Genomic DNA, 975,175 nt, shown 5'->3' on the forward strand with positions numbered 1-975,175 from the left:
ATTGTCACGAAAGGAGAGACTGGAAGGAGGGAGCGGGCTGACTCACTGGGGGAGAGTAAGTGGGAGTATGGAGTAGGGTGTATATAAGCTTACATGTGACAGAGTGACTTGATTTGTAAACGTTCACTTAAGCTCAATCAAAATTATTAAAAAAAAATAAAGGCTTATGTGTAAGCAGGACATACAGGGTGATCCTAGGGAACCAGTGTGAGGTATTGGGAAAGTGAGACAGGGAAGGAGGAAAAGACAATACGAGGGTGTGTTATGGGGTCAAACTCTGGGCAGAAAGAGTTTGACTCTGCTGAAATCTCCTAAGTGCCTTCCAAGATTGTCTGCTCAAATGCCTGAAGGTGGAAAATTTATATATACATCAGCTATTGTCCCTCATTTGTTGCTTTTAGGGGATGTTATGGATTAAATTGTGCACCCCCCCAAATATATATTGTAGTCCTGATCCCTATACTTGTGAATGTAATCCTACTTGGCAATAGGGCTTTCTTTGTTATGTTAATGAGGCCATATCAGTGTAGGGTGTGTCCTAAACCTAATCACTTCTGAGTGATATAAAGAGCAGGCTATCTCTTCCTTGGAGGGGAGGTGAGAGAAGAGAGGGGGTTAGAAGCTGGCAAAATGGACAGGAGAAGAGAGAGTGGAGGGAGGGAGCGGTCTGTCTCATTAAAAAAAAAAAAAGTCTCATTAGGGGAAGAGCAATTGGGAGTATGTAGCAAGGTGCATATAAGTTTTTGTGTGAGAGAATGGCTTGATTTGTAAACTTTCACTTAAAGCACAATAAAAATTATATAAAAAAGAGCAGCCTAGACACAGAGACAAGTGAGCACCAACCAGGAAAGACAGATGTAACCAAGGAATGCCTGATGGGGCTGAGGCCTTGATTTGGACGTTTAGCCTCCAGAACTGTGAGAAAATTAAATCTCTGTTCTTTAAAGCCACCCCCTTGCGGTAAAGCAGCACTGAGAAACTAAGGGGTGTAAACTGGAGCCCCAGGGCAGAAAGCAAAGTTGGCAGTGTAAAGTGACTGGAGGCTCTAGACTTGGATGAATCCAGGTGTGAGGTATAAAGGACATGAGTTGGCACGTCAGTTGCTTCAGCTTTCACCTTCTCTACTCAAAGCTAGACCTTCTCTCTCCGCCTGGAATTGTTCAGATTAATCCTTCTTGGTGGGCTAGAAACAAAGCCAAGCCTTACTTTCCTCCTGGATGACGATGTGCTTTAAAGACACAGTGCTGTTGTTCGACTGATTAATTTCTATGGTTCTATTTTCCAGTTCACTATTTCTTTCCTCTGTCCTCTATTCTGCTGTTGAACCCATCTATTACGTTTTTTGTTTTGGTTACCGTATTTTTAAGTTCTACAATTTCCATTTCATTCTTCTTTATATTTCTACTTCTGTGCTGATACTTTCTGGTTTTAGCTGAGATTTTCAAGTTTTTTTTCACTTGTTTTAAGTGTGTTTGCAACTACTGTTGAAGCGCTTTTATGACGGCTACTTAAAAACTTTTGTCAAATAATTCTAACACCTCTATCATCTTGTTATTGGCATCTATTGTCTTTTTTATTCAGTTTGAGGTCTTCCTGGTTCTTCACTTTCAGTTGAAATCTGAAAGTTTCGGGTATTACGTTATGAGACTCTGGATCTTATTTAAACCTTCTGTTTTAGCAGGCTTCTTTTGACATTGCTCCAGTAGGGGTGGGGTGGGGATGGGGATGAGGAAGGGAGAGTAGTGTTAGCACCATCTCATTACTGCCAAATGTGGGTACAAGCCCAGATTTCTCGTTCAGCCTCCACTGATACCTGAGGTAGAGTGGGAAGGGGCTCATTGTAACTGCTGGGTGAAGGTGGCAGTCCAGTCTCCTCACATGCTGTCCACTGACACTGTAGGGGAGAGAAGGGCTAAGTCCAGAGTAGATGAAAGTCTGGACTTCCTACTCAGCCTTCTCTGACACTCCCAGAGAGGGGCTGTGTGTTGGGGCACCTCATTACAGCCTTGTGAGGGTGGACCTTAGCCTCCCCACTTTGCCTTTGTCGGTGCTGGTAAGGGTGGGGCCAATGTTTATTCTATGGTTTTTGGCTGAAGTAGGGTGGCTATTGTCTAAAAGTTTTCTGTCTTGCTAGGTCGCCCTGTTTCTAGTCCTTTGACTAGAGGTAGTGGGCTTTTGTTGGTCTCAACAACTCATCAGCATGCTCAAACTTTAAATTTTGTTTTCCCAATGTGTTAGGTTAGTTACCTTTTTTCTACCTTCAGGGTTCTTTCTTCAATGATCCTTCATACAAAATCTTTTAAAGTATAATCTAGAAGGTTATTTATCTGTAAATTTGTTACAACTGAATTATTCATGTCTTCACAAACTGGCAGTATGTGTCAGATTTGGATTTTAGAGATGCATTTCACATAGTTTCTTATGTATTTAACTCAGTTACTATGGTTTTGTTACATTTTTTGGATACAAAATACACACGTGCACTCCACTAAATTCAGAATAGGAGATAGCAAGGATGAGCGGAGCTTGTGTACTTTTCACACTATGAGTAGAATTGAATACACACCGGTTACATTCACAGCTATGGATATATTGGTCTGAACACTGCTTAATGTAATTAAACCATATAGAAAACTGAAAGTGAACACTGAAAATTATTAAAAAAAATTTAGGAGATATTTATCTATTTACTTATGATTGAAGTGATAACTTATTGCACTCAGGCTATCTGATAAATCAGTGCAAAACTGAAATCTGTCTAGAAGCTAGGTTCAGCCTTGTGACAGAGCTCACCAGTTGCCTACCTATGATTTATTCTCCCTCTTTCTTACTAACAAAAACTTGTCTTATGGGGGTTACAATTTGCTCAGCATTAAATATGACATCTCCCAGCTTCCCTTGCATCTAGATGTGGCTAGGAGACTAAACAAAATTGTTATGTGACACTTTTTGGAAGAGAATTTACTAAGCTGGGAGTTATGTCCCTTTCTTCTTTCCTGTTGCTTGTGTTGTAGATGCAATGTCTGTAGGCCTAGCAGCCCGACTGAACATGAAGATACCTTGACAGAAGCAGGCACTAAGATGGTAGAGAGGAAAGATGGAAGGAGCCTGTGTCCATGATGACCATGGGACCTTGGGAACAGCCTTGCACTTCTTATCTCCAGATTTATGTGAGAGAAAAATAAGCTTATTTAAACCATAGTTATTATATATTTTTTTATTATATACACACACACATACACGAGTATATAGCTCTAATATTATAACAAAAATATGATTGGATATATAATTTTTATACATGAGATTTTAGTATTAAACCTAGTGCATAAAATGAGATTCATCTGTATGCATTATAGATATTAAAAAACAATACATAAATACATCATCTGTAATACGGAAACATGCTTGTAATTAAAGTAACATATTGACTGCCTCTGAAAATGATTTCATTTACAGATAGAATCAATATGAGAAAGACTATCAAAAAGGAAAATGCTTATAAGCAGCTGAAAGGAGAAAGCATCTAATTCTGGGAATGCCAGGGAAGGTCTCATAACAAGAGATGGTTGAGCTAAATCTTGAAGGATGAGAAGCTGTTATCCAGGTTTGAAAGAGAAACAGTATGTACTAAGGCACAGAGGTATGAAATAAGCAAGGCATGTCTGAGAAACTGTATTTATCATGATTCAAGTAGAGTGTGTAGTGGTTAAGTGCTATGGCTCCTAACCAAAAGGTCGGCAGTTCAAATCTACCAAGCGCTCCTTTGAAACTCTATGGAGCAATTCTACTCTGTCCTATAGGGTCGCTATGAGTCTGAATCGACTCAACGGCAGTGGGTTTGGTTTATTTTTTTTTAAGTAGAGTGTTGGCTATACAGAGCAGTATGGTGGGAAGTGGGGCTATAAAAGTGAAGGAATGCAAACCATTTTTAAAAATGAATCTTACGTATTTTTAAAACTCACATACAATTATTACGAATGATAATTTTTGAGCCGTCTTTTTTCATGCCAATTGCAAAGAATGACATTTTTATTTCTTTCTGCAACATTATATACTTTTAATTTTATTCTCATCTCTAATATCTATTAGCAGCATATCTAAGAAAATTATAGTTTGGAGTTTACTGTATAGAAGGCCAGAGAATTAGGGAAAATATCAGGGAAAAAAATCACCATCTGAAATTGAAAATAACCCATCCCCAACCTTAAATTAGCCATCTGCAGAAGATAGTTTGTGAAATTATTGCTGAGACTTGGGAAACACCAATTTTTTGTCAAGGATATCAGAGTATATCCTTAACATTAAAAATAAAGGAATTAATCAAAACAACTAAACTGAGTGTAAAGAAATGATTAACAAAATTTAGTTAGGATATGATAGGATACTCTCTAGATAGGAGTCTGTGAGTAAGAATTAGTCAGCTTGATCTAACACTGACTGGGTATATAGCTGAAGTATCAGCCACCTGTATGTCTCCCAGTCTTTTGTGAGATCATTCCTTAAGTTCAATTTTAAAATAACAAATGGTTTGAGCTCTCATGCAATGGTTGGGAGGAAGGCAATTGAGCTTCCTCATTCAGATTTCTGGGGATTTACATTTTCATGTTCTTAAGTTGTCTCTTCCTCCAGTTTCCTGCTTATTTGCTTCCTGCCTCCTGACTCTTTTTTCTACCTCTAGAACACCAATCCAAAATAGCACCTCTTCCTTGATTTTCTCTAAAAACTAGGGAAACACAAAGTAGCTGTGTACAGCAGAGTTTAGCAAGACTGTTAAGCAAGAATGGAGTTCCTGGGTAGTGCACACAGTTAACACACTCAGCTGCTAACCGAAACATTGGAGGTTTGAGACCACCCAGAGAGGCTCCTTGGAAGAAAGGCCTGGTGATCTACTTCTGAAAAATCAGCCATTGAAATCCCTATGAGTTCTACTGTGACACACATGTGGTCACCATGAGTAGGGGGTTGACTCTATGGCAACTGTATTTTAAGGATAATGGAGGAGAGTTAGAGGGTACAGCAGAGCAACTATTAAAAATTCATTATTAGATCTACCCAATTTTAAACTCCCTCAGCCATCCACTCCCCTGTTGTTGCTAGGTGCTGTCGAGTCGGTTCTGACTCATTGTGGCCCTATGTACAACAGAACAAAATACTGCCTGGTCCTGCACCATCCTCATGATCGTTGTTATGCTTGAGCCCATTGTTGCAGCCAATGTAACGATCCATCTCACTAAGGGTCTTCCTCTTTTCCCCTGACCCTTTGCTTTACCAAGCATGATTCCCTTCTCCAGGAACTGATCCCTCCTGATAAAATGTCCAAAGTATATGAGATGAAGTCTTGCCATCCTTGCTTCTAAGGAGCATTCTGGCTGTACTTCTTCCAAGACAGATTTGTTCATTCTTTTGGCAGTTCATGGTATATAAATATTCCTGGCCAACGCCTTAATTCAAAGCCACCAATTCTTCTTTTGTCTTCCTTATTCATTGTCCAGCTCTCACATGCATATGAGGCGATTGAAAACACCATGACTTGGGTCAGGCGCACCTTAGTCCTTAAAGTGACATCTTTGCTTTTTAACACTTTAAAGAGGTCTTTTGCACACATTTGACCAATGCAATTTGTCTTTTCGTTTCTTTATTGCTGCCTCCATGGGTGTGGATTGTGGTGGATTCAAGTAAAATGAAATCCTTGACAACTTTAATCTTTTCTCCATTTATCATGATGTTGCTTATTGGTCCAGTTGTGAGTTTTGTTTTACGTTGAGGTGTAATCCATATTGAAGGCTGTGGTCTTTGATCTTCATCAGTAAGTGCTTCAAGTCCCCTTCACTTTCAGCAAGCAAGGTTGTGTCATCCACATATTGCAGGTTGTTAATGGAGCCCCAGAAATTCATTCCTCTAGTTGTTGACTATCTTCCTGAATCCCCTCCATTTCACCCCTTCCTTCTCATTATCATCCTGGGGCCTTATCATCCTAAGTCTCTCTCTGCTTCTTATGTGCTGTCCCCATCGGGGAAGGGCAAGGCATTGTTACGGAGATCTCAAGAAGTGCAAGTGGGCAGGTAACTCAAATGAAAATCAAAGTGCTGTTTCCAGAAGCTGTAGGAAGAGGTGATAGGCAAATAAACAGCAAAAGCCTGCTGAACTCTGGATCAAAGGGTGCAAAGCAGAATTTCTGAATCTGTACAATTGAGGATCGATCCTCTAAATTCCACTACGGATGTTTTTGACTTGTTAATTAGATAATGTCTAGATCTTTAGGAAACCCTGGTGGCGTAATGGTTAAGTGCTACAGCTGCTAACCAAGAGGTCGGCAGTTCGAATCCGCCAGGCGCTCCTTGGGAACTCTATCAGGCAGTTCTACTCTGTCCTATGGTGTCACTATGAGTCCGAATCGACTCGATGGCAGTGGGTTTTTTGTTTTTTTTTTTTCAGACCTTTAACTGTAACTTTTTTTAATTTTATTATTAACTTTTATTAAGCTTCAAGTGAACGTTTACAAATCCAATCAGTCTGTCACATATAAGTTTACATACATCTTTCTCCGTACTCCCACTTGCTCTTCCCCTATTGAGTCAGCCCTTTCAGTCTCTCCTTTCGTGACAATTTTGCCAGCTTCCCTCTCTCTCTATCCTCCCATCCCCCCTCGAGACAAGAGTTGCCAACACACTCTCAAGTGTCCACCTGATATAATTAGCTCACTCTTCATCAGCATCTCTCTCCCACCTGCTGACCAGTCCCTTTCATGTCTGATGAGTTGTCTTCGGGGATGGTTCCTGTCCTGTGCCGACAGAAGGTCTGGGGAGCATGGCTGCCGGGATTCGTCTAGTCTCAGTCAGACCATTAAATATGGTCTTTTTATGAGAATTTGGGGTCTGCATCTCACTGATCTCACGTTCCCTCAGGAGTTCTCTGTTGTGCTCCCTGTCAGGGCAGTCATCGATTGTGGCCGGGCACCAGCTAGTTCTTCCGGTCTCAGGATGATGTAGGTCTCTGGTTCATGTGGCCCTTTCTGTCTCTTGGGATCTTAGTTGTCGTGTGATCTTGGTGTTCTTCATTTTCCTTTGCTCCAGGTGGGTTGAGACCAATTGATGCATCTTAGATGGCCGCTTGTTGGCATTTAAGACCCCAGACGCCACATTTCAAAGTGGGATGCAGAATGTTTTCATAATAGAATTATTTTGCCAATTGACTTAGAAGTCCCCTCAAACCATGGTCCCCAGACCCCTGCCCTTGCTCCGCTGACCTTTGAAGCATTCATTTTATCCCGGAAACTTCTTTGCTTTTGGTCCAGTCCAATTGAGCTGACCTTCCATGTATTGAGTGTTGTCTTTCCCTTCACCTAAAGCAGTTCTTATCTACTGATTAATCAATAAAAAACCCTCTCCCTCCCTCCCTCCCTCCCCCCTTTGTAACCACAAAAGTATGTGTTCTTCTCAGTTTTTACTATTTCTCTCAAGATCTTATAATAGTGGTCTTATACAATATTTGTCCTTTTGCCTCTGACTAATTTCGTTCAGCATAATGCTTTCCAGGTTCCTCCATGTTATGAAATGTTTCACAGATTCGTCACTGTTCTTTATCGATGCGTAGTATTCCATTCTGTGAATATACCACAATTTATTTACCCATTCATCCGTTGATGGACACCTTGGTTGCTTCCAGCTTTTTGCTATTGTAAACAGAGCTGCAATAAACATGGGTGTGCATATATCTGTTTGTGTGAAGGCTCTTGTATCTCTAGGGTGTATTCCGAGGAGTGGGATTTCTGGGTTGTATGGTAGTTCAATTTCTAACTGTTTAAGATAATGCCAGATAGATTTCCAAAGTGGTTGTACCATTTTACATTCCCACCAGCAGTGTATGAGAGTTCCAATCTCTCCGCAGCCTCTCCAACATTTATTATTTTCTGTTTTTTGGATTAATGCCAGCCTTGTTGGTGTGAGATGGAATCTCATCGTAGTTTTAATTTGCATTTCTCTAATGGCTAATGATCGAGAGCTTTTTCTCATGTATCTGTTGGCTGCCTGAATATCTTCTTTAGTGAAATGTGTGTTCATATCCTTTGCCCACTTCTTGATTGGGTTGTTTGTCTTTTTGTGGTTGAGTTTTGACAGAATCATGTAGATTTTAGAGATCAGGCGCTGGTCGGAGATGTCATAGCTGAAAATTCTTTCCCAATCTGTAGGTGGTCTTTTTACTCTTTGGTGAAGTCTTTAGATGAGCATAGGTGTTTGATTTTTAGGAGCTCCCAGTTATCGGGTTTCTCTTCATCATTTTTGGTAATGTTTTGTATTCTGTTTATGCCTTGTATTAGGGCTCCTAGGGTTGTCCCTATTTTTTCTTCCATGATCTTTATCTAACTGTAACTTTAAATGCAATTAGTACTATCTTTTTTTTTTAAAAAAAATAGGAGTGATAACAAAGGAAGTCCTTGTTTCTTCTTGTTTTTAAGGGGAAGACTGTTAGTGTTACTCTATTAAATATAAGTTTGGCTCTTGTCTCAAATATATTCTTTATACGGTAAGAATAAACTGGATATTAAATTGAATTTAATCAAATGTCTTTTCTGGCCGAGGGCCATCTTTGAATTTTCCTTTCCCGTTAATATTTTAATATTTGTTCATTGGCTTCATTTTTCTTTCTTTCCTTTTTTTTTTCTTTCTCTTTGTTTTTCAAATTTCCTAATGATGACTTTTATTTTTTCTCATTATTTGCAAGCCTCACTATTGCTATGAAATGTCACCCTGCCCTTTTGGTCAGTTATTCATTTACCAATTTTTTTTTTTTATTGTAGTACTTTAGATGGTTTACAAAACAAACTAGCTTCTCGTTAAACAATTATTACACATATTGTTTTGTGGCATTGGTTACCAACACTCTTAGTTATCTAATGCTGCTATAACAGAAATACCACAAGTAGATGGCTTTAACGAAAAGAAGTTTATTCTCTCACAGTCCAGTAAGCCAGAAGTCCAAATTCTGGGCGTCAGCTCCAGCGGAAGCCTTTCTCTCTCTGTTGGCTCTGGAGGAAGGTCCTTGTCATCAGTTTTTCCCTGGACTAGGAGAGCAGGAACTCTGCGTCCAAAGGATGAGCACTCTGCTCCTGGTGCTTTTTTTTTTAATTATGCTTTAAGTGAAATTTTACAAATCAGGTCAATCTCTAATAAAGAAATTTATGTACACCTTGCTATATACTCTACGGCTGCTAAGCAGAGGGTCGGCAGTTCAAATCTGCCAGGCACTCCTCGGAAACTCAATGGGGCAGTTCTGCTCTGTCCTATAGGGTCGCTATGAGTTGGAATCAACTCAATGGCACTGGGTTTTGGGTTGCATATACTCCTAGTTGCTCTCCCCCTAATGAGACAGCATACTCCCTCCCTCCACCCTGTATTTCTGCATCCATTCAGCCAGCTTCCGTCCCCCTCTACCTTTTCATTTCCCCTCTAAACAGGAGCTGCCCATGTAGTCTCATATATCGACTTGAGCTAAGAAGCTCACTTCTCACCAGTGTTTTTTCTATCCTATAGTCCAGTCCAATCCCTGTCTGAAGAGTTGGCTTTGGGATTGGTTCCTGTCTTGGGCTAACAGAAGGTCTGGGGACCATGACCTCCAGGGTCCTTCTAGTCTGAGTCAGACCATTAAGCCTGGTATTTTTGTGAGAATTTGAGGTCTGCATCCAGCCTCTCTCCTGTTCCCTAAGGAATTCTCTGTTGTGTTCCCTGTCAGGGCAGCCATTGGTTGTAGCCAGGCACCATCTAGTTCTTCTGGTCTCAGGCTGATGAAGTCGCTGCTTTATGTGGCTCTTTCTGTCTCTTGGGCTCAAATTACTTTGTGTCTTTGATGTTCTTCATTCTCCTTTGCTCCAGGTGGGTTAAGACCAATGGATCCATCTTAGATGGCTGCTTGCTAGCGTTTAAGACCCCAGATACCACTCTCCAAAGTGGAATGCAGAATGTTTTCTGAATAGATTTTATTATGCCAATTGACCCAGATGTCCCCTGAAACCATGGTCCCCAAACCCCCGCCCTGCTACACTGGCCTTTGAAGAGTTCAGTTTATTCAGGAAACTTCTTTGCTTTTGGTTTAGTCCAGTTGTGCTGACCTCTCCTTTACTGTGTGTTGTCTTTCCCTTCACCTAAAATAGTTCTTGTCTGCTATCTAATTAGTGAATAACCTCCTTCTCTCTGTCCCCACTCTCATAACCATCAAAGAATATTTTCTTCTCTGTTTAAACTATTTCTTGAGTTCTTATAATAGTGGTCTCATACAACACTTGTCCTTTTGCAACTGACTAATTTCACTCAGCATAATGCCTTCCAGATTTTTCCATGTTATGAAGTGTTTCACAAATTTGTCATTGTACTTTACCGAAGCATTGTATTCCATTGTGTTAATACACCATCATTTATTTATCCATTCATCCATTGATGGGAGCCTTGGTCGCTTCCATCTTTTTGCTATTGTAAACAGTGCTGCAATAAACATGGGTGTGCATATATCTGTTCGTGTAAAGGCTCTTATTTCTCTTGGATATATTCCAAGGAGTGGGATTGCTGGATCTTATGGTAGTTCTATTTCTAGCTTTTTAAGGAGGTGCCAAATTGATTTCCAAAGTGGTTGTACCATTTTACATTCCCACCAGCAGTGTGTAAGTGTTCCAGTCTCTCCACAACCTCTCCAACATTTATTATTTTCTGTTTTTTTGATTAATGCCAGCCTCGTTGGAGTGAGATGGAATCTCACTGCAGTTTTGATTTGCATGTCTCTAATGACTAGTGATTGTGAGCATTTCCTCAGGTATCTGTTAGCTACCTGAATGACATCTTTAGTGAAGTGCCCGTTCATAGCCTTTGTGCATGTTTTAAATGGGTTATTTGTCTTTTTGTAGTTGAGTTTTTGCAGTATCATGTAGATTTTAGAGATCAGGCGCTGATTGGAAATGTCATCGTTAAAAACTTTTTCCCAGTCTGTAGGTAATCGTTTTACTCTTTTGGTGAAGCCTTTGGATGGGCATGGGTGTTTGATTTTTAGGAGCTCCCAGTTATCTAGTTTCCATTCTGGTGTTTGTGTGGTGTTACTAATGTTTTATATACTGTTTATGCCATGTATTAGGGCTCCTAGCATTGTCTGTATTTTTTTCTTCCATGATCTTTATCATTTTAGATTTTATATTTAGGTCTTTGATCCATTTTGAGTTAGTTTTTGTGCATGTTTACTTAATAGAGGTATGGGTCTTGTTTCATTTTTTTGCAGATGGATATCCAATTGTGACAGCACCATTTGTTAAAGAGACTGTCTTTTCCCCATTTAACTGACTTTGGGCTTTTGTCAAATATCAGCTGCTCATACATGGATGGATTTATGTCTGGATTTTCAATTCTGTTCTACTGGTCTATGTATCTTTTGTTGTACCAGTACCAGGCTGTTTCGACTACTGTGGCAGTATAATAGGTTCTAAAATTAGGTAGAGTAAGGCCTCACACCTTGTTCTTTTTCAGTAATGCCTTACTTATCTGGGGCCTCTTTCCCTTCCATATGAAGTTGGTGATTTGTTTCTCCATCTCGTTAAAGAACGTCATTGGAACTTGGATCGGAATTGCATTGTATGTATAGATTGCTTTTGGTAGAATAGACATATTTACAATGTTAAGTCTTCCTACTCGTGAGCAAGGTATGTTTTTCCACTTACGTAGGTCTCTTTTGGTTTCTTGCAGAAGTCTACCGTAGTTTTCTTTGTATAGGTCTTTTACATCTTTGGTAAGATTTATTCCTAAGTATTTTATCTTCTTGGGGGCTACTGTATATGGTATTGATTTGGTGATTCCCTCTTCGATGTTCTCTTTGTTGGTGTAGAGGAATCCAACTGATTTTCGTATGTTTATCTTGTATTCTGATACTCTGCTGAACTCTTCTATTCGTTTCAGTAGTTTTTTTTGAGGATTCTTTAGGGTTTTCTGTATATGAGATCATGTCATCTTTCTTACCAATCTGGATGCCCTTTATTTCTTTATCTAGCCTGACTGTTCTGGCTAGGACCTCCAACACAATGTTGAATAAGAGTGGTGATAAAGGGCATCCTTGTCTGGTTCCCATTCTCAAGGGGACTGCTTTCAGATTCTCTCTGTTTAGGATGATGTTGGCTGTTGATTTTATATAAATGCCCTTTATTATGTTGAGGAATTTTCCTTCTATTCCTCTTTTGCTGAGAGTTTTTTTATCATGAATGAGTGTTGAACTTTGTCAAATGCCTTTTCTGCATCAACTAATAAGATCATGTGGTTCTTGTCTTTTATTTATGTAGTGGATTACATTAATTGTTTTTCTAATGTTGGACCATCCCTGCATACCTGGTATGAATCCCACTTGGTCATGGTGAATTATTTTTTTGATATGTTGTTGAATTCTATTGGCTAGAATTTTGTTGAGGATTTTTGCATCTAAGTTCATGAGGGATAAACATCTATAATTTTCTTTTTTTGTGGTGTCTTTATGTGGTTTTGGTATCAGGGTTATGCTGGCTTCATAGAATGAGGTTGGGAGTATTCCATCCTTTTCTATGCTCTGAAATACCTTTAGTAGTAGTGGTGTTAACTCTTCTCTGAAAGTTTGGTAGAGCTCTGCAGTGAAGCTATCTGGGCCAGGGCTATTTTTTTTTTTTTTTTGTGAGTTTTTTAATTACCTTTTCAAGCTCTTCTTTTGTTATGGGTTTGTTTAGTTGTTCTACCTCTGTTTGTGTTGGTTTAGGCAGGTAGTGTGTTTCTAGAAATTCATCCATTTCTTCTAGGTTTTCCCATTTGTGAGAGTACAGTTTTTTGTAGTAGTCTGATATGATTCTTTTAGTTTCAGTTGGGTCTGCCGTGATATCGCCCAACTCATTTCTTATTCGATTTATTTGCTGCCTTTCCTGTTAGCTTTTGTCAGTTTGGCCAATGGTTTATCAATTTTGTTAATTTTTTCAAAGAACAAGGTTTTGTCTTGTTAACTCTTTCAATTGCTTATTCTATTATCTATTTCATTTAATTCTGCTCTAATTTTTATTATTTATTTTCTTCTGGTGCTGGAGGGTTTCTTTTGTTGCTCTCTTTGTATTTGTTCAGGTTGTAAGGATAATTCTTTGATTTTGGTCCTTTCTTCTTTTTGTATGTGTGCACTTATTGATATAAATTGACCTCTGAGCACTGCTTTAGCTGTGTCCCAAAGGTTCTGATAGGAAGTGTTTTCACTCTCACTGGATTCTATGAATTTCTTTATTTCATCCTTAATTCTATAAACCAGTAGTTTTTGAGAAAGGTGTTGTTCAGTTTACATGTGTTTGATTTTTTTTTCTCTGCTTTTTCTGTTATTCATTTCTACTTTTATGGCATTTTGGTTAGAGAAGGTGCTTTGTAACATTTCGATGTTTTTGATTCTGTTGAGGCTTGCTTTATGACCTAACATGCGGTCTATTCTCAAGAATGTTCCATGTGCATTGGGAAAGAAAGTATGCTTTTCTGCTGTTGGGTGGAGTGTTCTGTATATGTTTATGGGGTCAAGTTGGTTGATTGTGGCACTTAGATCATCCGTGTCTTTATTGAGCTTCTTTCTGGATGTCCTTCATTGAAAGTGGTGTGTTGAAGTCTTCTACTATAATTGTGGAGCTGTTGATCTCACTTTTCAATGCTGTTAGAGTTTATTTTATGTATCTTGAAGCCCTGTCATTGGGTGCATAAATATTTAATTTGGCTATATCCTCCTGGTATATTGTCCCTTTAATCATTATATAGAAGTTGACACATGTTTTGGGGGGACACAATTCAATCCATGATGCCAATGCCACAACATGTCAACACTATCCCCTTCTCAAACTTAGATTCCCTATTACCAGCTTTCCTGTCCCCTTCTGCCTTCTAGTCCTTGCCCCTAGACTGATGTGCCCCTTTAGTCTCATTTTGTTTTATGGGCCTGTCTAATCTTAGGCTGAAGGGTGAACCCCAGGAGTGATTTCATTATTGAGCTAAAAGGGTGCCCAGGAGCCATACTCTCAGGATTTTTCCAGTCTTCATCAGAGCAGTAAGACATCTTTTTTTGTGTGTGAGTTAGAATTTTGTTCTACATTGTTCCCCAGCTCTGTCTGGGACTCTCTATTGTGATCTTTGTCAGAGCATTTGATGGTGATAGCTGGGCAGCATCTAGTTGTGCTGCACTCAGTCTTGTGGACGCTGTAGTACTTGTGGTCCATCAATCATTTGGACTAATATTTTCCTTGTATCTTTGGTTTTCTTCCTTCTTTTGTGCACCGAAAGGGGTGGGACCTGTGGAGCATCTTACAGGGCCACTCACAAGCTTTTAAGATCCCAGATGCTACTCACCAAAGTAGAATGTAGAACAGTTTCTTTATAAGCTGTGTTATGCCATTTGAGCTAGGTGTTCCCTGAGACCATGGTCCCCATAGCCCTCAACCCAGGAATTCAGTCCCTCAGGGAGTTTGGATATGCCTATGGAGCTTCCATGACCTTTTCTTGGACAAGTTGTTCTGGCTGCCCCAGCGTCTGTACTGTCTTGTCTTACCCTTCACCAAAGTTATCACTTACTTATTTCATTTACCAAATGTTTATGGAGTATCCTCTATGTGCCTAGCACTGTTTCAAATCTACAGACACAGCAGTGAATAAGAGAGTCAAGTGCTCTGACCTCAAGGAACATACATATTAAGTAAGAAAATAGCCATATACTAAGTGTCACAAAGACCATAAAACAAGAGCATCTGACAGAGTGCTTGGGATGGGGGGCTATGGGGAGGGCACAGTAAATAGAATGATCTCTGATAGCCTCTCTGAGGAGGTAACATTGAGTTGCGACTTGAATATCCGTGTGCTGATCTGGGTCCGGGGGCAGTGGTGGTTCAATGGTAGAATTCTTGCCTTTCATGAGGGAGACCAGGTTCGATTCCCAGCCAATGTACCTCATGCACAGCCACCATTCATCTGTCAGTGGAGCCTTGCATGTTGCTGTGATGTTGAACAGGTTTCAGGGGGAGCTTCCAGCTAAGATGGACTAGGAAAATAGGCTGGTGATCTGCTTTAGAAAATTAGACAATAAAAACCCCGTGTTTCACAATGGTCTGATCTGCAAACGATTTGCAATGCATCTACTACAGATCATGAGGATGGCTCAGGATGGGGCAACATACTGGGCTGTGTTTCATCTCGTTGTACACAGGGTCACCATGAGTTGGACAGACTCGATGATGGCAGGTAACAACGACAACAACGATATGGGTCCTCCAAAAGCCAATGCCAAAAAGAAGTTAGTTATGCAAAAGATTTCTTAGGAAAATGGCCAGGAAGCTGAGAAGGAAGCTGGAGCCTTTAGACTGCAATGCAGGTCTCATCCCAGGTGAGAGAAAGAAGAAAGGTTGGGTGGAAGCATCTTAAACTGTAGTTCTAAAAGAGTTTCTCAAGGCTGTCAGGGAATCCTGAAGCCTATCAGAGGAATCCCATGTCTCCCAAGGATGATCTACTTTAAAATCCTGCCTTGTTTAGTCATTGACTGAGAACAACCTGTGAGAAATGTGGCCAGCCTCCCTCCAATGTAGTAGTTGTTGCATTTTGATGGCTACCGCATTTAGGAAGGAGCCAACCTCAAAAAAGTCCTGGGGGTAGAGCATTCTACCAGAGGAAATAAGTACAGGCCCTCAGGCCAGAGTATAATTTTTATTCACCAATGATACTTAGAATAACATTTTATTGTGATAGTTTATTTAGCTCAACCTTCATAAACTATCAAGTTGGTGATACATTGGACCTGTTTAGAATACTATTTAGATCCCAATCCAAAACACAAATTGGTCAGACCCAGATGTCTTTACTCATGTTTACCTCAGTATACGTCTTTTCTTCTAAACGTGATCTTGCTTTACCTCTATGACTTCTTTTCCGGCTCTTTACTTACTATTGTACTTACTATTAAGTCAACAGAAAAACATTATACAATGAAATATTTCTAAAAAATGACCCACGATTCAGAGATTATTTTCTCTGGCAGTTCTGCCTGGTTAAGAACCTAAACTCTGGAGTCATACTGTTTGTGTTCAAATCCAGGCTTCACCACTCATTAGTTTCCTCATCTGTAAAATGAAGATAACAACTGTACCTACTTCATGCAGTGGTGAGGATTAGATAAATTAATTGAATACACTTAGAACACGACCTGCCACAGAGGAACCTCCTTGATAACTGTTGTCCCTGGGTGGCTCAAATGGTTAACACCAGAATACCGCTAACTGAAAGGTTGACAATTTGAGTTCATTCAGAGGCACCTCAGAGGAAAGGCCTGACAATCTACATCTCAAAAATTAGCCACTGAAAAGCCTTGTGGAACACAGTTCTACTTTGACACACACGGGATCGCCATGAGTTAGAATTGACTCAATGGCAACTGGTTTGGCTATTATTATTATTTTTTTAATAGCTGTTAACTATGATTCCTATTTTCAACCCTGCGATTTTCTCCACCTTCTTTTTATTTAGTTGCAGTCATAGGGTGCATAAAGCATCATGTTCCACTTTTTTCATTTAATGTCATTCATAATTGTCCCTCCACATTTCTATTTTGTTAACATAGATGATATTTTTAATGACAGTCTGATATTTCATGCTATTGATATATTTTGCCTAAACATTTTCTTATTATTAGAAATTTAATTATTTTATTACAAATGATGATCTTATAAACATACTTTGTGTATGATGCTTTATTTTCCTTTGAATATTCCCAGGAGTATGATAATTGATTTTATGCCTTACATTTTAAACTCTTCCTCCTTCTTTCTTGTTCCAAAGGAGCAAATAGTTTCAGTGTATAAGGGGAAGGGAGGCAGACCTATCTATCATACCACCACGACGAAGTCATCTTCAAGTATAACTGAATTCTCAATACAACGCTGATAAAACCAGCATTATCATCAATACCTTCCTCATTCATTCAACAAACATTTGTTAAAACGTTTATGACGTGCCAGGTCCTCTTTTGGGTAGGAAGCCAGGAATTTACAAGAGAGTATGACAGGCTCCAAAGATAAAAACCACTTTATTTATAAATGTTCCAGGTTGACTCTGTGAGTCTTCTTATGCACAATGTTGAATCTATATGTAAGTTTTAAAAAAAGCATTTTCTTCTCTCAGAGAACTGAAATGTTAACCTGACATTGATCATCTAAACATACTAATTTTAAAGAAGCCATAGTGGTATCTTGCAAGATGAGCGATCCTTGTCCCTGAGAAGTCTGCATGTTGTTACTTGCTAGCTACTATTGAGTTGGCTCCAACTCATGGTGATCTTATGTACAACAGAACAAAATATTGCTTGGTTCTGTGTCATCTTCACAGTCACCAGCATGTTTGAGTCCATTCTTGCGGCCACTGTGCCAGTCCATCTCACTGAGTGTCTCCCTTCCCTTGTTAGCCCTCTGCTTTGCCAAACATCATGTCCTCTGCCAGCAATTGATCCCATCTAATGACATTTTTCCAAAGCAAGTGAGTCAGACAGAAATCTTACATACTTGTGATTTTTAAGGTTTTCATTGGCTAATTTTTGGAAATAGACTTCTAGGCCTTTCTTTCTAGTCTGTGTTAGTCTGGAAGCTACACTGAAACGTGTCCACCATGGATGAGCGTACTGGTATTTGAAATACCTGTGGCATAGCTGGAAACCCTGGTGGTGTAGTGATTAAGAGCTACAGCCGCTGACCGAAAGGTCGGCAGTTCGAATCCACCAGGCGGTCTTTGAGAACCCTATGGGGCAGTTCTACTCTGTCCTATAGGGTTGCTATGAGTCAAAATTGACTTGACAGCAATGGGTTTTTTTGGTGGCATAGCTTTCAGCACTATAACAACATGTAAGCCATCACAGCATGGCAAATAGGCCAGTGGTGGAATAATTCTGCATACATTCCATTTTTATGTATCTAAATTTTATTAAAATAAAGAAGGCAGTCATAATATTATTTGACTCTTCTCCCCAGAGGCAGCCGGAGAAATCTTCTTAGATCTACTACTAGATTTCTTCTTTTGACTAGGGCCCAATGTGAAAGTTTGAGTTGTGGAGGCACAAACATTGTATTGATTTTTATTAAAGTTGTTGAACTTTTTGCATAAGAAATAAAAAGAAAAATAATAAACTCTTAGTTAGCACTCTCTACTCTGTGCTCTGGGATGATATACTCTGTGAATGATATACCCCCATATATCTGTCAGTTTGTTGTACTGTGGGAGCTTGCGTGTTGCTGTGATGTTGGAAGCTATGCCACCGGTATTCAGATACCAGCACGGCCACCCACGAAAGACAGGTTTCAGCTGAGCTTCCAAACTAAGACAGACTAGGAAGAAGAATCCAGCAGTCTACTTCTGAAAAGAATCAGCCAGTGAAAACCTTATGAATAGCAGCAAAACATTGCCTGATATAGTGCTAGAATATGAACCCCCCAGGTTGGAAGGCACTCAAAAGACAACGGGGGAAGAGCTGCCTCCTCAAAGTAGAGTCAGCCTTAATGATGTGGATGGAGTCAAGTTTTCAGGACCTTCATTTGCTGATGTGGCATGACTCAAGATGAGAAGAAAGAGCTGCAAACATCCATTAATAATTAGAACCTGGAACGCACAAAGTATCTATCTAGGAAAATTGGAAATCATCAAAAATGAAATGGAACACACAAACATTGATAATCTAGGCATCAGTGAGCTGAAATGGACTGATATTGACCATTTTGAATCGAACAATCCTATGGTCTACTATGCCAGGGATGACAACTTGAAGAGGAATGGTGTTGCATTCATTGTCTAAAAGAACATTTCAAGACCTATCCTGAAGTACAACCTGTCAGTGCTAGTATAATATCCATATGCCTACAAGGAAGACCAGTTAATATGACTATTATTCAAATTTATGCACCAACCACTAAGACCAAAGATGAAGAAATTGAAGATTTTTACCAACTTCTGCAGTCTGAAATTGATCAATCAATCAGGATGCATTGATAATTACTGGAGATTGGAAAGCAAATGTTGGAAACAAAGAAGAAGGATTGGTAGTTGGAAAATATGGCCTTGGTGAAGGAAAAGATGCTGGAGATGACTTGATAGAATTTTGCAAGACCAATGACTTCTTCATTGCAAATACCTTTTTTCATCAACATAAACAGCTACTATACACCTGGACCTGGTCAGATGGAATACAAAAGAATGGATTTGACTGCATCTGTGGAAAGAGATGATGGAAAAGCTCAATCTCATCAGTCAGAACAAGGCTAGGTGCTGACTGTAGAAGAGTCCATCAATTGCTCATATGCAAGTTCAAGTTGAAAATGAAGAAAATTAGAACAAGTCCACGAGAGCCAAGTACGACCTTGAGCATATCCCACCTGAATTTAGAAACCATCTCAAGAATAGATTTGACGTGGTGGGAACGCTAATGACCAAAGACCAAGGGAGTTGTGGAATGACATCAAGGACATCATACATGAAGAAAGCAAGAGGTCCTTAAAAATACAGGAAAGAATGAAAAGACCAAAATGGATGTCAGAAGAGACTCTGAAACTTGCTCTTGAACTTCAAGTAGCTAAACTAAAAGGAAGAAGTGATGAAGTAAAAGAATTGAATAGAAGATTTCAAACGGCGGCTGGAGAAGACAAAGTAAAGTATTATAATGACATGTGCAAAGAGCTGGAGACAGAAACCCAAAAAGGAAGAACGTGCTCCACATTTCTCAAGCCAAAAGAAATGAAGGAAAAATTCAAGTCTCAACTTGCAATAGTGAAAGATTCTATGGGGAAAATACTAAACGACGCAGGAAGCATCAAAAGAAGATGGAAGGAATACACAGAGTTATTATACCAAAAAGAATTGGTCAACATTCAACCATTTCAAGAGGTAGCATAAGATCAGGAACCAATGGTACTGAAGGAAGAAGTCCAAGCTGCACTGAAGGCATTGGCAAAAAACAAGGCTCCAGGAATTGACAGAATATCAATTGAGAAGTTTCAACAAATGGATGCAGTGCTGGAAATGCTCACTTGTCTATGCCAAGAAATTTGGAAGACAGCTTCCTGGCCAACCCACTGGAAGAGATCCATATTTATGCCTATTCCCAAGAAAGGTGATCCAACCAAACGCGGAAATTATTGAACAATATCACTGACGTAACACGCAAGAAAATTTAGCTGAAGATCATTCAAAAGTAGCTGCAGCTGTATATTGACAGGGACTTGCCAGAAATTCAGAAGAGGACATGCAACCAGGGATATCATTGCTGAAAGCAAAGAATACCAGAAAGATGTTTCCTTGTGTTTTATTGACTATGCAGAGGCATTTGACTGTGTGGATCGTAACAAATTATGGATAATATTTCTAAGAATGGGAATTCCAGAACATTTAATTGTGCTCATGAGCAACCTGTACATAGATCAAGAGGCAGTTCTTCAGACAGAACAAGGGGATACTGTGTGGTTTAAAGTCAGGAAAGGTGTGTGTCAGGGTTGTGTATCCTTTCACCATACCTATTCAATCTGTATTCTGACCTAATAATCCAAGAAGCTGGACTATATGAAGAAGAATGGGGCATCAGGATTGGAGGAAGACTCATTAACAACATGCAATATGCTGATGACACAACCTTGCTTGCTGAAAGTGAAGAGGACTTGAAGCACTTACTGATAAAGATCAAAGACCACAGCCTTCAGTATGGATTGCACCTCAACATAAAGAAAACAAAAATCCTCACAACGCGACCAATAAGCAACATCATGATAAATGGAGAAAAGATTGAGGTTGTCAAGGATTTCATTTTACTTGGGTCCACAATCAACACCCATTGAAGCAGCAGTGAAGAAATCAAAAGACGCAATACATTGGGAAAATCTGCTGCAAAAGACCTATTTAAAGTGTTGAAAAGCTAAGATGTCACCTTGAAGACTACGGTGTGCCTGACTGAAGCCATGATGTTTTCAATCACATCATAGCATGGGAAAGCTGGAGAATGAATAAGGAAGACAGAAGAAGAATTGACGTCTTCAAATTGTGGTGTTGGCAAAGAATATTGAAGATACCATGTACTGCCAAAATGATGAACAAATCTGTCTTGGAAGAAGTACAATCAGAAAGTTCCTTAGAAGCAAGGACTGCGAGACTGCATCTTACATATTTTGGACTTGTCAGGAGAAAGACATTATGCTTGATAAAGTACGGGGTCGATGAAAAAGAGGAAGACCCTTAATGAGATGGATTGACCCAGTGGCTGCAACGATGGGCTCAAGCATAACAAGGATTGTGGTTGTGGTGCGGGACTGGGCAGTGTTTCATTCTGTGGTACATGGGGTTGCTATGAGTCAGAATGGACTCAATGGCATCCAGCAACAACAAAAACAATAGTTATGTAACTGTGATTCTCTCTATACACATATACGCACACACACACATACTATTTTTTGCATACAATTTCAGGTGGCTCATCATCCTCCTGCCCTCCCCTTAAGAATCCTTACCCTTGTTCATCAGTTGAAACAAGTATTTGAATGGGATATGAGGCAGAAGAGTCCAGAGCAAGGGCGAGACAGATCACAAAAGAGAAGTTTTTACTAGGTTCATTCTGAGTACATTATACTGAAGATCTTAACGGACTGAAAGAGGGTTTGGAATCAGAGGATCTTGGTTTAGATATCTTCCCATCCCCTTTTTTCCTAACTAATTGTATGGCTTTGAGAAAGTCATTCAACCTCTCTGATTCTCAATTTTTTCTTTTGTAAAATGGAATCTCATTAGATTTCTTCACAGGGTTATTGTACAAAGAAGAGATAGTACAGAAAGGCACAAAGTAGTGAGTAAGTACAGTTAAGACCCAAACACACGAGGTATGGTAATTATTATTTGCATTTAACCATTCTCTTAGCTTCATCTCTGGTTTGATTGCCTGTCCTAATATTCAGGTCTCAGCTGCACTGTCACCTCCTCAGAGAAGCCTCTGCCATCATCTCCCTGTCACTTTCAATCCCATCACCCTGCTTCATTTTAGTCAAGACATTTCTCCCATGTGAAACGGTATCATTTTTTGCTTGCTTGTTGATTATTTATTGTCTTTCTCCTCACACTGGAATAAAAGCTCCTTGAGGGCTGACCCTTGTTTTGTATTCCTCAGGCCTGTAACAGCTCTTGGTACATGGTGGACACTCACATTTTTGAGAAGTCAGGGTAGCAATGGCTAAGTGTGTAGACTCCAGCAGAGGACTACCTGGATTTGAATCCCAGCTTCTCAATTTCCTAGTTGGGCTCCCTTAAATACTCCTTCTCCTAAAAAACAAAAACAAAAACCCAAACCCCAAACAAATCTGATGCCCTAGAGTCTATTCCAACTCACGGCAAACTTGTGTGTTACAGAGCAGACCTGCCCCATAGGGTTTTCTTGGCTGCAATCTTTATGGAAGCAGATCACCAAGGCTTTTCTTCTATGGGGTCACTAACCTGTTGCCCTGAAGTGGATTTGGACTCACAGCAACCCTGTAGAACAGCGTAGAACTACCCCATAAAATTTCCAAGGCTGTAATCTTTACAAAGCTTGACTGTCACATCTTTCTCCCAAGGAGTGGCTGGTGTGTTGGACCCTAGCAGCCTAGCTCCTAACCACTGTGCGACCAGGGCTCCTTTATGGTGCCACTAGGGGGGCTCAAATCACCAACCTTTCAGTTAGTGAACCATAAAAAAAAAAAAAAAAAAAAAAACCCATTGCCACAGAGTTGATTCTGACTCATAGAGACCCTATGGGACAGAGTAAAACTATTGCACAGGGTTTCCAAGGAGCAAACTGCTGACCTTTTGGTTAGCAGCCTGAGCTCTCAACCCCTGTGCCACGCTCAGTTAGTAGATGAGCACAAACCATTTGCACCGCCCTGGTACTTTATCTGGAAATCCTGGTGGCGTAGTGGTTAAGTGCTATCGCTGCTTCCAAGGGGTCAGCAGTTCGAATCTGCCAGATGCTCCTTGGAACCTCAATGGGGCAGTTCTACCCTGTCCTATAGGGTCGCTATGAGTCGGAATTGACTGAATGGCAGTGGGTTTGGTTTGGTTTGGTACTTTATCTAGGAAACTTTGGTGTTGTAGTGGTTAAGAGTTCCGCTGTTAACCAAAAGGTGGGCAGTTCAAATCCACTAGGCCCTCCTTGGAAACCCTGTGGGGCAGTTCTACTCTGTCCAGTAGGGTCACTATGAGTCGGAATCAACTTGACAGCAACGGGTTTGGTTTGTGGTTGTTTTTTTTCTTTTTGGTACCTTACCTTAGGCAAGTTATTTAACTTCTGTCTCAGTTTCGCCGTATGCAAAAACAGGGATTCTAACAATATCTACTGTAGAGAATTGCTGAGTTAATATATGTAAAGTACTTACAAGCGCCTGGCACATAGTAAGTTTTATACATATAAATGTTGGTTACTACTCTTCAATGAGTGAATAAAGTAATACATTAATAACAAGCACATGTGACCCTATAAGCGGATCAGATACGCTCCGTTGCCCAGGTTTGAAAGTAAAATGACTTATTCTTTTGGTAAAATTGTTGCTTCGCTCCACTGCACCGGTCCGGCCTGCCACTGCTTTACGGAAAGGAAGGTGCGGTTCCTAATTCCAACAGGGCCTCCAGCCACCTACAGGTGGCATTGCTCGGGGTTCTCCCGGGTCGGGGAAGCCCGAACCCTCGCGCATTGGTTCTCCTAGAATAGGAAGCTCAGAACCAGGGAGGTCCAGCGCCGCGCGGTGGAACAAAAGAGACGCACTCGCTGACTTCCGCGACGCCTTGACCGGAAGGCGGTAGCTGAGACCCGGCGTCCGACCTGCCTGACTGGGCGGGGGAGCCTCGAAACCGTCGCTGGCCCTCAGAAGCCCGGCGCCGAGGGCCGCAGTGAGGCGGGGCTAGACCGGCTTTGGGGGCGGGGTGATTTTTTAGGGGCGGAGCTATGGGGGCGGGGCCGGCGGGCTCCCGGCTCTGGACGCTCCGACCCGGCGGCTCTGGCTGGACTTAATACCCTGCGGAGCTGGGTGCAGCTGGCGCGCTCCAGACAGGTAAGGGTTCCTTGCGCCAGCCAGGGCGGCCTTAGGCGGGGGGTAGGGTTCTGCAGGACTCCGGGTGGGGAAGGGTCAGGATGGGGACGCCCTCGGCGAGAGGTCACTTTCACATGCCGCAAGACTGACCCTCTTGGAACGGAGGAGGATTTTCTCCCTTCCTGGCCCCGGTGAAGGAGCCCTGTTAGCGCAGTGGTTAAGCACTCCGCCGCTAACCGAAAGATCCACGGTTGGAACTCACCAGCCGCTCTGCGGGAGAAAGATGTGGCAAACTGTTTCCGTAAAGTTTACAGCCTTGGAAACCCTATGGGGCAGTTCTGCCCAGTCCTATAGGGTTGCTGTGAAAGGAATAGACTGGACGGCAACGGGTTTGTTTTTTTTGGTTTGGGCCCCAGCGAGCGCGGACGTGCCGTGTCAGGTGAGGGACCCTGTCGTCCCTTGGTTCAGGAAGAAAGAACAGGTGCGCGCCCCTGCGTGGCCGCGCCTTCCCGGCAGCTGCCGCCTCTCCACCTCCCAGGCACGGGCGCTCGGCTCCCTAAGAGCTCCCGCCCCTTTTCCCCTCGGGTCCCAGGGCCAAGGCCGTCTCGGTAGCATGTTCAGCGTTGGGTTCACTTAACCGGCTGTGCAGCAGAGTTGATCCCTCTTCTCAACTTGGGTGCCAGCTTGGTCTTCACTGAAACCCAGCAAAATCGAAGAAGTTCCACAGTTGCACGTGTCAGAGTGCCTCACCCCACCAAGCGCGTCTTTTTTTCTGGGCACTTGTTTTTGAATCTTGAAAAACTGAGCTTAGCGCATCCATGAATTGAAAAAACTAGGGCCTTGACCCTAGTGTGCGCGCGTTCCCTCCTATCCTAAATTTCCTTCTGAGTTATTTACCCCCTATGGAAGAATAATACGTTGCTGTGTACCAGGTTTGGAAACAACCTGATCTAGTGCTATTCTTCAGAAAACTATAATGTTTGATTAGAAGGGTTGATTTCAGTGGTGACTTGGTACAACAGAAAGGCTGGTGGTTAAGTGGGTTTGAACGTTGCCCAGCATACTTAAGCATTTTGTGCACATGCCGTGTGTTTTTCCAGTGAGTGCCCGTTTTCCTCAAGAAATTCTGAGAATTTACTCCGTCTTAGAAGATTCTCCCGTAAAGAACTGGGGAGAAAACAATATAAAACAGCGGGTTTCCCAAAACAGTACTGGGGTTTAACAGGCTAGTTTGTGACAGTGGTAGCTCCTTGGCTCACAAAAAATCATACGGAATGCCGTGGTTCATATGGGGGAAAAAGAATATATGTGTTACCTTCTCCTTATTTACTTGAAAGTATTTTTTCAGTTTAGTTACATTTCAGTGCTAAAGAATCTTGTGCTTTCCCTATACTCGAATTAACCTAATCTTATGTTAATAATCTTGATTCTTCCCGTTTGTGGAACTGTATAGGGCAAGTTTTGTAAACACATGCAAATCAGCATTATGCTTTAGTTGACAATACCTTTGCCCCACATAAGCCCTTATACTACAATTTTCAAATCTTTCCAAATAGGAGGGATCCCTGATGATGTAGTGGTTAAGAGCTGGTTAAGAGCTACAGCTACTAACCAAAAGGTCGGCAGTTGGAATCTACGGGGTGCTCCTTAGAAGCCCTGTGGGGGCAGTTCTACTCTGTTCTGTAGGGTAGGTATGAGTCGGAATTGACTCGAAGGAAGTGTGTTTTGGTTTTTTGGTCCCAGATAGGAGACAATATTATGTATAGTCTAGCCTTTTCAATCTGTTTACCTAATTATACTGTATCTAGAAAATCGTCATGTTTCCTCAGCAGCTAGTTCCTCTAGGACAAGGGCTGTGTTTTATCAGACTGTGGTGATCAGAGAATGGCTACCTTTGCTCTCTTAAGTTGACCTTTGACAGGGTGGTTGGAGAGGTTGTGGGCAGTATGTGGCCCACTTTTATGCTTGGAGAAGAATTGCTGGTCTCCTTGCCCTGCTTAACTCACCTCCGCCCCCCTGACCCACACCCACACCCCCCCACACACACCCTGAGGGTATCCACACACACACACACACGCACACACACACACGCACACACACACACACACGCTTTGGGTCTCCAACCACACCTTTCCCTACAGGCTGACCGAGTTGGTGCCTCTCCTCTCCACCCCAGCTCTTCTGGTTCTTTGGCTTCTACCCCACTCCACCTGACTCCACCCCTCCTGGGATTCCCACCTCCAGGGGGAATTACCTTATTGCCCAGGGTAGGGAGACTTGGTCACAGACTTGGCAGGGGTGCTAACCTTCACCTGGTGCTGGATCCCCTATGGATCCTTGGTAAATGTCTGCTGATGGCAGTGTCACTTGTTTCAGAGCCCCTAAAATGCTCTTTTCTTGTCCAGTCTGTATGTGCAAAGTGCAGGGGCCTTGGTTGGATTGAGGTTGTAAATTGGGCATTCTAGTCTGATACAGTCTGATAAGAAAGGAGTGAAACTGGCCCCTGGTCACTGGAAATTGTAAAATTACCCGGTACCATATGCTTATGCCTTGAGAATTGCTTTGGGGGAAAAAAACCCCTGAGGAAAGAGGCTTGATAGTTGCCTCCATCTCCAAATTCTCTTATTGCCTTTTTGTCTCAGTCCTAACTCAACCAGTTCTTTCTTAGATTGGATTATAATTGTTCATTTAAGTGGTCCAACCTAATGGAGAAATGAACAGTGAGTTTAGTAAGTCTGGATTTTTATTTGAGAATTTGAAGTTCTGTTCTACATTTTTCTCTCTATCAGGATCCATCTACTGTGGTCCTGATCAGAACATACGGTACTGGTAGCCAGACACCACCTAGTTTTCTGGTCTCAGGGTAGAGGAGGGTATTGTTCATGTGGGTAATTTGTCCTGTAGACCGGTTCCTTCTCTGAATCTTGGGTTTCCTTCTTTTTCTTTTGCTCCGGTTTAGTAGGGACCAATAGCTGTATCTTAGTTGGCCTCTCCCAGACTTTTAAAACCCTGGGTGGTGCTCACCGGACTAGGATATAGAACATAAACTTTACAAACTATGTTCTGCCAGTTGACCGAGTTTTTCCATGAGACTATGACTCTAAATCTTCAAACCAAGAAAACGAATCCCATGAGGTGATTGGTTATGTGACCTTTATTTGTTTATATCTATTTTTATATATCTGCATATACACATGTATGAATTTTGCTTGTTGTTGTTGCAAAATTTTATATAAGATAGCATTTATGTGTGTGTGTGTGTATATAGCCTAGTGGCTGCAGGTACCTTGGTAAAGCTGTGCCCACCTCTCTCACATACGGTGCTGCCTTTTCCATCGCCATAAATAAAAAATGATTACCGTCTAGAGAATGAATGCCCCTCTCATTTCCTCCAACCCCACCCCTGGTAACCACGAATGAACTCATTCGTCTCTGTATATATAGCTATTCTTGTGATTTTATAAAAAGTGAGATCATACAACATTTGTCCTTTTGTGATTTTTGTTTCATTCAGCATAAAGTCCTCTAGGTTCATCCATGTTCCAGGATGTTTCAGGAACTCATTTTTCTTTTTCTTTATGGCTACAACTTGTATCTTTGTTTTGTTGGAGGACATCCTCCAATATCTTCCTGGAAAAGGAAGCATGGGAGTTCTATTTTTTGACTGAAAATACATATTTTCCACTGACTAGATTGATAGTTTGGAAACCCTGGTGGCATAGTGGTTAAGTGCCACGTCTGCTAACCAAAAAGTCAGCAGTTCGAATCTGCCAGGTGCTCCTTGGAAACTCTATGGGGCAGTCCTACTCTGCCCTAAAAGGTTGCTATGAGTTGGAATCGACTCGACGGCACTGGGTTTGGTTTTTTTTTTTTTAATTGATAGTTTGGGTGAGTATAGAATTCTATGATGGAAATTACTTCCTTTAGAACTTTGAAGGCAGTGCTTCATTCATTACTTTCTGGCTTGTGGTCTTGGTGTTGAGAAATTCAAAGCTATTCTGATTCCTCATTTTTTTCTTGGTAACCTGTGTACCCTCTTTTGTCCCCTCTGGAAGTTTATAGAAGTTTTTCTTTGCTTCCAAAATTATGAAATTTTGTATGCTGTGCCTGGGTGTGGGTTTGTTTTCATCTGTTGTACTGGGCTTTTTGAATTTGGAAACTTACCTTCTTCAGTTAGGGAAAATTTCTTGAATTATCTCACTGGTAATTTCCTCCTCTCTATTTTCTGTGATGTGTCTTTTAGCAACTCTTATTGTTCAGATAGTGAATATCTTGGACTGGGCCTTGAATTTTCTTTTCTAATTTCTGTCTCTTTATTTCTTCGTTCCACTTTTCAGGAGGTAGTTTTCAACTTTATCATCCAACCTGCTCATTGAGTTTTTCATTAATGTAATCATCTTTTTAATATTTCAAATTAAAAGCCCTCTTTTGCTCTCTGTATACATATGCAGAAAGGAGCCCTGGTGCCAAAATGGTTAGGCTGCTAACTGAAAGGTCAATGGTTTAAGCCCACCAACTGCTCCGTGGGAGAAAGATGTGGCAGTCTGCTTCCCTAAAAATATTTACAGCCTCGGAAACCCTATGAACAGTTCTATTCTTTCCAATAGGGTCGCTATGAGTCGGAATCAAGTCGACAGCAATGGGTTTTGGTTTGAGTATACATATGTGTATATATACATATATTTGTGTATGTGTGTGTCTGTTTCTTTCTTGTTTTTGTTTTATGGTTTCAGTGTCTTCTCTTATCTCCCTGAGAAGCTTACTGATAATTTTGGAGGAAATTTTCTCCTTCCTACACAGACTCAGTTTCCCCCAAGTTGATTTTTCTGTTCATTTGTTTGAGTCTCTATCTTTCATGTTAGAGGCTTTCCTTGTATTTCTGATGCCTCTAGTTTTCTGCTCACGTTTAGTGAGGGATTAAAAGCTGAAAGTGTGGGTGGCCTTGTTGGTTGGGAACTCTACTGTAGGGTGATCTGATTGGGCCCTTTATTTGGGGAACCTCTGATATCATTATGTTTAGGTGTTTCCTCTTGGACAGGTTGGAGTCCTCAGAGGAGCTTTCTCCAATCTCTTTCCTGGAGAGTGAGGGAGATCCTGTCTGTCAGTCAGCTTGGAGTACCAAGGAGAGAGGAAGGCTGGAAATCTTAGCATCCAGTATGCAGATGTTCACATAACTTCACCTTGCTGTTTTCAGGAAAATACCCCCCCCCTCAGCTGTGCCTAATATGCCCCAATCCAAAGATCCTCTGTTTTATGCTCTCCAGGAAGGGGAAAAATTTCCAGATTTTTTGCCGGAGAGGAGAAAGGGCAGTCACCCAACTGCTGGGAGTGACTGAAGGAATCTGGGGGATCCAACTACTTTTTGAAGAGACTTTCAACCAGTCCCTCAACCAGAGGTTCCTGTTGCCTTCAGCCTTTTGGAGATTTTTTTTTTTTTTTTTATGGTCTATGGTTTCTTGGCTCCCCTCACTCTACCAGCTTTGGGTTTGGTTTTCACAGGTTTGCTAAGTCATTTACTACTGGTGCATATTCTTAGCGTGTTGCTGTTGTCTACTCACTCATTCTCTCCATCCTTGTGGTTTATACATTAAAGAAAAAAAAACTCTCTTTACTGTCATTCTAGTGGGCTTTTAGAAAGGAGAGAAAGTAGAGGTTTTTCTTCAGTCTGCTATGAATGCCTGGAATCTAGATTTCTTTTTTTAATTTTTATTGTGCTTTAAGTGAAAGTTTACAAATCGTGTCAGTCTCTCATGCAAAAATTTATATACACCTGGCTATATACTCCTAATTGCTCTCCCCCTAATGAGACAGCACACTCCATCCTTCCACTCTCTCTTCTCATGTCCATTTGGCCAGCTTCTGACCCCCTCTGCCTTCTCATCTCCCCTCCAGACAGGAGTTGCCAACACAGTCTCATGTGTTTACTTGATCCAAGAAGCTCATTCTTCACCAGTATCATTTTCTATCCAATTGTCCCGTCCAATCCCTGTCTGAATGGAATCTAGATTTCTTAACCACCCTCTACCAGAGACTGGAAACCCTGGTGGCGTAGTGATTAAGAGCTATGGCTGCTAACCAAAAAGTCAGCAGTTCGAATCCACCAGGTGTTCCTTCGAAACTGTATGGGGCAGTTCTACTCTGTCGTACAGGGTCACTATGAGTTGGAACCAACTCAGTGGCAACGGGTTTAGTTTTTCATTTTTACCAGAGATTAACTTGATGTGCTGCTATTTTCCTTGCCTTTACCCACAGTAAACATTTTCTAACCAGTCCTGACATATGTTCTCACCAAGTCCAGTTCGGACCTTAGATTCAGTCATGGATTGAATTGTGTCCTCCCAAAATATCTGTCAACTTTGTTAGGCTGTGATTCCTAATATTGTGTGATTGTCCACCATTTTTCATCTGATATGATTTTCCTATGTATTGTAAATCCTATTTCTGTGATGTTAACGACGCAGGATTAGAGGCAGTTAATGAGGCAGGACTCAGTCTACAAGATTAGGTTGTGTCCTAAGTCAATCTCTTTTGATATATAAAAGAGAAAAGCAAGCAGAGACACAGAGGGACCTCATACCACCAAGAAACAAGAGCCAGAAGAATAGCCCGACCTTTGGACCCGGGGTCACTGTGCTGAGAAGCTCCTTGACTGGCGAAGATTGATGACAGGACCTTCCCCCAGAGCCGACAGAGAGAGAAAGCCTTCCCCTGGAGCTGGTGCCCTGAATTTGGACTTCTAGCTCCCTAGACTGTGAGACAATAAATTTCTGTTTGTTAAAGTCATCCACGTGTGGTATTGCTGTTATAGCAGCACTAGATGACTAAGATTCCTTTTTATAACATTCTAAGCATCCATTACCAATTGATCACAGTTGTCATGGGAGGCAAAACTTATTCCCTACTAAACTAGCTAAGGTGGCTAAAGCCTAGTTTGGGTGGTACATAGTTTACTGGGTACACAGCCCCCGTTCCTATTTCTCAAATTCACTTTGTCTTAGGAGGATTTGTTTTGTCACCTTGGCTTCTGAAAGTTTTACCTTTTGGTGAAGTCCAACTTCCGTAAGTCTAATATTATTCTAATCTGCAAGATGGGCCCAGTGTCACAGGTGGCCATATGACCTCAGTGGAAGTTGCCATTATTTCCTTTTGGAGGCCAGTTTATCACACATTTGCCTTACCAGCAGCAGTGTCTTCTCTTCCTGTTTCCAAACTTGTTCCCTTCTTGGAATGAGTATCAAGTTCCTGTTACTGGTTGGTGTCAGTAGAGATGACTGATATACCCTGCTCCTCTGCAGATGGTCACAGTTTTCCCAATACCATTTTTCCAGTTGAGTCATTCCCCAGGCTCCCTTAAAATCGTGTGACATTCTAGAATTCTCTCCCAATAGTTACAACATCAGTATTACTTTACGCTTACACACAGAAGACTAATCACAAGAATCAACTTCCACCCATTGTTCCCAAACCATCTTACCTGCACAGAGAAAGCAAAACTCTGTATTTCCATGATGGTGGCTATGCATTGAGAAGAAAGAAAACAGTGCTGCAAATGGCTATCGTAGAGCTGGTGTAGCAGTGGCTTGTTTTCTGGAGAATGATAGCAACGGAAAGGTGGTTAGAAAATGCTTATTCAGCTGTAATCTACTAGGTAACGTTATGAGCCAAGCTTGGCCAATGGGAATACCTGTAGTGCTCTTTCCCCTCGTTGTGCTTCCTCAGGCAGCCTTTCCTTTTCTAAATGGAACCTTTGAAGTCATTATAACCTCTCTTTCCATGAGGAATAGTTTTTTTCTACTGTGTTAGATGCTTCATGTAGATTCTTTTTGTTTTCTCAGCTGGATTGTAAACTTTCCTAGGGAAAAACACAGCACCTAATAAATACTGAGATCAACGTACAGCATAAATTTCTCAGGTAATTCTAGACATTTTGAAATTAAGAAAAAAAAAAAAGAAGATATTTGGTCATAATTATCCAACTTGTGGACAATAGACTAAGCTCATTATTTTCTTGACTAAATATTCAGTTTATTTTGGCTATATAGACTGAATCATAGAGCATCCAATTTCAGTTTTTCGAAGTGCATTGTTTCTCATATTATTTAGAAATATTCCTCACTGAAAACATTCTTGAAAGGTGTCTTAGTTATCTAGTGCTGCTGTAACAGAAATACCACAAGTGGATTGCTTTAACGAAGAGAAGTTTATTCTCTCACAGTCCAGTAGGCTAGAAGTCTGAATTAAGGATGCTGGCTCCAGGGGAAAGTTTTCTCTCTCTGTCAGCTTTGGAGGAAGGTCCTTGTCATCTGTCTCCCCTTGGTCTGGGACCATCTCAGCACGGGAACCTCAGGTCCAAAGGATGCTTTCTGCTCCCAGCAGCTGCTTTCTTGGTGGTATGAGGTCCCCAACTCTGTCCTTGCTTCCCTTTCCTTTTATCTCTTGAGAGAGAAAGGGTGGTGCAGGCCACACCCCAGGGAAACTTCCTTTACATTGAATCAGGGATGTGACCTGGTAAGGGTATTACAATCCCACCCTAATTCTCTTTAACATAAAATTACAATCACAAAATGGAGGACAACCACAGAATACTGGGACTCATGGCCTAACCAAGTTGATACACACATTTTTGGGGGGACATAATTCAGTTCAAGACAAAAGGTCAACGTATATTTCTAGTATTTTCCACCCATGTATTTCTTCTGAGCATAGTGTTGTGATCATCTTGGTTTTTATGGCTTTGTACAAAGAATTGCTTTTGGAGGAGGGAGGGAAGAATGTGCCAATTAAGTGGTCTAGTCCAGTAGGTTTTGGGTTTCTAGAAAGGAGACCTCTGTTTATATATATATATATATATAAAACATATATGTGTGTGTGTGTTTTCCTTTTGTAAACTGCATATCATTTGTTTTTCAAAGTGAAAAGTTTTGGAAACACCCATGGAATATTAAAATACCAGAATTTAAATGTTCATGTACTGTATGAGGTGCTTATAGTGCAAACTCCCTGTCAAATATACTTCTCTCTTTATCTTTTGTTTTTGTGAAGTTCCAACCCGATTTAATAGGAACAAGTTTTAACTTTTTCTCTTTACCCTGCATAGAATTCCAGCAGTGTCTGTTCTTGTACTGTTTCCTTAGAAACTCGTTATGTTGTTATGTGCCCCCAAGTGTTACGTTTCAGCCATAACTTGTGGGATCTCCACATAACCACTCAGAAAATGAAATTAAGGCTTTTTTTGTTTCCTACAAAGGAGTGATTTCGAGGTTTATTTTTATGCAAATAATATCTAAGTATGTAGTAAGGCTTGTTTTTACTATTGGGATTATTTTTGTTTCATAGAAGGCAGATGGCTTTCTCATTTTCCTGCTTTGATTGACAAAAATGCTTGATTATTTGGTCATGAAGAGAAACAAATACAATTTAACTGATTTATCAATATTGTCAGATGTATAAATTTAGGTATGAATATTTTTTAATTTTTTAAAAGGATTTTTAATTTGTCACCCATTTAAACCAGTCTTAGAAGCATTGCATTGAAAAATTGTTTTCCACGGGTTCTGGAGTCTTAGCTGGAAGATTTTTTTTTCCTCAGAGCTGATGGCACATCCTCTTGCCTCCCTAGACCAAGAGGTGGCATCTCCTGTATGCTACCAAGGCTCTCAGACTCCTAAGGCTCCTTGGGCTCTCTCTGTAGTCATTTAAAAAAAAAAAAAAGTGGAGTTTTATATACCCGTTCTTAAAAAAAAATTTAAACGATACTGAAATGTACAAATTAAAAATAGCCCAAATCCACTCCAGAGAGAACTTTTTTGTGAATCCCCTCTCAGTCACCTCTGTCATCATTTTACCTTTGAAATATCTTTAGCAACTTTGCAGAAAATAATTACCCTAAAGAGCATTGTATGCAACTGTCTATGTGACTCTAAACTCCATAATCTTTGTTAATATGCATGTAATTATGATGTTACAGTTTATGCATAATGTTTTTTGGTTAACATTTCATATAGGCATTTTCTTGTAGAAGTGATGATCATTTTTAATAACTACATGGTATTCAGTCATGTTAGTATATAATGGTATTTTGAGTCATTCCCCAGATTGTTGGACATTTGGGACACTTTTCAACTTTTTAAAAGTGAGTAGTGTTGTCATTGCATTTTTTTCCCTTTAGGGGGATTGCTTCCTTGGGGAATATTTCTCAAAATACCACTCAGAGATTAAGGTTTTCTAGCTTCTATTAATCATTGAGGCACTTACTGATGAAGATCAAAGACTACAGCCTTCAGTATGGATTACAACTCAACATAAAGAAAACAAAAATCACAACTGGAAAAATAAGCAATATCATGATAAACAGAGAAAAGATTGCAGTTATCAGGGATTTCATTTTAATTGAATCCACAATCAATGCTCATGGAAGCAGCAGTCAAGAAGTCAAAAGATGCATTGCATTGGGCAGATCTGCCGCAAAAGACCTTTTTAAAGTGTTGAAAAGCAAAGATGTCACCTTGAGGACTAAGGTGCGCTTGACCCAAGGTGTTTTCAATGACCTCATATGCATGCCAAAGCTGTATAATGAATAAAGAAGACCAAAGAGGAATTGATGCCTTTGAATTGTGGCGTTAGCGAAGAATACTGAATATACCAATACTGAATATACCGTAGACTGCTAAAAGAATGAACAAATCTGTCTTGGAAGAAGTACAACCAGAATGCTGGTTGGAAGCAAGGATGGCGAGACTATATCTCACATAGTTTGGACATGTTGTCAGGAGGAATCCTTCCCTGGAGAAGGACATGATGCTTGGTAAAGTGGAGGGTCAGTGAAAAGAGGAAGACCCTCAGTGAGATGGATTGACACAGTGGCTGCAACAATGGACTCAAGCAGGGCAACAATTGTGAGGATGGCACAGGACCGGGCATTGTTTCATTCTGTTGTACGTGGGGTCACTATGAGTTGGAACTGACTTGACGGCACCCAGCAACAACAAATCAATCATTGTCAGAAGGACTCAAAATAATAACTTAAAAAAGTTCGTAAGCTACCTGAAAAGTGTTGAACTGACAAATGTTGTGTTATAAATACTTTAACAACAGTAAAAAAAAAAAGGGGGGGGGGAAACCATCTCATCCGCTCGAGGAGTTATATAAAGTTTCCATTTTCCTTTTTTTTGATCTTTTAGATCAGCAGCCTCTCCTTTGTACAAGGAAGCACAGAAGGTGTAAGTGGAGCTATTGAGGCTATGTTCCGCATGCAGTTATAGTCAGATAAAGCTGGAGGACTTGACAAATCCATTTCAGAGGCTGTGTTCTTGCTAGTGATGTCTGTAGTCTCATTTCCTTTTTTAAAAAAAAATGATTTTATTAATTTTGTTGTTGAGAATATACATGCAAAACACACGCTAATTTAACTGATTCTACATGTACAATTTAGTGACATTGCTTACATTCTTCAAGTTTGGCAACCATTCTCTCCTTTTCTGAGTTGTTTCTCCCTCCATTAACATAAACTCACTGCCCTCTAAGCTTCCTATTTAATCTTTTGAGTTGCTGTTGTCAATTTGATCCCATATAGATAGCTCTTAAAACAGCATAATGATCAAGACAGACATTCGTTACTTACTAAGCTAAACTATTATTTGGTTTTAAGAAGTCTTCAAGGGATATTTTTGGTTTAAGGTGTAAAGATGATCTCAGGGCAATAATTTCAGGGATTCATCCACCCTCCATGGCTCCAGGAAGCCTGGATTCTATGAGAATTTGAACTTTTCTTCTGCATTTTCCCCCTTTTGATCAGGATAATCCTATGGAATCTTTGATCAAAATGTTCAGTAATAGTAGCCAGGCACCATCCTGCTCTTGTAATCTCATGGCAAAAGAGGCAGTTGTTCATGGAGGCAATTAATTAGCCATACATTCCATATCCTCCTATTCCCTAACTCTCCTTCCTCTGTTGCTTCAGGTGAATAGAGACCGATCGTGCCTTGGATGGCTCATTTTCTTTTACCAGATATATGGTGGGAAAAGTTTCCAGGGATCACTAACAAAAGGTGTAGAGTTTGTTATGATATCCGTGAAACTACATTTGACCTTTGTCCTTAGTCTAGGGTTCATTGACCTTCCTGTGAGCCAGAAAGGCATCATATGTCCTTAGGGAACTCCAGTCCTCATACCTATTTCCCCATTTTTAGACTGCATAAGTAAGCAGGGCCCAGCTGAATGAACAGGGCAACCAACAACATTAGAGAATTTTTTATTAACATAGTTTCTTGATAAAGAACAAGAGCAGAGTGAATTCCTATTCAGATTTTTCCTCTGACTTCTTTTTTGGACATCATATTCTAATGTTTAAAGCCCTGGAAAGCCTGAGCTGGATTTCTAAGTCAGCTATTAAGTGGAATTATGTTCCTGTGCCTCAAGTTTTCCATCTATTAAACAAAGCATAATGGCACATAATTAACAGTCCACTTCAGAAAGATTCATGGCCTAATGCTTATAAAGGACTTTGAGCTTTTCTCCGAGTGTTTTATATACATTCATGAATAATGACATGGCTTGCTCTGTTTGGCAAAGGGCACATGTATTATGCCTATTGTAAGATGAGAAAAGTGAGCCTCGTAGAGGGTAATAGCTTGCTGAGAATTAGAAGGTAAATTTAACTTACCGTTAGTGGAATTTTTCTTGGACTTTGTGGAGCAGTGTAATCTAAAATAATTTCTGCATGAGTATGCATGTGTAGGGAAAGTGGATTTCATAGTTTTTAGCAAACATAACCTTTTGGGGGGTTAGACTACTCCTTTGTAAGGGAGAATCATATTTGATGAATCCACTATAGTTCTTAAAAAGCATTAAATAAATATGGAAGCCAGGGATAACCTATGATTTTCAAAGCAATTTTGAAAAGACTCCACATCAAAAGCTATTAAATAAATTGAGTCAGAGTGCGGTTGGGAGAAATGTTTTTAAAATCAGGAATAGGGAGGGGACTGAGAGACAGAACAAAGATCAGGAACCAATGGCCATTTCTGAGGATACGGATGTGACTAAACTAGTCTAATGATATATTTTTAAATTAAAGATGCATAAGAGGTAGTACACAGTGAAAACTGCAAGTTTATAGTCAACAGTGACTCTACTGGGACACTAAAAAGCCAAGCTGCTGATTTTAAATTTATGTAAAATGGCAAGAAATTGGTTATGAATGAATCCATCTGTGCATGCAGAATATTGAGATTCCAGTTTTTGGCTCAAGAAATTGATTTAGGAATTATTTTAAACTCTTGCCTGAAAACATTCAATAAGTGTATGATTTGGAACTAAAATGCTAACTAAATCTTGACTGTTTTCATAAATAATTCAGAAACGCCGTCTTACCTGTTTTCATGATACTTCAGCATATGAAATAGTTTCTGCCTTTTTCATTAGTGTCCCTTAAAGACATAATGGACTTAGAGCAATAAATAAATTTATCAGTTAAATAGAAGATGGAGTAAAACTCTCCACCCAACTCTTCAGTTTAGAAAAATAAATGCTGAAGAGACACATGCACCATCTTGTTCCATGATATTCTAAGTTAAATGATACAAGGGAAACCATTCATTTTCACTGGGATGGTTAGGGTTGTGTGTCAGCTTGGCTGGGCTGTAATCTTCAGTGGTTTGGCAGTTATGGTATAGTTTGGTAGTTATATGATGATGTAATCACTTCCATAATGAGATCTGATATAATGTAACCATTTCCATGATGAGATCTATTTTGAGCAATCATTTGAAAGGGAGTTGTCTTATTCGTCTAGTGCTGCTGTAACAGAAATACCCACAAGTGGATGGTCTTAACAAAGAGAAATTAATTTTCTCACAGCCTAGTAGGTTACAAGTCCAAATTCAGGGTGTCGGCTCCAGGGAAAGGCTTTCTCTCTCTGTTGGCTCTGGAGGAAGGTCCTTGTCTTTAATCTTCCCCAGTCGAGGAAGCTTCTCAGGCGTAGGGACCCCATGTCCAGAGGACGCCCTCTGCTCCTGGTGCTGCTTTCTTGGTGGTATGAGGTCCCCAACTCTCTGCTTAGTTCCCTTTCCTATTACCTCTTGAGAGATACAAGGTGGTGCAGACCACACCCCAGGGAAACTCCCTTTACCTTGGATCAGGGAGGTGACCTGAGTGAGGATGGTGTTACAATCCCACCCTAATCCTTTTAACATAAAATTACAATCGTGAAATGGAGGACAATCACTCAATACTGGGAAGCATGGTTTAACCAAGTTGATACACACATTTTGGGGGGACATAATTCAGTCTATGACATTCTACCCTTTGGCCCCCCAAAAATCACATCCTTGCAACATGCAAAACATATTCACCCCATCATATCATAGCAAAAGTCTTAACTCCAAGTCCAAAATCCAAAAATTCCTCTTCATCTGTGAAACCTAGAATACAAGTTATCTGCTTCCAAGGGTACAATGGCAGAATAGGGACAAGCTAAACATTACTATTACAAATGGGAGAAACTGGAGGGAAAGAAGGTATAACAGGCACCAAGCAGGTCAGCAGAACACATTATATTAGCCCTCAAAGCTTTGAAAATAATCCTGTGTTCTCTGAGACAGTTTACACAATGGCCCTGCCCTCCAGACTCTACATATTGGCTACGCTCTCCGGATTTTGAGTGGAGGCCACTCAGCCCTGGGCTTCAACTCCGCCTTCTGGGCCCACTGGGACAGCAACTCTGCTCCCTTGGCTTTAGGCCCACAATTGTCTTAGTCCATCTGAGTGGCAGCTCTACCCTTAGAAACACCAGAGGCCATGGCTCTACCCTTTGAAATCCCTGAGGTCATGGCCATACCTTTTGACACTAAGGCAGCTCAGCTTCTTGTGTTGTCTCTTCAGCTTCTGCTTCCTGGTTTCTTGGCCTCTCAGCTCCTCGGGCCTCCCACCTGCATCTGCCCTGCTGGGGCAAGTGCTCCAAAGCTCTGTAGCTCCGCCGATAAGTGCGGAGAGGCACCCCAGTCTTCCAGGGAGCCTCCTGTACACAGGCACTTAGCTCTCTGGCTCTGTGGGCCAGCAAGCCTAATTCCATCGATAAGTGCCTAGAGACACCCCACTCCACCAGGAAGCCTCCTGCACACAGGCACTCAGCTCTCTCGCTCCACGGTCGGCTCTAGCACCGTCTTGTGCTGGGCTCCCGGTTCTGCTACACTTGGTTCTCTGCTGTTGCCGCTTCTCTTCCACTGCAGGTTTTCTGCTGCGCTGGTCCTCTGCCACTGTTGCAACTCTATTCAGTTTCAAAACCGCTCCCACATTTTAGGTATTTGTTAGAGCAGCACCCCACTCTCTCAGTGCCAAATTCTGTCTTAGTCATCTAGTGCTGCCGTAACAGAAATACCACAAGTGGATGGCCTTAACAAAGAGAAATTTATTTTCTCACAGTCTAGTAGGTTACAAGTCCAAATTCAGGGTGTCGGCTCCAGGGAAAGGCTTTCTCTCTCTGTTGGCACTGGAGGAAGGTCCTTGTCTTTAATCTTACCCCGTTCGAGGAGCTTCTCGGGTGCAGGGACCCCATGTCCAAAGGACGCCCTCTGTTCCTGGTGCTGCTTTCTTGGTGGTATGAGGTCCCCAACTCTCTGCTTGGTTCCCTTTCCTTTTATCTCTTGAGGGATAAAAGGTGGTGCAGACCACACCCCAGGGAAACTCCCTTTACCTTGGATCAGGGAGGTGACCTGAGTAAGGATGGTGTTACAATCCCACCCTAATCCTTTTAACATAAAATTACAATCATGAAATGGAAGACCACCACTCAATCCTGGGAAGCATGGCCTAACCAAGTTGATACACACATTTTGGGGGGACATAATTCAATCCATGACAGGAGTTTCCTTGGGGGTGTGGCCTGTATCCAATATAGGTGGACTTTCTGGCGAAGCTTGTTGGCTTTTGCTCGCTCTGGATCCTGCAGCTGGCCCCTGTTCATCTGACCTCCAGTTCTTGGGTCTGAGCTAGAAGCTTACCTGCCATCTGACCTTCTGATCTTGGATTCACCAGCACCTGACGCTATCTGAGTCAGGAGAAGCCTCTAGCCTGACCCAGGAACTTGGAACTTTCTAACCTCTACAACTGCGTGAGCCATTTCCTTTATATAAATCTCTCTATGTATGTATTTATACACTGCACTGGTTTTGCTTCTCTAGAGAACCCAACCTAAGACATTCATATTTTTTATTCCCCAATAATGATACCCCACTCCAATATTATTGAGCACATATGGTGTACCAGGCTCTATGCTAAGCTTTTTACATCGATTATCCCATTTAATTTAAGATTATTTTCATCATTTTGTAGATGAAGAGACTGAAGCTCAAGGAGGGTCTATAACACTGGGTAAATGGTAAGCGGTGGAGCAATGCACTCTGACTTCAGAGCTCCCTCCAAGAGCTCTACTGAGCTCTACTTACTAGGCTGTGTGCCTCTTCTCTTTCTTTCTTATTTTCCCTCCTGGTAAACAGAGTTGGGAAATCTAGAAGGAAATGTGAAGGTCTGCCTCAAACAAAACCAAAACAACCAGTTCCTCTGGGTACCACCCCAAACCCCTTAATCTTGTAGATCCTAAGTTGTCTTCATAGCAGCACTGACAAATAGAAATGTTCTGTGAGTCAGTGCAAATGGTTTGCACTCAGCTGCTAACCAAAACGTTGACAGTTCAAATCAACCCAGTGATGCTACAGAAGAAACACCTGGTGATCTACTTCCGTAAGATTAAAACAAAGCATTTTGCCATCAAGTTAATTTGGACTCATGGGGATACCTTATGTGTCAGAGTAGCACCGTGTTCCATCGAGTCTTCAATGGCTGCTTTTTTGAAAGTAGATGGCCAGCCCTTTCTTTTAAGGTGCCTATGGATGGACTTGAATGGGCCAGCCTTTTGGTTAGCAGCCGAATGCTTAACTGTTTGTATCACCCAGGGACTCTGTAAGATTACAGCCTGTGAAAGCCCTATGGAGTGCAGTTCTACTCTGACATACATGGGGTCGCCATTAGTGGGAATCGACTTGACAGCAGTGGGGTGAGGGGTGAGTGTGAGGCACATATGTAATTTAAAAATTTCTAGTAGCCACAAAAGTAAAAAGTAACAGGTGAAATTAATTTTAATAATATATATCATCTAGGCCAGTGCGGCACTGGGTTTGGTTTCGTGTTTTAGCCCAGTATGTAAAAATTATAATTTCAAGATATAACCTATAGAAAATTACTAATGAGATTATAGTTGACCCTCTGTATCCACGGGTTCTACATTCATAGATTCAACCAATCGTGCATTGAAAATATTTGGAAAAAAAAAAAGATTCGAGAAAATTCCAAAAACAAAGGAGCAATTAGCAAAGTATTGCCTGTGTTCTAAATGCCAACTCTGCTTTGCTGGTCGGCCCCTGATCTTCAGCCTGGGTGTCCCTAGGTGAGCTCTGTGCCCACTCGGGTGCCCACATGGTCCCACCACTTCCTTGAGTGGGAAGGGAATAGCCAGGAAAAACAAAGCCCTCTTTTTTACCCACATCCAACCCTGGTGGGAACCAGAACCTGCCAGAGCATGTGCGCATGCCCAGTGGACACCTCACAGTCTCCGCCCCAGCTCTAGCTTTATATGCAAATACTATGCCTTTTACATGAGGGGTGTGTTAGGTCTGTAGTGCTGCTATAACAGAAATACCACAAATGGATGGCTTTAACAAGCAGAAATTTTTTATCTCACGGTCCAGGAGGCCAGAAGTCCAAATTCAGGGTGCCAGTTCCCGGGGAATGCTTTCTTTCTCTGTTGGTTCTTGGGGGAAGGTCCTTATCATTGATCTCTCACTGGCCTAGGAGCTTCCCAGCACAGGGACCCTGGCCCCAAAAGATGTGCTCTGCTCCTGGTGCTTGTTTCTTGGTGACATGAGGTCACTATCTCTTTGCTCCCTTCTTTGTGGCATGAGGTTCCTATCTCTCTGCTCGATTCTTTTCCTTTTATCTCTTGTAATGTGGTTTAATGTAGTAGGTGATGCAGACCACACCCCAGGGAAACTCCTCTTAGTTTGGACCAGGACTGTGACCTGAATAAGGGTGTTGCATCCCATCGTAATCTTCTTTAACATAACCTAATCTTGCATCATTAACTACAGGCAGAGTTTAGGATTTACAACACATAGGAAAATTACATCAGATTGCAAAATGGAGGACAACCACATAATACTGGGAATCATGGCCTAGCCAAGTTGATACATATTTTGGGGGGACACAATTCAATCCATAACAAGGGGTTTGAGCATCTGTGGATTTTGGTATCCTGGTGGTCATGGAACTAACCCCCCACAGATACCGAGGGATAACTGTACTAGAAAAAATTCATGAGCTTGACAGGAGCACTGTAATATCTTATGCAATGTAATGGATAAAGTGAAATGCCCTACCAAAACAATGTGGTTGTGGTTAACAGAAAATATTTTATACTGTTTTAGTTTTAAATTAAAATTAAGAATTTAACTCTGCAGTTGTACTAGCTGCAGAAGGTACTGTCTGTCCCCAAAGGCCCAGGGACTCCCAGGTACTTTACCCCAACTTCTACCCCCTGGCCCCTCTCAGCCATCATTTCATTTTTCTTGCCTGTGTCCAGTGCTACCATGAACAGTTTCATAGGTTATACACTGTAAAATACAGTTATACACTGAGTCATTCACATGGTAGGCATACTAGATTTGTGTGTTTACTGCAACAGGTCTTTTGAAAGATGGAAGTAAAGTCTTTAAAGGAAGAGACATTTTTCCCTAATTCATGCAAAGGCATTTTTTGATGGTGGTGGTTCTTCTATGCCTTTCTAGCATTGCAAAAGTTGGACCCATTGCGTTGTTCTCTTGTATGCTCAGCACTGTCCTCCTGCCCACAGCTTGTGGCCGAAAGTACCAAAGCAGTCTCAGTCAACATTGAGTGTCACACAGCCAGTCACTCTTCATAGCAGTTTACCTTGAAGCCATGTGCATCTTATTCATAGTTTTATCCCTGGTGTCATTGGTGCTTAACACTTTTATGGATTTGAATTTTTATCTCAGTGTTGATTCGTGGGCCCCTGTATTGTGTCCTGAGTAGCCTTTACTGATACCTGACCCAGGGCTGATTTATCCAAATGCTGACAGGGCTCTCTGTTTCACAGAGTCGCAACTCACCCTTCATGTGGTGTCCTTGTTCTAATAATAATAACAATTGTCATTATCATTATTATTACTAATAATAAAAAAAATAATAGCTAGCATTTATTGAGCACTTACTTTGTATCAAGCATTGTGATTAGCAATTTATGTGCATTATTTTACTGAATCCTCACAAGCATCTCTAGGTGGTAGGTACTATTACTATCCTGATTTTACAATGAGGAAACTGAGGCGCTGAAAAGTAAAGTAATTTACCTGAGGTTGCACAGGTAGTGTCAAAGCTGAAATTTAAAACCAGTTCTGTCTGACTTCAAAGCCCTTCTATGCTTTAAGTACCAGGACTCGGCTTCCCCTTTTGGTATCTGGGCCTTGCTGACAAGTGACACACGGTAGTGGACATATATTATTTGTTTACCCAGACTTTCTTCCTTTGGGGAAACACTCTATCCCCAGTTTATGTGGTTTGGGTGGAATTTACACTAACCCTAGGTGAGGCATTTGACTCAGGTTTGGCCAGTCGGAGAAGTTCCTCTGCCTGGCTAAGTGATTGGTTCAAGGTTCAGCACATGACTCAAGTTGGCTGAATCAGGATCCTTTTCTGTTAGAGTTTAGGAAAGGACGCACTCTTTTCCTCTGGGATTTTTTTGCTGCTGGAGTGGTGTCACCTGGAGCTCCTGGTAGCCATCTTTCCCTGTTCCATGGAGGAAGCTATTTGCAGTAGGAGAGAATGAGGCCATCTTGCAGAGAGAAGTAGCACCAAGCAGTAGGGAGAGCACAGGCAGCATTTTTGAACTCCAGGACTCAGCAGTCTACTTACAAAAGATCACAGCCTTGAAAACCCTTTGGAGCAGTTCTACTCCGCACACATGGGGTCGGCATGAGTTGGAATCGACTCGACAGCAACTAACCACCACCACAACAGCAGACTGTGTACTATGTTCAGCTTGAGCTTTCCCTTTCAGGTCTACAAGCCCTGTCCTCGTGGAAGGAAGGAGCATACCCATATCCTCCCCTCTGCTCCTCTGTCCCCTCTACATGGCACAGCCCACACACATGGATCTGGGTGGGATAAGGGTTGTGCCATGAGTGTAGCATTAGAGAAATCTGTTCTTCATAGACATCTGCAAACTACTTGTCAACCTACTCTTTGAATGCTCATCAAAGACTGTCCAATGCATAACTCATCAGACCTCTGACACCATCTGCAACCTCAGCCATCTTAGGCCAGTGCCTTGCCTCTTATTCCCAGTTTCCTTGGCTACTAGCCTTTCTGATCAGCTGTCTTCTTATGTACTGTCAACCCCCCTATGATTCTGAACTTCCATCCTTCTGCTGGCTTCCTTCCCAAATCTTTCCAATGGCCCTCTGAGAGCATTGTTCTATTGTGACTCAACTCTTCCACACTCTAGCCACCTCAGAGAATGTGAACACTCTCTTCCCTACAGCTCTCTGTCCCTTAGCCTCCTGGCTTTTCTGTGGTGCTTCCAGGTCATCACATTTCTGCCCTCATGCAAAAACCCTTCCTTCTTTATGGTTCAAGCCCTTCATGCAAATACTTTCCCAGTCTCTTCTTTTGCCACCAATCCCTTGGTCATTCTCCTGATAGAGTCACCTGCTTTAAGGTCTTCTATCCCAACTCTGCCTGTCATTTCTGCATTCATATGTACAACCAGCCTTATATGTCTGACTTTGATAAATTGTGAAGTTGCCTTGGGGACAGAAAGGGAGTAGTTAATTGTGACAGGAGTGGAAAATAAAGGAGTCTTCATGAAGGAGATTACCTGTGATCAGGACCTGGAAAAATGAATAAGATTTCAACAGGTGGATAAAGAGGGAAGAATCAAGTAGAGAGAACAGCTTGAGCAAAGGCTTGGAGGTATGAAAAGGCCAGTTGTGTTTACTTGCTTGATCACTTGGAAATAAGTGGTGGAAAATGAAGAGGGGCCCAGATTGGATTGGACATGAGTATATTTACTTAAGGTTAAGGAATGACCCTAAATATGGTCCAAGCAAGAGAATGCAAGAGAAAGAGCAGCCTTTAACTATAAAAGGAGAGGAAGTACTTTGAAAAATTTTCAGGATTGGAATGATATTGTAAATGCCAAGATTAAAACTTTGTTGGCTTGATTCTAAAAGGGAAAGAGGAGCTATTAAAGCAGTTTAAGAAAGTTCATACTAAGGCTATGTGTATGTAGGTAGAAGAGAGAGTGGAAGAAGAGGTGGAAGGGTTTGCAGAGCATACTGGTTATGCAGGTGCAGAGAGCAGAGCAGGGCCACCAGGCAGGACATTGAGGCATTACCTGCTGCTTAGGAGATAGGAGAGATTGAGGCCCTGTCTGGTGATGGGAGATTTAAAGGGGCGGGGTACTGGGAGAAAGTGGTAGGCTACCTGAAAACGCTTTAAATGAGAATCAGACAGCTGCATACTAGATATGAATCAAATTACTTGGCTTTTTAATTATATATATAAAGAGTAAGATAACTTATTTATTTCATGATAGTGAAGATGACTTATGTAAGCTTAAGATGTTTCCCAAACTGTGTGTTTTATAGAGGGATGTTAATAAGGTTAAAGGGAAATACAGTTCTGGGATCAAATAAGATGGGGAAATGCCGCATTCTGTGTGGTTCACAGAGCCTATTCACATATTAAAGACTCTGGGTAAGGCAGACAAGAAACCAGTTGGATATTTTTTAACCCAGCTTTTCACAAATATATTTGTTTGTTGGTTCATTCATTCTTTTATTCATTCAACCATTCATTCAACCAGCATGCTATAAACACATAGTATGATATTATGTGTTGGGCACTGTGCTGGCTGCTGGTCCTACAGTAGAGAATAAAGCCAGCCAGCTAGTGCCTGTGCTCTTATGAGGTTGTAGTGTGATAAAAGCTTGTGTTATCATTTGACAGGTCCTAGTGTTCTGAGCCTGGAGCCCCAGTAGCATAGTGTTTAAGAGTTTGGCTGCTAACCAAAAGGGTCGCTGTGAGTTGGAATCAACTCAGTGGCAGTGGTTTTTTTTTTTTATTTTAGTGTTCTGAGAAACATTGGGAAATCTTGAGTTAAGGCGTTAGGTATTCCTGTTTGTGCTCTGGTAGGGGATTGTCCATTTCATCTGCCTGTCAGTCTGTCTCCATGTCTCTATCTTGTAACAACTCTTCCCCTTCTTTACAGAATGTTTCCTGTGCCTCTTGTCTTGGGCGTGGAGAGAGCTGATGAAAAGGTAATTTTCAGCCCATGGAGGCTAGTGAGTCGCCCAAGGTCACCCAGGTAGTTATTGGGAAAGCCAAGGCCAGAACCCAAATATTCTGGCTCCAGGCCCTGTGCTCAGTCCATTCTTGGGAGGAGGGGCAAATTAGAAATGCCTGAAAATTAAAAAATAAAAATAGGTAAACTCAACAGGTGGAGTGAGATTCTAGGGATTATGCCAATTTAATCTATAATAGTAAGACTGACTTCAGGTATCATCACTATCATCATCACCATCATTGTCATCACTAATGTTTAATTAGTAATTATTATGATCCAGGTACTGTGCTAAGTGCTTTATATATATTTTCTCATTTAATTCTTACAACAACTCTGGGAGGTAGGAACTCTTAGCCCATTTTATAGAGGAGGAAACTGAAGCTCAGAGAGGTGAGTAGCATGTCCATATTTACACAGCTACTAAAGAGCAGGGCTGAAGTTCCATCCTAGGTTGTTTATAGAATTCAAATTCTTAGCTTTTCTGCTATACCAGGTGACATGTTTTCTTTCTTTCCAGAGTTTTCTTTCAGATCAGTTTGCATTTTTTCCCTTCCTGTTTCAGCTTGCTAGCTCCTTCTTTATTAAAACCTGATCTCAGAAAGGATCTGTTATGGATTGAATTTTTTCCTCCAAAAATGTGTGTCAACTTGACTATGCCATGATTCTCAGTATTATGGGGTCCTTTTTGTGACCCTATGTAATTTTCCTATGTGTTATAAATCCTAACCTCTATGATGTTAATGAGGCAGGATGAGAGGCAGTTATGTTCATGAGGCAGGACACAATATACAGGATTAAGCTGTATCTTGAGTCAATCTCTTTTGAGATATAAAAGAGAGAAGCAAGCAGAGAGGAGACCTCATTACCACAAAGCAAGAAGAGCCAGGAGCAGAGTGCGTCCTTTGGACTCGGGGTCCCTACACTGAGAAGCACCTAGACCAGAGAAAGATTGATGGCAAGGATCTTCTCCCAGAGCAAACAGAGAGAAAAAGGCTTGCCCTGGAGCTGGCATCCTTCTCGCCTTCTAAGCTGTGAAAGAATAAATTTCTGTTTGTTAAAGCCACCTACTTGTGGTATTTCTGTTATAATAGCACTAGATAACTGAGAAAAGATCTGATTCATCCATGTATTCCATAAGTCAGGCAGCATTCATAAATATTTAATGAATACCTATGTGAAGGAACTGTTTTAGGAGCTGGTAATCCAGCAGTGAATAGACAGACAAAATTCCCGTTCTTGTGGAACTTACAGTCAGTGGGAAGAGTGGACAATGAACCAGCAATCAGTGATAAGTACCATGCAAAGAATTAAAATATGGTATCTATTTAGATTATGTGGCTGAGAGAAGACCTCTTTGGGAAGGTGACTTTAAATTGAAATTTGAGTTACAGGATGGAGCCAACTATACAGAAAGCAGGTGGAATGGTCTTCCAGGCAGAGAGGACACTGTGCAAAGACCCCAGCCATGAGTTTGTTTTGTTTGAAGAACAGAAAGGCTGATACAGTTGAATCATAGTGGGCAAGGTGGAGAGTGGTAATAGATGAGGCTGGAGAAGTAGGCGGTATTCCAGGTAAGGAGTCTAAAAAAAAAAAAAAAGTCTAAGTGCATTGAAATGCCGTTATACGTTTAAGCAGGGCTGAGGACATGAACTCATTTAGGTTTTTATCAGATCATGTCGACTGATGAGTAAAGGAAGGATTATAAGGAGATAAGAAAAGAAGTAGGGAGACCCATTAGGAGGCTATTGCAGTAGTACTGACTAGAGATGATGGTGGCTATATTAGTTATTTATTGTGACAGTAATGCCATGTAACAAACATTCCCATAAACTCAGTGGCATATGACAATAAGGATTTATTTTTGCTCATGAGTCTATGAAATGGCTGAGTAGTTCTGCTAATCTGGTCCAGGTTTGGCTGAGCTCTGCTGGGCTTGTTTATGTGTCTGCCATCAGCTGTGGGTCAGGTAGGCAGCTCTGTGAATTTGGCTGGATTCCCTAATGTATTTGATGGGACAGCTATCTGTTGGCTGGTCTAGGATGGCCTCAACTTGGATGCCTGGGACAACTCTGCTCTCTTCCATATGTATGTCTCTTTCCTCTAGCAGGCTTGTTGTTGTTGTTGTTAGTTGCCATCCAGTTGACTCTGATTTGTGATGACCCATGTACAACAGAGAGAAGCATTGCCTGGCCCTGTGCCATCTTTACAGTCGTTGGTATGTTCAAGTCCATTGTTGTGGCCACTGTGTATTTTTAGTAACTTCCAACCTAGGGAACCCATCTTTCAACACTGTATTGGACAGTATTCTGTTATGATATAGAGGGTCTTCACTGGCTAATTTTCAGAGTTAGATTATCAGGCCTTTCTTCCTACTCTATCTTACTCTGGAAGTTCTGCTGAAACCTGGGCACCATGGATGGCACTACTGGTATTTGAAATACTGGTGACATAGTTTCCAGCATCATAGCAACATACAAGCCACACAGTATGACAAACTGACATAGGGCTGGTAGTCTAGGCTGGGTTTATTCTCAGACTGACCTAGTTATGTTCTCATGGAGACTACAAAGAAGCAAGAGAGGAAGCAGAAGCAAGCAAGCACATCTTCAAGCTTTAGCTTGTGTCAAGTTTTCTATCCTGTTGATCAAAGAAAGTCACATGGGTATATCTAGAGTTAGAGTGGGAGGACATTACCAAAGGGCAAGAATACAAGGAGGTATGAGAAGATACAAACCAAAACCCGTTGCTGTAGATTCCGACTCATAGAGACCCTATGGGACAGAGTAGAACTGCCCCATAGGGTTTCTAAGGAGTGGCTGTTGAATTTGAACTGCCAAACTTTTGGTTAGCAGCTGAGTTCTTAACTGCTGTGCGACTGGGGCTCCAAAAAGATACAGGGAGCTGTGAAAAATTGGGGCCATAGTGCAATCTATTGCACTCATGGGAGAAGAGTAAAGGTGAGACTTGAATAAATTCAGAAAAAATTTCTGGAAGTACAGCCCAAAGAACATCCAGATGGGTTAGACTTGAGGTGTAAGGGAGAGGAAACAAAGATAACTTCTAGATTTTTGGCTGAGTAGCTAGGGAGATGGTGAGGCCACTTACTAGATGACAAAGACCAGGGAAAGAGTAAGTATTAAAAAAAAAAAAAAAGTATTAGGGGGGAGTATTTTTAGGGTTCTGTTTTATCCACATTATATTTGAAATACTTGTTAAACGTTCAAATATAGATGTCAGGTTGGCAGTTAGGTATATAAATCTGAGGTTCTTGAGGTGTACATCTCAGGGTTTGAGATGTACGCTTTGGAGTTATCAACATATGGGTGCTATTTCAAGTCATGGAACTGGATGAGGCCATCTGTGAAGACAATCTGTAGATGAAGTAGAAAAGCAAGCATACGAGTGTTTAGAGGTAAAGCAGAAAAATAGAAGGTAGCCCAGAAGAATGAGAAGGGGCAGAGTCTAAGGAGTTCAGGAAACTTCGGTGTCACAGAGAATCATGAGAAATAAAGCATTTCAAGGAGACAATGGTCAACTGTGTTGAACACTCTTGAGAGGAGAACTAAGATGAGAACTGAGAAGTGACCACTGGGTTGGGCTACACAGAGGTCCTTGGTTACCTTGACAAACACAGTCTTAAGTGGAATGATGGAGACAGAAGCCTAACTGGAGCAGTTTTAGGAAAGCACATGAGGTGAGAGTTAGAGATAGTGATATCATCTCTTTTTTCAAGAGTTTTTGCTTTATGGGGACTCAGAGAAATAACGTGGTAATTAATAGGGAATGTGGGTCAAAGTAATGACTTCTTTTGTGAACATAAATGATGCTACTGTGCCAAATGGATTGATCCAGTAGAGAAAGATCAGGTGCACATAGAGAGGAGATAACTTCAGGCCAGAAATGTTTGAGATGGAAAGAGAGATTGGGATCAAGACCTTAAAATGAACTTTGGCCAGTGTGCTAGCTTCTTCAGGGGTATTTGCATTCTATATTTTATTTCTAATTTTGGAATGAAATGGTATATTCACTATTGGAACATTTTAGTCATCAGTCAAAGTAGGGAAGTGTTTGAGTTCTTTTGTCACACTGGGATGGTTGAGTGCCTGTGAGTTAGGCTCACACAGCTAGTACTGTAGAGGAGAAACCTTTTTGGTATAATGCTGTCTCTCCTCTGATGATGGTGACATTGGTAAATTCAGTTCTTAGATTTTGATACAGGTAGTAAACTGGGTAGATCCTGAGCAGAGCTAAGAAGGGAATGTGAATCAATCAATGTGGCACTTTCTTGTCCAGGTCGTTACACCAGTAGGGCTTGATGTTCTGATCAATATAAAAAACCAGTTGCAGCCAGCTATGCAGGCATTGTTATTTATACACAAATTAGAAGACTCTAAGGTGATTGGCTAATGTTATTTGGTAGATCCTAGACAAGGCAAACATTCTGGAATTCCATCTGAGTGATAGAGGTTTGCTTTTTATGCCTTTTAAGCCAGTTTATCTTCAATATCAAGTGTAATATAATTTATCAAAAAAATGGTAATTTAAAATGAATTTTGGGTAAGTACAGGTAAAAAAACAAACAGTTACCATTGAGTTGACTCCAACTCATGATGAACCCATGTATGTCAGAGTAGCTATGCTCCATAAATTTTTAATGGGTAAATTTTCAGAAGTAGATGACGAGGCCTTTTTTTCAAGGAGCCTCTGGATGGACTTGAACATCTAACCTTTTGGTTAGCAGCTAAGTGCATTAACAGTTGCACCACCTAGGGATTGTACATTTGGTATCACTGAAGCATCCAGCTTCATCAGCCCTCCTTGGGGTGGGTACTGTGTGTGTAGTGGCTGAGGATAGTAGTGTAAAGAAATGCTCTACCCACTCTTAGAGGATCTTAACAGCCATGGAGGATTTTTGTTGCCTTGAATCTGCTTTGCTATTTCACTAATTTAGAATATGAGCTATCTACTTGTGTAATTCACATAGTGAATTGAGAACCACACTTTCTGCCTTTTAGCGCTTTCTGATTTGGCAGAAATAATACTGAAAAGGACACCTGCCGGTGTCTTAGTGATTCTTATATATAGCAATCTGAGGAATATAAGCTCAATTTTACAAGAAACATGAAATAAGAGACAGGGCTTAAATTAGATGCATTTGGAGTCTCAAAACGTCATGATTCCAGTGTGAAGCCATAGGTCTTTAGGACTACAGGTGTTTTCTGTTGTATTGGGTCATTCAGAAGAGTACATCTTAAAATACTTAGCCCATCAAGAAGGTAGGCTTTCTTTTCTTTTACAGCAGATACGCTACTTAGTATAATGGAGAGTTAAATCTTATACTGAATTTCGTTCAACTTTTGCCAAAAGTGAGTCTGAGATAATTTTTTTTTTAACAGATACAGACCTAGGATCCTATTACCTGTCTAATCTTCAATATTTTATTCTATTTCTTGTGTTAACCAGGAAGTAACCTATCTTACTCAGCCCGCATAGAAATGCCTTTACCAAGGCTTTATTTAGTGGATATTCCATTTTTCAGGTGTTAATATAAGAAATAGCCAACTGAGGAATGTTTCTGTAATTTCTGTCCAAACTTCTACTGAAGATATTGTGTAGTATCTCTCACTTTTTATGATCCCATAAACTGGTTTCTCCTTGGAATTTAATAACAGGGAAAGTTTTTCTTTTGATAAATTGGTGTGCATTGTATCATAAAAAATTACTATTCTGTGTGACATTATTTTTATTCTTTGTTCCCTAGGTTTTGAGAAGCTCCAAATTTAATGCACAATTACAACAGATGTCTAGAGTTCTGGTTATCAGTATATAGTGCCAGTTGTCACGGAGGTGATTCTGAATCATGATGATCTCGTGTGTGTATCAGAGTAGAACTTTGCTCTATAGGGTTTTCAGTGGTGGCTTTTTCGGAGGTAGATTAACAGTTCTTTCTTTTGAGGCTCCTCTGAGTGGACTCGAGCTTCTAACCTTTGGGTTAGCAAGCTGGGCTCTTAACTGTTTGCACTAACCAGGGACTCCATCATTGTATAGTAGGTTGAGTTGTTGTTGTTGTTAGGTGCTGCTGTGTTGGTTTCGACTCATAGTGACCCTGTGTACCACAGAGCAAAACACTGCCTGGTCCTGTGCCATGCTCACAATCATTGTTATGCTTGAACCCATTGTTGCAGCCACTGTGTCAATCCATCCCTTTGAGGGTCTTCCTCTTTTCTGCTGACCAAGTAGTTTACCAAGCATGATGTCCTTCTCCAGGGACTGATCCCTCCTGACAACATGTCCAAAGTATGTGAGATGCAGTTTTGCCATCCTTGCTTCTAAGGAGCATTCTGGTTGTACTTCTTCCAAGTCAGATTTATTTATTCTTTTGGCAGTCTATGGTATATTCAATATTCTTTGCCAACACCATAATTCAAGGGTGTCAATTCTTCTTCGGCCTTCCTTATTCATCGTTCAGCTTTCGCATGCATATGATATGATAGAAAATACCATGGCTTGGGTCAGGAGCACCTTAGTCTTCAAGGTAGTATCTTTGCTTTTCAACATTTTAAAGAGGTTCTTTGTAGCAGATTTACCCACTGCAATGTGCCTTTTGATTTCTTGACTGCTGCTTCTGTGGGTGTTGATTATGGATCCAAGTAAAATGAAGTCCTTGACAACCTCAATCTTTTCTCCATTATCATGGTGTTGCTTATTGGTCCAGTTGTGAGGATTTTTTGATTTCTTTATGTTGAGGTGTAATCCATACTGAAGGGTGTGATCTTTGATCTTCATCAATAAGTGCTTCAAGTCCTCTTCACTTCCAGCAAGGAAGGTTGTGTCAGCTGCATAACGTAAGTTGTTAATGAGTCTTCCTCCAATCCTGATGCCCTGTTCTTCTTCATATAGTCCAGCTTCTTGGATTATTTGCCCAGCGTAAAAGTTGACTAAGTATGGTGAAAGGATACAACCCTGACGCACACTTTTCCTGATTTTAAACCAATCAGTATCCCCTTGTTCTGTCTGAACAACTGCCTCTTGATCTATGTACAGGTTCCTCATGAGCACAATTAAGTGTTCTGGAATTCCCATTCTTCCCAATGGTATCCATAATTTGTTATGATTCACACAGTCAAATGCCCTTACAAGGTCAATAAAACATAGGTAAACATCCTTCTGGTATTCTCTGCTTTCAGCCAATCCATTTGATATCAGCAGTGATATCCCTGGTTCCACATCCTCTTCTGAATCTGTTGTGAATTTTTGGCAGTTTCCTGTTGATATACTGCTGTAGCCGCTTTTGGACAATCTTCAGCAAAATTTTGCTTGCATGTGATATTAATGATATTGTTCGAAAATTTTCGCATTTGGTTGGATCACCTTTCTTGGGCCTAGATATAAATATGGATCTTTTCCAGTGGGTTGACCAGGTAGCTGTCTTTCAAATTTCTTGGCATAGATGAGTGAGCACTTCTAGCTCTGCACCTGTTTGTTGAAACATCTCAATTGATATTTTGTCAATTCCCAGAGCCTTGTTTTTCACCAATGCCTTCAGTGCAGCTTGAACTTCTTCCTTCAGTACCATTGGTTCCTGATCTTATGCTACCTCTTGAAATGGTTGAATGTCGACCAATTCTTTTTGGTATAATGACCCTGTCCCTTCCATATTCTTTTGATGCTTCCTGCATCACTTAATATTTTCCCCATGGAATCCTTCACTATTGCCACTTGAGGCTTGAGTTTTTTCTTCAGTTCTTTTAGCTTGAGAAACACTGAACGTGTTTTTTTCTTTTGGTTTACTATCTCCAGCTCTTTGCACATGTTATTTTAATACTTTACTTTGTCTTATCGAGGTGCTCTTTGAAATCTTCTGTTCAGTTTTTTTACCTCATTGTTTTTTCCTTTTGCTTTAACTGCTCGATGTTCAAGAGCAAGTTTCAGAGTTTCGCCTGATATCCATTTTGGTCTTTTCTTTCTTGTCTTTTTAATAACCTCTTGCTTTCTTCATGTATGATGTTTCTGATGTCATTCTATAACTCATCTGGTCTTTGGTCATTAGTGTTCAGCGCGTCAAATGTATTCTTGAGATGGTCTCTAAGTTCAGGTGGGATATATTTAAGGTCATACGTTGGCTCTCATGGACTTGTTCTAATTTTTTTCAGTTTCAACTTGAACTTGCCTCTGAGCAATTGATGGTCTGTTCCACAGTCGGCCCCTGGCCTTGTTCTGACTGATGATATTGAGCTTTTCCATCGTCTCTTTCCACCAAACCAAAACCAAACTCAGTGCCGTCGAGTCGATTCTGACTCATAGTGACCCTATAGGACAGAGTGGAACTGCCCCATCGAGTTTCTAAGGAGCACCTAGCAGATTCAAACTGCCGACCTTTTGGTTAGCAGCCATAGCACTTAACCACTACACCACCAGGGTTTCCTCTCTCTTTCCACAGATGTGTCAATTTGACGCCTATGTGTTCACCTGGCGAGGTCCGCGTGTATAGTCGCTGTTTATGTTGGTGAAAAATGTTATTTGCAATGAATAAGTCATTGGTCTTGCAGAATTCTATCACGCCATCTCTGGCATCATTTCTATTACCAAGGCCATATTTTCCAGCTACCGAACCTTATTTCACATTCCAATCACCAGTTATTATCAATGCATCCTGATTTCATGTTCGATCAATTTCAGGCTGCAGAAGCTGGTAAAAATCTTCAATTTCTTCACCTTTGGCCTTAGTGGTTGGTGTGTAAATTTGAATAATAGTTGTACAAACCGGTCTTCCTTGTAGGCATATGGATATTATCCTATCACTGACAGTGTTGTACTTCAGGATAGATCTTGAAATGTTCTTTTAGACGATGAATTCAATGCCATTCCTCTTCAAGTTGTCATTCCTGGCCTAGTAGCATATGATTTTCTGATTCAAAATGGCCGATACCAGTCCATTTCAGCTCACTAATGCCTAGGATATTGATGTTTATGCGTTCCATTTCATTTTTGACGATTTCCAATTTTCCTAGATTCATACTTCATACATTCCAGGTTCTGATTATTAATGGATATTTGCAGCTGTTTCTTCTCATCTTGAGTTGTGCAACATCAACAAATGAGGGTCCTGAAAGCTTGACTCCATCCCTGTCACTAAGGTCAATTCTACTTTGAGGAGGCAGCTCTTCCCCAGTTGTCTTTTGAGTGCCATCCAACCTGGGGGGCTCATCTTCCAGCACTATGTCAGACAATGTTCTTCTGCTATTCGTAAGGTTTTCACTGGCTAATTCTTTTCAGAAGTGGACTGCCGGGTCTTTCTTCCTAGTCTGTCTTAGCCTGGAAGCTCAGGTGAAACCTGTCCACCATTGGTGACCCTGCTGTTATCTGAATACTGGTGGCATAGCTTCCAGCATCACAGCAACATGCAAGCCCCCACAGTATGACAAACTGAATAGTAGGTTGTAGCATATGTGAATTAAAATTTAGCTCTATGGGTCAGCAAAGAAAAAAAAAAAAGAGAGAGAGAGAAGATATAACTTAAGGAGGGGGTGTGATTCTGTGCACCATTCTGCTTGATGAATATATTCCCCAGTGGGTGTGTGCACTGGGTGTGGTGAACTTGTTGCCCTCTTTGCCTGTCTTCATTTGCAAATGCATTTTGTGAGCATCTCACTGTGCTGAATGTGATTTTAGTATTTAGAAATAAGTGTTTTTTGATACAAACTGGCCCCTAAGCCCAAGCCAAACTACTTTATCTAATGCCAAACTAAAAAAACCCAAATCTTTTTCTCTGTGCTAGATTCTTTTCTAAATGGCCTCATAATTCCCCTTCACACATCCAAGTCATGGGTGGCTCCTTCCATGGTGGCTCTGGGCTTGGCCATGTGGCTTGCTTTGGCCAGTAAGACAATAGCAAATGTAAAGCGTTCAGAGATATGAAGTGGGTTGTGTATTGGGGCTTGCTCTCTGTTGCTGCTCTTTGAGCCTTGGGAGCTATATGAATAAGTCTAAGCTGTCCTGCTGGAGAGAGGCCACATGGAAAGGAACTGAAGTGCTATAGACTGTAGCCTACTAGTGCCGAAAACATGAGTGAGGCCATCTTAGACCATACAGCCTTATCTAGGCCCACACAGACCAGAAGAACTTCCCAATCAACCTACAGACTCATGAGAAATGATATAGTTTTTTTTTTGTTTTAAGCTACTAACTATAGAGCACGTTTTCTTTTTTCTCTCATCAAAAGCTAACTGATACACTTCCATTGCTGCTGGATGTTTCCTCTGATGCTGGGCTGCACTTCCCCAGAGACAGTGTCAGTCTCCAGTGTGGCTCATGTCTTCTGTGGAATTTCTTGTTGTTGTTAGTTGCCCTCAGGTCAGCTCCAACTCACGGAGACCTTATGTACAACAGAACAGAACATTTTTGTTCCTGCTCCATCCTCACAATCTTTGGTATGTTTGAGCCCATTGTTGCACCACCGTGTCAATCCATCTTATGCAGGGTTTCCCTCATTTTTGCCAACCCTCTGCTTTACGAAACACGATGCCTCTTGCCAGCAATTAGTCTTTCCTGATGACGTGTCCAAAGTAAACAGCACAAAGTCTTAACCATCCTCACTTCTAAGGAGCATTCTAGTTGATTTGTTTGTTCTTCTGGCAGTCCATGGTATATTCAATATTCTTGGCCAAAACCACAATTGAAGTACAATCATGTATATGAGACCAAAAGGGCAATACCTGCCCAAAAGCAATGATGAGAAAGCAAGAAGGGACAGGAATACTGAATGGAAGGAAACGGGGAATTGGGGTGTAGAAGAGGAGAGCGTTGTCATATTGCAGGGATTGTAACTAATGTCACAAAAGAATTTATGTATAAATTGTTGAATGAGAAACTAATTTGCTCTGTTAAGTTTCACTAAAGCACAATAAAAAAGAAAAAACAAACAAAAAAAACCACCATTCGAATTTACCGATTCTTTTTTTGTCTTCCTTTTTCATTTTCTAGTTTTTGCATCTATATGAAGTGATTGAAAAGACCATGGCTTAGGTCAGGTCCCTTAGTCATTAAAGTCACATTTTTGCTTTTTTTTTTTAAGCACTTTAAAGAAGTCTTTTGCAGCAGATTTGCCCAATGCAATATGTTGTTTGGTTTCTTGGCTACTGTTTCCATGAACATTGATTATTGATCCAAGTAAAATGACATCCTTGACAGCTTCATTTTCTTCACCATTTATCATGATGTTCCTTATTGGTCCAGTTGTGAGGAGTTTTGTTTTCTTTATGTCCAGGTGTAATCCATACTGAAGGCTGTGGTCTTTGACCTTCGTCAGTAAGTGCTTCAAGTCCTCTTCATTTTCAGCAAGCAAGGTTGTGTCATCTGCATAATGGAGGTTTTTAATGAGTCTTCCTCCAATCCTGATGCTACGTTCTTCATGTAGTCCAACTTCTTGGGTTTTTTGTTCAGCATACAGATCGAATAAATGTCTGTGGGATAGTCAAGGCTAATTTTGAATAAATTCTGTTTTTGATATATGTGCTGACTTTAGAACCACTTGCCATATAAACTTTGGCTATACTCTGTTTACTTCCTGTCTTTGATTTGTGACTTTTACTTTTGTTTTAATTTTCATCTGTATGTTGTTTATATGTTGTACATTTAAAAAAAAATTTTTATTGTATTTTAAATGAAGATTTACAGAACAAACTAGTTTCTCATTAAACAGTACACAGATTGTTTTATGACATTGGTTAACAACCCCACAACATGTCAACACTCTCCCTTCTCAACCCTGGGTTCCCTATTACCAGCTTTCCTTTCCCTCCTGCCTTCCAGTCCCTGCCCCAGGGCTGGTGCATCCCTTGAGTCTTGTTTTGTTCCATGGGCCTCTTCAGTCTTTGGCTGAAGGGTGAACCTCAGGAATGACCTCACTACTGAGCTGAAAGGGTGTCGGGGGGTAAAAAATTTCTTTTAAGATAAAATTCACGTAACATAAAATTCACAGTTTTTAGCCATGTTACAAAATATATTTCAGTGGTTTTTTAGTATGTTCATACTGTTGTGAAAATGGTTAACATGCTGTCTGCTAATCAAAAAGTTGGAGGCTTGAGTCTGCCCAGACGAAACGAAAGGCGGGGCAATCTACTCCCAAAACATCCACCATTGAAAATACCGTGGAGCCCAGTTATCCTCTGACACACGTTGGGTTGCCACGAGTTGGAGTCTTCTCGATGGCAATTGATTTGGTTTTGTACATATGTTAACATGTACATGTATTAACTATTTTATTCTGTTATGGCTGTCAATGTAAATTAAATACACTTAATTTGCAAAATTTCAGATGTAGAGCATTGGAAAAAATGGACATTGATTCGTTTTATAGAACACGATTCCGTAAATCATGGCATTTTCAGACTGTATTAACAAAGCAAGATACTGAGATTTAGTGCTCAGCTGTCATCTCAAAAGGAGAACCATCTAGCTTGAGGATCTTGGACTGTGTTCAGGGCATGTCTATGAGTGAAAAAAATTTATTTGTTTTAGAGAAGAGAGTAAAGAGTGGTAGGGTGATGGCGAAGGGAAAGTTCTGTAAAATACTAGATTTCTGTTCAAACCTTTCAAATATTCTGGAAGGTTTATGACACTATTCCGTAGTTTTTTGACCCCCTGAATGACCTGGATCCCAACATCATTTACCTTGTTTCATTCTAGAAGTTAGTACTGTGTGTACTGAATGAATTTTTTTCCCATGAGAATGTGCTTTTGATTCTATAAATGAAGCCAAATAGAAAAATTAGTCTAACTGAAATTTATTTTAACTTCAGCCAGGTACTTAGAATACAGTGAAAATATGTATAATTAAAAAAGCATCATTCTATAACTAAGGCTTTTGCTTTTCTGTTTAACTTCTTTCCTAAGCTAATAAAATATCCAAAATTAAAACTCATGATGGAAAACTAGTATAAAATTCAAAAAGGACATAGTCAGCACATGGCCATATTTTACTTTTATTTCCAGAGACTCATCTGTTTACTCTTCTGATTAAAATTGAACAAGTTAATTTTTTTTCCATACGGATTATATGAGGAAGTGGTCATAAAGGTCAAAACATTAACATCTACTTTCATTCATGTGTTGTATATCTCTATCAAGATTCTGTTCAAATGTCACTTCCTCACTGAGGTCCCCAATACTTTGAACAAGGGTGACTGTGTTGACAAAGAATGTTGGACATATCATGGACTACTAGAAGAACAAACAAATCTGTCTTGGAAGAAGTACAGCTGGAATGCTCCTTAGAAGTGAGGATGGAGAGGACATCATGCTTGGTAAAGTAGAGGGCCAGCAAAAGAGAGGAAGACGCGCAATGAGATGGATTAACACAGTGGCAAAGATTGTGAGGCTGGCATAAGACCCGGCAGCATTTTGTTCTGTTGTGCGTAGGGTTGCTATGAGTTGGAAGCAACTCGACGGCACCTAACAACAACAAGAGGGGATATTAATGACTACAAAACATTTAACCCACCATTTTTATAACCCTTAGCATATTTAGGTCACTCTTTCCCATGCCTTTCTAGAGCAAGAATCATATTTTGCTCGTCTTTATTACTACCTCAGTGCCTTATGCATAGTTCCTCCTACATCATAGTTCTACAATAAATGTCAGAATAAATGATTACATGAATTCCTGTAGACAAATTGGCTTATGAACTGAAAGCGATGCAAAGATAGATGAATGAAGAGAAAAATTTGAGGGAGAGAGGAACGTTGACAGGGATTAGAGATGAATGACATGAGAATAGGGTAGACAAGAATGATGGAGTACAGCATATGTGCCAGTTATCTATTGCTGTGTAACAAACCACCCTAAACTTAAAGGCTTATAACAACAACAACCATTTAATTATGATCATGGATTCTGCAGGTCAGGAATCAGACAGGACTCAGTGGGAATGCCTTGTCTTTGTTCCACAGTGCTGGAGTCTCATCTGGGAAACTTGAATAGCTGGGGGTGACTGAATGACTGGGGGCTGAAATCATCTGAAAGCTCACTCACACACATTGGATGCCTAGGTAGGCTAAGATGATGTGAAAGCTGGGCTTAGCTGGGACTCTGAACTAGGACACCTGTACGTGGCTTCTCCATTTGGCATGGGCTTCTCTCAGTATGGTGACTGGATTCTAAGGAGTTTCCAAAGAGCCACCAAAACCACACCAGTTGCCATTGAGTCGATTCTGACTCATGGCGATCCAATGTGTGCAGAGTAGAACTGCATTCCATAGGGTTTTCATGGCTGTGATCTTTTAGAAGTAGCTTGCCAGGCCTTTCTCTGAGGTGCCTCTGGATGGGTTTGAACTGCCAACTTTTTGGTTAGTAGCCCAGGAGTTAACTGTTTGCACCACCCAAGGGCTGCATCCAAAAAACAAGCGGTCCAGAAAAACCAGGTGGAACTACACGCTCTTTTATGATCTAGTTTCGGAGATCACATAGTTTGACTTCCACTGTACTTTATTGGTTGAAGGAGTCAAAAGCCCACTCAAATTCAAGAAGAGGGAACATAGACCCTGAGCTGGGAGGAGTGTCAATGAATTTGCAGCTTTTTATTTTCTAAATTTTTAATTTTGGTGAATGTATACACAGCCAAAGATACACCATTCCAACAATTTCTACATGTACAATTCAGTGACATTGGGTACATTCTTCAGGTTGTGCTACCATACTCACTATCTTTTTCCACATTACTCCATCACCATTGTCTTAAACTCACTGCCCCCAGCTTCCAACCAATCTTTTGAATTGCCATTGTCAATTTGATCTCACATAGACAATTCCTTAAAAGAGCACAGTGTTCAGAGCAGACATACTTTACTAATGCAGCTCTTTTTAAAAACAGTAACATTATACACCAAAATGGGCTAGGTAATGACAGTGATGAGTAGAGCAAAGAATAGGCAAAACACATTACCAATTTGCTTCATCAGAGGTGAGATATTCAGAAAAGGACACTGGACATTTCCAAACAGTAGTTAGATCATGGCTTGTATCCATCACATTTTCTGAGTATAGTTTACAATTTCTAGAGTCCCTGGGTGGCACAGAGAATGTACTTGGCTGCTAACTGAAAGGCTGGCAGTTTGATTCCATCTAAAGGCACCTCAGAAGAAAGGCCTGAAGATCTACTTAGAAAATCTAGCCACTGAAAATCCTATGGAGCACAGTTCTACTCTGATACGCATGGGATCGCCCTGAGTTGGAATCAACTTGGTAGCAACTGATTGGCTACAATTACTATTTGTTACAGTGATATATGAAAATGTTTCCTGTGGAAGTAGTATTTTTATCAGTTTATTATTTTTTTTCTCTGAGAGATCAGGTATATAATAGCTGACATTTCAGTTTTAGAAATTCTTTGTTAACTAAAACCCCATAAGCCTTAGAAGTAAGAGTAAAGTATTTCCCTGGTCAAATTTCCCTTCTTGTTCTTGTGTCTTTATAGCTTCTTTGTGACATTGACCTTTGGTGATTTTTCTAATGATTATTTTATTTTAAAAAAAAGGCTGCAATTTGGCTATATCCACTTTGCTTGACTGCCCACTGAGCTTTGGTACCTTATTAGTCTGTACCGAATTTTCCTTTTATCGTGCTGTAGACTTAAAAAATGAACGGCTGCTTTCCTGAAATTTGAGCAGGGGGAGAGGAAGGGAAATAGAGGGAAGACATAACAAAGACATATGCTGCATTAGACTGTGGTTTTATTTTGGGCTGCTAGGAGCAACATACCCCTCTTTGTAGGAGAAAAGGAAGTGTCCCAGTACATTATCATGAGGCTCAGCTGATTCACAGAACACTTGTGCATTGGAAGAGAGTTGGTGATGACGTAGGGTAATAATGGTTCTTGAGGAAGGAGAGCCCACCCACCTTTTTCTACCATGATTTGTCTGCTTTGGTTCTTTTATTCCCTCCCTCCCTTCTCATCCCCCTTTCACCTTTTTCTCTTCTCTTTCTTACCAAGTCCAAAGTATTGGATGACAAGGTCATGGGAAACCTTGTTTTTCCTTAAACACACTTAAAAAACTTCTTATTGTGGGACATTTCAAACATATACAAAAATAGGACAGTATAATAAACCCCCTTGTATCCATCACTCAGCTTCAGCAGTTATCAACTCATAAATAATTTTATTGTGTTTATTCTCCCATGTACACCCAACCAGATTATGAAGCAGATCACAGACATTTTATCTGTAAATATTTCAGTATTTATCTCTAAAAGATAAGAACTCTTAAAAATACAATCACAATACCATTATCACACCAAAACAAAAACACAACGTACTATCATAATATCATTGAACCTTAATATTATCAAACAACTCGTACCAGTAAACCTTAATTCGTTAATATCCAGTTAGTATGTAGATTGCCACAACTATCTCGTACATTTCAATTGGTTGGGATGCTTCTTAAGACTTTAAATCTATAGGATCCTATTTCACCTCTATCTTTTTTTATGTTTTTTGATTTTTTTTTGCGAAAGAAATATTCTGTTAAAATTGAATGCAATAATGACTTGGATTCTTTATTCTTACACTAAAAACAAGAAAAAGAATATGTAGATATAGGTGAATTTTTTTTAAAGTAATTTAGAATACTGTAACTAAAGAACACCTACTGGTATTTGATTATTTAGTATATAATTTCTGAATTGCTTTTCTTTATTTTCACGTCTTCTCCTAGTAAAGCGTGCTGAAAATGACTTTACCCGCTTGAGAAACTTGTTATTTACATGTGTTTTCACTTGTTATTATTTCTCTTTGAAATACGAAAAACCAGAAAGAGAAGTATTTGTTTTATATGACAAATTCCTTTCTCTGAGGAGAATTGGTACCAGAAAATTGCCAGTTGAAAGTGAATCTACTTAAATTGGGTACCCAAACTTTATAGCGAATAGTAAAAGAATAAAAACTGGTATGATTCAGACTGTATTGTAAAAATAATATGAAAATGTTCATATTATCTCATATTTAGCACCATTTAGGCTATAATTCCAACAGTGTTCCAATTCTTAGAACAGAGAATCAATCAAGTTTTAATTGTTTTATGACATAATATTTCTGACAAAAGTGCGTGATAAAAAATTTGACTTCCGTCACTTTATATTTGAATTTATCAGCACAATTCTAAAGAGGGTCATTTTTTCAAAAGCATTAGAAAGCTTTATCAGTTTTTGCAAGGATGTCTCTGTTAGGTAAAATAAAGATTAAGCCACTATAACAACAAAAAAATAACAAAGAAACTATTACATGTGGTTTCTAAAATAAGACAGAAGTGTATTTCTCTCTTCAAGAGCAGGTTAGCTGGTTTAAGTTGGTTGGGCAGCTCTGCTCCATGAAATCATTCAAGGACCGGATTCCATCTTGTTCCTCCCCAACTCCCTAGAGTGATGCCTTGTATACATAACAGAAGCTGGGTCTCTGCCATGTGCACTTTCCAGTTAATGGGAAGGTGGAAATGCCCTAAATCCAGAGAAAGTAGCTTGTCTTTAAGTTGAAGATGGCTCAGAAGAAGCACATATCACTTCTGCCTTTATCCTTTTGGTCTTACCTTAGCCATACCTAACTGCAAAGGAGGATGGGAAATGTCATCTGTAGCTTGGTATCCATATGCTCAGGAAGAAGGGGGGAATGGACTTGGGAGGGGGAAGAGAGACAAAGAGAAGTGTGCCTCTTAATATATTTATTGAGAATCATTCTGCTTTGAAGCTTCTACTTTGTTCTGTCTTTTACAAATTAATGAACTGCAAGATTCTCCTTTGTCAGTGGCATTGAGAGTGATTGGAGCAATTCTTCAATATCACTCTCGTAGGCTTCTTGAACACCCTCATCTTTTGAAGGTTTGATCTTTCATTTGCAGTTGTATTGTTGGCCGTTGCATCCCTCATTCAATGAGAGAGAATGACCAGCAAAGAAGCAGACCTAGTAATGTGGAAGGATATTTGATCGGGGACTAAGTGCTCAGTTTATTAATGAATATTTTTGTGTTATGACACTTTTGCTTCTCTCTAAAACCATTTAACTATAAATCTCCTATATACTAAATATATTTGTCAGATTCTTAGAGGTATCGCACAAGGTTTCTTTGCTAAAACTTCTTTCTCTATCCATTGTTATCTTTGTTGTCGTTAGCTGCTGTTGAGTTGGGCCCAGACTCCTGGTGACCCCATTCATGCACAATGGGTTGAAAAGCTGCCTTGTTTTGCGCCATCCCCATGATTGGTTGCGGATCAGACCATTGTGATCCGTAGGATTTTCATTGGATGATTTTCAGAAGTAGATTGCCAGTACTTTCCACCTAATTATTCTCTTTAATCCCCCCCCACCCCCTTCCTTTTTGCCAGAGGGGAGCCCCCCACCCCAGTCAAAGCCAAAGACTGCAAGGCATACCTGCAATGTGAGACTCAAACCTGTCTTGAGGGAATACATTTTTAATCAGTGCATATCCCTGTATTATATGAACAATAAGAAACAACTATCCTCAGTGCAGTACCACTCAACATTATTTCCAGTTGTACCTGCCTCTCAGTTCTAGGCCATAATCACCTACCATATGTGATGGGGTGGGGTGGAGGTGTGGTCCATCATCAGCAGAGATGAGCTAAATCAGCTGGCCTCTGTAACCTTTGCCTTTTGTCACAAGAGGTCTTTTCTTTAGGAATTGTTGGTACTGAATGAAAAGAGTTTTACTAGATACCTCCGGTGCTTAGATTCTTATCATGTTCAGCCTCAGTAGGTCAGCAGAACTTTGGAGGCTACTCAGATCAACAGCAGAAAGGAGAAATACTTTAGGACTTTAATAAAATACAGGTTATCACAAGATACTTTTGTTTAATAGATAAGGAAAACAGAAGACTTCCATGTTACGTTCTTCTGACAGCTAAAATGTTACCTAACCCTGGTATAGCTCCAATGCATGATGTTAAATGGCAATGTACCCTTTATTCTGATTGAAATCATTTTAGCATTTTTTTCTTTTGTTTGTATTTCTGCTGCTTAATTCCCCTTTTACAAAAGGAAATTGGATCTTAAGCTGAAAGTTTACATTGCAGAAAGAAGCATGATAAAATTCGTTCTTATGTAATAGCTACCCATTTTAGGTATTTTTGAATTGAAATACAGCAGTCCCCGGGTTACTACGACCTAGAGTAGTTCCTAACTGTGTCAAGTTGAATTTGTAGGTAAGTTGGAATGTTACAGTTCTTACTGAGCCTACTTTAGTGCAAGAAAAGGCTCAAAGCCTTTTCAGTGATTAAAAGCTGCTTGTGCAACAAGTGAAGGTGATTGGGACGAAGAGTTTGTTGTGAATAGGGGGTTCAGTATTTCAAAGTGAGGGCAAATTTATGTAACATTAAAGGGCAAGTACAAGTTTTCTGTAAATCAGTAGTTTGTAACCAGAGACTGCGTGTCTAACCTGCAGATACTGTGGACAGGCACAAGCATTTGATTTCTCAGATAAATGTAGTTTCATGTTTATTCATGCTAGATTTCTTAAAATTGCAAACAAAAACTAACTTTGCCATTAGCCTGTGATGAGCTGTATAACAAGCTGGGGCAGATTAGCCAATAAGCAAGGTGTTATAGCCATCTGGTTCTGCTATAACAGAAATACCACAAGTGGGTGGCTTTAACAAAGAGAAGTTTATTCTCTCACAGTCCAGTAGGCTAGAAGTCTGAATTCAGGGTGCCAGCCCCAGGGGAAGGCTTTCTGTCTGTCTGCTCTGGAGAACGGTCCTTGTCATCAGTCTTCCCTTAGTCTGGGAGCATCTCAGCACAGGAACCTCAGGTCCAAAGGACGTGCTCTGCTGCTGGTGCTGCTTCCTTGGTGCTATGAGGGCCCCATGCCTCCCTGCTAACTTCTCTCGAAAGAGATTGGTTTAAAACACTATCTAATCTTATAGATCTCATCAATATAACTGCCACTAATCCATCTCATTTCATCATAGTGATAGAATTTACAGCACGTAGGGAAGTCACATAAAATGGTGGACAATCAGGCAATACTGGGACTCATGGCCCAGCAAAGTTGACAGATATTTTGGGGGGACACAGTTTAATCCATGACACGAGATAAACATGGACTTACTCGTGCTTTTTTACTAATCCGTAGTGAAAAATCTCATGTGGGAAATCACTACAGATTAGTGAGTAAGCACAAGTAAGCCTGTGCTTACCTTGCTGAATGGGTAATCTGTCCCTGTCAGGGACTGTAAATTTGAAAAGAGGCTTTGATTCTGTAGGAGGGTGCTGTGAGGCTGGGAGAGAGACAGGCGCCAGCCATACCTAGAAGGAGAATCTTTGATGTGGTAAAAAAAAAAAAAAAAGTGAAATTGTTCACTACAGGTGATCTGGTAAGAAATGTAAGCACCATGCTTACCTTGCCTGTTGGATAATCCACCCCGATTAATAAAACAACATATTCTGATGTGGAAGTTCTTTAACACAGGGCTTTAACTAAACTCACTAATCTTAGGGCATTACCAAGTCTTAGATTGAATTATGTAATATTGCTAATTTTGTAGGTAAAATATTGCTGGATATTTGCGATTTCTTATGGCTTAGCCTAATAAATTAAGGATGTCAACAACCTCAAATCACTGTTTCCTAAAGGAATCTACCCTATTAACCAGGGCTCTGGTTCCTATTTACCACACCACTTTCCATCATATCATTTGGAAATTCATAATCACCTCTATTTTCACCTGTCTCATGCTACCCTTCCTGGTTAGCACTTATGTTCCCTTGGTTGAAAATATTTTGAGAGGTCTTATTGACTAGGCTAGGCTCCCCCAGGAGCCACTTATTCGGGGATAAAAAAATTCTGGTAGGAGGACAAGTGATGAAAAAAGACAGATTCTAAGATCTGTTGGATAAAATTGCCGCACCATGAAACTGATGACCCCTGGTCTGGTACTCAGAACAAAACACTGGACAGAGAATGTAACTTCCTTGTGGTTTGGGTTTCTCATTGGCCACACAGTGACAGTTTTGTTTTCCTCTTCAGAGTATTAGAGTTCAAACACTAATGTGTTGTTTCAAACTTTTAAAAATTGGCATCCAGGGTAAAGAGAATGGTGTTCTTGTGTTTATCTCCAATGAGACATCGAGAAATGGAGCTTAAGTTGTAACTTAAAGAAGACATTTGTACCTTTGAGTTATAGGAAATACTTGAATGGGTTTGTGCGGACTCTAGGGTTTATCTTCCTCTAGAGTCTTAGAAGCAGAGAGATGTATATCTGGGATGATCTAGGTATGACTGGAAGACTAGGAGGGAACTTAATTAACTTCATTTGTCTTCTTAAACTTGATTCCAAGGAATGTCCTACAGATCCTAAGGAATGTTCTCAAGAGCTGAGGGAGCATGTAGTTAAAACATTCTCTAGGGGAAAACACCCTTCTCTCTCCCAGCTTTGAAAGCAAACCCTCGCTGTGACTGCCTATCCACTTCCCCTCGCCTCCCCATTGCTCTCTCACCTTTAATGAAAAATGTTCTGAGAGAGTTGTATAGAATCGCTCATCTTTTCCGTGATCTCCCTCCTTCCACTCTTCTGCTTAGAAGATAGCTGTCCCTTTTGTGAATGGGTCCAGGCCATCCTTCAATCATTTCCGATTCTCAGAGGCAGCTACTTTTATTTCTTTGTACCTTCATATCTCTAAATAACATGCTTAAGTTGCTACTTCTTGATTTTTCAATTTTACTTATCATCTATTGACTTCCTTCTCTACTACAGAAGATACAGCTCTTTCACAATGTGTCCCCCCACCCACACACAAGCACATTTCCTGTTCTTGCTTTCCCCCGATGTATTTATATAGTAACAGTAGTAAGATTATTATTGTTTATATTATAATGCTGTAGATGGTATTTATGCTGAACTATGTAGTATTCTATGATTATTTTTGCTTTTCTGGACAATTTTTAGTTTTCTCTAGAATTGTTAATTGATTTTTTTAAGTTGACTAAGCTTCACTAATTTATTGCAAATTCCTTCCAATACATTCCTTTTTTTTTTTTATGATCCGCTTTAAAAAAATTTTTTTTTTATTGTGCTTTAGGTGAAAATTTATAGCTCAAGTTAATTTCTCATACAAAAATATATACACACATTGTTTTGTAACATTAGTTGCAATCCCCACAGTGTGAAAGCACACTTCCCCCTTCCACCCTGGGTTCCCTGTGTCCATTTGGCCAATTCCTGTCCCTTCCTGCCTTCTCATCCTGCTTTTGGACAGGAGCTTCCCATTTGGTCTCATATGCCTGAATGAACTAAGAAGCACATTCCTCGCTTATATTATTTCCTTTTTTATAGTCCTGTGCAATCTTTGCTTGAAGAGTGGGCTTTGGGAATGGTTTCAGTTCTGAGTTAACAGTGTGTCTGGGGGGCATAGTTTCAGGGGTTCCTCTGTCAGACCATTAAGTTTGGTATTTTACGTGAATTTGAGTTCTATTCTACATTTTTCACCTGCTCTGTCTGGGACTCTCTGTTGTCTTCCCTGCCAGGGTGGTCATCGTGGTAGCCTGGCACCATCTAGTTCTTCTGGTCTCAGGCTGGTGGAGCCTCTGGTTCATGTGGTCCTTTAGTCCTTTGGGCTAATATTTTCCTTGTATCTTTGGCTTTCTTCATTCTCCTTTACTCCAAGTGGAATAGGACCAATAGGTGCATCTTAGATAGCTACTTGAAAGGTTTTAAGACCCCAGATGCCACTTACCAAAGTGGGATGTAGAGCATTTTCTTAATAAGCTTTGTTATATCAGTTGACCTAAATGTCCCCCAAAACTGTGGTCCCCAGGCTCCAGCCCCAGCTACACTGACCCTCAAAGTGTTTGGATGTGTCCAGGAAACTTCTTAGCTTTTGCTTTGGTCCAGTTGTGCTGGCTTCCCCTCCAATACATTCTTGAAGAATTCTTTCCAAGAGCCTAACTTGATCCAATTTGGGTCAGCTGCCCTTTAATCCCATTGGTCAACATCATCTTGGTCTTTCCTTTCACCATCATCCAAAGGATCGTCTTACCTCACTTTTTTTTTTTTTTAATAATTTTTATTGAGCTTTAAGTGAACGTTTACAAATCGTCAGTCTGTCACATATAAGCTTATATACACTTTACTCCATACTCCCACTTACTCTCCACATAATGAGTCAGCCCTTCCAGTCTCTCCTTTCGTGACATTTTGTCAGTTTCTAACCCTCTCTACCCTCCCATCTCCCCTCCAGACAGGAGATGCCAACACAGTCTCAAGTGTCCACCTGATACAAGTAGCTCACTCTTCATCAGCATCTCTCTCCTACCCATTGTCCAGTCCCTTCCATGTCTGATGAGATGTCTTCAGGAATGGTTCCTGTCCTGGGCCAACAGAAGGTTTGGGGACCATGACCGCTGGGATTCCTCTAGTCTCAGGCAGACCATTAAGTCTGGTCTTTTTATGAGAATTTGGGGTCTGCATCCCACTGATCTCCTGCTCCCTGAGGGGTTCTCTGTTGTGCTCCCTGTCAGGGCAGTCATTGGTTGTGGCCAGGCACCATCTAGTTCTTCTGGTCTCAGGATGATGTAAGTCCCTGGTTCATGTGGCCCTTTCTGTCTCTTGGGCTCATAGTTATCGTGTGGCCTTGGTGTTCTTCATTCTTCTTTGATCCAGGTGGGTTGAGACCAATTGATGCATCTTAGATGGCCGCTTGTTAGCATTTAAGACCCCAGACGCAACATTTCAAAGTGGGATGCAGAATGTTTTCATAATAGAATTATTTTGCCAATTGACTTAGAAGTCCCCTTAAGCCATAGTCCCCAAACCCCCGCCCTTGCTCCGCTGACCTTTGAAGCATTCAGTTTATCCCGGAAACTTCTTTGCTTTTGGTCCAGTCCAGTTGAGCTGACCTTCCCTGTATTGAGTATTGTCCTTCCCTTCACCTAAAGTAGTTCTTATCTACTACTAATCAGTAAATAACCCTCCCTCCCTCCCCCCCCAGCCACAAAAGTATGTGTTCTTCTCAGTTTATACTATTTCTCAAGATCTTATAATAGTGGTCTTATACAATATTTGTCCTTTTGCCTCTGACTAATTTTGCTCAGCATAATGCCTTCCAGGTTCCTCCATGTTATGAAATGTTTCACAGATTCGTCACTGTTCTTTATCGATGCGTAGTATTCCATTGTGTGAATATACCACAATTTATTTACCCATTCATCTGTTGATGGACACCTTGGTTGCTTCCAGCTTTTTGCTGTTGTAAACAGTGCTGCAATAAACATGGGTGTGCATATATCTGTTCGTGTAAAGGCTCTTATTTCTCTAGGGTATATTCCGAGGAGTGGGATTTCTGGGTTGTATGGTAGTTCTATTTCTAACTTTTTAAGAAAACGCCAAATAGATTTCCAAAGTGGTTGTACCATTTTACATTCCCACCAGCAGTGTATAAGAGTTCCAATCTCTCCGTAGCCTCTCCAACAGTTATTATTTTGTGTTTTTTGGATTAATGCTAGCCTTGTTGGAGTGAGATGGAATCTTATCGTAGTTTTAATTTGCATTTCTCTAATGGCTAATGATCGAGAGCATTTTCTCATGTATCTGTTAGCTGCCTGAATATCTTCTTTAGTGAAGTGCGTGTTCATATCCTTTGCCTGCTTCTTGATTGGGTTGTTTGTCTTTTTGTGGTTGAGTTTTAACAGAATCATATAGATTTTAGAGATCAGGCGCTGGTCGGAGATGTCATAGCTGAAAATGCTTTCCCAATCTGTAGGTGGTCTTTTTACTCTTTTGGTGAAGTCTTTAGATGAGCATAGGTGTTGGATTTTTAGGAGCTCCCAGTTATCTGGTTTTTCATCGTCATTTTTGGTAATGTTTTGTATTCTGTTCATGCCTTGTATTAGGGCTCCTAACGTTGTCCCTATTTTTTCTTCCATGATCTTTATTGTTTTAGTCTTTATGTTTAGGTCTTTGATCCACTTGGAGTTAGTTTTTGTGCATGGTGTGAGGTATGGGTCCTGTTTCATTTTTTTGCAAATGGATATCCAGTTATGCCAGCACCATTTGTTAAAAAAGACTATCTTTTCCCCAATTAACTGACACTGGGCCTTTGTCAAATAGCAACTGCTCATACGTGGATGGATTTATATCTGGGTTCTCAATTCTGTTCCATTGGTCTATGTGACTGTTGTTGTACCAGTACCAGGCTGTTTTGACTACTGTGGCTGTATGATAGTTTCTAAAATCAGGTAGAGTGAGGCCTCCCACTTTCTTCTTCTTTTTCAGTAATGCTTTGCTTATTCGAGGCTTCTTTCCCTTCCATATGAAATTGGTGATTTGTTTCTCTGTCACCTTAAAAAATGACATTGGAATTTGGATCAGAAGTGCGTTATATGTATAGATGGCTTTTGGTAGAATAGACATTTTTACTATGTTAAGTCTTCCTATCCATGTGCAAGGTATGTTTTTCCACTTAAGTATGTCCTTTTTAATTTCTTGTAGTAGAGCTTTGTAGTTTTCTTTGTATAGGTCTTCTACATCTTTGGTAAAATTTATTCCTAAGTATTTTATCTTCTTGGGGGCCACTGTGAATGGTATTGATTTGGTGATTTCCTCTTCCATGTTCTTTTTGTTGATGTAGAGGAATCCAAGTGATTTTTCTAGGTTTATCTTGTAACCTGAGACCCTGCCGAACTCTTCTATTAGTTTCAGTAGTTTCCTGGAGGATTCCTTAGGGTTTTCTGTGTATAAGATCATGTCATCTGCAAATAGAGATAATTTTACTTCTTCCTTGCCAATCCAGATGCCGTTTATTTCTTTGTCTAGCCTAATTGCTCTGGCTAGGACCTCTAGCACAATGTTGAATAAGAGCGGTGATAAAGGGCATCCTTGTCTGGTTCCCGTTCTCAAGGGAAATGCTTTCAGGCTCTCTCCATTTAGAATGATGTTGGCTGTTGGCTTGGCTTTGTATAGATGCCCTTTATTATGTTGAGGAATTTTCCTTCAATTCCTATTTTGCTGAGAGTTTTTATCATGAATGGGTGTTGGACTTTGTCAAATGCCTTTTCTGCATCAATGATAAGATCATGTGGTTTTTGTCTTTTGTTTTATTTATATGGTGGATTACATTAATGGTTTTTCTAATATTAAACCCAGCCTTGCATACCTGGCATAAATCCCACTTGGTCGTGGTGGATTATTTTTTTGATATGTTGTTGAATTCTATTGGCTAGAATTTTGTAGAGGATTTTTGCATCTATGTTCATGAGGGATATAGGCCTGTAATTTTCTTTTTTTGTGGTGTCTTTACCTGGTTTTGGTATCAGGGATATGGTGGCTTCATAGAATGAATTAGGTAGTAGTGTATCATTTTCTATGCTTTGAAATAGCTTTAGTAATAGTGGTGTTAACTCTTCTCTGAAAGTTTGGTAGAACTCTGCAGTGAAGCCATCCGGGCCAGGGCTTTTTTTGGGGGGGAGTTTTTTGATTACTTTATCAATCTTTTTTTTTGTTATGGGTCTATTTAGTTGTTCTACTTCTGATTGTGTTAGTTTAGGTAGGTAGTGTTTTTCTAGGAGTTCGTCCATTTCTTCTAGGTTTGCAAATTTGTTAGAGTACAATTTTTTGCAATAATCTGATATGATTCTTTTAATTTCAGTTGGGTCTGTTGTGATATGGCCCACCTCGTCTCTTATCTGGGCTATTTGTTTCCTTGCCTGTATTTCTTAAGTCAGTCTGGCCAATGGTTTATCAATTTTGTTAATTTTTTCAGAGAACCAGCTTGGCTTTGTTAATTCTTTCAAATGTTTTTTTGTTCTCTATTTCATTTAGTTCAGCTCCAATTTTTATTATTTGTTTTCTTCTGGTGCCTGATGGATTCTTTTGTTGCCTGCTTTCTGTTTGTTCAAGTTGTAGGGACAGTTCTCTGATTTTGGCTCTTTCTTCTTTATGTACCTGTGCATTTATTGATATAAATTGACCTCTGAGCACTGCTTTTGCTGTGTCCCAGAGGTTTTGAAAGGAAGTATTTTCATTCTCGTTGCATTCTATGAATTTCTTTATTCCCTCCTTAATGTCTTCTATAACCCAGTCTTTTTTGAGCAGGGTATTGTTCAGTTTCCAAGTATTTGATTTCTTTTCCCTGATTTTCCTGTTATTGATTTCCACTTTTATGGCCTTGTGGTCTGAGAAGATGCTTTGTAATATTTCGATGTTTTGGATTCTGCAAAGGTTTGTTTTATGACCTAATATGTGATCTATTCTAGAGAATGTTCCATGTGCACTAGAAAAAAAAGTATATTTTGCAGCTGTTGTGTGTAGTGTTCTGTATAAGTCTATGAGGTCAAGTTGGTTGATTGTAGCAATTAGGTCTTCCGTGTCTCTATTGAGCTTCTTACTGGAAGTCCTATCCTTCTCCAAAAGTGGTGTGTTGAAGTCTTCTATTATAATTGTGGAGGTGTCTATCTCACTCTGCAGTTCTGTTAAAGTTTGTTTTACGTATCTTGCAGCCCTGTCATTGGGTGCATAAATATTTAATATGGTTATATCTTCCTGGTCAATTGTCCCTTTAATCTTTATGTAGTATCCTTCATTTTCCTTTGTGGTGGATTTAAATTTAAAGTCTATTTTGTCAGAAATTAATATTGCTACTCCTCCTCTTTTTTGCTTATTGTTTGCTTGGTATTTTTTTTTCCATCCTTTGAGTTTTAGTTTGTGTCTCTAAGTCTAAGGTGTGTCTCTTGTAGGCAGCATATAGACGGATCGTGTTTCTTTATCCATTCTGAGACTCTCTGTGTCTTTATTGGTGCATTTAGTCCATTTACATTCAGCGTAATTATCGATAAGTATATGTGTTTAGTGCTGTCATTTTGATATCTTTTTGAGTGTGTTGTTGACAATTTCATTTTTCCACTAACTTTTCTGTGCTGAGACGTTTTTCTTTGTAAGTTGTGTGTTCCTCATTTTCATAGTAGTTGAATTTATGTTTACTGAGTCATTATGTTTTTCTTGGTTTTTATTTTGAGTTATGGAATTGTTACACCTCTTTGTGGTTACCTTAATATTTGCCCCTATTTTTCTAAGTACAAACCTAAGTCGTATCGTCGTATATCGCCTTGTTTTCCTCTCCATATGGCAGTTCTATGCCTTCTGTATTTAGTCCCTCCGTTTGATTATTGTGATCTTTTACATAATGAGTTCAATGATTCCCTGTTTTGAGAATTTTTTTCTTTTTAAAATTAATCTTAAGTTGTTTTTGTGATTTCCTTATTTGAGTTGATATCAGGATGTTTTGTGTCTTTGTGTTGTGTTGTTATCTGATGTTATTGATTTTTCTGACCAAACAATTTCCTTTAGTATTTCTTGTAGCTTTGGTTTGGTTTTTGCAAATTCTTTAAGCTTGTGTTTATTCGTAAATGTTTTAATTTCGCCTTCATATTTGAGAATTTTGCTGGATAAATGATCCTTGGCTGGCAGTTTTTCTGCTTCAGTGCTGTATATATGTCATCCCATTGCCTTCCTGACTGCATGGTTTCTGCTGAGTAGTCTGAACTTATTCTTATTGATTCTCCTTTGTAGGAGACCTTCCTTTTATCCCTGGCTGCTTTTAAAATTTTCTCTTTATCCTTGGTTTTGGCAAGTTTGATGATATGTCTTGGTGATTTTCTTTTTGGATCAATCTTATACGGGGTTTGATGAGCATCTTGGATAGATATCTTTGTATCTTTCATGATGTCAGAGAAGTTTTCTGCCAAAGATCTTCAATTATTCTCTCTGTATTTTCTGTTAGTCTTCCTAGTTCTGGAACTCCAATCACAATCAAGTTATTCTTCTTGATAGAGTCCCACATGATTCTTAGGGTTTCTTCATTTTTTTAAATTCTTTTATCTGATTTTTCTTCAGCTGTATTGGTGTCAATTGCTGTACCCTCCAACTCTCCCACTCTGCATTCCAATTGCTCGATTCTGCTCCTCTGACTTCCTATTGAGTTGTCTAGTTCTGTAATTTTACTGTTAGTCTTTTGGATTTCTGAATGCTGTCTCTCTATGGATTCTTGTAGCTTATTAATTTTTCCACTATGTTCTTGAATAATCTTTTTGATTTCTTCAACTGCTTTATCAGTGTGTTCCTTGGCTTTTTGTGTAGATTGCCTTATTTCATTTTTGAGGTCATCCCTGATGTCTTGAAGCAGTCTGTAAATTAGTTTTTTATATTCTGCACCTGGCAGTTCCAGGATTGTATCTTCATTTGGGAAAGATTTTGATTCATTAATTTGGGGAGTTGTAGAAACAATCATGGTCTGCTTCTTTATGTGGTTTGATATCGACTGTTGTCTCCAAGCCATCTATAAGATATTGTAATGATTTATTTTATATTTGCTCACTGAGTCTCATCTTGTTTTGTTTTCTTTCAATATACATAGATGGGCTACTAGATCGTGCTGTCTTGATTGTTGTAGGCTTTGAATCACTTATGTCCTCTTACCAGCTAGTTTGGGCCGTTACCAGAAATATAAGCCTAAGAGTCCATTCACTATTCTTGAGTAGAATCTGATTTTGGGTCACCAAGTGTGTGGGGTAGACTGTCACTTATTCGCTTAGAGGAGTAGTGGTGATAGTTGTGTGCACCAGATTCTAGTATCAGTGGAGGGTCACACTCGGGGGGGTCAGGATGCTGACAGGCTTCCCCCAAGTGCCAGTGAGGTAGGTGTGTCTCTATTCCTAAAGCACTTTGGTGGGTGGGCTCTGCAGCTGTACCTTAGGCACCCAATGCATGTACCTCTACAGATTGGTAGATGTCACTATCCTCAGACCCCTATGGCAGGAGGTTAGGTGGTTTGGGTGGAGCTTTAGCCCTCAGTTCCCTGTTGTGGGTCAGTAAGGGCTCTGTTGAATATGCAGAGTTATCAGACTTGGAAAAGTTGTCTTTCCAGTAATCCGCTAAACCAATTACAGTCAGATCACTATCAGAATTACCTTTGCATTATAATAGCCACCTTGTTCCCTGTAGGGACGAAAGCCCAAGACTGTGGACCACAAATGCTTGGCTGGAGCTGGTTCTGTATTTTTAGTCCAAATTCAGGAAGTCAGGGAAGGATTCTTGGTCCCTGGGGTTTTTGTAGCTGCTTCTCTCAGGCCAGGAGAATGGATTAGGAAAAGACAAAACAATCAAAGAAAAAAAAAACCGCAGAGCACTTCACTCTCTGGCCCAGGAAATTCCAATGTTAATGAAGCTGCCTGGGAAGGGGAGGGGAGGGATCAGATACATAGGAGAGAGTACACCCAGGAATATAGACAAAGTTACTTGTCTTGCTTGGGATGACTGTTTTATCTGAGATTCCCAAGGGGCGTGTCGACTGTGTGTGCTGGCTTGGTAGAGATTGCCCCTGAGGGTCAGGCCCGCGTCCTGTGCTTGTGCAGTCCCAGAAGCTGTGGTTAGTTCGTCAGCTCCCAGTCCAAAGCCCAGCGCCAAGGTTCCCGGGCTGGGATGCCGCACTTCCGGCTCCACAATCGGTCACTGCCTCCCAGTGACTTTTCCTCCTGTCAGGCACGTCACTGTACTGCCTGCGTGCACTGGCTGGGCTTCTCCTGGGGTCACTTCAGGGGGCTAGGGCTGCATCCCGCGCCGTCTCAGGATGCCGTGCTCAGCTCCCCTGTGCCCAGCACCAAGGTTTTCTGACTGGGACGCTGGCTCCAGGCTCCGAAAACAGTTGCTGCTTCCCCGTGGTTGTTCATTCTCTCGTTAGCCCCATCAGTGTGCAGTGTGCTTGCGCTGGCTGAGTCTCTACGGAGGTTACCCGAGGAGGCTAGGGGTTAGGGCTGTGTCCCGTGCCTGCCCCGCCTCAGCAAGCTGCAATCAGCCTGCCATTCGGCACCAGGGAACCGCAGGGGCTCAAGGCTGTGGGGTGAGTCGTGGGTTCCAGAAGCGGTCGCTGGTTCAGGGCGCAGCTTTTTGCTCACTTGTCACTCAGTTCAACTCTTTAATCTGTGTTTGATGGTCAGGGTTCATAGATTGTCATGTATGTGATCGATTCACTTTGTTGCAAGAGGGATCCGAGGTAGTGTCTGCCTAGTCAGCCATCTTGGCCCCGTCCCCACTAGTTTTTTTCTTTGATTGTTTTCTAAGTCTGCTTTCTCCTTCTGAAACTCCTATTTTTCAGATGTTGAACTTTCTGTGTGGGTCCTCTAATGCTATTATATTTTTTCCTGTTTTTAATTTTTTTTTTTACTTCTGTTGCATTTCTTGGAAGAGTTCCTCAATTTTACATTCTAACTCTTCTATTGATTTTTTCATTTCTGCTATCTTATTTGTAATTTCCAACAGCTTCTCTTTTTTAGTTTTCTGTTCTTTATTTTGTCTGTATTCTGACCTTACTTAATGCATGGAATATCTTCTCTTAACTCTGTGATTTTATCCTTTTTTTTAAATTGTGGTTTAGGTGAAAGTTTATAGCTCAAGTTAATTTCTCATACAAAAATTTATACACATATTGTTATGCGACCCTAGTTGCAATCCCTATAATGTGACAGCACACTCCCGCTTTCCACCCTGTGTTTCCCGTGCCCATTCATCCAGCTCCCACCCCTTTCTGCCTTCTCATCCCGCCTCTAGACAGGAGGTGCCCATGTAGTCTCATGTATCTACTTTTTTTTGAACTAAGAAGCAAACTTTTCAGGAATATTATTTTATATTTTATAGTCCAGCCTAATCTTTGTCTGAAGAGTTGGCTTTGGGAATGGTTTTAGTTCTGAGTTAACAAAGAGTCCAGGGGCCATGTCTTCTGGGATTTCTCTGGTTTCAATCAGACAGTTAAGTCTGGTCTTTTTATGTGAATTTGAGTTCTACATGCCACTTTTCTCCTGCTCCATCAGGGACTATCTGTTGTATTCCTTGCCAGGGTGGTCATTGGTGGTAGCTGGGCACCATCTAGTTCTTCTGGTCTCAGGCTGATGGAGTCTCTGGTTTATGTGGCCCTTTTGTCTTTTGGGCTAATATTTTCCTTATGTTTTTGGTGTTCTTCATCCTCCTTTGCTCCAGGTGGGTTGGGACCAATTGATGCATCTTAGATGGCCACTCACAAGCTTTTAAGATCCCAAATGCCACTCTCCAAAGTGGGATGCAGAACATTTTCTTAATAAATTTTGTTATGCCAGTTGACCTAGATGTTGCCCAAAAGCATGGTCCCCAGACCTCTGCCCCTGCCACTCTGTCCCTTAAAGTGCTTGGTTGTGTTCAGGAAACTTCTGAGCTTTTGGTTTAGTCCAGCTGTGCTGACTTCCCCTGTATTATGTGTTGTCCATCCCTTCGTCTAAGAAAATTCTTGTGTACTGGCTAGTTAGTGAATTTCCCTCTGCCTCCCTCCCCACCCTCGAAATCATCGAAGAACGTTTTCTTCTGTGTTTAAACCTTTTCTTGAGTTCTTATAATAGTGGTCTCATACAATATTTGTCCTTTTGCGAATGACTAATTTCAGTCAGCAGAATGCCTTCCGGATTCGTCCGTGATGTGAGATGTTTCTTGGAGCCATCATTGTTCTTTATCATTGTGTGAATATACTATAATTTGTTTATCCATTCATCTGTTGATAGGCACCTAGGTTGTTTCCATCTTTTTGCTGTTGTGAACAGTGATGCAGTGAACACGGGTGCGCACGTATCTATTCATGTGACGGTTCTTATTTCTCTAGGATATGTTCCAAGGTGTGGGATTGCTGGAGCATATGGTACTTCTATTTCTAGCTTTTTAAGGAAGTGCCAAATTGATTTCCAAAGTGGTTGTACCATTTTACATTCCCACTAGCAGCGTGTAAGTGTTCCAGTCTTCCTACAACCTCTCCAACATTTTTTATTTTCTTTTTTTTTAATTTTTATTGTGCTTTAAGTGAAAGTTTACAAACCAAGTCAGTCTTTCATACAAAAACCTGTATACACCTTGCTATATACTCCTAGTTGCTCTCCCTCTAAAGAGGCAGCCCACTCCTGTCTCCACTCTCTGTTTTCATGTCCATTCAGCCAGCTTCTGACCCCTTCTGCCCTCTCATGTCCTCTCCAGACAGGAGCTGCCTACATAGTCTCGTGTGTCTGCTTGATCCAAGAATCTCATTCTTCACCAGTATTGTTTTCTACCCCATAGTCCAGCCCAATCCCTCTCTAAAGTGTTGGCTTTGGGAATGGTTCCTGTCTTGGGCTAACAGAAGGTCTGGGGACCATGACCTCCAGGGTCCTTCTAGTCTCAGTCAGATCATTAAATCTGGTCTTTTTATGAGAATTTGAGGTCTGCATCCCACTGTTCTCATGCTCCCTCAGGAGTTCTCTGTTGTGTTCCCTGTCAGGGCATTTATTGGTTGTAGATGGGCACTATCTAGCTCTTCTGGTCTCAGGTTGATGAAGTCTCTGGTTTATGTGACTCTTTCTGTCTCTTGGGTTCATAATTACCTTGTGTCTTTGGTGTTCTTCATTCTCCTTTGCTCCAGGTGGATTGAGACCAATTGATGCATCTTAGATGGCCACTTACTAGTGTTTAAGACCCCAGCACCACTCTCCAAAGTGGGATGCAGAATGTTTTCTTAATAGATTTTATTATGCCAGTTGACCTAGATGTCGCCTGAAACCATGGTCCCCAAACCCCCACCCCTGCTATACTGCCCTTCGAAGTGTTTGGTTTATTCAGGAAACTTCTTTGCTTTTGGTTTAGTTCAGTTGTGCTGACCTCTCCTGTATTGTGTGTTTTTTTCCCCTTCACCTAAAATAGTTCTTATCTGTTATCTAATTAGTGAAAACCCCCTCCCTCCCTCCCTCCTCACTCTCGTAACCATTGAAGAATATTTTCTTCTCGGTTTAAACTATTTTTTGAGTTCTTATAATAGTGGTCTCATACAATGTTTGTCCTTTTGCAACTGACTAATTTCAGTCAGCATTATGTATTTTATTCTTAATAATTTCTTTTTTATGCACAATCTTTGTTTCCTCTTCCTTCATTTTCTTATTCGACCTCAGATTCACGTTAGAGTCTTTCTCAATTGTTTGGTGATCCTTGGCTTTCTCTCATTTATAAGAGTAGGGCTTTAAGAAGTCAACCGGAAGCTTTGTGCATGTGGGTGGTACTTGCTGACCTTTGGCTTCACTGTAGGGTAATCTGACTGGGCCATTTCTACAGGGGAACTCCCTATGTCAGTATATTCAGGTCTTTTCTCTTAGACTGAAAAAGAGTGGTCTCAGTATTCAGTATGTAAATCTTTTTACCTAAGCTCATTTTTTAGTATGGTATTCCTACCCTCAACTATTCTTAGTTTCTGCCAGTATAGAGACTCTCTGTTTTATTCTCTTCAGAAAATAAATCTTCAGTTTTCTTCTAAGGTTGGGGGGGTGGTAGTCACATAGCTGGAGTCTCTGGGTGATTGCAAATGTGTAACCAAAAGGCTGGAGTTTCAGGTCCACCCAGAGGTGCCTTGGAAGAAAGGCCTAGTGATCTACTTGCAAAAAGTCAGCCGTTGAAAACCTTATGGAGCACAATTCTACTGTGACACACATGGGGTCACCATGAGTTGGGTCAACTTTATGGTGGTTGTTTTTAAGTCATCTAGCTATATGGCATTGAAAAGGTTATTTCTTAAACAGGTACATAAACAATTATGTTGCTTTAAGACTTTCTTCATCTTTAACTGGGTGTCTACATGAGGAGAATTTTCCTTCATTTGTATCTCTGTGAATTTGACCAGAATTTCCCACTGACTATAACAAGAGTAGTGGTCTTTTAATTGTATGGTATAGAATGGTGGAGAGAGACCTTCACTTGGAATCAGGAGACTTTTTTTCTAGTCTTAGCTCACGTTACCTTGGGCAAGTAACTTTTCTAAGCCTCAACTTCATAACTGATAAAATAAGAGTGATATATTAAATGATGGCTGAGATTCTTTTCAATTCATTCTATATGATTCTGTATAAAATATTAACCCTTATGTAAACCAGATAAGTTTTTTTTTTTTTTTTTTAAGCATTCAACATGAAATGCCTTTCTCTGTCCCTGATGTTGAGGCCTTTTGCTTTTAGAACTACAAATGCGCTACATCCCAGTTATCCTCCTGAGCCTTACCAAAGTCTGCCTTCATTTGGTTACTATAGTATTGCTCAATGCATTGGGAACTACATATTTGTATTTGGCCTGTTTTCCAGAGGTTGGTAGTTGTTGTTAGTTGCCCTCACGTGGCAATTCATGGTGACTCCATGTGAACATAATATAGTGTTGCCTGGTCTGGTGCCATCTTTGTGACCGTTGGCATGTTTCAGTCTGTTGTTATGGCCACTGTCTATTTTGAGTGCCTCATGACCTAGGGGGCACATCTTCCAAAGCAATATCAGATTTCTATTGTGATTTATAGGGTTTCTATTGGCCAATTTTCAGAAGTAGGTCGCCAGGCCTTTCTTCCTAGTCTGTCTTAGTCTGGAAGCTCTGCTGAAACCTGCCACCATGGATGACCCTGCTGGTATTTGAGATACTGGTGGCATAGCTTCCAACATCATAGCAACATGCAAGCCACCACAGTATGACACACTGACAAATGGATAACTTGCCTTTTCCTGATACACATTTTTGTAAGCAGTCATTTTCACTCTGCATTGAAAATATGTCATACAAAGATGAAAAGATGACTTCCATAGAAGTGGTATTTACGTATTGGAATTTTCTCAGGAAAGCAAAGAGTACCCAAATTTTAACATAGAATAAGGAGGGCCAACTTAGATGTAGAAAGAACAACAGCTTGTCTCTGAGCTCTCAGCTTAGGATGGTTAATGGATTAGTTGGGTCCATGATTCAGATATTTGTTGAGAAGCTACTGTGGGCATCAGGAGCTCTAGTGGCTCAGTGGTTAAGTGCTTGGCTGCTAACTGAAAGGTTGGTGATTTGAACCCACTGTTGCTTCGTGGGAGAAAGATGTGGCAATCTGCTTCTGTAAAGATTTACAGCCTTGAAAACCCTGTGGGGCAGTTCTCCTCTGTCCTTTAGAGCCTCTATTAGTTGAAATTGCCTCAAGGACAATGGGTACTATAAGCACCAGAAGTGGTGTAAAGATGCAGAGGAACCCCTCCTTTGAGATAGTGGCTCTCAATCCTGCCTTCACCTCAAATCATGATGCCCACGGGCCCATGTCAGACCAATGGAGTTACAGTGACTGGAAGTAGGGCATGGGCATCTACCTTTAAACAAAACAAAACAAAACAGAAACTTCCTAGATGTTTCTAATGTGTAATTAAGATTGAAAAACACTCATTTAGGAGCTTTAAAGCCTAGGTGAGAAGGTAAACTGTGTACATTCATTGCTACTGAACATAGAACAATATGACAAATTCTGTGACAAGTGACACAGAGATCATGGGTCCAGGAATTGAAAGGTTTGTATTAATTGAAGTCACTAGGAAAGGCCTTTTCCAGAAGATGAGTTTTGAGCTGTTGAGGTGTTCATAGGTGTAGAGACAAGAGAAGGGAATTCTCTAGGCCACAGGAATGGGTGCTGTGAGGGGAGCCACTGGACATTCAGCAGACTGTTTTGAGTGGAATGTGCAGTGTTTGGCCAACAGTAGAAGTAAAGATTGGATGTTAGGTCGCAGTCAGATTGTGGACAATCTCCATTTTATTGTGCAGCTGGTGGAAGTCATTGAGGGGGCATCAGGGTCTTCTGATGAAAGAAATGGCATGATGAAAGTGTTATCTTTGAAGATGGATCCAGTGGGGATGAGGGGCATGCAGCTTAAATAAAATGAGGCAAGAGCCTAGGGAAAGGAAGACCAATCTAAAAGCTACTATCAGGGCCCAGAATTGAGGTTTTGATGCTCTGAGCTAGGAAAATGGAAGTGGAGTTGAAAATAATAATAATAAACCTTTGCACAGTATTGTTATAATTAAAAAATTTCTTTCTCACATCTCATTTAAACCTCACAATAACCTTGTGGTGTTTATCTCCATACTTTATAAATGAAGGAGCTGACGGTCAGAGGTTAAGCTGTTTTAAAGTGATCTTACAAAGCATGGAAGGACCTGATTGGATGGCGACAGATCAGTAATGGGGAGTTATGAGGGTGCTTCTGAGGTATCAGGCTGGGTGTGAAGATGGTAGAATTTCTCAGTGATGACACCACACTAATCTCAGGGTAGGAGCAGGGCTTTGAACTGATTCTTTCTGTTCAACCCCCTGCTGAAAATTTTCATTTCTACTGCAGATAAACCGAATCAGAATCTTTATTTTAACAAGATCCCCAGGTGATTCTTATGGATCTGCTTCTGGATTGATGATTCTACTGTGTACATAAGAATCACCCATGGATCCTGTTAAAATGTAGTATCTGATTCAGTATATCGGAGAATGCAAATTCTCATCAAGGGTCAAAACAAAATGAACTGGTTTGAAACTCTGGTTAGGAGTCCCTGGATGGTGCAAATGCTAATGTGCTTGGCTGCTAACTGAAAGGTTGGAAGTTCAAATTCACCCAGAGGTGCCATGGGAGAAAGGCATAACAATTTGCTTCCAAAAATAAGTCATTGGAAACTGATGGAGCACAGTTGTACTCTGACACACACGGGGTCACCATGAGTCAAAGTCAACTCCACGGCAACCGTTTGTTTATTTTTAAATCTCGGAGTCAAGTCCCTGGCTTTGCTGTCAGATAACCACTTAATGCTCTTCGTGTGACTCTTCTCTTTATGGTTTGATATGCATCTTACGAGCGTGTGATGGAGGGAAGGGAAGAAAAGGCTGCTGTTAATTCAACTTATTTCGAATGAGAATTGTCAGGTTTTCTCTGAGTATTGTTGGGTTTTCAGATAAACCTTGTTCAATTTTAAGAGGCTCAGCACAGGTATGGATAGTTTGGAGATGGCTGTCAGTTGCTGCCAAGAGGACTCTGACTCCTGGGGGACCTTAGGTACAACAGAAGGAAATGCTGCCCGGTGCTGTGCTATCTTCAGGAGCTTCGGTATGTTCCAATCCATTGTTGCAGCTGTTGTGTCATTCCATATCATTGAGGGTTTCCCTGTTTTTATGGGCCCTCTACTTTATCAAACATGATGCCCTTTTCTAGAAATTGATCTTTTCTGATGATGTGTCCGAAGTAACCGAGTCGAAGTCTTAAGGAACATTCTGGTTGCATTGCTTCAAAGACTTACTTGTGCGCTCTTTTCGCTGTCCAAGGTGTATTCGATATCCTTCACCAGCATCACAGTTTGAACGCATCAGTTCTTCTTTGTCTTCCTTTTTTCATTATCCAGCTTTCCAATGCATGTAAAGCAATTGAAAAGACCATGGCTTAGGTCAGATGCCCCTAAGTCATCAAGGTGATATCTTTGCTTTTTAAAACTTTAAAGAGATATTTTGAAGCAGATATCATTAGCCCAATGCAATATGTATCCATCTTTCTGGCAACCTCTGCCTTCAACCATGATCCATCTGACAATAGCAATGATATCCCCCATTCCACATCTTCATCTGAATGCAGCTTGACCTTCTGGCAGTTCCCTGTTGATGTACAGCTGCAGTTGCTTTTGAACTATCTTTGTCAAAATTTTGCTAACATCTGACATTAACGATACTGTTCGATAATTTCTGCATTCCATTTGATTGCCTTTCTTTGGGACGGGCATGCATATGAATCCCTTCCAGTTGGTTGGCCAGGTAGTTGACTTCCAAATTTCTTGACATAAACGAGTAAGGGGCGCCACATACAGGGCTGAGGATCTTATCCATACAGGCTCTGCCCTAAATAGAGTTAACTGTGATTTGTTGGGTTTCCTTTTCTTTTGTGGTTGAGGCAGGAACTCTAGGACAGAGAATTGTAAAGCATGGTAGTATAGATGTCAGAGAGCATCCTTGTCGCTCTGGTGACTGGATGTCACATTTTATTTTAACTGTTTATTTATCACAGCTGGGGTTCCAATGATATCCATCAGTGTTGTAATTCACTTTGTTCAAAGTCTACCTTGTCAATATGGTCATCCATTCATTTTGTTTTTCCAAGATCCTGAGGCAATTTAAATACCAGCCTAAAGCCACCATGCAAGTGATGAAATCTACTTTTCCTTTTGGGATACTTGCGTCTCTGCAATCAAATAATAGAAGCAGAGTGTGCCAGAAAGCTAGAGATGTTAGCGAGGTGCAAAGGAATGGGTCATCATCATGGCAAACCTTGATTAGATTTTCTTATGGGACGTGGAGGAGCAGGATAGGGACTGGGGACGGAGAGGAGGTTGAGCTCTTGTGCCCTGGGCATTCTCAATCCAGGTGCATAGGGTACCATTCGTCTCTTCAGCTGTGGTAAGGGTCAAGCCTGTTTTAGACATTTGAAATGGCAACATCTTTGGAAAATTAAAATGTCACATTTTATTTTAACTGTTTATTTTCTCTCTATAGAATATTGGGATTTTCAATGGCAGGAGAAGGAATGATCAGAAGACCGAGATGAATTTGAACACTATTCTAGAAGAGATTCTTATTAAAAGATCACAGCAGAAGAAGAAGACATCACCCTTAAACTACAAAGAGAGACTTTTTGTACTTACAAAGTCCATGCTCACCTACTATGAGGGTCGAGCAGAGGTAGGAGACAATCAAAATTTACTTTGCTGTTTTCTGTGTTGATGCTGTTTTATAATACTATCCCCCCACTCCTTCCCGTCTCCAATCTTACAGAATAAGCTTTGGGTCAATGAAATTAAGGTAATGATTTGTTTTCATTTGGCATTAAAAGATTAAGTCTGGGATGTGCATAGAAATTGTTCACAATTCTGTTGATTATAGATTTAGTACATATATTTATACATTTTATATCAGCCTACTGAATTAATCTGTTAAAGAAAATAAATTCCTACATCAGTTTTAGCTCCTTATGGAATTCATTGTGTATATTGGCCATGTGGCTATACCCCATAAATTACCATATTATCTATCAAAATCTCTTTAGCACATATAAACCATATTTCTGGCCATCATTTTAATGAAATTTGTGTTGTTGGGTGCCATCGAGTCAGTTTCAACTCATAGCAACCCTATATATGACAGAATAAAACACTGCCTGGTCCTGCACCATCCTCATAATCATTGCTGTGTTTGAGTCCATTGTTGCAGCCACTGTGTCAATCCAGTTCGTTGAGGTTCTTCCTCTTTTTCACTGACCCTACGCTTTACCAAGCATGATGTCCTTCTCCAGGCACTGGGTTCCTTCTGATAACATGTCCAAAGTACCTGAGACAAAGTCTCATCATCCTCGCTTCTAAGAAGCCGTCTGTCTGTACTTCTTCCAAGGCAGGTTTGTTTGGTCTTCTGGCAGTCCATGGTATATTTAGTATTCTTTGCCAACACCATAATTCAAAGGAATCAATTCTTCTTTGGTCTTCCTTATTCACTGGCCAGCTTTCCCATGCATATAAGGCAATTCAAAATACCATGGCTTGAGTCAGGTGCACCTTAGTCCTCAAGGTGACATCTTTGTTTTGTAACACTTTAAAGAGGTCTTTTTCAGCAGATTTGCCCAGCACAATACATTGTTTTATTTCTTGACTACTGCTTCCATGAGCATTGATTGTGGATCCCAGTAAAATGAAATCCTTGACAGCTTCAACCTTTTCTCTGTTTATCATGATGTTGCTTATTGGTCCAGTTGTGAGGATTTATGTGTTTTTATGTTAAGGTATATTCTGTTAAGGCATAATCCATACTGAAGTCCATGGTCTTTGATCTTCATCAGTAAGTGCTTCAATGCGAATATTTCTTTATTATTAAGTGGAGGTTACTTAAAACTGATTAGTGATTTGGTGGACCCAACACATTTTCAGACCTGAAGTAGCTCTTTTGGTGATTAGCAGCTACTGCACAGTTCCTCTGATGGAAGCAGGGAAAAAGATGCTCACTAAAAATCTGAGCAGAGAGTGTGTGGCATAGGCAGGGTATGTATCAGCCAGTAACTAGCTTTTCCATTGTTTTAGCTCCTAGTTCCACCACACTAGGAGATACATCAATGTGTAGTGAATGTATAGTCATCTGTGGTCCCATCTTTTTTCTCCTGGCATGTTGGGTTTGGCCTTGTGTAGTACTGCAGCTCATGCACCATGCTTCTCTCTGATGGAAATATTCTTGGGTTCCAGGGGACTGTTGAGACCAGGTTGCCATTGATTGACCACATGTGATTGTCCACTTTTTTCAGTGTCCTGTTGGTGATTCTGATGCTTGGTTTTAATTTTATTTTCTTCCTAGAATACCTTCCTCAGAAGTTAGTTTACTTTTTTCCTTTTTAAACTCTCACTGATTTCTCTGTGATTTGGTTTCCCCAATTCCAACAGAATGATATTGCTTCTCATGGGAAGTCCTCAACCCTATTCATTTCTGCCATGGCCTATCATTGTGACCTCTGGAATTCTTCAGGTTCATGTTATGTAGGGCCATAATCCCTTAACCACTATTCCTAAATTGCCAAAGTGCTGAAAATCAAAACTTTAGAGCTCTTTTAGCTGCAAAATCTGACCTGATGTGAGGCTAATTTTAGTCTTTATTTATCCTACTCTGTGAATATTCATTTTTTTACCCAGAAATAGAAATATATTTAATTACGGGGGCTGCCCCATTCCCTGCTGGGAGTGTTATGTAATATATGGTATACGTGCTATATCTCATTCGTAAAATCTGAAATTTTCTGAATTCCAAAGCACATTTGTTCTGCAGGATTTTAGGTGGGGATTGTGGGCCAGTAGTATTTTCAACTACTGAAAATATGAATTATTTTAAAATGTAAAAAGAGATTTTAAGAGGGGACGTTAATAAATTTGTGCTATGTGGTAATAATGTGTTATAATTTGAATTTAATATAGTAACCCTAAAAAAAGAATAGAAATGTGACTATGAAAGTGGTAAAATGTGGTACTTTACTAACCAAAAGCCTCAGAAACTTACATTATCTGTTTGGAATTATGAACTGATACTATTGAAATGCATTGTAATTGTTAAATCACTTTGAAGATGATAAACATACAAAGTTAAAAATGCCCTGATTGCTTTAGTTTAAGCAGAAAAAACCTAAAGAAAACAATAAAATCCTTTTATTTCAGAACCTAGCTCTGCCTGGGAGCTGCCTCAGCCACCATGAGAGTCAGAAAGGTCAGACTGAGGAGGTCATGATGTTAAAACCGGTCTCTAACACTTACCATCAGAAACCATCTCCTTTCTGGCTGCAACCAGGCTGAAGCTGGGAGCCTGGTTCTGTAAGCTTAATTCTGGTTTAACACCCACTCCTCGGATGAGCTGGGCTTTTTGATCGCTCTGGTTTCTTTGCTCGTACACCACATTCATCGTCGTACTTACGACCTATGGCTTGGATATGATCTGCAGGTTTGTTCGCCTATCACAGTTAAAAACAAATAGTTGCCAATATTAAAAAACTAGGAGATTTCAGACAAGAATCAGAATTCTTCAATAGACAGAACTTCTGACAATACTGGGTTGAATTCCCACATGATGACTTTCTGCCTGGGTCCTAGATGCATTTGCAAGCCCAGTAATAGCTCCCTGTTGTGTTTTTTTTTTTTCCGTTTTCGGGCTAATGTGCCCAGTTCCCTGTTCGTTGTGGACAAGTCTTCTGGCTTCCAACTTCCTCCTGGAAGTTGTGTTACTTTAAAGACTGTGACCTGGGTCTTCTCTCTCAGGGACCGCCCATCCAACAGCTCTTCCGTGTCATTGTTCTGTCCTGCCTTATTCTTGTTGTCTAACTAGCTGAGGGCTCATGCCATCTGCCACTCCTGTTAGTCAGTACAATGGACTCATCTTTTCCAAGACCCTCTCCTGGTAGTGCTCTTAATATTCTGCTTCATTTCTTCCTCCCTCCCTTGGGTACAGGTACCCAGCTTTTCCAATGCCTAACATAGAGCCTGGTACATGCCACATAATCAATACATATTTGCTGAATGAATGAATGGACCCATTTCAAAAATTGACAGGCATTTCAAAAATAATGTTTTGTTAGAAATGTAAGGCTCTACATATGAGCAGCTACTCATGGTTGGTACTAAAGGCATGATGCAGGTGAAATAACCCAAGTTGAGAATATCAGAAAAAGTGGTTGAGGATGCAGCACAAGGTAACATCAGCACTGAAGAGGGGTGAGGGGAGATCATTAGCTCCTGTAGACGTTGACCTTTGTCAGGGCAGTTTTGGTAGAGTGGCCATGTAGAGTGCATACAGTATGTTGGGTAGATTTGAGGAGGGAAAGGTCAGGGAGGAACTTAGGCCCTAGAGACGGGTGGTAGCTAGATAAGAATAACGTATGGAAAGGGTATTATCACTTCATGTTCTGACTCTATAAATAAGAGCCTGTGTGTGGTTAAAAAAAAAAAAAGAAAGACTCTAGAGATGGATTAGAAAGACCATAGGGGCCTTTCAGGGGTTAAAATAAACAGTCCTAGAGATGTTTATTTTAATTTGTTCATTGTTGTTGTTATTGTTAGGTGCTTTCAAGTCAGTTCCGACTCATAGTGACCCTATAGGACAGAGTAGAGCTGCCGCATAGGGTTTCCAAGGAGCAGCTGGTGGATTTGAACTGCCGACCTTTTGCTTAGCAGGCAAACACTTAACCACTACACCACCAGGGCTTCAATTTGTCATAGCCCTCCTGTTTTCAAAAGAAAAACAGTGGAGAGGCTGTAGACTGATCTAGTAGCTGTGATTCCTAGTTTTCTTCATGATAATCAAGTGTGGTATAATATTCCGCTATACTTCATTAAAACTCCTATTAATCATAATCTCAGACAGACATCCATCCTTTCCTTGCTCTCTGGACCCCAGCTCCCTCTACATGATGGGCAACAAAGGTTTTGTTGAAATTCTTCCTATTGAGCTGAGAAATTCTGTTCTACATAAGAAATCCAGTCAAACGGTTTCTTCAGAGTCTGATGTTACAAAACTTGTGTTTCAGTTTCCCTGTGAATCATCCTTTGGCTTGCCCTCCTTGCTGTTACGGTTGTTAGTCAATTCGTTTTCGTTTATTCTGGGTTCTGCATATTCTAGTGAACTGAAAAAGAGATCTTCCTGGCAACTTACAGTGTTTGATCTTACTTGAAACAACACAGATCAAAGGACACGGGGGGTTTCAGAAGTGATGTTGCTTTCTAGTCAGGGAACAAAATGGCACTTGGTTAGCCCATCTGATGTTTCAGTGGAGGCTCCATGAGGTAGTGAGAGAGGAGAGGCAGGAAAGAGCAGGCTGGAGTTTCATCAGGAAAATGCCTGGTTAAATAATGATGAGAAAGCAAGAGATTTTTGTATGTTGAGATGTAGAATAGACAAAAAAAAGCAAGTAATAATCTGCAACTGTCTTTAGGTAGTAAGTACTGATTTTTTATAAATTGGTATTTTTTATAATTAGACTGTATACTACTAATTTGATTGGTTTGCTGCCCCAGTATGGAAACTGACGAATAGTTCACTAAGTCAAAGACCTGGGATGATTAGTTGTGTCAGGATCCCCAAGACCACCGCCTGCGTTTGGTGATTTAATAGGCACACCCATAGGACTCAGCTCACTGCTACGATTTATTATAGTGGTAGGATACGAAGCAAAATCAGCAAAGGGAAAAGGTGCATGGGGCGAAATCTGGAGGAAATTAGGCAAACTCCAACCCCAGTGGAGTCACACCCAGTAAACACACAAGATGTACTTAATTCCTCTAGCATCGAATTGTGAAAATGGTGAAATGCTGTCTGCCAGAGAAGCCCCTTACTCAGTGCCCAAGGTGTTTTCTGTTTGTTTTATTGTTGCAATCATCTCAACTATTTATCTCTAAAACTTTCCATCAGCCCACACAAAAACTCTACGCCCGTTACGCAATAACTACTCAGCCTCACTCCTAGCCAACGGTAACTACTAATCTACTTCCTGTCTCTACGCATTTGCCTCTGTAGGGTCGCTATGAGTTGGAATCAACTCGACAACAATAGGTTATTCTAAATAGTTCATATAAGTGAGATCATACAATATTTATCCTATGTCATATGGTAACTCTGTGTTTAACTTTCAGAGGAACCGCCAAACTGTTTTCCTCAGCGGCTGCACCATTTAACATTCCCAGCAGCGTTGTACTTGGGTTCTAATTTCTCCACATCATTGACAACACTGGTTATTTTCCTTTTTTTGTTTTGTTTTGGTAGTAGCCATCCTAGTAGATGTAGCCATCCTAGTAGATGTGAAGTGGTATCTCACTGTGGTTTTGCTTTGCATTTCCCTAATAACGTTGAGCATATTTCCACGTGCTTATTGGCCATTTGTGTATCTTCTCTGGAGAAATTCAAGTCCTTTGTCCATTTTTTAGTTGGGTTGTTCATCTTTCTGTTGTTGAGTTGTATGAGTTCTTTAAATATTCTGGATACTAGGTCCTTGTCAGTTGTATGATTTGCACATGTTTTCTCCCTTCTGTAGGTTATCTTTTTACTTTCTCAATAATGTGCTTTGATGCACTCAAGTTTTAATTTTGATGAAGTCCAATTTATCTATTTTTTTCTTTTGTTGTTCATGGTTTGGTGTTGTAGCTAAGAATCGATTGCCAAATACAAGGACCTGAAGATTTATCCCTATTTTTTTTTCTAACAATTTTATGTTTTTAGGTGTTGTATTTAGGTCTTTGATCCATTTGGAGTTAATTTTCATATATGGTGTGAGATAGGGGTCTAATTTAATTCTTCTGCATGTGGAAATTCAGTTGTCCCAGCACCAGTTGTGGGAGGCTGTTCTTTTTCCATTGAATGTATTTGGCACCTTTGTTGAAAATCAGTTGGCCATAGACCTTTGGATTTATTTCTAGTGCCCAAGGTTTTTACTGGGGACTGGTTACATAGGTGCCCACTGCTGAACATGCACCAAAATTCCAGACTTTCAGAAGGGAAGCAAGTACTTAGCATAAACCACATTATTTGTATGAACAATTTAGGCACAGCGAGCCACTCTTTATCGATTAGGGATGGTGAGAACCTTCCTGAAATCCAAGTTCCCAGAAGCCAGCCAAGGGACAGCCTTTGAGCAGACCTTTGTAAGGATGGTAGTATTGAGTCTGCTATGTTAACTCTTTTCTGCACACTAACAGTACTGGTGATAGCACTAACTACCTGCCAGGCACTGTGCTCAGTACTTTACTTGAATTATTTCCTTTATTCCTCTGAACGATGCTATGTTAAGTCTTAATTATTGTGTTGTTGTTCACTGCTGTTGAGTTGGCTCCCAACTCATGGCAACCTCACGTACAATGGGATCAGACCTCTGTGGGTCCATAGGGTTTTCGTTAGCGGATTTTTAAAAGTAAATTGCCAGGCCTTTCTTCCTAGTCTGTCTTAGTCTGAAAGTGCTGCGAAAGCTGTTCAGCGTCATAGCAGCACATAAGCCTCCACTTACAGATGCGTCATGGCTGCACTTGAAGTGCATTGGCTAGGAATCAAACCCAGGTCTCCCCCATTGAAGGCAAGAATTCTACCACTGAACCACCACTGCTCTCTAACTCTTATTGCTGTGTGTGGTTGAGTCAGTTCTGACTTGTAGCCACCATATAGGTAGGACAGAATAGAACTGCCCCATAGGGTTTCCTAGGCTGTAATCTTTATGATAACAGATCACCAGGTCTTTTCTCCCATGGAGCGACCGGTGGGTTTGAACCTCCGAGCTTTTGGTTAGCAGCTGAGCTCTTAACCGTTGTGCTGCTAGGGATCCTTCTAAGTCTTATTAGTACCCCCATTTTAAAAATGAGTGAGCTGAAGCTTAGAAAGGTGAAATACCTTACTCATACACTTAATGAATAACAGGGCTGTTTCTTCAAAGCCTATGTTTGTAACAATCTTGATACTCTAGGGAAAATTAAAACAATCTATTAATGATCTTTGTAATAAGGATGAGGTTTTATTTTAAAACCTTTGAGGATAAAATTTCATTTATTACTTTCATTGAATTTGCAACGAGATACCTGAAATTTTCATCTTTGAACCAGATTGAGTCTGACAGGATGGTGGAGGCAATAGGTTGCAAGCATGATGATGTGAGTTTGTTAAATACCCTGGGCCACCTCTCATATTGCTATAGGGCCTCCTGGGTTACAGGGAGTCATCGTCTTGACCAGTCCTGGGAAACTGAGACTCTTAGTGATGAGCCCGTGAAGCTTCTGAGATGCTCTGTTGCTTCTCCCTCAGCTGTATCCTTAGGCTAGTTGGATTCCCAAGTGGGAACTTTACGTTTACAGAGTCCTTCTAATCCCCACCAAAAGATTTGTATTTCTGGCACTTTCTAGGATTCTGGGAAGTGAGTGTGGAGTGGAAAAAAAACTGCTTTTTCACTCCAGGGTAATTCGGAGCATTTGCATCAAACTTTAGAGGCTACCAGTCAATCCACCAGGTTGTGAAAAAAAGGTGCAGTTCTAAATACTCCATGGGCAGTACAGTGGTTAGTGTATGAGGGGAGTTTTCTGCCTTAGAAAATTCTCAACTTTATTATTCTGTGAAAACTCGTTTTCTTATTGGCAATTGAGTTTCCGTGTTTCTGCAATAAGGTAATATCAACTTCCTTTCTTATGTCTCAATTTCCTTTCTTGTGGCTCTTCTCCGACTTCTGATTTCTATCTGTCTTCTTATTCTACTGTTCCGGAGTCCACCTTCATCATCATTAACCATGTAAAAGGACCAAGATGCTAGGCCTAAAGTCCTAGGGTCTGATTTATCCCCTTGATTTGCTAATTTATCCATCTTCATTCAATAATATTCAGTTTTCTTCCCTAAGAAGTTGAAACCTATTTAAGACATAGTAGGGAGAGAATGGAAACCCTGGTGGCAGAGTGGTTAAGAGCTGCGGCTGCTAACCAAAAAAGTTTGGCAGTTCGAATCCACCAGGCGCTCCTTGGAAACTGTATGGCGCAGTTCTGCTCTGTCCTATAGGGTCACTGTGGGTTGGAATCGACTCGATGGCAATGGGTTTGGTTTTTTTGGTTAGGGAGAGAATATCATTCTTTTCACCTGTACCATTAGAGTTTTTATTTTGCTGTAATTCCAAACTTTCAGAAAAATGACAAGCATAATATAAGGAACTCTTAAATACCTTTTGCTCAGATTCACAAATTCTTACACTTTTGCCTCGTTTGCTCTATTTAGCGTTCTCTTGGTCTCTATCCCTGTCTCTCTCTTTTTCTCTTTATAAGCATACTTTTTTCCTGAACCATTTGAGGGTAAGTTGTAGACATTGGTTACTTTACCACTACATAGGTTGTTGTGTATTATCTAGAAACAAGGACATTCTCTTTTATAACCCCTGCACAGTGATCAAAATGAAGACATTTAACACTTACACAATATTATTCGAATTCATAGTCCCTATTTGGAAAACTTGGTGGCGTAGTGGTTAAGTGCTATGGCTGCTAACCAAAAGGTTGGCAATTTGAATCTGCCAGGTGCTCCTTGGAAACTCTACGGGGCAATTCTACTCTGTTCTAAACGGTCCCTATGAGTTGGAATAGACTCTGTGGAGTGGGTTTGGGGTTTTTTTTTTTGGTATTTAAATTTCAACCATAGCCTCTCCCGACCCCCACATTTCAAGATCTAAACCAGGATCTTCTGTGAATGCGAATTGACTCGACGGTACATAACAACAATCCAGGATCACACATTGCATTTAGTTCCTTAAGACATAACTTTTAAATGTCCACAGAGAGAGATACGCTGTCCTTTGTATATACTGTAAAATGCAGTGAATACTCAATGATTGCATATCAGAGTCCACAAAGATGGATTCGGGTATAAAAATCATTATAGTGTGTTCTCCCACACTCTCATTCTTATGGTCATCATTAGGAGCTGAAGATCCCTCCCCTGCCCCAAATTATTTTCACATGGTCCACTAGGATGAGTGAAAATCATTTGATCACTGTTTTTCATAACCCCAAACTTAACTTTTTATTTTTCTGTCCTGAACAGCTGTTAGACTTGTAGACTTTTTATGGAGACTAGTCTTGTCTAGTACATGTCCAGTATAGTCTACACACCAAAAACCAAACCAAACCCGTTGCTGTGGAGTTGATTCCAATTCATAGCGACCCTATAGGACAGAGTAGAACTGCCCCATAGGTTTCCAAAGAGTGGCTTGTGGATTTGAACTGGTTAGCAGCCGTAGCTCTTAACCACCATGCCACCAGGGTTTTCACAGTCTACTTGTGGACCTTTTTTTGGAGAACAGTGCCATACAGAGGGATACTGTACTGTTCTCCCCCTACTTAAATGTGGAAATAATTTTAAAATTCCAGGTCTTGAATAAGAGTCTTCAATCTGGCTGTGAAAGTTGTAGTTTTTCCATTGGTAATTTGTATTATGATAAGAGAGACAAAGCTGTAAGAAAAAAACATTATTTTTCTTTGGAAATGGTATTAGTTTAGTTTTCTACTTTATTCATATGGCTTGGCTCTCAGCAATTTTTTGTAATGTCAGAAAGTGAAAATTTCCATCAAAGTTATATTTAGCCATTTTTCCACTGAATATATTTGAAAGACTGTGTCAGAGGCACTGAAGGCAACTACATAAAGAGCATTTCCCAAAATGTTTTGGGAGATGGTATTATAGTTCAAATAAATACATAATGTTTCTCTTGACTGCTATTTTCCCACCTGCCTACCTAGAAATAAACTTGTCTTAATTGGGTGTGTGTTTAACTTCTTGCAGTTTTTTTTTTTGAAGAACTGTATTTGACATCACAATTTATGTAATGAGTTTTTTTTCCCTCTGTTGCATCATGAACTACTTGGACTGGAGATTCTTAGAAATTTTTTGAGCTACTTCTTGTAATTGTTTTTGTTGTTGTTAGTGGCTGTTGAGTTGGCTCTGACTGATGACAACCTTTTGTATAACAGAACGATAAGTGTTGATGAGGATAGGTATGATAGAATATAGCATGGGAGATGATTGAAACAGACACTAAATTATATAAGTGGAGGAAGCTTTGGTAGCAAAAGTATAGGTCTATATAGATTTTTGTAACTAGTAATTACCATGTTATTGTTGTTAGGTGCATTTTGAGTCCAATTTGAAGACTCATAGTCATACGTCAGAGTACCTAGTGGATTCGAATTGCTGACCTTTCAGTTAGCAGCCAAGTGCTTAACCATTGCACCACCAGGGCTCCCTTGATAATTACCATAACAACAACAACAACAACAAAAAAACAGAAACCAAACCCATTGAAGTAAAGTCTGTTCCAACTCATGGTGACTCTACAGGACAGAGTAGAATTGCCCCATTGGGCTTCCAAGGCTGTAATCTTTACAGAAGCGGACTGCCACATCTTTCTCCTGGGCAGTGGCTGGTGGATTTGAACTGCTGACCTTTTGGTTAGCAGATGAGCACTTAACCACCGTGCCATCAGGCCTCCATGATAATTACCATACAAGAAAATAATTGATTGTGCGAGTAATAGGAAGAATCATACAATTTTAGAGCTTAGAAGTAACTTTAAAGAACGACCCCCAGATTTTTCAGTTGTGGAAACTGTGGATAAGGAGATGATTTGCTTCAGGTCACCCAGTAAACTGGTTAAGAATTCAGATCTGGATGTTTCTGGATCAGCCTTTCTGATGGCACTGCCTTAGTTCTGGAAGAGATGTAAGTCCTTGGCAAGATAGTGCCTGGGTTGCCAAGTAGGTGAGGGCACTTACACACCCTGATTGTTCACAGTTACAGTGGATACCTCCTAGCTACTGTTCAGACCCCTTTGCTTAAAAATACTTGGCATTTTCCTGCCTGTGAAGCTTTGCTCTTGTTGTGCCTAACAGTTCTCCTTCTCCCCTCTATTCAAGCCCCATCTCAAGTCTTGTCACCTTCATAGTTGTAAATGCCTTCCCCTTCCTGAATTACTGTTAAATTTTTATGTGTTATTATTATTGCCTTTTTTCTCCATCCATCTACAGAATAATCTCCTTGAGGGCAGAGGGTGTTACTTTATAATTTAAGCGTATAACACACTGCCTTGCACTCAATAGGCTCTCAAAAAAATTTTGTTGCTAATAATTACAAAGGGGGATGATCAGTTAGTATTTAAAGTAAGCAAAAACTCTTTGGAGAGATAGTGATAGTTTTTTTCCAAGTAATTTTGTTTCATTTTATTTTTATAATTGAGATTTAGAAGCAAAAGTATGCTTTTATTTATGATGTATTAATATGAATCCCTCTCCCAAACTAAAATGTGAGGCCTTGTTGTATTCTCCCAGAAAATGAACTGTCAGGGGAAATCACATCGCAGTTTGAGAAAGGGAAGCTACATTCTCAGTTGTAAACTATTTCGGACCCACTAACTCTTAGCCCTGGTGGTGTAGTGGTTAAGGGCTATAGCTGCTAACCAAAGAGTTGGCAGTTCGAATCCTCCAGGCACTCCTTGGAAACTCTGTGGGACAGTTCTACTCTGTCCTATATGGTCGCTATGAGTCGGAATCGACTCGATGGCACTGGGTTTGGTTTTTTTGGTTTAACTCTTAGCCGAGGAGCCCTGGTAGCACAGTGGTTAAAGAGCTCAGCTGCTAAACACAAGATCGGTTGTTCAAACCCCCTGGCCTCTCCACAGGAGAAAGATGTGGCAGTCTGCTTCTGCAAAGATTTACAGCCTTAGAAACCCTACGGGGCAGTTTTACTGTGTCTTTTAGGGTGGCTATTTTTTTTTTTATGGGTTGGAATAGACTCGATGGCAAGGATTTTTTTTTTTTTTTAAATAACTCTTAGCCACTGGTTGATGCTGCTTTGGCCCATGTAGAGAATTATGCAAAGAAGGGAGCTTAGAAACATCTGTAAAAAAGTACTCAGCAATTAATTCTGTTACTCTTTTAAAACTCTGACATTATTGACCTCTGGCTTTTGTGAATATACTGTGCTTTTGCGATACATACTACTTCACATAATTAAAAATGTTGTATTCTTCTTACCAAAGCTCTTCATTTACCTTTATTTTTAATTTTAGAGAACTCTCTAAGATTTGTGTGATCCTACATTGGTAAATAACCTGAAAAGAAAAATTGCACAAAATATATGCAATAAGGTTGTTAAATAAAATTAAACGAGTACCTGTTGCTGTTGAGTCGATTCTAACTCACAGGGACCCTATAGGACTAAGTAGAACTGCCTTGTAGGGTTTCCAAGGAGCAGCTGTTGGAGTAGAACTGCTGACCTTCTGGTTAGCAGCCGAACTCTTAACCACTAAGAGACTTAAATGAAATATCCACTGATTTTTTAATAGATTGTGGGAAAGGAATTTTCCTATTATCCTAGTTATATGAGGAAAATTTTTTGCATTCTATCTTTATTTGAAGTGATCACATAACTATAAACCAACCCAAACCAAACTCGTTGCTATTGAGTTGATTCCAACTCAGAGCGACCCCATAGGACAGAGTAGAACTGCCCCATAGAGTTTCCAAGGAATGCCTGGTGGATTTGAACTGCCATCCTTTTGGTTAGCAGCTGTAGCACTTAACCACTATGCCACCAGGGTTTCCTATCACATAACTATACACTTGTGAAAGTAACATGGATAGGTGTTATTCCTTGTTCATGAAATAGTAACCTGTAAATTCTTCTCCTCTTTAGAGGAATGTATTTTATATTTCCTTGCGCAAAACTCCATACACTTTTGTTTGTTATATGGGACTCAGCTCATTTGTTTTAGTTTATTCATCGTTTGTACAATAAAGATATATTGGGTATGTACAGTATGCTAGGAATGGAGGAATTAAAAGATGAGTGGTTCTGTCTTCATTAAGATTATAGTCTGATTAAGCTACAGTTCTGCCTTTCTGGGTCCATAATGACATACTTCCTCATGCTCTGTCTGCTCTGTTGTGAAGGGGACGTTTTGAGACCTGGAGTTCTTATCCTTGTGTGCCACTGTGGTTTGTGTTTGCCTGGGCATTTCTAGAGTACCTGGGACTCCTAACTTCACCAGTCCTTGGATTTCCAGGTGTAACATGAGGCAGTTGGACCTAGAGGATTTCAAGGTTTCCTTCTGTTCTTGAATTGTATGTAGTGTAGATTTCATACATGTATAGGGAGCTTGCATAATACTTGCATTACTCTGTCCCCCCTACCATCTGTATAAAGTATATCTGTAGATAACCAACAAATTTGCACTCCACCTGTTTTATAAGTGAAGAAGCCGGGGACATCCTAGACAGGTGCCTTCTCTGAAGTGACATTCCATTTGAGTTGCTGAACCAAGATGTCTTCTTATCTTTCTGGCTTGTGTTCTATCTGTTAAGCCACATTGTGCTACTTCCCACCAAAAGGGACTTTCTTAAAGATTAACTTTACTGACCACCACTATGTATGGCTGTTTCCTTCCTCCCTCTTTCTTTGGCTTTATATATATGGCTTTGAAAAGGGTACTAATTTGTGTTTTTCCTCACTGTACCCTCATGAGGTTGTGGGAAATTCGGTGTATAAATAAATTAAGAGTTGCCCAGAAAAAAGAGATCCACAAAGGGAAAGTAATTTCTGTGAATGCTTACAGGAAAGAAGCTGAAAAGGTTATTCACTTAGGTGTTAACTCTCAAGAACTTTGAAGTGGGTTTAAGTAAATAGTACATTTAAAAAAAAAAAAAAGTACAGTTAAATAGTACATTTTAACAATAAACTGTTCTTCAGAGAGAAAACTTACAAGTAACTCAATTATAAATGGATTTATTCATGTTCATTGTCTACTCCCAACAGTAGAAAACAATGTGACCTCGTTGAAAAGGACTCATAAATCTACTGCATTATATTAGTAACTTAATTTAGCACTTTTAAAAATAGTATAGGGAGCTGATTTTTTAGAGTAACTTCATCCTGACTAGGGTTAGTTGTAGTACAGTATCAAAATAAATGGTAGAGATTTGAATTTTCTTGGGAAAAGATGAGTAGTATGATACTGAATAAGATACTGAAGATAATTCAGAATTGTTAAAAAAAAAAAAGCACCATTTCTTTATTTTCATAAAAAAATAATTATTTTCTAAGAACAGATGTTATGACTAAAATATCTGCAGGAGGTGGGACCAAAATTCACTGGACGAGAGCATGTTTCTTGAAGTTCCAGAAACAACTTATCAGCAGTTTTGTTTCTTCTTAATTAAAAGGATTTCACTTGCTCTTTTCACTTGTAAAGCCTTTCAGAGAGATCTGAGGTCCATCTCTGAGTTCACAGAATTTCTATGAAATAGAAACGTTAAGAGTGTGGACTCTAGCGCTAGACTGCTTGGGTTCAAATTCTAATTTCATTACTTATCAGCTGTCTAGGAGTACCTGGGTGTCGTAAACAGTTAACACACTCAGCTGCTAACCAAAAGATTCGAGGTTCGAGTCCACCAAGAGGCACCTTAGAAGGAAGGCCTGGTGGTCTACTTCTGAAAAATTAATCACTGGAAGGCCCATGGAGCACAGTTCTACTTTAATACACATGGGGTCACCATGAGTTGGAACTGACTTATGGCAACTGGTTATTTGTTGTGTGACCTTGTTACTTAATCTATCTGTGTTTCACTTTCCTTATCTTTAAACTGGTGAGAATAATAGTACCTCCATCATAAATTTTTTTTTTCCAATTTATATCATAGGGTTTTATGGGGGGGAGTAAATGAATCAATATATATGAAGTATTTAAGATAGTACCTGGCATATAGAAAGTGCTATGTACCAAAAAACCAAACCAAACCCGTTGCCATCGAGTCAATTGCAGCACATAGCAACCCTATAGGACAGAGTAGAACTTGCCCCATAGGGTTTCCAAGGCTGTAAACTTTATGGAAGCTGATCCCCACAGCCTTCTCCCTTGGAGCAGCTAGTGGGTTTAAACCACTGACCTTTTGGTTAGCACTTAACCACTGCACCACCAGGGCTTCTTAAGTGCTATGTAAGTTATCGTTGTTGTTAGGTGCTGTTGAACTGATCCCAACTCATAGAGACCCTATAGGACAGAGTAGGGTTTCCAAGGAGTGGCTGGTGGATTCGAACTGCCAACCTTTTGGTTAGCAGTGGAGCTCTTAGCCACTGTGCCACCTCCCTGGTGTACTTACACCTCCAGTGTAAGTACCCGGTATTATTATTGTTGGTACTGTATTCCCGGTTTTAGTTACTTTTGAGTCTTGCTTCTTTCACTTAGCATGTTTTCAAGGCTCCAAGTTCAACCATGTTGTAGCATGTATCAGTACCTAATTCCTTTTATTACCAACTAATGTTTCATTGTATGGATATACCACATTTGATTTATCCCTTCATCAACTGGTGGACATTTGGGTTGTTTCCACTCTTGGATATTATAGATAATGCTATATCATGGTCATTTATGTGGAGCCTTGGTGGTGCAGTGGTTAAGAGCTTGGTTGCTAACCAAAAGGTTGGCAGTTTGAATCCACCAGCTGCTCCTTGGAAACCCTATGGGACCAGTTATACTCTGTCCTATAGGGTTGTTCTGCATCGAAATTGACTTGTTTGTTTGGTTTGGTTTATGGTAACTCTGTGTTTAACCTTTTGAGGAACTGCCTTCTCTGTTTTTCGATAATAGCCATCCTAGTGGGTATGAAGTGGTATCATGGTGATTTCGATTTGCATTTCCTTGATGGCTAATGATGTTGATTATCTTTTCCTGTGGCCCATTAAAAAAAAAATGTATATATGCTTTTGGTATTTTTGTTTAGACTATAAAAACTTCTGTCTGGCAAGGACCTCATCTTTATTTTATTATTTTATGAAGAGGGCCATGGTGTGCTAGTAAATTTTTAGCAACTGTCTCACATGAGGGAAGAGGGAGAAGCTCTGATTTTTAGCCTTTCATGATACAAATACTCCCACCATGGCAGATTTCTAGCCACCAACATGATGTCGTTGAATGTGGAGCTGGGAACTGGTGCGCACAGACAGCTGACATGCAATAGTATGAGCTGGCTCCAGCACAGCAGTGGAAGGGAGGAATAGGTGAAGTGAACCTCATCAGGGCTGCCAGGTATTGTGCAGGCTAGGCACTGCACAACTATAGGGAGTGCCATTCACATCTTAGTCTAAAGAGTAATTTTTCTCTTTGATATTGAAATATTAGTATTTATTGAGTATCTACCAGGAGCTCAGATGACACAGTGGTTAAGTGCTTGGCTGCTAACTGAAAGGCTGACAGTTTGAACCTACCAGCTGCTCCATGGGAGGAAGACATGGCAGTCTGCTTCTGTAAAGATTACAGTCTTGGAAATCCTATGGGGCAGGTCTGTTCTATCCTGTAGGGTTGCTATGAGTTGGAATTGACTCGACAGCAGTGAGTTTGGCTTTTTGGTTTAGAGTGTCTACCATATATTTAATCTTCTGAGGCAGATTGTTTTATGTTATTTTCAGAGAAATGAAGGCTTAGGGAATTTAATTAACTCAATAATCCACAGCTAGTAAGTGGCAATGTTGGGTTTTAAAACAGATCTTTCTTAATGCCAGAAAGCTCATTCCAATTCACTGATTGTGTCAGGGGATTGATGACTTGTAAGGAAAACTCTCAGGCCTAAGGATATAGTTATACTCATGGGTGACATTTATTACAGTGAAAAGATACAAAGCAAAATCAGCAAAAGGAAAAAACACATGGGGCAAAGTCCAGGAAAAACCAGGCTCAAGCTTCCAGAATCCTCTTCCGGGGGAGTCATACAGGAGATGTTTACTTCCTCCAGCAATGAATTGTGACAACACATGTGAAATGTTGACCAAGGAAGGTCATTAGAGACTCAGTACCCAGGGTTTTTATCATGGGCTTGTCACACAGGCACCCTCTGCCTAGCGAAACCCTGGTGGCGTGGTGGTTAAGTGCTATGGCTGCTACCCAAAAGTTCAGCGGTTCGTATCCGCCAGGTGCTCCTTGGAAACTCTATTGGGCAGTTCTACTCTGTCCTATAGGGTCGCTATGAGTCAGAATTGACTCGATGGCAATGGGGTTTTTTTTTTTTTTTGGATTAGCACCTACCAAAATTCCAGACCTCCAAAAGAAAAGCAGGTGTTCAGGTAAAACTATATTGTTTGTATGAATAGTTTAAGCACAGTGAACCACTCTTACCATTTAGGGAATGATGGGAACCTTCTCGAAATCCTAGTTCCCAGACTCCAGCCAAGGCCAGCCTTGCAAGCAGGCCTTTCTGAGGATAGTAGTCTAGGCCTGTTAGGTTCTCTTTTGCTCATACTGATCAAGTGCAAAAATAGGAAAGCAAATTGAGAAAGGTCAGAGACCATGTCTGCTTATCATTGTAATAATGGCCCACTAAGCTATACAGATCCTCTTTGATACTCAGCTCTTGTGTGTGCCTGTGCCATCTGGAAAGTGGATGTCTCTGTGCTTGCAAGGGGCAGTGGTGGTTTGGTAGAATTCTCACCTTCTATGTGGGAGATCCAGGTTTGATTCGCAGCCAGTGCACCTCGTGCACAGCCACCCCCATCTGTCAGTGAAGGCTTGCATGTTGCTATGATGCTGAATAGGTTTCAGTGGAGCTTTCAGACTAAGACGGACTAGGAGGAAAGATCTGACAATCTACGTCCAAAAGTCAGTCATTGAAATGGTCTGATCTGCAACCTAGCATGGGAATGGTACAGGACCAGGCAGCATTTCATTCTTTTGTGCACGGGGTTACCATGAGTTGGGGCTGGCTTGACAGCAGCTAACAACAATGGTACTTGGAAGATTCTTCGGATTGATCCAAAAGTGTTGGCCTTCAAATTTATGATTATGACTCCTTATCCTGGAAGTTCTGTATAGCTTTATAAACCCAGTTCTAATTTCTCAGTTACTTTTCTCTTTTGAAAGGCCTTCGTTTGAAATTCTGAGGTTTGCTAGTTGTGCCTCCAGAGGAAATGTTAGTTCTTTTGTTCCAGGGCCCCAGATGCAAACTCACTTTTATACCAGTGAACCTTGATGGAAAGTAGAATGGTTTCCTTTGTCTGACCTCCTCAGTGTCTGGGTCACATACAGGGGTCACATCTTCCTTCCTTCGTGAGCATAGGCTGACTAAATTGTCTGTGCCATGTCTAGTTGTCACAAGCACATTTGAGGATGCTCTGTAGCAGAGAAACAGTTCTGAGAACTAGCAGAACAGCGCTTCCACAAGCTGACTAAAACTCAAGTTCGTTTTGTTCTGAATTCCACAACAGACTGAGGTAAAACAAACAAAAACTCACCTCCTTTTTTGTCAAGACAGTTCTCTCCATTCTCAAGTGAAGTAAAAATTATTTTTTGCAATAATTTCTTAAATGCAATAACTAGAAATCATCATCTTGAGAATTAAGAAAAGCAGATTAACTGACTAAAACAAGTTGTCTTGTTGTCAGATGGCAAGAGTTCAAAACCCGGATGTTGCCACTCACTAGCTTCTCAGACACTGGGCAAGTCAGTGCAACCACTTTTCTCAGTTTTCTTAGGTGTAAAATGGGGAAGATAATAGTTACTACCTCATGGGGTTGTTGTGGGGGATCAATTGAAATAATGCATCTAAATCATGCACTAAACAAATTTAAAGGAAAACCTGTCATATAGTGAGCCTTGAAGAAAAGTTAGTAATTGCTGTTGGTCTTACCCTCAGTATATAAAAATGTGTTCTTTCTTTTTGACTGCTCATGCCAATTTTAGTAAATAAAATTTGTTAACTTCTACCCCACACTCCTTTAAGGCTTTATTTAATTGACAGTGGAAAATTTAAGAGTCCCAGTGTGGTAGGTGAAAGCCTGTTTACCTTAAAACAAACCGTGGTGCCCTGGTATCTGGCAGCCTTGGCTCCACCCATGACTTTCTCTGGGTTTGTGAGCTGAGGAACCACTGACTGGGCGCTTGGTTCTCTGAGGGCGAAAAGAATGCTTTCTCCTTCCCTTCATCTGGAAGGTGGGGTCTTACACAGTCTTGTTCCAATCTGCCTTTCCAAATGGATCTAGGACCACTCCACCCACCTCATCAGACTCAGAATATTCTGCTTCCCCCTTTGTTTCTCCTCACTGCTTAGCCTCCTCCTGGCCTGTCTATGAGGCTCCTTGTAGACCCCACTTCCTTCCTCTTACAGCCTCCCTGCCTCTTTAATGGCCTGTAGCCCTTCCTGTTTATGCAAGGAATAGTTGGCACATACCTCTTCCTGTGACCTCCCTGGTTTTCCTGCTTCTTCTCTGGTTGCTCCTTCTTACTTCCTTTGAGGGCTGTCCTTTCTCTGCCCATCTCTTAAATGTTGGTGTTCCTCGGGGTTCTGTTCTGGGGCCTGTTTCCTAATTCTCTACTTGCCCTAGGAGCCATCATCCACTCCTGACTTCTTTTAGCTTCTATGTGTTGATGATTCCACTATCTATATTTCCCACCCTGATTTATTTATTTTGTGGTCCTGAGAGCTCTCACAGGCATCTCAAATTCAAAATGTCTGAAAAGAAACTCAAGCTGGTTTCATACCCAGCTGCTGAGACTCAGTGTAAACTTACCCCTCTCCTTCACCCTCTCTCATGGCTGGACTCTCTACAGGTTCTGTTGATTCTGCCTTCTGAATATATCTCAGTCCTGCCACTTTTCTCTATATCTACCACCCCTTGATCCAAGTTACCACCACCTCTTCTCAGGTAATGTGGTAGCCTTTGAATCAATTAGGATTGAGTTTGCAGTATATCACAGAAAACTCCCAAAGAATAGTAGCTTAAGCAAAATAGAATTTTTTTTTCTCTCCATGTTAAAAAAACATACTGGAGTCAAGCTGTCCAGGAGTGGTATGGTAGTTCCAAACCAGGGATCCTGGGGCCTATCTTTGCCTTCTATTTTCTTAACTTACATTTTTTATTTTGGCCCAAGATGGCTGCTAGAGCTCTAGCCATCTTGTCTGAATTGCAGGCTGAGGGAGGGAAGAAAGGCAGAAAAGCAAAAAGAAACTTCTACCACTTTAGCCAACTCCATTTAAAAACCTTCCCAAATACCCTACTTAAGGCTTCTGCCTATATATATCACTGGCCAAAACTTAGCTACATGGCCATGCCTACCTTTAAAGAGAGCTGAGAAATATAGCCTTTTATTCTGAATATCAATGTGCCCAGTAAAAGTCAGGGTTCCGTTACTTGTGAGAAATAGATGTTGCGGGTAGACAACTAGCAACTAGTACATCTTTCTAACGGACCCCTCTTTTCACTCTTTCGTCTCCAGGCTGTTTTACACAGTGACCACAAGGATCTTTTAGAAACATGAATCTAATCAGGTTCCTCTCCTGCTTAAAACCCTTCAGGAGCTTCCTGTTATCCCCAATTTAAATGTCAAAAGTCTCCAACAGTGCATACAATGGAATTTTATGCAGCCGTAAAGAGAAATGGAGTTCTGAGACTTGCATTGTATGACATGGATGCACCTTGAAGACATGCTGTGTGAAATCAGACATAAAAGAATAAATATCGTCTGATCCCACTTACATGAAATACTTACAGTAGGCAGATACACAGACTAAAATTTATCTGTGGCTACCATGGGTGGATAGCAGGGGGAAATGGCAAGGTATTGCTTAAGGGGTATTGAGTTTCTGATAAAGATGATGAAAAAATTTGGAAACAGATAGTGGTGATAGTTGCACAACATGGTGAACATAATTCATGTCACTGACTGGTATATCTAAAAATGGTTGACATGGCAAATGTTTTGTTATATATGTTTTATACCACACACATACACACAAACCCCTCTAACAGCGCCTACATGCTCTAGCATTCTGCCCACCTGTCCACATTAATCTGCAATCCTTTGTCCTCACTCCCCACCCTCAAGCTCACCAGTCTTTTTGTTCCTTGAAGGCACAAGACTCCACCCTACCTTAGAGCATGTGTATTAGCTATTTACTCTGTCTGACACTGTTTTCCCTCTCTTGATGAGCTAACTTTTCTCCCTCCTTCAGGTTTCAGCTTAAATATCACTTCCTCGGTAGATCCTCTCTGATCTTCCAGGTTAAATAAATTAGGTCTCCCTCTATAATATCATTTGGTGCTTTTACTTTGTACTGCCTACCTATTGCTATTTTAATAAATTATTATATAATCATTTTTCCAACCTCTCTCCCTCATTAGCTGGTCTGTAAGCTTCAATGAGGCCGGTCCCATATATCTTATTTAATTACATTCTCATCTATTAGCCTGTACTCGGGCTATGATAAATGTTTAATAGGTGGCTGTTGAATGATTGATGGAGCCCATGCTTGAAAGGATTATGAGGAATTTATTTTCAAATGTTAAAGAGATGTAAATGAAATAGGTAAGGAGATACATCTTGCTAGGTAGTCAGAGATACAGAACTGGGGTAGAAGTGAGAAGTTGGGGTTAGAGAAGTGAATTTGGAACCATTAAAAAAAAAATTTTTTTTTTTTTTTTTAGATCTAGTTTATTTGATACTCTTTATCCTAAAATTTTGCTGAGGGGAACTGCAGTAGTCTTTGAAGCCAGACAGATCTGCTCTGAATCCTGTAGCTGTCATTTACCAGCTGTGACCTCTGGCAGCTGATAAAACTCTGAGTCTCTTTTTCTTCATTTGTAAATGGAGAGAATACCTACCCTGCAAGGCTGTCTGTATATGATTCATCTGGCACATAGAATAATAGCTATTACATACTCTTCTGTCTGTTTGGTTCAGAAGACACTTCAAGAATGGAGTTGTTTCTACTTTAAAAAATGGAGACAATGGACAACAGTAGTCTCACTATCATTTTCATGTCATCCATGAATTCATATTTTGCACAGTGAACATCAAGATTGGCTTGTGGCCTGTGAACAGCTATCTAAGATACTCCACTGGTCTCACCCCCTCAGGAGCAAGGGAGAATGAAGAAAACTAAAGACACAAGGCAACGATTCGTCCCAAGGACTAATGGACCACAGCTACCACAGCCTGCACCAGACTGAGTCCAGTACAACTAGATGGTGCCCATCTACCACCACTGACTGCTCTGACAGGGATCACAATAGAGGGTCCCAGACAGAGCCGGAGAAAAATATAGAACAAAATTCTAATTCACACACACACACAAAGAGACCAGACTTACTGGCCTGACAGAGACTGGGGAAACCCCGAGAGTATGGCTCCCTGACACCCTTTTAGCTCAGTAATGAAGTCACTTGGAGGTTCACCATTTAGCCAAAGATTAGACAGGCCCATAAAAGAAAATGAGACTGAAGGGGCACCCTAGCCCAGGGGCAAGGACTAAAGGGCAAGAGGGAACAGGAAAGCTGGTAATACGGAACCCAAGATTGAGAAGGGAGAGTGTTGACATGTTGTGGGGTTGTTAACGAATGTCATAAAACAATATGTATACTAACTGTTTAATGAGAAGCTGGTTTGTTCTGTAAACCTTTATCTAAAGTACAATTAAAAAAAAAAAAGGTTGGCTTGTAGTATTAGAAGCAGAAGGTTTTGGCACCATTTTTAGGAATTTTTGGCTAAAATTTATCAAATACTTCTATGCTTACTATGTGCCAGGTGTGGTCTTTGGAAATATTAATTCGAATCTTCTTAACAAATCAAATGAAGTATTGCATTGGGCAAATCTGCTGCAAATGACCTCTTTAAAGTGATAAAAAGCAAAGATCTCACCTTGAGGACCAAGGTGCTCCTGTCCCAAGCCATGGTATTTTTAATTGCTTCATGTACATGTGAAAGCTAGTCAAAGAAAAAGGAAGACTGAAGAAAAATTGATGCCTTTGAATTATGGTGTTGACAAAGCATATTGAATATACCACGGACGGCCAGGAATGAAAAAATATGTCTTGGAAGAGTACAACTGGAGTGCTCCTTACAAGTAAGGGTGGTAAAACTTTAGACATGTTATCAAGAGGGACCAGTCCCTGGAGAAGGACATCATGTTTAGTAAAGTAGAGGGTCAGCGAGAAAGAGGAAGACCCTCAATGGGATGGACTGACACAGTGGCTACAATAATGGGCTCAAACATAGCAACGATTGTGAGAATGGTGCAAGATGGGGCAGTGTTTCGTTCTGTTGAACATAGGGTTGGTATGAGTCAGGATTGACTCATTGGCACCTAACAACACAGCAACAACAACTGTATGAGGTAGATACATTTATTAGTCCCATTTTTCAGATGGGGAAACTGAAGAACAGAGAGGTTAAGTATGCTTCCCAAGGTCACAGAGCCCAGAACCCTGCTCAGTCTGATTCTGTTGTGTTGTTGGGTGCTGTTGAGTTGATTTTGACTGATGGTCGCCCCTTGTGACAGAGTAGAACTGTCCCAAAGGGTTTTCTTGGCTGTAATCTTTACTGGAGCAGATTGCCAGGTCTTTCTCCTGAGGAGCTGCTGGGTGGGTTCGAACTGCCAGCCTTTAGATTAGCAGCCGAGTGCTTAACTGTGGTGCCTCTGGATATTCTTGTGGTTGCTATTTGGCTGGCCAAATTGTATATTTACATAAGAATCAAACATATAGTAATCTTTATATTCATAAGAATTTGAGTTTTGTAATATTACTCTTATACTTTGAAGAAAGAGGAATTTTTGACCAAAGGTGATCCCTGCTTTTATGTCTTAAAGACTGCGAGTTACCAGAGATCTACTGTTCTTGATGTAAAACGGAAGTGCTATATAGCTGCTTGCTGATTCAGTATTGGTTTCATACCATGAACAGAAATAAAATAACCACCTCAAACGGTAAAAATAGTACAGTCACATGAAGCCTCAATCTTCCCTTATTTTAAACGGAATTGTAACACCCTTGAAAGTAAAGGTTAATCTCTTTTTCTGGTTGAAAAGAAGTGAATGTTGGTGGGCATTGGTCGTTTGTGTATGCCCTCCTAGAATCTTAGCAAAATGTTATTTGTTATGGCTTGAGGAAGAATCTCATTCATGCCGTTTTATAAGATAAATTTGACATCAATTTTCGGAAGATTTTTCTTGGAGTCTAGAAGGTAGATGTGAGGATCTTTCCTTAAACAAAACTAGTGACTTTTGCTTTTATTTTCCCTAATGGCTAATGAGGTTTTGGAAAATAATACTAACAGCAACATTTATTGAGCACAACATTTATTTGTCAGCTTTGTTCTAAGAACTTTATCTGACTTGACTCGTTTAATTCTTACGACAAACTTATTACGTTGTACTGCTGTTATTTATCCCATTTTATAGCAAATGAAACTGAAGTACAGAGAGGTTAAGTAACTTGTCCAAGGCCACATGGTAGGTGGCAGAGTCAGGGTTCAAACTCAGGCAGTCTGTCTCCAGAGTCTTTGCTCTTATGCAATAAACTCTATTGTTAGAGAGCCCTGCTGGCTCTTAGCATCAGATATGTAAAACAAAGTAAAGTGGGTTGCCCATTTTCCTTATTTTTATTTTCAGAAGCTACCCAGTTTTCTTCCTCTTAAAAATAATACTATGCTAAGTAACAGGATCAGCTTTATATTTTTAGCAGCCTGGACCCTTGCATGCAAAACTCAGGCAGTCCCTGGTTTACCAGTGAGTTCAGTTCCTAAGTCTGTCTTTAAGTTGGATTTGTACTTAAGTTGGAACTGTTAAGTACTGTTCATATCTAACGTGATTTAGTCAAATTTTATTATATAGTATGTAGTATACCTTTCTATGCATACAAAACACATTAAAGAAACACTTCTAGATACATTAAAACATCCTTACCATAATAATACTGTAATAATAATGTTTTGATGCACTTGTAAAGTAGCACTTGTTTGTTATTATGAACCGCTGTATGTAACTCAAGTTTTTGGTTTGTAACTTTGGGTTGTACATAAGTTGAATTTTCGTAACCCAGGGACTGCCTGTACAATCATTTAAGGCAATGGTTCCTCATTGCCTAGAAGATTAAATGCAAATCCTTAGCATTACCGACAAAGTCCTTCATAATCTGGTTTTATCCCACCCTCCCAATCTCTTTTCCTGCCTCTCCCACCTGTCATCTCAGTGCCCGTAACACACAAGTCACACTGGAATCCTTGCAATCCCCAAACCTGCCATGCTCTTTTGTAACTGTACACCTTTGCTCCTGCTGCTCTCTTTGTAATGCCATATTGTCCTTTCTTTTCTGGGGAAACTCTTATTCATGCTTCAAGGCTCATCAAGGAGATGAAGCCTTTTCTGATTCCTTTTTGGAAGAATTTAACCTCTTCTTTTTTTGTAACCCACTGCACTTTGTTCAATGAGTAATCATCTCTTCATGATCAACTGGATTCCTTGAGGACAAGGATGTGCCTTACTTACTCAGATGCTACGTATGCATTGGATAAATGAGCTAGGAAGACAAAGAAGTGTGGGGGAGATCACGGAAAGGCATGAAGACACTTACGGAGTTAATTCCTGGCTTTGTTTATTATCCTTTCTATTACTACCATTTGATTTGAGAACTTTTTCCTGGATCGTCAACACCAAATATTAACTGAATTCTGACTGTGCTAAATGCTGGTGGTGACTACACCAGGTAGACGTTGTTCCTGCAACCATGAAATGTGCAGTCTAGTATGGGCAACAGGTATCCATCAAAGAGTCACACAAATAATAGCTGCAGTTAGAGTATGTGTTGTTGTTAGGTGCTGTCAAGTTGGTTCCGACTTATAACAACTCTATATACAACAGAATGAAATGCTGCCCAGTCCTGTACCATCCTCACAGTCGTTGCTATATTTGAACCCATTGTTGCAGCCACTGTGTCAGTCCATCTTGTTGAGGGTCTTCCTCTTTTTCACTGACCCTCTGCTTTACCAGGGATGATGTCCTTCTCCAGGGACTGATCCCTCCTGATAACATGTCCAAAGTATGTGAGACAAAGTGCTCCTCGCTTCTACCGAGTATTCTGGATGTACTTCTCCAAGACAGATTTGTTCGTTCTTCTGGCAGTCCATGGTATATTCAATATTCTTCACCAACACCACAATTCAAAGGCATCAATTTTTCTTTGGTCCTCCTTATTCATTGTCCATCTTTCACATGCATATGAGACAACTGAAAATACCATGGGTTGGGTCAGGTGCACCTTAGTCCTCAAGGTGACGTCTTTGCTTTTCAACACTTTAAAGAGGTCTTTTGCAGCACGTTTGCTCAATGCAATACATTGTTTGATTTCTTGACTGCTGCTTCCGTGGGTGTTGATTGTGGGTCCAAGTAAAATGGAATCCTTGACAACTTCAATATTTTCAATATTATAATTTTTTTGATAATATAGAGAAAATATTGTAATATATAGAAGTTAGGAAAAGTCCAGGCTGCTTGTATTTCGAAGTGTGAGGAATGTGAGCAGGACCAAAATGTAGTAAATTGAACTATATGAATTTGCCAATATATGATCATTTTTTATTTCTAAAAATGGCAGTTTCTTATGTTTTGACCTAATATTACCTTAGTGAATCTATGAGAAAAGCCACCATTGTTTCTGAATTCACTTAAAAGCTGGTGCTTGGTAATATGGAGATTTCAGATATAGTCACTGGAGTTACTAGAGTAACTCCTATAAGTTCTTTTAAGCCTTCCAAGTCTGGTTGAACCCATGTACTCACCGCCCAGCAGTATAACCTTCCAGTCACGCCGCGCCCCCAATTTCCATTATCTTGTAACAAATCCATCTCATTCCCATTCCCAAAATCTTGTAGAAATCACATCATTTCTTGTGGAGATGTTTCAGTATGCATCTCTGAAAGACAAGGGGTCCCTGTCTTATGCAGAACTGTAATGATATCACCACACCCTAAATATATTCACAGAACCTCCTTGATGTCATCAATCACCCAGTCAATAGAAGAAATTGTCTTAAAATTTTTGTCCTTAGGATGTTCTCAATTGAGAAGTTGTGTTACTAGAGTTTGCTGTAAATTGGTTATTTGCAACACAAAATATTCCTGTAGAAACCAGGGTAGAAGCAGTGATTGGTACCCATTAGGCCCACAGAAGCCTATGGAACGCATAATGAAGCAGTCTTGGTTATTTCTCTTTGAATATCTTATTGGGAGGCTGGGAGAAGAAAGGGTGGAGTCCGCGGGCAGTTTATCTTCTCTTAATAGAGACCTGGGTTTAAAACACAGATTTCCTTTTTCTGGCTGCTGCTTTCATGGTAATTCCTTCTCCTCATGTCTATGTTCTCATACTACCCCTCCTCCATCCCCAGTAGAATAAAAAAGAAGGAACTTCTCCCAGTATAGCTAATTATCTTCACCGGGCAGGGGGCGGGGGGCGGAGGGGGGCGGGGAGGAGACGTTGCTCTCTTAGATGGTACAAGTAGTATAGGGGACCTGCCATTATATACAGTTTAATGTTTTAAAGACATTTAGAAAGCAAATTGCAGTGTGATCTATTTAACTCTGGAGAGAAGTAGAGAATGTATATAGAATCCAGCAGAAATTTATTTAAAAACCAGGCTAATGCTCTGCCTTTCAAATACCTGAGCAAAGCTCAGTTTAATTTTAAATAATTCGTAATTCCAGTCCACACTTGCATATGCACATCTTTGCCGTCCACTTGCATTAGATAAGCAGAGAGAGGGGTTTTTCTTAGTGGAGGAACTCGTCCTTAGTGGGCAGTGTGCAGACTAAGTTCCCAAGCCTGTAAGCCTCTTCCCAGCTTTGTGCTTGTCCCTTCCTGTAAGTCATAGGTCAGTCTCTTAGGGTGAGGCTGTGAGGGAATTACCATTGGGGTTTCCCATTTCTAGGGCTGTCATTTCTCTGGATTTTCACTTCATCAGTCCATCTGGCCACTAAAGGGATATTAGGAAGGGAGGGAGGGTGAGAATTATATCCCCATTTGTGCTGCAGTTGGAGGTTTCAGACCGCATGCAAAAGTCACTGAGTTTACCATTGTACACTTGGGTTACTTGTTACCTTTGCCACCCACTGCCTATTCCAGAAATTGCATTTTCTGTCTTGCCCTGTTGGCTGTCTGTAACCCACGCCCATCAGAAACTCACAAAGCTTATCTCCCCCAACTTCCTGTTGATAAGAGATCCCCTTTGTGTGATTCTAGTTATTTCTCCTTTCATGAGGATATAAAGTGTCACTAAAAAAAAAAATCCCTAAACGTGTGAAGTGTTGAAGTGTCTTCTGGAAAGCCTCAGAACACACATATGCACACACAAACACACATACCAACACCGTATCTCTCTCTCTCTCACACACACACAAGGGTTCACAGAATCCCTAGTGCCACTAGACAGTGTTAACCATAGAAACTTAAGAATGGAGGTCTAGGTTAAAGGGTTTCCTTTCTCTTTTGGAGCGCTACTTAAAAAAAAAAAAAAAAAGGCACAGAGACTTGTAGTGACACATGCAGAGATTTCCATCTCTGGAAGTGGGGAGGGGAGGGTCCCTTGCCAGTAGTTATGAGGTTCTCTGAGGAGTGTAGCATGACAGTTACTTTGTTAACTGGGTATTCACACAAGCCACACTGCGCTTTGATGGAACAGATGGCAGAGGAAGCAGAGCCTCTTAGGTGCAGGGAATTCTTGGCATGCCTGCTACAGTAAAAATCTGAGAGAACAAGGGCAAAAGTAAGAGCAGCTAAAACGCTATGATTCAGGACACTAAATTAGCACAGAATGTTGTGGTTTCCAAGTGTCCCTAGACTTTAAGGTTCCTGAGGACAGGGGCTATATATACATATATATTTTCAGCTTTATTGAGGTATAATCCATGGACAATAAACTGCACTTATTTGAAGTGTGTTATTTGGTGAGTGTTGCATATACATACACTAATGAAACTATCATTACAATCAAAATAATAAACATATCTGTCAACCCCAAAAGTTTCCTCATGCCTTTTTGTAATGCATCCCTCCCACTTCATCCATGTCGTTTCTAGGTAATTGGTGATGTGCTTTTCTGACAAAGCAGTTTGCATTTTCTAGAATTTTATATAAATAACTAATATAGTAGGTATTCTTTTTAGGCTAGCTTTTTTAACTCAGCATGTTATTTTGAGATCCATCTATTTTTTTCTACCAATATTTGCATTTCTTTTTATTACTGTGAAGTATTCCATTGAATGGCTATACTTCAGTTTGTTTCTGCAGTCACTTGTGGGTGGTGGACATTTGGGTTGTTTCTGGTTTTTGGCTATTACAAATAAAGCTGCTTTGAAAATCCATGTACAAGCCTTTGTGTGAACACAAGCCTTCATTTCTCTCTCTTTTTTTTTAAATACAGTGGTCCTCTTTTTTTCTTTTAATCTCCAATTCTCATGCCTAGTACATTGTATCCAAATCAAACCCACTGCCGTTGAATCCATTCCAACTCACAGCAACCCTATAGGATAGAGTAGAACTGGCTCACAGGGTTTCCAAGGCTGTAATCTTTATGGAGGCAGACTGCCACATCTTTCTCCCGCGGAGTGGCTGGTGGGTTCAAACCCTCGACCTTTCTGTTAGCAGCCGAGTGCTTTAACCACTGTGGCACGAAGACTCGTTGTACATTCCATAGTGTACAATAAATGTTTATAGTGGCGTATATATGTGTATGTACGTAAAACCGAGACCCGTTGCTGTTGAGTTGATTCAGCTCGTGGCAACCGCATACGTTGCACAGTAGACTGTGATCCATACGGTTTTCAATGGTTGTGATCTTTTGCAAGTAGATCGCCAGGCTTTTTTTCGAGGTGCTTCTCGGTAGACTCAAACTTTACAGTTAGTAGCCAAGCTCTTAGCAGTTTGTACTACCCAGGGGCTCCGAATACAGTGGTTTTATATCTATCTCCACGTCTCTTGTGCCTAGTGCATTACATAGCATATAGCAAATGTTTGTAGTGAAACATATACGTGTATGTATATACCTGAAACCCGTTGCTGTCGAGTAGATTTCGACTAATAGCAACCCGGTAGGACAGAGTAGATTCGTGCCTCATGGGGTTTCTAAGGCTGTAAATCTTTATGGAAGCAGATTGCCGCAGCTTTCTCCCTTGGAGAAGCTGGTGGGTTTGAACTGTCAACCTTTCAGTTACCAGCCGAGTGCTGTAACCATTGCCCCACCGGAGCTCCTTGTGTGTGTATATAGTTGTTATAAATGTATAGTTAGCAAATATTGTCCTAAGTAATTGCTTAATTTTTAATGCATTTGTACAGTGATTGATAAGCAAAAAACAAAAAAAACAAACCCAGTGCCATCGAGTCGATTCCGACCTATAGCGACCCTATAGGACAGGGTAGAATTGCCCCACGGAGTTTCCAAGGAGCGCCTGGCGGATTCAAGCTGCTGACACCTTGGTTCGTAGCTGTAGCACTTAACCACTAGGCCACCAGGGTTTCCGTAGTGATTGATAGATAAGACTAAATTTGTAAAAAATAGCTATTTGAAATTTTGTTTCAAGAGAAGGAGTGCAGTCTGCTATTGTCCTATTTCCTTAGTTCGTTCTGTGATATTTGATGCATTATAGTCATGCTTAATGGCGGCTCAGTGGTGAAGAGCTCGGCTCCTAACCGAAAGGTTGGCAGTTTGAACCCACCAGCCCTTGCTTGGAAACTCTGTGGGGCAGTTCTATTCTCTCCTATAGGGTCACTGTGAGTTGGAATTGACTCCACAGCAACGGGTTTTTTTTTTTTTTTTTGGTTTTTGATTTGTATTTATTGCGTTCCTGGAATAGTTTCTGAATTCTTCTAAGGAGAAATTGAAGAAATGCCGGTGTGTTGCCTAAGGAAACTGTAAAAACCAACAAAATATTTTTAAAACCTCTGTTAAACAATTTCTTTTCCTGTTGAATTATAACAAAATTAGAGACTGTGTGGTAGAAAAAACCTAGGCCCCATATGTGAGAAAAGAGTTTAAATGTAGAAAAGTTTTAGAAATCTCATCTAAAGGCAAAAAACAATTATAGTAAATAACTTTATTAAGTAATTGCAATGGGCCAGATACAATGCCGAGTGCTTTGCAAGCATATTTAATCCTCACAATAACCTAGGAAATCGTATTTTAATATTCCCATTTTCCAGATATGGAAACAGAAAGTAAAAGAGGTTAATTAATTTGCCTGAGGCCAGGGAGCTGGCATTTAAACTTAACATTAAATGTGCCTGACACCAAGCCTGTGCTAAGCCCATGCTCTTAATCATAACGGCATACAGACAGTCCTTGGTTTTACAAATGAGATCCATTCCTGTGTCTTTAAGTCAAATTTTTTTTGTAGGTAAGTAGAAGAGATGCATATGGTTCTTATTTAGCCTTACTTTAGTTTTTTTAGTGCAAGAAATGGAAACCCTGGTGGCGTAGTGGTTAAGAGCTATGGCTACTATCCATAAGGTTGGCAGTTTGAACCTACCAGCTGCTCCTTGGAAAAGCCTATAGGGCAGTTCTACTCTGTCCTGTAGGGTCACTATGAGTCAGAATCCACTCGAGGGCAAGGAGTTTAGTGCAAGAAAAGGCTCGAAGCTTTTTCAATGATTTAAAAAGCTGTACCTGCAGCAAGTGAAGGTGATTGTGAAGAATTTTTTTGAGTAGGGGTTGGCTCAGTGTTTCAACAAACTAAACCAAAACCAAACCCAGTGCCGTCGAGTCGATTCCAACTCATAGCGATCCTGGTGGGTTCAAACCCTTGACCTTTCTGTTAGCAGCCGAATGCTTTAACCACTGCGGCACGAGGACTCCTTGTACATTCCGTAGTGGACAATAAATGTTTATAGTGGCGTATATATGTGTATGTACATAAAACCCAGACCATAGAGTTTCCAAGGAGCGCCTGGCGGATTCGAATTGCTGACCCTTGGGTTAGTAGCTGTAGCACTTAACTACTACACCACCAGGGTTTCCAGTGTTTCAAAGTGAGGCAAATTTACATAACATTAAAGGACAAGTATAAGTTGTTCTTCAGTCAGACACTTGTAGTAACCTGCAAACTGCCTGTATTGACTTTACTGTGTTAAAACATTACAGCAAACCCAAAATATTGTGGCATGTTCAATAAGTTAAAAAAAAAAAAAATCCTTTTAGGCAAAGAGCTTCTAGCAGCAGCAATCATATTTTACATATTGTTTGCATAAATTCTCCTGAACGTTAAACAACTTAGCAAGTTTTTCATTAAACTTTTCCTCATAACGTCTAGCTTATATTTAAACTAATTTTTTGGTACTTTCCTTGTCACTTGCATTTGCCAATCTGATTGTGGTCACCAGCTATTAGTCAGAGTTCTCAGGTAGATAGACATATTCAGTCTTTTTCTTTAACAAGGAAACCTCCTCCATTGTCTCTTCAACAGGTGGCTGTGTCGCACTCTGTCCACCCAACCGTGATCCACAGATCATGCTTTGTCTGAGACTGCTCTTCTATTTCTAGCCTGAAGTTATAATAAACTATTGGCTTGGAACCCTCACTAGGTCCTGTTAGGGCATCCAGCTGGTGTGCATGTTTTATTTCCTACCCAGAATATAAACTCTTTGCAGGTAGGAAGTATATCTGCTATTTCTTTAGTTCTTGCTAGAGGGGCCTCTGACATCACACTGGCCTGAAATCCTGGGGTCACAGAGGACTTTGTCTCCCAGGAAGATCCCAAGGAATCTGGGAAGAACATTTGAGCAGACTCATAGATGTAAGAGGGTTTTGTTAATCTGGGGTTGACAAATTAATCAGAATTTAGTATAGAGGGAGACCTCGTGGGCCTCTATTTCTTTAAAAGTTGGCTTCATCAAAGCCTAATGTTTAGGTGTGGCAATTAAAACAAAAAAACAAACCCATTGCCCTCAAATGGATTCCGACTCATAGCAACCCTATAGGAGAGATTAGAACTGCCCCATAGGGTTTCCAAGGAGTGGCTGGTAGATTAGAACTGCTGACCTTTTGGTTAGTGGTCAAGCTCTTAACCTCTACGCCACCAGGGCTCCTGGTGTGGCAATTAGTGGAGTAAATTTGTGTTTTTAAAACTGGAAAATCCAGAGTTACAATCTTATAAACACTCACCTGCCATTTCAGACCATATTAAACAAGGCTGCAGGTATTAGCATGTATACTTAAGTTGTAGGAAAAGTGCTTAAGACAAATGAATTATTTCTGTGCTTTTGCACTAGCAAACCTAAATATTAACGTAGTTAGAGATGGTAACTTCCCATAATGTCTAGCTGAGACAGCTAAGTATATGGTGGTCGTGGTGTTAGGTGCCGTCAAGTTGATTCTGACTCATAATGACCCTATATGACAGAGTAGAACTGCCCCTAGGCTGCCATCTTTACAAAAGCAGATTGCTAGTTCTTTCTCTCTCAGAATTACTGGGTAGGTTTGAACCACCGACCCTTTGGTTAGCAGCCAAGTGCTTAACTATTCTCCCCCAGGGCTCCTGTGATTACTACACGATAGGCTTTCATAGAGTGAAATCTGTGAGAGCTGGAACTTGTTTTTCTGGGTCTTATAAGTTTTCAGCCTTTGACAAGGTATTGGCTTGCCACTTTTCTATCACTCTCTATTAGTGGAAATTTTTTGAGTTTTCATTCTCAGATAGGCTTCTGCCTTACATAGGTTCCACCTTTCTTGGGTTTTATTGTATTTGAGTTTTCCTTCTTTGACAGGTTTCCACCTTACCAGGTTCTAGCTTTTGCAGGTTTTACTATGCTAGATACTGGCCAGGTGCTGTCCTCCATCCATAGAGTTGCAGTGTGTGAGTCCTTTCTGCCACTGGTACCCGGTTCCAAATTTTCCACATTGGACTGACATTTTTGGAGAGGTGGGGTAATGTAGTGATTATTGGAAGGCTTAAATGAATAAACCATGGGGCAGTACCTGGCACTTGTTGCTGCATGTTACCTATTTTATTTATTATTAGAATATGGGTTATATCAGATACTCTGTCACGGTTTTGTCTCTCCACTTCTGGATTTAGAGCTCAAATCCCAACACTGAGTTTCATGTAAGTTTTTATACCCAGGTAAGACATTTCCCTTACTCTCCATTCTGGCCTGAGATTATGTCCAGGTGGGAGATCTGTCCCTAGAAGCCAAATTTTGCCATAAAAATCCCTTCTCTGTGTCTACATTTTTGTATCTTATCAATAATGAATATTGAAACTTGGTGGGGTGGGAACAAATAGGCATTGTGAATTTGCGCACGAATGTATGTTTCTGAGGAGGGATATCTGAGAGCCATCACATATAACATTTAGCCAAATGTGTATCTGTGGATTGAATCTTTTTACAGCATAGTCAGTAATTCCATTGTACTCTTAAGACACACATAAAACCATCTTAGATACCACCATGGCACACTTTGGGCAATACTGATTTAGTTCAACATGTTCTCTTTATGGGTAAGGCATCTAAGACACTGAGTAGCTGAGGTGTGGGGTCCTCTCATTATAAAATGTAATATTCAGGGTCGCTAATAACTGCTCCTAAAACTCAATGGCTTAACATAGTAGAAAGTTTATTTCTTGCTTACATTATCAATAACTGTACTGCAGGTGGTGATTCAGGGATCCAGGCTCCTTTCCTTTAGTGGCTCCAGTGTTTAGTCTTTGGAATCTTCCACTGTATCTTCTGCATCTGAGTGGGAGACAAGGGAGAAAATGGAACATGGAGGATGCCATGAAAGGTTTTATAGGCCAGGAAGTGGTGTTACGTCACTTCTACCAACACCCCCTTGGCTAGAGCTCAGTCACATGGCCTCCCCTAACCGCATGGGAGATGGGGAAATGCACTCAGAATAGGAGGAAAAACATGACAATTGGAGGTCAGGAGCACAGCCTTTGCTCCAACAGATTTGTAATAGTTAAATGGAGTTAATTAATTCTGGAATCCCAGAAAATCAGAAATCTGTTACATGAAATTTCTGAAGGGATCTATATTCATTTATTTCTACATAATTCATTCTAGTTTTGACTAATGTTAGGAATTAAACTAGGTAAATCACTTTTAGGATTGTTTCAAAACACATGTGTTAGTAAGTTTTTCTTTCGACTATAATAAAATACACCTCGTGATAGTTTTTAGCAATGTCCTGGGGCTGGGCCAGAGGGGAGGTAGAAAGGAGGTTGCCAGGAAGTATAGAAAAATGGTAAGTGGAAATGACCAATCCAAAAAAAAAAAAAAAAACTTTAAACAGTGAAAAGGTTATCTCTAGAGCCTTATAACTGCCTATATCAGCACAACCTTTTATGAAGGTTATTCTGTGATTTTGGAAATGGAGTTTTTTTTTTTTTTCTTCTTCAGATTTCTTATAATTTATAGAGATTTTCCAACATCCTGTTTTTATTATGGATATTACTTTAGAAACCATAGTCTTCATCATTAAACACTTTTATATATGTAACTACTGATTTTTTAATATAGAAGCTTTTTTTTTAATGTAAAAGCACTTTATAAAATATAAAGCACCTGTGTAAGTTACTATTATAAAAAAAAAAAGCTGGTTAAAATGGAGGGAAAATATTGGGATGCCAAATTTTTGTTCATACTTTTGTTTTTTACTATCAAACCCATCCTGAGCTTTTCCTTGTTTCTCAGTGTTCTCAGTGTTCTGCTGCGCTGGAAGCCCATTCTTTTAACTGTGTTATGACTGGAATGGTAGCAGAGCTACTGTCACGTACAGATAGGCCTTTTGCCTCATTTCAGATTTTAGTTAAAATATCTACATCATATTCTCTTCCTTTCTTTTAAAGATTTGACGGGAACTCTAGCCTTTCAGTATTGACCCGTCTAATCTTTCTTTGTAAACATTATCATTTCTCTCTTTAACCTTAGCAAATGGCTGGTCCTAAATTCCTTAAGGGCAAGGAGTTCTGTGCTTTTTTACCATCTGTATGGTACCTCAGTGTCTGTGCCTTGCAAATAGTAGAAGAAAGCTGGAATCCATATTTGCTGGACGTGGCTGAATGGAAATTGGAATGACAGAGCATAATGAACATTAGCAAGTTTTGGTTCTGTCCACCTTCTAAGAACTGGAAGTTCTCTAGAGTTTTTTACATTTTGTGTTCATAATTTGATGGTAATATTTTATACACACACAGGTAGGAATCATATATATGTGTATATATGTATATGTGTGTGTGTATATATATATATAGCTTTTATATACAAATATACATACACAAATATATAGAGTCCCTGGATGGTATTTTTAGGTGGTGCAGATGGTTAATGTGCTTGGCTGCTAATTGAAAGGTTGGAGGTTCAAGTCCACCCAGAGGTACCTCAGAAGAAAGGCCTGGTGATCTACCTCCAAAAAATTAGCCATTGAAATCCCTATGGAGCACAGTTCTACTCTGAGGTCTCTGTGAGTTGGAGTTGACTTGAAGGCAACTGGAATACACATACACACACACATACACACACACACACACACATACAATTTTTGTCTTCTGCATTCTCTGGATTATCCGTTATCACTAAACACTGCCATGCTGTGTCAGCAGCTCCATTTTTTGTATTTGTGATCTGTTTTAATTCTTGTGGCCTGTTGAGAAATAACAGAGGCTGACTGAACACTAAACAAATTAGTGGTGCCGAATGGAGGCCTAATGATAGGATGGCAATGTGTGTACAAACAGAGGTTTCCCCATAGCTGGACTAGAGAAAAAGGATGGGAGAGTGTGTCACATGGCACACAGTAATGTAAGCATGTGGCTGCCCAAAGAACTGGCTTTGGGGGAGAGATTCAATTCCAGCGAAAGCCGCCATCCCTCACATTCAAGTAATGTTGCTATTAAATCTTGTTTGTTGTATAGTTTTGTTTGCATTCAGTTTGTGGATTGGCTTTGGTCTTTTACTTTGTGAAATGGCTTTTGGTATAAATACATTATATTTCATGTCTGTGCTGGTTTCAAATCTGTAAAATGGCCATTACTTACCTCATTTTCAAAGTTTGAAAAGTTTATGGAGGATGTGCAAGAGAGAGGAAACCCTGGTGGCGTAGTGGTTAAGTGCTATGGCTGCTAACCAAGGGGTCAGCAGTTCAAATCTGCCACGCACTCCTTGGGAACTCCATGGGGCAGTTCTACTCTGTCCTATAGGTTCGCTTTGAGTCAGAATCGACTTGAAGGCACTGGGTTTGGTTTTTTTTTTTTTTTTTTTTGGTGCAAGAGAGAATATAAACAGATACATTGATAGAGATACAGATAAAGATATATAGAGATACGTAGAGTGTCGTTCATACTTCTCTGCAGACTGGTTCAGTAAATGGCTTAATAAACATCTACTAAGTGCCAGGCAGTCTTCTCTGCTCTGAGGATTTGAAGATTACTAAGAGGGGTAAATTGTAATATTCAATCTAGTGGGCAGAGCAAAAGCCTATAGAAGAAGAAGGGAAATTTAACATGATTAGAGAAATAACCTTGGATATTTCTGCTTGGACCACAGTATTAACAATAATATAGCATACCTCAATGATCATGAAGAAATTTTCTAATTGAAAAAATTCTAAAGAATAGTCCAATTGGAGGAGAATAAAATAGCCTAAATGGAGAAAAAACTATATGGCCCTTGTCAGTGTTAACTCTGGTTACTGCTTAGATGTCATCGTTCCTGTTAATACTCCTAAGGGACCTCTCCCTGGAATGGCTTCGAAAGGCTGTACCTGTCAGCAGTTAAAGTGGGATTTGGTAGGAAGTACACAGACGAGGCATTAAGGCATCTGGTCATGGTACTTTCCGTAGCTCCGTGTTCCCTATGACGAGTTCCTTAATCCTTCCAAACCTTTTCTTCCTCAGCCCTGCATAAACTCTAGGGTTACCCCGGGATGTGGAAAGAATAAGATACTATTGTACACACCATATATGTGTTGTGAAAAGCACAACGTTCTCTGTATATAGAAGGTGCTAAGCATTTCTGAGTTCAAGTCCCATTATTTTCAACTCCCTCCAAGCATTTCCACCTGTTATCCAATACGCAACTCCAGCAAGATTTCCCACCTTGCCTACTCAAACTTCTTTCTTTTTTTCTGTTGGTTATCATGGTTCATGGTGTTAGTGTCCATTAGTCATTCAGACTCAGAATCCCTGAGTCTCCCTAACTCCTTCTCCACTCTTAATCCCCACATCTAATTGGTCACAAAGCTCTATGTACTCTACCTCCTAAATACTTCGGAGTCTCTGCTTTCCTCGCCTTGCTTATCACCATTGATTTGGTTCAGAACCTGATTATCTCTCATCTGAAATACTGCAGCATCCTTCTAGCTAGTCTCTGTCTCCACCCATTCTTCACACTGCCATTAATAATTATCTTTTTTAAAAATACACCTTAATACAGCACTCTTCACTCCCCACTTAAAAATGCTCAGGATAAATCCAAGCTCTTGAGTCTGGCATATACTAATTTGACCGCAAACAACATTTTTGGTATTATTTCCTATCCTTCCCTTGAACCATCCCAAGCTTCAGCCATGGTGAATGTCTTTCAATTCTCTAAATATTCAGTACTTCATTGTTTTTATTGCCTGGAACTCTCTTCTCTACTTTTTCTCTACATGAAAACCCCTACTTATCCTTTAAAAACCAAATCAAAATGTCCTTTCCTCCTAGAAACTTCCCTAACTTCTGACCCAATGACTTCCTAACTCTGTAGCACACAATGAGAAACATTACTTTATCATTCTGGAAAAAACCAAGCCTGTTGCTGTTGAGTCGATTCCGACTCAGCAACCCTATAGGACAGGGTAGAACTGCCCCACAGAGTTTCCAAGGAGCGCCTGGTGGATTTAAACTGCCAACCTTTTGGTTAGCAGCTGTAGCTCTTAGCCACTATGCCACCAGAGTTTCCATACCACTTATAGTCATTGTTTTATCAGAGCTCAACTGTTTGCATCACCCAGGGTCTCCCAGTGTTTGTTAGAGGGATAGATAGAATAAATTTGGACCTTTATCTGCTAGTTTCTTAAGGAAGTCCAAATGTTAGTATAATACATTGGTAGATTATATATATATAAAAAAAAATCTATCACAGGGAAATGAATTTAGGGGGCATTAGGAGCCCTGGTGGTGGAGTGGTTAAAAGCTTAGGCTTCTGACCAAAAGGTTAGCAGTTCGAACCCACCAGCCACTCCTTGGAAACTCTATGTGGCAGTTCTCTCCTGTCCTATGGGGTCGCTATGAGTCAGAATCAACTCGACAGCAATGGATTTAAGTAAACCCAGTACACAAGTCATCCCAAATTTTCCTATATAGATTGGCCCATATCTGACAGCTGCTTTTAGTAAGTAGCAGGGCAGGTGGTGAGTGAAGATGGGCATCTTGGAAGCAGACCATAGCCTGTTGCTCTTACAGCTGGAGAGCTGACAGATGATGAATGACCCCTGAGAACATTGTTGGGATAAACACTGTGAAATCGGCAGTTATTTTCTGCAGTGTTGGAGGACTAAGGGTCGTATGATTCTCTTTAGGCTAGTATTATTTTTTAAGGTCTCTACAGTGAATGCGGTGACTTGTTAATAGAAGGGTGATGACTTCTTCTGCCACTTACTGGTGCAGGTCCCAGGAGCAGGGTGGGTGGTCCTGTCAGACCAGACCCCTTAGCACCATGTACCAGGTCCTCTACAAGCTGGCCCTTGCTCACTTTTCCATTCTGGCCCTTGACCCTGTGCTTCAGCCACGTTGGTCTTTTTTTGTCATTTATTTTATTTAGCAAACATTTACAGTTCTTACACTATGGGCTACTCTTCTAAGCACTTTGCAAATATTAACTCATTCAATTCTCAATACAAACCTATGAAGTAGATACTACTATTATTCCCATTTTACAGATAAGGAAACTGAGGCCATTCTGAGATGTTTTTCTTTGTGTGTGTTCTTTCTTCTACTGGGATTCCCCTCCCTACCATTTCTCTTCTGAAATTCTATTTGCCATTTTAGCCTTAGCTCCTCTGTACTCTCTTACCATCTTTTGTATGTATAGCACTTACTACATTATATAGTAAATAGCTGAAGGTCAGTCTCTCCCCCAGGTAAACATGGGCGAGTTACCTAATTTTAGTTTCTATGTTTGTAAAATGGGTATCAGGTCCCAGGGTGGTACAAATGGTTTGTACTCAACTGCTAACCTAAAGATCGGTGGTTCGAACTCACCCAACAGTAAAGACTACATCTAAGAAAACCCTATGGAGCAGTTCTACTCTGTAACACATGGGGTTGCTGTCTGAGTCAGAGTCAACGTGATGGCAAGTGGTTTTGTTTTGTTTTTGTTTTAAAATGGGTATACCAAAACCCGTTGCCGTTGAGTTGATTCCAACTCATAGTGACCCTGTAGGACAAAGTAGAACTGCCTCATAATGCTTCCAAGGAGCGGCTGGTAGATTTGAGCTGCCAACCTTTTAGTTAGCAGCTGAATTCTTAACCACTGCACCACGAGGGCTCCAAAATGGGTATAGTGTTATTTATTCACAGGGTAGCTGTGAGGATTAAAAGCACTTGACATAATACCTGGACCACATGCTCAGGTAATGCGATTCTCCTACCTTGTATCTTTGCATTCCTTGCACACAGTTCCCAACACAAGGGAGATGCTGTTGTGTGAGAAGCTGGAGGGAAGGGAGAGAAGGAAAACCAGGATGGCCCAAGGCAACTACAGGAGAAGTGAGTGTCCACACTCCCAAATGCCCCATAAAGGTTCCAGTGGGTGATAACTGAGAAAAGACGGTTGGGTTTGGTCATTGGTGACTTTTTTGAGAACAGCTTTAACAGCGTGGCAAGTGGGAGGCAGGTTGTAAGTGGTTAAGGAAGGAGTGGGCGGGAAGGAAATGAAAGCTGAGAGTACTATCATCTTCTCTTTCAAGAAAGAAAGAAAAGAGGGCAGTCTCAGGGCTAGAGGAAGAGGTCTCGGTATGGATATGAGAGGCCTGAGTGTGTCTGTCTGTAGGCAGGAGTAAATCTCACGGAAGAGAATACCTGGGAGAATGCCCTTCTCCTATCTTGGTTGAAGCTCAGTCTATGCTCAGAATCCCTTAGTGTGTTGCGCCCCCTGAGACTTGATTCCTTTCGTTCTCTCACCTCCTTGCAGCTGGGGAATCTCAGGGTCTAGTGCGCTTTGTGGTTAGTTGGGGCCCAAATATGTTTAACTTGTCTAAGCTGCAGTTCCCTCACCTGTAAAATAATGCCTACGTCACAGGGATATTTTGAGCAAACAATGAAACAATGCTTGTTAAGGGCCAGTTACAATATCTCAACCATTGTGTCCTTTAAACACAGGGCATGCGGTAGAGGGCCCAAAGGCCAGAGGGGGAATTTCAGAGTATGAGTAGAAGTGATTTTAGATGAGCAGGGCCAGGGATAGCTGAGTCATCCCAAATACAGCAGTCTTCATTTTACTGCTTTCCCTTCTATTCTTCATGATATGAGTATTTAAAAAAAGTAAACTTATTCATCACACAACTTTTTGTTTGGAACGTATCGGTTAATATTATTCAATACACGTTTTTATATGTCTATACTGTGTTTGTAATAATTCTTAATGGAGGTATTATATCCAGTTATCTTTGCACATACTGCTTTATAGTCTTTTGGATTGTTTTTCCTAGGACGAATTCCTAGGAGTGAGATTACTATGTTCAAGGGTGTGGATGATTTTCGGGGTTTTGTATAATGCCATCAGTTAATTGCAGCAGGTAGATCTGTAGTGAAGGGGTGGGACGGCAATGCTAAAGAAAGATAGAGCATTCAATAATAGAGTTCAAATGAAGGCTTTATATGAAAACCTAAGTCCACCTCACACACCTCTGGGTTCTGTGTGCTGCCTTTACTTGAGGGGAGAGCGGAGCTAGTTGGAGCTTGGGTCTGTGATGGGGTAAACGGAGCTTGGCTTCAGTTTGGTCTTTGTCAGTTTCTTTTTGGGGACTCTCATCAGAAAGCAAAGATGTTGGAAAAGGTGTGTGACTGAGAGAAAAAGGCCGTTCATTTTCCTGTTTTAGAGCTTTTTGGGGGGAAGGGCAGACCAATTTCATCTTTACAAGATATTAAAGAATTTAATTATTTTGATTACAGCCTTCACAGTGTTAGTATTGTGAGCAATTTTAACAAATACAGGGGATGTGATTTAGATAATTATTGAAATTGTCACATTTCGAATCAGTGATTTCATTAACAAATATTGCTATTAATAACATTTTTTCCCTCTATCTTGTAATTGTTTGTAATGGATCTTCCTTTTTTTTTTTTTTTAACAGAAAAAAAACAGAAAAGGGTTTATTGATGTTTCAAAAATCAAGTGTGTGGAAATAGTGAGGAATGATGATGGTGTCATTCCCTGTCAAAATAAATATCCATTTCAGGTGAGTTGGCATATTTTCGCGACAGTGTGACACGGGGCTTTTAGCCATGCTTGCTATTTGACATTACGGTTTCCTGACGTTGCTTTGGTAGCTGGCTTTTAGGGTCATTTCCCGCTCTAATAGTAACTGCTTTTCTTCATAACTTGTTGATGAGTCTTGGCTGGGACATTAACATATTCTTGTCTTGGTCTGTTAGATTCTACCAAGAGTTCAGAGTTTCCAAACCCGAGACCTAGTTTATTACTGTTCTGGTATATTGTAGAACAGTTAGGACGAGGAGTCGGGGCTGGGACTGAAAACTGTGGGAAGAACATTTTTCTGTGAAGTTGAAAAGCTGAGAAGGGGCAGACATGAGCTGCCCGAACAGACATGAGACTGCAAGGCTGCTTGTGTTGAATAATACAGTATCAGCTTCATCTATTGATTAAACTTCCGAGTTTTTAAAGGGTTATCACATTGTTTCCTTTTTTCCTCACACACATCCTATTGCATAAGGAAGGTAAATACCATACTTTTCTCATTTGTGACTGAGGAAATTGAGGCTCACAGAGGTTAAACACCTTGTCCAAAGTCACTTTGTGAATTAAAAACCTGCCTAGAACACGCACTCAAATCCCCTCACTCCAAAGTAGGCTCGGTATGTCATTCTGAGCCCTCGGCTACATCCCGGACTGGAATCTTGGTGCACACATGCCTAGTTGAACCCTGATATTCTAGAGCTTGCAGCAGACAAACCAGTTCCTCTCTCCAGGATCTAACCACCATTTCTCTGGTCGAGGATACTTTTAAGCTTTCCTTTGAGCAATAGATATGTCAAGTAAAATTCACTTTTTACCCATGGCTGTGGCCTCACCAGGTCCTGAGGGGAAAATGGCAAAAATCTTTTCCAACATAATATTGCAATGGAGTTTTTGGTTATTTTTAATAGCTGCTCTGAAAATAATCAATTATATTTGAAATAAACATGTACCAGTTTGGAGAGTAAGATGATTTGAAAGGAATAAACAGAAATATTCAATCTTTAACGGTGCATCTGGATTACTTTCCAGTATGGTGGCAATAACACAGTAGGAGGAAGGATTACATTTAATTTTTTTTTCCCGTTTCTCATTTTATATCTGCCATTTCCTGATTGAAGAGCAGGATAGAAAAGTGCTTAAAGAGGTGACTTTGCATCCAAACCACTTGGTTTGCCACTGACCTGTCCTGTGACCTTGTGCAAATCACAGAACCTCTCTGTTTGCACTTCTCAAAAATGGGAATATAATAGCAATAACAGTAGTCACATCACAGAGTTGTTGTGACAGCTAACTGAGGTGATATGTAATTAGCTTAAACATATAGTGTCATGGATTGAATTGTGTCCCCCAAAAATGTGTGTCAATTTGGCTAGACCATGATTCCCAGTTTTGTGTGATTGTCCACTATTTTGTCATCTGATGTGATTTTCCTGTGTGTTGTAAATCCTATCTCTGTGATGTTAAGGAGGTGGGATAGGTGGCAGTTATATTCATGAGGCGGGACTCAATCTACAAGATTGTATTTTGTCTTGAGCCGATCTCTTTTGAGATATACAAGAGAGAAGCAAGCAGAGAGACGGGGGACCTCATACCATCAAGAAAGCAGCGCTGGGAGCGGAGTGTGTCCTTTGGACCTGGGATTCCTGCATGGAGAACTCCTAGTCCAGGGGAAGTTTGAGGACAAGGATCTTCCTCCAGACCTGATGCCCTGAATTTGGACTTCTAGCCTACTAGGCTGTGAGAGAATAAGCTTTTGTTTGTTAAACCGATCCACTTGTGGTATTTCTGTTACAGCAGCACTAGATGACTAAGGCAAAATTAGTACCGAGAGAGTGGGGTGCTGCTCTAACAGACACCTAAAATGTGAAAGCAGTTTTGAAACTGAATGGATAGAGGACCCAGAAGCAAGTGAGAAGAACTGTTAACATCAGAGATGGCGCGGATGGTGAGAAATGGCAACAGAGAACTGGCAGCAGCAGAACCAAGGGACCAGTGCCAGACATCGCTGGAGCTGACCCAAGGAATGAGAGAGCTGTGTGCCTTTGTGCAGGAGGCTTCCTTGTGCAGTGGAGTGCCTCCAGGCACTTACCGGTAGAGCTAGGCTTGCTGATCCACAGAACAAGAGTTGGGTGCCTTCCGGCTGACCTTTACTGGCAGAATGGGGCGCTTCCAGGTGTTTATTGGTGGAGTTACGAAGCTTGGGAACACTTACACAGAAGAGCAAATGCTAGTAGAGAGGCCTAAGGGGCCGAGAGGCCAAGAAATGAGGAAATGAGGAAGCAGAAATGAGGAACACAGGAAGCTGAGCTGCCTCAGTCTCAAAGTGTATGGCCATGACCTTTGGGGTTTCAAAGGGTGGAGCCATGGCCTCTGGTATTTCTAAGGGTGAAGTTGCCATTCAGATGGACTAGGAGAATGGCGTGCCTAAAGCAGAAGGAGCAGAGTTGCTGTCCTAGGGGAGCCTAGAAGGCAGAGCTGAAGCCCAGGGCCAAGGGGCCTCCACTCAGAATCTGGAGAGTGTGGCGAATACCTTGGCTTTAAAAAAAAAAAGGCACACCCAATACCTAGAGTCTGCAGGGTGGGGCCATTGTGTAAACTGTGTCAGAGAACAGGATTATTTCCAAAGCCTTGAGGGCTAATGTAATGTGTTCTCCTGACTTGCTTGGTGCCTGTTATCCCTTCTTTTCCTCCAGTTTCTCCCATTTGTAATGGAAATATCTAGCTTCTGCCTCTTCTGCCATTGTACCTTTGGAAGCCCTATATTCTAGATTTCACAGATGAAGAGGAATTTTTGGATTTTGGACTTGGAGTTAAGACTTTTCCTATGATATGTTGGGGCAAATATGTTTTACATGTGGCAAGGACATGAATTTTGGGGGACTACAGGATGGAATGTCATGAATTGAATTGTGTACCCCAAAAATGTGTATCAATTTGACTAGGCCTTGATTCCCAGTATTGTGTGTTTGTCCACCATTTTGTCATCTGATGTGATTTTCCTATGTGTTGTAAATCTGGTCTCTATATTGTTAATGAGGTGGGATAAGCAACAGTATGTTAATGAGGTGGGACTCAATCTACAAGATTAGGTTGTGTCTTAAGTCCATCTCTTTTGAGATATACAAGAGAGAAGCAAGCAGAGAGACATGGGGACCTCATACTACCAAGAAAGCAGTGCTAGGAGCAGAGCACATCCTTTGGGCCTAGGGTTCCTGTGTGGAGAAGCTACTAGTCCACGGGAAGATTGATGACAAGGATCTTCCTCTAGAGCTGACAGAGAGAGAAAGTCTTCCCCTGGAGCTGATGCTCTGAATATGGACTTCTAGCTTACTAGACTGTGAGAAAATAAATTTCTCTTTGTTAAAGACACCCACTTGTGGTATTTCTGTTATAGTGCACTAGATAACTAAGACGTACAGCAAGAAAAAAAAAATTTTTTTTTGAAAGAACAAGATGAATGTTCATCTCTATTATTGTTATGTTACGTTTACTACTGCAGCAGCTGCTGATGTTAACACTACACCTAATGGCTAGATCTACAAGTGAGCCCCATTTAAACCTTCTTTTCATTTGAGTATATTAAATACATATGTAACTTGTATGGTGTGTATGTCTGTGTGTGCGTGTGTGTGTATGTGATTCCATTTGAAGTTTAGCAGAGAATCAGTCCTGTGTACTTCTGACAACAGACATTTTGGTGGGTGGTTGTGGGAGGCTGTGGGTCTCATAATTCTGAACCCAGAGTTAAAATGTTTTGCTTTCCAAGCTACCATCTGTCTCTTTGTTGCACTGAGAAACTGAGGTGGCCTGCATGTTGCTGTGATGCTGGAAGTTGTGCCATCAGTATTTCAAATACCGACAGGGTCACCCACAGCAGACAGGTTTCAATGGATTTTCTTGACTAAGACAGACTAGAAGGAAAGGCCTGGTAACCTATTTCTGAAAATTAGCCAATGAAAAATGTATAAATCTCAACAGAATTTGTCTGATATAGTGCTAGAAGATGGCCCCCCTAGGTTGGAAGCAACTACACAATAACCATAACAATGGACTCAAAAAATACCAACAATTTTGAAGATGGCACAGAACTGAGCAATGTTTCATTCTGTTATACATAAGGCCACCAAGAGTCGGAGCCAACTTGATGGCAACTAACAACAAGTTGGCCAAGTAAAGAGATCCACTCTGTAAGCTTTGGGTGGATTTAAGAATGATGATAAAAACAGGAAAACAGAAAGCATTCCATCCTTGAACCATTTTTAATTGTCAAGATGAATAAATACAAAAAAGAGTCAAAAACAATCTTAAAAATTAATCAAGAAGAGGTACAGTTGAGCTTTAACTATGTAATTTAAACTAGCAGAATTTGAAAGATTAAAACTATCCTCTTTTATTATAACTTAAAGCATAAATCCTAGTTTCCCATCTTAACAGTGAAAGTTTGCATCAGATTCAGATACAAGAGAACAGTAGTGCCAAAAGAAGAAAAGGAGTAAAAGGGATTTTCAAAAAGATACCAAGAGAAAAACAGGAGGTTGCTTCCTCTCCCAGCATATTCTAGCCCCTAGGAAGGGGTAGAAGTCCCTTGGTGATGAAAATGGATAGTACCCTGGGCTGCTAACTGAAAGGCTGGAGGTTCAAGTCCACCCAGAGGTGCCTCGGAAGAAAGACCTGGCAATCTACTTTCAAAAAATCAGCCATTAAAAACCATTTGTATGGAGCATAGTCATACTGTGATACACGTGTATCTAGGGTCTATAGAAATCAGAAGTGACTCAATGCAACTGGTTGGCAAGGGGCAGAGTGGGTAAATCCCACCTTTTTTGCTAACTGCATGGTAAGGATCAGCATGAATCCAACCCCCAAAATATGGGGATGGACCCAGTCCTCACCTAAGCACTTCTGCATCCTCATTGCCCACTGCCCAAGTGGCACTCTCTCTCTGACCCTGGTTAGAGAGTGCCACTTCAGCAGCTAGCACAAGTTAGAAGGGCACCTTCTTTCAGAATGCCGTATAGGCAGATGCCAGCCCTTGATGGCTCTCACTTCCTCTATGGGTTTGATAATGCACTAGAATGACTCACAGAGTCTCACAGAGAGTACACCATACTTATGACTACATCTTTATTATAACCAAAAAGAATAGAAATGAAGAGACACATAGGATAAGGCCTGGGAGGGTTCCCAATGCAGAACTTCCATACACCAAAGAGGGATGTACTATCCTCTTCCATGCATAGTTACCAACCAGGAAGCTTATCTGTGCCATAGGGTTCCAGGCTTTCGACAGCCTCCCTACGTGGCCATATAGATTACATCACACCTTGTAAGACTTAGTCAGCATCAGGCCCCCAAGTATTCCCTCCTGGTATGGTCAGCCCCCACTCATTAGCCTTAGGTGTGGTCCAGCTCTCAGGAATCAAGACCAAAGGCCAAATAGCTTTTTGCCAGGTAACTCATCACACTCCACAGAGTGGATAGAGAAAATAGGGAGGAATCAGCTGCCTAGTGGGCTACCTCTTGTTGCCTCCTTAGATGAGTCATTTCGGATGGCAGCTGGGGATTCCCCAGGACGTGGCATTTCTTTCTTAAGATTTGACCCCAAATATAAGATTATTTCTATACCACACTGTTGAATGAATGAATGAGTGAGTGAAGATGTAAGTAGGATGGAGGGTAACTATGAGTTACTAACATTCCTAACAGTATTTATTTCCTCCTTGTTGAAATAGCATCTGTGCTTTGAGATTTGCGAAGTTCTCTCCCTGACAGTTTTTGCTGTGATAGGATGACTCATCAGAAGATGGGAGGCACACAAGAAATGTGATTTACCCTGTCACAGGCTCCTTCTGTACGTGACGTGGAAAGTACCTACATGGTGTGCTCTGGGGTTCGCTGAGGGGAGGATATTGTCCCCAGATATCTCTTCCAACAACCTGCCTAACTCTCTGAGATGTCAAAATTAGAGATTTATTATTTGTGTTTAAGGGTGGTATGCCTAGAAATGTCTTGTAGAAAATACAAATGCCCCACGTTAGCCAGGTAATATGTCAAAAAAAAAAAAGTCAAGCTAGTCTTAATTATCAAAACTCTAGAATTTGGATTAAGTTTTTCAGATTAGTCTTTAATCGTCTTTAACAAAGTTACAGGGTTGTTGGACTGGCCATCAAGGGCAAAATGACAGACCAAAGACGAAATTCTTGGGTGGTTTCCTTAATTTTATTATTAACATTAAAAATATTAAAAGTAAGACTATGTTTAATTGTCTACCAGACATTACCTCTGAAAGTGGCAATATGTTTAATAGTGTGGGCTCTGAAGTCAGAATCCTGGCTTTCTGGATTGCCAGCCAAATGAAGAGGGCAGGTTAGATAACACAGCATTATAGGTGCCATTGCAGCACATTCTATGTGAATGGTATCTCCTGGAATTACCCAAGAGTGGAGGGCCTGTGGATAGGTATTAGTTTCCTCATCTGTTATAGGGAGATAACAATACCATGATGGTAGGATTAATTGAGTTAATGCCTTTAAAGCACATGGCATAGAGCTGGGATCCAAAACCAAACCCAACCCAGTGCCGTCGAGTCGATTCCGACTCATAGCGACCCTATAGGACAGAGTAGGACTGCCCCGTAGAGTTTCCAAGGAGCGCCTGGCGGATTCGAACTGCAGACCTTTTGGTTAGCAGCCATAGCACTTAACCACTGCACCACCAGGGTTTCCAGAGCTGGGATAGTGAGTATTTAATGAAATTGTTGTTGTTTGCCATCAAGTCAGCTCTGACTCCTGGTGACTTTATGTATTAACAGAATGAAACGTTATCCCATCCTGTGTCATCTTTATGATCATTGGTATATTTGAGTTCATTTTGCAGCTATTGTGTTAATCCACCTCACTGAGGGGTTCCCTCATTTTCACTGGCTGTCTACTTTACAGAACATGTTGCCCTTTTCTAGTGATTGGTCTTTCCTGATGATGTACCAAAGTAAGCAAGTCAAAGTTTCTCCATCCTTGCTTCTAAGGAGCATTCTGTTTGTATCTCTTCTAATGCTAATTTGTTCTTTCTTTTGGCAGTCCACAGTATATTTAGTATACTTTGCCAACACCACAGTTCAGATGCATCAACTCCTCAAGATTTATTTAGTAATGTTAGCTACTACAATTATTTATTGTGGCAAAAGGAGTGATGCTGAAAGTGTAGTCCATTTATCTAAAATATTATTTTGAAAAATACTAGATTAGAATATTCCCTGTCATACCAAGTTTATCTAAGGTTTATAAGAAATACTGAGAGACTAATGAAGCATCCTGGCTGATGTGTATATATTTTTTTTTCTATAAAAACACAATCCTTTGCAACGTGTGTATCTCACACCTGAATGTGGAAATGGAAGAAATAGATAACGCTTTTGTAAGAAAACAATGTAGGTTACTTGAGTCTGAAGTGATTGACTTTTATTCTGTCTTCCAAGAAGCATTTATTGAGTGCCTATGGTATCAGGAACTTGGTGCTAGACAGACATGCTGTGTCTATATATTTCTCACCAGTTCCATCTGTTGTTTTATCCTAGGTTGTCTATGATGCTAACACACTTTACATTTTTGCACCCAGTGCACAAAGCAGGGACCGGTGGGTGAAGAAGCTAAAAGAAGGTAAAAAATCATATAACGAAATATTAATCTGTATACAATCTTAATATATAACATAGCTGTGGTGAACAGAAATACAAAAAATATACCCGTTAACATTTATAGTCTTTTAATCTTCAATAAGTGCTGCTCCAAGGACTTTCTCTTACTGAAAGTGATACCAGCATCCTGAAGATAACTTCCCTTTTAAAAACCTGGTTTCTTCTAGAGACATTTATATCATTTCTAAGAAAACTCTGCTTTCGTTTTACATGTCATATATTTGAAGGTGACAAAGCTCTGGGCTTTTATGACCAACAGGATTTGGTATTTCCTAAGAAATTGCTTGTACAGTCAACATTTGATCAAGAAGTCGATGGTATGGGTGGACTGGCTTATGTGTAAAATGCTTAAATGGGTGATTTGTTCTGCACAAACCCCATCACGTCTCCTGTGGTGGAAAAAAATAGTGGTAAGCTGGCTTTTGCATTTTTCCATCATGGTCCAGCAGCAGTTACATCTGTTAACAAGGAGGCTTCACCAAAAAAGGAGGTGAATGAGAACCAGGTGACTTTCTGAACGCTGAATAGCGTGCTGTGGTGAGAGGTTCTCGTAAGAAACGTGGTATTGGAGGAACAAATCATGATTAACTGTTTTACAACACATTTTGTACAGTCTGCATTGTTCTACTAATCGTTATTGTGCCTGTGAATTACAGAAATAAAGAACAACAATAATATTATGATTAAATATCATCCTAAATTTTGGACAGACGGAAGTTATCAGTGTTGCAGACAAACTGAAAAACTAGCACCTGGATGTGAGAAATACAATCTTTTGGAGAGCAGTAAGTATTCATTTTCTTCTATAATTATGTGCTCAGAAGGTCTCTATTACCTGGATGGTGAGAAAGTGGCATGATTGGTTTACCAAGTAATTAGAAAGTTAGGAAATAAATTGTAAAATATTTTTTTGCATGCTTTCTAGCACAGTGGAAATGTAGGGTTGGTGTATTTTCTCAGAATAATTATATTTAGTTAGCAATGGGACCATGTCTTGGAATCAAAAGTTCTGTTTTGGGTAGCTTTTATTACAACACTTAAGCCTGCTAAAAATGGATCTATTAAAAGTGTGAGCCCAATGTGATATCATTAGTGCTTTTCTTAACATTAATGTTTATGTTTTCTTCAACAAATAAACTTCCCAGATGTATAGCTAGAAACAATGTGCATCATTCAACAACACATCTACGATCTCAATAGGATTTATTCTGCTGGGGCATAGTGATATGGATTTTAGCAGTGGTTTCACGGTCTTTCAGGGCAGTAAGGTAGCAGAATGGTACCTCTACAATGTTTTGATGAATAAGACTATCTAGGCTTAATTTTGACACTTAAGTCCCTTACAAATTTTGGAAATGAAAGTGGCACTTTGGTATAATCTAAAAACACACAGAGATTCAAAATTGCTAGTACTCTAAAATACCCATAATAATGATTGGATGGGGGCAGTGGTAGAATTTTTGTCTTCCGTGCGGAGACTCAGGTTATATTCCTAGCCAATGCACCTCAAGTACAGCCACCACCTGTCAGTGGAGGCTTGTGTGTTGTTATGGTGTTAAACAGGTTTCAGCGAAGCTTCCAGGCTGATAGCCTAGGAATAAAGGCCTGGCAACCTACTTCTAAAAAATCAGCCAATGATGGAGGGGAGATGAGAAGGCAGAGAGGGACAGGAGCTGGCTGAATGGACATGGGGAATACAGGGTGGAGAGGAGGAGTGTGCTGTCTCAGCGGGAGAGCAACTAGGAGTACATAACAAGGTATATATAAATTTTTGTGAGAGACACTGACTTGATTTAAACTTTCACTTAAAGCACCAGTAAAAAAAAAAAAAAAATCAGCCAGTGGAAACCATATGGCTCACAATGATCAGATCCCAGTTGTGCATGAGTCAGAAGCCAGTTCGATGGCAGCGAACAACAATAATGACTGGATATACTGTACTTCTTTTTTCTCGCTGTCACGGTATAGGATGCTCACTGTGCCAATCAGATCTGTGTGATAAAATTTCTGGATCCGAGCAGAACAGCCATTAGCAGGGATGCTCCATCGTGCATGAGATGAGGCCAGATGACTTTCCTGGTCCATCCAGTCCTGAAGTCTATGAGTCCTGGCACCCTGATCTCTTGGGATTACCCATTGCCGTTGAGTCAATGCTGGCTTGTAGCGACCCTATAGGACAAAGTAGAACTGCCCCATACGGTTTCTAGGGAGCATGGTGGATTTGAACTGCCACCTTTTGGTTAGCAGCCATAGCTCTTAACCACTATGCTACCAGGGTTTCCTCTTTTGGGATAGCCTAACATTAGTTTAGCACATTAAAAGGAAGGCACATGTTTCCAAGGCTGTTATTGTTTCCCATTTTTTACATTTTCTTAAACCTTAGTGTTAGTATGTGTAAAGTCTAACTTGCTGCAAAAAGAAACTCGAGAAAATGTATTTCAGTGTCATGTAATAACCCAGTGGTGGCGAATGGTCCAGGGCTGATAGGGGTAGCTGTGCAAACGGATCACAGGGTCTGCTCCAGTTCTAGCTGTCTCAACCTGCAGCAAGAAGGGGGAAAGTGGTCGAGGGTGCCCAGGGGAAGACTTTTAAGGGCAAGATTTAAAAATGGCACATACTACTTTGCACCAAAAAACAGACAAAAAAAAACCCCACTGCTGTCAAGTTGATTCCGACTCACAGCGACCCTATAGGAGAGAGTAGAACTGCCCCATAGATTTTCCAAGGAGCGCCTAGTAGATTCGAACTGCCAACCAGAGCCCTTTAATTAGAATCTGGTCCCATGGCCACATCTAGCTGGGAAATAAAGTCTTTATTTTTAGCTGGGTGCGTATAACCGCCAGAACTCTAGTACTGTAGACCATAGGAGGAAAGGGCAGACCGCCAAAACTTCTTCATCCTTCTCGGTGTTCTCTTTCATTTTTACTATTTATTGTTGATTCAGCATGAATTGTTGAGTGTCTAGTTTCTGCAGTGATGGGAGACACAAAGAAGAAAACATGATCCCCAATCCTGTACAGTCTATTCAGGAAAATAGAAATATAAATCAGCTATAAAAGAGTGATTAAGCTATGAAAGACAGAGTGATTAATTCTATTCTAGGAGAGTGAAACAAGCTAAAAGCACCAGAATGAGAGCGTGAGAGTGGGCCTGTCATCTTTGTGTTTATTCTAACTTTTACTTATAACTGCTATTATTTTATTTTTATTGAGTGTTGGTAGACAGCATTTTTGACCTGTTTTCTGTTGTTGTCATTTTCAGGTATAAGAAAAGCACTACCTCCAGCACCGCAAACAAAGAAGGTAGGAGGGCTTGAACTTTTGGAAGCATTTGTAGTTTATTGAGCATGTTTGTATTCATTCATTTTAACAGCTGTGTCCCCCAGGATCATATTTAACATCAGAAGTAGATGGACTATGGCTTCTTTGATTTTTTTCTTGGTATCAAATAATATTAATTTAATTGTATCACAAATTATCAATGGGGGCCTTGCATTTTGGCTGAAAAAGTTATATAAGAAGCGTGGAACCTTAAAGGAATATTTCAAGCTTGAGACCTCAGTATTATGACAAAGGAATGACTTCAGTAATTTAATGCCTTTGAGGAGGGAGGTAGGGTGGGAAAAACATCCACTTTGGACCCAGATAGCACCTGACCTGAGTCTGGTAAGAGTGACTTTGGGTGGGTTACTTAAACCATTCTTTTCTCAACTGAAAAATGGAAATTATAGAACTCTACTTCGTGGGGTGGGTATTAAGGATATGTGAGAAAAAAATGTGTTAGGAACTAAGCAGTATGCCTTGCTTATAGTAGGCACGAACCAAAAAGCCAAAGCCACTGCCATCAAGTTGATTTGAACTCACAGCGACCCTATAGGACAGAGTAGAACTGCCCCACAGGGTTTCCAAGGCTGTAATCTTTACAGAAGCAGACTGCCACATCTTTCTCCTGCGGAGCAGCTGGTGGGTTAGAACCTCCAACCTTTTGGTTAGCATCTGAGTGGTTAACCATGGCACCACCAGGGCTCCTTATAGTAGCACGAAGATGTGCAAATTCTTTTGAGTGAGAAGAGACCTGATAAAAGACTCTGTTGTGAGTTTTTCTCTAATGTAGACTATTTGCATGATTGGTCTACTTGTATTCCTCTTGGCTTTTGCTCTCATCATCACCTGCTCCTCTTCCTGAAAAACTCTCTGACACTAAGCAAAAGCCTTTTAGTATTTAATGACAGCTTTTGCTCATCCTCTATATTGTGAAAACCATGAGAGATCTAATAGCATCAACATTTTCAAACTCATGGGAGGGGATACCAGATTATATTAGGTAGATTTGAGGCTTCTGCTTTGTTCTATAAAAAAAAACAAAACCAAACCCATTGCCGTCCAGTCTGTTCGTACTCATAGTGACCCTGTAGGACAGAGTAGAACTGCTCCATAGGGTTTCTAAGGAGTGGCTAGTAGATTCAAACTGCCGACCTTTTGGTTAGCAGCTGTAGCACACCATAGCTCTTAACCGCTGTGCCACCAGAGCTCCGAATCTTTTAGTATTTTGCTTCATACCCAGTGAAATACAGAAGACTGTACCATCAAACATTATTTTCTTTTTCTTTAGCGAAGGCCTCCCCCACCAATTCCTCCTGAAGAAGAAGATAATAGTGAAGAAGTAGTTATAGCAATGTATGATTTCCAGGCGACAGAAGCACATGATCTCAGATTAGAGAGAGGCCAAGAGTATATTATATTAGAAAAGAATGATGTTCATTGGTGGAGAGCAAGAGATAAATATGGGTAAGTATTCTCTCTGTTTCTGTCTCTGCGTGTATATGACACGCAGTGCGTTGGTGGGAGTTTAGTGCTGAGTGAGAAGAGGATGAGCTGTACAATCATGAGACTAGATCAGCTGGCTGTAAATCAAAGTGGATATTATTACTTTGCAGCCACACAATGTATCTTAGTAGTCACTCAGTACACGTAAACTGATCGATCGTATCTTTCCCTAAGTTAGAATACATTACACTGGTATCTTCCTCATCTATTATATGTTTTGTTTTATTATTTTGACCTTGGAGGAAATTCAGTTTTATGTCGTCCCCTTCCTGCCATCCCCCCACCGCGATATAAATACATTTTTCACAAATAACGTGCCCATGTAAATAACTCACTCACATATATAACGCTCAGAATGATGAAATTAAGTGAAACAGTTCGGACATAGTGCACACGCCATTTGCATAAAAATACGGTAAGTGACCTTAAGTTTTTCTAAGAAATAGTCTTTCTTAATTTTCTTCTTAGGAGATATGTATTGTAACTATATATAATTTTTAATTATAAACTATATAAATATATAATTGTAAATCCATAATTTATGTTTATATGTATATAAAATAGACATACGTATACATGCAAGGAATTAAATAGCAAGCATTATTTATATAATAGCTAGAGATAACACAGAATTAAACCGAAACCAGGAAAGAATTTAAGATTTAGAGGAAACAGTGCGTCTTCTCAACCTTATTATGGGTAAATATATGAGTAAATGTGGGTAAACATAGGAGTAAGTGTCTTTTAGGCTTTTTTAAGAAAACTATGTCCTGTGCTTGGTGGCGTAGTGGTTAAGTGGTATGGCTGCTAACCAAAGGGTTGGCGGTTCAAATCCAACAGGTGCTCCTTGGAAACTCTATGGGGCACTTCTGCTCTGTCCTGTAGGGTCAGTATGAGTCAGAATTGATTCAATGGAAATGGGAGTGCTTACCTCTGAAATATAATCCCGGGTATATTTTGAGTTTCCATGGATAATACCGGGATGACTTTTTGTTCCGGTCAGAGTGCACCCGCCACCCCGATCCTCCAGCCTGCTGTCTTGCCTCATCCCCAATTCCAACTCCCCATTCTTCATTGCTCTTCTTGAGAAGCAGTGGAGGCCTCTGGGTTACCCAGGGTCCTTCTTTTCTGCTTGCTTCTTGGGAACTCTTAACGCTGTTCTATGCTTACAAGAAGGTTGTTACTGCTTGTGTTTGCCAGATGCTGTAAAATACTTATTTTTTCAGTATAGAAATTTTCAAACACACACAAAAGCAGATGAGCATATAATGGAGCTCCTTGTCCCAATCATGAGACTTTAAAAATTACCAATATTTTACCAGCCTTGATTTATCAACCTCTCCCAAGTTTTTCCCCTAGATTTGCTATCCTAGTCATCATGTCATTTGTTTTTTTTTTTTAAAAAACCCACTGCCACATCATTATCATGTCTAACATTTTTTTTTTTAAAGTTGTCTGTAGACTTTCCCCTAACCTCAGGCCCGGGAGGAGAGTACAAATGAAATCCATATATCATACACCTAAATATTTAGAAGTTATAAATTAAGCTGGAAAACTGGTAAATAAAATATATTTTATTCTCCAACTTAACAAATACACTTTCATAATGATGAGGAAGGCAAGGTTTGAATTTAGGGTTCAATGCCAGAATTTGCAGAGCGTGAACTGGCCCCTGTGCTGCCTCCTTTCTCTCTTCCTTTCTGTCCTGGGCTCTACCTCACATGCGCTGTGTTCATCTCCCAGCTTGTAACTCCAAAGACTGCCCACACTGCATGCAAATCAATCCCCTACTGTGGCCGCCCCTCGGGCCTGGGGTGGAAGAAGGCACACACAGCCAGCACAGTTTGCTCTCCAGCAGATAGACCCAGGGGAAAGGCCCACCTAGGCCTTGGAAATGGGCAAGGAATTCTGTGAGGTCCCAGTTACCCAGACAATGGTCTAGAAGGAGTGGTGGGAATAAGGGCTTTGGGTGGGCACATCTCCTTAACTTAGCAGAACTCTCTGAAGAGTGGGGTCAGGGAAGGGGCCTCTCTTACCCAGGTCTAAGGATGGTTACTAATCTAATGCCAGCTTCCCCTATTAGCTCTATTGTGCATTTTTACAGTTATTTTGTTCAAATCAGAATTCGAACAAGATCTACACGTTGCATTTTTGTTGATATGTATCATGTCTTTTTTATTCTACAACATTACCCTCCCCACTTTTTGTTTCATACTATTTATTTGTTGATGAAACCAGGCCATTTGCCCTTGAGAATGAGCCACAATCTAGATTAATTGATTGTTTCCTCATAGTGTTATTTGATATGCCTCAATTTCCTGTAAACTAGCAATTAGATCTAGAGGCTTGATCATAGTTGAAGGTGATCTCTGGTTTTCCCACTTTTAATGATGCTAAGATTGATCAGTGGCTCAGATGTCAGCCTTGTTCTTCCATCATAAAATTCTTCATTCACATTTCGCCTAATGATTTTGGCATCCATTGATAATTGTTGCTTAGATCCATTACTTCATTTCCTACCTTTATTACCTATTGCCATCGAGTTTATTCCGACTCATAGTGACCCTGTAGGACAGAGTAGAATTGCCCCATAAAGTTTCCAAGGTGTGGCTGGTAGATTTGAACTGATGACCTTTTGGTTAGCAGCCAAAGTCTTAACCACTGGGCAACCAAGGCTCCATTACTTCATCACGGGTTGCAAAATGGTGATTTCCTAATCCTAGCATTCCATCCACATTTATTAACTTCTGTAAAGAAGAACTGCCTCATTAACCAGTTCATTTAGTTCATACAGGAAAGTCAAGATAAATGCTTGTTTATTTCCTTTGAACAATTTTCAGAATAATGAGTTGGTGATTGAGCTTCCTCTGGTGATAATGGTGGTAACCAGTAATTTTTTTTTTAATGTTATTGTTATTATGGATGCTTATATATTTTGTTTGTTTCAAGTCATTGCAGTTATTGTTCTTTTTGCTTGAGTTGTCTCATCTTAGACCAGTGGGAGCCCGTTTAAGCTGAAGACTCCATTAATCTTTCTTAGCTTCTTGCTTTCTGGCTTAATAAAATGGTTTTTCTTATCTTTTTCCCTGCCAAAACTTCAGTCTGCCATTTCTCCAAGGAGTGTTGTCTCCTTTCAGTCAGAAATGGTATTTAGAGACAACAGTTGGGGTGTTAGGATTCTAATCTCCACTGGACCGTCATTGCTTCTAGGCATTTCTCAGTGCAACAGTGCTACATATATGCACACGTGTATACTTTTTTTTTTATACCTACATGTATGTATGAATTTGTATATATTATGAGTTCCTCCTAAAACTTCAAATTCAAATTTAAGATTTTAAGATTTTTACTCTATTCTTGACTTTATACATGTATCTCTTTTCTCTTTATGCTGAAAATCATGGCTTCTACCAACACAAGAGTGATTCTTAAGCTTTAGTGTTTATACCAGTCACTAGGGGTAAAATTTCAGATTCCTTGGGACTATCATAAAATAGACCTTCTCAATTCAAATCTCTTGGGGTATGACCTAAGAATTTGCCTTTTTAACAAGCAAGCTCCCCACATGATATTGCTCTTGCTTCTTAAAAAGGCAAATTCTTGGGTCATACCCCAAGAGATTTGAAACTGTGACTTCTGAAGGATCCTCATGGCACATTGGGAAGAGCTCTGGACCTCCTCACAAGTCTAAAGTTCAAGTCCTGGATCTGTTGCTTGATAGCCTTGAGACCATGGGAAAGTCCCTTAATTTTCCTAAGCCTTAGTTTCCTCACCAGAAAATGGGTACAGTAATGGCCTCCCTACCTCAGAATTTTTGTGAGGATCAAATGTGGAAGTACTTTGTAAACTATGAAATTCTGTATGTATACAGAATAGAAAGTCAGCTCATGTTATATATATAAACTTTAGGAAAGATTATGGTTTAATTATCTAAAGAAAGCACTAATCTTTGTTCCTTTTAACAACCTCTCAGTAATTTCAGAGTTTACCTAAAGTATTTTTTTTTATTTCTAGAAGTGAAGGCTATATCCCAAGTAATTATGTAACAGGAAAGAAATCAAACAACTTAGATCAATATGAGTAAGTAAATGTTTATCTTGTGAATGTGGAAAGCCAGAAAATGTTTTCATTTTCCTAATTACTAAGGCATTTTGAAGATCAATGAACACTTTTCGTTATCTTTAAAAGGTGTTGCCAACGTATCCCTTAGCTCAGCTGCCTCGTGTGGTAACAGACTGTGAGAATTAGTTTCTATGATACAGTTTACCTGAAGGTACTACATGTGAATGGAGTTACACAGGCAGATGCAATCAAACTGATTGTAAACAATGGTTGTGGCAGAGAATCTAACACACACAGCTTACTTGATTTTTGAAATAAAATCATTTATTCATTCACTAGGGGAGCCCTGGTGGTACAGTGGTTAAAGTGCTCAGCTGCATTAGCACTGAGCAGTTCAAACCCATAAGCCACACCTCAGGAGAAAGATGTGGCAATCTGCTTCCGCAAAGGTTACAGCCCTGAAACGCTATGGGACACTTCTACTCTGTCCTACAGGGTCGCTATTAGCCAGGATTGATTTGACAGAACGGGTTCATTCACCCAAGAAACTGGAATATAATATCCCAGAGTGGACTTTGAAAGAAACCATGTTTTGTTGTTTCTTTTTCAGAATGTAATAAAAATATATGATTATTGCTTTTTTAAAAAAACTTGAAAATATAGAAAAATGTAAATAAGAAAAAATTATTCATTAGTCAACCAGAGGTGACCACTGTCGACATTAGTGTTTCCTTCCAATCTTTTTACTGTTGTTTAAAAACAATGGAATCATGTTGTATATATTATTTGATATCTTACTGTTGTCATTTAATGGTATATCATGAGTGTAAGTATTTTCTCTTGCCATTAAATATCCTTTCAAAATATTTCCATAGCTGCATTCCATGCCATTCAGTCATAAATACATGAAATGATTACAGAGATCTCAGCATGTATCAGACCTTGGATATACAACCAGGCATATGGCACACGTTGTTGTTATTAGGTGCTGTCGAGTTAGTTCCTAAGCAAGTCGGATGGATGACCAATAATTTAATCATTTCCCTGTTGGGGTGGCATTAGGTTGTTTCAGGTATCTTTATTATATAAAAATGACTGGAATAACCTCTTCCTGTTTATTTTCTTAAACTAGGTCTCTAAAATCTAAGCATTAGGCCTAAGGGTATGACGAGCTTTTTTATATATGTATGACATACGCAGAGTTACTGGGTGATGCAAATGATTAATGCTCTCAGCTGCTAATCAAAAGATTGGAGGTTCAAGTCCAGATAGAAGCACCATAGAAGAAAGGCCTGGTAATCTCATTCCAAAAACTCAGCCATTGAAAACACTGCGGAGCACAGTTCTGTGAAACACGTGGTGTCATCATGGGTCAGAGTAAACTCAAGGGGAAGGGTTTTTGTTGTTGTTGTTTGTTTGCTTGTTTTTAATGAACCGATGCATATTGCCAAATTGCTTTCCAGAAAGGTGCCCTATTTATATGCCCACTAGCAGTGTGTGGCCAGGTTTTAATGCAAGGTTCATGTATACCAAACAGTCTTTTGTGGTCATTGCAAGGTAACGTATTGATGCTTTACTCATTTCCTTAAAAAAGAAAACCAACGAAAAAATCTTTCATCTGTCCATGTCAACTTTGTATAACGTGAGTGTACCTTAAAATCTAGAAAAGTATTAGTAAGTTCAAAAAGTCACAACAGTCTATTGTTTTGTTGTTAGGTGCTGTTGAGTCAGTTTTGACTCATAGTGACCCTATGTACCACAGACTGAAACACTGCCCAATTTTATTGTTTTAAAAATATGTCAATAAAATAGTATTTTTTTTTCTCTTAAATAAGTTTTAGGAAAATATAGCAATATCTTTAGAATTAGGGAAGATGCTAAGAGTTGAAAACTTGGGCAGTATGACTGAGAACTAAGTGATCATTTGAGGGGGAGGAAATTGGAAATGAGATAATCCTTATCCAAATCTGAGAACTCCCTTTATGACTCACAGGATTTCAAATACGGATTTTAGAGAAGGAAGTTTATGATTCATTGCCACGAGTTTTTGGATATATCATAACTTGGAGATTTTCTCTCCTCTGAGGGACTCTTCTCCTTTGCTTGTCTAACTGGTCTTGCACTGAGTGTGAACCCCAGGTGGCAGTCCCCTTGACCCTCTGTCCAGAGGTCAGGGATTCCACATGACATCATGCCATGCCTAGCTGGAAGAGAAAGGAGAAGCAAAAGGCAGGCAAAAATTCCTCTCATCTACTGTCCTCCCACTCCGTGTTTTTGTTGTGGTTTTTGCCACAGCCCATTCTGTAACACATCTTAGATGTCCCCAGGGCTATTTTAAAAAAAAAAAAAGCCTTCTACCAGTTGTTGAGTCAATAGTTCTTCCATTGTTTACTTGGACCTAAGAGGAGTCCCAGGGAGCAGACTGTCCACTGCTCTGGAATCCCTGTTGCCAGGTTCAAGGCTCCCAGGGCTATTGGTAACTAGCTCTGACCTCCACACCCAGTTACCCATTTGGGGAAGAGAGGATCAGAGGAGGAACTGCTTCAGGAAAAACATGGGTGCATTGTGATGGTCAATAAGAGGGTATTCTTGGTGGAAAGATGCTAAAGAAAGGTGACAGAACTATAGGGCCCTTAAAACAGAAAAAAGTCTAGGATAAAGTCTTTGAAAGGGTGACATGGGTGGTGCAAAATTAGAGAACAGGTTAAGATTTATAGTGGCAGGCTGGTGGTTTTATATTTTTCCTTCAGTTAAACATATGGTCTTCTTTTCACAATTTAACCTCACTCATCCTTCCCAAGAAGTTTAGCCAGGATATGGTCTTTCCAAAAAGTACTGAGTGCCCCTAAACCTCCTATTTCTCTCTATTCAGATACCTCTATGATGTCTTAGGAAACCCTGGTGGCGTAGTGGCTGCTAACCAAAGGTCGGCAGTTCGAATCCACCAGGTGATCCTTGGAAACCCTATGGGGCAGTTCCACTCTGTCCTTTAGGGTCACTGTGAGTCAGAATCGACTCAACGGCAATGTGTCAACGGGTTTATGATGTCTTATTCCCCTGAAATGTTTTGAGGTTGACTAGCCAATGTGAAAAACAAATTCACATTAGGGTTTGATAACTGGGAATGGTTTGACAACCTACATATTTCTGGGCAGTTATTCTTCATCAGGTATTTCCTTCACCAACGGGAGTTAACCTCTAGTTGAAGCATTTGTATGACAGGTTGTGAGAAAAAGGTATATGGGCTGGCATCTGTGCAGTAGCATTGCTCTGCTCCTGTCATGTGGACTCCTTCGCATCTTACTGGTGTGACAGGAGAGTTCACCTCAGGTCATTATTGAGGCTCCCCCATTGAGTTTCATGCAAGTCCTAAGTGTCAAAAGAAACAGAGCAAAACATAAGAGCATGTCTCCTGGGTCTTCGAGGCTTGCTGGTTTCCAGCACTTTCCGAGGCCTTGTGGTCACCCAAGGCTCAACTGTAGGACTCTGCCATGGCCAAGCAGCCTCTCCTTGCCTTCCACCAGGTCCTGCCACCACCTTGTGCCATAATCCCAAGCATCTGTAGATCTGTGTCCCTTTTTGGCCTTTGGCCAATCTTTCTCTTGATGCTGCCCGTCTTGCACCTCATTCTCAGGGGCACCAACCCCCCGCCATCACCATCATGCTTCCCCCAGCACAATCTCTCCATGAATTTGTGAGCAGACAGGTCAAGAGAACATGCCCTTAGACTACTTTGTTTGGCCTTCAGTTTTGAACTTTTTCTTAGTTTTTTTTTTTTTTTTTAAAGATGCTTTTTAGTGGCCAAAGGACTCTTCACGATGGTCATAGACCCTGAGGCGTCAAATGTTATCGAAACTGGCTTGGGCCCTGTGAACATTTGAATTTTCCACCACTGGTAGTGTAGAGTCTTGGGATAAGGTTTAATTTGAATTAAAGGCAATAATGTAAAGTGACATTTCCTACATATTTGAGTCTGTGGAGTAAAATTCATTTTTGCTATAACAGTGGAAAATTGGAAAGGATTTTTATGTGGAACAATGAAGAATAGCCTAAATAATTATGACACATCCATACGATGACATACATAGAACCATATTGATTTTCAAAGATGTCCATCATATACTGTTACATGAAAAATTCAGGTTATGATATAGCAAGTATAGTTTTTATCTCACTTTAGTAAAAAAATTGAGAGAGAGTGTGTATGTGTGTTTTCCTAAAAACGGTAGAAAAAGAAGTCTGGAATTAAATACATCGAAATGTTACTTGCAGCTGATTTTCTTTTAAATTATGAACGATATCTTGTTCTTGTTTATTGTATTTGCTATTGATAAGGAATATTACTTTATTAATCTTAAAAATATATATATATATTTTAAAAACCCAAGGTCTTAAATGTAACTTTTTCTATTTAGGTGGTATTGCAGAAATATGAATAGAAGCAAGGCAGAGCAACTGCTCAGAAGTGAAGTAAGTGTTTGTTTCCTGGATTTGGTTTCAGCACAAATTGATTTTAATTATTCCCTATTGAGTAGTTCTATCTACCTCTATTTTTAAAGCCTAAAAAAAAGAAATAACTATCACATCAGTAGAGTTGTGGATTTTTTTGTTTGTTTTTAGTCATTTAAAAGTGGCTATTTTTTTTTTTTATGGGTATGATTTCTATAACGGGTGATTTTTTCTCTATATTTTTTCCCTACTGATTTATCATTTGCTACCTTGATTTTCCTGTTGCCATTGAGTCGATTCCAACTCATAGAGACTCTTTAGGACAGAGTAGAACTGTCCCTTAAGGTTTCCAAGGAGTGGCTGGTGGATTTGAAATGCTGACCTTATGGTTAGTAGCCGTAGCTCTTAACCACTGTGCCACCGGGGCACCTATCAAGTACTTAAATTTGTTTTTCCTTTTTTGCTTGAAAAAAAATTTTTTTTAATTGTGGTAAAATATGTATAACAAAACACTTGTCATTTCAGCCATTTTTATGTGTACAATTTAGTGACATTATTTATGTTCATCATATTGTACAAGCATCACCACTACGTGTTTCCAAAGTTCTTCATTGCCCTTAACAGAAACTCAGTAGCCCTCAAGGAATACTTCCCCATCTTGCCCTCCTGCCCACCCCCAGTAACTACTGATATCCTTTGGTCTCTATGCCTTTGCCTATTTTGAATATTTCATATAAGTGGATCATGCAATATTTGTCCGGTGTCTGACTTATTTCACTCAACATAGTGTTTTCAAGCTTTATCCATGTCATAGCAGTTATCAGGACTTCATTTCTCTTTCCGGTGTTGTATGTATATTCAACGATGTTGTTTGTTTTCAGTAATTTATATTAACATTATGTGGTATCTTTTTTTAGGAGCCCTGGTGGCATAGTGGCTAAGAGTTACAGCTGCTAACCAAAATGTTGGCAGTTTGAATCCACTATCTGCTCCTTGGACACCCTATGGGGTAGTTCTGCTCTGTCCTATAGGGTCGCTATGAGTCGAAATCGACCCAAGGGCTGTGGGTTCGGTTTGGGTGACACAGTAGTTAAAGCGCTCGGTTGCTAACCGAAAGGTCGGCTGTTGGAACCCACCAGATACTCCATGGGAAAAAGAGGTGGTGCTCCCCTCTGTAAAAATTTACAGCCTTCGAAATTCTGTTGGAGCACTTCCACTGTGTCCTATGGGGTCACTATGAGTCAGAATCAACTCAGTGGCAACAGGTTTGGTTCTTTTTAGTTTGCTCTGTTTTTTATAAATGAAGTTTTAATAAAATATTTAATTGCCTTTAGAAATAAATGTGCTGAAATTCTTATACTTTAAAAAGAAGTAAAACTAAAGGCTAAAATGAGGTATAGAGGAAACAGCACTGGACTGAGTAGGAGACCTGAGTTTAGCTATAACTTTCTAGTCCAGTTTCCACATCTGTAAGATAAGGAGGGGATTAGAAGGGGGTCTCTAAAATTCTCTGCATTTATAATCTAATTATTCTACTTAGTAATAGTTCCCAATCTTTGGAAGCACACTTTCTCATTTTATCTCCTGCTTATTGCCACCAGTCAAGATTTTGTTGAGCTGTTTTTTCTGTAGTTTACATAAAGAAAGCAAGAATAGGTTGAATTTGCTTAATTCAAGTTGCATATAACTATGCCCACTTCCCACAGGATTCCTGCCTCCCTGGTGGAACCTGCAATGAGAGGCCTGGGTACAAATCTTGGCTTTGCCTGTCTATGATCTGGGTCAAGCTATCTAACCTTTCTGTGCCCCCATTTACTTATCTGTAAGCAGAGTAAATTCTCAATAAATAGTATTATCCTTTTTAAGGTCCCTGGGTGGCACAAACAGTTTGCTCTTGACTAGTAACAGAAAGGTTGGTGGTTCAAACTTACCCAGAGGCTCCATGGAAGAGAGCAATTTAAATGCCACAGACTGCTCATGTTGCTTTTGGTAGAGAGGTATTTGAGGTTTGTGGCTGCTATTTCTTGATCTTCAGTTTGGAACCTAATGGGAAATTATCCTCTAATTATATAGTATTGTTTCCACTTTCTGATTTTATCTGCATAAGTTATTTGTGCCTCCATTTCTTCTTTTAGAAAGAGTGAAAGTAAACATTGACTTTCAAGGGGATTAAGGATTTTTAAATACGTTCTTATAAAGAGCACTGAGATATTTGCAGGAAAAATACTTCAAGGATGGAAACAATATGGAGAAAAGTTTCAAAGCTTGTAACAAATATGAGAAATTTATAAAATAAAACCCAATCATTAAGAAGTATATCTTTCAGTAACTGTTTTCCCACATGTCCAGGACCTAGGAGAATTGTAAAATCTTGTCTGTTGGTTCTGGGAGCGTCCTTAAAGGTTATATTGTTGAAATGTCTCACATGAGTGTGTGTGAGGATTTGTGATTGCGAGGAACTGGGAGTGTGGTTTCTTTAACTAATCTCATGGCCCATTAATGTGAAGACTGGTAGAAAGTCAGGTGAATTGGAGAACCCAGAAGCCCTATTGGTAAATTGCACTGCGCCAAAGCAGATTTTCCAGCAAAGGAGAATAACTGTAAAATTGTAAGATTGAGTTCTAGAATCTTCTGGATATTAATATTTGTTATTGGAGTGAAAAAGATTTCTTATACTTGGATTTTAGGATAAAGAAGGTGGTTTTATGGTAAGAGACTCCAGTCAGCCAGGCATGTACACTGTCTCCCTTTATACAAAATTTGGAGGGTAAGTAGTCCTGCTCTGTTTTTTCAGTTTAGAATTTTTGTACGAACTTTCTATAGAGTTTGTATGGGTACAAACATAATTTTTTAAAAATTATGCTGCATTTCAGCATTAAAAAAGAAAAGCTGATCTTGATTTCTAAAGTCTATACTATTTTTCTGAGTCCTAATTGCGCAGTGGTTAAGAGCCATGGCTGCTATTCAAAAGGTCGGCAGTTCAGATCCACCAGCGCTCCTTGGAAACTCTATAGGGCAGTTCTACTCTGTCTTATAGGGTCACTATGAGTCGGGATTGACTTGACTGCACACCACACAAAACAACAACAGCATACTATTTTTCTGTATGCATATTTTCAATATTTCCCCCATAATTTTGTATATATATGTTCTTGAGAAAGACTGTAGAAACTTTAGTAATGTTTCACAAATAATTATTGTGCACTCTGCTAAGTGCTAAGAATACCGCAGTGAGCAAAGGTGACACAGACCTGACCTCAGATAGCTTATAGGGGCTGCCGACAAGCAAATAGGCAGACACAGTACCATGTGAGTGTTATGTATGATAGGGCGACAGTGCTGGGGTGTGGGAGTGCTTACATAGCCCAGACACTTCTGAGTTAGTCCCAAAAGGTTTCCTAAGTGACACCCAAGCTGAAACCTGACAAATGAGGCAGCAAGAGTTGGAGGGAGGGGAGAGAGTTTCTGACCCAGGAAACTGCTGGTGCAAAGGCCCAGATGTAAGAGAAGACGTGGTGAGTTTGAGGAACTGAAATGAGCATAGTGCAGTCTGGAGTGGGAGGGGCAGAGTCAAGGGAGGAGGGAGAACCAGGAGAGGTAGAAAGAGGTCAGGTCCTGTCCACTGTAAGGAGTTTAAGCTTTATCATTAAGAGCAGCGGCGAGTTATCTTGAAAGGGTTTTTTTAGCAAAAGATGGCTGGAGAAGACCTGTGTTCTACAAAGATATCTAAAATGAAATTTGTACTTTTCTAAGTTTAATTTATTCACTTTTAGTGGTGTAGCTGCTCTAGACATGTCCATGTTTACAACAGCAGGAACAAAAAGCAGTAGCAGCTGATCTATTTTAAGATGTTCAACTGATGCTGGAGTTAGAAATATTCTCTTTAAGGAGCCAAGTATGTTATCAGTGACCTCTTCAAAAATGCCCACCTGTTAACATGAAAAGCGAAGTTAAGAACGTGGGGAGAAAGAAAATGTATGCAGGGAATAAAAGGGGCCATAGGTAGAAAACATCCCAAGAATGAAGTTACATTATTCCGATTTAGTTCTGAGACTTTTTTTTTTTTTTAGTTCTGACACATTTTGGTTTTTTTGTTATAGAGAAGGTTCATCAGGTTTCAGACATTATCACATAAAGGAAACGACAACATCTCCTAAGAAGTATTACCTAGCAGAAAAACATGCTTTTGATTCAATTCCTGAGATTATTGAATATCATAAGCACAATGCAGCAGGTAAGTGAGCTGTTAAAAACCTACTTCAAATATAAGGTAGTTCTTAAAATGATCAGACCTGGTCCCCAATGAACATTGCAGTATTTAAAAGAAAATGTCTTGTCGAATGAATAAAAGCATAACCCACTGCCAGTCGAGTTGATTCCGACTCATAGCAACCCTATAGGACAGAGTAGAACTGCCCTATAGAGTTTCCAAGGAGCGCCTGGCACATTTGAACTGCCGACCTATTGGTTAGCAGCCATAGCACTTAACCACTATGCCACCAGGGTTTCCGAATAAAAGCATAGATATATTATTTTGTTATGTCCCGTAAAAAAATGTGCAATTGTCAACTCAGAGAGTAGGATCCTCTTCTTCCTTCCATCCCCTCTTTCTGCCTTCCTCCTCTCTGCCTCCCCACCTCTCTACCTCCCTTTCTGCTTTCCTCCTCTCTGCCTCCCAGCCTCTCCACCTCCCTTTCTGCTTTCCTCCTCTCTGCCTCCCCACCTCTCCACCTCCCTTTCTGCTTTCCTCCTCTCTGCCTCCCCGCCTCTCCACCTCCCTTTCTGCTTTCCTCCTCTCTGCCTCCCTGCCTCTCCACCTCCCTATCTGCTTTCCTCCTCTCTTCCTCCCCACCTCTCCACCTCCCTTTCTGCCTTCCTTTTTCTTTTTTGCTAGCACTGCAAATAGTACCTTTATTCTTAAGATGTTTAAAAGGTAACTTCATTCTTAAGATTTTTTCCTACTATTTCCTGCATAAATTTTTTCTCTCACATTTTTCTTCACTTCCCTGCTAATAGCTCTGTGTTGTGTGTGCACTCAGAAGATGATCAGTACAAGAACGAATAAATGAACTTTTGAATGAGTTTCTGGCTTGGCACTTAACCATTCAGAGCAAGTAAGAATGAGTTCGACTACAATATTCTTTTTGTTTTCTAGGGCTTGTCACAAGGCTACGGTACCCAGTTAGTATAAAAGGCAAGAATGCACCAACGACTGCAGGATTCAGCTATGGTAACTCTTATTTTATAGTTGCATTGGCTAATTTTCCTTGAAAAGAATCCATTATCACAAGATGAATTTAGATGTGTAGAATCCCACATAGTGGAACTGTTGTTATAAATTTATAGTATGGAGTATTTTTAGATGAGTATACTCACAGCTGTAGTAACCCTAGGTTTTCTGTTTTCATCATTATGCATAATTCAATAGAAAACTTACTGTCGGTGAAAATTAAGCATTATCATGTTACATCTAAAATAAATCAAACTCTCCCTGGTTCTCACCATCTTTGTTGGTTACTCACAGGAATGGAAGGATGGAGGTAATATAGAAACCATCCAACTCGATTGTTGCTTTGGGCAAAAGTTTTTAAATAGTAGGTTAAATTATTTCCGAGGTCCCTGGGTGTTTTTTTTTGGGGGGTGGTGCAAACAGTGCGCTGGACTACAACTGAAAGGTTGGTGGTTCGAACTCATGTAGAGTTACCACAGAAGAAAAGTCCTGGCAATCTGCTTCTGTAAAGATTGTAGCCCAGAAAACCCTATGGAACAGTTCTATTCTGTAACACCTGGGGTTGCCGTGAGTTGGAATCAAGTCAGTGGCAGCATGTTTGGTTTGGATAAATTCTTTCCAACCTGATGGAACTTAAAAGGAAACAAACCGTGGAAGAAAGAGTGGTAAAGGAAGAAGTGTTTGTTTAAAAAAAGTACCATTAACTTTTAAGCGCTATGATTATTGGCCTATTCTGTGGCATCTTTTTGCCTTCTTCAGTTCACTTGGTTATACTGTGACAGCTTAGATGGGAGACCATCATCCCAGGCAGTGGAAAACCACCTTTTGTAGTTCCGATGCAGGTTGCAAGTCTGTTCTGTGTTTCACTGGTAATCTTGTAAGTTTTAGGTTGAGCTTGGCTATTGTTTTTTTCCCCTACTGATTCACTCTGCGTTCTCCTTATTAAATGTTATCACTTTTCCCCTCTGTCTTACAGAAAAATGGGAGATTAACCCTTCAGAGCTGACCTTTATGAGGGAACTGGGGAGTGGACTGTTTGGAGTGGTGAGGCTTGGCAAATGGCGGGCCCAATACAAAGTAGCAATCAAAACTATTAGGGAAGGTGCCATGTGTGAGGAGGACTTTATAGAAGAAGCTAAACTGATGATGTAAGCTACTGTCTTCTTTCCGGTTCCCCTTTTTTATTAAAAAGTGGCCCCTCACCAGCTAATACACTTGCTTGTTTCTTTTCCTGTAGTAACTATATGTCTGCATATCTTTCTGGCAGGAAACTGACACACCCGAAGTTAGTACAACTTTATGGTGTCTGCACACAGCAAAAACCAATCTACATCGTTGCTGAGTTCATGGAAAGGGGCTGCCTTCTGAATTTCCTCCGACAGAGACAAGGTCATTTTAGCAGAGATATACTGTTGAGCATGTGTCAGGATGTGTGTGAAGGGATGGAATACCTGGAGAGGAACAGCTTCATCCACAGAGATCTGGTAAACCCCTTGCCTTCCCATTCACTGGCTGAATTCCTTTGTAATACTGGGTCAACAAAGGAGCTAGGATATATTAATACTAAGTTTTTTTTTTTCACTCAACAATGCTTATTTTTAAACTTGGTAAGTTTATGTGCCCCATAATTTTAAAGGAAAAATTTTTATTAAATCCCCTATTTATGTAGTTAATATCTCCAAGCAAATTCCCATTCATTAGTCATTTGATCGGCCATAAGAATCCCCTGAGATAGCTTGTCATAGCAGATTGTATTGCCATCAAATATTAGCTTCAGGGAAGTGAAACGACTTGCCTTAGGTCATAAATGGGGAAGTTAGAGTTGACCCTTACCCTCTGGTTAAATCTCAAGGTCTTTCTACTTCACACGCTGTGAGCAGAAACTGTAAGAGAAACTCTTTGATTCATTTTCTTTATCTCTCGAGTCACTTGGGAAAAACGGAGGCCATGTTAATCCCTGAAAATATCAGAAAGGAACTCTTCTATTGCTGGTTCTAAATTACTGTGATGGAGATGCTTCTTTATTTAGACTAATTCCTAATCAACTTGACGGCAGTGGGTTTTTGGGGAACTTCTGATGAAGCATGGACCCATTTCTTCTGGAGTAGCAGTAGAGCATTTATTTAACAATTACTTTAAACAGGCATTGTTCTAAGTAGTTTACAAATATAAACTCATTTAATAATCATAACCCTAGGAAGCAGATATTATTTTTCCCATTTTACAGATGAGGAAACTGAGGTACAAGTAGGATAAAATTATTTACCAATGGTCAAATAATTGCAGACCAGGGATTTGAACCCAGGGAGTTTGACTCTAGAGCCCATACTGTAACTACTGTGGTGTGCTGTTTCTGGATTGAGAGCATAATATAGAGAGTTGAGGAGCTGGCGATAGGAAACTTGATTTCCCTAGGTGTGTTTTTGGATAGCTACCTAATCTCTCTTAGACTCTTTTTGCTTCTGTAAATTGTGGGTTTTAATATTGCTCTGCTCACAAGACTGTTTTAAGGAACAAATTATATGATTGGGCAAAGGGGCTTGTAAAATAGAAAACATGCTGTGTATATCATCAGTTAGTATTATCATTATGCTCAGTGACGACAAAAAACATCTCTTTGTCATATTGAAAGTTGTGACCTAAGCACCTTCCTCTTTTTTGCACTTTCAAAACCAGTGAAAAACAAAGATTTGTGTGATTGTCTACATAGACCATATCTTGGTGAAAGCAATTTTTGATATTTTTGTACCTATGATATTGACATCATTATGATAGATTCATATCAAGTGTTTTCGTTAAAACAATTAAAAACTGAGACACGCATAAGTTGAAATGTTCTTAGAATAATTCTTGAAGTTTCCTATCTGCATCAATGAAATTAAATGCAGTGCAAGATTCTCAAGTAATAGCATCGCAATAGCTTTCTGCTCAGGCTGGGAGGGTTGGGCCGCACATAACAGAGAAACTTAGGTCAACAGTGGCTTAAACCAGGTAGAAGATTAGTACCCTTTAACACTGAACACTGAAGAAAAAAAAGACATAGTTCAGAGTGGGTATGCCACAGAGTAGATGGGGACCCACATTTACTCTTCTGTCATTCGTAGGGTTTGTCCCTTGTTCTTGTCATCCATGGTAGCTTCATCCGTCACATCTAAGGTCCTGCAGCAAGATGGCAGGAATGAAAGATGCGTGTAGCCCTTCATTTTATGGAGTCTTCCTGGAAGTCTCATATAATACTTCCCTTTTTCTCTCATTGACTAGAATTTGGTCACAAGCCCACTCTTAGCCTAAAGAGAGGTTTGAAAGTATAGCCTTCTCTTCCTGGCAGCAACGTGCTGCTAAAGACCACAATTCTGTTATAAGAAGAAAATGGACGTTGGGGTGTCACCTAGCAGCCCGTGACACAGTAGGCTTTAGGGACATGAGCAGCCTCCTTAGTCCAGATCTTACACTGGGGGATCTAAGTGTCTTGGACTTTTGTGCCTCTGTTTCTTAACCTACAAAATATGAATAATGATGACACCTGCCCTCTTAGGGATAATCCTGAAAAGCCCATAGGATAAAGAAGGTGAAAACTCTTTTTAAATTTATGTAATGCATCGCTATGAGTCGAAATCGACGTGATGGCAGTGGGTTTGGTTTTTTTTTTCTCTCACGAGTGCAAAGAATCCTTATTCATTATTGAACAGTAGAGGCCAAATAGGGCAGAGCCACACAATACCCCAAATAGCTTGCTTGTATCAAACTCTATTGATTAGGAATAATAATAATTTTTTTGCTAAGACTTATGGGAATTAAATGAGGTAATATACAGACTTACATAGCACCATACCTGGTTTATGGTAAATGTTCTGTACATGTTAATTGTTCTTTAGCCCCTAACATGGTATGTGGTGAAAATTAGATTCTCGATAAATATTTGTTGCATAGGTCAATAATTTGATAAATAAATGAATGTACACATGGTTGACTGAACAAATATTTTCTACATTCAAAATTTCCATTTTAAACGTGTGTTCAGTGTTTTTTATAGTTTCTGCTACTATTTTAATGTGTTATTAAGCTATTCATAAATATAAATTGTACATTCAATATGTATCATTGTAAAGTGAGTGCACCTTGGTGCTTAAAATTTTTAGTCATTATTATTAGCTGCCTTTATAATAGGTTTACTGATCCCCATTATATTATTTTCTTAGGACTGCCATAACAAAATTCCACAATCTGGGTGGCTTCTAAGAACATAAATTCATTGTATCACAGTTCTGGAAGCTAAAAACCAAAAACCCATTGCCGTCAAGTCGATTTTGACTCATAGCGACCCTATAGGACAGAGTAGAACTACCCCATAGGGTTTCCAAAGAGTGGCTGGTGTATTTGAACTGCCAACCTTTTGGTTAGCAGCCAATCTCTTAACCATTACAGCACCAGGGCTCCACCCTGGAAACTAGGAGTCTGAAATCAGGGGTCGGCCATCTTGATTCCTTCTGAGGGCTCTGCAGGTGAATCTGTTCCTTGTCTCTCTCCTAGCTTCTTGTCACAGCCAGAGATTCGTGGCTTGTAGATGTATCTCCACATGGCCCTCATTTCTCTGTCTCTGTGTATCTTCTCCTCTTTTATAAGGACACCAGTCATATAGGATTAGGACCCTTCCTATTAGTGGTTAAGATCTTGGCTGCTAATCAAAAGGTCAGCAGTTGAAATCCACCAGCTGCTCCTTGGAAACCCTGTGGGGCAGTACTCTGTCTTATAGGGCCGCTATGAGTCAGACTCGGCTTGATGGCAACTGGTTTTTTTTGTTTGTTTGTTTGTTTTACTCTTGTATGACCTCATGTTAACTGATAACATCTTCAAAGACCCTATTTCCAAACAGGCTCATATTCACAGGTATGGGTGCTAGGACTTCAGCATACCTTTTGCGGGGAGGGTACACAATTCAGTCCATATAACACTCATTTTACAGGTGAAGAGATTAAAACTCAGGCTGATTAAATAGCTTCTTCACAGTTACACTACTGGTTAGTGAGAGAATTAGGATTCAAAGTCAGGCCTTTTTCAACTCCACAGGCTCCACACCTTCCCGCTATTTCCTAGCAGTTAATTTGTCAAGATACTTCGTGATTGCTAAGGCTTGCAAAGTGGTGGCAGGTGTTGCCAACTCAGCTGTGGCTACTGTGTTCACTCAAAGTACATTTCCAGATTTTCTGTAGAAAGAAGTTCAACCCAAAACGTGTGGACATAGGGAAAATGGCTTTGATGATGACGAGTTGTGTCGCTTTCCAGTAACACGCAGAATGATTATGACTCTGGACCCGTGTGTGTCACTACAGCAGCATCTTCTGAGTATTAACTGGTTAGGGGCTGGGGGGTGGCCGAAGTTCAGGAGTCATTTGTGTAGGAAACAGGTGAGGGATATGAGGAAGAGTCTTTAGCTGATGTGAGGGAAACTATCTCTCGCCCAAACTTCAAGCTTCATTGACTACTTCTGATGAAATTTGGAATCATCGCCAGGACCACTTTTTTGCTTTGCTACAGGGATCTGTTTTTTAGGCCACATGTTTCGGAGCTAATTTTGAGTCTTAAAAATTCTGAAAATATGAAACAGTCCTATTCATATATTTTTAAGATGTCATGTTTTTCAAGGGGACTTATCTTTCACTTAAGGATTCATACATATAATCCCAATGTCAGGGTCTACAAATTTAAGGGAGACATTTAGTCGGTTTCTAAATGGAACGACTCTGATACTCCTATCTTTTAAAATACTGGTGAAGAATCCCGTTGACCATCAGGTGAAGACATTGTGGAGCAATTGTTGGAGTCAATCCAGGGAATGGACATTAACTCGCACTTTAGGAGAGGCTCTTAAAATACATTCAGCAGGAAAGAACTTCATTTAAGTGGAATTGCCACATAAAGAAAATAAAATTCTGAGCAGTCAGGGAGAAAAACACATCTTACCTCATGGGTTATGGTATTAAAACTGTCACATCTTCCTTCTGAGAATATCTTGTCTTTTTACCAAACTATTTTTTTCTTTATTTTCTTGAGCCCTACAACTTTAAGAAATATGCAAGAAATAAGTAAATCAAATAATCCAGAATTGTATTTGACTGATTTAGTATATTATGTTATAACATACAGAAAACATGATAAATGGCACATTAAACTATATTTCCATGACACCGTTCTTTGGATTGTTTGGAATCGAGATGGCCAATCACTAAGCAAAGCCACTGGGTAAAAGATTGATCACCCATTACCTTGTGTGCTGTTAACTTCACCTAGCAAGAACCTGGATTAAGGACTTCATCATTATCAATAAGAAAACTAGTAAGAATAGGACTGGGAGGAAAAATTAGATTGACTCTTCTACAGAAAAGTCATCTATAGGTATGATGGTTATAAAAACCCACCCAGTGCCATCGAGTCGATTCCGACTCATAGCGACCCTACAGTACAGAGTAGAACCGCCACACAGAGTTTCCCAGGAGCGCCTGGCGGATTCGAACTGCCGACCCTTTGGTTAGCAGCCGTAGCACTTAACTACTATGCCACTATTTATAATGCTTTATCACAAATATGATTTTCTCACCTGTCTTTCTACCCATTCTTTCAAAAGAACATCGGAAACGGTTCCATAGAGGGCAAAACAGTTTATAAGGATGACATCTCCACACTCTGCAAATGTTGACGGAGTCACATTAAATTGAATCTGAACAGATGTTACATATTTCTATTTTTTCCCTCTTTTATTGTACTTTAGATCAAGGTTTACAGAACAAATTAGTTTCTCATCAAACAGTACACACATTGTTGTATGACATTGATTAACAACCCTACGACATGTCAACACTCTCCCTTCTCAACCCTGGGTTCCCTTATTACCAGCTTTCCTGTTCCCTCCTGCCTTCCAGTCTCTGCCCCAGGGCTGGTGTGCCCCTTTAGTCTTGTTTGTTCCATGGGCCTGTTCAATCTTTGGCTGAAGGGCGAACCTCAGGAGTGACCTCATTACTGAGCTGAAAGGGTGTCTGGGGGCCATAATCTCAGGGTTTCTCCAGTACATATTTCTATTTTTATTGTGGAGCTTTGAAACTAATATACAACATTGTCTTCCAGGCTGCCAGAAATTGTCTAGTAAATGAAGCAGGCATTGTGAAAGTATCTGATTTTGGAATGGCCAGGTATGACTATGTGTGAACATTGTATATTTTGGATAAAATTGATATGAGACTCTGACCTTGCCCTTGAAAGTACACAAAGTCTGACTTTTTCTTTGCAGTTTGTATCAGTTTCTTCCTCTCACTGCCTATTTAAGAGCCATTTTGAAACTACATCTTTTGCTCTGTTAGTAAAACATTAGTAGTAGCCATAATTTTTGTATAACCAGTCCCAGTGCTGTCTAGTCGATGGAACCAATTGCTTTTTCTGGTTCTTAGTGTGTTTTTGGTACAAAGTATTAAAATAAGTTATATTACCAATATTTTTAAAGTTCTTTGCTGAATTTATTCATTTTACTGTTAACTGTAGCTTTTTCCTTGATCAACTGTTGAGAAATCATTATTGCTAATGCTTCATTCTGTAGTTTAACTGTTGAGAAATCATTATTGCTAATGCTTCATTCTGTAGTTTTAGGTGATTTTCACATTATCTTGCAGAATTAATAAGTGTGAGAATAACCTACGCTGTTCAAACGCTTACCCAAACAAAAGAAATCTTGTTAACTGTTCTCAGATAAATAAATTCCTTAAAATAACCGAGTACACATTGTATGTTAATAATTCTTTCCACTAGGTGGTACTATAGTCTGTTACATACACTACTTTCTCCCTGGTGTGGAATCTTGTTTTTACAGAAGTGTGTTTGGGGGTAAAATTCTTAATGTATCCACATCTGTATGTTTTTATTCTCCTAATTTTTATAATTTTAATAGAGTGTTGGGGGGAAAAAGGCTTTAAAAAGTATTTGATTTGTCCTTGTTTACCTCCCTCCCGTCTCCCTCTGTCCATTCCTCCATCCACATATCTGCCCATCTATCCATCCATAAACAATTAGGTGCCTTGTATGTGCCAGGCACAGTGTTAGGCTGGATCATAGCAGAGAACAAGACATGTGAGTCCCTGTCCACATGCAGTTTATATTCAGGAGGAGGGAGAAACATAAGACGTGGGAATACTTTTTTTAACCAGATAGTGACACATGCTAAGGTGGGTGGGGGTGTGGGATGATGTGATAGAGCAGGGTTCTATGGGCCAGATCTGGCCCACCACCTGTTGTTGTACTGTCTGTGAGCCAAGAATGGTTTTTACATTTTTAAACGGTTGGGGAAAAAAATTAAAAAATTTTTTTTTTGTACTTTAGATGAAGGTTTACAGCACAAACTAGTTTCTCATTAAACAGTTAGTACACATATTGTTTTATGACATTGGTGAATAACCCCACAACATGTCAACACTCTCTGTAAAAGAAGAACACTTTATGGCACATGAAAATTATTTGAGATTCAAATGTCAATGTCCATAAATAAAGTTTTATTGGGACACAGTCTCACTCTTTATGTGTTGTCTGTGGCTGCTTTCATGCTACAAGAGCAGAGCTGAGCAGTTGTGACAGAGACTGTATGGCCCGCAAAGCCTAAAATATTTATTGTCTCGCCCTTTGCAGAAAAAGTTGGCAGACCCCTGCAATAGCAATAACTTGGGGAGGTTGACATCAAGTGATGGATTTAGGGCAGGAATGGCCTCTTTGAGATGGACATATGCGAATGGAGACCAAAAGGAGGAAGTAGCCAGTTAGGTGAAACTCGGGGGATAAAACATTCCAGGTGCAAAAGCTTGAGGTCTGGGACAGTTTGGCCTGCTCAAGAAACCAAAAGAAGGTCTGAGTAGCTGGCCCATTGCCAGCCTGAGGAGCAGGGTATGAGATGAGTTGTAAGGGCAGGCAAGGCCAAGCCTTATAGGGCCAAATTCAGCTACTAAGGAAACTCAGGCCAAAGGAGGTGAGAAAGCTCTAGAACTTCTGACTCTCAGGACATTAATTACCCAGTGCACTTTATTTTTTTGGAGTCCCTGGGTGCTGCAAACAGTTCACATGCTCAACTGCTAATGGAAAGTTTGGAGGTTCGGATCCACCCAGAGGCACCTTGGAAGAAAGGCCTGGCGACTACTTCCAAAAAATCGGCCATTGAAAATCCTGTGGAGCAGAGTTCTACTCTGACACACATGGGGTTACCATAAATTGGAGTCAACTCAGTGGCAGCTGGTTGGCTCTTTATTTGCTTTGTGTAAAGATATTCTATACCTGAGTCAACGCAGTCCTCAACTTTCATATGTTTGACTTTGAGCAATCTGTGCTTTTGCATCCACCCCTCTAAAACACCTTTGCTATACTAAATTCAGACTCCCCTGACTGACGAACAATTTGATCTGGCTTATGGTGGCACTGCCTGCCAGCCAGCAGCTTCTTTTTGTGCTGAGTCACAATCTTCGTCTATACAGTAGAAGAAGCTTGTGCAATTATTTGAATATTTTTGGGCAGCTAGTAGAAATGAACCTTAAATGAACATATAATACATAAATATATTCCTCTTGTAAATACATACTAAAAATATTATAGTCCTAGATCCCTCACCCCTAATGAAAGATTCTGCCCAGGGGCAACCACTGGTACTGGTTTATGTGTATCCTATGTTCTTTGTTCACATAGAAAAAATATGTAGTGTTGTTTCGAGTGTTTGAGTGTGTGTGGAGGGGTATGATGCCATAGTATATAAATGTATACCGTTTACGTACGTTACTTTGCAATATGCTTTTTTCACATGCCATAGTTTTCAAATTGTGCTCTGTGGAATTGTGGGAGCTAAATGCATTGTGTCTCCAGACCCTCTGCGCCACTTCCTGTAGAGCAGCTCTGCCTTAGATGTTTTATGTATTGAGCTTTTAGGTGAAATTTTGTTTTAAAGAACAAAATTTTTATTGTATTATGCCTCTATTGCTTTAAAAAAAAAAAAAGAGAGAAAACTGAAAGCGCAGATACTAACCTTAAGATGTGTCCTTCTCATGCACGTAAATAAAACTGAGAGGAAGATGGAAATCACCAGGTGTGGCCACAGAGGTAAACATTTAGCTTCAACCGGATGCTTGTTGGACTTGTCAGTCAACTGTGTTTTTGATTGTCAGGGAGAAAAAAAATTAAAGAACATGTACGAAATGCGAATAGAGCCTCAGAGGTATAACCCCACGGTGTGTCCCACTCTAGGTACGTTCTGGATGATCAGTACACAAGCTCTTCTGGTGCTAAATTTCCTGTGAAGTGGTGTCCACCCGAAGTGTTTAATTACAGCCGCTTCAGCAGCAAGTCCGATGTTTGGTCATTTGGTATGTCCCATTGTCCATGTTTCCTCAAGACTGCTCTGAAGAAGTGGATATTGCATTGGCTAACCCTTATCCTTTTTTCAGGTGTTTTAATGTGGGAAGTATTCACTGAAGGCAGAATGCCCTTTGAAAAAAACACCAACTATGAGGTGGTAACCATGGTTACTCGCGGCCACCGACTCTGCCGGCCGAAGTTGGCATCCATATACGTATACGAGGTGATGTTGAGGTGTTGGCAGGAGGTATAAACATTTTTTTTGTGCATTCATTTTGAATCTAAAACATTTGGGGATCTGGGCTTGAGAGGTGGATAATATACAGTTTTTACTGAGTGGGTGCTTCTTCCGTAGTGGTTTCAAACTCTAGGTAGGAAGCCAATCCTATCAACTCTGTTCTGAATAACAGGAAGGAGAATGTGAAGAAGTGGAAAATGCTAGTAATTAATTCAGTAAATACAGGTTGTTGCCCCTCTCCCAAGTGGGCATCTTGGCCACCATTGCCTGATTTTAGGGACAGGGGGAATAAGCCTGGAGAACTAGTAGTTCTTCTTTGACTGGATCTCTTATAGGGTTGACGTATCATTCTTCCACCTGAGAATATTTCTTTCTCTAGACTCCAACTTCCCTAGGTCTCTTTTCTTACAGTCTTTGGAAGTTTTCTTTCCTCACGTGTTGAAATGTCACCTCAGAGTCAGAGCCCTGGTGGCACAGTGGTTAATAGTTACAGCTGCTAACCAAAAGATCAACAGTTCGAATCCAGCAGCCACTCCTTGGAAACCCTATGGGGCAGTTCTACTCTGCCCTGTAGGGTCACTATGAGTCGGATCAATTCAACAACAATGGGTTTGGTTTTTTGGGGTAGAAGATATTAGAGACCAAAATGACTTTTGAAAGATGAAAATATGAGCTCAATTGTACCGAATGCTTTACATATATTATCTGATGTAATTCTCAAAATAACCCTTCGAGGTGTAGGTTGTTTTGCTATTACCACCCTGTAGATGAGAAGACCCAGGTTCATGAAGTTGATGCTTATGCACGGCCACTTAGCCACAGATCAGCAGGAGCCTGTCTGACTCCAAAGGCCGTACTCCCAGTGACTTGCTATAATGCCTCGCAGGAACATTGGGATGGGCAGTCCTGGGCAGGAAGTGATGTTGGGGGAAAGAGATCAGTATCAGCAAAGATGAGGAGGCAGGGATAAACATGGCATGTGTACACGAGAGTGAAGCTTGGTCTGATGGAAAGCAGAGGGCCCATGTAAGAATTTTGGGGGAAAAGAAATTGGGCAAGTAGGGAGTGGGGAAAGGGCACTGCAAATGAGCAGGGTTTGATTTGGCAATAAGGAGCTTTATTCATTCCCAAATTTTCTCATCGTTTAAACTCACACAGCATGCCACAGTGAAGCACTCATTGCTTTGGGATTGGGACATGCAAGTGTCCCTAAATGGGTCTGTCTCTGCCCAGATCCATCCTGCATGTTCTACTGCTGGACTACTCTTCCTAAAACCCTGCTCTCACATCCTTACTCAAAAACTGAATAAAGCTTCTTACCAAACCCAAATCAAAGCAGTCGAGCCACTTCCAACTCATGGCAACCCCATGTGTTGCAGAGTAGAACTGCCCTCCATACCAAATCTGTTGCCATCGAGTTGATTCTGACTCATAGCTTTTATTTTCATAGCAACCCTATAGGACAGAGTAGAACTGTCCCATAGTGTTTCCAAGGAGTAGCTGGTGGATTCAAACTGCCAAACTTTTGAGTAGCAGCAATGCATTTAACCACCGTACCACCAGGGCTTCGCCTTACAAAGGTTTTTTTTTTTTTTTTCTCATTTTATTTATTTTGTTGTTGTTAAGAATATACACATCAAAACATACACCAACTCAACAGTTTTTACATGTATAATTCAGTGACATTGATTACATTCTTTGAGTTGTGCAACCATCCTCACCCTCCTTTTCTGAGTTGTTTTTCCCCCATTAACATAAACTCACTGCCTCCTGAGATTCCCATCTAATCTTTCAAGTTGCTGTTGTCAGTTTTATTCCATGTAGATAGATCTTAAAAGAGCTCAAGGAAGACATTTTTTACTAGTTAAGCTAAACTATTATTTGGTTTTAAGATGTCAGTCTCTAGGGTTTTCAAGGCTATGACCTTTCAGAAACCGATTGCCAGGCCTTTCTTTCTAGGCATCTCTGAGTGGATTTGAACTGCCAACATTTTGGCATCACCCAGTCCCAAAGCAATGAATGCTTCACTGTAGCATATTATGTGAGTTTGAACAATCAGAAAATTTTGGAATAGACTGTGGAACCCATAGCTTCTCTTTGATTTTTAATTGTAGAAACCAGAGGGAAGGCCTTCCTTTGAAGATTTGCTGCGCACGATAGACGAGCTAGTCGAGTGTGAAGAATCTTTTGGAAGATAAAGTGGTGTTGTGACCGGTGGCTCCCAGATTCAAAAGCACGTGGAAGAAATGGCACTTTGTGGTTTTTAATTTATTCAGCACCTGAACGTGCAGATTGTTTTACTTATAAAATGGAAACACCTAAAGCATTTGCTTCCAGACTAACTTTACCTCTAAGACTGTGGCCAAGTCTTCCAGATTATGAAAATGCTGCCTGAGAGGTGGTGATTAAAAGCGTTCACTTTTATTCATTCCACAGGCACTCGAGTGCCCATTATGTGCCGGGCACTATGTCCAGGCTCTGGGGCTCGCCCCAGTGTGGGGCTGTACATGGGGCCATGTTAGCTGGTGCCAGTGGGAGGCCAGGGTATTTGGGAAGGGGAAGGGTATTAGAGCCGTGTTTCAGCAGCCCCTCTCCTCCCTTTGACTTCTGCAGAAATCTGGGCCCAGGGCATTGTCTAGAATGTGGGTTCTGAGTGAATCAGGAGTCCACCTCAGATCAGTACTGAAGTTTTATTTTGAACAAAACTAACTGCTCTTAGTATTACATTGAAAAATATGTGCACGCTGTATATATTGTAAATATGTATAATATATAAAGTTATATATTTATAAGAAACGTGAGTTGTCTTTTAATTGAAACTTTCAACTCTGTAACATATCAGCTGTAATATATTCTTAGGACTATGCCTTACCACTGTCAATCCTTTTCCTCTGGGAATCAGCTATTCCCTACCAAAGAGAAAGAAGCCTGGACCCCTTCCGTCATGAATACCCCTGCCTCACTCTGGTGGGTCTGTTTGGGGATGCCTGTCCACCTTAAGGGAGTCCCTCGGTGGTACAAGTGGTCAACGCACTTGGCTGCTAACCAAAAAGTTGGAGGTTCAAGTGCAGCCAGAGGCACCCTGGAAGAAAGGTCTAGTGATCTACTTCTGGAAAATCAGCCATTGAAAACCCTATGGAGCACAGTTCTACTCTGATACACGTGGTGTCACTGTGAATTGAAATCGACTCGATGGCAGCCAGTTTTGTTCCTGGGTAGTGCAAAGGGTTAATGCGTTCAGCTGGTAACTGAAATGTTGGAGATTTGAGTCCACAGGCTCATCAGAGGAAAGGCCTGGGGTGATCTGCTTTTAAGAAATCAGCCACTGAAAACCCTTATTCTACTCTGCGTTTCTGTTCTGGAGTGCTGTTCTGTTCTGACACCGACAAGGTCATCATGAGTCCGAATCAACCTGACAGCAACTGGAACTGGTTTAGTTTAAGCCCCCAACAGTGTACATGTTTGAACTAAATGATTCTGCTCGTATTGTCCACAGCTAATTGGAATGAAGCAGAAAATTGACCGATGGACAAAGAGGCCGATGGACAAAGAGGAAAATGGAGTAGATGCTCAAGAGAAGCAGAGAACAGTCTAGGCAGCTACCAAGCAAAATAGAGCAATGTACTGAGCAGCTCCCCGCCCCCCCAGGTGCTTTTCAGGAGACCTGGCTGGACTTTGGGTCCTGAATCCACAAGCTTGTCTATGATAGCCTTGCAATAGACCCCACTACCGAGTTTGCTTGAGTGGGTTTCTGACCTTTACAATTTCTGACTAAGACGCCAGCTGAGTTAGAGCCTTTGTTTTTTCTCATAAGCCCCGGAGACACATAGCCCATCATCAAAAGCAGAGACCATTTATTATCCAACACACTATTTTTGGTATTATGAAGTAGGAAGCCAAAGAAAATATAGGGCCTTCCTTTAGAATTTCTGGCCCCTCTGGGTACTGCCGTGGTCTCTCCTGTGCTGTGGAGCATTGTGTGTGTACGAAAGCTGGAGCTGGCTGCTCTGAGCAGTGCCTTCGCTGTGGCTGGAAGGACTGCCTCTTTCCATCGTGGCCAGTCTGGAGCCTGGGCACCAGGCAGGCCATCTGCTGAAGGCTGTGCTCCTTGTTCCTTTGTGCCCTTTATAGTGGAAAGAAAATAACATATTTACCCTAAGTCTTGCCATAATCTCATTGCCACGTTCCTCCTCATCTTCCTGTTTAACTACCCCATCACAAACACATACACACCTTTTAAGTGAATTATAGCTCTTTCAAGAAGCTTGTCATATGCAAGCTATACCTGGAAATTTTTGTCATACTTTTCTACTTTCTTATTATTAGTAGTAGTAGTAGTATTCCTACTCCCCATCATATTTTTTCCTTTTCACCTTAAGGAGATGTGGTAAGTGCTTGCTGGGTGGTGTTCAAGATAGTGAAAGAGAAGCGATAGTCCTTACCCTAACAGTCACTATACTTTTGCTGTTCTTAGATATTACCTAGCAACATTTGTAAATACTTTCTTCAAAAATCTTTAAATATTTCACTAAAACTTAAATTTTTTTTTTCCAATATGTAGACCCCATGTGTTACAGAGTAGACTTGCTCTATAGGGTTTCCTTGGCTGTCATCTTTACAGAAGCGGATCGCCAGACCTTTCTTCTGTGGCATTGCTGCATAGCTTTGAACTGCCACCTTTTAGGTTAGTATGCAATCACAAACCACTTGTGCCACCCAGACACCTATGTGAAAGCATAGCTAAGGCAAAAGGTGAGGCAAAAATAGAAGGATCCACCCAGAATGCTAAATAGGTCTTAGTTTATAAGGCAGTAAATAGAAAGGCCAATGTCAATATTCAGTGTCTTTATTAAAGCTGCTCCTTTTGGGTTGTATTTTCCAATGGGATGATGTGAAACCTCCAAGTGTGTTTTTTATTGTTAATGTTTTTGTATTTTTGGCCATGCCTCAGTAGCCTTTTAGATGTATTATTAGACTGACTTTTCCTCCGATCATAATAATTTTCCATAATAAGGTCCCAGAAGTGTGAGTAGTAGCAAGAGTGCAAGATATTCTAGATTTAGTACTACAAAACCTGGAATCTAATTCTGCCTCCACCTCTAACTGTGTGGCCTGCGGCAAATCCCTTAACCTATCTATGCCCCCATTTCCTCCTCTGTTGAAAGAGGGCTGTTTGATTTGCTGAATTTGAAGGTCCTTTTCACCTTAAAATTTTGCGATTTCTGACAAACATTTCTTGGAGTCACTCGGGGGTCATTTGGGAAGAGGAACTATCTAGCAACCTCCTCAGAGGTGTGGATACAGATTCTTGAGCTTCCTTATATAGGCCATTAGGTTGTCATTCACCCAGTGCTCTTGAGGTTTTTAAAACAGGAAAATAGGTGGGGTTAACTTTGCCCGTGAGAAACGTCTTGGGCGAGCTATGATTTCAGTTCAAAGATGTGTGTGTTTTTGTGACTTGAGCTCTGCTGAAGACCCGAATGCTGTCTGCAGAGTGCAGCCATGATTCTTTCCACCTGTAAGTAAGATGGGCTTTGTCATTTATTTTCAGCTAGCGTGTTAGTTGTTGTTGAACACCGGACCAGAGAAAGTTTTTTCTAAGGTGTGGGACTGGTAAAAGTTTGGAGATCATTTCTCCAGATGTTTTGATAGAATTTTGTTTGCTTGTTATTTTAGAAAGTATTTGCGGAGTACAACTCCTTTTTAGTAAATGTTCAACACTGAGAACACAAAACATAACAGGGTGCATAAATCTGTATGTGTGTGTAGAAGTGCAGTCAGTTTGAAAAGTGTTTGTTTTCAAATGATATTTAGTGTAAAGAACTCAGGGCTGAAGGCCAGGAGACCAAATTCTTATTCTGGATTTGCTATTGACTCAGTGAGTCACTGTTATGGATTGAATTGTGTCCCCTAGAAATATGTGTCATAAACCCTAACCTCTATGCTGTGGTTATAATCTGATTTGGGAATGAACTGTCTTTGCTAAATTAATGAGGCAGGATTAGTGTAGGGTGTAGCTTGAGTCAATCTCTTTTGAGATATAAAAGCCAGAAACCAAACCAAACCCATTGCCATCAAGTCAATTCCAACTCATACCAACCCTATAGGACAGAGAACTGCCCTCATAGAGTTTCCAAGGAGTTCCTGGTGGATTTGAACTGCCAACATTTTGGTTAGCAGCTGCAGCACTTAATCACTGCGCCACCAGGGTTTCCCAAGATTTAAAAGAAGTTAAATAAGCAGACAGAGCAGAGATGGGGGAAGATTGACGCCAAGCTACATAGAAATCTCCAAGGAAGCAGGAAACAAGTGAAGAGACAAGGACCCTCCTCCAGAGCCGACAGAGATAGAGAAAGCCTTCCCCTAAGGTTGGCGCCCTGATTTTGGACTTCTAGCCTCCTAAACTGTGAGAAAATAAATTTCTGTTTGTTAATGCCATCCAGTTGTGGTACTTCTGTTATACCAGCACTAGATAACTAAGACAGGATTTGGGACTGAGAAGTGGGGGTGCTGCTCTAATAAATGCCCACAATGGGGAAGTGGTTTTGGAATTGGGTAATAGGTGGAGGCTGGAAGAGTTTTAAGATGCCTAAGGTCGGCAGTTTGAACCCACCAGCCTTTCTGTAGGAGAGAGACGCAATGTTCTGCTTCCATAAAGATTTACAGCCCTGGAAACCCTATGGGGCAGTTCTCCTCTGTCCTGTAGGGTCACTATGAATCGAATCGATTCGACAGCAGTGGGTTTGGTTTTTTGGTTTAATAGTAAAAGCTTAGATTGCCTTGAAGAGACTGTTGGTAGAGTTATGGACGTCAAAGGCAATTCTGGTGAGGGCTCAGAGGGAAATAAGGAGAGCCATAGAGAAAGTCTCTATAGTCTTAGAGAATACATATGGTGCCAGCAGTAGAAAGTTGCTAGAAATGTGGATGTTAAATGTGCTTCTGGTAAGGCTTTAAAAGGAAATGATGAGCATGTGATGGGACAGTAGAGGAAAGGCAATGTTTTTCATGCAGTGGCAAAGTATTTGTCTGAATTACAATCAAATGTTTGGTGGAAGGTAGAACTTGTAAGTGATGAACTTGGATATTTGGCTGAGGTGATTTCTAAGCAAGATCTTAAAGGGGCTGTAGGATTTCTCCTTGCTGCTTATAGTAAAATGCAAGAGGAAAGAGATGGACTTAAAAATGAACTGGGCAAAATAAAAAAAGAACTTTAAGATTTGAAAAATTCTGTTGTACAAACTAAGGGTGTGTGTCCTAGTATTTTCACCAAGGGTGTGGTTGCACAATCTTTTGTTAAAAAGATTAAGCCTGTGACTGATGGATCTAATCCGCTACCACAGCAGAAAACCCATCAGCTTAGACTGAAGGTGACACGGAAAGAAAGAAAGGAAAGTACGCTGTCTGCCTCTTAGAATTCTACAGGCAGAAAACAGGCCAAAGGAGCTACATCTTTTGTCCTGTAAGAAAAGAAAAGAAAAGGACCATCCCTGGAACAGCTTGGAGATTAGCAGAATTGTTGGAAGGAGCACGGGAAGCCGGGCCTTGTTGATTTCAAAGGGTGGGGCCATGGTCTCCTGGATCTCAAGGGAGGGGCCACAGTCTCCTAGATTTAAAAAAATCGGATCTTCACTAACTAGGTTCCAGAATGTGGGGCTTCCATTAAGGTGTGCCAGGGAGATGGGGCTACTGCCCAAAGCTGAGAGGGCGGGGCTGCCATGCCCAAGGGGCAGAAGAATAGGGCCTACCAGGGCTGAGGGAGTGGGGTTGCCACTCAGATGGACTAGGAGAATTGTGCCACCCAAAGCTGAGGAGAAGAGTTGCTGTTCCAGGGGACCTGGAAGGCAGAGCTGAAGCCCAAGGTCGAGAGGCCTCAGCCCAAAATCCAGAGGGCATGGCCAACACTCAGAGTCTGGAGGGCAGGGCCATTGCCCAGGTGATTCCAAAGAACAGAGGATTATTTTCAAGCCTTGAGAGTTAATGTAAATTGTTCTGCTGGTTTTTGGACCAGCTGGATGTCCATTATCCCTTTTTTCCCTCAATTTTTCCCATTTATAATGGAAATGTTTACCCTGTGTCTGTTCTACCATTGTGCTTTCGAAACAGATAATTTGTAGCATAGATTTCACAGGTTCACATATGAAGAGGAGTTTTGCCCCAGGATGGAATACACCTAAAATCTCACCCATATTTGATTTAGATGATTCAGAAGATGAGATTTTGGACTTGGAGTTGGTATAATACTTTTGGGATGATGTGACAGAGTAAATATATTTTGCATGTGCCAAGGACATGAATTTTGGAGGGCCAAAGTGTGGAATGCTATGGATTGAATTGTGTCCCCCAGAAATATCTGTTGTAAATCCTAACCTTTATGCCTGTGGTTATAACCCCATTTGGGAATGGGCTGTGTTTGTTACGTTAATGAAACAGGATTATTGTAGGGTGTATCTTGAGTCAATCTCTTTTGAGATATAAAAGAGATTAAACAAGCAAGCGAGGAAGCAGAGATGGGAGAGAATAGATGCCAAGCCACATGGAGATCTTTAAGGAACCAGGAAGCGGAAGCTAAAGAGACAATGACCTTCCTCCAGAGCCACCGGAGAAAGTCTTCCCCTAGGTCTGGCACCCTGAATTCGGACTGCTAGCCTCCTAAACTGTGAGAAAATAAATTTCTGTTTGTTAAAGCCATACACTTTTGGTATTTCTGTTATAGCAACACTAGATAACTAATACAGTCGTTTTGGTGGGTTTTGTTAAATTGGGGACTCCCTTTTGCACACATCTTAATCAGATGTCATAAGAAACCATAGTTAAAAATCACAGGTGCTGCATGAACTTAATTTTTGAAGTAATTTAGAAGACTGTTCAGTCCAATGTGCAATTTTTGGAAATGCACATTTAAATTTGCTATAAGATTCAGCAGTAAGTGCCTTATTGTGCAAATAATAAAAAAATAGGGAAGGGGAATACTGTCTTCTGATTTTAATTCTGGATGACTATGGACCCAAGCTTCAATAAAGCTCAGTCACGTCAGACCAAAGCAATCAAAGGACAGCTAACAGTTAAGTTTTGCATTTCTAGTTTTCAGGTGGAATTTGGAAAAATTGATGGTAGTTTTTAAATGTCATCTGTCTAAACCAGATCACCTAACACTTGTTGGTAGAATTATTTTAAAAAATGAACAAGACTATTCCAAGTTGTGCTGACCTGGAAATAACTTATGGTTTTGCTCCACTCAGATAAAAACAAGCAGAGGAAAGGAGAAAAACCTAAAAAGTAGTAACTTGTCCCTTACCCTCCCCAATGACAGGACAAAGCTGAGCAGTGGCTTAATATTAGCCTTGAAATATTAAAAGCTGTGTAAACATATGCTCTTCATTTCCCTGAAGTCAGAACTACACTGAAGGTTGTACAGTATAAGGGGAAGGATTTGGCTATATGTAAAATAAATAATTGTAAGGGTGGAGACAAGGATTAAAATGCCTAAGGGGTTACATAGGAGACTGTCCATTGGGTGGACTCCGAAGGAATCTCACTCCCCCTTCCAGCACAGTGTCAGTGGTATCAGCAGATCTTGCAGCCGAGCATTTCTTTGAATCACAAGCTGGGTGTCCGTGGCCACATGTCTTGGGCGTGATGCCTGTGAGCTTGTGATGAACTTTGAGATCACAGAGAACAGTGTTCTAGGAAACACTGCTGTGAGCTTGGGCAGGGGGAGGGGAGTAGTTGTGTGCAAGATGAATGCAAAGTCCAGGTTGCACCAGCTCATTAATGGGATGAGATTTAAAAAAAAAATGCCCGCGTAGAGCAAACGAGGGCTTCAGGGTACTGGGAATATGTGTTATGCCCAGGGCTTTGTTCTGGCTGAAGCTGTGAAACAGATGAGCCGTGCTTAGAGAGGACTTCTGCCTTTGCTTTCAGGACCCTCTGTCTCCCAGGAACACTGCCTCCCCTGGTGTCCAGTGCCCTATCCAACTTCCCAGGTTTCTAGAGTCTTCTCGCCCATTTTCCACACATGGTGCCCTTCAGGTCCCAGTCAAGTGAAGCACCATTCTTAGTAATCTTCCTCCCAAATTTATCAGTTTACTATTCTACAGAAGTATAATGTCAAAAGTTAGTTTGGGGGCCTCACACAGGGTTGCTAACTCATTTTGTCCGCTGCATTTAAAAAGTCTAACATCTAGTTACCATTTCTTATAAGAATGGATATTTTAATATCAGAAGGAGAAAGACACACACATAAAAATGATCCGTTTAACACCCCAGTATGTGAAGGGCATAAACTCAGAATACAGGGTAGCTTTCTAAAATGAATAGTCATTTTTACAAAAACTCAAACTTTTCTTTCCTTCTCTTTTTCTCCTCCATTGGTTTCAGCTCTTGGTTTAGTGTTTGCAAAGCCTTTTCTAATGCCCAGTTGGCGGGAGAAATCCATGCTGAAGAAAAGCTAGCTAGTGTGTTGCTTTTTCCAGGTAATACGGGGTTAACTCAATTAAAATGTGCCTGTCTTCAAAAGCCCTTTAAGAAATGGATCTAGTGGTGGGAATTTACGACAGAGTACTAACCTAAAAGGTTACTGGTGTGAACCCAACCAAAGGCACTGCGGAGGAAAGGCCTGGTGATATGCTCCCCTAAAGATTCAACAACAACAACAAAACACCCACTGCTGTCAAGTGAATTACGACTCAGCAACGCTATAGGACAGAGTAGAACTGCCCCAATACAGTTTCCAAGGCTGTAATGTTTACAGAAGCAGGCTGCCACATCTTCCTACTGCAGAGCCGCTGGTGTGTTCAGCCTTTCAGTTAGCACCTGAGCCCTTTAACCACTGCGCCACCAGGTCTCCTCCCCTGAAGATTACAGCCAAGAAAACCCTATGGTGCAGTTCTACCCTGTGACACATGGGGTCTTCGTGAGTCAGAATCGATTGGATAGCAACGGTTTGGTTTTTTGTTTTACTTTTTTTTTAATGAGGAAAATTGGCCTTTCTGTAAGTTTCTGGGGGAAAAAATAAGTTATATCTTATAGCTAACAATAGGATCAGCTCGGAGCCACTTTTCCAGAGCCACAGCTTTGTTTTCAAGGCTTTTTCCCACTCATCACAGCCCTTCAGCTGCAAATGCAATGCCGACTGCTCCAGACATTGCTTCTTGTAAAAACATGACCTGCAGCGTCCGATTGGGAGACAAGCCTGCTTTTGCTCTCAAGGCAGCTCTGGAAACGGAACTAGTTATTCATGTTTTGAAATAAAAATCACCAACCGGCTGCCAGTTATTATGGCCCAGTTCAGTAGGAATAAATTTCACTTAAGGCACTGTCAGAACGAAACTCTGACATCGGAAAGCCAGAGGACGAACAAGAGGTTACGCCGATGCAAACCTCAAAACACTAGAAAAGGAGGGCGTGACACCGCCTTTGCTCCCCGGAGGGCTGTGGCTCCACAGCTTCTCATCTGCTTTCATTTGCTATCCTGAAAGGTGACTTTAGGAACTGTTCTGACAAATGGCTGTTGCTTCTCCTCACGTTTGTTCCCTTCCAGTGCCCCCTGTTGGGAACACATTTCCAAACAGAGCCCTACTGTAGCACCCACAAGCCTCTGCAGGTGGGAGGAATGCTAATACGGACCTTGCCTGGTAGAGAGAAAGGGACAGAGCCTTCCCAGGAAAGAACACAAATGTCAAATAAAATTAGGGGTTCAACGCGCCAGTTCCTAAAGGTCACAAAGATTACGTCTGGATGCAATGCCCTTTTCGTGATTTGCAGGCACCTGGCATATAATTAAAGATATTTGCCTGGCGATAAGAAGCAGGTGAGCCCAGCAGCATAGGTTTAAGCCCAGGAGAGGAAACTCCGGTTTCTTCAGGTAATAAGCCTCTTCTTATCTTGAAGATCACCACGTTTCCTTCCGCAGGCAAATAGTCATTGTCCATCTCGGGGGTATTTTAGTCTCTCTGGCAAAGGCTCTTAGTATGCCTGAGTATCTGCCTAAATTGGGAATTTTTCAAAGAAGCAAATTTGTTTTTTCTGCCTGTTAATCAGCCAAAGGATTCAAAGAATTACTTTTCTAATCACAGTTTATGCGCGGAAGTGAGCTTCCCACTTACCCACTGACCCAGGAGACCTGTGATGCTGTAAATTGAAAACGACTCGGAATGTAATAATCCTTGATATCTGTTTTGGAATAAATTTTGTTCCAATAGTTTAATTTACAGATAACGAAGCGTAGTGTCTTAGAAAGCCATGCCAAACAGGAGAACTCCAGGGAGCTGTTTGGCTTTCATGGTTTTTCTTTTATTTACTCAGCAATCATTTACTGGGCACCAACTATTTGCTAGCGACTGTGTCCCCGGGTGGTGCAAAAGGTAACTGCTGAGCTGCAAATGGAGAGGTTGGAGTCCACCCAGTGGTACCTCAGAAGAAAGGCCTGGCAATCTACTGCTGAAAAATCAGCTGTTGAAAACCCTGTGGAGCACATGGGGTTGCCATAGAGTCCAAGTGGACTCTATGGCAACTGGTTTAACTGGTGCTGGGCAGAAGGGCAGTGTCAGTAAATAAGGCAGATGTCAGCATCTCTGTTCATAACCTTGTTGCTTTTCAGGAGAGAAAGAACAAAACCTCACCATAATTAAAGGATAGGTCTGTACCTTACATTTGAAGGCAGCTGTCTGCTATTAAATCAGGAAAACGAGATATTTTTTAAAGGCTTCTTCCTCAGTTCTAGGCTACAGGAGGGAACAAAAGTAACCAAGGCGGACGTCAATGGCTTTATAATCCACTCTGCTTAAATGTGCCAGTAGGGTAGCCATGTATGCTTGTGAGTTTGGCGATTTGGGGCAGGTCTTTTCCTAAAGTCTAGATATCGTTCCTGCCTGCTACTGATACCACCTTCGAAGTTCTATGTATGTAAATTTAAGGTGTCAAACATGTAAATACCTCTATAAGAAGGACGGCAGTACAACATGTTTCCTGTTACAGCAGTCATTTACAGCTTATCGAGAATGTTTCAGAGCCTCTCCCAGGAGCTGTCTTGATAGCAGGGAGAGAGCCCCCAAGAGCACAGAATGGACTCTAGTGGGAATGTCTTCCTTTGAGGCCAGAATAGACACTGGGCTCAGGGCAGAGGAGTTGGGGGCTGAAGATCAGCTTTGCATTACTTTGCCTTCGTCCCCTATTTTATCTTCAGAGGAAGAGCCATACCTGCTTCCATCTGTTTACCTTGGATGTACCCAATACTCACTAAATGAGTGACAGGAAACTCAGTGAGGGGAAAGGTCAGTAACCCCTGGGTTCCAGGTGCTTTGCCTCAGCTTTCTTACTTAATTTTCTAATCCGCAAGAATGGTTTCATTGTTATGCTCATGGGCTCTAAGCCAAATTCTGTAGGTTTGAATTCTGGCTCGGCTGCTTTTTAGTTACGGGACTTTGGACAAATTACTGAACTTCTCTATTACTCAGTTTCTTTTTCTGTAAAATGGGGATAAGAATAGGACCTACCTCAATGTTAACACATATAAAGATCTTATTACATTGCCTGGCGTATGGTAAGTGCTTTGTTGGTAGAGATGGGGAGCTGCCTTTCCTGGCAGACAGGCTTTACTGCCTACGTTTCCAGATAACGTGCTGGAGTAATTGCTCAGAATCATGTTATTGCTACAAAGTAATGGAGCGGTGATTTGACTCCAGATCTGGCAGCCTCTAAAGCCTGCTCAGTCCCATAACCAAACCAGTTACCATCGAGTTGATTCTGACTGACGGTGACTCAGTGTGTGCACTCCACAGGGCTTTCAAGTCTGTGACCTTTTTGGAAGAAGATCTTTCTCCCATGATGCCTCTGGGTGTTGGAACCACCAACCTTTCAGTTAGTAGTGAAGCACTTAACTGTTTGTGCCACCCAGGGACTCTCACCCCCATACACTGTCCTAATACAGAAAAGAAGAAAAAAACTTTTGAACACCAGGAATTTTTAACCATTTCATTTAGCATCTCATGGTTTGACTCTTCACTTCAGATAAGCTTTTATTTTATGATTATTTCTTTTTAACACCTGAAGAAAAGATTAGACTTATGACCTACCACAAGTGTTAGCTAAAGCCCCGGAAGCTCAGTATTCTTGAATTTTGCTATTCCACCTAGTTAAAAGGTCATGGTCAACCTAACTTTCTGTGTGGCCAGCATCAAGTTATGAAACACCACACAAAAGAACGAGTTACTGAAAAGTACAGCCCGTGTGTAATGTGATGGTGTAGAGATGAGTGAGGTCTTATTCTAAGAGCTATTTGTTGAGTTTTTGCCCTATGCCAGGCACCAATGCTGGACGCTCTGAAGAAAACAAAAAAGAATAAGTCGCAGTCCCTGAAATTAAAAAGTTTACAATCTAGCCCAGTGATTCTTAGCTTGGTGAGATGTTATTCCCAGAGAACTTTCACAATGCCTGGAAACATTTCTGGTTTTTACAACTGGCAAAGACAAGGGTGGTGGTTGCTACTGGCATCTAGTTACCCAGCTTGAGATGCTGGGAAACATTCTACAAGGCACAGGAAAACTCCCACAGCAAAGAATTGTCTAGTCCAAAATATCAATAAGTGCTACTTTTGAGAAGCCCTGTGAGAGAAGAGGCCTACACAAAGAAACCCACAGGCCACCTAACCAATAGCAGTACCTGTTACTGTCGAGTTGACCCTGACTCATAGTGACCCCACACGTGTCAGAGAATTTTGTTCCATAGGATTTTCGATGGCTGATAGTTTACGGAAGCAGACTACCAGGCCAGTCTTCTGAGGTACCTCTGGATGGACTGCTTTATGGAAGCAGACTGCCACATCTTTCTCCTGCAGAGAGGCTGGTGGGTTCCAACTGCTGACCAGGTCTCCTGTAAAGATTACAGCCTAGGAGACCCTATGAGATAGTTCTGCTCTATCCTTATAGGATCACTATGAATCGAAATTGACTTAACAGCACACAACAACAACATTCAGGTAGTCCCCAATTTATGATTGGGTTCCATTTCTATGACTCCGTCCTAAGTCGGTTCTGCCGTAAGTCGAATATCTCTTTTGTTTTTTAGTTTTCATTATATTGCCTTTTATTACCAGTATCTTTGTAAATCCAATCTTTGAACAACTACGAGTGACATCTGAGAATGATAACATCAGCAAATTACCTGTAGCAACATTGTACGTAGTACATATTACTAACAATGAGGTGTAAGTCCGGTTTGTCGTAACTCAAACACACTGTAAGTCAGGGACTACCTGTACTTGTAAGTAAGCCATTTGGAATGGAGTTTGCTTTGTTATGCTAATGAGACCATATCAGTTAGGATATGTTTTATGCCAATCACTTCTGAGATATAAAAAGTGCAGATTAGACACAGAGAAAAAGAAGCATAGATAGGGGAAGATAGATGTCACATAAAGAGCACCAAAGAACAGATGCTGAAAAGAGACAAGGAACTTTCCCCAGAGCCATCAGAGAAGAAAGCCTTCCCCTAAAGCCAGTGCCCTGAATTCCGACTTCTAGCTTCCTAAATTATGAAGAAATAAATTTATGTTCGTTAAAGACACCCACTTGTGGCGTTTCTGTTATAGCAGCAATAAGAAACTAATACAACACCATATGTAGTTGGGAGTCTTTTCATTTGTTAAGCACATATTATATGTCAAACTGTTCTAACCTCTTGAGAGTTTTCTTTTAATTATGGTGAAAATACACACAACAAAGTGTTTGCCAATTCAACAATTTCTACCTGTATAATTTAGTGACATTGATCACATCCTTCATGTTGTGCAACCATTATTACTATCCTTTCCCAAATGATTCCACCGCCATTAACATAAACTCAATACCACCTAAGCAAAAACTCCCACTTACCACCTCGCCCTCATCCCTGGTAAACACTAATAATCTTTAAAAAAAAAAAAAAAATTTGCTTATTTCATACAAGTGATACCATAGAGCATTTGTTCTTTTGTGCCTGTCTTATTTCGCTCAGCATGACGTTTTCCAGGTTCATGCATGTTGCGGCGTGCGTCAGGACTTCATTTCTCTTTATTGCTGAGTAAGTAGTCCATTGTGTGTATATACCACATTTTGTTTATCCATTCATCTGTTGATGGACATTTGGGTTGTTTCCACGTTTTGGCTATTGTGGAAAGTGCTGCAACGAACATTGGTGTATAGGCTTCTGTCTGCATTCCTGCCTTCACTTCTGGGTATATACCACGAACTGGGGTTGCTGGGTCATATGGCAGTTCTACGTTCAACTTTTTGAGGAACTGCCAAACTGTTCCACAGTGGCTGTACCATTTTACTTTTCCATCAGCAGTGGAGGAGGGCTACAGTTTCTCCGCAACCTCACCAACACCTGTTGTTTTCCATTTTTTGATCATTGCCGTTCTAACGGGAGAGAGGTGGTATCTCATTGTGGTTTTGATTTGCATCTCCTTTTAATGACTAGTCACGTTGATGTCTTTTCATTTGTTTGTTGGCTATTTGAATATCCTTTCTGGTGACATGTCTCTTCAAATTCTTTGCCCATTTTTTGATTGAGTTGTTTGTCTTTTTGTTGTTAAGTTATAAAAGTTTTTTTTAAAACATTTTGGATATTAGACCCTTACCAAATACATGGGCCCTGAAATTTTTCTCCCAATCTGTAAATTGTCTTTTCACTTTTTTGATAAAGTCTTTGATGAACAAAAGTATACAATTTTTATGAGGTCCTATGTATCTATTTTGTCTTTTGCTGCTTGTGCTTTTGTTGTCATACCTGATAATCCACCGTTAAAAACTGGGTCCCACAGCCATGTCCCTATACTTTCTTCTGAGAATTTTATGATTTTAGTTTTCACATTTAGATCCTTGATCTATTTTGAATTGGTTGTTGTGTATGGTGTGATGAATGTCCTCTTGAGATTTAACTGTGAAAAAAACAAAGAATCCTGCTTATATTCTAGCAGGGCAGACAGTAAGAAAAAAAAAAAGATAAATAAATTGCATAGTATGTTAGAAAGTAGATAAATAGAAATGCTATCAAAACAGAAAAAATACAAAGTTAGGAACCCCAAAGTAAGGAGGCACAGATGGCAACAATAATTGGTTAGAGGGCTCTTCATTGAGAAGGTGAGATTTGAGCAGAGACTGGAAGGATGGGAGGGGGTTAAGCATACAGATACCTGGGGGAAGAGTGCTGCATAACAAAAGCAAAGAGCCTAGGGTGACAGACAGCAGGAAGGAGGGCAGTGTGGCTGGAGCAGAGGAAGCAAAAGAGACAGAGAATCAGAGGGAAGATGAGAGGTAACAGAAGGCCAGATCACAGAGGATTTTACAGGCACTTGTGAAGAAATTTGGCTTTAACTCTGAGTGAAATAGGGAGCCACTGTGGAGTTTTGAGACAATGAGCAACGTGATCTGACTTAACCTTTAAATTGATGACTCTGCCAAACAACAGACAGGCCTGTAAAGTGAACAATACCACCTTGAGGAACTGACCCTCAGAACAATCAAACAGATGAGACCAAAAGGTTAGCATTTGCCCAAAAACAAAGTTCTGAGGACTGGAAGAGGCAGGAAAGATGGGTGAATGGAAATGGGGAACCCTGGGAGGAAGGGGGTGGAGTGTGCTGTTACACTGAAGGAATTACAACTAATGTCACGAATCAAAATGTGTATAAATTATTGAATGGGAAACTAATTTTCTCTGTAAACTTTCGGCCAAGCCACAATAAAATATTTAAAAAAAAATTTCTCTGCCGGCTGTGCTGAGAATAAACTGTAGGTGGGCAAGGGTAGAAGCTAGGAGGCTATTGCTGTAATGTAGATAAGATGATGTGGCCAGGACCGGATTAGTGAAGAAGAGGTGGGGAAAAGCAGTATGATTCTGGATATACAGTAAAACCTGCAAAACTCAGAACACGTGTAAGGCAGAAACCTGTCAGAGAAGGAAAACAAATATTTTCCACTAAAAGGAGTGATAGAAAAGTGGTAAGACTGTACCCTGTCAAAGGCAGAAAACTTAAGAGACCTGAAAAACCAAAGCAGTCTCATTGAATTTTGGGTCTCCCAGGTTTTACTGTACAGGTTGTCCCCGGTTTACAAAGGGGTTTCATTCTTACGACTCCAGTGTAAGTCGAATAACTCGTTTTTTTTTAGTTTTCATTATTATTGCCTTTTATTATCAGTATCTTTATAAATTTGATCTTTGTTTTAGGGGGTTAAAAACATTATTGGAGGTTAGAAACATCACATATAAACTTACAGATATATTTTAATACATACTTACATGCATAAAAAATACACAAATCATAAACATTTACTCCAAAGATGAAGAAGAATTGGATGACATTGGCATTTTGTCAGTTGCAGTAATAACTCCACTTGTGGAAGGTTCTGGATCATCTGGATTATCCCCAGGAATGGGGTAGCGTTTTCAGGCAGAAAATTAGTGAGGGTTGTCTATATGGTCCTTTCTTTTTTCTTCATATATTTTATTGTAACATCTTACTGCTTCCCAAATCCACCTATCAACTTTTAGCAAAGTGATCAGCGTTTTGGTCCATGTTTTCAAGCAACTGAAGCCCCTGGTTTAGTTTAGAAAACTAAATCTGTGCCGCAATGTTTTGGAAGGTAAATCATAAAATTGAACATCTGTGAGCAAACATCTGAGAACGATAAAACCAGCAAATTACATGCGGCAACATCGTATCTGGTACATGTTAATAACGATAACATGCACAAAAACAAACTGACGGTGGCAAGTTCGATTCCTCCTAACTCGAACACATCGTAAATTGGGGACTACCTGTGTTTTAAAGTCAGTCAGTGTGCTTTCCTGACAGATTGGACTAGGGTGTGAGAGAAAGAGAGGAGTCGATGAGGACTCCGATTATTGACCTGAGCAACCGGAAAGATTGGATTTGCCATTGACAAAATGAGAATGGATGGGCAGGGCAAGTTTGGAGAGGGAGGAAGAAAAGGAGTTTAGGTTTCATCATGTTAAGTTGAGGTATCTACTTGGTGTCCTAAGGAGCCCTGGTTATGCAATGTTTAAAGTGCTCTGCTGCTAACTAAAAGCTTGGTGGTTCAAACCCAGCAGCCGCTCCACAGGAGAAAGGTGTGGTCCTCCGCTTCTGTAAAGATAGTTGTTGTTGCTGTTGGGTGCCTTGGAGTCAATTCCACCTCACAGAGACCCTATGTACAACAAAAAGAAACACTGCCCAGTCCTGTGCCATCCTCACCATTGTTGTTGTGTTTGAGCCTGTTCTTGCAGCCACTGTGTCAATCCATCTCACCAGAGGCCTTCCTCTTTTACACTGATCCTCTACTTTATCAAGCATGATGTCCTTCCCCAAAGACTGGTCGTTCCTGATAATGTGTCCAAAGATTATAGCCTTGGAAACCCTATGTGGTAGTTCTACTCTGTCCTATAGGGTTGCTATGAGTTGCAATGGACTCAACAGCAATGGGTTCGGTACCCCTGTCACCTCCCTACCCCCTGCTGCAACTGGAATCCAAGTGGAGAATTTAAGAATACATTTGGGTATGCGAGTTTGTAGTTTCATTAGAACTGGGCTAGAGGGGTACATTTGGGAGTCATCAGCAGATAGATGGTTTTTTAAGCCACAGGAAGGAATGAGATAATTATGGGAATGGGTGAGACAGAGAAAAGAAGAGATCCAAAGCCCTGGGAAGTCTAACATTAAGAGGTCAGGGAGGAAGAAGAAGAAGCAGCAAAGGAGACTGAGAAGGAACAGCTGCCACAGTAGGAAGAAAACCAATGGGACATAGTACCAAATGCTGCTGAGAGTCAAGTAACATGAGGACTTAGAATCAACTGTTGGATTTAGTGGTGCAGGAGTCACTGGTGACCCTGAAAGAACAATTTTTGGAAAGTGGTAGGGGTGAAAGTCTGATCGTAATGGGTTAAGAGAGAATTGGAGTCCTCAGTGGCACAAATGGTTAAGTGCTTGACTACTAGCCAAAAGCTTGGGGATTCGAATCCACCTAGAGATGCCTCGGAAGACAGTCCTGGTGATCTGCTTCCAAAAGATCACAGCCTTGCAAACTCTATGAAAAAGTTCTACTCTGAGCATAAGGGGTCGCCATGAGTTGGAATCGACTCAACGGCAACTGACAACAACAACAAAATAAAGGCAATTCAGTTGGGAGATTTGACTATAAAGGAGAACAAAGCTGATGAAGTAAGATCCAGAGTAATTTGTTTTGCTTTGTTTTGTTTTCAATAGATGAGGTAACAGCATAATTTGAATGCTGATGGGAATAACCCATAGAGAGGGGGAAAAAATGATGATATAGGAAACGGAATATTTAAAATTTTTCGAATTTAAATACTTGCAAGTAAGGTCTGGGTACAGGATTCTGCCACAGTCTATACCTTGTTCTGACCCACTTCACTACTTATGTAACCTATATTTGACTTTGCAGCCCCTGGCTTAGATAAATACAGACGTACATGGGTGTCTAAAGCAGCACTGGACTAAACTGCTAAGAACGTAAGTTAGACCGGCTCCCACCAAAGTAGACAGGGCCCCCAAGTGCTAATGGACCCTCTCTCCAAGGAGTGTTTTTGGCCATTTCCTTATGGAGACACTACCAGAACAAAGTTGACAATCAGAAGCTGCAAAAATCCTATAATTGAATAATATATGATTTATTGCAGGTTGTTAGGAATCAGTAATTTATTTTATTTTTGTCTTTTTTGGTTCCAGAAAATAAACTTTGGGCTGGGCCTTGGAGAAAGGGCAATTTGGGGTTACAGGCAAAGGGAGAGAGAATGCTAATAAGTCAGGGGTGAGCAGTGAAACAGCAGTGGGAACAAAGGCAAGCCCTTTGCCTGGCCTTGGACTAGAACCATATTTCCAGCACAGATGAGACGTTTACCATTGGATCAACAATGTGTCTGCCAGCCAAACACTGAGCAAAGGCAATGTCCATATCAGAGAAGAGCAAGTACCTAATGTAAGAATAGAGGTTTGGAAGATTAACTTTTGTGAAAGGAAAGAAACTAATATGATCTATTACTGTGCTGGGTTAACTTCCATTCACCACATCAGACCAACTCTTTACTTTTCTCCACCCTACTCTACCTTGGAAGGATGAACTGTAGGAATTGAAAGTGATATCCCACCTCTAAGACGACACAGTAATCTCTACCTCTTGCTATTCATTCTCTGCCCTGCACTGTATCCTGGAAAAATAATCTATAGGGATTAATTCAACATGCTTCCAAGCCTTTGGCTCCTGGTTGGTTTAAGCCCGTGGAGAGTTCCCGAAGAAGTTGTAGTGAGGTTGCCTTGAGCTGGCTGCGCCTATCACTGCTACTCTCAAAGTGGCCTCTGTTCTTCTCGAGTGTCTCAGGGTGGGAGTAGTTCCACTACTGCTAGTCCCAGATTCCTGAATATCTCTTATGGTTCCCTTACATCCCATCCATACCTTTGTATTTTGTCCCTTTGTAAATAAATCCTTTAAAATTATTCCAATTTGCTATGCCACGTTACCTGTTGGGACCCTGACTGATAGAGTAATTGGTATGACAGTGGCTCTAGGAAATAAACAGCCATTGTACTTAGCCACATTCAGAAGTAGCCTGAAACATAGTGTTGAAATGAAATTCTTCAAGACTTTAAGAAGTATGTTAGTTTGTTCACTTTGTTAAGGAAAGAGATGGTCTGAGGTATTGATCTACACTGACTTATGGACAATGGGAAATGAAAATTGATTCAATTAATCCTCACAACAACCTTACATGGTAACTATCCTATTATTTCCATTTTATGGATGAGAAAACTAAAGCACAGAACAGTTAAGTAGCTTGTCCAAAGTCATAGTTAGAGATTAACATCAGTCTTATAAGACTTCTGCAAGAGTTGTTGTTAGGTGCCATCAAGTCGGTTCTGACTCATAGCGACCCTATGCACAACAGAACAAAACACTGCCCAGTCCTGCTCTATCCTTACTATTGTTATGCTTGAGCTCATTGTTGCAGCCACTCTGCCAATCCACCTCATTGAGGGTCTTCCTCTTTTCCGCTGACCGTGTACCTTGCCAAGCATGATGTCCTTCTCCAGGGACTGATCCCTCCTGACGACATGTCCAAAGTATGTTAGATGCTGTCTCGCCATCCTTGCTTCTAAGCAGCATTCTGGTTGTACTTCTTCTAAGACAGATTTGTTCGTTCTTTTGGCAGTCCACGGTATATTCAATATTCTTCGCCAACACCACAATTCAAAGGTGTCAACTCTTCTTCAGTCTTCCTTATTCATTGTCCAGCTTTCACATGCGTATGATGCAATTGAAAATACCATGGCTTGGGTCAGGTGCACCTTAGTCTTCAAGGTGACATCTTTGCTCCTCAGCACTTTAAAGAGGTCCTTTGCAGCAGATTTACCCAATGCAATGTGTTGTTTGATTCCTTGACTGCTGCTTCCGTGGCTGTGACTCTGCAAGAGTTAGGTATTATTATCTCATTTTTACAGATGGGAAAACTAAGACTTAGAGAAGTAAATGGACTTATCCAAGATATAGTCGACTGCACATCTGGGATTCAAACCCAGGTCTGTCTGACCTCAAAGCCAATACCGGCCTCTAATGTACTCTGCCACCTTCATAAAACTTTTGTGTCATTTTTTGAGAGAGCTGACAGTGAGAAGCAGATCCTATAAAAATAAAACATCCCTTCGAAATTCAAAGATTACTTCTGGCTTTAAAAAAGGCAAATCGTTTAACTTAAATAAGAATACGCTTGACAATAAAAGTGTAAGCATAATCCACATTTACTAGTTATTTCTTTCTTTAGATATTCAGCTTATATTGGACGTAAGCCACAGAAAAACTGAGAACCAAAAATTTATATCTTTTAAAGAAGCGTTTTAAGAAATGTGATGGACTTCAAAATCCTCGCTAACAGATTTTCTGGGAATACGTTGTTTTTGTTATCATATTCTTTTGCCTGTTTGCTGGCTGACACTAGCCCTGATCAAGATAAAGTTGAATATAATGGTCATTTATCATTCACAGAGGAGGAAATGCATAAACCAGACCTGGGGAGAAGAGCCTGAGAAGGGAAACCACATTGGCTGTGGTGCCAGTAATTTATTTTTGCTTTAGTGACATTTTTGGGGTTTCTACTAGTGAAGGAGGGCATGGTCAAGAATTTGCACAAACTTTATAATAATTCTTATCGCCTCTGCTCTTAGACATTTCCTCTTTTGGAATAGCATCACCAGCCTCTTCTACCCAATGTCATGGACTAAAGGCTTTCTAACAGTTGAGAATGATCTGCCTTTCAGATAACACCATCCAGTCCATATTCTGCTGCTGCTGCTGTTGCTGTTCAGTGCAGAAGCGGTAAGTCTACTTTTGCGCACAACTTCTTGGAAATGATTTCATTCAGAATTACCTTATTATCTCTTGGATCTCCATGCCTTTCTGTAGGTGTTGTTCCCTTCCCCACATTCTCCCTGTTGAATTCCCGATCATTTAAAGGTCAAATGTCAGGTTTTCTGTGATCCTTCCTCGGTGATCTTAGAACCAATTGTTCTTTCCATTGTGCTCCGACTGCACCTGGCTTGGTTCCCTAGATAACGTTTATTTTATGTATGCTGTTTGTATGTCTCTGTTCCACTCAGTAATTTTTACTATTTAAGGGCAAGAATCTGGTTTTATTCTTCTGAATATTTTCTCCAAACTATCAGTGTGTCTTAGACTTTGTTGCCTCATCAATGATCATTTAAGAATTAAACTCAAGACGCCATGATGATAATAACAGCTAACATTTAACGGTAGCATCCTATATGTCAGACACTCTAAGAGGTTTATGTTTACTAACTCATGTAACTCTCAAAACAGCCCGTCATTTTTCTATGATCTGAATTTTACAGATGAAACAGGCTTAGAGAAGTTACATTCCTTACCCAAAGCCACGCTATGAAATGGTGAAGCTGGAGCTCGGCTCCCTTGTTCTTCATCGTTATACTAGATCTACTTATAACAATGTTGTTGTTAGCTGCAGCTGGGTAGGCCCCGGATTCATGGCAACCCTACACACGAGGGAACAAAACCCTGTCCGGTCCTGAGCCATCCTCATGATCGGTTGCAGATTGGACTGTTGTGATCCATGTTTTCATCGGCTGAGTTTTGGAAGTAAATCTCCAGGTCTTTCTTCCTAGTTTGCCTTAATCTGGAAGCTCCTCTGAAACCTGTTCAGCATTCTAGCAACATGCAAGCCTCCTCTGACAGATGGGTAGTGGCTGTGCATGATGTGCACTGGCTGGGAATTGAACCCATGTCTTCCACATGGAAGGCTCAAATTCTATCACTGAACCACCAATACCTCCTCATTTGTAACAGTAAACCAACCAAACAAAACCCATTGCCATTGAGTAGGTTCTGACTCATAGTGAACCTATAAGACACAGTAGAACTACCCCATAGGATTTTCAAGGCTGTAATTTTTGTGGAAGCAGATTGTCACATCTTTCTCCCGTGGAATGGCTGGTGAGTTCAAACGCCAACCTTCAGGTTAGCAGCCAAGCACCTAAATGAAGTGACACAGGTAAAATGATAAACATGGTACCTAACACAGAGTAACTAAGTTTTTCATCATTATGATTATAATTTTATGTCCCTAATATGTACCAGACTCTGTACCAGGCATGTGGCATATATTTTCTTGATTTTATTTCTTAACAATCTTATGTACTCTTAGCACCTTTAGCTCCCAGACAGGGAAACTGAAGTTCTGAGAGCTGGTAACTTGCCAAAAGAGACAGAGTTGGGAAGCCTTCTAAATAAAAATGTAGTTGGACCAAAATGTCAACAAGTACTTTAAAATAAAAATGGTAATGTAAGGGGGCAGGGAAACTACTTTAATGGAAACAGAACAGCCAGAATGGAAATAATGAGAACGACCACACATTGTGAAGAATGTAACCAATGTCACTGAACAATTTGTGTAGTGATTTTTGAATGGAAACTTAAACTACAGTGTAAACCTTCACTGAAAACACAATAAAATAGCATTAAAAAAAATGTAGTTAGAAAGAGACACAGATTTTTTTTTTGCTACTTTTGTGATAATTGAGTAGGTTTATAGATAAGTTGAATAAAAATATTCATTTGTGACATGATTGCTTTTCAATGTCAGACAAGTGAGAACACAAATAAGCCTGAGCAAAGATGAAGAACTTTCGGAAAAATACCCTCCATGTCACAGGCCACAGCCCTGCGAGTCATCAAGTAAGAAGCAAGTGAGTATGGCTTTGATGGGGGAAAAGGGTCAGGGAGAGGTTGTCTTTTATGGTTGACGCTCCGTGAGGAACTGTTTGCTGCGATGTCCAGATCCTAGCATGCACTTGGCACATAATAAGTGCTCAGTAAATATTTAGTGAGTGAATGACCTAGAAGAAAGTGAAAGTAAAAAAAAAAAAAAAAAGACCAGTTAAAATAGCCTACTCTGCTATACTTAAAGGCAGAGCTTGAAACTGGAAATGAGTAGGGAAAAAATGTATTCTAGTTACTGACAGTTTCAGGTCAGCATTAGTTTCACTTCCATGTTGGGAGAAATCGTGTTCTTAGGAAGCATGGTAAACCCAAATACAAGCTTATAGCAGATGAAAGGGGTGGGCAGTTTTTCTTCTTCCAAGAGAGAAAAATCCTTGAAACAAAGCAAAACCATAAAGGAGTAAATCACCTTCTAAGAATTTTGACATGAGAAAAAAAAAAAAAAAAGAATTGTGACATGAAAAGATCCAATGCGATGCTGGCAAAAGAACTTGTGATCTCAAAAGTTTACAAATGATGAGTGTATGTCCCAAGCTTGTATCCCAAGATCCAAAGGTCAGGCGAAGGAAAGAGTGCAGAGTAGAGAGAAAGAGAACCAGTTCTGCCAAAATACACATTTAGAGTCTGAAGGTAGAACCCCTAAGGAAACTCCCTTTTCAACTGATTGATCGACTGCAGTACATTAGATTACATTGTGGAACAGCAACTAGTCTAGTGTTTGGCCAAACCACTGGGAACCAAAGCCTGGTCAAGTTGACACAGAAAATAAAACCATCACAGTGTGTTGCTGGATCTAAAAGTCATTTTATAGTTATTCACTTCCTACATTTATCCCGCCCTCGCTTCTTCCTTGGTGCAGTTGGAGGGGAGAAGTAGGACCACTGGCAAATATGCTACGCCTCTATTCTTTTTTAGTAAAAATTACTGAAATAATAGTAAAACAACTCCTTGGTTTTTACAGTCCAACAGGGGCCATGTGAAGCCATCAAAACGCAAGCCACTGCCTCCCCTCCCCATCCCTGAGGGTGCTGAAGAGATGATCCAGGTCAAGGCTCTTTATGACTTTCTGCCCAGAGAGCCCTGTGATTTAGCATTAAAAAGAACGGAAGAATATTTGGTATTGGAGAAGTATACCCCTCACTGGTGGAAGGCAAGAGACCGTTTGGGGTAAGACTGGTGGTTTAGTCCTGATCAAATTCCTGCTATTTTACCCTCTAAAGACTTCCAGGCATTGGGAGGAGTGTTTATTGTCTCATATTCTTCAGGTTTATAACTCTTCCCTCTGCATGAAATAGAACCTGCCCCTATACACCCCCATCAGTACCACAGAGTGGTACAGCACAGTGATTTCTGGCAGATCCCCAGAACCACATGTACCTGGCTTCGCATCCAGATTCTGCCACTTACTATTGTGTGTTCTTGGGCAAGTCACTATCCTCCCTAAGTTTTTGTTGGTCTATTTGTAAAATGGGAATAGGTTCTTGTTCTGATTTATATTTTATCTGGGAATTTGTCTGACTGCTTCTGTTCAGATCTAGGGTAAGAGCAGAAAGAGTCTCTTATTTATTTTTATATTTTTATGACAACCAAGTTTGGAGGCAAACATTGTGGTAGTTACTGAATTAAATTGGAAAGAAAAAAAGACTTTGGCATGCAAGTAGCTTTCGTCATGTCAATTGTGATAGATTATTTGTGCCTGACTGGAGTCCTGGGGTGAGAAGAATTCTGAGGAGCATCCTGCCTCCCTGGGAGAGAATGCTGGGATTGATTTCTGATATTTGCAAAAGTGATTGTATTGGGGATTAGCTGCCAGCGATATTTACTGGCCATAGTAATACAATTAGACTAGGTTTGCCAAATTTAGCAAATAAGAATGCAGGACATTCAGTTAAGTTTGAATTATTTCTAATTGTCTATGCATATATACACTGAGAAAAAGAAAAAAATATTCCATGGGACATAGACTAAAAAGTTGGTTGTTGTTTATCTGAAATAAACCCAAACCACACCCACTGCCATTGAGTCAATTCCAACTCATAGCGACCCTATAGGACAGAGTAGAACTGCAGGTTAAAGTTTCCAAGGAGCACCTGGCAGATTTGAACTGCCAACCTCTTGGTGAGCAGTCGTATCACTTAACCACTAGGCCACCAGGGTTCCCTTATCTGAAATAAGGTATCTGAATCACATACCACTTTCTTTAGTTATATTTCTCTGGTCATTTGGTTGTCCTTAACATTTAGTTTGTTCGGGGCAATGGTGGTCCAGTGGTAGAATTCTCGCCTTCCATGTGGGGGACCTGTGTTTGATTCCCAGCCAAGGCACCTCAAGCGCAGCCACTACTAGTCTGTCAGTGGAGGCTTGTGTGTCGCTATGATGCTGAACAGGTTTCAGCAGAACTTCCAGACTAAAATGGACTAGGAAGACAGGCCTGGTGATCTAATTCCAAAAAATCAGCCAGTGAAAACCCCACGGAGCACAACAGTCCAATCTCTGTGTACGAGGTTGTTACGAGTTGGGTGCCGACTTGACGACAGCTAACAACAACAGAAACATTTAGTTTAGGCTGAACACGTGATGTAGATTTTGCAGTGGGAAAAGAGGCATTACTAGGTTTAGTACTGTGCAGTTAGCCACACCTGCAGGTGCCCTATTGGCATCCTCGGAACTTAAAAAAAAAAAACTGTACTAAATTTTAATTTCACAGTTAATAAGTGAATATAGTTTTTTTTATAATACATGCAAACATTATAAGAAATGCCAGAATTCTGCTTTGCCACTATCTCCAAACCCAAGTTTCTTCTCCAAAAGAGGCACCATTATCCACTTAGTGAGAACCTTTCAAGATCGTTTTCAATGCACTTACATACGCGTATGAAAATGTGTGATACTGTTTGCAGATTTAACTAAGTACAAGTAGTCTCCAACTTATAATGGGATTCCTTTCTGACAACTACGTCGTAAGTCCGTTCTGACATTAAATTGAATACCTTTCTTTTTTTTTTAGTTTTCATTATTATCGCCTTTTATTATCAGTGTCTTTATAAATCTGATCTTTGAACATCTGAAAGTGATAACATCAGCAACTTACACCCTACAACATTGTATATAGTACATATTGCTAACGATACCCAGATGTACCAAAGAACAAAGCAAAACAAAGTAGATGGTCATAAGTGCTGCTCATTGCAACTCGAACACTTTGTAAGTTGGAGACTACCTGTATTTTATCAAGGAGCCTTGGTGGTGCGACGGTTGAATGCTCACCTGCTAACCGAAAGGCGGACGGTTCAAACCCACCAGCCACTCTTCTGAAGAAAGATGTGGCAGTCTGCTCCCATGTAGATTACAGCCCAGGAAACCCTATGGGGCAGTTCTACTCTGCCCTGTAGGGTCTCTATGAATCAGAGTTGACAGGAGGGCACACAAGAACAACAGTATTGTGTCACACTTCAAGCATTTTTCTTTACTTTGCTTCTATCTCTCAACAATATGTGTTGGTGATCTTTTCATAATTTCAAATGTTTGTGAGGATATAGGGAAAGAGAAGCCCTACCTCTGAATGGTGTATAAATTGGCATATCTTCCTTTGAGGGCAATTTGCTGTATCTTTTTTTTTTTTTTTTTTTTACTGAAAGATGTGTGTATCTGATGACCTAGCAATTTCACTGCTTGGTATCTACTTTAGAGAAATACTCATTTTTGTGCACAAAAAGTCATGTTTCAGGGTTTCTATGAGTTGAGTCAACAACAACTGGTAAAAGGGCTTCTTTAGAGCATATTTTGTAATAGGGGCATGGCTAAATAATTTATGGAGTATCTATATCATGGAATAAATTTTACTCTGCAGTAATTAAAAAGAATGAAGTCGATATATTTGCAATAGGCTGTGCTTTTAAACTGGTTACTGTAACATCCCAAAGATCATTCAAGTACCTCTTTTCTTCTTTGAGGAGCCCTGGTGGCACAGGGGTGAAGAGATCAGCTGCTAACCAAAAGGTCAGCAGTTTGAATCCACCAGCCACTCCTTGGAAACCCTATGGGGCATTTCTACTCTGTCCTGTACGGTCACTATGACTCAGAATCGACTTGATGGCAACTTGTTTGTTTTTGTTTTTTGGTTTTCTCTTTGAAAAAATTTTGGGCCATAAAACATCTTAAACTACTCACATTATAAGTCGGGATCTTAGCATACAGAGATTTTTGTTGAATATGGAAATATGAAACCTTTTTTCTTCTTTAAACAATTTTGTTAGTAAAATGAATTTGATTTCCCTCTACATCCTTGAGTTTTAAAACATGGCTTGTTGCCATGATAATGCCACAAATATGCCAAGCATTTTGATTTTTGTTTTGTGTCTTTTATTGTAGGAACGAAGGCTTAATCCCAAGCAACTACGTGACTGAAAACAAACTAACCAATTTAGAATTATATGAGTAAGTCTCCTTGAAAACATGCCCTGTGGTTCGCCTATTGAAATCAAGCACATTTTGGCAGCTATAAGTATAGATACCGTTTGGGGTTCATAAAAGGAAAAGAAAGTAACACATTTGACAGCTTTAGCAATAAAGAGAGCTTTGATCCTTATCACGGTTGATTCAGAAACTTCTTTTTCTTAAATTTATTTTTGTTTTGTTTTGTATGGCCACTTTTTTTGCTTTTGTTTTAACAGAGGCACAGTGAAACCAAATGCTCATCTGGCATTTGTTTTGCTTTGTGTCCTAAATGGAAAATTAACTATTTAAACACTAGAATTAAGTTTTCAATGAGTGGTAAATTAGACTGAATATGTACACGTCAGTATATTTTGGCCCGTGTTTCGACATGTTTTAAAAATAGCTCGAGATGAGAACTAGGCTAATGCTGTGTATTTGACAGAACCTTTGGCGCGTTCACTGGAGTTCTGCTTAGAAATCTGTTTTTGTGATCTGGAAGATGGACGAGATTTTAGCTATCACTTAGCCCCTTATTCTGAAAATGAGAAGCAAAGATTGAGAGATTAATTTACAGGTGAAGAGTGGCAGAGTTAGGACTGGTCCTATGTCTTTTATAAATTTAGGTTTGCTACATGAGGAAACCCTGGTGGCACAGTGGTTAAGTGCTACGGCTGCTAAGCAAAGGGTCGGCAGTTCCAATCCGCCAGGCGCTTCTTGGAAACTGTATGGGGCAGTTCTACTCTGTCCTCTAGGGTCGCTATGAGTCGGAATCGACTCCACGGTACTGGGTTTGGTTTTGTTTTATGTGAGCATGTGGCGACCTGGGGGTGCAGTGGTTAAGAGCTTGTTTGCTAACCGAAAGGTTGGCAGCTGGAATCCACCAGCAACTCCTTTGAGACCCTATGGGGCAGTTCTACTCTCTACTATAGGATCACTGTGACTCAATCACCTTGACAGCAACGTGTTTTTTTTTTTTTAATGTGAGCATGTGAGTGGCTCCCCTCCTACCCACCCCACCCACCTTAGATACTTGTTTTGCAATTAGCATATGCTTCCAGTAGGTGGTGGTAGATAACGTGTGTTGAGGCATAAAACAGGCACTTCCTAGAGAACCAGCCAGTAACTACAAACTGAATGAGATGGAGTTCCCTTGGCTACTTATTTAAGCTCATCTGGAAACTGGACTCAGCACATCTCTCTCTCCAAACAAACCAAATTCCAAAAGCTTTGGTGAATCATGTCGTCTTTTTTGGAAGGGAAAAGGAGATGACCATATGCTCATGACATATCTACATAACTTTATCAGACTTCTCCATTAGATATTTTTGTTCTCTCTCCTGAGCTTCATCACAGGGTCCCTCTCTCTTCTCCCCTCCCTCCCTCGGTCTGTCATGTCGCCTTTGCTGACATCAGTCATTTAGCTCTGTCCCAAGATTTCAGTCTTCACTCAGTAAGACAAAGCTCTCAGGTAGCTGAACCCATCTTTCTTTAGGAATCAAATCCACAACTATCCTACTCTTAAGCATGTCTCGTGGGTGTCTTACTTCTATCCCCAGCTGACGTTGCCCAACAAAAATAGGTCTCCTGGAAGGCCAGATCAAGGCAAGTTTTATACGGAAATATACTGCTACAAAAAATTAGAAAAATAAGATTTTTTTCCATATCATTACCACAGTGTAGATTTTCCAGGAGATTAAAGGTGACATATATGAAAATACCTAACAATGCCTGATGATTAGTAAAGGGACACATACTAACCATCAATGTTACTTTCTTCCCTTTCATTATTAATTTAGATTAGCCTTGGACTCTGGCAATAACGATTCGTTCATACTGTTGATATTGGATCATTTTGAATTTAAGTACTCTGGGCTTAGAATAGCCATCTCATTTCCTCAGACCTTGATTTATGCATCTTTTTAGAAGTCATCCTCCTCAATGACTCCATTTACAGGAAGACTGATGTTTTAGTTTTATTGCTATTTAGTTTTTTAAAAGAGGTTTATTAAAATATAATAACTATCCTTATTAATCACTAACATTAAAAAAAATTTTTTTTTTCACTGTTTATGTGCCAGCCAGTGTCCTAAGGACACTACAGAAATTACTGCTCTATGTTAAATACTGTAGCATGGGCTTAGCAATCAGGGAGACCTGAGTTCAAATCTTGGTGCCATCACTGACTAGCTCTGTGGCTCTAAGCAAAGTTTCCTAATGCTAGTAACCTCTGAATTATCTGAAAAAATGGAGACAATAATACCTATTTCATATTGTTGTCGCTGTTGTTAGGGTTTCCAAGGAGCGGCTGGTGGATTTAAACTGCCCATCTTTTGGTTAGCAGCCAAGCTCTTAACCACTCTGTCACCAGGGCTCCTAGTACATACTAAATGCTCAATAAATTCTAAAGATTATTATTATTTTCTTGATCTGTGAAACTGATGGGAAAGGCATTTAGAGTTAAGTCCACCTTGCCTAGTAGTACCAATATATTACATCCCATAGTTACTTCAGCTCCCCAAATAACTTTACGTTTTAAATCTATATTTATTATGCACTTACAATGTAGCAGAAGGAGTTCCTGCTTTCATAGAACTTATAGTTTCATGGGAAAACAGACATTTGAGCAACCCCAAATTCATAAATTCTAAATCATGGTGTTATGAAAAAAATGTATGGAATACTGCAGAAGAAAACAAGTTGGTGGGTGGGGGGAGGAGACAAACCAGTTGCTGTCAAGTTAATTCTGATTCCTGGGGAAGGGAAGGTAACTTAGATGAGGGATGGTGGGCTGGTGAAGACCTTTCTGAGGAAGTGACTTGAGGGCTGAACACGGTAGGAGGGAGCCAGTGGGGAAGTAGGGGAAGAAATACTATGTCAGTGTGGGCTTCTGGTGTCTCAGGGGAACCTTTGGATATAGAAATATTTATGGCCACTTTGATTTTAAATTACTATCTAAATTATCAACATTGAGACGTAAAAACCTGGTCTCCATTTCATTAAGCCTTCAAATTCAACTTGCAAATCTTGATATACTACTTATACATCTATTAAAATAACAGTCACCTTAATTGAAACTCGGCATAAACAAAACAAAACAAAACAAAACCCACTGCTGTCAAGTTGATTCTGACTCATAGTGACCCTATAGCATAGTAAAAGTTGTTAAATAATCAGTCCTAATTTATAAGCTCAGTTAATTAAATTTCCTGAACCATTTTTAACTTGCACTAGTAAGTCGAATAAACTCGAAATTCCTTTTTAAGTAGTTTGAATGACTGACAGGGCAAATTTACAGTTGTAACAAGCCTTTCCTAAGTAACTAAGTAACCCTGGAAATCTATGCAATTAAATATATATGTGGTAAGATGAATTCTCTTAGATGTTCAATTTTATTTTAAAAATTACTCAAATTCTCTGCAACTTCAAATCAGTTTAAAATCAATTATGCATTTTAAGTCAGAAGTAAAAAATCGAATGTGCCAGATTTTCTTAAAATTATAGATATTTTAAATACCAACCACATTGGTTATCCTGAATGTTACAGAAGTATGAATGTGATTTATTTCATTATATCTGCACTGAATCCTTACTCTTCTCAGGGATTACAAAGTTACTAAGGGAAGCAGATTTACCTTCTCAGATCTAATGGGGTTTCTAGGTTAAACATTTAACACCATAATACTGTTACTTATTGATAAGAAATCTGAGATTGAGACATGGGACCCGAGGCTTGGATATATACAAGATATTTCTACTTAACCACAGCTGGACATAATGGATATATATGTATGTATGTGTGTATGTATGTGTATATATATATATATATATATATATATATATATATATATATATATATATATATATATGTCCCCCTCCTCCAATTCCTATGTGCCACATCCTTCATGTGATATTAGTTTTGTTTAGGTATAAAAATGGAGGTTGCTGTGAGTTGGAATTGACTCAATGGCATCCAACAACAGCAGCAGGTATAAAAATTACAGTCTTATCTATTTTTAAACACTTCTAACTTTTACCAACTAATTTAAACAGATGAAATTCTGAAATATCATGCCCCCAACCTCCCCTAAATTGAATTCATCCAATGTCTTGCCAGTCTGATGGAATTCTGCATTATTTTAATGGCCATCCCATTGGATCCTGAATTTGATACATTGTTACATCTGGCTCACTGGCTACTAATTTGAGGTCATTCTAATGATATCTACCCATAAACAGATTTTTAATTTATATTTTAATAAAACTAACATTTTTACTTACATGTAATAAATGAGGAGTCCCTGGGTAGTGCAAACAGTTAATGTGCTCCGCCGCTAACCAAAAGGTTTGAGTCTGCCCAGGGGGGCCTCAGAAGAAAGTCCTGGCAAAATCTACTTCTGAGAAAATCAGCCACTGGAAACCCTATGGAGCACAGTTCTACTCTGACAGACTTGACGTCACCATGAGTCAGGGTCAACTTCTCTACAACTGAAAAAAAAAAAGAAGAATACAAAGCAACAAAACACCAGGATGATAACAGGCAAAATAAATAAATAATAAAAAACTACAATATATGTTAACTCTTCCCTTTTTGAGTATTGTGTACTCTTAGTTTTAGCTATAATCATTTTTCTCCTTTTAATATCAAAATTTTCACAACTTAGCTTGTGGAAGCCCCTTTAAGCTGGTTACCTGTATTTTTAACAATTTCTCATTTATTTGAAAAGATTTTTTCTTTTCTAGAAGAGAGCTCAGACATCTTGAAATTCCCTCTGCCAATGTGAATATTCACATAAACGGACTGAATGATGCTCACAGCTTAACATTACAGTTGCTTTTGTTTCCACTAGTGATGAGTAGTCAAATTCCTTTGTCTGGAATCACCAAATTTCATCTACTTAAACATTCCCTATTCTCTGTGGTCATCTATTTTAAGGTTCATTTTAAATTTGAGGGTATTAGTATTTTAATAGCTGGCCATTCTAATATAGTGGTAACTTTCCGCCACTGAAGGCCAAAAAAACCCAAAACCCGTTGCTGTCCAGCCTATGCTGACTCATAGCAACCCTAGCGGCCAGAGTAGAACGGGCCCACAGGGTTTCCAAGGAGCAACTGGTGGATTCGAACTCATAGTATGAGTTAACATACTTAGGAGGGTCAAATGACTTACAGTGTGTCTTACTTTTGTAAAGTATAACATAAAAAAACAAAAAAATCCTTGCTGTTGAGTAGATTCTGACTCATAGCAACCCTATAGGACAGAGTAGAACTGCCTCACAAGTTTCCAAGGAGCAGCTGGTAGGTTCAAACTGCAGACCTTTTGGTTAGCAGTCAAGCTTTTAACATCCAAAGCATAACATAGTACATAGACAAGCAAACAAATAGAAGTTCCTGAGAAGGAAAAAAGAGAGAAATGGGTATTTTTTAGTTTATCTGCCAAAGCTGAGTCAAGTATTTGCTAAAGATGATGATTTCTTAACCACATAACTTTCATGGAAATTTACAGGGTATTAAATCATTCAAAATCATATACTAAAGGGCCACATAAGCCAGAGACTCTATCAGTATGAGACAAGAAGAACTAAGTGGTGACCAGCTACCACCAATGACTGCCCTGAAAGGCAATACAACAGAGTCCCTGACTGAGCAGGAGAAAAGTGTGGTGCAGAACTCAAATTCACGTAATAAGACTGGACTTAATGGTCTGACTAAGATTAGAGGAACCCCAGAAGACATGGCCCCTGGACTCTTAATCTAGAGCTACAACCATTCCTGAAGCCAACTCTTCGAAGATTAGACTGGACTATAAAACATAAATGGAAACCCTGGTGGTACAGTGGTTAAGAGCTTGGCTGCTAGCCAAAAAGTCGGCAGTTCGAATCCACCAGGTGCTCCTTGGAAACCCTACGGGACAGTTTTACTCTGTCCTACAGGGCCGCTATGAGTCGGAATCAACCCAGCAGCAATGGTAACGGGTTTATAAAACATAAAATAATACTCATGAAGAGTGCGCTTCTTAGTTCAAGGAGATGCACAAGACTAAATGGGCAGCTTCTGTGTGGAGGTGGGATGAAAAGGCAGAAAGGGATAAGAGCTGGTTGAATGGACGCAGGAAACCTGGGGCGGAAAGGGGGAGTATGCTGTCACATTATAGGGATTACAACTAGGTTCAATATGTGTACAAGTTTTTGTATGAGAAATTCACTTGAGCTGTAAACTTTCATCTAAAGAACAATAAAAAAGAAAATTATACACTAAGTGTATGTCAGAAAGTTGAAATGAGATGTAAAAGAACAAACTCGATATTCGTTTGAAACTAATGAAACGGTATTAAATAAAATAATTGACACATGATAACACATTACTGTTTATCTGAATAAAAAATATTCAATTTTCTAAAATCGGTTCTGGGGTAGAAATGAAGGAAATGAAGTAATCTTTTTTTCTGAAAAAAAAAAATGGGATATAAAATTTAAACTCATTTTTTATTGCTTTTACAGGTGGTACCATAAAAACATTACCAGAAATCAGGCAGAACGTCTATTGAGACAAGAGGTAATTCAATTCATTCATGACTAAATCTACGAATATATTCAAAATTTCTGAGAAAGCTACATTTTTAAGATTTTTAACCAACCAAAAATGTTTATTACCTCCTGTTCTTTTTAGTTCTAAATTATTATTTCAACTTCTTGTCGATTACACACTTTCTGAAAAATTGTAAATCAGATATATTTATATCAGACCATATTTTCCATTGACTTCATCATAATTTCAGAAATGTGTTTCCCCTGAAATGATTTCAACTGTGAATCTTTGAGACTCCTTCATTCATTTCAAAGTGTACTTTTCCAGTAGAGTCTGTATTTTTGCCCACATAATCTTCGCAAGGAAGGTGGCTAAATATCTACTGTATCCTCATAAGTTTAGCTTAAAAAAAAAAAATAGGCTCATTAAAAACACAAACATATCAAAATACAGGGTGCTGTACTTTCTTTGTTCTTTGGAAACAAAGGGAAGAACAGAGTAGCCAAAATATCAAAGTCAGATCAAAACTGCTCGTTTAGGTCAAAACAAAACCAAACTGCATATAGTTTAAGTTTCCAACTGATGGTAAATATTAACTCAGGGTAAGTGTAGAGTCAAAACTAGAAGTTAGGTAAGAGATAGCTGTTAGATATTGAGGAAATATAAAAATGTGCATGAGAAAGATCAGTTTCGTAACTAAAAACCCAATGCCAGTAATGGCTCAGGATACAGGGAAAGCCCAGTTAATAGCAGGAAAACAGGTAGAGCATGAAGGACACCTCCAGCCTCAGGTGGTGGTAGAGATGGAGACTGGAGGACAGGCCTGGCTTCACTTGCTCAGAGGAAATTGAGTGTGATGTCTGCCTGGGATGGCAACAGCAGGTGACCATCTGTGAAGTGATATTAGTCAGTCCAGCATGGAGAAATAAGATATTGTGACAGGTAGGCTGAACCAGAGAAGAAAAGTCCAGGAGTAGGTCCACAGTAAGCAAGTTGGTCACTGGTTGTATGGCCAAAATCAGTGGGCTGAGCCTGTTCAACATCTGAAAGGACGCCAGAATAAAACGAGGGTCTGATCTCCCTACTGAGTTCAGGAATAAACCCCTCCCCAAATCCAAACCCATTGCCATCAAGCCGATTCCAACTCACAGCACATCTGTAGGGTTTCCAAGGCCGGAAATCTCTATGGAAGCAGACTGCCACATCTTTCTCCCGGAGAACATCTGGCGGTTTCAAACCGCTGACCTTTCCGTTAGCAATCTATCTCTTTAACCACCATGCTACCAGGTCACCTTGAGATGCGGCCATCGCATTTTCTAAAGCAGTAAAATATTAGATACAGCTGAAGCCTACCTCCTCATCTTGTTTGTCCTCCCCACTCCCCAGAGGGACTCAGAGTTAAAAGGATGAGTTTCCATTTTGTTCATGTGTTTATACTTTTATCATATATGTATGTCCATAAACAATCTATAGTGTTGTTTTGGTTTTTTTTGCTAGTCAACATAAAGGGGATCAGATTGTAGGTTGATTTAAAAAATTAATCATTATATTTTCAAAATTCACTCATATAACCAAATATAAATCAAATACATTCTTTTAACTGTTTATAATGTTTTATTGTATGAGTAGTATCCATTTTGCTATCGATAAACAGAGTTGCAATGAACTTCCTTGTAAATGTCATTTTGTACACAAGGGTGAGGGCTTCTTTAGGTTACATCCAAAAGAGGAGCTATTTGGTTGCAGGGTATGTGCATTACTAACAGTCACTGTGGAGTCCAACTCAGGGTGACCTCATGTGTGTCAGAGTAGAACTGTGCTCCACAGGGTTTTTTTTTTTTTATTTTTTATTGTGCTTTAGGTGAAAGTTTACAGTTCAAGTTAATTTCATATTCAAAAATTTATACACATATTGTTTTGTGACATTGATTGCAATCCTCACAACGTGAAGCATGCTCCCAGTTCACTGTGTCCATTTGTCCAGTTCCTGTTTCTTCCTGCCTTCTTGTCTTGCTTTTGGACAAGAGCTGCCTGTTTGGTCTCGTATATTTGATTGAACTAAGAAGCACGTTCCTCATGTGTGTTATTTTTTGTTTTATAGGCCTGTCTAATCTTTGTCTAAAAAGTGGGCTTTGGGAATGGTTTCAGTTCTGAGTTAGCAAAGCATCCAGGGGCCGTAGTTTCGAGGGTTCCTCCACTCTCTGTCAGACCAATAAGTCTGGTCTTTTTACGTGAATTTGAGTTCTGTTCTATATTTTTTTCCTGCTCTGTCCGGAACTCTATGTTATGATCCCCGTCAGGGTGGTCATTGGTTGTAGCCAGGCATCATCTAGCTCCTCTGGTCTCAGGCTAGTAGAGTCTCTGGTTCATGTGGCCCTTTAGTCTTTGGGCTTGTATTTTCCCTGTGTCTTTGGTTTTCTTCATTCTCCTTTGCTCCAGGTGTGATGGGACCAATAGATGTATCTTAGATGGCTGCTGTCCGGCTTTTAAGACCCAGACCGAGAAAACCCAGTGCCATCGAGTCGATTCCGACTCATAAGACCCAGACACTACTCACCAAAGTGGGTTGTAGAACATTTTCTTTATAAACTTTGTTATGCCAATTGACCTAGATGTTCCCCAAGACTATGATCCCTGGGCCCCAGCCCAGCTACTCTCCCTTAAAGTGTTTGGATGTGTCCAGGAAACTTCTATGCTTTTGCTTTGGTCCAGTTGTGCTGACTCCCTCTATATTGTGTATTGTCCTTTTCTTCACCAAACTTGACACTTGTCTACTATCTAGTGAGTAATTTCCCCTCACCCACCCTCCTCTGTGTGTAAACCTTTTCTCGAGTTCTTTATAGTGGGCTCTTAAAATATATGTCCTTTTATTACTGATTTATTTCATTCAGCATAATGCCCTCCAGATTCATCCATGTTGTGAGATGTTTCATAGATTTATCATTGTTCTTTGTTATTGCACAGTATTCTATTGTGTGTATGACCATAATTTGTTTATCCATTCATCTGTTGATGGGCATTTAGGCTGTTTCCATCTTTTTGCTATTGTGAGTAGTGCTGCAATGAACATGGGCGTACAAATGTCTATTCGTTTGACGGCTCTTGTTTCCTAGGAGTGGGATTGCTGGATAATACATTATTTCTATTTCTAGCTTTTTAAGGAAGTGCCATATTGTTTTCCAAAGTGCTTGTACCATTTTACATTCCTACCAGCAGTGCATATGAGTTCCAATCTCCTTGCAGCCTCTCCAACATTTGTTATTTTCTGTTTGTTTGATTTGTTGTCAGAGTGAGACGGTATCTCAATGGTTTGATTTGCATTTCTCTAATGGCTAATGCGAGCCTTGGTGGTGGAGTGGTTAAGGGCTCAGGTGGTAACCAGAATGCTGGTAGTTCGAATTCACCAGCCATTCCTTGGAAACCCTATGAAACAGTTCTACTCTGTCCTATAGGGTCACCGTGAGTCGGAGTCAACTTGAGGGCAACAGGTTTTTTGTTTTGTTTTGTTTTAATGGCTAATGATTGGAGCATTTCCTCATGTATCTGTTAGCAGCCTGAATGTCTTCTTTGGTGAAATGTCTGTTCTTATCTTTTGCCCATTTTTTAATTGGATTATTTGTCTTTTTGTTGTTGAGGTGTTGTAGTATCTTGTAGATTTTAGAGATTAGACCCTTATCAGATATGCCGTGGTCTAAATTTTTTTCCCAGTCCGTAGGTTGTCTTTTTACTCTTTTGGTAAAGTCTTTTGGTGAGCATAAGTGTTTGATTTATAGGCACTCCCAGTTATCTAGTTTCTTTTCTGGGGCTTGTACATTGTTAGTTATGGTTTGCACACTATTTATGCCATATATTAGGGCCCTTAGTGTTATCCCTATTTTTTCTTCCAAGATTTTTATCACTTTAGATTTTATATTTAGGTCTTTGGTCCATTTTGAGTTAGTTTTTGTGTATGGCATGAGATATGTGCCCTGTTTAACTTTTTTACAAATGGACATCCAGTTATGTCAGGACCATTTGTTAAAGAGACTATATTTTCCCGATTTAATGGACTTTGGGCCTTTGTCAAATATCAGCTGCTTATAGATGGATGGATCTATATCTGGGTTCTCAATTCTGTTCCATTGGTGTATGCGTCTGATGTTGTACCAGTGCCAGGCTGTTTCGACTACTGTGGCAGTGTAATAGGTTGTAAAACCAGGTAGTGTGAGGCCTGTCACTTTGTTCTTCTTCTTCAGTAGTGCTAAAATTATCTGGGGCTTCTTCCCTTTCCATATAAAGTTGGTGATTTGTTTCTCCATCTCATTAAAAAAAATACTGTTGAAATTTGGATCAGGATTGCATTGTATCTGTAGATCACTTTGGGTACAACCGACATTTTCACAATGTTGAGTCTTGCTATCCATGAGCATGGTATGTTTTTCCACTTATGTAGGTCTCTTGGTTTCTTGCAGTAGTGTCTTGTAGTTTTCTTTGTATAGGTCTTTTACATCTCTGGTTAGATTTATTCCCAAGTACTTTATCTTCTCGGGGGCTATTGTAAATGGTATTGGTTTGGTGATTTCCTTTTCGGAGTTCTCTTTGTTGGTGTAGAGGAATCTTGTGTTCCTGATATTTGCTGAAATCATCTATTAGTTCCAGTAGTTTTCTTGTGGATTCTTTGGGGTTTTCTGTGTATAAGATCATACCATCTGCAAATAGGGATCATTTTACTCCTTCCTTACCAATTTAGATGCCTTTGTTTTCATTTTCTTGCATTATTGCTCTAGCTACGACCTCCAGCACAATGTTGAATAAGAGTGGTGATAAAGGGCATCCTTGTCTGGTTCCCATTCTCAAGGAGAATGCTTTCAGTCTCTCTCTGTTTAGAATGATGTTGGCTCTTGGCTTTGTATAAATGCCCTTTATTATGTTGTGGAATTTCCCTTCTATTGCTTTTTTTGCTGAGTTTTTTTTTTTTTTAAATCAAGAATGGGTAGTGGACTTTGTCAAATGCCTTTTCTGCATCAGTTGATAGGGTCATGTGGTTCTTTTCTTTTGTTTTATTTACGTGGTGGATTACATTGATTGATCTTCTAATGTTGAACCATCCCTGCATACCTGGTATAAGTCCTACTTGGTCATGATGCATTATTTATTTATTTTGATATGCTGTTAAATTCTACTGGCTAGGATTTTGTTGAGGATTTTTGCATCTATGTTCATGAGGAATGTTGGTCTGCAGTTTTCTTTTTTATTTTTGCCAGGCTTTGGTATCAGGGTTATGCTGGCTTCATAAAATAAGTTCAGGAGTATTCCTTCCTTCTCTATGCTCTGAAATAATTTTGGTAGTATTGGTGTTAGCTCTTCTCTGAAAGATTGATAAAATTCCCCAGTGAAAATATCTAGGCGAGGACTTTTTGGAGGGGTTTTTTTTTTTTTTTTTTTTTTTAATTACCTCTTCAATCTCTTGTTATGGGTTTGTTTAGTTTTTCTACCTTGGTTTGTGTTGGTTTAGGTACGTAGTGTGTTTCTAGAAATTTGTCCATTTCCTCTAGGTTTTCAAATTTGTTGGAGTGCAATTTTTCATAGCATTCTGTTATGATCCTTTTTATTTCAGTTTTGTCTGTTGTGATATCACCCATCTCATTTCTTACTTGGATTATTTTCTTCCTCTCCTGTTTTTCTTTTGTCATTTTGGCCAATGGTTTGTTGATCTTTTCAAAGAACCAACTTTTGGTCTTGTTCATTCTTTCAGTTGTTTTCTATTCACTATTTTATTTATTTCTGCCCTAATCTTTATTATTTCCTTTCTTCTGGTGCCCAAGGGCTTCTTTTGCTGCTCTTTTCTATTTGCTCAAGTTGTAGGGTGAATGTTTTGATTTTGGCCTTTTCTTCTCTTTGATGTGTGCCTTTATTGTGTTAAACTGACCTCTAAGTACTACTTTTGCTGTGTCCCAAATGTTTGGTAAGATGTATTTTCATTCTCATTTAATTATATGAATTTTGCCATTCCATCCCTGATTTCTTCTATAACCCAGTAGTTTTAAAGCAAGGCGTTGTTCAGTTTCCATGTATTTGATTTTTTTTTCCTTGCTGTTTCAATTATTGATTTCTACTTTTATGGCATTACAATTAGAGAAGTTGTTTTGTATTATTTCAATGTTTTGTATTCTGTTAAGGCTTGTTTTGTGGCCTAAAATGTGATCTATTCTGGAGAATGTTCCACGTGCATAGGAAAAGAATGTATACTTACCCACCTTTGAGTGAAGTGTTCTGTATATGTCTATGAGGTGAAGTTGGTTGATTGTGGCATTTAGAGCTTCCATATCTTTATTAAGTTTCTGTCTAGATAGTCTGTCCTTCACTGAAAGTGGTGTGTTGAAGTCTCCTACTATTATTATGGAGCTGTCAAATTTCTTTTCAATTGTGATAGAGTTTATGTATTTTGGAACCCTGTCATTAGTACATATATATTTATTATGGTTATGTCCTCCTGGTGTATTGACTCTTTAATTATTATATAGTGTCCTTCTTTATAGTGAATTTTGCTTTAAAGTCTGTTTTATCAAAGAGTAATATTGCTACTTCTGAGCTTTTTTGGTTGTTGTTTGCTTGATATATTTTTTTCCATCCATTGAGTTTTAGTTTGTTTATGTCTTTGTGTTTAAGGTGTGTCTCTTGCAGATAGCATATAGAAAGATCGTGTTTTTTTTTATCCATTCTGCCACATTCTGTCTCTTTCCTGGTGCATTTAGGCTATTTACATTCAGTGAATTTATTGCTGTCATTTTGATGCATTTTGTGTGTGTGTGTGGTATTGACAGTTTCTTTGTTCTACTTAAATTTCTGTATTGAGTTCTTTTTGTTTACATATTTTCTTTTCATCTCTTTCATTATCTTTGATTTTGTGCTTGCTGAGTCTTTGTTTTTCTTGTCTTTTATTTTGATGTGTAGGATTGTTAGCTTCCTTTGTGGTTACCATGAAATTTACCTCTGTTTTTCTAAGTTTAAACCAGTCTTTTATTTTGTAATATCACCTTAACTTCCCTTCCATATGGAAGTTCTATGACTACACTGTTTATTCTCTCTTTTTTGTTTTGATGTTGTCATTGTTTACATACTGATGTCTCCGTTTCCCTATTTTCAGTCTTTTAGCTTTGATTTGTTTTTGTGAATTTTCTTTCTGGATTGATAACTGGTTGATCTGTCCCGTGTCCTAGTCTTGGATTGATGTCTGATGTTGTTGGTTCTCTAACCCTTTCATATTTCTTTTAATTTTGGCTTTTTTTTTTTTTTTTTTTTTTTTACAAATTCCCTTAATTTCTGTTTATCTGGAAATTTCTAATTTTGCCATCATATTTGAGAGACAATTTTGGTGAATATATAATTCTTGGCTGGCAATTTTTTTCCTTCAAAGCTTTATGTATGTCATTCCATAGCCTTCTTGCCTGCATGGTTTCTGATAAGTAGTCAGAATTTAGTCTTATTGATTCTCCTTGTAGGTGACCTTTCATTGCTTCCTATTCACTCTCAAAATTCTTTCTTTGTCTTTGGTTTTGGCAAGTTTGGTTATAATATATCTTGGTGACTTTATTTTGAGGTCTACTCTGTTATGGGGTTCATTGAGCTTCTTGGATAGATATCTTCTCGTCTTTCATGATATTAGGGAAGTTTTCTGTCAGCAAATCTTCAACAATTCTGTGTTTTCTGCTTTCCCCTCCCTTTCTGATACTCTGATCGTTTGCAGATTTTTCCTCTTGATAGTATCCCACATAATTCTTAGGCTTTCCTCATTTTTTTCATTCATTTTTCTGATTTTTCCTCAAACAAATTGGTGTCAAGAGATTTATCTTCAGTCTGACTAATTCTGATGTCCATTGCGTCAATTCTTCTCCTGTGACCGTCTATTGAGTTGTCGAATTCTGAAATGTTATTGTTAATCTTTTGGATTTCTAGTTACTGCCTCTGTATGGTTTCTAGCAGCCTGTGTGTTCTGTCATTTTGTTCTTGTATTGCTTTGCTGAATTCTTCTATTGCTTTATCTCTGTGTTCTTTGGCTTGGTCTGAGTTTTGCCTGATCTCCTTCTTGATTCTTGGGGAGCTCTGTACATTAGTCTTTGGAATTCTTTCTCAGGTAGAAGATAAAGCATTGCTTTGTATTATTTCAATGTTTTGTATTCTGTTAAGGCTTGCTTTATCTTCTTCTGGAAGGTTTTCTGAGTCTTTATTTTGGTCACTTGCTGGGGCCATCTTGTCCTGCTTCTTTATGTGATTTGATATTGACTGTTTTCTCTGAGGCATCAATAAGTTATTGTATTATTTATGGTATTTTTGTTTGCTGCATGCTGTATTTTTATTTTGTATTTTGATATGCCCAAGTAGGCTGAGCATGTGAGCTTATTTGGTTGTTGGTGTCATTGAAACGCTCACCTCTTGTTTCCAGGTGGTCAGAGCTACTACTAAGTGTATGAGCCCAGGAGTCTGTTCATGGTTCTTGCCAGGGTGTGGCTATTCACAGCAGAGATGTTTGGGTCGTTGGTCATTGAATGTGTGGTATGAACTCTTCCCTGCAGTCCTAGCAGGTGGGCTGCGTGGAGGTGGTCAGAGCAGGCACAGGTCTCTGGTTGCAATTAGAGGGCGATATGTGTGGCAATGCAGGGTGCTGACAGCTGCTCCTGGGTGCCTGGATGGAGGGCATGTCCCTATCCCCTAGAGCGTATAGTGGGGGAGGGGGGTAGTGCAGCCAATCCTTGGGCCCCAGGTACCACTGGCTGGAATGATTGAGAGACACCACTAGTTCTCAGACCCCTGTCATGGGCAGCCTGATGGAGTGGGTAATACTGCCAGCCCTCAGGCCCCCAGTGTGGGTGGGTGAGGCCCCATCCTAGGAGGTAAAGTGGGGTCAAGTGTCACAACTCTACAGCTCCCCCTCTACTGCTGTAGATGAAAATGGGCTTCAGGTATATGCTCTCCTGCTTTTATACTAATGAGGGCTTGCAGTGTTGAATCAACCTGCAAGAGACTGGTGGGGGTGAGGGATACTGCAAGTCCATGGATGCCATATGCCAGTGGCTGGGTGAAGGGGCAGGGCTTCCTGACAGACCCTGAATTCCTGGCATAGGGGGAGTGACACTGTTGAATGCTGCAGGACTGTTGTTGGAGCGGGGTGGGAGTGGTTGAGGGGAAGGAAGTGCTTCTCCACTGTGAAGCTCTGGGGGAGAGGGGTTATTTTTGCCGGCACATGGTAGGATGGGAGCTTGTACTTAACTTTTGCAGGTCTGGTGTCACTTCTGTTTGGTTCTGGAGGTGCATGGAAATTTGCTGCTTCTTGGCTTCACCAGTGGTGGTGGGCCTTGGCTTGGAATGATGCCACTTGCCTCAGCCTGTGTGCACCATGCAGACTCAGCTAGCAGGGCACCACTGAATCTGAGATCTCTAGCTCCCCATTTCTGCTGCTTTTGAATGGTCTCTCCTTTCAGCTGCCTCATAGTCTGATTCTTCAGCTTTGTCTTTGATGATTAGGGTTCCTGGATATACATTGAATATATATTCAATTCACTTGGTTGTTTTGGGTCTTTGTTGTAAGAGGGACAACAGGAAGAGTGATTATTCTGCCATCTTGGCCCTGCCTCTCCGTAGAGTTTTAATGGCTGATTTTTCAGAAGTAGATCACCAGGCCTTTTTTCCAAGGCACCTCTGAGAGGACTTAAACCTTCAGTGTTTCAGTTAGCAGCTGAGCTCTTAGCTGTTTGTACCATCCAGGGACTTTGATGTTACTATGCATTTCCAAATGAAGATCCAAAGTGATTGTACTAATTTATATTGTTACAGGCAATTAGATAAACTGGTTCCCTACATTCTTGCCAGTAGTTGGTAGTTTCACACATTTTTTTCCAATTCAATGGTTGTGAAATGGATTATTTTTCAAAATTTACATTTCCTTGATTACCAGAGAGATTGAACATATTTTCATGTGTCTATCAGCCAACTGGTTCCTCTTCTGTGACATGTTAGTTAATTTTCTTTTGCTTATTTTTTTATAGAGCAATTGCTTTCTTTTATTGCCCTTTTAACTTATTCATATGCATTTAAAAATATATTCTGAATACCAATCCTTTGTTAGTTTTGTGTTGCAAATGTGTTCTCCCATTTTACGGCTTTTAAAAAATCTTTGTTGTTTTCTTTTCTCACATAGAATTTTATGTTAGTGCAGTCAAATTTCTCAATATTTTCTTTTATGATCTATGCTTTTTATTTAGTGTTAAGAAATTCATCACTCTCTTAAAGTAATAAAGGTAATTTATATTTTCCTTTACATGTTTTAAAGATAAGCTTTTCACATTTAGGTCCTTGACTCATCTGATGTGTGTGTGTGTGTGTGTGTGTGTGTGTGTAATAAGTATTGATGTTAAGCTCATTTATATAAAAACTTAGAAATATTCTTTTCATTTGCTCTGGCATAGCTAATTAATGTAGATTTTTTTTTTTTTTTAATTTCCTTTAAGTTTTAGCAGAATAACAATGTGTAACTGTGAGGGCAGTGCTCTATGAAGCTTTTTAAAAAAGTCTTATCTACTTTTCTATTCACTAGATACATTAAGATTTCTAGCTCTTCTGGAATCAATTTTGATAAATTTTATGTTTTCTTAAGTAATTATCCACTTCATTCAAGTTTTCAAATTTATTTGCATAGTCAAGAGAATTAATTTAATTTTTTTAGATCTTTGATTATTTCTTTCATGTGACTTATAATTTTTGATAGATTTTCCCATTTATTTCTTAAGTTTATTTATCATTCCCCCCCACCACCCCCAACAGCCAGATTTTTAACTTACTGGTTGTATCGCATTTTTGTTTTTATAATTTGTTACTTTCTTTTTGGCTTTATTAATTTCTTTCTTCTATTTGAGCTTATTTTATAGTTCTTATCTTACCTTTTTAAGTTGGATACTCTTGGCTTGTTCCTTTTTGTTTATTAATGCAAGTAATAAAACAGAATTTATTCCTGAGTACGGCTTGAACTGTGTAGCAGAGGTCCTGATGTGTAGCATGTTCTTATTATCTGTTAAGATATTTTGCATTTTTTATTTGCATTTCCTAGAGTTCAGTAAAAAAGAATCCTAAAATGCACTGGTTGTAGGGACTTTTTATTTTGGGGTTTGTTCTTAGTTTCCAGTTGTATTGCTTTGTGCCCAGGGAATGTTGTTTGTGCTCTTTCAACTTGGGGGTTTTACAAAGGAATTCTCTTTGTATGCCACTTTGCTATATGCATATGATATATACTTATATGCAGATATATTATATACACACTACTTTGTTAAAAGTGTTTTTTGCATCTTGTGTCGCTTGCAATATGTAGCCCAATGGCTTTGACACTAAGAATTAATTAAAATTTGAGACTCAGCTTAATGTGTTATGTTCATTTTGAAGGTCAGACCATGATGATTGGACCGTGTAGTCCTTAGGCAGCTTATCAGCACTTCATAAGTATAAACATTCATGGCTTGACAAGATTAAAGCACATTGGTAAAGCTGAAACTTCTCGCAATATGAAACAAATAGTCCAGCTTTGAAGATTAATCAAAAAGCAAATCAAAGCTTTATTGGAGTCTCCTAAAGATTGTCAAAGGAGATCCATTTCACAACCTAACATAAATTTTATTATAATATTCTTTCCCCACCATTTCTTTTTTCAACTCTCCCATACCCTGACTGCTAAAATGCCTCCCAGGACTTTTCTCTCCAGATTCCCCCAAATCTATTCTCATGCATCTCTTTTCCCACCTCTGCTTTTCCAGGTGTATTTTCTCCCCGTCTCCTGACCTGCTACACTGTTTCTCTTCTTTCACAGTTCAGTCTTGTCAGTCTGTCTCAGAGTTCTTCTCTCCATCAGCTATTTTTATCTATTATCCAGATCAATATGGCAAAAATAACCAAGCAGTAGGGTATGAGGTTGTTATATACAGCAATTTTAAAGAAAAATTAGGTGCAGAGGTTTAAAAAACTCATTCGTTATAATTTCTTATATAGGTGTGACTTTTAAACCCACAAAAGAGAAAAGATGGTGTGTACCTGTAAAAACAATTTTAATGTTTTATAGTAAGTTGATATAATTTTGTTTTTCACTATTTAGTTGGTTTGTCTTTCTAAGAAGAAATAAACTTGTACAATGAATGAATTATTTTGCAGTCTAAAGAAGGTGCATTTATTGTCAGAGATTCAAGACATTTGGGGTCCTACACAATTTCTGTGTTTGTAAGAGCTAGAAGGTAAGCAATTGTGATTTTTGTTACTTTAGAAATAATAATTACTGGGAGAATCTTTTCTATGGATTTACCATTACATATGAGCCCTGGTGGCACAGTAGTTGAGCATTTGGTTGCTAACCAAAAGGTCAGCAGTTCAAATCCACCAGCCGTACCTTGAAAACACTACGGGCCAGTTCTACTCCGTCCTATAGGGCTGCTATGAGTTGGAATTGACTCGACAGCAGGAGGTTAACCATTACATAGAGTACATAAATGAGAGCCTAGCACAGGGAGAAAATCATTGGCCTGGGACACAGGACAACTAACTAGTTCAAGTTCTATCCCTAATAAACTCTGTGACATTGAATATGTTTCTTAAGCTCTCTTTTCCTCCCTTTTCTCATCCATCAGGTGAGGGGGTTAGATTACTTGTAGCAGGTGCCATTGGAGCCTTCCGCATATCCTTGGTCTACTCTGAGATTTACCTCCAGAGAGTTTTCCTACACTCAGAAAGTTTCCTATGTTTGTCTGCTTGAAGATGTTCTCTGGGTATGGGAGCTCATAGGCTCCATGGCTAGGCAGGAATTGCTTAAGAGTTAACGTGCCAGGAGCGATGCTCATCAGTGAGAAATGGAAGTTGATGGATAAATACATCACCTTCTTCCTGCTTCAGTGGAGCAATTCTGAAATGTGTTCCACACAAACTCTAAGGCTCCTAGAGGGATTGAGGCCCAGGTGTCCGTAGGGTGATTATTGTTGTTAGCTGCTGTCAAGTCAGTTCTGACTCATGGCAACTTATGTATAACAGAATGAAATGCTGCCTGCTCCTGTGCATCTTCGAGATCGTTGGTATGTGTGAGTCCATTGTTGTGGCCACTGTGCCTTCGTATCTAGGGCATTCATCTTCTAGCACTATATTCTGTTGTGATCCATAGGGTTTTCATTGGCCAATTTTCAGAGATAGGTCACCAGGCCTTTCTTCCTAGTCGGTCTTAGTCTGGAAGCTCTGCTAAAACCTATTCACCACGGGTGACTCTGCTGGTATTTGAAACGCTGGTGTCATAGTTGCCAGCATCATAGCAACACAGAAGCCATCACAGTATGACAAACTGACAGAAGGGTGGTGATTATTAATGTACCCTATATTAGTTTTCCTCCCTTCATCATTTCATGTCTCCAATTGCTCACAGTGCATTTGTTCATTCATTTAACCTATACTTGATATTCTATAAATACTTATAAGTATCCTTTATGAGTTCTAATTTTTTGGACATGACTTGTCATTCAGACAACGTCATCTGAGGTTATGTTTGAATCTGAGACCCCAGTAAGATAGTTGGGGAGTTTTCCTGGGATGAAGAGACGCCTGTTTAATTCAATCAATTTTCTCTCCAGTGTGTAGTTTTGCTTGGATAGGAGTTTTAGAGGTGGAGTTGTGTTGCTTAGTGATTTGGCTTAGTTCCACAGTGATCTTTTGCTTTGTCTGCTAATTCACATTGTATTGATTGTAGAGGTACTGAGGCTACCATCAAACATTATCAGATTAAAAAGAATGACTCAGGACAGTGCTACGTGGCTGAAAGACATCTCTTTCAATCAATCCCCGAACTGATCCAGTACCACCAGCACAACGCAGCCGGTAAGTCCGGAACTTCAGGTAGGGAGTGTCTATGAGACAGGCCCTTGACAGGCAATGCATGTTTGGTCTTTGAGACACTTAAGAGGAACAAATCTGCTTATCGAAATGGTTTAAGAACTTGAAATACAACTTGTCTTCTAAGCAATTTTCCTCCTTATTAATGTGTCTCTGTTTTTCTGGTCAAGAGGCAAAGGGTAGGTCAATTTCTTACATTTCTGCTGGGTTAGAAAACTGATATATGATGGAGAAGCCAAAGGCCATTTGGTCATTATTCATTCGTTCTTGAAATTTACACAGGGCCCTGGTGGTGCAATGGTTAAGCACTTGGCCACTAACTGAAAAGTTAGTGATTTGAACCCACCAGTGGCTCTGTAGGAAGAAAGACCTGGCGATCTGCCCCTGTGAAGATTACCAGCTAGCTGGGAGTGGGGGGAACAGGTACACAAATATTACATCAGGTCTTCTTTATGGCTTTTTGCAGGTGGGGCACTCTGCCCAGCTAAAACGAAGAGACGGATTTCTCTGTTTTCCTCAACTGAGGTTTTTTTCCTTGGAATCAGATCACATATCAGAGAGGGAGACAGAAAACACCATCTCGTTGCTTCTAAATCACTGGCAACTTCACGTGGGGTCTCTGTCCCCTTGCCAGCTCTCAGTTACCTTCCCCTTTCCTAACAATCCTTTAGCAGAAATCCCATCTGTGGGCTATCCACAGCTGCTTTCTGACTGGGCAGATCATTTTTAAGACTTCAACATCCTTTGAGCAGCGTCACTATGAAAAGTCAAAATGCTGTTGTGGTACTTAGCAAAAACCTTTCTAAAGAACACAGCTTATAACAGATAAACCCGCTTGCTGTCTTGTTGATTCTGACTCATAGCCACCCAGAATTCACTTGATGGCAACGGGCTTTTGGTTTTTGGTAAAAGTTTGCGTAGCAATTTTTCTGACCTCTGATGTTACCACTGTGGCAAACCATGCTTTTCCAAGCACACCTTATAGAAATTTGAGTCCCCTCGTAGGGAAGAGGCTGCAGTGGAAATTAAACAAAGTGCCCAAAGATCTGTTTGGAAGAAGGTAACTGCAAAACAAACTGCAGAGGGAAGTCCACCTGTGCTCTCTAGTCTAATAACTGGGCCAAAGGTTAAACCAAGAAAGCAAGGACTGCTGTCTCCCGTAACCTCTTCAAAAGCTGATAACTACTGGAATTCCTCCCACCTCTGCTCCGCCTCCGTACTGCCAAAGAAGCTGCACAGTTGCCTGACTGAGGAAGACCAGAAGCTGATGTCATGGACCTTTCAGAATTCATACCTAACTGGAGAAAATACTGACAGTGGCAGAGCTGAGCTCTTCTCTGCTGGTGACTTCTGTATCCATCCAGCTTGGCTGTAGGACATTTATTTTGAGAGTCTCTGGGTTTCGTCTTTTTAAAAAACAAAATGGAACAACAACTTTAAAAACAATTAAAATTCAGTGTGCAACCTTTAAGATTTTTTTTTTTTTGAGGATTCAAGTAATTCATTTTTTTGCAGTCCAGTGGCAGAGAGTCTCCTACTAACGTTGCTATAAGAGAATGTCACAACAGAACTGACATTTACTCCCTTCTCCAAAGTGACAAGGCATCTTGAACGCCAAACTTCCTGGTGAAGTTTTATGGTTGGTAGGAGGACTTAGTTCATCCAGGTGAAAAGATAGCTGTGTCTGGGATGAAAACTCTTCAAAGGAAAACCTCCCCTCCACAGCAGAGAAACTTCAGCCAACACATAACCAAGCTCACTTTTGGGAGAAATCCATCCCAGAATTTTGCAGTGGGATGAGAGGTAGGTACAGTTATCCAGCCCAGATTCACTACTTTATTCCTTCTCCGGGATCACATGGCAGTTTGAAGAGAAGCCCTCCTACGTTCATCTTGTATGCCTGGGAAGATGAACAGAGGCAAAAAACGGGGTCTTGTGTCCTTCATAGATTCATTTCGGTTCCGGTGGCTTATGAGCCTAAAGCATCCTGTTCCCACTGTCTTTAGGATTATACAGAGCTGCTCTTCCAGGAGTCAGCACCCACACTCGTGACCATCTTTCAGTTAAATCTCCTTGGTTTAGTAACTCCTGTGGATTTACTGCAGTTAAGACAGAAACCTCATATGACTGCCTCCTTGACGGCATGGTCACCAAATGACGTATCACATCAGGCCCTGAAGACAGGGGACGTGGGGATCCTTCAGCAAGCACTTCATTTGCTTCTGTTCTTGACTCCCAGCTGCTCCCATCTGTCAGTGATGCTTTCGCACGTGCACATTCCTGCTCCCAGTCCAAGGTCTTCCCACAGACTTGGCACTGATGAAGTTTCTGTCCTGAGTAAACCGCCAGATGTTTTCAGAGGCTACAATACTCAGCAAAGGAGCGGCCACGCCCTTGGGCCTCCCAAAGGAATGGCTTCTCTCCTGTGTGGTTGTGGAGGCGGTTCTTCAGGTTTCCAACTGTGGTGAACTGCTTACCACAGCTAGACTCAGTGCACATAAAGGGCTTCTCCCCTTTGTGGACCTCATGTGCACCTTCAGCCTCTGCAGCACACAGAAGCTTTTCCCACAACCTTCTGTAGGGCAGATGAAGGAGCGGTCATTTCTATGAATTTTGAGGTGGTTCTTGAAGTGAGCTGGCCACATGGATGTCTGGTCACAGCCTTCAACTGTACATTTGAGCTTCTTCTCCACTTGAGGAAGGGGCCTAGAGTCTTTGGGTTGCCCATCACCAGAACCAAGGTGGACATTTTCCCCATTGCTACTGGTTTTTGTGGAAATGCTGGTGGTGAAGTGGTTAAGTGCTACGGCTACTAACCAAAGTGTTGGCAGTTCGAATCCACCAGGCGCACCTTGGAAACTCTATGGGGCAGTTCTACTCTGTTCTGTAGGGTTGCTGTGAGTCAGAATCGACTTGACGGCACTGGGTTTTTTTTTTTTTTGGTTACTGGTTTTTGCATTCTTTGCCAGCTGTCATGAGTAGCAGCAATCGAACTGTTGTGGGCCAACTCCTGAACCCGGAGGAACCGTGGGATGCTACTGTCTGTGCTCTCACTGAAGAGAAAATCATTCCCTAATCCTCTGCCTCATCTTGTACAAATACTAAGGCCTCAGCTGAAGGGCCCAGACCTGCTCTTATTAGGTTAAGAAGAATAAAAAAAGTGCTATATCACTTGGCTGTAGATCTTGCAACACGCTAAGAGACTATGGAGTTGACAAAAACTCCATGGACTTCTGTACAGTCTGAGCCCTCATCTCCTCTCCACTGGGGCCCACATTCACCTGAAGATTTCTCAACACGCCTAAGGAAGGGACCTCCTTGCCAGAGTTCGTGTGATTTGGAGTATCATCTGGTAACATTAACTGGCTGTATTCTGAGGCCTCAGTCCCTGGAAGGAGGAACAAGCAGTAATGTTTTTAGTTTCAGATTCCACTAACCCCTGTCCCAATGGGATAGAGGTATTACGAACAAAGCGTACTTTTGGTTTGGATTCTAACTCATCTGATAACATTGATTCAGCTTCCAAATCCTGTAGCTGTTCAGGGGACAGGTTCCAATTTAATTCAGCGTCAATGACACCTTCCTGTTATGCTCATATTTCTTTAGGAAATGCTATGCTTTTCTGGTATGATGTGCTAGGTGGTATATCAAATTAGCCTTCTTGTCCTGGGCAGCTGGCTGTCTGTAAGTCAGTCCCGGATTCCAACCACACACCTGCCTTTAAGATTTTGAACCATATAAATATATAGTAATAACTGCAAAAGTAGAACCTGTGTATGGTAGAAACCCGTCAGAGCAGGAAAACTCAAATATTTTTCAGTAAAGAGAGAGCAATAGAAAAGTGGTGACTGCACCCTGTCAACAGTGGAAAACTTGCAATACCTGGAAAAACAAGGCAGCCCAGTCGAGCTCCCACTCTCACAGATTTCACTGTATTATCTATTTAATTAAATATTTAAAAAGGAGAGAAGATTACAGTCTAGAAAACCTGACGGGGCAGTTCTACTCTGTTATATAGGGTTACTATGAGTTGAAAATTAGCTCAAGGGCACACAACACACACATACGAGGGTGGTACAAATGATTAAACGTTCAGCTACTGTATGAAAGGTTGGTGGTTTGAATCCACCCAGAAGTTTCTTGGAAGAAAGGCCTGGCAACCTACTTACAATAGATCACAGCCATTGAAAATCCTATGGAACACTCTTCTATTCAGTGTTGCCATGAATCAGAATTGACTCACTGGCAACTGGTTTAAATGTAATATGATTCCAAATGCCCTAATAATGAAGTTTCCTTCTCTTTGCCCCGTAAATCTACTCTCTGCCTTTAGACAATTGCAATAGAAAACTACCCTTAAGTCTCTCATTCTCTGCTTTTTCTTGTTTGACAAACAGAGAGAGCTAGAGAGCCATTCACAGTTAGAATTTGGCTTATATATAAGGCAAATTTAATTATCTTCCCCAGCTGTTCTTTGCAATAATTCCTATTTGTGCAAAAACATGATTTGTGGAAAGATGTGGGATTCCAGAAATTTCTACAATTACAATCATGTGTTCAGCCCTCACCCAACCTGTGCTGGACCACTGTAAGGCCATGGGGAAATCTTCTTACCTCAGCATTACAGAACTTGGAACCCGCTGTAACATTTCAAATTGTTTTGAATTCTTGTCATGCAGTATGCTTTTAAAAATTTCTTTATGAAAAGTTGCACTGACACACACACACAAAAACCCTTAGGAAAGTGGCCAATTTTCCGTTACACTGCTTCTAAATATTGGGAATAAATCCAGGGAACTTTGTATCCACTTGTGCGATGAGTCCACATGAATATTCCAGATGGTCACTGGGAGTTTGATCAGAAAGGGTGGGGCAAAATATCTGGGTGGGGCCAGGAAGGGCAGAGTTGTGGCTAGAGATAGAAATCCCCCATCAGGTAACCTGTTCTGAGTTTTCTCCTTCACGCTCCTCATCCTCCTTCCTTAGAAGAAAAAAATCCAGGAAGCAGAGGGGTTATGGTGGTGAGGTTTAAAAAAAAATGAGATAGATTAGGATGTGCTGACGTGAAAAGATATTCCTGATAAATCATTAAGTGAAAAAAAAAAGTACGGAATAGTAAATATAGAATATAGTCCAATTTTGTCATATATATATTTTATTATTACACACACAGTACGTGCCTAGAAAAAACTCTGTTAAAGTTTACATAAGATTTTTTACTCAAATCAGATTATAACAGACTATAAACTGTTAATATTTACCTCTGGGGACTGAGACAGGCAATAAAGAAGGCTTTCATTTTCTGCTTTAGAGATAGCTCTCAGGTTTGGGATTTTTTTTTACTACAATGCATATAAATTATTATTATAATGCACAAAATATGAAAAAATTAAAAATAAAAACTAAATCAAAAGAGAGTAAATTAAAAACTGGTTGAAAATTTATGAACTTGATGCTGTTTTCTAGAAAAGAAAGGAGAAAAAAATAAGAAAACAAAAACAAAAAAGAAGGATAATAAGAGAAAAGTTATGGGATCCAGAAATAGCTGATCTTTATTGAAGACTTACTTTGGGCCAGTCCCTGTTCTGAGTGCTTTTATGTGTATTTATTTATTTAAACTTCAGAGCAGTCCTAGGAGGTAGGTTCTATTGTTATCTCCATTTTGCAGATAAGGAAACTGAAGCACAGAGCTGTGATGTAATTTGCTCAAGGTCACGCTGTTAATAAGTAGCTGTGCTGAGATTTGAACCCACAAGCTATGGCTTCAGAGTCTGCACTCTACTACCTTGTTCTGCTAAAAGGAGGCAAATCATGTCATCGGGGGATATTTTGTTGAGCCCATTTTGGAAGAGGCTTTAAATTTGAGGCCCTGGGTGGTACAAATGGTGAACGCATTCTGCTGCTAACCAAAAGGCTAGAGGTTTGGCTCTACCCAGAGGTACCTTGTAAGAAAGTCCCGGTGGTCTGCTTCTGAAAAATCAGCCATTGAAAACCCTATAGAGTACAGTTTGACTGTGACACATATGTGGTCACTGTGAGTCAGAATCACCTTGATAGCAACTGGTACTGGTTTTAAATTTGAACCCATGACTATCCTGTCTGTTTTCTGAGATCTGGTCAATTTAAGTCATGGCAATTCAGGTGCCAGAAGTACAGCAACACAAAGACAGCAACAAACTTCTGTCAGAGAGCGATAGGTTACCATCAACTCTTTGGTAGAAAGTCACAGAATAAAATTATTTGACAAATAAAAACACTGAAGTTAGAGGAAAATTTTGGGGTCTAAAGGAATTTCTTCCTCTGTTCTCTATTTGAATCATGTGTTACAGAGGTCCGTTTAGCTGAGGGCTCCAACCTCATCTAGGTGTTCAGGGTCACTGGTGAGCATCTTTTCTTATTCTCTCTAGTAACTGAGAACTTTTCCAATTTCTTCACAACCACCTCTTTTCCAATACTATCCACTTTCCTGTCTACTTCATTATTACCTCTTCCTTACTTATACCTCTGCCTCCAAGTCCATTGTTGACAAGTCGATTCCAACTCATAGCAACCCTACAGGGACCCTGAGCCTTCAACTACAATAATGAAATCAGCTTGTCTTATACAACCAGTCTCCCTCCAGGTCTACTCCTCTTCCTGTTGTCTATTCAGGGAATAGTACCTCCGTCCAGCCAATTACATGGTTTGGAAACATAGAAGTCACAGTGGATGTTTCCATTCTCCTTAATGCCTAACTTCCAATTAATTATCAAGTGCAATTAATTTCATCTCCTAAATATATCTACTGTAGGTCCTTGCTTTACTCTTCCTACTAAACAACAACACAACAACACAAAACCCAAACAAGTTGTCATTGAGTCGATTCTGTGTTTCAGAGAAGAACTGCACTCCATTGAATTTTCATGGTTGGGTTCTTTCATTAGTTGATTGCCATTCCTTTCTTCTGAAGCACCTCTGGGGAGGTTCAAACCACCAACCTCTCGGGTAGTGGCTGAGTGCTCAACTATTTGCACCATCCAGGAAATCTGTTTATGTAAAACATGCTGACATATGTATATGATTTCAAATAAGCTTATGGAGGTTGTTGCAAAGGTGTTCACCGAAATGACAATGACGTATCTCCGGATGCCAAGATTTTGTAAGGGGTTTTTATTTCATCTTTATACTTTCTTGGAGTTTTTAAATTGTGTACAATGAGCCTAAAAAGTGTTTTTCAAATGGGAAAAGAAAGTAAACATACTATCTTGTAGAATAAACTTTTTTTTTTGCCTCATTTATTTAAAGTATGGTCCTATCTTCTAGGTATTTAATTTTTTCTTTTATATGAGTAATTTGGTTTGAAACATCATTTCTCTTTTTTCCCTAGGTCTCATGACCCGTCTCCGCTACCCAGTTGGGCTGATGGGGAGCTGTTTGCCAACCACAGCTGGTTTTAGCTACGGTAAACTATACTTAAGGAGCCCTGGCGGTGCATTGGTTAAGCACTCAGCTACTAACCTAAAGCTTGGCAGTGTGAACTCACCCAGTGGCTGTGTGAAAGACCTGGCAATCTGCTTCTGAAAAGATTACAGCCTGGGAAACCCTATGGGGCTTCTCATCTGTCACATAGGGTCACCATGAGTTGGAATCGACTCAATGGCACCTAACAGCAACAAAAGTATACTCATTTGTTGAAGTAAAATATCAAATCCTGTAAATAATCCACCCCAGCTCCCTATAAAAAACAAAAACCAAATCAGTTGCCATCGAGTCAATCCTTATGACTCCACGTGTGTCACGTGTGGCAACCTCATGAGTCAGCTCTTTTGCGATGTCTGTCTAGGTACATTTCTTCTCAGAGAATCCCCCTCTGTAACGTTTAAATATGTGCATCTCATAAGGGCAATTTAAACTTTGGGAAGAAATGTTTCGGCACTACTTCAAATTTCATTATCTATTACCCAGCATATTAATCTTCACTATTTTGATAAATTACAATTCTTTTTATTTGAACATCTGGGCTTTTCTCTCTGGTTACAAGGATGGCAGGAAAATGACTCCTCCCCAAGAGAATCTGGAGCTGTTAAAAGTGACCTCTTCACCTTTTTCAAATAGAGCCTGCGTGAAGTTTGATTTGAACCATTTCTAGCTGATGTGGTATTTGAAAATCTGTGAGAATAAATAAGAGCCAGGAAATTCTGTTTTCTAATTTGGTGACACTTTATTCCCCTAAATTTCTCCCATTAGTGGGACTCAGAATATACTGAAAAAAAAAGATAACACAACTATATTGTGTAACAGGTAACCAGGACTCAGGGTCTTGTTGTATTGTTTGTTATAGGAGGGCAGTGATTTCAGGGTGCTTGGATTTTTTTTTTTTTTTGCCCCGTAAAATCTATAGTATTAAAAAATTTTACCATTATCAATTTACTTCTTAAATTAGACATATCTAAAAATAAATAAATAAATAAAATAAATAAAATAAAATTTTTTTTTTTTTTTTTTACTGTTTTAGTTGCAGTTCAGTTGACTCTGACTTATGGTGACCTCATGTGTGTCAGAGTAGAACTGTGCTCCATCGGGTTTTCAATGGCTGATTTTTTAGAAGTAAGGTTGCCAGGCCTTTCTTCCAAGGTGCAATGGGTCAACTTGAACCTCCAACCTTTCAGTTAGTAGCTGAACATGTTGACTGTATAACCCAGGGAGTAAGTTAGACATGATTCTCTTTAATTTTTAAAAAAATAAGCTTCTTGAATTTTTTTTTAACTGAACTATAACATGGAGGAGCCCTGGTGGCACAGTGATTAAGCACTCAACTGCTAACTGAAAGATTGGCAGTTCAAAACCACCAAGCTGCTCCACAGGAGAAAGATGTGGCAGTGTGCTTCTGTAAAGGTTATAGCCTTGGAAACTCTATGGGGTGGTTCTACTCTGTCCTACGGGACTGCTATGAGTTAGAATTGAGTCAATTGCAATGAGTTTGGCCTTTTTTTTTTAAACTATAACATGCACAATTTATAATTCTGTAGCTTGAGTAGTTTTGCTTAGTTTGGAATACTTTCTATAAATGGAACTATACACTGTATACTCTCTTGTATCTGGCTTCTTCCAGTCATCATTATGCCTATGAATTTCATCCATACTGTTGGATGTAGTTGGTTCATTTTCATTGCTGTGTAGTACTATACTGCGTAACTATACCACGATCTGTTAATCCATGCTTCTTTAGATGGCCATTTGGATTGTTTGCAATTTTGGGCTCTTACAAACAATGTTGTTATGAAGAGAGAGAGAGAGGTTGGCAGTTCGAATCCACCAGCTGCTCCTTGGAAACCCTATGGGCCTGTTCTACTCTGTCCTGTGAGGTCGCTATGAGTCAGAATCAACTTGATGGCAATGGGTTTGGCTTTATATATATATCTATATCGACTCGACGGCGCTGGGTTTTTTTTGTTTTATATATACACATATAATGAAGTTAAGCACATATTTGTGTTCCAAGATGTGTTGGATACATATTTAAGAGTAGAATTGCTGGGTCATAAGTTGTGCACATACTCTGATTTTGTGGATACTGTCAATTTTCCTAAAAAGGTTGTTCGGAATTGCACTCCCATCAACAGTGTATAAGAGTCCCAGTTGCTGCACACATCTTTGCCAATAATTGGCATTCTCATTTAAGAAAAAAAAATTTTTTTAGCCCATCTGGTGAGTGTGTAGTAGTATCTCATTATGGCTTAAATTTGCATTTCCCTGGTGAGTAATTGTTTTGATCAACTTTTCATAGGTTTAGTGTTCACTGAATATTTTCACTGAATATTTTCTTTTGTGAGAGCACGCTCTTCATTTTCTGCACTTTAAAAAATAGAGTTATCTGTATTTTTCTAATTGATTTATTCATATTCTGAATAGGAGTTGTTGTTGGTTATATGTTTTGGACATACCTTCTGCCAATCTTGAGGAACAGGATTTTTATGAAGTGTAATTTATCGATATTTTCCTTCACAGTTATGTTGTGTTTTAACAAATAGATGCCAATCTCAAAGTCATGAATGTATTTTCCCATGTCTTCCTCTAGAAGCTCCTTTTGAATTGGGAAGGGAGTACTTAGCAAAGCTGTTAAAACATACTGTTTTTTCAGTTCTTTTAAATGGATTGTTCTAACCTTCCAGCAGAGAGCGGTGTTGCTATATAAAAAAAAAACCAACAAGCCAAATCTGTTGCCATCCAGTCAATTCTGAGTCCTAGTGACCCTATAGGACGCAGTAGTGACCCTATAGGACACAGTAGAACTGCTCCATAGGGTTCCCAAGGAGAGGCTGGTGGATTTGAGCTGCCAAGTTTTGGGTTAGCAGCCAAGCACTTAACCACTGCACCGCCAGGGCCAAAAAAAGATTTGCTGCTTTTGTTTTCAAAACTTATTTTTAAAAGTTCTTTTTTTCCTGATTTGTTTCTACTGACTAAAAATGTATACAGTGACATAAATTGCATTACAAACATAGGCTTATTTATATATGTGGGTTAGATTCTAATATTTAACATAATTATTAGATGAATTTATTAGATTTTTCCCTAAGGATAAGAGATACCAAGCAGAAAAATTCATTAGGCATGGGAGTGAGAAGGGAAGGAGTAGAAGGAACTAAAATGGGGGAGGCAGGCACATTACAAATTTTATCTGCCTCATAATTTTACTCACCAGGACAAACACAGACTGGGAACATGAATATTTTGGTCCCTGGTCAAGTTTTAGTGGATTTTACTTAGAAAGGCGCAGACATGTATTTCATTCTGGGTCTCTGTGAAAAGAGAAAGCATGCTTTTACATGCATAATTTGTTACATATTCCTTGCCAAGTATATAAAGTTGTGTTTTTAAACTTGAAGGCTCACTTTCTTGAATTACAGTGATAAGAGTGTTAAAAATGGTTACGACTCCTTTCCACTCGTTTATAAATTTTTTAATTTCCTTGTAAAATAAGGCCTATGTAATGCCTAAATCTTTTTAGCTCTAACGTTGTAATATTCTCTGTCCTGTTTTTAACTTCTTACTTTTCAGAAAAGTGGGAGATCGATCCATCCGAGTTGGCTTTCATAAAGGAGATTGGAAGCGGTCAGTTTGGGGTGGTCCATTTAGGTCAATGGCGAGCACATATCCAGGTAGCCATCAAGGCCATCAACGAAGGGTCCATGTCTGAAGAGGATTTCATCGAAGAGGCTAAAGTGATGATGTAAGTATAAACAACATCCAGATAAAAATTATACATCGTGCTGGTGTCATGAACCTTGGAGTCAGCCACACCTCTATTTGTGTCACGACTCCGCCCAAGGTGGTTGTATGACTTGGGCCAATTATCTAACCTTTGTGTGACCTGGATGAGTTGCTTCACTGTTCTAAGCCCCAAGTTTCCTCGTCTGTAAAATGGAGATGTACAATACCTATCTTACTGGGTCAATGTGAGAAAAAATATGACAATCTATGCAAGTACCAGGCATGCCTTTTATTTTATTTTTTTGAGCTCAACCATAAGTGTTCTTTTTTTTTTTCATCTTCCCAGAGTAAAAATATTGGTTGAGTCTAGGTAATAATATACTGCTCATCTTTTGAAAGGGCATCTCTCAGTGGCCAGAAAGTGTTCATGTTTTTGTAATGATAAAGCGTTTGCTTTCAGAGAATTTATGCATTCAGAGCCTTCCAAGAAGTGGTTCTGAACCTGCCCTCTTTGTAGACCCTAGGAATCTGCTCTTAACTCCTGTGATTTCCAGTGGGGCTTTCTAACTCTGATAAACATGTGGCTGTGGTTTACATCTCTAATTGGGGCTGGACTGAGACAAGCTGTCACCCAGGACACCCAATAATTTGGCATATTTCAAATCAACATCTTAAAAATGTTTGTTCAACATTTATTTAGTGGATCAGCTATCTGGTAGAGAAGGGAGCCTCCAGGTGGCATGACCTAGACATTCCTTTATTGTACACAATTTAGTTCTGTCCCAAACTGCAGATCCGAATTGGAAAAAATATAATAATAACACAGATAAGTAACTGGATCCATTTTCCTTTGAAGGCAGAGCAATGATGTGTCTTGGGGCTCTCATCTACCAAGTGTTCTATCAAAATATAGTTTCCTACCACTTACAATGGAAGAAATTCTGAAGGAAGTTATGATAAACACAATTTACCAGTACACCAGCTTCGCAGTGATGTTTTTGTGTCCCAGGCACCTGTCTAGCCCTTGCATCCTGTTATTGTCTGCTCCCAGGATAAACAAACAAACAAAAAACCCATTGCCATTGAGTCAATTCCAACTCATAGCAACCCTTTAGGACAGAGTAGAACTGCCCCACAGGGTTTCCAAGGAGTGGCTGATGGATTCAAACTGCCAACCTCTTGGTTAGCAGCCATAGCTCTTAACCTCTTCACCACTAGGGCTCCATGTGTCCAGGATACCTGTTGCCATCCCATCAATTCCAACTCAGCAGTGTTATAGGATGGAGCAGAACTGCCCCCATAGGATTTCCAAAGAGTGGCTAGTGAATTCCAGTTGCTGACATTTTGGTTAGCAGCCAAACACTTAACCACTGCCCCACCAGGGCTCCTGTGTCCAGGATAGTTTTTACTAATCCTAAAGGGCAGACAGAAATTGTATTCCTGTGTGTTAGATTAAATAGGCATAATAAGAAAACAATAAGTGGAAGATATGATTCAGGGAGAGCTGAAGCTATCAACCACTAGGAAAAGAGATTGTTGTTTAAGTTCATGATGAGGTGATTCATGAAAGGTTCAAGCCTGATTGGGCATTTGGGGCCAAGATCTCTGAGGACAAGGGCAGTAGAAGATGGATGGTGCCTGGTGAAGAGTAACAATTTCTCTATCCCCTGGCAGTGACAGAGGCAGGGCTAAGGCTAAGGGCTTACTTTTAAGTCAGTTTAGATGGACACAATGTGTTCTTTGGTTTGAACATAGCTGATTTTTGTCTGACTTGAAAAGTGAGGCAGGAAGAGTTCCATTTTAACATCTGCTGGAAATATATTAATCTTTAGAAAATTGGATAGCTGACATGTACTGAGCTCATAAATGATCGCACGTATTACCTCCTTCTTGTGAGTTTATAGTTCAAATGTGACTCCTCTGAAATGTCTTGCCTGACCACTGTTGAAGTTAGCATGTCCATCCACAAACGCTTTCTATTATAGTAACTTGTGCAAGTTCCAGCAAAGTGCTCGCTCACCACTGCTTGGAAGCATCATGTGTTTTTGTTTTGTTTCTCCCCCACTAGAATGTAAGCTCCATAAAAATGGGGCCTTACTCATCTCTCTTGTTTAACCTGGTGTGCCTGAAACGATAAGGCTCAAAAGATATTTGTGGATTATTGACTGAGTTAATGAATCCTTATAATAATTCCGCGGTAGGGACTATTAATATCTCAGTTTTATGGATGAGAAAACAAAAATTTAGAAAGTCTATGTAATTTGTCTATAGTAACACAACAAATCATTGGTAGAGCTTCTGATTGAAATCAGAACTGTCAACTGGGCTCGAAGCCTGGGATCGTAACTATATAATATTTAACAATCATTTATTAAGCAACTACTATATGACAGATATGACAGCATTGCCATAATAATTAGCCAAAATTGTTGATAGTCTATGGAGTTTTTCCAGTGCGTTAGAAGAAAAATTTCAAATGTATGCTGTGCTCTTAATCGCTATACTGAGGGATATAGTCTAAATTGGAAGTCTGTTCTCATGGGGTTTCCATAGCATCTGCTAAAGGCTTCTTAGAAAATGAAAATAAACCAGCCTGTTCCCTCTGAGACAACTTCAGCTATTAAACTTTCTGACATTATCTTTATATTTTCACCTTGGTTTATACTTTTTATAATACATTCATACACATTAATTCACTTAATATTCACTGAAAGTAAGCAGGACAGGTTTTATTATTCCTATTTCATGAGAAAAAAAAAAACTGAGGTTCAGAAACTTTAAATTGTCTGTAGTCATGTAGCCAATAGGAGATAGAATAATGACTTGAACTCAGGTCTTTTGACTTAGCTCTACTATGTTTTCTCTAAATTATACCACACTGCATCACCTTTAAAGAATCTTTCATATTAGTTGTTGAACTATAGGGTTGTATCTCTGAATGTAATTTACCAAAGTTATGTTGTTGCTGTCAAGCTGGTTCCAGCTCGTAGTGACCCTATGTTCAACAGAACGAAACACTGCCTGCTCCTGCACCATCCTCAAGTCTGTTGTTATGTTTGACCCATTGTTGCAGCCACTGTGTCAATCTATCTCATTAAGTGTCTTCTTCTTTTTCACTGACCCTCTCCTTTACCAAGCATGCTGTCCTTCTCCAGGGACTGGTCCCTCCTGATAACATGTCCGAAATATGTGAGATGAAGTCTCTCCATCCTTGCTTCTAGGGAGCATTCTGGATGTACCTCTTGGAAGACAGACTTGTTTGTTTTGCCGGCAGTCCATGATCTATCCAATATTCTTCACCAACATCATAATTCAAAGGCATCAAATAGTAGTGCATTAGACGGAGATAAGTGAACTATGTTTACAATAACAAACAACATATTTATAAGTACTTTTAATTTATCTAAAATTTTTATTTAACATCTGAGTAGTATTTCATTTTATTTATTATTTCTATACATCATGTCTTCACAGTTAAATATTTTAGTTTTTAAAGAAAAGTTTTAAAATTTTAAATTCATATAATACAGAATAAGCAAAGTAAAAAGTGGAAACACTGTATCCTTCTTGCCCCCTCATCCCTAAGTCTTTTTCTCCAAGGTTAATTAATATTAATCATAAAGGTCAGGGTAGAAGATATTAAGTGTGGTCACCAGAGATGATATTTAAAACCTTGAATCTTGATGAGATCACCTAGGCAAAGAGAATAAGTTTTAGCTCTTATTATTTAAAATACCATTTTAAAAAATCAGAATGTTCGGAAAACAGAAAAAAGGCAATTTTTTACCTATTGTTTAGCGCAGCCGTTTTTCAGCTTTTATTTCCTTTCAGATTGTATTCTTTCCATCAGATCTTTTAAATAATTGTATTGAGTTTTCTTTTGACCTAAAAATAAGAAATTTTAAGAAGGAAATGAGTACAGAGCTATTAAAAGTATAATAAATCAGGAAAAGGAGGAACAGTCGGGAGACAAATTGATGGGATGAGAGGAAAAAGAAAGGAAACTCCTGTACTTTCAGAAGCTTCAGAGGGTAAGATTTTGAGCAGCACCTGGGTTGGTTTGAGAATTTAGGATGGGATGGTCGCAACACCTGAAGTGTAGCAGGCTGCGAAGAAGAGACATTGACTCTAAATGCCTATGTCTGTGTTAAAACATGTATAAAGGCGAATAGCCTTGCAAACTCTCCCCAAAACATGTATGAGTAATCTCTTGAATTAGAAATAATTTATTCTCCAAAGATTTCATATAATTAACTTGGTGAACCAAAATATAGTGTCAACGTCATCATTCAGTTTTCTTATATTCTTTCATTCAACAAATGTCTATTGCTGCCTGTGTGCCAGGCAGCATTATAAGCACTGGAAATATGGTGGTAAACAGGACAAGCAAGGCTCTTGCTTTTAACGTACTTATATTACATATGTGTCCTATAATTTCAAACAGAGCTAAGGGCTAAGACTATAAAACAGAATGATGAGATAAAGAGAAAAGGCGGGGGGGCGGGTTGGAGGCTCATTTAGATTGAACGGTCGAGGCAGATTGGGAGTATTTTTACCTGATGCTTGGTCTGCTTTACATTTTGCATAGATCAGTCTGGCTGCTATGTGGAGAATGATTATGGGGATTATTGGGAATCAAAAGTGGGGGTGAAAGAGTAGATTGGAAGCTATTGCAGTGATCCAGATGGAAGATGATTGTAGGTGGGCTTAGGATGCAGATGGAAAGAAGAAAATAGATTCAGGCTACGCTTTTAAGTTATCAGGATTTTCTGAAAAATTGGATGTGGCAGATAATGGAAGGCCCCTGGGGAGAACAAAGATGACTCCAAGATTTTGGAGTTGTATTAGTTTCCTTGGTAAAGCAGACCCATTGCAGGCGAGTTGATTCCGACTCATAGCGACCCTATAGGACAGAGTAGAACTGCCCCATAGGGTTTCCAAGGAGTGGCTGGGGGATTTGAAAGGCTGACTTTTTGGTTAGCAGCCAAGCCCTTAACCACTATGCTACCAGGGTTGAAGGTAAAGCAGAGGATCAGCAAAAAAGAAGATGACCTTCAACGAGATGAACTGACACAGGTGACGCAACAATGGCATAAAGCATATCAGTGTTTGTGAGAATGGCATAGGATGGGGCAGTTTTTCATTCTGTTGTATATAGGGTCGCTTGAGTCAGAACTGACCTGATGACACCTACCAACAACATTAGTTTCCTAGGGCTGCTGTAACAAAGTACCACAAAGTGGGTGATCATAAGAACAGAAATTTGTCTCATAGTTTTGGAGGCTAGCAGTCCAAATTTAAGGTGTCAGCAGAGCCATGTTCTATCTGAAGCTTTGGAGGAAAATCCTTTCTTGTCTCTTCTGTCTTCTGGTAGCCCTTCTTGGCTTGTGGCTGTAGCCTAACTCTGTGGTCATAGGGCCTCCTTCCATCTGTCTCTCTGTGTCTCATCTCCTCTTTTGTAGGACACAACTCAGATGGGATTAGGACCTACCCTACTCCAGTATAATCTCATGTTAGCTTAATTGATAACGTCTGCAAAGACCCTAGTTCCAATAGCAGGTAGAAGGGCTTAGGACATCAACATCTTTTGTGGAGGTACACGATTCAATCCATAACAGATGTGCACTGTTAGGTAGAGGGTGGTACCATTTACTGAATGGATGGAGACTGGCTGAAGAACAGGTCTGGGGGAAAATCAAGAGTTCTGATTTAGACATGTTGAATTTGAGAGGCTGCAGTGCAGTGAATTACTTAATATGGCCCTTCTAGCCATAGACTTTGTGGCTCCCACAAAATGATTGGGTGGGACTATGAAATAAGGCCCTTGTGGCCCACCAAGGGGATTGGACAGCTTGCTGATAACACATATAAGGTGCATGACACTCTTGTGGGGGTGGGACCAGGCAAATAAGGGTATGGAACCCTAACTAGGGGAGAGGTCAGTTTTGCCATCCTGCTAGGCTTAAAATGAGCCATCTCAGAGGTGGAAAAGTGGGGACTTCACTAACATTAAGAAAGAAGAGCTAGGAGTGGAGCATGTCTTTTGGACTGGGGATCCCTGCACTGGAAACCTCCTAGACCCAGGAGACAGAGAGAGCTGTAACACGGATGACCGCAAGAGATGGCAGCGCAGCAGTAGCAACAGCAATAGCGGTGCAACACGGCAGAAATCAGGAGACCAGCGACAGATGGCTGTGGTGGGCTTTGCTGACTCACGGAGCCAGAGCTGAGCACCTTCAGGCAAGAGGCTTGCTGGCGGAGTGTGATGTCCCTGGGCAATTATTGATGAAGCTAAAGAACTTTGTAATACTTGCCCAAGCAGGGCAGAGTCCAGGCTGAGAGACTGAGGACCACAGGAGGCCTGCCTGCTGGCATGGCTGAAAAGAGGCTGCCCTGATCAAAGGACTGTATCCTGAGTCTTTCCTGATCCTGAATTGTAACCTGTTACTTCCCTAATAAACCCCATAATCATGAGTATTGTCTGAGTTCCGTGTGTCCATTGAAACGAATTATCAAACCCAGCATGGGAGGGACCGCTCCTGTCAGAATTGGTACAAAGGTTGGAGGGTGGAAATATGTCTGACCTCTGCCTCGTAGGATTCAGCCTTGGGCCATTGATCTTGAATTCTCCTTCCCACTTGTGAAGTTAGAGAAGGTCAGATGCCCCCCACCATGCCACCATTTTCCCAGGTAAATACGTGAGTCTGGAGTTCAGCAGAGAGGTCAGGGTGGAAGATACTAAGAGTGATCCCCAGAGATGATACTTAAAACCTTGGAACTTGAGATCACCTAGAGAAGGAGAATAGTTAGAAAAGGAGAAGAGCCCACAAACAGTCTGAAAATACTTAAGTAACAAATCAAAATAAATGTGACATGTGTGCCCTACAATGAATCATATGTACTTCTCTAAAAAAAAACTAAAAAACTTCTCTAAGCTGTGAAAAAAATGTGTATTAATAGGTAGGAAAGTTACAGCCAACAAAAATATACTCTTTCCCTTTGCATCTTTCTATGCCAATGAGGAACATTTGTCTTGTTAGTCCGAACCACATATATGAGGGTTTGTTCATTTGTTTTTACTTTATTTCTAATAGACCTTAGCTAGGGGGAAACCCTGGTGCTATAGTGGCTAAAAGCTACAGCTGCTAACCAAAAGGTTGAGAATTCGAATCCACCAGGCACTCCTTGGAAACTGTATGGGGCAGTTCTACTCTGTCCTATAGGGTTGCTATGAGTCGGAATTGACTTGATGGCAGAAGGTTTTTTTCTTAGCTAGGGGTCTCACTAAGCAAAGGCAGTGTGATGTGCCAGTTCTCACTTGCTTACATGTGGCTGTCAGGTGGGTTTCTCATGGCACATCTATCTTTCATTTCAAGACTTGCTTTCCCGCCATTGTAAACCGGATCCCTAAACTGAAAGTGGACTTTATGAATTAGGTAAATAAGACAAAAATACATGATACACAGACAGGTATGTCCAAATTAAAATCGTGTTTATGTTCTCTGAATGCCTGTCTTCCCATTAACTGGAGTATTCTCACATGCTGATTCTATGGTAATATGACAGTAATCACGCATACACGTTATTCTAAGGTAAATCATCTCCCTGAATCATTGATTTCATTTTGCCTTTATGAACAAAGAGGTAACATTTCATGGTACTTTTGACTAATAGAGAATTGGCTTAGTATGTATCTTTTAAAATTGCCAACATTAATTTAAATATTATTTTCCAGGATAACTAGTTGGCATAAAAGGCCTTTAGAGATTAAATGTTATACTCCCCAGAAAAAACAACAACCTTCTGAAGTCTAGATGACTAAAAATTGTGTGTTTGGTGTGTGTGGTGGTGGGGTGGGGGGTGATAAACAAATACAAAGCATGATATCATTTTAGTAAATGCTTTTCAGTCTTTGACTTTATCTAAAAATTTTCTTTTAAGTAGCTTTATTCTTTAGGATTTGATTTTCATCTTTGTCAGCATCAAACAGTCTTTCCTCCCTCCTGTCTGTGCAGGAATTTTTGTCTGAGCAGTTGTAGTTAGGAAGGTTGGGACACAAGCCATGGGAACTCTGTGAGCCCCGGGCAAGAAGGAGCAGTAGTGAGGAAACGGGGGGCTTGCCAAATGAATAGGAGGAAAACAGAATGCTAACAATGAGATGGACTGACACAACACCCACAACGATGGACTCAAACATTCCAATGATCATGAAGATGGCACAGAACTGGGCAACGTTTTATTCTGTTATTCATAAGGTCACCATGACTAGGAGCCAACTCAGCAGCAACTAACAACAACAAAATACTCTTTATCTACAATGACTTTGGAAATACTCTTTCAACTCTTGACCCCACCTTCTTACTGCATAAAATGGAAAGGAAACTGCTCTGTTTTCTTTGCAGTTGGATTATGATATTTATGGTATCTTGATGAAAATGATACATAGATGGTAAATATTACCAGTTGAGTCCACACACTTTAAATGAAAAACACTGGCAGATGTTTTTCTTCAACAGGAAATTATCTCATTCAAGGCTAGTTCAGCTTTATGGAGTGTGTACACAGAGGAAGCCACTTTATATCGTGACAGAGTTAATGGAAAATGGCTGCCTGCTGAACTATCTCAGAGAGAGAAAAGGAAAGCTCACAAAGGAAATGCTGCTAAGTATGTGCCAGGATATATGTGAAGGAATGGCATATCTGGAGAAAAATTCCTTCATTCATAGAGATTTGGTAAGTATGGTGCGACTGCACTTAGTATTTTGTGCATTGTACTTACATTCAGAAGCAAATGATAATTATTTCCAATGCTTTAATAATGTGTCCTTTGGCTAAATTCTTAAATATTTTTCTATTCTTGCAAATTGTCTTGATGTGTACCTTTTTTTTTTTTTATTGCCATTGATGCTGTAACCAAGTAAGGTTTACCCCAAATACGCCTCGAACTAATTAATCACTTAAATAATCAACTATCTAGAACTAATTTTCTCTCCCACTCTTTTTTCTTCTCTTCATCCTCCTTTCCCTCCTTTCACCTTTCTTTCTTTCAACCAAAAATCAAGTACGTATTGAATGCCTAGTGTATGCCAAGCATGCTGCTAGACACCAGAGGTATAACAGCAAAGAACAAGCTCCAGCTGTTCTCAACCAGGAGCAAAACTGCCCCCATGTGGAGCTGGTTTTGTTCTGATGGTATGAGGAGACCATTACTGGTATTAGGAGGGAGGAGGAGAAAAGCTAGGTCATTCTAGTCTGTAATGCTTGGGACAGATCATCTTGTTCCAAATGCTAATAGCTCTGTTCCTGCCTTGTCACCTGCCCTTGACTAACACTGTCCATTCTACATTTATTCATGATATTCATATTATTCCTTCTATGTCCTTCCATGTCTCATTTCTAAGTCCAAAACCCAACTCAAAAGAGAACTTGAGAATTCTCTGAAAGTTCTCTTATACTGTTATGTAGATGTAATCCAGTGCTTCTATCACACGTGACCAGGGTGGCCATATTATTTATCATTCAAGTTGGAATATTTTGGGGAGAGAAGGAAGCACTATTAATTATTACATTGGTCCCAGAATACCACTGGAAAGTATGCTTATCCTATACATGACTTAGAACTCTCATGGCACTTATTTACTACTTCATGTAGCTTAATGTTTACACAAATACTAGGCTCTAAGCCCTTTGAGATTCGGCATGGGGTGATAAGAATGCAGGTTACATAGCAGTGGTTCGCAAAATTGCTGGGCGAGCTTTTAGAAAAATCCCAAACCCAGACCATACCCCAAACCAATTCAGTCAGAATCTCTAAGGGTGGAATCCAGGCATCAATATTTTTTGAATATTCTCCTGGTAAGTCCACTGTGCAGTAAAGGTTGAGAACCACTGCTCTAAAGCCAGACTGCCTGGGTTCAACTCTTCCCTCTGTTTCTTACTAGATATGTGACCTTGGGCAAGTTAACTAGTAAAGTGACACGAATTATAGCACCTCCCTCATATAGGCTTGTTGGGAGGATTACATGAATTAATATGTATAAGCACTTAAAACAGTATCTGGCACATAGAAGAGCTTAGCAATGTTAACTGTTGCTATGACATAGATGGACCAATGTTTTTTGTTCTTCATAGTGCATTCTCTACTATCCAGCACAAAGTAGCTATAGAGCAAATTTTTCAATGGATGGGGATGGTATCAACTCCACCTAGCTCACTGTCTTAGTCTCTGCAGGTTTGTCTTTCCTGATAAAGATTAGAAATCAAAACTTTGTCGGGAGATAGTCCTGGAAGTTCTATTTGTTCCAGGTGTCTTCTCATGGACCCTCCTATCCTTGGCTTCTTCCTTTATCACTTTCTTTTGTGTTCTGTTTTATCCACCTACATGCCACTTAAAATGTATGAGCGAGTAATGAGTCCTTTGCCTGTCAAGGACTTGTCTTGCGGTTTGGCTCTGAGATTGTTGCCAGAACCTGCTGGCATCTTCCAAACTGGCTCCTCCTGGCTTACTGTTTCAAGTTTCTCGCTTTTGTTGCTACAGTAATGGAACCACGAATTAATTGAAAAGAGAAAAATTCTATCAAACATTTGACCTACATGAGGCTAAAAAAAAAAAAAAATCAATTACTTTCTTGACCAAGTTGACTGAAAATGGATTATTTGTGCAGCAAATAGATTGTCTCTGCATTATATAGTACCACATTTAGTTTGCTGTGGTATTTTAAGAAATGTGAAATTATCACTATAAATAGTTATATTCAATAAAACGTAAGTTTTGAAATATAATTCCTTAATTTTTATTAGCAGTTGTAGATTCCAAAGGTATGACATGTCTATCCTTTATCTGTCACGTGTATTTGGATTTTCTCTTTTTATTTATAAAGATAAGTAAAAACAAAAAAAATTCACTACTTTTAATGTTAACATTCATAATTTGTCATCTCTTAAGTTAATCCTCATATTTATTATGGGTACTTCTTAAGAGCGATTACAAATTTTAAAAAGTAAAGGTGATAAAATTTCTTTTTGATTTTTTGTCATTTCTTTGAAGGATCAATAAAATTCACCAAATGAAGACAGGCTGCTGAAGCATAGGTAGCATTGACAGGTGTCACCATAAAAATAACATGGCTGCCCACACAGAGAGGTTGTGGGAAGCCTAAATAAATTAAGGAAAAGGAGAATAGAAAACCTTGAAAGAAAAACTTGCATTCAAGCTTGTATTCTTCTTTGTACAGGCGGCAAGGAATTGTTTGGTCAGTTCTACATGTATCGTAAAAATTTCAGACTTTGGAATGACCAGGTATGTGAAATATCTTTTTTGTTTAATCATAAAAAAGAATTGCACATTTGCCTGCTGACCAATTGAAAAACTATTGGTTTAGCTCTGTTTTTCTTTCAGGGAAGTGTTGGTGTGGTTGTATAGCCTCTGATCCACTTTGAATTTTAGGACATTTATCAATTTTAGACAAAGTAAGTGAGATGAGGTCTCATCATCTTTGCTTCTAAGGAGTATTTTGGCTGTACTTCTTCCAGGACAGATTTGTTCGTTCTTCTGGCAGTCCATGGTATAATCAATATTCTTTGCTAGGATGGCGAGACTTTATCTTACTTACTTTGAACATATTATCAGGAAGGACCAATCCCTGAAGAAGGACATCATGCTTGGTTAAGTAGAAGGTCAGCGAAAAAGAAGACCCTCAAAGAAATGGACTGACACAGTGGCTGCAACAATGGCTCAAACATACCTATTATTGTGAGGATGGCACAGGACCAGGCAACATTTTGTTCTATTATATGTAAGGTCATTACGAGCCAGAATCTATCCCATGAAACCTAACAACAACATCAATTTTAGAATCGAGGTAAACATTTACTGTGGGCTTCTGAGACATAGGGTCTCCATGAATCATAATTGATTCAACAACAATGGGTTTTTGGTTTCTATTCTAATCGGAGTCCCTGGGTAGTACAAACGTTTAACACACTCAGCTGCTAACTGAGAGGTTGGAGGTTCCAGTCCACCCAGATGCGCCTCTGAAGAAAGGCCTGGTGATCTACTTCTGAAAACCAGCTATTGAAAACCCTACTCTGGCACACATGGGGTCACCATGAGTCAGAATTGACTTGACGGCAACTGGTTTTTAATCTTTTGATCTTCTTTTAGGTCATTATGATAAAAAACAACAATTTGGTTTACTTTAAAAGTTCAGAAAGATAATCTCTCAGTCTACTCATCATATATGTAAGGTTAAGAAAAAAGGCTTTCTATTTGTATATTTCTGAAAGAAAAATAAATACATCAGTTTGCTCATCTCTAAGTTTTCTATGTCATCATCAAACATATTTCTTTTATCAGGCGTAGTAGTTATGTCTTTAAATCTACAACTCAAGAATGTGAAAAAATATAACTCAGTATAGCTTACATTTTGAGCCTAGAAATTTAATTCCAGTGAGTTCAGAGTTTCTTGCCGACTCTTCTCAGGGTCAAAGTCCAAGTTTTTTATGTCTCAGGGAACCACAATCCTTGTAGGGAGATAACTCATCTGGTCCTTGTCTTTATCCATTCACATTGCCATCCTTGTAGCCATCATCCTCCTGTTTATGCTTGGCTGGCCATCCATACAGGTAGCTGCTGCCTCATCCTGAATTTCTGTCTGCGAGATCCCTGGCATTCTCTATGATTAGAAAACTCCATGGGGCTATCTAAGGCCCAGTTTACCTAGGCAAATTCACAGCCATTTGCTATCTGGAATCTTTCTGCCGAAAGCGAGCACAGTTCTGTTCTGCTCTTGAATCCCTCTAACCTATTGTGGGTAGTGGGGGTTTCTTTTCATACTGTGCACCTGGGCAGCCCTTGAAGAGTACAGCGCCCTCACTCAATCACCCACTAATGTCTAATACTCCTTCCATGAGGGTCATTCTAATGCATTGGAGATTTTCACATCAAAAGTATTATGTTTCAATACTTTTATTTTCCCCTTTACTCTATGCCCCACAAAAATTACATGCATAATGAAAGAAAATGTAACATCCAACTTTGAATTCATTCTTTTCAATTATAAGAAGAGTTGTTGTTTATTTATCTTTTATTTCCTTTTTTGTAACATAATTAGTGGAGCATGCTTTGAACTGAGAAATTGCTATGGTTTTCTGAGATCCATATAAAATAAATAGAATAGAGGGTTGGTTTGAGTAGGAAACACTATAAGAAATAACTTTACACTTTGCTAACAAGAAGAGAAGTTATACAGAACTTTTCTGGGATTAAAATACTTTTCTTGTAGCAACTCAGATTTAACTAAAGGGATTTGAAGTAAACAGAACTTGAAGGTAATTAATACAATGTTCTTTGAATCTGATGACCTTAGGTATGTTTTGGATGATGAATATATCAGTTCTTCTGGATCCAAGTTCCCAATCAAATGGTCCCCTCCTGAAGTTTTCCACTTCAGCAAGTACAGCAGCAAATCTGATGTCTGGTCATTTGGTGAGCACATTTGATGTTAATTGTTTGAAGTTGCTTTTATAAAATGGGCCAATCTGTTTTTGAATTTTGATTTTTTAATATGATATAGCATTTTTAAGAAGTCTTCTTCTAATTGTGCTTCTGTCTTAGGTGTTCTAAACACCAAGACTATCTTTGGCAGGTGGTTTCATACACCTTCTTATACAGACATGTCTTTCGGATATTTTTCTTTCCCAATGAACATTACCATAAAACCATAACAAAGAGTCTATTGATTGAGAAAACAAACTCAGCCAACTTCTCTACACCACAGAGACTTACAAAGAAAACTGATCTTGCAAAGTCACTGAGTCGAAAGTATAATTAATAAATTTATTATCTAACTCCTAAGCAACTTGACTATTCCCCAACTGTTCAGTTGACAACCTAAACTTAAAACTTGGATTGAAAAAACAGTGCCAATTTATTTACTTCATTGTCTTCAAATCTGTGAAATTTAGACATAGGGCTCCATGGGATCTATCAACTGATATTTATACTTGGTAATAATGTTCTTCGTTGAGAAAGAGAGTTTGTAGACCTATGTCCAATAGAGTTTGAGCTGATTTTCAAAATGTGGCAATGGGTGAGCAATGATGTATCTATTCTCTTTCATGCAGATCTTCTTGGATGATTTTTTAAATTTAGAGACACATCTGGGACCTCAGAATGATATGAAATTTATTGTCCACAATAAGGTTAAGCTTGTACCATTGGTCTCATTAGGTCTTCACTGACATGTGGTACCTCAGTAGGTGACATTTTAAGCTCTACTGGAGAGTGGTTAAGTTGTGAGACCACATCCTGGAGACCAGTGGATAATAACCCAAGGTCTTCATCAAGTTGTTACAGAATAATTAGAACTCTCTGAGTTTTACCTGACCACTTGTCTCTCTTCCTTACTGGGTAGTGAATTTCTTGAGTACACAGACTGGTCTTGTTCTTATAGAATCCTTTGTCCTTAGCATAGACAATAAATGATCAATGCTCAATAAATATTTGTGAAGCGAATGATTTAATGAACTCAAATTGGAAGTTGTTGAAGGAGTTTCATTATTCAGTCAACAATTACTGAACCCCAACTATGCACAGAGTTGCTAGCTACTGTTAGATACTCCAGGACCCTACCCAGCTGTCTAATCTTTCAGTGGGGAGGGGAGACATGTGCTATCCATTGAAGCTGGGAACATCTTGGCCATAACCTCACACAATTCTGTTATTTTCTATGGACTGGCAAAAAGGTCCATTGATTTCAGGGTGTGGACCATGAGCAGTATTTAGAAATGATATTGCTTCCAGTATTTTCTTCTATTAGGAAGGCAGTCAAGACCAATAGAAATGAAAGGCATTGTCAGCTGGACTATTTCAATTTACGCATTTCTTCAGAAACTAAGGTGCATGTGGTCTGTTCCCTAGGCAGAGCTGGTTTCATTCTGGATGGTTATAATTCAAAACCTGGAGCAAAATAATGACACCTTGTAGTTTGAAACTGCTCTTTCAGTTCCAAGTAACCATTTCTCCCTAACCCCTTGTTTTCTGGCATTTTATTTGCAGGAGTTCTGATGTGGGAAGTTTTTACAGAAGGTAAAATGCCTTTTGAAAATAAGTCAAATTTACAAGTTGTAGAAGCCATTTCTAAAGGCTTCAGGCTATACCGTCCTTACCTGGCACCAATGTCCATATATGAAGTCATGTACAGCTGCTGGCATGAGGTGAGTGTCTTTCACTTTCCTGTAAATTTTGGCAGCCCCATCAGCTGATAGCGGGCCTGATTATTGCAAACATTACCCTGAGACTCTGTCATGATGAGGAAAAGATGTCTATTTCACAGTAATGATGCCAAGAGCCAGAACTACTATTTCTTCTCACATGAAACTCCCACTACATGGTCACTAATCTGTTGTGTTTTCAACAGTGGCCTTTCATCTGAGGAATTTGTAGCATTTTCCAAGTCTTTTCTTCCTGAGATTGGTTCTTGCAGAAACTCTTGATTTCTCTAAAGCCTCAGAGATTAGATGTTTTACTCACATTTATAACTGGTTGATAGAAGCTAAGGGTTGTTGTTGTTGTTAGGTGCCATTGAGTCAGTGTGACCTATTGTGACCCTATGCACAACAGAATGAAACACTACCCGGTCCTGCATCATCCTTACAATCATTGTTATGCTTGAGCCCATTGTTGCAGCCACTATGTTAATACACCTCGTTGAGGGTCTTCCTCTTTTCTGCTGACTCTGTACTTTGCCAAACATGGTGTCCTTCTCCAGAGACTTCTCTGTCCTGACGACATATCCAAAGTATGTAAGATGCGGTCTCGCCATCCTTGCCTCTAAGGAGCATTCTGGTTGTACTTCTTCCAAGACAGATTTGATCATTCTTTTGGCAGTCCATGGTATACTCAATATTCTTTGCCGCCACCATGATTCAAAGGTGTCAATTCTTCTTCGGTCTTCTTTATTCATTGTCCAGCTTTCATATGCATATGATGTGATTGAAAATACCATGGCTTGGGTCAGGTGCACCTTAGTCTTCAAGGTGACACTTTGCTTTTCAACACTTTAAAGACACCCTTTGCAGCAGATTTGCCCAATGCAATTCATCGTTTGATTTCTTGACTGCTGCTTCCGTGGCTGTTGATTGTGGATCCAAGTAAAATGAAATCCTTGACAACTTCAATCTTTTCTCCGTTTATCGTGATGTCGCTCATTGACCCAGTTGTGAGGATTTTTGTTTTCTTTATATTGAGGTGCAATCCATACAGAAGGCTGTGGTCTCTGATCTTCATTAGTACGAGCTCCAAGTCCTCTTCACTTTCAGCAGGCAAGGTTGTGTCATCTGTATAAGGCAGGTTGTTAATGAGTCTTCCTCCAATCCTGATGCCCTGTTCTTTGTATAGTCCAGAGTCTTGGATTATTTTGCTCAGCATACAGATTGAATAGGTATGGTGAAAGGATACAACCCTGACGCACACCTTTCCTGACTTTAAACCACTCAGTATCCTCTTGTTCTGTCTGAACAACTGCCTCTTAATCTATGTAAACGTTCCTCATGAGCACAATTATGTGTTCTAGAATTCCCTTTCTTCACAATGTTATCCGTAATTTCTTATGATCCACACGGGAATGTCTTTGCATAGTCAGTAAAACACAGGTAAACATCCTTCTGGTAGTCTCTGCTTTCAGCCAGGATCCATCTGACATCAGCAGTGATATCCCTGGTTCCATGTCCTCTTCTGAAACCGGCCTGAATTTCCGACATTTCCCTGTCAATTTCCTCCTGTAGCTGCTTTTGAATGATCTTCAGCAAAATTTTGCTTGTGTGTGATATTAATGATATTGTTGGATAATTTCCACATTCGGTTGGATCACCTTTCTTGGGAACAGGCATAAGTATGGATCTCTTCCAGCCAGTTGGCCAGGAAGCTGTCTTCCATATTTCATGGCACAGATGAGTGAGTACCTCCAAACCTGCATCCGTTTGTTGAAACATCTCAATTGATATTCCATCAATTCCTGGAGCCTTGTTTTTCGCCAGTGCCTTCAGTGCAGCTTGGACCTCTTCCTTCAATACCACCGGTTCCTGATCATATGCTACCTCTTGAAATGTTGAACATCGACTAATTCTTTTTGGTGTAATGACTGTATGTATTCCTTCCATCTTCCTTTTTTTTTTCTTTTGACGCTTCCTCCATCGTTTAATATTTTCCCCATAGAATCCTTCACTATTGCAACTCGAGGCTTGAATTTTTTCTTCAGTTCTTTCAGCTTCAGAAACGCTTAGCGTGTCCTTCCCTTTTAGTTTTCTATCCCCAATTCCTTGCACATGTCATTATAATACTTTACTTTGTCTTCTTAAGCCGCCCTTTGAAACCTTCTATTCAGTTCTTTTACTTCATCGTTTCTTCCTTTTGCTTTAGCTGCTCAACATAATAGAAACAATACCAGAGATCGGATGATAGAATTTTGCAAGACCAACGACTTCTTCCTTGCAAATACCTTCTTTCACCAACATAAACGGTGTCTAAACACATGGACCTCGCCAGATGGAACACACAGGAATCAAATCGACTACATCTGTGGAAAGAGACAAGGGAAAAGCTCAATATCATCAGTCAGAACAAGGCCGGGGCTGACTGTGGAACAGACCATCCATTGCTCATATGCAAGTTCAAGCTGAAACTGAAGAAAATCAGAGCAAGTCCACAAGAGCCAAAATACGACCTTGATTACATCCCACCTGAATTTAGAGATCGTCTCAAGAATAGATTTGACATGTTGAACACTAGTGACCAAAGACTAGACAAGTTGTGGAATGATATCAAGGACATCATACATGAAGAGAGCAAGAGGTCATTGAAAAGACAGGAAAGAAAGAAAAGGCCAAGATGGATCTCAGAGGAGACTCTGAAACTTGCTCACGAACATCAAGCAGCTAAAGCAAAAGTGAGAAATGATGAAGTAAAAGAAGAAACTAAGGGTAGAAGCAGGTTTGTTAAATTTCCACACTGGAAAAAAAAAAGGTTGGTGTTCTTATTTACTTCACTCTACTTTCATCTGCCTCGGTCTTTCAAGGCTACAAGTAATGGGTTTCATGTCTCTTGGCAGCACTCAGGACTCCTAGTAGAGATATTAAACCAGAGTAGCAATGAGGACAGGAAGTGTGCTAGGAACTACCACTCAGGAAACTATCTCTTAGGAGCCCAGTTAATCTTCTTGAAATGCCAAACTTAAAAATAAAACCAGGCATATGAAATATCTAGAATGGTCAAGTGTATACAGATCAAAGTTTATTAACGGTTACCAGGGGGGCGGAAGGGAAAAGGGGAAAGGAAGACACAATGCTTAGTGGACACTGCACTTCTGTTATGGGTGATGAAAAAAATCAGGAGTGGTAACAGCAGAACAAGGAGCCCTGGTGGTACAATGCTTAAGCACTAGGCTGCTAGCCAAAAGGTTGTTGGTTCGAACCCACCTAGTGTCTCTGTGAGAGAAAGACCTGGCAATCTGTTCCTATAAAGATCACAGCCTAGAAAACCCTGTAGGGCAGATCTACTATGTCACTTGGGGTCTCGATGAGTCGAAATCAACTCAATAGCACCTGACAACAACAACAACGTTTGGACAACGTGATGAACATATTTAATGTCACTGAACTGTACATGTGATGATTGTTGAAATGGCAAATGTTTTGTTACCTATATATTTACCACAGTAAACAACAAAAAATTCACACCTCCCCTCAAACAAATAAATAAAGCCAGAGAGATTTATGTCCCACCTCTGCCTTTTCTGGGTATAGACTCAACACACCCTTCTCCTTATCAGATTCCCCCATGATTTTGACAGTTTCTCTCTTTTTCCAGCTGACAGTTTGGGCCTAGAAAAATCACAACTTAATGAGGAGTTTCCTCCCAGTTGAAAAAGAAATCACTGATTCCCAATCCACAAACACTAGAAAGTCCAGTATTTCAAGAGCCATATCGTTGTTCACATTCCAGAGAAGTATTAATTCTATAAGAATCCCCTAGTGGGGATTTGGGGACCATGGTTTCAGGGGACATCTAAGTCAATTGGCATAGTAAAATCTATTAGGAAAACATTCTGCATCCCACTTTGGAGAGTGGCATCTGGGGTCTTAAATGCTAGAAAGCGGCCATCTAAGATGCATCAATTGGCATCAACCCACCTGGACCAAAGGAGAATGAAGAACACCAAGAGTACAAGGTAATTATGAGCCCAGGAGACAGAAAGGGGCACATAAACCAAAGACTACATCAGCCTGAGACCAGAAGAACTAGATGGTGCCCGGCTACAACCGATGACTGCCCTGACAGGGAACACAACAGAGAATCCCTGAGGGAGCAGGAGAGCAGTGGGATGCAGACCCCAAATTCTTGTGAAAAGACCACACTTAATGATCTGACCGAGACTAGAAGGACCCCAGCGGTCATGGCCCCCAGACCTTCTGTTGGCCCAGGACAGGAACCATTCCCAAAGCCAACTCTTCAGACATGGATTGGACTAGACAATGGGTTGGAGAGGGATGCTGGTGACAAGTGAGCTTCTTGGATCAGGTGGACACTTGAGACTATGTTGGCATCTCCTGTCTGGAGGGGAGATGAGAGGGTAGAGGGGGTTAGAAGCTGGCAAATGGACATGAAAGGAGAGAATGGAAGGAGGGAGTGGGCTGTCTCATTATGGGGAGAGCAATTGGGAGTACGTAGCAAGGTGTATATAAGTTTTTGTGTGAGAGACTGACTTGATTTGTAAACTTTCACTTAAAGCACAATAAAAATTAAAAAAAAAAAATCCCCTTACACAGTAAACTCTGCCTGATATATGAAAATATTGCACATACGATTAACTGCTCTGCAAGGGATCTTGAAAGACAGAAAAATGTTAAGTAAAGTGTTAGTAGCGAACAGACATCTTAAAAGCATCTTTGTATATGTTTTGCTGTGTATATTCTCAAAAACAACAAAAAATAAAATAAAATAAAATTTTAAAAGCATCTTTGCAGTAACAATGTAAATAGCTACAGAATATATATTGTATATGCAACTGCAACTACATACATGTACATGTGCATATAATATGTATTGAGGTTTTACTATATCTGTGGAGAGGAGACAGAGAAAGTAAGGGGGTAAGTGGATGCTGATGGCAGGAATAAGTACACAAAGTCAATCTCAAAATGCAGCAATCATTGATTAAAGCAATGTTTTTGGCTATGTTGGCTTAGTTGTTTGCAAAAGTTGATTTTACTTATAACTTTTTAATATAATCTAAAGGCCCCAAGTCTTTAGGCACCTCCAGATTCAAAGGTGATTACATTACCATTAAAACATGTTTCCTAACCTCTACCTATAGAATCCCAGTCCCCTCAGAAATGTCCACAATTTATTTTGGAGTTTCAAGGGGGACTCTCACATATGCTTACATGTTCTTCTGCTCTGTCCTCCTGATTGCTGTATTCTCTGTTTATAAACTGGAGTCCTTGGGTGGTACAAACAGTTAATGTGTTTGGTTGCTAACCAAAAGTTTGGTGGTTTGAGTCAACCCGCAGTTGCCTCAGGAGAAAGGTCTGGTGATCTACTTATGAAAATCAGCCATTGAAAACTCTGTGAAGCACAGTTCTACTCTGATGTGCATGGGATCACCATGAGTCAGAATTGACTTCATGGCAACTGGTTTGGTTTTGTTTTGGTTTATAAACCATTAATGGCTCACCACCGACCCTGCTGCCAGTGACCTTTGTGACAATGTGACTACCATGCTTAGCTCTATTTCCTATGAATTTCAAAGATGTGCCATTTCACACAGTGCCATTTCTTCAATCCCCATGGTACCAAAATATATCCCATGGTAAAATAAGAAAAAATGGTCCAATCCCTCATTCTGTGCCTAGGGATTTTGTTGAGTGAGCCCCAAGACAGCACAGTCTGTGCTCCAGGACCTATAAGCCCCTCATGAAAACATGCCTTATACTTTCTGACTGAAATCCTTCTCTCTATTTTTTTATATATAGGGGGTCGGTGGATCCCTGGTGGCATAGCGGTTAAGCATTCAGCTGCTAACCAAAAGGTTGGTGGTTTGAACCCACCAGCCATTCTGTAGGTGTAAGATATGGCAGTCTGCTTCTGTAAAGATTACAGCCTTGGAAGCCTTATGGGGCAATTCTACTCTGTCCTATAAGGTCACTATGAGTCGGAATCAACTTGATGGCAATGGATTTTGTAGGGGATCAGGTGTAGTAAATAACTGAGCTGAGCTTGGGGGCATGGTACTCTAGATCACTCCCTTCCTTCCACTTCCCTTTTTACCCCATATGTATTGATTCATCCAGATATACCTCTAGGTCAGTGCTGCTCAACAGAACTTTCTATGATGATAGAAATATTCTGTATCGGTGCTGTCCAGTGTGGTAGCCACTAGCCACATTTGGTTCATGAGCTCTTGGGAAGTGACTACTGTGACTGAAGAATTTAATTTTAAAATTGATTTAATTTTAATTAATTTTAATAGCCACGTGTGGCCAGTGTTTGCAGCTATAGCCACTTTATCTTTGCAGTGCTCTATATTCTTACATTTTTCACTTTCATGCCTTGTTCAACTGCCAATCATGCTGCTATACGTCAGCCAAGAAACCTTTCTCTTTCTTTTGTGAAGAAGCAGCCTAGATCCAGATGCCTGCCAGCTAGTTCCAGAGCAGGTGTCAGAGTGAGTCTTAAGCTGAGCTGACCACCACCATTTCTCTTTTCCAGAAACCCAAAGGCCGCCCTACATTTGCTGAGCTGCTACAGATTCTCACAGAGATTGCAGAGACATGGTGACCTGAAACAGAATGCCAACTCAAAAGAACATTGTGCAAATTTGCCACCAAAGGAAATTCTGCATGGTATCACTGATGGTGAATATTTTGCTTTAGAGTTGTTGACTCTTGGATACAGTGCAGAGATCACAAGCTTTTCAAACTTTTTAAAATTTAAGAACATTCTGACAACAGTTTTTCTACGTGTGTGTTTAAGAGAGACTTTTAAACTCTTATTTTTCTGTAATATTTTTCACGTCCCATATGTGAAGAAGGGAAAAAGACTCCATAGCACAGCCTCCCCGTGGCTGCTCTTCACAGTAATAGTCCTGAGAGCCCCTGAAGTACATGAAAAACTGATCCTTTACAGGGTGAAGAAATTTCTTTCCTGAAGCAGAGTGACATTCTTTACCTCAATGATCCATGTATAGAAGATGAAAGAAATTCTGTCAACTCATGGAATAAAGGACCTTCCCCTTCAGAATTTCATGCTTTTGAGCTGTACAGATCTTTATAGAAAATACACTTTCACCAACCACATGAACATGAACATTTTGGAACTGTCTTTTACAGTTTCCCCATACATTATTTGACAAATATGCTGTTTTTGCACATATCTGATCTTTGGAGCCAGTTTCTTACATTTCAGTTCTAAATGCTGTTACAGGAGATAACCAAAGTTTCCCTTGGCCAGAGCCTGGTGACATTTTTTTTTCCAGTGATATTCATTGTCAGGAGCAATTCAGAACTTGAATTTCAGTTCTGAGATTTCATACTCTGTGCATGTGAAGTTGGACAATTTAAGAAGCCTTATTTTTTCTTTGAATGTGTCTCCTGTACCTTTCTGGAAAACAATTTGTTCTTTCTGCAAAACATTATAGCCAGGTGCTCTGTGTGTTACATAAGACTATTATTCCTAAAGTCAAAGGTTTTGAATTCAAGATGAAACAACCAGCAATGATGATTAAATGTTAATTTCTCATGCACACTTCGTATAAATGATTAGAAAACGATCTTTATCATGCTGACTACTTCAGAAGTACCTTAAGAAGAAAAGTTCTGATACGAAGAAAAGTTCTGCAGAGAGTACAAGTATAATTGCCATGATGGTAAACAACGGAAGTCTATTATTTGTATGTTGTCCCACCTGCATCCTGGTTCTGGGGTTACATATTTTATGATTCTCATTAGCTTATAAATTCTTGGATATCAGTATTTGGACTTTTAAGTCCTATTTCCCTACTCCAGAAATGATACCTTTGAATGTCAATGGTACTCAATAAATGTGTATTGATATAATGAGCATCAGGTACAAGAGGAGACCTGATCATTCAAGTGGTGGTCTCAGAAATATTTCTGTGAGCTACTTGGTGTTTTTTAGATTGCCACACCCCTTTTCCTAATGACTCTTGCTATGGCGAATTAAGACAGAGGGCTCTTGCAACTGAGATTTTAGTTCAAATAAGATATAAGAAAGTCTAGCTCGAGAGGGCATAAACCGAAAGCTTAGGGAAGTGAGATTAATATCATGATGTAGGAAATAGTGTAATATTAATATATGCAGTAGGGTGCTGCTATGAGTTGAATTGTTTTCCCCCAAAATGTATGTTAAAAGCCTAACACCTGGTACCTGTAAATGGGAATTCATTTAGAAACAGTGTCTTTGAAGATATTATTAGTTAACAGGTCATACTGGAGTAGGGTGGGCCCTACCCAATATGACTGATATCCTTATAAAAAGAGTGAAAGAGACAGAGAAATAGAGAAGCAGCCATGTGAAGATGGGGACAGAGATTGGAGTGATGCATCTACAAACCAAGGAATGCCAAGGATTGCCAGGGACCATCAGAAGTTAGGAAAAGGCAAGAGAAGATCTTCCCCTAGGCCCTTCAAAGAGAGCATGGTCCTGTTGACATCTTCCAGCCTCCAGAACTATTAGACAATAAGTTTAAGTTGTTTTGAGTGACTCCGTTTGTGGTATTTTGTTGCAGGGGCCCTAGGAGACCAATGCTTTCTCAGGCTTTACTCAGCTCATAAGCTCCAACCCCTCAAAAAAGGGAAAAACAAACAAAGAAACAAAAAACCCACTGAAAAAGTAGGACTGACTGTAGAGTATCTGCCCTCACTATAGATGCAGTGATGGGAGACAGAGTACAGAGTAAAGCATGATAAAGGGATAAATAGTAAGTCCTGGGGGTCATGTGGCAGGAGCAGGTACATCTCAGGGCATATATATTGGCGGTGGTAGGGGATTTCTATCTTTATTGTTTTAACACTTCAGGAAAGTTTGAAGTAGTGAATGAGGAACAAAGGAGCCCTGGTGTGCAATGGTTAAGTACTGCACTGCTAACTGAAAGGTCAGCAGTTGGAACCCACCCAGCAGATCCACAGGAGAAAAGAAAGACCTGGTGATCTGCTCCCTTAAAGATTACAGCCTCGGAAACCCTATAGGGCAGTTCTAACAACAAAAAGGCCTCACTTAAATGTGTGGACTTTGAATAGCTATAAACAGAGATTCAGCATTTGCTGTCCAGGGAGAGAAAAAGTTTAAGAGACAGTCACACAACTTCTTGGAAGAGAAATACATTTTTCAACCAGCCTTAATGTTAGTTACTGATATGAGGTCTCTGGGGGTAGCTTAACTAGTCTGGAGTGAGGTAGTGCATCATCTAAACAGCTATTCCTAAGAAATGAATAGGAGGTTTAGGGACTGTGGGGAGCCCTGGTGGCACAGTGGTTAAGTGCTTGGCTGCTAACCAAAAGGCCAGCAGTTTGAACCCACCAGCTGCTCCGCCAGAGAAAGGTATGTGTGGCAGTCTGCTTCTGTAAATATTATAGCCTTGAAAACCATATCGGACCCTGATAGCTTAGTGGTTAAGTGCTATGGCTGCTAACCAAAAGGTCAGCAGTTCAAATTTACCAGTTCCTCTTTGGAAACTCTATGGGGCAGTTGTACTCTGTCCTATAGGGTAGCTATGAGTTGGAATTGACTCAACAGCAATGTGTTTGTTTTTTTTTTTTTTTTTCAGTAGGGCCACTTTGAGTCAGAATTGACTTGGCAACAACAGGTTTGGGTTTTTTGGGGCTAAGAGCCCTAAAGAGGAGAAGACTGGCTGTCAAAGGAGGGAGAGAAGGCTCAGAAAAATGTAAAGAATTTAGAGCCAAGCAGAAGATATGATCAGTGAAAGAAATCTTGTAGCAAGAGTAGCCAAAAGATTTTTTTTTCTTTTATAAACTTTTTATTGAAATACAATATGTTGTTCCAAGGCAACAATGGTCACAGGTTTGGACTGGCAAAAAAACTCACAAGAAATAATAGCATTTAATCTAGCACTAAATTTACTGTTTACTGAGTTTACTTCATCATGATCATACTTAGTTTCATAGGAGGGTGCTGTTGTGGTCATTGTTGGTAGCTGCTGTTGAGTTGGCCCTCGACTCACGGCGAACCCATGAAAACAGAAGAAGACACTACCTGTTCCTGTCCCATTCCCATGATTGGTTACAGATAGGATTGGATTTTTGTGACCCTTAGGGTTTCCACTGGATGATTTTCAGAAGCAAATCACTAAGCCTTTCTTCCTGGTCTGTCTTAGTCTGGAAGCTCCACAGAAACCTGTTCAGCATCATGGCAACAACAAAGCTTCCCTTGACGGATGAGTGGCGGCTGCACTTGAGGTGCATTGGCTGGGAATTGAATCTGGGTCTCCTGCATGGAACATGAGAATTCTACCCCTGAGTCAGGAAACAGCATGCACAGCACTTTGGTTTCACTGAAAAGCCTACCAAATCTCCACAAGCGTAGATACTTGAGCCCGTCTCACCTGCGTGGAGGGCATGCACAGTTACTAGCAATGAGACCTTGGTGTTTGTGCTTCACCTTCTCTCTGGGTTTACTGCCGGTCAAGTAGGCCTACAGTTTACAGCTCTCCTAGCCCATATGCTGTCCTACAAATCAGTGGATTCATGGTGTATAAAAAAGATGTCCAACTCTGGCACCCAACATTTCAAATTCATCTTAACTTGGTACATTTCCACGAGACTGGCATTGAGAGAAGGCAAGCCTAAGGTTATCTTCCCGGGCAGGTTCTAGAAAAAGGATACAAACCTGCTGTTAACCTTTTATCCACATATACATAAAGAAAAGTATAGAAATGTGTTATGGATTGAATTGTGTCCCCCAAAAGTATGTGTTGTAAATTCAAACCTCTATGCTTGTGGTTATAGTCCCACTTGGGAATGGGTTTTGTCTTTGTTGTTAGTGAGGCAGGATCAGTGTAGGGCATATCTTGAATTAATCTCTTTTGAGATATAAAGTGGATGAACAAGCAAGCTAGAGGTAGAGAGGTGCCAAGCCACATGAAGATGGCCCAGGAACAGAAACTCAAAGAAAGAAGGACTTTCCTCTAGAGCTGAGAGACAGAAAAATTTCCCCTAGAGCCAGCACTCTGAATTCAGACTTCTAGCCTCCTAAACTCTAAGAAAATAAATTTCTGTTTGTTAAAGCCATCCACTTGTGGTATTTCTGTTACAGCGGCACTAGGTGACTGTCAAGGACATGCACTCTGTTCAAATAAAAGGAAAGAGATTCATTGAAGGAACAAGACCAGTTCGAACCAGGGAAATGCAAAGATTCACAAAGTGACACTAAATGCTCCACCTTTCTGGCAACAAAGTTGAGCTTTTACACATAAAGACATGACTAATTTTATGAACATTTCAAAAAACAGCTCTTTCTTCATATCAGTTCCTTATCTCTTTCTTCATATCAGTTCCTTATCTCTTTCTAGAAGAGCATTTGCATAAAACTTTTTTTTTCCTCAGAGCATTGCATTTTCATCACATGCTTCCTAGAACTTCCTGAGTACATACATTACTTTTCTTTCTGTCTCCTTCCCCTGCTTACACAGAGGGATTTGGATTAACTTTTTATTGAGAGCTCTTTCTAAATGCATCAAAGTTTTAAGTTTAAATACAGAGCCAGAGCATCTCTCTCAAGAACAGTGGCAATTTGCATAAATGTTCTTTCTGAGAGCAGCTGCACTTCTACCTCCCCTCCCCCCCATCCTCCCTGAGACAGTGCAGAGCAATCCATTACTGGGAGCTTCTTCAAACATATCTTATTTTTTAGGTCTGCTAGCATGATACAAAATGTCATTCAGCCTCCAGTCTGGGCAGAAGCATCTCCTATGCCAAGCACCTAGAGTTTTTGAACATTTCCACCATCCCTCCTTTTGATCAAGAATTTATATTGAAATCTGCTGATACTATTATAAAAGTGTTTTTTCTGCATGAAAATACTTTTTATATTCTTATCAGATGGCCACCTATTTTGGAGACAGGTTTTTAAGACCCTAGATGCTATCTATGAAGGGTAGCAGGGCACCATCTGTTTCATCTTTGCCATGCCTTTATTTTGCAATTTTTATAGGAAAGGCTGTGTAAGAGCAGGGCCAAATTAGTAGGAATACTTGGCAAAGAGGGCTGCTAACCAAGGTGAAAAACTGAACTATTTTTGTAAAGAATAGTGGTTTCTTCAAAGTACATGATCTTTTGCATATCAAGCAGTATTGCATGGTGAGTACAAGCATTTGACATACATTTCATTAAGCATTTAACCTAGGGGAATGTCATAATCTCATATGTATGGCTCATTTGAAGGTGACGTTGGAATTAACAGCAGTATTGGGTACAGAACTATAATTTAATATAGAAGAGGCTAATGGATCTAAAGGGAACCCTGGTGGTATAGTGCTACAGCTGCTAAACTAAAGGTAGGCAGTTCAAATCTGCCAGGTGCTCCTTGGGAACTCTATGGGGCAGTCCTGCTCTGTCCTATAGGGTCGCTACGAGTTGGAATCGACTCAACGGCAACAGGTTTGGTTTTTTTTTTTTTTTTTTTGCTTTTAATGGATCTAAAGTCTCATGCACAGATTGTGGGGAGGGATGACAGATATAACATTCAGACAGATTGTCAGCACTGGCTACTGATTGGGCTAGTTTAACAAATGCATTTTCTGTCAGTTCTACCCAAAGGAATCTACAGATACAATGTAATCCCAATTCAAATATCAACAGCATTCTTTAAAGAGATGGAAAAACTAATCCTTAACTTTACATGGAAAGGGAAGAGGCATCTGATAAGTAAAGCACTATTGAAGAAGAATAAAGCAAGAGGACTCCCACTACCTGACCTACACAGCTACAGTAGTCAAAACAGCCTGGTACTGGTACAATGAAAAATACTTTGGCCAATGGAACAGAATTGAGAACCCAGATGTAAATCCATCCACCTACGGTCACCTGATCTTCCACAAAGGCCCAAAGTCCATCAAATGGAAAAGAGACAGTCTTTTAAACAAATGATGCTGGCAAAACTGGATGTCCAACTGCAAAAAAAAAAAAAGAATCCATACCTCACACCATGCACAAAAACCAATTCAAAATGGATCAAAGACCTAAACATAAAACTAAAAACTCTAAAGATCATAGAAGAAAAAATAGGATCAATGCCAGAGGCCCTAATACACAGCATTAACAGAAAACAAACTAACAACACACAAACTCCAGAAGATAAGCTGGGAGCTTCTAAAAATTGAACACTTACGCTCATCAAAAGACTTCACCAAAAGAGTAAAAAGAGAACCTATAGGCTAGGAAAAAATTTTTGGCTGTGATAAATCTGACAAAGGTCTAATCTCTAAAATCTATGGGAAAATCCAACAGCTCTACAAAAAAAGGCAAATAATCCAATTAAAAACAGGCAAAGGAAGTGAACAGACACTTTACGAAAGATACTTTCAAGTGGCTAACAGACGCATGAGGAAATGCTTGTGATCACTAGCCATTAGAGAAATGCGAATCAAAACCACAATGAGATACCATCTCACCCCTGCATTATCAGCGTGAATCAAAAAAAATAAAATAAAAAAATAACAGAAAACAACAAATGTTTGAGAGGCTGTGAGGAGATTGGACTCTTATACACTGCTGGTGGAAACGCAAAATGGTACAACCATTTTGGAAAACAATACGGCTCTTCTTTAGAAAGCTAGAAAAAGAAATACCATATGATCCAGCAATCCCACTCCTAGGAATATATCCTAGAGAAATAACAGCCATCACACTAATAGACATATGCATGCACATCCATGTTCACTGCAGCATTGTTCACAATAGCAAAAAGATGGAAACAACCTAGATGCCCATCAACAGATGAATGGATAAACAAACTATGGCACATACACACAATTGAGCACTACGTAACGGTAAAGAACAATGACGAATCTGCAAAGCATCTCACAATATGGGTGACTCTGGAGGGCATTATGCTGAGTGAAATAAGTCAATCACAAAAGGACAAATATTTTATGAACCACTACTATAAGAACTCATGAAAAGGTTTCCACACAAAAAGAAACAATCTTTGATGGTTACAAGGGAGAGGAGAGGTGGGGATGGAAAAACACTGAATAGAGAATAGATAAGTTGTGACTTTGGTGAATGGTAAGACAGTGCACCATACTGGGGAAGCCACCACAACTTGTCCAAAGCAAGGTTATGGAAGTTCCGTAAATACATCCAAACTCCCTAAGGGACCGAATTGCTGGGCTGAGGGCTGTGGGGACCATGGTCTTTGGTAACATCTGGCTCAATTGGCATAACATATTTTATAAAGAAAACATTCTACATTCTACTTTGGAGAGTAGTGCCTGGGGTCTTAAAAACTTGTGAGTGGCCATCTAAGATACTCCAATGGTCTCACCCCATCAGGACCAAAGGAGAATGAAGAAAATCAAAGACACAGGGAAAGATTAGTCCAGAGGACTAATGGACCACAACTACTACAGCCTCCTCCAGACTGAATCCAGCACAAGTAGATGGTGCCCGGCTACCACCACCAACTTCTCTGACAAGGATCACAATAGAGGGTCCTGGACAGAGCTACAGAAAAATGTAGAAGAAAATTCTAACTCACAAAAGAAGATCGGACTTACTGGCCTGACAGAGACTGGAGAAACCCCAAGAGTATGGTCCCTGGACATCCTTTTAGCTCAGTAATGAAGTCACTACTGAGGTTCACCCTTCAGCCAAAGAGTAGACAATCCCATAAAGTGAAATGAGACTAAAGGGGCACACCAGCCCAGGGGCAAGGACTAGAAGGCAGGAGGGGACAGGAAAGCTGGTAATAGGGAACCCAAATTTGAGAAGGGAGAGAGTTGACATGTCATGGGGTTAGTAACCAATGCCACATAGCAATAAGTGTACTAATTGTTTAATGAGAAGCTAGTTTGTTCTGTAGACCTTCATCTAAAGTACAATAAGAAAAAAAAAAAAAGAAAATGGAAACAAAGAAAAACAAATGCATTTTCTCTTTAAACATTAGAAGGGATTATTAATGAGAGAAGTATAAAACTTAAATAACTTTCTATTATGAACAAACAATTTAGGAAGAAGCCCACAATAACAAAGCACAGATAATAACATAAGAATAACTAAAATTATAAAACATAGTCTAAAAATTTCAGCAGGCTGCATGGAGCCTTGCTCTGCGATCTTAGGATCAGCTGTCTACTTCGGATATCTCTGGTTCTGGCTATTAGGGTATTTAAAGACGTTCCTTTGTTTCTGCTGTCTGAGCAAGGTGCCAAGGTGTAGAAATTTATATAAAAGGGGCAACTAACTAAATAATTTGACACATAGAGTCTGCAGTGTATGAACATGTTTCCCAAAGTATATACAAGTATCAACAAGAAAGGTTAAAATATGTCTATATTTTGGCATAACAGAATGGGACAACGCATTAAAAAAGTGTTTTAAAGATATTACCTATTATTCCCATTGTTGTCTCTAGAAATCATTCAAAAGCAGCTGCAGCAGTACATTGACAGGGAACCGCCAGAAATTCAAGCCAGATTGAGAACATGGAACCAGGGATATAATTGCTGATGTCAAATGGACCCTGGCTGAAAGCAGAGAATACCGGAAAGATATTTACCTGTGTTTTATTGACTATACAAAGGCATTCGACTGTGTGGATCATAACAAATTATGGATACCATTGCAAAGAATAGGAACCCCAGAACTCTTAATTGTGCTCATACGGAACCTGTACATAGATCAAGAGGCAGTCATTTGAACAGAACAAGGGGATACTGTGTGGTTTAAAGTCAGGAAAGGTATGTATCAGGGTTGTGTCCTTTCACCATACCTATTCAGTCTGTATGCCGAGCAAATAATCTGAAAACCTGGACTATATGTAGAAGAACGGAGCATCAGGATTGGAGGAAGACTCATTAACCACCTGCAGTATGCTGGTGACACAACCTTGCTTGCTGAAAGTGAAGAGGACTTGAAGCACTTACTGATGAAGATCAAAGACTACGGCCTTCAGTATGAATTATACTTCAACATAGGGAATACAAAAATCCTTAAAACTGGACCAATAAGCAACATCACGATAAACAGAGAAAAGACTGAAGTTGTCAAAGATTTCATTTTACTCGGATCTACAGTCAACACCTGTGGAAGCAGCAGTCGAGAAATCAAAAGATGCATTCATTGGGAAAATCTGCTGCAAAAGACCTCTTTAAAGTGTTGAAAAGCAAAGATGTCACCTTGAAGACTAAGGTGTGCCTGAACCCAAGCCTTAGTGTTTTCAATTGCCTCATATGCACGTGAAAGCTGGACAATGAATAAGGAAGACTGAAGAAGAATCGATGCCTTTGAATTTTGGTGTTGGTGAGGAATATTGAGTATACCACGGACTGCCAAAAGAATAAACAAATCTTATTGGTAGAAATACAGCTAAAACAGTCCTTAAAAGCAAGGATGGCAAGACTTCATCTCATATATTGTCTCGGTCATTTAGTGCTTCTATAAAAGAAATACCACAAGTGGATGGCTTTAACAAAGAGTTTATTCTCTCACAGTCCAGTAGGCTAAAAGTACAAATTCAGGGCGCCAGCTCCAGGAGAAAGCTTTCCCTGTCAGCTCTGGAGGAAGGTCCTTGTCACATGTAAAACATATTTAACCCATCATATCATAGCAAAAGTCTTAAATCAACTCCAAGTCCAAAATCCAATAATCCCTCTTCATCTGTGAAATCCAGAATACAAGTTATCTGCTTCTGAAGTACAGTGGCAGAACAAGCACAAGCTAGACATTCCCATTACAAATGGGAGAAATTGGAGAGAAAGAAGGCATAACAGGCACTAAGCAAATTAGCAGAACAAATTACATTAGCCCTCAAGACTTGAAAATAATCCTCTGTTCTCTGAGACCATTTACACAACAGCCCTGCCCTTCAGACTTTTAAGTATTGGCCACACTCTCCAGATTCTGAGTGGAGTCCCCTTGGCTCTGGGCTTTAGTTCTGCCTTCCAGGCCCACTGGGACGGCAACTTTGCTCTCTGTTTTAGGCACACGATTCTCCTAGTCCATCTGAATGGCAACTCCACTTAGAAACACCAGAGGCCATGCCTCCACCCTTTGAAACCCCAGAGGTCCAGGCCATACCTTTTGAGACCGAGGCAGCTGGGCTTCCTGTGTTCCTTGTCTCTTCAGCTTTTGTTTCCTGGTTTCTGGGCCTCTCACCTCTTCGGGCCTCATGCCCACATCTGCCCTGCTGGGGCAAGTGTTCCAAAGCTCTACAGCTCCACCAATAAATGCCTGGTGGTACCCCACTCCACCAGCAAGCCTCCTGCACACAGGCACTCAGCTCTCTTGCTCTGTGGGTCAGCTCCAGCGCTGTCTGGCACTGGTCTTCCAGTTCTGCTGCTGCTGCTACCACTTCTCTGCTGCTGCGGGTCCTCTATCCATTCACACAGTTTATAAACTGCTTCCATATTTTAAGTACCTGTTAGAGCAGCACCCCACTCTTGGTACTCAGCTCTGTCCTAGTCATCTAGTGCTGCTATAACACAAATACCACAGTGGATGGCTTTAACAAAGAGAAGTTTATTTCCTTGTAACTGAGTAGGCTACAAGTCCAAATTCAGGCTGTCAGCTCCAGGGGAAGGCATTCTCCTTCTGTCAGCTCTGGAGGAAGGTCCTTGTGATGCATCAATCTTCCCTTGGTCTGGGAGCATCTCAGCACAGGAACCTCAGGTCCAAAGGACGTGCTCTGCTTTTGGCCTGCTGGGACCCCAAGATGCAGGGAACCTCATACCACCAAGAAAGCAGTGCCAGAAGCAGAGTGTGTCCTCTCTTTCATTTCTGAGGCAGAATTTGAGTCCTGATTTTCATATGTTATTAAACTTTTAGTTTTAAATTAGATTTGTAGTATGCTCTAGTGTCTTCTGACTATGATCCTACTATCTTCATGGCTCTGGCTCTTTTTTTCTTTTTTCTAATTCTTTGTTTATTTTAACTCTTTAACTCTTACTTTAGTTATATTTCATCTTTTCTTTACTTACTGTCATGGATTGAATTATGTCCCCCCAAAAATGTATGTATTAATTGGGCTGGGCCATGATTCCCAGTATTGTGTGATTTTCCTGTATGTTGTAAATCCTGCCTCTATGATGTTAATGATGGAAGATGGACAGCAGTTGTGTTAGTGAGGCAGGACTCAACCTATAGGATTGGATTGTGTCTTGAGGCAATCTCTTGAGATATGAAAGTTAGAAGCAAGCAGAGACAGGGGGACCTCATACCACCAAGAAAGAAGCACCAGGGGTAGAGCATGTCTTTTAGACCTGGGGTTCCTGGGCAGAGAAGCTCCTAGTCCAGGGGAAGAATGATGTGAAAGGCCTTCATCCAGAGCCACAGAAAGAGAGCCTTCCCCTGAAACTGACACCCTGAATTTCGACATTTGGCCTGCTTTACTGTGAGGAAATAAATTTTTCTTTGTTAAAGCCGTCCACTTGTAGTATTTCTGTTACGGCAGCGCTAGATGACTAAGACACTTACACAGGCCTTTTCCCCACTTACACAGACCTTCAGCTACTTACATAGTTCTTTCTTTTACTTTAAAGCTTGTTTTTGTCTTTCTGTCTCTCTCTCATTCATTCTCCTTCCCTTATCCACTGTATCATTTTCTCACTTAATCTTTCTGTTTCTCTCTAAATATTTTTCTTAGTCTCTCTTCCTTAAGTCTCTCTGTTTAAAAAAAAACAAAAACTTATTATCAAGTCATTTTGCTTTTTCTTTTGTTTTTCAGGCCATACTAAAACTTTTAATTTAGTTCTTTAAAACTTATTTGCAGGTGACAAAGATGTCCATGGTTAATTTATAATAACAATTCTTTTAAGTGAAAAGCTGGAGGGAGCGAACATCTTTGTAGCAGCACTTCCACTGAGAGTTGAATATTCTCTCTGACTGCATCAGGCCCACATGACCCCCCGAACAAGACTTTGTAGCCAGGTGTATGGAATGCTTTGATTGGCTTAGCCTTGGTCACTTGTTCCAGCAGAAGCCAGGTGTTGTGGATTGAATCATGTCCCCCCAAAATGTGTGCCAACTTGGCTAGGCCATGATTCCCAGTATGGTGTGGTTGTCTTCCATTTTGTGATCTGATGTAATTACCTACGTGTAGTAAATTCTAACCTCTATGATGTTAATGAGGCAAGACACAATCTACAGGGTTAGGTTGTATCTTAAATCAATCTTTTCTGAGATATACAAGAGAGAATCAAGCAGAGAGGAGAGGGACCTTGTTACCACCAAGCAAGGAGAGCCAGGAGCAGAGTATGACCTTTGGACTTGGGTTCCCTGGGCTGAGAAGCTCCTAGACCAGGGAAGATTGATGACAAGGACCTTCCCCCAGAGCTGACACAGAGAGAACCTTCTCCTGAAGCTGGCACCCTGAATTTGGACTTAAACTGTGAAAGAATAAACTCTCTTGTTTACAGTCTGCCCTCTTCTCTAGTAACAAATTAAAGCTGTTCGGCTATGATTCCTGTTTCTTTAAAAAGAATTAGCTCAAAGATGTTTGATAAATTGGGAAACGATGTCAGTATTATGTTTCAGTAGGCTAGAGTACGGTGTTCTTCAGCACTTTAGTGTTTTGAAGTGATTTGGGGTAGGCGTTCTCACAATTAAAAAGAGCCTGTTGGGCAAGAATAGACACATACAGAGACCAGAGTTTATTAGTGGTTACCAGGGGTGGGAGGGACCGGGAAGGGGGCCGTCATTCTTTATGAAGCAGTGAGTTTCTGTTTTTGGTGATGGGAAATTTGGCAACGATTATGGGTGGTGGTTGTACACGATTAATGTAATTGATATCACTAAATTGTACACCTAAAAAAATGAATTGGCAAATGTTGTATATATTTTTACAAGAGTAAAGAAAAAAAGAGTCTGTTATGGATTAGATTGTGCCCCCCCCGCCAAAAGACATGTTGATGTCCTAACCCTCAGAAATAGGGTCTTTGAAGATGTTATCAGTTCACATGAGATCATACTAGAGCAGGTTGGGCCCTAGTCCAATATGACTAGGGTCCTTATAAAAGAGGAGAAGAGACACAGATGGACACACAGAGAGAAGAATGCCACGTGACAACTGAGGCAGAGTTGCAGTTATGCTGCAGCTGCCAGCCAGGGAACACCTGCGGCTACCAGAAGCTGGAAGAATAAAAAAGGATCTTCTCCTAGAGCCTCCAGAGGGAACACGACCCTGCCAACACCCTGAATTTAGACTTCTAGCCTTCAGAATTGTGAAACAATAAATTTCTGTTGTTTTAAGCCACCCACTCTGTGGTACTTTGTTAAGGCAGCCCTAGGAAACTAATACAGAGCCTGAGAAATATATGATGATCTTAACAAAAAGCTGAAAATCCTATGCAAGTGCTTTCCTTTAGTTTAAGCGGTAGCAGGTTTCAACTTCCTGAAGCTGTCTGGGAAACTGAAAGCGAGGTTGGAGAATCTGCAGAGATGGTTTTTCTTGAATCAGAGCATCATGCCATCTGTTTTCTTCCATCGCCTGGACTATACAAGCCCTGACCTCACCTCTGGCCACTCTTCCACTCACCCTCTCTGCTCTTGGCCTCCTTGCTATCCCTTGAACATTCCCAGTACCTTCTTAACTCAAGGCCTTTGCACCTGCTGTCCTCATTGCTGGGAGCACTTCTCCTTGGACATCTACCTAGCTTGCTAGCTCATCTCCTTTATGTTGTTGCTCAAATGTCACTCTCTCTCTATGAGGCTTTTTCTGACCACCTTATTTAAAATTGCAGCCCCTGTATATTTTTCTCTATAGCACTTAACCATATATAGCAAACCATATAATTTTATTTATTTATTTGATCCATTTTCTGACTCCTACCCCCATGTCCCACCCAACCCTAGCATTTGTAAGGGCAGGTATTTTTGTCCATTTTTGTTAGTTACGTATCCCCAGTTCTCAAAACAAGGTCTGGTGGCATGGAGGTGAACTAAGTAAATATTCATGGAATGACCTAATGTGTTATAATTGGTGGGATCATCCAGAAGCTTCATCTACCAGGGATGGGGCATCCAGTCTGGTAAGCATCTCTCTTCTTGGGATTTGGGGCTAATCTACCATTTTCTCACTCAATGGTGTACTGTTTTCCTTCTGGTTATTGTGTGTAACCTCAAGTGGTCATCAGTCCTTATTCTTTTTGGTATAGATCTTTTTTTTTTTTCAGAACAATTTGGCTTACACACAATTTTTTTATATCTCCCTTTCTCTGTTTACATAGAGAAGAAAAGTACGTATCTACACCTGAGGGACTTACATCAGATTAGTAGAAAAAAGGCAGTTGAATAAATCTACAGAGAAAAATACGCCCATATTTTGTAGACAAAAAAAAAAAATTTAGAAGGTAGATTATCTTTATATCTGCATCAAGAATGGAAATTTCCCCACACTCAGATGTGCAGACAGCCTGTAGCTTCTTTATTTTGTCTATAACTACTCTGATTTTTCTCATGTGTTCCTGTTGGCTGGGGACCAGTGCCAGTTACCATGGAGTTGATTCTGACTCCTAACAACTCCATGTGTGTCAAAGTAGAACTGTGCTCCATAAGGTTTTCAATGACTTATTTGTCAGTAGTAGATCCCCAGGGCTTTCTTCCAAGGCACCTCTGGGTAGACTGGAAACTCCAGCCTTTCAGTTAGAAGCTGAGCTTTTTAACCATTTGCACCACCCAGGCACTGCATTGGCTGGGTAGTGCTGGAGAAAGTCTATTTGGTTTAATCCCATGACTTTAGTCCAGTGCAACAGTAAAAATATTCACCTTGCATAAAGTGGATAATTTCTCAGATTTTGCCTCTCCTGTTCTCTGTTTCTGTCCACAGCAGCTTCTGGGTACAGAAGTTGGGGAAGGCAGCTTATCTAGGAGTGATATTCAAAATATTTAACAACTGATTTGGCATGGGCACAGACCAGTTGGAATGGACGCTGACTGTCAACAACTGATTCAGCATTCCATTGCTGTGACTATCAGCTGTGGCATGTCCTCGCAGTGGCAAAGTGGAGAGTGTCATGAATTGAATTGTGTCCTCCTAACAAAAGTGTCAATCTGGGTAGGCCACGATTCCCAGTATTGTGTGGTTGTCCTCCATTTTGTGATCTGATGTAACTGTCTGATGTGCTGTAAATCCTAACCTCTGCCTCAGGCAGGATTAGGTCATGTTAAAGAAGTTTAAATTACATTTGTTATTTTAATGAGGCAGGATCAGGGCCAGACGCATCCTCCTTTCTTAAGTCACCACCCTTACTCAGATCGCAGCCCTGAACTGATGTAGGAGAGTTTCCCCGGGAGTGTGGCCTGCATTACCTTTTATCATTCAAAAGACAAAAGGAGAGAAAAGCAAGAAGAGAGGGAGGACCTGCTACCACCAAGAAAGAAGAGCCAGCAGCACAACTAGTTGGTTCTCTGCTACCACCGCCAACTGTTCTGATGGAGATCACAGTAGAGGGTCCCAGACAGAGATGGAGAAAAATGTAGAACAAGATTCTAACGCACAAAAAAAGACCAGACTTACTGGTCTGGCAGAGACTAGAGAAACCCTGGGAGTATGGCCCCTGGACACACTTTTAACTCAGTACTGAAGTCACTCCTGAGGTTCACCCTTCAGCCAAAGATTAGACAGGCCCATAAAACAAAACAAAACAAAACAAAATGGGCACACCAGCTCAGGGGCAGGAATGAGAAGGCAGGAGGGGACAGGAAAGCTGGTAATGGGGAACCCAAGGTCAAAAGGAGAAAAGTGTTGACATATCATGGGGTTGGCAACCAATACCACAAAACAATATATGTATTGTTTAATGAGAAAATAATTTGCTTGGTAAACTTTCATCTAAAGTACAATGAAAAGGAAAAAAAAAGATTAAATTTTTAAAAAGCCAGGAGCGGAGATCAACCTCTGGACACAGGGTACCTATGCTGAGAAACCCCTAGACCCAGGGAAAGATCGATGAGGACTTTGCCCTACAGAAGACAGAGAGGGAAAGCCTTCCCCTAGAGCTGGCACTTTGATTTCAGACTTCTAGCCTCATAAACTGTGAGAGAACAAAATTGTGTTTGTGAAAGCCATCCACTTGTGGCATTCTTCTTACAGCAGCATTAGATACTAATTAGATACTATTAGATACTAAGACAGCAGTTTGGTACTGGGAGTGAAATGCTGGTCTAACAGATACCTAAAACGTGGAAGTAGTTTTGGAATTGGGTAATGGGTAGAGGCTGGAAGTGTTTTAAGGTACGTAAGAGCCTACATTGCTCTGAAGAGACTGTTAGTGGAATTATGGATATCAAAGGCAATTCTAGTGAGGACTCAGAAGGAAGTGAGGAGAGCTGTAACATCGGAGATAGTCCAGACGGTGAGAGGCAACAGCAGAGAAACGGGCAGCAGCAGAACCAGGAGAAAGGTGTGAGATGACACAGGAACCGACCCACAGAGCAAGACAGCTGATTGCTTTCAGGCAGAAAGCTTCCTGGTGGAGTGTGGTGCCTCCAGGCACTTGTCAGTAGAGCTAGACATGCTGACCCACAGAAAGCTGAGCACCTTCAAGCCAGGAAGTCAAAGAACAAGGAAAGAGAAGATGAAGAGACAAAGAATACAGGAAGCAGAGCCGTCTCAGTCTCAAAGGGTAAGGCCACAACCTCTAGGTTCTCAAAGGGTTGAACCATGGCTGGCTGGGTCTCAAAGGGTTAGGCCACAGGCTCCTAGGTTTCAAAGAGTTGGATCTTTACCAACTTGGTTCAGGAGTGTAGGGCCACTGTTCATGGGTGCCAGGGGGTTAGGGCCAGATCCACTGCCCAAAGCTGAGAGGGCGGGGCTGCCATGCCCAAGGGTGGAAGAATGTGACCTGACAGGGCTGAAAGGGTGAGGTACCACTCAGTTGGACTAGGAAAATAGAGCTGCAAAAGCCAAGGGAGCAGAGTTGCTGTCCCAGTGGGCCTGGAGGGTAGAGCTGAAGCCCAGGGCTCAAGGGTCTCCAGCCAGAATCCAGATAGCATGGCCTATACCCACTGTCTAGATGGTCTTAGAGAACAGAGGATGAATTTCAAGCCTTGAGAGCTAATGAAAATTGTTCTTCTGGGTTTTTTTTTTTAGGTGCCTGTTATTACTTCTTTCCCGCCAATTTCTCCCATTTGTATTGAAAATATCTACCTAGTTCCTGTTCCACCACTGTACTTTGGAAGCAGATAACTTTTATTCTAGATTTTACAGGTTCACAGATGAGAGGAATTTTGCCCCAGGATGGAATTTGGACTTGGAATTGATTTAAGACTTTTGGGATGATACGATGTGGTGAAAGTGTTTTACATGCAGCAAGGCCATAAATTATGGGGGGCCAAAGGGTGGAATATCATGGATTGAATTGTGCCCCCCAAGATGTGTGTCAACTTTTCTAGGACACAATTCTCAGCAGTGTGTGGTTGTCCTCCATTTTGTGATCTGATGTAATTTTCTAATGTGTTGGAAATCCTTACCTCTGCCTGTGGTTAATGAGGCAGGATTGTTGTTATTAGGCGCCATCAAGTCAGTTCTGACTCATAGTGACTGTCATGGATTGAATTATGTCCCCCCAAAAACGTGTGTATCATTTTGGCTGGGCCATGATTTCCAGTATTGTGTGGTTGTTTTCCATTTTGTTCCTGATCCAATGTAAAGGGATTTTCCCTGGGATGTGGCCTGCACGCCCTTATATCTCTCAAGAAATAAAAAGGAAAGGGAAGCAAGCAGAGAGTTGGGGACCTCCCACCACCAAGAAAGCAGTGCTGAGAGCAGAGCGTGTCCTTTGGACCAGGAGTTCCTGCACAGAGAAGCTCCTAGTCTGGGGGAAGATTGATGAGAAGGCTGACAGAGAGAGAAAGCCTTCCCCTGGAGCTAACATCCTGAATTTGGACTTTTAGCTTGCTTTACTGTAAAGAAATAAATTTCTCTAGATAACTAAGACAGCAACCCTATATGCAACAGAATGAAACATTACCCAGTCCGGTGCCACCCTCATAACTGTTGCCCACACAGTAGCAAAGGCTGCAGGCACCTTGTGCCTTGAGTGGTGGATACCATGATAGTGCTTCTGGCTCTCAATTCACCTGCTTCTTGAGTGCCACCTTGAGCATGTGTGGGGACTTCTGGGTTCTGTCCATACCACGCAGGAACTGAGAATAGCCCAGAAAAGCTAAAACTCTAAATTTCTGCCCTCCTCCTAGCGCCCCTGTTTCATCACGCTGTGTCACAAAGTTTATCTGATCATGGCTACTTTCCAGATTGGGGCAGCAATTGTTTGTGAGGCAATCCCCTCCCGCCCAGGAGTCCAAAATATGAATCAGAACAAAAGCCTCCCCCCACCACCCCACAGGCAGTATCCTCAGCTGGACCCTTCTGCCTCAGTGCCACCTTCAACCTGTCTAACACTGTTCTCCCCACAAACCACTAGGCCAGAGGGTGTGAGCTTTTCACTTCCTCTTCCTGGCGTGGTTCTCACACATGAGAATGATCGGAGAGCTTTTAAAAAATACTGTTTTAGGGTGGTGGTTGCCTAATATGATTAAGTTGCACACCTGAAAAATGTCGAATTGGCAAATGTTGTGTTATATATATTTTTACAAAATAAAACAACAAACAAAACATTGAGTTAAAAAAAAAATACTGTTACACATCCTTCCTCCCTTACATCCTTCTGATTTAACTGCTCCAGTGGGGAGAGGGTTGGTGGTTTTAAAACAAGGCACCCCAGTTGTCCTTGAGCATTATGCTTTTTTAAGAACCATCTATGTGGGATCAAATTGACAACAGCAACTCAAAAGATTAGATAGGAACCTTAGGGGCAATGAGTTTATGTTAATGGGGGAAGAACAACTCAGTAAAGGAGGGTGAGAATGGTTGCTAAACTCGAAGAATATTATCAGTATCAGTGAATTGCACATGTAGAAACAGTTGAATTGGTGTATGTTTTACTGTGTATATCGTATATCATGTATATCCTGACCAAGAACAACAAAATAAATAAAATAAAATAAAATAAAAAGCAACCCCATGATTCCAATGGGCAGCTAGGGCTGAGGAGCACTGTTCTAGGGTCCAAAACCAAAACCAAAACCAAACCCAGTGCCGTCAAGTCGATTCTGACTTATAGCGACCCTATAGGACAGAGTAGAACTGCACAATAGAGTTTCCAAGCAGAGCCTGGCGGATTCAAACTGGCAACCCTTTGGTTAGCAGCTGTAGCACTTAACCACTATGCCACCAGGGTTTCCTGTTCTAGGGTAAGGAGTTCTCAAATGTTGTTGTTTATTAGAATCACCTGGGAGCTTTTAAAACATCTCAATGCCCAGGCCAATTAAATCAGAATGTCTAGGACAGGCAGCAGTATTTTTTTTTAATTTTATTAAGTTAGTTTTGGTAAAAATATACACAACAAAACATACACTACTTCAACGATTTCTACACGTACAATTAAATGACATTGATTACATTCTTCACATTGGGCCTCTTTTCTCAACATCTTTTCCAAACTATTTCACCATCATGGACACAAACTCACTGCCTTCTAAGTTTCTCATCTATCTTTTTGAGTTGCTGTTGTCAAGAAGATCACATATAAATAATTCTTTAACAGAGTATAATACTTAATGCAGATGTTCTTTTCTAATTAGGTTATACTATTATTTGGTTCAAAGATGACTTCAAGGGATAGTTACAGTTCAAGGTTTAAAGATTTCCTCAGGGTAATATTTTTTGGGAGTTCATCCAGCCTCAATGGCTTCAGAAAGTCTGGATACCATGAGAATTTGAAATTCTGTTCTACGTTTACCCCTTTTTAATCAAGATTCTTCTACAGAATCCTTGATCTAAATGTTCAGTATTGGTAACTGGGCATCGTCCAGTTCTTCTGGTTTCATGGCAAAGGAGGCAGTTGTTCATGGAGGCAATCGGACACATATTCTATTTCCTTTGCTGATTCCTGACTGTTCTTTTTCCTCTGGTGGTCCCAATGAATGGAGGCCAGTTGTTCTACCTTGGATGGTCGCTCACAAATCTTTAAGACCCCAGGCACTACACGACAAACTAGGAGGTAGAAACAAACAAACAAAAGAACCCAAACTCATTGCCTTTGAGTAGATTCCGACTCATAGTGACCCTATAGGACACAGGGTTTCCAAGGAGCACCTGGTAGATATTTTGGTTAGCAGCTGACCTCTTAACCACTGTGCCACCAGAACTAAGCACCACAACCAATTTAGGCCAATTGACTGGAACATCCTGCGAAACTAAGACATTCATATTTTTAAAGCTCCATGGGTTATTCCAATAGCAGTTAAACTTGAGAACCACTGTTCTTTTAAGACCAGTTCTGATCAAACTGTAATGTGCATATAAATCTCCTGGGGACCTTGTTAAAATGCAGATTCTGATTCAGTACGTCTGAGATGACACCTTAGATCCTGCATTTTTACCAGTCTCTCAGGTGATGTCAAAGTGCTGGTCCTTGGACCATATCCTTCTTAGGGCTACTTTTGCCCTCCTGCTTTCCCTGAAGCTATAATGGCTAACAGGATTCAAGGAGCGAGAAACTGGCCTACGAATAAGTGGAAGTAATTAATAAATATTACCCCATTACACGTGGCAACAGACAGCTTTTTAGTAGACAGTGTGGATTTATCTTTCATAAGTCAACTACAACCTTCCTTTCTTGCCCTCTTGTTATGGAAAGCTAAAATATTCAATTTTCCAGGCTCCCTTGCAGCAAGCATAGCCACATGAGAAAGTTCAGCATAGTCAGATGCAGCCAGAAGTGCCTGGGGAGGGCTTCCTTTCCCAAATAAAAAGCCCAAATCTCATTTGGAGGAAAACATTTTGTCTCCTAACTCACGCTGCCTCTTCTTGCCTGGGACATGTCTGTGAGACTTGGAAGTGGAGTACCCATTTTGTCACCCTGAGGCAGCAAGCAGGAGGCTGAAGGCCTATAGTTAGGGTTGCCAGGTAAAATATAAGATGACGTTTGAATTTCAGATAAACAGTGAATAATTTTTTAGTGTAAGTGTTGCAGTCATCACTCAAAGATGGGATGGACTCTCTGCCCCACATTTGGTTTGGACATTGAGACTGATTGACACCATGTATGTACACTTACACAGAGGGTATGAAAAGGTAATGAGGCTTTCTGGGGAGAGCAGGGCAAGGTCCCAAGCGGGTCTGAAAATGGCTTGAGGGACAACTACCTTGGTGTTGGGTGGGGCTAGGTGGAGGGCTCCCATGTGTGGTTGAGGCTTGTGTGGTTTCAACATCCCACTAGCATCAAAGGAGGAAACACCTGGATTTTCTTATTAGCTTCCCCAGATGTGGGGCAGAAGGAGAAGTGGTAGTGGTGGGCCTTGAAAAGTGTCAGCAGTGAAACATCAGAAATGGAGTCAGAGTCTTACAGTATGTTCAAACATTGTATGAAAAATACTTCTACTAAAATTTATTCATTTTTTATCTGAAATTAAAATTTAACGGGGAGTCCAGTATTTTTATTTGCTAAATACAGTGACCTATAGAGCAGATAGATAGAAAGTCCTGGGGTCCCTCCTAGCATCCTAGAGCCATTGCACCAGCTCTGAATTTCCCACTTCCAGACTTCTTGTTACATGAGACAAATGAGCCTCCATTTCTTCAAGCTGCCATTAATCAGATTTTCAATCACCTAGAGTCAAGCGCATTCCTAAATGGTACATCTCTGCTCACTTCTCTGATGGCAGCTATTGTTCTATACACTTCTAGTTAGAAATCTTTATCAAACAATTATACTGATGATACTAGTAATAATGGCTATTATCAAGGCTGACTGCCAGGATCTAAATCCAGCTTTGCTATTTCCTAGCTTTCTAAGGACTTCACCACCTTGTGACTCATTCTTTGTAAAATGGGAATGATAGCCCGTATCTCGCAGAGTTATTAGAATTAAATAAGATTGTGCCTAGGATGTACTTAGAACAGTGTCATAGTAAGTACTCAATAAATTTTAGCTAATACCTACTTATTTGGATTAAATTTCTTGTAGTATTCTATTTCGATTTTCATGTAAACATTTCAGATGTGTTAACAATAACACTGTCAAATTACTTCTGCTTTTTGAGGAAGGAAGCTAAGTGTAAGGGTCATTGTCAGCAGAGAGTGATAAGATATGTACCTCATTTCAAAAATTGTTGAAATCCTTCTAAGAAATTGAGAACAACCTCAAACAAAGAATGTGTGAACACTGTATTTTAGCACTTTTGTTTCACAGCTTCGAAACTGGAATGTGACTTCCAATAGGTGGGGCTTTAGATTAGATCTGTGGTTCTCAACCCTGGCTGCATATTAAAATCATCTGGGGAGCTTTTCACAAATATTGCTGCCTAGGCCCCACCCTTGGATATTCTATTTAATTGGCCTAGGGTGGGGTCCAGGCATTGTGATTTTTAAAAACCTTCTCAGCTGAAGGTAATAAGCAGCCAGGATTGAAAATCACGGGACTAGATGAAATACTTCACGTGTTATTTATAGATACGGAGCCCTGGTCGTACAGTGGTTAAGAGTTCGGCTGCTAACCAAAAGGTCAGCAGTTTGAATCCACCAGCTACTCCTTGGAAACCTTATGGGGCAGTTCTACTCTGTCCTATAGGGTCAGTGTGAGTCGGAATTGACTCAACGGCAATGGATTTGGCTTGGTTTTACAGCTGACAATATCAAAACCTATAGGAGACTATGTCAATGCTTTTCTACTCTGTCCTATAGGTTGCTGTGAGTTGGAATCGACTTGACGGCAACAGGTTTGGTTTTGTTTGCTTTTATGTATATATGTACTCTGATTGAGACTCCTTGTGAAGTTTATTAAAAGGTGGAACAAAGGGAGAAGGGTAGGTGTTTCATCAATACCTGACGACCAACAGCTGTCTAACAGGCTAGCCCTTGTGCTCTGGCTGGTCCCCTGGCTGTTTCACTGAAGGCCAAGTCTTAAAAAGTTGTCAGCCGCCAGAATAGCTATGGAATCAAAGCTAAGAAAAGCAGAGAGCCACAAAGAGCCAGAAACCAAGAGGTAGGAAGTTTGTAGTTTCTCCTCATTTGATTTCAGTCATACTAGGTCTCTGGAGAAGAATATTAGAGGTGCTGAGAAACTGATTGATAGAATTCTACTGTGTATATCTCATCAAAAGAGCCCTTGCGGTGCAATGGATAAGCCATCAGCTGTTAACCAAAATGCTGGCAGTTTGAACCCACCCAGTGGCTCCTCGGGAGAAAGGCCTGGCAATCTGTTGCTTCCGTAAAGATTACAGGCAAGAAAACCTTATGGGGAAGCTTTACTCTGTCACATGGGGTTGTTGTAAGTTGAAAATTGACTCAACAGAACCCGACAACATATCTCATCAGGGAGGCCATGTTACATGTAGAATGCCGTGAAATTCACAGAAAAGAACTAAAAAAAAAACAAACTTGTTGCAGTCGAGTCGATTCTGACTCATAGCAACTCCACATGTAACAGAGTGAACTGTTCCATAGGATTTTCTTGGCTGTAATCTTTATGGAAGCAGATTGCCAGACCTTTTCTTCCATGGTACCACCAAGTGGGTTCAAACCACAAACCTTTAGGTGGTTGGCAGCCAATCACAAACTGCTTGCATCACCCAGGGACCTTCCAGGAAAGAGCTAGAGAAGACTTAAATGTTTTTAAAAGGGTTTTATTGTTTTGTGGAGGCTGATGGTGGTTTGGAGTCCCCGGGAGGTGAGAATGGTTAATGAGGTCAGCTTCTAACCAAAGATAAGAGGTTCAAGTATATCCAGAGGTACCTCAGAAGAAAGGCCTGGCAATCTACTTTAGAAAAATCAACCATTGAAAACCCTATGAAGCACATTTCTACTTTGACACACATGGGTGGGCCATGAATCAGACTCAACTGGTTTGCTGGTTGATTGGGGAAATGAAAGTCAGGTGACCACTTCTGACTTGGAAGTAAGCCTTATTTTGCTTTCTGGTGACAAAATTTAATGTGTTTCTGCTTGGCTACATATTTTGGATCTCCCTGCTCACACTCTTGATTCTCAAGTCATCCACTATCGGGCACATGGATGTGTTAGTGGAAGTGGTCAATCTTCACTGTTTGACCATGACTTGTTCAGATACTGTGAAAGTAGACCACGTGCACTTGCTTGGGTATCTGCTTCCTCCAGCCCCAACCGCTTCACACTATACACAAAACAAATAGTGTAACACTTGATCTTGTTTGACCAGTTCCTCCACAATTTTTTTTTCCTTTTGGCTGCGGGCTAATCTTCAATCAGCAGGCCCCTCCCTGTAAGAACTGGAACTGCTGTGTGTAATCTGAATTGCATTGAATTCCTTAGATCTGTCTGATTCTCAACCAGTTTGGTTCTCACAGTGAGAAAAACGTCATCACAAATGCCACTGACATCTGTCTTCCTTTTAGTCTAGGCAAACTCAGTCTAGGAGCATCTCTTTGGTGAGTATCCGCCTCAGTGTATGTTAAGAAGACCAAATCACTGCATTGCCTAATGTTTATACCCTGTGATCCTGAAAGCTGACTCTCAAAACTAGTGAAAAGCCTTGCCCCTCAGAAGGAATTAAGCTCAATGTTGTTGTGTGCCCTCAAGCAACCCTGTAGGACAGAATAGAACTGCTCCATGGGGTTTCCAAAGCTGTCATCTCCACAGGAGCAGATTGCCAAGTGCTTAACCTTTGTGCTACCAAGTCTCCTTGAACTCAAGGTGACAAGGATAAATAAAGCCCAATTCTGCCCATAGAAACTTATTTTCCTGTCTATCCCTTCCAAGTCTTGCCCGTTATAACCCAACTTCACAATTCCAAGGGTTAAGGAGATGAACGATTTAGTTTATTCAAATATAATTTTATTTAAGAGTCTTCTAGTCACATGATGAAATGATGATAGTGAAAACAAAGGGAAAAGCTAATTCAGAGACAGGGAGGCTGTTTAAGCTGAGGGCTATTTTGACCACTCCTAGTCTATGAAATGATCTAGCTGATTGGGGTTAAGATATGAGACGTCCTTGAGTTTATTTTTTGGGTGTTTGTTAGGCACAATAACTCGGCGAGGAATCACATATTACCCAGATTTCATTCTCGGAGAGATATATTCATACAAATTAAACAATCAAGGCCCAAGTCCATGGTGAGGCTGAGGCTTCTCTTGCCTCACGTAGCTGCAGGGGCTGGCTAACCCAAGATCGGCAGGTAAGATGCTTGCTCACGTCTCAAGAACTGGAGGTCGGATGAACAGCAGCCAGCTGCTGGATCCAGGGCAAGCAAAAGCCAGCAAGCTTTGCCAGAAAGTCCACCTATATCGGATGCAAGCCACACCCCCAAGAAAACCCCCTTTCAGCTGATTGGCTGCTCATAACAGATTTCATCATGAAGGTGACCATATGATATCCTATCTCATTATGGAGGTGATTACATCATTACATAGCTGCCAAGCTACATCATAACTGTCAAACCACTGAGAATCATGGCCCAGCCAAGTTGACACACAACCTTAACCATCACAGGTCCTCATTCTGGCTGAGCAATCGTGTGATTTTAGGGAATATCATATTTTTTGTTTCCTCATTTATAAAATGGTGAGGGGAAAGGGTGAGGCAAGAGGTCATTTGTACCTTAGACAACTCATTTCCATAGAAATAACTGAAGGAGTTGTTCTCAAACATATGCCTAATAAAAACAGGGAAAATTGATAAAGACGTGGTGATATGGTCAGTACATGAAGCAAAGCTTTAGTTCCACAGGGGTTGGAAGGAAATTCACCGCAGGCTGGTAAAGTATGCTACCAAATATTTTTACAATGCTTTCTTTCTCTCCCTCCCCTCTTCTTTTTAATTACTGAGCTAAGGGGAGATGTCTTTATAATGACTGCTTTGAGCTCTTACCTGACTCAGTAAAATTACTCAAGGAAATGGCAGCTTCTCCTATTGTTTGTTCAGGTGCCAAATCAGTTGTTTTATGAAAACAGTTTTGTAGGTAGCCATCTTCTAAAAAAACAGATTTCAATTTCAAGGAAAATAAAAAACAAAAATTAACCTTATTGCAGCTACTTTGTATTTCATCTCAAAACTAAATGGGGATATTTTTGTTATTATACATACTTAGCTTTTATAAACCAAAAACTAAACTCCAAAAGGCATAATTAAACCAATTATTTTATTGCAAGTCAAAAATATACAGAAACAATAATTTAAAATTTGTAAACTTTCTAAAGTGAACAATGTAAACATTTGAAAAATATAAAATTTTTGATGATAGAGTTCATTGAAAATATTTGAGAACATTTCATATATAGTCATATAAATTACTTTTCCACAAAGCTTTTTTGAAAGGTAAAAATACCATTTAGTTCAGTTTTACTGGTTTTACTAGGGAAAATAAATATTTTTTGGAATCATTTCATATTGTTGTTGAGATAGTATAACAACAGAATTCCCTTTCATTTGGATTATTTAAAGTAAGCCAAAAAAGCCAAAGTGACTCAAATTCAGAAAAGATGAAGAACATATGAAACTGGCAACCATGGCTCTTATCTCTCTAGTAATAAGACTACAAAAATCAAAATGTTGATTCAAAGATCACTAAATTTTATTGTCTAGTGGCCCAGTGGTTAAGAGCCTGGCTTCTAATCAAAAGGTCAGCAGTTCAGATAATCAGCCGCTCCTTGTAAACCCTATGGGGTAGGTCTACGCTGTCCTATGAGTCAGAATTGACTCCAGAGCAGTGAGTTTGGCTTTTTTGTGGCACGTATTAGACATGATGCAAAGTGCTCTCCATTTACTTGAATTAAGGCTCTTACAAATAGGTATTAATTTAATTTCATGCCACTAAGTCTAGAGGATTTTGTGAACATCCTACAATCTGACCTAAAAATAAAATCACTAACCATTGACCCAAGAATAGAATTATAAGCCAAAATATAAAATGAAATGATTATCTTCACAGAACTAGGAAAAGCTTTCAACTTGCCCTGTGCAAGCACAGCTTTGTGATCCTTAAAGATGTGCAGATATTTACATAATAAATATTAAGAAGATATCTACAGTGATAATATGAAGTATATATGTAGATACAAAACTACCAGTTCAGACTAACATAGTCTGGCTATAGAGATCCAGCATTTTTCATTTTTTATTTTCCTCAGACAATATCTTCCTATTTGGGAAAAAAATCCTTAGTTTTAGATTTGCAATAACGTTTTGCTTTTTCAATCCATATGTTTTTTTTTTTATACCCCTTAGTAATTTTACATAGAAAGTTTTTCAAACATTTGTTTCTCAACACAGTTCCAGCTGTTAAATCTTTTCAGTCTTCTTCCTGGACATCTGCGTCATCACCAGCTCATCTCGCAATCCAGGGTACACACGGGTCCTTGTGTTCCAAGAACCTTTGACTTGGGCAGAATGTACCAAAGTCAAAGCTTTCTAACAGGCGACATTTAAGAAATGCCTGAAACTATAATCTTATCACCAAGGAGGTATCCTGGAGAAACCAGTAGAGTTAACAATAGGAAAAAAAAAAAAAAAAACTTTAAAATTTCTCCAATGGTCAAATACTACTTTTTCAGAAGATGCGTTTCCTACAAACTTGCATTCATAGCTTACATGGCATACAAGTAAAATGAAACAGCAATCGACAGAGTAAACATGTATTTGACCTGAGGTATCAACCCCCATGTCTTCCACGGATTATCAATTTTTAAAAAATTTAGAAAGCACTGCATCGCACTCACAACTAGCCTGTGCCAAAGGGACTATTACAGCACTTTAGGACTCTGCCCTCATCTCAGGTCGTCACTGTGAACATCAGTCATAGTGCGGTAGGACAGAAGCTGAAGTCAATTTAAGAGAATGGTGAACTATTACAGTTTCCTTTTATTACCCCAGGCAGGCTTATGCTAGCTTTACAAAAAAACAAAAAAACAACCTTATAATAACATTTAGCGCTAGAGCAGAGAATGTCCAGTTAACCTGAGTGGTTTTTTTGTTTTGTTTTTTAAAGACATACTTTTTGGTTAGGATATTTGTTTTGTTTTGAGAGAAATATAGTTTAGTCTAGAAACAAGACAGCCATTTTCTTTTCTGTAAAATCAATGAGTGATAGAAAATCTGTATTTCAACACTGACCACTACCTGAAACTATTATGGTGTCCTTGGGGGTGCAAACAGTTAGCACACTCAACTGCTAACAGAAAGGTTGTTGGTTTGAGTCCACCCAGAGGTCCCTTTTTTTTTTTTTTAAGGAGCTTTGGAAGAAAGTCCTGGTGATCTACTTAAAAAAAAAAAAAGCAGCCATTGAAAACCCTGTAGAGCACAGTTCCACTCTGACACACATGTGGACGCCCATGAGTTGGAACTAACTCGGTGGCAACTGATTTACAAACGTTAGTCCTGCTGTGTACTTGGAACAAAGCAGGAACATTTTATGAAAATCTGAACATGCAACAGGTATTTTTTTCCTGTAGCAACCCTTGAGGTCTTAATATTTTGTTTTTCAAGAAGGTAACACTCCTTCCTCCTCCCCGCAAAACGCTTATCAATAAAATGTGTGGAAATGTGGGCAGAATGAAATTTAACAGAAAAAGACAATCTGCCATTTATTGTGGGAGAATAAATACATGTATTTTTAAAAGCTTAGTGGCTAATTCTAATTCCCTTCGTAAAGGTGAAAGTGACAAATTTCAAGAGAACCATTATAATTCAAGTGTTTCATAAAGATTTTTCTCATTGTTTCAAAACAGTCTGTAAAACTCACCCTTTGGGAAGTAAGCTTTAAGAAAGATTGAAGTGTACAATAAAATCCTGAAATAATTTACTCATTATTTTACGAACATCTCTACCTCAACAATAAAACCAATATTTGGAATAACAGTAAAAGAAAGAAACAACATGAATATAAGTAACTCCAAAGCTGAATTCATTTGAACTTCTCCAGGAACTCGATTTTGTTTTAATTTCATCCAGGTCTGAGTTAAAAGAACCTGTGAACAAACCATTTGTGTTTATGTTTTTGTGAAAAGAAAAAAAATTGCAGTTCATTTACCTAGGGTCTAAAGTATTTTTCTTCATCCCTCTTTTCCTCCTTTATAATTGGTAATAAACTCCTATGACATGTCAATAAATTACAATTCATAAGTCAGTGGTTTAGAAGTCCTCCATGAGTAGGCGTACCTTGTACATTCTAGCCCATTATGAAACAGATTTCCAAAGCAGACTCATTTTTTCTTTAACATTTTGTCCACTAGCTATCTACTTTAAAAGGAAGGAAGGTGTGGAAGCGGAGGACAAAGCAACAGTGATCTTTCTTCTCAGCTTTATTTTTTTTTTTTAATAATTTAAAACTATGACTCATCAGAGTATGGTTGATACTCTTCTTATCAGAACACAGTTAACCTTATCTATGAATTACCATGAGGCTAAGAATAGCAGCCAAAGAAATAAAGAGCCACATGGCAGAGTCAAATACATGGTGACTAGAAGAAAGAGATTGTTCTGAGGCTCTTCTAACTCTTCCACTTTGTGTTCAGAGAGTATTTCAAGTCTGTAGAAATAAATATAAGCAGGAGTCTTCTGGAGAAGGATGAAAACCTTGATTTTCAAATTTGATGGGCAAACATGAAGGCATTTGCTCTTGGCCTCATGTCTAAATTACTACTTATAACTTTAAAAATGCCATTTTTCCTAATAGTTCTTCTAGTGAGCAGGTCGGTATTCCTTTTCCTCTTCCAATGTCTCATATTGGTTAAAATTCAGGGTTTCTAGAGACTTTGACCATCAGTCCTGCTAAACAAGGTGACATCATCATTGTAGCCTAGGGCCGAGCACTCTGTATTCTCCAATAAAGTATATTTGTCCTCACTGCCATTCGGATAGAGGACTTCTTCCTTAGCAGTGGATGTCAGCTGACTCCAGGTAATGTCAGTGTTTTTAAAAGCATGCAGAAGAAATATGCCATTAATAATGGTCAAGAACCCACTCAGGGTCCCAATGATATCTCCAGCTTTCATGCCATACCACTCCTGGAATAAGATGGCAGAGCAAGTGACTACCATGGATGTGAAAAACACATAATAAATGGGAGTCACAAGAGATGTATTAAAGGTGTCCAGTGCCTTGTTGAGATAGTTAACCTGTGTACTCACTGAAAGCACAAGTACAGCCAGTAAAACAAAGACCAGAGGATGCTTGTAAACGGGCTTCCGTTCTAATAGTTCCTTAATGGCAATTCCCAGGCCCTTGACAGAGGAAACCGAAAATGCTCCGATCATTGAACAAATTGAAATGTAGACCAATATATTGGTCTGTCCTTTCTTGGGAGCCACCACCAAAATCAGCACCAAGGAGATCACAATTACGATAACCACGAAGGATATAAATCCTGTTAGGAGGACAAAAGAATTAGACTTAAGAAAATACTAAATAAGAGGAACATTCCTATCTGAAAATCTTGCTAGTCATGAATTTAAAAGCATAGGTGTTTTAGAAACAGAAGTGAGATCAAAACAAAACAAAACAAAACTACTATTGTGTAGCTCTCGACATGTAACAAAGGGCTTTCATAAGCATATTTGAATCTCACAAATAACAATATAGAGTAGGGCCAGTACTGTCTGATTGCCTTTTTATTTTCAGAGGGAGACAGTGGTAGAAGTTTGGGACTGAATATAAATCTTTTGCTTCTACCACTTCCATCTTTCCTTCTCATTGTCATAGAGTAGAAGCATGAATGCAAAAATAAGTTCTGTCACCTTTTCAGAAGATTCTTAACACTCAGTCAAAACTTACCGCATCTCACATCCCACAAGCAGGCTTGAAGGAAGCCTATTACAATATTACTACAGATACCATTTGCTGAGGAAAGAGAGTAGAGTAGATTTGACCGTGTCTTTAGACTGAATCACAGACCTGGGTCTCTCAATTTCATTTCCATTTCATGCAAAGAAGTGATTTCCTCTTCTTGAGGGGCATGGATAACCATCACGGTTGACCCCAATATACTTAATATGCAGCCTATTTTCCCATGAATATTCAAGTGCTCATTTAAAAAATAGGAAGACAATATCGCGCTGTTAGGGGAGAAAAAAAAAAAAAACAACAATCACTCTGGTTGAATTAACTTTGGATTCCATAGAAGCTCAGAAATCACACTGTGGTATATGACATGTGGAATGTGCTTTGTGACACTGAAAAACTGGGCTGAGTTTAAAACCCAGAAATGATGGTCAATCAAATCTGTTGCTGTTAGTTGCCGTCGAGTTGATTCCGACTCATGGAGACCTTATGTGTTCAGGGTAGAACTGCTCCATAGTTTTCAAAGCTGTGACCTTTCAGGAGCAGATCACCAGGCCAGTCTTCTGAGATGCCTCTGGGTAGGTTTGAAGCGCCAACCTTTCAGCTACAAGTCGAGTACTTAACTGTTTGTGTCACACAGAAATCCTCCCTCAATCAAATCTACTTCTTTGCTTTTATAAAGCCTTTGTATCTCAAGAGTTGTAATAGACACCTTATATCCCTTTAATCTTCCCATGATCTTCTAAGAGGTCCCACTTGGTTCATTTTCAATTCTCCTATTTTCTCCTGTAAAGCCAAGCAAAACCAAACATCTATTACATCTTCCTGGTATGATGTATTTAGAATATGTGTGTCTAGGAGAGATGCAAAGAAAGGCATATACCTAAGGAAGAATTACTCTACTTAGGGCTAATAATTAGGCACTCATTAGTAGAGCCATATGGGTTGTCAAAATGTTGGAATACTTCCTTACCAGCTGCTACTGCCCTGATATTCTCACCCGTCCAATGCTTCCACTGTTTCGGTTGCCCTGGCCCCAGGAAGCTCCAGATTGGCACTACCAGGACATCAGAGTATACCATCCTGTTGCTACACCAGTGGGCTTGCTGAGGCTCCTGCACACCAGCCTCCTTTCCCTTCTACCCTGGCACTCCTGTGAGCACATTATCAATGTCCATTTGGTCCCCAAGACTGTAATCAGCTAACAGTGCTTTTCCATAGTCACCCTTGTAAGGACTGCAGCTTTAGTGAAAATTACTCCTACTACCACCTGCCTGTCAATTTGTCATACTGTAGTGGCTGACATGTTGCTGTGAAGTTGGAAGCTATGCTACCAGTATTTCCAATACCAGCAGGGTCACCCATGGTAGAAAGGTTTCAGCGGAGCTTCCAGACAAGGACAGACTAGGAAGAAAGGTTTCGTGATTTACTTTCAAAAATTAGCCAATGAAAACCTTATGCATCACAACAGAACATTGTCCAATACAGTGCTGAAGACAAGACCCCTAGGTTGGAAGGCATTACACAATAGATGCAAAATAGACTCAAACATACCAAGATCATGAAGATGACACAGGACTGGGCAATGTTTTGTTCTGTTATGCATAAGGCATCCATGAGTTGGAACCAACTCAATGGATATTAATAACAATCTTACTACCTATCATTCACTGTGTACTTACTAAGTGCTAGATAGCGTATGAACTCACTCATTCTCACAGCAATCTTACAAAGAAGGTAAAAGGAGGTGGGCAGGCCTGCCATAAGCTTTTTACTAGAGACTGATAACAAATGGCGATAAAAGGAAAAAAAAAAAAAGACAACAAACAAAATAGTAGCTTAGCCTCAAAATAAAAGAGTTCATGGGCTCAGTGAACACATTCATTTGGGATCATAAAGACCAACTCAGAAAAAATTACATCCACATACCATGAAACAGGAAAGTTATTCTGTTTCCAGTACAAAAAAATCCTGAGATCTCCAAACAGATGTAACCAGCAGACAATCCAAGAATTTTAGTGAGAGTTGAAATTTAACCCAGAAACAATGCTTTTTAAAGTCTCTCGATAACTACCGTCATTAAGTAGTAGGCAACAGAATTAAAAGGACTATGGCAATTTGGTCAGGTAGAGATAAAAAAAATCTGCCAGGTTTTATTGAATCATCACAAACAGGGTAGCTATGAGTTGGAACTGACTCAATGGGACATAACAACAACATGACGTTTCATGGTAGTAGGAAACCAGGTTCACTCTCCCATGGGTTTTCTAAATAACAATGATAAGACAATCTATTTCCTCCGAGCCCTAGTGGTGCAGCAGTTAAGCACTTGGCCACTAACTGAAATGTCAGCCATTCAAACCCACCATCTGCTCTACGAGAGAAAGATGTGGCAGTCTGCTTCCGTAAAGATTTACAGCCTTGGACACCCTATGGAGCAGTTCTACTCTGTCCTATAGGGTCGCTGAGTCAACATAGACTTGACGGCAGTGGGTTTGGTTTTGGTTTTTGTTACTTATTTCCTATTTCTATTGCTATTTATTTCATAGTCTTCTCGGATTACTTCTGTGATTTTTTGTTTGTTTTTTTATGGCATTATATTTCTTGTGGTTAAATTTATCATGGGACAAAAATACTTACAGGAGTCAAGTTCCTTATTGTTCACATACCTTACAAGAACACTCAGGGCACCCAGTGGAGTGACCAAAGTGGCAGGTGCAAAAGCATAAGCTGCAAAATTCACAGCCTCTCCTGCTCCCACTAGAAAGTAAGCAATAATAGTGAAATTAAAGGATTTATTTATCAAAAGAGAAACACATATGACACATGCAGATCAATAAACTGATAAAACCTGTTGCTGTCAGGTTGATTCTGACTCATGGTGACCCCACGTTCACAGAGCAGAGCAGCTCCATAGGGTTTTCTTGGCTGTAATCTTCACAGAAAGGAGCCCTGGTGGTGCAAATGGTTAAGTGCTCACTATAAACCGAAAGGTTGTCGGTTCAAACACACCCAGTCACTCCATGGGAGAAACAATTCAAGGTCTGCTTCTGTAAAGATTATAGCCAAGAAAACCCTTTGGGGCAGTTCTACTCTGTCACACGGGGTCACTGTGAGTTGGCACCGACTGAACGATGCCCAAAAACAATCTTTATGGAAGCAGATCCCCGAGGCTGTCTTCCACAGCACCACTGAGTGTGTCTGAACTGTCAACCTTTTGGTTAGTAGCCTAGGGCAAACCATTTTCGCAGCCCAACATTCTTAACGAGGCTGCAAAATGTTCGAATCCACCCAGATGTGCCTTGGAAAAAAGGCCTGTCGATCTACTTCTGAAAGATACTGAAAATCCTACGGAGTATAGTTTTATCCTAACACTCACGGGGTTGCTTTGAGTCAGGACTGAATTGACAGCAACTGGTTTGTTTTGGGATTTTTTGGTTATAAATTCAAGCAATGCAGAAATGGTTCTGGTAGCTAAACTGAATATAGTGACACATTTTAAATGACTTTCACTACAGAGTTTCAGTTATGTCAGTTTCAAAAACATATTTGGTCATTCTGATGAAATCTAGTAGAAGTAACTTTGGAGTAAGCAGAGAATTACTCTATTTGCTCAAGAATCCAAATTGTTTTACAAATTAAAAACAAAATTGTAAAATTATAATGCTTTGTAGAGTTCTAGAGCCCAGGTAAGGGATAGCCAGGAATGCCTACCACAGGCCCGTGTAGTCCAGCATTGCTAAATTGAGATTATCTACAACCCCTTAAGTGTGTCAGCAGCTGAAGGGCATTCAAGCAGCTGTTTTAAAGTCCTAAAGGTGTACTCCTGCACGTATTCTTTTTATTTGAGAACTCTGGCCTTCCAAGAGGTACTACAACGCAATAACTTCTAGAGTGCTGTTAGGGCCAAATAGTCCTCACAGGCCACAGCTGGACACTTGCCCATAGAACATAGTATTTCATGTTGGCAAACTACGCCAAGCAAACATTTATTGCGGAGAGAGCTTCTTAAATGCATAAAAGACACTAGCACACTTTTCTTTCTTCCCACTCAAACCTGCAGGTGTCCCCTGCTTTAGAAAAATATTAAAGAACAAATCTAAACTTACAGAATAATTCAGAGATTGTTCTCCTGAAAAGAGTCATGGTAGCTTCCTTAGAATGTTAAGTTTTCCTTGAAGACGTTTATTATTCATATTTTTATCTTTATAGGCATGAAATTGATTTCTTGATTAATGTACTGTGTATTTGTCACGAAATAAAATCTCTAACGTTGAAGGCTTAAGCTTTTCTCTCTACAATACTAATATAAACGTTTTATTAGATGAGAATAAAATTGCAGATGTAGCCATTTTCAATTACATTTTCATTCTAAAGTATGGGTGGGGGTGGAGGGATGTGTGTAAACAAGGAAAAAGGAGAGTCATCTACATACCTATCTGGAATCTTACCAATAACAGCCCTTGTCAAATTTCATTCAAATGAAGTAAGAAAATGAATGTGAAAGTCCCTTGAAAACTGAAAGGGCAATATACATTTATTTTTATTCATCATCCTCTTAGATTTCACTATTTATTAAAGAAAAGCTCCCCAACTCCTTCCTACAGTAAGGCCTCACAAATACTGAAATGTGTTACTTGGTTGAGAAAACACATGGAAGTTTTAAGACTTCTGACTGCAGAGGTAGAAGATTTGTAAGTGGCATCAAAGAATTCTTTATGACGTCCTTTCTTTTGAAGCTTCAGTTTTGGATTTAAGAAAGTTCAGAGGAGTTCAGAGGGAGAAAACATTGCCTTCCATTTGTACATCGTATTGTTGTTGTTGTTGTTAGGTGCCGTCAAGTCTGTTCCGACTCATAGTGACCCTATATACAACAGAACAAAACATTGCCCGGTCCTGCACCACCCTCACAATTGTTGTTATGCTTGAGCCCATTGTTGCGCCAACTGTGTCAGTCCATGTCATTGAGGGTCTTCCTCTATTTTGCTGACATTCTACTTTGCTAAGCATGGTGTCCTTCTCTAGGGACTGGTCCCTCCTGATAACAAGTCTTGCCATCCTTGCTTTTAAGGACCATTCTGGCTGTACTTCTTTCAACATAGATGTATTCATTCTCTGGCAGTTCATGGTATATTCAATATTCTTCACCAGCACCATAATTCAAAGGCATCAATTCTTTTCTGGTCTTCATTATTTATTGTCCAGCAAAGTGATTTCACATCCCACAATGCCTCATTTAATCCTTGGGGCAAGTCCAGGGGGAAGGAGAATGCTGACAAACTGCATCTTCTCTCTATCTTTTCAGTACCAAACCAGCCAGATGGGCCTTTATTTTATCCATGTTTTGATGCTGTCAAGGAAAATGTACCCTTTCCTTAGAAAATATGCAGGTCAGAAAGTCCCAGATTTGAATTAGGAGCTGGGAAAATAGAAGACAGCATTTTTCTCAATTACTGTGGGGGAGAAAATACAAAAGAAGTTGGTGATAAAATATAATATCTTAAATGTCAACTTCTTTTGTATTTTAGGACAGTATTGAAGCAAGGATGGCAAGACTATGTCTCACATACTTTGGACATGTTATCAGGAGGGATCAGTCCCTGGAGAAGGACATGATGCTTGGTAAAGTAGAGGGTCATTAAAAAAGAGGAAGACCCTCAACAAGATGGATCAACACAGTAGCTGCAACAATGTGCTCAAGCATAACAACAATCATGAGGATGGCGCAGGACTGGGCAGTGTTTTGTTCTGTTGTACACACGGTCCCTATGAGTCGGAACAGACTTGACCACACTAATAACAACGACAAATATGATGTATGTATGAGACTATGTATTCTACCCACTCAAAAATCTCTAGATTTAAATTCCATACTTGCCAAGAAGAGAAATTAATCAATTCTGAAAAATCCCATGTAATTTATTTATCATTTTAAAAGCAAATACTATTGTCGGCATTAAGAACTTACTTGAGAGCAATCCTGCCCACCAGAGCCATTCCTTTAGGTAAGAATGTCCACCTTGCCCTAAGAAAATAATAAAAATAAGAATTAAGGTGTGATTGAACATGACTAACATATTTAATGTCACTGCGCTGTACATGTGAAGACTGTTGACATGGCAAATGTTTTGTTACATATATATTTACCACAATAATAATAACAAAGAATTAAGCTCTAAATTAGAGGAAGAATTGAAGGATTGACCTCTAGGAAGGGTATTGAATAACAGTTGGAAAAGGCAAGGCTTAAGACCAAGTTAGTAAATCTAAAGTCTCTTGTAACTTATTTACTGCCTTTAAAAAACTTAACAATATATCACAAATACTTTCTCATATCCTAAAAACTTTTAATGACTGAATACTATTCCAAAATCTGGCATATCATCATTTACGTAACTTGTATGGAACTTTATATGTATATATAGTCTAGTTTTTTCTCATTATAGAAATCAGTATCCTAGCATGTAAATCTATAGCAACGATTGCGAGGAAGGCGTAGGACCAGGCAGTGTTTTGTTTGTTGTACAAATGGTCACCGTGAGTTGGAAGTGACTCGATGGCACCTTATAATAACACATAAATCTAGGTGTGCATCCCTATTCATTTGCTTAAGATAAATTCATGAAAGTTGAATTATTAGGCTTTAAAATATTACCACTTTTTAAGCTTTTCCAAATTGTTTTCAGGAAAGTTTGTACCCATTTATACTGCCTCCAGCAAAGTTTGGGAGGGCTACTTGTCCAAGCCCCTTACCAACAAAAAGCATTATCTTAAAAAATAAAAATCCTTGTTAAATTATTAGGCATTAATCCAGGAGCTCACTGTTATATAGTTAGTATCTCTTTGGGTACTAGTGAAGTACCATTTACTAACATATGTTTATTGGCCATTTACATTTCCTTTTCTGTGAATTTCTTGTTTTTGTGCTTTCACTATTTTCTGTTAGGGTACTAATTTCTTTCTTATTGACTGTAATCACTCTTTATATAATATAGACCTCAACTACTACTCTTTGTCATATACTTTGTATATTTTTCCCCTCTTATGTCATTTTTTAGTTTTATTTAAAGTGTTTCCATACAGGAAATTTTCAGATAATTTCTTCCTTTATATAGACTAGCTTCTTCCCTGTATACTTAGAAAGGGTTTCCTTCAACATTAAAAAAAAAAAAAAAACTGTTTCATTTTAAATTTAGACTACCTGGAATTTATTATGCTGAAAGTGATAAAGTGGAACTCTTATATTTTTCTCCTCTAATTTTTTTTTTTATTTAGCCAGTTGTCTATTTTTTTTACTGAATAATTCATTCTTTCTATAGTAATCTGTAATGTGACTTTTTATCATATATTAGATTGTTATAAGTACTCAGGTTCACTTATAAGTTTTCAATTATCTTTTATTTTGTCTATTGTTTTAATGTCAGTACTGAACTGTTTAATTAATAAAGCATTACAGCATGTTTTGCTTTCTGATACTACAAATTTTCCCTCGATAGTGTTCTTTTATAAACTTGTCTGTACAGTTCACAGCCATTTACTTTTCATATGAGCCTTAGAACAAAATTTAGCTAGTGTATGTTATACTTGATTAAAGTGAATGGAAAATTCATGGTTAATGTTGGATACTCATGCAGAGCTACTCAGCATCTGAGGTGTCACTATGAATAGGTAACCTAATTCTACTGCTACTTATTGATTTCATATTTATTGGGTGTCAAACACTGTGCTAGGCAAGGTCTCTGTTCTTGTGAATCTACTGTCAACAAATAAACCTGCAGACAACAAGTTAATACACAATAAATGTATAATACAATGACAAATTATCTAAGTGAAATGAAGGAAACCATTAGTGCAACAATAGAGAATAACGAGGGGCAGGGGAGACCTGCCCAGAGAGGATGGTCAAGGAAGGTCTTTATGAGGTGATGATAATTCAGCTGAAGTCTAAAGGACGAGGAGGAGTCTGCAAAATGAGGGGCAGGGAGAAGAGAATTCTAGGCAAAGGCAAAACACCCTGAGGAGGGAAAAAAGTTCCTTGGTATATTCTAAGACCGAGGGAAAAGTAGGTGACTAGGAGGGTTGCACAAGATGAAGTTAGAGAGGTAGCAGAAGGCCAGATCGTATAGGAGATCAGGGACAGTGGTCGGGCATTGGAATTTTATTCCGAGTGCAAAGAAATGCCATTGCAGTATTTTCAGCAGGGGGGTGGCACAGTCTGACTAGTTTTTTTCTCATTATATAAATGAGTATCCTAGTATGTAAATCTATAGCAACGATTGTGAGGAAGGCATAGGACCAGGCAGTGTTTTGTTGATTTGTACAAAGGGCCACCATACAGAATGAAAGCTATGAAAGAAGAACCTCTGAAAGCCAAGATCAAATCTAATTTTAGTCTCACCTTAAAGGAGGCACAGCTGGCTCAATCTTGGAAATAATACAGTAGAGAATTGTAAGAAAGGGAATAGAGACAAAGATTAAAAAAAAAAAAACAAAACTGCCATGCAGTCAACTCCAAGTAATGGCACCCTCCCCTGACCCGCCGTCTATGTCAGCGTAGAACTGTGCTCCACAGGGTTTTCAGTGGCTGATTTTTCAGAAATAAATCACCAGGCCTTTCTTCAGTGGCACCTCCGGGTGGACTTAAACCTCCAACTTTTCGGTTAGCTCCCAAACAAGTTAACCATTTGCACCACCCAGGGATGCCAACATAAATAGAGACAGTAAAATATAATTCCCGTAGCACTGTAGTCTGATAATAAGATGATTTCTGCAGTTAAAAATTTGAATTTGGTAGTTGTATCCATTTCTTACCAGCTCTAGTAACTCCTTTTTTGGCCAGTTGTAAGAGGCCCTTCTTTTTCAATATGAAGCTGGAGCCAATAAAAATACTGGAGCTTACTGCCAGGACCAAGCCCACATAAAGACTGTATTTGTTTTCTGTGTTTGCAGAAATGCTGAAGTTAGTTATGCTGGAATTCAGGTCCGTGTAGAGGGCAGGAGAGGCCAACAGCCGTGACACATTCGTGATCTCACACCAAGCCCGGGAAGAGTCCGGACAGACCAAAGATAATATGTAACCTGGAAAAAAAAAAAAAGTCAAAAAACAAAATAGAGATGTGTTGATGCTTACCCTCTTTCTAAGAGACAGAGACTTGAGTGGATGGTACTCTTTCCACCGCATGAGGGGAAGTGGCCAAGAGGTGGTCCACAAGTCTATAGACATGTTCAGTTTGGTGTGTGCAGGTTTCTAAAAAATGTTTTAAGATTGTTTAATTGTCAACACTTAAAAATGATATATATCAGGTGAAAATCTGGATTCCTTTTATAAATTAGAAGACCTGGCAATACTTGGTTCTTTGTTCCAGCAAGGCAGCAACCACCTGGAGCAGCAAGTACACCTGGCTTGCTTGTTTCATGGGGTATAAATCATGGATTTCAGAAAACATGTTTAAAAGTGGGCTTAGTTTTCTGAACCACCTTCCCTGAAGAGAATGATTTTTCAGCTCTACAAATCCACCTTTTCCTAAATAAAATAGAATTTATGTCTGTCACAGTAGAACTGCTCTCCATAAGGTTTTCAACAATTTTTTTTGAAAGCAGATTGCCAGGCCTTTCTTCCGAGATGCCTCTAGATGGGCTTGAGCTCCCAATCTTTTGATTAGCAGCCAAGTGCCGTAACCGTTTGCACTACCCAGGGACTCCAGAGAAAAACAGAATCTAATAGAAAAAGGAGTTAAACATTAGTAAGATTTTTCAGAATAAGATTCAAATAAGCTTGTGAGTTCAGAGTCAGCCCTGTTACTGTAAGTGCCCTGGAATTTTGAACATTAAAACACAAAATGAAAACATTTACACTCTATGATAAGAAATTATTTGCAATCTGTTCTCCACGTGAAAAGATACCAACAAGGTGACATTGTGCCGAGATTTTGTCTTTCCAACTCTTTTTCCTTTAAGAAAAGGCATGTTTTCACATTATGAATTATTTTAAATAAAAAGGGGTAGAGGAGAATTAACCAACTGCAGTTTTAGAAAGCAAGGAAAAATCAGTCTTACACTTCACAAAATATCAAGCGGGCATATGAACAACAACAGATGGTTCCTTAGAAACGAAACTTCAATAAATGGATCAATGGCTCCCTGGTAAAGTTGTATGAGGTCATTTGAATTTTAGTACAAAGTCAAGAAACAGCCATAAAGTTCAAGTCTGGAAATGGGAACATAATTGAATTCAAGGTTTTCATGACTATTATTTCATCCATCTCTGTAATTTGGGTATGAACCAACTTTGTTTCAGAGATACAGAAAAAATTTTGAATTAAACTTCTAAATAGTCTAAGGAGAACTATATATTATATCAGGGATATCCTGTAATATTGAGGAGTTTTCAGGCAGTTTGTTTCAGTAAACTTTCAAGCTGCAAATTTTCAAGCAAGCCAGGCTGCAGAAATCTTGTTCTGGGCACTGTTCATCTCATCCAATCCCCAAGAATGGAAAGTAGTAGCGGATATTTTTGTCAGTAAGAATTTTAATTACATTCCTTTCTGAGAAAACATTTGACTTAACTTTCCCGTGAATTCCATGGTTGCATTTGTGTTGCTTACTATGATGTTAACAGAACCATTCCAAAACTTCTCTGAAATCAACGTGGGCGGGTCTCATTTCAGTGAAACAATATTCTCTCTAAGTTGTTGTCAGAGCAAAATGTTTCCGACATTTTTATAGAGGGTGTGGAGGTAGAGGTTGACAAGGGGGATCAAATCATCTTTGCTGCATTTTGCAAGTTCTTGTAAGTAGCGGACATGAAGGCCACAAGTTTTATGGCAGGAAAAATAATAAAAATCTCGTCTGGTTACTGACCTTAGAACTTGAATTGTTTTACGCTTTGGGAGCCTGTTATTGAGGCAGCCTATGACAGAGATGACTGAAGGAGTGAATGGCGGGCTGGATAATGAGGAGTGGCGCGGAGCTGAGGACGAGAGAAGATGGAGCAGTATGTGTGGGTAGGAATTTTGGGGTGGTTTAGCGGAATCAGAGAGATCTCAAAATCAGAGTTGGTTTCTTAGGATCTGAGCAAGCAAAGTCATTATCCAGTGAGTTTAATCCAGGCTTTCTGCACCACAGAAAGAGAAAATCCAATGCATTTATTATTTTTCATTTTAATAGACACTGTCAATAGTCCTTTAAAGTGACTGTGCCAGTTTAAACCTTTGCCAACCGGATGCATGTATTATTCCTCTGATGCTGTATTACTTATTTTACTAAATATTGAGTAATGACTATTTAGGAAATAAGTCAGTTATAAAGAAAAATAATCCGATATACACTGGGTGTATCAACCAGCCAATGTAAGAAATAAAACATTACCCCTCAAAGGTAACAACTATTCTGATTTTGTGCCTAACATAACTTTTTTTTTAAAAAGTGTTTTCTCCTATATGCTTATTTCCTTAAATAATAAATTGTTTAGTTTTGCCTTTTTTTGCACTTTATAAAATTGCACTCATGCCGTATGTATTCTTTGGTGACTTGTTTGTTTTTGAGATTCATCAATGTTGACACATGTGGCTGTAAGATTTTTTTTCCCACTGTTCTATAGAATTCCACTGTGTGACTAAAAAAAAAAATAAATTTTTCTCTTTTACAGGTGATACACATTTGGGTAATTTAGTGTTTTTGCTCTTACAAACAGTATTACTAACATTCTTATATAACTTTGAACCGTATGAAACTGACAATATATGACAATTTTTGACCCTACGAAAACAGTAGATTCACATGGTTTAACTTAATACATACCTACTAGTGTACATGTCTGAGCTTATACACACAGACAAAGATTACTTTAAAATTTGAAAGAGCTTTCCTGTAGAAGTCTATGTCTTTCTCTACATGAAGCTCTATTACTAACTTGTAAGCACGGACAAGTCAAGTAATCACTCTTGGCTTCAGTTTCTACATCTCTAAAATGAGGGAGTTCGACTCGATTCTGAGGATGTCTTCCGAGTTTACCCTTCTATAATTTTCTGGTTTGATCATAAGCTATCTTGGTTCCCAGAGTAATTTGCTTAGAAGCCTGGTGGCTCATAAATGCTGCTGATGGACCAGTCCTACGCAGAATTTTCAGAAAAATAAAATTTTATGAAGTGCTACTATATTTGTCTATGGAGAAAAATAATTAAAATTGATCACTTCATTACATGGACTAGGCTCTCTGCTTTCTAAGGAGTCAGTGATTGCATAGGCTATTTTTTAATCATTGCAAGATATTTCCAGTTTGAGGAAATCTTTGCCTCATCGTCTGTTCTGCTGTAATAGTTTGCAGTATTACAAAACAAAATGAAACAAAATACCAAACTGTTGCTGTTGAGTTGATTCCGACTCATAGCGACCCTATAGGACAGCGTAGAACTGCTCCATAGGGGTGGTTTGGAAACCCAAGTGGCGTAGTGGTTAGGTGCTATGGCTGCTAACCAAAAGCTCGGCAATTTAAATCCACCAGGTGCTCCTTGGAAACTCCATGGGGCAGTTCTACTCTGTCCTATAGGTTCGCTATGAATCAGACTTGACTCAGTGGCAATGAGTTTGGTGTTTTTTTTTTGGTTCCCCTCCCAAAGTGGGTAGAGTATTCTTCCCCTGATGTAGGGCTGGAGGTAACTTGGTGGTCAATGGGTATCAATGGATATCAGCAGAGGTGATATCAGAGAGGCTTTAAATGTGCTTATGTGGCTGGGCTTACCCTCTTGTACCTTGGAAATTACCCATGAGTGGATTTTCCCTGAGGAGCTACTTGCTCCTTCAGCCTGGGTCCCAGAATATAAACAGAACAGATGTGAGGTCATCCATATAGAGAAAGCCAAGCCCAGCTGGACCTGTAGCCCAAGCAGAGCCAGCCAGGTGAACCCAGCCTAGGTCTGCCAACCCCCAGCTGACCCACAGACACATGAACAAGAATATACGACTGTTTTAAGCCATTGAGTTCTGGGTTGCTTATTATGCAGCAACAGCTGACTGACACACCTGCCTATTCATATTAGCACAGGAAGGCCTCTATCCCCTACAATTCAGTCTCCAAAATCAGCCAGTATGAATACGTTATGTCACTTCCTTGCTTAGTCCCCACCATAGCTTTTCATCACGATTATGGAAGAATCTAAATTCCTAAACCTAAACTTTAAAACTTTACATGCCCTGAACTTTGTTCACCTCTGGCATCATATTGCATAGTACTCCCTCTTACCTACCTCTCTCCAGCAATACTGGCCTTCTTTGCATTCATTCATTCATTCAACAAATATTTATTGGCTGGTTACTATATGCTAGGCATTTTCTAGAAGCTGGGGATACAGGAGAGAATAATAAAATAGCAAAACCCCTAGTTTCATATTCTGGGGGGGGGAAGAGGGAAGATAGATAACGAACAAATGAATACATTATGTTTTAGGTGTAGTAGGTACTGTAAACCAAACCTATTGCTGTAGAGTGCATTCTGATTCATAGTGACCCTATAGGACAGAGTAGAACTGTCCCATAGAGTTTCCACGGAGCAGCTGGTGGATTCGAACTGCTAACATTTTGGTTAGCAGCAGAGCCCTTAACTACTATACCATCAGGGCTCCAGTAAGTACTGCAGAAAGCCATAAATGCAGCATTCTTTTTTTCCAGTTTTTGTCAAGTTGATTCCAACTCTTAGGAACCCCATATGTGTCAGCATAGAAAGAACTGTGCTCCTTAAGGTTTTCAATGGCTGATTTTTTGGATATAGAACACCAAGCTTTTCTTCCAAGTCACCCCTGGGTGGACTCAAACCTTCAACCTTTTGGTTAGTGACAGAGAACTTTCAGTGTTTGTACCACCCAGGGACTCCAAAAACAGCATAAAGGAATATTTTTTAAAACAAAATTTAACGGGAAATCATTGGGGCTAAGCATAAATGCAAAAACTCTGAGGCACAAATATGCTTGAGGAGTTGAAGGGACTGCAATAGGCCAGTCTGGCTAGGGTGGGAGAAGGGGAAAATGGTATGAGATGAGGTCAAAGAGTGGTCTGGGTCAAGATTAGATGAAGTGAGCCTTTAGAAAAGTAGGTCTGATCTTGTCATTCCTCCTTCCAAAATCCTACAATGGCTTCCGTTCTCATTCAGAAAAACAACCCAAATCCCCACCAAGTTCTACAAGGACAAGGCCCTACTGAATCCTGCCTCCAGGGATTCGCTAATCTCATTATCTACTACAGTACTTGTTTCCCCCATCTGTTCCTCTTACGGCGCCTTGGTGGCACGGTGGTTAAGAAGTTGCTGCTAATCAAAAGGTCTCGGCAGTTCAAATCCACCAGCTGCTCCTTGGAAACCTATGGGGACAGTTCTACCCTGTCGCTATAAGTAGCAATTGACTCAACGGCAATGGTTTGGTTTTACAGGTTCCTCTTACGGTCGAAATTTTGTTCTACCTTAGAGCTCTTCAGTGACCATTACTTAGCCCTTTACAGAGTGCTGGCTGGCACAGTCTGCGCCTTCTCATTACTAAGCCTGCTTAAAATGCCATCTCCTTAGATGGGTCTTCCCTGCCTACCAATCTAAAGGAACCTCTTGGTCACTTTCCATCATAACCACAGTATTTAATACTCCCCATCAAAGCAAACTTCGTCTTATAGCTTAAGTATAGCTTTATAACAACATAATTTATCCATATATCTATTTCATGTATTCACTGAACAAAATAGCAGTTTTGCAATGATGTTTGGTATATTCATTCAAACCCACTATGTTAGGTATTTGCTCTATCCCCAGATCTCAGGATGGACTCTTTATTGTTCATTCAACACAGCAAATTCTTACTGCACACCTCCTGTGTGATGGGCCCTGTTACAAAAACGCGGTACATAGTGGTTAACAGGACAGGTTAAAGATCTCTTTTGTCACGGATCTGACAGTTTTAGTGAGTGAACAAATGGGAACATAGGGAGCAGAATGGGAAATAATTTACAGCAAATCTGAAAATTAAGCCATAGTAGATAAAGCCACTGGGTGGGTAGGAAAAACCCATTATGTCAGTTACCTAAAATAAAACTGAGAAGATAGTGTTGATTAAACAAAAAAAAGAAAAACCCGTGGCAAGTACTCTGAGAAGACTCTTGACCATTGGATTTTCTACCTAAATGGATGCTGTTTTCACACTCTGCATATTACTGAAGTTACTAATTATTAGAGATAAGTAGTTAATGCCTTGTAGGTGATGGCTGTCTTCCTTACATTATATTTTCATTTAATAAAGCTCTATCAGCTGTTGGATCCAAACTGAGACTGGTAGAACATGTGCTATAATGTCAAAAACCTAAATGGAAACACACACAGACACAAGCCTACATATGGTTTAAATTTTGTGTAATGGTTTTGGACTAGAAGGTCTTTTGAAGCATCCTTGTTTTTAAAAGAAAAAACCAAAGCATGGAATTGACTTTTTTTGTCATGGAAGTCCAACTGTAATGCTCTATCCCCAGATCTCAGGATAGACTCCTTATCATTCAGGTCTCAGGTTGAGTATCATTTTCTCCAAGGGGCCTTCTTTGACTATCCAACCTAAACATCCACAATTCTCTTAATCCATTACCCAACAGACACTTACCACTATCTGTAATTACCTTTTTTATTAATTTGTTTCTTGCCTATTATTGACCATCTAAATTGTAAGCATGAGGGCAGGGACCTAGTCCTAGAAACTAGGACCAGATTGTCTTGCAAATTCCTCTAACCCAGCACCTAAGCCAGTGCCTGGCACATGGGACTCTTGCTCGCTACTTTAATAAATGAGTGAATTAATAAAGGAGTGAATGAAAAATTGAGCCTTTACTCCATGTCAGGCTCTGAGCTATGGGCTCCGTATGTAATCCCATTTGCACTAACTCCTTACAACTGTAAACTGTAGGCATTATTCCCATTTTACAGATAGGAAAGGCTCAAGGTTAAGTGATATCTGAGAAGACTGCCAGATGCCAAAGCCTAATCTGCTCCTACTACCAATAATGTGGACTCTGATTTCTTTCAAGTCTTTCCCGCCTGCCTCCCACACAATTAACCAAATATTTCGTTTTGGAACTAAATGCCTGAGCAAAACAGGAAAAACATCCGGAAGTTCCAGCAAATGGGGTAACTCACACACCCTCTACACTCACTGATCCTTGGGTAAACAAGGGTGGATGTATTGGTAACTGATTTCTTAGTTTAAGAATTACTCAAAAGAAGGGCTCACAATCTGGCTATCTAGGAAATAATTCTAGATCCAGCTGCCTAACAACCAACTTCCCAATTCTCAGTTTTTGAACAGTTTGTGGATTGTTCATTTTCTGTCTTTAAGCTCCTTCTCTCTAGCCGACAAAGTTTTGACTATTTCATTGCTTTTTTTTTTTACTCTCCTTATCAAGGAATATGATGGAAACTCCAAAAGAACAGGAAACTGGGAAAGCTGTCAGCAAGTATGTCAAGAAATAGTTCTTACCACACCTCTCACCGCCGCTTTCCCCCCTCCCCGCTTTTAGCCAGGCACACTAGGGCCTTTACAGCTTCTTTTTTGAGACGGTGAAAGTCTGCCAGTGCTGGAAAGTCAAGCGATCTTACAGAACTTGGGTGGGGGCCGAAACCCCGCCCCAGCAAGCGCGAGAAAAACCTACGAATGACCGCGCCCAGTTCCCCTTCTCCTCTCCTGTGAGTCTCCCGCCTTAAGCAGCCGAGAAGTGACTGCACAGCAAGTCAGAGGCGAGGCGAGGCCAGTGCGGTTGGAGACGTTTTCATCTGAAAGGCTGTAGAGAGACTCGGGGCCGCTGGGGTCCAGTGCCCTTCGCCGGGGACGGGGGTGGCCCTCCCCGGGTGTCTGCCCCTCGCGGCGCCAGCTCAGGGGCAGCACCCGACTCCGGCGGGGTTCCCGGGGCCCGTCCCTTGCCGGTGGGGTGACGTTGACTGCGGACTCTAGAGGTGAGTCTGAGCTGGAGAAAAAGGTGTTTCTCAAACGGCACAGGGCACCTGGGAGTCTTTCCAGGGCACCCCGAATTTCCGCGTCACGATACTCAGCACACTGCAATTTACTTGGGATGCCTGCGGGACCAGAGGCGAGCCAAGCCGGTCTTGTTCGCCCAGGTTTCCCCGCAAAGCCCGGCAGATCTAAGCACTCAAGTATTTGCTGGCTGGCTGGCTGGCTGAATGAACAGATGAATGAATACACTGAGAGTCACTAAACCTCTCTAGCGGCTCCACGAAAACTCCGGGACCGCCCACCTGGTCTCTGCCACCCAAGTGCCGGTCCCCCGCCTCGGGGCAGACACTCACCTTCTCGGCAGGGCTCTCCGTGCGGCAGCCTCACCTGTCCTGCCATGGCCCATGGATGGGGTTTCCCAGGTGCTGGCGCTCGCTCCTCACCCACCCAGAACGTCTCTCCTCTCCCTCATGGACCCGCGTTCTGGTGGAGCCGCTGGGACTGGACGGGTGTACGTTGTCCCCGCCCCGGAACAGCCTCAGCCAATGGGGAGGGCTGGGTGGCACCTCCGGAGAGCCACGCCTCCCAGACGCGAGGTTTCGGTGCTCATTCTGCAAGCACTGGCGGCGGCCTCTGGCCCCCATGTGACTACCGGGAGGGCCATCTGTACTGAGCCACAAAGTCGAGAAAACACAGACACACCCTCTCTTAGCGCAACGGTGTCCCTTGGAGCTTGGAGGCCGCCAAGGAAACGCTCCAGGAAATTTGGTGGCGTAAAGGCTGTGCTAAGGCCCCTTCTGTCTCCTCGGGGGTTGAAATGTCCACTGCTCTGGATCCTGTTGGTTTTTTAAGCCTTCGGATAGTAACGTCTTTGTATGGAGGTTAACTGGCCACTGGGGTTCCGCGCTAAAGTTTATTCTGGGAGCTTTAGGACAGACTTTGCCCTTCTCTGCTATCATTACCAGTTTCTGTCTCAGCCCTCCTCTTCCCATGTCCAACCAGGAAACTTTTTTTTTCTGCCTATTTTCCGAGTCAGGTAATTATTTGAGATAAACACTTAAAAGAAAGGCAATGCCCACATTGAAACCACCTATTTCCACAAAATGATAACAACTAACATGTAATATCCACCACCTGTCTGTTAGTTTGTCTTACTGTGGCGGCTCTCATGTTGCTGTCATGCTGGAAGCTATGCCACTCACCAAACAAAAACTAAACCTGTTGCTGTCCGGTTGACCCTATAGGACAGAGCAGAACTGTCCCATAGAGTTTCCAAGGAGCACCTGGTGGATTCACACTGCCGACCTTTTGGTTAGCAACCGTAGCTCTTAACCACTATGCCATCAAGATTTCTACAAGGAGGGTCACTTGTGATGGAGAGGTTTCAGTGGAACTTCCAATCTAAGACAGACAAGGAAGAAAGGCCTGGCTACCTACTTCTGAAAATTAGCCAATAAAAATCTCATTACAAGAGAACACTGTCACACTTGCTGCTTTGGATATGTCATCAAGACAGGATCAATCACTAGAGGAGGACATTATGTTTGGTGAAGCAGAGGGCCAAGGAGGGCATGGGAAATCCTTGGTGAGGTGGATTGGTACAATAGCTGCCATGATGGTGAACATGCTGGCGACAGCGAGGATGATTCAGGACCAGCCAATGTTTCATTCTATTGTACACGAGCTCACCACGAGCCAGAGTCAACTGAAGGCAACTAACAACATGTGCTGTATCCTACTTGTACCATAAATATGTAGGCACTTTATGTATATTAACTAGTATGATCTTACAGTATAGTCTATTAACCTCCAGTTTACAGCTGGGGGATCAGAGTCAAAGGTTACTCAACTAGTCAATGGAAGGCTTGGTAGCAGGCAAGCCCGCAGACAGCTAAATAGACTGTTCTTAACCATTACACAACAAGAGACAGGCATGTTGTGGCTTAAGTCCTCACCATGGGGCAACGGATGACTTTGTGCTCTGGCACTTCAGCACTAAGGAAAATAGTCTGCCTTTGCTCCAAGTTGTCATGAGCTGTGCTATTAATTTATTACCCATGAGTTTCATAGCAGAGGCTTTAGTCTTGCTTTTCTTGTTCTCAGGCTGATGGAAGGGACGTTAAAACAATTAGTGAACGTAACAATCCCAGGCACACACTTCTTTTACACGTGGATGGCTTTGTGAAGAAGGAATGGCAATGGGATGGGGGAGGAAAGTAAGTGAAAATTGGAAGGGAGATTTATGCCAACATTATATAACAAGCCTAAAAATTTAGATTTCTATTTAAATGGCATTTTTGCTTGCCTTTTTTTTTGTGTGTCTTGAACATCAGACTTGAAAATGTTGCCTTTACCAAGGATGGATGATGATAGTAAATGAAATCTAAGGTGTATTGAAGAGAAAAAATAATAATAATAAAAGACATCTTACTTTGATTTTAAGATTTTTCTTACCCAGGAAACCAAACACTAACCATAAAAATTCCTGATCAAATCCTGCCAGTGGCTTTTTTCACCCAAAGTTGCCAAACTTTTCTTTCCTGTTTGAAACCAGGCTCGCTTGATTTAAACTTCAAAAGATATTGTGGCTACAGGGGTGGAAGGCCAGAGATCACCTCATGACAGGATGTCAGTTGATCTCAGTAAAAGGGAAGGGCAGGGTTTAATCAATCATGTTCAGATTAGCTAATGATTGATCTCTTTCTCTCCCTCCTCTTCTCTTTATAAGCCTCATTGAAATCAGCCTACTTCCAGTCATTTGCTTTTTTCTGGAATCAGAATGGCCTCCCTAGTTGTTGTACGGTGCCTTTGAGTTGGTTCTAAATCATAGTGACACTATGTACAACAGAAAGAAACTCTGCTGGGTCCTGTGCTATCCTCATAATCTTTGCTGTGCTCGAGCCCATTTTGCAGCCACTGTGTCAATCCATCTTGTTGAGGGTCTTCCTCTTTTTTGTTGACACTCCACTTTACCAAACATGATGTCCTTCTCCGGGCACTGATCCCTTCTGATAACATGTACAAAGTATGTGAGAGGAAGTCTCACCATCCTTGCTTCTAAGGGGAATTCTGGTTGTACTTCCCAGCAGATTTGTTCCTTCTTCTCACAGTCCATGGTATATTCAACATTCTTCACCAACAGCATAATTCAAAGGCGCCAATTCTTCTTTGGTCTTCCTTATACATTGTCCAGCTTTCACATGCCTATGAGGCTATTGAAAATACTGTGGCTTGGATCAGGCACACCTTAGTCCTCAAAATGAAATCTTGGCTTTTTAACACTTTAAAGAAGACTTTTGCAGATTTGCCCAATGCAATGAGGCTTTTGATTTTTTGACTGCCGCTTCCATGGGCATTGATTGTGGATTCAAGTAAAATGAAATCCTTGACAACTTCAATCTTTTCTTCATTTATCATGATGTTGCTTATTGATTCAGTTGTGAGGATTTTTGTTTTCTTTATGTTAAGGTGCAATCCATGTTGAAGAGGATACCGTGTGGTTTAAAGTCAGGAAAGGTGCACATCAGGGTTGTATCCTTTCACCATACTTATTCAATCTATGCACTGAGCAAATAATCCAAGAATCTTCACTATATGAAGAACATGGCATCAGGATTGGAAGAAGACTTATTAACAATCTTTGATGTGCAGATGACATAACCTTGCTTGCTGAAAGTGCAGAGGACTTGAAGCACTTACTGATGAAAATTAAAGACCACAGCATTCAGTATGGTATCCCTGTATGCATATAGAATAACTTCTCAGAATAAACCTTTAAATTTCTTTGAGTTTTGATTATTTTTAGCAGGTGTTATTATCAATCTATCTATATAACATATGTTGTAGAGCAAAAATGGTAGAGTGTGGTTGAAATTAAAACTAACAAGCTTTTACTGAGAGGCAAGGCAATTTGGAAACTGGGAATCACAAGGTCCAGAGGATTGTGAACTCAGTGATTAGAAGAGACACTTCAAGGAGTTTTCATAAGAAAACACAAGGAACTTCAGTAAAAACTTAGTGATTGGTTGACATTTAGGTTGTCGTTGTTAGGCGCCGTTGAGTCGGTTCCAAATCATAGGGACCTTATGTTATGATTGAGCCCATTGTTGCAGCCACTGTGTCAATCCATCTTATTGAGGGTCCTCCTCTCTTTTGCTGGCCCTCTACTTTACAAAGCATGATGTCTTTTTCTAGGGACTGATTTCTCCTGATAAAATGTCCAATGTGAGACATAGACTCACTATTCTTTTTCCAAGGAGCACTCTGGTTGTACTTCTTCCAAGACAGATTTGTTTGTTGTTTTGGCAGCCCAAGGTATATTTAATATTCTTCGCCAACACCACAATTCAAAGGTGTCAATTCTTCTTCGGTCTTCCTTATTCATTGTCTAGCTTTCATAAGCATATAAGGTGACTAAAAACACCATGGCTTGGGTCAGGCGCACCTTAGTCTTCAAGGTGACATCTTTGATTTTTAACACTTTAAAGAGGTCTTTTGCAACAGATTTCCCCAATGCAATGTGTCTTTTGATTTTTTGACTGCTGCTTCCATGGGTGTTGATTGTGGATCCAAGTAAGATGAAATTCTTGACAACTTCAATCTTTTCTTCATTTATCATGATGTTGCTTATTGATTCAGTTGTGAGGATTTTTCTTTTCTTTATGTTGAGGTGTAATCCATACTGAAGGCTGTGGTCTTTGATCTTCATCAGTAAGTGCTTCAAATCTTCTTCACTTTCAGCAAGAAAGATGGTGTCATCTGCATATCAAAGGTGGCTAATGAATCTTTTTCCAATCCTGATGCCCCGTTCTTCTTCATATAGTCCAGCTTCTTGGATTATTTGCTCAGCATACAGATTGAATAGGTATGGTGAAAGGATATAACTGATACACACCTTTCCTGACTTTAAACCACACAGTATCCCCTTGTTCTGTTCTGACCACTGCCTCTTGATCTATGTGCAGCCTCCTCATAAGCATAACTAAGTGTTCTGGGATTCTCATTCTTTGCAATGTTATCCATAATTTGTTATGATTCACACAGTCAAATGCTTTTACATAGTCAATGAAACACAGGTAAACTTCTGACTGATAGGAGACTATACACATATCTAAAAAAATTTTTTTTAAGTTACAAAGTAATCATTAAACTGGGTACAACTGACCTCAAAACAAACAAAAGACCCTCCTTGGGTGATTGCAGGGAGGACATGCATAATTCTAAGTGTTATCTTGAGTAAGCATCTGTCTCTGAGAGTGGTTTTGGACTCTGTTTCCTGAACACTAAGCAAGTGAAACCTTTAAGCAAACAAAATTACATTCTTCTTTAAAATCTTTTACCAAGGAATTTTCTCAGGGTACAGTGGAGAGTTACAGAAATGACAGGCTGCATCCTGGATGTAGAAGTTACTTTTGATTCAAAATGGCGTTTTAGGCTCAGACCTCAGCATAGCCACTATGTCCTGTCGGAAATCCCATGATAATATGGGGTGCTCTTAATCAGATATCTATAGCTCCTCAGAGGTTTACTATGTAGCAATCACTCCTCTTAGCATTCTATAAATATTAACTTTTAAAATTCTCATAACAATTCTATGAAGTAGACACTATTGTTATTCCCATTTTACAGAGGAGGAAGGAGGCATACAGAGATTAAGTAACTTGCCTATGGACACATAGCTACTAAGTAGTGGAGCTGGGAAGTTTGGCTTCAGAAACTGTGCACTTAGCCCATCTGCCTAACTGAACGTTTAAAAAACTTAAAAAATGTGCCTTTGAGGCGATTTTTAATCAATCTCTAATTCCAGTTTCATATTAAGGTCCATTTTATGTCAGAGGCATTGTTATAATTCTCGCTTTCAATTCTGAAAATAAAGAAAAAATTACCTGGAAAAATATTTAAACGTGTTTAAGATTGCTGTCATCTCAGTTTAAACGATGCCTAGCAAAACCTCATATTTTCATTCACTGGCTATTTCTAGATGACTTTGGAGATCATACAGCACCACAGGCTAGCATGAGTGATATTAATTGCAGAGATTTTTATCCCTAACAAAATCTGTGTTGCTTATTTAAGTAAAAGAAAGATGAACGTTCAAAAATCTCCAACTATGCTGCTCTATGCCTCAGAAATTTTTTTGTTTTCTGATTCAAAACTTTGTACTCTGGTCACCAAGACCCAGGAGTACTCATTGCCGTTGAGTCGATTCTGACTCATACCGACCCTATACTAGAGAGTAGAACTGCCCCATACAGTTTCCAAGGAGCACCTGGGGTATTTGAACTGCCAACCTTTTGGTTAGCAGCTGTAGCTCTTAACCAGTGCACCACCAGGGTTTCCAAGACCCATGAGTAGTGATGATCAAAATATTCAAAACGTTTAATTATTATTATAGTTTGGGGGCTACACTGAGGGACCAAGGCCGTAGACCTTTTGAGTTGGGGGTGCCTGGGATGGTCCCTGATGTGTGACGCTTTAACCCTACAGTGGCTAGATTGTGTGGAGGCCTGAGGTTCCTGGGGCAGGGGGTGGGTTGGTGTAATGGGTTGAATTGTGTTCCCCCAAAATATCTGTCAACTTGGCTAGGTCATGAGTCCCTTATATGATTGTATGATTGTCTACCTTTTTATCTTCTGTTGTGATTAGCCTATGTGTTGTAAATCCTATCATTATGATGTAGTAAGATGGATTAGTGGCAGTTATACTGATGAGGTTCACAAGATTGGGTAGTGTCTTAAGCCAATCTCTTTTGAGATATAAGAGAGAGAAGCAAGCAGAGAGACATGTGGACCTCATACCACCAAGAAAGCAGCGTCGGGAGCAGAGCCCATCCTTTGGACCTGAGGTTCCTGCACTGAGATGCCTCAGACCAAGGGAAGACTGACAAGGACCTTCCTCCAGAGCCGACAGAGAGAGAAAGCCTTCTCCCAGAGCAGGCGCCCTGAATTTGGACTTCTAGCCTACTGGACTATAAGAAGATAAACTCTTTGTTAAAGCCATCCTCTTGTGGTATTTCTGTTATAGCAGCACTAGATGACTAAGACAGGTAGCTAGGCAGGAAGGGGTGTAGCTGGAGAAGGGGCTTGATACTATTTACAGAAATGTTACAGTACAGTACATGTACAGAAATGTAACAACCGTACAGCTGTACAAGCAGTCCTTGAGTCGTACAAGACAGTTCCTAAGTCTGTCTTTAATCCAAATCTGTAGGTTAGTCAGAAAGGTACATATATGCTTCTTATTTAGCTTCAGTCATTCATATGTTTGTCTTAGTATATAGTATATATTTTACCTTTCAATGCATATAAAAAATGAGCCCTGGTGGGGCAGTTGTTAAAGTGCTCAGCTGCTAACCAAAAGTTTGGTGGTTTGAACCCACCAGATGCTCTTTGAGTGAAGGATGTGGTGGTCTGCTTCCATAAAGATTTATAGCCTTAGAAACCCTATGGGACAGTTCTACTCTGTCCTGTAGGGTCACTGTGGGTTGGAATTAGCTAGATGACAGTGGGTTTGGTATGCATATAAAACACTGTCTTAGTTATCTAGTGCCGCTATAACAGAAATACCACAAGTGGATAACTTTAACAAACAGAAGTTTATTCTTTCATAGTTTAGTAGGGTAGCAGTCTGAATTCAGGGTGCTGGCTCCAGTGAAAGGCAGGCTCTTTGTGTTGGTTCTGGGGGAACTGGGTCTAGGAGATTTTCAGCACGGGGACCCCGAGTCCAAAGGACACATTCTGCTCCTGGTTCTTCCTGCTTGGTGGTAATGAGGTCCCTCTCTCTGCTTGCTTCTCTCTCCTTTTATCTAAACCACACCAAAAACCAAACCCAGCGCCGTCAAGTTGATTCCGACTCATAGCGGCCCTACAGGACAGAGTAGAACTGCCCCATAGAGTTTCCAAGGAGCACCTGGAGGATTCAAACTGCTGACCCTTTGGTTAGCAGCCGTAGCACTTAACCACTATGCCACCAGGATTTCCTTCCTTTTATCTATTGTAAGATAAAAGGTGATACAGTCCATACCCCAGGCAAACTCCCCTTACATTGGATCCAGGCTGTGACCTGAGCAAGAGTGTTGCATTCCACCCTAATTGTCTTTAACATAGTCTAATCTTTCCTCATTAACTTAAAAAAAAAAAAAATTAGAGGTTAGGATTTACAACACATAGGATAACCACATCAGATCACAAAATAGTGGACAACCACACAACACTGGGAATCATGGCCTACCCAAGTTGATGCACATTTTGGGGGGACACGGTTCAAACCATAACACTTAAACACTTCCATACTGTGCAATGTTTTCGTGAATGTCGTGAAGTAGTACGTGTGTTCTTTATTGTGTACAAGTGTATTTAACTCTAGTTTTTAATATAATAGACTGTCCATTCTTAAGCATGAGTTGTCCCTATGTTGAACATTCATAACCCAGGGACTTCCTGTACTGATTTTTACCTAGCACTATGCCAAGCCCACCAAAAAACTCAAAACCCCTTGCTGTCGAATCGATTCTGACTCCTAGTGACCCTATAGAACAGAGTAGAACTGCCCTGTAGGGCTTCCAGGCAGTGGCTGGTAGGTTCAAAATGTTGACCCTTTGGTTAGCAGGCAAGATATTAACCACTGCACCACCCAGGCTCTGCCAAGCCTACAGTGAGCATGAAATGAATTCATGCATTCAACAGCTACTCATTGAGAGCCAACCATATACACTAAGCTCATAGACACACTAAGCACTTTACTGTATTTGAGCTTGTATTCTAGTGGCAGAGATGGACATTAAAATAAAATCAAAACAGAAATAAATATATAATTATAAATTGTGGTACATTCTATGAGGGAAATGTAAGATTCACTGAGATAGATTATAACAGTGGACTCTGACTCAGATTTGGAATAAAAGAAGGTTTCTCTGAGGAAGCAACATTCTGTCTGGGAGCTGAATGATGTGAGGAAGTTGGCCAAGAAAAGAGTGGAAAAGAGCATTCCATTCCGACAAAACAGCAAGTATGAGGGCCTTAAGGTGGCTTAGAGTACATGGCATTTGAGGAACTGAAGGCAGGTATGGAAACACCTTGGATAGGGAACAGGCAGGTAATACAAAGGATCTTGAAGTGCACGGGAAGCTACTGGAGACAGAGGAGGCCTGAAAATTATAGAATTGGTAGGGGGAGAAGGTGTTTAGAAAAAGATAAAAAATAAGTGATTAAAAAAGTAGATATGGAAATTAATATTTATTTAGATTGAAAAATGAAATTACCACAAATACCTCTCACATTACAAAATCTAAAAAAAAAATACAATATTTTAATTAAGTAATTACCTGACCATCTCTGGTCCTATACCTTGGTGTCACCATACCAGGTCAGTCAGCAGAGAGGACAGTAGGAGTATTCTTGGAACTATTCCTGCACTGGGACAGCTAGCAATAATGTAATTACACAAGCAAGTAGTTATGAACCACAAAAATACATTCCACTAAATCCAAACTAAAAGAATCCTTAACTTCTCCTAGGTCAGATCTCCAAAATGCCCATTACTACTCTAATGCCATCTGACTCAATAGGAGAAGTGGGACAGAGGGAAAGTTGGAATTGAGATAGTGGTCTTGACTGATTGCAGTTAAAAATTTTTTACTAACAATGACAACAAACATATGACTAAGTGAACATATTAGTAGGGACCCTTCCACTGCCAGGGCAAGTGATGTGCTCTGAACCTTAAGCATTGTTAGCTTCACAGTGATACTCTTAAACTGATATTTAAGAAAGATAATCATGTATCTTTGTGAAGAATGAAGGGATGGTGGGGAAAAAGTACTTATAAGATGACCAATTAGAGGCAAGAAATAATTATTGCTTAAACTACTGTGAAGGTAATGATGATAAAATGTATTTTCAAAATATATTTTAGAAATAGGTTCAATAAGACGTGATAATACATTCAATATTTATTGAAGAATTGAAGATTGAAGAATACAGAAGAGTCAATGACAATTTCCAGACTTTAGGATAGAGATGCCATTTATTGAAATGAGAAAAACTGGATATGGTATCAGATTTTTTAATATAGATCAGTAACTCAAAGATGTGTTAAATTTGAGATGCTTGAAGAACAACCAAATGGAGATGTCAAATGGGAAATTGGATATACAAGTCTTGAGCTCAGAATGGTGGAGGTATAAATTTGGGAATCATTAGCATAGAGATGGAATGAAATGAGATTATTGAAGGAAATATTACAGAGTGATAAAAGAAAAGGGGTCTATGACCAAACTCTGGGATACAGTATTTAGAGGTTGGGTAGGAAATGAGAATTCAAAGAAGAAGCTGAAAGGGAGAGTCCAGAGCCATAGGAGGAAAACCAGAAGACTATGATGTCAGGGGAGTCAGAAGATTCAAGATAGACAAAGTGTCAGCTGGATCTGGTTAAAAAATCAAATAAAATAACACCTGAAAAGATTCCATTAGTGCAAGGATCCATTGAACAACTGTTTCTCTCTCTGGTTTTCAGGATCAAGAGCACTTTCAATAGAGTGGCTTATAAAGTTATTCCTTTTATGCTTATTACTTTTCATATATGAGAAATATTGACCTACTCAAAAGTTGCAAAAATATTATTGTATATCTCAAATTAATTTTTGTGTGTGTGAGGCAGGGGTTGAAGTTTGTGTCCTTTAAGGAATTCATCCATTTCATCTAAGTTGTCAAATTTATTGGCATGAAGTTGTTCATAACATTCGGTAATTATCATTTTAATTTCTGTAGGATCTATAGTAATATCTTCCCTGGTTAGCCTGTTTAGTTTGACGACTTTTTTTTTGAGGCGGGGAATTGCTACTACAGGGATTTAATTCTGAAGAACTTCCTTTGATATTTCTTGTAGTGTAGATGTGCTGGCAACAAGTTCTTTCAGCTTTTGTTTGTCTGCAAAGTGACTTTATTTCGCCTTTGTTTTTGAAAGATATCTGCCCTAGGCATAGAAACGAAAGTTGATATTATTTTTTTCTTTCAACAGTCAAAGATTTTGTTCCACTGTCTTCTTACTTACATCGTTTCTAATTAGAAGGCTATAGGAATTCAAAATTTTTATTTCCCTGTATGTGATATGCATTTCCTCACCTCCTCTGGCTACTTTTTTTTTTTTTTTTCATTAATTGAGCTTTGATTTGTGGTGGTGTGGCTTTATTTATGTAATTCTTCTTGGGGATTACTGTGATTCTTGGATATCTTGATTTATACTTTACATTAAATTTGGAAAAATTTGGCTATTATTTCTTAAAAATATTTTTACCTCCTTCCTTTTAGGCACCAATTGTATATATGTTGAGCCACTTAATATGATCCTATGAGTAACTGCGATTCTGATCTTCTGTATGTTTTTGCTTCAGTTTAGATAACTTCTATTTCTGTCTTCAGGTTCACTGGTCTTCTGCAATGGCTAATCCATTATTAAGTCCATCTAATGATTTTTTTATTTCAGAGATTTTATTTTTCATTTTTTTTTTTTATATATTCTATTTTCGACTACTCATTATGTTCATGCTTTCCTTGGAATTCTTAAGTGAATTTATAATAGTTGTTTTAAATCCTTGTTTGCTAATTGTATAATCTCTGACATTTCTTTCAATAGTCTGCAACTATCGAATCATTTTTCTCCTGATTATGAGTCACATTTTCCTACTTTTTTGCATGTCAATAGTTTCTTTTTGAATGCCAGACATTGTGATATTACATTGTTAAGTGCTTGGATTTTGTTACCTTCCTAAAAGTGTTAATTTTAGGTCAGGATGGGGTGGGCAGCAGTAAGCAGTTAAGTTTCTTGGAGATTAGTTCAAGCTTTAACAAGCTTGTTTAAGCTTTGTTATGGAAGGTCTGTTCTTTGTCCTAGGGCTGGTTACCCCTGTTACTAAAGTGTGGCTTTTCTTTGATCTCTATTAATCACTAGAGTCTTCAGTGAGGTCTCTTTACTCTAGCAGGTGGGTACTTGAGTGTCTCTAAAACTTCAGTATGGATTACACCACAACATAAAGAAAACAAAAGTTCTCACGATTGGACCAATAAGCAACATCATGATAAATGGAGAAAAGATTGATATTGTCAAGGATTTCATTTTACTTGGACCCACAATCAATGCCCATGGAAGCAGCAGTCAAAAAACAAATGAGGTATTGCATTGGGCGAACCTGCTGCAAAAGATCTCTTTAAAGTGTTAAAAAGCAAAGATGTCCCTTTGAGGTCTAAGGTGAGCATGATCCAAGCTATGGTATTTTCAATTGCCTCATATGCATGTGGAAGCTAGACAATGAATAAGGGAGACCAAAGAATTGATGCCTTTGAATTGTGATGTTGGCAAAGAGTATTGAATATACCATGGACTGCCAGAAAAACAAATAAATCTGTCTTGGAAGAAGTACAGCCAGAAGGCTCCTTAGAAGCAAAGATGGTGAGACTTCGTCTCACGTACTTTGGACATGTTATTAGGAGGAACCAGTCCCTGGAGAAGAACATCATGTTTGGTGGAGAGTCAGCGAAAAAGAGGAAGACCCTCAACGAGATGGATTGTTGACACAGCAACTGCAACAATGGGTTCAAGCATAGCAAGGATTATACGGATGGCACAGAACCAGGCAAAATTTCGTTCTGTTGTCACTATGAGTCAGAACCAACTTGATGGCACCTAACAACAACAACAATAATTTAAGTTACCACAGAATGATGGTACCTTGATACGTGCACAACTTCCAGGGGCAGAATTGTGACACTTTAGGTTCTAAAATTCTATTTTATTTATGCATTAAGAAGTAAAAGGATTCTGGGGACTGACTTCACACAAACTTAACTTCCAAGGGTCGGCTTTTATGGATCGGATGCTTATGTTCTGTAATTAGTGCTATTTCTTCCTGTAAACAAATTTACCTGAGAAGCTAAATTTTTATCAAAGACGGTTTACTGATAAGGAAAACTCTAACCACATATTGAACGCCTTATTTATACTTCACACTTCAGACATTAGATTCGTAATACAACTAAGAAATAGAGAAGTTACATAACTTGCCCTATGTAACACAGCTAGCAAGTGGAAAAACTGGGGTTTGAACCAAAATTTGTCTAATATCCAAAGCTGATACTTCTAACCATTAAACCTAAACTACCTCTTGCAGTGGGTGATCTTACAGACACTCCCTTGCCCAGTGCCTAGAATGTAAAGGTATCTGTTATGAATTGAATTATGTTCCCCAAAAATATGTGTTGTAAATCCTAGCCTCTATGCCTGTGGTTGGAGCCCTGGTGGTGCAGTGGTTATGAGCTTGGCTGCTAACCAAAAGATCGGCAGTTTGAATTCACCAGATGCTCCTTGGAAACACTATGGGGCAGTTCTACTCAGTCCTATAGGGTTGCTATGAGTTACAATCAACTCAATGCAATGGGTTTTTTTTTTTTTTTTGGTATGCCTGTGGGTATAATCCCCTTTGGGAATGGGTTGTTTCATTATGTTGATGAGGCAGGAATAGTGTAGGGTGTATCTTGAGTCAATCTCTTTTGAGATATAAAAGAGACTGAATAAGGGAGCAGAGAGAAATGGAGGAAGACACACGCCACACCACAGGAAGATCACCCAGGAGCAGAAGCTCAGGAGAGACAAGGACCTTCCACGAGAGCCAACAGAGAGAGAGAGCCTTCCCCTGGAGCTTGCACGCTGAATTCCAGCTTGTAGTCTCCTAAACGGTGAGAAAAGAAATTTGTTTGTTAAAGCCAATCCACTTGTGCTATTTCTGTTATAGCAATACTGGATAACTAAAACAGTATCCAACTTTTTTTTAACAGAGTAACAAGAGTAGCACTTTTGAAATTTTGTACATTTGAACTTTAATTGACTTATCTAGAGGGAGCTCTGGTGGCACAGTGGTTAAAGCACTCAGCTGCTAACCAAAAGATCAGCAGCCTACAAGCCACTCTGAAGGAGAAAGATTTTGCAGTCTTGAAAGCCCTATGGGGGAAGTCTACTCTGTCCTATAGGGTCACTATGAGTTGGAATCTACTGGACAGCGACAGCAGTGGGTTTGGTTTGGGTTGAGTTCTCTAAATAAAGAAGTACAACAGGTTTTGAGTTGTTAGTTGCCATCGATTGTCTCTGACTCACAGTGACGTTATGTATAACAGAACAAAATGTTGCCTGGTTCTGTGCCATCCTCATGATCAGAGGCGTAGCTACAGAAAATAGCACCTATGGCAAGCACTGAAATTGTGCCCCTGTCCAAACATCTGACAGCCATCTTTTAGATAACTTTACCATAATATTAGCTCAAAAATACAAGTCAAGCTCGTTAATCTTTTATTTTGTGTATTATAGAACTACATGGAAATTACAACTGTATCTTCTTTGCTTTCATTGATGAAAATTGGTCTATGATGTGCTCAAGGTCATTTTTTTTTAGTTTCTTCTCTTTCTACACTCAGCAGACCAAGATTACACAGTCTGCCTTGACTCGTGGAGGCTCTCAAATACAAAAATATTAGTTTTAACTTGCTAAATGATCTTTCATACCTGGCAACAGAAACTTCGATAGTTGGTGGTGCCCCCTTTCAAGTGGCGCCCAGGGCACATGCCATACCCACTATATCTTAGATATACCTCTGTACATTGGTATGTTTGAGTTCATTCTTTTGGCCACTGTGTCAATCCATCTTATTGAAGGTGTCCCTCATTGTTGTTCTCCTATGTTACCAATCAGGTAGATAATAAATGTCTAACAAATGAATATATTGATTCACATTAGCTATTTTGGGGAGACCATTTAATGGAAATCATGGGTCCTCTTAGAAAAGAGTACATTTGCATGTATATACCAAATTTTGCTATTATATCATGGGGTCCTGGACTCCCAAACTTTGCCGTTGGATTTTGTATAAGAACCTTGGCACTCAAATGGTAGTAGAAGGGAAGTTCTACTGTTTATCTCTATGGATATTACTATTCTCAGAGCTATTTAGCCTGCATTTCGTTTTGGTTGAACCCTGATTGATAAAAGGAAGTACAAGAAAATATGGAAGTCTTTCATTTGTTTATTTCAATGAGTTTTACTTAGCCACTGACAGGCACAGTCCTTATTTTCCAAACTGAACTCCTCTACCCCTACCCGTGTCTGCTCCTCTTGGTGTTCTTCCCAGGTCATTAAAAGAAAGACTATCAATTTTTTTTAGTTGCTTAGGTAAAGAAATCTAGAGTCATCCTTGATTCTGCTCACACCCTACATCCAATTAACCAGCAAAGCTTAATGGTTCTATCCTAAAACATATATGTAGAAACTGACCCCTTCTCACCACCTCCATTTCCACCAATCTGGTCTGAACCACTGTCATCACTCACTGAATTACTATAATAGCCTCCTAACTGGTCTCCCTTGTCCTGCCCACCCATTGTCTATCTTCCACACTGCAACTGGAGTCTTTTAACATATGTCGGATGACATCTTTCCTCTGCTCCTTCAATGGCTTCCATCTGACCTTAAAGCAATAGCCAAAGTTCTCCCCTGGCCTATAAGACCCTACATGATCTGTCCTTTCAGACCTTAACTCCTACCCTTCCTTCCCTTGTTTCCTCTAACTTAGCCAAACTGGTCTCCTTGTTGTCCTTAAACACTCCAAGCACAGACCTATCTTTGGATTTTGCTCATGTTGTTTGCTTGTCTGATAGGCTCTTCCCCCAGAAGTGGGGATGGCTAGTTTTCTCACTACATTTAGGTCTCTGATAAAGGAGGCTTTCTCTGACCACCCCATCCCCACCCCCACCCCACCCCAACCCCCACACCATTCTCTATCCACTTACCCTGCTTCCCTCTTTCTCATATCACTTATCACCACCTGACTTCTCCTATGTTTACTATTATGCTTATTGTCTTTCCCACCGTATAAGAATGTACGCTCCATGAGGGCAGGGACCTAATTTTGTTCACTATTGAATTCTCAATGCTTAGAAAAACTAGTACTAAACCCGTTGCCATCGAGTCAATTCTGACTCATAGCGATCTTATAGGACTCTATAGGATAGCATAGAACTGCCCCACAGGGTCTACAACGACAGGCTGGTGAATCCAAACTGCCGACCCTTTGGTTAGCAGCCGTAACTGTTAACCACTGCACCACCAGGGCATTGAAGAGAACCTGGCACTTTGTAAGTATCTGTTGAGTGAATGACTATGTATGGCGTTCAGCTAGACTCTAGAGATACACTAAGGAAACAAACAGACATAGTCTCTGCCCTCATGAAGTTTGTAATTCTTTTGGGGGAGACAGACATTAAATAATCAATTACATAATATTTAATTATTATAGTTACAGTAATTCAACTGAGGAGACATCGCTGACTCTTTTGGCTGAAGGTCTTAGTATTTTGGGAGATGGACCCTCAAGCGTTTAATAATTTAGGGCCAAGAGCCAGAACCCCTCAGATCATATAATCTTTGAAATAAAAATATAAAAGAGTTAATGTCACGCAAATGAGTATATGTAGTTAGAGATAGTTTTAATAGGATTAAAGATTTAGAGGGAGCTGACAAAGCAAGACAGGGAACCAGATTAAACAGATAATCCAATGTGGCTGCGTTCTTCCGATCAGTCAAGGTTACTGCAGGCCTGAGGAAAAGAAATTCAGTGACAGACAGGGCCAAGCAAACCACACTTGGGAGGGGAAAACAAACCAAAGCATTCTTACCATTTTAAACCTGGATAAATTTCTGTGCTCCAAGTTTATGGCTCCTAGTCACATGGTATCATAATCTTCTCTGGTCTGTCCACCTCTTCTGTATGATCTCTGAGGAAGGGGCTTCTGCATTCTTGTCAGAACAAGCAGCCCTAGTGGCACAATCGTTAAAGGGCTCAGCTGCCAACTAAAGGATTGGCAGTTTGAACCCACTAGCGGCTCAGCAAAAGAAGACTTGGTGGTCAGCTCCTATAAAGATTACAGCCTAGCATCTATGCAAAGCCAACAGTCAACATCACTCTAAATGGAGAGAACCTGAAAGCATTTCCCTTGAGAACGGGAACCAGACAAGGATGCCCTTTATCACCGCTCTTATTCAACATTGTGCTAGAAGTCCTAGCCAGAGCAATTAGGCTAGACAAAGAAATAAAGGGCATCCGGATTGGCAAGGAAGAAGTAAAATTATCTCTATTTGCAGATGACATGATCTTATACACAGGGAATCCTCCAGAAAACTACTGAAACTAATAGAAGAGTTTGGCAGAGTCTCAGGTTATAAGATAAACATACAAAAATCACTTGGATTCCTCTACATCAACAAAAAGAACACCTAAGACGAAATCACCAAATCAATACCATTCACAGTAGCCCCCAAGAAGATAAAATACTTAGGAATAAATCTTACCAAAGATGTAAAAGACCTATACAAAGAAAACTACGAGGTACTACTGCAAGAAACTAAAAAGGACCTACATAAGTGGAAAAACATACCTTGCTCATGGATAGGAAGACTTAACATAGTAAAAATGTCTATTCTACCAAAAGCCATCTATACATACAATGCACTTCCGATCCAAATTCCAATGACATTTTTTAATGTGATGGAGAAACAAATCACCAACTTCATATGGAAGGGAAAGAAGCCCCGGATAAGTAAAGCATTAGTGAAAAAGAAGAAGAAAGTGGGAGGCCTCACTCTACCTGATTTTAGAACCTATTATACAGCCACAGTAGTCAAAACAGCCTGGTACTGGTACAACGACAGATGCATAGACCAATGGAATAGAATTGAGAACCCAGATATAAATCCATCCACGTATGAGCAGCTGATATTTGACAAAGGCCCAGTGTCAGTTAATTGGGGAAAAGATAGTCTTTTTAACAAATGGTGCTGGCATAACTGGATATCCATTTGCAAAAGAATGAAACAGGACCTATACCTCACACCATGCACAAAAACTAACTCCAAGTGGATCAAAGACCTAAACATAAAGACTAAAACGATAAAGATCATGGAAGAAAAAATAGGGACAACCTTAGGAGCCCTAATATGAGGCATGAACAGAATACAAAACATTACCAAAAATGACGAAGAGAAACCAGATAACTGGGAGCTCCTAAAAATCAAACACCTATGCTCATCTAAAGACTTCACCAAAAGAGTAAAAAGACCACCTACAGACTGGGAAAGAATTTTCAGCTATGACATCTCCGACCAGCGCCTGATCTCTAAAATCTATATGATTCTGTCAAAACTCAACCACAAAAAGACAAACAACCCAATCAAGGAGTGGGCAAAGGATATGAAGACACACTTCACTAAAGAAGATATTCAGGCAGCTAACAGATACATGAGAAAATGCTCTCAATCACTAGCCGTTAGAGAAATGCAAATTAAAACTACGATGAGATTCCATCTCACTCCAACAAGGCTGGCATTAATCCAAAAAACACAAAATAATAAATGTTGGAGAGGCTGCGGAGAGATTGGAACTCTTATACACTGCTGGTGAGAATGTAAAATGGTACAACCACTTTGGAAATGTATCTGGCGTTATCTTAAACAGTTAGAAATAGAACTACCATAAAAAAAAAATACAACCCAGAAATCCCACTCCTCGGAATATACCCTAGAGAAACAAGAGCCTTCACACAAACAGATATAAGGACACCCATGTTTATTGCAGCTCTGTTTACAATAGCAAAAAGCTGGAAGCAACCAAGGTGTCCATCAATGGATGAATGGGTAAATAAATTGTGGTATATTCACACAATGGAATGCTACACATGGATAAAGAACAGTGACGAATCTGTGAAACATTTCATAACATGGAGGAACCTGGAAGGCATTATGCTGAGCGAAATTAGTCAGAGGCAAAAGGACAAATATTGTATAAGACCACTATTATAAGATCTTGAGAAATAGTATAAACTAAGAAGAACACATACTTTTGTGGTTACGAGGCGGGGGGAGGGAGGGAGGGTGGGAGAGGGTTTTTTACTGAGTAATTAGTAGATAAGAACTACTTTAGGTGAAGGGAAGGACAACACTCAATACATGGAAGGTCAGCTCAATTGGACTGGACCAAAAGCAAAGAAGTTTCCGGGATGAAATGAATGCTTCAAAGGTCAGCGGAGCAAGGGCGGGTGTTTGGGGACCATGGTTTAAGGGGACTTCTAAGTCAATTGGCAAAATAATTCTATTATAAAAACACTCTGCATCCCACTTTGAGATGTGGCGTCTGGGGTCTTAAATGCTAACAAGCGGCCATCTAAGATGCATCAATTGATCTCAACCCACCTGGATCAAAGGAGAATGAAGAACACCAAAGTCACACGACAACTAAGAGCCCAAGAGACAGAAAGGGCCACATGAACCAGAGACCTACATCATCCTGAGACCAGAAGAACTAGTTGGTGCCCGGCCACAATCGATGACTGCCCTGACAGGGAGCACAACAGAGAACCCCTGAGGGAGCAGGAGATCAGTGGGATGCAGACCCCAAATTCTCATAAAAAGACCAGACGTAATGGTCTGACTGAGACTAGAGGAATCCCGGTGATCATGGTCCCCAAACCTTCTGTTGGCACAGGACAGGAACCATCCCTGAAGACAACTCATCAGACATGAAAGGGACTGGACAGTGGATAGGAGAGAGATGCTGATGAAGAGTGAGCTAATTATATCAGGTGGACACTTGAGACTGTGTTGGCATCTCCTGTCTGGAGGGGGATGGGAGGATAGAGAGAGTTAGAAGCTGGCAAAATTGTCACGAAAGGAGAGACTGGAAGGGCTGACTCATTAGGGGGAGAGCAAGTGGGAGTACGGAGTAAGATGTATATAAACTTATATGTGACAGTCTGACTTGATTTGTAAACGTTCACTTGAAGCTCAATAAAAGTTAATAAAAAAATAATAAAATAAAAAGAGAAAAAAAAAAAGATTACAGCCTAAGAAACCCCATTGGGCGGTTCTATTCTGTCCTATAGCATCCATACGTAGTTGCTCTGAGTCAGAATTCACTGGCAACACACAACAAACATGTTCAGAACAGTACCCGTCACATCATAAAAAAAGCAAAATCAAACCAGTTGCCATCAAGTTGATTCCAACTCTTGTCAACCCTTGTGTGTCAGAGTAGAACCATGTCCCATATGGTTTCCACGTGACCCTTCAGAAGCAGATCGTCAGGCTTTTCTTCAAAGCCCTCGTGGATGGGTAAGAACCACTAACTTTTCTGGTTAGTACTCGAGCAGTTAACTGTTTGTGCCATCCAGGGACCCCTCATTACATTGTAGGTGCTCAGTAATTATGTATTCAATGAATGAGCAAACATTTGAACTAATTCTGTGTTTTTATGAATTTTTAAAATATTGTTAAAACAAATACAAATTTTTATTAAAAATTGAAGTAAATCATTTCATTTTAAAAATTGAAAGAATCATTTCAATTTCATGTGGTTACATTTGGCTAGAATTGTGTATTAAATTATATTAGAATCAAAGTATAAAAAATGACTCTACCTTTACATATAGTTGCTTAATAGCAACATGTACCTGGTTGTCAAAAGTCCTATTACATCATACCGGGCACAGGTGAGGCCTAAGCAATATGCTGCAAAGGTTCCAGCTTAGAAGTTGTCCAAGAGCTTATCTGTTGCCGTCTAGTCGATTCTGATTCTGACTCATGGTGACCCAATAGGACAGAGCAGAACTGCTCCATAAGGTTTCCAAGGCTATAAATCTTTATGAAAGCAGACCGCCACATCTTTCTCCTGAGGAGCAGCTGATGGGTTCAAACTGCCACCCTTCTGGTTAACGGTTGAGCGCTTAACCACATCGCCACCAGGGCTCCTTTCCAAGAGCTTAGAGAAGAGGAAAAAGAAGAGAAAGGGCATTTATTAAGTGTCCTTTTATATACCACTGCGTGTGATACAGTCTAGTTCCATTCATTCTCACAAAAACCTTATGAGATAGATATCATATTTTCCATTTTATAGATAAGGAAATTGAGGCTCAGAAAGGTTAAGTAATTTTCTGAATATCAAACAACTAGTAAGTATTATCACAAGAAGCGAATAATACTCAGCTCATCCTTAATTATACTTTCAGAACAGGAAATGTTCTTGAAGGAAGTGTGAGAGCTAGTATATGGTCTGAGTTAAAACAAATGAGTCATTCTGAATATGTAAAGAATTGCGTGTGCCTGTATGATTCACTGGGGAAGAGCTTTTTTTTTTTTTTTTTTAATGACAGGTTCTACGAAGTTTCATAATATCAAGCAAGAATTAAGCTGGCAGGAGAAAGAAAGTTTTCCTAGAATCATTGTTCCTATTATTTTCTTTAACTTACTAAAATCATTCAAGAAAATTTAAATGACAAGCAAACCATGAGAAAATAAACATTCCGTGGCTATATATCAAAGCACGTTCTCGATCTTATCATCTTGTTTTACTTCTTAGGTGTAAAAAGTAGAACTAGAGGGAGATTGAGCTAAATAATCCTACCACATTCCTTAACCAGAAAATATATTTTCGACTTTTAAAATAAACTAGGCAAATTTAAAAGAATACAAATTCTTGTTGTGGTTAGTTGCTATAGAGTCGGTCCCGACTCATGGCAATCTTATGTATATAACAGAACGAAATGAAATGTTGCCCGGTCCTGAGTCATCTTCACGATCATGGGTATGTTTGAATCTGTTGTTATGGCTCTTGTGGCAATCCACCGAACTGAGAGTCTCCTTTGTTTTCTCTGGCACTCTACTTTTACCAGCCATGATGTCCTTGTCTATCAATTGGCCTTTCCTGATGACTATTCAAAGAAAAAGAGCTGAAATCTCACCATCTTTGGTTCTGAGGAGCATTCCTGTTGTATTTCTTCTAAGACCGATTTGTTTGTTCTACTAGCAGTTCACAGTATATTCAATATTCTTTGCCAACACCACAATTCAAATGTATTAATTCTTCTCTTTTACTTCTTTATCTCTTTTGTGACTGAATTATTTTATGTTTGTAAGTTTTTGGTGATGTCATGTTTTTTCAATAATTGAATGCATGCTGAATCATTGAGTGTTGGTAATTTTTGTTATGAATGATGGATTTTTATAAATACTGTGTGGGAAATATATCTCCCAGTGGCCTTGGAGGTAGGATAGGTGGAATGAGGCAGTACGTCAAGGAAGCTCCAGTGAGTGCGTACACTGTAAATGGCACTTACCTGTACCGACGGGTACCAAGTACATCAACGATGCATGCTTACACTGTTTTGCACCTGAAAATAACTTATGCACTTAACTATTACCTAATTCTGAAAACTGCACCTTCCCAACAACACCCACAGAGTAGTAAATAAAGTTACAAGCCTTATCTCTCTGTTTAGCATGCCAAGAGGCAAAAATGAAAAAGGCATTTATCTGTACCACTGGACACGAAATACCTCAAGAACGTGCACTTACATTGTTTTGACTCTGGAAACAACACATTCACTTGAATATTACCAAATCATGGAAACCATACCTTCCCACTAACACTCAGGAAATAGCAAATGTACTTACAAGCCTTATTTTACAGAAGCTCGAAGTCACAGAAGTTTCACAAAATCACTCTTTAAAGATGCATCCCTTCATATGAATGCCTCTCAACATTTAAATGTGGTGCCGACTAACTTTCTGGTTTTTTACCTAGTTAAGTAAGCCCCAGTCTATGCCAGCACAGTATTAAAGTGAAACTAACGCTGGCTAATAAACCTCCAGAGATGGAAAATGTACACGGTACCTATATGTACCTTTAGTAATGAAAGGGTTATTATCCAACTTCCCCATGCATATGAGGTGCTTGAAAAGACCATGGCATCTCATGGACTGTAGACTTTCTGAAGCCATGGGGAGTGGATAAACCCCTGAAACTACTGCTCTGACGTAATCTCTAAACCTTAAACCAAAAATATCCTCTGAAGCCATCTTAAAACTGAACAAGAAAAACAAGAAAAACCTGTTGCTGTTGAGTCGATTTCGACTCAGAGCAACACAATAGTTTAGCTTAACTAGTAAAAAAGGTCGGCCTTGAGCATTATCCTCTTCTAAGAGCAATCTATGTTGTTGTTGTTGTTAGGTGCCGTCCAGTTTGTTCTGACTCATAGTGACCCTATGTACAACAGAACGAAATATTGCCCAGTCCTGCGTCATCCTCATAATCGTTGTTATGCTTGAGCCCATTGTTGCAGCCACTGTGTCAGTCCATCTCGTTGAGGGTCTTCCTCTTTTTTGCTCACCCTCTACCAAGCATGCTATCCTTTTCCAGGAACTGATCCCTCCTAATAACATGTCCAAGGTATGTGAGACATAATCTTGCCATCCTTGCTTCTAAGAAGCATTCTGGTTGTACTTCCCAAGACAGGTTTGTTTGTTCTTCTGTCCGTGATATAGTCAGTATTCTTCACTAACACCGTAATTCAAAAGCATCGATTCTTCTTCGGTTTTCCTTAATCATTGTCCAGCTTTCACATGCACATGAGACACTTGAAAATACCGTGGCTTGGGCCAGGTACACCTTAGTCCTTAAAGGGACATCTTTACTTTTTAACACTTTAAAGAGATTTTTTTGCAGCAGATTTACCCAGTGCAAAGTGTCATTTGATTTCTTGACTGCTGCTTCTGTGGGCGTTGATTGTGGAATGAAATCCTTGACAACTTCAATACTTTCTCCATTTATCATTATGCTGCTTATTGGTCCAGTTGTGAGAATTTCTGTTCTCTTTATGTTGAGGTATAATCCATATTGGAGGCTGTGGTCTTTGATCTTCATCAGTTAAGTGCTTCAAGTCTTCTTAACTTTCAGCAAGCAAGGTTGTATCATCTGCATATCACAGGTTGTTAATGAGTTTTCCTCCAATCCTGATGCCCCATCCTTTTTCATACAGTCCAGCTTCTTGGATTATTTGCTCAACATACGTATCGAATAAGTAGGATGAAAGGATACAACCTGATGCACACCTTTCTGAGTTCAAAGCACACAGTATCTGTTCTGTTCCAACAACTGCCTCCTGGTCTAACTACAGGTTCCTCAAGAACACAAGTAAGTGTTCTGGAATTCCCATTGTTTGCAAAGTTACCCGTAATCTGTTATGATCCACATAGTTGAATGCCTTTGCACAGTCAATAAAGCACTGGTAAACATCTTTCTGGTATTCTCTGCTTTCAACCATGACCCATCTGACATCAGCAATGATATCCCTTGTTGCACACCCTCTTCCGAATCCTATTTGAATTTCTGGAAGTTCCCTGTCGATATACTGCTGCAACTGCTTTTGAATGATCTTCAGCAAAATTTTACTTCTGTGTGATATTAATGATATATTTTTTTAATAATTTTTATTGAACTTTAAGTGAATGTTTACAAATCAAGTCAGTCTGTCACATATAAGCTTATCTACACCTTACTCCATACTCCCACCCCCTAATGAGTCAGCCCTTCCAGTCTCTCCTTCGTGACAATTTTGCCAGCTTCCAACCCTCTCAACCCTCATATCTAGCCTCCAGACAGGAGATGCCAACACAGTCTCAAGTGTCCACCTGATACAAGTAGCTCACTCTTCATCAGCATCTCTCTCCAACCCATTGTCCAGTCCCTTCCATGTCTGATGAGTTGTCTTCGGGAATGGTTCCTGTCCTGGGCCAACAGAAGTTTTGGGGGCCACGACTGCCGGGATTCCTCTAGTCTCAGTCAGACCATTAAGTCTGGTCTTTTTATGAGAATTTGGGGTCTGCATCCCACTGATCTCCTGCTCCCTCAGGGGTTCTCTGTTGTGCTCCCTGTCAGGGCAGTCACTGGTTGTGGCCGGGCACCATCTAGTTCTTCTGGTCTCAGGATGATGTAAGTCTTTGGTTCATGTGGCCCTTTCTGTCTCTTGGGCTCATAGTTATCGTGTGACCTTGGTGTTCTTCATTCTCCTTTGATCCAGGTGGGTTGAGACCAATTGATGCATCTTAGATGGCCGCTTGTTAGCATTTAAGACCCCAGATGCCACATTTCAAAGGGGGATGCAGAATGTTTTCATAATAGAGTTATTTTGCCAATTGACTTAGACGTCCCTTTAAACCATGGTCCCCAAACCCCCACCCTTGCTCCGCTGACCTTTGAAGCATTCAGTTTATCCCGGAAACTTCTTTGCTTTTAGTCCAGTCCAGTTGAACTGACCTTCCATGTATTGTGTATTGTCCTTCCCTTCACCTAAAGTAGTTCTTATCTACTAACTAATCAGTAAATAACCCCCCCCACCCTTCCTCCTTCCCCCCCTCGTAACCACAAAAGCATGTGTTCTTTTCAGTTTATACTATTTCGCAAGATCTTATAATAGAGGTCTTATACAATATTTGTCCTTTTGCGTCTGACTAATTTCGCTCAGTATAATGCCTTCCAGGTTCCTCCATGTTATGAAATGTTTCACAGATTCGTCACTGTTCTTTATCCATGCGTAGTATTCCATTGTGTGAATATACCACAATTTATTTAACCATTCATCTGTTGATGGACACCTTGGTTGCTTCCAGCTTTTTGCTATTGTAAACAGAGCTGCAATAAACATGGGTGCGCATATATCTATTCGTGTGAAGGCTCTTATTCCTCTAGGGTGTATTCTCAGGAGTGGGATTTCTGGGTTGTATGGTAGTTCTATTTCTAACTGTTTAAGATAACGCCAGATACATTTCCAAAGTGGTTGTACCATTTTACATTCTCACCAGCAGTGTATAAGAGTTTCAATCTCTCCGCAGCCTCTCCAACATTTATTATTTTGTGTTTTTTGGATTAATGCCAGTCGAGTTGGTGTGAGATGGAATCTCATCGTAGTTTTAATTTGCATTTCTCTAATGGCTAGTGATTGAGAGCATTTTCTCATGTATCTGTTAGCTGCCTGAATATCTTCTTTAGTGAAGTGTGTGTTCATATGCTTTGCCCACTTCTTGATTGGGTTGTTTGTCTTTTTGTGGTTGAGTTTTGACAGAATCATATAGATTTTAGAGATCAGGCGCTGGTCGGAGATGTCATAGCTGAAAATTCTTTCCCAGTCTGTAGGTGGTCTTTTTACTCTTTTGGTGAAGTCTTTAGATGAGCATAGGTGTTGGATTTTTAGGAGCTCCCAGTTATCTGGTTTCTCTTTGTCATTTTTGGTAATGTTTTGTATTCTGTTCATGCCTCGTATTAGGGCTCCTAAGGTTGTCCCTATTTTTTCTTCCATGATCTTTGTTGTTTTAGTCCTTATGTTTAGGTCTTTGATCCACTTGGAGTTAGTTTTTGTGCATGGTGTGAGGTATGGGTCCTGTTTCATTTTTTTGCAAATGGATATCCAGTTATGCCAGCACCATTTGTTAAAAAGGCTATCTTTTCCCCAATTAACTGACACTGGGCCTTTGTCAAATATCAGCTGCTCATATGTGGATGGATTTATATCTGGGTTCCCAATTCTGTTCCATTGGTCCATGTGCCTGTTGTACCAATACCAGGCTGTTTTGACTACTGTGGCTGTATAATAGGTTCTGAAATCAGGTAGAGTGAGGCCTCCCACTTTCTTCTTCTTTTTCAGTAATGCTTTACTTATCCGGGGCTTCTTTCCCTTCCATATGAAGTTGGTGATTTGTTTCTCCATCACATTAAAAAATGTCAGTGGAATTTGGATCGGAAGTGCATTGTATGTATAGATGGCTTTTGGTAGAATAGACATTTTTACTATGTTAAGTCTTCCTATCCATGAGCAAGGTATGTTTTTCCACTTAAGTATGTCCTTTTTAATTTCTTGTAGTAGTACTTTGTAGTTTTCTTTGTATTGGTCTTTTACATCTTTGGTAAGATTTATTCCTAAGTATTTTATCTTCTTGGGGGCTACTGTGAATGGTATGGATTTGGTGATTTCCTCTTCGATGTTCTTTTTGTTGTTGTAGAGGAATCCAAGTGATTTTTGTATGTTTATCTTATAACCTGAGACCCTGCCAAACTCTTCTGTTAGTTTCGGTAGTTTTCTGGAGTATTCCTTAGGGTTTTCTGTGTATAAGAGCATGTCATCTGCAAATAGAGGTAATTTTACTTCCTCCTTGCCAACCCGGATGCCCTTTATTTCTTTGTCTAGCCTAATTGCTCTGGCTAGGACCTTTAGCACAATGTTGAATAAGAGCGGTGATAAAGGGCATCCTTGTCTGGTTCCCATTCTCAAGGGAAATGCTTTCAGGCTCTCTCCATTTAGAGTGATGTTGGCTGTTGGCTTTGTATAGATGCTCTTTATTATGTTGAGGAATTTTCCTTCAATTCCTATTTTGCTGAGAGTTTTTATCATGAATGGGTGTTGGACTTTGTCAAATGCCTTTTCAGTATCAATTGATAAGATCATGTGGTTTATGTCTTTTGTTTTATTTATATGGTGGATTACATTAATGGTTTTTCTAAACCAACCTTGCATACCTGGTATAAATCCCACTTGGTCATGGTGGATTATTTTGATATTAATGATATTTTTAAATAATTTCTGCATTCTATTGGATCATCTTCTTTGGAATGGGTACAAATATAGATCTCTTCCCATTGGTTGGCCAGGTAGCTGTCTTCCAAATTTCTTGGTATAGAAGAGTGAGCACTTCCACCGCTGCATCCATTTGTTGAAACATCTTAATTGGTAATTACTGGTGATCGGAATGTGAGAGTTGGAAACAAAGAAGAAGGATTGGTAGTTGGAAAATATGGCCTTGGTGATAGAAACGACACTGGAGATCACAGCATAGAATTTTGCAAGACCAACGACTTCCTTATTGCAAATACCTTTTTTCAACAACATAAATGGCATCTATACATGTGTTCCTTGCCAGATGGAGTACACAGGAAGCAAATCGACTACATTTGTGAAAACAGATGATGGAAAAGCTCAGTAGCATCAGCCAGAACAAGGCCAGGGGTCAACTGTGGAACAGACCCATCAAATGCTCATATGCAAGTTCAAGTTGAAGCTGAAGAAAGTTAAAACAAGTCAAAAATAGCCAAAGGATGACCTTGAGTATATCCCACCTGAATTTAAAGACCATCTCAAAAATAGTCTTGATGCATTGAACACTAAATACTGAAGACCAGGTGAGTTGTGGAATGATATAAAGGACATCATACATGAAGAAAGCAAGAGATCATTAAAAAGATAGGAAAGAAAGAAAAGACCAAAATGGATGTCAGAAGAGACTCTGAAACTTGCTCTTGAACGTAGAGTAGCCAAGGTGAAAGGAAGAAATGATGAAGTAAAAGAGCCGAGCAGAAGATTTCAAAGGGTAGCTTGATAGACAAAATAAAGTATTACAGTGGAATGTGCAAAGATCTGGAGATAGAAAACCAAAAGGGAAGAACATACTCAGCATTTCTCAAGCTGAAAGAACTGAAGAAAAAAATTCAAGACTTCAGTTGCAGTATTGAAGGATTCTAGTGGAAAAATGCTAAATGATGCAGGAGACATCAAAAGAAGGTGGAAAGAATACACAGAGTCACTGTACCAAAAAAGAATTGGTCAACATTCAACCATTTCAGGAGGTAGCATATCATCAAGAACCAATGATGCAGAAGGAAGAGGTCCAAGCTGCACTGAAAACAAGAGCTATCTTTAGGGGATCAAATTGACAAAGGCAGCTGGAAAGATTAGATAGGAACCTTACGGGGCAGTGAGTTTATGTTAATGAGGGAGGAACAACTCAGAAAAGGAGGATTAGAATGGTTGCACAACTTGAATAAAGTAATCAATGTTACTAAATTGTACAGTTGAATTGGTGTATGGTTTGCTGTGTATATTCTCAACGACAACAGCAACAAAATATATAAAATTTGGGGAAAAAAAATAGACCAAGGCATGGGCCAGGTGCACTTTTGTCAAAGTGATATCTTTGCTTTTTAACACTTTAAAGAGGTCTTTTGCAACAGATTTGCCCAATGCAATATATCATTTGATTTCTTGATTGCTGCTTCCATGGGTGTTGATTGTTGATCCAAGTCGAACGAAATCCTTGACAACTTCAGTTTCTTTACCAATTAACATGATGTTTACTGCCCCAGTTGTGAGGATTTTTACTTTCTTTATGTTCAGATGTAATCCATACTGAAAGCTATAGTCTTTGACCTTCATCAGTAAGTGCTTCACGTCATCTTTGTTTTCAGCAAGCAAGGGTGTATAATCTGCATATCTCAGGTTATTAATTTGTCTTCCTCCAATCCTGATACCACATTCGTCTTTACATAGTCCACTTTCTTGGATTATTTTCTCAGCATACAGATTGAATAAGTATGGGGAGAGGATACCATTTTGCCGAACACCTTTTCCAATTTTAAATCAGACAGTAGCCATTGTTCTGTTTGAATGACAGCCTTTTGATCTATGTACAGGTTCCACATGAGCACAAATAAATGTTCTGGAATTCTTTTTCTTTGTAATGTTATGAGTAGCATTACAGAACTAGCTAAAATTATGCAGCTAATTATCATAAAATAAAACTGAAGTTTTATTAAATATAACTATAACAATCACTTAGCAAGTGATTACTGTGTACTGGGAACTGCAATAAATTCTTTGTGTTACTTTACTTCATTTATTCTCATAACAAGTCTACAAAGTATTATAGCATAGAAAGTAAAATTGAGACCCAGAAGATTTACTACCATGCTCTGGATATCACAGCTAGCAAACGGTGAAGTTGAAATTCAAACTCAGGCCTGTGACTCCAAAGGCTGGTGTTCTTTGCTGTCACTGTTACAAAGGCACATTGCTGAAATGGGTGACTTGACCTGATTTTTTTTATGCTTTTACCTTTCAGAGAAAACCCTGGTAGCATAGTAGTTAAGTGCTACAGCTGCTAACCAAAAGGTCAGCAGTTCAAATCCACCAGGCACTCCTTGGAAACTCTATGGGGCAGTTAACTACTCTTCCTGTAGGGTCACTATGAGTCAGAATCTACTCGATGGCAATGGGGTTTTCAGGTTACCTTGCAGATATGAGGGCATTGCTGGTTCAGTGGTAGAATTCTCATCTTCCATGTGGATGACCTGGGTTTGATTCCTGGCCAATGCACCTCAAGCACAGCTACTACCCATCTGCAGTGCAAGCTTGTTTTGATGCTGCTGAACAGATTAGAAAGAAAGTTTTGGCGATCTACTTCCAAATATCAGCCAGTGAAAACCTAGGGATCGCAATGATGTGATCCACAGCAGATCATGGGAATAGTGCAGGACCAGAAAGCATTTCCTTCCATTGTTCATGGGGTAGCCATGAGTTGGGGGCCAACTCAACGGCAGCTAACAACAACCCTCCAGGTAGCAAAGGCAATGTAGTGCTCTGGGCTCAGAGAAGCCTAGGTGCAGGCTTGCCAGATAAAATACATGCCAACCAGTTAAATTCGGATTTCATATAAACAACAACTAATTTTGTGGTATAAATTTGTCTCATGCAACATCTGGGACCTACATGTGTTGTTGTTGTTAGGTGCCCCCGACCCAGTTCGAACTCATAGTGACCCTATGTACAATAGAACAAAACATTGCCCGGTCCTGAGCCATCCTCACAATCGTTGCTATGTTTTAGCCCATTGTTGTAGCCACTGTGTCAATCCACCTAATTGAGGGTCTTCCTCTTTCTTGCTGACCCTCTATTTTAACAAGCATGATGTCCTTCTCCAGGGACTGGTCCCTCCTGATAACACATTCAAAGTACGTGAGATGAAGTCTCTCCATCTTCACTTCGAAGGAGCACTCTTGTTGTACTTCTTCTAAGACAGGTTTGTTCGTTCTTCTGGCAGTCCACAGTATAATTCAACATGTTTCACCAACACCATAATTCGAAGACATCAATTCTTCTTCAGCCTTCCTTATTCATTGTCCAGCTTTGCCATGCATATGAGGCAACTGAAAATAACCATAGCTTGAGTCAAGCGCATCTTAATCCTCAAAGTGACATCTTTGCTTTTTAACACTTAAAAGAGCAGATTTGTCCCATGCAAACAACAAATAATTTTTTTTGATATAAGTTTGTCTCGTGCAATATTTGGGGCCTACTTACACAATGTTTTTATTTGCTAAATTTGGCAACCCTACTTGGGTGTGAATTCAGCTCAGCTCTGACACAATACTAGCCATTGTGATCCTGGGCAAATTACCTAATCTTCCAGCCATTCTTTCCTTCTGTATAAAACAAATTATATAAAGTGTCTACTTCACAGGATTGTTTCAGGATTTAAAACGTTCAATTTAGCACTAAAACCCTAAGGAATGTTAAGTCTCTTCCCCTCTTGAGAATTTCTCTTTGTGCATCTATTCATTACTTATTTTATCTTATACCTGTGATTTTAACATTTATTACTACCTCATGTTTTTCAAAATGCTTACAACTAATAATTGCATAGAGATAGTTTTAAGATCCTGTCAGGTTATTCAAGGAAAGGGCTTATTTTCCTAAGGAGATTACATTGCTCTGCTTAAAGAGGAGCATATTGTAAAGGGACTGACAATAACCCTTTAGCATAAAGCTAAATTGCAATACAAGGTTCAGAGAACTTTATAACAGGAATGGATTTATCAAAAGCATGCATGTGGAGAACTTAAAGGGTATATGTTTAAGTACAAGAATTCAAAAACTTATTTCAAAATGCATATTTGGTAAAATATTGTTTGATCTGTGAAAAATTGAAAGAAGACAATAACATATAAATGATAATCATTTATTTACCTCAGAAGATATATAGGCTTTAGTGAAAATTGTATTGGCAGTACAAATTGAGAGTCATCAAAATGTTAATATACTGTAATTTGGTAATCTAATTTCTAAGAAAACACTAAATAATCACAAATGCAGGTACAGATTTAAGAATAAGAACATTCACTGTGAAACTCTTTAGAGGAAAAAATGTTCAGTGATGGAGAAATCAATAAATAACTGCAAAAATGGAATATGATAGAATATTTTTCAATCCTAAGAAAGAATGCTTTAGGTAAATACTTAGTAACACAAAAATTATCATAATATAACACTGAATAAAAATCAGAATGACTTTGTTTAAAAATCACACACACACACACAGAAGGAGCTGGAGAGAGAGAAAGTTTAAACCAAAATGCTAATATTGATTATCCCAGAATGGTAAGAGTATTTTTATTTTCTTCCTTTCTGTAATATCCAAATAAAATATTATAAAATCCATATTTTATGAAGTGTGTTTTATTTGATAATTAGAAATGAAAAAATTATTAAAAAAAATTCTGGACCCCAAAGGCCAATTTTCCAGAAGTACTTAATATTCCCCCAATTTCCTTTGCTAGGCATCTTGGGATGTCTCCTTTTTTGAGAGTCTTCTAGCTTCACTGGGAGTTGCAGCCATTTTCTGAGTTGCTCAACGGTTAATCACACAGCAGGACCAGTACCACAAGTACTGGAGAAAGAATGATGTAATTTTGGAGCTGGTAGATTTAAATGGAGGCAGTTTTGCCTACGAACACAGCAGTTATTACATGTCATTCTGATTTTCAATAATAAGCAAAATTTTGTGAACATGTAGATTGTAAAATTCTACATACAAAATTCATAGGGAAATTTACTCTTAGGTTATTAGAGTAACATTTAGATACTAACCAGCATATCTTGATGTCTTTTGTGCATCTAAATCATGAATTTATTCTTCCAGGCAAGCTTAACTTCATTCTATCTTATTTGTTGACCAGATACCTTTCAAGTATGCACATTCTTCTGCAAAACATACAATTAAAAAAATCTACAAATACGTGCACCCTATTTATGTTTCAGTAGTTTTACATATGATAGTATGATACTTGTAAATCAAATCATACTTTGAAAAAACCTAGGCAATTTTTTCACAATGGAACAAGCCCTGGGTGAAGTTTGACAGCATAACTTTAAAAAAACTCAGCAGGCAAACTTTGGTTAACTTTACTTTCAAATTTATTGAGAGGTACAACTTTGAGAAACCTCTTTTATCCCTAACTCACATACATATTAATAAGCTCAGACTCAAGCCAAGGATAATGGTGATTTGGTTGCTGTTATTTTCATCCATCTGTAAAGCCGCAAATCCAATACCGAGTCAAGAAAATCCTCCACTGTCAATGCCACCAAACTGCTTTTTTTTTCTCTGGGAATGAATAAGGAAACTAGTTATTTGTACATGTTTAAGGAAAGGAGAAGGGCAGAAGATCAGTATATTTATTACTTTAAAAAAATTAGGGCCTGGATTTTGATAAAGTCAAGACTCACAGCATATCCTTGTTTGTTTTCGATACACCACTGACTTCCGTTTCTAGAAGACACGGATACGTTACTTAAACAGCCAAAGGTAAGAACCCAGTGGCTATTACAATTATACATGTTTCATATATCCTTATACCTCCGTTCTGATTTATTAACAAATTATCTTTTGGTTTATTTTCCATGTTACATTTTTTCCTAGATATAACTGATGATTGCTTGTGTTTTTATTGACTTTGTTCTTTACTGTGTGTTCTTTACTGTGTCCCCATTATTAGATCAAAGAGGTAAATCTATATAATGCCAATGTGTTTCACCTAGGGCGATAATATGTGATAGTTGGACGGCCATATAGTACTAACCAGACCTTCCAAGGCTGGTACTTTCCTACACCCCGGTAAAGGAAAAGTATAATGCACCTCTTCATCAATATACAACCATTGTGCCAAGATTATGAGCTATGCTAATATAGGTACTCTGTAGTTTAGGATAAGTACTTATAATTATATACTGATGATTCTCAAATTCACCATTCCAAAGTACAAATTAGCTTGAGCTTTAACAACTCATATCGCTTTTGTTGATGAAAAGGTAATTGATATAATTCAACACAAGTTTTTGGTAAATTAGGAAACTAATAATAAAAGGAAACTTCCTTGACATAATAAAGAAAACCTACCTGAAAACAATGGGCAACATTATACCATGAAATTCTAGAAACAGAAACAAATCAAGGGGTGCCTGATATATCTATTATTTAATATTGTTTTATAACTTTTACCTGACTCAATAAGACAAGTCAAAGAAAAAAGGTAAATTTCATAAGAGATAAAATTATCATTCTCTGTGGATAATATGATTATCTACCCAGAAAACCCAAATGGATCAGTTTGAAAACTATTAAAACTAATAAGAGAGCTCAGTAAGATGATAAACTACAAATTAAATATGTAAATTAATAGCTTTCCTATAGACCACTAATTAGACAATATTATAAACAGTATCTTATTTACAAACAAAATATTTAAATACCTAGAATGCATTTAATAAAGAAATGTGCATAGCTTATTTCATGAAAATTACCAAGACTTGCAAAGGAGTCTTTCAAAAGCTGCCAATAAATAAAGAAATAATATAGCGTATGATGAAAAAATTTAGTATGTGAGACTTGTTGATTCTCCCATAATTAATGCATAAATTTAATGAAATCTCATTTAAAAACACATTGTGAATTTTCTTGGGAACTTGATAAAATTATTATAAAGGCAATGGGGAATGACACACGTACACATTGCACTGTCATAGGGATAAATAGACATTAAACGCAGTCATTAGGATGATGGTAGCATGTATGTGTATATATTTTGATTATATACACATGTAATGTTTGTATAATCAAATAAATAATGAAAATAAAAAATTGAGTTGGTTATTATGAATGGGGCACTATGTAAGTAGCCAGAGACAAAAAACCAGAGCCCAGGGGTGCCTGCTCTTGAGTAGGGTGAAAGGGACACTGACGTAAATGAGCCGCAATAAAATAACGGGTTAGTGCACTGATGATAGCATCCCTGGGTGATGCAAATGGTTAATGCTCTGGGACGCTAACTGAAAGGCTAGAGATTACAGTCCACCCAGAAGCACCTCAGAAGAAAGGCCTGGCAATTGACTTCTGGAAAATCAGCCACTGAAAACCCTTCGGAGCGCAGTTCTGCTCTGACACACATGGGGTCACTATGAGTAAGGCTTGACTCGATGGTTTTGTTTGTTTTTGCCCTGATGATAAGCTCTCTATATTTTGTGAGTGCTGAGGAGGGGCCACAAGCCCCCAGGCATCCTGATTCCAGCCATTAGAAATAGTCACTTTTTTTTTCATTCCTTACCTTTTTCACACGCTGTTTCCTCTTCTAAGAATGCCCATTTCCTCCACTGTCTGGCAAATTCCTTCTCATCCTTCGAGTTCCAGGTCTATACTCCGTGCTTTGGGAAGCTTTTTGTGACTCTCCCAGCTCTCTAACAAACAGGATTGGCCTATGCTTATGTGATATTCTCATATTGGATTTTTATTACTTGCAGGTTTCTCTTCTTAACTTCTCTAGGGCTGGGAGCCTATTTTAATCAATATCCTATCTTTTCTTTTTTCTTTCTCCCCTTCAAACCTTCAGCAGCTAAAATACTGCCTATTACCCAGAAGATGCTCAGCAGATGTTAAGAAACAAAAATATCTATTAAATACAGATTTAATTATATGGCATCCATAAATTGTTTGCAAGTAAAAATATTAATAATTTAAATGTGCTCCTTTAGGGGATAAGGTATAAACTTGCAAGAAAAATAGAAGAAAATTATCCTAAATTTGAAATACTCATTATGATTGACAAAATCTCTATGTAGTTATAGCCCGAAGGACCACAAGTGCTGGATTCTACAGATTTGCCTTTCTATGTTTGTTCACCTTTATTATTATCTTAAAAATATTTGTGTTTACTTAGTCCATGGGATGTAAAGAGAAACAAAGTGAATTCCCTGCCCTTGAGGAGTTGAGAGAATATTGGGAGAGAGGGACATTTACATGCAAACATAGACCTAAAGGTACAGAAGTAAATGCAGGCAACACTTCTGAAATTATAGTGGATTTATGGACGATGGAACACAGAGCTAGACTTTCCAAACACATCCTCCATCAGCACACATTTCCTGACTAATTCCATTGCGGGGCAGATATTGAGGTGGATTTATTTAATTTTTATGGTAAGTTATTCTGAATTCTGAATACTTTCTGATTCAGTGGAGTTGGAGAAACAGGGAGGATAGCATCTTAAACCCTCCATTGTGCAGTCTTTGTTTACTCTTGGTTAATATAATGTATTGATTTAAAAAACAAAAACTTTCTTTGATAATGTAGGATCTTGCAATACCCCAGGGTCATAATTAATATATATATATATATATGATCCTATGGAGCCCTGGTTGTGCAGTGGTTAAGCACTTGGCTGCTAACCGAAAGGCTGACAGTTCGAATCCACCAGCCGCTCATTGGAAACCCTATGGGGCAGTTCTATTCTGTCCTATAGGGTTACTGTGAGTTGAAATAGACTCAATAGCAATGGGTTTGTTTTTTTTTATGTAGTTATGTACACTCCTTTATATTTATTTAACAAATACTTATGGACAAATATTCCCAGTTCTAGTCACTGGGAATGTAATAGTGAATAAAACAAAATTCCTGTTTTTATGATGCTTACATTTAAAAAACTATATTTTATTTATTTTTGTTGTTGCTGAGGATATACAGAGCAGAGCATACACCAATTCAACAATTTCTACACGTACAATTCAGTGATATTGATTATATTCTTCAAGTGGTGCAGCCATTCTCAGCCTCCTTTTCTAAGTTGTTCCTCCCGCATTAACCTAAACTCACTGCCACCTAAATTTCTTATCTAATCTTTTGAGTTGCTATGGTCAATTTCATCCCATTTAGATAGTACTTAAAAGAGCACAATGCTCAGGGCAGACATTTCTTAACTAATCAAGGTAAACTGTTGCTTGGTTTAAAGAAGACTTTAGGAGATATTTTTAGTTTAAAGTCTGGAGGTTCATACAGCCTCAGTGGCTCCAGAAAGTCTGGATTCCATGAGAATTGGAAATTCTGCTCTGTGTTTTTCCCCTTTTGATCAGGATTCTTCCATAGGTGCTTATATTTTTTAAGTCTGCGAGGTTCTGTGATATCACTATATTTCATTGTAAAATCTTTTGGCTATAATAGAAATATTGGAAAATATATTTGGTTATTTGAGAGTTTCTGTTAATTGGCTTCTGACTTATTGAGATTTTATTTTATGATGGGTGCTTTGTGAATTGGTTGATTGTGAAGAAGCAGATAATAATTATAATAACAATGACCTCCTTGGTAAAACTGTTTCTTCATGAGATAGTATTGGGTTTTCTTCAAAAATTGATAACAATTGACTCAACAAGCTTGAAAAGTCCCTAAGTTTGCTATGGGTATACATCACAACAGTGTCTGCTCTGTTTTAGTTTTTCACGGAAATTACAGCTTGTTTATGATCCTATAAAGATAATTTTTATTTTCTTTAATAATCACAGCTTTGATGGTTTTGGCTTCTTGAAGTGATAATTTTGGGGGAAGGATTAAAGAAAAAAAGATTATTTTACTCATTTTAACTCTCTTTGGCTCCATAAGAAAGTGGGTGGTTATCTCTCTCTGAGCTTGGGGATTATATAACAATACAGTGAAACCTTTGAGAGCCAGAAATCGATGGGGCTGCCTTGCTTTTCCAGGTCTCAAAAGTTTTCTACCTTTGACAGGGTGCAGTCACCACTTTTGTATCACTATTTAGAGGAAAATATTTGAGTTTTCCTTCTCTGACAGCTTTCTACCTTAGGTTCTGGCTTTCGTAGGTTTTACTGTATTATCGGTTTGCATTTGTATAACTCCTCACAGCCTTCTATATATATATATATGTATATTTTTAATTTGTTCCTCATAGAGACTCATTGGAGTAGTCAGGGCAGGTATTATCATTTCCACTTTGCAGAATAGGAAAGTGAAGCTCAGAAAGATCTCTGCCAACGTCTCACAAACCATTTGGTAAAGAGCTGGGGCTAGAACCCAAGTCCTTGTCTAGTGAGTGATTGCTCTTTTCTGGTGCTATCTGCCTACCTATGGCAAAGCAGGCAAAGGCAGTTCTGAATGGTTACACAACTCTGTGAACATTGTTAAATATTGAAAAACAGTCTTAGCTCTGCAGTTGAATATTGAGATTGGGCAAGGACTGGAAAACATTATTTTAAAGCAAAAAGGCTGACATTTTTGCTATTAATCAGAATCCCATTTAAAAAATGCTACTGTTTTTTTCTCGTTAAACAGTTATATGTTAACTTAGACAGAATACAGATGAACACAAAGAAGAAAGAAAAAATATGAGTTATCCCATGACTAAAAACTAACTCTGTTTAACATTAAAGTGTGATCCTTTCTATGCATATATATACAATTTTTAAAATAAAATGAGATCATGCCGTGTTTCACAATCTGCTTTTGCACTCAACAATAGAGCATGTACATTTCTTCAAGTTGTTAAATATTCTTCTAAGAAAAAAATTGAAATGTACCTTTTTATTATGAAATTAATCATTGTATAAAATTCAAATAATAGAGAGGTGTATGACACTACTCATCAGAAGTAAATACTGCTTACAGTTTAGTGCACAATATTGTGGAATTTTTGTTTGTTTTTTATGAAGCCTGAATTTTGCTGGTTGCATTGGCAGACTAGATTGCTGTGGTGCGATTAATTACTTTTGTGTGTGGCCTTTCTAGCCATGGTCTTGTAACTCCCACCCAGGTGATTGGGCAGAACTGTGTGATAGGGTAATTGTGGCCCACCAAAGGGATCGATCAGTTTTTCCATCCTGCTGGGCTTGAAATGAGCCATCCCTGAGGCAGGAAAGAAAAGAGCTCACCACCACCAAGGAAGGGGAGACCAGCAGGTGAGCCCCAACCTTAGGAGATGGTGTGGTGGGCTTCCTGGCCCACGGAGAGAGAAAACTGAGTGCCTTTGGGCAAAGACTGAGGGCCAGGGAGACGCGTGCCTGCAAGCACATCTGGGGAGAGGCTGTCCTGATGGAAGAACTGTATCCTGAGTGTTCCTGAGCCTGAATTTTAACTCTTACTTTCTAATAAACCCCATTATCGTAAGGTCTGTGAGTTCTGTATTATCATTGCAATGAATTATAGAGCCCAGCAGAGAAGTAGAGAGTGATGTGGGAGGGATGGTTGATGTCAGAGATCATAAAGATGGCGGAGAGAGGAGGCTTGTTTGACCCCTGCCTCACAGGAATCAGCCTTGGGCTGTTGATCTTGGTTCTCCTTCCTCCTTGTGGGGTTGGAGGAGGTCAGATACTGCCTCTATGCTGTTTTTACAAGTACCTTCTTTCCAGAAGCTTTGAACTAATGGAGAAGAAAGTATCATTTATTTAAAATAGATAGATATGTATTTTACTTTTTAATTTCAATATAACAAATAATATGTAAATAGAAAACACATCATTTATAGCAGTCTTTAGAGATAGTCACACAGAATTCTACTCGGGAAGGGCACTCAGATACAAGATATTTTATATATGGTGAATAATCTTTTACCATCTTCAAATAATACTTAAGTGGTTGAGGGTGCTCTGAGCTGCATCACATATAATTGTCCTTGTTTAAAGATAATGCTTTCAAGTCTGTTTACTCTGCCAGCCTCACAAACTGGATTCAATTTAGTTTTCAGTTTTATCCAGAAGTAATTTCTTGCTTGGGTAACATAAGACAGCTTATATATGAAACATAACATAGTTGTGGTGATAATTAAGTGAGATTATATGAATTAAATTGCTTTGTAAATCATAGACTGGTAAACAAATATTTGCTGCTGTGTGATTTAAGGGATTTACAGGTTAGTAGGGAAAAGTGCACAAATGACATGGGTAGATGGCAGAATTTTATACTTACATTAGGAGGGTAAAGCGTAATTGATGGTCAGAGGACCAGGACTGCATAGTTACTTGTGGGATAATAATAACGTCTGACACATAGCAATAGTTCATTAAATATTGGTTAAATGTTAAGTGGATGAAAGAACCCAACTGAAAAAAAGGGTTAATAATATAAACATGCAATTCACAGAAGAAGAAATCCAAATGACTAATAAGCACACGAAAATCTGTCCAACTTCACTAGTAAATGTAAACCAAAAACTATAGTGCAAATACATTTTCATTCATCAGATTGGGAAAATGTCTAAAATCTGACAATACTAAATGTTGTTTAGGTTGTGGGGGAAATGGTACCATCGGGTAGGGCTGACAGAATGTAAAATGATACAGCAACCTTGGGCAGCCATTTTGGCTGGAGGGAGGGTGAGACTGGGAATGAAGAAACTGGTTAAAGGCTTAGTCAAAATAAGAGATAAAAAGAAGTTGACAAATCTTAGTGATAACTGGAATGAAAAGGTGAGACTAGAGGCATGAACTATTGCAAAAGTAGAACCTGTGAGACTTTGACAAGTGACTGGGGAAGTCAGGAAGAAGAGTTAGTTTGGTAGGGAAAGAAGTGAAAGTCTGTTTTTGGATATATTGAAATCAAGGTTCTAAAGTTGATACTTCAGAAATTAAGCAGTTTGAAGTTTAAGCAGTTAAGGAGTTTGGCTAATAGTAGGTATTAAAAATGTTTATAATGAGTTAATGAAGTATGGCACAGGAGCTACGGAACGTGATCCGGGATGGATGTGTGGGATTGGGAGATACCTATGTGGAAATGACGATTGAAGTTTATGGGAGGAAAGGGAGAAAGTAGGGGCCCCTCTATTCCTCAGCGGTGCTGGTTGATGAAAGTGAAACTGCAGATATTAACTAATTTCTATATAATATGTGGCATTAATCCTTCTAACCCTACTGATCTACTTAACCGTACTCTTGGATCATTCTAGATGTCTGCCATTTTTGCTCTTTTTCACCTGAACTACTGAGCATTTTGAACCATGATGCCCTGAAATCCTTCCACGAATTCCTCCGCTCTCTCTTGCTGCCTGTAGTGGATGTTGCGTACCTGCACTGTTCTCCTTAAGTTCTCACCAAGTCGGAAAACCGGGAATATCCCAACTTAGAAACTCCAATGACTTCTCATCTTCATTTGGATAACAGAGCATTCAGTACATCTCATGATTTAATCCCTACCTTCCTCTTTACTCACACAAATCTACTGTCCACCCTCTAATCTGCTGTGGTTACCTCAAAGCACTATGCTTTCTCAGTAGAAAGTTGTAGATGCTGCTGCTTCTACCTAGAATCCTGTTCCACAGCGTAATATGCTTAGGAGGCATCTAGCTTTGACTTTTCAGGAAGGTTTACCTAAAGCCCCCTGCAGAGGATTAGGGGCCTCTCCTCTTTGCAACCATCTGTGGCTCTGATCCACCTCTACCTGCTGAATATCAGCTATTGTCTCTCTGGATTCCTTTCTACCCCTTCTTCACTCTGCTCTCCAGAGAAGAGAGCTGTCCTTTATGGACACATTACATACCCAGATGACTGAGGTCATCCAGTCCAGAACCCCAGCAGGGGTTGGCAGTGAAGACGTGAGGCCAGGGAATTGAGTGCCCTGGTGATGTCCTGGTGGCATCTTTCCTGTAGGCTTGGCTTGTGCCAGCCGTGTATTTCCATGATAAATCACTGCTCTTCATAGGCAGTCCCTCTGCATAACTCTTTCTCCTTCCAGGACCATAACCACTCCCTCTCCTTGTGCTTGGAGCCTAAGAGTGGTAACCATTTGGCTGCTACTAGCCCTAGTTTACTGCTCTTTCCTTTGTGGTCCCCTTATACTCATACCCTTGTAAATAGTCCTTTTGGAAATAATCTCTTCTGGAATTATTCCATCTTGAGTGTGCCTCTGTTTTCACTCAGGCCCCTGACTGATAACCTGCTTCAAAAGTGTTACTTATCTATTAAATACCCTTTCTGTTTAATTCACTATAGTATGCATTTTTTGAAGGCATGTATCGTATATATTTTGTTAATTTTTGTATTCTTAGCACTTAGCACATTTCCCACTGCTAGTGGGTGTTGAATATATATTTTTGGTGGGAAGGAAAGAATAATGAAAGGAAGCTTGGAAGGACTGTAGTCACTAAGCAGTTTTCTGATCTTAATTTAGTTTCCTAACAGCTCCCAAGTCTTCTCACAGTCCCCAAGTCAATTCAGTAACCATTCTTTGTGTAAACCACTTTTCTAGATGTTGTGGAATGCTGGGTTCTTGTGACTAAGATTTGGCCCATTCCTTCTCCAGGTTTTCTCAGTGAACTGACCAGTGTGGCTGGAGTTTAGTAAAGTAGGAGGTGTCTCTTGGAGGTAGGGGATGGAAGTGGGGCTTGAGACTAATGGAGGAGGCTTAGTACAGCTTCTGTGGATGTAAGAAGAGGAGTGACAAGAAATATTAGGGCCCAGTTGACACTCCATAGCAAGAATTTATAGTGTGTATAATCCAATTTGTCCTGCATGCTATTAGCAGATTAATCTTCCTAAAAAATACTTGGGGTAATGTCATTCTCCTACTTTAAAATTGTCAAGACTCCTCATTTCCTGTGGAATGAAGAATGTGCCATTATTTTAACAAAGATTTCTTACTTTCACAGACCTATTTTCTAGTACTTCTCTATGTCCTCCAGTTAAACCAAGTTAATCTCTATTCTCCAGATGTGTTTCTTCCTCTCCCATCTCCATGCCTTTTGTCACGAATTCTCCTTTACCTAGTGTTATGAATAGAATTGTGTCCCCCCAAAATATGTGCTGTAAATCCTAATCCCTATACTTGTGGTTGGAAACCCTGGCAGCACAGTGGTTGAGAGCTATGGCTGCTAACCAAAAGGCCAGCAGTTCGAATCCACCAGGCGCTCCTTGGAAACCATATGGGGCAGTTCTACTCTGTCCTATAGGGTTACTGTGAGTCAGAATCGACTCAACAGCAACGGGTTTTTACGGGTTTATACTTGTGGTTAAAATGCCATTTGGGAATAGATTTTCTTCGTTATATTAGTGTAGAGTCTGTCTTAAATCAATCTTTTATGAAATATAAACTGAGCAGATTAGGTAGAGAGAAGCAAGAAGGATATAGATGCCACATCACATGAAGGTTACCAAGGAACCAATGAACAAGCATCTTCCTCCAGAGCCAACAGAGAGGGCAAGTCTCCCCTTAGAGCCTGTGCCCTGAATTTGGACTTCTAGCATCCTAAACTGTGAGAAAATAAATTTGTTTGTTAAAGCCACCCACTTGTGATATTTCTGTTATAGGAGCACTCAATAACTAAGATACCTAGGAAGGTCTTTTTCTTACCCTGCTTTCACCTGTTAAATCTTACCCATCCATATCTCTCACCTTCTGTTTGCTCTCAGATCCATTACCCATTGTCTTAACTATCTAGTGCTGTTGTAATAGAAATACCATGAGTGGGTAGCTTTAAAGAACAGAAATTTATTTTCCCACAGTTCAGGAGGCTAGAAGTCCGAATTCAGAGTGTATCTCTGTGGGAGATCCTTCTTTGTCTATTTCATCTTCTAAAAAAAAACCCAGTGCCGTCGAGTCAATTCTTGGAGTTCCTGGGCTTTTAGATTCCTCTGCCTCTGTTTTCATCTGATAGCATCTGTCATCCCCCTTTTGTGCCTACTCCTGTGTTTAATCTGCTCTTTTTATAACTTAGAAGAGATTAGGTTTGTGATACACTCTACGCTGTCATGGTCTTAGGAACATAACATAGAAAACCTTATTCCCAAATGGAATTTATCCACAGATGTAGGGGTTAGGATTCCAACACATATTTTGGGGGGACACAATTCAATCCGTAATACTCACTCTTCCCCCCTCTGCTAATCCTTGTAACCTTTGTTTCCAGGCTCTCTTCCCACCTGACTTGTCTTTAGGCTCAGCCAATGGGAGGTACTAGTGGAAGATGGAGGGTGGAGGAGTAGTAAAATCAGGACATTTCTCCCCCTCATTCTCTGCTTCAGAAGGCATCTCCCTTAGTGGTTCTGCCTTCCACCAGATAGCCTCTCCTTCTCTGGTCCCAGCTGCTGCCGGGCAGCTCTGGGTTTAGGCTGTAATAATCTCTAGCTTATACCTCTGGCTCAAGGGGCAGTAGGAGTGTCTATTGTTGCTACTCTCTTGTTTTCACCATCCTTTGTTCAACTTTTCCAACACCTATCTTGCTACTTTCTTCGGTATGAAATTCCTTCTATTGAACCACCTGAGGTTGTTTTTCTCACGCTTTCTGACTTCAAAACATATTACATAGCTACAGTAAACAAAATAGCCTGATACTCGCTTAATGGTAGACACATAGAACAATGGAATAGAACTGAAAATCCATGAATAAATCCAAACATTTATGGTCAACTGGTTTTCAACAAGGGAGCTAAATCCATTCAATGAGGAAGGAACAGTATCTTCAATAGATGGTGCTGGCAAAACTGGGTTTCCACATGCAGAAAAATGAAACAGGATTCATACTTCGCCCCATACAAAAAAAAAAAAAAAACACCAATTCAAAAAGGATCAAGGACCTAAATGTTAAATCTAAAACTGTAAAGTTTTGGCAGAAAATATAAGAGCAAAGCTTTGGGTCCTAATTTTTTTGATGATAGATTATCAAACACAACAGCAAATGCATGAGCAACTAGGGACTCACAAAAGTTAAATACTTAAGTCCATCAAAAGAATAAAGAGACAACCTACAGACTGGGAAAAAATTGGGGGGAAAGGTATAACTGATAAGGGTCTAACTGCTAAAATATATAGAAAACTCCTACAACTTAACAACAAAAAGATAAATAATCCAATCGAAAACTGGGTAAAGGACATGAACAGAGACGTCATCAAAGAGGGTATTCAAATGGCCAATGGAAATATGAAAAGATGCTCAACATCATTAGTTATCAGAGAAATGCAAACTAAAACCACAGTGAAATACCATTTCACTTTCACTAGAATGGCTAAGATAAAAACAAAAACAAACAACAATTAAAAAATAAACAGAAAATAACAAGTATTGGAGGGGATATGGAGAAATTAGAACACTCATCCATTGCTGGTGGGAATGCAAAATGGTACAGCCATTGTGGAAGACAGTCTGGTGGTACCTCAAAGACTGGAGGTAGATCTGCCATATGATCCAGCAATACCAGTTCTAGGTATATACCCTAGGGAGCTAATAGACGTGGCATGAACAGATACATGCACAGCTGCGTTCATCGAAATACTATTTACAACAGCAAAAAGATGAAAACCACCTAAGTGCCCATCAATGGATGAATGAATAAGTAAAATGTGGCACTACTCAGCAATAGAGAAAAATGAATTCTCAAAGCGTCTTGGAAAGTGGATGAACCTGGAGGGCATTATGTCCAGCAAAATAAGTCAGTCACAAAAAACCCAAATATTATATGTTCTCACTTTTATGAAATAACATGAACAGGTAAATATACAGAATCTAATGTTCATTAGTGGTTTCCAAGGATGGAGGTAGCGGGAGAGGGGAATTCACTTTCTAGGTAGTAGACACTTGTTATTTTTGGTGATGCGAAAGGTAACACTGAATGAGGGTGAAGTGTTTGCAGTTTGATGATGTCGCTAAAACGCACACAAGAAAAAAGGACCTGTTGATAATTGCTATGGCACATACAATTTTGCAACAACAGCAACAGCAACCAAAAAAACATATGTGCAGATATATATGTATACATATAATATGAGAACCTGGACTATATGAAGAAGAATGCAGTGCCAGGATTGGAGGAAGACTGATTAACTACCTGTAGTATGCAGATGGCACATCCTTGCTTGCTGAAAGTGAAGAGGACTTGAAGCAATTACTGATGAAGATCAAAGACCACAGCCCTCAGTATGAATTACACCTCAACATAATGAAAACAAAAATCCTTACAAGTGGACCAATGAGCAACATCATAATAAATGGAGGAAATATTGAAGTTGTTAAGGGTTCCTGTTTACTTGGATCCATAATCAAGTCCTGCGGAACAGCAGTCAAGAAATCAAATGATGTATTGCACTGGTCAAATCTGCTGCAAAAGACCTCTTTAAAAGTGTTAAAAAGTAAAGGTATCACTTTTGGGACTAAGGTGTGCCTGACCCAAGGCATGGTATTTTCAATTGCCTTATACGCATGGGAAAGCTGGACAATGAATAAGGAAGATTGAAGAAGAATTGATGCCTTTAAATTATGGTTTTGGCGAAGAATATTGACTATACCATGGACTGCCAGAAGATCAAAGAAATCTGTCTTGGAAGAAGTACAGCCAGAATGCTTCTTAGATGCGAGGGTAGTGAAACTTTGTCTCACTTACTTTGGGCATGTTATCAGGAGGAACCAGTCCCTGGAGAAGGACATCATGCTTGGTAAAGTAGAGGGTCATCAAAAAAGGGGAAAACCCTCAATGAGATGGATTGACACCGTGGCTGCAAAAATGGGCTCAAACATTGCAATGGTTGAGAGGATGATGCAGGACCAGGCAATGTTTCATTCCGTTGTGCATAGTGTTGCTATGAGTTGGAACTGACTCAATGGCACTGAACAACAACATATGTATATTTGTATGCATATATGTGTATAGGCATATATATGTCTGCATATATAGGTGTATGTATATATATGTGCATGTATGTGACTGTATGCACATATATTCATATATATAATAAAGCACATAGGGGCACAGTTATGGATACTTCTAAGACATAACCAAACACCTCACAGGATTGGTTTTCTGGGTTTGAACAATTAGGGCCATAGTTCCCTGGAAAATCTTGGTCATTGGCATAATATAATTCATAAACTTATGTTCTACATCCTAGTTTTGTGAGTAGAGTCTGGGGTCTTAAAAGCTTGTGAGTGTCCATCTTAGATACAACTCTTGGTCTCTACTTGTTCAGAGCAAAAAAGAAAGAAGGAATTTCCCAAAAACTCAAAGAAGAAACTAGTCTAAGGGACTAATACTAGACACAAACCACTGTCCCATCCAGTCAGGGCCACAGTAGATTGACTCTGATAGAATGGGAGAAAAATGTTGAAAAGAACCTCAAATTCCTTAAAAAAAAAAAAACAAACACAGACTTACTGGACTGGTTGAGACTGCAGGACTCCCTGAGAATATGGCCCTGAGATATTCTTTAAACCTTGAACCAAAACTAACCCCTGAGGTCACCTTTTAGCTAAATAAGAGATTGGCTCACAAAATAACAAATATCACCCATAAGTACTGTACTCCTTTAAAAATCATCTGTAATAGGCCAAATGGTCAACAATTACTTTAACACAAGATGAGAATGTAAGGGGACAGGGAAACTCGATTAATGGAAACAGAACCACCAGAACATAAATAACAAGAAAGTCCATGCATTGTGAAAAATGGAACCAATATCACTGAACGATGTACGTAGAAATTTCTGAATGGAAACCTAAGCTGCTGTGTAAACACCTAAAACACAATAAAATATCTAAAAAGAAATAGTAGCAGGTAGGATCCAGTAGCATACGAAATAAGAACTTACCATAACCAAGAAGGGTTTATTCTAGAAATAAGAATAACTTATTAATATAACTCATTATATTAATGATTAAAGGAAAATACAGTTACTTATATAAAAGCGAAAGGGCATTTAATAAAAATCAACATTTATTCCTGTTCCTAATTGAAAATAAAACATTGGTAAAACAGAAATAAATGGAGACTTCCTTAATATGAAGAAAACATCTCAAACCAATAGTAAGTACCAGGCTTCACAGTGAACACTAGAAGCATTTGTATAAAGTCAAAAACTATGCTAGGTGTCTGTTAAGACAATTTTGATAGCAGGATAGTAACACTCTTGCTTATTATGTTCTGCAAGTTTTTAGTCTAGGCTATTAAACATCAAAACTAAATATCTGTGAAAAACTAGGAAACAAGTAATAATTTATGTAATATGATCATATAGCTGAAAACAGAAGTGACTTAACAGAAAAAAATTAGAAATAATTTTTGTAAATGTCAGTAATGTGGTTGGGTTCAAAACAAAGAAAGAAAAATAATTTTCCAATGTAAGAAAAGTAATCATTAAAATATATTAAGAGAAAACTATCCTAATGACAACAGCAACACAAATACAAAACATCGAAGAATTAACAGTAAAAATGAAGGACCTATATGGAAATTTTTTTGAAAGATGTAAAATAATTTCCCAACATACACTATGATTTTAAAGCAAACCCCATAAAAATCTCTATGGTTGACAAGACAATTTTAGAAGGGTGACTTTTTAAATCAGTAGGAAAAAGATGAATTATTGGTTAAATACTGTTTGGAATATTAGAAAATATAAAGTTAGATTCTTACCTCTCATCTTACACCAAGATAAAGTTGAGATAGATTAAAATTTAAATGTGAAAAAAGCCACAAAACAAACCAACCAGTTGCTGACTAGTAATCTCTGACTCATGGTGACCCCATGTTTATCAGAGTAGAACTGTGCTCCATAGTATTTTCAACGGCTGATTTTTTGGAAGTAGATTGCCAGACCTTTTTTCTGAGGTGCCTGTGGACTCGAACCACCAACCTTTCAGTAAGCAGCCAAGTGCTTTAACCATTTGTACCATCCAGTGGGACTCCAGTGGGGAAAACACATAGATAAATAATTGTGTAATCTGGAGTGGGATTTTGAGGGTTTTTTTCTATTTATATTTCCTTTCTTTTTTTCTTTTTTCTAGAGTGATTGTCTTAGTTATCCAGTGTTGCTGTAACAGAAATACCACAAGTGGATGGCTTTAACAAACAGAAATTTATTCTCTCATAGGAGGTTAGAAGTCCGAATTCAGGGTGCCAGCTCCAGGGGAATGCTTTCTCCCTGTTGGTCCTGGGAGAAGGTCCGTGTCATCAATCTTCCTGTTGTCTAGGAGTTTATCAGCACAGGGACCCTGGGTCCAAAGGATGCACTCTGCTCAGGGCTCTTGTTTTTTTGTGGTATGAATTCGCTATCTCTCTGCTCACTTCTTTCTCCTTTTGTTTCTTGTAAGACAAAAGGAGATGCAGGCCACACCCCAGGGAAACTCCACTTACATTGGATCAGGGCTGTGACCTGAGTAAGAGTGGTGCATCCTATCCTAATCCTCTTTAACATAACCTAATCTTGCCTCGTTAACCACAGGCAGGGATCAGGATTTACAACACATAGGAAAATTACATCAGACCGCAAAGTGAATAACAGCCACACGATACTGGGAATCATGGCCTAGCCAAGCTGACACGTATTTTGGGGGGACACAATTCAATCCATGGCAGTGATTATGTATTTAAAAAGTGATTTTATAATAAAAATTTCATGCTAAGTAGAACACGTAAGCTAGTAAGTAAGTAAGACATTATAAGAAATTATAAGACAAGGAAAGTGTTCTTTTTTTCCTTCAGGTCCAAGCAAGACCCAGACATGTTTTGGTCTGACAGATTTTCCTAGTTATTGTGACGGGTGAAACAGTCGCATGTTCTTCCTTTCCTAGTCAGAAAGCATGAGGTGTTTCCGAGGGAGTGTTCACTGATGACAACAGGAATTTGGCATGCAGGTAAACGTAACCAGGATCATCACGTATCCATCTGATGCGGAAACGGAGCCAGCAAAGCAATTCGCTTCTTAAAAACTGGTTGTTTCATGCTAAAAATTACTCCAATCATATTTTAAAATGGATGTGCGTGTTCTGATGAACATAGCAAAAATTGTTTACTATTTTTTGTTTAGTTTTTTGAATACTAGGTGAGATAAAGAACATTATTTATTGTTATGTTCACTTGAAGCTTTAAAATTTCATGAAATGTACGTCGTTTCACTCTGAAGAATGAAGTATGTTTTGTACATTTTCCCACATCAAATGATTTCTCATTCATCTTAATTTAAAGTCTCCTACTATTATTGTAGATCTATTTCTCCCTTCAATTTCGTTAGAGCTTGCTTTGTAAATTTTGCAGCTCTGATGTGAGGTGTGTAGATATTTATAACTGTTGTATCTTCTTGGTGAATTGACCTTTCTAATCATTATATAGTGTCCTTCTTTGTCTCTTGTAATAGATTTTGACTTAAAGTCTATTTTGTTAGATATTAATATTGCCACTCCTGCCCTCTTTTGGTTGCTGTTTGCCTGGATTTTTTTTTTCTATCCTTTGAATTTTAACCTATTTATGTCTTTGTGCCTAATGTGTGTTGCTTGTAGACAGCATATGGATGAGTCATGTTTTTAATCCATTCTGCCACTTATATATCTATTATAAGTCTTATGTATCTTATATATGTTACCTTGTATATCATTTCGAGTCTTTTTTTTTTTTCTCTCTTCTTTCATTTTAATTTAGTTAAGAGTCCTGTGGATGGATATGGTAAGTTCTGCCTCAGGATTTTTCAGGAAAGACAAATATAAATGGGTGGAAATGATGCGCAGTTGACTGTAACTCCAAAGTATATACTGTGAGGATAATGCTTCTTTAAACTGATCATAGAAGTAATCGTTAACTGGACTGTTACTATGTGCCAGGCAAATGCTAAGCACTTATTTAATACTCTCTACAAATTGAAATTGTCAAGGATTTCATTTTACTTGGGTCCACAACCAATGCCCACAGAATCAGCAGCCAGAAAATCAAACGACGTATTGCATCTGGCAAATCTGCAGCAAAAGACCTCTTTAAAGTGTTAAAAATAAAAGATGTCACTTTGAAGACTAAGGTGCTCCTGATGCAAGCCATGACATTTTCAATCACCTCATTTGCATGTGAAAGCTGGACAATGAATAAGGAAGACTGAAGAACTGATGCCTTTGAATTACAGTGTTGGTGAAGAATACTGAATATACCATAGACTACCAGAAGAACAAATCTGTCTTGGAAGAAGGACAATAAGAATGCTTCTTAGTGGCATCTGGGGTCTTAAATGCTAGCAAGCAGCCATCTAAGATGCATCAATTGGTCTCAACCTACTTGGAGCAAAGGAGAACGAAGAACACCTAGGACGCAAGATAATTATGAGCCCAAGAGACAGAAAGGGCCACATAAATCATAGACTACATCAGCCTGAGTCCAGAAGAACTAGATGGTGCCTGGCTACAAATGATGATTGCCCTGAAGGGAACAGTGGAGAACAGTGGGATGCAGACCTCAAATTCTCACAAAAAGACCAGACTTAATGGTCTGACTGAGACTAGAAGGACCCCGGAGGTCATGGTCCCCAGACCTTCTGTTAGCCCAAGATAGGAACCATTCCCAAAGCTAACTCTTCAGACAGGGATTGGACTGGACTATAAGATAGAAAACGATACTGGTGAGGAGTGAGCTTCTCGGATCAAGTAGATACATGAGACTGTGTGGGCAGCTTCTGTCTGCAGGGGAGATGAGAAGGCAGAGGCGGACAGAAGCTGGCTGAATGGACACGGATACAGAGGGTAGAGAGAAGGGGTGTGCTGTCTCATTAGGGGGAGAGCAACTAGGAGTATATAGCAAGGTGTACATAAGTTTTGTATGAGAGACTGAGTTGATTTTTAAACTTTCACTTAAACACAATAAAAATTAAAAAAAAAAAAAGAGAGAGAAGAATGCTCCTTAGAAGCAAGGATGGTGAGACTTCGTCTCATGTACTTTGGACATGTTATCAGGAGGGACCATTCCCTGGAAAAGTACATCGTGCTCGGCAAAGTAGAAGTTCAGAAAAATTAAAAACATTATGTTTTAACCATAACAATGGTTTCTATCAGTCAGGATTTTTCATTTGTTTGTTTAGACAGATATTATATGTGGCCTTTGGTTTATCTTTTCTTAGTAAGGGTCGGTGATTTTTTTATTTAAAAGTGGATTGTTGAAATGGCAAGCTGTAATTACGAAGACTTTAGTATTAAAATCCAAATACATTTTTGATTTCTCAGTTCTAGCACAAATGATGTTTGGGAAACTCAGATTCAGTTAAAAAGGAATTAAAGGCATGGATTTTGACATCATGAGTACATTGGTTCATATACCTTCTATATTTGGTTTACTTTCTGGCTATGTGATTATCGGACAACTTGCTGCATTTTCTGAGCCTCAGGTTTGTTATCTGTAATAAGTTCAGGAAGTAGGGATGATATTAAAAATATTTAACAATTATTATAGTATGAGCCCTTATTGATCAGCATGCTAACAGTAAACAACTGGTCCAACTGTATCAACACATATCTATTTAGAGTCCCTAGGCCCATAGATGGAAACCCTGGTGGCGTAGTGGTTAAGTGCTATGGCTGCTAACCAAAGGGTCGGCAGTTCGAATCCTCAAGGCACTCCTTGGAAACTCTATGGGGCAGTTCTACTCTGTCCTACAGGGTTGCTATGAGTCGGAATCAACTTGACGGGACTGGGTTTGGTTTGGTTTAGGTCCATGGAGTCTTTGGATACAAATGAATTTGCATTATCATCAACAGCATGCAATTTCTGTTCCTCTCTCCTTGTGCCTCCAGGAGCTCCAGCCATACCACCTCAAAAAGTCTTCTCAAGGATTTCTAAGGAATTTGTCAAGGGGTACCTCATATGTGCTGAGGCTGTGTTTTTTTTTTTTTTTTTTAGGAGATAGACATGTTCTTTTCAAGCCGTGGCTTGCAAATAATAAAGGCCCCTTCAGGCTCAGGTAATCAAGGGCAGCAGGTGATTGAGGAGAGAAATATTCTTCAAATCTTTCAGTCGGAACCACTTGGGTACTAAGGATTGGTAGCCACAGTCCTAGCAGGGGACAGCATCCTTCTAGTGTGTATTGGCATTCTCAGGGTGGGCACATTAGAAGTGACAAGAGAGAGGGTCCATGAACAGAAATCATACCTTAAGAGAAGTTGAAGTAGGACATGCTTAGTGATGCAGTGAAGAGCAATAATATGAGTGCATGTAATATGAGTAAGATGAGTGTGATGGAAGCAGCTGGAAAACGAACTGAGATTTGGCTCTGCTCATCCCTACTGCTCTTAGGAAGTAATATACTCTGACTAGAGTTTCTCAAAATATGTTGCTTGGAAGGATGTTCTTGTTAAGTGCTGTTGAGTCAATTCTGATTCATTAGTATCATATCCTATGAACAGCAGAATGAAACACTGCTGGGTCCTGTCCAATCCTCACAATTGTTGCTATGTTTCAGCCCATTGTTGCAGTCACTGTGACAATACATCTTATTGAGGATCTTTCTGTTCCTCAATAACCCTTTCCTTTACCCAGTAAAATGTCCTTCTCCAGGGACTGTTCCCTCCTGATAACATGCCCAAAGTACATAAGATGAAGTCTCACCATCCTTGTTTCTAAGGAGCATTCTGGCTGTACTTCCTCCAAGACAGATTTGTTTGTTCTTCTGGCAGTCCATGGTATATTCAATATTCTTCGCCAACTCCATAATTCGAAGACATCAGTTCTTTTTCGGTCTTCCTTTGTCCAGCTTTCCTATGCATATGAGGTGATTGAAAACACCACGGCTTGGGTCAGATGCACCTTAGTCCTTCAGGTGACATCTTTTCTTTTTAACACTTTAAAGAGGTCTTCTGCAGCCAGATTTGCCCAGTGCAATACGTCGTTTAATTTCTTGACTGTTGCTTCCATGAGTGTTGATTGTGGATTCAAGTAAAATGAAATCCTTGACAAATTCAATCTTTCTCCACTTATCATGATACTGCTTATTGGTCCAGTTGTGAGAATTTTTGTTTTCTTTATGTTAAGGTGTAATCCAAACTGAAGGCTGTAGTCTTTTATCTTCATCAATAAGTGCTTCAAGTCGTCTTCACTTTCAGCAGGCAAGGTTGTGTCATCTGCATATCACAGCTTGTTAATGAGTCTTCCTCCAATCCTGATGCCACACTCTTCTTTATTTGCTTTGCATACAGATCTAATAAGTATGGTGAAAGAGGACTTGCCAAAAATGTAGATCCATTGCATCCTCACAAACTCTAAAGCTTGAATACTACTCAAGATTCCCCCCCCCCTTTTTTTCCCTGAATGTTTGTAGCATTTCACAGCTTATTACACTCATTTTTGGTACTTTAGTTTGTGGCTTTTTACTATTACTCGTTTGATGTGTATGTGGGACCCCATAACATTTTGTTCTACACCTACATCACCTAGATATTTCAAAACTGAGGGAAAAAAGTCTATATTTCTGGTACCTTCTTGGATTTTAAAAAATACACACAAAAAAACCGGTCAATGGAAATTAAGGATACAGAGCATATTTGTATTCTATTGAAGAATAATTTCTATGTATAAATGGAAAATAAGATCAGACCTTCTAGTCACTTTGACATAAAACAACAGAGATTTATTGGTTCTAGAGAGTAAACACAAGAGATAATCTATTTTAAGGGATATGCCTTCCTTATAAAATGGATGTCAGCGGAGTTCTGAGAGCCCAGAGCAAGATATTAACATAAGAAGTTGCACTTTCCTGTCTTCCCAGCAAAAATATCAAAGGGGGAACAACAACAAAACAGAAACTGACAGAACAACTTTGTCAGAGCTCTGGAAACCAGTTAAAGGGTTAAAACAACTGAATGTAGAAAAAGGTGACGTGATGTCTAAATGGTAGGAAATCTTTGGTTTTCTACTCAACTGCACCTCACTCCCTCCCTGACTTGGCATGGCCATCTTAAAGTGGTGATGATCTGCACTCCCATGGAGGGTACTTGTTCTCTGGCTCTAGGAGGAGCAGAGCAAATTTGATTAGCAAATTACTGTGTGTGTTTGTTCTAATCTGTCTGGGAACCGGCTGAAAGATTGAAAACAAGGCACTTATCTTGGTTTGGCCTGTCTGGGAGCTCATGTAAGGTGGAGGGTCAACTAATAACACCGGTAGACTATAGCAACTATCTGTAGCCACCTGGAGCTAAATAGTGTCATTAAGGGATACAATCGATGCCTAAAGTATGGAAAGAGAACTAGGGAAAGAGTTTCTTTCAGAAATGGCTTTCAAAAGCACCATGAAGAAGCCACATGCATTCCCAGGGAAAGATGCATGCTTAGAAATTACCTGAGAAAACCCTGTGCTTTTAGTTTGGACAGATCTCTAGGTTCAGTGCAAGCCAGGATAAGTGTTGAAGGAAAACTCTGGCATACAGCCATCTAGGAAAGACTGGGAGAGATGTCTCTCCCCACCCTCAGCATTCAAGGAAATTTCTGTCAAAACACCAGCTGAACACAAGCTTCAGAGACTTCAGTTTTCACACACATCTAGGAAGGCAGTCTTGGCAAAAATAGTTTGGTGAAGTCACTGAACATATGGGCTACTACAATCTTCAACATATTTATGAAAAAAAAAAAAAAACTTAGAAAACCCCAAGGGAAGAGAAGAATCTGATTTCCAAAGTCATCATATTATAATATTCAAATGTCCTGCTTTCAGCAAAAAACAAGGCATACAAAGAACCCAGAAAGGAAGATCTATTCAAAAGAACAAAATAAAGCAACAGAATTTGTCCCTGGGGAAGCCCAAATAATGAACTTACTAGACAAGGAACGAACAAATCTGTCTTGGAAGAAGTATAACCAGAATGCTCCTTGGAAGCAAGGATGGTGAGACTACATCTTACATACTTTAGACATGTTATCAGGAGGGATCAATCCCTGGAGAAGGACATCATGCTTGGTAAAGTACAGGGTAAGTGAAAAAGAGAGACCTTCAATGAGATAAATTGACACAGTGGCTGCAACAATGGGTTCAAGCATAAAAATGATTGTGAGCATGGTGCAAGACCAAGCAGTGTTTTATTCTGTAGTACATAGGGTCTCTATGAATTGGAACCGACTCAATGGCATCTAACAACAACAAGACAAAGACTTTAAAACAACATTACGTATATGCTTGAAGAGTCAAAGGAAATTGGACAAAGAGCTAAAGGAAATTGGGAAGATGAAACAGGAAACAAATGGGAATATCAATAAAAAGATAAAAATAATAAAAAAGGAACCAAAGAGAGATAATGTAGCTGAAAAGAACAATAAATGAAATGAACCACTCACTTGAAAGTTTCAACATCAGATTTGAGCTGGGAGAAAAACGAATCAACAAACTTGAAGGTAGGACAATTGAAACCATTGAGTCTAAGGAGCAAAAAGGAAAAGGAATGAATAAAAGTGAACAGAGCCTGAGGGACTGGAGGGACATTATCAAGAAGACAAACATACGCACTGTCTCAGAAGAACGAAAGAAAGGGGCAGAAAGAGTATGTGAAGAAAATGAATGTCTTATGCACTAAAAAAAAAAAAAAATTGCTGTTGAGTCGATTCCAACTCATAGTGACCCTATAGAACGGAGTAGAACTGCTCCATAGGGTTTCCAAGGAGTGCCTGGTGAACTGACCACCTTTTGGTTAGCAGCTGTAGCTCTTAACAACTACACCACTAGGGTTTCCTCTTATTTGCTAGGTGTTCCTTAATAAAGGGCCTAAGCTTCAATTCATATTCTACCCTGGTAACTTCACATACATAACCAAAAACCAAACCCATTGCCCTTGAGTTGGTTCCAACTCATAGAGATTCTATAGGACAGGGTAGAACTGCTCCATATAGGGTTTCCAAGGAGTACCTGGAGGATTTGAACTGCTGATCTTTTGGTTAGCAGCTATAGCTCTTAACCACTATGCCACCAGGGTTTCCTCACATACGTAGTGAATTGAATTTGAAAAAGAGTTTTAAACAGGAGAAATCCAAAGAGTGCAGATAGGAATGACATCTAGTTCTTGGCATAAGTTGGAACTGAAGAAAAGGAGGTAAGATAGACATACTAGTGTGGGTGTTTTATAATATAGATACTCCTTATCATCAGTTCCTCAAGTTGAAATTTGTAAGTGGTCTTGTCATGATAGTCACATGAGAAAAGAAAGTGGAGTTGACCTCATTGATCATTCAACGATTTCATGGTTTCCTCACTAGAAAACTTTGGAAAGTGGTTCCAAATGACAGACCCTCACCTTCTACCACAGGTAGTTTATTACGGAGTTATCCTAAATGAAGGTGGTTCTTTCTCTAAGAAGAATTCTTGTGCCATCTTTCAAGGTTATGTAATTTCCACCTCCATTGCATTATAATTATGCAGAGCTGCAATACAGTCTGGAAAAAATAAATATAAAGAAATATACATAAAATGGTTTACTGATGTTACATTGCACTATTTGATAATGTTCAGAGACATTACATGATATATTCAATGGATCATTCCTCATTAACAATGCATAATCTAATGTGCTATACAAAACTGCAATGAACATGGTGTATCAACACATTATTTCTATCAATCTCTGTATATGCGTTTGTGATCCATTGCCTCAGATGATTTGTGTCTCTGATTATCACTGAATATGCTTGTCTTCTAGCATGCCCTAGAAGAATTATTCAAGGATATTGGTGGCACAGTGCTAACACAGTTGCTAACTGAAAGTCAATGGTTTGAAGGTACCAGCTGCTTTGAGGGAGAAAGATGTGGCATTCTGCTTCCATACATATTTAAAAAAAAAAAAAATAGCCTTGGAAACCCTATGGGGCAGTTCTACTGTGTTCCATAGGGTCGCTATGAGTAGGAATCGACTTGACAGCAGAGGGTTTTGGTTTATTCAAATGTGTGTGTGCTTCCAGAATGTATGGCCACCCTGTATGCACATATGCACACTCTTTTTGAAGATAGGGATATGTGGCTTGTGGTTTTTTAGGAGTCTTTTATTATAGCCTTAGAAGAATGGGAGGGGTTATGTATGCAAATGAAAAAAAAATCTTCCCACTAATAAAAAATTTTTCCCCCAGATACCAAACTAGTCATGAAGAAAAATACAATCAATACACAACACTCCTTTGTGAACATCCCCAATGTGATTGTACCAGACATTGAAATGGGAATAAGAAGGATGGAAAACGGAGCATGCAGGTAAATCCATGCATTGTTGCATACATTTTTAATGCCAGCCACAGTTTTGTAATTTAACTAGGTTTAATCTCAGTTTAGCTTTGTAATTTGTAAGCTTGAACTTTGTAATGTATTTAATTGATTGTATTTATTTATACTTTGGAACAGCAAAACTTCTATAACAAGTAAACATAGATATTATTGTGTTCTTATTTTGGAAGCACCTATTAAATACTTATGCCAAGTATTTTCTCAGTCACTGACGTGATCTTTGCCCGTGAGAGATTTCACATCTAAAGGGTAACATTACCATAAATAAATGAAAAAGTACATAGAGTAAGAAATGCGAAAAGCACGTTTTAAAAGTGGAATTTAAAGTGGTTATCCTATTTTTTTTTTTTTTTATCCTATAAATGAATAGAATGTGTTTCTGTGTGGTTGAATTTATTTTAATGGAATGGAATGTTATTATAAGTTAGCTCATATAACGGTATAATAAGACTTAAAATACAGGTAACACCCTTCCTATTTAATAAATATTGCTATCAACCAGTGCATCAAACAACAGGAATATGGTAGACCTTGAAAATAGTTTCTTAATTAAATGCACTTTTACTGAATTGCGCATATACTCTTGATGTAATTTCATGTATTCTGTACAGTTCTCACTTGACTCTAATTAACAATTGTTGTGTGTGTTAATGTGAGAGAGAAAGGAAAGAGATGAGGTCGTGAGGAGCCTGTTGAGAAACGTTACTCTTCTATACATCCCAAAACCAAACCAAACCCACTGCCGTCAAGTCAATTCCGACTCATAGCAACCCTATAGGACAGAGTAGAACTGCCCCATAGAGTTTACAAGGAGCGCTTGGCAGATTTGAACTGCCGACCTCTTGGTTAGCAGCCGTAGCACTTAACCACTATGCCACCAGGGTTTCCTCTTCCATACATACGATGGTTTAAAACACTGAACTAATTCATCTCCACCTCCTGTTGGACTGTAGCTCCTTTTCTGATGATGATAATGACGACAGAGCCTCTATATTTGAAGAATCAGAAAATGAAAACTTTCATGAAAGAGGTTCCTTTAGAAAGAGCTCACACAGAAGGAGAGGACCATCACAGAGGTGAGTAGTATGATCCATACCTCAGTATTTGTTTTTAAGCTATTATTTAGATGAAAGATCCTCTACTCCTTCCTCACAGTGGGCTTGGGAAAAGTTCTTGCTATCCAGCCACTATGCAGAAGCTGTGCAGGAGTTTGCTACTTCTGCTCTTTACCCTTTTCCTCTCCGGAGAATCTACCACTCTCCAGTGATTATTCAGGTCATAAACATTCTTGCTGATCAATTTCCCTGAGAGCCACTTCTGTTCATAAGAAACTTCTTGCCCCAGTCTTCTTGATTTCCTGCTTCTTTCTGATCCTTCTTTCACAGTCCTGAAGAAATTGTATGTCAGAAGGATTGTCCTTCGTTTTCTAAAATGCCCTGTTACTTCTGAACCAACTTTCAGGGGAGAAGAGCCCTACAGTGAGTAGCTAGAAGAGAAATGCTAAGAATCTACAAAAAAAAAAGAATCTATAGCAAGAAATAAAGTGGTCACGTACACTGGGGACTCTGAGGATGTGGAAAGGGTGCAGTGTTGGTGTGGATCACAATCTATGAAAAATATTAACTTCTTTGTTTTTTTTCCACTCCTTTTCTTTTTTATTTTGTTGTTGTTGAGAACATACACAGCAAAACATACAGCAATTCAGCAGTTTCTACATATGCAATTGAGTGACATTGATTATATTCTTTGAGTTGTACAACCATCCTGACCCTCATTTTCTAAGTCGTGCCTCCTCCAGTAGCATAAACCCACTGCTACCTAAGGTTCCTATCTAATCTTTCACGTTACTATAGTCACTTTGATCCTGTAGAGATTGTTTTTAAAGAGCATAATGCTCAAGGCAGATATTTTTTACTAGTTAAGCTAAACTATTGTTTGGTTTAAAGATGACTTCAGGGAATATTTTTGGTTTAAGTTTTAAAGATTATTTCAGAGCAGTAATTTCGGGGATTCATCCAGCTCCCATGGCTCCAGAAAGTCTGGAATCTGCAAGAATTTAAAATTCTGTTCTACATTTTCCCCTTTTTGATCAGGATTCTTCTACAGAATCTTTGATCAAAATGTTCAAGAATGGTAGCTAGACACCATCCAGCTCTTCTGGTCTTATGACAAAGGAGGTATGTTCATGGAGGCCATTATCCACACATCTATACCCTCCCCCTATTCCTGACTCTGCTTCTTCCTCTGTTGTTTCAGGCAAATAGAGACCAATGGTCATGTCTTTGATGGTTGCTTGCAAGGTTTTAAGACTCCAGACTCTACACAACGAACTAAGTAGTAGAACAGCAGCACTAAACATAACATTAGGACAATTAACTGGTATGTCCCATGAAACCATGACCTTAAATCTCCAAACCAAGGAACCAAATCCCATAAGATTTTTGGTTGTACATAAGCAGACTCAGCAGCTACTCTTCTTTTTTCAGTCATCATTGTAAATGTATCTATCACACAACTTTTGCCAATTCAATTTTTTACAGGTTTACAACTTATTGACAACAATTACAATAATTGGCTATGCAACCCTATCCTGAATCGATGCGATTTTTCCATCGCCCTTGTTCTCCCTCCCTCACCCCTGGTAAAAACTAATAAGCTTTGATCTCTATATCTTTGCCTTTTCTTGTCTTTTTATATGTGAAGTCACACAATGTTTCTCCTTTCGTGACTGACTTATTTCACTAAGTATAATGTCTTCCAGTTCCATCCATTTGGTAGCCTGTATCAAGGCTTAGTTTTTTTCTACTGACTGAGTAGTGTTCCATTGTATGTATGTACCACATTTTGTTTATCCATTCATCTGTTGATGGGCATTTAGGTTATTTCCACCTTTTGCCTGTTACGAATAGTGCTGCAAGGAACATTGTTGTACAAGTCTCTGTTTGAGTCTTCCCCTCCTTTTCTTTTTTCTCCTGGCCCTCTTCCTACTGATCATTTCTAGCTTTCAAATTTTTATTGGTCTTTTCTATTCTTTCCATCCTTCCTGACAATCTAAGTCTTAGGTGTCTAGCCAGGAATTAGTAGTATCCAAGATGGTTCACTCCAGGTCAAAGAGAATGCTAATTTTTTGTGTGAGTATTGATGAATAGGCATTTACTAACCTATTCATGGCAAGGTCTCTGCCAGTAGTGGCACAGAAGAAAACCTGGAAATCTGTTTCTGTAAAGATTACAGCCAAGAAAACTCTATGGGGGCAGTTCTACACTGTAATACATGGGATTGCCATGAGTCAGAATCGACTTGATGGCGACGGGTCTGTTGTTTTTTTTTTGGTTTGGTTCACCGCACTGATGTTTGGAAATTCATGCTTCACGGTGGCTCTATATTTTCCAAAAACTTCTAGGTAATCTTTGGTAATGGGTGCAAACGGAAGACAATTTGTTCTTTAAGACTGTTTGCTTACCATAGACATTGGACAAATGGTAACTATTATGATTTCATTGTAGTTTTTCATTTCTCAGGGAGCAGTGCCTGCCTGGTGCCATTGCACTTTTCAATGTTAACAACAGCAGCAATAAGGACAAGTAAGTACATTTACAATGGAAAACTAAAGCTTTGTTTTACAGAAAATCGTAATTAAGGTCTGATTCTGTTATATAGCAAATATTTATTAGGTAAACTCTATCTAATACAATGACAATGATAATCCATTATTTTGTTTGGTTATTTACTTCTGAAAAAAATGCAGTTACCCAAGTTAATTAAGAGTAGTGTTTATTTGTATATGTATGGAAAACTATGATTTTTATAAATAGTATACGTGTAATTACCCTTCCTTTTTGATTGAGTGACTGACAAAAATAAATGAAGCATTAGTAATCTTTCCATTCTGAGCTAATGGATAATGGCACCCCTGGATAGTGGCACGGACCAAGACTCTGTGGTCAATAAAATCAAATCAGTCAGTACTCAAATATAGTTACCTAAGTAAAAGGCCATAGGTTCCTTTTTTGAGCAAAGACTGGGGGAATCATTACTGAATATATTTGGAAGGCATTGCAGAGCAATAAATTCTCTTCATGGGGGCTTGACTTCTCCTTCAGTCAATGGTTTCAAGTCTGAAAACTAGCTCAGGTCTAGAAACTGTTCAAAGGGTTCTGCCTTTTTTTTGAAGTAAGATGCCCTCAACGTCCTGATTAACCATTCCTGATTTGTTTTGGTCATACACACTAAACGATACCCTTGTTGGCTGCCCACTTATCTAGGAACACAGTATTCTATTAATTCGCATAGCTCTCTGTGGATTAGGCCCCATGGTTACCATGTCCACCGTATAATTGTTGGCCTCGCTTGGCTTCTAATGGTTAAACACTACAAATGGTCATTATTATTTCTAGATCCTGTTGTCCCCAGAAGCTCCGGTTGCATGGTGGTTAAATGCTATGGCAGCTAACCAAAAGGTCAGCAGTTTGAACTCACCAGGCGCTCCTTGGAAACTCTATAGGACAGTTCTACTCTGCCTATAGGGTCGCTATGAGTTGGAATTGACTTGACAGCAACAGGTTTCTGGTTTTATTATCTCCCGTGCTCTCGGGGAGTCTAGTTATGTAATACCTCCTCCCACTGTCAGCCATGACCTACAGAGGACAGCACCACTGTGTTTCTCAATGATGCTGGTATCACTCTCACCAGCTCATTTCTTTTATGTTCTCTGGGCCCTCTCAGGAAGCATGATCACCAGGCAGGCTATCTTCCTTATGTAGTATATCCATCCTAGCATGCCACTTCTCTGAGTCCTTTGATGCCTCCTCCACCATCTTCTATGGCATTTTGGAATTTCTATTTCACTTAGAGTAGACTATCACTTAGCTCCAAAGAACCATCAGAGCAGTGTGTCCACATCATCTCCCAGGATCCTTGCTAGGGTGTTAAATTCTGTATCACAGGGGCATGCCCCCATGGTGTGCTCCCTTGTCCCATGATCTGTCCCTGCTTGTACTTCACCACCTTACATGCTAAGCCCCACTTCACTTGTCAGTCTTCTCTTCCACTTCTCATCCACTTCTGCAAGGCCATTCTTACCCAGACTAAATCCATTTACAGATTATACCTTAGAATCTTCTCTCTTTTATAATCACTCTCTTCTTTTCAACTTCTCCAACAGTTACCCATATTTCAAGGCCTTAGCTTGGACCTATCTTCCTTTAACAGCCTTCTCTGACTGTAGCAGTAGTAGTGAGATGCCTGTTCATTTATGCTGAACAATATATTTTCCCAAGACATCCAAATCTACGATGGCAGCCTGAAATGACCCAGGTCTGTCCGACTCCAGTATTCATTCTTCTGTTGAAAGAGAAAGCCAGTTGTAGAAAGAGGCCTCTAATCACACAATCTGAACTCAAGAAGAAACTGTATATAGATGAGGGTGGCCTCAAATTCAGTGATTAGTGCCAATAATTGAGATTCCACTGTATTACCAAAAAATTTTTGACAGCTCATTAAAAATCACTTCAGTCAGAATTATCCCCTCTAAAGAAAATTGATGGACTTTTCTTGAAATTCTTAATGCCTTTATTCAAGGGTGATATGAATGATAAAAAGAAGCTTAAATTTTAAATACTTGCATGTTTTTTGTATATACCGATACTTAGAAAATACACTCTTTTGACAGTTACCATTTCTTAAATTTCCCTGCTTGGGTTTATGCCTTTATCAACCTCCGTTTTCTTCAATTTTCCACATCCACTAACCCATGAATTTTTGTTGCTTGTTTAATTATTTGAGTCTATTTTTAGCAGAAATTTCCATTAGGAGGCCAAGTTTCTGAATTCTGAGCCCTGGGACAGGTCTTTGAAAGTCAGGATGAGAGTTCTTGCTCAATACAAAGGAAAGTAAATAAGACTAGAAGTCAATGTGTAATTTGATTATATGACAGGGATATTGTTTCTTCTTTAGGGAGCCAAAAGAAAAAACAAAAAAGAAAAAAGAAAAGAAAAGGTAAGTTAGACTTTGGCATGGATGACTCCACATTTTTCTGCCTATAACATTTTTTTTCTTTTTGTATTTTAACATTAATTGCATACATAACTCATTTTTTCAGCAAGTCAGATCATAAAAATGAAAGTAAAAAGGACCCAGAGAAGAAAAAGAGTAAAGGAAAAGAGGCGAAAGAGGACAAAAACAAAGATAAAAAAGAGGAGTAAGTATTTTTACTGACATTGAAATTAGGACTGAATTTATGATTGGGTTTTGGATATGGAGGTTAATTTCCATGATACGAAGCAGGAAGAAGCTTTATTATAAAGAGACTATGTGTAAAGATTAAATAAATTGATATCAAATGTAAATTAAAACTTAAAAAATATTTTTCCTAAAATTAGCAATGGTAGTGTTACTTGTAGTTTTCTTATCAAGTATTGCACTGTTCTGGTTAGTTCTCTTCCCCAAGCCCCGGTGAAGATAAACTTAACCACAAGGCAGTACTAAGTTTGAAGGAGAGTTGGGTTCCCAGGATTTTACCTTCATTTTTTTTCAATTGAAATAAAAATTTAATAACTTCATTAACATTTTTGAGTAATAAATGCACCATGAGGAATACTCCAGAACAACAACAACAAAAAAACCTCATTGAAAAAGCTATGTTTAATTTTGAAAGCAACACAAATGCTACCAAAATATCAGCTTCTTAAAGGATCCTTTTCAAAACAAAAATTTGAGTTAGAATTTCACAAGGGTAAGGCCAAATTGCCATCCAAAAGATCAGCAGTTCAAATCCACCAGGCGCTCCTTGGAAACTCTATGGGGCAGTTCTACTCTGTCCTATAGGGTCGCTGTGAGTCAGAATCGACTGAGTGGCAATGGGTTTTTTAAGGCCAAGTTACATTGGCCTTATCTTTTTACTTCTTATTAAAGGGAAAATTGTTTACTTACTTATAACTCTTTACCCAGACAATGGTACAATTACTCGTGACTGTTTAGAAAGTTGTTGGAGTTCGGACAAGAGGAAAAGCCCTTAAAAATAGAGATTTGATACCAGAAAAAAAAAATTTTTTTTCCATTTGGCTTTGTATTTTCTTCTCCTTTCCTCCTACCCTTTACTGCCTCTCTTAAAGAATCCTTCCTTCCAGCTTATGAACAAGTGCTTTTTGTTAGATTGTGTTATATTCTTCTTCTTTTCCTACAGGTGAGAAAGAAGGCATATGTCCCCCTGACAGTGTAGTTACTAGTTGCTCTGTTACCTGGTATGGGGTGGCAAAGCCACCATTGTTTCACTACCCACAACCTACCAAAGAAGTCTAGGGAATATCTGTCATTTTGCATGATCTCCATCACTATTCTGTTTCAGTGGCTGGAGTGATAGAACTGTCTACAGCATCATGGCAAAACCAGGACTTTAACAAACTTAGTCTAATGCATGGCGTAATGTATGACTGATAATTTAACTATCTACCCATCTCAATAAATCAGTTTACTATGGCTAGTGCACTTATGCCAACCTTATCTTCTCACTGTAGAATAAGCTTTTCCAACTTACTTCTGTTTCATTAGTTATCAGTGATCCGTGTAACCATATTTGATACGTGAAATAAAAATGTTGTTTCTTGGTAACCTTCCCTTTTATTTCTACTTGCTGCTAGGAAGAAGAAAGAAGTCATGGTTATTGATCCTTCGGGAAACACATATTACAACTGGCTGTTTTGCATCACCTTACCTGTTATGTATAACTGGACTATGATTATTGCAAGGTGTCTATGTATTTTTTTTTTTCAATTTTATTTATTTTGTTATTGTTGTTGAGTAAGGTGTCTATTTTTGTGGATGTCAGCCCACTTCCAGTTTTCCAGCTAATTGACTAAGCAATTTGACTTAGAGCTCTTCAGGATATCTTCCTTTTCCCCAACACTGGTCTTAAAGAGGTTACATTATTCTCAATATGCTTTTCCTGAGATCAGGAATAGGTGCTTTAGTTCCTAATATACTTGGGTCTCCATTACTGGGATTAAACTTTTGATTACTCAAACATTTCATTAGAACTTTGGGAGAAATTTTTTATTTTCTTAGACCTATGAGAAAAAGTGTTGCCAATAGTGGAAAAAGATCAAGGATCTAGGTTGTTACAGAGCAAGGTATAGCTCCCAAGTAAATTCCATTGTTCCCTGTCTTATCCATGGTAAAATTCTCAGCCATCTAGGACTAAGTGTAATTTGCTGAAACATTTGGGGTACAGATAGTCAATATGAACCTGGTGATCAATATGGTTCAACCAACATATTTTGACTTTAGCTTAAGAGTATTTATTCTTATTTATGTTGTTACAACATAGACTAGTATAATGGAAAAAATGCTGGAATTCAGAAGTGTGAGAAACTAAAGACCTGGAAAAGAGTCAGGAAAGCCATGGTTGATTATATGGACTCTAAGAGTCCTTCCCAGCCTTAGCATATTTCTCATCCTGATAAAAGTTACACAAAGAAGACTTCAAATTGGCCCCCATTTCATTTTAATTATACATGTTTTTCTTTTACAGAGCATGTTTTGATGAACTTCAGTCTAATTACCTAAAATATTGGCTCGTTTTTGATTACTTATCAGATGTAGTCTATCTTCTCGATATGTTTGTACGAACAAGGACAGGTAAATATGTTTGGTTTTAGATATTTTAAAATTTCATGCTTTTATTTCTATGATTTGCAATTTCCTAGATCAAGTATTCTTCAAAATAAGCTCAACAAAATCTGTTTTAGAGGAAAAGGCACAGTTGAAAGCAACAGTAAAATATGCCTACCCATAGGCTTAGGCCAATCCAACAGATTCAGAGGAATGTTACTAGGCAACCTTTTAAATGTGGATTGGTGGCTTTCCCCTATTATCCTGTTCACTGGGTTTATGCCAGGCAGGGAGAATAGAGAGATTTAATATATTCTGTCCGCTCTGCGGGAAAAGAGTAATTGCTACCTAATAGGGAGATACATTGAAGAAGAATAGGGAAAATGTCATTGTACCTTGTAGAGCTGTAACCAGAAATTTTATAAATCAATTTTGTGGTTCATGGTGGGGCATTAATAACCAGGGTACAGCATCTGATAGCTTCCTACTTGAAATATTCTTGTTAGTTGGGTTCAACTTAGCTGTTTTTATACTTCTCTCCACAAGTAAATGTTTAGTTGTGGTTTAAGCTTTTAAGAAGCACCATGTAAAATAGGGACAGTCCGTAAATATCAGGACTCTGGAGCAATGCTGTTGTATTTATAGCTCTATTTGTCCTATTTGACCAAAAGATCAGTAGTTTTGAAACTATGAGCCTCTGGGTAGACTCTAATCTCCAAATTTAATTAGCAGCCAAGAACGGTAACTGTTTGCACCAATCAAGGACTCAGTCTAATGTGTTAAAAAAAAAAAAAATTGCTATCGAATTGATCTGACTCATAGTGACCCTATAGGACAGAGTAGAACTACCCCATAGGGTTTCAAGGGGTGGCTGGTGGATTTGAACTGCTAAATTTCTGGTTAGCAGCCGAGCTCTTAACCAGTATGCCACCAAGGCTCCATGTTAATGCATAAGCGTGGTAAAATTCTGGGTTTAACATACAAGGCCCATGGTAGCAGCATAGGAGAAGGAAAGGTCCCAAGAAAGCATAAGAGGGGTGGGGGTGTAAGAAGAAGAGATGAAAATGCAGCCTAGAAGAACACATCCTTCATATTGAAGGGCAAAGCAAGAATATGCACAACAGTCAGACAGCAGGGCTGGTACCCAAAGTTTGAGAGTGCACTTGGGGCTCTATTAAAAGAGTGGCTTGAGGCATTTTGGCATAAAACCAGGGTGTTCAGGAAACATTTCCGTAAAAGAACTGGCTTTACCTAGATAGGAGACGCTGGATCTAAAACGGAACTTTAGGGCTCAAAGTACATTGTATATAGTCTCTCACATTTTTACATTTACAAATTTATACTTTATTTTGGCAATAGAATATTTCTCAACATGCTATGTTGATTAGAACTCATAACTTATTATGTTATTAAAGGCTTATTTGTTGAAAAAGTGCTCTGGTGGTGCAGTGGTTAAGCGCTTGGCTGCTAACTGAAAGGTCAGTGGTTCAAACCCACCAGCTGCTCTGTGGGAAGAACATATGGCAGTCTGCTTCCATAAAGATTACAGCCTTGGAAACCATATGCAGCAGTTCTCTGTTCTATACAGTCTCTGTGAGTTGGAATCAACTCAATGGTGATGAGTTTGGTTTTTGGGTGTATTTGTTGAAAATGAATACCTTATGTGGCACACAACAAAATTCACTCAGAGTAGCTTTTGGAAAATTCTCATTGGCATAAAAAGGAGAAGCATTAATTTTTTTTTTCTTTCTATTTTAGGTTATCTGGAACAAGGACTGCTGGTAAAGGAAGAGCGTAAACTCATAGAGAAATATAAATCGACTTTGCAATTTAAACTTGATGTTTTATCAGTGATACCAATTGATCTGCTGTATCTTAAGCTGGGGTGGAACTATCCAGAAATTAGATTAAATAGACTGTTAAGGATCTCTCGGATGTTTGAGTTCTTCCAGAGAACAGAAACGAGGACAAACTACCCAAACATCTTCAGGATTTCTAACCTTGTTATGTATATCGTCATCATCATCCACTGGAATGCATGTGTATATTACTCTATTTCCAAAGCTATTGGATTTGGAAATGACACATGGGTCTATCCTGATGTTAATGATCCTGAATTTGGCCGTTTGGCAAGAAAATACGTATACAGCCTTTACTGGTCTACACTGACTTTGACCACGATTGGTGAAACACCACCTCCTGTTAGAGATTCTGAGTATGTCTTTGTGGTGGTTGATTTCCTAATTGGAGTGTTAATTTTTGCTACCATTGTTGGTAACATAGGTTCTATGATTTCCAACATGAATGCAGCTAGAGCAGAATTTCAAGCAAGAATTGATGCTATAAAGCAATATATGCATTTTCGCAATGTAAGCAAAGATATGGAAAAGCGAGTTATCAAATGGTTTGACTACTTGTGGACCAACAAAAAAACAGTGGATGAGAAGGAAGTCTTGAAGTATCTACCTGATAAACTCAGAGCAGAGATTGCCATCAACGTTCACTTAGACACACTGAAAAAGGTGCGCATTTTTGCTGACTGTGAAGCTGGCCTGCTGGTGGAGTTGGTCTTGAAATTACAACCCCAAGTCTATAGTCCTGGAGATTACATTTGCAAGAAAGGAGATATCGGACGTGAGATGTACATCATCAAAGAAGGCAAACTTGCCGTGGTAGCAGATGATGGGGTCACTCAGTTTGTGGTTCTCAGTGATGGCAGCTACTTTGGTGAGATTAGCATTCTTAACATTAAAGGCAGCAAAGCTGGAAATCGAAGAACGGCCAATATTAAAAGTATTGGCTACTCAGATCTGTTTTGTCTCTCAAAAGATGACCTCATGGAAGCTCTAACTGAGTACCCAGATGCCAAAACTATGCTAGAAGAGAAAGGGAGGCAAATCTTGATGAAAGATGGCCTATTGGATATAAATATCGCAAATGCCGGGAGTGATCCTAAAGACCTGGAAGAGAAGGTCTCCAGAATGGAAGGTTCAGTAGACCTTCTGCAAACAAGGTTTGCCCGGATCCTGGCTGAGTATGAGTCAACGCAACAGAAACTGAAGCAGAGACTAACTAAGGTTGAGAACTTTCTGAAACCGATTGTCGACACAGAATTTTCAACTATTGAAGGATCTGGCATGGAAAGTGGGCCCACAGACTCTACACAAGACTAAAAAGCTGATTATTTTGGTCATGTGATTATAATCAATTGTAAATTGGAAGAATAGAAAGACTCACCCAGGGAATTTTTCTGTAAGGAATGTATGATTTGGTACAGGGCACAAAACCCACACATTCATATGTGAGGTACTGTGAATAAAGAACTATTGTATTTGGGGATTTTTCACAACAATGTGCAAAGATATAACCTGATTAATTTGTCAGTATCTATATCTTCTGATTTTTTCCATGTAAGTCCCATTTATGTAATAATCTTTATAAAAGAGAACAAGTATCCCTCGCCTTCAGGCAATTGCATTGTTGAGGAATAAACTGTGTTCAGAGTGCCTGGGAATGACTATATACATCATGTTTGGAATACCATTTAAAAAAAGAATTAGAAAACAATAAAGTAAAATTAATTTTAAAATGATAATGAATATTGTTTATTTGATAATTTAGTAGGAAGCTTAGGATTGTGTAGACCTTTGGGATCATTTTAAGGGCATTAATCATTTTGTACCATCGGACTTAGGAAAGGTGGTAGTCAGAAATTCCTTATTGATAAAAGCATGCTAAATCAGACTTTATTATACAAATAAACACACATAAACATTGAAATACATAACACCGAAAATCATAAAATGTGGTAGGAATCTTTTATAGTAAATTAAAAAAAAAAAAGATCTGATTAGCAGTGGCTATTATTTTACCTCTCTGACTGGCAAGTAGTAAGCAAAAGGGACATAAGTAATAATACTTCTGGGAGATTAATAAGGGAATTGCTGTAGTAGTAGAAAAGGAAACCTGAAAATTTTATGGACCATCATCAGTGTCACCTGGAAACTTCTTAGAAATGCAGAATCTCAGCCCCACCCCAGCTCTACTGTATCAGAATCTGCATTTTAACAAGATCCCCAGGTGACTCATACATGGATTAAAGTTTGAGAAGCACTTATTTAGAGAACCAGGAAGGAGTTAATAGGTGGGTGGTTCTAGACAAGCAAAAGGACTTAAATGACAAGTGTGTGACTGTGGAAGATACTGCTAATTAATCATACAAAATTTTTAGTCCTGAGTGCAGACGTGGTGTAAAAAATTCTTAACACAAATCACCAGAATTAATATAAGATTTCTATCTCTGCCTATAGTGACATGACTTAACATGGCTTTGGGTTAATTTGGCATTTCAGGTATTTACTCAAACCTCAATCAATGTATGTCGAGGTTATAATTTATCCTACCAAAAAAAAATCTGTTGAACTACACATTATGTCTTTGCAGTCCTGTGTTTCCTTTCTACGCTTTGCTTCAATATCAGCCAGCAAGCATTTCTTCACTATAGAGGAAACATCTAGTCTTGCAGTGGGTGAGTCGTATGGAATATGTAACATGGTCTCTAACAGAGAAAAATGTTCCTTTTTTTCTCTTTTTCATCCTTATTATTCCTCCTCTTTCATCTACATTCTGTCCTTTTTATTTATGCTCTTTCTTACCTGTTATAAAAACCTTCGAAGATACTTTAAAGAAGTTTGCTGTTACCCATGTATCTGTCAGTTTGTTGTACTGTGGGGGCTTGTGTGTTGCTGTGACTCTGGAAGCTATGCTACCGATATCAAATAACAGCAGGGTTGCCCATGACAGACAGGTTTCAGCTGAGCTTCCAGACTAAGACAGACTAGGAAGAAGGACCTGGTGGTCTACTTCTGAAAAGAATCAGCCAGTGAAAACCCTATGAATAGCAGTGGAACATTGTCTGATATAGTGCCAGAAGAAGAGCCGCTCAGGTTGGAAGGCACTAAAAATACGACTGGGGAAGAGATGCCTCCTCAAAGTAGAGTTGACCTTAATGACGTGGATGGAGTCAAGCTTTCAGGACCATCATCTGCTGATGTGGCATGACTCAAAATGAGAAGAAGCCGCTGAAACATTCATTAATAATCAGAACCTGGAAAATACAAAGTATGAATCTAGGAAAATTGGAAGTCATCAAAAATGAAATGGAACACATAAAGATAGATTTCCTAGGCATTAGTGAGCTGAAATGAACTGGTATTGGTAATTTTGAGTTTGAATTTTGACAATCTACTGTGCCAGGAATGACAATTTGAAGAGGAACTGCATTGCATTCATTGTCAAAAAGGACATTTTAAGATCTATCCTGAAGTACAATGCTGTCAGTGATAAGATAATATCCATACACCTACAAGGAAGACCAGTTAATATGACTGTTCAAGCTTATGCACCGACCACTAAGGCCAAAGATGAAGAAATTGAAGATTTTTACCAACTTCTGCAGTCTGAAATTGATGATACATGCAATCAAGATGCACTGATAATTACTGGAGATTGAAATGCGAAAGGTGGAAACAAAGAAGGATTGGTAGTTGGAAATTATGGCCTTGGTGATAGGAAGGATGCCAGAGATCACATGATTGAATTTTGCAAGACTGACTGCTTTATTGCAAATACCTTTTTTACCAACATAAATGGTGACTATACACATGGACCTCACCAGATGGAATATACACGAATCAAATTGACTACATCTGTGGAAAGAAATGAAGGAAAAGCTCAATATCATCAGTCAGAATAAGGGCAGGGGCTGACTGCGGACCAGATTGTCACTCATACACAAGTTTAAGTTGAAACTGAAGAAAATCAGAGCAAGTCCACGTGAACCAAAGTGCAGCCTTGAGTATAAACCACCTCAATTTAGAGACTATTTCAAGAATAGATTTGACGCACTGAACACTGTTGACTGAAGGCCAGGGGAGTTGTAGGATGACATTAAGGACATCATACATGAAGAATGAAGAACTCATTAAAAAGATGGGAAAGAAAGAAAAGACCTAAATAGATGTCAGAAGAGACTCAAACTTCCTCTTGAACGTCGAGGAACTAAAGCAAAAGGAAAAAATGATGAAGTAAAAGAGCTGAGCAGAAGATTTCAAAGGGTGGCTCAAGAAGACAAAGTAAAGTATTATGATGACATGTGCAAAGAGACAGAGATAGAAAACCAAAACGGAAGAACACACTTGGCATTTTCCAAGCTGAAAGAACTGAAGAAAAAACTCAAGCCTCGAGTTGCAGTACTGAAGGATTCTATGGGGAAAATATTAAACAACATAGGAAGCATCAAAAGAAGATGAAAGAAATACACAGAGTCACTATACCAAAAAGAATTGTTTGACGTTCAATCATTTCAGGAGGTTACGTATGTTCAGGAACCAATGGTACTGAAGGAAGAAGTCCAAGCTGCACTGAAGACATTGGTGAAACACAAGGCTCTGGGAATTGATGGAATACCAACTGAGATGTTTCAACAAATGGATACAGCTCTGAAAATGCTCACTCGTCTATGTCAGGAAATTTGGAAGACAGCTACCTGGCCAACTGACTGGAAGAGATCCATATTTATGCCTATTCCCAAAAAAGGTGATCCAACTGAATGGGGAAATTACCAAACAATATCATTAATATCATGTGCAAGCGAAATTTTGCTGAAGATCATTCAAAAGTGAATGCAACGGTATATTGACAGGGAACTGCCAGAAATTCAAGCCGGATTTAGAAGAGGACGTGGAACCAGGGGTATCATTGCTGAAGTCAGATGGATCCTGGCTGAAGGCAGAGAATACCAGAAGGATGTTTACCTGTGTTTTATTCACCCTGCTAAGGCTGAGTGTATGATAACAAATTAAGGATAACATTGTGGAGGATGGGAATTCCGGAACACTTAATTGTGCTCATGAGGAATCTGTACATGGATCAAGAGTCTGTCGTTCAAATAGAACAAGGGGATACTGCATGGTCTAAAGTCAGGAAAGGTGTGCGTCAGGGTCATATCCTTTCACCATACGTATTCAATCTGTATGCTGAGCAAATAATCCGAGAAGCTGGACTATATGAAGAAGAATGGGGCATCGGGATTGGAGGAAGACACATTAACAACCTGTGTTATGCAGATGACATAACGTTGCTTGCTGAAAGTGAAGAGGACTTGAAGCACTTACTGATGAGGATCAAAGACCACAGGCTTTAGTATGGATTACACCTCAACATAAAGAAAACAAAAATCCTCACTACTGGACCAATAAACAACATCATGATAAATGAAGAAAGGATAGAAGTTGTGAAGGATTTCATTTTACTTGGATCAACAATCAACATGCATGGAAGCAGCAGTCAAGAAATCAAAAGGCGCATTGCATTGGGCAAATATGCTGTGAAAGACCTCTTTAAAGTGTTGAAAAGCAAAGATGTCACCTTGAGGACTACAGTGGGCCTGTTTTCAATCACCTCACATGCATGGGAAAGCTGGACAATCAATAAGGAAGTCTGAAGAAGTATTCATGACTTTGAATTGTGTGTGGTATTGGTGAAGAGCACTGAATATACCATGGACTGTAAAAAGGACAAACAAATCTGTCTTGGAAGAAGTACAACCAGAATGCTCCTTAGAAGCAAGGATGGAGAGACTATGTCTCACACACTTTGGACATGTTATCAGGAGGGATCAGTCCCTGAAGAAAGACATCATGCTTGGTAAAGCAGAGGGTCAGCAAAAAAGAGGAAGGCCCTCAAGGAGATGGACTGACACAGTGGCTGCAGCAATGGGCTCAAGCATAGCAACAATTGTGAGAATGGTGCAGAACTGGGCAATGTTTTGTTCTGTTGTGCATAGGGTCGCTATGAGTTGGAACCGACTCAATGGCACCTAACAACAACAACAACAACAATATATCAGACAAGTATGGTAAGATAGGAATGAGTGAGGGTTATACTGCTGGCTCAGGCTTGGCTCCAAGGAGAAGCAGCCCAATCATAGCACCTAAACGTATGAGTCTGATCTGGGCTAAGCCCAAGGTTCTGATTTGATAACCCTTGACCCATATTTATGAATCCTGGTGATGCCTGCCTTGGACAGGTGGCAGATTCTTTTTTCAAATGCTTGGGATAAGGAGAGTTTAGTCAATTTCTTTCTCGTGATTTTCCCCAGGTAGGGTGTTCTGGCAGGGGCTAAGCTGTCAGTAAGGGCTCCAGTGTAGATATCTCAAAGTACAATGCAGAGGCTCAAGACTGGGTTCCATTTTCATCAGGGAATTAAAAAACCAAACAAGACAGGACACATGTGGCTTCAAGGAGACTTATGCTAAGAATCATGACCTGATATACGTGAGTGCTAAAGCAGGAGCTCACCTGTTAGCAATCCAGACACCAGCCATTTCCAGGCTTATCCCAGACTCTGGAGTCCTTGGGTGGTACAAATTGTCAGTGTGCTGACTGCTAATCAGAAAGGTTGGAGGTTTGATTCCATGCAAAGGCTCCGCAGAAGAAAGGCCAGGTGATCTACTTCCAAAAAAACAAGTCATTGAAAACCCTGTGGAGCTGAGTTCTACTCTCACACATGGGGTCTCCATGAGTTGAATCATCTCAGTGGTAATTGGTATTCCAGATGCTAACTGGCTGTCCAGAATTAGCATCGTAATATATTAAGGCTAAGGTCTCTGGGTATTGCAAGTGGTTTGCAATCGGCTGCTAATCTAAAGTTGGGGGTTTGAACCCACTGAGCCACCCCATGGAAGAAAGGCCTGGCAAACTGCTTTTGTAAAGATCACAGCCAAGAAAACCCTATGGAGCTGTTCTACGCTGTAACATATGGTGTCACCATGAGTTGGAATTGACCCAATGGCTACATTATTTTAGGACTTGAACAGCCTTGGCATAAAGACAGAGAAGGTCTAAGGCTGGAGTTTGAAAATCCTTAAAGAGGAGATGAGAGAGTGAGTATTCTAGGAGTTGGACATGCAGGACCATAAGGGAAGTAGAAATCTTATCTCCTAATCTTGTCGATATGTCTGACGAGTGTTACCCCTCCTCAAAACTTATTATATTGTGACATTCTCATAGTAATATATAACTTCAAAATTTTGTATAACCCAAAAACCCAGTGCCATCAAGTCGATTCTGACTCAGAATGATAAAATTTTGTCTCTATATATTTTTAAATACCAACTTTTGCAATTTAAAATATTAATCATCAGATGATGCAATTAAGCTTTTCAACATTAGGTGGCAATGTTGGCTTGCAATTATAATCTTTGACAGGCCACTTTGAGAAGAAACAGTAAAATCAAAGCCTGAAGTTGTATATTTTTGTCCGTAGACATTATAGACAGTAAACTCAGTGCTTTTTAGAAATAAAGGATTTTTTTTTCTAATATGGATATTTCCAAAAGGTTTTAGTATAGCAAAATATGCTGTTGTCGTTAGTTGCCATTGAGTCAATTCCAGCTCACAGCTACCCTATGTGTGTAGAGTACATGTGGTGCAGTGATCTACTTAGTATGGCCCTTATAGCCATGCATGCTTTTGTAACTCCCACCCAAGGAGAATTACTTGTGGCCCATCAAGGGAATTGGACGTGAAGAGAGAGAGAAAGTTGTAACACCAGAGATGGCAAGAAGTGGTGGCAAGTGCAGCAAAGAAACAGCAGCAACAGAACCAGGAGACCAGCAAGAGACAATGGGCTTCTCAGCCCACAGGATGAGGTGGCTAGAGTGGACATGCCAACCCACTGAGCAAGACAGCTGAAAGCCTTTGAGCCAAGGCTTAGTGGTGGAGTGGTGCCTCTTGGGTACTTATTGGCACAGCTAAAAGGTTTTGTAACACTTGACTGAGGAGGGCAGAGGCCAGGCATCCCGAGACAGGAGGCCTGTCTTGAGGAGGCCAAGAGAAACCTGTCCTGAGGGCGTTGAGAAGAGTATGGCTGAAAGGAGCTGAGAGAGCTGTCCTGAGCTAAAGAAAGGTGACTTTGTCTACATGCTTCCTGATCCTAAGTTGTAGCCTGTTGATCCTGATCCCAAGTTGTAACCTGTAACTTCCCTAATAAACTCCATAACTGTCAGTATGGTCTGTGAGTTCTGTGTGGCCATTGCAACAAATTATCGAACCCAGCAGAGAAGTAGAGAGTGGCGTAGTAGGGATGGCTGGTGTCAGAATTGGTAAAAATATGTTGGAGAGAGGAGGTATGTCTGACCTCCGCCTCATAGGAATCAGCCTTGGGCTGATGTTGTTGGTCTTGATTCTCCCCCCTTGTGAAGTTAGATGAGGTCAGACATCCTCACACCATTTTTACCAGCTAAACCAGCTAAAACGAAAACACCACCACCTGTCTGTTAGTTTGTTATACAGCGGTGACTTGTGTGTTGCTATGATGCTGGAAGCCGAGCCACTGGTTTTTCAAATGCCAGCATGATGGACATATTTCAGTGGAGCTTCCGGTCTAAGAAAGACTAGGAAAAAAAGGTATGACAATCTACTTCCAATAATTAATGAAAACCTTATGGATCACAATAGAACATTGTCCCACTCACTTGCTTTGGATACGTCATCAGGAAAGATCAATTGCTAGAGGAAATCATCATATTTGGTGAAGCAGAACACCAACTAGGGTGAGGGAGACCCTCAAGTGAAATGAATTGGCACAATAGCCTCAACGATGGACTCCAACATTCTGACAGTTATGAGGATGGCACAGGACTAGGCAACGTTTCATTCGGTTGTACGCATAAGGTCAGCATGAGTCAGAGTCGGCTCTAAGGCCGCTAACAAGCAGCAGCAACATAATGAAAACATGATCAAACAAAACTTAAATGCAAATTTGATGGATAAAATAAATTGAACCTTTTAAATATTTTTTTTTTTAATTTCAGGAAGTTCACTAAGAGATAATGATAATTATATCAATGATTAGCTTTTACCACAGTGTAAGATATGTTTTAGAGGTAAAGAAAATAAAGGAACAAACAGCACTTATACTAAAACTCAGTTTAAGTTTTTATTTTAAAAAAATCCATAGTTTTAAAACGTTTGAAAATTATTGATTTGATTTAACAATGTTGGAAGTAAGCCTGGCTGGGACGTTATCAATTTAGGTACTATTCTTCCTTGTGATTACTGAAATTGTTTTATTGGATGGCCTAGTTTATAGACTATTCAGAATATAAAATATCAAACAACAGGCTTATAAACTCAAAAGAAATAGTTTGGTATTTGCTGGACTAGTTTATCCCTAGGTGAAGGGAAAAAATGAGAAATTGCAGGGAAGGGAACCAGAGAATGTATAGAATGCAAAAAAACCTTGGAAACCGTCTAGTTTACCCTTTGTTCTACAAATATACAAGGGTAAGTCAAAAAGTATTGCTACAAAATTATAGAAACCTTTATTAAGCAAAAATATCAAAATGTGAAGCTATTGTTGCTCGACATATCCTCCATTTAGGTCTACACACTTCTGAAGGCGGTATTTCCATCTCTCTAACCTTTCCCTGAAGAATTCTCTGCTTTTTTTGAGGATCCCAAAATGGCAGATTTTTATCAACCACTGCAGTCTGAAGTTGATCAAACATGCAATAAGAATGCATTGATAATTACTGGTGATGGAAACATGAAAGTTGGAAACAAACAAGGATGGGTAGTTGCTGTCGAGTTGATTCTGACTCATGGTGTCCCATGACTCATGAAAGATTTTCATGGCTGTAAGGCAACCCTGTATATTACAGAGTAGAACTGCTCTGTAGGGTTTTCATGGCTATAACCTTTACAAAAACAATTCACCAGGCCTTTCTTTGTGGAACCACTGGGTAGGTTTGAATTGCTAACCTTTAGGTTAGTAGTAGAGCACAAAATATTTGCACCACCCAGGGACATCTATAATTTAAAACAACCTGAAGCAAATAAGTCCAAATACTAAGATTTAGCAAAGCTAGATACATACCTGTATTTATAAATTTTGCATGTTGCTCTCTATAAATTTTGGTATGTTTCAAAAGAAACAGAGGGTTAGAGAAATTAAGTACAAATTCATGCAGCTGGTTTAGTGATAAAGCCTGGACTTTTGGCTCTTGGCTCAGTGTTTACTTCACTAAGAGTTTGTACTTGATTGCTTTCTACAGAGACCAAATTGAGTGCTTTATGGGGCTATACTTAGAGATAATATACCTGTTATCTGTATGTTTCCACTTTACGCTAGTCAGAACGCATATTGAGTAAATTCAAGACAATACTTTCTAGAATTACGTTTCACGTCTGGCTCTTGGTTTCCTGGCTAGAGGTGAAAGAATGCATTTTTCACCAATGCATCCCTTTGGGCTTCTGAAAATAGCAATTTACCACAGAGTTACTCAGCAGCCTGACAATGTTGGCCCTTAAAAAGAGTTGATATTGGATTTCTTGTCGGTTAGCCAAATTCTCCTCTTTTCAATTAGGTTCATTTTTGCTTTATCTGGGCTGAGCTCCAGCCAGCTGGACTTGATCCAAGAAGCTACTTGGGTTAGTTCTTTAGAGAATAGGGAGCCTATTTCCTGGGTTTGTCAGAAAGATTCATGATGTTGAGGAGTGCAGGTACCTTGGTGGCTCCAAAGTCCATGGTGTTTCATGATCTCCCCCAGTGGCCTCATTGCCAGCTCTCAGTAGAAAGACTGACAGATAAACTGCCCCGGGCATTCGAGCGAGAAACATTTGCCTGAGATTATCAGGAGGTCTTTAGGATTGGAATAAAATTTTTTTTCATTCATTTTTCAATGCCATTAATCACTCCCTAATTCCTTAGTTTGCAAAAAAAAAAAAAAAACTGACACTTGATAGAACTACATTACAGACACTTCCATTGCTCCATTCAGTTTAATTTCACAATGCCTGAAGAGCAAACATATGTAAAATTACCAAAGAAGCATACTTACAATAAAGTAATATAAAATTCGTTTTGATCATGTTCTTTTTATTTTTACATTTGAAGTAATTGGGCATTTAAAATTCATTGATTATGAGAGACAAGAACTCTTTGGTGACAAAAAAAATGAGAGTTGGTTTTTACTGAACAGAAATTATGTATATTTCTTCCCTTTTTAGAAATTGCTTATTTAGATTTTGATTGTAAACTCCTTCATACAGACCTCTTGATTTAATACTTCTGATCTAGTCTCATCTCTACCTTTTACTATGTGAGGGGACCTGCTTTCCTAGTCCCTTCCTCAATCCAGAAAGTCATATGCTTCTTTGCAGCTCCAGAGAGAGTGGTCAAAAGTAAATTATAAAAATAAATAAATAAATAAAAATATGTAATGTAGGTTAACTATATTTCAAATATTTATTTGCAAGCAAATATAATATGCCACAGGTATTGGCAAAGTGGATCAAGCATTTGCTCCCTGACCTAGTTAAGTTTGTTCTCCTCAAATTATATGATCCTTTCCAACAGGAAACCATATGTAAATAATTTATTTGAGCTCTTGGACAAAAGGAAGTCAGTAAATATCATTTATTTAAACTTTCAAAAGTTATCACAACAATGATTTTTTTTTGAAATTGTACATGAGATTGGGAGCAGATATCAAAATAAATGGTAAGGATAAATAGATTCTTTAGGCATTGGTTATAGTTAACATCTTTAAATATGAGCTTAAAACTAGTCAATGAGCTTCAGTATGGACAAATTCTATTGGAGTACACTTGGGGTACAATAATTCAAGTTATATTTTTCTTAAAATTATTGGCTCCAAGCAATCCAACGCAGTTGAGGCATAGCTAAGGAGTTTTGTAAATTGTAATCGTTACGGACTGAATTTTGTCTCCTAAAAAGATACGTTGAAGTCCTAACCCTTGGACCAGTCGGGGTGACATCGTTTGGTGAAATAGGCTTTTTTTTTTTTAAAGATGTTATCAGTTAACAAAGTCATACTGGATTAGGGTGGGTGTAAATCCTAGTCTCTTCTGAGTAGTATTTTATAAAATAAGACAGACACAGAAATCGGTTCACAAACACAGGGGGAAGACAGTGTGTGATGATGGAGGCAGGTACATCTATAAGCAGCAAAGGAGCACCAAGAAATATCCAGGGCTGTAGAAGCTGAAAGAGACAATGAAGGCTCTTGCCCCAGAGCTGGCAGAGAAAGAGAGAGAGAGAGAAAGAGAGAACATAGCCCTGCCAATGGGTAGAGGCTGGAAGGGTTTTGATGAGCTTGATAGTAAGAGCCTAGATTGCCTTGAAGAGACTGTTGATAGAATTATGGACATAAAGGAGAATTCCGATGAGGGCTCAGAAAGAATTGAGGAGAGCTGTGGGGAAAATTTCCGTTGTCATGAACAAAGTGTTGCTGGAAATGTTAAATGTGCCTCTGGTGATGTTTTAAAAGGAAGTGATGGAGACATTATTGGACACTGGAGGAAAGGTGATTTTTGTGATAAGGTGGTAAATAATTTGGCTGATTTATGTTAGAATGTTTTATGGAAATTAGAACTTATTGGTGATGAACTTGGATATTTGGCTGAGATTTCTAAACAAAATCTTCAAGGTACAGCATGGTTTCTCCTTGCTTCTTATAGTAAAATGCGGGAGCAAAGAGATAAAGAATGAACTGGCAAGCAAAAAGAAATCAGAACTTAAAGATTTGGAAAATTTATTTGTAAAAATTAAGAAACCACACTCTGGAGAGGACACCAAGGGTTTGGCTAGACAACCAAATAACCATCTCAACAAAAATGCTCTCAGTTTAAATGAAGAACACCAAAGACACAAGGTAATTATGAGCCCGAGAGACAGAAAGGGCCACATAAATTTGAAATTACATAAGCCTGAGACCAGAAGAACTAGATGGTGCTGCCCTGGAAGGGAACACAACAGAGAACTCCTGATGGAGCAGGAGAGCAGTGGGACGCAGACCTCAAATTCTCATAAAAAGACCAGACTTAATGGTCTGGCTGAGACCAGAAGGACCCTGGAGGTCATGGTCCCCAGACCTTCTATTAGCCCAAGACAGGAATCATTCCCAAAGCCAACTCTTCAGACAGGGATTGCACTGGACTGTAAGATAGAAAATGATACTGGTGAGGAGTGAGCTTTTTGGCTCAAGTAGACATATGAGACTATGTGGGCAGCTTCTGTCTGGAGGGGAGGTGAGAAGGCAGAGGGCAGGGCTGGTTGAATGGAGACAGGGAATATAGGGTGGAGAGAAGGAATGTGCTGTCTCATTACAGGGAGAGCAACTAAGAGTATATAGCAAGGTGTATATAAGTTTTTGAATGAGAGATTGACCTGATTTGTAAACTTTTACTTACAGTACAATAAAAAAATTAATTAAAAAAATGCTCTCAGTTTATACTGAAGTGGACAGAGACAGGATGGAATGGAGGAAAGTTCTCCGTTCCGGTAATTTTGTTTCTGTTGTTGTTAGTTGCTGTGAAGTTGATTCTGACTCATGATGACCCCATGTGTGCAGAGCAGATCTGCTCCATAGAGTTTCCAAGGCTGTGGCCTTTCAGGAGCAGACCTCCAGGCCTGTCTTCTGAGACACCTCTGGGTAGGTTTGAACTGCCAATCTTTTAGCTAAGAGTCAAGCACGTAACTATATGTGCTACCCAGAGACTCCTGCACATAGTATAAAACTTGTTGCTGTTGAGTCAATTCCGACTCGCGGTGACCCTACAGGACAGGGTAGAACTGCCCCATAGAGCTTCCAAGGAGCGGCTGGTGGATTCAAACTGCCAACCTTTTTGTTTGCAGCCAAGCTCTTAACCATTACACCACCAGAGCTCCTCACATAGTATGATGACCCTGTTGTCGTTGAGTCAATGGGCTAGTAGTTGAGCGCTTAACCATTTGTGCCACCCAGAAACTCCTCCTGTAATTTACAGGTAGGAAAAGTACCAGGGAGCAGTTTGGCTAGGAACATCTGTTGTTCTTCAAGAAAAGGAAAGGATGATACTGGGAGCAGTTCAAAGAACAGCAGAAGGAGGAGGGCGCAGGGCAAGGAGTTAGGACTTTTGCTTCTTACATTTTAAAGAGAGGGGCCACCATCCAAAGTTGAGGGAGCAGGGCCAGCAATCTGGTAATCTAGGAAAATGGGACCACACAGGGCCAAGGCAGTGTGTTCACCACTTCGAGTGGTTTGGAGAACAGGCCCACTGCCCAAAGCTGAGGGGGTTAGGGGCTATGTACCAGTAAGTCTAGAAAGTGGGGTTGATGCCCAGGGCCAAGGAGGCCTCCACCCAGAATACTACGGCAGGGCCAACATCCAGAGTCTGGAGGGTAGAGCCATTGTTAATACATGCTTGGAGAACAGAGGATTATTTTCAACTCTTGAGATCTAATGGAATTTTTCCTGCTGGGTTTCAGACTTGCTTGGTACCCCTGATCATTTCCCTTCCTCCAGTTTCTCCGTTTTGGAATGGAAATGTCTATTTTATGCCTGTTTCGTCATTGTACTTTGAAAGTAGATAACTTGTATTCTAGGTTTCGTGGGTCCACATATGGAGAGGAAATTTTACCCCAAGATGGACCATACTCAGAGTCTCACCCATACTTGATTTAGAAGATGAGATTTTAGACTCAGAGTTGATACTGGAATGGGTGAAGACTTTGGAAGATGCTGAGAAAAAGTGGACATATTTTTCACATGAGAAGGAAATGAATTTTGGGAGGCCAAAGGGTGGAGTGTAATGGATTGAATTTTGTTCTCCCAAGAGATACGTTGAAGCCCTAATCCCTGAACTAGTGAACGTGACCTTATTTGGGGAAATAGGGTTTTTCTTTACACATGTTATCAGTTAGGAAATCATACCAAAGTAGGGTAAATTCTAAGCCCACTGAGTGCTGTTTTATAAAAGAGAAGGACCAACATGGAAGGAGAGTCATACACACAGGGAGAAGACAGCATGAGAAGATCCATCTACGAGCCAAGGAATGCCAGGAAACACCCAAGGCTACCAAAAACTGAAGTGACAAGGAAGAATCTTCCCCCAGAGCCAACAGAGAAAGAGAGCATAGCCTTGCCGATACCCTAAATTTAGACTTTCAGGCTCCAGAACTGGGGGACAACAACTTTCTGTTCTCCAAAGCCACCTACAAGGTAGCCACTTTACCTACCTTGTGGTATTTTATTCTGACAACTGTATGAAACTAAGACAGAAATATTTCCAGTGAAGAATTAAAACAAGATCGCAAAGAAGCTGGGTTTCATTAAGAACTTTTTAAGAAGGAACAATTTCTTGCCTTTGTAAGAAAATCATGGGGCATGTGAATTTAGAAAGTTGTACACAGTTCTGTTTTGCAAACCCTGGATATATTTTATTGGAGATGGATGAGGTTTAGAGGATGACTAAAAGAGTGGTAGAGGTATCACATGTGAATAAATGGTGGTGGGAGCGGGGGCATGAGACTCCAGTCAAGAAAGGCAAAGGCCGAGATAAATATCTTTTAAAAAAACAATGAAAGGAACAAAGAAAGAAACCTAGACGATTATTAAGAGGACGGAAAGACTAGCATTAACTAATTCACAACATCCCTTGACACTTCTTCCAGAAGTTTTCCTTGAAAGCTGAACCATCCCAGACATTTGTTTGATCACTAAGAGAAACGGAGCATCTCATCTCAGGGTAGAGAAAGCCCTTAAATCTTGTCTAGTCCTAAAGCCCCAGAGCGACCCAGTAGCCCCTGGATTTGCTATATTGTTTGGAGTTTCCCAAACGTTTCCAAACCAAACCAAACCAAACCCACTGCTGTCGAGTGGATTCTGACACATAGTGACCTGTAGGACAGAGTAGAACTGGCCCATGGAGTTTCCAACAAGCGCCTAGTGGATTCAAACTGCCAACCTTTTGGTTAGCAGCCGTAACTCTTAACCACTATCCACCAGGGTTTCCAAGTGTTTGCTATAGTTTAAGACACACATAACAGATAAGTGGATACACAGGAAGGCTGTTCTCACTGGGGAACAAATGATTCTTAGAAGCGAATGTTCAACAGAATTTTGAAGCAAAGAAAAAAAAAAGCATTTCTGAGGAAATAGGTGCAATAGTGAAGGTCACCATTTCTAGAGAAATCTTATTCAAAGGTTCTTGATTATAACCTACGATAAAAAAAATACATTTTGCATTGTGACCTAGAATACACACAGCTGTAACAAACCTTTCATAAAAGAATACTTACCCTTATAACGTGGAATGAACTCTTGAATTTTCTCTTATAGCTATTCTATTTTAGTCATTAAAAAAATGCTTGTTACAAACCACTGAATTGGTTTCATGACTTATTAATGGGTCACTATGGGCAATTAAAAAAATCTCTTCTAGATAATGGTAAGTAGAATTGCCTAGATGAGATAAGAATTCATTTTAGACTATGTGGAAGCAGAAAAAAATCATATAATCAGAGGAGGGGAATGGAAGATGCATCTTAGTGAAGGTTCTGGAAATCTCTTCAGACAAAACTGTAAGACAATAACTTCTCACAGTGCTGATACTAGGAACGAAACATACTTTATTTAAAGTGGTTGACTGTTATTTCCTGAGTCCAAAATTAATTAATTAACCTGATTCCAGATGGTTCTATTTGTTTTTCACTCTATAGGGGATATCTGAATGTCCATCACACTTGCAGGGTTTTCCCTTCTAGTGCTTAGAGAATTTATTTTCAACACATTCAGAGAAATAAATTATTTAGACCACAGACGAATGACAAGCATGTTTTACAAGGTGAATTGAGTTTCCTCAGAATTAGAATTTGCCAGATTTTTTTCTTCTCAAGAGGAGAACACAGTAATTGTGGAAATGAATGTACCTGATAACTTTAGCAGCATCTGTCTGAGGCACTGTCAGTCCATATTAGGAACTATCATGTTTCTAGCATAATATTGATGCAAACATTGGAAAAATAAATACAACAGAATAAGCCAGTAACAAGCTTGGGAAGGATATTCAGAGGTCAGGTTAACTACTGCTGCACTCACCTGAGCAGTACCTGACAAAAGGGTAACTAACCAACTTAAAGGCTCCAAGGAATTGAAAATTTATCACCTCTTTTAGCTGATCATGTATATTCTCTCATAACAATCTCATTTCCTCTGGAATGTTTTTCTTTCTTTTTTGTATATTGTTATTAAGCATGTGTGTTTGTGTCACATAGTCCACTCTTAATAAAAACCTGTTGAATGATGAACAATTCAGAAGATTCTGAAGTCATTGTTGTTGTTGTTACTAGGTGCTGTCAAGTCAGTTCTGACTCAGAGACCCAATGTACAACTGAACAAAACACGGCCCAGTCCTGCACCACCCTCACAATCATTGCTATGCTTGAGATCATCATCATTGCAGCCACTGTGTCAGTCCAGCTCATTGAAGGTTTTCCTCTCTTTCGCTGACCCTCTACTTTACCAAGCATGATGTCTCTCTCCAGGGACTGTTCTTCTGATAACATGTCCAGAGTACGTGAGACAAGTCTCGCCATCCTCGCTTCTAAGGAACATTCTTGATGTACTTCTTCCAAGACAGATTTGTTTGTTCTTCTGTTTGTCCTTCAGTACTCTTCGCCAACACCGTAATTCAAAGGCATCAATTCTTCTTTGGTCTTCCTTATTCATTGCCTAACTTTCACATGTGTATGAGGCGATTGAAAACAGCATGGCTTAGGTCAGGCACATCTTAGTCCTCAAAGTGACTTTTTTGTACTTCAATACTTTAAAGAGGTCTTTTTTGCAGCAGATTTGCCCAGTGCAATACATTGTTTGATTTTGTGACTGCTACTTTTTTTATTTCCATGGGGGTTGATTGTGGATCCAATTAAAAAGAAATCCTTTTAATGACAATTACAGGTCTGTATTATAAATTTATCTAAATGAGATTAACTTCTTTCCTTCCTCAAAACTATATTATTTATTGTATTAGTTGAGTATAAGGTTCAACTGCAAGCCTAAGGTAACAGTGGCTTAGTAAGCTTTAGGAACAGTGGCTTAAACATGACAGATATTTGTTTGTTTCTTGTGTTAAGGTCCAGGTGTAGGCAGACCAGGATGGCCATGAAGTTTTGCTCCATGAAATAAATTCTCAGGGACACAGGCTCCTTCTATCTCGTTGCTTCCTTATGCCTGGCTTCCCTTTCTTAGCCCTCCACTTCCAAGATTGCCTCATGATCCTAGCTGGCTACTCTAGCTCCTGCCATGTCATTTACACTTTGTTGTTGTGTGCCATCAAGTCAATTCTGACTCATAGCAACCCTGTAGGTCAGAGTAGGACTGCCCTATAGGGCTTCCAAGGATTGCCTGGTGGATTCGAACTGCAAACCTTTTGGTTAGCAGCCAAGCTCTTAACCACTGAGTCACCAGGGCTCTATTCATGCTTTTGGCTGCAGAAAAGAGGGATGGAGGAAAAAGGGCTTATCACCTCTCTCTAATGATACCTTTCAGAAGTCACACATCCCACTTTTCACTTACATCCATCCCACTTTTCACTTACATCCATCCCATTGACCAAAACTTAGTCATGTGGTCACACCAAGCAGCAAGAGAGACTGTAACAATATAGTGCTTATGCCCTGGTGGCTCAGTGGTTAAGATATTGGGGGCTGACCAAAAGTTCACGGTTCGAATCCGCCAGGCACTCCTTGGAAGCCCTCTGGGGCAGTTCTACTCTGTCCTATAGGGTCACTATGAGTTGGAATCGACTCGATGACAGTGGTTTTTTTTTTTTTTTTTGTAAACCCTGGTGACTTAGTGGTTAAGAGCTATGGCTGCTAACCAAAAGGTTGACAGTTCGAATCTACCAGGCTTTCCCTGGAAACTCTACGGGGCAGTTCTACCCTGTCTGATAGGTTGCTATGAATTGGAATCAACTCGATGGCAATGGGTTGGTTGGTTGAGTATAAGGTCCCTCAGTGGTCCAATGGTTAAGCGTTCAGCTCCTAACCAAAAGGTCAGTGGTTCGAACTCACCCAGTGGCTGTGTGGGAAAAAGACTTGGAGATCTGTTCCTGTAAAGATTACAGCCAAAAAAATAGGGCAGTTCTATTCTGTCACATGGGGTGGGTTTGAATCAAAATGAACTTCATAGCACCTAACAACAAGATGGCACAAATGGTTTATGCTCAACTGCTTACCTAAAGGTTAGTGCTTTGAACCCCCCTACTAGTGCCCCAGAACAAAAGGCCTGGCAATCTACTCCTGTTAGGATTACAGGCAAGAAAACCCTATGGAGCAGTTCTACTCTGTAACATATGGGGTCACAATGAGTCAGAAATGACTCGACAGCAACTAACAACATCAACAATATGGGATACATAACCAGATAAATCCAGAGCCCTGGTGGCACAGTGGTTGAGAGCTATGGCTGCTAAACAAAGGTTGGCAGTTCGAATTCACCAGCTACTCCTTGGCAACTCTACAGGGCAGTTCTGTTCTGTTTTATAGGGTCGTTATGAGTTGGAATCAACTTGATGCAATGGGTTTGTTATTATTATTAAAGGAAGAAGAGAAATATTTCTACTAAACTTTAACTGCGCTAAAACCAAAAAACCAAACTCGTAGCCATTGAGTTGATTCTAACTCATAGCGACCCTATATGACAGAGTAGAACTGCCACTTAGGGTTTCCAAGGAGCACCTGGTGGGTTCAAACTGTCAACCTTTTGGCTAGTAGCCATAGGCCTTAACCACTATGCCACCAGGCTTAATGGGGTTAAAACCCAAAAAACCAAACCCATTGCCATCGAGTCGACCTTTTGGTTAGCAGCCGTAGTACTTAACATCTAGGCCACCAGGGTTACTTCTCTGTTTCCCAGACCCGTTAAAAGGCTAGAAATCTGAATTCAGAGTGCCAGCTCCAGGGGAGGGCTTTCTGTCTCTGTTGGCTCTGTAGGAAGGTCCTTGTCTCTTCAGCTTCTGCTGCTTCGTTACTTGGAAACCTCCAAGTGTCTTGCACCTATCTTAAACCATCTCTCCTCTGCTTGCTTGTTTTAACCACTATACCACCAAGGTTTCCTAATGGGGTTAGGAGGAAGAAAAAAGTCTGCCAATTTTTTTGCGTGTCTCAGGGCAGCATTCTAAGGAGAAGGGCAGCATTCCAAGGAGAGAGCAGTATCTCAGAGGAAACAGCCAAGTAGATCAGGAAGGCTGGAGCTCAGACCTGGAACTTCCAGTCTCCTGCCCAAAACATGGCCCTGAAGCAAAAAGTCAAAAAGGAAAATGTCCCCTAAAGTTATATGTATTTCAACCTGACTAAGAAAATGAACCCGATTGTTTCATTATTCTAATTTTTCTCTTCCCCAACTATGGCAGAACAATTTTCTTACTTATTTTAGCTGGTATATTTGTACTTCACAATGTTGGATCCTTTTTTCCTTTATGGCTCTTTTTCTTTATATTTGCTGCATTCAGTTTGGTCATATTCAATATTTCAAGTAAAAAAATTGGTGCAAAATATACAGTGTCTGTATCAGCCTGAGTCCAACCAGGCCACTGAAGCCACAAGTTGGTTACGTTTAACATGGACTCTGAACTAGGACGGATTTTTTTTTTCCTCTGATAAAACAATAAGTGGGGCAGACCGTTAAGCACTCGACTGTTAACCAAAAGGCCTACTTCTGAAAGATCACAGCTGTTGAAAACCCAGCGGAGCACAGTTCTACTCTGAAACACATGGGATCATCATGAGTTGAAATCTACTCCAGGGCGACTGGTGGGTAAGTATGAGGACACTGTATATGGTATTTCACTATATATAGGGTGGAGGGAGAGTAACTACAGTACCTAAGGAAGGGCAGATTTGGAAGAGGCCATTCCCCAAGGTTGGAGCTCAGGTCTTAATGGAAAAGATACAGTTTAGCCCACGGAAGAGCAGAGAAGTTCACTGATTTGTCCAGGTCAGAGTTGGTCTGCAGTCTCTAGGCAAGCAGGAAGCAGCCCTCTGGAGTGTGGGTGGGGGGCAGGTGGTCAGCACCAGCTGGGTGGGCATGCAGAGCAATCGGCGCCAGAGCACAGGTAAGCTGTGCCCTGGCCTCTGCTAGGGGTGGCAGAGGCAGGCAAGCTGAAGGGGTCAGTGATGCAAATCGAGGGGTGGCTTGGTGGGAACCCTCCGGGACACAAGGAATTGGGGAGTCAATGCGAGCAGGTGGTCTTCCAAGCTCATAAGGCTGCAGCAAGGCAAGACTGCAAGGTCCCTGACTTATACTGTTGACCCCTGGCGCAGCCGTCGGAAATCCCAGGAAAGCACCTTCCTTCCTACAATATCTCTCCAGCGCCCTCTACTGAGAAAGTTTATGCATACGAGCTGAGAGGCAATAAGTTGATAATTGGCAGTGTACTTGTCAGGAACAAATGTTTATTTGGGGAATTGCGTATGGATACCCTGGCAAAAATAATCCATGCTAAGACGATATGTCAGTAACAGACAGATAAGTACAATTAAGCCGTATTTTTTAAATGGTTGGAAAATGGAACTATTCAAATACCCTATCTTTTTCCATATTTATTTTAGAATTCTTTTTTAAAATGGAGGTATAATATACTCCACTGCCGTGGAGTCGATTCTGACTCACAGCGACCCTATAGGATGGAGTAGAACTGTCCCACAGGGTTTCCAAGGCTGTAAATCTTTATAGAAGCAGACTGCACGTCTTTCTCCCACAGAGCGGCTGGTGGGTTCAAACCGCTGACATTTTGGTTAGCATAGGGGCACTTTAACCACGGCGCCACCAGGGCTCCTGGGTATAACATACATGTAATAAATTGCACATATCATAAATGTACAGTTTTTTGAGTTTTTTTTTTTTTTTTTACACTCCAGGTAAACCACTACCCAGATGTAAAATGTTTCCATCGCTCGGAAAGGATACCTAACACCTCGTCCCAGTTAAAATCTGCCCAATTTGGCTTCTACTCTTGTCCAGAAATTTCATAAAAATGGAATCACACCTAAGTACTCTATCTTTTTAACGTGATCTTTTTTTTTAAATCTTTGAGATTTATCCACCTTGCTATGCGCATCAGTAGCTTTTTTTTTCCTGCATAGTATTCAAGTATACAAACATTACTACAATTTTGTGAGCTATTCTCTTGTTGATGGGCATTAAGGTTATTTCTAGCTTTTGGTTATTATAAATAAAATGGCTATGAACAATCTTGTACATGATTTCTTTGTGGAGATACGCACTCATTTCTCTTGAGGAGGCCCAGGAGTGGAATTGCTTGGTCATAGAGCTTTATGTTTAGCTTTAGTAGATACTGCCAAGCATGTCTGGAAAATATTTGAACTAATTTCCACTCCCACCAGTAAGTATGAGTGCCCTAGTTGCTCCACATCCTTCCAACACTGCATATCATCAGTCTTTTTTATTTTGAGCTATTCTTGTGGTTAATTTTTTTTAAAAAAAGAATTAAAATGCATTAGAACTGCAGTTATATTTCTCAATCTTTAACCCATGTCCCGTTTTCATAAACACAAAGAGTTCTTGTTTTCCCTAAATTTTATTTGAAATTTCAAAGTAAAAAATGACAGCAACGTCACATTTTGAAAAAATGATTTCAATTTACATATGCTTCCAGATTATGATATACACCAGCTCTCTACCACAAGAATTCATCATCATAATAAACGTTCATTCAGGGAGCACGTAAGAATCTTTCCGATTTGAAATCAATCATAATGCTTTCATGTTTATAAAACCTGTTGCCATCAAGTGGATTCCAACACATAGCAACCGTGTGGGTCAGAGTAGAATTGCCCCATAGGGTTTCCAAGGCTGTAATCTTTACAGAAGCAGACTGTCACATCTTCCTCCTTCAGAGCCAGCTGGTGGGTTTGGATAGCCGACCTCTTGGTTAGCAGCCTGTGTACTTAACCACTGTGCTACCAGGGCTCCATATAAATAAATAAGTAAATGTGTGTATATATGTATATCTATATATGGAGCCCTGGGGGTCAGTGGTTAAGAGCTATGGCTGCTAACTAAAAAGGTCTGCAGTGTGAATCCACCAGCTGCTCCTTGGAAATTCCATGTGGCAGTTCTACTCTGTCTTATGGGGTCGCTAAGAGTCAGAATCAACTCAGTGGCAATGGCTTTCGTTTTTGTAGGTTTGAGATACATAGATATATAAATTCATATTTATATACATATATAATGTGCTGCCAGGAAAATCATAGTATAATATGGCGGGGGAAAAATTCTGATTGTGTGAGCTTTTTTACCTGTTTAAGTGCTTTAAAAACAACTGAAATTTCTAGATAAACACTAAATATATACACATTTAAAGTAATTTTTATTGTGCTTTAAGTGAAAGTTTACAAATCTGGTAAGTCCCTCATACAAAAATTTATATACACCTTGCTATACACTCCTAATTGCTCTCCCTAATGAGATAGCACAGTCCCCCCCACTCTCTCCCCATATGTCCATTCGGGAAGCTTCTGGCCCCCTCTGCCCTCTCATCTCCTCTCCAGACAGGAGATGCCAACATAGTCTCATATGTCTACTTGATTCAAGAAGCCCATTCTTCACCAGTATCATCTTCCATCCCACAGTGCAGTCCAAACCCTGTCTGAAGAGTTGGCTTTGGGAATGGTTCCTGTCTTGGGCTAATAGACCGTCTGGGGACCATGGCCTCTGGGGTCCTTCTAGTCCCAGTCTGACCATTAAGTCTGGTCTTTTTATGAGAATTTGGGGTCTGCATCCCACTGCTCTCCTGTTCCCTCAGGGGTTCTCTGTTGTGTTCCCTGTCAGGGAAGTCATAGGTTGTGGCCGGGCACCATCTAGTTCTTCTGGTCTCAGGCTGATGTAGTCTCTGGTTTATGTAGTCCTTTCTGTCTCTCGGGCTCATAATTACCTCGTGTCTTTGCTTCAGGTGGATGCATCTTAGGTGGCTGCTTGCTAGCATTTAAAAACTCAGATGCCACTCTCCAAAGTGGGATGCAGAATGTTTTCTTAATAGACTTTATTATGCCAATTGACTTAGATGTCCCCTGAAACCATGGTCCCCAAACTCCTGCCCCTGCTATGCTGGCCTTCGAAGCATTCAGTTTATTCAGGAAACTTTGCTTTTGGTTTAGTTCAGTTGTGTTGACCTCTCCTGTATTGTGTGTTGTCTTTCTCCTCACCTAAAATAGAACTTATCTACTATCTAAATAGTGAAAACTCCTCTCCTTCCCTCCCCCCTCTCATAACCATCAAAGAATATTTTCTTCTCTGTTTAAACTATTTCTCCAGTTCTTGTAATAGTGGTCTTATACAATATTTGTCCTTTTGCAACTGACTAATTTCACTCACCATAATGTCTTCCAGATTTCTCCATGTTATGAAATGTTTCATGGATTCATCATTGTTCTTTATCGATGCATAGTATTACATTGTGTGAATATACCATAGTTTATTTAGATAAACACTAAATATATTTACACAATAATCATATAGATAATGGTTCTAGATTACTTTTGCAGTCCTGGCTCTGCCATTTATTAGCTGTATGACTTTTGAGTAAGAAATTTTCTTTGCCTTTGTTTCCTAATGTTTGAAATGAGATCAAAGGTAGCAATACCTGCTTCATGGGGTTGTTGCGATGATTAAATGTGTAAAAGAAAAAAGGGCTTAGAAGAATGCCTGGTACATAGAAAGCACTAAATCAATGTCAGCCGTTACTATTACTAGTAAACATTTGAGGGAATGGAAGAAATTTACATGCAAGGAGGACTGACGTGAAGAGTCAGGCAATATACTCACCCAAATCTCTGGCATACAGCATGATTCTAAGCAGGATACCCTTCATGAGTCGCCAGTCAGCATCTTCCACACCGATCAGTGACTGTTACTGTGTTCTCTCCCAGACCGTAACAGCTCCTTTCCTGAATCTGAAAACTCCACAGTAGAAAGTCTAACAGATAATGGTTGCAGCTTTAAACTAATAGCCTTTACACAAGGGCAGCAGTAAGAGAGTTCCTACGTACCTGTTAGTTTCTAGCCAAACAAGTTATTGCATCATTCTAAGGGGCATTATTTTTGAATTTAGATAATGTACAGGCAATTCTAAGAAGCCCTGGTGGCACAATGGTTAAGTGCTCAAATGGTAACCAAAAGGTCAGCAGCTCAAACCCAATATCCGCTCCACAGGAGAAAGATGTGGCAGTCGGCTTTTGTAAAGATTTACAGCCTCGGAAACCCTATGGGGCAGCTCTACTCTCTCCCATAGGATTGCTATGAGTTGGAATAAACTCGATAGTAACAGGGTTGGGTTTTCAGTATAAGCAATTCTATAATATCTATGTTTACGAGGTTAAAAGCATAGTCTGTAATGTCAGAATATCTGGGTTTGAATCTTGGCTTCACCATTTCCTAGCCGTATGATCAAGGGCACTACTTGACCCTTGTGCCTCAGTGGCCTCAGCCGTAAAATGGTGGACAATAATAGCGTTATTGTGAGTACGGAATCCCTGGGTGGTGCAAACAGTTAACACCCTCAGCTGCTAACCTAAAGGCTGGAATTTCAAGTCCACCCAGAGGTGTCTTGGAAGAAGAGCTTTAAGTCCACCCAGAAGTGTCTTGGAAGAAGAGCGACACGGTATTGGTGAAGAATACAGAATATACTGTGGACTATTAGAAGGGTGAGCAAATCAGTCTTAGAAGAAATACGATCCGAATGCTCCTTAGAAGCGAGGATGGAGAAACTTTGGCCCACTTACTTTGGACATGTATTCAGGAATGATCAGTTGACAGCAAAGTATATTATGGTTGAAGTCTTAGTCATCCAGTGCTGCTATAACAGAAATACCTCAAGTGGATGGCTTTAAGAAAGAAAAATTCATTCTCACACACTCTAGGAGGCTAGAAGTCTGCACTCAGGGTACCAGCTCCAGGGGAAGGCTTTCTCTCTCTGTCGGCTCTGGAGAAGAATCCTTGTCATCAATCTTCCTGTTTTAGGAGCTTCTCAGAGCAGGAATGCTGGGTCCAAAGGACACATTCTGCTCCTGGAACTACTTTCTTGGTGGTATGAGGTCCTCCAACTCTCTGCTTGCTTCCCTTTCCTTTTATCTCTTGTAAGATAAAAGCTGGTGCAGGCCACACTCTAGGGAAACTCCCTTTACATTGGATCAGGGATGTGACCTTAATAAGGGTGTTACAATCCCACCCTAATCCTCTTTAACATAAAATTAAAATCACAAAATGGAGGACAACCACACAATACTGGGAATCATGGCCTAACCAAGTTGACACATATTTTTGGGAGCACAATTCAAACCATGACAGTTGATAAGGGAGATACCCAAGTAAAATGAGGGAAACCCTTGAGACGAATTGACAGTGGTCAAAACAAGGGACTCGAACATAGCAACGATCACGAAGATGGTGCAGGACTGGGCAGTTTCATAAGGTCGCTATGACATAGAGCCGACTCGAGGGCAACTAACAACAACAAATATTAGATATTTATTATTAATGTAAGGGAATGGAGTTTGAAGGCTTGTATACAAAAAAATCAATAACAACAACAAAAAACCCAAAAACCCAAACTAGTTGCCATGGAGTTGATTCTAACTCATGGTGAACCATGTCTTTCAGAGTAGAACTGTGCTCCATAGGGTTTTCAATGGATGTGACTGAGTGAGTGTGAGTATGTGAGTGTGATCTTTCAGAAGTAGATCATCAGGCCTTTATTCTGAGGCGCCTCTGTGTGGATTTGAACTATCAACCTTTTAGTCAGTAATCACTTAAACATTTGTGCTACCCAGGCACCAAAGAATATATAAAATTGTATAATCCCAAAATTAATCAAATTATTTTTCAGTCCCAGACACACCTCAAAACTGAATTTTTGACATGAGTTGAAATCAACCACAATGGGTTTGGTTTTATTTTATATGTATTCTTGTAGCCCAGGCAGTACAGTGGTTAAGAGCTTGGATGCTAACCAAAAGGTCAGCAGTTTGAATTCACCAGCTGCTCCTTGGAAGCCCTATGAGGCAACTCTACTCTGTAATATAGGGTCGCTGTGAGTTGGAATGGACTCCATAGCAAAGGGTTTTTTTTTTATATATATATTCTTAGGAGTATGGGTGGCACAGTGATTAAGTGCTGGCTGCTAACCAAAGGGTTGGTGGTTGGAAGCCATTAACTGTTCCTCCAGAGGTGAAAGATGTGGCAGTCAGCTTCCATGAAGGTTAAAACCAGAATCAACTGTATTGCCATTGAGTTGATTCCAACTCATAGTGACCCTACAGGATAGAGTAGATCTGTCCCACAGGGTTTCCAAGGTCGTACATCTTTATGGAAGCAGACTGCCACATTTTTCTCCTTCAGGGAAGCTGGTGGGTTGAATTGTCTTTCCATTAGCAGCCAGTGGTCTTAACCACCATGCCACCAGAGCTTCTTCCATAAAGATTACAGCTTACCAAACTCTATGGAGCAGTTGTACTCTGTGAGTCAGAATCGACTTGAGGGCAACAACAATATATAGTCTTATTGAAAAATCCAAAGAAGCCAGAAAATCTAGGTCCTGGCTCAGTTACTTAATAAAACCTAGTTCAGGGAGCTGTTGAGAAGGTAAAATGGGCTAACGGTGGGAAAAATACATTGTAAACTATAAAGTACTATCATAGTACTAGGCGTTAGATTTATCTGCTGTATCCTTTACTAGGAAACCCTGGTGGTGTAGTGGTTAAGTGCTAGGGCTCCTAACCAAACGGTCAGCAGTTCAATATCCGCCAGGCACTCCTTGGAAACTCTATGGGGCAGTTGTACTCTGTCCTATAGGGTTGCTATAAGTTGGAATCGACTCCAGGGCACTGGGTTTGGTTTTTTGGTTTTTGGTCCTTTAGTAATTCAGAAGTGCACTTTCCTCACTAGAGACACTTCCCAGCAATATTTCCCCACTTTCCCTCCCTCTTTATGGCGGTTGACCCCCGGAGCGTTTTCACTGGCAGTGCTTTTCCAATCAGTGAGAATTCTCCCTTCACTCGCAGTCCAGAAGGCAAGGTTAAAGATTGCGTACAACAAATCACAGCCTCTCCAACTGAGTCTTGGTACCCAACTGGCTTTAGGGAAGTCGCAGGGAAAACAGGAACATTCTCTAAGACCAAGAGCACCTCGAAGACCGCCCGCCTCCCCCACCCTGCCCCCTTTCTGGACGCCGACCCGCTCCGACCTCAGAGCACGCCGGGAATTGTAGTTCCCGATGGCTCGGCACGGTCGGCGCACGCGCTTGGGGCCCCACCTTCCCGTGCACGCGCCCTCTCGGATAGGAAGTGGGCAGTCCTGCCACGCGTTCTGCTGGCAGATGGCGGGGGCTTTTGGGAGTTGTAGTCGCTAGGGGCGGGCACTGTCGGTAAGGAGACGTAGCTTTCCTTGGGGTCCGCTACTGCAGTTGGCTCTGGGCTGGAGCCGCTGGGTCAGTTTGCTGCTCTCCTCGTCACGGGGCTTCTGACGCTGAAGCAGTGCTTTCCTTTTCTCGGGCTCTCCCTCACTGGCGCTCCGTGCTCTTTGCCCCCGCAGTCCATATTTCTTCCTAGTCCTCTCCCTCTGTGGTCCATCTCCAGCGCCCGGGCTTAGGTGGGACTCGCCCTCGAGGAGAGGCAGGGCCGCGACCTTCTCAGCCCCGTCCCAGCCCTGCAGGGACCTTTCTCTTCGTTTCCTCACACCAGGTTACCCCTTCACCAGTTTCCTCCACGTCGGCATCCGCCACGCTCACTGTCCTTCCACTTATTTATTTTTTTCCTTCTTTGCAGGTATGGAAGCTTCCTGGCGCCAGGTGGCCGGTGGCCGAGGCCGAGCCCGAGGGCGGGCCACTGCGGTCCCCTCCTCGGGAAATGGAGTCCGTCTCCGTGGCGCCGGAGGAGGTCGGGAGAAGCGGTCGGTGGACGCCGCTCGTCCTGGCCCCAGCCCAGCAGGAACCGTGGCCGCTGGGACTGCAGGTGGCTCAGCAGGGAACGGCCCTGCCGGATCTGAAGCACTGCGGACTTCCGTAGCCAGTGGTGAGAACGGCTCCCACCCTCGGTCTCACCTGGATGCCTTCTTAGACGCTAGTCAGGACGGCCTCTGTCCTCGCCCTTACTCTTTGACTTATTGTCTCCTCTTTTGGGAGCTTATTTTTGGCCCCACTTCTCAAACCTTTCAGGCAGCTGCTCCTCGGCATTCTAGGCAGGTTCTCATCACACCCTCTTCATCTTAGTTTCAGTTGGTATTTCTTTATTTCGCTGCCCAGTACTCTTTCCCTTCACTTTTTTTTTTGTCTACCGAAATTCCTAGAAAAGTAAGTTGCAAATTGTGGCCAGAGGTTTGTTTTGGTTGCTTAACACGATGCTTTAAATTTGAATTGGTTGCCAGCATTTAAAAAAAAAAAATGCTCGTAAGATGTGGTTAACTTTTTTTTTTAAAAGACCTTATGGCTTGCATACCTTTGTGTATGGCTGCAGTCAGCTGAGTTGAGTCTTAGAAATCCCATTTAGGTTGGACTTGTGCACTCCATTTCACCGTACTCCCCATCAAGTCCGCCTGTGTCCCTACGCTTGTCTATGCCCAGTGAGCTTTGAGCTGTGGCACCTTCCTCAATTGTTGTTCCTATTTATAAATTTCATGTCATTTCAAGGATGTTTGTGGTGTTGTATCCTAGGATATGGCAGCACCTCTCATCTTGTGTTTTAGTTGACCCTGAGAGCACTTACACACCCAGTCTCAGCTGTCCATAATAAAGGGGACGTGCATGGGGTCAGGGGGATGAGCTCAGAGTTAATTTTATTTTGTGTTTGGAATTTTTTTTTTTTTTTTCAGAATATATATTCTGAAAGGGGGCACAATTGAGCTTTGGACTTTTTTCTTCTAAGCTATTAAGTTAGGTGGTATTCTCCTAGCTTGCAGTGGTGGTTGTGAGGTGTACAACTTGGAGACCTGTGAACAGTTTTGGTAAACTTGGGTGGTGTGGCTAGAAGGAAAGGAAACATTCTTTCCTGGATAATTGAGATTTGACTGTAAACATACACACAGGTAGTCACCAACTTAGATGAGGTTCCATTCCTTCGACTCTGTCTTAAGTCAGTTCTGACTTAAGTCGAAAATGTTATTTTATATTAACAACTGATACTCCTTTTGATACACAACACTACATAAGAGTCTACAGTGAAGTCACTGTCAGTGTCGTAACAATGAAGTAGCAGTGCCAGTGGTTGTCGGTTGCATGTGCAGTTGAATTGTCATATGTTTTTAGAGTCGAACATTGCCCAGCTTTCTATCTGTTACGACTTCCGACACCAACTTCATTGTAGACCAGGGCAAGTCTGCTATACGGCAGTGTTTTGAACAGTAAATCATGAAATTGAACATCTTTGAGTGAACATCTAAAAATGATAACATCAGCAAATTCTGTGCTACAACATTGTATGTAGTACATTGATGTAGTACATTTTACTAACGATCAGATAAACGGACGGTTGTGAGGTTCATCCTAGCTAGTTGTAACTCAAGCACATCATAAGTGGGAAGGTTGCTGTGTCAGCTTGTCTGTAACTTTCCTTGAGCCGATGATTGTCCATTACTGTTGAGTTGATTCTGACTCATAGTGACCCTATAGGACAGAGTAGAACTGCCCCATAGGGTCTCTAAGGCTGTCAATCTTTACAGAAATAGGGTACCACATCTTTCTCCCAAGTGCAGAGTGGCTGGTGGGTTCAAACCACCAACCTTTTGGTTAGTAGCCCACTACTTAATCATTGTGCCGTGAGGGCTCCTTGAGCTGATGTTTGGTAGATAACTTTATTAGGTTATTAACATTTTCATTATATTTGCCCAATTCAGCCTTTTTTAAAAAATGTATCCGTAAGTGCTAATTTCCATAGGTTAATGACATAAATCATATCTCCTTTTGTCCATCAGTTTTTGAGCCATTCTTTTTCTCCCAGTAGTCAAAGATTCTTAGGTGTAGGCACTGTATTCATTTTGCACCGGATTTAATTACAGCACTGGATAACACCTAACCAAACTGACTGCAACAAGAAAAGGAAACATTTCCTGAGGGAGATAAAAGATACAACATCATTAAGTATAAATATACCACCTAAAATAAGAAAGTTTATCCTCGTAGTGACTCTTCAGTTTCAAAGTAAAGTGAATTTTAAATTAGTAAATTTAAAATCCTCTCAGTTATGGGCAATAATGAATTCAGATCAGTTCAACAAGCTTGTGGCTCCTTTCTTAAACCATGTTTGCTGTCTATAGGAGTTTATTAACACTAAGTTCTAGAAGAAGATTCCCATGGTCTTTGCTCTCAAGGAGTTCGATGATGTTTCATTGGGAATATGTGCTATGAAGCAATCTAATTCTTTCTTCCATTATTATTTAACCAAGTAACAAAATGAGTACAGATAATGCTAAAGAGAATATTGGAGGAACTAATCCAAAATATATATAATGTTTCTTTTTGGAATAAAGCTGTTGTAAAAAGCATGTTTGTCATGTTAACAGGAAGGATACATTCATGTTAAATGTGTTTATACTTTGTGACCGTATTTCAGTAGAGGCAAAGTGCCCTTGAGCTTTTTAAGAAGCAGATCATAAACATAGTAGGTACAAGTAAATACTTTTTATGCTAACACTGGGCTGGGCTGTAGTGCGGCGGAAGAGGGTCCTTTGGAAAAGCACCCCGCTCTGGGGATGATGATGTGCTCTCAGTGGGCATGTTTCCCTGCCCTTTAAAAATCATTGTGTATAATATATTTTAAACGATTCCATTTTAATTTTTATTAATGTCCTTATTTTGAGATTGATCACCAGTTTTTTTCATACTCTTATCATACCTTTGTAATTTTTTTTTTTTTTTTTTTTAATATTCACTCTGTTTCCATAACAATTTGCTACATTTAGCAGAATACTTAACAAAAGTGAAAATTTCTGTTGTGGCACTGCTTAGTCGTATGTCAACAAGTATAGAAAGTACTTTTCCTCATGAATTTTAGTAAAATAGAATACTTCAAAAGTGACTTTTAGATACATGTTTAGAAACGAAGTGTTAGTATATCATGCCTTGCTTTTTGGGAGATGGTTTTGCAGAAATGAAAACCTTTCTTTTCTTTTAAACAGAGTTAATGTCGCAGAGGAAATTTGAGGAAATCAAGAAGGCTAATCAAGCTGCAGCCAAAAAACTTGTTGAAGAACATTTTAGCTCTTCATCTGAAGATGAAGGAGATGACGATTTTGAAGGAAAACAGAGGAAAATAGTTGCTAATACTTTTATAACATACACTACTCAGACAGGTACTTGTCTGTTAAATTTCGTTACTTTTGACATCAATGAAAATATATTCCTGACCTTTTTTTGGCAATACCTTTCTTTACTATATATGGAATAGTTGTTTGCATCTTAAGAATGAGCATTTTGGGTTGTGGAGTTGAATTTCTGTGCTTTTAATTTATGTTATATATTGTGTAAGACTAATAATTTTATAAAGTAAATTGGATGGCATCTTGGCTTTTTTATAGCCCTAGAAGCTGTCTGCATGTGTCTAATGGGCATTTCATTAGAATGCTGTGAAGGGCATGTCAAAGCTTGTGAAAGGAGTCAGCTCAAATAGTTCCTGGTTGGGATTTGGTTAGATTTGGGGACTTTGGATACCCCTTTCGAGCTATTTTTCATGTCTCTTTCTTTCATCATGTTAAATGTATCTTGACATCAACTTCATTTCTTAACTTTTTTTTTATTTTATATCTTATTTATAGCTTCTGATTTTCATACCTTTTTTTTTTTTAAAAGCTGTGTTTTCTCAGGTTGAAGTGTACAATCACATTATCTGTCGTGTAAATCTGGATTGCTGTGAAAACCACCAAGTGTTCTCATTGAGTACAATTTAGTTCTACATGTAAAGATAGATTTATTTTTAATGTAAATGTCCTTAAGTTTTCCACATATTATACTTTAAAGTCATTATTAGAAATATTTTTACATGTATTACCAACATTTATAAATATGTTTGTGTATATATATATTATATATATATATATATACTGCAATCTGTGTAATGTGTGTTTATACCCTTGATCCATTTTTTTTTTTTTTCTTGTTTATCATTTTAGAACTAGAAGAAACCTTAGGAATTTTCTAGGAAACAACTCTGCAGAGGAGAAGCAACTTTCCTATACAATTAGTAAATGGCAGAGCTAGGTCTAAGCCTAGTTTATTTAGCTTTTGGGCCATTACTGGCCTGATTGTGTTTTCTTTGTAAAAGCAAAAAAATCATAAAGTAGATTGACACTGTTTTTACATACCTATTTATGGGAGAAAGACAGCATTATAAGGTGATGAATAACCTTGACTCTGAAGCCAGATTGCCAAGGTTTTAATCTTGACTCTGCTATTTACTGACTCAGTGACCTTGAGCATGTTTTGTTTAACATCTTGGATCTCAGTCCCTCATCTGTAAAATTAGTAAATACCCTAGAGTTGTTTGGATTAAATGAGTCACTATGTGTAAAGTACTTGCAGTAGTGTCTGTCATGTACTATATGCTAGTTATCTGTTTGCTATAATTTAAATATATTTTGTGAACTTGATTATTAAAGACTTATTTTCTACTATAGCTTCTATCGTTTTTGCCTTTTAAAATTTTTGTCTTTCTTCTTTATCCTGTTTTCCCTTTATCCTTTAGTTGATCATAAGCCCCTGATACCACATCAGCTACTCTCTTTTACTACTCCCTGCTAATGTGTTCCTTAGTTACTATTGTGTGCTTTTTTGAGAATTGTAAGTCAAGTGATGTCACGATCTATAACTGTTAGTATAACAGAATCAGATGCACAGTAGAGTTTGAGTATGAGTTGGAATAAAGGCAGTTCAAGAGTCCAAGAGTCGGGTATTCAGATAGAACCTTTCATGTAGTTCATCCCTCTTCATTCCCCCTCTCCTCAGGACGTTGGTGATGAGGTGATCATGAAGATGGGTACACATTGTCAAGTAGGTTTCCAAGGAATATACTATATCTGCTAAGGAATTAACCAGTTGCTGTCTAGTTGATTCCTATTCATAGCACATTCTTATGTCAGAGTAGAACCATAGAATTTCCAATGACTGATTTTTCGGAAGTAGATCTCCAGGATCCCTGGTGGCACAGTGGTTAAGAGCTTGGTGACTCACCAAAAGGCTGGCAGTTTGAACCACTAGCCACTTCTTGGAAACCCTATGGAGCAGTTCTCTGTCCTGTAGGTTTGCTATGAGTTGGAATCCACTCTTGATAGCAACAGGTTTGGTTGGTTTTATTTTTTCTGGGTTGACTTGAATTTCCAACCTTTCAGTTAGCAGCTGAGTGTGTTAACCATTTGCTGGCCCATGGACACATATGACGGTATATTGAATGATAATACATTTTATTCTCTTATTTTCTTTATCTCATTTAGTAGTACCAGAATTTCCCCAGTCACCCACCCAAGCCTGAACCTGGAAGTACAGATGGCAGATTCATGGCATAAGTGTTGTCATTCACCGCCATTCCATCCTCTGCCCTTGCCAGACATTTCATCAAACGCAGCACTTTATCTTTCTGGGTATTGACATGATCTAATTGTCATGATCTAATTGTCATGAAGTCCTGATGAGTTTCACTTCCTATATTTCTTAAAAAAGCCACTCCTTTTTCCCTTAACATACTATTAACTGCCTTAGTTCAGACCTCTACAAACTTTAACATATGGATTAAATCCATGTAATAACTGAGGTAGATATTACTACTAATACTAATATTTTACGGATGAGAAAACTGACACAAATTGGGTAACTTGCTTAAGGTTTTTGTTGTATCTGCTCTGCCTCTTAACTGATAGAACTTCCTGTTTCCAGGTTTGGCCTCCTCATACTCATTTTTCTTCAGTTGCCAGAGTGAGCTGTTTAAAATGCATGACTTCAAATGCCGTGCTAGCCACTGTGACCAGCTGGGCAGTATGTTTTATTGCTGCAGCCAAACTTTAATACAGATTTCAAATAAATCTTATGCAAATTTTGTGTGTACAATGTTAGACTTAATTTTGTTAAAAAATTTTAGTCCATCTTGTCCTTAAATTTTGTTTTACATGAGTTAGCTGGTAAATTAAATGAAATTTAAAGTGTTATAAATTTTGAAAAGCAAAATAAACAAAAAGTTTATTAAGTCTCTTTATAAGGGTACTTTAAAAATATCAATGTTTATTTAAAGAAAAGCAATTGTCTTTAATAATTTTATAATACTTGATAGTTTGGGGAGTTCTTTTAGATGTATTTTGTTTGGTATCCAACTTAGGCTTATGTATATATAGTGGTAGGGCAAGTTTTTGTAAGTGCTGTGTTTACTGGGTGATTTTAGAAAGAAGAAATTATCAAAGTGTCATATTTACTTAATTTTTCTTTTTGGCAACTTGAACCAGTTTATTGCCTTGGTGAGTTCTGCACTTGTGATGGTTGTTGTTAGGTGCCGTTGAGTCGCTTCCATATGTACAGCAGAACGAGACACTGGCTGGTCCTGTGCCGCCATCGCAATTGTTGGTATGCTCAAGCCCATTGTGGAAGCCACTGTGTCAGTCCATCTCATTGAGGGTCTTCCTCTTTCTTGATGACCCTCTACTTTACCAAGCATGATATGCTTCTCCAGGAACTGTTCCTTGCTGATAACACATCCAAAGTATGTGAGATAGAGTCTCGCCATCCTTGCGTCAGAGGAGCATTCTGGCTGTACTTCTGCCAAGACAGATTTGTTTGTTCTTCTGGCAGTCCATGGTATATTCAATATTGTTTGCCAGCACCAGAATTCAAAGATGTCAATTCTTTTTTGGTCTTCCTTATTCATTGCCCAGCTTTCACATGCATGAGGCACCTACAGTAGTATATGCTGTTAGTCTTTTGGAGACTTGGTCTTTACTGAACGATCTTTATCGTACTAAAGGCAGATAGGCTTATCTCTCTTACACTAAATTGACTCTGACTACTGCCCTTTGGATATCATGAGTGCTTTTGGGTAGTTTTTTATGTTTCATTTTGCTGTTACCTGTTATTTCTTGAACCTTTCTGTAGTAACCCTTCTCTGTAGCATAGTATAGTGGTTAAAAAAGCTTCACACTTTGCCTTTTGGTATGCTTTTCCTTGTCACTGTACTTTTCTTGCTGCTGTTAAGAAAGAACAAGAAATCTGTTAAGGGTTGTAACAGCAGCAGAAGCAAGTATACTGTGAGGGAGGGCTGAGGTGCTTTGGAGTTGGGCTGAAGTTACTTAGTTTGCTGCCTCAGTTTTCTCACCTGTATAATAAAGACAGTAATAGTTCATTTAATCCTTATGGAACAGTGATAATACAGTGCCTAGCAAATAAGTGCTCAATAATTACATCCAGAAAATGAGTCTGGTAATTCTTTAAAAAAAGTCCTTTATGCTCCCTTTTTAAGCAGAAATAGTGAACATGATTTAATTAAACAAGATTAGTGTACTGTAATGACCTCAGAGCCTTCTGAGTTAAGTTCTTCATTCAACAAGTTTTTATTTATGTGCTGTGTGAAACACACACTACATGCTTCTATTTAAGTTAAATGGCTCTACTTAGCTTGACTTTCTAGTTGCTTTTAAGCTTTGCTCTTTGGTATCCTTTCCTTTGTTACTTTACATCTTGCTATTCTTACCTAATTGCCTTCAGGAAATGTGTTAAGGATTGTAACAACCATAAAAGCAAGTATACTCTGAGGGAGGGCCGATGGACTGTTTTTGAATTTATAACAGAAGATTTAAGGCATGGATTTCATGACCTCTTTGCACTCGTAGGTTACTTTTTTTTTTTTTAAGCTTCTTGTTTTCCAGCTATATAACTTGAGCAATGTAAATAGCTCAATAATTATTATATAATGTGGTGCTGTTAGTGAGTTTGTGTTATTTTCAGATGTTGCTTAACATGAGATTTCCAATTTTTGAATTTCAAGATGGAGATACACGTGAATTAGAACGAACAAAACAGTATGTAAATGAAGCATTTCAAGCAGGGGCTATGACATGCTTAATTTGTATTGCTTCAGTGAAGAGAAACCAAGCAGTAAGTTTTCTCCTTATCTGTAGTATCACCTAAAAATATCTTATTTTGCATTTATAATACTTACGCATATATTATTTTTCTTATTTTTTGTTTGAAAATGCTTCATTTAAGAATTTTGTCTATGAATAGATCTTCATTTTGTAAATCTGTAATTTTTCCAAAATTATCCCTAAATGAGCATCCGGTATTTTTGGTGCTACTAATAAACTGAAGCAAGTGTCTATTTTAAATGCACCTGCTGATTGGACAGAGCATTTTTAGCATCTGTACTTCAGAGATTCCCACAAATTCTGAAATGTTAAAAGGTACTGTATTTCATTATTTTCAGTAGATTAATAAAAAGATAGGTTCCTGCCTTCAAGGAAGTAGGTAGCAGTTGTTATGGTTTATTAGTGAGCTGTTGAAGGCACTGTGGGCGGTGTCTAGGGATTATAGAAGAGTTAAATTCAGACATAACTCATGTTCTCAAAAGGCCATGTTCTAAGGCTCTGCTTTGTGGGGAGCCCAAGCTAAAGAAATTGGCTTTGTTTCTTAATCCTTTTTCCACCTAAGGCAGTATACTACATGTCTGTGATTTTATGAAACAGTTGCGAATGTTATAGTGACAAGAGGACTGATTTTTGTCTGTTATATCAAAGTGTTGGCAGATTTTATGAATTAATTTGCTATTACTAAGTTTTTAAATTTTGTGTATATATTCTCAAGTTTTTTTTTAAAAAAACTAGTTTTTAGCCTACCTAATTTTTAGAATTTAGCACTATGAGTGCCAATGGGCTAATATAACAGAAGGGCTGTACAGAGATATATGCATATTCAGGCTTAAGGATTTCATTATAGTATTATTTATAACAGTAAATAAAAATGTCCAACAATAAGAAATTAGTTAAATAAATTATGGTACGTAAATCTACGTTCTGTATTGTGCAATTATAAAAATCATGTTGTACAAACATATTTGATAAAGATAAATGCCTATACTGTGTTAATAGAAGAGACAATAAGGTTGTGTATTAGTTCATCTACATTCTGTATTGTGCAATTATAAAAATCATGTTGTACAAACATATTTGATAAAGATAAATACCTATACTGTGTTAATAGAAGAGACAATAAGGTTGTGTGTTAGTTCATACCATGTTAAAAGAAAAGACTATAAAGTTACATACCAGTCCATACAGTTTGATCTCACTTTTTGAGAGTATGAAATATATGCAAAACATTTGGTGACCATTCAGATTTTAGCAGTAGTTACTTCTAGGTAAATGAATCTAACTAAATTTATAAATTTTTATGAAGAACATCACTTCTGTTGTACTGGAAGAATTTTATCTTTAATCTTTAAATAGCTCTTGGAAATAATTCGATGTGATGCTCCTTTGTGGTAAAATCATTTTAAAGAGAAATCATTACATACATGTTAATTTCTGACACCTTTCTCTTAGGTCTGGAGCTGTTCAGGATGTTTCTGTATATTTCACATGCCTTGTATCCAGAAGTGGGCTAAGGACAGCCAGTTTCTTGTATCTTCTTTGACTGATGATGACTTTGAAAATAGAGATTATCCCTGGCCTTGGTAACTTTTTCTGATTTAATTGGAATATTAAGTTGTAGAATACATGGAAACTGTAGATCATAAGTTGTTTTATTGGCAATTTCAATATCCATGTTTGGCCTGCCTTTAGTTTTGTGATGAAATGGGGCCTTGGTAATGTTCCCTTCTGCCACTATTTGTATAACTACTAATTCCTCTCTGTAATGAATAAGTTATTTAGACTTTACTTTTCCCCCCAGCAAAACAACTCCTTAGTTTCATAATTCTGGTAGTTCTCTTCTGAAGTTTCTATTGTGAACAGTAGCACATTGTAAAAGACTGTCATCTAACATATTTTGATCATAGGCTTCCCTGATTTTATCCTTGAAATCCCTCCAAAGGGCAGGTGTATATTATCAGTTTCATTAATTTGTCTGTATTTATTTTATTAGTTTGGCATAGCATTGATCATTATATGATCTTGAACTTCTGTCATATATTTCCAGAAAGAGATGGGAAATGGAAATTTTATATCTTGGTTAAATATAAAGACAATTAAAAAATTCATCCATGCCGGCCCAAAACAAACAAAAAAAAACCTGTTCCTGTTGAGTCGTTTCTGACTTATAGTGACCCTACAGGACAAAGTAGAACTGCCCCACAGGCTCTCCAAGGAGTGCCTGGTAGATTCGAACTGCTGACCTTTCGGTTAGCAGCCAAACTCTTAACCACTGTGCCACCAGGGTTTCCATACTGGCCCAGGGGGTAGGTTTACTGTCAAGGTAATGAAGTATAAGCTGCAGGGTCCCTATATATTTACATTAATATTTGCTTTTGTACCTAATTTTATGTTTCTGATTCTGTGTTCTTTTCTTAATGAAGGCCCTCAAATTGTATAAGATTCGTGTCTCACAAAACCTGCATCAGTGTTTGACTTCCCCTTATTCCCGTAAATACCAATATACTTATAAAATTGTGTTGGTATAATTTTTTAAAACATTTTTTTCTGCTGCTAGTTAATTTATAAAAAACAGCTTTCAGAAATCTGTGAGAGATTTTTAATTCTCATGTAACCAATGGGGATATTGATAATTGAAGCTATGTAATGTGTTCAGAGTCCTGTCACTTGGAAATCGTGGCGCCAGGATTTGAAGTTTATGATTTCAAGGAAATTTAGTAGTTTCTATTCTTCTAACTGGTTTTGTCTTATGGTGTTGCGTTTAGAGATACTCTTTTCTCTTCCATGAGTGTCAGCTTCTCTGAAGCAGTTTAAAATTTCCAAATTTTATTTATTTTGATGCTGTATATTATTTATTTATGGAAGGATTTTAGTGTTTTATAGGTATGGAATTAAATCAGCTGTTCTGGCTTGTTAGTTTCAGAAACTTAAACCTTAGCTGTATGTTTCTTAATCTTGCTCTTCTCACTTCTATTTTAAGTAGTCAATTTACCGTAGGGGTAGAAAGTAGCAGGTAAGAGAGGAGTGAACTGATCCTCCTCTCTTAAAGCTATAAGAAACAAAATATTTAATCAACTGTGTCGTATCCTTTGCATTCCATATTCCACATTTTTTTAAGAAAGGAAATAGTCCTTGTCCTGGTTGGGAACTCATTTTGTTTTATCATTATCAAACTGGAGCTAGAACTTGATAAAAATGTTAATAGTTTCAAATTAGTTATTTTGTGGAAATCAAAAAGTTTTTAAATACATGTTTCTACCTAAGATATTGTTTATGAGCAAGATACAGCATAATTACATTCACCGTTGGCAGGCCAGTATTTTAATTAAAGCTCATGCGTTTTCACTTCTGCTGTCGCTTCTCCTTGTCCCCTAGAACGATTGCGTCTCAGTGCTGACAGGCAGTTTTAAGGTGTTGTGAGTTGCCTTTTAGCCTTCTGTATCTAAGCTTATTAAAAGTATACGTTCTCCTCCACGCTAGCTTAAATGGAATGGTAGAAGTTTTCCCTTTAGTAAGGGAAAATTTAACTTTTCCAATGTTAATACCAATTATTTATTCTAGGTGAGACTTGATATTTTGTTCTTGATTTTTAATTATAAGAACAAATATCTTTTGGTTATTTTGAATATGTTAGAAACAGAACATATTCCCAGGACAATGAAAATCAGCTAATGAAAACCCAATGAATGACAACAGTCTGATCCCATTGTGCATGGGGTCTCCATGAGTCGAGGGCTGACTCAGTGGCAGCTAACAGCAGTACAAAAGAAATTAAGTGATGGTGTGAAACTGTTGTTCTAGTATAGTAATACTAACATTTGTCTAGAGAATAGTAAAGGTTAGAGCCTTTTTGTAGAATAAAGTGATCTATGATCTGTAAGTGAATTTTCAATGAGTTGGAGGATAACATCTCAATCTGGCTGTTTAAAAATCTCTCTGCTTTAGCAGAGAATATGAAACAGTGTTTGAGCTTTTCTTTGATTTAGGCACGTTTGAAATATATCTGTTTTGTGTTAGATATTGAGAATGATGAAATTCTTAGATTACTTTCAAGTTTTTTCCCTCCTTCAGTCTGGGTTTTAGTCGTGTTTCTTGCTGTCATGCTGTCCGCCTGTGACCTGACTGCCTTCTTTCGTTTGCTGCTGCTAATGTATTTTTACTTACTTGTGAACCACACACCAGACTTTTAAAAACTTGAGCTTAATAAAAATCAGGATGAGTACCTCAAGAATAATGTGCAAGTAGTTAGTAGAAAGCTAATGTTGCTTTCTTTTTGTAACTGTATTCTAGGCACGTGCTATTACAGTAGCAATTGGCCACATGTAGCTGTTTACATTTTTGAAAATTAAAAAAAAAAATGTGCTCTTTCTCAGTCGCATCCACTAGCTACACTTCAAGTGCTCATTAGTTATATGTGGCTGATGGCTGCTGTATTGGACAGTGTAGGTATAGTTCCATCATCTCAGCAAATCATGTTGGACAGAGCTGTTCTTGATGGTTGAAATTAATTCTGGTAAGATCTTGTTTATTTACTAATATAAATACGAAGTAGTGTGCCTTAACTCTTACTAAGTATATTTATATTCCTACCCCCTATGTTGCATTTAAAGATGAAATTAACTTTCGTAATTTCATTCTTCTTTGTAGTCCAAAATGTAGGTTTGAATACAAACGATCTGAAATGCCTAGTAGGTACTATTGCTATTGTGGAAAAGTAGAAGATCCACCTTTAGACCCGTGGCTGGTGCCTCATTCATGTGGCCAAGTATGTGAGAGAGAATTTAAACCTCCTTGTGGCCATAAATGTTTACTCCTCTGTCATCCAGGTGAGTGATGTGTTAGATTTTTTAATTGTGAGTGGTTATTTCTTCTTATACTGAGCCCAAAAACAAGAAATTGTGAAAGTTGAATTCCAATGTTAAATTTGCCTTTAGAAAATATTAAAAGAGATTGCCTTTTGAAGTTATCAGTAAGGAAAGCTTTAGAAATTACTGATAGATTCAGAAACTGAAAGTTTTAACTTTTGGCTCCTGATTTTTTTTTCCCTCCTTTTTACTGGATCCTAGGTCCCTGTCCTCCTTGTCCAAAGATGGTCACAACTACTTGTTACTGTAAGAAAGCAAAACCAATCCCTCGTAGGTGCAGTGCCAAGGCATGGTCCTGTCAGCTGCAGTGTGGGCGGAAGTTGCTTTGTGGACAACATAAGTGCGAAAATCCTTGTCATGCAGGTAAAAGGTTACACCTGTTAGACTTGAAGCAAAAGTCAGAGCAATCTTTATTGCTTTTCTAATGTTTCTGTGTTAATTTATCATTCCGGTTTTAGGGAATTGTCAGCCTTGTCCAAGAGTTAGTAGACAGAAGTGTGTCTGTGGCAAAAAAGTAGCTGAAAGAAGTTGTGCAAGTCCACTGTGGCACTGTGATCAAGTAAGTGTATGTGCATTTGGAGAGGTGGGTGTTAAAGAATATGGAAAGTGTGACAACTGGAAAACAGAAATGCTAATTAGGTTTAGTTAAAGGAGAAGAAAAGCAAATCAGATGAATTATATTTATACTTTAGGAAACTGCTTTCCAATTTAATGTTATTTTAATAACTGGGGGAATTATTTTTCAAATTAACAGCTGTTTGGTGAATTTTGGATCTGTTTCTTATGTACTCTATTACTAGCTCTTTCTCCCTCTTTGCCTTGTCTTCAACCAATACCTCTTCCCCCTTCTTGAGTTAATCCAGTTGAGGAAGGAGGATTGATTTTGTAGGTTGCTTGTTCTAGAAGTGACGTGGTTTTAGTACCACTTGAAAAGTTTTGATGAATGGCCATATGAAGCCGTACGTACTTTTTTTCCTTAAAAGATATACTCTTTGTTACGTAGGAAAAAAAGAAAAATCTATGGGACGTGTAAGATATAAAGCACAATAATATAAGAAACATTAATGAGTTTTTTGTGATTAAAAATGAATTATATATTGTATGAAGTCCTTTTGGTTAACTTTTTGAATCCTTCACTAGTGCTTATTGCATTTTATTTAGGTATGTGGGAAAACACTGCCATGTGGTAATCATACATGTGAACAAGTTTGCCATGTTGGAGCTTGTGGAGAATGTCCTCGATCTGGGAAGAGGTTCTGTCCATGTCAGAAATCAAGTAAGACTTCTTAAAACAAATCTTTCCATGGGAAGTGACTTTAGCATGCTAACTACAATAGATTAAGAAAAAAAAACTCACATATTTTCCTAAGTCAGATTTCTCTGAGAGTTCATAGTGTAGTTTCAATAATACAAATTTGATATTACATTTCTGTACATTTGGATAAGAGTACAATACAGAACACTGGGTTAAGAACTCAGACTTTTGTGTCAGGTCAGGCATATCTGGGTTCAAATCCTACTTCCATGAGCTACAGTTTCCTCAAGTTAAACAGTGACAGTAGTGGTACCTCCTTTGTAAGATGATTGTGAAAATTAAATGATAAAAAGTACATAAATCTTTTAGTATAGTGCCTGGCATATGACCCAGATAAACCCGTTGCTGTCGAGTCGATTATGACACATAGTGACTCTGTAGGCCAGAGTAGGACACCCCCTATAGGGTTTTCAAGGCTGTAATCTTTACAAAGGCAGACTGCCGTATTTTTCTCCTGTGGAGCAGCTGGTGGGTTTGAACCACTAACCCTTGGGTTAGCAGCCAATCGCTCTAACAACTGTGCCACCAGGGCTCCTCTAGTACATGAAGGAAACCTGATAATATGCTGTAGTCCTTGTATGTTTTAGATGAATTTATTGACTGTTCTGGGTTAAAGGAATAATAGAGTTACAGTTTTGAGTCTATTTTCCTGAACTCCACCAATATTAGAAGATGTATTTGTCATACTGTTTTCAACACTTGTCCTCATTTGTTTATTTTAAAAGTGAGTTTCCATAATTTTTTTAAGTCTTCTTTTTTTTCTGTAAAGTTGATAAGAGCAAAACAAAATTTTCTTTTGTAAATCTGCATATCGTGGAAAGTCTTTATAGAAATGAGTAAGACCATGTAAATCTCTGTAAGCTTAATGATAACATATCTTAACGTTGATTTTTTTTTGTCTGCTTGTAGAGTTTTCTTTGCCTTGTACAGAAGATGTGCCAACATGTGGAGACAGTTGTGACAAAGTACTTGAATGTGGAATCCATAGATGTTCACAGCGTTGTCATCGAGGTCCTTGTGAAACATGTAGACAAGTTAGTCATCTCTTACAATAGTTATTTTTTGAGAGCTGTTTATCCTAATATATGAAATAGCATTGTCTTGGGATTGTTTTTTATTTGGCTGCTAACCGGTTGGCAGTTTGAATATACCAGCCACTATTCGGCTGCTAACCAAAAGATTACGAGTTTGAATCCACCAGGTGCGCTTTGAAAACCCCATGGGGCAGCTCTACTCCGTCCCATAGGGTCAGTATGAGTTGGAATCTACTCAACGGCAGTGGGTTTGGTTTTGTGTTTTACTTTCATAAACAACTATGTCATAATCTGTATTATCTGTATAAGAGTTTAGTGATCTCATATTTATGGTGAAAAAGCAGTGGAGTGTGTCAGAATCAAATCTAAAAATTACCTTTTGTTTGCTTTTGCTCAGTAAAGTCATTCTCATGTTTAGTTTAGTGTGGCGTTGTTTGTTCCTGGAAGACTTTTAGAACAGTGATGAATTAGACCTAATGATGATGAAAAGAAACTAATGCCTAGACTTAATTGAGATCTTAAAGTTATGTCATTTTGGTTTTAACCTGACTATAAGGTCAACAAATTAGCTTACTAGAAAATCCAGTTTTTTGTTTTATGGAGACAAAACTGTTTTCAGAGTAGTGTGCCTTACAATATCTCTGGCTCAGTTCAGGGCAAGATTCAGGGTAGATGTACAGATGTTATTGTTCTAACTGGATGTAAGTGAGTTTAATATGGTGATTTTTTTACCGTCTAGCAAAAGATGTCTGCTAAATATAGCAATGGAATTTATATGAAGTTATTTTTGGAGTGTAAAGTAAAATACAGAAAATATTTTAGGAAACTCGGCTATGGTTTTGGTAAAATCTTTGATACAAATTAGCTATTTAAAATTTTTCTTCTTTTTTTAATAATTACAGAAATCGGAATTAAAAAAAAATCATGTTAAAGGTCAATTTTAACATCATTTTTATTTGATTCTACAGGAAGTGGAAAAGCATTGTCGCTGTGGAAAGCATACAAAGCGAATGCCGTGCCATAAGCCTTACCTGTGTGAAACTAAGTGTGTTAAGATGCGTGACTGTCAGAAGCATCAGTGTAGGAGAAAGGTATGTGCAGTGAACTTGGGCAACTCTGATTCTAAAATTCTCTTGAATTTTTCTTTTTGTGGCCCATTATAAGCACTATCTTGACTTGTTTCTGAAGTGTTCATATTCTTTGCTTTCCCTATGAAATAATAACTATTGTAGATTAATGCTCATTTTTTTGTGGGGGAGGGTGATTGCTTTAGGCTTTATGTAGCATAAGAACCTGATGACTGTGTACTGCTACTTCTTTTCTCCTAACCTTTGTGATGTGATTCTTACACATTTTATATCTGTGTATTTTATAAACCCAAATACAGTATTTTTGCTTCAAGCAATTCTCTTTTAAAAAGAGCTTTAAAAAATAAAAAAGAAGTGTTGTATTTACCCTCGTAATTATTTAAGCTTTTTGGTGCTCTTCACTCTGTTGTATAGATTAACATTTCCATCTGGTTTCATTTTCCTTATATTTGAAAGACTTACTTTAATATTTCTTGTAATACTGGTCGTGAAGTCTTTCAGCTTTTGTGTGTTTGAAAATATGTTTATTTAGCCTTTGTTAAAAACACTTTTACGATAGAATTTCTATTTTGATAGTTTTTATTCTCATATCTCAGAGATGTCGCTTTACTGTCTTTTAGCTTATATTTTTCCTGACGGGGTGTGTGCTGTGATTATTGTCTTTGTTCCTCTGTGCGTAATTTGTTTCCATTTCTGCTGGCTGGTTTTTAAGACTTTTTTCTTTATTGCCAGTTTTAGCAGATTATTGTTTACTTGGTGTAGTTTTCTTCCTATTTCTTTAGCATGTTTTTCAATGAGCTTCTTGGATCTGTGGGTTTATAGTTTTCACCAAATTTGTAAATTTTGGTTTTTTTTCTTCAAATATTTTTTTCTGTTTCTCCCACCCACCACCTTCTGAGACTCCAGTGATGTGTATGTTCTGATGATTGAAGTCCCACAGCTTACAGTTGCTGTATTTATTTATTTTTTAGTCTTTCTAACGTTTGGATTTTACTGTAGGGAGTTTTCTATAGCTCCATCTTCTGCTCTGTATCCCATCAAGTGTATTTCTCACATCAGACATTGTGTATTTTCATCTTTAGAAGTTTGATTTGGCTCTTTTTTCTATCATGTCCCTCAGCATGTTTATGGTTTCCTCTGTCTTCTTGAATATATGAGTAGGATATGTTTATAATTTTTATTTTAACGTCCTTGTCTACGAATTCTATCATTTCTGGATCTATTTCTATTTATTGATATTTTTCCTCCTCCTGGGTCGCCTGGGTCATATTTTTCAGCTTGTTTGCCTGCTGCGTAATTTTTTACTGGTTTCTGGAAATCATGAATTTTATATTTTTGGGTGATAGTTTTTTTTTTTCCCCCTTTTAAATATTTTCCAGCTTTGCCCTGGGGCAAAGTTAAGTTACTTGGAAACAGTTCATTTGGACACATTATCCCTTCTGATAACATGTCCAAAGTATGTGAGACACAGTCTTGCCATCCTTGCTTCTAAGAAGCATTCTGGTTGTACTTCTTCCAAGACAGATTTGTTCGTTTTTTTTGGCAGCTCGTGGTATATTTGGTATTCTTCACCAACGAGGCAATTCAAAAGCATCAATTCTTCTTTATCTTCCTTATGGTCCAGTTTTCACATGCATATGAAGCAATTGAAAACACCATGGCTCCAGGTCAGGCATACCTTAGTCCTCAAAGTGACATCTTTGCTTTTTAACACTTTAAAGAGGTCTTCTGTGGCAGATTCGCCAATACAATGAGTCTTTTGATTTCTTGACTGCTGCTTCCATGGGTGTTGATTGTGAATTCAAGTAAAATGAATTCAACAACTTCAGTCTTTTTCTCCGTTTATTATGGTGTTGCTTATTGGTCCAGTTGTGAGAATTTTTGTTTTCTTTATGTTGAGGTGTAATCCATACTGAAGTCTGTGGTTTTTGATCTTCATCAGTAAGTGCATCAAGTCCTCTTCAATTTTTAGCAAGCAAGGTTGTGTCATCTGCATAAAAAAAAGGTGTCATCTGCATAATGCAGTTTGTTAATGAGTCTTCCTCCAATCCTGATGCCCTGTTCTTCTTCATGTAGTCCAGCTTCTCGGATTATTTGATCAGCATATGGATAGAATAAGTATGGTGAAAGGATACAACCCTGACACACACCTTTCCTGACTTTAAACCACACAGTATCCCCTTGTTCTGTTTGAATGACTACCTCTTGATCCATGTACAGATTCCTTATGAGCACAATTAAGTGTTCTGGAATTTCCCTTCTTCACACTGTTATCCTTAATTAGTTACAATCTACACAGTGGAATGCCTTTGCATAGTTAGTAAAATACAGGTAGACACCCTTCAGCCAGGATCCATCTGATACCAGTAATGATATTCCTGGTTCCACATCCTTTTCTGTATCTGGCTTGAATTTCTGGCAGTTCCCCATCAAAATTCTGCTGCAGCCACTTTGGGATGACCTTCAGCAAAATTTTACTTATGTATGGTATTAACGTTATTGTTTGATAATTTCCGCATTCAGTTGGGTCACCTTTCTTGGGAGTAGGTGTAAATGTGCATCTCTTCTAGTCAGTTGGCCAGGTAGCTGTCTTCCAAATTTCTTGGCATGGTCGAGTGGGCGCTTCCAGTGCTTCATCCATTTGCTGGAACATCTCCGCTGGTATTCCATTAATTCCTGGAGCCTTGTTTTTTGCCAATGCCTTCAGAGCAGCTTAGACTTCTTCCTTTGGTACCATCAGTTCCTGATCACATGCTACCTCCTGAAATGGTTGAACATTGACCAGTTCTTTTTGGTATAATGACTCTGTATTCTTATCATCTACTTTTGGTGCTTCCTGCATTGTTTAGTATTTTCCCCGTGGAATCCTTAAATATTGCAACTTGAGACTTGAATTTTCTCATCAGTTCTTTTCACTTGAGAAATGCTGAGCGTGTACTTCCCTTTTGGTTTTCTATCTTAGGTCTTTATGCATGTCATTGTAATACTTTGTCTTCTTGAACCACCCCTTGAAATCTTCTGTTTAGCTCTTTTACTCATTTCTTCCTTTCGCTTTAGCAACTCGACATTCAAGAGCAAGTTTCAGAGTCTCTTTTGATGTCCATTTTAGTCTTTTCTTTCTTTTCCATCTTTTTAATTGCTTTTTGCTTTCTTCATGTGTCATTCCACAGCTTGTCTGGTTTCTCTCCATAAATTCTGGATACCCTGAACTATCTGAGCTATGAATTTTGTGTTGTCAACTTGGTGAGACTACCGGACTGTTTGGGATCTACCTGTCTGCACTACTGCCTGGAAACCTCCAAGTCTAAGCTGGTGCTATCGTTGGACTCACCTTGTTTGTTTTGCTTTTCTTAGGGAATGCCATACTATGCTGCCGCCTTGTGCAAAGTATGAAAACTTGTTTCACGTATTTTGTCTGGTTTTCTAGTTGTTTAAGGTGGAAGGGTAAATCTTTTTGTTACTCCATCATGGCCAGAAGGGTCTATAGGCTTATTCAAGTTGTGGACCACATATGCTTTTGCCCCACTGCCACTGGCAAAGTGATTGTTGTTGTTAGTTGCTGTTGAGTTGATTCTGACTCATGGCAACCACATGTGTGCAGAGTAGAACTGTGCTCCATGGAATTTTCAATGCTGTGACCTTTTGGAAGCAGATTGCTAGGCCTGTCTTCCAAGGTGCCTTTGGGTGGGTTTGAACCACCAACCTTTCAACCGTTCAGCACTTAGCGATTTGTGCCACTCAAGGACTCTGGCAAAGTGATAGGCATGTGGTATTACTTGGTAAATATTTCTCTAATTGAATGAACTCTTTTGGCTTTTAATTGCTTTTCAATAATGTATGATATGTTTTAAGCTATTTTTATGTAGTGGAACTTGTTTTTATATAAGTCACAACCCTAAGTTTCTTTTAGACAATTGTAGTTTATTTCCTTTCCAAAGTTTGGATATATGGGAAGTTAAGAAGGAGTTCAGTTGGCAGTTTGGACTTTAAGTAAGTGCCTTCTGTTCATAAATGAAAAATTGGGAAAGGTCATATTTATCACAGATAGGTTGGAAATCAGAGAAGTGACAAAATACAAAAAGCTAGAAGCAAGTAACCTGTCTCTGCTACTCTTCTTTAGTTAGTCCCTGATCCCATGGTTTGAGAGTAGCTGCGAAATTAATCAGTACATTGAACTAATTTTATTATTTTAAATAAATTTAAAAATTAGCCACACTAATTGTTTGTCTTGAATTGAGTATAGAATTTGAGCCCATCTATTTCTTTGGTTAACACTGTCAGTCTCTGTAAAAATAAATAAAGCAAAAAACCCATTGCCATCAAGTCAATTCCACCTCATAGAGACCCTATAGGACAGAGTAGAACTGCTCCCTAGTGTTTCCATGGCTGTGCCCTTTATGGAAGTAGACTACCATGTCTTTCCCCTGGTGAGCAGCTGGTGCGTTCAAACTGCGAACCTTTTGGATAGCAGCTGAGCGCTTAACCACTGTAGCATCGAGGGCTCCTGTATAAATAAATAGAAATGAATATTTTAAGTCATAATATAATTAAGGCAAGAAAATTTCAATTGTGATTTCATTAAATTAGGCCATTATCTGTTTAAATTTCTAAGTTCTTTTTTTTTTTTTAACAGTTTTTTTCTTTTATTGTGCTTTAAGTGAAAGTCAACAAATCAAGTCAGTCTCTCGTACAAAAACTTAGATACACCTTGCTGTATACTCCTGATTGCTCTCCCTGTAATGAGACAGCACACTCCTTCCCTCCACTCTCTCTTTTCGTGTCTGTTCGGCCAGCTTCTGAACCCGTCTGCCCTTTCATCTCCTCTCCAGACAGGTGATGCCAACATAGTCTCATGTGTCTGTTTGATCCAAGAAGTTCATTCTTCACCAGTATCATTTTCTATCCCATTGTCCAGTCCAGTCCCTGTCTGAAGAGTTGGCTTTGGGAATGGTTCCTATCTTGGGCTAACAGAAGGTCTGGGGACTGTGACCATGGGGTCTTTCTAGTCTCAGTCAGACCATTAAGTCTGGTCTTTTTATGTGAATTTGGGGCCTGCATCCCACTGCTCTCCTGTTCCCTCAGGGGTTCTCTGTTGTTTTCCCTGTCAGGGCAGTCATCGGTTGTAGCCGGGCACTATCTAGTTCTTCTGGTCTCAGGCTGATGTAGTCTCTGGTTTATGTGGCCCTTTCTGTTTCTTGGGCTCATAATTACCTTGTGTCTGGTGTTCTTCATTTTTCTTTGCTTCAGGTGGGTTGAGACCAATTGGTGCATCTTATATGGCTGCTTGCTAGCGTTTAGGACCCCAGACGCCACTCTTCAAAGTGGGATGCAGAATGTTTTCTTAATAGATTTTATTATGCCAATTGACTTAGGTGTCCCCCAAAACCATGGTCCCCAAACCCTTGCCCCTGCTATGCTGGCCTTCGAAGTGTTCAGTTTAGTCAGGAAACTTTCTTGCTTTTGGCTTATTCCAGTTGTGCTGACCTCTCCTGTACTGTGTGTTGTCTTTCCTGTCACCTAAAATAGTTCTTATCTACTGTCTAATTAATGAATACCTTTCTCCCTCTTTCCCTCCCTTCCCACTCTTGTAACCATCAAAGAATATTTTCTTCTCGATTTAAACTATTTCTCAAGTTCTTATAATAGTGGTCTTATGCAATATTTGCCCTCTTGCAACTGACTAATTTCACTCAGCATAATGCCTTCCAGGTTCCTCCATGTTATGAAATGTTTTACAGATTCATCACTGGTCTTTATGGATGCGTAGTGTTCCATTGTGTGAATATACCGTAATTTCTTTACCCATTCATCTGTTGATGGGCACCTTGGTTGCTTCCATCTTTTTGCTATTATAAACAGTCCTGCAGTGAAATGGGTTTGCGTATATCTGTTTGTGTAAAGGCTCTTATTTCTCTAGGCTATATTCCAAGGAGTGGGATTGCTGGATCATATGGTAGTTATATTTCTAGGTTTTTAAGGAAGCACCAAATTGATGTCCGAAGTGGTTGGACCATTTTACATTGCCACCAGCAGTGTTTAAGTGTTCCAGTCTCTCAACAACCTCTCCAACATTTACTATTTTGTGATTTTTGGATTAATGCCAGGCTTGTTGGAGTGAGATGGAATCTCATTGTAGTTTTGATTTGGATTTCTCTAATGGCTAATGATCATGAGCATTTCTTCAAGTATCTATTACGTACCTGAATATTTTCTTTAGTGAAGTGTTGGTTCATATCTTCTGCGATTTTTTAATTGGGATATTTGCTTTTTTCTAGTTGAGTTTTTGCAGTATCATGTAGATTTTAGAGATCAGGCGCTGATCGGAAATGTCATAGCTAAAAACTTTTTCCCAGTCTGTACGTAATCTTTTTACTCTTTTGGTGAAGTCTTTGGATGAGCATAGATATTTCATTTTTAGGAGCTCCCAGTTATCTGGTTTATCTTCTGCATTGTTAGTAATGTTTTGTATATTGTTTATGCCATGTATTATCCCGATTTTTTCTTCTGTGATCTTTATTGTTTTATATTTTATATTTTAGTGTTTGATCCATTTTGAGTTTGTTTTTGTGCATGGTGTGAGTTATGAGTCTTGTTTCATTTTTTTGTAGATGGATATCCAGTTATACATGCATCACTTGTTAAAAAGATTGTCTTTTCCACATTTAACTGACTTTGGGCCTTTGTCAAATATCAGCTGCTCATATGTGGGTGGATTTATGTCTGGATTCTCAATTCTGTTCCATTGGTCTGTGTATCTGTTCTTGTACCAGTACCAGGCTGTTTTGACTACTGTGGCAGTATAATAGGTTTTCAAATCAGGTAGAGTAAGGCCTCCCACTTTGTTCTTCTTTTTCAGTAATGCTTTACTTATCCGGGGCCTCTTTCCCTTCCATATAAAGTTGGTGATTTGCTTCTCCATGTCATTAAAAAATGCCATTGGAATTTGGATTGGAATTTCATTGTATGTATTATAGATGGCTTTTGGTAGGATGGACATTTTTGCAATGTTGAGGCTTCCTATCCATGAGCAAGGTATGTTTTTCCACTTACGTAGGTCTCTCTTGGTTTCTTGCTGTAGTGTCTTCTAGTTTTCTTTGTATAAGCCTTTTACATCTCTAAAACCCAGTGCCATCTCTGGTGAGATTTATTCCTAAGTATTTTATCTTCTTGGGGGCTACTGTAAATGATACTGATTTGGTGATTTCCTCCTCAATGTTCTTTTTGTTGGTGTAGAGGAATACAGCTGACGTTTGTATGTTTATCTTGTATCTTAATACTCTGCTAAATTCTCTTAGTTTCAATAGATTTCTTCAGGATTCTTTAAGGTTTTCTGTGTATAAGATCATGTCATCTGCAAACAGAGATACTTTTACTTCTTCCTTGCCAATCTGGCCTTTATTTCTTTACCTAGCTTAATTGCTCTGGCCAGGACCTCCAGCACAATGTTGAATAAGAGTGGTGATAAAGGGCATCCTTGTCTGGTTTTTTATCTCGGGGAGTGCTTTCAGACTCTGTCCCTTTAGGATGATGTTGACTATTGGGTTTGTATAAATGCCCTTTATTATGTTGAGGAATTTTCCTTCTATTTCTATTTTGCTGAGAGTTTTTATTATGAATGGGCATTGAACTTTGTCAAATGCCTTTTCTGCATCAATTGATAAAATTATGTGATTCTTTTGTTTTATTTATATGGTGGATTACATTAATTATTTTTCTAATGTTGAACCATCCCTGCATACCTGGTATGAATCCCGCTTGGTCATGGTGAATTATTTTTTTGATATGTTGTTGAATTCTATTGGCTAGAATTTTGTTGAGCATTTTTGTATCTAAGTTCATGAGGGATATAGGTCTGCAATTTTCTTTTTTTATGGTGTCTTTACCTGGTTTTGGTATCAGGGATATGGTGGCTTCATAGAATGAGTTTGGTAGTATTCCGTCCTTTTCTATGCTCTGAAATACCTTTAGTAGTAGTGGTGTTAACTCTTCTCTGAAAGTTTGGTAGAACTCTGCAGTGAAGCTGTCCGGATCAGGGCTTTTTCTTTTTGGGAGTATTTTGATTACCTTTTCAACCTCTTCATTTGTTATGGGTCTATTTAGTTGTTCTACCTCTGTTTGTGTTAGTTTAGGTAGGTAGTGTGTTTCTAGGAATTCATCCATTTCTTCTAGGCTTTCAGATTTGTTAGAGTACAAGTTTTCATAGTAATCTGATATGATTCTTTTAATTTCAGTCGGGTCTGTTGTAATATCGCCCATCTCATTTCTTATTCGGGTTATTTGCTTCTACTCCTGTTTTTCTTTTGTCAGCTTGGCCAGTGGTTTATCAATTTTGTTAATTTTTTCAAAGAACCAGCATTTGGTCTTGTTAATTCTTTCAGTTGTTTTCTGTTTTCTATTTCTTTTATTTCATTTAATTCTGCTCAAGTTTTTATTATTTGCTTTCTTATGGTACCTGAGGGTTTCTTTTGTTGGTCTCTTTCTGTTTGTTCAAGTTGTAGGGATAATTCTTTGATTTTGGCCCTTTTTTCTTTTTGTATGTGTGCATTTATTCATATAAATTGACCTCTGAGCACTGCTTTCGCTGTGTCCCAAAGGTTCTGATAAGAAATGTTTTCATTCTCATTGGATTCTCTCAATTTCTTTATGCCATCCTTAATGTTTTTTGTAACACAGACTTTTTTGAGCAGGGTATTGTTCAGTTTAGAAGTGTTTGGTTTCTTTTGCCTGCTTTTTCTGTTACTGATTTCCACTTTTATGGTGTTATGGCCTGAGAAGATGGTTTGTAATATTTCAGTGTTTTGGATTCTGCTAAGGCTTGCTTTATGACCTAATATGTGGTCTATTCTAGAGAATGTTGCATGTGCAATAGAAAAGAAAGTATACTTGGCTGCTTTTGGGTGGAGTTTTCTGTACATGTCTGTAAGGTCAAGTTGGTTGATTGTGGCATTGAGATCTTCTGTGTCTAATCCTGATATTAGTGATTTTCTAACCAAAGAACTCCCTTTAGTATTTCTTGTAGTTTTGGTTTGGTTTTTAGAAATTCCCTGAGCTTCTGTTTTTCTGGAGATGTCCTAATTTCACCTTCATATTTGAGAGACAGTTTTGCTGGATATATGATTCTTAGCTGGCAATTGTTTTCCTTCAGTGCTTTGTGTAAGCCATCCCATTGTCTTTTTGCCTGCATGGTTTCTGTCTAGTAGCCTGAGCTCATTCTTTTTTTTTTAAATAATTTTTATTGTGCTTTAAGTGAAAGTTTATAAATCAAGTCAGTCTGTCACATATAAACTTATATACACCTTACTACATACTCCCATTTACTCTCCCCCTAATGAGTCAGCCCGCTCCCTCCTTCCAGTCTCTCCTTTCATGACCGTTTTGCCAGTTTCTAACCCTCTCTACCCTCCCATCTCCCCTCCAGACAGGAGATGCCAACACAGTCTCAAGTGTCTACCTGATACAAGTACTGAGCTTATTCTTATTGACTCTCCTTTGTATCCCTAGCTGCTCTTAAAATTCTCTCTTTAACTTTGGTTTTGGCAAGTTTGATTATGTCTTGGTGACTTTCTTTTACAAGCTACCTTATGTGGAGTTCGATGAGCATTTTGGATAGATATCTTCTCATCTTTCATGATATCAGGGAAGTTTTCTGTGAACAAATCAACCATTCTCTCTATATTTTCTGTTATCCCTCCCCGTTCTGGTACTCCAGTCACTTGTAGGTTATTTCTGTTGATAGAGTCACACATGATTCTTAAGATTTCTTTATTTTTTTAAATTCTTCTATCTGATTTTTCAAGTATATTGGTGCCAAGTGCTTTATCTTCAAGTTCACCAATTCTGCCTTCCACTTGCTCAGTTCTGGTCCTGTGACTTTCTATTCAGTTGTCTAATTCTATAATTTTATTATTAATCTTTTGAGTTTCTAATTGCTGTCTGTCTATGGATTCTTCCAGGTTATTAAATTTTTCATTATGTTCCGGAATAACCTTTTTAATTTCTTCACTTGCTGTATCTGTGTGATCCTTGGCTTGTTCTGCATATTGCCTGATCACCTTCCTGATGTCTTGAAGTGTTCTGTATATTTATCTTTGTATTCTGCATCTGGTAGTTACATGAAGGGACTTTCATCTAAAAGATTCCTTGATGCTTTGTTTTGAGAGCTTGTTGAAGCGATCATGGTCTGTTTCTTTATGGGAGTTGATGGTGACTGTTGACTCTGAGCCATCTATAAGTTATTGTATTAGTTTATTTTATATTTGCTTAGTGTATCTTAGCTTCTTGCTTTGTTTTGTTTTGATATGCCCAAACAGGTTGCTTGAATGAGCTAGCTTGATTATTTTCACCCTTGGAACTCCGACGTCCTGTTCTCAGATGGCTAGTGATGTTATCAGGTATATCGAGTCTAGGAGTCCATTCACTTTTCCTGTATGAATTCAGCCCAGGTGTCCAGGTAGCTGATCATCAAGCATGTGGTACAGGCTATGTCCTACAGTCTTAGAGGGGCAGGAGTGGTTGGTGTAGGTACCTGTATCTGGTTGCAGCAGTGGGTCATACTCTGAACAAGGCAGGGGCCTGAGAATTGTCCCCCAAGTGTCACTGAGGAAAGCGCGTCCCTCCTCCCTGTAACGTACAGGTGGGTAGTGGGTGGGTTCTGCAGATGGACCGTAGGCACCCCACATTTTTGACTCTAAGGACTGGGAGGTACCAGTTATCCTTGGACCCTTGTCACAGGTGGCTGGGTGACCTGAGTGGAGCTACCCGTTCTGAGGCCCCTGATGTGGGTAGGTGAGGACGCTTTTTAATAGGCAAAGCAGTGTCAAACATCAAACACCCACCTCTTCACCGCACGACTGAAACAGTTGTAGTCTGCCATCAAGAGCCTATTCTCCTGAAATAGGCCCACACAGGTCCATGCAAGGGGAAAAGGTACTCAGTGTCCTCTGGCCGTTTGTGCCTGGACAGGAGCCGCTTCTGTCCTGAGCTCCCCTAGCTAGTGGAGCTTGCATATTATCTTTTCCTCCAATGGTGAATTTATTCCTTTTCCAAGGCCAGGAGCCTGGCTCTAGGTGCTCAACAGAGCCTGTCTCAGCCCAGGGAAATCAATAGCCACTGAAGCTGGCTTGGTGGTACGGGGAGGGGGCGATAAAAGGTACGCAAGTACTTAGCTTTTGCTGAGAGCGCTGTTCTTCTCTGGTTCTGGAGGTGTGAGTAGGCTGTGTGGCTGGCTGCTTCTCCCTGAGGAAGCTGCTGCTGAATGCTACTACCAGCCCACCGCAGCCGCTCCTGGGAATGGGGCCTGAGGGCTCCCAGCAATTCAGGTCTGGTAACTCCTCTCTGCTTCTGAACCATCTCTTCCTTCCCCTGCTGGTCAGTCATTTTTCTGACTTTGCCTTTGATGTTCAGGGCTCCTAGCTTGTCATAAACATAATCGTTTCACTTGTTTTTTCGGGTCTTCGTCGTAAGAGTGCTCGCCGCAAGCGTCTGTCTATTCCGCCCTCTTAGCCCTGTCTCTCTAAATTTTAAGTCCTTAATATGATGCATCTGCTCTCCAAAAGAATGTTGATATTTTTGAATACTTTTATTCTTATATTGAAAATAAATGTCTTTTGCTTTCCATAAGTTCTGTGAATAACTAGTAATGACATTCATATTGTACATGGGTTTTCAAATTACTAGTTCTTTATATATTGTTTTCTCTTCAGTGTTGCCCTGGAAATTGTCCTCCTTGTGATCAAAACTGTGGGCGGACTTTAGGATGTAGAAACCATAAGTGTCCATCTGTCTGCCACAGAGGTAAAATTTTATGTTTGCGTTTACATAGTGCTTTATAGTTGATAGAGTGCTTTCACATTTGTTATCTTACTTGATTCTTCTTAATGATGTTGAGGAGAAGGTAAGGCAGTGACCATTATCTCTATTTTATGAACAAGGAGACTGAAGCTGAGGAGAGTTCAATGATTTACTCAGGGAAATATTTAGTAAAGTAGTAGAACCAAGAATTGATCCCAGATATTGTTCATGTAAATGTTTTGTACTTTCTCTAACACTGTTGTTGTTTCTTCACTCCCAACTTTTCCCACACAGCTTTTTAATTAATTAAGACATTCAGAGTTTTTTTAGTTTTATTCTGAATTTTAGACATCTATGTGGAATTAAATCTAGTAAGGGATTGGATATATACTAAGGCAGTGGTTCTCAAACTGTTTTGTCTGAGGACCCCTTTACATTTTTTGAGACCTTAAAAAGCTTTCATTCGTTTGGGTTTTATCTGTTGATATTAATTATATTAGAAATTGAAAATGTAATAAGGTGTATTTATTAATTTATTTAGAACTAGTAATCATAAGCCTATTACATCTTAACACAACATTTTTTGTGAAAAATAATTATACTTTTTGAACTTAATAAAATTAGTGAGAAGAGTGGTATATTTTTTGTGGATGTCTTTAATGTCTAGCTTAATTGAAGATAGCTAGATTCACATACCTGCTTCTGCATTTATTATGCAGTAATATATTACTTGTCTTGTAGCCTCTAGAAACCTACTCTTTGCATGTGAGAGAGTAACATCTTAGTATTGTACTGTTATGAAAATAATTTTGACCTTGCAGACTTCCTCGGGATCCCCAGACCACACTTGGAGAATTGTGTCCTAGGTTATTACTAGACATTTAAAAATTAAATGAGTTACCTTTATCCATTTGGAGTATTTCATGCTGCTTAAATGGGCAGAACACTAATGTTGATTGGACATAAAATCTATTAAGAAAAATCCTACAGAATGTATGCAATTATCATTTTTTGATTTGAAGAAGAAAAGGGCAGTGAGACTGTTGACCCAAGTTCACATAACTATTTGCAGGGTCAACCCAAAGTTTATGATATTTCTATTATGCCACATATCCTCCACATTAGGAAAAGTGTCAGATTCTCTTATCCCTGTAGAGATTTACTATGGATGTCTTATTCGGAATCGACTCGAGGGCACTGGGTTTTTTTTTTTGGGTTTTATTTGAATTATGATGTTTAGAACTGGTGTTGAGGTATGTTCTCACTGTCACTAAATGGATTTTATTTCTGCACTGTTAGGGTTCTCTGTAGCTAACCCTGCTTGCTGTACCAATTCTGTCAAAGCAGTCCAGTGAGGCTAAAGTCATGCATCTTTGATGCCGTATGTGTGATGAATATTGAATCCTACTCTACATTCCAACTATGTCCTGTAAAAATCTCAGCTTCCCTTTCTTGGTTGGTCCAGACCCTGCTGCTCCACGCAGGCTTTTCACATCCTCATTCACCATCGGCTAAGTCAACTAGGTCAATGGGTACTGGCCCCTTTTCTGTTTTTTATCCCATAATCTGTTGGAATGACTCACAAATTTCAGGGAAAGGACCACCTTTAATATAGTAGGTGGAAAAAAGGATATGAACACATAGGACGAGGTCAGGGAATGGTCTTGGTGCAGAGCTTCCATTTACCCATACTTTCCTGGAGAGTAGGTGTTTGTTCTCACTACTCAGGAAGCCGCACTGGATCTCTTTCTTCCAAGGCCTCACCACCTGACCATGATAGATTACATTGTGCCTCCCGGAGCTTAGTCAGCATCTGGCTCAGGTGGTCTCTCTTGGTGTCGTCAGCCCCCCAGTACTCATTGATTGGGTTCAGGTGTGGTTCAGCTGTCAGGAACCAGGACCAAAGGCCTAACTGTTAACTGTAAGGTGGTTCCACACCTCACAGGTTCCTGTCAGTCATATTATATCATTGACCCATTGAGTTTAAGTTGAATTAAAATTCTAAAGTCAGTCATTCACTAAATATTTTTTTTTTTAGTACCTGTTACATACGTGCAGGTGCTGGGATTAAATGAGTGAACAAAATTGACAAAGTCCCTGCTGTTGTGGAAATTATTTTTAGAATAAAGGACATCAGGTAGTGACAGGTATAAAAAGAAAAGTAAGATTGTGATGATAGGAATGGTATATATTATTTTGTATATCATGATTGGGATGGATTCCTTGAAAAGATAATATTTCAGAGGACATCTGAAGAAAGTAAGGGATCAAGCTGTGTGGAAATGGGGGTTGGGGTAGCGTTCCAGGCAAGAAAGCAGTGATTGCAAAGGCCCTGAGACAGGAACATGCTTGACACTTGAAAGAACAGTAGTGAGGCCAGTGTAATGGAAGTAGAGCGCCTAAGGGGACAAGTGGTAGGAGATGAGGTCAAAGACATAGTGCGATAAAGAATTGCTGGGGAAAGGAGAGATGTAGCCTTTAGACCATTGTTGGAGCACTGGTGGCACAGTGGTTAAGAGCTCGGCTGCTAACCCAAAAGGTTGGCAGTTTGAATCCACTAGCCACTCCTTGGAAATCCTATGGGGCAGTTCTACCCTGCTCTATAGGGTCACTATGAATCAGAATCAACTCGATGGGAGTGGGTTTGTGTTTTTGTTTAGACCATTGTTAAAACACTGGCTTCTACTTTCAATAGGAAACCTGACTAGTTTTGTCACCATTAAAGAAATGAGATCAGTAGTTTAAAATCTTCCCACCAAGAAAACACAAGGCCTAATTGATTTTTACAAATGATTTCTAACAAACATTTAAGGAATATGTAATTTCAGTCTCTATAAACTACTTAAAAGTATATATAAAAAAGGGAACACACCCCAAGTCATTGTATCATTTGATGAAAAAGAGAAAATTACAAATCAGCCTAACCCATGAGCATCTTGTAAAATACTAAAGTTTTATCTCCTCAAACCCAGCTATCCAATACTACAGTAGTAACTATCCATAGTCTTAATTTATCATGACCAAATTGGGTTTAGTCCAATAATGTAAGGCTGATTTGAGGTGGTTATTTTTATCTGTTGTTGAGTTTGCCCCTGACTCATAGAAACTCCACACACAATGGAATAAAATGCTGCATGGTCCTGCACCATCTCTATGATCAGTTGCCACTTAGACCATCGTGATCCATTGGCTGATTTTTGGAAACACATCACTATGCCTTTTTTCCTAGTCTGTTGTAGTCTGGAAGCTCTGCTGAAACCTGTTCAACAACATAGCAGCATGCAAGCCTCCACTGACAGGTGGGTGGTGGCTGCATATGAGGTGCATCGGTCAGGAATCGAATCTGGGTTTTCCGAATGGGAGGCAAGAGTGCTACCACTTGAAGCATCACTGCCCTATGGTTGAACCTTAGAAAGTATAATAATGTAATTCACCACATTAAAAAAAAAAAAACAAGGGAGAAATGAGATCATCTTAGTAAATGTCAGAAAAAAGATAAAATCAACATCCATGTATGATGTAAACTGAACTAGAAATAGGAGGGAGCACCCTGAACCTGATGAAGAATATCTGAAAAAGACCAAAGCAGACATACTTAGTGGAGAAGTTGAAAACATTTCCCCTTCATATTATTTTGAAGCCAATCCCATAAGTGTTTTAGCTTTCATCTTTAAAAAATAGACTCTTAACAAAAACCATAAGAACAGAGATACATCATTTTCAAACCTGAGATAATTAACTTATTTCTCAATGTCAGCATACCTGGTGTTCAAATTTCCAGTTGTCTTATAAATGTTATAAGTTTTACTTCAGTTTGTATGACTCAAGAACCTAATAAGATTAACATGTTGCTATTTTTTGGTTTTTTTAAATTGGTTGATGTCTATAAAAGTCTCTTATTTTATGATTTTCCCTCTTCATCTCCTTTTTTTCTTCTTGTGGCTTCTATTTACTAAAGAAACTGGATCATTTATTTTTTTATACAATTTTGTTGTTGAGAACATACTTAACAAAACACCAATTTAACAGTTTCTACATGTTCCATTTAGCGACGTTGATTACACATTCTTTGAGTTGTGCAACCATTCTCACCCTCCTTTTCTGTGTTGTTCCTCCTCAATTTACATAAATTCAGTGCCCCCTGAGCTTCCTGTCTAATCTTTTGAGTTGCCGTTCTCGATTTGGTCTCATCTAGATAGTTCTTAAGAGAGTGTAATGCTCAAGGTAGACTCTTTTTTACTAGGAAAGCTAAACTGTTGTTTAGTTTTAAGAGGTCTTCGGGGGGTATTTTTGGTTTAAGGTTTAAAGATTATCTCAGGGCAGTAGTTTCAGGGGTTCATCTAACTTTCATGGCTCCAGGAAGTCTGGAGTCCATGAGAATTTGAAATTCTGTTCTGCATTTTCTCCCTTTTGATCAGGATTCTTCCATGGAATCTTTGATCAAAATGTTCAGTAGTGGTAGCTGGGCACCATCCAGTTCTTCTGGTCTCATGGCAAAGGAGGCAGTTGGTTAGCAGCCTGAGCTCTTAACTACTGCATCACCAGGGCTCCATGTAGTTTTACAGAGTTGGGATATTTCAGATTGCAACTGTGTGGTATTTTTTAATGTGTTCTTCTGTTCTTTATATTTTCTATAAATTGTTAATTGGATCCAGAGGCTTAATCAGATTTAGTTTCAATTTTTTGGCAGGGTGTTTATTTTTTAAAAAGAAGCTTGTTAGCCCACAGCCCCCCCCCCCAAGACAAAGAAGCTCATTAGGCCTTAACAAAATTTTCCTTGATGAAAAGTACGTGGAAGATCCTGTTGAGCAACTCTTACCATTTGTTGAATCCAGTTATGTAAGATGCACGGAACCGTCAGTATTTCATACCATTGTCCATCATTTTAGACACCTTTATAATCAAAATTATACTGTAACTCATAGGAAGAGGATACTAATTGCACGTTTGTACTGTGACTATATGAAATTTTGATTTATAGTTCTTAAGAGAACTGTAAAGGCCATCAAGGTCATCATTGTTCACAGTTCTGGAATTACTGCGATAATACTCATTCTGGTTATTGTCCCGCTGGCCATCTCTGTATGCTGCTTTTTCATTTTGAAAATATTACTGCTGAGTTTATTTAATATCCATTGTATAGGTATCTGTAACATTCTGTTTATCAGTGGGAAGACTTCGGAGAAATTATCCTCAAGATTTAATTAAAAAAAGTGATGCTATATAGAATCGACTCGATGGCATTGGGCACTGGTTATAGTAAAGAATGGCAAAAAGGTTATATTTGATAAAGTTCCTCTTTGAATTGCTGAAAACGAATGAAAAATTATCAGCATGGAAATTGATATGTGATGCTGAATGAGAACCAATTTAAATGTCACTGTTAACTTTAAAAAAAAGTAACATATAGTCATTCTTTTAGAAAGATCAAAATAAAATTTAATCGTTGTGTCGTAATGATTTGGCTTGCATTACTATCAAGATAATAGTAGGTTAAAAAAAAAAAGACAATACTAAGTTATGCTTATCAAAACACTAAAGTGTATTATTTGGTGATTTGTACAATAAATGCTTCCTTTCCTTGTGTTTTTTACTCTTGTTTTCTGTTTTTATTACTTTAACCAGAATTCTTAATTTATAATTGTTTTGTGGAACTATTTTGAGTTTTCAGAGGCATTAAACCAGGCTATTTTTCATCATTAATATGAGTTCCTTATCAGGCTAACTCTTACTGAATATTTTGCTGAGTTCTGACCACCTAGGTAGCAATCTAAGATATTCAGTTGTTAAATGAGGAGTCTCATTCCCTTTTTATTATTTCGTTTCTATTGAGGTGCCTTATTGGGAAAACTAGAGTGGGAAGAACGCCCTTACGATGGTGTAAAAGCCTCTTGAGGTGAACTTTATAGCTTATTTCTGTGTTTTAAAAGGTTTCTTTTTTTTTAATTTCTACCAGTTCAAAACACAAGAGAGTATACAGCTGAAACCCAAATAATTTTTCCTTTTGAAATGCTTAAAAGAAATATTTGAAATCTTAGCCTCAAATAAATGTTTACAATTAGTCTTTCAAAAAGTGTGAGTCATGGAAAATTGACTATGCTTGTTAATAACCAATGTCACATCATGAGGGAGAAGTTAACTCTTATTGGAGAATTATCTAAGAATAGTATACTTGAATACAAATATATATAAGCTGAAAAGATTATTGTTACCATTAGATTTTCAGAAGACTTAACTCCATTTCTGCTTTGGTAGTTTTGAAAGAGCAATATGTCTTAAATTTGTTCTTTAGAACAGAAGTTTTAGCAAGTTTAAATTTAAAACCTTTGATTGAAGTACAGTGTACATAAAGGTGTATAAACCATAAGTTGATGAATTTTCAGAAACTGTACATAACTCTGTAACCAGAACCCAGATCAAGAAACAGTACTACTGGCATTTCTGAGGCCCTCCTTGTTCTTTGTAACCATCGTGATTTCTAACAATATAGTTTTTCCTTTTTGTGTAAACAGAATCACATAGGAGGTACACTTTGTGTCTGGCTTCTTTTACTCAATGCCATGCACATGAGATTCATTCATGTTGTTGTGGTGTTTTCATTCTCATTGCAGAATATTCCATTGTGCTAATATACTAAACTGATTTATCCGTTCTACTGTTGATGGGCATTTGAGCATTTAAGGAAATTTCTTTTTAAGCCTTGACTTTTTTTTTTTCAGGCAGTTGCTATCCCTGCCCAGAAACTGTAGATGTTAAGTGCAATTGTGGTATTACAAAAGTGACAGTACCCTGTGGGCGAGAACGTACCACAAGACCACCCAAGTGCAAAGAGCTGTGCAGGTTAGTATGAGCTTTGAACATACTAACAGATTACAAATTTAAATTCATGCTGATTTTTAGTAATGTTAGTATTTTCATTTAATTTTGCTCTTTAGTGTTTAAAAATATTCACAGTATGCTCATGCTGTATGGAATCAGAAGATTATATAAGTAGATAATTGCACTTTAGATGTAATTGTTCAGTGATCAAAAGTAATTTACAAAATTGTACTTTATGATTTAGTCGACCACCAACTTGCCATCACACAAGTCAAGAAAAACATCGCTGTCACTTTGGCTCTTGTCCTCCATGTCATCAGCCTTGCCAAAAAGTTTTGGAGAAATGTGGTCACTTGTGTCCTGCTTCATGTCATGATCAAGCATTAATAAAGCAAACTGGCAGGGTAAGGGAACAATATTATTAAAGAGATAGTGTATTGCTTTAAAAACCCGTGGGTCATATATCGTGCTTTAGTCATTCCATAAGCAATGATTAGACATTTCTGGTTATCAAGCTCTGTGTTAGGACCTGGGTTACAAGGTAAATAAGACTTGGTCTTTTGTCTCAAGAAGCTCACAATATAGAGAAGGAAAGAAACCAACAAACAAATGTTCGTAAATACAGTGTGATAGGCTCTTTATAATCATGATATCGATGAATTTGGCAATCTTTTTTCATATATTGGGGTTTAAGGTTATAGATGAGGTATCTCCTAATTTCTCCAAAGATTCATCCACCAATTCAGCAAGTATTTATTGAGCCCTTTCTATGCGTCAAACATTCTTCTAGCTTTTGGGGAGACCACAGTGAACAAAAGAATGGTAGCGGTTAGAATTTACAGTTCTGATTCTCATTCTCCTTTTAGCTTATGAGGGGTGAATGATGCTACACTCCCTTTGTTCTACCATTTGAAAGCTGGAGTCTGCCTCAGTTTTTAATATCAAGATGTGTGTGGAGGGAACATATTGATAGAATATGATGGAATAAAATATTTCAGTAACCACAATATGTTGCTTCCTTGAAAAAATTTCAGTCTGCTTCAGTGGAGGATACATGGTACTGTTTCTTAAATTCTTATAATGGCCATATGATTTAATCCGTGTGATTTAAGATTGTTACGTGTTTAATTTGTAGTACCAGCCTACAGGCCCTTGGGAGCAGCCTTCTGAGCCAGCGTTTATTCAGACTGCATTACCTTGCCCTCCATGTCAGGTTCCTATTCCTATGTAAGTACTAGTATTTTAACTTTTTTTTTACATAGTCCAAAGTGTATCTTAGCTACCCCCTTCCCTTTTTCTTAGTTGAGGTCATTGTTATTTCAGGGATAACCTATCAACTACTCTCCCTGTTTTCAGCCTCATTCTCTTCCAAATACAGTGAAACCCATGAAAGCTAGAACTTGATGGGACTGCCTTGTTTTTCTGGATCTTGAAAGCTTTCCACTTTTGACAGGGTGCAATCTTAACCACTTTTCTGTCACTCATTTTAGTGGAAAATATTTGAATTTTCCTTCTCTGACAGGTTTCCACCTTACACAGGTCCCAGTTTTTGCAAGTTTTACTCTGTATTTACCATACTGCATAAAAACTCTCCTTTAGAGGTTTTTTTGTCTTTTCCTCCAGCTGGAGTTTAATGCCCTTCCTCTTAGCTTCCAGAGCAACTTGTGCTTACAATTAAAATAATAATCCAAGAGTTGATCATTGGTTTGTTTTTCTGACTGATTCCCATGTTAGTCTATAAGCTTCTTGAGGATAGAAGAAAGCCAATTTTAGATAAGGCAAACCTGGAAGAGAATGTTTCAGGGAAACATTGAAAATGAAAGGCTTCTTGGATGGGCCAGGGAATGACTAGGACTGACCTGTAAGGATAAAAGGCTGAGCTGAACCTAGGATAATAGGGGATCCTGGAATGGTTCATACTTTAGCAGAGGTTATGGAGTATAGGAAGAAAGGAAGCACAGTGCTGGGAGTCAATGTAAAATTAGGAAAGGGGATGTTATCTATAACTAAGGTTCCAAATGGGATATTGATATTTCTTACGTGTTGGCCATTTGAAAAGAGAATTCTTGTTTTCTTTGCTTCAAAAGTTACAGATTTCCTAAAAGCTCTTAATTTTTTTTTCTCCTGCAACTCTCCTCCAAGCTTAAATAGCATGTATGTTTTTATATATAGCTTGTGCATTCAAGTTGGGAGGCAAAGGATTGTTGGGCATTATATCTATGAATGGGGTGATTTTAGTCTGTAGATTTAGTGGAGAGGGGCTGTAGTGGTTAGCACAGAGATCCTTTAAGGAAGATATACATGTATTAGAGACTGAGAACTTGTGGTATGGGCGTGATGGACCAAGTTAATTATCGCATGTCTTACTAAGCTTGAATTATTAGTGATTTTTAGTTCCTTACATTTTTCATTTAAGAGAAACTGAAGAAGAGACATGGATGTTGTGATTCATAGGCACTAAATAATACATACTATAATCAGTTACCCTTGAATTTCTTATTCTGTCTTATAGTAAGATTGTATTTAGGATATATGTCTGTCATATTTAATTCAATACAATTAATTTGCTTGAAATTTTAGGTTGATTACATATTTTTGTGAAAATAGAGTAGATTGCCTAGCATTATCAAACCGTATTTACTAGAGGTTTTTAAATTGAATTAAAAAGCGTTTCCTTTGCCTTTGACTAGATGTGCTGTTGGAAGTTGTTTGCGTGTGCATATTAAAACATTTATGTTTGGGAGTATGGATCTACCATTCGATGCTATGCGTCCCAATAACTTCTACCGTGAATTATTCACTTGCCTTCTTTAGTTCTCAGTTTGGTGTAAAGTAAAGAGGTTGAGGATAGCTGCAAAGTTGTCAGTACCTCCGAATGGAGTAAGTACTTCTGAAAATTAGGGAGTAAGTACCTCTGAGAATTCACTCCTCTGTTAAAGCAATGAAAAAAGTTGGCAGAAATGATTAGAATCAACTTTTCCAGAACTCTGAAGTTTCACCAGAGACTTGCAGCAATCTGGGAAGCATTTTTTTTTTTTTAAAAGAAAAACAGCTGAACCTTGGTAAGAATAGCAAGCTTTGTGACATTTTAACTCTTTTGTTTCCAGCTCCTTCTCACCAGCTTTGTGATAGACTTGAAAACTAAGTCCTGGTGAAAAACCAGCAGCCTAGTAGCCACTAGAGGGGGCAGAATAGCTTTGGAACACTTTCAGAGCCTTATTTCCAGAGAATTATTTGACCTGGCTTGTGGTTCCATGGAAGACCTCACTTGCAAGACTGTCTTTATTTGACCTGACTTGGAACTCACCAAGTATCAAAAGCCTCGGTGGCGTTTGTTGAAAACAGAGGAAATTGTTTTGACTTTGTGGCTACTTAGGTGCAGTTGGGGCAAATAACAGGCTAACCCAAAAGGTTAAATGGAAACGTGGGGGCATCAGATGTCCATAGGGATTTTGAAAAGCACCAACATGTTCTTGGGAATCTGGAAGGCTACATGCACGCGTAAGTCTCTGCATATGTCCAGGGCTGTGTGCATATTCAGGAAAGACTTGAGACTCAACAGTGGAATTTTCATTCACCTATACGCTAATGACAAACAGTGGATTAGTATAGCAGAAGTCAGTAAATTCATTTTGGTCCAAGGTCAGTATGAAGAGATAATCAATGGGGGTGAGTTCCCCAGGCTTGTAAGAAAATCTTAGCTGACCGCTAAGCTAACTGAGCAGAAAATTTGGTGACCACATATGACATAGAATACAGACTTTACAGAAATAGGTCAGAAAAGTCATTGAACAAACAACAACAAACCCTGAGGAAGGGAGAGAATTTGATTTCCAGAATTTCTAGATTATACTCTTTTAAAAATTCAGTTTTCAACAAAAAATTACAAAATAAGCAAAGAACAAAGTTATGGCCCATAATTAGGGAAAAAAACAATTAATACAAACCATCCCTGAGGAGGCCCTGAACTTTAAATTAGCTTTATTTCAGTATGTTCAAATAACTAAAGAAAACCATGACTAAAGAACTAAAATTAAATATGACAAGGGTGCCAAGGTAATTATTTAATAAGTGGAAAGACATCCAGTATTTGTGAATGGGAAGATGTCAGTACTCCTCAAATTGATCTACAGATTAAAAATTTGAGCTGGCTTTTTTGCAGAAATCGATAAGCTGATCCTGAAATTCATATGGAAATTCAAGTGGCCCAGAATAGGTAATATAATCTTGACAAATAAGAGCAATGTTGGAGGACTCATACTTCTTGATTAAAAAACTTACTATGAGGCTACCGTAATTGAGACATAAGGATGCTGGCATAAGCATAGACACATAGATCAATGGAATAGAATAGAGAGCCAGAAGTGAACCCATACGTTTGTGGTCAGTTGATTTTTGACAAGAGTGCCCTTGGTAACCACTAATAAAATTTGTTCCCCATACATTGGTCTTTTCTTGTCGTCTATTTTTTTATGTAAGTAAGGTCATACGATATTTTTCCTTTTATGGTTGACTTATTTCACTTGGTATAATGTCTCTAGCTCCATCCATTTTGTAGCTTGTATCAAAACTTCATTTCTGCTGCTGGCTGAGTAGTATTCCATTGTATGTATGTACCATATTTTGTTTATCCATTCACCTGTTGAGGGGCATTTAGGTTGTTGCCACCTTTTGTCTATTGTGAATAGTGTTGCGGTGAACATTGGTATACAAATCTCTGTTTCAGTCTCTGCTTTCAAGTCTTTTGTTTAAATACCTAGGAGTGGAATTACTGAGTTTTTTATGGTAGTTCTGGAGCCCTGGTGGTGCAGTGGTTAAGAGCTTGGCTGCTAACCAAAAGGTCGGCAGTTGGAATCCACCAGCTTCTCCTTGGAAATCCTATGGGGCAACTCTGCTCTGTCCTTTGGGGTTGCTATTGGGATCAACTAGATGACAACAGTTTTTTTTTTTTTTAAATGGTAGTTCTATTTTTCATTTTGTATTTTTTGCTGCAGTATTTTCCACAACGGCTGTACCACTTTGCATTCCCACCAGCAATGGGTAAGGGTTCCAGTTTCCCCGAATCCTTGCCAATAACTGTTGTTTTGTTTTGTTTTTTTATTTTATTATTAATTTTAGCCATCCTAATTTCTGGGTAATGTAAGTGAAATGGTATCTCATTATGGGTTTGATTTACATCTCTTTGATGTTGATGGTGCTGAGCATCTTTTCCTGTGTTTGGTGGCCATTTGAACATTTTCTTTGGTGAAATGTCTGTTCAGGTCCTTTGCCCATTTTTTGATTGGATTATTTGTCTTTTTGTTGTTAAGTTTTTGAAGTTTATATATATTTAGGTTATTGGATTCTTGTCAAATATATGGTTTCCCAAGATTTTCTCCCAGTCAGTAGCCTGTCTTCATTTTTTTGGTAAAGTCTTTAGATGAACAGAAGTTTTTACTTTTTGTGAGGTCCCTTTTATTTGTTTTGTCTTTTGCCATTTGTGCTTTTGTTATTATATTAGATAATCCATTGTTAAAAGTTAGGTCTGACAGCATTGCCCTCCTTCTTCTTCTAAGAATTTTATGATTTTAGCTTGCACATTTAGGTGCTTAATCCATTTTGAATTTGTTTTTGTGTGTGGTGTGAGGCATGGATCCTGTTTCATTTTTCTGCATGTGGAAATCCAATTTTCCCAACAACATTTATTGAAGAGACACTTCTTTCCCCATTGGATGGACAGAGCACCCTTATGAAAAATCAGTTGACCGTAGATGTGTAGTTGTATTTCTGTTCTCTCAATTCTCTTCCATTGGCCTATGTGTCTATTTTTATACCAGTACCAGGCTGTTTTAATTACTGTAGCTGTATGGTGTTTTAAAATCAGAAAGTTTGAGCCCTCTTACTTAGTTCTTCTCTTGCATCATTGCTTTAGCTATTTGGGGCCTCTTTCCATTCCATATAAAGTTGAGGATTGGTTTTTCTATTTCTGTAAAGAAGGCTGTTGGAATTTTGATTATGATTACATTGAATCTGTAGATCACTTTGGGTAGCATTGACATCTAATTCATGAACATGGAACATCTTTTCATTTACATGTCTTTAATCTCTCTAGCAGTGTTTTATAGTTTTCATCGTATAAGTCCTTCACGTCCCTGGTTAGATTTATTGCTAGGTATTTTATTCTCTTAGATGCTATTTTAAATGGGATTGTTCCTCTAATTTCCCTTTCAGATTTCTCATTCCTGCTGTATAGAAACCCAACTGATTTTTCTCTGTTGACCTTGTACCCTGCGGCTTTGCTAAATTCCTCTGTTAGCTCTAGAAGTTTTCTTATGAACTCTATGGGATTTTGCCTTTTTTTTTTTTTCTTTAAATGAGTGGGGAAATCTTTTCAAGAAGCTTACAGCAGAACTCCCTTCACATTTCATTAGTCAGGATATGGTCACAGTCACAGGAGCATTTCTAAATCAGTCCCTGGAAAGAGAAATCATATTACTGTGAATGGAGCTGTACAGATAGAGAAGACCAGATACCAAAATAAAACCTAGGCTCTTCCAGTGTGGGAGAAGTAGGGAATGGAAGTTGGTTAAAAAAACCCGCATTGCCTGCTTTATGATATTCACCTTAATTGCTGTCAGTTTGAAGAGCCAGTGTGGCATTGTGCATGGATTCTGGTCTCTTTGATCTTCTGTAAATTCCCTTAACTTTTCTGCGCCTTGTTTTCTCTGATTTAAGATGCGTTGGAGCTAGAACACCTGTTTCCTAAAGATCTCTTGAGATTTACAATTGATTATTTATTCATCAGACATTCATTACGAGTTTACAAGTGAGTGCTTATTTTCTCCCCTTTCCTTATGGAGTTTTGTCTTCTGCTACCCACTATACATCTGAAATTGTTTTTATGAAGATCAGAAGAGATCTTAGTGCTAAATTCAATACTTCTCAATTCTATCTCACTGTGGTTTTTAATCCTTATTGAAGAGGGCATTTTATAAAGGTAGGAGAGTAAAGTAATAGCTCTGTTATCAGACTTTATGAGTTCAAGTCTTTCGTCTGCTACTTTGAGCAAGTTGTTACCAGCCTGTGCTTCATTTTCCTTGTCAAAAAAAAAAAAAAATTTTTTTTTTTTCCCCATGAAATAGGAAACCCAATAGCACTTTCCTCATAGGGTTGTAGTGAGGATTAAATGAGAAATGTTTGTAAGCTACTTAGAATAGTGCTTGGCACCTACTAAATACTCAAAAGATACTAGCTATTGCTTTTGTAAATCTTGCTTCTGATAGTAGCTTAGAAGATTTCTTTGTAGGCACTTCTTCATTTTCAGATAGCTTAAATGTTGGTGTTCTGTTTTGGATCCTTTTCTCTTTTCCTTCTACAAACTCCATGAATGATCTCATCTCTTTCCTTGACTTTTTTTTTTTTTTAATAATTTTTATTGTGCTTTAAGTGAATGTTTACAAATCAAGTCAGTCTCTCACATATAAACTTATATACACCTTACTATATACTCCCATTTACTCTCCCCCTAATGAGCCAGCCCGCTCCCTCCCTCCAGTCTCTCCTTTCGTGACTGTTTTGCCAGTTTCTAGCCCTCTCTACTCACCCATCTCCCCTCTAGACAGGAGATGCCAACACAGTCTCAAGTGTCCACCTGATACAAGTATCTCACTCCTCATCAGCATCTTTCTCCAACCCATTGTCCGGTCCAATCCATGTCTGAGGAGTTGGTTCCTGCCCTGGGCCAACAGAAGGTTTGGGGACCACGACTGCCGGGATTCTTCTAGTCTCAGTCAGACCATTAAGCCTGGTCTTTTTATGAGAATTTGGGGTCTGCATCCCACTGTTCTCCTGCTCCCTCAGGGGTTCTCTGTTGTGCTCCCTGTCAGGGTAGTCATCGGTTGTGGCCGGGCACCATCTAGTTAATAATATATATATATTTTTTTATTAACTTTTATTGAGCTTCAAGTGAACGTTTACAAATCAAGTCAGTCTGTCACACATAAGTTTACATACATCTTACTCCGTACTCCCACTTGCTCTCCCCCTAATGAGTCAGCCCTTCCAGTCTCTCCTTTCGTGACAATTTTGCCAGCTTCCCACTCTTTCTATCCTCCCATCCCCCCTCCAGACAGGAGATGCCAACACAATCTCAAGTGTCCACCTGATATAATTAGCTCACTCTTCATCAGCATCTCTCTCCCACTCACTGTCCAGTCCCTTTCATGTCTGATGAGTTGTCTTCGGGGATGGTTCCTGTCCTGTGCCAACAGAAGGTCTGGGGACCATGGCCGCCGGGATTCCTCTAGTCTCAGTCAGACCATTAAGTCTGGTCTTTTTATGAGAATTTGGGGCCTGCATCCCACTGATCTCCTGCTCCCTCAGGGGTTCTCTGTTGTGCTCCCTGTCAGGGCAGTCATCGATTGTGGCCGGGCACCAACTAGTTCTTCTGGTCTCAGGATGATGTAGGTCTCTGGTTCATGTGGCCCTTTCTGTCTCTTGGGCTCTTAGTTGTCATGTGACCTTGGTGTTCTTCATTCTGCTTTGCTCCAGGTGGGTTGAGACCAATTGATGCATCTTAGATGGCCGCTTGTTAGCATTTAAGACCCCAGACGCCACATTTCAAAGTTGGATGCAGAATGTTTTCATAATAGAATTATTTTCCCAGTTGACTTAGAAGTCCCCTTAAACCATAGTCCCCAAACCCCCGCCCTTGCTCCGCTGACCTTTGAAGCATTCATTTTATCCTGGAAACTTCTTTGCTTTTGGTCCAGTCCAATTGAGCTGACCTTCCATGTATCTTTCCTTGACTTTTGTTACTTATTATTTACTGCTAATTCTCAGAACTGTATCTCCAGCCCAGCTCTCTTTCCTGAGCTTCAAACGTGTGTATCCAGCTACCTAAACACGGTTTCAGCTGGATGTCTTGCATGTACCTCAAATACAAGGGTGCTGCCTTGAGGGAAAGAGAATGCGTAAGGAAAGACAACGGTATTTCTTCTCTTCCCTTTCTTCCCGCTAATGTTTCTCCAATTATTCTGTGTCATCTTCATAGCGTTATAGCTTCTAAACCTTTTCCTTATCACCTCTAGGTCCTATTTTACTCTACGTCCTAAGCTTATTTGCAGCTCACCCAGCTTAGCAGTGTAGCCCAAATTCCAATTCAAGAATCCCCTCGTCTTATGGCTAGGAAGACAAAAACCAAAGAGTACCAAACTCAGCTTAGTATCTCTTGGCTACCTCAGCTTAGAGCTCACCCAGTAGTTTTGATGGTCTGGCTTAATGGACTGGCAGCATCAGCATTTCCTGGGAACTTGTCAGAAATGTGAATTTTTTTTTTTAATTATATTTTCTTTTTTTAATTATTGTACTTTAAATGAAGGTTTACAGAACAAAGTAGTTTCTCATTAAACAGTTAGTACACATATTGTTTTGTGACATTGGTTATCAACCCCTCGACATGTCAGCATTCTCCCTTCTCAACCTTGGGTTCCCTATTACCAGCTTTCCTGTCTCCTCCTGCCTTCTCTAGTCCTTTCCCCTGGGCTGGTGTGATACTTTAGTCTCGTTTTGTTCTATGGGCCTGTCTAATCTTTGGCTAAAGGGTGACCCTCAGGAGTGACTTCATTACTGAGCTAAAAGGGTGGCCACAGGCCCTACTCTTGGGGTTTCTCCAGTCTCTGTCAGGCCAGTAAGTCTGGTCTTTTTTTGATTTAGAATTTTGTTCTATACTTTTCTCTAGCTTTGTCTGGGACCCTCTATTGTGACCCCTGTCAGAACAGTCAGTGGTGGTAGCCAGGCACCATCTAGTTGTACTGGACTCAGTCTGGTGGAGGCTGTGGTAGTTGTGGCCCATTAGTCCTTTGGACTGATCTTTCTCTGTGTCTTTAGTTTTCATCATTCTCCCTTGCTCCAGATGGGGTGAGACTGATGGAGTACCTCAGATGGGTGCTCACAGGCTTTTAAGACCCCAGATGCTACCCCCCAAAGTAGAATGTGGAACATTTTCTTTATAAACTATGTAACGCCAGTTGAACTAGATGTTATCTGAGACCATGGTCCCCACAACCCTCAGCCTAGTAATTCAGTTCCTTAGGGAGTTTGGATATGTCTATAGAGCTTACATGACCTTGGCCTTGTACAAGTTGTGCTGGCTTCCCCAGTATTGTGTACTGTCTTACCTTCACCAAAGTTACCACTTATCCATTGTCTGTTCAGTGTTTAGAAATGGAAATTCTTGGACCTAATCCCTGATCTACTGAAACAGAAAGTGAGGGGGAGAGGGCAGCAATCTGATTCTGATGTGTACTAAATTTGAGAACCACTGCTCTAGTCTGTTAACTATTAGGGGCTGCCAGAGGAAGATCCTTCAGTTGGATTGTCCAGCAGGCTGATTTGAGCACTGATTAAATCAGTTGGGGAATCAGAAAAATGACTGCTCTGGGGGAAAAGACTTATTTATAAATTAGACAATGAGCAGTGAGTATGTAAAACCTTGTTTTGCCATATTCAGTGGCTTACAAAACTCCCACTTTTTTTGGCCAGTTTGTTATAAATCTGTTAATTTTTGGCCCCATTATTAGTGAATTGAAACATTTAAATGTAAATTCAATTAATTTTTAATTGCATTTTGCATGAACTGAAAGGGATTTCTTTGTGTGAAAAGTATTGCTATTTGTCCGTTTTTCCATGAGATATATAGTAACACCTGCAAAATTTGGAACCTGTGTCAGGTGGAAACCTGTCAGAGAGGGAAAACTCAAATATTTTCCACTAAAACGAGCAATAGAAAAGTGGTAAGACTACACCCTGTCAAAGGCAGAAAGCTTGTGAGACCCAGAAAGACAAGGTAGTCCAGTCACGTTCCGGCTCTCACAGGTTTCACTGTATTATTTTTTAGAGTATACAATATTCATAGACACTATGATCCAACCATATTTTCTCTTAATGTTGTTTATTTGACCAGTCAAGTAGAGAAAATGAAAATAAACCAGTTTTACAGATATTTTGCCAAGCATTAAAATTTGTACAGGTATGTAGCATTATGATCTAACGTCATGATGCATGCTAGTTATGAAGTTTTTGTAATTTTAGTCAAAAAAATGAAATCCTTTAGTGTGCAGGAAATAAAAAAAAAGCATGCCTTACTATTCTTGCAGGTAGATATCTCCTTATCTAGCTGTAACTTATTAATAATAATAATAAAGCCACCTAGGTATCAGGGACATATTCTTCTCTGTGGAGGTTAATTATCCAAAATTATCCTCACTATATCTATCAATATGTGTAAATATTAAATAGGTTGGGGTTTTTAAACTAAATATGAGTATGCCACATGATCACTGACAGCTACCATTGAATCTTAGTTAAACCAAAAGTGATTGATAGTAGTTGTCGCTATGAGTTGGAATCAAGTCGACGGCAGCAGGTTTGGTTTTGTTTTTTTTTTTTTAAGACTACTACTAAGATTACTGAAACCCTGGTGGTGTAGTGGTTAAGAACTAGGACCACTAACCAAAAGGTCAGCAGTTTGAATTCACCAGGCACTCTTTGGAAACTCTGTGGGGGCAGTTCTACTCTGTTCTGTAGGGTTGCTATGAGTCCACATTGACTCGACGGCAGTGATTTGGTTTGGAGTGGGTACCAAGATTACAACACCACCCGTCTGACAATTTGTCATACTGTGGTGGCTTGCACATGGCTATGATGCTGGAAGCTGTGCCACCGATATTTCAAATATCAGCAAGGCCGCCCATGGAGGACAGGCTTCAGTGGAATTTTCACAGACTAGGACAGTCTAGGAACAAAGGCATGGTGATCTACTTCCAAAAATTAGGCAGTGAAAACCCTATGGCTTACAACAGAACATTGTCCAATATATTGCTGGAAGATGAGCCCCCTGGGTTGGAAGACACTCCAAATACACAGTGGCCACAATAATGGACTGAAGCATACTATGATTCTAAAGATGGCACAGGACTGGGCAGTGTTTCATTTTGTTGTATATGGGGTTGCTATGAGTTGGAACTGACTTGACGGCATCTAACAAGAAGGCCTAAATACATTTGTGAATATTTTGTTCTTGGATGGGTTTTAAGTATTTGTTTGGTGTTTAGTTGTGCAGCATTAAAATTCAAATTCTCGAAGTGTTCCAATATTTATGAAAATCTTCCAGGACTACTACCCACTCTTTGAAAAAGAAAATGTGGTTTATGGTTTTGCTTTATGAATTTTTTTGAGGTCAAAAACAGAGATTTATTTACAAATCTATCGCACCTTCCTAATAATGCCTTGTAAAAAAAGGAGATGTTCAATACATGTTAAACTGAATTTTATTGGAGCCTATTCCTTATGCTGACACCTCTCATATAGAGTTTTAAAAACTACGTTGAGTTTTAAAAGTAGTCTAATAGCAGAAGAAGTGACATTTTATCAAGTTTTCATTTATTGTGACATCAGATTCTCATTTACTGTGACAAGTAGTAACAGCTTGTTACTAAAAAAAAAGCTTGTTACTAGTTTTTTGTAATTAGTTCTTAATAAATCATACTGATAATTCCAACTTTCATAGGTGGTGGTGTACCAAGGAGATTAGAAGAAAAATAACAGTCACTATGCAGTTTTAAAAGATTTTCCATTATCCCAGCTTTTTAAAATTAGGTAGCCTTTTTTTTTTTTTACACCATAGCTACTATAAAAATATCCTTGTTGTCATAAGTTTTATAGTGTGTAAGTACTTAAGGGAGAATAGAAATTCTTTAATTATTTTATGGAGTCAAGATTTTATTTTGTAAGTGACGTGTTTTATTTAATAAAATGTGTTATGTATATGTTTACTTTTTACTCTTTAAACATACTAGTGAGTTTAGCATCTTTAGAAAATTTTTTTGAAGAATTTATAGTTTTCATTACATTTTATTTTTTTCTTGCAGGGAATGTCTTGGGAAACATGAGGTGAGTCAGGAAGTAATTGTTAAATAAAGCTTGTATTTATTTACTTCTTCTATACTAAGATTGTTAGAAATAACGAACTCAAAGTGTTGTTATTTTAGTGTTATAAAGAGTACAAGAGCTTGTCTGATAATTAAAAAAAATATACACTGTTTTTATTTGAGAATTAGCCTGTCTTTCTGGAGCCCTGGAAGACACAGTGGTTAAGTACTATGGCTGCTAACCAAAAGGTCAGTTCACATCCACCAGGCGCTCCTTGGAAACTCCGTGGGGCAGTTCTACTCTGTCCTATAGGGTCGCTATGAGTCGGCATCGACTCGACGGCAGTGGGTTTATGTGGAGCCCTGGTGGTGCAGTGCTTAAGAACATAGCTGCTAACCAAAAGATCAGCAGTTCGAATCCACCAGCCACTCCTTGGAAACCCTACGGGGCAATTCTACTCTGTCCTATGGGGTCACTGTGAGTCGGAATCGACAGGTGTTTTGTTTTATATGCATTCACTACAGAACTATTATTTTGAATTTCCCTTTTAAGGATGGAATGTTTTGCTTTTAGGCATCTAAAAAGATGGTTACTTTGATTTTAATAGTAACTATTATTCATTGAGTCCTTACTACACAGTAGGCAAGCACTTTACCCATATTATTCATTTAATCTTCATGGCTATTTAGAAAGAAGACAAGGTCACTCAAGAGGAGCTCTGGTGGCGCAGTGGCTGAAGTGCTTGGCCGCTAACCAGAAGGTTGGCTGTTTGAACCCACCAGCCTCGCCACAGGAGAAAGATGTGGCAGTTTGCTTCTGTAAAGATTTACAACCTTGGAGACCCTATGGGGCAGTTCTGCTCTGTCCTACAGGGTCACTATGAGTTGGAATCGACTCGATGGCAGTGGGTTTGGATTTTGGGTTTAAGGTCACTCAGTTTGTAGTAAAGTGCACCTTCATCTGAAGGACTTGTTTTCTGGTTCCTGTTGTAACAGGCAGTACCGAGAGCCAAAGCTGTTTATTTTCCTCACCATTAATGGCCATCAGAGCTTTGGGTTTGTAGATTTTAGTTCAGTTATAATTGTCTTCAGTTTTTTATTAGTGAAAACTTACTAGATCTTTGTGAAACTTATTCTCAAATGACAGCAGAGTCATTTCAGAGCCATGAGTGCAGAAGATTTTGTGTGTGTGTTGTGCTGATTTTCGTATCTTATTTTAGATAAGCCCACTACCATGCCATGCTGTAGGACCGTACTCTTGTAAGAGAGTTTGTGGACGAACCTTAGATTGTCAGAATCATACTTGTATGAAAGAATGCCATAAAGTAACTGTAATTGATGATTGCACAGGCAAAAATAAGGTAAGGACCTTAGGTGGAATGTACTTACAGTATGTTTGAAGCCTTTTTTCCCCCAACTGTTTTACCATAAATAAGTTTCCATTTTGCTATAGCTTCTTTTTTCTTCTTTCTTGCCCACATCCCTTCTTCTTACTTACCTTAAGACAGCCAACTTTAACAGCTTGGTGTGTATTTCATCATATCTTTCTGCTTTTTCATAATAATATGCTTTCTAATGTGGAACTGTTAACATATTGTACCTGTGTTAACACATAGGATTTTATTATATGATAACAATTCAGAAATTATGAATCTTCTTAAATAGTAGTAAGCAATGTCACCTCCATATAGGCAGTGATTAGCAGTACCACCTCCACTTCTGTCCGTTCAGTTCTCTAGTCTGGAGCATTCACTCTCAGGCATTTTTCAAATCTGGTGCATATGATAGATGATGTTCACGATTTCAACAAATTCCTAACTTTTTGTTGGAAAGTAAAGCAGATAGCATCACAGATATGATATGTGTACATATGTGTGTGAAATTCGCTGAAAGTATTTTAAAAGCATATGAGAAATCAACCATTCAAGAATCTTAAGAATTTTACAAGGAAAAGCAAGTATGGTTAATCAAATTTTAAATAATATTAAACTTTATCTTTAAAATACTTAGTTTTTTCCCTAGACTTCCATTCCTTAGGGAATCATATTAGCAAGTGTGCTTAATGAGGAATAAATAAAAAATTATAAGCTTCATTTTATTCTTTCTTATCTTCTCTGGCCTTGTCCCATAACAACGCCTGTTAAGTTTATCTTCAAAATAGACCCTGAATCTGACCATTTCTCATAACCTGTACCACTAACATCTTCATTCAGGCCCCTATCACCTCTTCTGCAGTGCTTTCCTCACCAGTCTTCTTGCAGCCACTTTGGAATCAATTCCACAGATGGATCTTTTAAAAAAAAAAATGTAAATTGGACATCATCACCCTGCTCAAAACGCTTCAGGAACTTTTGATCACTCTCAGAATGAAATCCAAAGACCTTACCTTGACCTGTAAGGCTCTATAATGATCTAGCTCCTGACTGCCTTTCTGAAATCTTCAGTCATCACTCTCTCCCTTGCTCACTCCTGCTTCTGTTTTGCTATTTCTTGAACAGTCCACATTTGTTCTTATCTCAGGGTCTTGTTCTGATTATTCCTCTTCTGCGGAACTCTGCGTTCTTAGGGCTTTCTTTGTTATTTAATTCAATTTCTGTTCAAATATGGACTTCATCTGACAGACTTCCTTCTTTTGCTACCTTCGTTCTCTCTTACCCCGCTTTATCTTTCTTCATAGCATTTATGAAGGTATTATGTTCCTTACCTCTCACACTTAAATGTGCGATCTGTCTCATCTTATATATACTCAGTGGTTGGGGTAATCTTGGTATATAAATGTTGAATAAATATTTGTGGAATAAATGAATATACCTTTTAAAATAAATAAATAAACAACTTATAGAAGAATGTTTTCATAATTTGAAACTCTTTTTAATTCTAAATGTCACATAGATCAGAATTTTGTTAACATAATGACGATTGTAATCATGACTGTACTTAGGAGTGATAGTGTCTTAGTTATCTAGTGCCACTATAACAGAAATAGCACAAATTGGTGGCTTTAACAAACAGAAATTTACTTTCTCAGAGTTTAGGAGGCTAGTGGTCTGAATTTAGGGCGCTGACTCTAGGGGGAGGCCTTCTCTCTCTCTCAGCTCTGGAAGAAAGGTTCTTCTCTCTTTTGAGCTTCTGCTCCCGGGTGATCCTTATGTGGCTTGGAATCTCTACTTGCTGGCTAGCTTACTTAATCTCCTGTATCTCAAAAGAGATTGATTTAGGACTCACGCTACACTAATATTTCCTCATTAGCATAACAAAGAAGCCATTCCCAAATGGGATTATAACCACAGGTATAGAGGTTAGGGTTTGCAGCACATATTTTGGGGGGACATAGTTCAATCTGTAACAGGTAATGAAAAATATTTAGCCATTAAGACTTAGTATTTATGCCTATAGCCCTTTGACATATTTATCTTATCTGTGACAATGGATTACACCTGAACCTGAAGAAAATAAAAATCCTCGCAATTGGACCAATAATCAACATCAAGATAAACAGAGAAAATATTAAAGTTGTCAAGGATTTCATTTTACTGGGAACCATAATCAAGACCCATGGGAGCAGCAGTCAGGAAATCAAATGATGAATTGCATTGGGCAAATTTGCAAAAGACCTTTTTCAAGTGTTAAAAAAGCAAAGATGTCACTTTGAGGACTCAAGTGCACCTGACCCAACCTGTGGTAATTTTCAGTCTCCTCATATGCATGTGAAAGCTGGACAATGAATAAGGAAGACCATAGGAGAATTGATGCCTTTGAATTGTCATGTTGTTGAAAAATACTGAATATACCATGGACTGCCAGAAGAACAAACAAAACTATCTTGGAAGAAGTATAGCCAGAATACTCCTTAGTAACAAGGATGGTGAAACTTGATCTTACATATTTTGGACTTGTTACCAGGAGGGACCAGTCCCTAGAGAAGGACATCATGCTTGATAAAGTTGAGGGTCAGCAAAAAAGAGGAAGCCCTTGGACAAGATGGATTGACACAGTGACTGCAACAATGGGCTCAAACATAGCAACGATTGTGAAGATGGCACAGGACCCGGAGTGTTTCATTCTCTTGTACATAGGGACTGACTGAGGAGCACCTAACAACAGTGTAACATATGAAAATAATACCCTGCAGTGATAAACTTTAACCCTCTTGAGTAAATTGTGATATAAGTTAAATTATTAAATTACTAGAGCAGACAGATGACTCAATAAGTTACATTGAATACATTTAATTTTAAATCTAACAATTTTAGTTATATTAGAGGGATATTAAATAAATTAAACTGCTAGTCGTTCTTCCTTTATCCTTAAGTTGTATTTCTCTTTGGCAAGATAAATATTTCTAAAATCTTAAATGCTTTGGTAATTTTTATTTATGTTAGCAGTGTACTTCTTCAGTTTGATGATCATTGTGCTTGTTGGGTGGAAATGGATGTATAACATTTTATTCTGTACTTTTCCTGCTGTCGAGTCTTCTCTAGAAGGTAATTTACATTTTTAGTAGGGACACTTCATGTAGTCCAGTTCATTTTATAGATGAGGCAGTTTGGTTAATGAGGTTCATAGGCATAAAAATCTGTGTGAATAAGGAGCCTATTGCTCATCTTGCTGTTCTCCATTTTGAATGTTTTTAAGATGAGTGAGAGCATGTGCCGTTGTATTAACTGCATTTCTAAGATTAGTGGGTAAAAAGGCACAGTGATGCTCTAACTGTGTAACTTTAGCATATAGAGATATTAGAGTTCTCTACTTACCTGGTATATTTCCTTGCTGTTTATCAGGCTGGCCCAGAATGCTTGCATTGTGAGGAAGGGTGCTCTAAATCACGGCCACTGGGTTGTCCTCATCCCTGTGTTTTGCCCTGTCACCCTGGAGAATGTCCTCCTTGTATGCAGATGGTTAGAATAAAATGTCACTGCAAGATCACAAGCCTATATGTGGAATGTAGGTAAGTGGACTGAAGAGATATTCTTGTTTTACTAGAATTATTTTAATTGGTATGTTTTTATAATTCAGAATCCTTTATAGTATGCTGTAATGTTTTTCAGTTTGTTCCATAGACTGTAACCAAAAAAAAAAAAAAAATCCAAACCCATCGCCATTGAATCGATACCAACTCATAATGACCCTATAGGACAGATAGAATTGTCCCATAGGATTTCCAAGGAGCTGGTGGGTTCGAACTGCCCCCCTTTTGGTTAGCAGCCGAACTCTTAACCAGGGCCTCAGACTCTACAGGCCTAGATTTTCCATTACAGACCTAGAAGGGAGAAATGTAGAATACTTCACCTCCTAGGTACTCTACCTGGAGTTCAACCAGGGCAGTTCTGCTTTATTCCATTTGGGGATTCTGTATAAAAATTTGTTAGGAACAAAGTTGTGTTACTGCTTTTAAAAATTAGAGAAACATCCTATAACAAATTGTTCGAATAACAGTGTCAACATAGAATTTTACTAAATCAAAAATTGCCTTGCATGTAGTACTGAGGCATGATTTTTTAATTAATGGATTTTAAAAAGCCATTGTTTATTATAAATTTTGCAGTAATAGCATTTATCATGCTAGGATACACGGCCTGTATGTTTTCCTTATTTTAAAAATATATGGAAATTTTTTTGATTGTAAGTTATGTGGAGGAAAAAATCTCATTTTTTCTACTTAATCATGATCTAACCATTAGCCACTTAGGTTTTCTCAGCCCTATTTCATGTAAGTCTATAACGTAAGCTTTATAAATATAGTTTACTCAAGTTAAGGTTGAGAATACAGGTTCCCCCTACCATCTGAAAGTAGAGCATTCCTATGCAGACTTTTGTAAACTGAAATAGCATAAAGTGAAGAAACAATTACTGTTAATCTATATGGGAAAAAATTTTCAGCGTTTCCAGGCCCCAAAAATAACCTATATCCAGTTTTACGGTGAGCATAACACCCTTAGGAGCTCTCTCAGGCTTTTCTGATACTTCACGGCACATTTTGCTAACAGATGCAGAAAGTAAGATAAAGCACAGATGCTCACAGATACAGTACAAGGCTGTGGTGGCTTCGTGCTCAGCGGAGGTCGGGGAAGGGAGCTGGGCGACCGCCACTCTCACTCCGCAGGGTGCGCGCTGCCTCTTTAATGGCTCCTTGAAGAACAAGTGGTGAATGCTATTTCACCTTTTTTCCATAAAAGGGAAAGTCCTCTTCGGATTCCTTTGGTAAGTGAAAGCAGTACTAATGTATTTCTTTCCTAAAAGCGAAGTGGACTGAAGCAAACTTTCGAAAAGTGGAGGATACCTGTATGGCTTTACTTTAGATTTTTTTAGCATAATTACGTTTTGAAAAATGCCCATTAATATTGTCTTAAGTTTGTTTTTGTCACTTATACTCTAGACTCATGCTTTGTTAAATTGGAAAAGCCAGTCAAACTTGGTTCTTTTTGAATATTAAAATTATTATTATTTTTTAATTTGGAAATAAAGTACTATAATTTATAACTTTGGAAGTTTTATAAAGGGGGAGCTAAGAGGGCATTTTGCATTATCCACAGTAGTACTGATGAAAAGAGGTCAAGCGGGCAGTTGTAGATGCGCATCTCCTTTATTACGGCTCTCCCAACCTTCAGTTTCATTGTTGATCTGATTCTTAGTTTTCATTCCTACCTAACAGTTTTGTTGTAGCTAACATTTCTGTCACCTTTCTTTAACTAGAAATGTTACTATTTTTATAATAGAGTACAGAATGAAATCATTTGTTTAAAATTATTGGACTTAACTAATTTGAGACTTGAATTTATTCATTCTTTAATCTGACATCCTTTTTTGTTCCTTCTATTCAGTGATTGTTGATATTGGTTAAAGTGCTGTCTGCTTGGCTAAGGTGGTGCCTACCAGGTTTCTTCAGTATGAAGTTACTATTTTTCCCTTCGTAATTAATGCGTTTCTGTGGGAAGACACATGGAACTGTGTAAATAACTTATTCCTCATCACACTTTAACCCACTGCTTTGCTAGTTCAATGATGATTCTAGTGTGAATCAGTTGTTCCTTTGATAGTTACCAAATGTAATTTTCTAACTTCATCTTCTCTTTTACATTATTAATTAGTATTTTAATATAAGGAAACGCTTTCCCTCTCCCTCACTTATTTATATCAGCAGGGGCCTATGGATTCTTATTTTATTTAATCTATTAAAAAAATTTTTTTTTTTTTATTACTATCATATTGATGTTCAATACATCAAAGGCCTATGGGGGAGCACCTTTAAACCGGTTCCTATGTCCTTTTGACCTGTCTCCATCATTCTTTTGAGCATTTCCTTACTTTCTGGCACAATAAAATGTTCCAGGCTCATTGTGTATTTTACTTATCCTAGCCCAGGAATTAGCCATTTCCCCAAGGAGCCCTTTTAGTTGAGAATGATATTAAAAACCTGACATCTAGGCACTTGGTACTTGGTGTGCTTCTTGCTCCTAGTGTGCCCTTGTTTCTAGGCACTCTTTTTTGATAGGTTAAGAACTACCTTTCTGGTTTTTTTTGGTAAATTGTTGATATCTTTTGCCCATTTTTTTTCCTTGGTATTTTTTTTTCCTTAGTTGATTTTAAATAACTATTTACTGGTGATATTAACCATTAATTGTAATGTATGCTGCAAATATTTTCCTCCATTTTGTCATTTGCTTAGCACATGGTATTTTTTTTTTTTTTGGCTATGCAAAGAAATTTCAATGTAATTAATTCTTTGTTTCCAATTCTTAAGCTTTATAGTTGATTTCTCTTGTTTAATATCTTGTTTAATTTCTCTTGGTTAATAGCCCCAGTCCAATGCCAAATACCTGGAGATAAAGACATTCTTCCTTTGTTTCTTGTCTTAGTGGGTATACCTCTTTTGTTTCTGCATTATGTAAGGTATTGGCATTAAGACCCACGTTGTAAATTATCTGACAATTCCTGTTTTCTTGAGAGAAAGAGTGAGTGTGTGTGAGTGCCCATGTATGCACATGTGTGTTTTAAATCAGGAATGGATGTTGAATGTGTCAGAGTATTTTTAGCATCTCTGGCTATCATCGTGTGATTTTTCCTCTTAGATTTATTAATATAGTATGTTATACTAATAGATTTTCTAATATTGAGCCAAATTTTTGTGTTTTTAGTTTTTTTCATTAAGTTCTAATAGTTTTTACTGAGATGAGTTTTAGAGTTAATCATCTTGGGTAAGTTTTCCCATATACCTGGTTGGCCCTTTCAGTGTGTAGATTCGGTACTTTTATTTCTTCGATTATGATTTTAAATTTTACTGCTGTTCCATTTTCTTCTTCTTCTTTTGTGTTACCAATAATGCATATAGCCAACCTTTTTCCCTCTCTCAGTTAGCCACTTTCTTCTTTACCTCATTTTTATCTTCTGGGTTGTTTTCCTGCCCTTCTTCATTTTCATTAAAACATATTCTTCTGTAAATATGTTCTTTCATGAGCTTCTTGTAATTTAGTTATTTCTGATATGACTTTATCATAAAAAAAATTTCTTGCCTGAGCTCAACCAAACATTATTTTATTTCCTTTTTTTTTTTTGCCTGTTATTATAATGTTTTTGATATAAGGTGGTGTGTTGGAAATCCTTAAGACCACGTTCAGGTCTGGTAATTTGCCAGGAGGACTCCCAAGATTCAACATATAAATGTGCTCATGGCTATGATTTATTACAGCAAAAGGATGCAGAGACAACCAGTGAAAGGAACGGGCACATGCTGCGAAGTCCAGGAGAAACCAAGCTCAAGCCTGTAAAGTCCTCTCCCAGTGGAGTCACATCCAAAAAAAAAACCAAACCCATTGTTGTCGAGTTGATTCCGACTCATAATTCTCCCAGCAACAAGTTGTGACAGCACGTGTGAAATGTTAACCAGGGAAGCTCATTAAAAACTCAGCACGCAGGGTTTTTATTGGGGGCTGGTCATGTAAGCAAGGAGTCCTGGACACAGTGGTTAAGTGCTCAGCTGCCAACTGAAAGGTTGACATTTCGAACACACCAGTTGTTTTGCAGGAGAAAGATAATGGCAGTCTGCTTCTATAAAGATTTATAGCCTTGGAAACCCTATGGGGCAGTTCTGCTCTGTCCTATACGGTCGCTATGAGTTGGAATTGGTAGCAATGGCTTTTTTTTTTTTTGTAACGTAAGCAGCCCTTGCCTGGCACATACCAAAATTCCAGATTTTCAGAAGGAAAACAGGTGTTCAGTATAAATCATATGCTTTGTACAAATAGTTCAGGCATATGAGCTACACTTATCCTTTCTGGTAGTGGTGAAAATGCTGTTGAAATCCAGGTTCCCTGATGCCAACCAAGGGCCAACCTTGTAGGCAGGGCTTTCACAGTATAGCAATTAGACCTGCTTGGTTAACCTTTTCTGCATAGATAGGTTTTTGTATCCCCAAATGTTTCTATGAGGATATGTAACTAAGTTTGGAATATTGTGTTATAGTTTTCTTCTTTGTAATTATATTTTTGTGGGTTGGGCAAGGTTGTCAGCTGAAAGGTGTTATTATTTTCTGTTTATTTCTTATAGTAATGTTTTATTGATGAAGATTACTTACATCTCTGCATTTTTGTGAAAGGGCTAGTGGTTTGGGATTCTTTTTAAGATTTTCTGTTTATGATTACTGTCTTCTATCAGTATACCAGAATACAGTTACCTTAATAGTTGACTTTTGAAGTGGAGTTGAGAGGAGGGATTATGTGTCCTTCTTTTGTTTTTGTTTTCTTTGGTCTTACAGGATCCTAAATTTCCCCCTCTTGCTTCTTTTTCCCTTCATCATGAAGTTTCCAAAGGGTACCTTCTCCCTTTCTTTTTATCTTCTTCTTCCCCAGTTTCCTAGATTGGCTCCTTGAATCTTGTGTACTTTTTTAAGTCCCTTTCCCTTCAGTCAGTGCTGTAATCTATCAGGACTTATTCAGTATTTTCATACTTTAAGTGAGCTTTCTTTTTTTTTTGGTGTGATTTTAGCTCCTCCACCTCTTTTCTTTTCTGCCCAGTTTTTATAGACTCCCTTTGTTGTTATTTGCTGCCAAGTCAGCCGTCTACTTGTGGTGACGCCATGCACAACAGGATCAGACCATTATGATAAGCGTTTTCATTGTCCTGTTTTCGGAAGTACATTGCCAGGCCTTTGTGCCTAGTCTGTCTTAGTCTGGAAGCTCTCCTGAAACCTGTTCAGCATCATAGCAACATGCAAGTCTCTACTGACAGACAAGTGGTGGCTAGGCATGAGGTGCATTGGAATTGAACCCAGGTCCTCTTGCATGGAAGGCAAGAAGTCTATCACTGAACCACCACTGCCCGCATAGAGCTCCCCTAGCTCTCTGTATAGACCTGCAGTTGGGAGGATGAGAAATACCTCTGCCTGAAATTGATATTTATTTTTCTACTTATACATAATTTGAAATTTTTAGAAACCTCTATCTTCTAGTTACACAGAAGTCATGGAATATGAGTGCTTTTATTTGTTATTAATGAGCTGTATGAGTTTTTGGTGGGATGTGTGGATGTGTTTGAATTGAGGCGACCTGTCTTACCTCAGCTAACCAGGATTCATTTTTCCTTTTCTTAAATACACATTAAAGAGTATGTTCTTATACTCACTTCTTCAGTCTTAGTATTTGTTCTGATAATTTCATTTACTTGTAGTTCAGTGATTTATTTCACAAAACATCTTTTCCTTTTAGTCCTTTTCTGCTGTGTGTAAAATTTTTTTCTAGAAATTAGACATAAAACACATATGCATTGAAAAATTAATTTAGTCCTAATTATAGAGTAACTGGAACAAAATGGTATTAACTCTGAGTGCAGAGATGAGCACCATACTTGTAAGAATGAAGAATATCCGACAACTTTTAATGGAGTCAGCATAGAATGTTGAGGTATTAATAAGTAAAACTTTGCCAAGAAAATTCCAGATGTTAGAGTATATTTATAGCTAATGGCACTGGGTTAATTTAATATACATGTTTAAGATAATAGTTTTAATTGACAAGAAGTCTGATGGCACAATGGTTAAGCCCTCAGCTGCTAACCAAAAGATTGATGGTTCAAACCCATCCAGTGGCTCCTCGGGAGAAAGACCTGGCAATTTGCTTCCGTAAAGATTACAGCCTAGAAAACCCTATGGGGCTGTTCTACTCTGTCACATGGGGTTGCCATGAGTCGAAATCAGCTCAGCAGCACCTAACAAGAACAATAGTGGGGATAGACTTATAGTATATTTTGGCAAATGTATCTAGCGAAAGGAGGGAAGAAATGAAAGAATAAAGGAATGGAGAAGAAGAAAGATAATGCAGAAGAGAAAAGTGAAGTATATGATAAGGAGTTTTAGATTTTCACTAGTTACTGACTCATGGAGTGGTTGTCTATTGTGGTTCTATTCAGCTGCTTATTAGAAAATGATTTATTTGTTGGTGTTTGTGACTTTTTCTGGATTACCAACTTGAATCAGATATGTTGTCATTAGGTGCCGTCGAGTCAGTTTCGATTCAAACCGACCCTATGTACAAGAGAAGGAAACACTGCCAGGTCCTGCAATATCCTCACAATCGTTATGCTTGAGCCCATTGTTGCAGCCGCTGTGTCAGTCCATCGCATTAACAGTCTTCCCCTTTTTTGCTGACCCTGTACTTTACCAAGCTTGACGTACTTTTCCAGGGACTGATCCCTCCTGATAATATGCCCAAAGCAAGTGAGGTGTAGTCTTGCGCTCCTTGCTACTGAGGAGCATTTTGGGTTTATAAAAAGATACAGATAAAGAAGCATATAAAAGCACAGACTGAGTCCCTAATCTTAATTTCTAACATTAACAGATAACTTTAATTATCATTAAATTATAACATTAAAGTCCATGAAATTATAACTTTAAAGTCCATTAAATTATAACATTAATTATAACATTAAAAACTACAGAAGAAAACTTTTCTAATAAGCTTACTGCATTTTCTGCTGAATAGCTTAAATTTCTCAGTTTGAAGTATCATTAAACCATTAGTTTTAATTTTCTATTTAGATGCTTTAAGAAGATCGGAATTGAAATGATTGATCTATAGGGAAAGTCACTAGGAGGAACTTTTAAAAAGAGGCCAGACATAGATGATATTTTTTGTGTGTTTTGTGTTCATTTCTTGCATGCATTGTTGTTTTGGCATTTGATTTTGGTAGAAGGTAAAGGCATGGATGGTGTGAGCTAAGACAACATTTAAGTAATTTAAAGATAACTGTTACAGATATAGAGACACAATTAAAAATATTTCCTGAGGAAAAAAGAAGTAAAACAATTTTATGGCTATTTTGAAATTATGAGTTATTTTTAGAAAGATTATGCCATAAAATGAACTTTGATATGAATGTCATCAAAACTTCCTCTTATGTTTTTAGAAAAATAACCACAGCTGATGTAAATGAAAAGAATCTCCTCAGTTGTTGCAAAAATCAGTGCCCTAAAGAGGTAAGCCTTAATGGGACCTTTTATATTATATTCCTTGGGCATTTTTTCCCTTGGATATGAATTTTCTCTTGTTTGGTCATCATGTTTTTGTTTTGTTTTATTTTTTGTGTCAGTACATTGGTCCAGAAAGAAAATGCTGCTGGTGTCTGTACAAATGTAACACGTATAGTTAAGGCAGATGCACATCTCTTTATGAAATTTGGGGCTGTTGGAACCAGGAATGACCTTTTAGAAGCTTAAGAAAAATAATTTTAAAGATGGCTTACTACTTACCAGTGTTGACCTAATGCTTACCCCCCAAAATGTGATGCAGGCTTAATATATAAATGGATCAAGAACTCTGTGGGTCACAGGCAGTTAGACAGTGAATTTATGGTAGGTTATTTTAAAAAAAAGAAGTGCGTACATACACACATTTGTGGTATGGAGTGGGTGGGAGACATCCATGATGTCTTGAAGATGATATCATAGAGGATACCTCTGTCCTTCTTTATTCTGGCCTTAAAGTTTTTTATTATCTTAATTAGCATAAGGCATTCATTCCACTTGTATTTTTAAAGATTCTGCTGCTTGTACATGCATTTTATTCAAACTACAAGTGTCAAAAGTAGTTCAGAAAAAAATTCTTCAGAGTAAAAAGGTAAAATTTTACTAGTGATTTATCCTGGCAATAATTTGAGAAACCAAAGTAGTCCCTTTAACATTTGACTGTTCTAAAAGTGAGGGTGTTTTTTTTTGTTGTTCTTACTGGGGGTAGGACATTCAAAAAGGGATTTTTTTTTTTTTTTACTTACAGATGTACCAGTAGTACCCCTTTTCTTTAAATTCTTTGTACTCAGGCACTGTTACAGATGGAGTTGTGTACCCCCAAAATATGTGTTGTAAATCCTAACCTCTCTGCCTGTGGTTATAATCCCATTTAGGAATGGTTTATCTTTGTTACCTTAATGAGACAGGATTAATATAGGGCATATTTTGAGACAATATCTTTTGAGATATAAAAGAGATTAAATGCAAGCTAGCAAGCAGAGATGCGCTAAGATAAATGCCAAGCCACGTGAAAATTGCCCAGGAGCAGAAGCTCAAAAGGGTCAAGGATCTTCCTCCGTAGCCTACACAGAGAGAAAGCCTTTCCCTAGAGCTGACAGCATGAATTCAGACTTCTAGTCTTCTAAAATGTGAGAAAATAAATTTGTTAAAGCCACCCATTTGCAGTATTTCTGTTATAATAGCACTAGATAACTAAGACAAGCACTTATCTAATTGTTTATCATCCTGTTTAGAGGTAGGAAGAGATGATAATGAAGTCTTAAATATAGTAATCTTTCATTAAATGTAAAATAAAATTCAAGACATTATACTGCTTGTTAACAATGTTTCTTTTTAACTAAAGCTTTTGACTACGTTTTATGAATATCTCTTTATTTTAAGAACTGTTGGAAATTGAACTTTGGAATTCAAAAAGTTATGTAAGATTATAAGAAGAGACCATTTGAAACAATAAATGATTATTTTAATAATCCTGTTTTTGTTGTATAAATAACATTAGGAGAACAGGTTATTTCAAATTTAGTTGTCTGAATTCTTCAAGTACTGAATTTTTCCTTGTTAAAATAAATCTTCTGTCTAATTCAGATTTCAGGTAATAAGTGGTTGAGAATGTTTATTTTTACTCAGACACAGTAACTTGGTATGGTTTGGCAGTTAGAAATACGGTGATTGAATTCAGGGTTTCCTAATTTGTGATTTAGCATTGCCTCGGCTGCTTAAATTACAATACTTTGAGGGCATTTGGTGGACTAGATGCGTGGGTACCATTTATTTAATAATGTGTTGTCCATGTTCGTGGTTTTTGGGTTCCAGACCATACTGTTCCCCACTCATCTGTCAGTTTGTCATCCTGTGGTGGCTTGCGTGTTGCTGTGATGCTGGAAGCTAAGGCACCAGTATTTCAAATACTAGCGGGATCACCCACAGTGAGTAGGTTTCAGCAGAGCTTCCAGACTAACACAGGCTAGGAAAAAGGACCTGGCGTTCTAAAAAATTGGCCAGCAAAGACCTCGTGAATAGCAACAGAACATTGTCTGATATAGTGCCAAAAAATGAGCCCATCAGGTCGGAAGGCACTCAAAATAGGACTGGGGAGGAGCTGCCACCTCAAAGTAGAGTTGACCTTAATGACATGGATGTAATCAATCTTTTGGGACCTTCATTTGCTGATGTGACATGGCTCAGAATGAGAAGAAACAGCTGAAGACATACATTAATATTGGAATGTGGAATGTACGAAGTATGAATCTGGGAAAATTGGAAGTTGTCAAAAGTGAAATGGAATGCATAAACATCGATATCCTAGGCATTAGTGAGCTGAAATGGACTGATACTGGCCATTTTGAATAGGCAATCATATGATCTACCATGCCGAGAATGACAAATTGAAGAGGAATGATATCATATTCATTGTCAAAAAAATCTATCCTGAAGTACAGTGCTGTTAAACAAACAAACAAAAAAGTGCTGTTAGTGATAGGATAATGTGATAGTTAAGATTATGTGTAAATGTGGCTGGGCTGTGACTTTCAGTGGTTTGGCAGTTAGATAACGATACAATTATCCTCCATGATGTGATAAACCAGTCAGCTGTAAAGGGAGTTTCCTCCAAGGTTTGGCCTGTCTGCGATATATATAGCCGTTCTGGGAAAGCTTGCTTGCTTGCTCTGCATCCTGCATCTGGCTCGTCATCATCTGAGCTCTGGGTCTTGGGACTTCAGCCAGCTGCCTGCTGTTATTACCCACCAGTCTTGGGATTCGTCATCCTCTGCAGCCTGTGAGTAAGTGGCCTACCATCTTACCTGCCAAAATCTTGGGATTCTTCAGCTTCCACAGCCTGTGGCCCAGCAGCCTTCTGTCTTACCTGCTTATCTTGGATTTGGCAGCCTCCACAGCTCATGAGCCAGTGGCCTGCCAGCTAACATACCAATCTTGGTTTCCTCAGTTACTGCACCTACACCAATCAGGAGAAGCCTCTAGCCTGATGCCTGACCTGTGTACTTGGGACTTGCCAGCCTCTACAACCACATGAGCATTTCTTCTCTCTCTTTCTCTAGAGAACCCAGCCTAAGACAGATAATATCCATATGCTTACACGGCAGACCAGTTAATACAACCATTGTTCAAATTTACACACCAACCATTAAGGCTGAAGATGAAGAAATTGAAGATTCTTACCGACGGCTTTGGTCTGAAATTGACCAAACATGTAATCAGGATACATTGATAATTGCTCGTGATTGGAATGGGAAAGGTGAAACAAAGAAGGAGGATCGGTAGTTGGAAAATATGGCCTTGGTGATAGAAATGACACAGGATATCGCATGATGGAATTTTGCAAAACCAACAGCTTCTTCATTGCACATGTCTTTCTTCAACAACATAAATGGTGACAATACTCATGGACCTCTCCAGATGGAATGCTCAGGAATCAAATGGACTATATCTGTGGAAGGAGGTGATGGAGAAGCCCAATATCATCAGTCTGAACAAGGCCAAGGGCCAACTGCGGAGCAGACCATCAATTGTTCATATGCAAGTTCAAGTTGAAGCTGAAGAAAATTAAAACAAGTCCACGAAAGCCAAAGTATGACCTTGAATATATCCCATGTAATTTTTTTTTTTTTTAATTTAGAGACCATCTGAAGAATAGATTTGATGCTTTGAACACTAATGACTGGAGAGCAGATGAGTTGTAGGATGACATAAAGGATATATCTGTCATACATGAAAAAAGCAAAAGATTATTAAAAAGATAGGAAAGAAAGAAAAGACCAAAATGGATGTCAGAAGAGACTATGAAACTTGCTCTTGAACATAGACTAGCTAAAGCAAGTGGAGGAAATGAAGAAGTAAAAGAGCTGAACTGAAGATTTCAAAGAGCAGTTCAAGAAGACAGAAAAAGTATTAAAATGAAATGTCCGAAGACCTTGAATTAGAAAATCAAAAGGGAAGAATATGCTCGGCATTTCTCAAGCTAAAAGAAAAAACTAAACCTGTTGCCATCGAGTTGATTCCGACTCATAGCAATCCTGTAGGACAGAGTAGAACTGCCCCATAAGGTTTCCGTGGAGCGCTTGGTGGATTCAAACTGCTGACCTTTTGATTAGCAGCCATAGATAGCTTTTAACCACTACACCACCAGGGTTTCCTGCTGAGAACTGAAGAAAAAATCCAAGCCTTGAGTTGCAGTATTGAAGGATTCTGTGGATAAAATATTGAACAATGCAGGAAGCATCAAAATAAATGGAAAGAATGTATAGAGTCGCTGTACAAAAAAAAATTGGTTGACATTTAACCATTTCAGGAGGTAGCACATGATCAAGAACCGATGGTATTGAAGGAAGAAGTCCAAGCTACACTGAAGGCATTGGCATAAAACAAAACCCCAGGAATTGACAGAATATAAATGAGATGTTTCAACAAATGGGTGTGGTGCTGGCAGTGCTCACTCATCTGTGCCAAGAAATTTGAAAGATAGCTACCTGGCCAACCGACTAGAAGAGATCCATATTTGTGCCCATTCCAAAGAAAAGTGATCTGACAGAATGTGGACGTTACCAAACAATATTAATATCACACACAAGTCAAATTTTGCTGAAGATAATTCAAAAGTGGTTGCAGCAGTATGTGGACAGGGAACTGCCAGAAACTCAAGCTGGATTTAGAAGAGGACATGGAACCAGGGATGTCATTGCTTATATCAGATGGATCTTGGCTGAAAGCAGAGAATACCAGAAAGATGTTCACCTGTGTTTTATTGGCATTTGACTGTATGAATCATGACAAATTATGGATAACATTGGGAAGAATGGGAATTTCAGAACATTTTATTGTGTTCATGCAGAACTTGTACATAGACCAAGAGGGAGTCGTTTGAACAGAACAAGGGGATACTGTGTGGTTTAAAATTAGTATTCATCATACTTATTCCATCTCTGTATGCTGAGTGAATAATCCAAGAAGCTGGACTGTGAAGACAATCTTGGCATCAGAATTGACGAAAGACTCATTAGCAGCCTGCAATATGCAGATGACACAACCTTGTTTGCTGAAAGTGAAGAGGAGTTGAAGCACTTACTGATGAAGATCAAAGACTATACAGCCTTCAGTATGGATTATGCCTCAACATAAAGCAAAGATTCTCACAACTGGACCATTAAGCAACATCATGATAAACTGAGGAAATACTAAAGTTGTCAAGGATTTCTTTTCACTTGGGTGCTTAATCAGTGCCCCTTGAAGCAGCAGTCAAGAAATCAAATGACACTGCATAGGCAAATCTGCAAAAGACCTCTTTCAAAAGTGTTTAAAAAGCAAAGCTGTCACTTTGAGAACTAAGGTGCACCTGACCCAAGCTATTGTATTTTTAACTCCCTAATATGCGTGTGAAAGCTGAACAGTGAGTAAGGAAGACCAAAGAAGAATTGACACCTTTGAATTACAGTGTTGGTGAAGAATATTGAATATACCATGGACCACTAGAAGAGCAAACAAATCTATTTTGAAAGAAGTACAGCCAGAATGCTCCTTGGAAGAGAGGATGGTGAGACTTCATCTCACATACTTTGGACATGTTATCAGGAGGGACCAGTCCCTGGAGAAGGGCATCACGATTGGTAAAGTAGAAGGTCAGTGAAAAAGAGGAAGACCTTCAATGAGATGGATTGACACAGCTGCAACAGTGGCTGGTGTTTGTTCTGTTGTACATAAGGTCACTGTGAATTAGAACTGACTCTGTGACACCTGATGACAATAACAACCAGACCATTCTGGAAGTCACCTTGGACTTTCTTAAAAAAAATGTATACTTAGCCTGGGAAGAATCCAGATGTCTGGAACAATCTAAAAGTGGACAGGTGAATTTCATTATGTCTAGTAGAACTCTTTCTGGTCTATGGCTTGTTGACAGTAAGGCTACACAGGGTTCCCAAACCTTAGTGTACATCAGACTCACTTCAAGGGCTTGCTCAAAAATAAATTGCTGGGCCCCACCTCTACCAAAGTTTCTAATTTTTTAGGTCTGGATTGGGGCCTAAGAATTTGCATTCTAATAAGCTCTTACGCAGTGATGATGATGTTGATTCAAGAACCACACTTTGAGAACCACTATAGAATCAAGTCATACTTAGTATCAGCTAAGACATAAAAATAAATAAATAAATAAATCTTGAGTAGATATTTTGTACTCAAAGTTAAAATACGAGATTCTAATAAATTCTAATATACTGATAAATTGTTTACTTTGTTTCCTTCCCCTTTCCTCCTCATCCCTGTACATTTCTTGTGGTCAGGGAGTATGTCTTTTTTGTCTTTGTATCTAGTGCCTAGTTTCCTCATTGTACATGTTAGGCAGTTGGTCAGTGTTTATTGAATGTGAATGAAAGAATGAGGTGTGAGAATGGCTTAGTCATCTCCTTCCAGTCCTACTACTTCTCTGATGTATACTCTTTGTGTTCTGGACTGTTTAATTAGAGTTGAATTTAGCTAATGAAAATATAAAGATCCCATTAAGAACTACATCTTTAAACTGAGCCCCATATATAAATTTCTACTTTTAATTTCTGAATTTGGTTTTACCATCCCCATGCAGGCTTTTCTTTTTACTTTGGCATGTTATTTAACACCACTGTAACTCGAATTGTTCATACATAAAATGAGAATAATGATAATATTGTCAGAGTGTTTTCTGAGTATTGAGTTAATAATATATAAAGGTCTCAGAACAGTGCTTAGAATATGGTAAACGCTATATATGTGCTAGCTGTGGTGATGATGGGATGGGTATTTATTCACAAACAATATTGTTTTGTAAGTTTAACTCTTAAGAAGAGTTTTTCTTATTATTGGGATTAAAATGGAACATAAAATGAATTATAGATAAAAACAAGGAACATGTAGAAATCATGGCAATTACTGAGTTGGTTTGGCTATGTAAATAATACGTTTTAATGTATAATGGCAAGGATAAATGTTTTAGAGTGAAAGGTTAAGCACTTGTAACAAGATACCACAATATAGTGGCTTAAACACAAGGATGTTTCTTTCTCACATACTGGTACAGGGAAGGTAGGCAGAGTACTGTGCTTTATGTATTCATCCAGGGAGCTAAGCGAGTTGGGTGGTTCTGTTCTCTTTGACATATACTTTCCATTATGCTTCAGATGTCATCATTTCTAGCACATGGACGAAGGTGGGGCATGAATGTATGTTCTAGAAATGCTTTAAGGCACAAATGATTTATGCTTACATTTCATTCACTAAAACATGCCTGTACCTGGCTACAACAGTGGCTGTGAGGTGCACTCTTGGAGTAAAGCAGAGGAAAATACTAACATTTCTGTGTAATTGAAATAATTTATATTAAAAAAAAAAAGTTGATGAGTTAGCCAGGATTAATTGACCCTTCTGTGATGCACTCTTTCTTATAGTAGTTGTTGGGGGAGGGAGGGGAGTATGGCCAATATGGGAACATGTAAATGCTGTCTTTTGGTTTTATTTTAGCTTCCTTGTGGTCATAGATGCAAAGAGATGTGCCATCCTGGTGAATGTCCTTTTAATTGCAATCAGAAGGTAAAACTTAGATGTCCCTGCAAGAGAATAAAAAAGGTAATTATTCTAAGTTATTGAAAATACTTTTCTGGTTTTTTTTTTTTTTGTCTATGTAGTTTGGTTCTTTGGCTTTATTGCTTCACTTTTAATTTTAAGGCCTTATTTCTCAGAATCTTTTTATTCCTGTTAAAATTAGTATCTCTATTTCTGTAAATAGGAGATCCTGGTGGCATAGTGGCTAAATGTTATGGCTGCTAACCAAGAGGTCGGCAGTTCAAATCGGCCAGGAGCTCCTTGGAAACTCTATGGGGCAGTTCTACTCTGTCCTATAGGGTTGCTATGAGTCGTAATTGACGGCAGCAGTTTTGGGTTTATTTCTGTAAATGTTTATTTTAAAAGTCATCTTTGGCAATTTAGTGTTTGGCAGTTTAATAGTAGAAAGAGATTGTTTTATGTTGGAACCAACTTCATTGCTCCTTCTTGGATAGAATTAGCGTGCTCTAGATTTCAGTTCTTTGAAGTAAGACCCAGTATGAGTGATAAAGTGAGTTTCATGGATTGAGAAATGGTCTGGGATTAACCTTTGTTGCTCCTGTTCATGAAACTGTTTTTTGCCATCACAATTATCCTTTGAAAATGTTGCCTTAAAAAGACTTCATATGTACAGCCTTAGAACAAAGCTTCCAAACCCAGAATTAGCTTTAGGATGAAGTAGTGGTAATGAAAGAGTACCCCAACCGGGCAAAAACCGATGATTGGAAGACTGAGGGAAATCAACTCTGTGCTGTTCAACACAACTTAGGATGGAAAAGAGTCTCACTAAATTCTCAAATGTCAGTGTCCTAATGGTCTTTTTTTAGTTCTCATTTTCCTTACTTTTCCTGTTGACAGCGCTGACTCTTTTAAAGTTGCTTCCTTTCTTGACCTCTGATTTATTCTATCTGGAGTTGTAACTCCTTTTTTTTTTTTTTGTTACCGTTCCTATGGGTGTTCCTAAGTTGTGTCTAGTCTCCTTTTTCTTCTCTTTAAATTTCCCTAGAGGATTCATTCTTTCATTTATCCATTCAACAAATGGATTTTTTTTATAGGTGCTTTGCTTTTGATTTATTTTCACAGCTCCCAGGATAATTTCCTGGGTAGGTAACTTCTGAATTTAAATTTTTAGGTCTGACTTCTTCTGGAGTTGAATCCCTAAATTTTATGTATTTATATTGGACTACCTTTACGTGAAAATCAATACTTAGTCAAGCTACTTCTTTTGTGAGAAAATGTCTTGTAAAGTTTCCTCTTACGTCATTGTCCAAAATGGAGATTGCCCAAGTGCAGTTTGCCACCCTTTAGAAGATCTAGCTCTTTCCTAGACTTTGGCAACAGCTTCATAACCAATTTCCTTGTCTCCAAACATGCTACTTCCCTGATTGAAATTCTTCAATAGTTCTTCATCACTTATGGAAAAAAATATATGCATTCTATAAGAAACATATATGTATATTCAGACTCGCCATATAAGGGAATCTCTGATACAGCCTTTGCCTGCTTGTCCAGTGCTCATCCCCTAGCGTTCATCTCTGTTAATCTGTTAGTTAAAGTATCCTAGCGTGTATACCATACTCCCCCTTCTTCTGTGGAAAGGTATACATTCCTTCTTCTGTGTAAAATACAGTGTCTTTTTCTTTACTCCTTTGATATGAAGAGCCCTGCCTGTACTCCAGAGCAAGCATTTCTTCTTTTGTAAAGGTCTTTCCTGACTCCCTTCGGAAGACCGAGGTGCTCCTTTTTTTGGCTTTCGTTGTACTAATTTCATAACTTTGTGATCTATGTCTATAACTTATTTCCTCACTTTTAAAATAGAGTTTATACATGGATTTATTGGAAGGAATAAAATAAGTAATGCATATATAGCATTTAGCTTAATGATCGCTATACTTAATAGCCACCAGTTGCTGTCTTCTCTGACTCATGGCAACCCCATGTGTGTCGCAGTAGAAGTGTGCTCCGTAGGGTTTTCAGTGGTGGATTGTTCAGAAGTAGATAGCTAGGACTTTTCTTTCCAGGTACCTCTGGGTGGACTTGAACTTCTAGCCTTTCAGTTAACAGTCGAATACGTTATGTTTGTACCACCCAGGTCACCCATGCTTAATAAAGGGTAGCTGCTATTATTGTTGTTGTTATTAGCTAATACTTACCAAATTATTTACAAGTTATCTTCCTTTTATACTCTTTTTCTTGTGTCTCCTGCTCATGGCACGGTGCTCAGCATGTGCTTCGTGCTCTGTAAGTACCCTTGGAATGAGAAAAGAGAGGACCCTTCTTCCAGACTGATAGACTTAATGTCTGTAAACACACAATGCTCATTTTTGTTTCTAATGTTTATTCAAGTTATTTTTCCCCTGTTTGGACTGTTTTTGGGGGACAAGATTGTGTTTCTCACCATTGTTAGTAAAAAATGAAGAAGTATGGGGAGGAGGGGAGCCCACTGTAATTAATAAAATGCAGTGCCATAAAGTACTTCCATTTAAAGTATATGCACTTCCTACTTCCCTATTCCCAAATGGGATCACATCCACAGGTATAGGAGTACGATTTACAACACATAATTTTGGGGGACACAGTTAATCAACAGCAGTAGTAAGAGAACTACAAAGTGTAAGACTATTTAAAATAAGGACCACTATTCTGTTCAACTCAGAAGGTCATTATTTTATCATAGCTAGTACAAAGAAACACTGATCATAATGTTGATGTCAGGTCATCAAGAAAGACCAACTTTCACACGTTTCATTAAGGAGGGAGAGAAATGCAAAAACATAGCTTCACGATGATTTTCATGTCAATTTAAAAACAAAAGGTTTTAATAGTTCCGAGAAAAATTTGTAGTTGTCCAGAAGACTCTGTACAACTGCACTGAGATAGTATTCAGCTACATGTGGCTGTTTAAATTGGAATTTTCATAAATTAACGTTAAAATAATTTTTATAAAATCAGTTCTTCAGTCAGGCTAGCCACGTTTCAAGTGCTCAGTAACTGCATGTGGTCAGTACTACTCTGTCGGATAGTGTAGGTAGAGAGCATTCCTGTTATTTACCACCAGAAGTTCTGTTGGACAACATTGCTCTAGAACATTTTATTCCCTGGACGCTCCAAAAGAGTGAGAAGAAACAATAAAGAAAAATAAAGAGTAAAAATAAAATGGGAGCTAAGTTGATAGTGGCACGTAGTAAATAATTATTAAATGAATTCCAACTTTATGGTATTTATTTTTTTGCAGTTAAGAGGAAATAATCACTGTTTGAACCAAGACATTCAATGCTGACAATCATTATCATCATTAAATGTTAATGAACATGACTGTCAAATAACATGTGAAACATTGAATTAGGGAATTTTTGCTTTTTTAATGGCATATAGTTAGGACTTTGAGGGAGTTTTTTAAATCTGAAATTTGGATTATTTGTAGGATTTGCAGTGCAATAAAGTACGTGAAAATCAGGTCTCAATAGAGTGTGATGCAACATGCAAGGAAATGAAGCGGAAAGCCTCTGAGGTAATGTCTTAAATGTCATTTTTAATGTGCTAATGGCATTTTCCTATCACGTGGGAATTAATGTTTATTCACTCATTAAAAACATAACTTGAAATTCATCTTTTTGCTTTTATAATAAAAGTGTAGTTTTAAAGGCTTATTTTGAGTCTTTGATGTGCTTTTTCTTGCCTGGCTTTACATCCTCTTTGCCAGTTTCAGTGTGTGTGCTCGGGGATATAATTACCAGTCGGAACATTAGCTAAGCCTTCTGAAAATTAGGTTAAAATAATACAAAAATAAGATTTTGTGATTCTTTGCTGTTCGAGTTACCTTTAGTCTCACTGTTCCTTCTGTCAACCCAGTCAATGAATAAACTCTTATTTTGAAACTAAGGACTCCGTTCCAGATAGGACGTTAAAGATAAATGATCAATCTCCACACTAGAGAAAAGGATGGTATTTAGTAATTGACTAAAGCTTCTCAATATAGTAACTCAAAAAAATAGATCTAGTCTTAAAACTATTTCACTTTACAGTGTTTAAACTCTTTAAATTGTGATCTACCATCTATATCATAGATGTTAAGCTGAAATATTTATATAAAGTGTAACATTTCTCACTAAATTTATTAGACAGTACCTTTGTAACATTTCTCAGTATAACATTTTCATTTCATTTCTTTCAATAATTTCCAGTACAGAGCTCCAAACATTGTTATGATTAGGGGAGCCTGAGTGGGAAGAAGTTAAAATTCTATGTAAAATTTGATGATTACAAGGTTAATTTATTTTTAAATGTATATAAACAGATAAAAGAAGCAGAAGCCAAAGCTGCTCTTGAAGAGGAAAAACGAAGACAGCAGGTAACTAAACAACATAGCCAGATTTAGATCTCTTGGCATCATTGTTAATTTATATGGAAACAAGGTGTATTCACGTACAAACTAGAGGATCAGTCAGTCCTAATTTGAACTGAAAATAGTCTAAGTAGTTTCTTCAAAAGAAAAATCAGCCATTCACTTCTTCCAGATATACTGAAGCTTTGAGGAGGTGCAAGATCTCATATATTCTCAGATATTTTGTATTTTCCAATTTACTTCCTTACCAGTTTTATCCATTCTCCAGCCATAAGAATTTGAACTCTTTTTGGGGGTGGTGGTGGGGGGGTAGGGGGTGTTGATGACAGGAACAGCATTCAGTTCAGGGCATCTCTTGGAGCCCATGCCCTGACTCATCTAAAAATATTCAAGTTCTATTTTATTTTAAATATTTGAGTTGTGCAACAGGTAGGTGCTGTTTGCTAGTCAATAAACCAAAATCAAACCAGCTACCTTCAAGTCGACTGCAACTCATGGCAACCCTGTATGTTGCAGAATAGACCTGAGCACCATAGAGTTTACATGGCCGTGACCTTTTGGAAGCGGATATCTAGGCCTTTTTTCCAAGGTGCCCCTGTGCGGGTTTGAAGTGCCAACTTTTCGGTTAGTAGTTGAGTGCTTAACCATTTGTGCCACCCAGGGACTCCTTAGAAACCAATTCATTTGTCTCCATAGTACTGATTCTTTATTTCCCTATTAGATTCATTAATGCACGGTTGTTATCTGTTCTTTGTTATTACCTGGATAACAAATACACTCCTGATACACCCTGTTTCCTCAAATACTGCGCTGGCCATATACTCCAAAGAGTGGCTTAACTTACTACTTAAAAAAAAAAAAAAAACACAAACCTGTTGCCGTCGAATATGTCCGACTCATAGCGACCATATAGGACTGAGCAGAACTGCCCCATAGGGTTTCCAAGAAGTGGGTGGTAGATTTGAACTGCTCACTTTTTGTTTAGCAGCCGTAGCTCTTAACCGCTCTGCCACCGGGGCTGCAGTAACTTACTGGTAGTGATGTGTAATATTTGTCAGTTTGAGATGCATTGTATTTATCCAGCATGGTGTATTATATGCTAAACTACTACCTTTATGAATGAGGGAACTGAAATGGTTATATGACCGGAAGGGGTGATATTAGGAAGAATTCATGTAGCCAAGATCACCTCTGATATTTTATGATTCTATAATATTGACAAGTTCCAAAAAGCAAAACTTGAATTTGCCACAAGAATGATGTGTATACGTACCCTGCTGTATCCTCCTGCCACTTCACACATCCTCAGTCCCTTGCCAGCACTTGTTTTGAGCATGCACCCTTTGTTTCTGTGAAAAATGGCTTGCAAAAAGCAATTATGTGGTCAGAGCAATCCTTCAAAGGCTAAACGTGAGAGAGTTGAGGAAAGCGAGGGGAAGGAGTTTAAGGTTAGTAGGGGTTGGCTGACTAGCTATGTAAAGCACTGCAGCCTCCAGAATGTAAAGATCATGAGCGAGTCTACATCGGCTGATGCAAGGCAGCATCCGTGTTCCCAGAAGAGCTCATGAAACTGATAGAAGAGAAAGGCTACTCCAGAGCAAGTCTTCAGTTGTGATGAAACGACTATTTACATAGTATTTACGTTGTATGAGGTATTATAAGTAACCTAGAGTTGATTTAAAGAATATAGGAGGCTATACATAGGTTATATGCAAATATTATACCTTTTTTTTTTTTTTTTTTTTTAATATAAGGGACTTGAGCATCCGAGGATTTTGATGTCTTTGGGGGGAGGGGGGATCTGGGAATGAATCCCCTGTGGATACCAAGGGATGACTATATAGTAAAATATGGGTTCTCTGGAAATCCTGGGAGACAAAATTATCAGGATTAGTTTAGGGTATTCCCCCACCCCCTCTATAAACTGTTTTAAATGGAAATCTTAAATATATTTCCTATTTACTGATTTTTTAAACAGAACATATAAAACATAATTTAAAATATACTTGATAACTGTGGGTTATCATTGAAACATTAGTATTTCAGTGGTTCTCAAGCTTGACTGCTTTTAAGATACTTTGACCTTTTTCTGTATACCAAAAACAACTCGAGAATATGTTGACATTTTGACTCATGGAAAAAGGTCATTTTGTATTAAATATATGATTGCATCTTCAATTGTAGTTTATAGCACAGTAATAGTTGTGTTAACTGAAGTTTACATTTCGTCTATTAAGTAGAGTTTTGAGTGGATCTCACACATATATTTTAGTTAATAATTATACTATTATGTATTCCTAAAAATAAGAGAAGTTTAATAAAGTTCAAGCAATAGAAAAGGAATCCTGGTGGTGCAGTGGTAAAGTGCTTGGCTGCTGACCACAAGGTCAGCATATTGAACCCAGCAGCCCACTCCTCGAGAGAAAGATGTGGCAGTCTGCTTCCGTCAAGTTTTACAACCTTGGAAACCCTATGGGGCAGTTCTACTCTATCCTGTAGGGTTGCTATGAGTTGGAATCTACTTGACAGCAATGGGTATGGTTTAGCCTTTAAGCAGTAAAATAAAAATTGGCATTTTGTAATGAATATAATCCAGTTATTCTTTTGGCGCTGTGGTTAAGAGCTCAGTCTGCAGTTCACATGTACCAGGTGCTCTTTGGAAACCCTATGGGGCAGTTCTGTCCTGTAGGATTGCTGTAAGTCAGAGTTGAGTCACCTGTGTTGAGTTTTTGGGGGGGCTATTCTTTTTCAGAGCAGTTTTTGATTCTACTTTTTAAAAGAGTCATTTTGATTTAAGGCTTGAAGCATATTTTTCCCCAGAAGACTTTTTATTATATGTTTTTAAATGTTATTTGATAAAGAGAAGAATCAAGTTCTGGCAGCTTTTTCCTCTGTACTCACTTGAATGTCTTTCCTATAAGTCACTAATGTTTATTACTAGCATTAGTGATAGAGCTACAGGTATCCTTATTCTGACTGGGCATCTCTTAGCACTCGATACAAGCTATATCGTAGAGCCCCAGTAAGTTAATGAAGTAGAAAACCAGTGTCCATATTTTAGGGCAACTTGATTTAATCAGATGTTTCTATACTTAGAATCAAGGTCAGGCATACAGTCTGAATTATCACTTCTATTACTCTTCAGTTCCCTTTCTGCTTTCCTAAATTCTGAATTTGTTAAATACAATCAGCAGTGGAGTTTTTAATCCACTTAATGTGTTTATTATATACTATTACAATGAAAACATTTCTAAACTGGTTTATATCTATTTAAATGAGAAATTTCAAATCAGTGTATGTATTGAATTTAATTAAAACGATACTGTTTTGATTTAGGCTGAACTGGAGGCTTTTGAAAATAGACTGAAAGGTCGTCGCAAGAAGAACAGGAAAAGAGATGAAGTGGCAGTTGAGTTATCACTGTGGCAAAAATACAAATATTATCTCCTTCCAGTGTGTGGAGTTGTGGTTGTAGTATTTGCATGGTACATCACTCATGATGTGGATTAAAAAGTTTTGATCTTTTAATATACCTCAGATTAAATTTAGATGAATTGTTACATTTAGAATACTAGAAAGTATATATTGTAGAACATGACATAATTCACGTTCATCTCTGTAGTCTCTTCCAGCTGTTAGAAGGACAGAATGTTAAGCTTTATCTTAATTAGTGTACTAGAAAGGGCAATATAACAGTGTTTAAGGTAAAAAGCATGACTTAAACTTATAAAAAATATTTATTAGGCTTAGCTTGTGGCAGAATAACATGTTAGTTGTTCACTGTGTTTCCTTGTGTTAACTTAGTTGTTTTATTTAATATTTCAAATCAACTTTTTTTTTCTTTTTTGTAAAATTAAGATGAAACTAAGCCATATATGCAGACAGGAATATTTCTCAATGTTTTATGTACTTACTAGAAGAAACTTTTCTTGATCATGGAACTTTGTACTTTTTTAAAAAGTGATTCTCTAAAAGACCTTAAATTGTAAAACGGATTCCAGAAGTTGATTTACTAGTGAGGAATTTGTATCAGCCACTGATATAAATTTTCGTGTAGTATGTTCCTCAGAGGAAAATGTAATTGTTATTAACAAATGCCAGACTAGATTCCTCACACGTGGCTATTTCTTGTGTTGTAAGAAGCTTTTAACTGAAGTTGGCATGTTTTGTAAAACTTTGTGTCTTTTCAAAATCATAATAAAAGGAAACTAATATTTATGAGCAATACGTGCTGAGCACAGGTCTCCTGAGCTTTATGTGCATTATTTCTCGTCACCACCATCCTGTAAGTAGATTTCAGATGGACATAATCAGTTCTCACAAAAACAAACTGATACAGAAATATCAGTAAGCCAAATCTGTTTGAATTGTAAGTCATTTTTTTTATAACTTTTATTGTGCTTTAAGTGAAAGTTTACAAATCAAGTCAGTCTCTCACACAAAAACCCATGTACACCTTACTGCACACTCCCAATTACTCTCCCCCTAATGACACAGCCTGCCCTCTCTCTCCACTCTCTTTTCGTGTCCATTTCGCCAGCTTTAACCCCCTCTACCCTCTTATTTCCCCTCCAGGCAGGAGATGCCAACATAGTCTCAAGTGTCCAACTGATCCAAGAAGCTCACTCCTCACCAGCATCCCTCTCCAACCCATTGCTCAGTCCAATCCATGTCCGAAGAGTTGGCTTCGGGAATGGTTCCTGTCCTGGGCCAACAGAAGGTCTGGGGGCCATGACCACCAGGGTCCTTCCAGTCTCAGTCAGACCATTAAGTCTGGTCTTAAGAGAATTTGGGGTCTGCATCCCACTGCTCTCCTGGTCCTTCAGGGGTTCTCTGTTGTGTTCCCTGTTAGGGCAGTCATCGGTTGTAGCCAGTTGTAGCCGGGCACCATCCAGTTCTTCTGGTCTCAGGATGATGTAGTCTCTGGTTCATGTTGCCCTTTCTGTCTCTTGGGCTTGTAATCGCCTTGTGTCCTTGGTGTTCTTCATTCTCCTTTGATCCAGGTGGGTTGAGACCAATTGATGCATCTTAGATGGCTGGTTGCTAGCATTTAAGACGCCAGACACCATTCTTCAAAGTGGGATGCAGAATCTTTTCTTAATAGATTTTATTATGCCAGTTGACTTAGATGTCCCCTGAAACCATGGTCCCCAGCCCCCTGCCCCTACTACACTGGCCTTCAAAGCATTCAGTTTATTCAGGAAGCTTCTTTGCTTTTGGTTTAGTCCAGTTGTGCTGATCTCCCCTGTCTTGTGTGCTCTTTCCCTTCACCTAAAGTAGTTCTTATCTACTATCTAATTAGTGGGTGCCCTTCTCCCACCCTCCCTCCCTCCCCCTTCTTGTAAACACAGAAGAATGTTTTCTTCTCAGTTTAAACTATTTCTCAAGTTCTTATAATAGTGGTCTTATACAATATTTGTCCTTTTGCAACTGACTAATTTCATTCTGGGATGCTGGCTACTCAACTTTTTTGTTCTCCAATTGTCATTTTTTTATTAAGCAAAACTGTGTGACATGATGTATGGCCAAAATTTAAATTTTATCTCTAAAATCACTCTTTCACCTTGCCAAAGGTATATTCACTAGTTTTAACTAAATTTTTCCATAAATCTCTTCAAGGTTTGTATTTTTTTTCCAGATTGTCTAATTAGTTAGATATATGCTTCAAACGCTGGACAATAAAAAATTCAAAAGGCTAGAAATGCTTCTTTTGCAAAATTTAAAATATTTTAAAGAACTGGGTGATGGTTGTCACTTTAAGTTGACAAATAAATATGGCAAGTTTTTTTTTTTTTTTTAAGGGAATAACGTGAATATTGACCCAGGTCATTGAAGATTACTGGGACCTTCTGCGTATTCAAATCAGTTTGACTATATTGTGAGAATTCTTTAATATTTTTGTGACCCCCCTACAAAATAAAAGTTTGTTACAAGGAGTATAAAGATGTCTAGCCTCGTTTTATATACCATTTCTCTGTAAAGCTATGCTAGTCTGTGGAAAAGCATGCAAAGAACTGCAGTTATACCCTCTGGTGACATTAGTAACTAGAACTGGTTGGATTTTCTTGCTAAAAGGAGCTTTAAGGACTGCTTGGTTTACACCATCAATGCAATCAGCTTTACTTCTCAGAGGAGCACAGTATAGCAGTAGAAGAGAAAGGGAGACTGATAATACCCTGGTTATCTCAAACCCGTTGATTGAGCTACTTTAATTTCATAGTTCACGTAACACTTCCACCAGAGGGCAGAAAGTGAAAGGGAAAGGAGGCGAAATAGAAAATCATACTTGGCTTCAGAATGCCTGCAGAAACCTTGGCAATCAAATCCAGCCCTCCTAGACTGGATTAACCACGGTCAGAAAGACCACGTGATTTGCTCCAGGCAGAGCTAGCTAGCAGATAAACCTCCTCCGCTCCTGATTCCCAGGCTGGTGTCCCTGAGGTGATGATGTGCCATGTGGAAGGATCTTAGGGAGAACATAGTCCTGAAATCACTGCCTTCAGGAGATCCCAGTTAAGCCCCTCTTTAGCTGTGTGACCTTAGGCTGGTTATCTCAACTCTACACATGTCACATTTCTAAAATAAAAGTGATGGTATTTGTTAAGTGCTGTAGACAGTTCCAACCTTCCATGAGCCCGTTGTTGCAGCCACTGTGTCAGTCCATCTCGTTGAGGGACTTCTTTTTCCCTAATGTCCTTCTCCAGGGGGCTGGTTCCTCCTCGTAACATGTCCCAAGTAAACAAGACCAAGTCTCACTATCTTCACTTCTAAGGAGCATTCTGGTTACTACCTGCCTCATTAAGTAGTTGGTACATTGTGAATGCAAGTAAAGTGCTTCGTACAAAACCTGCCACCTACTAAGAACTTAATTTTTAACTGTTATGATAAACTCAGATATTGGACTCTAAATCTAATGTTAGAATAACATGAAATCAATATTTCAGTTATCCTACTATACATATCCAGTATTTTCTACTTTCACATCTCATTTCAGAAACAAAATACATTTTACAAGTGTATACCATTTTTTCCCCAGCAGTAATATTCAAGGAATGGTAATGTATTTTGCTGACTATTTGTTGCCTCCTCCAGAATAACAGAGATGGATTTGACAACCTTATGAGTAATTTTGGAAATTTCCATTAAGATCTTGACTGAAGTTGGATGAAAAGTCATATCTAAGAAAAAATCAATGTAGTCTTTATTATTATTTTTTGCCAAACATTTGACAAATGTCGTGGGCTTCAAACCGTACATGAATATCTCCAGTGCCCTACTGTTGACGCTCTTCCTAAGAAGGAAGAGGGGTTGTCAGTGAATGAATGACAGAATGTTCCCCTCAAGTACAGCCTGTGGATGTGCTCCTGGTGCAAATCACCAACTTACTGAAGTGGGTTCGGGGATCCGGGTGGTCTCATAAAAAAAGCAGCTTCTTCACTAAACATAAAACAGAAGGCACGGTCCAATTTGCCTAAAGCAAATAATGCTCACCTTCGAAACGTTACCTCTTTTTTGCTATAAGAAACGTGGCCGTTAATTGCCAGAGCCTGCAGTTAATTTTGGCTCAGCTATGCTCTGGCTCTGGCTAAAAGAAAACGGTCTAGGGTGTGGTAAGGTGAATCTAGATAGCTGAAGGAAGAGTAACTCCTTTGCCCCCACCCACTCTGTCTCCCCACAGCCCACTACACGTCCCGTTCTGTTCGTGCTGCTTTAGGGGGAAACCGGCAATCAGCTTGGCTTTCCATCTACCCCTGGAGAGTAACTTCTTTGAACGCAAAGAGGTGAAGATGTGACGGGTCTATAATTATGGGTGGGACCCAGAACCGAGGGGAGGGTGTGTGTGCGCGGAGGGCGGGGGAGGTGGTCCTCGAGGAAGATGTGTCGAGCAGACAAAACCTGGGGCCCCTGCCCCTTGAAGTTCAATTTGACTCTTTCTGAATGAGAAGCAGTGCATCCGTAGTGCCGCTTCCAGGGGCACATAGAGGAGAGAAAGGTGACCGAGATTAAGAGTGGACAGAGGAATAAGCAAGTCATGTTCTCCTCTAAACAGCCCCCTGCCCTCGCTCCGGAAGAGCGCTACCGCCGCTCCGCCAGGGCTCCAGAGCCGGTAAGGTCCAGGAATCGCGCTCTGCTTGCGAACAGGTCGGATGGCGTCTTAGTCCAGATAAACTCAGGGTCAACCCCTCCCGCCCCTGCCTTCTCCTCCCCTCGGATGCCACCTCCTTCCAAGGCCGTCGGTGAGCTCCGGCTTTCCCAGTCCCGAGCTCAGCATCCTGCAACCAGTCCCGGGGCGCACGGTCCTCCACTCGGCTTGCCCAAAGTCCGTAACCCTCCCGGGGTCATGGGCAGGGTTTTCTTCAGCGCTCGAGTCAGGTCGGCCCGGAGACCCCGCTCTCCTTGCCAGGGACGCTGTCAGCTCTCCTGTAGAGTCCCTCCTCCGCCTGGCGCCCTCCACGCTTCGAGTGGACCCGGCGGTGCGCGGGTGCTCGGGGACATTGCAGACGGAGCCGTCGGAAGCAGCCCTTCGGGGATCCACGGCTTCTGCTCTGCGCCAGCGTCGCAGACGCCCTGCAATTGGAAGGACTGCGCAGCAGCCTTGCCGGCCCCAGACGTAAGCCCCCTTTCTCAATTGCTCGCGCCAGTCTCGGCACCTCTTGGAGCCTAGACTTACGCTCGGTCCCCTCACAACCTATTGTTGTCCCGGGATCGCTGGCGGATTTGGAGGGTTGGCATTCCACGACCGGCCCACTTGCTGAGTGCTGGAAACTCCCGCGTCCCCTGTGCGCAAACTTTCCCTCCGGCGCGTACCGGTCTGGGAACGCCAGGGGTGCCTGTAGAGCTCCGGCCGCCGGGAGGCGCAGGCTCCTAGCTGCTCCGAGTTTGGCGGGCACCGATCCAGTCCCTGAAAGGGACAGCGTTACCCCGTGTTCGGCAGAGGAAAGGGAAGAGCACCATGGACGGTCCCCACCGCTCTGAGTCCGCAGGAACAGGGTCTGATTCGTGGCTGCCCTTCTCCGTCGGTGCCAGTCCGGTCCCAAAGCCCGCTAGTTGCCGCGGAGGTTACGGCTGCGCAGAGTCCGGGACCCGTGACAGCTCTATGCGGGCATGGACTGCGGGCAAGGACTGTGGGCTGCGCCCGCTGGAACTCAGTTCCCGGGGTGCGGCAGAGAGCGCCCCTCTTGGGGCGCCACCCGCTCGGGGGCAATGGATGGCGGTGTGGGCACTTTTTGCAGGGCTCTCTATTCCCAGGACTGAATCTGTGTGCCCAGAGTTGCAGCTCCTCAGGGCAGTCCTAGGAAGCTGTACCAGCAATTCGTAAAGTAAAGCTTTCCTCACGCGGGAAATCTCTAAAAACAATCCACTACAAAAGCTTACTCCTGTACAAGACTCTGACAACTTCTATGTGCACATTTGTAGTCTGTAGTCTTTTAAAAATAATTTACTAATGGAAGCAAAACTCTGCAAGGAAACTCGGGACTGCTATCAGAAAGGAGCGAGCCTGGCGATAATTGCCCAAAGACATACATTTTAGCTGAAGGTTTGGAAATTAAAGAGCTGCAGACATTAATTATGGCATGACTCGGAGAGAATGAGAAGAAATAATGCATTTTTTAAAAAAGTTATAAATTCAGTTCTTGTCAGCGTCACAACACAAAATTCACCAGCTCGTTAGTGTTATTAATTTCCCGTTAGTTTTGTTGTGTGAGATTGTGATAAAAGTCAGTCCCCGAACTGGGCTGCTGAGGATTGAGAGGGTAGGATGAAAGTCTGCGTGGACACGTGTGAATGCTGTGCCCAGTTCCATAGAATCTTTCCCAGGACACCAAGAGTTTCACTAGGATGAACTGTTTTCAAAGTATTTCGGGTGTGGCTTCACATACACCTCAAAACCTCCAGATGCCAGAGAAGCATTTTTTTTAGGAGAAACGGATCCTCCCCCCCCCGCCCCCTCCGCGCCCCCCCCCCCCCGCAAAGTCTCTTACAGGATAGGATTACAAATAATGAAAGCCTCAGTTAACCTTCAGGTATGTTAAAGAGACCAATTAGATTAAAAAAAAAAAAATTGCTTCATTGGTGTCATCAAGCATACTGCCAGGTGTAGTAAAACTTTTTTTTAAAAAGATGTAAAATTAATTCAATCAGAATTCTTGATAGCACCTACAGAAATCTTGATAACAGCAGTTCCTCAGCATTCTGCCACTCCACCAAGCTAGCTGTAGTTTAGTCTTGGAAGGGCCATATTTTTGCCCATTGTGTCTTTTAGATTTCAGCATTTGCAGGCTCTATTGTCCTGCAAGCCCCTCAATTGGCCTCCTCTGTTGTGAGGGACAGAATGGAGGTTGAGGGGACAGCTGAGCAACCAGGAATCTCCAGAAAAGTAGCAAGCCCCTCTCTAAAACCTGTATTTTCAAATCTCCAGACTGTCAATGAAGTACCTATTCGTCATTTTTCCTCTTTCCCTCACCTTCAAACTTCTTAAACACAAAGGCTTCTGGTCTTACAGCCTCTGTGTATCTCCACTGCTGGGGAATTGGAGGTCCCAGAAGACCAGGAAAACTGTAATACAGAAATTTTGCTGAATGTACCCAAGGAGGAAAGCTTTGTTTAACATGCCACTTCTGCCTTAGTAAGTTATTCAATAAGTAAGCGTTTATGCATCCTATTTGCCCCATCACTATTCTTGATATTCGACTTTTTGTGCCCAAATAGTACATGGGGCTTATTGGCTAAAGGATGCTGACCTGTGTACAATACCGCATCTACACTAAACACTCAAGTAACCTCCAAACTTACCTGCCCTTCAAAATCTACCCAGTCACGCATGTACACACATACTTCTGTGTTTTAGGGCTGTTCAGAAAGGGTGAGAATGGAAGGAAACATAAAGGAGAAAGATGCTGTAGATAGGGTGCCTTAGTAGGGAGAGTATGAACTTCGGAGTCAGACCTAAATTCAAATCTCTGGCTCTGTCCCTTGCAAGATGCAAGGTCTTAGGCGTGTCAGGTGATTCAGATGAGCCTTAGTTTCCCCATTCATAAAATGGGGATGATGTTACTGCCCACCTTTAATGGCACTGTGAAGATTAAAGATATAGATATGTCCTAGATCTATCATGCATAATAGTTGTACATTCTACAAAGGCACCCTAACCTGTTTTTGCTTAGGGAGCTAGTCCCCATCTCAGACTCAAGGAAGGTAGCCACTATCACCATGTGGCTATTGACACAAATTTAAATGACTCAAAATTAAGTCAAATTAAAAATTCAGTTATTCAGCCTCGTTAGCTACATTTCAAGTGTTCCATAATAATAGTAGCTAGTGACCACTGCATTGGACAGTTTAGCTAGAATATTTCCTTCGTCAGAGAATTGCTTTTAGACAGCATTATTCTAGAGCTTTCTTTTCTGTGAGTGAAAATGTAATGAGACTCTAGGACGTTAACCAACATGCTCAGCTGCTAACTGAAAGGTTGGAGGTTCTAGTCCACCCAGAGATGCCTCAGAAGAAGGGGCTGGCAATCTACTTCTGCAAAAGCAGCCATTGAAACCCCTACGGTGCACAGTTCTACTCTGACACACATGGGCACCAAGATTCAGAATTGACTCTAGGGCTACTGGTTTTTTAGGATCATAAAATTTTCTTCTGTCCAGCACCTCCCTTTGCTTCTTTTTTCTTTGAGTGGTTTTGCATGGTTAAATTACTTCTGATTTGTTGAGGTCTTTTTTTTTTTACATTGCTGGGGTGTTTCTTGAATGGCAAATGATTATATTCATTTACAAATCAGCCAGCAAGTTTGTATTAATCACAAAATCCTTGGAAATTGTCCCCTTTCCCCTTGATGATTTTTGCTATTGTTTTTTTTCCTTGGTGGTGAGCTTTATGGCTGATGGTTTTCCTGGCTTTAGAGTAGAAACTCTGATGTAATACACGGCCTCTTCTTTGCCCATGTACTCTTACCTGTCTTACCATTTTTACAAGAATTAGAATAATAGAATACCAGCTTTCTAGTATTCGAGTCAGTCAGTTTGTCATACTGTGGGGGCTTGTGTGTTGCTGTGATGCTGGGAGCCATGCTACCAGTATTTCAAATATTAGCAGGGTCGCCCATGGTGGACAAGTTTCAGTTGAGCTTCCAGACTGAGGTTGACTAGGAAAAAGGACCCAGCAGTCTACTTCTGAAATGAATTAGCCAGTGAAAACCTTATGAATAGCAGTGGAACATTGTCTGATAATAGTGTGGGAAGATGAGCCCCTCAGGTGGAAGATGCTCAAAAGATGACTAGGGAAGAGCTGCCTTCTCAAAGTAGAGTCAACCTTAATGATGTGAATGGAGTCAAGCTTTTGGGAACTTCATTTGCTGATATGGCACGATCCTAAATGAGAAGAAACAGCTGCAAACATCCATTGATAATTGGCACATGGAATGTCTAAAGTATGAATCTAGGAAAATTGGAAATCATCAAAAATGAAGTGGAACACATAAACATCCATATCCTAGGCATTGGTGAGCTGGTATTGGCCATTTTGAATCAGACAACCATATAGTCTACTATGTGGGAATGACAACTTGAAGAGGAATGGCATTTCATTCGTCATCAAAAAGAACATTTCAAGATCTATCTAGAAGTAAAATGCTGTCAGTGATAGGATAATATCCATACATCTAAAAGGAAGATCTTTTTTTGGGGGGGTGGTTTTAAAAGGAAGATCAGTTAATATGACTGTTATTCAAATTTAGGCACCACCCCTAAGGACAAATATGAAGAAACTGAAGATTTTTACAAACTTCCGCAGTCTGAAATTGATTGAACATGCGATCAGGATGCACTGATAATTACTGGTGATTGAAATGCAAAAGCTGGAAACAAAGAAGAAGGATTGGTAGTTGGAAAATATGGTCTTGGTGATAGAAATGATGCTGGAGATGGCATGATTGAATTTTGCAAGACCAATGACTTCTTCATTCCAAATACCTGTTTTCACCAACATAAACAGGAACTATACACACGGACCTAGCCAGATGGAATACACGGGAATCAAATTGACTACATCTGTGTAAAGAGACGATGGAAAAGGAAAAAGTTCAATATCATTACTCAGAATAAGGCTAGGGGCTGACTGTGGATCAGACCAGTTCAAGCTGAAACTGAAGAAAATTAGAACAAATTGATAAGAGCCAAAGTATGACCTTTAGTATATCCCACCTGAATTAGGGGCTATATCAAAAATAGATTTGATTCATTCAACACTAATGACCGAAGACCAGACAAGTTGTGGAATGACATCAGGGACATAATACATGAAGAAAGCAAGAGGTCATTCAAAAAACAAGAGAGAGAGAGAGAAAAAAGACCTGAACTGATATCAGAAGAGACTCTGAAACTTGCTCTTGAATGTTGAACAGCTAAAGAAAAAGGAAAAATTATGAACTAAAAGAGCCGAACAGAAGATTTCAAAAGGTGGCTACAGAAGACAAATTAAAGTATTATGATGACATAGGCAGAGACCTACAGATAGAAAATCAAAAAGGGAAGAACACAGTCAGCATTTTGAAGCTGAAAGAACTGAAGAAAAAATTCCAGCAATTGCTCGAGTTGCAATACTGAAGGATTCTACGGGGAAAATATGAAATGATGTAGGAAGCACCAAAAGAAGATGGAAGGAATACACAGAGTCACTATACCAAAAAGAATTGGTTGATGTTTAATCATTTCAGGAGGTAGCATATGATCAGGAACTGATAGTACTGAAGGAAGAAGTCCAGGCTGCACTGAAGGCATTGGCAAAACACAAGGCTCTGGGAATTGACGGAATACCAACTGAGATGTTTCAACAAATGGATGCAGCGCTGAAGTGCTCACTGGTCTATGCCAAGAAATTTAGAAGACGACTACCTGGCCAACTGACTGGAAGAGATCCATATTTATGCCTATTCCCAAGAAAGGTGATCCAATCGAATGTGGAATTTATCAAACAATACCATTAACATCACATGCAAGCAAAATTTTGCTAACGATCATTCAAAAGCAGCTGCAGTAGTATATCGACAAGAAACTGCCAGAATTTCAACCTGGATTTAGAAGAGGATGTGGAACCAGGGATATCATTGCTGATGTCAGATGGATCCTGGCTGAAAGCAGAATACCAGAAAGATGTTTACCTGTGTTTTATTGACTGTGTAAAGGCGTTCAACTGTGTAGATCATACCAAATTAGGGATAACATTGCAGAGAATGGGAATTCCAGAACACTTAATTGTGCTCATGAGGAATCTGTACATGGATTCAGAGGCAGTCGCTTGAACAGAACAAGGGGATACTGTATGGTTTAAAGTCAGGAAAGGTGTGTGTCAAGGTTGTATCCTTTCACCATACCTATTCAATCTGTATGCTAAGCAAATAATCCAAGCAGCTGGACTATATGAAAAAGAACAGGGCATCAGGTCTGGAGGCAGACTCATTAACAAACTGCAATATGCAGATGACACAACCTACCTTGCTGAAATTGAACAGGACTTTAAGCACATACTGATGAAGATCAAAGACCACAGCCTTCTGCATGAATTACACCTCAACATAAGAAAAACAAAAATCCTCACAAGTGGACCAATAAGCAACATCATGATAAACAGAGAGAAGATTGAGTTTGTGAAGAATTTCATTTTACTTGGATCCACAATCAACACTAGGGAAGCAGCAGTCAAGAAATCAAAAGAAGCATTGCATTGGGCAAATCTGCTGCAAAAAACCTCTTTAAAGTGTTGCAAAGCAAAGATGTCACCTTGAGGACTAAGGTGCTCCTGATCCAAGCCGTGGTGTTTTTAATCACCTTATATGCATGGGAAATCTGGACAATGAATAAAGAAGACCAAAGAAGAACTGACATCTTTGAATTGTGGTGTTGGCGAAGAATGTCGAATACACCATGGAACGCCAAAAGAAAGAACATATCTGTCTTGGAAGAAGTATAATCAGAATTCTCCTTAGAAGCAAGGATGGGGAGACTACGTCTCACATACTTTGGACACATTATCAGGAGGCATCAGTCCCTGGAGGAGGACATCACGCTTAGTAAAGTAGAGGGTCAGCAAAAAAGAGGAAGACCCTCAATGAGGTGGCTGCAACAATGGGTTCAAGCATAAACTGATTGTGAGGATGGAGCAGGATCAGGCAGCGTTTTGTTCTGTTGTGCAGAGGGTCGCTATGAGTCAGAACCGACTGGACGGCACCTAAGAACAACAACAGGTTTAATTTCAGAGCAAAACCGTACAGCAAAACCAAAAAAAACCCCCAACCCATTGCTGCAAAGTCAATTCCAACTCATAGTGACCCTATCGGAGTGGCTGGAGGATTTGAACTGCTGATCTTTTGATTAGCAGCCAAGCTCTTAACCGCTGTACCACCAGTGCTACAAACCATAGCACATGTTCTGGTTATTCATATTCGAAGGCTAACACTCACCATCACTCTCTTGCCCCTTCCCTGAACTTATCATCATCTGACAGTCAATATATTTTATTTTATTATGTTTATTTCCCCCTACCCGCCACTCTAGAATGTGAGCTCCACAAAGGCAAAGGTTTTTCTATGCTTTTGCTGATTACTAGAATAGGGCCTGGCATACAGTTGGTAGTCATTAATTGTGAATGAATATATAGATTTGGAGCTACCTAAGGACCCTCAACAAGATGGGCTGACACAACGGCTGCAGCAATGGACTCAAACATAGCAACGACTGTGAGGATGGTGCAGGACTGGGCAGTGTTTTGTTCTGCTGTACATAGGGTCGCTATGAGTTGGAACCGAGCCGATGGCACCTAACAACAACAAGAAGAAGCAAAGACAGAGAGAAACAAGCCCCGCTGGCACAGTGATTAAGTGCTGGGCTGCTAACCAAAAGGCCTGCGTTTCAAACTCGCCAGCTGCTCCACAGGAGAAAGATGTGGCAGTCTGCTTCCGGAAAGATTACAGCCTTGGAAACCCTATGGGATGGTTCTACTATGTCCTACAGGGTTGCTGTGAGCTGGAATTGACTTGACGGCCAACAGGTTTTTCTTTTTTAAGATCGAGAGATGCACAGGTAGGTAATTCTTCTCCTCCTCCATCGCTTACACCCTGGGAGCTTATTCTGTTTCTGGGCCTTGGCTGAATGTGCTTTTGAGCAAGTACAGACTGTAGCATTTAGTGTTCTTATAGACAGAAATTACCATGCAGGTTGGGGGATTAGGCTCCGCTAATGTGTGCTTTCCCATGTGTGTGTGGAGTACATGGGGAGACTCGCCTTTGAATTGCTGAGTCAGCTGCCCTTTCCTAAGCCTGTCACAGTCCCCAGTGCTGTCTCCAGTGTCTAGCCTTTCTCTTTGCTCAGAAAGAGCCTCTATTGTCCTGGAGCCCTGGCTTGTCTGTCTGCCTCACTCCTGAGCGGTCTGCAGCTATGTTTGCTCAGCTCTGACCTCTGCTGAAGTGTGCCTGTAAATCCTGTTTTCCTCTGCTGGCATTTGCCCCCATCAGCTCACCTTACAGCAGCTGTTTGAATATTCTCCTGTGATACATTTCTACGTGTTCAAACCATCAGAGCTGGTGGTGACAAACACAGTGCCAGTGCTTGATAGGGCTGCTTGAAGATCGAGGGTGGTTCTGTAGGTGACCCATCTTGCCATTCAATATCAGCACTGAAACTCCATAAGAAGCCCAAGAGGACATCAGTGGAGAAAGGCCAGTCAGCCAACACGTTGGCCTAGGAATGGAGCAAAAAATATAGGGATGAGTGGAGGGGACCATTTTGGTGTCATTTGTTTATGCTTGGCCCACAGGGCCCCTTTAGGTTGACAGCATTTGAGAGTATGTTTTGTTTCAAGAACTTAGAAGAGTTTTAAAGAAAAGTCCATATGCACCTATGAAAGTCAAAGATATCTCTCTGAGGCTATGAAGGTCATTCTGCTGAAGGGTCATAGCAGTGTATTAAAGGTTGACAGTACCAAGAAACTTTGATCTAGTGCTCCATGAACCCCCTAAATGGTATGTAAAATGTTTTCTGTATCAATGTGAATTTTTCTGGCTATGGCTCCATGGCCTCCCAAAAGGTTAAGAGTCACGGACTACACCTAAACAACTTTAACTTATAATTCGACTATACAGCCTAGGCAAAAAGAGGAATTCTTGTTGTTGTTAGTTGCCTCCTGTCAGTTCTGACTCATGGTGACTACCCATTGATTTAACAAGCATTAATGTGCCAGGCACAGTTGTAGGCACTTGGGCCACAGCAGTGAACAAAACGATGATCCATGCACTTGTGATGTGTAGTCTCTAAGTAAGCAATAAGCACTAACTAAATAAGTGAATTATAAATTATGTTTGTTGTTAGCGGCCATTGAGTAGATTCCAACTCACGGCAACTTTATGTACAACAGAACAAAATGTTGTCCGGTCCTGTGTCGTCCTCATGTTTGCTACCATGTTCAAGTCCATCCTTCCAGCTACTGTGCCAATCCGTCTCACTGAGGGTTTCCCTCGCCCTCACTGGCCCTCTAATTCAGCAAACATGATGTTATCCTCTAATGACTGATCTCTCCTGATGATGTGTCCAAAGCAAATGAGTCAGACAACATTCTGTTGTGATCCATAAGGTTTCCATTGGCTAATTTTTTGGTAGTACTTTCTTCCTAGTCTGTCTTTGTCTGAAAGCTCCACTGAAACCTGCCCACTGTGGGTGACCCTGTTGGTATTTGAAATACCAATGGCCTAGCTTCCAGCATCACAACAACATGCAAGCCACTGCAGTATGACAAACTGACAGGCAGACTGAGGATGAAGTATGTTAGAGAGTGATAAGTATTATGGAAAAAAATTAGATCAAAACGAAACAAAACCAGACACTGCTGTTGAGTCAATTCCAACTCTTAACGACCCTATAGGACGGAGTAGAACTGCCTCATAAAAAAGCCTCATAGGGTTTCCAAATCTTTTTATGGACGTAGACTGCCACATCTTTCTCCTGCAGAATGGCTGGTGGGTTTGAACTGCCAACCTTTTGAACTGCCAGCACTTTAACTACTGTGCCACCAAGGGCCCTCAAAGGTAGAGCAAAGTGAGGGAGAATCAGGAATGCAAGGAAGAGAAAATCATGTAAATAGTCTGAGTCATTCTGTAGTGCCCTGGAGTGAGAGCCCAAGAAGAGAGAAGGGAAATACTGTCATTTTCAGCACACTGGTGCCTTTTGGCTTATTCGTCTTGCAGTACTATGGGTGATCCTATGTCTCATGGTCTGTGTTTTTTTGTTGAACATGTCCTCTAACCTCAAGCCAATCAGTTAACCTGATCCTCAGGGGATGAACATGTCCCATCTCTGGATTAACTGACTGTGTGGGATTTGTTGGCAGAACCTATAGTGGTCTCCGATGCAGCCCCTTTATAAGGAATTTTCAAGGATTATTTTGACTGTACATGATTTTCATCTTTGGGTGCCCACTTCAGAGCCTAATTCTGTAAGCAAGATGCCACTCCTCTGTAGTGTGGGTTAGAAATCAAGACTACATTATTTTGCCTAATATTTCTCTGTGATCCTTTAAAGCAATTGTGTCTAAGTCAAGCAAAATCAGAAACCTGGAGTTCTTGTCTTTATCTGATACTAAGTTGCTATGAAACTTGAAGGAAGTCCGTTAACCTTTATGATCCTGCCTTCCTCACGTGTAAAATGAGATAGTTGGACTACACACCCTCCAAGGATCTTTCTAGATCTGAAAGCTGTAATTTTAATGTGGCAGCAGAAAATGAGCTGCCTGTTGTTGCACCATTATCTTTTACTTTCCCTCCTCCCCTCCCAGACCTTTACGTCTGCTTCCTTCTTTGTGGGTGTTTGCTAATTCCTCTTACAGTGATCCTATGAACAAGTGCAAACTTGCCCATTCAACTCCAAAAGAAGACTAATCAGAGGAACGTTGGGAGGCACTGTAAACCACTGCAGCCCAAGTTTCTCTAGGGTATCTTCTCTGGCTGTTGGTCAGAACTTAGCCTTTCACCTTTGTATACATGTGGGAGGGATAGTCATTGGTGTCTAGAGGAGTCTTACCCAAGGTGAGACGGCCCAAGGTCAAGTCAGGAGTAAGGTGTGCCTCTGGGTGCAGCTGAGGGACAGTTTGACACAGGAGAGAATCCTCTCCCTTATAGAGCTTGTTGTTAGCTGCTGTAGAGTTGGCTCCAACTAGTGGTGACCTTACGTATAACAGGCTGAAACATTGCCTGGTCCCATACGATCTTCATGATCATCGGTATGTTTGAGTCCATTGTTGTGGCTACCGTCAATCCGTCTCACTGAGAATTTCCCTCATTTTTGCTGATCCTTTACCAAACATGACGTCTTTTTGCTGATCCTTTACCAAACATGACGTCCTTTTCTAGTGATTGGTCTTTCCTGACGATATGTCTAATGTAAATGAGTCGAAGTCTCGCCATCTTCACTTCTAAGGAACATTTTGGTGGTATTCTAAAATTCATTTGTTCTTTCTTCTAACAGTCTCTGGTATATTCAGTATTCCTTGCCAACACCACAATACAAATGCATCAATTCTTTTGTCTATCTTTTACATTGTCTAGCTTTCACATGTATATGATGAAGTTGAAAAGATCATGGCTTAGGTCAGGTACACCTTAGTCATCAAAGTGGCATCTTAGCTTTTTAAAACTTGGAAGAGATCTTTTGCAGCAGATTTGCCCAATGCAATACATCATTTGATTTCTTGACTGCTGCTTCCATGGACATTGACTGTTGATCAAGGAAATCATTGACTTCATTTTTTTCTCCATTTATCACGATGTTGTTTACTGGATTCTTTTTTTCCTCATGTTCAGGTGTAATCCATACTGAAGGCTGTAACCTTCAACCTTCATCAGTAAGTGCTTCAAATCATCTTCATTTTCAGCAAGCAAGGTTGTGTCATCTGTATATTGCAGGTTGTTAATTTCTTTTAATGAGTCTTCCTCCAGTCCTGATGCCACATTTTTATATAACTAGGCAGGACAGATATCCTTCTGCATTCAAAGCAGGGCATTGAATGAACTGGTTCAAACTCCTGCTGGGAATTTGCATTTCCACCCCAGATATACTGAATTAAAATCTACAGTTTAACAAGATCCCCAGGTGATTCTTACATATAATAAATTTTGAGACTGACTTCTCTACTAGTGGTTCTCAGAGCTGGTCCCTAACCAGCAGTGTCAGCATTGCCTGGGAACTTGTTAGAAATGCAAATTCTCAGCAGGGGTTCCAGCCAGAAAGAACCAGTTGAAGCCCTTGAGGCCCTGATTCAAGGTTCAGAAAAATAAATAAATAAATAACAAAGATGTGCTCAGAGTAGCAAAGGAGCAGAATTTTTAGGTAAAGAGAGAAAATTTGGGGATCTATTTTTTTTTTTTTATGGAGTGTAACAAGATTGAATATAAAATAATTCAGGAAGTAAAATGAATCTGATCAAATCATTAAAACCAAGCCAGGAAATAAGCCAGGCAGCCTTGGCTGCAGAGGCACACAGACCTGGGCTCAGGTTTCAGCTCATCACTTAGGATTCATTCAGCTGCCCCTCTGGCAAGTTAAATTCCCTTAGACTTAGTTCCCTCTCTGAACAGTGGGAACAAAACCCCTCTCAGGGGGCTGTGATGAGAACTAGATGAAAGAATGCTCTGTAAGAACACTGGTTGCTAAATCAGTGTTATCTTTTTGTTACTATTACCTAGTGGAAATTTAGTTGTGCATATTCCTCATGTAATACCGTTTTTGGTTCGAAATCTGAATTCTGCTTAGAAAGCTGCTCTCACTAGAGAAGGTCAAAATAAGACATGCTCCTTTCAAAGCCTAGGCTCCTTTATGAGTATGAGTAAGACAAAAATAAAACAAATGAAAATTAATGTCACCCTGTTTCCTTTATGGTCTACGGCAGCACAGTCTAAAACGTCATTTTGAATTTTCTAGTAGCTCCCTTTGAAAAAGTAAAAACAGACATAAAATTAATTTTATTTAACCCAATATATCCAACATTTTATACTTTTTTAACATATCAATATAAAAATTGAGCTATTTTACCTTCTGTTTTTCATACATCTTTAAAATTTGATAGTCTTGCAGTATATCTCAATTCAAATGAGCCACGTTTCAAGTGCTCAGTAGCCACTTGTGGCTATTTTTTACCCTATTGGATAGTACAGGGCTCTACTGAATGTGGTTGACTGAATGGCCCCCTCCCCCAACATGTCCATGCACTAATCCTCAAAACCTGCGAAAATTACCTTATGTGGCAAAAGAGTCTTTATAAATATGATTAAATTCTGGATTTTGAGAAGGGGAGATTACGCTAGATTACCTGCATGGGCCTGATATCATCATAATGCCTTTTTAAGAGGGAGGAGAAGGGTCAGGGAGTCCTTGTGGTGCGAGCAGTTTGCAGTCGGCTGCTAACCCAGAGGTTGGTGGCTCGAACCCACCCAGCAGCTCTGCGGAAGAGAGGCCTGGCCAACTGCTTCCATAAAAATTACAGCCAAGAAAACCCTCTGTAACATGAATCAGGGGTTGACTCGAAGGCAGCTAATGACAACAGGAGAGTCAGAGTCAGAGGTGAAGGCGATGTGATGATGGAAGCAGAGATTGGAGTGAGGTACTCTGAAGACTGAGGAGAGGGCCAAGAGTCAAGGAATATGTGAAAAAGGAGAGGAAACGGATTCTCCTCTCAGAGCCTCCAACTGGTAGCCCAGTAAAACTGCTTCCATACTTTCGACCTCTAGACCTATAAGTGAATGAATTTATGTTGTTCTAAACCACTAAGTTTGTGACAATGTGTTACAGCGATAGAAGACTAATACATAGAGCTTGGTATTAACAGAATTTCTAAGACATTTTTGTAAAGGTTTTCCCTGGCTGCATCATTTTAGACAATTACCATTGGCTTCATCTCAGCTTGGGCTAGTGTATCCAATGTTTACAGCCATTTCTAGGGTAGGTGTGCTTTACTCCCATCCTACCCAGGACTGGGGTCTACTTCTTACATGGTCTAAACTGCAGCCTTTGATGGCAAAATGTCAGCTGGTGTCTTATCACTGCCCTTGCAGATGAACAGGAGAGAAAGTTTTCACTTTAGGATACAGCACATGGCAAAAAAAAAAAAAAAAAGGTTTAGAAAAAGGTATGACAGGTAGGCTTGTTATGTTGTTGTTAGGTGCCGTTGAGTCAATTTTGACTCATAGTGGCCCCATGTGACAGAGTAGAACTGCCCCATAGGGTTTTCTAGGCTGTAATTTTTATGGGACCAGATTGACAGGTCTTTCTCCTGTGGAGCTGCTGAATGGGTTTGAACCTCCAACCTTTGGGTTAGCAGCTGAGCATTTATCCATTGTACCACCAAGCCTTCTGACACGTGGGCTTGGTAGGGTTAAAATTTTACTCTTATACCTTTATCTATGATGTGAGTGAATACAGTAAGTCCCCAGGTTATGAACGTCAAACTTATGGACTTCGCCTTGCCCTTTAATTTTACGTAAATTTGCCCTCACTGGGGAAGGATTGAGTTAACCAGCCCCTATCTGCCACAACTTCATCACGATCACCTTCACTCGCTGCACGTGCAGCTTTTAATTCATTGTAAAGGCCTCAGACCTTTTCTGGCACTAAAGTAAAGCGAAACAAGAGCTCTATGCACCTGTTCCAACTTACCTACAAATTTGACTGAAAGACACAGCAAGAAATGGATCTCGTTCATAACCCGGGACTGCCTGTACGTGATTAGGCCTGTGGTTCTCAAAATTTAGCCTGCGTTAGAATCAGCATAGGAGATGATATTATCCAGATTGCTGGTTCCCACTGCTAGAGTTTCTGATTGAGAAGGTTTGAGATGGGGCCCAAGAATTTGCATATCTAACAAGTCCTAGCCACAGCTAGGAAGTAATGGGCTCTTCTGTGGGTGAGCCCTTGGAATACCTGGCCTGGAGGTGGACTCCTAGGCCCCACCTCCATGGGCAAGTATCAGCCCCTTTTCTGGGAAGGACCTGCAGGCTGGCCTTCCTACCCCCACCACAGGGTACACACACAGAGGCCTTCCTCCAACAATAAGCCCAGAAGCTGGTTGCTAGGGAACTTCAGACTCAGCACTGGTCCTCTTGTTTGGCTCTGTTTTGTGTCTCCAGCCCTGAGGTCTAAAGTAGATCACAATCCTGAGCCCCCTAAGTGTCAGCTAAAAATACCTCATTTGCCATAGGCCAGCTGAGTTCTCAGATTTCCCAGCTGGAGTGAATCCCTCAGACCTGGGGCTGCCCCAGTGGAAAGTCTGTAAGCAGAAAATACCATGTTAAAAATAGCTCTGGGGAGGCCCCTCAGAGCTCTACACCCAGCTGCCCACTTGGGGTAACCAATTCCTGGGATGGGGGTGAGAGGCTCTTTTTAAGCCAGGAATAACTGAATGACTGCCTGGCTGTGTCCAGTTTTATTCTATAGGGGACTTAAGCCCAACATTTAGAGATTAGGTCCTTTTATGGTTCCTGGCCTTTGTGACTTTTTACTTTAAATTCTAGGTTTGGTAAATACAGTCCTAAACCTGGCCTATGGTGATTTTTATTCTGCATCCTTCTGCATAGCATAAAACTGAGCTTCGTAATTTTTTTGAGATTAAAATGGAAATGAAACCTTCGTTAACCACTGCACCAACCTTGAAAATCCTATGGGACAGTTCTACTCTGTCCTATAGGGCGGCTATGAGTCAAGAATCGATTCAACAGCAACAGGAAATGGAAATAAAAGGAGCTTTGGTGGCCTAGTGGTTACAGGGTTGGCTGCTAACTGAAAAGTTGGTGATTCGAACCCACTCAGTGGCTCTGTAGGAGCAATATCTGCTTCTGTAAAGATCACAGCCAAGAAAACTCTATGGGGTAGTTCGACTCTATCACATGGGGTTGCCATGAGTTGGAATCAACTTAATGGTAACAATAACAACAACAACAGAAGTTAGTCCCTGAATGGCACAAATGGTTAATGCCCCTTGATTTGCTACCCAAAAGGTTGGAAGTTCCCATCTACCCAGAGTTGCCTCAGAAGAAAGGTCTGGCTCTCTATGTCTGAAATATCAGCCAATGAAAACTCTGACACATGTGGAGTCACAAGTGGGAGTCGGCTCCACAGCAGCTGGTTGTAATGGAAGCAAACAGAGATGGAGTGCGGGAAATCAGAGCCCCAGCAGGGTAAGACAGCATCATTATGGAGGGGTAGCGGAACGCAGGCAGGGTGAGGAGGGTGTGTGTGTGTTGGGGGGTCGCCTTGTGTGGGGGTCAGAGCCTGAGTAGACTGAGGAAGACGTCCACACATGGGGGAGCCAGAGCAGGAAGTGGGAGCTGGGGCAAGGTGATCATGGCATTCATGTGGGAGACAGGGCTGGGGCAATGGGGCATAGTTACAGACCAGAGGGTTGATCAAATAAGTAAGTATGTTAAGGATAAGCCAGTTTTCTTTCTGTTGGAAAAGGGCATTATAGAGAAAATCATAATACTAGATCTAGAACCCTGCGATGTGGGCTTGGAATTGAACATAGGGGTGTAAACTATGGTTTCAAGATATAAAGAAATAAATACAGATGTGTGTGTATATGTGTGCACACATGAGTGCAAAACTATACATACATAATATTGAAGTTGTCAAGGATTTCATTTTACTTGGATCCACAATCAACAGCCATGGAAGCTGCAGTCAAGAAATCAAAGGATGCATTGCATTGGGTAAATCTGCTGCAAAGGACCTCTTTAAAGTGTTGAAAAGCAAAGATGTCACCTTGAAGACTAAGGTGCGCCTGACCCAAGCTATGGTATTTTCAATCGCATCATATGCATGTGAAAGCTGGACAATGAATAAGGAAGACTGAAGAAGAATTGACGCCTTTGAATTGCGGTTTTGGAGAAGAATATTGAATATACCGTGGACTGCCAAAAGAATGAACAAATCTGTCTTGGAAGAAGTGCAGCCAGAATGCTCCTTAGAGGCAAGGATGGTGATGCTGCATCTTACATACTTTGGACACATTGTCAGGAGGGACCAGTCCCTGGAGAAGGACATCATGCTTGGCAGAGTACAGGGTCAGAAGAAAAGAGGAAGACCCTCAACGAGGTGGATTGACACAGTGGTTGCAACAATGAGCTCAAGCAGGACAACGATTGTAAGGACGGTGCAGGACCGGGCAGTGTTTCGTTCTCTTATGCATAGGGTCGCTATGAGTTGGAACCGACTCGACGGCACCTAACAACAACAACAACATGTTTTTCCTCTAGCTCTGTCTACTGAGAGAGACTGGGAGCAGAGACACCCAATAACAATGAACACAGTCTATGAGTACCAAAGGGCACCCAGATCTTGTTTTTCTCTCTCTCTCTTTTTTTAACCTATATAATTTCCTTCCTTTGAATAATTTTTGTTGTGGTAAATATATATGTGAGAAAACATCTGCCATTTCAGCATTCATCACATGTACAATTCAGTGACATTAATTGTGCTTATCATGTTGCTCAGCCATCACCCTTATCTGGTTCCCATTTTTTCCATTGCCCTTAGTGTCCCCTAAGCAATGAGTCCCTCTTTTCCCCTCTCTCTCACCTGCTCCTGGTAACCAATATTAAACTTAGGTCTCTACACACTTCTCTATTCTAGATATTTCATACAAGTGGAATCATACATTGTTTGTCCTTTTGTGACTGACTTATTTCACTCAGCATAATGTTTACAGGATTCATACATGTTGTAAATCTTGGTTTTTAAACACCATTTTCTACTAAAAGGAACCAGATCTCCCCGGAGAAATGGCTGATTCCAAGGGTGAGGCAAGGAAAGTATGTGTCTAAAACATCTTGTTCCAGAAAACAAGGAAGGGCTTAAAGAATGACAGGGACAGTCAAAAGGACATAGAACTTAGTCTGATTAGGCTGCTACTGGCCAAATTGAGGGTAATTTGAACATCAAAATAAGTAATGATAGTAACAGATTAAAAGCCATTGAATAAAACAGGAAATCAAAAGTCCATGTTTATAAAAATAAAAAGACAACAAAGTAAAAGTTTGAAGGCATAGATATTTACTTAGTTTCAAAGGACCTTGCCACGAAACACTAATTACACAGAAGGGAAGAGTAATATTACAGTAGGGAAGCCTGGCTGTTGTTGTTAGGTGCCATCGAGTCACTTCCGACTCATAGTGACCCTACGCACTACAGAATGAAACACTGCCTGGTCCTGATCCATCCCCACAATCGTGGTTATCCTTGAGTCCATTGTTGCAGCCACTCCACCCCGTTGAAGGTCTTTCTCTTTTTCACTGACCCTCTGCTTCACCAAGCATAATGTCCTTCTCCAGGGACTAGTTCCTCCTGATAATATGTCCAAAGGATGTAAGACAAAGTCTTGCCATCCTTGCTTCTAATGAGCATTCTGGCTGTACTTCTTCTAAGACAGATTTGTTCCCTCTTCTGGCAGTCCATGGTATATTCAATATTCTTCGCTAGCACTGTAATTCCTCTTCTTCTTCAATTCTTCTTTGGTCTTCCTTATTCATTGCCCAGTTTTCACATGCATATGGCTGGGCCAGGTACACTTTAGTTTTTAAATTGACATCTGTGCTTTTTAACACTTTAAAGAGATCTTTTGCAATAGATTTGCCCAATGCAATGCATCCTTTGATTTCTTGACTGCTGCTTCCATGGGTGTTGATTGTGGATCCATGTAACATGAAATCCTTGACAACTTCAATCTTTTCTCCATTTATCATGATGCTGCTTACTGGTTGAGTTGAGAGAATTTTTGTTTTCTTCACATTAAGATATAAACCGTGCTGAAGGCTGTGGTCTTTTATGTTCATCAGTAAGTACTCCAAGTCCTCTTTACTTTCAGCAAGCAAGGTTGTGTCATCTGCATAACGCAGGTTGTTAATGAGTCTTCCTCCAATCCTGATGCCTTGTTCTTCATATAGTTCAGCTTCATGGTTTATTTGCTCAGCATACAGGCTAAATAAGTACGGTGAAAGGATGCAACCCTGACGTACACCTTTCTTAACTTTAAACCGCACAGTATCCCCTTGTTCTGTTTGAAAGACTGCCTCTTGGTTTAAGTACACGTTCCTCATGAACACAATTAAGCGTTCTGGAATTCCTATCCTTTGCAATGGCATTCATAATTTGTTATGATCCACACAGTTGAAAGCCTTTGCATAGTCAATAAACATCTTTCTGGTATTCTCTCTTTCAGCCAAGATCCATCTGACATCGGCAACGATATTTCTTGTTCCGTGTCCTCTTATGAATCCTGCTTGAATTTCTGGCAGGCCCCTGTTGTTGTACTGCTGCAACTGCTTTTGAACGATCTTCAGCAAAATTTTACTTGTCTGTGATATTAATGATATTGTTCAATAATTTCTGCATTCTGTTGGATCACCTTTCTTTGGAATGGGCACAAATACGTATCTCTTCCATTTGGCCAGGTAGCTGTCTTTTAAATTTCTTGGCATAGATGAGTGAGCATGTCCAGCGCTGCATCCGCTTGTTGCAACATCTCAGTTGGTATTCTGTCAATTCCTGAAGCCTTATGTTTCACCAAAGATTTCAGAGCAACTTGTACTTCCTCGTTCAGTATCATCAGTTCTTGATCATATGCTACCTCCTGAAATGGTTGAATGTTGACCAATTCTTTTTGGTACAGTGACTCTGTGTATTCTATCTTCTTTTGATGCTTCCTGCACCATTTAATATTTGCTCCATAGAATCCTTCAATGTTACAACTCGAGGCTTGAATTTTTTCTTCAGTTCTTTCAGCTTGAGGAATGCTGAGCATTTTCTTCCCTTTTGATTTCCTAACTCTAGGTCTTCGCACATGTCATTATAATACTTTGCCTTCTCGAGCTGCCCTTTGAAATCTTCTGTCTAGCTTTTTTACTTCATCACTTCTTCAATTTGCTTTAGCTATTCTATGTTTGAGGGCAAGTTTCAGAGTCTTTTCTGACATTGACTTTTGTTTTTTCTTTCTTTCCTGTCTTTTTAATGGCCTCTTGCTTGTTTCATGTATGATGTGCTTGATGTCATTACACAACTCGTCTGTTCTTTGGTTATCAAAGTTAGGTAACTATTAAACATTTCAAGAAATCTTTTTCATGAGTTTAGTCTATTTTATTTTGGATCTAGAACTTTTCCTTTTCAAAAGAAAATTAGAGGCATTCGTAATACTGTGTATATTTTAAAACATTTATCATTTATATGTTTGGTTTTGTCTCAAAGTAAAGACATCTTTATAGCTGGAAAGGACCTCAGGAGAATTGACAGGTATTATTCTTTGCAAAATACTGTATTATGATTTCAAAGCTGTTCTATTACTTGGGAATGTTAACTGTGAAAAGATGTCAAAATAAAACTGAAAAAGATAATGGATAAACCAAAGGGATCTATACTCTCAAAAGTCTTTTCAGCATCAACTTATAATTCTAGAAAATGTTTTGTAATTGTTAAAACCTTGGATTGTCTGATCATAAATATTAAACATTAAGCATAATTTATATGGTAAATATTTACTATCATATTTAAAATCGTAAGTGGAAAGAAGCTGGGAAAGTAAAGGATGTGATTATAGCCAAAATAATAATTCTTATAATTAAATCATAAGTAAACCAACAAAAACCCTCAGTTGCTATCAAGTCAATTCTGTCTCATAGTGACTTCATCTGTGCCAAGTAGTACTATGCTCCATAGGGTTTTCAAGGCTTTGACTTTTTGGGAGCAGATTGTGAGGCGTTTCTTTCAAGGCCTGGGTGGATTCGAACCTCCAGCTTTTCAGTTAGTAGTCAAGTACTTAACCATTTGTACAACCCAGGTACTCCTCAATTCATAAGTACCGATAAGTAAATATTCGTTAATATTCATTGTCTTTGAAGTATTTTCAATATTAGGCTGTTCCCTGTTATAGCTAAATTGAATATGTTAAGTTTTAGTAAAAAAGTAGAGGTCAGTTTTGTCAGTTCATTTTTCACATTACCACAAATTATTTAGCCTGTTCTTACTCTCTATAGCCTGATTTGAACCCACCAGCTGCTCTGCAAGAGAAAGATGTGGCTGTCTGATCCTGTAAAGATTTATAGCTTTGGAAACCCTATGGGGCACTTCTACCCTGTTGTATATGTTTACTATGAGTTGGATTTGACTTCAGGGCAAAGGGTTTAGTTTTTTTGGTATTGTAGCAGTTGTCACATTATAATTGAATAATTATTTATATAACTATTTACCCCATTTCTTTCCTGATAGGTGTGTGTTCCATGAGGGCAGGGCCTGTTTGCCTTGCCCATTCCTCTATCTGTACCTCTTAGCACAGATGGGTAGGTCACTTTCTTGTGTTTTTTAAATTTTTTGTTGTGAGCTCATTTTGGGGGTGGGCTGGTAGGAGGGTGGAGGGTAAAGTGTTGGGTATCCAGAGTGGTTTTGTTTTTCTTCTAACAAGCACTCTACTGGAATCCTCATGTCTTAGCCATCTAGTGCTGCTATAACAGAAATACCACAAGTGGGTTTAACAAAGAGAAATTAATTTTTTCACAGTAAAGTAGGCTAGAAGTCCAAATTCAGGGTGTCAGCTCCAGGGGAAGGCTTTCTCTCTCTGTCAGCCTTCTCATCAATCTTCCCCTGGACTAGGAGCTTCTCTGTGCAGGGACCCCAAGTCCAAAGGAGACCCTCAGCCCCTGGCATTGCTTTATTGGCAGTATGAGGTCCCCAACTCTCTGCTTGCTTCCCTTTCCTTCTATCTCTTGTAAGATAAAAGGTGGTGCAGGCTTCACCCCAGGGAAACTCCCTTTACATTGGATCAGGGATGTGGCCTGAGCAATGATATTATGTCCCACCCTAATCCTCTTTAACCACAGGCAGAGATTATGACTAAAAACACATAGGAAAATCACAAAATGGAGGACTACCACACAACGCTGGGAATTGTGGCCTAACCAAGTTGACACATATTTTGGGGGGACACAATTCAGTCCATGACACCCCAGTTTGGGATCACAAAATTACTGGGAGGGATTCTATATTTGATAGGACTCTGTTGGTTATAAGTTACAGAAACCTCTTTAATCTTAGGTTTACTTGCTGTCTTATGGATTCCAAGGGCAGGAAAGGAGGTGGTCACTAGGAAGGACTGAAATTAGGAAGTAGGCTGGTGAGAACCTGATAAAAGAGAACAAGCTCAACTATGATTACTCTGTGTACATAGATAACACACAATGTACCTCTGGTCTTTGCTTCTGGACCAGGATCTTGTGAAATCCTTTATCAGATAAGATGAATGGGTTCATTTCTCCTTTCCCATCATCATTCACATTTTGTGGGGACTCAGATTCCCTCTATGTGGCTTATCATTTTTGTCTCCTTTTTTTTTTTTTTTTTAACACAGGAATGTTTATTTCCTCATGTTAAGATCTTTACTTATTATAAAGATTCTACAGTCAGCTAGTGCTCTAAGTTGACATTTCATTTGCTTTAGCAATCTTTTTTCCTAATTGTCCAGAGCTTTTTTCCAGGTCACAGTGCTTTAATTCCTGCCACTATTTGCTCATTTCCCTGGGAATAACTACCCAATCAGTGTCCCTGGTGTCACTGCTTTCTCAGTCTCTCCGTGCATCACCTCTGCTTCCCTGAGTATAGTTGTGGCCTGGACAGGGTTCAGCTGTGCAGGTCTAGTTCTTGCTTTCTAATTCTTTGATCAGGACCATCACCAATTCTTCTCTGGAGAGGAGAGGTTGTGGGACAAGAAGGAAGGAGTATTAAATTCCTGCTTGTAAAAAACAAAACAGAAAACAAACAAAATCAGAGGATTGGGAGACAACTTTCCCTTTTTTTGCTTCCATTCACACCCCCACCCCAAACAGGAAATCCTCAACTTTTTCTTCTTTTAACCCTGTAAACTTGAAGCTGTGGTCCAATAGGAGGTGGCAGTTCTCCTTGGGGTCGGGGGGCAGGGGGATCATTAGTCTATCAGAGTGTCTTGCTCCCATCTTCATGAGGCCAGGCTTCCAAAACTCACCACTGCATCTTTGTGGCTCCCCCTGGAATCCAGGTGTGCAGTTTGGATTTTGCACCCGGAAGGCTCAGAAGTGAGTCAAAACAGTGCTATATTGAAGTAACTCAAGGCCACTCTGAACGCTCTATGTTCTATTTCCCATTCCAAAGTATGCCCAACCACATGATTCAATGTAGCCTATCAGAGATTCTGTAATGAGATCGGATGGTATCATAAAGACATTCCAAAGAGAAAGTGAACAAAGTTAGTTCTCCTACGTTTGAATATATACATTATCACCTTCTCAGGTATAAATCAAAGTGCAAAAATCTAAGTTTGAACAGTTAAAGTTGAATGAAGTTAAAGTCTAAAGAAAGTAAAACGCACATCAAATTCTCTTGCAGAGGTGAACTAAATTTCAAATCCCTAAATCATCGTCCTCAATTTCTTATTCTGTTCAATCTCAGCCATAACCGAGAAGAGCTGGAGTTCCTTTAGCAGCTGCGGCCTCATGGTCTCTCACTGGAATGATGGTTGTTCAACACCAGTACTCAATGTATATTTTTTAAAGGAATCCAAAAAGCTTATAGACCATAAATGTGCAGACCCATTTGTTTTTGTTGTTAGGTGCCATTTAAGTGTTGTTGGGTGTCAGTTCCAACTCACAGCTCCCCTATGTACAATAAGAATGAAGCACTGCCCGGTTCTGCACCATCCCAGGTCCATAGTGCCAGGGTAAGGAATGGGGAGTGAATCCTGAGCTAGTCACATTATCTCAGGCAATGTTTGCATTTCCAGAGCCTAATTCTTAGTATTGCCCAAGAGCTGAGCAGAGAAGTTCTTGTTTTTAGCTTTGCAATATTGTTAGTCAACAAGTGTTAATTGTCGTGTTTACTTTAACTGGGAGTAATCTGTCAGCAAGAGGTGAACTCTGGCATTATTTTGGCTATAATCTGAGGATATATCTACCAATGCAAATTGTCTTCTCTTCCCTAGACTGACTTTTTAGATATTTAAAACCTTCCCATTTGATGCACTGGGTATCTGGCATCCTGGTGCTGAAATGAGTGTGGGCTCTATCAAATAACAGAGCCTCAGTCTACACTACCTTGTAATCAAGCACTTGCAGTCGTATACCTTGGAGACTAATTCCATTGTTGATTAGACACCTGCTGCATCTCACTTCTGTCCAGCTAGATAATTACCCTTGTGAGGTTCCTGAACTAATGCTTCAGTAGCCGTTTCTGAAGGCTGTACCTCTTGGGGCCTGTTGAGGGCTGTCTTAGTTATCTAGTGCTGCTATAACAGAAATACCACAAGTGGATGACTTTAACAAAGAGAAGTTTATTTTTTCATAGTAAAGTTGGCTAAAAGTCCAAATTCAGGGTGTCAGCTCCAGGGGAACTCTTTCTCTCTCTGTTGGCCTTCTCATCAATCTTCCCCTGGACTTGGAGCTTCTCTGTTCCCGGCACTGCTTTCTTGGTGATATGAGGTCCACCCTTCTCTCTGCTCACATCTCTCTTTTATATCTCGAGAGATTGCCTCAAGACACAATCCAGTCTTATAGATCGAGTCCTGCCTCACTAACACAACTGCCGCCCATCCTCCCTCATTAACATCGCAGAGGCAGGGTTTACAACACTTCGGAAAATCACACAATACTGGGAATCATCGCCCAGCCGAACTAGTACACATATTTTGAGGGGAACATAATTCAATCCATGACAAGGATGAATACCTTTGCCTTGTGCTCCTTAAAATACTGTTATTCCTTAGCTATTTTGTCTCTGTTTTTTCCCCTGCCTCCTTTTGGAAGGCCTAGCTTAGTTTGCAAACATTCAACCTGCTTCTTAATTTGGTCTTTTTCCATCTATATTTCATGTAGGTCTAGCACTCTTGCCTGTTTTTGAGTGTTCGCTTTCCTTTTAGGGAGCCCTGGTGGTGCAGTGGTTAAGAGCTACGGCTGCTATCCAAAAGGTCAGCAGTTCGAATCCCCCAGTCTCCCCTTGGAAACCCTATGCTGCTGTTAGTTCTACTCTGTCCTATAGGGTCACTGTGAGTCAGAATTGACTTGGCAGCGATGAGTTTCCTTCCTTTTAGTTTCTCTTTGCTTTCTGGCCCACCACTTCTTTTTCTAACTTTCTCTTCTAGATTTCTTCTGTGAGGTCTTCCATAGTGAGATATATAAAGTCAGTAGATTCAGGGTGTTTTAAAAACTTCCATGTTCAAATAAATCTTGTTCATACTTATCTTTCTCAGTTGGCTAATTCCTACTTAGAAGGGATTCTTCTACTAGGCCTCATGTTACCCATGTTTGGACTCAATATCTATTATGGACTGCACAGCTCCGTTTTAATACTTCTCATCTTTGCAGTGCCTTCTCTTATTCCTATTTCCATAAATTTTCTATTACATTCAGTAAGTGCACACACAATACTCATGTACCTATAATAAGTATTGTAATAACTGTGTCACGCTGAACCTTGATGCTCAAGAATTTTTGGAGAATTTTATGTTGATTTCCCAGATCTTAAACTATCCGATCTAGCTAGATTTTCAATAGCCACTTGGCATAGCTGCCCAGTCTTTAGAGGGAGGTCCCTCAGTTGCTATTGCAATAAATTCTCAATCTGTAGCTTTAAGAGGCAATCTTTCAATAATTTCTCAGATACTTGTCCTCTTTGGAGAAGCCAATTCATTGTTCTCTGAGATCTTGCCCCTTCTCCTACATTAGATTTCTTTGGGTTCCAATCATACTTTCTTACCTAGTAACCACCAACACATCTCCTCCTTTTCTAGTTGCTGCGTTAAGAGCACTAAACCTAGGCACAACTCTTTGCCCTTCTGTAGCTGTTTCTCTAGACCTTCAGAATTGTATTTTCTCTGTCATATCTGCTCAGCCTATCTGCTAAAAGTTCAACCTTTCTTTCAAGAAAATCTATCTCTTCTTTTGGTGCCCCTGGTTGATGCAATTTTTTAATGCACTTGGCTAGTAACCAGAAGAATTGAGGTTTGAGTCCACTCAGAGGCACCTCCCAAGAAAGTCCTGGCGGTCTACTTCCAAAAACTTAGCCACCTAAAACCCTAGATAGTACAGTTCTACTCTGACTGGGGTCATCGTGAGTTGGAATCAACGTGATGGCAACTAACCAGCCAACCAGCTGCCATTGAATCAGTTCTGACTCATGGCAACCCAAGTAGTGCAGAGGAGAACTGTACATAGAGTTTTTTAATGGCGCCGACCTTCCAGAAGTAGACTGCTAGAGCTTTCTTCTGAGGCATCTCTGGCTGGATTTGAACCGCCAATCTTTCGGTTAGTAGCTGAACACTCGACTGTTTGCACCACCCAGGGACACCACTGATGGCAACTGGTACTGATTTCATCTCTTTATCCAGCTTCTTCAACCTGTTATTCTGAAAATAAGACTGAAATATGTTTTTCAGACGACTCCATTTCTGCTTGCCTTCCTGAGTTAAACCATTTCTGTAGAGGCAGAATATTCAAGACTTGAGCCTTTCAAATTGCCTTTTGAACCTTTGTTGTTGTTGTTAGGTGCTCTTGAGTATAGTTGCCACATGTAACACAGAATGAAACACCGCCCAGTCCTGTGCCATCCTCACAATGGTTGTTATGCTGGAGCCCACTGTTCAAGCCACTGTGTCAATCCAACTCATTGAGTGTCTTCCTCTTTTCCGCTGACCCTATACTTTACCAAGCATGATGTCCTTCTCCAAGGACTGATCTCCCCTGACAACGTGTCCAAAGTAGGTAAGACGCAGTCTCGCCATCCTTGCTTTTAAGGAGCATTCTGGTCGTACTTCCAAGACTGATTCGTTCTTTCTTTTGGCAGTCCATGGTATATTCAATATTCTTCACCAACACCACAATTCAAAGGCCTCCATTCTTCTTCTGTCTTATTCAATTCATTGTCCAGCTTTCACACGCATATGATGCAACTGAAAATACCATGGCTTGGGTCAGGCACACCTTAGTCTTCAAGGTGACGTCTTTACTTTTCAACACTTTAAAGAGGTCCTTTGCAGCAGATATGCCCAATGCAATGCATCCTTTGATTTCTTGACTGCAGCTTCCATGGCTGTTGATTGTGGATCCAAGTAAAATGAAATCCTTGACAACTTCAATCTTTTCTCCGTTTATCATGATGTTGCTTATTGGTCCAGTTGTGAGAATTTTGGTTTTGTTTATGTTGAGGTGTAATCTACACTAAAAGCTGTAGTCCCTGATCTTCATCAGTAAGTTCTGTAAGTCCTCTTCACTTTCAGCAAGCAAGGTTGCATCATCTGTATAACGCAGGTTGTTAATGAGTCGTCCTCCAATCCTGATGCCCTGTTCTTTATATAGTCCAGCTTCTTGGGTTATTTGCTCAGCATACAGATTGAATACGTATGGTGAAAATGTGCAACCATGACACACACCTTTCCTGACTTTAAACTAATCCGTATCCCCTTGGTCTGTCTGAACAACTGCCTCTTGATTTATGTAAAGGTTCCTCATGAGCACAATTAAGTGTTCTGGAATTCCCATTCTTCGCAATGTCATCCTTAATTTGTTATGATCCACACAGTCAAATGCCTTTACATAGTCAATAAATCCCAGGTAAACATCCTTCTGGTATTCTCTGCTTTGAGCCAAGATCCATCTGACATCAGCAATGGTATCCCTGATTCCGCGTCCTCTTCTGAAACCAGCCTGAGTTTCTGGCAGTTCCCTGTTGATACACTCCTGCAGCTGCTTTTGAATCATCTTCAGCAAAATTTTGCTTGTGCATGATATTAATGATATTGTTCTATAATTTCCGCATTCAGTTGGATCACCTTTCTTGGTAATAGGCGTAAATATGGATTTCTTCCAGTGGGTTGGCCAGGTAGCTGTCTTCCACATTTCTTGGCATAGACGAATGAGCATTTCCAGTGCTACATCCCTATGTTGAAACATCTCAGTTGATATTCCATCAGTTCCCGGAGTCTTGTTTTTTGCCAATGCCTTCAGTGCAGCTTGGACTTCTTTCTTCAGTACCATAAGTTCCTGATCATATGCTACTTCTTGACATGGTTAAACGTCGACTAATTTTTTTTTGGTATAATGGCTCTGTGTATTCCTTCCATTTTCTTGTGATGCTTCCTGCATCGTTTAATATTTTCCCCATAGGATCCTTCAGTATTGCAACTCGAATCTTGAAGTTTTTCTTCAGTTCTTTCAGCTTGAGAAACACTGAGCGTATTCTTCCATTTTGGTTTTCTATCTCCAGCTTTTTGCACATGTCGTTGTAATAGTTTACTTTGTCTTCTTGAGCCACCCTTTGAAATCTTCCGTTCAGTTCTTTTACTTCATCATTTCTTCCTTTTGCTTTAGCTGCTCAACATTCGAAAGCAAGTTTCAGAGTCTCCTCTGACATTCATCTTGGGCTTTTTCTTTCTTTCCCATCTTTTCAATGACCTCTTGCTTTCTTCATGTATGATGTCCTTGATGTCATTCCACAGTTCGTCTGGTTTTCGGTCATTAATGTTCAATGCATCAAATCTATTCTTGAGATGGTCTCTAAATTTGAACCTTTGGATTTACAATAATCCCATTGAGTTGTTTTCCTAGTTCACCCCAAGAAGATGAAATACACTATAGTAAAGCCTTTCGTTCTTTTTTGTTTGGAAATAGAATCTGTCACCTTTCTATGAATGATTCCATCATTTAAGTCTGAACCAGGGTCAAAGGTTATTTAATTAACAAATCCAGAGTGAGTTTAGTACCACATGATAGTAACTGGCCAGAACTGATGAACAAGCCCTACTTATCTGAAAGGTGTCGGTCTCTTCACTTGTTGGAGAATGTAGTTTAAAACAACATAATCGGGAATGAAACTCAGAGCAGTGTATCTTCAATACCTCCCTAAGACTGGCACAAATAATCAAGGGTAGGAGCTCACTTCTACTTCTCTGGAGCCAAAGGAGCTCAGCTTTGTAGTCTACAGGCAGTATGTTTTGTCCTGTTCACCCCTAGGCCCTACAAAGTTTCCATCCTACCCCAGCCTCACTTGTAACACTGGACTGAGTTACATCTGTGTAGCTCAGGGAGCTTGTTCAGGCCTCTTTCTAGAACCTCTTCCTCATAAACACAGCCTAGTCTATTTTATAGTCTATTTAGCAAACAACTTCTCTCATGGACAAAGCTTCTAGGGGCTGTGATGATTGTCCAAAGTTGAAAATCCCACATGGACCAAGCTTGGTATAGGTTCTCCAAGACTTGAATCCTCATACCCTGCCTTCCCAAGAAATAACAATCACTCTATATGTATTTTTCTCCCAAAATACCACTCAATATTCTTTCTTGAAGTTCCTGGTTCAATGTAGCAGATGTTAGGATTTGAAAGACTTAATAAATTACTCCCTCTTTCCTCCTTGATTGACGTTGACATTAAAGTTCTCTTTTGTTATTGCCAGGCAGGCTGATGGTCACAATTAGAAGACATGATGTTTCCTTTCAAAAAATGTATCATGTCTCTGTGGAAACTCTGAGAGCTTATCTAAAGACCTAATATAGAAAGCAGAGGAGCCCTGGTGGTACAGTCGTCAAGTGCTAACCAAAAGGCGGGCAGTTCAAACCCCCTAGCCAGTCCATGGGAAAAAGATGTAGCAGTCTGCTTCCATGAAGATTTACAGCCTTGGAAACCCTGTGGGGCAGTTCTACTCTATCCTATAGTGTTGCTAGGAATCAGAATTGACTCAATGGCCACGAGTTTGGTTTAATTTTTATAGAAAGCAGGAAGAATTTGCTTATTTAGGACTGTGCCTTGTGTCAAGAATATAGAGCTGACCACACAGTAGGTGCCCAATAGATGCTTGCTAAATGACCTAAGGGATTCTCAACTAGGGAAGCTTGTACTCTAGGGACATTTGGGAATAATATGGGGACCTGTTTATTGGTTATAATTCCTAGGGGAGGGAGGGCATTTATTAGGTGGAGGCTAGGAATGCTAAACATCCTAAAATGTGTGAGACAATCCCAGCAGTGAGAAACTGTCCCGCTCAAAATGCCAATTATGTTACTTCCTTTTGGCTTTTCTTCCTCTCCCAGTCAGTACACACATGGTTTGATACCCATGGCAATGAATGCTCAATAAATACTATTGTCTTATCTTGGCGTAAAATATGCTGTTATCCTGTTGTTAGTTGCCATTGAGCTGGCCCTGACTTACATTGTCCCTATGTACAACAGAATGATACACCCCACCTCATGCCATCCTCACGGTCGCCATCATGCTTGAGTCCATTGTTGCCTTCCAACCTGGGAGGCTCATCTTCCAGCACTATATCCTACACTATTCTGTTGTGATCTGGAGGGTGTTCGCTGGCTAATTTTCAGAAGCAGATCACTAAGCCTTTCTTCCTAGTCTGTCTGGAAGCTCCACTGAAACCTGTCCGCCATGTGTGAATACTACTGGAATTTGAAATACTACTGGCATAGTTTCCAGCATCAGAGCAACACACAAGCCACTATAGTACAACAAACTTATGGGTTGTGGAATAGTCTTTATTTCCCATAAAACGTAACAATGTGGGCTGCCTTTGCCTGAGTTCACTCCGTGTCCATGGTTAATTTGCTTGCAGTCCTTTTTACATGTCCACATTACTGTCCCCCCCCCACCAAGTATTGCAGTCATCTGTGAAGTTGTCTGTCTCCTTGGAGGTAGGCTGTCAACTCCCTGAGGGCAGGGACTGTGTCATCCTCATCTTTATATGTAATATAACCCAGCTTCTGGTTCTGAGTAGGTGCTAAATAAGTACTAGTGAAATAAACCAAATGAGTGAGCTTTTCATATGTAACATAGACGTGTTTTGTAATGGAAACCTTGACATAGAATTTCTCTGTATTTTCCAACTAGAATATTCATGAAATCTAGTGAACCAGATGATGAATGTTCAATTTGGAATGCACCTTTTTGCTCTAGTTATTCAGAGAGAAATTGCTGCTTCATCTAACATGTAAAAATCCATGCTTGTCCTTTTTTTTTTGGCTGCAGGATTCCTTTCTGGTAGGTTCAGTAGGTTAACTGTTTTGAACATCTGTTTATATTTTACTTTGCATTGAAATGCCTGAAGTGGATTGTTGTAGAGCATAAAATCCATTTTGCCTTGTATGTTTTCCTTGATCATTTTCAGCTGTAGAAAGTCAATATTTTAGTTCCCTACTCACTTTGCCAATTCGTTTCAATTTTTAAAAGTCACAACATTTCCATTGTTTTAGAATCAGTGAGTCAATTAGGGCTGAAAGATTCAAACAAATTCAACAGCCTCCTTTGTGCTACATGATAAATAGATTTGGCTTCATTTTGCAGTAGGCTGGATGCCTCTGGATTTTTCCGTAGCTTCCTTAGAAAGATTGTAACGTCTAATCGGGATTGGAAATTTAAAACATTTTATGAATAAGTTTCAAATATTTAGTTTCCTGAGGGATGGATAACCCAACCTTCTTTCCCCTTCTATATCCTCTGCTGTTTTCAAAAAAATATACTGATAAAAAATGACCTTTAAGACTCTCGAATATATGCAGAAAGAGTCCTGATGTTTTATCTACTTTAAAAGGAATCTTTTATTACTTTAAGACTTGTGCCTGCCATAAAATGATAACATTGACATGTTGGAGACTGGGGGCAAAGCCATCTCCAAGAAGGATTCAGAATCCTTTTTACTTACCCTGGCTATGTAAGGAGGAGCCTGCGGTTTTTTTCCAAGATCATTTCTGTAAGTATTACAGAACTCTGATCCTCCCACACTGCTCTGAAGGAAATGGGGTTTACCTTAAACTGAAAGATTCTCCTTATTGCCTCTGAAGCTAACACCTTGCTTGAACAAAGATTGTAACTTTCCTCCAGGGAAACTGAACTGAACAAGCTCCGGTCTGCGCCTTAGAGAAAAATCAGAACTCAACTTGAAAGAAACATTGTTTTTCAGTTTTTTCTTGCTTTACTAATTTCATTTTATTTTTGGAATATGTGTGGTTGGAGAAGACATTTATTTTTTGTCCCTTATTTACAGATATGGTTAGAATGGGGGATGACTTTATAAGGTCACCTGCATTTCCAGTGGTAGAGACAGTATTCTAGAAGTTGCCTCTAAGGCGTTCCAATCTTCTCTCTCATGTCAGACTTCTGCTAAACAATGCTACCCACTGAAGTGATGCCCTGCTTGCATTCTTATCATCTAGTCTTTTTGACAGAATAAATATTTTGTCAGTATTTAGTTTCTATGAGGCATTGGTTGTTCACTCGTAGAATTCTCACCTCCATGTGGGCGATCTCAGTTCAATTCCCAGCCAAAACACCTCATTTATAGCCACCAACCATCTGTCACTGGAGGCTTGTGTGTTGCTATGATGCTGAACAGATTTCAGTGGCACTTCTAGACTAAGACTAGGAAGAAAGGCCTGGCAATATCTACATCTGAAGATCAGCCCAATAGAAAACCCTATAGATCACAGCAGTCCATTGCAACCGCTCATGGGGATAACGCAGGATGAGGCAGTGTTTTATTCTGTTGTGCATGGGGTCACCATGAGTCAGGGTCAAACTCTACAGCAGCTAGCAATAACGTTTAGTCTCTACATTGGACTTCCATTTTGGCATGTGTGAATACGGAAATTAGGGGAGGACAATGGGGTGCTATTGTTATTATGTTAATTTTCAAAGGAAAAAATGTGAGTAGGGTTGGCTTGCAGAATCGTGCGTTCTGGTGTGAACTGAGTAATTTCATTTTGAAAGAGTGCGTGAGGTATTTGGATTTTGTATGCTTCAATTAAATGTCAGAAAATGGGATTAAAGGACTTACTGAAAACCAGATGCATGTTCTTTCTGCCTCTTGGGGCATTAAAAACAAACATCACAACAAAAGACATTTGGGTTTGGCATCATTCGCGGAAGATGATTGTGGAGGCATTTTGCTTATTGGTAGGGCGGGGAGCTAATATTATGGACAATGGACAAATGCTTGGATTGAGAAGTATCTAAATTGTTGATCTCTTAACTCAATAAATCTACTCTCAATTCATGTTAAGCACACTTTCACAATTCACTGAAAACAGTGAAGAAGGCCTCTAGCATTGACACGTTTTCCTCTTCACTAAGGGGAACAACAGTGTTCTGGCTCAGTGGCCGCAGAGTAGAGATGGGTTAAAGATGCTCTTCATCTCTAATACAGAAAAAAAAAATTCAAATCACACTGCGGAATGGTGGTTGTGGAGGATGATATTCCAAGCCAAATATCTAGCAGCAAGTGGAGTCTTAGTGTCTGCATTTTTTCAAGCCTGTGGGTATATTAATATGTGACAGCGTAATACCCCCACAGGTTTTGGAGGGAGCTTCTGTGTCCTGTCAGACCACACCAGTAAGAGAGACCTTAGTATCTTTGCAGATGGTGTCCTGCACTGCTGAAGAAGCACAGGGAAAATGCATTAGTAGTTTATCACCTTCTTACTTAAAGAACGAAAGTACTAAGTGAGTCTCAAACCAATACATAGTGCTGATTTTGGATGCTTTTTTCCCGTATAATTGCCTTTAACACTGTAAGCATATCTTTTGTGGTAGGACAGAAGGTCTTTGAATTCTGCCATGATTTTGCGTGCAGTGTCATCCATTAATATGTGCCATCTCATATTGGCTTAAGAATGTTTTGATATTTTGACTTGGTAATATAAACATCTAAGCAATAAATCCACCACCTGTCAGTTAGTTTGTTGTACTGTGGTGGCTTGCATATTGCTATGATGCTAGAAGCTATGTCACTGGTATTTCAAATACCAGTAGCATCACCCATAGTGGGCAGGTTTCAGTGGAGCTTCCAGACTAAGACAGTCTGCCACATGTTGCTCCCACAGAGCCACTGGTGGTTTTGAACTGCTGACCTTTTGGTTAGCAGTTGATTTCTTTAACCACTGTGCTGCCAGGGCTCCTAGGAAGAAATCTGCTTCTAAAAATTAGCCAGTGAAAACCTTCCGGGTCACAACAGAATTTTGCCTGATAATAGTGCTGGAAGATAAGCCCTCTCCATTGGAAGGCACTCAAAATACACAGTGGCCACAACAGTGGACTTGGGCATGCCAATTACTGTGAAGATGGCACAGGACTGGGCAACATTTTATTCTGTTGTACATGGGGTGATCATAGTCAGAGCTGACTTGATGGCAGCTAACAACAATGACAACAAGCAATAAATAAAATTCTAATTAAATTCTCCAGATTGCCATATGAACTAGGATAACTTTGGCTAGTAATACTTACGAACCTAAAATTCACAGACTGTGTTGACTAACCATCCTGTCATGAGAAAGTTCTACAAAATTCCATAATTTTAGTTTAGAAATAGCATCATTTTGGTATCTAAGAAAATCCATAGGTATAGTGTCATATTACACCCGTAAAAACTTATTGCCTTTGTGTTGATTCCAACTCATAGTGACCGTATAGGACAGAGTAGAACTGTCCTATGGGGATTCCTAGGATGTAATCTTTATCAAGCAGAATATTGGGTCTTTTCTTCCTCTTAGTAGCTGGTAGGTTCAAACCTCTGACCTTTCAGTTAGCAGCTGAACACTTAACCACTGTGCTACCAGGTCTCCTTATTGGGTCATATTATGAAGGCAGAATTAACCTTCACATTTCAAGATATTCTCTTAATCAGAAACTGTACTTTGTCTTCTTGAACCACCCTTTGAGATATTCTGTTCAGCTCTTTTACTTCATCATTTCTCTCTTTCGCTTTATCTACTCTACATTCAAGAGCAAGTTTCAGAGTCTCTTCTGATATCCATTTTGGTTTTTCTTTCATTCTTGTCTTCTTAATAATCCTTTGCTTTCTACATGTATGATGTCCTTGATGTTAACCCACAACTCTTCTGGTCTTTGGTCATCAGTGTTCAGTGTGTCAAATCTATTCTTGAAATAGTCTCTAAATTTAGGTGGAACATATTCAAAGTTGTACTTTGGCTCTTGTGTACTTGTTTTAATTTTCTTCAGCTTTAACGTGAATATACATATGAGCAATTGATCCGCTTTGCAGTTGACTCATGGCCTTGTCCTGATTGATGATATTGAGCTTTCTCCATCTTCTCTTTCCACATATGTAGCCGATTTGATTCCTGAGTATTCCCTCTGGCAAGGTCCATGTTTATAGTTGTTGTTTGTGGTGTTGGAAAAAGGTATTTCTGATAAATAAGTCATCGGTCTTGCAGAATTCTATCATGCAATCTTCAGTGCCGTTTCTATCACTGAGGCCATATTTTCCAATTACTGATCCTTCTTCTTTGTTTCCAACTTTACCATTCCAAGCACCAGTAATTATCAATGCATTTTGATTGCATGTTTGATCAATTTCAGACTTCAGATGTCGGTAAAACTATTCATTTCCTTCATCTTTGACATTAGTGCTTGGTTTGAATAAAACTTGTATTAACTGTTTTTTTGCAGGCGTATGGATATTATCCTATCACTGACAGTGTTGTACTTCAGGATAGATTTTGAAATGTCCTTTTTGATGATGAGCATGATGCCATTCCTCTTCAATTTGTCATTTCTGATATAGTAGACCATATGATTGTCTGATTCAAAATGACCAATACAGTCCATTTCAGCTCACTAATGCCTAGGATATTGATCATCAGTTGTTCCATTTTATTTTTTACTTCTAATTTTCCTAGATTCATACTTCGTACATTCCACATTCCAATTATTAATGGATGTTTGCAGCTGTTTCTTCTCATTTTGATATGCCGCATCAGCAAATGAAGGTTCTGAGAGCTTTACTCCATCCACATCATTATGGTCAACTCAACTTTGAGGAGGCAGCTGTTCTTCCATCATATTTTGAGTGCCTTCCAACCGGAGGGACTCATCTTCCAGCATTATATAAGACAGTGTTCTGATAATATCCATAAGGTTTTCACTGGCTAATTTTTTTTTTTTTTTTTTGGCAAAGGTGTAGATCACCAAGTCCTTCTTCCTAGTCCATCTTAGCCTGGAAGCACCACTGAAACCTGTCCACTAAGGGAGACCATGTTGGTATTTGAAATACTGGTGACATAGCTTCCAGGACCACAGCAACGCACAAGCCACCACAGTATGACAAGCTGACAGAATATACCATGGACTTGCAGAAGAATGAACAAATCTTGTTTAGGAGAAGTACAGTCAAAATGTTCTTTAGAAGCAAGGATGGGGTGACTTCATCTTGCTTACTTTGGACATGTTATCAGGAGGGACCAGTCCCTGGAAAGGATATCAGGCTTGGTAACGTAGAGGGTCAGCAAAAAAGAGGAAGAGGCTCAATGAGATGGATTGACAGTGGCTGCAACAATGGGCTCAAACATACCTACTATTGTGAGGATGTCACAGGACCAGGCAATATTTCTTTCTGTTATACTTGGGGTTGCTGTGAGTCAGAACCAACTTGCTAGCACGAAACAACAATGCCATCTCAAGCTTACCTGATCTTTTGTTGCAATTTAAACAAATACTATTTGAAATAAAAATACTGACATATCTTTAAGTCTGATGCTGAACCTTAGGAAATAGCAAGCTGATATTAGTCTCTTTTCAGAAGTTATCTTTGGATGGGGAGTCCCTGGGTGGTACAAAAGTTATTGTGCTTGGCTGCTAACAGAAATGTTGGAGGGTGTGCAATTCCTAGCCACTTCTTCCCACTCTGAATGAGGAGAGTTTTGTGAGGGGCTAAAGCTGTTAGTCCCTAAGGAGGCACGTGGTTCCTTCTGGGTTGAACTCCTGTTTGTTGTAAACTGGTTGTTAGCAGCTCTTCTCATCTCTGAGAATTTTCTGGAAAAACCTACCTACAGAGGCAGCCAGAGGAAACGTAAGCATGATGCAATAGTTTCCTAAGGCTGGCATAACAAAATACCACAATCTGGGTGGCTTGTAAGAACAGAAAGTTATTTTCTCAGTTTGTAGTACAAGTTTAGAGTGCCAGCAGGGCTACATTCTCTCAGAAGTCTAGGGGAAGATCCTTTCTTGTCTCTCCCAGTTTCTGGCAGCCCCAGGCATTCCTTGGCTTACAACAACATAACCCCATCATCACAAGGCTTTTTTCCCTCTGTGTCTCTGTGGGTCTTCTCTCCTCTTTTATAAGGCTAAGACTCAGATTGGATCTGGACCCACCCTACTCCAGTATGACCTCATGTTAACGTAACAGATAACATCTTCAAAGATCTTATTTCCAAACAAGATCATGTTCACAGGTATCCGGGGTTAGGATGTCAGCATATCTTTACGGGGACACAATGCAATGCATAATATATGGTAAAAAAGATGACAAAAACATATAGAAGAAAGAGAAGAGAGGAGAGGGGAAGAGAGAGAGATTGGATATATGATAAAAAGGAGCATGTAAGATTCCTGATAAGGGAGAAGGAGATGGAGTCTGTAACAAAAGTGGTAGAATTAATCTTAAATAGGTGAGGGAGAGTGTCTGTATTGTAACAGAAGAGGAGAAAGATAAAACGAGTGCATAAATGGGCAGGTTTGTAGGGCTTGATTAAGAATTATATGCTTTGAAATATGTGCAGGTCCAATCAGATGCATCGCTCCTTGCCCAAACCATGGAATGCTGTGTCTGGGCTTGACTTAGAGTTTCAGGGATGTGCATAGTTGATTCTGGAAGAGAGGCACCATTTGGAAAGAGGGTTGTTCACAGTCCACTGAAATTTAGGGCTCATCTGACATTATCCATTAGGCAGTAACGTCTCAGAGTTGCATTGCGTTCAGAGGAACCTCCAAGGACCTCTGAATAATGCAGCATTTGCAGTAATAGTCATAAGTGGCCGTGAGAGCAACGTGAATGTTAGGTACTCAAGAGAGCGATGCTGAACTATTGTATTTCTTTCAAGTTATTTCTTCTTCCTCTCCCCCTGTAAAAAGCAATGTTTCCTAGTCAGTGGAGAAAATATTTGGACTAACCCTGAGTATGGTATTTGGAGTTCAAATGCTTATTGATGTACACTTATATACGATATTAAAATGAGCCTCTAGTGCTTTCTCTACTGACTCTTTACCTATGAATACTAAATGAGAAGTATTTTACCACAGATTTCAGATAGCACTGAGGCCTTTGTGAATTGCCACCCAAAAAATGATCCCTATAATGTTCCTGTAACCATCTTAACCAAGAAATCCTTTCCGTTGTTATGGAAGTCAAAGAAGCTTCGTAATTCCTTACCTCTCTGAATGTATTTTACAACTCTCTTTTTTACATATCATAGGCTTTTTCAGAGGTGTTTTTCTCAGGATTATGGCTGGCTCTAGTACTGCTCTCTTTACAATGTCTTACCTGATCCTCCATCGAGAAATCATGTTCTTAACTTTTGAATTCCCATGGCACTTCAGCTATAAGTCTTGTGATTGCTTATCATCTGATACTTTGAAATATAGTTATGTTGCTATGTACATATTTTATCTCTCCTACAAGGCTGAGAGCTTTTTGAGGGACCATGGGTCGAAATCATTGTTACATCCGTCACCCTGCTTACTACAATTACTTATATATAGTAGGCATTCAATAACTAATTGTTGAGTAAAGGAAATAAACAAGGATATTATGCCTCTATCTCTGTTGGGCTGCAGTCTCACACTTAGTTTTTAACAAGTAAATGCTATTACATGCCTTAAAGTGTGCCGCCCATCCAATGCTGGTGTTGTAATCAATATGCTATTGCATATCTCATGTCACACTGCATCAGCGCCATACCTTATTGCTGTTCAAATTGTAAATTAACTCTGAGTGGCCTCATACTGGTAGTTTAAATCAGGTACAGAGGGAGTATATCGGAAAAGACATTATTGTTGTTAGTTGCTATTGAATGAGTTCTGATTAATGGTGACCCCATGTGTGTAGAGTAGAACTGTACTCCATAGAGTTTTCAAGGCAGTGACCTTTCAGAAGCAGATCACCAGGCCTGAGTAAAGATATTAACTTATAAAATTAAGCCATTCACAAGCTAATATCATAAGTTCCTTCAAATAACATCTCTTGTAGAGAGTTCTTAAAGTTATTGAAAGTGTCATCACATTATGTCGTGAACACTGCTTGCAGTATGTGTCCGTGAACAGGAACGGATTCTGATGTTGGGAACATAAAACAGAAAGCGTAGTATTGCAGATGCCTTGCTGTTCAGAAGAACCCATCAAAGTTGTCTTTGTATCAATGGGAAATGATTAAGAAATACTGGCCAGGGAGTCCTGATAATATTACAGGACAATGCTGGTAGAACGACTTCCTGATAATGATAAGGCTCTGTATCAAAAGTCATTCATTTTTTCCTTAATCAGATATTTATTGCAGGAAAGGAACTAACAAACTCGGTGATGAATGGCCTGGGGGTGACGGAGAGGTGAGGAATCCAAATTACCCGGGTACTGGAAAGTGGAATTAATGCACATAAGGAAGTCAGAAGAACTGGTTTGAAGGTAGGAGTAGAGAAAGAGGTTAGTGTTGGCTGCAGACATGTTGAGAAGAGGTGCTGTTAACCGCCCTGCTTTGGAAATATAAGAAATAACTTGAAAAGACATTCAGAACTTGGGAGAGATTTGGGAAATAGTTGTAGAGAGGTTATAGTTTAAGCTCTGGAAACTGCCAGAGGAGAAAAATGAAGAGTCAAAAGTCCAGGGAGTTCCATGAGAAATGCCTCTGTTAGGGGACCAGGTGAGTTGCCCATAGTGACAAAGCAATTTTAATACATCTCAAACTCCTATTAAAAAGTCATAGCCTTAAGGTAGTTACAGTAAAGTCTGAAAAAACCAGAACTTATATTAGGTGGATATACAAGGAGGAAAACTCAAATATTTTCCACTAAAACGATTACTTCAGCCTAATATGCTCTGAAAGCTGGAACCTGAGTGACGCAGACAGGATCAGTAAATCATCGATATTGCAACCCACACACGAGGAAGTACAGATGTGAAAGCCAGAAACAGTTCCAAGAACTGCAAGAGTTGGAGATGAAGGCTCAGTCATGGTTCTTCGAGAATGCTGAAATTAATTGGCTTCCAGTAGAATGGAAATGGAATAAAAAAAGCTTGGATGATGGGAGCAATTTACAAAGTTTTTAAATAAACTCAACAATAGCATGAAAAAACAAAACTGATGCTACTTGTCATCAGTCACTGCCCCGTCCAATGTTAAATTAATTTTTTTCCCACCATCCAGGACACTGATCCTACAACCTGTGTATAATGACATTATCCAAAATATTAAACTACAGGAAGCTGTTTCTTCAAAAAGTGATTGCCAGCATTGAAATGTGCAGGATTTTACAGACATCATTTCCGGCAAGAGATTGAACTAAGCAGATAAAGACTAGGACTTTATCTTGAACCAACACTGTTGCATCTCGTTATCCTTTCACAAATGGATGGGCTTGTGTGCAGTGGAGGGTGTCCTAAGAGATCATCAGAGTTCAACTGACCAACAGGACAGGTTCTCTCTCATTGTTCAACTTGTCACTGAATACCTGCTCAGTTTTTTTATTAGTTCACCTTGCTGAGCTACTATGGAGTAAAGGCTGAAAGCTTATTTTATCCAGATTGATGCAGATTCAGGTTATGACTAATGAGGCAGATAAGAACGAAGTCTAGATCATGTCCTGCCTACCCTACTCACCAATATTCTTTCACTGTATTAGGAAGTCCTTGCTTACAGCTCTGGGCCAAGGTGGGTTCTTTCTACAGTAATGTATAAAAAACCTACAAAAACCCGTAATGTATAGCCCTTGTGAATAACGCTAAATTGGTAAATACGTTAAAATACAAAACAAAACATATTATCATGAAAATTAGTGCACTCCTGAGAAATGTTTCAGAAATGGATGATTTGCTTTGCTCTGCATTGGATGTAGCAGTTATTTGTTCATTTCTTAGCATGATTTGGTGACTAACCTCAATTCATGCCCTAAAGCACACACAGTAAATTCCTTTAGAAAAGCTGCTGTTCTGGATGGATAGTTGTACTCTCTAATTTTATGCCATGTATTGTGTTTGTTGTAATATTAAAACCATGCCTCATTTTCCTCCTTCACTTTAGGTCCTGGGAGATGATGACGATAACATGGGTGATGGCTGCTCTCAGAAGCTGGCGATTGCTAAGTACCTCCGTTTTCTATTGCTGGTCCTGATTCCATGTATCTGTGCTCTCATTGTCCTGCTGGTGATCCTGCTTTCCTTTCTTGGTGGGTGATGCCATTATGAAAGAAAAATGAGGTTAAAATTAAAATTAGCATGATTTATAAGAGTGATTTCTAGCTAGTATTTATTTAACCTGAAGTGTCAACTAAATGATAGGGTAGTCTGTTGACTATCTTATACAAATCTGCAGTCCCAGCCACTGTAATTATTTTAGGGTTATCATTATTAATGTTAATTAATGGACTAATGAATTAAAAAACATTTATTGAGTGATTACTGGATAGCCGCCCCACAGGGTTTCCAAGAAGCACTGGTGGATTCAAACTGCCCACCTTTTGGTTAGCAGCTGAATGATTAACTACTGCACCACCAGGGCTCCAGTTAATGGATTAATGAGTTAAAAAACATTTATTGAGTGATTACTAGATAGCAGGCATTGTGAAGGTCCCCGTGGTTAAATTAAAAGATAGTTAAATCAGTCCTTTCTTGGAATCTTTAGAGTTGAGAGGAAGAGATAATTATAACACAAGGAAACATACTGATGATAGAGGTATATACAAGATTCTTTGGGGGCAGTCAAAGAAAGATGCACAGAGAAGTTAACATTTTAACCTCTGAAACTAAGGTAATAGAAATTCAGGTTAGAAGGCAATACCATAGAAGTCACATTTGGCAGAGAAAATAACAGGTCCAAAAAGTATAACGTCATGAAAGATGGAGACGGATTTCGGAAACTGGGTGAAAGTTTGGTAGTGGTGAAAAATGCAGCTGTTGTTGTTGTAAGGTGCAGTTGAGTCGGTTCCGACTCACAGCGACTCTATGCACAATAGAATGAAACACTGCCCAGTCCTGAGCCATCCTTAAAATCGTTGTTATGCTTGAGCTCATTGTTGCAGCCACTGTGTCAATGTACCTCGTTGAGGGTCTTCCTCTTTTCCACTGACCCTGTACTCTGCCAAGCATGATGTCAGGACTGATCCCTCCTGACAACTTGTCCAAAGTGTGTAAGACTCAGTCTCGCCATCCTTCCTTCTAAGGAGCATTCTGGTTGCACTTCGTCCAAGGCAGATCTGTTCATTCTTTTGGCAGTCCATAGTGTATTCAACATTTTTTGCCAACACCACAATTCAAAGGCATCAATTCTTCTTTGGTCTTCCTTATTCATTGTCCAGCTTTCACATGCATATGATGCGATTGAAAATACCATGGCTTGGGTCAGGTGCACCTTAGTCTTCAAGGTGATATCTTTGCTTTTCAACACTTTAAAGAGGTCCTTTGCAGCAGATTTACCCAACGCAATGCATCCTTTGATTTCTTGACTGCAGCTTCCATGGCTGTTGATTGTGGATCCAAGTAAAATGAAATCCTTGACAACTTCAATCTTTTCTCCGTTTATCATGATGTTGCTTATTGGTCCAATTGTGAGGGTTTTTGTTTTCTTTATGTTGAGGTGCGATCCATACTGAAGGCTGTGGTCTTTGATCCTCATTCGTAAGTGCTTCATGTCCTCTTTACTTTCATCAGGCAAGGTTGTGTCATCTGCATAACTCAGGTTGTTAATGAGTCTTCCTCCAATCCTGATGCCTTGTTGTTCTTCGTATAGTGCAGCTAGATTGATAAATAAACTTCAAATGACACAGGGCCTTGCTCACCACACTAAACAGTTTGGGCTTCAGCATCGCAGCTGTTCACTTTCAAACTCTATTCCATGGAACTCAAGATTCTGGAGACTCAAGGATAGCACAAATGTTTGCTTTGATTTTTATTTTACAAAACAGATCTTAAACTCACACTCCAACTTTGTATTAGATACCGAATTTTAACAAAGTGGAGATCAGCAACCAAGTAATTTGTGCTGAAAGGTTAATCCATTTGTATATGAATCTTGCTATCTCCCTTTAAATGAACAATATCCTAAGTTTGAAAGGTGAGTGGAAAAATATTGTCATATGTAGCTACCTATCGATAGGAATCGGGATCTTTTTGAACCTGTGCAATCAAATAAAATAAAGAAATAAATAGCAAAGTGATGCTGATCTAATTGTATTACTAATGATTTTGAGTTTTTTAATTTCAGCAAAGGTACCTGTTATTTTCTCATTGATTGATTTACTGAGTTATACATTGAGAACTTATAAAATAAATTAATCCCAAGAAAATATAACATATCTATAAAAAATTTTTTAAATCTATTTATAGATATTAATATCTTACATAATATTTATTTGAAAGTACTATTTAACTGAAATCACTGCTGTGAATGGTGGGTTACCATTGGAGGATTTAACTAAGCTGGGAGAAATCTGATCATACTTGCATTAGGAAAAGATAATAGGTCTGAATGCATTGTAGAGGACTGAAGGCAGAAATGAAGACAGGGACATCAGTTTGAGGTTTTGGCCATGGTTCAAGTAAAACATGATAAGAGCTTGAATTAAGGCATTTGCTGAATTCAAATCAACAGGAATCATGACCAATTGGATTTTGGAGTGAAGGAGAGGGGGTGGAGGTTGGCTCATGGATTTCTGGCTTAGGTAACTGGGTTGATTTTGGTGCTATCTGCTAATGTAGGGAGTAAAGGTGGAGGGAGTATCTGGGTGGTACAAACAGTTAATGCACTTGGCTGCTAGCCCCAAAGTTGGAAGTTTGAGTTTTTCCAAGGGTGCCTTGGAAAAAAGACCTGGAGATTCTAGTTCTGAAAAATGAGCCATTGAAAACCCTATGGAGCACAGTTCTGCTCTGACACACATTGGGTCACCAAGAGTTGGAATCAACTTGATGGCAACTGGTTAATGTGGAGGTGTGTGGTGTAGGTAGTCGGAGGGCAGATGGTAAGTTTGGTGTGGACATGTTAAGTTAGAGTTACTTGTAGGAAAACCAAATATAATAGAAACATATTTTACCTGCATAAATCTTGTACAAATTCAATAGTGCAGCCTGGGCAAAGAATTGGAGGAATATAAGACCTTCAACATGTTGCCTTCCTAAGAGAATGTCAAGGGAGATTTTGACTGTATGCAATTTTTACTTATGTGCTGCTTTTAGAGCCAAACTCCCACCCCACTATTACAGGTGTGAAATTAGAAGGATCCAGAAAGGGTGTCCTGGGTTATGGTCATGAACCTGGAGTCTCAGTGGTAGTTAAAGAAGCAAGAATCAATAAGCTATGTAGAGAATGTGTTCATTAAAAGTTGAGGATAAAGTCCAGGAGGATAAAGAGTAGATGGAAGAAGAGATCAAGAGAGACACAGGAAGAACAGTCAGAGAGGGAGGAAAGGAAGCCAGAAGTGGTGGGTTTTACAGAAGCCAAGAGAGGAAAGGCAGGTCAGAGGTCAGGGAGAGACCAAGCAAGAGGAGGACAGAGAAGGTGCCTGAGCCCAGGAAGCCTGAGGGTTTTCTATTGGAGTTTTAGTCCCTCTGCCCACTGTGACACCGACTGTGTCAGATGATCGTTAGCTGTCATTGAGTCGTTCCTTGATTCATGATGACCCCATGTACAATGGAAAAAAATGCTACCTGGTCCTGTGCCATCCCCATGATTAGTTGTGGATTGGACTATTCTGATGCATAGAGTTTTCACTGGCTGATTTTAGAAAGTAGACCGCCAGGCCTTTTTCCCTAGCCCTTCTTAGTCTGGAAGTTCTGCTGAAACATGTTTGGCATCATAGCAACATACAAGCCTTCACAGACAGTTGGGTGGTGGCTGTACACGAGGTGTGTTGGCCGGGAATTGAACCCAGGTCTCTTGGGAAGAACTTGAGAATTCTACTACTGAACCATCCACCAATGCTTCCTCTGAAACTTGCCTCTGCTAGTCATTTCTTCCAGAAGTTGAATCCTGTTCAGAGCCTGCCTGCTTTTTTGCCCTCTTCAGTGCCTTCTAGTAATTGTTTTTTGTGTGTTTTGTCCAGCGTTTATAGTTGTTACCTGTCTGGTAGGAGCTTACTCAGCTATGCCACTAAGTGTCATTTTTAAAAGTTTAATTTTCATGATACCATGCTCCACAGCTCACACCCACTGAAAAAGTATTTCTTTTCATTCTCAGAGTCTAATGTTAATATAAGTTAAAAACTTGGTATTTACAGGCTTCTGAGCATAGGAGGGATGTTATTAAAACAGTGCTTTAAAAGGGTTGATTTTATTGCTTACGTACGGGAATAGGTTTTAGAATGAGGAAGACCAGAGAAGAATTGATGCCTTTGAATTATGGTATTGGCAAAGAATATTGAATATACCACGGACCGCCAGAAAAATGAACAAGTCTGTCTTGGAAGAAGTACAGACAGAGTGCTCCTTAGAAGCAAGGATAGAAAGACTTTGTCTCATGTATTTTGGACATGTTAGTAGGAGGGACCAGTCCCTGGACAAAGACATCATGCTTGGTAAAGTAGAGGGTCAGTGAAAAAGAGGAAGACCCTCAATGAGATGGATTGGCACAGTGGCTGCGACAATGGGCTCGAGCATAGCAACGAGTGTGAGGATAGTGCAGGATTGTGCGGTGTTTCATTCTGGCGTACACAGGTTTGCTATGAGATGGAGCAGGCTCGTTGGCACCTAACAACATACAACGCCTGGGAGCAGGCAGGCTACCAATTTGTAATCAATTGTAAGTACTCTTTTGCCTTGTATGTAAGCAATCTTTAGAAAGTGAGGTTTCCCCACACGTCTTCTTCAAAAGTATTTTTTGGTAGGTTCTGCACCAGGTGGTTTGATGTAGACATATTGAAGTAATACCAGTCCAAATACACAATTCCTTTTTTTTTTTTTAATAACTGAAATGTTTGTTGTTGTAATGAGCAATAAAACCATTTGACATCTTTGTTTAAAGCCTCATTAAAATTTGCTTACTTTTAAGAATGTTTTGTTTGGTTTGAGTTTATAACTCCATGCTCTTTCAAAGTTTTATATTTAGTCCTGGGTCCGGGAGGATTACCAAGGGATGCTGGATACCAACTGTGCATAAATAACAGGAGCTCTAGCTTCAAAAGGCAAAGAGCTAATGGTGAGAGGATTATCGATTAGGAAAAGATAATACAAGCCTTATGCTAACAAACACAGATGTACTATGTGTCTCTAATTTTGTCTGTTTTGGCTTCTGTCATGCATGAAGTCAAGATGGTAAAAATATTTCTGAAGATAGGAGAGCTGGATTTCTTGAATACTATTTTAGCAGCAGGCTATAGAAGAAAAAGAAGAAAGCGGTAGCAAATTGTTTTCCCCTCCCTCAAACTGAAGCTGTTTAGTTTTGTTTTGTATTTCTAAACTGGGCAGATGTTTTGAGCTTTCCACATGGCCCCAAAGATTTGGACTCTGAAAGAAGGATTTAGGTTTTTGAAAAAAATTGAAAAGATGACTCAAAAGTGAGAAAGGTACAACATTGTACTTAGCTGTTATTTCTTTAAAAAACTAAAACAAACCCACTGCCATCGACCCTACAGGATAGAGGAGAACTGCCCCATAGGGTTTTCAAGACTGTAATCTTTACAGTAGCAGGTTGCTGCATGTCTGTCCCACGGAGCAGCTGGTAGGTTCAAACCACCGACCTTTCAGTTAGCAGCCTAGTGCCTATGAGGGGCCATATGACATAGAAGAGAGAAGCTGTAACTTGACATAAAAGGGCTGACTTTAGGGTCACACTGTTCCATTTCTGAGATGTGTGACTTTAGGTAAGATACTTTACCTCATCTATGAGATGGGGTACACAGAATTGTCGTGGAAGTCAAATGACATAGTATTTGTGAAGTCAAATGAAATAATATTTGTGAAAGTGTTTTTTATCAATGATGAAATTCATTATGAAAGTAAAGAGTTGAATCTTATTTGCTTAGGAATATCATTATTAATGTCAGATTATTATTTTAAATAATAAGAAATAGTTCTATTATACCCAAATAATGATTAACCAAAACTGTGTTTATCTCGTTTTAACTCTATCCGTAAGCACTAAAACCTTTGTGTTATGATCCATTGGCTTGTTTTCGTTGCTAGCTGCCATTGAGCCAGCCCCCAACTCATGGTGGCTTGATGTACTAAAGAACTAAGTGCTGTCTAATCCTGCACCATCCCCATGATCAGGTGCAGTAGGACCATAGTAATCCAGAGGGTTTTCATCGACTGGTTTTTGGAAGTAGATCGTTAGGTCTTTCTTCCTAGTCCATTTTAGTCTGGGTTCAATTCTGGCCAACGCACCTCAAGCGCAGCCACCCCTCATCTGTCTCTGGAGGCTTGCATGCTGCTATAATGTTGAACAGGCTAAGACAGGCTATGAAGAAAAGCCTGGCGATCTGCTTCCCAAAAATCAGTCCTCTGTGAGCTAGCCATATCTAATTGCTTGCTTCTAGGATTTTCCATGTTTTTTTCCCTTTGCTCCGTTTAGAAAATTCTCCACTCCCTTTTACTACACCCCTCCCTTCTTCACAAATGCTTTGCTTAAATGTAGAAAATCCCTAATCATTTTTTAAAATTTACATCTGGGATCACTCTGCTCTAAGAAACATTACCTGACTTTTTCAAATGGAATAACAGCCACTTTTGCCACCAGATTGTCATATGCGTATCATTCTCAAAGCACTTGTAGCATCGTTTGTATTTTTTAGATTATACGCCTGTCTCTCCCAGCTAATCTATAAACATCTTGATGGTAAGAACCCCATACTAAATAATTTCTCTTGTGTTACTCGGCAGAGAGTAAATACAACATTCCTGGCATATATAAAACACAAAGAAACGTGTTGCCCCATGCCTAGAGAGATGAATATAAGGGATTAATTTAAAACTAATATTATAGGAAGATATATTCTGCAAGCATATAAGAGCTGATTTTTTAAAACCTGTATACATTGTCCAGCATGAGAAGTGTGTGTGTGTGTGTGTGTGTGTGTGTGTGTGTGTGTCAGACGTCCCAACTCAATTACTTGGCGAGCTAATTATCTCTGTTGCACTTCATTTTCTTCCTCTCTAAAACTCTGTAAAAAGGAGTTAATTATAGCACCTATCTGGTAGGATTGTTGGAAGATTAACTCCGTTAATGCCTGTAGTGAGGGCACTTAGCATGGTGCCTGTATTAGTTTCCTATTGCTATTGTAACAAATTACCCCAAACTTTGTGGCTTATTCTTGTTGTTAGTTGCAATGGCGTCTGCTCTGACTCATGGTGACCTTATATATAGTAGAATGAAACATTGCCTAGTTCTATGCCATTTTCATGATTGTTGGTATGTTTGAGCCCATTGTTGCTATTATGTCAACCCATCTCATTGGTGGCTTAAAACGACACACATTTCTTATCTTTTTCAAAAAAAAAATTTTATTTATTTTTTTGGTGAAAGTTTACACAGGAAATTAGGTTCTCGTTTAACAATTTCTATGCATATCGTTCAGTGACATTGGTTACATTCTTCACAATACATCAGCATTCTTGTTTTTTCCATTTTGGTTGTTCTGTTTCTATTAATCTAGTTTCCCTGTACCCCCTTGCCTTCTCATCTTTGGTTCAGGGTAAATGTTAACCATTTGGTTTCATCTAGACACATTTTGAGGAGCTCAGTAGTCAAGTGATATTATTTATTTTATGGGCCAATCTGTCATTTGGCTGAAACCTCCTGGAGTGGTTTGTGTTCCAAATTATAGTATTTCAGGTCAGTAGTCTTGGGGTTTCATCTAGTCTCTACTGATTCAGTGAGTCTGGTCTTTTCTTTTTAGGAATTTGAGTTTTGTTCTACATTTTTCTTCCATTCTCTCCACGAGCATTTATTGAGTCCCTGGTCAGAATGGTCAGTAGAGGTAGCCATACACCATCTAGTTCTTCTGGTCTCAAGGTAGATGATGTCGTTCGTGTAGATTATTGGTTCTGTAGACTAGTTTCTTCATTGAGTCTTTGGTTTCTTTAGCTCTAGATGATTAGAAACCAATAGTTGTGTCTTAGATGGCCACTCACAAGCTTTTAAGACCTCAGATACTACTCACAAAACTAGGGTGTAGAATATTGTCTTTACGGACTATATTATGCAAATTGACTGAGTTGCCCCATGAGACTATGGTCCTAAGCCCTCAAACGCAGAAGACCAATTCCATGAGGTGTTTGATTGTGTCTAGGAAGTATCCATAGCTATGCCCCCTATATGCTTTATTTTATACTTGAAAATATGTGCAGCACACATAAACATGTAGATACATATACCTACAGTTATTCATATATGTCTTCCTGTACGTATTTATGCATACTTATGTATCTATGTAACCAAACACATATTTGTTTAGTTGTTATTGCTGTTGTTACAAAACTATATATCCTCCAATCAATTTTCTTGTTACAAATTTCCACATGATTGTTTATTGACATTAGTTACATTTATCACAATTTGTCAGCATTCTCTTTAGCTGTGCCTATTCCTTTCCACTTGTGTTTAAACACTCATCTTTACTATGATTGTGTTGTGCTCACTACTTCCACACTTGGAGTCACAATTCTCATCATCAAAAATAACAGGTCTCTAAATTCTAAAGCATATTTACCCATCCCCCCTTTCTCCCTGGTAACCACCAACGAATATCAGTCTCTCTATATTAAATTGTTCTTGTCTTCTTATAAAAGAGGGACCATACAATATTTGTTCATATATGCTTGAATCATTTCACTTAGCACTATGCCCTTCAGATCCATCCATATTATTTATTTCACAGACTCATTATTGCTCTTTATGGTTGCATAGTATTCCACTGTGTGTATGTACTACAATTTGCTTAACCGTTTATTGGCAGTTCAGTTGTTTCCATTTTTTGCTATTGTGAATAGAACTGTGATGAACATGGGAGTGCACATATCTGGATGTGTCACTAGTTTTAGGTCTCTAGGGTATATTCCTAGGAATGAGGTTGCTGGATCATAAGGGAGCCCTATTTCTAGTTCTTCTGAGGAAGCCCCAAGTCATTTTCCATAGTGGTTGTACCATTTTACAATCCAGTCAGCAAAGAATAAGGGTTCTAATCTCCCCAACATCCTTGCCAGTTTTTTGTTTTCTGTTTTTTTTTTAATCAGTGCCGTTTTGAGTGAGATTGTATCTCATTGAGTTTTGATTTGCATCTCTCTAATGGCTAATGAGGAGCCCTGGTATCACAGTGGTTAAGAGCTCTGCTGCTAACCTAAAGGTTGGCAGTTCCAATCCATCAGCCGCTCCTGGGAAACCCTATGGGGCAGTTTTTATCTGTCCTGTAGGGTTGCTATGAGTCAGAATCGACTTGGCTGCATTCGTTTTGGGTGTGTATGTTTAATGGCTAATGACTGTGAGCATCTTTTCATGTGTTTGTTGGCTGCTTGGATGCCTTCTTTGGTGAAGGTTCTGTTCATGCTCTTTGCCCATTTTATAATTGTGTTGTTTGTCTTTTTGTTGTTGAGTTGTTGAAGTTTTCTATAGTTTTTGGAGATTAGACCCTTATCTGATATGCCTTTTCTGAAATTTTTTTCCTAGTCTGTAGGTTCCCTTTATACTCATTGATAAAGTCTTTTGATGAGCAGAAGTTAATAATTTTTATGAGATCCCGTTTATCTATTTTGTCTTCTTCTATTTGTGCATCTGTTGTCATGCTTGTTACCCTTTTTTACAGAAGATTAGGTCCCATAGTTTTCTTCCAGAAATTTCATGGTTTTAGGTTTGATGTTTAGGTCTTTGATACGTTTTGAGTTAGTTTTTGTGTTTGGTGTGAGATATGGGTCCTGTTTCAATTTTCTGTAGGTGGATATCCAGTTTTGCCAGCACCATTTATTAAAGACACTGTCTCTGCCCCACTAGATGGACTTAGACCCCTTGTCAAAAATCAGTTGTCCGTAGATTGTGGGGTTTAGTTTCAAGTTCTTAATTCTATTCCACTAGTCTGTGTCTATTCTTGAACCAGCACAAGGCTGTTTTGATTACAGTGGCTGTATAGTATGTTTTGATATCAGGGAGTGTGAGGCCGCCTGTTTTATTCTTTTTCTTCAATACTGCTTTGGCTAGTCTGGATTTTTTTTCACTCCATATGAAGTTGGTCATTAGTTTTTCTATTTCAGTAAAGAATGTTGTTGGGATTTATGTCAGGATTCCATTGAATCTGTAGATTGCATTAGAAAGTATTGACATTTTCACTATATTAAGCCTTCCTATCCATGAACACATGTTAAACAATGCAGAAAGTATAAAAGAAGATGGAAGTAATACACAGAGTCACTACACCAAAAAGAATTGGTCGATATTCAACCGTTACAGGAGGTAGCATATAATCAGGAACCAATGGTACTAAAGGAAGAAGTCTAAGATGCACTGAAGGCATTGGCGAAAAACAAGGCTCCAGGAATTGACAGAATACCAGTTGAGATGTTTCAACAAACGGATACAGTGCTGGAAGTGCTCACTCATCTATGTCAAGAAATTTGGAAGACAACTACTTGATCAGCCGGGCGGAAGTGATCCATATTTATGCCTACCCAAGAAAGGTGATACAACCGAATATGGAAATTACGGAACAATATCATTAATATCACATGCAAGTAAAATTTTGCTGAAGATCGTTCAAAAACAGATGCAGCAGTACATCAACAGGGAACTGCCAGAAATTCAAGCTGGATTTAGAAGAGAACGTGGAATGAGGGATATCCTTGCTGACGTCAGATGCATCCCGGCTGAAAGCAGGTAATACCAGAAAGATGCTTACCTGTGTTTTATTGACTATGCAAAAGCATTTGACTGTGTGGATCATAACAAATTATGGATAACATTGCAAAGAATGGGAATTCCAGAACACTTAATTGTGCTCATGAGGAACCTGTACATAGATCAAAGGCAGTCATTCAAAAAAAAAAAAAAAAAAACAATGGGATACTGTGTGATTTAAAGTCAGGAAAGGCATGTGTCAGGATTATATCATTTCACCATACCTATTCAATCTGTATGCTGAGCAAATAATCTGGGAAGCTGGGCTATATGAAGAAGAATGAGACGTCAGGATTGGAGGAAGACTCATTATCAACCTGTGTTATGCAGATGACACAAGCTTGCTTGCTGAAAGTGAAAACGATTTGAAGCACTTATGATGAAGATCAAAGACCACAGCCTTCAATATGGATTACACCTCAATATAAAGAAAACAAAAATCCTCACAACTGGACCATTAAGCAACATCATGATAATCGGAGAAAAGATTGAGGTTGTCAAGGATTTCATTTTACTTGGATCCACAATCAACAGCCATGGAAGCAGCAATCAGGAAATCAAAGGATGCATTGCGTTGAGCAAATCTGCTGCAAAAGACCACGTTAAAACATTAAAAAGCAAAGATGTCATCTTGAAGACTAAAGTGCACTGATTCAAGCCATGGTGTTTTCAATTGCCTTATAGGCATTCGAAAACTGGACAATGAGTAAGGAAGACTAATTGAGCACCGATGCTTTGGCATTGTGGTGTTGGTGAAGAATATCGAGTATACCATGGACTGGCAAAATAATGAACAAATCTGTTTTGGAAGAAGTACAACCAGAATGCTCTTTAGAAGCAAGAATGGTAAGACTACTTCTCACTGACTTTGAACATATTATCAGGAGGGTTCAGTCCGTGGAGAAGGACATCATACTTGGTAAAATAGTGGGTCAATGAAAAATAGGAAGACCCTCAATGAGTTGGATGGATACAGTGGCTGCAACAATGGGATCCAGCATAACAATAATTGTGAGGATGGCACAGGACCTGGCAGCGTTTAGTTCTGTTGTACATATGGGTTGCTACGAGCTGAAACCAACTTAACAGCACCTAACAACAACAACAACAACATCCATGAGGACGGGATGTCTTTCTATTTTTGTAGGTCTTTATAGTCTCTTTCAGCAGTGTTTTGTAATTCTCATTGTGTAAGTTTTTTATGTCTCTGGTTAGGTTAATCCCTAGATATTTTACTTTATTTGGGAGCTATCGTAAATGGTGTTATTTTCTTGATTTCTTTTTCAGAGTAGTCTTTGTTAGCGTAGAGTAACCCAACTGGTTTTCGTGTGTTGATCTTGTATCCTGCAATGTTGCTAAATTCTTCTATTTGTTCCATGTCATCTGCAAATAGTGATAAACAAATTCATTATTTTTTAACAGTTCTGGAAATCGGTAGTCCAAAATGAGTCTTGCTGGGCTAAAATCAAGGTGCCAGCTAGACTGTGCTCCTTCTGGAGTCTCTGTGGGAGAATCTGTTTCCTTGCCTTTGCCAGTTTCAGGAAGCTCCTCTAGAAACTGGCAAAGGCAAGGAAACAGTTTCTAGAGGCTCCTCCCCCATGTGTCTGTCAGTTTGTTGTACTGTGGGGGCTTGTGTGTTGCTGCGATGCTGGAAGCTCTGCCACCGGTATTCAGATACCAGCAGGGTCACCCATGGAGGACAAGTTTCAGCTGAGCTTCCAGACTAAGACAGACTAGGAAGAAGGACCCGGCAGTCTACTTCTGAAAAGCATTAGCCAGTGGAAACCTTATGAATAGCAGCAGAACGTTCTCTGATAGAGTGCTGGAAGATGAGTCCCCCAGGTTGGAAGGGACTCAAAAGATGACTGGAGAAGAGCTGCCTCCTCAAAGTAGAGTCGACCTTAATAACGTGGATGGAGTAAGCTTTCGGAACCTTCATTTGCTGATGTGGCATGGCCTAAAATGAGAAGAAACAGCTGCAAACATCCATTAATAATCAGAACCTGGAATTTACGAAGTATGAATCTAGGAAAATTGGAAATCAACAAAAATGAAATGGAACACATAAACATCGATATCCTAGGCTTTAGTGAGCTGAAATGGACTGGCATTGGCCATTTTGAATTGGACAATCATATAGTCTACTATGCTGGGAATGACAGCTTGAAGAGGAATGGTGTTGCATTCACCATCAAAAAGAACGTTTCAAGATCTATCCTGAAGTACAACGCTGTCAGTGATAGGATAATATCCATATGCCTATAAGGAAGACTAGTTAATACGACTATTATTCAAATTAACGCACAAACCACTAAGGCCAAAGATGAAGAAATAGAATATTTTTATCAGCTGCTACAGTCTGAAATTGATCGAACGTGCAACCAAGATGCATTGATAATTACTGGTGATTGGAATGCAAAAGTTGGAAACAAAGAAGAGGGATCAGTAGTTGGAAAATATGGCCTTGGTGATAGAAACAATGCTGGAGATCGAATGATAGAATTTTGCAAGACCAGCAACTTCTTCATTGCAAATACCTTCTTTCACCAACATAAACGGCAACTATACACATGGACCTCGCCAGATGGAACACACAGAAATCAAACTGACTATGTCTGTGGAAAGAGACAAGGGAAAAGCTCAATATCATCAGTCAGAACAAGGCCAGGGGCTGACTGTGGAACAGTCCATCAATAGCTCATATGCAAGTTCAAGCTGAAACTGAAGAAAATCAGAGCAAGTCCATGAGAGCCAAAATATGACCTTGAGTATATCCCACCTGAATTTAGAGGCCATCTCAAGAATAGATTTGACACGTTGAACACTAGTGACCGCAGACCACACGAGTTGTGGAATGACATCAAGGACATCATCCATGAAGAAAGCAAGAGGTCATTGAAAAGACAGGAAGAAAGAAAAGACCAAGATGGATGTCAGAGGAGACTCTGAAACTTGCTCTTGAGCGTCTAGCAGCAAAAGCAAAGGGAAGAATTGATGATGTAAAAGAATTGAACAGAAGATTTCAAAGGGCCTCTCGAGGAGACAAAATAAAGTAGTATAATGACATGTGCAAAGAGCTGGAGATGGAAAACCAAAAGAGAAGAACATGCTCAGCATTTCTCAAGCTGAAAGAACTGAAGAAAAAATTAAAGCCTCGAGTTGCAATAGTGAAGGATTCCTTGGGGAAAATATTAAATGACTCAGGAAGCATCAAAAGAAGATGGAAGCAATACACAGAGTCAGTATACCAAAAAGAATTAGTTGATAATCAACCATTTCAAGAGGTGGCACATGATCAGGAATTGATGGTACTGAAGGAAGAAGTCCAAGCTGCTGTGAAGGCATTGGTGAAAAACAAGGTTCCAGGAATTGATGGAATATCAATTGAGATGTTTCAGCAACCAGATGCAGCGCTGGAGGTGCTCACTTGTCTATGCCAAGAAATATGGAAGACAGCTTCCTGGCCAACGGACTGGAAGAGATCCATATTTATGCCTATTCCCAAGAAAGGTGATCCAACCAAATGTGGAAATTATAGAAAAATATCATTAATATCACACGCAAGCAACATTTTGCTGAAGATCATTCAAAAATAGCTACAGCAGTATATCAACAGAGAACTGCCAGAAATTCTCTCTGAGCTATACAACCTTGGTAGAATGTGGCCTTCTATCAGTCACTTAGCAGTTCTCTCACTCCAAATAGGGTTAAATGATTCACTTTTGGAAATTTCCTTAGCCATTATGTGATGCTGGGATGTACTTTTAGTAAAAAAAAAAAAAACTGATATTTATTTAAATACTTTAGTAGCCCTAAGGAAGCAATTTATCATCATTACTCTCCTTGTGCAGTGATGACAGTTGAGACTTACTATGTGCCAGGAGCTATATATGTGTGTGTGTGTTCTTATATGTATATTAAAAAAAATTTTTTTTTTTTAACTAGTTTAATTCTAATAGCCATCCCTACGAGGTAAGTGCTTTTATTTTCCTTACTCATGGCAATTGGGAGTTTGCTCAAAATTTCAGGGCTCGCAAGTAGAAGATATGGGATTTAGAGCCAGGTGGTCAGAATTTTATGGCTAGTAAGTGGTTGGCACGGGATTTCAACCCAGGTGGTCAGGGTTTCAGGGCTTGTACGTGGTAAGATGGGATTTAAAGCCAGGTGGTCTGGCTCTAGAACCTGTGCTTTTAATCATGACACTGTAAAAACAGGAGTGTGGAAAAGAATGGAGTGTCACTGGGAGAATAAGCACTCTACTTGGGGCTATTTATATACTCTCAGCCTTTTCATAGCTCATAGTGTTTAGTCTTCCTGAGTTCTAATTTTTGTGCTTTCTAAAAAATGTATAACAGATGACCAACTGTGAGTTGGTCATCTTCCAGGAATGCTTGGAAATAAATTGCCCAGCAAGTCCAGGCTTTTACAGACAGGTCCTTTAGGTTGTGTTCTTGCTCTCTCTTTCTTCCCTCCCTCTCTCTTTAACATATACTTTAGGAACATCAGGTGCAGCAACTATCATATATTATGTTTTTCTCGATTCTTCCAAATTGCTTTGCTGCATAGAGTAAGAGCAAAGAAGCTGTCTTTTTTTCAGAAAGTTGTTATCCAAGTCAGCGTCTGAAACCTAAGCAAGTCAATGTTTCAAAGAACTTCTTAGTGTAAAGAGATGTTATCAACAGTTTCAGCCCTGCAATTAGGTGAAAAAAGTAAAGATTATTAATAATGCTAATTATTACAAAAATATGAAGAAAACTGTTGTGAAATATTTCGTAGAAAGGACCTCTCTTAAGTGAATTACGTGGGCATAACCACTAGGAATTGGCAATTGCTGAAAGTATGTTGTCGGAGCTGAACGCCGACTCATAAGGTTTAAACCCAGACCCAGAGACTCGTCGGTTTAGCCATAAGTAAATTAACCTTATGGGCCTTATGCATCCATTACAGCCACATTAGTGGAAATAACATGGTATGTGAAAAACCTCTTAATGCCAAAATGAGTGAAGAAGAGAGTAACTAAAAAACCTGAATAAAAGTAAAATCACACCTAATTGATTAGTACATTTGTCCTTATGAATCAAATATATTTCATATAGCAATCAAGCCTGTCACATGTATTTATTTTGATCCCAAATAAATTCTAAATCATTGTAAAAATCCAAAACAATTAAATGAAATCCTTTATTTCATCTTTCTGCATTTGCTATTTACTCATAGTCTCACAGAGTTTGGAGAGTATGTTACCTGTATCACGTGGTCAAGATTTAGCTTTTACTTGCCAATGTTTTATTTAGAAATTTTTGGCAGATGAAACTGTTGAATTTAGTTAGCTAGAAAACAGCTGCTTTTCTATTTTGATTTGTAGTTAATGTTTTCTAAGTGTCAAGCACATGTAGAGAAATTTTTTCTGTAGACTGATATTAAACATTTTATTTATATTTCTTTTATTTTTAACGGTCCATGGGACTGTTTAGAAAATCGAGAGCCAATTTGAGAACTCACTGTAAATGTTTTTAGAAAAAAAAAATAATAACTCCTTTGGGTATTTTTATAGATGGCTCAATATCACATTCATCTATTTTTGTGGTATGCCCAACTACGGTGCTATATCCTGGAAACATAGTCTGCTGTCTGTTTTGACTGAGTGAAAAATATATCAGCTCTTTCAAAGCTTTCAAAAGTTTCTGCCTAAAGACAAAGCTGGGTGATTCCTAATAATCTTAGGACTGGCTCTGCATTTTGTCAGTGCGTGAATACCTTGGGAAAGTGACCAGTTGGTAATCTAAATTTAATGACTGTTTCTTGTAATTGTGTTATAGCTTATGGTCAAAGATAAAGATAATTCAGTTTCCTTTTTTAGTTTGTGCTGTAATTAGAGTTTTCCTTTTTTGGTTTCTATGATATAAGTCTTGGCTAAGAATGTATCTTGGAAGAAGTACAACCAGAATGCTCCTTAGAAGCTAGTGTGGCGAGACTATGTCTCACATACTTTGGACATGTTATCAGGAGGGACCAGTCCCTGGAGAAGGACATGATGCTTGGTAAATTACAGGGTCAGCAAAAAAGAGGAAGACCCTCAATGAGGTAGATTGACACAATGGCTGCAACGATGGGCTCAAGCATAACAATGATCGTGAGGATGGCACAGGACTGGGCAGTGTTTCATTCTGTTGTACATAGGGTCACTATGAGTCAGAACCGACTTGACAGCATCTAACGGCAACGACATTGTTTATATTTATATGCTGTATACATTTTACCAAAATTCAGTGTAAAACATGGGGAAATATAAGGCTGAATCTAAGCAGGTAGTGGCAGATACGAAGATCTATGGAGTGTGAGTTGTGGGTGCTGAGTAACATAATATGATGGGTGAAACAGAAGCAGTAAGAAACACTGAGGTTCATCATATTTTATTTAGTTGTAGTAGTTCGCAGGTAAAGGCACCACAATTTAAGGTGAACTTGCCCTAAATTCTTTAGGTACTAGGAAGTTAGGATGGGAGACTCAGTTTCTGTACCTTAAGTCTTGAGAAAGCCAAGTTTTCCCTCAGGTTTATGTGATTTGTGGTACAAAGGAGGAGTAGTTGGGGTCTCCATCATCTTTCTCTCTGTGTTTGCCCGGGTAGAATGAGACATGAAAAAAATAACTCCAGAGTTTTCTTAATATATATGTTTTAACATAAATACTCCTCCTAGTTTTTTTTTACTCATACGTATTTATTTAGCTGTTTAGTTTACAAAGATGAGTCCTTCGATGCACAAAAATGTTTAACTTTTATGAGGTCCCATTTATCCATTTTATCTTTTGCTGCTTGAGCTTTTGTTGTTCCTAGTTATGTTTTAAAACATCTTTCTTTGTCTTTTCAGGAACATTAAAAAAGCCCTATTTTAAATCAAATGGGAGTGAACTTTTGGTTACTGATGGTGAAGTCCAAGTGTCTGATGTCATTCTTACAAACACAATTGATAATGAGAGCACTATGTCATCTACCGTACACCCTAGCCAACACATTCCAGCCTGGACCACAGATACTTCTCTCCCAGGGGACCAAAGTCACAGAAACACGAGTAAGTCTGAAGATGCTAAATGCGAATACCCTTTAATGTCTGTGAAACTTACAGGTAAATTTTTAAGCATGGCAACCAAAGCTCTCAGTTCCCAATTACTTACTGGTCACACAGGCAAAAGCTCTACTCAATTATCTTTTAAAAAAGTCAAATGCCTTATTCTTAAAATGCCTTCAGCTCAAGGGTCCAGGAATAGAAATGAGTAAAGAAATGAAAATGTATCAATGGCATTCGACATTTCTGAGGTCTAAAGATTTACACGGCTTGTCCCAATATAACGGTATTGATTTTGTGGTGATTTACGTATGTAAATTTGTTCTTCTGTTTTGAAGTTTTAAGTTACTTATTTTGAAATGGCAGTTTGTTGTTGGTCAACTTGTAGGAGGGCTCCCAATTTGAGAGTATAATGCCAAGTGAGTTCATGGAATCTATCTTTCCATTTGGAAACCCTGGTGATATAGTGGTTAAGCACTATGGCTGCTAACCAAAAGGTCAGTGGTTCAAATCCACCAGGTGCTCCTTGGAAACCCTATGAGGCAGTTCTACTCTGTCCTATAGGGTTGCTATGAGTTGGAATTGACTAGACAGCAATGGATTTGGTTTTGGTTTGGATCTTCCCATTTAGAAGTTTCTGCGTGGTGCAAATGGTTAAGAGCTTAGCTACTAACCAAAAGGTTGGCAGTTCGAATCCACCTAGATGTGCCTCAGAAGAAAGCCTTGGTGATCTACTTCTAAAAGATCACAGTCGTTGAAAACCCTATGGAGCACGGTTCTACTCTGACACACATGGGGTTACCATGAATTGGAATCGACTCAACAGCAACTAGTTTTTTTTTTTATCCTCCAATTTGCTTCTGGGGTGTTCATGTGTTGTTTTGCTTTTTCCTTACCTTCCTCTTCTTCCTCTTTTATTCTCTGAGCAGTTTATTTTACAGTAAAACCTGCGAAAGCCAGAACCTGTATAAGGTAGAAACCTGTCAGAGAAGGAAAACTCAAATATTTTTCACTAAAACGAGTGGTACAAAAGTGGTGATTTCAGCCTGTCAAAGGCAGAAAACTTTTAAAACCTGGACAAACAAGGCAGTCCAGTCGAGTTCCGGTTCTCACAGGTTTCACTGTGCTTTTTGGTGACTAAGCAATCAGATCTTGAAGTAACTGGTATGTGAGAACTTCTTCTGTATGAGGATAAGTGGAGAGACTGGTCAGTTATTCCAGAAAAAGGGGCAACAGAGAGAGGGAAGATAGAAAACATGGAGAAGGGACCAGTGCGATTGGGGGGCGGGGGCGGGGTAGAGACTAGATGCTCAGGGATGGGACTCCATCCTTCACTAGCCCTTCGAACTTTAGTAAAATTACTGAGCTCCCAGAATGCTTGGACTGTGTGGAAAGTGCCAAAGAACTTTGGCTATGACCCAAACAGTGCAGATTAAGAAGAATTAGAGCCCAGTCACTTTAAGAACTTTCTCTGCAGTTGTCTTGATTCTTACGTTCTATTTTCTGAAACAATGTTACGTGGTTAAAAAAATACACAAAGCTTATCCATTCCTGATCGGTTTCTTGTTTGTTTCTTCCTTGTTAACGAAAACTCACAATGGGAAATCACATCTTAGGTCCAGGACAGAGTATTTATATTTATTGTGAGCCAGGAAAGGAAGGATTAAGTTGACTTTCAGCTATCATAGAATATGTTTGTCAGTGATCGAAGAAAAGCAGGATTATTCTAGTTCTCCAGCCCAACGGAGACAGGCTGTTTGGATTTCATTGTTTCATGGGGCACCTATAGGCATTAACCGTTTCTTAGGCTTAGTGTTCCCCAGTGACACATGCTGACTCATTTTCACTCCCTGACAGTAGTGCTGCAAACTAAAATTATGCCAACTCAAATTTACTTTTCTTATGAGTATAATGTTGAGGTTTTATATTTTGGTCGTGTTTTTAGCACTTCCTTATTCTAAAGGACAGTGTTTTCCATCAGAAGTGCTAATATAATTGAAATAAAAACTAGGCCCAGTTAATGTGGTTGCAATTACAACAATTGTTATTTTGTTTTTCTAAGCAGATTCGTTTCTTTTTTGAAAGTTCTGTCATCTGTTAAGGTTCAAATAGAGGTGACAAGTGAATACACTGAAGAGTAACAAAATGTGGTAGTTGTTGCTGTGTTTGGAAATTTGATGGGAGTCTGATTCATTTTCTCTTTCTATGGCCAGAATAGAACTTGAGAATATGAGTGTAATTTGACATGTCAAGGAAATCCAGGTGGAATTAGAACGATTAAGTGGAGAAAGGCTGAAACCTTTGAATACATGTTATTCTACATTGTTAGTGTACTTGACACTTAGCACTGAGCTTTACTAACTACATAGGCCTCCAGTAGACTGTCTATATCAATCAAAAGCATTTATTGTAAGGGACGTGATAGCTTTGCATGTATTTCAGTAGTAGTGCCAGCCTGTAATTACAGAGATTTTGACAGTTTTCAAGGCATGTTTGAATATTTTCTCTTTGTGATTCTGATATATATATATCTGAGGAGGTATGCAAGACAGGTAATGTTACACACTATTTGTCAAGGTATGAAATTGAGGCTTAGAGGAATTAAGTTGACACATCTCATATTACTTGCCTAGCGTTTGATCAGTCTGGAGTTGGGATTCAGACCTTGGGACTCCTAGAACAGTGCTCTTTCAATTACTCCATTCTCCCTGATTTAGTTTTATTCCTTTCTTTTACAGCAACAGGAGCATTACCGAGAACATTTTAAACTCTAGGAGAGCAGGGACTCTGTCTGTTTACTGCTACATAACAATTGCTCAACAAAATGTTTGTTGAATGAATAGATAAATGAACTACATTGATTCTGAATTTTTGGTATCTGGTTTATCACTCTTGTTAGTGATGGTGATCGTACTTCTGCCACTTGATATTTGTTTAATGTTTTTGTTTTTTTTTTATATACTTACACCTCTTAGTCCCTGGGTGGTACAAACAGTTTATATACTTGGCTGATAACTGAAAGGTTAGCAGTTCGAGTCCACTCAGCAGCACCTCAGAAGAAAGGCCTGGCAATCTACTTCTGAAAAATCAGCCATTGAAAATCCTCCAGAGCACAGTTCTACTTTGACACACATGGGGTTGCTTTGACTTTGAATCAAGTTGATGGCAACTGTTTTGTTTTTTTTTTGACTGATGCCTAGCAGAGAATTTGTTTTTATCCTTTAAAATAATTATTCTCATATTAATATGTTATCTTTAATTCCTGGCATACGTAAAAGCTATTTAAGTCCACTTCAATCCAAAAATACAGTGCCCAGGCATTCTTTCCTTCCCAGACATCCTGGGTAGGAAACCAAGGGGAGAACTTCTGGCTGAAGATGCTAGGAAATAGTTTTTCCTTAAGACATTTCACCTAGAGGGTCCTTATTATTACACCAAAGCATAGAATACTGCAGTTTGTAAAGTTTTAAGTAGAATACCTCCCAGGTTACACTGTATACATTAACATACTTACCTTCAAAGGGTAGAGGGCAGAGCTGAGTTTTGTGAATGTGAAATAGCCTTTATGGGACCTCTAATACTTCTGAAGTTTTATTAGTTGCATTTTGAAAACCAGTGGTAAGGTGGAAGGGGAAAAGGTCCATGGTTAGCATTTATGCTGTGTTTCAGCAAGAGGTTTTTCTAGGTTGCGTTCTATAGCTGGATTTTTATTCTCACGTTTCTCTCCTTAAAGAGTTAATAAATACTTAAACAAATGTTGAACTAAGGAAAGGGAAACACTCTTTGGCCAACCATGAGTTTCTGGGATTAAAGATAATATGGCACGCAATAAAATAACCTAGAAAGTCTGGCAAGGAATTAACGTGACAGAGAGAGCTGGATTAATGTGCTGAAAACTTGAAGTGTCCTGTTTTTTCATCGTTTTTTCATCATGCTGTTTGATAATCATCTCCTAAAGCTTCTATATCAGACCAAAATGCATTATCCCTTTCACTCAGTTTTTTAATAACTGCTTTAATAAGATATAACTCATACCATAAAGTTAACCCTTTTAATTTGCACAATTCAGTAGTTTCAGCAGTTCACGGAGTTGTAGAGACATCACCACTATATAATTTTAGGGCATTTTCATCGCTACTATTATTCCATCCTTCCTAAGTCCCCCAGCCCCTATTAGACATTAATATATTTTCTGTCTCTATGGATATGTCTATTCTGAACATTTCATATAAGTGGAATTTTAAAAAATGTGGTATTTTTGTGTGTGGCTTATTGCACTTAGCATAATGTTTTCAAGGTGCATCCATGTTTACAATGTAAAATAGAAGTAACAAGAGCAGACATCCTTGTCTTGTTCATGAGTTTAAGTGGAAGGCTTTCAGTCTTTCACAATTAAGTATGATTGTAGTGATGGAGCCCATGCGTCTGTCAGTTTGTGGTACTGTGGTGGCTTGGGTGTTGCTGTGATGCTGGAAGCTATGCCTCCAGTATTTCAAATACAAGCTGGGTCACCCACAGTGGGCAGGTTTCAGTGGAGCTTGCAGACTAAGACAGACTTGGAAGAAGGATCTGGCAGTCTATTTCTGGAAAAATTGGTCAGTGAAAACCTTATGAATAGCAGTGGAACATTGTCTGATATAGTGCTAGAAGATGGGCCCCTTAGGTTGGAAGGCACTCAAAAGATGATTGATTGGGGAAGAGCTGCCTCCTCAAAGTAGAGTGGGCCTTAGTGATGTGGGTGGAGTAAAGCTTTTGAGACCTTCATATACTGAGGTGGCACAAGTCAAAGTGAGAAGAAACAGCTGCAAACATCCGTTAATAATCAGAACCCGGAATGCATGAAATATGAATCTAGAAAAATTGGAAGTTGCCCAAAATGAAATGGAACGGATAAAGATTGATATCCTAGGCATTGCTGTTGTTGTTAGGTGCTGTCAAGTTGGTTCCCACTCACAATGACCCTATGTATAACAGAACTAAACGCTGCCCAGTCCCGCATCATCTTTGTCATGCTTAAGCCCATTGTTGAAGCCACTGTGTCAATCCATCTCATAGTCTTCCTATTTTTTACTTTACCAAGCATGATATCCTTCTTCAGGGACTGATCCCTCCTGACAACATGGCCAAAGTATGTGAGACATTCTTGCTTCTAAGGAGCATTCTGGTCATACTTCTTTCAAGACAGATTTGTTCGCTCTTTCGGCAGTCCATGGTATATTCAATAGTCTTCTCCAACACCACAATCAAAGGCGTCAGTTCTTCTTTGGGCTTCCTTATTCATCATCCAGCTTTCACATGCATAGAAGGTGATTGAAAACCATGGCTTGAGTCACGTGCACCTTAGTCTTCGAGGTGACATCTTTGCTTCAAAACTTTAAAGAGGCCCTTTGCAGCAGATTTGCCCAATGTGCTGCATCTTTTGATTTCTTGGCCACTACCTCCATGGATGTTGATTACGGATCCAAGTAAAATGAAATCCTTTATGACTTCAGTCTTTTCTCCATTCATCATGATGTGGCTCATTGGTCCAGTTGTGAGAATTTTTGTTTTCTTCATGTTGAGGTGTAATCCATACTGAAGGCTGTGTTCTTTGATCTCCATCAGTAAGTGCTTCAAGTCCTCTTCATTTTCAGCAAGCAAGGTTGTGTCATCTGCATAATGCAGGTTGTTAACGAGTCTTCCTCCAATCCTGATGCCCCGTTCTTCTTCACATAGTCCAGCTTCTCAGATTATTGGCTCAGCATACAGATTGAATAGGTATGGTGAAAGGATACAAACCTGATGCACACCTCTCCTGACTTTAAACCACACAATCTCCCCTTATTCTGTTGAAATGACTGCCTCTTGTTCTACGTACAGGTTCCTCATGAGCACAATTAAGTATTCTGGAATTTTCATTCTTTGCAATGTTATCCATAATTTGTTATGATCCACATAGTCGAATGCTTTTGCATAGTCAATAAAACACAGGCAAACATATTTCTGGTATTCTCTGTTTTCAGCTAGGATCCACCTGACATCATCAATGTTATCCCTCATTTTACATCTTCTTCTGAATCCAGCTTGAATTTCTGGCAGTTCCCTGTTGATATACTGTGGCAGCCACTTTTGGATGATCTTTAGCAAAATTTTACTTGCGTGTGATATTAATGATATTGTGTGATAATTTCTGCATTCAGTGGAATCACCTTTATTGGGAATAGGCATAAGTATGGATTTCTTCCAGTTGGTTGGCCAGGTAGTTGTCTTCCAAATTTCCTGGCATAGATGAGTGAGCACTTCCAGCACTGCATCCATTTGTTGAAACATCTCAATTGGTATTCCATCAATTCCCGGAGCCTTGTTTTTCACCAATGCCTTCAGTACAGCTTGGACTTCATCCTTCAGTACCATCGGTTCCTGCTCACATGCTACCTCCTGAAATGGTTGAATATCAACCAGTTCTTTTTGGTATAGTGACTCTGTTTATTCCTTCCATCTTCTTTTGTTGCTTCCTGTGTCATTTAATATTTTCCCTATACCCCCCACCCCAAGCATCCTTCAATATTGCAACTTGACGGTTGAATTTTTTCTTCAGTTCTCTCATCTTGAAAAATGCTGAGGGTGTTCTTCCCTTTTGGTTTTCCATCTCCAGGTCTTTGCACATGTCATTATAATACTTGTAAGAGCAAGTTTCAGAGTCTCTTCTGACATCCATTTTGGTCTTTTCTTTCTTTCCTGTCTTTTTAATGACCTCTTGCTTTCTTCATGTATGATGTACTTGATGTCTTTCCATAACTTGTCTGGTCTTTGGTCATTAGTGTTCAACACATCAAATCTACTCTTGAGATGGTCTCTAAATTCAGGTGGGATATACTCAAGGTTGTATTTTGGCTCTAGTGAACTTATCCTAATTTTCTTCAGTTTCAACTTGAAATTGCACATGAGCAATCGATGATCTGTCCCCCAGTTGCCCTGGGGCCTTGTTCTGACTGATGATATTGAGCTTTTGCATTGCCTCTTTCCACAGATGTAGTCGATTTGATTCTTGTGTATTTCATCTGGCGATGCTGCCATTTATGTTGGTGAAAAAAGACATTTGCGGTGAAGAAGTCTTTGGTCTTGCAAAATTCTATCATGTGATCTCTGGCATCATTTCTATCAGCAGGGCTGTATTTTCCAACTACCAATCCTTCTTCTTTGTTTCCAACTTTCACATTCCAATCACCAGTAATTATCAATGCATCCCAATTGCATGTTTGGTCAATTTCAGACTACAGAGGTTGGTAAAAATCTTCAGTTTCTTCAACTTTGGCCTTAGTGGTTGGTGCATAAATTTGAATAATAGTCGTATTAACTGGTCTTCCTTGTAGGTGTAAGGATATTATCCTATCTCTGACAGGGTTGTACTTCAGGATAGATCTTGAAATGTTCTTTTTGAGTGGAACACCATTCCTCTTCAAGTTGTCATTCCCAACATAGTAGGCCATATGATTGTCCAATTCAAAATGGCCAATACCAGTCCATTTCAGCCCACTAATGCCTATTCCATTTCATTTTTGATGACTTCCAGTTTTCCTTGATTCATACTTCATACATACCATGTTCCAATTAATAATGGATGTTTGCAGCTGTTTCTTCTCATTTAGAGTCATGCCACATCAGAAAATGATGGTCATGGAAGCTTAACTCCATGTACATCATGAAGGTTGACTTTACTTTGAGGAGACAGCTCTTCCCTAGTTGTCTTTTGAGCACCTTCCAACCCAAAGAGCTCATGTTCTGACACTATATCAGACAATGTTGCATTGCAGTTCATAAGGTTTTCACTGGCTAATTCTTTTCAGATGTAGACTGCTGGGTCCTTCTTCCCAGTTGTCTTAGTCTGGAAGCTCGGCTGAAACCTGTCCGCTATGGGTGACCCTGCTAGTATTTGAATACTGGTGGCATAGCTTCCAGCATCACAGCAACACACAAGCACCCACAGTATGACCAACTGACAAAGATTGATATCCTAGGCATTAGTGAACTGAAATAGAATGGTATTGGCCATTTTGAATCAGATAATCGTATGGCCTACTATGCCAGGAATGACAAATTGAAGAGGAATAGCATTGCATTCATTGTCAAAAAGAACATTTCAAGGTCTGTCCTGAAATACAATGCTGTCAGTGATAGTATAATATCCATATGTCTACAAGGAAGACCAGTTAATATGACTATTATTCAAATTTACACATCAACCACTAAGGGCAGAGATGAGGAAATTGAAAATTTTTATAAACTTTTGCAGTCTGAAATTGATGAAACATGCAATCAAAAATCATTGATAATTACTATTGATTCAAATGCAAAAGCTGTAAACAAAGAAGAAGGATCGGCTTTTGGAAAATATGGTCTTGGTGATAGAAATGATGCTGGAGATTGCGTGACAAAATTTTGCAATACCAATGAAGTCTTTACTACAAACGTTTTTTTCACCAACATAAATGGTGACTGTACATGTAGACCTCACTGGATGGAATACACAGAAATCATATTGATTACATCTGTGGAAAGAGACAATGGTTAAGCTCAATATCATTGGTTAGAACAAGGCCAGGGGCTGACCTCAGGACAGATAACTACTCATATGCAAGTTCAAGCTACAGCTGAAGAAAATTAGAGCAGTTCCCCGAGAGCCAAACTACAACCTTGAGTATATCCCACCTGAATTTAGAGACCATCTCAAGAATAGATTTGATGCATTGAACACTAATGACTGAAGACCCAGTCAAGTTGTGGAATGACATCAAGGACATCATACATGAAGAAGCAAGAGGTCATTAAAAAGACAGGAAATAAAGAAAATACTAAAATGGATGTCAGAAGAGACTCTGAAACTTGCTCTTGAATGTAGAGTCGGTAAAGTGAAAGGAAGAAATGATGAAGTAAAAGAGATGAACAGAAGAGTTCAAAAGGCTACAGGAGAAGGCAAAGTATTATAATGACATGTGCAAGACCCAGAGTGATAAAACTAAAAGCTTAAAGAGCTGAAGAAAAAATTTAAGCCTCCAGTTGCAATATGGAAGGATTCTATGCAGAATATTGAAAAACACATGGAAGAAATAAACAGAGTCACTGTACCAAAAAGAATTACTGAACATTTAACCATTTCAGGAGGTAGCATATGCTCAAAAACTGATGGTACTGAAGGAAAAAGTCCAAGCTACACTCAAGGTATTGGAAAAAAAACAAGCCCCCAGGAATTGATGGAATACCAGTTGAGATGTTTCAACAAATGGATGCAGCACAGGAGGTGCTCACTTGTGTATGTCAAGGAATTTGGAAGACAGACTCCTGACCAGCCGACTGGAAAAGATCCATATTTGTGCCCATTCCAAAGAAAAGTGATCCAACAGAATGAGGAAATTTTTGAACAATATCATTAAATTTTGCTGACGATCATTCAAAACCGGCTGGAGCAGTACATTGACAGGGAGCTGCCAGAAGTTCAAGCTGGATTCAGAAGAGGATGTGGAACCTGGGATATCCTTGCTGATGCCAGATGGATTTTGACTGAAAGCAGAGAATACCATAAAGATGTTTACTTGTGTTTTATTAAGTATGCAAAGACATTTGACTTTGTGAATCATAACAAATTATGGATAACATTGTGAAGAATGGGAATTCCAGGACACTTACTTGTGCTCATGAGGAACCTGTACATAGGCCAAGAGGCAGTCTTTGGAACAGAACAATGGATACTGTGTGGTTTAATGTCAGGAACTGTGTGCACCAGCATTGTATCCTTTCACCATACTTTCTCAATCTTTATGCTGAGCAAATAATCTGAGAAGCTGGTCTATCTGAAGAAGGAGGAGGCATCAGCATTGGAAGAAAACTCATTGACAACCTGTGATATGCCGATGACACAATCTTGCTTGCTGGAAATGAAGAGGACTTGAAGCACTTACTGATGAAAATCAAACACTACAGCCCTCAGTGTGGATTACACCTCAATATAAAGAAAACAAAAATCCTCACAAACGGACCAATAAGCAACAAAATGATAAATGGAGAAAAGATTGAAATAGTAAAAGATTTCTTTTAATGCCCCAGGAAGCAACAGTCAAGAAATCAAAAGATGTATTACCTTGGGAAAATCTGCTTCAAAAAACCTCTTTAAAGTGTTAGAAAGCAAGGATGTCACTTTCAGGAGTAAGGTGCACCTGATCCAAGCCATGGTATTTTCAGTCACCTCATATGCATGGGAAACCTGAACGATGAATAAGGAAGACTGAAGAAGAATTGACACCTTTGAATTATGGTGTTGGCAAAGAATATTGAATATACCAGGGACTGCCAGAAGAATGAACAAACCTGACTTGGAAGAAGTACATCCAGAATGCTCCCTGGAAGCAAGGATGGCAAGATTTCGTCACACATACTCCGGACATGTTATCAGGAGGAACCAGTCCCTGGAGGACATCATACTTAGTAAAGTGGAGAGTCACCAAAAAAAAGGAAGACACTCAATGAGATGGATTGACACAGTGGCTGCAACAATGGGTCGAAACAGCAAAGATTGTGAGGATGGCACAAGACTGGGCAGTGTTCTGTTCTGTTGTACATGGAGTCGCCACAAATCAGAGCCGACTAAATGGTGCCTAACAGCAACAAATAGTGACGGAATTTTTTTGTAGATGCTCTTTATGATGTTGAGGAAGTTCTCTTTTATTCCTAGCTTGTTGAATATTTTTTATCATGAAAAAGTGTTGGATTTGAGATGATCATGTGGTTTTAGTTGTTCATTTACGTGATGTGTTACATCAACTGATTTTTATATCTTGAACCAGCCTTGTTTTCCTGGGGTAAATCTCACTTGGTCACAGTGTGTAATCCTTTTTATATGTTGCTAGATTCAGTTTGCTGGTATTTTATTGAGGATTTTTGCACGTATATTCACAAGGGATATTGGTCTAGCATTTCTTTTCTTGTGATGTGTTTCTCTGGCCTTAGTGTCAGGGTAATACTGGCTTAATAGGATGAGTTAGGAAAGGTTCCCTCCACTTCTATTTTTGGAAGAGTTTGAGGAGGGTTAGTATTAATTCTTCTTTAAACATTTGGGAGAATTCACCAGTGAAACCGTCTGGTCCTGGGATTTTCTTTATGGGAAGTTTTTGGATTCATAAGTTAAGCTTTTACTTATTATAAGCCTATTCTGATTTTCTTCTTGAGTCAGTTTCATCAGCTTGTGTGTCTAGTGATTTGTCCCTTTCGTCTAGGTCATCTAATTTATTGGCATACAATTGTTTATAGTTTCTCTTATAATTCTTTTTAGCTCTGTAAGGTCGGTCGTAAAGCTGCTGCTTTTATTTTTCCTTCCTGATTTATAATTTGAGTCTTCTCTTTTTCTCTTAATCAGTCTAGCCAAAGGTTTGTCAATTTCGCTGGATTCTCCAAAGGGCCAGCTTTTTTTTGGCCCTCTATTTGATTTTCTCTATTGTTTTTCTATTTTATCTTTTTTTTACTCTAATCTTTATTTTTTTCTTCCTTCTGCTTGTCTGTGGTTAGTTTCTTCTTCTTTTCTAGTTTCTTAAAGTAGAATGTTAGGCTATTGATTTGAGATCTTTTCTTTTTTTTAATACAGGCATTTATACCTATTTTTTTTTAATCATCTGAGCACTGCTTTAGCTGTATCTTACAAGTTTTTATATGTTGTGTTTTTGTTTTCATTTATCTCAAAGTATTTCCTAATTTCTTCTTTGACCCATTACTTGTTTAGGAGTATGTTGTTTAATTTTTACACATAATGTAAATTTTCTTCTGTTACTGATTTCTAATTTTATTTCATTATGGTCAGAGAATATACTTTATATCATTTCAATTCTTTTAAATTTATGAAGACTTGTTTTAGAATTTAACTATGGTCTATATTGGAGGATGTTTCATATCCACTTGAGAAAAATATGTATCTTCTTTTGTTAGATGGAGTGTCCTACAGATGTCCATTACGTCTAGTTGGTTTACAGTATTTTTTAAGTATTCTTTTTCCTGGTTGGTCTTCTGCTTAATTGCTCTACCAATTTTTGAAAGTGAGGCATTTTGATGTATATTAGTATTATCGTTAAATTATCTATTTCTTCCTTCAATTCAGTCATTTTTTGGTTCATATATTTATTCTGTTGTTATGAGCATATATGTTTATAATTGCTATGTCTTCCTGATGGATTGACCCTTTTGTCATTATAAAATGTCACTGTTTGTTTCTAATAACAATTTTCCATTCTTATATAATCATATCTAAACATATGAACATATCCATATCCATATCCATATATATGTGATTTATCATTGTTTTTCAAAAATTGTGATCACGTTTATTACATATACTTTTCTACATAATGTTTTTCTCATTCAAGAATAAAACAAACAAACAAAAAAACCCAAAACCCATTGCCATTGATTCGATTATGACTCATAGTGACCCTACAGGACAGGGTAAAACTGCCCCATAGGGTTTCCAAGGAGCGGCTGCTGGATTCGAACTGCTGGCCTTTTGGTTAGCAGCCCAGCTCCTAACCACTGCATATTTCATGTAAATATCTCCAACGCAACAGTTTAGCATTCATTCATTGTTTTTAGTGGAGGTAGAGTATTTCAAGTTGTCATTATGCCATAATTTATTTCAGCTCTTCCCAAATAATTGGCATTCCCTTTACATGTAGCTTTTTTATTCCTTTTTTCACGATAAACTACACAGTGTCTCTTATATGAAAATAAAATGACTGGAATTGTGACAGTGTTGGTGTCTAAATAGCATCGGTTTATTAACACTGATAAGTGGAGATGTCCTGAAATGCCCTAAACACCCTCCCTGCAAGGATGCTGGCTATAGAAAGTTTATGCTCCAAGACCAAGACTCTAAGGTTATTCTTTCTTCCTAGTTATGTGTCTTTAGCATGTGGTATTCCCTTTAGCTTCAGAATGAGCTCTGCAAGAATACGCAGCTAAGAGGATTGAAGCAGGTCTTGAAATTTTACCTGGTTGTCTACTCATCAGGCAGCTATCCAAGGGGGAATTTGTGAGAGGGACTCTAGTTAGACACCTGAAATCAGGTAAAGTCCATTTTCCTTTTTTCTTGACATTTTCTAATTCTACTAAGAATGAAACCCTGGATGTCTTCATTATATTATTCAAAAGGCAGTTCTGCTGCCCTCGGAACCATGTAATCTGTGTAGATTACTGCGATGTTTGGAGTGTGAGTAGGTAAGTTGGTAAGGGGCTTAGACGTGCCCTAGAATTGTATCCATGTCATTTCTCTGCAATATTGTTGGATAGTATTTCTCCATTTGGGATCTGAGTCACCTCAGATGTTTTCTGAATGGATTCAAGAGTTCTTTAAGAATTTTTTAATTGTGTGCTCTCATTTCAATGATAATAGAAATAACTAATGTAAGCCCAATTTGGAAATCTGGATAACCATTTTATAACAAGTACTGATAGGGAATTTTTGATGCATGTATTTGAGTTTCTATTTATGATTATGTTGCTACCAAGTTGTAGTTCAAGGAGTCCTGGTGGCACAGTGGTTAAGTGCTCAGCTGCCATCCGAAAGGTTGGTGGTTTGAACCCACCAGTTGCTACTCAGAAGAAAGATGTAGCAGTCTGGCTCATAAAGATCTGCAGCCTTGGAAACCCTGTGGGGCTGTTCTATGCCGTCCTATAGAGTTGTGATGAGTCAGAATCGACTCAAGTGCAACGGGTGTTTTTTTAAGTTGTACTGCTGGCTATCAAGAAAAGAACAGAGACTGATTGATAGATATTCTCCCCAGTTGGAGAGCACAGTATGTTCTGGCATGTTATACAAAGGATGCTCAGTAGTTTAAATAGAGAAAAGTGGTGGCGGACTCACTCACTCGGGATACGTGGTAGTTTAGTATAAGTTTCCCAAATACAGAACTGGTTCTGCGGTAGTTAGCACTGCATTCATGCTGTTTTAGCAGAACAATGTTAGTATTAATTCATTAATGTACTTAATTTAAATTTTTTATTAATTTTGTAGTTTTGTTTCTATTCAATTTATACATTTTAAGTTTAGCTTTAGAGTTGTGTTAGACCTATAGGCATAAATGAGTTTATATTTAATTTTATGTATATCTGCAAAAACTTTCTTCCTTCAAAGAAGCCTGTACAATTCTTCAGTTTGAGAAATACTGCTGCAGGGTACCAGAGTTTTAGCTGTTTTTGTCATACACCTGGGAAAAAGCAGTGATGCCCTATAGCATCTTTTTTGTATGTGTCAAAGGATCTTTGGCAATCTGGTGAAGCCTATGGACTCCTCAGAATAGTATTTTAGTTGATTAAAATAAATCACATAGAATTCAGAAAAAAATCAATTATACTGAAATACAGTTACCAAAATATTAGAAATATAAATTCATAATTTAGCTTATTTTTTTAATGCTTATTTATTGGTACCCTGGTGGTGAAGTGGTTAAGTGTTCTGCTGCTAACCAAAATGTAGGCAGTTTGAATCCACCAGCTTATCCTTGGAAACCCTGTGAGGCACTTCTACTCTGCCCTGTTGGGTCACTATGAGTTGGAACCAACTTGACAGCAATGGTTTTTTTTTTTTTTATGCTTATTTATTAACATGTTAAATAATGATATCTAGCAGTAAGTCTAACATCTGTAATTTTATAATAGGGATGAGCATAAAAGATACTTGAAAATGTCTGCAATAACTCTAAGTTGATATGAAAATATCCATGATTTCTCTTTTGTTTTTGTACGTTTGTTGCCTTCATAGATAATTTAATTAGTTGGAGGTTAATGGACATAAAGATGCAATTTTTCTCCCATCAGAGTTCAAGGTATCCCAAATGTATGGGCCCATTGAAGTCTTTGGACTCTGGTTAAGGGCATCTACTGTATAGACAGAAGAATCTTTTGTTGGTACCTAGGAGAGTCTGAGGTCTGTCCAAGCTATCTCATTAAGTCTTAGTGTTTCTGCAAAAGTTACTACAGTCATGAACCCTGGATACTATCCCTTATGCGCTCTGCTGGACACCAGCGTTAGACCCTAAACAATGTTCAAGTCCAATTAGTTGCCTTTTCCTACATATTAAATCACATTTTTCAGTCTTAAATAACAGCTATGAGATTCAGACATGGGCTTTGGGCCAATAGCAATATCTAAGCAAAATGAAATAAAGCGTTTAAATAATTATTGCATGCTTGCCTGATTGTTAACATTTTAGTAAAGACCTGTGCAGTTCTTGGGAAAGAGAGAAAGAAAGCTGGGGTGTAGAAATGGACTTTTTCTTTTTCGTTGCTGTCCTTTCTTTCCTTCTTATCCTGTCTTTAGATGGTTCTGTCCCTGGAATGTATTGGGTTCCTCCCAGAGAGAGCAAACTCAATCAATTGCAGAGCTAGGCTTATTGAAAGGGATAACGGAACAGTGTCTGTTTCACTCTTTCTTGGCTACAATCCTATTTCCCCCCTTCTCAAGGATTTCTGGATATGACTTCCTGACCCTCTCTCCTAAATGAATCCTGTGGTATCCCCTAGGTGACTTGTACCCTCAAAGTTAATATGCCTATAACACATTAATACAGCAAATGAGAGTCAGAGTTAAACAGTCATGTCAAAAAGGCTTGTGGCTTAAAATTTTCCACTCCAAATTCATTATCACAGCTTCCTCTTCAGGAAGAACAACCCAATACAACAACCCCTTGATCCACATAGAAAAAAACAGTAGCATGCTGATAACAGCATTGCAAAAACAATCCTGGTCAAACTCAAAGATAAACATGATCTTTTAGAAGCCAAAGACTTAGATAAAAGTCAAAGGACTGTGTAATTTACTTTACTCTCTGGTTCTGAAAGAAAATTGGCACAGTATATACTCTTTTGCCTGAATCATTCAATTTTCTGACTGTCTCTGGTTTTTGGTCTTTGTACAATTTTGTGTTGAGAGCAAAACAACCCATCAGTGGGAATCTGTTTGCTGTTACTCATGCCTTTAGAGAATATGCCTTTTCACTAACTTGTTGTTGAGATGAGTATGATAATGAGCTTTCCAAACCAGAAGCTATGCATCAGTTCACATTGGATGCAAAACACTCCTTGTGTTTTAGTGTTAACATATTTTATTTTTCTATTTTGCATCATTAACCTAATATTCACATGTAGTGTTTGAATTGACAGGACTTACAGTACTTGTTTATAATTATTTTAAGCTGTGTAAACTCCTTCTGCTACCTATGTACTTGTCCAAGTTTTACGAGACATCTCAATTTCTGAGAGTCTAGGTTAATATTCTGTGGAGCACTATTCATTCATCAGCAGCTATTTATTGGGTGCCAAGTCTTGGGACTTGGTTATGTGGGATCTAAAGGTGAGTCAGATAGAAATCCTGTCCCCAAGTAGCCAATTGTCTAGTAACTGCCTTAAGACATGAACATACTATTTACAACTTGAGAAAAAAAGTGAGAAATTCTGTGAGTGGTTCAGAGGAGGAAGAAAACACAATCCATTTAAATTCTTTGAATTTCTTTAAGAGACAACATGGCTAATTCATACCATTTTTCTGCTAAAATAAATACATGATTTTTCTAAAAACATGAAGTTTTATTTAAAATTCTAAAACTAAATTTTTGTTTAAAGGTCTGTCCTGGAGCCTAACATTTTTAACCAGATTAAAGTGTTTTCTTCTTATGCTAAAAAAAACTTGCTTATAATTGTCTTAGATTAGTTGAATAGAGCCTTTAGCTTTCAATTTTGTCTACAGAATCTGGGAAGGCAGATCTTGTTCTATAGGTATGTTTTAGGCTGGGTTCTCTAGAGGGTCAAAACCAGTGATGAGTGTGTATATGTATATGTATATATATATATGCATATATATATATAGAGAGAGAGAGAGAGAGAGAGATTTATTTCAAGGAAATGGTTTATAGAGTTGTGGAGGCTGGCAAGTCCCAAATTTGTGGGTCAGGCATCAAATGGGAGGCTTCTCCTGACTCACTTGGTTGCTGGGGCTGACAAACTCAAAACCTGCAGGTCAGGCAGTAGGCTGCTGGTTCATGTCCCAAGAACCATTGCTCAGAGGATGAAAATTTGGATGCAGGATCGAGAGCGGGTGTGCTTTGGCAGAACATCCATATATATTGGATGCAGGCCACACCCCCAAGGAAATTTCCCTTTCAGCTAATTGGCTTCTCACATCAGATCACAACATGGTGGATGATTATATAATATCTGCCAAGCCACTGAGAATCATGGCCTAACCAGGGTGACACATAACCTTTACCATCACGAGGTATTAATGGGAATTTTGTCACTTCAAGAAGTGGGAGACTTAAGAATTTTACAATTTTCTCCTTGCAATTATTTTTCAATTCTTCCATTGTTTATTAAGTAATAAAGTTTAGAGAGTTTGTTACCTATTTATAGATGTGTCCTGGATAAAGACCTTTGGGATATGCATTTTAGGAGATTGATTTATGATGACCTGATGGCTATTATGTTACCGTATAATGTGTCCTTTAAACTAAACAAAAAATTAAAAAGTAAATAACATGGGAGGGTTGCTATGAGAAGGAAATGGACATCTTAATCAAAAGTCTTTGCTTGTTCTAGAGTTTGAGGATTGTGTGGGTGGCCTCCTTCTCGTGGCCAATTGTAAGAAGCGGTGAAGCTGGTAATGCCCAGGGACACAGCAAGCACAGTCAGGCTTCAAGTAAAATTGACCCACCAGGTGGCAGCTACCAGACAGTACTCAGGACTCTGGAGGAGTTCCATCAGTAGCACTCACTTCTAAAGCTCTTACCATGTACTAGATACTGTTCTAAGTACTTATGTTGACTCTATGAATTTTCACAAGAACCCAATGAAGTAGGTGCTACTACTATTCCCATTTTATTGATGATGAAATTGGCACACAGAGAGGCTAAATAATTTGCTAAAAATTGCACAGCTTGAGAGTGGCAGAGCCAGAGTCTGAATCCAGGGTTCCAGAGTCTAATCTTCACTTTGCCATAATGAACAAAACAGAACAGCATGAATAGTCATTGAAAAAGACAAAAGGAGGCAGGGAAAACTAAAGGGTCTGTTCAGCTGATCTAAGACAACTACATTGTAAATAAGGTTTTGTTTTGTTTTTTAATTTAAGAAGTAAAGAGTTTAACCTGGTTAAAAATGGAAGCTCTAGGCTAGAGCTTTAAACTAAAATTTAGTTTTAGAATTTTAAATACAATTTTATGATTTTTTTAGAAAAATTATATATTTATTACAGCAGGAAAAAATGGTATGAATTAGCCATTTCTTCTTTTAAAGAGATAAAAAGAAGTTAAATGGATTATAGTTTTTTCTTCCTCTAAACGTCTCAGAAAATTTTTCAGTTTATTTCTCAAGTTATAAATAATATACTCATGTCTGAAGGCTGTTACTAGACAATTGGTTACTTGGGGACAGGGTTTCTATTTGACCTAAGAGGTGGCACAGTGGTCAGTACCAAGGAGCTGGATTCCAAGCCTGGTTAGCAACAAAGGATATTTAGACGGAAGTTACATGGTCTAGTGTTCAGTGCTAGAGTATAGTGATTTGGGAGAATAAGTGATGTGAAGGATGGAGAAGTGAAGCTATTTAGGGGTATTTGTCTCAAGTCTAGATTGATAGGAATGGAGTATGGTAAGACTTTTGGAAAGAGATCAGTGGGTCAGTCTGACAATGACAGAAACCTATTCCTTCAATGTCCTATAAATTTTGAATCTACTGGCTCCTTTTACAGAAGGAGTCAACACAGGACTTTTAGATGATGATGGTATTAGAGTCTGGCACATAGTAAGCACTCAGAAAATATTAGTCAGAAAAGAATATTAGAAAGTTGCTACTCACTTCTTTTCCCTTTCTTTTTGCCCATCTCTCATGTTCCCCGCTCCCCTTCACCAAAAAAAAAAAAAAAAAAAGAAAAAGAAAAAAAAATACCCAGACATAGAGCAGTGGCAAATTTATCAATTTATTTTAAAGCTCTTTTAAAAATAATAATTTTATTATTTTCAGAAATATTATTAATGCCCATTATTAAATTTCTACTAAGTGTCTGTCAGTTTGTCTTACTGTAGTGGCTTGCAAGTTGCTGTGATACTGGATGCTTTGCCACTGGTATTTCAAATACCAGCAGGGTAACCCTTGGTGCACAGGTTTCAGTGGAGCTTCCAGACTAAGACAGATTAGGAAGAAGGACCTAGCAGTCTACTTCTGAAAAAAATGGCCAATGTAAACCTTATGAATAGCAGTGGAATATTGTCTGATGTAGTGCTGGAAGATGAGCCCCTTAGGTAGGAAGGCACTCAAAATAAGACTGAGAAAGAGCTGTCTCCTCAAGGTCGAGTTGATCTTAATGATGTGGGTGGAGTCAAACTTTTGGGACCTTCATTTGCTGAGGTGGCACAACTCAAAATGAGAAGAAAGAGCTGCAAACATCCATTAACAATAGAAATGTGGAATGTACGAGGTATGAATCTAGGAAAATTGAAAGCTGTCAAAAATGAAATGGAACACATAAAGATTGATATCCTAGGCATTAGTGAACTGAAATGCACTGTTATTGGCCATTTTGAATCAATCATATGGTCTACTATGCTGGAAATGATGAAGAGGAATGGCTTCACGTTCATTGTCAAAAAGAGCATTTCAAGATCTACTCTGAAGTACAATGCTGTCAGTGATAGGATAACATCCATATGCCTATAAGGAAGATCAGTTAAGATGACTATTATTCAAATTTACACACCAACCACTGAAGCCAAAATTGAAGAAATTGAAGATTTTTACCAGCTTCTGCAGTCTGAAATTGATCAAACATGCAATCAAGATGCATTGATAATTACTGGTGATTGGAATGCGAAAGTTGGAAACAAAGAAGAAGGATCAATAGTTGGAAAATATTGGTGATAGAAACGACACCAGAGATCACATATTAGAATTTCACAAGACCAATGACTTTTTCATTGCAAATACCCTTTTTCGACAACATAAATCATGCCTATACATGTGGACCTTGCCAGATGGAATACACAGGAATCAAATTGACTACATCTGTGAAAAGAGATGATGGAAAAACTCAATATCATCAGTCACAATAAGGCCAAGAATCAACTGCTGAACAGACCATCAATTACTCATATGCAAGCTCAAGCTGAAGCTGAAGAAAAAGCAAGTCCACGAGTGCCAGAATATGACCTCAAGTATATCCCACCTGAATTTAGAGACCATCTCAAGAATAGATTTGACACATTGGACGCTAATGACTGAAGATCAGATGAGTTGTGGGAAGACTTCATACATGAAGAAAGCAAAAGGTCATTAAAAAGACAGGAAAGAAAGAAAAGACCAAAATGGATGTCAAAAGAGACTCTGAAATTTGCTACTGAACATAGAGTAGCTAAAGCAATTTGAAGGAATCATGAAGTAAAAGAGCTGAACAGAAGATTTCAAAGGGTAGCTCTAGAAAACAAAGTAAAATATTATAACGAAATGTGCGAAGACCCATAGTCAGGAAACCAAAAGGGAAGAACATGCTTGGCATTTCTCAAGCTGAAAGGACTAAAGAAAAAATTCAAGCCTTGAGTTGCAATTTTGAAGGATTCTATGAACAAAATATTAAAAGACACAGGAAGCATCGAAAGCAGATGGAAATAATACACAGAGTCATTGTACCAAAAAAGAATTGGTTGACATTCATCCATTTCAGGAGGTGGCATATGATCAAGAGTTGGTAGTATTGAAGAAAGAAGTTCAAGCTGCACTGAAGGCATTGGCAAAAACCAAGGCTCCAGGAATTGATAGAATACCAACTGAGATGTTTCAACAAATGGATGCAGCACTGGAGGTGCTCACTTGTCAACACTAAGAAATTTGGAAGACAGCTACCTGGCCAACCAACTGGAAGAGATCCATATTCGTGCCTGTTCCAAATAAAGGTGATTCAAAAGAATGTGGAAACTCTCGAATAATATCATTAATATTACTTGCAAGTAAAATTTGCTGAATATCATTCAAAAGAGGTTGCAGCAGTATATTGACAAGAAACTGCCAGAAATTCAAGCCAGAGTCAGAAGAAGACATGGAATCAGGGATATCATTGCTGATGTCAGATGGATCTTAGCTTAAAGCAGAGAATACCAGAAAGTTGTTTACCTGTGTTTTATTGACTATACAAAAGCATTTGACTGTGTGGTTGATAACAAATTATGGACAATATTATGAAGAGTGGGAATTCCAGAACATTTAATTGTGCTCATGCAGAACCTGTACATAGACCAAGAGGCAATCATTTGAACAGAGCAAAGGTAAATGGTTTAAAACAAAAAAACGTGTTCATCAGGGCTGCATCCTTTCACCATATTTATTCAATCTGTATACTCAGCAAATAACCCAAGAAGCTGGACTATATGGTGAAGAATGTGTCATTAGGATTGGTGGAAGACTCATTAACAGCCTGTGATATGCAGATGACACACCTTGCTTGCTGTAAGTGAAGAGGACTTGCAGCATTCCCTGATGAAGATCAAAGACTACAGCCTTCAGTATAGATTGCATGTCAACATAAAGAAAACCAAAATCCTCTGAACTGGACCAATAAGCAACATCATGATAAACAGAGAAAAGATTGAGTTGTCAAGAATTTCATTTTACTTGGATCCACAATCAACACCCATGGAAGCAGCAATCAAGAATTCAAAGGACATCGTGCATTGGGCAAATCTGCTGCAAAGGACCTCTTTAAAATGTTAAAAGCATAGATGTCACTTTGAGGACTAAAGTGTACCTGACTCAAGCCATGATATTTTCAGTTGCCTCATATGCGTGCAAAAATTGGACAATGGATAAGGAAGGCCGAAGAAGAATTGACCTCTTTGAATTATGGTGTTGGTGAAGAATATTGAATATACCCTGGACTGCTAGAAGAATGAACAAGCCTGTCTTGGAAGAAATATAGCCAAAGTGCTCCTTGGAAGTGAGCATGGCGAGACTTCGTCTCATGTACTCTGGACGTGTTATCAGAAGGGACCAGTCCCTGGAGAAGGACATAATGTTTTGTGAAGTAGTGGGCCGGTGAAGAAGAGATGGATTGGCACAACGGCTGCAACAGCAGGCTCAAATATAGCAACGATGGTGAGGATTGCGCAGGACCAGGCAGTGTTTTGTCCTGTTGTACGTGGAGTCGCTGTGAGTTGGAACTTACTTGACAGCACCTAACAATAACAACATTATTAAATGTAATCAATGTAGTAAGACAAAAGCAGAAACAAGAAGAAAAGATCACCTCAAATTCTACTATTCAGAGTAGTAAAATCATCTTTAATACTTTAATACTTTCCACCATCTTTTTATACATTAAGTTAGAGGGAAAGGTACGTGATAAAAGTAACTTATGAAAATAAAAATATCTCTTTAATAATAATTATCATTAATAAAATTATTAAATACAATCATCAAGGATTTGAATAGAAGAAAAAGAGGTGAAATTGAAAGAATGGTTGAACTCCAAATATATATAAAATCAGAAGAGGGGTTTGCTCGTAAGTATGTGCTGTTGTAGTGGACATTAGATGCTTTTTTCAGTTGGTGAGCATTTATTATTTCCTAACTTCCCAATTTCCTCTGTAAGGGTGGCCTCTTCCCTTGGTTTTTAGTCTAACTTGAAGAGTAAACGTAGTAAATCTGGTGTCTTCCATTTCGTAATAAAGCTGAAGAAATCCTTTAAGGTTCTTTATGCCACCGTCTGTATAACCAGGGGGCAAACACATGACTAAAGCTCAGATACTCTTTCACATACATTCAGTATCATATGGGTCACACAAAACCCTTTTTAAGTTTAGAAACTAAAAAAAATCATCCATTTTTAAAAGCTTATGACATATTATTCAGCCATAAAGAAAAGTGAAATTCTGGATGAATCTTGAAAACATTATGCTAAGTGAAATAAATCAGACACAACAGGACAAATACAGTAAGATCCCATCAATATGAGCTATCTAGAATAGGCAAATACATAGAGACAAAAGTTTATCAGTATAAATAAATTAGGTATATGATTTACATAAACAATTATACCAGAAAAAAAACTCAGTAAAAACTGAAAACGAAGGAACGAATTTTCCTAACTGTACATCAAGTTAGTGACACGTTTTGTTGTGCGCTGTTGTATTCATAGTGACCTTATATGACACAGTAGAACGGTCCCATAGCGTTTTCTAGGCTGTAATCTATATGGTAGCAGACTGACAGATTTTTTTCTCTAGCAGAGTGGTTGGTGAGTTCAAACGACCAACCTTTCAGGTAGCGCTGAGCGCTTAACCATTTTGCCACCAAGGCTCCTTAGTAACATAGCCACCAAACATAAAAGCATTATCCCAGCTGAATGTAGAATAGAATATTTTGATTGTATATCCTCAGTGGGATGTACGCTAAGTACAAAAAAATTGCAAAGAAAGCTTAAAGCTTCATAATAACCTTATTATTAGTAATAATATTGGGGTTATGATTCTGAAACCATTTTTTGTATATTTTAGTAGAAAGCAAATAAGTATTTATGTGTATGTTGTCAGGAACCAATATTTTCAGCATAAGTGAGAAGAACAAATACAAAAACAAAGTTAAAACCCTGTAATCTTAATTTTGAATTGGAAAGATTAATGTAAACTCAGTATTTTTTCCTTTTTTAAAAATACATACTGGTTATCTCCATTTACTGAAAAGCCCTGGAAGAAGCAATGGCCCAGAAGAAACGAGTACAACTGGTGCCCAGTTTCTGCCTAAATTCTTGAAGAATTCTTTTATTAAGCTCAACAACAAACAGTATATATTTTGATGTCCATCATTTTGGTATAATGGAATATGGCTGCCCTTTTTCATGAATAGATTCATTTATTTCATTTCAGGAAAAACCTTCCATCTTTCAGAACTTTTCTATTTTTGGATTCTTGGATTCAGACAATATACTTTTGTTGGGTTCTTGTTATCTTCTTATATGTACATCTTCCTTATATGTACTCATAGTGATTCCCCAAGTCTTTTCTATTTTTTATTTCTTATTTCTAAATACTTTGTGTTCAATTAACATATTTAGTTTTATCGTCTCCATTTTTCTTTTATTCCAATGTTTTATCCTTTAGCTCTTATTTTATTAAACCCATTTTCTTACTGTTTGCCTATAATGCGCAGCACTTAATGGAAATTTTTTTTCTGTTTCTGGGTGTCTTAGTTACCTAGTGCTACTATAACAGAAATACCACAAGTGGAAGGTTTTAATAACAGAAAGTTATTCCTTTCATAGTCTAGAAGGCTAGAAGTCTGAATTCAGGGCACCAGTTCCAGGAAAAGGCTTTCTGTCTCTGTTGCTCTGGGGGAAGGTGTTTGTCATCAATCTCCACCTGGTCTAAGAGCTTCTAAACACAGGGCCCCAGGTCGAAAGGACACACTCCACTCCTCTCTCTTCTTGTTTGGTGGTAATGAGGTCCCTCTCCTTTCTGCTCCCTTCTCCCTTTTATATCTCAGAAAAGATTGACACAAGATACAATCTAATCCTGTAGATTGGGTTCTGTCTCACTAACATAACTGCCTGAAATCCTGCTTTATTAACATCATAGAGGTTAGGATTTACAACACATAGAATATTATCACGTCAGATTACAAAATGGTAAACAGCCACACAGTATTGGTAATCATGACCTAGCCAAGTTGATACATATTTTGGGGGTCAAAATTCAATCCATGACACTGGTTTATTTTTATTTCTTATTTCTTTAAATCAGACTTTTGTTCCTTTTCCTCTTAATCCACCATATGGTGGATAAATATTAACTATCAAAAATAATGCTGTGGGAGAATACATACTGATATGTAGAAATGTTCAAGACATTATTTACTGAATAATTAGGCTGCCAAACAGTATGCTCAAAGTTAAATTTGTCTGTCTGTCTATCATCTATCATGTATCTATAATGCATTGTAATGTTATATATATATATATTACAACATGTAATACATATGTGAAATGGAATCTATAATGTATTATATCTTTTCATAACATTATGTCTCTCCCATTGACTATCATGCAGTCTACATGTGAGTCTGGGGCAGTCTTGCTGATTTTGAGTCTGCTTCTTTGCTTTTTTCTTTGCTATCCCACCTCTGTACATTTATCCCCATGTTTAAGCTTCCCATGTTTCTGTTTTTTGGCTTTATTATCCCAGAGCATTTTATTCTACTCACTTCCATAACATCTATTGGCCAAGAGATTCATCATCTCTATCCTAACAGGAAAAAGGAAGGGAGTGAAATGCTTCAGAATTTTTATGTCTCAAGGCCAGGTTTCATAACGAGTCCAATTTTCTGTCATTTGACAAATAAGTTGATGTTAATATCTACAACACTTGGTAACAAGTAGAAGAAAGTATGCCAAAGGTTCCTGTTAATATCTCCTTGATCAAGAAGAAAAGTTGTTCTTAATGCACAAGAACTGTGCAATTTGACCAAATTTCCATCATCTATTCTTTTTTTTTTATTATTCTTAGTAGAAATGTAGTATAGTCACTGTCATGGATTGAATTTTGTCCCCTCAGAATATCTGTCAACTTGGCTAGGTCATGATTCCCAGTATTGTATGATTGTCTACCATTTTGTCATCTGATGTGATTTTTCTATGTGTTGTAAATCCTATCACTATGATGTAATAAAATGGATTAGTGGCAGTTATATTGATGAGATCTACAAGATTAGATAGTGTCTTAAGACAACCTCTTTTGAGATATAAAAGAGGAAGAGAGCAGAGAGACATGGGGACCTCATACCATTAAGAAAGCAGTGTTGGGAGAAGAGCATGTCCTTTGGACCTGAGGTTCCTGCGCTGAGATGCTCCCAGACCAAGGGAAGACTGATGCATCACAAAGACCTTCCTCCAGAGCCGGAAGAGAGAGAAAGCCTTCCCCCGGAGCCAGAGCCCTGAATTTGGACTTCTAGCCTACCGGACTGGGAGAGAATAAACTTCTCTTTGTTAAAGCCATCCACTTGTGGTATCTCTGTTATAGCAGCATTAGATGACTAAGATAGTCACTAACTCCTTTGCATCAAGGACTCAAAGTAACTGATTCACGGTACAGTAGTCTTGCTGTGGACACTATAGTCTAGGTGCAGATATGAGGCAGTGAATATTTCAGCATGGCAGTTGGCACACTGGCTTTGTTGTTAGTTGCCATTGAGTTGGCTCCAACTCATGGTGACTTTATGTGTAACAGAACTAATGTTGCCTGGTCCTGCACCATCTTCATAATCATTGATATATTTGAGTCCATTGGCTCATTTTTGGAAGTAGATCACCAGGCCTTTTTTCCTAGTTTGTCTTAGTCCGGAAGCTCTGTGGAAACCTGTCCACCATGGGTGATCTAACTAGTATTTAAAATACCAGTGGCTTAGTTTCCAGCATGATAGCAAAACACAGGCCACCACAGTATAACAAACTCACAGACAAGTGGTGTATAATCTGGGTGCAGATAAAAGGCAGTGAACATTTCAGCACAGCAGTTGGTACATTGGCGCTAGACCAAGTTTTCTTTGCTGGCTTATCTTTGGGAGAGGAATGATGGCTTGCAAAGTCAGGGGAGGGGCTCCCGCCAGTCCTGAGCTCTGGCAGTTTCCCTGGAGAAACATGTGACTCTTCAGGCTAGATTAGAAATGCAGTTTGCAGATACATCTCGTTTCCCTGGAGAAGCACTACTTTTCTGGAATGTTTGAACAGGTCGACAAAGCTAGGGATTCTTATGTGTTTGGTTATCTCTGCCTCTGACATGTTAAAATCATAAAAAACAGGAGACTGAATTGGAAGCCCCAACTACTCTTAAACTGGTCACCTCTAGTTCTTCCCCAATGCTGTAGAGCAATCCTGGGGACTGCTGCTCAGACGTTCCTATGTGAAGAGTTATTAAATTCTCAGGAGGGAGGACTTCTTGTGCAATCACTGGACATGCTCTTGGGCAGAGCCAGCTTAATACACATGCCAACTTGGCTGTTGCACAGGGTCCATGCTTACAAGGGTTCCATACTTTAATTCTCTGCTGTTGCCTTCTTAAATTAATACTTTTTTAACAAGGAGCCCCACATTTTCATTTTGTGCTGGGTCCCTGAAGTTATGTAGCCCATCCTACTCCTGGGCTTTACTGTCATTGGATCGTCTTCACTGTCTTTTCTGCATTTGAGCTAATCACATTGCCCAGATAATACTGATTGCCATTGGCCAGTTGGGACCCATGTCTGGAGCTGGGGATAGGAAAAATGCTCCCCAAGCTTCATGCTGCTATTCAGTCAAAGGTGGGTAGAGTGATGCAAGGATGCAGCCAATGAGAATTATTCCAAATTCCACCACCCCCCTCTTTTTTTTTTAATTGAGTAATTGCTCATTTTTTACTTATTTTTCCATTCTTACATTGATTTGTAGTGAGACAAAGGTTATGTTTATTAAAAAAAGAAATACTCTGATTCCTACTCCTATTTCTAATACTAGAAATTCATTTTAAATATTTTCTTTTGAGTAGAGTATGTCCTTATAATCTTATTCCCTATAAAACTTTCCTTTGTAGATTTAGGTATTAAAAAAGTGAAGAAACATTAGCTCAGTTTTAGTCTGACATATTACAGATTTCGAGTTCAGAGGATTCTAAGTTAGAGAGGGTTATCTGAACAAGCAAGAGGGAAATGGTGATTCAGTGGTGGAATTTTTATCTTCCATGTAGGAGACAAGGTTCGATTCCTGGCCAGTGCACCTTGTGCAGTGGCGCCAACCATCTGGCAGTGGAGGTTTGTGTATTGCTATGGATCACAATAGTCTGATCCATAACGCATCATGGGGATGGTGCGGGACCAGCCAACATTTCGTTCAGCTGTGCCGGTCGGGGGCCGGCAGCAGCTAACTACATCTGGATAAGTGTAATTACATTGAGAATCACAGTGCCTAACTAGTACAATCCAGATCTTAGTTGCTGGTCTGCCATTAGCTGTAGTGTGTGTTCCTTCAGTATTCGAACTTTGACTGTTGCTAAATCTTAAATGGGATTTCCAATAAAACTGCACAAAGCTGGAAAGTCCACTGAAATCCCATTGTCTTCATGAGCAGCTAAGTTTAAAACTAACCAGACCAAGGTAGTGATTTTACAATAAACCCTACCCTCAATGATTGTTCCACTTGGTAATTTCTTATTCTCCCATGATTATAGGTTTTATTTTTACCATTGTTGGCATAAAAAGCAAATGATTTTCGTATGTATTAAAGTACATTTTGGCTAAATAAATCAACTGTGGTCTAATTTTAAATTCTTTCTTTTAAATTCCATAGCACCAAGCCCAGTGTCTTTAATAAGTAGTGTCTTGACAAATGTTTGCTTAATAAATAACTTAAGTTTTTAAGCTCTTAGTTTTTTTAAAAAATATAGCACTCAGCATTGTTTTATTTAACAAATAAGCAAAACTACTTATACTTAATAAAAGCTTTCTTAATAAATAACGAATGTTTTTAAGCTCTTAGCTTTTTTAAAAAATATAAGACCCAGCATTGTTTTATTTAACCAATAAGCAAAACTGATGAATTCAATTTTGAATTTAGATGATATATAAATTTTTGTTCTTAGGTGCCGACTCATAGCGACCTTTGTACAACAGAACAAAAGGCTGCCCAGTCCTGCGCTATCCTCACAATCTTTTGCTGTGTTTCAGCCCATTGTTGCAGCCACTGTGTCAGTCTATATTGTTGAGGGTTTTCCTCCTTTTCGCTGACCGTCTACCTTACCAAACGTGATGTCCACCACTTGTCTGTCAGTTTGGATATATAAATTAGTGGATAATTTATATTTTCACTCCTCAAATGGATTCATCATGGAATCCAGAAAAAAGAGGCAGAATGAAAATTAAATGTCTCTGCCTCAGTTTTCTTATCTACATAACACAGACACAAATACATCTCCCACCTAGTTCACAGCGGCTCCTGAGATAACAATAATAATAGCAAAAACTTCTATAGCTTATACCATGTGTTAGGTATTACGCAAACACACTCATTTAATCCTTGCAATAACCCTATGACAACATATTATTATCCCATTTTACAGATGAGGCAACTGATGCATGGAGAAATTAATAACTTGCCCAAGGTCACTAGAATAGTAAAGGCAATATTTGAATCAGATTGTGGAACAACCATCCTATGTATGGAAAAGATGTTTTACAACTTGAAAGCACCATATAAATTTAAATTATTATTATTATTCCATCCTTTGTATCTTGGTTATCTAATGCTGCTGTCATGAAATACTACAAGTCGATGGCTTCAACAAAGAGAAGTTTATTCTCTCACAGTCCAGTAGGCTAGAAGTCCAAATTCAGGGCACCGGCTCTAGGTGAAGGCTCTCTCTGTCGGCTCTGGAGGAAGGTCCTTGTCATCAGTCTTCCCTTGGTCTGGAGGCATCTCTGTGCAGGGACCCCCAGTCCAAAGGACGCGCTCTGCTCCCAGCACTGCTTTCTTGGTGGTATGAGGTCCCCACTCTCTGCTAGCTTCCCTTTCCTTTTATCTCTTGAGAGATACAAGGTGGTGCAGGCTACACCCCAAGGAAACTCCCTTTACGTTGAATCAAGGATGTGACCTGTTAAGGGTGTTACAATCCCACCCTAATCCTCTTTAACATAAAATTACAATCACAAAATGGAGGACAACCACAGAATACTGAGAATCATGGCCTAACCAAGTTAATACACACGTTTTTGGGGGGACATAGTTCAATCCATGATACTTCATAATTCTAGTATAGAAGATTACACAGGGATGGGATGTAATCCATTTCAGTATTTTTTCTGTTTATCATGATGTTTCTTATCGGTTCAGTTGTGAGGATTTTTGTTTTATGTGGAGGTGTAATCCATATTGAAGGCTGTAGCCTTCATTCTTCATCAGTAAGAATGCTCCTTGGAAGTGAGAATGATGAGACTTTATCTTTCTTACTTTGGACATGTTATCAGGAGGAACCAATTCCTGGAAAAAGACATGATGCTTGCTTGGTAAAGTAGAGGGTCAGTGAAAAAGAGGAAGACCCTCAACGAGATAGATTGACACAGTGGCTATAATAATGGGTTCAAACATAGCAAGGATTGTGAGGATGGTGCAGGACTGGGCAATGTTCTGTTCTGTTATACATGAGGTCACTATGAGTTCAAACTGACTCAATGGCACCTGACGACAACAACATAATTTTTAAAAAATTAATTAAAAATGATTAACATGGTGTTATAGCTGAAATGTTACAATTTGCTTAGTTCTATAAAATGTGAATAATTGATTTACAATAAAATATTGACCCCCTCATTGTGTTAGAGCATTGCCATAGTAAATATTTGTTGAATGAATGAATTCCATCAGGTATGAGGCTTTAGTACCATTTAAACATTTTGGAACCAAATAGTGTGTGTGTGTATGAGTGCATGTGTATAAGGATAGGAAAGAATGACCTAGATTATATACATGTAGGTTGTAAAAGCTTGAAGCTTGGCAAAGGATGTCACCAAGAGATTTAGGATTGCATAAAAAAACTTAACTCTAGAATATATGTAATAATATAGAAAATATTAAACCCCAAAACTCATGCTTCTCCTGGCAAGAGTGGCTAGCTTTTACTTAACTCTGATAGTTCACACAGCATTGTGCTAGATACTTTATTTATTTATTTTTTTGCATGAATTAGCAAGGCATTGGCTTTCCTATTTAAATACATCTGTAAAGACATTTTACAAATATTCCAATGGACTCATTAAAAAAAAAGTGTCTTTTGTTTTCTTTCTCCTTGATTTTCTCTTATGAGAAATAAAATAGCCCCCGTGTTTTGGTTTGAAGAACACAGTTAAGACACTGAGATCTTCAGAGGGGCCCTGTCTTTAGCTTTCTGTTTCTACTTATCTCGCTGTAACTCTTACTAATCTTCCTAAGTACACAACATCCTTTCAAATCAGCTTGTCCCAGAAATTATTCTGGCAAAACATTTCTTTATGTGTGAATTATCTAGAATAGAGAATGACCTTCATTATTCCACTCTGCCGACACAGTCCTGACCTGGATTGCCTTCATGGTACAGCCAGGAATAGACACTGAACATTCCAAATCCAATTGGTCCCTTAGTGAGAACTTGAAACGGATTTTCAATAGCATAGTCATTGTTTCCTTTGAGAAGGGTTAGTTTTTATCAGTCTCAGAGAAGCAGCTCTATTGTTAGACTCCAAAGAGATTCATCAAAATATTTTAAAACGAATTAAGGAAATTTACAATGTTAAAGTGGAATGGTACTTTTGACAGCATGATGCAATGGAAGGAGAATAGGCCATGAAATCAGGAAGACTTGGCTTCCATTCTAACTCTATTATTTACCATTTGTTTTGTTACCTTAAAAACTTTCTTACCCTATTGTATTTGTCTTACCATCTGTAAAATGGGAATAAAGAAAGCTTTTTTTTTTTAATAGGATTGTAGGGCAGATTAAATAAGATGCTATTTATAAATTGACTAGCAAACATCTGACCTAAATGGCATTCAAAAATCTCCGATCTGTTCCCTAATCTTTAAATTGTTTCATTTCACTATATAAACAATAAATGGAATTGAAACTTAAAATACCTTTCATATATAGACCCAACTTGAATCGATATTAATGGTTTCTTTTGGCTTTTAGTGTGAAATAAACTTTTCTCATTGTATCTTCTCTGTCAATCCTATATTTTCTTCTTGCTGAAGGTATCTGCACTGCTCAGCTAGCATCAGTTGGACATCAACTATATGAAGGCATTGCTCTAAGTGCTTTATCAAGTTTAATCCTCACAATCCTATGATTGACATTTTTATTCTTTCCACTTTACAAGTTAGAAGGCTTCAAGATGTTAAGTAACTTCCCCAACACCACACACTCTTGTGAAGTAGTCAAAAAAAACCATTTGTTGGAGTGGATTCTGACTCATGGCTACCCCATGTGTGTCAGAGTAGAACTGCACTCCATAGGGTTTTCAATAGATGATTTTTCAGAAGCAGGTTGGTCTCCAGGCTATTCTTCTGAGGTGCCTGTGGGTGGACTCAAAACTCTAACCTTTCAGTTATAGCTGAGCATGTTAACCATTTGCACCACTTAGGAACACCTTGTGTGGGTGGTAGAGCCAGAGTTTGGACCAGGCTCAATGCAGCCTCTCAGCTTCTGTGTCCCAGTCCTCCAGTAGCTGAGCTTTGACTTAACTCTGATAGTTTACAGAGTTTCCTCCTGCTCTTCTTAGTTATAACTACCATTTCAGTTCTGTTTGAAGCGGTCTAGTGTGCAGGTGCTCATCCTAGTCTCCTCTCTCCAGCCTTTATCACTTGTAAACAAAGTCCTTGGGTGGTGCAAATGATTAAGTGCTCCACTGCTAACTAAAGTGTTGGCAGCTTGAATCCACCCAGAGATGCCTTTGAAGATTGTTTCTGAAAGGTCACAGCCTTGAAAACCCTGAGAAGCAGTTCTACTCTGGAGCATGCGAAATCACCATGAGTCAGAATCCATTGACAGCAATTAGTTTCTTTAACCTCTTCACAAGGCTGTGTGGTCCTGGGGAAGTCACTTAGCATCTTGAGTTGACTGGACAGCAACTTTTTTTTATAGTGGAGTCTCATGCTAAAAACAATTGAACAGAGGTATCGCCTTTCAGAGTATATAGAGAGTGGCCGCTCCACCTTTGTTTTAACTGCCGCACTGTCGTCCAGAGCAGAACCCAAGAATGGAATTGATGTGGTGGTGAGAAGAGGCTGGGATGACTTCCTAGGCCGTGGTAAATTCTAAGGAACAGGTTATTGAAAACAATAGACAGTAGCAATATTTAACCATTAGCATTAGTGCCCTCAAGTCTTACATATCCTGATGGTTTCATATCTACCTCATATTGTTCAATAGGTAACATTTTAGTGGGAAGAGTTTATCTCATCTAATCTCCCCTTTCATTCAATGAATAACTATTGGGAGTCAGCTATTTGGAATCCCAGTGACAAGGCAAAGTCCCTAGTTTCATAAGAGGGGATGCTGAGAACAAAGAAGTAAATAAGTAAATATCTAAACCTATTGCCTTCGAGTGGATTCCGACTCACAGCGATCCTGTAGGACAGAGTAGAACTGCCCCATAGGGTTTTCAAGGAGCACCTGGTGGATTCGAACTGCTGAGTTTTTGATTAGCAGCCAGACTTTTAGCCACTATGCCAGCAGGGTTTCCAAGTAAATATTAGGTGGTGTTCATACTATAGTGGAAATAAAATGGGATGATGTTATAAAGAGACCCAGGAGCGCTTTGGATGGGATGTTTCTGGGGATCCTTCCCGTCCTCTGAGAAGGCTGGCTTTCTGAAGCAGGCCTCAGCTGTGGCTTCCTATCTCTGCAGGGCAATTTAGCTGCTGTGAGTGACCTAGTAGCGGGAAGGGACTTGCTTCCCTTTGATGCTCCCATTTGATGGCTGTTAATCCTCAAATGAAATGATGACGGTTTAATATTATAATATGAACCATGAACACAGGATGCAATAGGCAAAATGTTTGAGCACAAATAAAAAGGCTGAGTCAAGTTGCTTCTTAGCAGCTGCATTTTATAATATTCATACTGTTTGAATATTTAGTTCTGGTATATTTCTTAAAGGAGAAATTCACTTTTAAACTAAGAGACCTTAGTCCAATCTTGACATGAATAGATTTATTGTGATGCTGTTGTTGTTAGCTGTTGTCAAGGCAGCCCCTATGATGAAACCTTTGTGATCCATAGAGTTTTCATTGGCTGATTTTTGGAAGTAGATTACCAGGCCTTTCTTCCTAGTCTGTGTTAGTCTGGAAGCTCTACTGAAACCTGCTCAGCATCCTGGCAACATGCAGGCCTCCACTCACAGACGGGGTGGCTACACATGAGGTGCGTTGGCAGGGAATTGAACCTGGGTCTTCCACATGGAAGGAGGGAATTTTACCACTGAGCCATTAATGCCGGTATACTGTGATTTTTTTTTTTTTTTAAAGATAAGCCCCAAACCATTTGCTGACAAGTCTATTCTGGCTCATGGTGACCCCATGTGTGCGGAGTAGAACTGAACTCCATAGGATTTTCAATGGCTGTGATCTTTTTGGAAGAAGATTGCTGAGTTCTTCCAAGGTGCCTCTGGATGAGTTTGAGCTGCCAACCTTTATGGCAGCTGATCACTTAATCATTTGTGTCACCAGGAACTCCTATTGCGATGTTTGTTTCCCCTTAAAGAGACATATCTACTTCTTTGGCTTTTGCCGAGCATTAGGATTACGACAAGGAGCCCTGGTGGGGCAAATGATTAAGGGCTTGTCCGCTAACCAAAAGGTTAGCCTTTGAAACCCACCCAGTGGCTCCATGGGAGAAGGACCTGGCGATCTGCTTCCAAGAAAACCTTATGGGGCAGTTATTCTGTGTCACGAGGTCGCTATGAGTTGGAATCTGCTCGATAGCACCCAATAATGATAGGGTTATGACTTTGTGTATTAATGCCAGACACATTATCTATTTATTTAAGTGTTTGTTTTCTGTCTCCACCCACCAGACAGAAGCTCCATGAGGGCAGAGATTTTGTTTTGCTTAGTATCATATGCTTAGCACCTAGACCAGTGCCTAGTACACAGTAGGCACTCAATAACTATTTGTTGAATAATCAGTCAGGAAGGCCCCACCGGCCTCCACAGAACTCACGAGTCCGGCTTGTTGTAGTGGTATAAATACAGATGCGAAGATGTCTGTAACTGCAATTATGGGGCAGCTGTTGGTGGAAAGAGACTTGGAGTTGGATGGGACGACTCGAGTTAAATTCCAGCTTAGCCATTTACTAGCTGTGTGAAACTTGGGGGAATTGCTTAGCCTTGTTTCTTCAGCTGTGAAAGAGATAATAACTTTCAAGGAGGGCTAACTGAATCAACATATGTGAAAGGACTGAGAACAATGCCAAGAGTTTTATAGTTGCTCAGTAAATATTGAGGACAAAAGCCTGCAGACAAAAGTGGTGAATGTGAGAAAGTTCAAAACAGTGAAAGAAGAAAAAGGCTAGGATTTAAACTAAAGAGGTGGTACTAACCAATATCATATGGGAAGCAGCAACAAAATTAATGACAGTACAGATGAGAGGAATAAACATGGAAAACTTGTGAAGAACAACCCTGCCGTAAACTTTCTCCCCAAGCCCCTGAACAGGCTGTGTACAAAGAACTGTCAGTTAATGACCTCAGAATTTTCTGAATCTGGAAGTGAGACACTCAAATGCAGAAGCCTCCACAGGCAAATCCATGAATTAAAATGAGTCCATTTAGGTAAATCAGGGCAAACCAACTCCCATTCTGATAGAATATTGCCTCTGGATGCAACGAAACCCTTAGTTGGAGCCCTCCAATTAAACGTGCGATTGTATATAGGAAGAAAGATTACTAAGGTTTCCTGTTGGAACATTAGACAAAAGGTAACAAAATACTTTAGAAAGTTGATTTTTAATTTGAGAAGTTCTGTCAAATAACGTTGTTATGTGATATCATCAATGTGGTTCAGTTACTGCTGCATTTTTATTTAAAAAGTGATTTTCTATTTGATTTTAAGGATATTAATTTTTATAAAAGAATTCACTGTTGTAATAAATAGCATGCAAGTCAAAACCAGATACAAGTATTTAGTATACTGCACTGAGTGAAAGTGGGATCATTTTTAAGTCAGGGATGGCAGAGAGTGTGAGTGTTGTAAAAACCACGAATGTGAAAACTCAGTGTGGAAATGCGTAGTAAATGAATCAGTACCCCTCCTTTTTTTTTTTATAACTATTCCCAAGATGCTTTACTAAATGAGATTGGCTGTGAGTATTCTCACTTTAAAATGAGATATTCAGGACCTCTGAGTGTACATTTTTTTAGAAAAGTTAATCATGGATCCTTACTTTATTTTTACATTTACAGATTATCATCTGAGTAGGAATTTTTAACTTCACATTATCTAATCCCAGAAATAGACAAAAGAGAATTTATCATCATTTCTAAATGAACACAAGGAAAATTCCTACAACAGATCCATCTTTCCTCTCTAATTTTAGTCTCTTCGCAAATATTAGTAATGTGATATGAATATAGAAAGATCGAGATAGATCTAGAAAACTATTGAGTCTGGTTAAGAAAATAGTAATAATCAATAACCCATCTCCTCAATTCCAAGCAACACTTTGTTTTTCGTATTTTAATTTTTTTAACGGGAACCTGTCTCGTCATCAATACGTACTCTGAAAATTTATGATTAAATCGGTGAATGTCTTACTAGCAATGATGTTTTAGAATTGAGGTGCTTATAAGAGTGTTTGTGTCTCACCAGACCGTTTTTCCCTTTCTGATCTGTTTCTAAATTCACTTCACCACTCTCCCACTGAAGTAGCTGCTATTTAAGAAAAAGCACATTGAATAATGATGTTTATAGGAGCACTAAAGTTAATTACACCCATTGTATTTTTTATATATTTTTCCATAGCAATCTTGACCTCTAATTCTATTGATTCAGTAGTAAGTTCTCAGAAAACAAAAATAAACTGCCTCCCGCCGCCCCCGCCCCCCCCCCCCACCGTATGAAAACCGAGTTAGATGGAGCAGGGACAATAAATGAGTCCGTTTCCAAAAACGCCCTTCCCACTCCCCACAGAGATGTGGGGAACTTACATCTTTGCATGACTTCATATGGTGCACAGCACGTAGCCGGTTTATGAAAACTCATTGCCCCTGGTGAGAACGTGCAGAAATACAATCCTAGAATTTCATATTTCAAAGACAATGGGACATTATAGGAAAAAATAACATTGGACACACATGTTGAGACAGGAGGGATAATAGGAAATTGACCTGATTACTTGAATAGAGAAGGTTATGAAGTCAAGAGTCAGAGGTTGTTGGGTATTAGCAGATTCTCAGCCAAGTTTGTTGAATTCTCTGCCCAGAATCGATTTCTTCAGTTTTTCATTGCCACATGCAATAATGATTCTAGGGTTTTGTAGTGTATTTTTCTCTACCAGTAGTACCTTTTTTTTCCTGCCTTTTGCCAATCCAGACCTTATCTCTCTCAGCTGCCAAAATGAGTTCTTCCTCTTCATTGAATCTCCCCTAATCATTCACCCTACATTAACTTCTTGCTCTTCTGAATTCCATGAGCATTTGCTGTGCTTCTGACAGCTATGGGGTAGTGGGAGGAATGTTGCCCTAAGAGGTTGGGGACCTGAGTAGCAGTCCCAGTTCTGTTACTGACTCTGTGCCCTTCCACCAATCACTTTTGTCGGTCTATCTACCTACGTATGCATCCATCCATCTATCCATTCATCCGTCCATCCCACCCATCCACCCAACCACCCACAATAAAAGCCCCATTTTCTTCACTTAAAATGAAAGAATAGGCATTATATTATTAGGATTGAATTTTATAGTATATATGGCGGTACTTTGGAAAACTGTAAACCAGTATACAAATAAGACATTTATGTTTATAACAATTATCTTGATACATACATATTTTTAAGATTTCATACTACTGTTTTATCATTTCCTGAGTATAGGTTCTCTTCCCGAGGGAATTAACTATTAGAGGGGGAAATATCTTTTTTTCTTTCATGCAACTCACACTGCCATGAACATAGTACAGCCAACCAAAATACGATTTCCTTCTCTATCCTGATTTTTCAAATGATCTCTCAATATTCAGTGTTTTCTTCAGCTATATGAGGGGAATGAGCCTTTTGCTCATCTAAATGTTTCAAACATGGTCTACTACCAAGTGTAAAAATATAAACTCAAAAGCTGATTACCTCTAAAGAAAACAGTATCAGATAAAACTAATTATGAAGTGTGATCAGTATATGTGTGTGAACCATGTATTAATAGAAATACCAAAAAAGAGAAAAACCAAACCTGTCGCCGTTGAGTTGATTCTGACTCATAGTAACCCTATAGGACAGAGAACAACTGCCTCAAAGAGTTTCCGAGGAGTGCCTGGTGGATTCAAACTGCCAATCTTTCAGATAGCAGCTGAGTGCTTAACCACTGTGCCACCAGGGATCCATAATATAAATACAGACCTTGTGTTATATCACTATATGTATTTTAGCCCCTTCTTTTCATGGGATGTTCAGAATGATCTCCTTTAAGAACTGTTTTTAACATAACAACTCCCTTCCCCTGTAGCCTGGAGTGGCTCCAAATGGAGGTTTCTCGGGAGACACAGGCTTCGGGCCTGGCCACATATTAGCTAAGCAAGCCTTGGTAGTTGTCTTATCTTTTCTGAAATTAGGTTTCCTCATATATGAAATAGATATATCTTGTCACCTGTGTTGGTGCTCAATACATGTTTTCTTGAGACTAAGTTTTATGCAGATTATTTCATATTTTTCATAGAGAAAAATTTACTTTTAGCTCTTATAAGCAAGCTTTTCTGCTTGTGGTATAATGCACATAATTGTGTCATTTTGAAGTCCATTGTCTGTACCATTCTCTCCACCTAAAATGCCCTCCCACACTGAAATATGTTTTAACTTCCCTGATTATACTAGCTGAGTGCCATCTTTGTGAAGCTTTCCCCAAACACCATCAGTTGGCCCCAATCACTACTATATTCCCCCAGCCCTAGCATTTATGTGAAGCTGACTTCATGTATGTTATTGCTGTTTTTGTGGCGTGTCATCGAGTGATTTTAATACTTAGAGACTCATGTGACAGCGTAGAACTTCCCCACAGAGTTTCCTAGATGGTAGCAGATTGCCAAGTCTTTCTCCTGCAGAGATGCTGGGTGGGTTTGAACAGCCGACCTTTCAGTTAGCAGCCAAATTCATGTATATATATGTTTATTTGTGATCTGTCTGCATTTTTTTTTTTGGATTTTTCTTCCTTTCTAATTCTCTCCTTTCCTACTTTGTATTTTGAAAAATTCTAAAAGTCTTTGGAAATTCCAAATGTCTTTGGCTGTCTTTGAAATCGGTAACCATGTTTTGATTATGCCCCTCTGAGCTCAGCACATTTTGAATGATCAATAGATATACCTAACAATGGGGAACTGTGTTTCTTCATGAAGTGTAAGACTTTGAGCTAATAATGGCTACAACCTAGATGTTTGGTGATAGGCTTCCTACAGGGGTTGGGAGGTTTTCAGAAAGTTTGAAAGCATAGTAAGATTGGGAACTGTGCTTATGAGGAGACCTAGAAAAGACAATGAGAGGATCAGAAGTAAAGACTGAAGTGATGCTATCTGAAAGAATGACGCTTTCTGCTTGGAAATCCTTCAAACTTTTTGCTCTGCAGTGCAGACTGAAGAGTTAGCTTGGCTATTTTAACAGAGATGCAGCTCTATCTTTTAAAATAGTTTTTATTAAAATGGAATTAGTGTTATGTTTGGAGAGGCTTTTTCCTCCATTTCTTTGACTGGGAATTACATTGTGTCGGGAAAATGCTTCCACTGCTTTTCCAAAGCCTGAAGATTCTGCTTTTAAGTAGCAACAATAACAAGATTTTAATGTCTTCTTTTTTACAAAAGTAATAGATCTTTATTTAGACCAGTAAAAAACAGAGAAATGTAAACGTAAAAATATGTCGCCTAAAATCCAATCATTTGGACCCATGCTATACTTTTGGTTTATACAAGATCAATCATGTAAATTTCTGGAATGAAAGAGAAGGAAAGACTAGACGGCATGGTGTCCAGGAGAAGAGCTGGTTATGAAAGAAAATGAAGACAGGGGCTCTGAGCTGATCTAAACTGTTGACATAAGAAGGATTGGAACATCTGGGATGAACGTGCGTTTTTAAAAACAGGATCATTGCATACAAATTGTTTCACAACTTGCTATTTTTATTTACTGCATTATGAGCATCACTCCATGTGGTTAAATACTCTCTTAAGCCATCTTGATAGCTGAGCTAAGTATTCTGTTATTTGTCTCTAATTTTTGAAACCAATTCCCTTAGGTGATTCCTGCTTTTTGAAAATTGTGAACAATGGAGAGATGAAGATCCTTCTATGCTCTATAATTATCTCCATAGGATAAATTTCTAGGAATGGAATTACAGGGTCAAAAGATATGCATGTTTTAAAGATTTTTATTTTTTTAGATACATTTTGCTCTGCCCAACTATGATCCAAAAAGGTGATTGCCAATTTATATCCCCACACCTATGTATGAGACCAAAATCCAATCAAACTCGTTGTCATTGAGTTGATTCCGACTCATAGCGACACTATAGGACAGAGTAGAACTGCCCCATAGGGTTTTCAAGGAGTGGCTGGTGGATTCGAACTGCCAAACACCGTGCTACCAGGGTAGCTCAGTGTATGTATGAGAGTGCCTATTTTTCCCCACCTTTAGCCAGGTCACAGATTCTCTCTCTCTGTAAATATTGGTAGCTTGCTTTCATTATAACACATGTACATACACACTTACAGGTATGTATATAGGTAAATGATTATATATATATAAATACAAATATATATATAATCATTATTACTTACAGAATATATTTTATCTTATGAACATACTAACTTGTCATATAAATGAGTTTTTAACCATTAAATTCTGACGTGTCTGCTCCTAAATCTAATTGTCTTGACTTCTCAGGTGCCTGCATGAATATCACCCACAGCCAATGTCAGATGCTGCCCTACCACACCACGCTAACACCTTTCTTCTCAATTGTCAAAAATATGGAAATGGAGAAGTTCCTCAAGTTCTTCACGTACCTCCATCGCCTCAGTTGCTATCAGCATATCATGCTTTTTGGCTGTAGCTTCGCGTTCCCTGAGTGCATCAGTGATGGCGATGACAGGTATTTTGGAACCCAAATCATTCAGTGATAAGAGTCAATTGTAGCAGAAGTATCTGAGAGGAACAAAATGATCTCAAGCTATTGCTTTTTTTTTCTGGTGTTGTTAAATGAGAAAAACACCCCTGCACTAGTCATAGCAGCTTGTGATTCTTTTAAATTAGACAGTTTTTGAAAACTCTGAATTATTTTATTTATGGGAAGAAATTATTCAGTAAGGTAGATTGATATTATCAGCTGGGATACTCAATGGCCGTTTCAGTGATGATCTGGCAGAAGAAGACAGCACACTTAAAGGGGTGATTGAAAAGAGTTTCATGAAAAGACTATTTATGGAGGTGTGGGCAGATTAAGAGAACAAGCTATGTGGAGGCACCAGGGAGTAGCTGTAGGGGATGCAGTGCTACCCAAGTTCTGAAGGGGAAAAGGACAAGTGGTGTCTGGAGAGAGTTGTAGCTATGGCCGGGATCTCCCGAAGGTACTGTGGCCCGAGGCAGAGGAGCACAGTCATTGCCAACCCTGCAGTCCTGTGGGGAGATAGAAGAAGGAGTAAATAAATACCCTGACTTCACACTCTTCCTGCACACTCTTCTGCTAGTGCCCCCCTTAACTGGACTCACCCACAACCAGAGGGCAGGGGAGCACAATTGATGTGGTCCTTCCCGGTCAACACTGGGACCCAAAGCAAGGCGAGGAGGGTGAAGAGCAGATGCAGAGGGGCAGAGAGTATCCAGCATGATATCAAATAGGATTAGAGATAATTTTCAATAAGAATAGTCAATGAAAAGTATGTCATGGGATATCTGAGATACTAAGAATACATTTTTTTTTTCATTTCAAAGCATGTATTAAATACATATTCACATATAAATTAAGAAAAAAAAGTTGCTATCAAGTTGACTTTACTCATGGCAACCCCGTGTGTGTCAGAGTAGAACTGTGCTCCATAGGATTTTCAATGGCTGATTTTTCAGAAATAGATCACGAGAACTTTCTTCTGAGATGTCTCTGGGTGGACACCAATGGCCAACTGTTTGGTTAGCAGCCAAGTGCTGAACTGTACCACCTGGGGATGCATATTCAAATATAACATTAATTATTTCCTGGTTTAGAATATTAGGACGTTTTCAGAATAGTAATGTTTTAAATGAACTGCATTTTCAAGTGTAAATAGGTTTCATGTTATTGCATTGATTTAATTAGCGTGTAAAATATGCCTTAAATAGGGCAAAGGCACTCATTTTTGCTGGAAAAAGCGCCCGTTGTCACAGCTTCCAGGTAGAATAAAAACAGTAGGATGTAAATTGTAGAGATAAGTGAAGTAGTAGCCACTGACAACAGTATTCAGGAAATCGTTTGACGAGGAAGAATGAATTGCAGAGGGCGCTTTCACAGTCAAAAGAGAGAAGTGCTGTTAGGTTAAAATATGGATGGGAGTCAAGGCCTCCTTTATGTTCCCAAAAGTGTGGCAGTATGGTGCGGTGCCATATAAATTACCACCAACTGGGTGGCTTAAAATAGCAGAACTTTTTTCTCTCAGAGTTCTGGAGTTCCAAAATCTCAAGCTGGCAGAGCTCCTCTGGGGATCTAGGGGAGAATTCATTTCCTTCCTCTTCCACTTCTGGTTGCTCCAGACATTGCTTGTGGCCACATCATTCCAACATCTGCCTCAGTCTCACATCGCCTTCTCTGTGTGTGTGTGTGCCTTCTCCTCTTCTGTCTCTTTTAAGGACACTTGTTACTGGATTTAGGGCTCACTGGGATAATCTGGGCTGATTTCTCTATCTCAAAATCCTTAACTTAATCCGCTTGCAAAGACCCTTTTCCAAATAAGGTAACATTCACAGGTTCCAGGGAATAGGCTATGGACATACCATTTGGGGGCCATCATTCAATTCACTACAGTGGTTGAGAGAGTAGGCGATAGAGCCCAATGTCTCAGTCCCCTAGTCTGTAAAATGGAATCACGGTTGTACTTATGTTACAAAGTTCATGTGAGGATTAAATGGCACCAAGGGCTTGAAACAGTGCCTTGTTCTTACAAAGAATTCAGGAAGTGTTAGCAATAGTTACAAAACAGCAAACTGAAAAGGAGGGCTAGTACTAGTGAAACTGGGACCACAGAAGTATTTATTAACCAACATACGCTAAGTAATAAAGGATTGCAAAAAATGTCGAATAATAACTGGATTAAAAGAAAATTAATTGGATTTCTCTAGGCTTCTGGATTCCAGCACTGTTTCTGTTTCTGCTTCTGATGTGTTGCATATTTTCAAACAGTTTCACACATATCTCTTTGCTTTAATTTCTCTTTGGGCTCATGTGTGCCCATTAAGTAAGACAATAAAAGAGAGTACGTTTAGCTTCCCCCCCAAAAAACCCAGTGCCAGGAGACTCTAAATTCATTTTGCTCATCTTCTTTATTATAATTCAACTTCTACTCCCAGTTAAATCAGCTGTGAAATTCTAGTTAATGTGCTCATGGTCTTCAGGGCATTTTTAGGTTAAAATTTGTTTTTCTCTTGACCTGGTTCATTCTGAGAAGTGCTCTAATAAGAGAGTTTTTCATTTTCTCTTATAATAGATAATAATTTATAGTCAGTTTGCAGGTATCCTTTAGAGACTTATCCTATTTTTTGTTATGACATTTAATTTTATAACTATACTTTCGGACCAGTGTTTTTTGGTGTCATTGAGTGTGTGCAAGCTAAATTTAATCAGCAAAATAAATTCAGAATGGTAAAATGTGTTGTAGAAAAGAATTCTAAAGTCAAACACATTTTTTTTCTTATTTTTCACTGTTTTGCATAATCCACAATACTCATTTTCTCTACTATTCAAATACTGGAGAATTGCTTATATTTCATCACTAGAGAAAAGAGCTACTGAGTAACATTTAAAATCTTATTTTAAAAGATTATAATGAGATGTAGAAATGGCATAGTTTTTAACCTGATTTCTTTGAGATCGCAGATACTCCTGAACTATATTATATATTTTAATAATGAGCTTTTACAATTTCTACATTAGACTGTGATTGCTTTTAGTAAGTGTATATATCATGTACTGTTAAACAGGCTAATTCAAGTAGAGTATAATTTATTTGGAGTCCTGGTGGCGCAGTGGTTGAGAGCTATGGTGAGCTATAGCTGCTAACCAAAAGGTCGGCAGTATGAATCCACCACCGGCTCATTGTAAACCCTATGGGGCAGTTCTACTCTGTCCATGGATTGGGTTTATTTAACTGACGATCCATTTGGGCAGCCCTGAGAATCTGTGGGCTGGAAGGGATAGTGTACTAGTTTCCCAGAAGTGCAATAACTAAGTACCACCAACTGGATGGTTTATAAGAACAGAAATTTATTGTCTCACAGTTTTGGAGGCTGGGAGTCAGAAGTCAGGGAATTGGCCCTGCTGATTCCTTCTGAGGGTTCTGAGAGAGTATCTGTCCCGTACTTCTACCTTCTGATGACGTACAATGATTCTTGGCTTTCGTGGGCTTGCTGATGACTCCAGTCTCTCCCGAAGTCTTCACATGCCCATCTTCTATATTTCTCTCTGTGTCTCTTCTCCTTTCTTGTAAGGACACCAGTCATATTGGATTAGGACCACCCTACTCCAGTATGATCTCGTGTTAACTGATAACATCTGCAAAGACCCTATTTCCAAATAAGGTCACGTACACAGGTACTGGGGATTAGAACTTCACCATATCTTTTGGGGGAGACAATTCAATCCATAACAGATAGCTTAAAAATATGTTTAAAAAAAAAAAAAACTCTCTCTACAAATAGCTAGAGGAAGCAGGTATTGCAGTCACATACTTTTGATGTGTAGCTATGATTCTTTTCCACTTTGTTTAAACCTGTAAAGTTATCAAGGCTAAAATTGGGATAACACGGCCTGGAAGGCCTAGCCTTGGCTTTCCTTCTCAAAGGCAACCAGAAGAACTTAATGACTGCTGTCATTTCACTCTTCTAATATCTTCTACTATCTTCTAGTATGTTGCAGAGAAACTGTGTGCCTGAGAAATGAGGTATTAACATTTAGAACTTGGCGTGTTGGGTATTGACTTTTCCTTGGAGTATAGATTTGTCACTAGGTCCCTTAGCAGAAATTCTTAATGTATAGACCAATGAAATGAAAGTTCTTTGTCAGTCTGGATGATTAAATATTATACCTCAAACCTGGGAACTACAAAACAGTTTTCTTATGTAATGTACTCAATCCTTATAGGATTGTGGGAAGGATCAAATTAGTTTCCTCCAATGAATGCCTTTAAAAGGACTAAATTTTCCCCAAATTGTATATTACATGTGTTTACCAAGGGTGAAAGAATTTACTCTAACCTGGAAGCTTCAGAGTACACTTCTTAAAATTTATTTATTTTGTTGTTGTTGTTGAGAATATACACAACAAAATACACCAATTCACCAATTCACCAGTTTCTACATGTACCATACAGAGACATTGATTACATTCTTTGAGTTGTGTAACCATTCTCACTTTTTCTGTCCCCTAAGGTTCATATCTAATCTTTCTATTTGGTGTTGTCAATTTGATCCCATATAGATCTTTTTTTTTTTTATTAACTTTTATTGAGCTTCAAGTGAACGTTTACAAATCAAGTCAGTCTGTCACATATAAGTTAATATACATCTTACTCCTTACTCCCACTTGCTCTCCCCCTAATGAGTCAGCACTTCCAGTCTCTCCTTTTGTGAAAACTTTGGCAACCTCCAACTCTCTCTATCCTCCCATCTCCCCTCCAGACAGGAGATGCCAACACAGTCTCAAGTGTCCACCTGATATAATTAGCTCACTCTTCATCAGCATCTCTCTCCTAACCACTGTCCAGTCCCTTTCATGTCTGATGAGTTGTCTTCGGGGATGGTTCCTGTCCTGTGTCAACAGAAGGTTTGGGGACCATGACTGCCGGGATTCCTCTAGTCACATCCAGACCATTAAGTATGGTCTTTTTATGAGAATTTGGGGTCTGCATCCCACTGATCTCCTGCTCCCTCAGGGGTCCTCTGCTGTGCTCCCTGTCAGGGCAGTCATCGATTGTGGCCGGGCACCAACTAGTTCTTCTGTTCTCAGGATAATGTAGGTCTCTGGTTCACGTGGCCCTCTCTGTCTCTTGGGCTCTTAGTTGTTGTGTGACCTTGGTGTTCTTCATTCTCCTTTGCTCCAGGTGGGTTGAGACCAGTTGATGCATCTTAGATGGCCGCTTGTTAGCTTTTAAGACCCCAGATGCCACATTTCAAAGTGGGATGCAGAATGTTTTCATAATAGAATTATTTTGCCAATTGACTTAGAAGTCCCCTTAAACCATGGTTCCCAAACCCCCGCCCTTGCTCCTCTGACCTTTGAAGTATTCAGTTTATCCTGGAAGCTTCTTTGCTTTTGGTCCAGTCCAGTCCAGTTGAGCTGACCTTCCATATATTGAGTGTTGTCCTTCCCTTCACCTAAAGCAGTTCTTTTCAGCTAATTAATCAGTAAAAAAAACCCTCTCCCTCCCTCCCTCCCTCCCCCCCTCATAACCACAAAAGTATGTGTTCTTCTCAGTTTATACTATTTCTCAAGATCTTATAATAGTGGTCTTATACAATATTTGTCCTTTTGCGTCTGACTGATTTTGCTCAGCATAATGCCTTCCAGGTTCCTCCATGTTATGAAATGTTTGACAGATTCGTCACTGTTCTTTATCGATGCGTAGTATTCCATCGTGTGAATATACCACAATTTATTTACCCATTCATCCGTAGATGGACACCTTGGTTGCTTCCAGCTTTTTGCTATTGTAAACAGAGCTGCAATAAACATGGGTGTGCACATATCTGTTTGTGTGAAGGCTCTTGTTTCTCTAGGGTATATTCCAAGGAGTGGGATTTCTGGGTTGTATGGTAGTTCTATTTCTAACTGTTTAAGATAACGCCAGATACATTTCCAAAGTGGTTGTACCATTTTACATTCCCACCAGCAGTGTACAAGAGTTCCAATCTCTCCGCAGCCTCTCCAACATTTATTATTTTGTGTTTTTTAGATTAATGCCAGCCTTGTTGGAGTGAGATGGAATCTCATTGTGGTTTTAATTTGCGTTTCTCTAATGGCTAATGATCGAGAGCATTTTCTCATGTATCTGTTAGCTGCCTGAATATCTTCTTTAGTGAATTGTGTGTTCATATCCTTTGCCCACTTCTTGATTGGGTTGTTTGTCTTTTTGTGGTTGAGTTTTGACAGAATCATGTAGATTTTAGAGATCAGGCGCTGGTCGGAGATGTCGTAGCTGAAAATTCTTTCCCAGTCTGTAGGTGGTCTTTTTACTCTTTTGGTGAAGTCTTTAGATGAGCATAGGTGTTTGATTTTTAGGAGCTCCCAGTTATCTGGTTTCTCTTCATCATTTTTGGTAATGTTTTGTATTCTGTTTATGCCTCGTATTAGGGCTCCTAACGTTGTCCCTATTTTTTCTTCCATGATCTTTATCGTTTTAGTCTTTATGTTTAGGTCTTTGATCCACTTGGAGTTAGTTTTTGTGCATGGTGTGAGGTATGGGTCCTGTTTCATTTTTTTGCAAATGGATATCCAGTTATGCCAGCACCATTTGTTAAAAAGACTATCTTTTCCCCAATTAACTGACACTGGGCCTTTGTCAAATATCAGCTGCTCATATGTGGATGGATTTATATCTGGGTTCTCAATTCTGTTCCATTGGTCTATGTGCCTGTTGTTGTACCAGTACCAGGCTGTTTTGACTACTGTGGCTGTATAATAGCTTCTGAAATCAGGTAGAGTGAGGCCTCCCACTTTCTTCTTCTTTTTCAGTAATGCTTTGCTTATCCGAGGCTTCTTTCCCTTCCATATGAAACTGGTGATTTGTTTCTCTATCACCTTCAAAAATGACATTGGAATTTGGATGGGAAGTGCATTGTATGTATAGATGGCTTTTGGTAGAATAGACATTTTTACTATGTTAAGTCTTCCTATCCACGAGCAAGGTATGTTTTTCCACTTAAGTAAGTCCTTTTGAATTTCTTGTAGTAGAGCTTTGTAGTTTTTTTTTGTATAGGTCTTTTACATCCTTGGTAAGATTTGTTCCTAAGTATTTTATCTTCTTGGGGGCTACTGTGAATGGTATTGATTTGGTTATTTCCTCTTCGATGTTCTTTTTGTTGATGTAGAGGAATCCAAGTGATTTTTGTATGTTTATTTTATAACCTGAGACTCTGCCAAACTCTTCTATTAGTTTCAGTAGTTTTCTGGGGGATTCCTTAGGGTTTTCTGCGTATAAGATCATGTCATCTGCAAATAGAGGTAATTTTACTTCCTCCTTGCCAATCCGGATGCCTTTTATTTCTTTGTCTAGCCTAATTGCCCTGGCTAGGACTTCTAGCACGATGTTGAATAAGAGCGGTGATAAAGGGCATCCTTGTCTGGTTCCCGTTCTCAAGGGAAATGCTTTCAGGTTCTCTCCATTTAGAGTGATATTGGCTGTTGGCTTTGCATAAAAATTGCATAGATGCCCTTTATTATGTTGAGGAATTTTCCTTCAGTTCCTGTTTTGGTGAGAGTTTTTATCATGAATGGGTGTTGGACTTTGTCAAATGTCTTTTCTGCATCAATTGATAAGATCATGTGGTTTTTGTCTTTTGTTTTATTTATGTGGTGGATTACATTAATGGTTTTTCTGATATTAAACCAGCCTTGCATACCTGGTATAAATCCCACTTGATCGTGGTGAATTATTTTTTTGATATGTTGTTGAATTCTATTGGCTAGAATTTTGTTGAGGATTTTTGCCTCTATGTTCATGAGGGATATAGGTCTGTAATTTTCTTTTTTTGTAATGTCTTTACCTGGTTTTGGTATCAGGGAGATGGTGGCTTCATAGAATGAGTTGGGTAGTATTCCGTCATTTTCTATGCTTTGAAATACCTTTAGTAGTAGTGGTGTTAAGTCTTCTCTGAAAGTTTGGTAGAACTCTGCAGTGAAGCCGTCCGGGCCGGGGCTTTTTTTTGTTGGGAGTTTTTTGATTACCGTTTCAATCTCTTTTTTTGTTATGGGTCTATTTAATTGTTCTACTTCTGAATGTGTTAGTTTAGGTAGGTAGTGTTTTTCCAGGAATTCATCCATTTCTTCTAGGTTTGCAAATTTCTTAGAGTACAATTTTTCGTAATAATCTGATATGATTCTTTTAATTTCATTTGGTTCTGTTGTGATGTGGTCCTTCTCGTTTCTTATTCGGGTTATTTGTTTCCTTTCCTGTATTTCTTTAGTCAGTCTAGCCAATGGTTTATCAATTTTGTTAATTTTTTCAAAGAACCAGCTTTTGGCTTTGTTAATTCTTTCAATTGTTTTTCTGTTCTCTAATTCATTTAGTTCAGCTCTAATTTTTATTATTTGTTTTCATCTGGTGTCTGATGGATTCTTTTGTTGCTCACTTTCTATTTGCTCAAGTTGTAGGGACAGTTCTCTGATTTTGGCTCTTTCTTCTTTTTGTATGTGTGCATTTGTCGATAAAAATTGGCCTCTGAGCACTGCTTTTGCTGTGTCCCAGAGGTTTTGATAGGAAGTATTTTCATTCTCGTTGCATTCTATGAATTTCCTTATTCCCTCCTTGATGTCTTCTATAACCCAGTCTTTTTTCAGGAGGGTATTGTTCATTTTCCAAGTATTTGATTTCTTTTCCCTAGTTTTTCTGTTATTGATTTCTAGTTTTATTGCCTTGTGGTCTGAAAAGATGCTTTGTAATATTTCGATGTTTTGGATTCTGCAAAGGTTTGTTTTATGACCTAATATGTGGTCTATTCTAGAGAATGTTCCATGTGCACTAGAAAAAAAAAGTATATTTTGCAGCAGTTGGGTGAAGAGTTCTGTATAAGTCAATGAGGTCAAGTTGGTTGATTGTTGTAATTAGGTCTTCCATGTCTCTGTTGAGCTTCTTACTGGATGTCCTGTCCTTCTCCGAAAGTGGTGTGTTGAAGTCTCCTACTATAAATGTGGAGGTGTCTATCTCCATTTTTCAGTTCTGTTAAAATTTGACTTATGTATCTTGCAGCCCTGTCATTGGGTGCATAAATATTTAATATGGTTATGTCTTCCTGATCAATTGTCCCTTTTATCATTATGTAGTGTCCTTCTTTATCCTTTGTGGTGGCTTTAAGTCTAAAGTCTATTTTGTCAGAAATTAATATTGCTACTCCTCTTCTTTTTTGCTTATTGTTTGCTTGATATATTTTTTTCCATCCTTTGAGTTTTAGTTTGTTTGTGTCTCTAAGTCTAAGGTGTGTCTCTTGTAGGCAGCATATAGACGGATCGTGTTTCTTTATCCAGTCCGAGACTCTCTGTCTCTTTATTGGTGCATTTAGTCCATTTACATTCAGCGTAATTATAGGTAAATAAGTGTTTAGTGTTGTCATTTTGATGCCTTTTTATGTGTGTTGTTGACAATTTCATTTTTCCACATACTTTTTTGTGCTGAGACGTTTTTGTTAGTAAATTGTGAGAACCTCATTTTCGTAGTGTTTGACTTTATGTTTGTTGAGTCGTTATGTTTTTCTTGGCTTTTATCTTGAGTTATGGAGTTGTTATACCTCTTTGTGGTTGCCTTAATATTTACCCGTATTTTTCTAAGTCAAAACCTAACTTGTATCGTTCTATATCGCCTTGTATCACTCTCCATATGGCAGTTCAATGCCTCCTGTATTTAGTCCCTGTTTTTGATTATTGTGATCTTTTACATATTGACTTCAGTGATTCCCTGTTATGAGCATTTTTTTAAATTAATCTTAATTTGTTTTTGTGATTTCCCTATTTGAGTTGATATCAGGACATTCTGTTTTGTGACCTTGTATTGTGCTGGTATCTGATGTTATTGGTTTTCTGACCAAACAATATCCTTTAGTATTTCTTGTAGCTTTGGTTTGGTTTTTGCAAATTCTCTAAACTTGTTTTTATCTGTAAATATCTTAATTTCGCCTTCATATTTCAGAGAGAGTTTTGCTGGATATATGATCCTTGGCTGGCAGTTTTTCTCCTTCAGTGCTCTGTATATGTCGTCCCATTCCCTTCTTGCCTGCATGGTTTCTGCTGAGTAGTCTGAACTTATTCTTATGGATTCTCCCTTGAAGGAAACCTTTCTTTTCTCCCTGGCTGCTTTTAAATTTTTCTGTTTATCTTTGGTTTTGGCGAGTTTGATGATAATATGTCTTGGTGTTTTTCTTTTTGGGTCAATCTTAAATGGGGTTCAATGAGCATCTTGGATAGATATCCTTTCATCTTTCATGATTCCAGGGAAGTTTTCTGTCAGAAGATCTTCAACTATTTTCTCTGTGTTTTCTGTCCTCCTTCCCTGTTCTGGGACTCCAATCGCACACAAGTTATCCTTCTTGATAGAGTCCCACATGATTCTTAGGGTTTCTTCATTTTTTTAAATTCTTTTATCTGATTTTTTTTCAGCTATGTTGGTGTTAATTCCCTGGTCCTCCAGATGTTCCAGTCTGCATTCTAATTGCTCGAGTCTGCTCCTCTGACTTCCTATTGCATTGTCTAATTCTGTAATTTTATTGTTAATCTTTTGGATTTCTACATGCTGTCTCTCTATGGATTCTTGCAACTTATTAATTTTTCCACTATGTTCTTGAATAATCTTTTTGAGTTCTTCTACTGTTTTATTGGTGTGTTCCTTGGCTTTTTCTGCAGTTTGCCTTATTTCGTTTGTGATGTCTTGAAGCATTCTGCAAATTAGTTTTTTATATTCTGTATCTGATAATTCCAGGATTGTATCTTCATTTGGGAAAGATTTTGACTCTTTTGTTTGGGGGGTTGGAGAAGCTGTCATGGTCTGCTTCTTTATGTGGTTTGATATGGACTGCTGTCTCCGAGCCATCACTGGGAAACTAGTTTTTCCAGAAAATCCGCTAAAAAAAAATGCATTCAGATCCCTATCAGAACTGCCTTTGGATTATAACCGCCATCTTGTTCCCTGTAAGGATGAAAGTCTGAGATTTGGATCATATATGCTTGGCTGTAGCTGGTTCTGTGTTTTTAGTCCAATTAGGGGTGGATTTTTGGTCCCTGGGTTTTTTGTGTTTCCTTCTCTCAGGCTGGAAGAGTGGGTTAGGAAAAGACCAAAAGGAAAAAAAAAAGGGGGGGGGAAGCAAAGCCACCGTGGAGCCGGAGCCGTTCTCCCTCTGGCTCAGGAAATTCCAATGTTAATGAAGCCGCCTGGGGAAGGTGGGGGAGGGATCAGAGAGATAGGAGAGTAGCACCTCAGAATATAGCCAGAGTTGCTTGTCTTGCTTGGAATGACTATTTTATCTGAGATTCCCTAGGGGCGTGTCGCCTATGTGTGCTGGCTGTGTGGAGATTGCCCCCAGGGATCTGGCCCACTGAAGCCGCGGTCAGATCCTCCGCTGCCAGTCCCATGCCCAAAGTCAAGGTTCCCCTGCTGGGACGGTGCTCTCCCAACTCCAAAATCAGTCGTTGCCTCCCGGGGACTTCTCGTCCGGCCTGCCGCGTCGCCGCACCGCCTCTAAGAACCGGCTGGGCCCCCTCCCGGGGTTAGTTCAGGGGAGTGGAGTAGCTCTCCGTGCTTGTGCCGTGACAGCGCCCAGTCAAAAGCCCGGCGGCAAGATTCCCCAGCTGGACGCTGCTCTACCAGCTCCAAGACCAGTCACTGCCTCCGGGGGACTTCTTCCACCAGCTGCGTCACCACGCCGCCCTCGTGGACCGGCTGGGCCCCCTCCCGGGGTGAGTTCAGGGGGTTGGGTCTGCGCCCCTTGTTTGCGCCATCAGCTCCCCTGGGCCCTGGCCTAAATCGGGCGCCAAAGGTTACCTGACTGGGACGCTGGCTCCAGGCTCCGAAAACAATTGCTGCTTCCCCGTATTTGTTCATTTTCCGTCTCTAAATCTGTGTTTGTTGTTCAGGGTTCATAGATTGTTATGTATGTGATCGATTCACTTGTTTTTCCGAGTCTTTGTTGCAAGAGGGATCCAAGGTAGCGTCTACCTTATCCGCCATCTTGGCCCCGCCTCCCCCATGTAGATCTTATAGGAGCATAATGCCTAAGGCAGACGTCTTTGGCTAGTTAAGTTAAACTATTGTTTGGTTTTAAGAAGACTTTGGGGGGATATTTTTGGTTTAAGGTTAACTCAGGGCAATAGTTTCAGGGGTTCATACAACCTTCATAGCTTCTGGAGTCCATAAGAATTTGAAATTTCATTCTGCATTTTTCCCCTTTTGATCAGGATTCTTCTACAGAATCTTTGATCAAAATGGTCCAGGCACCATCCAGTTCTTCAGGTCTCATGGTTAAGGAGGCAGTTTTTCATAGAGGCAATTAGCCACACATTTCATATCCTCCTCTTACATCTGACTCTCCTTCTTTCTCTGTTGCTCCAGGAGAATAGAGACCTATTGCTGTGCCTCGATGGTCCTTGCAAGCTTTTAAGACCCCAGGCACTACGTAATGAACTAGTAGCTAGAACACAAGTACTAAACATGCTATTAGACCATTTAACTGGGATGTCCCATGAAACTATAACCCAACACCTCCAAACCAAAGAACCAAATCCCATGAGGTGTTTTGGGTACATAATCAACCTTAGCAGCTACTTTTTTGTGTTTTATTGTGGTAAAATATCTGTCACACAACTTTTACCAATGCAGCTTTTTACTGGTTTATAACTTATTAACAACAATTACAATAATCAGCTGTGTAATAGTACCCTTAATCAGTGTGATGTTTCCATCATCATTAACCCTCCTTTTCCACCTCTTTCCCATCCCTAGTAACCACTAATGAACTTTGTTCTCTATACATTTTCCTTTTCTTGCTTTTTTATATAAATCAACCAAAAACAACCCATTGCTGTCGAGTTATTTCTGACTCAAAGTGACCCTATAGGACAGAGTAGAACTGCCCCATAGGGTTTCCAAGGAGCGACTGGTAGATTCAAACTGCTGACCTTTTGGTTAGCAGCCAAGCTTTTAACCACTGTGCCACCAGGGCTCCCTTTTTATATAAGTGAGGTTATATACTAGTTGTCCTTTTGTGATTGACTTATTCACAAATGTCTTCTGGCTCCATCCACATTTTAGCATGTATCAAGACTTCGTTTCTCCTACTGGCAGAGTAGTATTCCATTGTATGTACGTACCACATTTTCTTTATCCATTCATCTGTTGATGGGCATTTAGGTTGTTTCCATCTTCTGGCAATGTGAATAGTGCTGCAATGAACATTGGTATACGAATCTCTATTTGAACCTACCTTCAAGTCTTTGGTTGTACACCTAGAAGTGGAATTGCTGGGATACATGGTAGTTCTATTTTTAGTTTCCTTGGAAACTCTATGGGGCAGTTCTACTCTGTCCTATAGGGTCGCTATGAGTCGGAATAGACTCGACAGCACTGGGTTTTTATTTTTAGTTTTGTGGGGAACTACCATATTGTTTTCCACAATGGCTGTACCATTTTACATTCCCACCAGCAATGGATAAACGTTCTAATTTCCTCACATCCTCACCAACATTAGTTATTTTCTGTTTTTTAAGTTTTTTTTTTAACCTTAGCCATCATAGTGGGAGTGAAAGAGTGAAATGGTGTCTTATTGTGGTTTTGATTTGCATATCTCAGCTAATGATGCTGAGTATCTTTTCACGTGTTTGGTGGCCGCTTGAATTTCTAGTTTGGTGAAATGTTTATTCAAGTCCTTTGCCCATTTTATGATCGGGTTCAGAGAATACTCTTGAAAATCTTGGGATCAGATTAAACCTGATTCAAATCACAGTTCTGCCAATTACTAGTTATAAGCCCTCGGGCACTTTAGTTAGCCTTCCTGATCCTCTGTTTATTCATCTTTAAAACGAGAGTAATAATAACCACTTCATCGGGTCTGTTTGTGTGCATTTCTGTGTGTATTAAATAGAATGGTTTATATAAGTGCTTAGACAGTCTACACTTAGCCACCAAAGTGATATTTTAAAAACACAAATTGGATTGTGTCATTCCCTTGCCCCTACTCTTTCAAGAGCCCCCCATTGGATTTAGGTGAGATGGTATCTCATTGTGGTTTTGATTTGTATCTCTCTGATGGGTAGAAATGAGCGTTTCCTTATGTGTCTGTTCACTGCTTGAATGTCTTCTTTGGTGACGTGTTTGTTCATTTCCTTTGCCCATTTTTTAATTGGCTTGTTTGTGTTTTTATTGCAGAGGTGTTGGATTTTCTGGTAGATTTTAGAGATTATACCTTTGTCTAATTTATAATAGCCAAATTTTTTTCCCCAGTCTGTAAGTTCTCTTTTTACTCTTTTGGTGAAGTCTTTTGATGAACCTAAGGGTTTAATTTTTAGAAGATTCCAGTTATGTATTTTATCCTCTGGAGCTTGTGTGTTGTTGGTTGTGGTTTGTATCCTGTTAATGCCATGTATTAGGGCCTCTAGTGTTGATCCTATTTTTTCTTCTATAAAGTTCATAGTTTTTGGCTCTATATTTAGGTCTTTGATCCATTTTGAGTTAGTTTTTGTATATGGTGTGAGGTATGGGTCCTGTTTCATTTTCTTGCAGGTGGACATCCAGTTTTGCCAGCACCATTTGTTAAAGAGACTGTCTTTTCCCCATTTGATAGACTTTGGGTCCTTGTCGAAGATCAGGTGACCATAAGTGGATGGATTTACATCTGGGTTCTCAGTTCTGTTCTATTGGTCAATGTATCTGTCATTGTACCAGTACCAGGCTATTTGGACTACCATAGCAGTATAGTAGGTTCTGAGGTCGGGTAATGGGAGTCCTCCTACTTTATTCTTCTTCAATAGTGCATCAAGGATTGCATTATGGCCCTGCATAAATGTGTGTATCAACTTGGATAGGTCATGTGTAGTTGTCCTCCATTTTGTGATTGTAATTTTATGTTGAAAGGGTTAGAGTGGGATTGTAACACCATCCTTACTTAGGTCACCTCCCTGACCCAAGGTAAAGGGAGTTTCCCTGGGGTGTGGCCTGCACCACCTTTTATCTCTTAAGAGATAAAAGGAAAGGGAGGCAAACAGAGAATTAGGGACCTCATACCACCAAGAAAGCAGCACGAGGAGCAGAGTGCATCCTTTGGACACAGGGTCCCTGCACCTGAGAAGCTCCTCAACCAGGGGAAGACTGAGGACAAGGACCTTCCTCCAGAGCCGACAGAGAAGAAGAAAGCCTTCCCCTGGAGCTCACACCCTGAATTTGGACTTGTAACCTACTAGACTGTGAGAAAATTAATTTCTTTTTGTTAAAGCCATCCACTTGTGGTATTTCTATTATGGCAGCACTAGATAACTAAGATAGAATTTGGTACCGAGAGAGTGGGGTGCTGCTCTAACAGATACCTAAAATGTGGAAGTGGTTTTGAAACTGTGAATGGATAGAGTTGTGACAGCAGCAGAGGACCAATGCAAAAGAGAACCTATAGCGGCAGAGAAGCAGCAACAGCAGAGAACCAGCAGCAGCAGGACCAGAAGACCAGCACAAGACGGCGCTGGAGCCGACCCACAGAGTGAGAAAACTGAATGCCTGTGTGTAGAAGGCTTCCTGGCAGAGTGGGGTGCCTCTGGACACTTATCAGTGGAGCTACTGAGCTTTGGAACACTTGCCCCAACAAGGGAGATGTGGGTGTGAAGCCCAAGGAGCCGAGAAGCCAAGAAACCAGGAAGCAGAAGCTGAAGAAACAACACAAGAAGCCGGGCTGCCTTAGCATCAAAAGGTTTGGCCATGACCTCAGGGGTTACGAAGGGTGGAGCCATGGCCTCTGGTGTTTCTAAGGGTGGAATTGTCACTCAGATGGCCTAGGAGAATGGTGTGTCTAAAGTCAAGGGAGCACAGTTGCAGTTCCAGGGAGCCTGGAAGGCAGGGCTGAAGCCCAGGGCCGGGAGGCCTCCCCTGAGAATATGGAGAGTGGAGAGTGTGGCCAACACCTAGAGGCTAGAGGGCAGGGTTATTGTGTAAATTGTCTCAGAGAACAGAGGATTATTTTCAAAGCTTTGAGGGCTAATGTAATGTGTTCTGCTGACTTGCTTGGTACCTGTTTTACCTTCTTTCCCTTCAGTTTCTCCCATTTGTAATGGAAATGTCTACCTTGTGCCTATTCTGCCACTGTACCATTGGAAGTAGATAACTTGTATTCTAGATTTCACAGATGAAGAGGAATTTTTGGATTTTGGACTTGGAGGTAAGACTTTTGCTATGATATGATGGGATGAATATGTTTTGCATGTTGCAAGGGTGTGATTTTTTGAGGCCAAAGGGTGGAATGTCATGGATTGGATTCTGTTCCCCGGAAAATGTGTGCATCAACTTGGTTAGGCCATGTATGGTTGTCCTCCATTTTGTGATTGTAATTTTATGTTGAGAGGATTAGGGTGAGATTGTAACATCACCCTTACTTAGGTCACCTCCCTGATCCAAGGTAAAGGGGGTTTCCTTGGGTTGTGGCCTGCACCACCTTTTATCTCTCAAGAGATAAAAGGAAAGGGAAGCAAGCAGAGAGTTAGGGACCTCATACCACCAAGAAAGCAGCACGAGGAGCAGAGTGCGTCTTTTAGACATGGGATCCCTGCTCCTGAGAAGCTCCTCAGCCATGGGAAGATTGAGGACAAGGACCTTCTTCCAGAGCTGACACAGAGAGAAAGCTTTTCCCTGGAACAATGCCCTGAATTTGGACTTGTAACCTACTAGAATGTGAGGAAATAAATTTCTCTTTGTTAAAGCCATCCACTTGTGATATTTCTGTTATGGCAGCACTAGATAACTAAGACAAGTGCTTTACTTCTCTGGGGCTTCTTCCCTTTCCTTATAAAGTTAAGTTTTTCTATCTCTTTAAAGAATGTTGTTGGTATTTAGATCATGATTGCATTGTATTTGTAAATCTCTTTAGGCAGAATTGTCATTTTCACAATGTTAAGTTTACCTATCCGTGAGCATGGTATGTTTTCCATTTATGTAGATCTCTTTTGGTTTCTTGCAGCGGTGTTTTGTGGTCTTCATTGTTTAGGTCTTTTACATCCCTGGTTAGATTTATTCCCAAGTATTTTATTTTTTTAGGGGCTATTATAAGTGGTATTGTTTTCCTGATTTCATTTTCATCATTCTTTTTACTGGTGTATAGGAAGCCAAATGGTTTTTATGTGTTTATCTTGTATCTTGCAACTCTGCCAAATCTTTGTATTAGTTCCAGTAGTTTTCTTCTGGAGTCTTTTGGGTTTTCTAAGTATAGTATCATATCATCCGCAAATAGGGACAGTTTAACTTCTTCATTACCAGTTTGGATGTCCTTTCTTTCTGTTTCTTGCCTTATTGCTCTAGCTAGGACTTCCAACACAATGTTAAATAGGAGTGGTGACAAAGGGCATCCTTGTCTTGTTCCTGTTTTCAAGGGGAATGTTTTCAGCCTCTCTCCATTGGGAATGATGTTGGCTGTTGGTTTTGCATATATGCCCTTTATTATGTTGCAAAATTTCCCTTCTATACCTATTTTATTCAGAGTTTTTATCAGGAATGGGTGTTGGACTTTATCAAATGCCGTTTCTGCGTCGGTTGAGATGATTATGTGATTCTTTTCTTTCCTTTTATTTATGTGGTGGATTACTTGGATTGATTTTCTAATATTGAACCATCCTTGCATACCTGGTATGAATCTTACTTGGTCAAGGTGTATTACTTTTTTGAATGATGCTGAATTCTATTGGCTAGAATTTTGTTGAGAATTTTTTGCTCTATATTCATGAGAGATAGTGGTCCGTAATTCTCTTTTTTTGTGGCGTCTTTGCCTGGTTTTGGTATCAGAGTTATGCTGGCTTCACAGAATGAATTTGGAAGTATGGTTTCCTTTTCTATGTTCTGAAATAGTTTTGAGTAGTACTGGTGTAAGCTCTTCTCTGAATGTTTGGTAGAAGTCTCCAGTAAAGCCATCTGGGCCAGGGCTTTTTTTGGTTGTGAGTTTTTTTTTTTTTTTCAATTATCTTTTCAATCTCTTTTCTTGTTATTGGTCTTTTCAGATTTTCAGCATAATTTTGTGTTAGTTTGGGTAGGTAGTGTATCTCCAGAAATTTGTCAATTCTCTCTAGGTTTTCAAATTTGCTGCAGTGTAGTTTTTCATAATACTCTGTTGTGATCCTTTTTATTTCAGTTGGGTCTGTTGTAATGTCCCACATTTCATTCCTTATTTGGGTTATTTGCTCTCTCTCCTGTTTTTCTTTTGTCAGTTTGGTCAGTGGTTTGTTGACTTTGTCAATCCTTTCAAATAACCAACTTATGGTTTTGTTGATTCTTTCTATTGTTTTTCTATTCTCTGTTTCATTTATTTCTGCTCTGGCCTTTATTATTTCCTTTTTTCTGGTGGCTGTGGGCTTCTTTTGCAGTTCTCTTTCTATTTGTTCAAGTTGTGTAACTAATATTTTGATTTTGTTCCTTTCTTGTTTTTTGATGTTTGCATCTATTGCTATAAATTGACCTCTGAGGGCTGCCTTTGCTGTGTCCCAAAGGTTTTGGTATGATGTGTTTTTTTTTTTTATCCTTGTTTGATTCTAGGAATTTTTTTTGAGACCATCGTTGATTTCTTCTATTACCCAGTGTTTTTTAAGCCGGGTGCTATTCAGTTTCCATGTAATTCCTTTTTTTTTTTTCTTACTCTTCCTGTTGTTAATTCCTACTTTGAAGGCTTTGTGGTTCAGAGAAGATACTTTGTATTATTTGAATGTTTTGGATTTTGTTGAGGGTTGCTCTATGCCCAAAGATGTGGTCTATTCTGAAGAATGTGCCATGTGCATTGAAAAAGAATGTGTTCTTTGTAGCTGTTGGGTGGAGTGTTCTATATATGACTGTGAGGTCAAGTTGGCTGATTGTACTCTTTAGCTCTTCTGTATCTTTGTTGAGTTTCTTTCTAGATGTTCTATCCTTTACTGAGAGTGGTGTGTTGAAGTCTCCTACTATTATTGTGGAACTGTCAATTTCTCTTTTCAGTGCTGTTAGAGTTTGCTTTACGTATTTTGGAGCTCTGTCACTGGGTGCGTAGATGTTTATTATGGTTAAATCTTCATGATTTAACCATAAATTTAATCATTATATAGTGCCCTTCTTTGCCTTTTATGGCAGATTTTATTTTAAAGCCTACTTTATTTGAGATTAGTATTGCCACTCCTGCTCTTCTTTGGTAATTATTTGGTTGATACCTTTTTTCCATCCTTTAATTTTTAATAAATTTACATCTTTGTTTCTAAGGTGTGTCTCCTATAGACAGCATATTGATGGATCCTGCTTGTTTTATCCATTCTGTCACTCTGTGTCTCTTATCGCTGCATTTAAGCTATTTACATTCAGTGTAATTATTGATAGGTGTGAGTTTATTGCTGTCATTTTATGGTGATTTTTTTGTGTGGTGCTAATATTTTCTTTGTTCCTCTTACTCTCCTGAGCTGAGTTCCTTTTGTTTGTGGATTTCTCTTGTTTTTGTAGATTTTGTTTTTATTGAGACTATATATTTTTCTTCTTTCATTTGATGAGTAGTTTTGTTAACTTCCTTTGTGGTTACCTTGTAATTTACCCTTATTTTCCTAGGTTTGAACCAGTCTATTATTACTTCATATTGCCTTGCCCTCCTCTCCATTAGAAAGCTCTATACCTGTACCATTTATTCCCTCTTTTATTATTCTGACGTTGTTGTCATTTACAGATTAACTTCTCTGGTTCCCTGTTGCAATTCTTTTGATTTTGGATAGTCCTTGAGAGTTCATTTCCTAGGTTGGTGTCTGGCTGATACAATCTTGCATCCTGGATTCAGGCTATGGTCTGATGTTGTTTGTTCTCAGACCAAAGGACTCCCTTTAATAATTCTTGTAAGTTTGGTTTGGTTTTTACATACTCCCTTAATTTCTGTTTATATGTAAATGTCCTAATTTCACCATCATATTTGAATGAAAGTTTTGCAAGATATATTATTCTTGGTTGGCAATTTTTTTCTTTCAAAGTTTGATGTATGTCATCCCATTGCCTTCTTGCCTGCATGGTTTCTGCCAAATAATCAGAGCTTAGTCTTATTGCTTCTCTTCTGTATGTGACTTTTTGTTTTTCTCGAGCTGCTCTCTGGATTTTTTTCTTTGTCTTTGGTTTTAGTGAGTGTGATTATGACATGCCTTGGTGTTTTTCTTTTGAGGTCTATCCTATATGGGATTCATTGAGCTTCTTGGATGGTCAGCTTTTCATCTTTCATGATATTAGGGAAGTTTTCTGTCAGCAATTCTTCAATGATCCTCTTTGTTTTCAACTTCCTCTCCCTGTTGAACTCTGATCACTCATAAATTTTTGCTTTTGATTGTATCCCACATAATTCTCAGGTTTCTTCATTCTTTTTTCTGATTTTTCCTCAAACAGAGTAGTAGCCAAGTGTTTGTCTTCAATTTCACTGATTCTGTCTTTCATCATTTCAAACCTGCTTCTCATCCCTTCTATGATACTGTCCATTTCTGAAATCTTGTTGTTTATCTTTTGGATTTCTAATTGCTGTTTTTGTATGATTTCTAGTTGTGAATTTATTTTGGGATTTTGTTCCTGTATTATTTTCCTGAATTGTTCCATTTTTTGTCTGTATTGTCCATGAATTTGTCCATCTTTTCCATAAATTTGTCTATTTTTTCCTCATTTTTGTCTGCTTTTTGCATCAACTTTTGGATTGCTCTGAATATAAGAGATCTGGATTCCCTGTCTGGTAGTTCTAGTGCCTTTTCTTCTACTGGAAAGTCATCTGGTGTGTTATTTTGGATGCCTACTGTAAATATCCTTCTCTTTTTTTTTTTTTTTTTTTAACATGTTTTGATATTGTCTGCTGTCTTTGGGACATTTGGTATTTTCTTCTTTTCTTGATTGTAGATTTTTTTTTTATCCTGCTTTTTTGTTTTATTTGGTTATGTCTGAGCAGGTGGGGTGTGTGTTCTTTGTTGTTTGCTCATGTGTAGTCACAATACTCTCCACCTCTTTGTCTAATAGGCAGGGCCAGTAATTCAGCTATGGTGAAGCAGGGCAGGTCCAGCTGAAGGAGAAGGTCTGGGATGGGTTGTTTGTGGCACGTACTAGGGCTGACAGGGTGGACCAGGAATCAGGGCTGGGCAGATTCCAGTAGGCCGTGCCTGTGTTGCTTGGGGGTGTGATGTTCAGTGCAGGGTGCAAGTAGGCAGGAAAGAGAGGGAAAGTTGTGATGTGTGGATATAATAGTGGTATGGGAAAGAGGAGATAGAGGAGAGAGAAAGAGGAGCCAAAAACAAAGAAGCAAGGGAAAAAAAAAATAAGAGTGTTAAGGGAGCTTACCATTGGAGTGGAGAGAGGAGAAACCAAGAAAGGGAGAAAAGCAAAAAGGAGAAAAAAAGAAAGGAAGGAAAGAAGGAAGAAAGGGAGGAAGGAAGAAAAAAGAAGAAAGAAAGAAAGAAAAAGGAAAAAAATAGATTAAAATTTGGAAAAAAAAAAAGAAAGAAAAGCCACCAGGAGCCCTGGAGTCCCAGTGGTGGGGCCATGAAGACTGGGAAAGTGGCCCCCAGACTGTGCAGTATAGCTTGGCTAGAGGAGCTATAGATGTCACACAGCTCCAGGTATTCAGGAGACAGGAAAAGAAGGTAGGTGTAGAGAGGTGAGAACTAAGAAATGAAGAAAGACAGAAGGGGAAAAAGAGAGAGAAAAGACAAAAAGAAATGCCACTAGGGACCCCACCTACAAGCAGCTGCACAGATTGGAGGAGTGGCTCCTAAGTCATGCAGTGCAGCCCAACTAGAAGGGGCTCCAAAGCAACGAAAGGAAAAAGAAAACAAACAAAATGAAACAGAACGAAGCAAAACAAAAGAAACAACAACAACAAAAAGCCCCAGAGATTCCACCAGTGTGGTGTCACGGGCCAGGGGAGTGATTCCACAGTCAAGCGGGGCTTCACAGCCTTTCAAGAAGAAGCAAAGGTGGCACACAGAGCCAGGTGTTTGAGAGAAAGGAGGGGGAGGTGGTGGGAGGCATGGATGAAACCAAAAGATACTGAAAGAAGCAACACTAGCTCAGGGAACCGGCCAGTGTGGGCGGGGTGAATCCAAGCGGCCTGGGGTGGAAGCAGTTGCCACCTGGCCAAGAGATTGCAGCTGGCGGGAAGCAGAGGAGGCCAAAAGGGGAGGGGAAAAAGAGTGGGGGTTAGGAAAGCTATATTACTCATTACCAGGTGATCTGCCTCCTGCTGGCAACTTCGTGAAGCTGCTTTCCCTGTACTCCCTGTCCACTGACCTGCAATGTGGGTGGGGCGAATCCAAGAGGCACAGATGCTGCACTTGCCAGCCAGCTGAGCCGCTGCAGTCAGCCAGGAAGCTCAGAGGTAGAGCAGCGATGAGAGAATAGGGGGTGGGAAAGTGTGTATCTGTCTCCTGCTGGGAGCTCCATGAAGCAGATTTCCTGTGCTCCCTGTCTGCTGATCCCCGACAGAAGTCCAGGATAGAGGATCCATGCTGCCTTAGCTGATAGGGCCCTCTGCACGTATCTCTCCTCGCTCTCTATCCTCTGTCAGTTTCTTATTCCATTTGGTGCTTGGCTGAATTCTTTATCTCTTCACTTGATGCTTCAGGTTCCAGGAATGGCTTTCATCTCTGTTTTACTTAGTTTTTTGGGGTCTTTGCTGTGGAGGTGCAGCGTGGTGCTTCTGTCTGTAGTGCCACTTTGTCTGGAAGTCCACTTTCATCTTTTAAGCTCTTGCTTTTGTTAAGATCCTATATAGGCAAATAAAAGTTCTAGGCATATTTTGTTTCAGACCCTAGCAGAGAAAGAAAAAAAAAATATTAAAAGAAACAGATACCATATTTAAAATTTCCTTTTTGGAAGGCACAATTAATTCAGTTTGTTCAAATAAATGTCCTAGACTTTCTTTCAGAAACTTCAGAGTTCCCTGGCAAAAATGAACCCATACTCCTTTCCTGTTATTTAAAGTTACAGTGAAAGGTTCCTGTCATTTCAAATACACAGATGTTATATATATATATATATATATATTTTTTTATATATATATATATTTTTATATATATATATATATATACATTTCGTTTCAGCCCCATTATCCTACTAAAGAAGTCTGAGATGACTTCCAGGCAAAGGGTCAAGATAGGCACAAAAGTTGTTATTTGAATGATTTTAAAAAAGTATTTGCTACTCCACCATTATAAAGCCTCCCTCTACCATCTGCTTTATAATCACGTTTTCTATTATTGCACTTCAGTATACTGACACACTGCTTTTCAGTTGAATGCTACTGATAATATTTTTGTAAAAAGTAACCAATTTGTCTGCTTATAATGTATTTTTAGGTGGCTTACTGTGTCTTTATATATGCAATTTTATAAGACAGAATATGCTAATCTCCTATGTAAATGAAACCCTGAAATCTTCTTAAAAGCCAATTGGAAAATATGATTTGATTTAAAACCACTTTTTTTGAAGAATCCATTTATTGTAAAAAGTCGGCTTAAGCTTATTTTATTGATTTTTTTTTTTTCCTAAATGGAGAATAATTACATGTGTGCAGTGGTTAAGAGCTATGGCTACTAACCAAAAGGTCGGCAGTTCATCACTAAAGAGACAATAGATAAGTGGTAACTTTGGTGAAGAGTAAGACAGTACATAATACTGGGGAAGCCAGCAAAACTTGACCAAGGCAAGGCCATGGAAGCTTCATAGATATGTGCAAACTCCCTGAGGGATCAAATTACTGGGCTGAAGGCTGGGGATCATGGTCTCAGGGAACATCTAGCTCAATTGGCATAACAGTTTATAAAGAAAATGTTGTGCATCCTACTTTGGTGAGTAGCATCTGGGGTCTTAAAAGCTTGTGAGCGACCATCTAAGATACTCCACTGGTCCCACCCCATCTGGAGCATGGGAGAATGAAGGAAAACAAAGACACAAGGGAAAGATTAGTCTAAGGGACTAATGGACCACAACTACCACAGCCTCCACCAGACTGAATCTAGTACAACTAGATGGTGCCCGGCTACCACTCACTGACTGCTCTGACAGGGATCACAATACAGAGTCCCAGACAGAGCTGGAGACAAGTGTAGAACAAATTTCTGACTCACAAAAAAAGACCAGACTTGCTGGCCTGACAGATATGAGAAACCTTGAGAGTATGACCCCAGACACATTTTTAACTCAGTACTGAAGTCACTCCTGAGGTTTACCTTTCAGCAAAAGATTGGACAGGCCCATAAAACAAAATGAGACTAAATGGGCACACCAGCCCAGGGGCAAGGATGAGAAGGCAGGAGAGTACAGGAAAGCCTGATGATTGGAAATGGGGAACCCAAGATAGAGAAGGGGAGAGTGTTGACATATTATGGAGTTGGCAACCAATGTCACAAAACAATATATGTATTAATTGTTTATTGAGAAACTAATTTGCTGTGTAAAACTTCATCTAAAGTCCAATTGAAAAAAAAGTTCCCATCTGCCAGCTGCTCATTGGAAACTATGGGGCAGTTCTACTCTCTCCTATAGGGTTGCTATGAATTGGAGTCGACTTGATGACAACGGGTTTTCTTTTATTTTTTGAGTTTAATTTTCTAAGTATTTTACCTATGTCCCAACAAATGTATTGTGTCAAATTTGGGAAGAAGTAGAAACATCACAGAATTGGATTTCATTTTTCATTATTATAGCTCGTTTAAATTTATGTAGGAAAGAAACCCTGGTGTCATAGTGGTTAAGTGCTATGGCTGCTAACCAAAAGGTCAACAGTTCAAATCTACCAGGCACTCCTTGGAAACTATGGGGCAGTTCTACTCTGTCCTATAGGCCAGTATTTGAAAAAAAGATGATGAGCTTTGTTACTATTACTGGCTAAATATTCTGAGAGTCATTTTCCACTTATTGTTGATTTTATGTGCTGACTTGGAAATGGCACTCTTTATAGTCATGCCAGGGCTAGCCAGCTGGCTGTTCAGGTGGTCAATTTTATCAGTTTTCTTTTCAACGTTAGGCTATGCTGGTGATCTAGTCTGCATTTTAGCACTGCATATCGTCTATCCTCATTATTCTCAGATTCCATATTTGAGAATTTGCCTACTTGATAAAATTTATTTGTAATCTGCAAATCAGCACTCGAGGTCCTTTCATAGTTATTTGTGGATATGTGCAGAGAGGTGAAAAATTTGAGTCACCTGGCATGCATATTTGTAGCGGAAGTCGAACAAGGCAATACTCTGTCTTCTTGTTTTAGCTCTCAGGCTGTAAACAAGTGTCCCTTCTGTGGTCTATTTAGTGCCACATTTTCCACATTTTTTTGTGCTTTTTGTTGATGATTTTGCTATTTGAAAAGCCCCCAAGCCTAGTGCTAAAATGTTGTCAAGTGTTCCCAAGCACCAGAAGGCTGTGATGTGACTTATGGAGAAAATACATGTGTTAGATAAGCTGCATCTGGCATGAATTGTAGTACTGTTAGCTCTCATTCACCATTAATGAAGTGACAATATATATTAAATAAGATGTCTTTAAACAGAAATACATAAATCGAACTTATGTATTGACCGATTGATGAAAATTTTGTGACCAGAGGCTTGCAGGAACCTAACCCTGTATTTTCTCTAAGAGCAATGGTTCAATATTCACTAATTCAATGTTTACGGTGACTGTATAGAATATAACTAAGGTGAATAATGAGAATCGACTGTATAAATATGAAATGGTAGATGAGACTTCATTCTATGAAGTAAAATAAACTCAAAATGTGGGTAATATACAGTCAAATAATCCACTTATTTTACAAAGATGTGAAACTTAAGGGTCAGCCTGTGACAGATCAAATCTTTCTGAAAACGCCTTTTCATATTACTGACAGTGTCTTAGGCACAAGTATTTCATCAAACTCAGTGGAGCAGTTTTTCTTTTTCCTATTCAATAATTCATTGGTATCATGTGGATGTGGCTAGAATTTAGAAATAATACTTGTGATTCGATTTATTTGAAGATCCATTTTAAAGGGATCATTTCATGTGATGTGTAAAAACCAAAACAGCTGCAAAAATAATTTAACCATTACAAGTTTCTTCTGTGGTTTCTTGATCCCCTATCCCATGAGCTCCAATAAGTGTGCCAAATATTAATGAGGTTCAGGAACATGTTGATCATGTTCGGTAGAAGGGTATACATTTCATATTCTCTTTCCAGGGTTGTTGTGTGGCTTTACATTATCCACATCCATCTTAACAACTCAAGCAGTGTTTACCCTTCGGTATTTCCTGAAGTTTCTCTATTTTAAAGGTGACACCCTACAATTGGCATATAAACGAGACACTTAGTCTGTAAGGTTTTCATCCATAGCAATTTTACTGGCACTTTCCTCTTACATGGCTATGATTTAAAGATTGAATAGCACATGTAGAATTTGCTGACCTAAAGGGGAGGAATCACATGAAAGCAGCAGTCGTGAGCTCTTGTACAACCTCTTAAGTAAAGAGTTAGATGATGATGGTTCTACTCGCAACTCTGCTTTTGACAATTTTATTCCAAGCAGCTCACCAAATCATCCTCCATACATGATTCATTTATTTCAACAAATATTTATGAGTACCTACTGTGGACACTAGGAGTCCTTCATGGGGTAGTGCAAATGTTTAACGCCCTAGGCTACTAAAAGAAAGGTTCCACCCCGGGGTGCCTTGGAAGAAATGTCTGGTGATCTACTTCCAAAAAATCAGCCACTGAAAACCCTATGGAGCACAGATCTACTCTGACATACATGGAGTCACCATAAGTCAGAATTGACTCTCTGACAACTGTTTTTTTTACTGTATACGCTAAAGATATAGCAGCAAACAAAGTAGATAAGAGTCTCTGGCCTCATGAAGCTTATATTGTATTGGAGGGGGATAGGAAATAAGCAAATAGATAATAAAGAAGTAAAATATGTAGTTATATATATGTAATTTTATAAATGCAATGGAAAAAATAAAACAAGAAAGTGGAGAGCTTGGGGAGTGTGAAGGTGAGACGGCAAGAGGTGCAATTTTAAACAGTGTGTTGTTGAGGAAAGCCTCACTGAGAAGGTGACATTTGATCCATGAGAATATGAGCATTCAGGAAGTGAGGGAGACCCCAATATCCTGAGCATCCTGTGGTAACTGAAGTCGGGGATAGTGGGCATGATGGTATCAGAGCTACAAGCAGATGTTGTTGTCAAGGCCGTGAGTTTTGAGGAGTGGGTGTAAGAACAGTGGAGGGTCATGCCAGGAACATGCTTGAAAGTGTCCTTTTAGCTCCCGACATCAGTTTATTGAACAAAGATATTGGGAAAATGATGAATTTATCTTATTCATTTGTTTTTGTTTTTATTGCCATTGAGTTGCCTCTGACTAATGACACCTTATGTGTAACAGAATGAAACATTGCCCAGTCCTGCACTATCTTCATGATCATTAGTAGGTTTCAGTCCATGTTGCAATTACTTCATAATGCTAGGGGCTCATCTTTCAGCCCTATATTGGACAATATTCTGTTGTGACCCATCAGATTTTCATCGGCTAATTTTTAGAAGTAGATCACCAAGTCTTCCTTTCTAGTATGTCTTAGTCTGGAAGCTCTGCTGAAACCTGTCCTCTATAGGTGCTCTTGATGGTATTTGAAATACTAGTGGCATAGCTTCCATCATCATAGCAACACGCGGGCCACCACAGTACGGCAAGCTGTCCGATGGGTGGTGGATTTCTTTATTTAGCAAACACTTGTTGGCACATACATATGCTAGGTATATTGTTTGATGCAGGGAATGTGAAAATGAAGAAAACACAGTCTTGCCTTCAAGGGACTGAGCACAATAAAAAACCAAACCAAACCCATTGCCGTAGAGTCGATTCTGACTCATAGCGACCCTATAGGAGACCAGATATGAAAACAATTGAAGTGCTGTACCATGTTATCAGTTTACAAGGTATGAGGGTGTCATGGATTCAATTGTGTCCCCCCAAAATATGTGTCAACTTGGTTAGGTCGTGACTCCCAGTATTGCGTGGTTATCCTCCATTTTGTGATTGTAATTTTATGTCAGAGAGAATTAGGGTGGGATTATAACACTTTTCCAGAGGTCACATCCCTGATCCAATGTAAAGGGAGTTTCCCTGGGGTTTGGCCTATACCACCTTTTATCTCTCAAGAGATAAGAAGGAAAGGGAAGCTAGCAGAGAGTTGGGGACCTCACACCACCAAGAACCTGGGATCCCTGTGCAGAGAAGCTCCTAGTCCAGGAGAAGATTGATGAGAAGGCAGAAAGAGAGAGAAAGCCTTCCCTTGGAGCTGATGCCATGAATTTGGACTTTTAGCCTACTTTACTGTGAAGAAATAAATTTTTCTTTGTTAATACCATCCACTTGTGGTATTTCCGTTATAGCAGCACTAGATGATTAAGTCAGAGGGTAACACAGGGAAGGAGGAGAGATGAATGCCATCTGGCATTGTTAGGGAAGGCTACTGTCAGGGAGGAGGTAATTCCTGGATTGAGTTTTGGAGGATGAATAGAAGTTTGTGGACAAAATGGATAAAAAAAGGCATTTCAGGCAGAGTAACAAACTGGTTTCTTCTTTTTAACAAACTGGATCTAATATATATCAGGGAAACTACAGCTAGTTTACTTTTTCACTAGAACATAAAAAGGGAGAGTGAGGAACAAATAGACTTCAGTGAATTTTAGGGAAAAAATTGTCATTACTTGGGGATTAATTAATTGCGTATGAATGGTAAGGTTGAGAGTAAGGCAAAGGTTTTGAGCTTGGAGACTTATACCAGAGGGGGAGTGGTGGTGGGAATGGAGGAGATAATGAGTTAATATTGAGGTAATGTTTTAATCTTGCTCAAGAAGTGCATGGCAGTAATTTTCCTTTGAGTGGAAAGTAAAAACAGCTTTCCTTTTCTACGATATGACATGATTTATACTTCTTTTCAGTGGTCTGCTGGTAAAACGTCTCTGGAAACAAAGCAACCAACCCTCATTTGTAGCATTTGCTGATTTCCGTGGTATAAATATTCCTACCAGATTTTGAGCTAATAATAGTTTAAAGACTTGTTGGCACACCACTGCGTTTAATCCTGTGACAAGTATGTGCCAGGCAGGCAGCAGTGTGCTGGATGTTTTTCATTTACTTCTCTGCATCTGCTTTCCATCTTTCTCTATCCCGCTCTTCCCCAGGAGGTTGGTTTCAACAATGGTTGATCTCTAGCTCCCTGTTGGACTCAGCCAATGGGAGCCACTTGCAGATCCGAGCGTAACATGGTACAGGGGTTAGCTGCATGCCTCTGTGAGTGGCTATGGCTCCTGTCAGGCACCTTTTCATACAACTCTCTCCTTGTTTCAGTAACTGCTCCTTCTCTTTGTCCCTTCTATCTAGTGTGCCAACAACTCCCTGGCCCAGCCTACTGTGCTGCCCCTTGTTGTTTTCCTAAACCCTGCCTGAACCTCTGTAAGTGGCCTCTTGATTAAATGCTCTACGGTGATCCCAGTTTAGTATGTCATCTTTTTGCTGCTGGAACCATGACTGCTACAAATGATGAATCAGATAGATACAGTCCTGGTTTTCAGACCAATGTGACCAAAAATACCCTGATTTCTCCCATTATTTCTCTTCTGATGTGAGACAATGGAAATTATAAAGTTTGACTTGCACAAAAAAAAAAAAAAATTTTTTTTTTTTTAATGTCTAGTAGAGCTGAGTACCAAGGAAACCTCTGTCCTGACCGCCTTGTACCCCGATTAAGCCATACTTCTCGTGAGGTCTCTCAAGGCCAGCAGAATCTGCTGACATAGATGGCTGATGCTGTTTGCCCATCATAGAGAGAACAAGCCACTTTTTTTACTCCATTAGCAGTGACGGATTTATGCTCCTGTGTCATTTGTAGATTTCTGCCCTGAGTTATCCATGGCTCAGTGAGAAAAGGCCAGTTACATGACATAGTTTGGAGCACTGAGCTGGAGTCACAGTATCTGGCCATGACAATCCCCTCTTTAGGTTTCAACTTTCTCACAATGTAAATGGAGAAAATGTTGTTAGGTGATCTTGTAAGTCCCTTCAAGCACTAATGTTGTCTTCATGATTAAGTAATGTTACAAGCCAGGGGGTGCAGTGGTTAAAGCACTCAGCTACTAACCAAAAGGTCAGAGGTTCGAACTCACCAGCCACTCCCTGGGAGAAATAGGGGACAGTCTGCTTCCGTAAGATTTATAGCCTTGGAAGCCCTATGGGGCAGTTCTGTTCTGTCCTATAGAGACACTATGAATTGGAACCAACTCGACAGCAGTAGGTTTGGGTTTCAGTTGCTGCTCTAGGAGCTTCTTGTGACTATGCCTTAGTAAACATTGTTCATTGAATAGATCAGCCTAACAAGAATTTAGGAATATATGTATATATTTTTCAATGATTGCGAGACTCATCAATGAGTAGCTCAGCAGCATGACTCTGACCGAGGGATGTTTCAAAGAATAGTGTATCAGTTATCTATTGCTGCATAACACTTTACCACAAACTTAGCAGCTTGAGAAAACACACATCTATTACCTCACAGTTTCTGTGGTCAGAAATCTGGGCACAACTTAGCTGGGTGCTCTACTTCTGAGTCTGTCACAAGGGTGCAGTCAAGGTGTTGGCCAGGGCTGGGGTCTCATCTGATAGCTTGTCTGGGGAAGGATCCTCTTCCAAGCTCATTTGATTATTGGAAGAGTTTCATTTCTTCAAGGGCTATTGACTTGACAGCCTTATTTCCTAGTTGGCTGTTGGCTAAAGGCCACCCTCAGCTCCTTGCCATGTGGGCCTCTTCAACATGACACTTATTTGTTCAAAGCCAGAAAAGAAGTCTGCTAGCAAAGCAGAAGTCACAATCTTAGCCTAATCACGGAAGTGATGTCCCATTACATTCTATGTGTTTGAAGCAAGTCACTAGGTTAGCCCACAGTCAAGGGAAGGGGATTATACAAGGGCTCATACCAATAGGCGTGAATCACTGGGAGACATTTTAGAGCCTGTCTGCCACAAACAGTGTACCATTCTTCAAGAGTTTTAAAGCCATGAGCTCCCGTAATATATTTAAAGGTTAATTTATTTGCCGAAGATAAAAAGTAAGACCTAAAGGCAATGTGGGATCCTAAATGGAGATCCTGAAGCAACTAAAGGGTATTGGAAGACAGGTGATATTAAAATAAAGCCCTTTGTTTCATTCAGGCTATTGTACCAATGTTAATTTCCTGGTTCTGATAATTGTACTATAGTTTTTAAGATGCAAGCATGAGTGGGGGGCTGAGTATGGGATGTATGAAAAATTTTCTGTACAGTCTTTGTAGTTTTTCTGTAATTCTAAAAGTAGTTCAAAATACAAAGCTAGACAAAAGTGGCTTATAAAATTTTAAAATCCATCAGCCATATAAGCCTACTCTGTAGCTGTAGCTTATTCAGTAGTTTTAATTCTGTGTCCTTATCAGAACTTATTTTGCCATTAAAACTTATCTTTTTTGTAGGTAAATTGTAAAATTTCCAGTAAATAAATTCTCTAAAAATTTTATGGGTAAAAGGTACAGTTCTTTTTTGTACATAACATCATTTTAGAAATCCTCCCTAGTGAAAATACCACAAAAGCCTCACTATCTCTCTGTTTAGAAAATGTTTCAACAAGTAATTATAGAGGAGGTGTAAGGGTTTTTAAGGTTTAACTTTAGTTGAAATGTGTTAGGGACTTTTGCACAACATCAAATGCACTTTACCTATCAATTTAAAATAATCCTCATTTCTAAAATAGTATTCTGATAGCCAAACCTGACTCCTCCCCTGGGCTGCACACTGTTTTTTAAGTTATCGGTCTGTTTGTTGCTTGGATATGAGCGCTTGTCTTCCAAAATAGCGTGGTCCATCTCACCACACTGTCCCATGTGATGAAAAGCAAAATACTTCAGCTCCTCATAGGCAGTTGAATTGCATGCAAAGCAAGAACAAACAGCCCCTTATTTCCCTCACTATCTGAAAGGGCTGCTAGGTATTAATACCCTATCACTATTTCTCACGTCCTGGTCTAGCAATTTGAAGCTTATGCGTCTCAGTTGGTTATACCTCTTAAGAGAGCTATTCAGAAACACTCTGGACATTTTTCTTAGGCCATATTTTTAGAATGGAGGGCCTAATGGTGTTTTAATGTCTCTATATATTCCCAAAACAAATCTTGAGAAAAATGTCTCTTACCTTTAGAAATTTAGCAAAGCTGGTAGGATTTTCAGAGCTCCTCTGAGAAGCATTGCATTGAAGAAGGAATTTTGATTTACAGAATGTCAGGCCACAAAAAACTAGCTCTCCTAAACCCCTCGCTTTCAATGAGGACACTGTCTTGGTGCAAGCAAACTGTTGACCCAAGATCAGAGAGTGGACATGTGAAAGTTGTAAGATTGTAGACGGATGCTTTCCTGCAGAAAAATGGCCATGGGAAGGGTCAGTGACAAGAAGTCAGTGTCTGAGTTAAAGACTCAACTGTAGAACAGGAAAACAATCTCGCAGGCCCTTCTGTGAGCTTCATTACTGTCACTATAGAAGATTCTGAGAAAAGACATGAAATGATCAAAAAATATGTGAGTTCAAAAATGAAAAAAGTCCAGGAGCACTTGGGAAGAGTTGGGGCCTCGAGTATTGGTCAGCTTTGCAGTGATCTTTCCGCCCCACAATGTATTTTTTCCCCCTTTAAATAGTACCTGGAATTCCACCAGTTAGATCCAGCAAGTAGTCTTCTTCTACAGGCACAAAAACCTGTGGGAGGGTAAAATGTCCATCATTTATTATGTGCTACTCAGAATTATTTTCATTTGCTTTCTTTTCTGAAAGCCTAATTGACATCAGGGACACTCCAGGAATGTAGTTTTGATTGCAGAAAGGGAAGAAAATGTTTAAAGAGCAAGTAGTGTTCTAGTGGAAGTGGCCACCTGGGTGAGGTGCTGTAGTGGGGGCCATTAGGATGGTATCAGGACACTGGGGCCCAGGTTAGAGGCTAGGAGGCAGGGGAGGAATGCCCAGGACAGCCCTAGCTTGTTCTAAAACGTTACTGTTGATTGCCTCACACCTGGAAAAGAAAGCAGAAATGCTTTTATCCTTTTCTTGTGTTCCTTAGTCCCTTAAGCAAATACTGATTCATTGCAGGTTAATTAGGCTTTAGTCAATGAATGGAGACCCAAGCCATCATGTATAAGGGTGTTCCCCCGGGAAAGTGTATACTGAGGTTTACACTAGCCCTGAGTTGTGCTTTACAACATATATTTATGAGGAAATAGTTTGTAAGAACTTAAATGCAATTAAAAACCAATTGCTGTGGAATGGATTTCAACTTGTAGTGACCCATGTATGTCGGAATACAACTGTGCTCCACAGGATTTTCAGTGGCTGATTCTTTCAGAAGTAGATTGCCAGGCTTTTTGTCCGAGACATCTCTGGTTGGACTTGAATCTTCAACCTTTTGGTTAGCACCGGAGCGTGTTAACCATTTGCACTACCCAGGGAGTCATAAAGTAGTTAATAGAATTCTTGGGTCAGTTTTCCTGGGCTTGAATCCTGGCTTTTCCACTCATTGATGGACAAGCCTCTTTTATTTTTCCTCTGCCTCAGTCTCCTTATTTGTAATAGCAGGGATGAATGCTAATACTACCTAACACTTAGGACTGTTGTGAGAATTATCACGTGCAACACAACAATGCCTAGCAAAGTGTAAGCAATTACGTAGTGATGATTATTCTATGTTCTCCACGTTCCCCAACCATGTACCTCAGTTTTATTTGAGAAAGTATAGTTTCTGACTCTTCCAGGAGGAGATTTAGAACAGGAAATCTTTAAGAGCAATGTTACTTTAGTGATACTTTCTTAGTCTTGTAAATATCTAAATATATTTTCTGACTGGCAGTCAGGTGTTTTTTTAACACCAAAATACTTGCTTACACCGATTCATATTTTATGTCAGAAAGCTACTTCTTCCAAAGGCAAAACTTCTCTTTCCACATGGACACTATTAAATTTAGTTACATATTTAATGTATGTAAATGATTGTATGAATAATTATCAGCATTCTAAAAGGTATGAATTTTGAGGTGAGTTTCTGAGAGGAAGGTCAAAAGCATTTGTATCTGAATGTAATTATTAAGTACCCTTTCCACATTTTTATCTATAACAAGATGTCCCTCCCAAAATTCTTTTACAGACTCCATCAGTTCCGTGTCCGTAATCTGTAGAAGTACAAATGGGGTATTGTAAACATGTTTGTTTGATCAAGGCATTTTGAAAGCACAATTACTCGGGGTTGTGCACACGGTTTGCAACTGACTACTAACCAAAAGGTTGGTGGTTCAAACCTACTCAGTACCACAGAAGAAAGGCCTAATGATTTGCTTTAGTAAAGACTACAGCCAAGAAAACCCTAAGGAGTAGTTCTATTCTGAAACACACGGGGTCGCCATGAATTGGAATTGACTTGATGGCACTGTTTTTTTTTTTTTTTTCTCTTTTAAATATGAAAAGAGAATAGAAATAGGTCCTTATACGGGATAGTAGGTAGGGCATGGTCTGAAAGTTAAAAACCTGGATTCTGTTCCTGCCTGCATGATTAAGAGGCTATGTGGCCTCAGATCCATCCCAGAATCTCCCTGGGTCTGTCAAAAGTAAAGGATTTGAATAACGTATTGTTGAAGATTTCTTACAGAACTAATATATGATTCTGCAATATTTTATTGATGCTACATTTGTGAAGCATTTCACACACACACACATATATGTATATGCACACATACACACACACATATATGTATATCTTTTTTTTTTTTTTCTTTCCCAGTTTCCTTAATACCATTTGAAATGCCTTTGCCAGATGGCCAGCCAGGGGAAGAGACACAATCCAGAGCTATAAAGTAGAAAAAGCCACCTGGGTCCACAAGAGAATAAGTGTGTGGCCTTGGCATTGTTAGAGTCCTAGTCCCCAAACATGGAGCTATGGAGCCAAGATTACATGCCAGCGAGTAAAGACACCCTCCAGAGGTTCATTGCTTTTACCATTACCAATGATTACTTGCATTTTCCTATTTTGCAGAGGACAAAGTAGAAATATGAAAAGATAAATAATTGTACAAGGTCTTCCAAGTTGCCACTTGTCTGTATAATGTTTCTTTTCCAAGGAGGCAGGGGAAGTTAAGGAACAACTTTCTCTCTGTCTGTCTCTCAGATATATTGGCAAGACACTGAACTTATCAAAGGGAAGATAAAAAAAATAAGAGTAACCTATGTAGTGGCCTACATTTGCCTTTCTAAATTGAGGGCATTATTTCTGCGTTAGCTTGTCTTTTTTGATATTAAATAGAATTATTTTGGTTGATAAGTATATTTTGATACAGGACATTAAAAAATAATTAGGAATAAATTCTTGTACAGGAGATAGTTAGATGATATATTATGGATCTACCTTATTCCTTCTGGAATCAAGGCAATACCAAAAACCAAACTCAACTCATGGCAGCACCATGTGTTATAAGTAGAACTGCTCCATAGTGTTTTATTGGCTATAACCTTTTTTTTTTTAATTGTGCTTTAGTTGAAGGTTTACAGAGCAAATTAGCTTTTAATTAAACAATTTCTACACATATTGTTTTGTGACATTGGTTGCCAACTCCGCAACATGTCAATACTTTCCTCTTCTCGACCTCGGGTTCCCCGTTTCCATTTGTCCAGCTTTCCTGTCCTCTCCTGCCTTCTCATACTTGCCCCTGGGCTGCTGTGCCTATTTAGTCTCAGATATGTGGTTGAGCTAAGTGTATTATTGTTTGTTTTATGGGCCTGTCTAATCTTTGACTGAAGAGTGAGCCTCAGGAGTAACCTCAGTACTGAGTTAAAAGGGTGTCCAGGGGCCATATTCTCAGGGTTTCTCCAGCCTCTCTCAGACCGGTAAGTCTGGTCATTTTTTATGAGTTTGAATTTTGTTCTAAATTTGTTTCTAGCTCTGTCTGGGACCCTCTATTGCGACCCCTTTCAGAGCAGTCAGTGGTAGTAGCCGGGCACTATCTAGTTGTACTGGACTCAATCTGATGGACGCTGTGATAGTTGTGGTCCATTAGTCCTTTGGACTAATCTTTCCCTTGTGCCTTTGGCTTTCTTCATTCTCCTTTGCTTCAGACAGGATGGGACCAGTGGAGTATCTTAGATGGCTGCTCACAAGCTTTTAAGACCTCAGATGCTTGCTACTCACCATAGTTGGATGTAGAACATTTTCTTTATAAACTGTTATGTCAGTTGAGCTAGATGTTCCCAAGATCATGGTCCCCAGCCCTCAGCCCAGTAATTTGGTCCTTCAGGGAGTTTGGATGTATCTGTGAAGCATCTACGGAGCCCTGGTGGCAAAGTGGTTAAGAGCTCAAGCTGCTAACCAAAAGATTGGCAGTTTGAATCTACCAGCCACTCCTTGGAAACCCTATGGGGCAGTTCTACTGTGTCCTGTAGGGTTGCTATGAGTCAGAACTGACAGGACACCACACAGCAACAACTTGAAGCTTTTGTGACTTTGCCTTGGTCAAATTGTGCTGACTTCCTCAGTATTATGTCCTGTCTTACTCTTCACAAAAGTTATCACTTTACTATTGTCCAGTTAGTGTTTTTCCCTCCCACCCACTCCCTCATAGCCATCAAAGATTGTTTCTTTCTGTGTGTAAACCCTTTCAGGAATTTTGATGATAGTGGTCTCATACAGTATTTGCCCTTTTGTAATTGACTTATCCACTCAGCGTAATGCCTTTTAGATTCATCTATGTTGTGAGATGTTTTGCAGATTCGTCATTGTTTTTTATCATTGTGTAGTATTCCATTGTGTGTATGTGTCATAGTTTGTGAGAAACATTCATCCTTTGATGGGCACTTAGGTTGCTTCTATCTTTTCGCTGTTGTGAATAACACTGCAGTGAACATAAATGCACATGTGCCTACTCATGTGACGGTTCTTATTTTTCTAGGATGTATTCATAGGAGTGGGTCTTGGCTGTAATCTTTCTTCTGTCGTACCACTGGATGGGTTCCAACTGTCAACCTTTAGCTTAGTAGTAGAGTGCACACCATTTGCACCACCCAGAGATCTTAATGAGACAATAGGGTGGCTAAACTCTTCTTTACAGGACTAAATAAAGATAGTAATGTAGCACCGGTGTCTTACTTTTCTTAATTTCATTATTATTTAGAGAAGAAGTCTGTAAAAACATTAATTTTCTCCTTTTTTTTTCCTTCTAGTCATGGTCTCCTGCCTTGTAGGTCCTTCTGTGAGGCTGCAAAAGAGGGCTGTGAATCAGTCCTGGGGATGGTGAACTCCTCCTGGCCCGATTTCCTAAGATGCTCCCAATTTAGAAACCAAACTGAAAGCATCAACAACAGCAGGATTTGCTTCTCACCACAGCAGGAAAAAGGAGAGCAATGTAGGTGCCTATTTCAATTTATTTTGTAAAGCTTTTATTGAATTATACATTTCATTCAGAAATGTACATAAATGATAATTATAAAGTTCAATGGATTTTAACAAAGTAAACAGATCCATGTAACCAGTACCTCGATCAAGAAATACATTATTACCAGTATTCCAGAGACCTGCTTGTGATGGTTAGTTTTATGTGTTGACCTGTCTAGGCCATGGTGCCCAGTTGTTTGGTAAAACACTAGTCTAGTGGTTGTAAAGTAGTTACATGTGATCAAATCAGCTGGCCTTAAGTAAAGCAGATTACCTTCCATAACGTGGGCAAACCTCAATAAAGCAGTTGAAGGCCTTAAGAGCAAAAAGGCCCAGAGGTCGCCTGTAAGTACTGTGTTCCCTTAAATAATCAACTATATGAGACCAAAGAGTCAACATTAACCCTAAAGCAAAGATGAGAAGGTAAAGAGGGGCAGGGAAGCTAGAGTAATGGAAACAGAACAAACAGAACGGAAATAAGGAGAATGCTGACACATTGTGAAAATGTAACCAATGTTATGGAACAATTTGTATAAAAAATTGTTAAATGGGAACCTAATTTGCTATGTAGACTTTCACCTAAAACACAATAAGATATTATTTAAAAAAAAAAAGGGGGGGGGAGTTTCCCTAGGGTGTTCTACCTCTCCCTACTTCCCAACACTGACAATCGCATGAATTAAATCTCTCTCTCTCTCTCTGTTTCTATACCTATACTCATACCCAGAGAAGCCCTGCTGGCACAGTGGTTAAGTGCTCGACTGCCAACCAAAAGGTCGGTGGTTCATATCCACCAGCTGCTCCTGGGAGAAGGATGTGGCAGTATGCTTTTGTAAAGATTTACAGCCTTGGAAACCCTATGGGGCAGTTCTACTCTGTCCTATTGAGTTGCTATGAGTCAGAATTGACTCGACAGTAATGGGTATTCATTCCTGTACCCATATCTATATCTATGTGTCTCACTAGTTCTGTTTCTCTAGGGAACCTAAGACAAACCTCAAGCCCTGTCCCCACCATCTCCTATACTCCCAAAATAAACCTCTATCCTGACTTCTATCACCTTAGATAGTTTTGCCTACTTCTTAATTATATAGATAGGTAGATTAGATAGGTAGGTAGACAGACAGATAGATAGGTTAGATAGGTAGGTAGGTAGGTAGATAGATGATAGGTAGGTAGATAGATGATGGATGGATGGATGGATGGATGGATGGATGGATGGATGGATGGATGGATGGATGATAGATGAAAGATAGGTTAGACAGACAGATAAATATATAGATAGCTGGGTGCCCTGGCTGTAAAGTGGTTGAGAGCTATGGCTGCTAACCAAAAGGTCTGCAGTTCAAATCCATCAGCTTCTCCTTGGAAACCCTATGGGGCACATCTACTCCGTCCTATAGGGTTGCTATGAGTTGGAATTGACTTGACGGCAACAGGTTTGGTTTTCAGGTTTATATATATATATGTATACGGAATGGTACAATATATACTCTTTTTGTATGTGGATTCTTTTGCTCCCATTATATTTGAGAGATTCATTATATTTTCATTTTGTTGTGGTCCATTCACTCTCATTATATTGTATTCTAATATATGGTTATAGTACAGTATATCTTTCCATTCTACTGTTGATGGACATTTGAGATGTTTCCAGTTTTTAGGTGTTATAAATAGTGATGCTATGAGTAGTTTTGTATATGTCTTTGATTGGACAAGATTAAGTATTTGTTTAGCTAAAAAGTTTTCTAATGTGGTTGTACCAGTTTGTACTTCTACCAGCTATGTGTAAAAGTTACGGTTGCCCCAAATTTTCCCCAAACCCTTGGTATTGTCAATCCTTTTCATTTTAGGAATTCTAGTAGGAGTATTGTGGTATCTCTTGGTGGTTTTAATTTACACTTTCCTGGTAAATTTGATCACATTTTCATATTTTGGTCCCTTCGAATATCTTTTTTTGTAAACTAAGTATTTTGTCCATTTTTATATTGGATTGTCTTTTTATTATCAATTTGTAGTTCTTTTTATACTCTATGACAAGTCCTCTGTCGGATATATTGCAAAAATTGTCTGCTCTGTAGCTTGCATTTTCACTGTCTTATTAGAGTTTGTTATATAATAAAAAAAAAAAAAAGAAGTTATTAATTTTGATGAGTCCATGGTTACCTTTTGAGGTTTTTTGTGTCTTAAAAAAAAAATCTTTGCCTTCCCTAAAACAGAAGTTTTTCTCCTATTTTTTTTTTTAGGAGTTCTATTGTGTTTGAATTCACATTAGATCTACTGAAACCCTGGAATTGATTTTTGTGTGTAGTGAGAGGTGGGGATAATTTTTTTTTTCTATGTGTGTATTCAATTTATTTACCACCAAAAGGTGGAGCCAACACGGCACTATAAACAAGTTACTCACCACCATTTACAGTTGATTCTTGTTATTAATCGTAGTTATGTTCTATAAAGGTGCTGCAGACACTGAATTAGCAAACATTGAACTATTACTATAGGGTAAACAGAGGGTTATGTTCCTGCAAGCCTCTGAACATGTATTCATCAACCAATCAATACTTAAGCTTGTTTTATGTGTATTTCTATTTAAAGACACCTTACTTAATATATATTGTTGATTTATAAGCATTACATGGAAGGAAAACTGTGCTGTAACTCATGCCTGAATGAAGCTTATCTAAAAACTTGTTGCCATCAGTTAATTCTGACCCACAGAGACCCTGTAGGACATAGTATAACTACCCCATAGAGTTTTCGAGGCTGTAGTCTTTACGGAAGCAGGCTGCTGCATGTTTCTCCTTTGGAGCGGCTGGTGAGTTTGAACAGCTAACCTTCCTGTTAGCAGCCAAGTTCTTAACCACTGCATCACAAGGTCTCCTTGAAGCCCTATCTAACATTTTCTCTATAACGCACATCACAGCTTTCTTGCACTTAGGAACACTAGACAACACTTTAGCACTATGCATGGGGGCCATTTTAAGGGGTGAAGTCACCAACAAAAAGCACAAAAATGTGAAAAACACAGCATTAAATAGGATATTTGTTTATAGTCTGAGAACTAAAACAAGAAGTTAGAGCATCGCCTTGTTTGACCTCAGTTGGAAATGTGTGTGACTCAAGTTTTAGTTTCCTCTTGTTCTTTACAGATGGTTTTCTTTAGTTCTTTCAACTTATTTATAACAGCTAATTTGAAGTCTTTGTCTGCTAAATTCAATGTCTGAGCTTCTTCGGGGACAGTTTCTATTGATTCTTTTTTTTCTCTGTGTTTGGGCCATAATTTCCTATTATTTTTTACACCTCTTAATTTTTTTTGTGTGTGGAAAATAGGACATTAAAAAAATATAATGTGACAACTCTGCAAACCAGATTTCCTTCTCCCCAGAATTTATGTTCCTATTTGTTGTTGTTGTTTTGTTGTTACTGTTTGTTTAGTTATTTTCCTGAACTAATTATGCAAAGTTGGTATTCTTTGTCAGGTCTGGCCACTGAAGTCTCTACTCAGCTTGTTGTTGTTGCCGTTAGGTGCCGTCAAGTTGGTTACGACTCATAGAGACTGTATGTAAAACAACGGAACGCTGCCTAGTTCTGCACCATCCTCATGATCATTGCTATGTTTGAGCCCATTGTTGCAGTTACTGTGTCAATCCATCATATTAAGGATCTTCCTCTTTTTCGCTGACCCTCTGCTTTACCAAGCATGATGTCACTCTCCAGGGACTGGTCCCTGCTGGTAACATGTACAAAGTACAGAGACGGAGTTTTGCCGTCCTTGCTTATAAGGATGGCTTTACTTCTTCCAGGACAGATTTGTTCATTCTTCTGGTGCTCCATGGTATATTCAATGTTCTTCACCAACACTATAATTCAAAGGCATCAATTCTTCTTCAGTCTTCTTTATTCATTGTCCAGGTTTCACATATATATGAGGCTACTGAAAATACCATGGCTTGAGGCAGGTGCACCTTAGTGCTCAAGGTAACATTGCTTTTTAACACTTTAAAGAGGTCCTTTGCAGCAGACTTGCCCAATGCAATATGTCATTCGATTTCTTGACTGTTGTTTCCATGGGTGTTGATTGTGTATCCAAATAAAATAAAATTCTTGACAACTTCAATATTTTCTCTATTTATCATGGCGTTAGGAGCCGTGGTAGTGCAGTGGTTAAGTGTGAGGCTGCTAACCAAAAGGTCAGTGGTTCAAACACACCAGCCACTCCTTAAAGATTACAGCTGGCCCTCCTTATCAGCCGGTTCGGCATCTGCATTTTTAATCAGCTGTGAATCAAAAATATTCAGGAAAAAAAAAGTTCCAAAAAGCAAAACTTGAATTTGCCACGCACGAGCACTATGCACAATCCAAACGTATAGGCTCACCCTGCTATAGCCTCCTGCCCTTTCACAGATTCTTAGTCTCTTGCCAGCACTCTTTTGAACATTGTTTCTTTGCGTCTCATTTGTTAGCTACTTGTGTTGTGTTCGCCCTTTGTTTCTGTGAAAAAATGGCTCCTGAAAAGCAATTAAGTGGTCAAAGCCATCCCTCAAAGGCTAAAAGGGAGTGTAACGTGCTAATAGCACTTTACAACTATTTACATAGCATTTGCATTGTATTAGATATTGTAAGTAATCTAGAGATGATTTAAAGTATATGGGAGGATGTACACAGGTTATATGCAAATTATATGCAAATACCACACCATTTTATAAAAGGGACTTGAGCTTGGTGGGCGGGGGGAAGGTGTCCTGGAACCAATCCCTTGTGGATACTGAGGGATGACTCTGCAGCCTTGGAAACCCTATAGGGAAGTCCTACTGTACTCCATAGTGTTGCTATGAGTGGAAATTGATTCCATGATAATGGTTTTTGTTTTTCTTTGTTTTTTAATTATGATGTTGCCTATTGAGCCAGGTGTGAGGATAGTCATTTTCTTTATGTTGAGGCGTAATCCATACTGAAGGCTGTGATCTTTAATCTTCATCGGTAAGTGCTTCAAGTCCTCTTCACTTTCAGCAAGCAAGGTTATGTCGTTTGCATAATGAAGGGTGTTAACGATCTTCCTCCAATCCTGATGCCCTGTTCTTCTTCATGTAGTCCATCTTCTTGAATTATTTGCTCAGCATACAGACTGAATAAGTATAATGAAAGGATACAACCCTGACATACACCTTTCCTGATTTTAAATCATGCAGTATCCCCTTGTTCTTTTAGAACAACTGCCTCTTGGTCTGTGGACAGATTCCACACGAGCACAATTAAGTGTTCTGGCATTCCCATTCTCCGCAATGTTATCCATAATTTGTTATGATTCGCACAGTCAAATGCCTTTGCTTAGTCCGTAAAATACAGGTAAACATCTTTCTGGTATTCTCTGCTTTCAGCCAAGAACCATCTGACTTCGACAGTGATATCCCTAGTTCTATGTCCTCTTCTGAATTTGTGACAGAGATTTCCTTCAAGGTCTTTGACCAATAAGTCTCTTAGCATTTGCCAAGGGGCTCTTGTGCATGTGGGGGCATATTTTCAGTGCTATAGTAGGTACTATACAACTCTGTCTTAGCTTTCAATTCCTGCTTATGCAAAGCCTTGATGTCAGAGAGGTGAGAGATTAGGGCCTTCTTAATTCTTTTGGGCATGTACACAGTGTTGTATATTTGTATGGTCTTCTAGATTCCCAGGATTATATTCGAGCTTTTCAAAACTCTCTGTAGATATGAGTGGCATCACTAGGGTTGGTGTCACCCATGCAGTAACTCATGATGTTTTACCCCCCATGGGCCTCCTCCCGTAAAAGAACGTATAGAATCCTTAGTAATGTTTTTGTACTAATGTTGCTCGTAAATTGTAATTCCCATATATCACTCCTTCTTTTCCTTTAATTACTACTTCATTCTCAAAAAAGGTATTGCTATAGATTCACAAATACCAATTACCACAATATTGTAGCTAAAGCACCAGAAAATTTGACAAAATTGGTGACTATGAAAACACTGGCAGCAACAAAAACAACAGCGTGTGCTTGTAGCCAGTGCAGACGAAACCACATGATTCGAGACCTCATTGTAATTGGGTCATAATGACAGTTCTGACCAGAGCACAATAGAAGGTTCAAAAAGTAAATTTGCATAGAGTTTTAGCTTTGGAGGCATATTGATACATGTGAGCTGGGCTTACAGAAAATGTTTTTATTGTTATAACTAACTAAAGGGACACTTTTATACACAGGCATTTCCCTAGTAACGCCACTGATTGACATCTCAGTTCCCAGCTTTTTGTTTTAAATTTTTTGTTCGTTTTTTTGTTTGCCCCCAATGTTATCCCCATCTCAGACTGGTGTGATGTTACTCAATTGTCACTGATTTTTTTGTTGTTGTTGTTGTTGACAAATGCCCTAGGGGAACAGGCTATTTATGTTACGGCAATTTGGCGAGTTAGGGCTGCCAGCTGCAAATAGCCAATTCTTGAGACAAAGGTGAGGTGGGTAGCAAGAGCTTTATTAGATATACTGGTATATGGAGACAGAGGGGAATGATCTCCTCCTAAAGTCCTCTGTCTTACCAGACTACCGATTGGTCTGGGTTTTTAAGGGAAAAGGGACCATAAGTTTTAAGGACTTGTGGAATGTTCACTTTCTTTCTTCTGTTTGGTGTTGGTGGTCGAATCTCAAACATGTTGATCTTTTTCTGCCATTATCCCATCAGCTCAGGGGGTAGCTGGCGCCATCCTTCATCTTATTTGACAGGCTTAAATCAATATCACTTGTTTTCCACAGTCTTAGAGGAAACATTGGTTAACACTTAACCATTTGGGGAGATAACATCAGATCTTACTTGGAGGCAGGGATGGGCTAGGGGAGGGAAAGGAGAGAAAGAAGAAAGAAAAAAAATTGGCTCAGGTGCTATTCAAGATACGGCTGAGCAGCCTGTTTCATTCACACCGAGTGAGTTTGAGTCAGGTCATATAAAGACACTCCCTCTGAGAAGGGGTTCCCAAGAAGCTGATAGGCAGGTCAAATAATGATAATTTTCTGGTAATAGGGCTTTTTGGGTATACCTGCAAACCTATTCTGCCCTCTCTAGTGGTATTTGGCTGCTTATTTTCACAGCTACTGTAGTCAAGAGGTTGTTGTTTTCAAGGCTATCCCAGAGCTGGGGAGAAGGCATGGAAATAGGACGAGTTAAAATGCCACAAAGTTTGCTATTGTTACTAAAATTCAGCCATTTTTCATGAATAAATACTCCTGCATTGCTGCAAGCATGTAGCTAGTTTCCAGAATTCTGAAAAAGTTGATTTTGCCAGCTTTTTTCAGTGTTCTCAATGCTTTTATGGATGAAGGGATTTTCAGAGGTTCTTACTTGCCATTCCTCCATGTGTCTGTCAGTTTGTTGTACTGTGGGGGCTTGCATGTTGCTGTGAAGCTGGAAGTTCTGCCACTGGTACTCAGATACCAGCAGGGTCACCCATGGTGGACAGGTTTCAGCTGAGCTTCCAGACTAAGACAGACTTGGAATAAGGACCTGGCAGTCTACTTCTGAAAAGCATTAGCCAGGGAAAACCTTATGAATAGCAGCAGAACATTGTCTGATAGAGTGCTGGAAGATGACCACCCCCCCCGCCCCGCCCCAGGTTGGAAGGCACTCAAAAGGTGACTGGGGAAGAGCTCCCTCATCAAAGTAGAGTTGACCTTAATGACATGGATGGAATAAAGCTTTCGGGACCTTCATTTGCTGATGTGGCATGACACAAAATGAGAAGAAAAAGCTTCAAACATCCATTAATAATCAGAACTTGAAATGTACGAAATATGAATCTAGGAAAATTGGAAATCATCAAAAATAAAATGGAAAGCATAAAAATCGATATCCTAGGCATTAGTGAGCTGAAATGGACTGGTATTGGCCATTTTGAATTAGATGGCAGTGGAGTGGGTTGGACAGTCTACTATGCTGGCAATGACAACTTGAAGAGGAATGGTGTTGCATTCATCATCAAAAAGAATGTTTCATGATGCATCCTGAAGTGTAACGCTGTCAGTGATAGGATAACATCCATATGCCTACAAGGAAGACCAGTTAATATGACTATTATTCAAAGTTACACACCAACCACTAGGGCCAAAGATGAAGAAATAGAAGACTTTTGTCAGCTGCTGCAGTCTGAAATTGATCGAACATACAATGAAGATGCATTCATAATTACTGGCAATTGGAATGCAAAAGTTGGAAACAAAGAAGAAGGATCAGTAGTTGGAAAATATGGCCTTGGTGATAGAAACAATGCCGGCGATCGAATGATAGAATTTTGCAAGACCAATGACTTCTTCATTGCAAACACCTTCTTTCACCAACATAAACGGCAGCTATACACATGGACCTCGTCAGATGGGACTCACAGAAGTCAAATTGATTACATCTGTGGAAAGAGACCATGGAAAAGCTCAATATCATCAGTCCGAACAAGGCCAGGGGCCGACTGTGGAACAGACCATCAATTGCTCATATGCAAGTTCAAGCTGAAACTGAAGAAAATCTGAGCAAGTCCACAAGAGCCGAAATATGACCTTGAGTACATCCCACCTGAATTTAGAGACCACCTGAAGAACAGATTTGACCCACTGAACACTAGTGACTGAAGACCAGACGAGTTGTGGAATGACATCAAGGACAACATCCATGAAGAAAGCAAGAGGTCATTGAAAAGACAGGAAAGAAAGAAAAGACCAAGATGGATGTCAGAGGAGGCTCTGAAACTTGCTCTTGAGCATCGAGCAGCTAAAGCAAAAGGAAGAATTGATGAAGTAAAAGAACTGAACAGAAGATTTCAAAGGGCATCTCAAGAAGACAAAGTAAAGTTTTATAATGACATGTGCAAAGAGCTGGAGATGGAAAACCAAAAGGGAAGAATACGCTCGGTGTTTCTCACGCTGAAAGAATTGAAGAAAAAATTCAAGCCTCGAGTTGCAATAGTGAAGGATTCCATGTGGAAAATATTAAACGACTCAGGAAGCATCAAAAGAAGATGGAAGGAATACACAGAGTCATTATATCAAAAAGAATTAGTCCATGTTCAACCATTTCAAGAGGTGGCATATGATCAGGAACCGATGGTACTGAAGGAAGAAGTCCAAGCTACTGTGAAGACATTGGTGAAAAACAAGGCTCCAGGAATTGAAGGAATATCAATTGAGATGTTTCCACAAACAGATGCAGTGCTGGAGGTGCTTACTCGTCTATGCCAAGAAATATGGAAGACAGCTTCCTGGCCTACCGATTGGAAGAGATCCATATTTATCCCTATTCCCAAGAAAGGAGATCCAACCGAATGTGGAAATTCTAGAACGATATCATTAATATCACACACAAGCAAAATTTTCCTGAAGATCATTCAAAACCTGCTGCAGCAGTATATTGACAGGGAACTGCCAGAATTTCAGGCTGGCTTCAGAAGAGGACGTGGAACCAGGGATATCATCGCTGATGTCAGATGGATCCTGGCTGAAAGAGAATACCAGAGGAATGTTTAAAAGAGGAATGTTTACCTATGTTTTATTGACTATGAAGAGGCATTCGACTGTGTGGATCATAACAAATTATGAATAATGTTGTGAAGAATGGGAATTCCAAAACACTTAATTGTGCTCATGAGGAACCTTTACGTGGATCAAGACATAGCTGTTTGGACAGAAGAAGGGGATACTGATTGGTTTAAAGTCAGGAAAGGTGTGTGTCAGGGTTGTATTCTTTTACCATACCTATTTAATCTGTATGCTGAGCAAATAATCTGAGAATCTGGACTATATGAAGAAGAATGGGCATCATGATTGGAGGAAGACTCATTAACAACCTGCGTTACGCAGATGACAGAACCTTGCTTGCTGAAAGTGAAGAGGATTTGAAGCACCTACTAATGAAGATCAAAGACCGCAGCCTTCAGTTTGGATTGCACCTCAACATAAGGAAAACAAAAGTCCTCACAACTGAACCAATGAGCAACATCATGATAAACGGAGAAAAGATTGAAGTTGTCAAGGATTTCCTTTTACTTGGATCCACAGTCAACACCCATGGAAGCAGCAGTCAAGAAATCAAAAGACGCTTTGCATTGGGCAAATCTGCTGCAAAGGACCTCTTTAAAGTTTTGAAAAGCAAAGATGTCACCTTGAAGACTAAGGTGCGCCTGACCCAAGCCATGGTATCTTCAATCACATCGTATGCATGTGAAAGCTGGACAATGAAAAAGGAAGACTGAAGAATAACTGACCCCTATTGGAGAAGAATTTTGAATATACCATGGAGTAGATTCCAGCTCATAGTGACCCTATGAGACAGAGTAAAACTGCCTCATAAGGTTTCCAAGGCTGTAAACTTTATAGAAGCTGAATGCTGCATCTTTCTTCTGCTGAGCAGCTGGTGAGTTCGAATCACCAACTCTTCAGTTAGCAGCTGTATGCTTCACCACTGTGCCACATGGGTCCTCTTGACAGTGTTAATCAAAACAAAACCAACAGTATCACTCTTGCTTATCAAGATAACATTATCTACATTCTTTAATAGCTTAAACTAAAATGCTGCTTAATATTGGGTCTCCAAATATCAGAAGACCTACACTACATTATACGTCTTCTGATCATGGAAAAAATGGGTGGTCTTGGAAAAGATCTTGAAAAGATTGTTGAAACATTTATATTTAAAAACTCTTGCCTAAAGAGCACAGAGATTTCCCAGGTATGTTTATCTGAAATCCTGTACTTGTTCATAGATTCTTTTTAGAATTCGTGGCTGCAATAATTTTTTTTCCTGCAGAATTAATGTTCTGAAATACAGTCCAATGGCTGATGCTTTATTCAATATTTTCCTAGAATTTAAAATAATTAATCTGTCTGAGGCTTTATAGCTAAACAGGTTGCTAGCCATCATAGGTATATTCATAGTTATGTCCTAGGGAGAAAGCTAAAGCTGGCTATGATCTTTGTTATATGTAAGAGTATAATTTCTAGTACACACATATAGTTTCTAAAAATGTGTTGATGTATTAAGAATATATTGAATGTCTACTAGAAAATTCTTTATTATACAGCTTTAATCATATAAAGGTTTGTGCTATGGAGTTGCTTTATAAATATAACTAATAAGGGACTATTCTCACTCTTTATTCATTCAATAAACATTGATTATCTACTTGGTGCTGAGCATCATCCTAGATACTCTGAAAGAAGTTATTACAATTATCATAATAGTAGATTATATTTTTCTAGTATGTTGTTGTTGTTGTTAGGTGCCGTCGAGTCAGTTCCAGCTCATAGCAACTCTATGCACAACAGAGCGAAACACTGCCTGGTCCTGGGCCATCCTTACAATTGTTGTGCTTGAGCTCATTGTTGCAGCCACTGTATCAATCCACCTCGTTGAGGGTCTTCCTCTTTTCCGCTGATGCTGTACTCTACCAAGCATGATGTCCTTCTCCAGGGACTGATCCCTCCTGACAACATGTCCGAAGTATGAAAGATGCAGTCTCGCCGTCCTTGCTTCTGAGGAGCATTCTGGTCGTACTTCTTCTAAGACAGATTTGTTCATTCTTTTGGCAGTCCATGGTATAGTCAATATTTTTCACCAACACCACAATTCAAAGGCATCAGTTCTTCTTTGGTCTTCCTTATTCATTGTCCAACTTTCACATGCATATTATGCAATTGAAAATACCATGGCTTGGGTCAGGTGCACCTTAGTCTTCAAGGTGACATCTTTGCTCTTCAACACTTTGAAGAGGTCCTTTGCAGCAGATATGCCCAGTGCAATGCGTCTTTTGATTTCTTGACTGCTGCTTCCATGGGTGTTGATTGTGGATCCAAGTAAAATGAAATCCTTGACAGCTTCAATCTTTTCTCCGTTTATCATGATGTTGCTCATTGGTCCAGTTGTGAGGATTTTTGTTTTCTTTTTTTTTTTATGTTGAGGTGTAATCCATACTGAAGGCTGTGGTCTTTGATCTTCACTAGTAAGTGCTTCAAGTCCTCTTCACTTTCAGCAAGCAAGGTCATCTGCATAACACAGGTTGTTAATGAGCCTTCCTCCAATCCTGATGCCCCGTTCTTCTTCATATAGTCCAGCTTCTCGTATTATTTGTTCAGCATACAGATTAAATAGGTGTGGTGAAAGAATACAACCCTGACGCACACCTTTCCTGACTTAAAATCAATCACTATCCACTTGTTCTGTCAAAACAACTGCCTCTTGATCTATGTAAAGGTTCCTCATGAGCACAATTAAGTGTTCTGCAATTCCTGTTTCTCGCAGTGTTATCCATAGTTTGTTATGATGCACACAGTCAAATGCCTTTGCATAATCAATAAAACACAGGTAAACATCCTTCTGGTATTCTCTGCTTTCAGCCGGGATCCATCTGACGTCAGCAATGATACCCCTGGTTCCACATCCTCTTCTGAAACCGGCCTGTATTTCTGGCAGTTCCCTGTCGATAGACTGCTGCAGCAGTTTTTGAATGATCTTCAGGAAAATTTTGCTTGTGTGTGTGACATTAATGATATTGTTCTAGAATTTCCACATTGGGTTGGATCATCCTTCTTGGAATAGGCATAAATATGGATCTCTTCCAATCAGTAGGCCAGGAAGCTGTCTTCCATATTTCTTGGCATAGACGAGTGAGCACTTCCAGCACTGCATCTGTTTGTGGAAACGTCTCAACTGATATTCCATCAATTCCTGGAGCCTTGTTTTTCGCCAATGCCTTCAGAGCAGCTTGGACTTCTTCCTTCAGTACCATCGGTCCTTGATCATATGCCACCTCTTGAACTGGTTGAACATCGACTAATTCTTTTTGTTATAATGACTCTGTGTATTCCTTCTATCTTCTATCTATGATACTTCTTGCATCATTTAATATTTTCCCCTTGGAATCCTTCACTATTGCAACTCGAGGCTTGAATTTTTCTTCAGTTCTTTCAGCTTGAGAAACGCCGAGTGTGTTCTTCCCTTTTGGTTTTCCATCTCCAGCTCTTTGCACAAGTCATTATAATACTTTATTTTGTCTTCTCGAGAGGCCCTTTGAAATCTTCTGTTCAGTTCTTTTACTTCATCAATTCTTCCTTTTGCTTTAGCTGCTTGATGCTCAAGCACAAGCTTCAGAGTCTCCTCTGACATCCACCTCGGTCTTTTCTTTCTTTCCTGTTTGTTATGATCCACAGAAAGAAAAAAGGAAAGAAGTGGCCTCTTGCTTTCTTCATGGATGATGTCCTTGATGTCATTCCACAACTCGTCTCGTCTGCGGTCACTAGTGTTCAATGTGTCAAATCTATTCTTGAGATGGTCTCTAAATTCAGGTGGGATATACTCAAGGTCATATTTTGGCTCTCCTGGACTTGCTCTGATTTTCTTCAGTTTCAGCTTGAACCTGCATGTGAGCAATTGCTGGTCTGTTCCACAGTCAGCCCCTGGCCTTGTTCTGACTGATGATATTGAGCTTTTCCATCGTCTCTTGCCACAGATGTAGTCAATTTGATTTCTGTGTGCTCCATCTGGTGAGGTCCATGTGTATAGTCGCCTTTTATGTTGGTCAAAGAAGGTATTTGCAATGAAGAAGTTGTTTGATAATGATTTTCTAGTATAGTGCTCCTCAAACAGGGTGAATTTGCACTCCCCTCATTGCCCCCTCCCCCCACCTGGGAACATTTGGCAATGTTTGGAGACATTTTTGGTTGTTACAACTGGGCAGGGAGGTTGTTACTGGCATCTGGTGGTTAGAGGCTTGGGATGCAGCGACACATCCTACAATGCACAGGGCAGCCCCCCACAACAAAGAATTGTCCTGCCCAAAATGTTAATAGGGCTGTGTTATGGACTGAATTGTGTCTCCTAGAAATGTGTATCAACTTGCCTAGGCCATGATTCCCGGTATTGTGTGGTTGTCCACCATTTTGTGATCTGATGTGAGTATTCTATGTATTATAAATCTTAACCTCTGTGGTGTTAATGAGGAGGATTACAGGCAGTTGTGTTAATGAGGCAGGACTCAATTTACAGGATTAGGTTGTATCTCGAGTCAATCTGTTTTGAGATACAAAAGAGAGAAACAAGCAGAGAGGAGAGGGATCTCCTACCACCAAGAAAGAAGAGTTGGTAGGGGAGTGCATCCTTTGGACCCATGGTCCCTGTGCTGAGAAGCTCCTAGACCAGGGGAAGACTGATGACAAGGACCTTCCCCCAGAGCCGACAGAGAGAGAAAACCTTCCCCTGGAGCTGGCACCCTGAATTCAAACTTCTAGCCTCCTAGACTGTGAGAGAATAAATTTCTGTTTTTTAAAGCCATACGCTTGTGATATTTCTGTTATATCAGCACTAGATAACTTAGACAGGCTGCATTTGAGAAATCCTGGTCTAGGGTATTAGCAAAGTATTTTCCTTAAAATAATACTAATAACAAACAGCTACTATGCTCCCTAGCCTTAGGAGCCCTGGTAGTGCAGTGGTTAAGAGCTCAGGCAGTTTGAATCCACCAGCCGATCTTTGGAAACTCCATGGGGCGGTTCTTCTTTATCCTATAGGGTTGCTGTGAGTTGGAAATGACTTGACAGCAAAAGGTTTGGTTTATTTATTTATTTGTTTTATGTTCCCTACCCTCAAGGAGATTAAATATAATTGGGGGCACCTACATGTAACAAACAGTATTATATTTATAAAGAGACACTAAAAACTACATGTAAACGTGCTGTCATACTGAAACCGTAAAGGGACACAGATTAAATGACAATGGCATAGAGTGGAGTCAGTTACATAAATCATCCTAAAGATTTTAAAAATGAAAGCACCCAACTTTGAAGATAACGAGAGAAGATGTTCCAGGGTAGTGGGTGGTCAGCACTGTGAGGGGCTTCAGGGTCTTACTTAGCCCATGGAATGAATGATGACTAAATGTTGACTCCTGTCTCAGTCTTCTCCTTCCCACTTATGACCATTTGCCTCAATAGAAATTAATCCCCCCTCCTTTTTTTTTTTTTTACATTATGTACCCTGTTCTGTTTTCTGAAGTATTTTCACAGCTGTTAGCTCATTTTACCTCCAGAGCAAATCTCTGAGGTATTATCATCTTCATTTTATAAATTAGAAAACTGAGATTGAGGTCATTCCAAGGTTTTTTTTTAAGATCTAGATCTCAGGCTCCAATCCCTACCAAATAGTCCACCATCCTGGGACCATCCTGGGATTGTTATTTGTGCTTGAACATGACCCTCTGATTCCAGCTCACTTCTCACTGGAGCTCTCAAATGTCATTTCAGACTGAATTGAGCCCAAACTCACGACCTGTGGCAGCTGCTTTTCACAATGCAAGGCTCTGTAAATTCAGTCCATCTTTTCTCAGCCACAATTTCCAATATATATATATTTTTCTCTTACAGAAGCCTACACAGTTGTCTTATCCTTTCTCGCTTAGGTTGATCCTGGGTCCTGTAAAGAAAATAACATACTAACATGATAATGCTGTGGGAAGAGTTCTTCAGAGGTTTTAAAATAAACATTTGCGTGTGTTTCCATAGCTGAGTTGTGAGAACTCAGGGGGCTAGAGGTTAAGGTTCATCAATCATTCTGAGCTGTCTGACTAATTCTTTACCTTGTCTGTAATTGTATACGGAAAGTAGTTTTCAAATGGTATTTCTGTGGGTCTGAAGGGCATCTGAGCATCTCCCCTGGCACAAAAGAACTTCAGTCATTTATTCTTTCATTTTCTTCTTCCTTTTCCTAGTGTTTTATTTGCTTTGTCTAGCTCTGGTTGCTGATAGCAACCCTTTCAGTACATTACCAGCACAATTGTAGATTCAGAATCTTGGTAAAACACATATTCTGAAGTTCTTGCATTGAATTGCTCATTCATCTGGGAGAAATAATACAATATTATTTCTTTGAGATACTTAGTATCAATGTTTTGTCGGAGGTGGACAATTATCATGGAAGTACTAAAAACTGACCAGGCACTTTCCATTACAATGACCTGTCTTATATGAAATGAGGTTTCCCGGAATCTCACATTTTCTGATAATTTTGAATTACTTAAAAATTTAAATTATAAAAGCATATTCGTTCTTCTATATGCAAATGTTTCTTTTAATAGCACCAAATTTAGAGTCTGAAGACTTGTATTCAAGCCCTAGCCATGCCACTTTGTAACTGTGGGGTCTAGAACAAGTTTCCTAAACCCTTTAAACCTCTCTTTTCTCGGCTTTATCACAGGAATAGCAATTCCTCAGTGGCAATGGATTTGGGTTTTTTTTTGTTTTGTTTAGAGTTGTTTTATGGGCTGTCATAGATTGAATTGTATCTCTTCAAAATATGTGGTATAAATCCTAATGCCTATACCTGTGAATGGAAACCCTGGTGGCATAGTGGCTAAGAGCTACTGCTGCTAACCAAAATGTTGGCTAGCAAATGTTCAAATCCACCAGGCCCTCCTTGGAGACTCTTTAGGGCAGTTCTACTCTGTCCTTTAGGGTTGCTATGGGTCAGAATTTATACCTGTGGATGTAATCTCATTTGGGAATAGGGTTTTCTTTGTTATGTTAATGAGACCATAGCAGTGTAGGCTGTGTTTTAAGCTTTGAGATGAAAAAGAGCAGATTAGGCACAGAAGAAAGCAGCCACAGGGGGAACGTCAGCACTATCTGAAGACTGTGGAGGTAGACCAGTCTACTAGTCCGGGAGCTCCAAGGATGGCAAGCTAGAGAAAATGAGACAAGGATTTTTGACTAGAAAGGACAAGACCCTTTCCCTAGGGCCAGTGCCCTAAATTTGGATTTTTAGCCTCCCAACTGTGAGACTCTATGGGGAAGTTCTACTCTGTCCTATAGGGTCACTATGAGTCAGAATCGACTCGATGGCACTGGGGTTTTTTTTTGGAACTGTGAGAAGGAATCCCTGGTGGCGTAGTGGTTAAGAGCTACGGCTGCTAACCAAAAAGTCAGCAGTTCAAACTCACCAGCTGCTCCAAGGCAAAAAGTCGTGACAGTCTGCTTCCACAAAGATTTACAGCCTTGGAAACCCTATGGGGCAGTTCTACACTGTCCTATAGGATTGCTATGAGTCAGAATTGACTTGATGGCAACTTTTTTTCTTTTAACTATGAGAAAATAAATTTATGTTCACTAAAGCCATCATTTTTGATATTTCTGTAATAGAGCTCTAAGAAACTAAGACATGGACTAATGCATTTAAAAGCGTTTGGAAACCACAAAACACTAAGGACAAAGCTTCAATGCAGTAGACATTTATTAAGTATATTCTAGGTACCAGGCAGTTTACTAGGAACTGGATGATGAAAGATTACATACATGCTTTTAAGAAGCTCATAGGCAAGTGGGGAGATAGACATATAAGCTCAGAAGCAGACCTGAGATAAGGACTTGAGCACAGTTGGTTTATCTGGGAGAGGAGGGAGACACGGGTGGGGAGTGGGAAGATGATTCAAGGAAAGGAAGACAGTCAGTAAAGGGTACATTATTAAACCAGCGAGGATCCCTGGTGGTGTAGTGGTTAAACACTTGGCTGCTAACCAAAAGGCCAGCAGTTTGAGCCCACCAGCCTCTCTGTGGGAGAAAAGACCTGGCGATATTCTCCTGTAAAGATTACAACCTTGGAATGTCTATGGGTGCAATTCTGCTCTGCCATATAGGGCTCATAGAAGTCGGAATCAACTCGACAGCACACAAAAACAACGACATTAAACTGGCCACCACAGTGGGCAACCGCGGCTTAATTCCATGGGAGAATCTGGGAAATAGTATGCAACACATGGCTCAGAATCAGTCTACTGGAGGCATGAGAGGGTTGGGGAATACTTGCATAAGTATAGGGTGCTGTAAGAGAAAAGGCTTAGAACTATGGAGGAAGTACAAAACTTTGCAGGGACTTGCAATGGAAGGCTTTTGTCTCTGTTGATTTCTCCTTCATTTAAAGTGCTCTCTTTGCCTTTGGTTTCTAGAACACTGCTCTGCTTTGGTCTGCTTCCAACCACTCAACACCCCAGTTTCCTTTCTTTTGCTCTACCAACCCTTTAAATGTCTATATTCCTTAAGACTGTGTTCTAAAACCTCTTCTCCCAGTATTTTACACATTTCTCTGGGAAATTTCATACTTGCTTATGGACTCAGGAGTACTGATGAATTTTAAATCTCTTTTTCATCTCAAATTTCATTCCACTTCTCTAAGCTTCAGACTCATATTCCACTGTTCTTGCTTCCACCTTTCAACCACAGCTACTTTTTCCAGGTCTCCAATGACCCTCATCCCATGATGAGTTCTCACTTCTCCTCTTACTTGACCACCAGCAGCATCTGCCTCAGCTGATAACATCCTCCTTGATAAACTTTCTTCTCTTGGCTTCCAGATGGGGTTTCCTTCTTCCTTGGCCACTTATTTCAGTCTCCTTTGCTGTTTTCTTCCCATTTCTCTCACTTCGATGCACTGGAGTCTCCAGGGTTGAGTCCTTCTCTTTCGCTGATCTAATTCAGGCTCATGGTTTTAAATGCCATTAATACACTGACAACTCTATTTGCAAATCTCTAGCCTGCATCTTTCCCCTAAACTCTGGATCCGTATGTTTATGCATGTTCATGGCATACACACACGTGTGTGTGTGCATACACACACCTCTTCCATTTATTTCCACTTGATGTCTAAAAGTCATATCGAACATAACATATACAAAATGATACGATATTGCTATCAAGCCTGCCCTTCTTCCAGCTTTCCCCATCTTAGTAAATAACAACTGCATTCTTCCAGTTGCTCAAACCAAAAACTTTGGGTCATCTTTGACCCCTTTCTTTCTTTCCTATATCATATCTGATCTGTCAGAAAATCCTATTGGCTCTACTGTCATAATATCTCCACAACCACTACCTGGTCCAAGCCTCCTCGTCTCATGTCTGGATTATCTTTCTAGCTTCTTACTGACTTTCATGCTATCTCCCTATGGCCCCACAGGCTATTCTTCAACAGCACTACAAGAGATTTTTTAAACCTTTGTATCTCTCCTCCAATTTTCTAAATGCTTCCTATCTCACTCATTGTAAAACCCACCAGTCCTTACCATCCTCAGGGTCCTCCATCAATACTGGTACAGTGCACTACTCCAGAGGAGTACCAGTAACACAGAATTCAATGTGAATAGAGCCTCCTGGTATTGTGCAACATAAAGATCCTGCCCTACATTATCTGGCCCCTACTAATTCTCTGACTTCTCTCCTACTTTCTTTTTTGCTCTGTAGGCTCCAGCTACTCTGGCCTCCTTGCTCTTTCTTGGACACGCCAGGGCAACTTTACACCTGTTGTTCCCTCTGACTGTAATGCCTTCCTCCAGCTATGCTCTCTCCATTCTTTATACCAGCTAGAGACGTCAGTCTGTAGAGCTATACCATAAGGCATGTGAGGGAGACTGGTCAAAGACCAGGGGAGGAAGAGAAGCAATGCAAGCAACAGCCACCATCATCTTTTTTGGTATTTGGGTCATGGTAGAGCTAAAAGGATGAAAGAATTCTTAATAAACTTCGTGATCCAGTTCTCTAGTACTTGTTGTTATTTCCTTGTGATTGAAACTTAAATTTTTTTAATCATTTAAAGTCCCCAACAACTGGATCCTTGAACCACGAAGAATGCTCATCTTGTGTGTTTCCACTGTTTTTCTGTGAGAACCGGTCTTGTTTTGACTTTGCTATGCCACAAACCTAGCATAAAGGAGGAGTGCCAAATAAAATAGGTTCCTTGTTTAGCCTAAATACTACCTGTTCTCTTTGGGCTCAGTAATTCTTGTTTATAGATCACTTGAGATTAGGTTTCTATTTGCTGCCAAATATTGCTTTGCTTGAGGTGGCACAGTGGTTCCTAAAACAGAAATTTGGAAGATTCCTTTCCTTGGCCTCATTCATTCCTTCTACTCTCTTTACAGGGTAGTTGCATGGCTTAGAGTCTGATAACTCAGGAGCCCACATATTGATCCTTGTGCTTCTTACAGAGTATTATTTTGTTCAGTGGCCGGAGGCCAAGGGCATCAATAATTCATTCAGTACTGTGTCTCACAATCAGAAGTCTGCATTAGCAGTCTTATACATGACAATAAAACAATTTTAAGGGTAGATTTTTAGCAACAAAAGTCTGATTTTTTTTTCAATATGTAATGATCATAAGTATGTATCTCTAAGCCTATTTCAGTCCATAATCAGTTCTGATCACTCTAACAGGAAGGCTGATCATTCATACCCTGAATGATGCAAAACACCACCTACTTGGATTCTAAATCCAGCTCCCTACCTCCCCTGGTGATCAGTGTGATCATAGTAGAGCTTTTCAGAAACTGGTAGATGCAAAAGTCACTGCTTTTTTTTTTTTCACACAGCCAGAAAATTAGCTCAGTTCTTAGTTTCGTACTTGTCTTCAAAAATTCCTGGGATAGGATAGTATCAATGTTTTCTTGGTGGAAATAGTTCCGTAAGCTCAATCAGATCCCTTTGGAATTGAGCTACAATGGTAGGGCAGTTGCCTGGTAATTCAGATATCCTAGAATTTGCACTCTGAAGCCTGGACTGCCCACTGCAATTAATGTACAACTCAGAACCATCCTGTCAAAATCTGCGTATCTTGTCTGAAATTGTGACTTCATTATGCCAAATAGCATTGGAATCTTCATAGCTCTAATTCTGTTGAGCTCAGCAATTGGAAAATAACTGCAGTCTCCATTTCCATCTGCTCAATCCATTTGTTTATCTTGTGTCTGAGCTCCTGCACACACTCAAGCAAAAATTCTTATTGAGAAGACAGTGTAACATAGTGTTTTAGAGCTGCGGTCTTTCTAATATTTTTGTTTGTTTCTCCTAAAAGGATTTAAAAAAAAAAATTAGTCTCTCTTCTTGCATAATTTTAAGTTAATGTCTAAAAATTTGAAATTATGATTATAGAAAGTAGCAAAGAATGCAATTTTAAGGCTATTATAATAATTGCCATTTTAAAATGAACCTCTTATATCACTCTTTTAAATGTGTTTAAAGGAATTTAAATACCATAATGATTTGGTACCCACTAACCGTTTAAACCTTTTAAAGGAAACCCTGGTGGCGTAATGGTTAAGTGCTACGGCTGCTAACCTAAAGGTTGGTGGTTCAAATCCTCCAGGCGCTCCTTGGAAACTCTATGGGGCAGTTCTGCTCTGCCCTATAGGGTCGCTATGAGTGGGAATTGACTCGATGGCAACAGGTTTGGTTTTGGTTTTTAACCATTTAAAAATTACAGATACAGCTGGCCCTTTAATATTCAGAAAATTGTTCATTATTTTTCACCCTGAACTCCTATTTCTATTCACCTTCTCCCACAGAATTTCATTACGATGTCATGTATTTCTAATGCTTTGAATTGTTCTTATAGTCCTATCATACATCTATAGGACAAAAATATGTCTAAAGGTGGAAATTATTGCTTTAAAATTTTTCCTCAATTTCTTTTTTATTTATTCATCATTAATAATTCTAAATTAAATTTATTAGAAATTTTTATGGAAAACTGCTAACCTTAAATTAGACATTTGTTGGAAATTCATCTTTTAAGTGGGATGGATATTTTCTTTTAAGACCAATTTGTGTAGAGTGTAATTCTACGGCTATGTTTTTCTTCTGGGTGGTAGAGCTTGCAAGCTTATTTACGTAGCAAAGTACGTTGGAATAGAAGGGGTTTTATTACAGCAGTGGATTCAATTCTTTGAGAAATTTCCAGGTTTTATATTTAAAAAATGACATAATGATCAATCTATCATTAAAATTATTTTAAATGATTAAATGACAACTTGATTAGGTCTTCCTTCCATTTTTGAAAGCAAAGAGTTAAAAAGCACCTGACTTGCAAATGAATTTATTGCCCGATTATTAGTCATTTGGTTTCTTAATTTCTGGGAAGTAGCCAGAAAGCTTTACCAGGATTTATCCATTTTTTTTATTCTTTCACTTAGAAGCACTTTGTTCAGCCCTATAAACTCTGAAAAGTTTGGAAAAAGTAAAATATTGTTAATTTTTAAATTGATCTTTGCTAACACAATATTTTTTATAAAATGCTTTCATTTTATTCTGTTTTAAATCTATGTTTATCAAAATATATATTTAGGAAAACTTTGGAGCTGCCAATTTGATCCATTCAATTTATCTATAATTTACCGAATTGGTAGAGCCAGTCTTCAATGTCAATCTAATCTACTAAATTAGATTTACTTTCTGACAGAAACAGGGTGAGTTTATTTTTCAGTTTATATAAGTATTTTACTGTGTGTTCCTGTGATAAGATTTTTTTAATTTTTAAAAATTTATGTTGTTTTTGTTGTTGTTAAGAGTATACACAGCAGAACATACACCAACTCAACAGTTTCTCCATGTACACTTCAGTGACACTGATTGCATTCTTCGAGTTGTGCAGCCATTCTCACCCTCCTTTTCTGAGTTGTTCCTGCCCCACTGACGTAAACTCACTGCCCCCTAAGTTTGCTGTCTAATCATTCGAGGTGTTATTGTCGATTGGATCTCATACAGATAGATCTTAAAAGAGCACAATGCTCAAGGCAGACATTGTCTTTACTAGTTAAGTTAAACTATTGTTTGGTTTTAAAAAGACTTCAGGGGAAGAATTTTTAATTTTTTTTTAATTTTATTTTTATTTTAAGTTTTTTAATTTAAAATTAAAAATTTTTATTTTAAAATTTACGTACAGTAAAATTCACTTTTTTCCAGTGTACAGTTTTATGAGCTTTAAAACATGCATAGATTTGTGTAGCCACCAACACAATCAGGATATAGAAGAGTTTTATTGTTCAAAATATATCCTTGTGTGGCCCCCCCTTTTTTTTTTTTATCATGATGTTGCTTGTTGGTCCAGTTGTGAGGATTTTTGTTTTCTTTATGTTGAGGTGTGATCCATACTGAAGGCTATGGTCTTTGATCTTCATCAGTAAGTGCTTCAAGTCTTCTTCACTTTCAGCAAGCAAGGTTGTGTTACCTGCATAATGCAGGTTGTTAATGAGTCTTCCTCCAATCTTGGTGCTCTGTTCTTCATAGAACCCAGCTTCTCAGATTGTTTGCTTAGCATACAGATTGAATAGATGTAGTGAAACATACAACCCTGATGCACACCTTTCCTGACTTTAAACCAGTAAGTATCCCCTTGTTCTGTCCAAGCAACTGCCTCTTGATCTATGTACAGTTTCCTCATGAGCACAATTAAGTGTTCTGGAATTCCCATGGTGACTAGAAACCACCCATCTCCTCTCCAAACCTATAGCTCCCCTTTTATAGAATGTTTTATAAATAGAATTAGACAGTATATCCCCTTTTGAGACTGGCTTCCTTCGCTTACCATGTTGCTTTTAAGATTCATCCCTGTTATTATGCGTATTGAGTTTGTTTTTTTTTTACTGCTTAGTAGTATTCCATTGTATGTATATACCTCAATTTATTATTTATTCACCAATTGAAGGACATTTTGATGGTTTCTAGCATTTGGCAATTATGAAAATTGCTGCTATAAACATTCACTTAGAGTTTTTGTAAGCAGATTTCTCTAGGATAAATATATAGATTGCTAAGTGTAGGTTTAACTTTTTAAGAAACTGCCAAGTTGTTTTCCAGAGTGACTGTCATTTTGCATTCTGACCAGCAACATATGAGAGTTCCAGTTGCTCCACAATTTCACCAGCACTTGGTATTATCAGATTTTTCTTTTGTTGCTGTTGTGTTAGTCATTGTAGCCGCTCGTTGTGGTTTTAATTTTCTCTAATGAGTAATGATGAGCATTTTTAACGTGCTTATTTGCCATCAATGTATCTTTTCCAGTGAAGTGTCTGTTCATATCTTTTGTTTGATTTCTTATTGTTGAGTTTTGAGTGTTTTTTTTTTTTTTAAATCTATTCTGTATACTGGAAACCCTGGTGGTGTAGTGGTTAGGCACTACGACTGCTAACGATAGAGGTCAGCAGTTCGCATCCACCAGGCGCTCCTTGGAAACTCTATGGGGCAGTTCTACTCTGTCCTATGGGGTCACTATGAGTTGGAATCGACTCAACAGCACTGGGTTTGGTTTTGGTTTTTGTTATTCTGTATACTAACTCTTTGTTGAATGTGTGGTTTGAAAATGTTTTTTCCCAATCTGTAGATTTCCTTTACATTCTCTTCATAATGTCTTTTATAGGGTAAACATTTTTAATTTTGATGAAGTCCAAATTATTTTTTTTTTCTTTTATGAAACATGGTTTTGGTATCATTTAAGAACTCTTTGCCAACTCACGTACACAAGGACCTGTGCACATACCAAGAAGCAGTTGTTTGAACAGAACAAGGGGACACTGTGTGACTGAAAATCAGAAAAGGTGTGCGTCAGCATTATGTCCTTTCATCATAATTATTCAATCTGTATGCTGAACCAATAATCTGAGAAGCTGGACTATATGAAAAAGAACTCAACATCAAAATTAGAGAAAGACAGATTAACAACCTGCGATACGCAGATAATACAACCTTTGTAGCTGAAAATGAAGGGGACTTGAAGCACTTACTGATGAAGATCAAAGACTAAAACCTTCCGTTGGGATTATACCTCAACATAAAGAAAAAACTAAAATCCTCACAACTGGACCAATAAGTACATCTTGATAAACTTGGAAAATATTGAAGTTGTCAAGGATTTTATTTTACTTGAATCTACAATCAGTGCCCATGGAAGCAGCAGTCAAGAAATCAAAGGATGCATTGCATTGGACAAATCTGCTGCAAAAGACCTTTCAAGTGTTGAAAAGCAAAGCTGTCACTTTGAGGGCTAAGGTGTGCCTGACCCAAGTCATGCTATTTTCAGTCACCTCATATGTATGTGAAAACTGGATAATGGATAAGGAAGACTGAAGAAGAATCAATACCTTTGAATTATAGTGTTGGTGAAGAATATTGAATATACCATGGTCTTCCAGAAGAATGAACAAATCTGCCTTGGGAAAATGTACAGCCAGAGTGCTCCTTAGAAAAGAAGATGGTGAGACTTCATCTCATGTATTTTGGATATGTTATCAGGAGGGCCCAGTCCCTGGAGAAGGACATCATGCTTGGGATAGCAGAGAGTCAAGGAAAACAAGGAAGACCCTCAGCGAAGTGGATTGACATGTGGCTGCAACAATGGGCTCAAGTATAGCTACAATGGTAAGGATGGTGCTGGACCGTTGTATTGTTACTCTCAATCAGAATTGACTCAATGGCACCTAACAACAACCTCTTTATCCTTGGTAATTTTTATTGCTTCAAAGTCTACTTTGTCTGATATTAATATAGCCATTCAAATTTTTCTTCATTAGTACTTGCATGGTATAGCTTTTCATGCTTTTAATTTTAACCTATTTAGACCATTGCATTTCAATTTAGTTTCTTATAGACAGAGTACAAGTTGAAATCGACTCAATGGCAATGGGTTTGGTTTGGGTTTTTAGACAGAATAGAGTCTCATCTTATGTTTTTATTGACTCTGACAGTATCTTTCTTTTAAAGTAGTTAACTTAAGGTAATAGTATGTTTGTCTTACATTTTATTACATGCTTTCAGTTTCTCCTCTGTGTTTCATTCTCATGTTTCTTCTTTCCTTCCTTTTTGAAGATTATTTGAATTTATTTTTAGAATTCCATTTGAATTTATATTTTCTTGTTTTAATTTTATCTCCTTGTATAATTATTTTAGTCGTTACTCTAGGGATTACAATATACATATTTAACATGTTACAATCTACTTAAAGTAAAAACTCATTTAAGTAAATGTAGAAACCTTAGAAACACACAGTTCCGTTTTATCCCTCTCCTTTATGTTTTAGCTGTCATATGCATTACATCTACACACATTGAATACCTCACCAGACTTTGTTATGATTTTTGCTTTAAATCTTCATATATTTCAAAGAACTTGTTTTTGTTGTTAGTTGCTGTCGAGTTGATTCTGACTTATGGAATAGTGTATTATATTTATTCAAATATTTATCATTTCTGTTGCTTTTTCTTTATTGAAAAAACAAATTTCTCTCTGATATCATTTATCTTTTACTGGATTACTCCCTTTAGCATTTCTTTTAGAGCAGGTCTGACCTGTTGCTGTCGAGTTGGTTCTGACTCATAGCAATCCTATAGGACAGAATAGAACTGCCCCCATGGGATTACTATGGAGCAGCTAGTGAATTCGAACTGCAACCTTTTGGTTAACAGCCGAGTTCTTCACCACTGCGCCACCAGGGCTTCAGAGCAGGTCTACTAGTGACAAATCCTCTTCATTTTCCTTTATTTGAGAATGTGTATTTCACCATCATTTCTAAAAGATATTTTTGCTGGATACACAATTCTGGATTGACAGTTGTTTTCTCTCAGCACTTAAAATTTTTGTTCCTATGTCTACTAGCCTCTACAGTTTCTGACAAAAAAAAAAAAAAAAAACTACAATCATTCAAAGCATTGTTTCTTTATATGTGTTGCTTTTTCTCTGTCTGCTTTCAAGATTTTTTTCTTTAATTTAGGATCGCAGAAGTTTGATTATGATGTGTTTGGGCATGATTTTCTTTGAGTTCATCCTATTTGGGGTTCACTGAATTTCTTGAGTCTGTAAATTTATATATTTCTCCAGATTTATGAGTTTTTATTATTATTTTTTCTCTGCAAATTTCATTCTCCTTTCCTTCTGAAATTCTAATGCCATCAGTGTTAGGTCTTTTAATATCTGACAGGTTCTTGAAGTTATATTCATTTTTTTCAATCTTTTTCTCTCTGTTCTTCAGGTTAGATAATTTCTATTAATTTGTCTTAAAGCTCACTGACTTCTTTCATTCTTATCTCCATTATTCTGCTGAGCCCACTCAATAATTTTTTTTATTTCAGTTATTTTGTTTTTAAATTCTAAAAGTTCTATTTGGTGTTTTTTTATAGTTTCAATTTATCTGCCAAGAACTTCTATCCTTCCATTCATTTCAAAATTTTTGACCTTATTTAATAGAGCATGGTTGTAATAGTTGAGATGACAATCGATTATCACAGGGGTGGTGACTTTTGATTATCTTTTCACTTGGGAGTTACTGAAATTTTTCTCCTTTTTAATGTCAAACCTGTTGCCATAGAGTTGATTCTAACTCATAGTCACTAAGAGTTTTAATGTCAAGCAGTTTTGAATTATATCCTGGGCATTTTGAATATGTTTTATATCCTGTTAAAATCCTCCGGAAAGTGTTCACTTTTATTTGTTTGTTTTAGTAATCGATTGACTGGGTTAGGTTTGAGTCAAAAATCCCGTTATATCTGTGGGTTGTGTTTCCAATATCAGTTCAGTTTTCAAAAACTTTGCCATACTATTTGGCTCCTCTGTATGTGTATACCTTCCAGGGACCAGTCTGGTACCTGGGTCCTGGACTACATCAAAATTTCAGTTTTCAAAATCTTTTATCTTAAGTCGTTTTAAGGTGTGCAGACCCAGAGGATAAACCCAGGACTTCATACACAGCTCTGTGAGATCTTCTCTTTGAGTCCCTCCTCTCTTTGATATGTCCTTGACATTCTCTAACACCCAGAGGCCCTTATTCGTAGTCCTCTTTCCTAAAAGCAATGGCTTCAGCTTCCTTGTACCCGTCATGTCTGCCCCCCTTGGGGCGAGTAGATGATCTTGGCTGCTGCTGTCATTGGTGCATGAGTGCCACTTCAGGACTGGGGTCTGCCTCCAGGGCAGGATCAGGAAAGATAGGAAAAGCACTCTCTTTTTTTTGTTTTGCAGAGCCCCTCCCTCTCATTGTTCTGACTTGGGGAGAGTTTTCTCTTGGCCACACCTGCTGCACAATTCCATTACTTTGTGGCCCTAAATCTATGTTGGGAAATATGGGTAGAAAAAAAGCCACCATAAAACTCACATCCTTATTAGTCTTTCTTTAAGTTTTAATTCCCTTTCCCAACGTGCTTGCTATGATTTACTTTCCATATACTTCAGATTGTTGCGTTATGTATTTTGCCCAGGAGTTTTAGATATAATCAGAGGGAGAGATGGGGTGGAACATTCTTGCCCCATCTTATCTGGAACTGGAAGCTTAAAATATCACTTTTTTACATTTGATTTTAAGATACCTATCTGGCAGACAGACAGACAAAGCACAAGGCCTTGCTTGATACAAGTTCATTGCCTGCATGAAACGAGTGTCCTTTACCTTCAATGTTTCTTATTTATACTTGTCATGGATTGAATTGTGTCCCCCAAAAATATGTCCACTTGGCTAGGCCATGATTCCCAGTATTGTGTGGTTGTCCACCATTTTATCATCTGATGTGCTTTTCTATGTGCTGTAAATTCTACCTCTATGATGTTAATTGGGCAGGATTAGAGGCAGTTATGTTAATGAGGCAAGATTCAATCTACAAGATTAGGTTGTATCTTGAGTCAATCTCTTTTGAGACAAAAAAGAGAGAAGCAATCAGAGAGATGGGGGACATCATACCACCAAGAAAGCAGTGTCAGGAGCAGAGTGTGTCCCTTGGACCTGGGGTCCCTGCACTGAGAAGCTTGTAGACCAGGGGAAGATTGATGACAAGGGCCTTCCTCTGGAGTCAACAGAGAGAGAAAGCCTTCCTCTGGAGCTGATGCCCTGAATTCATTCGGACTTCTACCCTACTAGACTGTGAGAGAATAAACTTCTGTTTGCTGAAGCCACCCACTTGTGATATTTCTGTTATAGCAGCACTAGGTGACTAAGACAGTGCTCTTTTACCTTTCCTCTTCAAGAGGTTCCCCATAGCAGCAATATGTTATCTGACAACATTTGAGGAATGAGAGAGACAGTGTAGTTGAATGAAAAATATTTTGAATAGTCTCCATGTTTTGGAACTCCAGATGTTTTACATCCCAGGATTGTGCACCATAGCAGGTTTGCAATGGATGAGGCATGCCTTGCTTTTGTCATGTGAAAAAAGGACATTGTGAAAGGGTAGGTGGGAAACGAATGTGACTCCTCCACTGCACGTGGCCCCGTTTGGGGATTTATAGAAAAGAGGGAGTTTGAAGATGTGGAAATTGATTCCCTTCAAACTCTCTCTGCCTGTACGTACCCTTGGAAAGTCTTTGTTTACCCTTAGGGAAACAAATTCTACTGTTAGAAGATGGCTGTTGCAGAATCAAACAGACCTGGGCATTATCGCAGTTCTACTTCTTTAGTGAAAAACTCAAGGTGAAAATGGGTGCATATGGTATAAAAATGAATTGCAAATGACAAATATACATGCACATATATAAGTTATTACATTAGTATATGTGGTAAATATCAAGAGCAGGAAAGTGCTGAGTGATTGTGAAGGTAGGATAGCTAAATGATGGACAGTGGTGGGGCTACCCTGTGGAAATGACATTTAGAGTAGAAGTTTGTAAGATGGAAAATCAAGTGTTTTAAAACTAAGCTCTCTTATGATGAAAAAGATTTAGTTGGTTTCAGAGAAAAAAAGAAGAATCAGTGACTAGACTTTCCAATCCAGATAATAGTGTTTTAATAATAGTCTTTAATAATAATATATAACAGTAGCTGCTGGACATTTGTTATATACTAAGTGCTAAGTGCTATACTGGTGGCATACTGGTTAAAGGCTATAGCTGCTAACAAAAGGTCAGCAGTTTGAATCCACCAGGCACTCCTTGGAAACTCAACGGAACAGTTCGACTCTGTCCTGTAGGGTCGCTATGAGTCGGAACCAACTTGACAGCAATGGGTTTGGTGTTTTGTTTTTTTCTTAATATGAGGACCCCTGGTGGCACAGTGGTTAAAACACTCAGCTGCTAACCAAAAGGTCAGAGATTGGAACCCACAGGCACTCCATGGGAGAAAGATGTGACAGTCTGCTTCTGTAAAAATTTACAGCCTTGGAAATCCTATGGGCAGCTCCACTCTGTCCTTTAGGGTTGCTGTGAGTCAGAATCAACTCGATGATGGCGGGTTTGGTTTTGGTAAGTGCTATGTTAAGCACTTTACATACATTATCTTATTTACTCCTCACAGCAGCATTGTAGTGATTATGGGTTATTCTTCCTATTTTGTAGATAAAAGAACTGATGCTTAGTGAGGTTAGTAATTTACTCAAGATCATAGAGGTAAGATTTGGTGAAGGTGTGAATTTGAACCTGTTAGACTTCAAAGACCTAGGCTCCATTGTTATAAAACGCGGAACACAATTTTAAAAGGAGAAAAGAGAGTTTCTGTTACATTTAACTTAATACCAGTCAAAAGTAGCACAAAAACCTTATGACTGGTTCTTTTACAAAAACTACTTATTTATAAATCATTCTTTTCAAGCACTTAACTAACATAGATTAAAGGTGAGACCTATATCATTAGGCCTGCAAAAGAAGGGGCTTCCTTTGTGCAAAGAGAAGACGTTGTGTAGGGACGTTTCTGTACGGGTTATAGGCACACACCAGTTGCCGTCAAGTTGACCCCCACTCACGGCAACTCCACGTGTGTCAGAGGGAACTGTGCTCCAACAGGGTTTTCAGAGGCTGATTTTTTCAGAAGTAAATCTCCAGAACTTTCTTCGGAGGCACCTCTGGGTGGACTCAAACTTCCAACCTTTCAGTTAGCAGCCACATGGGTTAACCATTTGTACCTCCCAGGGATTCCTTTATGTCTGATTATATATGTAACACAAACGTGGTTTATTAAGCTTATGATTTGCGGTTAGGTGAGTAGTGACCACCTGTACACGCCCCAATCAGCGTCCCTTTTCTTCTTTATGGGCACGTTCCTATTGCTCTTTTTAGGGATGGCACTTGGAATAAATCCCAACACAGAGGGAAATAGCGGTTAACTTAGAACTGTTGATAGTGACTGGTAAGGAGAAGTTTTGTGGTTCACTCTCAGCCTCCTCGGACAAGATGTCGGAAATGTATGCCGAGATTTAGGCTAAGACTTTGCACTGAAGATAAGTGTGCCAACTAGCAGGCTTGTAACTGAAGAAAACATGGAACGTTTAGATCTTTCCAGATGGAATTGTTGTTGTTAGGTGCCGTTGAGTTGATTCTGACTCACAGCAACACTATGTACCACAGAATGAAACACTGCCCGGCCCTGTGCCAGCCTCACAATCATTGTTATGCTTGAGCCCATTGTTGCAGCCACTGTGTCAGTCCATCTCATTAAGGGTCTTCCTCTTTTCAGCTGATGCTGTACTTTAACAAGCATGACGTCCTTCTCCAGGGACTGATCCCTTCTGACAGACCCCTATGTGTCTGTCAGTTTGTCGTACTGGGGGGGCTTGCGTGTTGTTGTGATGCTGAGAGCTATGCCACTGGTAGTCAGATACCAGCAGGGTCACCCATGGTGGACAGGTTTCAACTGAGCTTCCAGACTAAGACACACTAGGAAGAAGGACCCGGCAGTCTACTTCTGAAAAGAATTAGCCAGTGAAAACCTTATGAATGAATAGTATGGAATAGAAGTAATAAAAATAAAAGACCCTCAAGATATTTTTATTTCATGAATCTTCTTATTTTGCAAGTCAAATACAGAGGCAGACAAGAATGTTCTGACTCTATTTCTGCTTTTTGTACCGTGTTTTTGCTATTTTTATGAAGTAAAGCAATGCAGATTGATTTGACTGGAAACTTAATGCAAAATAAAATGCAAGGCCACGTAGTGACTAATAAGAATCACATATGTCTTTCAGAGCACTGTTCTACTACGGCCAGCTCAAATGGAAATAAGGGAGGGTTTTAGATGAAAAATGAGGTCGACCGCTCAAGAGTCTTAGGGAAGATTTGACAAGTTACTTCTGTTTACCAAATAGCATTTAGAGGGTTTTCCTAATTGCCTAAAACACCCAGCAAGTGGCCCCATAGGACCTGGCTTTTTACTCAATGGGATTTTATGAAATATTACTCTTTTGGGTTGTTGAGCTGTTTCCAGTTTTCTCAAATTGGTATTTTGGACGACTCTGCTAAGTCTAACTTTTGAATAGAGAATTTTATGGATTTTTCTAGCATAAAAATCAGAAGACTAGGAAAATTCTTAACTGTGAAACTCAACAGCCAAAGTATTAGCATTTGAATATTGTTGAAAACAAACAGTATCTTGTTTGTTCTGGTAGAAAACAGTTTCATGTGACTTAGTTGCCTTGTTAAGGAAAAAAAAAATCGGAATGATTTAAGTAAACCAAAAAACCAAACCCACTGCCATCGAGTCCATTCTGACTCATGGCAGCCCTATAGAACAGAGTAGAACTGCCCCATAGGGTTTCCAAGGAGCAGCTGGTGGATTTGAACTGCCAACCTTTTGGTTAGCAGCCAAGCTCTTAACTATTGTACCACCAGGGCTTCGATTTAAGTAAGGGAGAATTATTTTCATATTCTGAGAACTTGGCCCATTGAAATGCATTCGCTCCTTTATTCAGCAAATATTTGTTGAGCAGCAACTAGATGCCATTCACACAGCAAATGTTCGTGGAGAAACTGCTATGTGCTGGAGATTGTTTCAGACACTGGGGATTCAGGAACACACAAGACAGACAAAGTTCCTGCTCCCATGGACTCGCATCTTGGAGATCTTGGTGATCTAGTGGGTGAAGGAAAGGGGAGAAGGAATGATGACCAAGTGTTTACCCGGAAAGGGGTGGAAGGTGGTGCTTGGTGGTGCCGCTTGCAAAAGTAGAGACCACAGAATAGTTTGGACGCTTGAATTTCTGGTTTTCAGTTAAGTGTATGTACCTGAAATTCAGTTTAGGTAAACAAGAGTTTGGGAGTCATTAGTGTATATTTAAGGAGTCCTGGTGGCACAATCATCATTGTGCCACCAGGACTCCCTTAAAGTGGGTTTGGTTTGGGTTTTTTAGTTTGGTGGCACAATGAACAAGCATGTGGCTGCTATCTGAAAGTTTGTTGGCTTGAACCCAGCCAGTGGCTCTGTGGGAAAAAGACCCAGCAATCTGCTCCTGTAAAGATTACAGCCTAGAAAACCCCAAGGCGCAGTTCTACTCTGTCACATGGGGTCTCTAAGAGTTGAAATCAACTCAGTGGCACCTAAACACAAAAATGTGTATTTTGGGCTGAAATCAAAGGAGTCAGTGAACATACAGAGGGAGAACGTGACATGCAAAGGAAGGGGACAAGAGGAAAGAGTACAAATGCTTGGGACACTTAAAGGAAGATTATAAAAGAGCTTTTGATGACATCTGTTCTCCTCTGAAACCCACAAGAGTTGTGGGAAGTGGTTCAGTAGACTTATAAAACAGACTAAAAAATACCAAATCATCTGCTTTTCCCTCTGCTTCCTCTCTGTCTTAGTTATCTAGTGCTGCCATAACAGAGATACCACAAGTGGATGGCTTCGACAAGCAGAAGTTTATTTTCTCATAGTCTAGGAGACTAGAAGTCTGAATTCAGGGTGTCAGCTCCAAGGGAAGGCTTTCTCTCTCTGTCGGCTCTGGGGGAAGGTCCTCGTCATCAATCCCCTCATCTAGGAGCTTCTCAGAGCAGGGACCCTGGGTCAAAAGAATACACTCTGCTCCTGGCACTACTTTCTTGGTGATATGAGGTTCTCCTGTCTCTCTGCTCACTTCTCTCTTTTATGTCTCAAAAGAGATTGGCTTAAGACACAACATAATCCTGTAGACTGAGTCCTGCCGCATTAACATAACTGCCTCTAATCCTGGCCCATTAACATCATAGAGGTAGGATCTATAACACATAAGAAAATCACATCAGGTAACAAAATGGGGGACTGTCACACAGTATTCGGAGTCATGGCCTAACCTGGTTGACACATATTTTGGGGGGACACAATTCAATCCATGACACTCTCTCATAGATTTTTCCTCAGTGGTATTGATTACGAAGTGGGCTAGTACTCTGTTAGACTCAGGAGAATTGTAAGGAAGTTGTATGGGACTTAGGAAAATTGAAAAATGTGATTCATTGTATTCTATGGGAAGATAGAAAATGCATGTGAATAAATGTTGTTTGATTTAAAAATTAAATTTTATTGATATAGAGAAAGAGATTACATTGACAACCGTCATCTGTTAAAACCAAGATTCTTATAGTAATAATAATAGAGTCTGGGTGGCTCAAATGGTTGAGTGCTCAGCTACTAACTGAAAGGTTGGGAGTTCAATTTCACCCAGAGGCAACTCAGAAGAAAGGCCTGACAATCTACTCCTGAAAGATCACAGCCATTGAAAACCCTAGGGAGCACAGTTCTACTCTGACACATGGGGTCGCCATGAATTGAAATCAATTCAGCTACTTTTTTTTTGTTAATACCCAGACCCAGTGCCATCGACAGTAGTAATAGTTAACTTGTATTGCATGCATACTAGCTGCCAATTACTGTTTTAAGTGCTTTACGTGCACTTCATTTAATTTTCAATGCAACATAATAGGTGTATACTGTTAGTATCCTTATTTTACAAATAAGGAAACTGAGGTTCATTATCTCAGGGTATTTCCTGTCAAAAAAACCTTGATACTCAATACATTTAAAAATTTTTTTTTTTTATTATTGTACTCTAGATGAAGGTTTACAGAGCAAACTAGCTTCTCATTAAACAGTTAGTATACATATTGTTTTGTGACGTTGGTTACCAACCCCATGACATGTCAAAACTCTCCCTTCTCTACCTTGGGTTCCCCATTACCAGCTTTCCTGTCCCCTCCTGCCTTCTAATCCTTGCCCCTGAGCTAGTGTACCTCATTAGTCTCATTTTATGAGCCTGTCTAATCTTTGGCTGAAGGGTGAACCTCGAGAGTGACTTTATCACTGAGCTAAAAGGGTGTCCGGGGGCCATACTCTTGGGGTTTCTCCAGGTTCAGGCAGGCCAAAAAAAGTCTGGTCTTCTTTTGTGAGTTAGAAGTTTGTTCTGCATTTTTCTCCAGCTCTGTCTGGGACCTCCTATTGTTGACTCCTGCCAGAGCAGTCAGTGGTGGTAGCCAGGCTCCATCTAGCTGTACTGGATTCAGTCTGGTGGAGGCTGTGGTAGTTGTGGTTCATTAGTCCTTTAGTGTCTTTAGTTTTCTTCATTCTTCCTTGCTCCCAAAGGGGTGAGACCAGTGGAGTATCTTAGATGGCTGATACTCAATACATTTTTGAATGAGAGAATGAATGAGGGTACTTTCAGCAATGAGGAAAATAACTGAAAGAGCATGAAATTGATTTGGCTTTTGCACAGCAACTGGGAGTCTCATTAGAATTAGTATTTGGAGCAGTAAAATAAGCAAGTTAATGGTGATGTTTATTGTAGGAAAGGGAATGGACTTTCAGAAACAAAGTCTAACGAGATAGTGATTAGTGTCACTAATGTTCTGTGTTTATTTTGGAGTTCAGCGTGTAGTCGGATGCCCAAAGGCGGTTCTGCTTGGTAGACTGAACCCTGGTGTCTATTATTATTCCTACCTGGGATACCTTTGCTATGCTTACTTGCTGCCCAGTTTCACCTTCTATAGCCTACCTCTGATCTTTCTCCTCGGCTCTTTTGCCGTTTCATACACTTCCGTGGTGTGATATGTCCCCTTGTTTGCCTCATAGCTAGTGCTTAACTTTCTCACTTTCTGTCTTGGCATGGTCCCTGAAGCGATATCAACTGAACTTCCCACAACCAGCAATTATAAAGTGTAATACCCTGTCTATTATTTTTTTCTATACTTAAATGTGATACAGATGCCTTGTTTTTACTCTGTGCTATCTCTCATATAGGGTCTAATACATTGAACGTCAATGATTAAAATACTCAGGAAATTTCTTTCTGATTCCATTTCATATCTTCTTTTATGTTGGGAAAATATTATTCAGTTGAAAAAACAAAACAAGCAAACAAGTTGGCCTCTTACCTAACATATGTAGGTAGGTTTGAATCGGATTTTAGGGGAGAAGTAGGTTGCTGAAAGTGGTGTGGGCCAGTGTTAGAAGTATAAGAGGCAGTCTGAATGAAGGATTGGGGACAGTGAAGGGAAGGACTGAAAGCAGGATTTCTTGGCTGGAAGAATACAGACTGTTGAGGGAGGAAATGGAAGCTGGCTGGGAAAACTGGAGGGGGCCTTTGAAGCTAAGAGGAGCCTGCACTTGATAAGGAGGATACAGAGACCACTGCAGGGGAGGGTGACCTGGTCAAAGCTGTGAGCGAGAGAAAAAAAAAACAAAAAAAAAAAACAACTTTTTACCAACTGGTAAAATTGAGTATGTACTGGTTTTGCATGCCTCAGTTGTCTACTGGATCCATTGCTGTTGCTGTGAAAAATTTTGAAGTGCATTACAACGGAAAATAAATGAGAAAAATCCATGATTCCGAGATTTCTGAGTTTTGGCACTAAAGTCACTTTTCCTTTAAACAACTTAAATACAACGTCTCTTGTTCAAGTGGTAGACATCTTTTTGCCCTTGCCAATTTAATGCTTAAAAGTATACTTTAGTTCTGATTTTCACAGGATTCGTTCTATGGGAACTTTGTTTTTAACATCAGTTACAACTAATATGCATTTCTCCATTTTTCATTGTAAAGAACACATTCCAATTATCTGTAATATGTTGGAATATTACAGATAAAAAAATATCTGTAATATTCCAACATATTATTCTTTCAGTTTGCATTTTATTTTTAACAAGTCATTTTCATTGACTTTTTAAGTAATATTTGTAAAGCATCAACATTATTTGTGATAGTTGAAACTGTCTTTTTTAAAGCCGATGCACAGAAATAAAATGCCTATTTGTCATTGTTAGCTGGCATCCATTTGGCCACCAACTCATGGTGACCCCATGTACAACAGAATGAAATGCTGCCTGGGCCTGTATCATCCCCATGACTGGTTGTGGACCAGACTATTGTGAAGAGTAGAGTTTTCACTGGCACATTTCCAGAAGTAGATTGCCAGCCCTTTCTTCCTAGTTCGCCTTCATCTGGAAGCTCCACTGAAAGTTGTTCAGCACCATAGCAACACGGAGCTTCCACTGACAGATGGGTGGTGGCCGTACGTGAGGTGCCTTGGTTGGGAATGGAACTGGATCTCCTGTATGGAAGGGAGAATTCTACCACTGAAGCATTCCTGCCCTGAAAATGCCTATTACCTATATTAGAAAATGAAGCTTTTCTCATAGCTGTATTTAACTATAAATTATAACTGTATTACAAATAAGGATATATGTATATATGTAATTTTGCATATGTACATGTGCCTGATACAACAGGGACCCTGAAGGTGCAGTGGTTAAACATTTGGCTGCTAACCAAAAAGCTTGGCAGTTCGAATCCACCAGCCGCTCCTTGGAAACCCTGTGGGACAGTTCTGTCCTGTCCTGTAGGGTTGGTATGGGTCAGAATTGGCTCTATAGCAGAGGATTTGTTTTTGTTTTGTTTTGTTTAAAGATCCAATAGCTACAGCAACATATATATGTAAGTATATATGAAAAATGCTATTGTATATGGTTTAAAATTATTTTGGATTTTCATAATTTGTATACTAATGTTTATAGAGGAAAAACTTATAGGAAATGGTACTGTAATACTCAAATAATAGGCTATAATTCTGTTTCTGACTGAGGGCAAATGTGTTTAAATGCTTTTTTGGTAGCACCAGCAAGTTAACTCACAACCCTTTGAATTGCAGAAGGTGTATAAAAAATCATTCACAGTTATAACTCAGTGTCTTGTTCCTTGGTATAGCTTCATTTTATACCTTTTTTCTTTCAAAATTATGCAGCAAAACCAAGCTTAGGTGTGTGAAAGCCCAATGATAAATCACATATTGGAAGATCATAGTTGTTTGCACTAAACACTGAACACTCGCAATGAGTCATTGTATAAACTGAACAGATGTTGGGAGCAAGTTGGCACAATGTAATGAACCTCATTCTGATCGTGTATCATCATATTACTCTTTAGTGCCTCCAAGGGTAGATGTGGGCTTTAAACAACCAATTTACTACTAGAGAGCAACATAAGCATTGGGGAAAATAGAGTACTACATTTAGTTCAATTGAGTATGGCAAATGACAATTTGAATGGTTCCCTTATAATTCAGTTGTTGAAAAGTCTCCTAGTTCTTTCTTTTCTCTTCAGGGAAGATATCTTATGCCAAACAGATGCAAAGTTTTGCCTTCTCCCAAAATCTCCCTAGAGGAAGCTTGAACAATAATTCCTTGGCAAACCCATTCCAATCTGTCATACTTCTTAGGAACAAGAAATTTGTCTGTGTGTGTGAGCTAAACCACTCATATTGCAGCACAAGACATTTCTTCATATTTAGTCCTTAATGGGAGCAGGGGTGGTTCAATGACAGGATTCTCACCTTTCAAGTGGAGGAACTGTTTCAATTCCCTGCCAACGCACTTCACGCACAGCCACTGCTAGTCTGTCAGTGGAAGCTTACATGTTGCTGTGATGCTGGACAAGTTCCAGCGGAACTTCCAGACTAAGATGAACTGGGAGAAAGGCCTGACAATCTACTCCTGAAAATTAAAACCCTATGGCTCGCCATAGTCTGATTTGCAACTGATCATAGGGATGGCACAGGTCCAGACAGTGTTTCGTTCTGTTGTGCATGGGGTCGCCATAAGTCAGGGGCTGACTGGAAAACAGCTAAAGACAACAATAACAACAACAGCAAAAACAGTCCTTAAAAAAAAGGAGAGAAAATTGTCTGGGCACATTCGTATGTGCCTGGCAAATGTTTTGAAGATCATGATCGTGGAGCCAGTTTCATCAATAGGTCCTGACACAGGCCAAATATATTTGGTGCCTTTTTTTTTTTTTTTTCCAGTAGATTATCCCTGATTTCACTATCATATTCTTTGACTTTGATTTTAAGGACATTCCCTTGGTGAGATGGCTACTCATACAACATTGTGACTTTGATAGCTATGTCTCCAGTTTGTGGTTATGTATGAAATCAGTCGATTTTGATGCAAATGTTAATTTTTTATTTATTTACTTTGAATATTTTGCTTTTATTTGTTAGGGTTTATATTTTAGCTATTCTAACCAAAATATATTGTTTCATTTAATGTTTAATACTATTTTAGTTCTTTTCACTGTCCTTATTTAACCTAGATAATTTTGAACTCTAATTCTTTAGAATTCCTCTCACTTTCTTATTAAAATTATGTGGTGGGTTTTGGGTATCCCAGTTACTACTAAAGAATAAAATAATCTTGAAGTGAGGATTGATTCTTATCAAACACCATTTTTAAATATTGATCACAATAGCAGCATTTAAAATGCATATACCACTCTCTTGAGTTCTTTTATAGTCATCGAGTTTTTCCATTACATTGTCAATAGATAATAGAAAGATTTGGTGATTGGAAATTACACCATCATGTTTTCCTCAGCTAGAAAAATCTGTCAATTTGTTCTAGATCAGGAGTTGAAAAACTATGGCCCATGGACCACATCCAGCCCACAGCCTGATATTGTAAATAAAATTTTATTGGGACGCAACAACCCTCATTCATTTACTTATTGTATTGTCTTTTTCACTACAACGGCATAGTTGAGCAGCTGCAACAGAGGCCGTATGGAGTCTAAAGCCTAAAATATTTACTTTCTGGTCCATTACAGGAAAAGTTTATTGACCTCTGTTCTAGATTAATTCGTGTTTTTTTTAAGAGCACTGGATTGAACATTCGGAAACCTGGGTTCAAGTCCTGCCTCTACTTTCTAATTAACCGTGTGACCTTGGCCAAGTCATGTTGTCTCTCTGCCCTTGGTTTCCTCATCTATAGGATGTGGAAGCAGAATTGTATGGTTGCTAGTCTCTTCCAGCTTTAAAATTCCAGAAATCCAATAAACTCTTGTTTTTGTTTTTGTTAGTAGATGTTGAGTCAAGTTTTTTTTTTTTTTTTTGTCTTGCAGATTAGTTTTAGTGTCTATAATAATCCCCTTTGAGTATATTAGGCACATTTCCAAATTTCCACACATATTCAAGTTTATAAAAATAAAAATACAGCTCGCCCATGTGAACTATACCAAGTGCTAAGTATGGAGGCAGGCACTTTACCTTATCTCTCTTAGTCTTCAAAATAACTCTGCAAAGTGAGTGTTAGTGTTCACAGTTGAAAGATGAGATTGCTGAGACTTAGAGATTTACACAGCTGGTAAGAGGCACAGCTGGAATTGAACCCAGTTCAAGTTTTAAAGTCCAGGCCCTTTCTACTACACTAACACTGTCTCTCTTTATGTGCCACCTTTATTTTAATTCAGTCACTTGTTGAATATACGGTGGTGGTGTTGTGTGCTGTTGAGTTGATTCTGACTCATAGGGACTTTATAGAACAGAGTAGAAGTGCCGCAGAGGGTTTCCTAGGCCGCAATTTTTACAGGAGTAGATCGCCAGGTCTTTTGTCCTGCAGAACGGCCCAAATTCCGGTTAGTAGCCAAGTGCTTAACCGTTGTATCCCCAGGGCTCCTTGAATATATGGTAGCTCTTCATTTATCCAGAGATTGCCACCTAAATTATTCAGAAATGTACCAGTAACTAAAAAGTAAGTGAAAGGTTAGCAACCAAGGAGATGTTCACTTCTGCTCTTAATCAAGAGTCCTTGAGGCCCTTTAGCCTAGCTTGCTGCCTTTCACTTTTGGGAAAAAAAATCTACAAACTTGCCTTTTTTATTTCCCAGTTTCTATAATTAAAAGCAGACACGTTGGAAATGGGGATTGATGGATTTGCCGACGTGGGTACACTGATACCAGTAGAGATAGTGAGTGCCGAGACTGTGTATAGGAGCCCCTGGTGGCACAACTAAGTGCTTGGCTACTAACCAAAAGGTTGGCAGCCCGAACTTACCCAGAGGTACGTCAGAAGAAAGTCCTGGCATTCTGCTTCTGGAAGGTCACAGCCATGAAAACCTTACGTAGTGTAGTTCTACTCTGAAACACATGGGGCTGCCATGAGTCAGAACCAACTTGACAGCAGCTGGTAGTGCTGGTGATGAGACTGTCTACAATGGAGAAGAACGATACATCTTAAAAGGCAAGAACAGAAAGCAGGCAGGAGTCTTAGCCAGCTTAGTATAGGGCCTAACGCAGCCCATGAACCAACAAGCAGGACTGAAAAATAATTGCTGCTCATCATAAGGACCCTGGAGCAGCAAACAAATGTTCCAAATCAACACACTCAATTTAAAAAGAAGAGCCCTGGTAGTGCAAATGGTTAAGTATTCACCTGCTAATGGAAAGGCTGGCTGTTGAAACCTGCCCAGTGGCTCTGTTGGAGAAAGACCTGGTGATCTGCTTCTGTGAAGACTACAGCCAAGAAACCCCTGTGGGGCAGTTCTCCTCTGTCACATGGAGTTGCTATGAGTTGGAATTGACTCAATGACACCCAACAACAACTTATGAAGGTTGAGAATAAGTGATTCATTTAACATAGTCTTAATAAATTATAAAAGAAATTAGGATTCAAAGAAATCAGCCCAGTTATTTGAATTTTCCCTCTGTGGACTATTTCCTTTCTTAAAAATGCTCAAAGAGTGAATTACTACCAAGTCTAGGTTATTGAAGAAATCTGTCCAGATTTTCACATCTCACTTTTTTGTTCTTTGGTATTGTCTCATTCACTGTTCACTTTTGGGAGACAGTGCTCTGGTGATAAGTAACTAAAGTCTGACTTCTCAGTTTCTCCAGTTACTAGATTTTTCTCCTCCGTACCTAACCCAGTCTTAAGATTTTTCCATTACCTTTTCATTCTCTGTAGCTTTAAAGGCAGTGTTACTGTTTTCCTTTTATTCTTTTTGCTTATTTTTCAAAGTAGAAGCCCAGCTTTTGTTTTTTGTTGTTTATTTCTGACTTAGCAGATCCCATGTGTTACAGAGTAGAACTTCTCCATAGGGTTTTCCTAGCTACAACCTTTAGGGGAAGGAGCCCTGGTGGGCAGTGGTTAAGTGTCCAGCTACTAACCCAAATTTGGTGGTTTGGACCCACTAGCTGCTTTGGGAAAAAGATATGATAGTCTGCTTCCGTGAAGATTATAGCCTTGGAAACCTTATGGGGCAGTTCTATGCTGTCCTACAGGCTTGCTGCAAATTGGAGTCAATTCAGCAGCAATGGGTTTGGTTTTTTTTTTTTCTTTATGTGTCTAGAAGCATATTTTTGGGGGGGTTATTATCTGATAACGTACAGACAATCCAGTTTCCAATCTTCTTTAATGTGCCTATGAAAAAAATGTCTTTAAGAAATTTTTGTATGGTTTTATTTTTTAATTCCTATTTTATTTGGTTAAAATGTTTGTAAGACTTCTTGTATCTGCATTAGATAGCAATAGAATAAATAATTGTATGAGATAAAAACAATATGTTTATTGAAAAACATTTGACTATATTATTGAATTTTTAAAATTTTTATTGTGTTTTAAGTGAAAGTTCACAAATCAAGTCAGTCTCTCATACAAAAATTTATATACACCTTGCTATATACTCCTAGTTGCTCTCTCCCTAATGAGACAGCATACTCCTCTCCACTCACTATTTTCATGTCCATTCGGCCAGCTTCTGACCCCGTCTGCCCTCTCATCTCCCCTCCAGACAGGAGCTCCCCTCGTAGTCTCATGTCTACTTGATCCAAGAAGCTCACTCTTCACCAGTATCATTTTCTACCCCATAGTCCAGTCCAATCCCTGTCTGAAGAGTTGGCTTTGGGAATGGTTCCTTAGTCTAGGGACCACGACCTCTGGGGTCCTTCTAGTCTCAGTCAGACAATTAAATCTGGTTTTCTACAAGAATTTGAGGTCTGCATCCCCCTGCTGTGCTGCTCCCTCGGGGTTCTCTGTTGTGTTCCCTATCAGGGCAGTCATTGGTTGTAGCTGGGCACCATCTAGCTCTTTTGGTCTCAGGCTGATGTAGTCTCTGGTTGATGTGGCCCTTTCTGTCTCTTGGGTTCATAATTACCTTGTATCTTTGGTTTCTTCATTCTCCTTTGGTCCAGGTGGGTTGAGACCAGTTGATGCATCTTAGATGGCCACTAGCTAGAGTTTAAGACCCCAGATGCCACTGTCCAGAGTGGGATGCAGAATGTTTTCTTAATAGATTTTGTTATGCCAATTGACTTAGCTGTTCCCTGAAACCATGGTCCTCAAACCCCCACCCCTGCTACGCTGGCCTTCGAAGCATTCAGTGTATTCAGGAGACTTCTTTGCTTTTGGTTTAGTCCAGTTGTGCTGACCTCACCTGTATTGTGTGTTGTCTTTCCTGTCACCTAAAATAGTTCTTAGCTACTACCTAATTAGTGAAATACCCTCTCCCTCCCTCCCTCCCTCCCCACTCTCATAACCATCAAGGAATATTTTCTTCTCTGTTTAAACTATTTCTTGAGTTCTTATAATAGTGGTCTCATACAATATTTGTCCTTTTGCAACTGACTAATTTCATTCAGCGTAATGCCTTCCAGATGCCTCCATGTTATGAAATGTTTCATGAATTCATCACCATTCTTTATCAATGCATAGTATTCCATTGTGTGAATATACCATAATTTATTTATCCATTCATCCATTGATGGGCACCTTGGTTGCTTCCAGCTTTTTGCTATTGTAAACAGTGCTGCAGTGAACATGGGTGTGCATATATCTGTTCGTGTAAAGGCTCTTATTTCTCCAGGATATATTCCGAGGAGTGGGATTGCTGGATCGTATGGTAGTTCTATTTCTAGCTTTTTAAGGAAGCGCCAAATTGATTTCCAAAGTGGTTGTACCATTTTACATCCCCACAAGCAGTGTATAAGTGTTCCAGTCTCTCCACAACCCCTCTAACATTTATTATTTTGTGATTTTTGGATTAATGCCAGCCTTGTTGGAGTGAGTTTTAATATGCATTTCTCTAACGGCTAATGATCGTGAGCATTTCCTCATGTATCTGTTAGCCACATGAATGTCTTCTTTAGTGAAGTGTCTGTTCATATCCTTTGCCCATTTTTTATTTGGGTTATTTGTCTTTTTGTAGTTGAGTTTTTGCACTATCATGTAGATTTTAGAGCAGATGCTAATCAGTAATATCAAAGCTAAAAACTTTTGCCCAGTCTGTAGGTAATCTTTTTACTCTTTTAGTGAAGTCTTTGGATGAGCATAGGCGTTCGATTTTTAGGAGCTCCTAGTTATCTAGTTTCTCTTCTGGTGTTTGTGCACTGCTGGTAATGTTTTATATACTGTTTATGCCATGTATTATGGCTCCTAGCATTGTCCCTATTTTTTCTTCCTTGATCTTTATCATTTTAGATTTTATATTTAGGTCTTTGATGCATTTTGAGTTAGTTTTTGTGCATGGTGTGAAGTATGGGTTTTTTTCCCCATTTTTTTTGCAGATGGTTATCCAGTTATGCCAGCACCATTTGTTAAAAAGACTGTCTTTTCCCCATGTAACTGACTTTAGTCCTTTGTCAAATATCAGCTGCTCATATGTGAACGGATTTATGTCTGGATTCTCAATTCTGTTCCATTGTTCTATGTATCTATTGTACCCGAACCAGGCTGTTTTGACTCCTGTGGTGGTATAATAGGTTCTAAAATCAGGTAGAGTAAGGCCTCCCACTTTGTTCTTCTTTTTCAGTAATTCTTTACTTATCCAGAGTCTCTTTCCCTTCCATATGAAGTTGGTGATTTGTTTCTCCATCTCATTAAAAAATATCATTGGAATTTGGATAGGAATTGCATCATATCTATAGATGGCTTTTGGTAGAATAGACATTTTTACAATGTTAAGTCTTCCTATCCATGAGCAAGGTATGTTTTTCCACTTACGTAGGTCTCTTATGGTTTCTTGCAGTAGTGTCTTGTAGTTTTCTTTGTATAGGTCTTTTACATCTCTGGTGAGATTTATTCCTAAGTATTTTATCTTCTTGGGGGCTACTGTAAATGGTATTGATTTGGTGATTTCCTCTTCGATGTTCTTTTTGTTGGTGTAGAAGAATCCAACTGATTTTTGTATGTTTATCTTGTATCCTGATACTCTGCTGAACTCTTCTATTAGTTTCAGTAGCTGAGGATTCTTTAGGGTTATCTGTGTAGAAGATCATGTCATCTGCAAATAGAGATACTTTTACTTCTTTCTTACCAATCTGGATGCCCTTTATTTCTTTATGTAGCCTAATTGCTCTGGCTAGGACCTCCATCACAATGTTGAATAAGAGTGGTGATAAAGCCATCCTTGTCTGATTCCCAATCTCAAGGGGAATGCTTTCAGATTCTCTCCATTTAGAATAATGTTGGCTGTTGTCTTTGTATAAACAGCCTTTATTACACCGAGGAATTTTCCTTTTCTTCCTATTTTGCTAAGAGTTTTTATCATGAATGGGTGTTGAACTTTGTCAAATGCCTTTTCTGCATCAACCGATAAGATCATGTGGTTCTTGTCTTTTGTTTTATCTATGTGATGGATTACATTAATTGTTTTTCTAGTGTTGAAGCATCCCTGCATTCCTGGTATGAGTCCCACGTGGTCATGGTGAATTTTTTTTTGATACATTGTTGAGTTCTGTTGGCTAGAATTTGGTTGAGGGTTTTTGCATCTAAGTTCATGAGGGGTATAGGTCTGTAATTTTCTTTTTTTTGCATTGTCCTTACCTGGTTTTGGTATCAGGGAGATGCTGGCTTCGTAGAATGAGTTTGGGAGAATTCCATCCTTTTCTATGCTCTGAAATATCTTTAGTAGTAGTGGTGTTAACTCTTCTCTGAAAGTTCGGTAGAACTCTGCAGTGAAGCCATCCAGGCCGGGGCTTTTTTTGCTGGGAGTTTTTTTAATTACCTTTTTAATCTCTTCTTTCATTATGGGTTTATTTAGTTGTTCTACCTCTGTGTTAGTTTAGGTAGGTAGTGTATTTCTAGAAATTCATCCATTTTTCCTAGGTTTTCAAGTTTTTTAAGAGTACAGTTTTTCGTAGTAATCTGATATGATTCTTTTAATTTCAGTTGGGTTTGTTGTAATATCGCCTGTCTCATGTTCTTATTCGGTTTATTCGCTTCCTCTCTTGTTTTTCTTTTGTCAGTTTTGCCAATGGTTTATCAATTTTATTAAGTTTTTCAAGGAATCAGCTTTTGGTCTTGTTAACTCTTTCAATTGTTTTTCTGTTCTCTATTTCATTTAATTCTGCTCCAATTTTTATTATTGCTTTCTTCTGGCACCTGAGGATGTCTTTTGTTGCTCTCTTTCTATTTGTTCAAATTGTAGGGATAATTCTTTGATTTGGGCCCTTTCTTCTTTTTGTACGTGTGCATTTATTGATATAAATTGACCTCTGAGCACTGCATTAGCTGTGTCCCAGAGGTTGAAATAGGAAGTGTTTTCATTCTCATTGGATTCTATGAATTTCTTTATTCCATCCTTAATGTCTTCTAGTATCCAGTCTCTTTTGAGCAGGGTATTGTTCTGTTTCCAAGTGTTTGATGTCTTTTCCGTGCTTTTTCTGTTGTTGATTTCTACTTTTATGGTCTTATGGTCAGAGATGATGCTTTGTAATATTTCGATGTGTGGATTCTGGTAAGGCTTGCTTTATGACCTAATATGTGGTCTATGCTAGAGAATGTTCCATGTGTACTAGAAAAGAAAGTATACTTGGCTGCTGTTGGGTGAGTGTTCTGTGTATGTCTATGAGGTCATATTGGTTGATTGTGGCATTTAGATCTTCTGCGTCTTTATTGAACTTCTTTCTGGATGTCCTGTCCTTCACCGAAAGTGGTGTGTTGAAGTGCCCTACTATAATTGTGGAGCTGTCTATCTCGCTTTTCACTGCTGTTAGAGTATGTTTTATGTATCTTGCAGCCCTGATATTGGGTGCATAAATATTTAATATGGTTATCTCCACCTGGTGTACTGTCCCTTTGATCATTATATGGTGTCTTTCCTTATCCTTTGTGGTGGATTTAACTTTAAAGTCTATTTTGTCAGAAATTAATATTGCCACTCTGGCTGTTTTTTGATTGTTTTTTGCTTGATATATTTTTTTCCATTTTTTGAGTTTTAGTTTATTTGTGTCTCTAAGACTAAGGTGTGTCTCTTGTAGGCAGCATATAGGTGGATCGTGTTTTTTAACCATTCTGCCACTTCCTGTCTCTTTATTGGTGAATTTAGTCTATTTACATTCAGTGTAATTATGGATATGTATTAGTTTAGTGCTGTTATTTTGGTGTCTTTTTTTGTGTGTTGACAGTTTCTTTTTCCCACTTAAATTTTTTTGCTGAGTAGTTTATATATTGTCTTTTGGTCTTACTCATTGTTGTTGATTTTGTTTCTGCTGAGTCTCTATTTATTTCTTGTATTTTATTTTGATGAGTAGGATTGTTAGTCTCCTTTGTGGTTACTTTGATACTAACCCCTATTTTTCTAAGTTTAAGCCTAACTTTTATTTGTTTATATCACCTTGTTTTCCTCTCCATATGGAAGATCTATGACTACATTTCTTAGACCCTCTTTATTGTTTTAATGTTGTCTTCTTTTTCATAATGGCCTTGCTGTTTCCTTGTTTCGAGCATTTTTTTGTCTTGATTTATTGTTGTGATTTCCCTATCTTGGTTGACATCTGGTTGCTCTGTACTGTGTTCTAGTCTTGGGTTGATATTTGATATTATTGATTTTCTAACTAAAGAACTTCCTTTAGTATTTCGTGTAGTTTTGTTTTGGTTTTTATGAATTCTCTAAACTTCTGTTACCTGGAAATGTCCTAATTTCACCTTCATATTTAAGAGACAGTTTTGCTGGATATATGAGTCTTGGCTGGCAATTTTTTTCCTTCAATGCTTTATATAAGTCATCCCATTTCTTTCTTGCCTACATGGTTTCTGCTGAGTAGTCTGAGCTTATTCATATTGTCTCTCCTTTGTCGGTCACTTTTCGTTTATCCCTGGGTGCTCTTAAAACTCTTTATCTTCAGTTTTGTCAAGTTTTTGATTATAATATGTCTTGGTGACTTTCTTTTAAGATGTACCTTGTGTGGAGTTTGATGAGCATCTTGGATAGATATGTTCTCATCTTTCACGATATTGGAGAAGTTTTCAACAATTCTCTCTGTATTTTCTGTTATCCCTCCCTGTTCTGGTACTCCAATCACTTGTAGGTTATTTCTCTTGATAGACTCCCACATGATTCTTAAGGTTTCTTCATTTTTTTAAATCCTTTTATCTGATTTTTCTTCTAATATATTGGTGCCAAGTGTTTTATGTCTGGTCTCACTAATTCTGCCTTCTGGTTCCAAAATTCTGCTCCTCTGACTTTCCACTGAGTTGTCTAATTTTGTAATTTTATTGTTAATCCTCTGAATTTCTTATTGCTGTCTCTCTATGGATTCTTGCAGCTTATTAAATTTTGCATTATATTCTTGAATAACCTTTTTAATTTCTTCAACTGGTTTATCTGTGTGTTCCTTGGCTTGTTCTGCATATTGCCTGATCTCATTCCTGATCTCATCCCTGATGTTTTGAAGAGTTGTGTATATTAATCTTTTGTATTCTGCATCTGGTAATTCCAGGAAGGCATCTTCATCCAGAAGATCCCTTGATTCTTTGTTGTAAGAGCTTATTGATGTGATCATGCTCTGCTTCTTTATGTGATTTGATATTGACTATTGTCTCCAAGCCATCTATAAGTTACTGTATTAGTTTATTTTGTTTGTTTAGTGTATCCTAGCTTCTTTCTTTGTTTTGTTTTGATATGCTCAAATAGGTTGCTTGAATGAGCTAGCTTGATTATTTTTGCCTGTGAAGCGCTAATGTCCTGTCACCAGATGGCTAGAGGTGTTATCAGGTATATGAGCCTAGGATTCCATTCACTTTTCTTGTATGGATTCAGCTCAGGTGTCCAGGTAGTTGGTCATCAAGTGTGTGGTACAGGCTCTGTCCTACAGTCTTAGAGGGGCAGGGGTGATTGGTGTGGGTACCTGTATCTGGTTGCAGCAGGAGGTCACTCTCTGAACAAGGCAGGGGACTGACAACTGCCACCTGAATATGTGTGAGGAAAGCATGTCCCTGTTCTCTTGAGTGCACAGATGGGTGGGTTCTGCAGATGGACCATGGACACCCAATGTTTTTTGTTGTAAGGACTGGGAGGGACCAGTTATCTTTGAATGCCTGTTGTGGGTGGGTGAGTAATGTGAGTGGAGCCACCAGTCCTCAGGCCCCTGATGTGGGTAGGTGAGGACCCTGCTTAATAGGCAAAGCAGTGTCAACCCTCAAACACCCATCTCTCCACTGCACAGCTGAAACAGTTGCAGTCTGCCAACAAGGGCCTATTCTCCTGAAATAGGCCCACACAGTTGCCTGCAGGGGGAAAAGTTATTCAAAGTTCACAGACCGTTTGTCCCTGGACAGGAGCATCTTCTGTCTTGAGCTCCCCTGGTTAGTGGAGCTGGCAGATTATCTTTTCCCCCAGTTGTGAATTTATTCCTTCTCCAAGGCTGGAAGAATGGTTCAGAGTGCTCAGCAGGGCCTATCTCTGGCTCAGGGAAATGGACAGCCACTGAAGCCAGCTTGGGGGCTTGGGGAGTGGTAAAATATACACTAGTACTTAGCTTTTGCTGAGTGTGCTCTTCTTCTCTGGGTCTGGAAGTGTGAGTAGGCTGTGCAGCTGGCTGTTTCTTCCTGAGGAAACTGCAGCCAAATGCTACCACTAGCCTGCAGCACTCTTTCCCGGAAATGGGCCTTAAGGTTCCCAATGATTCAGGTCCAGCAACTCCTCTCTGTTTCTGAACCATCTCTCCCTCCCCCTGCCACTCAATCCATTTTCTAACTTTGCCTTTGATGTTCAGGGCTCCTAAATATAATATAATCATAAATATAATCGTTTCACTTGTTTTTTGGGGGGGTCTTTTTTGTTGTAAGAGGGATCACTGGAAACATCTGACTACTCCTCCATCTTGGCCCCACCTCCAGTTTTTGGGCTTTTTATAGAGATATAAGTTAAGTGGAAACCCTGGTGGCTAGTGGTTAAGAGCTACAACCGCTTACCAAAATGTTGGCAGTTTGAATCCACCAGCTGCTCCTTGGAAACCTTATAAGAGTTCTATTCTGTCCTATAGGGTATGAATTGGAATTGACTCGATGGCAACAGGTTTGGGTTTTTTTTTGGTTTATAAGGTAGGTATCACATTACAGGCAACCTTCAGCCAATATGCCTTTGTATTTCAAAGGTATATTTGCAAATTTGTTATTTCAAATATGAAAGATATTTTCTCATGGAAGCAATGCTGTGGATACATCTCTAGGCTGGGCTGGATTACCCAAACCTCATAAACTCATGGAGTCCTTGGTGGTGCATAGTGTTAACACACAAGCGGCTAACTTAAAGGTTGGAGGTATGAGTCCACCCAGAAGCACCTGTGAATAAAGACCTGGAAATCTACTTCAGAAAAATGAGTCATTAAAAACCTTCTGGAGCTCAGTTCTGCTCGTTAGAATCAGCTTGATGGCAACTTGTTTGTTTTGAGGAAAGTCATAGCAAATATATGTAAATAAATGTCGCTGTGGGAAAGTAATCCAGAGTTCTCATGGGATGTGAAGATCCATTTTCTTCTTGTGATCCTGACTTTCATACCAGGGACTTATTCTCAGATATGCTTGATAGGCAGATGGGCAAAGAAAATAAAACTTCCTCAGATTCAAGTCACCTGTATTAGTTACAGGAAAAATTGAGCCGACTCATGGCAACCCCATAAACATTCAATGCTCTACAGTCATGGTCTTGAGTTTCTTTGAACTTGCGTTTCATAAGTGAAGTGCAATGAGGCACTGGAGCATCAGTGTAAACAATGGAGATACATTAGGTAGGAGCATGCGTGTGCAGAGGCTCAGGACAACAGGCAGGGCAAGCAACATGCTGGGGGCTCTCAGGGACTCCGGTGGGCTTCACAGTGGCTTGGCCAGGTTGTGGGCCCCAACTGGTGCCAATGATGGTGGCAGCAGAAGCAGAAGCAACAGTGGTGGCAGTGGGGACCATGGCCACAGAAGAGAGGAGAGGTCCACATGGGGGTGTGCTGGGAACCATGGCAGGCCAGCTTCACTGTCTGTCCCTAGAGACTGTGCCTGTGGCATCTGCACAAATATTAACTCTCAGGCCTGAGTACTGGGGCAGGAACTGCTGGCTCTCAGGCAGGAAACTTCGTCAGTAAATTGTTACAAAATAAAAACATACACATGAACACTGCAATAAAGTGTATCAGAGAATTATTAGAATTCTCCAAAGAGTTCAGAATCTTCAGTTTTGAATGCTACAACATTGCCAAATGAATATCCACAGGCTTAGAAATGGAAATTAAATTTAAAGATCATAGGAGTCAATGGAAAAGAGCACTATTTTCATATGAAGCTTTGCATGACCCAAGAAGTAATGAGGAAGATAATTTTAAAATTGAAGTATTCCTTGAATAATTGAATAAACCGGCATTTTGAATTATGTGCATACTGTGAAGAAACTTGGTTTCTTGTACGACCTCCATGAGTTCCTGAAAATATCCGAGGAAACATTGAAATGCTATTGTGTAAATTTACATTTAAAATTAAATTCAGATTTACACCAAACTTATTCAAAGGAAGAGTTCAATGTTTTTTCAATTAAAATTGTTCCATGAGAATTATCAGCTGTAGATATAAATTGACACAGTGGCTGCAACAATGGGCTCAAACATAACAACGATTGGGAGGACGGCACAGGACGGGGCAGCATTTCGTTCTGCTGTACATACGGTCACCGTGAGTCGGAACAAACTCAGTGGCACCTAACAACAATATTTCAAAATAATTTATCAGAAATTTATTTCAATGTTATCACACCCTATAAAATACTAATAGCTCCTGTAACAGTTGCATCAGCAGATTCTTCTCAAAACGAAAAATTACTAAAAATTGTTTGCAATCTTGCATTTGCCAAGAGTCACTGATGTTGTCAATTATATTGATTGAAAATTATGTTGCAAAAATCATAAATTTCCATGATCTAAGAAATGAATTTGCATAAAAACAAGCCAGAAAAATCTTACAATCAATCAAGGTATCACATTCATAATGTATCATTATTTATTGTATCAAAATAAATTATGACACAAAATTATTATTTCTGTGCAGCTTGTAACTTTTGGCTATTTCTCATGTACCACTACTGTTACTATTATGCTTTATAAGTAATAGAATGTTTTTAGAGGAAAAAACTTTATATTTCAGTACCTTTGGTGGCACTTTTTTCAAATGAGAAAGAGAAGGAAGTCAAGACTTGAGCTCCTCTTACTCAAGCAAATGAATTCATCCTAGAGGCCTGCTGGCACCTTGATCTTAGCTCATTAAGACCCTTGTTGAACTTGTGACTGCCAGAACTATAAATGATGTATTCATGTTGTTTTAATCCATTCAGCTTAAGGTAATTTGTTAATACAGCGTTCTTGAGTGTTTGCATTAAACGTGTGGCCTCTGGAGTCTAACTGCTTAGGTTCTAGTAAGTAGCTCTAACACTTACCAGCTGTGCTACTTGGTATATTACTAACTTTCCTGAGCCTTGATTTCTTTCTCTAATAAATGAGGTTATCACCTAATAGGTGTGTTCTAAAGAGAAGTGGAGGGAAAGTCCTCTGGCAAACAGAAAGCACTTGCTAGGTATTCACTGAAAATCATGGAAATTTGATTTGGGGTGAAATTTTTAGCAAGGCAAAGGACTCCCGTCCACTCTTATTCCCTTGTAGTTTACTCTTCCTTCTGCTGCCCCAACGTATACATGGTGACTCTTGGTCCTTAGACCTTCATGCAGGTATGACCTCACTTAGAGTCTCATTCTTTAGATACCACCCTTTCCAATTTCTCATGCTAATTTTCTAATATCCAAATGCTACCCAGAAAAAAAATAAATATATGAAGTGCTATCTCCCAAGGAGAAGGTCCCTGGGTGATGCAAATGGTTTGCGGTCAGCTGGTAACCACAAGATTGATGGTTTGAACCCACCCTCCTGCACCAAGGAAGAAAAGACCTGGCAATCTGCTTCCATAAAGATTATAGTCAAGAAAACCCTGTGGAGCAGTTCTACTCTGTAACACAGGGGGTAACCATGAATTGGAATCAATTTGATGGCACACAACAACAACATCTCCCAAGGTATTAATCTCTGATGATGGCTTTGTCTATTAATGGTCTCTGTAAGGCCTTGTGGTTTCTGCCTCTGCGTAGAAACTTCGTAGGTCTTGGTTAGTTGAATGAATGACGAGTCCCCAGGAATCACTTTTCAGTTGAGGACTTTCGGCTCAAGTTAAATGAGTAAAATCGAAACCGAAGAATTCATCTGATAGGGGAATTATTTTAGGCAGTGAGACTCCCCCCCACCAAACCAATTGCTGTGGAGTTGATTCTGACTCGTGGCAACCCCGTGTGTTTCAGAGTAAAATCATAGTAGATTGCCAGGCCTTTCTTCCAAGGTGGATTCCAACCACAAACCTTTCAGTTAGTAGATGAGTGCGTCATCATTTATACGACCCAGGAACTCTAAGCCTTTCCAGGAGTCCTTTAACTTAAGCCAGATTTTATGAAGCAATTGTCCTCCTGTTCTATCTTCTTATAAATGGCTCTGGGATGACTGCCATGAATGTTTCACAGGAGAATAATTCTTGAGCGAGAAAAAAAATGGCAGATTTCGCTGAAGTTCTTAGAGCAGTTTGGAGTTTGTGGTAACATCAATTTCAGAGGAATTTTTCTACAGCTGTGAAGAGTTTAATTTCAATCTGGGTACCATGGTGAGAAATTCTAACAGGGAATTGTAATGAGACTATTTTGAAATGAAATTGCCTGCTGAAAACTCCATTTAGTCTACAAAAAACTCAGTAATATATAAGTTGCAACTCTAGAAGTATATAAAAAGCCACTTGAAATTAACCTGGCTGAGTAAAAACTGGATTTCTGAAGTTATTGGTTGTTATGATAATGTCAAAAGTTAACTCTGAAATACTTGCACAAAGTACAGATTAGTGTTTTATAAATGCATTGTTCTATGAGGATTCACAGAAACCCTGGTGGCATAGTTGCTAAGTCCTGTGGCTCCTAACCAAAAGGTCAGCAGTTCGAATCTGCTAGGTGCTCCTTGGAAACTCTATGGTGCAGTTCTATTCTGTCCTATAAGGTTGCAATGAGTCGGAATCGACTCGACAGTATGGGTTTTGTTTTTGGTTTTTATGAGGATTCACACTTTTGTGTTTGTATGTAAAGTACAAAATGATTTTTAAAAGAAGTATGATTTTACTTTATTTTTAATAAACACTGAAAATACATAAAATACAGTTATTTTCAAATACTGTTACATGCCTGGACACTACCCACAAGGATACAATGGACTGTGTGCTTTAAAGTGAGCCCTGGTGGTACAGTGGTTAAGAGCTACAGCTGATAACCAAAAGGCCAGCAGTTCAAATCTACCAGCTGCTCTTGGAAACCTTACGGGGCAGTTCTGCTCTGTCCTGTAGGGTCATTGTGAGTCAGAACTGACTCAATGGCACCTAACAACGAAAACAAGAAAAACAACGTATAGGGTCTCTATGAGTTGGAATCAACTTGATGGCAACACGTTGGCTTTAGCTTGCTTCAGTTTATGACGTGATCTCCCTCTGGTGGTTGGTGTTAAGAAAGATCCTGGCTTTAAAAATAGTCACCACATCTCTTCCCTTTGGTGTAAATCACTGAAACTTAGATCTGGAAAGCATCTTGAGAGACCTTTTATTCTATTCCATTAAATCCAGGTCAGAGTATATATTTTATATTTTTACCATTTCAGCATTGTGGGAGGTTTTCTTATTCTAACAAAAGTCAGTCGGTTAACTAATTAATCTGCAGCCTTCCCCCTGTGACCGTGTCAAAATCGCTGTTGACTATTAGGAAATCTGACCTGATTTCCCTAACTCAGTGACCTGTTTTTGCTGTATTTTGGCCAGGATGTATCTCTTAGTTTTGGGTGCAGTATTTTCCAACTGCTGTAGACAGGTTCTGGGTTAAATGTGAAGTGTATTTAGCCTAAGCTATGAGGCCTGGTGGTGCAGTGGTTAAGTGCTGGACTGCTAAATGAAATGTTGGCTGTTTGAACCCACCAGCTGCTCCTCGGGAGAAAGATGTGGCAGTCTGCTTCCATAAAATTTATAGCCTTGGAAACCCTATGGGGCAGGTCTACTCTATCCTGTAGGGTTGGTATGAGTCAGAATCAACTCCATGGCAGCAGGTTGGGTTTTTGGTTTGGATATGCCCACTACTCCTCTAGGTGCTATGGCCACAGCAGAAACATAACAGACCAAACTCCCTGCCCTCATAAGAGTTTCTATTCTATCACAGATATAGTTATGTCTTATAAAGACAAGCCATAAAGGTTGACATACTTGACTTCACATGTATGTAAAACTTTTGAATAGCTAAAGATACTATATATTTAAAAGTGAAATAAATGCTGGAATGGGAGAAAATAATTACAACAAAAAGAGCTCCAATAAATCAATAAGGAAAATAAAACACTAGAAAAAATGTGCAAAAGATATCATTAGGCATCAACTGTGAGGGATTTTTATTTCTCTGTAGTGGTTAAGGTGCTTGGTTGTTAACGAGAAGGTTGATGGTTCAAACCCACCAGCCACTCTGCAGGAGAAAAATATGATTGTCTGCTTCTGTAAAGATTACAGCCTTGGAAACCATATAGGGCAGTTCTACTCTGTCCTATAGAGTCACTATGAGTTGGTATTGACTCGACGGCAATGGGTTTTTTGGTAGCAATAATTGGAAGAAGTGGGATATTATGATTTCAAATTGCTTAGTTACAGGCACAAGTAAAGTATAACTTTTAGAAAAGATAAGCCTCCTAGTCGTAATTCACTATGAGTCTCCACAATCTCTCACATGGTGGGGGTCTCCAGGCAGAATTCTTCTCTGTACCTGCCTCATAGAGACTATGTGCTGAGTATGGCTGCCATCTTGTGACCCTGCTTGGAAACTACGCTTGACCTATTTGGCAAGTGGGAAAAAATGGACTTTACCCAGTAGTATGCTGAGCTCAGTTCTGCCAGTCCACCCACCATTGACTGACTCTCATATCATAAAGCTTCCCAGGATTAAGCACATTAGGATGATGAATGGAGTATTTTTAGAAGAGACTATATTACTGCTCAAGTTGCAGTTAAAGTTTATAATGCGAGCACGTTTTTTTTTCCTTGCTTTTAAGAAAACTGGTAAAACATAAAATGACAAAATTTGCCTTTTTAAACATTTTAAGTGTACGATTCAGTGACACTCATTACATTCAGCATGTTGTGCATCATCACCACTACCTATTTTCAGTTTTTTTCCCTCCACCTCAAGTAAAACTCATACCCATTAAACAGTGCCTTCTCTGTCCCCAGCCCCTGGTAACCACTTATCTGTTTTGGTCTCCATGCATTTGCCTATTCTAGATATTTCATATAAATGGAATCATGCATTTTTAGTGTCTGACTTATTTCACTTAGCACAGGGTTTTCAAAGTTCATTCATGTTGTAGCGTGTATTGAAACCTCATTTCTCTTTATGGCTGAATAATATTTCACTGTATGTACATACCACATTTTGTTATCCATTCATTTGTTGATGAACACCTGGATTGTTTCCACCTTTTGGCTATTGTGAATAACGTGAGCATAGTTTTTGTCTTTCCATTATCTGTGGCAATGTTTTTCCTCCTTTCAGCGTTGGAGCAGACTATTCCCCGGTTGATTTAGGGTTGGTCTTAATGCCACATTGCGTTATACATTTCCAGAAACTTCAGTTTCTCTTAACTTCTCACCTCCTGTTACCTTGTTTCATTTTGTATGCTATTATTGGATTGCTGTACCTTGTTCACTGGGGGACATTATTACATTATCACTGTTTACCTGTACATAGGAACATGTGAGGCCTATGAAGATTCTGGAAAAAGAAAAAATTAGCAAGTTTTTTTTTTTTTTTCTTCCTCTGAGCTTTTGAGTGTTGTGTACCCAATCTTCTAGTCTCAGCAAGTTGGCAGCTATGACTCTGGAATGCAAGTTAATTAAATTGTGCTTATATTTAGTTTTACGCAAGGCCAATTTTCTTCCACGTTAGGTTTAGTCTGTGTGGCTTTGTTACATACAATCCTGGTAACTAGGGATACTGGGAGAAATTTTATATAGCTGTGCTGTGAAAGGCACGCAACGGTAGAAGAGCAGAGGAAGCATGGGAGACAGAGTTCAGAGACCTCTGTTTTCCACCAGTATGTAAATCATTTCACAGGGCACAAACTATTTAACAGTAAAAGCCAACTTTCCTGGAGCAATTGACTTCCTTTTCTGTTTGTATGAGCCAAACCAAAGTTAGGAATTCTGTCCTCAGATGTTGCTGTATTGGTTCCTGTGTATGCTGATTTCTTTGGAAAGGCTATTTTTTCCAGTTATCTTCGTTTTTCAAAGAATCCAGTTGCTCCCACCTTCCATGTCTACAAAGGCAGGGAAGTATTCACAAGACTGGGGAATGGAAGGCTCTAGTTAATTGCAAGTTAACCCTTTAAGCACAAGGCATTTTTCAATACTTTGTAATGGTCATCTTTCAGAAGTGAGTTACATACTTCCCAACCTTAGTAAACAGATCATATTGGGCCTTACCTGATCTGTTGCCAGGTGTTTCATATTCAAAATCCTTAGATGGTATAATTCAAAATCCTTAGATGGTACAGATGATTAATGTGTTTGGCTGCTAACTGAAAAATTGAAAATTCGAGTCTACCAAGGGGTGCCTTGGAAGAAAGCTCTGGCAAGCTACTTCTAGAAAATCAGCCATCGAAAATTCTATGAGGCACAGCTCTACTCTGACACACATGGGGTCACAACATGTTGGAACTGATTTGATGGCAACTGTTTTTGGCTTCATAGCCATTATTGATTGATATAATTATAGACAATCCCAAAGTAGGTGATGTTACCTTCAATTTTCAGATAAAGAAGCCGAAGCTCAGAGAGATTAAGTAACTCACCCAAAACAGCACAGATAGCTTCATTTAAATCTAAGTTCTGTGCTTTTCCTACTAGACTATTTTTATTTTGTTATCCCAGTGTCACTGCCGTGAATAATTACTTTTCTGGGCCAGTATAGACGTTAGGGTGAATGTTCATGTGCTAATTTCTTCACCATCAACTTTTTACTTTTAGTCAAGATAGTGTTTACAATTTAAAGTTACCCGATAATTTGGGGGTAGTTTAAGCTTGAAGGGTCAGATGGCTAAAAGTATCTATTTTCTCCCTGCAGCAGATATATGCTGTCACCATGGGCTATAGAGCCTATAGGGTCACTATGAGTTGGAATCAACTCGATGGCAATGAGTTTTTTTTTTAATGGGCTACCACGTGGGAGCAAGTGAGTAGGGTTTGTCATGATCAGGGAAGGGGATGGAGATATGGAAGCACTCCAGCACAGTTGTAACATAAGGCTTGAGAATCATGGGATCCAGCCACAGGCTGTCTGATCTGAAAGATAGGTGGGGTCCTGCAGTACCAGTATCCTGAAAATAAATGCATTTTTAAGAAAGATAATATTTTAGAATACCGTAAGTTACAGTAATCAGCAGTAAAGAGCAGGTCAGAAAGTGATACAATACAGTCTTCATGGAATTGGAAATGAATTGTTAAACACTACAGTAAAAATGTACATCTGTTCTCAAAAGACTTTTTTGCAAAGTTCTTTTCGCAGTAGATTCTAAGTATACATGTTTATTCAATTTCTAGTTCTCAAGTCACATAAAACTGCAAATTTATAGGCAATTTATTCTAGTCTTTGGATTACCAATACATAAAATGGACTAAAATAAAAATAAACTGGGATTGAAAATAAATTTGGTTTGAGTTGAACATGAAAACCCACAAGCTCTTAACTTGTAAAATGAAACCAATCCAATTTGTATAACCCAACATTTTTTTAACAAATAAGAAAAAAACACCATGATATGGCTCTTCAAACTGATTATTTTCCCTTGTCCAACTTCTAAGTCTTTCTGTAAATGTCGTGACTGATTTATGTATGTAATGAAGGTAAGGAAAATACTAATCTGTGTGACTTTTCTGATACTATCATCTATATGCAAGAGACTGTTATTTTCTTTCTAAATCATATCTTCTTTTTTTTTTAACCTTAGAGTTATATGATTTATATGCACTAATTTAACTCTTTTATAGCATTCCCTGGTGGTGTAGTGGCTAAGTGCTACAGCTGCTAATCAAAGGGTTGGCAGTTCGAATCCACCAGGCGGTCCTTGGAAACTCTGTGGAGCAGTTCTACTCTGTTCTATCAGGTCACTATGAGTCGGAATCGACTTGATGGCACTGGGAGTTTTTTAATAGCATTCCTTCATTTGTTTGAAATTTGTCAAAGGTAATATATATATATATAGTTCCTGTTATGGATTGAATTGTGTCCCCCAAATATGTGTAAAACTGGCTAGGCCATGACTCCCAGTATTGTGGATTGTCCACCATTTTGTCATCTGATGTGATTTTCCTATATATTGTAAATCCTACCGCTATGATGTTAATGAGGCAGGGTTAGAGGCAGTTATGTTGATGAGGCAAGACTCAATCTACAAGATTAGGTTGTGTTTTAAGTCAATCTCTTTTGAGATATAAAAGAAAGAAGCAAGCAGAGAGATGGGAGAACCTCATATCACCAAGAAAGTAGTGCCAGGAGCAGAGTGCCTCCTTTGGATCTGAAGTCCTTGCACTGAGAAGCTTCTTGACCAGGGGAAGATGATGACAAAAACCTTCCCCCAGAGCCATCACAGAGAGAAAGCCTTCCCCTGGAGCTGGCACCCGGAATTCAGACTTTTAGCCTCCTAGACTATAAGAGAATAAAATTCTATGTGTTGAAGCCATCTACTTTTAGTATCTCTGTTACAGAAGCACTAAATAACTAAGACAGTTTACTTATCATTTTGTGATTCATAGTGAATAATTGCAAAATGTCATTTGAGGCAGCTTTGTATAAGGAGAAAAATCTCAAAAATATTTTGAAGTACTGTGAAATACACCACCTACTCCTCATCTATCAACATGGTTAGGTTCCAAAGACCAGGTCCATCCCTGTGGCTTCCCCCTCCTCCATTCACAGCAGGAGCCCACCATCACCTGGCCCCTCTCCAGTCATCTTGGAGGACCTGCACCTCACCTCTCCACCTTCCTGCTCCATGTGCCCTGGAGATGGCCTCTGTGAAGGGCAGTACCCTGGCCAGAGGGTAGGTAAGGCCTGGCCATGTGGACCCTGAGGAGGCCCCAGAGGTAGCAGAGAGGCCTCTTTGGAAAAGGAGACTTCCAAGGCCCCTGCTCCACTCCTGTGGCCCCAGATTCTGCCATCTTCTCATGAGTCTCCTGCGTGCCTCCTTCTCACTCAGCACTCCTTCCCTCAACGTGGTAATATAACCGCCAGGTGCCTGCAGCTTCGCTCCCTCTCACAAACTTCTCCCTCCTCCTCCTTCTGCTCCGCTAGCCTCCGTGCCACTCCTTGTTAAGCATAAAATAGTCTGATAGTACATTTTTTGTATTGTCTTAAATGCAAAATGTCAGATAATGAGACAGTTGGTAAGTGAGATGTAGGTGCTAATATATTGGTTTAGAAAATAAAGCATTTATTTCCTAAAGCAAATTCAGAAAGTATCAACCCCCAAAACTTAAAAGTCTGAGTAATTATTTCTCGAGTTAGAAATTTCTGTCTACCTTCTCCAGAGGATAAATTACAAGCATGCAGTCTCTAAATTGTCCATTTTCTTTGGAAACTTGAAGTTATTAGACTTCTTTGCAGTAAATAATAAATAACAGAGTCCTGGTGTACATCTGGAGCTCCAGTGGTGCAGTGGTTAAGAGCTCAGCTGCTAACCAAAAGGTCAGGAGTTTGAATCTGCCAGCCAGCCACTCTTAGGAAACCCTATGGGGCAGTTCTACTCTGTCCCATAGGGTCACTATGAGTAAGAATCAACTCAATGACAATGAGTTTGGTGTTCATCTTATTAGGCAATGACTTTGACAAATTTCCTTCATTGTCCTATTTGGGACTTTCAGACACTAAAAATTGAGTTATTATACTAGTTGTTGTTAGGTGCCATTTAGTCAGTTCTAACTCATAGCGACCTTATGTTCAACAGAATGAAACACTGCCCAGTCCTGTGTCATCCTCGTAATCATTGTATATTTGAGGCCATTGTTACACCCACTGTGTCAGTCCATCTCCTCAAAGGTCTTCCTCTTTTACAATGACCCTCTACATTACCAAGCATGATGTCTTTCTCCAGGGACTGGTCCCCCTTGATAACATGTCCAAAGTGCTTGAGACAAAGTCTCACCATCCTCACTTCCAAGGAGCATTCTGGCTGTACTTCTTCCAAGATAGACTTGTTCGTTCTTCTGGCAGTCCATGGTATAGTCAATATTCTTTGCCAACACCATAATTCAAAGGCATCAATTTTTCTTTGGTCTTCCTTATTCATTGTTCAGCTTTTGTATGCATACGAGGATAATGAAAATAACATAGCTTGCCAGAAAGGGCCACATGAACCAGAGACTTACATCATCCTGAGACCAGAAGAACTAGATGGTGCCCGGCCACAACCGATGACTGCCCTGACAGGGAGCACAACAGTGAACCCCTGAGGGAGCAGAAGATCAGTGGGATGCAGACCCCAAATGCTCATAAAAAGACCAGACTTAATGGTCTGACTGAGACTAGAGGAATCCCTGCGGTCATGGTCCCCAAACCTTCTGTTGGCCCAGGACAGGAACCATTCCCGAAGACAACTCATCAGACATGGAAGGGACTGGACAATGGGTTGGAGAGAGATGCTGATGAAGAGTGAGCTACTTGTATCAGATGGACACTTGAAACTGTGTTGGCATCTCCTGTCTGGAGGGTAGATAGGAGGGTAGAGAGGGTTAGAAACTGGCAAAATTGTCATGAAAGGAGGGACTGGAAGGGCTGACTCATCGGGGGAGAGTAAGTGGGAGTATGGAGTAAGGTGTATATAAGCTTATATGTGACAGACTGTCTTGATTTGTAAACGTTCACTTAAAGCTCAATAAAAATTATTAAAAAAGAAAATAACATAGCTTGAGTCAGGCACATCCTAGCCGTGAAAGTGGCATCTTTGCTTTTTAACACTTTAAATAGGTCTTTTGCAGCAGATTTGCCCAATGAAAAATTCTTTGATTTCTTCACTGCTGCTTCCAGCAAGCAAAGTTGTGTCATCTGTGTATTGCAAGACTTTAATGAGTCTTCCTCCAATCCTGGTGCCCTGTTCTTCTTCATATAGCCTGGCATCTCAGATTATTTGCTCAGCATACAGATTGAATAAGTATGGTGAAAGGATACAACCCTGACACACAGCTTTCCTGATTTTCAACCACAGTATACGCTTGTTTTGTTTTTGACAACTCCCTCTTGGTCTATGTACAGGTTCCACACAAGCACAATTAAGTGTTCTGGAATTCCCATTATTCACAATATTATCTGTAATTTGTTAAGATCCACACAGTCGAATGCCTCTGCATAGCCAATAAAGCACAGGTAAACATCTTTCTGGTATTCTCTGCTTTCAGCCAAAATCCATCTGACATCAGCAATGATATCCCTGGCTCTGTGTCCTCTCCTGAATCTGGCTTGAATTTCTGACTGTACCCTGTCCATGTACTGCTGCAGACATTTTTGAATGATCTTGAGCAAAATTTATTTGTGTGTGATGTTAATGATATTATTCAATAATTCCTGCAATCTGTTGGATCATCTTTCTTTAGAATGGGCACAGATATGACTCTCTTCCAGTCATCTTCCAAATTCCTTGGCATAGATAAATGAACACCTCCAGCACTGCATCAGTTTGCTGAAACAACTCAGTTGGTAATCTGTCAATTCCTGGAGCCTTGTTTTTCACCAATGCCTTCAACGCAGCTTGGACTTCTTCCTTCAGTACCATCGGTTCTTGATCATTTGCTACCTCCTGAAATGGTTGAACATAGACCAATTCCTTTCAGTACAATGACACTGTATTTGTTCCATCTTCTGTTGATACTTCCTGTGTCATTCAATATTTTGCCCATAAAAAAAAAAAAAAAACAAAAACCCATTGCTGTCGAGTTGATTCCGACGTATAGCAGTCCTACAGGACAGAGTAGAACTGCCCCATAGGGTTTCCTAGGAGCACCTGGTGGATTCGAACTGCTGACCTTTTGGTTAGCATCTATAGCTTTTAACCACTACAACACCAGGGTTTTCATTTTGCCCATAGAATCCTTTAAAATTCCAATTTAAGGCTTAAATTTTTTCTTAAGTTCTTTTAGCTTGAGAAATAATGAGCATGTTCTTCCGTTTTGGTTTTCTAACTGCAGGTCTTTGCACACTTCATTCTAATACTTTACTTTGTCTTCTCAAACCACCCTTTGAAATCTTCTGTTCAGCTCTTTTACTGTATCACTTCTTCCATTTGCTTTATTCTCTCTGTGTTTAAGAGCAAGTTTCAGAGTCTCTTCTGACATCCATTTTGGTCTTTTCTTTCTTTCCTGCTTTTTAATGACCTTTTGCCTTCTTCATGTATGATGTCCTTGGTGTCATCCCACAACTCATTTGTTCTTCAGTCGTTAGTGTTCAATGTGTCAAATCTGTTCTTGAGATGGTCTCCAAATTTAGGTGAGGTATACTCAAGATCTAATTTTGGCTCTCACGGACTGGTATTAACTTTCTATTTGTAATTATACTAGTATCCTTTAAATTAGACATTCAGTTTGGAAGTTGCTTCTTTTTTCTACTTCTTTCCTTCTTACTTCCTCTTTTTTTTTCGAGATGCTTCATTGCTTTAAGATTTAAAAAAAAATTCCTTCAGACTTCTGTTTGCAGCCTATTTCTGGCAGTCTCTGATCATAAAGCTTGACTTCCTGCTTACTTTCTACTCTAATTAGATTTAAAATCTACTGGGCAGCATTTTGTCCAACTCAACTTTACATAGTGATTTTGCTTGAAATGTTGAATGGTTACATGAAACAGCTGTCTGTGTATCTAAACTATTTACATTCTCTTTCCTATCAGATTGTCACTGGCTATAGAGCTGTTTTTGTTTCCTGATAATGATTTTCAGATAATTTTACATTGACCAATTCTTCTGTAGAAGCAATAGATCTTTCACCATGAGTTATGTTGTCAGACAGACAATAACTATTCTTACCTCTTATTTTTAGAAATCCAAGCTGAAGGCCAGATGGCAAAGTTTCCATTGAATCAAAGAATAGCTATTTCAAAGGAAAAAACTGAGTCAAGGAGTAACTTAGCCTTGAGGGTGTTTAATTTGAGGAGTTGTTTTGGATTTCCTTTGAACATTTGTTTGACAGAGATGGTTCCTTACTAATTAAAACTTGTTAGATAATAGACACTGAAGGATTCTGAAGTACAGTTGTACTCTAGTGAAGGGGGAGTGCCAAAGTTGTGCAAATGGTTAATGTATGTGGCTGCTAACCAAAATGCTGGAAGTTTGAGTCCACCTAGAGGCACCTCAGAAGAAAGCCCTAGTGATCTACTTTCAAAAAATCAACCACTAAAAACCCTATTGAGTGCAATTGTACTCTGAAACATATGGGGTTGCCGTTAGCCAGAGTCAACCCAACAGCAACTGGTAAAAAAGGTAAATAGTTGTCTTGGGTTGAATTGTGTCCCCCAAAAATATGTGTCAGCTTGACTAGGCCATAATTCCAGTGTTGTGTGATTGTCCTCCATTTCTTGATCTGATTATCTTCCATTTTGTGATGTGTTATAAATTCTAGCCTGACTGTGGTTGTGGTCCCATCTGGGGGTGAGCTGTCTGTTGTATTAATGAGGCAGGATTAGGTCACGTTAAAGAGGATTAGGTTATATTTGTTATGTTAATGAGGCAGGATTAGGGTGGGATGCAGCCCTCTTACTGAGGTCACAGCCCTGATTCAATGTAAGGAAAGTTTCCCTGTGGTGTGGCCTGTATCACCTTCTATCTTACAAGAGATAAAAGGAGAGAGAAGGAGTAGAAAAAGGGGGACCTCCTGCCACCAAGAAAGAAGAGCAGAAAGTTGAGTGTGTCCTTTGGACCCGGGGTTCCTGTGCTGAGAAACTTGGAGACCCAGGGAAAGATTGATGACGAGGACCTTCCACCAGAGCTGACACAGACAGAAAGCCTTCCCGTGCAGCTGGCACACTGAATTCAGACTTATAGCCTCCTAAACTGTGAGAGAATAAATTTCTGCTTGTTGAAGCCACCCACTTGTGATATTTTTATTATATCACCATTAGATAGCTAAGACAATAGTTAAGCGGACTGGTTTCTCCTTGTTTTTGTGGTATATTTATTGACTATACCACAAAATTCCAGAAGAACAAAAGAATCTGTCTTGGAAGAAGTACAGCCAGAATGCTCCTCAGAATTAAGGACAGCAAGACTTTGCCTTGCTTACTTTGGGCATGTTATCAGGAAGGACCAGCCCCTGGAGATGGACATCATGCTTCGTAAAGGATAGTGTCAGCAAAAAAGCAGAAGACCGTCAATGAGAAGAACTAACAAGGTGGCTTCAACAATGGGCTGAAGCGTACTTACTTGTCATGAGAATGGTGCAGGACCAAGCAATATTTCGTTCCATTGTACATAGGGTTGCTATGAATTGGAATTGACAGTATCTAGCAATAACAACAAAAGTGCCGCAGACCATAAAAAGAGGAAGTCACTATGGCACTCTTATTTTTAGAATATCTAAGTTAAGAACTCTTTACATAAATTTATTTGACAAGCATTTATTGACCATTTAAAAAAATTTTTTTTTTATTTCAATACAAAAATGTGAATGTTAAAAGATGCTCATTGAGATATTTGTTCCTCCAGTAATGCATGAAAAATCTGTATAATAGAGCGATCTACTAAGGAAACAAAAAGGGCAGGTGCTGTCATGTCTGCATACCCAGGAAAGGGAGGCCAGCATGAAGGAGAGGATTGAGCAGAGATTACATCAGATTGCCTTGGGGGGGGGGAGGGCGGGTATCATAGGAGAAGTGTTTGGAGGGAAAGCAGAGGGACATGGGAGATGGACACCCCGAAGGCTTAGAAGGAGCCCTAGTGGCGCAGTGCTAAAGAGCTAGGCTGTTAACCAGAAGGTTGGCAGTTGGAATTTACCAGACACTCCTTGGAAACCTTATAGGGCAGTTCTACTCTGTCCTATAGGGTCACTATGAGTCAAAATTGACTCGGTGGTAATGGATTTTTAAGGCTTGGAAGGGGACTGGGTTTGGCATGTCCCTCACATAGTAGGGTCCAGTGCTCACTTGCTTGGAGAAACAGAATCTCATAGGGGATTGGCTGCAAGGAGCATCCAGGGAAGCTGGACACTGAGTTTCCAGGCCCTGTGCCCTGGCTTGGCATGGGCAAAACGGAGCCTTCAGTCTTAGCAGAAACCTTGAGGACTTAGAGACCCTGAGTCCCTCAGCATTACCTCTCAGGAATCAAAAACCCTCCACCTTTCTTTCAGGTATCAAGTAAGTCCCTCAGATTCTTGCATCACCCTAAGAAAGGAGAGACCCTCCTTGATGCAAAATATGCTTGAATGAATTTCTCACCACCTTCTTGAGTGGAGAAAGTTTGAAATAATTTGAATTAGAAAACCAAAATGATGTGGCACCGTTTTGCACCCTGGTGTGACAGAGTAAAATCCAGGTCCTCTATGCCTTTAAAGAGGTCATTCTGAGCTCCTTTGTGGTTCCACATCTGGTTCCGCATCTCACTTCTCACCCTTACTTCTCGTGTTTTCTAGACCTTTCCTGAGCTCCCTCCCCCACCTTAAAAGTTACATGTCCTGTGCCCCTTTCTCTCAAGTCTAACTATAATGAAAAGCTAAGCAGTTTATAATTAAATTTATAACTAAGTACTCATAAAAAAGTACTCATAGTCCCCCCAAAATAAGAATTAAAATATAAATTCTTTCAGACTTTACATGAAAATTTATAATCTTAAAGGTGAAAGGGTTTTCAAACTTGGTTTTGAAGAATCCATTTTCAAAAGAAATTTTTCATGGACTCAAGTGTATAAAGCAGACAAAAACAGAGCTCTTTGGTTAAAATGGAGTAGGGAACTGAGGATGCCCTTTATCCCACAATTTGACCTCAAGGGCTCTTTCCTCAGAATCTTAGAGTTCTTCTGAAAACTAGTCTTCATTTATTCATTCATTCAGATATTTAATAAACTCTTATCATGCTAATTTCATTCTAGATTCTGGATATAACCCCTTACTCATTGCTGTCAAGTGGCTTCTGACTTATAGCGACCCTATAGGACAGAGTAGAACTGCCCCATAGAGTTTCCAAGGAGTGCCTGGTAGATTCGAACTGCCAACCTTTTCGGTTAGCAGTTGTAGCACCTAACCACTACGCCACCAGGGTTCCCAGATTCTGGATATAGTGGTAAGAAAAACTGATAAAGTGATTTCTCCCAAGGAACTTATATTCTAGAAGGGAGAGAGAGACTATAAACAAATAAAAGTCTTCTGCTAATGTAAATTATGGAAACCATAATTAAATGGGCTTTTTAAGCAGATTGAAATTCTGATGGTATTGCATCAGTGTTATTGAAGGGACTAGCTTAGTGCCCTATGTTTAATAGATGTCTGATAAGTGTCGAAGAAGAGAATGAGAAGGATTTCTCAGGTTGGAAGGTAGGTGCTTGTGAGGAAGTCACATTTTAGTGATGGGATTAGAAGGACAGAGGTGGTAAATATAATCTTGACGTTGAGCATCCTCAATTCCTGAGCTCCTGTATCTTCAAGGGATGTCATTGTTTACTTAACCCAAGCCAAGTGGTAGGCAGAACTTAATACCTCTCTATGCTCCCCAAAAGAATGCACTCACTCAAAAGCATTTAAAAAAAGGTTATTCTCTTCTGCATCAGAAAAGTTGTCATTCCTTTCTCAGCTACTCCCTCTTCTCTCATTCTCTCTTAAATGCACATCAATCAGACTTTTGCCCTACCACCCCATTGAAACACCTCTTTGTCAACGTCCTGACTCACCTCCACATTGCCAAATCCAGTCATCATTCCTCAGTTTTGTCTTTCTTGGCCTATTAGCAGCATTTGACACTGTTGATCATTTCCTCCTCTTTGGTACACTTTCCTCCACTCAGTGTGGTGTATTAGTTTCCTAGGGCTGCCGTAATAAAGTACCACAACCTGGCTGGCTTAAAACAATTGTCTCAATTGTCTGGAGGCTAGAAACCTGAAATCAAGGTGTCAGCACGGCCATGGTCTCTCTGAAGTCTCTAGGGGAAGATCTTTCTTTGTCTCTTCCTAGCAACCCTTTGCTTATAGATGCATCGTTGAAATCTCTGCCTCCAGACGGTCTCCCCTCTTTGTCTGTATGTGTGTCTCTTCTCTCACCAGTCATATTGGATTAGGACCTACCCTTTTCCAGTATGACTTCAAGTTGACTTAATTAATAACATCTTCAAAGACTATTTCCAAACAAGGTCACATTCATAGGTCTGGGGATTAGGACTTCATGTCTTTCTGGGGGGACACAATTCAATCCATAACACTTGGCTTACACACAGCTAATGGTTTACTCCTATTGGACTACTCAATCCTCAGTGTATTTGCCTAGCTTCTTCTCTTCTCCACAACTATTAAAGATGTGATCCCCTAGTGCTCATCCCCTAATCCACTTATTTTTTCTGTCAATAATCATTCCCTTGGTGATCTCATCTGGGTGTACTGGATTTAAATCAATATGCCAATGATTCTTTCATTTATATTTCTACCCCTGTTCTCTCTCCTATACTTTGAATTTATGTCTCTGCTTGCCTCTTCAACATTTCCACTTATGTGTGTGCTGTATATGTTAGACTGAACATCTCCAAAATGTAAGAACTGTGTATTTTCCCACAATGTTACTCCTCCAGTAGCCTTTCCATCTCAGTGGATGGCAATTCCAGTCTTCCAGCTGGACAGAAAACTTGAAGTCAACAGTGACTTTTGCCTTTCTCTTACGACTCTCACCTAATGAACCAGGAAACATTCCTGGGCCTACTTTCAAAGTACATTCAATATCCAACCACATCTCAGCATCTCCAGTTACTTTACTAGCTTCCTAACTTGTATCCCTGTCTCTTCCCTTGCCCCTCTAGAGTCTATTTTCTACACAGCGGGCAGAGTGATCCTTTGAAAACTTAAGTCAGGTCATGGCACCCTTTACGCAAAACCTTGTGATTGCTTCTCCTTACAAAGGCTGGCAAAGTCCAGTGTGATTGATTGGACCCTCCCTTCCTCTCTGCCTGATCTCTTACTACTTTTTCCCTCACTTGCTCTGCTCTAGCCAAATGGATCTCCTTGCTGTTTCTGACACCTGTCAGGTATCCTCTGCCTGAGGATACTGTCACTTCCTTTCCGCTGGACTTTTACCCCAGAGATGATTAACTCTTTCATCTCTTTCAAGTTTTTTGCTCCCATGTCAACTTTCAACAAAGTCTGCCCTGACCACCTTAATTACTATTAAAAAACCTATCCTACCACACCCTAACATCCCGTATCCCCCTTTCTCTGCCATACTCTTTCCTTTTTTTGAGACCATTTATCATCTTATGACATGATAAATAACTTTCTTATTTATCATGTGTATTGATATTGTTTGTCTCCCTAGAATATAAGTTTTGCAACGGCAGGAATCAATGCTGTTATCACTGATGTATCCAAGCTACTAAAACAATGCAAAGATGGCTAAATAAATGAGAAAATAAATTAGAGAGCCACATAAAGTTTGCTGATCCCACGTGGTAGATAGAAGAAGAGATTATATCTCCTGTTCCACAGCAAACAGTGTAAAATGTCCTATTAGAAATTTCTGTTTTCCAGAGGGTCTTCCCTATTCTGTACCACTAAGGAAGGCTCAATTACCTTTTTACCTCTTTCTCCCAGTACAAAGCCCAGCAGCACTGCCTCCTCTCTCACCTCATGGGATCCTCACTCCTTTTGTACACAGAGCTTTCTAACTCCCAGCCATGCCTACCCAAGGCATCTTAATGTTAAACAAAATGAAGGGCCCTCTTTAGAAGGCAGGACAAAGGTCAAATTTTGTTACTTGACTATGTTGGTATTAGCTGCCATGAAGTTAGTCCCTGACTCATGGTGACCTTATGCACAATAGAACAAAATGCTACCTATCATCAGACTGTTGTGATCCATAGAGTTTTCACTGGCTCATTTTTAGAAGTAGCTTGACATGCTTTCCTTTCTAGTCCATATTAGTCTGGAAGCTCCCTTGAAACCTGTTCAGCATCATAGCAACACACAAGCCTCCATTAACAGATGGGTGGGCTTCTGTAAAGATTTCAGCCTTGGAAGCCCTATAGGGCAGTTCTTCTCTGTCCTACAGGGTCAGTTGACAGCAATGGGTGTGGTTGTTTTGTTGTAACCTTTACGGAAGCAGACTGCCACACCTTTCTCCCATGGAGCAACTGGTGGGTTCAGACTGCTAACCTTTCAGTTAGTAGCCAGCGCTTAACCACTGCACCACTGGGACTCCTTATGGGGCTGTTGTTGTTGTCTGCTGTTGAGTCAGTTCTGACTCATGGGGCTGTTAAAGAATATCAAATCAGATCCATTTGAAGGACTTCGTTAATTGAACAGTTCTACACAAATAAACTTGGAAAATCTGTGTACAGGCTAAAAAGAAGTCAAATAGAAAGAGATTATACAAAAGCAATTGCAATTTTATGAAAATAATAACAATTAATGGAACTATGAACTTTCAAAGAAAGAATGAGAATAAAGAAACAATTTGCAATAAAGCGGAGAAAAACCTTATTGTCCTAAAAATCAAAGGCAACCACACAGCCAACTGAGGAACCGAACAAAAGAACTCATTTCTGCTGAATCAGCCAAGTCAAGGGATATCAATAATCAAAACAATGCAGGCAGTGCTGTGTTTTAAATTCAATCCAGATTTGGTATGACCATACACAAGACATGGCTTTACTAGAGTAAAATATATAGGGTCTTACAGATGGTATCTAGATGTTAGAAGGTATTTAATGTTGAGCTTTCAGCTACATTTCCTGATCAATCATCAGAGCCATAAGGTGGAGAATGTGATAATTCTTCTGAGGCATCGCAGCTGCTGATATGCAGACATATGGAATTTTCGCATGCTCTAGTTTTTTTTCTAGCACAACACAGGAACAATCTCACAACAGGATAAATGCTTATGCCTTTAAAATTTTCTTAACCTTAGAGAGAGGATATCATACAGACCGACCAGCAAAATCTTACTATTTTGGTTTTTCCATCTTGTATCTGGTTTCCTGTGTAGCCTTAGGAGCCTATATTAGTTCTCCGCTGAATCCTCCAACACTGTACACAATAAACATGTTTAATATTTCAGCAGTTAAAACCCGTAGATGCAACCTGTTTTGATAGTGAAATTGTAGGGTATCACTGGCAATCAGAGTCTTAATGTTGTTAGGATGAAGACTGCCTGGGATGTAGCATCACGAGAAACTCACCAAATCAACTACAGTAGTACCTCATGTTCACGAAGTCTAAATTCTGGTTTTGTTAATAGCACTGGAATATAACCCATTGATTACATTTTTTTCCTTCACTTTGTGTCAATATTTTGAGCTCCATTAGAGATTTAGGTGACTTTTTTCCATCAAATATTACAGATCTCCCCAGTGAGAGTTACTCTGCTTTGTCCCAGGAATACGGTGGTGTTGTTAGGTGCCATCGAGTCAGTTCTGGCTCATAGCAACCCTATGCACAACAGAACAAAACACTGCCCGGTCCCTTGCCATCCTTACAATTGTTCTTATGCTCGAGCTCGCTGTTGCAGCCACTGTGTCAATCCACCTCGTTGAGGGTCTTCCTCTTTTCTGCTGACCCTGTACTCTGCCAAGCATGATGTCCTTCTTGAGGCACCGATCCCTCCTGACAACATGTCCAAAGTATGTAAGACGCAATGTAGCCATCCTTGCTTCTAAGGAGCATTCTGGTTGTACTTTTTCTAAGATAGATTTGTTCATTCTTTGGCAGTCCATGGTATATTCAATATTCTTTGCCAACGCCACAATTCAAAGGCGTTAATTCTTCTTCAGTCTTCCTTATTCATTGTCCAGCTTTCACATGCATATGATGTGATTGAAAATAGCATGGCTTGGATCACGCACACCTTAGTCTTCAAGGTGACATCTTTGCTCTTCAACACTTTAAAGAGGTCCTTTGCAGCAGATTTACCCAATGCAATGCATTTTTTGATTTCTTGACTGCTGCTTCCATGGTTGTTGATTGTGGATCCAAGCTGAGTGAAATCCTTGACAACTTCAATCTTTTCTCCATTTATCATGATGTTGCTCATTGGTCCAGTTGTGAGGATTTTTATTTTCTTTATGTTGAGGTGTAATCCATACTGAAGGCTGTGATCTTTGATCTTCATCAGTAAGTGCTTTAAGTCCTCTTCACTTTCAGCAAGCAAGGTTGTGTCATCTGCATAATGCAGGTTGTTAATGAATCTTCCTCCAATCCTGATGCCCCATTCCTCTTCATATAGTCCAGCTTCTTGTATCATTTGCTCAGCATACAGATTGAATAGGTATGGTGAAAGAATATGACCCTGGCGCACACCTTTCCTGACTTTAAACCAATCAGTATCCCCTTGTTCTGTCCAAACAACTGCCTCTTGATCTATGTAAAGGTTCCTCATGAGCACAATTAAGTGTTCTGGAATTCCCATTCTTCCCAATACTATCCATAATTTGTTATGATCCACACAGTCGAATGCCTTTGCATAGTCAATAAAACACAGGTAAACATCCTTCTGGTATTCTCTGCTTTCAGCTAGGATCCATCCAGCATCAGCAATGATATCCCTGGTTCCACGTCCTCTTCTGAAACCAGCCTGAATTTCTGGCAGTTCCCTGTCGATTGACTGCTGCAGCCATTTTTGAATGATCTTCAGCAAAATTTTGCTTGTGTGTGACATTAATGATATTGTTCTATAATTTCCATATTCAGTTGGATCACCTTTCTTGGGAATAGGCATAAATATGGATCTCTTCCAATCAGTTGGCCAGGAAGCTGTCTTCCGTATTTCTTGGCATAGACGATTGAGCACCTCCAGCGCTGCATCTCTTTGTTGAAACATTTTAATTGATATTCCATCAATTCCTGGAGCCTTGTTTTTCACCAATGCCTTCAGAGCAGCTTGGATTTCTTCCTTCAGTACCATCTGTTCCTGATCATATGACACCTCTTGAAATGGTTGAACATGGACTAATTCTTTTTGTTATAATGACTCTGTGTATTCCTTCCATCTTCTTTTGATGCTTCCTGCATCATTTAATATTTTGCCCATGGAATCCTTCACTATTACAACTCAAGGCTTGAATTTTTTCTTCAGTTCTTTCAGGTTGAGAAATGCTGAGCATGTTCGTCCCTTTTGGTTTTCCATCTCCAGCTCTTTCACGTTATTATAATACTTTACTTTGTCTTCTCGAGCCACCCTTTGAAATCTTCTGTTCCGTTCTTTTACTTCATCAATTCTTCCTTTTGCTTTAGCTGCTCGACGTTTGAGAGCAAGTTTCAGAGTCTCCTCTGACATCCATCTTGGTCTTTTCTTTCTTCCCTTTGCTTTCAGTGACCTCTTGCTTTCTTCATGTATGATGTCCTCAATGTCATTCCACAGCTCATCTGGTCTTCAGTCACGAGTGTTCAATGCATCCAATCTATTTATCAGATGGTCTCTAAATTCAGGTGGGATGTACTCAAGGTCATGTTTTGGCTCTCATGGACTTGCTCTGATTTTCTTTAGTTTCAGCTTGAACTTGCATGTGAGCAATTGATGGTCTGTTCCACAGTCGGCCCCTGGCCTTGTTCTGACTGATGATATTGAGCTTTTCCATTGTCTCTTTCCACGGATGTAGTCAATTTGATTTCTGTGTGTGCCCTATCTGGCGAGATCCACGTGTATAATCACCATTTATGTTGGTGAAAGAAGGTATTTGTAATGAAGAAGTTGTTGGTCTTGCAAAATTCTATCATTTGATCTCTGGCATTGTTTCTATCACCAAGGCCATATTTTCCAATTACTGATCCTTCTTCTTTGTTTCCAACTTTTGCATTCCAATTGCCAGTAATTATCAATGCATCTTGAATGCATGTTCGATCAATTTCAGACTGCAGCAGCTGATAAAAATCTTCTATTTCTTCATCTTTGGCCCTAGTGGTTGGTGCATAAATTTGAATAATAGTCATATTAACTGGTCTTCCTTGTAGGCATATGGATATTATCCTATCACTGACAGCATTGTACTTGAGGATAGATCTTGAAATGTTCTTTTTGATGATGAATGCAACACCATTCCTCTTCAAGTTTTCATTCCAGCATAGTAGACTGTATGATTGTCCGATTGAAAATGGCCAAAACCAGTCCATTTCAGCTCACTAATGCCTAGGAAGGAATACACAGAGTCATGATACCAAAAAGAATTAGTCAATGTTCAACCATTTCAAGAGGTAGCATATGATCAGAAACCAATGGTACTGAAGGAAGTAGTCCCAGCTGCTCTGAAGGCATTGGTGAAAATCAAGGCTCCAGGAATTGATGGAATATCAATTGAGATGTTTCAGCAAACAGATGCAGAGCTGGAGGTGCTTAATCATCTATGCCAAGAAATATGGAAGACAGCTTCCTGGCCAACTGACTGGAAGAGATCCATATTTATGCCTATTCCCAAGAAAGGTGATCCAACTGAATATGGAAATTATAGAACAATATCATTAATGTCACACACAAGCAAAATTTTGCTGAAGATCATTCAAAAATGGCTGCAGCAGTCAATCGACAGGGAACTGCCAGAAATTCAGGCTGGTTTCAGAAGAGGACGTGGAACCAGGGATATCATTGCTGATGCTGGATGGATCCTAGCTGAAAGCAGAGAATACCAGAAGGATGTTTACCTGTGTTTTATTGACTATGCAAAGGCATTCGACTGTGTGGATCATAGCAAATTATGGATAGTATTGGGAAGAATGGGAATTCCAGAACACTTAATTGTGCTCATGAGGAACCTTTACATAGATCAAGAGGCAGTTGTTTGGACAGAACAAGGGGATACTGATTGGTTTAAAGTCAGGAAAGGTGTGCGCCAGGGTCATATTCTTTCACCATACCTATTCAATCTGTATGCTGAGCAAATGATACAAGAAGCTGGACTATATGAAGAGGAATGGGGCATCAGGATTGGAGGAAGATTCATTAACAACCTGCATTATGCAGATGACACAACCTTGCTTGCTGAAAGTGAAGAGGACTTAAAGCACTTACTGATGAAGATCAAAGATCACAGCCTTCAGTATGGATTACACCTCAACATAAAGAAAATAAAAATCCTCACAACTGGACCAATGAGCAACATCATGATAAATGGAGAAAAGATTGAAGTTGTCAAGGATTTCACTCAGCTTGGATCCACAATCAACAACCATGGAAGCAGCAGTCAAGAAATCAAAAAATGCATTGCATTGGGTAAATCTGCTGCAAAGGACCTCTTTAAAGTGTTGAAGAGCAAAGATGTCACCTTGAAGACTAAGGTGTGCGTGATCCAAGCCATGCTATTTTCAATCACATCATATGCATGTGAAAGCTGGACAATGAATAAGGAAGACTGAAGAAGAATTAACGCCTTTGAATTGTGGCGTTGGCAAAGAATATTGAATATACCATGGACTGCCAAAGAATGAACAAATCTATCTTAGAAAAAGTACAACCAGAATGCTCCTTAGAAGCAAGGATGGCTACATTGCGTCTTACATACTTTGGACATGTTGTCAGGAGGGATCGGTGCCTCGAGAAGGACATCATGCTTGGCAGAGTACAGGGTCAGCAGAAAAGAGGAAGACCCTCAACGAGGTGGATTGACACAGTGGCTGCAACAGTGAGCTCAACCATAAGAACAATTGTAAGGATGGCAAGGGACTGGGCAGTGTTTTGTTCTGTTGTGCATAGGGTTGCTATGAGCCAGAGCTGACTCAATGGCACCTAACAGCAACAACAAGAATAACATTCCTTCCATCTTCTTTTGATGCTTCCTGCATCTTTTAATATTTTCCCCATAGAATCCTTCACTATTGCAACTCGAGGCTTGAATTTTTTTCTTCAGTTCTTTCAGCTTGAGAAATGCCAAGCGTGTTCTTCCCTTTTGGTTTTCCATCTCCAGCTCTTTGCACATGTCATTATAATACTTTACTCTGTCTTCTCGAGACACCCTTTGAAATCTTCTGTTCAGTTCTTTTACCTCATCAATTCTTCCTTTTGCTTTAGCTGCTCGACGTTCGAGAGCAAGTTTCAGTCTCCTCTGACATCCATCTTCGCCTTTTCTTTCTTTCCTTTCTTTTCAATGACCTCTTGCTTTCTTCATGTATAAGGTCCTTGATGTCATTCCACTGCTCGTCTGGTCTTCGGTCACTAGTGTTCAATGCATCAAATCTATTTCAGATGGTCTCTAAATTCAGGTGGGATGTACTCAAGGTCATATTTTGACTCTCATGGGTTTGCTCTGATTTTCTTCAGTTTCAGCTTGAACTTGCATGTGAGCAATTGATGGTCTGTTCCACAGTCGGCCTCTAGTCTTGTTCTGACTGATGATATTGAGCTTTTCCATCGTCTCTTTTCACGGATGCAATCAATTTGATTTCTGTGTGCTCCATCTGGCGAGGTCCGTGTGTATAGTCGCCCTTTATGTTGGTGAAAGAAGGTATTTGTAATGAAGAAGTCGTTGGTCTTGCAAAATTCTATCATTCGATCTCTGGCATTGTTTCTATCACCAAGGCCATATTTTCCAATTACTGATCTTTTTTTCCACCTTTTGCATTCCAGTCACCAGTAGGTGTCAATGCATCTTGATTGCATGTTCGATCAATTTCAGACTGCTGCAGCTGATAAAAATCTTCTATTTCTTCATCTTTGGCCTTAGTGGTTGGTGCATAAATTTGAATAATAGTCGTATTAACTGGTCTTCCTCCTAGGCATATGGATATTATCCTGTCACTGACAGCGTTGTACTTGAGGATAGATCTTGAAATGTTCTTTTTGACGATGAATGCAACACCATTCCTCTTCAAGTTTTCATTCCTAGCATAGTAATCTCTATGATTGTCCAATCAAAATGGCCAAAACCAGTCCATTTCAGCTCACTAATGCCTAGGATATTGATGTTTGTGCGTTCCATTTCATTTTTGACGATTTCCAATTTTCCTAGATTCATACTTCGTACATTCCAGGTTCCGATTATTTGTGGATTTTTGCAGCTGTTTCTTCTCATTTTGAGTCGTGCCACATCAACAAATGAAGGTCCTGAAAGCTTTACTCCGTCCACGTGATTACGGTTGACTGTACTTTGAGGAGGCAGCTCTTCCCCAGTCACCTTTTGAGTGCCTTCCAACCTGGGGGGCTCTTCTTCTAGCAGTATATCAGACAATGTTCTGCTGCTATTCATAAGGTTTTCACTGGCTAATACTTTCCAGAAGTAGACTGCTGGGTCCTTCTTCCTAGTCTGTCTTAGTCTGGAAGCTCCGCTGAAACCTGTCCTCCATGAGTGATGCTGCTGGTATTTGAATACCAGTGGCATAGCTTCCAGCATCAGAGCAACATGCAAGCTCCCGCTCTACGAGAGACTGACAGATACGTGGGGAAGGAACATTACATGGTGGTGAATGAAATATGGGCCTTACTACCTGGAGCTTTAGGTCTGCATTTTTCTGTATTTCTGATTCTGAGTTAAACCGTTTCACATTTCCAAGTTCCCTTTGGCTAGCCAGCAACGGTATTCTCATCAAGGAATACATGGTTCAAGGAATGGTGGCCGTGACCAAACAACTGACCACACAGCTGATCAATGCACACGCTGCCTTTGCAGAGGCAGATTTGTGGTGAGGTGGGTGGGGGGAGGTTGTAGTCATCTTCTAGTGTAAATCAGTAACTCCATCAGCTGCTAACCAAAAGGTTGAGGTTCAAATCTACCCACAGACACTTCAGAAGAAAGGCTTGGAGATCAACTTTAAAAAACTTAGCCATTGAAAACACTACACTGATGCACATGAGGTTGCCATGAGTTGGAACTGACTCAGTGGCAACTGGTGTCGTTTGTTTATCTTCTGTTACTCCAAAAAGGGAATCAAAGGACCATGAAAAAAGTTACGGGTTTTTTTTTTTTTTTCCTATTTCTGACTTGAAAGGTCAGACATGATCATAGTAGGAACATTTGTAAAATACTGAGTAAAGTAGAATGAAGAAAATAATTACCTTTAATCCTAGTGCCAGAGATAATTACAAGTAACCCCATATATTTATTTCCCGTAAATGGTATCATGCTTTTTTTAAGAACCTGTTGATATTTTCCCACTTAAATTATCTTGAACTTTGTCCCATCATATTATATATTTTCTACGGAATGCTTTTCAATGGCCATAACAGTATTCCTTATTATGGAAGTACCAAAATTTGTGTAACCAGTCCCCTACTATTGCATGACTGTTAGGTTGTGGTTTCCTCCCTATAAACAATGATGGTATGAATAGTCTTAAAAGTAAAACTGGCACTTATTTATCAGATTTCTGTTATATGAAGTCCAAGAAATAGGATTGCAAATTCAAAGGTTATGCACATTCAAAAGGCCTTTGACACATGTTACCAAATATTTAAGCTTATTTTAACACCCAGTGTATTGAACTGATTCATCCTTTTATTAATGATTTCCCTTAAAAAACCTTCTGGCTTTTGTCTTAAATTTATTGTCCACTATAATTTTGAAACATCTGAGTATTTGTTGAATTTTGAGGAGAAAAAGAGCACTGTAATACCAAAATGCAACAGGGTTAATGAAAAGAAAGGAACAAACATATTATCAGCCAATGTCATTACATAATCCTCATTCCAAAATAGACTGTGACATTTCAGCTGGCACTTTGATTAAGGCAAGGAAATATATTTCAAATACTGGGCATGGGGTCTCTATGCCTGTGTTCAAGTATGCATCAACTGATTGACTCAGTTTTTAAGGTAACTTTCTCTGTCCTTCATAGAGTCCCGTTTTAGGAGACTTTGATGTTTGTTCCATGAATAATAGCACTTCACTTTGAAATAATGTTAAGGAAAATATTCCCATTTGGTATTTCCTCCAAATAAGTTGTGCAATTTCTAAGGCCTCTCTGTTGTGCTCTGAACAGTGGCTGCCTCACTCTGCAAGCCTGCTGGTGAGTTTTCCCTTCCTGTCCTCAGGCACGCGCTCTGTCTGTGATCTAGGTAATTGCACCATGAATGTTGAAGCGTGCCAAAGGAAAATGAGGTAGTTTGGAAATAAATCTGCTCGATAGCAAGGGAAGCTCTTCTTTTGGCTGTTTATTTCTTTCTTCGAATCTGAAAAGAAACAAAGAAAAACACGAGCATATTCTGACGTTGTTTTTCTGCCCTTTCCCGTAGCGTTCTGTGGAGCAGGCGAGAGCTTTTTGTGTGCCAGCGGCATCTGTGTCCCCAGGAAACTGCAGTGCAACGGTTACAACGACTGCGATGACTGGAGCGATGAGGCTTACTGCAGTAAGTGACAACAACCTGAGGTTTGTCTGCATGGTCAGGGGTCCTATTCAGGGACCTAGAAACCAAAGTCATTCATTGTAAAAGCATGACCACAAAAAAAAAAAAAAAAAAAAAAAAACCCACTGCCGTCAGTCGATTCCGACTCATAGCGACCCTATAGGACAGTGTAGAACTGCCCCGTAGAGTTTTCAAGGGGTGCCTGGCAGATTTGAACCGCTGACGTCTTGGTTAACAGCCATAGCACTTAACCACTATGCCGCCAGGGTTTCCAAAGGCATGACAGCCATCTTGCACATTTGCACAGACTGCTTTGGGTTTGTCTTTCGAAAGTGACCGAACATGCTTATATTTTTTGTTTATGCTTCCTCTACACCTGGAGATAGTCAATGGCACCAAAAAACAAAAACAAAAAAAACCCGTTGCTGTTGAGTCGATTCTGACTCATAGCAACCCTATACGGACTGTGTTAAATCCCCCTGTGGGTAGATTCAGCCTTAAACATCCTCACTTTATTTCCACATTGATTGGATTAGTTGTTTTAACTGAATTAGCCAGTGGTCTGTTCATCATGGATTCAGATTCCAAGTTATTTTGCATGATTGCCCCAGGTTAAAGGGGAAAATTGGCCTTGAGAATACATTCCATGATCTGTATCCAAAAGAGAACCATATGCAATTGTGTTCTAATTGCTTTTTAATGGTTATATACCCGTTATATACCAGCAATGGTTACTACGGGAAAAGCTGCGTTTTACCCCGGCAGGAGTTGCCAAGGCTAAAGAACTCCAGGTTGCTGACCTCAACTGAGATATTCGTCTACTCTGTTTGCCAGGTGAACCAAGTCTTTCTTCAACTGAAGGCTTAGGATGCTCAATTGGTGTAATTTTGGAAAGGCAGTGTGTTGTGCTAACATCTCAGGTCAGCATTTCCCAAACTGGTGTTCCACAGTGCCTGAGTCTTGAAAAATGGTTGAGAAAAAAAATAAGTTTGGGTAGTGCTTTCTATCAGATCTACTTATTAGAGAGTTACAATACATAATTGCCTATTAAAGGGTCTGAAAAAAATCCTGCAGTTAAAGAAAAAAAAACCCTTGTTAATTTTGCTTAACTTCATATTTCCTCAAACTCCGTTTGCTCACAGGACGCCTCCCCCATGCCCCACCTACCTACGTTTCTGTCTTTCTCTTTCCCCTCTCCTTTCTTGTTCTCCTTCGTCCCTCTCTTCCTCCCTTCTTCCCCTCCCTTCCTTCCTTTTGCATAATACCTAGTGTCCTGTGGAAACCCTGGTGGTGTAGTGGTTAAGAGCTATGGCAGCTCAAATCCACCAGGCACTGCTTGGAAACCCTATGGGGCAGTTCTGCTCTTACCTATAGGGTCGCTGTGAGTCAAAATTGACTCCACGGCAATGGGTCGTGAGTTTGGTTTTTTTTTAGTGTCCTGTGGAACTTCAGTTATGCAACACATATTTTAGGAAATGTTGTTTTCAGTAAATCATTTTCTTTTGTAATTTGGAATTTTCTCTTCAGAAAAACCTATGGCATATCATTTTATGTATAAGAAAACGTTTTTATCGGATATCTGTTTACATTAGAAAGGAGGCTTTGTGGTGCAGTGATTAAAGTGCTCAGCTGCTAACCAAAATGTTGGTGGTTCAAACCCCCCAGCCACTCTGTGAGACAAATATGTGGCAGTCTGCTTCCATAAAGATTTACAGACTGGGAAACCCTATGAGGTTTCTATGAGTTGAAGTCCACTTGACAGCAGTGGGTTTTGGGCATTTACATTAGGGAGTATTACTGGGGACTTAGCAGAAAACATTGTACACAGCAGTCAGAGAATGTTAAATGGTCCAATAGAATTATATCCAATTTATAGGGATCGTGGTGGATCGCTAGTTTATCTCCTAATTATGGCTCATGCTACAGCATTATTAAAGTGTGCATGGTGGGCTAAGACTGGCCTCATCAAGATCTTCCTCTATTGCTGTGAGCATCACACTTTGAACAGTGTTTTCTGCTGCAGTTTTGAAATTAAATTTGAGTGATTAAATTTTTCTAGTCCGTGAGCAAATAAGGCATTTTAGTTAATCTAGTGCTCCTATAACAGAAATACTACAAGTCGGTGGTTTTAACGAACAGTAAGTTATTTTCTCACAGTTTAGGAGGCTAGAAGTCTGAATCAGGGTACCAGCTCTCGGGGAAGGCTCTCTCTGTCTGCTCTGGGGGAAAATGCTTGTCTGTCTCGACTTCTCCTCCTCAGTTCCTGGGAGATCTCCCATGGCATCATCCTTTCCCATTTGTGCTTGTTTGCTTCAATGCCTGATCTGTTCCTTTTATATCTCAAAAATGATTGGCTTAAGACACATCTTACAGTGATAGGGCCTAATAAATGTAACAAAGAAAACTCTATTCCCAAATGGGATTACATCCACGGGTATAAGGATTCGGATTTCCAACACATATTTTGGGGGGACACGATTCAGTCCATAACCCACTGCCGTTGAGTCGATTCCGACTCATATAGCACGAGTGAAACCTGTGAGAGCTAGAACTCGATGGGATAGCCTTGTTTTTTCAGGTTTCACCAGTTTTCCACCTTTGACAGGGTGCAGTCTGACCACTTTTCTATTTCTCGTTTTCGTGGAAAATATTTGCGTTTTCCTTCTCTGACAGGTTTCTGCCTTACACAGGTTCTGGCTTTCACAGGTTTTACTGTCCTATTCTGCAGGGTGTTTAGCAGTGCCCTTGTGGCTGAAGAGCTTGTAAAGGAAGTTGTGGGCTTTCCTTATGGACAAGCCTCAAAAACAATCTGGTCTGGTCAGTTGAGAGACACATCCCTTCAGAATGCTTCTCTCAACAATTTTTTGCAAACTCTCATCAGCCACTGAAGGCTCTGCGTGCAGTTATTCCTGACCTTACAAAGCCATCTGCTTCTGAGCTTTACATCCTGTGCTTGTGGCATTTTCAACGTGCATGTTTACTGCAGGTGCCACACTCCTGTTCTCACCTCCCTGCGGTGAAGGAATAGTGTAAGTCTGAATTAGGTCTGGAGTTTAAATCAGAGCACGAATGGGCTCACTGGTACTCAAAAGGGAAGAAGAAAACTTTGCTGCGCATTCACAGTGAGGAGCAGAAGAAATACAGGCTTCTGAATCAGAGGAAAAAATGGTCTCTAGCTACGCACTTTTCTGCTTTCCCAAAGCGTGGGTCACCTTAGATATTTTGTATATTTTATGAGAAGGCGGTGGTAATTCAGTGGTAGAATCCTCACCTTCCATGCAGGGGACCAAGGTTTGATTTCTGACCATTACACCTCATACCCTGCTGGCACAGTGGTTAAGTGCTCGCTGTTAATTGAAAGTTTGGCAGTTGGAACCCACCAGCCACTATGCAAGAGAAATATGTGGCAGTTTGCTTCTATAAAGATTTTACAGCCTTGGAAACCCTATGGGGCAGTTCCACTCTGTCCTGTAGGAGGGCTATGAACTGGAATCGTCAGGACTGGGTAGATAGGGTAGTACACCTCCTGCGTAGCCACACCTGTCTGTCAGTGGGGGCTGCTATAATGCTGAACAGGTTTCAGTGGAGCACCCAGACTGAGACAGACTAGGAAGAAAGGTCTGGTGATCTGCTTCTGAAAATCGTTGTTGTTGTTAGGTGCTGTCGAGTCTGTTCCGTCTCATAGCGACCATATGCACAACAGAACGAAACACTGCCTGGTCCTGTGCCATCCTTACAATTGTTCTTATGCTTGAGCTCGCTGTTGCAGCCACTGTGTCAATCCACCTCATTGAGGGTCTTCCTCTTTTCCGCTGACCCTGTTCTCTGCCAAGCATGATGTCCTTCTCTAGGGACTGATCCCTCCTGACAACATGTCCAAAGTATGCAAGATGCAGTTTCACCATCCCTGCCTCTAAGGAGCATTCTGACCACAATTCATCCAAGACAGATTTGTTTGTTCTTTTGGCAGTCCATGGTATATTCAATATTCTTTGCCAACACCACAATTCAAAGGCAGCAACTCTTCTTCGGTTTTTTTATTCACTGTCCAGCTTTCACATGCGTATGTTGTGACTGAAAATACCATGGCCTGGATCAGGCGCACCTTAGTCTTCAGGGTGACATCTTTGCTCTTCAACACTTTGAAGAGGTCCTTTGCAGCAGATTTGCCCAATGCAATGCGTCTTTTGATTTCTTGACTACTGCTTCCATGGCTGTTGATTGTGGATCCAAGTAAAATGAAATCCTTGACAACTTCAATCTTTTCTCCATTTATCATGACGTTGCTCATTGGTCCAGTTGTGAGGATTTTTATTTTCTTTATGTTGAGGTGTAACCCATACTGAAGGCTGTGATCTTTGATCTTCATTAGTAAATGCTTCAAGTCCTCTTCACTTTCAGCAAGCAAGGTTGTGTCATCTGCATAATGCAGATTGTTAATGAATCTTCCTCCAATCCTGATGCCCCATTCTTCTTCATATAATCCAGCTTCTCGTATTATTTGTTCAGCATACAGATTGAATAGGTATGGTGAAAGAATAAAACCCTGGTACACACCTTTCCTGACATTAAACCAATCAGTATCCCCTTGTTCTGTCCGAACAACTGCCTCTTGATCTATGTAAAGGTTCCTCATGAGCACAATTAAGTGTTCTGGAATTCCCATTCTTCGCAGTGTTATACATGGTTTGTTATGATCCATACAGTCGAATGCCTTTGCACAGTCAATAAAACACAGGTAAACATCCTTCTGGTATTCTTTGCTTTCAGCCACGATCCATCCAACATCAGCAATGATATCCCTGGTTCCACATCCCCTTCTGAAACCAGCCAGAATTTCTGGCAGTTCCCTGTTGATGTACTGCTGCAACCATTTTTGAATGATCTGCAGCAAAATTTTGCTTGCGTGTGATATTAATGATATTGTTCTATAATTTCCACATTCGGTTGGATCACCTTTCTTGGGAATAGGCATAAATATGGATCTCTTCCAATCAGTTGGCCAGGAAGCTGTCTTCCATATTTCTTGGCATGGATGAGTGAGCACCTGCAGCGTTGCATCTGTTTGTTGAAACATCTCAATTGATATTCCATCAATTCCTGGAGCCTTGTTTTTCGCCAATGCCTTCAGAGCACCTTGGGCTTCTTCCTTCAGTACCATCGATTCCTGATCATATGCCACCTCTTGAACTGGTTGAACATCGACTAATTCTTTTTGTTATAATGACTCCATGTATTCCTTCCATCTTCTTTTGATGCTTCCTGCGTCGTTTAATATTTTCCCCACGGAATCCTTCACTATTGCAACTTGAGGCTTGAATTTTTTCTTCAGTTCTTTCAGCTTGAGAAATAAGAAGCGTGTTCTTCCCTTTTGGTTTTCCGTCTCCAGCTCTTTGCACATGTCATTATAAAACTTTATTTTGTCTTCTCAAGATGCCCTTTGAAATCTTCTGTTCAGTTCTTTTACTTCATGAATTCTTCCTTTTGCTTTAGCTGCTTGACGCTCAAGAGAAAGTTTCAGAGTCTCCTCTGACATCCACCTTGGTCTTTTCTTTCTTTCCTGTCTTTTCAGTGACCTCTTGCTTTCTTCATGGATGATGTCCTTGATGTCATTCCACAACTCGTCTCGTCTGCGGTCACTAGTGTTCAATGCGTCAAATCTATTCTTGAGATGGCCTCTAAATTCAGGTGGGATGTACTCAAGGTCATATTTTGGCTCTCGTGGACTTGCTCTGATTTTCTTCAGTTTAAGTTTGAACTTGCGTATGAGCAATTGATGGTCTGTTCCACAGTCGGCCCCTGCCCTTGTTCTGACTGATGATATTGAGCTTTTCCATTGTCTCTTTTCACGGATGTAGTCAATTTGATTTCTGTGTGTTCCATCTGGCGAGGTTTATGTGTATAGTTGCCCTTTATGTTGGTGAAAGAAGGTATTCCCAATGAAGAAGTTGTTGGTCTTGCAAAATTCTATCATTCGATCTCCGGCATTGTTTCTATCACCAAGGCCATATTTTCCAATTACTGATCCTTCTTCTTTGTTTCCAACTTTTGCATTCCAATCGCCAGTAATTATCAATGCATCTTGATTGCATGTTCGATCAATTTCAGACTGCTGCAGCTGATAAAAATCTTCTATTTCTTCATCTTTGGCCCTAGTGGTTGGTGCATAAATTTGAATAATAGTCATATTAACTGGTCTTCCTCGTAGGCATATGGATATTATCCTATCACTGACAGCATTGTACTTGAGGATAGATCTTGAAATGTTCTTTTTGATGATGAATGCAACACCATTCCTCTTCAAGTTGTCATTGCCAGCATAGTAGACTGTATGATTGTCCAATTCAAAATGGCCAATACCAGTCCATTTCAGCTCACCAATGCCTAGGATATCGATGTTTATGTGTTCCATTTCATTTTTGATGATTTCCAATTTTCCTAGATTCATACTTCATACATTCCAGGTTCCAATTATTAATGGATGTTTGCAGTTGTTTCTTCTCCTTTTGAATCGTACCACATCAGCAAATGAAGGTCCCGAAAGCTTTACTCCACCCATATCATTAAGGTCGACTCTACTTTGAGGAGGCAGCTCTTCCCCAGTCATGTTTTGAGTGCCTTCCAACCTGGGGGAGCTCATCTTCCAGCACTGTATCATACAATGTTCCGCTGCTATCCATAAGGTTTTCACTGGCTAATGCTTTTCAGAAGTAGACTGCTGGGTCCTTCCTCCTAGTCTGTCTTAGTCTGGAAGCTCAGCTGGAACCTGTCCTCTTGGGTGACCCTGCTGGTATCTGAATATCAGTGGCATAGCTTCCAGCCTCACAGCAAAACACAAGCCCCCACAGTATGACAAACTGACAGATACGTGTCAGTAATTAGCCAATTAAAAACCCTATGGCTCACAAAGACCTGATCCCACTGTGCATGAGGTCGTTATTAGCTGGGGGCTGACTCAATGTCAGCTAACAACAACAATATATTTTATGAAGTTGTTAACTAATTTCTTTTTTAGTCATTTGCAAAGGAAGGAAATAAATGGACTTAATATTTGTGAATTACCTAATCAACTGTGCCAGAAGCATTTAGCTACATGATTTGACTTAGTTGTCATCAAAGGAGCTATTATCTCTCTTTGTGCAGACGCATAGGCGCAGCTTAGGGAGATAATGAATTTGTCAGTGCTTCAAAGGGCTAGATTGGAACCCAGGCTTGAATAGTTCCAAATCTAATGCTGTTTTCTCTAAACAATGATGCAGTTGACTTGTCCTTTTTTATAAAAGTTCAAATTTGAACATTCATATGACAGGAATATCTTTAACTATATTGGATGCTCTATTTTGCTTTGGGAGTGAATTGTTTATTACAGCAGCGCTCCAGCTATCTGGCTGGCTACTGACTTTCTTTCTCCCTTAACTAATTTTGTCTTGTATATCAGTCTCTTCCTAAGTATTTGTTGAATGAGCAGATTTCCAATCACCTGGAACAGCTTTAATGGTATAGTGGAAACGTTTTTGAAAATTAGAAAAACTTAAAAAAAATTTCTAGCTCTCTGACATTAGATAGACTACTTCTCTAATCCTCATTTTTCCTCATCATTGAGGGTAGTTGTACATTAGAATCCCGGGGAGTCCCACCTGCAGTTGGTCTGGGTATAGGGCTCTGGCAGCAAAGCTCCCCAGGGGATTCTAATGTGCAGCCCGGTTTGAAACCACTGAATTAGAAGGTATCTTGTGTCTCCTTTGTTGCTAATGCTCTATAAACTTTTGATTCTACAGCTAGCTTCTAGACCAGAGCAGAGGCGGACTAACCAGTAAGCAAGGCATACATGGGCTTAGAGTAAGCAAGGTATGCACGGGCTTAATTGTGTTTACTTACTAATCTGGAGTGCACATCACAGATGAAATTGTGCACTACAGATTAGTAAATAAGCACAAGTAAGCCAGGAAGAACAGGTGAAATTGTGCACCACGGATGAGTAAGTAAGCACAAGAAAGCCAGTCGGTACCTTGCTTATTGGGTAATTGGTCCCTGCATAGCACTTGACACACAATAAGTGTTTAGCAGATGAATAAGTAAAGAGAACCTCAAGGAAAATAGCTGCTACAAAGTCCGCACATTTTAGACCATATAAAACTACCACCAAATCTTTTTGGAAATCAAATCCTTTTGGGAATCATGAAGGCTATGGTTATCTAATGTGCAAAGACCTGGAGTTAGAAAACCAAAAGAGAAAAACATGTTCAGCTTTTCTCAAGCTGAAAGAACTGAGGAAAAAAGTCAAGCCTTGAGTTGCAATATTGAAGGATTTTATGGGGAAAATATTGAATGACACGGGAAGCATCAAAGGAAAATGGATGGAATATACAGAGTTACTGTACCAAAAAGAATTGGTCAGCCTTCAACCATTCCAGGAGGAAGCATATGATCGAGAACTGATGGTGTTGAAGGAAGAAGTCCAAGCTGCACTGAAAGCATTGGCAAAAAACAAGGCTCCAGGAATTGATGGAACACCAACTGAGATGCTTCAACAAAGGTATGCAGCACTGGAAGTCCTCACACACCTACCCCAGGAAATTGGAAGAGATCCATATTTGTGCCCATTCCAAAGAAAGGTGATTCAACAGAATGTGGAAATTATCAAACAATATCATGAATACGACATGCAAATAACATTTTGCTGAAGATCATTCAAAAGCAGCTGCAGTGGTACATAGAGAGAACTGCCCGAAATTCATGCCGAATTCAGATGAGGATGTGGAACGAGGGATATCATTGCTGATATCAGATGGGTCTGGGTTGAAATCAGAGAATACCAGAAAGATATTTACCTGTGTTTCATTCACTATGCAAAGGCATTTGACTGTGTGGATCATAAATTACGGATAACATTGTGAAGAATGAGAATTCTGGAACATTTAATTGTGCTCATGCAGAACCCGTTTGTAGGTCAACAAGCAGTCATTTGAACAGAACAAGGGGATACTGTGTGGTTTAAAATCGGGAACGGCGTGCATTAGTGTTGTAACATTTCACCATATTTATCCAATCTGTATGCTGAGCAAATAATCTGAGAAGATGGACTATATAAAGAAGAAGGCAGCACCAGGATTGGAGGAAGATTTATTAACAACCTGTGATATGCAGAGGATATGAAAGGCTTCGTTTTACTTGGATTCACAATCAATGACCATGTGAACAGCAGTCAGGAAATCAAATGATGTATTGCATTGGGGAAATCTGCTACAAAAGACCCCTTTCAAGTGCTAAAAAGCAAAGCTGTCACTTTGAGGACTAAGGCATGCCTGACTCGAATGGTGGTATTTTCAATCGCTTCATATGTATGAATAATGAATAAGGAAGGCCAAAGAAGAATTGATGTCTTCAAATTGTGGTGTTGGCAAAGAATATTGAATATACTATGGACTGCCAGAAGAATGAACAAATTTGTCTTAAAAGAAGTACAGCCAGAAGGCTCCTTAGAAGGGAGGATGGCGAGACTTCACCTTACATAATTTGGACATGTCATCAGGAGGGACAAGTCCCTGGAGAAAGATGTCATGCTTGGTGAAATAGAGGGTCAGCAAAAAAGAGGAAGACACTTGGAGAGATGGATTGACACAGTGGCTGCAACAATGGGCTTGAACATAGCAACGATTGTGAGAATGGCTCAGGACAGGGCAGTGTTTCCTTCTGTTGTACTTAGGTTGGCTATGAGTCCAGAATTGAGTGGACAGCTGGTTATCTAATTATACTGACTGCAATACAATGTAGTGATTAATAGTATAAGTTATGGAGTCAGGCTGCCCAGATTTGTATCTCTTCTCTACTACTTCTCACTTTGTGACCTTGGGCAGGTTACTCCACATCTCTGTTCTTCAGTGTCCTCATAGGTAAACTAGAAACGATAATATTAACTATCTCTAGAATTGTTGCCCATATTCATCGTTGAACACACACATAATTTCTAGCATGCAATGCCTCTCAAAGATTATTAGGTTTTATGGTTGTGGTTGTTATCTCTGCTGTTTTTGTTGTCCTATTTTCCCCTCCCTCCCAGCACCTCTCACCTCTAGGATGCAGAGGATGATCATTGGAAATCACGGGGACAGCTGATAAAGGTCAGATGTTATGTTGCAAAGGAGACAGAAACACAAAAATATGCACAACGATTATACAAGCAGCACTACATGAAGCTGTTTTAGAAAGAAAGCAACCTAAACAGTATGAAATAAAAATTGGTATCCCAAATGATGTCTCTAAGTCAGCAAAAATGCCTGCATTTACTATATTCTTTCAGAAAGACAAGGATGCAAGTAAATACTAGAAAGATTTCCATCAAAATAAGATAAGAAATATTCTACAGCAAAGGAAAGAGTTTTAGATGGCTGGAAAACTCACTTTTGTGTAGTGACAATCTGGTTATACTGAATCAAAGTATTAAATGTTTTTGAATTCCTATTTGTGAAACATATTCTCGATATCTAGCAAATATAAAGACTGGTAGGGCATGATTTCTTCATGAAGCTTTTAAGCTAATCAGAGAAATAAGCTATAAATGTGGAAACCATTGCATACAGTATTTTAAAATAATATAACACAAGAGATATCACAAAGGAACACAAGATTGGTGTAAACAAAAAAGATAAAAGGCAGTAAGTACTGTAAAGTAGGGCTTCAAACCAGTTTAAAACGGTTCAGTCGTGGCTGACAAAGCAAAATCAGAACAGACCTGAATTTGTTAAAATTTGAGTGAAGCGGAAAGATAAATGGAACGGGAAAAATTACAGGTGGAAGCCCTGGATTGGGAGACTCAGAAGAGGTGTAGTGAGGTCTTTCCGATGGGAGAGATTGGATTGTTGCCAATGCTGTGGAGATGGGCATACTTTCAAAGCAGCTCCGTTGGCCACCATCTTTGAGTGGGGCACTGCTGTTTCTGACTCTCTGGGGTCAAGAGATTTGGTTGCTATGCAATGGGCATGCTGCCCTCCTTGTCTAAGAGGGGGATTAAGTTTCTAGCAGGGCTTTGACCTGTAATTTTTCCTGTTCCGTTTATAATTCCACTTCACCCACGTGTTAAAAATGGAAGCCAGCTCAGTTTTCACTTTCTTGGTCATGACTGAACCACGCAGAACCGGTTTGAAGCTTTGACTGTGACTGAAGAAGGCAGTAAGGCAGGGCTTCTAACCAGTCCCTCCGGTTCTCAAAGCCCTATTGAGAATTTGCGTTACTAACAAGTTCCCATTCTGCTGGTAAGGGATCAATACTGAGAACCACTAGTAGAGCAGTGGTTCTGAAAATTTATTATACATAAGAATCACCTGGGGATCTTGTTAAACTGTAGATTCTGATTCAGTATATCTGGGGATGGAAATGCAAATTCTCAGCAGGGGTTTGAACTGGAATGAAGTGGCTTCAAGCCCTCAAGTAGGGTGAGTCACCAGGTGTTGCGTTGGTGTGAAGAGATCTGATGGAAACGATGGGATTAAAGCTAGATCTTGTAGTGATGTTTGTATATTCTAGAACACTGGTTCTCAACTGGGGGCAGTTTTGTCATTTTGCAATGTCTGGAGATATTTTTGACTGTCACAACTGTGGGTGGGGGAGTGTATCTAGAGGGTAGAGGTCAGAATGCTACTAAATATCCTACACTGCACAGAACAGCCCCTCACAACAAGGAACTAACCAGTCCTAGATGTTAATAGTGCTGCAGTTGATAAACTCTACTCTAGAGATAGAAGTCAATAACAGAAAGAACTTAGGGAGTCGAAAATGTGACTTCTCTTGGCTCTGCTTACTAACAAGCTAGGTGACTCTGGACAAGCCATTTAACCTCTCCGGTCATCTGCAAAATGACGGGGTTGGACTAAATGTTCTTTAGTCGCTTCCATGATTAACATTCTATGGGTGGAAATTGAGCCTCCATATTGAATCATGAGTTCAGATTTATTTATGAATTTATATTCATTGATGAATTTATATATTGAACATTTATGTTCATAGAGTCACAGAGGTTGGGCAAACTGAATGAAAACAAAAAATCCAAACCCATTGCCATTAAGTCGATTCCAACTCATAGGGTTTCCAAGGAGTGGCTGTTGTATTCAAACTGCTGACCTTTTGGTTAGCATCCTGAGCTCTTAACCACTGTGCCACCAGGACTCCTTCTGCTTTAGGTGAATGATAATTTTGAGGGACCAAAGTTAATGGTGTGCATATGACATCTGAAAATGAAATAAATATTAACACAAAAGAACATCAGAAGTGACATTTTGTAGCAAGTACTCATTAAGAAAAAGATCTGTATTTGGAAAAATATCTACCAGAGGTTATGCAAAATTGTGTTTGTATTGAGTAAGAAAATCACAGCAGAGAGCTTTTGAAAATTTTGATTTGTTGGTCCCAAATTGCGCTGACAACATCTCTTTTCAGTTCAAATAAACATTTATTCCAATAAAAAGGGGTACTGTGATCTTTGCTATTTGCCATGTGTTTCTGGCTATGCAGTGCCTCTGGTTAAGGTTTATTTACTAATCACGCAGACCTTAGAGAGGTAACAAGCTGTTTTCCAAATGCAGCTAATTTTGTATCCAACCTCTGAAAATGGCTTCTAACCAAGCAAGTCATAAAAAAAAGGGAAAATTGTCTTCGCCTGTGTGAATAATGAGAAAAATTTTTTTTAATGCCTGAGTCTCCCTCATTTATGAAATAATTTAATAAATAACAACATCAATTTAAAAAATATTTCCTAATAACTCTATGGGGCAGTTCTACTCTGTCCTATAGGGTCACTCTGAGTCAAAATTGACTCAACGGCACTGGGTTTTTTGTGTGTGTTTTAATAAGTTTTTTAGTATGAATTACCTGTAGTCCCAGCATAAGCCTCACAAGTCTATCCATGAATCTTTTCAAATATTTCGGTGTGTTCTTAGGTAAATCAGCTTCTGAAAGGGATATTTGATTCCCTAACCTCACCACCAAATCAAAGTGAAGTGTACTGCTAAAAAAAATAAATAACATTAACTTTGAAAAAATCTGCCCTTCCCCTTGACCCCCGTGTTATGGTTGATTCTGACATACTGATTCAAAATTTTCCCACAAGAATAATTTAGTTTAAAACAAAACAAAAATCAAAAATATGTTTTGAAACATTCCAAGGAGAAGTATATACCTCAATGCACAAATTCCTCGACTCTGCTCGGTGGGCAGAAGAAACAATATGGTAGCCTTTCTTCACCGAGTTAGCGTGTGTGCAGTAGCCTCACTCAGCAGGGGGTGCATGGTGGGGAGTGAGCGCCCTCTTTTGGGAAGAAGTAGTATTACCAAAGTGATAACTAAGACCTCTTATATTTTTCCTTATGATGGTCATCCTTGTTTGAAAATTATTAAGCACAGGGGAAAAGCTGCTTACAAAAGTCTGCATGTGTGTAAGTGTGAGTGAATATATATGCACATGTATGTTTGTGTGAGTGCAAATGCCTTCTCAATGAAGGTGCTGAGAAGATGATTTCTAAGGTTCATTTTATTTCTAAAATGGTACAATTCTAAAAGTATTTAAGTAGCTTATTTTTTGAAAAACGGATTTTGGAATAGAAATTCATGGTTCATATAAATAACAAGTATGCAATATGCAGATGACACAACCTTGCTTGCTGAAAGTGAAGAGGACTTGAAGCACTTACTAATAAGATCCAAGGCTACAGCCTTTAGTATGGATTGCACCTCAACATAAAAAAAATCCTCATAACTGGACCAATAAGCAACATTATGATAAACAGAGATAAGATTGAAGTTGTCAAGGATTTCATTTTACTTGGACCCACAATCAATGCCCATGGAAGCAGCAGCCAAGAAATCAAAGGATATATTGCATTGGGCAAATCTGCTGTAAAAGACCTCTTAAAGTATTTAAAAACAAAGATGTCACTTTGAGGACTAAGGTGCACCTGACCCAAGCCATGGTGTTTTCAATCGCCTCATATGCATGCAAAAGTTGGACAATGAATAAGGAAGACTGAAGAAGAATTGACACCTTTGAATTATGGTGTTGGCAAAGAATATTGAATATATCATGGACTGCCAAAAGAAGGAGGAATCTGTCTTGGAAGAATTATAGCCAGAATGCTCCTTAGAAGCAAGGATGGTGACTTTGGACATGTCGTCAGGAGGAATCAGTCCCTGAAGAAGGACATCACGCTTGGTAAAGTAGAGGGTCAGGGAAGAAGAAGAAGACCCTCAATGAGATGGACTGACACAGCGGCTGCAACAATTGGCTGAAGCATAACAATGATTGTGAGAATGGTGTAGGACCGGGCAGTGTTTTGTTCTGTTGTACATAGGATCGCTGTGGGTCAGAACCGACTCTATGGCACCTAACAACAACAATGTTTAATGTTTTGAGGAACTGCTAAACTAGTGTTTGCCAAAGTGGTTGAATCATTTTAAATAACGTGTTACTCCTGCATACCATCAATGTATGAGTATTCCCATTTCTCCGTATCTTCACCAACATTTGTTATTATCCATCTTTTTACTATGGTATAGCCACCTTGATGTGTGTGAAGTTATTTCTCATTGTGGTTTTGATTTACATTTCCCAAATGACTAATGCTGAGCACTTTTATGTGCTTATATGCCGTACATATGTCTTTGGTAAAGACTTTCTATTCAAGTTATTTGCCCATTTTTAATTAGGTGGTTTCTCCTCTTATTACTGAATGTAAAAGTTCTATATATATATTCTGGGCACCAATTGCCATTGAGTTGATTTTGACTCATGGTGACCCCATGTGTGTCAAAGTAAAGCCGTGCTTCTTAGGGTTTTCCATCGTTGGTTTTATGGAAGTAGATTGCCAGGCCTTTCTTCTGAGATACATCTGAGTGGCCTCAAACCACCAACCTTTTGGTTAGAAGCAAACAAGTTAACCATTTGCACCACCCAAGGACTCCATATTCTAGATACAAGTCCTTTGTCAAATATATGATTTGCAAATATTTATCCCTGATTATGGCTTGTCTTTTCATTTCCTTAACAGAGACTTTTGAAGCACAAGTTTTTAAAAACTTGATGAAGTTCAAATTTCTCATGGATTGAATTGTGTGCCCCAAAACTACGTGTAGCAATTTGGCTAGGCCATGATCCCCATTATCGTGTGATTGTCCACCATTTTGTCATCTGACGTGATTCTCCTGTGTGTTGTAAATTCTACCTCTATGATGTTAATGAGGTGGGATAGGCGGCAGTTATGTTAATGAGGCAGGACTCAATCTACAAGATTGGATTGTGTCTTGAGCCAATCTCTTTTGAGATATAAAAGAGAGAAGTGAGCAGAGAGACAGGGGACCTCATTACCACCAGAGAGCAGTGCCAGGAGCAGAGTACGTCCTTGGACTGAGGATTCCTTCTAAGAGAAGTTCCTAGACAAAGGGAAGATTGATGACAAGGACCATTCCCCAGAGCTGACAGAGAGGGAAAACCTCCCCCTGGAGCTGACACCCTGAATTTGGACTCGTAGTCCACTAGACTGTGAGAGAATAAATTTCTCTTTGTTAAAACCAACCATACTTGTATTTGTGTTATAGCAGCACTAGATAACTAAGACACATTTATAATTTTCTGTTTCTTTATGGCTTGAGCTTTTGGTGTTGTGGCTAAGAATTGTTCGTCTAACCCAAGGTCACAAAGATTTTTTTCTATGTTTTCTTTTAGAAGCGTCATAATTTTATCTCTTACATTTAGGTCTGTGGTCCATTCTGAGTCAATTTTTGTATTTAGTTTGAGGTAAAGGTGAGAGTTCTTTTTTTTCACGTTTTTTTCAATTGTACCAATGCTGTCTGTTGAAAAGACTATCCCTTCCCCATCAAATTTTCTTGACGCCTTGTTGTTGTTGTTAGGTGCCCTTGAGTCAGCTCTGACTTACAGCAATACTGTGTACAATGGAACAAAACACTGTCCAGTCCTGCACCATCCTCAGAATAGTTGCTATGGTTGAACCCATTGTTGCAGCCACTGTGCAATCCATCTCACTGAGGGTCTTCCTTTCTTTCACTGACCCTCTACTTAAAAAAACAAAAACCAAAGTTGTTGCCGTTGAGTCAATTCTGACTCATAGTGACCTTACAGGACAGAGTAGAACTACCCCATAATGTTTCCAAGGACAGCCTGGTGGATTCAAACTTCTGACCTTTTGGTTAGCAGCCAAGCTCTCAACCACTGTGCCACCAGGGCTCAGACCCTATACACGTGTTATTTTATTCATCTCTTCTCCCAAGTGCTATTAAGTAGTTGATCTTATCCTTGTTTCATAGATGAGTTCACAGAATCAGATTAAGTAACACACTCAAAGTCCCATAGCTAGTAGATTGCAGAAGCAGGATAGGAGTTCTGGTTTATCCAAGTATAGGATCCATCTTTTTATTAAAACTGAGAAACCATTACCGTGCATGTTGTTTATCCCAACATTAAAGTATAAACTTCCTTGCCAACATAATCTAGGATAGTACTTGCTTATTTGAGAGTCAAGTCATAAAACACTCTGTTGGCTTAAGTGGTAGTGTTTGTATGAGAGTGGGTAATGTTAATTTTAATACGTTCACCATTGACAAATCTAAACTTTCAAGTTAAAGGAAACATTTCCAGGAAAAAAAAAAAAAAACTATTTACCCCTTATTGAGGTTATTCCTTCTGTGTGAACATGAACTTCATTAGGAACTATGGATTGGGAATATCTGATCTTCGACTATAATGGAGCTTTCAGGTGGTGTAAAATGGAAGTCAGATAACAAATTTCAGGAAGTGATACAAGCAGTGACTTGGGAGCCAGAAGATCCTTGTCCTGGTTCTGCAGTAACATTATTATGTAACCTTGAGCAAGTCCTTGGATCATCTGGGCCACAGTCTCCTCTCCTGTAAAACAAAAGATGTGGACCAGGTTACCTTTACGGCTTCCTTCCCATGACATGTGTTGCTATGTAACGTACTACTACAACATTCTATACTGCTCTAATGACACACTGGTGGCTTCTCTTATTTGCAGACTGCAGTGAGAACCTGTTTCACTGTCACACAGGCAAGTGTCTTAATTATAGCCTTGTGTGTGATGGCTATGATGACTGTGGGGACCTGAGTGATGAGCAAAACTGCGGTAAGTAGAAGCATTGTTTCCCTAAAGGTTTTAATTTAAAATTACAGAAATTTATAACCAACAATTTGTAGCTCATTGTTTGTTAATATGATCAGCAGGTTAAATTACAAAATAGTTCCTTTCTTGTTTTTTTAGAAAGTCTTTTTAAATTACCCATCTGAGTCATGACTTATGTGCAAATGTAATACTTCTTTCATAAACAGCCATATTAAAGAAATGTTAAAAATAGGGGGAAGAAAGATGATTTGCAAACACGAAGTTCAAATAAAAAAAATTAATGTAAGCCCCATTTATAAATTTTTGTATGTACGTATTTTTTCTCTTTGGATACTTTTTGTTTCTTTTCTGATTAGATTCAATGGCTTATGTTTACATTTTGAGCCCTCGAACAAAACTTTGTAGATCGATAGTTACATCATCTGTACCTGATTCTCCTCCTTGTATATCACAAAAGACCCTTTCTTTATTAGATTACCACGTACTATAGGGACCGAAGTCCCTGGGTGGTGTGAGTGGTTAAACGCTTTACTACTAGCCAAAAGGTTGGCAGTTCGAACCCACCCAAACGCACCTCAGAGACAGGCCTGGCAATCTGCTTCCAAAAGATCACAGCCTTGAAAATCCTATGGAGAAGTTCTATTCTGAACACATGGGGTCACCATGAGTCAGAATTGACTTGATAGCAACGAATAACAACTACAAGAACTACTTTTAGAGCTGTAGCTACGCCTGGGGTTAGGAACATACATTTGTTTTATGTTCAAATGCAGATCTCCATAGCTTTTTAAGAATGAACCCAATTTTTAAAGAGCTGAATTCAATCCTGGGTGTTGTCTCAGCCAAATTCCTTTTGCTTCTTAACCTTTGCAACTTTGTAATTAGTTTCAGAATTTTTAAGTTGTGTATTATTGAGTGGTACTAGAAACGTCAGAGTAAGAACAAAAGCGCAAGCTGGGATGAGGATTGACAGTGGGCAAATGCTGTGTGTGGTTTTTAGCATTAGAAAACATAGATAGAAACATTGGAAAAGGATCAGAAGTGAGATCAGAGGAATGTCTCAAAGTGACCAGGGTCAGTAATGGCTCACATGCTGGAAAAATAGGTAGTTTTCCAGAATGCCTGTCTACCTACCCCTCACTACATCAAGGCAATACTGGAAAATGTACATAAGTAAAGTCATTCCATAGGCCATCAGATAGATGTGGATTTTCTTCTGGGACTGATCAATCTTGGCACAAAGCGTAAGAGGAAATTGGTGAATGTATACATCAATTATAATTGGAAGAGACCTTAGTGATTGTTTACTCCAACTCCGCCTTTTACCAATGAGATAACTGGGGACACAAGAGGAGAAAATGGTGGGAGGTGAGTGTAGCTTGGGTGGATAGGCCAGTGGAGAGGGTCAGGATATAGTAGATGAAAAAGAAGGGTCCTACCACTCAACACAATTTCTCTGAAGATGGTAGAATATCATGAAATTCACACATTCAGGGAGGCTACTGTCCCCATTCCCATTTAACGCTAGTAATGGGAGGAGCCCTGGTAACCCCATGGTTAAACACTCAGCTGCTAACCAAAGGTTGGCAGTTTGAACCCACCAGCTGCTCCTCGAGAGAAAGATGTGGTAATCTGTTTCCATAAAGATTTACAACCTTAGAAACCCTATGGGGCAGTTCTATTCTGTCTTATATGGACACTAGGAGTCGAAATCGACTCAACGACAATGGGTTTTTTTTTTTGGGGGGGTTTCATACTGGTAGTTACAACTTTCCCTTAGAGATTCATCCCCTCCTGGGCTGCCATCTTTAGCAAGCTGAGTATGCAGTGGCTCTTCTGGTCCCTGCATAAAGCATCCTGTATCTTGTGTCTTTCTTCCTTTTTCTGTACTACATCGTCCATACGTTTTATGTTATTGCTCCAAAATCCCTTTAAAATCCATGGTCCTTATGACCAGAATTCTGTTTAGGACAGTGGCACTGCTCATGAAAACACATTAGTTTCTCATTGAATCTGTTATTCACAAATCTAAAGACTATTTATATTCAAACTATACTACCTCTGATAGCAAAGAATTCTATGAGATTCTGCCTTCTATGAGAAGAAACTCACCACTTAGTTCTCTCTCTTTTCCAGGAATGTGTAAATTAGGACAGAAGTAAATACAGGCTAGAAAGAATTAAGGAAAAAAAAAAAAAAGAACAAATATTTTGCATTGCTTTCCTCACAGTGCTCTCAAAGACGAGTTCTATACTAAGGATAGCTCAATAGAAAACCTAAACTTAGCATTAGGAGAGATAGGTATAAGGAGATATCTGAATTCCAAATTTACCAACTTAAGAATCCAATAGAGCTGTCAAAAATATGTCAAACCAGCTATCTACATGGTGAAACACAAATCACAATTCTGTTTATTTAAGTCGCTGGAAAATCCACAAATTTTTTATGAAGAAAGAAAACAAAGACTAAACAAAACAAACAAACAAAATGAGAACAGCAACAAACCATGGGTCCTGGAAAGGCAAGGCAGACCTTATTCATCTGAAAAGCAGACACTCCTTACCCCACAGTGATGGTGGTCAGCAAGGCACACATTTGGGTGGGAGGTAACATCTCAATTGTGCAACATCCATGATACACATTATTGAAGGTATCGGGATGGGCTGTCTTCAAATGGAACTGTGAGCCATGCAGCTAGAAAAGTGTTATGCTGGTTGTTGACATCTATATGAGTTTCTGATTTCTCCAGACTGCAATACCACAAAGAAACATCGCTGTGGAGATGGGCGCTGCATCGCGATCGAGTGGGTGTGTGATGGTGACCATGACTGTGTGGATAAGTCCGACGAGGCCAATTGCTGTGAGTGCCGCGTTCTTTCATTTTGCTTATATTTCCTTTTCCACCTGTTTAGACAATCAGTTTAGGTTCACAGTTTAAACACATTTTAGTTGCTGTTGTTGTTGTTAGATGCTGTTGAGTTGATTCTGACTCATAGTGACCCCTGTGACAGAGTAGAACTGCCCCAAAGAGTTTTCTTGGCTGTAATCTTTCTGAAAGCAGATTGGCAGGTCTTTCTCCCGCAGAGCCACTGGGTTGGTTTGAACTGCCTTTTCCAGCCAAGTGCACCATCAGGGCTCCCTCTAGATGCTGTTAGGGAGACTCGTAAAAAAACAATAACACAATGTTCAAAGGCAAAGATTTGTATACTTTGGTTCTAGCCTATAAAGATAACAACTGAGTGGGGTGCTGGCGGTAATAATGCAAAATATCTGACTTCCACTCCTGTCTCCCCCAAAACCCCAAGATTAATTTGGCTGATCCGATCAAGCAGGTGTCTGTTTTCTATTTCATTGCTCCGTGCACCGCCCTTCTGCACCCGTGACTTTCTCAAAGGGGATGCTCTTCGCGGAGACTCGGGGGACATTTCTTCTGCAAAGGATATATGAGAAGCTGGGTTTCTCTGCAGGAAGCTCCAAATGTGTTTTTAGGGGCTATTTGTGGGAGAACATGAGAGAGAATTGCCAGAGAGAAAAAAACCTTTAATGTTCATCAGTTATACAGAGAGCGTGTGATGATAATTATAATTTTGTAAACTGTTGTATTTCTGGGTGAGTGAGGTCTTCAAGTAGCTGTTATACTGTTGTTGGTGGTGGTTGCCATCAAGTTGCTTCCGAGTCATGGCAACACCATGTGTGCAGAGTAGAACTGTTCCATAGAGCTTCCAAGGCTATGACTTTTCAAAAACAGATTGTCAGGCCTGTTTTCTGAGGTGCCTCTGGATGGGTTAGAACTGCCGACCTTTCAGCTAGTTGTTGAGTACTTAGCTAATAAAAACAAGTATGACTATTAGCTTTTTTCCCCTAGAAAATACAGCATACTTAGTAGGACATAATAAAAATGATTGAGTCAAGTGTTCAGGTAGACTACTATTGACCTGGAAGAGTTAATATGTATTATTCATGCTAATTAAGCTTTTTATTTCATCTTTTGCTGTCTAATAAAAGTAGAAGAGGTTGATATATTTGAGATCGAATATTTAATTTAAGGCAAAAATAGAAATGCAGATTGCATGGTTTTTATTTTGACATAAGAAAAGACATATAAACTAATTAACAAATACAATGTGCATTGTTCTCCTTCCCTGAATTGAATTTGAACTGGAATATCACAGAAGTCTTTGCTTAGTGGACATAGTGTGACAGAGTGGACTGCATCTCGACAGATCTTGGGAAAGCAAGGGCATGATAATCAACTGTAACACTTCTGGTGTTGAGTCTTGATTCAAGAATGGGGGATTTTAATGTTAGATAGTATCTCAGTGATAGCTGAGGTCACATGGTACATAGTTTCCGGATGCTCTAAATGGTAATAGGGATAGAATTTAGTGAACCTACAGGAATCCTTAGGTTAAATGGCCACTAGACCATCCTTTTCAAACATCAGATGTCATAAGCAACTTTTGAAATAAAGTGTTATTGTGTGTTAGGTACTACATAAGTCTTTTCATTTACAAGTAGTCCCCAACTTATGACGTGTTCTTCAAGTTACAACAAATTGCACTTAGGACTCTCCATTTTATTTATTTATTTTGATATATCTTATTGTTAGTAATGGAAACCCTGGTGGCATAGTGGTTAAGTGCTACAGCTGCTAACCAAAAAGGTCAGCAGTTTGAATCCTCCAGGTGCTCCTTGGAAACTTTATGGGGCAGTTCTACTCTGTCCCATAGGGTCGCTATGAGTTAGAATCAACCTGACGGCAACAGGTTTGGTTTTTTTTTGGTATTGTTAGTAATATCTATGTATGTATGTATGTATTAAAATATATCTGCAAGTTTATGTAACGTTTCCAACCCCAGAGACAAAGATTGGGTTTATAAAGATACTGATAATAAAAGGCAGTAATAATGAAAACTAAAAAAAAAAAAAAAAAAGAGGTATTCAAATTATGTCAGAACCAACTTACAATGGTGTCGTTGAAACAGGTCCCCAACTTGGGACCACCTGCATATTATTTCCTTGGCCCATTAGATCAGGTAGGTATAGAGTGGAATGCTTGGGGTTGGAGTCAGAGAAGTTTGCCCTCACATTCTGGCCCTACTGTTTAACAGCCATATAACTTTTTTTTTTTTTTTTTAATTTTATTAGTCTGTGGAAGCTGAAAGTCTGGTCACTCCGGGACTAGCCGTTCTCAAAGTCCTCTTTCATCTCTTGAGACCTGTGGTTCTAAAGGGCCTGTTGGTCTTTTTTATTTTTTCTTTTTAAATTGTGCTTTAGGTGAAAGTTAACAGCTCAAGTTAATTTCCCATTCAAAAATTTATACATTTTTTTTTTGTGTGTGACATTAGTTGCAATTCCCACAATGTGACAGCATGCCCTCCCTTTCCACCCTGGGTTCCCTGTGTCCATTCATCCAGTTCCTGTCCCTTCCTACCTTCTCATCCTGCTTTTGGACAGGGGCTGCTCGTTTGGTCTCGTATTGATTAAACTAAGAAGCACGTTCCTCACCTGTATTATTTTTTGTTTTATAGGCCTGTGTAATCTTTGTCTGAAAAGTGGGCTTTGGGAATGGTTTCAGTTCTGGGTTAACAGAGCGTCTGGGGACCATAGTTTCAGGGGTTCTTCCAGTCTGTCAGACCATTAAGGCTGGTCTGTTTATGTAAATTTGAATTCTCTTGTACATTTTTTCCTGCTCTGTCTGGGACTCTCTGCTGTGTTCCCTGTATGGTCAGTCATTGGTGGTAGCCAGGCACAATCTAGCTCTGGTCTCAGGCTGGTGGATTTCTGGTTCGTGTGGTCTTTTTGTCCTTTGGGCTAGTATTACCCTTGTGTCTTAGGCTTTCTTCATTCCCCTTTGCTCCAAGGGCGATGGGACCAACAGATAGATGTATAGATTAGATGGCTGCTCACAAGCTTTTAAGACCCCAGAGGCTACTCACTAAAGTTGGATGTAGAACATTTTCTTTATAAACTATGTTATGCCAGTTGACCTAGATGTCCCCAAAAACTATGGTCCCCAGGCCCAAGGGCCAGCTACTCTGTACCTCAAAGTGTTCGGATATGTCCAGAAACCTTCTTAGCTTTGCTTTGGTCCAGTTGTGCTGACTTCCCTGGTATTGCGTGTTGTCCTATTCACTGAAGTTGACTCTTGCCTACTATCTAGTTAGTGATTCCCCTACCGGGCCACCTTGTAACCGCCAAAGAATGCTTTTTTCTGTGTGTAAAACTTTTCTTGAGTTCTTATAATAGTGGTTTCATACAATATTTGCCCTTTTGTGACTGACTTATTTCACTCAGCGTAATGCCCTCCAGATTCGTCTGTGTTGTGAGGTGTTTTGTGGACTCATCATTGTTTTTTATTGTTGCACACTATTCCATTGTGTGTATGTACCAGAATTTGTTTATCTGTTCATCTGTTGATGGACATTTAGGTTGTTTTCATCTTTTTGCTACTGTGAATAGTGCTGCAATGAACATGGGTGTGCATATGTCCATTTGTGTAACGGTTCTTATTTCTCTAGGGTGTATTCCTAGGATCATACGGTATTTGTAGTTCTAGTTTTTTAAGGGACTGCCATATCATTTTCCAAAGTGGTTACACCATTACATCCATATAATTTTAATATGGACACTGAACTCTCTAAGCTTCAGTTTTCTTATCTGTAAAACAAGCATGATAATATTTACCTTGTTAGTTTGTTGTGAGGCTCTGAGATCGTATGTATAATACACCTAGCACACTTCTTTCCATATAAACCAGTTGCTTCAAGTGAACTCTGACTCATGGTGACCCCATGTGTATCAGGGTAAAACTGTGCCCCATATGGTTTTCAATGACTGATTTTTCAGAAGTAGATTGCCAGGCTGTTCTTCCAAGGCACCTCTGGGTGAACTTGAACTTCCAGCCCTTCAGTTAGCAGCCAAGCAAGTTAACCTAAATTGTAGCTTTCCTTATTAGTAGTGTTACTACTACCATTATTAATACTACTTCCCCCATTCAGTTATCAAGAAAAAGTTATTTTTCAGTAGTTGCTATTTAATAAGGCAGGAGAAGCTATAATAAGTAAAAGCTTTCCATCCCAGAAATGCTTGGAATTTAAAAAGGATAATGAAATAGACACATTCATTCATTTCCATAAAACGTTCACATATGCAAAGCTCTTCATTTCTCAACCAGATAAGTGGGAATCATTTATATGATCTGCAGATTGAAAGATGTGTTCATAAACACAGTGAATATTATTCTGGCTTCTTCTAGCCTGCCACAGCCAGGGTCTGGTGGAGTGCAGAAATGGGCAGTGTATCCCCAGCACCTTCCAATGCGATGGAGATGAAGACTGTAAGGATGGGAGTGACGAGGAGAACTGCAGTGACAGTAAGTATGTGCTACCTCCCCTGGGACATTCCTTTATGGGTGGACCTGTCTTTCGTAACAAAGCAAAAGGTGTGACTGATGTTTAAATAGGATTCACCCATAAATAATTCCAGATTGCTGAATGCCCTGGTCCTTATACCACTGCTCAGCCAGAAAACCTTTTCTTACAGTAAATATAATTCTTGAACAATCTATACTGAAAAATCATTTCTAATGGGAAAGAGCAGAGGTTAAACACTTGAAACAGCGTGGTCAAATTCAGTTAACTGTTTTATGGGGGAAGGCAACACCATGATAAAGAGAAAAGCTTAGTATATAGTATTCCATTAGATTAGATTCCAGTCAGAAGGAATAGGCTGCTGAAATTAAATGTAAGTTTCCTAAAATAACTGCATTTAGAGAAGCTATTTAATGCCTCACATTACCCAGCCAGACAGGGTTGCTAGGAGTTTGAATCGACTCAACGGCAACAGGTATACTTAAATGTACTTTATAAAGAGACTCATATTCCTGTGTGGAACTTTAAAAGGACCAAAAAAAAAAAAAAAAAAAGTAAATCAAATAAGTTGGAAAGAAAGTTCTACACTGATTGTTTTATGTGGAAGCATCTTTTGGGTTGGTAAGAATACCCCTAAACTTAAAATCACTACATTTATTTATAATATAGGCATAAAAAAAATAACCTAGCAGTTAAGAATGTGGTAGTTGCAGCCCAGATGCTTGGGATCAAGTCCTAGCTCTTTTATTACTACCTGGTTGACTTCAGGCAAGTTACTTTACCTCTTTATGTCTCAATTTCCTTCTCTGTAAACTTAGGTAATGATAGCTACTTCATAGGGTTGTTGTGAGAGCTAAATTAGTCAACTCAACTAATGAACTGAAAGGAGCACTGGACAAATGGTGAGAACTCCATACTTGTTAGTTTAACTATTTTTACGCATCCTTTTTCTTGTTAAACCATTTTTTTGAGCTGTGTTTGTCTAATGAGACTGGTCATCTGTAGCTAAATTAGTTTTGTCATTATGAATATCAATTATTAAAACAGCTTTAACGAAAATACATCCAAAACCTAAAGCAAGAGTTTTCTAATCACAGATTTATTACATAAAAATAATTTATAAGGCGTGCTTAGTTTTACCAGCTTTCAAATTGGGAAGCCAATCGTTTTCTAGGCATGAGTTATTATTGTCTGCATATAAGCCACACACCTCCTTTTAGATCAAATTATTCTTTCATTAAGCCACACACCTCCTTTTAGATCAAATTATTCTTTCATTCTACATAATTCAACTTTCTCTGCAATAATTTTGGATTCTTCACTATTCTATGGTAGGACTTTTAAATTAGTTCTTTATGTGTGGGATATAAGAAAGTCACATGATAAAATGCTTCAAGAAGTAAAATTCTACCGTCTTTGTATTATTGCTTCCTCTAATGAATTCAACTTAGTACATATTTATTGTGGAACTAATACACCATCCCACCACCTGCCTATCAGTTTGTCGCACTGTGGTGGCTTGTGTGTTGATACAATGCTGGAAGCTATGCCACTGGTATTTCAAACACCAGCAGGGTCACCCATGGTGGACAGTTTTCAGTAGAGCTTCCTGACTAAGACAGATTAGAAAGAAAGGCCTGACAATCTACTTCCAAATATTAGCTAATGAAAGCCTCACTACAGAATATTGTCTGATATAGGACCAGGCAGCGTTTTGTTCTGTTGTACGTGGGGCCACCGTAAGTCGGAGCTGACTTGACAGCAGCTAACACAAAAACAACAATATATGATGATCGCCAGGAAGTCAGTGGGCAGCAAAACAGCTCATGGAGCTTGCAGCCTCCTGGGGAGAGAGGCATTCTACAAATAGTCATGCAAGCTAGTATCTAATGATGAAGTGACATAAGGCTGTGAAGAAAACCAGGGGGCTATGATGCTATATAACGACATGATTGCCCTGGTAAGCTTCCCTGAGGAAGAGATGTTGGAGCTAAGATTTGATGAATGAATGGAGTTTACTAAACAAAGGAGAGGCAGGCCGGAGAAAAGGCTATTATGAGGAGAGAGCTGACAGTGAAGGGAAGCATGACACTAAATAATAATTGTTAACATCGATGGCAAGCTTGTTCTGCTAGGCAAGGCTGGGGAAGAAAGCAGGGACCACTCTGCCAAGACTTTAGAATAGTTTTGGTGGAGTCGATTCTGATTCACGGCAGCCCAATGTGTGTCAGAGTAGAACTGTGTTCAACAAGTTTTCAAGGGATCATTTTTCAGAAGTAGATTGCCAGGCCTTTCTTACAAGCAGCCTCTGGGTGATGGAACCAAACCTATAGCCTTTTTGTTAGCAGCTAAGCATTAACCATTTGCACAACACAAGGACACCCTCCCCCCCCCCACCACTACCCCCAAGGCCTTGGGCCCTATTAAAGATCTCCAGGCTCTCTCCCAGCCTACTGGTCCAGTCTGCCTCACACCCTCCTTCTCAGGGATTTATGCTCCAGAGGTTCTGACCTTTGCACTTCCCTACCTCCAGATCTTTGCCTATGCTGCTCTGCTTGGGAGACCTGTCCTTCTTCATTATCCCAGCTGACCCCGTCTGCCTGTAAAACTCCTTTGAGGAGCTCCCCCTGACTGCCTTAGTTTGCTTCCACTGTGCTTTATACAAACCTTCATGTGAACAGTAGTCACACAGCATTGCAAGGTTTTGTTCATAACAACATCCCTATTAGAGTAGAATTTTCTCCATAGAAGGTATCATGCCCTTTTACCTTTTAATAACCAGTTCCTCGCTCAGTTACTTGTCACGTTAAAAAAAAAAAAAAAAAAACCGTTGCCGTAAAGTGGATTCTGACTCATGGTGGCCCCATGTGTGTCAGAGCAGAACTGTGTTCCAGAGAGTTTTCGATGGCAGATATTTTAGAAGCAGACCACCGGGACTTTCTTTTAAGGTGCTCTCACATAAACCAAATTTATTGCCATCAAGTTGATTCCAATGCATAGCAACCCTATAGGACAGAGTAGAACTGCCCCATAGGGTTTTCAAGGCTGTTTTTAATCTTCACAGAAGCAGAGTGCCACGTCTTTCTCCCATGGAGCTGCTGGTGGGTTTGAAAAGGTGACCTTTCAGTTAGCAGCCAAATGCTTTAACCACTGAGCCACCAGGGCTCTTTGCTGTCATATAGTGGGCGCTTAATATTTGTTAAAATATTGAATTTCCTTAAGAGCCGGAACTCATGGAAATTAGCTCGGCTTGCCTGGAGGAGGAGTTGCTGGGTAGTGCAAATAGTTAATGCACTTGGCTGCTAATCAGAAGGTTGGGAAGTTCGACCTCACCTCGAGGCACCCCAGAAGAAAGGCCTGGAGATCTACTTCTGAAAAATCAGCCATTGACAACACTATGGAGCACGGTTCTACTCTGACACATGTGGGTGAGATCACCATGAGTCAGAGTCAGCTCCACAGCACCTGGCTGCTGGTTGCCTTGCGAAAAAGTTTGAGCCTGCTGACAGACAAAAAAAAAAAAAAAAAGTGACATCTCTTGTTTGCAATTTTTCAAGGCTCTAATCCATTTTTTTTTTAATCCATAGTATTGCTCATTAGTGGTCCTGGAAAGGAGGAAGGTTCCAGTAGAATAAACACTGTCTTCGAATCTGTAGATAAGAATGATTAGACATATATGTATATTATTTATACTTTAAAATTTCTGGCAAGATTTTCTAAATTCCAAATGACATATCTGAAAGTAATGGACTATAATGGGGAGAGTTAAAAAAAAGGGGGGGGGCAGTAATTTATTACCTTAGCCATTTAATCTACAAATGACCAGGAAATCAATAGGGAAAGCAGTTTCCTCTCCACATACCTTAAGGAAAATCCATTAGGGCAAAGGCTGACCTTACTGCTGTCATTCATTTGGAAACAAGAAACCCAGTTCTCAGGCATCACAGCTAGGTCGGTGATACTTTGCAGGGACATGCAGAAAATATTGATAACAGCTGCAGAAGACTTGTACTCTAATAAACTATTCTTTTTGAATTAGTGTTGATACCTGGGTTCACTGGGTTGGGTTACCTATTTATTATTAGAGAAAATACTTCCCTTAGAGAGAAGACTAGAGTTGGGAGCAAATGAATCTTTAAAACACAGTGTCATTTAATAATCCAAAATTTCAAGATCTTTATATTTCCCTCTCCCTCAAATCACTTCAATTTTATTTTTAATCAAATGTATGCACCCATGTAAAAATAAAACATTGTTCTGTTTTTCCTCCAAAAGTAACAACAACCTGTTTTGTTGCCATGTATCATAGTTGTTAGCTGCCCTGAGTCAGCTCTAACTCATAGTGAACTCCTGTTTTGTTCCTGTTAAAAGCAACAACCTTTTATTTCTTCATTCCTACAGAATCCTTTTGGAATAAGTATTGTAGTTAGTTGCTGGAAAAAAATTAGTCCAGAAAGTGTCTATTCAACATGTGTTCAATATTTGGGGAGAAATTGGAAGGAAATTAAAGTTGTGTCATTCCTCAGCTCCACCAGACATTCTTAATCCTTTAGATCCTAGTCTAAGGAATTTACAGATGATGAAAGTGAACGTGCCTCTCCCCCCTGGTAGGTCAGACCCCGTGTCAAGAAGGAGACCAAACATGCCTCCACAATTCCTGTCTTGATTCATGTGGCGGTAGCTCGCTGTGTGACCCGAACAACGGTCCGAGTGACTGTGGTAAGTACCACAGCTGACAATGCAATCACCATGTCAGGACTTGCCTTTAGCTTTTTTTCTTTCCTGTGGACTTTAAAATACTGTCTGGAATTCCTCCAAAAGCCTATACCTATTTTCCTTTTCTTTTCTAAAGGTTGCATGTGGTAGCAGAAAAGAAACAAAATGGTCTTCATTAACTTAAATCAGAAACAAATGTGTCATTGGGAAGGGGCTATAAATCCACATTGCTTAATATCATTACCATCACTTTCAACTCAACATCAGGTCCTATATATTATTTTCTTGGCTCTGTCTGCAAGCAGATGCTATCTTTCTTCCTTCTTAAAGCACAGTTTCAAAAATGGAAACCATCCAAGAAGCAAATATGAAGGTTGTCTAAATAGCCACATAGAACTTTGGCGGTCTGTCCTTTTAACAAAATTTATTCTCACCTTTCCAGGAACTTTGTCGACTTCTAATGATCTTGGAGAGTATGTTGATTTGTTCCAGTGACAGTGTAGCAGCTCCAAGTGCTATAAGCAGGTGGCTTTCTCTAAAGAGGCTTTTTTGGAGGAGGAACTTTTGGGAGAAGACAGAAGGGAGTATGGTGGGGGCTTTGAACAGGCTCTCAAGGGAAATTTTAAATGAACCAGAAACTTTCCAAAGAGGCTGATTTATAGTAATGATTCCTTACTCCTGGGCCCTCCTTTCATATTCTACTCATTTCTATTACCTTTTATAATTTATTTTTCCTCACCTTTAGCTTGGGGCTAGAAATTTAGAACCAGGTCCATTAGCTTTTGGTTGGCAAATTGGTACTACTTTCTAACACACATCTCTCTCTAAGGCCTTTGGAATTTGGGAAGCTGAAAGGCTGAAGTCTTTGAATCTGCTGCAATTTTGGGGTCCTAGTTTTACTTGATGGCCTTTCTCAGTCAGTGGAGAACTTATAGGGACTGCCTCTGTAACTGTTAGGGAGTCTCAAGGGATGAAGAAAGTGGTCTGAGGAGGGGTTTGTGGGAGACAGCCGATGAAAAACCCAGACAGGTCTTTTTGTTTGTTTGCATGAGTACTTAATAATTATTTGGCTGAAAGCACAATACCCAACTCTCTCTCCATTTCCAATATGACAGAAGAGTCAGTGGGTATAGTGTTGCTGTTAAGACCTACTGCCATTTTGCTTGGTGGCACAGTGGTTAAATGTTAAGGCTGCTAACCAAAAGGTCAGCAGTTTGAATCCCAAGCTGCTCTTTGGAAACCCTATAGGGAGCAGTTCTACTCTGTTCTATAGGGTTGCTATGAGTTGGAATTGGCTCAACAGCAGCAGGCTGTTTTTTTTTTTTCTTAAACCAATTAAAGGAGCCCTGGAAGTGTAGTGGTTAAGAGCTTGGCTGCTAACCAAAAGGTCAGCAGTTAGAATCCACCAAGCTGCTCCTTGGAAACCCTAACGAGCAGTTCTCCTCTGTCCTATAGGGTCGCTATGAGTTGGAATGGACTTGATGGCAATGGGTTTAATGGATTTTAAACTGGTTAAATATATGTAATGTTGATTAAATACATATAATTAAATATATATACAATAAAACCTGCAAAAGTCAGAAACTGTGTAAGGCAGAAACCTGTCAGAGAAGGAAAATTCAAATATTTTCCACCAAAATAAGCAATGGCAAAGTGGTAAGACTGCACCCTGTCAAAGGCGAAAAACTTGTGAGACCCAGAAAAACAATGTAGTCCTGTTGAGTTCCGGCTCTCACAGGTTTCACTGTATATATGTGTGTATGTACTTTCAACATGTTATTGAGAGGGACCAGTCTATGGAGAAGGGAATCATGCTTGGTAAAGTAGAGGGTCAGCGAAAATGAGGAAAACCCTTAACGAGATGGATTGACACTGGCTGCAACAATGGGCTCGAGCATATCAACGATTGTGAGGATGGCTGGTGCAGTATTTCATTCTGTTGTACATAGGGTTGCTATGAGATGGAACTGACTTGATGGCACCTAATAATAACAACATATGTATATACAGGAGGGTTTAAGTCAAGAAATATTGCTACAAATTCACAGAGACTTTTATTAAACAAAAATACCAAAATGCAAAGCTATTGTTTCTTGACATATCCTCCATCTAGGTCTGTACACTTCTGAAAGCAGTGTTTCCGTCTCTCTAATTCTTCCCCAACAGTTCTTCAATCTTCGATTTCCACCAAGTCAAAACGGCAGTTTCAGCATCCTCAAGGGACTCAAATTTTGTTTCTTTGAGTTTTGGGAACAAAAAGAAGTCTGAAGTTACCAGATAAGGGCTGTAGGCTGGATGGGGTAATGTTTCCCAACAAAATTCTCAAAGGACAGCCCTCGCTACCCCGAAGAATGAGCAGGTGCATTGCTGTGATGGAAACAATTCCTTGGCACAACTTTCCTGGCCTTTTCATCACCAATGCAGTTTTCGATTTTCTTAAAACTTCCTCATAATAAGCCCTGTGATCATCCTGTGTCCTTCGAGAAAATCTATCAAGATTAAAATAAAAAGAAATTCCAAAAAACTATTGCCATAACCTTCTGAGCAGTCTTCCCTCTCTCAGCCTATCATTGAAGTCTTCCTGGCCTTCCTTAAAATGCTTGATCCATCTGAAAACTGTTGTTTTATGTGGGGCAGCATTCCCATAAACTTGGTGTAATGCTTCAATGATTCGGGAAGATGTTCACTTGAGTTTTGTTAAAAATTTAATATTAGCCTTGATCTCAAAATCTTTTTTTTTTTTTTCCCCAAGGCACAAAAAGTATCCTTTTTTTTGAAGGCACCCTAACAAGGCTAAGGCAAGTGTATTACTGAGACAACTTGTCTGTAGCCCTCCACTGATTGCAAGACATGTTTAAACACATTTCGTTTGGAATAAACTCATGCATGTATGAACCGGAACCTCGTAGCAATACTTTTTAACTTACCTTCATATATATGTGTGTATGTATATATATATATATGTGTGTGTGTGTGTGTGTAATTAGATTGTCATGAAACTTTTTTTGACAACTACACTTCATGCCAGGAAAAATGTAATGTATTGATGATACTCAAGAAAAGAACATGTCAGCCAAGGATTTGTATCCATAAAAACTAACCTTCAGGTATAAAGGGCACAAGCTATCACCAATATGGAGAAATCTACCAGAGAACAAGTTTCAGATAAACAAAGGAATTGAGAGGTATAGACTTATTGTAGAATTAAGAATAAATGAAAGTTATAAGGGAGAGAGGATGTAATGGCTATAACCGTTAATATGGATATAGTATATTGCAGTAGTTGAAAAATTCAGGGAAATAAGGGGAAGCTTATGCAAAAACCTTTTAAAGTTCTTCTCAGTAGTAACACTATTGATGGTAGTATTAGCCTCATTTCATTGAGACTGTTGTGCATGTGATGTGGTATAAAGTAAGTGAGTAATTATGGAATATTCTATTTCTATCAGACACCGTGTCTTTGAGAGCCAAGAATTCTTGGTTTGGAAAAACGAGCAGTGGATGTAATATAAACCAAAAATCCCATTGCAGCCTAGTCGATTCTGATTCATCAAAACCCTACAGGACAGAGTAGAACTGCCTCATAGGGTTGACAAGGCTATAATCTTTTCGGAAGCAGACTGCCAAATCTTTCTCTGCCGAGCCGCAGGTTGGTTTGAACTGTTGACCTTTCGGTTAGCAGCCCAGCGCTGTTTAACCGCTGTGTCACCAGGGCTTCTAGATGGAATATAGAAGAGGTTAAAAAATTAAGTAGTCCTGAATGTGAAGTGGAAGTATTAGTAGGAAGTCAAGAATACATTATCTTAAAATATATATATACGTGTGAATATATGTATTCATGTGTATATATGTGTACACAGACACTCACATACACAGACACATGTATGTATTTCCTAGCTCTGTCCACTGAAAGGCCTAAGAAAAATGACTAACCCAGCAGCAGTGAGCATCCCTGATGCACCCAGACTGCAGCCCTGAACTACTATTTCCTATTAAAAGAAACTGGAAACCCTGGTAGTGTAGTGGTTAAGAGGTACGGCTACTACCATAAAGGTCGCCAGTCTGAATCCTCCAAGTGGTCCTTGGAAACCCCATGAGGCAGTTCTACTCTGTCCTGTAGGGTTAGTATGAGTTGGAATCAACTCAATAGCAATGGGTTTGGTTTTTTTTTTTAATTAAAAGAAACCAGGAACTTTTTGGAGAAATGGCTGATTCTAGGCTTGGGGCAAAAAAATGTGTAAAATAAGCCTGGGACATCTTATCACATCAAGTAGTCAGGAAGCTATAAAGATTATGGTCATGTCAAAAGGATTCAGAGCCCAACCTGAAAAGGCTACCACTGGCTAAAGATAGGGGTGATTTGAACTTCCAAAGAAAATAATAGCATTCGATTGATATCAGTCCCATAAAGAAACCTATTGCCATCTAATGACCCTATAGGATAGAGTAGAACTGCCCTATAGGCTTACCAAAACTGTGATCTTTACAGAAACAGACTGCCACAAAGTAGCTGGTGGGCTCAAACAGCCAACCCTTCAGTTAGCCCCCAAGCACTTAACCACTGTGCCGTATGTTCAAATTCATACTTTTATAGTGATATTTAAAAATAACCATTGGTGACCTTTGGAAAGTGATAGGAAACCAATTAATTTGTGTTGAAAAGTTGTCATAAAGGGAAATAATCAAGGATTTTTTTTTACCTTTCCTTTATGAACACTACCACTGCGTAAGCAAGCAAGTAGTAAGATGAGGGAAATTATCTCTTTTTAAAGCATTGCTACCTAATAGGTGAAATAGATGATTGATTGAAGTAGAATATCACCATGCTGTAGCACGCAGTGAATTAATGCCTCAAGGAACTCAGCAACTACAGGTGCTGACATCACAAAAAGACAGAAGCCAAACATGGTGTGCCTTCCGATGAAAGAACACCACAGCCACCTATAGTCTTGCCAAAGGCAGGAAGCCTGATCAGTCCTCTGGGTTCGCTTGCCAATTTTCAGGGACTAGAGAGGACAGAGGACAGGGGAACATGTTTAACCTCACCGGACTGTGAAGTCTGCATCATCCAAACTCTGACACAATGTAGTGGTCAAATCCCTGAGTTCTTCTCATTTTGCAAAATCATAAGGAAAAAGAATGGATGGTGGCACTATTATAAAAGATAAAAGGGTAAACAAGTTTTAAAAAGTGGTCAAGCTTTTAAACTATAGTATCTGCAGGGTTGCACATTTAGGTAATAAAACTGTAAAGAACAGCCTGGAAGTGATAACTGAAAGTGATGATTCTGAGGGAAAAGGAGCAGGTCTAGATGGGACAGGGTACATGGAGGGGTTTCTGGAGTGTCTGGAAAAGTCTGTTTTTGTGTAAGAATAAACTTTAACATGTATATTAAGTAAAAAATATGTGAAATATTTATAATAAACTTTTATAGTTTAAATCAAACTATTAAATATTGATGAAGAGAAATTTAGAATATCTGAATGTTACATTTGCCACTGGATGTATTGACGGCAATGGGTGTGTGTGTGGGTAGAAAAGAGACATTTTCTCGTGAAAATGACCATCATTTCGTACATGATTTCCAGGGGCTTTCAGACATAACATGTTCTTGTCATGTCAATTACTTAACAGTCCTTTCTTGAGATTGAGTTTAACAAATTTTGATGTCAGATTTTGAAAGGTGAAATATCATTGAGGCTCCATCAGGGTCATTTTTTAATTAAATTTATAAAACTTCGTCTATGTCCAGGACACTGTGCTAGGCACTGGCATCAAACTTGATTTCAAGCACAGTGCCAGTCTTGGGGCGGCCAAACGTCTTCACATGTTTGTGGTGAGATCGCCCTCTAGTGGCAGTCCTAAATTAGGATCATGAGTGAGTCTAATGCTTAAGATGAAAAAGTTTATTGATATCATAAATCGTAGAATTTGGGTTTGACAGGTATCTTGAGAGTTTATCTTACTTAGCACTCTGTGAAGCATTCCTTATGAAGGTGTAAAACACAAGATTCAATCAACCTTAACACATTCAATAAAGATTTCCAGACTAATATATGACTGTATCTTAATCTTTTCATCTCCCTTAGCTCTGGAACACTTAGAGGTTATATCTGATCCCAAATCAAAAGCCATATGTTCTCCATAGATCCAAAGAGAGAAAAAGTATCCATGTATTATGTTCTATTAATCATCTAAATGAAATATACTGATTAAAAAGTTAACCTTGATGAGTGGTAGAAGGAGAGAAAGGAAGCGTCTGCAAAGAAAAATGATAGCACCAAAAATCTGTGTGAATAATTACATTTGTGTAAAAGTATAAGTATATTAAATACATTAGGAAAAAATATAGACATAGAGCCACATCTACTGACTTGCAAGATGAATGTGATAAATAATTAAGCAACAAAGGCAAATCGAAGAGCAATAGTAATAGTACAATTCTACTTTGGTAAAAAAGAAACAAATAAAAATCCCTATTTATGTATGTGGGGAGCCCGGGTGGCATAATGGTTACGCACTTGGCTGCTAATCAAAAGGTCAGCCATTGGAACTCATACTTGATCCTTTAGAGAAAGAATTGACAGTCTGCCTCTGTAAAGATTTGCAGCCTTGGAAGCCCTATGGGGCAGTCCTACTTTGCCATATAGGGTCGCTATGAATCAGAATCAGCTTGACAGTGATAGTTATGGGTTTTTTTTTTTTTTTAATCTATGTAAGTAAATGCTAGTATGTATAAACATGAGGAAGTGACAGGTAAGGAAGGATACATGCCTGTGTGTTGGCTTTGATGGGAGGTGAGAGAAAGGGGAGTGGGCAGATGGTGAACTTTTTCTTTATATATCTTCATTTTTTTTTAATCGTACTTTAGGTGAAAGTTTAGAGCTCAAGTTAATTTCTCATACAAAAGTTTATACACATATTGTTATGTGACCCTAGTTGCAATCCATATAATGTAACAGCACACTCTCCCTTTCCACCCCGGATTTCCCATGTCCATTCAACTGGCTCCTCTCCTTTCTGCCTTCTCATCTCGCCTCCAGACAGGAGCTGCTTGTTTAGTCTCGTGTATCTATTTGAACTAAGAAGCACACTCTTCACGAGCATTGTTTTATGTTTCATAATCCAGTCTAATCCTTGTTCGAAGAGTTGGCCTCGGGAATGGTTTTAGTTCTGGGTTAACAGAGAGTCTGTGGGCTATGTCTTTGGGGGTTCTTCTAGTCTCAGTCAGACAAGCCTGGTCTTTTTCCTAGAATTTGAGTTCTGCACCACACTTTTCTCCTGTTCCATCAGCGACTCTCTGTTGTGTTCCCTGTCAGGGCAGTCATTGGTGGTAGCCAGGCACTATCTAGTTCTGATCTCAGGCCGATGGAGTCTCTGGTTTATGTGGCCCTTTTGTCTCTTGGGCTAATATTTAACTTGTGTCTTTGGTGTTCTTCAGTCTCCTTTGCTGTAAGTGGGTTGGGACCAATTGATGGATCTTACTTAGACAGTCTTGTACTTCAGGATAGATCTTGAAATGTTCTTTTTGATGATGAATGCAACACCATTCCTCTTCAAGTTGCCATTCCCAGCATAGTAGACCATATGATTGTCCAATTCAAAATGGCCAATATTTCAGCTCGCTAATGCCTTTTTTTTTTTTAATGCCTAGGATACCAATGTTTATGTGTTCCATTTCATTTTTGACCGTTTCCAATTTTCCTAGATTTATACTTTGTATATTCCATGTTATTATTATTAATGGATGTTTACAGCTTTTTCTTGTCATTTTAAGTCATGCTACATCAGCAAATGTAGGTCCCGAAAGCTTGACTCCATTCAGGTCATTAAGGTCAACTCTACTTTGAGGAGGCAGCTCTTCCCCAGTCATATTGTGAGTGCCTTCCAACCTGGGGGGCTTGTCTTCTGTCACTATATCAGAGAATGTTCTGCTGCCATTCATAAGGTTTTCACTGGCTAATTCTTTTCAGAAGTAGACTGCCAGGTCTTTCTTCCTAGTCTATCTTAGTCTGGAAGCTCACCTGAAACCTGTCTGCCATGGGTGACCCTGTTGATATCAGAATACCAGTGGCATAATTTTCAGCAACACAGCAACACTCAAGCCCCCACAGTAAGACAAACTGACAGACACATGGGGGTTTCAGTGTTTTAGTTTTGATTTATTTTTGTGACTTCCATATCTGGGTTGATATCTGGTTATTCTGTTCTGTGTTCTCATCTTGGATTGTTATCTGTTGTTATTGATTCTCTAACTGGAGAACTTCTGTTAGTATTTCTTATAATTTTGTTTTGATTTTTACATATTCCCTTAACTTCTATTTACCTGAAAATGCCCTAATTTCACCATGATATCTGAGAGACAGTTTTGCTGGATATGTAATTCTTGGTTGGCAATTTTTTTCTTTCAAGGCTTTATATATGTCATCCCATTGCCTTCTTGCCTGCATGGTTTCTGCTGAGTAGTCAGAGTTTAGTCTTATTGACTCTTCTTTGTAGATGACTTTTTATTTATCCTAGCTGCTCTTAAAATTTTCTTTTTCTTTTGTTTTGGCAAGTTTGATTATAATATGTCTTAGTGACTTTCTTTTGGGATCTACTCTGTGTGGGGTTCGATATCATCATGTTTTTCATGATATCAGGGACGTTTTCTGTCAACAAACTTTCAACAATTCTCTCTTTGTTTTCTTTTATCCCCCCCATTCTGGTACTCCAGTCACTTGTAGGTTATTCCTCTTGATAGAGTCCCACATAATTCCTATGGTTTATTTATTTCTTAAAATTCTTTTATCTGATTTTTCCTCAAATAAATTGGTGTCAAGTGCTTTATCTTCAACCTCACTAATTCAAACTTCCATTTCCTCAGTTTTACTCCTATAACTTTCTATTGAGCTGTCTAATTCTGAAATTTTATTGTTAATCTTTTGGATTTCTATTTGCTGTCTCTCTATAGATTCTTGCAATCTGTTAAGTTTGTCATTTTGGTCTTGTATAACCCTCTTAAATTCCTCTACTGCTTCATCTGTGTGTTCCTTGGCTATGTCTGCATTTTGCCTGTTCTCCTTCCTGATCTCTTAAAGAGCTCTGTATATTAATTTTTTTAACTCTACCTCTGGTAATTCTACTACTTTATCTTCCTGTTGAAAGTTTCTTGATTCTTTGTTTTGGGCAATTGCTGAAGCCATTATGATCTGCCTCTTTATGTGATTTAATATTGACTGTATCTCCAAGCTATCAGTAAGTTATATTTATTTTATGTTTTCTTGCTGTGGCCTAGCTTCTTGTTTTGTTTTCTTTTGATACGCCCAAATAGGCTGGTCATGTGAGCTACATTGATTATTGGCATCTTTGAAGCTCTCACATCCTGTCACCAGGTGATTAGAGCTGCTACTAGGTATGTAAGCCCAGGAGTCCGTTTACTTTTCTTGTGTGCATTCAGCTTAGGTGTCCAGTTGTTGGTCACTGAGTGTGTGGTACAGGCTCTCACATGCAGTCCTAGACAGATAGAGCTATGTAGAGATGATTGGAGCAGGCACAGGTATCTGGCTGCTGTAGGGGGTTGTGTGCTGAGCAAGGTAGGGGGCTGTCAGCTGCCCCTGAGTGCCTGGGTAGAAGGTGTGTCCCTGTTCCCTAGAGCACATAGATGGGTGGGTTTTGTTGCTGGACTTTGGGCACCCAATGCTGTTGGGTGTAAGGACTGGAAGGCACCACTTATTTTTGGACACCTGTCTTGGTTGGCTAGGTGGAATGGGTGGAGCCATCAGTCCTCAGGCCCTTAATGTAGGTAGATGAGGACCCCATTTAATGGGTAGGGTGGCGTCAAATGTCACGAATCTTCCACTTCTCAGCTGTTGCAGTTGAAAATAGGCTTCAGATATGCACCCTGTTGCTAATGAGGGCCTATGCTGTTGAGATAGGCCAACGCAGGTCTAGGCAGGGGTGAAAGGCATTCAAAGTCCGTGGACCCCTTATGCCTGTGCCTAGGCAAAGGGGCTATGCCTGCTCTGAGGTCCCGGTTTAGGGGAGCTGGAAAATTATTTTTTCCAATTTTGTTATTTGTGAATTTGTTCCCTCTCCAAAGCTGGGAGAATGGCTCAGGGCAAGTGGTGGGTCCCACTCTCGCCCAGGGGTCGAGGCAGTTGCTGAAGCCAGACTAGGACTGGAGCAGAGTGGGGAGGGGGAGGGTAAATGGGAGAGGTACTTCCCAGAGGCAGAAGGGTTTTTTTTGATCCAGCATGGTAGGTTAGACACTTGCACTTAACTTTTGCAGATCCAGTGCTGCCTTCCCTGGTTCTGAATGCCTGTGTAAACTCTCTGCTGCTCATTTTCTCCCAGTGTAGAAGATGTGTCCCAAGTGGTACTGCCTGCCTCAGCCCATGTGTGCCGGCCGATCCAACCTGCAGTGTGCCAGCCAGGTCAGGTCTGGCAAATCCTTGCTGCTTCTGAACTGTCTCTCCCTTCCCCTGCCACGCAATCCAACTCCTTAACTTTGTCTTTGATGTTTAGGGCTCCTAGATTGTCACATATAATGGATTCACTTGTTTTTTTCAGGTTTTTGTTGTAAAAGGGAGCACAGGAAGTTTCTGACTACTCTGCCATCTTGACCCTGCATCTGTGTTGTTTTTATTGTTGCGAGGAACATGTGTTCTTTTGTAATTTGAAAACATATGATATTTAAATGCTACTTTTCTCTCAAAATTGAAGGAAAATTATAAACTGAACCAACACAATACCTCCTCTGTCTCCTTAACCTCAAGATTACGCCAACTTTATAGTGTTACATCTTCCCCAGGAAAGAGAGTCATATTTGACTTGGTGTATAACACTTTTAATCTGGCCACCTTCAGGCTTCTTTTAGACATAATATCTGAGAAGCCCTCAGATACTTTTAATTGAAAAGTAGTCTCAGAGCTATTTTATTATTTCACCCTATTGCCTGTTGCTAATCTATTTGCATACCATTTCTTAGCCAAATAGTTAAGTTTAATTTGAATAATTATTTTTAATAAGGCATGAAGTCTTTGGCCTGCCTGGACTAACTCTACTGAGACACTTGCTTGATTACCTCTTTCACTTCTGGGAATGTGGCACATCTACCTCAGGGAACCCAGAGGCAACAGGAAATCTCTTTGCCACATTCCCTCAAACCGATTCAGACCCCATTTATCTTTGTAAGACTTGCTGAGCCTCCCTTGCTCCACCTTGTCCCTTTGGGCTCCTAGCATTTTGTTTAATACCACTATCCTAGCCTCTTCATGGAACTGCTGGGTGGTGCAAATGTTTACTAACTGAAAGATTGATGGTTCAACCCCACCCAGAGGTGCCTCAGATTAAAAGCCTGATGATCTGCTTCTGAAAGTTCACAGCCTTGAAAACCCTATGGAGCAGTTCTACTCTGGAACACATGGGGTCACTAGGAGTTGGAATTGACTCAATGGCAAGTGGTGGTGGGTGGTAGCCTCTTCACATTATACTGCAGTTACCCACACATGTGTCTTTCTTCCTACCAAGATTGTGGAGTTCTTCAATGGTAGGGATTGTAGTTTTTATTATTTTTGCACTTCCATTGCCTAGAATAGTACCTGACATATTTTTGTTCCTCCTTCTTTCATTCTGACGTTGTGCTGGGTGCAGATTTTGAGATAAAGAGATAAAGTCTCATTTCTCAAAAAATCTCTGAATTGTATGGAAGAGACAAGTAAATGAAGAATACAAGTAGCAAGCAATGAGTGTATGACAGTAAAATGCCTAACATACTATGGCTCTCAGAAGAGACAAACATAACTCTTACTAGGAGGGGTGTGAGGAGAGTGGTTAGCCAGGAAGTCTTCTTGGAAGAGGGATTTATACTGAGTCCTGCAAGTCAAAGAGGGGTTAGCTTGCTGGAGAGAATGGAAAAGGACCATTCTAGGCAGTGGGTTCTGGATGTAACTGGCATCAAGAAACATGGCCACATTTGAAGGGGTGATTACAAGTATGCCAAGAAAAAAAGGAAGAGCAAACAGGATGCATGAAGGCATACAATTCTTAAAATACCTAGTGTCACCAAGGAACAGTATTCAGTGCAACAGAGATGCTGCTGGCAAGATGACTATAGGTAATGAGCTTGGCAATTTAGACTGTATTTGGATTGTGAAATAGCCTTGAATGCCATGTGTCATGGACTGAATTGTGTCCCCCAAAGATATATGTCAACTTGGCTAGGCCATGATTCCTGGTATTGCGATTGTCCATCATTTTGTGATCTGATGTGATTTTCCTATGTGTTGTAAATCCTACCTCACTGACGTTAATGAGGTAGGATAGGCAGCAGTTATGTTAATAAGGCAGGACTTAATCTACAAGATTAGGTTGTGTCTAAAGCCAATCTCTTTTGAGATATAAAAAAGAAGTGAGCAGAGAGACAGGGGGACCTCATACCACCAAGAAACAAAAGCCAGGAGAACTATGCATCCTAACTAGGGGATTGATGACAAGAACCTCCCTCCAGAGCTGACAGAGACAGAAAGACTTTCCCTGGAGCTGACACCCTGAATTTGGACTTGTAGCCTACTAGAGTTTGAGAGAATAAATTTCTCTTTGTTAAAATCATCCACTTGTGGTATTTCTGTTACAGCAGCACTAGATAACCGAGACACCATGCTAAAGAGTTTGGATTGTATCTCACTGGCGAGTGGTGTCCAAACTCGGCCTCCTCTTGCTCTGAAATTTTATAGCCTTAATTTAATTTCACTGATCAACAATAAAGCATGTAGACAAGAGTCATCTAATTGCCTGTTTAACCAAACACACTGATTTTTTAAAAATGACTGCAAAGATGATAGGAGGTATACTAGTTTAGAAGGAATCAATAAATCAGAAGAAGAAAGTGAATTGAAGTGAATAAAGGGTATCATAAAAGCAAGTCACTTTCAGATAAGCTGTGCCAAAGGAAAAAATGAGAGCAAACTTTCCAAAATGTGCCTGCTGGGCCCTGTGCTAGCAGTTCTATACACAGGGGTGAGTCTTAGTTTGCTAGCAGCTTCATATTATTCAGAGATGAATCTTGGTTTTGTTAAGGCACTTCACTGAAAATTTCTTTTGTTATTACCAGAGAAATGTTATATACTACTTGCATTCTAGTCTTAGCTACTTTAAAGAAGGAAGGTAAGGTAGACTTCAATTTTGTCAGTTTTTAAACAAATGTTTTACCGTGAAATTTAAAATGCATATATATCTGTATGTGCATTGTCTTGCTAGGTCAATGTGAACCAATTACACTGGAACTCTGCATGAATTTGCCTTACAACCACACAATTTATCCAAATTACCTTGGCCACAGGACTCAGAAGGAAGCATCCATCAGCTGGGAGTCCTCTCTTTTCCCTGCGCTTGTCCAAACCAACTGTTACAAATACCTCATGTTTTTTGCTTGTACCATCTTGGTACCAAAGTGTGATGTGAATACAAGCCAACGTATCCCTCCTTGCAGGTAAGGTAACAGCGTCTCTCCCATGCATCCTCATTTTGCTTCAGGGAGAACCAAGGGTTTGAGGACTTGGTTGAGTTAAGGCAAAGAAATATTGCTAAGGAACTCCATATTTAACAAATGATGTATTTAAAAGATAAATAAGATTTTGCTATTCAAATTCCAAACAAAAGAGATACGAACTGTTTTTGATAATAGTTCTTGCACTCTAATCAAGTAAAATCAAACGTGTTTCATTTTGGTGGATTGGAAGCATTTTTTAGAAAAGTGAGTTAGCAGAAAAGGTATATCTGCCTCTTTCGCTGGCAACATCAATGTGTTCAAAATGCCTCATTCTGATAACACAAATTATAGGTATTACACAGAGAGCTCCACGATACCAACCTAACACAGATTGAATATTGCTGACATTTTTCTGCCTGTTTGAATGAAATAAGGTACAGCGTTTCAAGAGTATAGCTTGGACTTTGGATATGAATGATATCCTAGTGGTTATGATCACCGTCTGGAGTCTACTGTCTGAGTTCAAGTCCTGCCTCTTCACTAGCTGCAGTGTAGCCTTGGGCAAATTCCTTAGTCTCTCTCAGCCTCAGTTTTTTCACCTGTAAAATGCAACACTATTCACAATAGCCAAAAGATAGACACAGCCTAAATGTCCATCAACAGGTGAAGGGATAAACAAGATGTGGTATATACATACAATGGAATATTACTCAGCCATAAACATAAATGAAATCCTGATGCATGCCACGACATGGACGAACCTCAAAAATAGCATGCCGAGTGAAGCCAAACACCAGGACAAATATTGTATGATCTAAGTCATAAGAAATATCTAGAAGAGGCAAGTCTATATAGAGACCTAAGTTTATTGGTGATTACCAGGGGCTGGTGGAGAGACGGACTCATTGCTTGGGGAACACTGAGCTTCTGTTAAGAATGATGGAAACGTTTGGAAACAGCGGTGCTGGTTGCACAACGAGATGAACGTAATTAATGTTGCTGAATTGTACATGTAAAAAATGTTGTAATGGCAAATGTTTTGTTGCATAAATATTTAGCACAATAGAAAAAAAAAATCCCCCCGCCCTGGACAAAAAATAAGGATAGCATGGTTTTCGGATTGGGTTGTTGTGAGATTAAATGAATGTGTGTACCTGTAAAGTACTTCCCATTGATTTTAAACCCCAAATAAACGATAGCTATGAGGATTTTGATAGATAAGACAGAACACGAGGGTTTAGTGGCAGTTTTGTCTCTCTGTATGCCCTGTGCTAGGGGTTATAGACAGAGAACTTGGCGTGTGCATCATGAATATCAGAGGTGGGCTGCTGCTGTCTTCAGGGCTGTTTTCCATCAAGTGGCGCATGTACAGATGTGCTTGCCTAAATATGAATGGTAACTGCAGAAACCATATGTTAGGATCAGAAATCATCTACAGCTTTAAGGAGAAGCAATAATACCAACATAGCAGACAGATGGAAAACGGTATATTATACATTGAATATCAAATCGGTGACAAGGTAGACGCATCTACAGAGTCAGGAGAGGAAACAATAAAATTGCAGAATGACTTGGGGAACTGAATAAATTCTATACAGAAAGAAAAAATGTAACATTGGCTTGTGCAAAAATAATTCTGAAAATTTCTATTAAGGACTTTTTTAATTAGTAATAAAACATCTACCAGTTTATGTTAAAAGTTATTTTCTAGTCTCATTCCACTGTGGCTAAGCAATGTCAGTAAGAGCGGACAGTTCATTTTAATAGTAGTTTCCAAGTTCTTATATTTGACTTTTTCTCCCATATATATAAATTTTCCCTAAGGTAGTATTCTCTGGAATAAGTTTATATATCCAGATATAATTTAGAATTTCAGGGCTTAACTTTCATATTATAATGCCTAAAATGAATCTGATCTTGAAACACTATTCAATCAATATTTTGGTGGATTTCTTTTAGATACTTTAGTTTGTGTCTTAGGTGTATATACTCATTTTTTAATGAATTTTTTCTGATATTTGTTTATAAGAAAAAGTGATATTATGGCAATAATAATATGCTAACAAGTCATGAAGCAATACATGGTTGCTTTTGCCAAGCCTGTTTATTGATCTTAAAATTTAGTTTTTAAGATATGAGTCTGAAAAAAAATCCAACATTATAAAAAAAAAACCAACCAGTTGCCCTTGAGTCAGCTCGACTCATGGTGACCCTATGTGCACTAGAGTAGGATTTTCAATGGCTGATTTTTCAGAAATAGCTCACCATGCCTTTCTTCTGAGGCATCTCTCAGTGGACTTAAACCTCCAATCTCTTGGTGGACAGCCAAGCAATTTAACCATTTGCACCACTCTGGGGCTCTGTTGAGCCCTTAAAGTATGCTAAATACATTAGGGTCCTTCTGCTGTCTCATGCTCACAATAACCTTTTGAGGGAGGCACGGACCATCAGAGCGGCTGCCTATGACTGAGTACTGCCCAGATTATGGTGAGAATGGTTCCCCTGGAGTTGTAGTGCTGGATATTGTTATTTTCATTTTATAGAAAAATAAAAAATGGCAGAGTGAGATACTATGCAGTTTTCCATATAAGTAACGTATCATATAATCAAATTAGAATATCAGTAGTAATTGAACTATATACATGTTTTATAAATCTTCAACAAAACTATTTGGTCCATTAGACAGTTATTTATATAACTGAACTTTCCATTTTTTTGCAAATCTAACATGAGAAAGCCATGATTTCATCTTCCCACCCCAAATTTCTAAGCTAATCCAGCATCCAGTTATGCTCTGCCTTGACTCCAGACCTAAACTTGGAGCTGACCTTGAAACTTCTCCATTTTATTCTTAAGTTTTTTTCCCTCCCAGTTTGTGACTAGACTAGAGCTGACTTTTCTGGAAGACCTGCCCCACTGTATCTCAAAAATAAGAACCCGATTGAGATTAAGTTGTAGTTTAAAATCTAAAAATTTGAAAGGAAACAAGAAATTTGCCTAGGAACTTAGGTCATTTGTAATGACTTCATTAGGTCATTAAAAAAACCAAAATGACTATGTAACTAATTTCATTGAATATGTTGAGGGAAAACCATCTTTTTCCCCTCATAGAAAGTGAAATCTTTGGTGAGATCTGTTGATACTGTGATTTAAAAATATTCTGGGTACAAATGAGATACCACACATGAAAGCAGCCAGCACAATGTGTAGTATAGCTTAGCTTTTTAAAAAAATGTAAACCCCAAACTTTATTTTAACCAACTTGAGCTCATCATAGATAGGTTTGGGAGAAGTACTGAGCTTTTCAACAATATTGGTCTAAGTTAAAGAAGGGGAAGCAATATATTAAGGAAACTAGGGTGGCACACTCTCATGGCTGGTCACCTGAAGGAGCGACCTCTTTGGATAAAGGTGTTGGGTAGCTTCTGTGACCCTCGGTGGCAGATCATCCAAAATGTTATTGAGGACTTCCTTGCTTGTAACAAATGGGCTAGAGAATCTGCTGCAAAGACAGAAGAGAATGAGGAAGGCAAAGTAGAGAAGGGAAATTGTGTTCTGCCAACTTCCCTCTCTCCATCGCTGCAATGAAGTTCCTTATAGTGAAGGGACGTTGCTGGAATGTATTCTTTTTGAGGAGGTATTACTTGTTTTGGTTTTTCAAATGACTATTATATATGTACATCTCTCTACATATATTTGTATACACACATCACATACACCACAGTCCCACAGAATTAAAACCCTACATACATTACTAACATACCTCTCAGAAGTAGCCTTTTCTGCTTCTAATATTTTGTCTTCCTGGCTCTTTTAGAGCACTGTGTGAGTACTCCAAAGAACGCTGCGAGTCTGTTCTTGGGATTGTGGGCCTACAGTGGCCTGAAGACACAGATTGCAATCAATTTCCAGAGGAAGATTCAGATAATCAAACCTGCCTAATGCCTGATGAAGATGTGGAAGGTTACTTTTTAAATTAATTACAGTGGGGTATCTATCATGGATGAACATGTCAGCTACCTTTTGAAGTCTCACTTTTTCCAATTTAGTTGACAATCAGGTTGTATAAGTGAGTGAATCTATGAATTGATTACAGTGAAGAATCTGGGGCTCATCTGTTAACTATTTTCATCAATTTAAAAATAAATTGCAAAAATGAATTTAATATTCCAGACATTTCCCATATTGACCACATTTAACTCATAGAGTCCATTATCCATGAATGCTGCTTTCATACTAGGGGTCCTGAAGGTAATGGGTGAACATTAAACCTTGTTTCTTCAAGTGCAAAGTATTCAGGGACCTTGGCAACACAGGATCATTGAGAAATGGAATTGGGACCTGCCCACCAGGTGAAAGGACTGGAACAGAGAAATGATTTTGACATATTGAGAGCTGCTTGGTAGTTAGAAGCATTGACTCCACGGGTTATTTCAAGTTTGGACAATTGTTAGGTTGTCCATTTGGAAAGATAATTAATTACTGGGAAGAATAAATGCACTAAACAGCTGACCTAGAGAGATAATGTCAAAGTTGGAGAAAGATACTGATAAGCAGAGGGAAGAAAGCCAAGTTAACTTCGGCTGCTTCAGCTTTTTGGAGGACCAGCCTTATCTTTAGTAATAGCTTCTGGACACATTCCACATGTAAATTGATGGATTAGCTGACCTTTCTGAGTTTTCTGCCCATTGAGAGTAATACGGCCCACATGATATATGTTTTTAACAGAGTGCTCACCTAGTCACTTCAAGTGCCGCTCAGGACGGTGCGTTCTGGCTTCCAGAAGATGTGATGGCCAAGCTGACTGTGATGATGACAGTGATGAAGAAAACTGTGGTAGGTACATCGGATGGCACTTACCTTGAATGTACAGTAATACCTGGTTATGGATTACATGTAAAAAAATCTAAACCGGTCACTGGTAGTGATGAGGATTGAATGCCATTTTTTTTTTTACTTCTTAAATTATCTAACTGCAAGGCATAAATTTGGTAAGTATTTTTGTCTGTTAACTCATTGATGTTTCCTAAATTACACTTCCATTGATGATGCACGTGCAAACAGTTAAAAGAGAAGCACTTCACAAAGGTAAGAATTGTTTTTATTATTAGAGATTCTAAAGCAGTTATCCTGTTTTAAAATAAGAATAAGATATTCAGCGTCTTTGCAAACGGTTCCTGAGTTGTTAAATAGGCATCTAGATACACAAAGACAGAGTTCAGGCTTTGATGTTCAAATTTAATTGGGATTCATTGTCATGCCCTCTCTGATTTCATCTCTGTCGGCAAAGGATAAAACTTTTCCTGACGTTTCTGCCATTGAGCTTCAAAATTACCAGTGGAAAGGTCAGAAGTGCCAATGGTAATTTAAGTGGAGCTAATTCCCATTTTATCTGCCTGCAATCCTTTATACTTGCAACCTCAGCATGTGGCAGGGAATAAAATAGAACGATATTCTTTTCTAAACAATATTCGGGAGTAAAGCAAAATGACTGAAGGGCTATCTAAGGAATAGTTCGGTTGTGATTCTTTAGGTTGTTCTGCTTCAAAGATACATACTTTCGGTCATTGAATGCACATAAGGCAATACATCTTTTGAAATTATTTCATTCTTTTGGCCTTTGAGATATGAAATATTGCCTTGCTCCCCAAAATGAATTTTCTGTAGTAGACATTGCCCTTCTGGTCTAGACAAAATGTCAAGGGCAATCAACTGAAATCCTATCAGTGACGACAAATACGGACAAGTGCATCTGCTAGAAATTGTAGTCATCAGAATGATGGCACAATGACCAGGGTAATTTTGTTACGGAAGAACATATGGTGTTTTGGGAGCCTTAGAAGCTACTGTTGTCTGCTTATTTGTGGTCTTTGTGTAAAGATATAAATCAGAACTCATTGACTATCCCCTATATAAGTGACTTATTGAGAAACAATTGGATTTATTCACTAAACTATGACTTTGATGGGTTATGGTATTCTGAGATGCAACTTAAAATGGATCATATGAGATGGTTCAAAGAGTTTACATGATACTCTATTGGAGAGACCAGACCTAGATTTTCAGTAGGGGACTAAATATTTGAGCATATCAAAGCTTAGTTTAAAAAAACAGCTTCTACCAATAATAAAAAGTCTGAGTTCTAGAGTATATCCTGCAAAAAAAGAAATTCAAAGCACATAAATGAGTTTTGGTTAAGTTTCCAATTAAGTAATGAGTTTTCATCAGTGTTTCAATCACACAAAGGCACATTGGGAATGATAGAAAACATCATTTGATCTCTGTCAAACACTCAAAATGTTAACGGCACTGTTGAGAACTCTAGTAAGGAAACTTAAAAGTGGGTAAGCTATTATATGTTTGGAGTTAAATCAATTGCTCTGAGTAGCAATTTTTGAGAAAACTCTCATTAAGTTCTTTAAAGCTACCGATAATAGTAAACTCACATACATTCCCCTTTGGAATGCAAACATTTTGAATGGGCATGTCCCATGCTGGGGGGGCAAGGGGAGGGCCAGGACATTTCAAACCAAATAAGGAAGTCACAGCATCCATTTCCTACTTAACCTACTTGCTCAGTTTATCTGTTTCCGTGTGTGGTTTGGCATATCACCTGGTAATGCAAATATCAGCTCCAACAAAATGTTTTTTCAACCAAGCTTCATGTCTTTCTAATTTATTCTGTCCATTGTGACATTGAATGCACTTAACTGCTTGGGTTTTACTGCCCTCCATGGCCCAGCTTCTGCCAAATGGCATGGTGTATGCATCCCTCAGAGAGCATGGGAAAGAGGTCATAACAATCCAAGGTGCCATCCAGCTCCAGGCTACTTATCTGTCCACAAACCACACCTCTTACTAGGAGAGGAGGAAAGAAAACGGCATGATTCCTTCTGACTATTCACAAGGCACCCCTCCTGGGAGAATGGAGAAAAACTTGAACCTTTGAAATGAGCTGATGAAAGACTATAACAAATACAACTTCTGGGGCATAAGCCCTTCTAAATTGCATCCTCATTAATAATAATGATAATAGTAAGAGATGATATTTTTATTCACTATCTATCCACTTTTCATACACTAGTTTTATTTTTTATAACAACATTGCAGTGTTGGTATTATGATCACTATTTTATGAGTGGAGAAACTGAAGTTTAGGGAAGTTAAATAAACTGCCCCAAGTCATAGTCCAAGGAACAATCCAGTTGGAATCCAGGTGCAGGTCCTTAGTTGCAGACCTCCGTAAAGTGAGAAGATGCATGGAGGAAGAGATGAACATAGCTTTAGAGTCAGGCACCTGGATCTGAATCTAGCTGTACATCTCACAAGCTGTGTGACCTTGGGTACAGTAATTAAATTCTCTGAGCCTCAGAAGTTCTGGGGGGCTGCAGATGCTCAAGAGTGGTAATTGTCACATTATTTAGGGCAGAACTCTGGCTCTCCCTCATATCTCCAGCCACCTGAGGGACTATCATTGTCATAATGTCCCAGATGATATCTGTGTTTCCAAGCTAGTTGAAAGCTCCAAATCATATCCCCATGAGTTCCTGTAATAGGTGTGTTAGGTCCTTGGACCTAAGACCATTCCAGATGTACAACTAGTGAAGAACTATATTTATTTCCTAAAGCTTTTAAAAACTGTAAATCTCATTTTAGGTAATAATACAAATTTTTCTTTTGCTGACTTAATTTGGTGACTTTTCATTGGAAAAAAAAATTTTTTTTAAAAAACAAAGAATTCTTATGATAGGTTCCAAGGAACTCGAGTTAATTGTCTATGAAATTTCTCTAATTTCTTTGTAGTAGATCAGATGATAAATAGCAGTTTTTTTTTTTTTTTTTTAGAAACTCCTTTTCTAAGCACTGCTTTGAATTTCACTCGCTTTAAACTGAATTATCTTTTCCTGGAAATGAGAGACTTTTTGTCCCTTACATGAAATGAAATTCCATTTAAAACACTCATGCATTGAGGGCCTGCTGAGTGCTAGTTGCTCTTCTAGGTAGGGAGATGAAGGGAGTCAAAGAATAGTGCCATGTGGTCTCTGCCCTCTCAGACCTGCCAGGCTAGTGAGGGTAGTGGATCCTACTGGAGGGACTAGACTGCATCAGGCTATTGGTAAGCCCTGCATTTGAATCACATGGCATTTATGAAGTTCATCAGAACTACTTACTTTTGGCAGGCAAATTATAGTTTAAGTGTAGACTTAACTGTTGTTAAAAACCAAACCTGGTGCCGTTGAGTCAATTCTGACTCATAGCAACCCTATAAGACAGAGTAGGACTGTCCTGTAGGGTTTCCAAAGAGCAGCTGGTGGATTCAAACTGCTGACCTTTTGGTTAGCGGTCCAGCTCTTAACCACTGCGCCACCAGGACTCTTTATTGTTATTTATTTATTTACTAGCTGCCATCAAATCACCTCCCACTCATGGCAACCTTATGTACAACATAACAAAACATTACCTGTTTCTGCGCCATCTTCATGATCAATGATATGGTTGAATCTATTGTGCTACTGTGGTGTTAATCCATCTCACTGAACGTTTCCCTCATTTTCACTCATCCTCTGCTTTACTAAATGTGATGTTCTTTTCTAGCGATAGACTTATAGCCCTGCCCAGATCTTATGAAAATTACGTTCATTTTTCACATTAATTGATAAAGTTTCTAACCTTAGATATATGACTTCCATAAAGTAGTAGATTTCTCACTTGGTTCTTAAACCAGTCTTGCAAGTATCTGGCATAGAAGGAGGCTCTTTGGATAAACATATAGTTGGCCTCCCCTCCCTATTTGTTGACTGAAGCTACATTTTAAGAATATGCATTTAGTTCACTAGATTTTGGCATATTTGCTTAAAAGCACAACTCATCATTTTATAGAAAATTGTTATGTGTCGGCAAATTGACTCAGAACACAAAAGGAATAGCTAAAGATGCACATTAATGTGTAGTTGCTTTTGCGTTTTCTTCCATTTCCTGTATGTCACTTTTGATCTTCTATTAGGGCAGCCATACTATTTGTACTGCAGTACGGAGATTATTGAGTATTTCTACTTTCAAAATTGCATTATTCATGGTTTCCAAAAAAAAAAAAAAAAACCACTGCCGTCGAGTTGATTCATGGTTTAGAGGAGTCAAAATGCTTTAAGAGAAATCATGTCTTTATGCTGTAGTTTTTCTACATTGTTTGATCAAATTAATCATCATTTCACCTCCACATCTATTGTAAATAAGCTTTTCCTCTGCCTCCAGGTTGTAAAGAAAGAGATCTTTGGGAATGTCCATCTAGTAAGCAATGTTTGAAGCATACAGTGATCTGTGATGGATTCCCAGATTGCCCTGATAACATGGATGAAAAAAATTGCTGTAAGTGCTTACGTGAATTTGTCAACACATTTTAATTTTAAACATAAATCCCCTCTCACTTTGAATACAAGCTAGGGATTTGTATGTTGTAGCTTTTAATATGTTTTACCTTTTGACCAAAATATTCACCTGTAAGAGTATATGTTAAAAAAGCAATCAAAGGTGTGTAAAAATATATGCAAGGTCTTATTATAGCATATTTATAACATGGAAAAAATTAAAAATACCCAGATATCCAAAAATAGAGGACATTTGTTATACAACCATAAAATGAAATAATATGCAAACACTAAAAATTAAGTTAAAAAAACCTGGTGCTGTCGAGTCAATTCCAACTCACAGTGACACTATAGGACAGAGTAGAACTGCCCCATGGGGTTCCCAAGGGGCAGTTGGTGGATTCTAACTGCCGATTTCTTGGTTAGCAGCTGAGCTGTTAACCGCTGTGCCACCATGGCTCCTGGGTTCATTATATGTTATAGGTCCAGTGAAACAAAATATAAAACATTATGTGTGCTATTATTTTGAGTTTTTAAAGTACTTATATTTACATATGAAAGAAATAAGAAGGTCATAATAAAAAAATTATGGTTATAATCTCAGGGTGGTAGAATTAATAAATTTTTGTGTTTTTCTGTCTTCTCTAAATTTTATAAATGAATAGCGATTACTTTTGGAATCAGAAAATAAGTTATTTTATTTCTTAAGATGTTTTATCTACAAGTAACAGAAAACCCAACTCAAACTGGCTTAAACAATGAAGACATTTATTACCTGTTATTATAATACATGTAACATAGGTCTTATACTATTAGATAAAATGTCAAAGTGTAGAATGGATTATTGAGGCTGTGTATAGAAATTCATTATCTTTTCTGTGATTCTTTTAGTTTTTCTTGACCTCAAGCTGGCTTCCACCAAGGTCCAAAGATGTCTGCCAGCAGCACCAGGCACACCATGCTCCCTCAATCACACTCAGTGGGAAGGATCTAGAACCTCCCCCCCAGCTGTGGAATTCCACAAAGGGGTTCATTCAGATTGGCCAGTTTTGGGCATGGTCAGAGTTGGCAGTCAGGAGTCTTTGTATGGATTAGAAAAGACACCCCCTACAAACAGCTGAATTGCACAAACTTTCCCTTGGAAGACCAATTACAAAAAGGTGTTTCCTCTAGAAGCCACAGTCTCAGGCTAGGGCACTTGTCCTGACCAGGAGAGTTCGAACAGGGGTCCTCTTGCAAAACACAGCCACATTAAACCATCAGCTGAGGTCCTGGTCTTAGATCACAGGCTCTCTCCTAGGCTAAAAAATAATGGTAGTCAGAAAAATGCCATGCCCAGCTTAAACTCATCAGCAGTCTGTCCTGGAGCTTGAGATGGTGTGAGGGCCCCAACAAAATCAGAGTTCCCTTAGAAAAGAGGACGAAAGGAAATGAATGCTGGGTAGACAATCAGGGAGGTTCACTATACTTATTTTTAAAAGCCCAAGAGGTAATTAATATAGAACTCTGAGAGTCATTTCATTGTAGCTAGAGATTCTTTCCTTTTATGTAAAATATAAACATTTACACATAAATGTTTAGAGCTTGTTTTCTTCTTATGATGACTTCAGTCTGCTTATCCCCAGTGCTCGGCTTGTGCTAGTCCAGACTTTAACCCCATTCTTTAATCTTAAAGTCCCTGGGTAGTGCAAAGAGTTTGCACTCTACTACTAACCAAAAGGTTGGTGGTTCCGAACCACCCAGCAGTGCTTCAAAAGAAAGGCCTGGCACTCTGCTTCCTTAAAGATTACAGCCAAGAAAACCCATGGAGCAATTCTACTCTGTAACTCATGGGGTTGGCATGAGTCAGAATCAACTCAGTGGCAATGGTTTTATTATTATTATTATTATTATTTTATCTTTAGTAGTTCTGTTGCTGTATCAGTTTTTCAATCCAAATTTTAAAGCTAGAAAATCTCATTGCTTGGAGATAGATAGTAATTCTATTTAAATGCTTGTTATTTGTATAAACTGACATCTATCCAATGAGATTTTACCAATTCTGTCTTCGTTCTGTGTGTCTATTGGCAAACTATAATGTGCATGTTAATGATAATCACATTTATTTCTAAAATGTTTCTGTCTTCTCAAATCTTGTCCCCAGCATTTTGCCAAAGCGATGAACTTGAATGTGCAAATCATGACTGTGTGTCACGTGGCCTGTGGTGTGATGGTGAACCAGACTGTTCAGACAGTTCGGATGAATGGGACTGTGGTAAGCTGCTCCTTTCTGCCATCTGTTGTACATTCTAATGCCTGATTTGTACTAAATAAGTTCATCTAGTACTACTGTTACAGAATCTGACAGTAGTGATTCATATATATTATTTCCAACTCACAGAAAATTTCCCATGTGTTATTTCTTTATTTGAAATCCACCCAAAGTTGCGTTGGAAGAAAGACCTAGAAATCTACTTCTGGAAGATCACAGCCACTAAAACCCTATGGAGTTCTACCCTGACACAGATGAGTTCACCAGGAGTTGGAATGGACTTGGTGGCAACTGGTATATGTAAAAAAAAAAAAAATGGATTCAATTTTTATAACCCACCAAACTGCTAGAATTAAAAAAAAAAAACAACGCTGTGAATCAATTCCAACTCATGGCGTGCTAGAGTAGAACTGTGTCCCAAATGGTTTTCAGTGACAGATTTTTTGGAATTAGATCACAAGGCCTTTTTTTCGAGATGCCTCTGGGAATACTGAATCACTAGCCTTTTGGTTAGCAGTCAAGCTTGTTAACAGTTTGTACCACCCAGGGTCTAAGTGCTAGAACAGGATTTTTTGAAAACTCTTTACTCTTCCTCCAGCTTCAATAACTACCAGCATTCCATCATTCTTTTAGCATGTACACCTCCTGGGGTGGAATACCAAGTGGTCCTTCCATCTCCTCTATGCTTTTGCACCAGACACAGATGGGACGTCTATCATCTACTTCTTTACAGGGATAACATTTAAAGGCACCTCCCACCAGCACCTCCATTGCTGCAGTTTGTAATCTTGACTTTCAATAATTCCATCGTCCCACACTCGGCACTCTCCATTCACTCAGCTCCTATTTCCACTCTTTGTATCATCTAGTCAAATCAGAATTCTACATGTGTTGTGATCAATCGACTGTGTTTTACGAACTCTCTGTACCTCATTAAACACAGAAGGCCCTTAAATAAGAGTTAGCTCGTATACTAAATTATCTCTAAAATAACATCACTCTCACACACTTGCAGTCTCACATGCTTCCTTGAAAGGAAATGATATGGATAGAGTTCCAACTGGGGTGGGAAAAAAAAAACAAAAAAACAGTTGCTGTTTTGATCAACAGGCCTTTCTTCTGAGGCACCTCTGGGTGGACTCCAACTGCCAATCTTTTAGTTAGCAGCCGAGCACTTAACACTTTGGCCCACCCAGGGACATCAGGTTACAACTAGCTTATAATTATGCAAACTCCTAGATAAACTCACAGGAGTGGGTCCTGCCTCTGGGCATCTTCTAACTCATAAAAGTCACGAGCTACCTTCCTCTCAAGGATCATCTTCAGTGAAGGGCACGACAACACAATACAGGGGAAGTGACCACAACTGGACCAAAGCAAAAGCTAAGAAGTTTCCTGAACAAATTTAAACACTTTGAGGGACAGAGTAGCTGGGGCTGGGGCCTGGGGACCATAGTTTCAGGGAAATCTTAGTCAATTGGCATAACAAAGTTTATTAAGAAAATGTTCTGCATCCCACTTTGGTGACTGGCATCTGGGGTCTTAAAAGCTTGCAAGTGGCCATCTAAGATGCATCGATTGGTCCCAACCCACTTGGAGCAAAGGAGAATGAAGAACACCAAAGACACAAGGAAAATATTAGCCCAAGAGACTAAAATCCCCAAACCAAACCCATTGCCATCGAGTCAATTCCGACTCATAGCAACCCTATAGGACAGAGTAGAACTGCCCCACAGAGTGTGCAAGGAGAGCCTGGTGGATTTGAACTGCTGACCTTTTGGTTAATAGCCGTTGCTCTTAACCTTTATGCCACCAGGGTTTCCCAAGAGACTAAAGGTCCACATAAATCAGAGACTCCACCAGCCTGAGACCTGGAGAACTGTTGGTCCCTGGCTACCACCAATGACCACCCTGACAGGGAACACAACAGAGTCCCTAATGGAGTGGGAGAAAAGTGTGGAGCAGAATTCAAGTTCACGTAAAAAGACCAGACTTAACGGTTTGATAGAGACTGGAGGAATCCCCAAAACTACGGCCTCTGGATACTCTGTTAACCCAGAACTAAAACCATTCCCAAAGCCCGCTCTTCAGACAAAGATTAGACAGGATTATACACAAGACCAAAACGGTGGCTCCTGTCTGGAGGCAGGATGAGAAGGCAGGAAGGGACAGGAACTGGTTGAATGGACACAGGGAACCCAGGGTGGAAAGGGGGAGTATGCTGTCACATTGTGGGGATTGCAACTAATGATCACAAAACAATATGTGTATAAACTTTTGTATGAGAAATTAACTTGAGCTGTAAAATTTCCCCTAAACCACAATAAAATAAATAAAAAGAACTGCCTGTGCCTTTTACTAGAATCCATGTTTTTTTAAAAATCACAGACCATTTCTAACTCATTTTTTTAAATTCTCCACCACACTTAGAGCAGTGATTTACTCAGGATACGTACTCGTTAAATGATTCATAACTAAAATAAAATGTGTGTATGCAAGTAAAGCAAGGGCATGTAAAGGCATCATTTGGTTCAATGAGAAGAAAGGTTTTTAATTAGGGTTTTCCTTTTTTTTTTCTTCCCAGTGACCCTCTCAAAAAATGTGAACTCCTCTTCATTCCTGATTGTTCACAGATCTGCCACAGTGTACCACGTGTGTGCAGATGGATGGCAGGAGGCACTGAGTCAGCTGGCCTGCAAGCAGATGGGTTTAGGGTAAGGTCAGTAGTTTGTAGCACTGATGAATTTCTCAGAGGGCTTTGTGGAACTTGGCAATAATATCTTCCTTATGAACTCACAGCAAATTAGTGCTCACAAACCAAGAGCTCTCAAAAGCACGGGGAAATGAATCAGGTGAGAGGGCCGTATGTAATTGCCAGCACCTGTTCTGAAGAGTATGGGCTGAAAACCGACTTTGATGAAGCCTCGAAAAGTAAATGAAGTAGTTGTATTTTAAGTACTTCTGAAGTGAAATGCTTTCATTATTTATAAAAGGATTATGATGATTTCCTCTGAGCAACCTGTGTGGAAAAATCTTTCAATTCTCCCCAAGAGGTTATTGAAAATTCCTTTTTAAAGCGACACGTATTTGTTAATAAGTTGGGAAACAGAACTTGAAGCTGCTGGTATTTCAATTAACCTTAAGTATTACAGGAAATGTAAATCGAGAAGTAGTTCACCATTTTTGCTTCTTAAAAAAATGAAAAGACATTCATTTTGGCTTTGATTCAAACACACAGATATTTTGAAACTTGGATACTTGCTAATTTGTGGGGTTTTCCTTTTTAGTTTCATCAGAGATAGAAAGCAGTAATTTTCAGGGCCTTAGACTACATACGTGTATGCACAAGCATGAAATATGTGTGTATAGATATAAATATACGCATATGAATGAAATAACTTTTAATGTATACACATAAAGAAACATACTTATTTCAAATATATATTTCTTTTACCACTGATGTGTATGAGAGTTGGGGGAAAATGTATAAATGAGAGAAGTAAAAGAAAAAGGGGTTATAAAATTGCAGAATTAAAAAAGTATGTATATCTTGCATGGTAGAAGTTGAATCTTGATTGGACCTTAAGACAGAGCTCCCATAAAATTGAGAAAATAGAGATTCTTGTGGCTGGACCCAACTTCCTACTCTCTCTTCTCTAACCAAGAGGGACTAGATTATAAAACAATGGGAAAGAGAGAGGTGAGGACCAGGTAGACTATCTGGAATACTTGCTGCCTTCTGCAGCTATGTGTTACACATTCTCTTCTCATTCTTTAACTCTAATTAAAATCCTATCCAGCAGAGTCCTGTAATCAGGCTAAGCCCTCCACATGCCTCTTTTTAGCCCCTACTGAGGAAATTTCAAAGTGAGGACTACAGTAAATTATTATACTTTCCTGTGAAAGGAAATATCCAATATAAATTGCCTCATGATTAGGCATATCTCTGAGGTACTTAACTTACATTCAAAGAAACCTAAAGGCAAATTCAAATGAAACTGAATTTAAATGTGATTTCCAAAAATCTTTATGTATGGTTCAGGTTATATTCCAGCTTGGATGAGAGAGTGAAAGGTTTTAAAATATTCTGTAAGACTTCTACTTCTTGGAGGGTCTTACTTCATGGTCTCCAAGGGAGGGTCACAGAGGTCCTTTGCTATGGAAAGACTGTTGTTTTATATTTATTTTTGAAAGAGGGGAGAAGGACGGTAACAGAACACTTTCCTGCCCAGAGAAAATCTGTTTCTAGATTTTCAAAACATCTTAATATTATTCTGTAGAATGCTAAAATATGAGCATTTATGTGTCTCAGAATTTTCAGAAAGTACAACCTACTAAAGAGTCCTAGTAGAGCAACATTTAAGTGCTCAGCTGCTAACCAAAAGGTTGGTGGTTCTAACCCACCCAGTGGTTCCACAGAAGAATGACATGGCAATCTGGTCCTGTAAAGATTACAGCCTAGAAAACCCTTTGAGGGCAGTTCTACTTTGTCACACGGGGTCTCTATGAGTTGAAATTGACTGGGCCGTACCTAACAACGACATAACCTACTAAATAATGAATATGATATCTTTACCAAGACTGTATTAGGTAGGACCTAGAAACTTTCCTTTTGCACATTTTTCTGAAATAACTTTTATTGAACAGAGATTCCTTCAGTACTTTTACTTGAAAGATCTATTTCACTCCCAGTTCCAGCTACTTTTTGAGAAAGGCTCCTAACAATCATTCTGATGCTTATAGCAAAACTTTCCTCTTTTAACAAAACAGTGTAAATGACATTTCCTGGGATCCCACTGAGCAATCTTGAAACCAAGTTACAATAATGGTTCATTCAATTATGGGATAGCAGCTAGCAGTACATTTTTGTTATCCCAATGTAAAGAATTATGTAAATTCCAGCATCTTGACCCAATTTCTCTCATGTAAAAACTTACATCCTTGGGAAACTGAGTGACTGATGCTAATCTATAATAAGAAAACTTTAAACTCTTCCAGAGTGGAAAAATTATAAGAAAAAACTTCACAGCTTCCTTTTTGTATCAAAATGGAGTAGGATATGATTGTGATCAAAGAAAATGAAAAACTTTTTGAATATGCTTATTTTTTCTCTTTCCTCTCACCATAGGCCCAAGGTTACTTCTTAATATGAAAACTTGATTATATGATAATGGACAACACCACTGAGAGTTCTAAGGGAAAGTCAGAACTACAAAGATTTTACAACCAGAAACATTCTCTTGATAAGCAGCCCTGAATGTAACTATTGTATTACAGATAGAAAGGATCCTGTTTTAAATACTCTATATTTCTTCTATTTATTTGTATACTAGACTTCATCTTATTTTGGTAAAATATGCATAACATAAAATCCACTATTCTAACATGTACAATTCAGTGGCATTTAGTGCATTTGCAATGTTGTGCAGCCATCTCCACTATCTAGTAACAGAATATTTTCATTATCCCAAAAGGAAACTTCTGTACCCATCAAGCAGTCACTCTCCTTCCCTCTGTCCCCAGGCAACCACTAATCTTCTATCTCTATGCATCTGCCTATTCTGGATATTTCATATAAATTGAATCATACAATATATAATCTATTATGTCAGATTTCTTTCACTTAGCACAGTGTTTTCATGGTTCATCCATGTTTTAAGATGTATCAGTATGTCCTTGTTTTAATGACTGAAGGACATTCCATTGCATGAATATATCACATTGTGTTTATCCATTCATCAGTTAATGGACATTTGGGCTTTTTCCACCTTTTAGCTATTGTGTGCATATTGGATTTTTAGTAAATATTTTTACTCCATTTGCTCCATTTCTTTAACATAGTGGGAAAATGGAACTTCAGTATTTTAGATATTCAGAATCTAAATAGACCTTTAAATATTTTTATTTCACATAAAGGCTAGGAAAATCTAAGAGAAAATGTGGTTGGAAAATCATAACTTAGACAGATAATGGGTAAAAGGGCAAGCAGTGATAGGTTTTCTGAAGAAATGAATAGGAAAGGCAAACCTAATATTTTTATAATTTTGATTGGCTTCAAATTTACTCTTCAGTTTATTTGGGTGACTCATGAATTGACAAAAGTCTGGAGAGCCAGGACAAAATTAACTGGCAATACGAAGTCAAATTTCTACTGTGGGAATGGACTACTTAGAAAGCCGCTCTGTTACCACCATCCCTGGAGACCAGCTGCAAATTCACAATTCTGCCGCTGATGCCTCAGATCAACTCTATGTGATCCTGCACCTTTGCTTCATCTCCTCCAGGTTCAAAGTCTGGTGGGAGGGTCTGGTTAGGACTAGTCACTGGCCTAGTGTTCAAATGCCAGAGGGAATGGCTCTTCTCCTTTAGATGTTAGAGTGGAGTGTCCACTACACTGTCCTGTGATTACACCTTCAGACACATTCTGCACCAGAAACTTGAAGTTTAAAAATCAACCCCAACCAATTCTATGTAGTAGTCTTCTTCTCCCCCTACCCGCCGGCTTTTTAAAGTATCTATTCATGTCCTCATACTAGACTTTGTGTGGAGGATGCAAACGTAAATAATACCATCAAAGAACTCACAGTTTGGTGGGGGAAACACATGAGTAAACAACTAAGAACATAAAATTAGAAAAAAAATTCATATTTTTTTTGTCTGAAAATGGGTCAGATTTATAGTATAATACTTAAGATCAAACAAGAAAGATATTCAGCTCTATAATCTTATTTTGATTCTATAATATAAATTCATTCATTTATTCATTCAACAAATTTTGTAGAGAACATCATTGTAGTGTAGTGTCCACACCAACATACCCTAACTCCAAGTTGGGTCATTCATCTATTTGAGGAGGTACATTTTGGAGCTAGTTCATCCAGGATGCAAGCCTACCCCAAATTACATACTGAAATGCTTTCATGGTGGAGGCAGCTGATTAAAAAACACTTGCACTGGGACCTTTTCGGACCCAAATAATGTCTTATAGCACAAATGCTAGGCTCTCAACTAAAAGCTTGTCCAAATGAGCAGATTCAGAGTTCTTTAGAATATGAAAAACTTTTTACCCCCACTTGCAAGTACCTCTAGAGTTTATCCTATGTTGGAATTATTATGGCTATCTGATTAAGTAAGGGTATAAATCAAACCCCTAAATTCTCAGGACAGTATATTTACTTTGTTACCTGCCTGTCCAGTATCAAAAACACATGGACATTTATTTAGCCAACAATATAAATCAGAACTTAGGCTGTCCTCTAATAGTTGCCAAATGCTCAGTTGAGACATCTGGCATTTGAGGAAGTTGGTCCTAGGGAATGTGACTCTCTCCATGTCTCTTGGCTCTACAGGCTCTGTATATAAAGTTAGATCACCTGGAAATGGTATGCTTGGACTGTACTATTTTGGCAACAATTCCTCTATGGAGTTAGTAGCAATTTGATTTTATGCCCTAATCTTTTAGACCTGGTCAATAGAAAAAAGCATTCTTTTGAAGCATGTTTCTGTGTCTAGGGCAAGTCCACAGTCAAAGGCCGCATCTATTATAATACCTAATAAAAAAGTAATACTACCTGCTAAAAGGATTTACATTGTAATTTCCTCTAAAATTTTCCTCCCAGGAAAAAGTTTCTCACTTTAGATTTCTTTTGTCATGTAAGAAGTATTCATTGATTTACTTCCATGAAGCTCAAAGACAGACTTAGTCCTCTGTAGCAGTAAACCTAGCCCAGGTTGCTGGTCCTATACGTGTAAACCGTGGAGCAGAAACTCAAAACCTTGCAGTCATTTTAAAAAATGGATATGTAATTCATTTACCATAAAATTCATTATTTTAAAGTATACATCTCTGTGGTTTTTAGTAAATTCACAAAGCTGTGCAATCATCTGCACTATCTAATTCTGGAACATTTCATCACTTCACATTTTCTCAAGTAAAATTTTACTGGAGATCACTCCAAAGTGGCTGCGGCAGTGCATCAGCAGGAAACTGCTAGAAATTTAAGCCGTAATCAGAAGGGGATGTGGAATGAGGGATATCACTGCTGATGTCAAATGGATACTGGCTGAAAGCAGAGAACACCAGAAAGATGTTTCCCTGTGTTTAATTGACTATGCAAAGGCATTCGACTGTGTGGATCATAACAAATTCTGAATAACATTGCAAAGAATGAGAATTCTAGAACGCTTAATTGTGCTCATGAGGAACCTGTACATAGATCAAGAGGCAGTCTTTTGGACAGAACAAGGAGATACTACGTGGTTTAAAGTCAGGAAGAGTGTGCTTCAGGGTTGTATCCTTTCACCATACTTATTCGATCTGTACGCTGAACAAATAACAAAGAAGTTGGACTATATGAAGATGAACGGGGCATCAGGATTGAAGGTAGACTCATTAACAACTTGTGATATGCAGATGACACAACCTGGCTTGCTGAAAGGACTTGAAGCACTTACTGATGGAGATCAAAGACTACAGCCTTCGCTACAGATTATACCTCAGCATAAAGAAAACAAAAATCTTCACAACTGGACCGATAAGCAACATCATGATACATGGAGAAAATATTGAAGTTGTCAAAGACTTAATTTTATTTGCATCCACAATCAACACCCGTTGAAGCAGCAGTCGGAAATGAAAAGATGCATTGCATTGGGCAAATCTGCTGCAAAAGATTATCCTGAAAATGTTGAAAAACATAGATGTCTCTTTGAGGACTAAGGTGTGCCTGACCCAAGCCATGATATTTTCAATTACCTTATATGCATGCAAAAGTTGGACAATGACTAAAAAGACTGAAGAACAATTGATGCCTTTGAATTGTGGTGTTGGCAAAGAATATTGAATATAATACCATAGACTGCCAGAACCAAGTCTGTCTTTGAAAAAATACAGCCAGAGTGCTCCTTTGAAGAAGGGATGTCGAGACTTTGGTTTTATGTATTTTGGACATGTTAGCAGAAGGAACTAGTCTCTGTAGAAAGACGTCATGCTTGGTAAAGCACAGGGTCAGCAAAAAAGAGAAAGACCGTTGACAAGATGGAATGACACCATGGCAGCGACAATGGGCTCAAACATAATAACGATCGTGAGGATGGCACCAGGACCAGTCATGTTTTGTTCTGTTGTACATCGAGGTGCTGTGAGTCTGAACTGACTTAGCTGCACCTAACAACAACATTAGCAGCCAGCCCCCATTCTTCCCTCTGCCAGTCCTGGGCAATCACTAATCTACTTAATAGCTGTATGAATTTGCCAGTTGTGCACATATCACATAAATTGTTGTTGTTAGGTGCCATTGAGTCTGTTCCCAATCATAGCAACTCTATGTACAATAGAATGAAACGCTGCCCAGTCCTGTCCCATCCTCACAATCATTGTTATCCTTGAGCCCATTGTTGCAGCTACTTTGTCAATCCACCTTGTTGAGGGTCTTCCTCTTTTTCGCTGACCCTCTACCTTACCAAGCATGATGTCCGTCTCTGGGGATTGATCCCTCCTGATAACATGCCCAAAGTATGTGAGATAGTAGTAGTCTTGCCATCCTTTCTTCTAAGACGCATTTCAGTTGTGCTTCTTCCAAGACAGATTTGTTCATTCTACTGGCAGTCCAAGGTATGTTTGATATTCTTCGCCAACACCACAATTCAAAGGCATCAATTCTTTTTCAGTCTTCCTTATTCGTTGTCTAGCTTTCCCATGCATATGAGGCACTTGAAAACACCATGTGTTGGGTCAGGTGCACCTTAGTCTTCAAGGTGACATCTTTGCTTTTCAACACTTTAAAGAGGTCTTTTGCAGCAGATTTGCCCAATGCAATGCATCTTTTGATTTCTTGGCTGCTGCTTCCATGGGTGTTAATTGGGGATCCAAGTAAAATGAAATCCTTGACAAGTTCAGTCTTTTCTCCATTTATCATGATGTTGCTTATTGGCCTAGTTGTGAGGATTTTTGTAATCTTTATGTTGAGGTGTAATCCATATTGAAGGCTATGGTCTTTGATCCTCATCGCTAAGTGCTTTAAGTCCTCTGTACTTTCAGCATATCACAGGTTGCTGATGAATCTTTCTCCAATCCTGATGCCCTATTCTTCTTCATATAGTCCAGCTTCTTGGATTGTTTGTTCAGCATACAGATTGAATAAGTGTGGTGAAAGGATACAACCCTGACACACACTTTTCCTGACTTTAAACCGTGCAGTATCTCCTCATTCTGTTCGAATAACTGCCTCTTGATCTATGTACAGGTTCCTCATGAGAACAATTAAGTGTTCTGAAATTCCCATTCTTCTCAATGTTATCCATAGTTTGTTATGATCCACACAGTCAAATGCCTTTACATAGTCAATAAAACATAGGTAAACATCTTACTGGTATTCTTTGATTTCAGCCAGGATCCATCTGATACCAGGAATAATATCCCTGGCTCCAAGTATTCTTCTGAATCTGGCTTAAATTTCTGGGAATTTCGTGTCAATGTACCGCTGCAGCTGCTTTTGAATGATCTTCAGCAAAATTTTACTTGCATGTGATATTAATGATGTTGTTCGATAATTTCCGCATTCTATTGGATCACCTTTCTTGGAAATAGGCATAAACACGGATCTCTTCCAGTCACTTGGGCAGATAGCTGTCTTCCAAATTTCTTGGCATAGATAAGTGAGCACTTCCAGCACTGCATCTGTTTGTTGAAACATCTCAATTGGTATTCCATCAATTCCGGGAACCTTGTTTTTCACCAATGCCTTCAGTGCAGCTAGGACTTCTTGCTTTAGTACCATCGGTTCCTGATCATATACTACCTCCTGAAATGGTTGAAGATCGACCAATTCTCTTTGGTATAGTGACTCTGTGTATTCATTCCATCTTCTTTTAATGCTTCCTGCATCCTTTAATATTTTCCTCGTAGATTCCTTCAATATTGCGACTTGAGGCTTGAATTATTTCTTCAGTTCTTTCAGCTTGAGAAATGCTGAGCATGTTCTTTGCGTTTGGCTCTCTACCTCCAGGTCTTTGCAGATGTTGTTATAATACTTTGTCTTCTTGAGCTTCCTTTTGAAATTTTCCATTCAGCTCTTTTACTCCATCATTTCTTCCTTTCGTTTCAGTTACTTGACACTCAAGAACAAGTTTTAGAGTCTCTTCTGACATCCGTTTTGGTCTTTTCTTTCTTTCCTGTCTTTTTAATGACCCGTTGCTTTCTTCATGTATGATGTCCTTTATGTTATTACACAACTCATCTGGTCTTCAGTGATTAGTGTTCAATGCATCAAATCTATTCTCGTGATGGTTTCTAAATTCATGTGGGATATGCTCAACATTGTACTCTGGCTCTCGTGGACTTGTTCTACTTTTCTTCAGTTTCAGCTTGAACTTGCTTATGAGCAGTTGATGGTCTGCTCTGCAGTTGGCCCTTGACCTTGTTCTGACCGATGATATTGAGCTTTTCCATTATCTCTTCCCACAAATGTAGTCGATTTGATTCCTGTGTATTCCGTCCAGCAAGGTCCACATGTACAGTTGCCCATTTATGTTGTTGAAAAAAGGTATTTGCAATGAAAAAGTAGTTGGTCTTGCAAAATTCTATCATGCGATCTCTGGCATCATTTCCATCACTATGGCCATATTTTCCAACTACCAGTCTGTCTTCTTTGTCTCCAACTTTTGCATTCCAATCACCAGTAGTTATCAATGCATCCTGATTGCATGTTTATATACATATATATATATATATGTGTGTGTGTGTGTGTGTGTGTATATATATAGTGCCGGAAGATTAGCCCCCCGGGTTGGAAGGCACTGAAAATATGACTGAGGGAGAGCTGTCTCCTCAAAGTAGAGTCAACCTTAATGACATGGATGGAGTTAAGCTTTTGGGATCTTCATTTGCTGATGTGGCACGACTCAAAATGAGAAGAAACAGCTGCAAACATTCATTAATAATTGGAGTATGGAATGTAGGAAGTATGAATCTAGGAAAATTGGAAATCATCAAAAATGAAATGGAACATATAAACATCAATATCCTAGGCATCAGTGAGCTGAAATGGACCGGTACTGACAATTTTGAAATGGACAATCGTGTGGTCTACTATGCCAGGAATGACAAATTGAAGAGGAAAGGTTTGCATTCATCAGCAAAAAGAACATTTCAAGATCTATGCTGAAGTACAATGCTGTCAGTGATAGGATAATATCATACACCTGCAAGTTGATACGGCTATTATTCAAATTTATGCATGAACTACCAAGGTCAAAGATGAAGAAATTGGAGGTTTTTACCAACTTTTGCAGTCTGAAATTGATTACATAAATAGTCTCATACAATATGTGACTTTTTCTGTTTGGCTTCTTGCACTTAACATAATGTTTACAAGGCTCATCCATATTGTAGTATGAATCAATACTTTATTCCTGAATAATAGTCCATTGTATGGATATGCCGCTTTGTTTATTCTTTCATCTATTGATGAACATTTGGGTTGTGTTCATATTTTGGCTATTATGAATAGTGCTGCTATAAAATCTTGTGTTCAAGTTTTTTGTGTGAATATGTTTTCAGTTCTATTGGGTATATACTTAAACGTAGAATTGTTGGGCCATGTGGCAACTCTTTGTTTAATTTTTAAAGAAACTGCTGGATTGTTTGCCAAAGTGGAAGCACCATTGTACATCACCAATAGCAATGTATAAGGACTTCAATGTCTCCATATCTTTGGCCAACACCTGTTCTAGGTGTGAAGTGGTATTCATTATGGTATTGGTTTGGATTTAATTAATCACTAATGATGTTGAGTATCTTTATGTATTCTTATTGGCCAACGACTTTTGGAGAAATGTCTATTCAAATCCTCTGCTTTTGTAGTATTTTTGACTGATATTTATTTTCATCCTTCATTACATAGGCAGTTTTAAGCCCTATTATTTTCTTTCAAAATGTGTTTTCTGTTCCTTCCCCTCCCCTCCCCCATTTAGTCATTCAGTGAATATTTACTGAGTGCCTACTATGTGCTAGACACTGTTCTAGATGCTTGGGATACACTAGTGAACAAAATGGATAATGATCCCTTTCTCAAAGAGCTTATATTCTGCTATTTGCACTATGAAGTCATGATGAGGAAGTAAATAAAATAGGATTTTAGGAGATGGTGAGTGCTGTTAAAAAGAAAAAGGGAGGGTGGGGAGTAGTGGAAAGTACAATATGGAGTACCAAAGTTCTGAGTTGGGGTGGACTTCAGTATTCAGTAGGGTGATCAGGTAAACCTCACTGGAAAGGTCACAACTTAGCAAAGGTTTGAAGGAGATGAGAGAGTTTGCTAAGTGGATATGGGAGAAGCCGTCAAATGTAGAGGCAGCAGTTACAACAAAAGTCTAAGGGTTCCAGAAATAGCAAGGAATTTGGTATGGCTGGGACAGAGTGGGAGAGGGGAGTAGGAGATGAGGTCATAGAGATAATTGGGTGGAAGTTGCAGGTAATGAAGGGCCTTGTGGACCATTTAAGAACTTTATCTTTCAGTTTGAGTGAAATGAGGAATCATTGAAAGGTGTCGAGGGGAGGAACGTCACTATCTGACTAAAAGGGATCTCTCCAGATGTTTTATTGAGAATAGGCTGTAGGAGGGCAGAGGTAGGAGCGGGAAGACAGGAGGCCATTGAAGTAATCTAGCTGAGAGGCTTTGGTGGCTCAGAACACTATGGTAGCAGAGAATATGGTAAGAAGTGATTTGATTCTGCATACATTTTAAAAGTAGAGCCAATAGGCATTCCTGACGAGTTGAATGAGAGGGTGGAGTAAAAATGACTTACAGGTTTTTGAGCTGAGCAACTTGGAAGGATGGAATTGCCATCAACTGAGTTGGGGAAGGGTGCAGATAAAGCAAGTTTGGAGAAAAAGATTAGGAGTTCTGTTTTGGACATGTCAAGTTTGTGATGTCTATTAGACTTCCAAACGGAGACCTTTAGAAGGACCAAGTTTGGAGTTTACTAGAGAGGTCTGGGCCGGCAATATATATTTGGGAGTCATCTGCATAAAGATTATATATCAATTCATGCAACTGAGAGAGAGTGCAGATAGAGAAGACAAGAATACCAAGGGCTGAGTCCTGGGGCTCTCATACGTTGAGAGGATGGGAGAAAAGCAGGAGCCACCCAAAGAAGCTGAGGAAGAACAACCAGTGAGGCAGGGGTGTGTGGCATCCTGAAACCCACATGAAGAAAGTATATAACAAGGACACAATGATCAGTTGTGTTAAATGCTGCTGACAGGTCAGTTAAGGTGAAAACCGAAAACGGACTCTTGGATTCAGTAACGTGCAGGCTATTGACATGAGCCATTTCAGTGGAGCGATGAGGCGAAAGTGTGGGAAGCAGAATAAGAGCTACCGGGAAGGGAGGGATAAAAGATTGTGCGTAAAGAAAACTTTTGAAGGGCTTGGCAACAAAGGAGAGCAAAGAAATGTGGGCAGTGGATGATGGAGAAAGTAGAATTAAGAGATGTTTGAAGTCTCCATTTCTGCTGCAGCACAGGCCATGGTATGACTGAATTCCTAATCAATTGCTCCTTGTCATTGTACAAACATCATGTTCATAAAATAATTTTCTGTCAAAAGTCTCTCTAATTGCGTGTGTATGGATTTTTTTTTTTTTTAACCAAATAAGTTTGGACTAGTCTCTTCAACTCCTGGGCCCACCATAAACTAGTTCCGCTTTCTTCAACTTCCTACTTTTCCCTCTCATTCTTCAGTTTCCAGGCTGGTCTGCCTTTTCTCTGTGTTCCATGGGCACGTTCCTTCCTGGCTCTGTCTCTGTGACCATATATGCATCATTTTCTCCACTCCCTGTTTGAATCCTTCAGGGCCTCACTCACACCCCATGGCTTCTATGAAGCCTTCCTTACCTTTTTGATCTTCTTTTCTCCTGAAGTCCTTTTGTACAATTTCCTTCTTAGTTTTACGGTGCTGTATATAATTTGTAATTTTTAAAATTCTTTTTCTTATTTCCCAGAACGGGTTATACAAAATAGTAATGGTTAACCTTTGTTATGAGTCAGGCTGTTCCAAGTACTTGATATGTGTTTGTCCACACCATAGCCCTGTAAGATAAGTAGTAGTGTTATTTTTACTTTAGATATGAGGAAACAAAGGCATAGAGAGATTAAGGAACTTTGCTAGGTCACAAAGTTGGAATGTAGGAAGCCAGGATACAAATCCAAGCAAGAGCAAGGGCAAGGGGACTTGCAGGTACTAGGAGTAGACCCTAGGCACCAACTTATTTAATAAATACAATTTGCTTGATGTGGCCAACCAGCTTTTTAAACATAAATTCTTTTTAGTATTGCTTTTCACTTGAGTTTTGTGGCAAGTCTCAATACCACCTTGTGATTTTATCATTGTACGATATTTTTAAATAGATAGCAATGATGAGTGGGGGTTAGGGGAAATTTATCATGCAGGACCACAATCCAAATGTTTTTCACTTTTTGAAAAGTCCCTTAAGTAACAAGTAGGTGCTTGTCATATTCCAAGTAGACGTCAGCTGAAGGAAACCCATGAGGTGTTATTTTCTTTCACACAGCAGCTTTATAGCTTTTCTGGCCGGCATAGAGCTTGGGTACTGGGAATTAATTTCCTACTCATTTCCCGGTCATTAAATGACTGCCTGGGTGAGAAGGGAATCAGAGTCCAATATGTGGATGTAGTGTTTTCTGGAACATGCTATTCTAGGGTGAGAGGGAAGAATTTTTCTGAAAAAGTGCTATATCCTAAAGGAAGAAAAAACATTTTTTAAACTCTTCCCTGATGCCATTGGGGTATCAAGCTTTAATAAACAAAAGCAAGATATATCTACCAGTTGCCCTAAGAGCATTTCCATATGGTCACTAACAGCAAACTCTGCCAAGAATTTGTCTTTGAGTATTTATTAACAAACTGAATTTTAAATTGAGTCAATTGAGTTAATGAATAATTTATAAAATTAAATGGAAACTTCTCAGTGGTATAGAGAAATTCAACATTATAAATGGGAGTGGCATTAAGAAAGATTCTGAACTAATCAGATTTTTTATTTTTTTTTGCTCTCTTATAATCCATTTTGTAGTGGAAATGTTCATCATTAAAAAAAAAAAAATGATTCATGCCAGGGTTTATAAAATCAAAGACGGCTTCCATTGGTTCTTTAGCGTTAAGTACCATCGAGACCCATCTTTAGAATTCTAGTCATGGTCCTAATAATACTAGGGCTTATTGTGAGCAAGAAGCTTCTGGAATGGGAAGAATCAATCTCTGTAAAGCCTTGGGCACATCAGACTCTCTAGTCATCACAATAGATATAGCATTGACATTAGACATGAATATGAATGGACTCTGGGCAAATTAGAACATAGTTTCCAACCTGAGGGATCCATCAGGAAATAATCAAAGAGGGCCTGAATTTTTTCCGTTCAAAGTCCTTACACGGTAGTATCCTCCTTTTAGAACTCTACCAGGAGACTCTGGTGATGAGTTAATCTCGGATCTAGTATCTTCTTCATGCTGTCTTTGAAACCTACTGTAATCTGGCTTTTGCCTCCAAGATAAGACTGATAGCAACAATATCGTCTAAATGAGAAATCCACTGGCCTTTCTATTATTTATGCAACTTGGCCTCAAAACCCAATTTTTTACCCTGCCCTATATCACACATTGCATATTCAGGTCCTTGCCTTCCTCTCTGACTCAATCTCCCAGCACACTCCCACTGGTCCACTAAACTTTAGACACAGTGACCTTATTACCGACATTCAAATATTTCCAACTCATTCTCTTCTAGGAGTCTTTGCCCTCACTGTTTCTTTTGTTTGGAATACTGATCTCTAGACATTCACATGGTTGCCTCCATCTCATCATTCATATCTCAGCTCATGTCTCAATTCCTTAGAAAAGCCTTCCTTAACAACTGGAGCTGGAGTAGCTTTCGCCCTCACCAAATTAAAGCTTTCACCTTCACCAAGAAGACATTTGCTCATTTTCTCTTCTTCAGAGCATTTATCCATATCTGAAGTTATTATTTTTTAACATATTTGTAATCTATTCTTTACACTAAAATGAAAGCTCCTTGAGTGAGGAACTGCATCTGATATACTACCAATGTGTTGTTTCCATCTCCATCCCATCTTATTAACCAGTGATTCTCAGTTTTAACCCTTGTCCCTATGATTGTGTTTGAACTCTGCCAGAGTAATCCTTCTGGGATCCAGCTGACTTTACAGCATCATCATTTGAACACTCACTGATTTATCATTGTATCAATGTATCATTAATAAACATAAAAACAAAAACAAAAAACCCCAACCCTTTGCCATTGAGTTGATTTTGACTCATAGCGACCCTAAATTAAATCTAATTTTAACGTGTTCAGCATTGGAGGTGCTCACTCATCTATGCCAAGAAATTCGGAAGCAGCTACCTGCCCAACTGACTGAAAGAGATACATAGTTGTGCCCATTCCAAAGAAGGGTGATCCAACAGGATGCAGAAATTATTGAACAATATCATTAATATCACATGCAAGTATAATTTTGCTGAAAATCACTCAAAAGTGATTACAGCAGTGCATTGACAAGGAACTCCCAGAAATTCAAGCTGAATTCAGAAGAGGACATGGAATGAAGGATATCACTGCTGATGTCAGATGAATCTTGGCTGAAAGCAGAGAATACCAGAAAGATGTTTACCTATGTTTTATTGACTATGCAAAAACTGTGTGGATCATAACAAATTATGAATAACATTGCAAAGAATGGGAATTTCAGAGCACTTAATTGTGTTCATGAGGAAACTGTACATAGATCAAGAGACAGTTTTCGTAACAGAACAAGGGGACACTGTGTGGTTTAAAGTCAGGAAAGGTGTGCGTCAGGGTTATATCATTTTACCATACCTATTCAATCTGTATGTTGAGTAAATACTCTCAGAAACTGGACCATATGAAGAAGAATAGGGCATCAGGATTAGAGGAAGACTCATTAACAACTTGTGATATGCAGATGACACAACCTTGCTTGCTGAAAGTGAAGAGGACTTGAAGCACTTACCGATGAAGGTCAACGACTACAACCTTCACTATGAATTATACCTCAACATAAGGAAAACAAAAATCCTCACAACTGGACCAATAATCAACACCATGGTAAATGAAGAACAGATTGAAGTTGTTAAGGATTTCATTTTACTTGGATCCACAATCAATACCTGTGGAAGCAGCAGTCAGGAAATCAAAGGACGTATTGCATTGGGCAAATCTGCTGCAAAAGACCTCTTTAAAGTGTTAAAAAGCAAAGATGTCACTGTCATGGATTGAATTATGTCCCCCCAAAAATGTGTGTATTAACTTGGTTAGGCCATGATTCCCAGTACTCTATGGTTGTCCTCCATTTTGTGATTGTAATTTTATGTTAAAGAGGGTTGAGGTGGGATTGTAGCACATTCCTGATCTAATGTAAAGGGAGTTTCCCTGGGGTGTGGCCTGCACCACCTTTTATCTTCCAACAGATAAAAGGAAAGGGAAGCTAGCAGAGAGTTGGGGACCTCATACCACCAAGAAAGCAGTGCCAGAAGCAGAGTGCTTCCTTTGGACTTAGGGTGCCTGTGCAGAGAATCTCCTAGTCTGGGGGAAGATTGATGAGAAGGCCAACAAACAGAGATAGAGACTTCCCCTGGAACTGACACCCAGAATTTGGACTTTTAGCCTACTTTACTGTGAAGAAATAAATTTCTCTTTGTTAAAGCCATCCACTTGTGTTATTTCTGCTACAGCAGCACTAGATAACTAAGTCAGTCACCTTGAAGACTAAGGTGTGCCTGACTCAAGCCAGGGTGTTTTCAATTGCCTCATATGCATGCAAAACCTGGACAATGAATAAGAAAGACTGAAGAAGAATTGACACCTTCGAATTATGATGTCTGCAAAGAATATTGAATATACCATGGACTGTCTTGGAAGAAGTATAGCCAGAATGCCCCTTAGAAGCAAGAATGGCCAGACTTCATCTCATGTACTTTGGATGTTATCTGGAGGGACAGCCCCTAGAGAAAGACATCATTTTTGGTAATGTACAGGGTCAGTGAAAAACAGAAAGAACCTCAATGAGATGGGTTGACACAGTGGCAGCAACAATGGGCTCAAGCATAGAAATGATTGAGGGGATGGTGTAAGACTGGACACTGTTTTGTTCTGTTGTATATAAGGTCACTGTGAGTTGGAACCAACTCTAGGACACCTAATAATAACAGCAACAATTTTAACCCAATCTTTATCCCTTCCTACATCTTCCAAAACGAATAAATGAGGGAATACGTAATACTTTGACGTTGAGGCACAATAATTCTTTAATATAAAAAATTCAATTGAAGTCACTTTAGCAAATATTTAATGCATTGCCTGCCTGCATTCCTCCTTTTTTGGGGTCTAGCACCCCTTCCTTTTGGGGACCCACTTTGCATCCCATTGTAGCATTGGGATCCAAATGGGAGCTCAGTTACCATCTTTGTACATGACTTACTTTCTTGGTCTCAGTGATTGGTTGAGGGGTAAATACCTAACCCAAGCTGGGCCAATTAAAATACCTTACTCCCTTGTCACAGTAATTGGTTTCAGAATACTTAAAGTTCTTCAGCAAGATTTGTTTTAATTGGGCCTGGGGGAGAAGACTTCTTTCCTTTTTGGTCACAAAGATGAAAGGACATGAGTTTAAAGTTTAAAGCTATGGGCAACCAGACCCTGGGCTTGTAGAAAAGTCACTTGGAGAGGATACCTCTGCTCCTCACCAAAGGAAGGTGGAAATGAGAGTGTAGAGTCCTGAGGGTACTTAGGTACCTGGTACCAGCAACTCAGAAGATCATCTACATCCCTTTAGTGATCACATTCCCTGTTTTGATACTCCGACATTTCAGCGCTATTTCTAAGTACCAAAATTCTGATTTTTTAAAATTAGTGTAATGTTGTTAACCCAGTATTAAAAAACAGAAACAAAAACAAAAACCTAGAGTTTGAATTATTTATCTTGCAGTGTATCCAGAGAATCATGGTTTGCCTTAAAATTTTGAATTGAGTAAAGGTGCAAACATTTTTAGGAAGCATTTTTCTGTAGTTTCTATAATCCTCATGAAGAAGAATAAAAGAGTGGTTTGCAAAACAAGACTTCTGTTAGAAAAATAAATTTTACTCTGGTTCATACTCTTTCTGAACAAGTAGAATAAAATATAGCATATTGAAATTGATACTGGCAATCTCTAGTTTTACATAACGTGCCAAAAGAAGGTGAAGACAAATAAACATTTTCGTTGAGACTCAACTCAAGTTGCTATCAATAAAATATTGAATTTCTCTCTCTCTCTCACTTAAAAAAAAAAATCCTAATAGATCTCCTCTACCCATTACCCGTTGCCCGTCAAGTCGATTCCGACTCATAGCGACCCTATAGGACAGAGTAGAACTGCCCCATAGAGTTTCCAAGGAGCGCCTGGTGGATTCGAACTGCCGACCTTTTGGTTAGCAGCCACAGTACTTAACCACTATGTTACCAGGGTTTCCAGATCTCCTCTAAATTATCAAAAAAGAGATGGAATATTTGGAATATAAAATATGCACAGATTCCTCATGAGCACAATTAAGTGTTCTGGATTCCCAATCTTCTGAATTTTATCCATAATTTGTTATGATCCACACAGTTGAATGCCTCAGCATAGTCAATAAAACACAGGTAAACATCTTTCTGGTATTCTCTGCTTTCAGCCAGGATACATCTCATGTCAGCAATGATATCGATTGTTTCACATCCTCTTCTGAATCCTGCTTGAATTTCTGGCAGTTCCACGTTAATGTACTTTTGAATGATCTTCAGCAAAATTTTACTTGCATGTCATATTAATGGTACTGTTCGATAATTTCCATATTCAGTTGGATCACCCTTCTTGGGAATAGGCATAAATATGGATCTCTTCCATTTGTTTGGCCAGGTACCTGTCTTCCAAATTTCTTGGCATAGACGAGTGAGCACTTCCAGCACTGCCTCTGTTTGTTGAAACATCTCAATTTGTATTTTGTTAACTCCTGGAGCCTTGTTTTTCGCTAATGCCTTTAGGGCAGCTTGGATCTCTTCCATCAGTACCATCAGTTCCTGATCATATGCTACCTTCTAAGATGGTTGAACATTGACCAGTTCTTTTTGGTATAATGACTCTGTGCATTTCTTCCATCTTCTTTTGATTCTTCCTACATCGTTTGATATTTTCTCCTTAGAGTCCTGCAGTATTACAACTCAATGCTTAAAGTCTGTCTTCAGTTCTTTCAGCTTGAGAAATGCCTAGTGTGTTCTTCCCTTTTGGTTTTCTGCCTCCAGGTCTTTGCACACGTCATTATACTTTGTCTTCTTGAGCCACCCTTTGAAATGTTCTGTTCAGCTCTTTAACTTCATCATTTCTTCCGTTTGCTTTAGCTTCTTGACATTCAAGAGCAAGTTTCAGAGTCTCTTCTGACATCTATTTTGATCTTTTCTTTCTTTCCTGTCTTTCTAATGACCTCTTGCTTTCTTCATGTATGGTGTCCTTGATGTCATTCCACAACTTGTCTGGTCTTTATCAAATCTATCCTTGAGATAATCTCTAAATGAAGGTGGGATATACTCGAGATCGTACTTTGGCTCTTGTGGACTTGTTCTAATTTTCTTCAGCTTCATCTTGAACTTGCATATGAGCAATTGATGGTATCTTCCACAGTCAGTCCCTGACCTTGTTCTGACTGATGATATTGAGCTTTTCTGTTGTCTCTTTCCACAGACGTGGTCAATTTGATTAGTTTGTATTCCATCTGGTGAGGTCCACATGTATAGTCATCGTTTATGTTGGTAAAAAAAAAGATATTTGCAATAAAGAAGTCATTGATCTTCCAAAATTCTATCATACAATCCCCGGCACCATTTCTATCATCAAGGCCATATTTTTCAACAACTAATCATTTTCGTCTGTTTCCAACTTTCACATTCCAATCACCAGTAATTATTAATTCATCCTGATTGCATGTTGGATCAATTTCAGACTGCAAGAGTTGGCAAAAATCTTCAATTTCTTCATTTTTGGCATTAGTGGTTAGTGTGTAAATTTAAATAATATTTGTATTAAATGGTCTTCCTTGTAGGCATATAGATATTATCCTATCACTGATAGTGTTGTACTTCAGGATAGATCTTGAAATGTTTTCTTTGACAATGAATGCAATGGCATTCCTCTTCAAGTTGTCATTTCTGACATAGCAGATCATATGATTGTCTGATTCAGAATTGCCAATACCAGTGCCTTTCAGCTCACTAATGCCTAGGATATTGATGTTAATGTGTTCCATTTCATTTTTGACTATTTCTAATTTTCCTAGATTCATACTTTGTACATTCCAGGTTCTGATTATTAATGGATGTTTGCAGCTGTTCCTTCTCATTTTGAGTTGTGTGACATAGCAAATGAAGGTCCTGAAAGCTAGATTCCATCCATGTCGTAAGGGTGGACTCTACTTTGAGGAGGCAGCTCTTCCCCAGTTGTCTTTTGAGTCTCTTCCCACCTGAGGGCTCCTCTTCCAGGACTATATCAGACAATGTTCTGCTGCTTTTCATAAGGTTTTCACTGGCAAATTCTTTTCAAGTAGACTGCCAAATCCTTCTTCCTAGTCTGCATTAGTTTGGAATCTCAGCTGAAATCCATCTGTCTCGGATGACTCTGCTGGTATTTGAATTTTGGTGGCATAGCTTTCAGCATCACAGCAACATGCAAGCCCCCACAGTACGGCAAACTTACAGATGAGTGGAGATGATGTAATATAGAAGATGTTTAATATTTAAGTCAAAAGCAGTATAAATTGTCAAACAAAATTTGAGCAGCTGTTAAGTTCCAGATGCTTTTTAATGGCATGATTTATATTATATACATAGTTCTAAAAATTGAAAAGTTGCTGACATATATTCTAGATGGGTATATAAATTGGCACTACTCTTTGAAGGGGAGTTTAATAATATCAATCAAAGTTGTAAATTTTATTTCTAGAAATTGATTCTAGAATCATAGTTGAGCATCTGTGCAGTGGTGAATGTTTAAGAATGTTAACTGCGACCCTTTTGCTGTAGCTCAAAATTGGAAATAACATACATGCACATCAATAGTGTATCTGTTAAGTCAATGTATGGGCATCCATTTAATGGAACACTTTGTCATTGTTATGTGCTGCCCAATGAGTTGATTTTGACTCATAGTGACTCCATGTGACACAGTAGAACTTCGCCCATAGGGTTTTCTTGGCTGTGAACTTTATGGGAGCAGATTGCTGGTTCTTTCTTGCACAGAGGTGCTGCGTAGGTTTGAACTGCCAAAGTTTTGGTTAACAGCCAAGTGCTTTACCATTGCACAACCAGGACACTTTAATAGAGCACCCTGGTGGTAAAGTGCTTAAGAGCTTGGCTGTAAACCAAAAGGTTGGCAGTTCAAATCCACTAGCTGCTCCTTGGAAACTCTATACTCTGTCCTGAAGGATCGATATGAGTTGGAATCAACTCCATGGCGATGGTTTTTTTTTTTTTTTTTTTCTGTTATTATAAAAAGAAGAAGTGTATGATGTTAATGAAGGAGGACCACATAGCATTCTGTGTTAGAAGTGGTTCGCATCAGACTATAGAGATACAAATCCCACCTCTACCTCCTCCTAGCTGTGTGATCTTGAGCAAGTTACTTATTCTCTCTTTACCTCAAAATATTCATTTCCAAAAAGACGAATAATAATAAAGCCTACTGCAGAGTGGTTGGGAGAATTAAATAGGATAAAATGAGTTAGTCTTTAAGTGCTTGGCATAGAGAAAACAGTTAACAAATGTTAGCTATTATTATGGAAAGAATTCTAAGATTTATCATTAAGTGAAAACATTATCAGCAACACACAGAATAATGTGTATAGATTAAAAAAGGAGGGTATGTATACATAAACTGTAGAAAAAGTTCAGCAATGACACTCAAACACTACAGTGGCTGTTCATTTGTATCTGGGATGGGACGAAGACATTTTTTCATTGTATAATTTTTGTTTTTTTGATCATGTATAAATACTATTTGGTCTTGAATGTAGAGCAGCTAAATTGAATGGAAGAAATGATGAAATAAAGAGCTGAAATGTGCAGAGAACTGGAGTTAGAAACCAAACAGGAAGAAGTCACTCAGCATTTCTCAAACTGAAATAAGTGGAGAAAAAATTCAAGCCTTGAATTGCAATATTGAAGGATGCAATGGGAAAAATGGAAACCCTGGTGGTCTAGTGGTTAATTGCTACAGCTTCTAACCAAGAGGTCAGCAGTTCAAATCTGCCAGGCACTCCTTGGAAACTCAATGGGGCAGTTCTACTCTGTCCTATAGGGTCTCTATGAGTCAGAATCAACTCGACGGCAGTGGATTTAGTGGCTATGGGAAAAATATTGAACAATGCAGGAAGCATCAAAAGAAGATGGAAGGAATACACAGAGTCATTGTACCAAAAAGAATATGTCGACATTCAACCATTTCAGGGGGTAGCATATGATCAAGAACCAATGGTACTGGAGGAAGAAGTTCAAGCTGCACTGAAGGCATTGGAGAAAAACAAGGCCCAGAACTGACAGAATACCAATTGGGATATTTCAACACAGAGATGCAACACTGAAAGTGCTCATTTGTCTATACCAAGAAATTTGGAAGACAGCTACCTGGACAACTGACTGGAAGAGATCCATTTACATCCCCATTTTAAAGAAAGTTGCAATGGAATATGGAAATTATCAAAACAATCCAAAAGATTTTCTTCAAATATGGCTTGCCTAAGAAAAGAACCAACTATTTCATGAAGAATCAGATATTTTACATAAAAACCTAAATACTTTTGAAACTTAAGGTTTTAAATTTTGGACACAGTGTAACCATATTTATTTGCATCATTGAATGAGACACAAGAATGTATTGATGGAATACCAGTGAGTGAGAATATAGGTAAAAGGAGAAATATTGTTGTATAACTGTCATCCGTATTTTCAAGAGTTCTTAATTTTTTTTTTATTGTGGTAAATATATTTTTAAAGCATAAATACTTGGCAAAATGTTGAAAAAATTCCAGTTCCAATTTTTTATGCTGCATAGACATAAAATTGGTATTGATTATCTCTATTTAATATTTATTTTATTTTAAGATTGTTTGTTATACTGCAAGATTTCAGTGGGCAAGAAAAAGGAGCTAGATAAATTTTATTTTACTTTTGATTTCTGCCTAAAGTTGCTCTGTTTTTTAGATGTCAGAACTTCTATTTTATATATTTTCTATCACCTTGCAAAGTTCAAATACATGTCAGTAGACAGAATGACTAAAACAGCTGTAAAAAAATTGGATCTTTATTGCCTCCCTATACAGTTAGTAACTTCCCCTCTTGCTGATCATATTCCATGCCATCTCTCTCCTAATACAAGTTACTTTTAAGTTGGAATCAGCTCGACAGCAATGGGTTTGGTTTTTGGTTTGTTTTTTCTTGAGATACTGACTTACAATTTCATGCTTCTCTTTGAAAAAGAGTGAGTACTAATTAATATAACGCCTCATCAAAGATCATTGTACTTAGAATATTTATCTATTTGCTCTTATGTCAGACAGCCATCTGTGACAGAATCTATACAGGAGCAGGAGCAGGAGCAAGACGGGCAGTGGCTGACTTTACGCTCCAACTGGGAGAACCTCAATGGAACCACTGTGCATGAGCTGCTGGTAAAAGGGTAAGAAATCTCTAACAAGAGCTGTGTGGAGCAGGAGGGCCTTTCTTCTGTTTCTAACTTAAGATAATTCAAATTTGTCAAGTCAATAAAGAGCTTCCGTATAATGGCTATTGGCATTTACAAGTCAACATTGTTTGGTTTTATTTCTTCTTTCTAAACGTATATTTTCTTCTCTTGGCTAATTGATTTTTTTTTTTTTAATGATGATTACGGAGACATTGTGTGGTAGGGAGGGAAAACTTGGTTTCTAATCTTGGAGCTTTTTCCATATCCCTTTTGAACTAAATTATCACGTCTGCATTTCTGACATTTATGGACCTAGTTAATGGAGTGAATTGAAGTCATAATGACTGATAAAACTTGGAGAGCATGAGAGAAGAATCAAAGGCACAGAATGAAATTACTATCAAGTGACCTTGAAAGTATACTCTGAAAAATTTCCCCTCAAAAATCATAGCATCTTAAACAGGGTTGCTTCCCTTGCGTACGGTGAGGGTTGGGGGTGGGATGCAGGAGTAAGATAAATTAAGGGACTTAAATACAATACTTATTAAATGCTTATTGCATAGCTAGGTAGTTATATATATATTAACTCATTTAACCCTCACAACAGACTTCAACTAGGAATTATTATCCCATTTTTTAGACAAGAAAGCTGAGGTTTCGGATTAATGATTTACTCAAAGCTCACAGCTCATAGATGGTTAAGTGGCAGTCTCTGAATTCAAACTAAGTTTTTCTGACTCCAGAGCTTATAATAAGTGCCAGGGAAATTGCCTCTTAAGAATTCCAAAGAAGAAAACTAAATGTGGGCCATTTCCCTTTAACATGTTTTGACATTTTCTCCACTAATTCAATCTTTATTGTCTCTTTGGTCAAACTTTAAGTATATGTCAACTGAAGTACTTCCTCTAAAACAATGACCTGCACCTTTCAACAGAGTGATTCGTTACCGCAAACTGGGAATCCCAGAACAGTCATTTCAGATCAAATTAATCGATCAATCTAAATTGGGAGTTGGTGGACCTGGTTCTAATCCTAGCTTACTAACTAGGTATGTGATCTTATGCAACACTTTAGACCACAGTTTTCTAGAAAAGAAAGATTGGGGTGGATAGTCTTTGCTGTCTATTCCTTCTCCTAAAAACTATGTTCCTGTGATTTCGCAAATAACAACTCATGGAATATCTCCTCTGTTCCAGGCTCAATTCTAAACTCTGAGGGAATATAGCAATGAACTAGCGAGACAAGGGTCCTGGTCTCCAGGGACATGAATTTTATGAGTGGGGAGAGAGACTATAAACTAATAAACAAAAAGAACTTCAGATTAAGAAAAAAAAAAAAAAAAAAGGACTTCTGGCAGGTGCTACAAAGGAATTGGTAATTATGAGATGGAGAGTAAGGAGATGTGACATTGGATAGTGAAAAGGTAAAAAGCAAATGTGCTTTTTCAGCATTATATAATTTATAATATACAAATAATTACATATATCCCCATGCAAATTTAGCAGGAAATGAAGCACAGTAAATCTTCAAAAAAGGAATATGGAAGTGATATATTTAGGAACAGCTTCCCCCCGCTTCCCATCCCCGTTCTGACAAATCTAGGATTTTAAGCATATCCCAGGATTTTTGAAAGCCACAATAAAGTGTTTTTCTCTTTCATTTAAATTGTAAATAGATAGTTCTTAGTTGCAGGAGAACTTAGTGATTAAAATTTAACCTGCCCCAGGACAGAGCTGGAGAAAAATGTAGATTAAAATTCTAACTCAAAAAGAAAGACCGGACTTGCTGGCCTGATAGAGACTGGAGAAACCCTTAGAGTATGGCCCCCAGACACCCTTTCAGCTCAGAAATGAAGTCACTCTTGAGGTTCACCCTTCAGCCAAAGATTGGACAGGACCGTAAAACAAAGCGAGACTAAAGAGGCACAGCAGCTCAGGGCCAAGGACTAGAAGGCAGGAGGGAACAGGAAAGCTGGTAATAGGGAACCCAAGGTTGAGAAGGGAGAGTGTTGACATGTCATGGGGTTGTTAACCAATGTCATAAAACAATATGTGTACAGTTTAATGAGAAACTAGTTTGTTCTGTAAACCTTCATCTAAAGTACAATAAAAAAAAATTTAATCTGTCCCAGACTGTTATACGTTAAGTCACTATGAGTCCGCGCTGACTTGATGGCACCTAACAACAACAAACTGAATTTTTTTGTATAGCCACATTGATAATACTTAACTGTAGTTTGTGTTTTTGCTTTCAAAGGTAACTATGATTGTTAGAACGTTCTTCCCTTCCTGAACCCACATTTTCTGTAAGTTCTAACTGTTGGTTCTGATTCTGCCATCAAGAGTGGCATGGAAGAAGTTTTCTCTTCTTCCTTTTATCTGCTCCTTATATTCCGGAAATCTAACCTGGAAGTCTTGACAGGATTCTTTTTCAATCTAAATATTCACTTCCTTGATCTGATCTGTAAGTTTTTGAAGTTAATTTTGTATTCCTCTCAGACTTTCAAATTTTTTTTTTTTTAACCCGTGCACACTCTCCATAAGCATAAAAATCTGACATGCTGTCTCTTCAGTATAGATTTGGAGAACCAGCCCAATTCCTCTCCTTCCCCTCTTCCTATCTTGAGAATCATGGTTTGAGTCAGCATTTTGGGTGGCACTATCAGCCAAGGCAATGTTGGGAAAGTTTGATAACACTAGTTTCTCCCCCCGCAAATGTGAAATTACATAATAATATTAATTAAACTTAAAAAAATAAGAAAGAGTATACGTTCACTGTATATCCCCACCCCAGGTGATATGAGAGCACACCCTTCCTTGAAAATAATTCCTGCATCAAGAGTAATTGTTGTTCAAAGAATAATAGTCGAATCTCTGTCCTTTGCCTTGCACTGATAAAGTGTTTGGAGTGAACTTAATATGCCATTTTATATTTCCAATCTAGGCAGTCTTGTCAGAGCAGAAGTATGATTTCTCTTCTGTGTTCTAAACAAGGTAAGAGAATCAGTGATGTAGCAACGGGATAGGAAATTAATTTAAGTGGATTGGCTTAGAGGGGAACGATTACTTGTACGTGATAGCAAAGAGTCTAGTATTTAGCTGAGTTTGGTGATGAATCACAAAATGTGTCTTGGCCTGCTTCTTGGTAGACTGTGGGCGCCGCCCTGCTGCCCGAATGAACAAGAGGATCCTGGGTGGTCGGACAAGTCGCCCTGGAAGGTGGCCATGGCAGTGTTCCCTGCAGAGTGAACCCAGTGGACACATTTGTGGCTGTGTTCTCATTGCCAGAAAGTGGGTTCTGACTGTTGCCCACTGCTTCGAGGGGTAAGCTGCACTTTCTTTTTCACTTCGCCTGAATATGATTCTTTTGTCACTTGCGTATTCTTGATGGCATATGTAATTCCGTAAAACAATTTCAGTGCAAAAGCTGCCATTGATCTACTTCCCAGGCCTTTATCTGCCCAGACTTTTCTAACCTTGATGCTGCCATTCAATACAAGTGCCACTCAATTATTGGCAATGTATGATATACATCCTAAGGAGGGAGGAAGAGGAAGAAGTTTAGAAGGCTTACTCTCCAGCCAGCATTACTCTTTTTTCTAGTCCTGTTAAGTGTATCAGATACCAAGAATTTAAACAGAGATGATTTACTTGGACACTACAGTGAGGTTAGGATGCCGAAGGAACTGATGAGTAGTTTAGGAAGCTGAGTCAAAGGTACAGTATGCCTAAGGGGAACAAGAGGAGGCCAAAGGTAAACCTACCCCACAGCAACAAATGTCATCGCAGAAGATCCACACCTAGTGTTCCAACTGCCTATTGCTGTATAACTTAGGAGCATAAAAGAACCATCTATTATGCTCACAGATTCTGAGGGTCAGAGGTTTGGAAGGGCATAGCTGGCAAAGTTCGTCTCTGCTCCACAATGTCTGGGGCTGGAAGATTTCAAGACTGGGAGATGGAATCATCTCAAGTCTGGCATTTGTTGCTCTCTGTTGGATGGGGACCTCAGCTTCCCTCTATATAGGACACACAGCATAGTGACTGGCATCTCCCGGAGTGAGCTTCTCAGAAAGCAGGCAGGAGGAAGTTGGGTCACCTTTTTTGACTCAGCCTTCAAAGTCACATAGAATCATTTCTGCTGTGTGGTTGGTCAAAGCAGCCACAAACCCCCACTCAAAGGGAAGAAACACTGACATCCCCTCTCAGCAGGAGGAGCTCAAAGGATTTGAGAATACGTTTTAAAAGCCATTATACCGCCCATTCTATTCTATTTATTTTAAATAATTTTACTTTATTTGAAAAGTAATGTTAAATAATAGCCAAAATTTACAACAGAAAAATGTAATTTCTCCTCTTTTTTGCCTGTCTTGTTATTATTATTTTTTTTCAGCTTTGCCACTTACTGATTATGTGACCACACGTCAGTCCATGAACTTCCTGGGCTCAGTTTCCTTATTTGTGAAATGAAAAAAATATCAGTCCTTACCTCACAGAGTTGGTGTGGACAGTAAGGGAGTGAGTCCCTTTAAAGCTTTAGAATCATGCATGGCATCCGTAAACCCCTGTTGATGGTAAACTCTTCTTTAAAAAAAATTACTGATAAAATATGCATTTATAATTTCTCTTAACATTATGGCATGCATATTTTTGTATTTTGCTAGCCCTGGTTTTTTTGTTTGTTTAAATTTTATTATGATAAAAATACACATAACAGAAAGTGCCATTTTAACCATTTTTAAGTGTACAATTCAGTAACATGAATCATGTGCACCATGTTGTGATACTATCGCCACTCTCCATTTCCAAAAGATTCCATCACCCGAAACAGAAACTCAGTACTCTTCAGTAATAACTCCCAATCCCTCCCCAAACTTAGCCCCTGGGAACCAGTAATAAACTTTTGTCTCTATGTATTTGCCTATTCTAGAGATTTCATACAAATGGAATAATAGAAATTTTGTTCTTCGCATCTGCCTTATTTCACTCAACATAATGTTTTCAAGGTTCCTTCATGTCATAGCATGTATCAGAACTTCATTTCTCTTTATGGATGAGCAATAGTTCATTATAAGTGTATACCACATTTTGTTTATCCATTCATTTTCTTAATGGACACTTAGGTTGTTTCCACCTTTTGGCTGTTGTGAATCGTGCTGTGATAAACATTGGTGTGCAAGTAGTTAGCGATGTTTTCATCTCTTCTAAAACTCTCCTTTACTTCCCCATCACCCTGAAGGTAACCCCTGTTACAGCCTGGTGGATGTTGCTCTACAATTATAAATGTACATTTGTCACAGGGTATCATTGCTTATTTTTTACAATTTGAAATCACTCTATATACTTTTGTTTGTAAGTTGCTTTTCTCATTTAGCAATATATCATGTCCATCCCTGTAGATTAGCTGACACAGCTCTAGCACGTTCTTTTTCAAAGCTAAAAGATAATTCATGATAGAGATTTACTACAATTAAAAAAAAATTATTCCCCAGTTGATGGACATTTGGGTTAGTTTCAGTTTGCTGCCATGTTAATGCTGTAATAAATCTTCTTGTAAAAGTAAACTCACTTACAGTTACCCTTGTTTTTAGAGGATAGAGTTCTAGAACATAGTATATGTCAGGCTTCATAGAGGGGATACAGAGATGGATACACATTTTCTTCCTTGAGAAGCTAACTAAGTGAAGAGACAGACATTTAATCATACAATAAATACACAATATGATTAGTGATTATAAATGGAAATGTGCAAAATTACTTATTAGATTGTTCTTTTGGAGGAACTATAAGAAATAAAATAAGTATCTCCTCTTTGAGGGCTTATTTATTTATTTTTAATTGATCTTATTTTTTAAAATTGTACTTTATATGAAGGTTTACAGAACAAACTAAAAAAAAAAACAAACTAGTTTCTCATTAAAAAGTTAGTACACGGACCAGAAGAACTAGTTGGTGCCCGGCCACAATCGATGACTGCCCTGACAGGGAGCACAACAGAGAACCCCTGAGGGAGCAGGAGATCAGTGGGATGCAGACCCCAAATTCTCGTAAAAAGACCATACTTAATGGTCTGACTGAGACTAGAGGAATCCCGGCGGCCACAGTCCCGAAACCTTCTGTTGGCACAGGATGGGAACCATCCCCGAAGACAATTCATCAGACATGAAAGGGACTGGACAGTGGGTGGAAGAGAGATGCTGATGAAGAGTAAGCTAATAATATCAGGTGGACACTTGAGACTGTGATGGCATCTCCTGTCTGGAGGGGGGATGGGAGGATAGAGAGAGTGGGAAGCTGGCAAAATTGTCACGAAAGGAGAGACTGGAAGGGCTGACTCATTAGGGGGAGAGCAAGTGGGAGTACGGAGTAAGATGTATGTAAACTTATATGTGACAGACTGACTTGAATTGTAAACGTTCACTTGAAGCTCAATAAAAGTTTAAAAAAAAAAAGTTAGTACACGTATTGTTTTATGACATTGGATAACAACCCAATGGTATGTCAACACTCTCTTTGAGAGCTTTTAATGTGCAAGAAAAAGAATTGATGCCTTTGAATTGTGGTGTTGGTGAAGAATATTGAATATACCATGGGCTGCCAGAAGAACAAATAAATCTGTCTTGGAAGAAGTACAGCCAGAAAGCTCTTTGGAAGTGAGTATGGCCAGGCTTCATCTAATGTATTTTGGACATGTGATCAGGAGGGACCAGTCCCTGGAGAAAGACATCATGATTGGTAAAGTAGAGGGTTAGTGAAAAAGAGAAGGACCCTGAATGAGGTGGATTGACACAGTGGCTGCAACAATGGACTCAAACATAGCAACTATTGTGAGGATGGTGCAGGACTGGGTAGTGTTTCTGTCTGTTGTACACAGGGTCGTTATAAGTTGGAACCAACTCAATGGTACCTAACAACAACAATGTGCAAGACCCAGAATGATTGGAAGAGTCTGTATAATATGTCAGGAGATAAACTGTGATGTTATTGCTTAGAAAGGGGCCAGATGTTTCCAGGTATCTTTTCCAGTTCTGATTTCTAACTACGTAATAAGCAGAAGATTATACTAGCAACAGTACATTCATCAAAGGATGATGACCTAAGCAAAGTCAACATTTCTTCAAGGGAACAACACTCTTTATGTGCTAGTTAATCCAAGTTCACTTTGTTATTTCTGTATGTGGTGTCCACGTTTCTTCTTTCACGGACAGATCTGTGAAGTCAAGACAAAGTCTTGAAATAGAGAATAAATATCTGTTTATAATTAAGGAAATGGATATTATATCAAAGGCCTTGGTGAAATTTCATGGAACATTAAACTTAACAAAACTGTCAAGATGGGTCTGGTCCATCCATAAGAAGTTAGAAATTGCCCAACTTCTAACAAGCCTTTGTTCGAATGTGTGTTAATAATTCTAATTCTATTTTATAATCTCTCCAGTGGCACTGCAAGCTTTTGGGAACTTCTAATTGTAAGCCTTACTCTCTGCTAGAGCCATCAGTAGCTGCAATTAATGAGATTTCCTTCACATTCTAATCCCATACTTTGGCAAGGCCCAGCATGACCCATCTGTAGATCTTTTCAAGCCTGTCTGTTTTAATTATATTGGTGGAAAAAGGACAAGTTTGTTTTGCTCTTCTATGGAAAGGCATTTGAAAACTCCAAATGAAGATTAAAAATAGAGCATGAGATACTAAGTTAACCAGATCAAGTCCCACATGCCCTAATAACTTCTTAATTTTAAAAATTCTAAGCAAGAAACCCTTGGACTTTCACAGGCAATTTAACAAGTAATTTTCCCACCTTCTTCCACCTCTGAAAATTTTAAAGATAAGCTTCCTAGGATGACACACAACTGGTTATTATCAGAAGTGTCTAATTCCCCTCCAGGAAATCTGCATGAAAAACGAGCATTTCACTATGTGACCGTAACACCTAACCCTACCAGACTACCCATGTCTTGATTTCTACCACACCAGCTCTTAAACCCCATCAAGACTTTTGACTACTTGTCTGCCTTCTCACACCCCCACCTATTAGCTTAGTGCTTCCATCTTCCCCTGATCTCCTTTCCTTCCCCAGCCTACCTTGTTCTCTGGGCTTATCACTTCACTGCTCTCACCAGAATGTTCAACTTCTTGGTCCCTAGATCTTTCTACCATACCCAACAAAAAGACCTCCAACTCTGGGTCAATGTAAATACCTCATTTTCTAGTCCTATATTTCACAGTCTTCAGAACTAGGGGAGAACATTACCTAAGAACGCAGATTAGTGTCACGCCCAACTTTCAACATCAGTTGCCAAGACCAAAAAATGGCAAAATCTCATTTTTCAATTCGCTAAATCCCTCTCCACTATTTGATCACTATATCTTTCTTGAAATACTATTTTCAATTTTCTTCTAGAATATCGACAGCCAAAAATCTTGTTTTCCTCTTACTTCACTGACCTACCCTTTTTTTTTTTTTTTTTCCTAGTTCCTTCTTTTCTGGGTCACTGAATGTTTTAGTGTACCAGGGCCAAATTCTTGGTCTTCTTATCTGTTTACACTCACTCATCTAGTCCAAACCCAAACCAAACCCATAGTGACCCTATTGGACAGAGTAGAACTGCCCCATAGAGTTCCCGAGGAGCGCCTGGCAGATTCAAACTGCTGACCTTTTGCTTAGCAGATATAGCATTTAAATGCTATGCCACCACGGTTTCCACACATCTAGTCACATCATTTTAAATATTATCCATTTGTTCATGACTTTCATGTTTATATGTCCTTCCTAGCCCAGATGCCCCTGCAACCATCACCACCATCCACAAACTTCAAACATATATGGTATATACTATCTCTGGACAGCTCCCCCTCTCATGGCCTTTTAATACACTCAGAAAAGGAAGTAAGAGATTTGGTTCGACTTTTTGCTACAGAGCCCATGTTGTCTCCATATAGTCACATCTATTTTTTTTTTTATCTTCTAGGTGTTTCCAAACCGTACCAGTCATTCACAGCTTGTTTTTCTGTTCCTTCTACTTTAGAGATTTGATCAATTCCCATCACTAATAATGTCTCCTAAAACAAGTATTTTCCATTTGGGATCCATACTTCCCTTGAGATGCTGTTTACCCAAATCATTGGAGAGTGAGCAAGTGGGGTTTTGAAAAGCTTTTGACCTGACCCTATGTTCTTTGCTGTCCTAATCTACATGAGATATTCTCTGTCATCCCTCACCTCTCCAGTGGAGAACATCTGGGACTAGAATGTGACCAAGGAGCCCTGGTTGTGCAGTGGTTAAGTATTCGACTGCTAACTGAAAGGTCAGCTGTTCGAACCCACCAGCCACTCTGTGGGAGAAAGATGTGGCAATCTGCTTCTGTAAAGATTACAGTCTTGGAAAACCCTGTGGGGCAGTTCTACTCTGTCCTATGGGGTCACTATGAGTCAGAATTGACTCAATAGCAACGGGTTTGTTTTTTTTTCGGTTTAGGATGTTGCCAGTATTAGGCCAAAACTATCTATCTTTCTGGGCCTCACCCCCTTTTTGAACCTTTGAGGGGAGGAGAAAGGGGAATAAACAAGTAGTTATTTACTTGTTTCTTCTTATCTTACGAGTACCTGTCGTGTACTCTGAACTTGTACCTGAACAGCTGACCATTGCTGCTGACAGCACTCACATCAGATGTAAGATCATGAATCTCAAATGAGTATCTAACACTATGGAACACTTCCACTATACTTTTATAGTAAAGTCACTTTTCTACCTTCTGAGACAACTATTTGTCAACTTCCCCTCTCTACCCAAATCTCTCACACCCTCCACTGACCTCACATCATACTTCAAAGAGAAAATAGATGCCATCAGATCTTCCACCTTATCTCACCCCCAGTTTGAACAAATTACTTGCATTTCAAACCCTCCAGCCGTTCCACGAGAGAAAAACGTGGCAGTCTACTTCTGTAAAGGTTACAGCTTTGGAAACACTATAGGACAGTTCTACTCTTTCCTATGTGGTTACTATGAGTTGGAATTTAGTCAGTGGCAATGGGTATGGTCACATCCCCTATCTTCCTTCAAGGTATGGTGGAAGATATGTCTCTGCTCCTATTCAAAGCCAACCATATTAATTCTTACCTTTTCAAAGACTTTACTCCTGGCATTATCATTTCTATTTTGTGTCATTAACGTCTACTTTTTGCTGGATTAGTCTCTTCAGCAAACAACATGCCTTAATATTATTAACCTTAACCTTTCCTTGACTTAACTTTTCAACTACTGTCCATTTAAGCTACCATTCACAGTAAAACTCCTAAAAAGAGTTTCCTATAGTCACTGTCTTCACTTTTCCACCTCTCAGTTTTCCTCAATTCATTGCAGTTGGGCTGTCATGAAGGTCAGTACAGAATCGACACTTATCAAAGTTTCTAGTGACTTCCATCTTGTCAAATCCAATGGTCACTTCTCAAGTTTTCAATTCCCTGGTGTACTCCCCAGTACTTGATTACTACATCCTTCTTGAAATACTTTACTTTTCCTCTGTAATAACAAAAAATCTTTTTTTCCGCTTACTTCGTTGACCTACTTTTCTCTCTCTCTCTTTTCAGCCAGTCCTCCTTGCTGCTTCTTTGAATTCTGACAGTGAAATAGAATCATTCCCCTTTATGCTGAAGATTTTCAATTGCTATACCAAACCAGGAAACCCTGGTGGCGTAGTGGTTAAGTGCTATGGCTGCTAACCAAAGGGTCGGCAGTTCAAATCCACCAGGCATTCCTTGGAAACTCTATGGGGCAGTTCTACTCTGTCCTATAGGGTCACTATGAGTCGGAATAGACTCTACGGCAATGGGTTTGGTTTTGTTTTTTTTTTATACCAAACCAAAACAAAACCACTGCCATCAAGTTGATTCCAACTCATAGTACTATAATCTTTACTGAAACAGACTGCCATATCTTTCTCCTATGGAGCAGCTGGTGGGTTCGAATCGCTGACCTTTGGTGAGCAGCTGAGTGCTTAACCACTGTACCACCAGGGCTCCTTCAGTTGGCTTTTTTTTTCTTTTTAGATCAATTTAGCTCTTTCACTGAGATAGCCATATGAACACAGCCTGTTCACTGAATACTTTTGTACTGATATTGTGGCATTCAAGTAGCCAGAAATTCTCCTACCTCTCTTTGCTCCCACCTAGAAACAGGAAATGGAGCCCTGGTGACACAGTGGGTAAGCGCTCAACTGTTTACCAAAAGGTTGGTGGTCCGAACCCACCAGCCATTCTGTGGGAGAAAGATTTGGCAGTCTGTGTCTGTAAGGATTTACAGCTTTGGAAACCCTGTGGGACAGTTCTATTGTGTCCTGTAGGGTCACTATGAGTTGGAATCAACTCAACAGCAACAGGTTTAGTTTCGGATTTGGAGACAGTGATGTCTCTGCCATTATTTCTCACTTGTTTTTTCTAACACAAAGAAAATTACGTATAGCCATATAAACCAAAAACAAAACAAAACAAAAAAAACACCCAGTGCCGTCGAGTCAATTCTGACTCATAGCACCCCTATACCATTTATAAATCTCCCCTGCCTCAGGCTCTCCTTTCAAACATCATGTTTTTGTTTTTTCTGGTTTCTTCCAGACCAGGGGGAAAAAAAAATAATAAGAGACTTCTTTATTTTTAACATCATACTCAAAACAAAACAGTAATTCCTTACTGGTGTACAAGGAGAAGCATGTGACTCTCTGATGTGTTTTATTCTTATTTGTCTTGTTTTTACTTCTGGTGGATATTAATGCCATAAGGATAGAAGGTTATGTAGCAAGAAACTTAGAATTCATTTGACACTAATACAGTAATTAGGTCTGGAATTTTGATGTTAATTCATTTTATTACTAATAATTTGGAGTGGTCAACTGTTTGAAATACAGTCTTATGATTTAAGGGGATGGATTAGTGTTTGTCATAACCAAAATTTAGTAGGTCTGATTCAAGTGCAAGAAGCTATTAAATAGGCAGAGATTTGTGACAAATTATTACTCAATGTCTGGAACAACAGAATCTCAAGTAAATATTGAATTTCCCAAATAGACACGTACTTATCTAGATTAAAAAAAAAAGGCCGGGGGGGGAGAAGAGGAGGAAGGAGGGAGAAAGAGAGAGAAGGAAGAAAAGCATGTTCTTTGAGTGACAGCCTTCTGCAATGTCTTTTAATTCTCATAAGGTAGCACTTCCTGCACTTTAGTATAATTTTTTATTTAATTGTCCATCTTCACTTAATTTTAAAGTTTGCGTAGGTAAGAATCATGTCTTTCTGGGTTAATTTTTTAACACCTAGCACCACAATGCCTGTATATATATATATATATATATATATGTATATATATGTATATATATGTATATATATGTATATATATCACTTCCTACTTTGATAGCTCTAAAATTATTTTTGTTTAAAATGGAAAAAGGACAGAATGTATGTTGGAACCTGAATAGTCATATTTGTTCAGAGATCCAGGATTCTGAAGTACTAAATCCTGTCCTGCCAAGGCTTCTCTCTCCAAGGTTCTTGAACAAGACAGCTGCTCAGAGGACAAAGCTGGGCCAATACACGCTTGTTATTTCTATGAGGCTTTTGCTTACACTTCAGTGAAGCCTGGCTGACTGTGTAAAGGAGACTTCTAGGAGAGTGTGGCTCAACCTGTAAAAGCTGGTTGCTGTTGAGTCAACTCCCACTAACAGTGACCCTATCGGACAGAGTAGAACTGCCGCATTGGGCTTCCAAGGAGCGGCTGTGAATTCGAACTACCTTTTGGTTAGCAGCCGAGCTCTTAACCACTGCACCACCAGGGCTCCAAGTAGTCAGCAACTGTTAAAACAGGTAGAATGCTGGCCTAGGTATCTTTCTCCTTAACCCCCTGGAAATAATCAACCTTTTCAATCTTTGCCATGCTGATGGTGAAAAAAGGCTTGCCAAGGAAAGGTGGGGTGTGGATGAGTTTTTCCTTGAGGGTTCCTAGGGAACTCTTAAAAATACTGATTCCCAGGCTCCCTCCCAAGAGATTCTGTTTCAACTGGTCTGAAATGATGCCCAAGAATAAGTACTTTAAAAGCTTCTCAGGTGGTTCTGATATTCAGCCCAGGCTGGTCTGGTTGGTTAAATCTACCAGGGAATGGGAATACTGGTAGTTGGTCCATAGTGCCACAATGTAAGAAAATGTCCATGTGAAAGCTCCACTCCCAAGATTGTGTTTCAATAAATGTGCACACTTTGCACCCTGACCCACTCTGGAGGAAGGGAGTCTGTGAATGGGAGGAGGGAATGGAGGGAACAAGGAAGAATTGTCCTTGTCTTGATGATTGAAGCCTGCCAGTAGTCTTTTAAAACAACATCCACTGAGTCATCATTAAACAAATACTTGTTGAGGACTACATGCCATGTATTATTTTGTTGGTGGTGGTATATGCTATTGAGTCATTCTGACTCAGAGTGACCCATTGTGCCAGAGTAGAGCTTTCCCATTGGGTTTTCTTGGCTGTAATTCTTAGGGGAGCAGATGGCTGGGTCTTTCTCCCACAGAGACACTGGGTGAGTTTGAACAGCCAATCTTTCAGTTAGCAACAAGACCACTTATCCATTGCTCCTTAAGGCCCTGTGAATATAGCAGTGAACAAGACCAGCAAAGTCCCTACCCTCACAGAACTTACATTTTGACCAGGACAAGTCGATGCATCAATACCAGATGAGTGCTATGAGAAGAAAATTAAAGGAGGGTCAATGGTAGACAGTGATATGGCTAGAGTGAGAGTTAGACATAGTTGTAAGGAAGGAATACTCTGAGTAGGCAATGTTTAAGCTGAGATCCAGAGGAAGAGAAGGAGTAGAAGAAGGAGCCATGTGAGAGCTGGGAGAACAAGCAAGGGAAGAGCTCCTGAGTTGAGGATGTACTTGGCATGTTCAAGGATAGAAAGACAATCCCTGAAATTGTAACAGATCAAATCATATAGAGCCTCGGAGGCAATAGTGAAGAATCTGGAATTTGTCTTAATAGTGACACAAATCCATTGGAGAGTTAAGAGCAGGAGATGGACTTGATCTAATTTTATTTTTAAAAAAGATCTCTATGATTGCTGTGAGAAATATGGGCTATAGGGGCTAAGAGTCAAAGAAGGCCACCATTTAAAAGGCCACTGCAGTGGTCCAAGTAGAGGAAAAGTGGCTTAGATTAAAATTGTAGTGGTGGATGAGGAGGAATGACAAGATTCAGGCTATGTTTGAAAGTAGGGTGGTGACGATTTGCTAATGCATTCAGTGCCTGTAAAGAAAAAGAAGATTCAATGGGGTAACTGGTAGGCAGGCTAAAGCTGGGACAAGCTTGTCGGGGAGGGGAAAGGGGAATCAAGCGTTCTCTTTGGAATCAGAAAACAAGAGTGTTTTAGAATCAGGCTACGTAGCCCTGTTGCCTGGATTTGGATCATGATTCCCCCAATTACTAGCTGTTTAAGTGCTGGCATAGTCTTAACTCTTTGTGCTTCACTTGCCTCATCTGTAAAATGTAGATTAAACATTTTCTACATCATAGGGTAGTTATAGGAATTAAAAAACTGTAAAATAAATTTAAAATGTTTAGAACATTCCCAGATACATGGTAAGCATTCAGTAAATTCTTGCTATTATCAAACTTCCAAGTGAGTATGTTGAATAGTCATTTGGATGTAATATTGTACAAATCTACAGCTTAGGGGAGAGGGTGGATCTGAAGAGATAGATAGCTTTGAGAGTCAGCATGGTATTGATGGTATTTAAAGCCACTGAACTGGATGAAATCATGAAGGGTTGTGTATGGAATGAGAAGAGAAAGTTGAGGGTACAGCCAAAGGGCACTTCAACATAGACCTTGAGGGCAGAGTAGGAGGAGCTGGCAAAGATGACTGAAAGGGAGTGGCCCATGCTATCAGAGGAAGATCTGGAGTGTAGGGGGGTTAGGAAGTCAAGTGAGGAAGGTGTTTTAAAGTGAGAATTGTTTAGAATATTGTTAGCAAGCATTTGTAAACAATGGAGCTTGAGACTGACCAGTGGGTTTGGTAACTTGGGGGTTGTAGATGACCTTTTTAAGTCCCTGTCTTGAGATTTTCAAAAGACTTCCTCAAAAACTTGACATTTCTCCCAGGCCTTTGTTCCTTCTTGGAAGGATCGCTCAGCCTTAATTTTTTGTTTTTCCCCTTGTCTTCTAGCTCTTCCCCAAGTCTTTTCATTCATTTTCTTTCCCCTTCAATCAAGCAGGTAACTACTCTGCCTGCCTTTAAAAATGAACAAGTTTTATTTTTGAGAATAGTCCCATTCAAGAAGTATGAGCTTTGCTTTCCACAATAACACTAATTTATTAATCATTCAAGCCAATATATAAATGCATCTGAAATGAATATATTCATAAATAAATAAATAAAACACTAAATAAGATAAAATACTAAAAGAAAATCATGTGAATTTAAAAAAATAAATGTGGGTGAAGCTGCCAATAACTCTTCAAATGTTATTTCAGGAGAGAAAGTGCTGTTGTTTGGAAAGTGGTGCTGGGCATAAACAATCTAGACCACCCATCGACGTTCATGCAGATGCGCCACGTGAAGACCATCATCCTGCACCCTCGCTATAGTCGAGCAGTGGTGGACTATGACATCAGCATAGTTGAGCTGAGCGAAGACATCAATGAGACAAGCTATGTCCGGCCGGTCTGCTTGCCCAGCGTGGAGCAGTCAGTAGAACCTGATACATACTGCTATATCACAGGCTGGGGGCACATGGGCAACAAAAGTAAGCCAGGATCCTCAAGAACCCTTGCCTTTCAGTTTGTAACTGAAAAATTCTGTGTTACTTCCTAGCCTTTGGTCATGGTTGCCATTTCCACTTATAAAAGTATAGCCATGAATGGGAAATACTTGGCATATGTGTCACTCTTCCCTCCCATGTAAATGGTAGTCACTATACTCTATCATGGCACTTATATCTGCCAAGCCCAGATGTAACCTCGAAAATCTTTCTCCATACCTCAGAGTCTTTCTCCAGGGGGTCACTACCAATACTTGGGAGTTGCCATGCAAAATGAGACCTATCAATCAGTCACCCCTGCTTTAGCCTGTCTTTATCTATGATGTGAGCTAACTGCAGTCGAAGTCCCTCGGAGCCTGTATTTAGTGACCAGGCAGTTCCTCTTCTGTAGTCAAGCTACTAGGTCACATTTCCAATTCTTTGGCATGATTTAGTCTTTCCTACTTCTGTAACACAATCTCTAAGTTTGCATTAAAAAAAAAAAAATTTTAGAAGGAAAATTGATTTGCCTCTTGCTTATTTAAATTGATTAAAATAGTTTGGCTCTCTAGATTATTTAAATGTTAGACATGTTTTATATATATATATATATGAGACTCATGGCGACCCCATGTGTTACAGAGTAGAACTGAGCTACATAGGGTTTTCTTGGCTGTAATCTTTATGGGAGCAGTTTGTCAGGCCTTTCTTCTGCAAAGCCACTGGGTGGGTTTGAACCGCCAACCTTTAAGTTAGCTGCCAATAGCAAACTGTTTGAACCACCCAGACTTCTATAAACATATAGGGATTGAAAATTTGTACTACACACTCCCAACATCCGTGTGGAGTCTCTCATTCTGCTTAACCTATTAAAAGTTTAAAGTGATTCAGTCAATGGAACATTTTCTGGAACGGCAAGCGCTGGCTATTATGACTACATCAAGTGTAATGCCGTGGCTTTGGAAAGGATGATGGGTATTTGCATCCTGTCCTTGACCTTAGAATCTGTCAATTTGTAAAGACCTTTTATTTTTTTCCTTCTCAAGATTTAGTCAGATAAGTTTTGAGCTAAGTTGAGTTTTTTTCCTGTAAGATTAATTAAGCATAGACAGGGAAAATCGATAGACAGAAGTTAGTTAATGATTTCTGAAGAGCTCATGTGTAAGAAGAGCTTTGAAGGCAATAGTCACCATTTCTGCACACCTTGTTTTTTAAAAGCCATGATCAGTACTGTAATATAAGCACAGGATATACTTTATATTGCCTCTATTTATATTCCTCTCACAATAGCCACATCAAACTCAGAGCCATGGGTCCACATATTGTCTATACCATATATACAGTATACAGTATAGCATGCAGAGCAATGGTCTGAATTCAGTCAGAAAGATCTGATTGACCTTGACTGCACCACCTGCTAACTGATATAACTTTCAGTTATCTCATCTGTACGATGGGAAAAATAATAGCCAACTGTCTAATGCATAGGATTATCGTAAAGAATAAAGGCAAAAATGTCCAGGAAATGCCAAGTGCAGGTGCCCTGCCTGCTGCAAGGACCCAAGAAATGTTAGTGTTCTTATTACCAGTGTTTTGACAGCTCTGAAACTTTCCCTGTCTGTATCATATTGATTTTTCAAAAAATGATTCTGCCTTCCACTAAGGTATCCTGTATAGACACTGCTTTACTGTCACTGTCTAAAAGGAGAGCAGCATGTGGGATTTTGTAGAATGGCTACACGGCAAAAGATTCATGTCGTCTTTCTTCAAGAAATCCCCTGTTTTGTAAGAAGTCTCAAGCAAAACGGAATTCACATATTTTCTCTACTGGCACCAAGAGATGATTTTGTCCGTTTTAACAGCTCTCTATCATATCCTCTAGGTTATAGGCTCTTGCATCAAATAATGTGTACCGTAGCACATGGAAAGACAGGTTTTCTTCACCAAGGATCAGGATCTACAGGCATTCTGTACGTAAAAGCAGGAGCAACATACTGAGCTGACGCTGAGTTGCCTGCCTCCTATCTGGAGCAGAGCTCTGGCTTCATCTTTTCCCCCTTATCTTTGTTGTAGCTGTTGTTTCTGTGCAGCACGTAACAAGAGGAGGAAAACACAAGTTACCAAACCAATCTGTGCCTCGATATTCTCATCAATAAAATGGAAGTATTCCATTGGATGATTGCTATGAATGGTTCTAATTGGAAAATTTTGAGATGATATTTAAGAAAACCAGTCACCTTTGAGTAGTTTTACCATCATCTATGTATATGTCTTTTCTTCTGCTTTTTTTAATCCAGTGCCTTTTAAGCTGCAAGAGGGAGAAGTTCGCATTATTTCTCTGGAACAGTGCCAGTCCTACTTTGACATGAAGACTATCACCAATCGGATGATATGTGCTGGCTATGAGTCTGGCACAGTGGATTCATGCATGGTAAGTCACTTTCTGGGGTAACCAAGGAGATTCAGTTCAGCAAAAGCTTCAGTGGGTCTACTGTTGTTGTTGTTACTTGCTGTACAGTTGCTTCTGACTCCTAGAGACCCTATAGGCCCCAGAGGGTTTCTAAGGAGGAGCTGGCAGATTCCAACAGCTGACCTTTTGGTTAGCAGCCCAGCTGTTAACCAGGGCTCTATTCAGTGGGTCTATATAACCTCATTATTAGCAATTCATGTGTTATCAAATATTTACTTGTTCGAAGTGTGTTTTCCTTCCCCCAGAACCCATGTGATCCTCCTAACCACTCCCATGACCTTCACTTGGGTTGCCTTCAGCTTCCCACTACTATGTGGAGAGCAGTGTCCTTGGTCAGCAACAGAAGGAAGAGCAATTATTCCAGTCCATCTCTCTTAACTACTTCAGTGGCTAAGACAAATGGCAGTAAGAAAGGCTTCAATCAGGCTGCCCCAGGGAGTGGAGGGACACCAGAGAATGTTATCAGTCATGAGCATGATGGTACTGAAGGCTAGTATGTGTGACAGGACTATCTGTATCTCAGGGGTGATCACACTATCACTGTCTGGGCCCTCACTTGATTGACAGCATGTCCTCCAATGTCACTAAACTCAGTTTATTGTTGCTCAGATTCTTGGTCACAACCATTCACAGAACATGTTCCCCTAGCAGTGCAGGGAAGTATTTTTATTTTTACTTAATAAACACTCATTGAATATTATACTGGACTTGTTCCAAGGAGGGCTGCTGTGAGTAGGAATTGACTTGGTGGCAAACGGTTTTTGGTTTACCACTAACCCAACACAATTAAATGACATTTTTGATGTTCAGTTTCAGAATGGGCAAATAAGGGGATTAGGAACAGTTCAGTGATTCCCTTGGATGGTTCCTTAGACTTCCCTTGGAGTTCACTGAGGGGCCACCCCCTTTTCTGCCTCATGTCCACAAGTTATCCAGCAGTGCCGGAAGGGTCCTTGCCTTCTATGCTAGAAGCCCAGATTTGATTTCCCAAGTCAAGGAAACTGTTTTAGAAGATGGCATGCAATACAGCCTGGGAGAGAGGATTTGAGGCCTGGAAGATCTGGGTTGGATCCCATCTCTGCCAGTGAGAACAGAGTGACCCGGGCGAAGTTATCTAACCTCTTGACACTTTTCTTATAAGAAGCTGGAGATAATTCTATCTAATTTTCAGGGATTTCATGAGGATTAAATGAGGAAGTGTATGTCAAAGCCTCTATCTTTCACATACCTGTGTGAAATGTCTGACACATACTTATATTATACTACTATATTATTAATAGAAAATATTAATAGTAATTATATTACTATTAACGTCTATCAGTTCAGTGTTCTGTGCTCCAGGTTCTCTTCAAAATGCTTTATATTGGCTTGTTTAACCCTCACAATCACCCCATGGGGTAGTATTCTACTGCTTCCCCTATTTTGCAGATCAAGACAATGAGCAATCAAAGAGGTTAAGTAACTTACCCCAGATCGCCCAGCATGAAGGTGGCTAAGTGAGCCCAAGCTTCAGGGCCCAAGTGCTCAGCCGGTATACTATCCTAAAAACCAAAACCAAACCCATTGCCGTCAAGTCGATTCTGACACATAGTAGCAATTATTAACGTGAATACATTCCTCCCTTTCCCTAACATCATTTGATGGTCTACTAAAAACTATTGCCTCTTGGCACAAGTTCAAGGTCATCTCTTGGTAATTACTAAAGGACGGAAAGGAAACTGATTCTTTGAAAGCAAATTGAAGACCAGATGCACTCACCAGCATGTTCATATCACGATGTCTAAAATAAAGTCCCTGGGTAGCACAAACAGATCACGTGCTCTGCTGCTAACTGAAAGTTTGGAGGTTCTGAAGAAAGGTCAGGTGATCTACCTCTGAAAAATCAGCCACTGAAAACCCTGTGGAGCACAGTTCTACTCTGAAATACGTGAGGTCGCCATGAGTTGGAATCAACTCCGCCACAACTGGCTTTGGTAATAGAAACTTGTTAGGTGCCATCAAGTCAGTTTTGACTCATAACAACCCTGTGTAAAATAGAATGAAACACTGACAGACGAGTGGTGGAATAGGAACTAGGGCCTGCCAACATCTATAAAAAAACAAACCAAAACCATTGCTGTCTAGTTGATCCTGACTCATAGTGACCCTATAGGACAGAGTAGAACTGCCCCATATAGTTTCCAAGGAGCACACCTGGTGGATTTGAACTGCCACTCTTTTGGTTAGCAGCTGTAGCACTTAACCACTACACCACCAGGGTTTCCCCAACTTCTATAGTAGTGGGAATTCAGCACTTGTGGGTATCTTAAGGGAGCCCTGGTGCCACAGTGGTTATAGCACTTGGCTAGTAACCAAAAGGTCAGAAGTTCAAACCCACCAGCCACTCTGAGGGAGAAAGATGTGGCATTCTGCTTCCGTAAAGACTGACAGCCCTGGAAACCCTGTGGTGCAGTCCTTCTCTGACTATTGGGTTGATATGAGTTGAAATTGACTTGATGGCAGTGGGCTTGGTTTTGAGTGGATATCTTAAATGCATACCAGCTGTTCTTTAACATAACCCCAGGTGGAAAACAAAACAAAACACGAAACAAAGCTATTTTTACTGGATCTAAGGCCGGATTGTACTTCAGAACTTCTATTACATCACATGCATCATTTTCCTTAACTGCATCAAAAGGACACATTGGAAACCACGTGTCCCTCTGTCGAGGTCTATAAATCATGGGGATCAATTTTAACACCAACCATAAACTTTGGCCTAAAGCCCAACATTACGAAAAGGAAAAAGGCCCCAAAGAGACAGAACCAGACAAATTGTGCCTTTAGCTGTATTCTGCCTTTCGTTTTCAATTGCTTCCTCTTCACTTCTTGTTTTCCACCTAATAACCTGCCTCACTAGCTCAAAATCTACACCTTAGGGTTGCAGTTTTCTGTTTTGTTTCTCTTCACCTGGAAGCAATTACTGATCCTTTGATACCATCCTTCTAGCTCTTAGATTTTACTTTTGTGTAAAGTTATTCTTGTTGTCCAAGCTGACTTTTAGCTCCTCCAGTACAAAAATAATTCCTTCTTCCTCTGTGTAGACCCCAGCACAGAACTTGGCAAAGAGTAGGTGATAAATAATTATTTGGCTAATTTTCTGATCTGGAAGTATAGACCAGCCGCTAAACTTGTTCCATCTTAATCATTTCCTGGCGTAATAAGTAGCTCAACTGAAATAACTGAGTGTCTTAGTTTTTCTTTTATTAAAGGGTAGATGAAAAAAAATTTTTTTGAGTGTGTGAAATATATCTGATAAAAATGTCTCCAGTAAATTGTTTTTTTAAAAAAAATAAATTCAATTAGCCTTATACGTAGAATAACTTACCAACTCCTTGAAAGGTCTATGCTTATATTTAGGCTTGTTGGTTTTGTGATGGTGTGCCGTCGAGCCATTCCAACTCACAGAGACCCAATAGGACAGAGTACAGCTGCCCCAATGCGGTTTCTTGGCTGTTATCTTTACAGGAGCAGATTGCCAGGTCTTCCCTCCCACTGACCTTTCGTTTAGCAGACAAGCACTTAACCATTGCTCCACCCAGGGCTCTTTATATTTAGGCTCAGTCCACTGGAAAGTTATAAATATAAAGAACATCATTTCTACAAAAGTATAGGGCACAATCTAGAATTCAATTTTGCCTTAAGAGCAATAACATTCATAGCATCTGTAAGAAGCAGGATAACCTAATAATTAGAGCTTCCAAGTCCTGGCGCCAGACTGCCTGAGTTCACATCCTCACTCTGCCAGTAAACAAGATACTTAACCTGTACTTCAGTTCCATTGTCTGTAAAATGGATATAATAATAATACTAAAACAACTCATAGGGTTGTGAGGATTAGTGAGTACATGGAAAATATTTAGAAGAGCATCTGTAAACATTTTTACAATTATTTTCCAACATGACCAAGTGGAAAAACCATATGCTTCCAAGTTTAAAATTATTGTGAGCCATGGAGGTTGTGGAAATTTCCACAATGGATTCACATATGTACTTTGTACTTTCTAGGGTTCGACCCCTCTCTTTTTAGACAGTACAGAATACACCTCCCTAACCTACTAAGATCTTTTCATGCATGTTGTTGTTGTTAGGTGCTGTGGAGTCAGTTCTGACTCATAGCAACGCTACAAAACAGAGTAGAACTGCCCCATAGGGTTTCCAAGGAGCAAATGGTGGATTTGAACTGCTGACCTTTTGGTTAGCAGATGAGCTGTTAATGACTATGCCACCAGGACTCCTTTTCAGGCATAACAAACAATAACCCATTGCCGTCGAGTCGATCGATTCTGACTCATAGTGACCCTATAGGACAGAGTAGAACTGCCTCATAGAGTTTCCAAGGAGCACCTGGTCGATTTGAACTGCCAACCTTTTGGTTATCAGCTGTAGCACTTAACCACTACACCACCAGGGTTTCCTTTCAGGCATAGTAAATATAGTATTTGTGACATCATAGTGTCTTGCTGTTGATTATATTTTGGGGAAAGAACTGAATAAAACTCAACTGCAATGCCTAAACTTAAATATCAAGAATGAAAATCTCAATATAAAATAAAATATAGGCTATAAATAAATAAATAAAACACCTTATTGTAAATAATTCTTAAGTGGTATTTCTATTCAAATAGACTAGCTGAAAAATCCAAAGAACTGTTAAGAAATATAGTGTTGCTCCTGTTAGCTGCCTCAAGTCAGTCCCCTACTCAGGGGTTCAAACCACTGACTTTTTGGTTAACATGACTCTATGCACGATGGAATAAAACACTGCCTGGTCCTGTGCCATCTCTATCATTGGTTATGAATCAGACTGTTGTGATCTATAGGTTTTTCACTGACTGATTTCTGGAAGTAGGTTTCCAGTCCTTTCTTCCTAGTCCTTCTTAGTCTAGAAGTTCTGCTGAAACCTGTTCAGCGTCATAGAAACTCAAGCCACCACTGACAGACAGGTGATGGCTGAGCTTGAGGCACACTGGCCAATAATCGAACCCGGATCTCCCACATGGAAGGTGAGAATTCTTCCACTGAAGCACCAGTGTCCCCAAGGCAGGTAGCAAGGGACCCTGAAGTGTGTCATACTTAACGCATTCATTCACATAGCAAAATATTGAAAACAGAGAGTTTATAATAAAGCATTTGTCTAATAATGTTTAGTGGGGAGAAAAATCTTTGAATGTTTTATTTTTGGTGATTTTATGTTTATAAGATGAATTGAACTTACAGAATGAGATCAAGTATTAGGTAACTAAATCTGATACATGCATTTTTTAAAAAATTTGACATATTTTGACAAATGCAGGAAATAACTGAAAAATGTCTTCTGATTTCATAGAAAGAATATAGTCCCTTCCCCAGATCACCACCATCCTTTTAAAGATCAGGGTGTAAAATGTTCATTTGAAAGTTCCATTTTTACTGTAAACATCACAGTCCCTCCACAGCCTGACAATGAATGCTTTGTTGAAATTTCCCAAGAAGTTGATTAAGTTGGGTTTGGCTTTATCATACCCTCAGAATACTATGGACACTCTTTGGGCTGTGAACACCAGTGACTAACGCCCATTGCTATTCATTACAGGGTGACAGCGGCGGGCCTCTTGTTTGTGAGCGGCCTGGAGGACAGTGGACCTTATTCGGTTTAACTTCATGGGGCTCTGTCTGCTTTTCCAAAGTCCTGGGGCCTGGAGTTTATAGCAATGTGTCATACTTCGTCAAATGGATTGAAAGACAAATATACATCCACACCTTCCTCCTAAACTAATTCCAAAGAGACTTTTGTCCAACTGTACTCAAAGAGAATGGCTTTCTTGACTGTGGAAAGCTTCATGCAGAGAGCTGGACAGGGTACTTTCCAGGGATGGGAATGCTTGAAAGTGCACTGCAAATTTTCATATTCTGGTCTAATTTTATTCAACTTTTTCTCACTTTATTTTTCTCTTATTTCAGGTTCAATGGCTTTCAAAAAAACAAAGCAAAGCAGATTTTTGTTCTTTGGCCAGGCCTAACCTTGACTGTAACATGGAACTATCAACTCTAGAGAGGTTTAAAATAATGTTGGCACTAGTATGACAGGTCATAGAAAGTTTCTGTATACCCTATCACAAAAAGAACATTGAGATCCAGGCTGACTTATCTGCCAGCTTGTTTCTCAAGCACAATAGCATAGTGGCAAATTTCAATATTAATATTGGAGACTTGCTTTTGATTTATTAAAAGTCAAGGCTTTTACATACTTGGAAACCCTGGCAGTGTAGTGGTTAAGTGTTACGGCTGCTAACCAAAGGGTCAGTACTTTGAATCCACCAGGCGCTCCTTGGAAACTCTATGGGGCAGTTCTACTCTGTCCTATCCGGTCGCTATGAGTCAGAATCGACTTGACGGCACTGGGTTTAGTTTTTTTTTTTTTGGTTATACATGCTTAAATTATTTGCTATTATTCTTCCAACTTTTACATAATTTTGAGAATTTATGAAAGTCAGTTGAAGCCAAAAGGCCAGTAGCATCCATGTAGGTAGCTGAAATAGGGAGACATACTGAGCATAAAGGTCTTGAGACGTCAATATTAGCACTTGGCTCTATAGGACTTTCCATTTTGGATTTAAGTCAAGATGGTAATTCCATTACTTTCTAGAAATGTCTGCATAGAACTGTCCCTATAGCTGGGGTTTGTTCAGTGTTTATCAGTTGGCTGATTGAGACTTCGATAACTAGGTCAATATTCATGGGAAATATTTTGCTTTGCCTATGTAATAATGGAATGAGCCCTCGTGGTGGAGTGGTTAAGTGGCTCTGCTGCTAACTGAAAGGATGGTGGTTCAAATCCACCAGCAGCTCTGCGAGAGACGAGACCTGGCAATCTGCTCCCATAAAGATTACAGCCTAGGAAGCCCTATGGGGCAGTTCTACTCTGTCCTGTAGGATTGCTGTAAGTTGGAATCGACTCAATGGCATACAACGATATTGACAACGGAGTGGAGATTAAACTTTGCCAAGGGAGACGAACTTGGTCTGGAATGAACAGATGCAATTTTTTAAATAGAGAATTAAATCACGCTGCCCACTCCCATTTTTTATTTTCCAATTTTCCTCCATTCATCTATATTACCAAAGTCATGGAAATGTCTCTCAAAGCACTGTAAACCTTTGCATGGAATAAAACATTTTGTAATTTTCTTCAAAAGATGTTTAACATCTGGTGTTGCCATTTCTCCTCATTGATAATGAAAACAAAATTTTAAAAATGCTTTTAAGCACTAGGCCACTTTACAAGCATCAATTTCTGAAGCAATTAAAGTGTTTTTCCCCACTAAAAAGCTTCAAAACACAAATCTTCATGTATACCTAATTTAATTAGTCAGGCGTTCATTTGGAACATCCACATGTCTTTTGCCAAGCAGGATCCCCTACTAAACCTCCACCAGCAGCCTGGACTGCCTCAGCATTCCACATAGAGACTATCCGCGATTTTATTCATGTATTTTTGTACTCTTTTCTATGTGTACACATATTTGAAGTTCAAAAGTTTGTCTTGAAACTGGTAATGTTATTGATCTCCTGTCCTGCAGTTTGTATAAACCTATTGCAAGTGTGAAATATCAGCAACTGAGCTGTGGTCCCAATTGTATGGAAGCTTAAGAGCATCTATCAGCTTTGTTAGAGTTGCAGGTACATACTTAATGGAACAACTTTTAGCCTTGCTCAGCTCATGTTCGGTGAAATGTACATATTGTACTTATTTTCAATGATCCTTAATGCAAATAAAATGGTATAATCTTCTTTTCTGATGGCTTTGAGGCATAGATAGCAATTCCAAGGAAATTGTCTCTCCCACTAATTGCTTGGTGCCCAGTCTCCCATCAATCAAAATTTGCCTGACATATGCTGCACTCCCATGGAACATGCCCTCTTACTTTTGATTAGTGGCTCTTTGATTAGCCTGAAATTAGAGGTTGCTAGTAGTCTCAAAGAACCTGTTGCGTGTCCAACAAGAACTTTAGCCTTGGTAAGAGCACATGAATTTTTAATGTATAGAGTGCATTTTCGTAACGAGATTGAAATCTTTCATAAATCCTGTGGTAAAATTATATCCCAAAATGTATGTTAATCATTTTTCCTTGGCTACTAGGAGTAATGGAGTAATGATATAGTTTTTGTCTCAAAAAATTAGGTGAAATATGCTAAATGCCAAAATGTGATTTAATCTCATCATCTTGGGTACTTTGGTATCAATGAGTTTTGAGGCCCTTCAAAGGCTTAATACAAATCCAAAAAATCTCTTTCTCCTGGGGGCCAGATGTATTTCAGAATCCACAATTTGTCGAATTTTAAGACAATAATGCAGTGCCTACACTTTTTTTTTTTTTTTACACTGCCTGCCGTAAACCCTGGAGGCGTAGCGGTTAAGTGCTATGGCTGCTAATCAAAGGGCCGGCAGTTCGAATCCACCAGGCGCTCCTTGGAATCACTATGGGGCAGTTCTACTGTCCTATAGGGTCGCTGAGTCGGAGTCGGCTCGACGGCAATGGGTTTATACTGCCTACTTTATCACCAATGAGGACTGGGGTAAAAGTAGCACCAATGAGGACTAGAGGAGCATCCAGAAATACGTTTTATTTCTGTAGCAAAAGAAATGAATACGTTCAGTGGGATAAATAAAGAATAACCTCATATCTGTTCAGGGCATTGGTTGGTCTGTGTCTTTCTTCTTCTAAGTCTTTTTTGGCTCCTTTTCATTCATAGGGTCTAACCCTCTATTTACGAGTGAATATATCTCCAAATTTTTATTTATCAGGAGATGATGATCTCAGGCAACGAATGCCAGTTGCTATGAGGGTAACGGATGATATGACATCATCGATTTTTTCATAAGAGAAAAAGCCCAAACAGTATTTTGGTAAAAGGCCTGCTTTGGGACTTTCTTTCTGAGTTCTGTTACCAATTACAGTTGGGTTCAGTGGGTATTTATAGGAGTGATGACAACTTTTCAGTACATGTTATGTATTAGTTTATTTTTAAAAAATCATAAGGAAGCAGAGAACAACTTCCATTAGCTATGCGAGATTTCAAAAGTTCTTGAGATTTTTTTATATAGACTATTTGTAATAATATCAGAAGGCTACAAAAAAATCAGACCAGGACAGTAAGCAGTAGCTAGAAGTTTAAGCCCTGAGAATACAAGATGGATAGTCGTTAAGAAGAGCTTGATGGAGACATGGGACATTAGCATGGAGATTCATGAAGGAAATTTTGGGTGATTGGTGGCTGACAATTTTCAGATGGAAAGGGAGAGAATTTAAAATGAACTCAACAAGAATACTTTTTTTTTTTTTTAGCCTTATTTGGTACAAACTAGTTTCTTTGTTCCAACTAAAGCCAGCATACGTGATTTGCAACAGTAAATTTACAGATATTCCTAAAACGTATTAAAAAAATAAATTTTTCTAAGAACCTCGCGGAAACTTCCTGAGAAAAACCTGTTATTAGTTTCAGTTCATAAAAGCTCATTTGCAGAGGCTACGACACCAGAAAAGTTGTAGGGCAGGGTAAAGAGTATGCTCTCTCAAATGGACTTTTGAAGAAGATTGTTTTGATATTGATTGTCTCATTTTGATCGGGTTATTGTCATTATTGATTGTCTCATTCTGATCAGGTTATTGTCAGTTTTCATGGTGACTCCGTGAGCTTCAGAGCAGAGCTGTGCTCCATAGGGTTTTCAGTGGCTGTAGTCCTATGAAAGTAGATCACCAGGCCTTTCTTCCATGATGCCTCTGGGTGATTTTGAACCACCAACCTTTTGGTTGTAGTTGAACACAAATCTTTTGCACTACCAGGGACCGTGTATGGTTGCTATGAGTCGGAATCAACTTGATGGCAACTGAGGGCAGGGGGGTGGGTATTGTCAGTTTTAGAATACAGGAAATTTTCAAATGGGCTGTAGGCTCAGCTGATTCTGTCTGCCTGACCTATGACTTCTGTTCCCAATTCAGAACATCTGTGCAGAGGTAGGCCACATGAGCGGTCTTCTCTTGATTGGAATGAGAGACAGAAGAACACATTCTTGGTACCTGATGGTATCCTGGCATCCCTCTGCCCCTTCCTGACAAAGGCTCTGGCTCAGAACACTGATGTGAACCCAGAGATATGCCTCCAGTCTTCTATCAGAAGACCAAAGGCATCTTCTCAAAGGAAATAAAAAGCTATTAATGATCACTAACTGTATTTTAAATAGTACAATTATTACCCTATTTTAGGTACACTGTTGTTTAAAAAGGCTCTTGAGAATTTATCTGGAAAGTAACCATTAATAACATTTTCCATATGGAAAACTCCTCTGAGTTCTAACCAATCAATTTAAAAACTTTTTTTCTTAATCAAAAAAAAAAAAAAAAAAAAGATTGGCGCTTGCTCATATAAAGAACTCAAGAATCTGAAATGATTTCCCATTAAAATAAATATATCTCAAATGAGCTCCCCCCCTTTAAAATACCAGGATTTGAATTTCTAAGACAATTAAAATACTTTTACAAAATCCAAAAAGTTTCATAAAAGCATTTGATTCTAAATGAAATATTTCACTTCCTAAAAATCTGTCCACATCAAACTCTATTTCTCTTTTACAAATGTTATCTACAAACGTACAATGAAGGCCAACATGATGACTTTTTCAAGCCTATTAAAATGTTCATGTCCTTAAGGTAAAATCCAAGTTATCCTTGCTTGGTAGTGGTGCCTCCTCAAAGTCCTTCCTCCAAACTTGAAGGAATACTTGCAACTCCCAGTAGGCCACCCTATATTCTTAATCCTTTGGTGGTCCAGCCACTCCTGAGGTCTGAGGCATGTCTGAGTCAAAAACAGTTTCACATACAGATACGTTTCCTTGCTCAATAGCATAAGAAGTTGCTAACATCATTGCAGAGACAGTGGAATGGCCAGACATGGGTCTTCTCCCTGACGTGGCAGCTGAGTAGCCAGCATACTTAGACATTGCTTGATCCATCTTTCCAGTTTTTTTCCACTTCTTGAGAGCTTCAGTCTTTTCCTCTGGAGTCAGTCTGTCAAGGTGTTTAGCTCTCAGAATTGGAGATGGAAACAGTGATTCCTGAAAAACTCGGTACATAAACCTAGGATACAAAGAGCATCACAGAATTACATAAACCTCAAGGCATCATGGGACACACACACAAATAAACCCATCAACTAGAAAAAGTAAAAGGATCCTGTAGCCACTTGCCTACTTGAGGTAAAGGGGGAGGAAAAATGAGTTATAAAAGGAAGATAACAATACTAAATATATTTTAAAAACCCATTGCCGTCGAGTCAATTCTGGCTCATAGTGAACCTACAGGGCAGAGCAGAACTGCCCCATAGAGTTTCCAAGGAGTGGCCAATGGATTCAAACTGCTAACCTTTTGGTTAGCGGCCAAGCTCTTAACCACTACGCCACCAGAGCTTCATTAAATAGTGTTTGCAAACCATTTAGAACACTTTAAATGCTCTATAAATGCTTGTTATATTAAAAAAAAAAAAAAAACGAAAACTGTAAAAGCAAGATATTCATAGCTGCTACATCACAGGCTTGATGTTAGAGTAAATGAGATAATACATATAAAGCCGAGTTTTGGCACAGAGCAAGTGTTCAAAAAATGCTAGCCAACTGTATTAGTTTCCTATCGCTACTGTGGCAAGTTACTGCAAACATGGTGGTTTGAAACAACAAATTTATTCTCTCACAGTTCCAGAGGCCAAAAGACTGAAATCAGTATCACTGGACTGAAATAAAGCGGCAAGCAGGGCCACACTTCCTGTGGAGACTGTAGGGAAAAATCCATTCCTTGCTTCTTCCAGCTTCTGGTGGTTGCCAGCATTCCCTGGTTTGTGGCTGCATCATTCCAGTCGCTGTCTTTGTGGTGGCACTGCCTTCTCCTCTTGTGTCAGATCTCCTCCTAGGGCCCACTCAAATACTCCAGGTTAATCTCCCCATCTCAAAATACTTCATTTAATCAGACTTGGAGAGGCTCCTTTTCTATATAAAGTAATATTCATAGGCTCTAGGGATTAGGACATGGTATCTTTGAGGGCCATTATTCAGCCTACTAGAGTTTTGCCTTCTGGATCCAAAGATTTATATCCAATTCACCCTATCCTAACATACCCAAAAGTCTCGATCCATTGCAAGTTCAAAAAATCTCATCTAAATATCACCACCTTAAAAGTCCCAAATCTTATCATCTAAATCAGGTATGGGTGAAATTACGGGGTTATTCATCCCGGAGTAAAATTTCTCTCCATTTGTGGACCTGTAAAACTTAAAAATAAGGCCATCTGCCAAATACAATGGCAGGACATGCAGACGAAGACGGTTACAGACAATCATAATGCAAAAGGCAGAAAATGGAAGAAAGAAAGGATCCTGGAGTTCCAAGCAATTTCCAATCATTTCAATCTCTAATTCTATGTTCACACTGCCTCTCTTCTTCTGTCTGTGTCAAATCTTCCTCTGCCTCTCTCTTATAAGGACACATGTGATTTCATTTAGGGTCCACCCAGATATTCCAGGCTCATTTCTGCATCTCAGCATCCTTAACTTAATCACATCTACAAAGTCCTGTTTTTTTTTTGCCACACAAGTTAACATTCACAGGTTTCAGGGATTAGGATGTAGACATAGCTTTCGAGGGGATGTTTTTCCGCCTACCACAGCTGGATTAGATGGAATTTTGTTGTTAATGTGCTGAAAACAATTTTTTAAAGGCAGTTGCCTTAAAGTAATTGCTTCTTCAGCAGTCCTATAAATTCATCTTGCCAGGTTTTAATCTGAGACTGGTACAACAATGAATACTACAGAAGCACCTCAGTCTAACAGTGATATTGTTAAGTATACAACTATACCCACAATAGAATGACTCAAGTGGGATTTTCTTTTCCATTTCAGAAGGAATGCCCATTAGCAACAAAGAGATTATGTTCACTGTAACTTGAGATTTATATATTGGCTTTGGGAAACTTTGTTCTGTAAAGGAACAGATAGTAATATTTTAGGCTTTGAGAGCCAGATGGTCTCTGATGAACTACTCAGCTCTGCTGTCATAAGCATGAAAGCAGCTACAGACAATATATAAAGGAATGTGCATGACTATGTTCCAGTAAAACTTTCTTTGCAAAGACAGGTAGTAGGCCAGATTTGGACTGTCAGCCACAGTTTGTCAGCCCTGTTACAGGTTAATATGAAATCAGCATGTCATGCTAAAACCTCAGGACAACTCTTGTATTTTTTCAGCTAAACAGATTTTATAAAACTATAAAGAGGATGAGCTTTAATAGAATTCAATCTACAAATGGAAAACTCATGCATACTTCTTAGTTATCTTCAGCTTATAAAAAAAAATCAGCTTATACAATATTCAAAATCAGATTAAGCTGCAATGGGAGGATAATTGAAGTCAGATAAGGGAGGGAAATCATAAGGTTTTCAGTGTTTAAAGATTATTGTAGAGACTGCTGCTTGCCCCTTAGTACCTATCCTCCCCTTCTTCCTTTCAAAAACCCCTAGATTTTAGCCATTCATCTGGAGTCTACATACCTAGGTTCTTGTTAATCGGATAAGACCAATGATGTGTGCAACTTCTGAGTCATGCTATTAAAATATTTAAAAAAGAAAGCTGCTTGCAATCCACTTTCTCTCTTTCCCCTTCCTATGGACAAGGACATGGACATATTGATGGTGAGCCATCTTCACTCATGCAGATGAGGCCAACACCCTTGGGAGATGACACAGCAGAAGGCCAGAGGAAGGGATCTAGGTCTCTGGAAAACCTTGAGGAGCAAAGTTTTCCAACCAGATTAGATTTTTATATGAGAGAGAAAGAGACTTTCCAGCTCGCTGAAGTCACTCTGCTAACATACATAAAACCAGTATTTTAATTAGCATACAGACTGGCTTCCCCACTACTAAACAGAATAGTCGTCTGCCATTCATTCTCAGTTGCTTGAAGGATCCCAAGCCTATGATTCCATTTACTTTCTTGATTATAAAGCAAATACCATACCTGGGTAGAAGTGCAATGCAGGTTGTGAGGACACAAACTAAATAGAACATTGGATCCAGCAGATGCTCCTGCATAATCCAGTAGGGGTTGGATGGTGGGTTGCAAGTTATACACGTGGCTCCAAAAGCCAAGGCAAAGAGAAAATAAGACAAGATGCTACCAATGATAACCACCATGTGGATCCAAGTCTGTAAGACAAGAGCAGAGGAATATGAACACTCTCTTACTGGTAGGGTTTTAGAGCCTGGCAAAAATCTACTCTGTTAAAGAAGCAACATGCCTAAGCATTAGATAGTGGTATAACAATACCTTACAAACAAAACACAAACTGATGATGAGAGAAGACAGACAAGGTCCATGAACAGCCCCCATCACTGGTTAAATTTCATAAAGTGAAATCAAATACCAAAAGGTACTTCTGTTGACTAGTTTATTTCAAAGCAGCCCTGGTGGCACAGTGGTTAAGCACTTGGCTACTAACTGAAAGGTTCGAACCTACCAGCCACCCTATGGTAGAAAGATATGGCAGTCTGTTTCTGTAAAGATTACAGCCTTGGAAACCCTATGGAGCAGTTCTACACTGTCCCATAGGGTCACTGAGTCATAATCGACTTGATGGCAACAGGTTAGCTTACTTCGTATTGTCCATGTGCAATGACGTGTTCAGATTTTCTCTTTACTTATTATTTTTATTCTTTTTTCCATGTAGTCACTCTTTGGTCTGTTTCTTCCTTAAGAAAATGCCTTAATCTATTGATCCCCAAACTTTAGCCATTCTCACAGGTGGTAGATGTTACTGCTGCTCACCAATATTCTCATTCTCCTCCCCTTCTGAGGGCTTGGGAGGATTGCACTTTCATACCCCCTTGAAATTAAGCATGACCGTTGCTTGGAAAAATAAAGTTTGAGTGGGAGGAATATGTGAAACTTTCAGTGTAAACATGGAAGAGCTGGTGTGCAGTTTTCCATGCCATCCCCCTTCCTTGTGTGCTGACCAAGAAGTCCAATTCTAGACGTAACAGCTACAAGATGCAGCCTGTTTTGCGGAGACACCCCTCAGAGAGCAATTGTCCTAGAGCTGTTTGTACCTTCAAAGACTTTATATGAGCAAGAAATAAATCTTTGTTGTGTCATGAGTTTTTTTTTTTTGTTGCTTATTTTTCAACTGCACCATAACTTAGTTTATGCTAACAGATTCAACATACCACCTTAAATTTTTGATATATCTACATATTCCTTGTAATATTTTTATTAGTATTTTTCTTTAAACTGGCTCACTATTTAATTAAGTAACTTTAAAAAGAAGAGCATATCATTACCTTAAATGTAATGTCAGCGCCCCTTGCCATAAAAGCTTTGAGGCTGGGGTCTGATCTGTATTTTGTTACAAAGAGAAATTATCAAGAGTGATTGTAATAAAAGCCCCTAGTTGGTACAAACAGTTAAGCGCTTGACTATTAGCCGGAAGGTTTGCAATTGAAAGCCACCCAGAGGTGCCTTGGAAGACAGGCCTGGTGATCTGCTTCTGAAAGGTCACAGCCTTGAAAATCCCCTGGAGCAGTTCTGCTTTGCACATGTGGGGTTGTCAGGAGTCAGAATCAACTTGACAACAACTAACAATATTGTGATAAAACATAACAGCACCAGTCTGGCATAACTGGATATCCATCTGCAAAGAAATGAAACAAGACCCATACCTCACTCCATGCACAAAAACTAACTCAAAATGGATCAAAGACCTAAATATAAAATCTAAAACGATAAAGATCATAGAAGAAAAAATAGGGACAACGTTAGGAGCCCTAATACATGGCATAAACAGTATACAAAACATTATAAAGAAAGTAGAAGAAAAACTAGATAACTGGAAGCTCCTAAAAATCAAACACCTATGCTCATCCAAAGACTTCACCAAAAGAGTAAAAAGATTACCTACAGACTGGGAAAAAGTTTTTAGCTATGACATTTCTGATCAGCGCCTGATCTCTAAAATCTACATGATACTGCAAAAACTCAACTGCAAAAAGGCAAATAACCCAATTAAAAAATGGGCAAAAGATATGAATAGACACTTCACTAAGGAAGACATTCAGGTAGCTAACAGATATATGAGGAAATGTTCACAATCATTAGCCGTTAGAGAAATGCAGATCAAAACTACAATGAGATTTCAACTTACTCCAACAAGGCTGGCATTAATCCAAAAAACACAAAATAATAAATGTTGGAGAGGCTGTGGAGAGACTGGAACACTTATACACTGCTGGTGGGAATGTAAAATGGTACAATCACTTTGGAAATCGATTTGGCGCTTCCTTAAAAAGCTAGAAATAGAACTACGGTAGGATCCAGCAATCCCACTCCTTGGAATATAAGAGCCTTTACATGAACAGATATATGCACACCCATGTTTATTGCAGTACTGTTTACAATAGCAAAAAGCTGGAAGCAACCAAGGTGCCCATCAATGGATGAATGGATAAATAAATTATGGTATATTCACACGATGGAATACTACACATCTATAAAGAACAGTGAGGAATCTGTGAAACATTTCATAACATGGAGGAACCTGGAAGGCATTATGCTGAGTGAAATTACCCAGACCCAGTGCCCTCGAGTTGATTCCGTAGCGAAATTAGTCAGTTGCAAAAGGACAAATATTGTATAAGACCACTATTATAAGAACTTGAGAAATAGTTTAAACTGAGAAGAAAACATTCTTTTGTGGTTATGTGAGGGGGGAGGGAGGGAGGGTGGGAGGGGGCACTCGCCAATTAGACAGTAGATAAGAACTACTTTAGGTGAAGGGAAAGACAGCACACAATACAGGGGAGGTCAGCACAATTGGACTAAACCAAAAGCAAAGAAGTTTCCTGAATAAACTGAATGCTTTGAAGGCCAGCATAGCAGGGGCAGGGGTCTGGGAACCATGGTTTCAGGAGACATCTAAGTCAATTGGCATAATAAAATCTAGTAAGAAAACATTCTGCATCCCACTTTGAAGAGTGGCGTCTGGGGTCTTAAACGCTAGCAAGCAGCCATCTAAGATGCATCAATTGGTCTCAACCCACCTGGATCAAAGGACAATGAACAACACCAAGGACACAAGAGCCCAAGAGAGAGAAAGGGCCACATGAACTAGAGACTACCTCATCCTGAGTCCAAAAGAGCTAGATGGTGCCCGGCTACAACCGATGACTGCCCTGACAGGGAACACAACAGAGAACCCCTGAAGGAGCAGGAGAGCAGTGGGATGCAGATCCCAAATTCTCATAAAACCAGACTTAATGGTCTGACTGAGACTAGAAGGACCCTGGTGGTCATGGCCCCCAGACCTTCTGTTGGCCCAGGACAGGAAACATTCCTGAAGCCAACTCTTCAGACACGGATTAGACTGGACAATGGGTTGGAGAGGGATGCTGGTGAGGAGTGAGCTTCTTGGATCAGGTGGACACTTGAGACTATGTTGGCATCTCCTGCCTGGAGGGGAGAGGAGAGGGTGGAGGGGGTTAGAAGCTGATGAAATGGACACGAAAAGAGAGAGTGGAGGGAGAGAGCGGGCTGTCTTATTAGGGGGAGAGTAATTGGGAGTGTGTAGCCAGGTGTATATGGGTTTTTGTGTGAGAGACTGACTTGATTTGTAATCTTTCACTTAAAGCACAATAAAAATTATTAAAAAAAAAAAAAAAAGCACCAACCAGACATCCTCTTTGACATAACCAAAAGGTTGGAAAGAGAATCACCTCATGACATAGTATGTATGTAATGTTATTTGGTGCAGTGTCTAGTCCACCTAAAATAATATTGCCTACCATTGGTGGTGGATGTCTGGCACTTTGAGGAAACACTGTGTCTATTTAGTCCTTTCAATTTTCTAGGGCTATAATTTTCAAAGAAGATCCCATTTTCTCCTAATCTTTCAAAGTCTTCCCCCATGGTAGATATCTTCACAAGGGTCACAAAGAATAATCATTTTTTTATAAAAATATATAAACTGTTCAAAAATTTTGGCTAAATCCTTTATCAATATTGTCGTAACTCTAAAACAATCCTTCTTTCCTTCCTTCTTTCACTTCCTTTCCTTCCTTCCCTCATTCCATGCATTTCCTTTCTTTTGAGGCTTATTGCCCCAATTTTTTCCCACTTAAGATATATATGCTTTTTGCAAGTAAGGTAGTAACTCTATTGAGCTCACCCATTTAATGAATCGATGCAACAAATGAAAGAAAAGGAACACCTACATAAAAACCAGCAGGAAGGTGGGGAGTGGCGATGAGAGTGAAGGAGGGCAAGAGCATAAGAACATGAAAGAAAACAGATTCATATCCTCAGTGGGGCTGCTTCTTATTGGTAAGGGGCCATAGAAGCTGTGAGCTCTAGCTATACCTCTGACACTACTAGAAACAATTCTTTAATGGTGCGTCCCTTACATAGCAGTCACTTGTTTTTGGTGCCTAGCTTTCATTCTCCTTCTTCTTAGAAATAGCACCCAGTATGTAGTCTTGACAAAATATTCCTCTCCTAGCCAAAGCCAATAACTGAAGCTAGGGCAGAAGGATTCTGTTACCAGGGACTAAACTTTGAGCACATTTAAGCAAGAGCAGGAAGAAAATGACTGCGGGCAATTCAGCCCAGGCTTCCATCCTGACAAGGCTACTCATTAATATCTGTTCTCTGGATCTCCGGAGTCATTCTGGTTTCCTTTTTTTTTTTTTTAACCATGGTTATTCAGCTTTTCATTCCATATATTCTTAAATATATTTCCTATTTGCTCAGCTTACCCAGGTTAGATTACCATTGCTCATAACCAGTAAATCAGGCTAACATACTTTACATGTTAAATTTTCTGAACACTAATAAATGTCAGAACCTATGACATTTCTTTATGTGGTAACCGAAAGTACCTGCAAAATCTCTTAAAATTTAAGTAGATTTTTCAAACCACATAAATATTTCACTTCTAGAATTCCTTTTACTTAACTCAGCCTTGGTACTGCAGTTGTTAAAGCTCCCACCTGCTAACTGAAAGGTTGATGATAGTCTGCTTCTTTGAAGATTTACAGCCTTGGAAACCCTATGTAGCAGTTTCTCCTACAGGATCACAATGAGTCAGAATTGCTTGATGGTAATGGGTTTGGTTTTGGGTTTGGTATTTTCAGATACTAACCTTTTACTAACTTCAGAATTGTAAAGATGATGATAGCAGGTTATAAGCTAAAATAAATATGAAAAATAAATACCGTGCCCTACTTTATAAATTATAATTACAGCCTAGGTTCATTCAGTTATTTCTTGTTTGAAATGCATTCATTTCCAGGATGGTAAATATATCCCCCAAACCTGGTTAGTCGTTTGGTTATTCATGTATACATCCAAGTTTTTTGAGTACCCACTGTGTGCCCACCTTGTCCTAGGCACTGGTATACAGTGGTGAACAAAATAGGCATGAACTCTGGCCTCATTGAGATCATAGTCTAGTGCTGAAGATAAACATGAATCAAAGAATGACACAATTAAATGTATAATTACAAATTATCATTAGAGTTATGTATAAAAACAAAAGGAAAATTTGAGAGAATGGACAGTTAGGGAGGGGCTCTTTAGGAAGGAACATTTTTGGTGGGACCTAAAGTAACATCTGAGCTCAGGGAGTCCCTGGGTGGTTGTTATGGGATTGAATTGTGTCCCCCCAAAATGTCAACTTGGCTAATCCATGATTCCCAGTATTGTGTGACTGTCCACCATTTATCATCTGATGTGTTTTCCTATGTGTTGTAAATCCTACTTCTATGAAGTTAATTAGGTGGGATTAGCGGCAGTTATGTTAATGAGGCAGGACTCAAACTACAAGATTAGGTTGTGTTTTAAGCCAGTCTGTTTTGAGATATAAGAGAGAAGCCAGCAGAAAGAGAGGGAGACCTCATATCACCAAGAAAGCAGCACCCAGAGCAAACTGTATCATTTGGACCAAGGTTCCTATCCTGAGAATCTCCTAGTCCAGGGGAAGATTGGTGACAAGAACCTTCCTCCAGAGCTAAGAGAGAGAGAGAGCCTTCTGCTGGAGCTGATGCTCTGAATTTGGACTTCTAGTCTCCTAAACTGTGAGAGAATAAACATTTATTTCTGTTATAACAGCACTAGATGACTAAAACAGTGGTCTAAACAATTAACGTGCTTGGCTACTAACCAAAAGGTTGAAGATTCAAGTCTACTAGAGGTGTCTTGGAAGAAAGGCCTGACAATTTACTTCAGAAAATCAGCTATTGAAAACCCTATTATCACATCAGGGTCTCAACATTTACCATACCTTCTGATGGGAATATGGGAAAATTCTTAGTCACACCCCACCACCCGCCCCCCCCCCGCACCTCCACTCTTCAAAAAAAAAAATCAATTGCTGTGGAGTTGATTCTGACTCATTTGTGTGTCAGAGTAGAACTATGCTCCACAGGGTTTTCAATAGCTGATTTTCTGAAGCAAATTGTCAGGCCTTTCTTCCAAAATGCATCTAGTAGACTTGAACCTTCAACCTTTTGGTTAGTAGCCAAGCACGTTGCTGTCGAGTCGATTCTGACTCATAGTGACCCTATAGGACAGAGTAGAACTGCCCCATAGGGTTTCCAAGGAGCACCTAGTGGATTTGAACTTCTGACCTTTGGTTAGCAGCTGTAGCTCTTAACCACTACGTCACGAGGGTTTCCGATGTGATAATGAGCTCAGTGTATTTGAGAAACTGAAAGAGGGATTAGTGTGGTTCCAGCCCTGGAATAAGTGGAAATGAGGGTGGAGAGAGAAGTAGGCGCATCATTACATGAAGCCTTATAGGTCATATTAAGGGCTGTTAGATTTCATTCTAAGTGCAATAGGAAACCATTGAAAGGGAAAGCGCCCAAGGATGACAAGATCTAATTTACATTTTTAAAAAGATGACTCTGGTTACTCTGTGGAGCAAGGTCTGAGGGGTCAAGAGTAAAAGTGGGAAGACAAAGTTAGGAGGCTATAGCAATAGTTCAGGAAGTGATGACAGTGGCTTAGCCTACAGCAGAGGCAATAACAATGGAAAGAAGTGAGCATCATAAATAATCACAAAGGAGGTAGCTTCTTCTCCAGGCACAGGTAGGGTGTTTTACATCTGCAAAGGGAGACTGACAATAAAGCTCACCACCTGAGTCCTACACATTAGCTTTGCAGCAGTGAGATACCATGCAATCATTTTGACCAAAAGACTTCAAGTTTCATCAGCAAGTCAACAACTAAGTTAAAAAAAGACCCACATTTAAATGAAAGGTAGATATTCCGAAGGGATAAAGAGATCCTTTTTTTGTACTATGAGAAAGGCGTAAAATCATCACTTACTAAAGCCAGTGTAACAAGGCTATGGCACGACACCTCTTTATTTCAGTTGCAAGGCGTCAACTTGGTCATGAAGAATGCTGCCCATAGAAGGATGGCTGTTTTCCCAGCCTGACTCACACTTCCATGAACTATCATCCACGGTTACCAGTCGGGGGACCCGGCAAGTGTTTTCTAATTTCCCTGGCCATACATCGACCTCAGCATAATGGCAGTCAATGATCAACAAGAGAAGCTGTGGTACCCTTCTTCCTCAGAGTGATTACTCTTCTCAATACTGTTTGTCTTCTAGGCATGAAGGGCTTACAGGGTCACTAGTACTAACAGAAGACGTTTCTTCCAACATAAAGAGTTTCAGAGGCAGGAAAACAACTCACCAAACTCTTGCTTTCAATGACCAGATGGAGTAGAATGATGAAAAGAGCAGCTGTGTTCAGAGGGTTTCCAAATGTAAAGATGTCAATGTCTGAGCCCTGGTAGGTCTACAAAGAGAGGACAACCATCAGTGTCTTGGAGGGTTGCACAAACTCGGCAATGGAAAGCCCCTTAATGATCACTGTATCCTATAGCTCAACTGAGGCTTGAGGCCCTTCTACAATGTTTGCGATACCTGGTCATTTAGGATAAACTTGAATATTTCCAGAAAAGACAAAGTGAATCTCTCCCAGACAGACCATCTGAACTTTGAACTCTGAATGACAATTAGTCATCTGGAAACTTTTACTCATAAATCTATCTGTTTAAAGTGTATAAAAATATCAAATCTCTTCCACTTAATAGAGCTTTAAATCTTTCAAAGTGCCAACCATGGCTACCCAGAGTTTTTTCCTTTCCTAAGTATATGTCTTCAAGTCCTAAAACTATTCCTCAAACAGCATAGCTTTTCAAGTTTCTGATCTTTCTCCATCCTAGTCATTCTCTTCTGAATATATTTCAGACTACTCTTCAATTAAAAAAACATACACATGCACACATTGCTGTTGAGTCAATTTCAACTCATGGTGACGCCACTTGTTTCAGAGTAGAACTGCTCCATGGGGTTTTCAATGGTTGTAATCTTAAGGAAGTTGTATGACCCAGGTATCTGACTTGTCTATTTCCCTCTTGAAACGCAATATACCTGTGCTAATCCAAGTGATTTCATTTAACTAATGAATGAAAATTGTTAACTTAGTGATGATCTTTTTCATTCTCAATATTGTATTTATGTTAACACCATTCATAACCAAATGAGTTTTTTGTTTTAAGGAAGGGGACTGGGTTGGATAGTCAGATAGTTATACCATGCTGCTGTGTGCTTGGTGTTAACCTAAATTGTTTATTCATTTTTACACATTATTTTCTTAGTTACATTTCTGCCCTTCTTTACCTGTAAAAAAAAGGGTTGGTTTTTTTTTTTTTTTTTAGTTTGGGGAGACTACATATAGGATCTTAAATTTAATAACCTGAATGTAAAATCAGCCTAGCATTTACTACTCATAGCATTCATATTCTTAATCTCTTCTCTCATTTTTTAAAAAATAATAATTTATTGAATTTTTGGTGAAAGTTTACACAACAAGCTAGGTTCCCATTTGACAATTTCTGCACAAATTGTTCAGTGATATTAGTTACATTTATCACAATGTATCAACATTCTCTTTAATTGTGTTCTGTTTATTCCATTTCCAATACTCTAGTTTCCCTGTCCCTTATATTCTTATCTTTGCTTTTGAGTAATTGTTGGCCTTTTGGTCTCACTCTGATGGTTTTTAAGTAGAACACCAATCTTATGGGTAATATCCTTTATATTGTGTGCCACTTTGCTATTTTGCCCTGGTGGTGCAATGGTAAAGCATTTGGCTGCTAACCAAAAGATCTGCACTATGAACCCACCAGCCACTCCTTGGAAACCCTATGGGGTAGTTCTACTCTGTTCTATAGGGTTCCCATGAGTAGGAATTGACTTGATGGGGTTTTCTGGTATTTTGCTAAAAGGTAATCTCGATTGGGCTCGCTTCTAGGTTTAAAGCTTGTCTCAGGGTGAAAGTCTCAAGGAGTCCTCTGTTCTCTACTGTTCCAGTTTGTCTTTTTAAAAATAAATAAATAAATAAATAAGAATTTGAATTCTGCTGCCCATTTTCTCCTATTCTATCTAGGACCATCTATTGTGACCCTGGACAGAATGGTCAGTAGTGGTAGCTGGGCACCATCTAGTTCTTCTAGTCGCAGGGTAGATGAGATTGTGGCTTATATAGACTTGTTTCTTCTCCGAGCTTTTGGTTACCTTATTACTGTTCTGTTCCCTGCAATGAGAGACCCGTAGTTGCGTATTAGATGGCCGCTCACAAACTTTTAAGATCGCAGACATTACTCCCTTCACTAGGACGCAGATCATGATTTTTGTTATGCTAATTGACTGAGTTGCCCCATGAGACAATGGTCCTAAGATTTCAAACCCAGAAAACCAATCTTGGAAGATGTTTGGTTATGTCTGTGGAATATCTGTATTTGTGTCTTCAATTAATAAATGTGCTTGCACCCACATATTTGTATTTACACATACCTATACTTTTATCTGTTCTCACCTATGTATACCTCTATCTGCTCTCACCTATGTATACCTGTACCTACCCATGTACCAATAGGCCTATACTCATCCATTTGTGCTCATTCATTTTTACTTTGGTTGTGCTATGCTTAATACATCCACATTTGGTGCCACTTTTCTCAGAGCCAAAAAAACATAACAAGTCTCTATGATCAAAAGAGTACCCCCCTCAGCATCTCTCATTTTTAACTCATCTAAGTATGCTGCAAGGAAACCCTGGTGGCACAGTGGTTTAAAACTATGGCTGCTAACCAAAAGGTTGGCAGTTCAAACCCACCAGGTGCTCTTTGGAAACCCTGTGGGGGCAGCTCTACTCTGTCCTATAGGGTTGCTATGAGTTGGAATCGACCTGACAGCAGTGGGGTTGATTTGGTTATATGGCCAGGCTTTCAATTTTATTTAAGCCATTGACAAAAATTATCAGGTACTAAAGAGAGAGAGTCAAGACCCAACTAGGCACTTATCCCTAATCTAACCCATTAACTAATCTATTTTTGGAGCATTTTACAATATAACCAAAAAACCAAACCCGTTGTTGCTGAGTCGATTCTGACTCACAGTGACCATATAGGACAGAGTAGAACTGCCCCAAAGGGTTCCAACGAGTGGCTGGTAGATTTGAACGGCCGACTTTTTGGTTAGCAGCCAAACTCTTAACACACTGAACTAAATATAGTCAGTTGATAATTCACCACATTATATGAACAATCAAACCTATATGTTGATGCTGGTGGCAAAGTACAAATGAGCATGATTGATTCATTAATAACAAACACAATGAGTAAAAAGTACTCACATAGTAAGGCACAAAGAAGCAGACCAGACTTTGATAAAAGGCATCCAACAAGGTGATCCAGAAGGTCAGGGGTAAATATGCCTGGAAATGAAACAGATATGTGGGAAGGTGTAAGATTAAAAGGGTCAAATCAAAGTCAAGGAACAATATAAGCAAATAGTTGACTTTTCACTCGAAGACACGTGGAATTTGTCAACAGTGGTAGGAAGAACGAGGAGTGGTAATAGAACAAAAAGTGTTTACAGGTGAATGTGGTGAAAAAAAATCTCTGAATGAACTCTTCCTCAACTTCCCTTGCCTTTCTCATTTGATCAATTTTAAATTTAATTGAAATAATACTAAAAACAAAAACAAAACCTGTTGCCGTCGAGTAGATTCCAACTCATAGCGACACTGTAATAGTGCTAGTCTTACTAAATACTGCTAGTATTACTAAAATTCCATATCTTATTGATCAAAAAGTATTGTTTCAAAAGCTTCTCCAAATCCATTCATTTCTCTCCATCTCCACTACTCCTCTCATTCCAAGCCATCACTAGCTCTCTCTAGAAATAACTGAATAGCCATCTAACTGGCCTCTTTGATTCCCCTTCTACCCCCAATCCAACTTTTGATAGCAGCCAGATGATTAAAAAAAATGTAAATCAGGCCATGTTATCCTCCTAATTAAACAAACTGACCCCTTTAATTCCTTCAATGATTTCCCATTGCATTTCCAATACAAATGGATTTCCATTGCAGTTCCTTCCCATGGCCTATAAGGTCCTGCATGGGCTGCCCACTGCATAGCTCTCCTGAGTCACTATGCCCCAGTCACAAAGGCCTTCGTTCTATTCCTCGTGAGCGCCAAATCCATTTTTATCTTGGGATTTTACCTTTCAGGAGTTCTCTCTGCCCTGGGCCTCCCACATAACCAGTTCCTCATTCCTAGTTCAAATATCACTTCCTCATAAAGATAGTCTTGGGCCAGTCTAAGAGGTATAGCCACTCAGTCACTCACTAGTACCATGGTACTCTTAGAAGTCTCTCATCACCATTGGAAATAATCCCTTTTGTTTACTAATTTTCTGGTTCTCTTGCCAGAATATAAACTTCATAGAGTGGGACTTTTTCTTTTTCAGCCACATGACAAACAGTGTCTGATACATAGTAGGTACTCAACACATATTTGTTGAATTAATTAATATTCTCACATAACTTAAATGTGCTAAAATGTTTTCTCCCCAAAGAAAGAGAAGGATCAAGTAGAGACACTAGTCAAGTGATTGAAAATAGTTTTCAAAACAAGAGCCAACTCTGATTGAATGGTAATGTCTGCTATGAGAAATGTGTGTACAAAGGTTCTGAGGCTACATTCAGACCCAGAAGGAAAGAGTACTGGGATTTATTAGTGATCCCTGCCGTGGGCAAAATGGCAGCACATGTATCATATCCCTGAGCTAGTCCTTTCTTTCCTTAACATGTTCCTTTTAGTTTTGTTTCTTTCAAAATGCATAATGAGGCTGAAACTTCTTTCAAAATGTGTTACTCTCTCCTCAAGAATAATATGTTATTGTCTTCTAAATGACTTCTCCTAACATATATATACAAATTATCCATATACATTCTTCCGTCCTTCAAAAGACTACCTTTAAAATTTTTACATCTACAATTGTTTATATCTCTTTGCTCTCTGGATAATCAATAAAGAAGATTCATTGTTGTCAGTTCACATTTCCCTGTATCTTCTTTTATTTATTATTTTTTTGTTTTACCATTTCCTCTTTGGAAATGATGGAGCATTCTGCCTCTCTTTCTTCATCTAAATGTCCATAAAATCTAAGCAGAAGCACAATCAAATGGTGCAAGAGACTGTGTCAAAGTCAAAAGGGCAACCAAAGTGCCACTAGACAAGAGAATGATTTAGGGACAAGTTAAAATATAATTTCATGCTTCTGGAGGAATAGAGATTACTCAAAAAACCTATAGCCAAAAGGTAAAAGTACAGTTTCCCCTACAGTCACATGAGTAGCTTGGCTTAGAAGAGTAGAGAGAAAAGCGTCAAGGACAAGATAAATGAGAGGCTGAAGTGATTAACTCATGGGATCTGGAAACTGAAAGGGAAAATCTGAAGACGAAATCAAGGGGAGAAAAGAAGACTGTGAAGGTGATGAGAGGTGGGTAATAGATGATTGCTTTTTGGAAGGACAGCCTCTGACTGAAGCCTTCCAGACCAATCTCTTTTATAGGAGAGAGACTCTATCTACCCTGGAGAGTACATTTCTTGACAATGAAGACAGAAAATGGCCCAAGCATAAAATGGATTTGGTTTGGAGGCCAAGTTCAAAGAGAGGACAGCTTCTGGAAGGTAAAGTCAATGAAATCAATTACCTTTATTCAATGGTCACATGCTGGCAACCTACCTATTGTCAGGCATTTTAAAACCAGCCAGCTTAATAGAATAATATGTGCAAAGGACTGATAACAGGGTTCAACAACAGGAAACAATGACCTCAACTTTCCCGAGGGTAAGGACCAATTACAATCTTCAGTCTATACAAATGGGCTTTTAAAACACTAGCTATAAAAACTTTGATTGAGGTTTTTATTCCCCCTTCCCCAAAGGACTTGGAATTTAACCTAGTCCTAGGTTTAGGGACAATTCTCATTGATATCATCCACACATTCCTGTGTCCTGATCCTTGAACTTTAAGTTAGACTGGACTTCTTTAGGAAAAGTCCGTGTTGTTTCTTGCTCTGAATAGATTGGATGATATTAAAGGATTATAAGAATTTCTTCTTCCCTTGAAAGCTGAATGTATGGCTTCTCCTCTGTTTAGGCTGCTACAGATAGCCTAGGGACATTAAATTATTCCCCAGCCTGGTAAGGCAGTTCAAATCAGAGTAAAGTTGGACTAAAATAAACGCATCATTTTAAATTTGGGGATTTCCTCTAAATTTATGGTTAATTCTGGAGGGTAGAAATAACAATATTGAGAGCTTAATATGGCTAGAAGTTTTGCATGGATTATCTCGTTTAATCCTCACATTATCTCCATAAAGTAAGCAAACTAAGGCACAGGCAAGCTAAATAACTTACCAACATCATACACTATAGAATCCAAATTTGAACCCAGATTAAATATCACCCATTTTTTTGAACATGTGCTGATCTGGGTCAGCGTCTTTAGGACAGCAAGTGAAGGCCAACACTCAAATTTATTATGGTTAGTCTGATTTTTTGTCTGTCCAGCATTTCAACAGGGAATCCATCTCCCCAAAACCATTCATGGGGTTCAAGTAGGAATGACTCAGGCTCTGTCCTCAGAGATAGATACATGTCCCAGGCCTGATAATGAGAAATCTAGCTAAAGTGATAAACACAGGGAAAGGCATGGGACTCAAGACAGGCCAATGAGTCATAATCAGGAAATTTACAACTGTTTTAAGAATAACCATGTTGTGTCGCCATTACTCCTGGATTTTGCAGCCATGTGAGTCAATAAATTTTCCCTTTTTTGCTCTGCCAATTTGATCTGGGTTCTCTGTCACTTGCAAATAAAAGGGACCTGACTAACAGAGTCCTGTTCTGAAGACTGGAACATCTGATCAACAGACCCACTCAGCTTCGTCCACTTATAAGTGTCTGTAGGTCCCCTGACCATCTCAGCCCTGTGATCTTGATAATGCACTTGTGATAGCACTTTGGACTTGTGGCTATGAAACATCAAAGTGGGAAACCTAAGGTGTAAAGACAGCACAACAGGTCTTTGTATAGCATGGCATAATGGCAGACAGCATGGACTCTGGAGCCCAGGGCTGACTGTACCACTCACTGGTGACTATTTATGGTAACTCCCTGTGCCTGAGTTTCCGCATCTACTAAGTGGACATACTGATGGTACTTACCTGGTAGAGATGTTTTGAGGATTAGATTTATGTATGTTAAATACTTAAAATAGTATCTGACACATAGTAGGCATTACACAAATGTTTGTAAGTGCTATATTAGTGTTCGTTATTATTTTTTTTTAAATAATTTTTATTGTGCTTTAAGTGAAAGTTTACAAATCAAGTCAGTCTCTCACATATAAACTTATATACACCTTACTACATACTCCCACTTACTCTCCCCCTAATGAGTCAGCCCGCTCCCTCCCTCCAGTCTCTCCTTTTGTGACCATTTTGCCAGTTTCTAACCCCCTCTACCCTTCCATCTCCTCTCTAGACAGGAGATGCCAACATAGTCTCAAGTGTCCACCTAATACAAGTAGCTCACTCCTCATCAGCATCTCTCTCCAACCCATTGTCCAGTCCAATCCATGTCTGATGAGTTGTCTTTGGGAATGGTTCCTGTCCTGGGCCAACAGAAGGTTTGGGGACCATGACCGCTGGGATTCTTCTAGTCTTAGTCAGACCATTAAGTCTGGTCTTTTTATGAGAATTTGGGGTCTGCATCCCACTGTTCTCCTGCTCCCTCAGGGGTTCTCTGTTGTGCTCCCTGTCAGGGTAGTCATCGGTTGTGGCTGGGCACCATCTAGCTCTTCTGGTCTCAGGATGATGTAAGTCTCTAGTTCATGTGGCCCTTTCTGTCTCTTGGGCTCATAATTACCTTGTGTCCTTGGTGTTCTTCATTCTTCTTTGATCCAGGTGGGTTGAGACCATATTCTTAATTCTTAAAAAATTTTTATTGTGCACTTAGTGAAAGTTTACAGAGCAAGTTAGTTTTCCAGTCAATAATTTGTATGTACATAAAGCATTCCATGACTAGGGTTGGTTACTATTGATTTTGTGAAAGACAAGCTAGAAAGAAGAGTTTTGAGATATCCCAGTTAATCAGCTACTACAGTAGTCTAGGTAAGACACAATAAGGGTAGTGACAGAAGGGTGGAAAGAGGGGAAGGGGGACAAATATAAATGATATACCAAAGGTATACTGAGAGGTCTGAGAGACCAACTAAGTGGAGATGGGCATGGTTGCAGGGTGAGGGAGTGGTTAAGATCACTCTACGGTTTGAATGACAGTTGTTAGTGTACCATCAAGTGTGCCCCCAACTCCTGGCAACATGGTGCACAATGGGATTGGACTATTGTGATCCATAGGGTTTTCACTGGCTGATTTTTAGACCTCCAGGCTGTTCTTCATAGTCTGTCTTAGTCTGGAAGCTCTACTGAAACCTGTTCAGCATCACTGCAACATGACAGACGGGTGGTGGCTGCACTCGAGGTATACTGGCTAGAAATTGAACCCAGGTCCCCCACATGGAAGATGAGAATTCTACAGCTGAGCCACTACTGCCTTTTTCAATGAATGAAAATAGAACCTGAAATATTTAACTTTGGCTTTGGAACTAGAGGGGATGGGCTCACATACTGGCCCTGCCTACTTTTTAGCTGTGAAATTTTTAGAAAAATTACTTAACCTCTTTGAGGCTTAGATTCCCTGTCTTAGAATGGGGATAAGACTAGGTTCTGTCTCAAACGGTTTTTGTGAGGATAAATAAGACAGGACATATTTAGTAGTGAGCACAAAAGATGGAAGAGGGGTTTACTAAATGCTCCATTTCATTCATTGTAAGATCGCAGAAATTGGATTCCTTCCTGTAAGTATCAAAGGTATTTTATCATTTTATCTGTATTCACCTCGGGGGCAAGAACTTACTATCTGCAGTGTTGGTAGAAATCTTTTTAAATGACTAGACATTTCAAAAAGTTTAAAATAGTTCTTTACGTACCGCTATATTTGGCCTGGGGTGATTGAAAAACACACTGGCATTGACAATGAACGTGGATCAGTCTAAGGATGTGTTCTTGCACCCACCTCTGACTTCTGACCGCTTGTGTAAAGTTCAGGCAGCTGGATGAGTGTCTCTGCAGACACGTCTTTCTCCAAAACACCGTAAATGACAGGAGGGGCAGAGGTGAAGAGGAGGTTGAAGAAGATCAAAACCCAATAGTCAGTCATGGATGTTCCTGAGAACCCACAGAAGAACTGGTACCAGAAAAGGAGGTTCACATAGGCCTAGGGATACAAAGAGGAACATTCAGGTCTTAGTCACAACAGCCCATGATATGACCGCACATTCCTACATGCCATTTTTAGGTGTGTGATCTCTGCCTCTCTGCAATTCAGTCTCCTCACTTATAAAACGGGAGACCACAGCCTACCTTACAGTTTTTCTTGGTAAATGTTTTATTAAATCAAAACACACACGCATACACACCTCTTACTATATGGAGCTAGGTACTGTTCTAAGTGCTTCAGAACAACTTGGGAATTATTATCGTTCCCATTTTATAAGTGAAAAAAAACTGAAGCACAGAGAGAGCAAGGGACATGCCCAAAGTTACCCAGATAGTAAGTGGCACAGCCAAAACTCAAATTGAGATATTTCAGCTCTAGATAAAGAGTGCCTAGTCCAGTGCCTGGCGAGCACAAGCACCAAACACACGCTCATTCTTTTGCTTTCTGGTCCATAAATACTTTCTGGTGATGGAGTGGGATGGGGCCACTAAGCTAACGAATTGTTCCAGTTTACCTGGATCTTAGGGAATTCCCAGAATGCGGGACTCTCAATGCCAAAACTGGGACAGCCCCCGGCAAACCAGGACAACTAGTCACCCTAGAGGCTAGATCAAAACATCCTACAGTATTTTGTCTCAGGTAAACTAAGTCTATTACAGCAAAAGCTCTGTACTTTCAAGCATGGCAAGCCACAGGAAAGGACAATGGACTTATATTTAGGGGGTCTGGTTTCAAGGTCTGGGGGTGCATCTTACTGATTGTGTGATTTTAGGCCATTTTCTTAATTTCTCTGAATTTGAGTTTCCTGACCTGTTAAATGAGAACTACAGATTCAGGGATTTTAGTATCAACATCAAGTTAGGGAGTGGCTGTAACCTGTATCAGGTCCCTGGGTCGCACGAGTGACTGTAACCTGTATCAGGTCCCCGGGTAGCACAAATGGTTTCCGCTTGGTTACTAATCAAAAGGCTGGCTGGTTTGAAACCAGCCAGCAGTACTGCAGAAGAAAGGACTGGTGATCTACTTCCACAAGATTACTGCCATAGGAAATTCTATGGAGTGCAGTTCCACTCTTGCACACATAGGTCACCATGAGTTGGAATCGACTCAACGGCAATGGATATGGATTTTTGCAACATGTAAAGTACCTTACAAATGTTAAATTATTATTATCATTAGTGTCATACATTTACTAGAACACCTTAGGACAGCGCCACACTTCTTAGAAGAGAGAACAGAGTTGCTTAGTCTAGAGCATATGATGGACACAAGATATACTCAGCTCCTGGAAATCTATCATTTTTGGATACATGTGGTTTGGGGCACAATTCTGAGGAGTGAAACCATAGTCTTCATCAGTATCTCAAATGTTGTCCATGGCCCAAGAACCATGGTCTTATTAAGGTAAGTGACTCTAATGGCTCCTGGTACTGGCCCTCTCTCCACAGTCAATACAATATTCCTTGTTTGGCTAGGTAAACAAGAGGTAGTACTTAAGTCTGGAAGATATTGGTATGATGGATTACAGAGCAGAAACCAACAGGGGTCCTTACTCCCTGATGATGTTCTCTCTACAAATGAATACTCCCTCTCTTTCCAAGAGCAGGTAGCATTTCCTTCTAGTATTAGATTTCTTAACCTTTGGGTTTCATCTGGGGATGGTAGAGATGGGGTGGGGTTGTAGCAGAGTGGAAGAGAAGGCAGAAAATGTAAAGATATTTTAAAAAATCAACAGCCTTGGGAAGGGTACTCCTTTGTAAAAGTTACTGGCCACTAAGACCTGGAATTTTAAATTACAAGTCAGACCTTTCTTCAGTATTATATAAGTGAGTCAAACATGATCTCTGTGTACTGGCCCCAAGTTGTTTACATCTTCATAGCCAGGTGAGGCCCATTAGCCCAAAAAGCCCACCAGCCTCAAACTCAAACTTGTACATATTCAATTTTTTTTTTCTTTTAAATAGCCCAAGTAAGCAGATTTTTAGCTACTTAGTACTTGTTTTTGTTATGCTTGCTAACCAAAAGGTTGGCAGTTTGAATCGGTCAGGTACTCCTTAGAAACTCTATGGAGCAGCTCTACTCTGTCCTACAGTGTTGCTCAGTCAGAAACCAACTCGACAGCAACGGGTTAGTGCTTCTTTGCTTAACACACCCAGCAAAACTGTGCCCAATGCCGCTATCACTAGATAAGATACAACCCCTAGCTGCGTGTGTCCTTCAGAGCTCTCTGACCCAGGGACTCCCAACCTTGCTGCAGGAGGATGTCATCAAGTCACATGTAAGCTCCCCCCACCTTTCTCCTCTTCTCCAGGATTTTTCAAGACTTCTTCTCCTTGCGGTGGCCTCCTGCACTGGGAGTCCTCCTGCTATGGGGGACCACCTCCTGCATGTGGCTGTCAATGCCTTAGCCCCCATAAATAGCTTCTGCAATGCTATCTCGCTATCTTGTGGTCCTGTCTTTTTTCTTGATCAGCCCCAAATTCCCTCAAACTCAATACACCCAGAATCACACACTCAGCAAGAGACTTCATGAATTTAAAATATTTTCTTAAAGAGTCTGAGCTTTATTAAACTCTGAATAAATAACTAATTCTGATTAGTATTTAGTCAGCTTAGTGTAGGATACTTTCTCATTATCCTTTATGTAATTGTGATTGAACCACTGAAAGCTGCTTCCGTTGTGCCGTGGGCAAAAACGTCCTGGTGACAGGCATACACATACACACAGATCTAAATTACATATGTGGAGTATCCTAAAATAATCCATTTAAGTTTTTTCCATAAATATAGCATTTCAATGTTGTTGTGTGCCGTCAAGTCGATTCTGATTCTTAGTGACCCTTTATGACAGATAGAACAGCCCCATAGGGTTTCCCAGGCTGTATCTTTACAGGAACAGACCACCAGGTCTCTCCCTCCTTTTGTTTAGCAACCAAGTATGTAACCATTGTGCCACCAGGGCAGAAGAGACTTAAGTGAAGCAATCTAAGTTCAATACAATTCTATAAAAGAGGAACCTGAACTTTAAATAGGGTGTCAAAGGTTGCACCAGACAGTGTCAGAATTTTAATCAAATTCTGCCTTTTAGGAACTACATAATCCTAACAAATTTCTTTACCAAAAAATAAATATCAAGCACAAATACACTATCTATGCTTGCTAGAGAATTCTTGCATCTGTGAGTGCTAGCAGCTACAGGCTAAGCCACGATACTGGTTTTCATCTGTATCTGTGTCTGCAATAAACCACAAGGAATATCATTTTGGGGACAGCAAACTCTTCTTGGTATCGCCTGTAAAATGGAAGCAAACGTTTTCATTCCCTACTGACAGGCACTGTTAAACATTTCCTAATTCTGCTTGTCACAACCTCTTTATGAAGGTCAAAAACTGGATTTTAAATGAACCAGACAGGACTTAATTGAATTTAAATGCATAGGGAGTAGAAAATGTTAGCAGATGGACAAGCCTAGCAATTTGCTGTCAGTAGATGAAACATAGCACATTCTCCAATTATTTCTGGAAAGACAGCAGGAGTGCTCCTGGCTGCTTCCACACATCAAGGCAAAGTCAGCTTAGTGCAGGGCACTTTCTCTCCATCCTTTATGCAACCATGATTGGAAACGGGTAGGGAAGAATTCTCTGTAGTCACATACCACATTCTTGTAGAAAAAATACAGGATCATGTTGGAAAGTCGCGTGTAACACCAGTGCCCATGGACAAGTAGGAGCTTGCTGAGATGTCTGAACTGAGAAATGGCAAAGTCACTGGCCATCACAGCCTGCAGAGGCAAAGGGGAGAGAAGGCCATCCTGAGTAATCAAACACGTTAGGACAGGGACACAGCATGGGCAACCCGGCCCTCCTCAGGCTCAGACAGGTCAAATCTGTGCTTAAACTTTCTGCACATTCTAAACAAAACCCGTGAACACAGAGCCTTAATGGGCTGCCCGGGGCTGCTACTCAGCTTTCCAATAGGGTCACATGAAACAAGACTTCTTACTTGGTTACTACTCATGATGCAGTTTCAGCAAATGAACTTTCCAGAACAAGCAGCCCTCAGCAAGAGTCCTGTCTTCTTCATTACAATGTGTATTCACCTTCTCCTCAAGGAGGAGAATAGCAAGAAGTATCAGAGTCATGACTTTATATAACTTTGTATAATGTGTCAGGCAAAGAGGTATTTGGATTCCTCTTCTTGCAGAGATAGCATAATTTACAATTCTCAGGAAACCCTAAGTCTCATATCCCACCTTCTTCTGACAGCATTCATTCTATGTAAGAAAAACAATCTTTTGGATGACAAGCTTTTATCTGAATTTTGTGCCTCAAACACTACTGTAAACACACACACACACCCCGCAGAGCAAAAAGGACACTCCCACCTCTCTATTTCCTTCATTCTCCCTTCTAGCTCTTCCTCCTCCTTCTCTCTCTCTCAGTAATGTTAGGTTCTTCATTCAAATCCTTAGTAGCTTTCTTCAATGTCAGGATTTACATAGATATTGCATGGCTAAAAATATGCATTCCTATGATGTAGATAGGCTCTAGTTTTTAAACTGAACAAGTGAACAACACATCTAAAATTAGCCAGGAAGATACTAGGTACATAATCCAAAAACCCTTTGCCTTTGAGTCATTTGCAACTCATGGTGACTTTATAGGACAGAGTAGAACTGCCCGATAGGGTTCCCAATGAGTGGCTAGTGGATTTGAACTGCTTACTTTTTGGTTAGCAGCCGAATGCTTAACCACTGCACCATTGGGGTCTAGGCACTAATACACACTCAGTAAATAACCAATGAATGAACAGATAAACTCCCTGCCTCCCAATCCTGGGCTATCTGCAGTCAGCCTCACTCTACTGCAGAGATCTTATCATGGAGAATATTGTCCTTGGCAGTGTCTCAGGCTGGGTTCTCTAGAGGAGCAAAACCAGTGAAGCATACATATATAAGTATATACCCCATACCCAAGAAAGATTTATCTCAAAGAAATGGCTCCGGCAGTTGTGTAGAATGGCCAGTCCCAAATTCATGGGTCATGCATCCATCTGGAGGCTTCTGCTGACTCACTTGTTTGCAGGAGCTGACGAACCCAAAATCGGCAGGTCAGGCAGAAGGCTGCTGGCTCACAGTGTTGCAGGAGCTGAAGAATACCAAGATCTGCAGGCCAAGTGGCAGGCTGCTGGCTCAAGTCCCAAGAACCAGAGGTCAGAGGATGAAGAGTCAGATGCAGGATTCAGAAAGAGCTTTGCCAGAACATCCATATATATTGGATGCAGGCCACACCTCCAAGGAAACTGATTGGCTTTCAACTGATTGGCTTTCAACTGATTGACCTCTCACATTAGATCACAAAATGGAGAATGATTACATAATATCTGCCAAACCACTGAGAATCATGGCCTAGCCAAGTTGACACACAACTTTAAACATCACAGAGAGGCAGGTCAAGGTCATGGTCCTCGGGTGCACAGTATTTACTCACCTGCATGCCTTCTTGACCTGAGATCCCTATTCCAACGTCTGCCACTTGTATCATACTAACATCATTGGCACCGTCACCTTATGAGATAGAAGAAAATGGCAAGAAACATAATGAGGTGTAAGGTTGTTGTTAGGTGTTGTCGAGTTGGTTCCACTCGTAGAAACCCTGGGTATAATAGAATGAGGGGTGAGGAGAGGGTGGTAAACTTTGCAAATCAATAGTGGCCACTAAAGCAAACAAACAAATCCTTCAAAGTTTGTCCCTTTCCTCCAAATTACCTGGAAGCTAGTTAAGCACGAATTGAATGTGGCATCCCAGTAATATCAGGAAGAAGTCTAAACTCCTTAAGACTGCTTCAAAGTCCTTCATACTATGGAACCTTCCTGGATTAATCTCTCCTTTTTCCATACTGCCCACTTTACTTTCAGTTCTCCAAACATACCCTGCTCCTTCTAGCCATTGCACATGCTTTTCTCTGTTCTGATAACACTGTCCTTATCACCTCCACCCCACCTTGCTGGATTTCAAGTGCTCTTGGTCTCTGCTTAGGTGTCACTTTCCTTGGGAAACCTTCCCACACTCCCTCAAGAAGAGATCAGATGCCCCTTCCATAGGCTCCAGCACCACCTCGTGTGTATCTCTATCAGAATGTATTACATGATATTATAGTTACACATAGATTTATTGGTCTCCTCCACACACTGGAAACTTCTTAAGAGGAGGTACTACATTCTTGCTGGTGATGGGCATTTGGTGTTTCTAACTGCCTGCCAACCACTTGCCTGTTTTCTGGGAATAGTACCCTTATTTTCCTTGGGTACTCTGGACCCATGTAGTTTGTTAGGGTGAAGCCAAATCCCCAAATTTACAGGTGGGAATTCAATCCAGACCTCCCAATCAGCATCTTCTGTTCCCTGGCCTCAATGATTGATTCAGGGATGGACACATGACTCAATTTAATTAATATAATTGCAAAGTCCAGGGGTTCTAGCTTCAGGAACACTTGGATCCAGGGGCTTGAACAACTCATTCATCTGTATGTCCATTCAACAAAATAAGTAAAATTAAAATTCAATCCTAATCCTGATATATTACTATAACAACCTGAAAAGAGGTGTTATATTTTCCCTGAGGTTGCTAATGCAAGAAGATATAAGCTGGGACTTTTCAGTAGCTACATCACCAGTACGAGGGAGAGGCTATCTGAAACGGGAAGCAATCTAGGAGAAGACAGAGATTGAAAGGGGCACCTAGGCCCGTGTCTTGCTAAACTCTAAACATTGGAGTGTCTCAAGCCTTAAATGTCTCTTCTCATTTATATTCACTTTTCAGTGATCTCATCTAACATCAAGACTTTAAACATCATCATTAGACTTAAAACTCCAAAATTTATATCTCTAGCCATGTCCTCATTTCTAAATGACAGAAGTTTATACCCAGCTGCCTACTGGATATGATTGCTTAGACACTTAGGCTTTTCAAACTTAACAAGCGCAGCACCCAAATCCTAACAGCCCCTCCTCCATCTTGATACATGGGAGCTTCATTCTTTCTGTTCTCAGACAAAACCTTGGCATTATTTTTAACACCTCTCTCACACAATACACCTAATCCATCAGCAAATGTCACTAGCTCTTCCTTCAAAACACATTCATTACCTGACCATGTCCTACCACCACCACTGCTACCACCTACGCCCAAGGCACCATCTTGTTTGTCTTAATTATTTTAAGTTTCCAAGCTGATTTCCTTACTTATGTACTTGCACCCCAACAGTGACTCTCAACACATAGCTAAAATGATTCCTCTCTTGTTTTGGCTACAGTTAGTGTTAGCATTAGATCTCTGGTTAGGTTTAGAGGTACAGTTAGGGTTAGTGTTTGCTTTAGCATTAGGGTTCAGCTTAATATTAGGACTATGGTTAAATTCAGTGTTAGGATTAAGGTTAGGTTTAAGTTTAGGGTTAGTGCTACTACTGGGTTGCGGTTAGGGCTACGGTAACAGTGTTAGGGATAGGCTTAGGTCTAGGGTCAGGGTTATGGTTATGGTTGGGGTTAGGGTTAACTTTGGGGTAAGGGTTAGGATTAGATAATCTTTTAAAACCTAAGGCAGAGCATGTTCCTCCTCTGTTCAAAATCTTCCAATGCCTCTCTATCTCTCTCAGATAAGAGCCAAAATTGTATAATGGCCTCTAAGATGCTATATGATCTGGCCACCTCCACCTCTCTGACCTTCACTAACTTGCAAAAATCTCTTCCCCTCCCTCAATCTGCTCTGGCCTTGGACACACCAAGCACAGTCCACCTCATAGATGCTGATTCCACCGTCCACTCTGCCAGGAAGGTTCTCCCCTCAAATCACTCACCCATGGATCAATCCCTCCTCATTTCCTTCATCTCTGCTCACATACAACCTTCTCAATGAGACAGTCTCTGAAATCCATATTTATACTAGTAGTATCCTTCCCCATCTCCAACCATCCACAACCGTGTAACCCTGCTTTGGTTTTCTCAATAGCATTTCTCACTATCGATAAACTGTATGTTTATCTTTTTGTTTGTTTGATTGTTCCACTGAATGCTCCCTCCCCACTAGAATGTAAGTTTCATAAGAAAAGCCACTTTGTCAGTTTTATATACTCTTGAATCTCCATCGCTTAGAAAAATGCCTGGTACCTAGAAGGCACTGAAATATATGTTGGATGGATAAATAAAAGAATTGCTCATGTCTCCAAATTCAACTTTCCTGAAGCTAGAACTTGTAGATTTTTCAGTTCTGTGAGTCAGTACGTTGCCCTACTTAAGCCAGTTGAGTTGGGGTTCTGATGTATAACCCAAAGAATTCTGTCTGTTATATTGTCTGTATCACATCCCTACTACCTGGTTCATAGCAGGTCAAACAGGTGATAGAAGGAAAAGAAGAAGATAATGAAAGGGAGGAAGAGAAAAAGGTGAGAAAAAAGTGAAGAGAAAGTAAGGGAGGAAGGAGGTCGGAAAGACATACAGACACACAGATGTGCAGACAAAAGAACAGATAGAATGATCTGCCTCTGGTTTGGTGTGAAAAGGAGACACATAGAGTCTAGTCCCATGTCTACTCACCAATAGCCAAGGTCATCACTCGGAGATGGTTGCGTACCAATTTTACCACCTCGCTTTTCTGCAGGGGAGTGGCTCGGCAGCAGACCACAGCTCGACACCAAGCAGTCAATTCAAGGAACTGCCTTTGAAGACTTTCTTGCAGGGCAAACTCCAGGGTCTTCCCAGTGATAACAAGCCCAGCCCGGAGCCCCAAGTCCTGGGGGACAGGAGGCTGGTGTAAATTCTCACTTAATGGTACTTGCTCTGGAGAAGCACGATTATTCTTCTGAAGTTCTTTCAAAATTGTACTCATCAGCATCTCACAGGCATCCTTGAAACAGGAGGCAAAGAAAGTCAGTCTTTGGGGCTCCCGTGGTGGCCATATCCACCTAAATTGGTCATTTTCATTCTTTAATTACTGCTGCATCAAGGCAACCCCAAGGGATAAGTAATCCGCTACTTTCAAAGACCTCACAGCTCTTCCATAGGGACTTCTGTCTGTATGTAGGAATGGGTTAAAAGGATGGGGGTTATCTCATCTCTAATTCTACAGCTAGGAAATAGCTAGAGAATTTCTTCTTTATGTGTCCACTTTGCCTTTTCAAACGCTGAATCTCAAAAACCCTTTGGTCTCGTTGTGCCATTTATTAGAAGTTCAACCTTAGGCAAATTATGCAATTTCTTTTGGCCTTAATTTTCTCATCTGAAAAAAGGGGATATTGTCTGTAGCTTAATATTGTGAGGAATAAGTGAAATAATATACGCAAAGTTCCTAGGGTTAGGCATGAGAATAGCAGAGATTTAAAATAATATTTTTTATCTTCTCTTTGATTCAATACCTTATTCATTCATTCATTAACTAAGTATTTATTGAGAACCTACTATATATTATTTGAAGTCCTAGGGAATATGTCAATGAACACAAAAATTCCTGCCTTCATGGAGTATATATGCTGATCTAGGTATGTTCTTAGTGGTGCTTATCCCATTTGGTTTGTGTACACATCTCCACTCTCCTCACTCCACCCTAGTTAGTAAGTTCTTTAAAGGCATACAGCATTTTTAATTTACCTGTGAAGCCTTTGTTATGCCAAAAACAGTGTCATAGCAGCCATCTAATATGTGTTTGTTGAACAAGTTCTACTCAAGAAGACTAACAATATGCTTATCCAGAAATTATTCTGTAAATGACCACTAAGGAGGAACTAATATACCCAGGAGCATGAATTTAATTTTACACACAAAGTCTCAAATATTTTATTTATGAAAGAGCCCCTTACTCTTATTTTAAATCATTTTTATCAGCATTTCTTAGCTAAGACAAAATAAAAGGGGTAAGGAAAGAGTGGATACATATATGTGGGCATGGCACAACAAAGACTTAATAACCATTATTATGGATTGAATTGTGCTCCTCAAAAATATGTGTTGTAAATCCTAACCTTTATACCTGTGGTTATAATCCCCTATGGAAATGGGTTGTCTTGGTTATGTTAATGAGACAGGATTAGTGTAGGATGTGTCTTAAATCAATCTCTTTTGAGATATAAAAGAGATTAAACAAGCAAAGGAGAAAAGCAGAGATGGGGGAAGAGAGATGCCAAGCCACATGAAGATCACCCAGGAGTAGAAGCTCAGAAAAGACAAGGACCTTCCTTCAGAGCCAACAGAGAGAGAGAGTCTTCCCCTAGAGCCAGTGCCCTGAATTTGGACTTCTAGCCCCCTAAACTACGAGAAAATAAACTTCTGTTTGTTAAAGCCACCCACTTGTGGTATTTCTGTTATAACAGCACTAGACAACTAAGACAATCATGTAGACTCTAAACAACAGTCTCAACTTTAAAATGGAGCTACCTGCAGCCTTTTATCCTAGGAACAAATGATCCTACACACCTCAAAAACCCCAAAGGAAAAGCATACAAAGATGAACCAAATATGCTCATCATAAGCTCAATATGTAAGAGTAAAAAATTATTTTTAAAAACCAACTGGGGTTTAGTTAAAGTGGTACATTTGTAAATTAAAATACTCAGCAGTTATTGAAAATTAAGATGTCTATTAAGTTGTCTCTTTACAAGAGGAAAGAGCCTCGTTGTGCAATGGTTAAGTGCTCAGCTGCTAACCAAAATATTGGTGGTTTGAACCCACCCAACAGCTCCACAGGAGAAAGACCTCGTGATCTGCTCCTGTAAAGATTATAGCCTAGAAAACCCTGTGGGGCAGTTCCTCTCTGTCACATGGGCTCACTATGAGTCGAGATTGACTTGACGGCACCCAACAACAATATTTACAAGAGATGGTATTAAGAATGTATATTATTAAGTAAAAAATATAGCTATAATATTACATATTACTATATAACGTTGTTGTTGTTGGAAACCCTGGTGGAATAGTGGTTAAGTGCTACAGCTACTAACCAAAAGGTCGGCAGTTCGAATCTACCAGGTGCTCCTTGCAAACGCTACGAGGCAGTTCTACCCTGTCCTATAGGGTTGCTATGAGTTAGAATTGACTCGACAGCATCCTCACAATTGCTGTTATACTTGAGCTCCTTGTTGCAGCCACTGTGTCAATCCATCTCGTTGAGGGTCCTCCTCTTTTTCACTGACCCTCTACTTTACCAACCATGATGTCCTTCTCCAAGGACCAGTCCCTCCGGATAACATGTCCAAAGTATGTAAGACGTAATCTCACCATCCTTGCTTCTAAGGATGTACTATAATACTAAGAATGTACTATAAACACAGTCTTTGTAGTGTTCATATGCTTATAGTGCACAGAATATAGTCTAGGTGGATACTCTCTAAAATATGAATGCAAATTATCTGTGGTTTTGTGTTTATAGATATTTTTATTCTCTCTTATTTGTACATACATGTGTCTAGTTTTTATAAATTAACTATATTTTCTTTATAGAATTAATACAATATAGAAAATATACTGAAATAGAAGTCAAAAAATTTAAAGTTTATCTCAAGCTTGAAAATAATCAGCTGTAGGCTCTTGGAGAAATCACAACTTCTTAGAATCTCAGGCTCTCAATCTATAAAATGGGGGATAATTTTATCTGCTCTGTTTACTTGTTATAATTGTCAAATTAGATCATTTATGAAAAAGCTTTCTGGACTGCTAATAAACTATATAAATATAAAGCTATTAACCTTAGGAAAAAATTAAATGGAATTAGAAAAATAAAGCTTAAAAAATTAAATGATAAATCCCAAAATGTTTTTATATATCAGAATGCAGTAAATAATTTAGGATATAATTGTACTAAAGCAAATCAAGAGATCAAATTTTATGAGACTTTTAACTATTTAAGGTTTGCAAGTGGCTACATTTATTTTAATCCAATTTGCAAAGTTAGGCGCAAAAGATGGAGGGAATTTGTAAATTGAGATACTACATGACAGGAAGGACTTTAGACATCCCATCAACTGCCAGTTGGACCACTTAAACATGGCAGGAGCAATTGCTTCAATAAATGAGAAATACGGCTCCAGCACCTCCAAGACCTCTGTAACGCTTTATCACTTTATCGCTGTAAAGTTTAGGGGTTGGGGTAGAAAAAAGGGAAAGGAAATACCAGTCAGTGGGCCTCTACTAGCCTCAACTATGTGCTTGGCATTTTACATGCATGGGCATGAATCATCATAAAACAAAATTATATTCATAGTATTCTATTTAGTTATATGAAAAACCCCATAGATGGAATGGCTGTTCATAGCAAATACAAAATATCTTTTGCATGTTGAACAGTCCACAGCAAATACTCAATGAATACTTCTTGAGTTGGTAGTTTTAACTGTCTTTAAATATAAATCATATATTAAGGAATAAATATTACAGTCCTAATGATTTTACTCTTCACAAAAACTCTTTAAGTCAAAATCTGACACCAAGAATTGATTCTTCGTCATCCTTTTTAATGTTCACTGAACCTCTTCCATATGCTGGGCACCTCAGTAAGCACTTTACATTTTCTCCTTTAATGCCCACAACAATCCTATGAAATGAGCATTATTCCCACATTATGGGTAAGGAAAAGGACGCGAGACAGTAAGTAACTTCCCAAGGTCACGGACTTGGTCAATGGCTGGCCAAGTATTTGAACCTGATCTCACCATCAATTTAGGCATGTCCTTTTAAGTTACTAAAGTCACTAAGCATTGTCCTTTGCTTAGCCCTTTACTGGTGCTGGAGTTGGCTGGAGGTTGTGGTTATTGGGTCCATGGGCCACTGCCAGCTGCTTTGGGAACTCACGCTGTGTAAACAAATAAAACTGTCTTTCCTCAAAGTGTACAACCTATTTAGGTAGATTTAAAAACAAACAAAAAACTAAACCAGTTGCCTTCAAGTCAACTCTGACTCATGGTGACCCCATGTATGTCAGAGTGGAACTGTGCTCTATAGGGTTCTAATGGCTGATTTTTTGAAAGTAGATCACCAGGCCTTTCTTCCCAGGTACCTCTAGGTAGACTCAAACCACTAACCTTTCGGTCAGCAGCTGAGTGCTTAACTGTTTGCACTACCCAGGGGTGATGAGGCCTACCATAAAAACATGGATAATCAAACATGGCACCTATGACAAATGTCCAAGATACAGCTCAGATGTGAAGCTCCAGAGGATTTTAGACGAGACAGGTTTCATGCTGGCACTAATGTTATGGGGGTCTGAAACATGGTTAGGTTTGACTACTGAGGAAGGAAGGAGGAAGGAAGGAAAAAAATGCATAAATATTTGGATGGTGGTGGCATAGAGGTTAAGAGCTCAGCAACTAACCAAAAGGCTGGCAGTTAGAATCCACCAGCCACTCCCTGCAAATCCTGTGGGGCAGTTCTACTCTGTCCTATAGGTTTGCTATGTGTCAAAATCAACTCAGTGACAATGGGTTTGTTTTTTTGGTTTACCGGTATATTAGGAATGTTCTGAGAAAAATGAGATGCCTATCTCACTGATTAGAATGTTTGCATTGAAAGTTAGTGGGAGGCAAAATTGGAAAAGGCTGAGTCCAAACCTTTTAAAATCCTTTCTCCTTAAAAAACACACACACGTATACGGATCTATATATATCCATATTGTAGACCCAGCCTCCTCTTCCCTTAAACACAATTCTTCAAACTTTTGATATTCTAAGAGCACTAATTAAGAATTACCACTAGAGGGCATTATTATCTTGAGAGCCTATTTTTAGAATTACCATAAAAATATTTATTATTCACCTGATTTCAATAGAAATCATCACTTCTTCTCATATTGAAAGGGAGGTACACTCTTGTCTCAGGACTTGTTGTATTTTGTCATTATGGGCTAAGTCTTTCCAAGACCTTGCTAATTCATGCAAGTAAATATGGAGGAAAAAAATGCAAAGAAAAATAATTTTTTTTTTCCAGTAATGATTCCCCTGAATCGTTATTGTTTTCTGCTAATCCTTTAAAAGAACTATGCATGGCACCCTCCCAAGCATAAGCAAAGTCGCTGGATAGAATAAATAATTACCAGGAAGCTAACGGCTATTGTTTTTTCTTTCTCCTTCCACAAACCAAGTCTCGAACAGTCCATTTGCTTTGCAAAAACAGGACTGGTTTACTCTCACTATACTTACTTTACTCTGAGTATTGAGGATAAAGAGCTTGTCATCTGGCTCCAGAAGTTTGCACGCATAAGCTATGTTGACAGCTGTCTCCTGCTTGTCCCCTGTCAGCATCCAGATCTTGATGCCAGCTTTTTGAAGGGCTTCTATAGACTCAGGGACTCCCTCCTGCAGGCGGTCTTCAATGCCAGTAGCACCTATAATACAACCAATGTGCAACAGGACTTGTAAGTAAGAAACTAAAATCTAAACAGGTAATAACTGAATCATATCTGTTCTAACCAACACCATCATGAACAATACAAACTACTCCAGTAGCTTCTACGGAGCCTAGAGAAATGCCAAGGCCAAAACCATATACAAAGTGATATTTTAAAAAGAAGCCTCAAGGATCAATGAGTTTATTAAACTAACTTGTTTTCTTTTTGGCTAGCATTCATTTCTTAAATTGAGGGCATTTGATTTATGTAATCTTGTCTAAAATTATATAATTATATGATTCTAACCCCAAGGGTAAGGGAGGCTTTTAAAGAATGCTCTTGCCATAAGACATAATGTCTATTTACAATGTTGTTTCATAACACAGGTCCACAATTCCCTTTTCCAAAACACTAGTTGCCAGATTTGTTTCATAATTCAAGTTTTTCAGATTTTCAAAAAGTAACATGGTACCTATGCCATGTTTCATAAAACCTGTAAATCAAGGAGATTAACATTTCTGTAGTAAACCTCACAAATGTTCACACTAAGTAGGATAATAAAGACTATAAATAGTCCTGCACCAAACCAGGCTTGATTTTTGCTACCAAATGAGTTTGGCAGTAAACCCATAGGAGCATTTTTTTTTAATAATTTTTATTGTGCTTTAAGTGAAAGATTACAAATCAAGTCAGTTTCTCACACAAAAACCCATATACACCTTGCTACATACTCCCAATTACTCTCCCTCTAATGAGACAGCCTGCCCTCTCCCTCCACTCTCTCTTTTTGTGTCCATTTCATCAGCTTCTAACCCCCTCCACCCTCTCACCTCCCCTCCAGGCAGGAGATGCCAACATAGTCTCAAGTGTCCACCTGATCCAAGAAGCTCACTCCTCACCAGCAACCCTCTCCAACCCATTGTTCAGTCCAATCCATGTCTGAAGAGTTGGCTTCGGGAATGGTTCCTGTCCTGGGCCAACAGAAGGTCTGGGGGCCATGACCACCGAGGTCCTTCCAGTCTCAGTCAGACCATTAAGTCTGGTCTTATGAGAATTTGGGGTCTGCATCCCACTGTTCTCCTGCTCCTTCAGGGGTTCTCTGTTGTGTTCCCTGTCAGGGCAGTCATTGGTTGTAGCCAGGCACCATCTAGTTCTTCTGGTATCAGGATGGTGTAGTCTCTGGTTCATGTGGCCCTTTCTGTCTCTTGGGCTTGTTATCACCTTGTCTCCTTGGTGTTGTTCATTGTCCTTTGATCAAGGTGGGTTGAGACCAATTGATGCATCTTAGATGGCTGCTTGCTAGTGTTTAAGACCCCAGACGCCACTCTTCAAAGTGGGATGCAGAATGTTTTCTTACTAGATTTTATTATGCCAATTGACTTAGATGTCCCCTGAAACCATGGTCCCCAGACCCCTGCCTATAGGAGCATTTTTGATTTTGGAATTGCAGATGAGGAAATACAGACGTATACTACTTACACCATCACAGAGAAATCAATTAGGAATACACATTGCTACTCCATTTGCTAGATACTCAGTTAGATAATTATTTTTCTTCTAAATAGAGGAATGAGCTCAAAGGCTGGTCTCTTCATGTGTTAGTACTCAGATCAGAATCTAGATCTCCTGACTCTAACGCAGTGCTTCTCCACCTTGGTGACCCCTTAGAATTACATGGGGAGTTTTTAAAAATTCCAGCGCCCAGGCTATGCCACACACCAAGTAAATCAGGATCTCTGAGAATGGGATTCAGGCATCATTGTTTTTTAAAGCTCTCCAGATGATACTAATGGGCAACCAAGCCTGAGACAAGAGGAATCAGCTGTGCAAGGGTTAATTGAAATCAGCAACAGTTGAGAAATAAATTTTACTAGTCCAGTTGCAGGTACAAAATAAAGAGCATAGACTCTGGAGTCAGTCAGGTAGACCTGTCTCAGTTATTAACATATGACTTTGAACTAACAAGTCATTGAGCCACTCTTTATCCCAACTTGGGCTAAAAAAAAAATGGAGATTTGCTGTGAAGATTAAAAAAGACAACGCATGTTAAGTACCTTATCCAAAGCCTAGCAAGAAACTTTAGCCTTCTTCTCTTGAACCAGGATATTTATTTGGCTTTGGACTCTATGTTAAGTACTGACATATTAAATGATCTTCACCATGATAATGAAGTCTAGTTCAATGTGGTGAAAAATAGAACGGAAGGGATTGAAGCTGAGTAGAGATCAGACTTGAGAGGTAGGCAGAACCTCATATTAGAGCAATTTTTTTTTAAAGGCACTGGTGAATAACTTAGAGACTATGATGGTTAAGGTTGTATGTCAACTTGGCTGGGCCATGATTCTTAGTGGTTTGGCAGTCCTATCATCTTCACGATAGGATCAACTGTGAGTAGCTAATCAGTTGAAAGAGTTTCCTTGGGCATGTGGCCTGAATCCTACGTAAGTGGACATTCTCTTAAGGCTCATGGGCTTTTTGCTTGTGCTGGATCCTGCAGCTGGCTTCTGTTCATCTGACCTCCGGTTCTTGGGACTTGAGCTAGCAGCTTACCTGCAGTCTTGCCTGCCGATCTTGGGATTCATTGATCTTTGCAGCCTATGAGCAAAAGCCCTGCTCTCTTACCTGATGACCTTGGGTTTGCCAGCCCCTGCAACTACGTGAATCAGGAGAAGCCCCTATCCTGAACCATGGACTTTGGAAGTTCCAGCCTCTACAACTGCGTGAGCCACTTCTTTGACATAAATCTCTCTATATATTGATATGCTTTACTGGTTTTGCTTCTCTAGAGAACCCAGCCTAAGACAGAGGTGTACAGTATTTTTTTAAATTCCCCATTTAGAGAGTATAGCATAGTCTACCTACCAAGTAGGGTTAGTTTGTTCTCTAACCTCATGGCAGATTCAAATAGTAATTCTTCCCTGTTGTCAATGCTGGTTTCAGCTAAAAAGTGATTCTTCAGCCACTCTGCATATTCAGTGTCACTCATGACCTATGGTGGGAGAAAATAACAACTCTGAGGCTGGCTGCACGATCTTACAGGATTTTAATGTCCCAGGACAAAACATGAAATCCTCAATTTGTTTTAGGTATTCCTCCCTCTGGGCACACTCATGCCAGGTTCAGATCCTCATACCACCCAGTCACAACCTTCTCAAACTATGTAATTAGACTTGTATAACTTTGATGACAGATGGACCTTATAGTTCAGTATCTCATGGAAATTCTAGGAAACTTATATGGTAAACGTAGGTTGACCCATTCAGTTAAGCCTGGGAGTATGCAGTTGGGAGAAGATTCCACTTGGCAGTTAAATCCACGATGACTCTAGAGGTACAGTGAGAAGGTAGTGTCAGGACTGGTCAGTTTGAGGGATTCCGTAGGCAGTAGCACCTTTAATATCTTTTGACAGTTAGTTTACGTGGTTAGTCATTCATTTGAGGTAAAAACAGAACAAGGAGGGCTACACAGGTAAAGCAAGAAAACTGTTCAAAACAAAAATTAAGTGGACCAATAACAAGGATTCCCATATTTTTCTTTGTCTTCAGATAGTCAAAGAAGGAGAAATCTACATTTCAATTCTTATAAAGCAGGGTGGGGTGAAGGGGCTTAGGCAATTTCTCTACCTATTTATTCTTTATATAATAATGTGATTTGAAAGAATCTGACATCCATTTTTATCAGAGGAAGAATCAGGTCACTGAAAGATCAGAGCATCTGTTTCCCATCATTCCTATGACCAGTTATGTGAGGCAGCTTGATCTTCCATGCAGTTTACTGATTAAGTCTCATGGTGTCTTTAATAGATACCACTCTACCCAAATGAAACTCCCAAGAACTAGAATTTGGAAAGGCAAGGAGAGGTCCCCAATTTGATTTTAGATCCCAGCAACAATCTTGAATTTAGATTTCCAATGAGCCCTGTAGTTTGGGCATTATTGGATGGCTATTAACAGCCCAGTTTTTTCTTTTTTTTTTTTGTATTAACAGCATTGATACTTTGATGTCTGTGTATTCACCCTGACAATGAAGTCTCATTCACTGAAGTGGAAAGCAGAATGGAAGGGATTGAAGTTGGGTGGAGATCAGACCAGAGGGGCAGGCAGAACCTCAGATTAGAGCAATGTTTTTAAAAAGCACTGGTGAATGCCTTTTAAAATGAATGTGCTGCTGGCTACAGAATCCTTCAAACTGACCAGTCCTGACACCATCTTCACACCTCTGGAGTCACTCTGGACTCAACTGCTGACTGGAATCCTCTCCTTATCTTCTCAACTGGTTAGAATTCAGGATGGAGGAGAGATAATTGATACTGTGACTTCTAAAACAACTTTAGAGCTCAGAGCCAGGGAGGGGGAGAAAAAGACAGTGGTGGGTAAGATGTGGAGAAGAGGGAGATGGGCAGCTGGAGAAACTTCCTTGGTTCTTCTCCAGTATTTTTCCCATGCAGGCTGGCTGTTCTTTGTCTCTAGCCCTTCGATGTTCATCAGAGTCCCTGTTATAGTTTATAATTAACTTTCTTCCCTCCCCATAAGCACATACTTCTCTCGCACTAGCCCTTATTGGACTGTTTCCCTAAGCTGACTTTCCCCCTCCTTCTGCTGTTCCATCTCTTATTTTGAAATACAATGGAATAGTGGATTTGTACTGAAGGAAGACACATGCTGTCCAGGTTTGCAGTTGGGAATGTGGTTGTGGTCATGGTTGTAGGATGGAGTTAGGGAAGTCTTGGCTTATCAGTGAGGGAGGGCCCTATGGGGGTGTGAGGGCTTGAACAGCCTCATTGCAGCTGAACAGTTTGACTTGGTCGATACCTTAGCCACACCCCATCAGACAAGCGGCACACAAACTTGACCAATTCACTATTAAACATCTCCATCTCCGTTTCTCCCATGACTTCAGGAGTAGTTCTGGTAATAACATCTCTCAAATCCTGTCTTTAGAAGCTATGTTTTCTTTCTTATTACTTAAATTTTTATTTAGAAAGAACACACTATGTCCCAAGAAAACATAATAGAGAATAATTGGTAGTACTGAGATAATATCCTAGTACATTTACCTGGATTTACAGATAAAGACTTATGGGCACCTAGGGAAAATAAATCAAGAATTTATACAAGAAAAATCCAGGCCAGCCTCTGACCTCACTTTTTCCCGAGTACATTTAATGCTGTAAGACAGAGAAGCAATAGTCTCAAAGTCCTTGGAAAAAACAGTAGGATCCAAGGAGTTTTGTTCCCAGCCGAACTGCTGTTCACATTCAAAGGCACTAGCAGATAAATAATGAAACATTCAGGAGCTCAAAGACTATAACTCTTAGGCATCCTTCTGGCAAAGCACTTGGAAGACAAACTCCAAACAAGCAAGATATTGAACAAAGGATTTCCCCAGTGCTTAGATGAGAGTTTGATACATGCTAGTTTTTAATAAATGATGTTCGTACAAGTGAATGAACAAAAAAGATGAATGTACCAAGTGGCCTCACCTTCTTTGCTATACATAAAGTGCGGAGGCCTCGTTTGGCATAGTCATCCAAGTGTTTCTGAGTTTTCTCCCTTATCATCTGTTGCTTTTCCAGACTTGTTCCATCTGAAATAATTAACACAAGTATCCTCAGCAGTCTGTCCTATTACAGACATATCTTTAAAAACAATGATAGTTTAACCCACAATGAACAAAAAACCTTTTTGTTTTGGGGAGGGACCCCCTCAGTATAAATCTTTTCCTTGTTGCTCTCTCCTTGGGGAGAGGAAATCACCAAGAACTTAATACACACACAGTTCCCATACCATTAATAGCACGAGTAACAATAACAATAATAATGTTAGCTGTCACTTACTGAGCACTTACCTGGTGGCACAGAGGTTAAGAGCTTGGCTACTAACCGAAAGTTCAGCGGTTTGAATCCACCAGCCACTCCTTAGTAACCCTATGGGACGGTTCTACTCTGCCTTATAGGGTCACTGTGAGTTGGAATCCATGGTAACGGGTTTTTTTTTTTGGGGGGGGGTACTATTTTCTAGGCACTTGGCCAAGGAGTCAACATACACCATGTATATTTAAACCTTTAATTTAAACCTCTCAAGACTATGAAAGAGGTAGTATAATCTCCACTTTATAGAAAATGAGTCAGGCACAGTATAGTTAGGTAACTTCAAGACCCAGCGACCCAGCTAAAGGCAGAGACCATATTTGAACCCATGTCTCTGCATCCAAAAAGCTTACATGCTTTTCCACCAAGTACTTCACCAAGTGTGACTGATCCCGAAATATCTGCTTCTTTGCCTTTATAAAACCATTGAGCATGGCCTTTTAATCTCAGAGCCCTCCATATCACTACCATCTCAGCTCTGTGTGCACCTACCTGGTGAAGCCACAGAGAGCAACTCCATAATCACAGAATCAGCACCCTTGGTATACACCACAACTTGGTTGGAAAGGGGGTGCCGGACCACAACAGACATTCTTTTTCTTACTGAGTCAAAGGGCAGGATGTGCAGGAGTTGAAATGTTAATGGTCCCAAAGCAGCAAAGTCCACCATGACCTGCTCTGGAGTCCTGGACTGTAAAGTGCATTGGTAAGCTCTGGCAGCATACACTAAGGCTGCTTCATCTGGGCTCTCGGCCTCATAACACAGGTCTGAGGCCAAGGGCTGTCCAGGGAGGGAGTCCACCTTGCCATTGGTGACGCCTGCGCCACTGTTTTGCTTCTCTGTTTCTTCATGGCAAGTTGAGTTACTAGACCCCTGGGGGCTCTCACTCATCTGGGAGCCTTCTTCCTCCACAGGTGAAGCCAGTTTTATTCGACTAAAGAGAGAGAGTCTGTTCACAAAGGCATTTGGCACTCCAGAAGACGGTTCCTTCCCACTGGCAAGAGATGGTGAACTTGATCTTCGGACAGACAATCGCTGGAAGAGGTTTTTAATCTCTTCCAAGGACTTGATGGGCATTCCAGTCAGTGATGAGAGTCTTACCTACAAAAGATAATTTACGAAGGTCTCAATAATACAGTCAAAGCAGTTTATAACAACTTTAAAGTCAAACTGGGAAAAGATTAGATACTCAAATTACTTAGAATTGTCACAGAAAACATTCATAAAAATAAAACAGCTATGATAAAAAAGATCTGCTAATGTTGATGACATTATAAATTTCCACAGATATATATTTTTTTTATTTAGAAAAGCAACTTATGAAAAGCAATAAGACATAAAATGCTAAGATCATTTGATCCCAAGGGAATATTTATAACAATTTTTCCTAAGGAAATAAATTTTGGAAAATCCATAATATTTATTTATTGTGTGTGTCCCAGTAATAACAAGTTAAAAATTATAAGCAAATTACATATTCAATAATAGCAAAATAGAAACATCTTCAAATGTAACATATTTTTAAATAAGGTTTATAAAGGGTATGGGGTAATACTGAAAAAGGTGTGAAAAGAGTATGAACAATGTAAAGACAAATAAGTAAAAATAACTACATGACTAAAAGGAAGTCCAAAAACCAAACCCACTGCCATCGATTCCAACTCATAGTGACCCTACAGGACACAGTAAAACTACCCCACAGGATTTCCAAGAAGCAGCTAATAGATTCAAACTGCCGACCTTTTGGTTAGCAGCCAAACACTTAACCACTGAGAGTAAATCAAAACGTTAGCAAAATATATATTTCCCTTTTATTTCCCAATTCCACAAAAGGCTATTATTTGATTTTTTTTTTTTCCCCAAACAGGCCAGTCAGCAAAATTAGCTTGAGGAAGAAGAGTTATCATCATCGTAACATGAATTCAAATTTCTATTTTTACAGAACTTTCTTTTTTTTGTACATAACCTGCTTTCTTCTAGATGTTAACTTTTATTAGTGATTAAACTTAGAATACAATACTAATTGTGGAAGACTCATTAATTGCATCCTAAAATTTTCCCATTCAGAAATGTCAAAGGAACTACAAAAGTTTTCTCCTACAGCTAATTTCAGAATGAGTATTATTTGGAGAGACTCATGCTGATTAATTTTCAAACTTATTGCTACCTCTAATATGAAAAAAAGAGTGAAATTCAATCTCTGATAAGGTTTCTGTATTCCACATGAGTTCTGATCAACTTCTCATTCGCTATCTTTCTATCATTACCTTGAAATGCCATGATGCTTAGGCTTTTATATACCTACACAGGCTTTTCTTTCAGGTAATAGAATTCCTTTGGGGATAAGGCAACAGCATTCCTTAAACAGAACGGATCAAAGGATGCTTGCTTTGGAAATGGATACATGAGAAAAATGTTATGAGGGGGGAAAAAAGACCATCCAGTGATTTATTCTCTAAATATATAATCACTTTTCAAAGAGCAACTTTATAGTTGACATGTAAAACTACAGTTTTCAATCAAGTGAAGCTTAATTGGCAGGAAAATATTTTTGAGCTGAAGTTGACCACCTTTGAAGTCACCAAAAGAAAATGATCTCACGGAAAATTAAAATTTATTTGGGTCATGCTGCAAACTGAATTTTAAGTGGATGTGTCCAAAGAGGGAGATATTTATACACAAGGAAGCTACCAAAGCAAGTGGTGAATCATCAGTCTCGAAAACAAGTTTTCCTTCTTAATTGGAAATGAATTTTCCACAAATTCTAAGCTACGAATATGATTTAAAAATCTAGCTTTTGTGGGAACTGCAGAACTTTGGTATATTATAGATGTACCGGATTTTAGATTGATTGAGTTAAAACTAACCTTAATGATACACGAAAAAAGAATTATCTAAATGAAACCAATACTTTATATTCTGCCTGAGGTAGTACATGATGTTGTAGGTCTCAGAAGTCCCAAAGAAAGCTCCAGTTTGGTGAAGAAACCAAAGCAAAATGAACACAGTCACATACTACAAGACTGCTCTCATCAGCTGTCTTCCTAGAGGCAAAATAGTGTAACAGCTCTGAGCCAGACTTCCTTAGTTCAAACCCTACTTCCTCAGATCCAACAAACTGGTAGTGTGACCATGGGCAAGTTACTTAACCTCATCTGCAACAGTATCTAACCCAGGGGTTGTTGGGAGGATTAAATATGCTAATTAAGGTAAAGCACTTAGAATATCATAATAAATGCTGAATAAATATTAGCTGCTTGTGATATTATTTTATTATTATTACCCATATAACAAGACTAGTACAAGTATATTTAAACCCAAAGTTCACTTCTGGAAGTTGATCCTTGTTTGCATTAGAGATTTTACCTTCTGTCGTGGTTGGTTAGGAGCAGAAACCACTACTGTGTTGCAAATTGCCAATGCAATGAAGAAGTCCATAATACACAAAGTCTCCAGTGGTAGACTGTGGGCCATCTCATCTGGTGGGGTGAAGAGCTGAGGTGTTATCTGACTAAACTTCTCCAAAAGCCTTGTGTCTGGTACCACATCTGTTTCCTGAAGATCCAATAAAACAAATTATAATAACAAATATCCAAAAACGATAATTTTAAATCAATACGAGAAGTATCTTTTATAACCAGAATTTATGAAGCATGAGATAGTAAAATTCATTTTTCTAAAAAAATTAATGTATATGGTGTCATGGGAAGTGAGAATGGGGAAATAAAAGATGTAATAAAAATAAAATGCAAAACCCAGACTACACTAATATCCACATTAACGGAGGCTAACTTGGCTATTATCTTTAAATTGAATAGGAGATAGGAACGACACCTGACACCAAAACCTAGTTGGATGTGTTTTTTCATTTTGAAATGTACTGTGTCAGAGATATATTTTATTGTGTCCAGCATTCTACCTTGCCCATAGAGCCATTCGATGGCAATCGATGAGTGCCAATTCACATTAAAGTGAAGGCATTATTTATACCGTATTATTTTAACAAAATATTTCATGACTCGTCCTTATTATTGTAGAAATCAATCTCCTCAAGTAAAAATTACCATAAGCAGACTAACAGATTTAATTAGGATTTCCTAGTAATATCCTTCAAGACATTAATAAGTGTTCTTCTAAAAGAAATTACTGATCATCAAATACATGTGGTAACCGTGTTTGCACCCTCCTCTTAAAGATTCTTAGTAAAAATTGGCTCCAAAAGGTTCTGTTATTAAAAACAAAAATCCATTTTGTTTAACATAGGGCTTCCCATACTTATTTGAGTACTAGTTTTAACAGAAGAATGTTGTATTACAAATATGTTTATAATCCAGTAATATACAGTCAACTGCTTTAGAAAATTTTCAGCTGAGTCACAAGAAGGACCATTAGCTCAGAATTGAGTTTTTACAAATGAACCATTTTATTTTAGAGGAGTCCTGGACACAGTGAGCCTACAAAGCACACTGGTTTTTAGGAAAGCTAGGCGAGCTGATTTAGGAAAAAAGAGAAAAATATGGAGATGTGTGATACCGGAATTAGAAGAACCTAGCTTGTACTTCACACTTAGGAGTTGGTGAATGGCCACATATGCTTAATAAGAAAAGAGCATGGGCTGGAAATTATATAGGCTTGGGTTCAGGTCCTAGTTCCACTATGGATTAGCTGGTGACCTCCAGCAACTTACTTAACCTAAACCAAACCCAAACCAAACCCATTGCCATCGAGTCAATTCCAAATCATAGCAACCCTAAAGGACAGAGTAGAACTGCCCCATAGGGTTTCCAAGGAGTGCCTGGTGGATTCGAACTGCTGACCTTTCGGTTAGCTGCCATAGCTCTTAACCACTACGCCACAGGGTTTCCTTACTTAACCTAGTGACCTTCATTTTCCTCTTCCATATAACGGTAAAACTAACACCTGTCTCCGCAGGGTTGCTGTACAAAGCAAATGAGATAGTGAGCAAGCCGAGACAAGATAGCAAGTGCCCAAATAATTTAATGATCCTTTTCCTTCCCTCCTACCTTCTCAAAAAACATTCTCACCTTCAGGTATGTTATCAGGCTCATGATGGGTTTAAAAAGTTCAAGTTATCTGCTGCCACAAAGAATTTCTATCTAAATACATCAGTTTCTACTGTCCTGTGATATTTGACCTAGCAGGATTTGAATCTTGTTGCAGTTGATGGAACTCATCTGATCACTGTTCATGAATGAGTCTGTCACGTACTCAGAGAACAACCTTGGCCTCAACGGCCTCCTTGCCAAAGTCGGTACAAGAGAGTGGCAAGTCTGAGACTATCACCCAATGCTTAGTCAGCCAAGGAATACTTGTGAAGATTGTGTAGTATTTTATCAAGGCCTATGATTATACTGTCATCTAATGCTTGTGAGACTCCACGGATTGGGACAGTATTTCCAAAGGCATCCTTCTCAGACTGTAAATAGGTATTAGGGAAACAAAACGAAACAAACGAACGAAAACCCAAAAAACAAGAACAGAGTTCCACAGTGAAATAAGCTTAAGAAATGTTTAAATTGAACAGGCTTCTTTATTGCAGTACATCTCAGAGGCATGAATGAATATTGAGAATATCCAAGAAGAGGCTCCCCGAATTTTATTTTTTAGAGTCCTCTGTCCCATATGTCCCATATGACTCACTTAGGATTGAGTCAGAGACCTCAGAAGCAGTTAGTGATTTCATTGTATCAGTGATCTCAGCATTGACTAAGAATTGGCTTCAGGACACAACTCTACTGCATTCTGAAGTTGATCTAAGACTAGTGAAAAGTTTGTAACTTCTGCCTCTGTGGTAAATGCTATCGATGTAAGTCGATGTAATATGTCTGTCCTTCAGGGAATCATATGGCTGTATGACCTGTCTGTCAGTTTGTCGTACTGTGGGGGCTTGCATGTTGCTGTGATGCTAGAAGCTATACCACTGGTATTCAAATACCAGCAGGGTCACCCATGGCAGACAGATTTCAGCTGAGCTTCCAGACTAAGACAGACTAGGAAGAAGGACCTGGCAGTCTACTTCTGAAAAGAATTAGCCAGTGAAAACCTTATGAATAGCAGTGGAACATTGCCTGATATCGTGCCAGAAGATGTGTCCCTCAGGTTGGAAGGTACTCAAAAGATGACTGGGGAAGAGCTGCCTCCTCAAAGTAGAGTAGAGCTTAATGACACAGATGGAGTCAAGCTTGTGGGACCTTCATTTGCTGATGTGGCATGACTCAAAATGAGAAGAAACAATGGCAAACATCCGTTAAAAAATCAGAGGGTAGAATGTACAAAGTATGAATCTAGGAAAATTGGAAATCATCAAAAATGAAACGGAACACATCAACATTGATATCCTAGGCATTAGTGAGCTGAAATGGACTGGTACTGGTCATTTTGAATCAGACAATCATATGGTCTATTATGCTGGAAATGACAACTTGAAGAGGAATGATGTTGCATTCATCCTCAAAAAGAACATTTCAAGATCTATCCTGAAGTACGACGCTGTCAGTGACAGGATAGTATCCATATGCTTACAAGGAAGACCAGTTTATACAACTATTAATCAAATTTATGCACCAACCACTAAGGCCAAAGATGAAGAAATTCGAGATTTTTACCAACTTCTGCTGTCTGAAATTGATGTAACATGCAATCAGGATGCATTAATAATTGCTGGTGACTGGTATGTGAAAGTTGGAAACAAAGAAGAAGGAACGGTAGTTAGAAATTATAGCCTTGGTGAAAGAAATGATCCCGGACATCACATGATAGAATTTTGCAAGACCAATGACTTCTTCACTGAAAATACCTTTTTTCGCCAACATAAACGGTGACCATACATGTAGACCTCGCCAGATGGAATACACAGGAATCAAATCAACCACATTCGTACAAAGGGACGATGGAAAAGAACATGGCTGGGACTGACTGTGGAACAAGCCATCAATTGCTTATATGCAAGTTCAAGTTAAAGCTGAAGAAAATTAGAACAAGTCCACAAGAGCCAAAGTATGACCTTGAGTATAATCCACCTTAATTTAGAGACCATCTCAAGAATAGATTTGATACATTGAACACCAATGATCAAAAACCAGACAAGTGGTGGAATTACACCAAGGACATCATACATGAAGAAAGCAAGAGGTCATTAAAAAGATAGGAAAGAAAGAAAAGACCAAAATGGGTGTCAGAAGAGACTCTGAAACTTGCTCTTGAACGTCAAGTAGCTAAAGCAAATGGAAGAAATGATGAAGCAAAAGAGATGAGCAGGAGACTTCAAAAGGTACCATGAGAAGACAAAGTATTATAACAACATGTGCAAAGAGCTGCAGATAGAAAACCAAAAGGGAAAACACACTTGGCATTTCTCAAGCTGAAAGAAAAAATTCAAGCCTCGATTTGCAATATTGAAGGATTCTACAGGTAAAATATTAAACAATGTAGGAAGCATCAAAAACAGATGGAAAGAATACAGAGTTACTACACCAAAAATAATTGGTTGATATTCAACCATTTCAGGAGGTAGCATATGATCAACAACTGATGAGCTGAAGGAAGAGGTCCAAGCTACACTGAAGGCATGAGCAAAAAACAAGGCTCTAGAAACTGACAGAATATGAATTGAGATGTTTTGACAAATGGATGCAGTGCTGGAAGTGCTCACTCATGTATGCCAAGAAATTTGGAAGACAGCTATCTGGCCAACTGACGGGAAGAGATCCATATTTATGCCTATTCCATAGAAAGGTGATCCAACTGAATGCAGAAACTGTCAAACAATACCATTAATATCACATGCAAGTAAAATTTTGCTGAAGATCATTCAAAAGTGCCTGCAGCAGTACATCAACATGGAACTGCCAGAAATTCAAGACAGATTCAGAAGAGGACATGGAACCAGGGATATCATTGCTGAAGTCAGATGGATCTTGGCTGAAAGTAGAAAATACCAGAAAGATGTTTACCTGTGTTTTATTGACTATGCAAGGCATTAAACTGTGTGGATCATAACAAATAATGGATAACATTTCGAAGAACGGGAATTTCAGAACAATTAATTGTGCTCACGAGGAACCTGTACACAGATCAAGAGGCAGCTGTTCGAAAGGAACAACTGGATACTGCATGGTTTAAAATCAGGAAAGGTGTGCGTCAGGGTTGTATCATTTCACCATACTTATTCAATCTGTCTGCTAAGCAAATAATCAGAGAAGCTGAACTAATGAAGACGAACAGGGCATTAGGATTGGAGGAAGACTAGTTAACAACCTGCGATATGCAGATGACACAACTTTGCTTGCTGAAAGTGAAGAGGATTTGAAGCACTTACTGATGAAGATCAAAGACCACAGCCTTCAGTATGGATTACACCTCAACATAAAGAAAACAAAAATCCTCACAACCGGACCAGTAAGCAACAACATGATAAGCGGAGAAAAGATTGAAGTTGTCAAGGATTTCATTTTACTTGGGCCCAAAATCAAAACCCATGGAAGCAGCAGTCAAGAAGTCAAACAACACATTGCATTAGGCAAATCTGCTGCAAAAGACCTCTTTAAAGTATTGAAAAGCAAAGATATCGCTTTCAAGACTAAGGTGCACCTGACCAAAGTCATGTTGTTTGCAATCACCTCATATGCATGTGAAAGCTGGACGATACATGAGGAAGACTGAAGAAGAATTGACACCTTTGAATAATGGTGTTGGTGAAGAATATTGAATATACCATGGACTGCTAAAAAAAAAAAAAAAAAATCTGTCTTGGAAGAAGTACAGCCAGAATGCTCCTTAGAAGCAAGGATGGTGAGACTACATCTCACATACTTTGGACATGTTATCAGCAGGGACCAGTCCCTGAAGAAGGACATCATGCTTGGTAGAGGGCCAGTGAAAAAGAGGAATTCCTTCAACGAGATGGACTGACAGAGTGGCTGCAACAATGGGCTCAAGCATAACAAGATAGTGAGGATGATGTAGGACCAGGCACTGTTTCATTCTGTTGTACACAGGGTCGCTATGAGTGAGAACAAACTTGAGGGCCCCTAACAAGAGCAACATGATTAGAAGCCTGTACTGTGATAATAAGAGTTGCTGAACTTGCCAAAGCCAGAGCTCTGGTTGGCAAAACTGTGCTTATAAATAGTGTTCCCAAAATAAATGTGGAAAAAATCCAGAAACTAAGGACCAAAGAAGACTTGGAAAGGGCTATAAAGCAATACATATAAAAGAGGAGCCCCAAAAAAGCTCCACATCAAAATGAAGCTACAGGCACAAAGCGGTCTTCCACTTTAGTTGGTCTAAGATATGTTCATCTCTAGTGACTAAGATATTTAGCTGCTCAATTATGCAGAAGGAGTAGAGTTATCACGTGCATCTTATCTACATGACTATTCACAGGCCCTTTTCCTAAAATCCAAATCTTCTTCATTAAGATCCTGTATTACAAAATTGAATTTTGCTTCTTTTTTTTTCTCTGATGGACCATTTCTTCCTTCTCTGAGCTCTTGTTACCCTGGGAACTAGGTCTATACCATCTGAGCTCTTGTTATCCTGAGGACTAGGCCTATGCCATCTTGCTTTAAATAATTCTATACAAATGTACTTCCCTCCCCAGGGTTTGTGTTTTTATCGTAAAAACTATACCTTATTGAAAGAGTCCTTGGGTGGCACAAAGGTTAAGTATTCGACCCCAAAAATTGACGGTTCGAAACCACCCAGAGGCACTTTGTTAGACACGCCTTAAAAACACTATGGAGCAGTTCTACTCTGACACACCTGGGGTAGCCATGAGTTGACCCGATAGCAACTAACAACAACCACATACATTATTGATCTTTGGATGCCTAACTCAGTACCTGGTGTATGGATAAACAATAAAAGTTTATTGTTGTATACTACTATAAAACACTTGTTGTTAGGTGCCATTGAGTTCGGTTCTGACTCATCGCGACCCTATATACAATGCCATTCTCACAATCATTGCTATGTTTAAGCCCACCACTCCTCTGTTAGTTTGTCGTACTATGGTGGCTTGTATGGTGCTGTGATGCTGGAAGATATGCCACCGGTATTTCAAATATCAGCAGGGTCAGGGACAGGTTTCAGCAGAGCTTCCAAACTAAGACTAGGAAGAAGGATCTGGCGATCTACTTCTAAAACACTAGCCAGTGAAAACCCTATGAACAAAACACTTGCTGATCTTATATTCCACAAAAAAGGAGGTGGGGGAACAAACAGACTAAAAAGGTGTTACTTTTTGCAAAACAAACAGTGTTCTCACTTGGCCTCAAAAAGACATCTGTTTGAAATTCTGTGAAAATTTCTGCTCCTAATTAGAGCACAGAATATAACACTCACTGTGGATTGCTTTCCACAATGAATCCAAAGCCTTACCTTGGTTTCATGGTGGGCATCTAATATCTTTGCGCTAGTCTTATATTGGCATTTCACCATTTTAGATTTACTACCATGATTCACGTTAAGCTTTCCTACTAGGTTACAGATTTTACTTACAGGTTTCTTTTTCTTGTGTTCTGCCCACCTTCCCCCTCACTGCTGCCCCACCCCCATCCCTATTTAAAGCTAAATTAAGTAAGCTGAGCATTGGCCAAGATGTTTCTAATAGTGTTTGGTGTAGCTTTTGGATGGCATTAATATACTGAATTTTAAGTTTTTTTTTTTTTTAAACACAATGAGAGGAGTCCAATTTGTGCACAACCCAAAACTACTATGTTTTAATAATGGAGAAAGGTACCTCAGGAGGGAGATAAAGTTGACCAAGTGGCTGTGATTCAGCATCCTACCTCTCCCCTGGTTCCACCTGTACCCAAGATTTTCATTTTATTTCCTATCACCCTCACTCCAGTTTTAGGGGTTCACCATTCTACTTCTATAATTTGGCTTTAGTATGAACACAAATGCCTTCTGCTGGCCCCCCCAGATTCCTAAATACATGGACCTGAAGGAAAAGACAAAGGAGCCCTAGTGTCATAATGGTTAAGTGCTTGGCTGTTAACCAGAAGGTTGGCAGCTGGAATCCACCCAACAGCTCCGTGGGAGAAAGACCTGGAGATCTGCTCCCATAAAGTTTATAGACTAGAAAATCCTATGAGGCAGTTTTACTGTGTCACTTAGGGTTGCTATGAGTTGAAATTGACTCAATGACACCTAACAACAACAGAGGAAAAAGACAAAGGCCGAAAACCAGACATTGACCATTTCTCCTCCACACCAAGCTCTCCCATGGCCCTATGGTTCTGTGCTATTGTCTGCACCAAGTGCTGTCTGTCCTTGCCTTTCCTTCCTTTTCTACTGTGTGAACACCTATTCATCAGTTTAATCCTAACTTGAGTTCTACCTTTTTGATGTAGCCTTTCTTGATCCCTCCTCATTCCCTTAGAGCTGATCATTCCCTTCTTTGGCCCTCACTGTATTCTAGATTAACTACTATTATCACATTTTTAATACAATACTGCAATTATTTATTTATATATCTGCCTTCTCTATCTAAAATAAAACTGGAACTACTGCAAGAAACCAAAAGAGACATACATAAGTAGAAAAACATACCATGGCAATGGATAGGAAGACTCAACATTGTGAAAATGTCAATTCTACCCAAACGATCTACTGATACAATGCAACCCCAACCCAAGTCCCAACAGCATTCTTTAACAAGATGGAAAAACAAATCACCAACTTCATATGGAAAGGGAAGAGGTCCTGGATGAGTAAAGCATTGCTAAAGAAGAAGAACAGTGGGAGGCCTCACACTACCTGATTTTAGAACCTACAGTCTAATACCGGTACAACAGACACAGACCAATGGAACAGAATTGAGAACCTAGATGTAAATCCACCCAGAAGCAGCTGATATTTGACCAAGGGCCAAAGTCCGTTAAATGGGGAAAAGACAGTCTTTTTAACAAATGGTGCTGGCATAACTGGATGTCCATCTGTAAAAAAATGAAATAGATCCATATCTCATACTTTACACAAAAACGAACTCAAATGGATCAAAGACCTAAATTTATAAAACCTAAAACGATAAAGATCATAGAAGAAAAAAACGGGGGCAATGCTAGGGGTCCTAATATATGGCATAAATAGTATACAAACCATAACTAACAATGCACAAATACCAGAAGAGAAACTAGATAACTGGGAGCTCCTAAAAATCAAACACTTATGCTCATCAAAAGACTTACGTTTACCAAAAGAGTAAAAAGAGAACCCACAGGCTAGGAACACATTTTTGGCTATGACGTATCTGAAAAGGGTCTAATCTCTAAAATCTACAAAATACTTCAACACCTCAATAACAAAAAGACAAATAACCCAATTAAAAAATGGGCAAAGGATAGAACAGACACTTCATCAAAGAAGACATTCAGGCAGCCAACAAACACATAAGGAAATGCTCATGATCTTTAGCCATTAAAAAACACAAACCAAACCCAGTGCCGTGGAGTCGATTCTGACTCATAGCGATTAGAGAAATGCAAATCAGAACTACAATGAGATACCATCTCACCCCTAACAATACTGGCACTAATCTAAAAAACATAAAATAACAAATGTTGGAGAGGTTTCAGGGAGATAGGAAATCTTATGCACTGCTGGTGGGAATGTGAAATGGTACAACCACTTTGGAAAATGATATAGTGCTTCCTTAAAAAGCTAGAAATAGAAATACCATATGGTCCAGCAATCCCACTCCTAGGAATACACCCTAGAGAAATGAGGGCTGTCACACAAATAGACATACACACACCCATGTTCATTGCAGCAATATTCACAATAGTAAAAAGATAAAAACAACCCAAATGCCTATCAACAGATGGATGGATAAACAAATTATAGTGCATACACACTATGGAATACTACACAATGATAAAGAACAATGATGAATCCACAAAACATCTCACAACATGGATGAATCTAGAAGGCATTATGCTGAGTGAAATTAGTCAGTTGCAAAAGGACAAATATTGTATGAGACCACTATTATAAGAACTCAAGAAAATGTTTATACACAGAAAAAAACATTCTTTGATAGTTATGAGGGCGGGGAGGGGAGAAGGGAAATCACCAACTAGACAGTAGACAAGTGTTAACCTTGGTGAAGGGAAGGATAACATACAGGGGAAATCAGCATGACTGGACCAAAGCAAAAGCGTAGAAGTTTCCTGGACACATCCAAACACTTTGAGGGACCAAGTGCCTAGGGCTGGGGTCTGGGGACCATAGTCTCAGGGGACAACTAGGTCAATTGGCATAACATAGTTCATAAAGAAAATGCTCTACATCCCATTTTGTGGGTAGCATCTGGGGTCTTAAAATCTTGTGAGTAGCCATCTAAGATACATCTATTAGTCCCACCCTGTCTGGAGCAAAGAAGAAAATCAAAGACATAAGGAAAATAATAGCCCAAAGGACTAAAGAACCACATGAACCAGAGACTCCGTCAGCCTGAGGCCAAAAGAACTAGATGGTGCCTGGCTACCTTCAATGACCACTCTGACAGGGATCACAACAAAGGGTTCTGGACAGAACATTAGAAAATATAGAACAGAATTCAAATTCATGAAAAAAGACCAGGTTTACTGGTCTGACAGAGACTAGAGGAATGCCCAAGATTATGGCCCCTGGACACTGTACTAACCCAGGACCGAAACCATTCCCAAAGCCTACTATTCAGACAAAGATTAGACAAGCCTATAAAACAAAAAATAACACATGTGAGAAACGTACTTCTTAGTTCAATCAAATATACAAGATCAAATGGGGAACTCCTGTCCAAAAGCAAGATAAGAAAGCAGGAAAGGACAGGAACTGGACTAATGGACACAGGGAAACCGGTGTGGAAAGGTGGAGCATGCTGTCACACTGTGGGGATTGCAACCAATGTCACAAAACAATATCTGTATAAATTTTTCAATAAGAAATTAACCTGAGTGGTAAACTTCCACCTAAAGCACAATAAAATTTTTAAAAATTAAATGAAATTGGGGAAGGGGCCCATGTTTTATTCATTTTATACATCTAATATCCAGTATTATGTCACTGTCTTCTATTAATCCAGCCACCTCTCAAGGAAAGAGGTGTGCATAAGCCAGACAGGACCCTGGTTTTCATGGAACCCACATTCTAGTTGGGGGATATGTAGGGTTTAAAACGAACCCATAAACAAATAAGATACTCATTGACTGAGATACAGTTAACATGCTTGACCATTGACTGAAAGGTTGGTGATTCAAGTCCACCCACAAGTGCCTTGGAAAAAAGGCCTGGGGATCTACTTCCAAAATATCAGCCACTGAAAACCCTATGGAGTACAGTTCTACTCTGACACATGGGGTCACCACAAGTCAGAATCAACTCAACAGCAACCAACGACAACAAGACTGAGACAGAGACTAGAGTGAGATGGCATCTAGCCAAGACCTCAAAGATGAGGAGACAGCCACACAAAAATCTAAGAGAAAAGCATTCCAGGTAGAATGGACACTAATGAGTGAAAAAAATCTAGAGGCTCATACAAGCACAAACTCATTCTGGCTTACACAGTATTCTATTTGTAAAATAGGTAATATGAACCTAGAATTCACGGGCCTTGATGAAAATCTAAGTACGAAACACTAGTATATCTTTGCCAGGACCCTGCCTAAGATCCTAGCTCTCTGGCTCTCAACTTGTCCCCCCGTGAATGATACCATCTTACAGTGTTCCATTTCTTAGACATTATAGCACTCAGTGTGTTCCCAAGCTGGTGTTCTTACCTGCATTTCATGAATGGCTTTTGGGATCATGTGCAAAATTTTTACAAATGCTCATTTTCAGGTCAAAGGATCTATATCTTTCTCAATGTAATCTTTAGTCCTCAAAAATGATAAAATCAACTCATCTGGAATTAGAGAGGATCTCATATTTCAAAGAGGATCATGACCTCTTCGTCGTACATATGTTTCTGTTTTTAGCTGCTATTGGGTTGGCCCCTGGCTCATGGTAATTCCATGCACAACAGGACCGTTGTAATACATAGGATTTTCATTGACTAATTTTTTGGAAGTGTATCACCAGGCCTTTCTTCCTAGTCTGAAAGTTCTGCTGAAACCTGTTAAGCATCACTGCAACATGCAAGCCTCCAATGAGAGATGGGTGGTGGGTGCACATGAGGTACATTGACCAGATATTCAACTCGGGTCTCCTGTATGGAAGGCTAGAATCATACCACTGGACCACCATTGCCCCCGATCTTATATCTAGGGGTACAGTCTTTCAAAACATAAAACAACAAGAACCCCATAGCATCCATATAATCAGAATAAACACAGCATTGCAGTACAGGGCAAGTGAAAACAAAATTGACTGAGTGGAAACACACTGAGGCTAATAAGCAGCTTCATTCAACAAATTCCAGTATACTTTATTAAGAATGGATGTGCCAGACAATGTGCTGGATTTCATGATCAATGATGGATAAGTCCTTGTTCTCAAGGAGCTAATGATGCAATGTCAGAGTTAAGAACAAGGCCAATGGGGGAAAGAATGTATAAACATTGCTATGGAAGCTGAGAGAAAGGAATGTCTGAGAAGACTTATCAGAAGATGTAATATTAAGGCAGTTTTTTAAGAAATAAATACTTCATCAGATTTGGGGGATAGAGGTAGGCTATGAGGGAAGAACACATTCTAGGCAGGGGAAATGACATAAATAAGGTGCAAAACCATGACACTAATAGTATATCATTTGTTATTAGGGAGGGTTAGGCTGGATCAGGAAAGCAAGAGGCAGGGCATGGCACAGGCTAGGCTGTTTGCCAATATCTTGCTATCTCTGATTAGTGAGTCAAAATGTGGTTAACTTCAGGTGGGTGGAACATGTGAAGGATCACAGGTAGAAAGCTAAAATATAAGAAAATTTCTTAAATTTTGATATAGCCTTAGAATGAGTATAGACCTGGGGCTGTGCGCATCCCTTTCTTATTCAGAAGTCAGAGAAGCACGAAGTCTCAATGTTTGAAATGGCTTGACGTGTGGCAAAGAGATGAGGTCACAGGTTCTATATCTTATGTGCCACAGAAGTGAACGCAGTTGGGCCAAAATGACCATACTAGTTGCTGCAATAGCACATTTGTTGTCTACTTTGAAAGGAGCCTGCAGACACCCCTCAGGGTCTTCTTCAGACAAATCATACCCTTGGGCTCTACTCACACCATGTGTCCACTGGAAAAATCATATATTCAGTGTGGACACACAAGGATTCCTGGAAGCTGATTTATTCTTGACATGTCAGCTATCTCAGAGGTCACCAACCAGATACTAGTGCCATGGCTGGTAAACACAGTGAAAAGTGAAAGCCAAAAAGGAAGGGGTTTTATAGAAGTAATTTTAAGTACAACAAAACTTTTGGTTTGTAACTCTTTCACACAAGCACCTTTCCTCTGCTTCCCATTTTTCATACGGTCTTCTACTTTTTCTGCTGTAAAATGAAACTGTCGAGTTTCCTCAGGGAGAAGGAGCCACCCACACAGCCCACTCACATTTCCGGAACCTGAGAATAATGGCGCTCTCAGCAAAAGCTAAGTAATGTGTATATTTTACCGCCGTCCCCCCACCCCCAGCCCGGCTACAGCGGCTGAATTCCCTGGGCCAGATATAGGCCCTGTTGAGCACCTACAGCCATCCTCCTGGCCTTGGGGAAGGAAAAAATTTCCAACTGGGGAAAAAGATAATTTGCTAGCTCCACTAACCAGGGAAACTCAGGACAGAAGCGGCTCCAGTACAGGCATAAACCGCCCGTGGACTTTGAGCACCTTTCCCTTCTGCATTGACCTGTGTGGGCCTATTTTGGGCAAATGTGCCCTTGTTGGCAAACTTCAACCAATTCAGCTGTGCGGTGGAGAGTTGGGTGTTTGATGTGTGACACTGCTTTGCCTATTGAAAAAGGTCCACACCTACCCACATCAGGAACCTAAGAACTGGTAGCTCCACTCAGGTCACCCAGCCACCTGCGACAGAGGTCCAAAGATAACTGGTACCTCCCAGTCCTTACAACCAAAAACTCTGGGTGCCCATGATCTGTCTGCAGAACCCACCCACCTGCACGCTCTAGGGAACAGGGATGCACTTTTCTCAGAGACACTCAGGGCTTGGTTCTCAGCCCTGTGCCTTGTTCGGAGCATGACCCCCTGCTGCAATCAGATACCGGTATATACGTCGGTATAAAAGAAATAACCTATGAGTGATTGGAATACCAGAACAGGGATGGATAACAGAAAATACAGAGAGAATTCTTGAAGATTTGTTGGCAGAAAACTTCCCCGATATAGTGAAAGATGAGAAGATATCTATCCAAGATCTCATCGAACGTCACATAAGGTAGATCTTAAAAGGAAGTCACCAAGATATATTCTAATCAAACTTGACAAAACCAAAGATAAAGAGACAATCATAAGAGCAGCAAGGGATAAACGAAAAGTCACCTACAGAGGAAAGCCAATAAGAATAAGCTCGGACTACTTGGCATAAAACCATGTAGGCAAGAAGGCAATGGAATGACATATTTAAAAACTGAAGGAAAAAAATTGCCTGCAAAGAATCATATATCCAGCAAAGTCTCTTAAATATGAAGGTGAAATTAAGACATTTCCAGATAAACACAAGTTTAGGGAATTTGTAAAAACCAAACCAAAACTACAAGAAATACTAAAGGGAGTTCTTTGGTTAGAAAATCAATAATATCAGGTATCAACCCAAGACTAGAACACTGGGTGGAGCAACCAGAACTCAACCGAGACAGGGAAATCCAAAAAAACAAACCAAGATTATTAAAAAAAAAAAAAAAAAGCTCAACACAGGGTAACAGCGATGTTATTATATAAAAGACAACATTAAAATAATAAAGAGGGACTAAGAAATGTAATCACACACCTTCCATATGGAGAGGAAGGTATGGTGATATAAAGAAATAAAAGTTAGGTTTAACTTTAGAAAAATAGGGGTAAACAATAAGGTAACCACAAAGGAGACAAACTATCTTACTCATCAAAATAAAATACAAGGGAAAAATACAGACTCAGCAGAAACAAAATCAACAACAACAAATATGAGGAAAGGACAATATATAAAGATAATCTAGGCACATAAAATTAAGTGGGAAAAAGAAATTGTCAACAACACACAAAAAAGATATCAAAATGACAGCACTAAATTCATACATATCCATAATTTCCCTGTACGTAAATGGACTAAATGCACCAATAAAGAGACAGAGAGTGGCAGAATGGATTAAAAACCAAGATCCGTTTATATGCTGCCTACAAGAGACACACCTTAGACTTAGAGACACAAACTAAGACTCACAGGATGGAAAAAAGTATATTAAGAAAACAACAATCAAAAAAGAGCAGGAGTGGCAATATTCATTTCGGACAAAATAGACTTTAAAGTTAAATCCATCAGAAAGGATAAGGAAGGACACTATATAATGATTAAAGGGACAATACCAAGAAGATATAGCCGTATTAAATATTTATGCACCCAGTGACAAGGCTGCAAGGTACATAAAACAAACTCTATCCGCATTGAAAAGTGAGATAGACACCTCCATAATAATAGTAGAAGACTTCAACACGCCACTTTCGGTGAAGGACAGGACATCCAGACAGAAGCTCAATAAAGACACGGAAGGTCTAAATGCCACAATCAACCAACCTGACCTCACAGACATATAAAGAACACTACACCCAATAGCAACCAAGTATACTTTCTTTTCTAGCACACAGGGAAAATTCTCTAGAATAGACTACATATTAGGTCATAAAGCAAGCCTTAGCAGAATCCAAAACATTGAAATATTACAAAGCATTTTCTCTGACCATAAGGCCATAAAAGTGGAAAGCAGTAACAGGAAAAGCAGGCAAAAGAAATCAAACACTTGGAAATGGAACAATATCCTGCTCAAAAAAGACTAGATTAGAGAAGACATTAAGGATGGAATAAAGAAATTCAGAGAATCCAACGAGAATAAAAACACTTCCTATCAGAACGTTTGGGACACAGCAAAAGCGGTGCTCAGAGGCCAATTTATATCAATAGATGCACGCATCCAAAAAGAAGAAAGGGCCAAAATCAAAGCATTATCCCTACAACTTGAACAAACAGAAAAGAGCAGCAAAAGAAACCCACAGGCACCAGAAGAAAACAAATAACAAAAATTAGAGCTGAACTAAATGAAATAGAAGACAGAAAAACAATTGAAAGAATTAACAAGACCAAAAGCTGGTTTTTTGAAAAAATCAACAAAATTGATAAACCACTGGCCAAAGTGACAAAAGAAAAACAGGAGAGGAAGCAAATAACCTGAATAAGAAATGAGATGGGCGATATTACAACAGACCCAACAGAAATTAAAAGAATCATATCAGATTACTATGAGAAATTGTGCTCTAAAAAATTTGAAATCCTAGAAGAATTGGATGAATTCCTAGGAAGACACTATCTACCTAAACTAACACAAACAGAGGTAGAACAACTAAATAGACCCATAACAAAAGAAGACATTGAAAAGGTAATGAAAAAATTCCCAACAAAAAAATGCCCTGGTCCAGACAGCTTCACTGCAGAGTTCTACCAAACTTTCAGAGAGGAGTTAACACCACTACTACTAAAGGTATTTCAGAGCATAGAAAAGGATGGAATGCTACCCAACTCATTCTATGAAGCCACCATATCCCTGATACCAAAACCAGGTAAAGACATCACAAGAAAAGAAAATTATAGACCTATATCCCTCATGAACGTAGATGCAAAAATCCTCAACAAAATTCTAGCCAATAGAATTCAACAACATATCAAAAAAATAATTCACCATGACCAAGTGGGATTCATACCAGGTATGCAAGGATGGTTCAACATTAGAAAAACAATTAACATAATCCACCACATAAATAAAACAAAAGACAAGAACCACATGATTTTATCAATTGATGCAAAAAAGGCATTTGACAAAGTTCAACACTCATTCATGATAAAAACTCTCAGCAAAATAGGAATAGAAGGAAAATTCCTCAACATAATAAAGGGCATTTACACAAAGCCAACAGCCAACATCACCCTAAATGGAGAGAGCCTGAAAGCATTCCCACTGAAATTGGGAACCAGACAAGGATGCCCTTTATCGCCGCTCTTATTCAACATTGTGCTGGAGGTCCTAGCCAGAGCAATTAGGCTATATAAAGAAATAAAGGGCATCCAGATTGGCAAGGAAGAAATAAAAGTATCTGTATTTGCAGATGACATGATCTTATACACAGAAAACCCTAAGAAATCCTCAAGAAAACAAATGAAACTAATAGAAGAGTTCAGCACAGTACTGGGATACAAGACAAACATACAAGAATAAGTTGGAATCCTCTACACCAACAAAAAGAACGTCGAAGAGGAAATCACCAAATCAATGCCATTTACAATAGCCCCCAAGAAGATAAAATACTTAGGAATAAATCTTACCAGAGATGTAAAAGACTTATACAAAGAAACCTACAGTATGCTTCTGCAAAAAACCAAAAGAGACTTACGTAAGTGGAAAAACATGCTGGCTCATGGATAGGAAGACTTAACATTATAAAAATGTTTATTCTACCAAAAGCGATCTATACATTTAATGCAATTCCGATCCAAATCCCAATGACATTCTTTAATGAGATGGAGAAACAAATCACCTACTTCATATGGAAGGGAAAGAGGCCCCGGATAAATAAGGCCTTACTTAAAAAGAACAAAGTGGGTGGCCTTACTTTACCTGATTTTAGAACCTCCTATTTTTTTTTATACCGCCAGAGTAGTCAAAACAGCCTGGTACTGGTACAACAACAGATACATAGACCAATGGAACAGACTTAAGAATCCAGACATAAATCCATCCACATATGAGCAGTTGATATTTCACAAAGGCCCCAAAACAGTTAAATGGGGAAAAGACAGTCTTTTTAACAAATGGTGCTGGCATAACTGGATATCCATCTGCAAAAAAATGAAACAAGACCCATACCTCACTCCATGCACAAAAACTAGCTCAAAATGAATCAAAGGCCTAAATATAAAATCTAAAACGATAAAGATCATGGAAGAAAAAATAGGGACAATGTTAGGAGCCCTAATATGTGGCAAAGACAGTATACAAAACGTTATTAAGAATGCAGAAGAAAAACTAGATAACTGGAAGCTCCTAAAAATCAAACACCTATGCTCATCCAAAGACTTCACCAAAAGAGTAAAAAGACTACCTACAGTTTGGGAAAATGTTTTTAGCTATGACATTTCCGATCAGTGCCTGATCTCTAAAATCTGCATGATACTGCAAAAACTCAACTACAAAAAGACAAATAACCCAATTAAAAAATGGGCAAAAGATATGAACAGACACTTCACTAAAGAAGACATTCAGGTAGCTAACAGATATATAAGGAAATGTTCACAATCATTAGCCATTAGAGAAATGCAGATCAAAACTATAATGAGATTTCATCTTACTCCAAAAAGGCTGGCATTAATCCAAAAAACACAAAATAATAAATGTTGGAGAGGTTGTAGAGAGACTGGAACACTTATACACGGCTGGTGGGAATGTAAAATGGTACAACCACTTTGGAAATCCATTTGGCGCTTCCTTAAAAACTAGAAACACAAGGGGCGGAGCCAAGATGGCGGACTAGGCAGACGCTACCTCGGATCCCTCTTACAACAAAGACACGGAAAAACAAGTGAATCGATCACATACATAACAATCTACGAACCCTGAACAACAAACACAGATTTAGAGACGGAGAACGAACTGATACGGGGAAGCAGCGATTGTTTCCAGAGCCTGGAGCCAGCGTACCAGTCAGGTACGGCACAAGCACTGAGAGCTGCTCCACCCCCCTGAACTAACCCCGGGAGGGGGACCAGCCGGTTCCACGGGTGGCGTGGGACGCAGCCGGTAGGAGAAGTCCCCGGGAGGCAGTAACTGGTCTTGGAGCAGGAAGAGCAGCGTCCCAGCCAGAGAACCGTCCCACTGGGATTTGGACTGAACGCAGGCGGCTTCATTAACATCCGAATAGCCTGAGCCAGAGGCAGAACTCTGATAGGGATCGGACTGCATTTTTTTTTTTTAGCGGATTTTCTGGAAAAACTAGTTTCCCAGTGATGGCTCGGAGACAACAATCCATATCTAACCACTTAAAGAAGCAGACCATGACAGCTTCTACAACCCCCCAAACAAAAGAATCAAAATCTTTCCCAAATGAAGATACAATCCTGGAATTATCAGATACAGAATATAAAAAACTAATTTACAGAATGCTTCAAGATATCACAAATGAAATTAGGATAACTGCAGAAAAAGCCAAGGAACACACCGATAAAACTGTTGTGGAACTCAAAAAGATTATTCAAGAACATAGTGGAAAAATTAATAAGTTGCAAGAATCCATAGAGAGACAACATGTAGAAATCCAAAAGATTAACAATAAAATTAAAGAATTAGACAACGCAATAGGAAGTCAGAGGAGCAGACTCGAGCAATTAGAATGCAGACTGGGACATCTGGAGGACCAGGGAATCAACACCAACATAGCTGAAAAAAAATCAGATAAAAGAATTAAAAAAAATGAAGAAACCCTAAGAATTATGTGGGACTCTATCAAGAAGGATAACCTGCGGGTGATTGGAGTTCCAGAACAGAGAGGGGAGACAGAAAACACAGAGAAAATAGTTGAAGAACTCCTAACAGAAAACTTCTCTGACATCACGAAAAACGAAAGGATAGCTATCCAAGATGCTCATCGAACCCCATTTAAGATTGATCCAAAAAGAAAAACACCAAGACATATTGTCATCAAACTCACCAAAACCAAAGATAAACAGAAAATTTTAAAAGCAGCCAGGGAGAAAAGAAAGGTTTCCTTCAAGGGAAAATACATAAGAATAAGTTCAGACTACTCAGCAGAAACCATGCAGGCAAGAAGGGAATGGGACGACATATACAGAACACTGAAGGAGAAAAACTGCCAGCCAAGGATCATATATCCAGCAAAACTCTCTCTGAAATATGAAGGCGAAATTAAGATATTTACAGACAAACACAAGTTTAGAGAATTTATAAAAACCAAACCAAAGCTACAAGAAATACTAAAGGATATTGTTTGGTCAGAAAACCAATAATATCAGATATCAGCACAACACAAGGTCACAAAACAGAACATCCTGATATCAACTCTAATAGGGAAATCACAAAAACAAACAAATTAAGATTAATTAAAAAAAAAATACACATAACAAGGAATCATGGAAGTCAATAAGTAAAAGATAACAATAATCAAAAACAGGGACTAAATACAGGAGGCATTCAACTGCCATATGGAGAGTGATACAAGGCGATATGGAACAATACAAGTTAGGTTTTTACTTAGAAAAATAGGGGTAAATAATAAGGTAACCACAAAAAGGTATAACAACTCTATAACTCAAGATAAAAGCCAAGAAAAACGTAACGACTCAACTGACATAAAGTCAAACACTATGAAAATGAGGATCTCACAATATACTAAGAAAAACGCCTCAGCACAAAAAAGTATGTGGAAAAATGAAATTGTCAACAACACACATAAAAAGGCATCAAAATGACAGCACTAAAAACTTATTTATCTATAATAACCCTGAATGTAAATGGACTAAATGCACCAATAAAGAGACAGAGAGTCACAGACTGGATAAAGAAACACGATCCATCTATATGCTGCCTACAAGAGACACACCTTAGACTTAGAGACACAAACAAACTAAAACTCAAAGGATGGAAAAAAGTATATCAAGCAAACAATAAGCAAAAAAGAAGAGGAGTAGCAATATTAATTTCTGACAAAATAGACTTTAGACTTAAATCCACCACAAAGGATAAAGAAGGACACTATATAATGATAAAAGGGACAATTGATCAGGAAGACATAACCATATTAAATATATATGCACCCAATGACAGGGCTGCAAGATACATAAATCAAATTTTAACAGAATTGAAAAGTGAGATAGATACCTCCACAATTATAGTAGGAGACTTCAACACACCACTTTCGGAGAAGGACAGGACATCCAGTAAGAAGCTCAATAGAGACACGGAAGATCTAATTACAACAATCAACCAACTTGACCTCATTGACTTATACAGAACTCTCCACCCAACTGCTGCAAAATATACTTTTTTTTTCTAGCGCACAGGAAACATTCTCTAGAATAGACCACATATTAGGTCATAAAACAAACCTTTGCAGAGTCCAAAACATCGAAATATTACAAAGCATCTTCTCAGACCACAAGGCAATAAAACTAGAGATCAATAACAGGAAAACTAGGGAAAAGAAATCAAATACTTGGAAAATGAACAATACCCTCCTGAAAAAAGACTGGGTTATAGAAGACATCAAGGAGGGAATAAGGAAATTCATAGAAAGCAACGAGAATGAAAATACTTCCTATCAAAACCTCTGGGACACAGCAAAAGCAGTGCTCAGAGGCCAATTTATATCGATAAATGCACACATACAAAAAGAAGAAAAAGCCAAAATCAGAGAACTGTCCCGACAACTTCAACAAATAGAAACTGAGCAACAAAAGAATCCATCAGGCACCAGAAGAAAACAAATAATAAAAATTAGAGCTGAACTAAATGAATTAGAGAACAGAAAAACAATTGAAAGAATTAACAAAGCCAAAAGCTGGTTCTTTGAAAAAATTAACAAAATTGATAAACCATTGTCTAGACTGACTAAAGAAATACAGGAAAGGAAACAAATAACCCGAATAAGAAACGAGAAGGACCACATCACAACAGAACCAAATGAAATTAAAAGAATCATTTCAGATTATTATGAAAAATTGTACTCTAACAAATTTGAAAACCTAGAAGAAATGGATGAATTCCTGGAAAAACACTACCTACCTAAACTAACACATTCAGAAGTAGAACAACTAAATAGACCCATAACAAAAAAAGAGATTGAAACGGTAATCAAAAAGCTCCCAACAAAAAAAAGCCCTGGCCCGGACGGCTTCACTGCAGAGTTCCACCAAACTTTCAGAGAAGAGTTAACACCACTACTACTGAAGGTATTCCAAAACATAGAAAATGACGGAATACTACCCAACTCATTCTATGAAGCCACCATCTCTCTGATACCAAAACCAGGTAAAGACATTACAAAAAAAGAAAATTATAGACCTATATCCCTCATGAACATTGATGCAAAAATCCTCAACAAAATTCTAGCCAATAGAATCCAACAACACATCAAAAAAATAATTCACCCTGATCAAGTGGGATTTATACCAGGTATGCAAGGCTGGTTTAATATCAGAAAAACCATTAATGTAATCCATCACATAAATAAAACAAAAGACAAAAACCACATGATCTTATCAATTGATGCAGAAAAGGCATTTGACAAAGTCCAACACCCATTTATGATAAAAACTCTTACCAAAATAGGAATTGAAGGAAAATTCCTCAACATAATAAAGGGCATCTATGCAAAGCCAACAGCCAATATCACTCTAAATGGAGAGAACCTGAAAGCATTTCCCTTGAGAACGGGAACCAGACAAGGATGCCCTTTATCACTGCTCTTATTCAACATCGTACTTGAAGTCCTAGCCAGGGCAATTAGGCTAGACAAAGAAATAAAAGGTATCTGGATTGGCAAGGAAGAAGTAAAGTTATCACTATTTGCAGATGACATGATTATATACACAGAAAACCCTAAGGAATCCTGCAGAAAACTACAGAAACTAATAGAAGAGTTTGGCAGAGTCTCAGGTTATAAAATGAAGATACAAAAATCATTTGGATTCCTCTACATCAACAAAAAGAACACCGAAGAGGAAATAACCAAATCAATACCATTCACAGTAGCCCCCAAGAAGATAAGATACTTAGGAATAAATCTTACCAAGGATGTAAAAGACCTATACAAAGAAAACTACAAAGCTCTACTACAAGAAATTCAAAAGGACATACTTAAGTGGAAAAACATACCCTGCTCATGGATAGGAAGACTTAATATAGTAAAAATGTCTATTCTACCAAAAGCCATCTATACATTTAACGCACTTCCGATCCAAATTCCAATGTCATATTTTAAGGGGATAGAGAAACAAATCACCAATTTCATATGGAAGGGAAAGAAGCCCCGGATAAGCAAAGCACTACTGAAAAAGAAGAAGAAAGTGGGAGGCCTCACTTTACCTGACTTCAGAACCTATTATACAGCCACAGTAGTCAAAACAGCCTGGTACTGGTACAACAACAGGCACACAGACCAATGGAACAGAATTGAGAACCCAGACATAGATCCATCCACGTATGAGCAGCTGATATTTGACAAAGGACCAGTGTCAATTAATTGGGGAAAAGATAGCCTTTTTAACAAATGGTGCTGGCATAACTGGATATCCATTTGCAAAAAAATGAAACAGGACCCATACCTCACACCATGCACAAAAACTAACTCCAAGTGGATCAAAGACCTAAACATAAAGACTAAAACGATAAAGATCATGGAAGAAAAAATTGGGACAACCCTAGGAGCCCTAATACAAGGTATAAACAGAATACAAAACATTACCAAAAATGATGAAGAGAAACCCGATAAATGGGAGCTCCTAAAAATCAAACACCCATGCTCATCTAAAGACTTCTCCAAAAGAGTAAAAAGACCACCTACAGATTGGGAAAGAATTTTCAGCTATGACATCTCCGACCAGCGCCTGATCTCTAAAATCTACATGATTCTGTCAAAACTCAACCACAAAAAGACAAGCAACCGAATCAAGAAGTGGGCAAAGGATATGAACACACATTTCACTAAAGAAGATATTCAGGCAGCCAACAGATACATGAGAAAATGCTCTCGATCATTAGCCATTAGAGAAATGCAAATTAAAACCACGATGAGATTTCATCTCACACCAGCAAGGCTGGCATTAATCCAAAAAACACAAAATAATAAATGTTGGAGAGGCTGCGGAGAGATTGGAACTCTTATACACTGCTGGTGGGAATGTAAAATGGTACAACCACTTTGGAAATCTATCTGGTGTTATCTTAAACAGTTAGAAATAGAACTACCATACAACCCAGAAATCCCACTCCTGGGAATATACCCTAGAGATATAAGAGCCTTCATACAAACAGATATATGCACACCCATGTTTATTGCAGCTCTGTTTACAATAGCAAAAAGTTGGAAGCAACCAAGGTGTCCATCAATGGATGAATGGTTAAATAAATTGTGGTATATTCACACAATGGAATACTACGCATCGATAAAGAACAGTGACGAATCTCTGAAACATTTCATAACATGGAGGAACCTGGAAGGCATTATGCTGAGTGAAATTAGTCAGAGGCAAAAGGACAAATATTGTATAAGACCACTATTATAAAATCTTGAGAAATAGTAAACCTGAGAAGAACACATACTTTTGTGGTTACGAGGGGGAGAGGGAGGGAGGGTGGGAGAGGGTTTTTTATTGATTAATCAGTAGATAAGAACCGCTTTAGGTGAAGGGAAAGACAACACTCAATACATAGAAGGTCAGCTCAATTGGACTGGACCAAAAGCAAAGAAGTTTCCGGGATAAAATGAATGCTTCAAAAGTCAACGGAGCAAGCGCGGGGGTCTGGGGAACATGGTTTGTGGGGACTTCTAAGTCAATTGGCAAAATAATTCTATTATGAAATCATTCTGCATCCCACTTTGAAATGTGGCGTCTGGGGTCTTAAATGCTAACAAGCGGCCATCTAAGATGCATCAATTGGTCTCAACCCACGTGGAGCAAAGGAAAATGAAGAACACCAAGGTCACACGACAACTAAGAGCCCAAGAGACAGAAAGGGCCACATGAACCAGAGACCTACATCATCCTGAGACCAGAAGAACTAGTTGGTGCCCGGCCACAATCGATGACTGCCCCGACAGGGAGCACAGCAGAGGACCCCTGAGGGAGCAGATCAGTGGGATACAGACCCCAAATTCTCATAAAAAGACCAAACTTAATGGTCTGACTGAGACTAGAGGAATCCCGGCGGCCATGCTCCCCAGACCTTCTGTTGGCGCAGGACAGGAACCATCCCCGAAGACAACTCATCAGACATGAAAGGGACTGGTCAGCGGGTGGGAAAGAGACGCTGACGAAGAGTGAGCTAATTATATCAGGTGGACACTTGAGATTGTGTTGGCAACTCTTGTCTGGAGGGGGGATGGGAGGATAGAGAGAGAGGGAAGACGGCAAAATTGTCAAGAAAGGAGAGACTGAAAGGGCTGACTCAAGAGGGGGAGAGGAAGTGTGAGTAGGGAGTGAGATGTATGTAAACTTATATGTGACAGACTGATTGGATTTGTAAACGTTCACTTGAAGCTTAATAAAAGTTATAAAAAAAAAAAAAAAAAAGCTAGAAACAGAACTACCATACGATCCACCAATCCAACTCCTTGGAATATATCCTAGAGAAATAACAGCCTTTACACAAACAGATATATGCACACCCATGTTTATCGCAGCACTGTTTACAATAGCAAAAAATGGAAGCAACCAAGGTGCCCATCAGTAGATGAATGGATAAATAAATTATGGTATATTCACACGTGGAATACTATGCATCGATAAAGAACAGTGAGGAATCTGTGAAACATTTCATAACATGGAGGAACCTGGAAGCCATTATGCTGAGTGAAATTAGTCAGTTGCAAAAGGACAAATATTTTTGTATAAGACCACTATTATAAGAACTTGAGAAATAGTTTAAACTGAGAAGAAAACATTTTTCGTGGTTACTTGATAGGGGAGGGAGGAGAGGTAGGAGGGGGTATCCTCTAATTAGATAGTAGATAAGAACTACTTTAGGTGAAGTGAAAGACAACACACAATACAGGGGAGGTCAGCACAACTGGACTAAACCAAAAGTAGTTTCCTGAATAAACTGAACATTTTGAAGGCCAGTGTAGCAGGGCCAGGGGTTTGGGACCATGGTTTCAGGGGACATCTAAGTCAACTGGCATAATAAAATCCAGTAAGAAAGCATTCTGCATCCCACTTTGAAGACTGGAGTCTGGGGTCTTAAATGCTTGCAAGCAGCCATCTAAGATGCATCAATTGGTCTCAACCCACCTGGATCAGAGGAGAATGAAGAGCACCAAGGACACAAGGCAATTACGAGCCCAAGAGAGAGAAAGGGCCACATGAACCAGAGACTACATCATCCTGAGATCAGAAGAACTAGATGGTGCCCAGCTACAATGGATGACTGCCCTGACAGGGAACACGACAGAGAACCCCTGAGGGAGCAGGAGAGCAGTGGGATACAGATCCCAAATTCTTATAAAAAGACCAGACTTAAGGTCTGACTGAGACTGGAAGGACCCCGGTGGTCATGGCCCCTAGACCTTCTGTTGGCCCAGGACAGGAAAAATTCCCGAAGCCAACTCTTCAGACATGGATTGGACTGAACAATGGGTTGGAGAGGGATGCTGGTGAGGAGTGAGCTTCTTGGGCCAGGTGGACACTTGAGACTATGTTGGCATCTCCCGCCTGGAGGGGAGGTGAGAGGGTAGAGGGGGTTAGAAGCTGGCGAAATGGACATGAAAAGAGAGAGTGGAGGGAGAGAGCGGGCTGTTTCATTGGGGGAAATTAATTGGGAGTATGTAGCAAGGTGTATATAAGTTTTTGTGTGAGAGACTGACTTGATTTGTAAACCTTCACTTAAAGCACAATCAAAATTATTAAAAAAACATGAAACTGTCGATGGGTATGACCCTATGGTTAGTTCCTAACCCTTCCTCCTGGTACTTAAAAAGACGCACTGTTGAGGTCTGAAATGGAAATACCAAAAAATGCCCCTCTGGAGGCTAGAGTATGGAGGAGGACATAGGCTTGGCGGGATTTGAGGAGAGCTACAAAGAAATATCAAAGCCTTGGAGGACACAAAGGACCTTTGAATTTCCCTATCACTTAGCCATACTGACCTGTCTATCAGATAACTCTGATAAGCTTTGCTGGTTCTGAGAGTGAGCTATAATCCTTAGGCCAAGGTAGAATTCCTCAGGCTCAGACACGATTGCTCCAACCAGAAATATATTTTTTCAGAAATTATATTCTGCATCTCAACACTGAATTATGTCCATATACTAGGAAGTTTTTATTTTGTTTGCTTGAACTTCTAATTATGTGTGTGGCAATCACACTAAACTGCAATTACGTAGTCTCTTCTGAGGGAGAAAAGACAACAGTGTTGGGCTTTATCATAATTATGAGGATGCTCTTTCATCATACATTGTGGATGTGCAAGATTAATCATGCATTCACACTTACAATGGGGCTACTGAAAGCAGTCTGTCTGGAATGAGGCACTTCACTGGCTCCTTCTCCATTTCCGAGAGCAAAAGAGCTTCCAGAAAGATGATTCAAGGGTTTACTTCCCAAAGGCCCATTATGAGCCGTCCTGCAGCTGTGGGCCTTCGGTTTCGCCATGTCGCTTGGAGAGCCACTGGGGGTGTCTGCAAAATCCTCATCTTCAGAGACAGCCTCCTGATAGGACTCTAACCTCTTGGCTAAGGGACAAAAATCACACTGAGTCATTACCTGAGGAGGACTATTTGCAAGTTGAATGTCAGGCAGTTAAACTGCTATTTCATAACATTTCTTCCCTCTTCAAACCTGGCCTCCAACTCCCTTGTCCCAACCCCCTTTGGTTAATGAACTTACCTCATACCTCATTGAAAAAAACTAGATGAAATCAAATAGGAACACCCTTTTTTCCCATCATCAAATCTACCAATGTAACTGCACCAGTACCTGTACCCAGATCTCTTCTCTCTTACTACTATGGATAAAGTTCCCTTGCTTTTTTCAAACACCAAACACTCCACTTGTGATCTGTATTCCACCCCTCTGCCCTTCTCAAGGACACCACTCTTACAGCTCTCGGATTTCCCCTCAGCTGATTCCATTGCTCTGTCCTCATCACCTCACCTACACTGCTCTTGTCAAGATCGCCAGTGAGCTTCACGTTGCCAAATCCAATGATCTCATCTCTGTGCCTATCTTAGCAACATCCAACATGTTGACAGTTCTCTCCTTCTTGAAATGTCGTGTGTGTGTACCTGGTTTTCCTCCTACTTTCCTACTTCAATAGCTGCTCCTTCTTTGTCTCTTTTGCTGTTGTATCCTCTTCTACTCAGCCCCAAATATGAGAGAGCAAAAGAGGCTCCTTCCTTCCCCACCTACATACCCCTTGTTGGTGATCTTATACGATATCACCTCTTGATGTACCAAAAACAAACAAAAAACCATGTCATTGAGTCAATTCTGACTCATAGTCTTGATATACATTACCCCCAAATCTGTATCTTCAGCTCTGACTTCTACTTGGAATCCAGGCTCATATCTCACTCTCCACTAGATACCTTCAAGTGGAGATCTAGAGGTTCTTCTACTAGATATCTATCTGCAAGGTTCACTGCCTTCCTTCCTTCCCCTCTCTTATCATGTCACATTGTCTGTGAAGACTTCCCAGTTCTAACCAGACTATTTATTATGTATTTTATCCCAGTATTTCCTATCCCCTCTTCTCTACTTTATTCCACTCCACAACACTTACCATCATTTACATACTTTATTTTTTGAACCCTGCAATAGAAAGTAAACTCCAAAAGGACAGAGAATTTGGTCTGATTTGTTCATGTGATATACCCAGAGCCAAAAAAGTAGCTGATAGATACTAAATATTTATTGATAAAAATAAAGAAATAAATGTTTTAAATTTAACATGGTAAAACAATAACTCTCTCCTTCTTCCAACTCCATACTTGTTCTTTCTATGGCCTTACCCATGTTTGTAAATGGCACTTCCATCTACCTAGTTGCTTAATCTACAAATCTAGGATTCTCCTTAATTTTTCTCTTTTCCCCACCTCCATATTCAAACCATTAGCAACACCTCTCCACTATGTATCCAATCCCTTCACTTCTATCTCCATTACCTTAGTAGTCCAAGCCACCATCATCTCTCAACTGGACCAGTGCAATAGCCTCATAACTGGTCTCCTTGCCCTTTTGCAATCCACTCCTCAAATAGTAGCTACAGTGACCTTCCTAAAAGATAAAGCAGATCAGATCACTACTGCATAAAACTCTCCAGTGTCTCCCAAATCACATAGAATAAAATCTGAACTCCTTTATCTTGGCTTACCCATTTAAAAAAAAAAAAAAAAAACGTTGCCATCAAGTCAATTCCAGCTCATAGTGACCCTATAGGACAGAGTAGAACTGCCCTGTAGGGTTTCCAAGGGGCAACTGGTGGATTCAAACTATCAACCTTTTGGTTAGCAGCTATAGCTCTTACAGAACTCAAAATGATCTGACGTCTCTCACTTTTCCTGTTCCTCCATCTGCCACACTCCCACTAAAACACAGCCTCACTGGCTTTCTTTCTTTTCTTTTGAAAATTGCCAAGCTCATTCTAGCCTGAAGGCCTCTATACTAACTGCTCCCTTCGACCTGAAGGCTCTGACCCCCGAAAGTCTCAAAATTTTGTCATTCAGATCTCGGTTCTAATGCCTTCCTTAGATAGGCCTCACCTGACCAACCAAAGTAGTATCCACTCATTCTATAACACATCGACCTATTTTAATTCTCTGAAAAGTATTTAACATGATTTGATAATTTTTTTAATTAAAAAAAATAATCTATGTATAACTAGCTTTTCCACTAGAAGCTCTGTGAGAACAGGAATCTTGTCTGTCTTGTTCGTCACAGTATCCAGTGTCTGAAATACAGAGTAGACAATAAACACGTGTGTGTTAGACTGCTAGGTGTTTGAATTCAGCCCAAGTCTAGCTACTGAACTAAGCATGACTATGGGCATGTTAGGGGTCCTGGTGGAGCAGTGGTTAAGTTCTTGGCTGCTAACTGAAAGGTCAGTAGTTCGAACCCACCAGCCACTCTGTGGGAGAAAGATGTGGCAGTCTGCTTTCGTAAAGATCTACAGCCTTGGAAACCCTACCGTGTCCCATAGGGTTGCTATGAGTCAGAACTGACTCGATAGCAACAAGGAGGGTTTCTTTCTTTCTTTTTTATGGGCAAGTTGTTTTATAAAATGAAGACAATTTCCATAGTGTCTATACATCATGACGGAAACCCTGGTGGCATGGTGGTTAAGAGCCAAGGCTGCTAACCAAAAAGGTCAGCAGTTCAAATCTGCCAGGTGCTCCCTGGAAATTCTATGGGGCAGTTCTACTCTGTCCTGTAGGGTTGCTATGAGTCAGAATTGACTTGGTGGCAATGGGTTTGGTTTTCTTGGTTTATATATCTTGATAATTTTTGTCTGTATTTTTTAAGGGCAAGGAGAGGCTGAGAGGCAATGTTGAGATCCTGGGTTCTATCTCTTCTGAAAACTATGTGGCTTTCAGCAAATTCTTTACTCTGGGCCTCTGTTTTCCCATTGGCAGAATGAACAATTAGATTCAATGATTTTTTGAGATCTTTTCCAATTCTGTAAGTTTCATTACGTTCTCTGTTTAAATATATAGTAAATTCTCTTCTAGGTACCTTACAGGAGACATGAAGTCAATTTACCAACACTCGCACTCTGTTTCCCTGAATGACCTTTCAGCTTCAAAAACTGGTCCACTTATTGTCTCCCAAACATTCCTATCTCCTCCAGTCTCACCTGTGACCTTACCTAGAATGCCTATTCTCATCTTCTGTACTTACAAAGCTGGTGCTCTGAGTCCTTATGCTATACTGTTTCTAAGTATAGCCATTGTTAGTGTGCTTTATTCCTTATAATTTTACCAATCTCCCCTTCTTGATTTCAATGAGTTTCAATGATTTCAATGAGTTCTGTACTTTAAATAAGTAAATATTTATTAAATGAATGAAGAATGAGTAAATGAATGGACATATGAATGAAATATGCCTAGCTTAATATTTAACAATTTGAGGGCCTTATTTTCATCAAGCACCTGGCTAGGTCATATGTATAGATATAGCTATGGAAACTCTGGTGGCATAGTGGTTAAGAGCTATGGCTGCTAAACAAAAGGTCAGAAGTTAGAATCCACTAGGTGCTCCTTGGAAACGCTATGGGACAGTTCTCTGTCTTATAGGATCACTATGAGTCGGAGCTGACGCTGCAGCAATGGGTGATGTATATATATATACTCTCCCATTGCCATCAAGTTGAAAGAGAGATTGTGTGCTCATGCGTGCGCATGGTACAGTGGTTAAGCACGTGGCTGCTAACCAAATGGTCGGTGGTTCGAATCTACCAGTGGCTCTGCAAAAGAATGGTGTGGCAATTTGCTTCCACAAAGATTTACAGCCTTAGAAACCCTATGGGACAGTTCTACTCTGTCTTATAGGGTCATTATGAGGCAGAATCAACTCGATGGCAGTGGCTTTGATTTGTGTGTGTGTATATGTATGCTGAGTCGAGATAGACATATATATATATATAAAACCAAAACCAAACCAAACCCGCTGCCGTCGAGTATATATATATTCTCATTCCATCTTCAAAACACAGTCACTCCTCCATTTTGCTGCTCAGGAGACTAAGACCCAGACAGATTAAGTGCTTTGGCCGTGGTTAAACAGCTAGTTGATGGTAGACCTAGTATTTGAACTTAGGTCTTCCTGACTCCAAAGCCAGGACACGTACCCACTATATTATAGCTCCTTAGCAGTGACCTGTATATAATGGGCTAGCTCAATGGTTCTTGACCAAGGATAAATTTGCACCCCAGGGAACACTTGTCAATGGCTGTAGACACATTTGGTTGTCACAACTAGGGGAGAGGTGCTACTAGTGTTCTGTGGGTAGAAGTCAAGGATGCTGTTAAACATCCAACAATGTCCAGGACAGCCCTCCACAATAGTATTATCTAGCCAAAAATGTCAAATAGTGCTGAGGCTGAGAAATCGTTCGGTAGCTCAAGAAATTTATTGATGAGATAAGACAATTTTTTAAATAAACAGTACTACAAAACACATGTAAACATGAACCAGGATCTTATAACTTCTCCTAACCGTCACTAGGGAAATCAGTCATCAGGCAACAATATAATTAGTGTAATGTCAGGCAGCTCAGCTCTTACTGTACAACAAACTTGCTCAATAAGTAGAACTGCAAGAGTGGAATCAAGAAGACACAGTGACTCAGCCTTTAATCATATAGCAGAAAGCTGGAAGTAGTAAATAAAGTACCATTATGATGCAGAAAACAAATTGTTATCGTTGTTAGGTGCCGTCGAGTCGGTTCTGACTCATAGCGACACTGTGCACAACAGAACGAAACACTGCCTAGTCCTGTGCCATCTTTACAATCGTTCTTATGCTTGAGCTCATTGTTGCAGCCACTGTGTCAATCCACCTTGTCAAGGGTCTTTCTCTTTTCCACTGACCATGTACTCTGCCAAGCATGATGTCCTTCTCCAGGGAGTGATCCCTCCTGACAACATGTCCAAAGTATGTAAGACACAGTCTCGCCATCCTAGCCTCTAAGGAGCATTCTGGCAGCACTTCTTCCAAGACAGATTTGTTCGTTCTTTTGGCAGTCCGTGGTATATTCAATATTCTTTGCCAACACCACAATTCAAAGGCATCAACTCTTCTTCGGTCTTCCTTATTCATTGTCCAGCTTTCACATGCATAAGATGTGATTGAGAATACCAAAGCTATTGGAGCTATAGTCTAGACTCAGTGAATTTTTTTTTTTTTTCAAAAATTGGGGATGAAAAGCAAGAGTGTACTATCATATCAGCAAACAAGATCTATCCAGATGGCCATTCAAAATTTTAACAGTTCTCTTAAAGTAGGTTCAAATCATTTCCATGAATGCCTCAAAGTAGGACAAAAATCCCTGCTTTCTCATTTGTAAGAGAAAACATACAAATTCTCTAAAGTTTCCTTTGTCTGAAGTTGCTACTAGGTCAACTACTTTATTTCTTTTCCTTATTTAATCCCTAATATGTCTTCTTTTCCCATTACCATCTTCAAATACCCAGTATCTTTTTCATAGCCTATTACATTCATTAATTTGATATCTGGAAGAAGTGAGCATGAGATTATGGAAGAATAACAAATTACCACACGTTTCAGTGTGCTCTCCAAAGATCCAAAACAGGAGTGAACACTCTGATGGGCTTCCTTCAACTGTATCATCTACACAGTCTCCATACAAACCTTACGCTATGAACTAATCTCCCAAACATTTCCAACATTCTGACTTTCACCTGTCTTGTAAACAGCACACTCAGCTGAGCTTCTGCCAACTGTATGATCTATGTATGTTTGATACATAACCTTTTGTTCTAAACTAATTCCCCATATTTCCAGCGTAACAAGAATGCCTATTATCCTGCCTTCAAGGGCCCAAATCTTGATCAGAGCAAAATCCACCTCTAAAAACTAGCTGCCTAAAAACCAAAATAATAAGGAATAAGAACACTGACTTTAATCAGATAAAACTTAACATGATAATTTTATTCTTACATGTCTGCCCACCACATTAGACCATTCACTTTTTAAGAGCCAGGACTATTTCTTATCTTAACAACAGTAATTAAATCAACAATAGTACAACTAATACTTATAGAGAACTTATTGTGTGCCAGGCTCTGTTCCAAATGCTTTTCCATGAATTATCTTCTCTCATCATCTTAACTACCCTACGAAGTAGATGCTATCATTAATCCATTTTTATTGAGGCACAGAGAAATGAGACAACTTGCCCAGGGTTACATAGGTGATTTAGGCTCAGGCAGTCTGATTCCAGAATCCTTGTTCTTGCAAACTATTCAGTGTTGCCTCCATATATAGCAGATTCATGAATTGTTCATTAAAAAGGCATTGTCCAGACAAATCCAAACTGAGGAACATTCTACAAAATACCTGAATAGTACTCCTCAAAACTGTCAAGGTCATCAAAAAAGTCTGAGGAACTGTCATAGTTAAGAAGAGCCTAAAAGATGACTAAGTGTAATGTGGTGTTCTTGATGGGGTCCTGGGACAGAAAAAGGACATAAGATAAAAACTAAGGAAATCTGAATTAAGCACAGATTTTAGTTAATAATAATAATTATTGTTGTTGTTGTTATTAGCTGCCATTGAGTCGATTCTGACATACAGCGACCCAATGTGACACAGTAGAACTGCCCCATAGGGTTTCCTAGGCTGTAATCTTTAGGGGAGCAGATTGCTAGGTCTTTTCTCCCACAGAGCCTTTGGTAGGTTTGAACCCTTGACCTTTATTTACACTAATATAAGATTAAAAGAAAACTGGGTTTGGGGGTATACCAGAACCCTCCATAATATCCTCCTAACTTTTCTGTAAATCTAAAATTATTCTAAAATAAAAAATTATTTTCTTTTAGTAGTCTTTTTAAACAGTGTTTAAAAAATTAACATTCATATAAACCACCTGGGGATCCTGTTAAAATGCACATCCAAACTGAGGCTTTGAAGTGGTGTGTAAGATTCTGCATTTCTAACACACTCCTGGGTGCTGCTTCTATTGCTATTCCATAGAGCTCAATTCTAAGGTGCAAGGTTTTGAATGTATAATGGTGTTGTCAGATGTGTTTAGTTCAGGCACATATGTGTAAGGGTTATTTCAAAGTGGCAATACTTACGGAAATATCTTCTAGGCAACACTTTTGCTAGAAAATCCTGAAAGGACTGGCCATTAAAACTTAGATAATACTGTTAAATAGTCTTCATTTCAGTGAAAACAATATGTGTCAGAATTAAGTTCTAGAAAGAACTGGCCCTCCCATTCAAAGAGTGTGTGTGTGTGTGTGTGTGTGTGTTCACACATGTGTTTACTTTAAAACACTGCAGAAAAGAGACCAGAAGCTTTGGTGGTGTCTACAGTAGGAAAGTGTTCACAGGCAAAGTCAGCATCTTTTAGAAGTAGCACCATATTCCATGGTTCAAAAACAGTGACTTTATCAATTATAGTTCAGTCACAATAGCATTCAATTCTCAGTCGCTTAGTATTTTCTCTGCTTGAGGGGCCACAGAGAAGAACTACTCACTGGCCGGGAGTGTACGCTCAGGGATTAGGTTGCGAGGGGGTAAAAGAACCTGTATAAACCCTCTTAAATGTTACAAATATAATTTTAAATGTGCCAAATGCAGTGAATAGAAAAATCAATGTACCAAGTACTTTATGAAACATTATCACTGGAAAATCCTTCTTGACAACAGAGATCTACCATCAAGGAATTCTGGAAAACACTAACCACACAAATACACATAGAGGTTTGGCCACGATGATGCTCACTGCGGTATTGTTTGTAACAGCAAGAGATTGGTAACAACCTAAACAAAGGGTGCATTAGTTACATAAATTATGGCACATTCTTACAATGGAATATAACAACTAAAAATGAAACTCAACACTCACCATTTTCTTTATGGCTGTAATCAAAGCCTGCCACGCTACATCTTCGAAAAACCATCTTATTCTCTGTGAGGGTTCCTGTCTTGTCAGAAAACAGGTACTGAATCTGACCAAGATCCTCAGTAATGTTCAGGGCTCGACATTGAACAGTAGAATCCATTTTCTCATTGTAGAAGTCCACATCATTCTGAATAAAATATATTTGGCCAAGCTTGACAATTTCAATGGAAACATAGAGAGAAATGGGAATCAGGACCTAAGAAGAAGAACCAAAAAAATTAGAGGGGTCAAAAAAAAAAAAGGCAGGGGGGTGATGAGAGGCTGAATACAGCTGGGTAAGTAGTAAACATTCTATGATAAACTCAATAGATACTACCTGTAACAAAATGATCATGGTCCAGAACATATAGAATCCTGCCAACAGGGGTGAGGTGAGACGTCCATCAGGCTCAGGGATATTAAAGAAGGGTACATCTTCATACCTGCTCAACCAGATTTCATGACCTTTCAAAAAATGGGCAGTCATCAAAACAATGCTACATATATATACATTATGCAAATATAGAACTTTACTCCTAAAGAAAGAGGTATTAGAACGTTTATTTTGATTGAACACCAATTGTCTGGAGGAACAAATTCAAATTCAAAAGACTATGCATTCTCCTGTCTCTGATCTCTCTTTAAATCTTTTCCCAGGTCCCTTTGGCACTATTGCAATGTGTAATTGGATACAGTCAACATTAATGTTTTTCAGGCCAAAAGATGTGAGAAATAAATATTTGAGAAAAAAAAATACTGGCAAATAAAGGCTTTCTTACAGAAGTCAAACATTCATAAATATTTCAAAAATAAACTACTTTTAAATTAATATACCGCTGAAAAGATGTCAGCAAATACTCAAATTTTACCTACCCAATGCACCAGTAAAACACATAATAATTAGAAGCAGGACACACCAGAGGACATCTGTATTTGCTCTTCTTTCTAATTTACTGCGCTTATACCGCGGCCCGCTGTTATTCAGCATTGCTTTGGTTTCATGACCTAAGTAGGAAGTGCAAAATATCAGAAGACGTACAAATTCAATCCATGTAGCACAAACCACATGGAAGAATCTCTCTGGCAGACAATTTAATAAAACATAGTTACAAAATATATTTTGTTAGTTTGGTCTGCTTTTGAGATCGATTTAGAAAAACAGAGACCAATGATTAAACTTATCAAGACAAAATTTCCTTCCTGCTTCTGGAGACTGCATATTGAGTAAACGAAAAAAATGTTAACTTGTAGAAAAGCAGAGAGGAAACAATGATGAAAGATCAAAGTTTAACCAACCTGCATAAACCACAATGCCCACGACAGCCTCTGTGTTTCTAATGGTGCATCCTCTAAGTAGTAAATTTTCTTTACTGAGGCCCACACGTTTTTTGTTGGAATGTTCTCTGTAAGATAGACAGCAAGAGTAGGAACATAAACATAAAAATCACAGTTCTCAAGTTTCCTTGACTTGAATAAATAGGTTGGGCAGCTCATAGAAATGACTTCAAATTCTCTGGCCCATTTGTTTTTTTTTATTTCAGAGCTACCTGCTTGGGCTAGGAAACAAACAAAAGTTTCTAAATACCATTGTTTTCTGTTATTCCTTGTTTGTCAACCTGTAGTGCTACAGAAGCTCAAAAATATTCCAAGATAATAATTCTGCTTTTTCCAGTACAAACTGTATTTCAGGACAGTTCGATACTGATGAGGACAAAGCTCTTTATGGAATTAGAAGATCACCATTTTGAACCCTGATGAACTCAAGGAGGATTCTAGGCAATGATAATTGGTGTATACTAAAATCGCTAAGTGATAGGCTGATGGAGCACTTTATACTAAAAGGATAAGGATGATACCACCCATTTTAACACCTCTAACAATTGGACAAGCAACAACATGAGTCTTCTGATGTTATGAGATAGGCAGTTCAGGGCTCCAGAGGAAACTAATCAAGCCTCTATCAGGAGGTCTCCACCTGGGGCCTGTGGTTTCAGGCGATCTGTGATAACCCTGAAATTGTATGCAATTTTTTATAATTGTGTATATACATATATGTAAATTTGTCATTTTCTAGGGAAAGAATAAAATTCTTCTATCAGATTCTAAAAGTGGCCCTTGACACTTTACAGGAAAAAAGGGGGCTAGAGAAACACATTAAAAACCAGTTCAAGGATATAGTTGGCCAAATTTAAAATGAGGTGAGCTCTGCAAGCAAAATGGCCTGGCATCTTCAACAAATGAATGGGATGGGGGAAACCATTAACATAAAAAATTCAGTCAAATTAATCTAGAATGTGGCAGATTCTATACACTCAAAGACCCAATTTCTTAGGAGGGAAAATTTAGAGACACATCAACCAAATGCAATATGTGCCTTTGTTTTGGTCCTGGTTAGAATAAGATAATAACAAAACAAAACACCAAACAAAATTTTTGAGGACAACTGGAGAATTCTGAACAGAGGTTAGGTAGCAAATGATATTTAAGGAATTGTTTTTAATTTTGTTAGGTGTGATAATGGTGCTGTGGAGGTTTTGGTTTGTTTGTCTGAGTCCTTACCTGCTATACATACATAGTGAAGTACTCACAGTTCAGTGGTGTGATATGGGCGTGGGGAAGCAAATGGGGGGATAGCTGAAAAAAAGCTGACAAAAACTGAAATCGTTAAAGCTGGGCGAGGGCACATGGGTATTATACTTTTCTCTACTTTTGTATGTTTGTACATTTCTGTAATAAATAATTTAACGTTATCAAAATAATAACTCAACTAAATTATTCTAGTGGCAAAAATATAGAACAAAACCTTTGGAATGTTTAAACAAATAAGCAAAAAGTAATGTTTTTCAACAAAAAGTTATTATTTTTCACAATCAACACCCATGGAAGCAGCGGTCAAGAAACCAAACGACGGATTGCATTGGGCAAATTTGCTGTAAAAGACCTCTTTAAAGTGTTAAAAAGCAAAGATGGCACCTTGAGGACTAAGGTGCACCTGACCCAAGCCACGGTACTTTCAATTGTCTCATATACATGTGAAAGCTGGACAATGAATAAGGAAGGCTGAAGAACCGATGCCTTTGAATTATGGTGTTGGCAAAGAATATTGAATATATATCATGGACTGCCAGGAGACCAAACAAGTCTGTCTTGGAAGAAGTACAGCCAGAAAGCTCCTTAGAAGGAAGGATGGCGAGACTTCGTCTCATGTACTGTACTTCGGTCATGTTATCAGGAGGGACCCGTCCCTGGAGAAGGACATCATGCTTGGTAAAAAGTAGAGGGTCAGGGAAAAAGAGAAAGAACCTCAACAGGATGGAGTGGCACAGTGGCTGCAACAATGGGCTCAAGCACAGCAATGACTGTAAGTATGGTGCAGGACCAAGAAGCATTTTGTTCTGTTGTACATGAGGTCACTGTGAGTCAGAACCGACTCTATTACACCTAATGACAACGTTTTTCACATATTTTGAAAATGGCCTCTTAATTTTAGCATTAAAATTAGAATTGTTTTCTAAGCAATATACTTCAATCTATATGATGCCTAGCATCTTCTTATTCTTCAAGATTTAATTCTGGTATTTTCTACTTACCTGGACTAAGCCCCTTTCCTCTTCCTATGACATAGCTCCCTGCCTCTCCACCTGTTCGCATCAGGTGCTACTCAAAGATCCTCCCACTATAGCCTATATTTGCTTCCTTGATAGCTCCTACTCATTAAAAATTTTAACAACTTTATTGAGTAATAATAAGAATAAACTATACATATTTAAAGTCTACAATTAGATAAGTTTTGACCCTTTTGCCCATGAAATCATCACCACACTCAGGATAATAAATATATCTATCAGCTCCAAAGGTTTTTTCTTGCCCCTTTGTCATCTTCTCCTCCTACCCTCTCTGTCCCCTCTTCCCAGGCATCTGCTTTCTATCACTAATTAGTTTTCATTTTCTAGGGATTTATATAAATCAAATCATACAATATACATTCTTTTTTGTGGGGAGGGGGAAGGTCTGGTTTCTTTCGCTCAACAATTATTTTGAGATGCACCCATGTTGTTGCATGTGTCACTTATTCATTCCTTTTTACTGATAAGTCATATAATATTGGAAACCCTGGTGACACAGTGGTTACGAGCTATGGCTGCTATCCAAAAGGTCTGCAGTTCGAATCCCCCAGGCACTCCTTGGAAACTCTGTGGGGCAGTTCTACTCAGTCCTATAGGGTCCGACTATGAGTTGGAATCCACTCAATTGCAGTGGGTGTGGTGTTTTTTTGTTGTTGTTTGTTTTAGTGTTACATTTTGTGGATGTACCCCACATTTTGTTTATTCATTCATCTCTTTTTATATTTCTTTATGTTTTGAATACAAGACCTATATCAGATATATGCATTGCAAATATTTTATCCCAGTCTGTGGCTTGTTTTTCAATTATCTTAAGAGCGTCCTGTGAAGAGCACGAGTTTTTAATTTTGAAGCAGCTCAATTTATCAATTTATTCTTTCATAGACTGTGCTTTTGGTGTTTTATATAAGAAATTTCTGTCTAACCCAAAATAGCAAAGATTTCCCCTGTATTTTCTTCTGAAAGTTTTATAATTTTGGTTTAAATTTAGGTCTATGGCACATTTTGAACAAATTTTTATAAACAGCGGGAGGTATGGATTGAAAGTCTTTTTTATTTTTACATATAGATATCCAATGGTTGCAGCACCATTTGTTGAAAACCAATCTTTCTCCATTGAATTGCCTTTGCACTTTTGTGAAAAACTTGGGATCCATGAAGGGGTGACTCTATTTCTGGACTTTATAGTCTTTTCCATTGATATATTTGTCTATCTTTATGCCAATACCACACTGGCTTGATTAGTGTAGCCTTATAATAAGGTGGCAGTAGACTTCCAGCTTCGCTCTCCTTTTTCAAAGTTTTTATGATTATTCTAGGTCCTTCAAATCTTCATATGCATTTTAGAATAAACTTACCAATTTCTAAAACTTGCTGGGATTTTGATTGGGATTGCACTGTGTCTATAGGTCAATTTGGGGAAGACTGACATCTTAACAATACTGAGTCTTTTGACCTATGAATAACAAATATCTTTCCATTTATGTAGGTCTTAATTTCTCTCAGCAGTTTTTAGTGGTTGCCAGCGAATGAATCTTTTTTATTTTCTGCAGCATTTATCCATAAGTATTTCATTTTTTCTAATGCCATTGCAAATGTTATGAGGCTTTAAATTTTAATATCTGATTTTCGCTAGTAAATGGAAATACAGTGGATATTTGTATACTGATCTTATTTCCTGAAACATTTCTAAATTAATTTTTTAGTTGTAGTAGCTTTTTTTTTTTTTTTCTGGTAGATTTCATCAGATGATCTACAAAGACTATCACATTATATGTGAATAAAAGATAGTTTTACTTCTTTCTTATCTAGATTTCTTTTTTTTTTGCCCCCAGTACAGTCTTGAATAAAAGTGCTGAGAGTGAACATCTGTCTCGTGCTTGATCTTAAGGTGAAAGCATTCAGTCTCTTACCAGTAAATACGATGCTAGTTGTAGGTTTTGCATCAAGGCCTTTTAATCAGGTTGAGAAAGTTCCCCTCTACTTCTAATTCGCTAAAAAGAAAGTTAGATTTTGCCAAATGCTTTTTCTGCAACTATTGAAAGGATCATGTGGTTTTTCTCTTTTAGTTTGTTAATATGGTGAATTACTTCGATTGATTTCTGAATGTTAAAATAACTGCATCCTCGGGGTAAATCCCAAGTAGTCCTTTTTACATATGTTAGATTTAATATGCTATAATCTTGTGAAGAATTTCTGTATCAATGTTTGGAGGGATATTGGTCTTTTCTGTTTTTGGCTTCAGGGTAATGGTGTCAGGGTAATTCTGACCTCAAGTAATGAGTTGGGAACTTTTCCCTCCTCTACAATTTTTTCACAAGATTACTACCATGAATTAGGTCTCCTCTTAAAAATCAGAAACGTAAGGATCAGAGAGAATAAATAACTTGGCTCAAGATCATAAGCACTTGTGTGACAGTGGCCAGGCATGAAACTAGACAAGATGCCAAATTCCAGCTATGCATGCATAAAGGATGTGGGTATTGCATGAAGCCTCAAGAATGAAGACTGTCATAGTTTCCCATACTCTGTCTTAGACATGTTTCCAAATCATTGGCTTACTTTTGCTAAGCAAAGTTGTCCACTTGCTACTTCAATTTAGTAGGACACCATTTTACAGTGTTACTTAAGCTGTTAGTTCTGTCTAAACACCTTCATCCAAAAAACTAACCAAGACTTGGGCTTAATAAGGAGCTCATGTAAGAAGTTTTACACCACTGATAGAGCCTCTAGGATTTTTTTAAAAACAAATTTTTGTTGTTGTTGTTGTTATTTTTTAAATATATATTGACAAACACTTGCCAAATCATTAAAATAAGCCAAATTTATAGCTAAACGTATGGCCTTTGGTAACTTAACTTGTGTATAACTAGACAAAAGTCTTCTCAATTTAAATATAATTACAACACACAATTTCACTCACAGCCACAAAGTAAGTCATGTAACACTCACAGAAAGCCTCGGAATCTGTTGAGGTCGTTGTTTGGACTTTCACATTCTATCCTACTGGAGAACTTCTCAGGATCAACTTCAGAGTCCTAATTTTTTTTTTTTTAAATCACAAAACAAGAGTTCAAGGTTAAACCCTTGAGATGTAAGTGTTTTATCACTTTCACTCAATTCTCAAGAGAGTACTGAGGCATTCTTGTCACAAAGTTTATGTCATAAATTTCCCAGATGAAGAAAAGTACACATATAATTATGAATGAATAAATGGGACCAGAATGATCCTAGAGCACTAACACACATTTGCATGTGAAGGAAATGTTTGAATCATTCACTAGAACCCATGTGGGACTCTGCAGAAAAGAGAACTACTCATAAACACTCTTTTTATCTAGAAGGCTCTGAAAATACTTTCGCTGTTGTCATTCAACCACATAGGTAGTTTCTGAGATTAAATGGATAAATGAATACCATAAGCACATATACATTTGATCTCAGCAAAGTTTATATTTATTTATAAATATATTTATATGTTTATATAATAGAAAAATGAGCTGTACATTAATATCTTATAAAACTCCATAATGAATCAAATAGATGATTTTGGGATGCCTTATAAAACCAATGAGCAAACAAGCAAAGTACCCTTATAAAGTAGGCATGGACTCATTAAAAATAAGCCACATCAAACTTATCTCATTTTCTTTTTCACATGGCTTTTTAGCTAATAAGAGAAATGTTGATATTTTGTCTATTGTAATATCAATATGTATAACATAGCAAATATATGGAAAATGTAAGGTATATGATCACATGACTTGATTTGCTAATAATTACTATTTATTGAGTTCTTCTGATGTACTGACCAACCCACTGCCGTTGAGTTGATTCTGACTCATAACAACCCTATAGGACAGAGTAGAACTGCCCCATAGAGTTTCCAAGGAGTGCCTGGTGGATTCAAACTGCCGACCTTTTGGTTAGCAACCATAGCTCTTAAACACTATGCCACCAGGGTTTCCTTTGATGTACTAAGACGTATTAACTAATAGCTTTTTCACAAGAAGAAGATACTATACTACCCATGAGATAGGTATTACATTTAGGATTAATCAATAGATGAGGAAAGAGAGATACAGAGAGAATCAGTAATTTGACAAAGGTCTCAAAGCAAGAAGGTGTTTAGAGCCAGGGTTTCAGTCCAGATCATTAGATTCCAGAGCTGTCACCCACAACTGGATCCAAAGTGTGTTGATTAATCACCTGACATCAGCCTCAAAGAAGGTATTTAGAGGTATGTAACAGATTTCAATGCATTCATAATTCCTGGTGATTGGAATGCAAAAGATGGAAACGAAGAAGGATCGGTAGTTGGAAAACATGGCCTTGTGGATAGAAATGAGGCCAGAGATCACATGATAGAATTTTGCAAGACCAACAACTTACTCATTGGAAATACTTCTTTTTCAACAACATAAACGGTGACTATACACATACCTCACTAGATAGAACACACGGTAATCAAATCGACTACATCTGTGGAAAGAGACAATGGAGAATCTCAATATCATCAGTCAGAACAAGAAGGCCAGGAGCCAACTGCAGAACAAACTATCAATTACTCATATGCTAGTACAAGACGCAGTTGAAGAAAAGTAAAACAAGTTCACGAGAGCCAAAGTGTGACCTTAAATATATCCTACCTAAAGTTAGAGACCATCTGAAGAACAGGTTTGACGCACTGAACAGTAATGACCAAAGACCAGACCAGTTGTGAGATGACAAGACAGACATCATACGTGAAAAAAGTAAAAGGTCATTAAAAAGACAGGAAAGAAAGAAAAGGCCAAAATGGATGTTAGATGAGACTCTGAAACTTGCTCTTGAATGTAGCATAGCTAAAGCAAATGTAGGAAATGATGAAGTAAAAGAGCAGAAGATTTTAAAAGGCAGCTCGAGAAGACAAAGTAAAGTATTACAATGAAATGTGCAAAGACCTGGAGTTAGAAAACCAAAAGGGAAGAACATGCTCAGTGTTTCTCAAGCTGAAAAAACTGAAGAAAAAATTCAAGCCTCAAGTAGCAATATTGAAGGATTCTACAGGCAAAATAGTGAATGACACAGGACGTAGCAGAAGATGATGAAGGGACATGGAGTTACCATATCAAAAAGAACTGGTCAATGTTCAATCATTTCAGGAGGTAGCATATGATCAAGAACTGATAGTATTGAAGGAAGAAGTCCCAAGCTGCACAGAAAGAACTGGCAAAAAACAAGCTTCCAGGAATTGAAAGAATACCAACTGAGACGTTTCAACAAACGGATGCAACACTAGAAGTACTCACTTGTTTGTGCCCAGAAATTTGGAAGACAGTTACCTGGTCAATCGGCTGGAAGAGATCCATATTTATGCCCATTCCAAAGAAAAGTAATCCAAAGGAATGTGGAAATTATCAAACAATATCACACACAAGTAAAATTTTGCTGAAGATAATTCAAATACAGTTGCAGCAGTTCGACAGTGAGCTACCTGAAATTCAAGTTGGATTCAAGAGGATATGGAATGAGGAATACCATTTTTGATATCAGATGGATCTTGGCTGAAAACAGAGAATACCAGAGAAATGTTTACCCGTGTTTTATTGACTATTCGAAGGCATTTGACTGTGTGAATCACAACAAATTATGGATAACATTGTGAAGAATAGGAATTCTAGAACACTTAAGTACGATCATGAGGAACCTGCACATAGACTAAAAGGCAGTCGTTCAACCAGAAAAACTGGTTTAAAATCAGGAAAGGTGTGTGCCAGGGTTGTATCCTTTCATCATACTTATTCAATGTGTATTCTGAGTAAATAATCAGAGAAGCTGGGCTATATGAAGAAGAATGCGGCATCAGGATTGGAGGAAGACTTATTAACAGCCTGCGATATGCAGACGACAAAACCTTGCTTGCTGAAAGTGAAGAAAACTTGAAGCACTTACTGATGAAGATCAAGGACCACAGCCTTCAGTATGGATTACACCTCAATACAAAGAAAACAAAAATCCTCACAACTGGACCAATATGCAACATCATGATAAACGGAGAAAATATTGAAGTTGCCAAGGATTTAATTTTACTTGGATCCACAATCAATGCCCATGGTAGCAGTAGACAAGAAATCAACAGCATATTGCATTGGGCAAATCTGCTGCAAAAGACCTTTTCAAAGTGTTAAAAAGCAAAGATGTCATTTTGAGGACTGAGATGCTCCTGACCCAAGCCATGGTATTTTCAATCACCTCATATGCATGCGTAAGCTGGATAATGAATAAGGAAGATGGAACAAGAATTGATGTCTTTGAATTATGGTCTTGACGAAGAATTTTAAATATACCAAGGACTGCCAGAAGAACGAACAAGTCTGTTTTGGAGGAAGTGCATCCGGAATGCTCCTTAGAAGGGTGGATGGCAAGACTTTGTCTTACGTACTTTGAACATGTTATCAGGAGGGATCAGTCCCTGGAGAAGGACATCATGTTTGGTAAGTCAGAGGGTCAGCAAAAAAGAGGAAGACCCTCAATGAGATGGACTGACATAGTGGCTGCAACAATGGGCTAAAACATAGCAATGATTGTGAGGATGGGGCAGGATCGGGCAGTGTTTCGCTCTGTTGTACATGGGGTCACTATGAGTCAGAATCGACCGATGGCACCTAACAACAACAGATTTCGAACTGACAAGATTTTTTTACCCGTCTTAGATACAGGAATGCTAATAAAACTGACATTGACGATACGCTAATAGGTATACCAAGCACAATAGTACCTAACCGAAATCTTTAAGTACACATATGGGCCCAATGTGACTAGATGAAATTTACCAAAGCTAACAGTATTATCAGGTAAAAAACTTTTGGTTTACAAGTAGAAGATGAAAGAGACCTGACCTAATAGTAGTTCATTTTAAAATAAAAAAAGAAAGAAAGGAAAATATTAAGTTTAAAATAATTTATCTCAAGTGCTTTCAGAGAGAGGGAAGTGAAAGCTAAATGTAAGCACTAAGTATGATGTTTCTAGTATATTACTTCATTTGGATCTCACAACAATGTTGTGAGAGGGATTTAAACATTTGCCTTTTAAGGTAAAGAAAATGAGGAATAAATTCTTCAAGGGACTTTTCCAAAGCCACACAGTAATTACAGATTTTAGGAACAATGATCAGTTGATGATTCTGATCACTCTTCATGTTCTAAGGAAAAATGTTAACAGCTCACCAATTAAGAACACATTATTTACCTGCTCTGTATATCCCCGAGCCACCTGCCTCTGCTTTAAATTGCTCTCTCCATCAAGACCAGAAGTCTCAATGTGGCAGATTCCATCCGGATCAGTGGAAAAGAGTAAGACCATATCTGCAGGAATGACCTCGTTGCAGGAGAGACGAATAAAGTCCCCAACAGTAACATCTTTCCAGCACCGGTCAATGTATTTTTTCTCTTTCCTGAATAGACAAACAAACAAAAAAATCAAACTTAAAACACTACAATAGTTTTTTTTTTTTTTTTAAGTCATATTACATAACATAAAGTACATTTGAAGTATTAGAGTAAATTTTAGTCCATTTGAACATTAAAAGGGAAGCCACGGAATTGGTAAAACCTAAATTCCACAATCTGCTTCACCTAAAACATATTTTATAATTTCTTGTTCCTGTGGGATTTTGGATCATTATGCTGTTTAAAGGTAATTCGGGAGTAAAATGAACATTTGATGAGTTTATTCATATAGGAAGTAGTTCCTATGTGCTGTTCCCTGTCAGGCACAGGGATCTGGCAGTGCACAAGACACATTACCTGCTCTCAGGGAACGTTCTGTCTGGCAGATAGGATGGATAATTTAAAAAAACACAAGAGCAAAGAAACTAAAATACCCTGAAGCAACATTTTAAAATCATTCCACCACATTGTTTTTGTTAGTTGCTGTTGAGTTGATTCTGACTCATGGCGAACCCATGTGCAGAGTAGAACTGCTCCATAGGATTTTCAAGGCTGTGACCTTTCACCGATTTTGTCAAATTTTCTGGTGTTTTAGCTACAACATTGTGGTGATTAGTATTTGTGAACCTACATTGATAACTTTTTTTGAGAATGAAGTAGTAATTAAAGGAAAAGAAGGAGTAATATATGAGAATTACGATTTACAAGTAACATTAGTACAAAAAACATTACTAAGGATTCTGTATGGTCTGGTGTGGGGGGAGGCCCACTGAAGGGGGGAGTGACACCATGAGTTACTGCACTTGGTGACATCAATCTTAGTGACACCACTGTCCCAAATACCTTCCTCTCAAAAAAAAAAACTGGTATGTGTTATAAAAATATACTTATTTTAAAAGCAAGTATTTTCTATTATATTTATGGTGCTAAATATCCAAATTCACCGTCAAGGACACCTGAGAGATAATTATGACAAAAATTATATAACTTATAAATGAAAATACTAACTTATCCGATTAAATAAAAATGACACCTTAGTCTAACATTTGTATAATTTCTGCTATACAGAATTATATCAGGTATTTCAAAAACAATTTAGCTTAAAGGGCTATATAAGAAGCACTTTTTCAAGACAAATCTTCACAAAATATCTAATGAACAAGGTTGATGCAAAAGAAACTAATAATTTACAGAAATCCTTGATTACCTAAGAGTTCATTAGCTTATGGAGGAAGGCAAATCTTAGGGAAACAAGCCCCTATCTGTGATTTATTTATTTTCTCTTTACTAGACTTTTCCCTACTGTCTATGCATACCAGTTCATTCTTCCATGGAGGAAAGTAACAGAGAAAAGATCAAAAAGTAGGCACGGAAGATTTGTACACTGAAAACTATAAAACATTATTGGAAGATATTAAAGAAGACATAAATAAAAGGAAGGACATTCTGTGCTCATGGATCAGCAGACTTAATATTATCAAGGTGTCCATGCTACCTAAAGCAATCTATAGATTTAATGCAATACTCATCATAATACCAACAACTGTTTTTGGAGAAATGGAAAAGCCAAATCCTCAAATTTACATACACTTCAAGGTGCCCTGGACAGCCAAAACGATCTTGAAAAAAGAAGAAGAAAGGAGGAGGACTCACACTTCCCAGCCTCAAAACATATTATAAAGCTATAGTAATCAAAACAATCTAGTGCTGGTATAATGCTAGGTGTACAGACCATAGAATAGAATTGAGGGTCCACAAACAAACCCATACATCTATGGCCAGTTGATTTTTGACAAGAATGTTAACTCTATCTAATGGGGAAAGAATAGTCTTTGGTAAATGGTGTTGGGACAACTGGATTTCCACAAACAGAAGAATGAACCTGGACCCATACCTCAGGCCACATACAAAAACTAACTCAAAATGGATCAAACACCTAAATGCAAGAATTAAAACCAAAAACTCTTAGAAGAAAACATAGGGGTAATAATTCAGGACCTAGGCATTAATAATGGATTCTTAGATATGACACCAAAAGTATGATCAACAAGGGGCAAAACAGATAAATAGGACTTCAAAAAAGGTAAAAACTTAAAAATCAAAATCAAAGAACTCTATGAACAAAGGGAAGAGCCAACCTACAGATGGAGAGAGAATTCTGAAGAAGTATGTATTGGATAAGGGTTTAATATCCAGAATAAAGAACTCTTACATCTTAACAACAAAAAGATAAACAACCCAATTAAAAAAAGAGCATAGGACTTCAATAGACATTTTACCAAGAAATACAAATGGTCAACAAGCACATGAAAAGATGCTCAATGCCTTTAGTCATCAGGAAAATACAAATAAAATATATAATGAGATATCACTTCACCTCACTAAGGTTTCTTCTCTCCCTACTGTTTTTAAAAATTCTCAGCGAATTTCCTCATAGATTTCCTCATAGAAAAACTAGAGACCATTGAGCATTTACCTCAAATTCTTTCATACACCTTAATTCTGAACTTACTGGTAACCATCCCCATCTTCACCTACTTTCTCCTCATCTGAGATGAAGAGGGAACCCCCTTCCTTGTAATAGCAATCCTTCCATCTATATTCAAGAAAGACTTGAATGATAGGGTTAAGAATTTTATTTTTTCTTTTAAATATAAGAAGTAGGATTCCTGTAAAGAACAAGTTTATTCTACACTAGAGCAGAATTCAAATTGAATTAACTTAATTTTCCCCCATTTGGAACAAATACAAGGATTAAAAAAAAAAATACCCAACTTTCCCACTAGCTGGGTTGCTTCAGGTCAGTAAACATATATTGATTTTAATCTACGCCAGTTCCCATATTAGGTGATAAGGATACAAAGATGATTATGACATGATCACCACACTCGAGAAGTTAGGCTTTAAATTTGACAGGGACTCAAACTGTAATTTCATAAGAGAGAGGTATGTAACTGGATGCAAGGGAAGCATACAGGAGGGGCATTTAGCCCTAGTGAAAGTGACACATGAGCTGAGTCTTGAAGGATGATCAAGAGTGAGTCAGGTGAAGAAAGGTGGGGCAGGCATTTCTGTCAGAGCGCTTACACCAAGAGTGGAACAACAAACACATAAGACAGGAGAGAGCATGGTGTGAAAGCCACCTGCTAACTGACAGTGCTGACTGCTCCATTTACCGAACTCTGAAAATTTACCATTGTGGTAGACTCAAAATGAGGCTATATTTCCTTCCCTGATACAGAATTAAAACCAGTGAGGGGACTTTTTTCTTCCAGACCACAAACGGACAACTAAAATTTCTTCCATCTGCTTGGTTGTTTGTGCTTGTGTATTAATCTCACTGGTCTGGAGGTAGCTCTCATATCTCTCCTTCAGGAAAAACATCCAGGTCTACTTTGCTTCTTTAAGAGTTAAACGTTAACAGGTGTATCTGTAGGCATATGTATATACGTGTTTGTGCTGCATATATATTCATAATACAATAAAGCACACAGAAGGCAGAGTTACAGAGACTTCCTAGACATATACAAATACCTTGCTGGATTGGTTTACTGGATTAAAGAGCTTAGGACCATAGTCTTGTGGGAAACTTGGTCAATTGATGTAACATAGTTCATAAAGATAATATTCTACATCCTAGTTTGGTTAGTAGTGCCTGGGGCCTTAAAAGGTTGTTGAGTGCCCATCTAAAATACAACTATTGGTCTCTACTTGTCTGGAACAAAAGAGAATGAAGGAAATCAAAGATTCAAAGAAGAAACTAGTCTACAGTACTAATAGCCCAAATGAATCACAACCTCATGTACCCTGAGACCAGAAGAACTAGATGGTGCCCAGCTTACCATTCTGACCAGGAACACAATAGATAGTCCTGGGGAGAAAGGGAGAAAATATATAGAACAAAACTCAAATTCCTAAAAATGACCAGACTTACTGGACTGGTAGAGACTAGAGAAACCCCTGAGACTATGGCCCTGAGACACACTTTAAACTTGGAACTGAAAACACTCCCCGAGGTCACCTTTCAGCCAAATAACAGCTTAGCTCATAAAATAAACAACATCACCCATGAGCACTGCGCTCCTTTAAAGAATCATCTATATGAGATGAAATGGTCAATATTTTCAACATCACTCGAAAGCAAAGATAAGAAGGGTGGCGGGGGGGAAGAGAAGCTAGATTAATACAAACAACAACCAGGATGAAAATAATGAGAATGCTAACACATTGTGAAAAATGTAACCAATGTCACTGAAAAATACTTGTAGAAATTGTTAAATGGGAACCTAATTTGTTGTGTAAACTGTGACCAAAAACACAAAAAAATATTATTTTAAAAAAAGGGTTAAATATCAAACAACTCTGCAACCTAAACATTGTGAAAATTTGGGAAGAATATACACTGAACTACTAACAATGGTTCCACTGGGGGGAAGGAGTGGTTATAACGAAAGATGGAGAATGCAGACTTGCTCTTCTTACTTTACAAAGTCTAAAGAGAGAATGGATATGGTTATAAATGAATTTTGCTTTTTGATGTTTTTAGCATTTTTCTAATACTATACTAAAAATAATGTATAATGAGCAAATAATGAATTATCATTGGACACAACTAAGATTTATTGGATGCTTTATACTGAGCAACACATTTCATTTTTATATCAATGCTGTTGGTATTATCAAGAGACTATGGCCCCCTTTTTTACAAATGAGGAAACTGGCCTTAGGAGGTTAAGCAAGTTGCTCAAGTTTATACAGCTCTTAAGTGGTCCTGGGATTTGACACAAGACAGGTGGCTTCCAGAGTCCATTCTCTCAAGTACTAGACTTTACTACCAACTATAGTCACTAACTGATGATCATCAAATAAAACCTGGGTTAACTGTGTATTAGAAAGTGAACGTGAAGAAGTATTACTTTGGGAAATGTCACACAGAAGGTTAACTATTTTAGAAGGTAGCTTATATCTGGTCTTTTTTCATGAAATTCTACGGATTTGTAAAATAATTCTAAAATGCTAGCATTAACTGGTATTTTGAAACTCCTAAGATCAACAACCACCACATGTCTGTCAGGTTGTTGTGCTGTGGTAGCTTACATGTTCTGGTGATTCTGGAACCTATACTACCAGTATTTCAAATACCAGCAGGGTCATCAGTGTGGACAGGTTTCAGAGGAGGTTTCAGACTAAGACAGAATAGGAAGAAAAGCCTGGTGATGTACTTCTGAAAACTGGCCAGTGAAAACCCTATAGATTGCAACAGAATACTGTTCAATACATTGCTGGAAGATCAGCCCCCTAGCTTGGAAGGCACTACACAGTAGCTGCAACAATGGACTCAAACACACCAACAATCATGAAGGTGGTGCAGGACTGGGCAACATTTTATTCTGTTATACATAAGGTCGCCACGTGGTAGAGCCAACTTGAAGGCAAGTAACAACAACAACGACATTAACAAAGTGATGAGTTTTAATGGTCAGAAAAAAATGTAAATTCCGTGAAGGCAGAGGCTGTATCTATTTTTTGTTTTAACCTTTACATCTCTCAGTGCTTACCACAGACTAGGCACTCAAATATTGCTGAAGTCTTACTTTCAAGAAACTTCTATTATCCTTGAAACAAATTCTAAAGACTTCACAAATGGCTAATATTTTAAAGACAATCTTAAGAAATGGTCAGTTTGTCTGTAATTAATTAATAATTCTAACTTAACTGAGGATGTAATCAGATCTAAATGTTTAATTTCTAGGTTAATGTTTATTTCCCAATGATACTTTCACAAAGAAAAGTAAGGACCTTTTGAAAAATCACATATCACAAATAAGAACCGAATTATCCAGATAAAAATGTTAATAAGCTTCCCTCAATAGCTTGCTAAATTTAATGGCCCCATATTTTCATCTTTATTTTGCTGAGAAACAATTTGCTCTCTAAAGTATTTTCTTTCTTTGTATTTCATTGGAATTTAAGTTAGGATGGTTAAATCAACAAGGCATAGTTTTATAGCCTCCTTTTCTTTCTTTTTATCTTTATAATAACTGTTCCAAGAACAATTCAGGGGGTGTGGGCAAATGAAAGTACTTTTTCTTCTACAATACCAAATAAGAGCACATTACATAGAATACAGATACAGATACAAGGAGTTACCTGAGTTTATTAGAAAAAAATGCAATAAAGTGGTATCTTAGAGTAGACTTTTAATAACTGACTAAAATATTGCATTTCATCTTTAAGATTGTATACAAATGATCTATCATAGATCTGGGCTATGTTTAAAAGGATACCTGAGAGGAAAGTCATACCAGGTCTCCCATTAGGCAATTTTAATATTAAAAAGGTACAGTGTTATAAGGAATTCTCAAATGTTGATTAAATGACTTGGTGATGTGATAAACAAACTCTAGCTAACAGTCATTAAAAAACCAAAGCCAAACCCAGTGCTGCCAAGTCAATTCTGACTCATAGCAACCGTATAGGACAGAGTAGAACTGCCCCACAGAGTTTCCAAGGAGAGCCTGGCAGATTCGAACTGCTGACCCTTTGGTTAGCAGCCGTAGCACTTAACCACTATGTCAGTCATTACTAACACGCAATGATAATTATGATGGCCAACCTTAGCACTTAACCAGCAACCAGTTGCTACAGACTCAATTCCAACTCATGGCAACTCCATGTGTGCCAGAGCAGAACTGTGCTCCATAGGGTTTCCATTGGCTGATTTTTTGGAAGCAGATCACCAAGCCTTTGTTCTGAGGCACCTCTGGGTGGAATGGAACTGCAGAAGCTTTCCATTAGCAGCCAAGCACATTCATCTTTTGCACTCCAACTTTAGCAGTTACTAAGGACTAAGTGGAAACCCTGGTGGCATAATGGTTAAGTACTATGCTTATTGCTTTGTTATTATTATATTCATAATAAAGGAACTGGGTAAAATGGGTTGGGGGTAGGGAGTTGAGCTATTTTAGTTAATTTACGCAAGGCTACATAGCTACTAAGAGGTAGAATCAGGATTAAAACATTTTAGAACAACCAGAAAAACAAATAAGCATACATTATCAAGTCTAAGGTAGCACTAAAAATCAGTAATTATTTATATACTAGAATTTGTGAGCCAGAATACATATAATAAGCATTCTTTCCATTTTCTAAGTTTCACGTTAGCTAGGTAATCTTAAAATTGGTCAAAATATGGACATTTTCATCATTTATCTTTGAGAATCCTATTTTCTACAGCTACTTTTGAAGACAGAGACTGTACTAACATTTTACATCTTTATCCCTAGCACAGTGCCTGGCATATAATAAGCACTCAGACTCTATTGAATGATTCACAGTCTTATTTTTGTAGAATGCTGTATGGCTTTAAAATGAAAACAATGGACTTATTTTTCTATACAATACGCACGTTTTTCTGGCTTTCTTTAGATTAGCCTTGAGTATAAGAAAAAAAATAGAACTAATTTTGTCCCTATCCAAGTACCTATGACATCATCTCACAAAGGAGGAGAAAAAAAGCGTTTTTGTTTGTTTGTTTGTTTTCTTTATAGCTCTTTAAAATAAGTGCATTTCTCATGAAAGGGAACTCCAGAGATAACCATAAACTTTGTAATTCACTTTCATAAAAAGCCACAAAATAAGGACTTAAGTTTGTTCCTCCTCTCTGATTTACTAACGCTATATAAAAACTTTTATATAAGAATATTCAATGAAGCATACATTTTTAAAAACACATAAATATGTGAAATATTTAAACATACCTTAGAGTCCTGGTGCTGCAGTGGCTAAGCATTTGGCTGCTAACCAAAAGGTGGGCAGTTCAAATCCACCTGCTGCCCCTTGGAAACCCTATGGGGCAGTTCTACCTTGTCCTATAGGGTTGCTATGAGTCGGAAATGACTTGACGGCAGTGGGTTTAGAGTCATGCACATGATGTGACATAATAAACAATGAAGGTATGAAAAATACTTTCTTGAAGGATGGTTAAAGGCATGGGAAATGTTTATGGCTAAAATTAGGCAAAAAAAAAAAAAAAAAGAGTAAAAATAATATATGTAGTACAATCCCAATCTTGCAAAACATAATATGCACAAACATGTGCACATGACTTGAAGCAAATACACCGTAATGTTATAAATAGTTGCCTCTGGGTACTAACATTGTGGACGCTTCTTTTTTCTTTCTTGGGTTTTCTAAATAGGTACTACATACATGTTAAACAGCATCATTAAAAATAAACTGGGGAATCTTTAAGTTAACTGGGGAATTATTGAAAATAAATCAAAACATTGTTAAAATAAACATGGAGAGATAACAGTATTTTTCAAGTGGAATACATAACATTTTTGATTTCCAACAAGATACACCCAAAGTTCTAAAAGCATTCAGTCATATTATCTAATACCATTCCAGACTTTTCCTCTCATCTCTTAAGTAGTCACCTTGCATATCTTCTGATTTAAACATAAACAGTGGTACAGCTAAGCCAAGGAGCCCTAGTGGTGCAGTGGTTAAAGTGATTGCTAACAGAGATGTCAGCAGTTAGGAGCCACCAGCGGCTCCGCAGGAGAAAGATGTGGCAGTCTACTTGCATAGAGATTTACAGCCTTGGAAAGCTTGTAGGGTCATTATGACTTGGAATTGACTCGATGGCAGTGAGTAAACAGCTAAGCCAGCATAAACTGTACCCAGATAATTTTGTATGGGCTGCCGCTTACTTAGTCTACTAATGTGGCCACCAGTACAACATACTTTGTCTGGGTCCATCCAGCTTACTGGCCTCACCTTAAAAGATATTTCACTTGGGACAATAAGTAAACAACCCAAGTTATACCTAAGAATCAAAACCCAGGAGCTGCAGATAATACACAGCTCATTTCAAAACTCACCTTAACTGGCTTTATTTTTGGCTACACAGACTTTCTATTTCATAAATACTACTGGAAATGCAACTCTCCAACAGAGCAAACAGGCTCCTGAAAAGACCTCCTATGGTGAATGCTCTCTGTTGCTGCTCCAGTGGGAAGGGTTTTATAGCCTCCAGTTTTATGCGTGAAAAAGAAGGCTCTTCTCCATTTTTCACATTTTCTTTCCTCCGTAGGTAGCTCTTGTCTTCCCTTAGTTTTTGATACCTATCTTATTCTTAATCCCAAATTGTAACATACTGGGTTAAAAACCATCTGCTTGCTTCCCTTCTAATGGATTGAAGTTTAACTCTTTCAACTCCTCCTGTCTATGAGTTCCAGAAGCTTTTGCTTTGTCAACTCCCTGGGTTGACAATGGCTTATATATTTTTGTTTTCCTATGACACCTAAATTAAATTTGCAGAAGGAAGTTAACAAATAATAGTTGAAAACAACAACAACAATACAAAAAGAGTCCTGGTCACACCTAAGGGAAAAAAAGTAATATTTTGCATGTTTCAAAATGATACATGTATCTTCCTTAGCAAACCTCCTTACACTTACGGACTGTAAACTTTAGTTACTAAGTTGTTGATCTGTTTGTCAATTTTGTACTTCCGGTAATCTTCCAAGCCATCTTTAATTGCGATAATTGTAAGGACAACCACCAGAGGAAGCATCGTAATTTCCTTTTGGAAGGCTTCTACCAGTGGCACCCAGTTCAGGACAACAAGGAACAGGAAATATAAATTGGCGGCTCTGCAATGCAAACAAACACAAGGTGGTCAACAAATCACTCCAAAGGCTGAAACAAAAGACACAAGATATCTCAGGGTGTCTACCTACAAGTTTCTACTAGCTGATTTGGAATGCTACAGAATACAGAAGTGGCAAATCTAGTTCTCTGAACACATCTGAAACAAACATTTTACTACTTTCCTCGACATTTGGTGCTTGGTGGATTTGAACGACCGACCTTTTTGATTAGCAGCCATAGCACTTAACCACTATGCTATCAGGGTCTCCTAATAAATGTTAGATATTATTTATTCAGTAATTGTAAATATTTGGGTGTGACAGTCATGAATTACGTAACACATGTCATGGAAGCATAATGGGAAACACGATCTCCTTTCCGAAAATTCAGAGGAAAAAACTTCGAGAAAATTCAGAGTTAATGAGTTGTAGAAAAAGGAAAAAAAACCTCTAGCCTTAATGAGTTGATTGGTACATCTGAAAATTAGACTTAAACAAGCCTGAAAATAAATAGAGAAATTCTAAATTTTTCCCACCTGAGATTAATTCTTGTATTTCTGCTTTTATGCTATTCAGAACCACTTTCTCCAGGAGCTTCTTCCATCCCCTCTATTTCACATCTTCAAATATTCGCCTACTATCCCCTCTTGAGCCATAATGTAAATTCAAGCCCCCCCCACTGCCTTTTTTCCTTAAAACAAATCAAACATAAAATCTCCAATCCTGATTTGCCCCATGAATTTGTATGACTTTTTTTTTTTTTTCCTGTCATAATAGATACCAAACTTCTCAAAAGAATAATTACACTAAGCCAGGGGCACAGAGGGTAAAAACTCACCTTCATTGCTAACTGTGTGGTAAGGATCAGCATGAACCTAATTCTCAAAGTGTGGAAATGGATCCAGTCCTCACCTACCTACTTCCCCATCCTGTTGCCAGTGGCATACACTCTCCCAGAGATGGGTCAGAGCTCACACATTAGAAGGACACCTTCTTTCATACTCCCAAAAAGGCAGACAACAGCCTCTGCTGGCCCTGCCCCTGTGGATTGTTTAATTCACTAGAACAACTAAGAATCTCACAGAGTGTATACCATGCTTACAACTATAACTTTATTACAACCAAAAAGGATACAAACAAAGAGATGCATAGGGTGAGGTCTGGGATGGGTCACAGTGTGAAGCTTTCATGAGAGTCATGCTACCCTGTCCTGTGCATGGTCACCAACCAGGAAGCCCACCTAAGCCTCAGGATTTAGGGGTCTTGCAGCCTCACTACGTGGCCACCATAGGTTATATTATGCTTTCTAAGGCTTAATTAGCATTGGCCCCAAGGTGGTCCCTCTTGGTCTTGTCAGCCCCATTCATTAGACTCAGGTATTGGTATGGCTGGAAGGAACCAAGAACAAAGGCCTAATTCCTTTCTGCAAGGTGATTCCACACCTCACAATAATCTACACACACTTCTTTCTCACCTCCAACAGCTTTTACTCTGAAAATTTCTTTTTTTCTATTTCAATAACTTCAATTATTTACACATGGACCACACCCAAACCAACTGCTCTAGCCCTGAACTCTGTTCAAGTGCCAGATTCTTAATCCATCACATACTCTAGATTGAAAACTCCAGAAAAGATAGAAACACCCACAACATTTAAAACCATTAATTCAATAAACTCACATTTGTACTTTAAATAAATCCATTGTTTAATAAGTATATATGGAATGATAAAAAAGGAATAAATTAAGGAATGAATTTTGTGAATCTCTATATCCAGCTCACACTGGCATCTCAAACTCGACATTTACAAAAACAAAACAATTTTCCAATCTTCTTTTTACTCCTGTCTCTTCTTTTTCTGTTAATCCTCTTGGTCATCAGAGTTCAATAAATTCACATTGTTTTGCTCCTTTCACTTAATTCTCCATATCCAATCCACAGTATCTGTAATAGGCTTCTTTCTTTTCATTCCCACATTATTCTAAATTCAAATCTCCATTACAACTCACCAAGATATTTACAGTATCTTCCCAAATCTTTCTGCCTTCAGTTTGCTTCTAAACCCTTCTGTCATGGATTAAATTGTATCCCCCCAAAATATGTGTCAATTTGGTTAGGCCATGATTTCCAGTATTGTGTGGTTGCCCTCCATTTTGTGATTGTTATAACTTTCCTATAAATTGAAAATCCTAATCTCTGCCTGTGGTTACTGAGGCAAGACTGGATTATGTTGAAGAGGATTAGGCTGGTATGTAACACCCTTACCCAGGTCACATCCCTAAGTTTCCCTGGGGTATGACCTGCACCACCTTTTACCTTATAAGAGATAAAAGGAAAGGGAAGCAAGCAGAGCATGGGGGACATCAGAGCACCAAGAAAGCAGTGCTGGGAGCAGAGTGAGTCCTCTGGATCTGGGGTTCTTGCACAGAGAAGCTGCTACCCCAGGGGAAGGTTGATGAGAAAGACCTTCCACCAGAGCTGACAGACAGAGCCTTTCCCTGGAGCTGACACCCTGTATTTGGACTTCTAGCCTACTAGACTGTGAAAGCATAAATTTCTCTTTGTTAAAGCCATCCCCTTGTGGTATTTCTGTTATAGCAGCACTAGATGACTAAGACACACTGCTTTCATAGTGAAATAACCAGCCAGCTATAGTCAAGTTAATTCTGACTTATGGTAAATCCATGTGTGTTAAGAGCTGAACTGTGTTTCATAGGGTTTTCAATGGTTGATTTTTCAGAAGTAGATTGCCAGGCCTTTCGTCTGAAGTACTTCTGAGTGGAATCAAACGTCCAACCTTTTGGTTAGCACCCGAGCATGTTAACTATTTGCACCACCCAGGGACTTCCCATAGTGAAGTATGGACATGTTATTGCTGTATTCAAAAAGGGTATCTGCAGACTTGGATCTCAACTCTTTATCCTGATATTCAAGTCCTTCATGGTGAGTCATAGCTATCTTTCCAACTTTGTGTCCTTCTGCTCTCCAACATAAACTCTACGTATTATCCAAATTGAACTACTTCATAGACCTCAAGCAAGCCCTCTATACTCCTGCCTTTCTGCCCTTACTCACGCTCCTACTTCCTTTTCCATCTGAAATATGCTTTGTCCACACCTCTGCACTGAAAAACCTTTTTACCTTCCATAATCAAGTTTAAATACCACTTCACCATCTATTGTTCTAGCTAGTATTGTTATTTCTCTTTTTGAGTGCTACTTGTTAGCACTTGGAAACCCTGGCGACATAGTGGTTAAGAGCTACGACTGCTAACCAAAAGGTTGGCAGTTTGAATCCACCAGGTGCTCCTTGGAAACTGTATGGGGCAGTTCTATTCTGTCCTACAGGGTCATTATGAGTCGGAATCGACTCAATGGCAATGTGTTGGGTTGGGTTTGGTTTGGTTTGGTTAGCACTTTGTAACACTCATCACACTCATTATACCTTTTAGTTCTTTGGATACACATTTTGTTTCCCTGGGTAAACTTAAAATTCCAAAAAGAAAGGAGAAACATTTTCACGTTTCATTCAATGACTAAATTCATAGGAAAGCTTCAATAAATACATACTAATTGAATTATGTTATTGTGTCACCTATAACATCTTTTGTATGCACTAGCTTCGGAGCTCTATTTCCCCACATTATCAAGTAAGAAAAATCTGAAATTAAAATTCAGCATGTTTTAGTGGGTGGAAACCCTGGTGGCATAGTAGTTAAGAGCTACGACTGCTAACTAAAAAAGGTTGGCAGTTCAAATCCACCAGGAGCTCCTTTAACGGAAAGAACACTAAAGCAAAAGTCAGAAGACCCAAGGATATAGCCCCTGTTCTGCTACTTATCACTGGCATGACATTGACTAAACCACAATCTAAGAATTCAGTTCCTAATCTAGAATATGAACACAATATTTTCCCTGGTAAAGAGAAAGCATCTTAACAATTGTAAAGTACTATGTGAATGCGAAGTATCATTTTACAAGAGACTCTTACTAGGATCATAAAGATAATGCCACAGGTTTAGGCTTAAATAACATACCGTATACAATGTCAAATTTTTATATATCAACTAGAATGACAAAGAAATTATAATAATGATAATAATAAAACAGTACCTGTGAAATTGTTCAAATAAATTTCTTGGCACAAAGTTCAGAAGTGTGTACTTTGTTGTTCGTATTCGGTTATTCATGTAGGCTCCAGAGAACTTTTCATACTCTTCCTTGAAGGGCCGGAGGTGGGGAACAACAACCCGGTGCTTTCCTGCCAGTTTGGGGGTTTGAGAAGTCTTGCCACCACAGGCAAGCAGCGAGGAATAGTTGTATGGCCTCTCATCGTTGTCCCTGTTGGCACCACCAATCAGCCGCCGCCAGTGATATCTGGTCCATTGAAGAGGCTCAGTCATGTCCAAAAGGCACTGAGATCCAGGCTGTGCACGTGATCTGGGCAAACAAAAACTGTTCCCATAAGCTTCCAGAGAGCCTTAAGTGAGGATGGTACATTTTTAGTTCTTCTTTTTTATGTACCAAATAAATATATGACCCAATGGTTCAAGGTATAAATGTGAAAATAAAACTAGTCTTTAGAACTTTAACCAAATCTTTATTAAATAAAGCATAAACCTTTTGCTTCATGGTGTGACCACCTAAGCAATAAGGGACAGCACGTAAATTGCCACTCCATAACTTGAAACAAACATTTGGGATTAATGTGTGCAAGTCTCTTAACTTCTCAGATCATCAGTTTTCTCATCTTTGAAATGGAAATAAAGCCACCCACATCAGGTTATTATTGTGAGGATTAAATAAAACACTCAACATAAAGCCTGATAGAGCAGGAATTAAAAAAAAAAAAAGTCAATAAAACCCAGTCTATGTAGATTACAAAAATAGTCACAAATTCTTCCCATTCCTGAATGCACAACCATTGAGAGGTGGGGTCTTTCTCTACCCACTGAATCTGGGCTTGGCCACATGCCTTCCTTTGGCTAATGTAACACTAGCAAACATGATACAAAACAAGGCTTAAAAAGTGCTTGCTCATTGGGGCTTGCTCTCTCTTACTAACCTTGAGAATCCTGTGGCCACCGTCGTGTGCTCAAGCCCAGGCTGGCCTGATGGATGATGGGTACACATAGTCCAGTTACCTCCACTGCTCCTGTCAACATGTGGGGGAGGCCACTGACCGCCAGCTGACCACTAACATGTGAGTGAGCCCAGCTGACACAATGGAAAACAGCGATGAGCCATCCCAGCTGAGCTCGGCCCAAATTACCAATCCACTGGATTGTGAGATAATATTGTTTTAAGCCACCAAGTTTTAGAGTAATTTGTTACACAGTAGATGCTAACTGAGGCACAGTCCCTTCCCTCATTTCCTTGTGAAGTTTTCATTATTTGTCAAGAAATTCAGCCCTGCCTGGAATGTGAGCTCCTTAATAATAATAATAATAATAATAATAATAAAACTATCATTTACTGGCAGCATACTATATTCTAAGCTCTTTGCAAAGAGCCTTACATGCATTATTTAATATTTATGTCAATCTTACCAGGAAGGTATTATTTCTACTTTACAAGAGAGGACACTGAAGTTTGGAGTGATAAAGTAACTGGCTGAAAGTCATTCTGTTAGTAAGCAGCTGAGGCCCGGATCAATCAAATTTTTTTGACTCAGCAGCTTCTGCTTTTAACTGTAATATTGTCTTATTTATCTTGTATCCAGAGTGCCTGGCACTTAGTAGATGCCCATACAACATTTACTGAGTCTGTACAGAACATGTCATCAAGTGGAGGGCACAGTCTGGAGAACTTGGTTTCTATCCTCAACTTATCAATGCCCTTGCATTTACTTATCATCTGGGCTGGGAGCTCTTAAACTTCAGTGCTTGCAGGAATCATCTAAAGAAGCCTATTATAAAGGCACTCCTGAAGATTCTTATGTAGTAAATCTATGCGTGGGTTCTGATAATCCGTATTTTTAACATAACACCCCAGATGAATCTGATTCTGGTGGTCCATAGACTTTGCCAGCACAAAAAGTAGCCTTTGTTTAGACACACACTAGGCTAGGAAGACAGAGATGATTAAGACACTGATCCCATTATCCAGGAGTTCAGGGTCTAGGTAAGGTGATAGGCGTGTGGACACATAAATGTAATCCAGGGTGCGAAACAGCGTTCAAGGAACTGAAGTAGCTTTAATGCCGCTTTCTTCCGAAGCATCATTCCAAGTTTCTAACATGTCTACCAATTCTTTTTATTATTTATTATTACTCATCAGAATTTAATAGTTTACCCCTAAGGACATCAAAATGGTATACAGCTTTCATGGATTGGAAATCACAAATGATAACCTAGCAGCACTGGAAGAACAGGTCAATATTTTTTAATAACCCACTCCTATTAACATACTTGTTTACGATATGTAGACCCTTAAGCAATCCAAGAAATGACAGTTACATATCTCTTTATCACTGCATTTACAGAAAATAAGCTGAACCACAAAGGGGAATCTGAAAAAAGAAAAATTCAAATCTTTAAAAATCATATGCATCTGAAGCAAAAGAATAAAAATACACGAGACAAAAATCACTTTTAGTAGTGAAGAACACAACAGTCTCCAAGTGTATCCATTTGTGCCAGTATATTGCACCCACAACATATAACCTCTGCTTCCAGTTTTTTTTTATCAGTGAAGGGGGAAACCCTGGTGGCGTAGCGGTTAAGTGCTACAGCTGCTAATCAAAGGGTCAGCAGTTCGAATCTGCCAGGCATTCCTTGGAAACTCTATGGGGCAGTTCTACTCTAACCTATAAAAAAAGCTATGAATCGGAATCGACTCGACGGTGCTGGGTTTCGTTTTTGGTTTGGATCAGTGAGGGGAAATACATGTAATGTCAGTCTTACCAGTTTTATACTAATGATGGGAACCAGAAGAAAGGAAGTCCTAGCCCTATCAGGTCTTTGTCTTTGGAGTCTGTTCTTTATAATATTTTTCCATAGAGAACTAAGTCAATGAATACCACCTGACCAAAATAATGACCAATATTTTTTCAATATAATTTTTTTTAAGTACACTTCAGAACTGTATTTGAAAAAATGAGTTTTCATTTTCATATATAAAAATAGATAGAACTTCCTTCTTAATCTGTATCTAGTAATAAGAGCTTGGGTTATTAAAGTAGTTCATAACATATTCAGAAACCTCTCACAGAAAAAGGACATATGATAGTGCTTTATCAATGAATCAAACAGATAATGTGAAATATTTAACATTAATACTAAGCACTTTTCATATATTTCATACCACATATATTATGTGACCATTATGGCAATCTCATATATCTTTTAGGTTGAAATCAGCACAATTTGATCTTATTTTTGGAAATTCTGAAAGGGAAGTTTTCATTTGCACTTAAACTCTTTATTAAGGCATAGGAGTATGTGTATTCCTCCAGCACCTAAAATCTAATATAACAACCTAAATCCTACTTTGATGTGTTATTTCATTATACAATTTCTTGAGAATACAAATGTCTCAGTTACCTAGTGCTGCTATAACAGAAATACCACAAGTGGATGGCTTTAACAAACAAATGTATTTCTCACAGTTTAAGAGGCTAGAAGTCCAAATTCAGGGTGCCAGCTCCAGACAAAGGCTTTCTTTCTGTGTTGGCTCTGGGAGAAGGTCCTTGTCATCAATCATTCCCTGGTCTAGGAACTTCTTAGCACAGGTACTCCAGGTCTAAAAGACATGCTCCCCTCCTGGATCTTTTTGCTTGGTGGTAACAAGGTCCCTCTCTGCTGTGTTTGCTTCTTTATTTTATATCTCAAAAGTGACTGACTCAAGATACAACATAATCCTGTAGATTGTGTCCTGTCTCATTAACATAACTGCCTCTAATCCTGCCTCATTAACATCACAGAGGTTAGGATTTATAACACATATGCTAATTACATCTGGTCACAAAATGGAGGAAAACCACACACTACTGGGAATTACGGCCTAGTCTAGCTGACAGACATTTTGGGGGGCACAATGTAATCCATAACAACAAACACAGGAACAAATAATAATTAAAAAAAACTAAAGGTGGGAAGTGTTAACTTCTGGTAATTCATGGCATGTTTAACTAACAACCTCACCCCAGCAAAAATACTGGTTCACAGACACAATCAGCATTTCACTTCACAGACCCAGTCAGAAACAGTATCTTTCCCCAAGTCACCTAGTTCCTAAGAGACAATTCCATAATGTCTAGAAAACACTTCATCTCCAAAGCATTTTTAGGTCTGCACTCCTTTGCGCCTTTTCAATGTCCTTAAACAAATATTAAAAACCAGTTGTTGTTGTGTTGACCCCAACTCATGGTGTCCCAGTGTGTGTCAGAGTAGAACTGCGCTCCATAGGGTTTCAGTGGCTTATTTTTTTGACAGTAGATCACCAGGCCTTTCTCCAGAGGCACTATGGGTAGACCTGAACAGCCAATCTTTTGGTCAGCAGCTAAGTGCATTAACCGTTTGCACCACCCAGGGCTCCAAAACTGACATTTGACTCACATATTGCTTCCTCTCTTCCCCCTTTTCATTATCAAGGAACTTCAGTGAGGACAGAATTGGGGCTGGCTTACTGCCCTACTTCAGCCATCAACGGTCTGCTACTCTCTAGGCCAAAAAGATTATCATCTCATAATAACTTTCCCACCCTTTAGCACCGTCATCTTTTCCTGAAAAAACGATCCTTGGGATAGAGGACCGACTTAAGCAACATGTGCAAGTTGTTTTTTTCCCAAGGGAATGAGGAAAAAAGATCAAGTTTGGATCAAGTTTAGTGCGAATCCATACAAATTTCTAGTTTTGAATGTAAGCCCATTTATACTGAATATGAAGAATCAAGAAACTACTCTTTCACCACTGCTCAGTGGCTTTCAAAATTTGTTGACTGCCATCCAGTGAGAAATATATTCTATGATACAACCTAGGACATACATACACACATACAGATATAGTTGACAAAAATTTCTACGAAATAATTCTTACCCTTACTATCTACAATGCATGCAAGTATCTTCTATTTTACCCTATTCTCTCCCTTTCTCTCTCCCTCTCTTTCTCATTTTAATACTGGTCAGGATCCAGTGAATTCATTTCATGGGCCATTAATGTATTTCTACAATAAAAAACCAAACCAGTTGCCATAGAGTGAATTCCTACTCACGGTAACCCCTATGTGTTTCAGAGTAGAGCTACGCTCTGTTGAGTTTTCAACGGCTGTGACCTTTTGAAAGGAGATTACCAGGCCTTTCTTATGAGGAGCCTCTGGGTGGATTTGAACTGCCAACCTTTGGGTTAGTAGCCAAGAGCTTATCCATTTGTACCACACAGGGACTGCTATGGACAGTTTTAAAAGGCACTTATCTAGCTGATTACAAGTGACTCCACATAGAGCCGAAAGTAGATATGAAGTAGACAGACACACATCTTCAGCATAATAGAGACAGAAAAGAGACTCTTATGGTAGAAAGGCACTGAAAGACAGCAGTTGGACTAGAAGGCTCAGGACGAGAACACTTTCTCACCACGGCCAGGGGCAAGTAGTCTTTTAATCTTTCTATGTCTACCCCCCAAAAAAAACCCAAACCTTTTGCAGTTGAGACGATTCCAACTCATAGCAACCCTAAAGGACAGAGTAGAACTGCCCCCTATGATTTCCAAGGCTGTAAATTTTTACTGAAGCAGACTGCCACATCTTTCTCCCTTGGAGCAGCTGGTGGGTTTGAACCGCTAACCTTTTAGTTAGCAGCTGAGTGCTTAACCATTGTACCACCAGAGTTCCTCAGAGTACATTAATACTTAGATAAGGCTCTGTTATTAATGTTTTTTCACATAAATATTCAGAAAAAATTCTTTAAGATATAAAAGTAAAGCAAATCAGAGTAAGTCATATCTTATCAAATATCATCAAAAAATCATGATATCTTAAAGCTTGGACTTTGGAGGTTATTTCATCTGGATTTCACAAACCAGTAGTCCTTAAGCAAAATTCTATGCAAACAAAAACCAATGATGTATTTTGTTGGCCTCAGGGTGCTGAAAAACACATGAAATTCTTTTTATATAGAACCAATATTTAAAAATACAGAAAATTCACATAAAACACTGATATATATCATCTCTTTAAAAAAATACTGGAATGGGAAGGAATAGTCGAGGCTGAGCCTCCGCAGACCCTAGGGCTCGCGCTCTCGGGCCCGCCTGAGCTGAAGAAATGAGTGGTGGATTGACTCCAAGTAAAAGTACAGTATATGTATCCAACCTACCCTTTTCCCTGACAAGCAATGACTTATACCGGATATTTTCCAAGTATGGCAAAGTTGTGAAGGTTACCACAGTGAAAGATAAAGATACCAGGAAGAGTAAAGGGGTTGCATTTATTTTATTTTTGGATAAAGAATCTGCACAAAACTGTACCAGAGCAATAAATAACAAACAGTTATTTGGTAGAATGATAAAAGCAAGCATTGCTATTGACAATGGAAGAGCAGCTGAGTTCATCCGAAGGTGACACTACTTTGATAAATCTAAGTGTTATGAATGTGGGGAAAGTGGTCACTTAAGTTATGCCTGTCCTAAAAATATGCTTGGAGAACGTGAGCCTCCAAAGAAGAAGGAGAAAAAGAAAATCTCTGAACCAGAAGAACAAATTGAGGAAGTAGAAGAAAGTGACAATGAAGGGGAAGATCCTGCTCTTGACAGTCTCAGTCAAGCCATAGCTTTCCAGCAAGCCAAAACTGAAGAAGAAGAAGAAAAAAAATAGAAACCCAGTTCAGGGAACCCCTCAACATCAGATGATTCAAGACGCCCACGGATAAAGAAAAGCACATATTTCAGTGATGAAGAGGAACTTAGTGATTAAAGTTAGTATTTATTATGTAAATATCATTAAAAGTAAAAAAAAAAAAAAAAATCTTGGAGTACAAAGTTCAGTTGGGGACTAAAGATTACTTTTGGAACTTTAAGCATAAAAACATTTGTTACCAAATAGTTTTTAAGTATAAAATAGCTCATAGGAAATTAAAAAATAATTGTAAAACATCATGTTTCTATCTTACCTTAGCAAAGTAACAAAAATCAAGATTTGTCAATAACCAGTAATTCTGAAAACCGCAAATTTTTATAAGAAAACTTGATATGACTTTGGTAATGTTACTGTCATCCCAAAAAAGAAAGTAGATATTACAAAGATTTATTTGGGAGGTTCATTAAAAAAGGTGTATATTCATATCTGATTGGTTTACATGAGTACTTTTGAAATAAGTTTAACCTTTAAAACAGAAACTTCTAAAAAACTGAAAAAAACTGAATGATTTATTGTTATTAAATGTTAATAAAATTTTCAAGAGAATTTAAAAAAAAAAATACTGGAATGGTCTGAGACTGGAGGGATCCCAGAGGTCATGGCCCCCCCAGACTCTCTATTAGCCCAAAACTAAAACCAGTCCTGAAGCCAAATTTTCAATCAAAGATTAGACTGGACTATAAGACATAAAATGATACTGGTGAGGAGTGTGCTTCTTAGCTCAAATAGACACATGAGACTACGTGGGCAGCTCCTGTCTAGAGGCAAGATAAGACAGAAGAGGGGGACAGGAGCTGGTTGAATGAACACGGGGAATACAGGGTGGAGAGGAGTGTGCTGTCACATTGTAGGGAAAGCAGGCAGGGTCACATAACAATGCGTGTATTAGTTTTTATGTGAGAAACTGACTTGAATTGTAAACTTTCACTTAAAGCACAATAAAAAAACTAAAAAATACTGGGCACATATTTTCACATGTTAATAAATATTTGAAGTTTTTCACTATAGCCCCTTCCTCTAATCCTATAATTTCTAGTTCTAACTGTGTGAATGAACACTCTTGCTAACCGTTTTTGGACAAATCAAATGCCCACAGTGATTTAGAGCTCAGGCTGCTAACCAAAAGTTCAGCAGTTCAAATCCACCAGCTGTTCCTTGGAAACCCTAGGGGGGCAGTTCTACATTGTCCTATAGGGTGACTATGAGTCGGAATCAACTTGACAGCAATGGGTTTATATAGGCCCAGGCTTGAATAACAACTGTACCACTTATTCTATGTGTGACCTAAGTAATTAATCTCTGAGCCTCAGCTGGCTAATTAATAAATTGAGATGCCATTAAGAGTCATGGGGCATGCTGTACGCCAACAATGTTAGTTCCATTCCCCACTCTCCTGGTTGTCTGTTTCTCAGGTCACATATAAGTCAAAGTTGGGAATCCTGTACATTGCACTGATGGCCAAACTTTAAATCATTTGCATTCAACTTAAAGTTTTCAAAGTCTACTAAGTAAATGTTCAGTTCAATGTACTGGTAATAATTAAGAAGAAACCAGTATTAAACAGGAAAATATGATACAAATAGAAAACCAAACAATAACAAGACAGGAATGACATCAAATAACCTTCATACCACCTTATCTCACCCTCATTCTCCCCGACATTCATTCCAAACAATGTCCCTGAATAAGCTACACTCCACTTGTCTGGTGTTTCCCAAGCTCCTCTGAAAAGAATCACCTGGGGGACCCTGTTAATCACATTCTCTCAGGCCCCTCCCTTGAAGATACTAATTGAGAGGATGTAGACTGGGGCTCATGAATGTGTATTTTAATAAGTATATCAGATGACTTATTGGGGAAGTAGCAAATCTCAGCCCACACCCTGCACCTTTCTGGATGGTTGGTCAGCCATATTATCCACTCACCATACCAGCCCCTGCTCATTCTCTAGACTGGTTTAGTCTGACCTGGGAGTGGGGAGATTGGAAAGGGCCCACACGGGAGATATTATATGGCCTTTCCCACTCTGCTGTCATTATAATCCTGAGCATGGCTCAGTTACTGCACATGCCACTTTGTGTGTGGCAGGTGCCTTTGTTCTTCAAAGCAGGAGGCATATCTAATTCTTCTCCATGTGTCTTTCTAGCGGCTGGCCAAAGTTAGATGATCGACAAACATCTGCTGATCACTAAATTTTACAGAAAAGAGATAGTATGGGAAAAAGAAACAGAAACACCTCTGGTTCCTCTTTCATGGCTCAGCCTGGCTCTCTTTCTATGAAAAGTATGAACAAAGGTATAAGTTCGAGAAAACAAAACAGTTACTTCCAGCTTGAGATTACATCCTTCCTACTTTCTTAATGAAAGGAACTTGCTTCTCCAGGCCTGCAAGACTATTTCAGAGAAGCATTCTGTTTTTTCTCCATGTGGATATAAGAAAGACCAATAAGCAGTGTGTTGTTGTTATTGTTAGTTGCTGTCAAGTCACTCCAATTCATAGTGACCCCATGCACAACATAATGAAACACTGCCTCGCTCTACACCATCCCTATGATCAGTTGCATATCAAGTTCTGTTGTGATCCATAGGGTTTTCACTGGCTGATTTTTAGAAGTAGATTGCCAGGCCATTCTTCCTAGTTTGTCTTAGTCTGGAAATTCTGCTGAAACCTGTCCAACATCATAACAACATGCAAGCCACCAAAGTATGACAAATTGACAGATGGGTAGCAGCTGCACATGAGGTGCACTGGCCAGTAATTGATCCCAGGTGTCCATATGGGAGGCAAAAATTCTGCTACTGAAACAATGCTTTAATTATCAGTGTAGCAGTAACTAAATGCTGACTGGAGTTAGACATGCACATCAATTCCTGGCATTTTCACTTACTAGCTAACCAGGGCTTTGAACTGGTTCACTCTGATCCTAACCCCTACTGAGAATTTGCATTTCCATTCCAGATATACTGAATCAGAATCTACATTTTAATAAGAGCCCCAGGTGACTCTTATGAAGACATAAGAATCACCTGGAGATCTCATTAAACATTCGTATGTATACATAAGGATCACTTGGAGATCTTATTAAAATGTAGATTGTGATTCTGTGTATCTGGAGTGGAAAAGCAAATTCCCAGCAGGGAGTCAACTCGGAGTGAACCAGTTTGAAGCCCTGCAGCTAACTTTGTGCAAAGGATTGTTGTGAGGATTAAGTAATGTTTGTCAAGTAAAGTTTAACTATTTTGACGTTTTTGTAAAACGTCCTCTTAACTACAATATTTATTCATAAGTATTGTGTTTGTACCCACACTATTGATACTAATAACCATATGCAGTTATTCATCTATGCTTAATTTCTTAAATCCTAACTCATACTCAACTACCTGATCCCACTCAGCTTTAGTAACTTTGGTCTTGATTGAAACAGAGAGACTGCCAGGCAGCCAACTAATTTAGGATAGCGATAACCTCTTTCACCGATTCCCAGGGGTAAATCTGGCAATCTAGTTAAGACAAAAGGTCTAATGAACAATGTAATGTAAAGCATGTTTAGGAATTATCACAAACGTCAATCATAAATCAAAGATTTAGCCCACTCCACAAACACCTGGTTTGTAATGGTTTTATGTTGATAAAACCAAATGTTCCCATGTTTTATTTGACCTGATACTCTGCCTCTGACAGAAATACTACCTTAAGAATTAGCAGAATATTTGTTTGCTTTAATACTACAAAAAGAACCAGGTACTTAAACTTCATTTGTGAACATTTAAAACCAGGAAGAATAATTCAGATTGAGATACTCTACTATCCTGAGTAAGCTGTTCTTTTTAAAGGTAGTGAAGACCTTAATATTTCATTGTTTTTAAATCCCCTCAAATAATTTGCCTAGATGTTATCAAAGGCTTCACTCTCAACTGCATTGCTAGTTTAAAAGGAAACTACTATAACATGATAATTTGCGTTACAATAAACTTGCTGCTGATTAGTAGCCAAAAAAAACACCGTTCAAGATTAACTGGCTGCGCTTCCCAACAAGAGGCCTTACTTTACCCAGAAATGCAGAGCCTCTGAATCAATACCTTACTTTAATTCACTGACATCAGCCTTCTGTTTAGAATTCAAGTATTTGTTAATGTGACCACAGACCTTGAAGATCAAGAGTCTTAGTAAATATTAACATTGGCAGTGAGGGACCAGGTGTGGGATTAATAAAATCCAAATGCTGTAGACACCTAACTCACAATACTATTTCATGGCAAAGCAATTAAATGGCAAATTAAAAAAAAAAAAAGTTTTTATTGCAAGTAATCATTTATCACCAACATATAAATATTTACATTACTAGACATATGTAATGTAGACTTATTTATAATTGTCACCAGGAAAATGTAGACCAATTTCGCTTATGAATATTAATGCAAAAATTCAATAAAATTTAGCAAAATTAAATCCAATTTGGTGTCAAAAGACTAATAAGCCATGACCAAACAGCTTATTTTAGGTATGCACAAATAACTAAACATCAGGAAATCTATTAGCAGAACTCATTGAATAAATAAATTTAAATAGGAAAACTATAGGCTATAAATTTATACTAAAAAGTCATTTGATAAAATTGAGCAGATATCCTAATTTAAAAGCCTACATTAAATAAACAGGAGGGGAAAAAAAAAAAAAACATTGCCGTTGAGTCAATTCCGACCCATAGTGACCACATCGGTCAGAGTAGAACTGCCCCATAGGGTTTCCAAGGAGCAGCTGGTAGATTCGAACTGCCAACCTTTTGTTTAGCAGTTGAGTTCTTAACTGCTGCACCACGAGGGCTCCAATAAATAGAAGAAAGGTACCATAAGATGAGATAAAGACTATTTACCCAAAAAAAAAGGAAAATACTTTCTAAATGGAATGCTGGATCTATCTACTAACTGGTGAGATGCTGGATCATTAATGAGACAAAGATGCCTGTAATCATCACCCCATTAACATTGTTTAAAAGATTCTAATTTATATAATAAAGTAAGAATTATAAAATTATTAAAAGTATAAGAAAAGAAGAGCCAATCTATCTTCATATGAGAAGATTTAATATTACAATTTGGTAAGATAATTACATAAAAGATGTAAACACAAGATAAATATTAAAAAAATAAATAGCTTTTCTCCATACTACTATAATCAGTTAAAAATGAAAACGGAAAGAAATATCCACTCGTAGGCTGAAAAAAAAAAAAAAACAACTGTGAAATATCCCAGGTAAAAATCATACAGAATCTATACATGAATTAAAATATGATATCTTATCATTGGATATAAAATAAAACCTGAATAAACGGAAAGTCACAACATGTTCCTAGAGGGGAAATACTAAATGTCATGCAAAATCAATACTTGTAAATTTATACACACACACACACAAGCACATAAACACAGAAATATATAATACATATATAGTATACATACACATACTCATACATATACAGACATATGGTGATATATTAAATTTATATTTATTGCAATTTTAAATGGCCCCAATGGATTTTTTTTTCAAACAGGATAAAATGATTTAAAACAAACACAGAAGAATAAATATGATACTATCTAAGAACACACTAAGAAATGAATAATGAGAGGGCTCTTGTTTTAACAAATATTAAAACATAATATAAAGATACTATAATCAAGAAAGCATAGTATTGCCCCAAAACAGATAAACTGGATCAATAAAATAGAGGGTATGGTAGGCAGAATTCTAGAGATGACCCTCAAAATGCTCCCGTCCCTAGTGTATACACACCCTTTCCCAGGCATTCAGTCAAATGCGAACCTGGGTGTTTCTGTGAAGGAATTTTGCAAATATAAGTAAGATCCCAAATCACTTGACTTTAAAATGGGGAGATTATTTGGGTGGGCCTGACCTAACCACATGGGTTCTTTAAATCTGGGTCTAGAGGTTATAGGCAGAGAAGTCAAAGAGATCTGAAGCATAAGAGAGATTTCACAAAGGGAGATTCTCCATTGCTGCCTTTGAAGATGAAGGAGGCCACATGATAAGGAATGCTGGTGGTTTCTAGAAGTTCAAAGTGGCCCCCATCTGACAGCCAGAAATGAAATGGTACCTCAGTCCTATAACCGGAAGGAACTTGACTCTGACAATCATCTAAATGAGCAAATTCTTCCCCAAACATACAGACAAGAATTCATTCTGGCTGGTACTTTGATTTCAGCCTTTGAGAACCTGAGCAGAGAATCCAGGCATGCTGTCTGGTCCTCTGGCCCCCAGGACTATGTGCTAATGAGTAGGTGTTGTTTTAAGCTACTAAGTTTGTAGAAGCTTGTTACACTGCAATAGAAATCTAATGCAGATCCATGGCAAAAGTGGAATTTCATTTCAGTTGGAAAATGGTAATTTGTTAAATAAACAACTCTGGAATAAATGTTCATCCATCTTAAAAATAACAAGCTAAACTCTATTTTACATCACATAAAAATAAATTCCAGATAGATTAAATATTTAAATGTAAAAATTATGATAAAATTACTAGAAGAAAATTTAGAATAATATTTTTATTATCTTTAGCTGGGCAAAACTTTCCTAAGTAAGACATGAAACAGAAGCTTCAAAAGACACATAACTTGACCATCCATCTATTCAGCCAGCCAGTCAGCCAGCCAGCCAGCCATCTTATACAGCAAAAGCTATGTTAAACCAAGAGACAACTGCAAGCATAGAATGACTGGCAAAGGATTAATACTCTAAAGAGTGCTCAAATTTACAAGTCTGAAGAGCCCGATAAAACTGGACAAAGAATATGAATAAACAATTATCAGAAGAAGAAATTCAAATGGCCAAAAAATATGAACAGACATTCAACCTCACTACTTATTTAAAAAAAAAAAAAAAAAATTTTTTTTTTTTTTTTTACAGAACCGCAAATTAAAGTTATCATGGAGATTCTGCTTTTCTCCATTTAACACATAAAAATTAAAATGGACAATTATAGCCAGTGCTCGCGAGAATGTACAGAAACAAGCCCTCTAAAAAAGGGGATATGAACCACTCTAACCTTTTCCCAAAGAAATTTGTCAATATCTATTATAATTAAAAATAGATACAACTATTGACACAGCAGTTCTGCTTTGGGGAGTCTTATCTAGAAGCATGGGCATATGTACAAGAATATATGTTGCAACTATTTTCTTTCTTTCTTTTTTGTTTGTTTGCAGGAACAACCATCAAAAGAGCCCTGACTAGGTTATCAAAGTCCTTCAATAAGGGAATAGTTGACTACATTGCAATATATCCACATTATGGGATATTACACATCTATTAAAAATGACTTATATTTTTATCCATTGACCTACATTGATGGCTATTATATATTGTAAGTGAAAAAAACAAATCACAGGGAAATATAAATTGAATGATCTAACATTTACAAAATGAGTAAGGAGCAGACCACAAAGATTTAGGTTTAAAGACTGGAAAAAAAAAAATTTTTTTTTTTTTTTTAAGAATGACAGCTTGAACACAGTTTAAGTCTGTTTCACTTTGGTTTATTTCCTAATCAGCAAACAAGATTTGTTAAAGGCACACAGATACACATGAGTCGTCATAGCTCTCCATCACTTCCCCATTGCCTTCCTAATTCCTCACAGAGATGTGGCCATTTAGTAATTTGTCAGCTGTGAGGAACGAGGAGCCTGCCAGGTGAGAACAGCCTGGAACATAAGGCTCTGCCTTTTCACACCCATAGGCTAGAAGAGGGGCCTCTTCAGCAATCAAGGAATTTCTTATTGCTCAGCAGTCACATAGTTGTACGTTCTCTTTCTTAGAACATCGCCGGCCTACTCTTGGCCTACTTCACTTAACAACACAAACTGCCTGGAAGTGTTTATGTTTTCATACATATGTAAGAACATGAAAAAAGGTACAGAGTAATTCACACTAGGTTACAAACACTGGTTATAGTTTCCTCAAGGCACACAATCTTTGACTCCAAACTCACGCCTTTTCAATATACAATGCTATCTATAAATAAATAATCAAATACAATCAATTAAAACCTAGATTAATTCTAATTATAGTATATTGTTTCTAGAAGATATTCAAAAATAAAATCCTCAATAACAGAGTATACCTGAAATATATCATCTTAAAGTCTTTATTGTACACAAATGTACCTGAAAGCAGACTTAATTCTCAAAAATCCGATCTCCCTTAATGAATGTTTAACAAAAAGTTTGCAGCAGGGAATAGTACCAGTGGTAAATACAGAATAATGAATTCCCTTTGGCCCAGTTAGTACTTAAAAATTTCTGAGGTCATCCCCAGCCAACAAACAAGTTAAAATATACACATGAGCTCACTTGTCCAAAAGAGAAAAACATGTATAGTCATTTCAAGACGCTCTACACTTGTGGCTATCAAACTCCAGCATGCGTCAGAATCACCTGAACCTCCCTCACCTCACACCTAGTCTGCCAGTTTCTGATTCAGCAACTCTGGAGTGGGGCTCAAGAATCTTCATATCTAACAGGTTTCTACATGCTGCTGATGCTTCTAGTCTCAGGGCCACATTTGGAGAGCTACTACTCTACGCTAGGTGTCCCTCGGTGATGCAAATGGTGAACATGCTTGGTAGATATCCTAGAGTTTGGAGGTTCAGATGCACCCAGAGGTGCCTTGGAAGAAAGGCCAGGCAATCTACTTCTGAAAGATCACAGCCACTGAAAACCCTAAGGAGCATAGTTCTACGCTGACATACACGGGGTCACCGTGATTTGGAATTGGGTCGATGACAACTGGTTTATTGTATGCTAAGTAACTTTATTTTAAAATATAAAATTAAAATTAAGAATCAACAGTTTATTAGGTATCGGTCAAGTTACTGGAAAGCCCATTTTCTTTGAGTGTATGACCAATTACTTGACAGTTGATACAAGCTGGTCCTCACATCTAAGACTAGAATGAACTAAAACAGTGAAAGTTTAGTTTATGCAAAAATCATCAGAAATTGGTGGTGAGGTCTAAGGATTAATTCTTTCTGCATATTTAATACAATTTCAATCAAGTTCAGTGGGATATTTTCAAAAGCTCAGCAACGGAGAACAATGGGTCTTGTTTCAATCAACTTACAACCTACTTCTTAACCAAGATGAGAAAACACTAACAAAACATGAAAAGTTCTTACATGCGCCAAATGCTGGAATACAGAGAAGTTTTCTATCAGGAAAAAACAAAAAATATGGAGACATTTTATCGCTCTAGGCTTTGGAGAATAAGATAGGAGCTGTTTCACAGAAGGCTCACGATATTAAAGTCTTGCTGGACTGTATGTCAGAGGTAGACCTGCTTGAAGCACAGTGACCCCTTATGAAGCTTTTGCTTGCACCAATCTGTGTCATCTTTGACCACTAGTCTCACACTCTCTATAAGAGGCTTACTACCTCAGGAAGAGTGGTTCCTTATCTTACAGGTGATAACTGTGGCAGGAAGATCAATTGATACCTTTCCTGGTTTCTTTGCTGTCAGGGGCCAAGTCAACATGTTGGAATAGCTCCCATAGTAACCACTGTCCTGTTATCTACTAAAGGAGAAGGTTTTTTCTTTACCCCACACAAATTTGGAAGAGAAGGTAAATATGGACATACCTAATACGGGCCTTAGTGATGACAAGGGCTGGTTTATTTAGTGTGAAATGGTGGCTCTTAAATAATGAAGTCACATAATCCTCAATGTTTCCCATTAGGTGGGACGAATTGGATTTGCTGATTGAAGTCACCTCAGAGTTCTGAGTGCTATTTAATATTTTTTGTTAACTGAACTTCTTAAGCTAACTCCCCAGTAGAAGTGCACATTCTATATTTTAGATATATGCAGGAGGCCAGGCAAGGGTACTATGTCACCCAAAAGGCTGACTAAAGAAACTACTTTTGACAATTTATGATTATAATTATGAGAAGAAATGTTACAAGGTTATATAAAAAACTTAGTCATACTATCTTTCACTTTTTCCACTGAGAAAGAAATCTTTGTAATAGTTGTCATTTTTAGTACCGCAACTAGAAAAGGAGGAGCCCTGGTGGTGCAATGGTTAAAACAGATCAAACGGTTCAAACCTACCAGCTGCTCCACAGGAGAAAGATGTGGCAATCTGCTTCTTTAAAGATTTACAGCCTTGGAAACCCTATGGGGTATTTCTACTTTACCCTATAGGGTTGCTATGAGTTGGAATTAACTCGACAGCAGTGGGTTTTCTGGTAACTGGAAAAGGTCAACTCTGCTGAAGCACATAGCCTTTATGCATCTTTAGAAAAATTAAATCGAACTCATTCATTCCCAGTTCATTCAACAAACATGACCTGAAAATCTATCATGTGCCAGACACCATGGAAATGCCACGGAGACGAAAACAAAGATACCCGGCTATACCACAGATGCAGCCTCTAACTCAGACTGAGGGAATGAACCTTCAATGATGAGTGACACACATCATTGCTGACAAACAGTCAAATTCGAATTTTCAAACTCAACATGTTGATTCTGAAAGAAGACAGGAGTATAAAGTTGTATCTAGATGCTTTGTTATATGCTAGGAAAAGCTACTCATTCTTACTGTTTGCAAATATACATTAGAGTTTCTTCAACTCTGTCGTGAAAATAAAGCTAATGATTTTTTGTTTTATTTTGTTTGATGGATGATCCATTCAGACACTGAAAGCGTTATTACTTCTCCTCTCCAATATATCTCAACTCTTCCTTGAAGGGGTTACAATATTGAGATAAAATGGAAGGAGAAGCCATGACCTTCTGAAGTCCCAAATGAATTACTTTTTACTGATGCTTAGGCTCAAAGCTGGGTTAAGCTACCAAAAAGGTGGGGGGAAATGTTCCAGCTATACATGTGTACCTCTATGTTTTGGGGAATTAGAAGAAAAAAAAAAAATCTTACCCATACTCATGGTGAGTTCCCAATATGCCTTTGTCTGTTGTTGTTGTTGTTAGGTGCCGTCAAGTCGGTTCCCACTCATAGAGACCCTAATGCACAACAGAACGAAACACTGCCTAGTCCTACACCATCCTTACAATCATTGTTATGCTTGAGCTCATTGTTGCAGCCACTGTGTCAATCCACCTCGTTTAGGGTCTTCCTCTTTTCCGCTAACCCTGTACAGTATCAATCTTTAGCACTAGTTTTGAGTTTGGTAATCATAAAAACCAAAAAAACCCACTGCCGTCGAGTCGATTCCGACTCATAGCAACCCTATAGGACAGAGTAGAACTGCCCCATAGAGTTTCCAAGGAGCACCTGGTAGATTCAAACTGCTGACCTTTTGGTTAGCAGCCATAGCACTTAACCACTATGCCACCAGGGTTTCCCTGGTAATCATAGCTACTCTTAAAATATGTTATCTGCAGTGAGAATAGCACAATTCTGAGATTTGGTTATTGACTTCTAATACCAAAAACCAAACCAAACCCATTGCTGTTGAGTTGATTCCGACTCATAGCGACCACATAGGACAGAGTTTCCAAGGAGTGGCTGGTGGATTTGAACTGCCAACCTTTTGGTTAGCAGCCCTAGCTCTTTACCACTATGCTACCAGATTTATTGAATTAATATCTTATTAGAGGTCATAACAATTTGGCTATTGACTTGTAATACCAAAAGCCAAACCAAACCCTAATAAACCAGCCACTCCTTGGAAACCACTGTGGGGCAGTTCTCCTCTGTCCTATAAAGTCGCTATGAGTCATAATTGACTCGACAGCAACGGGTAAGAACATAATAACATCTACCATTGTTTAGAGATGTGCCAAGTCTGTGCTGGAAATAAATATACATTAGCTATAATCCTTACAATGAAGTACATATTACTATCCCTACTTAATCATGAGGAAACTGAGGCTCACAGTGTTTGAGACAGTCACCCAACTGACACAGCTTGGTAAGTGGTTACCTGAGTCTTACCCAAATATCTCAAATGGGCTGAGAGCCTCTGCAGCTATTGCAGGGCTTTGCACAATGGGTAAAAGCACTTGAGCAATAATCTGGCAGAGGCACTAGCCTGTGGCAGCCCTCCAAGAAATGTGAGGGTTGAAGAGAAGGAATAGAAGAGAACTAGTACAAAAACTTTGAACTTAAGTCATTCAAGGGAAAAGAGTTCTAAAGGCATACTTCATTTGAAACAATAAGGTTAACAAATAAACTCAAATATTTGTATTAATTTAAAAGCATCCACTGTGTATTCAATAGAAAGCTCTTTACATGTATTTGAAATATGATTCAATACATAAAGTGATTTACTTTTAAATAAGAAATTTGCTTGCAACCCGACTCCAATATCCTCTAACCTTTGTTGTTGCTGATAGGTACTTTCCAGTTGATTCCTACTCATAGCAACCTTATGAACAACAGGATGAAACATTGCCTGGTCCTGTGCCATCCTTACAATTGTTGTTATGGTTGAGCCCATCATTGCAGCCACTGTGTCAAACCATCTTTTGCTGACCCTTGATGTCCTTCTCCAGGGACTGGTCCCTCCTGATAACATGTCCAAAGTACATGAGACGAAGTCAAATCATCCTTGCGTCCATGGGCCTTCTGGCTGTACTTCTTCCAAGACAGATTTGTTCATTCTTCTGGCAGTCCATGGACTATCCAATATTCTTCACCAACACCATAATTCAAAGGCATGAATTCTTCTTTGGTCTCCCTTATTCATTTTCTAGCTTTCACATGCATGAGGCAATTGAAAATATCATAGTCCTCAAAGTGACATCTTTGCTGTTTAACACTTAAAGAGGTCTTTTGCAGCAGATTTGTTTGATTTCTTGACTGCTGCTTCCATGGGCATTGACTGTGGCTCTAAGTAAAATGGGGTCCTTGACAACCCCCTAACCCTAAAGTGACTTATAAGCAATTGGCCCCACCATCTTTTCACTGTCCCTCATTCCTGCGTACCCTCACTGCAACTTGGTTTAAATGGCATGTTCAGCACTGTAATCACTCTCTTGAATATATTCTCTCACTTCTTTCTTGGTAAAACCTTTACCCTGGTTATGTTCAAACTGGTTATATTTAAATCTCTGCATGTTCTTCCAATGCCTGCAGTTTGAAAGTGGCTGGAGAGAAGCATATAACATCACTGACAACTGTCACTTTCAATCCTTGATCATGAACCACAGGATGGCCATGAGTTGGCCGTGCATGTCAACTGTAATCATACTGCATTTCTAGTCTGTTCACTCCCACACTTTCCTGGATAATTGTTCCATACCTTTACCTCTCTCCTCTAACTGCCCATGTTTCCCTCCCATCTGCCTTTCAGCTGATGACCTTGCTTCTATTTTATAGAAAAATCAAAACATCAAAAGAGAATTTCCACAAGTTCCCTCCATGTAACTGTCCTCTAGCAGAGACCTTTCCCCCAAATTCCAGACTCGTGCATCTGACTGCCAACTTGACAGTCCATCTCCCAACAGCCACTTCAAATGTAACATGTGCAAAACGTAGCTCCTTATATTACTTCAAAACCTGTTTCCCCCACAGATTAGCCCTTTCAGGAAATGGCAACTCCATTCCTCCTAGATTAGGCCAAAAGCCTTGGAGTTGTCCTTGGGTCCTGTCTTTCTCTTACAACCCACATTCAATCAGTCAGAAAATTCTGTTGAAATATATCCAGAATCTCACTCCTTCACAACACCCCCACCACTATCACCCTAGTTCTGTTAAAACATAAGTTAGATAATGACATTTTCACAACTTCAAATCCTTTAAAGGCTGCCATAATAATAATCACAGTAATAGCCTCTAATGCCCCACATGATCTGCTTTCCCAGGCCCTCTCTGGCCTCTTATTACTTCTTCCTCCTACACAGCCTTGCTCCAGCAATCTCTACACTCCTGGCCTACTTCATTTTTCTTAGAATTCTCCTGTCACTTTGCAGCAGTATGTAATTTACTTTTGTATTTTCTGTCTTGTCAGTCTTACCCCTCCATATTGGATTTCTCTCTTATTTGTTCACTGATGTATCCTAAGCCTAGAACAGTACCAAGAACAGAGCAAACATTCCATGAACACTTGTGGAGTGAACGTGTGAATTAATGAATAAAATAGCACCCCTTTTGTATGCAGTAAAGGCTAGAATACCTGTAACAATTGTATACATGCTGACTCTAGAAGTGATATAATTAGTTCAGGTATTTTGTGATATCTCCTACAGCTTTTATTGTGCATGCTACGGTTATTATATATTAAAAAAAACCTGTTGCCATGGAGTCGATTCTGACTCACAGCGACCCTACAGGACAGAGTAGAACTGCCCCATACAGTTAACAAGGAGCGCCTGCTGGATTCAAACTGCCGAGCTTTTTGGTTAACAGCCGTAGCACTTAACCACTATGCCACCAGGGTTTCCATGGCTATTATAGATCACATTAAAATCTGCAACATGTAACCCTAAAATGGACACTAATGAAACTCTGCAACAGGAAGACACTGAAAAAAGGAAATAAAAGTAGAGGCTATTTTTAAAAAAATAGCTGAGGTATGTGAATGTCATTGTTCTAAAACTCTCATGGAGGAAGGTCTTCTGAGTGTAAGGGGGAGGGGGAGAGCTTGCACTTGGGGAGAGGAAGAGGCAGGGGGATGGTGACATTCCTCAATAAGATGGTCCCCACATACTTAAACTTTAAGCCAAGGAAATGATCTTTATAGGGGTCTTTGATTTGATAAAGCCCTTAACTTGATAAGATCTCTAACTTGGTAATTAAACCTTAAGCCAAGGAAATAGTCTTCATATGGGGGTCTTGTCCTGGCTTTTAAATGTTAATAGAGACAGATCAAGAGAAAAAGGAGTATAAAACCCTAAGAAAATGACTATCAGGGCACTCAGATTCTTTCTCTACCTGAGTAGCCCGCTTGACGCTTCCTAGTCAAGTACACTTTTACTACTAACCCTCTGCTTGCTAATAAACCCCTGCTTGCTTGGCACTATTTGTCTCAGTGTTTGAATTCTTTCCTACACCAAAGGCAAGAACTGAGCCATTCTCCGGTAACATAAGTAACCCATTTTTTTCAGACAGCTTAAAGTTTATTGCTTTACATAACAAAACAATTTTATCTGGAGTGGAAATCATTACATAATGTGCAATAAATTTTCTTATATTTGACACAGCATTTTAAATAAATGTTCTTCTCTGACAATTCAGCACCAGAGCTCTGAACACCAATTACTGCAAAGGGCTCTATAAACTGATGCCTTCAGGGCATTCAGATGCTCGTTCATAAGATTTCCTTCTAGTAGTTGAAGACCTCCTTGTTCTGAATGCTCATGCCTGATTTTATATGATTCCCACCGTCATCAAGTGTCAAAATATCTGCCCTTATCAAGGTTTACATCTCATATCCAACTATCTTAAAAAATTAATAAACATAAATAAATTGAATTAAAGACCTCAAGGGCCTTTAAAGAGTAGAATATAGCAATGTAACCACACATATTATTTTCACTGTTCAGAAATCTCTTTTCCTTGTTGTTGTTGTTGCTGCTACGTGCCACGGAACCACTTCTGACTCATAGTGAACCCATGTTCATACAACAGAACACTGCCTGGTCCTGCACCAGCCTCACAATCGTTGCTGTTTGAGTCCGTTGTTGCAGTCACTGTGTCAGTCCATCTCACTGAGGGTCTTCCTCTTTTTCACTGGCCCTCTACTTTACCGAGCACGATGCCCATCTCCAGAGACTGGTCATTCCTGATAACACATCCAAAGTACGTGAGATGAAGTCTTGCCATCCTCGCCTCTATGGAGCATTCTGGCTGTGCTTCCTCCAAGACAGATTTATTGGTTCTTCTGGCAGTCTGTGGTATATTCATTATTCTTCACCAACACCATAATTCAAATGCATTAATTCTTCTCTGGTTTTCCTTATTTATTGCCCAGCTTTCACATATGAGGTGACCGAAAATACTATGGCTTGGGTCACAGGCACCTAAATCCTTTTTCTTATACATGTTTAACAAACAGGTATTGAAAGACTCCCATGTGCCAGCCAGGCTCTTTACCAGACTTGGAAACAAATGATGAAAAGTCCTGTGGAAATTCCATGGTTCCTCTAGGAATACACAGTCCAGTAGAGGGATTGGGTGTGAACTCATGAGATTTCCTCATTACTTGGAACACTTCAGAGATTAATTCCCATGAGGGGAACTTTGACACTTATGTGGCCACACTTCAGAGCAGCAAACACTAAGAGCATTAAAACACTAACCAATAAATAATACGAGTATGTTCTAAAATTCTGAAAAAACACTAATACCCAGATAAGTGCTCATTTTGAAAATTAGAGCCAGAATATCTTTTTTAACTAGCAGAGGAATGCAAATCTCCTGGTGTGCCATCTTTAGTCGTTCATACTAAAGATGGCAAACTCCAGCTCTATGTGATGAGCTGTGTGTGTGTGTAAAATATGAGAAACTGATAAGCACACTGGACTGTGATTCTAAAGATAAATGTTGAAATGATAAACGTTTTGTTACATATATATTCACCAAAACAAATAATATTAGAAAGATAAAGAATGGGGAATGAGCTATAAGTATTTGTTTAATATCTGCTTCCTCTATAAGGCCATCTTGTTCACCCTTTTAACCAGTAACTGGACAAGCTACGGCATGCTACAGCTGGTAATAAAAAAGGTCGGCAGTTCAAATCCACCAGCTGCTCCCTGGAAACCCTATGGGGCAGTTCTACTCTGTCCTATAGGGTCATTATTATTCAGAATCAACTAGACAGCAACAGGTTTGGTTTTCATTTGGACAATGCCTGACACATAGCAAGCACTCAATAAATATTTTTAAATTAACTAATGCAGTGAGGTAGGTCCTAATGATATACCCATGCTCCTAGGAATGAGTACTCTTCAATAAGGAAAATCTCCATAGGATAAAGGCCACACAGGTTATAAGTATGCGACAAATATTTGTTGAAGAAATGGGATCTTTTGCTAAGGGTCTTGTTGATCAATTACATCTTGACCCTTGAAATTCAAGATGGCCTAATGCCATTTCATGTTGGCCAGAGATAGAAATTTTATTTGTCCTTAGACTGTTGATGACTTAGATTGTATTAGATCAGCGGTCCTCAACTGGGAGCAGTTTTGCCACCTGGAGGAGATCTGGCAATATCTGGAGACGTTTTTGGTAGTCACAAGTTGGGAAGGAGGGGCTTTCTACCAGCATCTAATGAGTAAGAGGCCACAGATGGTGCTAAACATCCTACAACGCACAGGGCCGCCCCTCACAACGAGGAATTATCTAGTCCAAAGAATCAAGAACTAGGAAGCCATCACATTTTTCATGAGAGGTAAGCTACAGGGAAAGAGCAAGAACTTTGTGGTAGGACATTTCTGGATTTGCATCCTGGCTCTAACCACTCAGGCCCAGTGGTACTTCTTCCGAATCTCAGTTTCCCTACCAGGAAAATGAGGATACTAATAACTACAGGTTTATTGTGAGGATTTAATAAGAATACATGTAAGGTATCTGGCAAATAATAGATCAATAAATGGCGGCTTCATTCTTACTATTATGAGAGGACTTAAGTCATTTGATGCCAACATTTGTGCTGAAGGAAAAGCGTTTTAAAGATGATAAGTCTTCGCAAGTTAAACAGAAATAAAGAATTTTAAAGATGGAAAAAACTCTTATTCTATAACTAAATACTTCACTTTTATATACTAGCAAATTGAGATTCAGAGAGATTGACTTGTCCAAATTTACACAGCAAGCTAGTGGCACCTAACATAAAATAATCCAGCTGTTCCTACCATTTTATTACTCATGCAGATACTGGAGTAGTAAATTAATTCTTAAACTATGTCCTTATATATGAATGTGTCATAAACTAGTTCAGGCAATTTGAATACAAGAATATTATTACTGCTAAAATTTTTTACAAAGCATGTGTCGTGGACCGAATTGTGTCCCCCCAAAATGTACGTTAACTTGGTTAGGCCATGATTCCTAGTATTGTGTGGTTGTCCTCCATTTTGTGATTTTCCTATGTGTTATAAATCATAATATCTGTCTGTGGTTAAAGAGGATTAGGGTGGGATGTAACACCCTTACTAAGGTCACATCCCTGATTCAATGTAAAGGGAGTCTCCCTGGAGTATGGCCTGAACCACCTTTTATCTTACAAGAGATAAAAGGAAAGGGAAGCAAGCAGAGAGGGGCACCTCACACCACCAGGAAAGCTGCACTGGGAGCAGGGGGTGTCCTTTGGACCTGAGGTTCCTGCACTGAGATGCTCCCAGACCAAGGGAAGACTGATAACAAGGACCTTCCTCCAGAGCCGACAGAGAAAGACTTCCCCTGGAGCCGATGCCCTGAATTTGGACTTATACCCTTCTGGACTGTGAGAGAATAAACTTCTCTTTGTTAAAGCCATCCACTTGTGGTATTTCTGTCATAGCAGCACTAGATGACTAAGAGAGAATTCTTAGACTATAAAATAACTAGAATTTATTGAGCTTTGTAAAATGTCTTAAAATTTTCACAGTCTATTAGAGCTAATGTGTAGGATCTGCCCTACAGTTTTGGTGACATTCTCACTAGTCATATTATCACACAAATAATCTATATCTTTAATTACTATATTTTATAAAAGTAACATTAGAAATTATTCATTTCTAGTTTAAATATTTACAAGAAGAGCATACTTGAGAAAAGGACATGAATACACCAGGAGTCGACAAACTGCAAATAAAAAGGAAAAAAATATTTTTCTCCACTAGTAACCTAAGAAAAGTAACTAAGGCAGAGTTAGCATTTTTTGCCTCTGAATATAGCAAAGGATTTCTTTATTCATAATGTTCAAGGAACATAGGCATTCATATAGGCTGTACAGAGTCTACTTTAATTTTTTTTTTTTTTTGGAGCCACAAGGTAATGAGCTTTGTAAATATTTATCCTCTTCAACTCTGAGTAGAAAGATACTCAATTCAGCATTGGAAAGGTCATTAGCCCAATGGTCCAAAATAGGGAAATGATTAAATTGTGGTATGTCTAAATAGAGATAGAATGCAGCCAATAAAAATGATGTTTAAAAGAATTTTAACAAATGAATAAGAAAATATTTAAAGTTCATTAGGTTTTAAAGTATGACTTTGACTTGTATATAAGCATGATCTCAACTGAGAATATACCATATTTTTATGCAAATAATGCACAGCTTCTATGTTTACTTACCAACCACTCCCTTCCCCCATGACGTATTTTCATAAGCGCTGCTATGTCAATTTCTTTTTATAACGTGTTGCTGTAAAAAAAAATTAACACAGTGTGCCTACGAAAATATCTCACAGAGAGGGAGGGAGTGGTTGGCAAACTAGCGTATAAGGCGTGTGTTATTTGTGTAAAAATATGATATATAGATATAGAAAAATTTTAAATATTTTTTAAAACATTGGTTATTTTGAGGTAGTATATTAATAGCTTATTTTTATTCTTAAAACTGTCTGTGTCCATGACCATAAATATTTCTTTTATAATCAGAAAACAGATCTTCATTTTAATTTAAAAAAATCCAAAACTCTAATCCCACAAGATCTACTCAACTTTAGATAATCATGGGGCCTTATTTATGAGGGAGAAAAGCATACACAGAAGCTAATGTGTTGTTTCTACATTTAGGATGCAGAAAAAAAGATGCAATCCTTCTCTCCATCCATCCATCCATCCATCCATCCATCCATCCATCCATCCATCCATCCATCCATCCATCCATCCATCCATTCCTCTCTCCTCCCTTCCTTCTTTCCTTTCTTTCTTTCAAAACAATTTCAAAAAATGCAAAATAAGTATGCTGTCTCAACACTGAAAAAGAATGTCCACATCTAAATCCATGAGCAGCATGTATACATACTAATAACAACACCTGATGTTATGTTAAGGAAAACAAACAAAATAGAATTTAGTATATAAGGTGTACCATAAAGGCAAATACACAAGTCTCTACCAAGAAGGCCTGCATGTAACTATAAATGTTGTAGAGCCAATTAAAGCATTCAGCTCTCTTTTGGTCAAAAGACAATTACCAAAAGATATCTCACAGATACAGCTGGTTAAATTTTAAGAGCTAGCTTACTTAAATGCCCAGATAGTTTTTGGAGACTGTTTTCTCTATGAAAATTAGTTGTGAAATTGGATTTAAATAATATTCTGCAAAAAAAGTTTAAATAATTGTTGCAGTAAAACATTTTAATACTTATAGAGGACATACACATTTCCTAGATATCAAAGTAATTTCAAAATCTCAAAAAGAAGTCTTATGCTTTTCAAGTATTACTTTCACTGCTCTTTACATCGGAAATTCAAGTCAGTGGGGGGAAAAACCTGTAGGTCAGAAGATTTTCAATTCCTATGTACGCTATCCAAAAATTCTTTGTGCTGATCCCTAATATCTTCCTGACATAGCCAATCTACCATACCTGAAATGATCACAGAATTATATTCATCATGTGGGCCCAGTAAGACAAAGGCAGCTTGGCAAACAAAATTTCCAGCAAAAAACGAGGGACTTAAACTCACGCGATTAAATCAAAAGTATATCAAAAGAATACAGTCTATGTTACATACAGATGTACTATGAAAATACTTTTATGCTGGGACTCTACTTTGTTGTTATTATTAGGTACCATCAACTTGGTTCCAACTCATAGCAACCCTATGTACAACAGAACAAAACATTGCCTGGTCCCGTGCCATCCTCAAAATCACTGCTATGTTTGAGCCCATTGTTGCAGCCACTGTGTCAATCCAACTCCTTGAGGGGCTTCCTCTTTTTCACTGACATTTTACTTTACTAAGAATAATGTCCTCCTTCTCCAGCAAGTGCTCATGCCCGATAACATGTCCAAAGTGTATAAGAAAAAGTCTCTCCATTCCCCCATCTAAGGTGCACTCTGGCTGTACTTCTTCCAAGACAGATTTGTAAGTTCTTCTGGCAATCCATGGTATATTCAATACTCTCCACCAACACCATAATTCAAAGGCATCAATTCTTCGGTTTTCCTGATTCATTGTCCAGCTTTCATATGCATATGAGACCACTGAAAATACCATGGCTTGGGTCAGGTGCACCTTATTCTTCAAAGTGACATCTTTGATGTTAACACTATAAAAAGATCTTTTGCAGCAGATTTGCCTGATGCAATCTGTCATTTTATTTCTTGACTGCTACTTCCACGGGTGTTGATTATGGATCCAAGTAAAATGAAATCTTGACAACTTCAACCTTTTTCCCATTTATCATAATGTTGCTTATTGATCCAGTTGTGAGGATTTTAGTTTTCTTTATGTTGAGATGCAATCCATACTGAAGGCTGTAGTCTTTGGTCTTCATCAGTAACTGTTCCAAGTCCTCCTCACTTGCAGCAAGCAAAATTGAATCATCTGCACACAGGCTGTTAATAAGTCTTCCTCCAATCCTGATGCTCTGTTCTTCATATAGTCCAGCTTCTCGGATTATTTGATCGGCATACAGACTGAGTAAGTATGGTAAAAGGATACAACACTAACACATACCTTTCCTGATTTTAAGCCATCCAGTATTCCCTTGTTCTGTTCCAATGACTCCCTCTTGATCTATGTACAGGTTCCTCATGAGCACAGCTGAGTGTTCTGGAATTCTCATTCTTCACAACGTTATCCACAATGTGTTATGATCCACACAGTCAAATGCCATTACATAGTCAATAACACACAGGTAAACATCTTTCTGCCATTCTCTGGTTTCAGCCAAGATTCATTTGACATCAGCAATGATAACCCCTGTTCCATGTCCTCTTCTGAATCCAGCTTGAATTTCTGGCAGTTCCCTGTAGATGTACTGCTACAACAGGTTTTGAATTATCTTCTGCAAAATTTCACTTGTTTGTGATATTAATTGTTCAATAATTTCCACAGCCCGTTGGATCACCTTTCTTTGGAATAGGCAAATTATAGATCTCTTCCAGTCAGTTGGCCAGGTAGCTGTCTTCTAGGTTTTTTGGCATAGACAAGTGAGCACATCCAGCACTGCATTTGTTTATTTTGGCTCTTGTGGACTGGTTTACCTAACTTTGGGGTTAATTCATTATAACTCGGAGTCCCAGGGTAGTGGAAAAAATTAAAACACTGAACTGCTAACTGAAAGGTTGGAGGTTCAAGTCCTGGTGATCTACTTCTGAAAAATCAGCCATTGAAAACTGCATGGTGCACAGTTCTATTCTGACATGAATGGGGTCACCATGAGCTGGAGTGGACTTGAGGGCAACCGATTTAATTCCAACTTTATACATCACAGTAGGACTCTGTACTCTTTTTCCCTGCCTCTACGAAGACATGTAGGATATCTGAAAAGAAATCCTGATTCTCTGAAAGGATTAATGCCTCCATCAGACTGAGCCCAGAACAACTAGATAGTACCCGGTTACCACCACTGACTGTTCTGGTGGCAGGGATCACAAATAGAGGGTCCCAGACAGAGTGGGAGAAAAAATATAGAACAAAATTCAAATTCACACATACAAAAAGAAAGACCAAGCTTGCTGGTCTTACAGACTGTAAAAACCCCAAGAGTATAGCCCCGGACACACTTTTAACTCAGAACTGAAGTCACCCCTGAGGTTCACCCTTTAGCTGAAGATTAGATAGGTCTACAGGACTAGCAGTAACACATGCAACGGTCAGACTTCATAGTTCAATAATGTATACGAGACTAATGGGCACATCAGCCCAAAAGCAAAGACGAGAAGGTAGGATGGGACAGGAAAACGAGATGAATGGAAACAGGGAAACTGGGGTGGAGAAGGGGAATGTTGACACATCACGGCAACCAATGTCACAAAACAATTTGTGTATTATTAACTGTTTAATGAGAAACTAAATTACTCTGTAAACTTTCACCATATCAAAATTAAAAAAAAAAAGAAAACCTGATTCCCTAGGCACGAACTCCCTACTGACAGTCATAAGGATTCATACTTGCTTCTTTTAATCATCCTCCAAAAAATATACCCAAGTTCAAAGAATGGGGACGGAAAATGTCCCCCTTTCTTTCCCTTTTGAAACACTTCTAGCTTAATTTTGTTTTTAAAAGAAATTTGTTATCAGGGGGCAAAAAATGACATGACACCAATTAAGACAAATCTGGAAGTACTGAGAATTATATTTTTGGACAGTTTTGTACATTTTGTTTCTTAAATTGATGGCTTTTGCAGTCAACCAGTAAACACAGGTATTTGAAATGGCATACAACAAAGTCAATGGACTTGTCATTTAAAGGTGGCATAGTGGTTAAGGGTGAGTCGGAATCGACTCAACGGCACTGGGTTTTGTTTTTTTTTTTTTTCTGCTAACCAAAAGGTCAGCAGTTCGAATCCACCAGATGCTCCTTGGAAACCCTATGGGGGCAGTTCTACTCTGTCCTATAGGGTCAGAATGAGTGGAAATCAGCTCGAAGGCAATGGAGTTTTTTTTTTTTTTTTTTGGCTTAAGCACCTTCCTGCCAAGCCCAGTGAATATGCAGGCTCACTCACCTAAGGATTTTACTCTGTGTCCTCAAACTTTACAACAGATCAGAATCACCTGGAAAGCTTGTTCAAACACAGATCGTGCACCCTCAAACCCCCAACCCCTGCCCCAGACACCAGTTTCTGGCTCAGTAGGTCTGCAATGAGGCCTGATAACTTGCATTCCTAACAAGTTCACAGAAACCCTGGTGGCATAGTGGTTAAAAGCTATGGCTTCTAACCAAAAGGATGGCAGTTCGAATCCAGCAGGCGCTCCTTGGAAACTCTATGGGGAAGTTCTATTCTGTCCTATAGGGTCACTATGAGTTGGAATCGACTCAATGGCAAATTTTTTTTTTTTTAACAAGTTCACAGGTGATACTGATACTCTTGGCCTGGGGACAACACTTTGAGGACTAGTAAACTAGGCAATTCTAATTTGCTCTGGAAAGACAAGTTTTTAATTTATGAATATATTTTACTCATGAATTCACTGTCACATGTTATGTAGCTAATCATTTGCCATTTAAATGAGTGTATTATTATTTAAATAATAGTGAAATTATTTTACACACACGAGAAGTAAGGAAATTAATTTCAGTATGAATAACCATAGAATTAAAAAATAATAGTAATAAGGCAGAAGAAAACAATATGTTTAAAAGAACAAGGAATGACAAGAGAAAAAACAATGGATAGTGAAATGTAATTATTTGTAGCCAAAATGGAAAAAAATTTAGCCACTAAAAGACTATATGTACTTATAAGCCTAAAATATAAAATCAATACATTACATAAAACCACCACTTGTCTGTCAGTTTGTGCTACTGTGATGGCTTGTATGTTGTGTGATGCTGGAAGCTATGCCACGAGTATTTCAAATACCAGCAGGGTCACCCTTGTTGAACAGGTTTCAGCAGAGCTTCAGATTAAAACCAACTAGGAGGAAGGACCTGGCAATCTGCTTCAGTAAAATAAATTGGCCAGTAAAAACTGTACGGACAGCAGTGGACATTGATATAGCGCCTGAAGATGAGCCCCTCAGGTTGGAAGGCACTCAAAATACGGCTGGGGAAGAGCTGCCTCCTCAAAGTAGAGTCGACCTTAATGACATGAATGGAGTCAAGGTTTTGGACCTTCATTTGCTGATGTGGCATGACTCAAAATGTGAAGAGACAACTGCAAACATCCGTTAATAATTAGAACATGGAACGTACACAGTATGAATTTAGGAAAATTTGAACTCGTCAAAAATGAAATGAAACACTTGAATATCGATATCCTAGGTATTAGTAAGCTGAAATGAACTGGATTGGCCATTTTGATTTACTATGCCAGGGATGATAAATTGAAGACGAACAACATCACATTTATCATCAGAAAGAATACTGTGAGATCTATCCTGAAGTATAAGGCTATCACTGATAGGATATCCTCATGCCTACAAAAAGACCAGGTAATACAATTATTATTCAAATTTATGCACCAACCACTAAGGCCAAAGATGAAGAAATTGAAGATTTTTACCAACTTCTGTAGTCTGAAATTGATTAAACATGTGATCAAGATACAGTGATAATTACTGGCAATTACAACGTGAAAGCTCGAAGCAAAGAAGCAAGGTTAGTAGTAGGAAAATATGACCTTGGTGATAAAAATGACACCAGAGATTGCATGATGGAAATTTGGAAGAAAATGACCTATTTATTGGAAATACCATTTTTCAACAACATACATGACAACTATACATGTGGACCTCATCGGATGGGATATACAAGAACCAAATCGACTATATCTGTGGAAAGAGATGATACAGAAGCTCAATGTCATCAGTGAGGACATGGCCAGTTCTGTTAACCCAGAACTGAAACCATTCCTGAAGCCAACTGCTCAGACAAAGATTAGACTAGACTATAAAGGAAATCCTGGTGGCATAGTGGTTAAAGAGCTATGGCTGCTAACCAAAAGGTTGCCAGTGCAAATCTACCAGGTGCTCCTTGGAAACCCTGTGGGGCGGTCCTACTCTGTCCTATATGGTCGCTACGAGTCACAATTGACAGCAACGTGTTTATAAGACATAAAATGATACTCTGAAGGGTGTGCTTCTTAGTTCAAGATACACGAGACTAAACTGGTAGCTCCTGTCCAGAGGCAAGATGAGAAGGCAGAAAGGGATAGGAGCTGGTTGAACAGACAAATCCAGGATGGAAAGACAGAGCATGCTGTCACCTTATACGGATAGCAACTAGGGTTACATAACAGTGGGTGTATAAATTTTAGTATAAGAAACTAACTTGAGCAGTAAACTTTCACCTAAAGCACACACACACACACACACACACACACACACAAAAAAGGCCTGTGGTCAACTGCAGAACAGGCCAGCAACTACTCATTTGCAAGTTCGAGTTGAAGCTGAAGAAAATTAAAACACGTCTGGATCTTAGCAAATTATGGATAACACAAGGCACGAGGGCCGAGAAGCCAAGAAACCAGGAAGCAGAAGCTAAAGAGACAGGAAACACAGGAAGCTGAGCTGGCTCAGTCTCAAAAGGTATGGCCTGGACCTCTGGTGTTTCTAAGGGTGGAGTCGCCACTCAGATGGGCTAGGAGAATGGCGTGCCTAAAGCCGAGGGAGCAGAGTTGCTGTCCCAGTGGGCCTGGAAGGCGTAGCTGAAGCCCAGGGCTGAGGGGACTCCGCTCAGAATCTGGAGAGTGTGGCCAATATCCGGAGTCTGGAGGGCAGGGCCGTTGTATGAATTGTCTCAGAGAACAGTAGATTATTTTCAAAGCCTTGAGGGCTAATGTAATGTGTTCTGCTGACTTGCTTGGTGCCTGTTATGCCTTCTTTCCGTCCAATTTCTCCCATTTGTAATGAACATATCTAGCTTGTGCCTGTTCTGCCATTGTATCCTTGGAAGCCGATAGCTTGTATTCTAGATTTCATACATAAAGAGGGATTTTTGGATTTTGGACTTGGAATTAAGACTTTTGCTATGATATGATGGGATGAATATGCTGATTTTTGAGGGGTCAAAGGGTGGAATGTCGTGGATTGAATTATGTCCCCCCAAAATGTGTGTATTAACTTGTTAGGCCATGATTCCCAGTATTCTATGGTTGTCCTCCATTTTGTGATTGTAATTTTATGTTAAAGAGAATTACGGTGGGATTGGAACACCCTTACCAGGTCACACCCCTGACCCAATGTTTTCCTGGGATGTGGCCTGCATCACCTTTTATCTCTCAAGAAATAAAAGGAAAGGGAAGCCAGCAGAGAGTTGGGGACCTCATGCCACCAAGAAATCAGCACCAGGAGCAGAGTGTGTCCTCTGGACCTGGGGTCCCTGCGCTTGAGAAGCTCTTTGACCAGGGGAAGGCTGATGACAAAGAATCTTCCTCCAGGGCCAACAGAGAGAGAAAGCCATTCCCTGGAGCTGACACCCTGAATTTAGACTTGTAACCTACTAGGCTGTGAGAGAATAAATTTCTCTTTGTTAAAGCCATCCACTTGTGGTATTCCTGTTACAGGAACTCTAGATGACTAAGAAAATTGCAAAGAATGGAAATTTCAGAACATTTAATTTGTTCAGGCAGAACCCATACATAGGCCAACAGGAAGTCATTCGAACAGAAGAAGGGGATACTATGTGGTTCAAAAGCAGTAGTGTGTCAGGGTTGTACACTTTCACCATACTTATTCAAACTGTTTGCTGAGCAAATAATCCAAGAAGCTGGACTATATGAAGAACAGGGCATCAGGACTGGAGGAAGACTCATTAACAACCTGTGTTATGCAAATGATACAACGTCGCTTGCTGAAAATGAAGAGGACTTGAAGCACTTACCGATGAAGATCAAAGACTACAGCCTTCAGTATGGGTTACACCTCAACATAAAGAAAACAAAAATCTTCACGACTGGGCTAATAAGCAACATCATGATAAACGGAGAAAATATGTAAGTCTTCCTAATATACTTCTTTGCTGCCACACTGGAGTTCCCCACTTCTCTCTTCCGTCTCTCGCCACCCTCCATTTTGGGAGACAAATTTGAAGTTACTGGTCCATGCCTGAACAAATTGGGAAAGAAAAACGGGCAGGCTTCATGGAAGAGAAAACTAGCTGCTATAGAATCGAATCTGACTGACGGCAACCCCATGTATGTCAGGGTAGAACTCTGCTTACTGAGTTTTCAATGGCTGATTTTTCTGAAGTAGATCACCAGGTCTTGGCACTTCTGGGCAGACTCCAACCTCCAAACTTTCAGCAGTTGAGTGCGCCAACCATTTGCACCACCCAAGACTCCCCTCATGGAAGACAGCACATTTTAAATGATCCTTTGGCAATGTCTAGAATCTTGACAGAAGATTGTTGATTTTAGAAAAAGTAGTAATATGAATAAAGGCAAGGAGTATGGAAAACCTTGTATCCATTCTAACAGCACTGAGTGGTTCATTTGGAGTTTCAAGTACAATTTAAGGAGTAACGGCAGTTTAAGATTGAGATTTAGGTTGCTAAGATGAAGAATTTATACTTAGTTTGAAGGAAATGGAGAGTCATCAAAAATATCTTAGAGAGGTGTGATATGAACAGGGCTGTATATTTAAAGGGCCTCCCTGGGTGGTGTAAACAGTTAAGCACTTGGCTACCAACGGAAAGGTTGGCAGTTAAGTTCCATCTTTCACTAAGAGGCACCTCAGAAGGAAAGTCTAGTGATCAATTTCTGAAAGATCACAGCCATTGAAAAGCCTATGAAGCATGGTTCTACTCGACACACATAGGGTTGTCTATGAGTTGGAAATGACAGCAACTGGGTTTTTTGTTTGTTTGTTTGTTTCATTTAAAGGATTTCTTTGCAAGAAGTGTGTAAAATACATTGGAATCGAGGAAGAGAAGGTAAGAAGACTAGCATGGAAAAACTGAGTAACATGTTTCAGAACACAGTTCACCAATAACCTAACGAGGAGTGGGATCATTAGAGAGTTCCAAAGGCATCTCTGAGCACACCTCATCAACAACAGCAAAGCAAATTGCTGGCAAAAACAACCCCACAGCCTGGTGTGAGCCACACTCTCATGTTCTCCAATTGGCCCTGTCCTGTGCTTCTTGTCCTGGCTCCACTCCTGCCCCTCTGCCAGTTAACAATACTACATCCTTAACACTACATGCATCATCCATACATGCATTTCATTGCTCCATTCACCTTGACCATGTCCCAAATCAAACAGGCAAAGAAAATGTGACAAATTTGTCTTGCTCAGAGAAAATGGGAGAGTTTGAGAGGGGAAACCCAGTCTGGGATCAGGGTAAGAATTACTTTTCAAAGTTCCTTTGTCCCCATTGAAAGCAATTTCTGCCTTCCACTAGTCCTTGGTTTTGGAACTTAAAAGCATAAAGTATAATAATGATTCAAATTTAAGACTAGTCAGTCATTCTGCTACCATACCTGGCAAGGTAAAAATGTTGTTTCTCAGCTGAGGACATCATCTGTGAGTAGAGCAAATCTTTGTGATAAAAACACCTGAGAATACATCTCTAAGAAAGACTGAATAGGGAAGGATATTATAATTAAGATTATTAACTACAGCAGTTGCCTTTAAATTGACTCTGACTCACGGCAACCCCATGTGTGTCAGAATACAACTGCGTTCCATAGGGTTTTCAATGCCTGATTTTTTCAGAAGTAGATCTCTAGGTCTTTCTCTCAAGGTGCCCCTGGGTGGGCTCGAACTTCTAACTTTTCCGTTAGTGGCCAAACACATTAACAGTTGGCATCACCATGGTAATCTTCATTAATTTCATAACCTCGTATATATGTTATTATATTCTATTTAAGGAGAATTAGAATATTTAAAGATAGTGCTTAGTAATTATAAGTACTCTACTTTGAACAAGAGGAGCTCTGGTGGTGCAGTGGTTAAGCACTCGGCTGCTAACCTAAAGGTCGGCAGAGAAAATATAGAAGTTGTCAAGGATTTCATTTACTTGGATCCACAATCAACACTCATGGAAGCAGCAGTCAAGAAAACAAATGACATACTGCACCGAACAAATTTGCTGCAGAGCACCGCTTTAAAGTATTAAAAAGCAAAGATGTCACTTTGAGGAATAAGGTGTGCCTAACCCAAACCACAATATTTTCAATCCCTCATATGCATGAGAAAGCTGGACAATGAATAAGGAAGACTGAAGAAGAACTGATGCCTTCGAATTATGGTGTTGGCAAAGAATATTGAATATATACCATGCCCTGGTGGCATAGTAGTTAACAGCTTGGCTGCTAACCAAAAGGTTGGCAGTTCAAATCCGTCAGCCACTCCTCAGAAACCCTATGGGGCAGTTCCACTCTGTCTTATAGGGTCACTATAAGCCGGAACCAACTTGACAGCAAAGGGCTTGAGTTTTGGCCAGAAAAATAAACAACTCTGTCTTGACAGCCAGAATGCTCCTTAGAAGGGAGGATGATGAGGCTTTGTTTTACGTACTTTGGATATATTATCAGGAATGACCAGTCCCTGGGGAAGGATATCAAGCTTGGTAAAGCAGAGGGTCAGCAAAAAAGAGGAAGACCCTCAACAAGATGGATTGACATAGTGACTGCAACAATGGGCTCATACATAGCAATGATTGTGAGGATGGAGCAGGACTGGGCAGTGTTTCGGTCTGATGTGCATAGGGTCACCATGAGTTGGAACCAACTCAACAGCACCTAACAACAACGAATCTCTGAAGAAAAAGTAGAAAAGTACCTGGTATATAATAAGAACTTAAAAAATATTTATTTCATAAATGAATATCTTTATATATGTTTATTTGAAAAATGTATTTTACAAATTCAAAATAACACAGTATAAATCTTGCTTTTTTCTCTCAATATATTGCAAGCATCTTTCCACATTATTAAATTAAAAAGAATATTTTGGTAACTGAATTTTACCAATACAGATATACAGTACATTAATTCATTTAAACATTTTGGAACAGTTCAAAACTGATTTTCACCTTTCTTCTTATAACGTGGGGTCCCTGGGAGGTGGAAATGATTAACTTGTTTGGCCCCAAATAGAAATGTCAGAGGTTCTAGTCCACCTAGCGGCTTCTTGGGAGAAAGCCCTGGCAATCTACTACTGAAAAATCAGTCACAGAAAACCCTATGGATCACAGTTCTACTCTGATACACATGCGGACATCATGAGTTGGAACTGACTTCACAGCAACTGGTTGAGTTTTTTTCTTATAACCAAGAAAAACAGTGCTTTTTGTTACTTTTCCTACACAAAGTTAAAGAGTTGAAAATTTGTAAGTTTGTTTTACTAACAAAAAATTAGTTGTACTCATCTTCCTCATTAAAAAAGGCCTTAATATTAGAGAAATGCAAATCAAAACTACAATGAGATACAATCTCACCCCAACAAGGCTGGCACTAACCAAAAAAAACACAAAATAATAAATGCTGGAGAGGCTGTGGAGAGACTGGAACACTTATACACTGCTGGTGGGAATGTAAAATGGAACAACCACTTTGGAAATCAATTTGGTGCTTCCTTAAAAAGCTAGAAGTAGAACTGCCATATGATCCAGCAATCCCATTCCTAGGAATATATCCTAGAGAAATAAGAGCCATCATATGAACAGACACATACATGCACACCCATGTTCACTGCCACATTGTTGACAGTAGCAAAAAGACGGAAACAACCTAGATGCCCATCAACAGGCGAATGGATAAACAAATTATGGTGCATATGGTGCATACACACAATGGAATGCTATGCAATGATAAAGAACAATGATGAATCCGCAAAACATCTCGCAACATAGATGAATCTGGAGAGCGTTATGCTGACTGAAATTAGCCAGTCATAAAAGGACAAATATTGTATGAGACTACTATTATAAGAACTCAAGAAAACGTTTAAACACAGAAGAAAGCATTCTTTGATGGGGAGGGAAGGGGAAGAGAATTCACTAGACAGCAGACAAGGATCATCTTCAGTGAAGGAAGGGACAACACACAATACAGGAGAAGTCAGCACAACTGGACCAAAGCAAAAGCTAAGAAGTTTCCTGGACATATCCAAACATTCTGAGGGACAGAGTAGCTGGAGCTGGGACCTGGGGACCATAGTTTCGGGGGACATCTAGGTCAACCGGCATAACAAAGTTTATTAAGAAAATGTTCTGCATCCCACTTTGATGACTGGCATCTGGGGTCTTAAAAGCTTGCAAGTGGCCATCTAAACATCTAAGATGCATCAATTGGTCCCAACCTACTTGGAGCAAAGGAGAATGAAGAACACCAAAGACACATGGAAAATGTTAGCTCAAGAGACTAAAGGTCCACATAAACCAGAGACACTATCAACCTGAGACCAGAAGAACTAGATGGCGCCCTGACAAGGAACACAGCAGAGAACGCAATGGAGCAGAACTCAAATTCACGTAAGGAGACCAGACTTACTGGTCTGACAGAGACTAGAGGAACCCCTGAAACTATGGCCCCAGGACACTCTTTTAACCCAGAACTGAAACCATTCCCAAAGCCCACTCTTCAGACAAAGATTAGACAGGACTATAAAACAAAAATAATACATGTGAGGAGTGTACTTCTTAGTTCAATCAGATACATGAGACCAAATGGATGGCTACTGTTCGGAGGTAGGATGAGAAGGCAGAAAGGTACAGGAACTACTTGAATGGACACAGAGAACTCAGGGTGAAAATGCTGTCACATTGTGAGGGTTGCAACTAATGTCATAAAACAATGTGCATAAATTTTTATATGAGAAATTAACTTGAGCTGTAAACTTCCACCTGAAGCACAATAAAAAATTAAAAACAACAACAACAACAAAAAGGTCTTAATAGGAATAAGTAGATTTTAGAGAAATTAATTAAGGTATATTTAACTAAGGCTGTTAGCACCAGACCCCAGCAGATGTGATCAACAGGAAAGGAATGGGAAGTAGAACTAAATCTGTCCAACATCGTTTATTATTTCAGGAGACAGATGGCGACAGACAAGTGAATGTGACTAAAATAAGCTTTATCTAATCTAAATGTTCTTCCTAGTAAATATAATTCAGAAACAATGATACTGGACATAAAATTACACATAATAAGGGAAAGATGTTATCATACATGCTCTTCATTCCAGAATAAATTGCTTTGTCAGCATACAGGCTTTTTTTTTCCTGATTACTAAAATATATTCACTGCAGAAAATTTAGAATTACATATTAGCATCAAGAGAAAAATAGAAATCACCTATAATTCCACCAGCCAAACATAAGTACTATTAACATTTGATTTATTCCCCACTAATAAAATTTTTTATTTTTTTCTGTACATAGGTTGAATTTTTTTTTAAATAGGATATCATTTTGGAGCTTGCGTTTGCCATTCCTCATACCATGCACATTCTTCTGTATCATTTGAATAGTCTTTCCAACAACCTCACACTTTTTGTTTTGTTTTCCATGTTTGTTAATTAGATGTGTAAAAAATATGGTAATTTGTTACTATGCTGGTTATTCTTTATTTATTAAGGAGGTTAATATCTCTCTCCAACTTTAGACCATTCATAGTTTTTTCTTTGTGAATTGCCCATCTATGTCATTTTCTCAGTGGGGATCATTTTTTATTGGCATGTTCATCTATCTGTCACTGCTTTGTTTATCTTTTCAAAAAGGCAAAGTAACATAAAATGTAGAGCTTAGAGTTTGCCTTTTCATTTTGCTTACAGTATTTCTTACTAATATTTTTGAGATGATATTTTTGTAATTATTGTATTTCTGCATCTTTGTGTCAACCACTCCCTCCCCCTGTGAGATATTTTCATAAGTGCTACTATGTCCATTTTTTTTTACATGCTGCCGTAAAAAATTAGCATAGCGTGATTACCAAAATACCTCGTGGGGGGAGGGAGCGGCTAGTAAATGACACAGAAGGCATGCATTATTTCTGTAAAAATATGGATAAAATAAATACTTGCTGTAAAAGATCTGAGAATATCAAGAAAATATACAAAAGAAATTAAAACAAGCTATAATTCTGCCACTTAGAAACCCCATCTTTTTTGGTATGTATCAGTGGGTATATCCTTTGATTCAAACAATATTTATGCAAACAGGAAATGCAACAGTTTTATTTAATGTTTGTTGGTTTGGAACAGTCCCTGGAACATAGAAACAGCTTAATAAATATTTATTTAATAAATGAGAATTTTCATATATGTTTATTTCAATATATGTTTTACACATTCAAGGCAAAAACAAAGCCGTTGCCATCAAGTCGATTCCGACTCATACAAATCCTGTAGGAAAGAGTAGAACTGCCCCACAGAGTTTCCAAAGAGCGCCCGGTGGATTTGAACTGCTAGCTTTTTGGTTAACTGCTGTAGCTCTTGATCACTGTACCACCAGAGTTTCCACATTCAAGATAATACAGTATTGAGAGCCAAGACGGTGGAATAGACAGACACTTCCGGCGAGCCCTCTTTACAACAAAGACCCAAAAAAACAAGTAAAACGAGTATACTTGTGACAAGCTGGGAGCCCTGAGCATCAAAGGCAAGCTTAGACAATGAACTGAGGGGCAGGGGTAGGAAGAGACCGTTCAGAAGTGGAGAGGAGTTACTGGACTTGAATAGCGGGGAGCCCTCAGGAACCATTCCCAGAACAGCGGTGGCAGCGGGCTGGTACTAGCGTTTGGTCACAGTTTCCTCAGAAAGAAGCAGCCAGCCACACAGGTTGCTCACACCTCTGGAACCTGAGGAGAAAGGCACTCTCGGCAAAAGCTAAGTATTTGCATATATTTTACCGTGCCCCTCCCAGCCCCAAGCCAGCGTCAGTAGCTGAATCCCTGGGCCTGAGATAGACCCTGGTGAGCACCTAGAGCCACCCTCCCAGCCTTGGGGAAGAAAAAAATTTGCAATTGGGGGGAAAAGATAATTTGCTAGCTCCATTAACAGGGGAGTTTAGGACAGAAGCGGCTCCTGTCCAGGCATAAACCATTCGTGGACCTTGAGCCCCTTTCCCTTCTGCATGGACCAGTGTGGGCCTATTTCGGGCAAATAGGCCCTGGGTGGCAAACTCCAACCATTTCAGCTGTGTGGTGGAGAGGTGGGTGTTTGATGTTTGACATTGCTTTGGCTATTAAACAAGGTCCTCACCTACCCACATCAGGGACCTAAGGACTGGTAGCTCCACTCAGGTCACCCAGCCACCCATGACAGGGGTCCAGAAATAACTGATACCTCCCAGTCCTTACAACCAAAAACTTTGGGTGGACATGGTCTGTCTGCAGAACCCACCCACCACCATGCTATAGGGAACAGAGATGCATTTTCCTCAGAGACACTTGGGGATTGGTTCTCAGCCCCCTGCCTTGTTCAGAGCATGACCCCCTGCTCCAATCAGATATGGGTATATATGCCAATCACCCCTGACCCTCTAAGCCTGTAGGACTTAGAGCCTGTACCACACACTTCTTGATCAGCTACCTGGAAACCTGAGCTGAATTCATACAAGAAAACTGAATGGACTCCTGGACTGATATACATGATAACAGCTCTAGCTAGCTGGGGACAGGACACCAGAGCTCCAAAGACGAAAATAATCAAGCTAGCTCACTCAAGCAACCCATAGGGGTATACTAAAACAAAACAAAGCAAGAAGCTATGACATAGTAAGCAAGCATAAACTAATACAATAACTTATAGATGGTTTGGAGACAACAGTGAATATCAAGTCACATAAAGAAACAGACCATGATCACCTCAACAGTCTCCCAAAACAAAGAATCCAGGGATCTTCTAAATGAAAGTGCATTCCTAGAATTACCGGAGCCAGAATCCAAAAGTTTAATATATAGAGCCCTTCAAGACATGAGGAAGGAAATGAGGCAATACGCAGAACAAGCCAAGGAACACACAGATAAAGCAATTGAAGAAATTAGAAAGATTATTCAGGAACATAATGAAAAGTTTAATAAGCTGCAAAAATCCATAGACACACAACAATCAGAAGTTCAGAAGATTAACAATAAAATTACAGAATTAGACAACTCAAGAGAAAGTCAGAGGAGCAGAATTGAGCAAGTAGGAGCTAGAATTTCTGAACTCGAAGATAAATCACTTGGCACTAATATATTTGAAGAAAAATCAGATAAAAGAATTTACAAAATGAAGAAGCTTTAAGAATCATGTGGGACTCTCTCAAGAGAAGTAACCTACGAGTGATTGGAGTACCAGAACAGGGAGGGATAACAGAAAATACAGGGAAAATTGTTGAAGATTTGTTGGCAGAAAACTTCCTTGATATTGTGAAAGATGAGAAGATATCTATCCAAGATGCTCATCGAACTCCACATAAGGTAAATCTTAAAAGAAAGTCACCAAGACATATTCTAATCAAACTTGCCAAAACCAAAGATAAAGACAGAATTATAAGAGCAGCGAGGGATAAAGGAAAAGTCACCTACAAATGAGAGCCAATAAGAATAAGCTTGGACTACTCGGCAGAAACCATGCAGGCAGGAAGGCAATGGGATGACATATTTAAAAACTGAAGGAAAAAAATTGCCTACCAAGAATCATATATCCAGCAAAACTGTCTCTTAAATATGAAGGTGAAATTAAGACATTTCCAGATAAATACAAGTTTAGGGAATTTGTAAAAACCAAACCAAAACTACAAGAAATACTAAAGGGAGTTCTTTGGTTAGAAAATCAGTAATATCAGATATCAACCCAAGACTAGAACACTGGGCAGAGCAACCAGAAGTCAACCCAGATGGTGAAATCCAAAAAACAAGGCAAGATTATCAAAAAAAAAAAAAAAAAAAAAGCCCAAAACAGGGTAACGGCGATGTTATTATATAAAAGAAGACAACATTAAAATAATAAAGGTGGACTAAGAAATATAATCATACACGTTCCATTTAGAGAGGAAGATACGGCAATACAAAGAAATAAAAGTTAGTTTTAAATTTAGAAAATTAAGGATAAATAATAAGCTAACAACAAAAGAGACAAACTATCCTACTCATCAAAATAAAACACAAGGGAAAAATACAGACTCAGCAGAAACAAAATCAACAACAACAAATATGAGGAAAGGACAATATATAAAGAAAATCTACTCAGCACATAAAATCAAGTGGGAAAAAGAAACTGTCAACACACAAAAAAAGACATCAAAATGATAGCACTAAATTCATACCTATCCATAATTACCCTGAATGTAAATGGACCAAATGCACCAATAAAGAGACAGAGAGTGGCAGAATGGATTAAAAAACACGATCCGTCTATATGCTGCCTACAAGAGACACACCTTAGACTTAGAGACACAAACAAACTAAAACTCAAAGGATGGAAAAAAAATATATCAAGCAAACAACAATCAAAAAAGAGCAGGAGTGGCAATAGTCATTTCTGACAAAAAAGACTTTAAAGTTAAATCCATCAGGAAGGGTAAGTAAAGACACTATATAATGATTAAGGGACAATACACGAAGACGATATAACCGTATTAAATATTTATGGACCCAGTGACAGGGCTGCAAGATACATAAAACAAACTCTATCCACATTGAAAAGTGAGATAGACAGCTCCACAATAATAGTAGGAGACTTCAACACACTACTTTCGATGAAGGACAGGACATCCAGAAAGAAGCTCAATAAAAACACGGAAGATCTAAATGCCACAATCAACCAACTTGACCTTGTAGACATATACAGAACACTCCACCCAACAGCAACCAAGTATACTTCCTTTTCTAGTGCACATGGAACATTCTCTAGAATAGACCACATATTAGGTCATAAAGCAAGCCTTAGCAGAAACCAAAACATTGAAATATTACAAAGCATCTTCTCTGACCATAAGGCCATAAAAGTGGAAAGCAGTAACAGGAAAAGCAGGCAAAAGAAATCAAACATTTGGAAACGGAAAAATATCTTGCTCAAAAAAGACTGGATTAGAGAAGACATTAAGGATGGAATAAAGAAATTCAGAGAATCCAATGAGAATGAAAACACTTTCTGTCAGAACCTTTGGGACAGAGCAAAAGCGGTGCTCAGAGGCCAATTTATATTAATAAATGCACACATCCAAAAAGAAGAAAGGGCCAAAATCAAAGCATTATCCCTACAACTTGAACAAATAGAAAGCCAAAAAAAGAAACCCACAGGCACCAGAAGAAAACAAATAAGAGGCGGGGCCAAGATGGCGGACTAGGTGGACGCTACCGCGGATCCGTCTTGCAACAAAGACTCGGAAAAACAAGTGAATCGATCACGTACATAACAATCTACGAACCCTGAACAACAAACACAGATTTAGAGGCGGAGAACGAACAAATACAGAGAGGCAGCGATTGTTTTCAGAGCCTGGAGCCAGCGTACCAGACAGCGGATTTTCTGGAAAAACTAGTTTCCCAGTGATGGCTTGGAGACAGCAGTCCATATCAAACCACATAAAGAAGCAGACCATGACAGCTTCTCCAACCCCCCAAACAAAAGAATCAAAATCTTTCCCAAATGAAGATACAATCCTGGAATTATCAGATACAGAATATAAAAAACTAATTTACAGAATGCTTCAAGACATCACAAACGAAATAAGGCAAACTGCAGAAAAAGCCAAGGAACACACCGATAAAACTGTTGAAGAACTCAAAAAGATTATTCAAGAACATAGTGGAAAAATTAATAAGTTGCAAGAATCCATACAGAGACAGCATGTAGAAATCCAAAAGATTAACAATAAAATTAAAGAATTAGACAACGCAATAGGAAGTCAGAGGAGCAGACTCGAGCAATTAGAATGCAGACTGGGACATCTGGAGGATCAGGGAATCAACACCAACATAGCTGAAAAAAAATCAGATAAAAGAATTAAAAAAAATGAAGAAACCCTAAGAATCATGTGGGACTCTATCAAGAAGGATAACTTGCGAGTGATTGGAGTCCCAGAACAGGGAGGGGGGACAGAAAACACAGAGAAAATAGCTGAAGAACTCCTGACACAAAACTTCCCTGACATCATGAAAGACAAAAGGATATCTATCCAAGATGCTCATCGAACCCCATTTAAGACTGATCCAAAAAGAAAAACACCAAGACATATTATCATCAAACTCGCCAAAACCAAAGATAAACAGAAATTTTTAAAAGCAGCCAGGGAGAAAAGAAAGGTTTCCTTCAAGGGAGAATCCATAAGAATAAGTTCAGACTACTCAGCAGAAACCATGCAGGCAAGAAGGGAATGGGACGACATATACAGAGCACTGAAGGAGAAAAACTGCCAGCCAAGGATCATATATCCAGCAAAACTCTCTCTGAAATATGAAGGCGAAATTAAGATATTTACAGATGAACACAAGTTTAGAGAATTTGCAAAAACCAAACCAAAGCTACAAGAAATACTAAAGGATATTGTTTGGTCAGAAAACCAATAATTTCAGATACCAGCACAATACAAGGTCACAAAACAGAATGTCCTGATATCAACTCAAATAGGGAAATCACAAAAACAAACAAATTAAGATTAATTAAAAAAAAAAATACACATAACAGGGAATCATGGAAGTCAATAGGTAAAAGATCACAATAATCAAAAAGAGGGACTAAATACAGCAGGCATTGAACTGCCATATGGAGAGTGATACAAGGCGATACAGAACGATACAAGTTAGGTTTTTACTTAGAAAAATAGGGGTAAATAATAAGGTAACCGCAAAAAGGTATAACAACTCCATATCTCAAGAAAAACGTAACGACTCAACTAATATAAAGTCAAACACTATGAAAATGAGGATCTCGCAATTTACCAAGAAAAACGTCTCAGCACAAAAAAGTATGTGGAAAAATGAAATTGCCAACAACACACATGAAAAGGCATCAAAATGACAACACTAAAAACTTATTTATCTATAATTACGCTGAATGTAAATGGACTAAATGCACCAATAAAGAGACAGAGAGTCACGGACTGGATAAAGAAACACGATCCATCTATATGCTGCCTACAAGAGACACACCTTAGTCTTAGAGACACAAACAAACTAAAACTCAAAGGATGGAAAAAAATATATCAAGCAAACAATAAGCAAAAAAGAAGAGGAGTAGCAGTATTAATTTCCGACAAAATAGACTTTAGACTTAAATCCACCACAAAGGATAAAGAAGGACACTACATAATGATAAAAGGGACAATTGATCAGGAAGACATAATCATATTAAATATTTATGCACCCAATGACAGGGCTGCAAGATCATAAATCAAATTTTAACAGAATTGAAAAGTGAGATACACACCTCCACAATTATAGTAGGAGACTTCGACACACCACTATCGGAGAAGGACAGGACATCCAGTAAGAAGCTCAATAGAGACACGGAAGACCTACTTACAACAATCAACCAACTTGACCTCATTGACTTATACAAAACTCTCCATCCAACTGCTGCAAAGTATACTTTTTTTTCTAGCGCACATGGAACATTCTCTAGAATAGACCACATATTAGTTCATAAAACAAACCTTTGCAGAGTCCAAAACATCGAAATATTACAAAGCATCTTCTCAGACCACAGGCAATAAAACTAGAAATCAATAACAGAAAAACTAGGGAAAAGAAATCAAATACTTGGAAAATGAACAATGCCCTCCTGAAAAAAGACTGGGTTATAGAAGACATCAAGGAGGGAATAAGGAAATTCATAGAAAGCAATGAGAATGAAAATACTTCCTATCAAAACCTCTGGGACACAGCAAAAGCAGTGCTCAGAGGCCAATTTATATCGATAAATGCACACATACAAAAAGAAGAAAGAGCCAAAATCAGAGAACTGTCCCGACAACTTGAACAAATAGAAAGTGAGCAACAAAAGAACCCATCAGGCACCAGAAGAAAACAAATAATAAAAATTAGAGCTGAACTAAATGAATTAGAGAACAGAAAAACAATGGAAAGAATTAACAAAGCCAAAAGCTGGTTCTTTGAAAAAATTAACAAAATTGATAAACCATTGGCTGGACTGACTAAAGAAATACAGGAAAGGAAACAAATAACCCGAATAAGAAACGAGAAGGACCACATCACAACAGAACCAAATGAAATTAAAAGAATCATTTCAGATTACTACAAAAAATTGTACTCTAACAGATTCGAAAACCTAGAAGAAATGGATGAATTCTTGGAAAAACACTACCTACCTAAACTAACACATTCAGAAGTAGAACAACTAAATAGACCCATAACAAAAAAAGAGATTGAAACGGTAATCAAAAAACTTCCAACAAAAAAAAGCCCTGGCCCGGACGGCTTCACTGCAGAGTTCTACCAAACTTTCAGAGAAGAGTTAACACCACTACTACTGAAGGTATTTCAAAACATAGAAAAGGACCGAATACTAACCAACTCATTCTATTAATCCACCATCTCCCTGATACCAAAACCAGGTAAAGACATTACAAAAAAAGAAAATTACAGACCTATATCCCTCATGAACATAGATGCAAAAATCCTCAACAAAATTCTAGCCAATAGAATCCAACAACACATCAAAAAAATAATTCACCATGATCAAGTGGGATTTATACCAGGTATGCAAGGCTGGTTTAATATCAGAAAAACCATTAATGTAATCCATCACATAAATAAAACAAAAGACAAAAACCACATGATCTTATCAATTGATGCAGAAAAGGCATTTGACAAAGTCCAACACCCATTTATGATAAAAACTCTTACCAAAATAGGAATTGAAGGAAAATTCCTCAACATAATAAAGGGCATCTAAAGCCAACAGCCAATATCACTCTAAATGGAGAGAACCTGAAAGCATTTCCCTTGAGAACGGGAACCAGACAAGGATGCCCTTTATCACTGCTCTTATTCAACATCGTACTTGAAGTCCTAGCCAGGGCAATTAGGCTAGACAAAGAAATAAAGGGTATCCGGATTGGCAAGGAGGAAGTAAAGTTATCACTATTTGCAGATGACATGATCTTATACACAGAAAACCCTAAGAAATCCTCCAGAAAACTACTGAAACTAATAGAAGAGTTTGGCAGAGTCTCAGGTTATAAAATGAACACACAAAAATCACTTGGATTCCTCTACATCAACAAAAAGAACACCGAAGAGGAAATAACCAAATCAATACCATTCACAGTAGCCCCCAAGAAGATAAAATACTTAGGAATAAATCTTACCAAGGATGTAAAAGACCTATACAAAGAAAACTACAAAGCTCTACTACAAGAAATTCAAAAGGACATACTTATGTGGAAAAACATACCTTGCTCATGGATAGGAAGACTTAACATAGTAAAAATGCCTATTCTACCAAAAGCCATCTATACATATAATGCACTTCCGATCCAAATTCCAATGTCATATTTTTAAGGGCATAGAGAAACAAATCACCAATTTCATATGGAAGGGAAAGAAGCCCCGGATAAGCAAAGCATTACTGAAAAAGAAGAAAAGTGGGAGGCCTCAATCTACCTGATTTCAGAACCTATTATACAGCCACAGTAGTCAAAACAGCCTGGTACTGGTACAACAACAGGCACATAGACCAATGGAAGAGAATTGAGAACCCAGATATAAATCCATCCACGTATGAGCAGCTGATATTTGACAAAGGCCCAGTGTCAGTTAATTGGGGAAAAGATAGTCTTTTTAACAAATGGTGCTGGCATAACTGGATATCCATTTGCAAAAAAATGAAACAGGACCCATACCTCACACCATGCACAAAAACTAACTCCAAGTGGATCAAAGACCTAAACATAAAGACTAAAACGATAAAGATCATGGAAGAAAAAATAGGGACAACGTTAGGAGCCCTAATACAAGGCATAAACAGAATACAAAACATTACCAAAAATGATGAAGAGAAACCCGATAAATGGGAGCTCCTAAAAATCAAACATCTATGCTCATCTAAAGACTTCACCAAAAGAGTAAAAAGACCACCTACAGACTGGGAAAGAATTTTCAGCTATGACATCTCCGACCAGCGCCTGATCTCTAAAATCTACATGATTCTGTCAAAACTCAACCACAAAAAGACAAACAACCCAATCAAGAAGTGGGCAAAGGATACGAACACACGTTTCACTAAAGAAGATATTCAGGCAGCCAACAGATACATGAGAAAATGCTCTCCATCATTAGCCATTAGAGAAATGCAAATTAAAACTACGATGAGATTCCATCTCACACCAACAAGGCTGGCATTAATCCAAAAAACACCAAATAATAAATGTTGGAGAGGCTGCGGAGAGATTGGAACTCTTATACACTGCTGGTGGGAATGTAAAATGGTACAACCACTTTGGAAATCTATCTGGTGTTATCTTAAACAGTTAGAAATAGAACTACCATACAACCCAGAAATCCCTCTCCTCGGAATATACCCTAGAGATACAAGAGCCTTCACACAAACAGATATATGCACACCCATGTTTATTGCAGCTCTGTTTACAATAGCAAAAAGTTGGAAGCAACCAAGGTGTCCATCAACGGATGAATGGGTAAATAAATTGTGGTATATTCACACAATGGAATACTACGCATCGATAAAGAACAGTGACGAATCTGTGAAACATTTCATAACATGGAGGAACCTGGAAGGCATTATGCTTAGTGAAATTAGTCAGAGGCAAAAGGACAAATATTGTATAAGACCACTATTATAAGATCTTGAGAAATAGTAAAAACTGAGAAGAACACATACTTTTGTGGTTACGAAGGGGGGAGGGAGGGAGGGAGGGAGAGGGTTTTTTATTGATTAATCAGTAGATAAGAACCGCTTTGGGTGAAGGGAAAGACAACACTCAATACATGGAAGGTCAGCTCAATTGGACTGGACCAAAAGCAAAGAAGTTTCTGGGATAAAATGAATGCTTCAAAAGTCAGCGGAGCAAGCGCGGGGGTCTGGGGAACATGGTTTGAGGGGACTTCTATGTCAATTGGCAAAATAATTCCATTATGAAAACATTCTGCATCCCACTTTGAAATGTGGCGTCTGGGGTCTTAAATGCTAACAAGCGGCCATCTAAGATGCATCAATTGGTCTCAACCCACGTGGAGCAAAGGAAAATGAAGAACACCAAGGTCACACGACAACTAGGACCCCAAGAGACAGAAAGGGCCACATGAACCAGAGACCTACATCATCCTGAGACCAGAAGAACTAGTTGGTGCCCGGCCACAATCGATGACTGCCCTGACAGGGAGCACAACAGAGAACTCCTGAGGGAACAGGAGATCAGTGGGATGCAGACCCCAAATTCTCATAAAAAGACCATACTTAATGGTCTGACTGAGACTAGAGGAATTCCGGCGGCCATGCTCCCCAGACCTTCAGTCGGCACAGGACAGGAACCATCCCTGAAGACAACTCATCAGACATGAAAGGGACTGGTCAGCGGGTGGGAGAGAGATGCTGATGAAGGGTGAGCTAATTATATTAGGTGGACACTTGAGAGTGTGTTGGCAGCTCTTGTCTGGAGGGGGGATGGGAGGATAGAGAGAGAGGGAAGCTGGCAAAATTGTCACGGAAGGAGAAACTGAAAGGGCTGACTCAATAGGGGAAGAGCAGGTGGGAGTACGGAGTAAGATGTATGTAAACTTAGATGTGACAGACTGATTGGATTTGTAAACGTTCACTTGAAGCTTAATAAAAGTTAATAAAAAAAAAAGAAAACAATAAAAATTAGAGCTGAACTAAATGAAATAGATAACAGAAAAAACAATTGAAAGAATTGGCAAGACCAAAAGCTGGTTTTTTGGAAAAAAACAACAAAATTGATAAACCACTGGCCAAAATGACAAAAGAAAAACAGGAGAGGAAGCAAATAACCTGAATAAGAAATGAGATGGGCGATATTACAACAGACCCAACGAAATTAAAAGAATCATATCAGATTACTATGAAAAACTATACTCGAATTAGAAAACCTAGAAGAAATGGATGAATTCCTAGAAACACACTACCTACCTAAACTAACACAAACAGAGGTAGAACAACTAAATAGACCCATAACAAAAGGAGATTGAAAAGGTAATGAAAAAGCTCCCATCAAAAAAAAAAGTCCTGGTCTGGATGGCTTCACTGCAGAGTTCTACCAAACTTTCAGAGAAGAGTTAACACCACTACTACTAAAGGTATTTCAGAGCATAGAAAAGGATGGAATATTCCCAAACTCATTCTGAGGCCACCATATCCCTGATACCAAAACCAGGTAAAGACACCACAAGAAAAGAAAATTATAGACCTATGCCCCTCGTGAACGTAGACGCAAAAATCCTCAACAAAATTCTAGCCAATAGAATTCAACAACATATCAAAAAAATAATTCACCATGACCAAGTGGGATTCATACCAGGTATGCAAGGATGGTTCAACATTAGAAAAACAATTAATGTAATCCATCACATAAATTCAAAAAAAGACAAGAATCACATGAATTTATCAATTGATGCAGAAAAGGCATTTGACAAAGTTCAACACTCATTCATGATAAAAACTCTCAGCAAAATAGGAATAGAAGGAAAATTCCTCAACATAATAAAGGGCATTTATACAAAGCCAACAGCCAACATCACCCTAAATGGAGAGAGCCTGAAAATATTCCCATTGAGATCGGGAACCAGACAAGGATGCCCTTTATCACCGCTCTTATTCAACATTGTCTTGGAGGTCCTAGCCAGAGCAATTAGGCTAGATAAAGAAATAAAGGGCATCCAGATTGGCAAGGAAGAAATAAAAGTATCTCTATTTGCAGATGACATGATCTTATACATAGAAAACCCTAGTGAATCCTCCAGAAAACTACTGAAACTAATAGAAGAGTTCAGCAGAGTATTGGGATCCAAGATAAACATACAAAAATAAGTTGGATTCTTCTACACCAACAAAAAGAACATCAAAGAGGAAATTACCAAATCAATGTCATTTACAGTAGCCCCCAAGAAGATAAAATACTTAGAAATAAATCTTACCAGAGATGTAAAAGACTCATACAAAGAAAACTATAGTACACTTCTGCAAGAAACCAAAAGAGACTTATGTAAGTGGATGAACATACTTTGCTCGTGGATGGGAAGACTTAACATTATAAAAATGTCTATTCTACCAAAAGCAATCTATACATTTAATGCAATTCTGATCCAAATCCCAATGACATTCTTTAATGAGATGGAGAAACAAATCACCAACTTCATATGGAAGGGAAAGAGGCCCCGGATAAATAAGACATTACTGAAAAAGAAGAACAAAGTGGGAGGCCTTACTTTACCTGATTTGAGAACTGATTATACCACCACAGTAGTCAAAACAGCCTGCTACTGGTACAACAGATACATGTACCAATGGAACAGTATTGAGATTCCAGACATAAATCCGTCCACATATGAGCAGTTGATACTTGACAAAGGCCCCAAAACAGTTAAATGGGGAAAAGACAGTCTTTTTAACAAATGGTGCTGGCATAACTGGATATCCATCTGCAAAAAAATGAAACAGGACCCATACCTCACTCCATGCACAAAAACTAGCTCAAAATGGATCAAAGACCTAAATATAAAATCTAAAATGATAAAGATCATGGAAGTAAAAATAGGGACAATGTTAGCAGCCCTAATACATGGCATAAACAGTATACAAAACATTACAAAGAATGTAGAAGAAAAACTAGATAACTGGGAACTCCTAAAAATCAAACACCTATGCTTATCCAAAGACTTCACCAAAAGAGTGAAAAGACTACCTACAGACTGAGAAAAAGTTTTTAGCTATGACATTTCTGATCAGCACCTGCTCTCTAAAATCTACATGATACTGCAAAAACTCAACTGCAAAAAGACAAATAACCCAATTAAAAAATGGGCGAAAGATATGAATGGACACTTCACTAAAGAAGAAACTCAGGTAGCTAGCAGATATATGAGGAAATGTTTCCAATCACTAGCCATTAGAGAAATGCAGATCAAAACTACAATGAGATTTCATCTTACTCCAACAAGGCTGGTATTAATCCAAAAAACACAAAATAATAAATGTTAGAGAGGCTGTGGAGAGACTGGAACACTTACACATGGCTGCTGGGAATGTAAAATGGTACGACCACTTTGGAAATCGATTTGGCGCTTCCTTAAAAAGCTACAAATAGAACTACCATTCAATCCAGCAATCCCACTCCTTGGAATATATCCTACAGAAATAAGAGCCTTTACACGAACTGCTATATGCACACCCATGTTTATTGCAGCACTGTTTACAATAGCAATAAGATGGAAGCAACCAAGGTGCCCATCAATGGATGAATGGATAAATAAATCATGGTATATTCACACAATGGAATACTACGCATCAATAAAGAACAGTGAGGAATCTGTGAAACATTTCATAACATGGAGGAACCTGGATGACATTATGCTGAGTGAAATTAGTCAGTTGCAAAAGGTCAAATATTGTATAAGACCACTATTATAAGAACTTGAGAAATAGTTAAAACTGAGAAGAAAACTTTTTTTTGTGGTTACATGAGGAGCGGAGGGAGGGAGGGTGGGAGAGGGGCATTCACTAATTAGATAGTAGGTAAGAACTACTTTAGGTGAAGTGAAAGACAGCACACAATACAGGGGAGGTCAGCACAATTGGACTAAATCAAAAGCAAAGAAGTTTCCTGAATAAACTGAATGCTTTGAAGGCCAGCGTAGCAGGGGCAGGGGTTTGGGGACCATGGTTTCAGGGGACATCTAAGTCAACTGGCATAATAAAATCTAGTAAGAAAACATTCTGCATCCCACTTTGAAGAGAGGCGTCTGGGGTCTTAAATGCTAGCAAGCAGCCATCTAAGATGCATCAATAGGTCTCAACCCACCTGGATCAAAGGAGAGTGAAGAACACCAAGGACACAAGGTGATTATGAGCCCAAGAGACAGAAAGGGCCACATGAACAAGAATCTACATCACCCTGAAACCAGAAGAACTAGATGGTGCCCGGCTACAACTGATGACTGCCCTGACAGGGAACACAACAGAGAACCCCTGAGGAGCAGGAGAGCAGTGGGATGCAGACCCCAAATTCTCATAAGACCAGACTTAATGGTCTGTCTGAGGCTAGAAGGACCCCGGTGGTCATGGCCCCCAGACCTTCTGTTGGCCCAAGACAGGAACCACTTCCGAAGCCAACTCTTCAGACATGGATTGGACTGGACAATGGGTTGGAGAGGGTTGCTGGTGAGGAGTGAGCTTCTTGGGTCAGGTGGACACTTGAGACTATGTTGGCATCTCCTGCCTGGAGGGGAGATGAGAGGGTGGAGGGGTTTAGAAGCTGGTGAAATGGACCGAAAAGAGAGAGTGGAGGGAGACAGTGGGCTGTCTTACTAGGGGGAGAGTAATTGGGAGTAGGTAGCAAGGTGTATATGGGTTTTTGTGTGAGAGACTACTTGATTTGTAAACTTTCACTTAAAGCACAATAAAAATTATTAAAAAAAGATAATATAGTATTAAATCTTGCCTTTCTTTCAATATATTGCAAGCATCTTTCTGCATCATTAAAATAAAAAAAAAATTGGTAAATGAATTTTACCAGTACGTATTAGTACATTGATTCATTTAAATATTTTGCCATGGGGGAGGCAGTTATTTCCTTTCCAACATTTTTGTAATCACATTATAGATAATAGTACATTAATTCATTTAAATATTTTGCCATGGGGGAGGCAGTTATTTTCTTTCCAACATTTTTGTAATCACATTATAGATAATATTGTAATGAACATATTCATTTATAAGTCTTCATATGGAATTAAGATGATTTCCTTGATTATATTTCTAGACTCAGGATTACTGGGTCAAAGGGTGTAAATATTTCCAAGTTCTAATACATTGGCAGTTCAAATCTGACAGGCGCTCCTTGGAAACTCTACGGGGCAGTTCTACTCCGTCCTGTAGGGTCACCATGAATCGGAATCGACTTGACGACACTGGTTTTTTTTTTTTAAATACATAATATTGCCTTGAATAGCTGTATTAATGTACCCTTCATTAAGCAACATAAAATATTCCAGTAAGGCCACAACTTTTCTTCGAAACTACTATCACCATTCCTTCTTACTCTTATTGGTGGTGCAAACAGTTAAGCGCTCTACTACTAATCAAAATGTTGGCAGTTCCAACCCACCCGGAGGCACCTCAAAGGACAGGTCTAGCGATTTGCTGTCAAAAGGTCACAGCCTTGAAATGTGGACAATTTTAACTCCTAGTTTTTAAAAGTACAGTTGTCTACCAGATGAATCTTCTTTGTGTTGTACTATAAATTATAATCAAATCCTGAGCATTTTCCCAATAATATCAAAGTAAATAATATCCTACTCAATTTCTATTTAGTTATTAGGTAATTTCATTGTATTGGAAAAATATTGTTCTTGCTACTTCAAGACCAAAGACTCCAGACATCCCTTTACAGACTGCTTAGATGCTCTTTCTCATACAATTTAGCAAATGTTAAATTAGCAGCTACAATGTTATTTTTAAAACTCCCTAAAACTTTTTGAATGGTGACAAGTCATTCTTTAGAATGGATAGCATGATCTCATTTGAAAACAAAACAAAACTATCTGAATGTAGATATGAGGTATGAATTTGTAATGAGACCAGAAACAAGTCCAGAAGGAGCAGTTACTAGCTCTTGGGGTGGACTGGAGTGATGGATCACTCTGGGATACTGTATGAGTTTACTCTGTTACAATTATCATGTGCTACTTTTGTGATCTTAACATGCCAACCAAAATTTTTTTATGAGGCTACTCTTCACAGGAATGTAATCACTCCTTTGGAGTTGCTTTTCTAATACAGTAATACTGGTGGATAAAGAGCCCCTACTCCTGTTTTTTTTTTACTCCTGTTGGTCCATCTTTCAATGTGAATAAGAGTCTGAGGCTTGGTCCAAGGCTATAGAAGAGCTTTTCTCTTTGCAAAGAATTTGCTTGCAAAGAAGCAAGAAGAAACTCTGGTTTCATTTAGATCACATTTCTAAACACCCTAGCTAACCTGCCCTTATGAGTAAAAGAAGCTTCAATACATTCTTTCTAAAAGGCACAGGTAGCTTCGGAGTCATCAGTAAGATCCTGTAGACAGGAGAGCTTCCCTGACCAACCAGATGTCTGCCCACCGCACATACTAAAACATAAGTTTTATAATGCAAGATGAAGGGTGCCCAAACAACTATTAAGTTCTTCAAAGTTTGTGTTTTGGGGGGAAGAATGCAAACTTTAAGGTAGTACTTCAAAAACTATTTCTGAGTAAGCTCTAACACAAACACCTTTTCCTTCCTAAGGAATCAACGCGTGATTTATTTACTGGGTTACATTTTCAACACCCTTTTTCTTCATCACCTTTGGAGCAGATAGCCAAAATTGTTTTAAACTGCACGATTTCACAACGGGATGACGGGTTTTTACGTGTGTGTGCGCATAATTTACCTTTATACAAATCCCAGCATTCAGAATAAATAAAATAATTACGCTTCATAAATCAAATGACTGAATATGGTGTGATTTTGGAGGCTTCTCTCTCTCTCTCTCTCTTTTTTTTTTTTAAGTTCAATAACAGCCCTGAACTCTAGTTTTAAGCCTTTTATCACATGTCTCGCTTATACGGAACCTGAACACGATTATGCACAGACAGGGGGTGGATGGGAGGGTGGATAAAGAAGGAAAAGGCAGAGAAATAGTCAAAGGGTTCACTCGTTCACTCTTACCAATTCCTCTCTCGGCGCACATCACAGCATGACGATCACAAGTCCGGAGATGCAAGAAAAGAACAAAGCACAAATCCGAAGGGCGGGGGCAGGTTATGCCTGTAGACCAGCCATTTGCCTTTTAAGAAAAATCTTCTTTTAAGAATAAAACTCTTCTCAGCTCTGAATCTCAGCTGCCAGAACCGAGCCCGAACTCGGTCAGAGCCTGCGACCTCCTTCTCCCCTCTCTTCCTGGGCTCTCAGCCCCGGCACAGGGGCAGCCGGAGTTTCCGCCAACAGCCAATCGCCCGCTCCGCCTTCCATGACGTCATCAGGAGGCGGGGCCTGGCTCCTCAGTTCCAGCTGTTGAACTGAGCAGCCCATCTGCCCAGCACAGATGCCCCACTGGCCGCGAGTCCCTACGGTCCCACCTCTGACACGTTACAGCACAGATTGCCTACGATTGAGGGTTTGGTTTTTTCTTGCTTTGCTGCAATTTTGTTTAACCATTCACGTATTTACCTAGACTTTAAATACTTGGCAGTTATTTATTGAAAGGTTAAAGAACCAAGCCTAAAAATCTAAAATGTAATGTTATTGTTTTATAACTAGAAAAGAAAGTGAAAATAAAGACCATGGTTCTGATTTGGTCTTTTTCTCATTCCTTGTCTTTCTCTTCTCTCACTCAGGAGAATGTGGCTTTGGTCAGGGTCTGTTGGGCTTTAAATTTACCATTTTTATTTTTTTAATTTTTATTCCTAAATAAATTCCAACAACCTGTCCCGTCTTTCAAAACTTTTGACCAGCTATGTGCTTTGACTGAGAAAGGGAAAAGCTATTTGGAGAAGGCAGAAGTCACTGTGCCAATAACTCAGACCAAACCTACTATAAATTACTGGCTGTAGGTTGTTTTATCTCACAAAAATAAAAATCAAGGGTGGGTTGTGTCTATCTCCCATTTCCTCAAATGTGTAAGTGACAGAAGAAAATTAAATGGTCCTGCAAATGTTTCACTACAAGTGAAGAGCTCAGTGGAACAGACTGATGAAGCTGATTGGGAGACCTGAAGACTCTCTGAGACCATACTGGAGAGGCTCAACAAGTTCTGGCATCCACTGAGAAGGTGCCTCTCCCAGAGGGGGAGAAACAAGTTCTGGGTGTGGCTTCCCCCACGCCCTATTAGGGAAACCTCTCTGCAGGCAAGGGCAATCTCCGGAGTTCAGTCAACTCAGGGAATACACCCAGCCAGCCTAGCAGACTGTGAATTACGTGGTCTCGAAATTCCTGGCAGTACTAGCACTTTTTGGAGTTATGTGAGTGTTCCTAATTTAAGGTGAAAGGAATTTCCCATCTGAAAGCCAGGATTAAAACTTCAGAGGGACCTCTCTGAGCCCCTCAGTCAGCACTGATGTTGTAACCTCGGTAGAGGACTTACTAAAAAAAAAAAAAAATAGGAAGAGGTATATCAGGACAATTCAGGGTTGGAGCTGGCGTTTGCGGCCTGTTTGGATTGCTTAAATCAGTGGTTCTAACTCACTACATAGAGTCACCAGGGGAGCTTGGTGCCAGGGCCCCACCCAGACCAATTAAACCTGAATCTCTGAAGGTGAGGCTATGGCAATTTTTTTTTTCTTCTCCCTCCCTCTCTCTCTTTTAGCTCCACGGGTAATTTTAATATGCAGCAAGTGTTGAAAATCACTAGTCAAGATTTAGATCTTTGTCTTGGAGGAAAATTCAAGTTATATTTAAGTGAAAAGAAAATGCAATTGCAGAATAATGTGAGACATTTTTGTAAAACAACAAAAATTATTTTCTTAGAGGAAAATCCATGTTATATTCCAGTGAAAAAATGCAACTAGTAGAATAACATGAAACACTTTTGTAATACAACAACTTATCCATATATGTGTAGTATATATTATTGTTGTTAGCTGCCATTGAGTTGGCCCCTGACTCCTGGGGACCCTGTGTGTTAATGAGTGGAACTGCTCTCTGTGGAGTCTTCCCGGCTGTAATCTTTACAGAAGCAGGCTTTTTCTTCTGCAGAGTGGCTGGGTGGGTTCAAATCACCAACCTCTGGGTTACCAACTGATCGCAAACTGCTTGTGCCACCCAGCCTCCTTATATATTTGTAAATAAAATATAGAAAACATGTGGCAGGATGCACATCAAAACTGTTTACTCAGTGAGGGAAGGATGAGAGAGTGTGGAGAGATTACTAGCTTTCTATTTGTGTCTGCATCATTTGACTGAATCAAGGGAATGTGTACCACTTCTATAATTTGAATATATTTAATCAAATTTTTAAAACTCATATTTATGAATGCCATTGCAAACAACTACTATCGAAATTTTTTTTTTGCAAATGTACCTCTAATATCCAATTTTCCTTTTAATGCTATTTTCATTTTGTAAAAAAAAAAAAATCTTTGACTAAGACATTACTTACTGAAATGTATATTGATCCACACAGTCATTTCTAAACTTAAAAAAAAATCCTTCTAATAGGTATCCTTTCATGTAATTTCTGAAATACATTCAATTTTTCTGTACGTATCATCTCATGAAGTTTTTAAAAAATAATACGCAAAGTATATAAGATAGATATGAGGTAATTTCATGTTTGTCATCTGGAAAATTATTTGGGCTCTCGATACCAATAACTTCATGATTAATTACCAAAGAGAAACATATGACATAGTACTCAAGTGTCTAGGTATGACCTAGCTTTAAATCTTAGCTCTGTAATCTGTTAGGTACATGACCTGAAGTTACATCTCTAAGCTCCATATATAAAAAGGATCCAGTAGAAAGTTATGTGGCACAAGTGTTTATCATTGTGCAAAGCACACACCACACCCATTGCCATCATGGTGACCCCACGTGTCAGAGTAGAACTGTGCTCAGTAGGGTTTTCATTGGCTTATTTTTCAGAAGTAGGTCACCAGGTCTTTCTTTAGAGCCACCTGCGGGCAGACTCAAACGGTCAACCTTTCAGTTAGCAGCTAAATGCATTAACCATTGCACGACCCAGGGACTCCTGTAAAGCACATAATATGTGTTTAATAAATGATAGTATCAATCCATTAGGTCCTTGGGTGGCACAAATGGTTTGCTGTTGGCTACTAAATGAAAGATTGGCAGGTCAAACCCACCCAGCAGCACCTCAGAAGAAAGGCCTGCCAATGTGCTTCCTTAAAGATTACATCTAAGAAAACCCTATGATGCAGTTCTACTGTGTAACACATGGGGTCGCCATGAGTCAGAATGGCCTCGACAGCAACAGGTTTGGTTTTTTATCAATCCACTGACTTTGTTTTCCTCTCTCTTTTCTCAAACAGACTTGAGGATTATCATAACAGCAACAGCTTAAGAATTCCTCAGAAAACATCTTTATAAAACAGTAAGCATTATCCGTCCTATGACATATGATACTTCTTATCCAGCTATATGTGAAAATGAAACATTTTCATTCTTTTATTCCATTGCTTTAACATGTAACACATGTTACATGTTACAATGCAGTATTTTTGGCCTCAAAATGTTTTACATGTGTTTCCTAAAGTGGCACACGTGGTGATTTTTCATGATTCATAATCAACCACTTCTTTTTATAAACAGTGTGTGACTCAAGCACAGGAGAGGACATTTCTCACGCTCAACTTTTTGACTAACTTCTGACAAAAGAGAAGAGAGACATGCCTCAGGCAATTAAGCTTGTCCCTTATAAATGATCCCTGATTTTGGTAACATCACCACAGAATTTTTTTTCTCTCTCTTTTTTTTATCTTTTCTTAATATTTACTGAACACTAGTGAAACATTTCATGCTAGGCACACTTCTAAGCACTCTACATCTCTGACTTTGTTTAATCCTCTTACCAGACCTATGAGGTTAGTCTTCATTTAAAGATGAGAAAACTGAGACAGAGAGGTAAAGCAACTTGCCCAAGGCTGCACAGCTAGTACACAAAAGTGCAGGGATGTGAACCTGACCTGACACCCCATATTCTTAGCCCCATCATTCCACCGTGTACTATACTGCATAGCTTTTGATGGATTAGAAAGACGTGTATTCAATGGTTTTTATCGATGAGGGGTAAAACATATACTATGACTATAACTGCCCTTTTGAGAGCAGGAATTCTATATTTTTAAAAACAACAAGGATATATACATTATTATTACTACTTGTAAACTTAGATTTTGTGTGCATGTGCCTTTCTTTAAAGATAAATTGTATTCCCTTCCCTTTCCATCAGCTCAGTCACTTTCTTCCATATGAGAACACATTGGCTTTTAACCTTGTGAAAATCCTTGAAATGTAATGATTACACAGAATATCAGAAAGAGAAGCTCCAGACTGGTAGAGTTCCAAGCTGGCCCCAGAGTTCTAGATAAGTCCATTGACTCCTGGATCCCTTTTATAATGTGAAGAAAAGCAGTGATGATAGAAGAGTAGCAGAATTTTTCACACAAATCCATGGTCTTTTGGTCTAGAAAGGATAATTTGTCAGTCTCTTACTTAGACAAAAGTAGGCCCTGGAGCTTTTGTCTGAATAGATGTGGTTGAGATTTACAAAGAAGTATACAATGCTCTGGATAATATTTATTCCCTCTGCTGGCCAGAGAAAGGGAGCCTTGAGAAGGTGAGAGGAGGAGGGATAGATAGGTCTCCCTCTAGAGAAAATTGGATCCAGCCACTAAGGAATGGTTTACGACCTTGAGCCAGAGGGGAAGATGGACAATGACCAATTCCCTGAGCAAATATGGCTGAATGACTTTAAGAAAGTGATGTCTCATATTCGCTTTTCAGCTGTTTCTGTCTCCTTCTGGGCTGATATATTATTTACAAATCAGAGCCCTTCCACTCCTCCAAGCATCAGATTATGCATATACTGCAAGGTAATGATCTTTCAGCTTTGGGGCAGCTGCATGGAACCTTGGTGACTAGAGCTTATCATGGACAGGAAACCCATGGAGTTTATGAAGGAATCTGTGTTCCAGGTTTCCAGAGAGCCAGTGAGTAGCCTGAAGGAATGTTTGGTGGGGCTGGTGAGGAGGCTGGGCAGGGGCTGCTGGCAGGCCCAGTTCCAGACCTTGTCCCAATTCTCTATTTTCACATATATATTTGATAATCAGAAACCCTGGAGATGTAGTGGTTAAGTGTTACAGCTGTTATCCAAAAGGTCTGCAGTTCGAATCTACCAGGCGCTCCTTGGAAGCTCTAGTCTGTCCTATAGGGTCGCTATGAGTTGGAATTGGTTCAATGGCAATAGGCAGGCTTGAACCAGTTGCTATAGAGTTGTTTCCAATTTATGGCCCACGTTTGTCACAACAGGAATGTACACCATAGTGTTTTCAATGGCAGATTTTTTTTCAGAAGTAGTTCACTAGGCCTTTCTTCCAAGACACCTCTGGTTGAATTAAAATGTCCACTTTTCAGTTAGCAACCAAGTGCGTTAACTGTCTGCACCACCCAGGAACTCTTATATATTTAATACCTCTCTCTATTTACAGCTGACATGACCTTTTGGTGGAATTCAGGCTGGCGGTCGGGCACATACAGCCTGCAAATTAGAGCTTGATATGAAAACAGTGAATTGGATTCAAAATTCATTCACATTAAAAAAAAAAAAAACACACGAAATTTCTGTATTATATTACTCGGTGAAATATTATGCAGAACCATATGAAACTGCTAATATTCAATTATTTTTTACCTACAAAAAAGGCAATTTTATATGGTTCAAATAATAAAAGGAAGGGCTGTTAGGCTCTTTAAATATAATTTTAATGGCTGCAAATTCTGGTAAGGTTATAAAAACCATTTACAATTTTTTGTACACATACTTGTGTGATCACAGTTTCTTGTTGGTGGTAATTATTAAGAATTTGAAGTGTAAAGTCTTTATTTGAAATTATAAGTAGCCATTTCAAGCATATAACCTAATATAAAAGTGCTCACAGAAAGAAACCAGACATAAAAGTCCACATGTTGTAAGATTCCATTTATATGAAATGTCCAGTATAAGCAAATACATAGAGACAGAAAGTAGGCTATTGCTTGCCAGGAGCTGAGAGAAAAGCGAAGTGGGAAGTGACTGCTAATGGGTATGGAGTTTCTATCTGGGTGATGACAGTGATCTAAAACTAGATAGAGATGGTTGCACAACTCTGTGAATATACTAAAAACTACTGAATTTTACACTTTACCCTTGATCTTAGCCAAAAGGCCAAGAAGTGATTAAATTTTACACTTTAAATGGGCGAATTCTATGGTATGTGAATTATACCTGAATTAAAAATAAAATTACAGGAGAAAAAAATGTTCACAGAAGTAACAAAAGATTCTCAATAAAAATTTTAAAACGTTTTACATGAATTCAAAGTTTAAAGTTTTTCCTAATTCTTACAGTTTCAAAATATACTATAATTATGCTACAGAAAGAATATGCAGTAAATTTTTCTGCCAAGCTTCATACAGATCAGTTAGTTTACATTATTGTGCTGTGCAAATAGTATCATTTTCTATGCATCCCAGTGTGTGAAAAGTGCTGGAAAGCTCTGTGCTGTATTATCCCCAACTTTTAATAAAAGTCTGTTATATTCACCAGCCTCTATCAATAGGGCTTGGGAGAGTTGTGGGGCAATGTCTGTGTCAGAGCGGAAGTATCCAGAAGGAAGACGGCAAACTCCGGAGACAGTGAGACCAGCAGGGATGTTGGGATTATAAATTCAGGGAGAGCATAAATTCAGGACAAGAGGTGATCAGCCCCTCCACCACCACCCTTCCCCTGGGAATCAATAAACAAGATGGAGTTCTACCTGTTTCATTTGAATTATAAGGGTTAAAGTAACCTCAGAGGGTAGAAAGGTATTGAGACACTTGAATTAAAAGTCAGTTCTATTCTGCATCCCACTTTGAAATGTGGCGTCTGGGGTCTTAAACGCTAACAAGCGGCCATCTAAGATGCATCAATTGTTCTCAACCCACCTGGAGCAAAGGAGAATGAAGAACACTGAGGTCAAACGATAACTATGAGCCCAAGAGACAGAAAGGGCCACATGAACCACAGACTTAGAAGAGACCAGAAGAACTAGATGGTGCCTGGCCACAACCGATGACTGCTCTGACAGGGAGCACAACAGAGAACTCCTGAGGGAGCAGGAGATCAGTGGGATGCAGACCCCAAATTCTCATAAAAAGACCAGACTTAATGGTCTGACTGAAACTAGAGGAATCTCCGCCGTCATGGTCCCCAAACCTTCTGTTTGCCCAGGACAGGAACCATTCCCGAAGACAACTCATCAGACATGGATTGGACTGGACAATGGGTTGGAGAGAGATGCTGATGATGAGTGAGCTACTTGTATCAGGTGGACACTTGAGACTATGTTGGCATCTCCTGTCTAGAGGGGAGATGGGAGGGTAGAGGGGGTTAGAAACTGGCAAAACAGTCACGAAAGGAGAGACTGGAAGGAGGGAGCGGGCTGACTCATTAGGGGGAGAGTAAGTGGGAGTATGTAGTAAGGTGTATATAAGCTTATATGTGACAGACTGACTTGATTTGTAAACGTTCACTTAAAGCTCAATAAAAATTATTAAAAAAAAAAAAGTCAGTTCTACAGTCACTAGAAAAAGATGGCGCAAACTGAATCAAGTCTTCAGTTGTAACCCCTCTGTGTCCAGATCCTCCAAATCTCTGCTTATTCATTTATTTGTGTAACAAATGTTTATTGAGCAGGTAATATGTAACAGGCATCATTTCAGGTACAGGGACTAGAGGGATAAAAAAAAACAAACAGCCCAACCTTCATTGTTGTTCGGTGGCAGCGAGCTGATTCCGACTCATAGAGACCCTGCGTTCAACAAATCGAAACACTGCCTGGTCCTGCGCCATCCTCACAGTCATTATGCTCCAGCCCATTGTTGCAGCCGCTGTGTCATCCATCTTGTTAAGGGTTTTCCTCTTTTTCACTGACCTTCTAAAACTTCCATTGAGTAGATGTAAATTATTTAGTGTATCAGATTATAATAAGTGCTATGGGGAATACGGCAGGGAACTGGGAAAGGAGCATCAGAGTGAAGGAGAGGGTGACTTTTAAGTTTCGATAGGCCTACCAAGAAAGTGACATTTGAGCCAAAGATTTAAAGGAGGTGAGGGAACAAACCATGAGGGTATCTGGGAACTGCGTACTTCAGGCAAAGGGAGCATTTGGTGCAAAGATCCTGAGACGGAAGTACGCTTGATACGCAGCAGAGACAGCAAAGCTCCAGTGTAGCTGGAGCACGTGACTGGATGACGGTGTGGCGGTGGTGGGACGTAGAAGAACTTGAGATCAGAGATGAGACAGAGATGAGATCAGAGATCAGGACATGGAACAAGTTAAAATTTTGGAAGACCCTGCAGTCTTTGTGAGCACTTTGGATGTCGTTGTTGGTGGTGGTAGTTGCCCTTGAGTGGACTCGGGCTCATGGCGACCTTATGTATACAATGAAATGTTACCTAGTCCTGCACCATCACTGGTATATTTGAATGACTGGAATATTTGATCATGGTATATTTGCATCCATAGTTGTGGCTATTGTATCAGTCCATCTCATTGAGAGTTTCCCTTATTTTCACTGACACTCTCTTTTACCAACATATCCTTTTCTAGCTATTGGTCTTTCCTGAGGATGTGTCCAAAGAAAACAAGTTAAAGTTCCATTATCCTCACTTCTCAGGAATATTCTGGTTGCATTTCTTCTAAGATTGATTTGTTCATTCATTTTGGGTATAGCCCTGAGTAATTTGGAAAGAACTAGGTGGGTTCTGGGTAGAATATTGACATAGTCTGATCCATGTTTTAACAGGATCAATCTAGCTTTTTTGTTGACAACAAACTACAAGGAACGATGGTTGATGCAGGGAGTCCAATCAAGAGGTGATTTTAATAATCCAGTATAGAGATGATTTTGGACTAGATCAGTATGGTAACTGTGAAGATGGTGGCCAGCTTCTGGGTACATTTTTGAAGACAGAGCTAATAGGATTGCTCATAAACTTTGTGTGAGGATAAGAAGAGGAGAGTCAAGGATGATTTCAAGGTTTTGGCCTGCACAACTAGAAGGTTGAAGTTGCTTAATCATCTTCATATTGCTCATCTCCAGGATGACCTGTTGTTACCGTTACCTAAATCTGACCCTAATAGGAAAGCAAAAGAATATCTGTATGTCAGGGTAGTAAGATTTTCATGTGTGTGTCAGTACTTGCTAGTTGGCCGCTTGGAATCAACAATTATGAACCATGATATCCTTTCAAAGATAAGTCTGGTAGCACATTGTCACCCTCCAAGAGCATTGCTGTTAAAAGTCTGTTATATAGCTACACATTTTCCTTTGTTTTTCTACCTCCTGTATGGGTACTCGGAGCCCTGGTGGTGCAGTGGTTAAGCATTTGGCTGTTAACTAAAAGTCAGTAGTCTGAATCCATCAGCTGCTCCTTGGAAATCAGATGAGGCAGTACTACTCTGTCGTATACGGTCTCTATGAGTCACAATTGACGGCAATGGGTTAGGTTTTTTTTTAATGGATACTTTAGTAACTAAGTTTCAAAAAAATGCTGTATTCTTCAATTGAGTATCTTTAGCTGAATCTTGCAAAAATATCAAAATATAAAACAATGGTTTCAAAATTCGAAGTGAAATTCACAGAACTGTTATCCTTTAACACTTAACAATTTAAAGTATTTAATATTTTACTGCATCCTCCAAGATCATCCTGTTGATCTTGGGGGTGGGAAGGCCCAAGTTCTAGAACTCTAAAAATCACCCTCTGTAACCATAGTCTCATGTCCTTCTGTAAGTGCTCTATCATTAGCACTTTGAAACCTTCATTTGCCACCCAGTCCAGCCTGGATCCTCTTGTCACGCAGTTCAATGAGGTACTGAAAACAGGTGTACGTGCGGCAATAAGACATTGTGGATTTCAGACATCCCGAGAATGTTTTCTTAACTTTGTTGTTGTTATTTGTCGTTAGTTGCCATCTGTTTTAGTCATCTAGTGCTGCTATAAGAGAAATACCACAAGCGGATGCCTTTAACAAAGAGAAATTTATTTTCATGCAGTCTAGTAGGTTACAAGTCCAAATTCAGGGCATTGGCTCCAGAGAAGGCTTTTTCTCTTTGTCGGCTCTGGAGGAAGGTCCTTGTCCTCAATCTTCCCCTGGCCAAGGAGCTTCTCAGGCACAGGGACCCTGTGTCAAAGGACACGCTCTGCTCCTGGTGCTGCTTTCTTGGTGGTATGAGGTCCCCAACTTTCTGCTTGCTTCCTTTTCCTTTTATCTCTTGAGAGATAAAAGGTGGTGCAGGCCACACCCCAGGAATACTCCATTTACCTTGGATCAGGGAGGTGTTACAATCCCACCCTAATCGTCTCAACATAAAATTACAATCACAAAATGGAGGACAACCACACATGTCCTGACCAAGTTGATACACACATTTTGGGGGGGACATAATTCAAACCATGACATCATTGAATCAATTCCAACTCATGGTGACCCCATGTGTGCAGAGTAGAACCATTTCATAGGGTTTTCAAGGCAGCAACTTTTTAGAAGCAGGTCACCAGGTCCGTCTTCTGAGGTGCCTCTGGGTGGGTTCAAACTGCCAATCTTTTGGCAAGCAGACAAGCACACCAGTCAGGTACTCCGTTAAATGCTCAAAATTGAATGGGGAACCATAGTGGCTGACTCCTGTCTATATGACTTGATACTAGGAAAAACATAGGTGAATGACAGTAAGTGATCCCATTTTTAGCAGTTGCTGTAGAGCAATTTTGACTCATGGTGACCCTGTGTGTGTCAGAGAACTGTGGTCCATAGGGTTTTTAATGGGTACTTTTTCAGAAGTAGACTGTCAAGGCTCTCTTTCAAGGAACCTCTGGGTGGACTCAAACCTCTAACCTTTCAGGTAATAGCCAAGTGCATTAATGATTTGAACCACCTAGCAACTCTGTCATCCCATTTTAGCAAGAGACAAAAATGACCAAATTCCACCAAACCCCTTACTTTCTTGACAAGACTGAAGCTTAGAGAAGCTTACAGGTCTTACTCTTCCTCTAACTCAAGGTCTTGCATTTTCCACTGAGAGATGCCATTTTGCAAATAGCAAAATAGAATTAAATTCCAGGTTGGAGCCTGTTACCTTGGATGGGGTTTCCTTTTGTGGTGCCAGGGTCTAGTCACAATCCAGGTGGATGTCTAATCCTCGTAATTCTTGTCTAATTATCTTGGTTTAGAACATCACCCTCTTTAGGGATCCTATGCATTCTGGTACCTACTATCACTCGTTTCCAGCTAGCAGAAAAGAGTGCAGGGGCTTCATATATTGATTCAACAAATACTTACTGACAGTGTACTATGTAGTTGACTAGGGGCTGAAGACTCAACAGTGGACAAAGTCCTTGACCTCCTGGACCTTGTAGTCTAGTTTGAAAGATAAGCAATAATCAGACAAGAGGAATGCAGTATGAAAATTGCTATGATGGGGAAAGTTCAAGTGCAGCCTAGGTATTGTTGTTGTTGTTAGCTGCCATTAAGTTGGTCCCCAACTTATGGTGACCCCATTTGTTATAGAGTAGAACTGCTCCATAGGGTTTCCTTGGTTGTAATCTTTAGGAAAGGAGTTCACCAGGCCTTTCTTTCACAGAGCTGCTAAGTAGGTTTGAACCACCAACCCTTAAGTTAGCAGCTGATCACAAATCTCTTGTACTACCCAGGCCCCTTAACCTAGACACAGGTGAACAAGAAGGCTTCCTTAACAAAGTAATATCTAAGTTGAACTCTGAAGGATGAAGAGTCAGCAACCAAATGGAATGTATATATAAGAGAAAACATTTGGGAGATGAAAGAGCTATCATATTTGGGAATTTATATGGCATGTTTGTATTACAGCCGGGAGGTTTCCACAGATATTTGAGGTTTTGGTCTGATTAGGGCAGCCATCTCAATGATGGGTTACCATTTCTGGCTCCTTATCCCAAGGGCCTCCTACATAATCATCTTCTACTCCCAGCTCCACTGCCCCTTTACTTTCTACAAATCTACCTTGTTAACCCCCAACCGTGGGAAGACTCTACCAGCCTCTTTTTCCTCCTGTATGTCCAGGCTGTGTTGTGGGAGTGCTGGGAGATAATGTCATAAAAAATGAGCCCATTGGTTCCTCTGGAAAGTTTTTTAACTCAACCAAGTCCACACTCCTGATTAGCAATCTTTCTGTTTATCTCTAAGTGGCTCCTTATCACATTCTCAGTAAGACATTCTCTTCCAAAAAACATTTATTGAGCACCCACTGGGTGCCAGGCACCATGTATCTTAGGCCCCTATCTTACCACCTTCACTCTCTACAGGTGATTTCACCTGTAGAGGTGGATTTCACCTGTATTGAGATGGATCCAAGTCATCATGATGTATGAATACCTTTAATTCCATTAATCCATGATGAATTCAACTGGAGTCCACACTCCTGATGATCAATCTTTCTATTTACCTCTAAATGATGCCTTATCACATTGCCAGCCAAGTCCTCTTCTAACAAACATTTACTGAACTCCCAAGTGCCAGGCACCAAACTCTCTAAGCCCCAGTGCCACCATCTTCACCCTCCACAGGTGATTTCACAATATAATGAGATAGATCCAAGCCACTATGACGTGTGAAACCCATGAATTCCCCTTTCACCATCTTTACAAACTGTCCTCCCTTCTTTTTTTAGAAAAAGGAATTTCACTTCTCTCTGAAATGAATACTCCTGGTCACCAGATCTCGCCTCTTCCAGGGCTTTCTGTCATCAATTATCACCTCTCTTTAGTCATTACTCTGTTCTTTTTCACTGGATTATTCCAGTCAGTGTAGAAATATTCTAACTGGAGATGAATAAGTATGTTCTCTACCCTAAAAAAAAAAAAAAAGAAAGGAAAGAGAAAAAAAAAAAAAAAACCTTTCTTTTGATCTTGCTATACTATGGTTTTATCTCTTGCGTCACCACACGACCATATTTTACTGGAACATGTCTCAAACACATGCTAACTCCTTAAGGTCCAGCGCTTTGGTATCACTCTCATTGGTATCACTCTTTGGTATCACTCTCCTAAAACTGTCTTGCCAAAGGTCACAATTCCAGTTGTCAAATCCAACTGTTTTCCTCTCATTCTCCCTTGACACAACTGACATAGATGACTAACCCCTACTAGTGGGACTCTTACTTTGAGGAGTTACTAGTGTTCTTACTGGACTTTTTTTTTTTTTTTAATTTAAACTCATCAGGCTCGTCTTCCTTTTTCTTTACCTCAAGTGTAACTGATCTTTCCAAGGACAGCTCTGGTAATCTCATTCATTTTCATGGATTTAGTTATGTTCTCTAGGTTAAGGACTTCTCAGGCTTTTTCTCTAGCCTGCCCTCTTCTGAGCTTCAGGGTTGCATTATCAATTGTCTGCCAGCTACCTCCTCCTGGATGGTAATGTCGCCTTAGTACCCCGTATTCTAAATTATAATCTTAGCCTCCCCAAAAAAGGAAGATATTAGTTGATTTTAGTTTTTGTATTATATTCAATATAAATTTACAATTTAAAAGCAATAATAAAAGGTAGATTCATGTGCCCACCTGTCTTAGTTATCTAATGCTGCTATAACAAAAATAGCACAAGTGGATTGCTTTAACAAAGATAAATTTTTTCTCTCACAGTCTAGTAGGCTAGAAGTCTGAACTCAGTGCACCAGCTTCAGGTGAAGGCTTTCTCTCTCTGTCAGCTCTGGAGGAAGGTCCTTGTCATCAGTCTTTCCCTGGTCGAGAACCTTCTCAGCGCAGGGACCCCCAGTCCGAAGGA

The 975,175-nt window shown here is 39.3% G+C and overlaps 7 protein-coding genes and 2 pseudogenes across 30 annotated transcripts; 6 read left to right on the forward strand and 3 right to left on the reverse strand.

The window, feature by feature from the left end:
- Nucleotides 1-23,974: 23,974 nt before the first annotated feature.
- Nucleotides 23,975-168,252, forward strand: TEC (tec protein tyrosine kinase). Of its 8 annotated transcripts, none has more exons than XM_023555042.2 (19): nt 23,975-24,079; nt 85,859-86,044; nt 126,837-126,926; nt 128,513-128,617; nt 136,211-136,292; nt 136,987-137,115; nt 139,592-139,632; nt 140,942-141,117; nt 145,171-145,236; nt 149,634-149,688; nt 152,355-152,434; nt 153,768-153,901; nt 154,823-154,897; nt 155,874-156,045; nt 156,165-156,381; nt 162,017-162,081; nt 165,155-165,273; nt 165,355-165,512; nt 167,618-168,252. In XM_023555042.2, exons 2-19 carry the CDS (start codon nt 85,907-85,909, stop codon nt 167,699-167,701), a joined length of 1,986 nt encoding a protein of 661 aa, XP_023410810.1. In that variant the 5' UTR covers nt 23,975-24,079; nt 85,859-85,906; the 3' UTR covers nt 167,702-168,252. The 8 variants fall into 8 exon arrangements, with proteins under 8 accessions (XP_023410810.1, XP_023410808.1, XP_023410809.2 ...); XM_023555040.2 differs by lacking the exon at nt 23,975-24,079 and adding an exon at nt 32,926-46,446; XM_023555041.2 differs by lacking the exon at nt 23,975-24,079 and adding an exon at nt 46,422-46,446 and having other exon boundaries at nt 137,041-137,115.
- A 29-nt stretch (nt 168,253-168,281) lies between these two features.
- TXK (TXK tyrosine kinase) lies at nt 168,282-253,870 on the forward strand. 9 transcript variants are annotated; one of them, XR_010322103.1, is made up of 16 exons: nt 170,097-171,021; nt 188,806-188,863; nt 190,662-190,764; nt 191,760-191,965; nt 195,170-195,235; nt 201,733-201,787; nt 213,929-214,008; nt 215,499-215,626; nt 223,008-223,082; nt 226,679-226,850; nt 235,348-235,564; nt 238,066-238,130; nt 240,199-240,317; nt 241,890-242,047; nt 244,251-244,853; nt 248,598-248,692. XR_010322103.1 is itself a non-coding variant. In XM_023555031.2 (15 exons), exons 1-15 carry the CDS (start codon nt 171,006-171,008, stop codon nt 248,664-248,666), a joined length of 1,587 nt encoding a protein of 528 aa, XP_023410799.1. In that variant the 5' UTR covers nt 170,099-171,005; the 3' UTR covers nt 248,667-248,793. The 9 variants fall into 9 exon arrangements, 8 of the variants coding, with proteins under 8 accessions (XP_023410804.1, XP_023410802.1, XP_023410799.1 ...); XM_023555031.2 differs by lacking the exon at nt 244,251-244,853 and having other exon boundaries at nt 170,099-171,021; nt 248,598-248,793; XM_023555034.2 differs by lacking the exons at nt 195,170-195,235; nt 244,251-244,853 and having other exon boundaries at nt 169,540-171,021; nt 248,598-248,793.
- On the reverse strand, nt 217,619-219,549 carry LOC104846413 (zinc finger protein 410-like; annotated as a pseudogene).
- Nucleotides 253,871-276,317: 22,447 nt separating the features above from the next.
- Nucleotides 276,318-297,372, reverse strand: NIPAL1 (NIPA like domain containing 1). Its single transcript, XM_003415923.4, has 6 exons — nt 297,211-297,372; nt 288,705-288,971; nt 285,862-285,918; nt 282,563-282,653; nt 280,008-280,168; nt 276,318-279,480 (listed from the first exon to the last, which is right to left on the reverse strand). Exons 1-6 carry the CDS (start codon nt 297,254-297,256, stop codon nt 278,861-278,863), a joined length of 1,242 nt encoding a protein of 413 aa, XP_003415971.1. The 5' UTR covers nt 297,257-297,372; the 3' UTR covers nt 276,318-278,860.
- A 56,913-nt stretch (nt 297,373-354,285) lies between these two features.
- On the forward strand, nt 354,286-366,413 carry CNGA1 (cyclic nucleotide gated channel subunit alpha 1). The gene is made up of 8 exons (XM_010595664.3): nt 354,286-354,593; nt 355,577-355,699; nt 358,145-358,207; nt 360,579-360,620; nt 360,724-360,822; nt 362,261-362,368; nt 363,151-363,257; nt 364,989-366,413. Exons 1-8 carry the CDS (start codon nt 354,487-354,489, stop codon nt 366,401-366,403), a joined length of 2,064 nt encoding a protein of 687 aa, XP_010593966.1. The 5' UTR covers nt 354,286-354,486; the 3' UTR covers nt 366,404-366,413.
- A 27,006-nt stretch (nt 366,414-393,419) lies between these two features.
- On the forward strand, nt 393,420-470,708 carry NFXL1 (nuclear transcription factor, X-box binding like 1). 4 transcript variants are annotated; one of them, XM_064285856.1, is made up of 23 exons: nt 393,420-393,521; nt 393,922-394,167; nt 397,265-397,438; nt 402,103-402,212; nt 403,655-403,785; nt 406,850-407,028; nt 407,269-407,430; nt 407,526-407,626; nt 408,229-408,343; nt 409,292-409,416; nt 410,385-410,507; nt 422,207-422,297; nt 429,014-429,134; nt 429,358-429,517; nt 430,249-430,340; nt 442,022-442,043; nt 443,242-443,382; nt 446,803-446,969; nt 454,418-454,487; nt 462,042-462,146; nt 465,547-465,633; nt 466,420-466,473; nt 469,804-470,708. In XM_064285856.1, exons 2-23 carry the CDS (start codon nt 393,924-393,926, stop codon nt 469,975-469,977), a joined length of 2,748 nt encoding a protein of 915 aa, XP_064141926.1. In that variant the 5' UTR covers nt 393,420-393,521; nt 393,922-393,923; the 3' UTR covers nt 469,978-470,708. The 4 variants fall into 4 exon arrangements, with proteins under 4 accessions (XP_064141926.1, XP_064141924.1, XP_064141927.1 ...); XM_064285854.1 differs by having other exon boundaries at nt 393,476-393,837; XM_064285855.1 differs by having other exon boundaries at nt 393,486-393,584.
- Nucleotides 470,709-474,808: 4,100 nt separating this feature from the next.
- Nucleotides 474,809-795,841, forward strand: CORIN (corin, serine peptidase). Its single transcript, XM_023555029.2, has 22 exons — nt 474,809-475,078; nt 515,587-515,731; nt 533,241-533,441; nt 574,107-574,314; nt 611,608-611,789; nt 691,302-691,415; nt 708,449-708,556; nt 711,303-711,413; nt 715,812-715,928; nt 720,538-720,645; nt 733,882-734,113; nt 737,931-738,076; nt 738,842-738,949; nt 743,366-743,479; nt 745,622-745,732; nt 748,314-748,443; nt 771,400-771,522; nt 774,472-774,521; nt 774,677-774,851; nt 787,046-787,317; nt 789,609-789,742; nt 795,396-795,841. The coding sequence occupies exons 1-22, from the start codon at nt 474,809-474,811 to the stop codon at nt 795,576-795,578; spliced, it is 3,342 nt and encodes a 1,113-aa protein (XP_023410797.2). The 3' UTR covers nt 795,579-795,841.
- A 354-nt stretch (nt 795,842-796,195) lies between these two features.
- ATP10D (ATPase phospholipid transporting 10D (putative)) lies at nt 796,196-961,479 on the reverse strand. 6 transcript variants are annotated; one of them, XM_064285858.1, is made up of 24 exons: nt 961,324-961,479; nt 930,220-930,289; nt 904,217-904,543; nt 899,913-900,107; nt 890,246-890,450; nt 885,968-886,053; nt 880,689-880,795; nt 880,266-880,397; nt 879,730-879,857; nt 879,357-879,609; nt 871,259-871,497; nt 844,208-844,396; nt 841,333-841,942; nt 840,454-840,557; nt 837,834-837,960; nt 834,784-834,968; nt 829,199-829,508; nt 826,098-826,174; nt 824,264-824,389; nt 820,405-820,605; nt 814,605-814,685; nt 811,596-811,700; nt 803,863-804,050; nt 796,196-800,937 (listed from the first exon to the last, which is right to left on the reverse strand). In XM_064285858.1, exons 3-24 carry the CDS (start codon nt 904,504-904,506, stop codon nt 800,613-800,615), a joined length of 4,263 nt encoding a protein of 1,420 aa, XP_064141928.1. In that variant the 5' UTR covers nt 904,507-904,543; nt 930,220-930,289; nt 961,324-961,479; the 3' UTR covers nt 796,196-800,612. The 6 variants fall into 6 exon arrangements, with proteins under 6 accessions (XP_064141928.1, XP_003415968.1, XP_023410796.1 ...); XM_003415920.4 differs by lacking the exon at nt 930,220-930,289; XM_023555028.2 differs by lacking the exon at nt 930,220-930,289 and having other exon boundaries at nt 904,217-904,558.
- Nucleotides 910,326-911,082, forward strand: LOC100674355 (zinc finger CCHC-type and RNA-binding motif-containing protein 1-like; annotated as a pseudogene).
- Nucleotides 961,480-975,175: the final 13,696 nt, after the last annotated feature.

The sequence above is a fragment of the Loxodonta africana genome, chromosome 5 (genome assembly GCF_030014295.1).
Source record: "Loxodonta africana isolate mLoxAfr1 chromosome 5, mLoxAfr1.hap2, whole genome shotgun sequence".
NCBI lineage: Eukaryota > Metazoa > Chordata > Mammalia > Proboscidea > Elephantidae > Loxodonta > Loxodonta africana.

What these genes read in the sequence shown, in the direction of transcription:
- TEC (XM_023555040.2), top strand. Translation starts at nt 46,399, where the DNA reads ATGTTTCCTGTGCCTCTTGTCTTGGGCGTGGAGAGAGCTGATGAAAAG. An exon ending in AGAGCAAGAGATAAATATGG is followed by an intron (nt 141,118 to 145,170) that starts GTAAGTATTCTC and finishes TTTTATTTCTAG; the next exon opens with AAGTGAAGGCTATATCCCAA. An exon ending in CTTTATACAAAATTTGGAGG is followed by an intron (nt 152,435 to 153,767) that starts GTAAGTAGTCCT and finishes TTTTTGTTATAG; the next exon opens with AGAAGGTTCATCAGGTTTCA.
- NIPAL1 (XM_003415923.4), bottom strand. Translation starts at nt 297,256, where the DNA reads ATGGCAGGACAGGTGAGGCTGCCGCACGGAGAGCCCTGCCGAGAAG. An exon ending in AAAAGGAGTTACTAGAGCTG is followed by an intron (nt 285,919 to 288,704) that starts GTAAGAAATGGA and finishes TTATTTTCTTAG; the next exon opens with GGCAAGGTGGACATTCTTAC. An exon ending in AATGAAATTGAGAGACCCAG is followed by an intron (nt 279,481 to 280,007) that starts GTCTGTGATTCA and finishes TCCTCCTAACAG; the next exon opens with GATTTATATCCTTCGTGGTT.
- NFXL1 (XM_064285856.1), top strand. Translation starts at nt 393,924, where the DNA reads ATGGAAGCTTCCTGGCGCCAGGTGGCCGGTGGCCGAGGCCGAGCCCGA. An exon ending in TAATAAAGCAAACTGGCAGG is followed by an intron (nt 429,518 to 430,248) that starts GTAAGGGAACAA and finishes TTTAATTTGTAG; the next exon opens with TACCAGCCTACAGGCCCTTG. An exon ending in ATTGCACAGGCAAAAATAAG is followed by an intron (nt 443,383 to 446,802) that starts GTAAGGACCTTA and finishes GCTGTTTATCAG; the next exon opens with GCTGGCCCAGAATGCTTGCA.
- ATP10D (XM_003415920.4), bottom strand. Translation starts at nt 904,506, where the DNA reads ATGACTGAGCCTCTTCAATGGACCAGATATCACTGGCGGCGGCTGATT. An exon ending in CTTTATGTATAGCAAAGAAG is followed by an intron (nt 837,961 to 840,453) that starts GTGAGGCCACTT and finishes CTCCCACCATAG; the next exon opens with GTCATGAGTGACACTGAATA. An exon ending in ATTTTTTCTACAAGAATGTG is followed by an intron (nt 820,606 to 824,263) that starts GTATGTGACTAC and finishes TTGTATCCCTAG; the next exon opens with GCCTATGTGAACCTCCTTTT.
- CNGA1 (XM_010595664.3), top strand. Translation starts at nt 354,487, where the DNA reads ATGAAGAAAAATACAATCAATACACAACACTCCTTTGTGAACATCCCC. An exon ending in AGGAGAGGACCATCACAGAG is followed by an intron (nt 355,700 to 358,144) that starts GTGAGTAGTATG and finishes TTCATTTCTCAG; the next exon opens with GGAGCAGTGCCTGCCTGGTG. An exon ending in GTTTGTACGAACAAGGACAG is followed by an intron (nt 363,258 to 364,988) that starts GTAAATATGTTT and finishes TTTCTATTTTAG; the next exon opens with GTTATCTGGAACAAGGACTG.
- TXK (XM_023555031.2), top strand. An exon ending in ACCAATTTAGAATTATATGA is followed by an intron (nt 195,236 to 201,732) that starts GTAAGTCTCCTT and finishes TTGCTTTTACAG; the next exon opens with GTGGTACCATAAAAACATTA. An exon ending in AACGTCTATTGAGACAAGAG is followed by an intron (nt 201,788 to 213,928) that starts GTAATTCAATTC and finishes ATTATTTTGCAG; the next exon opens with TCTAAAGAAGGTGCATTTAT.
- CORIN (XM_023555029.2), top strand. Translation starts at nt 474,809, where the DNA reads ATGGGCAGGGTTTTCTTCAGCGCTCGAGTCAGGTCGGCCCGGAGACCC. An exon ending in CCAAAGTCACAGAAACACGA is followed by an intron (nt 533,442 to 574,106) that starts GTAAGTCTGAAG and finishes TTGACTTCTCAG; the next exon opens with GTGCCTGCATGAATATCACC. An exon ending in GAGCGATGAGGCTTACTGCA is followed by an intron (nt 691,416 to 708,448) that starts GTAAGTGACAAC and finishes TCTTATTTGCAG; the next exon opens with ACTGCAGTGAGAACCTGTTT.